The 1,153,433-nt window shown below is 44.8% G+C and overlaps 2 protein-coding genes, 1 long non-coding RNA gene and 1 pseudogene across 3 annotated transcripts; 3 read left to right on the forward strand and 1 right to left on the reverse strand.

Moving 5' to 3' along the window:
• Positions 1 to 81,372: 81,372 nt before the first annotated feature.
• On the reverse strand, positions 81,373 to 535,386 carry AR (androgen receptor). Its single transcript, XM_085608315.1, has 8 exons — positions 532,744 to 535,386; positions 275,053 to 275,204; positions 179,140 to 179,256; positions 121,031 to 121,327; positions 118,206 to 118,350; positions 114,772 to 114,902; positions 92,452 to 92,609; positions 81,373 to 88,420 (listed from the first exon to the last, which is right to left on the reverse strand). Exons 1-8 carry the CDS (start codon positions 533,751 to 533,753, stop codon positions 88,265 to 88,267), a joined length of 2,166 nt encoding a protein of 721 aa, XP_085464441.1. The 5' UTR covers positions 533,754 to 535,386; the 3' UTR covers positions 81,373 to 88,264.
• Positions 164,733 to 168,433, forward strand: LOC146829627 (uncharacterized). The gene is made up of 2 exons (XM_085608316.1): positions 164,733 to 166,712; positions 168,022 to 168,433. The coding sequence occupies exons 1-2, from the start codon at positions 165,065 to 165,067 to the stop codon at positions 168,066 to 168,068; spliced, it is 1,695 nt and encodes a 564-aa protein (XP_085464442.1). The 5' UTR covers positions 164,733 to 165,064; the 3' UTR covers positions 168,069 to 168,433.
• LOC146829628 (uncharacterized) lies at positions 534,270 to 589,472 on the forward strand (annotated as a pseudogene).
• Positions 589,473 to 748,076: 158,604 nt separating this feature from the next.
• On the forward strand, positions 748,077 to 749,450 carry LOC146829629 (uncharacterized). The gene is made up of 2 exons (XR_014962026.1): positions 748,077 to 748,304; positions 749,016 to 749,450. It is a non-coding gene; the product is annotated as an uncharacterized LOC146829629 (long non-coding RNA).
• The last annotated feature ends 403,983 nt before the right edge of the window (positions 749,451 to 1,153,433 follow it).

A 1,153,433-nucleotide genomic window follows, 5' to 3' on the forward strand; every position in this document is an offset into this window, starting at 1 on the left:
TTCTTAAGCAGAAGACCAATACAATGTTATGGTCATAACAAAATGCTTATAGAACTAGTAACCTGGTGTCTTGACAATAATTATTTTTTATTTGGCAAAGACTTGTACCTACAAAAGAGAGGTGTTGCGATGGGGGCCTGCTTTTCTCCCAGCTACGCGTGTCTTCACGTAGGCTGGTGGGAGGAGCAGGTCCTCAAGCACACACACAGTTCTGTTTACCATGATCATGTTCTTACATGGCTGCGTTATATTGATGACGTTTTTATTGTATGGAGAGGGGACCAACAAAGTGCAATTGAATTTGTTAAAAATATAAATATTAATGATCAAAATTTAAAATTTACATCTAATATCAACACACAACAAGTAGATTTTTTGGATGTAAAAATGTACATACACAAAGGGCAAATAGCCACTACTTTGCACAGAAAAAGCACTGCTGGAAACACTACTCTACATGCCAGCAGTGCCCACCCGAGACACGTCATCAATAACATCCCATATGGAGAGCTTCTAAGACTCAAACGTATCTGCAGCACTGAGGAGGATTTGTCACACTGCACCACACAGGCACTTAATAGGTTTAAAGCCAGAGGTTACAAAGATACCATTCTAAAACAGGCTATGACAAAAATAAAAAATAAACCTAGAGAGGTATTACTAGATCCCAATCTCCCATCTACACAAGCAACAGATTCAGAAGCTAACGGTATGGAAGGTACTCCTAGGTTTGTGACTACTTTTAATCGTCAAGAAAGGAAAATCAGATCCATCTTGACACATAGCTGGCCAATACTTTTGACTGATGGGGTTTTGGCCCCCAGATTACCTACAGTTCCCACTATCACCTACAGAAAGGGACCTTCTATGAGGGCTCAAATTACGAAAAGCTTTCCGGAATTGAGCAAAGACTAAGGTGCCGATCACGATCCGGTAAAAACCGGGTACGAACCGTCGGACGGAGCATAATCTCCGTCCGACGCGTACCCGGTCGTCAATTCATACAAACAAGGAATTACGATTCGCACGGGTACACCATCACCGTACGATTCGTAAAAAAGCCCGACCGAACAAAAAAACCCTACCAATGCCATCCGGGAAAGCGCCGACCTGACGTCGGGACGCTCGCAGCCAGCCATTCACGACCCAGGAATTACGATTCGCACCGACGTCATCCCGCACGGTGAATATTTTCCGGCACCCAAAAACTGCCGGGAAATCAGGACGACGCGAACAAGGACCACCAGTACGCGACGGACAGACAGGACGACGCGAACAAGGAGGACCAGTACGCGACGGACACACAGGACGACGCGACCAAGGAGGACCCGTACGCGACAGGACGACGCGATCAAGGAGGACCCGTACGCGACAGGACGACGCGATCAAGGAGTACCAGTACGCGACGGACAGACATGGACCCGAACCTACGAGTCATCCCTGCCCTCATAGCAGTCCACCTCCTCTACAGGTTACGACGCAGACGCCGCAGAAGGTCAGAATAATTAAGGGAGGGGGGAAAGTGGGGTGGGGTGGGGGTGGCAGGACCAGGGCAGGCCACAAAACAACCACATAAGTCACACACCACACATGGCCTGGACATACCTGACTCCCATGCCCTGGTCACCACGAGGGGGTGGGGGCGTGTCCTGATAAGCCAGCGACCGCCACAACGGAAGTCCGTCACCACGCGAACCGGCAACACAACCAGACAGGTACGTCCCGTACCCACGCCTGAAGAGCGTAGGTACGGATCGCACCCACGTGGCAAAGGCCTGGGTACGGGCCGCACAAGCATCACATAGCGTGGGGACATATATGTACGGACCCTACCCCCACCCCGTATGCAAGGAGCGTACCCCCCACCCCAACAGTGAAAGTACGACCCGTACCCCCACCCGCGTATGCATGGAGCGTACCCCCACCCCAACAGTGTAAGTATGACCCGTACCCTCACCCGCGTATGCAAGGAGCGTACCCCCCACCCCAACAGTGTAAGTACGACCCGTACCCCCACCCGCGTATGCATGGAGCGTACCCCCCACCCCAACAGTGTAAGTACGACCCGTACCCCCACCCGCGTATGCATGGAGCGTACCCCCATGCCAACAGTGTAAGTACGACCCGTACCCCCACCCGCGTATGCAGGGAGCGTACCCCCCATGCCAACAGTGTAAGTACGACTCGAACCCTCACCCGCGGATGTACGGACCGTACCCCCACCCCCACCAGTGTAAGTACGACTCCTACCCCCACCCGCGGACTCACGGACCGTACCCCCACCCCAACAGTGTAAGTACGACCCGTACCCTCACCCGCGTATGCAAGGAGCGTACCCCACACCCCAACAGTGTAAGTACGACCCGTACCCTCACCCGCGTATGCAAGGAGCGTACCCCCCACCCCAACAGTGTAAGTATGACCCGTACCCCCACCCGCGTATGCATGGAGCGTACCCCCCACCCCAACAGTGTAAGTACGACCCGTACCCCCACCCGCGTATGCATGGAGCGTACCCCCCATGCCAACAGTGTAAGTACGACCCGTACCCCCACCCACGTATGCATGGAGCGTACCCCCATGCCAACAGTGTAAGTACGACTCGAACCCTCACCCGCGGATGTACGGACCGTACCCCCACCCCCACCAGTGTAAGTACGACTCCTACCCCCACCCGCGGACTCACAGACCGTACCCCCACCCCAACAGTGTAAGTACGACCCGTACCCTCACCCGCGTATGCAAGGAGCGTACCCCCCACCCCAACAGTGTAAGTACGACCCGTACCCTCACCCGCGTATGCAAGGAGCATACCCCACACCCCAACAGTGTAAGTACGACCCGTACCCTCACCCGCGTATGCATGGAGCGTACCCCCACCACACCAGTGTAAGTAGACTCGTACCCTCACCTCGAATGCATTGAGCGTACCCCCACCGTGTATGTTCCAAGCGTACATATCCTGAAATCGGAGGTGTGTGTGCAGAGTCCACCCAGCAGTGCCCTGAGACAGGAGGGGTGGGTGTGGAGTCCTCCCAGCAGTGCCCTGAGACAGGAGGGGTGGGTGCCTATCACTAACAGCAGTGCCCTGAGACAGGAGGGGTGGGTGCCTATCACTCCCAGCAGTGCCCTGAGACAGGAGGGGTGGGTGCCTATCACTCCCAGCAGTGCCCTGAGACAGGAGGGGTGTGTGCAGAGTCCTCCCAGCAGTGCCCAGAGACAGGAGGGGTGGGTGCCTATCACTCCCAGCAGTGCCCTGAGCCAGGAGGGGTGGGTGTGGAGTCCTCCCAGCAGTGCCCTGAGACAGGAGGGGTGGGTGTGGAGTCCTCCCAGCAGTGCCCTGAGCCAGGAGGGGTGTGTGCAGAGTCCACCCAGCAGTGCCCTGAGACAGGAGGGGTGGGTGTGGAGTCCTCCCAGCAGTGCCCAGAGACAGGAGGGGTGGGTGTGGAGCCCTCCCAGCAGTGCCCTGAGACAGGAGGGGTGTGTGCCTATCACTCCCAGCAGTGCCCTGAGACAGGAGGGGTGGGTGCAGAGTCCACCCAGCGGTGCCCTGAGACAGGAGGGGTGGGTGCCTATCACTCCCAGCAGTGCCCTGAGCCAGGAGGGGTGGGTGTAGAGTCCTCCCAGCAGTGCCCTGAGACAGGAGGGTTGGGTGCCTATCACTAACAGCAGTGCCCAGAGACAGGAGGGGTGTGTGCAGAGTCCTCCCAGCAGTGCCCAGAGACAGGAGGGGTGGGTGTGGAGTCCTCCCAGCAGTGCCCTGAGACAGGAGGGGTGGGTGCCTATCACTAACAGCAGTGCCCTGAGACAGGAGGGGTGGGTGCAGAGTCCACCCAGCAGTGCCCTGAGACAGGAGGGGTGGGTGCAGAGTCCACCCAGCGGTGCCCTGAGACAGGAGGGGTGGGTGCCTATCACTCCCAGCAGTGCCCTGAGCCAGGAGGGGTGGGTGTGGAGTCCTCCCAGCAGTGCCCTGAGACAGGAGGGGTGGGTGCCTATCACTAACAGCAGTGCCCTGAGACAGGAGGGGTGGGTGCCTATCACTCCCAGCAGTGCCCTGAGACAGGAGGGGTGGGTGTGGAGTCCTCCCAGCAGTGCCCTGAGACAGGAGGGGTGGGTGTGGAGTCCTCCCAGCAGTGCCCTGAGCCAGGAGGGGTGTGTGCAGAGTCCTCCCAGCAGTGCCCAGAGACAGGAGGGGTGGGTGCCTATCACTCCCAGCAGTGCCCTGAGACAGGAGGGGTGGGTGCCTATCACTCCCAGCAGTGCCCTGAGACAGGAGGGGTGTAACACATGTGTGTGAGGCCAGAATTATCCACATGCATACTGCCTACAAGGGAACATGTCCCCATGAACTCATGTCAACAGACTCCACACACAAGTACAGTGATCACCAAGGATGCCACGATTGTTGCAGGTGGAGACATGGCCCTGCATGCATGGCCAAAGTAGAAGGGCTCCGTCACACACACAGCTCATGTAGACACAGCTCTGCGCTAAACATTGGGAACACCCTGCAGGGAAGAAAGCTGGGTACACAGAGGAAGGAATACACCCTGGGACAAGTGCACCATGCAGTAACTGCTTACATGAACAAAGAAAGTTAGCCAACACCTTGTGATGGCACACAGATCCCAGGGTCCCACCAATGAGCAGCACACTACTACATATCCCACACACCCAAACCCTTAAACACCACCCGAAACCATGTAGCAGCCCCACCAACACCAATACCAGCATAGCAGTAGTGTGATAATGAAAACAAAATTAAGCTTTATTCAGCATGAGCACAATGTCCGCGGATCGCAGGCAGTTCAATATTCACAAAGCCCATAGGGCAGTCAATGATTCTCAGCTGGATGGGGGACACAGTGGGATGCGTGTCCCCTACCTTGCCTGCACAGTCAAATGGCATCGTCTTCCACACTGGTGAGGGCATCAGGGGGGGGGGGAAGCAACAGGCACCGCAGGGACATCAGGGCAAAGGGGCGGCGTTGTGGGTGCAGGGATGGAGGACTCCACCACAGGGGGTGGGTCAGTGCCAAAGGCGGAGGCCAGGATGGCACTACACACCTTTGCAAGGTCCTCCAGGGAGTCCCCTGCACCCGAAGGGACCTCAGGCCCCAAGGAGGGGGGGGGGTCAGAGGGATGGGACGCAGCGCCACCGGGGGAGGGTGGAGACAGGGGGGGAGACTCAACCACCCTGACCGGGGACCTCCTTGACCGCTTGCGTGGTGGTGTAACTGTGGGGCTCAGGGACAGAGCGGCCATGAAGGAGTCCTTGGGGGAGATGTGGCCAGGAGAGCTGAGGGGAGGGGATTTGGAGGGAGTGGACTGGGTGGAATGCGGACTCCCACTATGGCTGCGTGTCACACGTTTGCCCCCCGACCCAGTGGGTGTGCCTACCTCACCCTGTGTGTGCGTGTCAGGAGGAGTGCGGTGGACCTTCCCTGCTGGTGTGGTGCCCGTGTCTGTTGATGTGGGTGCATGCCGACGTCTGGGTGTATGTGGGACAGGCATGGGAGTGGGAAGTGTGGATGGGGCAGGGGTAGGTGGGGGGAGGTCGCGCTGCAGGAGACCCACTGCTGCAGTCAGTGTGGAGTCTATGGACCTCAGCAAGTTGCGTTGGTCAGCCTGCGATGAATGAATGCCCTCCAAGAATGCCTCGATGTTGGTGAGGGTTTTGCCGTGGGCATGGAGGACATTAAGGATCGCAGCCTGACCAACCTGCAGTTGCCGCTGGATGTCCACAGACTCTGCATTGGCAGCAGCAGTGGAGACAGGGGCAGGGGGTGCGGTGCCTGGCAGGAAGGAGACATGCTGTGACCGGGCACGCTGGGAAGGGACACGAGCAAGTGGGAGGCGGCTGATGGGAACTGAGGGGGCGGTGCGAGGTGTTGTTCCGCTGTCAGCTGCTGGTGCAGCCACCGCCCACTCGGAGACATCCTCCTCGGACCGGTCAGCTTCGTATTCTGACGTGCCAGTCGACAGGTCCTCGGCCGCACTATCCTCCACCTCTGTCCCACTCGATGTGCCAGCCCCGATGTCACGGCTGGCACTGGTGCTCGGTCCCTCCGCCTTGCCTGTGTCCATGTCTCCCTCTGTTTCCCCCGACAATGCTGTGGGCAGGGTGGAGAGACAGAAATTAATCAGACAGCTGTACACATCAGTCACATGAGTCCAATCTACATAGGTAACATTGCATAGCCTGAAAAGGAAGATCCCTGACATCTACTAAACAAGGTACCGATGTAGGGCATGAAACACACAGTTGGTTGAGCCACCATGCCACTGCAACACCATGGAGAGCATGAGACAATAGCTCAAGACAGGAAACGTAGTCTGACATAGCACCCAGGCCCTGGGGACAATCCAGCACTGCATCTGCACCACACAGCGTCGGTGAAAATACCGATGACCAGGGACCATATGCACGAACTTGAGACACATGCTGCATAGGTAATGCTGGAAACATGCCCAACATGACTCGGTCACTGCACCTTGCGTGTGTGTCCAGACAAACATCACACACTGCCCAGACCCAGCAAGTAGAAATCAGGATTTTACATATAGGCATTGCCCTCCCCAACCAACCCCTACACGAGGCAAATTGTTGAGACAGAGGTGGCACCAACATCTCATAGTCTGGGTGATAAACACAGGGGCAGGCAAAATGCAAGATTGGACGCCAAACAGCCAAGGTGCACCTGTACAAATAATGAGGTACCAGTGCCCATCCTCAGATGAGTATAACAAGACACACAGGCACTGCCAACTGTGAGTATGAAGAAGGACAATCAGGTCAGGCTGCACAGTGGACACCTGTACAAAATAGCACGTCTATATACATGGTGCCAGGGGACAATGGCACAGAGCACAACCTACGCTGTAGACACTGAGAGTGTCCACGTTTATGATGACACACACCACTGAGGAAAAGGTGCTCCAGGGGACAGTAGTGGCCACGCAACCACATGCTACTGAATGGTAATGACTGCAACACACGCCACCATCCCTGCACTATGCGTATCGCACACTCATGCACATCATGTCACAGGCCACTACATAGGACATGCGCGCTGTAAGGCATGACACATGAGAGACCAACTCCCATGTCTGGAGTCAGCATCAGTGCCAACTGACATGGAACCCACATGCAGTGCACTTGACAGGGAACAGCCAAGGTCCAAAAAGCTGTTACACACCACCCCCACACATGATGCTACAGGCATTGTTCTCGTGGACAAAGCACCAGCCTACATTACCTTGTGAAGGAGTGACCACACACAGACCAGGGAACACATTGCAAGGAGGGGAAGGGTGGCAGGGGCGCAGCGCTATACTGGGGCAAACAGGATCTGCACAGCACCTTTAAACCCTGCCAGTGAATTAATGCTACCGTGCCCTTACAAATGGCGGTGACACACAACAAACGCACATGTACCTACCCCCTTCCGGCTGCTGCATCGCCTGTAAGCACCTCTCCAGGTCTGGAAAGACCACCGGCAGCACACACCTGTGGAGGTGGCTCAGACGGCGGCGGCCGCGGTTCTCGTGGCTCTCAGGTGAGTCCCCCAGCAGGAGCCGTGCAATCCTCCGCGTCCAGCACCGGATATCCTGCCAGCGTTTCCTCACCTGGGGCAGGCTCCGCCTCCGACCATCCACACCCCTCACGGCACTGACGGCGGTCAGCCAGATCTGCTCCTTGGCAGTGGCGCCTACCTGTGAGGAAGAACAAGTGACACCACATCAATACACCAGCCACATGTCACAGAGAGACATATGAGAACAAATTAGCTGTTTACAACAAGGAATGTCATGCAGCCAACGCATTGCACCTTTGTCATAGGGACATCATCCCCTGGTGAGGGAAAAAGCTGTACGTGCCATAGTGGGTACACAGGTGGAATGATGGCAATGTCACAATCAGTGATCAAGGCTCACACTGTGCATCACACCCACCCCTCCTGTCTCAGGGCACTGCTGGGAGACATCAGGCTTCCCCCCCCTGGGACCCCCCCTACAGTACATGGCATGTGTGTCACACCAGGACACAATGCCAGAAGTCACAGTCACAACATAGGGACAGTCTGTGCCAGTGGCCTATGCACTCACCTGATACCCTGGTCGCCCATACAGCATGGAGTACTGTGGGAGGATCACATCCAGCAGAGCCATGTTCTCCTCCAGGGTGAATGGCTGTGTCCTCTCCACAGCCCTTGACATGGTTCCAGGGAATCAGTAGCAGCAGCTGGGTCGACGAATGCAAAGATGTGCAGGCAAGTACTCCCTCATGGGACCTGGCTGCCTTATATCTGCCTTTCTGCCCTGTCTCATGCACAGGAGTACAGAGTGATTGGTCACTCACATTTGCATCCTATGTTTCCACCAATCCCTTCAAACCTAGAAGTCTGTGGGTTCTCTATCGGTTTCATTCTCCTGCATGATGTCAGACCCACAAACACATTGCAACAATGTAGAAGAATTCCAACTGACTTCTGCTGTGCACCTTCCAGAACAATTTCGGATTTTGAACTTGGTCTCCATGACAACCAGCATGCATGTAGGCCTCAATACTTGTCCCCTATGTAATTTGGAGCATCACACACAGGTACGGTGCGTTTCGGGGCCCTAGGGCACCCCAAATGCGTTGCAACGGCCCGTACATGCATGCCTACGTTCACTATCAGTATGGGTGTCCTCGCGTATGCGTATTCGTAGTGGTACGGCCCGTACACACGCATCTACGCTCACTATCACTATGGGTCTGCACGCGTATGCGTACTCGTAGTGGTACGGACCGTACACACGCATCTACGCTCACTATCACTATGGGTCTGCACGCGTATGCGTACTCGTAGTGGTACGGACCGTACACACGCATGTCCGCTCACTATCACTACGAGTACGCATACGCGTGCAGACCCATAGTGATAGTGAGCGTAGATGCGTGTGTACGGTCCGTACCACTACGAGTACGCATACGCGTGCAGACCCATAGTGATAGTGAGCGTAGATGCGTGTGTACGGTCCGTACCACTACGAGTACGCATACGCGTGCAGACCCATAGTGATAGTGAGCGTAGATGCGTGTGTACGGTCCGTACCACTACGAGTACGCATACGCGTGCAGACCCATAGTGATAGTGAACGTAGATGCGTGTGTACGGTCCGTACCACTACGAGTACGCATACGCGTGCAGACCCATAGTGATAGTGAGCGTAGATGCGTGTGTACGGTCCGTACCACTACGAGTACGCATACGCGTGCAGACCCATAGTGATAGTGAGCGTAGATGCGTGTGTACGGTCCGTACCACTACGAGTACGCATACGCGTGCAGACCCATAGTGATAGTGAGCGTAGATGCCTGTGTACGGTCCGTACCACTACGAGTACGCATACGCATGCAGACCCATAGTGATAGTGAGCGTAGATGCGTGTGTATGGTCCGTACCACTACGAGTACGCATACGCGTGCAGACCCATAGTGACAGTGAGCGTAGATGCGTGTGTACGGCCCGTACCACTACGAGTACGCATACGCGAGGACACACATTGTGACAGGGCCGTACACACGCATCTACGCTCACTATCACTATGGGTCTGCACGCGTATGCGTACTCGTAGTGGTACGGACCGTACAAATGCCTGTACGCTCGCCATCACGATGGGTACACATACGGCAGCACTCCCACAGTGATTTGGGAACGTACACAGGCCCTCTTAGCAGCAGTACGGCGGTTTTTACACATCACAGTGGTGATAGGCGACACACAGGTAGGAATAGGGCGGACATACTTGTCCATGGATGGACATACTTGTCCATGGATGGACATACTTGTCCAGGAATGGACATCAAGGCATCGTCTGTGCATTACTACATGTGTGGGGCACAGGTGTGACAGGCTGTGATGTGGAACATGACTCCTGAGTGGAGAAGGCACCAGATGTATGATGAGATGTGTATAGGTGTACTGTGTGACGGTGCAATGTGTGCCAGCCATGCCCTTGACTCCTTTGACATGTGTGCATGTCGGACTGCACACTTGGGGTAAGCGTCACTGGCATGGCACGGACACCAACACACGGAAGTGTCCCATGATGCCCGGTACAGGGGTTATGACACCTGACTTGTCACTACCCACAGTGCACAATGTGACTATGTCATTTATGTGTGGGGGATTTACATCAGGTTGATGTTGTAGCACCCTCATAAGCTGCAGCCGTAGCAGCAACCAACATGTGTCTGTGTGTAGATTGTCATTGCACACTGTTCCGCACACCATGCCACATGTGGTATCGGATGTGAGGTGCACATGTATGCATGGGACACGGAGTAGCGTGACAAGGCCATGTCTGCATCCTCACAAGGAATGTGTGGTGAGTCATGACATGTGCACCTTCATGGCAAGGTGTGTGGGCTGTCCTAGTGTAATGTCATGTGACCTGTGGCTCCAGTGTTCCGCGACCAGTCTCTGCAATCGGCATCCTACTTCTGCTGATGTGTGGGTGTATGTCACTCCTGTCTTGCGTCTGGCTGTTCACTTGCACTGGGACACAGCTATTCCCATGGCGTGGCATGGGGAGGTTCTCAATCTCCGTGTGTAGCTGGGTCTTGGAAGGAGTGCCACCTTGCATCCATACGTGTGCTGGCCATGTAGCACATACCTGACTCCCTATGTAGCATGTGTGTATTGCCAGATTAACATGTGCTCAGTAGACATGAGTTGTTGTCGTGGTGCACTCACTCTTCCTTGTCACTTCCAAATTACTGCAGAGCGCCGCCTCTTGCCCGAATAATTCCAGACTTGGCTGCCATGCAGGAGAATGACAGCATCCGGCTCTACCGCTTCACCCAACCGTTGATTCTGGAGTTGACGGCGAGACTGGCACCACACCTGCAACCGCTGCACAGGTATCCTACGGCACTGACACCCCAGCTGAAGGTAATGGCTGCCCTACATTTTCTTGCCACGGGTACCTTTCAAAATACCATAGCTCATGTTGGTGGCATGTCCCAGAGCATGTTCAGCGGTGTGCTGCATGATTTCTTGGAGGCCATGTTGATTCACCTGGATGACTTCATCAAGTTCCCAACCCCTGAACAGATGACTGAGGTCAAGCGTGGATTCTATGCCCTGGGAGGGATGCCCCATGTCATAGGGTCCATAGATGGGACACATGTAGCTTTGGTACCACCACACGCACGGGAGGTGGCGTACCGCAATCGGAAGCACTACCACTCCATCAATGCCCTTGTGGTGTGTCTCTCCAACATGGTGATTTCACATGTCTGTGCTCGTTTTCCAGGATCAGCACACGATGCCTACATCATGAGGCGTAGCGGGATGCCTGATATGATGATGCAGCTGCGCAACGAACGGGCATGTGTTGTAGGTGGGTACAGTCTGTCTGTCTTCTATTCTGTATCGCCTACCAGCACAACCGCTTCACCACTTCTAACGATGACCATGTGCTTCCCATGTAGGGGACGCTGGCTATCCCAACATGCCATGGCTGATCACACCTCTCCGCAACCCCATCACGCCGGCACAGCTCCGCTACAACACCGCCCATGGCCGGACAAGGCGAGTGATAGAGAGGACGTTTGGCATGCTGAAGAGCCGATTCCGGTGCCTCCACAAGACCGGCGGTGCACTCCCTTATGCCCCGGCAAAGGTCTGCAAGATCTTCATGGTCTGCTGCATGCTGCACAACATGGCAGTTGAAAGAGCTGTGCCACTCATCCTGAATCAACATGACAAGGACCATCCACCCGTGGAGGACGAAGGGCTTGGCAATGGGGCTAGTGATGTGGAGGATGTGGAGCCGCAAGAGGACATCCGGACTCGGCTCATACGCGACTTCTTTGCTTAGTGGTGAGTACCAGTGTCTGAGTGTGCACGCATTGGTCCCCGTGTGGCATGCGTTGTGATGTGTGTCTCCACCTGCATGTATGGCACGTGACTCAGAGGTGTGTGTGGGTGTGTCACTGGAGTGATGGTGCCAGTGATGGTAGTATTTCCCCAGTCATTATAATGACCTAGCATGTTGTCATCCATACATGTGTCGAGTAAATGCACATGCAAGTGGCTGTGCATTTTTGTGGCTGACTTCTTGTGTGTCTCTCTTCCCCAGGTACCTGCACATGCCGTCTGCTGGTTGCATTGTTGTGGCACTGCTATTCATCATGGACATGACATCGTGGGCTGACTCAGCGTTACAGGCACGGACACGTTTGGAAGTCTCCATGGGGTAAGGGATGCATCTGGGGTGTATTGGGTGTGGCAGTTGTTCACGATGTATGCACACTGCCCCTGTCGATGTGTTGTTCCTCTGCAGCCATGTCGCATCCCCATGGGACACGACATGCAACTGTGTACACCTGAATAGATGGTCTGCCTGGTTGACAGGCATCAGTGATGGGATAGGGGATTGTGATGATGGCATCAATGTGTGTGACACTGCCCTTGGCCACATACGGTTAGCATTGGCTGGACATGGTGTGGGACTTCGACATCAGCGGATCTATGGTGTATGGCAGGCTCTCCGTGTGCAGCTGTGGGTATTTAGCTGTTAGCCGACGCTTGTGTGCCACTTCCATGGCAAACACGCATGTGTGCTGCAGAAGGGGGGTGCCAGTGTTGGACCCACATGTTACTCCACATGATGTGTTCATGTGTACTTCGAGTGGCCTCTGCAATCCCGAATACATGTCTAATAAAGGTGTCCCTATGCCTCCAAGGTGCCTCTTCTCAGTCAATGCTGGTGTGTTGCCACGGTGCATCCTGCATGTCTGGCATGGTATTCCCTGATTGTTGCTATGTGTCAATGTGTCGAGTTGCAAGATGCAAGCTGTGTGTGTGGGCTGAGACTGTGTATTGGGCATGATGTCCATGACTGTGTTGGTATTGTGACATGTGCCATCCCCATGCATCCAACGTTGGCCAGGCCCCCATTCTCGGCAACCACCGGACTCCGGCTTGCAGGACATGGTTCTGCCACCTGTGTACACATGCCTGGGTGCCCCCCAGGACACTGGACTGGATCCCTGACCACTGCGCATGACAGTTGCTGTACTCAATGTGTGTGTCAGCACGGTTGTTCGGCAACCCCCTCAGCTGGTTGGGCCCATCACGGGTGTGTATGGTGCTCCATGTCTGTCTTGCCTAATACACTGTGACCCATGTGTCCTGTGCCAGACTCAGGCCCCAGGGTGTGGATGGTTGAAGACAAAAGATGACTCAGGCATGTTTTGACTTTACAAGACACATGTTAGTTAATAATGCTACCAGCAGGCATCTACTCATCATAGTGTGATTTATTAGTGGGGGGGGGGGGGGGCAAAGTAAGGGTCTTCCCGGGATGTTTGAATCCAAAGTTCAGTAGGGGAGTTGGGGTCCTTGCCATTGGAAATCCTCAGAGTCCATGCCACAGTCTTTGTCAACATTGGTCAGCCAGTGACCAGCAGGGCCATGTGGCAGAGAATGTCTCTTGATGCTGTGATGCTGTTGCTCCAGTGGGCCAGGTGCCAGGCCAGGTGTCCTGGGAGATGGTGATGTAGCAGCCACCCTCACGGTCCTTTCCGTGGACGACCCGGCCTCCTGCGGGGAACCTCACCAGCAGGCCGTGACGACGTCTGGGATGCTCCGTCGGATGTTTCCTCCTCCTCCTCCTGATCCCTCCCTGTGGGTGGTGATGTTCTCCGCCTTCTGGCACAGGGAGGGTCGGCCATGGTGTCGGCCATCCGACGGAGTGTAGCGTGAATCCCCTGGAATGCCGTCACTTGCTCAGCCTGTCTGTCCTCCATCCTCCGTTGGTGTACCAGTAGACAGGCAATTAGCTCCGCATGTTGCTGGGCCTGCTGGGCCTTGATCCCCTCGAGGACGGACACAACCTGGGCCATGCCCGTGGTGTCCTGCCGGTATGAGTCCAGGATGTTACGGACATGGGAAAATACCGGATCCCCAGCCAACTGGTCAGGCTCGCGCCTCCGCCGTCCTCCACTCCCACCACCCCTGCCCACTTGCACCTGGCCTGCACTTGTGGGCACATGGGGTCTCCGGGACCCCTGAGGGGTGGCATTGGCGTTGTCGCCTGCCTCCTCCTGGGTGCCCGGGACACCGTGTCTCTCCTGGCGAGCCTGGCTGCATTGTGGTGTTGGGGCAGGGATCCTGGGTGTCTCCTGGGATGTGGCAGGAGTGGGGGTGGTGGTTGGCACAGTTGTACCTGACGCAGGTGCTGCAGGTGGTTGGACACCAGAGGGGCCAGGTTGGTCGGGGTCGTCTGCAGAGTGGTGAGAGTGGTCGCTGCCGGTGGGATCGGGCTCCTGCAGATCCAGGTCCTGTGAGTGTTCCCCCCCAGTGTTGGGGGGTGCACCACGACGTTGACCTGTGTGTGAGAGAGACAATGTTAATTTTTGTCCATGCAACATCCATGTTTCATCATTTTCACAGTTGGCACATTTCCTCTTGGAATTAGGATTTGTCTTGCATTCCACTCACAGTGCACTTGTGCATGGGTGTGTCCCTTGGGCACCACTTTAGGCCCCTTTAACTATGTGTGGCACAGTCTTACTTGCTGCGTCAAGTGTGACTGCAGTCAGCAGTGGAGTGGGCAGGTGTGGCGAGCCATGCACTGTACATGTGCACATGGAGTGGATCCACACACTTATATGATCCAGGTAGCTGTCCTTGTGCTCGTGAACAGGTTGTGACATGGCCATGTGTTTTGCCATGGTGAAGAGGGGGGCTTCTGGCACTGGCCACCCTTGTCTACATGCACGCAGTCTACCTGCTGACGAGCAGACATTCACACACGCAACACGGCTGATTGGCTCTCCCTGTGTCTCGCTCCCTCTGTGTCCCCCTCTCCCTCCCTCTCTGTCCCCCTCTCCCTCCATCTCTGTCCCCCTCTCCCTCCCTCTCTGTCCCCCTCTCCCTCCCTCTCAGTCCCCCTCTCCCTCCCTCCGTGTGTCAGCCTCCTCCCTCTGTCCGTCTCCCTCCCTCTCTGTCCCCCTCTCCCTCCATCTCTGTCCCCCTCTCCCTCCATCTCTGTCCCCCTCTCCCTCCCTCTCTGTCCCCCTCTCCCTCCCTCTCTGTCCCCCTCTCCCTCCATCTCTGTCCCCCTCTCCCTCCATCTCTGTCCCCCTCTCCCTCCATCTCTGTCCCCCTCTCCCTCCCTCTCTGTCCCCCTCTCCCTCCATCTCTGTCCCCCTCTCCCTCCATCTCTGTCCCCCTCTCCCTCCCTCTCTGTCCCCCTCTCCCTCCCTCTCAGTCCCCCTCTCCCTCCCTCCGTGTGTCAGCCTCCTCCCTCTGTCCGTCTCCCTCCCTCTCTGTCCCCCTCTCCCTCCCTCCGTGTGTCACCCTCTGTCACCTCTGCCCAGCTTCCTGGGCACACACTGTTAGCAGATCTTTGAGTGGCCCTTGGATTGTTGATGTGAGTTTGTTTCTGATCTCCAGGCACCCATTGGGTGTAGTGTCTGTGTCTGTGCGCTGCTGCTGTGGTGGTGTGTGCTGCCACTCGTTCACAATGTTGGCTGTTCATTAGCTGCTGTCATGTGCAAAACAGTGCCTTCACCCCCATGTGTTGATGCAAGGCGTCCGCCATTTGCTGGCAAGTCATTCCTGTGTTGGGACACACTGTTTGTCTGGCTGTGACCTAGGCCATATGGGTAGAGTGAATTGTTGTCTGCTTCTGAGTTGCACTATGTGCTTTTTTGGGCCCAGCCTGCCGCCATCCGGGTTACCGTGTCATGTGTTGTTGTCTTCTGTGGCCTGTGACTTGACATTGTCCAGCTGGGTGCATGGGGCATGGTGGCAGCAGTGGCATGTGCGTGCTCATGGAGTGTGGTTGAGTCATGCGATGGCTTGTGGTGGTTGCGTGCCTGTTGGTGATTTTGGTTGTGGATGCCGTTCCCCCCTTGTGAGGTGCGTTGTTTGTGTACTCACCCGGGTCTCGGAGTCCTTCTAATCCTTCGACTGCCTCCACCGGCAGTATGGCCATCACCCTCTCCTCCCAGGGATGGTAGTGTACGGGTCTGCGGGAGGGCCCTCCTCCGGTGGCGTTGGCCTGGTCGTGTTCATCCTGCCTCTTGGCTCGGACCCTCCTCCGCAGATCGTACCACCTGTTCTGGCATTCCTGCTTGGTCCGGCTGGTGCTTCTGACCAATGTTCCAAAGATCTGTGGCTCGACTCTGAGGATTTGATCAACAAGGACCTCCAATTCTCGGTTACTGAACTTTGGATTCTTGGTGGTGGGCATGGTGAGGGGTGTGGGTGGGGATGGTGGCGGGGGGTGTGTGGATGTTGGGGGGTGTGTGGATGGTTGTGTGTGTGTGTGTGTGAATGTGATGAGGGGGTGTTTGTGAGGGTGGTTGTGTGAAGGTGTGCAAGTGTAAGATGTGGTGTAGCTTGTAGTGTGGTTCTGTGGTGTCTGGCAGCAGTGAGTCTGTTGCAAAGGCTCATGGTTTGTGTGTGTGGGCCCTTTTTATTGGTCCATTGGTGGGTGTGGCTGTGTTTGAATCTTGGGTGGGTTGGTTATAAGGAGTGGTGGTGTATTTGGCCTCTGTTTGTTTTTGGCAGTTGCAGGTCAGTGAATGTGTTGTTTTAGTGGTTGTTGGACATGTTTAGTGGCTTTGTGCCATTCGAATGGTGTATTCTTGTGTTGTTTTGTTTTGTCCTGGTTGTGTACGTGCGTTTTTTGAGCGTGTGTACGGTGTGTACATGGGCCATTTGGTTGTACGGTGCTGTCCTTGTGTGTGGGTTGGTACGACTCGTACATGCGGTGGTGATGTTGGGGCCTGGGGTGCGCTCCGTACTTAGGAGGTTGTGTTGGGGGTAGGACCGGAATGTACTGGGGTGGGGGTACGACTGGAACGTACTGGGGTGTACATAGACGGTGGGACAACACGTACTGGGGTGGGGGTAGGACTGGAACGTACTGGGGTGTACATAGACGGTGGGACGACACGTACTGGGGTGGGGGTACGACTGGAACGTACTGGGGTGTACATAGACGGTGGGACGACACGTACTGGGGTGGGGGTAGGACTGGAACGTACTGGGGTGTACATTGACGATGGTACGACACGTACTGGGGTGGGGGTAGGACTGGAACGTACTGGGGTGTCCATAGACAGTAGTACGACACGTACTGGGGTGGGGGTAGGACTGGAACGTACTAGGGTGTACATAGACGGTGGGACGACACGTACTGGGGTGGGGGTAGGACTGGAACATACTGGGGTGTACATAGACGGTGGTACGACACGTACTGGGGTGGGGGTGCGACTGGAACATACTGGGGTGTAGGTACACGGGGGGTATGACACGTACTGGGGTGGGGGTAGGACTGGAACGTACTGGGGTGTACATTGACGATGGTACGACACGTACTGGGGTGGGGGTAGGACTGGAACGTACTGGGGTGTACATAGACGGTGGTACGACACGTACTGGGGTGGGGGTACGACTGGAACGTACTGGGGTGTAGGTACACGGGGGTATGACACGTACTGGGGTGGGGGTACGACTGGAACGTACTGGGGTGTAGGTACACGGGGGGTATGACACGTACTGGGGTGGGGGTGGGGCTCGAACGTACTGGGGTGTACATAGACGGTGGTACGACACGTACTGGGGTGGGGGTACGACTGGAACATACTGGGGTGTAGGTACACGGGGGTATGACACGTACTGGGGTGGGGGTGGGGCTCGAACGTACTGGGGTGTACATAGACGGTGGTACGACACGTACTGGGGTGGGGGTACGACTGGAACGTACTGGGGTGTACATTGATGGTGGTACGACACGTACTGGGGTGGGGGTACACGGGGGTACGACACGTACTGGGGTGGGGGTACGACTGGAACGTACTGGGGTGTACATAGACGGTGGGACGACACGTACTGTGGTGGGGGTAGGACTGGAACGTACTGGGGTGTACATTGACGATGGTACGACACGTACTGGGGTGGGGGTAGGACTGGAACGTACTGGGGTGTACATAGACGGTGGTACGACACGTACTGGGGTGGGGGTAGGACTGGAACATACTGGGGTGTACATTGACGGTGGTACGACACGTACTGGGGTGGGGGTAGGACTGGAACGTACTGGGGTGTACATTGACGATGGTACGACACGTACTGGGGTGGGGGTAGGACTGGAACGTACTGGGGTGTACATAGACGGTGGTACGACACGTACTGGGGTGGGGGTAGGACTGGAACGTACTGGGGTGTACATTGACGGTGGTACGACACGTACTGGGGTGAGGGTACGACTGGAACGTACTGGGGTGTACATAGACGGTGGTACGACACGTACTGGGGTGGGGGTACACGGGGGTACGACACGTACTGGGGTGGGGGTACGACTGGAACGTACTGGGGTGTACATAGACGGTGGGACGACACGTACTGGGGTGTGGGTACACGGGGGTATGACATGTACAGGTGTGGGGGTAGGACTCGGACGTACTGGGGTGTACCTAGACGGGTGGGGGTGTACATACACGGGGGGTACGTGTCGGACGTACGGGGGCTGGGGGGAGTGTTGGGCGCGTATGCGGGCACATGTCTCCATGGTTGCTGTAGGAGTTCGGTGCGGACGGTGTTTTTTCCATACGGTTGTGAGTTCGGACGCACGGGATGGATCGTGATTCCTCGGTCGGACTTGACTTTTCACGTTTGTACGGTAAATCGTCCGAGGACGTATCGGACACATTTTCCGACCCGAGGACGTGTGGGGAAATGTTCCCAATGCGGTTCGTATGGACTTTTTACCATGCGAATCGTGATTGCCAGTTCGTACGGCACTTGTACAATTCGTAGGGTAAAAAGACCGGATACGAGTCGCACGGGGGAATTTTTTACCGGATCGTGATCGGCACCTTAATGTGGTTGCAGCCCCGGCCGGGGTTTGTCAAATGTTCCAGCTGCAGGGCCTGCAAGTTTGGAACAAATACCACGCAATATGCTACCCCTTTCAGCCCAGACATGATTAAAATTAGGGGTACTTACAACTGCAAGACTGAATATGCAGTTTATGTTCTGACATGCACCTGCGGCTTAAAATACGTTGGCAGCACCAAGCTTTAGGTGCATGTCAGAATTCTCCAGCATCTTCGAGCTATCGTTAATAACGACAGTTCATACCCTGTGGCCAGGCATTTTCAAACAGTCCACAATAATAACTTACAATGCCTCAGCTATTACGTGATCGGAGCAATTCCAAATTACAGAGAGGTGGAGACAGGGACAAAATGTTAAGAAAGCTGGAATCAAAATTAATTTTAGAATTGGACTGTAAGTTCCCCAATGGGTTGAACACTACGGAGGATTTGTATAATTTTTTATAAAACGATACTGATCTACAAATTACAGACATGACACCAATAGTAGCATTTTTATATGAAGCTGCTTCCCTGTGACATTGCTAATTTTTGCTAAAAAAGGTTTTATTCTATTCTTAGAATTCGGTATTGATACAATAGATATCAGTGGCACACTTTTTGGGTAAAAAAAAATGTTTTCTTTCGTTTTATTTAGTTTTTCACGTCAAATGTATTTTAAAACGATTCAGACATGGTTAATTAAGACATGGTCCAGTCATTTCAGATTCAATATTTTTTATGTTGGGATCAACATTTACAAATATGATTTCATATTTCGAAGGCATACACAGGATTTATGAGCATTTATGCCATATATTTTATATCAAATGATTGATAAAGGATTGTATTAGATTATGTGACGAATTTTATTCATTGCTTCCGTTATTTGCACATATATTTGACAAATTGATTATATGAAATGTATTTACATTATAATAGCAAAATTTGCACAGCATAATTTGCACACATTGCAATTTGCTCTATTTTGCACATATTTATTAGCATAGCTTGCACATATTCTAGCATCGATTTTTCACATGTGTCTTGTGTTAATGAATGGCCTTTGTTTTTGTCTATTATACCAAGCGAGCATTTCAGAAAAAGTTTTCGCATTCATGCCGTGTATTTTTCTGTTTAACATTTGCTTTGCTGACAGTCATGTGTATTATTAGATCCTCACATTGATATTTTAAAAATAACTCGTTTTTTTAATAGAAGAAAGACTGAACCATGCTGTTATACTTAGGCACTTAGTAGTTTGTCTATGTCTATTACCCCACGTGGTGCACACAAAGCAGATTTTAAAAAATGGCGATTTAGGCACTGACTATCTGTGAGCAAGGGCAACTGCCCGAAACGCGTCAGATTTTGTGCATCTCTGTTAAATAAATAACATCTTGCCTTATTCCTGGGATTCGTGGTGTCTCTGTTCGCCGAGTAGGAGGTACAGCGTCATCGTGGTTGTTGCATATATATATATATATATTACCTACTGGCGGTCGCCAGTAGGTAGTTATAGTTAGGACCACGTTTCCATAGGAAATCCGCAACATTCTATTTTGAATAACTTTGGCGCCGGTCGACGAATCCTCGCGAATTTTTCAAAATAGGTGGGGCGCTACGCTCCGCTCCTTCCCTGAAAGTCTCGGGGGGATTCGTCAAGCGGGGGCTGAGATAAAAGGGGGGTCCCAAAACGCGTTTTTCCCATGCATTTTTCCATAGGACCTTTAGACAGGGCTACAGCCCGAACGGCTGAACAGAATTACTAGAAATTTGGCAGAGAGGTAGTCCTCAGGTCAAGGAAGTGCCTTTTGTAGGTTTGGTGTAAATCTGTTCAGTAGATTCTGAGAAAATAGCCTTTAAATCAATATATATATCTGAGCCAGCTTACGGTGCGCTTACGGTACGCTTACCGTACGCATACGGTGGCGTGCGCGAGCGCGATTCTGATTGGCTCTTAGATCTTAGTAAACATTTGAATCGGTCGAAACCAGGAAGCGGCGGCCGCCATTTCGTGTGTTTCACTCAGAAAAAAAAGAGTGATAACAAGAAAAGGGGGCAAGGAGGAGAGTTACAGACCCCCTAACATTTGTAAGGGGGTCAAAGAAGGACAGAAAAGTACAAAGAAAACATTTATTGATTTTAAAATAAATCGCGGGGTACGCGTACGGTAAGCGTACGGTAAAAAAAAAATAAAAAAAGAAATGAAAATCAGATTTAAGTGTTTAGATATTAGGGGGCTCTAAAAAGAGCCGTTGTGTTTATGAAGTGATTTTTTAGTGGTACCTACAAGTAAGTACCGATGCAGAGTCTAAGGTTCAAGAGGAAGACTCTGTTCCCTTCATCATTGAAGTGCACACCATCTCCTCTATAAATGTCTTGCATGTCATAACGCAAGTTGTTGTGGTAAATGGAACCCATACCATAGTCACGGAGGAAAGCAGAAACAGATTTGTTGACGTGCTTTCTTGCTTTGTCAATCTGCGGACAGAAATGATTGGACCAGTTCCATTTTTGCCTTTGGCATATGTTAGAAAACACAAAGGCAGTTTTAGGGAAAAGTGAAAACAGTTGTGCAAAGGTGTCCTTCATAAGCATTTCCAGAACTACCCCAGTCATAGTGCCTAGGTCATTGCCACCACAGTGCACTATTATGAGGTCAGGGTGTTGGTTTTGCATGAAGGATTTCACCAATGGCATCAATTGGTGCCACTTTAACCCTCTCTGACCAATCCATTTAAAGTCTACATTTGGCAAAGCAAGGTCTCTCACCATACCTGTTTTCTCTGCATACTTTTCACTCCAGAAGACATAGCTGTGCCCTACAATCCACACTGTGAACATCTTCAAAGGAGAACTGGATGCACTCAGGAGGTGTAATTCAGTAGAATGGCAATATGAAAAGAAAGACAGTTTGGAAATGGAGGCATACATATTTTTTTCATAAAAAAAAGAACTGATTGGCTGTTTCATACCATTCTAGAATAAAAACTAGGCTGTATGTGTAAATTAATAGAAGCATGTTTTGTATTGGTACAGAAAAATGTGTTACCAAAGAACAGTACTATGGATTTGCTGTTAGGTTTGAAAAGTCAAGCACTCTTGCTCTGTGGAATTGAAACATTGTTTGGCGAACTTCTGACCTGACTCCACACAGCAGTGTTCCATGAGCTGTTGCTATGGTAGCAGGCAGAAGTCAAGTTGGGGGAAGGGTACTAGGCAGAAGTCAAGTTGGGGGAAGGGTACTTTTGGAAAAGAGTTGGTTTTCAACCAATAGAAATGTGTGATTACATTTGAAAAAAAGGGGCAAGCACTGAGATTTGAAACTAACATGTATATGTGTGGAAAAAGAGAGGGAAAGTTTGCCATTATCTGGTTCTGCTGAGAGGAGAGAGGTGTAAAGAACAGAGATCCTGGCTCTGATAATCTGCTGTTTGAGTGCCACATTTCTTTCACAACTAACTAATTTTAAAGGTGAGTTTAGAGTTTGAGAGGGGATGTATATGGTAAATTAAGAAATGAATAATAGAAATGCAATTCTTTTTGTTGAAGTTGTGTTTATTATTTTCTGTTTTGGGAGAAATTTAAATGTGAGGAACAAGTAAAATAATATGGACTATGTTTTCACAATAAATTAAGGTGTACTGGTATAATAAAAGAATAGTTTAAGGGTTTGAGGTTGGACTCAGTAATGCAAATACATTCAGCATCACTAAGGCTGTTTGCCCTTGCTGGAGTGTAGGCAGTCACCCAGGTTACAAATGGTGCTGGTCTGAAAAAGCAGTTTGGACATGTGCTTTTTAAAAAATCTGAAAAGTGGATTCATAATGTGTCAGTCTGTAAAAGTGTTTATCACTTGCCAAAAAAAAGAGCAGTAAGTGTGCTTTCAAATTGGCAAAGAAATTTCGTTTTGTGACTAATGTGAAAACATGACTCTGTGTGCAAAGAGGAATTATAGGCAGAGATTTATTGCGTATTGCTCTGGTGATTTCACAGTTGCATTAGATGGAAAGGGGGAGCCATTTTTTGGTGCAGAAGCAGACTCTTAGCACACAGCCAGCTACTTACCATGTGGAATCATGCACAGTATTCACAAGCGAGTGGGGTTTGAGGTTTCAGTCAGTAATGCAAACACATTCAGCATCACTAAGGCTGGTTGCCCTTGCTGGAGTGTAGGCAGTCACCCAGGTTACAAATGGTGCTGGTCTGAAAAAGCAGTTTGGACATGTGCTTTTTAAAAAATCTGAAAAGTGGATTCATAATGTGTCAGTCTGTAAAAGTGTTTATCACTTGCCAAAAAAAAGAGCAGTAAGTGTGCTTTCAAATTGGCAAAGAAATTTCGTTTTGTGACTAATGTGAAAACATGACTCTGTGTGCAAATAGGAATTACAGGCAGAGATTTATTGCGTATTGCTCTGGTGATTTCACAGTTGCATTAGATGGAAAGGGGGAGCCATTTTTTGGTGCAGAAGCTGACTCTTAGCACACAGCCAGCTACTTACCATGTGGAATCATGCACAGTATTCACAAGCGAGTGGGGTTTGAGGTTTCTGTCAGTAATGCAAATACATTCAGCATCACTAAGGCTGGTTGCCCTTTGTGGTAAATAATTTAATTACCGGGACTTAATTTGATGCGGAAAATCTATAACAATAGCTCAGTAAAATAAGAGGCAGAATCCGTGGTATTAGAGGTTCGGAACGGGCTTTATTCCAGAATCAATTTAAATCAATGAGCTCCATATTCCATCACCACGAAGGTTCAGGAAGTGAAGACCTTACTTTATTGATAAGTAATCATTTTTATACAATAGGCATTACAGTGAAACAAATGCAGGAGGCGTGACAATTGATAGTAAAGATAAAACATACATGCGTAGCAAAAGTGGGTGTAACAGGGCGTAACTAGAGAACGTCATCAGGTATGATGTCATAATAGGGTGGTTCCATGAAAGAATTTCGCAATGTCAGCAGAAATACTTGGCAGAAATGCGCGCGCAGCAGCATGACGTGTGATTGACGTGCAACTAGGGGGTGAAGGGGACTTGACATTTAGCTCTACATGTGGCGACAGAAGTCTGGAGGGTCAAGTCAACCTAATCCCAAATCATATCTAACATCCTATGTTTAAAGAACTATGTTATCCAAAAGAGAGGTCTCTCAGAGTAGAATCTTATTCTATACTGACTATACTGACTGTGAGTGCGTGTACAAGCGTCTAAGTGTCTACACAATATGCGAGGGCAGGAATCTTCCATAGTAACAGGGCTATGAATTACTTGCATAGAGACAGAGAAGCCGGGCCCTTTGCTCGGTAGCTGGAAGAATGTTTACTTAAGCTACTAGACAGGAATGCATTGGGTAGGGAGCGGAGCAGATAATTTCGAAGGTGAAATACAGTTTTTGGCAGGCAACAGGCTGATGTCAGGCACCGTTAGCTGCGCAGGAAATAGGACAAAGTTCATGGATACAGATGCGAGCTCGGACTGGAGCTTTCAGAGGCAGAAGGCAGGAAAAGCTTGATGGCAGAATCAGGGCCTACTTGCCTGGACTGTAAAATGGCATAAGTGAACCATATAAAGCCGGTGGCCTTTCATACTTAGGAATGGAATATCCGGCCCATTCATGGCGGATCTGAAAGAGGACATGTTGACGGAGGACGCACATGTGTTTGCGTCTTCATAACTGGAACTGGAGGGAACATACATGTACTTGTGATTTATACATGAAACCGTTGGGGTCCAAGATAGGGGACATAACTGACCAGAAAAATCCATATTTCCACATTCCCTCCTTGTCCCCTACTTGCCCGTCAAGAGATATCAATCTTCATCAATCCATCGATCTGTTCATATAGCATCATTTGTTCTTCTTTTTTCTTCCGTGATGAATGAAATCTTGGTGGTGGAATACACGATGTGGCACACAGACCACAAATCGCTGGTCCACATTGTAGGCATAGACAGCAACTGAATAGTATGAGAAAGCCAATACCTAGGAAGGATAGGACCTTCCATCCAAAGGTAGATAATACACTCCAAAACCAACCGGACCAAGTCCAGGTGCCTGGATTCTGGTGTATCTGGCTTACAATCTTATGAAGGCGAGTTATAGCTTTATATACAGATGGCGAATTTTCTGGTATGAAAATGCAACAACTTGATCCGATGACCCTACAAGCTCCGCCCCTATCGGCCAGGATGACGTCAAGGACAAGACGATTTTGAAGCACAACAATCCGCATAGCAGACTGCTCTTCTGTTATATTGCCTAAGGCGGAAATAGTTTCGTTCACTACTGCTTCAAGGGTTCTGGTTAATCTACGTATCAACTTACTATTGGTAACTGTACCTATATAGGGAAAGAGACCTTTATTGAAATCTGTGTATTTTTCCCATGCTGTCTCAGTGTAATCGACTATTGGGAGATCTCTCCTTTCTCTATTGTGTACTAAATGAGTGTTTCTGTGATAATCAGGAGGAGCTAGGAAAACAGGTGGCAAAAGGAATCCGATGTAGCAGGTACCATCCCAATCTAGTGGCAAACGTATGTATGCCGTCTGACCACATATGAAGTAGGAATGGCGGGAAGCTCTAAATGTAGACTTGCCTTGATCACTAAATTCTATTACAGTGGTGCATCTACTATGGCCCATATGTATGGAACCATTCTTTCTTACACATAATTCACCTTTAACTAGAAATACTGACATGGCGGGCAAAATTGGAGTAGCTTCGGATTCGACATTCAGGATCATGAGATTAAGTGTAAAATTACCTAATCCATATACTTCATTTTCTAGATCAGTTCCTGTTCTTTTGGGAAGTCCCTCCTTGTTAGGGTGACAGACTTTGAGTAAAACTAAGTTCAAATTTCCCCATACCCAGTTATTCTGATAAACTGCAGAATTCGAATCTAGGGAATTAATTAAACTAAACCATGCTCCACAGGAGCCATTGTGTGTGAACGGGTATGGAAAGAGAGGTAAAATTCCTTTATAGTTCTGATAGGGAGGGAGTCGACCACATATCCAACAATTTGTAGCATTGCTAACCTGATGGGAATGATGTAACATACTAATAAACGTGTTATTGCGCAGCGCAAATCTATAAGACAATTCATGCGGAGGTAATTCACTAAAAGAATGTTCAGCAGTAACATTATAAACATGTCTAGAAATAGGATAATATGTGTGTAACAATATACTTGCAGTAATTATTAAAAGACTTAAGAAAAACAAAATTAATAACGTCACTGTGCAATGACTACGCAGTGATTTACAGTACGCATGTCGTTTCAGCTTTATCCTTCTGTTTTTTTCTCTATACAGGTCTAAGGGATACATGTCAGAGACAAATTCGACCGATTCACCTTGGAGAGGACTTAAACAATCAAATTGCCTGACTTGTTAGACCTAAGTTTTAGTTTGTATTGTTCATGGCTAGTCAGTTCAACCAAAGGAAGTTTAGAGTCAATCGGTGAAGACACGCAAGGTGTGTCGTTTACGTCTGACGGTAGTCCATGAAATTTCTTGATATGACTTGAATGTATCCAGCCTTTGCGACCTTCGATCTTCACGGCTGTCCTCGTCGTTAACAATACGAGTTGAGGCGACTTCCACCTAGGATCCAGCTGAGACTTCCGATCAAAGTTCCTCACTAAAACTAAATCTCCTGGAATTACGTCATGGGGTTTCACCTCGGTGTTGTCGGGAAAGGCTGCAGCTACCTGTGAACGACAAGATTGTAGTGCAGACATCAAGGAAGCCAAGTAATCTGTCAGCATATTACAGTCAATATCAGTTATTTTGCGTGGTATAGGCGTCCCCCACATATTTGGTGGTCTACCAAAGATCACCTCATAAGGGGATAGCCCTGTTCGAGAGTGTGCTACCATTCTCATGTAAAAGAGTGCAACGGGTAAGGCTACTACCCAGTCGACACCTTTCTCTCTGCATATTTTGGACAATCTAATTTTCAGGGTCTGGTTATGTCGTTCCACGAGACCTGCTGCCTCGGGGTGTCGGACACAGTGAAATTTCCACTGATAGCCTAACAAAAGTGAAACGTGTTTCATTAATTCGGATGAGAACGGCTGGCCGTTATCTGAGTAGACAGCACGTGGTAAACCGTACCGTGGGAAGAATTCTCGAACTAACTGTTTGGCAGTAGTCGGGGCAGTGTAATCTGAAACCGGGTATGCCTCTGTCCAACGGGAAAGAGCACAGACAACTACGAGAACATATTTGAATCCTCGACATCGTTCCATCTGGATATAATCCATCTGGAGGACTTCAAAAGGGTGATCAGGAGGCTGAAATCCACCCTGTTCTACGGGAATGCTTTTACCTGGGTTAAACTGACAACAGATCATACAGGTACGAACTTTTTGTTTAGCTGCTGCTCGTAAATGTTTGTTGAACCAAATGTGTTGGATGCTGTCTAGCATAGCTTTTTCTCCTAGATGCGCTGGACTATGTACAGTGTTAATTATAACTTGGACCATTGAATCAGGAAGGAACCACACAGATTTTTCCTTCGTCATCCATCCTTGATCCGTTTGGATCCCTCCTAATTCAGTCCATTTCTTTATTTCGTCTGGTGTAGCATGCGTCTGTATGTCAATTACGTCAAGAGCGGGATCCTTAACCGTCATGCAATATGTTGGTGTCGGGACTATTGTCTTTGTCATGTCGGATGTTTGAGTTTGAGCAGTCTGTTTAGCTGTTCTGTCAGCTAGATCATTGCCTTGAGAAATGATATCAGTAACTTTCGTATGAGCTTTACATTTCATAATTGATATTGCAGTGGGTAGATGTATTGCATCTAATAAGGCATGAATGAGGGGTCCGTGCTGAATGTGGGCACCGTGAGAAGTTAAATAACCTCTCTCTCGCCACAGCACGCCGAAGTCATGTACAACTCCGAATGCATAACGTGAATCAGTGTATATATTGACTTTTTTTATTTGTGGCTTGAATACAGGCTTGTGTCAGAGCGATGAGCTCTGCGGCTTGAGCTGACAAGGTTTTTATGCAATTTGTTTCAATGATTTCAGTGTCTGTTGTGACTGCGTAAGCGGCCACTAGCTCTCCTGTACCTGTTCTCATACATGAACCATCTACATACAACGTCAGGTCTGGGTCTGACAATGGGACGTCTGTCAAATCTTGTCTGGGTTTCGTCGTGATAGTGATAACTTCAATACAATCATGTGCAAGTGGGTCTGTTCCGTTTATTGGTAACAGTGTGGCAGGATTCAATGTACTACAACGTCTGATTTCTATATGTGGCTGAAACAATGTTAATTCGTAACCAGTAAGTCGTGCTATAGTCAAGTGTTGTGTTTGTGTGCGGTTCAAGAGAACCTCTACTGCATGTGGTACTTGTACTGTCAATGGATGTCCTAATACTATGGCATCGCTTTGTCTGATTGCTAAAGCTGTTGCTGCCACTGATTTCAGGCACGCAGGCAAAGCCTGAGCTACGGGATCTAATGTACTAGAAAAATAAGCACATGGTTTGTGTGATCCTGCTTGTTCCTGTGTGAGTACTGACAAGGCAGTACCTTCGCGTTCTGTAACAAAGAGTGTAAACTGTTTATTGTAACATGGTGTTGCTAAAACAGGTGCTTGGCATAAGGCTTTCTTTAGGCTTTCAAAAGCCTGTGTATGTTCCTGAGTCCAAGGGAGAACAGTCGATGTGGCTGCCTCCTGTGTTGTCAATTGCATGAGTGGTTTTGCTAGAAATGCATACTGAGGGATCCACTGCCTACAATATGAAGTGAGGCCTATGAAAGCCCGCACCTCCTTTTGTGTCTTGGGTACTGGCATATTAGCAATTAGCTGGATGCGATCTGGTGTAAGCTGCCTTCCCTCCTTGGACAGCGAGTGACCAAGGTAAACAACTCGCTGGACACAGAATTGCAGCTTAGAAGGGGACACCTTGTGCCCCTTTTCGGCCAAAAATTGTAAAACCGTCAGTGAGGCTTTTTCACATTCAGGTTCGCTTCTAGCGGTGATCAGCAGATCATCGACATATTGAAGCAGGGCAGTGTTGACTGGCATGTGGATACTGTCGAGTTCTCGTTTCAGTGCTTGGCTATAGATGCTGGGGCTTTCGGTAAATCCTTGAGGTGCGCGTGTGAATTTAAAGCTTCGTCCATTTAAACTAAATCCGAACAAGTACTGGCTCTCCGGATCTATTGGGACGCTGAAGAAGGCATTCTTGAGATCAATTACAGTAAAGAATGTTGCTTCGGAATCGATGGCTGTCAGTAATGAAGAAATGTCTGGGACTACGGGGTATTGTGGTACTATGCATTTATTTAATTCGCGCAGATCAATAACCAATCGATATACTAGCGGGGCAGTTGGATCGGTTCGTTTAAGAATCGGAATTATCGGTGAATTACATATATTGGAGTCAGTTTCCATAACCACTCCTTGGGTAATAAGCTCGTCAATGATTTGTAGTAAAGCCACTACAGCATCTGGGGGTAACTTGTATTGTCGCATTCGTGGAAGTACCACTCCTGCCTTTAGTGTGACTCGATATGGTGTAATGTTCATGCAACCAACATCTGTAGGGCCTTGTGCCCATAAATGTGTCGGTAAAGTCTGCAGTCGGTGATCCATGTCTCGGGACACGTAGTGCCCTTTGAAATCTCGTAAGAACAATCTTACTCCTTCTGGAGAACAACATATAATAGCTCCTAGAGCTTTCAAAGTTTTTATGCCTAACAAGTTTTCTGGACATGATTTAGTAAGTAATAAATCTGTAGTTCGTGTCAAGGGACCGATCGTAAGTGGAAGAGGCTGTGTTACTTCGTTAATGATAGGTTTTCCTGAAAAGCCAAGGGAAATATTCTGTGAGCCTGAGAGGGGTGCCCCTGGAACTTCACTACGTTTTATTGTTGTTCGGCTTGCCCCTGTATCAAGTAAGAATTTTCTATCTTGACCTAACAATTCACTGTGTACATAAGGTCCTTCTTGATCTACAGGGACCTCAATAAGGGGTAAGCCAACTTCCCTCTCTAGGCTGTTTCATGAGTATCGTTGATAATCAGGATAGTCATACTGTGCGGTCTGATACATCTGTCGGGTCGTTGTTTGTGTGGCAGCAATAGGCTGCGGTGGTGGAACTGGCATAGACTGTTGCGGAGCTGGCATGGACTGTGCATGCTGCGGTGTTCCTTGTTGATTCTGATCCTGTCTAAGTGGTCTTGGTCTTTCTTTTGTGTTACCTATGGCAATATTATGTTTTAAAACTTGACAATCGTGTACATAATGACCTGGCTGTTTACAATAGTTACATGTCCCTTTTACAGGACCTGTTGAAACACTAGACTGTGTTATACCCTTCTTATGACTATCAGCTGGAACTGTCTGGGAAACTAGCATTTTCATTTTCGTGTCTTTCATGCGTCTATGTTCATGTTCTTGTTCTTCTCTGATTCTATTGTGATGGTACTGTAGCATTTGTAACATTTGTGACGGAGTGTTACCTTGCCAGGTACTCTCGAACTTCAATACTCTATTCTTAACTTGGGGCAAGGCATTTTCAACTAACTTTGTCACAAACAGGTGTGGATACGACTCGCTACTTGCTTTTATTCCACGATATATACCAAAACATTTCTCAAATCGGCAATAGAAATCACTAGTGTCTTCATCTGATTTTTGTTTACAGGCTGAGATTGTACCCCAGTCTTCCTTTTTCGTAGTTAATAATCGTGGCAGTACCTGTACTAGTAAACCTGGTAGTGCTTTGGTCTTGTCCCCGAGCCCTGAACCTGGACCTCGAGCTTTTTCTTCGTTTTCTAATGCTGTCCAATCTATCTTCTGATCTCCCACCTCCCAATCCTTTTCCTTGAGTTTTTCGTAAATGCCCGCAGGCATTAATACCTTCAATATTGTCATAATGTCGGGGTAGGTATATTCTCCCATGAGTAACATATCTTTAATTTCACGGTGGAAACCCGCTGGGTCTTTGTCATGACTGGGTACCACTTTCTTAATTTCTAATAGTTCTATTTTGGATATGGGTATGTATACAAACACACGTTTAAACTCATTGTCATCACCTTTTATCGGGTGTACTTCGCGTAAGGGATTCTGTCTATCCATGTAATACGTCGTTCTTTCCTTGATGGGCAGTGAGACATGTTCAGGACATACAAAAAGGCTGTACTGCCTTCTAAATTCTAGTATTTCTCTAATTAACTTAGTACCGGAACCTCTCCATTTATTCGTGAGTAATTCAGTCAATATATCAGGTAAGGGGCCAGGATCGGAGTGTTGGCTTTTATATAATATAAGGAGTTGTTGAATCATATAGATACCAGCTAAACGCTGTTCATCTGGGGCGAGGTTCAAAAACGTATGTGCTAGTGTATCATCACCATATTTTCCAGGACTATCAACCCAGTGAACGGCTGACCTGGCTAATTCTTGTTCGTCCATAGAATCGAGTATATGATAACCCCTTCGTTCTCGGAGTAATTTGTCTGCGGCTTGGAATGAATGTTCGGGGGACCTTATATTTATTATAGGAGTTTGGAATTTTCTGTTATTATCTGGACGCATCGGACATATCGGATCAGTAAAGCATCTAGTATTATTGCAAGATCTTCCTCTACCTACATAGGCCATGGTTTCTAACTGTCCTGTGGGCAGTTCTAATTCTTCCTCGTCCTCGGTTTGTTCAGGTTCGTCTACTGCTAATCTTTCCTCGTGTATTCGTTCTATTTCTTTACGGATCTTTCGGCTCATAGCTACTATACATGATCGTTTATCGTGTCTCCCCTCTGATATATTCTTACCCCATGTGGTAAGAATTTGCATTTCTTCCGGACTTACCCCTGGTTGATCTTGATTTCTGATCACACAGTTTATGAGGAAACGTAACAGTTCCCCCTGTATTTCCACCTTTTGGTACTCCATGGCTCTGTTAATACTCTCAGGGTCTCGCCCTGACTGAACAAAATGATATATATTTTCTAAATGTGCAGTCATTCCTGGTAGCTTTCCTAAATATATTGCAGCTCGTCGGATACGTAATGATGCCAGCATCATTTCGTCCCCTTTTCCGGGCACTGGGTCATATCTACAATCTATTAGAAGTTCCTTGAGCGTGTTGGGAGTTACTAGTTTGGGTGTACGTTGGTGGGCTAATTCTTGAAAGGAAAGTTTATTTGTTCTGGGTGGCGTAGAAAAAATGCTTGATGCACCTCCGGTAGCACCACCTGGGGTGCTGGATGTGAAAGGATTCGTTGAACGGGATATAGCAACCATAGGTGTGGATGCGGATGTAGAAACAGATGTGCTTGCCGGAACTTGTGTCGGAGTTTGCTGTTGCAGAGGTACAGACGAAGGGGGGTCTTGGCGTTGAACCCCCTCGGCAGACGGTCTATGTGGCGCAGCATTAGCATACTCGGGAGCTGCGCCGTCTAAATAAGAGGAAAGAAAAACATCTTCTGCGGTTCTGGGATGCCCTTTGAGATGTACTTTTATCGGAAACAATGGGGGTGGCAAGTCTTTTGGTATTTCCGGAGTAGCCTTAGGTAATCCTTCGGCCAGAAGAGGATACATACCATTCACAAGGGCATTTCTTTGTCTGTCTGTTTGTTCTGACTTTACTCGAGCACCTTCTTCAATTAATACACTTTCTCGAACTTTATTTGAATTCTCCTTACTTTTCTCTTCCTGTCTGAGCGCTTTTTCTGTACGTCTATATGATTCTTTACGCCATAATTCAATGGCATCTTTCTGTGACTGTCTAGCTTTCTTCTTCCACAATTCTTCTTCTACTTTCATAATGCAATCTGCATCCCAGGTCCCAGCTGCGGGCCACCTCTGACTTTCTGGTAATTCCTTGGTGTAGTCTACCCATAGATCAAGAAATAATATGGCGTCTAGGCCATGTTTATGATACATGAAGTACCCTGGAGTGTCCCTAGGAGGAATGGGAACAGCTTCTTCGAGTACCCCTTTCCTAGTTTTGATCTGTCTTAATTTAGAAAAGAGCGGCATATTGAGGACTGATCTGATACCTAATTTTGAACACGTTTAATACCATAAAACACAATAATGAACAGTCATTCTCACCACAGTATACAGAACGTATTTAAAACATTTTAACATTTAACATTTAAATGAAATAGACAAATGATGGCCATTTAGGGAAACTCGTCAGTAAGCATAATACTCGATACTATCTAGGTAATTCTGAATTATATACTAGACATACTTGATATACTGCTAAACAGTACAGATACACTGCTGAAACAGTGCAGACCGGATTTGTGTACCCAAACCCGTCTTGACCGGCACAACCTATGTGCACGTCAGAACGCCTCCCCGATAATGGTACTCACCGGGTAGCTCGGAACGGAAGGCCTCGGAACTGAACTGAACTTGAACCGGACTGGACTCGACTCGGAACTTCGGAAACTTCGGAAACTGGTGGGCCTCTGTATACCTCGGATCTTGCTCTCTCAGCTAGGCTCTGGTCGGGATACTTCGCACTTCTCACCGCCTCGTCTGGGTGTTGATCGCAGCCTCAGTTACCCCCGCTCGGCAGGAGGGAGATACAGGAAATCCTGTGGGTACGCGTTGTTGTCCGTCCAGCTGTGACAGGAGACTGGGCCTGCAACGCACCGCCGGCGCGTGAGATGAGAAAGTGTCCCTGTTCGGGCGCCATTTATGTGGTAAATAATTTAATTACCGGGACTTAATTTGATGCGGAAAATCTATAACAATAGCTCAGTAAAATAAGAGGCAGAATCCGTGGTATTAGAGGTTCGGAACGGGCTTTATTCCAGAATCAATTGTTATGTTATGTTATGTTATGTTATTTGTGTTTTTGTATAGCGCAACGGTTACTCAAAAAGAGAATCCCGGCGCTTTTGGTGAGGTGAACAGATTACAGAATAACACAACAAAAGAAACAGTTCCAAAATTCACAAGAAAAACGGGGAAACACGCAAACCTATTGAGAAAACAGCCAGGTTTTAAGGCCTCTCCTAAAATCAAGAAGAGTAGACGCCCCTCGCAGGGCGAGCGGTAAGGAATTCCACATCTGTGGGGCCAACAGGCTGAAGGAGCGGCCCCCAAGGCGAGCCCTCTTGACACGCGGGACAACCGCCAGTAGTAAAGATTCTGACCTCAACGCGCGAGTGGGGTGGTAAAAACAGAGTCTTTTATGGAGGTATTTAGCTCCCACCGCATGGAGAGCCTTATAGGCCAAAGTCAAAGCCTTAAAGGCAATCCGTTTGCGGATGGGTAGCCAATGTAGCATCACCAACAACTCCGAGGCGCTAGCGCGTCTGCTCAGGCCAAAAACGGCCCTGGCCGCCGCGTTCTGTGCCACTTGAAGCCTCTGCAGCAGGTACTCTGGCAGGCCCAGGTACAGGCTGTTGGCATAATCCAACCTAGAACCTATCAGGGCCTGTACCGTCAACCTCCTGTGCTCCTCGGACAAGAGGGGCAGAAACTTCCGCAGCATTTTTAGTAGGCCGAAACACGTGCCCGTTACCCCAAGAATCTGGGCTTTCATCGTCAGCCCCTTGTCCATCTTAACCCCCAGGTTTTTAGCCATGGGAGAAGAACCGGACGGAGGGAACATGCCGATGGGCCACCAGGCCTGCCAGCTAGGCTCCGCGTCGCACCCAAAGAAGAGAACCTCCGATTTATCCGAATTGCACTTGAGGCTGTGCAGTTGGAACCATGAGAATACAGCCCCAAGGCAATTCTGGATGCTCTCTCCGTCAAAGTCAGCGCCCCTCTCACATGAGAAGAGGAGCTGAGTGTCGTCGGCATACGACACGATCCGGGCACCGAAAGACTCCGCCACCGCCGCCAAAGGGGTCATATAGATATTAAAGAGGGTCGGGCTCAATATAGAGCCCTGCGGGACCCCGACTCCCAACGGCGGCATTACAGCGGTGTCAGATGATGTCCAGATCGTTTGCCGGCGGCCGGCCAAGAAGGAAGAAAACCATTTGAGCACCGTCCCCCGCAGGCCGATCTCAAAGAGTCTTGCAAGCAGGCCCTCATGGGGGACGGTGTCAAAGGCCGCCGACAGGTCCAACAACACCAGCATGACTTTGCCCCCGGAATCCAACACCCCTTTGATGGTTTCCGAAACCTCAAGGAGCGCGGTCTCGGTGCTGCGGTTTGAGCGGAAGCCTGACTGAGAATCGTGCAAGATCTCATAAGACTCCAGAAAATTGGAGAGCACCGACTGCACGTGCTTTTCCAAGATTTTTACAAAAGCCGGCAGCAACGAGATAGGCCTGTAATTGGCTGGGGCTTTAGGGTCAAGTCCCGGCTTTTTAAGCAACGGGATAACCATTGCCTGCTTCCATGATGACGGCACCTCTCCCGAACTCAGCGAAAGGTTGAGAAGAGGGTGAGCCAGCGGATTGACCACCTCCGCCAGTTTACCCAACAGCTTAGCTGGACAGGGGTCAAGCGGAGACCCAGATTTTAAATTGCCCATGAGCGCAAGGGAGACGGAGGCTGGCAAAGATGGAAACTCAGCCAATATAGCGCCCTGCGTAGCTGGAGGGGACATACCCACCTCCTGCACCGGCAGCGTGACCGGTCCACTCGAAGGAAAGGAGTCCTGGATAAGTTGGATCTTGCCTGTAAAAAAGCCCGCCAGATCTGCTGCCCAGGATTCTACAGGGCCCTCTTCCGAGGCGGAAGTCCGAGGTGAAATAAATTCTCGGACGATAGTGAAAATCTCCTTACTGGAGTTCGACGCTGCTTCGATTCTCCCTGCAAAATAGGCTTTCTTTTCGAGGCGGATATCGCGGTGGTAAACTTTGACCACAGCCTTATAGGCAGACCTGTCCTTGCTGTCGTAATGTGCCCGCCAGGCCCTTTCGGCTACCTTGCACTGCTGCCGCATAGCCCGCAGAGCCGTGGTAAACCAGGGGGCCGAGACCCGCTTAGATGACGAGCGGGGGGGCAGAACAGGGGCCAGGTCATCCAGCCTCTCCGTTAGCCACTTTTGCAGGGCCTCCAAGTCCCTTTCTAACTCACCAGAGAGAGGGCATGGGTGCGTCGCCGCCGCCTGGGCCAGCAACTCAGGGGTCACCCTGCTGAATGCTCTGCCAGCTCGTCCCCTCTGCTGTGAGACAAAGTTCGACACCCTAGGCTTGCCATTGATTGCAAACTTGGCAAGCCAATGATCCGACCACAGGACCGGGAGAATCTCTTTCACTACCAGCGGGGAAGTCGAGAAAACCTGGTCTAGGGTATGCCCCTTCTCGTGGGTCGGACCCCGTAAATATGGGGTCAGGCCCAACGGCGTCATAGCCTCTAAGAGCTTGATAGCGGCGGGGTCCGATGGATCATCCATCCGGATGTTAAAGTCCCCCGCCACTAAGCAGTGCTCTGCTCTCAGGGCTAGACCCGCCATCGCCACATCAAGGTCAGCAAAGAACGTCCCGAGGGGACCGGGGGGGCGATAGACTAGCAGTCCCTTCACTGATTGGTGTGGCGCTAGCAAGATAGAAAAAGCCAGCGATTCTGAACCGCAAATGTCCTCAATAGGCAAGATGGTGCAAGGTATGCCCTTCTTTACCACCAATGCGACCCCACCACCCCTGCCCTTTGCTCTGTCCTTCCTGAAGATATCAAAGTCCGGCGGGATGGCCATAGCCACATCAGGATTAGACGCTTCACCCCACCAAGTCTCCGTCAACATAAGACAGAGTGGCCTCTCAGTCTCAAGGAGCTCAAAAATATATTGTGCATGGCCGCTAGCCGACCTGGTGTTTAACAGCATACAGGCATACTCAGTGCCAGCGATGTCCGTAGGCGGGGTAGATGACAGCACCCGCGTAGGATGCCAGCTACAACCCGGACATCTCCACTTGCCCCTATGGCGGGCCGGGAAGACAGTGCGGCAACAACTCTCCCTGACATGCATAGAGCGCAGCTCCGTGGAGGAGTACCGCATCAGAAGGGCGCCCAGGGAGCTCAACTCAGTTCCCGAGACCCGAGATCCGGAGTCCCCCCGCCGCCGAAACGCCTCCGGAACGCGGACGGGCGCAGACGGGCAGGACTCTGGCTTGACTCAGGCGCAGAGAAAGGCGCTCCCGCTGCGCGTCACCGCTGCGCGCTTGGCGGTAAGGCTAAAAATAGACTTTTCCGTGCGCGTTCTCGCGAGAATACGCGAGAGTTCCCTGGCCCCAATCCAAGATGGCGCTCCCAAACACCCCAGGTGCCCGTGGTCCCGGACCCGCCAAAGGCGGTGCAAATGGTCCCCAGGGGGGGTATTATGGTGCAAGAGGTAGGCCGGGGGGGGGGCGCTTGCGATTTAAAAACAGTAGTAAAAACAAGGTCAAAACAAATTAAGCGCAACAGAAATACCAAAATAGGAATTTAAAACCTATAGCAGGCTCAGCAGCGCGCGCAGGCGCTCTAAATCCGTAAGGTCACCTTCACCAGGCTGACCACTAGCTCACACTGCCTAAAATAGACTTTTCCGTGCGCGTTCTCGCGAGAATACGCGAGAGTTCCCTGGCCCCAATCCAAGATGGCGCTCCCAAACACCCCAGGTGCCCGTGGTCCCGGACCCGCCAAAGGCGGTGCAAATGGTCCCCAGGGGGGGTATTATGGTGCAAGAGGTAGGCCGGGGGGGGGGCGCTTGCGATTTAAAAACAGTAGTAAAAACAAGGTCAAACAATTTAAATCGATGAGCTCCATATTCCATCACCACGAAGGTTCAGGAAGTGAAGACCTTACTTTATTGATAAGTAATCATTTTTATACAATAGGCATTACAGTGAAACAAATGCAGGAGGCGTGACAATTGATAGTAAAGATAAAACATACATGCGTAGCAAAAGTGGGTGTAACAGGGCGTAACTAGAGAACGTCATCAGGTATGATGTCATAATAGGGTGGTTCCATGAAAGAATTTCGCAATGTCAGCAGAAATACTTGGCAGAAATGCGCGCGCAGCAGCATGACGTGTGATTGACGTGCAACTAGGGGGTGAAGGGGACTTGACATTTAGCTCTACATGTGGCGACAGAAGTCTGGAGGGTCAAGTCAACCTAATCCCAAATCATATCTAACATCCTATGTTTAAAGAACTATGTTATCCAAAAGAGAGGTCTCTCAGAGTAGAATCTTATTCTATACTGACTATACTGACTGTGAGTGCGTGTACAAGCGTCTAAGTGTCTACACAATATGCGAGGGCAGGAATCTTCCATAGTAACAGGGCTATGAATTACTTGCATAGAGACAGAGAAGCCGGGCCCTTTGCTCGGTAGCTGGAAGAATGTTTACTTAAGCTACTAGACAGGAATGCATTGGGTAGGGAGCGGAGCAGATAATTTCGAAGGTGAAATACAGTTTTTGGCAGGCAACAGGCTGATGTCAGGCACCGTTAGCTGCGCAGGAAATAGGACAAAGTTCATGGATACAGATGCGAGCTCGGACTGGAGCTTTCAGAGGCAGAAGGCAGGAAAAGCTTGATGGCAGAATCAGGGCCTACTTGCCTGGACTGTAAAATGGCATAAGTGAACCATATAAAGCCGGTGGCCTTTCATACTTAGGAATGGAATATCCGGCCCATTCATGGCGGATCTGAAAGAGGACATGTTGACGGAGGACGCACATGTGTTTGCGTCTTCATAACTGGAACTGGAGGGAACATACATGTACTTGTGATTTATACATGAAACCGTTGGGGTCCAAGATAGGGGACATAACTGACCAGAAAAATCCATATTTCCACACCTTGCTGGAGTGTAGGCAGTCACCCAGGTTACAAATGGTGCTGGTCTGAAAAAGCAGTTTGGACATGTGCTTTTTAAAAAATCTGAAAAGTGGATTCATAATGTGTCAGTCTGTAAAAGTGTTTATCACTTGCCAAAAAAAAGAGCAGTAAGTGTGCTTTCAAATTGGCAAAGAAATTTCGTTTTGTGAATAATGTGAAAACATGACTCTGTGTGCAAAGAGGAATTACAGGCAGAGATTTATTGCGTATTGCTCTGGTGATTTCACAGTTGCATTAGATGGAAAGGGGGAGCCATTTTTTGGTGCAGAAGCAGACTCTTAGCACACACCCAGCTGCTTACTATGTGGAATCATGCACAGTATTCACAAGCGAGTGGGGTTTGAGGTTTCAGTCAGTAATGCAAATACATTCAGCATCACTAAGGCTGGTTGCCCTTGCTGGAGTGTAGGCAGTCACCCAGGTTACAAATGGTGCTGGTCTGAAAAAGCAGTTTGGACATGTGCTTTTTAAAAAATCTGAAAAGTGGATTCATAATGTGTCAGTCTGTAAAAGTGTTTATCACTTGCCAAAAAAAAGAGCAGTAAGTGTGCTTTCAAATTGGCAAAGAAATTTCGTTTTGTGACTAATGTGAAAACATGACTCTGTGTGCAAATAGGAATTACAGGCAGAGATTTATTGCGTATTGCTCTGGTGATTTCACAGTTGCATTAGATGGAAAGGGGGAGCCATTTTTTGGTGCAGAAGCAGACTCTTAGCACACAGCCAGCTACTTACCATGTGGAATCATGCACAGTATTCACAAGCGAGTGGGGTTTGAGGTTTCAGTCAGTAATGCAAACACATTTAGCCTCACTAAGGCTGGTTGCCCTTGCTGGAGTGTAGGCAGTCACCCAGGTTACAAATGGTGCTGGTCTGAAAAAGCAGTTTGGACATGTGCTTTTTAAAAAATCTGAAAAGTGGATTCATAATGTGTCAGTCTGTAAAAGTGTTTATCACTTGCCAAAAAAAAGAGCAGTAAGTGTGCTTTCAAATTGGCAAAGAAATTTCGTTTAAGGGCCTAATGTGAAAACATGACTCTGTGTGCAAAGAGGAATTATAGGCAGAGATTTATTGCGTATTGCTCTGGTGATTTCACAGTTGCATTAGATGGAAAGGGGGAGCCATTTTTTGGTGCAGAAGCAGACTCTTAGCACACAGCCAGCTGCTTACCATGTGGAATCCTGGACAGTATTCACAAGCGAGTGGGGTTTGAGGTTTCAGTCAGTAATGCAAATACATTCAGCATCACTAAGGCTGTTTGCCCTTGCTGGAGTGTAGGCAGTCACCCAGGTTACAAATGGTGCTGGTCTGAAAAAGCAGTTTGGACATGTGCTTTTTAAAAAATCTGAAAAGTGGATTCATAATGTGTCAGTCTGTAAAAGTGTTTATCACTTGCCAAAAAAACAAGCATTTGCAATGCAAATTGGTCTCGCATTTGTGAGAGTTAGAGGTATTGGCGTTGTAAATGACAATGTCTTTTATCTACCAAAGGAATGAAAGAGGAAAAATATGTAAAGAGAAAGGATGCTAGAGAAAGGAGGAAAATGAAACAGAAATGGAATGAAACTGAGGAAATGGGATAAATTGAGTGAAAAGAAAATAGGGCGGAAAATAGAAGCGGCACAATAAAGATAGAATGATGAAAAAGAGAAATAAAGAAAGCAAAAATGTCCAAAGATTAACAAAGTAAATAAAGGAGGAAATAGAGAAGAATAAATAGAAACAGGAGAAGAAAATAACAAATCAAAGCAGAGCAAAACAGAAAAAAGCAAGGTGGATAAAATGGAGCAGAAAGACATGGATTGGCAATCCAGCTTTCGAATTACCATGAAATGCCCCCTCACAGATTAACGAAAAAAACAGACGGCCTATGCCAGGGTACAAAACAGAGCCAGGCAGTCACATTTCGAGGCCCCCTTTAAAAAACTTCTGACCCACTTCCAAGGGTCCAGGCGGTGACACCAATTGGGCGGGCAGGACTCAGGAATGCCCATTCTCATCCAGAGGCTTTTTGATCAAGAGGCTAGCCAACTAGCCCTTGGAGTCACTCTGTGGTCTTTGGATCAAGATGTATGTTCAGTTCTTCTCACTTAGACACAAGGGCAGCAGGAAAGAAGGGTGGATAGCATGGCAGCAGAGTGCCAGTCTTTTTTGCCGCAAAGCAGCACAATATTCTGTCTTCTGAGTGTTCCACAGGTCCAGATTTGTACTGAAGAGTTGGGGGTCTGAGGTCCAATATTTATACCCAGTGCCCACTTTAGAGTAGGCGAAGTTTCTAGAGGCTTACATCCACTTGAGGTGTCGGTCATCCCATTTCTCTTTGTCTTTGCCCCAGCTTGTCTGGGGAAACAAAAGACTAGTGACAAAACCTTTGTGAGAGTGATCAGGCAGAGCCTTTGTGATGTACAACTGTGGTAGGTGACAGCTTCTCCCCGTTGTTACGCCGGAGAGGCCCATCCTGCCAACCCCTAGCTTCCCTTGGTCTCATTGTCTGGGAGCAATACACAAAGATCAACTGTCAGCTACACCTGTCATGTGACCTAGGAATAGGCTGCAGTCATCAAATGGTTAGGACAAGAAACTTTCTAATTGTGGTCTTTTCACATTTGTGGCTAAAAATCTGACTTTACCATTAAAGAGGGATTTTAATTACAATTCTTTGGACCTCAAAATCAACCTGACTACCTGCTCCGAAATTGAAAGTTATCACTTAATAGATGTAATAAGGTAACCCAATGTTTTCCTATGGGAGAGGTAGTTCTAGCAGGAGTGAAAAAATGAATTTTGGAGTTTTTCACTATTTATTATATTTATAGAGCGCAACACTCATCCCCATGGAGACATCACGGTGCTAGATTAATTGCTACATTGCATTCTGTTTCACAACCTTTTAAAGAGGGAAGAGCCAGGTCTTCAACTTCTCAAGAAACCTGAAAAGATCTGTATTGAGACAGAGATCCAACAGCAGCAAATTCCAATGGGTGGCGGCGAGATGAGAGAATGAACGTCTGCCCATTCTGGCTTTTCTGAAGCGCTTACACAAGCCTACACTAACACTCCTGTAGACTTATAAAAAGCCACTTGGCCACGCGAAGTAGCAGGCCCAGACTTGTATTGTGCCATGTGAGCATGGCACAGCAACTTAAATTTAGCTCCCTTGCATACAGGTAGCCAGGAAAGTGAATTCAGACAGAGAGTGGCTGCCCCTTCCTTCACAAAAACAATCCTGCCTGCAACAGGGGCACCCATGCACCACGGTGCCAGGGTGCCTGCATTGGAGCTAGGAGCCCATTGTGCGCCAGTGCTGGGGAAAGGACAGGAATGCACCACACTATGATAAATATGGCGCATTCCTGCCCTGGCTGTGCTGTGCTGCATCACTTTGCCATAAATATGGCCCCAAGTGTGTTTACAAGGCCTGTTTGATGTTTGATTGATTGATTGAAGGCACCCACAGTACCAGGGTCTGCTACAACGTGTGCCCAGGCCAGGCAGCCTGTCTGCTCAGAGGTCACCTGCTCAGGCTTCTTCATTCCATGAGTCACCCCCTCCCCCACCCCGTATATGACTATACATAAGGTATCAAGTTGCACAAAGTTTTTCGGAAATTCGGTCTGGGCAGAGCGCCATCTGTGCACAAACTGAGAAACCTCGGAAGACCTCAATCAAAATCTCAGGCTGAAGTCCCAAATCGTGACTTCAAGCACTAGAACGAGTGCTAAAAGTAGAGGAACAATCACTGACAGCTCTCCGAGTGGCTCTCTACAGTCTGGACTTGAGTAAAAGGACATTCTGTTGCCCTGACACAATAGCCAGCCTCCTCCCTGCAGGGAGTGGTACCATGGTGTGCGCTCTCAAAGCTTACACCAAAGGAAGCAATGGAGGGCGAGGCGTGGCGTGACACTCTAGTCCTACCCGGCCAAGAGGTGCTGCAAAGGTTCGAGGCCCTCTCACCTCAGAAGTTCTTCCACTGAGCACCCAGGAAGGAAGGGCTGTGATAAAATAGGTTTAATATAATGTGCTTGAAGCGTCTACAGGACTTCAGGGTGCTTCACACAACATAGTTATTCACAGGTAAATTTGTATCATCCTCGGTAGGCTGAGAGGCGTGATCATTACTGTAAATATTAACAATAGGGTGGGCCTAGGGCCATGCCATCATAACCATAAGTCAGAGGGTTAAGCGCTTGCAGCGGACACCAGAGTGGAGCCTGCAGTAGAGTACATCTGACATTACACACATGTGCAGTAAATATAGCAGAGTGTATTTAAAAAAGCTAGACTCCTGTAAACTGGAAAATTATTCTAACAAGAAAACTTACCCAAGTGCCGGCCGGGACATCCTATCCATAAAGTGTGCAGTAAGAACAGCGCTGAAAGAGCTTGGACAGACACTGAGACCAGCTGGAGGTTTGTTATGGGAGGAGTCCAAGAGTGACGGAACCAGTCCAGAGGAGAATCCGCCTCCTCGAGGCATGACCGGTGCGAGCCCATGTGTGCACGATAAACATGTCCCAGAAGAGGACAGCTTAGGGACCCCCCTCTCTCACCCTGACCATGTCTGTGGTGGGGTCAGTGAGTCTCAATGACCCTAGCCCACCTTGTGACATGATGGGAGAGAGTGGGCGGGGCTTACCTGACTGATGTGCAGCCTCATGAGCTGGAAGGCTAAAGCCAGACGCCCTGGCGGGAGGGAGTTCAGCACAGAAGGTCAGGTGTCCGCTGGGCTTATGACCTTAGAGGCTCCAGGGGTGTGAGATGGTCAGTCCAGCAGACTTTGGCTCAGCAGGGTGGCACGAGCAGATACCACATGGAGTTGGACTGCCTGGTTCTTGCTTGTGAGTGCTGCCTGCCCGATGCTCCAAGCCAGAGTTAGCATAACAACCAGGACAGGCAGCCTTTCTGCATCTTTTACTGTTACTAGAGTACCAAACAGCAAAAGAGGCGGAAAAATGGAGAGGGCGGAGCCCGAGTGTCCTTATCAACAGGCGCCACTTCCGCCTCTAGTCTTCAACAGCTCATGAGGTGATGTTTAACCACCTCATTCTAAAGGTGCACAGATGGTGTTTCCTGTTCTCGTGACACAAAATCTTCATAGTACTCCTGCCATTCTATTCTTCACCACATGCGACTGACAGCTGTGACCCTCACATCTGTATGCGGCTCCTGAGCCAGATGCGCCCAAGCTGCGAGTGACAATCACTCGGGTAAACTTACCTTTTTCACATCTTTGTTCCCTCACTGGGACAATGTCGAGAACAGTCAAGACATTCCTTGTCCCCGAGTGGTGTCTGCTGACTCTCTTCATATATCAAGGCCTCAGTCTCCAGACGTCACAGTGCGCGAAGGGAAGCCTTTCACCCTCAACTGTACTCAAAGGACGAACTACCGATACATGCACTGGTATAAACAGAACACCATGGGGAGACTGGAGGAAATAGTGTACTCTCTCGAAGGCGCCACACCCATCATGCAGAAGACGTTTGAAGACCACTTCCAAACAGAAAGGCAAGACACCTACTCCTTTTCGCTGTCAACACAAGCAGCAGATGTCCATGACTCTGCTGTGTATTACTGCGCGAAGCAAGATCACACAGTGTGTGCGTGCGCCGGCAACGGGGGCAAAAACACCAAGAGTTATGAGAAACAACAATATCCAACCCCTCTTCAAACTTTCTCTAAGATGCAAATTGATGGTGAAACACAAAGGACAATTCATGGATAAAATATGTATCGAGAAACATTGGGGAATATCCAGTTATATAATTTATACCAAAACCTAAATAAAGGAATACAAGAATAATTACAAAACTGCTGTGTTAATGAATGAATAACTCATTTACGGTGCCTACAACTTAGCCTTTAAACTAGCTCAGCGGATTAATGCATTCGTGGCAGACTTTGTGCAACGTGAAGTTCGGAGGTTTGAATCCCATTTAAGATCGATGAAATTAGTATCATTGTTTTGGGCAATAATTAACACCTGCTGTTGGAGATGGGGCAAATAGTAAAGTGCGCGATTTAAATTTAACAATTCACATTTTTCTAAACATTTACTGTAACTGGTAGTTTCCAATGGGTGACGCTTAAACTACATTCCTAATTTTTGAGCAGATACTTGCTATTTTTCTACCAAAACACAAACCTCTTATATCCACTTACAGCCTCATACAGATGAGAAAAGAGAAATATTTGTCATTAATATCAGAAGTGACACTCATCCTCACTAGACGGGTCAGAGGTCAGACTATTGTATGAATTCATAACTCCAGCACGATTTCTAATGAGCGATACATAAAGGATGCTGTGGTGAGGTGCAGGACTCGTACACACTACAGAGCAAACGTCTGTGCAATTATATTGTGTTTGGACAGAAATGGGGTCTCGATGCGCCACACATGCCCTCCCAAGCCCAGAAGCACTGGTGCACGTGCCCTGGAATTCACCATATTGGAAGGACCAACGCTCAACATCACACATTAAGTTAATATCAAGGACTTGACTAAATATAGTTTTACTGTGCAAGGCGCCCATAGGCAGCTCAATACTTACTGTCATTGTCCCCAATTGCACTCATTTCACAGTCCTCCACGTTCATCAATGGGACATTACATGGTTTGTGCAATCTTCACAGGTACAGAAGCATAAAGTGCTCCGGCATGAGGCACTTGTCCTCACTGGTGCGGAAGCATGCAGGGCTCTGACCCGCACTTGTCTGCACTGGTGGTAAAGCAGAAAGTGCTTTGACACTGGCCACTTGCCTTCAGGAGTTTGGAAGCATACAGTGCTCTGAGACAAGGCACTTGCTTTCACTGGTGCGGAAGCATACAGTGCTCTTCCACGAGGCATGGCAGGTTACTGAGTGGGACAAGTATTAGATTTGTGTTTTTCGACGTTCTTAATCTGATGTCATGAGCTGCAGCTTCCCACACTAAGCACTTCTCCCGAGAATTAGGGCGCGGCTTGGTGAACTTGTAATATAATACAAACTCTTTTATTCTGCACTCAGTCACAATTTAAACAGGCTTCGACAAAGGCAATCAATTGACTTTTGTACATTAAACCACATGTTCCAAGTTTCAACATCTCACGAAGCGTTCACAATGGATGAGTGACGGTGCAGATCTGAAGCTGCTGCGAGGGCGACAGAATAATGGGATAAATGTAATGCCCTAATGACAGCAGAAAAATTAAAACATCCTGGGTTGCCTGGCGATTGTGAAATTCGCCATCCGTCCACTCCTGCAGCCTCGCCTGCGCACGCACACACACGCATCCACTCATCGCACGCTTGCTTAGGCATGCTGAAGTGGATGCCTGCTTGTGCCCCGGGGGGACCGCAAAGTGTATTCTGATAGAGAAGCACTCTAGTAGGTCCCCTGCTTGTGCCCCAGGGGCACTGTAAAGTTCACGCAATGGAAACAAAGATAAACCCCTTTAAGGGGCTTGTCTTGAAGCGAGGAGCGGTGGCGTAACATGTAAAGCTGCCGACGTTGGAGCTGGAGAGCAGAGTTCGATCCTCGACTTGGGCTGAATTAATTATAAATAATGATTATTAATTATAAATAATTAAAAGAAGGCTGCATTAATCCTTAAATAATAAAATAGAGATCTAAAACAAGCATGCGTTGTGGGGATAGACACTTAAACAAGCATTGGCAGAGACAAATAAAACAAGCATTGGAAATGCAATAGTGTGGGGGTGTGAGAAGGCATTGGAAGAAAGTAGTCCATGCAGTAAAGGGGCCAATAGCCATGGAAGGACACAAATGAAGACATGTCCATCATAAGGAGGGACTAACAAGCCTACAACCAATCACAAGGCACCATTTAGGACACCAGCCAATGAAAATGATGGGTGGAGAGTGGGCGGTGCTTATATACACTATAGTGTATACTGCATGTCTCAACGAGACAGCGCAAGCGCTGCCTAGGCGAGACCTAAAGAGCAGTAAGTGTGCTTTTAAATTGGCAAAGAAATTTCGTTTAAGGGCCTAATGTGAAAACATGACTCTGTGTGCAAAGAGGAATTATAGGCAGAGATTTATTGCGTATTGCTCTGGTGATTTCACAGTTGCATTAGATGGAAAGGGGGAGCCATTTTTTGGTGCAGAAGCAGACTCTTAGCACACAGCCAGCTGCTTACCATGTGGAATCATGCACAATATTCACAAGCGAGTGGGGTTTGAGGTTTCAGTCAGTAATGCAAATACATTCAGCATCACTAAGGCTGGTTGCCCTTGCTGGAGTGTAGGCAGTCACCCAGGTTACAAATGGTGCTGGTCTGAAAAAGCAGTTTGGACATGTGCTTTTTAAAAAATCTGAAAAGTGGATTCATAATGTGTCAGTCTGTAAAAGTGATTATCACTTGCCAAAAAAAAGAGCAGTAAGTGTGCTTTCAAATTGGCAAAGAAATTTCGTTTTGTGACTAATGTGAAAACATGACTCTGTGTGCAAATAGGAATTACAGGCAGAGATTTATTGCGTATTGCTCTGGTGATTTCACAGTTGCATTAGAAGGAAAGGGGGAGCCATTTTTTGGTGCAGAAGCAGACTCTTAGCACACACCCAGCTGCTTACCATGTGGAATCATGCACAGTATTCACAAGCGAGTGGGGTTTGAGGTTTCAGTCATTAATGCAAATACATTCAGCATCACTAAGGCTGGTTGCCCTTGCTGGAGTGTAGGCATCACCCAGGTTACAAATGGTGATGGTCTGAAAAAGCAGTTTGGACATGTGCTTTTTAAAAAATCTGAAAAGTGGATTCATAATGTGTCAGTCTGTAAAAGTGATTATCACTTGCCAAAAAAAAGAGCAGTAAGTGTGCTTTCAAATTGGCAAAGAAATTTCGTTTTGTGACTAATGTGAAAACAAATGTAGTAATATATTTAAATAAAATAAAGGAATTTTTTTTTAGTTTTTTTCAGGTATTGCTGAAGAGCAGTGAACAAAATTTAAGATGCCTACAAAATCCAGAGTAAAAAAAGACCACAAAAAAAACCTATATTTGAAGACAACTGGAGGACCTAAGTTAGTTGAAGATGCTCATGTTGGGAAAAAGAAAAAATCTTCTGGTAAGCAGACAAAAAATTTTCTAAAAAACATATTCAAAAAAAGGAAAAATGTACAAAATGTCTGTACTGGAAAGAATGATTTCAATCGAAAAGTACAGGAAAAAATTGAGAATTTAGTTAATGCAAATATACCTTCTGCAACTAAAAAGATTAACTTAAACAGAAAAACAGCGTTTAAAGAGATACATAGAAAAATGTTTCAGAGAAGAGTTATGTCCAATTTCATAAAGGATGTGAAGAAATATAAGCAAAAGACTAAGTTTTATAAGAGAAAAAAAGAAATTGAAGCCATTGCAGCAAAGGCATTAGAATTAAAAAGGAAACTATTCATTTTAATTTTGAATAGGATGCGTACATTAGACAAAATGGTTAATGTACTGAAATCACATAGCAAAAGGAAAAGAGTAGTGAACAGAACAAACTTTTCTAAAGTGTTTTTAGGAAAATGGATGCATAGTTCAAGTAGTGAACCTTTTTTTAATGAAGAGAGTTATTTTCAAAGTAATAGTTTGCTGCATGCAGTTGACACCAGAGGTCGTGCTTATGAAGTGAAAAATGGTTGCATAATGGAGAAGGAGATAATGGTTCCAAGAGATGAGGTACAAGTGATGGCGGATGAGGCTATGGGGAGACGTCCTAAAGCCCCAGTGTACACTTGGAATTGTAGTAGTATTTGCACTGTGCGTCAGGAATCTATTGATAAATTTCGTGAGTTTCTAAGAGAATATAGCAAAAAAAGTGTAAAACAGAAGATTAAGGTGCTTCAAAGTTTGGATCCATGCAGAGTGAGAGAGAATACTGGTTTGCAGGGTCATTCTCTGGCTTGTCTATCTAGAAAAGTGTGTAATAGTGTTTTCCATCATTTTAGGATGCTGGCTGTTCATCATACTGAAATGAGAAAGTTTGTGAGACGGTTGTATTTTGCTAAAAGTCCAGCAATAAAGTTAGATGAATTGAATAGGGCTCTGTTCCGTGGAACGGTATCAGATGTAGAGAAGGTTGTTGATGAAATTCAGTTTTGTTACTTTGGTCCTGAACAAAACAGTGCAGAGAAGGACACAGTAAATGAGGAAGAAGTGGAAGAGAATGTAGAACCCTTTGTAAGTAAGACATTTAATGATCACATAACAAAATTTGCAATAATCTCTAATGAAAGACCAAATATTACTTGTATTTGTTGCCGCAGAACTCATTATAGAAAACAAACCAGGTATGTTGATCTCTACAGAAAGAGTGAAAATGAAGATAATTATAAGTGGAAGGATTTTGCCACATATATATTTCTTGAAAATTGTTTTGAATTGGGTGAAGTTCAGCGTATTTGTAAATACTGTTACAACAAGTTAGAGGAAAATAGAATGCCGACCAGAGCTGTACATAATAATTTAGAATTGGATGCTATTCCTGCTGAACTTTCTGAATTAAATACATATGAGTCTATACTCATTCAATGTGTTCATCCGTTCCAGACCATAGTACGTATGGAGCCCAAAACTGGTAAATTACCTCCTTCAGATTTACTGAGAGGTTTAAAAGGTAGAGTGGTGTATTTGCCCTTGGATTTGAAAAAAAATATGGAAACTATTGATGCGGATACTTTGGAAACTGAACCATTAATTATTCTGGTTAATGGTGTACCTACAAAGAATAAGAAGATTTGGCAGGAGCTGGTAGATGTACGGAAAGTACAAAGAGCAAATTTGTATTTGAAAAGGAATAACAAATGGTATGAATCAATTTATATAGAAGAAGAAGAAGATTTACAAGAAGACACAGAAACACCAACTGGACAAATTGAAAAAGTGGACAAGTCAAAGGAAGAAGAAATTTATGAACATTTTAGCATACATCCTCTTCATTCAAAAGAAGTTATGGGAGACAATATTGATCTATTTCAGATGAAGAAAGCAAAAGGAACTCCCGTGAGTGTATGGGAGGAGAGCTTGGAAGCTCGATGTTTTCCCCAGCTGTTTCCTAAAGGAAAAGGAGGACGATACGATGAACGTCCGGAACAGATTCCAGCTTCTGAGTATCGGACTACAAGACTATATGCTGAAGATCCCAGATTTCGACAAAGTATTCCTTATTTGTTCCATCTTTTATTTGAAAGCGACTTGTCTGCACTGTCTTATGCAGTAAATCACATTTTAAAAAGTGGAGTACATTTACAAAATGTGTCTGCTAAGGATTTTATGGAGAAAGTGCAGCACCGAGATGATCATTTGGAAACACAACTGATCAATCTGATGGCTTGTCAGCGTGGGACAAATGAATATTGGTACCGACGCCATGGTGAATTAAAATGCATGTTACGGAATTTAGGAACTCCAACATGGTTCCTTACCCTAAGCTGTGCCGAGTACGCTTGGGATGATTTACTGGATTTTCTACGAGAGGCAAATTCAAACATTAAAAACATCGAATACAAGACAGCAGGAGAACTGTGCTCATTGGATCCAGTTAATGTTTGCAGATATTTCAATCATAGATTTGAGGCTATGATGTCCTTCATCTGCAATAAAAAAAATCCACCTCTAGGAGAAGTAGTGGATTTCTTTTGGAGAAAAGAGTACCAGGCAAGAGGTGCTCCTCATATTCATATGCTGTTGTGGATCAAGGATGCCCCAAAGTTTGGAACAGATACTGATGAAGCAGTGTTATCTTACATTGAAGAATATGCAACATGTGCTATACCAAAAAGCACAGAAGAGAAAAAGTTAAAGGAGCAAGTTTTACGTTTCCAAAGTCATCGGTGTGGAAAATACTGTCGACGGAAATACAAGAGCAAAGATAAATACTACACTAAATGTCGATTTGGATTTCCTAGACCTGTTCTTTCAAATGGAAGAGTTAACAGTTTTATGTCATCTGTGAGACATACTATCACAAGAAAATCACCTAAGAATACCTACAACCTTAAAAGAAAAGAAGAATCAAAAAATATAAATGACTACAACCCAGTGATTTTATCCACGTGGAACGCTAACATGGATATACAGTATGTAGCTGACAATTCCATTGCTGTTGCTCGATATGTAACGTCTTACATTACGAAATCAGAAAAAACAGAATTGAAGGAAATGTGGGAAGAGATTTCTCACGAGAAAACTGTCAGTAAGAAGCTGTACAGTTTCAGTTTGAAGATGTTATCGCATCGAGAAATTGGATCCTACGAATGTTCAGATAGGTTATCTTCTGCAAGTCTCTACTCGAAATCAAGAAGAATAATTTGGGCAAGTTTAGGCCTTGCAGCAATGAGAAATCGGGTACTGAAATCTGTTGGAGAAATTGAATATTTGGCCGAGAATGACCCAGAAAGTACAGATATTTTGAAATCAAACATGTTGGACACATATTACCCAAAGAGAAGTCATCATCTGGAGAACATGTGTCTCTATGAAGTGCTGCAGAACTACATTTATTCACGGAAAGCCGCAGAAGACATCAACAATGGAAAATATAAAGTCATTGGTGAGGAAGGATGTTTGGTGAAGCAAACAAAAGGAAGTTTGATAAATCACCGGAAGCTGAGTTGCGACACTACTGACAAAAAGGAATTTTACTACTTGGCTCTTTTACAGCTGTTTAAACCATGGCGTACAGAGGATGAACTACTGGGAGAATTTCAAAGCTATGAAGATTCTTTTAATGCTTGCAAAGACAGCATACAATGCAATACATTCACAACTTATCTGCAAATGTTAAATGAAGAAATTGAACAGGAAACTACAATTGCAGCAGAAATAGCTAGAGACAGTTCTCAGGACAGCCAAAGTTCAGGAACACTCAGTCAAGATCCCCTAGGGCAACCAATCGTTGAAAATGAAGCATCAATAGCCATGAATGAAGTGGAAACGGCTATGAATCAAGCTCAAGGAGAATTTATAGACTTACAAAATTTGGAAAGACAACTGAACGAAGAGCAGCAACAAATTTATGAAGAGATCAGAAAAAAAATTGATCACGGATTTCTACATGAAAAAAAAGAGTGCTCATGCACATCATTTCATCCAATCAGGATGTATGTAAGCGGACAAGCTGGAACTGGAAAAAGTTTCCTAATAAAAGTCATCAGAAGCTACCTACAGCAAAAAACGGATTCTACTTTGTCTTGTGTGGTTACTGCTCCAACTGGGTTAGCAGCATATAACATAAAAGGAATCACTTTACATCATTTGCTAATGTTACCAGTGGAGCATGAGAACAAAATACAATACAACAAGCTAACTGGAGAAGCATGCTTGGAAGTTTCAAGAGTATTGAAGAAGATGCAAGTTCTCATTATTGATGAGGTGAGCATGGTATCGAACTTAATGCTTGCCTTTGTGCATTTAAGAATGCAGCAAATTCTGAAGACAGACTATGACGTGTTATTTGGAGGAAAACACGTCATAGTTTTTGGAGATCTTTTGCAACTTACTCCAGTTAAAGGACAACCAGTGTTTAATACTGTGACACATGAAGACACGAAGAAGTCATTGGGAAGCATCGGTAATACAAATATTTGGTCCTTCTTTGAGTACAAGGAACTTACAACTAATATGAGGCAAGCAAACGATGAAGAATATGGAAGTATTCTGAAAGATATCAGGATTGGACTACTCACAGAAGCTGGCAAAAAAGCATTACAGAGTCGGCTGCTACATAATTTATTTCCAAAGGAAGAAATAGTTGCAGAGAAGATATACAAGAACATTGCAGAAAACAAAAGTGTCATCTGCTTAATGCCAACTCTACGTGAATGCTCAATATTCAATGAGGAGCTTTTGAAATTGGAAAAGGAAGATATCAGGAAATTGGAAGCAGTGGACAAAATTGAGGATGGAAGAATTACTGTCACATTAACAGGCACACTGAAAAATAAATTGGATTCACTAGAGAAGAAGATTTCCAAAACAGCTGGATTAGAAAAAAATCTATATGTTTGCATGAACTGTAGAGTATTTTTAAGGAGAAATTTGGATGTTGAAAAAGGTTTAGTTAATGGAGCTATGGGAAGAGTTGTGGGTTTTATTAATTATCAGAAAAAAGATGGAATTGAATGTTTAAAAATAAAATTTGATCAGATAGAAGAAGTTAAAGACATTTGTCGTTGTTCAGTTCGTTTCATGCTTGTGAAAGACTTATATGTACGTAGGAAGCAGTTTCCGTTTTCGCTAGCATATGCTGTAACTATTCACAAGTCTCAAGGATTGACTGTAGATTGTGCATTTGTGAACATTGGTTCAACTGTGTTCAAAGAAGGTATGGCATATGTTGCTTTGTCACGAGTGAAAACATTATCAGGTTTATTCATGATAGACTTTGATGATTCAAAAGTTAGTGCTGATACAAATTGTGTAAAGGAGTATAATAGATTAAGAAGAAGCTATGCTCCTCATTTAGGTCAGTATCCTGTGTTGGAGAAACGTGTAGTTTCTCGTAAAAGGAGAAATGAGAATATCTGTAATGAAGATGTAGAGAGGAGGAAAAAAAAGAGGAGTGATGTAATTGCAAGCAAAAAGAATAAGGAAAATGAAGAACAGGTTGTAGGATGTTATTTTGAAAATAGCTCTGGTGTCAACTGCTACGCTAATGTAGTGCTGAATGTTGCATTTTATCTGGAAAATTTGCAAGAGCAGATAATAGTAAATCAGGGAAAAAGATTCTGTTCTGTGCTGAGTCTGCTTTTTGAAAAGCTGAGTAATGATAAAACTCAAATAGAAAGTGCTACTGAAATTAGAAAAGTTTTAGATGTATGTTCAGGACGAACACAGTTTTCTCAAAATGTACAGCAAGACGCACAGGAATTCTTGATTTATTTTCTTCAGGTACTGGAAGAAGAAGGGGTTAACATTGAAAATTTATTTGGTCTCTCTTATAAATGGGAACATAGTTGTGAAAACTGTTATAATATATGTGGCTAAATGTTGATTCTGAAAGGTTTATTTATTTAACATTGCCAGAGAGTAAAACAGTCACTTTTGCTAAATTAGTTAAAGATGCTAATCATAGCATGCAATGCGGTGAGTGTAAATCTGACATGTTTTCAACATTAATTTTAAAGGAATACAGACAGTATGTAATTTTAATGATGCAACGATGTAGAGCTGATGGTTCAAAATTGGATACTTTAATAAAGAAGTTTACAGGACAGCAATTATCAATTTCAGGAAAAACTTTTGTAACAGTTGCAATAATTTTCCATGATGGACCTACTGTAACTTCTGGTCATTACACAGTTTATCTTAAATGTGAAAAAGGCTGGACACTGTGTAATGATTCCGAATTGATTTTTAAGCAACGTTTGCCTTTTGATTTAGCAAATTCCTATCTAATCTTCCTGAAACCTAAATTTTAGAGAGATTTGGCAACATCTGGACAAAACAATTTTACCATTTTATTGGATTACCATTTGGAATTTACAAATAAAAAGATTGAACAAATTATCATTTGGCCTAATGGAAAGGTAACCAATTGTAATGTGGAATTTTTCCATTTTTTAAGGAAACTTTGGAAAACCAAAAATTTAGAAAAAATCGGTAACATCTGCACAATTTAAATTTTGGAATGTTATTGGATTGCCATTGGAAATTTTTTCAAAAAAGATTTTTAAAATTACTATTTGGCCATGCGGAAAAGTAAACAATTCTATTGTGGACTTATTTAATTATTAATTAATCTTTCGGAAACCAAAATGTTACAGAGAATCGGTGACATCTGTACAATTTAAACTTTTGTTTTTTATTGGATTACCATTGGAAATTAAACAAAAAAAGAATTTTAAAATTACTATTTGGCCTAAAGGAAATGGAACCAGATGTATTGTGGAGTTATTTGACATATATTATTGTGATTATACTTCTGAAACAAAAATATCAGACGGTATTTTAAAGAAATAAGTATTGATATTAGATGATATTTTTTAAGAATATTATGCATTTCTATAAAGTTATGTTTATGCAAAAAGAGATTGTGGGCTTTTTTAAAAACAATCTTTGAGATTGTTAATTTTTTTTTTGCCTGCTGTTAAATGATGAATGCAATTGCTTTCACAATTTATAGTGAAATGCAATATTTTCTGAAAACAGCAAAAAAAAGGCAAAAATATTTTTTGAAAAATATGTAAATATGTGTACTGTATTATTAAATGTTTTATTAAATATTAATACTTTTTTCTTTTTTTTCAGATTGAGATAGAAAATTTTCGAAAACTAGAACCATTTTTAAAGCAATTAAAAAAAAAATTAAATGAATAAATCTTTTTTTGAGTGGGTATGGTAAGTCAATAATGTCATGGTCCCTTTTTTCCACTTCTCTACAATCACATTTTCAGTTTTTAATTGTAGTCTCTCAAGGACCTTGTAATGTGATAATTGATTTTTAGTGTTTTTAAAAAAAAAAAAAAAAAATTACGCGTAAAAAAAAAAAAAAAAGGTTTTAAAAAAATATATAAAAAATAGATGAAAGGTAAGGTTGGCTCTTAAAAGAGCCGTTGTGTTCATGCAGGGACAGAGGAAAGAAAGATTGGGAATATTAGACGGTACGACAAGTGTGCTGATCTATTTTACTGTTCACTAGGGAAACACTGGTCTCCCTATAAGTAATTAGATCGTGACAAGTGGCGCACCGTACTTCAACCCTCGCAAACCGAGGGTTAATTTCCAGAGGACCAGAAAAAGGAGATGCTCCCCCCACAGATGAAGGGCTCACCTGACCTGCAGAAGGAGGACTCGGCCCTGCAGATGATGGTCCAGGCTGAGCTGCTGTGGATGTGCTTGGTTGATTTACTGAAGGGTTACCTTCAGTAAGTCGAGCATGTGTCCTTCTGTGTACATCCTTAAGGTGTCTCATCATGGTGTGATTCCCAAAGGAATACTTCCTGTCAGGATTACCTCTTGAAAGTACACGCTTACACAGCTTGCAAGTCACTAAGGGTGCATTTACCTTTTGCTGGCCTTCTGGAAAAGTAAAATACTCCCATACGTAAGAGGTCTTTTGTTTCCTCGCTCTCTGCCTCAAGGTAGTGCTGCTAGCCTCACTCTCAGAAGAGCTCTGCTGTTCTGCCATCGTATCACAAAGACAACCCAGCTCCTTCTCCTAAGGGATCACAAGCAGAAATGAGGGGAATGGGTGTGGTGTAGGAGAGTTCTAGAACTGAAAGTAGTTTCAACCAATCAAAAGTTGTGTTTCATGATCACATGACCTACCGTACGCTTACGGTACGCTTACGGCAAAAGTACGCATGCGCGTAAAAAAGACACGCGCTCGCGCGCATGCGCATAACAGTCACTCCCCGACACTTCCGCGTAACGTGCACGTGTAGCGTACACGCGTACGCGCCCCACGCGGAGTACGCGCGGCTACGCAAATTGCCTAACTATACGCAAACAGCGTAGATAAATTACGGACATTGCGTAAACCGTACGCTTACCGTAAGCTTACCGTACGCGTACTAAAAAAAAATTTAAAAAAAAGGAAAAAATGTATTGCTAATAAATTTTACCTGTTTATTTTATAAAAAATGTTAAAAAAAACATATTGTAGAATTTTAAAAATTTAACCATAGTCTTTAAAAAAGGATAGAAAATTAAAATAAAAATATGTAAAAAAAAAAAGAAGAAAAAAAAAAAATTAGCATTTAAAAAACCTTGCAAATTCACAGAAAAAACCATGGGTTTCACACACGTTATAGTTAGGAATTAGCATTTAAAAAACCTTTGAAATTCACTGAAAAAACCATGGGTTTCACACACGTTATAGTTAGGAATTAGCATTTAAAAAACCTTAGAAATTCAATGAAAAAACCAAAGGTTTCACACGTTATTGTTAGCTGGACATTTCACTCGTAAAAAACCAATGAAATTCCCCCGTTAGAGTTAGTTCAGCTAACTATAACTTGCGCGCCCGCAATGCACTACTGATGACGTCACATATTACATCACTCATGACATGGTCAGTGACATCACTCATGACATCACTGATGACATCTCAAATGACATCACTGATGACATTATCCTTGTGACAGAGTGGTAGACCTCCTCTCACCCTAATATAACCTTTGATACAAACATTCAAAAATAGAGACTAAAATTTTCAAAAAAATGGACATACCAATAACAGTTACAACAACCTATTCAGTAATTCTAAGATCCACATACACATCCACTCATCCACCAACAATCCTATACAGTCACTCATACATGTACTCACACATCATATGTACTCATACACCTAAACATCCTGTAACACAATCCCACTCATCCATAGAGTTACTCACACATAGTCACTCATGCTAATAAAGAATCAAACATCCATTTACTTGCATATACAGTTATACACACACCACCACACTTACTTTTACAGAAACTTACACATACTTAGTCTTTTAAACAATCACTTATAGAAACACATACTTATTCATACAGGAACTCTTCCAATCTCTCACTCTCACATATACTCACTTATAAACACCAATAGTCACATATACTAGTTTAAAACATATGTAGTTACTTATGAAGACACTATTGAGACAGTCATTCACTCACTAACACACCCATGCACACACTCATCCACCCATACAGTCCTGCACACATGCTGTCTTCAACACATACAAACAGTGAGTCACTCATTCATGCATCTATGCACTACGTAATACCCCCCACCGCACCATGAAGACACTCAGACACTCATACTGATACTCAAAAAACCAACTATTAACCTATATAGACACTCATGTAGCTACTCACCAACCCATGCAGCCACTTATATACAAAGTGAGAGACTGATACAGGTATTTACACATTTAAACATTACTCACTAAGCCATGTATTCAAAAAGATACACTTAATCAGTCAGTTATACAATCAATTTTTCAGAAACAAATCATCAATTTAGACACTTATATACTCATTTATTCTTCCATCGACCTTGAGATATACATATATAAAACATATTTAATTTTCAGAAAAACACACATTCACTGGATGATGTCATCAGTGATGTCATTTGAGATGTCATCAGTGATGTCATGAGTGATGTCACTGACCATGTCATGAGTGATGTAATATGTGACGTCATCAGTAGTGCATTGCGGGCGCGCGAGTTATAGTTAGCTGAACTAACTATAACGGGGGAATTTCATTGGTTTTTTACGAGTGAAATGTCCAGCTAACTATAACATGTGTGAAACCTTTGGTTTTTTCATTGAATTTCTAAGGTTTTTTAAATGCTAATTCCTAACTATAACGTGTGTGAAACCCATGTTTTTTTCAGTGAATATATATATATATATATATATATATATATTTGTATGTCATTCATGATGGACTAGGACTCTTAAATGAACACAGTTACTGATTCATTATCTGTAGTAATGTTGCACTTCATGCCTTGATGATTATGTAGATTGATCTTGTTATATTAGGCCTCTTATTATTTAAGTCTGTTTGAAATTAATTTTAAACTTTATGGAGTGAACATAGCCAACGGATTTGTAGTTCAATAGAAGTCTTTCGTCCATTTCAATTGCTTTTGTATGCCCTAATGCTCCAATGACTACGTCTGCAATTCAATGCTATTAAAACCAATGTAGACTCTTACACTGTGTCATGTGATCAAGGCCCGTGGGAAGGGCTGAAACGCGTCATGGCGACCTCTTACACCGATTAAATTGTTTTGCACCTATTTTGTGGTCCGTATCCGTTTGTTTGCCAGAAGGAGTATGCAATACAAACAGAGCGTCTGAATATATATATTCATATATATATATATCAAGGTTTCCCACCAACGCCACTGCCGAACTCCAGAACAGGTGTTGCCTTTCGCGAGGGCAGGACACACGTGTTCCACAACAACTCGACCACAGGTAAGGAGCACTGGTGGGTTATCCAAATATTTATTAAAACCGCAAACAGCAAATGCATTTCGGCATTTCCAGCCTTCCTCAGTGCTTTCGTTCAGGTTAGAAAATAAAACACAGTCTCTCATTTGTTTAAGAATAGTCACCTTCCTTGCGATTGGTGAATGGGTGGCCAATGGAGGAGCTGCAGTCCCAATACCTCCTTCTGTAGTGTTGTCGTCGGTAATGGATACCACTTTCCGCATTTTAGCCTGGATGACATGATTGATTGAAAGATTCATTTTGTTGTTACTGTATCCATTCTGGCTCAGTTTGTGCAATGCCAGTCACACTCCATCTTTTCCCAGATGGGCTTCCACCCTCCCGATTCTGTGTTTTAGGATACCCCTCGTTGCAGCCGCAAAATGTTGGCTTTAGATTCTCGCAAGTGCCATTTAAATAAACGGGACCACAAACTTGTATAGTTATATGTAAGAGTCTTATATATATACTCTTACTTAAACATGCTTTATTATACTCTTATTTAAACATGCTTTATTTTAAAAAAATGTATTTCGTTTTTTCATTTTTTTACTTACTTATTAGGCTTTTTTATACTATTTAAATTATTTTGAGATGTATTTATATTATTTTAAATGATAGTTATTACTATTATATAATTTTAATATTTGCTTGCTGAGTGCTCCCTCCCGATAGAGGATCTTGTCCCCCAAAACTTTAAGTTTCTAAATCAGGATAGGCCAGCCAAAAGGAGTGGAGGATTTGGGCTCATCAATCATGTGAGAATGCAACTCATTCAACAGTAATAGAAACAGTATAAGGTGGCCTAACGTCTCGCAAACTGTCTTTATGATCCTGAAAATAGAACAGTTCCTACTTTATGGTCTGTCCAATCTTTCTAAAGATTTTTTTATCTGGTTTGATGAAGTTTTATTTGCATGATGAACTTTTGATTCAGGGTAGACAACTCTCACAATCCAGACCTAAATGTTCTCGTTCATATGAAAGATTTCAACCTACAGCAGGGCATGGTGGGCCGCTCCCGTTGGAACAGCTACACCACTGACCTTATGGTCAGTGATTCAGGCTGAACTGTGATCTTAAACAACATTCAGGTCCTGTGGAGTGACCATTTCTAATTTAATTCCACATATTTGGGTTCAGATCCACCCAAGTAGAACACCTTACAGCTCTGCCAGCACCATGTCCCATCTGTGGAACAGTCTCTCACAATCTACGGTTGAGGGAGCCACCTTCTTCCAGCTCGCAGTTATTTCCTGGTTCTTGCCTTGCCAACCATTGTCGGTATTATCCAACGGCGGCACTGTCTCCCTTCGACCTTGGGGCAGCAGCATTGTTCCATTGATAATTTTTTCCAAATGATGCACTGTTCACTCGGACAAATCCAGCCGTCCTGGCCAATCATTGTCATGTGTCGTATTCCTAGAAGTATTATTAAAGAGTCATCTGGCAACGGAAACCCAAAACACACTTGATGTGACTCAAGATGTGACCAATACATTTTTAGAAGGGGGGATTTCCTCCACACATGTAGCCCGTGCCATTCATTCCACACCGTCTACAGCATTTACCATCTGTTTGAGTGCATTTACATTAGTTTGTCTGGGGTCATATACATAATTTTCTATTGTCTCTGTCCATTTTGAACACTCCTCAGAGTCCTTGGGATGTTCATCTCATTCTTTCACTATACAGGGGTGGCTCCTCCAAATGAACGGAGGAGCGTCACCCCTCTGAAAATGCCCCTATAGAAGAAAAATAAAATGGTAATGAAGTTAATTCATTACCATTTTATTTTTCGCCGATGGGGGCGGGGCTGCTGCTGACTGGCAGCAGCAGAGAGAGCAAGGCACTTTCAGTTTAAAGTGTGCATGTCTTCTTGGCCAGCCATTTTGCGATGGTAGCCACACGTGCGCACTTTAGACCTCTCTGACGCAGCTGGAGTTAGACAAAGCAAAGCCTCCAGTGCTCTTCTGGTTAGAGCAGCGCCAGGATTGGTTTGGGAGTTTAGATTCTGCCTGCCCGCCTGCCTCGAGAAGAGAAGACCATCGAGGAAGACGTCGCACTCGAAGGGTAGCTGATGAACAATTTTTTTTTAATGTCCCACCTGGCCCACCACCCTTGGGACATGCTAGCAGCAACTATGATCACCAGACAACTCAGTCCCAGCTAATATCCTCTGGCACTTTGATAAAGAGCCACCTAGGGAGGTGTCAGAAGAATTGAAAGCCCCCTACAAACCCTGGAAATCACCCCCCTAGAGGATTCATAGGATGGAAGGACCAGCTAGTTTATTCAGAGTGGAGAGCCCACGGCCGAAGCAGTAAAAAGAAGCGTGTCTCCTTCTCATCTATATGAAATTCCTTTTTGCAATCATCAAATGTTTTAATTTTAACATTGTGAAAAATGTCTCTTGACCTCAAGCAGTCCCTCTCTTTCATATTTGCAAATTACTCCCTTTCTAGCTGATGGCTAAAATTTGGCTTATTATTTATTGGGGTGAAAGGTGAAGGAAATGTTGTGGTATTTCCTGCCCTAGAGATTGTGCACGTTCCATGGAAGGGTGCATTCAATGAGAAACATTAACTACACTGCGCCTATGGTGCTTGCTTGGAGCGCTACAGTATGTCTTCTAGGCACCCATCCAGTAAGGTGCATTCTATCCGGGACCTACATGGCCCTCGGACATCATTCATACGCAGTTCTCAACTGGGCTGCCTCAAAATACTTCCTGGTATTCTGTGTCCTGGACCTCTTCTTTCCCTAGGCGGATAAAGTAATTTCTTGGCAATCTAGTTTTTTCCCCTGCCCCACAGATGAGTTGCAGCTGGGAGCAAAATGGCGGATTTAAAATGTAAGAGAAAGCATGCCACAAGGGAGAAAAACACATGCACTCCCATCCATGCTCAAAGAACAACATCGTTGCCAAATTGTAAGAAGTGAAAGGCTACATTTCATCTAATCAGAAACGCTGTAAAATAGATCTCTTATCCAGAGAAGGGACAAACACAAGAAGACAAGGGAAAGGCATCGAATAAGAAGCAAGCAAATTGCATTGACAAGAAAGCCAACCAAATGCGCTGACTTAAATCCCACTGCAAGTGTTGGTATTGGACACTATAGATCTTTAACAAACTAAAAACAGAATACAGAATTGAAAGGTAATAAGGAAAGGCAAAGTAAAGTATAGGCCCGCCAGCCATACCACTGAAGTGTACTCCTTTAGGTGGATTGCATGTAGTAAGGCAAAATGCCATGACTCATACTCCACGAGAGGCAGTCGGTGATTGGCTGACCATTGCCACAGGCTGCATGCTGTGGTGAAGGATGGAAGCAACATCTAAAAGACTACTGAAAGGACCATTGGATAAAAAGATTAACCCAAAGGCCTTTTATGTAGTTATATGTGTAAATATTATATATATATATATATTTTTTTTTGTTTTTCGAAGCAATTGGAAAAGAAACGCAGCACTCGCTCTGGAATAGTCAATTGAAGTTTATTGACTACATTTCTCTCTGGTGGAGAGAAATGTAGTCAATAAACTTCAATTGACTATTCCAGAGCGAGTGCGGCGTTTCTTTTCCAATTGCTTCGAAAAACTTTATGGGGACAAGTCCTTTCCTCGTTGCCGGCACCAGCATAAGCTGTTCCCCCCACAAGGACATTTTTGCTCGGAATATATATATATATCTCGCAAGCACTCCACTTGCCACTGCCACGTCGATCATGAAGAATGGAGCACGGACCACGTATAAGGTGTGAATAGTATTTTACTGTCCCATCAGTATGCCGGCCATTAGGCGTTTCGGCTTCCCAGAGCCTTGATAACATGACGCGCTTTGTAGTCAGCTGATCTTTTTTATACCATTATTTTCATTTTTTTCCTCTGTGTTTAAAGTGACAGTGCATATTTAAATCACAATAAAGTGTTGGTCATATTTATATGTAAACATTGTTTTGGACTTTACAATTTGTAAGACTTTTCATGGACATTTGATTGTTATCGTCCACATACACAGATCAAACCACTGAATTAGGGTATAAATACCAAACGTCAAGTTTTGACAACAAACTCACTGAGTACTCAGTCACCTTTGTCTTATCGCCGACAAAGTGTAATTCATTTCATTAGACTTTCCACGAGTTAAAAGCAATAAAAGTAATACAAATATATCTGTAAAACTTTTAAAGGATTATTATGTGCAAATTGTGTAAGCTGACTGTTCTGTTTGGAAATAGTTCTTCACGTTTGGAAATAGTTTTTTACATAGTAACACAGGAGTCAGCTAATTTCGTTATGCAGGTTTAAAAACCTTTTCCAACAATAATATTTCCTGTCTCCTTAAAGATAAAAACTGAACATTCCATAATGTAATTATACAACTGAACCCTTGATTTAAAAATTGTAAAACTAAAACTTAAACTGCACAAAAATCCCTATTTCATGTGCAAATTACACATGTTATACAATACTAGTCTAACCTGGACACCAAGTAATAACCCACCAGAATGTAAATAATTCAAGCAGTAAGATCTGTGTAAACATATGACTAAAAAAGTGAAATTAATGCAAATATGTTCAAAAGTGCTAGTCCCATTGTATTCCTAAATGTACGCATGTAAAAAAGATGTCACTAATAAACGTTAAAATCATTGCTATTTTGCAGACTTCCGTTGCCGTTTGGCTGTTTAGCAGCATTCATCCTGATGAATTAGGTGACTCTTTCTCAGTATGTGTGTCATCCTGCTTATGGCTTCAAGCTATTTAGAGACACGTATACAGGTCTTCGGTGGTATTTAACCCTCCCGAAAGGTTACAGTCGAATTCTAGAATGTAACTTGTTTCTAGCTTTCGTAATGCTCTCTCCATGTAACCACCCCTTTTGGTAGCTGGTACACTGTCTATAAGGTAGTACTTTAAATCTTTGGGGTCTGACTGATGATGTACTTCAAAGTGACGGGCTACAGGGTACACAGGTTCATGATTTTTTATTGCTCTGATGTGTTGCAATATCCTTTTGTGTCCCTGTAGCTTGGTACTTCCCACGTACCTAAGCCCACAGGGACACTCCAGGACATATACAACACATTCTGTCTTACATGTTAGAGCCTTGGTTATGAACTGCTCTTTATTGCTGAATACCGTCATATAGGATACCTTGTTAATGCCATGTTGACAGGCCTTACATGACTTTCATTTGTAAAACCCTTTCCTCTGACTCAGCCAATTACCCTTCTGTCTGTCAATGGGATTGTTTTGCACCAACTGGTCTTTCATGTTTGGCGCTCTTCTATGGGTGATAGACAGTCTGTTTGGTAGAAGATGGCCAATCACAGGATCATTACACACGATTTGTCAATTTTTTTGGATAATTCGATTGATGGTTTTGTTTTGTTTACTGTACCCTACTATCATTCTGAATGTATCCCCTGAAGTATGTTTACTATCTGTGTCGGCACGTTTTGTATTGTGGTTGCGTTTGGTTGTGGTTCTTCAAGTTTTAGTAGGGTAACCCTGTCTATCTTCTGGCTTTTAAGTATGGCGGCATCTATACATTTTTTGGTGTATCCCTTTCCAAAAAGCGCGTTTGACTGATTTCCTGAGCAGCATGTAATTCTATCTCAGTGCTACAAATTCTTTTTAGTCGAATCATCTCCCCATAGGGAATACTTTGGACGAGATGCTTCGGTTGTGCACTGGCCGCATGTAAGACAGAATTTACCGCTGTCGGTTTCCTGTGTAACTTAGACTCTAGTTTCCCATTACGAGTATAGACTACTGTATCTAGAAACGTAACCATATCTGGGCTGATGTTAGCGGTGAATTGCAGATTGATTTCATTTACATTAAGTTGTTCAATGAAGTTCTTTGCTTCTGACTGACCCATGCCATTTTAAAAACAAGTCATCAATGTATCTCAGCCATGTTTTTACATTCGTATTAAGATTTTTTTCAAATTTCCTGTGTAGGACCAGCTCCTCTCACCAGTCCATGTGGAGACAAGCATAGCTGGTGGAGAAGCTGGCCCCCATGGCTACACCATGTAGCTGCTGATATAAAGTGCTCTGAAATAAAAAAAATTGTTATTTAGACAAAAGTCTATCATGTCCAAGAGCATTTTACTATGTTGTTCTTCTGTCACCGCTCTTCTTCTGCGATAATGTTGTACTGCTCTCAGCCCATCTTTATGATTAATACTTGTATAGAGCGCTGTGATGTCCATGGTAATCAGCAGATAATCAGGTTGCCAGGAAAATTGTGAATTTTGGCCAGGAAATCTCCTGTATCTCTTAAATATGATGGTAATTGTTGAACGAACTCCTGCAGGAAGTGATCAACATATTGGGAGGGTTTTTCCGTTAGTCCATTCATGGCGGATATGATTGGGTGGCCTGGTGGTTTCAACGGATTTTTGTGGAGTTTGGGAATAAAGTAGATTACCGGAGTTGTTGGTGTATCGTTTCTTAGGAATTTGTATTCCTTCTTTGAAATTAAGCCATTAGTTTGCTGTAGTAGGTGTTCTATGTTGCTTTTAAGCATGCTGGATCACTCCTTCGATAGCATTGTCTATCAGTCAGTTGCTCCATGGCTTCTTTAGCCCAAATAAACAAGTTGCCGCCTTTGACCGCATTTCTTATGATAATGTCTTTGTTGTTTTTAAGTTTGGTCATTAATTGATGGTACTCAATTTCTCGTTTATTCTTTTTGACCCTCCTTGTATTTTTAGTTTTATGATTTAGTTGTTTGAGCCCCAACGTGATCTGTCCGTGGAATATATCAATTGCATCCCTAGGCATGACAGGGATGAACGTGGATCTTGCTTTAAACATATTTCCCTGGGCTTTAGATCTGTTTGTTGCCTCTGTAATGGACATTTGGCTACAGGTGCCTTGTATTGTATTCTCCTGAGCCAAGTCCTGAAGATCACTTAGGAATGGCATATCTTCTGCAGTGAGGTTATATGGGGATAAAATCTGTCTGAACTCCATATTCCCCTCTTTTTGTGGTTCGTCGTTGTTTTTTTCTTTTGGGAGATGATATTTTTTGAGTTCAAGTTTTCTGATGCCTTTAAATATATCCATCCTGGTTGCCACGTAATCAAAAGTGCTCTCAGGACAGAATGAGAGTCCAAGGGAGAGTAACTGCAGTTCTGCTCTATTAAGATCTTTATGAGCTAGATTTGTCACAATAATGTTATTGGTCTTTGCCGGCTTTATGTTGGAATTTATCTGCAGTTCCATCGGCGAGTTTGATATCTTTTGTTCTGTTCTCCTTCGTTTGGCAGATCTCCTTTCCCGGCATTTGATTGTGTTGCTTTTCCTTGTGGGTTTTGCTGTCGCCATGGTCGTAGGGCCCGATTCACTGAATTAACTTAAGACAAAATCCTAAACTTACTACTTTTCGTATTCACAGAATGCACTTACTACTTTTGGTATTCACAGAATGGATTTACGACTACTAACTTTACGTCCGCACTCGGGCCGGAAATTCCGGCCCGGAGGCGGAGCTTCCGGCCCGGAGGCGGGGCTTCCGGGCCGGAGGCGGAACTTCTGGGCCGGAGGTGGGGATTCCGGCCAGTGGCGGAGATTTAGCCATGGCCAAAATCTCCATCTCTGGGTCAGAAGCTCCGCCTCCGGCATGGAAGCCCCGCCTCCGGCCTGGAAGCCTCGCCTCCGGGCCGGAAGCTCCGCCTCTGGGCCGGAATTTCCGGCCTGAGTGCGGACGTAAAGTTAGTAGTCGTAAATCCATTCTGTGAATACCAAAAGTAGTAAGTGCATTCTGTGAATACCAAAAGCAGTAAATGCATTCTGTGAATACCAAAATGGTAGTAAGTTTAGGATTTTGTCTTAAGTTAGTTCTGTGAATCGGGCCCGTAGTGTTTGTTTTCTTTCCTCCACTAAAAAATTCAGCTCTTCTTCCAGTGAAATGGTTGCAGGGACTTGTGTACCTCCCCTGTTCCTGGTTTCCGTTTCGGATTCCCTTTCAATTTTTGAACTTAATTCTGAAATAGAGGAGTCTACTTTTTTGCCTCTGTTTTTTCCAGGTTGTGTTTTGGAGAGACCACTATATTTTGATATCTTCATTGAATCATATTTTTTTGTGGATGTGAATATTCTCCAGCATTCGTAGTCTGCTTTATCTCTGTGATATTTGTATGTTTTGCATTCTCTTATTTTTTCCTCTTCCTTTTTGAGGCGTTTAGTCATCTCCTCCTTAAGTTTGGTTTCCTCCTCACTGCGTCCCATCTCACTTATTTCCCCATTGAGGGCTTCTATTTGTGCTTGTAGCTTGAGTCTGTCCGATTCTGCATATTTCACCAGTATAGTTACTAATTTTCTTGGTGATTCTAAATTAGTCTCGGCTGATTCCTTCATCATTCTAGGATCCGGCGTCTCATTGCTCGGGCTATAAGGATTCTTAAACCCCTTGGAATTCTTCCAACATCGAGGTAACGTTGGAGGCACTTCCCCTCCCACCACTTACGTTGTTCATTTTTTATCAGTTATCCAGTGTCTTATATTTGTCCCTAAGACAATATTTTGTGCTCCTACTGGTGCATTCTGGACTGCTGAGTCCATACTGGGTGTATGCATATCATTGAACATTTCTGCTGCGTCGCGGTCTCTCAGCGTGTCGGCCGACATATTTAAGGGATTGTATTACGTAATTAGTGCCCGTTCGGGGTTTGGCGTTTTGAAATCTCTTCATCAAAACCCCACCGAGATCACTTGCACACCTCTCTACAGAGCGTATCGTCTTTCGTAATCCTACCTGGTTCCGACATCAGTTTGCCCAAGTCCTCCGACTCGAGTCCGTCTTGGCGTGGAGCCCGTAGTTGTTTACGTTGGCGCTGCTGGGGGGCTGAACACCGTAAATCCTCCTGGATTGTAAAGTGAAGTCCGTTTCCACACTGTGTTTTCTTTGCGAGCTGCCTGTCCACGTCGAGAAGGGGTCTGCGCTCAACCTGAGAAAGCGAAACCGGTTTTCAATATCGCAAACACTCCACTTGTCACTGCCACTGGCAATTCGATCATGAAGAATGGAGCACGGACCACGTATAAGGTGCTGAATAGTATTTTATTGTACACACACACACATATATATATATATATATATATATACATATATATATATATACACACAAAAAGAAGCAGGGAATTCTGGGTAGTTCACAAGTTAAGGTGGAAGCAGCTCCTGTATAGAGCACTCTCAACACCAGCGAAACTGCAGCACCATGGGAGCTGGTAGAAAAGTAGCAGTATACTGGGCACACGCCAGCAGTAGCCTGCTGGTGTTGGGCCGAGACTGGGTGTGTGTTGCGCGCCGCCCCCATATTTGGTGTGTTGGGCACCAGGAGCAATCTTGTTCGGCTGGGACGGGGTGAGACCTCGACGGAGGCCCCCCCTTAGAGGATGGGCCTGCCGTCCATAGCCTACAGTTTGGAACCACATTACCCACGAGAGGCATGCCGGTGCTGCTGTCTTGGACCCTTGTGGGTATTACCAGATAATGTGCACCAGAACTACAGTAGCACAGCCCCATGTGGTTGCTGCACATTATAGACCCTGACACTGTGATGTATGTCAGTTGGCCTTGGAGATTCCAGATACAGATTATTTGAGGGAGCTGGCTGATGTGATGTTGTGTCATACTGTGCAGTCTTTGCCTGATACTTACCTGTATATGACGTTACATTGCCAAGGATGGCACCCTAGGTGTCGTACGGGAACTCTGCATATGCGTAAGGTAGGCGTGATGTATTTATAGTATGTGCCCTGCTGCAAGTGTCTACTAAGGTGCACTACTGATGTATGCCTAATGCGATGTGCTAAGTACAGTTCCCACCAGTAGTTACTGGTCGCCCTAACTGTAATGTTATGACTGTGGCCTGATTGGCCTAATGATTAATGTAATCCCCGTGAAGTCATGACAAATGCCTGGTGGCACAGTGTAAAATAAGTGATTTTGATCTAATGTGTTTTTACGGATAATTCAAAGGATATTTTTTATATACCTTTGTGTGGAGTTTCTTTTGTGGTTTGCCTAGTGTGTCACTGCTGTGTGAGGGTGTTGCACAAATGCTTTACACATTGCCTCTGGGATAGGCCTGACTGCTCTGCCAAAGCTACCAAGGGGGTGAGCAGGGTTTATCTGCAGCATGTAACTCCCTTGCCCTGACTAGAGGGGTAGGTTCTCCCTGGCTTAGGCGTATGCAGTAGCCAACCAGAAACCCCATTCCTAACAACCTTCGAAGGAGGAGCATGTGACAATAGGAAAAGAGAGCTTAGGGCATGAAGTAGATCATAGATGTGTTGAAAGAGCAATTTTGAGGAGTAGAGGATGTAGAGACATATGTTGAGGGAAAGCATGCTGGGACAGGACCGTCACAGTATATGGCATGCATGATGGAGGAAGCACAAGATAAGAGCATATAAAGGATGAGAATACAGGACAAGCACACAAGATAAAAAAAAGATTGGAATTATAGGGGGCACAAGACAGAAGACATGGAAGTTTTAAGACATGCGTGATAGAGCATGACAAGGGAGACCACAGGTGACATGGCAAAACATTAGAGCACAGGATGGAGAAAGCATAGGATGGAGGAGGGGGCTGCATGAAGCTAGTAAAGTTTGACAGAGTTCATAGGATGAAAGGGTGCAGAATCTGCAAGATCAAAAGAGTACTTGTGAAATGGGAGAGCAAAAGATGGAACATAAGCCAGAAATATGGCTAAGGAATGAAATTAGCAAAACGTGGCAGAGCACAAGAAGTTACTTACCTTCAGTAACGCCTTTTCTGGTACAGACTTTATTAAGCCGCAGATTCCTCGCCTTGTGAATTTCCCCAGGAATCTTATGTAGCAATTCTCATGCTCGTTAACAGGTGGGGTCGTGTGGCCCGCTCGGATCCATCATGCCATCGATGTGAAGTTGGGCCCCTATATATGCACCATCTCCATGGGCTGACATTACTTTCTTTCTGATCTTGGTCTGCACCGTCAGATATGTAGCCATTGAACTCAGAGTATGGCAGTGTTCAGACTTCCAGATTGGGATCCTATTTATGGGCTGTGTGAGTCCATTACACACAAGAGGCAATCTGTAAGGAATCTGCAGTTAGAGTCTATACCAGAAAAGTTACTACCAAAGGTCTTCTGATAGAGACTTCTTGCCGTAGATTCTTGGCCTTGTGAATAGATACCAAAGCAGTACCTCCCTAGGACATGGGTCTGTGAAATGTCTCAGACCAGGAAAATGCCTATCCTGCTGTACCAGGAGATACAGGCAGTAGTGCTTTGTGAACATGTGGAGGGAGGTTCAATTAGTAGCCTGGCAAATGTTCAAAACTGGCACACCGCATGCCAGCGCAGTGGTAGAAGCCTGCACTCTGGTGGAATGAACACACAAACCTTACGGGAACAAATCCTTGGCTATCCCGTAGCAGATTTTGATACATAACACAATCCATCAGGAGAGGTTCTCTTTTGCACTGCTTTACTTTTTTTCGTTTGCAAGAATTTGATGAAAAGTTGGTCATCCTGTCGCCAATCCCTGGTATAATCAACGTAGAAACTGAGCGCCCTCTTATAGTCATTGCAGTGGAACAGTTCTTTTTTCTTGGAGGGAGTCAGGTGGTTCATGGAGTTGAGGGATGGCCCTAGTTGGAAGGGCATGATTACCATGAGCAAGGATGCTGCTTTTGTCAGGACCACTAGTTTGCCCAAGAAAAAGGAAGTGTAGGATGGAACCACTGACAATGCCTGGAGTTCACTCAAGCCTGGCTGATGTTATGGCGATGAGGGATGCAGTCTAGATAATTAGGATGTTAAGGGGACAATTGTGCATCAGATCGAAGGGTGTGTACTTTAGGTAGATAAGAATAAAATTAAGGTTGTACTGCAGCATTACAGAAGGTGTTGATGGGAAAATGTAGTGCAGCCTCTTCAAAAAACGCATCACAATAGCTAACTTGAAGAGGGATGGCTGATTCAGGTAGGAAGGCTGATAGGGCAGAAAGAACAGCTTTATCTGTTGCCACGGCAAGAATTTACTGGGCTAAAGGTAAACACAACAGAAGAACATCCAATAACTGTGCATTTAGGGCTGGAATGTCACGAGAAGAACACCAGGCAGCAAACATCTTCCAGCATCCTGCATGAACCGATTTGGTAGATGGATGCCTGGCTGCCAGGATGATGCTAACCACTTGGAGAGGTAGATCAGATGCCCTTAACTATCGCCATGCAATCTCCATGCATGCTGGTGTAGTTTGTGTGGGCTTGGGTGCAAAACCCGGCCCTACTACTGCTACAGGAGGAGCTCCCGAACAGGTAGCAGATTAAGAGGACATGTGTTCATGGCTAGAAGGTCTAGGTACCACGCTGGCCTCACCCAGTTCGGAACCACTAGAATGACTTAGGCTCAGTCTGCCTTGATCTTTTCAGCAGTCTGGTCAGTAGAGAGAGGGACCTGAAGGTGTGCAAGAGTCCTGTCCCCCAGGCATCTCTGAGCATGGATGGTCTTGGAAATGTCAACGTGCAAATGTTTGGATACTGCACGATGTGGCAAACTTATCAGGCCAGGACATTCCTAATTGACGGAAGATGCCCCGTGTCACCTCCGAGTGAGCCACCACTCATGATCCACTAGGCAACAATGACTTAGTTTGTTTGCCCTGATGTTTAAAGATCCCTGTAGGTGTTGGGTGACCAGGGAGATGCCTTGAGCGTTCAGTCTCTTCCTGAGATGTAGAACCTCCTGACACAGGACCCATGACAAAACAGCACTCTTTGTACCTGTTCCCAACGATGGTCAGAAGCAATGATTTCCAAGTGAGTCACAGTTAATTTTGAGATGAAACAGGTGGAGCTGTTTTTCTGGCACGCTTGTTTTTCCTGCCGTAATTGCTTATCCTTTCTCTCCCACTTCTTGCCTCCCAGCACCCCTCCCTCCTCCCAGGACCTACTTAATTGAGGCCACAGTGCAGCATCGATTGCTAGCGCGCCAAAGGCAAGCTCGTCTGCTCCCATCCATGCCCGGACTGCACCCAGCGCCAGAAACCTTGGTTCTCACATTCCACACAGCTACACCACCGTAGACCTTCGAGCCCTGAATCCAGGATGCATCAACAGCAACAACTGATACCACACATCTCCACGCATCACCAGAGGACTGTTCTCCTGCCAGCACTGCCGCTTCAACTGCAACATCAAAGCAACCAACAACACCGGAGACACCGCAAACATTCCTGCATCTACCACACTAACTGAGACTGCAATGGCACATCTCCAGTGCATTCTTCTCAACGCACGATCGCTCAGCAAAAACGCCATTGAGATCTGGGACATGATCTCAACCCTTACCCCGAATGTCATCTTCCTCACAGAGACCTGGATAAACCCTGCCTGCCTGCCGGATATTGCCATTGCCACCTCGAAGGCTACAAGATAACACCACGGGACCGAACCAAGAGACACGAAGGTGGAATTGCCATAATCTACAAGGACACCATCCGCTGCATGACTTCCTCAGAGGACTCAACCTCAATAATAGAGTATCTTAACTTCCAACTCCACACAGACAGAAAACCACCATCAGAAGCACCCTCGTCTACAGACTACCAGGACCACGCCCCAGATTCTGCAACCCCATCCCTAACTTCATTGCCCCAATCGCTATCGACTACATCCTGCTAGGAGATCTTAACTTCCACCTCGATAACCCCAACAACAAAACCGACCTCTTGGAAAGCATGAGTAACATCGGCCTCAAGCAACCTGTCACCGACCCTACCCACATCGCAGGACAAACGCTCAACCCCATTTTCATGTCCAGCAAGAGTCATGTAAAACCGTGTCTTACAGCTCACCAGGACCAACTACTACAGCGTCCACTTCACCATCTCAGGACCTACCAACACTTGCATCATGCCCCCTGCTCTACTGGAAAAAGATATCAGAAGACCATTGGAACAACCCTCTCAAGTTCCACCTCCCAGACACAACATCCAACCCAGAAAAGGCTGCAATGAACTTCTCCCAGTGGATCACAGAATGTGACGACACAATCGCCCCCGCCAAGCTGCTGAATTCAAAGGACCTGCCAGAAGAGGCAGTTGGTTCACTGTGGTGCTGAAATCTGCCAAATGCACCTGCGGGCAACTAGAAAGTGAGTGGCGCACCAGCAAAAAGACAAGCAACCATACCACCTTAAATGAAGCAGTCAACCAGTACCACTGCCTCCTGAAAAAACACAACGAAGCAGACCACATAGAAGTCAGCACAAATCACAGCATGAAGCTCTTCGCCATCATGAAGGAGTTCTCCAACCCTGCAGCCCCTCAGAACAACATCACCCCCTCCCAAGAACTCTGTGACACCCTGGTGGACTTTTTCCTCTACCTCTATCTCAGTCATCTATGAAAACTTCAAACCCCAACCCCATCACCGACAGCATCAGCCTGCTCACACCCACGAACACCAGCCCTGAACACCTCCTCACCCATTGGGACCCTCTCACACCTCAAGCCACAATCTCCATCATGAACTCTGTGCACTCAGGAGCACCCACAGACCCCCTGTCCCCACCACATCTTCAACCTCTGGAACAGGACAATTGGTGACTAGCTCAAGAAAGTCCTGAAAAACTCAATCACCTCAGCCTACTTTTCAGAAGACTGGAAACCTGCTGAAGTTAGGCCCCTCCTGAAGAAACCATACGTCGACCGAGTAGAACCGAAGAACTACCGGTCCATCTCCCTGCTCCCATTTCTAGCTAATGTTCTCAAGAAGGCAATCAACCAGCAACTTACCCAACACCTACCTGGAACACAACCCCTCTCAATCCAGAGGCCAAGCCAACCACAGCACTGAGACAGCCCTGATCACAGCCACCGTTGACATCAGGGCCCTCCTCTCCTGCACCTGTCAGCCACCTTCGACACGTTTCCCATCACATCTTGATCAACAGACTCAACCACATCAGAATCCAGGGAGACGCCCTCAAATGGATCAGTTCATACCTCGCTGGAAGAACCCAGAGAATCAGTTTCTCACTGTTCACCTCAGAACCCAAGAAGATCACCAGCAGCGTCCCCCACGGATCGTCACTCAGCCCCACTCTCTTCAACACATACATGACCCCCTAGCTAACACCATCAGATTGCACGGACTCAGCATCATCTTTTATGCAGATGATACCCAGCTCATCAACTCTGAACGCCGTCGACTGAATGAAGGACAACTGTCTGAAGCTCAACCTGGACAAGGCAGAAGTCTTTATCTTTGGTAACAACACCTTGCCATGGAACGACTCATGGTGGCCAGCTGAACTCAGCCCATCCCCCACCCAACAGATCACACCTGCAACCTTGGCATCAACTTGGACAGTAAGCTATTGTAGGAGAGTAGGATCTGCTTCTTATGGTTACCCCCACTTTTTGCTGATATATCACTGTTTTTGACTTAGACTGATTGGGATCCTGCTATCCAGGACCCCAATCTAGCTCCTTTTTCTTCCCAATTGATTGCATGTACTTTAGGTACACTCCAGATTGGATTCTGGGGTACCCTAATCAGTCCCTAGTATATGGTATACTATGTACCCAGGGCATAGGTACCCCGGAGGCCTCCCAGGGACTGCAGCATGTTTTATGCCACCCCTGAGAGACCATTCAAACTGACACCACAGGTCTGCAACTGCAGGCTGTGTAAGGTGGTGCATGCACCCCTTACTTAGATATAGGTTTACTATATCTAGTCTAAATCACTACACATATGAACCTATCATTCACCCCTATGGCAGGCCTTATCAATCCTGAAGGCAGGGTGCTGGGTTTTATGTGAAAGGGTGCCCATGCATGAGCAGAGCCCCTCTGCAGCCTTCGGAACCTATGTTCCAGGGTTGTCTGTGATGCAGCCAACCATATATATTTTAGTGCATTATAACCTCGCAGTAAATGCTAACTTTAAAATGGCTGCTTAGAAACATGTCGTGTTTGGTGTCAAACACCTTGGAATCATACCTCCCTGCCAGTAACTGGCAGGGGAGGTATGATTCCACCCTTCTAGAGGGACTTATGTGAAACACCGGTACCAGCTTTCACGACCTGGGCATCACAAAATGGATGCTGCCAGCCACAGACACGAGTCTGCCCTCCTGCTGCTGAGCCAAGCTCGAGCAGGAGAAGGCCTGACAATAGGTTTCCTGTCACAGGGAGGTGTGACCACCTCCCAGACAGGCTTTAGTGTATTGGAGCACCAAAATCTCTACGGGCCTGCAAACAAATACTGTTAAAGAGACTCTCTCTTTGGTAAGGGGACCAGGAGTTAATGGAACTTGGTCTCGAGTAAAGTATACAGACCAAAATCATTTTGGAGGTCCGGATACATTCCAGCATCAGTATAGTAAGAAGGGAGTAAAGTTTCAGCATCGTCATCCTCACTGTGGGACTTATTTGAGTCCTGGGACTTATCAGAGTTGCATCTGAAAAGTGCTTCTACCCTCTCATAATACTGGTATTGAAGCAAGGCTGTTGTTGGGGAACCTTCATAGGTCACAGTATGTATTTAAGTGATCTCGTAGCATGACATAGGCCGACATCCAGCTGAACTCTGCTCCTGATGTAATACAAGACCCTGAGTGGAGTGTGGAACCAAGGCCTTGGGGGCTTAGGATGGCACCAAATTGGTTAGAATTGACGATGTCAGCGGCAGTGTGTGGGCGTAGCCTGGCACAGGCATGGGGCTGGAAAAAGCCTAGCAGGGTCAGTCAGAATCAGGGGAGGAACTGCTGGTGGAAGCCTGCCAGGAGTCCAAGACATAAATGAGGCCCAAAGGCACGCCAGGGGGACTTGGAAACGACAAAGACAGCTGAAGTATAATTTATTTAAAGACCTTGACTTGCTGCCAAGTCGTCAGTGGCCCGTGGTATTAATAAAGGTTGGGCAGAATTGGTTCTTTTGAATCCTGACTGCACAACTTCTCCTGGGAATGGGAGCAAAAGGAATGGAATCCCACTTTGGCTATTTGGGTTTACACTGAAACTTATAAATCAACTTCATCTAGGACTTACCTGAAGACAGTGACCTGAACTGGGATAGTGAGCTAAACGTATTCTTCAATTGGGACCTACCTTCCTGGATCTAGGACAGAACCATGCATGTTAAGTATAAACCGTAACACTATCTATCTAGCTATAATAATAATCCACATTTGTAAAGCGCGAACAATCACCCGTAAGGGTCTCTAGGCGCTGGGGGCCGTCGGGAAGATTAAGCAAGCTACTGCTCAGAGTCACATAGTGCTGGGCTAATCTGCCGCCGGCGCCGGGGATCGAACCCTGATCCCCAGATTCCGGAGTCAGTCGACCTGGCCGCGGCACCACACCTCTTCCACAGCTATCTATATAGTACCTACTGGCATAGCCAGTAGGTAGTTATAGTTAGGACCAAAAGCGTTTATTGTTTTGCCAATATTTTTCGCGTTGCTTGACTAATCACAATTATTATTTTTTTTAAATCCCCTTTTTGCTTCAGCTGTTATGAGTGATGTCACTGATCATGTCATGAGTGATGTAATATGCGATCATAAGCAGTGCATTGCAGAGCGCGAGTTATATTTAGATCAGCTAACTATAACTGCTGAATTTCACTGGCTTAGTACGAGTGAAACCTGAGCCTAACTATAACATCCATGTAACCTTTGGTTTTTTCAGTCAATATCTAAGGTTTTTGTAATTTCATTTCCTAACTATGTCGGCCCTGTAACCTCTGTTTTTTTCAGTAAATATATATATCTATGTGTGTGTATATAGCTATATACATGATCGACTTATTTATATATATATATATATATATATATATATATATATATATATATATATATATCAAAAAGACCCCTTGCTAAAGAGAAACGGGTGCAGGGGGGACAGGGAGCTTGATTAAAAGGCCCAAAAGCCTCTGCTCCTATAATGAATCAAAGAATCAACAATGGGCTAATGTTGCTAAGAACAAAAGGAGAGGAGGGGTGTCTCAAATGGTTGAGAATGCCTGGACCAGAGTTATGGATGGGGACAGTCAGTAGGACTGTTTTATGTTGTCCTCACACATCCCCTGGAGGATGTCATGCTTGCTCATAGGGCAGTGCTCCTCGTCAGGCTGGCACTGCAATGCTCTACGGGTCCCCTAAAGGGTCACTTTGGCGGAGATCTTTTAAGAGGCTGCCGTTTGATGAGTGAAAGTGAGGTGATCCGTGATGTGAATTGGTGGGGTGTGAATAAAGGTTAAAACTGGTAAGGGAGATCCTGCACTATACTTTAATGAGGGGTTTGCAGTTCCAGGGATAAAAAAACCAATGTCAGGTGAGTGCTACCTCAGAGATTTAAAGGAACCCTGGTAATCTGAGTGTCGAGACTTAATAGGGGAAGTATCCTATCATCTCGAGGGAGGGACCTGACTCCTGTCACCATTCACAAGTGTGTCGACATGTGGCACTTCATCAGGACAGAAAAGATATAGTGGACAAACTACCCCACACTGAGTTTGTGCCTCTCGGTGCTACCTACTGTGTGTGTGTGTGTTGTTCCTGGTCTGACCTAAAATAAACAGGAATATTGCAACATCGGGTGGCGCCGAGACGGGTAGGTGCCGACACGCTGTACGCACGCCAGAACTCTGGGCACGCTTTAACGAGGCATCTCCGTGCCACCCGATGTTGCCATATTCCTGTTTATTTTAGGTCGGACCCAATGTTGGAAGTCAGAAAAGCACAGAGAAAAAGTTGGGACGGGACCTTCTAAAGTGCATGAAAGAGCGCAGCAAAGAGGAACTGAAGACCATCCCATCCTGGGTGATGGAAAATCTTCTACAGCTGAAAGCAGGTAAGATGGAGATTATGCTTTTTGGCAGTGCCCAATCAGTCTGGTCTTCAGAGTGGTGGCCTTTAGATTTGGGTACTCCTCCTAAGACTGTGGTTAAAAATGTGGGTGCTAATCTTGATCAGTCTCTATGAAAGATCAGGTATTGGCAACCACTGGCACCTGCTTTCATATGATGAGTCTCTTGCATAGAGTATTTCCTCTCCTCCCATCGTCAGAGCTAAAAACTCTTGTTCAGGCACTGGTTAGTAGTCACCTGGACTATTGTAATGCACTTTTGCCTGCAGCTAATGAATCGTTATTGAATAAACTTTAGGTGGTTCAGAACACAGCTGCTCATCTGGTCCAGAATATGCCAACCCGAATGGCTTCTCTATCCCTTCTGCGTCTACTTCACTGGCTCCCCATACGTCACAGAATCAAGTTTAAGATCCGCAGTATAGTACACAAAGCTTTACATGGCAAAGCACCAAGTTATTTAATGAAAAATGTATCCCTTATCAGCCGAGAAGGTCCCTACGCTCTGGTAAGAAATCTCGTCTTACTACTCCCTGTTTCTTAAAATCTCTTACTAGGGGTAAAGCTGTTTCCTACTTGGCCCTCCGGTTCTGGAACCACCTACTCTTGCACTTTCGTAAGTGTGCGGATCTCTCTTCCTTTTTAGGAAACTTGTTAAAACTGAACTATTCAGCAACCAATTCCGCTGGTCTGCTCTTCTGCCTCCCAGCACAGAGATACCCCACCGGGGGTGATTCTGGCGCTTTACAAACTATAAGACAGTGCACCGGCTGGTGGCTGTATGCAGCTTCAAGGCTCACTTCCAAATACAGACAGAACAGCTGCAGAGTTTAATGTTGTCACATGCATATCCCTTGCCTGAAAAAATTCCAAATCCTGTCTGGTGCCTGTGGGATTCAAAGGTGAAGAATTTGCTGTCTTAAGTATCCATCAGAACGCAATTAACAGTCCTGTGGGGGAACCCAACATCAGTGACACAACAATCACATCTGGTGGCTGAAATGGGGTTCCACCTGAAAGACCAGTCTAGCCCAACTCAAGTGCACTCATTGCCTCATGCTTCCATACCCTGAACATACTGTGGAAGATTTTCAAATGGCTCCCAGTCAGCACCTGGAAAAGCCGTCCCACACGCCCAGGCCACTAGAAAGCTGGACTACCGGAACACTCTCTATGCCAGAATCAACAATAAACACACCAGAAGGCTGCAGCCCATTCAGATATTGATGGCCAGAATCACTCTCAACCTCCCACGTCGCACTCACATCCCACTACACATGAAGGAGCTTCACTGGCTCCCTATTCACAAACGAGAACAATTCAAACACCTCATCCAAACTTTCAAGGCACTACGTAACAGAACACGACAAATGATGGGTAGCGATGCAGCCTGAGCTATTGCCAGTGGCTGTGATTAATTTGAGCATTCCATCCATCACCTTGTTGTTTTTACATCTGCTGTCATAAGTGTGCCGGGTATGACTAGACGTGGGTTCTGGGCTCACTGTGCCACTGGAACCAAGCTACACCAGGCTGAAAGGTCCTTATTAGGGCAAATACGGACCTAGGTTGCTTGTGTTCTGGTTCAGGGAGGACTTGGCCTGGCAGTTCAGGCAGGACTGTAACCCCACGGAGCAGGGTCAACACTGATTTACATATGGATGGGTCCAAACTGAGGTGGCATGGGGGCAAAAACGATGGATTGGGATGTGACCCCCAGTGGCTGAGATTAATTTTAGCATTCCATCCATCATCTTGTTGGTTTTGCAACTACATAACACTGGGCCACCATACCCCGACAATCACATCTGCTTTTACAAACCTCCTTTCAGACACCTCCGCTCGTCTGGACTCCTATTTGCAGAAATCCCACACATACAGAAAACCAGATCTGGCGGTCAAGCCTTCTCTTACATATCTCTTAAAGTGTGGAATGACCTGCCACTACATATAAGAGCCTACTCCTCACTTCTTGAATTCCATAAGCAGCTGAAGACTTGGCTTTTTGAGTGGCCCCACTCCCGGGTGACAGTGCACACTACAAATCTGCATAACATAACCTACTGCCTCTCTAGTAGTGCTGAGGACAGAACCAAAATGAGAACCACTAGTCAAGCAAGCAATAGGTGAAGGGGGGTGGCCCAACGCTCTTTACTATGTATTATTTTCGATGTATTTTTATTTGTTACAAAAGATCTGGTAACAAAAGGCAGCTACATACAGATATAAAATCTCTCTTTCTGAAAGTCAGCAGAAGTGTGGTATCACGCTGAGGTGCAAAATCAATTAGTAATGAGGAAAAATATGGTCGTAATTGGTCCCATTGAGTGTAAAAAGTGTGCGTCAGTATGACCGCATTTGCTTGGAAGCAGACTGTGGTCAAAATCACCATTGTTGCAAAATCACCAAGCATGGAAAGGGAGCCACAGTTAGGAAAAAATACATTTGGAAGCACAACCAAATTAAAGTGCAAAGCCACTTTTGGAATAACATCATCAGATTGTCAAAAAGTGTTTATAAGCTGATATTACATTTAGGAGCAAAAAGACACATGGGTACAAAATCACATTTATATGCAAAATCATTGTTTGTACAACATCAACAGGAGTGTGGAAACACCGTTAGGAGTAAAAGCGTGCCTTCACTGCAGTGCAAGGAACATTAGCTTCACACTAAATGCACTGCAAAGGGAAGCCATCTATTTGTAGAAGGATTGACACCCCTAAGATCTAACAGCTAGCGGAGATGTCAAGCTTGAAATCTAGTACTTCAAATATTCAGTCTTAGAAACCCTTTACTGCAGACTTTGAATCAGAGAGAACAAGGATTTCAATTTTTGACCCTGGGAGATCAAGGACATCAGTCTTTTAAGTTCAGGAGTACCAGGAGCCCATCTTACCATCCCACAGATTTTGTACTTTAAACCTATCATCCATGTAGGACATCAACGTTTAAGTCCAAGAGATCTAGGGCCTAATTTAGATGTTAGCGGAAGGGGTACTCTGTTGCAACACAGTACCCTTTCTGCACACCTGAAGGTCCATCCGCCTCATTTAGAGTCAAGTGGCCCTCCAATATGTAGATAACAGATACTACTCCATCGCTGGTGCCTACATACACCTCCGATGGCTGACGGAGTAAGGTCTGTCAGAGCTTTCACCATGCATCTACCCTCCCTTTTTAGAGTGGGCTAACACATGGACAATTTTCACTATCTGTCACGGCTAGGCAAAACCTGGCGGTAACCGGTAGTGGAAACTGAAAAATAACCCCCATGCCATGAGAGAAATCTCCTATGGCAAGGGGGTAATTTACTTTTTTTCCCCTTCGGGTTTTTCTTTTTTGAAAATGAAAAAAATAAATTACAAGTTTGACATATTGCTTTGTCTTGTTGACGGAGCCATCTGCCATAATTTCAATGTATTTACTGGAACCACCACCACGAGATGTCTGCTAGGCCGTTGGACATCCCTACATTTGGCCTTCGTGGGAGTAAAGTACTCCGCCATAGCCACGGTACTAAAACCATCCATCAAAATTGGCACCTAGTGCTTTAACATTTGGGTACCTAGCTTTGATCAATTAAGGATGTATTCATGGAAAGTGATTTCCTTTTAAGATTTTTCAGAAAGTCTTCTTTGCGTCGAATCTAGGAATTTGCGCTTTAGATACAGATATCCAGGATGGCAGCCTTTATGTCCAAGAGATCAGAACACCACAGCTCAAGGTCGCGGTCAGGTGGACCATACAATGCGTTGTTTGGAATACATCACCCAGTGAGACCTAACCCACAAAACACTCCAAGCAAGGGGAAATAAATGTTCGAGCCATATCATTTTTGTTTCATTTCGTTGTTTTCTTTCAAATCATTAGAAAATACAAGAAAACAAATGAAAGAACAGTGAGATGCAGCGCAACTTAAGCAGTTTAACATTTATATAATCACATACATCGCAGATACTGACCATCCTGTGGTTCTGATTGATAGGCTGACGGCCATCAACATCTCTAGAACAGTGACTGTGCATCAGGTCTCCTCAAGTCCCTGCAGTTACCACAAAGCAAGAATAAGGCAGAATGGCATGCAGGTAGCTCTGCTTTCAAATAGTCTCACCTGCAGTGTGTCCTCCGAGGTTGGGGCACTGTACAAAACTCTCTAACCTCCTGGTACATGCGAGCCCCCTACAGGCCTCTGTGGAAGGAGGGGGATGGCCCAGGCCAGACAGGTTGCAGATTGGGGCGCGTGGATAATAGAACAATTTCATAAACTCTTAGAAACTCGTAAATATTCCAAGAAAAAGGTAGTAGTTTTATTGCTGTTCTAGAGCAGTGATGCCTCAAGGTAGCTAGTTAAAATCTGGGGAAATGTATGTCGTTATCTTGTGTGTGTGTGCTTCATTTTCAGATGCATACTCGTTTTTTAACATTTATTTTAGTCAAACTGCGGTATTTCAACAATGGTTTGTGCACAGAACTATGTAACCCTGCAGCGTTGGTCCACAGGCTCAGAGCTTCCCCCAAACGCGAGTTTCCCTTAGTGGTTTCCTGGTCTGTTTGTCATCTTTCATGCATTGCATTATTTTGGCTGTTTTGCCATTTAATTCTCGCTGTCTGTTTTCTTGTACCACACAAAAATATTTGATATTTTTCTGTATTTTTGTACTGTAAGGAAGCCTGCTTTCTGCAGGCTGGGTTTGCACTTTGAAAACACGTTTAACAGAAGAAATATAATGAACTGAGTTTACAGAAGGGAGGTAAATAAATGCAAAAAGACACTTCTGCACAACGTGGGAGCCTGCTGGGTGAAAAAACAGCCAAATATGGAGAAGACTGTCAGTGGCCTTGGAGAGCAGCAGATGGTAATGTTCACCTCATGAGAGGGCCAGGAGAAGGACCCTGAGCCCCAAGGGGCGCTGGCAGGATCCAACTGCAGGGTGAAGAAAAACAGGCAGAAAACGAAGGACCTTGCGCCAGAAAAAGCAGCATCTCACACTAGATTGGGTGCAAAAGGGATCTGCTGGGGTACAGCATTGGTCATCAGCCAGCTTCTGGGATCTTGCTGGTCCCCAGGATGACTCTCAAATCAGAGCAGCCGCAGGGGGCACTCAGCGCCACCCATAATGCGCCCACCCCACAAGTTTTCACACTTACAGCAAGCCCAATTTATTTTTTATTCAGAATAAGGCGGCACTTCCACCCACAGCACAGCGCTTGGATACACTCTCGGGAGATAAGCTGCGCTTGATTGATTGGCTGAATGTCTGAAGCTCCAATGTTACCTTTCTCTCTTCCTTGAAGGATTGCTGTGGACCTGAGGATGTAAGGTCCCAAGGGGTTTCTCTTATGCTCTACAAGGCCAAAGAATGTGACTAACTCTGATGATTTGCTTAGAGCAGATTACAGAGCCTGTTCTTGCCTTTTGCCTCCATCAGCCTCTAGTCTGGACCCTCGCTCAGGCTCTGTCCGTGCCGCTATCTACTGCCAGAACTGCTTGTGTAAATCAGATTTGCTTTCTCCGCTTTCTTCCACCAATAGCCAGAGTGAGTACGTATCTACTTCCTTATGTGAATTACTGTGCGCCTTTTACGGCTTTTACACATCACTGCACACTTACTTTTGTGCAGCGGTGGCTCTTCTGCTCTGGCGGAGGGGCGTTGCGTCCCCTGCTGAGAGCCAGCTGATGGAGACAGGGAAAAATAAAATAATACTATATTGGTTTTATTATCATTCATTTTTCCCATTTCCCTCAAGAGCCAGTAAAGTCTGGGCAAGACAGGGCCATGACGACAGCAGGGGAGGACTAGTGTGACAGTTTGGACGGACGTCTTAGGTCGGTAAAATCGTCATGCGCACTTAGGTTTCTCCAACCCAGCTGTGTTGCACAGCCAGGTTGTGGGAAACAGCACAGACTCCCGGGCACTGTCTGAGCGGCAAACCAAGCCGCTCAGACCAATCCTGGATCTGCCTTCATGCCATTGAGAGCAGCACCGGGATTAGGTGGGGAGCTTGTGCTGGTGTCCCAAGGACTGCTGGGACACCATCAGAAGAGAGAGAAGCACCAGGATGGCCAGCAGCATCGGAACAGGTACTTTAAAAGACAAGAATTATGATTTTATCCCTAATCCACTGTCATGGGGCCCGCTGCCGCACTTGCGTTTTACAGCAGCCGTCACTGCTTTTGTGAACTACCTTGTAATAGGTAAGATTGCTACAGTGAAAAATGACATACCTTTGTGTGCTCTTGCACAGGCAGCTTGTGTGAACCCGTATTCACTAGCTAGGGCTGCTAGTGTGAATCACTATTAACTTTCACAAGTGGTTTGTGAATCACTTCTACAGATTCCCTGTGTGCTCTTTCTCCACTACTGCATGCCTGTACAGGTTGTGTTTATGAGGCACTGCGCACTTGCTCTGAGCTGCGTATGGTGTTTCTAACAGTCATCCTGTTCTTGAGCACGTTCCTTGTGTAACCCATGTGCACATGCACCAGTGGGTTGCACACTTGTTTTGCGAGCCGCCGTGTACTTGCACTGAATAGTCTGTGTGGTGCTTCTGTGAGTCACTGTGGTTTTGAGCCGGTTGCTTTTGTGACCCATGTGCACATGCTCCAGTGGATTGCACACTTGTTTTGTGAGCCTCTGTGTACTTGCACTGAATAGTCTGTGTGGTGCTTCTGTGAGTCACTGTGTTTTTGAGCCGGTTGCTTTTGTGACCCATGTGCACATGCTCCAGTGGATTGCACACTTGTTTTGTGAGCCTCTGTGTACTTGCACTGAATAATCTGTGTGGTGTTTCTGTGAGTCACTGTGTTTTTGAGCCGGTTGCTTTTGTGACCCATTGTGAACATGCACCAGTGGATTGCACACTTGTTTTGTGAGCCTCTGTGTACTTGCACTGAATAGTCTGTGTGGTGCTTCTGTGAGTCACTGTATTTTTGAGCCGGTTGCTTTTGTGACCCATTGTGAACATGCACCAGTGGATTGCACACTTGTTTTGTGAGCCGTCGTGTACTTGCACTGAATAGTCTGCGTGGTGCTTCTGTGAGTCACTGTGTTTTTGAGCCGGTTGCTTTTTTGACCCATTGTGAACATGCACCAGTGGACTGCAACTGCGAGAGCTGCTTGTGTGAGCCACTGTGCACGTGCACCACGGGACTGATCGCACACTTTCACGAGCTGCTTGTGCGCATCAATGTACTGGCCCAGTTGTCCCATGCCTAGTTTTTAAAGCATTTATAAGAAACATAAGGTGACTTGAGGGAACAGTGATTTCATTCCACGTTATTGTCAAAAAGTCATAGTTGCAACCTGATGTGCTGCAGAAAATATGCACGAAAATAACTCACATTTTCACAAGCCGGATCAGCTACAGCCCGGGACCAAAGCTGCAATGTTTGCTCTTGAGCTTGTTAAAATACCCCAGCTCCTTGAATAGGTTCAGGTTCATATCATTAGTACTTCTTTTTTCAATATACTCAGGTAAAAAGCAACTTTACCCACACAAAACATTGAATTTTTCAAGCATACGGGACATCAACAATGATTTAGCTCCCTTAACTAACAAAATAACACAATAAAAAAACATTCAATTATCAAAACAGATAAGATTTGTTACCCCAAAACAATGAAGAAAAAGGCCTAAAATTGATCAGATGGGGGTATTAAGTGAACAATCGCATCCCAAAAGAGAACCAATAAGGTGCAAAGTGTCAATCAACCACCACATACAAGGAATGCGTATTTATGTATGTGTCATATGTATATATGAATGTATTCATAAATATGTATATACAAATACATGTTCTATATCTGCATGTATATGAATATAAATGCATACATACACATGCATATGAATATACATAGAAGACGTGTATACAGATTTCGCTTGATTATATTCTATATTCGAGTACACAACATAATCTCGTAATTTTGTCCTTCTTTAAATTCTTACCCATGTACATAGACAGATGTACAAATAACTTTGAAGTCGACCAGCCACAATAAAAGAGTTGATTTATTCAGAACTTAACCCCTGTTTTTTCCACACTTTTCCGACTCAACTGAAAAACGTTCTAGAGATGGAAACCAAGAATGTCAAGATTGTGGAGGAGGAGGCTGGAGACGGTGGCAGGGCACATGATTTTACAGTGTGTGATAGAGCAGCAAGCACATTTGATGGGACCTAGACACTGAGTCTGCCTGCAGCTGCTGCGGAAACAACGTTCAAGAAGCACACACAGCAGGCTCTCACGAAGGACTCCATCTTCCCACAGTGACGATGTCTTTCACCCCAAATGGCACTCGAAATGCAAGTGCCGGAGGTTTGACCTCCTCTACAATAAGAGTGATGCCGCCCAACAGAGGTAACAAGGGCCTTGCTATTGCTTGGGCATCCTCATAAATTTTTTTTTACAAAAAACATGGATGATTTGAATGAAAACAGAGCTGCAGCTGTGGGGACAGGTTGATCTTACAGTGGTACCCTGCCTGGTTTTAGAAACGCCAATGTGTACACTGACAAGTCCGCGCAGTGTGCCACAAAAATCCCGCTTACATTCAACTGTGGATGCAGGTTTTTACAAGAAATCCCAGAATTCCTTAACATTTAATGCAAATTCAATACAACTTCAATGGCGTCAAAGGGTTGTGGAGTCTATAGTGTGAGACAATCAGCCTTCTAACACCAATCCCTGAATCCCACCATTGGCATTTGGGTGTCTATCCCAATCTGACAACCCGACTTAGGCTAAAGAAACAACAGAGGACAATGTACTTTGGTACGCTCTTGGTCCGAGGCCGTACCACTCGAATAAGGATCAGGAACCATTGAGTTGGTCAGGGTTCTTCTGCTGATGGACCACCATGCAGGCTGGATTTGTAGACAAGTCTGTACTGGACTAGAGGGCACGCGCCCTTCAGTACATCACAGGAACTCAACCCACACCCCCCCCCACAAACACAAACAATGGACATAATGCTAAACAACAAATGACACATACAAGTTGCAAGCTAGACTGCACTTAGGTCCACTGCGAACCAATCGAGTTTGTGAAAACATTATTGATAGGGTATATATAAACGTAAAAACCTCGCCTAAGGGAGGCAACAAGAGAAGCTCGTCTTTACTAATACGAGTAGCAATTTGTAAATGTGTGACTAACTCTGCTCTTATTAACAGAATCTACTTTGCAAACTGCAGGCCAAAACCTGCCATCTCGCCAATCCAAGCATGGAATCAAAGTTTAGAAATGTTTCAAAGTATCTTACGGTTTACAGAAACGTCCATCTATTGGATAGCTGATCCCACATACATTCGGGCAAAATCCAAAAATGCACATTTCAAGTTTGAGACGAAGTACTAACACGCAATTTCAGAGAGGAATGCTTTTTCACTCCATGGTCAATTTAGTTAGGGAACATCAGTCTACTTTTGAATGTGCTTCTGTGTTTTCTTCTTCATCTGTCTGGGCGATGCTTCTGGTTCTGTCCAGCTGCTGGCATGGTCTCATATCGTCTCAGCAGCGACAGCTCTGCGGCACAGCACACCGCTTTGGCTTAGCTGCTCTTAGCGATGCTCCCAGATGCTGCAAAGCCCCTCCCTACACACAAGGTGGTGCTCAGGCTGACCATGGCCTCAGATGGGCTGTCCAAAGCAGAACATAAGCCTATCTTAATGCTTATGGGCCAGGTCGAAGGACCCTTCGGCGCTCGCCTGCAGACTGAGATCAGCCCATCGTTTGAGTACAACTTGAGTAACTTACTTATCTCAATCCAGTTCCATGCTTAGCAGGGTCCTTGTCGCTGCAGCAACCTTAGTGGGCACTAGAGCAAGAGATGGCGCTCCGGCTGGGATCTGAACTGCGCATTCACCCCGTCAGAGCGCTTCATTCACCTGGATCTAGGCACATTCTGGTCATATTCATATATATGAAGGTTAACACAGGTCCAGGCCTTTTTTCTTGCGTCTGCTCTTGGGGACTGTGGTTAACTTTCATTTAGTGATGACAATGGAGCAACCTTTCAAGGTACAGAAAAGTCACTCACACTATCTGTATAAATCATTTAACAACCTTTATGAAGCAGCGAAAAAGAGCTTCGGGCAAACTGGAAAGGAAACGAGCCACTCACAGCAACCAGATTTAACCGAAAATCACACCTTAGAAAGGACACACACAATATAAAGCACTGTGTGCATTCTGGGCACCTTATTTTTGCAGAGTAATCAATGCCAATAAACCATACATTATGCTAATTCGGACACCAATAATAAAGAAAAAAAATAAAAACACAAAATGTGTAGGTAGTAAGAAATAAACAACCCAAATGCGACGTCCAGTAAACTGCTGCTACTGATGTAAGTGCAGAATATGGGGTGACCATGTTGACACCAGGACGGAACGAGACCCAGCTTATACCAGAGGGACACGGTGTCCAGGAAGTAAACAGCATCTCAGCTCCAGCATCATGTGATCGTCGAGCCACCAGCCTAGAAAGGAGTTTTTACTGTGTAAAGTCTGAAGAAAGCTACTGCAGGTAGTAAGTCTATTGAACCCACTCCACAAATGAATCTTCCTTCAACGCCAACCTGCCCACCCCCAAGTCCGGGTGTCAAGTAGTCCGATACATCTCTTTGCACATCTTCAGAGCAGGCTTCAAGGCACTGCAGCATGGCAGGACAGTTTATGCGTAGAAGGCGGTGGGAGGAAAGGCACTGGTCGGGTACGGGCATCACAGACTGTGGAAAAAGATGGGCTTTACTCTTCCAGACAGGATCTTGGGCACCTGGACAGAGATCATCTCGGCCATCATCTCGGGGAAATCCACGCTGACCATCTGTGCCTTGGCGAAGAGGTCGAATGTAAACTGGTGCAACTCTCTGGCGATCTGCGGAAACAGAGAAATGTAAGCCAATATCTACACCGAGGAGTAAATGAAGGCAGAATTCATACGAGACACAATACCTGATCAAAAGTAAACAACAAAGCTGTGCCTTTTTGGTTTTAGTTCCAAGTCAATGGTCAATTATTATCCAAGGTACACAACCTTCAAGAATTCCACAACTATAGCTCATACACAATAATGCATAAAGAGTTCTCTAGGCAGCTTCAAAGAAGGTAGGTGAGCAGAGGAGGAACGACTAATGAACCCATATATTGTATATTGTTGTATATTTGTGCTTACTTCATTATGGCTACTTGGTGTCAGTAGTCCCTCTTTTGTGTTTCTACCTTCTCAACCTCCCATAGTACCTATGAGTGTCCTAACTGGTGTGTGAAAGTTCCAGTCTTGGCAGTTGAGGGTCTGGTCAGCTGGCGAGGTGTATTGCTCTGCTGTGCTATCTTAATAAATCTATCTTATAACCTGAAGACGTGTCCTGCTGCCTACTTAACCTACTTACAACATATATTCATATTTTGGGGCCACTGGCCTAGTCCCTCCCGGGGGTGATGCTTCCCACAGAGCACACATGTGTGCAGAGACGTACGAGGACAGGTTTTGCAAAAGAGGTGCAGAGACATGCACTGTTACATTATCAGCATTCATTGTATCTGAATAAGGAGACTGGGTACAACATTGGGGTTTGGTCCAGAATGAGGGATGGTTGAAACAGGCCCTATGGATTTTTGGCCTCTGAAAAGAGAGAAAGGGATTTATTTATTCGAGAAGTTTACATTTCAGAAACCTGTAACATAAAATGTAATCGTTACTCATTCTTGATAGAGAAGTGGGGCGCAGTGCACACTGCTGTATTTTAAGATTACTGTTCGCGAGGAATGGGGGATATTGTCATGCCTCAGTGACAGTGAAACAGTTTTTTATTTCAAGATTTCATTTAACAACAAAAAAATCCTCTGGGCATTTACACGAAATTTAACCAAACTTAAGTCACGTAGTTAAAGTAACACGTTTAGCTCTAACTACCTTTTAGGGTTATTTAAAGATACTTGCAAAGTTACAGGATTTCCATTTACCAGGCTGTGAAATAAACAAGCACTGGCAAAGCCCAAATGTCATGGCTTTAAAAGGCCAAACTATTGGCATCTTTGAGAGATCACACTCGGTGGGGGAGGCACAGACACAACATGGGGCAAGAGCAATGGAGCGCGGAATACTAAAAAGAGCCCCTTGAGATATGCAGTGGAAGAGACCACTCATCCAATCAGGGAACTATGACACCAAAATGCCCCTGGGTGGGACAAGCACCAGAATAGAAAGGAAAGTCATCAAACCAAGAGCAGACAACTGAGAAAGCCAACAAAGACGTCCAATCATAATCAAGGGGCTGACCCAAAGCCTACTCTAAGCATTTTTGTATTAAAAACAATAGACGTGCCTACTGGCAGCCAGAGCTGTCTATAGCCAACACCCAAAATACTACAGAATACAGTGTGCAAACAGAAACCTCCAGCAGACGATCATCTCTATCTACCGTTTATATTACATGCTAGCCCACTTAACAGCAAACGTAGTTTGTGTTTTTCCCTGACTCATTTCTATGCTGTATACAAATGTAAACATTTTGCTAGGGAAAATGTTGGACAGTCATTGTAGACCTTTGTGTGTGTTGCCTTCAGCTGCCCTAAAAAGAAAATCCCTTAATGAAGCAACGTCGTGGACTACAACAAAATGAAAGCTAGGAGTAGGGCCCCTTTCCTGAACACACTGCATGAGCGAAGTTAAGATGCACCCTCAAAGAAAAGTGCTATGAAAAGGAACCAGAAGATGAAATGTACATTTGAAGTGGAGAATTTAAAGACATTCACAGCGAAATATTACACAGGAGATACTTTAGACAGATGCTCAATATTCCTGTTGAATTTTTAATTAAGCCTATTTGCACATACATCTTCACTTTGGGATCATAAAAAAAGATTTAAATCCAACAACATGTTATCAAGAAGGCAATATACTAATGCACGAGGTACAGCATTCAGCTTTGCGATTCCTGCACCTGCAGTGACTGCTCATTCATTTGTCTCTGAAACTGTGATTCTTCAGTAGTTTCTCAAACCCAGTGACTGCGCTCTCAGACATGAAGTGCTGCATGGACAGCCCGGTGACAGGCCGCGTTGAAACAGGAACACAAAGATGGAGACAGGAAGCCCTAACATGCATGGTTGATCAGCACTGCTGCTGCTCGGGGTAGGCCACAGAGATGCAGAAGGAGTCGGGCTCCTGAGCACAGCCGAACCCAGGTGGTCACTACCGCAGGGAAGCGTAGCGCCTCTTCCCTTCTGCTGAGCTGGCACTCCGGGGAGAATGTCCTGCAATTACTAGCTCAACCTACCAGCCAGAGGGTGCATTTCTAGGCTATGCCCATATACTGTTGATCGCTCATTCTATAGGTTGAACATAGGTGTCCGGACTCTTTCCGTTTGATGCTTCCCTCAACCAGCAGACATGCCGCCTCCCTTACCTTCTGACTCTCTTATCATCTTTTCTGCTAGGGTTCTCCATCCCGGTCTCTGGTGCCCTCATCCCTTTCAGTGCCAAGTTCCTCTTCCCTACAAATGGTCCACTCAAAGTTCTGCTCTCCTGGTCTATATGTTAACACCACCTGCCTGTCCCTAGCAGCTCCCCAGCTTCACCAAGCTCTAGCTAGTAGCTGGAAACTCTGACTAGATAGCATTAGCTGTCATTGTTTCCTAACTCCTTCCCAAAAGCAGCAGTTTGCTTTTGTTGGTGTTTTCTTAAACCAAGTAGCTCTTTCTGATGACGAGATTCTCATTGGTTCAAGTGCCATAGAAACTGTTGAATCTGTATTTGGATTTGCAAGTCACAGGTGTGTTCTCATGTGCAGAACACTCCAGTGTCTTCATTATGTTACTTGCTTTACGTAGCCCACTCCATCATAATCTCATGTATAGTCTTGTTCTACTTGTGGACACATCCTATCGTGTACATGAACTCTGTTTACTAAGAAATGGGAAAGATCAGAATGTGAACTAAGGATTTAGTGAAGGTGCAAATCTGAGCAGGCATTTAAGATTGCTGACTGAGGGTGAAAAACACACTCTAGGCTGCAGCAGGTGGAGGAAGCACAAGAGCGCTCACTCTTACACCTACACGCGCGAACATACCTATCCCTCCATCCAAACGCTTATCCATTCATGCAATCACTTATTCATCTACCGAATCTCCCATGAATTCGTCCAGTCTCTGTTTACTCATGCATCCATCAATGAGCTCGCACATTCACCCACTGATTCATATGTGACTGGAGATCATTACAGCATTGGTTAACTGAGGCGCTTTCTTGTCAGTGCCACTGATATGTTTACTTATTGGGCCACTGAGGCGCTTTCTTGTCGGTGCCAATTATGTATTTACTTCATGGGGCCACTGAGGCGCTTTCTTGTCGGTGCCACTGATCTATTTACTTCTTGGGCCACTGAGGCGCTTTCTTGTCGGTGCCACTTATGTATTTACTTCATGGGGCCACTGAGGCGCTTTCTTGTCGGTGCCACTGATATATTTACTTCGTGGGCCACTGAGGCGCTTTCTTGTCGGTGCCACTGATATATTTACTTCTTGGGCCACTGAGGCGCTTTCTTGTCGGTGCCACTGATGTATTTACTTCATGGGGCCAGTGGGGTGCATTGCTCCTTGAGGCCACATCCTCTCCCCAGAACCTGCAGCACAGGCTGTCCCCGCCCCTTCCTGCTATTCTGTCTATCCACCTCTCTGCATCTGTTTCTTAGCACTATGTTCACTAGCCACACTGCACACTGAGACCACCAAGTTTTGACAGTGGCTGCTCACTGTCCACATCACAGTTTCCACCCTCTGCACAGACCCCAAATGCCCCTTCCTGCATTTTTGCCCTGGAAACAGGACATCATTCCTTTCCTGGACATTGTGTCAGTGACACCATGTTTTACTTCAATGTATAATGCATGTCAGTCATCACTTACCGGCTGAACGGAGTCCAACAGCTTAGTTAACTGGTAAAAGCGGCGAGAGCTGGAGGCGGGATTGGATCTCTTGCAGGCAATCACTCTGTCAAGCTCCTTGATGTAGTTCAATCGCAACTCATCAAAGCATTTCTGATTCTTCAGGCCTTCCACGGGAACTGGAGACCAAACACAAAGGAAAAAGATGCTGAAGTCTACTTCCCCATAGTACTACGACTCTGAATTCTGCTTATGTGTTTGCAAGGCACAAGTCAAAAACACATAAGTGCCAGGGCCCAAATATTTCTCAGAGGACACTGAAGCTTGCACCACCTATTGCCCCTGCCTACACTGCCTAATGCAAGCACAAATGCCATCTACTAACTATCACACTTCAAAAAACGATAATTTGGACTATTCCAGATCAACAAAAGTAGTAAGAATGGCCTGGAATGCCCTGGTATTGTTGTTTTTTTAAGGTAAATACACATTTTAAGTAATCTTCATATGGTCTCTGCTCAAAAAGAGGCAAACGGCAACACCATATGATAGCAATCACAAATAAGTGCTGATGGTAATTATTAAGTACTGGTTCCGAGCACTGGCAAACATCGGCACAAATTAACCACTGCTGTGTTCCCTTATAAGAGGCCGAAAGGTGTCACCGTGTGCCTCAACACTGCAGCTGCTTGCATTTACAAACAGTGGGCTCGCATAACCTGGCTTAGAGGTGTTTTAGACCGCCCCCCCCTTCCCATTAGTAGCATCCCTTTTATGTGTGAGAGGGTCCCAGCAGAGGGCTTTGTTTGAATCTCTTATCAGATAAGTAACAGGGAACTTCACATCATCAATCCTTCTGTCAACTGAAGAACTGCAAATATGCAGAGCTTTTGTGCTTTGAAGCAAAATCAGGAGAAAACAATCACACATGAACAGCAAGTTTTACTGTTAAAAAACACACCAAGCAAGTTTTGTTTACTCTCTAGACACTGTTTAAAATGTACAACACGTTTGTTAAAATAGTGTCTCTTTCAGCCATTTCTGAGCTCAATTACACACTGGAAGGTAGAAAACATATATTATAGTTATAATAAAAAGTCAAACAAACCAAAACATGTTCTTGTCACGTTTTTGCATGACTACATTAGCTTGTTGTTTTTGTAAAGTATATCTGTTCCACATTATAAGTGATAATATTGTAAAGACGTATATTATAAAGGCGCGACAATACTTACTGTGAGGTCACTTCCTGAAATGCCACTGTGATTTTCATACACTAAGAAGCTCTCCAACCACTATTTTTTGACATTGTGCACTGTGCTGCCATCAACTACAGTTCAGCATTTGCCCTTTTAAAGGATTTTATTGTTGCAGTTACCAAGAAACATTTACAACAGCGGATGACCATGTAATCAAACAGATCAGCTGTCAGTCCATTCAAACCTAAAATCAATGTATTTACGTGCAAGAGGACTGCACCCAACAAACCAGAAATAGGGGCGATTGATTTAGAGTGGGCCCGTGTTTACACCTAGGAGGGGTATGGTGAGAAGAAAGGTGTGGTCTTACAGGACATCTAAAAATGGAAGCTTGCAGCCCAACATGCTCTCTAATGATGGACCCCAGGTCCCCACTGTGGCTCCCATAACTAGGCCCCAAACCATGCCAGCTCTACCTTATGTCTGTGTGCTATGACCAGGAAGCTTTGAAGGTACTTTGATGTGGCTCAATGCTCTATCTTTTGTGCCATGTTCCACCAGCCAGTCAACTACCCAGGTCGAAGTGTGTTTAGAACTTAATCTCTAGCGGTTAACAGTGAATATTTTTCAGTCTAGGTGATCACAAATCAAGTCTGCTCACCACCAAAGCCCTGATTTATCAAGCATTTCGAGATATCAAAAGAATTCTATGCAACACTTTGTCGGATTGTCTAGTCCAGGCTTCCAGTCTTAGCGGGATCCCACGAAAACTCAAAGGTCCTATTTAATACTCAAGTCCGTTGTGTTTTGAGGAAGATCTTGCCAACTTAAGGGCGATAAAATCTGCTGAGCATGTAGCTCGGTAACTTGTAGCGAAGAATTACTGTTGGTTTGTTGATGGTTCATGAAACTTTTTTTCTCTGCAACAGCTGTCCAGGCTACTAGCTGGTGCCATGTCAGACGCAGTTTCATCTTGGCGTCATGGAGATATATTTGTTGCTGACTGGTGTGACAGCTTCAGTTCCGAGAACTTCCTACACTCCCCAGTGAGCTGTGCAGAGAGTAAGCAAGACAGCACTAGTGACAACAATGATTACAGCATTAAATACGTTTGAGCACCTTGGGATCTTATTCACCATGTGCTATGGGGTCCTTATTTCTTTAGAATACTGAAGTCATGAGGTGAATTTAGAATGTTTGTAGGGTGAAGTAGAATCTTGCAGAGAGCGTGAGATGGTTGGCTTGTGGGGACGTTTACCTGTCTTCTCCCTGTTTTCAGTATAGCCATTTAAAATTTAGATAAGCATTTCGCTCCAATGTTTGCATAAGAGTAACACGTTATAAGTAAAATAAAAATTAAAAAACTTAAGCATGAATCCATTGATGATTATGTCATCGAGTTAAGAAAGTTAGCATCCGCTTGTGCATTTGGAGGTTTGCAGGAAGATCTAATACGGAATCAGATGGTTATGCATGCATGTCACCCTGCAATCCAAGAACGTCTGTGGGTGATTTGTGATGCATGTTTAAATGATGTATGGGCAATCGTTCGAAGAGCACAAACCTCTAGAGGGTGTGATACTGCTTTGAAAACCGAAGCAAAAGAATCCAACATTGTGTCAAAGATTAAAGGTGATGCTAAGTTCAAAAAGGAAGGGGGGATTTTAAAGCTTGCAAACCCACTTAAGGAACCTACTAAATGTTACAGGTGGGACAGTGCTGACCATTTGCCACTTCATGTCAAGTCAGAAAGTAAAGTGTAGCAACTATGGAGTTAGGGGTCATTACATTAAGGTTTGCAGACGAAAGTCCAAGAAAGTAAAGAGTGTAAATGGCTGTGAGAATGAGCAGGTAGATTCTGCAGGAAGTGAGGTGGATACTGTTGAGTACATTTTATTATTGAAGAAACTCATTTTAAATATTAAGGATGGATGTTTGCTAGTTGGTAATAAACCTGAGTTTAACATATGGTTAGATTGAACGCGTAGTATTTAGTAGTTAATCAAAATTTGCCTCATGGTCTGCCGGGGTGGAGATGCGGTCCGCCGATGGGATCCAATAGGTCAATTTGACGGAGGCAAGCCGAGTCAAGGTTATTTAGGCTCCTCCACCCCGGCAGACCATGAGGCAAATTTTGATTAACTACTAAATACTATGCGTTTAATCTAACCATATGTAATTGATTTACACTGACACTAATGTGCGCGTTTATTTTTCCTTTTTACTTTATCACCTTATTATAGGTCTTTGCACAGTGTGGTACACATGGGGCTGGTCCCCATGCGGTCCTGAAGAAGAGGTTTAGGGGATAACCTAGAAACATGTTGGCTTTCAATATTAGGGACTATTAGCACATTATTACCTAATTCCTCCCTTTTATTAACCCCCCTTTTTATCCTTTACCAACTAGGAGCACGAATAAACTCATTTACGCTCACTAGCTAGGTAATTTTTAATTTAAACCCACACCACTCCCCTCTCACTGCACTACACATAGTCTTCACTAAATAGTGCTCCTAAGTAACTGTCGCAAGTCGCAGCACGCCCCAAGCAGTAGATGCTTGGGATGGCCCCAATGATGAAGAATGTCACCTAGGGGAAACCTTTGGTGAGTGAGGGGACTCAAGAAAAGTATTTTCTTTTCTCTATTTGAGGTGCGTCTTACTCACTAAGTAGACCCCTCCCTTCCCATCTAGCTAGGTTCTCTGATCCCTGATTTCAGATCTTTTTTTGCGTTATTAGTACCTAGGAGGACGAATCTAGCCATATCCTCCTCTCCCCTCTCCTTATTTCGATTATATTTGCAAGTCATGTTAAGTTTTCTTTTTGTTTAGAAAGTGGGATGTGTTATGGGTCTTTATTTCTTTATAATGTTTGTAGGATGAAGTAGAATCTTGCGGAGACCGTGAGACGGTTGGCTTGTGAGGACGCTTGCCTGTCTGCTCTCTTACTGTTTTGAAATAAACTTATTGATGTAACCTACGTGCTGTGGATCCTAATACATTACATCATGCCACTAACTCACGGAGGAGGGAGGATGGGGAGGAATCAGCTGGCAGATATAGTATGTGTGAAAAATAATGTACCTCAAGGTAAGTGCTGAGACAGGAATGTCCCCTACTTGGTGTACAGATGGGCCCCCTGTCCTGCGTGGCTGACTGCAAGAATCTGTGAATGAAGGCCTACGCATTCCCTCGATGTACGAATGGTCCTAGACATAGTGAGACGCACCAAGCAAATTCTTTGTGGGTACAAGTGGATTACTGTCTATGCACAGGTTCACATGTGTAGCACAGTGGTGGCAGCATATGGTAGGAAAATGCTACTTACCAGTATGCATCTGTTCTTGGCATGTAGAGCTGCAGAGTTGTACACTGTGCATAGATCGCCATCTGGTGTTGGGCTCGGATGCTTGCACCTTCTTGTTGTTTTGGAAGAGTCTTTTGTAGTCACGAGATAGGTGACTCCTCCCTTGGACGATAGTGCGCATGGGCATCGACTCCATCCTCAGATTGTTTTCGCCATGATGGGAAATGATGGAGTTAGTAAGAAATAAAGAGATGTCCATGTGAATGTATCTAATTAAGAAAATACTGGAACAGATACAGGTTCCGGGGCGGCGGGTGGGCATGTACAACTCTGCAGCGCTACATGCCAAGAACAGATGCATACTGGTAAGTAGCATTTTCCGTTCGTGGCATAGGAGCTGCAGATTGTACACTGTGCATAGACTGTACATCAGTGTCTCCCGTAGCGGTGGTCACCTGTATCCGTTGCAGTGGTCTGAAAAAGTGTTTTAAGAACAGCTTGGCCTACAGAAGCCTGTTGCTTAGCCTGCACGTCAACACAGTAGTGTTTGGGGAAGGTGTGTGGTGTAGACCATGTTGCCGCTTTACAGATGTCATCTAAGGGAATGTTCCCTATGAATGCCATGGAAGCCCCTAGTTTGCGTGTTGAGTGCGTCCTAGGGGGAATTGTTAATGTGCGCTTAACCTTTTGGTAGCATATTTGAATGCATTTGACTATCCACCTAGCGATCCCAGCTTTGAAGATGGGGTTACCTTTATGAGGTGGTGAGAAGGCTACAAACAGTTGTTTTGTCTTTCTAAAGGGTTTAGTCCGGTCAATGTAATAAAGTAGGGTTCTTTTGACGTCCAGTGTGTGAAAAGCTCTCTCTGCTACAGAGTCCGGGTTTTGGAAAAACACTGGTAAATCCACTGATTGGTTAAGGTGAAAAGCAGAGATTACTTTGGAAAGGAATTTGGATTTGTTTTAAGAACCACTTTGTTACGATGTATTTGTAAGAAAGGTTCTTGTATGGTTAAAGCCTGGATCTCACTTACCCTCCTAAGAGAGGTAATTGCGACAAGGAAAGCTACTTTCCATATGAGGAACTGCAGTTCACATTTGTGTAGAGGTTCAAATGGGGGACCCATGAGCCTGGTAAGAACAATGTTTAAATTCCACACTAGCGAGGGTGGCAGTCTGGGGGGAATTATCCTTTTAAGGCCCTCCATAAAGGCTTTAATTGGAGGTACTCTAAATAGTGACAAGTGTTGCCTGTTTTGTAAATAAGCGGCAAGTGCTGCTAGATGTAATCTTATGGATGAATATGCTAGATCACACCTTTGTAAGTGTAGCAGATAGCAAATGATATCCTGGATTGAGGCATCCAGTGGATCGATGTTATTGTTATTGCAGTAGATGATGAATCTTTTCCATTTTGCTGCATAGCAAGCTCTAGTAGTAGGGCATCTGGCTTCTTTAATGATGTTCATACAGTCCGGTGGGAGGTTAAGGTAACCGAACTCTAGGACTTCAGGAGCCAAATCTCTAGATTCAGTTGTTCTGGATCAGGGTGCCTTATCTCTCCATGGTTCTGCGTTAGCAACGTTGGGGAGGGACGTAGTTTTTGGTGTGGGACTACCGACAGTTCCAGGAGTGTTGTGAACCACGGTTGCCGTGCCCATGTGGGAGCTACTAGGATCATCTTGAGAGACTGTTGTCTGAGCTTGCGTACTACTAGGGGAATCAGTGGGAGTGGCGGAAAAGCATACGCAAATCTGCCTGACCAATTCATCCATATCGCATTGCCTTTGGACAATGGGTGTGGAAACCTGGTGGCGAAGGTTGGGCATTTTGCATTTGCGTGTGTGGCGAACAGATCTATGTCTGGTTGACCCCACATTTGGAAAAATGGTTGAAGAACTTGGGGATGAAGTTCCCATTCGTGTATCTGCTGTGTCTGCCGACTTAGCAGATCCGCAATCTGATTGTGAACTCCTGGAAGGTGTTCTGCTAGAAGGTATATGTTTTGTGGAATGGCCCATCTCCAAATGCTTTGCGCCAGTTGAGAGAGCTGCAAAGAATGTGTGCCTCCTTGTTTTTGTATGTAATACATAGCTGTCAGATTGTCCGTCCGGACTAGGACAGTCTTGTGGTGTAGATGTACTTGGAATGATTTTAATGCTAGAAATATTGCCAGAAAATTCTAGGTGATTGATGTGGAGCACTTTTTGTTGAGTGGTCCACTTGCCTTGAATTGTGTGGTTTAGGAGATGGGCTCCCCAGCCGGCGAGGGATGTGTCTGCTGATAGCACTATCTGTGGAACTGGCTCTAGGAACTGCCGTCCTTTGGAAAGGTTTTGTGTGTTCCACCACTGCAGAGAGAGATGTGTGCGGCTGTCCACCAACACCAGATCTGTAAGTTGTCCTTGAGCCTGGTTCCACTGACGTGCTAGGCATTCTTGTAAGGGGCGCATCTGAAGTCTTGCGTGAGGTACGATGAAAATGCAAGAGGCCATCATTCCTATGAGTAGCATGAATACCCTTGCTGGGAGGGAATGCTGTGGCTGAAATTTGGTGATTAGGGTTTGTATACTGGCTATCCTGGCTGGATTGGGATATGCCAGAGCTCTGGAGGTGTTTAATGTGGCCCCTACATACTGATGTATGTGGGAGGGCTGAGGATGTGAAATAGTGTAGTTTACTGTGAATCCCAAGTTGTGTAGCAGCTGGATGGTTTGATGAGTGTGATGAACACACTGGTTGAATGACTTGGCTTTTATCAGCCAGTCGTCGAGGTATGGAAATCCATGGATTTATTGTCTTCTTAAGTGTGCTGCTACTACTGCAAGGCACTTTGTGAACACCCTGGGTGCGGTGGTCACTCCGAATGGAAGGATTTTGAACTGATAGTGTTGTCTGTCCAATATGAAACTTGGGTATTTCCTGTGAGCAGGGTGTATGGGAATGTGAAAGTAGGCGTCCTTGAGATCTAGTGTGGCAAGGAAGTCGCCTTGTTGAAGTAGGGGGAGGACCTGTTGAAGAGTGATCATATGAAAATATCTGACTGTATGTAGAGATTGAGAGGTCTGAGGTCGAGTATTGGCCTTAGGGTGCCGTCCTTTTTGGGGATTAGGAAGTACAGTGAGTAAACCTTGATGCTGTAAGGGAACTAGTTCTATTTCTTGCTTTTGAAGCAGTGAGAGAACCTCCTGTTTTAAGAGTGTGAGATGTTCTGTGGACATTGGATGCTGTTTTGGTGGTATGGCGGGTGGGGTTGCTGAAAGTTCCAGGCAGTAACCATATTGGATAATTTGTCTTACCCACTTGTCTGTGGTGATGGAAGTCCAGACAGGTAGGAACCGTGATAGTCTCCCTCCGTCCGGTGTGGAATGGTCTGGAGGGAGTGGAGGGGAGTCACTGCTTATTAGTGGGGGAGGTGCGAATGTTGTTGTTACCTCAGCCTCTCCCTTTGTTGCTATTTCCCCTGTATCCACCTCTAAAATATCCCCTGTTGGGGGATGTTTGTGTGGTGTTCTTGTAGGAAGAAGAGGCAGTGTCTGCTCCGATGTTTTTGGATGCTCCTCTATAGAAGGAGCGAAGAAAGGAACCACGTGTGGATGGAGACTGTAATGCCCCCATAGATTTAGCAGTCTCTGTGTCCTTTTTCATTTTTTCTAGATTGGTGTCTACAGCTGGTCCAAAAAGGTGTTCTTGATTGAACGGCTGATTGAGGTTAGTTGTTTGTACCTCCTGTTTGAAGCGAGAGATGCGTAACCAGGCATGTCGTCTGAGTAACACGCTAGTGTTAATGGACCTAGAGGCGGTGTCAGCTGCGTCAAGGGTACACTTGATTGATGCATTGATAATTAATTTGCCCTCCTGAATTAAATCATTGGCCTTGGTTTTATATTGATCAGTTAAATGTTGCAATAGGGTTTCCAGTTGGTCAGAGTGAGCCCTATCGTACCTAGGAAGTAATGCCTGTGTGTTGGCTATCCACCACTGATTAGCTGCTTGGGCAGCAACTCTCTTGCCGGAAGCATCTAACAACTTAGACTCTTTATCCGGAGGTGGCGCATCACCGGAGGTCTGAGAGTTGGCACATTTTCTAGCATTAGTTACCACTAGTGAATCTAAAGGTAGTTGACCCTTGATGTAGGTGGGTCAACTATATTATAATTCTAGCCCTGACAGGGTTCTTGAATATGTCGGGGGCATGTTTAATGACACCTTTTACCATTGGCAGGGCTTGTACAGTCTTTTGTGACTGTTCAAAGGTGTCTAGTAGAAAGTCCTCGTCTGCGGGGTCAGAATGCATCTGAACGCAATGGTACAGAGCAGCTCTATTTACAAGCTGACCAAAGCCAATATTGTCATCTGGGGTAGATGGCTTTGTTGGATATGCATGGGGATCAGGGAGGTCGGGAGGATCTACTGGGTCATCATAATCGTCCCAATCGTCCTGTGGTACGTCTGTGTCGTCATCAGGGTCAGTGAAAGGGTCATTATTGCCTCGCCCATCCCCTAAATCCTCCTCAACCTGTGGTAGTGGTGAGTTTGGTGGAAGTATAGGAGAATGTGGAGGAGAGACAGTCTTAGGAGGAAGAACAGGAGAAGTGAAGTGGCACAGTCCTTTCTCTTCACAGGCACTACAGGAATGCCTGGTGTGTCCAGTTTCCTCTTTTTGTGTGGAACAGTAGCCACATGTCCTGTTTTGGGGTCTAAGTGGAGAGTTTTTTGTTTGGGATCGATAGCATCCGGTCGAAAAAGTGCTTCCTGTTCTGTAACCGCTTTTGGCGCCGATTTTTTCGGGTCCGAGCGAGGTTAGGATTTCTGCTCCGGGGCCTTGGGAGGTGGTTTGGGGTCCTTCGGCTTGGATGTGGAGGTGGAAATCTTTTTCAGTTCCGAATGTTTTGGTTTCGGATCCGATGCCTTTTCTTTCGGCGTCGAGGTGTTCGGTGCCATATCTTTTTGGGAGTAGGCTGCACGCCCGGCTTCGGTGCCTGTGGAACACTTAGATGCGGTTTGCTCAGTCCCGAGCTACCGGAAGGCTTGTCCCTTATCTTGAGAGCCGGGCCCGGGGGCAGGGCTTCTGAAGCTTGTTTTCGGTGGCGACTGGGGCCAGCAGGCAAAGTCTTGACCAGGACCTTCTTTTTATCGGGTGGGGTTGGGGTAGAGGCAATTATACTCACTCGTTGACCAGGAGTGATTTGGTCGTCTGAGTTGTCCACGATTTCCAGGTCTTCAGAATCCTCCTCCGGAACATCGGGGCCGTCATCGAAGAGGTGCACCGGTACCGGAGCTGCTCGCTGCACTATGATGTGTCGTCGGGCCCGGCGATCACAGATGGTCTTTTTGGATCGAAAAGAGGCAAAGGCCTGGCAATTGTTCTCGTCGTGCTCGAGCGAGAGAGACAGATTACAGACCTTGTGGTGGTCACTGTGTGGGAATTTAGCTCCACACAGGGGCATTTTTTACATGGAGTCCTTTTCATGAGCTGTAGGCCTGAACAGCGTCGGCGACCAGAATCGTGTATTTGAGGTGCACATCGACGATCACGCGATCAAAAACAATACTGTCGAGTTTTTGATAGTTTGCGCGTCGAAAAGGTTTGGAGAATATGGTGCCAAACCGGAGCGCAGACGTAACATCCGAACCCGATGGCGGAAAAAAACAATCTGAGGATGGAGTCAATGCTCATGCGCATAATGGTCCAAGGGAGGAGTCACCTATCTCGTGACTACAAAAGACTCTTCCAAAACAACCACAAGGTGCAAGCATCCGCGCCCAACACCAGATGGCGATCTATGCATAGTGTACAATCTGCAGCTCATATGCCTCGAACATTATAGTATGATAAGACATTTTACATGTGCCATGTGAATGGGAGCCTACTGGCCTATTTACCTAAAGTTAAGCTGCTAACAGTTAAGCCAAAATTCTAGCTCCAGGATCCAGTGCGCCTGGTTGTGTTAATGGTATGAATTGGGAGTGCCTGGTTGAACCAAAGTGACAACAGCATGTGGCTTCTATTTTAAAAGCCGGTGGCCTGTGTACGTACAGAAGATGGAGGGGAGGCTGCTTTCCCAGACAGTGGAAGTGTACTGCTGTCATTCGACAGAGTGAAGAGAGGGAATTCAGACACTGACGTGGGGAAAGAGAAGGCAGGTTTCCGTTTACACATTTGATTCAGTCCTTTTTGCTACATAGGGCAGCTGATTAGATTTCCTGAAATTGCTATTGTGAATGGCATGAGAGAGGGATGGGACTGCATTTTCTGTGTCAGGGTGTGAAGGGCCCTTTAGAAAGGGAGCATCACTTTGTCTTTCTTTCTGATAACTATCAAGCATGGCTGTGGATAGTGGTACAGAATTGGGTTACAGGTTGAGGGGGGGTTAAACATTTATCAAGCAGCAACCACAATTCTTCTCAGGGTGAAGTCACAAACAAACCCTAAAGTAACCTGTGCCCAACCCTCAGGTAGTGTGGCACAGACTGGTTAGGCTTTAGTCAGAGGCAATGTGTAAAGTATCTGTACAACACTTCAAACAGTAACACAGTGAAAACACACCACAAAAGGAGCACGCAACAGGATTAGAACATGAGAGGAACTTTTAATAAATAAGACAAAACAACAAAAATCCAATCAGAAATAATCAAGTTTAAAGATTTTAGTAAAAATAGCACCAAAAGGAGTAAAGCACCAACTGTGAATATCTGGTCATGCTGGACCGGGACAAAGCCACAAATTCAGGCCACCGGGATGGAGAGCGGGCCGGTTACAGGGACCCACTCAGGCTTGCTGAAAGAGTACTTTTACATCCAGGTTTGTGGAGCGTTGTGAAGATGCATTACGTTATGAGGCGAAGGTGTGGTGCAAGGTCCCGCTGCATCTTCGTCGATCCTGTCGATGAGAGCTTGCATTACAAAGTCTATGGTCAAAATGTGTTGTGCAGGCGGGGTGATATGCCTGTCCTGAGAAGCTGCAAGGTTGGGATGACGGGTCCGGCATTGTCGTCCAGGCTATTGCCGATGTGGGGGCCTGCCCCGAGGATGCGTCGTGCCAGTTCTGATGCGTTGACGGGCTGCGATGCAGGTCTTTGCGGTGGTTCCAATCCACGCAGCAGAGGAGATATTTCAGTTCTGCTGGACGCAGAGAGGCTGGCAGACCATTTGAGGCTCAAGGGTCCCGGACTGGGGTGGCATCACTTGGCAGGGTAGACTCGGAGATGGGAGAGTCCAGGGCCAGAATCAAGGTTGTTGGAGCCTTCTGTCTCTGAGGCTAAAGTCAGGAGGCCAACCAACTAGCTCTTAAAGTCACTCTGAGGTTCAGGGTTCAAGAGATGCAGGTCCAGTCCTTCTCACCCAGGCAGAAGGGCAGCAGTCAGCACATCAAGGCAGTAGCGCAGCAAGGCAACAGTCCTTCTTCCTGGGAGATTATCCACCGGTCTAGAGGTGGTGTCTGAGGTCCAATATTTATACCTGGAACCCTTCCTCTGGAAGGTGGAGGAAGCTTCTAGAAATTCCCTTTGAAATCCACAGGCATACTGCCTTCCCTGCCCTGGCTCACAACTAACTACAGGGGAGTTAGCAGCCATTTGAGCAAGGACACAGCCTATTTAATGCAAGTGGGACTGGCCCGGCTCTAGCCTCCCATCCTTAAGCTCTCAATTGTATGTGGCTGTCTAAGAGGAATACACAAAGCCCAACTGTCAGCTACATCCATCAACTTTCTAAGAGTGAAATTTTCAAAACTGTAATTCAAAGTCCAACTTCACCCTACGGGTGACTTATATGTAATAAAAAGGAAGATTGGGTCTTGGCAAAAGGTTTATTTTGCTAGGTCGAAATGGCAGTTTAAACAAAGGGCTACTTAAGTGGGTGGCACAATCAGTGCTGCGGGCCCACTAGATAGTATTTAATTTACGCACCCTGGGCACATGTAGCGTCACTTTACTAGGGACTTACAAGTAAATTAAATATGCCATTTGGGTACAAGCCAATGTTACCATGTTATATGGATGGAGCTCAGCTCATGCACTTTACCACTGGTAAACAGTGATAAAGTGTGCCAAGTATTAAAGCCATCAAAAATGAGATCAGCAAAAATGGAAAAGGAAGGCTAAAGGTTAGGGTAAGACCACTGTAAGGATGACAAGTCTAACAATAGTTAAATGCTCACACCTCTTTAAGCCTCTGATGTGGGTGCTCCAATCTGGAGATCACCATGCTGTGAAGAGCATCACTCAAAACAAAGGCTGAGGCTACAGCACACCTGAGCAGGACACATGAAAAGGGAACTGGCACAAAGGCAGACAGAGAATACAAATCCCCAGTCTGCTAACTCAATATAAAATTGGGAGTTGCTGACCCACATATTGTTCTAGTTTTAAGTTTGTTCTGATCAAGGAGCCCTGTCCGAGCGCAAGGGAAGGAGCAAGCTCACCCTGCAGGAGGAGCGGATTGTTAGAAAGGGTCTTGAAAGCAATGAACCTGGTGCAAGGGTCCGTCCACCAGGTGCTTACTGACTGTGTGACTGATGTGAACTATGTTGCAGACCAATCTCAGAGACCACAGCACTTCTTAATTGTACCCGATTGGCCTCTCGTGTCATCCAAGTTGCTGTTACCTGGTACTTGAAGTGTGCAATACTGTTTGTCCCAACTGAAGCCAGGATCAACATTTTCCCTGTGGCACCCACTGCATGTCTATTGACCCGGACGGCATGATTGCAATACTGCCAGATTGTGGACCAGGCCGCCCCCAATTGTAAAGACTGCCAACTCCTCACCATTTAGTGGCTAGCTTGGCACTGACCCTCAAGGAGGCAAGTAAACTACGCTGTTCTGAAGATCAAGGCAGACACGTCAATGCACAATGTCCTGAACTAGCACATGGAAAGCAAGGTGCTGAAGACTTTATCGCACATATGGGCTGTTGCCATCATGCTGCCAACTCCGCCTAGAAGTACCAGGTTGTAGCCAGACACAGCATCCAGTGAAAAGGAATGCTGAACCTCCTCCATCCAGGAGGCTTACGCTTGACTCAAAGTGTACTCACCACGATTCGGGACTGCAAGGCCTACCAGTGCCCAGAAGAGGGTCAATGCCAGCAGCCACCTTTCATGCCACACTCCTCCTAAGACTCACTGTGTGGTCTACAGCTACCTCACCTGAGCAGAACTGAAACAAGGTGTGCAATTGATCATGCGCACTACCAGTAAACATAAAGGAATGGGTAGAGACTTTGCAGGCTATTTAGCTCCCAGAGGCCAAGACAGAGGAGCTAGAGACCACACCACCAAAATTTCGAGCCCATAGAGGGGAAGGAGAAATGTGTGTAGTGGCTAGCGAAAGCCTTAACTTGAAGCACATGGAGGCACATCAGAGTATAAGGCATCTAAAGAATTACTGTACAATGTAGTATTGTGCCTGTTAGAACTGGAGTTTCTGGTTGGCAGGAACCACCACTCTTGTCAGGGTAAGCTAGATACACACCCTCTGGTAGCTTGGCACAGAGCAGTCAGGCTTATCTAAAGAGGGAATGTGTAAAGTAGTTGTTCAACACACACACACAATGAAAACACTACAAGAATCTCCACACAGGTTTAGAAAAATAGAGAATCTTTATCTGAGTAACGCAAGACCAAAACAACAAAATCTAATACGTGAATTTTTAAAGAATAAACTAAAAATAGTGCTTAGAAGTCAATAGCCCTAAAAGGTTACTTAAGTACGCACTAGACCGGGGTGAATCCAAAGTTCAAGCCGACCACGATGGAGGGCAAGTCAGCTACAGAACAAAAACAGGTCCAGCTTATAAAGTACGTTGGATGGAGCAAAGCGTCATCATCAAGAGTACAATGCATTAGTTCCAATTCACACAGTCTGGTTCGATGCGCTGAAGGCAAGCCTCGCAGCTGGGACCCTGATCTCCTGTGCTCAAGCCGAACCTCGCAGTCGGGACCTCAGATAAGTGCAGCGTTGAACGTCGTGGTAGAGTACTGCACCGTCGCGAGCCATGCAGGGATATCTTCGGATCGGCACTGCATCAAAGTGCACTGCTTCAGTTCCAATTGGCACAGAGGTGACAATGCATAGGTCTCATAGCAAAACAGGTGCAGAACCCACTTTTGAGGCCTGGGGTTGAATGAGGCACCTCAGGCAAGGGTAGGGCTCACAGATGGCAGAGTCTAGCAGCCCCAGCTGAGTTGCAAGAAGTATTTTATGGTCCTGAGACTTCAGAAAATAGGAGGTAAGCCAGCAAGCTCTTGGAGTCACCCTGGGTTTAAATGAGATGAGTCCAGTCCTTGTTCTCGGCAAAGCAGAGATCAGCAGGCAGCAGGGCAGCTCAGCACAGCAGTGAAACAGTTCCTTTGAACAGTCAGTCAAACTGAGTGGCAATCCTTATAGCACAGCAGGCTTTACTCCTGGAAGAGTTCTTCACAGATCCAGTAGTGTACTGTCTTGGTACCTTTGAAGTGCACAAGTCCTCTTTCATCACAGCTTTGTCTGCCAGGCTACCTGTGTGTGTGTGTGGGGGGGGGGGGGGGTGGATGGAGCTAATCTGCCCTTTGTATGAGACACAGGACACTGCCTATTCAGATGTAAATGTTAGCTCCAAATCCCTCTTCCCGCCCAGGAATGCAGATGAGTCACACCCACCCATTCCTGTGTTTGTGGCTGTCTAGAGAGAATGCACAAAGTGTAGCTTCCTAAAATAATAATGTTACATCCAGCGTTACCAATAAAGAGGATTTATCATTACCATTCCAAAGATTTGAAACATGATGCAGCTACTCCTTTCTAATCAGGAATTACAGTTTAAGAGTGTTTTGAGGAATTCCCAACGCTAGCCTATGAGAAGAGTAGGCCTCACAGTAGTAAAAACTAACTTAGCTGTTTGTCACTACCAGGACATGTAAAACCTAAAGGTACATGCCCTACACAGCACACTGCCCATAGGGCTACATAGGGCCGACCTTAGGAGAGACATATGTGTAATCAAAGGGAAATTTAAGAATTGGGAAGTGGTTTTAAAAGGCAAGATGCTCACATACAGGCCATGCAATGGCAGGCCCGAGTCAGGATTAAAAGGCTAATTGTGTGGGTGGCGCACTCAGTGCTGCAGGCCCACTATTAGCATTAGGATTACAGGCCCTAGGTAGATGGTTTACCACTTTGCAAGGGACGTACAGGTAAACTAAATATGCCAATCACGTATACACCAATGTCATCGTGTTTAGGGAAGAAGCACATGCACTTTAGCACTGGTTAGTAATGGTAAAGTGATCGGAGTCCTAAGGCCAAATAAAAAATACAGCAAAAAGTGTAGGTAAGCAGGCAAAAAGTTGCTGGAAGACCACCCAAAGGATGGCAGGTCCAATAGAGCCGTCATGTGAAATTCCTGTAGATTCTTCACCGTATGAGTTGTAAAGTAACACTCCACATGAGATAGGACTAAGGAGTGCAGATTAACCATGGACATTATTCCAGACAGCCCTGTGAAGTATGTGCCTCAAACAACAAGGAGATGGATGTAATGCTTGAATTCATCTCAGCCACTGGTAATCATTGGGGCAGCATTTCAGTTCATCATTTTTCACCCACCAGTCCACTCTAGGGTGAGGCCCGCCTCATGCAATCAGTGTTGGGAACTGTTCATCCCGAACTACTAGGTGAGTGCTCCTCCAGAAGGGAATACGAGCAAAAACAGACCGTTTTGGCTTTTTTAGACCTTTACAGTAGGGTGCAACTTGAATACTATAGTGCATTGAGCATGGAAATCAAATCTTGGCATACCCATCACACTAAGAAAATCAACTGTAACAAACAACGAGGTGATGGATGGAGTGCTTGAATTAATCCCAGGCACTAGCTTTTTAGTCTGTTGTGTCAGGACTTTTCAACTCATGTTCTGGAGGAGTCATAGGAGTCATTTTGGTTTGATTTAGCAGATAATATTTTTACCACATGACTCTCCAGTGACAGGTGGGAGGAAAATAATTTTTAAATAGGCGAGCACAGGTTTATGGCCCAGTGCAATCTGTCTGTGGACTGTTGGACCTGAAAATGGCTACTCCAGGGCAGCAAACACTGGCTCCAAAAGAGCCACTGAAAGGGAAAAGAGAATCTGAAATGTATGAAGACTTCTACTGCTTTTTGTACCACAGAGGTAAAAGAACAGACGTCTTCTGAAGGAAGTCCAGACGTTTACAGGGTGTCACATTCTGGAAAGGTGTTGCGATTACTAGTGATCATCCTCCTCACCCTGCCCAGTGTGTTTGGCTTTCCAAAAAGCCATCAAGGCATCCTGCAGTTTCTCCTTCCAGGCAGAATCCTTCATATTAAGACCAAAATCCTTACATAACTGGTTCAAATCACTTACAGTATAGGAATACAAGTTCTCAAAACTAAACCCAGTTTCTGCTACAACTTCTGGGTCATCCAGGTGAGACATGATTGACTTTCAAGGTGTCACATAAAAAAATTCAAAGAACAAGAAACGGTATGTGGTTGCATACTGGTCTTAGTGCAGAGTTTGTAGTGCAACAATGAGTCACTGCGCAAATACAAGTCTTATTCTCACAGCTGATCACAAATGTTGGAAATGGGCCTTCTGGTTGGCTAGGGTATGCACCTAAGCCAGGCAGAACCCACCACTCTAGTCAGGGTGAGGGAGTTGGACAACCAGATTCCCCATTTTTAACAGTAAGTCAGACATATTCTGTGCATATGTGCTACGGAGTGGAAAGAGGTTATCTGCCTCTGAAACATCTTCCTTGTTGCACCATTAATCCTCAGTGGCTATTTCCAAGGAATCTCAATTCAAACTTGTTCACCATGTAGACAAATCTCTGTGCCCTAGAGAGGGAATGGCAAGAGTTTCAATCAATCAATCAATCAGGGGTTTATAAAGCGCGCTATTCACCCGTGAGGGTCTCTAGGCCGGGGGGGGGGGGGAGGGCTGTGGCTCCGGATCAGTTGAAAATCCAGGTCTTGAGGTCCTTCCTGAAAGTGTGCACGGTAGGGGAGCGTCTGAAGTTCACAGGGAGCTCTTTCCAGGTCTTGGTCGCGATGTAGGAGAAGGCTCTCCCACCTGTTCTGTTTCTGCGGATGCGGGGGACCTCTGCCAGGGTGAGGTCGGAGGAGCGGAGGTTCCTCTTGGGTGCGTGGAAGGATACTCTCTTGTTGAGGTATTTGGTGCCGATGTTGTGGAGGGATTTGTAGGCGTGGGTCAGGAGTTTGAAGGTGACCCTCTTCTCAACGGTGAGCCAGTGGAGATCTCGTAGGTGTTGGGTCATGTGTTCGTGGCACTGTGTCCCAAGGGCGAGTCTGGCTGTGGAGTTCTGGATGGTTTGGAGTTTGTGTAGAAGAGTTCTGTTGATTCCGGCGTATAGGGCGTTGCCGTAGTCCAGTCTGCTGGTTATGAGCGCGTGGGTGACGGTCCTTCTGCAGTCGTGGGGGATCCATTTGAAGGTCTCACGGAGGATGCGCAGGCAGTTGAAGCTAGTGGAAGCGACGGCGTTGATGTGGCAGTCCATGGAGAGGGAGGAGTCGAGGATGATGCTGAGGTTTCGTGCGTGGTCTGTAGGAGTGGGCGGATTCCTGAGGGCGGGGGGCCACCAGATGTTGTCCAGGTGGAGGTGCAGGGTCCGAGGATGAGGACCTCGGTCTTCTCTGAGTTGAGCTTCAAACAGCTGTCCTTCATCCAGGCTGCCATGTTCTTCATTCCTTCCTGGAAGAAGAGTCTGGTGTCTTTGGGTTTGTTCGTGAGTGAGAGGATGAGCTGGGTGTCGTCGGCATAGGATACAATGCTGAGCCCATGTTGTCTGACGATAGCGGCGAGGGGGGCCATGTAGATGTTGAAGAGCGTGGGGCTGAGCGAAGATCCTTGGGGTACTCCGCAGTTGATATCGGTGGGTTCGGAGAGAAAGGGAGGGATTCTAATCCTCTGGGTTCTGCTGGAGAGAAAAGATTGGATCCAATCGAGGGCGGTTCCTTGAATCCCTGCGTCGTGAAGCCTGTCTGCGAGTGTGCGATGTGAAACGGTGACGAAGGCTGCGGAGAGGTCTAGGAGGATGAGGGCCGCAGTGTGTCCCTGGTCTAGTAGCATGCAGATGTCGTCAGTGGCGGCGAGTAAGCGGTCTCGGTGCTGTGGTTGCTGCGGAATCCAGACTGGGAGGCGTCTAGGATGGAGTTCTCTTCGAAGAAGGCAGTCAGCTGGGTGTTCACGTGTCTCTGGGTGACTTTGGCCGCAAAGGGGAGGAGAGAGATGGGCCGGTAGTTTTTCAGGTCCGTAGGGTCGGCCAGTGGTTTCTTGAGGAGGGGTTTAACCTCCGCTCGCTTCCAGTTGTCTGGGAAGATGTCGGATCTGAAGGTGTTGATGGTCCGTCCTAGTTCGGGTGCGATGGCGGTCCTGTGGAAAATGTGGGGTGGGCAGGGATCCGTTGGGGCTCCTGAGTGGGTTCTCTTCATGGTCGCAGTGATATGTTCGATATGTTCGACGGTGGCGGGATGCCAGGTCATGATGTGTGGCTTATCGGCAGCGGTGGGGAGGGGGGTGGTGGGGTTCGGCGTCTGTTTGCTGAAGTTGTCGTAGAGGATCTTGATCTTCAGATGGAAGTAGGAGCTATGCTTGTCGCAGGGTTCCTGGGAAGGTGTGACGTCTGTGGCTTTGCAGGGGAGTTTGACAGTAAAACAGGCCTGAACCTTGTCCTTTCCTATTGAGATGATGTCAGCCGACTTCAAAGGTTTCAAAAGTGGTGCCAAAATCAGCTGTCTGGGATGCGTCAGTAACAATGGATGGGTTAGTGTGGGATCATGTGTCATTGGGCCCAGAGTATTCAAAGCTGGAGAACCTGTGGCATCTTATCCCTTCTTGGGGTATATCCCAGAAGGTTGAGAGGTCACTTCCAAGACCTCCAACATGGTCAGCCGAAGGCCTGTGCCTGTTGTTCAAGGTCCGTAGAGGTAGAATCTCAGCTTGATGGTTTTTAGAATCAGATCAAGTACAAAGATAATGAAGAAATCAGCGTATAGGATTTGCTCTGCCAAGGCTCTGAACTGTCTAGAACGCAGGACCGTTTCATCCAAGAAGAAGGTGAGGTTTGCGCTTTGATCAGAAGACACCTGAATAGACTTGGCATTGCAAGGTAACTCATAGGGAATGCTTTGGGATCTCCTCAAATGACCAGGTCAAAACATTTGCTTCTTACTTCCTGATGGCCTTCAGATGCACTGGGGAGCAACAGTCACAGGAAAAGGAGGTCATGGTTAGATCCAAGACACAACACAGAGATGTCTTGTGGAATTAATAAAGACATTCTTACTGTGACACCATGAAAAGGACTTGAACCCTAGATCCTAGAAGGCACAATTCGACTTAATCAGTGAAGAAATACTGAGGAATTTCATTGGTGAGACAATGAGAGCGCTCTGAACCTGTTTGGATAAGGCACAGAAAAACAAGAACTGACGCCAGTGCTCCAGTCGGTGCCAATATGTTCCATGATAATGTCAGATTCGGGTTGACAAAGCTGTGGCTCAAGCCGCACAGCCTCACCTGGTGCCTCTGGAGAGAGAATAATGATGCGTTTGTTATCCAGTCTGGTGCCTGGGGAATATTAATAAGGTGAGGAATCGAATGAAAGAAATATCCATTAGAAAGACATTTTGAAGACTATGCTTTCTTATGATTTCTATGTCTAAGTGATGAGTATGAAAAGCCTTTCAAGCTCTAAACAACTTTGGAGAGATTCACTGTAATAATGAAGAACTGATAACAGACTACACTTGTTCTGCACTGACAGCACAATGTTTATTTTTGTTGAGACCAAAGCTGTCATTTTCACGCTTCATGACTGATTACTGAAATGTCTATTCTATTTCCTACATTCATGAAGGTTACAGGATGCCTAGAGGGCTCTCAAAGAGAAAAAAGCAAATGCTGATTCGCATACAGAGATTTGTAGCTCAGCAAATTGTATATGATGACAACGGCATGCAAAAAGCAAGAAAGCCTGATGAGAGGGGGAGGGGTTAAGAGTATTATTATATTACGTATGAAAAGGATCTATCTACTAGGCTTTATCAGGTAAACATATTTAACTTATCTGTGAATGTACTCATGATCTTTGATTCTATGCATATTTGGGGAAATTATTTTACTTGGAATCATTTTTATTATTTAAAAATACATTGTTTGATCTTAAGTTGTCCAAGTGCTGCAGTGTGCCCTTGAACTGCTCTGGCAAAGGCCTCACAGCCTTTCTCTGCACTCTGAACAATGTCTAAACAGGCTCCTTCCTGCATGTGTTCATGTCCAGTAGTAACTAACTCTTGTCAAGGTTTAGGTCACTTTAAGAGTCCATTGACACAACATTGGTTATTGGATACAACACAGCTGGAAACAGCACTATGGATAGCTGACTTACAAAGTAAGCAGATGTTGACAATTCTATAAAAGCAGGAAACAAGCTCCTCGTCTTGAACTGCTCTGGCAAAGGCCTCACAGCCTTACTCTGCACTCTGAACAATGTCTAAACAGGCTCCTTCCTGCATGTGTTCATGTCCAGTAGTAACTAACTCTTGTCAAGGTTTAGGTCACTTTAAGAGTCCATTGACACAACATTGGTTATTGGATACAACACAGCTGGAAACAGCACTATGGATAGCTGACTTACAAAGTAAGCAGATGTTGACAATTCTATAATAGCAGGAAACAAGCTGAAGACACTTCCTCTCTGGCAGACAGTCTCGCATCAAGTTTTGTTGCTTTAATCATGTTGAAAACTGAGTCCAGCGCTCTTTGGTACAGCCCTTGTCTTCTGGCATTTATGAGATGGGGTTTTGGCGAGCGAGGGGCATGACAGTGAAATATTAAGAAGACGTTCTCTGTGTCGCTCTTCTAGGGAGGGGCATCTGTTGCTTATGTGCTGGGTGTTTGGCTAGGGCCACCTGGATTTCTTGCTGATCCCTATGTATCTCTGCTCATGACCTAAATGCTACGCAATTATCCAACTTAACTCTGACAGCAGCTCCATCCACCCACAACAAAGCTCCATTTTTCGGCTTCCAACGGTTCTGTATGTCCCTTCCTAACAAACCTACCCACCAAACATTTATCTGCCCTCCACCCCAGCAATACAGTCTACATTCTGCTTCAACAAGGAATGCCCCACCCTCTTCCCCACCCACGAGCCCCCGCCAGAGGAAGTCCCACAGCCTTTCCCAAAGCCGACCTAACACAACTTCATTATCCAATTACCATTGCAATGCAATGCACATCTGCTTCAAAAGACAAAAATAATACTTTTACATTTGTAAAGCGCAAACTTATCACCCTGAAAGGGTATGCAGGCGCTGGGGGGCAGTCGGGGAGATTAAGTGAGCTATTACCCAGAGTCACATGATGTTGAGCTGAGGCGCCGCCGGTGACAAGAATCGAACCGTGGGCCCTACGCTCAAGACAGCCGCTCTGGCCCCTGCGCCACATCTCTCCCCATCCTGGATCCTATTGCCAATCTCCCGCTGCCCAGCCTCACAACCTTCCTCATACTCGTCTTCATCCAACCTGCACCTCTGGAACGCAACGCACGCCACCTCTATTATAAAAAAACACTTTGGAGCTCGGTGGGCACCCTATAAAGTCATATACCCACATATCAACACATCCACAGAGAGCTGCCTTACATGGCTCGTCTCTGTCAGCGGCGGCATTTTATGGGAGATTTTTGAATATTAAATTGTTGTCATTGTGTTCTTAAGTTGCATAAAGATAATATTATATTACTTGGATAAAATGGAAACAGCCATAAATATAAAACAAATGAAATGAAATCCATGCCACTTACTAATACTGAAGAGAAGCAATGCTTTCATGCAAAGAAACTCTTCTGTGGTAATCTGGAGCCACCCAAACTCCTGGGAGAGGTGTCGCAGCCTCACACATTGACTGTACATCCTGGACTTGTGCATCCTGTACCTGGGGAAGACAGATACAGTTTCATATTTCTGTTTAACATTCGTTGTTTGCCTCATCAATAAACCATTTTCCTTTCCATGCAGACTGCAAACAAAAGCCAAGCCGGCGGCGCATCATTGTCACAGACCCTACTGAAGGGTAAGATCTTCTTGCGCAGTTACAATGACACTCGTCATTCATGGACTGCTCCTATAGCCAACCTACAGACTCTGATACCCCCCTGTGGAGGAACTGAAAATGTAATCTGTTTTTGATAAAGCACGTGTACATCCCTCCATAATCTGGGCTTCATCCCCCTACATTGACGGCAGCGAGACAAAGGGATCGAGGAAAGGAAGCTGAGAGCTGGCCCAGGGCACCACATTCAGGCCACGCTCTCTGCTGTCACAGGACAAGAAGGGATGAAGGGACTACATGACTTGATCTCAGCTACTGGTAATTATTCTGTGCTGCATTCCATTCCAATTTTCTTCGGTCCTCTGCGCTGTCTGCTGTTGCCAACTTGCAGAAATGCCAACTATGGAGTCCTCCAGACTAGCCTAAAAAATTGAATATTTCAAGTTTTCTGAAGAGTTGTCAAAATGCCAAATGTGGAAATCCAGTAATGGTATAGACAAGAAGGAGTGATGGGTGTTTAGGAGCACATGATCTCAAAAATCCAAAAACAAAGCATGTGGGTTTCTAGAGCTTATAGGGAATGTAACTCAATAGAATACTCAAGGTGGGAAGTCAGCAGCTCCAAAGAAGTGCCCATCTATTACAGAGGGTAAGCGGCTCCAGCGGATAGAGGTTCAAGCGGGCACCTGACTAAATACAACTAGACCAATCCTGAAACCACAAGTGGGGTGTTCAGAAGTATAACTGTGCAGTGTCTGTCAAAACCGTCAATGCCTGAACAAGTTACAACTGACACAGAAAAATATTAGTAAAAAGCGTAACATGTCCGTTCCTGGTTTGCGCACTTGTGTATATGCTGGTGTTGAGTGGCTTCTTTTAAGGCAGGCTGTATCAGGGCCAGATTTCTTTTCTGAAAGGCCAACACGTGCTGCCCCCTGCCAAGGGGATCAGAGTGTCCATCATTGCGCCAGAGGACTGGCCAAGCTCAGGCCGGCCCGACTTGCGAAAAATCACTTTCACAGCCTTGATGTGGAGAGATCACTAATGGACGGTGCAGAGACCTTCAATCTCCCGCGCTTTCAAGCATTCGCCTTCAGTCTCTATTCTTCTGCGGATGTAGAGAGAGAGAGAGAGAGAGAGAGAGAGTGTGATGGGGCTGCCAGCTAGATGATAAGTACCTCAATAAGCTTTTCTACCCCAGCGTAATACTCGGTGCGTTGTGAAGGGGCGTGAACTGGAGAAGAATAATTGTAAATCCCTAGCGCACTAAGAAAACTGGGATAATGAGAGCAGCGCCCTGAATGGAGGGAGCGACCTCACTCGGCGCGACACAGCGCCCTGGAGGCCTGCACCTGCTCTAACCCAGCTGTCCTACATCTGGGTTAGAGAGAGATGTTTAAACTGCGCATGTGTGGCTGGCCATCGCAAGACAACCAAACAAAAAGACATGCACACTTTAAACAGTGTACAGACAGCCCATCCTCCTCTCTGCTGCTGTCACTCGGCAGCGGTCCCGCCCCAATCCTGAATCCTGGCGGTCTATTTGGGACGGGGGATGAAAAATAAAATAGTAATAATTTACCATTTTATTTTCCATCTCTGGGCTTTTGGGGAGATTTTAAGTGGGGCAACACTGCTCCGCTCCACAGAGGAGTCGCCGCTAGATAATTGTCCACATTTATTTTGGGATGTGAATTACTCATTTTCTCAGTACTCCATCCAATACGTAATCTTTAATCCTGGCTATATGTGGTGCTGATCATCTAGTAGTCGTCACTCGTTCTGACGTCCTGATTTTCAGACTTGTAACTCTGCAAAAGAACACATCATCTCCAACAGTCTTTGTTTCTTTTAGAAGGGTGACATTGCGAATGCTCAAATCCTTTTTTGTCCCTGAGGAATGGTAAGATGGAGGACCTGCTCCAGTGAATCTGGAGCGCTCTAGGGAACAAACGCTTCTGTGTGCAAGATTTCCTGCCCCATCTTATCAGTGAGTCAAGAAGGATCCTGATCCTCTGAGGGCTTTGAGAAGGTTGTACCAAGAATGGGACCTGAATGAGCAGGTGCACAAGAGGCTTCTCCAGGGAAAGTCGCAGCTGAGCCATTTCATTGCTAATATTTTACTTATATTTAACCGCTCCATGGCGTGGTGACTGCTTTCAGGGTAATACCCAATGTTAACATCCAACTCAGATATCATGTAGTCATTGCCATAGTTTAGAACTGGGTTCTCCAATGTCAGTCCTGGAGGGCCGGATCCATGCCAGATTTTAACTACATTTATCTAAATGTGGATATGCTTAAACTCTGGCATGGATCCGGCCCTCCAGGACCGACATTGGAGAACCCTGGAGAAGACAATTTATTGTGCAGCAAGCATCCATCCATAACCCCCCGTGAGATGAGCAATCTGTACAACCAACACAAAGGAGCTGTGAACACCAGTGGGCAGAGAGAAGGCAAGTCTTTACAGATCTGCCCTGGCTTGAACTTTTTGGAGAAGTCAAAATGATTAGCCGCAACTTTGGGCTTCTGTAGGACCCTCTTGTTGCGAACTGCAGCCCAATTCGGAGGGTCTCTCACCGGGTTACTTTACACCCATTAGTTGCACAAGTTATAGTGGTTTAGTTTTCAACACGGAACCTGTGGGACACGTAAGCTAGTCCCCAACCCTCTTATTTCTACCTACTTCACTGTGTGCACTTTAGCTTAGCTGCACTTATTCCTACAAAATATGTTTTTCAAAACACAATGCATTGCACAGTCACAGCAGGAGCAGCTTTAGACTTTTGCCACCAGGAGCCACACAGTTTAAGGGAAGCTTAGAATAATGGTGTGGTACAATCGATGTGATGGCTGCAGAATGTTAGTTTTTCAAATTAATCTTAATTTTTTTTAAACGGTGGTCAGAGAGCAACAGTATCAAAGTTTATCAACTCCTATTGTGAGGACACAATATGTCTCGGGGATGAAACTGAAGAAACGCAGCAGTTCAACAAATCTTAGTAATGTTGTTTTATGAATAATGTTGAAAAGCAACAACTAGATTCGCATCCAACATAGAAGTGCATGATTCACTCACAGCCCACACCATCAGTAACATCACAGGCACAGGGGCAGAGCTGGCGCTCTTGGGCACATGCTTTGCTGTTGTGGTGGCTTATATGTTAAATGAATGAAACCTACTCGTTGAAGACCAGATCGGGCGCAAAGTAGAGCATTCGGGAATTCACAGTTTTAAACGATCTCCACCCCATGGCGAAGATCATCAGCCCCATCCACGAATACTGGATTATTGTCATTTGGTCATTCACATGCAAATTCGGAAAACCTAAAAAAGATCACAAGAAATACAACAGAAAATTAACTTTATTCTCGCCCATGGGAACCAGGTAGCAGAGTCAATAATGCACGAAATCAGATGCCCTGTGTTCATGCAGGTATCCATCGCAATGTGCCCGCTACTACAAGTCATTCACAATCTTCCAAGCAGTGTCTCAACCATCCCATCTCTTTGACTCCATATCATGCACTCCACTGGCCTCCCTGGACTATCCCTGTTCCAGCCCATGCTCTGACGTGCCCTAGGTTCAAAGCGCGCTTGTCCTGTGTTACTAGGGTTATATATTCTTCGAAGGCCCGACTGTGAGGTGGGTGGAATTTACCGCACCCAGTTAAATGTGAAGGAATGTGTCAGGGGAAAAGTGCATGGTACTTACCATCAGGGGCGGCTCCTCCTTTAAGGAGGAGGAGTGTCGCCCCACCGCTGAAAGCCAGCAGAGGCAAACGGGAAAAAGAAAATGATAATAAAACAATTTTATTATCTTTTTATTTTTCACTGAGCCAGAACCAGCCGGGTGAGGGTGGGGCCATCCTCAGCTTTGGGGCGGTGTAATGGGCACTGCTAAGTGCACATGTAGATTTGGTCGGCCGTCTTAGGACGGCCAAAGGGACATGCACACTTAGCCTTTCTCCAACCCAGGCTGTGTTACATAGCAGGGTGGAGAACAGTCCCAAGCACAGTCTGAGCACCAAACCAGGCCACTCAAACCAATCCCAGCGCTTCTCTCATGCTGGGGAATAGTATTCCCAGCATGAGAGAAGCGTCTGGATTGGAATCTGGGAGCCTGCGCAGTGTGCACCAGGCCTAGACTGCCAGAGTCGAGGATCAGGAGAGAAGAGGAAAGCGACGGCCGCCGGAGCAGCAGGTAAGAACAGTTTTCTATTTCCTAATTGTCTTCCATGTGTTTTTTTGTATTCCCCGCTGCCACACCACTTTGCAATGCAAGCAGCCGCCACTGTTTCCATCCCATGTAGATTTTGTCGTGTTAAACTTGCATATCACCCAAATCTCGTTCTAGGTGCTATTTATCGCACATAATAAATAATGTACCCCAAGGTATCGTTATTCATCAGGTATGATATATAAAACCTTCATTCTGACAAACTAGGAATTAGGACCTAAGACTATTGATTATCCAACTACAGGCTGTGTGCTTATGGTGGCTGCTCGAAGAACTTATGGGTAATGATCAGTGTCTCTCTCAAAAACTCCCTTAAATATTATTCAACAAAAAGTAGTGCTCTATTTACCATTAAAAAGAAATACAGAGCTTTATTTAAAAAGCAGAATATTTTAAAGTGCATGCCTTTTAGGTGCCCCAGGTCAACAATGCAGGACCTGGATGTGGAGTTGCCGTGAGTCCGAACCTGGATGTGGAGTTGCTGAACAAGAGACAAGTGAGACATTCTCTATGTCCCTCTTTGACCACACGTCATCTAGGAAGATGTGGTAGAGAACCCTCAGAGCATCCGCAAACCTTGAAGAACACTTTACAACCGGCAGGTTTAAGTGCAAGAACCAATGTACCTTTTATAGATGTGAAAAGTGTATTTGCTCACCTTAATACAAATGGCACCACCTCCACTGTTTTGAGCGATGCTATTTAAACTGAGCTACCGCACTGACGGCAGACCAGCTCTGAATGTTTAACAATCGCATGTGCTTACTGTACTTTACCTAAACTCTAGTATTATCATAAATACATGCTTTGCAAGCCCTGCTGATACCCTCCTGGTGATGGGACGAGCAAGACCGGGGCAGTGAGTATGAGCACCAGAATCCAGTCCACCACTGCCAAATGTAAGCCACCATCTGTGGCAGGAGGCAAAGTGGCTGCAGAGCTCCCAGGGTGTCCCAGGGTGTTCAGTCAATGAACACCCTTTACAAGACCTGTTGCTCCCTGGGAATGGGAAGAACTCATCAAGTGCAGCCACTCTCTGTACATGAAACCCCTTTCCACCTCCTCGACTGGAGGAAAGGAAAGCAGCGTATATGTTTCTGCACCATTGATGCAGAAGGATTAGAGAGGGGGAATCTTCCCTCTCGTATCTTAACCACTTCAGGTAAAAACACTGGTGCTGCTCCCTATTTTCAAAGGGACAAGCAGTGTTATAACCAGTTATCATGCTCCGTTTTTATATGAGCCTTACCTACCACAATTATACCATTACTTTCTGGACTTTCCTCCTCTAAATATGCCCCCAGCAAATCCTTCATCTCTACTTTCTCCCATTCCTCCTCCTCAAGCCATGCTTTCTATGCTCCTTTGCCACCTTTGTTCTGTCATTGGGGACCATTACCCGGGATCTAGCCCCGGCACATAATATCCTCCCTATATCCTGTTTAAACCATCCATACCCTCTTCACAAACACAGCAGCGTTCACGTCAGCACAGCCATCAGTCCCCAAATCCTAAAAGATTCCTAATTCTGAGCAACACTCTTTCTTGTTCATCTCCTTACCTCACTATGAAGTGATCTGCAATCACCTGAGCCCCTTCTCCCCTCCCACCACCCATCCATCAAGCATTTCATTGGCAACTTGTCCTGGGACCTGAACATGCTCACTCTCGAGTCCCATGTATTTAAGGAGCTCTTCACTGCGCTCAACCCCCTTCTGCTCTGGCTCCACGCGTAATGCTTTAGGATAAAGAGTGTACATTTCCAACCTGGTAGAGCTTTGGCCCACTTGACCACGTGCACCAGCTGTCTCTCTCCCAGCTCATTGAGGCTGGTAAGCAGTTGGGCAAAGCTGTCCGGCTGGTTGTTGTCATGGCCAGCGTAAACAACAATTGGCTCGATGGCTTCCAGTACGTTGAGGAAAATAGGCTGGCTGTTAAAATTCTCGAGGTGAGACAGGCCCAGCATTGAGGACTGGTCTTGCATGGAGTCCCCATTGTTTGGGGATTTCCCTGCTTCACCCTCTTCTTGGATCTTTAAATTCCCCAGTTTCTTTAACTTCCGGGCTGCAGAGAAGAAGACAGAAGGTGTTAGCACAGCTACACCAAGCCGCAATATGTCAAACGCCTGATCACTACAGGTCATAAATAACAAAGACTTTACACAGATGCAAGCTGAGACATAATAGCGAAAGGCAATACACTTAATAAAACATTGAACTTTCAGAAGGCTTTTTTCAAAATATGCATAAGACCATTTCAAATGCTTACCTAATAATGGGTGAATGGCAGCTAAACTTTTAGAAGAGAAGGGCGAACATTATGGACGTTTGATTATTGTGCTACAAGTGCTGGAGACTTTCAGAAACAGGAAAATGTTGTTTTGACTCTCAAATACTTGTGGCCAGAAGAAAACAAGAAGTAGGAATACACGTCATAGCTGTTTAAAAGATTAAGACGAGAACTCGAGATCTAAAGTAGTAGGGAGGGGACAGATCTACAACTTGTTCCTCTGAATTCTTCACAGTGCATGCATTTTTAAAATTGTAAGATATTAAAAAGAGGGTGTGAATCTTAGTGCAGAAAACACAGGAAGGGAACAGAATCTCGAGTTCTGCTCTGTCAAACATAGCACTCACCTGGTTGTCAGTTTCACTTTGTTGAAGTGTTTACTGCATTTATTAAAAGCTAAAGAACCTTTTTTTGGATCTTATGCAATGAACTGTGAACCAACAACTGCTAGGAAAAGCCCCATCCTAAAAGCCTTTACCAGCCCTCACTGACATCTGAAGAGGCTCTTGGACTTGTAAAGGTGCCTTTGATATGAAGCATTTGTACACTGCTCCCTGCATTAACAGGGCTCAGTGGTTCCACAGCCAGTGGGGTGCTTTGTAGGGTTCAATAACAATATCTCAAGGTCTCTTGGTAAGCATGTTCAACAGTCTCTCCAGCCTCTTCCAATGAAATGTCTGAAGCCTGTGAAAGAAACTGGAGAGTTTCATCACATGATAAAGCTGGATAGGAGAATTACACTCAGCAATGAGCTCAAGGCTTGTAATCACTCAAAGTAATAAAAGCAGTGATTTGCTGTCTGACACCTTTGAGATACAGTGATGCAGAAGACAAGACTGCCCCTCTTGTGGTTATGGAGCCATTGATAACAGCTGTCAGTCTGCCTGACTGAGGACATTAACGCAGCAGCCGTTCGCGTTAGGAATCATACACTAAGCCTACGATATTCTTCTTCGCCTATGATCTTCGAAGACATCCATTCCATAACTCACGAGTCTTAGAGCACTTTTCTGGATACAAGGTAATCTGGGACATAAGCGGGGTGCTACTGATGATTAACGTTAAAAGAAAGTCGCTGTGGATACCTAAAAACCATAAGTACTTGTGGATTAGAATCAAGTGAGACCTGGGCAATATGGCTGCTGACAATATCACTCCTACCCGATAAGTCTGCTAAAAATACAAAGCACTAGTTGGAGCTACAACTGTCTCTAGGAGGTAGGGAACGAGCAAACAAAATGGTAAGAGAGGCCAGGCTCCACTACAACTTTCAATCTACCACTAACATTCCTATGCCAAACTGATGGAAGACATTGATACACAAAAATATATGTTTCATGTGGCAAACTAAAGGCAAGAAAGTTATACACTGCTGCTTATTAATATCTACCCTGCAGGTGTCCCTACTATTGGACTCTACTTCGGCTGCAACTGATACACTTGTTCCTAAAACTAAAAGCAAGCCAACAGCACTGAATTAAATACCCACCCGCTAGGGGTCAATACGGGCCTACTAGCTCCTATAAGACGCTTGGAAAAGATCATGCTACCAAAAGCCTACCAGGTTCTCCACATGGTACTGAATGTATGTCACATTACAGAAAACATTGGAATCATTTATGAAACTCCACAAGTCTTTAATTTGGTCTGAAACACCACTGAGGACTCTACCACAACACACCAACCACATGCATATTTTGCTTTAGCTTACCATAAGACCATAACTATGGGAGTCAGACCTTCTCGGTCATGAATAGCTCCCGGTATGAAGATGTAATTAATGTGATTATGCTCAAAATGTGGTAAAAAGTAACAGTTTCATTATGTTCTCCTAAATGCAAGGAACAGTTACAAAGACACTTATTTGATGCAATTGATCTCAGAAGAGTGATATCATTGACTCCTTCTAAGAAGACTTCCAATGCAGTCTACCTGCCTCATTTCTACTAATAAACATGACCATTTAACTTCTGTATTCATCAATGGTTGATAGATCTTTCCCCCAAGCAGTGTGTCCTCAGACTACACTCTTTCTTCTTGAGTTTCTGTGCGAAATTTACAAAATGATGACAGAACCAGGGGCAGCACAGGCGGCCCAGGCCATTATTTCCCTGCGGTGCATGAGTGTAGTGACATCAGACCTCGATAAATAGTCGAGGGCTTAGCACTTGAAGGGAAGAGTTAGAAGAGAAATAAACCTGTTTGCATCAAATCTATTTTGAAGCTGAATCTTAAGCCTATGGTTATAATGAACTTATTCAAATAAAAAAAAATCCTTTGTCTGCACCCACCAAGGAATCCAGAAGAGCATATATCACAACTTGGTCGATAGGAAAACAGGTCACAAGGCAAATGTGGTTACTTTTTGTTTTAGTTTCATGGTTCAAAAAACAAACAAAAAAAAACAGATCTAGAATGCACCCCTCCCACAGAAATATGTCACTGTTGCAACTGAACTGAAATGTGTATCTCCGTGGGATTTACTAGAGCACAAACATTTAGTAGGTGTAGGTTTGTGTTGGCCGCGCTGATGGAATGGTTCCCCTGTTAGTGGAGGAGCAAGGAGAAAAACGTGATTCACTCACATTGTTGAAAACAAAAAGGAAAAAAACTATCCAACTACATTGAGTGTTCACAGTAAAATATAAAATGTACCACAGGAATAAAAATATCATGCCTGTTTTGATAGATGTTATGATTTTAGATTCTATGGTGATAGGTTTCGAAGCAGGCCTCTATTCAGAGACCCAGACCTTGCGGGCACAATGAATAATTAAATTGCAAATGTTTCTTAATTCTAGTCTTCTAGCACACTGTGCAGCATTCTTTGACATGGGCCATTATATCCTTCCCATTGAGGAAGCATGTGTGTAAGTGAGCATGAATGTCTTGAAGGTGGAGTGAAGTTTGTCGCAGAATGTCAACGGGTACGCTGGAATGTATAACGGTACAGACACAACAGGTGGTAACTTGTCACACTCCTCTTCCACTGGTATCAAGGATTCTAAGAGACCTTTCTAGATCAAGTCACCTCTAATGTCCAGTATTACCTTGCCTGGAGTGTTTTTCCCTCTAGACTGTGCAGTGGTACATAAGCTGGAGCCCCTGTATAACTGCTTAGCAGACTGTAGAGTCCAGAACGCAGCAGCAAGACAACGTGCAAGTCCACATATCCGCACATGCATCTCACTCACCAAATGATACGTCTAGCCACCGCAAAGGACAACTATTTCTTCAGCATGAACTCTAAACCTACAGCCAAACTAGGTCACCATGCTGGAGGTTGGCACAACTCTTGATCACATCAATAAAACGACCTAGATTACTAGAGGATGGAAAACATACCATCAGAAGAGGGATTCAGCTCTCCAAGTTGAGCGATGAAGAACACCAAGAAATAATGTTAGTTCAGCGCTTCGTATATTTTCATCACATACTCCTTTGTGAAGAGTTTGCACAAAGAGCTCCTGTTTTTTGTGTCACTATTTGTGGATGTCTAGTGCTTCAGTGACCGCTCTACTTTTTCGTGATGTGTTTGAAAGGACGCAAACTTGAAACTCCTACTAAACCGTAATGTAAGGGATATCACAGAAGCTGGTGATGTTGAAGTCAGTTCACCGACATCCCAAAAGCAGCTTAGACAAACGGCTGCTGGGTCCAGGGAGCAAGAACAGACACATCTGCTCAATCAGCCTCAAAATGAATGAGATCCCTACATTTTACAACAAATATAAGAATAACCCCAGTGTGCAGGAGGAGGCAGATAGTACAGTGGCAAAGTCCAGGGTCCAGGTTACCTAGACAGCACCGTCTAGGCCAGTGGTTCCTCACCCTTTGGTTTATTTGCACCCTCACTGAATCACTAGTGGATGGAGGAGACTGCGAACCAAGTAACATATGGGATGTGTACCTTAAAACAATACACTACCATCGAGAAAAGTGCACAACAAACAAATACACAAAATATGAAATATTTTATTTATTCACAAACAAATAGACAGAATCGAAATTGTAATTTTTTCAACTGAAAGGCTGAAAGTTGTCATAAATGCATAATTCAGGTTCTTACATCTGATTATATAGACTACAGAAATGCATGCATATCTCGGATGTCAACAGATCCCCCACTGAGACTCAAACTCATCAAGAACATGACAGCCAGACGTGTCCTTAGCACATCGTGCTCTGAACACATCGCACTCCCCTTGGGGCACGGAACTGACTTCCTTTCAATGCTTGCGCCACAAAGCCCCTCACAAGGGTCCTTCCTTCCTCCGGTCTACTTTCCACCATCATTGTCCCATCCTCGGACGAAGATTGCCCTTCGTTAGTCACTCTGTCTTCAAACAGCGAGTGAGCCTTTTCCTTTCTTACAGCCATGCGATGGAACCCTTAGAGTCCATCCAACCACATGCGCGTGTGTGGAGTGTGAACGACATGGCCATTGCCAAACCTTGTCGCCTGTTCATTCTACTGCTCATCACCATCACTGGGACACTTGGTGAGGGGACTGTTTGTCCTTACACATTCCATCCCTTCATAAGTGCTCTCTCGTGTTACGGTCAGACAGTCCCTGAAGAAGGCTTCGGCTGGAGATACAGCACCATTGGCTTAAGCCATCATAGGAACAACACAGGTTTTTGATTAATTTGTGAAAGCAAAGACATCTTGCAAATGTACAGAATACAACCTGTCACTCAGATGCAGGAACTGGTAAATGTACAATGTATGCGGAGTGCTGCGCTCACGGCATGTGAAAGGGTTTTTTTTAGGGAAAAGGGTCCCTTTTTTAGCATAACAAGTTTCAAAGAGGACGTGAGTGATAAATGACTGAGCTGTTTCTTTCCTGTAGATTAAGGGAGGGAGAGGGTATCACGCAGAAGAATAGAACTAAAGGGCAATGTGTGGGGCTCAGCAGAAGGTCAGTGCCCAAGAGATATGAGAAACAGGCTGAACAACCTTCAGAACTGTAATAATACCTACAGTGTAAGCTGCCGGGGGGAGGATGCCCTCGCCGCTACTAAATACGTTTCAAAGTGCAAGGCTGTGGGATGTAGTGAGATCCCGAGCAACACATGTGTTCTTTTATAGTGTGTGAGATCACCATAGACGGTATGTTTACAATGTAAAGGAAGATGTGATGGACTTGACTCTAGTTACGGTAGTGTTGATTCACACCTATGTTTCCCAAACTCTGGTCGCGAACCCCTAGTGGGGCTTCTGCCGATGCTTGGTGGCTTCGAAGGGACATAAAGATGCCTTTACAGTTTGTATTGTTCTAGTCACATTTGCTGCACTTCAGAGTCAGAGTCCAAATATGAGCCTGCGCCTTCTAACGAATTGCTGCTTGTTCTTTTAACATAGGGACTCGTGTTCACTCTGACTGTAGAGTGAAAACAGTTTTTTAAGTGAATTATGTGACAATCTTGCTATGGTTCAGGGACTGCAAAGAAAAGGCTGTGGGATATCATTTTTTGTAACACAACAGAATGTAAATACCTGTACATTAACTGTATGCACATTTCAGGATACATCAACAGCTAGGAAGGCACTTTTGCTTTGGAAATCTGAGGTGTGATGACAACAAACCCTTGCAAGTATGCCCAGGGAAGACTCGGCTCAACTGGCCAGTATTTTTTGCTGCGGCTGCTTTAGCCACAGCCATTTCAACAGCGAATATGCTTACTATACGTGATCAAACACAATCACCCCATACTCTGTAGCGGAAGGAGTTTTCCAAATTTTCTAAAACTTCTGGTATCTACACCAAGATGTTTCAGAAGCCATGTGATTTTAGTGAACAGTTGCCACAGGCCAGCAGCCCCCTTGGAAAGGCGTTCCAGCCCCAGTGCAGTTCACCACCGGCCACTTCAATGGGCAGAAAAATGTGTGAGCCACAGTCCGATAAAGACATTTAGCCAAGGTTGTGACATTTGCTAACAATTTTTGTTAGAGAGTACACAAAAACTGCCCGCCTCTTGTCTGTTACAGCTAGGTCAGTCACAAAAGTTTGTCGTTGTAAATCTTGGGCTGTGGTTCTAAAAAGTTTGAGAAGCACTGATTGAGGCAAAATAATCAGCACAAGTGTTTTCTGAAAATGCCGGTAACCTTTGAAGTGCTTGGTTTACACTCCCAGAAAGAAGTCAAGCAGCCTTTGAAGAGCTTCTATGTGCGTGCACGGGTCCTTCGGAGATGTGGACAGCTTGAGGGGACATCACCTTTGATGTGATGCGCTTCATGCCAGTTTTGGGAGTCGCTGTCTCTAGTAAGGCAAGGCAATCCTTGTTGAAAGTGCTTTCATGTTTCAGAAGTTGTGGCCATTGGTTCCGAGAGGTGACAATGCATGTTTGGACTCACTAGATTACTAATTACTCTTATTGTAATGTCTTTGTATCCAACATATGCACAACAGCGGCAAACTCTTCGCTCACTGAACGCCCGCCTATTTAAGAGCACGTGACATTTAGGGCAATGCATGCCGCTAAGTGGGACACCGCACAAGGGACCTGCTTTCTTCTAACAAGGGACTCACTTCCTTCCAACAAAGATTTTCTGTTCAAGAAGCAGCACAGATTTTACACTCGGTCTCTCTGTATCAGATTCTGGTCCCTAAGATGAGGACATGATTTGAAAAAAATTAATCTCTGCCATAGAAAATGAGCAGAAAATGTAAGCAATTTATCCCCATAAATCTTTTAAGACAGATCTGTTTCTGGTTTAAGTAATCTTAAATACAATCTTCAACTGTTGTACTGTGCTGTAATCTCATCCTTTCTCTGTGAATTACGTAAATATCTTTGAATGTTTTTTTTCATGTGTCTAGAGACGTGTTCTTCATGTGGTAAGCACCCCTCTCTTCTGTTCCAGGGCCAGCCTACCAGCCACAGAGGCAGCTGAGGGGGCAGCTGTCACTGAGAAATAAATCCACGCCAACTTTCATTTCTGCATATGCGAAGATAGACAAGCTGGTCATGAGTTCTCAGTTTCTAACACTAGGTGGGCTTGCATTGGTGAATGTTGTCCTCAGGAAGTGGCTAAAGCGTCCTATCAGGAGGCTGGTTGGAGTGGACCACCGCTCCCAGATGCATGTGTCCTATAGGTAGACTCCCGAGCTGGCTAAAGCGTCCTATCAGGAGGCTGGTTGGAGTGGACCAACTCTCCCAGATGCATGTGTCCTATAGGTAGACTCCTGAGCTGGCTAAAGCGTCCTATCAGGAGGCTGGTTGGAGTGGACCACCGCTCCCAGATGCATGTGTCCTATAGGTAGACTCCTGAGCTGGCTAAAGCGTCCTATCAGGAGGCTGGTTGGAGTGGACCACCGCTCCTAGATGCATGTGTCCTATAGGCAGACTCCTGAGCTGGCTAAAGCGTACTATCAGGAGGCTGGTTGGAGTGGACCAACTCTCCCAGATGCATGTGTCCTATAGGTAGACTCCTGAGCTGGCTAAAGCGTCCTATCAGGAGGCTGGTTGGAGTGGACCAACTCTCCCAGATGCATGTGTCCTACAGGTAGACTCCTGAGCTGGCTAAAGCGTCCTATCAGGAGGCTGGTTGGAGTGGACCAACTCTCCCAGGTGCATGTGTCCTATAGGCAGATTCCTGAGCTGGGGGAGAGCTCAATGGCTTTGCAGCAGTACTGTTGGGTCAGCGCTGCCTGTGGCAGCTCCTTACAGGCCTTCAGGTGAGCACTGCAGTCTCCACACTCATTGCTGGGCTCTCACAGGTACAGTTAGGATCAAATGCAGTTAAAGGAAAGAGTGAGAAGGCTTTGTGTTCTCTGAGGTTTACACGGCTGCTTGGTAAGGTAGCGGGTTTCTCAGCAGAGTGATCATGTTCGATATAGACAATCACTGAGTGATGGAGGGCGCCTCAGCAGTGTGGGGGAACAGTTTCTTGTTTTGAGGGGGCCCCCTCGCCCTCTAAGGCATGCTGTTGCATGTCTTGCAGAATGTGTGCAAAGACATGAAATAGTGAAATGCTTGGGGAAGCCACTCTGGTTTATCCAGCAGGCCCCTGCAGTGTAGGTGTGGGCCCAACTGTTCAGTGGGCCCTATTGAGCCCAAGACCAATGAATGTCTGTGCGATGTGGGAGACGCCAAGGCCCCTCATCACATTCGGCAGGGGGTCATCATTTTGCGTTACGCCACTGAGTGATGGCACATGTGCACCAAGACTCCTATGTACTTGTGCGTGTCTGTGCGGCACTTATGTTTCTACAGGCAAATCTGAATACTGGGGGATGAAGCAACTTTAAACATGCACTAAGCCCCCCTAACATCTGAGGCATTGTAACCATGACAACTGGGGATTCTCATCACATATCCCTTGGTCACTCCTTTCCATAATTTGACCTAAACCTGATGTGGGTGCAATATTAGTAAAACACAGTGACAGTAAGGGCCCCAGAGGTACTGAATTAATAATAATGCATTATTCTCGCTTGAATCATGATGTCACTACTAAAAAGGGCGGAGGTGAATGCGACTCAAGGACACCACTATGTGCTAATGTAGAGCATTCTTTGAGATCTTCTGAAGACGCTGCCCCACAAATGCATATTTGCTTGTCCGCGCTTGGTTAAATTCATGTTGATGTATTTGGTACTAGGACGGATTCTCCAATAAAAATGTAAGTTTTGCCATCTCTTGCTCCATTATTTTGGAAACTGATATTTCAGTCGGTGCAGAAAGGCAACCATTGGGCAACCAACACACTGACGTTTAGTATCTGAAGCAGTCGCAGCCGGACACAGCCTTCCACTGTGACCTTACATGAAACCTCATCTGGGGAACAGGCAAACAGAGAAACCACAAGGAGGGCCACCACATTTAAAGTTTATTTTCAGTGTCAGAAGGAAAGGTTTTTATGGTGTTTTTATGTGCTTTCATTTCTTGAGTGTGTCTCTAAGTGGTTCTTGAAAATAATCAACAGAAACAACAATCACCCAGAAGTCCGGCATATGTCAACACAAAACTTACCCTAGTAACCTCAAAAAGCCACAAGGGCCAATAAAGGATCTTGGCTCTTGGGCGAGTGGCAAAGGAGAACAGCGAAGGCCTCTTACTGAGAAAGTAACATTTGCAACAGGCGATAGCAATAACTAGGGACGCGCAAAGATTTTATTACCCAAAAATAGTTTCATGTAATGATTTGCCTACAGTAGCTTGTTCCCCACTTTTTCACGTGTGTATTTTTTCCTCTGCGACTGGCAATTTTCACATGAAAACCCACATGCAGAAAACATCACAAACTTATGTAGTAATCATAATACCAGGTAATAATGCAGGACAAAACCTCCTTTCTAGTAATAAAGCAGGACTGTGGTCTCAAGACGAGTGTTTCAAATATGCTGCAAGCCCTCTTATTTGACTGGCAGGGTTTGTCACTATCAGGCAGGTGTACACAGTCCATGGCTAGTTGCCTCTCATTGCTATGGAATGGGGAGGCAGGTCCACTTCAGCCACAGCTGGGAGCTGGCTTCAGCATATCCCAGCCTCCCAGGTACATCACATTAACACAGATGCAAACTGCACATTCTGCTCTCAATCACTACAACAGCAGAAGACGCCCACATCATGGACCGTCCTTGAGCTATGTCCTGCTGCCAGTGCGGCTCAGGTGGACCACTGCTGTGGGTGTCCCTGCCTCAGAGGAGAAGGGTGTGGAGCCAAAACGGTCTCGAACTGGGTGGGCTAGCAGGGCAGTCACACTTTAATAAGGCTCTGTGAGGTGGATGGTATGGTGAAACGCTCCTCCGCCACAGCGATTAATGCAAAGTATCTGTAACCACTTCCTTCAGCAGGAGCTACTAATGGAGCATGGCCCCTGCACAAAAACATCAGAGAAGCGGTTAAGCAGACCGGCTGAGGAGAGAAACATTAAACACCAGCTTATTAGAAGGGGCCAGATCTAGCTGATGAGAGAAACAGTAACCAAAAGCTTCCTACAGGGGGCCAGATCTAGCTGAGGAGGGAAAGAGTATAACCACAAGCTTATCACAGGGGGCCAGATCTAGCTGAGGAGAGAAACAGTAACCATACGCTTACTACATGGGGCCAGATCTAGCTCAGGAGGGAAACAGTAACCAAAAGCTTCTTACAAGGGGCCAGATCTAGCTCAGGAGGGAAACAGTAACCAACAGCTTCTTACAGGGGGCTAGATCTAGCTGAGGAGAGAAACAGTAACCAAAAGCTTATTACAGGGGGCCAGATCTAGCTCAGGAGAGAAACAGTAACCAAAAGCTTCTTACAGGGGGCCAGATCTAGCTGAGGAGGGAAACAGTAACCAAAAGCTTCTTACAGGAGGCCAGATCTAGCTGAGGAGGGAAAGAGTATACCCAAAAGCTTATCACAGGGGGCCAGATCTAGCTGAGGAGAGAAACAGTAACCAAAAGCTTCTTACAGGGGGCCAGATCTAGCTGAGGAGGGAAACAGTAACCAACAGCTTCTTACATGGGGCCAGATCTAGCTGAGGAGGGAAAGAGTATAACCAAAAGCTTATCACTTAGGGCAAGATCTAGCTAAGGAGAGCAATATTAACCAAAAGCTTCTTATAGGGGGCCAGATCTAGCTGAGGAGAGAAACAGTAACCAAAAGCTTATTACAGAGGGCCAGATCTAGCTGAGGAGAGAAACAGTAACTAAAAGCGTATTACAGGACGCCAGATCTAGCTGAGGAGAGAAACAGTAACCAAAAGCTTATTACAGGGGGCCATATCTAGCTGAGTGAGGAGAGAAACAGTAACCAAAAGCTTATTACAGGGGGCCAGATCTAGCTGAGGAGGGAAAGAGTAACCAAAAGCTTAGTACAGGGGTCCAGACTAACCTCAAATGCACCACGCACTTTCAATATTCGGATGGGAGAAGTAGGCAATTCTAGAGAAACCTGCAGTCTTCCTGTATCAGTGGAACCAACTTGAGCGACTTAGGACTGAGCATCAATGGGTCACAGGCCTCTCAACTCAGATTTTCTCCTAGTAACGGCTGATGAGAAGAGTAATTAGTACAGGTACGAGACTTGACACAAGGATATTTAATCATCTATCCGGACCCACAAGCAATCAATATATTAAGAATATTTCATCCGACGTATCCTGTTCATTTGTTTATTATGAAAAGAGATTGCGTATGAAGAAAGCCTATTTCATCGCTCTGACATTCAGTCCATCCAACCATTCCCTTCCGAGAGAGTCAGTATTTGTGAGTAGACCAATGGAGAGAAGACAGCTGGGTTTCAGTGGTTGGTGGACAGCATGTTGGTGTGTTTTGTCCCTCATAGGAGGGGGCGAGTTCCTGGAGGTAAAAGGAAAACACACAAAGGCCGCTAGAAGTTTTATTTCTGCTGAAGGCTATCAATGCAGCTGGTTTTAAATTCTGGGTAGAGCAAAATCCACCTGTGGCCACTGTTCCTCTTTGCACCTTTTAGAAGAACCTTGTCTGTGTGAACAAGTTTGTTCCGACTTAATCTCAGCTTTTAATTACCTTTATCAAGTCTAATCGAAAATATCTTTATTCGGCAATATATTGCAATTAAAGTATAATGCCATTCAATACACATACAAACATGTCAATAAAACATCACAGCTACAGGTTAATGCATAATAAATCAAATGTTTTAAAAACAATGGTATAAAATCCAACACAGGAGACTAATAAAGTGAAGTGAGGGTACCAATTTATCAAGTCTGCATTTCTATTCCCTATTAAGCTGAGATTCTTGTGCGGTTTCAAGGTGGAGCAAAGAAATGTGTACTTTTTCCTTTGTGCAACTGAAAGTCAGTGGAGCCCTTGGATGTGCAGGAGTAATGTGATGTGTTTCCGATCCAGGAGCTGCCTGGCTGCTCGGTTTTGCATTCTTAATTGCTCTGACTATATTACAACACTGAAGCTTGGACAGGAGCACAGGCCCAGAAAGTTCAATACGACGTCCAGACATGTCGAGGCAGAAACTTTCTTAAGAGCATTAGTTGATCATTTGGAACAAAGATCGCATGCAGGTATCAAAAAGTTTGGGAGATGATGGTGATCCCTGTGGGCGCTGCAGGTAATGGCCTTTCTTGCCTGTGCTCCTCACCGGGCGGGGCAGACGGGGCATAGCTTTCATTTTAGTTATTTGTTTTTCATTAATTCAAGAGGTGATGTGGCACTGAGGCTAAGGTGATGAAAGGATTGCTGTCCTAACTACTGTCCACTTTAAGCAAATACAGTTTTAGTTGGGTTGCTGTCATGGCTAACATACACAGATGGATAGGTTTGTGAGAAATATAGCAGATATCTACATTTAAAATTGTGGGCCCATATGCTGCTGGACAGAGTTTTGCCCATATAAAAAGAGTTCAAAGATTAGATACCCGTCGACTGAACTATGGGTTTAAATGTACCAAAATATATGACCTGTGAGACTCTACCCTAGGGATATCATTACTGCCCCACAGATACCGCGAAGGTGCTTGGCTGCGATGAACTCTGTTTCTACAGAGGAGGCTTGGCTTACCAGACAATCAGATCTTCAGCACAAGCGACGGGCCACTGCACCAGCTTTGGTCTGATCTTGCGGACTGCTAAGGTGTGTGATTAATGTTGACCCAGACGTGTTTCCCTCCCAACATGCATTAAAGCAGCTAGGAGAACTCTTGCTAAGAGCATTGCATAAGGAATGTTGTGAGACCTTGCTACCTTCGCTAGTTACTGTGACTGTTTGCACTTTGGTGGGTGAAAGATCTATATCAGAGAGGAGGTGGTCACTGAGGTAATAAGAGTTTGGGGTTTGGTGTTGTGATGGGGTCTCAGCTGGTTTGTGGAGTGACCCGAGCTTCTGTATTTCTACAATGGTGCTCCATCTAGGAATTACAAGATGGCTGGAACTTGAATCCAAGGCAGAATGGAGGGGACAGATAAATGAATGGTCCATCTGAGTTTTACTTATGAATCACAAGAGCTAATGTGTATAAAACGCAACAGAGGGGTTGTGAAAGTGGAACTCCGCGATGGCGGGTTGTACTATCGTTAACCGCAATCTGGACAGCTGGATAACTTGTCCGAGATGGATGTAATAAGCATAATTTCGGAATATGACTCAGACGCGGTCCCTTATGCAATTCCTTTGAGCAAGGGTGTGGGTGCAGCTGAAGTGTCTGGCAATCGCTTCAATGTGGTCATTTACTTCACTGCTGCATGTTCTTCTGTCCGCGAATGAATACAAAGTGGCTCACCAAGGACAAGTCAATCCGCTCTGAACTTCAGAGATGAATTTTTAAAGGTTTTTCACATTGTATCGTTTGATGCTGCCGAATGAGCACTTCATGGAGTCAGAAAGCAGCCTTCATATAAGCATTTACAACAGCTGATGGTTGATTACACGTACACCACATAATAAGAATCTACTAAAGGCAAGATTAGTTGCTGCCAACTTATCTTTCGCCGCTGTGTACAGAAACAATAGTCCATCTACAGGTGAAAGTTAGGGCCCTCCAAAAACGTCACGAAACATATATCGAAGAGGACCTAGCTAGCCTTCCATCAAGGATCCCAATCTGAAGAACTCCACGCAGATTCAGTAGAACCGCTGACCATTGTAGCCCACAGTTCTCCTTTGGCCCGTTAATTGCCAATAGTGGTTTTCTTTTCTTCACAAGCTCCTATTTCTCTAGAAAAAAAAAATTCTACTAAAAACATATGTTTCTGTAAATAATTAACTTAAAGAGATGCACTCATGCAGAGCCTTTGATTGCTCTTTCATAGGGTCTTAGACCCCTGTGGTTCTGAGATATAACTGGATCCAGAGGAAATATCCACCCATTTATGTAAAGGACACAGAACCTTTGATTTACTGACTGAAGTGTTTTACTCACAAATATTAGGTGCTCATCGTAAATGTAGTGATACCCAAATGTCAGCATCCTTTATTGACCATTTAACATTTTTCTGTGTCTAACGTCATGTCTGTGACCGGAGTCTTTCAAATGGATACACACAAAGAAATACTATTAAGGCACACTTAAGTGTTGTGCCCTGTACAATCTACGCACTGCCCACTGAGATGCGCTGTCAAGGCCAGGCTTTCAATGATTGGGTGAAAGAAAGGCATGTGTGGATGCCGGAGGTACTTGTAAAGCCCCAACCTGACCACAGGTCAGTGAGGTGCTCTAAGTATCAAAGGCAAGAACTAAGTAAATGAGTTACTGGAAGAGAAACAGAGTTCTGAGTGAGAAGGTATACTGTGTACTATGTGGCAAAGAAGAACCACAAAAAAGGCAATTCTATTTGAAATATCAACTGGTCCTAAAGTGGTACCAAGACAGGGTTTGATGCACCCGAGTCTAATCTCAAATGCAAATCATTCAATTATGACACTCTTGTCTTAATAAGTGACAACCCAGTACACTATGCATTGGAGCTCAGTCGGACCTCTATTTTCTTAACAACAATGTTGTCTCTTTCTTATATAGTTTATCCGTTTTATGACCCCTGGTTCCCGTGGCTAGCTGAAGCTGTCCCTCCGAACCCTTATGCCATTCTTCTCTAGGGTTTTCAGGGAGTCGCACAAAACACTGCGTTCCGTCTCAGGCGTCTTAATGTAACGCTCCAGAGCTCATTCTCACTTCCTCTGCCCTTCGAGAAATTGTAGGATGATATTCTCCATCTTTGATCAGATGTTGATATCCCACTTCTGACACCACGTGTTGTCGGAGTTCATTGTTTTATGCGTCAACCCACTAAGCCATGCATCAGAGCTCAGTCCGACCTTTATTTTCTTAGCAATAATCTTGTCTCTTTCTTATATGGTTCTTTTGTTTTCACAGATTCTTTTGTGGTCGGCGAGGCTGTAATGGTTTCTCCCTTTGGTGTTGTGTTTTATAGATAGAGTTTCCTGTCCAAAGCCCTCGGAAAGAATACGAGCACAGGTAAGTTCTTTACTCTCAGGATTGTACAATTATTCTTTATTATTTACGGTCTTCACTTATCGTTCTCTCTGATCTTTATTTCAGTTCCTTTTGAACTGTCTTCTACTGGGATTTAGCTAGGACCTGTCACTGCATTGCTCTTCCCTAAGTATAGCTTCCCACAGCTTCAGTGTCTCTGCGGTGGTCCTCCTACAAATTATGAGCTGCTAATGGTCCAAATTTACTTATGACTTGGTTGCACAACTATCTCTTGAAATTTGCTGTACTTTGTGTAGTTATGAAACCTACATGACGTGCGTGTTTGTTCTAAGTTCAAGATATGTAATGTAAAGCGCTCTGATACCCTACTCAGGCTCATGTTCTCGCTATATAAAACACCAAATAAATAAATAAAACAACAAAACAAAATGTCCACTAAACATAGAAAATACTAAGGGGTCGATTATAGTAGCGGGTGGATCGCCACCACCCGCATGGCGGTGGCAATCCGCCTGCCAGAATACACCGCCCGCCTCCCATCCGCCCGCCACATTTCGATGGTGGGGGGGACCCGGGCAGACGGAAAGACCGTCCGCCGGTTTTCCGCCGGTCGACTCGTCGACCGGGAGGAAAAAGCTCATAACATTGAGGCGGTGTCTGCAAGACACCGCCGTCCATATTATGTAGCAGGCGGTGAATCGCCTTTCCATGGCGGCATTGCCGCTATGGAAAGGCGAGCGGCCTTTGCTGTTGGGGGCCCATAGTGGGCCCCCAGGGTGTTGGGAGGTGCACATGGGGGCTACCTATGGTACCCCCAGCATTTGTATGCACAAGGTGGCAAGCACCGCGCGGTGCCTGTCATGTTGTGCATTCAAATGCACAACATGCATTTCTTACTTTGCGGCGGGTGCTGCTTGCAGCACCGCCCACCACAATGTAAAGAATGTGGGATGCACCCGCCAGTGTGGCGGGAGCATCCCAATGCCAACTGCGGGACCGCCGCACCTATGGCGGGCGGTCCCTTTAGCCGTTGCGGTGGCGCATCGCAATCGACCCCTAAATCCAGTACCACACAGTGCATAATTTGTAAAATAATAAGTATTGGCTCAAACTTTTGCTCAGCTGCCGCCAGCACTGCATAAGGCCTTTGTGTCGAATACCAAGGATGTGTAGTCCTGATTCCATCTCATGGTTCACCAGACACTCCCTGCCCCTCTGTTTCATTCCTGAAAGTTCCTTTTTGTCCCTGCTTTCTCCCTTCGTCCGTCTTCTTCCATCCTTCTCTTCCTCCTTCTTTCCCTCTTTTATGTTTTTGCCTCTCTTGTTCTAGGCTGAAGTCTAATGAGGAAAAAGAAATGCTGCTATCCAAATAAGAGTGCTGGTGCTGCGACCACAGGCTCAAATTAAGCTCTGATCATGCACCTGACATCTGATTCCCGACCGCATGTTATTGGCTGCCTTGCTTTCCCTGTCATAGACTATTTGCTCTCCATTCCCTTACGTTATTGCTGTGGGTGCCATCTTGTGTCAGCAGTCGCGGTTTTGAATTTCTCTTGAGTTCACCTGAACACTACCGCTCAGTTCTTGCTGCAAAGATGGTTTGCACTGCACAATGTGGGCACAGAGTTGTGTCAGCTTTTTTCTATCTTCTATGTTCCTGTTCCCCTGCCTCTCCTCAACTGTCCCCTGCCACCAAAGATCACCTCAACCTCTGGATAAGGGTTCCCTGCCCTTTCCTCAACACATAGCCATCATGTTGTAATTGTAGCCTCTTAATGCTTTTTTCTGCCCCTGTTCTCCTGCATCTCTTCATGCCCCTATTCTCTTTGTGAGCTCCAGGCTTGCTCCATATTTTCGGTTCAAGATACAGTAGGTAACATTTATTTTATTTTATTTATTTATAAAGGTTCATATAGAGCGAACTTGACCCTAGAGGGTATCAGAGCGCTTTACAGATTAGTTAAATAAGTAGAAAATATATAACCAAGAAACATAAACGATGACGATGACGATGTCCGTTGCAATCAGGAGTGAGACAGTGAGTTATAAACCAGTACTTAGACGGCGTGCAAGCCCTGGTTGGAGAACAGCTGGTCAGATCAGTATCCAGAGAATAAGTTTTTGGATTCAGGGTAGAGATTTGTTCATTAAAAGCAGTTTGACTTCTTTTTTGAATTAAGTGATTGAAGGGATCAGTCTGATTTCAGGGGGCAGGGAGTTCCAGATTCTAGGGGCCAATCCGGAGAAGGATCGGTTGTAGGTTTTCTTTTTTCGAAATTTTTGAGGTTTCAACAGTAAGGTGCTGGTGCTTCTAGATGATCTGCCACCGCCGGACAGTTCCAGATTGTCAGCTAGGTACTTCGGTGTATTGAAGTGTAGGGCTTTGTGGGTCATGCAAGCAATTTTCATCTGAATCCTTGCCTCATAAGGGAGCCAGTTTAGTGCCTTCAGATCTGGAGTGATGTGGCTGTACCTTTCCGATCCAGTGATAAGCCTTGCAGCAGAGTTAAGGGATGCCCTTAGTGGAGCCAACCTGGATCTTGGCAGACCACATAGGGTAGCACTCCCATATTCTAATCTGGGGATAACTAGCACTTGCACCACTGAATTAAGGTCGTCGCAGGGGAGGAAGGGTTTTATTTTTCTTAGAATACTCATTTGAGAGTTTGCTCCTCTGGTGGCTGAGCTGATGTGCTCTGGCATGTTGAGATTTTTGTCAAGTGTAATTCCTAGTGATCTTGTGGAATCTATAATGTGTGGAATGCAGTTGAAAACTGTTAGGTATATCATCCAATCTTTGATGTTGAGAGATCTTTTTGGTGGGTCAATTAAGAGGAATTCAGTTTTGAGCGAGTTGAGTTTAAGGTGGTTTCTGGTTAGCCAGTTTTAGGTTTTTTGGAGAGTTGTGTTGAGTAGCTGGATATCCTCAGGAGAGGAGATTTTAAGGTATAGTTGGGTGTCGTCTGCATACATGTAGTATTGTACATTGGAACATTTCAGAATTTTGGTTAGAGGCTCCAAGAACAGGTTAAAGAGAGTAGGTGATAAGGTGGACCCCTGGGGGACCCCTAAAGTGACACGAGTGATAGTGGACAAGGATTGGTTAACCGTAATTCTTTGAGTTCTGTTGTGTAGAAATGAGGCAAACCAATTTAGGACAACACCTGATAATCCCATTCTGCGTTTAAGTAATTCAAGGTGGCTGTCATGCTTGACCGTATCGAAGCCTGAGGTTAGGTCTAGGAGGATTAGGAGGCAAGATTTGTTCTGATCTAGCATTTTAAGTGCGTCATCTACTATATGGGTAAGGACTGTTTCCGTGCTGTGACTCGCACGAAAACCAGATTGGAATTGGTCAATAAGGTGGAATTGATCAATGTGATTGCATAGCTGGGAATGTACGCATTTCTCAGGGAGCTTTGCCAGAGAGGGAATGGTGGAGATGGGACGGAAGTTATCGGGGGTCGTATGATCCGCTGTGGGGTTTTTTAGAATGGGGGTTTCCTGCCCTGATTTTAGGCAGTCTGGTATAGCCGCTGGGAGTAGTGAAACATTCACTATCTTAGTCCGGAGAGGGAGTAAAAAGGTTTTAACCTCATTGAAAATGTTAGCTGGTACTGGGTCGCAGAAGTGGTTTGACGGTTTAAGTGTTGTTAAGATATTAAGAATGGCATTTTCATCAAAGGTTTTGAAAGTGTCCCACGACGCGTCGTTTTTGAGGGAGAGTCCATGTAGGTCTGGGTGCTGAACAATCATATGCTGGCCTGGGCTATTCGGGGGTATCATCGGGAGGAGCTCAATTGCTGTCTGAAGATCACTTTCAATCTTTTTAGACTTTTCAAGAAAGAAGTAGGAGAATATATTGCAGTATGGCAGGGGAAGGGATTCCATTGTGCAGGGGTTGGGTTTTGAGTAGATTGACGTTAATTTCGAACAGTTTTCTTGGACGATTTTTGGCTTTGTCTAGTTGAACTCTGAAGAAATTTGCTTTGGAGTTTCTGATGTGAATATTGTAGGTGTTCCTCAGTGATTGCAAGTGCTTGAGGTGTTCTCGGGACGGCGAGGATCTCCACACTCGTGCGGCTAGTCTCAAATTGTGTCTTCCTTCATTTAGGCTCCCATTGTACCCTGGTTTGGAGTCTCTAGTGGACAGTCTCTTTAGCTGTAAGGGCGCAACGGTATCAAGAATGGTCGTCATGGAGTTGTTGTAGTGGTTTGGAAGGTCATTGACATCAGACATGTCTGCTGGAGGAGGCAAAACGTTATTGCTGAGAGATGTCAAGTCATTAAGGTCTATGTTATGATTAGGTTAGATCATGATAATAATGATTCCCACACTTTATGGTGGAATCTGCAAATTAGGGCGCAGATGCAGAAAAATATGTATAATTATGAGGAAAAGGCTGCAGCCACGGAACAGTTTTAGCAACAATTTATGTGTGAGCAGTAAACAGAACCTAAACAATCAAATTCCAATCAGTGTGGTTTGTAAGCTGTATTTAGAGTCAACAGCCTTGTCAAGCCAACTACCCTCAAATAAATATATAAAATGAGAAATACCTAAGAGAAACATGTGATATGGCCCTAATTATAAACACTAAAAGAATCACCTCAAGGAGGCCACTGTAAGTTTGTATGTCCGCTTGTGTTTGATCCACCATTATCAATTGCTGCCACCATGGCAGATGCTCCATGTCCCAAGGAGCTTTCCACCGATGCAGACTGATTTTGCTCTGATCAGTCAGGTGTAGCTTGGTTCCAGTGGCATAGCTAGACCTGGCTGATGAGTCCTAACTAGGGCGAAACCCGTCTTGGTTTGCTCATGTTCTGGTTCAAGGAGAACCTGGCTTGGCAGTTTGGGCTGCACTGTTCCCATTGGAGCAGCGTCAAGGCTGATTAGCATATGGCTGGGTCCAAACTGAGATGGCATGCTGCGCAAAATAACGATGCAATAGGATGTGATCCCTAGTGATTACTAGTACCTGAGATTACTTCGAGCATTCTATTAATCACTTTATGTATACTTTAGTGTGCCTCCCTAAGTTGGACGGGTATGCCCAGACTTGGATCCCATGCACACTGTGTCTCTGGAACAAAGCTACACCTGGCTCATGAGCCCCAGTTAGAGTGAAACCGCTCTGGGTATCTTCTGTCTGGCTCAGGAAGACATGGCATTATGGTTACGGTACGTATTGATGTCCTCTGAAAATTAAGGAACCATCCTCTAAGACTTTAGAGACCCCAGTTCTCTTGATTCAGACTATCAGTTGGGATCAATAGTGGTGGCTACATCCAGATAATTTAAGAAAGGAAATATGCCCTCGGCGAAAATCATTATTACAAACTCCACGGGCACGGTGGAGGGCGACTTTGGAGATTCAGAGGAGAGTGCCTCAGTTAAAGAACTATCACTCTCCAAATTTGAAGGAACTGGAAGGGCTTAGATTAGCTCTTCGGAAATGTTCACCTCTGATTTGGGGTTCCAGGTTAGTGAAATAAACAGACAATCTTACTACCAAGTGTAATGTCAAAAGACAGGGGGGAAACCAGATCTACATTTCTGGCACTGTCAGAAGAGATGATTTTCAGTTGGGCAGAAAGGAATTGCATTCTTTGACAGGAATCTATAACAAAGGGGTAGAGAATGTAGCTGCAGAAAGACTCAGGGGTGTTTCCGACTTCCAAAGAGTTTTGTTTATATACATTTGAAGATTCCATCCAGCTGAGGATTCAGCAGAATTTGTCAGCGGATGCGTTATCCCAAAACTTGCCTTTTCCCAAATCTATATAGCTGGAGCTTGGGACTGGATGAACCGTCTTACCAATGGCCTCAGTTTCTGCTGTACGCTTTTCCTTCTTTTACCTCTTCTTTGTCTGACGGGGAAGGGGCTACAATTGATACTCCCTGTATCACTACCTTGCTTTAGCAGACGCTGTGTTTGAGACTCTGCTTTTCTTTTCTTAATTGTGCACAGCTGCGGGGCTGATTGTGACCCTTTGAGATAGTATTCTTGTGAACTGCGGCGCACACGGGCTGCAATTAACATGAATACTAACTCAAAGGCCAACAATCAGCCCTGTAGCTGTGCACTGTTAAGAAAAGAAAAACAGAGTCTCAAACACGGCCCAGTCCCAAAGGAAGCAGAGTGACAGGACACTCATCCACAGAAAGCACCTAGTGCCCTCCTATGGGGTAGGAAGCACTTTATAAACGCAACTGAGTGGAAAAGTCAAAAGAACAAAGCCCATGAGAAGAGGGCAGGGTTTCCAACATTCATCGCTTAGAACGAAGCGCAGTTACCTGTGCTGCGTGGGCAGGTTAATCAGTAACTGGCCACAGGTGAGGAGAGGTCTGGCGGCATCCTAAGTGGAAACCTTACGTCTATATCATCACTGCTCAAGCCAGAGTTGTAAAAATGAATAGGTAACTGGCCCCTTTGATATCCGTGCCCAGTGTGTGCCAGTGGACGCCCGCGCCTCCAGTACAACAGGGAGTCCATATAATACTTACTATCTGGGCACACATGTCTGGTTTGCCATTTAAACAACAGGTCCTGGTTTATTTTCCTGGGAAGAAAGATCGGTGTTTACAGGTCTGGGTTAGCAGCACGTGACCATCTCTTGGCTCAGAAATCTTACAGAGTGACTCGTTTGTTTGTAATACAGTGTCACGGAAAAAAATAAACTGTGCATGGATTTGAGCATGAGGAGCACCGTTTACAAAATTCTTAATCTGATTAAAGGATCCTGCGTCTTCCATTTTTATATCGTTATATCTGTCATTTTTATAGCTTTAATAAATCGGTGATGAAATCTGAGCCAGTTTTAAACCTGAAATTCGAAACCGATTATTTTGTAAAGGTTATTCCTTTTCCTTCTGTTAAAAATCAGAGCAACTACCACCCGTTCTTTTTCCAAAGTCGAAGTAAGTGTAATTCTTATGGTAATGTTTTTGCAACTCTTTATGATGTGGTTCTGCCATAGGGCACAGTCGCTAAGGCAGCAGATATTGGAATGTGCCATTTTCATGTTTTTGGATTTGCAGGATTAACATTCTTTGCCTTTCCATTATTTATGTTTGCCCTATAATTTCTCTGCGTTTCAGACTTTTAATTATTCAAAAATTCCCTTAATCCAGTTCTCGTCTGATTCATACTTTTTCTCCACCCTACTAAATGTTCTTATTCTTCATTTTCAAGTTTCAATTTTCATGCCTCAATTATCGTGTTCTCATGTATTCTTTCATTATTGGGTCCATTCTATCCACATTATCCTTTATCCCTCTCTATGTTCCCTCCCTCTCTCTCTTCTGTTATTCCTCTCCTTCTCCTTTTCTCGTATTCTCCACTCCCCCCACCCTTCATGAACAGTCCCCATTGTTTGTTATTATTCCTCTAGTACTCTTCCTTCTCTCAATATATCTTCTAGCCCAACGTTCTGACTCATCTCAAACTTCTTTCTGCTACTCTTTCCAATGCACTATCCTATTTCTCACCCTATACATCTATCAATATATCCTCTACAGCCACTCTCTCATTTAGCACAAACCCATGCCACTACTATGACCCCCAAAATAACCGTTTGTAGACTCTCCCCTACTCTACCCCTCCTTGCATCATCTGACACCTCTTATACTATACCGATCCCCCAAAACAAACCTTTCTAAACTCTTCCCTCTGACTCTTCCCCTCCAGAACCCCTTTTAACTCATCCAAAAGCCTGCACCTACTGCTATGACCTCCCCCCAAAAACAAATCTACATCCTTCACTCTTCTATCCCGCCACTATCCTTTTCAATCACAATAACAGACTAACATGTTCACTTCTCAAATTTCATATTCCACTATACTAATTCACCACTAATCCTTTATGGGTTCCAGAGTAGCGTGCTACTCACCAATAAAGCGCTTCAACACCCCATCAGGGTTACAAGCGCTATATAAATGCAAACCTTTTTCCCTTTTCAACCCCTCCCCAACCCTTCTCTATCCAAATAACTGACTAACATAGCCACCACTCAAATTACTTTCATATTTCACTATACTAATTCAACACTAATCCTTATGGGTTCCAGAGTAGCGTGCTACTCACCAAAAAAGCGCTTCAAAATCCCATCAGAAGAAGCAAGCGCTATATAAATAAAGCCTTTTTCCCTCTTCTATCTGACACCTACCCTTCTCTATCCAAATAACTGAATAACATATCCACCACTGGAATTACTTCATATTTCACTATACTAATTTTCAACACTAATCTTTATGGGTTCCGGAGTAGCGTGCTAATCGCCAGAAAAGCGCTTCAACACCCATCAGGGTTAACAGGTGCTATATGAATGCAAACCTTTCTTCCCTTTCTATCCCTACGCTATCATTCTCACTCCAAATAACTGAGTAATATGTGTGGAAATGCACCGTCTTTTCAGTTTTTTAAGCAAAAGTTTGGAGGGATATTTGGTGCTGCACACATGCACGGTCTGGTTCCTGGCAGACATAGCCATGGCTGCAGCGCACAGAGACCCGACACTGCCGCACACAGAGGAAAAAAATAAGAGGGAAAATTGGTGGTAGCAGCCTTAAATCTGGTTGAATGAGCCCTCAAACTCTTCAGGGGCTGCTCACTGGCCAGAGCAAAGCAGATTTTAATTCAGAGGAGAAAGGGTGTTGTAACTTTAATAAAAAATGCTGTACTAAACCACAACACCAGTTGGTACAGGAAAAAGGTGGTGTATGGTGGTTGAACAACCTGAACATGCTGTTCACTCATGCAACGAGCTAAAAGTATTACTATGAGACTGCTTTGAGATTCAGACGCAAAGGATAGCTGTGCATCGGCTCAAACCGGGTACACACACGGAAAGTAAGAACCAAATTAAGGTCCCATCACAAAAGGTTTTGGTGGAAAGATATGAACCATACCTTTGGGAAAACGCATAACAGTTGACTTATGAGGACAGTTGTCCAGTAAAAACAAAAAGGCCAAAAAATCCAACAAATAACCTTTAACTGTGCCCCGGGCAAACCCTTGCTGGGCTGAAGAAAGCGAAAAAGTAACATATAGGACAACTTTGCCTGTACTAGGTCTGTATGTCAAGAATTACACAATGCCACAAACGTATTCCACTGTCCAGCAAATAAATATTCTTCATCGATGGATGCCTGGTCACTAGAATGACAGCCACTACTCAGGGAGGGAGATCAAAGGCAGTTAACTGTTGCTGGTGGGCCTCCACACATGGCAGTATAGTTTGCGCAGGCCCGACCGAAGGACCTGCCCTGCTGCAACAGAAGATTCTACCAAAGCAGCAGCCTGATTGAAGGACAGATGTTCATATCAAGAAGTTCTGGATATTCTCCTGGCCCTTTCTGGAACCTCAAGGATGACTTAGGCCCTGTTATTTTTGATCTTCTTCAGAACTAGGTGCAGGAGAGGTAGCGGCTGCAAGGTATACAAGAGTCCATGTTCCACTCTAGGCGGAATGCTTCTCCGAGAGAGAGCCTTCTTGGGAACTCTAGGGTGCAGAAAAAATCGAGGATGAAGGTCTAAAGTACGACATAGGCCTCCATCCTTCTACAGAATCAGGAAAAAAATGGGACCAACATTGGGTCCTTAATTCAAAAGCTAGGACCCTCTCTATGATCAAAAGAGCCTTGACCCCCTGCTGCACATTGGACAAGTGGCTGTCCAACAGCCCTACAACAAAAACAGCTCAGCACACTTATAAATATCAAATGTAAACAATCCACAGTAAGATAAGTTCATAACACAGTTGTTTTCCCAAGAAGAGTCGATATGGTCTTTCGATTTTTGAAATTCATCCTTTATTCACACATTTTTTTGCAACCGCCAATGCGTATCGCCCACAATCGGACTTCTACAGGGCTCACAATGTAAGCTTTATGTATTTTCATATATCCGTTGCCAATGCGTTTTACCAATTGATTTGGAAATATGTGTATCCAAACACTCTATATGTACTGCTTCGAAAAGGCTCAATTATAAGTGTGTCGGTGAATGCACCCGTCTCTGCGCGATTGTCTGGCTCGAAAGGAAATTCGACAGCTCCTCTGTAGCTCTGAGGCACATCTGAAAGAAATGGTAGGGCATATCCCTGTTGGACTATTTGAAGCACCCATCTGTTAGATATGATGCCCAACCACCCGTGGATATATTACCTTATCCTGTCTCCAACTAAGTTGTTTCTCTATGGACGGGTCACGGGGAGAGTTCAATCCAGTGTCCAGTGTGATGTCTAACACACTGGAATCCTGAAGGTTCATAAAAAGATTGTCCTCATTATAGTAATGGGATTCATCATCCAGTCATCTCCAGTAACACCGGGATGACTGTGTATTAAATCTGAGGCAAAAGGAAAGTGAAGCGTTCTAGGTAGTGGTAGTGTTCTGTGCAGATTAGAATGAGGTTGGTGTGGCTTCATCAAAAGTTGTAGCGCTTGTAACTATTGTCATGGTGTGTTGGGTTCACTTCAGAGTCTAATATGAAAATGGGTTCTTCCTCTGGACTCTGCAGCACCAGTGACAGCATAGACACAGCAGGTGCCGACCCTGAAGTCAGGGCAGATCTTGCAGCAGAATCAAGAGGTGCAGATGGCATCGAGGACCGATCTGCTGATGGTAGCTTTATACCTCCTCCTATCCTTGGAGCCGAAAGGGGAAACAGAAGGAGCTGAAAGTGTGCTGAAGATGTGCAACATGGTTTCCTTAGAATCTTCAACTTGTTGCCGTCGCTGATGAACCTCAGGTTGCAATGTTATGAGCTGTGGAGCTGTGGAGGGCACTCTGGAGCACCTTGACATCCTCTGGACTTCTTTGGATGCGAGTGGCAAGGCGGAGGAGTCTCGATTTGACTTCTCATGTTTCTTTTTTGACTTGGACTTACCTGATGACTTGGAATGTGTAGAGAACCATTCAACGAAACTGCCTAACGAACAGGAACAGGAACGGGTCCTCAAACTCAACCGGGACTGGCTTTTACGCGTCTTTTCAACGGTGTCTGATGATACAGAGGTTCATCCGACGGTCCCACATTACCTTGAGATTCATCCGAGCACAACCATGCAGCATATGCTAAAAGAGGTTTCACTTGACCAGGAAGAATTTAAGGAAAATCAACCAGAATTATGGTGGCTTAATGGATAGAGGTCCAAGGGGCTTCCACTTTGGAAATTTGCAGGGCGGTTACTTGGGCAGTTCCTACAACATTTGTGAAACATTATAGAATTCAATGTGATGGCACACGTTCTCGTGAATTTGGTTTGAACGTACTTTTAGTGCACAGGTACAGTGCTTGTTTAACTACAGTCAGATCTATATGAATACATTTTATAAATTTTGCATGGTGGCATATTTTTTCATGTGTTTTGTGTTTTTTGATCGTCAACACAAAGCTTTGGTATGCCACATAGAGTAATATCTATAGCAAGGTAGTGGACTAGGAGGTAATACTAAAACTACGTATGTGTAATTCCAGTACTCTTAGTCCTTTCTTCCTCGCTCCAGTCTTTAGGACACTCCCTCCCTGGGGTAGAGGAATCTCGAGTGAGTAAGATGCAGTAGCTTTATTATGGCAGGATATCCTTTGGGAAGGAGTAATCTTATATACTAAGGTATGTCTTTCTTTAGGAAGTAAAACAAGAAAGTTGAACGCACACAAGCAGACTGTGAAGTATCAAAAGTTTGTAGCGTGCCACGGAGGTGTCACTCTCTAATCGTAGGGGTGTTGGTAGTAACTACATGTGATGCGTTCTCTACACTTAGGGAACGTCCCTCCTGGTGCATCTGCAGAAGAATCACTTGGGCGATATTCAAAATCTGATTCCAATATAAATCAACAGTTTGAAAGTGGTGATATCAATTGTTTCAAATCTTTATTCATTCCATAAAGATAGGTGAGCTTCTTTTAGCTAGCAAAGTCATCTTTTGCAGTACGCCAACAAAGTTAAAGCATGATCCCAATGCATTTCGGGTTTAACATTAGCCCTTCATCAGGGGAAATCCAAACGCAAAGAACATGAAGGATAATCAATGAGGGGTCACGTGATCTTGAGGTAAGTCTAATTGTGTTTTAATGAGCGTTATCATACGAAAGTGCCAGAGACAACTAATCTACGGGTGTAAAATAAGGTGGGTTAGAAGGTGTGCCGCAAAACAAATCTGTAATCGTGCAATGATTTAAAAGCATTGACACGTCTTTGTCAATCGTGCAATTTTCCACACACGATAACGTGATGATCAGTGATACGAGTGCCGACGCTTACAAACAAAAAAGGTGCCGAAAATAGTGTTCACAAACGGCTTATATGTGGAAGTGCACGCCATTTAGGTGAGAAACGTGTTTTTTAAAAAGAACGTGCCTGGTTAAACATGAATGCGTGCCTTAAATCAAAATATTGTGCGAGTCAAGTCCCGCGATTAGGCGTGAGCTTACCGCTTTCGTTCATTTGTTTGGGATGAAGTAATTATCTTGCCTCCCGTATCACGAAAAGGATGTTGTTGGCGTGAAAGTTAATGTGCGACTGTGAACGTGATCGTTGATAACGGGTGCAAAACATTGTTGAAGGACTAAAGTTGTGGCTAAACACAAACAGAGGACTATTGGTGCATGAATCACTAACAAAAAGCATAAAACATGGCGTCCATGTAAAACTAAAAACTGAAAACAGTGGAAAGTAAAATCAATGGTGAATAAAAACAATTGTAACTCGGCATAGTCATTCAAAATAACGTTCATAAAAGTTCAAAGGTAACAAGCGAATTCCATTCGGTCATTAAGTCCCTTCGGTTTCATCGATTCAAGACGGACAATCCAATAATTTTCTCGTTGTAAAAGGATCTTGTTGTTGTTCATCCCTTCTTTTTTCTCAATGATTTCAAGAACAGTGAACTTCAATTGTGAAATATTATGATGATGATCAATGAAATGCGACGCTATTACCGATTTCAAATGTTTTGTACGAATGCTGCTCTTATGCTCATTGATTCACGTTTTAATTTTCCTTTCAGTTTTGCCCACATAAATCAGGCCACAGGGGCATTTCAACAAATAAATTACATTAATGGTGTCACAGGTTGCATTAACATGCAGCTTGATGGGAGTCCCTCTCATGGGGTGTGTTATTGAACTGGTTTTGATGATGTTATTACAGTTATGGCAGGGTATTGTCCCCTTGTACCTTATGAATTAACAGAGCCATAGTTGTTATGTTTGTTATGGTCCCAACAGATTTGGAGAAGCCAGTTTAATTTAAGGGGATGATCGACTTGTCTTCCGCCCAGAGTTGCAGTTCGTCCAGCAGAATGCCTGCAAAGTATTTTGCCTTGTTGTCCAAGAAGTCAACTAACCGATAGCTCTTAGGCTGAGTCTTGTCACCTGATTTAAAGATTGGCGAAATTATCTAAGTCCGCCAGGATGGAGGTAGTAGGCCTGTCGATCTTATTTCCACAAACAGAGGACTGAGTGCTTTCGGCCAGTATTCTGTATCTGATTTGTAAAGCACAGGTGGAATTCCATTGGGTCCCGGTGCCCATTCTTGCCTTCCCTTCTTGATGTAGCTGTTGATTGATTTCATGTAATCATTTCCTGGTGTGACTCCCGGTGACTCTCCTTCATACCATTCCTCTGATATTACATTTCCCTCATTGGGTTGATGTTTCAAGGTGATGGGCCTCTGTGTTGAATCCATGCTAGTTCCTGTGTGCAATAAAGATTTTTCTTGATGAAAGTGATTTCCAAGGTAAGTGGGCCAATCTTCCTCGGATATATTTGAAGACAGACCCTCATGCATTGGGTGGGTGAATCTTTTTATTGTTTCCCAGAATCTCGCACTGTTTTTCATCTTGGAGTCCGCATGTAGTTTCGCCCATAGAATATCCTCATTGTCATGCCTGGCTTTCCAAGTTGCTTGCTTCAGCTGTATTTTTGGTGTCGCAATATAGCTAGTTTTGCGGTGTTGGTTGGAGACCGGCGCACCTGCCGCAAGGAATAATTAATACTATTTTTGATGGATTTTATCTTGCTTTTTTGCAGCATGGTGAAGTTAGTGTGGCCTCTAAAACCCTGCTGTGATTTAGATTTAATTGGGGCGGAGAAAGATGTTGCCAAGGCGTTTGTGTAATTTATCCATCTCTCTATTTCATTGTCCACTTCCCGTGATTCAAATAGAAGTTTAGTGGCTTGCTGGAAGTTATCTTGAGTCACTTGCATGAATTGTATTTTCCTATAGTAGATTGTGGTAATTATGCCTGGTTGGCCCTTCCATTTCATTAGTTTTGGCATATGTGTACGAAGTATAAGTTCTTGGGGCCGGTGATCACTATCAGCTTTGTCGTCCATACTAAATGAAAAGATTTCATTAAAGAGAGTTATAGACACAAAGGTATAGTCCAGCGTTGAGTTTTTGGTTGGTGATTGATAGGGGAATGCTGGGGGCATATCACCTATGCTTCTGCCATTCACTGCTCTGAACGTGAGATGTTCAAGCTCCTCTATAAGACCCTGGCAGATTTTTGAGGGTGCTGCTGATGAGTTGGTACCCTGTGGCGGGATATTCCATAAATGGTTAAGTATAGAAACTTCCTCTGCTTTCGATGGGCCAAGTAGATGTAAATTAAAGTCCCCTGTCAGTATCATATCTGGTGTGTTAACCTCACTCATGCATGACTCTACGAAGTTGGCCAGTTGTTTTGCACCGTTAGATTTCCTGTTAGGATGTATGTACGTGTTTATTATTACTATATCCTAGAGCCCATTCCCTGATGGCCCCTTTGTGGTGGACATTTTTATAGCGATGGATTCTGGTGTTGTAACGGCAACTGTGTGGACTGAGGTTGCGCAAATGTTATTTACGTAGATCACTAGGCCTCCCTGCAGATGACCAAATCTTGCCCTTTTGAGGGCCAATGCATAGAAACGTAGATATCCTTGTAGATGCGGTGGATCCGTCATCCAAGTCTCCTGAAAAGCAATGATGTGGAAAGACATTTGATAGTTCATGAAGGCGTGGTCTGACAGCTTGCTGTTTAGCCCATTGATGTTCCATGAGCATATCCGTAGTAAGTTTATTTCGCCTTCTGACAAATTGTACCTGCTGTTCTGTCAGTTGTTTCTTACTTGATTGGTGACTACCCTCATGGGCTATCCTGAGCCTTCATGACAGGAGCCTTGATGCAAGTGATTCGGGCAATATCTCCCTGTATTCTGTGGCTGCCTCATGGTAACCGGCGAGGGTCCCCGTTCCCCTCTCAGTATAGTAACTTACAAGTACATCGATTAAGACTTTTTTTGTCATAATTAAACCCAGATTTCTGCCCTCTTTATGAAATGGATGGTTGGCAAGCAATGCAATCTTCAATCTCCCTCCATCAATAACTCTGGGTAAATTCGGCTCCTTTTCTGCCTTCTGCGACAGATAGACGCTGGTATACCAGGAAAAGCTGTTGCGTTTTTGGTTTTATACGAGAACTTCTAGGTCCTTCATCTGGAAAGAACTATAAATCCCCGATAACAACAGGTAGTCATCAGAAATGACCAGTGCAATGGACACCCAGGATATCTGGAAAGTGTGGTATCGTAAAACAACTTTGACTCACTGTAAGGCCAAGCACACTTAAAGGGCCTGATTAATATACTAGTGGATGGCTCGTTGTTCCATCAGCGTGATTAAGTAAATTACATTGTGACCCTGTTGGAGGATTCACCCAGCAGATTTAGAAATGACCGTCTAGCTGGTGGTCTTTTATATACCATTGGCAGGAACTGCTGTCAAAGCAGTTCATGTCGTTACATTTTGCTGTTTGATGCAAGGCTCCGTCAGCAGGATTGAGCCTTGCACAGATTAATTTTTTTATTTTTATAAAGAAAATCCCAAAATGGGATTTTTGTTTTGAAAAAAACAAGAAAAAGAAATGCTCCATCTACCATGGTAGTCATCTCCTATGGCGAGGGGAGCCTTTTGCGTTTCCACTGACCTTCACCACTAGGACTTCCTGATGGAAAGTGAAAACTGACCTCTAATTCCGCCCAACTAAATTAGATTGGTGGACTCCGAACAGATGTTGCTCCACAAGGTTGTCGGAGGGGTATATTCATGGAGGAGACGGAGTAGACTACACTGTGATTAAAGCTTTGGTCGACCTACATATAACGTTTGCGGGCAGACCATTATTTTGGCGGTATGTATACTGCGTCCCCGTTGTGACAGAGTATGCATAGCACCAAGATAAATCAGGCCCGAAGACAGATGAATAGGACTTTTTGGTGCGCAGCAAAATTAAGTTTCTCTCTTTTGTTATGCAATCTTACCTTCAAGGTTACACTCAAACCCCACTACTTTGAATCAATGCCTATAATGCAATGCTCAGAAAGACATGAAAACATATATCTTACTCCTCCAACTACAGGGCCCATTGGAGTGCTCAGGAAGAAACAGTGCATGCTATATGCTGCTGAACAGCCTTACAATCTGAAAGGATCTATCTCCTAACACCTTCATTCAGAAGACTAGATCTTTGACCCAGAAAAGAAGCAATTCTATTCTGTTTTAACTCCTCAGATATGTAACTCATTATTTTATAAAATCTATGAAAGCGGCAACCAAGAAACCTAGGCAGCTCAGTGAGGTGTAAGAAATTGTATTTTTGATTGGGGGAGGGCGGGTGAAGACCCTTCTCACACAACAACCACAATCCTTGTCAGGGTGAACCATAAAAGTCCCTAAAGTAACCTGGGCTTAACCCTCTGGTACTTGTCACAAAAGCAGTCAGGCTTAGCTTAGAGGCACTGTATTAAGTATTTATGCAGCACCCACACAGTAATAACGTGGAACCACCAAACTATATACATCCCATACCAATTTAGAAAAATAAGACCAAAACAAAAAAAATTCAATCAGTAGAACCGGAGATATGTAATTTTAAAGGTTTAAGTAAAAACGACGCCACAAAGTAGAAAGTGCCTGTGGGTACCTGTTCGCGCTTCATTGAGACATAGTCAGAAATTGAGGCTGACCGCAAAGGAGTGCAGGCCGGATACAGGGGCCAGGTTAGTCCTGCTGAGAACATTACCTTCGCAAGTCCAACAGGTTTTACTAACTTTTTTTTAGAAATCACTCTTTCTAGTTTTACAGTTTGTTACAGTCTAGCGCACACAGTGTTCTTGACATTACCTTATTACCTCATTCCCAGTTTCTGATAGCATCAATTCCCAACACTCTTTAGAGTATCTTTTCCATATAAACAAGTATAATGCATTATGCAACTTTTAGTATCTATGGCCAGAGTTCAGAGATACATACTAAGCCATACTCTTTCCTGATTTTCAGTCAAAACACTGTTTTCATTAGAGTGGAGATTAGATGGATGGGTGCAGGGGTTGGTGGGGAACGGTGGAGACCTCCGCTCTGTTCATTGGGTGCCTGATGGGGTTTCTGGGATGCCTGTGTTTAGGATATTTTCTGGGTATAGCAGACAAAAATTAACTTTAGCATGCACATGCCTTCTTGGAACCATTTCTCTCTTGTTTTAGGAAGTTCAATCATGAGAGTCCAACATTCCCACTTCCACTCTTCTTCATCTTTGTGCTTGTATTGCATCCAGCACCTCCAACGCTGCCGCTATCCATCCCTACAAATCCCATACACACATTTTTATTGGTAGCGAGATTTGTGCTTTCCAGCCAATGGCAATTCTTTTAACCCGTATAGAGCCATTTTCTTGGTCACACTACCATACCCAGTAGAAAACCTTCTGGGCAGCACGCTACCTATGCTCTGTTATTTCTGTTGCTGTTGTTACCAGTGTTTTCCAATATTTCTTGATGTGTTCGCAGTCCCACCTCAGGTGGAAGAAATTTGCGCTTTCTGTGAGCTATCTTGAATGCATGGTGTTTCCACCGGTGCATATGTATCCAACATGTTTTGGGGATAAATACGTTTTGTATAGATAATAAAACTGCGGTGTTGTTCACCTACCTTGACTTACCTGTTTTACTTTCTATACCGGAGAGTAAGTAGGCGTCCTACTTTTACCTGACATATAATGTCATGCTGCTTTTTATGGATTTTTAATTGTTTTAAAATTATTTAAAAGATTATTGCTGAACGCTCCTGAAGATCGAATCCCTCCACGCACCAACTTAAACTCCTAAGAGACGCTAGGAGCGTTTACTACAAACAAATCAGGAACGCCAAGTCTAATTATTTCAGACACCAATTAGATCAAGCGGCAAACCGCCCTAAGAAACTTTTCGAATTGGTCAAACAACAATCAATTGTAGGTCCTAACCTATCGGAACCTGGAAGCAGTCCACCCTCATGTGATGATCTCGCCTCTTTCTTCATTGAAAAATCTAAACTCATACCTTGCTGCTAAGAATACTGGTCTCCTTTCCTCCAGGGCAGCCTCTTCACCTGTCCTCTTTGAAAAGCTCAACTCTACCCCCCTGATCCCTAAGAACAATGCGGCCTGGGACACCTTTACCCCGCTCAGTGAACAAGACATCAAAAAGATTCTCCTGAATATCAACCCTTCCAATCACTTCAGTGACCCGTTACCCCCATCCATTTTCAAGGAAATCAAGAACGCACTCATCCCCACCTGGACAAGGATTGTAAACGCGTCTCTGTCACAAGGCACAATCCCTGAGTGCTTAAAAGCCGCCCAAGTATCCCCCATACTAAAAAAACCTAATGCGGATAGGACTGACCTCAACAATTTCCGACCTATCTCCAACATACCCACCCTTGCGAAACTCCTTGAAAAATGAGTTCAATTCCAACTCTGTGCTCACATTGAGAACTACCAGCTCTTGGACCAACATCAATCTGGCTTTCGAAAGGGGCATAGCACTGAATCGGCACTCATTCTTGTGATTGATGACATTCTAAAGATTCTCGATCAAAATGAATCCTGCCTCCTGATCCTTCTTGACCTCTCCTCTGCCTTCGACACGGTCAACCATGACAACCTCTTAACCATCCTGCAATACAGGATGGGTTTTGGCGATCAGGTGTTACAGTGGTTCTCGTCCTTCCTCCATCACAGATCACAAAGAGTCAAGGCAAATCACTCTCTCTCCAAGCACTCGCCTGTTCTCATGGGGGTCCCCCAAGGATCCGCTTTATCCCCTATCCTCTTCAACATTTTCTTGGAACCATTAGCTAATGCACTGAACTCCATGGATATTCATTTCCACATGTATGCCGATGACACACAACTCTACTTGAAAATTTCATCCCCTGAAAACCTAATATCACTCAACTCCATCCTGACGTTTACTCAAAATTGGCTAACTGTGAACCATCTCCTGCTCAACACCTCAAAAACAGAATTCTTGCTCGTCTCCCCTCTGAATTACACCCCCAACCTTGACCTCTGGATGAGTCACCTCACTGCGTTCAACTGCACTCCGCTCATCGTAAACTCTGCCAAATCTCTAGGAGTCACCTTAGACAAGAACCTGAATATGAAAAATCATATCAGCAACACATGTAAAGGAGCAAACCACTTGATAAGGACACTCAGAAATATCAAACCTTTCCTTCCACTTAAGGAGTTCAAGCAGGTGGTTCAAGCGCTTGTCCTACCGAGGCTAGATTACGGCAGTGCTACCCTTTGTGGCCTGCCCAAATACACTCTGGCTCCGCTAAGGGCCTCACTGAATGCTGCTGCGAGATTGGTTACAGGCACCAAACGCAATGAGCGCATTTCGCCAGTCCTAAAATCTCTAAATTGGCTCCCCTATGAAGCACGAATCCAGCTAAAAATTGCCATGATGACACACAAAGCTATCCACTTCAAGACGCCCAGGTATCTGGCGCAAAAACTTGAACTATCTTGTGGTGTAAGAGACTCTAGAAGCGCTACTACCTTACTCTTGAAACCACCTATCCTTAACAAAAAAAGAACCTCTAACAGAGCCTTCTCTGGCGCGGCTCCTAAGATATGGAACTCTCTTCCTCCAGAAATACGCAGAATCACCAGAACAACGGTGTTCAAGCTGGAAGTCAAAAGATTCCTGTTGAATAAACTCCTCCATTAATTGGACTAAACCCTGGGCCCGTTGACATTGTTCTTTCTTCCTTGTCGTTACACTGTACTGTGCTTAACATATCTTCCATGTGAAGTCTCGTGCACTTTATGATTCTTTTGTGTATTTTACTTGTGATTGTTACGTTATTAGCCTTTCTGTTCTAATGTGATTGTTAAGCGCTCTGATATCCCTTGGGATCTTGTTCGCGCTATATAAAACTTTATATAAATAAATGGATTTTTAATTGTTTTAAAATTATTTAAAAGATTATTGCTGTATTTATGTGATGTACTTATAGTGAAATGGTTTTATCAACTCTTCAAAAAACTTGAATTAGCCATGGCCTGTCAATCCAGCCATAAAAAGAGATAAATCAGCTTTCTTGTCATGTCACTGGAACCCTACATGCATCAGAATATCCACAGCAGAAGGAACCAAATCTTCACTGACATCGCACTAGCTCGAGATCCCTTTCTGTTGCTACCATTTGTGCTATCCTTGTTTACAGACACACAGCATAGGAGGATTCGCACAGCTGCACCTGTCCCAAACAGGCGATACTGATTCTGAAATGAGAAGGTCCACTGACACCACCTTACCCAGGTGACTGGTTGTTAGAAATTGGGTTACTGGTTGTCTGGAGTGTGACCACAAACCTGGTCAGGGTAAGGCACAAGCAACCCCAAATGAACCTGTGCTCAACCCCCATGCTAGCTTTGCACAAAGTGGGTAATGTGTAAATTATTTGTGCAACACTTCTAACAGTAAAACAGTAAAAAAAAAAAACGCACAAAAAGATCCTACACCAGATTAGAAAAAATAGAGCAAAAATAAAAAAATAAAACAAGATAAACCCCCACCCCCAAAAAACAATCAGTAGAACTGCAGTTACGAATTTTTAAAGAATAAACTGCAACATAGTGCATAAAAGCATAAAACGCCAAGCATGGATATTTGGTTGCGCTGGACCAGGTCAAAGTCAAATGTTCAGGCCGAATGCAATGGAGTGCAGGTCAGATGCAGCCCCTGAGTTATGTTGCTGAAGTTTTAACTTCTCAAGTTTTTCGCCAAGAGTATCGTTTGCGCTGGAGAGGGTCGCCGGGAGGAAGGAGAGCTTCGAGGGCAACTGTCAGAGCTTAGTGCAGGGCGGGCATCGCAGACGGACAGGCTGGAGCTTTGTTTTGGCAGTCCCTAACGCGCTGATGCTGCTGTGCAAAGAGATGGGCTGGCGGTGTCTCACACAGAAGTTTGGTGCGAGCGGCGCAGTTTCTGTATGATCTTGCCCGCTCGCGGTCATGAAGAGCCCAAGAGCTTGACTTAAGGTCCAATGAGCCACACAAATGGTCCAAAGCTGACGGACAACTCTTGGGCGTCAGGAGCTGTAGGGAAACCTTTTATGTGCCCAAGGCTCAGATCAGGAGTCACCTGAATAGCTCTTTGAATCACTGTGGGGGTCCTGGGTTCCAGATGGGTTGCAGGTACAGTTCTTCCTTCCCAGGCAAGAGGACAGCAGGTCAGTAGCTCCTTCAGAGTAGCAGTCCAACAGAGTGGCAGTCCTTTTAGCAGCACAGCAGTCCTTCTTCCTGGCATAGTATCCACAGGTCCAGAAGTGTACTAAAGAGTAAATACATTCGGTATTTGTAAAGCGCAAACTAATCACCCCTGAGGATCTCAAGGCGCAGGGGGCCGTTGGGAAGATTAAGTGAGCTACTGCCCAGTCACATGATGCTGAGCTGCTGTCAGGGATTGAACAGCGAGCCCCATGCTCCAGAGTCAGCCGCTCTAACCGCTGCACCCACACCCATTCCATGCTGCACCACACCTCTCCCAGTAGGTGTCTGAGGTACCTATTTTACACCCTGGTGCCCTGGTTCTGGAAGATGGGAGAAGCTTCTAGACAGTGACTTTGAAGTGCATGGAATCCCCTACCTTTTCTATCCTGCTATCTAAAGTGACAATGCAGGGTTATTAGGCACGTTGTGTTGTGACAGGACTCATCTTATTCAGATGTAAGTGAGGATGTGCCCAGCTGTTCCCTCCCACCCTGCCAGTGATAGCCCATCTAGTCTCATCTAGGCTACCACTGTGTGTGGCCGTCTAGGAGGAATACGCAAAGCACAACTGCCCTCTACACCCAGTCATGTTACCAGAGACAGGCTGCAGGCACCAAAAGTCTAAAGCAAGAAAAAGCAGTGTATTGGGGCTGGGTGGGTGCACTCTGAGAGTGCTTTGAAGTCTGCACTGGGGGCATATTTGGTGTCCCTGTGCATAGTCCAGCTCAAACCGGTTGCAGGAGCCATTTGCTCCTGCTCTGGCCAAAACTGGACAAAGGACATGGGTGTAGCCACCCATCTGTCCTGACCCTCCATAGGTGGGTCCCTAGAGTTTGTCCCACCCCTTCCTTGGGTATAAAGTAGGAATCCCTGACTACAGGACTTTAGATTTTACCTGGACTAAACTCTGCTACAGAAACCAAGTACTTCAACGATCTGCACAACGCTGGATGACTGAAGAATCTCCCTTGGAGTAAAGGAGTTACTCCCCTGCAAGGCAGGCACCTAAAACGCATCTGACCGGTTTGCATTTCCCGAGCTCCTGAGGACTCCGAAGATTTCTGCAACACAGGAGGTGGGTTCCCGATGTCTCTGAGGTTGATCTGCGCTCTATGCAATTCTGAGACCCGTATGCTTCGTGCACTGTGTACTTTTGCAGCAGCATATGCATGTTGGCGATCGCTGAGGCTGTGCCTTGGGCTACGTGTAGTCCTGACCCCGAACTGTAATCCCACCGAAGAGTTCTGGCCTACACTCCACGAGTGTTCTGTGGGCTGGTATTTCGTGATACAGCTTAAGGTCCCTTCGCGATCCCTGGTCCGTTGGCCTGTGGGTCCCTGTGAAGGTAACTTTGACTTTCCGTGGGCTTTCCTGGTTGCTCCAGACGTGCCCTGACTCTCCATAGCTTGGAGAGTCCCCAGGACCTTGCTGGTCCTCACCGAAGCATATTTCCTATGCCCGCTTGGGTTGCAGTTGCCAAGGCTTGTTGGTGTTCAATCTGGACAATGACCCCCCCAGCACTCGACATCCTTCGTGGGACAGCTCACCTCCAGACTTTGGCCATCGTTGATGTCTCCTGGTCCCCGTGGCTGCAGAGTCAAGCTTCACCTCTTCTCACCTGAAAAACCCAACATCAGTGGGCATTCGTCTATCGTGCCCCTGGTCACTGTGAAGTGACCCAGACTCTGTCACCTCTGCTTTCAGGTCCTTCTCACCTCGGATCCAGGCTTGGATTCCATCGGGCAATTTTCATCTTACCGGCAGCAGCACTTTTCTGCATCACGCCACTGAAAACGACGAAGATTCCCGACATCACTTTTATCCTATGCTCCCGGCTCCCCTGGGATAGGTAACACAGGTATCTCGGTACTCTCAAGGGTGCTGGCCTGACCTTCTATGTTTAACTGGGTTTGCTTAAAGTCGTCTCCGAAGTGTCCTTAATCTTTAAAATTCCAACCGCGACTTTCTCATAGGATTGTACGGAGCTCGTGCCTGTGTTAACACACTGCACCCGTCCTTCGTGGATCCCCTGTGTCACTACTTTGGGTGGTTCCTTGGGGTCCCAGTGATTCTACGTGCTCTCGGCACTGTGTCTAGTCAAGCCGTAGTTTTTATACCACGTTTTTAGTATAGGGTTCGGTCTCCCCCTGGAGCCCGCTGTGTATTGTGCTATTTACTGTCGTTCTAGTGATTTAATATTGTGTGCTTTGTTCTCTAATCTCATAAAGAGGTTAGTAGAGAGTGTTTAGTAATAAATACATATATTTTTATAAATCTCTTGTATGGTTCTCCTTTCATTTGGTCATTCAGGAGGTTCTGATCTGGTAAAACAAGCTGCTTTACATTCCTTCGAGACTTAAAGGCTGCTCTCCATAGCTACCACTAGGATAGCTTTCAATAAAGGTTGTCTTTAACCTAAGCTGCCCACTTTAATTAGTGGTCAGCATATACCAGGCCAACTTCTCACACCATCAAACTTCAGAATTACAAAAAATGTGCTTCATTTTTGCTTTCAGAACTGTTGAATGTGTACAGTTCATTTACAGGTATTTAAATTTTGTTGTGTGTTACAAAAGATTACATCCCCACAGCCTTTCCTTTCACACACCTGTACTCCAGCAAGACTGTCACATAATTCACTTTACTTTTCCTGATTGCGAAGTGAGAGGAGTTTGTAAACACCAATCCACTCGCATTGCCAAACATTTGACCTCTATTATTCAAGTGTCCCAAATGTGACAAGATAAATACAGAATTTAAAGGCATCTTTATGTATTGCTTGGACTTTCACGACCCACCAAAAATCGGCTTGTGGCCGACCAGTGGGTTGCGATTAACAGTTAGGGAAACACTGTCCTTAAGAGATCTAGTAAAAGTTCAGCAAGTTTAGCAACTGTAGACCCAGTGAACACAATGGAGGCAACAGAGTCAGAAGGAAACACTGACACCCCCTACAAGTGACTTTAGAGAACCAGAGGAGTTTGAACAGCCAGGACCTTTTGATTTTACAAAAATATGCATAATATACTTACATATAGAGGCTTTCAGCCACTTCTCTTCCCTCACAAGGAGCAAATCACACATACCAGCTAGTTCCCTTCATGCCTGTGTTTTTGTGTTTAGAACCTGATGTGATAGCAGGACCCTTCTGATGTGAACATACTCACATTCCATCTTCTACAAATCCCATCTCCTGCCAATGCTGTTGCAAATTCTTTTTAAAGGGTTTTGCTTTTGACAGCTGCTATTTTGCAGCATATCAAATTGTGCCCATTGAAACTATTCTGTATTAAGTTATCCTCTTTTAACTACTTTCTTTGGCTCTTTGTTATTTTCTTTCTTGCCTTCTTCATTTCTTTCGCTTTCTTTCCTTCTTCCTTTTGCTTTAGTGCCTTTGTTATTTCTTGACTTTTCTCTTTTTCATTTCCTTTTTTCTTTCTTTCTTGCCCTTTTCTTACCTTCCTTCCTTTTTTCTTTATTCTTTACTTTCTTTTTCAAAGGCAAGAGGCTTGCAGCCAATGCCAGACTGATTGCCTTATTTAGGTCTCAGTTAGCTAATAATTTTTGATTGATTTTACTAAAATGATGTGTCTAATATAGTTAATTATAGGGATTTTTTGCCAGAATTCATTCATTAGTCTGTGGCTAGTGTCATTCCCATTTTTCTTCTACCCACTTCAGCATGCATCAAGGGGCAATGCATTTGCCCACTTCGGCCACTGGCTGACTTCACTACGAGTTATGGCATGCCGGCACTCACACACAAAATAGTTCCCTTCAGTGCCAGGGACTACTATGGCAATGGGTGTGTCCTTTGGAGCCCAAAACAACATTTTTGCTGTGACAAATTACTTTTTTTATAGATTGATGAGGGCCGGGCATATTACCAAATAATTAAGTTTTACAAAAAAAACATGACAACGCAAAACAAGAATTGCCAGAAGGCTGGCAGACAATGCCAGATCTTTTGGTTTTGCCAATGCTTGTTTCTTTAGAAGAAGATGGAGTCACCCATGGCAGTATCTGCGTCCTAAGGTACACGACAAACTAATAATGAGAGCCAGGGTGTTTGTTCTAATACAGACGAATCTGCAGGTATTTCCAAACCCGGTGTTGGTGACTGCTCTGTGTAAGCGGGTCCACAAATAAATACTAGCAAAAAAAACCACATCCTGTTGAAACTGAAATGTATTCACTTTGGATAGTCTTTAGGCATTACCCGTAAATATGATTCTATTCATTTATGGTGTTCCCGGCAAATGCTCATTAACACTAATATTCCACTCCATGAGTTCACTTCATACGTCCATGAACCATCCTCTTGTCCGAGCTTGGAAAAATAAAGATAACATGAAAAGAGCTCTCAAACCAGATAGCTCAATTTAAATGGACAAACAACAGACTACCAGACAAATCACTTTATCTCCTTATACTGCTGGCTAATCCATTCCCAGTACTGTCAAATAAATTTATGTCTACTGAGAAAAGAAAAAAAACATTAGTCAAGTTTAGCTATCCCCGTAAAGCAACTTCGATGTTGTTCATCATCTAGGAAAAAGGAAGTCAACGCACAAATAAGTGATTAAAAGCGCAATGAGGTGAATGAAAATGGTAGAGCGAAGAAGAGAGAGAGAGAGGGAGGGAGATTTCAAGTGTTAGCGCTAGTCTCCACCCTGCAGATGGCAGCGTGTGAGCTTCAGCTCTCAGAAGCCCACCAGCTGCTTACCTTGGGACATTTTCCCAGGAATCAGAATTATACTTTATTATTGAAAAGGGAGCGATTTCTTCCAACCCCTAGTTACAAGCGCTTTTCCACAATCTTTTCCTGCCTGAGTACACAGGAAGATGTGCAGAAACAAACATCTGTCTGAGGTCAGAGAAGACATTGTAAGTTAGGGTATGTATTTCATGACAGGACCGGAGGCTAGCATTATGCATTACTTTTTATTGCCCAGCTCCTTGCAGCACTTCAAAGTAATACATCACAAAAACTTCAAAATTCCAGAACATAGAATGTCCATAACACATATAAACCCTAACACAGCAGCCATCTTCCTCTTTTTATTGCTGCTCCTTGAAAGATAAGTACTAACTTTTGATTCTTCTTTTTTGAAGTTATGGTTAAAAATGTTTAGATATATGATTTATTTATGTAATTTAATGTTTCGGAAGTAAGTGGTTTATTTTGAAGATGTTTTGTTTTAATATGAATTCGTAATTTTTAGGTTGAGATCCAATTTATGAGTCGAAAAGAGAAAGGGTTTTTAGTTTAGGCAGTGTTTAGGTAATGTTACAGATCTCGAAATTTAGTTGTAAGTTTAAATAAAAAAATTTTTGTTGGCTTCACCGTTTTTGAAGTTTCCGTTGCGCCGCGAGCGATTTAAATCTGGAGCTCGCGGTGTAGATTGAAAGAAATCGGCACGCGTGTGAGCGCGAGAATCGGAATGGGAGAGCAAAGGGGATACGAAGCGCAAATGAAATGCGAGGTATTTTGGTTGTTGTGAGGTTCCCTTTTGCGTCATCACATGCGTAACGTGAAGACGCAAGGAAGCCATTTTAGAGAGTATTGCGCATCGTTTATCTCCGTAGCGCTGAGGGAGGAAATCAGCTGTTTTTTGACAGTTAGTTCACGGAGCGTTTGGACGAAAGCGGTACTGCTGGTTTTAGGATCATTTTCATTGATTTAAAGGAGGAATATTAAATAAGGATTATTAATTATAAAGAAGTATTTTTAAGTAAGAAAATTATTTTAATTATAATAAAGAGAAATGGAGAATAATGAGAGCACACAGACCTCTAATGAGGGAGATTTAAGGAAGATTGTGTAGGAAGAATTGAGATCATCTATGAAGGAGGTTTTAGAGAGTGTGCTTAAGAAGAAGAAAAGAGCAGTAGAGTATTCTGAAGATGAATATTGGTCAACAGAGGAAGGAGAGGGAGATGAGTTGAGGAATTATGGAAAAAGGGCGAGAAAAGAATATTGAAATAGGAGTAAGGTTTTTGAGAAAAGGACAAGGTGAGTCAAGCGCCACAAATGTGCAAGGTGTCCGTCGCAGCACAAAAAAGGGTGTCCTATGTGTCACAAAAGATTAGGAAAAACATGAGGAAGAACTCCTAAGTCAGGAGTTTGATGTGGAAGCGGATGAGTTTGTTTTGGATGAATATATGGATGACGATTGGGATTTTGATTTTGAAAAAGAGAAAGAAAGGAGTGATGCAGGGGTTTTAAAGGATCCTCAGGGTGAGGACATGTTTAGCCTGGAAAGGATTCATCATCCTAGGAGCACTGAATGGTGGCCATTACCACACGTGGCAAGGTTTATTAAACATTGGATTAAAAGGCCACTAGAGAGGGAAAAAAGAGCAGTAATGAAGGCAGAATGTTCGCGTCCAGTGGTGGACGGCAAGGCATGCATGACTCCGGATCTCGACCCGGATTTGATTAGTTATCTTTTCTAGATGGGAAGATACCCAAGGAAGGGATTAGAAAGGTCACTTACGCAGTACCAGGAACGTTTGTTAGATGTGTTGGGCCCTTTGGCACGCATTTTAGATATGGCAGAGGAGGCTAAGATGAAGTCTGTCCACATTGACAATAAGCTTTTAAGAGGATGGGCTCAAAGCGCGCTATGTTTTTTAGGCAATGCGAGTTCAGCGTTGTGAGCAGAAAGGAGGAAGGCTATTCTAATGCGAATAAGTCCCAAGTTGGGAGATTTTGCAAAGAAAGAACTGACAGAAGATACTAAAGGTTATCCGTTCGGTGAGGGACTAGTGAAGGGAGTAGGAAAATAAGTAAATACTTTCACTAGTTTGAACAGGGCTCAAACTTCTCTGAAAAGAGTTTTCAGAAAAGGAGTTTTTGAAAGCGCTGGGGCAAGAGCCTGTTTCCCTGGCCGATCCTTCAGCAGGGCTCAGTACCAGTCTCAAGGAAGAGCTGCTTTCAGAGGATTTCAGGCAGCAACCGAATTTTGTCCTCCAATAGGAAGAAGTGGAAGAGCGCGCGGAAGAGGGCGTGCACAGTCAATTCAAGGAGTCCATGGTAGGTACGACAATCTCTATTGGTTCTTTACCCAGCGAGGTAGGGGGAAATGTTAAAATGGTATGTGAGAAATTGGGAACGATAGACAATTTGGTTATTCAGACTGTAAAACGTTATGTAACAGAGTTAGAGAAAGAGCCATTTCAGATGAAGGAACCAAGGGAGCTAATTTTTCAAAAAGATTTGCAAAACATAGTTGCAGAAGAGATAAGAGAGATGTTGCAAAAGGGAGCGATTCAAAAGATTGCAGAAGAAGATCGCTGTTTTGTGAGTACTGTTTTTTTGGTAAGGAAAAAGGAAAAAGGTTGGAGACCAGTGATAAATTTAAGAGATTTAAATCAGTATGTTGTGTACAGACATTTCAAGATGGAAGGGATCCATCTGTTAAGGGACATTCTTCAGGAGAACGACTGGTTAGTGAAGCTGGATCTGAAGGATGCGTATTTCACTATTCAAGTTGCAGAAGAGAGTCAAAGGTATTTGCAATTCAGATGGTTGGGGGACCTTTATCAATTTTGTGCGCTCCCATTTGGACTAGCTTCTGCTCCATGGTGCTTTACAAAAGTGTTGAGACCTGTTGCAAAGTATTTGAGAGAGAGAGGTGTGCATATGGTGATGTATTTGGACGACTTTTTGATTATGTCTCAAAGTCAAGAGGATTTGAGGGAACAGTTGTTCTTTACAATGGATCTTTTGGAGAATTTGGGTTTTATCGTGAACAAGGAGAAGTCTGTTTTGGAGCCGAGTCAGTGTTTGGAGTTCTTGGGTTTTATGGTGGATACAGTAAAAAAGATTTTAAGTCTACCAGAGAAAAAAACTTATGAAGATAAAATCAGAAGTAAAAGGTATGGTAAGAAAAGAGAGAGTGTCTCTAAGGAGTTTTTGGTCATTTGGTCTTTTTTCTTCGTCTATTCAGGCTGTGTTCCCAGGTCCTCTTCATTACAGGGCATTACAGAGGATGAAGCCATTCCATTTAAGGAATGGTTTGTGGTATGGAGATCTGGTAATTTTGACTTCAGAAGCTCGGGAGGAGTTGATTTGGTGGTTAGAGAATTTGGAAGCTTGGAATGGAAGAGCGATTTTTGGAATATGTACAGATTTTGTGTTGGAGACAGACGCAAGTCTGTTTGGATGGGGTGCGTGCTTAAAGGATCAGGAGACAGGAGGAAAGCGGACTATGGAGGAGAAGAAGGATCATATAAATGGGTTAGAGATGAGAGCAGGACTTTATGCTTTGAGGAGTTTCGGAAGAATTTGAGGAATTTCAATGTTTTGTTAAAGATGGACAATGTTTCTGCTGTCCGCTATATAAACAAGTTGGGAGGAAGCACATCGAGGAATCTGACGCAGCTTGCGAAAAAGATTTGGAGTTATTGTTTGGAACAGAAAATAGGTTTGAAGGCGAAGTATTTTCCAGGTTTGGAGAATGTTGTAGCGGACTGGAACTCGAGATATTTAAGAGACTTCAGCGATTGGAAGCTGAAGGTGGACTATTTCCAGAGAATTTTTCAGATATGGGGTCCGTTGGAGGTGGATTTGTTTGGGTCGAGGCTGACGTTTCAATTGGAAAGGTTTTACAGTTGGAGACCGGATCCATTAGCAGAGGACGTGGATGCGTTTCAACAGGATTGGAGCAAGGTGAAGGGTTATGCTTTTCCACCCTTTGCGATGAGACAGAGAGTTTTGTTGGTGGTGAGGAGACAGAAGTGTCAATTAGTTATTGTGACACCTTTTTGGGCAGATCAAGCTTGGATGCCAGGTATGTAAGAAATGGCTGTAGAGGAGCCTTTTCTGATTCCGGAAACGGAGAATGTTCTTTTAGGGGAAGGGGAGGTTTTTCATCCCTTGGTTTTGCAAGGGCCTTTGAGCCTTCTTGTTTGGAAGATTTCAAGGGAGGAATCCAGTTCAGAGGCCTTTCGGAGCAGGCTAAAGAGTTGCTCAATGAGTCATGGGCTGCAGGGACAAGGAAGAGGTATGTTGGAGCACGGAAGAAGTGGGTTTGTTGGTGCATGGAACGGGGTTTGGATCCCGTGGACGCATCTGCCATAGAATTGTCAAATATTTTGTCGATTTTATTTGAAAAGGGTTTAAGTTACAGGACAATAAATTGTTATAGGTCAGCAGTTGCTACAGGACATAGTTTGGTGGACAATTGTTCAATAGGTAGGGACCTTTTAGTATGTAGGGTCATGAAAGGTATTAAATTGAGAAGACCTCCGAAGCCTAAATATAATTGTTTATGGGATGTGAATAAATTGCTTAGTTTGTTTGAAAGTTGGCCTATGAATAGATTTTTAAGTTTAAACAACTGTCCGGTAAGTTGGCAACTTTGTTGTGCCTCGTATCTTTTAGAAGGGTTTCGGATGTTCGAGCTTTGGATGTTAACAATAGATGTTACAATCCAGATGTGGTTTTATTTAGAATTACTAGAAGAACAAAGTGTATGTCTTCTTCTATTTTCTATCCTAGGTTTGAAGACCATCCTAAATTGTGTGTTGTTAAATGTTTAAAAGAATATGAGAGCAGGTTAAGTGAGTTCAGGAGGCATAGTGACGATCAACTTTTGATCTTGTATGTGAGACCTTTTAAACCTGTTACTTTAGCTACAATTGCAAGATGGGTGAGAGGTTGTATGCTTGAAGCAGGTGTGAATATGAGCGATTTCGGGGCGCATTCGGTAAGGGGTGCGATGGGAAGTAAGGTTTTCATGTATGGTGGTCGTTTGGAGGACATTTTACAGGCAGCAGATTGGTCTAATGCGGATGTTTTTGCTAGATTTTATTTGAAACCATTAGGTCATGTTTCGTCTGTGGTTGTTGCACAGCTTTGAACATGCATAATGCTAGCCTCCGGTCCTGTCATGAAATGTAGATTCTCCAAGTTAGGTGAAGAGAGAACCTGGATTTCACTAATGACACAGAGGCTAGCATTATCCCTCCCTCCATCCCTCCCAGGTAAGTTTATGGAGCTGGGGATGGATGGATTAAAAAAAAAAAAATAGGAAAAAAAAAAAATTTGGAAGTTGAAATCTTTTGAGTTTTGGAGTCGGAAAACATGATTGTTTTTTTTTGTTGTTATTTCAGATAACCAGTAGAAGTTGGGGTCTAGACTTGGTTGTTCGGTCAGAGAAGAGAAGAAGTTAACGAGTTTGGAGTCAAGTGCCGCACAAAAGAGGAAGATGGCTGCTGTGTTAGGGTTTATATGTGTTATGGACATTCTATGTTCTGGAATTTTTAAGTTTTTGTGATGTATTACTTTGAAGTGCTGCAAGGAGCTGGGCAATAAAAGTAATGCATAATGCTAGCCTCCGTGTCCTTAATGAAATCCAGATTCTCTCTTCACCCAACTTGGAGAATCTACATTCTCCTCAGTGCAGGAGGTAAGATGAACACCAAAGACACAACCTTTCTGCAGTACTCCTGCATGTAAACACACTTTTATGTTGACTATAAATAGGAAGGATATCAGAAAAACTATACTACTGGCTAGTTCCATTGGTTTCATAGGTCTACAGCCATAGACAGGACAGATTTAATCATTTCTGGCACACTTCCATGAGCTAGAAACAACGCAGATACTATTACATCAAGGTGACTCACAGGACCAAGGACGCCATATTCAAGTCAAGTTGCCTTCTAAAAATCACTGCAATCCAGAGGTTCAAAGATACAGGTTCAATGGAGATGGACCAGGACTACCATGGCCACAATGAGTAAGGATGTGAAGGACCATCCAGAACTGACGACAGAATCCCTTGAACCTATTTATGAGTGACTACTCTGACTACTGTGCCAACCTGCTGAGTCTATTTTTAATACTGACTGCATCACTTCGCTATCACTAAGTATGGAGAGTTGATCCTCTGTAAGTGTCTGGGGGACTTCATTAAGGCCCATTGTGAAATGTGACAACCATCACTCTTATCATATTTTATCTGGTTACATATGTCTCCCACCACAAGTATGATCACCTCTCTTCTGTAATACAAGCCCCCTGGGAACTGTCCTATTTCCTCTGGCATTCCCTATCCTAAATTCTTCATCTTTTGATACATGTCCCAAAATCCTTCCCAGACAAAATGTGGGTTTATGTAAACTCCCTCCCACTCCAAACTTCTGTCACATGTATGATCTAAACACATGTTGCTATGCGTCAGATTTCTACCTATTAACCCATATCTTTCTATTAACCCATCCTTGACCACAATATACTGTTTTCTGCACGTCATTTTCTCTTGCTGTCATTTCAGCGTGGCACTATTTCAAGAGCAACCTTTTAAGTAGATACCCAATAACTGCGGGGAAAAACCAAATGTTCTTGATTTTATTTAACACAACCTTACTGTTTAATTATTTTGAATACAGCTACTCTTGATACTACATCAGTTACCGGAAACAGGAGAAGACAAATAAAGTTACTTAACTGTAAGTAAGGTTCTTCAACATTGTTAGCTTCAGTTCATTCTCGAGCATGATTTAATTATTTTGTGAAACAAACATGTTACAGTTCACTTTTCCTCAGTTTAAGTCAGTAATACTTAAGGAAATTCACATTCTTTGCGGTTTAGCATATGAAGAGCCTAATTTAGAATTTAAAGTTTGGTGGAGGGTTAATCTGTCATAAACGTGATGGATATCCTGTTCCCCGTATTACAAGTGTCCTAGGATATATAGGATATAATGCACTTGTAATAAGGCAGATGGGCTATCCGTCATGTTTGTCACGGAGTAACCCATCGTCTAAAGTTTAACCCAGGCCCTAAGTAATGAAACCGATACATAAAAGCGGCAGACCAGGAAGTGAGGGATCAGCTTAGGAGATTCTCTGGAATTGCTGCTTTGCCTAATTAGGTCTCATATCTACTGTCACTGTCAACCCATTTAAAATTGTGTGAACCTACATTTATGTGATCAGGTTCTCCTAATACAGCATTTCATGATGATGCCTTTAAGATGCTTTGGCTTCTGACCTTCACAAAATGGAATTTAATCATACTACAATAGCAGAATATATCTCTTGTTTAAAGCTAGCCTTCTCTTTGGCAGCAGAATAATAGGTCACATTAAGAGAATATTTTGCTGGATGAGAAGGACTTGGGAAAAAAGTATTCCCGTTTCTTGGTCTACATCCAATCACACTATTTGGGTTGTATGAAAAAAAACATGCTCCTATAACCAGTGTGCCTCTGCACAAAAGTGGTGCACCACTTTATTATTTTGAAACATGTTTGCCATATGGTCACACAAGCACCAAGAACCCTGCTGCAGCCTACCAGCTTCTAAGTCGAAGATCCAAAGAATAGGGGAGCTGGTTGATCACTTAGGGCAATGGGAACAGGAAAATACCTACACAAGCTTGCATAAGAGTAATGCATACATTCTGACATGCCTAATCCCACTTCCATTATACTCGTAGAAGAGACTACCAAGAATTCAAGGAAATAAATGAGTAGCCTTCGAGACAGACCAAAAGACATCACCTCATGATTTTTTTAAATTAAATCTTCAAGAGACAATGGAAGGAAGACCTATGAGCATCTCAGTGAGTCAGAAGGGGACAGAGCTACCTTAACTAGGGTACGGTTAACTTTGTTGTTACAGGGGGCATCGGAGACAACCAACATGGATGGGTATGTCATCATATTCACAAAGCACCAGTGGCTCGCTAAAGTATGGTGAACAGTGGCTGGGAGTATGTGGGGCAGCGACCAAATGGTGAATCCAGCTACTGAGGTGGGGCAGTGATTCTATGTAGGCCAAGATAAATGAAACATCCAAGACCATCAACTACTACACTAGGCTCCCCAGGTGACCGCAGCTATATCCTGTAGAGAACAGGCTAGCGATTTCAAAAGGCTTGATAATGGGAATTCATTATGTCTAAGGTACACAAAAAGGTTTCCTAGGCTTAGGGTACTTCACTGACTAAGAGGGTTAAGGCTACTCGCAAAATGATAAATGAAATCAAACTGTGCTTCTTGCGGTTCCAGTGTCTTCTTGATGATTTCACTGGGCACGGACCTATGACCCAGTTGTGGAACAATTCGGAGCCTGATGGGAATCCTGACACTCCATGGGATCCTGCTTTGTCCTTCTACTCCACAACAATTCAGTTGCTCAAACAATCCCTAACAATGACCTAGATTTCAGAGTAGTTGCAAGCAATAATTTACTTTTGTGCTGGAGAATATTTACAGCCAATGCATGCTCTGCTCTAGCCATCCTGCACCCGAGCCTTCACAAGTCCAATTCCACAGTGATCTGGCATTTAACTAAGAGTCTTACAGGAAATAAGCATAAACCTATCTTACAACATTTTAATTTAACCCAGATCAGGTTTTGGGCAGGAGACATGCCTAAAGACACTAAAAACCTGAAATGCAACTGACACGAAATACTTTCCACATTGCGATAACAAGAATGAGTACATTCCACCCACTGCAGCATTAAGTAGATGAAAGTCAACTCTATCCACTACACTCCCAATAAAGCTTTATTGATAGACCCCAGAACCTAAGCAGAAGTTGAAGTATCAATATTACCCCAAGATGAAACCCCACTGTTCTCAAAACGGCTGAACAAAAACAGACAGGAATCATTAAGTATCAACATGCATTGCAATTCACAATAAAAGCACTGGGAATCATTACAGTACATGAGGCTAAGTGGACACAGTCTACCTCCTTGCCCTCACATAAGAAAATAATGCTTTCGGACCGCTCACATCACGACCACTGTTCTTCTGCTTGCTACCTCCACACAGTAGTTGCTAATCATTTAGACTGAGACGACTATGAGTTGAACATCATATTTGAATGCAGGGATAAGGCTACATCGCAACGAGGGTGTAAATTGGGATGGCTTGAAGCTATTACCTCTCCCTCACTTTTTTTTTCAGACAATTTGCAAACTGGGACAACTGAAATCACAAGTGGGCCTACATATGTTGCATACTTTCAAGAATGATGCAGTGCAAAGTTACCGCCCAGGTGGGGAATAGTCATAGGCCGCCATGCTTTGTTCAGTATTGATGCTTACAAGGCCCATCACTCATCGCTGGGCAAAGAAGCTCAGGTTTTTCTAGTTAAGCCAGTCCAAAAGGTTGCTGGTAAAGAATCCTTAACAGTGAGGTATCTAGGCAAGACTTTTCAAAGTAGTGTACTACAGTTGTTCATGTTCCAATGAGATGAAGTATATTGGAGGGGCCTTTGTAAGTGATTATTTGAAATCTTGAGTAAAGCTGTACATCAACATACAAATCGATGACTAATCCAAAAGAATTGATTGGGCTACTAGGAAAGTGGAGTCTCATCTGGGAAAGTCAGAAATTCAATGGACATTTGGATACTTTGTAAAGGGGAAAAGTATTTATTCCTCGAGCTCTGGATCTCTGGAAAGCGAATGAATTAGACAGTACATGAACACAAAGTGCAATCTGCACGAGTATTCAGGGGTGCGAGGCAATGGACATACAAAGGTACCTGAGGCTAGTTGATAATAGTCAGTACAATGAATCACTTGTAAGTCATGATGATGTAAACAACCCCCTACCGACAGATTCATAGAAGGATCTTAAAACCAGTTGAATTCATAAGAAGGATGACACTGATATCACACTAAGGGAATCCATCACTTTTGAACACGACTAGGAGGACCTGCAGTAAGACAGAAGCCGCTGACGAGTCCAGTTTACACTAAGAAAAACGTAAGGGTTGCGTAACGACCGCATAAACAATGGAAGGAGTGAATAAATAAGGGAATCATTTCACACCACCAACCTATGAATCCTGAAACAAGGTGGTTGTTCTGAATTATGGCACTAATGATTAGTAAAGGTCTTTATATATATTATGTCATTTTCTTGTGTGTTCATCCATTGTGAAAATATACTTTAGAACTCACTAATAGCAATAGTCTTGTAGTCTCACAGGACTGATAGTTACCTTAGACGCACCATCCCACACAAGCTAATTAAAAAAAATTCTCCCCTTGACCCAGTTCACAATGCCTGCTGTGGAAAAATCAGCAACTCATGCTGTTGCAGTTAGCAAACAAGCCCTGGCGGGGTTTTCTTTATTAGTGAACCAGTCTTTGTAGCTGACTGGAGACTTGTTTCTATTCTTGGCATACGTCCATGAACCTGCTATTGAAATCTACCCTACTGGTGTTTTTGTACTGATAGAGGGTCTACTGGAAGTGCAACCTTTTTGTTCCTTACCTACTCCAACAGAATCTGGACTACTTTGGATATAACTAGAGCCCTAATGCCTCCCTACGCCTTGATATCATACACTGATGTTGTGTTGTTGGTCATGACTTGGACTGTGAATTAGCAAATTGATGCATGAATGCTTGGACCAGAACATGAATGGCATTTTGTTGTGCTCTAATGATATGCACCAGGTTTACTTTTACTGACAAAAGGCTCTGGTGGAAAGTTCTGCAGGCATACTCCCTACCCTTCCATGGATGAACTTACAGTAAAGATGTGCTTTGGACCACGTCCTGTGAAAGGCAGTCCCATCATTAGGCTGTAATACCTTCATGATCTCAAGCTTAATCACCATTGTCTTTACATGAACCACTCAACTGCCTCTACTGTTTGTCCAGTTGCTTCTGGCTGAAGTAGCAACAATGGGAAATCAATGTAATGTAATCAGCTCCCTCAGAGACTTTTAAAACGCAAACCTTCTTGCAGAAGACAGGAAATTTCAAGGAACATCTGTGCCACAGATATGAAGGGTTGGGTCAGTTGTGTTTCCATCTATATACCAACAAAAATAATCTTAGTATGAGCTATCAAGGGAAATTAATCTTGATTTAAGTACATGTTCAAGCCCAGAAACAATTTGATGGCTGGTGCTATGGATTTCGGCATTTGCTCTTCAGAAATTCCTTTCAGCTAACAATTGATTAAGTATGGGAACATCTGATGACCCTGACTGTTAAGGAGCACTGTCATGAGGCAAGACATTTTATGTGATAACCTTGAGAGGAGATTTGAGACTAAAAGGAAACCACTGATAGTCCCTGAAAATTGTAGGTATTTATGACATTTTAAATCAACAGGAATGCAGCAATCGCCATCTTGCAGGCCAACCGAGGCCATACCTTTACGTTTTTCTTCATTCTCCTGATGAAGTGAAATTAGGTCTTAAAAACATATTGTGTGGAATAACTCCTTGTGTAGACACTTTTGAGCACCTGCTCTACTGCCACAAGGCTAGAATTTCATGCTGCAGTCCCTTCAAGTGCTCATATCTCTTGGTGGTCTAGGTCAGTGGAGGAACTGATCAATAAACTATAATAAACTACAAGGAAATCAAAGGGGAGAGGAATCGCACCATTCTAGAAACAATCGTCTCTTAGAAAATCATTTTTTGGAGACCCTCATCCACTAGTTTCTATCAGTGGTGTATATAATATCCACTGATGCACTCGTAGCGGATCGCATCATCATCAGGTCTTGTCTCCACCAGGAGGAAGAATGTTCGAGTATAGAAATGAGGTGGGATCTGTAAGGATAGATTAAAATTATCTCTTACCCCATAGTGATACACCAATTGGAGGTACTAGGGACAAATTACTGATCCTTCAACTCTCACAACATGGTCTACATGTGTCAGTACATCTTGCGCCTATGTAAGTAGTTGGGCTTTATTCAGGACCTTTAGTAATCAGATCTCACCATCACAGATTGGACAATGCCTTCTGTAACCTAATATACCTAATGATAAGTACATTTACTTACATACTTTGATCAATTGGTATGACATTCCCTTAATTAGGGTCTGGATCTGCCCAACAGGAAGCAAGGATGAGGCATCGTCATAGGTATGACCCACGCTGTGCTTCTGGCATCCTTCCAATCTTGAATAGATTGTAGGATTTTTGTGAGGAATTTGGGGTCCCCTGAAGCGGGCGGCAGTGACGGGCTATTGCCCCGTTCAAAGGAGCCCTGTGTTGGGCTTGGACCAGATCCCAAGAAGGACATCAGTAAGTACTTCTCTAAAAGGGAGAAGCAGTTCTGAAGGAGACAGTCCCGGTTGAAGCACTTTCATCAAGAAGTTAGTTTTAACTGCCACCTCAGCTGCCCTCCTCACCACCACTGCGCCTGAAGCTTCCATCTCCATAGCCACGTTAGGGGGAGAAGGCATTCCAGTATCTGGAGAAGTACCCAGTCCGCTGGCATCCGCCAAATCCTCACACCAGTCCATGCTGGCATCATACGGCTGGTATTCTTCAGGGTCCTGCGACCACTCCCATTTCTCCCTGAGCCCTAGCCCATAAGAATAGGGCTAAGAATCTGGCCTGGAAGGCATACCTTACGTCGGTGCCGGAGTCGTTATCAGTCGACGCCCCTTCAGCTCCATGTCAGAGTCAGGGATATAAATGAGGAAGGCCTTGCTGATGGGCGCCAGGAGCATGGGCCTCGGCACTGGCGCTGGGAAAGGTCAACATGGCACGACCGGCGCGGATCAAGGTTCATCCCGAGATCTTCCTCTGGACCGGAATCTAGATTGTTGCGGCATCGCACCTCGAGCTGCCATGAGCTTGACGGATAGCTTAAGGCCTTCAAGTGCATGGCATGGCAATCGGAGAAGGACTTCGGGTTGTGGTCGCGCTCAAGGTACCAAAGGCACACAAGGTTCAGGTCCGTCACTGGCATCGAGCTGTCACATGCGCCACAGGACAGGGCTTTAAGCCTAGACTTTTTAGATGAAAAAACGTGAAAACACTTTGACAAAACATCGAAAAATTGACTAAGGGGTAGCTCTTCCCAGATCTGCATTGATGGGCGCCAAAAGAAAAGAACTGACATCAGTGTACTAGGGTGGCGTCTAAATAAGCACAGCACTCATCACTTGCAGGGCAGATGACGCCATGCGGAGCCGAACACTGCCACCCACCGGTGCACAGGGGTACTGCTCAATACAAATTTTGGGATCCAGCCTGATGCCTGGGGATAATTCTAAGGTATGGAATCGTTGGCTAGAAGTCTCCATCAGATTAGCGGCTAGATAAAATATACTACATAAAGCAGTTGTAGCCCATCATGATGACCACTGCATTAGCTTCTGTCACTGTAGAAAGACTCTTTCTATAAAGTTGTTCAAGCATCTACCCTCTGTGCAGTACAGGGGCATAGTGAGCCCCTTTAACATTGTCCAGTTGCGGAAATGATAGAATCTGCCTTAAGATGCCCAATAAGTCATGTAGGGCAGTGTATGGATTGTTAGATCTGCCTGAGGCATGGAATAACTACTAGCATTATAGCAAAGTGTTCATTAAGAGATCAACATACAGTCAAGTACAGGGGTGGGTGGTGATGAATGCTGAAGTTGTTATTTGAGAATGATGCAGATACCAATGTTTCTTTTTCAATATCATGAGCAAATCAAGATGCCTGGACCATGTTTCCGGAACAAAAAGGTAACAGGTGATGTTGTCCAGTAGAGAGTTCCTAATATGAAATTTGTTTCTCAGGTACCACATCACATCGCTCCCTGTGTGCCTCTTCTTCGGGAGTGATAATTTGTTGATCAAATTTATCTGGTTACCTACTACAGGTGTAGACATCACCTGTGAAGGTCTCTGGACCACCTTTATAGGTTTATCAGAAGATCAAGGCATCAGTGTGGGAGAAGGGATAATCAGCTGCGGATGCAGCAGCAGCAGAACTAATATGAGGTGAAAATTGTTCAGTGTCTCCAATATTGATACCTATGGCAAGGACCACAGTGGCATGTGATATGTGTAGTAGTTATCTTGAAAACTAAGTGAGTTATACAACAATCCTATCAAATAATGAACATTGAACTGGCTGCATCAGAAGTTATGTCACTGGGCTATATGATTCAGTCCTCAAAATCATCATCTTGTTTTGTTTCAAGCATGTGAAGAGGTGGTGGTGGAGACACTCTAAAAGATGATTTGTAGGGTGCCGACTGGAAGCGCAGTGGGCTTAACAATAATAACAATTTTTACAAACGCTTACTTGGTGCTGCCTGCTCTTCTCACACTCCTCTCTTCCTAGTCACAGCAGTACCTGGGACAGCAACTGACTCCCCATCCAATCCCCACGCTGCTCTCACGCATGAGAGCAGCGTGGGTATTGGCCTGAGCAGGCTGGATTAACCCTCGCTAAGGCACTGGGAGTCTGTTGTTTCTCCAACCCGGCTGTACGATACAGCCGGGTTGGAGAAACCTAAGTACGCATGTCAGTTTGGCCGGCTTGAAACAGTTGGTCAAACTGACATGCACACTTAAAAGTGTACATTTACCACTCTTCCTCCCCTCTCCCATGGCCCGGCCTGGCCCCTTCCATCGTACGCTGGCTCAGTGCCAGCAGCTGAAAAATAAAACAATAGTAAAAGATTGTTTTATTTTTCAGCTGCTGGCTCTGAGCTACTGAGGCAATGCTAGTCCCCCATTGCGGAGGAGCCGCTGCTGCTCTGAACTGACTAGGGTCAGAGCACCTTTGACTCACTGGATGAGGGTTTGGAGACTTTGACAACAATGTATATCAGTATCTAAATAAACGCTACTGGAATCCAGGAGTACTTAGGCAGTTTGCTTTTAATTACATTATACTGTGAACTGCCAGCCAGATGACAGATATATGGAATATCCAATACTTGAAAATAAATACACATGCATGCACAGATCAAAGCCTATCTACTGTTCACCAAAAAGGGTAGCAAGTGAGGGTTCAGATAAAACGTCAAGTTAATAAGTACAGAAAAGGGGGAAACACGTGCTGGGCAAGGGAGTGCAGGCATTGCTGCACTATGACTAAGAACATGATAGCCCCCCACATTAAAATTCCTTTCAAATGCATATACAGAGCCTGATGAGAGTTCTCATTGCAGAGATTCTGCCCTGAGTGCAGAGACTCCCCCACTGCGGGGTCTTCGCACAAGTGCAGAGACCCTTTGTGAATCAGGCTCACGGAGTCTGGTCCTCTTGTCACAATGGTCAATGCTCCAAAAAGTGAGGTACATGAAGGATCTGGACACCGGAATCAGGACAGGAGTCACTGGAAACTGGTGTGTACTACTAGAAAAGTATTACGTATGCAAAGGCATGAAAACAAAGTATTTTCTGTGTCATGCCTCTTATGTCTACTTCAGTTACCAACCAGACAAAAATATCCTGTTTCCATTTACCAGTACATCTTTTAAAGCCACATCCAGAACCACCATCGAGACTTCTGGGTTGCTGATTTCTTTCAGAAGGTCGACGAAGGGATGCCAGTCATCTCTTTCCAAGTGGTATCACACTCAATCACACATTGTAGATGGCACACAAGATACAAACTTCCTTTAATAAGCTACATCTTCAGCAAGATGGCTAAGAAAAATAACAATGTAAGAAAATTTCTTGCCAATTGGGGAAATATTATGTGGAAGAGGTTTGAGTTTCAAATTTGTCGTGTGCAAATCTCCTGAAGGTTGTCTTGGTGCTATATAACACTTTAAAAAACTATCCACAGTTGGGGATAAAATCAGCTTGCAAATAGACAGATTTTCAGGCGTAACCAGCAAACTACAAAATTAGTCTCCGAATGGATGTCACGTGCCAAAGTATTCCAACTTTTACCTACCAAAAAGGAGTATGTTTTGTGGGTTTTTCGCATTACTGAAACGGCTAAGAGTTTGGCAGAGGATGAGCTAAGTTTTCTAGGCAGGCATCGGGAAAGAGGGTTCACTGGAGAACAAAATTGCCTTTCCCCCACTTATTGTTTGGATACAATCACAAAGACTCTGGAAATGACCACTCATCTCAACTGGACAATTAACCAGATGCTAGAAATGTATGTACGCCACAGGAAGTAAAGTAATAAGAAAGCTGCGGCATATACTCCTTGACCTACCATGGTGTCCACCAACTTCTGGGAACTTTGCTAAGATGGCTGACATTTGCGAACTGTGTTATGTACAAGATTATTTACATATAGGACAATGAATTCCATGTACAGTTAGTTCAACATATTTTATGCTTGCCATTGAGTTCACCCGAATTGCTGTGTAACAAACAAAACACATATAAACATAAATCTAGAAAACTTACCTCCCAATGTCATACCAGCCTCATAACATTTCCTCAGCCGGCAAGAAGGGCAGTTTTTCCTCCGAAATTTGTCAATGGTGCAGTCATTTCTGCTGGCACACAGATATTTCTGCTTCCCTAGTATGGGTAAAAATAAAAATGGGAAGAATTAGTGGTGTTCGAAAAATAAAAAACATATTCAAATGATTTATGCCAACCACAAATTTTAAGCAAAACAAAATGGCATCACTTTGAAGTAGTATGACTACTTTGCTTCCTCAGAGATAAATTCAGCTAAGAGCTGCTGTACCCCCAGAAAACAGGCAACGGTAAGACTGGTGCATATCCACTGGCTTCCAAAAAACAGTTTCACTTAGAATCCATTGCTTTGTTATTACAACAAAACCTTGGTGTTGCCAGTGTACATTACAAAGATGAGTTGGTGACGTACAACCATCGCTGTCCTCTCTGGCAATTACTACTCTTTAAATCTTTATTATCCGTATTATGCTCCATACATTCATTATCCATTAATCTCAACATTCTATACCGCTATGTTGCCCAGAGATGGCCCAAGTAGGATTGGGCCATACCTGGGCAAAGGCTTATTTTTAAATCACAGCAGATTTAGGAGGAATGCACCAGGTATTTCAGGTGGGGAGAGTGGACTAGTCACTTAACATGCCAGCTCATGGGTCCACAGTTAAAGGTAAGCATTGCATCTTCCTCCTAAACCATAGAGAGTATGCTAGAGTCTACTCTTTAAAGGTATTTTTAAACCAGTATCAAAGTATGGGAACTTCGCAGGATAGCTATGTCACACTAGAATCAACTTTATAGGCAACAATATTATTTTGTTTGACTGCAAGACTCAATTCATAGAGAAGAGAACTCTAATTCTGTTTTGACATTAAGTTTAAAGGTTTTTCTCTCTTGAAAGCAGAATTCGGGTCCAACACATGAAGGACGGTCAAGAAAAGCACACTAGGAATGAACCCTGTTCATCCTGTGCAGATTACTGGCAATTCTAATTTAGGAAACATAAATAAGGGCTTTGGTGGCTCAAGCAGATGGTCGAGATGCAGCCAAAATGTGATAACTGCCCACTACAGAACAGAATCCTGCAGATTCTCTTGTCCATACAGACAGCAGTATGTCAACTGCTACGCTCCTTCACTGACCCCGGAGCCCCGTTCTCCTATATAGTATGCTCTGTGGTCTTGTGTTTCCAGAATAACGCTGGGCATGTCAGCTAATCTGATTGCCTGAAGACATGGAGCATTTCAACTAAATCCACTGGTCTTGGTGCATCAATCAGATTGTGCAAAATAATCATTTTAAAACTCCAGGAAATCTCTCTGGTGAGTGAATGATCTGGGCTCTAAAATGTAGCTCGGGAATTAATCCCTAGGACAATTAAAAGTAGAAGGAAACTGGAGGGTGGCACAGGCCCCTAAACTACTCTTCAGTGGCTCATCCTAGTCGATAAAACTCCAACCGAAATCAGGAATTCCTAGAAACTAAACCTCCATCCAAAATCAAGATTCCTCAAGAACCCAAACTCCAGGCAAAATCAGGATTTTTTCAGAAACAAAACCCCCATCAATATCAGGATCCTCAAATGGCAAGTGGAAAAGGTTTTTTTTTTTTTAAATCACCCAGGTAGAATACTTTGGTAGCTCTCTCATTTTAGAACTGATGGTGGCCTCTGATGGTAGTGGTTGAAGATCAGAAAGCTATTAGGCAGTACCACACTATGGTCTTAGAATAAACCAATTACATATTATGATAAACAAAGCAAAACAAATCATGAAACATGATGCAGAAAGTTTAATGAAATGTGGAAATCCCGAGATTTTATCAGGACCCAAATGCAAAGAAAAAAAGCTACACATCTGGGAAATGGAGAAAAAAAAATCCCCGAGGAGCCATTGCAGCTGTGTTTCAAATTATGTCACAAAGGAAAACAGAGGGTGGAATCACATTACAGTAGATTTAAATATCAGTAACAGCTGATCAATTGAGGATGGAGACCAGACCTCTGTGGGCATGGGAATGGTGATGTGGCTGTTAAAAACGATGTGTTCACATACAGTGTCGTCTTAAAGATTGTTGGGGCCAGAGGCAAGGAATATTGGTGGGACCCCTGTTTGGAATAAATTAGAATTGTATTACCTACTTTGTGCTAATTCATACCTACATGAAGTCAAACAATATTGAATTATATTTTAACTTTCACACCAAACAGCTGAAAGTCTTTTCTTGGACTCCAAAGTGCTTAAATGCAAGGCTGGGTAGAGAAAGTTATAGATGGAGATAGGCAGAGAGAGGTTCTGATAGACAGAGTGGAAGAAGATCACTTTATCAGGCAGCCCTGCTCAATTGCCCACTTTGCTCATGCCTTAAAATGTCTCTGTTCACAAAGATTAAGCCACCGTGACCATGAAGAAATTGCATGCGTGGCAATGGGATATTAAGATGAAATTCGGGGAAAAGTTAGCTGACGCATGAAGCATTGGTTGGAAGGCAGACTTTGGGGTAAATATTTCTGTTTTTTGTTTCCTGAGTCATCTGTAATTTGACAGTTATGATGGCCTTATAAGTATCCAAGAAAGGTCCACTTTCCATCACTTCTTATGCTGAGCAATTTATTTGATACATGGGCCTATCAATCGTTGACTTGATGCTTGTCTTCGACTGTGTACGGCGCTCTGCTGTTTTTTCGGCTTAGGTCGCATTACAGACATACAACATGCATCCAAACAAGCAGGATGATTCTTTGTTAGCTTGAGATGTACATAGCACATGCTGGGTTTCTGTATGCCTTTGTTTCCTTGGGGCTTTATTTAAGGTTCAACAAGAGACTGATTTCATAAGATCAATACAACACAAAGCTACTAATAATTCAAAGTCTGGTCATTCATACTTCACAGATGTAGAAATATGTCAACATGTCATGCGCATTTTGGTTTTCATAAAATGTAATAAAGAATATTTATATTACTCTTAAATATTGAAAATCAAGCCTCTATTTATAGAAAAATAATTATGATGAAAAAAAGGATTCTGAAGATTTCAAAACAAGGCTCACAACTCCTAAGGGAAAATTCTTTTTATACCGAAGATGAAAAATCTCTGAAGATCTTCCCAGAACAGCTGTTCGCAGCAACATTAATCCTTGGTTGCCTCGGTTCTGTAACATGATCACTTAAAGCTGGCGCCTTACCTGTGATATTTCACTTAATCCTTCTGCCATGACTAATTCAGAGTTAACCAGCCCTCGGTTTTATCCTTTGCTTGCTTCAAGGGCAGCAGAAGCAGAGGTAATGAAGCAACCCACAGACATCAAAAGAACATTCTGTTTAAAAAAATCTATTGTAGAATTTGTATTGTAAAAAACATTCTAATGCAATATTCAGGATCTTCAAATAAGCCCTGTTATTTCACTCAGGCAGATCAGGGCTGTGTGACAAGGTAATATAGTGAGAGGCCAACCACCTCGCTTGCCTGTAAGAACAGCTAGCTTTCAAAACTGCTTGACATTTTAGGAGATATCAAAAGAGGATAACAACAAAAAAGGTCTATTAATCATTTTCTCTTTGTTGTCAAGTGAGATCTCAGGAATAAAACAGTGGTAAGCCTGTGTCAATAAACTGTACGAGAAAATGTACAAAAACAAGTTTTCATCAAAAACAGCCTTTCAAAAAGTTACATTTTAACCTTAGAGAGTGGACACAACATGAGGTCAAAGGAAGGGTAAACAGCTGCTCCGTGAAAACAACGGGATCGATCTTGACAGAGGTCTGAAAGTGTCTCTCTCACATCCTTTACTGCAGGTTACAAATAACACAGAAGGATTCGTAATGCACATATCCAATCTTCACTTGGGACCTCTCTTCCTCTTCTGGGACAGCTACAGGGTACTGAGGCCTATTTGTTTTACCTGGAATTATGTTGTGCTTGTGTTACTCAGTTAAATAAGTGTGCCTGATACCAGTCTAGCATACTGACCTGTGTGTGTGTGTGGGGAGGGGGGTTATTCATAAAAGTGCTCCTTTTAAAAGGGTTCCCGTACATGTTGGCCCATTAATACCACAATCACTGTCCCACTCTAGACAAACCATGCAGGGCAAATACTATTCTCCCCACCTGCTGCTTCTTTTTTGTTCTGGGGCAAGTAATACTCACCGCATATAGGACCTGTGTCTGATCACACTGGGCTTATATCAGCAACTTTTCAAGATCTCCCTGGTACCAAACAACAACGAAAATTTAAAGGTATGTGTATTTTTACTAAAGCAGTCATTCAGAAAATAGTTAGATGAACTCTTTCATCTAAATAATCTATATACTGGAAGTCATTGATATTCGTTTAATTGAACAACCAAATCCACGGTGTCTGGTCTGAGTTACACTTTAAAAAATTGAAAGGATCCACTCAAAACAGTAACTACAGGTGAGATAGAAGAGGTTTATTCCAAAGTTGCAGTGACACGACTGGCAGAGCCAACGGCGAGGCAGCAACCGCAGAGTACGTGCGTAGTTACCATTCCACCTAGCAGGGTTGCTAACGTGGCTCATGTGCCCACGTTCCAAACAGGACCCAACAAAAGGGTACAAAAGTGGTTAGGATATGCCAGAGAAGAAGGTAGTTGGAATGTAAAAAATAAACAACCCCAAGATAGGGGTTACTCTGCTACTTCACCAAAAGGTAGCAGAGCAGTATTTCGGCCCCACTAGCTGATTAGTGGCCATAGTTTTGAGTAGAAGCAAGAGGAACATGGAGGCGGATCAGTGACATGATTTAGAAGTAGAGAGAAAAGGACAGTAAACATTTTCTGAGACCGCCTGAAGGTTGAGGCAAAGCACCTCCTTCAATGTTAAGAAGTGAGTAATTCAAATCTCTTCACTATGACATCCTGCCAAGCTAGTCAAACCGTGTGGAAGAGTTCCGCATTGTCTGACCCAGTCTCCTTTATTCATTTGTTAGATAAAAGCTCTAGCAACATGGAACAAAACAAGCAAGTGCATCACAAAAAAAAAAGAAAGGGGGGACCAGATAGCTAATTAAGGTCCAGTGTCCATGCTCTCTATAACAATATATAAACCCAAAAAGGACACTGTTGCTGAGGCCAGGCCCAAAAAGTCACCCAGGCCCAAAAAGGTGGAAAAAAAGAAAAAGAAAAGAATGAAGAGAAATCCTAGCTGAAGGACCCACTCAGCTAATGGAAGACCACTCTTTGTCCTCCGATGCCCTCACACACCCCGAAGGATGTCATGCTTCATCATCGGGCAGTGCTCCTTGTAGGGCCGGTGCTGCAATTCCCAACGGGCCCCCCGAAGGGTCACTTTATCGGAGATCTTTTGAGGACTGCCGGGTTTTGCATCCGGGTGTGTGGTGAGTGGGTCCTCTCTGGAGGGTGAAGACGGTGCGTGCAATTGTGTAAAAGGTTAAGAAAGGAGGCATCATGAAGCCAAAGTAAAACAGATGTACCCTTAGCAGAGTCTGACTGCTAAATAAAACATTCACCTGGAGGCACACTATGCCCGGGTGTCATAGGTTGACTTGTTTCGCGCGTCTGTCGCCATAACAGTTGTGTGCGCTTCTTCAGGACCAGAACTAAAATAAAGGTGCACGTGAAACGAAATAGTAAAATACCCTCTATGTAGATCAGGGCAGAAACCTGTATACCATCACTGTCATTACAGCGTAATTGTGAAAGCCGCTCCTTTTTGTTCATCACAACGGAGCACGCATAGCGTGGGCATCTCCACGACGATGCATAAGGTCGGAAGTAAGCGCTTGGCGGTCTCTGTCTGCACGGCAGCCCGACATCTGATGCATGCGCATTCTAGTACGCTTGACAACACACATTGTTCGTTCACCTATGGACGTTGCTGGCAGTGACAGATATATGAGGATATTAAGATTTAGGTGAAGTGGATTAGTTTTCCTTTTACATGCATGCGTACTTCTGCCCTTTAGTTGCAAATGAGCAACTCGTTTTCATCTTCCGGTTTCCCCAGAATGGGTAACCGCCCAGAGGCCTGTCCCCTTTACTATTTTAGCCCTTTAGTTGCACATGCGCAACTCGATTTCATCTTCCGGTTCCCCCGGAAAGGGTAACCGCCCAGAGGCCTGTCCCCTTTACTATTTTAGCCACGTTCGCTGCCATTTCGAAGTTGTTAACCGGCAGTCGTGTGGATGGCGTAAGCCTATAAGGGCCACTACCGGGGAAGAACCGTGAGTTGACTACCAGTTTCAGTCATTTTTAATACGGAGCTTGATTGGTCGGCTACTCACTGTGTAGGTGATATGTAAGCGACAGGTTTAGTATTCATATCATTGTTGTTTCAGCCCGATAGCTCGCAGGCAGCCCATGTCTCTAGCTTGCGCAGCGACCGTCTCAGGGCTGTTTTTGTTTGGGCTCAGGTGATTTTACCCACACCTTACCTGTTATCTCACAGCATCATGCACTGTCATATATATTGTTTATTGTTCTTAGGCAGCATTTCTGTTATCCAGGGTTGTTAATCCACTAAGCACCATCAATGTACCGGTGTAATTCGTGTCCCTATTTCACTTTTTTATGTGGTTGTTGTGCACACAGCTGTGGCACACAAATGATGCATCAAGTTTTACTGATGGACATGCTTGTTGTCTATCCTGTTTTTCTTTTCTTTTCTAGGTATCGATCAGGAGCGGCTTTCATAATTACGCTGTAACCACAGTGAGGGTATACAGGTTTCTGCCCTAATCTACATGTAGGGTATTTTACTTTTTTGTTTCACGTGCACCTTTATTTTAGTTCTGGTCCTGAAGAAGCGCACACGACCGTTATGGCGACAGAGGCGCGAAACATGTCGACCTATGACACCCGGGCATAGTGTGCCTCCAGGTGAATGTTTTATTTAGCAGTCAGACTCTGCTAAGGGTACATCTGTTTTACTTTGGCTGCATAATGCCCCCTTTCTTAACCTTTTACACAATTGCACGCACCGTCTTCACCCTCCAGAGAGGACCCACTCACCACACACCCGCATGCAAAACCCGGCAGTCCTCAAAAGATCTCCGATAAAGTGACCCTTCGGGGGGCCCGTAGGGAATTGCAATGCCGGCCCTACGAGGAGCACTGCCCGATGATGAAGCATGACATCCTTCAGGGTGTGTGAGGGCATCAGAGGACAAAGAGTGGTCTTCCATTAGCTGAGTGGGTCCTTCACCTAGGATTTCTCTTCACTCTTTTCTTTTACTTTTTTTTTCTTCTTTTTGGGACTGGGTGACATTTTACGCCTGGCCTCAGGAACAGTGTCCTTTTTGGGCTTACTAAACAAGCAAAGACACCAATAATATCCAAGAAGCACTTTACAGTTATATTTTTCGTATTACTTATATTTACCAGGTCCACCCAACTGCATTTCCAAATCCATGGACATTTGTCAGATGAGGTGTTGGGACCTACATCTGTGGTGAAGCTTTAGCTCCATACACATCTGACTGCATTCTTTCCTGACACAGCCTCACTTTGACCATGTTAAGTCGTGTTTCCCAATGATTAGAATAAAACTGATGCACTTCTATTTAAATGGTCAAGTCTGTTTCTCTTTTTTCTTAACTTAAATATTCTTTAATCAATAGTGCTTTTCTAGCTGCTGTCTAGTTGCACACACCATTGCTTTAACAACTCATTCTACTCCATTTGTGTGTAACCCAAGATACTCAAGTAAGAGACCAGGACACTTTTAAGACATCTTTGATTTACAATTGTGAGGTTAAACTAGCATCACTGGTTTTGCATTCTTTGTCAAAACATATATAATGGTTTTCAGTCTTTTTCCATTCCGCACACACAGGTGGGTACAGAAAAATACACACACCTAGTGCATGTAAATCTTGGTGGTGGGCCTCCACCACAGGAGTGCAGTCAATAGCCTCTGTTGACCTGCCAGGTCTGTATGTCCATTGTCAGGCTCCAAATGAGACACTTATTGTCTGATTCAGAAAAGACTTTTGAGTAAGTGAACTACTTTTTGCTAATCACAAAATCTGAGTGTACATTTACTTCAAAAGTGTAACTACATGTCTCCACCACATTGAAGGGCCTCGTGGCTATTCACAAAGGTAACTTTCACTTTTGAGTAATGTATACTTTTAATTTATTCTTACGCTTTTCAGTAACGTTAACATTAGCCAAAGTTACAGCAGATACTTCTTGCTAGCGGTGTCCAAATATACACCACATAGTCATATAATTCCTGAACTACACGGAAGTGAACGCACGGACGGTGTTAGTTTTGCTCGCTCTGGCGGGACAGGGAACTGACGTATCAAGGTCTGGCTCCCTCTGTTAATAGTGGTTATTTCCGGTCCATCGCCTGAGTGACAGTGTTCCCAAATACCTCGTGGGACAACACTTTCTTGAGTTGGGGCTGCCATTTGTGTTGATGTTCTTTTTTCATTAACCACCAGGACTAATTTTGAACTCATATTGGATAAAGGTGTGAACTCGCCTATTTCTCCATGAATTATATGACTATGTGGTGTATATTTGGACACCGCTAACAAGAAGTATCTGTTGCATCGTGGAACCCTGACTCATTTGTCTAGTCTGCCTTGAAAAAGTCTGAATACTGATATGGACAGACAAAACACGTGTTGGCATCAAGAACTGCTGGGAATTTGTCGTACATAAATAAAGGAGGTCTTTTTCATTCTAATTTGTGGATGGTCCTTTAAAAACCGACGTGGGATTGGAATAGGATATATTCGCCTTTGGACTTTGAGACTTTTATACATATTACTTGGATATATTATTATATGGAATATATTATTTGATTTAATTCATTGTGACTATTAAGGGTGTGCAACAACTGTACTTTTAGATATGTTTATGTGCATGTTCTTGTAACTTGCCGACAGCACCATGTGGTAGTTGGTGCTCCCAGTTATTTCAGCTCCCCGATATCTTATATTATTGAACAAATATTCACGCTTATATTTAGTTAACAACTATACTGCTGCTATTTCTTCTTGAGGTGCGGTTTATACCTTTTGGGATTGCTACTACCAAGTATTATTTCTTTGTGGAGCTCTGGACTGGCCTGGAGGCGGGTCGCGGTGGCCAGGCTGGCGGTGCCTGTGGCGCGAAGTTAGGCCTGCTGCCCGGAACCCACCCGGATGGCGTGCGAACACCCGAGAGTAGAGACGAACCCTTGTGACCTGACCGGAGGCAACGGGAAAGCTGTGGCTGCCCTTCGAATACAGGGAACCTGCAGGGACTAGCACCCAGGCCACTTAGAGAGGCAGTCTGCCCGAGAGGCCCTGCATCGGCCGAAGTGCAGGTGCGAAAGTGAAACCACAGGCCTAGCGGAGGCCTTCCAGCACATATTGCGAAGGGACCTGGATCACCCCCCCACCCCGAGGCCCATTCTCACAACAGACACACCCGAGGAGAAGACCTCCAGCTGCGATCACTCCCTGAGACGGGCAGAGGCATCTCCAGTGTAAGCCCTTCAGGCCGCACGGCCGGGGGACCATCGATCGTGCATTTGCAGCGGCCGGCGGTCCTCACTATAACCTACAACAAGTAGGAGAGCCTGAGTCAGGGCCCGGCTGCACCACGATCTCACACCAGAGCACCTAAGGCCCTCACCAGGAAACAGAGGCAGCTGCCCTCCTATAAGAGTACCCTCGTAGCCTTACAGAGAGTACAGCCCCCAGCAAACTCAAGAGGGGCTGCATCGATTCTGAGCAGAAGTCCCCATGGACTGTCAGATTATAGCACAGTGCCACCCTGCCTGACCGACACAGAGCACCCAGGAGCATGATCAGGAACAAAAACGAAGATCTGGAAACCAGGTTGCGCCGAAAGAATCTAAGTATAGTAGGGGTGCAGGAGTCCACTGCCATGACACGAGTGGAGGATTATGTTGGGGAAATTCTGTGGGCCCTTTTTGGAGAGTAGCTATCACCCGGGTGCATTGTGGAGCATGCCCACCGTTCCCTGGGCCTTCGTCCTCCCCCGGGCACACCAGCAAGGCTCATAATTGCACACCACTTGAACTATTGGGATAGAGACACTGTGGTACGCCTTGCCAGAGTCAAGCAAAATGTGGTACACCAAGGAAACCCGATCTCCTTCTACCCGGACTTAACCTTGCCTGTACAAGCAGCCAGAAGAGATTTTATACCAATCAAACGCAACCTGCAACCGCTGGAAGTTAAATGTTCTCTACTACACCCAGCAAAACTTCGAGTATTCCACGCGGAAAAGACCACCTACTTTACGGACCCCAAGAATGCGGCATGCTTCGTTTAGGACCTGCATCTTGACAAAAAGAATGACCGGCCCAGGAAAGCCACAGAAGAATAAAATCGCACCAGTGACAATGACTAGACACACATCGCAATGCTGAACCAGTAAGAGACTAATGGTAACGTTCTAGCGGAATGGGTCAGTCCGGCTCCAAGAGACAGTGTCTCTCCTAGCCTGTATCCTTTACCTGTAATAAGTCGTTTCTGCTTGTTTTTTTTTTTATTCACCTGTTACACGACAAGACAGGACACTTAACCTTGTAATTGTGTCCCGCCGCCCGGCCCCTGCAGACGGACACATGGACTCGTAGACTTTCCCCCCTGGGGATGTTTCCCTTGCAATGCGTAAAGTCACACTCATGTTGGGTGTAGGAGAATAGGATCTGCTTCACATGTTTACCCCCACTTTTTGCTGGTGTTTCACTGTTTTTCGACTTTAGTTTGGCTGGGACCCTGCTATTCAGGGCCCCAGCCTAGCTGCTTCCTCTCTAAATTGATAGTATGTACTCTAGGTACACTCCAGATTGGATTCTGGGATACCCTTGTGAGCCCCTAGTATATGGTATACCATGTACCCAGGGCATAGGTACCCCAGAGGCCTACCAGGGGCTTAAGCATGTATTGTGCCACCCCTGGAAAGCCCTCCAAAATGACACCACAGGTCTGCTATTGCAGCCTGGGTAAGGTGGTGCATGCACCCCTTACTGAGGTATAGGTTCACTATACCTCACCTAACACTGCACATAGAAACCTATCAGTCACCCCTATGGCAGGCCTTATCAAACCTGAAGGCAGGGTGCTTGGTTGTATGTGAGAGGATGCCCAGGCATGAGCTGAGCCCCTCTGCAACCTTCGGAATCTCTTCTCCGGGGTTGTCAGTAGTGCAGCCTGACCATATACTCTTAAGTGCATTATGTCTAAAACGGTTAATGCTAACTTTGGACTGGCTGCACGGAAACATGTCGTGTTTGGTGTCAAACACCTTGGAATCATACCCACACATCAGTTCTTGATGTGAGGATATGATCCCACCCTTCTAGAGGGAGAGACATGACACTACTGGTAAACCCGGTAGAAATCTAATACAGCCCTGGCATCATAAAAATGGATGCTGCAGCCATAGACACGGGTCTGGCCTCCTGCTGCTGACCGAAATTCCGGCAGGGGAGGCCTGGACAATAGATTTCCTGTCACAAGGAGGTGTAACCACTTCCCAGACAGGCTTGTGTGTATTGGGGCTGGGTGGGAGCACTCTCTGAGTGCTTTGAAGTCTTGTACTGGGGGCACATTTGGTGTCCCTGTGCATAGTCCAGCTCAAACCGGTTCAGGGGCTTCCAGCCCCTGCTCTGGCACGAAACTGGACAAAGGAAATGGGTGTAGCCACCCCTCTTTCTAAACCCTCCCATAGGTGGGTCCCTAGAGCTAGTCCAACCCCTTCCTTAGGTATAAATAAGGAACCTCTGTAACCAGAACTTTAGATATCCCTGGATGAAACTCGGAAGCTGAATCCTGGAACTTCGACGCTCTACTAAAGACCAGAGGACTGAAGAAATCTCCCTTGGGGTCAAGGAGTGACTCCCCTGCTTTGCAGGCACCAACGAAGCATTTTGCCGGTCTGCATCTCCGAAGCTCCCGCCGGACTCCGAAGTATTTGCAGGCCAGGAAGAGGATTTCCAGACATCTCAGAGGCCGACCCGAGTCCCCAGCAAAGCTGAGACCCGCAGCCCTCGTGAGTAGCGTGGAACCGGAACTCCTGGTCACCGTGCAATTTTGCAAGTGCATTGACTTCTTGACGTCTCTTGAAGTCGTGCTTGGGCTTAGTTGCAGGCCCCACCTCGAGCACAGAATCCACCGAAGATTGTCGGCCTAGTCACCCCGAGTGACCCGTGGGCCACCATTTTGTGTTTCGTCTTGAGGTCCCTTCACGATGTTTGTCGACTGGTGGGTCCCTGAGGGGGTAACTTTGATTTTCCTGGGGCTTCCCTGGTTGCTCCAGACGTGCCCCGACTCCCTACCAAGTGGTGAGTCCCTCAGACCTTGCTGGTCTGCACCGAAGCATCTTTCTCCTTTCTGAGTGGGTTGCTGTTGCCAAGGCTTGTTGTGTCCAATCCGGGCACCGACGCTGCAGCACTCAACATCCTTCGTGGGACAGCTCAAATCCAGCTCCTGGTCGTCCTCAACGCCTCCTGGTCCACGTGGCTGAAGAGTCAATCTTCACCTCCTTCACCTGAAATCACCCGACATCGGTGGGCATCCACCTATCGCCTTCCTCGTCACTGGCTAGTGACCCAGACTCTGTCCCGTCTGCTTTCAGGTTCTTCTCGACTTCGATCCAGGCTTGGATCTCTTCAGAAACTTTGCATCTTCCTGGCAGCAGCACTTCTTTGCCAGCTCCCATTGAAATCGACGACGCGACCCAACACTATTTGACACCTATGCACCCGGCTTCCCTGGGTGAGCTAACTCGAGTACTCCGGTGCTCCTGAAGGTGTTGGCCCTAGAACTTCTTAAGTCCCAAAGGGTTTAGGATAGGATAGGATAGGATATAAGTTTTTAAAGAGCTGGAATGCCGTAAGTGTGGAGATCAATCAGTCTTAAGCGAGAACTACCTTAAAACAACCATGTCTTCAGGACCTTCCTGAAGCATTGATGGTTCGGTACAAATCTTAAGGAAAGAGGGAGCTTCGTTCCAAAGTCTTACGGCGCAGTTTGAGAAGGCTCTTCCACCCCAGCTAACTCTCCTAATCCTGCTCACCTGAAGAAGACTCAAGGTGCTGGATCTTAGGGCATGGCCGGGGATATAGGGAGTCAACATTTTCTGAATATCTTTGGCTCCTCCCCCCAGCTTTATGGACCAGGCATAATGGCTTGAATTCCACACGTTGTTGTACAGGGAGCCAGTGTAAAGTTCTGATTCCCGCCGAGATGGATTGGTCTCTAGGGATGTCCAAAAGCAGTCTCGCGGCGGCCTTCTGCAATGACTGTAACCTGCTCAACTGAGCCTTGTTTATCCCCAACAGTAGGGCATTACAGTAGTCCAGTTTGGACAACAGAAGTGCCACCACCACTGTCTTACGTAGCTCTGATGTAATAAAAGGGAAGATCTTTCTCATGGTCTTTATTAGGAAAAAGCAAGACGAGGCAAGGCGATTCATCTGGGCCGAAAACTTTCGCTGAAAGTCGAACAGCACGCCAAGGTTTCTCATCTTAGACACGGGGCGGGGGCATTCGCCAGCCTTCAGGGGCCACCAGGAGTCATTCCACAGGGGTTGCCCCAGGCCAAACTCAATGATCTCTGTTTTGTCTGTATTAATCTTTAGGAAGCTCTGGTTCATCCAGGTCATGATTTCTAGAAGGCACATGTGAAATCTAGCGGCTGTGTCATCTGACGGATTGCCCGTCGCTATTTTGAGCTGGGAATCATCTGCGTAGGACACTAGGGCAAAACCATGCTTCCTAATGAGTCTGGCCAGAGGAATAACATAGATGTTGAACAGCGTAGGTGATAGCGCTGATCCCTGAGGGACCCCACACGGGAGATGGAAACTGTCGGACTGAAGGCCATCCCAATATAGGCTCTGCTCCCTTCTCTCCAGAAATGATGAGAGAAGGGACAGATCATGGGGGACAGGAGTCTTTAGGTGAGCCTGATTTAGTAGCAGCGATAAGTTTGCAGGTTTCTTCCCTTGTGATTGGTGGAAAATTCGTCAGACTAGGATGTGTTGTACCTTTGTCAGTCAGAGGTTGCGCTCGCTTATCTGGGCTTAGGTGAGTGTTCAGAAGGTCTTTATAGATTAGTTGGACCTTATCCTGGAAGAAGGAGGCTAATTTGTTACACATAGCTTGGTCGGGCTGGAACGTATTAGCCTGTTGCGATTTGGAAAGTAGGGTTACTGTTTTAAAAAGCTCTTTAGTGGAATTTCCTGCTTCCCAATCTTGGTGGCGTAGAATAGTCTTTTAGCAGCAATTATTGCATCTTTATACTGTTGAAGGGCGCAATGTAACTTATTTTCTTCTCAGGACTGTAATCCACCCTCCAAAGGCGCTCAGCCTTTCTACAAACTAGCTTTAGGGCTTTGAACTCTGAACTATACCATTGAGCGGAGGGTTTTAATCTCCTAATCACTAGCACTTTTTCAGGGGCCACCACATCAGCTGCTGTTGCAAGCCATTTGTTAAAAACAAGAGCCGCCTCCGTGTTGTCCTTACTGAGCGGAAGAGGAAATTGGCCAAGGGCGGTAATTAGACTATCGGCTTGGACCTTAGACCATTGTCTGGTCTTTACCTTTACTGGTTTTGGACGGGGTTGGGGTGTTGATAAACCAGTCGTGATGGTGAAGTAAATCGCTTTATGATCTGACCAGGGAAGGGCGATAATTCTGGCCAGATCCATAACTATGCTGTTAGCAAAGATGCCATCTAAAGTATGGCCTGCTTGATGGGTAGGCTCATTTACTAATTGGCTGAAGCCAAAAGCTGCCAGGTTGTCAAGCAGTTTAATGGAATCCGGGTGGTTAGTTAGTTCCAAGTGGTAGTTGAAGTCGCCGAGAATAATAAAAGGATGGGGGTCAACACGAGATTCTAGATGGTTCATTAGTGCTTGTGGAAAGGAGGTCTTAGGCCCAGGTGGGCGATAGATCAAAAGTCCCTGGAACTTGAAAAAATTCCTTAAGTATATAGTAAAGTAGAATGCTTCTGCAGGTAAATCGGAAATAGTTTCTAGTCGCATTTTCAGGTGGTCCCGATGAATGATCGCTATCCCTCCCCCCTCTTTCTCACTCTATCTTGTGCGGTAACGACACAGCCCTTAGGAAGTGCTATGTTCCAGTCAGGGCCGGAAGTGTTGCGGTCCAGGTCTCAGTCAGGAAGACTATATCAGGTAAGGTGTTATCAATCAAGTCCGCGATCTGATATTTATTTTTATTAACAGATCGCACATTAAGCAGAACACAGCGTAGTGTCTGTTCCTGGCCAGACCTACTATCTGCAAAAGGGTCCTGCCTAGGGCTATCGTTCAATAATGTTCCACCCACCCTCCCTTTAAGGGTGTTTGGTCCTGACTCGTTACTAAGTGTCACTAATCTTTAAAAATCTAACCGCGACTTTCCCCATAGAAGCTAACGGGAGCTCGCGGCTGTGTTCTCACACTGCACACGGCCCCCGTGGGTCCCCTGTGTCACTACCTTAGGTGGTTCCTTGGGGTCCCAGTGATTCTACAGGCTCTAGTCCTTGTGTCTAGTTAAGTTGTGGTTCTTATACCACTATTTTAGTATATGGTTTGGCTCGCCCCTAGGGCCTACGTGTATTTGTGCTTATTACAGTGATATTTGAAGTTTAACTTACGTGTTTTGACCTCTAGTCTCATAAAGAGACTAGGAGGGTGTGTTTAGAAATAAATACATATATTTTATTTATATACCTGGTGTGGCTGTCTTTCATTTAGGCACTCAAGAGATTATAGACTGGTAAAACAAGCTGCTTAACATTCCTTCAAGACTTAGCCTGAAGGCTGCTCTCCATAGCTACCACTAGGATAGCTTTCAATAAAGGTTGTCTTTAACCTATAACCAATAAGGGGTTGTTTGGACTGGCACAGGGTGCCCACTAAAACTAGTGGACAGCATATATCAGGCCAACTTCTCACATTGGGGATGGGGGTTAATTGGATTTCATGTTCAACTTGATTTGGAGGCTGGAGTGGGTGGGGCCTTTTGGGAATATTCACAGAGAGTAACTGTTTGAAATGCCATTCCTTCCCTTTTTTACCTAGTGTTTCCCTTGACTGACTCTTCCACAGTGACCTGCAACAACGCGCGCATTTAGGCGAACAGTCAAGTAGGGCAATATGTCCATGGTTAAATGTGTTATTTAGAATGTATGTGGACTAAATGATGCACAAAAGACTAGAATAGTAGTTGCACAACTGGACCATCATAAAGCAGACATCTGCCTACTACAGTAAACTTCACCTTATGGAGACCACACACGGGCAGCTGCGAGCACACTGCATGCTACTCAAATTACGCTCGTGGCGTGGCCATCCTCATCAGAAAACAGCTGCACTGGCGCACGCGTGCAAGAATTAGTGATAAGATGGGCAGATATGTCATGATAGCGGGCTTGCTGGGGGGCTACCTGATTAGACTTATCTCAATATATGGCCCCAACACTGATGAACCTGACTTCTACACAGAGGTTTGCAGGGTGGCCAATTCTCTGGTCGCGTTGCTATAATCTGGGGGGGGGGGGACTACAATATAGTGACTCTTGCCGACCCCATCCCGGAACGGCAACTCAGCTGCAAGCCATAATCTTATAGGGCGACCTGATAGATAGATGGCGTCTTAAACACCCTGAAGAGATGCACAGCACATGTATGACGTCCGCAAGGCCTTCCTGGTCACGGATAGACTATTGGTTAGTCTCCCGTGACTCCCCGACATGGGTCGTGGAGGTGCAGCATCTGTCCCGGACTCTTTCCGCACACTCCTGGTAATGATGACACTGGACCTGCTGGATTACCCTACCAGAGCCTTCGCATGGAGACTCCCGTCGGGAGCACTGAAAGACCAGGCATTTTTAACCGAATACTTTTGCCTCAACAAAGGCACAGTACACTCCCCCGGAACCCTATTGGAAGTCTTCAAAACCGTCATACGGGGCAAATGCATTGCTAAACAGGCAGGATTCCTTTGGTCACTGCGGGGGGACCTGCAAAGATTGGAAGGGGAAATACAGGCCTTAGAGCAGGAGTTCTTTATCAGCAAAAATATCAATCTGCTATGCACAATCTGTGCTAAACTAGATGAATCTCAGGAAACAGCCATCAGGGAGACACATTTCCTTAGCAAGTAAATTAGAGCCCGGTGATACGGAGAGGGAAAGCGGGCCAGCGACTATATACCTGAGTTACGCACTGCTGACGATGAGTTGGGGGTAGGCCAAACAGCTGTACAGGGTGAAATGATCTCCTTCTACGCATCCCTCTACCGTTCCCAAATAGACATGACGCCGCCTGAATTGGTGGACTTTTTTGACACTCCGCAGCTGCTGTGGGTGGAAGCGGGCCATAGGGCTACCTCGATGAACCCTTTACAGAGGAGGAAGTTAGCAGAACTATTCGAGCTCTCCCTGGCGAAAAACCCCTGGCCTAGATGGCTTATCAGCTGCCTTCTATAAAGAATATGGCAGCCTACTCGACCCACATTTAATAAAAATATACAAGGAATCTGTAAAACAGGAAGTGCTCCCTTCATCGCACCGGGAAGCCCTAATCATCACAAATCAAGGACAACAAGGACCCACTCAAATGCGCCTCATACCGTCCAGTCTCCATGATTAATGTGGACAATAAGATCCTCGCTAAGTTAATTATGGCTCGTCTCCTCCCACTGCTGCCTATGGTGCTACACCCGGACCAATGTGGCTTTGTCCCTGGCAGGGCCACGGCTCATAACCTCCGAACGCTCTTCACCACGATGCGAAAGGTGGAGCAACAGCTGCAGGCAGCTGCAATTTGTCTTGACGCCACTAAGGCATTTGATTCACTTGCATGGCCATACATATTTGCCTTACTCATACGCATAGGTCTCAGCCCCAAGTTCATTAGATTAATAGCGTTCCTCTCTTAAATCCCCACAGCGCGCATAAGGGTCAACAGTGTGATAGCGCTCCAGTTACTGGTCTCCCGCAGCACTCGTCAGGGGTGCCCCTTGTCGCCCCTGCTATTCTCAGCGGCAATGGAGCCATTGGCTGCCCGGCTGCAACAGCATCATGCCCACAGAGGACTGGAGTTCACCCCACAGGCAATACTGGTCTCGCTGTATGCGGACAACGGCACGCTTTACCTCAAACTCCCTGCTACCAATCTTGACCACATAATCAGAGAGTTTCTCTGATTTGGCAAACTTTCAGGTATAGCAATCAATTGGGCTTAATCAACGATCTTCCCGCTGATGGAGGTCACTAAACAAGTCCAATCGGTGTTCCCCCTGCAGTGGGCATGTGACCCTGTGAAATACCTGGGCATCTGGATAAGCTGCGACCCCGAGGAGCTGTGGCGCTCCAACTACGGCAGGCTAATGGACTGGTTAGAGGAACGCATAACCAGCTGGATCATATTGCCCCTGTCCCTGACCGGACGGTTAGCCATCACCAAAATGGCTGTCTTACCCAAGCTCCTCTACCTCTTTACGAACATCCCACTCCCACTCACTCATAGTGTCAGGAAGCGGCTACGCGCAAGCATGATCACTCTAGCATGCGCGGGCTAAACAGCCCAGAATAGCATGGGAGATCCTCACCCTTCCATTTGAGCAGGGTGGACTACGTGCACCAGACTTCGATTTGTATTACTGGTGTGCACAAGCACAATTGGCACACCACTGGATATACCCCACACAATTCATGGCTCATACTGCCCCCAAGCACGATTAGGTGGCCCTGCTTCCCCTTCTAGTAACCCTATACCAGACACGACCCCGACCTCGGACCGAGATAGACACGGTGGGATGCACGGTGAGGGCATGGCACGGTATGCGCAGTAGAGCGCGTCAAGAAGCAATGTATGCTCCACTGGTCCCCTGATAAAGCTTCTGGCGTTGCCATTTTTGGCGGATGCCGGCCCCTGTGCTACACTGCGATCCATGAAGCTCACAAAAATGGGAGATGTGTTCCCAGACGCCACCTTCATCGCACCGCATCAACTCAGGGAGGGAGAAGGGCTAACCACGCTAGAAAGATGACATACCACCAGCTGCGTGCTGCATTATGCGCATGCGCCCCACACATTCCAAACTCTGGAGCGTTTTTAAAAAAATCCATCCAAGCGTAAGCATATTATGCGCCTATATACAGTTATGCAACACAGAGCACCTGTGCGAACACCGCCAGCCCAGGAAGAGTGGGAGGCAACTCTGGGCATCTCAATTACACAAGAGCAATGGACATTTTGCTGCACGCAGGCGCGTGCTCTTTCCCCGAGCTACAAACTACGCCTAATAATTTTCAAATGTCTCCATAGCCTTTACAGGATGCCAGGCTGGCTCCTAAAAGTAGGACTAATCACCAAAGCGCGCTGCCGGCGATGCAGCTCGCCTGACGCGACTTTCCTACACTTAGCATGGGGATGCCCCCAGTTCACCACTATCGGGCGATGTCTTTGACGCTATAGAAGAAATGATGGGCGTACCCATGGAAAGGTCTCCACTGACGGTGCTGCTTGGCTAGGTGAAGGACTTCCCGATAGACAGCAGAAAGCTTTCTGCGCTACTCCTGCTACTTGCTTAACAACACATTGCAATGACATGGGGTAGGACACGGGCACCACAAAAAAGTGACATGGCTTAGAGACGTGGCGTTTTGCCAGGAACAGCTGTCCTCATAATGGGACCTAATGCCCACTTAATACCGACCTAAAGACATATGGGGCCTGCTGCAACTCTACGTGAGATCGCACACAGCAGATGAGGAGGGCTCCCACCACCAGATCCCAGACGATTAGGAATAACACCAAACACATCAGCCGCAGGCACCAATGAGACTGACGCCAACCCACCTGACCTGACGGACCCGAACGGTCACCTCCCCCACTTTTCTTCCCCTCTGACCTTCCTCCCTCCCGATTGGCTAGAAAGGCAAGTTCCCTTTTTCTGTTTTCATTTTGTGATAACAAAAGGTACCCTGCGATCGTACATGACTCTCTGCAGCGGAACCTCGGAATGACGGCCTTAGAGTCGACTATAAAATAGAACATATGGGACAAACAAACATTAGATTGTACACAAGGGAAATAAAAAAAGTTAGACCGCTGCCATTATAAACGTCATTAAATGCAGTACTTTGTATGAACAGAAATTTTGAATAAAGAGAATAAAAAATAAAAAACAGCTTTTTGCGGACGGTATGCGAGCTATCTCATAACTGGATGACAAATAATTGTCTCCAGTTGAATGCCGATAAAACGGAAGCTCTTCTGTTCGGCAAAGCACAAATTCTGTGGTTCCCTAATTGGTGGCCGTCAGAATTAGGCCCTGTCTCCACCCCCACAACCAAGGCAAAAAATCTGGGAGTGTAGCTAGACCTCTCTTTATCTATGAAAGAACAAGTGGGTGCCATCTCAGGCACCTGCTTTCACATGCTGAAGCTCCTTCGGAGAGTGTTCCACCTTCTCCCTCTACCTATTCGTAAGACCCTGGTCCAAGCTCTGTTAGTCAGTCAACTTGACTACTGCAATGCACTTTTGGGAGCGTTATTGTAATGCCTTCACTGGCTCCCCATCCATGACAGAATTCTGTTTAAAATCAGATGCTTGGTCCATAAAACAATTAATGATAGGGGCCCAGGTATCTGGCGGAATAACTCGTCCATTACTGTACTAGCACATCTCTGCGCTCTGGAGAGAAGGCACTGCTAGTCGTCCTGCGATTTAATAAATTTCCAACCAGTGGCAAATCTTTTGCCTACCTTGCCCCACGTTTTTGGAACTCACTCCCCATTGCCTTACGCAAGTGCCCTAATCTTCTTATATTCAGGAAACTACTGAAAACTGAATTTTTTAATAACTGAGCATTCCATTATCCTGCCAGCGCGGTGATACCCCTCCAGGGGTAATTCCAGCGCTCTACAAATTCTTAATTAATTAATTAATTAATTAATTCAAAAGCGACTCCTACATACTTCCATTTGAATCCAGCTGTCAATCAAGACAGAGCGGCTAGCCCTGGGTTCGCAGACCATCCATAAACCCAAATGCAAAAAAAACTACTCCACTCAGACTGGATGAAGAACTTTTTTTCTCCCATCATCCATTTTGGGTCCGCGAACCCAATGTCATGTACATGGAGCCAACGCTCTCTGTCTGGCTAGTCACAACTGTAAGAAAAATGTGATGGCCGACATTACAGGACATGGGGACGTGGTCCCCACATTCTCGGTATAACATAAGCTTGGCTCGGTGAGTATTAGGGAATGGAAGAAGACCAAAATGGCCTGCCACTAGCTCTTACATATAGATTTTGATTTGGGGGTTCATGTGATCGCAGGCCCCAGCATGAACAAAAGGTCCATGAACCCAGGTCATTTGTCTGTGAACCCACAAGAAAGGCCCTAAGATCTTTGTTAGAGCCGGGTCCTTAAAACCCACAGGATGCTCCACAAAGATTGCATAGTCAAAGACAATGTGCTGTGGGGGCTGGCATCCCACAGTAGGTTTGGCACGGGGCCTGGCCACAGGTCACTTTTAGTGCGTATTAGCTGCCCATGGTGGGTTGAGCACAGAGAGCTGCAGCAAGAGGTATATGATTAAAAAAAACAAAATTCACTGAAAAAGGTTCAACTGAAACTATGGTTACCTTAGGTTGTTACACCTCAACCTATGTTTAAGGAAAAAATGAAAAAGCCATAGTTAAACTGCAGTTATGGGTATACATTAAAGCAGAAAACCTACTGAAATGTATAAGTTATGGTTAGGATCCCAATCCAAACCTCGCACACATACCATAAATTGCATTCACACACCAACTGGATTGCCTATGACCTTGCAATATATATACAATAAGTAACAACAACTTAAAGTATAAAATAATTAAATAACTATTCACATACAAACCAATAACAATATTGCATTCATAGTTGTCTCTATCACAGTGTTAAGGGTAACCGGATATGTAATTTCACCTGTAACATTATTATAATTTATTTATTTATATAGAGTTTTATAGAGCGCAAACCAGACCCGTGAGGTTATCAGAGCGCTTTACAGGATTGAAAGGTGTAATACAAAAGTCTTATGAGGGAGAATACATTTGGGGGAAAAAAAAGAGATAGGAACATTTACAAGGAACAGGCGGTCTCAAGTCCTGGGTGGGGTGCCCAGAGGAGCCGGGTAGGAATCATTTGGGACAACCATGGAGAGGCCGTAATAAGAGGTAGAAAAAAGTCGCAGAGGTGATTGTAGTGCAAGCGTCTGAAGAGGAATTTGCACATTAGGAAGATTTTGGCCTCCTTTTTAAAGCGTGCCAGAGACGGAAGTCTTCTAATGGCGGGCGGGAGTGAATTCCATATTCTTGGAGTGGCCCCAGAGAAGACCCAATTGTACGTTTTTCCCCCCCGCAAATATGCTGGTTGGAGCACGAGGTCTCTGGCGGACCGAGAGTTTCTGGCTCCTCCGGATACCACGAGTTGCTGGGCGAGAAATGCAGGGGAATTAGAGTAAAAGTCCTTGTGAGTGATGCAGGCCAGCCTCAGTCGGATTCTGGCCTCGAGAGGAAGCCAGTTCGGAGCTTTAAGGTGTGGAGAGATGTGGTCGAATTTCTTTGAACCTGTTAGGAGTCTGGCGGCAGCGTTGAGGGAGGCCCTCAATGGGGCCAAAGAGATCTTGGGTAGACCTCCAAGGGTAGAGCAACCATATTCTAGTCTAGAGATGACTAGTGCCTGTATTGCCATTTTCAGGTCGGGAGTGTCAAGGAAAAGTTTCAGGTTTCTTAGGTAGCTCAGGTGAAATCCAGCTGTTTAGGCCATCGAGTTGTTATGGCCACCCATATTCAAGCTGCAATCTAGGGTTATTCCAAGGGATTTAGCAGAGTCCACTATGGTTGGAGGGCAGTTTAACGCTATGATAGACTTGATCCATTCCTGAATGTCCGGGTTGGTTTTGGGTGGGGAGATTAGAAGAAATTCCGTTTTTTTGCGTTGAGTTTAAGCAGGTTAGAAGTGAGCCAGTGGACAATCAACTTCAAGGCCTCATTCAGGGAGAGAATGTCCTCAGGAGAAGAGATTTTGATGTAGATCTGGGTGTCATCGGCATCCATGTGTTAGGCAATGTTGGCAGTGCGTACTACTTCTGCGAGCAGTTCAAAAGGTAAAGATTGAAGAGGGTAGGGGACATGGATGATCCTTGGGGTCCTCCAAGCGTGATCGGAGTAGGAGCGGATAAGTTGCCGTTAATTAGGAATCTCTGTGAACGATTCTGGAGGAAGGACCTAAACCATTCCAGAGCGGGGCCATCCTCCCAGCTATCGTATTGGTAGGTGGCTGCTACCGAGAGGGAATTATAATAGATCGATCTATTCGAAACCTGACCGGTTTCGTTTGCCGGGACCCACTGGTCACTCAGTGGGTGTATGGCACGCTGCAAACAGATCCCTCAGATGGGAGCGTAGACTGACTTTGGCTACCCCTCTCTGGGACTCTGCTCAACTGGGTAATTTATGGACATCAAAGGGGTTTGATAAATGGGACATGATCGGCAAGGGACTGGGGAGGGGAAGTGATGGGGTGGGGGAGAAGGGGGGAGGAAACTTCAAAGCGGAACGCAGACACCCTACTATGTTCGCGGCAAATGTACAGATTGAAATATGGTTCAGTACAATGATATACTTGCCACCGCTGCCCGGCCTCTGGGATGTGGGCTCACAAGCTGTGTACGACTGCCTAAATGGCCACGTAAGATATGGCACTGGCAATAGCGGTGCAGGAATATTATGAATGTACGCTGCTTATTATATTGTTCTGCAATGAAAACGATTTGACAAAAAAAAAAAAAAATGGGACATGATCGGCATTTCGCAAATTAAGCTTATGTGGGAGGGGGAGGAGTGAAATCATTTGCCACTCTCCAAAGTCAACACGAACTAGCTGACACTGAGCTGTTTCGTTACACATAGGTTAGCCATGCTTTACACTCTCTCCTTCCAAAGTGCACTTCCCTTCCAGAGTCATCCCCACTGGAGGATAGGATACTAGATGGCCACCTCCCGGATAAGACCATCTCATTAATCTATAACAAGTTAATATATAATTTGGAAGATCCTCCGTGTTGCGACAGAAATGGGTAGCAGATGACATAGAAATGGATGATGAGGAATGGCAGGAGGCGATATCCTCCCCTCGAGTGGTGGCTATCCCGGCACGACTAAGATTAGTACAGCTTAAAATCCTGCATAGGATATACATGACTGGCCCCCGACTAGTACAGATGGGAAGAGCGGAAACAGGAGACTGTCGGAGAGGGTGTGGGCAAATAGGCACCTTTATGCACATCATATGGGAATGCACACACATTCAAACATACCGGAGGGAAATACATGAAGTAATGAGGCCAGTGCTCACTATTGCTATTCTCCCTGAAGCACGTAGATGCCTACTGAACATATGGGAACCAACTGACTTGAACACCCATCAAACACAGTGGGCCATTTTGGGGTTCATGCTAGACAAAAGAAACATCGCTCAGGCCCGGGGAGCGGCAACCCCCCCACACTGGGGGCATGGGAGACGAGTATGGACTGGTGTATGTTCAGGGAAAAGACAGTATATGCGGCCCGAGGCTGTCCTGGAAAGTGGTCCCGCATATGGACGCAGTGGAACACATATCATGGAGACATCTGCACCCCCCCACTGAGTATTGAACTAGATGACCTGCTCCCTCCTTGAAATGTTACTGATCGTGTGTAATGTGTAAGATTATTGCCTCAAATTGTCTTGCCTGTATTGAGCGGATTTTATGAATGCTTGTATGTCGATGGTTGTTAATAAAAAGATTTATAAAAAATAAAAAAAAGAACAGGGCCATCCAGTCCCATCCTAGGTTTGAGGCGTTCAAGGAGTTTTTCGTGGTTAACCGTATCGAAAACCGAGGATAGGTCTAGGAGGATCAGGAGTCAGGTTGTGCCTTGGTCAAGGGCTTGGAGGGCATCATCCACGATTTGGAGGAGGGTGGTTTTGGTGCTGTGTCCTAGCCTGAACCCTAATTGGAAGTCATCTAGTAAGTGGAAGTTGGTGATCTGATGGCTCAACTGCTGTTGCACACATTTCTCCAGAACCTTAGCTAGAAGTGGGATATTAGACATAGGTCTATAGTTGTCGGGGGAAGAAGGATCCAGCGTAGGTTTTTTTAAGATAGGGACGACTTGGCCAGCTTTAAGAGAGTCAGGTATCGATCCCTGTAGGAGGGATGCGTTGATTACTGCAATCCAAGTAGGGATGATAGCCTGAGAGGCTGCGGTTAAGCAGTTAGATGGGAGAGGATCTTTAAAGTGATTGTTCGGGTTTACAGAGGATAGAATTTTTGAGACGGAATGTTCGTTGTAAGTCTTGAAGTTGGACCAGTGCGCTTGGTTTTTGGTTGATGTCTGCGAGGGCAGCACGGAGAGAAGAGGCAGAGCCGGAGGGGTTTGGGAGTGAGTGGAGGATCTAAGTTAATTTCCAAGGGCAGAGATTTTGTCGCAGAGGAAAGAGGAAAATTCCTTGCATGATACAAGAGATTTAGGGGTTTCCTTTGAGGTTTTTGCCAGTTTGTTAGATTGGTGTTTGACCAATTCAAATAGCTTGCGAGTTCTGTTCTTGGCGTTCTCCCATTCTGTTCTGAAGAACTCTTTTTTAGAGTTGAGGATCTTCCTATTGTAGGGTTTCTGGATTGGCGGAGAAGTTTTAGATGGGCTGCTGACGGGTGCTGTTTCTAATTTCGTTCTCTCTGCCGGAGGAATCTCCTCTCATTGTTGAGGGATCCGTTAAACCAGGGGTTCCTGTCTTTGATTTGGGTTCTTTTTAGTTTTAGGGGAGCAAGATCATCGAGAATGTTGGATATAGTCGTGGAATAATGCTCATTGAGGTTGTTGACTGTGGTGATATGAGGGGCGAGTGGGGTGGAGGTCAGTCTCACAGCAAGCAGCCAGTTTCCCGAGATCAAGGTTCTTGGTGTCTCTAACCCAGCATCTGGGAAACACGGGTTGTGGTACCCATGTCTTGTGTAAGTGTAGATGTAAATGCATTTGTCACATCACGGATGAGGTCATAGGAATGGTCAGCAAAGATAATTTTTGGGGGATTTCTTGTAAGAAGTGCACCATAGTGGCCATTGTTTTATCCATTATCCAATTAATCTGCCATTTCGTTCCACATAAACACCTACATGTCATTTCAGCACATTCGTCTTATCAATAAATTACTCTCAACTACATTTGTTCATTCCATTAGTAGACTTCTTGCACTAAATTATAAGATAGTGTCCAGCAATATCTTAGAGTTAAATGTACTGGTTTTCAATGTAATAACATGGGGAAAGTGCATATATTTTTCCTGGACACACACCCCAGCTAAAGAACTCTGTTTTGTATATATTGTGGATTTTGGCATTGCATATTATTTTATTTTTATTTAAATTTACTTTGTTTAGTCAATGTCTAGTTTTATCTTATAAAATTATTATATATATTTTTTAAGTTGTTTCTGTACAGTTTCTGATATAGGTTGTGGGTCAAATTAACGTTTTTTCTACAGCACAGCTAAGCATACATAGCTACAATGGTTTGCTACTTTAAATCTAAAGATAATTTATTTACCTAATTTATTCATTTAACCCCGGGTTATCCAGGGAGACAGATGAATTCATCTTTTTCTTATGGTAGTTATAAACATATTTTCTTGCACTCATAGCTTGTATATATTAGGATAACATGCAAAGTACGAAATAAGCTAGGTTAGTATACTAAAAGCCATCCACAAACTAAATCCATTCTGTTTCATATATTACATTTTTTTTTAAAAAAGGCATCTTCCGCAACTGGAACCAACTTTGCTCACAATTTAGGGATTAATGTTTTCTATATTAATATAATTTAGGCATTTAAACTTGCATAAATAGTTCAGCCTAGAACAAAAACAACAAGAGCGCAGGGGATGTTAATTAATGTATAGGACCTCTCTTCATATTTACTGTATCAGGGTTTTAATTCAGAAAAGCCTATCAGTCAGGCATTTACTGCAACCTTACTTCAACGTGTTTCTTGTCTCCATCCATATTGGATTATGTAGAGTCTTTTTTATACTCACCACTTCATCTCACCTGTTTGCTCTTGTTTACAAATGGGCTCACCTGTTCCCTGTTTATTCGGATATTAATGGGGTGTCTACCACATTGCACATGGGCGCATTATTTTTCCCTGCAGTCTAAATTGTGCGTGTGTGTTAGACCCAGCGGCTTCTGGCTGGCTGGGGTGCACCAAAGCCAGACATAATCCACTGCCCATGATAGGAGGAGTATGATACACTTATCTGGTAACTTGTGCTCACCCTTTGGTAGCTTGACACAGAGCAGTCAAAGTGTTAAGTATTGGCACAGCACCGCCCTTACAAAACACTGAGTACACTACAAAAAGACTTTGCACCGTAAATATAAAACACTGGTCTTTATATTCAACACACATTAAAATCTAAACGGAATACACATTGGATATATGCTTTGCAGTTATAAGCAACTGTCGTGCAAAAATTCCAGATGTGGAGAATTGGTAGGAATGAAGTGAAATGACAGAGCTGTGTGTAGACAGCGGTGCTGCAAAATCAATAGAGCTGCAGAGCAGGATTGACGTGGTTGATGTCGTAATAACTTCTCTCTTTACACAGGACTTTCTGCCACCACGTTAGCTGTTGTGGTGTTGCCCAATTCACTCAATCACTCTCATTTTATCAACTACAAATGCCTAACTGGTATTATTCAAACCGGCCTCTTCTAGTCTGAGCATATACCTCAGCAGGTACATTCGAACAGACTGATCTATCTTGCTGACTTAAGAAGTAAACTGCTCCCCCAACAATTATTAGATCTTCTGAAATCAACTATATATTAGATGATATCTGTAGTCTGTAGGAGGAATGTCTCAAACTGCATTCCATACTGCTTGGGGCAGCAAATGAATTGTAGAAAATGCAGTTAATTAAAATCAAATAATGGCGTGTTATATTAGAACTATTGTGATCTTATAATTTAAACTTGCTGAGTGCGATAAATTAGTGGTCTGGTTAGGATTCATGGAAGTCTAGCAAGATGTAATATGGATGCCAATACAGTGAACACCTTGTCGATAGACGACACTAACAGAAGCTAGAGTCCATAATCCGAAATGAAAATTGCTAAATATTTCTGGTGAATTGCTCAGGATGTAAAGCAGTGATAGAAAACTACTTGAAAAGGGGAGAACGCTTTTATAAATACTCTGTGTTACAATTGGCTTCGGCCAATTCAGTACGCCCACATTTTTTGCTTTTTGGATCACCTGTTTTTTGACTTTTTACTGTGGGTGAGTCTCACTACATTTTTCACTCACAGTAATCACATGGCAAACGGACTGCGCGTGTTTACACCAGTGTCTGTCTTTTTAGATAAGGATGCTGCGACACAGCAAGGGTAAGGGGCACTTTGCTGGTTACATGTGAACATGTGTATATACGTGTATGCACATGTGTGCTGGCTGCATGTGGGAGACTACTGTTGTGCGCGACTACTGTTGTGCACAGCCCGGTAACTGTGCACAGGTGGGCTGGTGCAGTGGGGACTCTTCAGGATTAGATATTGATGTTAGTGTACACTAATTGGACAAGTCAGTGTGATTTACTGTTTCATCTGTAGTGACTTTATTATACACATAGGGAGAGAACTGCCCTAGAGTGCAGTTTCGCCTCTGTTTGGCCCACAGAGAACAGTGACGTATCCAATTAGGGTGTAAACTGTGCAAGAAAATCAAATCTGCAAGCTCCACAATGATATCTGTACAACTTATGGGTCATCGAGAATTGTCATATGTATCTGGCTCAGCTCAGGATCAGAGCCCAGGCTTTTTGTCACCCTGCTGTGCCAGGTTAATTACATTCCTCTCTAACATCAGGAACAAAGGCCTCCACACACAAAGGGAGCAATTAACAGTGCTTCACTCAGCTCCTGTGGAGGAAAGGGTTGGGGCGGAATGATCTGCATCAATCAATCAGCTGTCACACTGTACCAAGGATGGGCCTGCCCAACCGACTGAACAAAGGAGGGAGCCCAGACCTCTGGAGCCAACACAGGAGGGGCTCCTCTTTGAAAACCTAGTGAGGAAGATCCTGGCAACGATGTTAGTGAGGGTGAAGCTGAGGCCCTCAGAGGGGAGGTGACTCAAGACTCTATGATGCCGTAATTGCAATAATCCAGCATGCTCTGCATTGGGATTATTTGGAGGTAACATGGCACACCAGAATTGGCCCAGGGTGCCTGGCTTCTGGAACTTACCTCTCCCCTTTATAAAACTCTTGAGCAAGAGGGAGACTTTGTCTTGCCTGGTGATTTTTCTGCTCTTCGCTGCAGGACCTTGGGGCAGTCAAGGACAACTGGAAGAATAAAAACCCTGATGCTGACAAAGGACTAAGGACTCTGCTCAGTTGACCCCTGGACCAGTGAGTCTCCCCAAAGGCCAGTGAGGTTGGCTCCCTAACACCCCTGGAGGCCAGTTGGGGGAGCCCTGTACTTCTGTGCCCAGAGACTGGAGCCAGGCGAACTAGCTCCCTGCACCGCTTTGGAGATGAGGGTGTCTACTGCAACTGCCACTGGTGACTTGAGGGCACAACCACAAGTAAAATTAGCCCAAGGTTTTTAAAATCGGCCCAACAGGGACCGTGTTATGGCATCTTAAGGGTTGACAACCTTTGACCTTGTTATTGACGGAGCATTTGAGGCTCCTAGGGGTTCCTTTATCTACCCCTAGGGTACGCCAAGGCCTCTGGGTGGGATCGGGATTCATTTATTTCATTTTACCAGGGAGGGGGCCCATGGAGCCACATCCCCATCTTCACTTTAGCTCCTGGAGGCCCCTATCTTCCCTGTGGCCGGCACAACAGTGCAGGGGGAGTGCCATTGTGCCAATAGCAGTTGCCCTATTCCTTCTCCCCTTGTGAGGGGGACATGGATGGCTACCACATCACACACTCCCTGCCCCCATGGAGCGGGCAGAGGTGCCCGTGGCAGCAGGAAGATAGGCTGCCACACGGGAGCCGGCGGGGCTGTCAGGATGAGCTACCTGGGCTGCCCTCAACATTGGGAGCATGTGGGGTGCCTGGGTGGGACCTGGCACCCTCAAAACAAAGAAAAAGAGTGCTCGGAGCCAGGCCATGCACCAGCAAAATAGAGCTCTGCGGCTCTCCCGGCACAACAGAAGATCAGCAACTAAAATATTCATGGCTGAATGCTTTCATAGGTGCGCCCCAGAATGCACCTTGGGAATCTTCAAGTTGCCTCATCTGATTCACTTATGGTGGCCCCAGTATGACAGGGTCACCACCAGCAACACAATGGAAGCGTGGGGAGGCTGCAGGACATCCGCAGCTTCCCACCCCAAAGAGTTTTTTCAGTAATGACCCTATGTTTGTGGGTCATAGAATCCATGACCCCACCAGGATGTTGTTTATGTTTTCAAGCACTCCCAAGGCTGAAGCTTTTGCTTTACCGGAGGGAGTCCAGAGCTCTCTAGGGGCTGATTTCATGGTTGCAATTATTGTGGTCTGAAGTTGTACAAGGAGATGTATACATTGAAGCCCCCTCTAGGGGCTAGGCCTATGGTAGCATGTCATGTAATTAAAATGCAATGCTCTCCAGCAGCTGCTTTTATGATTGCAATTCATGGTTAGACAGTTTACAAAAAATACAGACGTTTTGCCCATTTTAAATGCTATATTGATATAATAATGTTAAAAATGATTATTAATTACAGTGTATATGTTTTATTAACTGTAATAAGTGCATTTACACATGATTATGATTACTGATGATTGCATTTTCGTACAAAATGATATATTTAACATGTGGTTTGCTATAGTTGAACCCTTGACCATGCCAATAGACTTGTTTTATATGTTTGAATGACCCCTGTTGGGGTTGGAGGGGGTCAAAGGTGATTATGCTCTGCATATTACCTGGGAACCCACCCATCACAGACGTAGTAATTTGATACGCTGCATTTCCTATGCTCAGTCCTGGATCTTAATGCTTGACCTTTCTGCTAGTTTTCCGCACCCTTCACTATTTTGTACCTAGTAACTATTAATTAGATCTTCAACGACGTTGGCTTTAAAGGACCTGCATTGGCTACCCATTAAGGAGAGAATTCATTTTAAGTCTCTTTGTGCTGTATTCAGAGCAGTACATGGTTTGGGCCCAGTACCTCTGCAGGAGAAACTTACCTGGTATAATCCTGGGAGAAACCTTCGTTCCTCCAGTGCAAATCTGGTAACTGCTACCGGATTCAAGAAAACCAGGATGGGAGGCAGAGTATTTGGAGTAGCAGCTTCATGCCTCTGGAATGATCTGCCCCAGAGTATTAGACAATCGAATTCCCTATTTCTCTTCAGGAAAAGCTTAAAGACCTGGCTCTTCCCTAGGAATGAGTAAAACGAGCTCTTTACTTTGCAAATAGGATTTCTGTTTTGCTGGTGCCACCTGATAAGTCGAAGCGCCAGGATACCCGTAGGGTGACAGTTTGCGCTATACAAATGTATGATACAATACAATTCAACTAGCAGTCTTTTAATTCTTAAAATCTGCTGCATTTAGAACTGGAACGAACTGGATTTTAATCATATTTAAGCTTTTAACTATCTATGATTCATTTTAAAATAATGTCTTTTAATGTGCTTTTATGGCCTTTTGAGCCAAAATAAACCTGACTTGAATCGATTATGAGGTCATCTATGGTACGCTCCATCTGCCAATGTACATAGTTGTGAATTACTGCATAGTACTTAGTAGTGTGTGTAATAAATGTACTTTTCCTTCTTCTAAAGAAAAAGCACTGACTGGACAATCATTTATTGAGTGCTGTTATGGTGTGCGAGTGAATGGCAAATACTAGCCCACACTACCTCCCCTGAGTAGGCCTCTGACTGCTCTGCTTCACTACCCTGAAAGAGTCAAGCAGTATAATTGTGAGCTTGGTTCCCAGTAAGGAAAATTGTGGGCCTATTACTTGTGCGGTTAACACAAATAATAGCCCAAATATCCTACCATTTGCAAATAATTTGGACATATTTTTGCATGACTGTGAGCTCTCAGTACTAGTCAACAAGGCAGTCCACACATGCACTGACCTCGCCTTCCAGTGCATGTCAAAACCTCAGGTAAAATACTTAACCACAGCTGTAGAGGAATATTGAAGTGTGTTTAAAAAGACAATTCTTAAGTCTTTCCCAAATGAACTGAGTATATGAAGATTCCTGATTTTGTGAGGAGACTAGATTCAACGTTTAGGTCTTGACAAAGAACAGTCAAATAGCAGTTGCTATAACCCCAGAATCTGAAGGTGCTGATGGCAGGTAGAAGATGGCTGAGTACGTATGAAATGATTTTGTTTTGATGTATCCAGGGCAGGCCTGAACATGCATAAATATGCTCAGAATCTTTAACCAGAGCACAATAATGATTAGAAGTCAACAGATATTTTGCCTAAAGAAAGCTAAAGGGTAGGAGTCTGCAGGCTAGATTTCTGAGCAGCTGATGCTCATGTCAACTATTTTATAATGAGATGGACCATCACGTTTGGGTTCAGTAGGTTGCCAACTACGAGAACACGAAGGTCAGGAGCATAGCACAAGAGAGTTCCACAGCTTCAACACAGTTAAAAGAAACAGTTACTAACCCATGGGAATGATATTTCTGGGGGAAAATAACCTTTCAGTAGGTTTTTTCACCTTAGGAATACTCATGTTCTGGCTCCTAACTGGTTGGGAAGACCTTTAACAGAAGCGACTTTCCAGCAATGCCATGTAGTGGTGCAATGTGGCACCAGCCATATCTTCACGTCTGAATATGATTTAACATAAGTAAATTAAGTGCCCACCGGCACCTTGGGGTGAGTTCCTAAATCTTTATCCGCACATACTCATGGGTGTGTGGAGAGGAACCAAACCAGCCTTAAAAGCAACAAATGCAATAGGTCATGGGCTTGAATAATTTGGGATCTTTTTCATCATGACACTAACTCAACAGGGAAGAGAGTGAGAAGTATGCAGGAAGATGAGTACCCCAGAAATATCATTACCAAAAAGAAGTTACTTTTTCTTCTGATGGATACATCTTTCTGTAGAGTCTTTATCTCATGAGTCTGAAAGCAGAACCTCCCACGTAGATCAGATTGATTAATGCTGATTAACCAACAATGGCCGTGATGAAATTAGAAGGAATGTACTCCAGAAGATCTTTTTTACTTTCTTGGAGAGGGCATTTGAACTCAAGATGCAGAGAATGATCCAATGCAAAATGGTGCATTTGGTCACCACTGTGCCCATTCTAGCCCCATCGATGCCCACAAAGAGCTAGTCACCAACTCCTCAAATATGGTTGGAGTAGCATGATATCCAAGTCTGGAGACCATCATCTGAACCGTTCCTTCTCCATCGTTGGATATAGATGAAAGAAATATGGAAGTGAATGGCAGGACACATAAATGCAGACAATGATGCCAGGTAGTCTTAAACCATACCTGCCACCAGACTATGCTGTGGTAAGGGCAATGTGAACCTCCAGAAGTCAGGCAGGCGAGATTTAAAAGGATTATTAACTGCTGATTTAGACCACTGCACACACTTATTCCAGCACCCTGCATAGATTGATTTGGAAGTAGGCTTCCCAGCTGCCAAGAAGTTGATTTCAAACTCATTAGGATGACAAAACGATTCAAGCTAGCAAAACTCGATCACCACATATGAAGTTTCAGTGTATGGGTATTAGGGTGGTGGAACTGACTGCTATACTATGGAGGGATCAGAATCAGCTGTGTCCGCATTTTCGGCAGTACGTTGGACAGAAGTGGGATTAGTGAGAAAGCATGCAGCTTACTGTAAGACCAGCTCAACCTGAAGGAACCTGGTAGAGAACTATTTGGAAGGTAGTGTATCACACTAGGCCGCGGGGAAGAGATACACAAATAGAGACCTTAATATGGAAAGGATCACCTCCATCTTTTCGGGATGCAACTTTCATTTGTAGTTCTCCAGAGAGAATTGACTCCGATAATCTGCTCTCACACTGAGGGAACGTGCAAGACAAGCCACAACAAGGAAGAATCCTCATCTCTGCACCCACTTCCAGAGGTGAATCAACTTCCACATGGAGTCCATGACTCCACACAACTGTTGGATATTAATGGGTTCCCAGACAAATATTCGATTTTGCAGGCCGAGATGGAAGTTAGAAAGATTTTCAACCACACATAGCTTGAGGACATTTATGTGCAGCTGTTTCTCTGATGTGGACTAAAGGCTCCTTGCCATCCTGTCACTGAGATGAGCACGCCAGCTTAGCGAGGAGGCATCTGTGACTATCGAAGGTTGCTCCTGTAGGGAGATGAAGAGGCAGGAAGGGTTCACCCTCCTGTTCAGATCCAGATGTACAGACAGGAAGATCTGCATTTAAGATCACAGGCTTTGTCAGTGTTTGAATCCACTCCCTCTTCTGGAACCACTAAAGGTCCAACCTTTGCTGTTTAGTATGAGACACCAACAGGATGTACAAAGCTATAAGGCCTCTCAGGTATAAGACCTGCAGAACTGTGATCTGAGCTGGAGTCTGAAACATCAGCATCATTACCTAAATATCCGTGATTCTTTTTGGGGGAGAGAAAGTGTTGTGCTCTGTACATGAAGACACTGGTAGCCATGTTGTAACTTTCTATGTCTTCTTTATTAGTTCCAAGTCAAGTGGTATCAATCAGGGATCAGCCATGTACCAGCTCCAACACCAGCCCCACCAGGAGCAGCCTGCCTAGCTGCTCAGCCCATCTCCAACTGTCATCCACACATCCACTCGGGCACCCAGGCATTCCGTGCATCACAGTCACACCAACATTCCGACTATACACAAGAGAAGCAGTAATGTTCGTAACTCAAGGATGCAACTAAAAGTAAAACATCACAAAAGAGAGAACAATGCAAATAAAAAAAAGATGGGCAAAATACGACATATAAAAACATGCATCAAAATTCCCCATCCTCTCTCATGAAGATTATTAACTCATATAGTTATTAAATCACAAACCATGTTAAAACCCAGAGAAACAGACTAACACTGCGTACTTTTGGGAAGGAAAAAAAATTGCCAACCAATTTAAATTACAAACTAGCAATAACCCCATCCTTCCCCATGAACATTTGAAAATCAGGACCACATAGAGGGTACACACAGTGAGGCGCAGGGCGACTTACACACATACACACAGACAAGACGTGCAGCGCAAGGCGACTTACCAACACATCAGACCAACGTGCAATGTAAAACGACTTACACACACAACACACAGAAGATGGGAACCAACCACCAAGACCAGAACCACCCTAATATAAGGGATAAACTGTGGTGTCCACCCACCAGGAGACTAGGACGTCCCAACCGTAAACAGCGTAAAACTGTGGCATCACGACATAAAATTGCTGTAAATGTTACATTTCTAACATAAACTTTAAAGAATGCGACCTACATTGCTGAAACAGTGTAAATAGGCTCTGTCGTAGAACATTACAACAATACAAGAAAATAAAACATTGTAGAACACCAAATAACTGTGCCCTACGCCGGTGAGCGACCTCTCACCCGAGTACTAATCAAGACACACATTAATAATCTTTTTATTCCACAGCTATGAGATCTTCACATATGCAAAACAGCTGCAACTTAAACTTTTAAAATAACAAATGAGGCCAAAATATGCTGCTTACAAATAGAGATAGTAACGTTGCTATTTTGACTCTCATAGATACTTAGACTGACCGCACTAATACTAAAGATGTACAAAACATCATTAATCCAATGTCAAACCGGCCAGTGTAATGCAATAGCTGCTGGGCCCCTTATGATGCGCATCATTAAACTAAATATAATCACGTTTCCACTCCGTCAAAGATATATGCCATTGAAATGTCTCTTCTGCTTTGGAAGCTTACCAGCAAAGAAAAAGTTCCGTGACACTGTCAGACCTCCTTGAAAAGTCGACGTGAGTCTGTCAGTCCTCCTTCAAACATTGATGCATTCATAACGTATAAGTCGCGTTGCCCCCAGACTGCATGACGTCATGACGAAACTTTATTGACCAGCGAAAACAGTGTGGTTGGCAGCCACGAAGGAAATGCACTTTCAAGGTGGAGCGCGTCAACCCCAAGATGGCGGCACGCTTTTGCCGTCATGCCGGATGGCTCACGGCACGCTGGAGCTCGATAGCGTCTAACGACAGAGCTCCGCACTGGAATCCAGATCACAGAAGTTCGAAGAAGGAACACGCGCAACTCCAAGAGTAATGTGAGTGGCACGCGCATATTTTAAATTTTAAATTGTAAAAAGCGGTTGTTTTAGGCAAAAGGCTGAGGGTAGATTGTTGATGGTAGAAAGATAGTGTAAAAAAAAACTCACCAAAATTTTCACAGAACGCTTAACAGAAGCCCCCTTCTGCCCCCTTCTTGTGCCTACTGCTATGGCAGTTAAAGCTCACAGACAAAGTGTTACCACAAGTCCACATTACAATCATGACGCGCTTCACAGACGGCTCGAACCACCGGCACCAAAACCATATCGATAGAACAAAGCACTGTGTGTTTCATGAATGCAGAGATACACCAGTAGATAGCATCACAGTCAGACGTCGTGTATCCTTTGTTTCCTTTGGCTTTTTGGGGATTACCCTCAGATACCACACTGACCAAAACAAAATGAGAGAAAAGTCCCACGCTGTTCATTATAAATATGTGCTGCAGCTTCAATCCAGTTTGTGGAAACTTTGAGAATCAAATACATTTCCACTATGATAAATGTAATTAATAGTGCACTCCTTGAGACAAAGCACTAGACTGATCAACACCAGACCGCTCTTGCGTTGAACTTGTGAATTTGCTTCACTGATTTAAACTATAACTCACAACTGGAACAGCCACAATTCCTTTACGCAGTTGATACATCCATACTGCAGATACAAAAGGAAGTGGTAGGGTGAAAGTTACACCATTCATACCCTAACATACAGACCATACCTGTGGTCAAGTCCATGGAGTAAGATCAGGCAGGACACACGCGGTGGTTGGGGCCGTCCGATGACATGGACACTGGTGGGGCTAGCTTGCCTTTTACTCCATTCTGCTTTAGGTATTTTTCTTTCTTTTTTCTTTGTAGTTGCGCTGGTTACAATGTTTTCTTAGTAGTCTCTGGGTTTCTGTACAATCCATAAGTACGCCTGGGCCCAGGTCCGCTCGTCGCCAAAATTATGCTGTGCACTGTACATAAAGACACTGGTAGCCATGTTGTAAGTTTCTATGTCTTCTTTATTAGTTCCAACTCAAGTGGTATCATTCAGGGATCAGCCATGTACCAGCTCCAACACCAGCCCCACCAGGAGCAGCCTGCCTAGCTGCTCAGCCCATCTCCAACTGCCATCCACACATCCACTCAGGCACCCAGGCATTCCACGCATCACAGTCACACCAACATTCCGTCACCATCTGTCACTCTGGCTGAGTAGCTAGGAAGACCTAGGCTGATTACAATTAAATGCAATACTCAGGCTATAACAGAAAGGCTTCATGTAGGTTGTGTTAAACAATGCTCCAATACAGGTAAACCTCTAAGAGAGATGGAACCTCAGAGCCTCAGGGATGAGTTCACAAGAGGGTATATCTTTATAATAAGCCTTGACCTCTTTCGCCATCTTGATAATTTCTTCATTCAATGACTCCATGGCCGGAGTCGCCTTAGCGTGGGATCGGAGCCTGTGGAGGTGTGTCATCAAATGCTGTCAGAGTTGCTCGAGTTGCCAAGACCAAAAGACAGGCTTTAACCTTGGAAAGTAGCCTTTGGTTGGCAGAGCTGTCCTGATGATCTCAAGCATTGCAAACCGAAGGCCTCAACCTACGTTGGGTCGGAAAACTAGGGTCTTGTTTTTTTTTTAAGCTGGGGTTTTACCTAATGGTGAGGAAGAGACCAGCATCAGGGAATAATGTTGAGACTCTGAACATTCCTTGGAGTAGAACAGTTTCCTCGTGAAAGAAGAAGACATCTCCTTCCTATGGAACTGTTTGCGTTTCTTGTGTGAAGATCTGCTAGCAGAATGTGTCCTCAAAAACTACTTATCTTTGGGGGAGAAAAAATTCTCTGAGGGACACAGCCAAAAATGGTTTAGCCTCCCGCTCTCTATTTGCCTTCAGGCATGAAGGCAAAGGAGTTTGTGGCAGTGTATTCCAAACCCCAGGTACCACCTTCAGATATCATTGTTATTTGAGAGAGACATTCGACCTTGTCACTTTTGAAAAGCTGGGAAATTTGTTAGTGACAAAAAGAGAGAGAGAGCTCAGCCGGGCATCAATGAGGTGCAGAAAAACAGGAAATGACCCCAGCGGGCTGACTACTGCGAAATGTACTCGAGTGATGTCCAATCCAGATGTGGTTCTGTGGCTGGAGGTGCATGGCAACACCTACTGGAGAAACATTTTGACGAAGGTGTATTCATAGGGTGAGGAATATATAACAAGAAATAGCCATCAGAATCAATCAATAAATCAGGGTTTTATAAAGTGCACTACTCACCCGTGAGGGTCTCAAGGCGCTGGGGGTGGGTGTGAGCAGCTCTGCTGGGGTCATACGAAGATCCAGGACTTGAGGCCCTTCCTGAATTGGTGCAGTGTCGGGCTCCGTCGGAGGTGAAGGGGGAGTTTGTTCCAGGTCTTGGCTGCGAGTTAGGAAAGGGACCTTCCACCTGCTCTGGTCCTGTAGAAGCGTGGCAAGGTGGCTAGGGAGAGGTCGGCTGGGGGCATGGAAGGAAATTCGGTCATTGAGGTATTGGGGTACGGTGTTGTGGAGGGTGTTGTAGGCGTGTGTGAGCAGCTTGAAAGTTATTCTTCTTTCGATGGGGAGCCAGTGGAGGTTGCAGAGGTGTTGGGTGATGTGGTGGTGCAGTGGGATATCGAGGATTAGTCTGGCTGCGGTGTTCTGGACGGTCTGGAGTTTGCAGAGGAGTTTTTTGTTGATTCCAGCGTAGAGGGCGTAGCGGTAGTCCAGTCTGCCTGTGATGTGTGTGTGAATGACGGTTTTCATGGAGTTGGGGGGGATCCACTTGAACGTCTTGCGTAGTATACTGAGGGTGTTGAAGCATGCGGAGGAGACGGCAGCTCATGGTGAGTGATGAGTTCAATTTGCTGCAGTGGTTGTGTGTATGGCCCACTAGGTGTCGCGGAGGAGGAGGACTTCTGTTTTCTCCGAGTTGAGTTTCAGGCAGCTGTTCCTCATCCAGGTCGCGATGCCTTTCATCCCTTCTTGGAAATTATACCTGGTGATATCGGGTTCCTTGGTGAGGGAGAGGCTATTTTGGCAACTTTGGCATTTTTTAAAGTTATTGCGATAGAATGCCTCGAAGGTTAGTGAATCTAGTGGGAGCCAACATGATATAACCAAGACTAAAAAGTCTATGACCTATGAACACTGATCATATAAAAGAGGGTGATGTGTTTCACTTGTACTTTCCAGTTCCTTCAACTTCATCTTGATTACAATAGACTTTCACACAAGAAAGTATTTCTTGGGCCTCACAGAATTTTCCCAAGCTAGCTCTAATGAGACAATGGTAATCCAACCAACTGGAAAAAATACTACATCATGATTGTAAATGGTCTCCTGGGACCAAAGCTCACAGTATGTCTGGGGCCACCCAGTTATACCAACAAGTAAGCCGGATGGACATATATTTTAGAATGTTCAGATGCACGATTGGTGAAAGATATGTAATCATCCGAAAAAGAAAATCCTAATTTTACTTACAAGAGGCAGAAGCAAAAGATAGCTTGTTTGCCCAAAGAACATCCACTGAATGTTAAGAACTTCTTGGAGATGTTCTCACAACCATTATAAGGTCATACTAACCTCTTAGTAAATCCACGAGGGCATTTACAATATGGGACTGCTTTTCCCTATAAAGCCAGGAACGTGTGTTAACAAACGCAAACGTGACACAGGGAGAATGGAACTAATGCCACGTGTATCTGCCTGGGACTTCAGTTCCGAGCTGCACATGAGGTGGAGCAACGATGCATGCATGCGCGACCCAGAGATGCATGCCTTTGCGCTGGCCATACACAAGGTGGCACGATTTTGTTGATCCACGTGCCACCATGTTCTAACGTTACCGAACAATCAAGAGAGCCCATCAGTATGCAGGGCTCGGAGGACACGTCTAAGTATTCAGATAGGCGAGAAGTCTATGTCTCTGGAACATATCCCCTCAAGAAGCTTTTTCATTATGTTCTATTTGATAGCTCTCTGATCTCGACAAGATTTATTGAAGATAACTAATGAGTGTCTACACTTTTCTCTGTAGTGTTCAACTACAGAGTCTACCTACCCCGAGACCGTATGGAGCCATTAAATAGGCAAGGGCAGTGCAGGTCTAAATACTTATCTTAATTGCACGCCAGTGTGTACCCACAATTTGAACTTATTTGAAAAAACGAGAGTGTTCCCACAAGAGTGTTCCCACTGCTACTTGTGGTAAAATGTAAATCCAGTATTTGTAAAGCGCAAACAGCTACCCGAATGCATCCTGGCGCTGGGGTCCATTGGGAAGATCAAGCGAGCTATTGCACAGAGTCACATGGTGCTGGGCTGACCTGCTGCCGGGGATCGAACCGTGAGCCCCAGAGTTCCAGCGTCAGTCGACCTGGCCGCGGCACCACACTTTCTGATGCAGTGATGGGTGTTCGCCAATGGACATAACAATATGTATGCACACTGTATCTGGTAGATAATGAACATTGTGCAACACTGCACAAGTGTATGCATTAATTATGTAGAAGAGGATGTGGCCTAATGGCTAGAGCAGTCGACCTCAAAGCAGGGGAACTGAGTTCGAGTCTTGGCAGAGACTCTAAACATCCTGTTATTCTGGGCAAATCACCTAATCTTCCCATGCCGAACAAAAATTATTTTGTCGTCTGTAATACAACTGCTGCTCATGTAAAACGCTCTGATACCGTCGGGTCGGGTTCGCGCTATATAAAACAAAAACAAAAAAATGAGAATGATAACTAATCTTTTTTTCTATATTTCATTCCAGATGAAAATAGGATAATTCCAGTTGATAGGTTTGAACTTGCATGCATGCTTTTTAGTGTGTGAGTATGATACAAACTGTGCAGGTTTGTCTGTACCGGTCTTGTTGTTGTTGGTTGCCTCATACTCCCAAAGAGAAGTTGTCTGGTTGCTGCAGAGTGGGGAAGGTGTTTGGGTCACTGTTGCAATAAGGCTTGGCGGTGAAGCCAATGGAGGCCTGGCACGATGTACATGGTATTGTCAGCACCTTTAGCCCTAAAAATAACATAGCCTAAAAATTCTAGGTTCCTACAACATTTCATGGGCTGTCCTTGGTGCTCTTGTGGAGGCAATCAGCCTTGCCAGGCTATGGCAGGAGTAATAAGTGAACCAAAAGATAATACATTGTAGGAAATAAAGAACTTAAATGTCCACACCAAATATGGGTAAAGAGTCAAACAGGGAAAACAGACAAATGCTCTTTAGAGTTATAAATATCCCAATCATTGTTTGCTCACAATGAAGCAAACATGCACAAAAAAAGAAATTCTTCCTTCAGACTCAGATGTCCTTACAAACCGGAAGAAAAAAATGTAAACAGCACCTGTGTATTTGATTGACATAGGCTGCTTTTTAAAAAAACGTTTCCTGCTTTGAAATGCAAATGCAGAGATGGAAGTCTGTTGTCCCTTGTGGGCCTCCATTCCCGCATTTTTAGCCAAATATAGGCCATTGTACCTTGCAACATTCATTTGGCAGTCCATTAAAGGCCCTGTGAATAGATAATTTGTGATGTGACCTTTTAAGGCTTCGTCACATTACAAATTGTTCACACACGTTTCCCATCATCAGAAGAAGTGAAATCACTGGATTCTCATCATACATCTGCACAGAAATTGACATCACTTACTGACTTCAGTCAACTCCTTAGGGAGTGTCATCACCTGGATGTCCCCGGCAAAGCAAATTACTATACCAACACTCTCAATGAAGCCCCCAACAGAAGCAGACCGCCGTTCAAGACCCTGCAACAATCCTCTGCCAGACCCACTTATTCCTCACTCCACAGAAACGCGAAATGCCATCAACTACTCTTCAGTGATAAATACAAAAGACCCTACAGCACATCAATAACACCAGGCCTGCTTCTACTCTTGCACCCACCACGCCCCATACAATCTAGTTAAGGTCAGCCTTCTGAAACCTAGTTCTTAAAGTCTGTGGTTATAAAAAGGTGCATTCAGTCGACCCTCACATTAATTTTTTTTAAACTTTTTATTATATTTGTTGTCAGGGCACAAATAAATCAGGTAGTTTATCCACATATTGAGAGCATTATATCCAAACCTCTATAATTTTACGATAATTGGTGTATGAGTCTTACACATATCACAACAAACGACAACATTCCATGTATTACATTCCCAACTCCCCGCCGTTTTCATTGTCAGAGTCCCCCTTAGTCCTTATTTCTGGTGGTTCACAGATGTATCCACCCTCACATTATTAAAGTAAGTGGTCTGAGCTTACTCTTTTTGCTCAACTGCTTTCAGTCCCACATCTATCGTCTTTTAAGTACTTTTTGGCCCCAACTCTCATTCTACACTGTTTCCAGACACACTCTCTTCAGATTTGCTTGCTCTTCTCCTTCTTTCAACTCAACCCGTTTACATGTTTCTGAACTTTCTACGATTTTATGCACGGTCACATTCTGTACTGTATTGCAACCCACGTAGGTATCTGCCCCAGTGGTTCTTTGTTGTATGTCAACATATTGAACTCTAATGTTATAGGATGCAAGATCTCACCTGTACAATACTCTCGAGGTAAGCACACAAAGGAGAGAACATTTCCCCTTCAAACTCCACATCTACTTATCTTGACAAAATTGAGCAAGTCGATATCTTGCAGTCATGTCCATATTTAAAAGCTGATGTTATGGTACCACACAGCATCCTTTTCGTTTCAATTTGTTTTTAACAATGGAAAGCCACAAGCTTTCTGTTTCTGCCCCTTAAAGTGAACTGTCCATTACCCCTACCCCAATGAGGACATTTGTCTCTATTTCACTTTTTAATTTTCTCCCTAAATTATCTTTTATCCTTCTTCTAATTATTTCTATTTATTTGGCGGCTCACCCTTTACATTTTTATGAAAGTGCTTTGGAAAAGAATGACATTATACAATAATGACAGCTTCAGAGGCAAAAGGGCGCTAGAGTAGGCCTGTAGGAGTGAACCGCCTCATACTAAATCTTAAAATGACCTGGATATGCCCAACAATGAAAAGATTTTACAAGAAGACTGAGGGAACTAGTTGGTTTTATGTTGACTTTTATTAAAAAGATTAGAAATAGGAAGAAAAAAGAAAAGCCCTCAGACATAATTTCAATTTATTAAAAATCTTTTCAGCATCTGAGGAAAGGTGTAAAAAAAAAAAAAGGAGGGAGGGAGGGAGGGAGAAAGGAACAGTTTTCCTAGTTAATATTTTAGTCCAATAGATCTGTTAAGGAGTGTAAAACTTGAAAACTCTCTTTAGACTGAGCAAAAATTACCTGGCCTCACTGGTCTAGACACTAGAGTCATTACCAGTGGGGGTGGGGAGTGGGACGATATTGTCGGGGGGGAGGTGGTTGATTGGCTCAGCACCTACTTGGAAATAAAAATGGTCTGGAAATGCGACTTTGTTTATTTTTTGTGTGTGTAGGCTCTCGTTGTTTACATTCAGCTGTTACATTGCTCAATGGTGTAATGCAAAATAATGGGCCCCCCCTGCAGAGTGTGAAAAGTCTCCCATATCTGACAGATAATCATTGGGCTTAATGGGACTCCCCTGAAGGCTTGGCGTGACTGCCCCCAACCCCCCCGCCGCAGAGGCCTGTGTTGAGCCCATTAAGGTGCAGAATAAAGGATGGCACCTGTGATTCTGAGGGCTGTGGAGGCGGGGTCAAAGACGTGTCTAAAAGAAGAAAAGAGCCTACAAGTATTTTGTTGTTTTTAGACCTTTAGCCAACTGCATATAAAATAATGCATATGCCTTGAATAAAAAATAAATGCAAATTAAACTAAGAGTTGGAAATTCTCTCCTCTATGTCATGAAACCACAATTGGTTATTGAGATTACTGCAGATGCCTGTTTGTGAGACCAGAGTTGCACCTGGTTGGAGCTGTGTGGAATAATGACTTGCATATTTATAGTGCTATGTAGTTCAAGCCTGTAACACGAAGCACTGGAAATATGCAGTTCATTTACACACAGTATAAGATAGGCCCTATTTATTTATTTTTTGACGGACAGCCAGTCCTCCACTAGGGCGACAGAGTAAATTACTCAATCGCCCTGATGGAGGTGCCACCTGCCAAATGATCGGATGAACATTTCAAGCATCGACAGGAACCGCCATCAAGGTGGTTCCGGTCAATCCATTGTAACAACAAACATGGAGCAGTAAGTAAAAGATACCATTTTTTTTGTTTTCAAGAATAAAATCCCAAACCAGAATTTTAATTTTTTAAATAAAGAATACAAAGCCCCGCTCCCATGGCGAGGGGGGCATTGAGCATTTTTCAATGTTCCTTAACGCGAGGTCTTTCCTGGCGGTGACTGGCATTGAAAAACAGCTACTTATCCGCCCATTTTAATTAGGCATGCAAACATATAGTCAAACCTCTGACAGCCCTTACTTTTTAGGGCGGTCGTTGAAATTTGACCATTGTGGAGATGTCAGGTTCACAGATCCTTGGGAGCAATACCCTCCACCAGAAACCCACCTTCCGGCAGCTCTGGCTCTGAAGGTTTGATAACACAGAGGATCAGAGTGGCCAGACAGGGGGAAGGGAAATTAGGAAGGGTACACCTGGGAGGGAGACCTGTAAAAGAAGAACTTAGCATGCAAACTAGCATGCGAGGCAGCAAACGTTTTGTTCACAAACATACATGGTGCAAAAGACAAAACAATGTCATCTTAGAACCTTTCATAAACAGCACACATTCAGTAGGATAAATGCTATTGAATAGTTTGTCACTACGAGCCTAGACCACCACCCTTAAATAACAATCAGAAACCGTGGCCTGTAACGTTGCCTCCTAAAAAGAAATCGCTCCCAAATAGATAACGAAAATATTGGCCAATAAAACCTTACAACATTTTTAGATTGGCGCACCGTGCCTTAGTTCAAAGGTAAAGTGAAATTCAAAGTATGTATTGCCACCCTTTGAGCATACTAGGTAAAGGCAATAATACTGCCTCACACAGCTCTTACATTGGCACCCAAATACAGTCTTAAAGAAACACAAGAAATGACCGAACTGATGAACGTGTAAACGTAAAATCAGGCATCGTGCCGCAACAAACAACTGAATGACAGGACTCTCTCCCCCCCTTGGTAATGTAGATCCCCAAACATTTCACCAAACGTTACCTCCAGATACCAGGTCCCCGTGAAGAGTTCAAATAACCAGTGGCCGCTTGAGCCTACACAGGCGTACTTGGAACTCCTTCACCGCCTCAGCAACCAAATTCGACCAGAGTAAATGTGTTCCCGAGCCTCCTAGCTAAACCACGCTGGCCCGAACTTAGGGGCATATAATCAAGACAGCCGATAAAATGATCTAACATGGGCTTCAATTGGAATTCTATAGAGCATATTATCAAGCCCATTATCGCCGTTGTAGCGGCAGTTTTCTGCCGCTAAAGCAGCGATAATTTTATCGCCTGTCTTAATAATATGCCCCTTAAGTCTTCTGATGCCCACTCATGTCTTAGTCCTTCTTTTATATCTGCGCTCTCATACTCTGCACATTGGATTAGGAGCGTGTGATAGGTAATCACACTTTACCTAGTGCAGACATTTTTATAAGTCCAATAAAGGATGGCTTCCAAAACTCAAAACCATTACAATACCTCTCAAAAAAGATACATCTTTGTCAACATGAAGCATCAAGTGACTCCATGAATTCAAGCCTATACTCACTTCCAATCTAGCCTTTACAATTGGTGATTAACCAAATGCACATATTTACATTTCTTTCAGGTAGCAGCTTAGTGAGAAGGCATGTTTCTTCTTTAGGCCTCTGCCCCTCCATCGGCTTCACTTTAGACCAAAGGAGGCTGTTGCCATATAAAATGGAGGCAGCGAGAGGGAAAAAATTTAATTAAAAAGACTTTCCTGACCCTGCCGGCCTCCCCGGTGCTCCACAGCCGTCCATGGTGCTCCTCTGCCGGCCAATTTAGGTTTCTCTGTGACGCAGCACACAGAATGGGCTCCTGGACTCCCCCACCCAGACTGGGATTGGCTCAGACAGTAAAATAAAAATGGTAATAAAAGTATTTTAGTATCATTTTATTACTGCTGGCTAGCAGTGGGGTGATGCTCTGCCGCCGCTTTAGACCCTCCTCCCTTTCAAATTCACACAGCGGCACCTCGAGCTTCCCAAAAATCATTCACGAATGGCTGGCTTTTTTTTTAGCAACACTTACATGCGAACTGTTTTTGTAAAATTAAAAAAGCATGGGCAAGTCTGTCCCCTTAAACTCCACCCACTTCGACCTATATTTACATGCAGATGTCCTTTCAGGTGAGTCGCGGGAGTAGAAGAGAGAAGTCCAGCAAGGCCATATCAGACGAGCAGCCCTGATCATCAGGACCCCTGGGTCCTCAGAGTAATGGCCCAGGAGAAAGAGGATAGGAGCAAGATCCATTTATAGTGTCTAATAGATGGCCCTGAAGCAGGGGAGCTATGCGTGGGCTAATTTTTTCCTTTACAAAGCTTCCTCAGAGAGATGCACTGAGGAAGGTGGAAAGAGAAGTAGACTTGTTTGGTTAATGGCCATTACTGCCATTAGTGCAGCAGGTGCAGTGGCACTGGGAAAATGGTCTGAGGGGCCACGGCAACCCAAAAATAGCTGTTACTAGCAAAAAGGTTGGTGGGAATCATGATTCACCAAACTCCATCTTACAAAGCCGAAATCCAACTGCAACTTTCTAACAACAATCACTATACCTTGTTGGATTCAATCCCTTACCTGAGATCCAATTCTTTACCTGAGATCCGGTAGGTGATTTCTGATAGTACCTTAAAGGCAAACAATTCTGGCTTCCTAAGAGAACATGAATTTCAATATCTCAATACCAAAGCTTCAAGGACTACTGTCTTTTATACCTTGCCCAAAGTACACAAGAAATTATCATTCCCCCAGTTAGACCCATTGTATCTGGGTGCGGCTCAGTTCTTGAGCCAAACTTGAAATATATTGATGTTTTCATTAAGGATTTGGCTAATATACTCAAAGCTATGTCCAAGACAGTAGGAATATGATTGCGCAGATTGAGGACATTGACTTTGACCCAGCTGGGGAGTTGCTGGTCTGCTTGGGCATTAAGTCCTTGTAAACCAACATTCCCCAACTGGAAGCAATTGAGGTGGTGAGGGAGGCTCTTAACAAGAGACCTGGTCCAGTCATTGTACCAACCAAATGTATTATTGACCTTTTGACAAGTTCTCTGACCCGCAGCAATTTTGAGCTTGACTGGCAATATTTTTTACAAATCAAGGGGACATCTATGGGGGCTTCTTATGCACAAAATTTGGTATATCGTTTGTGGACAATTTCGAAAAGAAAAACATATAACACCGTGAATCCTTGTTTCGACAATGTGCGCCACTGGAGTCGCTACATTGATGACATTTTATTAATTTGGAGAGCAGACAAATCAACCCTGGCCATTTTTCTGGAATGTTTGAACTCTTGCTCACCTGACCTAAACTTTACCTCCGATTATAGTAATGAAATAATTGATTTTTTAGATCTTACAATCATGCCTCATGATGGTAAGTTAGTCACTAAACTTTACACTAAACCTGTGACCCGCAATACTTTACTCCAGTACAAAAGCCATCATCAAAAAGGTCTGAAAGATGGACTTCCTTTCAGACAGTTTCTTTGTATAAGAAATGAAAATTGTGACAATTTTCATGAGGCTACTATTTTAGCAAAAACACTGAAGGACCGAGGACACCCACTATGCCTAATTAAAAGATCTTTAAAAAGGGCTTGGTACAATCATCTCAAATGTCAACTGACTCCCCATCCTAAGAAAACAATGGAGAGGGTAGTATGTGTGACCACTTTTGGTACACAAAGTAATGCTCTGAATTGTAAAGAAACATTGGCACTTGATTCAATCTACTGGCATCTCCGATGACTTGCCTCTGTTCTCATTCAAAACGGGCTGTAATATACAGCCCATGTATATTATGGACCATTTAGTGCAAGCCTTCTTGTCGAAAACCAATTTCCCGGACTTGGCGTCTTCATGGGGCCTTAACCACATTGTTGGCCATTTCAAATGAGGCAACTGTGCCAAGTGTAACTCTACTACTAACACTAAACAGTTCCTATATGTTAACATTGTTTACAGTTTGAGAGACCATACAAATTGTAACTTTCAGAATGTGGTTTATGCACTCTGGTGTCGCTGTAATCTCAGCTATGTGGGAAAGACAATCTAAAAATTGAAGTCTAGTCTATTACAACATAGGAGTCAAATACGTTGCAGAGCTCGTATGCCCCTCTGGAGTGACATTTCCTTGATCATAACCACTCTCTTAGTGAGATTAGATGGCAGGTCATTGAATTCATACGAAAACCCCTTAGGGGCGGGGATATTCAACTGGGGTTCAATAGAGGAGAATATCACTGGATTTTGAATTGTGATATCATTAAAAAAAGTTCTCAACACCGTGGAGAAATACAATTCTGTTGTTCTGCATTAAAATGTTTTTGAGTATACTCTGATTGTATGTATATATTTGCTGCCATGTTTTAGCAGGTTTTTATAGATGTTATGGGCAGATAATGCTTCTAAAGGGCCAGAAAAATGCATTAAACGCCCACTATGTTGTTCGCTATGATGCACTTAGATGGGTCTGCACTTGTGTAATTTCTTCCGACCTTTCATTATTGCCTAGGCGAACATAACACAAAGTTCATGATCAACTAATCTCTACACTGGTTTTGCTCACCCCCTGACCTCTTAGTTCTTGAATGTTTGCCTTTCTTGTATGCAGAGTACCTTGTTAATAACATGCTTCTTACTTTACACTCATGTTCGAATTTGCTCTCCTCCAGTTCCATTAACATCAGGAACAGCATAGTATATTGCGATCCTTTTTATTTTAACAAATGACTTTTTGTATCCCCTGGTTATAGGGGTATCTTCAGGATATAAGAGGCTTGTACTTGTCACGCATTCTCATGTGTTACAGAAGCACTCGTGTTGCTGCGCTTGCTTATCGCTGCAATTCATGAGTTAAAGCCCCTTTTTCCGCTTTTGAGTCCAAACTACTTGTGCCCGTTTGAGACTTTGTCTTGGTGTGTCCCCTTGTACGCATCGGGCTCGAACATCTCTGACATTGACATATGACACTGTTGATGCCTTGTAGACACTTCATGTATACATTCTTTTTCTTAGACGGAATTGTTTTTTTATCCTTAGGATACTCATAAATTAGGATAACTTGCCACGCCATCCTTGGGGTTACAATAGGATTTGTGTTGCCGCGCATGTACGCTGCGCCATGGCACGCTACATATTCCAATTAATTTTTGAAGTGGTTTCTGAAAGTAATTCTCCTTTTTTGGCAATTTTACTTTTTTTAAAAAAATCATGTATGGACGGCTTTTCTTGACTACGGAATACACACTCTTTCTTCATTACTTATGAGGAAGTGCTACTTTTAGACACTGCCTTAAGCACGGCTCTACCAAGTTGGTAGGAGAGTACTGTGAGTGACTGTCAGATTTAATCGACAGGTAAGAGATTCTGATATTGTGACGACTGTATACCTCGTTCGTTAAAGCATCTTTATCCTTAGCTATATTTATTTGTTAATATTATACATTTTTGCATCAAATTTCCTTATTAGCTCAGACACTGTGAAGTAACTCGGTCTTGGAAGAGGTCCATTAGGTTTCAACTAGGACTCTCAGGCACTGTCAATTCTCATGTGGCGATGATATTGTACTTTTTTGGTGAGTTTTAATTTAATCTAATTTACACTGACTGCCCACTGGTCCAGTTGGGCTGTCTTGTAATTATGATAAACTTGCGTTAAAGGGATCTTGGATAGTCATACTTAACCCGTGGTTCTCTTCCCTGACCTACTGTTGATTAAGACTGTACAAGTAGGTTAATCTACAACCAATATATCTTGTGGTATTTGGGGTGCACTACTTAACACCCTGTTCTACTAAATACTTTCTGGGATATAACCTCTTTTCCGCAATATTGGTTGATTTATTTTTGTGAGGGATTTTTCAACTCCATTTTCACAGTCAGCATACCATGCATGAAACTTAGACTTTTTTAAGTGTTATGCTCAAAGTGATTCTGTCCGTTTTGGTTTTGCTTCCCCCTCAATTTCAGTTGTTTTCTAATTACAGATTAATTTTGCTGATTGCTCCCAACAATTGTTCTTTGTCCTGATGAAGACCTAATAGACCAATAAGGTCGAAACGCCCTCAACGCCTTTCTTTGGCAAAATTAAAGAGGAAGCATATACTGCATTTTGTTCCAGTCATTAGATGGATTAACTTTTGTATTATTTTCCTGTTAGCCATTGTTTTAGTTTACACTGTGAACTGTATCTTCAATTGTTTGTTTTGTGTATCTTTGTGGGCACCAACTATATATTGTTTGTTGTAGTTTTGTATTATTTATGCTTTTATTAATATTTTGCAATAACTGTTATGGATACCGTTTCATCGTTATTTTTTCATTCTTAATTAATTTTTTGTCTTATTTGTATGTAGTGACAGTGTCTTTGTTCTTTCTCACAAACTAATTCCCTGAACTGTTTTATAAGTTTTAAAGAAGGCGCAGAGGAGACTGCCCATGTCGCAAGGTAGTCACTCAGTTTACTCTCATTAGTGATGCAGCTGCAGTGAAACTGTGACCCATAAGTGTGAGCAGCAACCTGCATCACAATTAGGACTGCCCTAAATTTCAAAACAGGCATGCTGGCTCATTTTTCATGCTATCATTTAGGGTGGGCGCACCTGTGCTGCAAAGAAGGGGGCAACAAGTGGGGGCTTTTTTTATTCTGAAAGGGACAGACAGCCTGTCAAAGTGAAGGTCTTTCATGCTGGGGAAGGGGTGAAAAAGGCAGATAAAACAGCAAGCTACTCCGAGCCATCGCCGTCATCATTGCAACATGTGTATTAGCAGAGTGTGAGGGTCTCACTACACCCCAATTATGGAGAATAGTGATTTTGACCAATTTAGATTTTGTATGGTTTTTTTTTTTGCAGAGTCTTATATAGCGCGAACTTGACCCGAATCCAATCAGGTATCAGAGCGCTTTACATAGCACCAGTTACGTTACATGAGGACACACATTCATTTTATGTTAGGCACAGGGAGATTAAGTGATTTGCCCAGAATCACAGGATGTCTAGCGTCATTACCGAGACTCAAACCCAGTTCCCCAGGTCCGAGGTCGAGCGCCCTAGGCGTTAGGCCAACTCCTCACCCCCAACATATGTATTAGCTCTTTTATAAATCTCACATTTAGCGGGGAAAATGAGCACCAGAAAATGTACCCCTGGAATAATCTCATTACCGCCCCCACTCTTGCACTCATGCTTGTACATTCCGCTTCCCCAAGGGTTTTGGCAGGGTGCATGACTTCAAAATATTTTGCTTAGGGAGGCTCAGTGCAAAAATGTTTGAAGACCTCTGTTTTAGAGGAAGGATCTCCCCAAATTGTATGCTGCCCAAAGAACTGAATCGACATACCAGAGCCTTAAAATTCCCTGGAAGAAGCCCTAAGGGCACTAAGGGATACGCCCAGTGACGGCTGCCTTGGAACTGGGGTGGAATGGATTTAAAACATTTTAAAAATAAACTTACCTTCCCCTTCGCCACAGCCGCACGCCTCTTCTCAGTCCTCTTCCTCTGAACATTGCACCACCGGAAGCAGACTGGCTGAGCAGCGTCGAGATTGGTCTGAGTGGCCGTTTTGGCAGCTCAGGCAGGGCTTGGGAGCCTGGGCATGTTCGCCATTGGGCTGTGCGACACAGCCAGGTGGAGAACATGCTAAGTGTGCATGAATATTTGGCCAGCCAAACATTCATGCGCCCTTAGGGAGTGCAAACCACTCACTTCGCTCAGCACGAACCCCCCGACCTGTCTCCAGTCCCGCACAGAAAAATAAAAAGATAACATCTTGTTATCATCATTTTCTTTTTGCACTGCTCAAATACCAGTATGCGACGCTCCTCCCCTTAGCGGAATAACCGCCACTAGATACTCTTTCATGTTAGTCTTCAAGAGATTTGAATGTTTTGAAAGGTCGGCACCACAAGATCGCCCATTCTACAGGGATCATATGAGCAGTCAGTCTGTCTACTGCAAAAGTCCAACCTGTGCATGAAAACAGGTCACAGTGAACTGTGGAAAAAAAAAAGGTTTGCTCTTCAGTTTCACAGCAAAAATCCGACAAGGACATCTCCTCAATGGCACACTCAATTCATTAATGGCTCAGATATATTGGTTTGGTTATGCTCCAAACATTATAAGCAGCTTGAGAAGAATTAACTAGAGGCCCCATACTCATGAACCTGGTGACCTGCAGCATAAGTATGAGTCCAGGAATAAGTCTGAAGAACCCAATGGAGAGAAAATGTGTTTCTAAAATTCTCATGTTTTTCAGGTACCCATGAAAAATGGTGACAGCTGGGAACAATGACATCTGTACAAGAATCATACCTTAGCTATTCAATCAGAGAGAAAACAAAGCTAGGAGGAGCTGTAGTGCAAACATATTTTACTTCACACTCCATAAACTTTGGTCTTAACCTGTACTATATGGTGTTCCCACGAAATAAAAATTAAAAGGAGTGGTACACAGGTAAAATGATCAGGAACAGAGACCTCGAATAAATGAACGCATTCTTCAAACTATAGAGGAAGTATTTGCTATACATACAACACATTAACATTTGCTTTCCTATAACAAGTAAACACAAAGTATGAGATCTTGCTAATAGTAAGGTTAAGAAATATGTTTATAGACTTTAATATTAATGAAGGGACAGAACAAAAACATCTACTGCCTTAGACAATGCCTTGTTAAGGACTGAATGTGTATATCCTCAATATGTATAATGTTAGCACAAAGACGAATAAGTATTCTGAGGTACTTGATAAACTTGCTGAGCGGCTAGGTAAGATTCAGTGCTCCAAGAGGTGGTCTCAGCAAGCCGTAGGTACCCCACATCACATGCCTTTTACAAATCTGTAATGACATGTTCCTAGACAGATGGGGAAACCATTGAACGTAAGTCTTTCCCAAAAAAAGCCAGCAGTTTGAGATGAACATGAACCGGGATCAAATTATCAATGGGAGCCAGATGTGCCATGCTTTATTAAATGTACTTCTTCTAGCCACAAGTAATCTGGGGCAAATGGATGCAGTCAGTCTTAGCTCTGAAATCCCTTACCAATGGGGTTCCTTGGATCTGTCTTTAAACATTCCACTGCATCGGGCAGATCATCCTAGTTGCTGGTGTACCCCGAAGAGGCACACACCATCTCTCAAGCTGTGAAACCTTAAAACAAATGCTAAAATACAGTCCCCTATTTACCATGCCATACTAGACAGCTCAGGAGGTGCAGGCACAAACATCTGAGTCCTAATTGAGCCACCAGGTTTAGAATATTCCAATTAAGGTGTTTTGCTTTTTTGTTGCTGGTCATCTGAGGTCTCTAAGGCGGAAGGGATCCTCTTCAGTGAAATACTAAAAGAGTGAATGGCAGCTCAGCCAGCACTTTGTTTCTTCTATTAATGAAGTGTGATGATGTACTGTGAACTTTCTCTCTGTGTGTGGGAACATTTATGCACATTTCCTGTGCCAGACCACCACTGCTACACACAACAAACCCGCAGAGGAGAAATGGAACAAACGTGGCATCAGAAGAACTACTCTAAAGGGGGCGGTTGATTTGGCACCAAGTCAACCGGTGATGACTCTCTCCAGGTGGTTTTCCAGATGGCGAAGCTTGCAGCAGCGTTGCTGTTGTCTAAACTGTCATCACACAACCTCAAAATGAGGCACAGCAAGCAAAACAAGACCAGTATATATGGCACCTACAAAGGAACATACATAACTGCAAGCCAAATAGGACCACGGTTTTATCTGATGTATTCAATATAAACTGCACAGCCACATATGATGATGATGTGCAGATTCTGCCTTGATTTTACTAACAACAGATGACAACAGTGTGCATTGCTTTTTGGGGCTCATACATATAGGGGGCTGGCTCATCGTTTAGGAAAAGGGCAAACCTTTACCCTGGTGTATCAAAATATAACAAGATACCCTATTGACCATACACACACACACACATATATATATACACGTGTGTGCATGTATGGAAAATGCTACTTACCAGTATGCATCTGAACTTGGCATGTAGAGCTGCAGATTCGTACACTGTGCATTAGATCGCCATCTGGTGTTGGGCTCGGATGCTTGCACCTTGTTGTTGTCTTGGAAGAAGTCTATTGTAGTCACGAGATAGGTGACTACTCCCTTGGACGATAGTGCGCATGGGCATTGACTCCATCCTCAGATTGTTTTTCGCCATGATGGGAAATGATGGAGTCAGTAAGAAATAGAAAAGATGTCCATGTGAATGTATCTAATTAAGATAATACTGGAATGGATACAGGTCCCGGGGAGGCGGGTGGGCGTGTACGAATCTGCAGCTCTACATGCCAAGAACAGATGCATACTGGTAAGTAGGATTTTTCGTTCAAGGCATATGAGCTGCAGATCGTACACTGTGCATAGACTGTACAGCAGTGTCTTCCCTAGTGGTGGTCACCTGTATCTGTTGCAGTGGCTTGAAAAAGTGTTTTAAGAACAGCTTGGTCTACGGAAGCTTGTTGTTTAGCCTGCACGTCAACACAGTAGTGTTTGATGAAGGTGTGCGGTGTAGACCATGTTGCTGCTTTACATATGTCCTCTAAGGGGATGTTCCCTAAGAATGACATGGAAGCCTCTAGTTTGCGTGTTGAATGCGCTCTAGGGGGAACTGTTAATGTGCGCTTAGCCTTTTGGTAGCATATTTGAATACATTTTACTATCCACCTGGCGATCCCAGCTTTGGAGATGGGGTTACCCTTATGAGGTGGAGAGAAGGCTACAAACAGTTGTTTTGTTTTTTCGAAAGGGCTGAGTCCTGTCAATGTAATATAGTAGTGCTCTTTTAACGTCTAGCGTGTGAAGGGCTCTCTCTGCTACTGAGGCTGGGTTTTGGAAAATCACCGGTAACTCAACTGATTGGTTTAGATGAAAAGCAGAGATAACTATGGGAAGGAACGTTGGATTTGTTCTGAGAACCACCTTGTTACGATGTATTTGTAAGAATGGTTCTTGTATGGTTAAAGCCTGGATCTCACTTACTCTCCTGAGAGAGGTAATTGCAACAAGGAAAGCTACTTTCCATGCAAGGAATTGAAGTTCACATTTATGTAGAGGTTCAAATGGGGGACCCATGAGCCTGGTAAGAACAATGTTTAAATTCCACACCGGAGAGGGTGGTATTCTGGGAGGAATTATTCTTTTAAGGCCCTCCATAAACGCTTTAATTGCAGGCACTCGAAATAGTGACAAGTGTTGTCTATTTTGTAAATAAGCTGCAAGTGCTGCGAGATGTAACCTTATGGATGAATATGCTGGATTACATCTTTGCAAGTGTAACAAGCAACAAATGATGTCCTGGATGGAAGCATCCAGCGGATGAATATGATTGTTGTTGCAGTAGATGACAAATCTTTTCCATTTTGCTGCATAGCAAGCTCTAGTAGTTGGATGTCTGGCTTGTTTAATAATATTCATACAGTCCGGCGAAGGTTAAGATAACCGAACACTAGGACTTCAGGAGCCAGATTGCTAGATTCAGCTGACCTGGGTCGGGGTGTCTTATCTCTCCATGGTTCTGCGTTGGCAATGTTGGAGAGAGGCGTAGTTTTTGGTGTGGAACTACTGAGAGTACCAACAGGGTCGTGAACCAAGGTTGACGTGCCCATTTGGGAGCCACCAGGATCATTTTGAGAGACTGTTTGAGCTTGTGTACTACTAGGGGAATCAGTGGGAGTGGCGGAAAAGTGTACGCAAATCTGCCTGACCAATTCATCCATATTGCATTGCCTTTGGATAACGGGTGTGGAAACCTGGCGGCGAAGGTTGGGCATTTTGCGTTTGCGTGTGTGACGAACAGATCTATTTCTGGTTGACCCCACAACTGATAAAATGGTTGAAGAACTTGGGGATGAAGTTCCCATTTGTGTATTTGCTGTATCTATCGACTGAGCACATCCGCAATCTGATTGTGAACTCCTGGAAGGTGTTCCGCAAGCAGGTATATGTTTTGTGGAATGGCCCATCTCCAAATGCTTTGTGCGAGCTGGGATAGCTGCAAAGAATGTGTGCCCCGGACTTCCGGCTTGAGGCATCAAGATGGCGGTCGCACTCTAAGAGTGCTCCAGACTCCTCTGTCATCCGCCTTCAATCCGGCAACCCTCGGCACGCATCAGTAACACCTACCTGCACACAGCGGTGTTTCCCTCCGGGGGGGCCCTTTTCCTGGTGTTCCGGTCACAGTCCGCGGCGCCTGTGGCCTCCTAAGTCTTGCGGCCTGTCGTGGCCTGTGCGGCAAGTGGCGTGGCCTGGAGAGGTGGAGCCAGGCCTCGCAGAGCTGTGCAGCTGCTGAGGGTCAGGCGGCGGCCCGCGCAGGGGCGGCTCGGCATCGGTGGCCCTGAGTGGCGGGTCCGCGCACACCAGGACGTTGCCTGCAGTGCTTCGCGACCCCCAACCGGGATCGGCCGGTGCATCAGCCGGCGTGGGGGCAGCAGCGGCAGAGTGGCAGGCTTCCGAGCAGGACGAAGCACTTTTGGCGGGGGAGGCGAGCCGGGCACCGGCTGGCAGCAACGACGGTTGTGGCGGCGGGAGTTGCGGGCCCCTGCCCCCGTGTTATCCTGACTCCTGCATGTTCTGGCTGGACAGGGCCTCGCAGCCCCCGTCTGTGCGACCAGGCGACGGTGACTGGGGCGCTTGGGAGAAGTGACGCTCAATCACTGGCGGCCCGGGGGAGTGGAGGCCTTGTGGCTGGTGGGGCCCCTGGTGGGAACTCGGACAGATTGTCAGCCGGCGCCGCCCCTGAGGCCTATTACGAGCGGCGGTCTGCTGCAAGCTGCGGAGTGTGGCGGAGGAGTAAGCTGGCGGTCTAGTGTGGTGAGTGGGGGGACAGGCTGCCGGTCCAGGCAGCGGCGCGGGTGTTGGTGCGTGCCCCCCCACCCCATAGCTACTCCCTGTGTCTGGCCAGGACGGCCGTCTTCGCGCCTCCCCCACTTGTCTGACGGCAGAGGGGAGAGTTCGGCTGCCTTATCGGGCAGTGCATGGCTGCGGCATAGACCCACTCGGTACTGGCAGTGTGGGTTCTGTGCCGGCAAACGGAGCTGTGGTGGTGGCTGTACCTGTCCGGGACGGGGCGCCATCGGCCATATTACCGGGTGGCGGCGCATACTCCCTAGCGGATGGGCCTTGATGGGGTGGGCCCCCCTACCCACCTGATCGTAGAGCGTCGTTGAGCCCCCATTCGCCGGAGCTCCCAAGTGGTGGTCGATGGACCTTAGCTGTAATGGGGGGGGTCGGTCTGGGCTTGCCTGTCCAGTGGGGGTTCAGGCCCCAGGAGGGGGGATTTCTCGGCCACCATACCGGATGGCATTGGGCGTCTCAACATCTGTTGGCCGTCTGAGGAATGGGTGGCGTCCGGTTCAACTGGCCGCCCGAGGGACCCCGGGGTCGGCTGTGGAGGTACCGGGGTCCGGACGTGGGTCTGGGGTTGCACCTCTGGACTTCGCCACGCCACAGGTCACCTAGGGATCTGGGATCCACATTGTTGTTGCCACGCCCCCACCTTTGGTGGTATCCACGGACTACTCTCCTCTGGCGTGGTTTCCGCGTGGTTTGAGAACAATCCACACGGCTGCAGGTCCCTGGATCCCCTCCTCCTCACTGATCCCTCACCCTATCTGGGTCTCTTGCGGCCGCAGTGACATTGGGTCTGGTCCTCGGCCATGGGAAGGGACAAGGGTCCCAGGCCGGTGCCGGCGGCCACACAGACCAAAATGGATCAGTTTACTACTTCAGAGTCGGATCCTCCTGGGGGGGGGGGGGGGGCGGCAGGGGGATCTACCCCCCCTCCAGACAAGGACCTGGTACGGGTACGACAGAGTGTGGCACTCCGGCTTTTCCAGGGGTTCCCGGGGGGTGGCTATCCTCATGAGACGCAGCTTACCCTTCGTTCTCTCCCAGGTGATCCACGACCCTCACGGCACATATGTGATGGTATGCGGATCTCTGGCCGGCTCCCCGCTCAACCTTATGTCCCTATACTTGCCCCCCTCGTTGCTTACCTCTACACTGACACAGACCTCCACCCTCCTAGCCTCGCTTCCCCTGGGCGTCACGGTTGTGGGGGGAGATTTCAAAGCGGTCTCCAATCTGGCCATAGACTCATCGGGTCCTCCTTCCGCAGTCCGCACTGCACAAGCTAAACAACTGAGGTCTTGGTCAGAGTCCCTGGGCCTCTGTGATGCATGGCGTACGTGGAACCCGCGCGCCGCCCACTTTACTCACACCTCCGCAGCCCACCACACGCAGGCATGCATAGACATGATCTTTCTCCCAGCTACTGACTGCTTGACAGTTGTAGATACTCGTATCATACCCAGGGGAATTTCAGACCACTCGCCGATACTCCTCAATACCGGAACCCCCCCTCCCTCGGCCCGTCAAACGTGGAGGATGAATGCATGGTTCCTCCAAGATAAAGACTTTTGGAAGGCGGTAGGGAAGGAGCTTGAGCATTACTGCCTCACTAATGAGGACTCCGTATCCTCCCCCGGGACCCTATAGGAGGCTGAGAAAGCCACAATTCGGGGGTTCGCAAAAGAGCAACTTAAAAAGCAGAGGCAGGAGCGACACCGGGAAATCACCGCAAAGGAAGCGCAGGCGCCTCGGTTAGAACAGTCCCTTTCCCAGCTTGACGACGCGATTCAAAGTCGACAACTAGCCATTCTTCGGTCCAAGATTAGACAGCTATCTTGGACGAGGCCAAGCTACTCTGGAGGTCCTCAGTGGCATGAGTCTATGGTTGGGGGGGACAAAAACGGCGAGATTTTACATTGGCTGGCTACTTCCGGAAGTGGTCGACGATCAGGGCTCGGTACTCAACGTCCCCTCAGTGATGGCGAGCACGTTTGCCAGCTACTATCAGCGGTTGTATGCCGCACAAACACCCGAATCGTCGCTTCGTGATCTCCTTGGACTGAGCCACATCAGTCTCCCCCAGTTAGAGACGGCAGCTCGGGAGGATCTTGATCGCCCCCTCTCTAATAAAGAAATCGAGGAAGCCATTTTTCTTACGTACCCGGGCAAGACTCCGGGACCAGATGGTCTTCCCCAAGAATACTATGCGGCCTATCGCGACTGGTGCCCCATTTGGCTGGCCTTTTTCAAGAAGCCATGGAGCGAGGTTCCTTCCCGCCAGAGATGGACATAGCCACAATCGTGGTCCTCCCTAAATCCCAGCCTCCCTCCCGTCGTTGTGAGGATTATCGCCCCATATCCCTCCTCAACACCGAAATCAAACTCTATGCCACCATCTTGGCCCAACGGCTAAAGCCATATCTGCCCAAGTTGGTACATCCGGATCAATGTGGCTTCATGCCCGCCCGCGCGACCAGGCACTGCCTTCGGAGGGTGCAGCTGGCTTTGGCTCACCGACACCTCCTTACTCCCTACTTGGCCCTCCTCCTTATTGATTTCGAAAAAGCCTTTAATTCGGTGGATTGGGTGTACCTCCAAGATGTGTTGGCTGAGATGGGATTTGGGCCCCGGGTCCGAGAACTGGACCGCGTGCTGTACGCGCAGCCGCAGGCCCGGGTGCTGGTGAATGGCGTCTTGTCCAAGGCCTTTCCCATAGCGAGGGGTACGCGGCAGGGCCGCCCCCTTTCGCCCCTGTTGTTTGCTCTGGCCATGGAACACTTGGGGGTCCTGGTGCAGGCGGACACCCGTGTCAGGGGTTGGGAGTGGCCCGGCACCAAAACGGACAAGATCGCGCTTTACGCAGACGATGTCCTGCTCTTTCTGGCGGAGCCCGCATCCTCTGGGCTGCGTTGCCTCCAGTTGTTGCGAGCGTTTGGGCAGGCGTCGGGTCTTCGGCTGAACCCTGGGAAATCGGTACTGGTCCCACTTCACCTGTCAAGGGATTGTTAGATTGGCAGTCCAATATCCCGATCTGACACAACTCCTTTAAGTACCTGGGAATATGGGTTACCACGCTCCCGGAGCTGGGCTGGTCCCTTAATGTAACCCCTCTGGTCAAAAAGGCTAGAGCAGACCTCCAGAAATGGAGGACGCTGCCCCTGAACCCTCTGGGCCGGGTGGCCTTGTTTAAAATGTTGATTCTCCCCAGGTTCCTCTATGTCCTCCAGGACACCCCGTTCTGTTTTCCCAGACCCTGGTTTAAGGAGTTGGACGGGCTTGTTACCAAATTTTTATGGGGCAGTGGGAGGTCGCGCCTGGCTCTCTCCACATGTCGGATCTCTTCCTTTGACGGGGGCATGGCCATGACGCATCTGTACCTCTACTTTTTAGCCACGCGTTTGCTGGTGGTCCACGATTGGTTTATTGGGGGATGGTCCGATCCGGCCTACTGGCTGGAGCTGTGCAAACTGGGGCTTTCTAAAGTACAGGCCATGTTGTACGGGGGAACCGTCCCGCTTCGGCTGCCTGAGGTGACACGCTCGGTATTCCTGGCCTGGCGGGCTTTGCTGCGCCACACTGGCTGGACCAGCAAATTGACCCAATGCACCCCCCTCTGGCAAGGGGCTTGGCTACGGGAGGTGAGTGGTCTGCGAGGGTTCAAAGCCTGGGACCTCATAGGCATATTGCAGCTTGGAGATGTATGGGTCAGGGGCCACATGCTTTCCTTCCAAGATATGCGCCATCGTTACTCCCTGCACCCCTCCCAGTTTTATATGTATTTGCAATTAAGACACACCCTTCATGTGCACATCGTAGACAACACTCGGCTCCCCGTATACAGCCCCACGGAGGCCCAGACACTACTGGGGGACTTGGAAAGGGGGGTATCTCCCGGATATACCGTACTTTAATCAACAACACTCCCACCTCGTTGGACAGACTGAAAGAACAATGGGTAGAGTGGGTGGGGCCACTGGATGAGGTGGATTGGTGTGCAGCGCTCATGGCGCCTAAAACCATTACCGCCTCCGCCAAACTTAGACTTATCCAATTATACTACCTGCACACCGCTTACCTCACTCCAGTACGCCTTCATCGAGCGGACCTTCGCTCTGATGCGTCCTGCGCTAGGTGTGGCCGGGCCCCAGCTGATTTTTTTCATGTGGTCTGGACCTGCCCCCAGCTGGCAGCTTTCTGGAGAGCCATTGAGGGGGAACTTACGGAGGTTTTGGGGTGGACAGTGCCTCATGATCCACGACATTCTTTACTGGGGATGACAGACGGGCTGAACGGGTCCCGGAGCGACAAGACCCTTTTTAACACAGCAATGATAGTTGCCAAGCGCGATATAGCGGCAGCATGGATTTGTCCCAATCCACCAGCTCTGGGAAAATGGCGTAAAGGAGTGGACTGGTGAGCGACACAGGAGAGGGCTTTATACATGGCGCGCGGGTGCCCCAAGAAGTACCGAAGGGTGTGGGGCAAATGGCTGGGCGCAGTTGGGGGAAATTAATGAAGCTTCTAGTTTCCTGTGGTAGCATTCCCCGCGGGGGTCCGTACTGGGGCTGCGGGGGGGGGAGGGGGGTTTTCTTTCTCTTGAAGATGTACATGAATACCTGCTATCCGTGATTATGCGGAACTGTTTGTAAGTGTTTAAAAATCAATAAAAGTTTGCTTATCAAAAAGAATGTGTGCCCCCCTGTTTTTGTATGTAATACATGGCGTCCATACGGACTAGGACAGTCTTGTGTTGTAGATGTAGTTGGAATGATTTGAGTGCTAGGAATATTGCTAGTAATTCCAGGTGATTGATATGGAGCACCTTTTGTTGAGTGGTTCATTTGCCTTGAATTGTTTGTTTTAGAAGATGGGCTCCCCAACCGGTGAGTGATGCAGCTGCTGTTTGCACTATCTGTGGAACTGGCTCAAGGAACGGCCGCCCTTTGGACAGGTTTTGTATGTTCCACCACTGCAGAGAGCGATGTGTGCGGCCGTGCAGCAACACCAGATCTGTAAGTTGTCCTTGAGCCTGGTTCCACTGACGTGCTAGGCATTCCTGTAAGGGGCACATTTGAAGTCTTGCATGAGGTACAATAAATATGCAAGAGGCCATCATTCCTATGAGTTGCATGAATACCCTTGCTGGGAGGGAGTGCTGCTGTTGAAATTTGGCAACTAGGGCTTGCATACTGGCTATCCTAGCTGGAGTGGGATATGCCAGAGCTCTGGAGGTGTCTATTGTGGCCCCTAGATACTGATGTATGTGGGAGGGCTGGAGATGTGATTTGCTGTAGTTTATTGTGAAGCCTAAGTTGTGTAGCAGCTGGATGGTTTGGTAAGTGTGATGAACACACTGTTTTGTGACTTGGCTTTTATCAGCCAGTCGTCGAGGTTTGGAAAGACATGGATTTGTTGTCTTCTGAAGTGTGCTGCTACTACCGCCAGACATTTTGTGAACACTCTGGGCGCGGTCATAACCCAGAATGGAAGGACTGTGAATTGGCAGTGTTGTCCGTCCACCATGAATCTTAGATATTTCCTGTGAGCAGCGTGAATGGGAATATGAAAGTAGGCGTCCTTGAGATCTAGTGTGGCAAGGAAATCGCCTCGTTGAAGTAGTGGAAGAACCTGTTGAAGAGTGATCATGTGGAAATGATCTGAGTGTGTGTAAAGATTGAGCGGTCTGAGGTAGAGTATTGGCCTGAGGGTGCTGTCATTTTTGGGGATTAGGAAATACAGCAAGTAAACACCTGTTCCTTGATGCTGTAAAGGAACTGGTTCTATCGCTTGCTTTTGAAGCAGTGAGAGAACCTCCTGTTTTAAGAGCGTGAGATGTTCTGTGGACATTGGACGCTGTTTGGGTGGTATGGTGGGTGGGGTTGCTGTAAGTTCCAGGCAGTAACCATACTGGATAATTTGTCTTACCCACTTGTCTGTTGTAATGGAGTTCCAGACAGGCAGGAACTGTGAACGTCTTCCCCCGACCGGAGTGGAATGGTCTGGGGGGAGTGTAGGGAAGTCACTGTTTAGTAGCGGGGGAGGTCCGGGTGTTATTATTACCTCTGCCTCTTTCTTTGTTGTTATTTCCCCTGTATCCTCCTCTAAAATATTCTCTTTTGGGGGATGTTTGTGTTGTATTTTTGTAAGAAGTGGAGGTAGTGTCTGTTCCCATGTTTTTGGATCCTCCTCTATAAAAGGAGCGACTAAAGGAACCACGTGTGGATGGATACTGTAACGCTCCCATGGACTTAGCAGTCTCTGTGTCCTTTTTCATTTTTTCCAGGGTGGTGTCTACAGCCGGGCCAAAGAGTTGTTCTTGATTGAACGGCTGGTTGAGGATGGTGGTTTGTACCACTTCTTTAAAGCCTGAAATACGTAGCCAGGCATGTCGTCTGAGCAGCACACTAGTGTTAATGGACCTAGAGGCTGTGTCGGCTGCATCAAGGGCACACTTGATTAAGGCATTGGTTATTAATTTGCCTTCCTGAATCAAGTCATTTGCCTGAGTCTTGTGCTGATCAGGCAAGTGTTGTAATAGGGTTTCTAGTCTGTCATAGTGAGCCCTATCATACCTCGCAAGTAAGGCTTGGGTATTAGCTATGCGCCAGAGATTGGCTGCTTGGGCGGCAACTCTTTTGCCAGAGGCATCTAGCAGCTTAGATTCCTTGTCCAGAGGTGGTGCGTCAACGGAGGTTTGTGAGGGGGCGCGTTTTCTAGCGTTAGACACTACTAGTGAGTCTAGGGGTAGCTGCCCTCTGATGTAGGCGGGATCGTTGGTGGAAGGTTTGTATTTTTTATCAATCCTGGGATTGAGAATTCTAGTTCTCACTGGGTCCTTGAATATATCGGGGGCGTGTTTAATGACCCCTTTGAGCATTGGCAGTATTTGCACCGATTTTTGCGACTGTTCAAAAGTGTCTAGGAGGAAATCCTCCTCTGCAGGGTCTGAATACATATGAACGCCATGGTAAATAGCAGCTCTGTTAACAAGATGCCCAAATCCAATATTGTCATCTGGGGGAGATGGTTTTGTTGGATATGGCTGGGGATCTGGGAGGTCTGGGGGATCTATTGGGTCGTCATAATCGTCCCAGTCATCCTGTGGCGTGTCCATGTCCATATCATTGTCAGGGTCAGTGAAAGTGTCATTGTTGCCCCCTCCTCCCCCTACGTCATCATGATCATCATCATCCAGTGGTGGTGGTATATTTGGAAGTGGTGTAGGCTGTGGAGGTGAGAGAGGTATAGGAGGAAGAACAAGAGTAGGAAGAACAGGAGAAGAGGGTCTTATGGGTGAAGTGGCACAGTCTTTTTTCTTCAGAGGCACTGCAGGAGTGTCTGTTGTGTCCAGCTTCCTCTTCCTTTGTGGCACAGCGGCCACATGTCCTGTTTTGGGTCGAAGGGATCCGGTCGAAAAAGTTCTTCTTCCTCGACATCCGCTTTCGGCGCCGACTTTTTCGGATCCGAGAAGGGTTGAGTTTTGTGCTCCAAGGCCTTAGGAGATGTTTTAGAGTCCTTTGGCTTGGCTATGGAGACTGAAATCTTCTTCGGTTTCGAAGGCTTTGGTTTTGGATCCGAAGGTTTTTCTTTCGGCGTCGAGGTGGTCAGAGCCGATTTCTTTTTGGGAGTGGGGTGGTCACTTCGTTTCAGTGCCGAAGGCGCTTTCGGGAAGGGGATATGCGGTTTGCTCGGTCCCGAGCTACTGGAAGGCTTTTCCTTTATCTTCGGAGCCGAGCCCGAAGGCGGGGCTTCTGAAGTCTGTTTTTGGTCGCAACTGGGGCCAGCAGGCGAAGTCTTGACCAGGGCCGCCTTTTTCTGGGGTGGAGTGGGGGTAGGGGCAATTGTACTCACTCGTTGACCAGGAGTGATGTGGTCATCTAAGTCTGAGTTGTGTGCCTCGGACATGATTTCGAGGTCTTTGGAATCTTCTTCTGGGACATCTGGGCCTTCATCGAAGATGTCCGCTGGTGCCGGAGCAGCTTTCTGCGCCATGATGTGTCGTCATTTGATCGAAAAGAGGCGCAGGCCTGGCAATTGTTCTCGTCATGTTCTGGCGAGAGACACAGGTTACAGACCTTGTGATGGTCACTGTGTGGGAATTTCGCTCCACACTGGGGGTATTTTTTAAATGGAGTCCTTTCCATGAGCTGTAGGCCGGACGCTGTGGATGGGCCGAACGGCCCGCATCGATGACTGGAATCGAGTTGTTGAGTTGTGCGTCGAAGATCACGCGATCGATAACAATACCGGAGAGTTTGCGTGTCGAAAAGTTTGAAAAACAAAGTTTCAAACCGGAGCGCAAAAGTTACATCCAAACCCAATGTTGGAAAAAAACAATCTGAGGATGGAGTCGATGCCCATGTGCCCTATCGTCCAAGGGAGGAATCACCTATCTCGTGACTACAAAAGACTTCTTTCAAGACAACAACAAGGTGCAAGCATCCGAGCCCAACACCAGATGGAGATCTAATGCACAGTGTACGATCTACAGCTCATATGCCTCGAACATATATATAGAGCACAGAAAATGCATGTTCTTATGTAAATGTCTCCTTTATTCATTTGTACATATTTTCAATCACATTTGTAAGACATCAAAGGCTTAAAAAATAACTACAAAAATGATGAACTAAAGGATTCAATGAACACTGGATGTAATACAAATGTTTGTGAGATCACACAACTCCATCAAAGAAAAGTGCATTCACTCATGAGGAAAAGATAGAAGAAATATATAAAAGAGTTGTGTGGCAGAAGTATCCCATGCTGTATCATAGTAACAATAGGGACCCAATAAAGATGTACGTAGCAGCTGTGCAAAAGAACTGTACTAAATTGTTTGACCTGGTTAACAATGAGAGACTTTTATGGTTGGGCTGCAAGATGTTTACGTGAGTCTAGTACTACATAAGTCACCCAATGATGGAAAATTCCGGCTGGATACACTCGATTGCGCATTGGTATGGCGGTCCTCCTTTTAAGTGTTGACATGTTTCAATCCATAGGGACTGGGTTTGGTGCCATAATAAGGACAAGTGTCCTACTGACAATGTTTTGCACTGCATAAGGGTGCTGGGAGGGGGTGAAATAGGATCTTGCCTAAGTGTACATATTACTGATATCATTTTAACACGGTTGGGCCTAGTACTGCTAGTGATATTTCCGAATGTGATTTATGCTCAGAAATACATGATGTTCATGCTGTGTTACTTAATGTGTGTGTTGAATGCAAAATGTATTTACATACACCACAGTTGAAGTCTCTTTGTGATGGTCAGTGTATTTATTGTGTGAGAAAGCTATGCAAATGCTTTACACATTGCCTCTGTGATAAGCCTGATTGCTCAGTGTCAAGCTACCTAAGGGTGAGTGCATGTTATACAGTGAGCATAATTACCCCCCTGACAGGAGTGATAGGTTCTGCCTGGCGGGGGCCTCACCTCAGTCAACCAGATCGTGCCAGTTCCAACACATTTGGATGTAAAATCATATTGTATGCAGATGATACCCAGCTGCTCTCTGTCTATGAGGATCCCACTCTCAGCAAAGAAGGCATTGTATGCAGGCGGTTTTTGACTGGCTGTACATGGTCAGTTGGAATGTGATGCAGACAAAGCTGAACTTCTTGGATTTGGATCCCATACAGTCAACTGGTAGGAAGCGGCCTGGTCTCCCCCTTTGCCACCCCTCAACCCCCTCGCATCCAGTTCTAAAAAATCTGGGAGTCAAATTCGACAATCAACTCTCTCTGCTGCCTCAGATTTCAGCTGTGCTGAGATTTCCTCTTAGAACATCATCCACCCCTTTGATAAGGTCTCTTCATAGGCTGTCCATTAATTAGCACGTTCTCTTCAAATACCTGTCTTTGGTCCATCGTGCTCTGCGTCAAGCCAGTCCTGGCTATCTTACAGACAGATTTCTCCCTTACTGCCTTGCTAGAGCTCTGCACTCAGCATCGACTGCCCTGGTGCTGGTGTCCCTATTTAGGTACTTGATGAAGGGAGGTAAGGCACTTTCTTATTTAGCAGCCTAGGCCAGCAATCGGCTTCCTTTCAACCATCAGGTCCATCCTTCTGAGAAATTTTTCCGTGGGACGCTGGAAAGTTGTTTTGTTTCTTCTACCGTTTAGGGAACTCACTGTTTTGGTTCGATTTTAGGGTTTGCCGCTCGACCTGGAGCCAGAACACTCATTGAGTAGCCATGCACGTAATAAGACTCTTCATTCATTCAGTCATAGTCTGAATAAAGCTAAAATTAGGCAACAGCTGATGTAAAAAATGACCAAATTTGCTTCTCTTTCATTCCTTAAAGTCCTTCTTACATGCTCCAGCAGGTGTTAGGCATAACCGTTGGATAGATGGGTGCTTATTCATTGCACATACAACCCAAATAATGCTGCAAACATTGATGCTTTCATTTTTAGGGTTCAGCTTATATAAAATGACTAAGCATTATTTTACATTGTGTCCTTGAGTGGTAGTGATAGCTATAAAGGCATTTGACAAGCCCCTGCATTCACCCTCCACCTGTGTCCAGTCTTTACAGTTCAGGGTCTTTGGATGTGTGTCACAGGGCTTTCACAAAGACTGGTCTTTAGTCAGGCCTGGTGGGTGAACTCCAGCACACACAATTTTGTTGTTGTTGGCCATATATATTGAGCTCTGGCTGCAAGCACTGGGTCAGCCTCTATCATAATTCCACCAAACCCGTACCACACACTGTAGCCATGCCGTTTCAGTGGGTGTCACAGAACCAGGGGCGCAAATGTAATTGAATTTACAAGGCCTTTGGTCTTGCAGACCAGCTTCTGGGCACAGTGGAGCTGATCTCGGGTCTTGGTATGGTTAGCTTTAGCTGTTTAATTTCTAGGTCTAGTATCAAGTTCTCAGCGGTGCACACTCCAGGGCTATCAATTCACTCACACACATCTGGTCCACAGCTGGTGTGACAGACTCCGTGGTGCAATGCCTTGTAGAAAAGTGCAAATTCAAAGGAGAAATGGACGATGGTGGCTATGATGTCCAACTGCATCATTCTGAAGTCTGATCTAAACTATATATCAGAAAGATTAAAGAGGAAAGCAATTTATTTCCCTAAAGGATACATGACTCCTGTGGTGTAAAACTGTAGTTTGCATCTGTGGATTGTGCCTTTAGAACCAGGGTGACGGAGCTGTGCCCTACAGTGCATCAACGGAGGGGAAGACAAGAAGACCTAAAGTCTTACATGGTGGTATGTTCTCTGTTCAAAAGATCTAAAGACTGAGATAGTTTGATACAAAAAAGGGGCATTTTGATTACTTTAACTATTCATATGGTTTGTTTCACTATTTACACCAACCGGAAGGTAATGCTAATCCTTCTCACTTGAGGATAATCCTAATCCCTTTAGGAACAGGTTAATAATTTATGCTAAACCTAATTAGTCAGAGAGAAGGAGGGAGCTCGAGCTGTAGATTTTAAATATTTAATTCTACTCTTTCAGATCTCCCTCCCTGATGCTCCTTCACCCAACAGCCCTTTCACGCACCTAGCCACTCCAATCCTCTGTGCTAAAAAGACAATCAGAACTGTTGATGCATGGAAGTGGATCCCAAAGATCTTCGTGCACGTTCCTAGGAAAGGACTTCACTGAAATCCTCTTAGAGAGAACCTTGGCTGTATATCAGATTTGTGATTTGCAATTGTTTAGCATACGCAAGTAGAGACATTTAGCTCTGCCTCGTGGAGTATTTCTCTCCCATTTTCTGCTATCGACTGTTTTGATGTATACTTCCGTCTTCCTCTACAATAAATGAGGGAACATTATAAATCTGAAATACACTCAAATCTTAGACAGTCAATTCTTTGTCTGGTAAATCTACTGCTTAAAGAAAGCATCTCTTGTTTGAACTTTATTTTACTGCACCAGGCTCTTTTGTTGTTTAGTCAGCTGTCGAGTTTCAGCCGGATCTTAAGGTGGCCATCTCATTTATTTTTGTTTTCACACATTGACCCCAAAATGGCCAACCCGACTTGTGAGATCTTGTCTCCAGCTAAAGCCTTTCTTTATATGTGGCTGTCACTGTTCTGCTGCCGGACCGCTGCATACACTCTCAGCCCACTCAGAAGCTCCCATGTTGCAGCTTCACTGTGCTTCCGCCAGGTGTTTGTGCACTAGTTGCAGCACTTGGCCCAGCGACTCTATCCCCTTTGCAGCTTTCTAGCTGATGGGTCCTTTGGCTCTACTCCCTCGCTCAACTCCCATCACCACCATTAGCACCATCATTACCACCAGCACCATTACTACCACCATTATTACTACCATTGACACGTCTACCAGCACTATTGCATCTCTATTACCAATAACACTACCTCCAGTATTTCAACCACCATTACCAAAACCACTGCTACCACCCCGCATTAGTCATCATTATTGCCATTGCAATATCACTATCACCTTTACCAACACCATGCCCACTACTACCACCCAATGACCAAAATCATCAACCCCACCATAAGCACCATCACTAACATCTCCACCATCACAACCACCACCATTACTATCATACCACCACCATAACAACTACCATTACCACCACCAGCATTGCAGGATTCATACATGTAGGCATTGTAATGCATGCATTCGGTCTGCACTGGTGTCAATTGGATCTATGTTCTAGAAGCATGTGATATGGAGTCAGCTGAATTCAGTGCAGGGCACAGAAGACCTGTGAAGGTCTCCTCTTTGAATGTCTGGGGCTGTTAAATAGAGAACCTGGAACTGGATTGGATATCTCGCCTTTACAGAACTGGTCCGAGAAGAACCTGCATTAAAGAGGGCAACAACACTGGATGTGACTCGGTAGGGATGGTACTTCATTGTTCAGTATTTGAAAAAAGCTGAGACGTTGGTCTCCAAGGAGGTAACAAAGGGAATTGGTCTTCAGCACTTAGGCACGGTGCTTATTAGATTCATTGTGGCACGACTGTGGTATATAGTTGCCAGCGTACAGTAAGCTGCTAATTTGAAAATAAACCAACTAACCACCACTTTCCGGCTCTTCCCTTCGGATTCTCTTCGGGCGCGCTCCTTCGGGTTCTGTGGGAGCGCAGCATCCAACTTGACGCATCTAGTGCGCCTACGCATGTTCAAGCTAGGAAGAGGAGGACGACGGGACGCACATTGCTCCAACACAAGGTCACCGCAAGGTGATAATACGTGGGCACCATCTTTGTTGTTCAGAAAATTGTTGTGAAAACATTGCAAAAAGTACTGCAGTGCGCATGTCTTCAGAACCTTGACTGCACAAATTAATAACATAAACAAAGTGGAACCAAAGCGTTTTGGAGAAGAGAATAGTGAGGTCAACAACAATAAAGAAATATGTATATTCATTATTACAGCATGTGCCATTAGTAAACTCTACTATTGACTTTGGACTCTCAGCAAAACTTCGAATTAATTTCATTATATTTTTCAATATATAAAACAAAGTGTGAAATGCAAACCTTAAACTTGGCACTTCCACAGCCATTTTGGTTCTCAGGATCTGAGCCAACCAGGATGTAAGACGAGTAGAATATTATTATTATTAAACTATATTTCAACGTTCGAGAATGATGTATTAACTCACGAGAGAAGGAAAAAAATATTACTAGTTGTCTAGGCCCAGTAGGATTGAAGGTGTATTATACAATGGACGAAAACCAGGGCAGCAAGGAGCTGGGAATATTTTTGATCACACACTCGAAGATTTGGATGCTTATATTACACCAAGTGTTTGTGAAGCAATATCACGTTTTAAATATTTCCAAAGGACGCAAAGAAAAAAAGAAAATATATATGACTAGGTGCCTTCTTTAAGAAAATTGGTGTTGTCATGCAGATTTGGCAATTCGCAAGATGTGTTTATTAGAGATCAGCTTATTATGTATACGAATGATTCCAGTATTCAAGATCGGTTGTGGGTGAATGGGGAATCACCTTCAAAGGACATCATTTCTAATCAGCAGAAGGCTGAATTGAGAAGGCGATGTGCAAAATCTGTTTTTAATGAGAGTGAGAGGGTTGTGAAAGAGAATGTTAACAACAGGGGGATACCAATAAGTAATGGTAAAGATATGATAAGAAATTCTGAACCAAATAACAAGGTGTGGGGAGTATGAATGAATTAAAGAATAGATATTATGGGTGTGAAAGCTCAGAGCATTTTGCACATAGTAAATCATCCCTGGCATCGAGACACAGGGGTGCGAACTGTGGTAGTGTTGGCCACTTTGCAAGGGTGTGTAGAAGAAAGTATAAAAAATGATAAAACCCGGAAGGTAGAAAAAAAGTGAAATGTGTTTACAGATGATAATTCTTCTACAAATTCTGAAGATAATAAGGAGGATATATATGTAGTATGTGTTAGGAATGAAACCAGTGTAGTAATGGTTGATATGGCTAAGACTACCAAAAACGGTGTGTGAAATGAAGTTTGGTGGGTAACACTGGATTTGTGCAGGCTCAGGGTCTCCACACATGACATTTGAAGGAGAAGCTTCTAAAAGATTTGGGTGAGGACTTGGAGATGCCTGATACATCCTCAGAAAGTTTTACAGGTTACCCTCGTTGAATTGGTGCGGATTAGGAAAGTACTTTTTGAATTTAAGAACAGAATTGTTGAGCGAAAATTGTTTGTAATTGTTTGTGGGAATGTGTGACAGTATATTGCACGCGTTTAAGACGCATGCATTTTGAACACCGTCTTTTGTACGAACGCATCTTTAGGACGCATTTGTTCAGCGTGCAAGTCGTTTTAACGACTTGCCTAAGGGGGGTGCTGGATGATGGAATAGTTTAATTTACTATTCCAACTCCCGTTTGCGCAACAGTAGAAAAGGTGTTGGACTTTAGATCCAAGACCATTCCTCCAATGCACCATCCTAAAAGCAAGTCGTCGTTAAGAACGAATGCGATCTTTTGCCGGCGTTGTGTTGGCACAGCATGAAAGGACGTATCCCTTTTATGGTCCATCTGTGTTAGGATAGATGGATATTGGCATGCTAGGCGTGGTGTAGGGTCCGAATAATCCTGATCCTGTGATTGTGGTGTCCAGTGGAGAAGATGTGGAGACACGAATGTGCAAGGAATTCCCTAAGGTTTTTTTTTTTTTAGAAGATGGGCGAGTTAAAAGGGTTTGCACATCGCATCATTTTAAAAGATGTACGTAAAGTAAGTATCTGTGTACGTAAAGTAAGAAATATAACTTTCTCCATTAAAGAAGATGTGGAAGTTGAGTTAGAAAAATTGAAGGATGCTGAGGTTAAAGAACCAATATAGTCTTTGGATCGGATGTTGCCTATCGTTGTCGCTCATAGGGCAAATATCAAGGCACATTTATGTGTAGACTTGAATAGAAATATTTTTGTAGATGGGTTCCCGTTTCCAGGGAACTGTTCCCTTTAACAAAAGGGTTTAAATGTTATTTTTACTTTAGATCTATCAGCATTATTTCATCAGGTACCCCTTTTGGAGAGATGGTCAGAAATTAGGTTTTGGAGGCCTGTCAAATTTGTAAATGATGGTGTTTTATTAATATGAGTAGTGGGTCCAACAAAATATATATATATATATATATTACCTACTGGCGGTCGCCAGTAGGTAGTTATAGTTAGGACCCTGTTTCCATAGGAAATCCACAACATTCTATTTGGAATAACTTTGGCGCCGGTCGACGAATCCTCGCGAAATTTTCAAAACTAATGGGGCGCTACGCTCCGCTCCAACCCTGAAAGTCTCGGGGGGATTCGTCAAGCGGGGGCTGAGATAAAAGGGGGGTCCCAAAACGCGTTTTTCCCATGCATTTTTCCATAGGACCTTTAGACACAGCTACAGCCCGAACAGCTGAACAGAGTTACTTGAAATTTGGCAGAGAGGTAGTCCTCAGGTCAAGGAAGTGCCTTTTGTAGGTCTGGTGTAAATCTGTTCAGTAGTTCCTGAGAAAATAGCCTTTAAATCAATATATATATCTGAGCCAGCTTACGGTGCGCTTACGGTAAGCTTACCGTACGCGTACGGTGACGTGCGCGAGCGCGAATCTGATTGGCTGTTAGATCTTAGTGAACATTCGAATCGGTCGAAACCAGGAAGTGGCGGCCGCCATTTTCTCTCTCGCACTCTGAGAGGGGGTTAAAAAACAAAGGGCAAAAACATGTAAAGGGGCTGTTTAGACAGCTCCTAAGCTCCTAGCCATGTAGAGGGAGTCCCCAAAGTTCCCCTAAAGCCAAAAACGGAATTTTCATTTTTTCGATAATTTCGGAGATTACGCTTACCGTACGCGTATGGTAAAAATTATTAAAAAAAAAAAAATATCCATACTCTCCCCACCCCATGTGCAAATGGTGCCTGAAGGGCACCATTTGTGCATTGCTTATTAGATAAGTGAAAAATTAAAATATTACCTTTCACAACGAAGCGCATCATATGTCCTCCATGTGCGCACGGTGCGCGAAGCGCATCGTGCGTACATGGCCCATCTAGCGTAACATGGGCACGGCACTAACTGCGTAAAGTGGGCGCGTAAAGTGGGCGCGCGGTGCGCGAAGCGCACCACGTGCTCACTGTGCGCGCACGGAACGAACTGCGTTAAGTGGGCACGCACGCCACGAATGGCGTAAAGTAACTTAGCATTTAAAAAACCGTACAAATTCACTGAAAAAACCATAGGTTTCACACACGTTATAGTTAGGAATTAGCATTTAAAAAACCTTGCAAATTCACTGAAAAAACCATAGGTTTCACACATGTTATAGTTAGCGGAAATTTTACTGATAAAAAACCAATGAAATTCCCCCGTTATAGTTAGTGCAGGCAACTATAACTCACGCGACCGCAATCCTCTGCTGATGACATATGTGTCTTTATGAAAAAAAAATATTTGTAATATATGTATAGCTAAAAATTTATGGAAGAAGACATAGGTAAATAAGTGTCTAAATACAGTATTAGCATCAGCAGAGGATTGCGGTCGCGTGAGTTATAGTTGCCTGCACTAACTATAACGGGGGAATTTCATTGGTTTTTTTATCAGTAAAATTTCCGCTAACTATAACATGTGTGAAACCTATGGTTTTTTCAGTGAATATATATATGTGTACACACACACATATATATACATTTACACACACACATATACACACATTTACAGACACACACATATATATATATATATATATATATATATATATATATATATATATATATATATATATATATATATATATATATATATATATATATATATATATATTCTCCGTCTTTGTCAGCCCTCTTGTTTTCCTTGTCAGGATGTAGATTGTTGTTTGGCTCTTAATGTTTCTTTTTTCTGGAGGGGGCGAAGGAAAAAAGAGAGAGTAAAAATCCCTTGTATGGCTACCCACCAAAGGGATCCAGATATTTTCCCCACTAGTGGGGTCCTCTCAATAATTGTGCTGAGACACCAAATCCTTTTTCCTACTTCTTTTTAAGAGCACCTTCTCGGGCTTAAACTAGCAGCCTGGTGGCCCCACACTAAAACCTCAAACAAAATGTGAAGCGGAGATAACAGCCAAAGGAAAACAAACAAAAAAGAAATCTGCAGAAATACTCTCACCACAACTGTTCAAACCCACTCACCTAAGTAGCCAAAATTCTCCTGAGTTGTGGCAGGCTACTTTATGTTGGGTGGTGGCAACCACCAATCTTCCGTCTAGGTCCCTTCTATGTCTTCGCCCCTCTTGGCGTCTAACGTGCCCTCCTGGCAGCTAACAATCAGCTCCTCTCCAGGATCCAGCTTCCTTTGATTTTTCCACTCATCTCCGTCCCGGAAACTAGCCATGGAGTTTGTTTCGGTACCCTCCTCCTTGTGCTCACCACTGGTACCACTCCACTTCTCCGTTTGGGTTTGCATCCTTTCGTCTCGTTCTTCCTCTGTCTTGGGCCTTCTTCTCCTTGACTCCTCCGACTCGCTTGGGCTTCAGCAACATTTTGATGGAATTACGCCACCCCCATGCGTGAAGGAATAGGATGTTACTCTGTCTCATCCCTGTTCCCCCTCTATCCTCGAGTCCTTCTTTTGCTTTGTCCTTTCTACACAGCTCCTCCTTAATTTCTCCCAGCTTCTAACTTGGTGTATTTGTTCTTTCAGGAAGTTCCTGAGGTCAGGCTTTGTGTGATTGCTATCTGTGTTTTTCTTATTTCCAAACTGTTTTTATTGGGTTGTTCAAAAAACATGGGGATATAGCAGTACAATTCCCCTGAACAGCAAGACACTTTAACACAGCCTTATCCCTTCAAAATACTTTGACAAGTGTACAATGTTACAGCTTCAAGCAGATAGTCACAGTTGGTTTACTTTGGAAGATGATGAGAGAGTCAGTCCTCTGCCGTCACGCATATCTGGAGTTACCCATCTAACTGAGGCGGAGCCCATTGAACTGGGAATAAAAGTTATGGGGGGGAGGGAAGGGGGGAGAATCTCTATCTGTGTTTATAGGGAAGTGACACCTGGTTCTGTCTATCTCCCCACACCCCTTCATCATAAAACTAGAAGAAGTTCTGCATTTATTATGCCATTTGGGTGCTTTCAGTTCCGAAGAGTTCCATTTGGACTAGCCTCTGCAGCTGCTACCTTTCAGCATCTTATGTTTATTTTGCTGAAGGACGTCAAACATAGCATTTTCTTTCAGGATGATTTCTCGTAGATGGGTAAAACGAAAGACAAACATGATTTCTTTCAGGGAGTGTTTTAAATATTTTGCAAGAAAATGGTTTGGCTGCGAAGATAAGGAAATGTAAGTTTGCATAGAAAAATGTAGAATGTCTAGAACACTAAATAGATGGGAATGGGATTAAACCAAAGAAGGAAAGAATTGAAAATGTAGAGAATGTACTCGCACTAAAAAAGAAGAATGATGGTAGAGCTTTCTTGGGTCTGCATGAACTTTAAGTAACATTTATCAGGAATGTTGCTGGAAAAAACATTTGTATTTAGGCAGCTATTTTAAAAAGAAGTCTATATTTGACTGAAATCCTGAATCTCAGCAAGTCTTTGAAGAAGACTAAGGAACATGTCTATAATTCTACCCTCTCATAAGGATTTTACCCAAATGTACACACAAGAGTGACTACGGATGGGAGAAACGAGGGATTGGGAGCAGTAGTTTTATCCCAGAAGGAATCTGATGGTTTTGAAGTGGTAATAGCCTTTGCATCAATGCCAATGGCTCCAGCAGAAGTGAAATACTTAGTTAAGAAGAAGATGCTTGCTTGTGTTTAGGGTCTGGAAAGAATTAAGCAGTGCATTTGTGGGTTATCCATAACCTTAATGTGTGTTCGCAAACCCATTGTCAAAGTACTTACTTTAAAAAGAATGGAATTAGCAACTACGAGAATAGATTGTATGTCTGTAAGTTTGCTGGACTATAATTATAATACGGAATATGTATCTGGAATAGGATTGCTGATTTCCTAAATCGTACGCCTTTACGGATTAATGTTGTGCCACAAAATGCATGGAAAGAATGTAAAGATGCCAGTGCCTTGGACCATTCAGAGTGTAGTATTGATAAAACGTATGGCTTACAAGATGACAGAATTATTTCAACCTAAGGAGTATATTATTGCAGGTTGGCCAGAGAAAAGAGGAATTGATAAAAAATTCTGGAAAGTTTGGGAGTTGAAAGATGAATTGAGTGTTAGTGATGATTGTGTGATGAGCGGTACATGAGTTGGTCCACTAGATACTTTAAGGAAGAGTTTATGAGGTATTTGTCATGAAGACCATTTAGGAATTGTGAAAACCAAAAGAAGGATCAAGGAATACAACTGATGGCCAGGAATCGATATGGATGTTGAAAGATTGGAGAAGAACTGTATTGTGTGTGAAACCTCAGACAAGTCGAAAGTAACATTTAAGCCTCCATTGTGTCCCCTGAAGTGTCCTAACATGCCATGGGGAAAAATGGACATTGACATACCAGGACCAGTATGGCATGAGATGAAGGGCTATGTGTACATGTTAGACCTGGCATCTTTTAGTGAGTGTCCCCTATATATTTTGTTTCTGGTCTCCTGTTTTGATGGTATGATGGACTTCGTTTTTGCTGGTTTAGTTTCTCTGCGCACCTTTTCTCTGTTATTCAGTGCTAAAGTGCAAGTGCTCCTACTGTAAATTGTGCTATGATTAGGTTTTCATGATTGGCATGTTTGATATACTAGTAAGTCCCTAGTACAGTGCACTGTGTGCTCATGGCCTGTTAATCAAATGATACTAGTGGGCCTGCAGCACTAGTTGTTCCACACACAAGTAGCCTTTCAAAGGTGTTTCAGACCTGCCACTACAGTGTCTACGCGCAGTTTTTACTGCCATGTCGACCACACAAGTGCACCCACTTGCCAGGCCCTAATCTTCTCTTGTCCTACAAGTAAGTCACATCTAAGGCAGGCCCAAGGCAGCCCCATGGACATTGTGCAGTACATGTGAAATGTAGGACATTTAGTAGCATGTGTTACATGTCCTGATAGTAAAATACAGGCAATTTTGTTTTTTACTATTGAAAGACTGTCTTTCCCACAGATGATCATTGGAGCTGCCTTGTAACCCTTTTACAAGTGTAATTTTTAATTAGGAAAATATATAGAAATTGAGTTTAGGCTCCCTGAGCTCAGAATTTGATAACACATCTTTTAGTAAAAATGGTTTCTAAATTGTGTGTTTGAAAATGCCGCTTTTAGAAAGAGGGCATTTTCTTGCTTAACCATCCTGTGCGCCTCTGCCTGTTTTTGTATTCTCCTTCTGGTTTTTGAGTGACAGGAGCTGGGGGTGCATTCACACTAGACAGTCACAAGGGGGGTTGAGGTGTGTCCTGCCTTTCGTGGGTGACTCATAGTCAGGCTGAATAGACCTTTCTGCATTTAGAGTGGTGGGAGGAGTTTTCACTAGAAGCTGAATAGGCTGCTCTGCACAATGCTGTCTCCACCTCTTGTAGTGAAGCTGGACTACAGAGGACTGAACTGGTTTGTACTGAGCAAGAGGGACTTGCTGCATAAAAACATCATAGGGAAAAGTAGTATAAATATTGGGGTCCTGACCCCAGAACTTTAGAACTCTTTTGGACTAAGGACCTGCCAAGAAGAAGATCTGGAGAAGCTGCCAGGATGAACTACCACTTTGCTGTGTTGGCCTACAGTGGCTGCTTCTATCGTAATCAGTGAAAGGACTGGACTGGACTTTCTGCAACTTGTATTTCTAAGTTTCTCAAAGGGCTTGATGTAGAGCTTGCCCCCTGTTCAAGAAGTCTCAGTAACAGCTAAGACTTCAAGATCATTTGTTACCAACATTGGGAACTGTGTGTTTTGTGCTGCAACAAAAGAAAAAGCAACTTCACAGAGTTCAATCTGCAACACGTGTGGCCCAATGGCTTCTGCTCCGACTACCGGGACCGACGCCTGCCGACGCTGCCTCTTTGGAGCTCCTCTCAGGGTCCACGACACCCTGCATTTCCAAGGTAATGTTTGCGGGTCTTCCAGACACCATAGCTGGCCTGCGACGCTGTGGCCTGCCTGAACTATTGGATTTGTTTGTTCACGACGCTGTGATAGCCCCATACGGAGCTATTGACTTCAAGGAACTGTATTTTAAGTTAATTCTTGCAATATTCTTATCTTGATGACGTTATGTTGGATTTTTATCGTTTTGCTCTTGTTTTACACAGACAAATATTGGCTACTTTTCTAAAACTGGTGTAGTGTTTTTTCACTATATCACTGTGTGTTATGTGCAAATGCTTTACACATTGCCCCTGAGATACGCCTGACTGTTCGTGCCAAGCTACCGAGGTGGTGAGCAGGGGTTATTTTAGGAGTGCAATCGCCCTTATCCTGACTAGAAGGAAGGATACCTACTTAGACAGGGTACAAACCTGTCAACCAGAGACCCCCATTCCTAACAGTACATCACAGAAAAAATATTCACCAACTCTAAGTGGCTCAAGGTAGAATTTGAACAAACCGTGGATGCAGACCATGGATTCCAAAAAATCTTCAAACCTGAGAGCAAACGATCTACAAGGTTAAAATGATTAGTTACAGGCTGGTCACGTTTCTATTATTACTTGCTGCTGATTTGTGAATAGTGAACAGAGGTCATTCGCCATTCATTGTTTGGCCTACATTTTGGTTTTTACAGCTTTGGAGTCGAATCCCAAATAGTTGATCGGAATGTAAGATGCTGTCTTATGTCATAAGTTCTTCCTGTAACAGAACTTGTTACTGATGATGTTTGTAAAAGATATTCACGTGTGATGCACCTTTTAGAATCACAGCAATGGGGGGCGTGGCCAGGCGCCCAAGGAGTATGGACGCGTTCACGTAGGGCTCCCGGCTCTGGATCGGAGAAGTCCGGTTTTACGGCGTCTCTGGTGAAGCAGCAGGCAGGGTATTGCAGCGGAAGCGCTTCTGTTTCGCGCACGATGACACCCGAGCCCATGTAGGACGAAACGTCTTTTTTTTCAGGTAAATGAGCTTTCGAGCGCTCCAGCAACGTTGCTGCCGCCATTTTGATTTTCGGCAAAATCGTTCTTCTCCTCACAAGTTTCAAGTCAAATGGCATTATCAACGTGCATCCTTCCTTTGGTTAAGCTCCCTATTGCCCACAGTGACTGTGTGACTATGTTTTTACTGGGCTAGCTTTTCCACATTGAGATTTTTACTTTCAGTTTCTGAGGATGTTTGCAGTGGCCGCCATTTTGTACGATGCTTTTCCTCACAACTTTTTCTTGTGACATTTTAAAATAACTGGCTTTTCAAATCCATTCACATGATGGCTGTGACAGTGGTACTCCATGTTGAATTTATGGAGGGTCTTCACAGCTGTTTTAAATGGCACTAATTTAAGTGAATGAGGTCTCTGGTGGCCCCATTGAAATAGTAAATATTGAGTGCACCTCTTAGCCCTTCTTAATATCTTTGCCTGTGAACCCTGTTTTTGAATACTGCGCACCTCAAGTGGAAGTTTCTTCTTTTCTGTACTTCATTACCAATTTTTTCAATTCATGGGCAGGACAAGAGGTTCTCATCATGGTGCGCTCTTACCACAGCGCTCTTTCATCAAAAACTCCACACTTTTTTCACAATTTTCTAAACTGGAAGAGTTACAATCACTCGAGGAGGAGAGCGCGCACTTGACGATGGATCCTGCACCTGTTGTAACCGGCAAGTCAAACGTGAAAAGGTTAAAAAAAGACCCTCCCTCGCCTCCTAAGCCATCTTTAGATGTTTCCATGGAACTGTTGTTGCACGAGATAAGGGCCCTCAGACCTTTTATGGAGGAGACTAATTCCAAATTGGAAACTCTCTCAGAAAATTGGGTGCAACTTGATACAAGACTTACTGCAGTTGAACACAATGTTGCCTCCCTTAGCAATACTACTAAGAGTGTTCCTTTTCTGCATTCACAAATTACAAGCCTTCAGAAGCAGGTCGAGGACCTTGAAAATCGCAACAGGAGAAACAACCTACGCATTTTTGGCTTGGGAGAGGGGATCGAAGGTAACAACCCCATTGCATTCTTCAAATCCTCCCTCCCTAAAATCCTTCGCATGCCAGAAGAAACTTCGTTGAATATACAACGAGCCCACAGATTAGGGCGAGCTCCTTCCGCTGTTTCTTCTTCACAAAGACCGAGAGGTGTCATTATTTACTTCCTAGAGTACATGGATTTGCTAAAGGTGTTGGCAGCAGCCAGAGCTATCCAGCGTGTTACATGGTCAGGTTCCACACTGTTCTTTGCGCAGGACTACTCTAAGGCTACAGCTAACAGGCGCAAAGCTTTTCTAAATTTACGACCAGATCTACGTTCTTTGGGGGCCAGATATGGCTTATTTCACCCATGTCTCTTCAAGGTCACGTACAACAATAGAACTACGACTTACGAAGATCTAGTTCGCCTGCAGAGTTTTATCAACTCCCATAAGATGGATGCCACGAGCTCTTCAGGAAGCTCCTCTTCACATATTACTTGAATTATTCACCAGCGTGTTTTAATTTTTGATATTCTTGTTTTTATGGATTTTATATAGCCAGTTTGAGCAGTTATCAATAATTTACTCTTTATCGTAGTGTAAGTTCTGTGCACTCTTTACCACTGTATTAATGGTTCTGAATTTCTGTTATGCTGCTCCTTTATTGCTTCTTAGTTCGCAATTTCATGATGTATATTTTCATAGTTTCCTATCAAGACTAACTCCCATTTTATGTTCTTGCTTCACAGTTCTGACTTTTCGTCACAAGTCTTCCCCGACCCTTGCTGGGCCCTCCCTGGACGTATGTCTGCTCCATGTGGTTCCACCTACCCTCCCACCCACTCTTTCCTTTTGTAGGTATGTTTTATGTTTTGTTGTACGTTCTTTATGTTGTCTTGTCTTTGGTTTTTCAATTCATTTCACATTTTATGATATATTGCTTATTTGGTGTCATTACTACTCGGATTTTTTCTTATCTATCTAACATTCTTTTTTTTGTGCATATTTGATTTGTTTTTTCACTTTTTCTACGTCTCTAGACAAAATGTTTCTTTTTTGCCATACCTCTTTTCTATTTTATACTGGTCTTGCACTGCACTAGAATTTTGCTTTATGGTTGCATTTTGTGCTATTTTTGACTGCTTATGCCCTTGAAATTGGTTACATGGAACGTTAAGCGTTTAAATTCTCCCATTAAGCGGCAAAGAATCCTGACCCACCTAGCCAAACTAGACGCGGATATTGTTTTTTTGCAGGAGACTAACCTCTCTGATGCTGAATCATTAAAGTTGAAAAGGGGTTGGGTGGGGGAAGTTTTCTCTTCCCCTGGTGATGGTAAACGGAATGGGGTGATGATTCTTTGCCACAAGTCCCTCCCACTTTCGTTACTGGCTCAAGATTCAGATGTTAATGGAAGATGGTTGAATGTTAAACTGTCCTTGAAGGGTGTTCCTGTTTCTCTCTTCAACGTCTACGCCCCCACATGTGGAGAACCTTCTTTTTGGTCCACGTTGGCTAAACAGGTTGCTTTCTGCATGGAGGAGAATTTAATTTTGGCTGGCGACTGTAACCAGGTCTTCGACCCATTTATAGATAGGAAGTCCAGAGTTTCCTATATTCCTAACAAGCCTCGGAAATCATTTGTACGAGTTGTATCTCAGCACAAGCTTTTGGACGCTTGGCGTCTCTGTAATCCGACCACCAGAGAGTATACTTTCTATTCCCCGTCGCATCAAACTCAGTCAAGAATTGATTATGTTTTTGTTTCCCATTCCATCTCACAAACTCACACGCATGCGGAGATTGGACCTATTTTATTGTCAGATCATGCCCCCGTTTCAATTGGTCTAGAGATCCTGCCTAAGGTTAAAGGTCCCAAAAGGTGGCGTTTCAACAATGCCCTTCTCCTGGACCCAAAATTCACTGCCTCTTTTACCACTTTTTTTGATGAGTTTTTTGTGTTGAACCAAACCCACTGTATGCCCCTCTCAACTATATGGGATGGTTTTAAAGCCTCAGCGAGGGATTTTATTATTGGCTTTGTTGCTAAGAGGCGAATAATTTCACGTAAATCCACTAAAGACCTTTTACAGGACATCAAAAAACTGGAGCACTCCTTTTACACCTCACATTCAAAACAGTCTTTCACAGCTCTCATCAATGCTAATTTGAAATTTAACAAGATATCAACGGAGGACGCCTCATTATATTTGTTAAAATCTAGCGCCAAATTTTATGGGGGTAAAAATAAGGCAGGGAAAATACTGGCTAACTATTTAAAAGTCAAACACAATAAACTTAACATTGAATCTATTTATGACGATCGCTCGGATTTAAAATACAAATATGCCGATATTTTGAAAGAATGTTCTCTCTTCTACAAATCCCTCTATGCCTCGGAGTCTCAACCCTCTGATCATTCTTTATCTCAGTTTTTTTCGAATCTCCAAAGGCCCCCTCACCCTTTGCCGGATCTAGCCCCTCTGGAGTTGGACCTAACACAGCAAGAATTATCAAAGGCTCTCCAGCAACTTAAAAAAGACAAGGCGCCTGGGCCTGATGGCTTTACAGTAGAATTTTATCAGCACTTTTCCAAACTCATGCTGCCCAAGCTACATTCTCTTATAACTTTCTTTAATACATTGGGTAGCTCCTCCGGGTCTTTTTCAGAGGCACACATATGTCTCATACCGAAGGAAGGCAAGGATCATAGATATTGGAAAAATTACAGACCCATCTCCTTGGTAAATATTGATTATAAAAATTTTTCCAAAGCCTTAGCTATACGTCTAGATTCTTACCTGCCTGATTTATTAGGTAAGGAAAAATCGGGATTTGTCAAGGGCAGATTTATTACGGACAATACAAGACTCCTTTTTAATGTCCTGTCTAAGTCTTCATCCTTAAAACACTCCCTAGCGGCAATTGCACTTGATGCTGAGAAGGCATTTGACAGGGTTGAATGGACCTATCTGTTTTATACTCTTAGTTGGTTTGGTTTTGGTCCCAAGTTTGTATCCTTGATCTCTCTTCTCTACTCCAATCCACGTGCGGCTATCTGCTCTAATGGCTTGATCTCCTTGTTTTTTGACTTAGGCAGGGGAGTCCGTCAGGGCTGCCCTCTTTCTCCTTTCCTTTTTAATTTAGCCTTTGAGCCTTTTCTTTCTAAGCTATGTCAGAATCCAAATGTATATGGCTTCCAATCAGTAAACACTCACCTTAAATTGGCTGCTTACGCTGATGACATCTTACTTTTTATGTCCAATCCTAGTGCCTCCATTCCTGCCTTTCTGGCGGAGGTACAGGCTTACTCTAATATTTCTGGTTACAAGTTAAATAATGACAAATGTGAGATTTTTCCCCTGACCAAGTACACTTTTAAGGCGGACTTTAGTGCCTCAAATTTCACATGGAGCCCCTCCCATATTAAATATCTAGGCATGTACGTTACCCCTTCAATATCAGACACGGTAGCGTTATGCTTGAACAAATGTATACAGAAAATTGCTGACTTAGCGGCCAAGTGGCATCCCCTTTATCTATTATGGTGGGGTCGCTTGGACACTATGAAGATGATGTTGTCACCCATTGTATTGTACACCATTTCTAACATTCCAGTTCCCATCCCTGCCAAATTCTTTAAAAAGATCAATTCCACCCTTTCCTCATTCTTGTGGAACTCAAAGAGGCCTCGAATGTCTCTAGCTAAATTATTGCGTCCTAAAACAGAGGGGGGAGTTAACTTTCCCGATTTTCAGGTTTATCAAAGAGCTTTCGTTCTGCGACAGGCTTCACTTTGGTTGCTTGACCCCTCGGAGGATTGCCCATTATGGATCACAATAGAACGACTTTTCCTATCTCCTTTTTCCTTCTCTGAATATCTTTCCTTCTCGCGCAAACCGCAGGCGGTGTCCACTCCCATAATTAAACTGACCTCTAAACTTTTGGCTTCTACACCCTCTCCGCCCCCTAACACTATTGACTACTTCTTGAGTTCGACAATATGGCATAATAAAGATTTAGTTATCCGTGATAAACCAATTTACTGAAAGACTTGGCGACGGAGAGGTTTAATATGGATACACCAGTTATTCTCAAATTCAAGTTTTTTACCCTTTCATTTACTCAGACAACTGTTCAACTTACCTGCCTCATTCATACATAAATATAATTTACTCAAGTTGGCTGTGATGGATAGGTTTGACCAATTATCTGTTACGTCCAGTGCCTCCACCTCCCAGACTCCCTCTTCACAGCTTTCTTCCCTACTTAAGACTAAACCCTCGGCCTCTAGTATATACAAGTATCTACAAGGGAAGGACATCATTAGGCAGAAATCTAAAATAGAGGAAGCCTGGGAACGAGATTTTCAACTCTCGTGGCCAGTAGCTCTCTGGAATAATATATGGCTTAAACTGCGTAAATCCTCCAGGGCAGCTAACATAACACAGACGTTGTTCTTTGTGTATAATCGACTTTTATTTACTCCGAGCGCTTTGAGCAGCAGATTTGTGACTACTCCAGATATTTGCTCGTCATGCTCCTCCCCAAAAGCTGATATATTGCATATGTTATTTTTGTGCCCACTTGTAGACAGTTTTTGGAAGCAAGTCTGGTCCCAAATTAATCTAATTTTTGATACTACATTTTCCTTTTCTATCACCCATGTTTTCTTAGGGAGTCTTTCACCGTGCTGGGAGAATGTTACAGTTAATACTAAAATGATTGATTTGCTGTTGGCGGCTGCCTTTCAGCAGATCACTGTTAATTGGAAGGATTTTACAAAAATTTCTTATAAGTATGGTGGTATGTTGTCTGCCATAATCATAGGTTGGACACCTCCTTTGTATATCCTATACAGATGGCAGCGAAGCGTTTGGACTTGTGGTCCCCTGTTACACTTTACCTTGACATGTGCGCCAAAAAATGTTCCCAGCTAAAACCGTCTCAGTAAGAGGTTTTGAAACCCCCTTGAATCCCTTGTGCGTTCCCAGATTTCTTTGTAACTCCAATACTTTTACGACTCAATTTTTATGTATTAATGGCTTAATTTTTTTTTTTATTCATAAGTCTGATTTTATTTGGTGTAGTGCAATCTAATGTATTGTTTTGACATGAATTTATTGCATTGTTTTGACGTTAATTTATTGTAATGTTCTGACATGCATTTATTGTTATGACTCTTGTATGGATACCTTTGCTTCTACTAATAAAATTTTCTTTTAAAATTAAAAAAAAAAGAATCACAGCAATGAATCCCTGCATTTGTTACAGCTTGTTTGAGTTCAGTGCTCACAAAAAGCGCTCGTAAATTTGAAGCTATGCAATAAGCAATGACTGGCGGTTTTCAAAAAACAGATTGTAATTTTTTACAAGTGGATAATAAGGTAAATGTTTTTTTGCATTATGTTTTTATACTTAAAAGCCAATGGATGATAGTTAACCACAAATGGGATTCAGTCACTTTTGTGTCTGCTGTTGGTATTCCAAATAAGTGCTACACTGGGTAACTGCAAAGGCTTGTCAATTTGTTGCTGCATGACGTGAAGATGATATATAGATATATTTTTAGAAGAATGAAAAGGTCTTGGCTAACACCAGATCTATATAAAATAGGGTGGGGTCATACTGATTGGACCATCCATGCGGCATTTGGCACTGTAGTCTGTAACTGTTGCCTACATTTGTAAATAACTACTGCACTTTTAGTTCTTATTGTCGTTTGTCCTTGAAGAGGAGCCATCAAGGCTTTTATGCATTGTTCTGATCATATTTCTTACTTCATTGGCCTTAAGGCAAGTAGCCATTCCAGTCCTTTTCTTTATTTTTTTCCCTTCCTGCCTAACTCTGTGGAGGGTACAACACCATCAATGCCTTTCCTAAATGCAGCCCATGCAATACTTTAGACAGTGTGTATTTAGAGAACAAGGGAGCCCCAGTATTTTGACCCGGGGTGGATTAACGTGGTTAAGGAGAACACAGGTCTGTGTGAGGCCAATATGGTACTCTGGTAGCCTGGGTTACAATTCTTTCGAGAGCAGAGTTATCAGTTGTAGCGGCGCAACAAGTCCAGGTGGGGCTTGTTAAACAGTGTATGAAGGGACACAAAGTTTTTTGAATGACATCGCATTTATTCACAGCATAAATGGAGTATAATTAAAATTAACATTGCATTGAAAACAACAGAAAAACAAAACTCCAAATTAAATTATTAAACATTAAGTAGTTTAGGTTGTAATGGTCGACGGCGTTTCGATCTCAAATAATGGAGATCATCATCAGGACGAACAAGGTGTGAGCATGTAGAATCTATATTGGGAACACGCAGAAAACAAACATTAAACTTAAATCAGCGCTGCTATTCTGAGGACAGAGGGTAGGAGAACCCTGAGAGACTAGAGAAGGAACCTCTGTGAATGGGAAGGCTAGCGTGCATTTAAGGTCAACAAAGGGTCAATGAAGGGTCCCCTGGAGCCAGTTGAGGAAAGCAGCGCGCGGAGGCAAGGAGAGTCGCTACAGTGATAAGACTTACTGGTAGCGCTGCGTTCCTCAACTGGCTCCAGGCGCCCCTTCATTTTTCGGCACCCTCAAATCGGCTTCTCATGACAACTAACATCTCACCAATTTTGAGGCCCACGCCTTTTGGCCGACCATACCTGCTGCTTTTCTCACACCACTCATCTCTTCGGCGTTATATGCATGCTAGCCTTTCATCCTCTGTCCATAAGTAGGCAGCAATTTCCCCCCCGTGGACGCTACCAGTAAATCTAATCACTAAAGCGGCTCTCCTTGCCTCCGCGCACTGCGTTCCTCGATTGGCTCCAGGCGCCTCCTCAATTTTCGGCACCCCTCCCATGACTATTAGCATCACACCAACTTTGAGGCCCGCACCTTTTGGCCGACCATACCTGCTGTCTTTCCCACACCGCTCATCTCTTCGGTGGCAAATACATGCTAGATTTTCTTCCTCTGTCCATAAGTAGCTAGCAATGAAAGAACTACTCCTTAATACCAATGGTTGTTTTTTACCAATACACTTAATTTCCCCGCCTGAACAACTTCAGCATTGGATGCTCCTATCTCCAGTCCCCTTTGTTGACCTTAAATGCACGCTAGCCCTCCCATTCACAGAGGCTCCTTCTCTAGTCTCTCAGGGTTCTCCTGCCCTCTGTCCTCAGAATAGCAGCGCTCTGATTTAAGTTTAATTCAGTCATATTCTTGGGACCAATGTTTGTTTTCTGAGTTTTCCCTATATAGATTCTACATGCTCACACCTTGTTCATCCTGATGATGATCTCTATTATTTAATATCGAAACGCCGTCGACCATTACAACCTAAACTCCTTAATGTTTAATAATTTAATTTGGAGTTTTGTTTTTCTGTTCTTTTCAATGCTATGTTAATTTGAATTGTCACCAGCACCTTTCACTTCACGCACTTTCACATACCTGTCTGAGCACCAGAACTATTATCTTTAAATAACGAATGATACTCCATTTATGATGTGAATAAATGCGATGTGTCCCTTCATACACTGTTTAACAAGCCGCGTCTTGACTTGCTGCGCCGCTACAACCGATTAATTCTGCTCTCGAATGAATTGTAGGCCAGGCAAACAGAGTACCATATTGGCCTCACACAGGCCTGTGTTCTCCTTAACCATACTTTTAGACAGGTCCTCTATGTCCTTCCAGCCCTCCAGCGGCGTCTCACTATCTCTGCCTCCAACCAACCTGGGAAGGCAACTTACAAACACAAGAACCAAGAAGAGCACTTCCCCAGGGTTCAAGTAGTGTCAGCCTATAGGAAAGCTAGTTGAAATATTAGGTATCCCTGTGGTTGCTAGGGGTATTCCCATGACCCAACTTCACGGTAGATGATTTTACTGAGGATGATCCATTTGACTCACCACTGTCACTACTGACAATGATGATGATACTGGGCCCTACATGCTCTGGCCCTTCAATGAATCAATCAATCAGTACTTGCAGAGCGCAGCTGATCCCCCCGGGGGTATCCAGACGCTGAGGTCTCGCAGGTCTTTATTGAAGAACCAGCTCTTGAGTCTCTTTCTGAAGTCTGGGAGCGAGGGTGATGTCTGAAGGTGGAGGGAGAGTTCGCTCTAGGACTTGACGGCGAGGTAAGAGAAGGAAAAACCTTCACTGTGGCTTCGGCAAATGTAGGGCATGTGTGCCAGGGTGAGGGAGGAGGAGCGTAGTTGTCTGGCAGGCTGGTGGAAGTTCAGGTGGTGGTTGAGATATGCTGGTCCCTGTTTGTGGAGGGATTTGTAGGTGTGGGTCAGCATCTTGAACTGGCATCTCTTCTGGACGGGGAACCAGGGGAGGTTTCTGAGGTGGGGGGTGATGCAGGTCTGTTTGGGGAGGTTGAGGATGAGTCTGGCTGCTGCATTCTGTATGGTCTGGAGTCTTTTGAGGGGTTGGGTGGTGATTCCAGAGTAGAGTGTTTCTGTAATCCAGCGGCTGGTGACAAGGTCTTGCGTGACCGTTATCCTGGTGCTGATGGCGATCCATCTGAAGGATCTTTTAGAGCATGCAGAGGGTGTGGAAGAAGGCGGATGAGAATGCACTGATCTGCTATTTCACGGTAGAGTCTGCTGTCCAAGAGAATGCTGAGGTTGCAAGCATGGTCAGTAGGAGCGGGTATGGGCCCGAGTTCGGGGGGCCTGCAGGTGTCATCCCACAGGGAGGAATTTTTCCTGAAAATCAGCGCTTCCGTGTTGTCCATGTTGAGCTTCAGGCAGTTGGTCCTCATTCAGTTAGTGACGCTCGTCATGGTGTTGTGGAAGTTTGTTGTGGCGGCGGGACTTCCTTGAGTGAGAGGATGAATTGGGTGTCGTTTGCATAAGAGATGAAATTGAGTCCATAGGTTCGGACGATGTTGGCCAGTGGTGTCTTATAGGTCTGGAACAGAGTGAGACTGAGAAAGGAGCCTTAGAGGATCACAGATGATGTTCTTGGGCTTCAAGGTGAAAGGAGGAAGGTGGATTCTCTGGGTACGTCCTGAGAGGAAGGATGCGATCCATTTGAAAGCGTCTCCCTGGACGCTGACATTGCGGAGTCTTCTGATGTGGGTGTAGTGAGATATGGTGTTGAATGCTGCTGAGAGGTCGAGAAGGTCCAGGGCTGCGTTTTCACCCCGGTTGAGGAGGGATCTGATGCCGTTGGTTGCGGCAATAATGGTGGTCTCAGTTCTATGTTTGGCATGGAAGCCAGATTAGGAGGCGTCAAGTAGGTTGTTTCTCTCTAGGAGTTTGGTGAGCTGGTGGTGGATGGCTTTCTCAAGGAGCAGTAGCCTTTGATTTCGCTGGGGTCTGCAGAGGGTTTCTTCAGGAAGGGTCTGATGTTTCCATGCGTCGGGGAAGGTGGGAGGGGCTCCTTCAGGGGGTCCCTGCAGAGGTCCTCCTGGATGATGCTCACTCCCGCTCAGCTGAGTAGCACAGAAAAATAATACTCCATGTAGATCCCATGATAGCAGAACTCTCTTTCCACCCACTGGGCAATAATGGCTTATTTTTACAGAAAGATTAATCAAGTCTCTCAGTAAATATGTTGCTACTGTCACAACTGTGGATAAAGCACAAACAAACATCACACCGGTCTCGTAAACCTGGCCTTTCTGGGCAACTGGTGGCCAGCAGGAGTAATCATCTGGTCGTCGAGGTGGTCAATTCATGTGTTATCCCAATAACCAGTTTTCTTCATCCACGGAGTGCACAGGTCCCTCCAGAGACTGTAATTGCAGCGGCTTCTAACAAATGCTCCTCCTCTTTTTCCTCTGAAGGTAGGCGCTCCTCCAGTATTCCCTCCTCCTTTCCATCAAGGGGTTTTCTGACGGATGGTAATCTGTAATGCCATTTTACTGTCCAAGTGGCATTCCGTCACTTCAAAAATGTAGGTCCTGCCGATTGTCACTGGCTAACAAATAGATTTTGTGGTTTTACCTGTCAAAACATCATATTTCATTGCATTTTCCTGGTAGTTTTTGTTGCTCTTTTTGCTGATTCTGCAACAAGGAGACAGCCCTGGCTCTTTTATGGGCTAATAATGATTTCATAATATTTCTGCTGTTCCGCTATTAAGGCTGCTGGGAGTAGTCGCAAAGGTACTTAGTATGTTATACTCTCCTCATTGTGCTAATAAAATCTTACATTTTTAATGCTCTAAAGCTAGGAAAAACCCCATTTCCCATGATCTAAACAAGAAAATATTCTAGCTAAAATAAAACCTTTTCCTCTTTTTGTATGTAGTTTCCTACCTTTCTTGTCTGATAGATTCCTTGCATTTAACAGTGTTGGTTACAAATAGAATTGCACATATCAATTCACTGTTTATAGAATTTGTAATTGGTTAATACGTTCTACAGGTCAATGTAGTCATGCAAGTGTCTGTATTCTTTCTTCGAAGTCCACTGGTGGAACACTAGCCTTCACCTATCATGAGCCTTTGCATCTACTTAAAAGAAGAGCAATTTAAATGTTTCTCAGTTTCTATCATCGGACTGCACGATTGGCTCATATTTGTGTTTCTCAGATCTTCATCTAACCTACTCTCGGACATTACTTACCTCGACACTCTGAGAAAGTGCTCTACACATATTCTGTGTACACATCTAACCGCCAATATAATCCTTTGCGTTTGAGTGTTGGCGAAGTTTGATTCCAGGCCAGCTGCCCCTTCAAGTGGATGCATCTGTGCTGAAGCTTGCGCGAAAGCTCCTTCCACCAGCCACATACTTCTGTCCGCGGAGGATGGACACAATTCAAACAAACACTGCAAGCAAGAACACATTCAAAAACAAAAAATAAATTCTATCTCATCACAAAAAGTAGAAATGGTTCTATGGGAAAGGTTTGTGGGGGTTGATAGGATGAATCATACATACATGCAGTTCCCAACTACCCTTAAATACACAGAGATCATGCAGTGGTGGTGCCCCTTTTCATGCCACACATGGAAGCTTACAACATTATACTCACAGGCTTCCCAGAACCAATCTGGCTTTCTGAAAGCTATTGTGCAAGTCTCATTCTGTATGATCACCAACAAAAAGTAGTTCAACCACATCACATGTGCAATTATTTAGACAATAAAAAAGACAATCCTGCCAAAAAATCCATATCCGTTGCAGCCACAGCAAAATGAGAACTGCATCCCTAACAAAGCTAAGTGTCCAAAAAGCTCAAAAGAACAGACATGAGAGCTAGACTCTACTGCTTACAGCCAAGAAGAAATAAGTTACTTACCTGTAACTCTTGTTCTCCAATGTTGATATCCTTCATAGTTTCACATACTTCAATACTTTCCCCGTGTCAGGCATGGAATCCTGTCACTGTAGGTCTACAGACGAAGAAGATACTCCTCCATGTCTCCACCTTGTGAAGAACTCACTCCCGTATTCCTCCATTTCTTACTCAGGAATGTGAAGGACACCCAGCTGCGTTGCTGTGTCAGAGGCTTAGTGCAGTGGTTCAGCGGCCATTGATACAGTAGGAACAGAACATCCTCCAAACCTATTCATAGGACAGATCTCAAGCATTTCTCTTGGAAGAAGTTATTCCTCTGGCTCAAACATCTACGAGAAGGGTAGAAGAGCTACAATCTTTCACAGTCAGAGAACTTTTCTTGCGCCTCACAAAAGATAAGGTAAACCTGTGCACTAATCCATAGTTCCTGCCCAAGTTCCTTCAGATTTTCACCTGCCATTCTACGTTCGTTTTTTTGCAAACCCGTCAAGATCATGGCCCATCTAAGGTACAGATGACCACGCACTGCATGAGTAGTATGTCAGCCAGTGCTTAATTTGTAAAAAAATAAAATACGAACCAAGGCTCTCGTCAGGAGGCAACTGCAGCCATGCTGCCAATGAGAGCAACAACAGAACTACTGACCACCACACTCCTGCAAGTGTGATAATTAGGATTATTTTAGGACCACAAAGATATAAGAATGGCTTGGTCAGCAGGTAATAGTCATTTTTAATGTATATTGAATTAATAATTAACTGCTGTTGTGGTAATTAGCCACACATCGTCACCTTGCAGCAGACAGTAACAAGCACCAATGTTGACAAATAAGTGCCAGTACCGAGCACCAGAAACTATCCCTCAAATTAAGCACAGATATTGGCAACAGCTGCACTCTACGTCAGAGCACTGCTACCTGTTATGTGGTGGACAGCAACATTGAGAAGCAGGCATATGTTTGCTAAGCACTGCTGCCTGGGTCTACAGCCAGTGGTAGATGTCTCAGTGGGTCAAGCTGTACTGCATAACCTGATCCAATATAGATGAGCATGTTTTCCACTCATTATCTGGTAATAATACTGCTTATTATTTTGGTTCAAGCCTGTGAGTCTATGAAAGATCTCATGCTGGAGAAGAAATTAGTTACCCGTAACTCCAATTCTCAGGCGCAGGTATGTTTCATAGATTCACATGTGACCCTCCCTCCTCCTCAGTCATGTTCCCTATGTACTCTGTCTATCCTCTACACTTGTGCTATAAAATCTGAGTTAAGGTGGCCTCTGGAGCAGTAGAGAGATCAGCACTTTTACTTTTTGTTTCAAATGAAGTGGATGGGCTACTGATCAAACACTGTTGTTAGGCCTGTGGCCATCAAAAACATTGCTTATTGCTACTTTGTAAGTACTACGGAATCCCAGCCTGACGACAGGGATGAAGGATCCAATGATGGAGAATGTGAAATAGTTACCCTAGTACATCTGACTCTATTCCTCCCTGAATAACCAATGCGGGGAGGAATAGCCAATGAAGAACATTTTCTTCATATTCCTGAAGCTAACACATTGACTCAGCAGTGCCTCCACCTGAATTCCCTCTGGCCTCAATAATCTGCAGCCAAATATAATATGCTTGTCTTCAACAATTATGTAACTGCTCCACCATGCATGCTGCCTTTGCTGATCTCTCTTCCCCAAGGTCAGTTCCACATTTTACAAATACCTTATTTAACATTTTTAAAAATTCATGGAGTTACTCATCTGGCTATAGAAAGTTTATAACTTTCCAACTCTTTGAAAGTAGCAATATAGTTAACCAGTAAATATCAGCTTTTTCTACTCTCGTAGGGAAATTATATCAAAGTAGCCTTCTATGGTGTGACAAGATCTGTTAGGAGGCCCTCCATGAACACCTCCGGGCGGCCTGTGTCACTGGATTCCGCCACACCCATAATTATTATGGTGTGTGCGTGCTTCCAGGTCTTCATTCTTCGCTGTGATGATTTTTAGGAGTCGCTCCAGCTTTTCCAGATGTGTCGCAGTCACCACGCTACTATCTTCCAGTTCCAAGATGCGCGCCTCAGCCCCATCCAGTCTGGTGTTATGTCTATCTAGTCTTTCGCCTACATGGTCTAATCTACTGCGAGGGTATCCAAGCGGGATTCAATTGATGGGAATCTTGCGTGTAGTTCGGCCATGATGGCCACAGTGTTGTCCGAGGGGCCAGGTATGGTGTCTCCAGTCGCGCCATCTTCAGTGTTTGAGAGCAAGGTCCGGTATCTCAGAACTTTGGATTGTTCAAAAAGGAGCTTGCATTGTTTGGGGGTCTCCTCTCCCAATAGTGTCCCAAGGGTGCAGGGGGAGGCCGGGAGCCTCATAACCTCCGATCTTCTTCAACCCGTTTCCAGGTATGGGGGATGGGTGGTATGTTCCTTATCCCCAGCTATTGGTGTGTCGCAGAGGTATGGTGGTGCACCAGAGGCAGCAACCAGCACAGATAGTCGTCCAGCAGTGGCAGGTAGGTTTCGAGCCCCTCAGTGCAGAAGCACTCAGGCACTGCGTGTTAAGAAGACATGGGATAATGGTCTCTTAGTATCAGGGTATAGCGAGCCCAAAGTGGTTGACTTTGCTGTGGTCTTCCTTCCTCCTGCCCCATGTAGGCAGAGCGTACACCATTTTAGGCAAAACTGGGGTACTTACAAGCACTCAGGTAGACCTTCCCTGCCCTCTCCGATGTGGCTGCAGCCTCCTCCGTCGCAAGAGTTCAACTATGACCGGTCCCCGGGCTCTTCCGCAGTCATGTGGCATTGCACCTTCCAGGTGGTTGCTGAGCTACAGCGTTACCTCGCCAGAAGCCAGAGCAGTATGTGCGCCTGCAGCTAGCCAGTTAGTTCCTCTCTTGAGCACTCCAGCCGCGCATGTCGGTCATGACGCTGTCCTGTTGGCACACCTCAGGCCTCTATTAGTTAGTTTCTCTCTTGAGCACTCTAGCCGACCATGTCAGTCATGACGCCACCATGTTGGTACACCTCAGGCCTCCATTGATGTCCAGGTCAGAAGTGCGCAAGTCGCATGTCTTGTGAACTCTTCATGCAGTGGGCCATCTCAGCACAGGGGCCCGCCTATAGCTGGATGTTTGAGGAGTCGTCCGGCAGCCCAGCGATGCTCAACAGCCTAACTCAGGCTCACTCACAGCCCGTCGCCGCGGGGCCTTGGCGTCTTTGCTGGGCCATCCTGGTCGGGTGCATAACTGCCGTTGTTGGGGCTGCTGCATCTCATTCAGCCCCCTCGACCGGGGTCGGTGCCGTCAGTAATGGTAGTGCAGCAGAATTGATAGTCTACGATGTCCGCAAATGTACGAAATTCGGCCGATATGAGCTGCCGGAGCTTCACATCCAGGTGGCCATCTTGGTCGCTGGTGTGACTACCCCCCCCCCCCGCTATAGGAAACATCGTAAAAATAGTTCATGCTCTTGTTGCCCTGACCATTCTATCACAATACCAGACCTTTAATGGTTACAAATCATCCGCAATAGATTCTATGTTCCCTATAAAACAGCCATTAATAAACACAAATGTTCCTTCAGTGGCTCTCAAGAACATATAATGACTATAAATAAATAAATATGCTGCTCTTACCTTCAGCTGCTCTCTTGAAAAAGACTTTGCAACTTCCGCAAGTCAGTGCTCCATAATGGCAGCCTGAAGCTTCGTCTCCACAAATGAGGCAAGTCTTCTGTGGCGGGAAGTAATAGTCTATGGGCAAAATGTGTTCCCTGCCAGGCTCCAACCTTCAGGGAGTAAAGAACAGTGAACATAAGCACCACTGGCATGAAAGTAATACAATGGTTTCTGCTGTTGTGCAGTGCATACAATTTCAGAGCAAAATTACGAAATTCGATACTGTGTGTGGCCTTTTATAGAGACCCAGGCTACATATAGGGGTAACACCCAGATGAGGCACACGCTCATCGAGTTTTGTATATTTTTTCACACTTATGCTGTAGAGTTAGCACTAACTTTTGCTGGAATCGCTAGCACTGATTTCCTGTTTGAAACCATTGATACTGTTAAGTAAGGTTTGCCATAGTAGCTTATGTAATTATAAACCAGTAGAAAGGGTTTCTAAACTCCCTCAAATCATTGGGGCCAGTGTGTCAAGATGGAGAGAAGCACCGACATGCTCTCACTATAGTAAGTGATTCTGACAAAAGATGTTCCAATCCAAAATCCATCAGAGACTATTTAAATTCAACTCAAGTACGAAGCGTGAGAGTGACAGAGACCAAGAGGAATACAAAGCATCTCCGAGCACATTAGCAGGGATATACAATTTCATATTCAAAATGAAATATTCAATTTACAGAGGTGCACCTGATTCAATATTAGTTTTTCACTGCTGAAGGGCTTTAAAAGGCACTAGAGGTAGCTTAATTAACTGAAGGCCTGTGATGTGAGAATGCTACTATTAGGAGACACCTGAAGGATGAATTTCTCTCTCTCTCTATATATATATATATATAAACACACACATATACACACACACACACATATATATATATATATATATATATATATATATATATATATATATATATATATATATATATATATATATATATATATATATCTCAACTGGAGAAGGAAGGGTACAAAAGCTCGTGTTTTTCATAAAACATTTGATATATTTCATTCTGATAAGTGTTATCCCTATGTGATTTAGAAGACCGATATTGTGTTATTTTACATGCACATAGCATGTTATGTCCTTGTACAAATAGCGATACTCTTATGTAGTTCTTTACTACAGTGGTCTTGTTACTCTTCTGAACCACAACTGTTGGGTTGATCATGGATGGATGAAATAATGAATGTATCCAGGAGCTATGCCACCCTCCAAGCACAGCCGTGCTCATGTTTTGGGACAGGGAGCTATAAAACCCATGTCCTGAATTTTAGAACTGATTTCGCTGATTTCCTGGAATAAATTACTGCCTTGACACAAATAAAGAAGCTCACTAATTAGAAGAGCAACTAATCCCAAAACTTCCGCCTCATACTTTGAGTTCAGAAAGGAACCCACAGCAGTCAGTGGGACTTGTAGGAGGAAGAGACTAAGCAGAGGGAACAGAAAGATGGTCTCCAAAGCCGTAGTCATAAAAAACAAGAGGTCTGTGAACTCCCTTCATCATGGTTTTGGACAGGTTTTTGCTTCCATTCCAGACAAGTATCCAAAAATGGCTACAGCGAAGCACTGTGTTTCTCGCAGGCTGCACACAGTTTTTCTGTAGCAGGCATATTAATGCCACAAATTTATCTTGCTTTCAACACTGAATTGTCTACAAGCATTTACAGGGAAACGTTTCACCCTGTTATCAACATCCTCTTGAAGTTCAAAAACTGAGTCGCCCACTCAGTGGTAAAAGCCAACCACTGATAACTGCAGCAGATGCGCTGTGCCATCAAGATATCAAGTTGCACTTTCCATGGTTAGGATGAGGGCAGGGATGGTTTGCCTGAGTAAAGGTCAAGGTCTCCCGCTTCTGATTTCCTTCCTTGCTCCACTGGCTTTTGCCTTGATTCTCCTTGTATGTGTCTTAGTTAGCCCTTATTGCATTTGCCTTACTGTATTTACCTAGTGATTTTGATTTGGAAATGTATAAAGCGCGCGATTGCCCGAAGGCGTCTAGGTCTGATGCGCAGAGGATTACTAAAATGGTAGTGTGCTGACTTAGTGTGTGAAAAGCCAAGTTTTTACGGCTTTTCTAAAATGCAGAAGCGAAGGACTGCTTTTTATCGCGATAGGGAGGAGGTTCCAGTTTTTAGCAGTCCGCAACAAAAAGCTTCGCCCTCCCCACCTCACCTGCTTAAACTTAGGAACTTGTAGAAGTTTTGTGTAGGCTGATCTCAAACCTCTGGCCGGCACATACCATTTCAAGGTTGTTTTCAGGTACTGTGGTCCTGAACCATGCAGGGCTTTATAGGCCAGGCACAGTGATATGAACATAATCCTTTTTTCCATGGGTAACCAATGGAGGGCCCTCAATCTGTGTCCAACTGGCTCAGATCTGGGAATCTCAAGCACCAATCTTGCAGCAGGATTCTGCAGACACTGGAGTTTTGATAAATGTTGGACTTGGACCCCTGCATACAAGGCGTTGCTGTAATCCAGTCTGGACAGGGCCAATGCCGTAACCAACGTTTTGCATGAATCGAAGGGAATAAATGGGCATACTCTTCTAATAATTTTTAAAATATACCAGATGGTCAAAGAGAGGTTGTTTATCTGGGCATTAAAAGTCAATTTATTGTCAAATATGACTCCCAGATTTTTAACCTTGCCCACTGGTTTTGGGCAATCGCAGAGACGGGCCAACCACCGTTTAGGAGACCAAAAGTCTGCCTCTGATCCCAACAGCATAACCTCGGTTTTATCACCGTTCAACTTCGAGGAGTTTAGCTGCATCCATTTATCAACCTGCGTCATACAGTCATTAAAACGCTCACATGTTTCCTCCACATTGTTTGCGACTGACACCACTATTTGGGTATCATCAGCATACGATACCGGCAGAAACCCACACTGCCTGATTATCTCTGCCAGGGGAGCAACGTAAACATTAAAGAGCGTGGGGCTCAGGGAAGAGCCCTGAGGCACTCCACAAGGTGATTTAAAGGATTTGGATGTAAATTCTCCCAGTTTGACCGAGAAGGATCTGTCCCTTTAAAAAGATGCCATCAACGTGAGTGCAGAGTCTTGGAGACCCAGTTCTGCTCAACGAGCATAAAGTATCTTGTGATTCACAGTGTCGAAGGCCGCCGAGAGATCCAATAGGATCAGGGCGGCCTTCCCTGCTGCGTCTAATATACTCCTGAGTCCCTCTGCAGCCATAACCAATGCTGTTTCTGTTCCATGCTCCTCCCTGAACCCATATTGTGATTGGTCCAAAAAGTTTTTAGATGCTATAAATTCTGTCAATTGATTAATAAGCAATTTTTCAAAATCTTTGGCTGGGAATGGAATTCTTGATATTGGACGATAGCTGCTGGGTTGTTTTGGATCCAAATGAGCTTTTTTTACAGTGGGAGCACAGATGCTGTTTTCCACATATCTGGAAAGTAGCCCGACTGAATTATCTCTGTCAACATAAGAGTTAGTTGTTCACTTAGTGTGTCTGAAAATATGTGCATCACCTTAGGTGGACAAGGGTCCGTTGGGTCCCTGGACCTAATACTCTTTACCGCCTGGCTGATTTGTTCTACTGAAGGAGGTAAGAAGCAAAACCCAGTTTTGGGAGTTGAGATATCCATGTCTGGCTTGGAGTATTTAGCTAAGTCCTTGATGTTATTATTAATCTTAAGAGAGCCATACACTGATGTACCTCTGTCTACAAAGTACTGTCCAAGTGTATTACAGAGTTCTGTACTACTTTCCATCTTTTTTCCGACGGGAAGGTTCGATAGTTTTTTAACTGTAGCGAAAAGCTCCCTGCAAGAGTTTTTGGCCTCGCGTTTCCCCTATAATAAGTTTTTTGTATTCCATCAGTGTTCGTGCATATTCCCTTTTCATGTCTTGGTCGCAATTAGTTCTCCATTTCCTTTCGGCCCTTCTACATGTTTGTTTTTGTGCCCTAAGTTTTTCCGTGAACCATGGTTCTGACGGACTTTTCCTCCTAGAGATAAAGCTTTTCGTGTAGTTAGTCTTTATTGTATTTGCCTTATTGTACATGCCTTGTTAGACTTTATAGTAGCTTTCTTCTTAGTTTTTATTGTATTTGCCTCATTGTATTTGCTCGTTAGTCATTGTATTTACATTGTTAGTCCTTAATAAATGCAATTTTTCTCTTGTGTCTGTACTTGTTTTCCACTACCAGCTCCGTTACCGTCCGTTTTCGCCGCTTCTCTCTGCTTGTTTCCTACTTACCGCCAGCCCCGCCCACTGCCACCCAGCACCCCTCCCTCCTCCAAGGACCTACTTAATGGATACTGCAGCGCGACCCCATTGAGCAGATCCTTGAGCCAGCTCCCCCCTTGCTGCCTCGAACAGCATATCTCTTGCTTCTGATGTTCCTGCCTTGCTCCGCTGCCTTTTGCCTTGCTTTTCCTTATATTTGCCTTGGTTAGCCCTGTCATTTCTCATACTGTATTTACCATGTTAGTCTTTTTGTATTTGCCTTATTGTAGGGGCCTTGTAAGTCTCTACTCTATCTACCTTACTGTATTGCCTTATTATTTTTACTTGTACTTACCTCATTGTATTTGCCTAGTTAGTCCTTAATAAATGTAATTTTTCTTCTGTATCTGTACTTGTTTTTCACTGGCTGCTACCTTCCCGACCGTCTTCGGCGATACTCCCTGACCGCTTCAGCCAGCCCCGCCCACCACCATCCAGCACCCCTCCCAGCACCTACTTAATGCAGGTCGTAGTACGACCGCGGAACAGGTGCAGATCACCCAGAGCCAGGAATCCTGGTTCTTCAGCATATGCAGATACACCGCCGCCGAACAATGGTACAACTACTGATGCTTCACTTCTCCATAATCTACAGTAGGACAGTTTTCCTGTTGGCACGACCTCTTCTTTAACAAATTCGGAGCACCACCATGCCAACCACGACTGCTTCAGAGGAACTACACTGCCTCTTCCGAGACCCTCAACACCCCATCCAACATGGAACAGGCTGTTAAGAACTTCACCACCTGGATCACTGACTGCGCCAATATCCCCAGAGAGTTCTCCAACCCTTCAGCCACCGAAATCATCATCATCCCTTCCCAGGAACTTTGGAACACCCTGTCGGTCTTCTTCCACAACAAGATCTCCACCATCTACAAGAACTTTAAACCCCAGGCCACCCCCTCCGACCTAGTCGGCCACCTTGCTACCACAAAAGCAATTCCCAACTACCAACTCACAACCTGGGACCAGCTTACAACACAGACCACCACAGCCATCATGAGCTCAGTCCACTCAGGAGCCCACATAGATCCCTGTCTGCACCACTTCCTCAACTTCAGGAGCCAGGCGATCAGCAGCAATCCAACTACCCTGTTCAACCTCTCCATCACAACGCCCACCTTTGCTGAAGAATGGAAACAAGCAGAAGCCAAACCTCTTCTCAAGAAACCGTCCGCCAACCTCAACAAACTCAAAAACCACCACTCCATCCCTCTGCTCCTCTCCCCCTCAACAGCCAACTCCCAGAACACCTAAAGAACAACCATCTTCTGGACTCCTCCCCTCTGGCCAACCTCATCCGAGCCCAGGACTGAACATCATATCCTACGCAGACGACACCCAGCTCATCCTCTCAGAAGACCCCTCCACTATGAGACCCAACTTCCACAGGTGCATGACGAGCATCTCCAACTGGATGAAAAACAACTGCCTGAAACTCAACACAGACACAATGGAAGTGCTGATCTTCGCCAACACCTCCCCATGGAATGACACCTGTTGGCCCCTAAACTAGGACCCTTACCCACACCAACAGACCATTCTCCTAACCTCTGCATTTTCCTGAACAGCAACCTCACCATGAAAACCCAGATCAACGCAGTCTCTTCTGCCTGCTTCCTCACTCTTCGCATGCTCCGGAAAATCTTTAATTGGATCCCCATCAACACCAGACACACCATCACTATAGCACTAGTCACCAGCTGCCTGGACTACGGCAATGCACGCTACACATGATTCACAGCTCACCTTCTGAAGAGACTGCAAACCATACAAAATGCCGCGGCCAGGCTCATCCTTGACCTCCCCAAACGGACCCACAACACCCCTCACCTCAAGAAAACAAATTCAGGTTGCTGAGTCTGGTAGCTTAGTGGACATATGCGTCCACTGTATGGGTCTGTGTCTGACCTCATCGTCACAGGTTCAAATACTGGCAGATCTACGCAGCCTTTCATCCTTGTGAGGATGATAAAATGAGTACTATTGATATGGGTAACAATAAACATCTGTAATTTATCACCAAAATATCTATGGGTGATATGTTAAGTTTCTGATCTACACCTTCAAAGCCCTGCACAAACCAAGGACCAGCCTTCATCAACCACCGCCCGAACTTCCACCAACCCTCCAGGCACCTGCGCTCTGCCTCCTTCGCGCACACTCCCCACATCCGCCGCAGCAACAGTAAAGGATGCTGTTTCTCCTACCCTCCAGCTAAATACTGCAACGAACTCCCACTGCACCTTCGGACCACCACCTCTCTCCTAGAGTTCTGGAAGGCACTCAAGACCTGGCTGTTCAACTAATCCCACTTGAAGCAGCAAGATCCTCAGCGCCTGGATACTCTCACGGGTAATTAGCCGCGCTATATAAATCCTACTTGATTGATTTAATAATGAAAATACTGTAATTGTAATACTTAGCATCTCAATAGAGTGTGTGGGGTCTGTGTGAGAACACTGGAGGAAACTGATCTCTCCCAGTGTCACATCAGGCTAATGATGTGTTTGTCATCACCCTTCCCCACAGCACCACAGAAGTGGCATGTGCTCTCTGAACAGTATGCCCACCAGGACAGGACGCAACCACCTCAGATGCATACTACTGAACACCCTCTCCGCACGCAAACAAGCCGTCGAACTCTGGGACCTGCTCGACACATCCTCCCCGGACGTCGCCTTCCTGACAGAAACCTGGATGAACGACTCTTCGGCACCGGACATCGCCATAGCCATCCCGGACGGCTACAAGATCACCCGCAGAGACTGCACCAACGGAGTAGGAGGTGGAATCGCCATCATCCACCAGTCCATCCTCAAGGTCTCGACCAACTCCGACGACACCCTCAGCACCGCCGAATACCTGCACTTCCAGATCCACACTGATCCCAACTCCACACTCAGAGGAACTCTGATCTACAGACCTCAGGGACTCCATCTCCGACTTCGTCAGCACGCACGCCCTCGCCTCCACGGACTACATCCTCCTCGGAGACCTGAACTTCCACCTCGAGAACAACAACAACACCAACTCCACCACCCTGATAGACAACCTCGCCAGCCTCGAACTCAGACAGCTCATCACAATGCCCACCCACTCCACCGGCCACACGCTTGACCCCATCTTCTCCGCAAACTCCCACGTCTCCTTCAGCCACATCACCGAACTCCACTGGACTGACCATCGCTGCATCCGCTTCACCTTCCGGAAACCCACCACGCACCACCGCACCCAACAGATCCCCCGCCGCTGCTGGAGCAAAATCACCGAAGACCAGCTAAACACCGCCCTCGCCCGAAGCCCACCCACCGGCCCCAACGCCAGCAACCTCAGGGCGTTGGATCGACGACTGCGCCAACACTCTCACCCCGATTAAGAAAACCCCCCAACAGACGCACCAACATGAATGCCAGCTGGTTCTCCGCGGACCTCCAGACCTCCAAACAAACCTGCTGAAAACTAGAGAAGAAATGGCACTGCGAACAGACACCAGAGAACCATGCAGCCCACAAGAATGCCATGCGCCAACACCCTCACCACATCAGATCCGCCAAAAGGACCTCCTTCAAGGACCGCCTCGACAACAACGCACACAACAGCAAAGAGCTCTTCAACATCGTGAAGGAACTCTCCAACCCCAGCTCCAACACCAACGACATCCCACCATCGCAAGACCTGTTCAACTCCCTGGCCACCTTCTTCCATCGCAAGATCGCAGACATCCACGACAGCTTCGACAACCAAACCACCACGACAGCCAAGGACACCTAAGACCCCAAGGCCACCACCCACAGCGACCCCCTGCTCACCTGGTCTAACATCAACGACGACAACACCATCAAAATCATGAACACCATCCACTCTGGCTCCCCGTCAGACCCGTGCCCACACCACATCTTCAACAAAGCCAGCGCCACCATCGCACCACATCTCCGCAAGGCAATCAACATCTCCTTCGAGACCGTAACCTTCCCAGAGAGCTGGAAGCATGCCGACATCAACGCCTTGCTCAAGAAACCCAAGGCAGATCCGAGGGACCTCAAGAACCTCTGGCCCTTCACCCTGCTCCCATACCGGCAAAGGTCATCGATAAAACCGTCAACAAACAGCTGACCCGCTACCTCGAGGAGAACAACATCCTGGACCCGTCCCAGTCCGGGTTCCGCAGCAACCACAGCACCGATGACATCAGGGCCCTGCTGGACAACGGCGAAACCGCAGCCCTCATCCTCCTGGACCTATCAGCCGCCTTCGACACGGTCTGCCACCGCACCCTACGCACACGCCTCCACAACGCAGGGATCCAAGACAAGGCTCTGGAACGGACCACCTCCTTCCTCTCCGCCAGAACCCAGAGCGTCCGCCTCCCCCCTTTCCGTTCAGAAGCCTCCAAGATCATCTGCAGCATACCCCAAGGATCATCCCTCAGCCCAACAATGCTCAACATCTACATGGACCCGCTCGCCCACGTCGCCAGACTGCACGACCTCAACATCATCTCCTACGCCGACGACACACAGCTAATCCTCTCCCTCACCAAGGACCCCCTCACTGCCAAAACCAACCTCCACGAAGGAATGAAAGCCGTCACCGAAAGGATGAAGAATAGTCATTTGAAGCTGAACTCGGGCAAGACAGAGGTCCTCATCCTCGGCTCCACCCCCTCAGCCTGGGACGACTCCTGGTGGCCGACCACCCTGGGAGCAGCACCGACACCCACCGACCACGCACGCAACCTGGGGTTCATCCTTGACTCAACGCTCTCCGTGACCAAGCAAGTCAACGTCGTCTCATCCTCCTGCTTCAACACCCTCCGCATGCTCCGCAAGATCTACAGGTGGATCCCCACCGACACAAGAAGAATGGTCACCCAGGCCCTCGTCAGCAGCAGGCTGGACTACTGAAACGCCCTCTACGTGGGAGCCCCGGCCAAACTGCTGAAACGACTGCAACGCATACAGAACGCCTCTGCCCGCCTGATCCTCGACATCCCTCGACACAACCACAACACACCCCACCTGAGAGACCTGCACTGGCTGCCCGTCAACAAGAGGATCACCTTAAAGCTTCTCACCCACGCACACAAGGCACTCCATGACACTGGACCAGCATACCTCAACAGACGACTTACCTTCTACCCCCCGAACCGACAGCTCCGCTCCGCCGACTGCGCCCTCGCTACCACCCCCCGCATCCGAAGAGCGACCTCCGGCGGCAGATCATTCTCCTACCTTGCCGCCAAGACCTGGAACACCCTCCCCATCCTCCTACGGCAGACCCAAGACCTACTAACCTTCAGGAGGCTACTCAAGACCTAGCTATTTGAGCAGTAGCAGCATCCCCCCCCGAGCGCCTTGAGACCCTCACGAGTGAGTAGCGCGCTCTACAAATTTCCTGATTGATTGATTGAACTAAAGTAACTCTACCTCGAAGTGTAGCAGGAGCGGCCCGTGCAGGTAGGTAAGAGCGGTGGGGGGACTCAACAGACGGCGAGAGAAAATGTATTATTTAATTGTCCCGCGTAGTCATCTGTCGTGCTTTCACTGATGGGACCTGATTGGGATCTCGACATTAGTGGCTTGTGGGACTAGAACCACATATTGTCTTTTGATCATCTTAAGGCTGAATTTGAGCTCCACAACTCTCAGCTCTTTAAGTTCCTGCTGGTATGATAAGTCCAGGAGGCCCATAGGGAAGCTTTAGGGGCAGTGCCAGATTAAAATTCTAAGAAGGCTAAGCTGACAATGAGCCCGCTGGGCCGAAAAGTCATTTCCTGTCTCTCCAGATCCCTGCAGCTCGGCATCCCTGACCCCCTACACACACTATGCAGGAGGTGGGAAAACAATCTTGGGAACAGGATAATGACAACTGAGGAGAAGCTAAATTGGCCTTGCGGCTATTGACTATCCCAGATACCCTTAATTCATACAGTTTAATTATTTACACTGCACATACTACAGCCCGGACCAGTTGTGGAAAATGGGGTAGGTTGAGTCATCGAGCTGCTGGCACTTTTGGGATCTAGACGAGCCTTTCTTCCATGTCATATTGGCCTTCCCAGTCATAACCACTTACTGGAACACAATTCACAATCGACTCGCACAGCTCATACAGTCCATGAAGTAGTTGGCCCTACCAGGGATAATGGAGGGCTGGGCTAGTACTAGATACCAAAGATGGCTAGCCAGAATCAGATATACGGTAGCCAAAAGAGGCATTGCCAGATGCTGGAGATCCCGCACCCTCCCAGGATATCCGCTTGGTCATGAGGAATGGACTACTGCTCTAAGGATTAAAAAGAAATCTCAAATGGAGAGAATGTGCCTCCAAACATCAGCAGACTAGGACCAATTACTTTCAGGTTCTACAATCGATGGATATTGAGACTTTTTCTTTGTAACTTATTACTGTATGTTGCTGATTCGGCACAGATGCAAGCAATAAACAGATGAATTTCAAAAATACAAGATTGCGGTGTTTGGCAATGCTCCTAAGAACAGACATGAAAGGTGTTTGTGGTTCTAGGTCGACGACTGGTGTAATATTGAACATCAATATCATTGCAATGCTGATTTGGCACAGATAACTTACTACAAGAAAACAGAAGGACTTTCGAAATAAAGACAAAGCAATAAATTCACAAAATAAACAAAAACTAAAAGCCGAATCAAGTCATTAATCAACACATGTCTTCAATTAAACACTGTGGTCAACGCATACTCCTCACTGGACGTCGCAACCCTTTATCATCTTCAGTTGTATTCAGGTTTTGCTCTGAAGTTGTTTCAACATTGCAGGAGGTTTCATTAGCTTTGTTTTCTTCATGGCCTATTGTCGCGCTGGGCATCACCTTGATTGATTATCTTCTTAAAATGTCAAACATTTCCAATGACAGGCCTATTTGGAGATGCTGCAGAGATCATAGCTCCTGTGATGATTTGGAGCTACTGGACATGTTGCTTCATCTATGTGTAAAATGATTTGAGTGCCACATCATTTGACAAGACATGTAAATAATTCTGGAAATTCTTTATATGTTAGGTGATCAGTTATTACATTAGATGTCATAGCCACAAGCACCATCCTCCGCGCTTTTACGGTCACACTGCCTAACACAATTGGTGCAAGGACATTTCCTCTTCAGGTATGTCCTCCAGTAGTAAAGTGGGTGCATGTGTGATGGTGCCTTTAAACATCCCTAGGTTTTCTTGCTCCCTATTGACCTATGTTTACAACTGATGATGTGCATGCTGGTCTGTTTATCATTTTGTTCTGCTCGGACACGCATATTGCGTTGCATGTTGCACCACTGTCTAATACAACTGTAACAGCATGCTGACACACTTTCAGTTCCACTCAGACGGTTTTATCACTTTCAATGTAAAAAATTAACTTGCTCATAACAGCTTTTGTTTTGATCAGAATCATATCTATTTTCCATTAGGTTTAATTTTTCGGCTCCATTTTTGATGGGAGATGTGTTAATTTCATCATTTATATTTCGGCTTTCTACTTGTCCTACACGATGAGTAATCCTTTTTCCTAGACTTTACTTCATGAAGTTTTCCATTTTAAGCATTTGATGGTCTGCTTTCCATACACTTGCAGAATGATTGTTCTTACCACACTGTCAATATTTATGTCCCACAGCTGTTCGTACGTGTGGAAATGCCATTCCACATCTGTAGCAAACATTTAGTTTATTTATTTATTCTTTTGTTTGCACTATGTTTTGATCTTCCTTTCGCTTGTCTGACGTGATCTTTCACCTTTCTTCCTACAACCTCCGTATTAAATGTTAGAGCTTCGCCTCTTGCTTCAGGGAGAGCCGTTTGAAATCTCTGTGGCAGATCAAGTGAGTGACAACCTCCGATTACACGTAAACGTATTCCTTCGTGTTACAAGTTTTCTAAGTTGAGTCACAAATTCATCCATAATTGCATCAGCTTCTTGACAATGTTTATTGAGCATGTGTCTTTCAAAGTCAATATTTCTTAAAGGGGGAGGAGGGGGGGAGCTCAAACCGTTCATGTAAAGTATGTGTTATTCCTTCCTATGTTTCCATTGGTTCCGCTGGATAAATGGTCCATAATTCCTCAGCCTCACTCCTACTGAATGCACTAGTATTGCTCTGGCTTGTTCCCGGTGTTCCTTTGTATGCTGCTTTTGAGCAAAGCTCCACTGTCCTGTGTCATTTCTCATGCTGGTCTTTGTTTTAATATCAATTGACAACTTGCCCTTCAGGTGCGGCCAGCGCTTTGTCTTTCAATAGTTACTCGTTCGGTTGGTCAGACAACAACCAGCATAACAAGCTGTATGCTCATGCTGAGGCACGAAGGAGCAGGCCTGCCTGTTGAGAGCAGGAAGAAGGTGGCCTACCCTGCACAAAACAAGGGAGGAGCAAGGTCTCTGATGGCGAGGTGACCCCAAAAGTGCGAACCAGGAGGACCCAGGTGTCAGAGCCACTCCTCTGCCTTCCTCCCCCTGCAAGACTCTCCCATCAGTTTCCTGTGACAACGCGAGTTCCAGTGCCCAGTGGCGGCTTGATTGTGTGTTGCTAGTAGGCCCATGTGTGTGGGTGTGCCCAAGCAGCCTGAAAGCAACCCTGAGAGAACGGATTCCTCCCAAGATGGGATAAGAGACTTGAGACTGAGCTCACATATGCACTGGGGATGACTGTACTGCACTTGTGCTATAACAATGATATTCCTATTTACTGGGGTGGAGGGACCAAGACCCAAGGAAGAGAACCAGGGATAGTAGGTACAGACAGGGAGTTGGGTGGTCACAGCACCTGCAACATGGTACCCAAAGACACATTATTTTGATTATTGCAGTGTTAAGCAGTGAGTTCAACTATGCGATTCTCTTCTTTCTTATAAAGTTAAGTGCTGGACTGGAAAGTTCATTTTATTGGGTATTTTGATAGATTGTTTAGCTCTGAACTCAAGTGACCCAAACTCCCTTTCTAAGAAGTCTGTGAATGCTCACCATCGCTATCATGAGAATAAAGGGCAGCGAGGGTTGTACAAGGCACTGTTTGTCTAGTCAAAGGAGGTCGAGCTCTGGGACATCAGAGGCAAACAACCCCACCACTCCAGTTGAGGCTCAGTAGCCCTTGCTTGGCTCGTGGCTCCCAAACCCTTGCCCCAATTGGACTCTGACTGACATGCAATTGGTTTTCAGGCAAGAATTAGTTACGAAAATGCAGGAGATCACGTTGCAGAGAATGTGGTAGTTTGATCGATTGCCACAAAAATGTTGGCTTAAAAAACACAGCAACAGTTGGTCCACCAAACACAGTGAGACATTCATACTACTAAGGATGGAGTGGACATGCCTGCCAAACCATAAAAAGTAAGGATCAAAGGAAGAATGGCACAAAATTCTCGGGTCACAGGCTTACTAATCCTAATATCAGTTAACTGCGAGACTAGAATAAAGCACAAGTGTGTTGATGCCCTCAGAATGGGGTAAGAATGAAGTGACAAGAAAACAATTCGGGAATACAAACGTTGGCACTATTCGACCTGTTATCCTTAGGGTGGTCTTTCTCCAGGCTTTTTGCCTTTTACCTCCTATTTTGCTGATTCCTTTAGTTGGCCTTAGGGCTCTGAACACTTTACCACTGCTAACAAGTGCTAGCATGAATATGCCTCTCAACTAAACATGGTAACATTGGTTTATACTTGATTGGCATATTTAATTTACTTGTAAGTCCCTTGTAAAGTGGTACACCATATACCCAGGGTCTGTAAGTTAAAAGCTACTAGTGGGCTGCAGCACTGATTGTGTCACCCACAAAAGTAGCCTTTGAAACCTGTCTAAGGCCTGCCACTGCTTGCTAAGCCTTAAACCCCCCTTTTCTAACATATAAGTCACCCCTGAGGTAGACCCTAAGTAACCCTCATGGCAGGGTGCCATGTAAGTATAAGTTAGTACGTGTGGTTTATCTTTACATGTGCTGATAATGACAAACCCGCTAATTTGTTTTTCACTACTGTGGGGCCTGCCCCTCTCATAGGTTAGCATTGGGAATTCCTTAATACGCTTTTAAGCTGTAATTCCTGATCAGAGAGGAATAGCTTTTTAATTCTTCATATCTTTGGAATGGTAATGATCAATCCTCTTCACTGGGTAAGTTGGATTTAACATTACTGTATTAGAAATAACACTTTCAGAAAGTGGACATTTCTCTGCACTTACTGCTCTGTGTGCCTGACAGCCTGTTTCTAATACATGTCTGGGTTGGGCAACAGCTACACTTTGTACATTCCCTCTAGACAGCCACAACAGAGGAAGGATAGGTGTGTCTCAGTACCCATCTACATACATCTGCATTGTGCTGGCCTTGCCTGAGCAGGATGGAAGGGAGGAGCTAACACCTCACTTGAATAGGCAGTGTCATGTCCGTTCACAAAGAACTGATAACACCCCTCAACGATAGCTTGGTAGGCAAGGCTGGGCTGAAATTAATACATGTGCACTTCAGGGACCAGCTTGGAAGTCAACCCTACATCAAAGGTACTTTTGAGTATAAGAAGTGGGTCTCTGACCCCCTAAAATCAGACACAAGGGCGGCTCCTCCATTAGGGCGGAGGAGCGTCAACCCACTGCTTTCTCGCAGTGCAAGAAGCAGAAACATAAAATGGTACAACTATCATTTTATGTTTCTGTATCTCCAAGGGCTTGTGCTTCCTGTTGCTTGAGACTCAGGGATATCAAAGTCTCTACCCTTGGTCCTGTGCCAGGATCACTAGAAGGGGCCCAGATACTTGCAAAATGGATTATGATGTATGTAGTGTCTGCATGTAGCAAAACTAGCCAATAGACCCAGTTGCTGTACAAAAATTGGCGCATCGCCTCAGAACCAGTGCTTTGCCTCCAGGGATTCCACGGTCATGTTTGGGTCGAATAACAAGCCAAGGGTTCGGCCGGAAGATGCATGTCTGGGCGTGTCTTGGGAGACAGTGTTTGGAACAGTGGCCGGACTGGGAACAGCAACCCCTGCTCGACCGGCACTGGGAGCGGCGAGGAGGGGGGAGGGAGTATTAGCAAGGAGCACTGCTCCCGCTTTTATTACAGGAGGCCCATATTGCAACACTGCTGCAAAACCAGCCCCCAGTGACACGAGCGCCCCCCCTGGGGGCACAAAACAGGCCCCACCCCTACGGCTGACCGGTGAAATGCCCGGTGCCCCGTATGGTCATTCCGGCCCTGATTGAAAGATACATAGGTTCTGGCTTGTAAACACAGTAAATCTTTTCTGTCTTAGAGAAGATCACCGTAACAGAATGCATGCCAACCAGAGTCAAAGAGCTGTGAAGCAATCAGAGCGTTCAAATTGGAGAGCGAGGGTAAAAGATAGGAAGGAAGTAGGAAAACATACATAAAACATGTTTTGCTAATTTTAACTTCTGTAACTTTCTTTCTCATTAACATAAGTAGCACTTCCGTTTCCAAAAGAAAAGAAGTCTTGTTTAGAAATAAGCACGTGTAACTAGCTGGATATGTGAATTTGAGATTGGAAGCACTGCTGAATGCAGCATTTTTCCTTTCTAAATATACTACGTGTCGTGCATTTACTGAACACCATATGCCGAAAGAAACTGGCAAATGGTTATGCAGTTTACATCCTAAAGCATTTCGTCTCACTCTGCTGTTAATTAGCAGAATCCTTTAAATTCACTTTAAACTTTATTTGGCTAGCTTAAAAATCAGACACATTTCAATTAAAGTGCCTTTTTCATTACAATGGTTGAATCTCCTGTCTGCCCATGTTAGGGAGAGAGTGGAGAACTATATTTAGCATTTACGCAAAAGAGACGACTCACTAACGCTCATTAACGTATTGTGGTCGGTTTATAGCAAGTTTGCTCTCACTTAGTGTGTGTTCTTAGCCTTTCCTAAACTGCGAGGTACTTACCTATCTTACCATTAGTCCTTCGTTGTATATGCTGACTCTGCATTCCAAGCTCGCTTATGGATTCTTTTTCAGTTGAATCTGGTGGTCCCTGAGTGTGGATGCTAAAATCAACAGGTACCTTATCTGGCAACATTACTTACCACACATATGCTGATCACATGGACCTCCTACCTCCAAACAAGTAAGGAGTAGAAGAAAGACTCCGCACACCAAACAAACTGAAGTCAAATACAATCGAAATCGATTTAAGATAAGCGTGGTGAATATCAAATAAAAGACAAATAAAATTACCAGGAAAGAACATTAATGCCCTCTGCAAAATTCAACCAAGCTATGAAATGCCTCCATGAAAACACCTTTATTTACCAGGCTAGGGCTTTGCAACCCAGACCACCGCGCCAGGGGTTGTATGATTTTACAACGCATTCCGTTGTAACGCATGCCTTTACCACGCATGCATTACAACGCGAATGCCATCACCACGCATATCCTTTACCACAAAAATTCCTTTTACACGCATACTTTTACAACGATTTTCGTTGTTAAAGTCTGCATGTAAATGGCATTTTCATGTTAAAGGATTTTCACCATAAAAATGTACCCCGCCACGACACCACCCTCTCATTCCTCCTTACCTTTCCTCTCCTTGATCTTCCGTGGTGACGCTGTACATCGTTAAGAGGAAGCGGAAGTGTTTTTCCGTTTCCTCTTACGAAGCCGATTGCCTCCACGTCTTTTTGTTTATACTTCAGAAACAGGTGTGTTTTATTTTTGGGGGGGGGGCACCCCCCAAGCCCCCTTTTTTATCCCACGCTTTTTTTTAGGGGGGGGGAGCACCCCCCCACCCAAGATCCTCCTTTTTAGTTTTTTTAACTTTAGCACACATGCCTTTACTACATATTTCGTAGTAAAGGTATGCGTGGTAAAGGCTTTTCGTTGTAACCACGCATGCGTTGTAATGCATGCGTGGTTATGGTAATTCGTGGAAAGAGCCACGTTGTAGAGCCCGTTTCCTGCGCCAGGGGCTGTCAGGAAGCGGCTCCTCCGTACACATCTCATGGGCCCGTCCTGAAATCCAACAATACTTGAGGGCAGTAACACAGATCATGTCTGAGGTGATGGGCCGGACTATACCAATGGAGGCCAGGTGGCATGTGCTGTGTGTGAGGAGGCCTGGCCGAAGTACAAAAAGAACTTGGCTGATGGTGGCGGCCATGGTGGTGAAAAGGAATATTGCCAGGGCCTGGGGAGCAGGTCTCTCTCAGAGGGTTATACACTGGGAATCCGATCTAGATTGGTGCTGTTCAGCTGAAAAGGTAGTCTATGAGAGTCAGGGAAGCCCAGGGAAATGGGAAAAGGTCTGGGGTCTGTGGGTGGCCTACAGGGGTTTCTAATGATTCTGTGGAAGCAGGAATGGAAGGGAGGGTTGTGGGATCCTCCACTGCGTTATCATTATTATTAAATGTGAATAATACCCGCATGTGGGGCATTGCCTACATATTTGTACTAGGCGTACCGGATAAAAGTGATGTAGCGCTTTATAATGTACTCCCTGTCTCTCAGCTAGCTTATTGTGTCATTGCATTTTGCAACCGAGAAAATGGTTATTAAACATAATTTGTTTTATTAAATCTGTCAGATCGTTCCAAGAGAATTAAGTGCAAAATTTCAGGCAATTTCACACATGGTGCCATATCTGGCTACATCTTAACTTAATAGCAGATCCCAGAATTGGAGATTCATCTGAAAACTCTAACGGAGATTTTTAATGTTAGCAGGACTGGGGTAGTGCAGTACATCAGCGTTTTTCCTGCCCGCCACACTTGCTGTTCCCACCTCCTCATTTAGAGGTAGGTAACGGCTGTGTTTTCCATGGCGGAGGTTGTGTCGACTTCACCAGCGGAAATCTTCTGCCAGCAGCCGATCCGGCACAGGGTATCTGGCTTCAGAGGTTCAAAAGGCTGGCTCTATTTAGGGTGGGCCTTCAGAAGCTCTTTTTTGCTTGACACAACCGCCATGGCAGTATGGCCACCGCACACAGGAAACAAACCAATGGCCCACAGGAGCAGAGAGAAAACGTCCAGCGTTTCAGAGTGACTATTTGTTCAGCAGAAAGAAATCACCACTTTGAGCATTTGCTTTTGAAAAACTAAAATAATGCTGACTGGCTGTTACGTTATGGTGACCAGTTGTTTACTTCAGCCCCGCTGCACTACTGCACTGAATTTAAGCCAAAATGATCTCCCCTGACATGGCAGTGATCTTTAAGAGGCAGGCGAAAGGTTCTGGCATGATGAAGGGAAACCAGCCCTCCATAATTTAGAAGAACCTCTATGGAATGTGCACATAATTTCAATGTACTTTGATATAAGTAAATTATTGGCTTATCTGTGGAGACATGTTTTTACCATGAAGGAGCTCTAGAAGCAAAGCAATGGTTTGTAGAAGAGAAGTCTATGATAGGAAACATTGATTCCTGCTGACATGCAAATCTGGCAGCCCTGGGCATGGAGCAAGCACAGTCAGAAAGGTAGCAGAGGTAGTTAGATGGGGCACGAACAGTTCCAGATGTACATCAATAAGGGAACCACATCTCTCCATGTCATTAGGAGCAATCTATTTCAGTTCAACTGGTCATTTTACAACATGTTATAGTTTGGAACTTTGCAATTCCAGAGGGAACGACTAACTCAAGAAATTGCTCTGTTCAAGCACTAGAACAAGCAGTACCTGGTGACATGGAGTCATCTGATAAGTGCACTTATCACTAGTTCTAAAACTGAACACTTGTGGAGTTACTATTCAAGTCTGTGCTTATGCACGACTGCACAGGGACAGAGCTACAACTCAGGAGGCGGTGCCGTGACATGATCAGAAATCTATGACTTGGGAAGATGGATTAGGTAAATTCAGACAAGCCAGATTAAAGCCAAATGTTCACAATATCCAGTATGATAACTTTACATGCAATAATCATCAATAGGAATTGTTTACGTGGTCAGTGGTGACGATGCAAATCTGCGACGGATCCAGCTCTGGTTGATCGTGTCTGGATCCCAATGCACTGGTTGCTTCTCACATGGAATGCTCCTTAGTAGGAACACTGTAAAGTGGATAGTATTGTGCTGAAAATGAACTCTTCCACCTGTTGTACAGCAAAGCTGTTTTAAATCCTAGCTGCACAGCATAATTTGTACCCAAACTTTAGGAAGCTATTTGACCATGGGAAAAGGACGCCTTATGCCCAGTCCCAGGCTTTCATTTACCATATCCATGCATTCTGGTGCTTGCGCTCTTGGTTCTGTTCAACTGAAGCTGCTGAACCAGCAGCACCATTTGTAAACCGAGAGCCCAGGAATGGAAAAGTGTCACTGTGACATGGTCTCCTATAGTAACTGGGCAATCTAACCATACTTAGGATGCTGTAAGATGTAGTATTTAAAGAGTATCTTCCAGCGGAAGGTTCCAGTACAGGTTGGTCTTGAGCAACAGCAGCTAAGGCAACAGAGTGGTTCAAGTGCCTGTGGAAGTGCCTGCCTGATGAAGCTGGACAAAGCAAAAATAGTAGCAGGCAGCTTTCTGCGACTTCAGTTGAGTTTTTCATCAGAAGCATTAAAGCAAGTTGTGATAAAGTGTCTGGTTCTGTGTGTTCACTCCTATTTTCTGCCGACTGGTGTTGCTGGTTTTGAACTCTGGCGCACTCCAGTCCAGGCCCTAGTGTATGTGCTCTGACCCCTAAAACATGGAAAATTGGCTAATCCCAACTGACATATTTAACAATAAGGCCATGGTAGATAACAATAGCATGGAAAGCTAAATGTCACATCTGGACTGCAGCATTTGAGCCATTCACTAGGCTGACAAAAGAAATTTGGCTTTGGGCTCACCACTGTAACTGGACTTCTGGAGCTTTTAAACCAGCAAATAATTCTGAAACAATAACACCCTTTTGACTAGAAAGAACAATACTATCAAATATTAGATTTGGTACTCCTAAGTAGCCTACAGGGTAGGATGACCAGTATCTGAGAGTGGTACATGCAAGAATTTAATGTTGACAAAAACAGTGAATAGCCCCCAAATGCTATTTTCACTGTGATGGGCAGCAGATGTCCTATGAGGTGAACTTCAGAACTGTCCAGAATAAAATCATAGCGCTCCTTACCTTTGGTTTGGGACAGGTGAACAGATTAATTGTAATGCTTATAAAAAATCCAATTCAAGTCGGATTTTTAATAAATATTTAGAAAAGGGGACTTTTAAAAGTTAGAATCTGTCACACTCTGTTCCTGAACCTACAGTAGGGACATTAGCATTAACCTGCAAGAAGGTAGCCGGTCAGTGTTTTCCCTAAATAAGGTGCAAAAACTGGTCCCAGAGCAGAAATAATGGTATAAGTCTTCTAGCAGGAAGACCTGGGTGTGACAATGGGAGTTTGCAGCAACAGTTGCCAATTTCTAAAGGACCTTGTTGAATACAACTCCAGGCCTGACCTGCTGGAGGATTTTATCACCATTAAAAAGACTGAGTTCGAAAGTGGAAGCGTTAACTGGATAGAAATCTTGACCGTGCAAAGGTGCCAAAAGTACTTGTCCAACAGGAGTACTGTGCAGACTGAGAAATTTGAATTTCTCCCTCTGAGTTTTTCCCGCCAAAACCAACAGCTTGGGTCGGACCTTGTCCAATGGCAATCTGGCTTTGAGAGACTTTAGGCAGATGCATCCTGCAACCTTGGCAGGCTAGAGGATGTCAACTTACAAGTCAGAGACTAAGTTAAAATGTAAAACCTTCGACAGGAATGAACCTGCTTGGGGTATCCGGCCCGTACTCCATCGCTGTCAGATTGAGATCGCCTGTAGGCCTCAGTCCCATGCGAAAGGTACTCTATTGGCATTTTTTTTTTTGCCAGTGCATTTTCTCTTAAATCTTATAATTCATATTTCTGGTTCTCCTTATTGATTTTTCATTGTTTTGGCGCCCAAATTATTGAAATTACTTGCCAATTTTGTGGTCTTGTTCCTGGTGGTGGACTTTCTCAAACCCATTTAATAAAGCACTTTCTTACACAAGCCAATTTGATTGTTAGTATTCAGGTGAGACCTTTAAGCATCTGAGCTAAATGTATTTCTCTATGAAACAACTGCTCTAACACATTGGGAAAACCAATAGGTTTGGCAAGTATTTTCAATAATAAGCCCGTTCTTTGTTTCCAGTGCGTAGATGTAAATAATGTATGTGCAGATTTCAGCAGGGAAAGCTACCGTTAAGTCAGTTTGGAGGAAGAGAGAGAGAGAGAGAAGGGTGAGGCCAAGAACAAGCCAGGGAATGTGTGGGCTGGTTGCATGCTGGGAGTGGTGCAAGCAAGGAGAGGTGCATGCTGGGGGAGATAAGACGGGAAGAGATAGAGGCAGAGAGGCAGTGAAAGGCGTGGATACGAGGAGGTACAATCATTCAGAGGAGTAGGCAGCCATAAGAACAGCTGAGAAAGGTAATTTGAGGAGAGGTAACAACACAGAAAGATTATGGCTGGGAGAGGTACGAGCAGGCAAAGGTGTGGTGCAGGTATGGGAAGTTGCAGCTGAGAAATGTATGTGCTTGCAAAAGTTTGGGCAAGGTGCAGGGTGAAGGATAAATAAGAAGAGTAGCAGGCAGGGAGTGTGAAGTGGACAGAGAGAATGGAGGAATGGAGAGATGCAGTCATGGTACAGAGTACTGGAAGAGGTGTGAACAAAGGAGAGGTGCACCTGGTAGGGAGAGTTGAGGACAGGAAGTGGTCAAATCATGTAGGCAGCGAGAATCGCGGTTGAGAAAGGCATCTTGGTGAGAGGAACCAACACGAACGATCATAGCTGTGAAAAGTATGAGCACACCAAAGTGCAGTTGGGAAACCTATGGATGGATAGAGATGAGGGCTGGGTGCAGAATGTGAGAGGTGCAAGATGTGTGAGGTGCAGGCATGGAGAGGTAGGCAGGGAGAGACGGCCACGGAGGAGGATGTGCAAGAGGAGCAGGCACAGAGGGGTGTGGCTAGAGAGAGGTAGGTGCTGGGAGACTGAAGCCTGGATGGAGGTGGCAGAGATCCATCAACTTAGGCAGTTGAATCAGTCTAAGCAGATGGTAGTTTGTTAGGGAAAAAGCTACTATACTGAGTCGAAAATGACAAGGCTTCACTCGCTGAGTGATGGCAATGAGACACAAAGTCTTCACTGTGCTTGATTGGACAGTTAAGAAGAGGCTCGGAAGGAGCACACATCAGGGATGGTAGAACCAAACTGAGGTCCCATTGTAGTCTAATTCGATGGTTGGGGGAAACATATAAAGGCCTTTTCAAAAAACACATCAGAATGGGCAATTTGAACAATGAAGGCTAACACAAGAATTTGAATAATCAGGCAAACAAAGGAAGTCGATAAGGACCAATAGTTGACCACTAACTGTGACCATTGCAAAGCCTTTCCAGGCAAAAGATAAAGCATACAAACGGGTAAGAGGGACAGAGGGAAGGAACCTAACCGTGACAAGATGGACTCAAATGTCAGTCCTGGAGGGCTGGATCCAGGCCAGATTTTTATCATATCCATATTTAGATAAATATAGTTACCTTAAAAATCTGGCATGGATTCAGCTCTCCAGGACGGACAATGGAGAACCCTTTACTAGGGCAATGAAGATTACTAGTAAGCCATAGTTTAATTACCATGTTCTGGGAAGAGCCACCATCTTGGAAGGCACAGGTTCACTGAACTCTAATTCCCAATTCAAATATAGCAGACCTTCTTAGGTCATGGAAAGTCTCCATGCATTCTGTACTGAATACTACATCTGCACTGCACAGTCGCCCCTTCCTGGGTGCAGAAAATGATGCCGGCACGATGTCAGTAAATGGAGCTCGCCGACCACGCTACCATTTCTGCCGGATCAAGTCATACCCCATTTCACCATACCTATTATTGTATTTTTTGTTAAAGAATTGTAGCTATTATAAAGCTAAAGCTGTCTATTACCAGACCTAACAAAATGAAGCAAGCAGTCTGCATGAAATAAACAATTTGAGCTGCAAATGTGGTTTACAGCCATGTAAATCAATGACTATCGCAATTATGGAACCCAGCGGATGATCAGGTCAATGTTTCCAATTGAAATATATATGATTTGTGAAATTGTCCCTACCAGCTGGGAGGCTCCATGCTTCCCATTTGCAGTGCATCTTGGGAATGGCTCGCATGAGGTGCACAGCTTACATACCATCCCCATGCCGTATGTAAGCAGCAATGTAGGCTACGTCAACAAGAATTTACAACCACAGCTTTGTATTTAATCCAGAAGGAATAAACCAGCATGACTCAGAATATATTTTGAGGTAGTGCGGTTTGTTTTCCATCTTTCTACGACTGCACATACAACACAACCACAAAGTCAAGCAGGAAATATTAATAGACATATATGCCGTGTGACTCTTTTTTTTTACATCCAACACATTCAGCAATACTTCCTTCTATACGCTTCACTATCTCCTTCTTTTCAAGTTTAAATAACTCCTTTAGAAAGTATAGTGTTACAGGGTGTGAGAAAACGTCCATCTAGAACTTAACAAATTCACAGTTCTAGACTCTGAATGGTACAATGAAAAGTCCATGATAGGAGCACTGAACAAGCTATATTCCGTAACAATGAAACAAAGATAAAAGTTTCTTCTTTTTCAAACGTCCTTGCACAAGTAGTGACGTTAAGAGAAAGTGTGGGCTACATGAGGTGTAAACACCCTACATCTGTGGGCCATGGTAAATTCCGGGATGGCTTTAGGGAGGTCTTCCTCCAAACCTTTTGCCTTACTGCTCCATTTTTGCTGATTCTGTTTTTGTTGGCCTTGTGACTCTGTGCACGTTACCACTGCTAACCAGGGCTGTGTGTTCTCTCTCCTCTAAATATGGTAAAATTGGCTTACACCCAATTGGCACATTTAATTTACTAAATCCCTAGCAAATTGGTACTACATGCACCCAGGGCCTGTAAATGAAATGCTACCAGTGGGCCTGCAGCACTTATTGAGACACCAACTTAAGTAGCCTTTAAACATGTCTCAGGACATTGTAGCCTGTGTGCGCAGTATTAAACTGCCATTGCAAGCTGGCAAAATAAACCTTTTGCCAGGGTAGACCCCAAACAGCCCATAGGGCAGGGTGCATTGTATGTACAAAAATGGACATCTGCTTTTAAATTTTACATGTCCTGGTAGTGAAAAACTCTTACAATTGTTTTTCACTACTGCAAAGCCTATCTCTTCCATAGGATAACATTGGGTTAACTTATTACATTTAATAAGTGATAACTTTCAATTGTGAGCAGGTAGGAAGGTCGAGTTTGGTGTCTAAAGAATTGCAATTTAAAGCACTCTTTAATGGTAAGGTCAGATTTTAAATCACATTTCTGAAAATGCAACTTTTAGAAATTTGGTAGTTTCTTGTTATAACCATTTGCTGGCTGCAGTCTTGTTCACATGACTAGGTGTAGCTTGCAGTTGGTATTTGTGTATTGCTCCCAAACAGTGTGACAAAGGGAAAGTAGGTGTTGGCAGGATGGGCCATCCCATCTCTGAATTAATGAAGGGGAGGAACTGTCACAGATGACACTTGCACATCACAAAGGCCCTGCCTGAGCACAATCACAAAGGACTTGACACTAATCCTTTGTGACCCCAGACAAGCTGGGATGGGAGGCAAGAAATCCCAAACATCTCTGAAGGTAAAAACCTCTAGAACCTTCTCTTACTGCAAAGCTGGCACCAGGAGTGCCCTCAGACCCAACTCTTGTGTACATCTTTTGACCTGTGGAAGACTTAGGAGGGATGCTGTGCTGCTCACCAAAAGGACTTCTACTATGTTGCCCGGCTGCCCTGCTGCCTCAGTGAAATGACTGGACCTGCCTCTTGATCCCAGGACCACCAAGGACTAGCTAGCTGGCCTCTTGATCAGAACCAACCACTTGAACCTAGCACATGGGCTCTGGCTGCTCTGAGTCCTGCCCCAAGTGGTGCCACGCCAGCCCTGGACGCTTGGAAGTGGGCCAGAAGATGCTCTGTAAGCTCCGATGTGGTCCTGTAAGCAGAACCAATGTAGCATGGTGCATCTCCTCGTACCCGCTTCAGAATATCTGCAGTACTTTGTTCAGCAGCTGTAACTAGCCCCCTATATCTGGCCCACACTCCATTGCATTCCGCCTGAATGTGTGACTTTGTCCCAGTTCTAACGTTATTAGATAATCACTGTTGGCGCGCTGTGCTTCTAGGCATGGTTTGGGATTTTTACTTGTGTTGTTTTTACTTTAATACTGTTTGAACGCTGTATAAATACTTTTCACATTGCCTTTAAGTTGAGCTTGACTGCTTTGTACCAAGCTACTAGAGGGTTAAGCACAGGTTAGTTTGGGGTTTGCTTGTGTTTCACCCTGACAAGAACTGAGTTTGCTGCTTGAGTAGGGTTTCACTGCACCAGTAACCCCAATTTCTATTACCAAACTAATCAGCTTATGAAATGTCCCTTCAAGATAAGTATATTGAAAAAAGTCACCTGTTGTTGCAAGGGCTACCTTTGTTTACCATATGTTTCTATTCACAAAACACTAATAACTAGTGAACAGTAAGTCAAATACTGCCAAAGAGAAACAGTCCCATCATACACCTTGTCTCCCATCCATGAGCTCCTTAACATCTCATGTGTGCTTACGCATCACATGGTGTAGTAGAATGGATGGAAGACGTGTACAGAAGGGAGTAAAAACCTCTACACTTAGTTGCTGACCCCCCTGACCCTATTTCAATATGCAGGAAGATTGCATAGCAGAGGAAACATATTATACAGCCCTGACAGTAGGAATCCAACACTTTGTCAACACAGCAGTGCTCTCAAGAAGCAGCAAGCATCTGTGGTCAAATGCTGCTAGAAAGGACCAGCCTTCCTTCGGATGCAGTATGCCACCGCAATTCCAAGAGGGTGTCTCCACTGATTCAGTAATAGTCAAAGATTTTGGACAATATCCACAGGGCAATGGATGCCACATGGGAAATGTTGCTGGGCTGTAGTCAGACAGAGAAGGATGCTTTATACTTACCTATGGGTCTAATGGCAAGGATAAACATCATAGGAAGTGATCCGGTGGAAAACAAAGCAGAAAATCACTGTTGCTCAGGATATTTACATAAAACAATAATTGAATTACCAATGAAAACGGTCAAACTGCGAAATAAATACAAAAACATGAGAACTGGAAGTCAAAGGGAGCCATTCTGGACCCAGTGGTACTATGCTGTCTTATAGGCTTAGTCTTATGATGGGTTTTCAGTGCCAGCACCTCACGGTTCAGCCCAAGTCGCTGAATTCTTTCTTTGAACAGTTCTTTCAGCACTAGGATCTTACTGCTCGGTCAATGTTGCAAATCTTTGGAAAGTAATAGTTGAGAAACCCAACGCTGACGCAGGGAGTAAACTTTGGCTTTTTTCTGTGTAGTATCATAGGTACCAATATTTTTGGGGGGCGTAAACTCAAGATATAGCAAACATCCCCAGCCATGAAACTAATAACATCCAGAAGATTGCTGACAGGGTCATGGGTGCCTTTAGGTGAGTAAGGACGTTCCATACTAAGGATGGCAGACCCAAAGTGCACTACTCACTCCAGCTGACAGCAAGAGTGGCATGGCTCCCTAAATTAGACAGTCATGCATCAGGGCACAAAGACAAAGTGTCTCAGCAGAGAGTTGTGCAGCCAGCTCTCATAGTAGGACAGTGTTTGGCAGCGATGACTTGCTGGACGCTGGTTAGTCTGACCTCTGGACTCTGCAGGAAGGTTCAAGATGTGCAAGGACAGACGGAAAGCAGGGATCAGTCCAGGATGGATTCCTGAGCAGACCAGTCCTACTGTTCTTTACGGAGGCTGGCTGCAGCATGCTCTAACACAGAAATTGTTGTATGTTGTCTACTGAGCTGTTCACTGAACCTAAATTTCAACTTAACTTCAAAGAACCTGCCCAACCCCAGAGAAATTCCAGGACAGGGCCTTGGGGTATTGTCACAAATGTAGATGCACCAGTCAGAAGGCGTACATCCAGTACCCAAGTTACCACCAGCCATAGATAGAAGCAATGCATGGTGAAAAATAGAGCTTGTTTTACAACCGGCTTAGGAGTAGTTGATTGTTGAGGTTGTGCTAAATGCTACAGGAGAGGTCTGGAAGCACAAACGTATAATGATGGCTAAGTGTTTTTAAAAAAAGAACCCGTACCATTGTTCAGAAAAACCAATATCTCAATTGTGGAATGTCTCTGATCTCCATTTTTGCACATGTTTTACAGTCATTCAAAAACAGTCATTCAGCTCAGAAAGAAATCTACCAGCCCCCAAAGTACACACCAAGTGCGCAGGAAGCCCTGCGCGACAACAGTCAGAAATGTCCACTCAACAATGCAGCCCAAACTGAGAGTCTGGAGTGAACAAGTCTGGCTGCGGCAGTACTCTCGAAGACTCTGTGGGCGAAAACTACCCACTTCTGGAGGTCTGGCTTCACCGTAGGCCTAAATGAAAAAGAGGAGTACCTATGGACAGTGCTGTTTTTTAACCAACACTCTCATCAACTGTTGAGTTAATTCTCAATAAACTACTAAAAGTTAGCTGCAGCCTCTACAGATCTAGAGTAACTTTAAGAGAGGTTTTAGGATGAATGGTCCAGCCATTTACAAGTAACCAGGAGCACATCACCAACCCAAAGCAGAGAAAAAAGACTCTGCGCAGGAGCACTTCCCTTCCATTACAGGTCTCATGAATTCAGTCAATCTTCGAAAATCGACACCTTCAAAAAAGTGAAAAACACTAATGGGCTGCAGTTCTTCAATGCACATTCTCTACTGTATCTGCAAGATCTATTGGTCAAGTTAAGGCTCTGATTTCAGCTAGACCTTGTGTTTATCCAGTCTGAGGTGCAGTAAAGTCACTTGTTTGGTGACAGCATGACAGACTGCCCAAAGCTAGAGGAGCGCATGGCAAAACTAAGGCTTCACATTGGACAGCACTGGTGACGTTCCAATAAACTAAGTAATCCGCAGCTCCCATTGGACAGCACTGGTGACGTTCCAATAAGCTAAGTAATCCGCAGCACAGACCTGAACACCACTTATTCCTTCCATACAAAATGCCTGTTTTTGTCTTTGAAATAAATATCTGTCAAAACATCTCTGCGATGTTTTCTTTGTAGAAAGAAAGGTATCGATGACTTTCTGAAGATTCACCTCGCATTAGCCTGAGTCACATCCATAACAAAACAGGGTCAAGCTTCAGAAAGCTTTCTTCTATGAGTGGGGCCGACTTACTCCTAGAGATGCAAGGGTAAGTCAGGTGCACTCAAATAGTAAGTCACACCATGGCCCTCATTTAGGGCCACATGTAGGTAGCATCACATTTACCGACTCATAAATACCGAATTTTACCAATTCGGTATTTATGAATCGGTAAATGTGATGTAGGTAATAATTCGGTAAAATTTACAGATTCGGAAAAAGTCGGTAATTTTGAATCGGTATTTACCGATTCGGTAATGAGGCATACCTTCCCATTGATTCCTATGGGCCTGGAGGCCCATAGGAATGAATGGGAAGCCAGTTACCATTACCGATTCGGTAAATAACGAATCGGTAATGGGGGAGGCATTATCATGGGTGACAGGGTGTCACATTGACACCCTGTTGCACCCCTGATTCGTCCATGTGTGCACATGTGGCGCACATACATGCCCTAAGGGCATGTATGTCTGCCACATGGCACTTTTACATCTGCAAAATATCACGTTTTGCAAGGTATTCGGTATTTATCACCAACCTATATGTGGTGGTAAATACCGAATTCTAATTCCTACTCATCACTCATTAGAGTGTTTCCTACATATCATTTCAGGATTCGGTATTTACCGAATCGGTAATTTTACCGATTCGGTAAATTACCGAATCCTGAAATATGCCTCCTACATCTCAAATAGCTAAATACCGGTCGGTAATGGGATATTTACCGAATTTCGGCCGTTACCGACCGGTATTTAGCTACCTACATGAGGCCCTTAGAGAGCTTCAGTGCATCTGCGAAAAGACCAGGAAGTGATAAATGCATTACCACCGCTGGAACTTGCAGCATTTCCCGTTCCAAATCAACGGAGCAAATGGTTTTTTATCTCGTTTTTCCACACGTATCGACATGGTGGTGTTAACAGCCTTTTGATGATGCTAACGGGTATGGTATTCCTGTAATGTGGGTTACAGCATATGTAATGCAGGAATGTGGGTTACAGCATTTGTAATGCAGGAATGTGGGTTACAGCATTTGTAATGCAGGGAATGTGGGTTATAGCATTTGGAATGCAGCAAGTACACTGTACCTGTTTAATTCAAACACGTCTTTCATTTCAGCATTCACAGCTCTCTAGCAGAGATCTCTACTGTGATGTAGCGCCTAAAGGTTTTGAAATTTGTAGGGGTGCATCATATTCACCGTTAGTTGGCACCCGCATATAAACAATGTATATTTAGATGTGTCGTGCGAAATGTATTAAGAAATGTATTAGCTATATCGCAACATAGAAGTGTTAGAGATGTGAACATATATTGTGAATGTATTCAGTAAAATGCATAGTGATTAGTTTCCGTTCAATGCAATGTATTAGGTTAAACGTGTAACCTGATTAAAATGACTCATGTATGTCGCTTATTCATGTATATGAAAGTAAAAGTACTAATGCTCAGAATGTGATTTAATAGTGTGTTTAACCGAGTAGAGGCCCGAATGCACATATATCGTTGAGAAGAAAGGCCTGTTATTTCTTATGTTAGCTGAATGCGGTAGGCCGCAATGATTTATTCTGGTAGAGGTTTTGGACTGCAGTAAATTGTAAAGTTTAAAGATGCGAAGTATTTCTCCATCCCATGATCTCACCGCAGGTGCAAGGACAGTTGGTTCGTTAGTAGAAAAGGTCTTTGTCTAAGAATTGAATTATGGGGGAAGCCAGACATGGGAGTACTTTGGAATGTGCCAATCGCAACTCCTAGTGCGGACGGTGTCTGGGACTCAAGGCCAAGCTGATGGACGATGGAGGATGAACAGAGCTGGATGGAAAGTTACTGGAAGAAGACCTGGTCGAGGAGGTGTGCCGGAGGGGGTGTTCTGTGATTTGGGGTTTTGTATTAGGGACAGCGCCCCGAGGGTTGAGAGAGAAGAGGTAGGCGAGGAGCTAGAAGGAGTGTTTTAGATCAAGCTCTCTAAGTGAAGACTTCTTAGGAGGCTTCACTTCTGACACCTTTTCACGATTTCTTGGGTCTTAAGGGAATGGTAAGCAGGGATGTCATCTAGCATAGAGTAGGGACAGAGATGCTTTGGTTTAATGATTCCTAATATCGACATTGGCTTGGTAGTTATCTACCTCATGCTTTTAGAAGTTGTACTTTTGTTTATATTTAGTCGAATGCGGATTCTTCGTAGAGTAGTATTTGTGTTAGTGCCTATTTACCTGTTGTGCCTTGTGTTAAGGTGCCTATATCTGCAGATGTTTTTGTTGATAATAAAATCCCGAGAGCAATAGAAATTGAGTTTGAGTCCTTAATTATGTCAAATTGCGGAAAATACTCTCTGATAATTGTGTTTGCTCCCTCCACGCTATTGGGCAAGTAAAAAGGTTCATTCGACCAGAGTGGGTTCTTGGAGATAAATGGAAAACAAGAAAATTGGGCCCCAGCAGTTGGTAGCAGAGGATGTTTACTTCCGATAGCGAGGGACGATTAGACTAGGATAAGTGATCCTTGAGACCCATAGACGATAAGTGATGGTGAATCGTCAGACGGTGAGCAGCAGACGACGGCGGATGATGAACATTGACGGCGAGTAGCAGCGCGGCTGGAAGCAGCAGTTCGTGGAGTGAGTATGAATAGGATGAGATGTTGTAGATTGCGGTGTTGATTCGTTGTGTGATGTCTTGCGGAGTTGGAGTGAATGTTGAGTGATTGTGAGATCAGGCTGTGAGCGCGCGTAGCCCGGGAATTGTGGTGTGGAAGACACCCGTGGTAGATTTTGTTGACCACCCAAAGGAGATCGTGAGGTACCATCGATCACCTGGACCGAGATAGGGGGAGCGAATGTGTGAGTGCATGACAGCTCGACGCTGGTCGTGGGTTGCTGTGTGTGGATTTGGGTATTTGTAACCTATCAGAGGCGAACTGTCTGGCCGGACAGGGACAGACAATTGCCAACCGAGGTCAACAATTTCGAGAGACTGTGGACGAACAGTCAGAGGCTGTGGACGGACAGCCAGAGAAGTAACTTGTTTGGGACAAACGGTTATTTCAGTGTATGAATGGGACGAGTGCAGGCGTGAGACGTAAAGCGTAAGGAAAGGGAACTGCTGCGAACGAAGGAAGGTGACGTCAGAGAGTGTCGCGCTGTGATAGGCAGGTTGGTGTTAGTCGCGCTGTTATTGAAGGGTTCGACATCAAGAGGTAAACAGTGTGTGAGATCGGATTTTGTCAATCATGAAGTGTTTTAGGGTTTTTCGAGAACTGTGTAGAGGTGACAAACATGTAGTTTCTCGAGGAGGAGAAGAAGCTCCTCCTGAGGATACTCCAGCACATTACATGGCAAAGAATGTGGGATTGCATACGATAATTTGGCTTGAGAATTGGCATAAAATGACTCAAAGTGAAGGAGAATTAGCATTCCCGAGGTATGGCTCATTCAGGTTAGCAGTGTTGTACCAGTTGAAGTCTGTGATTGCAGCTTTACGACCTTTGCCAAGGCCAACATAATTTGAAGCACTACATGCGTGGATTAGAGCAGCGCATGATAGAGAAAGAGGAAGAAATCAGGAAAGGGGGAAAAGGTCGATCAGGGCTTTTCAAGATGCCAGATGGGATGCAACGGAGAAAAGATGGAGGTTACAGGCAATAGAGGGAGATAGACTGTATCCCTTATTGATCACTTTGGAGGGGGTAAAGAAGAGACGTTGGTTCGGATAGAAGAGACTAGAGGAGTAACAATCCAACCAGAGACGAGAGTAGAAGGAAGGATCTCGATAGGAACAGAGAGTACAAGGAGCCCGTCTGTGGCTAGCGTAAAGGTCGAGAGAGATGTGAGATTACCGGATGCTCTAAAGGTACCGGTCACTATTGGACCTATTGTTTCGATTTATCACCCAGATTCAGAGGAAGTTGCGATCCCAGAGCAGACAGCCGAGAGGGTAAGGAGAGAGGTCGCAGGAAGTGGCCTAGTGGGTGGAATGGTTCGGACTCCGGACCCTATAGAATGGAGTACACCATTGCCAGCCATGTCAGACTCATCTAGGGGACAAGGAGAACAGAGACCAGAGAGGCCGAGGTCTCTGATGGAGTCGAGCTCAGATTTACGATCAAGGTTACCACCAGTGAGAAACCAAAGCCCAAGAGTGATGACAGCAGAGAGAGACCCAGAATGAAAAAAGGGGGGTCTGGTGTTCCGCAGGTGCAGGTTCCCCAGCCACCTAGAATACAGAATGTACAGCAGGGAGCTAGAACCTATTTGCAAATGCCAATGTTTGAAGTGAGTGAGGAAAATGATACAAGCCTGTTGGCACGATCATGTTCAAACAGAGATAAGGATTGCAGGCTTAGAGCCATCTTAGAAGTAGATCAGAAAGGACCCTTTGTGGAAGCAGACCTTGACGGTAACCCTACAACCTTTTAGGTTGATACGGGGGCTACCAGATCGACTATAAGATCGGCAGTGGTTCCAGGTTTAGCTCTTTCTGGACAAAGTATCCAGGTTGTTGGTGTGGCAAATAAGAAATTGCTTAGTCCACTGACGGAGCCAATTCCAATCAGGATAGGAAATTTCAGTGATCGACACCAGTTCGTGGTGTGCGATTCTAGCCCGGTTTGCCTGTTAGGGAGAGACCTATTGTGCAAGCTCAACTGCACGATCTACTGTACCCCGAAAGGAGTGGAGGTACAGACGAGAGACGATGACGCGACTTTTAAGGTTGCAAATCAGCGTGTGTGTGTGTGGAAATGTACCCAGCATTGACGGTGGAGGAGCTTCCACTTGATCTGAGGGACTCAGTGTCTATTGACGTATGGGACCTTAGTGGTGAGGAGATTGGTTTAGTCAAGGGAGTAGACCCAGTGAAAATTCAGATTAAACCAAACGTAGAGTTTCCGAGGACACCCCAGTATAAGTTATCTCCTGAAACTATTGCAGGGATTAAACCTGTGACTGAGTCTATGATCAAGCAGAATACTGATGGAGATTATGGGTAGCCCATGTAATTCGCCTATCATGGGACTACAGAAACCAAGTGGGAAATTTAGAATTGTGCAGGATTTGCGAAAAATAAACGAAATAGTTGTTCCATGTTGTCCAGTGGTACCGAATCCATCTGTGATCCTATTTCAGATCCCATGTGAAGCTGAATGGTTCACAGTTATTGACTTGTGTCAAGCTTTTTTCTCGATTCCTCTACATAAGGAAAGACGATTTCTTTTTGCATTTCGGCTGGAAAATCGTGTGTTAACGTGGTGTCGTATCCCACAGGGGTATACAGAGAGCCCATCTATCTTTAATCAGATCTTGAAGAAAAATCTTGAAGGTCTTGTGTTGCCACAGAACTCTGTTTTAGTGCAATACATTGATGATCTGCTTGTTGCGTCGGAGACGGAAGATGCCTGCAGAATTGATACCGTTGCTCTGTTGAATTACCTGGGAGAGAATGGTCACAAGGTGTCTCCAAACAAGCTGCAATACTGTTTGAGCGAGGTGCAGTATTTGGGGCACCGAATTGAGAAAGGCAAGAGAAAGGTGTCTCCAGATCGCATTGATGCGATTCTGAGAATGCCGGTTCCCTCGACTCAGAGGGAAATCAGAATGTTTCTGGGAATGGTGGGCTATTGCCGCCAGTGGATCCCAAACTTTTCCTTTGAAGCGAAGCCTTTACAGCGGCTGACGCGTAAGGATGTGAGTGATCCGGTACCATGGGACGATGACTGCTTAAGGTCATTTCTGAGGCTGAGAGAAGCTTTATGCAGCGCGCCAGCTTTGGGAATGCCAGATTATAACAAGGCATTCGCCTTATTCTGTTGGGAAAAGGAAAGTTGCGCATTAGCAGTGTTGACTCAGAGTCACGGAGGTATCCGTAAACCAGTTGCCTATTTTTCAGCTACTTTAGATCCAGTATCTTCTGCGTTGCCCGGATGTCTCAGATCCGTTGCTGCAACAGGTGTCAGTATCGAAAGATGTGAGAGCATTGTGATGGGTCATCCGCTTACTGTTCATGTGCCACATTCTGTTGAGTTGTTAATGACTAGGACTAAAACACAGCACCTCACAAATAATAGGTTGACTCATTATGAGCAAGTCATCCTTGCTGCAGACAATGTGACGCTGAAGAGGTGTTCTGTTTTAAATCCTGCTACACTGTTGCCTATTCCAAATGTAAATGATGATGAAGATTGTGAGGACCATGATTGTCTCGATGTGACGGAACTATGCACCAAACCGAGACCTGACATTGTCGATAAACCGCTCCTAGTTTCAGACGAGATTTTCTTTGTGGACGGTTCATGTTTAAGAGACAGTGTTGGTCGACTGAGAGCAGCGTTTGCTGTGTGTACCATCACAGGGGTGGTTGAAGCCGCTTGTCTAGAAGGAGTACACTCCGCACAGGTGGCTGAGATTATTGCCTTGACACGTGCCTGTTTGGCCGCTGAGAAGATCCGTGTAACGATTTACACGGATAGTCAATATGGGTTTGGTGTAGTTCATGATTTCGGACAGCTATGGTCCCAGAGAGGGTTTATGACATCTTCTGGTTCGCCCATCAGAAATGGGGATTATGTACGACAATTGTTGGAAGCATTGCAAAGCCCAGATGAAATTGCTGTTGTTAAATGTTCTGCACACACTAAAGGAAACGATTTTGTGTCATTGGGTAATAATTACGCAGATGAAGTTGCTCGATTTTGTGCAGAACAGGGATGTAATTATACTGAGAAACATGTTGTGGAAGGCGAAGAAAAAACAGATTACAATGTGATGTTAGCTATGGCAGACTCATGGGAGGAACTGAAGCAGTTGCAAGATGGAGTCTCTGATCAGGAGCGGGACAGCTGGATACGAGCGGGATGTGAGAAGGGAGATGTGGATATATGGGTTTCGAATGATGGACGAGCTGTGCTGCCGGAATGTTTGCTGAATCCCATGGCGAGGTTGATACATGGTGCTGTACATCTTGGCAGGGATGCAATGATGCGAGTGTTTCGCCAGACGTGGTACAATCCGAAGTTTCGGATGGTAGCTGAAGCTGTGTGCCAGAGGTGTGTCACATGTCAAAAGATGAATGTAGGAAAGAGGACCGCTGTGACGTTGAGTCACATAGGTAGGTCAGGTGGACCTTTTAATAGAATGCAGCTGGATTTTATTGAAATGCCGAAGTATAATGGTTTGCGGTACATATTAGTCATAGTATGTGTCTTTTCCAGGTGGGTGGAGGCTTACCCGACACGTAGGTGTGACACACTCACCGTGGCTAAGTTACTATTGAGAGAACTAATCCCGAGGTACGGTTTCCGACCTCTTTTGAATCAGACAGAGGAACGCATTTCCACAGTGAAATCATGAAGCTGCTTTGTGCTGCCTTGAATGTAGACCAAAGACTGCACTGCAGTTATCGACCAGAGGCTTCTGGGATTGTGGAGCAAGTTAATGGAACTTTGAAAGCCCGAATGGCGAAAGTGTGTTCTTCGACATCTTTGAAGTGGCCAGATGCATTACCTTTAGTTCTCATGAGTCTCCGTAGTGTCCCTGATAGGAGGACTGGATTTTCACCCCATGAAATCCTTATGGGAAGGGCGATGCGCTTGCCAGCAATACCTGCCACTGCTTTGATTAATATCACTGATGATATGATTTTGGACTATTGTAAAGGCCTGGCTGACGTGGTCCGTTCTGTGTCTCAGCAGGTGCAGACAGCAACGGTTCCAGCCGCAAGTGACCTGTGCCACGACTTGTGCCCAGGGGACTGGGTATTGGTGCGCAAACACGTGAGGAAGAGTTGCCTGGATGCTCGGTGGCGTGGGCCATATCAAATCATTCTAGTTACGAACACAGCAGTGAAGTGCGGAGAATTGCCGAACTGGGTACACGCCTCCCATACCCGTAGAGTTCCAGCACCCTTGGAAGAAACAGCCCCTCTCGAGAACGAGAACCCAGCTGAGGTGGCAGAGCCATCTGAGAGGGCAAGTCAAGCTGTAGGGGTTGCTGACGTAGCTGGTTGTGCACTAAACCAAGCCGAAAGGGAACGTGAAAGTAACACTGAAACGGACTCGGAAGAAGAAGAAAGAGCTGCAGTGGGCAGTACCGAGTCGAATTCTGCTGGAGAAGAAAGCAGTGCACAGGGTACCAGTAGGGAGCGTGGAGGTGCCGCAGAAAGGGTTTGACCCGTGAGTCAGAGACGGGTAAACTTGAGATCGGCACCAAGCACAGATCTCGCCCCAGTTTCCGAAGAATCAGAAGCAGAGCAAAATGACGAAGATCGACCCCAAGGTGCTCTGAGAAGATCGAAAAGAACAAGAGTACCGTGCCAAAAGTACGCCTCACCAGAGTGGGCATACACAGTGACTGATGCCAAGTTTACTGAACACGGGAAGGTTGAGATCGATCACACTGGTCAACAGTTTCCCGTTTCCGAGAGTGGAAGTGTTGTTGAAGATTCCAGGATTGGAGATCGAAGGAATACTGACCATCAATATTCCGAATCCGCCATTTTTGAGTATCATCCGTGGTCTGATTCTGGAAACGCTGTACTTCCCAACCTTTGCAGTTATACCAGCTCCCCAAGAACTGACAACCCTTAAACTTGAAATTTTGCAGGGAGTCCTAGAGCTGTTGGGATCGGCAGTTATTCTGGACTGATCGTAAAATTGCTGTATATAAAGTTTGAAAAGAAAATAACCTAGGCCCGAGAGGAAGAAGAATAAATTTAGGGATTTTCCGTTGGAAGGCGAAGAAGAATTAGGGAAGTCTTCCTGATCCAAAGAGATGAGAAATTGAACTCTGTTAGAGGTTTCCCTGGTTGAAGAGAGCAGCTGAACTGAACTTGCTGGATGAGAAAAGACTTGTGTCAGCAGAGACTGTACTGAACATTGAGAACATTTCAGAGATGGCGAAACCTGGAAATACACACCGTAGAGCCAAAATAGTGATAGGCACACTGTTAGGGGTAGTGATAGCTGTTATATTTGCAGTAGTAGTAACTTCATACATGGTGGCCCATTGACAAGAGGGGGAGGTTCAGGGAACACCCACACCTACCACTCTAGTACAGGGAGGGGTCACTATTAGATATCAGAGAGTTCGGACGCTTGAAGAGAGTCGTATGTTTCATATAGATTTGTCTAGAGCTGATTTCAAACTTAATGCTTATGCGATGCTGTTGTATGAGTATGTTGATGCGATGGATGCGAAAGATTGTTATGTCTGCATGCAGTTGCCTGCTTCAGTAGACGAAGGTATTAGATACCATCATCTCCCATTGACATATGGGATTTCTTGTAGTCTATTGCTTAGTTTGTTTTATGAAAGGAAACAGTTTGAGTATTTCTTTACAAATTATGATACGGTACTTCCTGAAGTACCGGCATACAAGCATTTGAATAAGTATGATTATTACAAGTCAGAGGATAGACTTCGGAAGTATTTCATACCGACTGTGAAGCTAGATACAGCTTATGCTCATAGACATAATTTGACATGTTGGTTGTCCGAAACGGAAAAGAAGTTCATAGGTCAGATAGAGGATAGGTATAGAAAACTGACCCAGACACGAGATACAGGAGATAGTCCAGTGGATTGGACTGATGAGGAGAGATTGCACAAGTCTAAGGGAAGTTATGGACCGATTGCATTAGATGAAGTACAGAAGAGGAAATTATGTGTTACCCGTCCTCAAACTCCTAAGGAGAAGGTTTTAGTGGGGCATAGTACGTGTGAACATACCTTTACCATGGAGGACTCTGCTAAGAACTTCATGCTAGGTCCGGTACAGGTGATTCCGACTGTGTATTATGTATGTGGGAGGAATGCATATGTGAAATTGCCTGCGAATTGGTATGGTACGTGTTATTTGGCTATCATTTTCCCAAAGATTTATCATGCTGAAGATTTGAATCTACTAGAGACGGGACGTCACTCTAAAGGGCGTAGAGCTGCAAGTGCAGGAGTGGTGATTGGTGATATATTCGGAGCGACAATACCTAGTTTGGGTGTGGTCCTGAATGATGTGAAAATAAGAAGATTGGCGACTGTGGTGGATGAATTGTCAATGAATTCGGCGAGGTCATTGCTGTTGGTGAATGGAGAAATGTTATCGATACGGAATATGGTTTTGCAGAATCGACTTGCATTAGATGTATTATTGGCAAAAGAGGGCGGAGTCTGTAAATTGCTGAAGGTCCAGGAATGTTGCACGTATATTCCAGACAATAGTAAGGACTTGGAGAAATACATAGACAACATTACCACAATCCATAAGGAGATAGTAGATTTGACAGAAGAGAATGTGTGGGAAAAGATTGGTCAAGGATTTGGTCGAGTGGGGACTTGGTTTGCGAACTTAGGAATGGGATTTCTTGGATCTGTGTTGAAGCCAATAATAATTGCTGTGGTATGTGTGATCTGTCTGTGGGGATTCGTAAGAGCCTGGAAATGGTACAGAGGGAATAGGGTCGAAAGAGCCCTCAGAGCGAATGAGCAGAGAATGGCGAGATTACAGGATCGTCAATATCAGAATCTTAAACGGATGGAAGGGATCCGACAGAATAGAATGGTAACAACTACCGTTTAGATCAGCTTCTTATTCCAGGAGAAATGAGTATATCATGGTGTGATGACAGTTGTCATCAAAGGGGGGAACTGATGTAGCGCCTAAAGGTTTTGAAATTTGTAGGGGTGCATCATATTCACCGTTAGTTGGCACCCGCATATAAACAATGTATATTTAGATGTGTCGTGCGAAATGTATTAAGAAATGTATTAGCTATATCGCATCATAGAAGTGTTAGAGATGTGAACATATATTGTGAATGTATTCAGTAAAATGCATAGTGATTAGTTTCCGTTCAATGCAATGTATTAGGTTAAACGTGTAACCTGATTAAAATTACTCATGTATATCGCTTATTCATGTATATGAAAGTAAAAGTACTAATGCTCAGAATGTGATTTAATAGTGTGTTTAACCGAGTAGAGGCCCGAATGCACATATATCGTTGAGAAGAAAGGCCTGTTATTTCTTATGTTAGCTAAATGCGGTAGGCCGCAATGATTTATTCTGGTAGAGGTTTTGGGCTGCAGAAAATTGTAAAGTTTAAAGATGCGAAGTATTTCTCCATCCCATGATCTCACCGCAGGTGCAAGGACAGTTGGTTCGTTAGTAGAAAAGGTCTTTGTCTAAGAATTGAATTATGGGGGAAACCAGACATGGGAGTACTTTGGACTGTGCCAATCGCAACTCCTAGTGCGGACGGTGTCTGGGACTCAAGGCCAAGCTGATGGACGATGGAGGATGAACAGAGCTGGATGGAAAGTTACTGGAAGAAGACCTGGTCGAGGAGGTGTGCCGGAGGGCGTGTTCTGTGATTTGGGGTTTTGTATTAGGGACAGCGCCCCGAGGGTTGAGAGAGAGGAGGTAGGCGAGGAGCTAGAAGGAGTGTTTTAGATCAAGCTCTCTAAGTGAACACTTCTTAGGAGGCTTCACTTCTGACACCTTTTCACGATTTCTTGGGTCTTAAGGGAATGGTAAGCAGGGATGTCATCTAGCATAGAGTAGGGACAGAGATGCTTTGGTTTAATGATTCCTAATATCGACATTGGCTTGGTAGTTATCTACCTCATGCTTTTAGAAGTTGTACTTTTGTTTATATTTAGTCGAATGCGGATTCTCCGTAGAGTAGCATTTGTGTTAGTGCCTATTTACCTGTTGTGCCTTGTGTTAAGGTGCCTATATCTGCAGATGTTTTTGTTGATAATAAAATCCCGAGAGCAATAGAAATTGAGTTTGAGTCCTTAATTATGTCAAATTGCGGAAAATGCTCTCTGATAATTGTGTTTGCTCCCTCCACGCTATTGGGTAAGTAAAAAGGTTCATTCGACCAGAGTGGGTTCTTGGAGATAAATGGAAAACAAGAAAATTGGGCCCCAGCAACTGTAACTATCTGTTTTCATCGTGTGAGAGTGAATCTTCACCATCAAGCCAAGAAAAGCTGGCATCCCAAAATCTACTATGCTCATTTCAGAATTATTCTTGTGTGAAACCTAGGCACGGTCCCTTCCTTCTTGCAACTTCCCTTGGCTCCGCCCCCTTTCTACACATAAATCCATCCCTGCCCTAGTGATAATAATATTGCAATTTTTCAAGTGCATGGCTACTATAGAACGGAGTGTTCCGGCACTAGGGAGCTGACACAATAAGCACTAGACAACCCAGGTTAAGGGGGAGCTTACTCAAACAGAAGAACCCGGGTTTTAGTTTCCTTTGGAACTGAAGTACGGAAGACATCTGCCAAATGTCCGTAGGTAGGGCATTCCATGCTTTAGGGCCAAGTAGGCAAAGGAACTACCTCCCACTCTTGCCCTTTGGAAATTTGGTGCAGTGGTAAGTTTGATCTCAGGTTTCTGGTGGGCAAACAGAATTGTACCATTGACCATTGAAGGTAGTGAGGGCATTGAGAAGAAAGCCTTGAAGCAATAACAAAGTGCTTTCAAAAGTCTCTATGCTTTATCGGGAGCCAGTGTGGTGTCCACAACGCGGGTCCCATAGAAGCCCGCCTGGAAAGCTTTAACAGTGCCCGAGCAGCCGCGTTCTGGGCCTGCTGTAATCTCCTAAAACGGGTCTGAGTCACACCCAGATAAAGGATCTTGCAATAATTCAGACTGGAGATCACCAATGCTTGGATCAAAGTTTTCTGGGCAAACTTTGGTAGGAAATGAAGGATTTTTCTCAGGGATCTCCATATTCCAAAACATTTCCCAGCAAGGGCAGTGATCTGTGCACCAAAGGATAACGTGCCGCTGTTGGTGCTGCAGCAAGGCACAGGCGTAACCGACTCGACCTCTCAAATAACTAATCTGGTAGATTAACAACGCATACACACGTCGTAGTCCTAGACTAACTTGAGACACTTGGCCAGCGGTCATATGTGACGTGAGCACACACTCACATATGCAATACCGCAGAGGGCCGCACGGCCAGGCAGCAGGCGTAGGTGGAATATGCGAAACCCGAACGGGGAGGTTGGTGAATTACTCCAATTTGCTCTTAATTATTCTGTTTTTTTTGGTTGTAAGCTGTCAGCTGTGTTAATCAATCATTCTCACTTAAGCACTGTTGGATACCACATGTTACTCACCATGTAATAACAGCATACAGTAGTCCAGAGATGCCTCATATACGGTCATGAAGACCTGGTGGTATATATCACATGAAGTTCCGGCATGTTACAATTTGGGGGATCACTTTTGACCAGCTCCATGCGAATTGGAGGAAGAAACTGGATTCCCCAGTGCCCTAATACAGGATATACTAATAGGAATTGCCAAATGATCAGACGAGGGGGATGGGGGCACAATTTTAGCACAGGCCATATAAGTGAACACTGGGTCAAGCATGTGCCCTAGACTATGCGTAGGTGCAAAAACGCAAAAATAGCCTGCTTCCTCCTGTCTCCAACTTTCTGATCCAATTAATGTTGTGTTACAACCGGGACGCAACTCTGCTCCTTCGGCTGAGTTTTGTTTTCTATTGGACTTTGTGGGCTTATGGTTTTGTATCATGTATACACAGTTACTAAAAACCAGCCTGGCAACTGTAGATTCCAGCTTCAGAAGGTCCCTTTTGTATGCAATCCTGCATCACCCCCCAGGAATATTATTCCCTATTCACTCAATGTAATAACCTTCTTAAACATGTGACCTAACCTTCATTCAAGAGCCCATGGATGGACAGGTTTTGGTTTATGCCTGCTTTTTTCCTAGTCTGCACGATAGAGGATGACTCCAGTAGTAGCATTTCCTAAAGTGTCCTGTCTTGTTTGCAGTAGGCAGGACTTTACAGGCCAGAGGGAATCCTGCCCTAGAAACCTCAGTCAGAGCCAGTACTGCCAACCCAGCCTAGTTCCAGTCTTGTTGATGATTTTTGCAAGTAGGCAAGGTTAGCTTTAGGCTGCCAGGGGAGGATATATGTTGGTTTCACATTTCTGTGAGTTTGATGTTCCCCTTGCTGCTAACCCCATTTCTTCGTTGTCTTGCTGAGCTTGGCTGTCAGCTGTTTATGATTTGCATGTATGCTGCCTCTCTAGATGGAGCAATATTTCCATGTCTTATTGATGGAAGGTTATCTTCACTGCCCATTTGTCACTCTTGCTCCTTTCTTGCCCACCTGGGGTCAAGGTTCACACTGTGTCTTCCCCTCAGGTACTTTTGTGGCTGTGGGATAGATTGGTGGGCCGATTTTGATTCAGTTTCTGGTATAGTACAAAAATATCACAGCAGTTTGGCTGTTCTTTTAGTAGGATGGTTCTGATTGGGTTTCAGCTTTTCTTTTTCTATGGATGAGACCCATGTTTTACTCAATGGTTGTGTAGCTATGGATGCTGTAAGCCTTGCCACATATCTTCACAATATTCTTCTCATCCAGTCAGTCTTTCTGCAGTATTGTTTCTATTCTTTTCCTGTCACTTCAAGGAAATCTCTCTGTTATGTCGGCTGGTCTGGGTGGGCAGCCTGTGTCTGCCTTCTTCCATGGGCTTTTGCTGTGAATAAAATGGTGGTCTTGCAAACACCCAGCGAGTGATTCATGTTGCCAGTGACCAAGGGATGAATATCCTGAAACGCGTTTGGCTGTGATTAGGGGTTGTGTGCACTACCATCTATGCTGCTTACCACGCTGTATTTGAGGACTTCAAACCCAGCAGTGAGGCTTTTCCCACAAGGTGAAAACTTTTTTTTGATATATACACACACACACACAAATTCACAAGTATGCGTGTGTAAATATATAAACACACACACATATATATATTAATACCGGCGGTGAGTGCGGGCTCAATTGCAGGGCAAAGTTGGGTTGACACATATATATATATACACATAGTAAGCGTGTGTGAAGTCACATGCCTCCACCGTCAAGGAACACTCAGACGCTCCAGGATGCTTGTAAACTTTTAATGTGGCTGGTGTCACATTAAACTTTACAAGTATCCTGGAGCGTCTGAGTGTTCCATGACAGTGGGGGCATGTGACTTTATCTTGTGGGTTACCGGAACACGACTCATCAGATCGCAGCTACAAGCAGCCCCTGTTCTCTCTGGATTTGTTGTTGTGGATATGTGTAAATAAATATATATATATATATATATATATATATATATATATATATATATATATATATATATATATATATATATATATATATATATATAATTATTTTTTACCTACTGGCTGTTGCCAGCAGGTAGTTATAGTTAGGATGTAGTTTCCATAGGAAGAGCATTTTTTCATTTGGCAATAACCTTGGTCGTAGTTTGACGAATCCTCGCAAAATTTTCAAAACTAGTTCGACTCACTTTAGCTGCTGTCTTGAAGGTTTTGGGGTGATCTGTCAAGTGGGGGTCGAGAAAAAGGGGCGGTCCAAAAACGGATTTTCCCTATATTAATTTCCATAGTAACTTTAGACAGGGCTACAGCCCGAACTGCTGAACGGAATTATTACCAAATTTAGCAGAAAGGTAGCTGTTGGTACAGAAAGCGATCTTTTTGAAAATTGGTGTAAATCCATTCAGTAGTTGCGGACAAATTTAAAGACATCTTCAGTTGTATATATAGGGATGTGGAGGATCCGAGACCCCTTCCGATCTCGTGCTGAGATTTGATTGGCTGTCAACACTTTAAACCAGGAAGTGTTGGCAGCCATCTTGTGACTCGGAAAAGGGATCAGGGAAGAAACACCCGGCACCCTAGGCCTCTTGAGGGGGGGGGGGGTTCTGCAGGGCCAAAAAAGCAATTTTTAAAAAAACAATTCGGTGGGAGTTGTGGTGGATTGGCGAATCCTGACAACAAGAAACGAAGCACGGGTTTCTGTGCTTCGTTTCTAATCTGCCCCCGGGTGGGCCAGGTCCGGGGGTAATTCAAATAATAATGGCTGACCATCCTGGGGTTTACTGATGCTATGGGGACCACCACCGCCGCTGTGCTTCTTTATGGAAAAAGGAGGAGGCCAGTATGGCCTCTCCTGCTGCCCCGGGGACCACCACATCCCGGGGCTTATTTAATTATAATTGGGGGGGTGGGGGTGGGCTCTTGAACCCCCGCAGCCCTGGGGACCACCAGCTCCCCAGTGCTTTCTCTTTATACAATGTGGGGGGGCCACGCTGACCCCTCATCCCCACGACGCCTGGGATCGTCACATCTCCGGAGCTTTAATTTTATATAATGACTGAGCCACTTTCCTGGAGCCATATATGGTACTGGGGACCACCACCCTCCAGGGCCGGCTCCTGCTATGTCCCGGGTGACCACCCCGAGGACATACCTGATTGCTATGGCTTCCTGGGATCTTTAACACTCCCACCAAGCAATAGAAAACTGTGCTCCACTTTCAGAAAGCTTGCTGAAAATGGAGCACAATTGCTTTCACAGAGAAGGAGCAGCATGTTAGCAGTTCCCTCTCTGTAAAAGCAATGCAGGCTATCACAGGAGGCGGGGAGCCGGCAGGGACTACGGGGGCCTTGAGGCTCCCCCTGCAGTCCTCAACAGAGTGGGTGCCCTGGGTGAGACCAGGGCCCCCATAATTGAGGCTGGGCACCCGTGTTTGGGTCCCTAGGGTGGATATTGTCTTGGCTGCTGAGTCTCCTTGGGGGCCAACAAGCCCTCCTGTTACCGCCAGTAAGTCCCACAGAGCGTGATTGCTGAGAGGTCTTCGTAGGCCACTCCTCTTTCTCCACCACTCTGCAAACGCACTGCCTGGCACACTGCTGGTTGGGAGATGAAGTCTCCTTGACTTCAGAGAGTCCATGGGAACCAACAAGCCCTCCTGTTACCTCCAGTATGTCCCACACAGCGGGATTGTGGAGAGGTCTACTAAGGCCACGCCGCCTTTCTCCACCACTCTGCAAATGTGCATCCTGGCGCACTGCTGGTTAGGGGATGAAGTCCTTTTGGATGCTGAGGATTCTTAGGGGTCCAGAAGCCCTCCTGTTACCTCCAGTAAGTCTGACACAGCAGGATTTCTGAGAGCTGGTCGGAGGCCCCAGCCCATTTCTCCACCACTCTGCAAACACTACTACTAGTTAAAAGGTCATAGAAATTTGCTTAAAAAACCAAACATTACAGGGACATTATAGTTAGGAAATAGATTTTGAAAAACCTTAAAAATTTACTTTAAAAACTAAAGGCTACAGGGTCGTTATAGTTAGGACATAGAATTCTAGGTTTAAATCTTTTTATTGATAAATTTGGTTTATGCATCAAACAGTGCCACCAGTAATGAGCCAAATAGATCATACATGTACAACAGGGCACATAGCGAAAAAACCCAATACAACTCCCTCCCCTTCTCCCCTCCCATGAATCTCCCCCCTGGGGCCCACCCCAGCCCAGTCCCAGTCTCAATACCCCACGGGCCAACTTGGCGTGGAGCCAATGGAGCAGAGTCGAGATTCCCAAAATGTTCTGCCTGGTGACGCAGGTTAAGCATTATCCTGTGGGGGCGCTGTGAGACTTAAAAGGTGCAAGTATTTGAGACAGGTGGGTTCCTGCATTGCTGTGTAGGGAGAAGAATGGGTGCCAGAGATCTGCGAAGGAGGCACAGTCTCCCTGAAGTAAAAGGAATATACGCTCCATACCTAATACATGCCACAGTCTGTGTAATCCACCCCTGATAGGTAGAAGTCCGGTCTGTGTCCTAGTGAGATAGTATGTTTTACAAGGCAGCGCCCAAGGCTATACCCATTTGTCTGCCTTTACGCGATTTGAGGGGGAACGTGAGAGCGTTGGGCAGGCCTAGGACGACTTACGCCAGAAAGCGCGGTATCTATGTGTCAAAGTGTTTGTCTATATATTCTAGGATCTGTTCCCAATATGAAGAAAAGGTGGGGCAGTCCCATAGTAAGCGTGTTAGTGTGCCTTCGGACCTGCAGTTTCTCCAGCAGCATGGTTTTCAGGTTGGGTTGCTTCTGTTCAGTCTAGGGGGTGTGAGGTACCAATATGTCACAATAAAGGTTGCTGTTTCCATGCTAGAAACGCTACGAACAGTGTGGCGTACCCGATAGAATATGTCGCCCCATTCCTTCTGAGAGAGAGTACACCTCAGTTCTGTCTCACAGCACCTCTGCCCTGTGGATTTGACCACTGGTTCTGGAGGGCGAAGGAGGTGGTATAGCTCAGTGATGAGGCGTGTGCTGGTTGATTTGGTGTGCAGACATTTTTTGTACAGGGTAAGGAGTCTCTGGGCCCCCGGGCATATCGAGGGGTGCATGACCCAGTGATGCACTTGTTGAAAGTGGTAGTGTTCTGTCTCTGGCAGCACAAGGTCTGAGCGAAGGTCCTCGAAGGTCAGTGGGCCCTCCACGTCAAAGAGATGTCCTATTGATCTGTAGCCCTCTGTATCCCAATGTTTAAAAGCCACCAGGTTGAGGCCTGGTGTGAAATCTGGATTATTAACTATAGGTCTAAGGGGTGATGGGAAGGAGGTGAGACCGCACATTACAGCAGTTGAATCCCAGGTTTTTAATGTTGTGCGGTTGATCGGTGATCTGTATAGCCCTGCGGAACGTAGGGTTCTATTGAGAAAGTGGATCTTCCACAGAGACTGTCCGGCAGGAAATAAAAAAAATGTAAAAACTTAGAAAGTCACATAAAAAAACAACAAGGCTACAGGGACGTTATAGTTAGGCTCTGATTTTACTCAAACCAAATCAGTGAAACTCAGTAGTTATAGTTACCTGAGCTAACTATATCTTACACCCTCGGAATGCACTGCTTAGGACTCACATATTACATCACTCATAACATGGTCAGTCTTTTATCTTTGGTGTACTAGGATTAGGAGTGAAAACCAAGAGAGAGAGAACCTGCCGGCTCTGCTTCAATGGAACATGGGTATAACCAAGAGTGAATGTGAAGACGAACAAAGCATGTGAGAGGGCTTGTAGGTCTAAAGTCACGATCCGACATGCACAGGAAAAACCCAGCATGCCTAGTGCACCATGCAGTATTTTAAACAGGATCCATTTATCCACTGGTAGAATGTGGAGTAAGTCCACCTGCGATTCAACAGAAGCACTTGGAGGTAAATTAAGAACTAGACATGGCAGCTGAATTTTGCGTAATCTGAAGATGACAGATAGGATTTTTAAGTGGGCCAACCAAGACAGCATTCATATAACCCGAACAGGAAGCCAGGATCACCAAACTTCTCCCTTCAACTCAGAGGAAAGGAAAGAATTTACTGAAAAGAGAATAACGTACCAGCAATTGTTGTGACGTGAGCAGAAAGTAGGATCAGCACTGGTAGTAACACCCCCATTTTGGTCATTGTAGCAAAGCTGCATTTTCTGTATGGTTACCCCATATTTTTCACATTATTCTGGACCCTATTTTTGAGTGACTTAAAACGCAGCACTGTAACCCTGCTAAGAAAGAGTAAAGGGAATGTGCTCCCTCTTTATTAATGGTTAAATTTGCTTATTTCTGATTGAAATTTAACTTGCCTAGAAGTTCTTAGTATTTAGTGCAAGACATATATACAGGGCCTGGAACTTAAATGCCACCCGTAGACAGCAGCATCTATTGTGCCATTCACCGAGTTGGACTGGACAACAGCTTCAGGTCTGCCATGTGTACCCTGACAGCAACAGCCTAAAAACCTGCTGTCAAACCTGTCAAATAACCTTTTTTGACAGGCCAGAAATCCTGTTTTTAAATATTTATAATCACCCCTGCGTCTACCTTGCTGCCCATAAGAGAGGGTGCCTGATATTTAAAAGTGGAACATGTGTTAAATTAACGTTGACATTTTTCTCCACTGATTAGCACCCAAAAGATATTTTCACTCGCAGGGTTGTAGCTGTATCTTAGCGAATAACAAAGTACAGATTCTAAACTTTAACCTGTAAGTTTTGACACAAACCATCTAAAATAGTCATTCAAAGACAATTTTTTATATTTATTAAAATGTCAACTCATCGAAATAAGATTGTTAAGAAATAGTTAGAAACAGTAACTTTTAGGAAGTTCCATTTTCCCTTCCTGAAGCTCTTCGGGTCTAATTTCCATGAGCTCTACAGTAGATTCCCAGCAATTGCTTGACCTTAATGAGGTGGGGAAACTTCTCCCACAGCAGAATGGGTTAGGCACTGCGATAGAATGGACTATGTGTGGTACATTTGATCCTTATCAGCCCAGGGAAAAGGTTGAGGGGGACACAGTCACTACATTAACTTGAAAATGGCATGGGTGAGGTCTGCCCATTCATAATTTAGTGTAAGGAGAGACCTGAAGAAGGCAAACCATTTGCCTCCAATGCCCACACTAGCCACGGTAGCCACTGGGAAGAAAGCTACTAACAGAACTGTTTTGGATTAGATACAGGAAACAGAACTGCTCATCTTCCTGGCCATAATTCTAGATGGACACGTGAGCTCTTCACAAAGGAAGAAGGGTTTCTACATCTTCAATTTTTGGTGTAAGGTGTACTGTGGAACTGTTTGGAAAATGAAACAGCTGTAAAAGTGGGTAGGGTTGCCCGTGGGAACTTTTACCCCATCAGTTAAGGAGGAGCCAGGAGCTACTCCACCTACAGCTGGTGCAAAGCAAAAATGTGGCACCCCATGGCACTCTCCTCAGAACACTTAATGGACCTGTGGAAGATCATAAGAGATTGGACCTGCTATCTGTGGCCTGAGAGGAGTCCAGAAGGACTGGACTTGCTCCCTCTTGTAAGCAGGACAAAGAAGTGGACTCCAAGGATCAATTAGATAAGCTTCTTTAAGGCTACAGGGAAGCAGAAAGCTACAAGCAGACTTTTGCCTCAAATGGCCAGTTCACTATTACCAACTGGACCTGGACTGAACCTTGCTGGTGGGCCTCTGCTGGAGCGAGTCTTGGTACATAAGTGTTATACCTGAGGGCCTGGGAGCCTTAGTAGTGGTCCAGAGGAGATGCTTTAGAAACCATGAAAAGTTGGGACCTTGCAGCAAAGGTGTCCGATTTCAATACACTATCGTCAGATACAGCTTCAGGCTTGCCCCACTGGAGGATTTTGAGCTCCATAAAAAAAAAGTCAGATGGTAACATCTTTGACTAGGACTAGCTTGCTTGGTGTATCTGACCCGCGATCCATCGTGTATGGCCTGAAATTGTGCCTAAGTCCCATTTTTCCACTTCCATAGACTATCATTGGTACATAGTGCTTTTCGTGCTATGTTTACTTAAAAGTTTAAAAAGTCTTATCTTGCAGTCCCCTATTTGGATTTTTGTCTTTTTCATGTCATTTTGTTCATTAAAATGTAATCTGTTTTTTTAATTTGCTTTTGGATTTTTATTGTTAGTTGCTTTAACTTTAATACTGTTTGGTACTGAATAAATACTTAACACAGTACACTTCACTTTACACCCTAAGTTAAGTCTGACTGCTCTGTGCCATAGCTACCAAGGGGTTAGCTACAGGTTCATTTAGTGTTTTTTGGTTCACATAGACAAGTTAGTCATCTTATTCCTTGAGATGGACGATGCCCACCCCAAAATAATAATCCACTTTATTACAGTCATATTAGCATGCACTGAAAGCGGGCAAGAAGCCTGTGATTAACCACAGGCACAGGTCTAAGGCTGATTCACTAGAGCCAACGCCTCCGTTTTAGAAACTTTCATTTTCAAAAGGTCATTGGCCATCAAACACATGACTAAAGCAAGACATTCCTGAGGTTTACGTAGAATGTCAGCCTTGCTACTACTTTGTGCATCAGGAATTGAATATCAACAGGTATTTAAAAAACACTAAATCCAAAAGGACAAATAAAGCAACTAATCTAGATAAATAAAAGTTAAAGAATTCCATAAAGTGCTTACAAATTCTTAATTTATCGATGCCCAGTATTTCACTTTTAAAATAAAATACTTTAATTCATACATTTAAGTATTAAGCATAAAATTATAAATGTAAAAATTAAATTGAGACATCTCTACCACTACCTGTGATTTATGTTAGAATTCATCTTAATATAAAACAATGTATAGACCCTCCCGAAAGCGTTCATCAAGGGAAGATCGTATTGTAGTTCACAATGCCAACACCCTTCCTACTGCATTTGTCAAAGAGTTCACAATGTAAAACCTGTGTCCCCGGGTATTGAGGCAAAGAGGTCCAAGACTGACTTTAAATGAATGAATGAATGAAATAAAATGTATAAAGCGCAATGGCTATCCGGAGGCCTCTCAGCGCTGGGAACAGGTACAGGAGACAGAACAGTAAGAGGTGAATACAGGTCTAAAACAGCCACGTTTTTAAGAGTTTTCGGAATGAGAGCAAATTAGGCTCTTTCCGCAATTGAAGTGGAAGGGCATTCCAGCCAATAGCACCATTATATGAGAAGGAGTGCCCACCACATCTGGCTCTACTTATTCTGGCTTGAAGGGCAAGAAAAGCGCAGCTGACCGAAGGTCTCTCCTTGGTTGATACGGAATGATCAGAGATTGGAGAACGGGCGGGCCGTTCTTCCAAAAGGCTTTATGGGCCAAGCACATAGCCTTAAACTGAATCCTTTCCCTGATCGGCAGCCAGTGCAGGCTCCTTAGAGCTTGTTTAACGGGCTGCCCACAAGGAATGTGCAGGAGACTGCGGGCGGCACAGTTCTGAATAATTTAGAGCTTATTGATGGTATACTGCGGGGCTCCCAGGTATAAGGTATTCCCATAATCCAAGCGGGAGAGGATCAGAGCTAGAACCATGATTTTTCTAGCATGGTAAGGGAGAAGGGGGAGGGCCTTTCGAAGCATCCTTAGTAGGCAAAAGCACGTCGCTGAGAGCTTTGCTGCATGTTAATTAAAAGTAAGGGAACAATCAAGCCATACACCAAGGCTCTTAATCTGGTCTTTAGGGGCCGGGCCTAGGCAGTCTGGCCAGAGAGATGCCGGATTGAAGGAAGGGGAGTTGCCCAGGAGCATAATCTCCGTCTTGTCCCCGTTGAGCTTAAGGCATGAGAGTTCCATCCATTTGGCAACCTCCTCTAGGCAGCGGCCTAGGGTGCTAGATGACCCCTCGGGGTGGTTAAGCACCACCACGAGCTGCGTATCATCTGCATAGGTGATGATTTTTATGCCAAATGGATGGACAATCTCTGCCAAGGGTCTCATATAAACATTAAACAGCGTGGGGCTCAGGGCGGAGCCCTGAGGAACCCACAACTGAGAGGCAGCTGGTTGGAAACAACATTTCCCTCAAAAACACTAAAGGAGCGTTCAATAAGAAAAGACTGCAGCCATGCTACTGCCGATCCGGATACTTCTAAATTCCTGAGTCTAAGGATCAGAGTATTATGGTTAACAGTGTCAAAAGCGGCACTGAGATCAAGAAGGATAATAGCCGCAGTGCCCCCTTGATCTAGAATCCTTGTTGCTTCCTCTGTCACTGCAAGAAGGGCAGTCTCAGTACCAAGCTGGGGACGAAACCTAGTCTGGGAGGGGTGAAGTAGATTGTTCGATTCCAGAAAGGCTACAAGTGTAGTATTTATGTGTCTCTCTAGAATCTTACTCACCCAGGGCAGAAGGGAAATGGGACGGTAGTTAGCCAAATTGGCCTGATCAAGATTAGTTTTTTAAGAAGGGCTTTAACCATCGCACATTTCCAGGCCAATAGCACTTCACCTGTAGAGATCGAGGGGTTCACCAGGTCCAGAATCGCAGGACGGATAGTTTCTGCGACCAGCGTGAGGGCCTGGGAGGGGGGTCTATGGGGGACCCCGATTTGATGTTCGTCATAATTAAGTCCAATGAAGCAAGATCCAGGAGGGGAAACTGTGCTAGTAGGATTTGGGTTCCTACAATCGGGTCAGAAGGGGAGGTCGATAGGTTAGTGGACTGAGAAGACGAAAAAGTTAGATATATATTCAGAATTTTCTGTTGAAAAAACTCTGCCAGATTATTAGAGTGTGTAAGAGCATCATCTAGCATAGGAGGTTTCTGAGGCAATTTGATTAGGGTTTTAGCCTGGAAACTAACACCAACACCTCAAAATAACACACAATAAATCAATTTACAACCAATATTTTTTCTTTAGAAGTATAAGTACTTTAGTGCACACACAACTAACTATTATAAGGGCCGCTTGCAACATATAAACCTTTTCACGATCTGCAAGGATATTTGAGAGGCTTCGGCAATTGATTTACAATGTAAAATGAGAGGCCTACTGTCTTTGTCACCGCATTTCAAAATCAATAAATTAAAATGAATACAAACATGACCAAGTGGTAATTGTCAACAAAAAAATATCATATTAGGCAGACCCAAATTGCACACCAACCTGAACATTCGAACCTTGATTACAAATTAGAGGGAATTTCATGGAGAAACTCCAAATACCCAGAATTACTGTTAACGGCAAGTATATCGGCATAGTGTGTGTTTTATGAGTTGCACCGCTCAGAATGAGGAATAACTTTGCAGACATGGAATCAGTGTATTCCCTATATCGAGGGGTATGAGCAGATGGTAAATGGTGGCAGTAGCTTCCCTGTGGGTGGGCTAGAGAGCGGAGGGATGGGATTGTAGGAAAGGGAATAGACTTGTTTCGGCAAGGGGGGGGGCAATTTATGCACCCGTTCTGCCAAAGAAAATCATTGCCGTGGATTGGGGGAAGATGCTTGGCTGCTATTGCAGCCAAAGCCTCGTGTGATTTTACCATCCGGAACTACAGCCTAGTAAAATCAGGCCTGCTGTTCTCACAAAACAGGGTAAGGAAACACTGGTCTGGTAGTAATCAGTTACCGCGGAATTCCGCGCGTTTATTTCTCTCAAGATTCCAAGCATTTACTACCTAAAAAAGTCTTCTGCACTTAACCTCAAACTATTGCTTATGTGAGAGAGGTTACAATATTAAACCCATTCCTATTGTATGTGTTACATTATTGAAAAGGCTGGTCATGGTGTTCACAATGTAAAAGCCCTTCCAACTCTAGCTGCGAGAGGGTTCACACGTTGTTGCATGTGCCAGGGAATTCAAAATGTAAAACCCCTTCCTATTGTATTTGCCAGAGTGTACAACATTCAAAACCCTTTCTAATTGTATTCGCCTGAGAGTTATAATGTAAAACCAATTCTTATTGTATAAAAGACATCTGGTTCAGGACGTCCTTAGGCCCAAACTGTGTCAATGGGAATCTGTTATCTATGGTGTCCTGGGGCATCTGTACCCCAGACTTTCAAAGTGGGGACTAAGTGCCCCTTTTAGCACTTATCCATCAGGGTAAACAGAGCAGTCTAGAGCTGACTGAGGCAGGTGCTGCAGACAACATTAACTCTCAATAAATCATTGTCCTCCAAGTGCATTTTCATGAAGCTATTCACAATCAAAGGCGTCTGCCTTTTTCACTACATCTGATGATGACTACAGGAAGCCTGATGGCGTTACCTTGAACATAAACATGGCCATGTCGTTTATGCCTGCAAAGATACATACAATAATTTAGGTAGACCCAAAGCATACATAGACATGAACATTACCTCTCCTTCGTAAGACACTGAGGTTTTACTAACCAGCGCCAAAGTGCCTGTGCTTTCTCCTTAAAACATGATAGAATTGGCTTACACCCAATTGGCATATTTAATATAAGTAAGTCCCTAGTAAAGGGGCACTACCTGTGCCGAGGGCCTGTAAATTAAATGCTAATACTGGGCCGGCAGCACCGATTGTGCACCCCACTTTAGTAGCACTTTAAATATGTCTCAGGTCTTCCATTCCAACCTGTGTGTGCAGTTTAAACTGCCAGTTTGATCTGGCAAAATAAACCTTTTACCAGGCCCAAACCTTCCTTTTTAATATAAATAAGTCACCCCTAGGATAGGCCTTGTACTTTTTAGTTTTATATGTCCTGGTTGTGAAAAGCTCTTTAATACGTTTTTTCACTGCTGCAAAGCCTACCTTGCTCATAGTCAAACACTGGAGTTACCTTATTTCATTTAATAAGTGATAATTTCCAAATGATACAAGGTAACCAGTTAAAGTTGAAAAAAGCATCTTCCTATGGTTTTTGTCATGGAGTTTACAATGTAAAATTAAATTCTGTTGCATTTATCTTATTGTTAGTTCATAACGCAAAACCCCTACTATTGCGCTTGACAAACTTCACAATGTAAAGCCACTTCAAATTGTTCTCACAAGCAGTTCAGTGTGAACCCCCTTCCTACCATCTTGTCCACTGGGATAACCCAGGGAGAGCCCCTTCATAATGCATTTGACCTAGTAACTGTGAGAGAAAATTCTTTATTACAAGCGTTTGCACAGTAAAATAACAATACACCCATAATCCATAAACCAAAATAACGATCCCCGATTAGTCGGAGAGTGGGGTGGCGGGCAGTAACGCTGACGTCCCCACTGAGAACCGGGGGTCCCGAGAACCACCGCAAGCTTTGGGGGTGAAGGTTTTGCCTCTGAAGTGCGGTAAACATCGCGGGTTACCGGACCCAAGCCGCCTGACTTCATAATGGCGGCTGTCACAGAAAGGCGCGGGGTGCCGGTCCGGGCTGCCTGACCCCTTAATGGAAGCTATCACCGCCTCACCTCTTTATCGCGAGGCAGTACTGAGCAGAGAATCACCACAAATCCAACATCCACTGGTGGCCCAAAACAGCAGGTACTGCTGAGTCCCTGTATCTTCGCCCTCAGGCTTGCACGCACGACTTAGAGTTGGTCCATTGAACACCATAGACCCTCAGCACTAAGGCAGACAGTACCAAGATGGCCGCCGAACTGAAGCTGGACAAGAAGCTCCCGCGGCCGGGACCTTTAGCATTTATATATCCCGCTAATACCCTGCCATCCACCTACCTTTTAACGAACAACGCCTAGTCTCGTCCTCATTTTTTTGCTGAGGTTAACTTATCTTCAAGAGTAGAGCAAGAGGGATGTAGGAGGCGCCCCGCCTGATCCCAAAATGGCGGCCATTTCTCCAGCTTGTTGCTATAATACAGCTATACTCTCCTACTCCTCGGGAGGCGAGCGGTCACTACCTCTGGCCTCTAGCTGCCCCATTGCTCAGCAAACACCCCCCTTTCAGCGAAAGATATCACTGGGACCGGCCGAATGTAACACCAATGTCAGCATTCCCTTGCCTGACCTCAAGATGGCTCCCACTGTAGTCCCTACCACGTTGTGCCACTACTCTGGGACATAAACTGAACTTCGACCTGACCTTAAACCTATCCCCCATCATGATAAACCATCAGGACTTAGACCTTATCGTTCACTCCTCCGACAGTGGAGACCTAGCTTTCTGGCCGATGCCCGGTGGAGCTACTGGATAGCTAAAGAGGAGATGGGTCGTGGTCTTCCCCTCGGCCGTCACCTACCCAGCCTGTCCTTGGACAGACCTTCCTTCGTCTCTTTGTCGTACCTCCCTCCTTCCCTTTCACCCTACCCCTCTACGCTCCATTCATCCTGTCCTCTATGATTTTAAATATTGTTCTGTGGAGACCTAGCTTTCTGGCTGATGCCCGGTGGAGCTACTGGATAGCTAAAGAGGAGATGGGTTGTGGACTTCCCCCTCGGCCGTCACCTACCCAGCCGGTCCTCGGACAGACTTTCCTTCGTCTCTCTGTCGTACCTCCCTCCCTCCCTCCCTCCTTCCCCTTGACCCTACCCCTCTATGCTCCATTCATCCTGTCCTCTATGGCCTCTAAATGTTGTTCTGTGGAGACCTAGCTATTTGGCTGATGCCTGGTGGAGCAACCTGATAGCTACTGAGGTGATGGGCTGTTGACTTCCTCCTTGGCCGTCACCTACCCAGCCGGACCTTGGGAAGATTTTTCCTTTCGTCTCTCCATCGAATCTCCCCCACACCCCGTTACCCTACCCCTTACCCTTCTACGCTCAAAGATCTTGATATGTTTCCTGCAACTGATGTAACCTGTAACTGATGTAATTTTGGAACTCTGTGAAATTCATGTTAAGCGCTCTGATACCTTAGGGTCTAATCTGTATTTATTCCTGAACGCTGAGACCTGAGCAACATGGCTGATGCCCGGTGGAGCTGCTAGACAGCTAAAGAGGAGAGTGGTCCTGGTATCCCCGTCGACCGTCACCTACTCAGCCGGACATTGGACATAGTTCCCCCTTGTCTCACTGCTTTTGGCTCCTTCCTCCTCCCCCTCCCTTCCACGAACTCTCACAACATGATTTTTTTTAATGTCCTTTGCTATGCTCTTGTAACTGATGTAACTTGTAATGCAATAATCCTAAATGTAAAGCGCTCTGATACCCCTTGGGGTCAGGTTCGCGCTATATAAAACATTAAACAAACAAACAATAAAGACCAACTGGCTTTAACATATGCTTTTAACAATAAATAATCTAAGCCTACTGCCTTTGTCATATTTTTTCATAATAAACAGATCAGTCTATGACATCCAACATAACCTTTCCCAATCTATCAATCAGGCCTACAACCTTGATCATTGGAGTTGACATTGGTAGTACTGTACCGAGCCTAATCTGTGAATACATCATCAGCGCAATCCAATACAGCAGAGGGGAGCATCAACATGTGGACGGAGCCAGAGCTCCTCGATCAGTAGTTTTTCTTAAACATTTTTTTCACATTATGTTTAGATGACAGCCTTGCTGCCAAGCCCCACCTATAAAGGCAGCCATTAAAGAACACTGGAGTACTGCTAGATAGTCTTAGACAGCAAATTAGCTGAATGATTTGTGATTAACATAAAATACAAAACAGAAGAAAGATAGGGAAATAAATCCTACATTTGACTGGTCCGGTAATGTACTTTAGAACAGACAAAGACAACAGATCATTATTTTTGAGAGAGACAAAGGGATGATGGAATAGTTTATAGATGTGAACATGGGACGACAGAGTTGTTCGTGGAGGCAGGTGTATGATAAAACTGGAAGCAAAATGATGGTTCATGTGATGGGAAGAGGAAATTGTGAAGGATGTTAACTGCAAGAGAAAACTGTGAAGAAGCCATAACATAAAGTAAGTCACAATCATTTGACTAGTGAAGTGAATAGCATAGAGGTGGAAGTGAGAGACAACCACACACTGGGTATCAAGGAATTTGAAGGAGCAGTCATTCTTGATACAAACAGGTTTGCAGAAATGTATTTGATGACCTTAAAGGTGATACTTCTTGGGGCTGCAATAAATCCATTGTTAAAAAGACAGATTTATTCTAAAGCTGTTTGGTGATTGAGCACATTTTTGAGATATGTATCGATTAAAAAGTAGATTTGTGTAAAATTCCTTTTTTTGATTATCTGTAAATGTGACCTAGACTTTGATGAAATATGTTAAGGATGAAACAAGGAACATAAATATGATCATTAATTGGAATAAATATACGAAAAATAAATAAAAGGTGCAGTAGATTTTATTCACCTACAGTACATGCCCCTTATATGGTGTGAGGGTTGTATCCTATGACTCACATTCACTCCACTACCCACAGTGGTCAGACCTTGTCTTGTCTTAAAGAAGTGAAGCTACCCGCTAAGTTCACATCATGCCTTGCCTTGAAGAAGTAGGACTACCCAAACTTGTCAGACCATGCTTCACCTTGTCGATTTTCGTCCTTATAGGGAGAAAGAGGAACTAGATAATTCATCACTGCTGCCAATCCGATACTGACCCCACTTCTCCTCTATGATTCTCAGCATAGAACTCAGAATCTTGACTCAATCTTCATTAAAAATATTTATCAGCTCCTTAACGTAAGATCTTCAACTCCACACTGTAGCATTAGTTTTAAACTGGGCTTAAGATCACTGTACTCAAGAAGTACATATGTGACTACAATGGTGCACCAGAAGGTAGCTTAAAGAAACTAATGTTATCAGAACGTACCCTCTGTAATTTAAACTATCCAGACTCAATGGGGAGAATGATTGTCTCAATCATCACCAAACATGATTTACTCCCACTTGATTCACTATTCAAACTTAAAGAGTCATAAAGAATTCATTTGCAAGAAAATAAGGGAAATTTCGTACCTCAATTGCTTACTACTATCCTCTTCAAAAAGACAAGTGCACTTGATCAAATATTTCTACAACATAATGAGATCTGAATTCCAATCTTGATGCAAACATAAAGAATTCTTATCTGTGATTTAAGCTGACGGTAGCTGGACAAACTCAGAAGAAGAACAGTCCGTGTGCAGTCTTTGTAACAAGATGAGTGGGACTTTAGAACATATTATCTGTATTTGTCCCAAATGCCTACAAATTCAGAAAAAGTATGTACAACAGTTTTCAAAGGTGCACTTCTAAAAACCATTAGAAACGCTATGTAATCTGTCTTTCAAGGACAGTCCACTGGTCTGATTGTTTGTCTAATTAAATGTGTAAGCATTACATACAATTACTTAGCGAAGTTAAGAGAACAATCATAATAAACACTTTTAACTATCTATTGTTTTACAAACTATTCAATCGAATGCTTTGGTGACATGTACTGCAATTCATTTTGCTGATCACTGTACTGTGATTGATTTTGCTGAGGCATTTACTGTGATTGCTTTTGCTGACATATGTACTGCGAATGATTTTGCTGACACGTACTGCGATTGAATTTGTTGATAAATGTACTGTAATCGATTTTTCTTACACATACTGTGATTGACTTTGCTGACACAAACTGTGATTATTTTGCTGCAAGGGGTACTGTGATGGATTTTGCTGAGACGCACTGTAATAGATTCTGCTGAGATATCTACTGCGATTGATTTTGCTAACACGTACTGTGATTGATTTTGCTGATACATGTATAGTGAGGGATTTTGCTGAGACGTGTACTGTGATTGATTTTGCTGACGTGTACTGTGATTGATTTTGCTGACGTGTACTGTGATTGATTTTGCTGACGTGTACTGTGATTGATTTTGCTGACGTGTACTGTGATTGATTTTGCTGATACATGTATAGTGAGGGATTTTGCTGAGACGTGTACTGTGATTGATTTTGCTGACGTGTACTGTGATTGATTTTGCTGACGTGTACTGTGATTGATTTTGCTGATACATCCTGTGATTCATTTTGCTGACACTTGTACGTGTACTGCGATTGATTTTGCTGATACATGTACTGTGATTGATTTTACTGAGACGAGTACTGTGAATGATTTAGCCAATATGTGAACTGTGATTAATTTTGCTGACACGTGTACTGTTATTAATTTGGCTGGTACATGTACCATGAATGATTTTGACTAAACGTACTGTGAATGATTTGCTAATACATGTACTGTGATCGGTTTTATTTATAAGGAAGATGTTACAAGAAAACCTGAGGACCACTTACAACCGGACATGCTCGTGTGGAACGCCTAGCGTGTGGACAAAGGGTGCAAAAAAACCTGAGGACCACTTACAACCGGACATGCTCGTGTGGAACGCCTAGCGTGTGGACAAAGGGTGCAAAAAAACCTGAGGACCACTTACAACCGGACATGCTCGTGTGGAACGCCTAGCGTGTGGACAAAGGGTGCAAAAAAACCTGAGGACCACTTACAACCGGACATGCTCGTGTGGAACGCCTAGCGTGTGGACAAAGACTGCAGAAACTGTTGCTCCTACAGAGAGCTCTGGATAGTTTGCCATAGATCTGAGATGGAGTTGTGCTAAGCCTTCTGTAAAAGGAAGCCATGGACAACAGTTACAAGAAGAAGACATGAAAATCTGAAGCTCTTTCAAGACCGCAGCACTACAAGAAGCAAGTTGGGGTGGGCTGCTCTAAGTGACCAGAACACGGAGGACTATTTCTTAAAACACATTTTCTTCAGTAATGACATTCTCGGCTGACAAGTTACTAGGGATTACTGTTTCTTTCTAAAGCGTAAAATCTTTGCACTGCTGCCCCTGTGGTCTTTTTAAAAAAGGACCTATTTGGGTGTGCAGCTTACAGATCTCTATGAATAATTAATCCAATTTTCTGGCACTGCTAATTTTCAACTCTGCATTGTGGGTCTAATTACAATGTAAATTAAAAAAAAATCTATATTCGTAAAGCGCAAACCACTCACCCTTACAGGTCTCAAGGCGCTGGGGGCCGTTGTGGAAATTAAGTGAGCTATTGCCCAGAGTCACATGCTGCTGAGCTGAGCTGCCGCTTGAGCCGGGGATCAAACCGTGAGCTCTGTGCTCCGAAGTCAGTTGCCCTGGCCGCTCCACCACACCGACAATGTCGGTCAGAAAGTCTGCCATCACTGGTCAGAGGCTTTCTGACCGGCATTGTAGGTTTAAACGCCGACCGTAGTATTACAATGATGGCGGTTGGAGTTTAAACTGGCCGGGGGTTCCGACGGGCTCAAAGAGCCCATCGGCCAGTCGGAAAGGCCTCATAATCCCTTTAGGACGGCGTTTCCACCGTCTGGATTATGAAGGCATTTTCAAACAGCAATTCCATCTCGGCCTTTCCGACATGAAACTGCAGTAGAAAAGTGCCTTTGGGGAGCCCCTAGCAGGGCTCTTCCCCCCTGTCCCTCCACTTGTGGCCCAGGGGGCAACCACAGGTGCCCCCCTTCACGTCCCTGCACCGTGTAGCAGACACAAGGTACCTGCCAAATGGTGCAGGGATGTTTCAAAACTTCATTTTTTCCAATGGGAGCTTCTGCTGTGGGCACTTTTGAAAAATGGAAGTATGCGACCACATGATGTGTGGTCGTATCCAAATTGCGATGTCGGAACCGCCGACCTGAGCTCGGTCGGTTCCACATCCACGGCGATGTTGGTCGGAAGCAAGTTCGACTGACATCGTAATCAGCCCCTGAGTGTGTCCATTTCTGTGGAAGGTTATGCTTTACACTTTTTATTTCTTTAAATATATTGGGACATGGCAATTCCTTATTTCACAGCTGAATGTCCTGTTGGTTAGCTGTTGCACATATATCGCATGCATTTTCTTGAAGGAAGGACTTGACACTTGCAACAAGTTACCAGGACTGGACAAGATTACTCACAGCAGCTGGACTGCCTTTGTGGCCCCCAGTTTTCCGGCTTTGTGGGGTCTCAGCCACAGCTCGGGCCAAGAATGTGGCCTCTGGAGAGCTTAATGAAGAAAAATGGCTCCCAGCACCTAAGAAGGGAGACTTACATTTTACGCCAGAGGAAGGGTGATCTATAAACTAATTGGGACAGATCCCTTGACTCTTCAGTCTAAACCCTGAACATTTATTATTAATCTTCTGCATTAGTCCTTTGCATTTGGCAGTATTTTCCTTCAGATCTATCGGATTCTGTAACCACTGTTTTCAGTATGACTCACTGTAATAAATACATATTTAGAAAGTAAAAGCGCTTAGGTTTAATTCCGATTAAAGAGTGTGGCCTCCCTCCCACACTCTTTAATCCAATGGCCTAGCGTACAGCACACCTTTAAATAATGGCTGGGATTTTGGAAATGTCGACCTGGGCCTTGCCTGAACAGCCACAGAGAGTCAGGGTAAGTGCTTACTCCATCTCTCTTCGTGACCTTTGACCAAGCGAGTGATTCTCAGGGTGGGAATGAAATCTTGCAAAGCGTCACCAACAATGCTTCCCTACGAAAGCAAGAGATATCAGCAGGCGTGCAGACACAACGTACACGAGGAACAGCAGAGGGTTCAGGGACGGCTCATGGCCAGAGGGGGAGGTCAAGACCAGGCATGGGAGCAGAGCTGTTCCCAGGGAGGAAAGCCCCCTTTTGTGCGCCTTTATCACACGGTGCGGTAGGTGGGGGGTCACAGAGCGGAGCCAAACACAGTATTCCATCTGCAGGGCCTGACCTTCGATCTCCTTTTGTGAAGCAGCAATCGCTCAGCCCGCGTGGACACTGGCTAGAACCAGCTCTGGACCAAGCTTTGCCTGGACTGTCTGTTGCTGAGAGAGACTACATCTCTAGACCTGCCTTAAACCCGCACGTGCAACTCCTGCGAAACAGCAGCCATAGCTCTGCTGGCTGTCCTTGTACCTTACCTAGAACCAGTGTGACCTCTCTTGTCTTTACCCCCTGCCTGCAAGACCACTGGGACCCGAGCGATAGCTCTGCTATCTTTCCCCTCTCCGTGCAACACCTCTGCTTTCTTCACAACATATATGTCGGAGAAGTGTAACCTGAGCGATAGCTCTGCTGTCTTTACTCTAAAACTACAAGACATGTGTGACCTGAGCAATAACCCTGCTGTGTTTACACTCTATCTATAAAACTGATGTGAGCTGAGCAACAGCGGTAGTGTGTCTACATCCTACATAGGATTACAACAATATACAACACCCTCCCCCACGATGTACTGTTGTAGCTGTTTAATAATGGTCTTCGGCGCCCCTCAATGGGATATGAAGCACTATATTAATGCAGCAATGCAATAAGCCACCAACAGGTTTTTCTCAAGGGCGGAGGTGAACATCACTGCCCAGCAGACTCCATCAACCGTTTTTAATGGCTAGAGCCGACAGTGAGAGAGGCTGGATTTGGAATTGTCTAGAACAGGAATAACACCTGTTTGGCTACTACTAACTTGGATCAATGGTCTCTAGGTAGCAGTGACTACAGGGTTAGTAGGGGGGAAGGGAAGACTGGCAAGGAAACAGACAGATCAGGTACAAATGCTAGTTAACCTGTAGAGACATATAAAAGCTGTGTCTCACCAGACTCCCACATCAGAGAGAGCTTGGCTCAGACTGAAAAAGGAAAGCTGCAGAACCTATGCCATACATCCATTGGGGAAAGGAGTTGGCCTTACGGCTAGGGCGGTCAACCTCAAATCTGAGGAACCTGGTTAGAGTCTCGGCAAGGACGCGCAACATCCTGTGATTCTGGGCAAATGACTTAATCTTCCCATGTCTAACAAAAAATGAATGTGTCCTCATGTAACACAACCGGTGCTCTTGTAAACGCGCTCTGATAACAGATACCTTTGGGTCAAGTTTGCGCTATATAAAACCCCGTAAAAATAAAAAAAATAATACATATACTACTAACCAAAAGCATTTGAAGAAGGCAAGTCTTCTATCAGCCCACTGTCGTTTTTATTCCTGAAATGCCCTTCCATACTAATAAGAAAATTAGACGTTTTCTGGGAGGTAATGTTAAAGGGGCTGGTGGATGCATCTATATGTGAGCACGATAAAGAGAGGGTCTTTGCGACCTAAAGAAAAGTAATACGCTTGCCAGGTAGGGTGAGAAGGGTAACGCTGAACGCAATGGATCTCTCTTGCGATGCAGGGCAGTAATCTACCTAGTGCAAGTGCAGGGCGGCAGTACAATAGGTTCTGAACCATAAACCAACTAAGGCTTGGACAACAGGGGGCGCTCCTGGGAGCATGAAAGGGGTTAGGGTGTGAATGCTTGCATAGAAATTTGGTGTCACTAAGCCCAGCAGTGGTGGTGAAACCTGCCCCTTTTAAAGTTTGAGTAGTTTCTGCTCAGGTGGTCATCATTGATTGCTCTTCTAATTCTTTCTTATTTAAGAGGTGTATTTCTACAGCTGTAGCCAGTATGCGTTCTTTAAAAAAGATGCCCGGCTCCTGCCCATGATACCAATCCCATGTGTGCCCATTTCGCATCATTTTAATTATTTGGCAGCATCTCTGCCGTGTGCATGTTGCCATATGGATTAACTGGCCTTCTATGATTACCACCTTTTTCTGATGTACACGTACACAGAAGTCCTCTGCCCCTCCAGCTAGGTTGGCGATGTACCTACCCTCTGTGTTTTTGTCCTAACAATAATTATAATTTGCGGACCTATCTCTAGCACCTCCTCTTCCACCACATTGCTAGTAGCTGAGCCTCATGCACAGATAACACCCATTGGCTACTCATGGACAACATGAAGATGCTTCCGACAACGAACACAACAAATATAGCACACTGCCAACCACTCGCTGCCCCATGCTGTAGAGTGCTACCCATCTGAAAATGCGCTTCAGCACCTCACGCAGGACTAGGAATGCTATCTGAATGCTACAACATACTGGGTCATGCTGAGCAGAAAACAAATGTGCTGATCCTCAGCATGACGCACTAGCATGGTCCTCGTGCCAAGATTCTTATTTTAAATAGCTTCAGACATTGACAGGGAAGGCCTCAAAGCCAACACTTCCATTCCTACCATGTAAAACAAAATGCAATGGCTAATATCTGAAGTATGTAGGGCCTTTCTTATAACATAATGAGTTTTTGCGTTTTTTTGAGTGCGTGCGCCATCTCCTAGCTGACATGAAAAGTAGACAGTATCAAGGACAGCTTGTTCTTTTTAGATATGCATAGTTTTTTCAATTTGTCTAGTACATAACTAGGTCACAGGTTGCATAGCACTTCAGATCCCTTACAGTGTGTCATGCTTTTGTGTAAAAGGTGCAAACAATACATTCTGGTTCAGTTAACCTTGGGAAAAAAATGAGAATTTGAAGTTGTGGGTTTTCAGAGGACTGAAGAAGAGCCATGGCAACTCATCAGCCATATTCTGTCAAATCATTTGTAAAGGAAATGTACACGTGAGGTGGAGTGAAGGAGAGACCCACCACAACGTAGGATCCAATGATCAGATAGGATCATGCAGGAGACAGGGACAAGCGCTGAATGTCTGTCTTTTTTTCTGTTCCAAGTGAGAATTGAGCCTCAAGAATTCCTACAGTCACCAAGCAGATACTGCTTGGCTCAAAAGGAGGCACTGGTTTGTGCCTATTCAAAAAGGGCAAAAGCCATCCACAATCATGTGTCCAGCAATGCTTTGATAAATCAGAACTATGATAGGATGAATGCAATTCACAGATTTTAATTTAGGTGTAGATATGCACTCCATGGCCATGTATATAGGTGTTGGACTTGGCCCTTTTTGCAGGGTCATCCCTAAACTTTTTGCCTTCCTCCTGTATTTTCTCTGACCTGGTGTTGGCTGTTTTATGACTCTGGGCACCTTCCCACTGCTGATCAGTGCTAAGGTGCATATGCTCTCCCTATGGTAAAATGTATTATGTGAATTGACTTCCATGTTTGGCTTATTTGGTTTACTATCAGTCCCTAGTAGAGTGCACCAGGGGTGCCAACGGCTTGTATATCCAAATGCTGCTAGTGGGCTTGCAGCACCGGTTGTGCCACCCACAGAAGCAGCGGGGTAAAATGTGTCTAATGTCTGCCATTGCAGAACCTGCATGCAGTCTGGTACTGTCATGCTGACTGGGCAAGTGTCCCCACTTGCCAGTCCCTAAACTTTCCCTTACCTTCATATTAGTCACCCCTATGGTAGGCCCTAGGGCAGGGTGCATTGTAAGGATAAGGTAGGACATGCCCTGAGGTGTGTGGCATGTCCTAATAGTGAATTACAGCCATTTTCGTTTTTCACTATTGTAAGGCTACCTGCTCTCCATAGGCCAGAATGGGCTGCTAGATTATAACTCTCTATAATCCTAGCAGGCTCAGGAAGCATGGTAGAAATTCATGTTTAGTATGCCTGAACTCAGAATAATAAAATACATCTTTTAGTAAAGGTTATTTTAATATCCTGGGTTTGCAAATGCTACTTTTAGAAAGTTAGCCTTTGCGTGCCTAACCATTTCAGTCCGCCTCTGCTGAGAGGGGCTGTCTTCTTTGTGTGTAGCTTGAGTGACAGGGCTGGGAAGTTCCAGGAGACAGGCTGGGGCAGCCAGATGGTGAATAGAAAGATTACACCAGGATGGGTGGGAGGAGTGCACCTTGACTCTGAATAGGACAGTGCTCTGCCTCAACAATGCTGGCTCCACCCCCTGGGGAGCGTCTGATGTCTCTGCCCTGCCTGCTGAAAGAAGAAGCCAGAGTCTCAACAACAAAGTGCTCCTCACTGAAAAGAACTGGACTGGGATTCCGCAAAGGCCCCCCTGGCCTGTAAAGACAAAAGAAACTGAGTATAAATGTAGGAGCCCTGCTCCTAAGAAATCAGATCCTGATTGAACCATGAAGGAACTCTGCCTGACCAGAAGGACCTGGAAGAAGCTGAAGGAGGAGTAACTTTGCCTGACCTGGGGGATTGGCCTGCAGTTGGTGCCTTGCTGAGAAAGGAGAGGAAAAGACTGAAAGAGACTTTGTACTTTGTTTTTCAACTATCTCCAAGGGCTTCGAAGAAGAGCTTGCCCCCTGAACTGAGTCTCAGGACCGTTGGACTCATCTGCCTTCTAAAATTGAGTTGCCTGGACGATCTGTGCTTGTTTCCCGCTTGGACTTCCGTCTACGAAGCATTCAAAAGCAGTACACCGGTAACAGCGGAAGTTCCGCTGCTTCATTATCTTCTTTTCTCTATTTGTTTGTACATACCTCATTATTGTTTTGAAGACTAACTGTATCTGGCGATACCTAAGTGAACATACATGCCCTATGACAAAGTGGGCCTTCGCCTATATCGCCTGGGTGACCCACCTGAGAGTTCTAGACTTTTCCACCAAGGCAGCGAGTATACAATGTGGTGAGCGAAGGGTATGAAGGGGACACATATATCTATATGAAACATTACTTTGTATGGTGATTCTGTTTCTGTTTCCCTTGTTGATGCAGCCTCGCTATTGCCTTACCTTACCTGAGAGTATTAAGGGATCCCAGATGGGAAGAGGGAGTCATTAAGGTATGAGTTCAAAGGGTTCGAATAGATAACAGAAGAATAAGGGGTGTATTCTGTGTTCTAACTCCTCCTCTTTATTTTAGTTACTTTGAGGAAACACTCTGGAAGCAGTGACGACCTGAGGACTTCCTTCCCCTTTTTTGTCTCTTCCTTTCCTTGTTTTGTTTCCCCTCTTCCCCAGGTTGCCCTTGTTGCATAGGGTCTGATATGCGCAAGTGGTAATCAGGGGACGTGGCTGACCTTGTCTTCAGTTCAGGGGCGTCTCTGCAGAAACACAGGTGAGAAGTTGCTTACCTGATAGAACCTGACAGTTTTAATGAGACTATGTGATTTCTAATATGGAGGGTGGGAATACGCTCATGGGAATTTGAGTGATCCTGATGCTTTGCTCTTTGTGCCACGATATACGGAGTCTGGGAAGCATGAGGGCAGACGGGGTACATTGGAGAGGTGACTGAGAGCAGGAGCACGAAATAAGAGAGCACACATTTTGAGGTTTTTGAAGGAAAAAGGAATAAAGTTAGGAGCAAACAAATGCAATTTTGGTGTATTTGGCACATCATTTATCAGACAATGGACTTGAACCAAAGAGTGTCTGGAGTGTGCTTTAAACACTGCACCATCTTAGTTTGTTTCTGGGATTCTTAGAGTTCTACTCCAGGTTTGTTCCCAATTGTGCTGAAAAACTCGTTCTCTTTGAAATGTGTTAAAACAGCAGGAAATTCATATGGGAAGAAAATGATATTAAGGATTTTCCTCATATCAATGAAGATATTTCTAATTCAATCCCTTTGAAATCATTTAATGTGAAGGATTCCAGCATTGTTGTAACAGATACTAGCAGCCAACACGGTTACAACCTAGGGATGCTAAAAACGAAGTGGTGCTGTTTGCTTCACACCGCCTGAAGGGATCCAAGGCAACATATTCAGTAATAAGAGCGTGAAGCATTAGCATGTTGGTCGCGCATAAATCATTATCGTAGCTACTTATGGTGTACTGAATTTAAGGTACATGTTACCACAAGTTATTAGTTGATTTATTTCATTACAAAAGGTGCTGTTAAGTATAAATTTAGAATAACCAAGTAGCAATACTGTTTACAAGACTTCTGTTATCAGATGGAATATATCCCTGACATTTAGAATATGGCTGCAGACGGTTTATAAAGGCTTCCACTGCAATGTCCTGATGACCATTCTATCGAGATGTCAGAAGATGACGTTGTAGTCAGTGCCATTGTGATATTCAAGGTGTAGTGTCAGAATCAGGGTGGTTGCGAACAATTGAAAATTATGATAAGCTAAAATTAATGCACAAATGAAGGCGCTCCAGCGCATAATGCTAGCACCAATGAAAGTACTCCCTGCCCAGATCCATGCACGCTCACCAGGCGTGTAACAGAGAACATGCAGCAGTGAAGACCACGGCTCACTCGCTGTGCGCGCTGGGATAGTAGTCAGAACAAATTCAAGCAAGGAAACAAATAATGCTGCTTCAACACACTGCAGTTGCCAGAACGGATAATCACAACTCTGGAAACAGAAGCAAAATACAAAGCAGTGTCGGGAAGGAGGATGAGGGTTCACATGTTCAGTAACCCGGAAGTCCAATCATGCACTGCTGACCTCCCAAGGATACCGGAACCAAAAAAAGGCTTCACTGCTAACCCCACACTGAAATAGATCATTTGCATATTATACATACATCTAGGGCAGGGGGTCTTCAAACTGTGGGGCGTGACCCCCAGGGGGAGCGTGGAGCGATGCAAAGGGGGTCACGCATTCCCAAGCACACTTCTGCCGAGGCCCAAGGGATTTAGCCCCCCTTTTCCTCCATCCTGTGTCTCAGCCCAGGCTGCTGCAGTGCAACTCGAGCTGCTGGAGGCTCAGCTGGGCAGTGTCTGGAGTCTTATCTCCAGCACGCCCGTCCGAGTTTTTCACAGGTCTTTAAAGACCATTTGCATATTTGCATGCTTTTGTGAACCGGTTATAAAGGCTTAGTGTCCCCACCCTTCCAGTACCCCCTGGGTCCTCCCTCTGCCTATTCCTTACATTTGTATTTTAGATTTACTGCTGTAGTGTGAGAATGCATTTGATAAAAAGGAATATAAAGTAGGGTTGCTAAAAGAAAAATGTGAGCCATGTGTTATTTAAAGAGCCTACAAAGACCTTCTCTTGACACCAAATAGACTTATAAATAAAAAAGTATGTATTCATTCGTTATGGGACTTTTCTGTCTTTGTTCTCTTTAATTATCAGTCATGGATCATTGTGGCAGCCCGAGAACACAATTAAAAGTGCTTTCTATTTATATTTGCTGTTCAAAGTATGCACGGATACCTGCTTAAAATACTGTTTTAAGTGATTGCTTATTTTTGTACCAACTGGGCCATCAAAATAATCTGATGGCTACCCTAACCATAGGACTGGAAGTTTGTTGCAGGATCAGCACATTATTTATTTCCTCCACCCTTGATCCCAGATTGATGCCATAATAGCAATAGTTTAACTTAGATCTTAAACCCTACACTGCCTCCAATAACATGCTGAGTTACTTCAAGTGCCTGGGAATAAACCCTGCATTCAGACAACTCACTCATCATTCTCGCCCTTCTCTTTCACGCTTACCCTGCACTCACAGCATTCACAATGCACTCACACAGATTACCATGCACTCACACCATTCACCTGCTCACCCTGCACTCACAGTGATCACTTTGCACTCACAATGCAGTTGCGCTGTTCACCCTATACCTCACCCTGCAGTCACACAAGCACACTACTCACCCTGCACTCATGTGACACTTCACTCACCTGTCCCCCTCACTGCTCAATATGCAACTCACTCAAACAAGCCCATCAGTAATCATACATTCATTAGTCCCATTCTGAACTTGCATCCACACTCAAATTCGTACGGCCACCTCACTCACCCTGCAGTCACTCCTCTCACCCTACTCTCACACTGTTGCATCTTGTTTAGTTGTACCATGAGATCACCATTGAAGAAGCACAGACAGAATACTATAACTGTGCGCCTTGCCTTTAAGCACACACTGAGAACCGTTCTCTTCCAGCATCCTAGGGGGTTCTCTGGCTGGCTGAACCTGTGATTTACAGGCTGTTATTTTTTCTTTATTTAATACATCCATTGAGAATTAAATTTAATACATCCATTGAGAATTTCCTTTGACAACAGATACGCGATGAGCACTCAAAGTCTCAGCCTGACTCTAGAATTGGATCTATAGAAGAGACCTTGTTGTTGTAGAAACAAGCATATCTATTAAACCATATATCAGCGGGTCCCAAACATTTGACTCCTGAGGACCCCCATTGAGTCAATTCTGGAAGCCGGGGACCCCAAGCAATTTGTACTATTTAAATTTCAAACATTAATTCACAAAAAATACACAAACAAGTGCACACAAAACAAATCCTCAAATTACTAAATATTGTATGATTTCATTTTGAAAAATTAGCAAAAATCCCAAAAAATTACAGGTAAGGTTGGTGCTGCATCTCAGCGACTAACTTTTCAATGTTTAGTTTTATTTCATGGTACTAGGCTCCTGCTCCTGCCAGGGCTGGACTGGATACCCAAAGCAGCCCTGGATAATGTTGTCAGACCAGTCCCCGTACAGTGCACACCAAGAGCAGCGACTGAGTCTGACCACTACAAAGAGGGCTTTGGGGGACACTCTGCCCAAGAAAATTAGGGAAAACATTGTGTATTTATACATCACATTTGTCATTATATATTGAATTGATTAGCTTTAACAGCATAGTAAACGATGACCTTACTGTGCACCAGGATACGAACAATCTTTGTTAGGGCTCTTTAATAATTCCCAGACTATCACCCTCCAACAGCACCTCTTATCTTTCCAAGGCCCCTCTATCACATGTATTTCATTTGTTTTATAGCGCCTCTCATACCAGTGCAGAGGGTTTATATAGTGCCCATTGATAAATAATGGTTTATTTGGAAGTTTATGAGAAAATTGTGTTGGAAACTGCACAATTTAGCTTAAAGTTCACCAGCTTCTGATGTGAATAAATGCCGGCTTCGTAGCCACTCCTCAGGCCACGCCGTACTCAATTTAGTGAGTACCTTCACTTTTTTCCCCAAATAAACCACTGATTACATCAATACACAATTTAAGTATAAAATGTAATATTTCCTAAATTAACAGTAGTACTCTTTCTCTGACCATCACACTTAGACACCAATTGTAAGTCCAAAAGAAAACAAGCTGTAATACAGCCAACACATTTTCCTTTCTAACAGATGAAAGTGTTTTTTCACTGACTGGCGAGGATGTGGGCGTTTTTGTGTGTGTGTATGTGTGCAGGCGAGACACAGAGTTGGAGAACAGAAAAATTAGCTAATGGTTAGATTAGATGTATCCAACCTTTTCGGTAAGAAGAGCTACTTGTATTCAATGAAAATCATCCTGAGGTACTAATATTATTAATGAATTTATAGTGCCCACTCCAGGCAAGATTGCATAAGTGGCCACCATATTGAAGGTTATGTGAAGTGATCACATCAGATCATCAGGCATGGCTCATAGAAGTAACGTAGAAAAGTCTTTGTCGCTGTGGAATGTCTCTACTTGGATAATACATAACAGCCCTAGGTGGCCCTGGCTGCCAGGTAGTAACAATAGTAATATATATCACCAACGCGTCCTGATTTTTCACTTAAATATCAGCTTTAAATATATTTAGTAACTTCAAACATTTTTCGCCAAACATCAGCTAATGAGTTCTAAAAATACCAACATTTACATCTTCAATACATGCTTTTCAATGTTGGTATATGTATATGTGAGAAATTGGGTTGCTAGTTGATTATGGTTTTAGAGCCCTGATCAAGCAGCAACCACAATCCTTGTTAGGGTGAGGCACAAGCCTACCCTAAATTAACCTGTGCTCAACCCTCTGGTAGCTTGGCACTGAGCAGTCAGACTCAACTTACAGGCAATATGAAAAATATTTGTGAAACACTTCTAATAGTAATAAAGAGAAAACACCACACAAAAATGGTTAGAAAAATAGACCTATCTTGAATAAATAACATAAGACAAAAATGACAAAAATCCAAAGAGTAGAACCAGAGATATTCAATAAAGGATTTTGGTAAAAATAGCGCCAAATATCACAAAGAAGGATGTCTTGTCGCGCCAGATCGGGCGAGTCACAATGCAGACCGACCGTGATGGAGCATGGGCCGGCTAAGGGACCCAATTAGGCCAGCTGAATAAAATACCTTAAATCCTGGTTTGCAGAGTGCTGTGAGATTCTGTGTCAAATGTGTATCACACAGCCGAAGCAATGTGTTGGTTTCAAATGGCTGGGCAAGAAAATGATAACTTTCTAAAAGTGCCATTTTCAAAATTGTAATTTATAATCCAACTTAACTATGAATTAGAATTTTGTATTGCAATTTCAGAGACAACAAACACAAACTGGATACCTGGTCCCATTTGTAAATTACACTTATAAAGTGTATTAAGGTAACTTCAATGTTATTCTATGGGAGAGGTAGGCCTTGAAGTAATGAAAACAAAATTAAGAATTTTTCACTACCAAGACCTGTAAAACTCAAAAGTACATGTCCAACTTTTTAAATACACTGCATCCTGCCCTTTGGGCAGTGCAGGGCCTACCTGATAGGGTGACTTATATGTATTAAAAAGGAAGGTTTGGGACTTGCAAATTGATTACTTTGCCAGTGCCAGGTCGAACTTGCAGTTTAATAACTGCACACACATGCTGCAGTGGGAGGGCTGAGACATGTTTAAAGTGCTACTTAAGTTTGTGGCACAATCGGTGTGGCAGTCCCACCAGTAGCATTTAATTTACTGGCCCTGGGCACATGTAATGGCATTTTAATAGTAAATTAAATATACCAATTGGGCATAAGACAATCTATCTTGTTTTAAGGAGAGAGCACAAGCACATTAGCACTTGTTAGCAGTAGTAAAGTAAGCAGAGTCCTAAGGTCAGCAAAAGCGAAGTCAGCAAAAACCGGAGGTCTGAAGGCAAAAAGTGAGGGATAAAAATGACACAAACGATATCAGGTCTAACAGTACATTACTTCAACCTAGCAAAAGCTTCTTATTTATTATGCTGGGCTGCATAGAGCAGAGCTACTTCTAGGTAGCTGGAGAGCTACCAGTGGCTCACGCGCCACTCAGTGGGGAAGCCTGAGTTAGATAAATGGGTAAGTGACTGCATGTATGGAAGCATGAGTGTGTGCAAGAAGTATGAAAGATTGAGTGTATGAACGTTTGTGTAAATGAAAGCATGACTGTATGAGTGAATGAATGGCTGGATGCATCATGAGTGCAAGTATAGATGAGCAGATAAAGAGCAGCGTTTGGGGCCAGGGAAGAGTCAGAAGGCAAAGGTGGCATGTGAGAGGAAGGCAAGTATATGGGGTAATGGTCTTTACCACAAAACAAGCTTCTAGGATGCACATTAGGCCTGGTGAGGAGGATGAGGCCATATACAGCAATATCACATTTATTCATGCAAACATTGGTTGTTTTTTGTGACAGGCATTTGACCTTGTTTTTATTTCCCAGAATGAGATGAGCCCCAGAGAAGTCTCCACACGACCCACCCTGAGCCCAGTCTTACCCTTGATGCACATTAAAATAAGTATTGACAAAACCAATAGGTCTCGGCTTTATAAAGCCATGCTTTTGGCTTTTTTTAAGGCACACTGCCTGTGAATACATGTGTTACGATGCATGTGCAAGCATTGCTGCTCATTTTGGAATGGGTTTTCTATGAAAGAAACCCCACTGCAAAATTGACTGCTTAAGAATGCACATGGAATGTGAAGCAGAAGCCCGCATGCTCAGTGACACACCTGCTCACATGCCTCTTGGTGCATACAATCAGTATAATGCATGCGTGCAGATGCATAGTGAAGCATGGCAGGCATATTAAATTATATTCTAACATAGCGGCCGGCCATCATGTTAGAACAGTAAATTAAAAAAAGGAAAAGAAAGGAAAGGAAATCAAAGTATGCACCGGTGCAAATAGAAAAAGCAAGCAGCCTAGTAACACATGAAGCAGCCTAGTAAGCCAGCTGCCAGGCCCTCATAAAAAAAATAATTACATTTTTTTTAAAAATGGAAAGCTGGCTGGGGAGTCGGTGTAGAGGAGCACGAGAAGGAAGGGAGTAAAAAGAAAGCACACCACTGGGGTACAGGGTCAAGGAAAGGTGACAAAAACAAACACATGGAATACCCGGGGTGCTAAATACTAAATAAAAGAAGAGAGCCATCAAGTCAACAGTGGAAGAATGCAACTCATCCAATCAGAACACTGCAAGACCATAATGCTCCTGGGCGAGACAAACACATGAATAGGGAAACACGCCATTGAATCAAAAGCAGACAAGTGAGACTAAAATGCCATCAAATAATGAGCAACTCTAAGTATATGTGTATGTACTGGAAGCAAACACAAGGAGATGATGGACGGAGCGCTGAAACTTTTCAGACTCACCCCCAGTCACAGATCTGGGTTGAATCCTTCATCGTTCTTTAGCTCACTTCGCCACCCCTGTTAGGACCCAGCCATATGGAAATCTGCCTTTACCCTGTGCCTCATGGGAGTAGTCCAGTTCCGAACTGCCAGGCCAGGTCCTCCCTGGAACGGAAACAAGAACCCTGGACCAGGTTTCGGGGTAACACCCTCCTCAGCCAGGCTAACTTGAATCCAGTGGCAAAGTGAGCAGGGGACCCACACCTGGGCTTACCCTGCCAACTTAGGGCGAACAAAGCAAACACAAGGAGATGATGGACGGAGTGCTGAACACCCATTGCTCTGTATCTAGACTGCTGAAGCTCTGTGAAACAACCGTACTTGTTTCCAGCCAGGCCTAAAGAGAAGCGCATTTAAAAGTAAAGATGTCCCTAATTTGTGACGGCAACAACATCCTTTTAAACTGCTCACCAAGAAGAGGCTCTTAATATTTAGGCAGTGCATTTCTCTGAAAGACCAGAAGAAATTCCTTAATAGCCGCGAGTCAACACGGAGAGAAGGAATTCTTAAGAGGAGATGTGCCTTTTCCAGGAAGAAAGTCTTAAACTGTTAGTCTCAAGTGAGGAATCCCGTCCTCGATGGCAGCGGAAATGCAAAAACTAGCAAAAAGGGGTCGCCGTCCTCCAAACGAACAGACCACCCAAAACACAGCCAAAACTGCACCATCCAATGAGAGGCCGGGTTCTAGTTTTGTTGATGTTGCACGATCCCAATAATCTCTGCCTTGCTGTGCGGACCCAAGGACTCCCAACAGATGTCTTTTCGCAAAGCACAGCCAGGCAGAGCCGGTCTCCATGGCAACCAGGGGTATTTCACCCAGAATGGCCTGTGCCGCCAAGGCCTGTTTACTTCACGGCGCAGAAATGGCCCGTGTGCGTCCGTGAATGAAATCCTATTACCGCCCCTTTCAGAGACACTAATGCGACTGAGCCGGGCCGCGGACGCGGCGAGTTTCAATACTTCGGGTCCTTTAGCTCTCTTTCTGTACAAACTCAATTTGAAAGCAAGACTTTTCCTCTTTCAATGCATTTTAATCTGTTTTTTACATAAGAAAATAAACAGAGTTTAAACCACGAATCTGCGAACAGTATTTGCTCATTGTTCAGGTAATGGAAGCTTTTGGCATTATGGGGAGAGACGGCGACATGAAAATAAATATTGGCTCCTGAAAACAAGCGTGGTAGCTATACCTGCCGGGAACCGCTACGGTGCAGAGTAAGTCACAGCACAGCAAGCCATGAACATTAGCAATATATTAGTATCAGACAATAAGGGCCATATAAACAACAACCGGCGATAATTATCGCTGAGTGCACTTAGCGCTCGGATAATTATCGCCGATTTTTATCGCTGAGATAGCGTGCTATTAGCAACGCTTATCTCATCAGCGATAAAAATCCTAGCGCAAACTGGCCAGGGCCGGACTGGCCATAGCGGGCACCGGGCAATCCCCCGGGGCACCGCACAGGTGGGGGCCGGTTTTGGGCCCCTGGGGGCCGTTTTTGTTACAGGGCTGTTTTTGCAGCATAGCTGCAAAATCGGCCCTGTAACAAAAACGGCCGAAAACCGGCCCTGGAAAAGAGCTCGGCGGCACCCCTAACCCCCCGGGGGCTGGCCGAGCACTTTGCCAGGGCCGGTTCTGGTTCCCAGTCCGGCTCTGCAACTGGCTAACGTGAGATTATCGCTGGAAACCCAGCGACGTTAGCTAGTTGATAGGGACTCACAAACTTAGCCATGATATCCACCTTCCATAGGATATCATGGCTAAGTCAGTCCTGAAGCAGGCGTAAGGAAAGTAGTGATAACAGGGGTTATCGCTACTTTTCTTGCCGCTATGCTTCAAAGCGTGGGGCTTGATAATAGGAGAAATGTCGCTTAGCGACATTTCTCCTGTCATGCCAGGTCAGGAACGCCCACTTTGCATCTCATTAGAGATGCAAAGCTGGGCGTTAGGAATCCCCATGCTAAAGCAAGGTTTCACGCATTAGCGTGACCTTGCTGATTAGGCGATAAAATTATTGCCGCTTTTCAGCCGAAAACGGCCGCAAAAGCGGCGATAATTTTTTATCACCTGCTTGTTGATATGCCCCTTACAATCTGGCCAGGGAGGTTTGCAGGTGACCAGTGCAGCCTGACAGGAAGGAAAGCTAGCCCGAGAAAGGCCTATCAGAATGGCTGCCCGTGACCAATCAGACTGCTCTGAATAAGATGCCCACTGCTATTGGTTTAGGGCATCTAAATGGATTACCTGAAACTCCAAGACACTTCAGACATTCTCACTGCAGTGCTTGGGCCAATCACTGACTTCCGCATTCAGGTCAATCCTATTGTCCTTGGGTCAGCCTATCATACAGTTTTAAATGCTCAACAGTCTTCCTCGAGCAGTTTGGGGGGTAATCATAAGCTGCATGAAGGTGGGCACCGATGTGTTTACTATTCCAAAAATAATGTGGGTTAAAGATTCCTGCACATCTTTATTATTCATAACAGCCAAATTGTAATTAATTATGAAAATTATTACATATATGTCGCAGTCATCTGATACCGATACCAAACGGTTTAGCTGTAGCATCTACTAGAGGTTTCTGCTACCAAATTAAAATACAATAAGGTATCGGAGCACACAAAATCAACTGCAAAGCGAATAAGAGATCAACAAAGTAAGGCCACAGGGCTGAATATTTCCTTCGTAGTTAGTTACCAGTGGTGGCCGACACAGATAAGAGCGGTAGTCGGGGGTCAGGTAAGTCGACAAACGATGGGATGAGTAAAATAGAATGAAAAAATAAAACCATTTACCTTGCGCTCATCGCATCACTGACTCGGCGATCGCAAGGAAAGTGGTTTTATTTATTTATTTTATGTTACTCATCCCCTCTCGCCTGTCGACTTCTCCGACCCCAACCCCGGTCCACCGCTCTTACCTGTGCAGACCGCCACAGATTATTACAGTTACAGGGTAACAGTCATTAACGGGGTGTGGAATTCCTATTTTCTAACACACAGGGTATATTGTTTGTGGGCAAGGACAAGTTTTCACTTTGTCCTTGGGACAAGTAGGCTCAACCACCTGTAGCACAAACCCTTTGGTTGCCAGATTACAGTTCCTTATTTCTCAGGGAAGGGTACTGTCTGCAGTCAAGGTAATTTCTGTGTCCATAAGTTAGTGATGTTCAAACTTGTATTTATGATTTATTAATATAAAGCCTTTATTATTAGGGTTAGCAATTACAGAAACGTTGTAAGGCCAGACTGCACCACTAACAGAGAGAGGGTCCAGTATAAAAATGTGTACACACAATTGCAAAGTTTAACAATATGAGGCTACGTATAATGCTTCCACAATGGTCTTTGATTGAAGGCAAATATATGCAAAAGCGTGAAAGCAAGATTGATTATTCTTTGCTTTCCAAAATACATTTTCATAAACAAAATTCAACTAAGAAAAAAATAGCTTTGCTAAACTACTTTGAAATTTTAGGTACGATTTCTGTGAGAATGTGTTCAAGCATGCTAGTATTTCCAAAGAATATTCCTAATAGAAAATCAGTGTAACCAGTTACAACAAAATTATAGGAAACATGAACATAAACAAGAATTTGGAAAGCCAATAGGTACGACATTAGTGGTCAGTCTTTTGGTTTTTCAATGCATGTCTTATTTTGACATGGTTTTTGAACAACGTTATTTTTGTGGGAGCTGACAGGCCTTCATCATTATAACAAACATTGGCAAAAGCAAAAGTCATTTTGGTCTCGAAAACCACACATTGGCACAGAAGTTCCTGGCACTGAACAAAATTACTTGGCGTGCCGATATGCTTCTTGTAAAAGAGCAGAATGCTGTCACTAACAGTGAAGCCAGTGGTAGACAGAGAGAGAGAGATAGAATTTTAATAAAAATAAAAGGTCTTGGTTAACGCCAAGTCTTAATAGGGCCATAATTCTTAAAGAAAGTCACAAAAGTGCACCCAATGTATATGTCCTTGCATTACTGTTGATTTACGGCTTTCATGAATTCACAAGAATTTACAGAAGTAGATCAGGAAATCGTACTCCTAGAAAATATCTGTGAACTGCATTTTAGCACAAGCAAACATGCATGCCTAGTTCTGCTCATGCGAAAATGTGTTCATAGGTAACAAGTTCACTTTTCCCACCAACCACTTTTTTCCCCAAGCTGAAAGAAATTTTACTTCTACCCTAGTCAGGACTAAATTGCCAGCCTTTCACTGTATGGGGAAATATTAGAGACAAGCAGATGAAAACCCATAAAACATGCAAGTTAGTAGGTTTGCACAGATTCAAAAGGGTATTTCAACCATGGGGATCTATTGCTTACTGCTACTTCCAGCCCCAGCATGTACATCTGTAGAAAGGTGGCAAAATAAGTGAATTGCTAGTATTCAAACCCAAATATGGCATGAGCCCTGGCATAAGCAGAAAGGCTATTATCAGAGCTCTTATGTAGTGAGATTGCTGCCATAATTTGTCGCCGCACTACAAAGCACCAAACGGACAAGTGAATTTTATTGCAGGACAAGTAGATTTATAATGCAACCTGCCCATGGGGAAGTGGATATTTTATTAAATTCCACAACCCTGCATTACACCAAGATGGTCAACAGTGAAAAACCCATGTGTAGAGAAAAAAGAATTATAGATTTATGCAATCACCTGTAGGTACGTAAAAAGGGACATGGAGACCAACCACCTACATCACCACAGCAGCATACAATTTTGTGTCAAATGTTCTCAATGTCAAAGTAAGGCTCATCGTTCTGGCATCTCCCGGAGCAGTGACGCACTTGCCCACCTACCACCAGCACACAAAGACTGCTTACTCTAAGCAGTTATCTTAACAAATTATCTTTTATATTGAACAGCACAAAGAGCTTTTATAATTCTTTCTGCACTAGCCAGAGATGATAATCCTGCTTTTTGTCTGCAGAAGACCAACAACTGTACTTTTGATGGCTTTCTCTTCTAATGGACATGCTCTGTTGGCTACTGAATAATAATTACAAGGTGCTTGCGTAAATGGTACGTTTCAATGTACATTCAGTACGAAAGCAGGTGCCTTAAGCACCAATAGATGCGGACCAACAAATGGTTAAGAGATATATAGCTGATCACAGTCAGGGAAATTCAGGCCCTATTTTACATTCCTCTGTTGCTATCCCAAAGCTAACCCTTCCGCTGAATCACTATCCGGGCTGTCCCATTTTTAGAAGTTTCAGATTTATAGGTAGGCCATTTGTTTGATCCTATATCTGTTCAAGGCTAAGAGTGTGCATCGCGTGGAACCCTGTATTCCCAGTGCTGAGTGCCATGCTTTTGCCATTTGTTGGATGATTGGGTAAGCGTGGGCCAATCAACAACGTAGGTTAAAGAGGGCCAATCAGAAAATATCTGGGTGGAGAGGTATTGGGATGCCAGATTTTACAAGAGCCCTGGCTTTAATTCCAGTATGTCTTACACATGATGTAGAAGAGTCTTACACTTGATCATGGACTCTACTGGGAGCCAAGAGTGGCGTCATGGAGGGTTATAATAAGGCCTATTTGACATGGTCATATTTTGGCAAGCCTTGTGTTCAAGTCTTGCAGTCTGGCTGAGACCTTTTTATGGACCGATACAGAACGCAGTTCAGTCATGTAGATCATAACCTTGGAGGCGGAGCCGCAAACATTATGGCCACACGGAGCTGATGCTCTGTGATGAACCAGCACACCGGCATCCAGAGCGGTGTTTCGCCACGTCATAATCCCGTCAAAATCGACAATTCTGCAATTGGAGCACTGGCGGAAAATTCAAAATGCAAAACCGCCTCGCTGTGATCCGCCTCGACGAGAAATGACCCATGACAACCCCGCATGGAAATTAACCAAGATGGCGCCCAGGGAATTATGAGTAAACACCCGGAGGCCGAGAAGAGTAAACCGCGATGTCGCCGGCCACCGCTTTAACATCCAATAGCATCCCCCACCCGTCCTCTTCTTGAAGCAGGGTTCTGCCAGCTGACTTCACTGGGGGAGAGAATTCCTTGATGGGAAACCCGCTTGTCGGCACCATCAGCGAGGTACGAATGCGGCTGGAGGGGGAGGAGCCCGCAAATTGAGCCTGCAGCCCTCCCACAACCGGGCCCCCTCTGGAGATCGGAGCCTTGTCCAGAGAATATATTGTTACTCATTAGCCTGATTCACTATATATGTGACTGATTTGGACACAAGCGGGCTGCGGCATCTGTCCGGTGTCAGGCGAGACCGCGTATGTGTCTGGTGCTCTGCAGTACGTTCCCCCCCTGGCAGCCCCGAGCACGAGTAGGACTACCTCGGCCCCGTCTGAACCGTTCTCTTCATGTGTGCCAAGCTCCACTGAGGTATTTGAAGGCCATTGGAGATAAGGTGGGTTGCAAATAGTGCCTGTGGCTCTGGAACAGTTAAGAAAAAAGGTGCATTGGACAGCGAATCTCAGGATTGCATCTCAGGGCGGCGACCCCCCTGTTAAAGCACACGCACTGCTTCCCACGCAGAGGAGACAAACAATGAAGAGGTGAGCCCTCCCTCCGCCCTCCCTATTACTACCTGTTAATTCCTTGCCTGACCCCAAGATGGCTGCCACTGGGTTCCCTTCCATGTCGTGCTACTCCTCTGAAAAAAAAACAGACTTCGTCCAGCCCTCGAACACACTCCCCCATCCGGCCTACCCTTCAGGATACCGAATCTGTGAACCTACCTCTGACCGTGGAGACCGAGTTTTTGGGACGATGTCCGGTGGAGCTACTTGATAGCTATAGAGGAGATGGGCTGTGGACTACCCCTTCGGCTGTCACCTACCCAGCCGGACATTGGGCAGACCTTACTTCGTCTCTCCATCAACTCTCCCTCCTACCCATTTACTCCACCCACTTTCTCCTTTACGCTCAGTTTATCCCTCCTCTTTGCTCTCTGATTGTTTTCTCATTGAGACCTAGCCACTTGACTGATGCCCGGTGGAGCTACCTGATAGCTATAGAGGAGATGGGCTGTGGACTTCTCCCTCGGCCGTCACCTACCGAACCGGACTTTGGGCAGACTCTCCTTCATCTTTCCATCCATCCTATCGCCATCCTTTCTCCCTCCAATACCTTTACCCCACCCCCATACCCTTCTAAGCTTCATTTATTCCGTTTTCTGACGCTCTTGAAATGTTTTCTTCTAACTGATGTATCTAGTCACTGATGTAACTTTTAACTGATGTAATTTTGTGGATCCTTATGTAAAGCGCTCTGATACCTCCGGGTCTAGACAGCACTATATAAAACTCAAATAAATAAATAAATAACAAGGAACCCGTGGTTTGTTAAAGGATGGTCAAGTTAGATGAATAAGATCAGCCAGCTTTTAAAATCTTTACAGAAGGCCTAATGCCAACTGCAACGTGATTTCACAGTTTCAACGACGGTACAGAGACAACTGACCCTCCAAGTCTGGGTCTTATGAAGTTAATCGTTTCAATTCATAGATGGAAGTTTGGAAGTAGACTGCATGTGGGCCCAAGGATTCACAGCTTCTTTTGGAGGAAGGAAGGACCATTCAGGGCGTGGATGATGTTCCACAGACCTTTATGATACACTATTCGGGCTACAGTAAACCAGTTCACAGAGTCCTGAGGTGAGCTAATGGGTCCTGTTGCTGAGGATGCCAAAGAAGCATCCCCACAATGTTCTGGATTCATTGGCAACTGCGAAAAAGATACTACATAACCAAAGGAGTGGGCAATGGTCATATTACAGACCCATAAACACCAAAGCAACAGTGGCTTGAACCAGGTGAACAAAACTGAGGTAAGTGAATATTGGATAAGGAGTCTTTACAAAGCAGAAGGACAGCCTGACAACCAGATTGGCTGTCTCCACTGGCCAGGGACAACGCCACTTCCGAGGCATGTGTGGATCAAGTTAGTCATGTCAGCCGTAAGCGATGGAAGAATTATTTCATGCAGGCGGTATCTGAAAGTACCATTGAAAAGTTAAATATTTTCACATCCACTCCTCTGAAGGCAGTGACGGGTGTTTAGAAAGGGTGAGCTGGAAGGCTGGTGGTAGCATATTGCTATGACTGATAGTTGTTAGAAATTATTCAAAACTCTTTTAAAATTTCTACTTTAGAACAGTAAATCGTAATATTATAGTGAACTTTAATATTATATATGAGTCTTGAACTTATTTTAGCGTTTCTGGGCTAGCTATTTTTCAATAGATATTGTGGGTAGACATGCTATGCAAGGTAGGGTTTTTACTCTTTTCGTATACACATTGGCTATCCTGCATCTTTTGTGCATGGCCTTTTCAGTTTTGGATAGTGATCTGAGCAACAGTAGTCCATGTTTCAAGCACTGATTTCTCAATACTGAAACATTTGTTGATGGATTTAAGACCCTTTTCATGTGTCCTCATATTGTGGGGTGTGGGGTTCTCTTATCCAGTGCGATCCATAGATTTGTGACTGGTTGCTAAGAATGGCTTTACTCCTTTACATTCAATGTTAAATTCAGTCCCACAAATAACTTTAAAGCTTCTGCTTGTGATGGGTTGTTGTTAGGACCTGATGGGAGAGCGTCTGCAGTACAATATGTCAGAGAGCTGGCGAGGATGAATGTGCGACTGACACATAATAACCCAAGTTAAGCTGACAATTATTTCATGAACTCCACAAGGTCAATACATAACTCTGGCTGAAGACTGTATTTCATGCAGAATACAGCATGGTTACACTTTTTTTTTACTGTGGCCTGTTTTCCATTACCAAGTTATAGTGAGTTCAAAATTTGGCAGTCCATCTTGTAAAGGAAATGAGAAATGATGATCATGTATAGATGACTGAGACCAGATTACTATTAGAAATTGGGTTTCTAGTTGGCAGTGATTTTGCACCCTGTCCAAGTAGGGACTCTCACTCGAGTCACAGTAAGAGAGTCACACAGCTAAGATAACCCCTGCTCACCACCTTGGTAGCTTGGCACTATTGATCAGGCTTATCTCAGAGGCAATGTGTAAAGCATTTGTACATACACATACAGTGAAAACAATTCAAAATGAGTCACAACAGTTTAGCAAACTAGCCAATATTTATCGGAATAAAACAAGACCAAAAATAACAAAATTGAACATACACAAGTAAAGAGATCACTTTTCAAAGGTTAAATAAGTTCAATGCATAGAAATCAAAGGATGCATTTCTTTTAGCACAAAGTACCTTGGATGCGAGCCGCAGGGGAGGTGAGGCACTGGCAAAGCAAAGCGATGCGTTGGATCCTTACTCCCAAGGGAGGTGATGTGTCGGTTCCTTACTGGAAGAGAAGGTGAGGCATCGATCTCCGGACACGCATCCTCGGATACTTACTGCTAGGCAACATCGATGAATCGGCACCCAGGGATCCAGATATGCTGCATTGATTCCACTGCAATGAAGCAGGCACTGCATCAGAGTTGAAGCAGTGCATCACAGACTTTGGTGATGAAGTGCATTGAAACTCACGCTGCGGCAGTTCTTCTGACGCGCTGCATCGGAAAGCTGGGCCTGCGGTGAAAGCTGTGATTGATGCCCCGATCGGAAACCACGCTACGGTTTTGTCATCGGCAATGCATTGAAGTTTGTAGTGATATGTCGATAAAAACAGACGCTGAGAGTGGATGCATGGATTTTCTCCTTCACTTCACCAGATTCCACTTCCAAGCGCCAAGGGACTGGATCTGGAACCACTTGGCAAGTCAGGACTCTCAGCAGAAGAGCCCAGGCACTGGAAGGTGAAGTCTTTGATTGCACTCAAATTTGTTTACAGAGGTGAAGCACACACAAGCTCTTGAAGAACCTTGGAAGCATGATACAGATAGCAAAGTCCAGACATTTCACTAACTACTAGGACAGAAGCAGCAAGCAGCAGGCCAGCACAACAAAGCAACAGGCAGGGTGTCAATTCCTCCTACAGCATCCATCCTTTCTTCCTGGCATACAGCTGTGTTCTGATTTGAGAGTTTCAGAGGTCTAAAACTTATTGTCCTTTCTGTCTTTGAAGTAGGCAGACTTCAAAGGAAAGTTTGTTTAGTGCACAAGAATCTCCACTTCCCTGACCTGGCTCCAGACACACTACAGGTAGTGTGGGGGAAGCTTTGTGTGATGACAGGCAGAGCCTTATTCAGGTGTCAGTGATAACTCCACCCACTACTTTAGCTCAGGAAGGCCTTCAGCCTGGTGATCACCCATCAGGATATGCAAGGTACACCTCAGTTCCCTTTGTGTGACTGTCTAGAGTGAACGCACAAGAGTCCGTCATCCTAACCCAGACATGGATTCTACAGACAGGCAGAGAGAGGCACAGAATGGTTAAGCAAGAAAATACCCACTTTGTAAAAGTGGCATTTTCAAGCATGCAATTTAAAAACCAACTTCACCAAAAGATGTACTTTTAAATTGTGAGTTCAGAGACTCGAAACTCCAAATCTCTATCAGCTCCCAATGGGAAATTAAACTTAAAAGATATTTCAAGGCAATCCCCATGTAACCCCATGGGAGAGATAGTCCTTGCAATAGTGAAAAACAAAATTAGCAGTATTTCACTATTAGGACAGGTAAAACACGTCAGTGTATGCCCTATCTTTATAATACACTGCACCCTGCCCATGGGGCTGCCTTGGGCTTACCTTAAGGGTGACTCACATGTAATAAAAGGAAAGGATTGGGCTTGGCAAGTAGTTGCATTCGCCAGGTCGAAGTGGCATTTTAAAACTGCACTTACAGACACTGCAGTGGCAAGTCTGAGACATGTTCGCAGGGTTGTGGGCGGCACAATTAGTGCTGCAGGCCCACTATTAGCATTTTATTTGCAGACCTTGGGCACACCTGGTGCACTTTACTAGGGACTTATTAGTAAATCAAATATGCCAATCATGGATAAACCAATCACCAATACAATTTACACAGAGAGCATATGCACTGTATCACTGGTTGGCAATGGTAAAGTGCCCAGAGTCCTAAAGACAAAACAAACAGGTCAGAAAAAATAGGAGGAAGAAGGCATAATGTTTGGGGACAACCTGCAAAAAGGGCCAGGTACAACAATTAATGTCTCTTAGTCTCTGAACAAGTCCCTTATAAAACTTTGCTTGCAATATCTGCCTTTCTGTAGACTAGGCCTTATCTTTCTCAGATACTATCCATCATATTTCTCCACTTTGAACACCAATTCCTCCTACAAGAACTCTAACTTATGTTTGCTAGATATGCTGGAAATTCTCTCTGTACTTAGTCCCTAGCTGGGGAACAACCTATCGCTTATCCTCGACTAGACAGTCAATCAGCCAGTGTCTGAGTGGAATTAAAATCTACCTTATTTATATAGAATTGTTTCCATATTACTCGGCCTCTTTTCTGTATTACTTTTTTAGCTTGCAGGACACGGTTGCAGGGTCCTAGTACATGATTAAGATCTTCTGACCCAGCACTATAAATGTGTGTTCTATTCTACATAATTTATAGACAGAGCTTTCACCCATAATAGTATCGTGGCACGGATAGAGACTGGTATAATTAGGGACCAAACAGATTCTAATATGTCACAGAAAAGAGGCATGGAGATCAAAAGAGAGTTAGTTGTATTCATCCAGGAGAGAAGAACTATGTATGTCCAGTAAAGAGGAGTAAAAAAGGAGTGATTTTATGAAACAGCCTAAGGTGGAAAAGCTGTCATAAGAGACCTTGTGGATGTGCGTAATGAGCAAGAGAGAATTATCAAAATGAAACCCCAGGATACATTTGGTGGAAAGGGGACGTGGAAGCAGGTACCACGTCAAAATGCCACCAATCTGCAGACCAAATGGAAGGGTCTTTGCTGATGATGAGAACTTGAATTGTACCCAAATTAATTTTAAGTGAGATATTACTTATCTAGTGAACCACAGATGTTAGACAGGAAGTGAAATTAGTACAGGGGTGGGGAGATGAGAAATCTAAGTTTAGTAGAATGTGGGTTTTGTTGATTTAAGAAGAACTTAAATGAACAGATGAGATTGGCCAGAGGGGTGACATACACTCTGAACAATGTAAGGCAAGGACCCCATTAGGGAACAGAGGGACAGAATAAAGAGAGAACACACATATGAAGCAGAACATACATATGCGAGAAATTGGGTTGTTGATGGACTATGTGATCAGAGCCCTGGTTAAGCACCAACCATAATCCTTGTCTGAGTGAGCACAAGCCAACCCTGAATTAACCTGTGCTCAACCCTCTGATAGTCTGGCACAGAGCAGTCGGGCTCAACTTAGAGGCAATTTGTGAAGTATTTGAGTAACACTTTAAATAGTAATAAAGCAAAAACACCACACAAAAAGGTTCCAGCAACAAGTTACTAAAATAGACCTTTCTTTAATAAATAAAACTAGACCAAAATGACAAAAATCCAAATAGTAGAACTGGAGATTTTTAATATTAATGATTTTGGTGGCAATAACACCAAAAAGAATAAAGTGCCAACTCTGGGTGACTGGTTACACCAGACCGGGACAAAGTCACAAGTTCAAACCAACCACCTGTTTTACGGAGCGTAGCGAGAATCCACGTCAAAGAGGCATCATGCAGCCAAAGCATTTTGTCAGTTCCAAATGGTAATGGCAAAAAATGCCACCTTTCTAAAAGTGCCATTTTCGAAACTGTGATTTAAAATTTGACTTTACCATGAGTTAGGAATTTTCATAGCAACTTCAGAGACACCAAACACAAACTGGTTACCTGGCCCTATTTGGAAATTACACTTATAAAGTGTATATTATAATCTGAGGTTGGCGTTGCAGCAGTGAAAAATGAATTTAAGAGTTTTTCACTAGCAGGACATGTAAATCTCAAAAGTACATGTCCAACTTTTTAAATACACTGCACCCAGCCCTATGGGCTGTCTTGGGCCTACCTGAGGGGTGATGTATATGAATTAAAACAGAAGGTTTGTGTCTTGCAAATGGTTTACTATGCCAGGTTAAAATTTCAGTTAAAAACTGCACACACAGGCTGCATTGTGAGAGCTGAGACATGTTTAAAGCACTACTGAAGTTGGTGGCACCAGCAGTGCTGAAGCCCCACCAGTGGCATTTAACCCGTTCGGTGCGCGCGTCGGCCAACGGCCATCGCTAGCACTACCTGGCTAGTGCAGCGCACATCCGTTGGCCGATGCGGCCCCGTACACTCATTAAAACTCCCGCACCACAGCGTAATTTGCACCGCGGTTAACGGGTTATTTTACAGCTCTGGGCACATGTAATGCCACTTTACTAGTGTCTTACAAGTAAATGTAATATACTAATGGGGTATAAGTCAATCTATCATGCTTTAAGGAGAGAGCACAAGCACTTTAGCACTTATAAGCAGTGGTAAAGTGAGCAGAGTCCTAAGGTCGGCAAAAACGAAGTCAGCAAAAACAGGAGGTCTGAAGGCAAAACGTTAGGAGAAATCCACACCAAGGATGCCAGTAAATTATTTCACCCTAGCAAAAGCTTCTTATTTATTAGTTTGGGCTGCACAGAGCAGAGCTACGTCTACGTAGCTGGAGAGCTACCAGTAGCTCACAAAGCCACTTATTGGAGTAACCTGATTTGATGTTATAAATGAGCAGGTTATTGATCATGTTGAGAACTTAATTTCATGAGTAAAATGTCCCTGTTTACTGTATTCAATGAGAGGGAGGAGAAAGAGGAAAAAGAGGGGGGAAGATATGAATGGGCAGACCACTGGAAGGAGGGGATGGATGCCCTGCAGCTGAAAGGGAGCTGCAGATGACAGCTACTTCGTTGTGAAAAAAATGAGAAAGAAAGTCGCAGAGAAACTGCTGTTGTGAAGGCTGAGGGATTCTACAATCCTAAAAAATTATCTGAAAGAGTTACAGGCCAAAGAGATATGCAAGACATAATATAAAGAACAGACAATGTTAATTTGTTTCTGACATACTTTAGGAGAGGATCAATAAGGAGCGTGTTTGCTGGGAAAGTATTCTTTCGTCTAAGTTTTTTCTGTCACTTTACACTGTTGCTAGGAATCTCTGAGCTCCAGAGAGAAGCAGAGGGAGCACAGCAGAATTTGTTTGTAGAATAAAGAGCAATTAGGTTATAATCGGAGAGTTAACTTTATTGATGGTGTACAATATAGTAAGTTAAAAAGTGGGAGTACAGGAATGTGGAGAAGTCTCGGGATAAGAAAAGCCCAATTTATGCAAGTACTGTTTCAACTAAAAATGGAGAAGAAAGAGAGAGATAAGGTTTAGTGGGGCTATGACCTAGGTGAAGTCCACCTCGTGGTGGTCGGTCCACACTATGGGGGAAAGAACTGAGAAAATGGTTATGGTCAGCAAGAGCAAGAATTACATTTGTCATGTGACCAGTGTTGTGACTGAATCCAATAGAATGTTGGAGGAGACCTAATGCAGAACAAGATTTAAGAAATGCATGGTTTACAGGTAGGAGCTCTTGCTCTGTCAAAATGTTGATATCTCCAACAGTGAGGCAACATGAAAAACTAAAAAGAATTGGTGACCTAAAATCAAAGAAGGAAGAAACAAAACTGGAAGCTGTGCCATGTAGCAGCAGACCAGAATGATAAGAAGTGTGCACGAGGGAGAGAGAGAGAATTTGAATCCAAACAGTTCAGCCAAAGGAAAAAGTAAAGATTAACTGGAAGGACCGAGATGAGGTCTTTGTAATGTAATGTAATGAAACATGGATTTGTAAAGCACAAAACTAGCCACCCAGAAGGGTATCCAAGTGCTGAGTAGGTGCAGCTTCTGCAAGAAGGAAAATTTATAAAGCAAGGTTTTCAGTTCCTTTTGGAAATCCATACGTGACGTGGCTTACCTGATGTGTTGGGAGAGGTCGTTCCAGGATTTGGCAGCCAGGTAAAATAAGGCCCCACCTTACTTATATGGATCCAGGGAGTGTCGGCGAGTGATGCAGAGTGGAGGTTCCTGGTTAGTTGGTGGAAGTGCAGACGTGGTTGAGATGGATGGGACCCTGGTTGTGAAGTGCCTTGTAGGCGTTGGTTAGCATCTTAAACTGGCACCGTTTCCGAATGGGAAACCAATTAAGTTTTTGGAGGCGAGGTAGGATGTGCATGCGGCGAGGAAGGTTGAGGATTAGTCTGGCTGCGGCGTTTTGGATGGTGTGTGGCTTGTGTAGCAAGTGTGTGGAGATGCTGGTGTAGAAGGTGTTGACGTAACCCAGTCTGCTTCTGATGATGTGGTGACAGTCTCTCTGCTGTCAGGGGCGAGCCATTTGACAAGGTTTCTGGTGTGGTGAGAGTGTGAGGGGGTTGGCCTAGATGTGTAGGCTACCAAGGAGAGTAGCAGTGGGAGTTATTGTTGCAGAATATCAGTACTTCCCTCTTGTCAGCATTGAGTTTGAGGTAGTTCTCTCATCCAGTTGGCCACATTGGTCATCCACATTTTTAAATTACTTTTGGTGGTGTTGATTTCTTCTAAGAGGGATAGGATGAGTTAGATGTCGTCAGCGTGCGAGATGATGTTGAGTCCGTGGGTCTGAAGAATGCTTGTTAGAGGAGTTAAAGAAAGTGGGCCTCAGTGAAGAGCCTTGCGGGACTGCACAGATGAGGTTATTGGGTTCGGAGGAGAACGGAAGGAGCTTGACCCCTTGTGTTCTTCTGGTCAGGAAGGGGGCCATGTACTTGAAAGCTGGTCATAGGATTCTGGTGTTGTGGAGTCTGGAGATAGTGAGTTTGCCACATGTTTTGCACAGGCAAGGAAGAGAAAATTATTTGTGCTGGGCAGGAGTGGTGAGTGTAAGGTCAGGCGATGAGGCATTATACCTTAAGATTAAGGAATAAGCAAAATGTTAAGTGTATTGTCAAGTACTAAGTTGTAAATCTTGGATTTATGTTTTCCCAGGACGAAAGCATTTATCATCAGGCATTTAAATTGATTAAAGTAAGAAGAGGGGCTGAAGCAGCAAAGCAAGAGTAGGATGTAGTGGAGGAGTGACATTTAGAAGAGAAATTGTAAGAGACACAGTCAAGGCACAGTAAAAGAGGACTGCAGTAGAAGACCAACACAAGGAATGGTTCTGCCACATGAAGAAAATCGCCGGTGAAGGATGCGCTTGGAATAAGGAGGGGAGCAGATGAGCTAGCTTTGGCACACACTGGGTGTGTAACCGGCATGCCGGCTGCACACACCCCGTAGGGAGAGGCGCTACATCATGTTTTATGTAATTTTGAGAGGCAGGACACATTCTACTCTATTCTAGTCTATTCTATTCTTGAATACTAGGTGGCATATACTACCTCCAGGTACGCTGGGCTACTAATGTCCAGAGCATCAATGCATCCTTGGGAAAGCTCACTACGCTAGAACCTGCATTAAAAACTGGAGTAATTGAAGATATTGGCCACAGAAAGACTGTATGCAAATAATCCAACATTCTTGTTGTGTTCACAGTGGTAAGAAAGAGAACCAGAGTGGTGGCAGAGCCCTGTTCCTAAGTGATGTACCTGAAATCTCAAGCTACCACTTTCTTCTGATTTAACGCATGTCCTACGCAGCTGACAAGGGCTGCTCAGCTGACTTCGGGAGCAACATCCAAGACGATCATCTTTTGAGGTCAGGCAATACAGGGGAAAGGTCGGGCAGTGTGGAGCAGGAAGTAAAACCTCATGTTGAGGCTACTCTGTGAGTAGCTGATCATCTGCAAAGGACCAAGGGCTGAGCTCTGAGACTACTACTCTATCTTAGTTACCCTCTGTGCCTGAAGTATGTTGGGAGTGTGATACGAAGCACTACAAACCAACTCATCGGTTGTAAGCGAACATGAAGCACTGTGAACAAGGACTTCAGCCGTAACAGGACAAAAGCAGCGTAAAACACCTTGGATGTAACAGGACATGAAGCACTGTACACCAATACCTCGGATGTAGCAGGACATGAAGCACTGTAAACCAACACCTAGGCTGTAACAAGACAGGAAGCACAGTAAACCAACACCGTGTAACAGTACGTGAAGCACTGTAAACCAACACCTCGGCTCTAACAGGACATGAAGTACTGCAAACCAGCACCTCGGATGAAACAGGACGTGAAGCACTGTAAACTAACACCTTGGCACTAACAGGCCATGAAGCATTGTAAACTAAAACCTAAGCTATAACTGGACATGAAGCACTGTAAGGCAACTCCTTGGTTCTAACAGGACATGAAGCACTGCAAACCAACACCTCAGACGTAACAGGAAGTGAAGCACTGGAAACTAACACATTGGCTCTAAGAGAACAAGAAGCACTGTAAACCAACACCTAGGCTGTAACAGGACGTGAAGCACTGCAAACCAACACCTCTGCTCTAACAGGACATGAAGCACTGCAAACCAACACCTCTGCTCTAACAGGATATGAAGCACTGCAAACCAACACCTCTGCTCTAACAGGACATGAAGCCCTGCAAACCAACACCTCGGATGTGACAGGATGTGAAGCACTGTAAACCAACACCTAGGCTGTAACAGGACGTGAAGCACTGCAAACCAACACCTCTGCTCTAACAGGACATGAAGCACTGCAAACCAACACCTCTGCTCTAACAGGACATGAAGCACTGCAAACCAACACCTCTGCTCTAACAGGACATGAAGCCCTGCAAACCAACACCTCGGATGTGACAGGATGTGAAGCACTGTAAACCAACACCTAGGCTGTATCAGGACAGGAAGCACTGCAAACCAACACCTCTGCTCTAACAGGACATAAAGCACTGCAAACCAACACCTCTGCTCTAACAGGACATGAAGCACTGCAAACCAACACCTCTGCTCTAACAGGACATGAAGCCCTGCAAACCAACACCTCGGATGTGACAGGATGTGAAGCACTGTAAACCAACACCTAGGCTGTATCAGGACAGGAAGCACTGCAAACCAACACCTCTGCTCTAACAGGACATGAAGCACTTCAAACCAACACCTCTGCTCTAACAGGACATGAAGCACTGCAAACCAACACCTTGGATGTAACAGGACGTGAAGCACTGTAAACCAACACCTAGGCTGTATCATGTGACAGGAAGCACTGTAAACCAACACCTAGGCTGTATCATGACATGAAGCACTGTACACCAACACCTCAGCTCTAACATGACATGAAGCACTTCAAACCAACACCTCAGATGTAACAGGGCGTGAAGCACTGTAAACTAACACCTTGGCTCTGACAGGACAAGATGCACTGTAAGCCAACACCTCGATGTAACAGTATATGTTGTTGGCTGTGCCAGAATTTGTTTGCATTAGCCAATGGCAAAAAGCCCCCTAGGGCATCATGGTGCATGTTGGCGCAAAAACAATCATCTTGGAATGTTCAGAAAAGCCATTCCAAGATGCACGCCAATGCCTATGCACATGTGCATATGTACTGTACCATTAAACCAGTGCTTAATTTGATCCGGTGGTTTCCGGTGCTCGGCACCGGCACTAAATTGTCAGCACTGGGGCTTGTAACAGTCTGCCACAAGGTGGCGCTGTCTGGCTAATTTAGAGAGGACCACAACAACAAATTATTATTGACTCAATATACATGTGTACATATGTGATGTACGTTTAGGTCACCCCAACAAATTAAAATTTTTTGGGGGGCTCTGTACAAGTGCTCTTTTCGCACTTTCCTGAGCACCTAAATTCGATATAAATACATTTGGTGTAAGTCGTGCAGAATGCAGTCGTATCGATCAGACAAGCTTTTTTCAGGATATGTATAGGGATATTTCATGTATGTGAACATAGTTTTGTTACAGGAAAAAATAGAAATATTACAAATCCCAAATTCAACAAAGTTTCAGGCCCCACACATGAGAAATGCGTGCAGCTGAATATATACAATCACACAGAGTTAGGAAGAGAACAATACCACTGCACATGCATGATAGTGGAGAAGTGTGGCTCAATAGTTAGAGCGGCAGACCCTGATGCAGAGGTCTGGCCCAGGACCAGGGTTCAATTCCTGCCTCGGTGGGTCTTGGACTCATAATTCCTTGGACCTGATTTCTCGCCTCGGTGCCTATTCTAATCATGGGTCCCATGCTGCAACTCTGGGCAATAGCTTGCTTAATCTCCACAACGGCCCCAACAGCGCTGGGATGCCTGGCTTCACCCTGGGGATGCCCAGGAGTGGATATTTCACAGGGAAAAACCAGGAAGGGTTCCCTAGCGGTATGAGTACAGTGCTGAAAAACCCCGAAATGGGGTAGCTGTGCGCTATACAAGTACAAACACATTCACACACACACACATGATATAAATGCCATTGTTTCTGTAACAGAATGTATGGATTTTGCGTGAATGCTGATGGATTGTACACGATAGACACAAAGCACTAAGCACATGTGTAAGTGTAGCTTACTTGTGTGTACTTAACGTGTACATTTATTTATATCAGCCATCCAAATACAATTTATGAACTACAGGTAGTCGGAATGCTCAAGCAGCTAGCTGAAACCAAACTACATATTGTATTTCTAAACAACATTTCTGGGCCACCATGAGGAGTCGAAGGATTCCAGAAGAAAGAGAAGGGCCGAAGATCAGTCATTTCCACTTGAAAAAGGCTTTTCAGTTTTCTGCCAAACTCACAAAGAGATCAAACATTTGCAGCAGCATGTGATGGTCATAAGAGAGTGAACCATCAGCTTGAATCATGAGAGTTATGCAGATCTCGAAGGAGCGCCTTAAGTAGGGCGATGAATTTAAAATGCTGTGTGTGATACTAGTTAGGTCAGAACAGATGCAAACGCATATTGAATTTGTTTTAGTTTAATCTGCTTTCCAGTCCCTCGAAGAACCGGAGGCTTTAACGGCACAAGATGCCCAATTAAATTCTGGGCCTCTGCCTTTGATTGTGTCAAGCCTGCAATGGTCGAATCATAAGGTAGACACCAGGCTGAGACTGTCGCGTTAGGTCGTTGGCTGTCATGTAGGAAGTTGTTTCTTTTTATTACATGTTCTTTACCTGCATGTTCAATATTCCTGGGCTTGCTCCTCAGTGGGTGCTACATATTAAGAATAAGCATAAATAATCTTCTGCTTCACATTTTTTACTTTTCATAAATTACATCCCACTGACGTTGATAGGATGGGTTGAAGGGGCAAAGGCAAACATGGTCTACGGTGCTTGGGTTCATTTCCAGGTTGCAGGAGGTCAACTTTGACATTAGGTGCATTTACGGTGGAAGGAATCAACATGCGGCTTATCAAGGGTACCTGAGAGAGACAATCAGAAGAGAAATTCATTTTGAAAATGATCACGACGGTAGGTGGCTGCCACTGACACCGCTAGGAGTGTCCTGGTTGTGTTTGGGGTAGTTAATGGTTGCTTGCTTGTAAGAAGTATCTAACCTTGAGGAGGTGAAGAACTACTTGGTTAAGGAATGATGGCCACGAGACAGGAATCAAAACAGAGTCGAGAACTTTCCTTTAAGTTGCATCAGGGTGTGAAATAATATGCTGGTTAGGCAAGGTTAATTTTTCCAGCAGAGAAGTTAAAGAGTAAACGTATTGAAGTTACAGACAGTGGACATCTAGGTATATGAGCTGCATATTATTGATGGCAATCAATGGATGCAAGGGTTGAAGTGTTGGTAAACAACTCTAGTTTGTGAATTATACTATCATTGAATTTGTGATTGGGTTCCTGAAAAATCTGTTTGCGTTGACAATCTGTCTCATGAAGTGAGACACACAGAGGTCGAAGTAGATTGTACTGAGCACTGCTTAATTTGAGCCGGTGTTTTTCGGTACTCGGCACCGACACTTAATTGGCAATTCCAGCACTTATGACAGATTGCAATATGGTGAATAAGTCAATATACATTAGAAATTACTAACACCTGCTGCACAAGACACTCTTACAGCTTTGAGGGCTGGGAATAATTTGGATTGTCACAGGTGTAGGGTGAGATTGCTTGGAATTGGGTTGGTTATGGCATTGGTGGTGCTGGCAGGGGAAATGGGTCATGCAAGCTACGGTGGCCTCCTGACCGGCGCCCTGGCACTTACTTTCTTACAAATTAGGCATTGGTAAAGAGACATTTTTTCATCTTAGAAAGAATTGAGCTGAAGAAGGAGGAGCTGCATTAAACACAGTAGAAGGAGGCTGCACATAAGTCACTGCAGAGTGTCTCTAGGTCCAACTATAACATTATGCTCATGCATTCATGATGCTTGCAACCGAAAACAAGGCACATAGGGCTAGATGCACGAATATTTGCTTGCAAAATACTGGTTACAGCAAGTATTTTTGCAACCAGTAAAGATTTTTAGGAACAAACCTATGTATTAACCTGTCAGTTCTTAAAAATCTGAGTTGTAGTGGATCACAATTTGACCTTCCTCATGAATATTAATGACGTAGGTCGCAAACTGCAAGTTAATACGATTGGAGGTCATCATAGGAATGGTGGCCTGCTGGGTTCTGTAGACCACTATCGCTGGGATTGCATTTAAATAAAGCAAACTTTAAAACATGCTTTAAATGTTTACCGCTTTCCTTAAAGGAAACCAGCCATTGTGTTTGAAAAGTAATGTTTCCTTTTTTCTGCTTAAGAGTTGCCATAAACCTTTGCCTACTCTTGCACGAACATACTTGTTTTACATTCACGAAGGCGTTCCAAGCGGGACCCTCCTCTTTTGCAAATCCATGCCTACTTTCAATATTTTTGATGCATTAACAACTGATTCAGAATTTCTTTTAAAAAATCCTGACATCTAATGAAATAGAAATGAGAGTTAATAAATACCCCTGTGGTGGCCATTCTAGAGTTGATAGTCACGATAAAAATGGATATAAAACGCATCAACAAAAGATGAGCTGCATGTTGAGGTCTCTTGTAGGCGGTTTCTAATAAGTGCAGACCAAGCTACTGTGTTCAATTTATTAAATAGTCCTGCTACATTCCAAAATAAGCAGTCCAAGGTTGATGTATGTACATTTACTCAGGGGCTTGAAGGAACCTCAGGGCCGTGTGGAGCAGATGAGTTAACAGTCAGAACAGTAAAACAGTGTCTCTTTTCCAATCCCTTGTTAAAATCAGTAGAGCCCTCAGGCCAGACTATTTCAAAGGACGTCACGGCCAACGGACTCGCAAAATCTGGGGTGTGGGAGGCTGAGTTAGGCCTATGTTGGCTCAGATGTCCCCCTACATACCGCTTGAGCTCTGACCCAGTGTCTTGGTTGATTTTCGGTTTGAGACCCCTTAGAGGAGACTATTACTGAGTCAGACTATCCCGACCCACACGGGTTGGAAAAACCCCTACGATCTGTAGTCCGGGTGGGTCTATGGGCACAGGGCCGGACTGGCCGTAGCGTGCACCGGGCAATCCACCCCGGTGGGCCGCACGGGTGGGGGCAAGTTTTGGGCCCCTCAGGGCCGCTTTTGTTACAGGGCCATTTTTGCAGCATATCTGCAAAATCGGCCGAAAACCGGCCCTGGCAAAAAGCTCGGCGGCAACCCCAACCCCCGGGGGGCTGGCCGAGCACTGGGGGGCCGGCCGAGCACTTTGCCAGGGCCGGTTTTGGTTCCCAGTCCGGCCCTTTATGGGCACGATATGATGGAGATGATAGAAGTAGCGTAGGGGAACCACTCTGATGTTAGAATGGGAAAAACCAGCGTACATCTTGAAAGGATTTGACCTATCAGGTTTGTGAACCCTGAAGTTAATAACAACACAGTCCCCTGGTTCTCTTTTTGGACTAAAGCCAATCCAACTAACTCATCACATTTATGATGTTGGGGTACACAATGTCTCAATTATAAGGTGTCCCGCTTCGGCCCAACCAGTTTACCACTTTGTTCTCCTCCTCAGGTTGCTTATTATGTAACAAAGGGATGTTCTTAAGCACTATCATATATGGGGTAGCTTCTGAAGGGATCTGCCTTGAGAGTTAGCCCTCCTTGGGGTAGTCGAGTGCCCAGCTTTCCCCTGTCACCTCTTTCCCTGATATAGAAGTGCAAGGATCTGTCCCCAAATGCCTGGAGGGTAGATTAAGGTTTTGCCTAGACTGTAAATCATGGGACGATGGAAGTCTGCCCAACAGGTTAAATTGATGGTTTACCCTGTAGACCATTGTTCCGTATTACAGTCATGCTCATGTTCCGGCTCTGTCCTAATCTAGTATCATCAGTGACACAAGGGGGGCCTTGTGACCCCAAAGCTTCTCTGACCAGCCTTACCAAACCCACCATCAATCAGTAATTCCAGTAATGCACCAATGCTTTTTAGAACTGCTTGAATGGTTTCAAGAGATTTAGCCAGGACTGCCTCTACCTCCCTAATAATAACATAAGAGAGAGTATTTCCAACATGGACCAGATGGAGGGGAGGGTAACAACTCTATTATTGCTGCGAGAAGGTTTTGAGTGGAGAGGTCTCTTTAGAACTGCTCAATGGCTTTCTACTACCAGTATTGATTAGGTGCCCCTTTAACTTTTTTCTTTTTTGGGGGAGGAGAATCAATAGATATAGTGATGTCATTAGGGGGATTACTTGTATTACTGACTAAGTACTTGTTGGAGACACATGGGTTGTGTTAGAAGGTGGTTCTGACACTATGGGCTGCCCGGATTTTTCGCTTTTTGAGCACCTGATTGTTGAGCTTTTACTGTGGGGGAGCCTCATAAGTTGGGACTCACCCACAGTGAACTCAGGATGTAAGAGACTGCATGGGGATTTTACTGGTGTTCCCCTGGCTTGACCAGGCCACTGCTCAGCAGATGGAGTAAGGGACACCGGGCGGGTTACATGCAGACACATGTGTACATGCGTGTGCACACGTGTACGGGCTGCGCAGGGGAGATTCCTAGCGTGCGCAGTCCAGGAGCAGCTACAAAGTGAATGGTGTGGCAGGACTTATGCAGTTTTGGGTGGTGACATGGAATAGGCTTTATACACTGGAATGAAACATGCCAGGGAAAGTCAGTGTGTCTTACTGTTTTTCACTTCATTATTACCCTATGGGAATGTGGAGCCAGGGGCTAGATTAACTTCCATTAGACCTACAGATTACAGACACGCACTTAAGTCCAATGTAGCAAATGTGAAAAGAAGTATTCTGCAGAGTCCAAAGTCATATTTGTACTGCTTTTGGGTCATCCAGAACTGTCATATTTCTCTGAGCCAGACATGACCAGACGCAGGCTGAGGGCTGACCTCAGCTGGATGGATTGATAACCTTTCTTCCACAAGCTAGGACCTCCTATCCACAAAGAGAAGATGGGTGGGGCTACAGGCTCATCCATTAGCAGCTGTCACTGGGTGCCAGGCACCAGGCTGCACCAAGGAGGGAAGGCAGCGTGGGGGATGAGGCTTCAGAGACATGTGGCCAGAGACACTGGACGACGCCATTTTGAACAAACCCAGAGGCTGGACAAGAAGGAGGGAGCAGGGGCAGGGACATGATGTGTCGCTGTTTGATAGGACCAACAGAGACTTCCTGCCAGCCCCCTACTCAACTTTTAAAAAGTGCTTTGACAGGAAGAGAAGCTCTCTCTGGGGTGTGGTCTGCTGAGGCTGAAGGTGCTGGAGCCTGGCGCAATGGGCAGTTGGAAGGAGAGACCCCCTGACTGCCCCTAGGACCTTAACAGCACCATAAGAAGAGCCCAGGACTGGTGCGCAGGAGCAGTGGCCTCTGCGCAGGGAGAAGAGAGGCCACGGAGGAGAGCCAGGCGGAAGGCTGGCGCAGGGAGCCAGTGAAGACAACACCCTGCTGAATCAGAGACCCCGAGGGCGGAGGAGAGTGTTCCCAGTGGCTGGGGCTGGTAAAGAGGAGCATGAAGCGCCCCATAATGCCGCGCCAAGCATTTGGAAATCTGCCGTTTTGGTGCATTGTGGCCCCCAGAGGAGGGGGGTCACCCTCACTTGTGAAAAGGTGCTGGGGGTGCTGCTGGAGCAGCGCAGTCTTCCCGCCCCCAGCACGAAGAAATCTGCCATTTTGGTGCCTGGTGGCCCCCAGAGGAGGGGGTCACCCTCATGTGTGAAAAGGGGTGCAGGGGGGCTGCAGGAGCACCGCAGCCTCCCCCAGCATAAAGAAGAACAGTCCACCCATAAGTTTCACGGGGCATCTGAAAGAATAACCCCTCAAGGGCTCAGCCAGCCTTTAACACCTTCTAGGCTGGAACATATGTTCTACAACTGAGGGTGTACTATGAAGTGCATCATGGAGTGAAGGGCTGAGTTGGGGATGTCTGGAGAAGGGCATCCCCTGGAGGTGAAGTGGTGTAATTGCACCGAAATGCATTTATTATTGGTTATTTCTTTTTAGGTGGACTGAAAGTCACATGTGTAAAGTGAAGTACCTGTGTAAGGTGATGTTAAGCTAAATGGAGTTATGTTGCTGGACCTTCCTGCTAGGGGGTCTGGCTGTATTTACGTAATCCCATGCTTTTACCTGTGATTCCTTTTAACCCCTTCGCTGCGGCGGAAATTCCGCCGCAGCGCTGGGGGGTGCGGGGGGGGCAGCGCGGTGGCGCGGTGCTCATGACGGAGCCACTCCGTCATGAGCCACGGTTGGGCTGTGCTCATGACGGAGTGGTTCCGTCATGACTCCGCCCACGGCGCTAATCGCCCGCACAGGCGGGGAATTAGCGCCGCGTGGGCGGCGCAGCCGCCAACGGCCGCAGCATGACGGAACCACTCCGTCATGAGCACACGGCAACCGTGGCTCATGACGGCGTGGTTCCGTCATGAGCACGGAACGAGTTAAAGTGAAGAGGCGCACTGCAGGAGAAGTGTAGTTGCCAGGAGTACTTCTTTTGAAGGGACTGTAAGTTACATGTGTAAGGAGATGTCATAAGCCAAGTGGGGCTATGTTGCCAGACAGTCCTGCTAAGGTGTCTGGCTGTATATGCGCAATCCTGTGATTTCATCTGTGATGCCTTTAGGGGCTGTAATTGCAATGCATTCAAATGATCAACCAAGGTGATGAGTACTGTCATTCTAAAGTGTGCGTAAACATGGATTCTTGCTGCTGCGATTAGGTGAAGTCCCCAGACTGCTAGCCCTTAAGATATAGAGGTGCATACTTTATGGTCAGTAGGAGATGCTCAGTCAGGGTCATGTGTCACCAAGGCAGGTTTACCCCTTTTTAATGCTTGTTGAGGTAATGGGGTGGGTCGCCACTGGGATGGTGCCAGTGCGCAGGGCCCTCGCTCCAGGTTATGTCCAACTATCTGCATTGGGGGCAAGTTGATGTGCATACATGGGAGTGGTGGTACTAGACCCCACCCCCCCCTTTGCGGGAGGGGTGGAGATGTTATGCAATGTCACAAAGTAATTCCAACAGCTTATGTATATTTGTAAATTGGTGCATAGTATTGAGTAGTGTGCGTGTTTAATAAATGTACTCTTACTTTTATAAAGCAAAGTACAGACAGGACAATCAATTATTGAGTGTTATTTTTGTACACCTGCAAGTGGCGATTACTAGCCCACACCACGTCCCTTGACTAAGCCTCAGACTGCTCTGCAACGCTACCCTCTGAGAGTCAGGCCCTACAATTGGGTGTTTGGTTCCCAGTGAAGGACAAATGTAGTTATGTTATTTGTCCAGCCCTCACAGATGCTGCCTCGTTTTCCAACATTGGTGTCTAGCCGCGGGAAACATAGTATCCCATTCTGGTGTGCATTTATAGCATTTGATAAGTCCAGTTTTGCCACACATTACCTATGCAGCAATGAGCAAATGGAAGAGCGCAAGGCTCTGAGAAGGGTTCAAAGTTTTGGTTATGTGAACTAAAGGTATGGGAAAGGAAAGCCCAGCGCCCATATGTGTCATGTGAAGTTATTATGGTTTAAATGTAAGCTGTATTGATATGACCGCGCTATGTTGATTATAATGTGCTAGCGAGATGGTGCTTTCCAGGAAATTATTGCATACAAATGTTCTAAGCCATATTGTACACCTTTGAACCCTAACACTACATACACTACACCTGCATGAGGAGGGTGTCTCCTCAAGAGATAGGGACAGCAACTGATACCTACATCCCAGGTGGGGATGTAGGGGTGGATCGGCCTTCAAGGGAGACAGGAGAAGTAGGGGTCCTGGGAGGTTCCCACGCTTTTTAAGGGCAGGGAGGGTTTCCACAGGAGGGGCCCCAGATTATCCTTCCGCCACTGGAAGTTTCTTGCTAATGGCGCAGGCCAAAACCATTGGAAGGGTGGGGCAGGAGGTTTTTTTACCCCGGGTATTAGCGCCCCAGGGGTTCCCATGGTGGGGGACCCCAAGAAACTTTTCCCACAGTGGGAGGAGGGTGTGGTAGAGTTGAGTGTCCGGCAGGTCCCCCAGGTTGACTGGTGGGGAGGTGAGCAACCCAGGGGTGGCCCCTGGTAGTGGCTGGCCCCCAAGGAGGGTAGTTCTTGAGTGATGGTGTGTAGTGGTAGCCCCTAGGTACCCTAGGTGGGCTAGGTAACTGACCCAGTGGAGATATGAGTGGGGGCGATGTGCTCCCTAGTTTCCAGGGGAAGGGTTAGTGGTGGACCCTGAGGTGTCGGGATCGGGTGGCCGGTGACCAGTCCGGTAGGTCCGGTGGGACGTGAACCCCAGAACCAGGAGCTGGTGGAGGGAACCTGAAGTGGTGGCTGGGGCGAGGCCTAGCCGGTAACCAGTCAGGTAGGTCCTGTGGGACTTGGACCCAAGGACCAGGAGCATGGAGGTGTTCCCCTAGCTCGAGGTAGGAGGTGGACTTCTGCCAGGTAGTACCACCCTGAACACAGGTGGGGCCTATCTTAAGTGAAGGGACCCTGTGTTTCGCGAAGGGGTGGTGCAGGCCTAGCCGGGATCTTTAGGGTCCCGGGGTGAGAGTGGTAGTACTACCCTGAAGGCAGGTGGGGCCTATCTTAAGTGAAGGGACCCTGCTCTTCAGAAGGGGTGGTGCAGGCCATCCAGGGACCCTGTAGGTCCCTGGGCAGTCTCCCAAGGCGCTGCAGGGAGACCAGGGAGAGCCATGAGAGGTGGGCCTGGGTCTAGCTAACTCGGGACCCACAGGCTCTCTAAGGGTACTCCAGGAGGAGAGCGCACATCTCGGAGGGAAGGGTACATAGGCCCTGTTCTTGCAGCGGAGAACAAGGAAGGGGTCTAGGTTCCTGGGGTAGTTTCCGGGTGGAGCTACTGACGGGGGGAATGAGCTGTAGGATGTCTGATGAGGCACCCTCAGTGTTCCTCCCTGGCACTGCCAGTGTGGTAGTGAGGCCGGTCTGAGGTCCTATCAGGGAGCCAGGCCAGTGGCCAAAGGGTGCTTTTCTGTGTGGGGAAGCACAAGTGGCTGTGCTTTCTTTAGGGAAGACAGTCATCCCGAAAGGGTGGTGGCAGCAGAATGACCTCAGCAGCAGGGTGAGGATCCAGAGAGGTTGCATCTTTGGGGTGCAAGGACCAAACGGAGAGAGGGTACTGGTTGGAACAAACTCTGGAAGGGAGACCAGCTAGTGACCCAGGGGATGGGATTTAGACCTATCCCAGAAGACCGCATCAGTGCTGAGGCACTGGACGCTTGTCCAGAGAAGTGGTAAGCATAGTGTTGCATGCCCAAGGGCAAAGGTGAGCCTAGTTAGGCTGTGTCTATGTCGACCATGAGTGACCTAGAGGTATCTAACCTGGAGCCCGGAGGGTTCTTAAGGTAGTCTGGGATCCCTTTCATGGGTGGAGATTTCATGGATGGGAAGAGTAGGTGGTCTGAGCGGATAACTGCTGAGTCAGGGGGGTCTGGTCAGAACCCCTTATAACTAGTTATCGCTGACTACGGGAAGTGTACCCATGTAGAGTTGCTACTTCTTCCCTGTAGGAATCAGCTGGGCGCGGCGTGTGTTAGACGGTGGTTCTGACACTATGGGACACCTGGATTTTTCGCTTTTTGAGCACCTAATTGTTGAGCTTTTACTGTGGGGGAGCCTCATAAGTTGGGACTCACCCACAGTGAACTCAGGATGTAAGAAACTGCATGGGGATTTTACTGGTGTTCCCCTGGCTTGACCAGGCCACTGTTCAGCAGATGGAGTAAGGGACACCGGGCGGGTTACATGCAGACACATGTGTACATGCGTGTGCACACGTGTACGGTCTGTGCAGGGGAGATTCCTAGCGTGCGCAGTCCAGGAGCAGCTACAAAGTGAATGGTGTGGCAGGACTTATGCAGTATTGGGTGGTGACATGGAATAGGCTTTATACACTGGAATGAAACATGCCAGGGAAAGTCAGTGTGTCTTACTGTTTTTTCACTTCATTATTCCCCTATGGGAATGTGGAGCCAGGGGCTAGATTAACTTCCATTAGGCCTACAGATTCCAGACACGCACTTAAGTCCAATGTAGCAAATGTGAAAAGAAGTATTCTGCAGAGTCCAAAGTCATATTTGTACTGCTTTTGGGTCATCCAGAACTGTCATATTTCTCTGAACCAGCCATGACCAGACCCAGGCTGAGGGCTGACCTCAGCTGGATGGATTGATAACCTTTCCTCCACAAGCTAGGGCCTCCTCTCCACGAAGAGAAGATGGGTGAGGCTACAGGCTCATCCATTAGCAGCTGTCACTGGGTGCCAGGCTGCACCAAGGAGGGAAGGCTGCGTGGGGGATGAGGCTTCAGAGACATGTGGCCAGAGACACTGGACGACGCCATTTTGAACAAACCCAGAGGCTGGACAAGAAGGAGGGAGCAGGGGCAGGTACATGATGTGTCGCTGTTTGATAGGACCAACAGAGACTTCCTGCCAGCCCCCTACTCAACTTTTAAAAAGTGCTCGGACAGGAAGAGAAGCTCTCTCTGGGGTGTGGTCTGCTGAGGCTGAAGGTGCTGGAGCCTGGCGCAATGGGCAGTTGGAAGGAGAGACTCCCTGACTGCCCCCAGGACCCTAACAGCACCAGAAGAAGAGCCCAGGACCGGTGCGCAGGAGCAGTGGCCTCTGCGCAGGGAGAAGAGAGGCCACGGAGGAGAGCAAGGCGAAAGGCTGGCGCAGGGAGCCAGTGAAGACAGCACCCTGCTGAATCAGAGACCCCGAGTGCGGAGGAGAGTGTTCCCAGTGGCTGGGGCTGGTAAAGAGCAGCATGAAGCGCCCCATAATGCCGCGCCAGGCATTTGGAAATCTGCCGTTTTGGTGCTTTGTGGCCCCCAGAGGAGGGGGGTCACCCTCACTTGTGAAAAGGTGCTGGGGGAGCTGCTGGAGCAGCGCAGTCCCTCCCCCCTCGCCCCCCCCACCCCCCAGCACGAAGAAATCTGCCATTTTGGTGCCTGGTGGCCCCCAGAGAAGGGGGTCACCCTCATGTGTGAAAAAGGTGCAGGGGGACTGCAGGAGCACCGCAGCCTCCCCCAACATATAGAGGAACAGTCCACCCATCCATAAGTTTCACGGGGCATCTGAAAGAATAACCCCTCAAGGGCTCAGCCAGCCTTTAACACCTTCTAGGCTGGAACTTATGTTCTACAACTGAGGGTGTACTATGAAGTGCATCATGGAGTGAAGGGATGAGTTGGGGATGTCTGGAGAAGGGCATCCCCTGGAGGTGAAGTGGTGTAATTGCACCGAAATGCATTTACTATTGGTTATTTCTTTTTAGGTGGACTGAAAGTCACATGTGTAAAGTGAAGTACCTGTGTACGGTGATGTTAAGCTAAAGGGAGTTATGTTGCTGGACCTTCCTGCTAGGTGGTCTGGCTGTATTTACGTAATCCCATGCTTTTACCTGTGATTCCTTTTAAAGTGTAGAGGCGCACTGCAGGAGAACTGTAGTTGCCAGGAGTACTTCTTTTGAAGGGACTGTAAGTTACATGTGTAAGGAGATGTCATAAGCCAAGTGGGGCTATGTTGCCAGACAGTCCTGCTAGGGTGTCTGGCTGTATATGCGCAATCCTGTGATTTCATCTGTGATGCCTTTAGGGGCTATAATTGCAATGCATTCAAATGATCAACCAAGGTGATGAGTACCTTCATTCTAAAGTGTGCGTAAACATGGATTCTTGCTGCTGCGCTTAGGTAAAGTCCCCAGACTGCTAGCCCTTAAGATATAGAGGTGCATACTTTATGGTCAGTAGGAGATGCTCAGTCAGGGTCATGTGTCACCAAGGCAGGTTTACTCCTTTTTAATGTTTGTTGAGGTAATGGGGTGGGTCGCCACTGGGATGGTGCCAGTGCGCAGGGCCCTCGCTCCAGGTTATGTCCAACTATCTGCATTGGGGGCAAGTTGATGTGCATACATGGGAGTGGTGGTACTAGACCCCACCCCCCCCTTTGCGGGAGGGGTGGAGATATTATGCAATGTCACAAAGTAATTCCAACAGCTTATGTATATTTGTAAATTGGTGCATAGTATTGAGTAGTGTGTGTGTTTAATAAATGTACTCTTACTTTTATAAAGCAAAGTACAGAGTGGACAATCAATTATAGAGTGTTATTTTTGTGCACCTGCAAGTGGCGATTACTAGCCCACACCACCTCCCTTGAGTAAGCCTCAGACTGCTCTGCAACGCTACCCTCTGAGAGTCAGGCGCTACAATTGGGTGTTTGGTTCCCAGTGAAGGACAAATGTAGTCATGTTATTTGTGCAGGCCTCACAGATGCTGCCTCCTTTTCCAACAGGTTGGCAGACACGTTCCCAGGTTTGTTGATAAGCGGCAATGCAAGGGGTGACCATATTGTTGGCTATGTCTTGGGCAGCATTTTTTAGCTCCTCTCCTGGTCTGGGCATACATGTATTTCTGGTAGGGCCTTTTCGCCATTGCTTGGTAATTGCTTCTTAATCGTTGGATTATGCTTTCCAGCTGGACTTGCATTGCAGGCAGCTCTGTACCCTGGTTTCCTTAAATGCTATTGCGCTTTGCAGTGACGGGAAAGCATAAGCAAAATCAGCACCATGTTTCTTCTCCTTCCAGGGATAGGGGTGGCTGGAAGGGAGGCTATGCACTGGACTCTTCTTTGCATGCCTAGAGGAGGTGCCGGCAGAGAGGTGCAAGGCAAGATGGATGCTGGGTGACAAAGTTCCACCCCTGCACAAGCCCCAAACACAATGTCAAGCTTCCCGTGCTAATTTGTCTGTGCTTTAATAATAGCACTGGCTGGTGTGGCGTGCTGCTGACCCCTCCTTTAGGCAGGCAAAGAAAGGTGGAAAGCTAGATGGGTGCTGGGAGACGAAGTTCCCCCCGGCACAAGCCTCAAACACAATGTCAACCACTGGGTTTCCCACATCATACGCCAAGAACAGAATTCAGTTCTGCAACTACTTTTTGATAAGCATGGTGAAAAAGAGGATGATCCAGGGCAGAGCATCCCTTCCAGCCACCCCCAATCCCTGTAGGGAGAAGAGGCATGGTGCTGCCTTTGTTTATGTTTGCTCGTCACTGCAAAGGGCAATAGCATACAGGGAAACCAGGGTGCAGAGCTGCCTGAAATGCAAGTCCAACTGGCAAGCATAATCCAATGATTAAGAAGCAATTAACAAGCAATGGCCAACAGGCCCTACCAGCAATATTGACAAACGTGCATGCCCGACCAGTAGAGACGCTTAGCCAACACTAAACCAAAATATGAGGGTCAAGGCAGTGACACTAACCATTTGAACCAGAAGAGGAGCTCTATAGGTACATAACCACTAACAGCCCTATGCAGCAAACAAGCCCCATACATGTATAACCTATAGAAGCGTATCTGGCACATCTAACAACTGCCAATTACGTCCCTGCAGCTCAGGAGGGGGCATGATCAAGATCATCAGCCTTCCCGTACCATCAATGGGTCGGAGCTTCCTGTACTCGCCACACTGGCACCATGTGACTAGCTCAACTACAGTACATTTTGTTATTCAAATTACTAGTCCATCAGTCAAAAATCTTTATTCCGGCCACCAGGGCCATAAAAGCACATAATATAAAAACACATTGTATACAAAATATAGCAGCATCGTATGAAATATGTATTTTTGCTGCAGGTAGATTCCTTTATAGTTCCCTTATTATCTATTAGTCAAGACTGCCTTGGGCTACAGGGCAGTTGTGATATACAAGGCAGACGATGGAAAACCTATAGGCAGGGGAACCTTTGGTCTCTGAGCCAATTATATGTTTTCTACATAAAGATCTACTCTGCTCTGGTCTACAGAGCAAATCTGATATCTAAATAGAGGACTGCAGGTGAAATGTATTTCTAGTACAAGAGTGTCTCTGGTGTGCAGGGTAGAATAACTCATACTTCAACGTGCTGGGGGTGAGAGGCAAGACCAGGAAAAAAGACAAACATGCATAATTTGGTGTGGGGAAAAAAAAACAATTCTGCATTCTCTTTTTTCTTTATAAATTCGGAAAAGGGAGGATTTACCACACACACATTCTAAATACCTCACACTGGGGTAACGGTATTTACAACATGTGGGACATACCATACTCTATTCCAACAAAATCGTAATGAGGGACTATGTATGTGTACCTGAAGCTGGCCAGATAACAAAAGCTGTCTCCACACTAGCCCTTAAAATGTCAAAATGTATAAACCTTGTGATATTTATTTCACGGATGTGTGTAATAAGAAACGGTGCCCAGACAAGTACCCTTATGATACTCGGCGAAGGTTCAGGGACCCATATGAATGAAACCTACTGCATGGACCGTAAACTGTAGACTGGCCCATGGCGGCAGAATCAGGCCACGGCAGTGGAGTAAACACTTGTAACAGCTGCTAGATATGCATGCCAAGTGCAATGAACACATACTAACAAGAATAAAACAAAATAACAAAACCTTGCACCATGCCCAGTTTTATCAAATACATGGCACTGAGTACAACAACAAACATCACTCTGCAGAGCTAACAGAAAAAGAAATATCATTTTACAAAAAACCAACAACACAACAGAATCAACTGAAGAGAACCTAGGAATATTTACTCTCTTCAAGTGACCTAAGACCGCCTAACGCCCCTGTGGACATCTAAGGTAGCTGGGATACTACACTGACGTGAGTTGGGAATCTAAAGGGAGATGCAGCACCTGAGACATCACCATTGTCGTTTCACCTGACTTAGCAATGTAAAACATTTGCAAGGCAGCACGCGGGTGGCAAAAAACACGAAAACAACTCAAAAACCGTTCGCTTAATTAAAACTGGCAGAGTGCCAAATACCTGTACCTCTATAGTGGAATACGAAAAACATACCATGGATCAAAAGATGGTCAAACAAAATAAAGATGTACATATTCAGTTCCAAGGCAAGAGTCTTCCCCATCAAATTACAGACCCAAGTCAAAAAAAGACTAACAGAACCATACAACAACAAACCAAAGAGAAACAAGCATTTGCAAAGCCAACAGGTCTGATGTTGACCACCAGCCTTTTAGTTTGTCAATGCTTGTTTTGTTTAGTCATGGATTTTGCACAACTTTATTGCTCAGGACGCTGCTGATCCCTCATCAACCTAAACACAGCATAGACTGTGAGCAATTTGTTTTATTTTTTCCTGAAAGCGCATGCATTACCATAGTAATCTCTGGAACTGAAGAGAACTACTTTGTGTATCAATGTGTTCCTTCTGAAAGAGCTGAATATCATCACTCACAGTCAAGTTAGTCAATGGCTTAAGTGGGCGGACCCACTGCCCCATGCTCTAGTGCATGGAAGAAAAATGTGAATGGCGTAATAACAGGCCACTGGACGAAGAGGGTTGGCTCAAATCCTGTATAAATAAGCATATTATACATATAATTTTTGTAAAATCATAAGGTCTTTGACCATGCCATACCTTAAATATCATTTGTGAGAAATAAATTACACAGGATTATTAGTCAAAAAAGTGAGTAGCTTGTGAGGCCCTATCACATACAAATAATAACAAGTGCAATGCAAAGCTCAAGTCTTCCTGGATCCCAACCGGGACCGACTGACCACTCACTCTTACTAGATACATCTGGTCACTGCAGTTAGATTTAGCTCCCCACAAAAACAGATCTCAATACTCGCACGTCTTCTAGAGGAAGAATCCACCCTGCGCAGCACATCACGTTGTCATAGTAGCAGACTTTCGCCGAATCATGACTCGTCATCATGGCCAACAAACAACACTCACGGGCTTTCCTCGGTGTGCAGAGCACTGATTTAGGAGTAGGGACACGGAAGCCTAGGAAACCCCAGGAAGCAAAGAACAGACTGACACAAGAGTGAAAGCAAACGCACACAGTCACTGCCCGCTTCTGGCCAGTGGTTCTAATTAGAGCAATAGTCACATAAGCACTGCAGAGGACACATCACTGCCACCACAGTGAAGAGGCCAACAAATCACCAGTAATCACTTAAGTTATAAGCATGTCCTTGTCCAAGAGCGGAACAAGTGCAGAGAGCACCTGGGAGCATGGAAATCCTGTGCGTATTTTAGTGGCTTGTTTGTGAAACATGTTCCTTCCTTGAAAATTAAAATATAGCAGGACAGTCTCCAGTTTTAAACACGGCAATACGTATGGCACCCTCAGGTCCCAGGATGTCAACAATGGTCTGCCTTGAGACAGCCTCACACTAAGGGGCACTATTCCCATGACAATAAATACATCTGTATTGGGAAGGCAATGTCTCCTGAATTGCTCTTGGGGAGTATGCACACCTGCCCTTGACAGTCTCAGGATATGTGTGATTCTTGCCCTCAGCACACACGACAATCATACATGTACACTGACAACCCCCCAGTGAAATGGATTGCAATCCTGATCCGGGCCTGAAGTGCACATCAAAAAAGAGTGTACCAGAATAAGTGGTGATTCTGTGAGGATTGGTGATTAGTCCAATATCTGGTTTGGAAATGGGAGAGAAATGAGGTTGGAAACTCGTTATATCTCTTGGTTTCTCCATGATTTATTTCCAAACATGAGTGATCATAATAAAGCAAACTTTTCTAAGGCACAACCAACACATATTTTGCCCCCTGTGACTCGTACGTCAGGGCTTTTTCAAGGCGTATTTTCAGCAAGGTGAGGAAATACCATTTATTTTCGTTTTTCCAAGACTGATCTGTGTAGTTCTATAATCCAGGGCGTTAAAATCGCTTGAGTTGGCGTGATAGTTAATTAGACAATGTGGTTTGATCTTCGTCCATATCAATCGGCAACAGCTATTCTGATCCCTCATCTTTGGAAATAAATCTTGGAGAAACCAAGAGATATAACGAGTTTCCAACCTCATTTCTCAGCCGGTACCAAACCAGATATTGAGCATTGGACTGATAACGAATCCTCACAGAATCAGCACTTGTCCTGGTACACTCTTTTTTTGGTACTGAAATTAATGGGTAAGGGATTTTCCATTTTCATGGACAAGGGGTACCATAATTATTTACACTGTTAAACAGGTTCGGCAAGAAACTGGGTCTATTACCCCTCTGAAGTGCACATCAACTGCACCCTTCCTTTTCTGAGATCACTGAGCAAACACCGGTAGTAGCAACAGATTGTTACAGGACAGAGCTTTATAAGGGTTACCTGCACACAAAGAGGTGATTGCCAAACTTTCTTGTTTTAAATGGTCTACTAGTTCCATACAACCAGGTCCTTCACTCCATCCATTTGTTATATGGATGTTGAATGTATGTTTATGCTAAGTATCTGAAGCAGGGCGAGCATGGAGTGAGTGTGCTATAGCTTACTGTTAGCACACAGGAATCCATATAGTTTCTCTTATGCAGAGGTGAGAAAAACAAGCCAGACAGTCATGTGAATTACAGAGCACCGCCAAAGCATTTATGAGGGGCTTTGAATGAGTTTAGTTTAATGTGGTTGAAGACCTTGGCCATCTTAAAGATGCCAAAAGTGGGTTGGCGCTGGAAACTTTTATCTCATTGGTTAGGGCGTTGCCAGAGGTGTTTCCCACCAACTAGATTGTGACAGGCATAAATGTGGCACCTCCAGACAACCACTTCAGAACACTCTCTGGTTCTGACAAGAACAAATGAGAACTGCCCTGCTGTCTGTGACCTGAGAAGCGCCCTGAAGACTGGACTTGCTCTCCCTCTTGTACCCAGGGCAAAGAAATGGACACCAAGGGCGGACCTCCTCTTAACGCTACTGGGACACAACAAGTTGCAAAAGGACTTTTCCTGCAACTAGCCAGCTGATCAGTGGCAACTGGGCCTGGACTGGACCCTGCTGTGGCCTCTGCCTGTTACTCTGTCAGTCTCTAAGTGCCTCCCCTGAAGTCCACTTGCTTTGCATATATACTCCTTGTGCTGGATTGGAACTCGAAGGGCTAAAGTCAGAAGGTAAAAGCCAGAGACCAGGACAAACCTGGTTAGTGTAACTGACAAGTGATCCTTCACCGTCAGTGTAGTCAAATTGCAGCTACGTCTTGTTCTACCACGATCATTCACTATCATTGGCACATTGTGCTTCTTGGCACTGAAACCTTTAAAAATGTATTACTGGATTTTTAATAATTTTGTTTATTAAATATTTCTCTATTTTTCGTATTCGATTTGGGGATTTTTATTGTTTTGCATGTCAACTTTATTACTGTTAGAGTTCCACATAAATACTTTACACATTGGCTCTAAGTTAAGCCTGACTGCTTTTGTTCCAAGCTACCAGAGAGTTACACACAGGTTTATTTTGAGTCATTTTTTTAGGTCTCGCCTGACCCAGCGCATGCGCTGGACTGGCGAGACTTATTGAGAGGGCTCCAAAAAGTGCTACCAGGCCAGCCTAGAGCTACAGTGCATGTGCGCGATTACTTTCACTTTCACGGCCGCTTGGCATAGCCAATAGGTCTCGCTTTTGGGACCTTATAAGTATTTAGTTATGCAACTGTGGCATGGCTAAACACTTATAAGGTCTTAAAGGCGAGACCTATTGGCTATGCCAATGCTTTTTTGATTTGCGATTTTTTATTATTTGAGGTGGGGGTCTCACAACCTCAACTAATACTTCTATTTCTTCCTTTCACCTTAGTACAACAGATTACGTCCCTTCATTGAGAAGTATTTATTAAAAGTGATGGTTTTTAAACAGAAACATTCCTGACCCTACCGTCATGACAATGCTATTAGTAAACTAAGAGACAAGTCAGATGTTATGTGTACTGTACATGTGGCATAGATACTTAATATACACAGGGCAACTTATTAGTTTATTTAACCAAATATGAGAGGTTTTTGTATAGCGCAAACCCTGAACTCACATATTTGAAGACGCTCTGATATGAGATATTGAACAAAAAGAAGAGTCAGTGACAATATATTTGCCTAGGATCACACAATTTGGTCAAATAGGGAAGCCAGGATTGGGCCCAGATTTTCTAATTTGACTCTGGACAATTCAGCCACTAGTATGGTATCTCTTTCTAACACCAAAGTTTGATACTTTGTCCTTAATTCTTGGAAGAGGGGATTAACGTGTGGATGACAAGCCGCATTTTATTTCTGACAGTTTCACATAGAGTGAACCTTGTGCACATATCTGCATGCGCTTCACAACAGACATAATCTGTGTTACACTTTTTTTTATGACACAGGGATGCGGATCCCAGGCCGGGTTTCCAACCTGGTTTCATGGTAGAAATTTGTAGCTGCTAGTTCATATGGCCTACCATGAAAGCTTGGCACGTTTTAGGCTTAGGGTTACAAGCGGGCCTTGAGCACAGCCATGAATATCTGGCTCGAGCTTTCAGTGGCTCACCCATCTCTATGGTGGATGAATGTGGGTTGATTAAGATGTGAATAACACATATGCACCGGTGCAGACGGGGGAGGGGTGTTTGTGTGCGTGAGAGAGAACGTCTCAAGGAGGCAGCTTAAGTTCTGTAAAGCCATCCATGTACATATACGCTATGGAATATCTTTCTGATGTCGCTAGACCTTTTTCCTCTGTCTGTAGTGTTCCACGGTCACTGCAGTTGCAGGAAAAGGGTGTCTGCAGCCTTTCTCTGACTTCATGACTCATTTCGCACATCGTAGGTGTTATTTTTTGCAACCAAAAGCTGAACGAGTTGAACTTCCTATCAAGTCTGCAGGAAGTGCCACTTAATGCGTTGCCTGTCTACCTTCTAGATTACATCAACGTATCATTTGTTTTCATGGTGCTAAACAAACAGAAACGTGTATGTACATATGCAGCTGAAGGGACCTCAGCTGTAAACAGCCCTGCCTCCTTCCATCTGTTACGCTGTACCTTATGGTCTTGCTGGCGGGAAGGGTGAGCCGGCATATGGGACTAGTGCTCCTCCACCGACTTTTCACATGTTGTGGCTCTTGTCTGAACTATCTGATGATATATCTTATGCACTTTGCAAATTTTACACTTTATTCTTGCTTTCAAGTAAATTCCTTTATAATTCGCTTTTGTGTTATTTTCATATAAGCTAAGCACAGATTTTTAGCTTAGGTCTTTAAATCACGCCGTTAATTATATCGATCACACCCCTTGAGAGACCCCCCCCCCCCAGTTTTGTTCATTCCACTTAAAGCCCTGAGTCTGGACATTGCCCTTTTAATAGAATAATTGTGAAAAATTATAAGGATGGGGCGATTATTTGTTTTCCACTTTGGCAACGTGGTATTAAAAAGTTCAAAGACTCCTGATCTACGCGCATGGGCTTTTGCGCAGAAGCCTGCACTTTTATCAACAGCCCTGCCAAGTACCACCCATCTGGCGTTAGACTAACGCATTTCAGTGTGGTACTCCGCAGTACTGCACTGAAATGCATTGTCATGATTATGCATGGTCATGGTCTCAGCAGCTGTCACTGTGAAGCGCTGCCTAAAAGTGTGGAAGCTGCAGCGCAACGCCTGTTGTATGCGTGCTCATGCGTGGGGCTCGAGGCTGAGCTAAGGCTGCTGGCAGGCAGGCTCACACTCACTGCTACAATTTAGCATAAATCACTTATTATATTGTGTGTCGGCGCCGCAGAGGATGTCACATCCTGGTGCCAATGGGGCTGTGGAGTTCTGTTTGTTGTAAGGGGCTGGCTATGAAGGCAGCGCCAAATTCAATTGTGGCGCTCTCAGCATTGCGCTGCTTGCTTCAGCTCACACCGGCACGGACATGGCCCATGTGCTGTCAGCCCAACCCCCCCCCCCCCCCGCCGAATTCAATTATTCATTGCTCCTTAGCCCTGATACGTGGCACTTCGGCACTGCTCATATCTTCTTTGCAGTACGCCTGAGTTGAAGTCCGAATACTGATTAATGCGAGGGATCACCTAAAGTGCCCTGCTGGCTCAGGTACATCACAAACGTGTCTGATGTAATGTGCATGGCTCACTTACTTGAGGCGCTTGCTAGTCTGTCGGCTTGTATTATGATGCGTGCTGGGCGGGAGGTGTGTATTCAGGCAGCCACTCGTAAGCTAGTGTGCAAAGAAAACAAAACAGTCATGCTGGTACTACAGCATGTCCTGCTAATTGAGTGTGATATGGCTCCTGACTTGGTGATCATGGCATGACACTATGGCTCCCTGTGAGTTGGACATTATTATTTACCCGTGTTTGGGGACTTTCTGTACAGCCTGGACGACACTGGAGGAGGGCTGGGCTGCAAACCTGAATTGCCACACAGCCCACAGTGCCTGCAACCTGGCCAGGCCAGCCTTGGCAGAGTCTTTGTTACTGCTTCCAATGGAGCGCCACTGCCATCACAGTCTGGACTGACTCAACTGTAGTCACCGCCAAAGCAAGTTAAAGTTACCAGCCTGTGTGTGGCAGCACGTGATCAGGCAGCCTGCGGTGTCTGCTGGTGTTAGTTATTCAGAAGGTGAAATAGATGGCTCAACCGGCGCCGAATGAGGTGTGTTAAGTGTTTCATGTTGTTGGGGCCTCTCTGACATTGGTTACGGATCACTCACGTGACGTCAGAGAGAGTCCTGATGTTCTCCTGATTTTGCTGGGAAGGAGGGGGGCTCACCACAAAGGCTGGCAATCTGTTTCGTTTTTCTGCCAGCCCGCCCAATAACAGTAGCCACCCGAGGAGTGTGATGTTGGGGCCTCACATATACTGTTTGGGATGGGTCCCAGGTGGGACAGAGGCCCTGGAGTGATGCTCTAAGTAGCTTCATTAATTACGAGAGAGGAACCAGGGGGCCCAGTCCAAGTCGGCAAAGGATGGAAGCCCAAGCTTCAAAAAACACACAACCGCAATAAACAAGCATTTGCAATGCAATAGGTTTCGCATTTGCGAGACTTTGAGCTACTGGCATTGTAAATGACAAACCTTTTATCTATGTGTTGGTTTTGAAAACAGATAAATAAAAGGCATTGTCATTTACCATGCCAATATCTTAAAATTTCGCAATTGCATTGCAAATGCTTGTTTCCCATCCTGTTTACTTTAAAAATGATGTAGCTGATAGGCAGCGCTTGAAACAGCTCTGGTTTGGACGCTATACCCGCCCAACTCTCTGTAATGAAGACTATGTCTAGATTGTGTGACTCAGCTAACTCCGCAAACTCAAGTTTGTGCTTTATTAATGAGCGTGTGTTAAACAGCGTGCAGCTGACGGAGAGAGGGGGCCATAGCTTTAATATGGCGCACTTGCGCATTTCTGCTGTTGTGTACTCGGCACTCAAACATTGTTTTTAGTATAAATTGACAACAACTGCGCCTGTGTTGTCAATTTCAATTAAAAAAAACACTTTGCGTGACGAGTACACAACAAAAGACATGCACTTCAATTAAAGCACGGCGGGAGGAGGCTGTGGGCGGGGGCCGCCACTGTGTCAATTTCAATTTAAAAAAACACTGTTTGCGTGCCGAGTATACAACAAAAGAAATGCACTTCAATTAAAGCGCAGTGGGAGGAGGCTGTGGGCGGCGGCTGTCAGTGAGTCAATTTCAATTAAACCTAGCCGCTCTGGCAGCAGGACGTGATGTCTCGCCGCGGCGCCATGTCTCACGCTTAAAGTGAAAGCGCGATGTCGAATGAAAATTTATTTGTGTTTACCGACTATTTAAAGGAGACAGTGTAACGCCGCAAGTAAAAGATCCAGTCCGGATGGGCGGAGCCAAAAGGAGACAGGGCGGTACAAGGAGGGACTAAGAAGCCTCATTTACAATCGAAAGCCAGCGTTTAGCATGGACGATGACGCAAGCCAATTAAAACAAGGGGCAGGGCTTCCACTCCACTTGTAAAACTCACTCTACTACAATATGCCTTGCAGAGTGAGTAGCGCAAGCGAGCTACAGCGCTAGGCGAGACCTAAAAAACAACTCCTGACCTAGAGTGCAGAGCCTTGCTTTAATATGTTTCAAAGGAGCTTCTTGATACTTGTAGGATTCTAAGTATATTTACTTATAAATGAGTCAGATAAATGAAAGTTGTTTAAAAATTATTTCTTATGCTTGCAGCAGTTAACTTAGTTTCTCGTTTCTCAGTTAAGTATAATTTCTGTTTTAATAGTTTGATTTTGCTTGCGAGAAAGTTTCACTCATAGTCGTTAAAATGTCACTTATACTTACTATGAAATTATGAAAATGTCACACATAGCAATATGAAACCTTGGCAGCTATATATCAATAATTAACAATTTCATAAAAACCATGTCACCAAAACGTTTCCTCGTGTCTGAAAAACGTCAGTTTCAAAATCGGGATGACTGGGGCAGCACACATCCGGGTTAGCAGTAGACTGGTGGGTAAAGGTCACTTCGCGCTCAGTGCAGTGCTTACACTCGGGGTAAAATGTATTGCTCTGACAGCAGGAGTGCGAATAAAAACTGCTCAGCAGCAGCCGACGGAACAGGAAGTGAGCGAGAGGGCGTTTGCGTCACACGGAATAAAATGATTCGCAGGCGCCACGCGCGAGGCCCGCGTGCATCGGTGAAACGAGCGAGGTTAATGGAAACACATCAGCACTTGGAGGCACAGTGGCGCGGCCGGCCTGGAATGGAGATACACGCTGACGCCGTGCCCCTTTCCAGTGAGGCAATCCCGGCGTCATAAACCCTTTCTTGGAAACTGAGAAGCTGTGAAGAACAAGCGCGTTGCCAAGTTTGTGTGACTGGCCTGCAGCACGGTAGCCATGCCCGAGAGCTGCAGATGAAACGAGTCCAGCGAGGGATCAGGGAAAGCTGATGCCGTTTCAAGCCGTGAGATCAGAGCCCAAGGTCACGGCGTCACTCGCTTTCAGAGGCACAAGGTCTGGTCGCCACTGCTTAATGCAGAATGTGCGCATGGCCCAGAGCTGGGAGGGCTGTCAATACAAAGCAGAAGAGGTTGGGGTTCCAAGAAGACAAGAAATCAGAGGAACTGAGCGCGTTTAATGGTATTATGAATGGGAAGGAAATGTTAAACAATATTTATTCATACCAGTACAGTGCGGAGTGGTCTAAAGTCGCCTCATGGGCGGATTATTAGGGTTTCTTTCTCCTCCCCAGTGACATCCAGCTGTAAATGGGGCCCTGCACATGCCCAAACATATGACTTGACTCAGGAGGGCAGTCAAAGGCCACCCACCTTGTTAGAGACCCCCCGCCCCTCCACTTAGTGCTCTGCTAACTATTTGCGTACCCACTCCTTGCCCTATCGACCAAACAGTAGCAGGAATGCCACTGTGGACCCCTGTTGTTCAGCATCCCCGGCTACCCCTCAATTGTCTAATTGGGGAATGCGCACACTGCTCTGCTGGTTGTTCCTTTCACATCTCTGTCCCCCCGCTGGCCATTCGGGGATGTCCTACAGAGGGTCCAAATCATACGGATAACAACAGCATCCGGCCATCAATGGGGGGGATCTTTAATCTCATCAAGTAGTTGTATTTACTTTTATTTATATCTGTTGATAGAGCACAACTATCACCTTACAGGTTTTTGACAGTCTAAGCTATCGTCTAGACAAACCAGCAATGAAGGTGAGAACAAGACGGCCACAGGTTACTTAGGGAAGAGCCAGGTCTTCAAAGCCTTCCTGAAGTGCAGTACATCAGTGGATGATCGAAGCGTAGTTGTAGGCCAAGGAGTGCCACTGCCTCCTGGCATAGCACGCTATTACTTAACCCGTTCCGTGCTCATGACGGAACCACTCCGTCATGAGCCACGGGTGTGCTGTGCTCATGACGGAGTGGTTCCGTCATGCTGCTGCCGTTGGCGGCCGCTCCGCCCACGCGGCGCTAATTCCCCGCCTGTGCGGGCGATTAGCGCAGTGGGCGGAGACGTGACAGAACCACTCCGTCATGAGCACAGCTCACCCGTGACTCATGACGGAGTGGTTCCGTCACGAGCACGGCGGCACCGCAACTGCCCCCAAACCCCCCCAGCGCCGCGGCGGAATTCCTGCCGTGGCGAAGGGGATAACTAAACAACATCATGGAAACAGTCTCTTGTTATAGACAATGATCCCCTTTATTAAAGTGGTTTGGATTAAACCATAATCATGCCCCAAATTAGTAGAACACACATACAAAACTCTTGTTTGAGATTCTGTGCCTACAACCCTACTTGCACATCAAGAGCAAAAAGAGATAATGTGTGAGGACGGGGAAGGCAAAGTCCATACTGCCTCCCTCTTCTCCATATCTTAAGATTAGTTGTAGAGAATGCTCAGCTAGCCAGTATATCCGTACCAGATCAGTGAACTTTCTGGAGCTTTATCAAACAGTCATCGGGGATCAGGAGAAGAGGACAACTGTCTTTACTACTCCCCTCGTAATGGCAAATGGACAATGGGCTCATCAGGCGCGATAATGGGCTTTATCTACTCTGCCCACCAGTCAAATAAAGCGATCAGCAGGCATAGAGGCAACATGACTTGGTGACTTCTCCATTGTCTACTTCCAGAAGACACTGGTTGGGTAGCACTGTGACGTGGAGTTGGAACAAAGTAGTTCTGATTGCCTGAAGAAATGTGTAATGATGCACTGGAAGCGGATGTAGGAAGAAGATTTATTGAGTAAATCTCTAGAACAGGTGAGCGCCAGGTAACACAGCTTCTTCTCCAGGACGCCAGTGCAACTGACTCCTGAATTAGAATCTAAACAAGAACCTAGCGAGATTCCACGTCTCGCTCACTAGCCATGAATTAAAGGAACGTAACAATGTGTAATAAACAAACATACAACACATCCCCCTTTTTTGACTACCTCATATATTCTTTTAACCACGCAGGTAGGACTCTTCCTCTTGCCAATGTCGTCTATGTCTATATTCTTGTCAGCTCTCTCCTTTACCGATGCAGGGTCATTTGTAAGTCCAGTGTCTGTGTCAGTACACAGAAACCCTCCCCCCCTTTAATAATAGGAGAAGAATCACTATGAATGAGATTTCCATCTCTAAAATCTGTAGTCATTTTTTTCCCTTTTGTAGAATCATCTTTGTCTACGTCTTCCATTGTTACATTCTCCACACATCCCAAATCAGTTTGCATTTTACTTTGATCAAAATAATCGCCCACCCAATCAAAATCAGATGGATTTCCCAAATTAGAACATCCTTCAGTGTGTTGCTGATCCACATCTAAGGCAACACATTTTAAGTTCCAAACCCTTTCATCCATCAGTCTTATAGCATTGCAAAGAACTTCCTTCACTTGTTGCGGTGCTTCAAACTTACTTTCACCTTTAGCAACTTTGAACGGTCTTTTAATTCTGACCCAATCGCCAACCTTTAGAGTAACCTTCTTAGTGCCATGAGACTCATCATAGTATTCTTTACTTTTCATGTGTACCATTTCTAAATGTTTTTTAACTTCTGGTGACCACTGCTCAACTCCTCCTTCCACAAACCAACTGGGGGTAGATTTGCACCTAGGCTTCCTACCTCTCATCATAATAAAAGGGGATAATCCTGTTGCTGCATGCATAGTGGTCCTATAAGCCCACACTGCTTTCTGTATTTCTAACTTCCAATCCAACTGTTTGTTAATTGCAGCCTGGATTACACCTTTTAAAACACGGTTAAAACGTCTACAGTACCATTTCCGCTGGGGTTATATAGTGAAGTGGTCTTTTGCTTGATGCTACATTTCATAAAAATAATCTTTTGCGACTTTTGAGGTAAATTGTACTCCATTATCACTCAAAATACATACAGGTAATCCTTCTAAAATAAAAATCTTGTCTAAGAACTTTAAAACATTATATGTGTCCACTCTTTCCACTATTCTAACAATAGGCCACTTAGTAAACAAATCAATTTCCACAATGCCATATTCTTTCAATTCTCCAACAGGTCCAAAAATATCAATTGCTATTACTTCCCAAGGAAGACGAGGAATCAAACCTTCACTCATTGGAGGTCTCAAAATGTTCAAGGGCTTATCTGCAGAAGAACAAATAGGGCAATCTTTTACACATTTTTCAATTTTCTTGTCAATTCCCAACCACCAAAAGATACCTTTAACTATCAACTTTGTTCTAACTATTCCAAAATGTCCTTCATGGCATAACTGTATCACTTTCCTTTGTAAAACTTTCGGTGGTATTATTCTGTCACCCCTCAACAACAAATCTTTATCCAAGGATAACTCCATGCGTATATCCCAAAAAACTTTAAGATCCTGATTCATATTATGTCTCTTTGGCCACCCTTTACACATACATTTAGAAACAGCTTGTAAAATGTCATCCTTAGATTGCTCTTCTATCCATTCAGTTTTGGTAATTACTGCTGTGCCAGAATCCTGAACAAAAGCAATACTGAAATTGCCCCAAGGATCATCTTCACACTTCTCAGTGATTGCGGGTAGTCTAGATAAACAGTCGGCCACTACAATATCCTTACCTGGCAAATACATTATTTTATAGATGTATTCCTTCATTCTCATGGATATTCTTGCTAACCTTGCAGAAGCTCCAACACTACCTTCACTCGTCAAAATCCTTACCAATGGTCGATGTTCTGTTCTGATGATGACAGGTTTACCCCAGACAAAGGCTCTAAAATGTTCCAAAGCCCATGCACAGGCCAATACCTCTCTTTCAATAATTGGATATTTCACCTCTGTAGGGGATAAGACTCTTGATGCGAACAAAATAATCTTTTCATGGCCATTACTCATTTTCTGTGAAAGAACCGCACCTAGTCCTTTATCACTAGCATCAGTTGTCAAACAACATTCTTGGCTAGGGTCAAAGCAACTTAAAGCATTCACATTATTCAATTCAGCCTTAATCCTCGTAAATTCTTTATCACATTCATCCGTCCATTCAAATTTTGTGCCCTTTTTCAGCAGTGAGCGTATATTGTACACCTTGCTAGCAAAATTGGGTATATACTTTGCACAATATTCTGTCATACCCAAAAAGGATCTAACTTCATCTTTGGTACTCGAAGCAGGCGATCCTACAATGGTATTTACAGGAGAAGGTTTTGATTTAACACCATATTTGCTTATGGCATGTCCTAAGTATGATACCTCTCTCTCCACAAACTTACATTTGCTGAGTTCTACACTTAACCCAGCACTTTGTAATATTTCCAACACTTGATTAAGAAAAACATCATGTTCTTTCCTGCTAGTGCCCGCAACAAGTATATCATCCTGAAAGAAACTCACGCCTTTTACTTCTCCAAAAAGCCTGTGCATCAGTCGCTGAAAAACAGCAGCGGCTGAAGCGAGGCCAAATGGCATACGCCTGAATTGATAACACCCAAAAGGCGTGATGAATGCAGTGAGTTTCCTTGATTCTGGTGACAAGATGACCTGGTGGTAGGCTGCTGATAAGTCTATGGTTGAAAACCAACTAGCCCCTCTGAGTGAAGAAACCATTTAATTAATTTTAGGTAGAGGAAACTTCTCAATGACGATGTTATTATTTAAATGGCGTAAATCAATACATAAATGGATTTTTACATTGCTTTTGCGTGCGACGACAACTGGAGAAATCCATTCAGGGCTTTCCACTTCTTCAATTACACCTTTACTTACCAAATTTTGTAACTCCTTCTTAACTTCATCCCTTATCAGTATAGGAATTGGTCTTACTTTATGTACTTTGGGTTCAGCATGTTCTTTTAGTACTATCTTATGTTCAAATCCTTTAAGTGCTCCTAAACTCTTCCCAAAGACACCAGGAAATTTTATTTTTAATGAATCACCTAATTTGCTAGTTTCATCCATTATGAGTACTTTTTCCTCACTATTTGGATCCAGGATGATGTGCAAGTTCTTTTGGTCTAACCAACCAAGTACGGATGGACCGTCTTCTGCTACATACATTTTACCTCTTGCTGACCTCCTTTTGAACAAAAAGGAGAGCCATCTGAACCAAAGCATATTAATCTTTTCTCCAGTGAAACTTACCGGGTTCACATCAGTAGGACATAAATCTTCTCCGATTTTCTCTACAAACTTCTCCTTCCACACAGCCTTATTAATAATAGTGTATGGTGATCCAGAATCTGAATACACATTTACAGTGACACCACTGACTCATCCGTGACATTAATAACATGGTTTCCTTGTAAATGTTTTACACAACTATTATCATTACTCACACCCTCCTTGGTGTCTTCTTCACCTTCCCATACATATTTTACACTACCCCATTTACGGCACATTTTACTAAAATGGCCCATTAACACACATATGCCACATCTTTTTTTTAATGCAGGACAATATTTGCTAAACGCTAAATGTTCCTTGCTATCGCAGCGATAGCATCTTCTTTCTTCAGGTTTCTTTTCTTTTTCTGTGTTCTTTTGAGATTGGTTCACCCAGCGTCCTATGGTTTGTTGATTTTGACTTCCATTTAAGTTCTGGAACTTGAAAACACCATTTGGATCCTTTTCAGATTATTTCACAACTGTAGCACATCTTCCTGACATTTCTGATTTTCTTATTATGGCCAAAATATCCTCTAAAGGCGCATCTCCATTGACCCATAATCGGTCTTGTATAGAGGAATTTTATGGAAACAAGCTATGGTCAGAGCCTTATTAAAGAAACCCAATCTGGATCCTGAGACACTGTCTAATTATCGTCCTATCTCACTTTTGCCGGGCATTGGCAAACTAGCAGAGAAATATGTCAACACTACGATCTCACCCATCTTGGAAACTAACAACTGCCTCCATCCCACTCAGACGGGCTTTAGAGCCCAACAAAGTACGGAAACAGCTTTGTTAGTTGTGACGGAAAGTTTAAGAAGGATCACGGATAATGGAGGCTGTGCTGCATTGATTCTGCTTGATCTCAGTGCAGCCTTCGATACCGTGAACCATCAACTTTTAATTCAAACACTCAAAGGCCTTGGAATTATTGATATGGCACTAAAGTGGCTACAGTCCTATGGAAATGTTGCTTCGGAACCGCTACCTCTTGGCTGTGGGGTCCCTCAGGGTACGTCCCTGAGCCCCACTCTTTTTAATGTGTACATGAGTCCCCTTGCCGACCTGGTAATCCCTCATGGAATTCAGATTATTACTTACGCAGACGATACCCAGCTAGTGGTATCTCTTAGCCAAGAAAATAAGTCTGCTCCTAGTCTCGTGCTGTATCTGCAAGAAGTGTCAAGATGGATGGATGCTTCTTACCTAAAACTTAACGGTGACAAGACGGAGCTCTTGTTTCTTGGAAACTGTTCCCCATCCACCATAGCTCCCTTCTGGCCTAACTGTCTCGGCCTCCCCCTCCCCCCCCCCCCGATTCCAAAACCAGAAATTAAGAGTTTGGAAGTCTGGATCGACCATGATCTGAACTTCAAGAAGCAAGCGAGTAAGGTAGCCGCGGGCTGCTTTGGATTGCTCAGAATGTTAAGGAAGATTCTTCATCTACTCCCACTCACTGTCAGAAGAACAGTAGTCCAGGCGCTTATTCTGTCGCGCCTGGACTATGCAAACGTTCTGTATCTGGGAGTTTCTCTGGCGGCCATTAACAGACTTCAAGTCATTCAGAACTGTGCAGCACGACTTCTCACCAATTCTGCTAGGTGGATGTCTGCCAAACCCTCTCTTGCATTACTTCACTGGCTGCCGGTCCCCCAAAGGATTCATTTTAAAGCCTTGTGTATTGCTCACAAGGCTCTTTTTAACAAGGGCCCCCCAGTTGTCAGATCTCTTATTCAGTCTTATTGTCCGGCTAGATCCTTGAGATCAGAAAATAAACACCTGGCCCTAGTACCCTTTATAAAACAAATGCGTAGTGGAGGACGATGCTTTGGCTACAATGCTGCGAAGCTTTTCAATAGCCTACCATTGACCATTCGATCTGAATCCAATTATAATCTGTTTCGTAAATGCTTAAAACTTTTCTGTTCCCGTAATTTCTTCTACTTGCTCTGGGAGTTGCTGTAGCGCTGGGATGCTCTAGGGTAGCCATGCGCTTTATAAATGTCCTTTCAATTCAATTATTATTATGCATAACCAGTTGGTCACGTATGAGATCGTCATGCAGATCTCCAAATTTACAATCTAATGCCAATCCTTTTAGATCGTCTAGCCATTCATCCACAAGTTCTTCTTTGGTTTGTTGTCTTTGGAAGAATTTATGGCGAACTACTCCAATACAGACCTTAGGAGCGAAATACTTGTCAAGGTGTCTCAATGCCGCCTCAAATACATTCACATCACCATCATTGATCTTGTTCATACGTGAATATGTTTTTAGTCCAATAGGACCCAAGGAATGAAGCAGTAATCTTTTTTTTTGTTCAGGTTTCATCTTACCTGCTTCATCAACTGCTTCTATATAATTCACGAAATATTCTTTCCATTCAGCCCATTTTATAGTGGGTTGTGATCCTGTTACCCAAAAGGCATGTGGAGGACTTATACTAAAATTTTGTTGAGCCATAACTTCCTCCTCACTATGTACAGTCTGGTCTCCTTGTTCCATATATAACTTGCGACAAACTAATAATATTCCTTCTCACAGTAAAGATATATTCATAATAGATAATGCTTCTGTTTAAAAAAAAAAAAGATTGTTTTCCCGACTTCCTCACCTGTTCTCGACGATCCGCTTCCAATAGTTTACTTTATATGCTTCAGTTACTCTTCCCCTTTTTAAAAAAAAAAAAAATTTGTGGCAGAAGTGCTCTGAGCTCCGATGCACTCCTATCAGCTTCTTACACTCCCGATCCAGCTCTAAGATGGCCGCCACGCAAGGTCACGCTGCGTGACCCCACGCAATGATGTACAGGGAGTATTGCGCATGCCTCAGTCACTGCCGCATTCTACTTCTGCATCTGCGCATACTAGATTGTATTGCGCATGCCCCGCACAATGCAGCATCAAGTTCGAAGTCCGCGCACGACGATCGAATACTGCCGCCACTTAAAAGATGCAGGCTGGGCGGTTTCTCAACGATCGTCTACTCCCAAGTAAGATAACTTTTCCTTACCTAAGGACAGTTTCCTTGATGATCGGGTTACTTGTAATTCCTCCTCTAAAGTACCGTTCCAGACACCATATAAAGTTCTCTTCGTGAATGTTTCCAATGCGTGAAATCCTCAAGTAGTTCCACAAAAATGAAAGAAAAAATAATATTTTTTCCTTGAAATCGAGGTGAAGGTGGCTATTCCTGTAATCGTCGCCAATTGTAATGATGCAATGGAAGCGGATGTAGGAAGAAGATTTATTGAGTAAATCTCTAGAACAGGTGAGCACCAGGTAACACAGCTTCTTCTCCAGGACGCCAGTGCAACTGACTCCTGAATTAGAATCTAAACAAGAACCTAGCAAGATTCCATGTCTCGCTCACTAGCCATGAATTAAAGGAACGTAACAATGTGTAATAAACAAACATACAACAAAATGCTATGTTTGAAATGTCTGTTGTGCCTCTCCTGTCCGCTCCAGACATATATGAGCACACAGTGCATGCTACAGCGCCATCCTAAAAGTTTCTAATGAAAAACACAATTCTTCATTGAGTGGGTCTTGTTTGCAAGAATGATGACTCCGAATCACGCACAAATTTTAAGCTCAGTTAAAATAGTTTTCCTCTACTGAGCGCTGCATTTATTTATACTCTATAAGAATCCGCTAACTTCCAGGTGCTAACGTTCACCATATGGCACTGATTGGATTCTCAGTACCCTGCTAAAAGACGTAGCGGAAACTGAATTGCCTTTGTTTCTATTCTATCAACTTAAGTCTTCTTCGTTATATAAAATTAACACCTCCATTTGGGATTTAAAAGATGTTGGAATATTTTTTATGACATAAGTGGGCCAACAGCTGGTTTCAATAATCCAAAGGAGTGAACGGCGATGGGTGCTCCTACAGAAGCTCCCCCACCTGCCTTCTAGTGGCTCACAGCTATGCAAAGTTCTCTAGCTACAGCCAGCCAGTTAAAACTTGGTACTTATTGTCACCAAGCTGCCTTTTGACTTAAACCAGCTCGAGGAAAACAATATCCATGTTGTCATGGCCACTCACTGCCATGTGGTTTCTTACCATTTGTGGTAGTACTGTAAGGCAGTTGCTTGGCATGGATTTGATGTAGTACAGTGTAGATGTTAAAATGTAGTTTAAAGGCTGTGCTACTGAGTTCCTCACTTTAATAAAGAACCAGCTCTGAAAGGAATTGATTCTCGGAATAAAAGCGAGTTATTCTTCTGTGAGTCTTTTTATATATTTAAGAAGAAACAGTCCCACCGGGCTTTGGCTACTGTACCTGTGAGGTCTTTCAACATCAAACAATTCCGGCTTGTTTTCTCCATCCCAACTCACACATAGTAGTGATTGTGACTTATTCAAGGCTACCGCGGCACTGGCTTGGAGAAGATTCTGATCTTGTAATTACTTTTCAAAAAGTAGCTATCAGACAGGATGAAGAGAGTGAGTAAAATCTTTGACATGTTGTATGGACGAGCTTCGATGAAGGCCTTATGGTAAGTGCCTTACAAGGGAAAACCCTCAGACTCTCACTTGTATGCCTTAGCTTGGACATAAAGATTAATTCCAAGCTATCACTCTACTAGGATCTCTTCTTCAGCATCTACCTATAATTTTGGCGAGGAGCGTGCCTATGCACTATCTGGATTCATCATGTTCTACGAAAGAGTGCAGTCAGTGAGAACACTGCCAGAGGCCAACTTCCCCTTACTTCATGCCGGCATCAACACACGTTTACTCTGGAGCTGCTGAACGATGATCCTGGGCCCTAGCAGCTCGCCATGACTAACAAAACATCAATGTGCAGATAACCTGGATACTTCTTAAAGATGGATCGTGATACCCAATCAACTGAGGATAATGCCTGGATTTACCCAAGGGGCCAAAATGAGAAAGCTGCAAACTTCTGTGGGGGCAAGGGATATTTTCTAATAATTACAACATCGATCCTTCTTTGGTCCAAATGTCTTGATGAAGCCTAACCAATCAATGGCATGAAATAGAACCTAATACTCCCCTCCCAGCTACTTGCCAGCTTCAATCTATGCAACAAGATCGTTTAGAAAAAGATTGACTGAAATGTGATTGTCTAGAAAGGATGTCCCAGAAAAGGAGAAGTGGCCGCAAAATCCAGGTAAGAGTTAACTATCAAATCCTATCTAAGTCACACTCCTATTGTTCGTCCTTTCACATAAGCAAGCTGAAGTGTACAGGCAGCCAGCCACATGGCATAGACACATGTAAGGCCACAGGTAAAGAAGGTAAACATGCAGCAGCTGACTTTCGAAGGGCAATTTATTTCCTAGGAAACCCTGTAAAATAAAAGCCGACAGCTGCAAGCCAGTGACACAAGCAGACCTCACACATCCTTGTAATTTGTATGTATGCATATGATGTTTACAAAGAATGGAGCTAGTTACAAAGCAACAGGAGAAGGCGGTGCAAACAAAGAGATTGTTTAAGACACAAGAAAAAAGGGAAATTACATGCAGGGTGCAGATGAAAAACAACTTTTAAATTGGGGGTCTTCTCAGAAGCAAAGAAATGACATGGAAGCACAGACTTACCCTTTAGGTTGTGGAGAGCCAAAGTAACCAGCTCTATAACTTCTGTTTAAAAGCACAAAGTTTCCTTGTGCTGACAGTTGGCAGATGATTCTTCTTTGACTCACACCCCCTTGAGACTTTCTTTTACATTTAAACCCAAAGTCAAGGCCAGCACGAGAGACTGGTTCCTGCCACGATTTCTCTAACCAGTCTTCAAGTCTAAAGAATCAACGTTTTAGTCTCCTTAAAATGAAAGAAGTGTTGTGAAAAGTTTCCTTTTAGCTAAAGTTCCACCAGCAAATACCTTACCCAGAGTCATTCTTTCCACTACTTATCTCTTCAACAAAATTCTATTTGTATCTGAGTAGGCACCATTTTATCCATGCTGTGGCACAAGCAGGGTATGAAAAATAAAGTGTGCCAAACTTTGAAAAATACTTTAAGGGAAGCAGTGCACCAAACAATTCAATCATACCAAACCATGCAGGAAGGACTGCCTCCAAAGATGTTGTCATCTACTGAGAAAAATGCAGGTTTTCAAAACGGGGTTGCCATTCCCTACAGCAAAGTCACATAATCAAGGAGACTCCTGGTGAAAATAATTATGTTAGGGTCTGATTTAGAGTAGCTTGATAGTGGAAACTCACTTGATTTCTCGTGAAGAATAAAATATGGACCCGAATCAAAGAGTGCACTTTACTCAACCATATCATCCCTATGATAGTGGAAAATCCCACTCATAGTTTCTTATGCAGATTTAGCGTTTTGTTCAGATATCACAGGATTTCCCTAACAACCTAACATTAAATCAGGCCTCAATACCTTTCCAAGCCTACGATGGAGAATATGCCACTACTGGGTTCTTCTGAGATTGCTCACTTCTTCCAGAATTGGGAGATTTTCCATCCCACTCAAAATCACTCCAAATGTAACTCAAAATCATGCCTCCACTGTAGGGTGCAGGAAATTCCAACAGATTATCCTGCTTGATTCAGCATTTCCTCCAGAAATTGGTAGATTTTCCTTTAGCTCTAACTCTACATAAGGCACTTAGGCTCTTGTGTTATTTTCCACGTGAATCTATAGAGCTGAAATAATATAAAGGCACCTTCCGCCTGTACTCCACCTCCCAGGCACACAGTGTTGCCTTCAGTTGACTGCTGATCTGACAGAGCAGATTACGGCAAGATCTAACAAGCTGGCAGTAAGATCAGCGCCTGACCAACCCGGTGTACATTCCTGTGGCATTTGAACACGTCCCTTCTAGAAAGAAGGCTTCCTAGCTTGCAACAAACAAGTGATTAGTATCCAACTACGACATCCTAGGTCACATGTATCCAAAAGATGCTATGCTCACCACGTGTCCCGCTTTTCAAATTTATACAACAGCAACTTATTTTATTTTTCAACACTGGCAATTTGCCTAAAACACACTCAGTTCTCACCAGTTTGGGATTTTATCACTTGAAGCAGACCATTTGTTCCAGACAGCACGTTTATAGGTTGGTCGATGTTAGAAATGGGGGTCTCTAGTTGGCAGAGGTAGGTACCTTTGTCCAAATAGGGACCCTTGCTTCTAGTCAGGGTAAGGGGGATACACACTTTAGAAAACCCCTGCTCACCCCCTGGGTAGCTTGGCACGAGCAGACAGACTTATCCCAAAAGCAATGTGTAAAGTATTTGTACTCAAAACACACAAAAACACAGTGATAACACCACAAATGGACACCACGCCAGTTGAGAAAAATAAAGTATCTTTATCTAAGATTAAACATATAAGTATTTAGAATATGACTATTAAAGGTTTCAAACAACTTAGTCCATAGAAAACTATGGGATTTGTGATTTCTCTCAAAGTACCCTGTAGTTGCGACAAAATTCACAAGGCCAAACAGTCGCAGAGATGGGAAGCGTCGAAAAACAAAGAGATACGTCAGTTCCTATTACCGTGGGGAGGTGAAGCGGCAGTTCTGCTGCATGCAGGAGAAGTGATGCATCGAATCTGGTCTGTAGGGGGAAGTGATGCGTCGATACAGAGACAGTTCTGGTACGCGGGTGATGCGTCAGCAAAACCAACCGCACAGGTACGATGGGTGGAAATCCGGGATGCGGTGGCGAGCGATCCTATAAGAAGCTTCAATGGCGTATTTTTATACCAACTGGCGGTGAACACGTAAGCGTTATTTTCTTGCAGTATGTTGAGTTAGCCAGCGAGTCTTTGCAAAAACAGACAGGAAAAGAACCCGCTTTGTTGTTTTCAAACGTCGCAGACGCTTCCACGTTAGTTGTTCGTGCTTCAAAAGTGACCAATCATTCTTCCCGGTCACCGTGGTGACCGGGAAGGATGAATGATTGTCACTACGCCATTGAAGCTTCTTATAGGATTGACTTATGGAGTTCTTCCCTAAGGAAACAGTCAGAATTTGCTCAAAGATCTTCGAAACCAAACAATCAGAATCCAGTCACAGCCCTGAGGAGAATCTCTTGTAATAAATTGGGATTTGAAACGCGTTGGCATAATTTACCATCAGGGGAAGAGTTTCAATAGAAATATATACAGCGACAGGGGATAGAAAATGTACTAAAAGTGTATATCCTCTCTTGCTTGAAATGTCTACCTCCGTCGGTTGGTAACACGTGGATGTTCCTTTGAAATTGTTGTTGCGGGTTACTTATTGTTGTTTGTTCTTGACTGGAAACATACTTCCAACTGATTGTTATTTGTTGTCCTAACTTTGTCTAGCTGTTCTGTTATTTGTGAAGTGTCTTGATATCTGTCTTTTGAATTTATAGACTGAAGAATAATGAGTGAATATGTATTAATACATGATGTAGACCAACTTATTAGTTAGCTTGCTCTGAGTCTGCTTAAATTAGTGGCAGGCCATCAAATAGCCAGCTAGATTCTTTTCATTTTTTAGTGCTTTCTAAAAGTGGCATTTTCAAACACATAATTTAAAAAACATCTTTACTAAAAGATATGTTATTAAATTCTGAGTTCAGAGAGCCTAAACTTTATTTCTCTAACTTGTCCGAAGGGGAAGTTATATTTATAAGATGTTATAATTAAACGTCCATTCTATCCTATGGAGCAAGATAGCCTTTCAATAGTGATAAACACAATTGGTAGTATTTCACTATCAGGACATGTCACACACACACCAGTACATGTCCTACCTTTCACATACACTGCACACTGCCCAGGGGGGTACCCTGGGCCTACCATAGGGGTGCCTTACATGTAGAAAAAGGGAATGTTAGGGCCTGGCAAGTGGGTGCACTTGCCAAGTCAACATGGCAGTTAACAACTGCGCACAGACACTGCAGTGGCAGGCCTGAGTTATCTTTTCAGAGATACTCATGTGGGTGGCACAATCAGTGCTGCAGGCCCACTAGTGGCATTTGATCTACAGGCCCTGGCACCCTTTAGTGCACTTTACTAGGGACTTACCAGTAATTCAAATATGCCAATCAGAGAGAACCAATTATAACAACAATTTACACAGGGATCACTTGTACTTTGACACTGATCAGCAGCGGCAAAGTGCCCAAAGCATCTAAGCCAGCAAAAACGAATCCAGCACAGCATAAAAAATACAGGAGGTGGAGGTAAAAAGTCAGGGGAAACCACGCCAAAGATGCCAAATTTAACAGTCGGTAAAGGGAATATAAAATCAGGGGCTTTTTGTAAATGAACATGCTTTTCCATTGATTGGTTATTTTGTGAATGCAGTTGTGTGGATTGCTAAGTGGATGAACGTGTGTAAGAACCAAAAGGTGGATGAATGGCTGAAAGTGTGTGTGTATGTGCGTGTGTATGTATATAAACAGGTGAGTGACTAAGCATGCTGAACAGAACATAACATATATTTGTAAAGCACACGCTCATCCCAAAGGGCATCTTGGCGATGAATAACAAGTGTTCATTGTTACACAACTCAATGGTAAGCATTTCATCACCCTGGGATGGTGACCGTGACCAAGCCGAAAGCCAAAACGGGTGGGTGTAGTCATTTCTGTGAATAAGTATTTCAAGCATCCCGGAATGTACTGGTAATCTCTTAAAGTTGGGAGTTTGATGACGTACTATATTGGGCTGCTGGAGCCTGACCAGGACCGCCGTAGCCCCGGGTCTCGTGTATGGTGACAAGATGCACATAAAACCACAAGTTACTGTACAAAAACACTGCTAGCCAGTTATTTGACATTTGAAGATGGCCAAACACCTTGCTCTGAGAGGCCACATTCAAATAAGCCCTTGCTTGTGGAAACTATACACAAAGGCCATTTTCTTCACTACGTGTAATAAGAGATGCATACAAATAGTTACTTTATTACAGAAATAAGTATGTAAGCATACTAATAATAGTAAATTGAAATTTATTAATCAAGTCATGTTTTTTCTGTCATTTGTACATGTAAATTGCTACTGATCCTGCAAGAAATGCACCTTATGCACTACAAGGGAAGTCTAGGAGTCGGAATAATACAAGTAAAGACCAACAACACGAAGCTGATGTAGAAATATTTCAAGATAGTTGACCCAGATCTCCTCTATATTTGTATAAATCTCATGACAATTGGTGTGACAACAGCTAAACTGTCTGTAGCCTGATTTAAAAACCTTGTAAATTATGAACGTCATCTCACAGCTATGCATTTTAATATGGGGCCCAGCCTGCACAATACATTTTTGCTACCGCACCAGCTACATGCTACGACCACACCTTAGTGTATGGCACTAGTGCATCTCTTTAGAGATGTTATCTTGCATTGCTGTATGTTGCTACCAAAACTCCTTATACATTATACATGTTGCTAACACAATTCGTGTTGCTGCCATACCTACGAGTGGCTTCCAGCAGGATTTTGGTCTTCTTGACATTAGGTGCTTACATTTACTCTATGGACTCTGGTAAAAATGTGTTTGACCTGCCTTCAAAACAACAGACAGCAATGGCTAAATACCAATGTAGGGCCTACTACAGTTTAAATGTTCCATGTTGAACCTGTATGAGCTTTTTCCCTCATGGAAGTGCATGGAATTGTATGTTCTCCACTCCCTTGCCTCGTTCTTTGGGATACTGGTCTGGCGCCCAGGCCTTGTTAGCACTCACGGAATAAGGTCTATGGCAGTTTTACCCAGGCAATGCTGATGCAGAGTTTGACTGCTCTTTCTTTCCTTCCAATGTATTGGGACTCTCTCTGCCACAGCAGACTTCCACCACGTCATCTTCTAGTCCTTTCTATTCTGTGGTAGACTTCCACCAGTTATTTTCTAGTGCTTTCTATTTCGCGGCAGACTTCCTCCAGCCATCAACTAGTGCTTTCTATTCCATGTCTGACTTGCATCAGTCATAATCTAGTGCTTTCTAACCTGTGTCAGATTTTCAAGTCATCTTCTAGTGCTTTCTATTCTGAGGATGACGTCCACCAGCCATCTTCTAGTGCTTTCTATTCTGAATCTGACTTGCATCAGTCATATTCTAGTGCTTTCTAACCTGTGTCAGATTTTCAAGTCATCTTCTAGTGCTTTCTATTCTGAGGATGACGTCCACCAGCCATCTTCTAGTGCTTTCTATTCTGAATCTGACTTGCACCAGTCAACTTCTAGTGCTTTCTATTCTGTAGCGGACATTCACCAGCCATCTTCAAGTGCTTTCTATTCTGTAGCTGACTTCCACCAGCCATCTTCTGGTGCTTTATATTCTGTAGCACACTTCGGCCAGTCATATAATGAATGCTTTCTATTCTGTGGCAGAATTCTGCCAGTCATCTTCTAGTGCTTTCTATTCTGTAGCGGACATTCACCAGCCATCTTCAAGTGCTTTCTATTCTGTAGCTGACTTCCACCAGCCATCTTCTGGTGCTTTATATTCTGTAGCACACTTCGGCCAGTCATATAATGAATGCTTTCTATTCTGTGGCAGAATTCTGCCAGTCATCTTCTAGTGCTTTCTATTCTGTGGCAGATTTAAACAAATCATCTTTTAGTGTTCTCTATTAAGTGGCAGCCTTCTGCCAGTCATCTTCTAGTGCTTTCTATTCTGTGACAGACTTTTTTTTTTTTAATTTTATTAAATATTACTGCAACAAGAATACACACAGTACATAGACAAATCCTCAGATACAGGGTGTGCAATCAATGGAAACATAAGCACATAAGCAGGAGGGCAACATAGCTAGCCCGAAGTTATTGCTGAGGTTTCTACGAACAGTTCAATTGCATGGACGGAGGCCCTTCATGGTATACATTCTACAGCATATCAAGTCCTCTGACAAATACAATACATATCGCTGCATAGTTGCTGGTGACACTATTTCTCCAGGTTGATCAATGCAGTGGCCCTAGATATACAGTACCTGGCCTAACCCTGGGGACAGGGCACTCCACAGCCCATCCCTGTCCGCCATTGTCCCTCAAGGAGGTACCATCAAGTTACCCGGATTCCACAGCAGCACTGGGCTACAGGGGAGCGGATCTATCAACGCTGCTATAAGGCCAGTCAGGGGGGGGGGGATTCGCTAGCTCGGGCCTGCAGGTATTGTGTGAGGTGGGCCCATATATCTCTAGGTTTTGAGATGGCGGGTAGTGTTTCCGCATATACGGTAAGGTCAGCCAGCCAGTCCTTAAATTTGGGGGCTCGCCCTCTACCCCATCTACAGGCCACTCTACGTTTCGCCAACAGCAACGAAATCGAGACATAGTGGCGGTGCACCCTTGAAATCTGTCGAGTATAGCCCAATAGCGCAACTAAAGGGTCACATTCTAGCGGGAGGCCCGTCATCTCAGCAAGCGCTTCAAAAACCTGTCCCCAGTATTCCCGCACCCCCGGACACTCCCAGGCAAGATGCATGAACCCTGCCCCCATTCCACCGCATCTAACACAGCTGTCTGTGTCCTGCAGCCCAAAACGGCAGATCTCGGCCGGGGTGCAGTACATACGCTGCAGAAATTTATAATGAATGATACGCAGCCTGGCGCTCGCCGAGACCTCCGCTGTCTGCAAGCAGCAGTATCGCCATTGGTCATACGTAATGTCCTTTTTCAAATCCGTCGTCCAGGGCATCCGTGCTCTGTCAGTAGGGGTCTCACTGTCTGCTCTGATCGTGCGGTATATACTGGACACCAAATGCCCAGGATTGTCACTCTGTAACATCTGATGTAATGGCTTCAGCGTCTCCGGCTCCCGCGGAAAACTCGGGAGTATGGCCCGCATGCCCCGCCGCAGTCTCACATACAGAAACATTTCCAAGGGAGTATGCTGCACGTCACCAAAGAACTGAGCAGACGTGCAGAACACTCCACCCCGAAACAGGTCTCCCCAGGTTCGCCTTCCCACCCGAGTGCAGAGCTTTCTGAAGCCTGTCTCCTGCAGCAATGTCAGCTGAGGATGATATGTCAGAGGCAGGGCTGGGGAGTAAAGAGTCGAGGCCCCCAGAGCTCTCATAATGTAGTGCCACGCGTCGACAGTGCCCGTTATTGTGGTCGACGCATCACTGCGACAGCGGGGGGGCCCATGTATCATTCCATCCAGGGGGATTGGGTCCGCCAACCAGTGTTCCGCCGCCACCTGCGGCATTCATGCCGGTGGATGCACCCAATAATAGGCGTAGTGGGCCTGGGCACATGCGTGATATAGCTCGAGATCCGGGACGTCAAATCCCCCCGCCAGTGCAGGCCTGATAAGTACCCTCCACTGGACCCGCGGCCTTCTACCACCCCAGAATAGTCTTATAAGCTCAGATCGCAGAGTTGTCAAGAAAAAACGCCCCGGATGATAGGGGATATTAAGAAATAGGTATAAAAACTGCGGCAGCACCACCATCTTAATCAGTGAGGCCCGACCTGCCATAGACAGGGGTAGTGCAATCCAGCGGGTGACATTGTCAGTGAGCCGAGTCATGGCAGTGCCGTAGTTGAGTCGGATCATCTCCTCCCTATCTCCCGAAATTTGAATCCCCAGGTATCTCAGGTCTGCGTCACACCACTCCAGCGGATAGTCCAATGGGAATTGGACCGCTGCAGGCGTGAGGGGGAACACATGCGACTTCCCCCAGTTAATATGAATACCAGATAGTTTCCCAAAGACTATGAATTCCCGTAGCAGAGGGTTGAGGTTAATCTGGGGGTCACGGACATAGAGGGTCAGGTCATTTGCGTACATTGATATCAATATTTGACGCAGGGGGCAATGGAGCGCTCTATCGTTATGGTGCTGCCTCAGTCTGCACAGCAAGGGTTCGATCGCAAGAGCAAATAGGAGGGGGGACAGCGGGCACCCTTGTCTAGTCCCTCTTGTAACAGGGAAGGCAGGCGAAACGCAGCCATTAATGAGCACTCTGGCAGTGGGTTGTCTGTATAGCAGCTGGATCCATGACAAATCCCAGTGGAAACCCCATGCGAAGCAGAATGCCAAATAAATAATCCCATTCAACAGAGTCGAACGCTTTGGTAGCGTCCAGGAATACCGCAGCCAGCGGGAGCTCCGGCGATACATTTTGGAGAATCGAGCACAGCGTCCACAGATTATGCGAGGTTGCCCTCCCAGGGATAAAGCCCGCCTGGTCCGGCAGGACCAGTTTGCCTATGAGGAGGAGAACCCGATTCGCTATAAGTTTGGCCAATATTTTGGTATCGCAATTGAGGAGCGACAGCGGTCTATAGGAGGCGCACAGCTGTGGCTCCTTGCCAGGTTTAAATATGGACGTGATCAGGGCTTCCCGCATAGAGGGGGGGAAGCGTGCCACCCTCAAGGGCTACCTCATAAAGTTCTTTCAGTATGGGGGCCATAGTATCCACATATGTTTTATAAAATTCGGCAGGGATGCCATCGAGGCCCGGTGCTCTGCCGGATCTCTGCTGCATGATTGCCTCTCGAATCTCGTCTATTTCAAATGGGGCGCAAAGGAACTCTCTGTGGTGGTCTTCCAGCCATCCAAGCGCTACATCTCCCAGGAACGTTTCGAATTCAAGGGGGTCCCTGCGTTGTGTCGTATATAGTTCGGCATAATGGGCCACAAATATATCTTGCACTGCCCTGGAGTCCCTACACATCCCCCCATCCGCGTCCACAATTTCTAGGATATAATTGGAAAACCTAGGCGCCCGTATAGCGTCAGCTAGCGATTTACCCGGGCGGTCCCCCTTCCCATATCGCCGAGCTCTCCAATATTTCCCCAAGAACTTGGACTCCCTATCAGCCGTATCTACATATTCCGATAGCTTGTCCCTGAACTCTGCATGTGCCGCTCCCTCGGTTTCCTGAGTCATCCGCAGCTCCATTGCCTTCAGCTCTGCTTCTAATCGCTGGAGCCTTCTACGCATATCTCGAAGCACTCCGAAGCTTTTCGACATGCATACACCTCTAATCGTAACTTTGAATGCTTCCCACAGAATCTCCACCGAGTCCACTGAGCCCCTATTTCTCTGAAAGAAAAGCCCAATCTCCTCCTCCAATTCGGCATGAAACACTGCATCCAGCAGCGCTGTAGGCTGCAGTCTCCACGACCTCTGCAGTCCACCTCCTCCCACCAAGTCAAGCTCAAGATGCACCGGCGAGTGATCCGAATATGTGCGCGGCAGATGGCTAACTCTGCAAATGCATGGTCCTAACCCTCTAGATGTTAGACAGTAATCTATCCGAGCCCAGGATGCCACACTTGATACAAAATGCGTGCCCTCCATGGACCGTGGATGCATGTGTCGCCAGGTGTCCAGCAGTCTACCCTCCTCCATGATCTCACTCATCGTGGCCTGTGTGCGATTGTAGTGGTGTGGCAGCGCTGTCGATCTATCCATGGTAGGGACAAAGGCAACATTAAAATCCCCTCCCCAAATGATATGCGTGGTGCCCAATGCCATTATTTTGCCCCAAAGGACAGTGAAGAAGTCTGGTGTATCGGTATTCGTACCATAGCAGCTCACCAACGTGAAGGTATCCAGTCCCAGTCTCCCCCATACTATCGCATATCTGCCCTGCGGGTCTACCAACTCCCCCTGCGGCGCGAAGGGCGTATGGCGTTTAACTAGGATGGCAACCCCTCTAGCATAGGACGAGTAGGAAGAAAAAAGCCTGTAAGTCGCCCATTTCCCAGCAAATGTATTACCATTATGTGGAGCACAATGTGTTTCCTGCAACAGTGCGATACTGATCTTGTGTCGATCCAGATATGAGAGTATCTGCCTCTTTTTTCTAGGATCTCCCATCCCCCTCACATTCCAGGAGAGAATCCCTATGCAATTATCGGGCGTCCTACCGTTCATTCTCTATATTGTCAGTTGCCAATGCCCTCCACAGTTCCCTGAGTGCGTCCCTGTCTATGGTTGTATCAGTGCGCATTCGTCTATCTAGTAGCATCTGAATGAGTGCTAGAACATTCCCACTACCCATCCCCCTACCCCCCTCCCACTGAAGCATCCCAACCATGCCAGTACCTCCGTTCCCACCCCCCCTCCCTTTCCCAAACTGAGACACTCTACAGCCCCTAAGATACGGCAACTAAGTGTCAAACAAATTCTACAGAACCAAAAGTAGCCCTGAGGGGGATCTCCCAACTGGGGTGCGACATTAGGTGGCCCACAAGTTCCCTCTACTTCCAGAGGGACACGCAAAGACGTGCCATATCTCCCCAGAAAGGCAAGGGTTTCCGGCATGTTCGTAGAAGTTTCTCCAGAGTCAGGTCCGCTGCTCTGCGTGGTGTGGGAAAGCGGTTCAACATATAGTACAAGGCTGCCACTAGGGTGGGGTATGACACGCAGATCGACTTTGATTGTTAACCTCCTACGAATACATCGTCAGTCACTCAATCAATGTCCGAAGTGGTGGGCGACCGGGACTCTGTAGTAGGTCGTTCCCCTGCATTGCGGCACCTCAATTGTTTTAAAAAGTCCTCAGCTTGCTGTGGCTTAGTGAAAAAGGATTGCTTGCCCTGGTGAGTAATACGGATTCGAGCCGGGTACAGCAAAGCATAGTCAATTTGTGCCTGTCGGAGCTTTTGTTTCACTGGGAGAAATTTTCTTCTATCTTCCTGTACCGACGCAGTGAAGTCCGGATATATAGTGAAGGTTCCACCTTCATACTGAAGCTGCTTCTTCTCTCGTGCCATCCTGAGAGCTACGTCCTGATCTCTGTGAGCCGTGCGATGACAGGTCGCGGCGGGCCGCCCACCGGTGGTCTGGGGCCCAATGAACGGTGCGCTCGCTCCACTACAAACTGGGATGAAAAGGAGTCCGCCTCGATTGTCGCCAGCAGCAGCCGCTCCACATAGAGTTCCATCCTTCCTGTATTTTTAGTTTCAGGAATACCCAAGAGGCGGAGGTTATTGCGGCGACTTCTCGCTTCCATGTCTTCGCTCTTAGCAGCAATAACTTTCAGGAGTTTGTCCATTTGTGTCATCGTGTGCTGCATGCGCGTCGCTGAGCCCTCTGAGTCCGAGATGCGCGTTTCCGCCTCCTTGAGTCTATCTTCATGTCCATCTATCTTGCGCACAATATTGTCCATGCGTGTGTTCATGTCGTCCATTTTCCCGGCAATTGAGGCTATTCCCTGTCGCACCTCCATGAGAATAGATTTCAGGTCCATGTCCGGTTCCCGCGAGGAGTCGCGGGCGCCCGCTGTCACAGGCTCGGCCCCACCCTCCGGACTCAGCTTAGCATTTTATTTCGACTCAAATTGGAGCCGGGGTAGGCGGGGATCTGTCTTCCCCATCGCGTTGGGCCGCGGAGCAAGCCTCACCAGACTGCAGGAGAATACCAGCAGCTCCCCCACTCAGCAATCAGACGTCCACAGCGGCAGCTGCACTGATTCCCACTGCAAGCAGTGCGTCCTGGGTGCTCTCTCTGCGGCGGACACCCCCCGCAGTCGTCAGGTTCAGTCTCGACCACGCGGCGCGGCGATCTCCACGCTGCTAGCGCTGTTTAGATACCCTGAGCCATGTTCCAGCAGCGTTCCACCGTCGCGTAAGGCCCCCAGCCAGGGATATATCTTGCCAGTCAGTATTTAATTGCCCCTCGCAGCAAGGTGTCGAGCAGGCCGCTCCCACTGTCCACTCCAAGGTCTCCGCAGGCAGTTCACACCTTATAGGTCTCAAGGCCCTCGGGGCTATGTCGCAAAGCCCCCGCCAGCAGCCGCTCCGCAGCCCTCCCGCAACCACCGTATCCACACAAGCAATGTCGCGCAACCAGTTCCCAGGCTCAGTGCAGTCCCGTCCCACCAGGCGTTACTGTCCTTGCATGCGACAGCGTCCAATGTCATGTGGCGCCTCCAGGATAGTAGGCAGATAGTACGCAAAGCACTTATGGCGATTGAGTCAGCGCCTGTACTCACACAGCGGGAGGTAGCGCTCTCAGTTGCCTCGCGTCTTGGCACCCGCGGCGTCACAGGATCTCCGTTATCCCAGCTTCCAGGCACCACCGCAGGGGTCACATGCACCTCAGCGTCCCATGGCGTATAGCGCTCCACCACCTCGCCCCTATGCAGAGTCAGGAGCCTACCGTGTTCCGGGCAGCTCCGCAACGCCAGTGCCAGCGATCCGCCGCCGCCCCCGCTCAGGCAACGCCGCTCCCAGCTCCCCAGCGCTGTCGCGAGGTCGCACACTCCTCTGTGTCTCGCAGCTCCACCTCCGGACGACTTCAGGGGCCCATCGAGTCCCAGGCAGCCTCACGATGTCGGGGCAGTAGATCGACCGTCGCCGATCCTCCGGCGTCACCGCTTGCAGCTCTGGGCAGCTCCGGTGATCACATTGCCCGGCCTATCCAGGCTCTAGCTGCGCTGAAAGCTGTCCGCTCAGGCTCCGCTCAAAGCCCCCAGCCGTATCTCTCTACCTTCCGCTGTTTGAGCCGTCGCTCAGGCTCAGTGCCGGCCAGTCCACTGTGCTTCAGCGCGTCCGTGCCGACTCAGCTGCAGCACTGCACCCTCAGTGGCCTGCACACCTCGTGGGCGCATCGGCCTGTAGTGATTCTGACGTGCCCGGCACAGACCTCCACCAGTCAGGCACCCTGCTCCGGTCGGGGATGTTTCCTCCACCTGTAGCCGCCACGTTGCTCCGTCACCCACAAGACTCGCCAGTATTAGATAGCGGGCAGTTCTTCACCGATGCCAGACGTTTGCAGAGCATACCCGCCCGTGAAGAAGGATTATTAGGCGGATTGTGTTGCCGAACTGCGGGAGCTTCACCCGAAGGCAGCCATTCCGCAAGTGCGCCACCTAGCGCCCCGTTCTGTGACAGACTTGTGCTGGCAAGGCACCCCTGCAAAGTGTAAATTACTACAAAAGTATAAGATACTACAAAAAGTGCAGTTTCTGAAAACCAAAAGCTAGTAAACTTACTCAAAATTGTAAACTTACTCAAAAGTGTAAGTTACCTTTGTGAATCAGGCACTAAACAATGAGTTCCAAGGTACACTAAGTTTTAGAGTGGAAGGAACGCACTTTATTACTATTTAGCAGAGGTAATGTGCAAAGTCCTGGGGCCAGCAAAAATAAAGCCCGGAAAGATGCAAAGAAATATATTGTGACCACGCACCAAAAAGACAAATTTTCTGAAGCTGCAGTGTTACATGGCAGAAGATTCATCTGACAAAATCTCTCTGCAAAACTGGCTTTTATCACTTTGGACTGACATCAGCTCCTGCTATATTATAAAAACGTCTCGCACCCTCTTCTGTAACAAGGAATGTGGTAGCAGACTTCCTCCACTAATGCACTTACCTTCACCGGCAGCTCCTCCACAATGGTGGAAGAGCATCGCCCCACTGGCTCACAGCCAGGAAAAGAAACTAAAACGATGTTCTTACATCGTTTTATTTTTCATTTGCCAGCTCTGAGCCAGCTTGTAGAGTGAGGGGGTGGTGAGGCATGGGAGGGGGGAGGAGGAATGTTATGTGCATTCCCTAACTGTGCATAAGTGTTTGGGAGGCCATCTCAGGCTGGCCAAACACAGATGCGCACTTAGGTTTCTCCAGCCCGGCTGCATTGAACAGCCGGGCCGGAGTAACCCCACAGACTCCCTGAGCCGAGTGTCTTTTCAGCCCGCTGAGGCCAATCCCTCTGCTGCTCTAATAGCATGTAAGCAGCACGGAGACTGGCCCTTAGTCTGTCCCAGGGGCTGCTGGGACCAGGAAGAGGACAGTAGGCGTGAGGCAAAACGGGAGGCAGCCGACGGCTTCAGGTAAGTTCATTTTTATATATATATTAATATTATTATAATATATTTTATTACCCCCACGTGCACTCCTACTCCTGTATTCCCTCCACTTGCCCGAGCACCCTTTGTTTGTGGCAGCTGCCACTGCTTACCCTTATTTGCACATTACCTGCCCTTTACCTCCTGCACCATACCCTAAAGCGTTCATGTTGCTTTGGAGGAGACTTTGCAAAATTCAACTAGACCAAAAAAACATCAGTCCCACAAAAATCTACTCTGATGTTTACCAAAATTCTTTATTGTAAAATTCCATAAGGGTTTCAATGCTTCATGGATACAAAATTCAGCACACAACAGCCAACACGTGTTTATAAGCAAACCATTCTTTCTCAAGGCATACATTTTAAAATGTATGGGATGCAAGTCTCTCTATTCTAAATTAACTCTTTATCTGTTTAAAAGTTCTCTCTTAAAAATCGAAAATATCCAAAATGCACGTTTTTGGTCTCTTTTCTCATTAATTAATTAAAAGTTACTTGTTGGTTCGTAAATTTGAATCTTTGCCCACACAAGAGGTATAAGGAGTACATGATATGTTTTCTTCTACGTCAGTTAGGTTGTTCATAAACGCCTGAACAATAAATAAATTTGAGAGAGGAGACCAAAAACATGCATTTTGGCAGACACCTAGGCAAAATTTACTCCATATATAATAGAGAAGTTGATGGGTCAGAAACCTTTACCCACTGCTTGCTGCAAGGATCAATATGTATGGTGTTTCTCTTGTACGCTGTAGAGATCCACATAATAAAGGAATATGTTGCAAGATCACAGCTGATGGGGTGGATAGGCATGACATTGGTCAAACAAGGCTCTGACAAGGTGGTCATCACATTCTGAATTTTTCAAGTGTGGTGGCGCAGATATCTCAAATTTGTCCAATTATATGATTCTCAGTTCAGCTCATCGTACCTTTTGTATGTCATCAAGATAAGAATGGCTTGATCTGGTTCAAGTGATAGGCCTTGAAAGAGGAGGATCCCAGACATGCTCAAAGAGCCCTGAGCATGCTGCAAACTACCGTTCTCTTTACTAAAAGAAAAAACATTCTTATAAGTGATGGCCTATGGGAAGATTGGTATACATGGGTCACCACCACGTTTATACCTCACTGGACTTTTTTAGGCCTAAGGGAGGTGAAACTGCAGTCTAAGGCAGATTTTTCCCTATGGGTATAATACAGCGACACTACAGATGAACAGTAAACCCTACTGACTTTATCTATGAGTGCCTACTGACATTATAAGGCCTACCCCAGTTCAACATGTAACCTTGCAGAGTGCCCACTGTGCTAGGCTTCATATGCTCAGTTACCGGGCTGCGCAAAACGCTAGTCTCACATGCAGTCCTCACATGTTTGCACACATGTTCACGTGTAACCAGTCAAGTGTTCCTTACCCTTGTTGAATCGCAGAGCCTTATATTAAATGGCTGACACTGGCAGTAATCAATCAATCAATCAAGGAATTTGTATAGTGCACTACATACCCGTGAGGGTCTCAAGGCGCTAATCAAGCACAGTACATTTACCATGCGACTATCATGGGTGGAAACCAGTAGTGAGTCTTACCCAGAGTAAAAAGTCTGTAACAGGGTGATCCATAAAGTTAAAAATCTGGGAGGATTAAATAGGCAGAACCAATTTCGCTAGATGAGCAGGGCATGCATGTGCCAGGGAAAATTGCAAACTGTACAGTAACTACAATTACAGTGTTGGTGGTGTTAGAGCTAATGTTTGATTAAATGTATTCTATACATATTGTAAACAGAGAGGGTCCACGGATGAGACCTGAGTCAAGCTGCTGGCTTTGACATATCTCAGGAGTTATAACACAGGCTCCGACATTTGCCTAAGGCAAGGGCATGACATTGAAGCTGACACTATCAGGGTCACCAGCTTTGCTCATAAAGATGATGTTACAGTTAATTACACCTCATGGCAACACGTAACACCTTTCATAAATTATATGAGCCTCCCTCTACCTTCGAGTATCAATAGTGGCACCAGATGGGGTTCATGGGCCTGGTATTGACTCTTCACAGAGGACATGCTACAGATTCAAACACTTCACAGCTTAGCACATGTGTGCTCTTATGTTAGAGGGGCTAACACCTTCTTTACTCTGGCCACGGAAGAGGACTGAAAACTCGCAGGCCATGGTTCAGGAACTTATGCAACGATTCACAGGATCTATGGAAAATACATTAACACCTCACTAATAGATACAAAAAAACACAGCAATATCAAGTTCTACCCAGCCGCTGATCAGTTCTGGCTCTGCACATCCTAACTCCCTCTCCTGACAGTTGGACTACTACTGTAAATTCCTCACCCTATCTGCTACACAGATGTTTTGGAGAATTATCAGTGTTTTCACTTGCGTTGTTTACATTGATTATTAAATGTAGCCACTTACCAGGTCATGCTGGGACTGGCATAGTTGTGATAAGCATTTCCTGGGCATCCATAACATGATAGTGCCAAACCCTGGCGTTAGGATGATACTGCAAAGTGGTGTTGGTTTGCAGAATGTGGGCATCTAGAACAGTACAGGCTAATGATTGTCCTGGTATGAATGTGGTAATTACTACCATATTTGTGACATCTATGGTATGATGGTGAACACCCATGGCAGAATTATGGTAGCCCTCCCTGGGACACAAAAGAGAGGTGAAGCTAGGGGTGGCAGATCTTCTAGCTCTAGTACTTGTTCACAATAGAAACCTCGAATAGATTTCCTTTAAAAGGATGGAAATCCTCACTCGCATCAGAAGGCATGCTCCAACACCAGATTCCTCCTAACAGTGACCTCACTGGTGCTCTTCAATCAGAGATTATGTGTGCCAGAATTTCTCAGTCATACAGTGCATACTTTTGTAACATTTCCCAAACGTGACGTGGTGCATCACAATACCTTGCCTTCTGTCAGAGGTCAAATTCTAATGGCCTAGTTAGAAATATGTTCAGAGTGATAAATCAGTGCCTCACTTTTAATCCTTACCCTCCTATCACATGATTAAAAATAAGGTGGCTAGATGGGGATGTACTATATGGTGCTGGTAAAGTCAATCTGTTGTCTACATGTTTCTGCCCCTTCTGGGTCATGGGTATTCAGCAGGACATGTCCTTCCTATTAGGTGCTACCTGCACCTCTCTCTGACTAAAACTAGGGGATGTGGTATGGACACAATGAGATAAATACACACTCATGCACATCTGTAGGGTATAAAGAGGGATAGGTAACTGCTCTGGTTCTAGTTACCTATAGAAGTGAAAGGATTGATAAATACAGCAAAACAGGCATTGCACAGTTCATCAAATACCCTTTGTATCATTTCCCCTAGATAATGATAAGAGACTATTTGTCAAATATAACACACTATTTAGTTGCATTACTCATGTAATTATTTGTAATAAAGGAACACATTTCACCAACGCACTCCCCATACCTATGTCACTGCAATCCATGCAGGGGTAAAACTGATAAAACAAGGCCTTTACACTAGGCCTAAGATTTTCAAGGCTAATGAGTGTTAAAACCATTTGTATTCATTTCAATGTTACTGGTAACTGTAAATACAAATTGGGAAATATGGTTATATGGTGTGGGGGCTCGCACATGGGAAAGTGCTTATGACTGATTTCAATTAGTCATGAAACAAGCATTGGCAATGACAATCTGTCTCATCATAATGAGTTTAGTGTTGTAGTTTTTAATAAAGAGCATTATTATAATGCTAATCTATGCCAACCTGCCTATTTGGTCACATTAGACTTACTCCAGCTCTTTCTGCCTAGCTGCTTCCCTAAAAGCATGCAACCTTTGATACAAACACAATAAGTGTAAATGCAGATTAAGAGAAAAGGACCAAACCGGACTTGCCTATTAAAGAGAACAAACAAGCAGCAAGTTCCAAGCTCTAGCACTCTGCAGCCACATAAGTCCTAAATAAATGCCTACACCCACTGCTTAATATGTAAAACAAAGTGCTGGGGCTAAAAGCAAAGCTTCAAAAGTGACCAAAAACATGTAAAAAACATGATGACAAAGTAGACTCTAAATACTTATTCCCTTGAATGGATTGTCTTCAAAGTATTTACAATTAAACACCCAGATTTGCACATTAAAAATCAAACAACCACCAAATGCCATGTTTTACTCTCCAGCACTCTGCAGCCACATAGGTCCCAAATAAAGGCCTACACCTAGTGCTTAATTTGTAAAACATGAAGTGCTGGGGCCAAAAGCAAAACTTTAAAAATGCCCAAAAGTGGGGGCGTGGCTTCGCGCTGAAGCGAGATGGCCGCGTGAGTGAACAGCTCCATCCTTGAAAGCCCTTAACCACCTCATCCGCTACACTTATCCTAGCCCCGATCGCGGGGACGGCCTTCGGAAGTGCTCCGTTCCCAGTCTGGCAGTACCCAGACAGCTGTATACGCCTCGGGCCTCACGGCCTGATCTCTTTGTCGAGGAATTGATACTCAAACATCTATGCCCCAGGGGCTTGTCCAAGTTCTTCATGGTGGAGCACAGGGTACTCGGGGGACGTCCGAAACCTGGGGCTCTCCCCCATCCCCTCCTGGCTAGGCTGCTCAACTTCCGGGACCGGGACATAATTCTTCAGTGCACCAGGGCAGCTCTCCCCCTTAAATATGACAATGCAGTCATTTCCTTCTTTCCGGATTTCACCCAGGCTGTCCAGAAACAATGAAGATCCTTCCTTGCCGTCAAAAAAAAACTTAGAGATAAGGGTCTCAAATACGCCATGCTCTTCCCGGCCAAGCTGCGGGTCGAGGCGGACGGCAAACCATGGTTCTATGAGCGTCCTGAGGATGTTGCAGACTGGCTGGAAGGCTGGAGAGACGCGGCTGAACATAATGCCCTTTGAGCTTGCACTGGTGGACTACAGACTGACTTACCCGTGTTATCTCGCTCCGGTGCTGCGTCCTGTATCTGGAGCGGATTTGGGCCAGCCTCCTGGGGTGGCCCCTATGGACAAATGGTACATTGACTGTTCTTTAACAGTCTGCTGGCCCACCCCTTTTTGTCTATGGAGGGACACTGAAGGCTGTTCTATGCGGGGTTTGTGGCTGATTGACATTGACAATGGTGGTTGGTCGGAGGGATGGAGTGTCTTCCTCTATCCCCACATTTAGACACTTAGGGCCTCATGTAGGAAGCCAAATACCGGTCGGTAACGGCCGATTTTCGGTAATTATACCGTTACCGACCGGTATTTTGGCTTTTGGTATGTAGGGGGACAATTTCTGTATTCGGAATTTACCGAATCGGTAAAATTACCGATTCGGTAATTTTACCGATTCGGTAAATTCCGAATACAGAAATGAGATGTAGGGGGAGTGTGTGGGTGATGTTTGGAGTCGGTATTTACCACCAACTAATAGTTGGTGGTAAATAAAGTATGGATGGTGAAATGCATTTTATAGCGCCTACAAGTGTGCAATGTGGCAGACATACATGCCCTTCGGGCATGTATGTGTGCCACATGTGCACACATGGCCGTTTCAGGGGTGCAACAGGGTGTCAAAGTGACACCCTGCCACCCTTGCATGTGTTCCCCCCATTACCGAATCGGTATTTACCGATTCGGTAATGAGGCATACCTTCCCATCAATGGGAAGGTATGCCTCATTACCGAATCGGTAAATACCGATTCGGTAATTACCGAATTATTCCGAATCGGTAATATTTACCGACCAATTACCTACATATCATTTACCACTTCATAAATACCGAATCGGTAAAATTCGGTATTTATGAAGTGGTAAATGTGTCCCTACCTACATATGGCCCCAAGTTCCTTAGGGTTGGGCGACAGGCACTCTGAAGGTTATTTTATGGGTAGTTTTAGGTCCATGGTGCAGGGGAGCAAGGCGGGAGGTGGTTGGATTTGGGAGTGGGTGGGGGGTTTGTTTCACTAGTCGTGATGACCTTCAATGACAGATCTACACTTTACACTACCTATGAACACGCAGTGGGATAGGAGTTTCACCTTGATGAGTTGGAACGTCAACGGGCTTGGAGACAGGGTTAAGCGCACATTAGTCCTCCGATATCTTAAGCGCCACTCTCCAGATGTTGTTTTTCTTCAGGAGACGCACCTTGTGGGCAATTCCTGAAGAGCACTGAACAGGTGGGGGTACAAGCTGGTAGTTCATTCTGGTTTCACTTCTGGATCCAGGGGGGTGGGAATACTTATCAAAAACACCTTTCCCTTTCAAATGCACACAACACGCAACGACGAGTGGGGTAGATATGCCACAGTGACAGGCCAGTGGGAGGGCAACGCACTCACCTTGATGTCGATATACGTACCGCCAGGCCTGCAGGCGCAGACCTATGCCGACCTGGGAACTCAGTTGCTTTCCCGGCCCAATGGTCTCTTACTGCTAGGAGGAGATTGTAACACTGTTTGCTCTGGATCTCTTGATCGTCACCCCTCCCCCCGGGACATTGGCCCCTCACTGCTGGCTTCCTGACTTTTTGGAATCTTTTGGCCTATCTGACGTTTGGCGTACGCTCCACCCTAGCGACGTCCAATACACATTCTTCTCGGGAGCGCACCACAGCTTCTCTCACATCAACTATCTCTTGACTCCTGCGGATCAGGCCACACATATCCGTAAGATCCGGGGAATCTCCGACCACTCCCCGGTGTGGACTCGATTAGTCCTGGGAAATACACATGTGGGCGTAATTGCGCCCATAAACCCTTGGTTCCTCCGTAACCCCGCGGTTCCCAAGGGTCTACTACTCGCAATTGACCTCTACTTTCGGGAGAATCAGGGTTCCGTTGACTCCCCCCCTTACCTTGTGGGAGGCGTTTAAGACCGTTATCTGGGGCAGGCTCTTTCATTAATTGCTGGAGTTAGAAAAGAAAAGCAAAAAGATCTGGAGGCCCTCGAGAAAGATATTCTTTCCCTTGAGGGTAAACTTAATGGAGACCCAGACCCAGAAATAATCCATCTCCTGCAGCTCAAGAGAGATGAATTCAAGAGTATTGCTACTGATAGGGCTAAGAGTTGGGGAAGCGAGAGAGATGGAAGGATATACGAGTGGGGCGACAAGGCTGGAAAACTCCTGGCCTGGCTGGACAGGAAGGAACAGGCTAACAAGATGGTTCTGGAACTCACAGACACGGTGGGGAGAGTCCACACCAATCCCATTGATATAGCCGGTGAATTTGTGATACTCTATGAAGGGGTCTACCAATCCAGTTCCCCATTCCTTGAGGAGGATTCTATGGGTCTCCTTCGTGATATCCGACTGCCCACTCTCTCTGAGGACGACCCTAAATTCCTTGACAGCGGCATAATTAACGATGAAATAGCCCAGGCAATTAGGGACCTACGCCCGGGAAAGGCACTCGGACATAATGGCCTGCCCATCGAACTTTACAAACTGGATCCCGATGGCCTCGCCCCGTACCTCCGATCCATGTTTGAAGAGAGTAGACGGGTGGGCGTCCTTCCCCCAGATCAGAGGCTTGCTTCTCTAGTTGTCATTCCTAAGGAAGGGAAACCCAGAAACAAGTACACATCTTACAGACCGATCACCCTCTTGAATGCAGAGCCCAAGATTCTTGCCAAACTCCTTGCCACACGGCTGGCTCGGGTTATAACGACCTTGGTTCACCCGGATCAGTCGGGTTTTATGCCCCACCGAAACACGGCCCTCAACTTGCGTAGAGTCCACGGAGTCCTGGGGAGAGTGGACACTTATCGTTGAGCCCGCGGTGGTGGTGTCCCTAGACGCCTCCATGGCCTTTGATACCATAGAGTTGCTGGCTGTCCTTGCCAAACTGGGATTCAGGCCAGTTTTTATATCGTGGATTAGGCTTCTATATTCGGAACCTATGGCTCAGGTAATAGTCAACAAAAGGCGATCAGATCCTTTCCAGCTACATCGTGAGACCAAGCAGGGGTGCCCTCTGTCCCCCCTGCTGTTTGCCCTCGCCCTCGAGCCACTGGCAGCCTGGATCCATTCAGACCGCATGATCCGCGGATTGCGGTGGTCCCCAGACTGGGAGGATGACGTGCTCCTCTACTTAGCCTCCCCCAAACAGTCTTTAATTTGCGTGCTGGACATATTCACCGTATTTGGCAAATTTTCGGGCTACTCGATCAACTGGAGCAAGTCGCTTATATATGTATTAGGAGGCTCAGTTTCCTCATTGCCTAAAAACAGGCTGTTGGGGATGGTTTCCGTTACCTCGGGATCTTTATCACAGCGGACCCTAAACTTAGATATGAACGGAACCTAGTCTCACCCTTGCGGCGCCTTAAGAGGGATGTGTCCAATTGGAAGACATTACCGCTTTCTTTTTTGGGAAGAGCGGCACTATTTAAAATGATGTTGCTGCCCAGGCTGCCATATGCCTTACAAAACTATCCAGATCCGGTTCCGGCGCGGTGTTTTAGAGAAATCGAAGGGCTGCAGAGGGAGCTGCTGTTGGAGGGAAGGCCTCGTATAGCGATCAACAAATTGGTCCTTAACTGGTATGACAGAGGTATTAGCCTCCCGGACATTCGGAGCTATTATTGGGCATCCCACCTCGCGGTTACTAATCAGTGTACATATCGCCAGCCAGACAACCCTGCTTTTACTATGGACAGGTGGCTACTGCCCGGAGGGAATTATAATAAAGCCCTGTATTCCAACCCCCGGACACTCCCCCTCACCAGCCCCACCAAGCACTCAGTGACTATTTGGCACTCCGTGAATAAGAGCCTAAGTTGGGACCGGAAGCTCATGCTGGCTACACCGCTGTGGGACTCTGAATTGTTGGGTAACCTCTGATCTACAAAAGGGTTTGATAAGTGGGACTTGATTGGTATATCCCGCCTAGGTGATCTTTGGGTTAAGGGTGCTATGGTCCCTTTTCCCTTTTGCTACACTTCAGCAGCAGTTCGAACTTTCGGACTCGGAACTATTCCAATACATGCAGATTCGACACGCTATCACCGCGGCCATACAGAGAGGCACAACCTTCCCAGAATCCTCGCCATTAGAAGATCGTTTGCTGGACGGCTACCTTCCCTAAAAAGCGATCTCCCTTATATATAAAAAACTGATCAATCACGCCCGACCCATTAGGGAACCTGCGTGAGAGCTGGGCAAGGGATGGCTTAGAATTTGACGAGGAGGAGTGGCGTGAAGCGGTTGCCTCCTCTAGAGAGGTGGCCATCTCGGCACGACTGCGATTAGTTCAACTAAAGATACTCCACAGGACATATATCACGGGGCCACAGCTAGTCCATATGAGGAGGAGTGAAGAGGGTGACGGCAGGTGGGAACTTTCATCCACATAGTGTGGGAATGTGATCAAATACAAAGGTATTGGCGAGTGATACATAAGTTGATGGAGAAGGTACTACATAAAACCATTCGTCCTGAGGCTAAACAATGTCTTCTTAACATGTGGGGTCCCACTGACTTAACGAATATGGAGAAGCTCTGGGCTACACTGGGGGCTATGGTGGCGAGATATAGCCCAGCATAGGGGAGCAGCTGCTCCACCTACCCTGGCCTCATGGAAGAGGAGTCTCGATTGGTGTATGCTTAGGGAGAGAACTGTGTATGTAACACGAGGATGCCCCAGGAAGTGGTCTGCGGTGTGGGCTGGGTGGAACGACTATAGGGGAGGAATTTGTGTGGCACCTGTGCAGTCTTCGGAGGAGGACTTGCTACCCCCTTGACGCAACTCAAAAGATAATTTATCACTATTTCCACCATGTATATTTCTTTGCTGCTGTCATCATTGTGTTGTCTCCATATGACTGTGTCACCGCCGATTGTTTTGGTTTATTGTCTTATAAAACAATAAAAATATGTTTTTAAAAAAATGCCCAAAAGCACATCTAAAACGCAATGAGAAACTACATTCTAAATAATCTTTCCCTTAAATAAATTGTCTGCAAACTATTTGCTATTAAATAAACAAACTTGGCTATCAAAAATTAAACAAGCAGTAACTACCACGTTTAACTTTCCAGCACTCTGCAGCCACATAAGTCCCAAATAAAGGCCTAACCCAGTGCTTAATTTGTTAAACATGAAGTGCTGGAGCTAAAAGCAAACTTTTTAAAAAGCGCCCAAAAACATGTCAAAAACGTGATATAAAAAACTATTCTCTAAATACTACTTCTCTTTAATGAATTATCTCCTAACTATTTGCAATTAAATAAAAAAATTACTCACCTTTATAGCGACACATAGAAAATAAGTGTAAATTCAGCTGAAGAGAAAACCCCCAAACCAGACCTGCTTATGCTAAATCAAACAAGCTGCAAGTTCCACGCTTCAATACTCTGCAGCTATACAAGTCCCAAATAAAAGCCTACAATGCTTAATTTGTCAAATATAAAGTGCCAGGGCTGAAAACAAAATACGGGTCCGAGACATATATTACTTTGGTTCTATCTAAACTTAATAAGATACTAGTTTCAGCAATTCTCAAGTATCTCACCAAGCTACAACTCAAGTAATTCATAAAAAAAGTGTACAACTTTTGACACAAAAACCTACCACCGCTACATATTAAAAAATACCCGGAACTTAAGCACATTGTTATGTTATGTTATCAAGAATTTGTAAAGCGCTCGTACACCGGTTGGTTTCTTGGTGCTGAGAACTAGGGGGTTGCCGACCCGGAAGCAGTTCATTCGTAAGCTTGGATGAATAGCCAGGTTTTTAGAGACTTTCTGAAATTCAGTAAATTAGCGCTTGACCTCATTTCAAGGGGGATGGAGTTCCATTGACTGGGGGCTAGAGTTGCAAACCTGCAACCCCCTTGGCGCTTCAGCTTGAAGATAGGAACAGACAGAAGTTGGCGCTGGGCCGAGCGGAGGTTTCGTGAGGGAGTGTAGCGAGAAATTAGGTTATTTATGAATTTAGGGCTCCGGCCATTCAGGGATTTGAACACCAGGCAGCCAACTTTGAAAGTGCAGCACTGGGGGATGGGGAGCCGGTGCAGCTTCCATTATATATTATTTTGGAATAGTAGTAATATAAAAGATATATAGTGTTAATATCACAAACTAAACTATGTATTTCATACCACAAAAAGCTAAATTTAACAGAAAAGTATTTCAAATGTACTATGGAGGTTGACTTAATTAAACAGAGATGGATGTAAAATAAACCAGGTATGGGAACACATGGAGAGAAATATTGCCTTTCAGCGGTAAATGGTAAAGTCCAAAGCTCTGTTCTTAGTATAAAATCTGGGCCTTCGGTGGTCATATTACTGAGAATACAAGATTTGAAAAACATATTATTGCCTACGGGTGCTCGTGGAAGACAATTTCTTTGGACTGGAATCTAGAGAATGCTAAAGTGATTCTGGTATTTTACTGACCTCAACTGGTCGTTTTCTATCAAGACAGTTAAATAGAGGCAGTTGAACAGAAAGAAAAGTCCCTAAGCGGAAGCAGGCAAGTCCTAGGGCTGATCTCCAGAGCCCACAAAGTACATACACATATAAGTATTTACTAAAGTATATACAAGAGCTCTCGAATGCTCGAACCTAAAAAGAAGTCCAATCGATAGCAACTCTTTCTCAAAGTGCAGGTAATCAACTACTATTAGGATGTTAGTGAAAGCAAAGGTTCATTGAATGATTTGTGTCAGTACCCCAGAGCTTGTGCCTTCAAGCGGGGGTGATTCGGGGGGTGATTCAAGCGCTATATAAATCCTTAAAAATAAAATAAATAAGCAAATAATCCCCCTCCACAAATACTTCTGTTTCGCACGGGTCTTGAACTGCTGCCTCTGCGGGTCACTTGCTGCCTGGTGAGTTGTACTGTGTGTTACCCTCGGGAAATCAAAATTAATACCCTGAGCCATCTGCCTTAAGTAAAATAAGAGAGAAACAGCACCCTTCAACTTTGCCAGAGATAGTGATTGGAGGTGTCTTTAACGAAGGTAGGAAGTGATTCACCTAAACAAGGTGTTTTTCCCACTTTCTCCCACTAAGCAAGCATAAACAATAACCTGTCGTAGGCCACGGCAATGAACAGAGGCCGTGGCAGCCGGGTCTGTCATGCCCTTCTCCCTCCGGTCGGAGTCTATAGGCTGCAGCATCCCTCTGGATTTCAATCTCTCTCCGTTCAGCGTCCTCCAGCCACACTCTTCCAGCCTACTCGGTTCCCCGGTTTCCAGTCTCACAAGATAGCCCTCCTCCGCTGCCTTGTGTCCCTGGACTTCTCTCGTCCCCTCAGGTCCTTCTCTTGTCGCCCTCCATGTGGTTCTCTGGTGTCCCTCTCATCACGTCTCGCTTTTCACCACCACCACCATCTTTTGAACTCTCCGCCCCCAGCTGCCTCTGGCTTGGGGAGAGAGAGTATCTTGCTAGAACACATTGACTGTGCACAGTCTTGTGTGATAGCCATGTTGGAATCTCGTCCATCTTCACATGACTACTCACTACACACATTTTAGAAGCCAGATAAGAAAAATAATGTAATCCAAATCTGATTCTGCATTCTGGGTACCAAAACGAGGTTGGCATTCTTTATCCTCAAGTAACAGGAGGGGTATGAATTCGGATGGTTTAAAAAGAGTGGTCACTTTTTGGTTAGTGTCTTGTGACAGATACCAAGGCTTGATCAGTTTGCTAACCGGCAACAAGTGAAGCTCTTGGGTGACAGACCAGATAAGGTGTTTCTTGACAGTCTTGGAACCATGCTGGCAGCCAGATTCCGAATTATCTGCATGGAGTGAATCATGTGATTCGGGAGGTCCAAATACCAGGAATGGGCACAGTCCAGTTTGGAGGTTGGAAAACTACATTTTGAAGGAACGTGGGGTATAAGCAGAGACCCCAGGATTTCTGGCCTGATTCACTGGGTTGGATGGTGTGCCTAGTTCCTAGGGGAGCAACATTTGGAGGTCCAAAATAAAGATTGCCTTTTTCTCCTAATTTAATTTCAAGTGGCTAGTGCTATCCAAGAAGAAAGTTCCCCAAGGCAGGTACTGACGAGGTCTTGGTATCTGGTCAGAAACTAGAGCTGATTTATCTAAGAATTATTTGGGCATAGTGAAATAAAACCAAACAACAAACTCCTAATCAGTGTTGCCAAGGGTAAAGTAGGGCTAAGTAAGAACCCTTGCCAAATGGTTAGCCAGGGGGTTTGCCTTCCTATCAACAAAGAGGCAAATGGCTCTCTGTTGACAGCAAGGCAAACCCACTAAGTACGTAAACATGTCTCACACGTCCTATAAATCCAAGCACTCGCTTACTTACCTTAGCATTAATACATCCATGTAATCATTCATCAATCCATGCATTCACTCACGGAGACCTCCACTGCACACTGACTCATCCATCCATGCAGGCAGCCATCATTCTAGTAATCATTCAAAGGCAAACCTACTAGGTACGTAAACATGTCTCACAAATCCTATAAATACAAGCACTCGCTCACTTACCTTATCGTTCATCAATCCATGTAATCATTCATTCATCAACCCATGCATTCACTCACGGAGTCCTCCACTGCACACTTACTCATCCATGCAGGCGGCCATCATTTTAGTAATCATTTAAAGGCAAACTCACTAGGTATGTAAACATGTCTCACAAATCCTATAGATCCAAGCACTCGCTCACTTACCTTACCATTCATTCATCCATGTAATCATTCATTCATCAATCCATGCATTCATACACGGAGTCCTCCACTGCACACTCACTCATCCATGCAGGCCGCCATCATTTTAGCAATCATTCACTGGGTGTCACATTCACCTCTGAATCAGCCATACTATACCACACACTGCACACAGAATGCACTAATTGTTTTCACTTATAAGCCAGGTCTGTTGGATTTGCCAATGCTTGTGCAGAAAGATGCTGGTGTGTTAAGACTCCCCGAGATCAGCAGACAGCTATGGTACTGGTATGTAAACCACAGAAAAACAAATATTTGTTGCAACACGGGACAGCTGCTGAGAAGCCGGGAAGGCAGAGCAAATAGGAACCCTAAATGACCCCATTAACCAACCAAAGCCGCTACTGTCGGCCTAATTTGCTACTCGTTTGGAAACTGTGTGTAAGCGCCCCTCCCCCTTGTACCCAAAATAATGTGCTTCTGGCAAAAGGCTTCCGCCAATCTGAGAGCGAAGCACAATAGTTGTGCTTGTTTTGGGGGGCCCTTTGAGCCAAAGATCCTTTGCCAGACTTGAAGTCGAGGCGCTGTGCCCGATTTCCGGAGCTCTGCTGGGTCGCGACTATGACAACGCATTTCCTCTGGGCCCTGAATATTTTCTAAGAAAAGAGGAGATGCGATGAAATTTGACAGCAAGTCTGTGTTTAATTTGCAGTATTCCCTCCATCCACGGTTCGACTGAGCCCGCTTTATATAAATATTTGGGGAGATTATTAAAACTACGGCTTGCTTGAACATAAACGATCTCGTCTGTTACTTTATTCTTAACGCTGTTAACTTGTGCCACACTTATCTATGAGCGATGCCCTGAAGCAGAGGCTCACAAGAGAGGCTGCTGTTCCTGCTGGGGCAACGCTGCCTCTTTTTGCACCCGATGCTGCTAGCAGTTGTCTATCGGTTATAGTCAGGTACTGGGGAGCTGGATCAGGCCGGGATTTCCAAAAACAGTGTTTAAAGGATGGTGCTGGCTTTTTATGTCATCGGCTTGAAAAGGAGGAGGGCATGTCTAATTCAAAGTATATTTCCTGTTCAAATAAAAGGAATGTTCATTACATAAGACTGAATGTTTGTGGTTTCATAATGTCGCTACTTGTGAACGGGCGGTTGAGGAACCACAAAATTGACACCTCTTCAAGACCACAGCAATGTGGACGCACCTTGCTCCTCACATTGCCCAAGTAGGCCGTGGGGGCTGTCCAGGCCCATCTTGGGGCGCGGCGTAGGAAGCAGCAAAATACAGTGGACCACTCCACGGGCATGGATGCATCTTCCAGAGATTTGTACAAGGATGTAGAATAATTGTCACATTTCCCTCCTTCTGCGGGGTAGATCGCTTTATTCTCCTTCCTTTTATTCGGAGTTGGTGTGGTTGGTCCAGTCCTACATCTCCTTTGACATTCATAATTCCTACACTAGTTATTTGATTGTTTAGTTCTGCGCTTCCCATTGCTGTTTTCAAGGGCTATCTCTGATTCGCACTCCACTTGCTTCATAAGTTGCAGTGACTCCCTCCAAAACACTCTTTTGATTACATGTGGCTTGGGTGTTTCTCAGAGTTGCAGGAGGGCTTGTGCGGTTGAAACTCATCGGGGTAAGCTATGTTTGTTGGGTACATTCGCTGATAGCTGCTTACATGTTGGCATGCTTATTGAACTATACGTAGGTCGACCTTAACCCATGGATATATCCTAAATCCAATGGCAGCTCCTCCGCAATGGCGGTGGAGTGTCACCCCACTGGCTCCAACCCAGCAGCTGAAAAATAAAATGATATTTATTTATAATTTTGTTTTTCAAGCGCTGGCTGAGCCATGTGTATGTAGGGAGGGAGTGTTTTAAAATGTCAACCCTTGTTTGCATTCACAATCTGTGCAGAACATTAACCCCTTCCCCGCTCATGACGGAGCCGCTCCGTCATGAGCCACGGTTGCCGTGTGCTCATGACGGAACGGTTCCGTCATGTCACGGCCGTTGGTGGCCGCTCCGCCTACGCGGCGCTGTTTCCCCGCCTGTGCGGGGGGACAACGCAAATGGGCGGAGTCATGACGGAAGCGTTCCGTCATGAGCACAGCTCAACTGTGGCTCATGACGGAGCGGCTCCGTCATGAGCACAGCGCCACCGCGCTGCCCCCCGCAACCCCCAGCGCCGCGGCGGAATTCCCGCCGCGGCGAAAGGGTTAAAGGTGGGTTGAAGCTTTTTCTAGTACTTTACTGTTTTTTACTCAGATTTACCAGGGACAAGGCCCTGAGATGGTCAGTAAACTCTTAAGCTAGTGCGATGCCCCAATGCTGGCATCCTAACATCACCGGAGCATCCAACTGTCCTCATGAACTCGGAGAGTGTCAACAAATAGATTGCACAACAGGTGAAAATGTAGCTGGACTTGTGGATGCCAGAGCAAGCAGAAAATCGATCGTCATCACCTGGGAACCGTTTGCAAAATCCCATGACATGTTGGGTGCAAAGGACAGAGTAAGCACTTCAACAAACAAGAAGTATTCTACATTAAAGGTTATTGTGGTTAACATGTAGAACGAAGGGAAAATAATTAACGAAGGTGCATGTCATGATCAAACGAGTTCTGACTTTTTAACTTACTGAAACTGCCAAATCAAGGCTTCTAGTAAGAGGAACCACAATACCCAGACAGCTTGTCTGTGACCAAGAGGGTGCTACCCAGGTAAGGACATGGCAGTGATCTCAGTTTCTGAACATCCTCCGACCTGGTTTACAAACCTAGATGCAACAGGAGTGCTTACTATAGGAACGAGAATATGTCACACAAAGGAGAGAAATGGATGTCCTCTTAGACTCCTGTAATCCTCATGGCCAATTTGCAAATACATTTTCGGGATGACACTACTGACTGACCAGAAATAGGGCATATCAGGCTAGCGTGAAGCAAGCCATGTCTCAAAAAATATTTCTACACCATGGAAACCACGCACTACACACTTATTATGAATTTTCAACCACATTATACATTTAATGACAAGTATGGTGGTTAAATAGTAAGGGAACGTCTGCACATACTAAATTCCAATTTCCACCTGAGATGCTGACCAGAATCAACCTTACTCAAAGGTTTCAGCTGACACCCTCAGAGCTATGAGTGCTTGCCTCTTGATACTGCTTTGGCTAATTTCAGTATCCAGTTGCATGACCAATGGTGACAAGAGAGATTCGCTGTCTCCCTGAAGATGCCATATCAGTGCAAGATATTCCCCTGGTGGGGTGAGAAAAGAGTGACAAAAGTTGTTCTAAGTGCTATGTCCGAGCTCTCACAACAACCAGTCAGAACATCTGTCAAAAGGCAAAACAAAAACTCCCTAATAATATTCTTTTCACACACGTTAGTAGAGGGGGCCAAGCACAAGGAACCATCTGCAAAAGTGCTGGAGGGGGGAAAGGAGAACAATGACACAGCTAAAAGCGCATTAATGTGACAAGAATACAGAAGGTAAGGTGCAAACTCAAGGCATCATTTGCAGGTTGTAAGGAACTGAAAATCCTCCGATTTCTGTAGGAAACTCTAAATACGGAGTGGAGTCCACAGCCAAATTTAATCCAAAATACAATCGATATGGTGGCGGAACTCATCCGACTCTACTCAACATTTACAGCTTCTCCAGAAATTGAATGATTTTCAGTTCCCTCCAAACTCTAAATGAGGCGCCAAAGTCTATAAAATAAAAACATATACTAACCACAACATATTTCTTAAAAGATAGGACAAATGGACAAAAAGGAGTTTAAACACTCTACGGAAAGACAAGAGGGGAAACAGTTGATATGGGTTGCTGTGGAACTCAATGCAAGGCTAAAGGAAAACAACTAAGAAGGAAGTGGGGAAATCAGTACACATTTCAGTAGTACCAATAGACAAAGTTAACTTCACCTCTATTGGAAAAAATAAATTCACTAACAAGATGTGTCTTAGGTTCCAGCTGGCAGAGACGTGAATAGTTTGGATAAGCTCAGTGGGTATTTAAAGCAAAGTAGAAAGCCAAGGTAGGAAAACTGAGACTACAAAAAGGGCTTCTCGTGGGCAATGTTCAATGCAAGGACCTTGTTGCATTTGCCAACTTTTCAAGTAGGTTCTCGATTTTAGATTTATCTGGAGTCTCCCTCGTCTTACTAGGAAGGACCAGCATGCTCATGAAGACAGTGTTGCAAAGCTTTCAATACAGCATGGCGGAGCTTATGGAGTAGACATCTGAAGATGCTGAAGCAAACTGTTGTTGTTGAATCTCCAATAATACAACTACTTTACGCAGTCAAGATTTATAACGCAGCAGTACTGGATACCACTCAGTAAAGGCTTACCACTCAGATGTACTGGATACACAATTAGGGTTCTTCAGACAATTGGCACAAAACAAGAAGGAGTCCTTTAGGTACAAGACTAACTTCTCATGTACACAGCCAAAATACTGCGGGAAGGCTGGAACTGGAAAAACGTTTCGGTCATATTTACACCCTTAGAACGCTTGAATGAAGGCCTGTGAATGTTCAAGCAGCTTCCAAGAGCCCCAGTCTCACCGACAAATGCATTGCATACAAAAATTCCCAAACACATCTGAAATGCTATGGTTACGAGTTCCCAACTAAATCTACCAACTAGAATCTACTCTGTTCTAAGAAATTCAGCACCGAACGCACTCTTTGAGAATAGCTGTCACGGCATAATGTAAAATGTCTCTTGTAGCCATCTTACCAGTCTTTTTCACCCAGGACGAATGAATATAATTCAGTTTGTGGTGTTCTGACAGTCTACTCAAACATTTACTTACTCAACCCCCCAAAGATACATGGATACTTAATTTGATCTTCCAGCTTAGACCACAACTGTTCGCAGAATGCCAATGATGTCAGTATTTTCCATTTTTGCCCTTCCACCCAGTCCTATAAAGTTGCAGACCAGATTCCTGACTGCAGTACATTAGGATTAATTCTCAACCACTGATAATAAAATAATAATAATAATCACAACAGTAATAATGGGCAAGCAGTGCACCATAGCTTAACTAAGGCTGCATAACATCAAGCTGTATGGACCATTATTGTATCTGCAGTGTACCATTTTACTTTTAGAATATATGAATCATAAAGTTTTACTTAAAACAATGACAAGCACTCTTTCTCAAACAAGCACCCTTCTTCTTTTCTCAAAGGGGCAGCCGCTGCCTGTCAGCAAGGGGCCCAGGAAATACACAGCAGACCTCAGCGGGGTGGAGCTAGTCCCTTTTTGAGGACCTGCGTAGGCCACTACTTTTTCTTGGCCTTCGTTAGCACTTTTGACGGCCCTTCTTACCACACAAAATTGAAGAGTCGCTCTGAAGCACTGTAGATGGGGCGACTTCTAATACATTGGAGTAGTGCAATACGGTCTATAAGGGAAGGCAAAGGACATCTTTTCCCTGTGGCGATACTAAAGATGGCATCTGTCAAGGAGTCTGCAGCTGCTTCATCATTCCTACCACTGAGATTGGCATGCTGTGATGGCGCATGGACATACCCAGACACAGGCTGGAGACTTTGGTCGCCCAACAAGACGGCATCGGTGCAACCAGAGGAGAGGCGCTCAGTGGCACACCTGACAGCTTGAGGGACAGAGAAGAGGATCATGCTGGGAAGCACCCTCCCTGAGGAGCAACATCAAACACCACGCCTGTCAGGCCATGTCACAGAGCGATGGTTGAGTTCTGGAAGGATAATTTCCCATGTCTGACAAACACAGTAAAAGACAAAGAACTTTTTTTTAACCAACGACAGGGAAGGGGCAGCAAATAGAAACTAACACTGGTGTACCGGCGGATGAAAGATGGGAAGAACGAGATGCTGCTGACCCTGTAGAGGTTTCCGTGTGAGCTTGAGAAGGTTGAGGAAATTGAAGGAGTGATAGAAGCTCGCCGTCAAAGTATTGAGAAGTGGGTCTCATTGTGGGGGTTGGACAAGGAGTCAACAGAACAGATTTCGTATGGCCCAAGAGAAAAGGGGTGGGCAGAAATGGAGATTAAGGAGCAGGAAGACTTTCTAGAAAGGTTTATGGGTGTATTGGTAGCCTTGAGGGAAAGGTGGGCGTACTTGAAAAAGTTTAGCAACTGTAACTGTATACCTCCAGGCATTTTGGTAATGAAGACAATGGAAAATGTCTTTGGTGAACAATTAGCATAAAACTGACGCGACCTAAAAGGCCCATCAGCTGGATCCTCATCAGTTCAAATGCAGGAGACAGCAGTACCAGCCTAGCGACCCTCACCAGTCCAGATTTATGAGAGCTGAGAATCTCAATATCAGCACCTTGAAATGAGAAGTTCAGGTTAAAAGATGACAGATCCTTTTCTCCACTGATTTGCATTTCTGCTTTGTCCCTTGTGTACCCCATTTCTAATTCGTTCTCCTTTCCTTGGTCTTCTTTTTTCCCCTGCCTTTCTTCTCTAGTCCAGCATGGGACTACACTGGACCGGTGGTATTTATGATGAGAAGGTAACTACATGGGGGCAAAGTGTACATACTGATTATATCTAGAAGTTATTCAGAAACAAAAAACGATTTAAAGCAAAAAAACATTGACTCAATGGGCAAATGTGCAGCAAAACACACCCAAACACTACCAATTCAAGCTATAATATCTTTATTCCATTCCTCTCAGTCTCCCGTTGTTGACGAATGGTATGGTATAAGATTATCATCTGACGTAAATATTTTATGTTAAATATGGTTTGTATGTATGGATGTAGTATTTCTATAGTGCAAACGTAGCCAAAAGGCAGCAGAATGCTCTACGTGTTTAATATCCAGCAAAGATTCAACCAGTGATAGGAGAAGTAGCTGATTTGTCGACTGTTAATACCTTGTGACGGAGTGGTCCTAAAAAAGGTGATTCTTCAACTTTTTCCTAAATTGTAGCAGAAATGGGGCAGCCCAAATATATCAACAAATGTTGTTCCAGATCCTGGGTGTATTGATGGAAAGGCCTGCTGCCTTTTTATGTTTTTTCCCCACACTTGTTGGCCTGCAGTCTGTCCAATGGAGGCTGCGGGTGTGTAGAGATGTCCAAGATAAGCAGGGGTACTAGCCATGAGGGATTTGTGAATGATGCAGCTGGTTTTGAAGATGGTGTAGGCAGGCAATAGGAGCCAATGGAGTTCCATCAGGATGGGGGTGATGGGATCATATTTCTTCAGGCCACTGATGTGATCTGCTGCAGCACGCAGGATCCCTTAAGGGATGCCAGTGTGGAGTTTGGGAGTCCTTGGATAAGGGCGTTACCACCAATCAAATGAGAAATTAATAGGGCTTCAACATCAATTCTGAATTCACTTTCTGAAAGAAATAGTTTGACTTTCATTATCAGAGAGATGGTAACAGCCTTTTTTTTTTATTTAGCAATGTGTTTCGTGAATGTGAGCTTTGTGTCTTGGGTGAATCCAAGTGATGTGGCATTTAATTAAAGTAGCGGTTTGAAGGCCTCCAAGGTTCAGGTCATTGATCCAGATTTCTACTGTCTAGATTTGTTTTTCTTGGCAAATAACAGCAATTCTGTCTCGTTTGGCTTATGTTTTATGTAGGTGAAAGCATCCAGGTCTGGTTCATGTTCAGGCGTTGGATGTCCGAAACAGAGGAGACCTTCAAGAAGAGTTGTGTATCATCAGCATATTGGTAAATTTTGATGTTGATATCTGTGAGGAAAGCACCAAGCGGTTCCATGTTGATGTTCTATATGAAGAACGATATGGAACCCTGAGGGATTACACAGGCCATAGTGATTTTATGGGGCATCAATCAATCAATCAGGGGTTTGTAAAGCGCAGTTACTCACCCATGATGGTCTCAAGGTGCTGGGGTGGGAGGGGGGAATCAGCTTCACTGAGTGCTGGGATCATCTGAAGAGCCAGGTCTTGAGGACTTTTCTGAACTGGAGCAGTGTAGGGATTTGCCACAGGTGGAGGTCGTTCCAGGTCTTGGGTGTGAGGCAGGAGAAGGACTTTCCACCCGTTCTGATCTTGTAGATGACTGGGGGATGGTGGCTAGGGAGAGGTCGGCTGATCGAAGCTTTCTCTTGGAGGCGTGGAAGAAGAGGTGGTTGTTTAGGTATGCTGGTCCGATGTTGTGGAGGGTCATGTATGCGTGTGTGAGGAGCTTGAATGTTATTCTTCTTTAGATGTGAAGCCAGTGGAGGTTGCGGAGGTGTTGGGTTGTGATGGGGAATGTCTAGGATCAGTTTGGCTGCGGCATTCTGGACGGTCTGGAGCTTGCGGAGGAGTTTGTTGTTGATTCCGGCGTAGGGGGCATTGTCTTAGTCCACTCTGCTAGTGATGAGGGTGTGCATCATTGATCTGGCGGTTCATAGCGAGGGATGAGGCCAGTATAATGCCGAGGTTTCATGCCTAGTCTGTCGGGGTAGGGTGCCCATGTGAACAAACTGATGTTGGTAGGCAAGGTAGGAGAAACAGGGAAGGACATTGTTGGTGAATCTCATTTGAGACTCCATGGTGGGTATGAGGGTGGAATGGTCGACTGTGTCGAAGGTGGCACCGGTCGCCAACGTCGCCCGACTCCACGACCTCAACATCATCTCCTACGCCGATGACACCCAACTGATCCTCTCACTCACCAAGGAACCCCACACCGCCAAAACCAACCTCCACGAAGGAATGAAGGCAGTCGCCGAATGGATGAGGAACAGCCGACTGAAGCTGAACTCGGACAAGACGGAGGTCCTCATCCTCGGATCAACACATTCGGCCTGGGACGACTCCTGGTGGTCGACCGCACTGGGAACAGCTCCAACACCCACCGACCACGCACGCAACCTAGGGATCATCCTCGACTCCACCCTCTCCATGACTAAACAGGTCAACGCCGTCTCTTCCTCCTGCTTCAAAACCCTCCGCATGCTCCGCAAGATCTACAAGTGGATCCTCACCGAAACGAGAAGAACAGTCACCCAGGCCCTTGTCAGCAGCAGGCTGGACTACGTAAACGCACTCTACGTAGGAGCCTCGGCCAAACTTCTGAAAAGGCTTCAACGCATCCAGAACGCCTCCGCACGCCTGATCCTCGACATCCCTCGCCGCAGCCACATCACACCCTACCTGAGAGACCTGCACTGGCTCCCCATCAGCAAGAGGATAACCTTTAAGCTCCTCACCCACACACACAAGGCACTCCACAACACCGACCAGCGTACCTCAACGAACGACTCAGCTTCTACACCCCCACCCGCCAGCTACGCTCTGCCGACCTTGACCTCGCCACAGTCCCGCGCATCTGAAGAGCAACCTCCGGCGGCAGATCGTTCTCGCACCTCGCGCGAAAGACCTGGAACACCCTCCCCATCCACCTACGACAGATCCAAAACCTGCTGACCTTCAGAAGATTGCTCAAACCTGGCTTTTCGAGCAGTAGCAGCATTCCCCTCTCCCCAGCGCCTTGAGACCCTCACGGGTAAGTAGTGCACTTTACAAATGGAATGATTGATTGATTGATTGGCTGCCTGCAATATCACAAGGCAGGGTCATCTTCATCCCTAGTCAAAAGGGCATAGTCTCAGATGTGTAAAATAGCAGTCTCCATGCTGAGCTGTGATCTGAAGCCAGTCTAATAGTAGAGCAGGAGATAGCACTAATGTGACCTTGCAGTTGAACACAGACTACTTATTCAATCTTCCTGACGATGGATAGTAGTTGAGTGATGGGTGGGTAGTTGGCCAGATCATCAGGGTCTAGTGAGGTTTCTTTTGCTATGGGAGGATCTGCCTGTCTTGAGAGCTTCTGGGAAGATTGCTAGAGTTAGGCTGTTATTAACACTGTTGAGTAGTGGTAAGAGTGTCCTTAGAGAGAGCTCTGATGAAGGACAAGGGTAAGACATTATTGACTTCTAATAGAAAATATATACTCAATATACCATTCTAAGGACACAATACTTATGTCAGACTTCAATACAAATATTTATAATGTGTTCAATACCTCTACACACCTCTGGTACATTAGACGCACATGTGTTGTAAACCCTTAAACCCATTAGCTGGACATCGGCTGTACTAAATTAGGTAGAGAAGTAATATGATAGTTACCTGCCACTATGTTAACAAAACAAAAAAAAAAGCTAACACACTCAATGGATATTGTCTGTCATCAGTGATGTCATTTGAGATGTCAGTCATTTTATAAATTATGTAATACACCATGTCATTAGTGATGTTATATGTGAGGTTATAAGCAGTGCATGGCAGGACACAAGTTATAGTTAGCTATGCTAACTATAGCTGGTGAATGTCTGTGGTTCTTTTTTTAGTTCAAACCATTAATGTTGTCACCCACTAAGATATTCAACTATAACGTAACTTTAACCTTCGTTTTTTTCAGTGAATTTCTAAGATTCTTTTAAAAACAAAAACAGATCTTTTTTATCACACCTAACTATAATGTTATTTTAACCTTTGGTTTTAAAGTAAAAAAATTTACCATATATAAAGCCAACATCCCCCTCCCGTCTCAGGGGATTAAGGGCCAGACCCTGCAGCCAACCCCCGCTGACAGCCAACCCCATGCTGCGCACACCCTGCAAAAGTCCAATGCAGGTGGTTGGCAACATGGCCAGTGTGTAGAGAGGCCCTGTTGCCAACTCACCCGGCAGGCAGCCAACTCTCCCCGCAGGTAGCCAACCCCACGGCTCGTACAGCCTTAGGTCATGCGTGGCGTGAGGTTGACAGCAGGGCCTGTCTTGCAGCCAGGCCCCACAGCCAACTCCCCACAGGCAGCCAATCCCATGTAGCGGAGGTTTGGCCATAGGGCTTGGCCTGCCAGCAGGCCCTGTGGCTAAACCCCAGCAGGCTGCCAACCCCAAGGTGCGTACAGCTTTTGGTGTGTGCAGCGTAGGGTTGGCCATTGGGCCCTAAAGACCCCATCCCCTGGTGCCAAAACATATATATTATGGGGAGTAGTGCATGCAGTACCCCTCCTGAGCCTTCTTGGGCGCTGTGGAACCTATCCCCGGGCTCAAAACCTCAAGGGAGAAGGCAAGCAGCCCTCCCCCCCCCCGTGTGGGCCTATTGTGGTCAGGGGAACCCCATCCCCAGAGGCCTGCTTTACAAATAGGTGGGTGCCCCAGTGCTCACCCAGGACACCTACCAAGCACACGCTGGGTGCCACGGGGGAGCCCCAGGGCTCCGCAGCCCCAGCCGGCTCCCGGGATGGTGCTGCTGCCCAGAGGGAGCAGCTGCTTTTTGCATGCTCCCTCCAGACAGGAACAATATGTGTTCCATTTCCCTGCCCACATCAGTACGGACAGGAAAGCAAAACACAAATCTGCTCCTAGACGGAAGAACCATTTTTAAATCTCCAGCTGGCTGGGAGCAGACTTAGTGTTTGCTCTCATTTGGTGGAAGATTTCAAAATGCTCTTGGTAAAAGGGAGCAAACACATTTCTCTGGCCGCGCCACTGCTGCAACAGAAGCAACTACTATGTACCGGGGGTGGGCTCCCCGGGACACAGTAAGTGAGCTGGCCATGGGGTCCCTGGGGGCCCTTAAAGGCTCAGGGAGAAGGGGCTAGGCGGTTCCCTCCCCTTTCATTTTGATTTTGGCCCCAGATGGGATACCTGGGGCCTCCTTAGGCTTGGAGAGGGGGTTCTACTCACGCCCCCACTCAATACACATATAAAAAAAATGGCGGCTGCTGTGTTATTAATTTTTTTTTTTGCTGCAATTCCGCAGGACTCCTGCGGGGGTTAACGGCAAAAACTACAGAATTGATGTGTATTTTGCCCCAGTGGGGGTCCCTCTGAGTATCCCTATCCTGCCCCTTTATGTTATTTGGTTTTTAACTTCAGGAGAGAAAACTAAGTCCTCGAGTCATGCGATGGCTGCCAGCAACATTCTTCTCATTTTGCTGGCAGCCAATCACAGAGCTCGCTACCGCAGGAACTTGTATCCCAAACGAAGAGAGTCCCTCAAACCCAACCAACCAGATATACAAATATTTGTGACCTATTTCTCAAAAACTTCTGAACTGATTTACACCAGATCACAAAAAGCACTATCTGTGGACCAAGATCTACTAGCTTCATGCCAAATTTGGTGTAATTCTGTTCAGTTGTTTTGCAGTTTTTCTTCTTAAAGAAGTCTATGGAAAATATATGGGGATTTCGCGTTTTGGAAAAACCTTTTTCTAGGCCCCGCAGGACAGCTCACCACAAAACTTTCCAAGCACAAACTAATCAAAAAGTAGCACCTTTTTAGGAAGCTTCATAGTCAAACGGGGCCAAAGTTATTAGCAACATAAAAAATACATTTTACAAATGGAACGGAGTGTCTATGTATCCGCTATGGTATCCAATAAAATACATTCCTATGTAAACGCTGACCCAACTATAGCTACCCTGTGGCGACTTTATATGATATATGCTATATATATATATATACATATATCATTTCTAAAGTGATCTATTACTCCAAGGTGTGTCCTAGTGCTCTGCACCTCTAGTGATATGTAACTGAAAGAAGTAACACTAATCTTGCTTGAAAAACCATGATTTTAGTTTCTTCCGAAACTGGGGGGGGGTAGATGAAATGCACAGTAACTCCAATGAAAGGGACAAGCCCCCCGGTTCTGGACCGTCGAATCCTAGGGATTTTGACCAGAAAGAGGTTGGCTGAATATAAATACCTGGATGGAGCATAAAAACAAATATTTGCTCTGAGGTACCCGGCGCCAGACTGATGAAGAACCCTGTGAACCAATAGCAAGGTCTTGAAAAGGACCCTCTTACTAATGGGAAGCCAGTGCAGATCACTAAGATAGGGGGGTACATGAGTTCTCAATGGCTGGTGAAGAAGTGTGCGGGCGGCTGCATTATGGACCAACTGTAGCTTACTGATCAGGTAATCAGGCAGGCCCAAATACAGTGCACTGCCATAATGAAGCCCAGATGTTATTAAAGCCTGTCCAATCAGTTTCCGAGCATAAAAAGACAGAAAATGGAGGATCATCCCAAGCACATGTAACAAACCAAAACAGGCCCCTTCTACTGCATTCACCTGAGACAAAAGAGAGCTCACAATCAAACTTAATGCCAAGCTTTTTGACAGAGTTAGTGTGGCTTAGTGGAGGAGGAGCACCCTCTGGCCAAAAGAACTGCCAGGGCTCCTCTATTCCTACACTAAAAAAAAGTAGCTCAGCCCCCAAGGACCCTCAGCATCCAAGAGAAGTTCATTCCCCAACCAGTAGTCCACCAGGAGACGCGTTTACAGAGTGGTTGGGAAAGGGGCCATGACCCCTGAAGACCTCTTAGCAACCCCGCTGTGTGTGACTTACTGGAGCACTGCTGGTTGGGGGAAGAAGTCCACTTTAGTCCTGAGGTTCTCAGGAAAAAAGAGGAATTCATTCCCTACCAAGTAGTGCACCGGGAGGTGCATTTGCAGAGTGGTGAAGAAAGGGTGAGTTACCTCCGACCACCTCTCATCAATCAAGCTGTGTGGGACTTACTGGAGGTAACAGAAGGTCTTGTTGCCCTCCAAGGACCCTCAGCAGCCAAAGGGAATTCATCCCCCGACCAGTAGAGCACCAGGAGGCGCGATTGCAGAGTAGTGCAGAAAGGGGATGGACCTTTGGAATCGTGCCGGTAGCATTTGTTTTTTAATTATAAAGGAAGGGGGGGGTGGTCCCCCCTTCCCTCGGATGGTTTTGGCCACAGGAAACCCATCTCCTGGGGCCAGGTATTATTATAATGGGGAGGGGGGCCGATTACGGCCCGGGGACCCCATCCCTCGGGCCCGTTTTTTCTTTTTTTTTTTAAAGAAAGGGGGCCCGCGTGGTCCCCCTTCCCTGGGCCGATTTTGGCCCCAGGGAACCCAGGGCCCAGCATCTGTTGTGGGTGCCTGATGCTTAATTTTTTTTTTCAGCCAGATCCGCTGATCCCACTGAAGTGTTTTAAAAAAAATGATTTTGGACCCTGCAGGATCTCAATGGGACCCACCCAAGAGGCCTAGGGGGATCAGGGTGTCTCTAGTCTTGCCCCCTTTTCTTTTTTCTAAAAGAAAGTGGTGGGACTCTGTTCAACCGAGTCCCAAGAGGGCTGCCAGCATTTCCTGGTTGAAGTGTTACCAGCCAACCAAATATCAGTAGGATATTGGGCTCACAAATATCTATATTCTGTAAACATAAATATGTCTGAAACTACTGAACAGATTTACACCAAATCACAAAAAGCATGCTTTCTGGACCAACAACATCTAGCTTTCTGCCAAATATGGTGTAATTCCACTCAGTGTTTTGAGCGGTAGTTGTGTTAAAAAAATGTAAAGTCCCCATAGACATAACATGGGGAAAATTAGTTTTAGGGCCCCCCTTTTTTTTCAGCCCCTTATTGATCACCCCAAAACCTTCAACACAGCAGCTAAACCAAAAAGAGGAAATTTCATCAAAGATTTGTCAAGCGGCACCAAAGTTATTGGCAAAACAAAAAACACTTTTCCTATGGAAACTTTGGTCCTAACTATAACTACCTACCTGTAGGTAATATGTAGAAAATATATATATATATATATGTGTGTGTGTGTGTGTGTGTGTGTGTGTGTGTGTGTAGATGTCACCAATGATGTCATAGAACTAATATCAATGATGTCATAATACATGGCACCAATAGAACTAATATCAACGATGTCATAAAACATGCGGAGCATGGGGTTGGCTGCCCACAAGGAGATGGTTGCAGGTGCTGGCCCCCGGCCGCCTTGTACGGCGTGGGGTTGGTGGATTGGATGCAGGGCCTGGCCGCAGGCGTGGGGTTGGTTGCCCATGGACAACCCGACCTTTGGCCAGACCCTGCAGCAGAACAAGGACCCCGCATACCCAGTGGCCCGGCATTTCGGGGAAGTACACAATTCGGATCCAAAAGATCTAAAGTAATACCTGATTGACACCATCCCACCCAACAAAAGAGGGGGAGATAGGGAAAAAGCTCTCAGACGTCTGGAAACACGTTGTATTCTAGACCACGATTCTACGTCTCCGGAGGCCTCTCTGTCACGGAGGAACTTTATATATGCCTCTAAAGTTATATGGGGGTCCGGTTCTGTATAGTTAGAAAGGAACTGCAGATCATCTGACACTTATCAGTAAACCACATGGCTTGTCTATAGACGGCCAAAACCATACTTTTTAATTTTTATACACATTTTGTACACGGTTTTAGAGAGGTTTAAGTATATGTACACGTTAGGTAAAATCTGCACACAGCACTTTCCAGTATTTCAGTTTGCACTAGCACGTCTTTTATAGTCGTAAGGTTTACAAGTGTAATGTTTACATCAAACGTACTGTAGTTTGCACCTTGGATCTGCTTTAGTCAGTGGCAATTATCTGATGAAAAATGATGGTATTTAAACCTGTATTACATTGTTGGGCAACATCAAGAATGAAATCCTAAAAACTGTATATAGGGTTTTTAAAGGTTTTAAATTGCTTTTTCAATTTAACAGTACTGATGGTTTTACGGTTATGATGGTTTTAGTTTTTATAGTTTTAATGTGTTAACACTGTATTGTTCTGGTATTTAGACCTGAATGTGTAAATTAACTATGAACCTAGTCTCACATAGACCAGCAATCTGTCTTCTATTTCTATGTGATACCTTATGTAATAATAGGCACATTTCACTTTAATAAAAAAGAAAATAAGTTTTAAAAAAATGGTACATAAACTAACCACTTTCGTGATGCGGGTCTTGTGATCAAGACCCTCCGGGGTCGAAACGCGTCATGGCTGCTGTTGTGTTTGAGCAAAATAAAATCTAAATCTGCACCAAATTGTGGTCCGTGCTTCAGTTCCTGAGTGATCGAGGGAAGGGGGGAGTACCTTTGATATATACATATATATATAGATATATATATATATATGTACATGTAGATGTCATCAATGATTTTATAAAACTAATATCAATGATGTCATAAAACATGGCACCAATAGAACTAATATCAATGATGTCATAAAACATGGCATGAGTGATGTAATATGTGGGGTCACTAGTTTGTGAATGAAGAAGGTGCAATATATAGTTATTTGAGTTAACTGGCGAATTTCAGTGTTTTTTTAAGTTTAAAATGTAACATTTTAACTGAAATGTTCACCTAATTAAGTAAAGCAGCATTCCTATGACCAGGCCCTGTGCACACTCCTCCCCCCTACGGGTGGTCAATACCCCACTGAGCATGTCTTTCAGCAGTGCGCAGGGCTGGCCCTGCGCCCACTCCCTCGTTGAGCGGCCAGCCCCCCACGAGCAGCCAAACCCCTTCCAAGTCTAACAATCACCAACCACCCTTTTGAAAAATATATATATATTCCCAATCCTGCAAGACTCTCACAGTTTATTTTTATTTTTCTCAAAACCTACAGACCAGATTTGCACTGAATCACAAACAGCAGGTTATCAGGGTAGAGATCTAGCTTTCTGCCAAATTTGAAGTAATGCTGTTGCCCGTGCGGAGCATGGGGTTGGCTGCCTACAAGGAGATGGTTGCAGGTTCTGGCCACCGGCCGCCTTGTACGGCGTGGGGTTGGTGGATTGGACGCAGGGCCTGGGGTTGGTAGCCAATGTAGGACCCGACCTTCGGCCAGACCCTGCAGCTGTGCGCAGTGTGGGGTTGCCATTACGTATGGTAATTAAATATTACTTTATCATTTAAAAAAACTCTAGAAATGTACTGAAAAATACAAAAGTTAAAGTGATGTTAAAGTTTGGTATGGTAATAATATCTTACTTTGCATTTTAAAAAATTAAAAATTCACAGAGAAAAACAAAGATTAAAATTATGTCAGAATTAGGTGAAAATGTCAGTTACAACATACTGTTTTCAATGGAAAACCCACTGAAATTCAACAGTTATAGTTATCTCAAGTAACTATAACTTATGTCCTCAAGTAACTATAACTCGCACCCTTGCCATACACTGTTTATTACCTCACATATTACATCGCCCTCAACATATTCTTTGAAATCACTGACTACATCACTGTAACAACTGAAGTGACATCATGTATAACACTGTGCATGGCGGGGGCACCTGGTGGTGGAGGCCTCCCTATGGAAAAGTATAGGAAAAAGTAAGAAATGTTTATTAAACTTGAGGATAACAGTAAACATATTTGTTAAATATGAATGTAAATCATTTTTATGTATTTTATTTAGTATTTATTGTACCCTTGTGCATGTTACCAGCAAGATTTACATACATTTTCTGAACAGATGAGAGGTTTAGTGGTTTCTGCACTTCAACCATCCACAGAGGGTAAAAATTGTTTTGTTCCAGTGATGTCACTCAAAGAAATCTGACCTGGGACTGACAAATCTTCATGTTACATCACTGCTTAAATACGTACCAAGTCAACTGGGGACAACGTGCACCAGGAGCTGGTAAAAAATATCACATTCTTAGAAATCAACAATAGAAACAGATTTGTCATGGGGAATAAACTGAATTTTAAAATACTGAATTACAAAAAGTTCCTCTCTATGATTGTGGTATATAGCTGCTTGGCTGTTCAAGTCTGAAAAAGATTTTTTTTTTTTAATTTACATGAGTCAGGTTAATGTTCAATTAATGTTCTAGGACTGTAGAAAAATTGAGTAATGGGGCAACTGCTATTTGCGGTTATAAAGTTCTCTGGACCACTACCACAAGTCTAGGGGACGACCAATGAGAGGTTTAGCACTAGTGAATATATAAGCAAATGTTATACCAGGAATAGGCAGGAGGGGGTTCCCTATTCGCAAGGAATTTTGTTGGGTGCTTATCTGCTTATGGATGATGGTCATTTCAAGAATGACACTCCAGTAAGCTTAACAGTAATGTGTCGGTAGGAACCAGCCTTCATTAATTATTAATTTGTTATGTATGGCTCTTCATGGCATTTATCAATTTTAAAGCAGCTTTTGATACCATGTGCAATGGTTTGTTAGGGAGGAAATTGAAAAAGAAGTTTTGTGTCCTAGGGCACTATGTTAGTAAGAGTGTTTGGCCATAAACTGCAGGAAATATATTCAATCAAGCAAGTAGTATTTGTATAGCGCAGCTAATCATCCCGGGGGGTATCCCGGCGCTAGGCTGCAGGTATCAGTCGAAAAGCCAGATCTTGAGTCCCTTCCTAAAGTGGTCCAGCGATGGAGAAGTGCAAAGAGAGAGGGTGTTCCAGGCTCTGGCGGCGTGGTGGGAGAAGGAGCGTCCTCCAGTGTAGTGCGGTGGTGTCTAAGCGACGGCGAGGTGTGCGGAGCGGAGGTTTCTGGAGGGTTGGTGGAAGATCAGGCGGTGGTTCATGTAGTCTGGGCCATGGTTGTGAAAGTTTTGTATGCGTGGGTCAGGTGCTTGAACTGGCATCTCTTCTGGAAAGGGAGCCAGTGGAGGATATTTAGGTGCTGGGTGATGTGTGTCCTCTTGGGCAGGTTGAGGATCAGTCTGGCTACTGCGTTCTGGATTGTCGGGAGCCTTTGCAGGATCTCTGAAGAGGTGCCGGAATAGAGTGTGTTTCCGTTGTCCAGCTGGCTGGTGTTGAGGGCCTTGGTCGTCATTTTCCTTGTGCTGATGGGGAGCCATATGAAGATTTTGTGGAGCTTGCAGATCGTATGAAAGCAGCATTGACCTGTTTTTTCATGGAAAGTTTGCTGTCCAGTATGATACAGAGGTTGTGGGCGTGGTCTTTCGGCGTGAGGGTGGTTCCAAGCTCCTCTCGCCTCCAGGAGGCGTTCCAAAGGATGGTGTGTCTGCTGAAGATTAGGACTTTCATTTTGTCCATGTTGAGTTTCAGGCAGTTGTCTTTCATCGATGTTGCGACGTTCTTCAAGCAATTGTGGAAGTTAGTCTTCATCAGGGGGGGTTCATTGAGAGCGAGAGGATGAGCAGAGTATTGTCGGCGTAGGAAATGATTTTGAGGTTGTGCGATTGGATGATGTCTGCGAGAGGGGTCAAGTAGATGTTGAAGAGGGTAGTGATTAGCCTTGGGGTACTGAGCAGATCGTCTGCTTGAATTGCGAGGTGAAGGGAGGGAGGCGGACTCTCTTGGTGCGTCTTGTAACAAAGAAAGTAATCCATCTGGGGTCAAAGTCTGCGATTTCAATCTGATGTAGTCGACTGATGAGTGTGTCGTGGGAGACTGTGTCAAAAATTGCCGAGAGAACAAGGAGGCTGAGGGCGGCTGATTCTCCTCTGTTGAGTAGGTCTTGGATGTCGTCTGTTGCCGCAATCAGAGCTGTCTCGGTGCTGCGGTTGGCTCTGAAACCTGATTGGGATGGGTCCAACAGCTTGTTCCTTTCCAGATGATCAATGAGTTGGAGGTTGATGGCATTCTCAGGACTTTGGCGGGGAACAGGAGTAGAGATGGGCCGGTAGGTCTGGAGCTCTCTGGGGTCCGCTGAAAGATTCTTGAGGAAGGGTCTAACCTCTGCATGCTTCCATGCATCGGGAAAGGTGGCTGTAGTTATGAAGGCATTGAGGATGATGGTAAGATGGTGGCTGATCTCATTGCTTCCGAAGCTGAGGAGTTGGTCGGGGCAGGGGTCGGTGGCTGCTCCTGAGTGGATGATGTTCATCAGGGCAGGAGTTGTTGGTGGACTGAGTTGTTCCCATCCGTTGAGTGGGCGGTTGGTTGTGGCTGATGGGTTTCAGGAGGGGTCAGAGGGTTAGAGATCAAAGTTCCTATAGACGGTTGCTATCTTGCTGTGGAAGTGGACGGCGAGGGAGTTGCAGAGTTCCTGTGGAGGAGAGAGGAGGCTTTGAGCTGGCGGTGGTAGTTGTTGAGGGCTGATTTGTAGGCTGCTCAGTCTGTGTCATTCTTTCTGGTTCACTGTCTTATTTCCAGTTGTTTACATCTGGATTTTGTTGCACTGAGTTCTGGTGTGTACCAGCTGGCTTGTTTGGTGGGTCTGTGCTAATTGCCTGGTTTGGTGAGGGCGACTTAGTCAGCAGCGCTCCAGGTGTTTAAATTCTCTACTGTCTGGTCCAGGTCGGTGGTGATATTGAGCTGAGGGGTGTTGAGGGCATCAGTCCATTGCTGCTGAGTTACCTTTGTCCAGCTGCAGTAGGGGGTGCTGTGTCGGTAGGAGGTGATGTGCGGCGGACTGATGAGGGTGAAGTGTACGATGGAGTGGTCGGTCCAGGTGAGTTCCAAGGTGTGGCTATATCTGATTCTGTTGCTGGATGTAAAGAAGGGATCTAGCGTGTGTCCTGCTATGTGTGTGGGGTTGTTGAATTCTGCTTGAGGCCGATGTTGTCTAGTTTGTCCAGTAGATCGATCGTGTTGGTATTGGTTGGGTAGTCCTGGTGGAAGTTGAGGTCTCTCAGGAACATGTAGAGGTCAGATTCGACAGTGATCGGGATGAAAAATTCAGAGCTGAAGTCACTGAGGCTGGTTCGTGGTCCTGGCGGTATGTATGCAAGGGTGCCTTTGATGGTGGTTTTAGCAATGGAGGGGAGCTGGAAGTTCATGCGTTTCATCGTCAGCGTGGTGTCATCATTGGCGATGGTGCAGGTGATTAATTCCTTGTGTATGGTAGCGATGCCACCCACGTCTGTTGGTGCGTGTTTCATCTTGTAGCCGCTGTGAGTTCCCGTCGCGCTATCCGAGCTGAAAGTGGGGTCAGCCAGGACTCTGTGATGAAGGATACGTCAGGGGCGATGGTGGAGATGGTGTCCCAGATTTTGGTGGCGAGTTTGCAGAGAGATCTGGCGTTGATCAGGAGTAAGTTGAGTTGATCCTGTGGGGACACAGCCTCTGAGGTTGGTGTGGTGTTGTTCGATGCGGTGCTGGCCGGTGAGGGGTGGTGCTGAAACGGCAGTGGATGCAGGTAAAAGGTCCCTCGGTGAAGCGTGAGGATGTGAGGCAACAGTTGTTCTCCAGTATTCAATCTTTCATAGATTCACATGCTTGTATCTTCCCCGTCGTCATGGTGGGAGTCTCACGGTAACAGAATGACCACAGCAGTATAAGAAAAAACTGCATAGCAAAAATCCCATAGGGAATCATCTTATTTGGTAACCAAACCTCATCATTATTTGGTCCAAGACTCAGCCAATCGGCTGCCAGCCCTGACATCACACCCGCCACTTGTTCGAGAAGCAGCAATCATTACCTGTCTTCATTTTATCCAGCTTGGCTGTCGATAACAACAGACAGATGGGTTTTGGATGTGATTCAACATGGCCACACCCTGGAGTTCGTACAAAAGCCTCCAAATCAGCCTCCTCTACAAAGGAGACAAGAACATCTTTCAGCCCTCAAAGGATAAGTTTTAGCTCCACTACAAAAGGAAGCAATAGAAGAAGTTCTGCAACTTCAACGAGGGAAAGGCTTTTATTCACATTTCTTTCTCATAAAGAAAAAAGACACATCAAAATGGAGGCAGGTAATGGACCTGAGAGGTCTCAACAAAATCATCCAAAAGAAATCATTTTGAATGCTATCGCTGCAGGAAATACTCCTTCTGATTGGCAAAGGAGATTATTTGGGATCCCTGGACCTCTTAGATGCTTATTTTCACGTCCCAATCCATATAAATCACAAAACATTTCTGCGCTTCATGGTGGCGGGGCGCCATTATCAATTCAAAGTATTGCCTTTCGGCCTAAAGTCGGCGCCGAGAATCTTTACGAAGTGTATGGCGCCAGTAGCAGCACATCTAAGACTTCAAGCTCACCAAATTTTCCCTTATCTAGACGATTGGCTCATAAAAGGTGGTTCGTTCAGGGAAGCCCGACATTCTCTTCAAGTTTGCATGAACCTTTTCAATCGCCTAGGTCTCAGAGTCAACCTAGAAAAATCACATCTCAGGCCATCGCAGTCCCTTCAATTTCTGGGAGCTCTAATTTGCACGAAGGAGGCGAAGGCTTATACTTCAGAGGAACGTATTCAAAAGATCATAAAGCTGACGACGCATTTGCAAATAAAAAAGTCAGTTTCAGTAAGAACCTACAAATCGTTGTTGGGGATGATGTCCTCTTGTATCCCCCTACTTCCCAATTGCAGACTCCACATGAGACCTATTCAAGAACTGCTAGACAAGCAATGGATTCAGTCGCAGGGATCCTTCGAAGATCGAATAGTTATCACTCCTCAGATCCTAAAGGCCCTGTCATGGTGGAAGATCAGAGATCTTTTAGCGGAAGGACTGACTTTCGAACCACAGAGCTACAGTTTCGTAATGATGACAGATGCTTCACTTCAAGGTTGGGGGGCGCATCTGCAGGAGCTAGAAATTCAGGGTCACTGGTCAAAGTGCGAAACGCAGCTCCACATCAACTTGCTGGAACTAAGGGCTGTTTTCTTGGGCCTAAAAGCATTTCTTCCCAGAATTCGCGGTTCAACAGTACTTGTGAAGACAGACAGCTCAACATCCATGTTTTACCTTCTAAAACAAGGGGGTACAAAATCAAAAATATTGTCGAAGCAAGCACAAGAAATTTGGAAGTGGCTTCTGAATCACAACAGTTCGCTTCAAGTACAACACGTTGCAGGTGTAGACAACACAAGAGCAGATATTCTGAGCAGATCATCCAAGATTTCTCACGAGTGGGAACTGAACCAAAAGCAACTTTTCAAAGTGTTAAAGAGATGGGGCACTCCAAAGTTATACCTGTTCGCAGATCGCCACAATTCAAAATGCAAAAACTTTGCAAGCAGGTTTGCACAGAAAGGGTCGTGGGGCAATGCGCTACAGATGTGCTGGACGGGGATGTTTGCGTATGCATTTCCCCCCTTTCCTCTAATATCGAAGGTCTTGAGAAAGATGAAATCAGAGCTGTGCCATCTGATTCTGATTGCCCCAGCATTGCCGAGGCAAGCGTGGTTCTCGGAACTTCTCAGACTCTCAGTGACACCCAGGATACAGTTTGCGTTAGTGCAGGATCTATTAACTATGAACGGCGGCCAGATACTGCATCCAAATTTGAAATCGCTGAACTTGTCAGCATGGAACCTCACGAACATGAGTTCCAACTGTTAAAGATCCCTCAAGAGTGCAGAGAGATTCTGTCACGATCTCGAGCAATCTCTACAAACAAAACATATTCGGCTAAATGGAAAAGATTTTGTCATTGGTGTGCATCTAAGGATCTACATCCGTTTCAAGTCTCTTCTGATCAAATTCTTCCATATCTGTTAACGTTGGCCAAATCTGGACTCTCTCATATGTCTATAAAAGTACACTTGGCCTCTATTTCAAGGTACACAAGAGTTCCTGACCGACCATCTCTTTGGTCCCAAAGAGTTATTAAAGAATTTCTCAAAGGGCTTTTCAGAATGTTCCCTCCAGTTCAAAGACCAGTGGTTCCTTGGCAGCTTAATACGGTTCTTGCACAGCTAATGAAACCACCATTTGAGCCAATACATAAGGCGGATTTGCAATTTATCTCATGGAAGACAGCGTTGCTATTAGCGCTCACGTCGGCAAGAAGGATCAGCGATATCCAAGCTTTCTCAATTGCAGAACCATTCCTTCAATTCAGGCAGGACAGAGTTATTCTGAAAACGAACCCCAAGTTTATTCCTAAGGCCCCTCCAGCTTTCATCTGAATGAACCGGTGGTTTTGCCTACATTTTTTAAAGACCCGTCAACATCTGCAGAAAGAGCTCTACACTCTTTGGACTTTAAACGATGTCTGAAATTTTACATCGATAAGACGAAACCGTTCAGAAAGACAAATCAACTCTTTTCTGGCCCCAGGAAAGGTTTGGCACTCTCCAGATCTAGTATTTCAAGGTGGATAACATCAGCAATCTCCTTGTGTCATGTTAAAGCTGGAAAACCTTTACAAGGCAAGGTACGTGCGCACTCCACAAGGAAGATGGCAACTTCTACGGCTCTATTCGCAGGGGTGTCATTGCCAGATATTTGTAGAGCTGCGACATGGAAAAATGCGCACACCTTCACTAGACACTATTGTCTGGACACGACATGGAAAAAGGATGCAGCAGTGGAACAGACGATTCTACGGCATCTATTTCATTAAGGTATTTATCATAGAATATTTGGATGTGTATATATAGAAATATATTTATATGTATATTTAGACAAATATTTTGAAAACTGTAATGTATGTTAACATTCTATACAAAGAAGCAGAGCCCACTGTTTATTGGGGGTTCTAGCCTGGAAATGCAGTTTGGGATAAGTACTGCTTGCTATTCTGATACAAGCATGTGAATCTATGAAAGATTGAATACTGGAGAAAAAACTAGTTACTTACCTGTACACTATGGTTCTCCAGTATTATCTTTCATAGATTCACATGCGGCCCGCCCACCTCCCCATTTCTCAGGCAGAACCTCATTGTCTCTAGATGTATTTTAGTCTCGCACTCGGGGCTGGAAATCTGAGGCAGGAAGGCTCTGCTGGGGAGTGTGATGTCAGGGCTGGCAGCCGATTGGCTGAGTCTTGGACCTAATAATGATGAGGTTTGGTTATCAAATAAGATGATTCCCTATGGGATTTTTGCTATGCAGTTTTTTCTTATACTGCTGTGATCATTCTGTTACCGTGAGACTCCCACCATGACGACGGGGAAGATACAAGCATGTGAATCTATGAAAGATAATACTGGAGAACCATAGTGTACAGGTAAGTAATAAGTTTTTTGTTGCCTGCAGGGTCCAGGGTGCAGAGTTCTGCAGCTGAGTACCTGTAGGTGTGCGGTGCCTTTGGCATACCTTTAGTACGCCAGCAGCGCGGCTGCACTACAGCCGCCATTCATTACACCTTGGGGGGTGGGAGGGGCTGTCCGGGAGGGCAGGGGACTTGAGTGGCAGCGAGAAAAGATGGTGCAGAAACCTAAGTGAACTGGATGGAGGGACAAGAGCAAAAACAATTTCAGGCAAAAGTGAGAGTAAACAGTCTCATCAAATCTGGTCACAATGTTTTTTTAAAAAAGTACAATCCAAGCAAAAACACATAATGCACAGTGTTTCAGGACAATATTCTGACGGTAAAACACGCAATGCACAGAACATACACCAGTGGGAACCAAGTCTCGAACTGCAGCATTTGTGGCAGAAGGTCAGGGACGGTGCCTCAGAGACAATGGAGCTGCAAAAGTATGCAAGAGCTGCAAGAACATGACTAAAGTAGTCGAGGGCTGCCAAAAGTTCTCTCATTTGGCAAGAGCAGATCAGTTAAAAAAAGCATCCTCAAGGAAGTCATTTTTTGTGTACGTTAGTGTGTCGCCTTGAATGGGACGAGCATGCCCAAGAAAAGGGTCCCAAGCACACTGTGTCTCTGGAATCAAGATTTGCATATGGCTGGGTCTAAAATGAGAAGTGTAAAATAGCGATGGACTGGAATGCGGCCTGAGTAATCACAAGTGGCTAATATTAATCCAAGCATTCCATCTATCACTTTATTTTAATACTTTACGGTGTCGCACTAAGTGGGACGAGTATGCCTATACATGGGTCCTGTGCACACTATGTCACTAGAACCATGTTATACGTGGCTGATGAGATCTAACTATGGCCAAACCAGTCCTGACTTGCTTGTGTTCAGGTTCAGGGAGGCAGTTCGGACTGGTCTGTTCACATTGGAGCAGGGTAAAGACTGATTTGCATATGGCTGGGTCCAAACTGAGAGGCATGGTGTGCAAAATAACAACAAACTGGGATGTTCCCAGAGTAATTACCACTGGTTGAGATTAATTCAAGTATTCTATGCATCACTTTTTTGTATACTCAAGGAAGTCCAGACATGACTGCTTGGGAATGCCATTACCCAAAGATGGTCCTTGGCCAATTCATCGAACGAAAAATTGACACCAAAAGATTAACTGTAGTAGCTAGGCTTTAAAAAGGTGATACAGCAATCAGTATCGAATCTGTAATGTGTACGAATCCGGTGCAAACGCTATGGGAATAGCTACTAACAGATCCCACAACCTATACAGCCAAACTATTATTGTATAGTGGCTACACAACATAAATCAAGTGTGCAAACAAATAATGGACTCAGAATATCATAAAGTTCTAAAATCCAATAGGTAAATGCATATAAAGTTGTACCTAAGCAGAAACACAATTAGTCTAAATCAATATCTGTCAACCACAGCCATGTTTGACAGTCTAATACTCCTTAAAGTGTAATTTCCCAGATCCGAATTCTTTAGCAAAATGAATCATTCAACATTGGTAACCTTCTTCTGAGGATATGATAGTCCATAACTAGTAGACAGTAAAGTAAATGTATCTATCAAGGAAGAACAAGTTGGAGACATACTTGCACCCAATATCTTGCGCCTATTAAATCAATACACTCCAGAAATCAGTTTACTCTACGGGATATTATTAGGTAAGGTTCTAACGTATGTTGAATTCATTGCAATATGTTGCAAATTGGTAGCCAAGTAATACTCAGATATAATATATGCTAATAATATATACTGCATGGTCTTTGAGATAGACCACATATCATTATGTTCATAATGAATGCTGCGTATTTAGAATGTTTTTATATTTGTTATATAAAAACATTCTAAATACGCAGCATTCATTATGAACAAGTATGAAATGCAGATTACTGTTTAATATAAATTAGTCTGAAAAATTACTAGAATATAAGCATGGCACATAAAATGTGGATCATTACACTGTGTTAGATAGAATGATGTTTGTCTATATAACAAGTTGTATACACTTTAACTCTATGTAACCCTCCAGAATCCAATTAGGAATATGAGTATTTCATGCTCATATTATACTATGCATACTTGTGTTCCTAATGTGTTTTTTATTTTGTCACATTTAAATAAAAGAATTGTTTAAATACCGAAATTTTGTTTTTAAGATTTATAATTTTGTATATGTTGTTCACAGCCCTGAAGAAGTTCCTATGGAACGAAACGCATTGGTTGTTTGAATATTTTTTATTTGTGGATTGATGAATAAAGAATGAACAATGGATCGGAGCCATAGGAACAATCTCTGTGAGTAATTTGGACTGACTTTACTACATTTTGAAATATACATTACAAGCAACACTGGTTTAAGTGCACACTGCTGATGTATGTTGTGTATCTCACAAGAAATTAACTGAAGACAGCAAATGTACTGTGAGGTCCAAAAACTCAGCTGTTTGTGGGTTTAGAACATAGAGTAGTGGTAGCCATATATCATGAAAAAAGTAATTAACAGTGTCCCAAGACCTTTTTTCAGGATCATTCAGATTGATACCTCCTGCCCTACCAGTGTAATGGTCTGCTTCTGTGTGCATTGGCAGACCTTTGTGCTGATGTCTCAAGTGTGTTAAGTGGTTGTGTGCGCAGCTAGTGTAGCACACTTATGGTGTGTGAATGATCCAGAGAATGGAAGCCATCAGGATCCATTTTGGATATCCCTGCCCTAGCTTCGCACAAGATGGCTGCTGAAGACTGTGCTCCAACACAGTTGAAGTGTATTGCTTACATTCCTACAGCTGGAAGGATGAGACCGTGGTACCGAAATGAGAGCACTGAAGACTGGCCTTATTTAGATGTTCGTTGAGGCCTTTCGGTTGACAAGAAGCTGCTGATTTCTCTTCATGAGCACTGCCATTTCTCGGAAAGTCAGGTGAGGGCTGGACTGAAGACTCTTTTACGTAAAATAAGGAAGTCTCTGCGGGAGGCCTGTCCTTTACATTTTCCCTGTTCACATCATCAGTTAGGCTGATAACAGCCAAGAGCAGAAACCCGATACCTTTGTGTGACTGTTGTGGGTGCTCCAGGACGGAGGCGGCCAGTGTTGACTGCTATGCGAAATCTCGCTCTGGCTGTAATTGAAGAATGCCCTAGAATGGAAACCTGAAAACAGAACCATCTTAAACCGGTACTACAGTTTGAGAAAAGTTGATCCAAATTCCATGTCTGGAAGTTGATTATAAATGCAGGACCCAAACTACACTACGGTGCTCCAGTTATAAGCTCTCAATGACTAAGGAAAGGAGTCCTACGTAGAGTGCCCAGCATACTCATGTGCAACCAGGGCTGCTGTCTGAGACAGCCAGTCTCCCAGAGGTGAGGGACATCACTTGAACTCTGGATTTCCTGCAGGAGGACGTGTGTGCCTGCCCTAAGCATCTAGAAGCTTGCCTGCCTGTTGAGAGAGGAAGGAGCTTGCCTTTCAGAAGAATATACTGTCCCCCATGTCTGTGGAATGGCCAGGAGAAGAAGACTGCCTGTGAGCTATCCAGGAGGATGACCCTGGTGACATGATTGCTGGAGGTCCACTCAGGGCTGCGATTATGTACTATTGAAAGCCCAGTTGGGGCTGTAACTGCTGAAGGCCCAAGCGAAGCTGGAACTGCCAAATTACTGAGTGTCCAGTCGTAGCTGCATCTATGTAACAGTTGACCCACACATGGGCAACTGCCAGCAACAGTGCGGTCGAGAACACACTGTTTCAGGACTGCAAAACTCCAACCTATGGACTGAACTTGTTGCGACTGGGACGGCGACCATCCAACCACAGTAAGTCATCTGGGCAGGTCCACTGCAAAATGTATCCCACACCCACTATAACAAACTGCAACAAAGAACTACCAGTTCTCCATGCACTTCCCCAGGCTAGCAGGAGAGTCCTTCAGAGTGCAAAGAGGTAGCTAGAAGGGCCCGATAGGCTTTTAAACCAGTGGAGGGGAAAAACAAACAAACTGAGCACATATTTTGAACTGTGGCTGCATAACACTGCTCCTGAGGCAAATTCGCACTATTCCAGATTACCCTTAGAGCAAGGGGGACCCAGTATCCAGGGTGAACCGTGGGAGGGGGGAGTGAAGGAGTAGGGTGAGAGCAGCGCCCACCGAAGATATCGCCTTGAGGAACTAATCGAGTATATGCATACTGGAGGGTGTAGTATAGCATACAAGTGTGTAATTAAGGTACTTTCTTACAAAGAAAAGTACTGGCTGGGCATTCACTTTGTTGATTCTATTGGTTAAGCTATGAGCTTAATCCCCCCATACTACCTGCTGCAGCCCTGCGCCAAGTACCACGCATCAGGAATTAGACTAACGTATTTCAGTGCAGTGATCCGTATCACCGCACTAAAATGCAACTTCATGCATTTTAGCACCTCCGCAGCTGTGAAGTGGAGCGCTCTAATAAGCACTACTGTGTGACTGACTTGGCAATCTAGTGGCAGTGCGCGATCCGTGCAGGCTTGCAGGGCTGACTCCGCTGAGCTGACTCTGGACATAATGTTACCTTAGCACCATGGCATTCAGCACTGGCATCACGAGTGTCAGTCTGATTTTGCCCAATGGTTACTGCCCAGTCAACGCAAACACAGACACAGGTGTCAGAGACACGCCTAAAGGTGTCACATAACTTGCGGCACGCGAGCAGTGCACAGTTTTTTAAAGTAAAGTTTCAAATGGAACCGCGCGGCCAGCCAGCTCCTGCACCTGCTTGCGCTGCGTTGAACTGCCGTGGCTTCAGACAAGCATTATATTGGTTCCTGTCTCAGTTGGTAGACACCGCAAATAATGTGTGATTACACTAAGAATCACAAAGGAGGGAGTTGCATCCAAGAACTGCCCCAGGTGCAGCTACTCACTGAACCCCATTGCATTGTTATCCTCCTCTTCCTGCCCCGTCAGCCTGAACAGCAGTCTGGTGTGTATCCTATGCCGCTGCCTGGTCCCGCAATCACAACGCCTGGGTTGGAGACCTGCATGTACATCCCGAGGTAGCAGTCAGCTATGGATCATGACAGTCCTCGCTCATGTGTGGGGAACCATAGCCCATTCACTACCAGGAGATAGCTGTGGTCAGTAGTCTGACTTTAGAAACCCAGAGGCAGCAGAGACGCAGTCCCGGGAGGCCCTGGAGGGTGCGGGTGGCAGCACAGTGACACGTAGCACCGACCGGGCCTGCATGGCACAGAGTCAAACCCTGGGCAGAGGTCAAGAAACAGCAGCGGGATTGTAATTTAGGGACTGTCTTGCAGTTACACCTACACTAGCCTTAACCATGTGCAAATGGCGCACTGACAGTGTTATTAGCTGTTTGAACTCTGCTTTCTAGTCAGGTAAGCCAGAAATCTGACTTCTTTAAGATTTACTATTCTCTTAGCAAAGTTTTTGGTTATGTCGCTAGTAAACTATCTTTTTTTGTGACTTGATGTACAATTTACTGGTAACTTCGGGTGAACATTAGCCTAGGGAGTGCTGCATGATGATTCACGTGTTATTGGGCCTGTGCAATCAATAGTCATGCAGCTGGTTTTGGCATGTTGTCACTTTTCACTACCACCAGTGGGTGAATTTACATGAAAACACCTTTCTTTGCATTTTTCCTTTGTCGTCATGCATGGCGCCATGCATGACACTTACGGTGTTGTGCTGTGATGTTGAGTGTGTGTTGGTGGGCTCAACAAAGGATGTTTTACCTAAGTGCAGCCGTCCCCTTTAGCCCATCTGAACGTAATCAGCAGGCCAGACGAATCTGAACTTCACCCTTACAAGTGAAGCCCTCCAGTCATGTGCATTTGTCACAGTCTGGAGAAGAGGCCCTGATCGCATCCCATCCTGACCCATGGGAGACAGACACTACAACAGAAAGGTTGCCTATCACTAGACAGCGCCATCACCATCAAGCAGCCCTGCAAGACCTTCAGAGAGCAGAGAGCTGGCATGAAAGGAGTCGAGAGCTGTAGTGTGAGTCACTGCTCGGCTGCAAGGCCATCCCTGCAGTGTCAGTGTGCAGCGATCCGGAGTCTGTAGCTGTGGTGCAGTTCTTCACTCGCTCTTTTACTTCAGTATTAAACCAGTTAAATCTTACTGCCAATTTTACATTCATTTATCACTACGGGCCCTCCTCCGAAGTTAGTGCCCTTCCATTTTTGGTGCTTTGCAGAAGTTTTAAGATCTTTTTAGAGCTTCGCATTGCTCAAATGGGTGTAATTTCTGATATTTATATGTTTCCCTCGTTTTCAATACTTGATTTTGCTTGCAAGAAAGTGTCACTCATAGTCGTTAAATGTCACTCATAATTACACTGAAATTATGAAAATGTCACACATAAGCAATCTGAAACCATGGCAGCTATGCTGCTGAGAAGCCTGCAACTGCTCGTCCATACCTACCCCTAAGTCAAGAGCAAAAGGGGCTGTTACTGTCCCTGTTTGCAGAGCCAAAGGACAAGCCCCAAGACATATGGGGCAAACAACCTAATCCCCCACAAGTTGATGCCCAGGTGCACCTGCTGTCCCTGTGGCACCCCGGAACTGAGTCCGACAGTGATTCTCTAACCACTTCTAGTGAAAGTGGCTCTAAACAACAGACGTTTGTATGAATATATCCAGGGCTTTAAGTGGGCCGGGTCTTACCGGTGCAGAGCACCAGCAGTTTTTTAAAGGGGGCCTTGAAACGGGTCCCTATCGGGCTCTGGCTTGTGCCCTGGCACAGGCGGTTGGTTTTTTTCCCGGACTGCAGTGACAGGAGGCACATCGATCAGCGTGTGCTCACACTTCTCACTAGTGGAGAAGTTACCGCATGACGTCATGCCAGGTGAGGTTGTAGGGGAAGGGAAATCCTTTAAAGAGAGTCATTTTCTCTCTGGATTTCCCTTTTCTTTTTGAAACTCAGGAGCAGCAACATTGTCCTGGTGCCACCGGGACTTTAAGTGGAAACCTTCTTAATATTATATACAAGCCATAGTTGCTGCTTATTTATCTTATGCAACTAACAACCATTGACAAAGCCAAGAGAAGCGGCTGGCGCTGGAGTCTACTTCTATGGTAACTCCGAGCCCTGGGGGGCTGCCACGGGGACGGATTGAAGGCGGCGATTGATTTCGCGTTCAATAACGCCCTGCACGGAAGCTGGCTTGAGTCACGTCGCAGACAGCAAACCTCGGGCGACAAGCACGCCAAGACAAGCGCATGAAGAAATCAAATAACCTTAATTAAACTGGCCTATTTACACCAAGGCAGGTTCCGCAATTCACCAACTCCAGAAAAGTAAAAAAACAAAAATGTGATATCCGCAGCGTAGAAGGTACAGTGCCACCCGGGGCCGACAGTGTGGCAGGCCCACTGTAGCTTCCTTATTAAAGTCATTCACAGACACGGGGGCATTTCCCCTTGCTTGTGGTGTGACCCGTGCCCCCCCCTTCCACGTCGCCGACTCAACTGATAAACATTTGGTTGGGGGAGACTGGGCCAGGTTTAGGAAACATGTGGCTTAACGGTTAGAGCGGCCGTCTGTGAAGCTGGTGTTGCAGGTCCGAATCTGGCGGGAGGCTCAAGCATCCTGGAGAAAAATCACGTAATATTCTCCCAGTACCTTAAATGAATGTGTCCGTCTGTAAAGCGCTCTCATACCTTCGGGTCGAGTTCGCGCTATATAAAACTGCAACAACAAAATAACAAAGAGGCTGAGCAGTCCTGGTCTCTGCATAGCAGCCTCGGGTCGCGACGAACCCCGCTACACCCAAGGAGGAAAGGGCCCGGTGGGCTGCGAGAGGGGCTCACCTGTGTGTTTGGAATATTACTTTACAGGGCCGGGAGCAGCTGGCCTGTCTGAGGGGAGTTCAATGAATAAATGCCGACATCTCTCGGCGGCAAGGGCGCCTGCGGGGTTTCCCTCTCACTTCAGTCAGGGGGAAGCGCAGGTACCCCGGCGGATGACAACAGCCCTTTGAACGTTGCTGCGGTCCCTGGGAACCTTCATTGGCATGCACGCCGTGTACACTTTGAACAGCTTGCCTTTCATTGCCCCGGAGCTGCGTCTTAACCTTAATTCGATTTTAAACCCGAGATGCTTTGTCGATATCGGCGCCTCATTACCAGCCCTCCACCTTCCCGCCTGCAGCCCGCTCACACGCCCACGTGTTCACACGCCGGAGTAGAACCGGAAGTCAGGTTCGCGGGCCCATTCACAAGAGCACACTAAACGCAATGCCGCATATTCTGATTTAGGTGACACGATTACCTTCCATCTTTTCCGGCTTTAGCTGTGTCAAGATATATTGTTATCGAACAAAAACACAAGGTCACAGAACAGAAAGGATCTTTTACGTAGCCTTCTTCAGCCATTGGCTACTGTGGTTCGGCTAACTTAAGGCTAAGAGGGCCGTCCATCGTCAGCGTCGCTACCCGCCCAGACTGTTTCACACGTGAATATGCAAAAAATTCCTCTCCTTCCTCTCTCCACACACAGTCAGGCTGCCCCCTCCCTCCTTCCAGCACACCCAGCCTGTGCAACACAACAAGCAGGCAAGTGATCAGTGTGGCTGAACGCCCTCTGCTGGCTGCACTGGCGTCAGAACCCGAACCCATGGGGCTTTTTCTGTGGGGCCCCCATCCCTGCCTGCTGTCCTTGCTTTCCTGGCGCTAGTAGGTTTAGAGGTGCCTCCTTGGCACAGGTGAAATGGGTCTAAAAGAAGTAGCAGCATCTCTCTGCATTAACAGGAGAGCGCACACACCTCATCCACCCAGAACGTCTCACCCTCACTGCCAGATCAGGATCAAGCAGACCAAGACCTAACTTTGGCCTTGGCGCAGCTAGAGCTACTGGCTACATGCTCTTTCATGTTTGTTGTTTCGACGCAAGGAATCCGGGGTTCGTGGTCAGGCCGCGGCCTGGATCTAAATTTACGTGTTAGCCAGATCACAAGCGGTCTATTTGTTTTCTTATAAATCAGAAGTTAAAGCTACCTTCAATGGGGTGCCTCAGGGCTATTCCATGAGCCAATGCTTTCTAATTTATATGTGCGTCCTCAGGCCCAGCTCATTTGGGTTTCAATGTTTGAGTTAGGCAGATGATATAAATTTAGATTTTGCATTGAAGATAACACTGGTGACTCATAGTTTGCATAACTCCATGCTTGGAGTGGATGGCTGATAATTCACTCACATTGAATACTGACAAGACAGAAGTTCTTTTGGTACCTTGTCGCAATTCACTTAAGGTGCTACTTGAGTGGTCTTGGCCCACTCAGTAGGGCTCTGCTCTGGTCCTGGTATCCTTGATCCAGAATCATGGTTTCCATTTTGACTCTGATCTTCCCCTCACTGATCAGGTCAATAAATTATATTTCTCCTGTTTTCTTCTGTGCAAGATTTTCCCTCTTCTCCCTGTACATTATAGTTTTCTTCGATTCCACTTAACTACACCTAAAGTCATCTGGACTATTGTATCTCGCAGTTCTTGGGAACTTCCATTTATCTGATGCAAGGATTTCAGCACTTTCAGAACTTTGGTGCTCGACTGGCACCTCTCCAGATCTCGACTTCCTCTGCCTTTAAAAACCTTGCATTGCCTGCGTACTGCCAAGGAGGTCACCTTTCAGACTCTGCATGATTTTCAGAGCTTACGATCGTATTGGCCCTCTACACCTCCAGCAAAAACTTCATCATTATAGTCCTAGTAATAGTTTAAAGTGCTCAGATGCTCGCATGCTTAAGGTTCCTAGAATTCAGCACTCTTGTATGGGTGACCACGCCTTTTTCGGTAATGGCTCCTAAAATCTGGAACTCAATACCTACTAATCTATGTGCCATTAATCAGTTCCTGCTATTTATGAAAGCCTTAAAAACCAGGCTTTACTTCTTCGCACTTTGTCTAACTTTCCCCTTTTGGCAATTTTAGTTGTGGCGCCATGACACTATTATAGGTAACAGAGCGCTTGTTACTGTGGCCTAATGGCTAGGCCAATCGACCTCAAATCTCGGGAACCGGGTTCGAGTCTCGACAAGGACACGCAACATCCTGTGATCCTAGGCAAATCAATTAATCTCCCCATGCCTAACAAAAATTAATGTGTCCTCATGTAACCCAACTGGTGCTCGTGTAAAGCGCTCTGATACCCGATACCTTTCGATCAAGTTTGCGCTATATAAAATTCAGTGAAAAAAAAAATATATATATGTAATTTTTTTTTAAACATTGCACTCTCAAAAGATTCAACCCATTGTATTCTGTCTTCGAAAGAATTCTGCAAACCTTAAACACTAAACTTTCATCTGCTGTTGCTCCATATAGTTCAGATGTTTTCTGCGGGCAAAGCACCGGAGAGGGAGAAGCACATGCAGGCTGAGTCCTGAACAACACTCTACTGGCTATCCAAGTACTCCAATAGCCACAGTCTGGGAGAAAGTTATGCCTCTGAATTGATGCGGAAAGAAAGATTTCAATAGTATGAAGTCTGGGAAGAGTAGCCAGTGAAGTTTCAAGACGGTAGGGGTGATGTAATCCCAATTCTGTTCGCAGGAGACGGAAGATCTTCTTTCTGGAAGACAGCATTTATATAGAGAAGAGAGGTGTAGGGGAGGTATACTACCTTAATATTGAGTTTTAAATACTACACTAGGAAAACATTGTAGTCATAATAGCTACTACAAAAATATTGTGAAATGCATAGGTAAGTACATTAGGATATAGATTTACTATACTTAACACTATATATAAATATATATATATATATATACTTTGACAAATATATATGTACACACACACATATTCACATAAATACCAATGGTTATAGGAACATTATACCTAGAAAATAGAATTTTAAAAACGTTAGAAATTCACATAAAATACAAAGGTTACAGGGACGTTATAGTTAGGCTCACATTAACCCATTGAAATTCAGCAGTTAATTAGTTATCTCAAGTAACTATAACTCGTGTCCCCGCCATGCATAGTTTTTCCATCAATAATTTTCCAGCAAATGTTGCAGAGATATTATCAATGATTTCACAGAAGATATTATGAGTGCTGTAATATGTGGGGTAATTAGCAGTGCATGACGAGGGCGCACATTATTGTTACATTAGGGTGCGAGTTATAGTTACTGGAGATAACTGTTTTTTTGTGTGTAAAATGTGAACCTTACTATAACGTCCCTGTAACCTTTAGTTTTTTAGTGAATTCCTAAGGTTTTTTAAATGTTATTTCCTTATTATAAAGTCCCTGTAACCTTTGTCTACTTCAGTGAATTTCTCCGGTTATTTCTACGTAAAGTGATATTTAATTCACATGCGTTAATCCAACCTCTAACTGTAACGTCCCTGTAACCTTTGATTTTTCTAGTGAATTTCTAAGGTTTTTCAAAATTCTTTTTCCTAACTGTAACCTTTGATAGTAGGTTTGTGAGCACCTGTGTCTGTGAGTGTCTGTATGGGTCTGTGAGAGTAAGTGCCTCAGTGGGTCTCTGAGCGGGTCTAGGAGTGCTTGAGTGGACCTGTGAGTGGTTGTGCGGGTCAGTGAGTGGGTGTGTGACTGTGTTTGTGAGTGGGTCCAAGAGCGTCTGATGGGTCTGTGAAAGAGTGTCTGATTGTCTGAGTGGGTCAGTGAGTGGGTGTGCAGGTCACTGAGTAGATCTGTGAGTGAGTGCAAGAGTCTCTGAGTATCTCTGAAAATGAGTACATGATTCTCTGAGTGGGTCTGTGAGTGAGTGCATGAGTCTCTGAGGGGTCTGTGAGTGCATGAGTCTCAGAGTAGGTCTATGAGTGGCTGCATGAGTGAGTGGGTCTATGAGTGGGTGCATGAGTGACTGGGTCTATGAGTGAGTGTGAGGGTCTGAATGAGTTTGTGAGGGGGTGCATGAGTGTCTGAGTGGGCCTGTGAATGGGTGCATCAGTGTCAGAATCAGTTTTGAATGAGTGTATAATTGTCTGAATGGGTCTGAGTGAGGGTGTGAGTGTCTGACTGAGTTTGTGATTGGGTGCATGAGTATCCGAGTGGGTCTGTTAGTGGGTGCATGAATGTGTGAGTGCATCTGTGAGTGGGTGTACAAGTGTCTGAGTGGGTCTCTGAGTGGGTGTGACAGTGTCAAAATGTGTCTCTAAGTCGGTGCCTGAGTGTGAGTTAGTCTATGAGTGAGTGCGTAAGTGTCTTAGATGGTCTGTGAGTGAGTACACAAGTCTAGGTGGATCTGTGAGCGCAAAAGTTTGAGTGGGTCTGTGTATGAGTCTCTGAGTGGGTCTGGGAATCAGTGTGTGAGGCGCTGAGTAGGTCTGTGAGTAAGTGCAAGAGTCTGAGTGGGTCTATGAGTGTGAGTGTCTGGATGAATTTGTGAGTGGCTATATCAGTGTTTAAGGGGGTCTGTGAGTGGGTGCATGAGTGTCTGAGTGGATCTGTGAGTGGATACGTCAGTGTCTGAGTGTGTCTCTGAGTGCAGTGCTCCTGTGAATGAGTGTCTGAGTGAAACTGGCATTACACGGGGACCATGCACAGCTTCGTGGCGAATTCGCAAATATCACATGTGGCAGACAAAAAACGTATTTTTGACATTTTCTGCACATACTGTGTTCCGCACACAATACTAAATCCCACCCATGGGGTCAAGGTACATACAACTTGACCCCTTATACCAGTTTCTGTCATTTCTGTTCAGCCTCAGGGATTATGCCAATAAACTAAAAGAGCGGGCACAAACTTTCTGCTCAGGTTGCAGCCAGCCAATCACAGCATTCCTGTTGGCGCATGTATTCATGAATCCTCACGAAATAATCACATACTAGTCACAGTCGTAGATATACATATTTGGGTTTCCTTTCATTTCTCATAAACTACTGAACTGATTTATACCAAATAACAAAAAGTGTAATCTGCAAACTAAAACCTACCCTTCTGTCAAATTTCGGGGTAAATATGCCCAGCGGTACGGGCTGCAGGTGTGTCTAAAGAGTCTCTGGGTATTAACATGGGAAACACACTTTTTATTTTACCTCTCCACTTTTTCTTCACCCTTGCTTGACAGATCACCACAAAACTTTCCATTCACAACTAGAATTACTGGTACGCTTCTTTTGGAAAATTTCATGAAGATTCATCAAATTATGCCAAAGTTAGAGTCAAGTAAAAAAAAAAAAAAATCCTATGTGTGTGTACGTGTATGTATATATATATATATATATACATATATATATATATATATACACATATATATATATATATATATATTCACTTAAAAAACCATAGGTTTCACACATGTTATAGTTAGGTGGATATTTCACTCGTAAAAAAACAATGAAATTCCCCCGTTATAGTTAGTTCAGATAACTATAACTCGCGCGCCCGCAATCCTGCTCATGACGTCACATATTACATCACTCATGACATGGTCAGTGGCATCACTCATGACATCACTGATGACATCATCCTTGTGAGAGTGGCGGTCGCGCGAGTTATAGTTATCTGAACTAACTATAACGGGGGAATTTCATTGTTTTTTTACGAGTGAAATATCCACCTAACTATAACATGTGTGAAACCTATGGTTTTTTAAGTGAATTTGCAAGGTTTTTTAAATGCTAATTCCTAACTATAACGTGTGTGAAACCTATGGTTTTTTCAGTGAATTTGTACGGTTTTTTAAATGCTAAGTTATGTATGTATTATTATTTTTTTAATATATTTATTACACTTAAACTTGATTCTTATTTCTATTTTTTTTAATGTTTTTTTTCGGGTGCGCAGAGTGCGCGCACCCCGCGATGTTTTTAAAAAAAATTAAAATCTTTTTTTTGGCCCTTCGTGGTCCTACTGTGACCCCCTGACATTGGCTAGGGGGTCAAGAACTCCCTACTCTGCCCCCTATTCACGTTCTCCACCTTTCCTTTTCAGTGCGACAGACAAAATGGCGGCCGACACTTCCTGATTTCAACCGATTCGAATGTTTACTGACATCTAACAACCAATCAGAATTACGCTCGCGCGCGTTAGGGTGCGCGCACAGGGCTTGCACAGTGCGCGCACGCTGCGCGCGTATAGATATTGATATGCTTTTAAATGCTATTTTCTCAGGAAATACTGAACAGATTTACACCAGACCTGCGAAAGGCACTTCCTTGACCTTATGGCTACCTCTCTGCCAAATTTCAAGTAATTCTGTTCAGCCGTTCGGGCTGTAGCTGCGACTAAATGTCCTATGGAAAAATGCATGGGGAAAACGCGTTTTGGGACCCCCCCTTTTTCTCGGCCCCCGCTTGACAAATCACCCCGAGACTTTCAGGGTAGGAGCTGAGCGGAGCGTCCCATTAGTTTTGAAAATATTGCGAGGATTCGTCAACCGGCGCCAAAGTTATTCAAAATAGAATTTTTAGATTTCCTATGGAAACACGGTCCTAACTATAACTATCTACTGGCGACCGCCAGTAGATTATATATATATATATATATATATATATATATATATATATATATATATATATATATATATATATATATATATATATATATATATATATATATCCTCAGCAAACGTCTTTCAGCAATAACACAAGACGGTCAGGGCTCAATTTCGTTCAACGTGAATATTTTAAATTCAAGGCAACACCAAGAAAACGTCCAGAAGCGTTTCGAAGCAAAGGCATCTTGCTCACTGGTCAGTTTACGTCCACCATTACAAAACATAAATACATGTGATCAACCATCACCATAGAGGTAGGAACATCACAGGGTATTCTATAAGTTTACTTTGGCGTCCATCTTGTCACGTGGGAAGATTGCTTGTATTTACCCATTCCTATTATACATTGGTATTATACCAATAAACAATCATATACATTGTGACTGGGATACAATGTACTTTTGCGACATTTGCATTTCCACTCCTGTGGGTACTTTACAGATTATAATATCAAGAAAGGGGATAAGGGGTATGTTTAAGGAGGTCCAGTGTACAAACCCCAGGAGACTATCTGCGAAGAAGGGTACAAAGTTCCTCATGTACAGTAAAAAAGAGATAAGGAAGGCGGTGGAAGGGAGGTCTCAACCAACCGCTGGTTACCAGAAAGGTATCAAAGGAAACCGGGGGAATTCCCTTGGTGGAACTAGAGCTCTCACACACCCAGCGAGCTAGGTGTCATGCTTCATCATATGAGCACTGCCCCTCGTCAAGTCGGCGCTGCAATCCTTGACGGGCTCCCGAAACCGGGGCTCTTTATCGGGGATCTTTTGTTCCTGCCGATTGGTGCATGGGGGTGAGGGGTCTAGTATGTATGAATGTAGCAGAGAGTGAGGTAAAAAGGGTGACCCCGGTTTCTGGCGGTCTGGGTAGGTCTTCCGGCATAGCGCGAATACACGCTGGACCCAACCGGTGTCCTTTTAATAGCCGCCAGTACTGTTGCTAGCAAATCTAGTAGCACTATTAGGTTACAGACCTAAGGACGTGGTATGTAGATCTCACTCCACCACATAGTCTAGACAGTTTTTTGATCCTGAAGAATTGCCCAGATCCTCCTGACATACACGGCATGAAACATGTTGATCTCCTAGAGTAGAGCTACACGTCTAGACACAATATTTCTAGTACCTAGCCTCTCTACACGACTTTTAATAGGGTAGTTTACCTTGCGAATAAAATAGTGATTAGGAATAACTCACCCTTTTTACCTCACTCTCTGCTACATTCATACATACTAGACCCCTCACCCCCATGCACCAATCGGCAGGAACAAAAGATCCCCGATAAAGAGCCCCGGTTTCGGGAGCCCGTCAAGGATTGCAGCGCCGACTTGACGAGGGGCAGTGCTCATATGATGAAGCATGACACCTAGCTCGCTCGGTGTGTGAGAGCTCTAGTTCCACCAAGGGAATTCCCCCGGTTTCCTTTGATACCTTTCTGGTAACCAGCGGTTGGTTGAGACCTCCCTTCCACCGCCTTCCTTATCTCTTTTTTACTGTACATGAGGAACTTTGTACCCTTCTTCGCAGATACTTTACAGATTAGCCAGTCTTGTACTGGTATCCAAAATTATTCAAACTGAAATAATTTACTTCACAGGGAAAAAACAACAATTCTGTCAAAGTGGACGAATATACATTCTCATTAGTGTCCAATGCATTTGTACTGTTTTTCTCATTTGTGCAAATTGCGCCTTAGAACAAAGTGACTGCGTGCAAGTATTCCAAAGTAGCAGCAATATTTTAAATACCTGGATTTCAAAAACTGTCCAAGAGAGGTGTGTGCCTCTCTTATCTCCCTTTCTCCTCTCATAGCCAGAAATACCAAAGAAGTCCAGAGGTCTGGCATGAGGCAGGCGGGTCATGCCCCCAAAGTGTCGACCACACAAACAGAGAACTCCATAGTGGGGGCCCCCAACCCTGCAGGGCGGCCTCAGCTGACAACGGGAACAGAGAATCACGTCAATTAAACACAAGGAGAAAGTGCAAAAGCCCGGTTTTGAAATGTTTTCCAGTTATTTATTGTCAAGTCTGCATACTCGTGCCCTGATGCGTTTCGGCTGTTAAAATCTTGATCACAGGTGGATAACATTGCGACGTGAAAGCCAGTGCTCAATTTATAGAACTTATGTGACTATTATATATATACTCCTTCACACCGTTTAATTCCAAAAACACCAATGCAGCGGCACAGCATAGAAAATCAGCATATGAAAGATATTAATAGTTTCTCTTTTATTTGTTTTTCTTGTGAGAGTCCCAAGACATTCAAAAAGCACTGAGTAATTAGAAATAAAGTGACGGTCATGTTTCGGCAGATGTCTTCGACTGGGCTGATAGACTTTGCGGTGCGTAACAATTTATTGCCAGTCCTTTCTCCACTTTGATGACCCATTCAACACTAGAGCAGCAATTCTGTTCATTTTACATTGGCAAATCATTTCCACCATGTTTTCCATCAATATAGATTCCAGTTGCTTAATGATCCATTCATCTTACAAGAGTCTCATCTTCATATGACTTTTTTGAGATTTCACTTCAACATAACCATTGTACGATTTCAAATGGCACATTTATTTAGATTTAAATCTCTTCAAATCATTCCTTAATTTAAGCAACAAAAAGGGTACAATTGCAAACAGTAACCGTTTGTCATCGCAAAGCATTCCAATTATAAAAAGGTTGCTTATGTAGATCATAAACAACTGCCCTCAAGGACCATTCAAATGCAATTCCAGTACAAATCCATACTTGGTATTCAAGTGTGCATTATTATTTCCAGCTTGTGCTCTTCTCCACATATAAGCGCAGTCACAGGATACAACACCTTTTACCCTCAAAGGTGCTTCCATATCCAAACCCATAATAGATCCTGTATATAGGTACGACCTTGCTATATTTTTTTAACGGCCCATCACACATTTCTTCAATTTAAAGTGCATAGTGCATCAGATTAGTTCGGTTGTCCAAAAGTTTACCTTAAAAGTACACAATGTTTGTTTCCAAGGGCTTTTATAATCCCAGCACTTCCAAGTGCTAAGGATAACACACTTATCCATGATAAAGTGCAAGGTGCATCTCAATAGTTAACATTTTCAAAAGTGCATCTTATTTATAAGTTGCACAGTGCTATTTTCCAAGAGTTCTTACAGTTCCAATACCTCCCAGATGTGACCTACGTCTAATATACAAGAATCAAAGTTCAATACATTTTTAAAACAAATTACGCAATAAGACAAAACTCAAACATTTAAAATGTACCGTACTCTTAACAAAATGGTGAAATACTCCCTATATCCATATGCCATCTGATGTATGGTATTTGTTACTATAATGTTAAACATGTAAAGTATACGCAGTTCTTAAAGTGCAAGGTGCATACTTCTAATGGATCATACAGTACTTAATCTCCCAGGGTACTATGAGGTATATAGCAACTCCTGATTGTGCAGGGCTCAGAATCTGTGGTTGACCCTCAATAAAGTGCAAAATGTGAAATCATGTATTCTACTGATACATAAAATGCAATATGTCTATAAAATGTTATGTGTATAAAGTGCCCTGTGCCCAACTAGAACATCATTTTTTAAGGTATTTTTAAATAGTTGTTCTTAATCTTTTTACATTTTATCACTTCTTTAAAACCAACAAGCAAATCCTTACGTAAAGGAAAGGAGAAAAAGGAGAGGGAGGAAAAAAGGGAGGGGGGGAGATGGCTATTGGAATAAATTACAAGGTTCATAAAAACAGTTGCCAAGTGATAGTCATTCTCATATATCACAGTCTCTTATTTAAGATTGGAGTGCTATATTTTTAGTCAGTCTCATCTGCATCCGTATTTCTGTTCCTATGGACAATATTAACCATGACTCTTGCTTCCTCAATTCCTTTTCCCGGTCACCTCCCCTTGGGTGAGCCTTGATATGCTTGATGCCACAATAACTGAATGTTGCCAAAGACCGGTTATGTTACTGTTCAAAGTGCCACACCATGGGTAGTTCTTATCACCATTTTGATGGCCCTTATGTGTTGTAAGATTCTTAATTTCAATATGTTGATTGTGCTGCCCACATACAACTGCTCACAGCCACATTTGAGGATATAAATGGAATAGTCTGTATTGCATGTAATTCTGTCCATGGAAAACACCTCATGGCCCTCTAAAGTTCGATAACTTTTACAGTTTGATCCATATTTATATGACTTACAGGAGCTACATCTTACAAAGCCCCTCATATTCATCGTGAGCAAATTCTTCTGACACCTTCTTATGGTCATAATGGCTAGATGGTAAGATGTCTCTCAGAGATTATGCTTTCTTTGAGGTTTTTTGTGGTCCTATCTCCACAATCTCCCCGAGATGTTTATCATTTGTCAGGATATGCCAATTCTTTAATAAAATCCCTTAAATCTTGGTTGCGCCATATTATGTTCCAGAAATAGCCTTTTCACTTCATGGTCTTTTTCATTCAGACTGCTATTCTGTGTATACAATAGTTGCTCCCTTGTTTTGTCCTTTGCTCTGCTCTTTGCATGTTCCAGTACCTTATTCGGATATCTCTGTTCGTGAAAATGTCTAACCATGCCACATACCTCTTTGTCATACAGTTCCTCTGTGGAGCAAATCCACTTGGCTCTTACCATTTGGCTATATGGTATGCTCCATTTCAGGGTATCCGCATGACCGCTATTCTCATTCAATAAGGAGTTAGTGGCTGTAGGTTTTCTATGGATCCTAGTTGTTAACGAATTACCGACAACCACATCCAAAAAATTGTGATGTTGGCGACTCTGCGTATGTGTGAACTGTAAGTTAATATCATTGTGATTAAGGTTCTCCAAAAAGGTCATCTCATTGCCTTCCCACAAGATATCGTCAATGAGCTGGCTCCATAGCACAGTCTTCCTAGTAAACCCCTCTTTCTCCCTGGCCCAGGCTACCTCCTTCTCCCACCACCCCATGAACATGTTCGCATAGGTGGGGGCGAAGTAGGTGCCCATGGCTGTGCCTGATAGTATTTGCCATCAAATATAAAAACATTGTGGGTAAGGCAGAATCTAAGCATATCCAACAACATTTCAGTATGATCAAACTATTCCACTGGTCGTTCCTTCAAAAAGCTTTTACAGGCCTCTATTCCTTTTTATGCTCAAAGGACGGATATAGTGAGACCACATCTAACGTTACCATTATATAATCGTTTTTCCATGGAATACGGTCCAATTTTTAAAAATAATCCATGCAGTCTTTCAATTACAGTGGAATGGCAGTCACATACTCCTGCAGAAATAAATACCTAGAGATATAATTCCAACAGTGATCCGATTCAGCAGTATTTTGAATCCACCGCGTCTCCCCGGTGGATTCAAAATACACGTGGGAATTTTTGGCAAAAGATAAATAGTAGCCATCCTTGCATAATCCACTTTAAGGTATTGATGTTCCTCTCAGTCCAATAGACCTGAGGCATACCATAGTTTCAATTTCAAAGGATACAAATTCTCCATATGACCCATAGGATTGGCCTTGAGGCAGGTATAGTGCATGGTATTACTTAATTGCCTTTTGGCCTCCAATAGGTAGGTCTTCTGATCCGTCAAAACAATATTCCTCCCTTGCCACAGGGTTTTATGATCAATGATGGGTTCTTTTTTAGTTCATTGATATCGTCCCAATCCTTTGGAAGAAATTACACTTGTTGGCGTTGTTTTGCTATTTCTTTTGGAGCTCATTCAAATCCTCGATGACCAACTCCCGAAAGAGATCAATCCGATTCCCAGGGAGGAGCTGGGGACAAAATCAACTTTGTGGTTTCAAACCACCCTCGATCTGATGGTCAGCTGTAAAACCCATATTTCTTAGGATGTTCCCAGATGTTTCATTTTTCAGGTCACATCTTCCCAGCCCATCATCCCTTTTAGTTGATGTAGTCTCCCTGCTATCCGGGACCCCTACTGAACCTTCCAAGGCCCGTTTGTGGATGGTGATTAGCTCTGGTACATCCGAGATTTTGAATGAGGAGGGCATTGAGTGTATTAGTACTTCAATGTTTGATTTCTGAGTTTTCATCTGATGGTATTTATGGAGTTTTAATTTCCTAACATATTTCTACAATTCAATCTTTGAATCAGTGAAGTCAGGGCGTGTTAGCCCCAGGTTAAGTAATCTTTTCTGATTCGCATTTAATGTCATTGAGGCAATATTCACTACCAGGGTTTTTTTCGCCTCACCCAAATCCATTGGGTTAAATTGCGACTCTTGTTCTTTCCTCGCCCCCTTCCTTTTATCCCTTTTTGTTCTACAGTTTGTTTTCCATAGCTTTGTTGTGATCTGCCCCTTCCTACTTGTCGCGTAGTTATCCTCAGTAATCACAGTTGCATGTGAAAATCCAACTTATTTGTCAGTGCATCATCTGCACTAGATCCTGCGTTTGAGCTCAATTTGCTCTCACTTTGTATGTTTCTCACTTGGGGGGCAGTTTTTTCTTTAGCCCTTAAACTGTCAATTTTTTTGGCAAAGGTATAAACACGGCCACACTGGTAATCCAGTCTATCCCTTGTAAATTTCCCAGTTTTGAGTTCCGTGATTTATTCATCACAGACCTGTAATGATTTTTCAATTTTAATTATCAGATCTATCACTGTTGCTTCATCCTTGTGTTTTTCCAACTTTTTATTGGTGATTTTAATGTTTACTGTCTGCAGTCCCATTTTCCTCATATCATGCTCTATTAGAGTCTTCAGTAACCTTGCTGAGCATTCTTCCATATTTCCGCACTATTCATTCATCAGGTCCTCATCGATATCTTCATATGTTGGCAATAACATAATTCTTAGCCTTCTTATGATCCTTTTACAGTCCAGATACTTAGTAAGGGAAGTCATCTTCCACCACTGCTTGGCTTCTGCCCGTCTTGCTTTTTCCAAGTTTCTCACTAATTGAGTCGGTGTTTTGTTGGTCACATTAGACGTTTTGCCAATTCCCATTGCACTAGGGCTCTCCTGGAATGTTCATTCAGCTTTTAGCTTCCATTTTGCTTGTCTTTCCTCCACTATGTTTGTTATGCAAATCATGCTAGATTTTGTGAATCTTCTTTTTAATTCCTTCACAGTACCTTTTGATTCGCTTGTTATTACTGAGGAATTCTTCTAAAATGCACTATGCTCATTATAAAATGATCAAAGTTGTACCCACTCGGCTCGCACCACTTTCATTTCCAGTTTTTTTTAACTATGAACAGTGCATCCTTGGTCGTTCGCATCATGTAAGAAAAATGCTCTCTGGCGTTCTTATTTACTATCATCAGCCGATTGTCCAGCACCCTCCTTTTTTGTTATGACTGGCTAATGCGCATTCTCTTTAATGTCTTTATTCGCCTTCATATGGGTTGGACTACACTTCTTTTATTCTGCTTGAAAGCCCCCATAGAAGCTACGGACTAACAAAGCTGGCAATCGGCAACCCATCCGTGTCCCCACTGGCACACGTATTAGCTACACACTTACCCCAGTGTGATCCGGTTCCTCCTAATGGGTTCGGCAGTTTCAGCATCCATTTAAGCGGAGGGCTGCGGCATTCTCCAAACAGTATATATTAAAATTTACCCCGTTTTGCAGTGCTCCTCACGTCCCAGTGCAACGCTGCTTCGCGCCCGGGAATTGGCATGTTACTAATACTCCTTCATGGTGTTTGATTAAAAAAACACCAATGCAGCGGCACATCATAGAATATCAGATCCGAGAGATATTTATCCAGTTTCTCTTTTATTTGTTTTTCTTGTGCGAGTCCCAAGACATTAAAAAATCACAGGGCTATATATAGGAATATGCTGTTCCGATAGTGGCGTATGGTGAGCGGCCATGCAAAAGATGCCCTTACCCTCAATCAAGATTGGTAATAAATAGCATAATACACTCTGCACATCCGCAAAAATGGTTTAAGCCATGGCATTTTTTCATGTGTATTTGTTTTAATAAACATAGTTAACCAAAATAAGGGTGTAATCAGTGAAAATCATTGTGAGCAACTTGCGCATTGTTACCAGACCGCCTCACGCCTAGCTCCATTGACTTTAAGCCTAATGTCCATAGAACCAGATACTATGGTTTGAACACAATTGTTTTGACTAGGGGCACTATGATAGGACTGCCATGTGTGTCAGTGATAGTGTGGTCTTTGGGTATGTATGAACATGTGTGCGTATGATTGGGATAAATGTGTATGGGTGACTGAGAACCTATGTCATATGTACTTGTGACACAGGAATACCATTCATCATATATGGCACCGTTACATGTATAATACAAGCATATGACCATTTTTTTTACTGGGAGTAATTTAAAGTGCATAATACGTTCTTTAAAAATGTTCATGATATGGAAACTTTTTCTGCACTTTAAATTTCTCCCACCAAAAATAATGGTTGTTTTAATGGCAGCGTGTCTACCAGCCACTGGGAGCGAGATACCTGCTGTATGTAAATGAGGCACTTTGAAATGGGGGAAATTAAAGTTAAGAGTCAACTTAATCATTAAGGTAACTTTTCATTTTAATTTTGTACCATTTGAAAACATTCTGAAACACCATTTTGTCCTCACCCTCCAATATTGAGTTGACAAAGACTTATTTAGGAGTTGAATAGCTCACTGATTCAGTTCTTCACCTCCTTGCCCTGGGTCATAAATCGGACTCCAGCACTGCTCATTATCAGTCCCTGCTATATGCATCCTGAAGATAATAATGTAAAATGAACAAAACCTTCCCTTTAAAAGAAAAATGTGACCCTGTGCTTTTTAAAAAATTGACCTAAGGGTGTGAGCTACTCTGAAGGTGTCAACAAGCTACTGGTAACACTGATCCATCCACTTGTTGGAGACACCTGGTTGAAGAAGTTACATTAATGTAGCAAGTTAATCTCACACTCAAGAGATATGATGAGTATCTTCCATGTGTAAAATAATTGTTTATATGCAATTTGTGAGACAGTAAAAAGTGCTTTTCTCATGTCACTTTTTCAGTACTGTAGAAATAAACTCAAATTTGACCTTTCACACGGTCTTAATTTATGAGTGAATGCGTGTTTATTAGGTCAGCTGCTGTAAAGTAACATGTCACTGGCCAACATTAATTTTCAACAATAGGGTCACCACTGTGTAGTTAGTTCAGAGTTTCCATAGGAAGAGAGTTTTTGTTTTGCTAATAACTTTTTTGCCGTCTGACGAATCTGCATAATACTTTTTTGAGTGAATTTCTATGATTTTGTTAACGTACGGTAAGATATCTTTTGCTGTGTGTGGCATGGGATTGCCCGCAGGGCCTGACCTTTGGCCAGGCCTGAGTCCAACCCCTCGCAGGCGGCCCACCACCCTGCTGCATATGGCTGAAGGCTGTGTGCAGCGTGGAGTTGGAGGCAGAGTGAGATCTGCGCCAAATTCCTTGCTGGCGCCCCACCAGGCCCCTCCCTGTGTACGGTCATACGGGGCATGAGGGTTGGGTGCAGGGCATGGCCTGTGATATATACCAGAGCACGGGTTTGCTGTTTGATCATGTAACCCCACTACACCTGGGCTATAAACATATATAATTAGGATAAATTGTCAAGTGGTGGAAAAAATTAAACATCAAAGGTGTTCTTTTGGGCTAATTCAAACTTAATTAGATTTAATGTTGTGAAAATATCACATTTAGCTATTAAAATACATTTATTAATACTAACCACACCTCTCTCTCTTTAACTATTTGTGTGCATGTTTTAATGATGTTTCATGGCAAACTAAATAAATCAATTACAACCTTATATACTCCACACAACAATAGAACAATTCTGTAAATTTACAATGCAAGAACAGATACAAATACACAGATGCACAAATACATAAATCACTTCAGTTATTCAAAACTTCCGTGTCTCTCCAAAATTTAGGTCTAGGTGGTTCAAAAGAATATTTGAGTCCTTGGTCTACCTAAAGGTAGTGACAGAGATAGGTAGGTAAGAACGATGGAGAAGTCTGTGGGTTGATTCAGATCATACCCAAAATAGTTTACACAATAGTAAATCTCACAGCTCCCCCATTGCAATGGGTTGGTCAAAGCGTTTCGGCATTCTCGATTTGAGGCCTCTTCAGGACCAGAAGACAACAAGAAATCTCACTCTATAAAAAAAAAATATTACACCAAAAATGTTTTATACATCACAATTCTTTATATATACAACCACTCTACCATTTAAATAAGCGATAATAAAGTGCCCGGGCCACCTGAGTGGAAGTTGAATAACACAGATGAATTTCTTGAAAAACTATAAAAAATATAGCGAAAAAGCAATCATGCTATGTAAGAACAGAAATCATTTCAATTCATAAAGATTTATCAAGTCACCAGGCCAAAAGACCACAAGTCATAAATGCACAAAAATGATTCAATAAAGCCATTGCAGATTCACTCATGTATAGGTTTTAAAGGGAATACCAAGAAAACTCTTTGAGATGCCACTGTGCTCGACCGAAGCATGCTTTTTATGTTAAGTCATCAATCAGTTAACCACTGCTTGCAAACGTGAGAATCAGAATATGTTGACCGCAACTGTGCCCTCTTATGACAACAGCAGATTGAGACACTAAGTATCATAAAGAAGGCTCAACCAAATATGTCATGCATGGTGAGGGTTTGAAATACTCTAAACAATGGGCTCTTACCACAATAATTGAACAAGACACTGAACGACGCAGATGAATCAAACAACCAAGCAGAATCAATCATGCAACCTAAAGATATATTCTAATCCCAGGGTTGGTCAGAACATTGTTGCCTAAAACAAGAATAAGAGAAGGATAATTACAAGCAGATCGATCCATATCAAACCAATGTCATCAAAGGTAGACAACCTCGGTCCTCTAACTGGTGGAAGCACAATACAAGGGGTCAAGAAATTACTGTCATACCACCATCTGGTACATCCTATAGGGAGTAATATCCAAATGCCCATTAAGTTGTCAAACTAATATTGGAGCCACAAAGAAAAAAAGAAAAGCACCTCTGCTCACTATGCTGTAGTGTGTAAATCACACCAGCATTATCTGCTCATATCAGAGGACCTGATACCAATCCACAGTGCTTTCTCAAATCAGGTACCCCCGAATATGTGAACAGAGTTGAGCAAACCAGCTTCCAGAAGCCACAGACTGATGAGAAAAAGAGGCTGAAAGACCATGCCATGCAAGCTGGAAGCAAGAGGGCTGCCCTTCTAAAGATGTGGCCAAATCGAAATGGCTTAAAATACAACGTTATAGCTTGAAGGCAGGCGTGAATTAATAATCTCTGCCTAACATCAGGCTATACCTTATATACAGTACAGTGAATCTAATCAATGAGTTTCAGCATATTCATAGCAGCCTTAAAACGACTAGCCAAACAACGCCTAACAAGGATATATTGCTAGCAGTCCATGCAAGCATAAGAGGCACACATATATAAGGCAACATTTACAATATGCGATTAAAAGACACATTTCATCTGCGTCACTGAGTCCTATGATCCTATGCTAGCAGTACATAATTTCTCAATCAACCTTGCCTCCTGAATGTTAGAACATTTCCCACCCTCATGTCTCACTGTGCCACAAAAAACATTGACCAGACTAGATCATTTCCTGTATGATTCATGTTCTTATAGTGTTCAATCATGTGTGCCCCTCAAGTTCGACACCTTATTCTCAACTGGTGTTTGCATATCTAGTACTGTAATTGGAAAATTGTGTTTGTTTATGCAGGTACCGTTCACCATTATACATTTGGAGTCAGTGGTGAACCTTCATGCCATACATTTCTGATATCTGATATGGCCCATAACGGGTGGTAGCCCTAACATTTGTGGAGGATTTCTTATTGTGTGTTCTCATCTGCTAGCTGTAACCAAATGATCCCTCAAATGATTCCCTTTCTTGATAAGGTTCCTGCATGCAACGCCCTGTGAGCACCCAACCTCCCACGTGCACGGCCAATACCCTACAAGCATCAAACAATGCCACCCCACTACTGCCCCACAGCAGGTACTCAACCCCCTTTTCTTTTTGGAGGTGCAGATTTGCAGCAATTCCCACAGGGGACCACTCTGGGGCTCGTGGTGGAACCTCGGATCCACAGGACCCCAAAATATATAAATATGTTTTATTTTGTCATCTGGGAAGCCCCTCCCGCCATCCACATAGAAGCTCTAGGGAGTAGGACACACCTACTCTGCCCCCTTAGATGATATTTTGTTTTGTAGGACTTAGGGACTGAGTCCGCGAGTCCTAGAATGGCGGACGCAGTTTTTACTTCAGGTTTGGTCAGCCAATGACAACGCAGGCTTGAGCTCGTGGTTCCGGAGATCCACTGGGGAACCGTGGCGTGACGTACATATACATTTTGCACCTTTATTTCTCAAAAACGTTTGAACAAATTTACACCAAATCACAAAAAGCACGCTTTCTGGGCAGCAAAGTTATCAGAAAACCCAAAAATGTATTCCCTCTGGAAATGTTGTCCTAACTATAAGTACTCTGTGCCAACCACCAGAAAAGATGGGTAATCTGTTTGTCACAATTAACAGAATCGTATCCATATCAATATCTATCTGTCTATATTACCTACTGGCAGTTGCCATTAGGTAGTTATAGTTAGGACCTAATTCCATAGGAATAGCGGATTTTGTTTTGCTAATAACTTTGGTGCAGTTTGACGAATGTTCATGAAATATTCTAAACTATTTTTCCACTCACTTCAGCTGCTCTCTGGAACGTTTCAGGGTGATTCGACAAGCAGGGTTGAGAAAAGGAGGGGGTGGGGGGTCGCAAAACAGACTGTTACTAAGCTATTTCCCATAGGGATTTTAATTCCAACTACAGCCCGGACCGCTAAACAGAATTACACCAAATTTGGCAGAAAGCTAGATCTTGGTCCAGAAAGATCTCTTTTTGTGAATTGCAGTAAATCTGTGCAGTAGTTTCGGAGTTATTAAAGAAAAGTGATTCATGTATATCTAGAGACAAGGAGGATCCGCGGAAGATTCGCTGATCCAACAGATCTCAACATGAGATCTTATTGGCTGCCACCACTTCAACCAGGAAGTGTTGGCAGCCATCTTGGGACTTAGACGCAGTCAATTTCAAGATTTTTTTTTTAAAGAAACATATGGGGACAGGTTAGGAGTGCCTTGACCCCCTAGGCCTGATAGTGGGGTCCCACAGGGACCACACTTGTGACCAAAAACGTTTTTGTTTCTTCAATTTTGCAGCAAATCTGCAGAGGAGTATAATCAGAAAGAAAAAACAGTTTCCTGTGCTAGTTTATCTTATGCCTCCATTGGGTCTGGCCCTGGGGGAATGGGGTCCTCGGGTCAATATTGGCCCAGGAAGGGGGGTGCATGCCCCCTTCACCATTTAAAAAGGCAGAGGGTTCTGGGGATGGGGTCCCCGGGTCAAATTAGCCCTCGGAGGGGGGCTGCATGCTCCTTTCCCATTATAATATGGACTTGCCCCAAGAGATGGGGTCCCCGGGGCCAGATATTGGCCAGGGGAGGGGGTTGTGTGCCCACCTCCCCATGTACAATATGGCAGGTCCCCGGAGCTGAAATGAGACCTGGGAGGTGGGCTGTGTGCCCCCATCCTAGGGTGGCTGCCTTTGGAGGGTTGGCCACAGGATCTGACCGCAGGCCTGGCACTGTGGCCAACCCCCCCCACTGTGATCAGCCAAAGGCAGTGCCTGGGGTGGGTTGCCTGGATGCAGGCAGTTGGTCACATGCCAAGCCCTGTAGCCAACCCCCCCACTGCGCATCGCCAAAGGCCACGCGTGGCAGCGGTTTGATCAACTTATGGTAAATAAATATTACTTTTCGTTAAGAAAAAAACCCTAAAAATTCACTAAAAAACAAAGGTTAGGGCCACTGGAAATATGTGGCAGTGGAGGACAAAATTATTCGGTGGGTTGAGTAAATAACGAACCAAGTAGAGGCAAGTTATGCAGCATTATTTAGTATATTTTGTGGTAGTATTAATTCATTAGTTTGTCAATCTTAAACTTGTTAACACTGTCTGGGCATTAGTTGCAGCTCTTTAGTACAAGTGTAACAACCAAATTTAGCAATAAGCTACAGAAAGGTGACCATTCAAACTTTGCAAAGGGCCTTCCACTACGTGGCAAGATGTGTTGCTGCATTTTTAGTAACTTTTGAACCATTAGAGCTAGACACAATTTTTTTGGGTGAAAATCTGCAGATTATGCAGCAGATTATGGATTATGTGGCAAATGCAGCGAATCAATTGTCATGCGAAAATCGCCACGCCATCGCATAACTCCAGTGGCCCTGCTTATAGTTAGGAAATACCACAAAAAAAACATGTGAACTATAGCTACCTTAGGGCATGAGTTATAGTGTCTTGAGATAAGTATAGCTAGAACTGCTGAATTTCTATGGTTTTGTGTGGGTAAAATCTGAACCTAACCATCACTTCCCTGTAACCTTTGGTTTTACTATGGAATTTCCAAGATTTTTTTAATTCTACTACCCAACAATAACATCCCTACAACCTTTGTTTTTTGCCTAACGATAACGTCCCTGTAACTTTGGTTGCCTTCTGTGAATTTCTACCTTTATTAATGGTATTTCCTCTTTATAACATCCCTGTAACGTTTGGCTTTTTCAGTCAATATGTATTATTCCTATTTGTCTATCTGTGTATATGTATATATTCACTGAAAAACCATAGGTTTCAGACATGTTATAGTTAGGAATTAGCATTTAAAAAACCTTACAAATTCACTGAAAAAACCATAGGTTTCAGGGCTGTTATAGTTAGCTGGACATTTCACTCGTACAAAACCATTGAAATTCCTCTGTTATAGTTAGTTCTGCGAACTATAACTCGCGCGCCCGCAATCCACTGCTGATTATGTCACATATTACATCATTCATGACATGGTCAGTGACATCACTGATGACATCACTGATGAGCTAGTTGGCCCCCAGGGACCCTCAAGATTGAAGAGGAATTAATTCATCAACTTAAAACGCACCACAGGGCGCGGTTGCACATAGGTGAAGGAAGGGGGCGGGACCTGAGGTGAAATGTCTGCAAACACGCCCAGTGGCGCGTTTTAAGTTGGGGGATTACCCCCCCTTGAATCCTGAGGGTCCCTGGGGTGCAACTAGCCCACCAGCTGCCTCCATTAAGCGCCACAGAGCTGCGTTGCAGAGGTGTAAAAAGGGGCATGGCCTCAGAACACCTCTCTGCAACGCAGCCCCCTGGCGCATACTGAAGGTTCCTGGTGGGCTAGATGGCCCCCAGGGAACCCCAGAATTCAAGGGGAATTCATTCCCCATCTGCAAACGCGCCAGTAGCGCGTTTGCAGAGTGCTGAAAGGAGGGGGTGTGGCCTCCGCCGGGATGCCGGTATTTTTTTTTTAAGAAGGGGGGCTTCGTAGCCCCCCTTCTTTTTCTCAGTTTAGGGCCCTGGGGACCCCATCCCCCAGGGCCTGCCCCCTAATTTATTTTTCAAAAATTAAAAAATTGGGAAGGGGGCCGCGAGGCCCCCCTCCCGAGGCCTTAATCAGCCCCGGGGCATGGCCTTTTTTATTGTTTTTTTTTTTGGAGGGGGGCTGCGTTGCCCCCCTCCACTGGCCACTTAAGGCCCCGGGGACCCCAGTCCCCGGGGCCAGCCTTTCTAATTTATTTATTTATTATTATTTTTTTGTAACTTTTGGGGAGGGGCCACTTGTAGCCCTGGGGACCCCATCCCCCGGGGCTGGCCCTCTCAGTTGGGGACCGTGGGGGGTCCCCAATCCCCCCACGATCCCGCCGGCACCCCACGTCCTTCGGGAGCCGGCATTGCTTTTCCACATGGGGAGCTGCTAACATGCAGCTCCCCGTGTGGAAAAGCAATTTGGTTTGAATTTTGAAACAGAGAGCAGGTTTCCTGCTCTCTCTTTCAAAATTGAAACCAAGTTTGCTATGGCAGGGCGGGAGCCGTGAGGCTCCCGCCCTGCCATAGCGAACTACAGTGTTCCGGGGGTGGGCACCCTGGGACACTGCAGGAGCCGGCCCTGGGGGGTGGCGGTCCCCAGGGCCATCATTGGCTCCAGGGGGGCAGCGCGGCCCCCCCTCCCACCATTTTCCAAAGACCCGGGGGTGGTGGTCCCCGGGGCTGTGGGGTCCATCATGGACCCCCCAATTTAAATATTTAGAGCCCTGGGGAGGTGGCGGTCCGCGGGGCGTGTGGGGGGGCTTGAGCCCCCCCACACAGGGTAGTTTTTTGATTTATAAAAATCCTCGGGGTGGCAGTCCCCGGGGCTGCGGGGGGGTAGTGTGCCCCCCCACAATGTAAATTATGTCAAGCCCCAGGGGATGGCGGTCCCCAGGGTTCGGGGGTACCTTAGAGGCCCCCCAAAATTAAACTATCAAGCTCCGGGGGTGGCGGTCCCCGGGGCTGTGGGTGGGCCGTGGGCCCCCCGCAATTATTCATACTTTGCCCCGGAGGGTGGCGTTCCCCGGGGCAGTGTGGAGGGGGATTGGGCCCCCCCACACTTTATTTTCAACATGCCCCCGGGATTTGCCCCCCCCCCCCGGGCTAATTAGCATCGAAGCGCGGGAGCCCACGCTTCGTTTTTTTTTCTATCGGCAGGATCCGCGCACACAGCGTGAATTTCGCCGATTTTTAAAAAAAATGGGGGCCTTGGGGGTCATTGTGGGACCCCTTGAGTAGGCCTAGGGGGTCAGGGTGTTTCTACCCTGCCCCCTTTTTGCGTTCTGCGCATTTTTCTTCTGTTTTCTTGTGCTACGGTTCTAACGAGGCACAAGAAGGGTGCCAACACTTCTTAGTATCGAGTGTTGACAGCCAATTCGTGCTCGGCAGGGTGCGCGGATTCACCGCGCCCATAGATATATCTATGATTTTACTTTTGATTTTCTCAGGAACTACTGAACAGATTTACACCATTTAACCAAAAGGCACGACTCTGAACCAAGGGCTACCTTTTTGCCAAATTTGGTGTAATTCCGTTCCGCAGTTCGGGCTGTAGCTGCGATTAAAGGTTCCTATGGAAAATTGCATGGGGAAAACACGTTTTGGGACCCCCCTTTTTTCTCGGCCCCCGCTTGACGAATCACCCCGAGACTTTCAGGATAGGAGCAGATCGGAGCGCCCCACCAGTTTTGAAAATTTCGCGAAGATTCGTCAACCGGCGCCAAAGTTATTCCACATAGAATGTTGCGGATTTCCTCTGGATAATAGGTCCTAACTATAACTACCTACTGGCGACCGCCAGTAGGATATATATATATATATATATATACACACACACGCACACTCACACATATACACACATACATATGTTTATTACCTAATGGCGGTCGCCAGCAGATAGTTATAATAGGACCTAGTTTCCATAGGAAAAGCGTTTTGACTTACCTATATCTTTGGTGTCGTTTGATGAACTTTCACAAAATTTTCAGTGCTTAATAGTCAGAGCCATTGCTAGGAGTTAATTGCAGCTTTCACTACCCATTGCCCCTGCCAACGCTACCAATGACAGTACCAAAACAGCTACTAACCATCAGATTCCTAAATGTTTGACACTTCAGACTATTTCAGCCTCTAAAGCTATAGGAATGGCTTTGGTGGCAGGTATTAGTCATTTTAAATATACATAGAATTAATAAACATACAAAGAGATAAACAGCACCAACTAAGTGCCGGTGCCAAGCACCGGAAACTACCAACTCAAATTACCCACTAGAAATTTTCCCCCAAAAGTGTGCCAGTGATTCTTGCTGCACATGGAAAGTTTTGAGGTGAACCGTTATGCGGGGGCCGAGAAAAACGAGGGGGGGGTGGGTTCAAACAATGTGCGTTTCTCATGTTGATTCCTATAGGAATTTTAGACACAACTGCAGCCCAAACCACTGAACGGAATTACACCAAATTTGGCAGATTGGTAGCTGCTGGTCCAGAAAGCAACCTTTTTGTAAATTGGTGTAAAACCGTTCAGCAGTTTGAGATATTAAAGGAAATCCATATATAGATATGCAGAGGCGCAGACCCTTTGCGACACCTACGCGGAGTTTTGAAACCCCTTGCGCCAGGAGAAGTTCTGTGATTGACTGGCCGCAACCTGTAAAGAAGGTTGCTGTCTCCATTTTCTAAACCAGAATTGTGTCCAGGAGGATGCGTTTTGATGCTAAATAGTATAGAAGGGTCAGGGTAGAGGTACCTTGACCCTGTCAGTGCATTATGGGAGTGTCTGAGGGACACCTTATCAGTTTTTAAATGTGACAAACTGTATTGTTTTTAGTTCAAGGCTGGCGTCGCTGATCAATCGCGACGCTCAGCGGGACACAACATAAATATGTTTCTGTCATCACCAACAGCCCTCTGCGACATACACTTTATATATATAATGGTCAGACGTATGGTCTTATCTGGTGCAATATACTTTTATAACCTGATACCAAAATGTAAGTATAAGTCCCATAAAGAACAGATCAAGTGTTGTAGCCTTAAAGCCTTCTGGGTCTCCGAGTGACACATCAGTACTAGCAAAAATGAAAACTATTTATTAGATCCTGAGTTTGAGTAAAAAGAACAAATGGTGTCAGATATTAGAACATTAGGAAAGAATGTTATACTATGAAGGCACACAGAAAGCAAGTGGATGAGATGCTACTGATGGCTGGCAGCGCTGCGGAGTTTATACTGAATAAATTCTACTTTCATAATTTCAAAGCGGGATCTCATCATTCTAAAAGGAGATTACAAGACTACTCAACTCAAAAATCACAGTCCTGTTCACGAAGCACACAAATGGATTAAAAACAAATGACTGCTGGCATCAGGGAATACACTAAACATCAGTATGTTTTACTTGGAAATGCGCAGATGTTGAGGAAGAACACACGTTCTTGGGGAATGATGGACGGACAGCAGCATGCTGGTAGCCGGTGGCTGTAAAATAGTAGGAAGACCCAGACCGCACAAGTCCTACATGGCACAATAATCACTCTTGAGCTCTTCAGCACCTCCAGCAGATTCCTAGGTAGGTTATGAAGGTGTGGGTAAAGTGTCTTAAAAGGGCCTGGTTGTGACAGCCAGTCATGGGGTTATAGAGTCATCATAAAAACAATGGAGCGCAGGGGTACAGGGTGCACAAGGCAGATGCAGACCACACCTACAAGAATGGCAGGGGCTTGGACACAAACACTGGTGGACTAGCAAAGGAGAATAATCCCTCGAACGATGAGACCTTGAATAACGACAGTCAGTTAGAGTAAAATTACTCTTAGAGACTAGGAAATCACAATGGCCCAATATACAGAATCACAGGAGAAAAGGGATAGTGGACAGTCTATATGATAGAAAGTTAAGATATGTGTTGCAGAATCTGGAGGACCCTGTGTACAAAAACAGGGAGCAGTCTGAGCGCAGAAAATTGATAATATACTGTGCACCAAGCACCGTTCCGACAACCACACCTCACAAGACACTAACATGGACAACGCACATCCCACCTTGACCTCCATGCTCCTAAACACCTGCCAGGTAGCCAAACACACCATAGAATTTGGGGAACTCTTGCAGGACCTCATACAACCAGCCCTTGCAGGACCGCTCTCTGGACCTACTGCCCCTCACCGAGACCTGGCTAAACCCAGCATCCACTTCAGACATCCCTGTGGCCTACTTCCCGGGTTACAACACTACCAGTTAGGCCAGAACCAACAAGCCGCAAGAGGACTCGCCATCATCTAGAAAGAAAACAATCAACTGCTCTATTACTTCAGCAAACTACAGCGACCGCCTAGAACACATGGCCTTCAAACTCAGCACCTCGAGCAGCACCACACTTGAGGGGGTCATACACTACTGCCCCCATGCCCCCCATGATGAATATCCAACTTCAGCACCTCTTTCGCAGACCGCATTACCCTGCTGGTGCTCGGATCCAACTCTTTTATTCTACTGGGCAAGCCCAACGTTTACCTAGGAGACCACACCGACCGCAACACCACCAACCTCCTGGAAGACCTGAGCATACTATAAATCACAAAGTGAACAAATCCACCCATGTTTCCAGACACTTCCTCATCATCCCGGTGGACAAGCCCACCCCACTCACTTGGACCAACCACTTCCTCATCTGTTTTGGCCTGCATCTGCCCAATCAGAACGTAACCAAACATACTAAGACCTCAAGCTGCGACTAAAACAAGATCCTGAAAGAAAACTAGACCACTGTAGTTCAGTTACAAAGCCCGCCTCACCACGATGACCTTACAAACTAATGAACAGCAACACTTGGATCACTTTCTGCATTGATTCCATCTTTTCTCTCAAAAATACCTCCAATCTCATTCCAAGCCACAAGCAAGCTGGCAAACAGAAAACCTTCAACTCGACAAACACCACTGTAAACAGTCAGAACACAGTTGGTGCCACACTTATGACAACAGCAGTAAAGACAGCTACAGATCAATCCTCCTGATTTACCACTAGTGACTCAGAACCATCAAGTGTGCCGCACTCACTGAACAGATCCAAAACAGCTCCAACATTTCGAAATAAATGTTCACCAAAGGGAAGGAATTTACATCCCCTAGCTCCAGGACCATCACCCCCTCACAGGAGGTCTGCACACAGCGTTCCCACTTCTTCATCAACAAAATCAGCACCGTCATCAGCAACTTCGCCCCCCACAACTGGACCTCTCCATCCTCACCATCTTCCACCCCCATGACAAGAATTCCCAAGAACCCAATCTGACCTTCTGGCCAATCATCACCCCATGGGAAACTGCTAACACCATGCTCTCCATCCACTCATAAGCCCCTGCGAATCGCTGTCCTCAGTTCATATTCACCAAAGGACTCAGCCCCATCTGCACAGTCCTCACACCAGTTCTCAAAGACAATCATCACAGCCACCTTCTCGGACTCCTGAAAACATATCCCCATCTTTCCCCTCATGAAGACACCCTTGGCAGACCTAAAGACACTGGCAAACTACAGGCTCGTGTCCCTCATTTTTTACATGGCCAAATCACTAGAAAAGCTCATAAACACCAGACTGGCAGTTCGCAGACCAGTACACAGATGGGTCAGCTTCTTCCTACCAAAATACACCGAAACAATCAGCTTAGCCCCGTATTCGTCTACTGCCTCCAACTTGTTCTGCGGTGTCCCTCAAGGCTCGTTGTTTATGTCTACGTTTTTCAACATATTCCTGTCCCCTCTCTGCAACATCTGCGCTCATCGGATCAGCATCGTCTCTTACGCCACCAACACCAAGCTCATCCTCTTGCTCTCAAAAGACACCTTGAACACCAAAGCAAACCTCATCAGCTGCATGTCCAAGGTTGCAAACTGGATGAACTACATAGGATGTGAATTGGATGAAAACCAACTGCTTAAAACTCAACACTAAAAAAACAGAAGTACTCCGATTCAGAAAAGACACCTCTCACTGGTCTTGACCTGGTGGCCCTCAGTGCTAGGGCCGACAGACACCAAGCCCATTTACCTCGGCTAGGAATATAGGAGCCCTGATCGACAATCAAATCTCAATGTCCAACCAAGTCAGCACAGTCACATCCATCTGCTTCCATATCTTCAAGCTCCTCAAGAAAATCTTGAGATGGCTTCTGCTGGACACCCGAAGATCCGTCACCTAAGCTCTGCCAGCAGACTGGTCTATGGTAAAGCCCTCTATGTCGGAATCACCTCTTAACTCTCAACACACCAAGAAACTCTAAGTCATACAAAATGCAGCAGCTAGACTCAAACTACTTCTCAGAACTCATATTTTCAAAAACCTCAAGGTTATCTACTGGCTCCCTATCCACAAATGTTCACGCCACAAGTTCCTCACATACAACTACAAAGCACTATACCAACAAGGCCCAGCATACCTCAACAGCAGCATAGAGTTCCACACATCGACCTCGGCTCTGTCAGTCATCTCCTTCCTATGGCTCACTGTATTCGCCGAGCCAGGGCCGGGTCCATGCTTTTTCCTACCTGACTCCCAAAGCCTGGAACCACCTCCCTTTCCACATAACATTGAGTGGTAGGGGTACAAAAAGGAGGGGAGGGGGGTTGCTGGTCCCCCCAATTAATAAAATATTTAAGTATATAAAAAAATTCAAATGGGCGTGTTTGGGGATCTCCCCCAATTAAAAAAATATGTATATATTTATATACACACACAAACACGTATATATATGCATGACATATATATCTATATATATCTATATATACACAGAAATATGTGACCGCTGTGACGGTCGAAACGCGTCAGAACCTAATGGAGTTTGAGAGTAAATAAACCGAGCAATTTGGATGTACCAGCATACTGCCTGTGGAACACAGAGTTAAATTTAAAGCTCTCATCACGACCTTTAAAATTGTCAAACAGGGAAATCCCCCTCTGCTGCGAAACCTGGCCCGACCCTATGTTCCTGGCCGTGAACTACGCTCCTCTAACCAACTTCTTCTAGAATTACACAGAACTAAGCTCTGTCGCACTGGAGGTCGCTCCTTTAGCGTTCTCGGTCCCAAACTATGGAACGATCTCCCGCTCAGCATACGTTCCATAGACTGTCTCCCAGTCTTTCGCAAAGCTATCAAGACCCTCCTCTTTCCTGCTCTCTAGGGCCCTTATCTACTCCCCCGTCTAGTAGGTGTGAGCATGTCTCTCAGCGCCGGGACGCCCCATTGCTGGGGTAGCTGTTGCGCTTCACCAAACCTAGAAATTAGAAATTACTTGTGTCCGTGTCTTGCAGTAGCACCGGCTGGTGTTACGAAAGGAGGAATAGATATATATATGTATATGTAAAATAAAGATGGGGGTTTCAATTACCTTGTATAATTTTACCTTGCATTGTAAAGGCTTGCGTGGTAGAAGTATATGCATGGTAAAGGCACTGCGTGGTAAAGGCATTGTGCGGTAAAGGCATGTGGTGTAAATGTATGCATTGTTATGTCATACAACCATCCCTGTTGTTCTTACTCTCTAACAACGATATCCAGCCCTTGATCACTCTTTCTAAAGCATATTGCTTATCTGGTCTTTCTTGTACAGGCGACACCCAAATCATCCTTCGACTAGAACAAAATTAATCGAGGTAAACCATGCACTTACCCAATTGCCTTATAGATGTCCAGCATCGGCTGTAATTGAATTTTTTGCATCTAATTACCAGCAAGACGGACCTGTTAGAGCTGGTAAGAACCCAGATAGATGGGATAGTGTTCTACTGCCAACTGTGCACCACGGCCGTCCACCTCAGTGAAATAGTTTGCTGGCCATCATGATCCTCAGTTGTGATGCCTCGCATCAAAGATGGTGGCAGTCTTTTTTTTCAACTTAAACTCTTGAAAACAGCCCTTAGGTTTTGCTCCAAAACCTGAATGGCCTCCTGTATACTTTTAAGTTTGGGCTATTGCAACCTCTTATACCTGGGACTCCACAATGTGGCCTTGTCTCAATTACAAGCTTGGAATTGTGCTGTGCGAGTGGTCTATGATTTGAGACAAGGTGACCACGTTACCTGAGCTCATGTTCACCTGCACTGACTTCCTGTGAAGCAGACGATTACGTTATGGTCCTGTGTCAAACAAAGGTACATAGATTTTCCGGCCTGGAAAGATCCCCCCCATGCATCTGGCTTTACTCTGTATAATCCTCCCAAAGGTTCACCTTGTTGCAGATCCTTGCTCCTGGTTTTAAAAGAGCTAGGACAGGGGTAGATCACTCTGTCTGTGGCGCAATGTCTGGAATGCATTGCCTTTGGGCATGACATCCATTTTTATCACACCCAGATTTTTGATAGCCTTTGAAAACATTCATTTTCTGTTTGCTGTTTGGTCTCAAGCCTCCTATTTTTCAGTTTCCTGTTTGTTGATTGTAGAGTTAATTTGCCCTAAAGATGAATGTTTGCACTCTACAAGATCCTTTCCATTCCGTCTTGTCTTAAAGAGGTAAAATACTCTGGAGATTATGCACTGGTGAAACCATGCACAAAAGTACGATTTTGTACCATTCTGTGCTCCAAAGCTCTTGTGCTAAAGTACAAGATATCTAATCCTAACATCATACTGTCAGGAAATCATGGACTGAGAGAACAATCAAGCGCATCATGTGCTCAAATCTTGGTTGTGTATTCCCGACTTGATTAAATTGTGAGATAATGAGCCAAAGGAGAGACGACTATAGATCATGTGCTGAAATGGAGGCCATGTACTCCTGTTATCATGCAGTCATAGGCCCCTGGCATCATGTGCCAAAACGATGACCATGACATCATGGGCCAACAGAGACTACTATAGATCATGTGCTGAACGGGAGGTCATGTACACCTGAGATCATGCAGTCATACGCCCATGACGTCAAGTGCCAAAAAGATGACCATGACATGTGCTGAAATAGAGGTCATGTACTCCTGAGATCATGCAGTCATACACTCATGACATCATGTGCTGAAAAATGGCCACAACATTATGTGCCAACTGAGAGACTACTATAGATCATGTGCTGAAATTAGATCATGCAGTCATACGCCCACGGCATTATGTGCCAAAAAGATGACCATGACATCATGGCCAACAGAGAGATTACTATAGATTATATGCTGAACAGGAGATCATGTACACCTGAGATCATGCAGTCATACGCCCATGACGTGCCAAAAAGATGACCATCACATCATGGGCCAACAAAGAGACTACTATAGATCCTGTGCTGAAATGAGATCATGCAGTCATACGCCCACAACATTGTGTGCCAGAAAGATGATCATGACATCATGTGCTGAAATGGAGCTCATCTACTCCTGAGATCATGCAGTCATACACCCAGGACATCATGTGCTGAAAAGATGGCCACGACATCATGTGCCAACTGAAAGACTACGGTAGGACATGTGCTGGAATTGAGGTCATATACTCCTGAGATCATGCAGTCATATGCCAACAACGTCATATGCCAACAGCCATACTACTGTAGATCATGTACTTCTGTGATCATGCAGTGATATGCCCACTACATCATGTGCCTCAAAGATGACAATGAAATCATGTGCCAACAGAGATACTACTGTAGTTCATGTGCTCTTGAGATCATGCAGTCACACGCCTCTGACATCATGTGCCAAAAAGATGACCATGACATCATGTGCTGGGAGACTACCATAGGACATAAGCTGAAATAAACGTCATGTACTCCTGAGATCATGCAGTCACACTCCCATGACATCATGTGCCAAAAAGATGACCATGACATTATGTGCTGTGGTACTACCTTAGCAAAAACAACAGTTGATGGACAGAATGCAGAACAATGTCATACATTCACCCCAGTACAGAGATCTGGGCCTAAATTGATCGTTTTTTTGCTCACCATGCCATTCCAGTTTGAACCCAGCCATATGCAAATCAGTCTTGACCCTGTGCCACATGGGAACAGTCCAGCCCGAACTGCCAAGCCAGGTCCTCCCTGGACTGGAAACAAGCATCCTAGGATCGGTTTCGGGGTTTCACCCCTTTTCAGCCAGGATAGCTTGATCCCAGTGGCATGGAGAGCATGGGACCCACGTCGGGGCATACCCGTCCCACTCGGGGTGAAAAACAAAAATTGATGGACTGAATGCAGAACAATGTCATACATTCACCCCAGTACAGAGATCTGGGCCTAAATCCATCGTTGTTTTGCTCTCCATGCCATTCCAGTTTGAACACAGCCATATGCAAATCAGTCTTGACCATGTGCCTCATGGGAACAATCCAGCCCGAACTGCCAAGCCAGGTCCTCCCTGGACTGGAAACAAGAATTCTAGGACCGGTTTCGGGGTTTCACTCCTCTTCAGCCAGGATAGCTTAATTCCAGTAGCATGGAGAGCACGGGACCCACATCTGGGCATACCCGTCCCACTTGGGGTGACAAATGCAAAAATAAAAACAACCGTCCATCAATTGTGTGTCTTTTGCTTTCTCGCCCTAAGTGCGCCAGGTATGCCCAGACGTGGGTCCTGGGCTCACTGTGCCACTGGAATCAAGCTATCCTGGCTGAAGATGGGTGAAACCCTGAAACCGGTCCTAGGATGCTTGTTTCCGGTCCAGGGTAGACCTGGCTTGGCAGTTCGGGCTGGACTGTTCCCATGAGGCACAGGGTCAAGACTGATTTGCATATGGCCAGGTCTAAACTGGGGTGGCATGGTGAGCAAACGAATGATGGATTTAACCCAGATCTCTTGACTGTGGGTGAATGTTTTGATTTGTTCTGCATTCCGTCCATCAATTGTGTGTCTTTCGTGATACTACCTTAGGACATAAGCTGAAATAAACGTCATGCACTCCTCAGATCATGCAGTCATATGCCAACAGCCATACTACTGTAGATCATGTACTCCGGAGATCATGCAGTCATACGCCCATGACATCATGTACCAAACAAATGACCATGACATCATGTGCTGGGAGACTACCGTAGGACATAAGCTGAATTGAACGTCATGTACTCCTGAGATCATGCAGTCATACGCCAATGACGTCATGTGCCAAAAAGATGACCATGGGAGGCGGGGAGGGTATCATTCACTCCAAAGCTTGTTGCTAAAAAGACATCCACGACTCCTGGATGTATGCAGTCATGAGATGATTTTAGTATTCCCTTATTATTTAGAATATTTGTTAAGCACAAAACTAGCCTCGGGAAAGTTACAAAGATTAGTGTTTAGCTGACAATAAAAAAAAGGTGTAATGATGTTGTATCCACGCACGTCACAAAGGGCCTCATGTAGGTAGCCAAATACCGGTCGGTAACGGCCGATTTTCGGTAAATATGCCGTTACCGACCGGTATTCAGACAAGTGAGATGTAGGAGTCCAAAAACCACTTTTCGGTAAATATGAGGCGGTAAATACCGATTCATATTTACCGAATTCCAAAATACCGAATCAGATTTACCGAATACACAATTAACGAATCGGTAAATATGAAGTGGTAAATATGAAGTGGTAAAAATTAAAATGACATGTAGGAGCACTCGGTAATTAAGAAATCCAAGAAAATCGGTAAATAAGAGTCGGTAATTAACACGGATTGAAAGCAGGTGGTAACCATCAACAGTGCAGATAAGCAATCCCAAAATGCAACAGCGTGGACAACATGGCCGCTATGTACGTCATTGCAAGGCGCCTACGTCTACAGGCAGCAGGACTGAGGGTTTGGCGACGGGAGGAACGCATCTACAGACAGCGCATCACACTATTCCAGCTGACTGATGCAGAGATACATGAGAGGTACAGGCTACACCCCGAAACCATCATGGACTTAATCAGGGACCTTCACCCACTCCTGGACCAGCCAATAAGAAGGGCGCACGCCATACCCCCACATGTGCAGGTGCTCTGCAGCCTACATCTGCTGGCATCCGGCAGTTATCAGGTGGTGACAGCTGCGGTGGGTGGGGTATCCCAGAGTTGCCTGTCACGTTTCTTCATGAAGTTCCTGGATGCCATGATGCAGAGAATGCACCACTACATAAGCTTCCCAAACACACAGGCTGCACTGCAGAAAACAAAGACAGACTTTTATCACATGGCACAGTTCCCCCATGTCATCGGCTGTATTGATGGTACACACATCCCAATCTGTCCACCAGCTGACACAGAGCACATCTACAGGAACAGGAAGTCCACCCACTCCATCAATGTGCAGGTGATCTGTGATGCAGGGAACATCATCACAGATATTGTTGCAAAGTTTCCTGGGAGCACCCACGACTCTTACATCTTCCAGAATAGTGGGATCTACACACGACTGAGTGCCGGAGAATTCGGAGAGGGATACCTGCTAGGTAAGTAACAGTGACGCCCCTTGAAACCTGCAAATCATAGTGTATAGAGGCATGTTACTGATGGTTCCCTTTTACTCATCTAGGCGACAGTGCATATGCATGCCGGTCATTCATCCTCACTCCCTACCTACACCCAGCAACCCAGAGTGAGAGACGATACAACGTGGCACACAAAACAACACGCAATGTGGTGGAGCGCACGTTTGGACTACTGAAGAGCAGGTTCCGCTGCCTGCACAAGAGCGGAGGCGCACGCCAGTACAAACCCATCACCTGCTGCAAGATTATTGCCACTTGTGCAATGCTGCACAACCTTGCCACGAAAAAAGGTACAGATGTGGAACTAACATATTTTGAGGACAACGAGGATGAGTCAGGCCAGCCAGAGGGCAACGCAGCTAGAGTGCCAACTGCAATCGATGGGAGAGAGAGACGGGCAGCGATCACATGCAACTATTTCTGAGTAAGTGAGGGGACACAGCGAGTTGTGAGAAGTCATGACGTAGTTTTAATGTGGCACCACGCCATGAACACATGAACAAGCCAATCTGGCAATATCCCATCTATACAAGGAGTAAGTCCAGGGTTACGTCACCCAATGGGAAGTGGCTAAGCAGGGCTACATCAATGTTTGCGCATACGCGCTGCAGTGGTGGATTGCACGGCCTGTGCATCCTCACTAGAGCCAACCCCAAGCCGCCTGCTGCTCCTGCGTGCTTCTGGGACGGGGGGTGTGATGCTGCTCCTGCTGCTGGTGTCGATGCTCTCCGCAGCATCCCCTGCAGCAGTTGTCGACGCCTGACTGGTCAATAGCACCCCTAGTGCACTTGTCACCTGCACCATCCCCCGAGACAGGTCGCTGCAGCACTGTGTTAGGCCCTCCTGCATCGTCACAGAGCGCCGGCACAGTAGAGAAGTCGCAGTTGCCAGACGGTTGAGTGCCCTGCTGGTAGTGTCCCTTCTCTGGCGTTCCCGGCGCCGTGCTTCGATGTCAGCATCTAATTTGCTGCACAACTGCTGGATTGACTGGGACATGTCCCGAATGCCCGCAGCCATGCCGCTAATGTTATTGTCCATGTTGACTAATGTTGTCTTCATCACCCGCATGTGCCTCTGGACTGACATGACTGCCTTTGATTGCAGGCGCTGTTGCTTCAACATTTGGCCCTCGAGACCCAAGAAGACACCATGGCCGTCAATGGGTGCTGGTGGACTCTGGACACGCGACCTGCGGCGCCCTCTTGCTCCCGTCTGTGCTGCCTGTGAGGTGTGGGGCACAGTGGCATGGCTCCCTTCCTGGGGCCTGGTGCGGTCTTCTGGGCCCATGCTGTCGTCTGACGAGGTGTCTAAGGCTCGTAGCCTGGCTGCTGGACGCCTCCTCATTCTCACACCTGCAAGCGGAGATGTGGCCGGTGAATCGAACATGAGTGGCGATGCTGGCTCTGGTTGAGGTGATGCTGGCTCTCGGTGAGGTGATGCTGGCTCTGGGTGCGGCGAGGCTGGCTGTGTTGGTGGTGCGGCTGCCAGTGGGCCTGCTCCCTGGTCTGAACTTGTGCTGGCTAGAGGTGATATTTGTGGCCGGTGTGCCGTCTCTCCTGCAGCATGCCCTGTCCTGCATGATGTCACATCTGTGGACAGAAATACAACATTGGCTCAGTGTCCCCGAAGGGCTGCATTGCAAGCGTCACAATAAATCATTTCACATTCCAAAATGTCCTCTGTCTCCTTGTGCCTCGAGTGCGTGACATGCCTTGTTGCCCTGTAACATTTACGTCATGGTTAGTGTTACCCTGACTACATCTCCCGGAATGCATTGCCTGTCTGCACTGACACGTGTGGACTGCAGTGTGATTCTCGTTTCACAATGGGGGATGTGGGATAGGGGTGGGGGGGCTACATTGCTGTGCTTTCGTCTTACCTTGGTGTGTTGCGGCTCTGGCAGAGCTGTCGGCGTCCCCGAGGCCCACGACGCTCTCTTGCTCGATTGTGGCCGCCACCAGCTCCTCCAGTTCGGTGAGGGCAGGTGCCCTGTTGGTTCCACCTCCGGTCTGGCTGGCCTCCTTCTGGATGTCGCCCATCTTCCTCTTGGTCACAATCCTCAGGTCATACCAGCGCTTTTTGAGGACCTCAATGTCCCTGTGGGTCACTCCCACAGCATTGACCTGCGCCTGGATGGCCAGCCATATGTTGCGCTTTTCAGCCTCAGGCACTTGCAGGGACTGCCTTCCAAACAGCTTCTGGTGCTGCTTCACCACCTCCTCCACCAGCACCTGGAGTTCCTTGGGGCTAAATTTCAGCTTCCTCCTCCTTTCCCCTCCGTCTCTCTGTGTTCTCTGGCTGGACATGCTGTTCGTTTTCCCGCTCGCACAGGCAACGGCTCCCTGCCTCTCCTCTGCACTCAAAGCCTCTCCAGGGTCGGCTAATTATGTACACCTGCCTGGGTGTGGCCACCTCCTGGTTGGGTGGGCTGTCGTTGCACAGGATTAGCTGTTTCGTCAAGTCATGTGATTTTATTTACCGAATCCGTACATACCGATTCGGTATTTTCCGATTCGGTAAATACCACCTCGGTATTTTCCGAATCGGTAAATACCACCTCGGTATTTTCCGAATCGGTAAATACCACCTCGGTATTTACCGATTCGGTGAATTCCGATTCGTGATTACCGAATGTTACCGAATCGGTAACTGTTACCGAATTTTTACCTACATATAACTTACCGATTCTAATTTACCGATTCGGTACGGCTCGGTTTTTAAGAACCGGTAAAATTTATTTACCTACATGAGGCCCAAAAGGTTTACAAAAACTACCAGCGATTTCAGTTTTGGCAATTTAGTTGAATAGAGAAAGCATTTTAATGATTTGCCAAAAGATCTTGTGCCGGTTGATGTTCCATCGTAAACATCAGCCGCCATTTTGCAAGTGAAGTTACAATGACAAAATAACGTGGACAGTTTGTGAAACGAGACGATCGCGTGCCCTGATGTGACAGAGCATAGTAGGCATGTACTCCTACAACGATGTAGTCACGTGACTGTAGCAAAGTGACTTTCGCCTGGGACTGGAGAGGGCGGTGATGACAGCCTGCAGCAATGTGGAGAGAAGAAACGGAATGGGGGGCGGGAAGGGGGGGGGGGCGGGGGTTATTCGAGTTGTCTATCAAGCAGAGTATCAGTTACAGGAAGTGACCTGTAAAGCCATTACTAATCAGCCAGTCTCAAAAACTGCAATGAACGCATTTTACGTTTGGTTTATTTTGCCAAGGTCACAAGCGCATATGATGACAGCCGGGCATGCCTTCGCAGCACCTTATCAACTTCTCAGCCTGCATCCCCGCCTCTGTTAGAAATGCTCTTGTCCATGCCGAGAGCACACGTTTTTGATGAGTAGGTCTAAATTAAATATACCATTCTGAGTTACTCGACACAATTACTTCGGACTCAGCACTGAGCTACAAATAAATCAACTAGTCTCGCGGAAGAGTAGACACATTAAGACTCAGGGCTGTCAGTCATCTGCCGAGGGTATTTCGATGAGTTCCTGTCAATCATCGGAGGAGGGGCGGGCCTTGAGCTCTTCAAAGGGCACAAGTTCCCTCGTGCAGGTTAAGGCTGTGCCAAGTCTGGCTCCAGAAAGGGAAATGAAACTCTGGTACTGAAGCCATCTGAAACAGGTGCTAAACTGATGGCCCACCGCCCGATGAGGGAATGTCGGACCATTAACCACAGTACTGAAGCCATCTGAAATAAGTGCCGAACTGATGGCCAATCGCCCGATGAGGGAATGTCGGACCTCGTACAGCAGTACTAAAGCCATCTGAAACAGGCGGCCATAGTACTGAAGCCATCTGAAACATGCAACCTTGTACCGCAGAACTGAAGCCATCTTAAACATGCGACCATGTACCGCAGTACTTACTGAACGGATCTTAAACGTGCAACCATGTTCCACATTACTTAATGAAGCCATCTGAAAAATGCCACCATGTACCGCAGTACTGAAGCCATCTGAAACAGGTGCCGAACTGATGGTCCACCGCCCAATGAGGGAATGTTGGACCATGTATCGCAGTACTAAAGCCATCCGAAACAGGTGACCACGTCCAGCAGTATTGAAGCCATCTGAAACATTTGACCATGTACCGCAGTACTTAAGCCATCGTAAACATGCAACCATGTACCGCAGTACTTACTGAAGCCATCTTAAACATGCGACCACGTACCGCAGTACTTACTGAAGCCATCTGAAACAGGCAACTATATACCACAGTACTGAAGCCATCTGAAACATCCGACCAACTACAGCAGTACTGAAGTCATCCTAAACAGGCAACAATGTACAGCAGTAGTGAAGCCATCTGAAACAGGCGACCATGTACCGCAGTGCTGAAGCCATCTGAAACAGGCGTCCATGTACCGCAGTACTTACTTAACTGATCTTAAACATGCGACCATGTAACACAGAACTTACTGAAGCCATCGTAAACATGCAACCATGTACCGCAGTACTTACTGAAGCCATCTGAAACAGACGACCATGTACTGCAGTACTGAAGCATCTGAAACAGGCGACCATGTACTGCAGTACTGAAGCATCTGAAACAGGCGACCATGTACTGCAGTACTGAAGCATCTGAAACAGGCGACCATGTACCGCAGTACTTACTGAAGCCATCTGAAACATGCACCTATGTACCGCAGTACTGAAGCCATTTTAAACATGCGGCCATGTACCGCAGTACTTACTGAAGCGATCTTAAACATGCGACCATGTACCGCAGAACTTACTGAAGCCATCTGAAACATGCGACCATGTACCGCAGTACTGAAGCCATCTGAAACAGGCGATCATGTACCGCAGAACTGAAGCCATCTGAAACAGTCGACCATGTACCGCAGTACTGAAGCCATCTTAAACAGGCGACCATGTACCGCAGTACTTACTTAACTGATCTTAAACATGCGACCATGTACCACAGAACTTACTGAAGCCATCTGAAACATGCGACCATGTACCGCAGTACTGAAGCCATCTGAAACAGGCGATCATGTACCGCAGAACTGAAGCCATCTGAAACAGTCAACCATGTACCGCAGTACTGAAGCCATCTTAAACAGGCGACCATGTACCGCAGTACTTACTTAACTGATCTTAAACATGCGACCATGTACCACAGAACTTACTGAAGCCATCTGAAATAGGCGACCATGTACCGCAGTACTGAATCATCTGAAACAAGCGACCATGTACCGCAGTACTGAAGCATCTGAAACAGGCAACCATGTACTACAGTACTTACTGAACCGATCTTAAACATGCAACCATGTACCACAGAACTTACTGAAGCCATCGGAAACATGCAACCATGTACGGTAGTACTGAAGCCACCTGAAACAGGCGACCATGTACTGCAGTACTGAAGCCATCCGAAACAGGCGACCATGTACCGCAGTACTAATGCATCTGAAACAGGCGACCATGTTCCACAATACTGAAGCATCTGAAACAGACGACCATGTACTGTAGTACTAAAGCATCCGAAACAGACGTCCATGTACCGCAGTACTGAAGCCATCTTAAACAGGCGACCATGTACCGCAGTACCTACTTAACTGATCTTAAACATGCGACCATGTACCACAGAACTTACTGAAGCCATCTGAAACAGGCGACCATGTACCGCAGTACTGAAGCATCTGAAACAAGCGACCATGTACCGCAGAACTGAAGCCATCTGAAACAGGCGACCATGTACTGCAGTACTGAAGCCATCTGAAACAGGCGACCATGTACCGCAGTACTTACTGAACTGATCTTAAACATGCGACCATGTACCACAGAACTTAATGAAGCCATCTGAAACATGCGACCATGTACCGCAGTACTGAAGCATCTGAAACAGGCAACCATGTATCGCAGTACTTACTGAACTGATCTTAAACATGCAACCATGTACCATAGAACTTACTGAAGCCATCGGAAACATGCAACCATGTACGGTAGTACTGAAGCCATCTGAAACAGGCGACCATGTACTGCAGTACTGAAGCCATCCGAAACAGGCGACCATGTACCGCAGTACTAATGCATCTGAAACAGGCGACCATGTTCCGCAGTACTGAAGCATCTGAAACAGACGACCATGTACTGCAGTACTAAAGCATCCGAAACAGACGTCCATGTACCGCAGTACTGAAGCATCTGAAACAGACGACCATGTACTGCAGTACTAATACATCTGAAACAGACGTACATGTACCACAGTGCTGAATCATCTGAAACACACGTCCATGTACCGCAGTACTGAAGCATCTGAAACAGACGACCATGTACCGCAATACTAAAGCATCTGAAACAGACGTCCATGTACCGTAGTACTAAAGCATCTGAAACAGACGACCATGTACCGCAGTACTGAAGCATCTGAAACAGACGACCGTGTACTGTAGTACTGAAGCATCTGAAACAGACGACCATGTACCACAGTACTTACTGAACTGATCTTAAACATGCGACCATGTACCACAGAACTTACTGAGGCCATCTGAAACATGCAACCATGTACCACAGTACTGAAGCCATCTTAAACATGTGACCATGTACCGTAGTACTTACTGAACTGATCTTAAACATGCAACCATGTACCACAGAACTTACTGACGCCATCGTAAACATGCAACCATGTACAGCAGTACTAAAGCCATCTGAAACAGGCGACCATGTTCTGCAGTACTGAAGCCATCTGAAACAGGCGACCATCTACCGCAGTACTAAAGCATCTGAAACAGACGTCCATGTGCCGCAATACTGAAGCATCTGAAACAGACCATGTACCGCAGTACTGAAGCCATCTGAAACAGGTGACCATGTACCACAGTACCAAAGCATCTGAAACAGGTGACCATGTACAGCAGTACTCAAGCCATCTGAAACAGGTGGCGAACTGATGGTATCAGGGACCTAGATTGGTCAGTAAGATTGGGAGGAGGGAGGGGGCGTGAGCTTCAAATTTCTCGGCAATGAAGCTGGCATATAATGTTTAAATACATTATACGACAAGCAGGGCTCATTATAAGGGCTTAAGAGGAAGTGAAAAGGGAGAAGTATGCTGATTGGAATGAGTACTAAGTGAGAGAAACACAATATTTTGTCAAATAAACAACATTTAAGTCCTAAAGTCACCTTTAGAACTCATCATGGTCTACCGCCAAATGAGGGAATTTCTGATCCCGTCCCCTAGAACTGCAGTGCGTTAAATGGGAGGTACTGTCCGGCACTGAGTACCCCGCAGCTCCAGATTTAAGTTTGAAGCACTGAGTGCTGGAGAAGCACGTGCGCCTGCCAGGGCTTCGAGGCTCCTCCAGGAACAGGCTGAAGGGCAAGCAACTCCTGCTTCGGCTCCTGATCGTGTTAAATGATGTAACAGAGAGCAGCAAACTATCTACAACTAATAAGTAACTGATTAACAAATGTACTGAAACTAATTTGAATACTCTTGAGTTTACGAATATAGATCTATGTAGTATCAGGTTTGTTTGGTGATTACATGTTCGGAGGCGAACAAACACGAGTGTCTGAAGAGCAGAGCCCATGTGCAGGGCCTTAAGTGGGATGAAAAAACGGTGTGTGGGAGAGGGGCTCTCAAAGGGGCGTGGTTAAGGTAATTAAGGGCGTGGCTTACAAACACATAAGCTGAAAATCTGTGCCCAGCATAGTGTGCCGCCCGACTGGTATTTTGCAGCTTCTGTCATTGCATCCAGATATATAATACAAGTAACATTACACTTACAACAAGCCAAGAGTATTGTCTTTGTCAATGGTTGTTAGTTACATGCCATAAAAAAGCACCAACTACGGCTTTGTGGTATATAACATTGAAAATGCTTCAGCTGTGACATGAGACTATGAAAGACCTACAACCAGTTTCTGAAGTTACAGCAAAGATAGTGAAAGTTAGTATTATAGAGCCCGATAAGGACTCGTCTCAGCACCTGCTTTTTAGAACTGCCGGTGCTCAGCACCGGAAGGACCCGTCCCATTTAAAGCCCTGCCCACGTGGATGTGCCTATCAGAACAAACGTAGATGTCTGGCGAACAGAGCCTTTCTGGATCTCTGATCCTCTTCGGAGACCAGCAGAGCACAAGTGGATGTCCGATTCTCTTTGGGAGACGAGCAAAACACACATATCTCTGCTCCTTCAGGAGGCGAGCAGATCACACATGACTGTCTGACAAACAGAGCCCTTCTAGATCTCTGATCCTCTTCGGAGATGAGCGCAGCACACGTGGACGTCTGATAAGCAGAACATACATGGATGTTTGAATCTCTTTATGAGGCGCAGAGCGCACAGGATGTCTGCAGGGTTGGATTGGTAAGACGGGCACTCGAGCATTGGCCGAGGGGCCGGTATCCGAGTCCCAGCTGTGGACTGCTTTTTTGGGCAGCCTGGGGTCGATTTGAGCCGTGCCTGTGCTGTTACAGATGCCGCCAGCCCAGTGTGGGCCTGAGCTGCCTTTCTGGAGGCAGATGGGCCTCTATTACCAACGGGCGGAGGTGTCACCCATTCTTTCGCTGAGCCGGACCATTCATATAAGCAGATTGAACAGGGGCAGGGGGCCTGAACAGAAGAGTCTCACTTGCATTTATGTGTGGCTTACCGGTGTGAACTAATCCATGTATTCTTTTAAAACCTAAGTGAAGTTACGAAAGCCTTCCTCTGCCAGAGACCCCTGCACCCCTTCTTTTCATAAAACTTCGCTGAAGTAGTGTTTTGCGGAAAGGCAATCCGCAAATGTGGGCCACTTTTTTTTTGCGTGCCCGGGCCTATTTTTGTTCCCAATCCCACCCTGAAAGTCTGATTCTCTTTGGGAGGAGAGCAGAGCACATGTGAATGCCTGACTTTTTTGGGAGCCTAGCTGAGCACACATGGATGTCCGATTCTCAGGGAGGTGAGCAGAGCACACGTCAATGTCTGGTTCTCCTGGGCAAGTGAGCAGAGGACACTTGATGCCTGATGAGCAGTGCACAGAGCAGGTCTTTTTCACTTGCACACATGGATGTCTGATTCTGTTGGGCATGTGAACAGAGCACACATGGATGTCTGATTCTGTTGGGCATGTGAACAGAGCACACGTGGATGTTGGATTCTGTTGGGCATGTGAGCAGAGCACACATGGATGGATGTCTGATGAGCAGAGCACACATGGATGTCGAATTCTGGTGGGCATGTGAGCAGAACACATGTGGATGTCTGATTCTTTTGGGCATTTGAGCAGAACACACGTGGGCAGAACACACATGGATGGATGCCTTATGAGCAGAGCACACAGGGATGTCTGATCCTCTTTAGATGTGAGCAGAGCACACAGGGATGTCTGATCCTCTTCGGAAGTGAGCAGAGCACACAGTGATGTCTGATCCTCTTCGGAAGTGAGCAGAGCACACAGGGATGTCTGACCCTCTTCAAATGTGAGCAGAGCGCACGAGGATGTCTAATCCTCTTCAGATGTGAGCAGAGCACACACGGATGTCCGATTCTGATAGGCATGTGGGCAGAGCACACATGGATGGATGCCTTATGAGCAGAGCACACAGAGATGTCTGATCCTCTTCGGAAGTGAGCAGAGCACACAGGGATGTCTGATCCTCTTCAAATCTGAGCAGAGCGCACGAGGATGTCTAATCCTCTTCAGATGTGAGCAGAGCACACACGGATGTCCGATTCTGATAGGCATGTGGGCAGAACACACATGGATGGATGCCTTATGAGCAGAGCACACAGGGATGTCTGATCCTCTTCAGATGTGAGCAGAGCACACAGGGATGTCTGATCCTCTTCGGAAGTGAGCAGAGCACACAGGGCTGTCTGACCCTCTTCAGATGTGAGCAGAGCGCACGAGGATGTCTAATCCTCTTCAGATGTGAGCAGAGCACACATGGATGTCCGATTCTGATTGGCATGTGGGCAGAGCACACATGGATGGATGCCTTATTAGCAGAGCACACAGGGATGTCTGATCCTCTTCAGGTGTGAGCAGAGCGCACAGGGATGTCTGATCCTCTTCAGATGTGAGCAGAGCATACATGGATGTCTGATTCTGATGGGCATGTGAGCAGAGTACACATGGATGGATGCCTTATGAGCAGAGCACACGTGGATGTCTGTCTCTGATGGGCATGTGCGTAGTGCACACAGGGATGTCTGATACTGTTCGGAAGTGAGCAGAGCACACAGGAATGACTTATTCCCGCTTTTTCCTAGTTCTTTGCTGTGAAACAGTCAGTTCCACGCCTTAGCCATGACTTCCAGGAGTCTCACGTTGTAGAAAGAGAACAAAGGCTCAACTCTCTCAAGCATGCAAGCACAAGGGAACCGCCCAAAAAGGAGAACTTCAAGGTGAAAGGCGTTGATTCCAAGGAGACTCTGAGAACAGGACAAGGCCGGCCCACCGTGGCGGCCACCGCAGACAAAACACTGTCGGAGCGGCACGTCCAGGGTCCTGGTGACAACGCATCTACTAGGCACATATTTCGCCTGCAGTGAGCGAAGGCCTGATATACCCCCTAAACATGTTATTCTGTAGTAAATACTTGTGTGCAAGTGCTTTCTGTCGGGTATGGGGCAGTATCTTTTGGATGACACTTACATAAACACAGACAAAAACATGCATACACTCTCGTCTCTGTTTTTAAAGCCTTACAAACTGTTGGTTAGTTTGTTTCCACTGCCCCCTAGGCCCCCTCATGTCGTGCTTTGTTTTAACAAGATATTCCAGTGTGGTTGTTGGGAAATCTGATGCCCCCCCCAATCTTATTGGCCAAGCTACGCCCCAAGAGTGAGGCTGCAGTGTGAAGGGACCTGTCGCTCCTTTTAAGGCCTAGCAAACCCACAGTGTCTGTCCCAGCGTTTGGACGATGTGCAGAAAGCAGATTCGAAGCTCACTCCTTCCGGTAAAAGGACAGGAACTTCCACTGATCATGACAGATGCTACTGCCAAGCGGTGGCGGCTCCTCTGCTAAGGCGGAGGAGCGTCGCCCCACTGAAAAGGTCAAAAAGGCAAAAATAAAATGATAACCAATTGTCATTTTATTTTTACATCCTTGCTCAGCAGAGGCAGGACCCCGGGCGTGACTGCTCTGCTCACAGAGCAGGGCAGGGGCAGAATGGGTTGCCCACTCCTAGTGCGCATGACGATTTGGCCGGCCCTCTGGGACCGGTCAAACAGACATGCGCACTTTGTACGTCCTCCATGCAGGCTGCTTGCTGCATGGAGAATATGCCCAGCCTCCCATTCTCTGGCTGAACACCGATCCACGGTGCTCAGACCAATCACAACACTGCATTGCAGCATGTTGATTGGCTATCGGGAGGCTGGGATCCTGGTGCTTCCTGCCCTGCGGGCGAAGAGTATTGAGAGAAGGAGGCGGCGGCAGCTGCTGACAGGTAAGTGTATTTTATTTAATGTCCATCGCTTCTTTCCCCCGTCTCCTGCGCGACTCGCCCCTTCCCCCACTGCCGGTAAATACCAGCCACCACTGGATGCCCTGCCTCCCAGAGTGCCCCAGGAACCACACGCATTCCTGGCAGAGTGGACCTCCAGCACCACAAACCACCTTCCAACAGCCTCCATGAGGCCTGCGCCCACTGTGTAGAGAGCTGTAGTACTCGACTGTATGATCTATGGTTAAACAGGTGTGTGGTGCAGTCACTTCAACAGGAGCCCGTTTAGCCACCACTCTGTCTCCCACCACCTACAAAGTGATACCCCCATGCCCACCTGCTACTGGATTTACACTCTATCTACCTCTCACCACCTCCGTAAAGATGCTCCCATGCTCGCCTGCTGCTGGCTCTACACTCTCCCCCTCTCACCACCTCCGTAAAGATGCTCCCATGCTTGCCTGCTGCTGGCTCTACACTCTCCCCCTCTCACCACCTCCGTAAAGATGCTCCCATGCTCGCCTGTTGCTGGCTCCGCACTCTCTCTACCTGTCACCATCTCCGCAAAGATGCTCCCATGCTCGCCTGCTGCTGGCTCTACACTCTCCCCCTCTCACCACCTCCGTAAAGATGCTCCCATGCTCGCCTGCTGCTGGCTCTACACTCTCCCCCTCTCACCACCTCCGTAAAGATGCTCCCATGCTTGCCTGCTGCTGGCTCTACACTCTCCCCCTCTCACCACCTCCGTAAAGATGCTCCCATGCTCGCCTGTTGCTGGCTCCGCACTCTCTCTACCTGTCACCATCTCCGCAAAGATGCTCCCATGCTCGCCTGCTGCTGGCTCTACACTCTCCCCCTCTCACCACCTCCGTAAAGATGCTCCCATGCTCGCCTGCTGCTGGCTCTACACTCTCCCCCTCTCACCACCTCCGTAAAGATGCTCCCATGCTTGCCTGCTGCCGGCTCTACACACTCTTTACCTACAGCCACCTCTGTAAGATGCCCCCATGCACACATGATGTTGTTCATCCCCTCTCTCTACCTCACACCACCTTCATAAACAGACTCCCATGCCCGTCTGCTGTTGACTCTGCACTCTTCACCTCTCACCAGCTCTGTAAAGAGTCTCCGATGCCCACCTGCTGTTGGTTCTATACAATCTCTACCTCCAGCCACCTCCGTAAAGATGCTCCCATGCTCGTCTGTAGTTGGTTCTACACTCTCTCTACTTCTCCCCACCTCGGTAAAGATGCTCCCATGCTCGCCTGCTGTTGGTTCTACACTCCTTCTAGCTCTCACCTTCTAGGTAAAGACGCTCCGTTGCTTGCCTGCTGTTGGTTCCAAACACTCTACCTCAAGCCACCACCGTAAAGATGCTCCCATGCTAGCCTGCTGTTGGCTCTGCACTCTCCACCTCTCACCACCTCTGTAAAGAGTCTCCGATGCCCGCCTGCTGTTGGTTCTATACTCTCTCTACTTCTCACCACCTCGTTAAAGATGCTCCCATGCTCGGCTGCTGTTGGTTCTACACTCCCTCTACGACGTCATCAGCAGTGGATTGCGGTCGCGCGAGTTATAGTTAGCTGAACTAACTATACAGGGGGAATTTCAATGGTTTTTTACGAGTGAAATGTCCAGCTAACTATAACATGTGTGAAACCTATGGTTTTTTCAGTGCATTTGCAAGGTTTTTTAAATGCTAATTCCTAACTATAACGTGTGTGAAACCTATGGTTTTTTAAGTGAATATATATATATATCCTCGTTTTTTGGTTCAATAACTTCCGTACTAGAGAAACCAAGAGTTCAAAACAGTTTTGTGATTCTGAATATTCTGATTTGATAATTATCCCTAATCAGTGTACTTTGTACGGGACTAAATCTTGCAACTGCTAACGTAAGTTTTTGTTACATCACACTGTACTATCAAGGAGACTTTAGGGCACCAGGATACAGCAGGAGTGGAGCACAGTGGTATACAGTAGGCAGGAGCTACCTGCAGCGTCCTCTACACCAGTGATGATATTCAGTTTGGTGGTGTGAGGAAGTTACTACTCAATAACCCGGATGAGAAACCCATAGTAAAGTTCTCAACCGGGTAAATACGCAAAGGTATGCCGTTTTTGCAGCTTTGCCCTCACGACGCCTGTGCCTGATTCACAAACACATTTTATTTGCCCAAGCAAGTTAAACTTACATGCCAGAAAGGCCATAATAGAAACCAACATTACTAAGTAATCAAATAACTGATTATCCACTTAGCGGAAATCAACGTACTAAAAAATACAGGTTTATTGAAAAGAAAAGAACCCGTATTGCAGTTAAAAAAAAGTTATTTACAAAAATTAAAATTCTAAAAGACCTGAATATGTAGTCTCTGCAGCAAATTCCATTTAGGGAACATAGCTTTAATATTAATTTGTGATTTGTAATTTAGATTTATAAGAGTGAATTAAACCAAGAGGCATCAAAGCTCTAACACCGAATAAGGCACCATGGGGAAGGGGGGTGGGAGGACCCAAACAGAGTAAAGCAAGAAAGTTCGGGCAACTCTCAAAGCAACATAGTTGAGAAAATAACCACGTTTTCACCTGCCTACGGAAAATCAAGTACACATTCAGGTTCCTAATATTTTCCAGGCGGGATAATGAAGACAAATAAAGAGATAGAAGACAAAGGTAAAGGGAGGCAGGGTAAGGAAATGGTCTATATTGGAGACACGAGTACAGAGGAGCACAAAAAACGAGGGGGATGAGGGAAGAAATAAGACAACTAACTTAAATAATAGGTGAAGGAGATGGTGCCATAGAGTCCGTCACAAAAAAGGGGAGGATGGACAGAGGAGGACAAGGGAGGAAGGGAGAAAGACTGTAAAAGGACACTAAAAGAATATAACAAGGGGAGGGATATTTGGGATATTGCCTTCAACACCATTTCTATATTTTTTTATTTTTAAGTGACACTTCACCAACTGAAAGGACGTGAGAAAGGTAGTGGAATAAAGGAATAAAAACATACAGCCCATACTTTAAAAGATTAATGGCATTTACACAATAGAAAGCATGTAATAGGCAGTTAAAAAAAAGAAAACTATGAATTGCTTTGTCTCACATAACAAACATTATATATCTTGAGAACATAAACAGGTTAGGTGGAATGGTTTCTCAGAATTGGTATTCTATGAAAGCGTTTTTCTATTAAATCACGTACAACCCTTTTCTGTGAGTCACGTTTGTGATTCACAAAATATGGTTTTAGAGTCGTAAAAGATTTCTTCCCATACCTACTGCTTTCAGTTAGTAGACTGCTTGGGCGGGGCATAGGCATTCCAGGTCGAGTATGTACACGAAAATTTGGCAACATTCACAAACATATTTACAACTTCTGAATTTACAATCACGTCCACCATGGGAAACATTGGAGATGTGCTTCTATCGGGAAAGCAATGAACCTATTTCCTGAGTGAAAATAGGAAGCACAACCCCAAAAATCTGAGAGGGCGTACGTAGTGAAAAGGATTTCTGCCTCAGCAAAGATAATTCCCCAAAACGAAAGGGAAAAAAAAGTTGTAAAGTGTCACTGTACTTATGCAAGATATGTTCTAAGCATAAACGTACACTATATACAATGAGGCACGTTGAATATCCTTTACGTTGACGTAAATTAAATTTCATAAGGAGCTTTCCAGTATTTCTCTTGGGAATCTGCAATTTGCAGCTTCCCATATGTACTCCGGGAAACCTTTGTGAATTAAACGAAAAATCTGAAATTTACTCCTGGTGTAATCAGAAACATACAGGAATCTATTTCCATTTCTGAACCGGCCCATATAGTTTAGAAGCTTGATAATAGATCATGTTTACATTCAGAATTACCTTACTGTTCTCTAACAACTCAATCAAATTTAGTACTGCCTCAAATAAATACCATCACACCGGTGAACACAGAACATACCACATCACCTTTCGAACAACACTTAATGCAACAGGGAAGCATGCTAACTCTAGAAATTGATGTATATTCAAAGAATAAAAATAAAAAAAGTAAAATATCACAAACTCCAATTCTCATAAAGACATTCCAAGAGTACAGCGTTGGTTCATCATTTTACGATAGTGAAAACCTTAACTAGCCATAACGGAGAAAGGGCGCAGTCCTACATAACTAAACAGGCCCTCAAGTGGATCAGCCAATGATTTCTAAATAGAGATATATAGAGGCTCTTTAAAGGTTTGACACGGGGACCTCAAAAGATTTTGTGGATCAGTCCATTATGACTTGCACAAAGAGCATTAAAGAAGACTGGGTTTGAGGTTTCATTGTTGAAACAGTAAGTTCTCCAAGACGTATTTGTTGAATCTCAAAAAATATATATATTTTGTAGTTTAACCCCTTCGACGCGCATGACGGAACGGTTCCGTCATGCACGTCGGTTGCGCTGTGCGCATGACGGAACCGTTCCGTCATGGCCCCGCCCGCGCACGGAACCTTCAGCGTGGCGCGGAAATCCGCGCCGCGCTGAAGGGGTTAAATACAAAGAACAACACGGGCCAACACGTGTTTCACAACACATGTCGCTTCATCAGGGCCAATTTTAAAAACAACACCGGCTCAATGAAGTTCACAAAAGTAAAACGATATCCGCAAATACAAAAAATAATATTATATCTGAAAGAATCGGATGGATAAGGAACAGCAAAAATGTACACTCCTCACACAATGAAGAGGTTATCATGCCGCAGTGAATGGACCTCTATCCTTTACTTCACCTACATCTTCCTATTCATTTTATGATTATAAGAGTGATAACTTTAATACAATGTATTTTGATATTCCTTATCTATCTCATTTATTGAGACATCTTTCCTATTTGTGGATATCGTTTTACTTTACTTTGTGATTGTTAAAATTAGCCCTCATGAAGCTACGTGTGTAGTCAAACATGTGTTGGCCCGTGTTGTTCTATGTCTGCAAACTACATTAAAAAATATATCTTTTTTGCAATTCAACAAATACGCCTTGGAGAACTTATTGTTTCACCACCGAGGCCTCAAATCCAGTCCTCTTTTAATGATTTCTAAATGGCACATTCGAATGTATGGTGCATGGAAAGGTCTAGAAGGTTATTGTCTCAACCATACAGGGACACACAGGACTATCCTGGACTCACCCGTACTCTGTCAGGGATCCACTAAATACATTTTTGAATAACTGTGCTCAACAGTCCACATATAAAATCTGTTTGCTCGATTAAAAAAGAAATACAGAATTTAAACTGAAACATTTCGAAAAAATGCATTGGGCACCTGGAAATGTACTCATACGAGATGGGCTATCTAATAAATATTTATTTAAAATTCGGTAACATTTTTTCTCCATGAGGAAGGTTTGTCTCCATAACAACTTGATAGAGAACATACACTATATGGGCCCAGAGAAAGACCTGTTTAGCTCATATGCTTATTTGTTTTTTTGTCGTTCTTACCCGGCAGCCTTTCATTCATTCTTAATCACATCTCAACGTTAAAAGCTTCTTGTCGTGCGAGAGCCACAATCTGCCACAGGCAAGTACATCACAAAATGTCCAAAAATATGTCGCTGAGAGAATAAATCGGAAGATGGAATCGCGCTTTTTTATAACGAGTCGACTTCTAAGAGCATATATGCAGAAAAATGAACATTTTCTACTTACTAATACGCACCATATCTTAGTTAGAAGAAAGGTACGGTTGTTAAGACATTTAGTGACGATACTGGATAGTGAAGTGAGGGCAGCATTCTTACAAAATATGAATATTTCACACACATTCCAGCGTGAACTCATTTTTAGGTCTGGTCTTTGAGATACTTTTAGTTGTCTCGCCAGAATATTGTGTTTTCAAAAACATTCAGATGTAATATACATACATAGAGGGGCTTTCAGTCAGAAGGTTTCATCACATTTTGCGTCCGATCACCACAGCATACTGCAGGAGGCAGTGGGTGAACTCCCAACACTTTGAGTGACTGCAAAAGACTGTGCACATTGTTCACATCCACTTAAAAATAGTTCCTTTCTTGTCACTGACAAAACGTGTTTCAAAGGTAGAGGATATGGCGCAACGACCAGAGATGTCGACTTCTGGAGCTGGGGAACCAGGTTCCAGTCTTGCTCAACATCCTGTGATTTTAGAAAAATCACATAATATACCTCTTGCCTACAAAAAATGAATGTGTCTTTGTGTAATGTAACTGGTGCTCATGTAGAGCGCTCAAATACTCCGGGACGAGGTTACACTACATAAAACTGAAAAAACAAATGTGTTTTATTTTATTTTTATATTAACTTTAAATACCAGCTATTTATTCCATATGCAATTTGGGTGCCTTGTTAGATGGCGATTTATTTTTGAAAGCTTACAAAGTGACACTGTAAAACTGTAGCTTGGTATTTATAAACCCAACTAGTAAAATAGTTACAAAAGTACTTTTTTCCATTTTTACAATTTTATTGCAAGTATATGGCAGCCACATTTAGGTGCTGGCGTATTTCATTTTTCTTCATATTTCATGTGGCACATGCTGTCAAAAAATAAATATGAACCACTGTGCGAGCTTGCCAAGGCCAGCCCTCTTTGATCTGCCAATGGGTAGGTTTTTTAATGAAACCAAGGGTTCTTGTGAAATTCAGGGCCGGCTTTAGTACTGATGGCGCCCTGTGCGACAATGTTTGTTGGCGCCCCCCATTACCACCTCACCACGGATTCCTTCACTACCATCATATGGCAATGCCCCCCAAGTCACCATAACCACTGTCTCTTAGATTAATTTAGTTTTCTACCACCCCTCATACCAGTTTAGGGTCTCAGAACACTTTACATCACACATACGTTGCACGGAGACAATCATGCGTGTGTAAATCAGTGTATAGGAAATGTTACCTAAGACAGAGGACTGCAATGTGTAGGAGTCACATGTCTTTCATACTGGTAGGCAGGATCATATAAATGTCCTTGGTCTGGAAAAGCGCGAATTAAGAATTTTAAATGTAACATCATTGTTTGGGTTTTTTATTAATAATAAGAGTTGATTTCTACCCAAATGAAACATTTTTGCAAAACTGGGATAGGGAAAGACTAGGCAAAAAACATGTAGCTGTAATATATTTCTTGCGGTTTGCATGAGCTCTTTCATGGCAGTTAATAGCTCACTGCTCTATATTAGGATTTTACCTTTTAAACTGCAAGCATCAAAAGGATCTTGCTGACCATAAGCGATAACCCCTTACCCTATTTATAGTGTATAAGTTCTTTGCAGCAGGCATATTAACCTTCTTGGCTGTGATGAGTTAAAACTTTCCCCAGACAAAGCTCAGGTCTCTCACCAGGAACAACATTAATCACTGGAGTTATCTATCGTGACGTTTTTAATGATGCTTGAAAATTGCTCGGACAAGGAACGTGGCATCTGGAGCTTTTAAAACAATAAACATGGCACCACCTCCCCAAGTCAGCGCCCGGTGCGGTGGCACCGTTCGCACCGCCCTAGAGCCGGCCCTGTGTGAAAAGCGGGCTTGAGTACAATGTGACAAGCATACAAAAGCACCCGTGGCGCTGTATGAACGGGTTATTTACGTGAGTAAAACTGCGCCCCTGGCGTGTGTTGGAACGGACACATCTTTCTTTCCGGCCAGATAATGTATGTATTATCTATGATAACATTAGTAAAGCAAATATGTCACCGAGAAAGTGCAATTGTGAATCCTCGATAGAAGTAGTTGCTCGAAACACAAAAAGCCTCCATTTCACACAATTGTAAAACGCTCCTCACTTCTGCCTGTGGGTAAATGCGTTGGCACTGCCCTCACAAGAGCAGTAGGGCAAGGTTTCCTTGTCAGTGACGTCACATACTTCAGTCTCACAGCGCACACCACGTTTGCGAACTGACTTCAGAGTACATTATGAATAGAAAACTTTCTTTAGAACAGCCTTGAAATGATCCAGGTGTGCTACAGGCCAGAACTGGAAATAATTCATATTCGGAAAAGTTTTCTTCAACATCTTGGCTTCAATGGCATCAGCTGGAAAATATTTAAGTGAGATGTTGTAAAATAGCTTGGACCCCCGCGTGCAAACAACACACCGCTGAACAGATACACGCACTAAAGCGTACAACAAGCACAAGAAAGCACTTGTCTAAAAAAAAAACATACTGCCACCTGCGTGCAACAAACACAGCTGAACAAAAAACACGCACCAATGCATTCAACAAGTTGGCTTCAATAGGATCAGCTGGTCGTGCTTACCATTAAGCTGGAAAATTATTAACTGAGATGTTGTAAAATAGTATGGACCCCTGCGTGCAACAAACATGGCTGAACAGAATATACGCACCAATGTATACACCAGGCATAAGAAAACACTTGAATCACATATCAGCATATGGCCGGCATACAACAAACACAGAGGAACAGAATACACCACCACAACAAACACAAGAAAGCACTTGTATCGCAGATCAACATATGGCCAGGTGTGCAAAGAAGACCACTGGAGAAAATACCCCACCACAGCATACAACAAGCACAAGAAAGCACTTGTATCAAATATCAACATATGGCGAGGCGTACAACAAACGCAGCTGAACAGAATACCCCACCACAGCATACAACAAGCACAAGAAAGCACTTGTATCACATATATCAACATATGGCCAGGCGTACAACAAACGCAGCTGAACAGAATACACCACCACAGCATACAACAAGCACAAGAAAGCACTTGTATCACATATATCAACATATGGCCAGGCGTACAACAAACGCAGCTGAACAGAATACACCACCACAGCATACAACAAGCACAAGAAAGCACTTGTATCACATATATCAACATATGGCCATGTTTGAAATGAACACAGCTGAACAGAATACACTCGCTAATGCATACAACAAGCACTTGTATCAAATATCAACATATGGCCAGGCGTGCAACAAACACCACTGGAGAGAATGCACCACCAGAGCCTACTAGCACAAGAAAGCACTTGTATCACATATATCAACATATGGCTCAGCTTGAAACGAACACAGCTGAACAGCATACACCACCAAGGCATACAACAAATACAAGAAAGCACGTGTATCAAATATCAACATATGGCCCTGAGTGCAACAAACACCACTGGAGAGAATACACCACTAAGGCGTATAACAAGCACAAAAAGGACTTGTTTCAAATATCAACATATGGCCTGGCGTGCAACAAACACCACTGGAGAGAATACACCACTAAGGCGTATAACAAGCACAAGAAAGCACTTGTATCAAATATCAGCATATGGCCAGTCGTGCAGCGAACACCACTGGAGAATACACCACACCACTAAGGCATATAACAAGCACAAGAAAGCACTTGTATCAAATATCAACATAGGCCTGGCGTGCAACGAACACCACTGGAGAGAATACACCACTAAGGCGTATAACAAGCACAAGAAAGCACTTGTATCAAATATCAGCATATGGTCAGTCGTGCAGCGAACACCACTGGAGAATACACCACACCACTAAAGCATATAACAAGCACAAGAAAGCACTTGTATCAAATATCAACATATGGCCTGGCGTGCAACGAACACCACTGGAGAGAATACACCACTAAGGCGTATAACAAGCACAAGAAAGCACTTGTATCAAATATCAGCATATGGTCAGTCGTGCAGCGAACACCACTGGAGAATACACCACACAAATAAGGCATATAACAAGCACAAGAAAGCACTTGTATCAAATATCAACATATGGCCTGGCGTGCAACGAACACCACTGGAGAGAATACACCACTAAGGCGTATAACAAGCACAAGAAAGCACTTGTATCAAATATCAGCATATGGTCAGTCGTGCAGCGAACACCACTGGAGAATACACCACACAAATAAGGCATATAACAAGCACAAGAAAGCTCTTGTATCAAATATCAACATATGGCCAGGCGTGCAACGAATACCACTGGAGAGAATACACCCCTAAGGCATATAACAAGCACAAGAAAGCACTTGTATCAAATATCAGCATATGGCCAGGCGTGCAACGAACACCACTGGAGAGAATACACCACTAAGGCATATAACAAGCACAAGAAAGCACTTGTTTCAAATATCAACATATGGCCCGGCGTGCAACGAATACCACTGGAGACAATACACCGCTAAGGCATATAACAAGCACAAGAAAGCACTTGTTTCAAATATCAACATATGGCCAGGCGTGCAACGAATACCACTGGAGAGAATACACCGGTAACGCATATAACAAGCACAAGAAAGCACTTGTATCAAATATCAGCATATGGCCAGTCGTGCAGCGAATACCACTGGAGAATACACCACTTAGGCATATGGCCAGGCATGCAACAAACAGAGCATAAGAGAATGCACGCACCAATGCAATCAAAAAGTTCGCTTTAATAAGATCAGCTGATCGTGGTTACCACTAAGCTGGAAAATATTTAACTGAGATGCTGTAGAATAGCATGGACCCCTGATTGCAACAAACACACTGCTGAAGAGAATACACGCACCAATCCAAACAAGCACAAGAAAGCACTTGTATCAAATATCAATATGGGGGCCAGCGTGCAACAAACACAGCAGAAGAGAATACATCCCCACTGCATACAACTAGCACAAGAAAGCACTTGTGTCAGATATCAATATATGGCCCAGGTTGTAACAAACAGCGCTCAAGAGAATACACCCTAAAGCATACAAGAAGCACAAGAAAGCCCTTGTATCAAATATCAACATATGGCCCAGAGTGCAACAAACACAGCTGTACACAATACACACACCAATGCAATCAAGCACAACAACGGCAGACTTTCAAAGCCACACTTCACTGTTCTGTTTCCTTTTATCCGATAAATGTGCACAACAATTCCTGCACCTGCCGTCGTTCGGTGCGACTGCAAACGCAGAACAGAAATTTGGAATATTTGGAATGGTGCACCATAGAACTTCATATCCAGAGTCAATAAGGATATGTGTACGGACAGATATTCTTTTTAATCATCTCTTTTATTAAATCAATTCAAGTTATTTGCATCAACGCATAACATCCAGCCAACGCATTTCGTTCAGTTTGCACTTGAATTTCGTCAGGGCTCTAGCAGAGTAGATTGAATTGAGTATTCAATTAGATCCCAGGACTCTTCAAGTGAGGAGTATAACAAGTGTATCGTCGCGGTATGTTTTTCGTAATTGTCAAATATGGCGGGTATTAAAATAACATTGCCTCATATTAAGGCCACGGGTTTGACAGCTTGTAAATTACGCCGGAAATCAGCTGCAAGCGGTCACAACACCAACTGGGTCTGACCCGGTTGGTGTTGTGATGTGTTGCTGGATGTTGTGCGTTGATGCAAAGAACTCGAATTGATTTAATAAAAGAGATGATTAACAGGAATATCCGCCCATAAGCATTTCCTTATTGACTCTGGATAAGAATGTCTATGGTGCACCATTCCAAATATTCAAAAAAACACACACCAATGCATTCAACAAGCACAAGAAAGCACTGGTATCAAATATCAACTTATGGCCTGGCGTGTAACAAACAGCTGAAGAGAATACACGCACCAATGCATTCAACAAGTTGTCTTCAACAAGCACAAGAAAGCATCTGCATCAACTATCACCATGAGGCCCAGTGTGCAGCAAACATCACTGAAGAGAATACACCCTAAACCATACAACAAGCACAAGAAGGCATTTGTATCAAATATCAACATATGGCCAATCATGCAACAAATACTGCTGAAGGGAAGGCGCCACCAATGCATACGACAAACACAATAATGTACTTACATCAAATATCAGCGTGGGGCCCAGGAAGAAACAAGAAAAGTATGCACATAAATCAGAAATTCACAAGGACTCAGAGTGCAACAAGCACTGGTTACTAAAAAAACACACACCAAATTTCACGATTCATGGGACATCAGAATGTGTATCTTGATATGCTAATGTTCATTTGCTCTTTGTGGAAAATGTAATAAAGAAATTCTAAACCTAAAAAACACACCAAAGCAAACAACAAACACAAGAATGGACCTGTATGAAATGTCAACTTGAGGCCTAGCGTGCAACACTAACCGCAGAGAATACTTGTACCAATTGTAGCAACCAAATGTGTTTATATCAGATATCAACTTGGGATCCAGACTGCAACCAATTCTGTTGAAGAGAATTCAAACACCAATGCAAGTAACAAGCAAAATGCACTGCTAAAGAGAATAGAAGCACCAAGGCAAACAATAAGCAAAATAATATGTTTGTATGAAATAACAACACAGGCCCAGCAACCGCTGCAGAAGAGAATACACACTCAAACTATAAGGAAACACAGGAATTCACTCATATCGAATATCAACAAGGGCCCAGCGTGCTACAAACCCTGATGAATCCCTGCACTGGCTCCCAATTTAGAAGAGATGCCAGTTCAAGATGTTGTCTCACGCATACAAAGCCCTGCACAACGAAGGACCAGTTTACACCAACAAACATCTGATCATCCACCGACCAACCAGACACCTACAATCCGCCTCCTGCTTCCTCGCAGACACCCCCTGGGATCCGCAGAAGCAACAGCAGAGGATGATCCTTCTCACACCTGGCGGCCACAGCGTGCAACGACATTTTCCTGCACCTCCGGACCACTGCTTCGCACCAACAATTCAGGAAAAGACTCAAGACGTGACAGTGGCGGCTGTTCGAACAGATCACCACAAAACATGCAGCAACTCCAGCACATTGACAGGTGTTATGCTGAGCTTTACAAATTCTTGATTGATTGATTGATTGATTGATTGATTGATTGATTGAAGAGAGTACAGGCCCAAATGCAAGTAGATACTCACAGTACTGCAAGACCTGCTAGTTCCCTAACATTTACAAATATACGACTTTGAGGCCACCTGTGGCAATAATCTGAATGCACAAGTTAAGAGGGTCTAAAGCTTGGAAAAGTAAGCCTGAGGCTTATAAAATAAGCCCAAGGGGCTATCTTGTGAATAACGTCAAGAAAGATCTCAAAATCCAATCAGATCTTAACAAATAAAGAGATATTCTGGACTTCCTATCGGTGATACGGACATCTAGAATGCATCTTTTTCACATACTGTCCCTTATAAAACTTGGTATCATGTTAGATCAATTTAATGTTACTGAAACTCCTTGTTCTAGTAGTTTTGATTGAATTATCTGAAAACACTTTGATATTGTCAAACGGATACAACGCATTGGAACTCGGGTCTCACGGATGTCTGCAACCGTTGCGGGTGGGACTTCAGAACTATATGCATGGTATATTCACTAAAATATTTAAGTTCAGCCAATGAAAAGCAGCAAGCCACGGATTCTTCGAACTGAAAGACCATCAAAACCCAAATCTCAGTGTTTGCAATACCGAACAAAAGCAGGCGATAATACATTTTTTAACCTTCAGCGAGTGTAAGATAGAATATGTACACATCGAGGACGTCCAATGTTGTGGACTAAAGTGTTCTTTTGGTCGCATTCTTTAGCTCTTCGTAAAGGCAGAATACGTTTAAAGTTGAGTGAATTATAAAGAGAGACAGGTAATCTTTACATTTAGATATCAATAAAGAGAATCCCAACCAGAATATGGTCAATGGTGTCATTAGCGGAGCCCAGATTTCAGTCGAAATTTATGCTTTTGCCTCATTTCCCAAAATTAGATAACAGTGTTTATGCACAATCTAATAAAGTAAAAACAGACGAAATTATGCTAACTGTATATATCTTCTGCTGCTAGGGGGTTATGGAATACAAATAAGGAAAAGAATTACTAAGTACACTGCAAATAAGAAACACCCATTGTTTTTCTAGGTCAGAATTTATACAGTGAAGCTTACTTTGGTTTTTATTTCTCAATTTATTTATCAAACTATTTGAGAGTATTATACAACACTACTGCTCTCAAAAGGGTTGGAAATCTCAAACATTTAGAGACTTTAGAGTCTGACTGGTTAGGTACAACTTCATACCATGTTCTTCAGTCGCGACCACTATGCAGCGCGAATGACTCAGCTGGAGTGTGAAAAGTCTACCCTCAAACGTTCTCTGAAATGCCCCGAATTTGATTGCTAATGTTATATGAATCTAATATGATAATATTATCCCCAAACATTTTACGCTACCCTTGCTTAGAAAAATACCTAAAATCTACTCTGACAATTAAAAAAAAATATTACATTCGATGTATTTATGCCCATACGTGCAGTGTTTCCCCACTGGTACTTTTACCCTTTGACACCGATCTGCTCAGTGAAACCCCATCTTTATAGCTTAACACCATGTCGCCTCCCTTAGGATGTATCCTAACAAGACCCTTCCTTCCACATATCTTTAGAGGAATTAATCTGAACACGCCTTGCCAGTCTACACTTCCTTTACGCTCTACCCGAAATTACGGTGTTACCTTACTCCCTATACGCAACATTGAACTAAACTCCTTCTATGACCAGCTGTTTATGTTTTAATGCGGCTGTTGTTCTTTTTCTACTATTTTTATTCCCTTATTACAGCATTAAATGATGGGGCTAACTATGATGAGCGAATCTTTTTACCGAGCACTGTAGCAATCGATTGTTGACCTTACTCGCTATGTAATCGTGGCAACTATGTTTGCGTGTTTGCAAGGCCATGTACTGCAACTCACCTACAATGTTGTAACACTGACATCCATCTATCAAAACACAAAAAATATATGTTTTTTAAAAAGTGATGACTATTAAAAAATGTACATTGTTGACGATAACACAGAGAGCACCCACCTTTTTAGAAGTTGAGTAATTTTAAGCATAAGTAAAAGCGTTGCAACGGCTAAACCACAATTTGCATTGTAAACACACTTTTGTCTTTAGTAGAGCTAATATTTATCAAGGCTACCTGTTGCAAAGAAATGCTCAAAAATCTGATCACAGTCAAAAGACAAGAACATAGACGAGAGGAGGAAACAAATGAATGCAAGTAAAAATGAAGCAAGAGAGGGAGTAAAGCCGTGTAAGAATGGCAGTCTACCGTACTACGTTGGTGTAGGTTTAGCAGATACGAGGGGCTTCTAGAAATATATTCGAACCATTTTCAATCTACTCTTGAGGTATGTAGGCACAATACGTATAGTAGCGCTGGACACCGGTAAGGAAAGAAAGAGAAAATGAGCAGTAGAGAACCGCTGTTATACCCGGCGGCGAGTGCCAGAAACTGGTCTGTGGTAGAACCCGGGTGTGAGGAAGCCGACAGACTGGGAGCAGGGTAGCTGGCTGAGAACCTACGGCTGACCGCCTCTAATAAAAATACTTCATGTTATACAGGCCATGTAATTTACTACATTTACATTAGTAAAAAAATGACAAGTATATTATTTTGGCAATATTAAGTCACGGCCTGCATTGGGTTCAAATCTTGTACACCACCAGAATTATGACATAACTATATTACTTCCCTCAACTTACCTCACTCACAAAAATGTTTTAAAAGATATCAATGAACTGGAAGTCTAAAGCCAACCCCATGTAATATAAAAGAAAAAATAATAACTAAGGGATATAAAGGGTCAAATACTAATATCTTGGGGCCCTAGTGGCATTTTCAAAACCACTTTACTCGGGCCTTATGGTTCAATATCAGGAAGCCGCAGCGATTTTATAGCATGGATTGTGGTATCCTATGCAACGTCTCTTTCTGTGTGTGTGCATGTATACACATGCATACACACACATACACACAAAGAGAGGTTGCATAGGGCCTCCTTATGGTTTTGCTGACTGCAATGTTGTGAGATTGTGCCTACCTGTATTGGAGATATATATATATGTGTGTGTGTTTATATATATATGTGTATATATATATATGTGTGTATATATATATATATATATATATATATACATACACACACACACACACCCTATGCAACCTCTTTGTGTGTATGTGTGTGTGTGTGTATATATATATATATATATGCATATATATATAAATATATATATATATATATACACACACACAAAGAGAGGTTGCATATGATAGATATATCAAATACAGGATGCATAGGGTATATATATGTATATTAAATACAGGTAGGCACAAAATCGCAGTCATCAAAACCATAAGGAGGGCCTTTATATTATTGCACAAATTGTCCCTGCCACTGATCATAAGCAAAGCAAAGACTATTTGCCAGTCTGCAATACTGTGTTGACGCACATGCGTTTGTGAAGGCAAGTTCTGAGTAAAATACTGTGCGCTTTCCAATATAAGAATGTGTAAGCAGACACATCCACAAATATGTACACATAAAAATAATGTAGAAAAATATCGAAGTGGCATATACATACATGTGTACGCAGTTATCTGGGCTAACTGCTTTGGCGCATACTACCGCTGGTTTTGCATTCATAAGATGTATAATATTTTATGAAACTTGGAAGGGGGAGGCAGAATCCGGCCCAAGGGAGCGTTGATCCACAGCTTTGCAGATTGACGGGCAGACGGCCACATGCATTTCAACAATGTCAAGATCTCCAAATTGTTCCACTAATAGACATTTTTGGGTTCAGTACCCTCTTATTAGGATTCATTTTGTGGTGTCTTACCCTGGAAATGCTTTTCATAGCATTTATTTGCCAATACAAATAGAGCTCACTACTAAAAAAAAAATGACTCGTATTCTAGATGTTAAAAAAGTTAAAAACGTAACCACGGTGAATTTACAAAACTGACTTGAAGAAACCAGTGTGCGTACTTTCACATCCTGTTGCATCCTGAGCACTTTCACTCTGGGAGCGCAGTATCTTAGTTTTGCCTATGCCTAGTATTCGAAATTCGATGGAAATCTTTTGACCTGTCAGAAGTCAGTCTAATTTTAGTTAACAGGTAAAAGGCCGGGTATTTGTTTAAATACCTGGTGGAGTCCAGCAGACCTTCAGTATGATGCACTCGAAACGAAATGTAAAGTCTTTTTTTCAAAGCAGTAATTGCATCGGAGTTATATTTCACCTACATATAACCCATTTACAAAGTGCCAGCAGCACGGTACATGACGCAAAACGAGTCAATAGTTATGGAAAATTGATCAAAAACGATTCTCCACCCACAATGTTGGTGACGTGTTGGGGTGGAGTGTCGGCGGGTTTCGCCCGGTGACTGAAACTGACTGGTCGCAAGCCAGGATAACTGCCTGGCTACGTGTACTCACTCAAGCAGGCCTTATGAAAGGTCAGGCCAAACCCAGGCGATAGACATAAAAAACACACTGCGGCATTGGCTGTCAGGAGGCCCATGCGCCGCATGTCCCCGCTCCATCCAGCCAATGGCCGTGAAGTTGTGCTCGTTTTGTGGCGTGGCGGGGCCCACCGATGCATTTCTAACACGTAGGCCACCGTACTCTTTTTCCTTTCCCAGCGTGACAAAGGGCGGCTTCAAATAACGCGTCTGTAGTGTCCATTCAGTGTGCGCTGCTCGACTTGTTTTCGCTTCCAAGACTCCCGCCATTTTGTGCTCTGCGCATGGACTTAAGGCGGAAGTTGTCCAACACGAGGCAAAATGTCTGCATTCTGGAGGACTCTACCTAGCCAGCTGTGACGAACCTAAACGCGTGCGTGGAGTGAGGGAGGGACTATTTTTAGTACTAGGCCCTATACTACCAGGCCCGTCCAGAACCACTGTTTATTCGAAAAATACCCCCCCCACCCCTCACGGCTCTTCCCCATTCGATTAACAGAAAAAAATGTGTTGGGATGAACTGTACACTTAAATCACTTTTCGTGGATACAGGTCTACACTTGAAATGTGCTCGGGTTTTGCTTAAAGGGCACTTAGTGGCAGCGGCTCCGATCAATGGTACACCCACGTGAAGGGGAAGGCGCGCGCTCCTGCCATGAGAAAGTAAAGAGATCCCTAGAGGGCCAGTCTAGAAACCAAGCTGCTGGTGGGGGCACAGGGGCCCATCCCGTCGCATACCTCGGTATTCTAAATGGGAAACGGCCACTACAACGCGGCCGTTTCCACGCCTAACAATAACCACGCATGCATTACACGTTTGCCCCAGTTCCGCCCTTCTCTGCCCACCACGGAGGTAATTTGGGGTTTAACAGGTAGGTAGGAGGCTGCAGAGCATCGCCTTCTGATGTCAGTCTCAGATAACAGGAAATAAACCCAGTCACTACGTCTGCTCCCAAATGTCTGGTATCAAAACCGAACTTTGTTAAAAACGCATTCACTATATCTTCTGCGCGCTCTCTTTTTAGGCAGAGATACCTAAGATGTAAAGTGTATCCGTGCCAAGGACTAAGGTACTTTACGCTGATCCGTTCTGGTTTTTTTTAACGTTCGAGATGCGCGCTAAGGGTTTTAATACAGGGATAATCTTCCGTTACCATGCCTGCACAAAACAAAAGATGTCCACCGCATGAAAAAGTGCAAAATGTGTACAGCAGTCATATGCATAAACAGGCAGGGCGAGAAAAGGCAATGTATTATTCAAATTTAAAGAGCAGAGGACATGTTATGCAAACTAAAAGAACAGGGAACATATTCTTAAAACAAAATAATCACAAGTGCTGATTTTATACCGTGTTGTTGTATCTCTTTTACATGGGGGCGTGAGGGGCATAAACACCTGGGTACACCGGGAAGTCTCCGCACGCTATAATTATGGCTTCCCTGTGTGTCATTTGAGTATACATTCAATTCAATCCATCAACGGTATCTGCTGTAAACCGAATAACTGTTTAATAAAAAGTTTTTTTAAAGGGTATTTTTATAAATGGAAACTGATAACAAAATATAAGCAAACGCATAAGCTATAGAAACTCGAAACGTTAATAATAATGCACACATGTATTTCTTCAAACATGTAATCATTCATTTCAGCCATACTGTTGCAATCTCGTCAAGTTACACCCGCCATTAGAGTGCATCAGCAACCAAAAGTTCACAATGGAATGAGAACTGTCCAGTTGTTAAAGGGCCATTCCTACTCTATGGCAAAGAAATAAAAAATTGTGAAAAATGTTGGAAACAAACTCAAATATGACGGAGTGCATCTCGCTGCAAGGTGTTCAGTACTATGTGTTACATGCTGGGAGTGCGCGTGCTAAAAGCACGGAGGCCGTGCAAGGGCCACGGTCATACTGGTTCAAATAAAATCTAGAAAGTAAAAATAATATTTATATTCAGTACCAGGAACGCACACCATACCTCCCTTTAGCGTGTATAAAAATAATGCTGTGTCACAGTCTGCTGCTTTCTAAGAACAGTTGCTGAGATGTTTCTCCGAGCCGAGGCTCAGTTTCGGACTGCGGTGTCTGCGCCCTCGTGAAAGGATCTGACAGGGGCCATGGTGAGCGGCCCATTCCCCGCTTCGACGACCCTGGGGACCCGCGTATGGATATTCATCGGAAAGGACTCGAGTAAAGCTGCTGGCAAATTCGCCAAAATACATTAAAACCCAATATTTGGATGCACAATTATCCAACTCCCAAATAGTGTTTAAGTGTTAACTGCCAAACGAGGGAGCGCATAGAAGCAGGGTCAACGCCAGGTTTGAATGTTATATAAAACCTGAACGTGTGCTTCTTTAATGGTACACCATAGGGCTCCTGTAATTCGGTTACGCCTGAGGCGCTATAATAAACCGCCCGTTTGGCGGACGTCTAGGCCATCACATAAGCTCGACACAGCAGTTGTGCAGAGCTCTATATCACAAATGGCAAACGCCTCGCAGTTATATGGGCACAGAATGGCCCCTTCCCTCGCTGGGCAAGACAGATACATGGGCCAGGTAACTTCTGCCACCGAATATGTCCGGGCCGGCCACTGACTCCTTCTACGCAGTCACAAAGCTTCCTGCTAGCATTTCATGTAAGCATGTACATACATGTAAGCACACTCGCAGCTCACACCACGGCCTGTGTCTGGACTCACAACTCCTCGCTTCAACTGTTTCAGCGAGTAAACCGCGTGCTCTATTACAATAATCGAATGCAATGGGTGAGACGGGGTTCAAGCAAAGACTCGAGCTGCGCCGAATCCGCCATGGCACGACTCAGTACCACTCTGTAATACTTGCATCGGTGATCGATGTGTGTGATCTGAGGCATCTTCTGATCTATGCATGTACTGGTCAAACATTAATGTGCCCCCCCTTCGTTCCCCCGGCCAGCACTTCAAGAGCCCGCCTTTAACATCACGCGGACGGTACCGACTCAGGCCACTTGACACAACTTCGGTGAAAGTTATCAAGACCCCAAGGGTCGCACCCATACTCACGCAATAGGTTCGACATCACGGGGGCCCAGGGAAAACCCCACTCTGTGGAAGTGAACATAAAGGCAGTAAACACGCAAGTGAACCTTCCAATGTACAAAGACACATTCTTCCAACAATACCATAGACATATTCATATGCAAAAACAAAAGATATAATTTCTTATTAAAAGCGCAACTACAACCAATATTACCAACATATATAAAATCAAACACATAGAAAAGTATGAATAGACAAATTATTTTGCATGAATCCGATGTATGTTTTAAATTATAAACCATAATAAACACACCCATACATACAAAATACACAAACGTATAGAGATTCACATGCAAAAATATAAGTATATGTCTACTAACAAAAATGTTCACACAAAGTAAACGCATACAGTCGGCGTTTTCCACTATGTGACATTTCAGGGCTCCAATGACTCGTGTAATGATGAGACATCTATGTGCAATGCCCCGTTGTGCGCAGTACTCAGGTGCTAAAAGTGTGCACAGTGCCCCCCCCCCTCACCCCCCACCCCGATTGTGTGTGCAGCGCCGTGCTGCGAAGTGCACCTTGGGAAGTATAACGATGTTCAATGAGCCGGACTCTCCTGCCGAGCACATCCCATGTGAAACAGAGTCTGGAAATAACACAAAATAAAAATATAAAAACATCTAATATACATATCTCATACATTGTTTACGTATTTTAAAATCCTACAGCCAGCTAAGCTCACTTTCGATAAGGGCTGATTACTTCCCTTGGTCTATTTGAGGGCACGTGCTTCATAACTGGACAGTGAAAATCAAAGTGTTTAGACAAAGGTATTTGTACACAATAGATAATTCAGCAGTCAGTATTTGTGGAGCCTCTATTTCACACTGTAGCGCTCTACTTCTTCCCACGTGTACACGTACCGAGAGCGCGCTATAAGTGGTTCACGTGCAGGCGCTCCACATGCACGTTAGTGAGCGTCCCACTTGCGCTTGGGACTTGTGCTGTGTCCCTATTGTAGTAATTCAGGCGTAGCCTACTGCTGGGCACTCTAAAATCCTGATGCCACTACATACCTATGTGTGGTCTTCTAGCGCTAAAATGTTAAGTGCGCTGTGGTAACAACGCAGGGTAAACTGCAGGTCAGCACCTGACAGGCAGAAAACATCCAGAGAGACAACACCTAAGGGAAACAGCTCGGCAGACTGGCCAGCCGTTAGTTGGGGTGCAAGGCGGGAAAGGTGTTTTTGGTAGGTTCGGTTCTCCTTTGGTGCACACAGCGGATTACACCTAAAACGTGTTGCCAAATAGGGCACTTACTTGCTGCGCTTGTACATTTGTCTACCCATGTTCACTATTGAGCACTTTGTGCCCTCTGCCTGCAAAGGGACGATGGGTAAAACCTGGCGATTATCTTAATGGAATATGGAATACATTCGAGCGTGAGAACGCATTACAGCGTATGCATATCAGAAATCCATATTATTTCTCATTAAAAATGAGTCTCCAGACATTTCCTGCCAAAAAAACACGTGAGAAAATAGCGTAGGGTACGTAATTTGTACGTGGGCAAATATCCCATGTGCATCTGATTAATACCTGGGCAAATATTACTTGGATTCCTGCTTCAGGTGCAAACATCAGTCTGGGCCGGAAATGAAATAAACAATGCCCCTGTAATCAGGGTCTAAGTTTGGTGACCACAATTTGTAGTATTACCCTATGTCCATACCATCCACCTGCGCAGGGTACAGAGAGATGTGATCCCGGTGCAGTGTCTCCAGTGTGCCATAAAGTGACCCTGGTGCAATGCTCGCGTAGTCCATGTGCAACGTGCTCCAAGTGCGGAGCCCTTTGAATGAATGTACTCTAGGTTCAAAGCCCACCGCACAATGCAGTGGCCCGAGGACAATGACCATGGTGTGCACAATCGATATGGCGGGTCCTTTCATCAAAAGCTGCGTCTAGGCGCAAGGTCCTCACCGTGCTATGTAGTGAGTGACCCTAAAGAAATGTCCATGGCGCTTGTGCCCAACCCATATATAATGCATTTTCCTTTCCCAAGCTCCTAGTGCAGTGCCTCCCCGCGCCATGTAGTGACCCCCAGGGCAATGCCACTGGTGTCCACAATCAACACGCAGCGTCCCTTCATTTCGTGTGCTCCTGATACTGTGTCCCTAGAGCAAAGGCCATGGTGTGCACAATCAATGTGAATTACACTTTCATGTAATGTGCTCCAGGTGCAGTGTCCCAAACGTGCCATGTAGTGAGCCCGGCCCAATGCCCATGGTGCACAATCCATGCGCACTTTGCTGTCATGTCCTCTATGCAATCCATGCACACGTTGCTGTCATGTTCTCTATGTGCATTGCTTTTCTTCGTGTGCACTGTACTCATTCCAACCCATGTGATAGTGCAGACAGTACCCCAACACCCACCCCGTCCCCGAAGGCCCCACCCGATACTCACCGCAGGTCGCCGTACATCCCGGGGTAGCCCTCCATCCAGGGGTTGTGCTCGGGCTTGACGCACGGGTACTGCATCCGCCCCATCATGACCCCGGCGGGGGCTGGGTACCATCCGTCTGCGGGCAGCCCGTCCCCACCGGCGGCGGCGGGGCCCTCGGCCTGCGGGGCGCGGCTGTAGGTGTAGGGCCCCAACTCGGCGGCCAGCAGCGGCTCCTCGGGGTAGTGCTGCCAGGCGGCTGCGGGCCCGGGGCCGCAGTACTCGCTGTAGCGGCACGTGGGCCCGGCCCAGCCCGCGCCGCCGCTGAACTCCAGCGGGCTCTCCAGCTTGATGCGGCCGTGCGGGGCCAGCGTGAACTGCAGGTTGTAGGTCTGGTAGCCGGGGCCCTGCTCCGGGGCGTAGGCCTGGGACGGCTTGTAGAGCGCCAGGCTGCCGCTGCTGGGGGCGCTCGAGGCCGCGTAGGCCTTGTCCGGCTCCTCAGGGGCCCCGCGGCCTACCTCCGCAGGTGGCGGCGCCGCGTACATGCAGTCCCCGCGGGCCTGCGGGCCCGGATCCGTGGCGCCCAGCTGCTCCAGGGCCTCTTCCATGCTCAAGCCCAGGGAGACGGAGACAGCCTTGCACAGCTCCTGCGCGCTCTCCGAGATGCTGACGCCCTCCTTGGGACCCTCCTCTGCCGGCCCCTCGGGGGTGGTGGCGGCTGCGGCCCCGTCCCCGAGGATCTCCTTCAGCGCCGGATAGCCGGCGGGGCCCAGCGGCGGTGACTGCGCGTCTCCGGACTCCTCGGGGGCCGGGCTGGACGCGGCCTCCGGGCTCTGCGCGGGGTCTCGGGCCTCCTCCGGGTACCGCCAGGTGGCGGGGGCCTGTGCCTCGGGACCTCCTCCTCCTCCGGCCTCCCGGGAGTTCTGCAGGGCCTCCCGCACGCTCTGGAAGAGGTTCTCAAAGGCCCCGCGGATGAACTTGGACGGCGGCTGCTGGTTCCCGAAGTGACCGCCCAGCCCGATCTGTACCTCCATGCTCCGCGGGCGGGGACCGCCGCTGCCCGGCCCCGAGACCGCCGACGGGGCTGTCTCTGCTATGGCCGCCTGGAGGTGGTGAAGGGGCACGAGAGGCTGGCCACCGGCAGCGCTGGAGAAAGTGCTAAAAAGAAGATGACAGCGGTGCCGGAGAAAGTGCTAAGAAACTGCAGCAAACTAGTGCCCAATGTGTCCAGAAGGGATCTGTGCACGGTGTGAAGAAACTGCAGCAAACTGCAAAAGTGCTGAGGAACTGCAGCAGACGATGCAAACGTGTTCAGAGACTGTACCAAACGTCGCAGAAGTGTTGAAATACTCCAGCAAACTGAGCAAAGTTCAAAAGCTGCAGCAAACCGTACCCAAGAAGTACATAAAACTACCGCAAGCGGTGAGCATTGTTTCCAGAAAGAACCGCAAATGATACACCAAGGCTTCACAAACTGCAATAACTGATGCACAAAGTTTCTAGGCACTGTAGAAAATGATGCCCAGTCTGACCACGAAGTTAAGGATACGATGCCCAAACTGTCCAGTAACTTCAAAAAGCCGCCCAAGTCCGGAACTCAATGCGCAAGTATGTACCGTGGCCAGAAACTGCACAGGGCGATGCAAAGTCCAGAATTCGCAGAGACGATGCCAAGTAATCCAGCAAGTGCCCGCGTGGTAGTCTTCAGATGAGAGCGCACAATTGTACGGGAACTGCAGGCAGCTGGGCGTGTTGTGGCCTGTTCAAGCGGTGCACACAGAGTGTTCACTAGCGTTGCTTGGGGTCCACACAGTGCAATCTCCTAGATGTGTTCAGTGTCTATGTGGAATGGAAAGTTTACAGAAACTGCCCAGAAAGTCAATAGGCACAGCAGCGTCCACTGCCTTCGAAAGTGGGCACAGGATGAGGTGTCCAAGATCCCCTGCCCACCGGAGGGTACAGAGCCGACAGAGGTGGAAAGAGCGCAGTAACCAGCGGAGAGAAGGGCACGGTATCCCGGCTAGGCAGAGAGCAGGGCACTGTAGCGGGACTCGTGCACGGGTCCCTGGTGCAGGAGAGAGTGCAGGGCGTTGTAGCAGGGCTGTTGTAAGGCGTGCCCTGGTGCAAGAGAGAGTGCGGGGCACTGTGGCGGGACTCGTGCACTGCGTGCCCAGGTGGAGTTGCAGAAAGTGCAGAAGATGTCCGTCCAGGAGCTAACGGTACCAGGTCCCGGGGAGGTGCCAGCTGTCGCCTGTAAATGATGGGCTCCGACGGGCGCTCTTGGGGTGACCCTCTTGGGCACTCCCGGAGCCCGCTCTGCTGCTGGGAGGAGGCTTGGCACCTGCCGAGGCCCGGGGCGCTCTTCCTTGGCCCGATGCGATGCCCCTCTCCGCGGCTAGGCTCCGCCTGCTGCTTCGTGCCCCGAATCCGGGCTCCTGGCAGCAACAAGTGGCGGATTTTCAGGGGAGCCTTCCCGAGCAGCGACCTGTCGGGAGCTTGGGGTTCGGGGTGCTGGGCAGGGGTAGATGCGGGGAGAGGGCCGGGGCTGGCTTGGTCCGAGCCTCTGTCACGCGTACTGCTCGCCCTGGCCGCTGATCGCTCTTCCTGCCTCCGTGGGCCGGGAGCTGTGCGAGGCGCTGGCACGGAGCCCGGCCAGCAGCGCGCTGTGGGCGTCAGTCAGCCTGAGTCGAGGACGGGGAGGGGGAGAGGCTGAGAGGCCCGGGGAGAGAAGGGGCAGAAGAGGCGCAGGGAGAGGTTGAGGGGCCCGGAGAGATAAGGGGTAAGGAGGCAGAGTGAGGGCCCGGGGAGAGAAGAAGAAAGGCGTGAAGAGAAAAGGGCCAAAGGAGGCGCAGGGAGAGACTGAGGGACCCGGACAGAGAAGGGGGAACAGGAGAGGCAGACAGCGGGCGAGGGGCCCGGAGAGAGAATGGGAAAGGAGGCGCAGTGAGGGTATGAGCTGCTCGGAGAAAAGATGTAAAGGAGGCGCGGGGACAAGCTTCGGGGCCCTGGGAGATACGGAGAAAGGAGTTGTAGGAAGAGGAGGGGCCCGGGGAGAGAGGGCGCAAAGTGGTAGAGGGAAGGTAAAGGAGGCACAGAGAGAGGGCGAGGGGCCCGGGGAGAGAAATGGCATAGGGGTACAGGGCGGTTGCATTTTATATTGCGCTTACCAGCGCTGGGATGCGTGGATTGGGCAAAGGACGCACAGAGAGAGAGACAAGAGACTAAGGCAGAGAACAGAGGGGACAAAGAGAGAGGACACTGGTGAAGGGGTAATAAGGGTCATGGAGAGGAGACGGGGCAAAGGTGGCACAAGGAGAAGACAAAAGGCATAGGGAAGGGGCATTGAAAGAGGGAAAAGTGGGCGCAGGGAGAGGGCGTGGATGCTAAGGGAGCGAGAGAGGGTAAAATAAGCGCACACGGCAACTGAGCATTGAGAAGAGAGCAAGGGGGCATAGAAAAAGGTCAGAGGGGCATATGAGCGACGGGGGGGGGGGGGGGAGGGGCGTCTGGGGAAGCAAGGTACAGATAGGCCAGAGGAGGCACAGGGAGGGAACATAGAGATCAAGAGTGAGACAGGGTAAAGAAGGCGCAGCCAGCATCAGGAGCATAGAAAAGAACAAAGAGGCAGAAAGAAAGGGTGGGGCCTAAGAGAGATTGGGGGTGTGGGGGTGAAGGGCAAAGGGAGATACAGGACAACTGGGCCCATGAAACAAAGGTAACACAAGGAGATGGTAGGGAGCCTAAGGGAACAAGATAGTAAGGAAACACAGCCAGCCAAGGGGGCACAGCGAGAGTGCATGGGCTATGGGCAAAGGTGTTCACACTAAAGGAGCAATGGAAGAGCCCAGGCTAGGGGCTATCTGGAGAAGGGGCCCAGATAGACGGCAGATGGTCACAGGGATATTGAAAGAGAGGGCAAAGGACCAGAGAGATGGTAAGGATGGAGAGGGAGACAGGGCAAAGATGGCACAGGTTAGGCAGGCAAAGGGGCAGACTGAAAGACTGGGGACAGAAAGAGAGTCGGCTAAGTGGGCATGGGGCAAAGGGAGCTGAAAGGCGCAGGGCGCTAAGGGGGACACATGGTGAGGATGAAGAGACTTAAGGATACAGGGCAAATGGGGCACTGGGAACAATGTAATAGGGCATGGGGAGAGGGCAAAGGGGCACAGGAAGAGAGTTAGGGAACATTGGACAGAGAGATTAAAGAGGACCAAAGGGAGAAGGACAGGAGATACAGTCCAACGGGGGCACAGTGAGAGGGGTACATCGGGGAATATGGGGCACAGAGAATGACAGGGTAAAGGTGACATAGCCTGCAAAGGAGGCACAGACAGGGTAAGAAGAGAGGGTGGTATGGCACTGAGAGAGCTGGCAGATGGGGGGACAAGTAGAGGACACATCGCACAGGGTGAAGCAAGGTAACGGGGCAGAGAGATTAAGACCCTTGCCCCACACTGATTACAGAATGCATGCAAGCGCATTCACTGAAGGCCTTCCTCAACATATCCCTCCAAATAGGTGCCGTATAAGCAGCCATGATGCATCACTGATCACCCTTCTCATAAAAAAAGACTCAACCAAACCGTGCCACATATAACAACTGTACGATGTTACCATGCATGTCTTTACCACACATAGTAAGTATAATAAGGTAAGTAAAATTCCACTTTCTCGCACGCACTCTCTCTCTCTCTTTATATATATATATAGATATATCTCAGCGCATTGCGGATCCAAGAGGCACAATAGGGTTGCACTCAGCGCGCAACTGTCACAAAGATTTATTTCACGCAACTCGTTTCAACCTAACCAGGTCTTCGTCACGGCCACAACAAAGACCTGGTTAGGTTAATATGCATTGCCTGAAATAAATCTTTGTGAAAGTCGTATGGTGAATGCAACCCTTTTGTGCCTCCTGGATCCGCGAGGAGCTGCTTTTTGTATCCTCCACGGGACCCTTAACCGTTGGTTTGCACCAGCCCCAATAGGTGGGTGTGGCTGCGCTGCTATGGGACACACGCATCCGATATATATATCTATATCCCAGTGCAGGTCACCACTTGGTAGTTATATTTAGGATTACTTTTCCATAAACATGGTGTTTTTTGGTTTGCTAATACCTTTAGGGCAGTTTGACAAATCTTCACAAAACTTTTGAAAAAAGAAGCAAAATCACTTCAGCTCCTTCTTGGAGATTTTCGGGGTGATCCCTCAAGCGGGGGCCAAGAAATTAAGGGCGTTAAAAAAGAATATTTCCTTATGCATTTTCCATAGACGACTTTAGGCAGGACTACAGCAAAAACTGCGCAACAGAATTACACCAAATTTGGCAGGAAGCTAGATCTTTGCTCATAGATAGTGCTTTATGCCATTTAGAGTAAATGCGCAGAGTAGTTTTTGAGATAAGCTCCAAAAATATTTGTATATCTGGACAGTTGGGTTGGAGGGACTCTCGAAGGACGTGAGCGGCAGTGGTTGGCTTTATGTATGGTAATAAAATATCAATTTACATAAAAAAAAACCTAGAAATTCACAGAAAAACCCAAATGTTAAAGTAACGTTATGCTTGGATGTGCTAAGATGTTTTTGTCAAAAGAACCCTTAGTAATTCACCCAAAAAAAACAGAGGTTAAAGTGAAATTATAGTTAGGTGAATATGTCAGTGACAACATTAATGTTTTGAACTAAAAAAAACCACATACATTTACCAATTATATAACTATAACTTGGGCCCCCGTCATGCACTGCTTATGACCTCATATATAACATCACTCATGATATTTTCTGTTACATCATTTTTGACATCACTGATGACATCTCAGATGAGCTCATTATCATTCAGACGTCTTTTGTACAAATTACTCTATAAACTAGTATAGGATAACATTTGTAAAGTGCAAACGTTTGCCCAGAAAGGCATCTTGGCACTGGCGGCAAGAACTGCAGCGGTCAAAAAGAAAGAACAGAGGAAAGAGTAAGAAACCACATCTAGTAAGGATGAGAAGAAAGCCAGCTTTTTAGCTGTTTCCTAAAAGGGGGAAAGTGATGTGGCATGCACAAAGCTTCTGCAAACACTTGGACCTCGTCAGGCACCAAACCCAGGATGCACGGCATGTATACATCAATCATCCAATAAAGTTCAGACACTCTTCATTCACATTTTATTCAATTTTATTACAGAGTAATCACAAGGTCATCCTTCTGGTCGGGATACTGCTCTCCCAGCGCACAGCTCCACTGTGAGTGCCTCTTCCCTGCATCCTGGCTGACTGCGGTTCGAGGCCGGTGCCTCACCCCGCTCCTGTCTTTTGCCGTCTGCTTCGTTTTCTTAGTTCTATTTTTAGCCCCGTGCCCTGTTGCCTATTAATTCTTAATTTTAATTTGCGCCTCCCTTTATTTCCTTCTTTTTTTCTTAATTGTATTTGCGCCTTTTTCCATTCATTTCCTTTTTCTGCCTCCGTTTCTCCCGCCGCTGCTGCCCCAGCAGCCCCTCCCGCGTGTTCCTGCTGCCACTTCCCAGCTGTCCCACCCTCCCCTGACCCCTACTTAATGGCGGCAGCTGCACGGCCACGCTGCTGGCACACCGAAGGCGTGCCAAAGGCAAGACTGTCTGCGCCCGTCCGCAACCAGCGGCGGGAGCCATGGTCCTCTGACCCGTCAGCGCTACAGATCCTCGGCTCTCTACACACTCAATTTCAGCAAGAACAACAACTGCAAGCTCTCTTCACCACTCGACACCCACGGACCTTTCACCTGCTGACACTACCGCCACTCCACCTTCGCCATGACCCCGGACCCACCTCCAGCAACAACTCCATCACACCCCAAACCCTGCAATGCATCCTACTCACTGTCCATTCCCTCCACAGACATGCCGCTTAAATCTGGGTCCTCCTCGACAGCACCACCCCTGACGTCGCTTCCCTACCGAAATCTGGACGAATGCTGCCGCGGGCCCCGATTTCGCGATCACCATCCCTGAAGGCCCCAAGATCACCCAGAAGGACTGCCCTAATCGGCCTGGAGGAGACATCGCCATCGCTCACAAGTCCAACCTCCACCTGAGCACCTACACCGACGGGCCCATAGAGCTGATGGACCACCTCCACTTCAAGATACAGACAAACCTGTTTACCACCCTCTGAGGCGCCCTCATCTACAGACCCTGGGACCCTGCACACCGCTCTCTGACTCCATCACCGACATCATCATCCCGCAAGCCATCACTTCCACTGACTACATCTTGCTGGGAGACCTTAACTTCCACCGCGACAACCTCCAAGACCCCAACTCCACCTCCCTCCTGGACAACCTCCACAACATCGGACTCAAACAGATTTTACCAGCACCCACGCACGCAGTAGAACGCATCCTCGACCCCATCTTCACAGCAGGAAGCTCCATCACCTTCAGCCACACCTCCGAACTCCCATGGAAGGACCATCACTGTGTCCACGTCACCTTTAAAATAAACATCACCCGCAAACATCCTCACCAGCTCCAGCGCAGGAATTGGAACAAGTCCTCCGACGACCAGCTCACCACCTCCCTCAACAGCTCCACTCCCACCGCTACAGACAACGACCCAACGACTGGCGCCCGTACCCTACACAACAGGATCACCGACTGTGTCAACACCATCGCCCCCTCAAGAAGTACAGAAAGGAGCAAGAAAATTGCAGAAAAAAAACAAGAGAGGTGCAGAAAGAGTAAGAAATATGCAGAAAGAGGCAAGATAAGTGCAGAAAGAGGCAAGATAAGTGTAGTGAGAGGCAAGAGAGGAGCAGAAAGAGGCAAGAGAGGAGCAGAAAGAGGCAAGAGAGGAGCAGAAAAAGGGAAGAGAAGTGCAGAAAGAGGCAAGAGAGGTACAGAAAGAAGCAACAGAGGTGCAAAAGGAGATGAGAACTGCAGAAAAAGGCAAGTGAGTTAAATATATAGGCAAGAGAGGTGCAGAAAAAGGGAACAGGTGCAGAAAGAGGCATTAGAGGTGCAGAAATAGGCAAGAGAGGTGCAGAAAAAGGGAAGAAGGGTGCAGAAAGAGGCAAGAGGGGTGCAGAAAGAAGCAAGAAAGGTGCAGAAAGAAACAAAAGAAGTGCAGAAAGAAGCAACAGAGGTGCAGAAAGACGAGGGGAGCAGGAAGGGGAAGAGGGGTGCAGAAAGAGGCACAAGGGTTGCAGAAAGAAGGGACAGGTGCAGAAATTAGCAAGAGAAGTGCAGAAAGAAGCAACAGATGCAGAAAGGGGGAATAGAGGTGGAGAAAGGAAAGAGGGGTGCAGAAAGTAACAAAAGAAGAGCAGAAAGAAGGAACAGGTGCAGAAAGAGGCAAGAGGGGAGCAGAAAGAGGGAAGAGCGGTGCAGAAAGAGGCAAGAGCGGTGCAGAAAGAGGCACAAGGGATGCAGAAAGAAGCAAGAGCCGTACAAAAAGACAAAAGAGAAGTGCAGAACGAAGCAACAGATGCCGAAAGAGGGAAGAGGGGTGTGAAAGAAGCACGAGGGGTGCAGAAAGGAGCAAGAGGGGTGTAGAAATGAGCAAGAGAGGGCTAGAAAAACAAAAGAAGTGCAGGAAGAAGGAACAGAGGGGCAGAAAGAGGCAAGAGGAGTGCAAAAAGAGGGAATAGGGGCGCAGAAAGAGGTATGAGGGGTTCAGAAAGAAGCAAGAGAGGTGCAGAAAAACAAAAGTGCAGAAAAAAGCAACTGAGTTGCAGAAAGAGGCACACAGGTTGCAGAAAGAAGGGACAGAGGTACAGAAATAAGCAAAAGAAGTGCGGATAGAAGCAACAGAGGTGCAGAAAGAGGGATGAGGGGTGGAGAAAGAGGCAAGATAAGTGAAACAGCTGCAAAAGGGGGTAACAGGTAGAGAAATTGGCAATAGGGGTGCAGAATGAAGTAAGAGAGGTGCTGAAAGAAACAAAAGAAGTTCAGAAAGAAGGAACAGAGGAGTAGATAAGTGCAGAAAGAGGCAAGATAAGTGTAGTGAGAGGCAAGAGAGGAGCAGAAAGAGGCAAGAGAGGAGCAGAAAGAGGCAAGAGAGGAGCAGAAAAAGGGAAGAGAAGTGCAGAAAGAGGCAAGAGAGGTACAGAAAGAAGCAACAGAGGTGCAAAAGGAGATGAGAACTGCAGAAAAAGGCAAGTGAGTTAAATATATAGGCAAGGGAGGTGCAGAAAAAGGGAACAGGTGCAGAAAGAGGCATTAGAGGTGCAGAAATAGGCAAGAGAGGTGCAGAAAAAGGGAAGAAGGGTGCAGAAAGAGGCAAGAGGGGTGCAGAAAGAAGCAAGAAAGGTGCAGAAAGAAACAAAAGAAGTGCAGAAAGAAGCAACAGAGGTGCAGAAAGACGAGGGGAGCAGGAAGGGGGAAGAGGGGTGCAGAAAGAGGCACAAGGGTTGCAGAAAGAAGGGACAGGTGCAGAAATTAGCAAGAGAAGTGCAGAAAGAAGCAACAGATGCAGAAAGGGGGAATAGAGGTGGAGAAAGGAAAGAGGGGTGCAGAAAGTAACAAAAGAAGAGCAGAAAGAAGGAACAGGTGCAGAAAGAGGCAAGAGGGGAGCAGAAAGAGGGAAGAGCGGTGCAGAAAGAGGCAAGAGCGGTGCAGAAAGAGGCACAAGGGATGCAGAAAGAAGCAAGAGCCGTACAAAAAGACAAAAGAGAAGTGCAGAACGAAGCAACAGATGCCGAAAGAGGGAAGAGGGGTGTGAAAGAAGCACGAGGGGTGCAGAAAGGAGCAAGAGGGGTGTAGAAATGAGCAAGAGAGGGCTAGAAAAACAAAAGAAGTGCAGGAAGAAGGAACAGAGGGGCAGAAAGAGGCAAGAGGAGTGCAAAAAGAGGGAATAGGGGCGCAGAAAGAGGTATGAGGGTTTCAGAAAGAAGCAAGAGAGGTGCAGAAAAACAAAAGTGCAGAAAAAAGCAACTGAGTTGCAGAAAGAGGCACACAGGTTGCAGAAAGAAGGGACAGAGGTACAGAAAGAAGCAAAAGAAGTGCGGATAGAAGCAACAGAGGTGCAGAAAGAGGGATGAGGGGTGGAGAAAGAGGCAAGATAAGTGAAACAGCTGCAAAAGGGGGTAACAGGTAGAGAAATTGGCAATAGGGGTGCAGAATGAAGTAAGAGAGGTGCTGAAAGAAACAAAAGAAGTTCAGAAAGAAGGAACAGAGGAGTAGATAAGTGCAGAAAGAGGCAAGATAAGTGTAGTGAGAGGCAAGAGAGGAGCAGAAAGAGGCAAGAGAGGAGCAGAAAGAGGCAAGAGAGGAGCAGAAAAAGGGAAGAGAAGTGCAGAAAGAGGCAAGAGAGGTACAGAAAGAAGCAACAGAGGTGCAAAAGGAGATGAGAACTGCAGAAAAAGGCAAGTGAGTTAAATATATAGGCAAGGGAGGTGCAGAAAAAGGGAACAGGTGCAGAAAGAGGCATTAGAGGTGCAGAAATAGGCAAGAGAGGTGCAGAAAAAGGGAAGAAGGGTGCAGAAAGAGGCCAGAGGGGTGCAGAAAGAAGCAAGAAAGGTGCAGAAAGAAACAAAAGAAGTGCAGAAAGAAGCAACAGAGGTGCAGAAAGACGAGGGGAGCAGGAAGGGGGAAGTGACTCCGTGCTCAATTAAAACCAGGCTGTCACATGGCCTCCAAAATATCAGATCATACATATACCAGAATGCACTTTGATTGTTATATGTCCATCAGTAACTGCAGTTCGTTTTCTAAATAAAACATAATTGTGTCTCAAAACCTGCAGCTACATAATTCACAGTTCTTAACTTAAGTGCACAAATACTGAAATGTTGAGGAAGTCCTGTGCAATATTTCAGCCTAGTACGGCGAGCCGTGATCTCTCAAGCACACCTCTGAGAATGCTTTTAAATATATATATATATATGAGTGCGCCCTCATTTGCTGAGCAAATTGTTTCCTGATGTATGCACGCCGGCTTCGGGCGTGGAGGGCGCACCACCCTTGGATCTGCATAGGGGCCACGACGCGCTATTTTAGCGACGTCAGCAGTGGGGAGACTGTTCCATGGATTGCGGACATATGCGGCGCTTCACAGCTTATTCAAAGCTGAAGGAAACTTACCAGATCCCACGGGGGCAAGAGGCAGACTGTTGGACACTACAACTCCCAGCAATCAGTGGGTTTTTGTCATCATGAAGCCCATTGGAGGGCAGATGTTTTAAATAAATGTTCAGCAGTGGCGCAAATCATCGTGAGTCCTGCCTATGATTAAGGGAACAACCCGAAACGCGTCAGGCATGGCTCGTTTGGTTGAACTGCTACATATTGCCTGCTGGTGAATTACGGTCTCATGAGTGCGCCCTCATTTGCTGAGCAAATTGTTTCCTGATGTATGCACGCCGGCTTCGGGCGTGGAGGGCGCACCACCCTTGGATCTGCATAGGGGCCACGACGCGCTATTTTAGCGATGTCAGCAGTGGGGAGACTGTTCCATGGATTGCGGACATATGCGGCGCTTCACAGCTTATTCAAAGCTGAAGGAAACTTACCAGATCCCACGGGGGCAAGAGGCAGACTGTTGGACACTACAACTCCCAGCAATCAGTGGGTTTTTGTCATCATGAAGCCCATTGGAGGGCAGATGTTTTAAATAAATGTTCAGCAGTGGCGCAAATCATCGTGAGTCCTGCCTATGATTAAGGGAACTACCCGAAACGCGTCAGGCATGGCTCGTTTGGTTGAACTGCTACATATTGCCTGCTGGTGAATTACGGTCTCATGAGTGCGCCCTCATTTGCTGAGCAAATTGTTTCCTGATGTATGCACGCCGGCTTCGGACGTGGAGGGCGCACCACCCTTGGATCTGCATAGGGGCCACGACGCGCTATTTTAGCGACGTCAGCAGTGGGGAGACTGTTCCATGGATTGCGGACATATGCGGCGCTTCACAGCTTATTCAAAGCTGAAGGAAACTTACCAGATCCCACGGGGGCAAGAGGCAGACTGTTGGACACTACAACTCCCAGCAATCAGTGGGTTTTTGTCATCATGAAGCCCATTGGAGGGCAGATGTTTTAAATAAATGTTCAGCAGTGGCGCAAATCATCGTGAGTCCTGCCTATGATTAAGGGAACAACCCGAAACGCTTCTGGCATGGCTCGTTTGGTTGAACTGCTACATATTGCCTGCTGGTGAATTACGGTCTCATGAGTGCGCCCTCATTTGCTGAGCAAATTGTTTCCTGATGTATGCACGCCGGCTTCGGGCGTGGAGGGCGCACCACCCTTGGATCTGCATAGGGGCCACGACGCGCTATTTTAGCGACGTCAGCAGTGGGGAGACTGTTCCATGGATTGCGGACATATGCGGCGCTTCACAGCTTATTCAAAGCTGAAGGAAACTTACCAGATCCCACGGGGGCAAGAGGCAGACTGTTGGACACTACAACTCCCAGCAATCAGTGGGTTTTTGTCATCATGAAGCCCATTGGAGGGCAGATGTTTTAAATAAATGTTCAGCAGTGGCGCAAATCATCGTGAGTCCTGCCTATGATTAAGGGAACTACCCGAAACGCGTCAGGCATGGCTCGTTTGGTTGAACTGCTACATATTGCCTGCTGGTGAATTACGGTCTCATGAGTGCGCCCTCATTTGCTGAGCAAATTGTTTCCTGATATATATATATATATATATATATATATATATATATCCAAATAAAAAAACGCCCCTTCCGGAATCCAAGGTGCTTGTATATAAAATGCTGCTGCTGGGCCTGCAGTATTGATTGTGCCACCCACACAGGCAGCCTTTCAAAGGGTTCTCAGACCTGCCACTGCAGTGTCTGCACGCAGTTTTTACTGCCATGTCGACTTGACATGTGCACCCACTGGATCTTCAGCAACCTCAGTGACTGGCAAAGTCGATGAAAGTGGGGTTGATTCTTTACCACGAGGACATTCAGGATTACAAAGGTAGATCAAGGTCATGCAGCAGCCACCTGGATCCAGGTAGTAAGCAAGTAATGCCCAATTACTCACCAGTAATCTTCATTACTCCGAGTCCTGCTCTTCCCGTTCCGTTCCTGGGCCAGTTCCTCCCCCCCTCTTTTCTGGTTCTGGTGATTGTTTTGTTTCCCTTTCTTTTGAGTTTCTTTGGTATTCTCAGGCTGTCATGGTGCCTTTATCCATGCTGGTTAGGCAGCGCCATATTGGGGAAACTATTTTGTCCGTAGCTAGGTAATGCATTTCTGTGGAGCAGGCGAGCTGCTCATGAGTTAGGAATGGGCGAGATGACGGACATGGAGGTAATCAAGTCTTGCAGTTCTAGCACCCTGGCACAAAGAGAGTGGTCTCTCACATGTTTAAATTTAGTAGTGAGGCTTCACCTCCATGACAACAAATAAGTCATACCAACAGATAGCAATTTTGTGACAAAATGTAGTTTACACTTAAAGGAATATACAAATGTCTTCTTTTTTGCAGCGTCTGCACCCAAAAACAGGTTCCTAATTTAGTGTTTGTGATATTTTCCAAAAACCAAGTGCCATAATACACAAGAAAGGGAGAAAGTGCGCTTTACAAAAAACATAAACAAATAGAAGTATTGTTGAAAGAGTTCTTTTAAGACATTCACCCCACGATATTTAGCAAAGCAAATACGAGCTGTCATTGAAATATTCTGATGCGATGCACTCATTTTTCTCAGAAAAGTTAGAGTGCAGGATTACATATCAGCAAAAAAGCTGCGATTCCTGAAGCAAACGCGGAAATCACCCCGCCAAGTACTGCACCGTGGCAAGGCCAATTTCCATAAAAGCAGGAGAGAGTCCCCTTCAGTTAGAAAGCTCATAATATTGAAAGCAAATTGGCAAAACGAGCTGGGTAAAGCCGTCCAAGATTTTCCAAGCTGTTTCAGAACACCTTTGTGATTAAAACTGACCTGTGGGTGTACGATTCATTGACCCATTCCTTAATAGGAGAACTCTATGGGACACTGAGAGACAGCTCGCCATACATAGTTTATTAATTTATTTATTTATGCTTTGCAGATTTATATAGCGCAAGCTCGACCCGAAGGTATTGAAACGCTTTAAATGAGCAACAGTTACGTTACACAAGGACACATTCATTTTTTGGTAGGCACGGGGAGATTGAGTGATTTGCCCAGAATCACAGGATGTGAAGACGACCCCGACGCTCGAACTTTTGTTTTCCAGCTCCAAAGTCATCAGTCTAGCCGTGAGACCACATCCTCTCCCCGTGGCTCCTAAGTCTTTCAAAGGCCCAATCGAATGAAGGGTCACGTGATCTCAGTTTAGGCCTGTTTTCTAATTAGCAATAGCATTAGTAGGGTAAATTCCAATAATGCTCAATATGTGACATCTGGTATACCTACAGCTGAAGAAATGAGAAGAAATAAATCCCTCCTCCGGCCATAAAGGTCGAGGTCCTTCATCCACAGTGTGAATATGAACTTCCACTCTTAACACAGCATAGGACAAGTCTTGATGCACCATTGCAAGTTGATTCACCTCATCTCAAACCTCTTTTACTATTCAGATGTCCCAAACCAGCGTTTCTAAACCCTTCCCTCATGTATCCCTCCTAGACTCATCCGATACCTCGTCTTTCTCTCTGATCCACTTCTAAAGACTCTTCCCCACTCCACTTCCCCTTTACTCATGACAAACCTCCTCCTACTGCTAAGATTTCCAAATAAACACTTTCTAGACTCTACCCTCTTCTATCCCTCCACTATCCTTTCAATCCAACTAACAGACTCACACGTCCACCGCTCAAATTAATTTCATATTCCCCGATACTAATTCACAACTAATCCTTTTTGGGTTCCGTAGTAGCGTGCTACTCGTCGAAAAGCGCTTCGACACCTCGTCAGGGGTAGTAAGTGCTATATAAATGCAATTACAATTTAGAATATGCAATATGCAGGAAGTGTGTACCAAATTCCACGGTTTTCTTTACGCCACATTAGATTGCAGGGTCCATCTCAGTTCAGTTATAGTCCAGGTTTCTACCGCTGTTCGTTCTGCTCTATTCTATCCGGCACAAAGGACACCCCTTTGAGACAGTGTACACTTTGTGTTTGAGAACTCCTGTTGTTATCGGAGGGGAGAGCAGACTTCACAAATGAGATCGCTTTCTTGGATATATTCTTAGGCTGGCAGTGAACAGTCTCAGAAACCCACCAGTAAGCCGCTCACATTAGTATTTCTGTGCGGAAGTAGGTCACAGAGTAAACCTAACGTCCCCAAAGCATTTGTTTCACTAAGCTGCTGCATGTGACTCCTAATGGCCGCAATAAGTGCTTTCCCGTCCTCAGGTGACAGATTGTCCCTGCATAATTTGTAGTGACAGACACTGGAGTGTATCTATGGCCTGCTCAGTCTGCTGTGGAGCCAGGAATCTACCTCCAAGAACGTTCATCGCTGCATTAGTTTAAATCGACCAATGAGCTGTCTCTTTTGAAACTGTTTCCTGGTGGAAAGGTCCCATTATTCAGTTAATTCTTGGAGAGATCAGTTCCTCTGGACTAGTTAGGGATGTGTGAACCACTCCTCCCAGGCACTGGGTGTTTTCATATCTACTAACACCTTTGTGAAAAGACATCACGCAGACCTGAGTCCGCTGTGTGCCCAGTGTGTGTCTTTAGATAAGAAGTCCCCTTCACACCAGCGAATCCAAATCTAAGCATGCAGTTTGCTGACCATTGGTATTGAGAAATATGAATGATTACATCTATTTATAGGTAGACAAAAGAGTGTCAGAACACAACAGCAGCCACAATTCTTTACTCAATGGGTACGTACAAAAGGCAAACTATCCCGAAGTATAAAAGGACTCTCTTTTTACTTAGCATAACGTGTATTTATAAGACGCACGTTCACCCAAGGGTATCTTGGCGCAGACAAGAAGATTTTTATTGCTACCCAACTCAATGGTACTCATTTTGTAACCAGAACTTTTGGCAACAATTCTTATTACTTGAAGTAGTAAAAGGTGTTAGCTTCATGTCAAGAACACTTTTTTCTGAATGTCGATGTGCAATGGATTAATGGTGGCGGCAGTGGTGTAACGAAACTTGAGGGCCCCCTCTAAACGGTACATGGAGGCCCCTCCTCCAGACTCAACCAGGAGCTCTCATGCCAGGGTACTGGAGCTTGGGGTCCCATCACACCACAGGGGCTGCAGGGGCCTATGCTACCCCACTGGGTGGCGTGCAATATGATCAGTTGCTGAAGTTGTGAATCTGTAGATTTTATCGGTAACATTTACAAAATAAAGGTATCTGTGTCAGTAGTGGTGGAAGCAAAATACATTTTATATCATTATCCCTGGCCAAGTACAACTCAGTGGACCTGGTTACGAGTTTAGAGGTTATTTAACGGGGTGCATTATTTCTCGGATGTGATAAATAACACCTATTAGGAGTTTGTGGGGAATAACCTGCAGATTTTAGTGTTTAGCGCACCAAAATCTGCACGATAGGGTAAATACAGTAAACATTTTCCCTGTTAAATTCCGGCAGGTTTGACCTGCACAAATTTGACAAAGGTTGCCGTTAAATAATACTCAACTCTTTATTATGATGCATGCACAAACAAGGGTTTGCACAGTGTTAAAAAAATAACAAACCTCTCGTAATCAGACCCAATGTCTTCTAAAGGCGCTTAAAAGTCCTAGTCAGTTGTGACTTGTACCACAGCACAGGGCCCTGGAGAGCCACGATCATCTACATTAATACTAGCTGCTGATTGATCCTTCTGCTGTAGATTCCATCCTTTAGAGAAATTGCAGCGATGATAGCGGACTGCACTTTGCTGTAGACTTGCTGACGTACATGACATGGGCGGAGTTCCATGTCTGAACCAGAAGTCGGATGCTTCAGTAGGTTACTTAGCAAACACAAGGAGATGATGGAAGGAGCATTGAAACTTTTCAGATACTCACCCCCCAGTCACAGATCTGCGTTCGATCCATCATCGTTCTTTAGCTCACTTCGCCATCTCTGTTCAGACCCAGCTATATGCAAATCAGTCTTGCCCTGTGCATCATGGGAACAGTCCAGCCCGAACTGCCAAGCCAGGTCTTCCCTGAACCAGAAAACAGCATTCTGGGACTGGTTTCTGGGTAACACCCCCCAACAGCCAGGCTAACTTGAATCCAGTGGCAAAGTGAGCAAGGGACCTATGTCTGGGCATACCCTGCCAACTTAGGGCAAACAAAGCAAACACAAGGAGATGATGGACGGAGCACTGAAACTTTTAAGACTCTCACCCCCAGTCAGAGATCTGGGTTGAATCCATGATTGTTCTTTAGCTCACTTCACCACCCCAGTTCAGACACCGCTAAAAGCAAATCACTCTTGACCCTTCGCCTCATGGAACAGTCCAGCCCGAACTGCCAAGCCATGTCTTACCTAGACCGGAAACAAGCATCCTGGGACTGGTTTTGGGCTAACAGCCTTCATCAGCCAGGCTAGCTTGAATCCAGTGGCAAAGTGAGCCCTGATGAGGGCTGTTAACCCGAAACCGGTCCCAGGATGCTTGTTTCCGGTCCCATTGTGATGTAACCGTTCTGCATCCATTAGCACCCTCACCCATTCATGCAGACAATCGTACATGTGCTTGCTTATTTAACCATTCGTGCACTAACCCAGTTAGCTATCCCTGCTTACACTTATTCATTAATTTTCAATATATTTAACCACTCATTCACCCATCCATACACTCATCTACTCATTCAGGTATGTATACATTCTTAGATTCACCCATTCATCTAAACATGCACACATTTGCCAGTCAACAAATATGACATTTCATTTAGCTAATACTCAGACCTGTTGAATATTGACGATAGCTTTTGGTAGTAAATCTCTGTCAATAGCTTTAGTAACTCTCAGTTGGTCCCTGGCTTGAGCAGATACACTCTTGGCCCAGTGGTTCATCTCTTAAGGGAAATGGGGCATTGGTACACTCTTACCCTGTGGTTCATCTCTTAAGGGATAGAATGTAGATATACTCTTGGCCCTGCGGTCCATCTCTTAAGGGATAGGATGGGGGTTACTCCTAGCCCTGTGGTTAATTTCTTAAGCGATCAGAAGTTGGTGCACTCATGCCCTGCAGTTCACCTCTTAAGGGATAAGATGAGGGTACACTGTTGGCCCTGTAGTTTATCACTTAACAGATAGGACATGGATACAGTCTTGGCCCTGTGGTTTATCTATTAAAAGATAAGATGTGGGTACACTCTTAGCTCTGCACTTCATCTCTTAAAGAATAGGGTGTCGGTACACTCTTTGGGCCTAGATTAATCTCTTAACAGATTGGATGCATGTACACTCTTGGCCCTGTGTTTCATCTCTTAAGAGATAGGATGTGTGTACACTCTTGTGCCTGGGGTTCATCTCTTAACAGATAGGATGTGGTTACACACTTAGCCATGCAGTTCATCTCTTATAAGATAAGACTTGGGCATACTCTTGGCCCTGTGGTCCATCTCTTACGAAATAGGACTGTGGTACACACAGCCCTGCGGTTCATCTCTTAACAGACAGGATGTAGGTACACTCTTTGCCCTGCGGTCCATCTCTTAACAGATAGGATGTAGGTACACTCTTGGCCCTGCGGTCCATCTCTTAACAGATAGGATGTAGGTACACTCTTTGCCCTGCGGTCCATTTCTTAACAGATAGGATGTAGGTACACTCTTGGCCCTGCGGTCCATCTCTTAACAGATAGGATGTAGGTACACTGTTTGCCCTGCGGTTCATCTGTTAACAGATAGGAAGTGGGTACACTCTTGGCCCTGCGGTCCATCTCTTAACAGATAGGATGTAGGTACACTCTTGGCCCTGCGGTCCATCTCTTAACAGATAGGATGTAGGTACACTGTTTGCCCTGCAGTTCATCTGTTAACAGATAGGAAGTGGGTACACTCTTGGCCTCCTGCTTCATCTCCTAAGGGATAAGATGTGGCTACACTATTGGTCCTGCAGGTCATCTCTTAAGGCTAACAGGGGGCTGGTATATGATTCACACTTCGGAAACCCATTATGTCCCCTCAGCGTTAGTACCAACACCGCTCAGCCAGGCTGTCATGTATTTAAGAGGGCAGGCAAGGCTATGTACAGGGCTGCTATACTTTCCATGGACCAAAACTTCTTATTAGAGCCGTGGTACATTCATTGCTATTAACAGAACTATTCAGCATGCCTAGTCTACCTTACATTGGATGGTGTCAATTATTCTTTGCAAGGCCATAGGACTGATGTTCACAGCGCCAGTAGTTTTCAGCACACATGCCCTACAGTTCCCATACTTCACCGCAGTAGCAAGGCCTTCCAGCATTCTTACTACACAGGTGATAGAAGTGTAATAGTACTTCTCAGGAGGGCTTCGTGCTTTACATGGATGATGCACGCGCTTCTCACTTCACTATTTGTACTGGAAAGGTTGTGTATCTCCAGCCATGAGTGGCTGTTTCTCCTTCTCATTAAAACATTGTTGGCTAAAAATATCTGTCAGGGCATCATTGACATGGGCCAGGTGATAGCTCCTGGTGGGATGAGGCTGAATGCCAGAACCTCTGTGCATACTGGCGTGTGCCGCATACGCACTGTGTGATCTGAGCACACCACATTTTAAAAGTCAAGCTGCTTTTCCACAGAGCGGATAGATCTGAAACACGTTCAATTCTGAATTGCAGTGAAATGCAGATTTAAGGAAGAAGTCTGTGAAGAGAAGAGAACCTGCAGCCGGGACCGAGGAACACCACATTGGCTTATCAGTCTACAGCCCTTGTCGCTATCAGCCACAAGAGTGCAACATAGGTGGTGTTTTGAAGTGCAGCATTGGCCCGGGGTGTATCCCTTTGTATTCTAGGAAGGTGTGAACAGCTTCTGATCGTTTCTTGTGCTCCTGTCCACCGTCTCTCGGTGTGATTTCCCGGACTCTTTGGCCCAGTCTCAGTGTGCTCACCTCTCTGTCCTTGTGTCAGTAACCCTGTGTGTGACCGCTAGAGTTCACTCTGTCACGTGCTCTTTTGTCCCATGACCCAGTGTCCCATTACCAAAGTAAGTGCCCTACGATCAGTGTCTCAATGTCGGTGTCTCCATTTACCTGTATCCCAAGGTCACTGCATCATTACCCCTCTGTCCTACTTTCAGTGACCTCATGCACATGTCTCGTGTTATTTTCGTCATCTATTCATCAGTGTTCCTGTGAGCATGTAGTGATGCTCATGTCCCATGTCAGGTGGGTGTCGCCCCCTGCCAGTGTGCCAGTATTCTACTTTCAGTGTCCCAGTGCTCATGTACCCTTGTTAATCTCTCAGTCAGTTTCCAAGTATCAGTATCTTGTGTCAGTGTTCTACTGACACTGTCCCACTGTCAGCATCCCGCTGCTATTGTTTTAGGGGCCCAGTGTCAGTGTTGGTGCATCAGAGTCTCAATGCCATTGACAGCCGCTCATTATACGTGTCCCAGTATAGTAATCTCCGAATACTACTAGATTCCGCCACAAGTGCAGCTATCCCACCATGAGTTCATAGATTACGCCACGAGTGCCAAGATTCCGCCCTGAGTGCAGAGATTCCACCACGAGTGCAGAGATTCCACCATGAGTGCATAGATTCCGCCATGAGTGCAGAGATTCCACCACAAGTGCGTAGATTCCGCCATGAGTGCAGAGATTCCGCCATGAGTGCGGACATTCCACCACAAGTGCGTAGATTCCGCCATGAGTGCAGGGATTCGCCATGAGTGCAGAGATTCCGCCATGAGTGCAGAGATTCCACCACGAGTGCAGAGATTCCGCCACAAGTGCAAAGATTCCACCATGAGTGTGGAGATTCTGACAGGAGTGCAGAGATTCCACCACAAGTGCAGAGATTCTGCCATGAGTGCGGACATTCCGCCAAAAGTGCAGAGATTGCGCCTTGAGTGCAGAGATTCTGCCACTAGTGCAGAGATTCCACCATGAGTGCGGAAATTCTGCATGAGTGCAGAGATTCCACCACGAGTGCGGACATTCCGCCACAAGTGCAGTGGTTCCGCTATGAGTGCTGACATGTCACCACGAGTGCCGACATTCCGCCACAATTGTGGAGATTCCACCACGCATGCAGAGATTCTGCCACAAGTGCACAGATTCCACCATGAGTGCAGAGACTCCGCACTGGTAAGTTTACCAGTAACAAGTTCTTTTGTAAATCGGGCCCTCTCTGTCAGTGCCTGTGTCCCACTGATTCAGTGACTGGGATCATTTTGGAAGTTTCAGTGATGCAGACCAAGTAAGTGTCCCAGTGTCAGTATTTGTTCACCTGTGCCAGCGTCTCCATGTCAGCACTGATGCTCATGTGTCAATCCAATTATTCTAGGGTCAGTTTTACTGCCCCTGTCTGAGTTGTCCAGAGCTGGTGCCCTGGGTCCAGTGTCATAAAGTCAATGTTACTGTGACAAGGTCCCAGTACAAGTGTCCCTGTGACTGTGTTCTTACCCCTATACAGGAGCGACTGGTGTTCATGGGCACAAGGGGCATTGCCTTGCCACGCTCCAGGGCGAGGCAAGAACAGGGAAAAAAACACAGAGCAGCTGAAATGAAATTACTGCTCCAGGCAGTGTGCTGACTCTTCCAGATGAACTCAAGTGAACTTTGCATATGTTCTACCGCGCAAGTGCCAGCCGGGGAAGGTTTTCTTCGACCCTGAATGCACAGGCTATCGCAGTGGCATCATATAATAGGGAATGCTGAATTGAAATGCAATTGATCATGGTTTTTTTGGGGTGCATCAACAGTGGCCCATGGAGGAGTTAGCAAAGCTCCATTCACTTCAATGACTGGAGGTGGGACTGGCCAATGAGGAGGAGGAGCGTGTGGATGGCAACAATTTGCATATCATCACAGAGGGGCAGGTTGTAGGAGGCTTGCAGGGCGCTGCTCTCCTTGCAGTAACACGTTTAATACTGCATTTGCTTTCACTTTGAAAAGAACATGGTAGAGCTGAGCATGACAGAGTGTTTCCTTATCTCGACTCCTTGGCTGCATAAAGGCTCAAGAGAAGGAAGGAACCAGCTTCAGACCACAAGTACACTAGAGGACTAAAAGATAAGTATGCTGTTAAGCTTCTGCCTGTATCAGGGGCATCTTTACCCTCTCATACAAAAAATGCAGACCCGCTTTGGGTCCAGCAACAAACTGAGGCAGCTAGTGACATTGTTTGATTGCTGACAAAGGTGCGTGAAGGTGCCTGCGCAGTACTTAATTTGTGAAAAACATAAGTGCTGGGGCTCTCGTCAGAAGGCCACTGCAGCTTGCACCAGCCATTGCCACTGCCAGTGCTGCAATGATAGTAACAACACAACTACTAACCATCACATACCCACAAGTGTGAAAATTCAAACTATTCCAGGCCCCCAAAGCTATAAGAATGGCTTGGGCGGCAGGCAATAGTCATTTTTAATGTATATTGAATTAATTATTGACTGTTGTTGCGGTCATCTCTAAATTAGTTTGACAGAGCCACCATCTGGAGGACTGTCACAAGTGCGGGTGTTGACAATTAAGTGCCGGTGCAGAGCACCGGAAACCACTGGCTCAAATTAAGCACTGTGCCTGCGCCATTCCAGCACTGTGAGCATGTTTGTGTGACTATGCGTGTGAGTTAAAGTGAGTGACAGTCAGCGAAGGAGTGAGTCAGAGTGAGTGAGAATGAATGACAGTAAAGACCAGTATGTATGAGAATGAATGTGCGTGAGCGAGGGAGAATGACAGCTAGTGTAACCGAGTGTTACTGTGTGTGAGACACAGTAAGACTGAGTAATTCAGAATGAGTGAGACTGAGTGAGGCAGAGTGGGTCAGAGTAGAATGAGTGAGACTGCATGAATTAGTGAGTGCAGGCCTCTCTCAATCATATGTATGCTCAAATTTGTTTTTATTGTCGCATGAAAACAGGCAATGTCACTCAGAGGAGCTGTGACAGCTCAATGGTTCAGCTTTATAATAACAAGTTGCAACTTTTTAATGGCCTCCCCAAGGTCCCCCACCCAACTCACCTCTCCACCACCACTCCCAGGGTGCTCATCGAATATCAAACCACGAGAATGTCCTCATGCCAGCAAGAGATCATGTAGGCAGGTTACCAGAGTTAATCATTCTGAGGGTCTGGTCAATTGGAGCAACCTCAGATATCTGGGGCAGGTCAGTTCTATAAACTCCTGAGAAAGGAGCGTGAGAAATGGCTGCTGAATATGGCAATAAGAGTCCCCTTGCTGTATAAGTGTCAAGGAGAGCCTCTCCATCCCCAGCACATACCAAATATGATGTGGCTAATTCTGCTGGGTTGGCACCTTATCCATTCCCCAGAAAGCTAGTATAGACTGAGGTGTGCCCTCAGTGCGAGGGCTATATGTCGACCCCTTCAAGATTAAAGTGGGTACGTCAGTGGGTTGGTGAGTCCCAGTATAGTATATGTGGGAAATATGGGTAACAGTATTTCGAAATAAGTATCTATATAGGTCAAAATATCGTTCCAGAACGATAGGGCACTCCCACAGGACGTGTAACAAAGTTCCAGGAGAGTTGAAACGCCTCCACCACCTAGCACTGCGCACTGGATTTCCTCTATGCAATCAGAAAGGGATCGGATACCAGTAGGGGGCAATTTTCATTGCAGATTCTATGTTTGAGATGTTGGTGGCTCCGTGAATGGCTCAATAACAAATATCCTGAAACTCCTTGGGGGACAACTGTCTGCCAAGCTCAGATTCCCACCAGCCCAGCGCTGGGGATTTTGATCTGGTCTCGTCATGTAGCAATATCTCATGTAATTCAGTAATGTGGCGTGTGGCGGAATTTTTGCTAAGAAGCCATCGTTCAAATTTCGTCAGATGCTGCTGCCAGCTTCCCTGATTGCAGGCTGCATTAGCCAATGTCTTATCTGTGTGTCATGAAATGGTTCCTTTTCAGCTATAGCAAAATCAGCTCGCAGTGAATCAAAAGGAATGGGGCCTTCCACATCAAAGAAGTGGCCTTAGGACCAACATCCCGCCTGCTGCCAGGTTCAGAACAGAGCACCATCCAGACCTGACGAGAATTCCCTGTTTGCCATTACTGGAGTCAAGTGGGAAGGAAACAATGTGAGTCCTTTTTGGGTCACCTGACAATCCCGGACCCTCATGGTGGGCGCAGCGTCACTCATGTCCATGAGGTGACACAAAACCACCCTTCGTGGCTTTGCATGGCCTCATAGATATGGAGTAAGGAAAGGTACCACAAAGCGCTGCCTTGCCTTACTCTGCATCAAGGAGGTGTTCCATGGGCGTTGCTGTGGGTGTTTTCACGCAACAGACATGGACTAGGACACTGCCCCAGAATTACAAAGTCTCATAAACCTGGGACAGCGCCAAAACCTTTCACCTTCCCAGAGTAGGCATAACAAGGATAAATGTTTTCATTTCTCCTTGTTTTGACCTCTTTCCATGTGTGCTGCACGAGGAAAATGCCTCAATTTATTGTTTTTGTACAAGAAGGTGTCCCTTCCTGCCAACAATGCAAAAACCCTTTCACCATGTTGCAAGGGTGCCTGCGTTGGCACTAGGCACCAATTTGTGTGCCGGCTGAAAGGACAGTAAAGCACTGTATCTTGTAGATACAGTGCATTCTTGACCTTTCAATTTGGCATAGGGCACCGCAGAGAAAAGACTTGTGGTGCACCCCTACACCAAATCTTTGTGAATGAGGCCCACAGTGCAAGAAAGTGTGAGAGAACCTTTCAAGAAGAAGCTTATTGGAATTCGAAGCAAGGAATACGCCCACCACCTTAAAAGGTCACCAGCTGCCTCTGCCTCTATCCCAATATCACTAAGCCATTGAGATGACATATTGTTTGAATGTATAGCTTTAACACTGCCTAAAGTCGGCTTCAAAGCACTAAGAGCTGAAGGGTGAGATGAGGACATCAGACTTGGAAGCTCTAGGCGAGGATGCTTGAGATATCTTGTGCTGTCAGAGAGGAATTGATCAGAGGTGTTGAGGTATGAAGTGAAATAAAATGTATATTGTAAAAGAAGGAGAGGATAGAGACTTGACAAGCCACCTTCACACATCTCACTGAATAATGCTGGTCGTTAACACATCATTTTTGATGACAGGCAGATTTAGGGGGACCAAAAAATACGGACGACCGGTTCATGCCAGGCACCACCGTAGCCCTCAACATGGACATTGATTCAATCAAATGAAGCACACGTCTGCTCCAGCTCCTGCTCTCATGAGTCCAGAAACCGCTGTTAGAAAGGGTATGTCAGGGCCATATGCTGGCTTGATGATCCCAGAGACCAGTGTTTGTAAGGGTGTTGCCAGGAAAAACAAAGCACACGTCTGCTCCAGCTCCTGCACTCATGAGTCCAGAAACCGCTGTTAGACTGAAACACGACAGGAGGAACAAAGGGTAAGTCAGGGCCATCTGCTGGCTTGATGAACCCAGAGACCAGTGTTTGTAAGGGTGGTGCCAGGAGTAACAAAGCACACGTCTGCTCCAGCTCCTGCTCTCATGAGTCCAGAAACCGGTGTTAGAATGGGACGCGACAGGAATAACAATGGGTAAGTCAGGGCCATCTGCTGACTTGATGAACCCACATACTAGTGTTTGTAAGGGTGGTGCCAGGAGTAACAAAGCACACGTCTACTCCAGCTCCTCCTCTCATGAGTCCAGAAACCGCTGTTAGATTGGGACGCGACAGGAGTAACAAAGGGTAAGTCGGGGCCATCTGCTGGCTTGATGATCCCAGAGACCAGTGTTTGTAAGGGTGTTGCAAGGAAAAACAAAGCACACGTCTGCTCCAGCTCCTGCACTCATGAGTCCAGAAACCGCTGTTAGACTGAAACACGACAGGAGGAACAAAGGGTAAGTCAGGGCCATCTGCTGGCTTGATAAACCCAGAGACCAGTGTTTGTAAGGGTGGTGCCAGGAGTAACAAAGCACACGTCTGCTCCAGCTCCTGCTCTCATGAGTCCAGAAACCGGTGTTAGAATGGGACGCGACAGGAATAACAATGGGTAAGTCAGGGCCATCTGCTGACTTGATGAACCCACATACTAGTGTTTGTAAGGGTGGTGCCAGGAGTAACAAAGCACACGTCTACTCCAGCTCCTCCTCTCATGAGTCCAGAAACCGCTGTTAGATTGGGACGCGACAGGAGTAACAAAGGGTAAGTCGGGGCCATCTGCTGACTTGATGAACCCAGAAACCAGCGTTTGTAAGGGTGGTGCCAGGAGTAACAAAGCACACGTCTGCTCCAGCTCCTGCTCTCATGAGTCCAGAAACCGCTGTTAGACTGCAACACGACAGGAGTAACAAAGGGTAAGTCAGGGCCATCTGCTGACTTGATGAACCCAGAGACCAGTGTTTGTAAGGGTGGTACCAGGAGTAACAAAGCACTCGTCTGCTCCAGCTCCTGCTCCCATGAGTCCAGAAACCTCTGTTAGAAAGGGAGGCGACAGGCGTAACAAAGGGTAAGTCAGGGCCATCTGCTGACTTGATGAACCCAGATCCCAGAGACCAGTGTTTGTAAGGGTGGTGCCAGGAGTAACAAAGCACACGTCTGCTCCAGCTCCTGCACTCATGAGTCCAGAAACTGCTGTTAGACTGAAACACGACAGGAAGAACAAAGGGTAAGTCAGGGCCATCTGCTGACTTGATAAACCCAGATCCCAGAGACCAGTGTTTGTAAGGGTGGTGCCAGGAGTAACAAAGCACACGTCTGCTCCAGCTCCTGCACTCATGAGTCCAGAAACTACTGTTAGACTGAAACACGACAGGAGGAACAAAGGGTAAGTCAGGGCCATCTGCTGACTTTATGAACCCAGAGGCCAGTGTTTGTAAGGGTGGTGCCAGGAGTAACAAAGCACACGTCTGCTCCAGCTCCTGCTCTCATGACTCTGGAATCCGGTGTTAGAATGGAACGCAACAGGAATAACAAAGGGTAAGTCAGGGCCATCTGCTGACTTGTTGAACCCAGAGACCAGTGTTTGTAAGGGTGGTGCCAGGAGTAACAAAGCACACGTCTACTCCAGTTCCTGCTCTCATGATTCCAGAAACCGCTGTTAGACTGCAACACGACAGGAGTAGCAAAGGGTATGTCAGGGCCATATGCTGACTTGATGAACCCAGAGACCAGTGTTTGTAAGGGTGGTGCCAGGAATAACAACGCACACGTCTGCTCCAGCTCCAGCTCTCATGAGTCCAGAAACTGCTGTTAGAATGGAACGTGACAGGAGTAACAAAGGGTAAGTCAGGGCCATCTGCTGACTTGATGAACCCAGAGACCAGTGTTTGTAAGGGTGGTGCCAGGAGTAACAAAGCACACGTCTGCTCCAGCTCCTGCTCTCATGAGTCCACAAACCGGTGTTAGAATGGGACGCGACAGGAATAACAATGGGTAAGTCAGGGCCATCTGCTGACTTGATGAACCCAGAGACCAGTGTTTTTTAAAGGTGGTGCCAGGTGTAACAAAGCACACGTCTGCTCCAGCTCCTGCACTCATGAGTCCAGAAACTACTGTTAGACTAAAACACGACAGGAGGAACAAAGGGTAAGTCAGGGCCATCTGCTGACTTTATGAACCCAGAGGCCAGTGTTTGTAAGGGTGGTGCCAAGAGTAATAAAGCACACGTCTGCTCCAGCTCCTGCTCTCATGACTCTGGAAACCGGTGTTAGAATGGAATGCGACAGGAATAACAAATGGTAGGTCAGGGCCATCTGCTGACTTGTTGAACCCAGAGACCAGTGTTTGTAAGGGTGGTGCCAGGAGTAACAAAGCACACGTCTACTCCAGCTCCTGCTCTCATGAGTCCAGAAACCGCTGTTAGAATGGGATGCAACAGGAGTAACAAAGGGTATGTCAGGGCCATATGCTGACTTGATGAACCCAGAGACCAGTGTTTGTAAGGGTGTTGCCAGGAAAAACAAAGCACACGTCTGCTCCAGCTCCTGCACTCATGAGTCCAGAAACCGCTGTTAGACTGAAACACGACAGGAGGAACAAACGGTAAGTCAGGGCCATCTGCTGACTTTATAAACCCAGAGACCAGTGTTTGTAAGGGTGGTGCCAGGAGTAACAAAGCACACGTCTGCTCCAGCTCCTGCTCTCATGAGTCCAGAAACCGGTGTTAGAATGGGACGCGACAGGAATAACAATGGGTAAGTCAGGGCCATCTGCTGACTTGATGAACCCACATACTAGTGTTTGTAAGGGTGGTGCCAGGAGTAACAAAGCACACGTCTACTCCAGCTCCTCCTCTCATGAGTCCAGAAACCGCTGTTAGATTGGGACGCGACAGGAGTAACAAAGGGTAAGTCGGGCCATCTGCTGACTTGATGAACCCAGAAACCAGCGTTTGTAAGGGTGGTGCCAGGAGTAACAAAGCACACGTCTGCTCCAGCTCCTGCTCTCATGAGTCAAGAAACCGCTGTTAGACTGCAACACGACAGGAGTAACAAAGGGTAAGTCAGGGCCATCTGCTGACTTGATGAACCCAGAGACCAGTGTTTGTAAGGGTGGTACCAGGAGTAACAAAGCACTCATCTGCTCCAGCTCCTGCTCCCATGAGTCCAGAAACCTCTGTTAGAAAGGGAGGCGACAGGAGTAACAAAGGGTAAGTCAGGGCCATCTGCTGACTTGATGAACCCAGATCCCAGAGACCAGTGTTTGTAAGGGTGGTGCCAGGAGTAACAAAGCACACGTCTGCTCCAGCTCCTGCACTCATGAGTCCAGAAACTGCTGTTAGACTGAAACACGACAGGAAGAACAAAGGGTAAGTCAGGGCCATCTGCTGACTTGATGAACCCAGATCCCAGAGACCAGTGTTTGTAAGGGTGGTGCCAGGAGTAACAAAGCACACGTCTGCTCCAGCTCCTGCACTCATGAGTCCAGAAACTACTGTTAGACTGAAACACGACAGGAGGAACAAAGGGTAAGTCAGGGCCATCTGCTGACTTTATGAACCCAGAGGCCAGTGTTTGTAAGGGTGGTGCCAGGAGTAACAAAGCACACGTCTGCTCCAGCTCCTGCTCTCATGACTCTGGAAACCGGTGTTAGAATGGAACGCAACAGGAATAACAAAGGGTAAGTCAGGGCCATCTGCTGACTTGTTGAACCCAGAGACCAGTGTTTGTAAGGGTGGTGCCAGGAGTAACAAAGCACACGTCTACTCCAGCTCCTGCTCTCATGAGTCCAGAAACCGCTGTTAGAATGGGATGCAACAGGAGTAACAAAGGGTAAGTCAGGGCCATCTGCTGACTTGATGAACCCAGAAACCAGTGTTTGTAAGGGTGGTGCCAGGAGTAACAAAGCACACGTCTGCTCCAGCTCCTGCTCTCATGAGTCCAGAAACCGCTGTTAGACTGGAACACGACAGGAGTAGCAAAGGGTATGTCAGGGCCATATGCTGACTTGATGAACCCAGAGACCAGTGTTTGTAAGGGTGGTGCCAGGAATAACAAAGCACCCGTCTGCTCCAGCTCCAGCTCTCATGAGTCCAGAAACTGCTGTTAGAATGGAACGTGACAGGAGTAACAAACGGTAAGTCAGGGCCATCTGCTGACTTGATGAACCCAGAGACCAGTGTTTGTAAGGGTGGTGCCAGGAGTAACAAAGCACACATCTACTCCAGCTCCTGCTCTCATGAGTCCAGAAACCACTGTTAGAATGGGATGCAACAGGAGTAACAAAGGGTAAGTCAGGGCCATCTGCTGACTTGATGAACCCAGATCCCAGAGACCAGTGTTTGTAAGGGTGGTGCCAGGAGTAACAAAGCACACGTCTGCTCCAGCTCCTGCACTCATGAGTCCAGAAACTGCTGTTAGACCGAAACACGACAGGAAGAACAAAGGGTAAGTCAGGGCCATCTGCTGACTTGAGGAACCCAGATCCCAGAGACCAGTGTTTGTAAGGGTGGTGCCAGGAGTAACAAAGCACACGTCTGCTCCAGCTCCTGCACTCATGAGTCCAGAAACTACTGTTAGACTGAAACACGACAGGAGGAACAAAGGGTAAGTCAGGGCCATCTGCTGACTTCATGAACCCAGAGGCCAGTGTTTTTAAGGGTGGTGCCAGGAGTAACAAAGCACACGTCTGCTCCAGCTCCTGCTCTCATGACTCTGGAAACCGGTGTTAGAATGGAACGCGACAGGAATAACAAAGGGTAAGTCAGGGCCATCTGCTGACTTGTTGAACCCAGAGACCAGTGTTTGTAAGGGTGGTGCCAGGAGTAACAAAGCACACATCAGCTCCTGCTCTCATGAGTCCAGAAACCACTGTTAGAATGGGATGCAACAGGAGTAACAAAGGGTAAGGCAGGGCCATCTGCTGACTTGATGAACCCAGAAACCAGTGTTTGTAAGGGTGGTGCCAGGAGTATCAAAGCACACGTCTGCTCCAGCTCCTGCTCTCATGAGTCCAGAAACCGCTGTTAGACTGGAACACGACAGGAGTAGCAAAGGGTATGTCAGGGCCATATGCTGACTTGATGAACCCAGAGACCAGTGTTTGTAAGGGTGGTGCCAGGAATAACAAAGCACACGTCTGCACCAGCTCCTGCTCTCATGAGTCCAGAAACTGCTGTTAGAATGGAACGTGACAGGAGTAACAAAGGGTAAGTCAGGGCCATCTACTGACTTGATGAACCCAGAGACCAGTGTTTGTAAGGGTGGTGCCAGGAGTAACAAAGCACATGTCTGCTCCAGCTCCTGCTCTCAAGAGTCCAGAAACCGCTGTTAGAATGGGACGCGACAGGAGTAACAAAGGGTGAGTCATGGGCATCTGCTGACTTGATGAACGCAGAGACCAGTGTTTGTAAGGGTGGTGCCAGGAGTAACAAAGCACACGTCTTCTGCAGCTCCTGCTCTCATGAGTCTAGAAACCGCTGTTAGAATAGGACGCAACAGGAGTAACAAAGGGGAAGTCAGGGCCATCTGCTAACTTTTTGATCCCAGAGAACAGTTTTAGCAAAGGGCTGCGCCAGGGGCAACATGTGGGCCAACTGCTGACTTCATGAACCCAGGCACCCGTGTTTGCAAGGGATGTGCCAGGTGTAACAGAGGGTCATGTGCTGCTTTACTGACCCCAGAGGCCAGTGTTAGCTAGGGGTGCACGAGGGGCAAAAAAGGGCAAGTCAGGACCATCTGCTGACTTTATAAGCCCAGAAGCCAGTGTTTGCAATGTCTGTGCAAGAAAGGACACACCTGGTCCAGCTGCTGCTTTCATGAGTCCAGAGACCAGTGTTTGCATGGAAAGTGCCAGAGGAAACAAAGGGCAAATCTGGGCATTGCGCTGATTTCCTGAGACCACAGAACAGTATTGGCAAGGGCCATGCCAGGGGTAACAAAGTCTGGGCCATCTGCTGCCACTTTGAGACCATTGTTAGCGAGGGGTGTGCTAGTGGTAACAACGGACACTTTTTGGCCATCTACTGATTTAATGAACCCAGACACCAGTGTTAACAAGGTGCGTGCCAGGTTGGTAACAAAGAGCAAGTCAGGGCCATTTGCTGACTTCAGGAGCCCAGAGACCAGCAGCATACCAGATGTACCAAAGGGAAGCCAGGGACAGTAGCAGCTGAGAGGCTCGCCTGTCATTTTCAAATACTGAAATGCTTGTTTGGTAGCACAACCTACCTGTTCTCTACATAGACCTTGATTATGATGGGGTGGGTGTTTTCTGACCCCTGTGAAAACCCTGTTAGTGAGGGTGTTGAAATTCCGCTCAGTTGGGTGGTATTTACCACATCCAGCAATTATAGGGTGCATAAAATACCTCACCATTCATTAAATTTCAGCAGGTCAAACCTGCCAGAATTTAACAGTAGAAAACTATCGTATGTACCGTAACATCCAGATTGCGCTGTGTTAATCTACATATTTGGTCAGATGTACATGGGGAATGGTTTATGATTACTAAATAACGAATATTTGCTATTTGGTAATCGCAAACACTAATGTACAACTGTGTCTTTCACACATTTTGTGATTCTCAGTGGGTCGCAAATGACTTACCTCATTAATATTCACGAGGTAGGTCTCGGTTTGCGACCCATTGGGAATCGCAGAAATCACAGGAATGGTGGCCTGATGGGGTCAGCAGACCACCTTGTCTGTGATTGCTTTCAGTTACGCAATCTTCTTTTTTTGAAACAGGATGCATATCAAAAAGAAAAATGAAAAGGTTTCTTTTAGTTTTTTAACAGTAGGCGTTGAAGTAGGTGCTAAAATGCAAATGTTTTGCGACTGCATTTCGGTATTCACACATAGCACCGCAATTCGATATTAGGAAGGGACGCCCTAAACACACCCCTTTCTAATACCGAATCACAAACCCAATTTGTGATTCAGAAATAGATTACTGAATCGCAAATAGGGTTTTGTACATTAAAAAATGCATTTTTGTGGTCGCAAACGGCCTAATTGAGCTTTGTACATCTAGCCCACTATTTCTTAAAAACTCGTAATATGTGTGTTAGAAATGGGGGTCTCTAGTTGGCAATGGCTGGCCACTGTCCAAGTAGGGACCCTTCTTCCTAAGTCAGAGTAAGCAGCCTACACCCTTTGACAACCCCTGCTCAACCCTGTGGTAACGTAGCACGAGTAGCTAGGCTTATCTCAGAGGCAGTGTGTGAAGCATTTATGACTATATACAGTAATATAATGAGGAACACTACAAATGGACACCACTCAAGTAGTTATGAAAAATAGGTATTTTTATATAGACTTAATCACAAGACCAATAACAGTAAAAATCCACAATACTATAAAAATATAATTACTTTAGAAATGCTGCAAGGAAAAATAGTTCAGGATGCGCAAAATGATGTTTAGTTCAAGGCAGGGGTCTCTGCGACCCTTTTACTCACAAAGTATCTGGTTCCTGGAGCAAAGCAACAAAAATGTCGCTAAGGAGTTGTAGCGAGAAATTTCCTCACGCTAACCAGCGATGCGTTGAATCCTTACTGCGAGGGAGGATGATGCGCTGGGTTGCGGGCAGGACAAAGCGACAAACTTCCTCACGCTAAGCCGGTGATGTGATGAAATCCTTGCCGCAAAGGGAGGATGATGCACCGAGCCTGTTGCGTGTGCGATCTTGCTGCGTGGACAAAGATGGCGCTCCGCGAGGAAGCGACGATCCGGATTCGATGCGGGGAAAATGGCGAACGCTCAGCGTCCGCGCTGCGATGATCCTGTTGCGATGATTTCAGATAGCGGGCGTTTTCAGGCCCGCAGACAGGTGCTGCGACGATCTTCGGGGTTAGCGAGCGCTCGGCGACAGAGGAACGGCGATTTTTCTCACGCTCACCAGCTGCAGCGGCTCGCTAACGGAGGTTAGCGACGATTTTCAGCGCTCTCTTCTCAGCAGTAGAAACAGAGGTCCTGGAACACACAGGAGCCTCACCTGCAGATAGTAATCCTCGCTGGGAGGAAACAGGAGGCTGATGGTGGAGTCTGATGTGCCTGAGACTCCAGCAGGAGGCTAGCTCTCTCCTAGCCCTTGGGTAGTTGCTGTAGCAAAAGAAATAAAAGTCCAATCAAAGTTCTTTTCCTCTTCTTGAAGTCCAGTAGTAACAGCTGCAGGCCAGTCCCAGAAACAGCACACAAGCACAAGGACAGTCCTTCTCCTGCAGATTCTTGTAGCCACACGGACAGAGGTTCTTCTTGTTATCCAGGAGCAATACAAATTGTAGGGGTTTGTGCACAAATATTTATACCCCCAAAGTCTTTGTTCTTAGGGGTCCCAAGTCTCTGAACCCAGCCAGAACCAGTTCGGCCCAGCCCTGGAACACTTTGTTGATCAGGCTGCATCCTTCCTTTCAGAAAGAGGGAGTCTGCCTCAGACGCACAGTGGGAGGTGGAGCCAGCATTCACCTTGCCAGGTACAGTCCTATTCAAGTGCAGGAGCTACCCCTCCCCTCACACCAAGGTAGGTCGCTCCATTCAACCCAGGTCTGACTCAGCCTGCCCTGTCCCTCCAAAACCAGACAGCCAATACACATCATAGCAGAGCAAACTGGAAGGCTTAGGCAAGAAAGTACCTATACTCTAAAAGTGGTAGTTTCAAGCACAGAATATAAAAATAACCTTCACTAAAAGATGTATTTTAATATTCTGAGCTCAGGCATACTAGATTCGTTTTCCTACCATGTTCTGTGGGTCAGTTAGGACTATAGAATGTAATAGCCCAGACCTCCCATTCTGGCCTATGGAGAACAGGTAGCCTTACAGTAGTGAAAAACGAAATGGGGTGTAATTCACTACTAGGACATGCTACATACATCAGGGCATGTCCTTCCTTACACATACAATGCGCCCTATCGTAAGGGGGGCTTACAGGATGCCAAGGGAAGGTTCAGGGGCTGGGAAGTGGGTGCACTTCACAGCCAAGATGGCAGTTCTGGACTGCACGCAGACACTGCAGTGGCAGGTCTGAGACACACTTTACAAGCTGCTTCTGTGGGTGGCACAAACCAGTGCTGCAGGCCCACCAGCAGCATTCGGTTTACCAGCCCTGGGCACACACAGGCCACGCTACTAGGGACTAACAGGTAAACCAAATAAGCCAATCATGGATGTACCAATTCATATGTCATCTTTACAAAGGGAGCATTCGCGCTGTGGCACTGAATGGCAGTGGCACAGCGCCCAGAGCATCTATAACCAGCAAAAACAGAGGAGATACAGCAAAAAAATGGAAAGGAGACTCACACCAATGGTGCCAGGTCTAACACACGTCCCCTCCAGCTGAAATGTGGGGAGAACTACCCATCCCCTGGGAGGTTCTCATCACTAAGGCGGAAAAATCTGGACAGACCATCAGCATTGGCGTGTTCTGTACCAGGGCGGTGTTCCACCGTAAAGTCCATACCCTGTAGGGAAATGGACCACCTTAACAACTTGGGATTCTCACCCCTCATCTGCATTAACCACCTGAGGGGCCTGTGGTCGGTCTGAACCCGGAAGTGAGTCCCAAACAGGTATGGTCTCAGCTTCTTCAGCGCCCAGACCACAGCAAATGCCTCCCGCTCGATCGCACTCCACCTCTGTTCCCGTGGAAGTAACCTCCTACTGATGAAGGCTACAGGTTGGTCTAGTCCCTCCTCATTCATCTGTGACAGAACAGCCCCCACCCCATGCTCTGAAGCGTCTGTCTGGACAATAAATTCCTTAGCAAAGTTGGGCGCCTGGAGTACGGGTGCTGTACACATGGCAGTCTTGAGAGCATCAAAAGCTTTCTGACAGGTGTCAGTCTAGTTCACAATCTTGGGCTGCTTCTTGGAAGTCAGCTCAGTCAAGGGGGCAACAATGCTGCCATACCCCTTGACAAACCTCCTGTAATAGCCGGGAGTCCTAAGAAGGCCCTCACCTGGGTCTGGGTCCTGGGGGGCTCCCAAGCCAGGATGGTCTCAATCTTGGGCTGTAGAGGGGCCACCTGGCCACTCCCTACCTGGTGTCCTAAGTACACCACCGAACCCTGCCCAATCTGGCACTTACTGGCCTTGATTGTGAGGCCTGCTCTGCGCAGCGCCATCAACACTTCCCAGAGGTGGCGTAAGTGGTCCTCCCATGAGGAACTAAATAAGGCAACGTCGTCCAGGTAGGCGGCACTGAAATCCTCCAGCCCAGCCAACACCTGGTTGACCACCCTCTGAAAGGTGGCAGGGGCATTCTTCATCCCAAAGGGCATCACACGGAACTGGTAGTGCCCATCTGGGGTGGAGAATGCGGAGCTCTCCTTTGCCCCATCAGTTAAGGCGATCTGCCAGTACCCAGACGTTAGATCAAACGTGCTGAGGTACCGGGCAGCCCCCAACCGATCTATGAGCTCATCAGCTCTGGGGATGGGGTGTGCGTCGGTCCTCGTGACCGAATTGAGACCTCGGTAGTCCACACAGAACCTAAGTTCTGGCGTGTCACCAGGCTCTGCAGCCTTTGGCACCAAGACCACGGGGATGGACCAAGGGCTGCTAGAGGACTCAATCACCCCCAGGGCAAACATTTTGGAGACCTCCTCCTTAATGCAGGCCCTTACCCTGTCGGTCACCCTGTAAGCCTTGTGCTTGACAGGAGGACTGTCCCCGGTGTCTACCTCATGGACGCACCAGTCAGTGACACCAGGTACCAGGGAAAATAAATCTGGGAATTGCCCCAACAGCTGGTGGCAATCTCTCTGCTGTTCTGGGGTCAGTGTGGTGGAGAGGACCACACCCTCCACTGACCCATCCTTCTCTCCCGCACACAGGAGGTCAGGAAGAGGCTCACTCTCCTCCTCCATCCCTGCATCTGTGGCAAGAAGCATGCCCACTTCAGACCTCGCAAAGTGGGGCTTTAGGCGATTCACATGCAGGACCCGCAAGGGGTTCCTGGGAGATTTAAAGTCCACCAAATAGGTAACTTGACTTGTTCGCTCCACCACCTCGACTGGACCGGTCCACTTATCTTGGAGCGCACAGGGCTCCACTGGGGCCAGTACCCAAACCTTTTGACCAGGTTGAAACTCGACCAGAGTGGCATTCTGGTCGTGCCAACGTTTCATCTCCTCCTGGCTGGCTTCCAGATTTGCCTCAGCAATGTTTCTGAAACGCCGAGTTTGGTTCCTGAAGGCCAGGATGTAGCTAAACACATCCTGGGGAGGTTTCCTGGGAGATTGCTCCCAGCCTTCCTTGACCAAACTCAGAGGCCCTCTTACCGGATGGCCATAGAGCAGTTCAAAGGGGCTGAACCCTAAGGACTTCTGTGGCACTTCACGGTATGCAAACAACAGGCATGGCAAGAGGACGTCCCACTTACGCCTCAGGGGCTCCTCTAGGCCCATGATCATGCCCTTCAAGGTCCAGTTGAATCTCTCAACCAGACCGTTACCCTGGGGGTGGTAAGGAGTGGTGAACTTGTAAGTCACCCCACACTCCTTCCACAGAGACTTCATATACTGGGAGATTAAGTTGGTCCCCCTGTCGCTCACCACCTCTCTGGGGAACCCCACACGGGAGAAGATCCCCATCAGTGCACGTCCCACCACGGGGGCCGTCACTGTCCTGAGCGGGATGGCTTCAGGGTACCGGGTGGCATGGTCCACCAAGACCAGGATGTACCTGTTGCCCATGGCTGTCTTGGGGTCCAGAGGCCCCACAATGTCAATGCCCACTCGCTCGAATGGGGTGCTAACAACTGGGAAGGGTTGGAGTGGGGCTTTGATCTTCCCCCCACTCTTCCCACTTGCCTGGCAAGTCTCACAGGTCCTACAATACGTATCTGAACTCTTGCGCATCTGGGGCCAATAAAAGTGGGTGACCAGCCTTTCAAAGGTCTTGGTCTGCCCCAGATGTCCTGCCAATGGAATGTCATGAGCCAACCCCAGTAGGAAGGTTCTGAAGCACTCGGGTACCACCAGCACACGGGCTGACCCCGGCTCAGCAACCTTAGGCTCGCTATACAGAAGACTGTTCTCCCAATAAATCAGATGTGAACCGGACATATCACCTGCTGCCTGGGCTGCAGCCTGTTGCCGCATACCCTCAAGAGAGGGGCAAGTTCTCTGCTGTTCACAAAACTCCTCCCTGGTGGGCCCCCCTTCCTGCTGCCACTGGGTCAGCTCAGGCAGGTCCCCCAGGTCGGTACTCTGCTCCCCGGTAGGCTCCAGGGCATCCCCCTCAGGGTCTGCTCCCTCCTGGGCCGTGGGAACCAAGGGGGCCGGTTTCTCGCGCCCCCTGCCCTCTCCCTCTAAGGCAGGGACCTGGACCATATTCTCAGGCTCCAGGTCTTTCTCAACACTCTCTTTGGCTGCCATGGACGGAGTGGTAGCACATGCCCACTCAGGCAGTCCCAACATTTGCAAGTGAGCTCTCCTCTCCACTGTAGCCCACGGTGAGTTCTCTAAATCATTGCCCAACAGACAGTCCACAGGCATGGCGGGCCTCACAGCCACCTGAAGAGTTCCTGAGACCCCCCCCACTCAAAGGAAACCTGAGCCACCTCACATTGGCTCTCTGTGTTGTCTGCAGACACTACTGGGTAGAATGCGTGGGGCACAACCTGCTCTTTGGACACCAACCGGGAGCTGACAGCAGTTACACTGGCTCCTGTGTCCCTCAGAGCCTCCACTCTATGGCCATTGATGGTTACCCACTGCCTGTATTTTTTAGTGTTATCAGGCAGTGCAGGCTTAGGAACCATTTCAAAGTCTCCTAGTGAGACAAGGGTCAACTCTACGGGGTCCCACCCACCTGGGGCACCCATCTCCTCCTCCCCTAGGGCTACACTAGCAAGCTGGCGGGGCGGTGCACGGGGTAGTGCAGGAGTATACTTTTGGGGACACTGGGGGTCAAAGTATCTGTGGCCCACCTGGCCACACTTTAAACAAGTAGGGGGCCTCCTTGGAACAGGATTACCTGTTGGAGGCACTGGATTCTTATCTGGGGGAGGCTGGGATACCACTGCCTGGTTCCCTTGGGAATTATCTTGGGGCCCTCGGTGGAACTCCCTTGGTTTACCCCTGTCCCCCCCACCTCTCTGCTGGGGACCCTGCCCACCTTTGGCGAAGTCTCCCACTGGACCCTTGCGAACCCGGGTGCTCACCCAGCGGTCCGCCTCCTCAGCAAGCTTCCTAGGGTTAGTCAGCTTGCAATCTATCAGATGCTGGCGTAGCTCAGGAAAACAGTTACTAGAAAAATGCTCCCATGCAATCAAGTCATACAGTTGCTCAAAAGTTTCTACTTTGCTGCCTTTTACCCAGCGCTCCATTGCTCTGCCAAAAAAAGACACATATTCTACCCACGTGGTACCCTCTATCTTCTTGCAGGTTCGAAATCTCTGCCTGTACATTTCAGGGGTCAAACCATAGCGGGTAATCAAAGCTTCCTTCATGTGGGCATAAATCATCCTACTTTCTGGGGGTAGGTCCAACAAGGTATCCCTCCCCTCACTCACAAAGCGTCCCCACAACCCCGCTCCCCAATCCTTCTCAGGGACCCGGTGGGACACCATAGCTAATTCATAAGCGGCAAACCATTGCCCAATATCCTCACTTTTATGAAAATCCTTAATAACATCTTTAGGGATATATACTCTACTCTCAGTATGCACTACTGGTATGCTGCCACCAGAGGGGGAGATCTCAATACTCTTGGCCTTAATCTCCAATTCCCTCAAAATTCTCTCATGTTCAAATTTCATCTTCATTATCTCAACTTCCAACTTCTTATTCTCTAGGTCCTTCTGAGCATCCAATTTAAGTTTGGCCATCTCCATATTATGCCGCCTATCTCTCTCCCTGTCCTCCATCTCTTCTGGAGTCAGGCCTCTTGAGGACACACTAGTGCCCGGGCTGGAAACTGCTTTATCCCCTACCAAATCTACAATTTCGTCCTGCTGCTCTCCTGCATTCTCTCCCCCCTCCACAGGCTCTTCCACATTCCTAGGGGCATCCCTGGCTTCTAACCAGGCCTTCAGCGCCTTGTAATACTCTTCCCTTCTAGTGAGACCTGTGATAGGGACTGTGAAGCGTTTGCAAAAATATTTGAGCTGCTTGGCATTGTAGGTGTCTAATTTCTCTTCTTCCCAGGAGAGATCCTCAGAGGCATTGGATCTGGGCTTGCCCATTGTGGCAATAACTGGCAATAACGATCAAAAATAGAATCAAAAAATCTCAACAACGTACGTGGTTATGTTATGGTCTGCACTCACTAGTAGTGTACACTATAATTACTGTATGCAATCATAAATGCAAGTCCAGATCCTCACCGCTGACCACCAATGTTAGAAATGGGGGTCTCTAGTTGGCAATGGCTGGCCACTGTCCAAGTAGGGACCCTTCTTCCTAAGTCAGAGTAAGCAGCCTACACCCTTTGATAACCCCTGCTCAACCCTGTGGTAACGTAGCACGAGCAGCTAGGCTTATCTCAGAGGCAGTGTGTGAAGCATTTATGACCATACACAGTAATATAATGAGGAACACTACAAATGGACACCACTCAAGTAGTTATGAAAAATAGGTATTTTTATATAGACTTAATCACAAGACCAATAACAGTAAAAATCCACAATACTATAAAAATATAATTACTTTAGAAATGCTGCAAGGAAAAATAGTTCAGGATGCGCAAAATGATGTTTAGTTCAAGGCAGGGGTCTCTGCGACCCTTTTACTCACAAAGTATCTGGTTCCTGGAGCAAAGCAACAAAAATGTCGCTAAGGAGTTGTAGCGAGAAATTTCCTCACGCTAACCAGCGATGCGTTGAATCCTTACCGCGAGGGAGGATGATGCGCTGGGTTGCGGGCAGGACAAAGAGACAAACTTCCTCATGCTAAGCCGGTGATGCGATGAAATCCTTGCCGCGAAGGGAGGATGATGCACCGAGCCTGTTGCGTGTGCGATCTTGCTGCGTGGACAAAGATGGCGCTCCGCGAGGAAGCGACGATCCGGATTCGATGCGGGGAAAATGGTGAACGCTCGGCGTCCGCGCTGCGATGATCCTGTTGCGAAGATTTCAGATAGCGGGCGTTTTCAGGCCCGCAGACAGGTGCTGCGACGATCTTCGGGGTTAGCGAGCGCTCGGCGACAGCGGAGCGGCGATTTTTCTCACGCTCACCAGCTGCAGCGGCTCGCTAACGGAGGTTAGCGATGATTTTCAGCGCTCTCTTCTCAGCAGTAGAAACAGAGGTCCTGGAACACACAGGAGCCTCACCTGCAGATAGTAATCCTCGCTGGGAGGAAACAGGAGGCTGATGGTGGAGTCTGATGTGCCTGAGACTCCAGCAGGAGGCTAGCTCTCTCCTAGCCCTTGGGTAGTTGCTGTAGAAAAAGAAATAAAAGTCCAATCAAAGTTCTTTTCCTCTTCTTGAAGTCCAGTAGTAACAGCTGCAGGCCAGTCCCAGAAACAGCACACAAGCACAAGGACAGTCCTTCTCCTGCAGATTCTTGTAGCCACACGGACAGAGGCTCTTCTTGTTATCCAGGAGCAATACAAATTGTAGGGGTTTGTGCACAAATATTTATACCCCCAAAGTCTTTGTTCTTAGGGGTCCCAAGTCTCTGAACCCAGCCAGAACCAGTTCGGCCCAGCCCTGGAGCACTTTGTTGATCAGGCTGCATCCTTCCTTTCAGAAAGAGGGGGTCTGCCTCAGACGCACAGTGGGAGGTGGAGCCAGCATTCACCTTGCCAGGCACAGTCCTATTCAAGTGCAGGAGCTACCCCTCCCCTCACACCAAGGCAGGTCGCTCTATTCAACCCAGGTCTGACTCAGCCTGCCCTGTCCCTCCAAAACCAGACAGCCAATACACATCATAGCAGAGCAAACTGGAAGGCTTAGGCAAGAAAGTACCTATACTCTAAAAGTGGTAGTTTCAAACACAGAATATAAAAATAACCTTCACTAAAAGGTGTATTTTAATATTCTGAGCTCAGGCATACTAGATTCGTTTTTCTACCATGTTCTGTGGGTCAGTTAGGACTATAGAATGTAATAGCCCAGACCTCCCATTCTGGCCTATGGAGAACAGGTAGCCTTACAGTAGTGAAAAACGAAATGGGGTGTAATTCACTACTAGGACATGCTACATACATCAGGGCATGTCCTTCCTTACACATACAATGCGCCCTATCGTAAGGGGGGCTTACAGGATGCCAAGGGAAGGTTCAGGGGCTGGGAAGTGGGTGCACTTCACAGCCAAGATGGCAGTTCTGGACTGCACGCAGACACTGCAGTGGCAGGTCTGAGACACACTTTACAAGCTGCTTCTGTGGGTGGCACAAACCAGTGCTGCAGGCCCACCAGCAGCATTCGGTTTACCAGCCCTGGGCACACACAGGCCACGCTACTAGGGACTAACAGGTAAACCAAATAAGCCAATCATGGATGTACCAATTCATATGTCATCTTTACAAAGGGAGCATTCGCGCTGTGGCACTGAATGGCAGTGGCACAGCGCCCAGAGCATCTATAACCAGCAAAAACAGAGGAGATACAGCGAAAAAATGGAAAGGAGACTCACGCCAATGGTGCCAGGTCTAACACAGTGCTATATAACTTCTGAACTCGATGGTGCTGGATTTTATCGGGTGAGATAAATAGCACCTTCCCAGCGCTGTCTCACGCCCTGAGTCGTCACCAGGAGCGTTGGAATACATCCCCGACTAGATGCGGGGGTTTTCTGCGTATCCCTACAGTATTGCTCACTCTGTAAACAGCAGGTTGTATCGTTCAATTTGACTCTTTTGCACTTTGTTTATAATTTTGATGCAGTAGTACTTGTTTGTTCCTGAAGAAAGCCGTGATCACAATGTTAGATCATTATCGGCTGAAAACATGTTGACCATGTCCGTCATTAATGTGCTTATAGATTTCCTATGCACATGTACTCTGGTTTTATTTTTTGACACCTATAGATACTGAATAAACATATTTGTCTCTAGGTAGTCAATTTTATTACACTGTTTATACACACTGCACATTTTTTACACTTAGTCATACCACACCTTAGGTAGCTTCTTCAAGTGTTAGGAGACCTTAATCTCTGTAGATCTATTTTAAAACATCCGCGAGCTCCTCTTTCTTTTGATACTAGTAAAAGAGTTGTAGCTCCTTAACTGCACTAGGTGCGGTTAAGAGGAGGTCCCACATGATGAAGCATGCCACTTCGGTGGGTGATGGGACTTAATCCTCTTTATGAGGACTGTTTCTTCGTACTTGTTGGGTTGTTTTCATTGGCTCTCGACTGTGTTTTATAGACCCACGGATTCTATTGTTGATATAATTATAGTGATTAGGGGATTGTTTTCGTGCAGGTCTTTACATTTCCCTTAGACCCCTTTATTGAAAAGTGTTTTTTGCCACTTCAACTTAGGTCATGGGGGTCAGGTGCAGAGTGGTGTAGAACTGTTGAGCTGGTTGGATCCGGGGTCTGTGTTGGAGGTTTTGGCTGAGCAAATCCGGTGGTCACAGGGGACAGAGTCTTTTTGGTGAAAGCAGGGCAGATACTCTGGTTTCTGGATGGCTGCTGGTTTCTGGACACGCAGGGGTTTCACTGGTTGCAGGTCAAAGTCGGGACAAGCCGGGAGGACTGGGTCCAAAGCAGTTGTTGTCCTCTTCTTTTTTGTTCAGCACTGCTTTTCGGTCCTTCTTCTTTCTTCTTCTCGAATCTGAGGAGGCAAAGTTTAGGGTCATCCCTAAATACTAAATTTTGAAGCATGAAAGGGGTGTGCAGGTTGGGACCAAAGGGTCCCGTCCTTGGGGTGAGTACACCCCTTATTATGCCACCCTCCAGTGGGAGGGGGCATGAGCCTCTCTCTGATTGGCTAGGTCCCCTCATCTTCAAGATGGAGGGGACTGAGATGTGTGTTTCCCCTTGCCTCCCTCACCTGAGGGTTGGGGTTGGCAAAGGTGGACCCACTTCTCTTCCTAACTTGTTTTTCCTGCCAATTCTCCTACCCAAAGTGGGGTTCACAACCGTCGGGCAATAGTTGCTGGGGGCAGCAAAAGGTAGGTTCAGCTAACAAAGGCGGCAGGCCTGTTAAGCTTCCCCTTCATGGACGTAACCCATCCTGGGGGAGGGGGCATGACTCCAGGATGGGCTTTATTTCTGGAACCAGACACCTGTCTGGAGGTGGCAAATGGCGGGTAGCTATTCAGGAACCACACCAGGGCTGGTCACTTTTCGGGGGGCATCCTAAGGTGCACTCTGAGTGCATTTTACATCGAAACCCACACTGGCATCAGGGTGGGTTGAATGTGCTGAGAAGCTTGCTACCAAACGTCCCAGGTTCAGTAAAGCCATTTTGGAGCTGTGGAATTCGTAATGACCAACTCCCAGACCATATACTCTTTATGCCTTTAATTCACTTGCAGTGTCTAAGAATGGACTTAGACACTGTAGATTCACAGTTCTCATGCAACTGTACCCTCAGCTGTGGTCTAGTGCACCCTGATAGAGGGGTGACTTACCCAAGCCACAGGCAGTGGGTTGCAGGCATTGCATGCAGGGATGTGTTCCATGTCATCTCTTCACTTTTCTCTGCACCAAAACACACAGCCTGCAATAGCAGTGTGTGGGTGTTAAGGTGCAGGGTCTTTATGGGTGGCACAATAGGTGCTGCAGCCCTTAGAGGCCTTCCCTGGTCACAGTGCCCATCGTAATCATGGTACCTTTTACAAGGAGCTTACCTTTGGCCACAGATGTGCCAATTATGGGTACTATAGGTACAGTTTTGGGAAAGGACAGGCCCTGGGAACCTGATTGGCAGGGACCCACGGCACATCAAGTCAAAGTTCACCAAGTGTCAGGCAAAAAGTGGGGGGTAACCATGCAAAAAGGGGCACTTTCCAAAATCCCTCTGAAGAATTGTTCAAAAAGATGCTAAAATGCCTTCTATTTCAATGACATTGCCAACTTTTATCTCCTAAATTGCTGTGATGTTATGTCCTGAACCCTACCCCTAATCTGACGGTTATGTCTGTCGACCCTTCTCGGTACCTATTACTACCACTTTACATACGTGTAATATCTTGTTTCCATTACTGTCTTCAGAGTAAACTTATTCCCCATGCAATGTTGCTGTGTCCTACTTGTATCTTTTTATGCTTTATATCACTGTTTGCCTACGTACCAGTGCAACATGCTCTGCTGTCCATCCCAGGTCAGGCACACACTTTATAAAGCTGCTAGCAGTGAATACAGTGAACGGAGTGTAGCTCCCTCAAGTGTGCATAGCTAGATGGACGTCCTTTGCATCCACGCAGCTGTTGTGTCAGCTGTGAGAAGTGGGGGCAGCGAGCAGTCTAAGAAAGGATACTGCATTACATGCTGTGTCACCTCAGATGGAGTGGGTTTGCAAGCAGCTCGTGTGAATATGATCAGAGCTGCCAAGCCTTTGCAGCTTGTGCTGAGAAAGATGTTTAGCACCTTTAACATAAGAGTGTCAAATGCTAATGTCAAAAGGGATGAAAAGGGTGTGCTGACGGATAGCTTACAAGTGGAAAAGATGCTCTCTGTCATCAGCCTGGCCAGTGCAGTCGGTTGTTGTTACAGCCTTTTGGCAACATTTATTTGAAAGACGAGCAGTGCATGTGCAGAAAATTGAGCTGTCCTGAGACAAGGTGGGTATGACATTAGTGGGTGATTCAAAGCCTCTTGATTTTGAGCCTCAACCAGTCATTCAATCAGAATTTTGTACAGTGTGGCTACTCACCCTTGAGGGTCTCAAGGCACTGAGGGGTGAAGTTGGGGTGTGGGGGTGCTGCTGATCCGTCCGGGCACTGGGGTTCAGTCGAAGAGCCAGGTCTTGAGATCCTTCCTGAATTTGGTCAGCGAAGGAGATTGCCTGAGGTGGAGAGGCAGGGTGTTCCAGGTCCTGGGAACAAGGAAGGAGAAGGATCTTCTTCCGGTTCTGGTCTTGTGGATCGGAGGGATGGTGGCCAGGGCCAGTTGGGCAGATATGCTTGTCCTGCATTGTGGAGGGCTTTGTAGGCGTGTGTGAAGAGCTTAAAAGTGGTTCTTTTGTTGACTGGGAGCCAGTGTTCTCGAAGGTGTTCAGTTATGTGACTGCGGTGGGGGATGTTTAGGACCAGCCTAGCTGTGGCATTTTGAACGTTCTGTACTTTCTTGAGGAGTTTCATCGTGATGCCGGCGTAGAGTGCGTTGGCACAGTTGAGTATTCTGCTGATGAGTGCGTGGGTGTCCGTCTTTCTGGATTCAGTGGTGATCCCTCTGAATGTCTTTTGAAGCAAGCAAAGCATGTGGAAGCATGATGGGATACGGCGTTGATCTGGTGGTTTATTGTGAGCGAGGTGTCCAGTATGATGCTGAGGTGTCGTGCATGGTCTGTGGGGGTGGGGGGGTTCCCAATGCTGCGGGCCACCGTGGTCGTCCCAAACTGAGGGAGTGAGTCACAGGATGAGGACTTCGGTCTTGGCGACTTGAGTTTGAGGCAACTGTCTTTCATCCAGGTGGCAACGGCCTTAATCTCGTTGTGGAAGTTGTTTCTTGCAGATGTGGGTTCGTTGGTGAGGGAGAGGATCAGCTGGGTATCATAAGGCGTTGGAGACGATGTTGAGTCTGTGGCTCCTGATGATGGTCGGAAGTGGGGCCATGTAGACATTAAAGAGGGTGGGGATCAGGGAGGATCCCTGGAGACCTCTGCAGCTGATCTCAATGAGTTCTGAGAGGTATGGAGGTAGTCTGACTCACTGTGTTTGACCGGTTAGGAAGTGGTGGATCCAGTCCAGGGCCTTGTTGCAGATTTCAGCTTCTTGGAGTCTCGCGTTTAAGCTGCGGTGGGATACATTGTTGAAGGCGACCCAGAGGTCCAGAAGGATGAGGGCTGCGGTTTCGTCCCGGTCCAGAAGGGAGCAGATGTCATCTGTGGCGGCCTCGGTACTGTGGTTGCTTTGGAAGCCAGGTTTGGAGGTGTCCAGGGCGTAGTTTGCTTCGATGAAATCGGAGATGACCTTGGCTGAGAAGGGAAGTTCTTGAAGTCTGTCAGGTCGGCGCATGGCTTCTTCAGCAGGGGGCTGATCTCATTGTGTTTCCAGTCATAAGGGAAGGTGGCAGTCTCGATGGAGCAGTTGATGGTGCTGCGAAGCTTGGGGTGATGGAGGTGGCTAGTCTATGGAAGATATGATGCGAGCATTGGCCCACGGGGGCGTGAGAGTGGATGCTTTTCATGGTCTTGAGTATGCCCTCTGTGGTGAACGTGACTCCACTGTAGGCACATAAACCTCTCATTCTAGATCAAATCCTAGGATTTTAAACCAAACTGAAGCTAATGCTTGGACTTTGATGGCAGGACATCAGAAACTTCTCTCGAAGCACAGTGTGAATAATGTAACCAACAAGACAAACAATTCATACTTTGCTGTTCGCACACCAGTAGAACATGTAATAGTAAGCAGCTTCAGATATCCACCAAATCAAATAACATTGACGTAGCAGAAGTTAGTGTGCTGCTAGCACAGGACAGTGAGTCAATGGGGTATCAATTCTTGATCAGCTGAGAAGAGCAGCCGATGGCACGCCTCCCCATTGCAGTGTGAGGCAACGCAGCGGCTTGCGCAGCATTGCTTCACACCATATCGACGAGGCCATGAAAAGCCATGCATGGTGGCTTTACATGACCTCTTAGATATGGGTAAGCCCAGTGTGCTCCTGGACCATAAAAAACATTGACGTTCTGGCGGTGCAAGGGGCTTATAAACAAGCACCCATGTTCCCAACTGTATTCACATATTTTTTGTGGGCTGGTTGCAGACTGTAGCCTTACCTCCATTTCATCGAGAAGCCCAATGTGCCGGGTACTGCAGGGCGCTGACCGGCCACCACTTATTAGTAATGAAGACATATGCCTGTGACTAAACAGGTTTGTAGTTATGTCTTTCATGTCCATGATGGCGATGTATCTTTATTGCAGAGGCTCATGCGACACTCCTGTCTCTCAAGCTAAAATGTCTAGAACACCTGTTTAGTTTGAGAGGTTTATGTGCCTACAATGGAATCCTCAAAATCGAGATTCTGACTTGTGAACTGCCCCTGTGAGCTGTGCTTTGGGCCTATAGTCATAAGGCCTGGTCAAGTTTGCATTGCCAGCTCAATGGGTAAACATTTAGGAGTTTTTTTCCACTCAGATCTTTAGGTGAAATGTACATGTAGCAGTGGAAAAGATCTTACCAGGCAAAGCCCTCAAAATGAGATTTTCAAAATCAGCCATTTCTCTGTCGACAGTGACCTGCATCCGATCACAAATTGGATGCGAGTCAAGGAGCTTGCTTTCCCCCAGGTAGATTTCTCTGGACCGCCGGGATTGAGCAAGTATCTATGACTCTGCAGAGCGGGGAAAACAGACAGGGTCTCAGTGACTTACCATTGGACCATTCGTACAGGAATGGTCAGTCTAAAGACTCTGTAAAGATGCCAGGGGCCCTAGCAGAATTACGGTTTCCATGTGATTCCCCCAGCTGTGTGTAAGAAGTTAAAAACACAACAATGGTGCATCTGCAAATCTTTATTATCTGCTATTGTAAGAAGTAAAAATGGCAAGAAATGTTTTGAGTGATTATGAGAGCACAACCACAGGCAGGTAAAAACTGAAGAAAAAGCTAGCATTCTAACAATACAAAAAGAACAGTTGATGGACAGAATGTTGAACAATATCAAAACTTCACCCCAGTACAGAGATCTGGCCGTAAATCTATCGTGTTTTTGCCTCCCATGCATTCCAGTTGCAACCCAGCCATATGCAAATCAGTCCTGACCCTGCTCCTCATGGGAACATTCCAGCCTGAACTTCGAGGCCAGGTCCTCCCTGGACTGGAAACAAACATCCTGGGAACAGTTTCGGGGTAACACACCTCATCAGCCAGGCTAGCTTGAGCCCAGTACCACGTCGAGCACAGGACCCACGTCTGGGCGTACCCATCCCACTTAGGGCGACAAAAGCAAAAACAACAGATGATGAAGGGAATGCTTAAGGCAGAATCCAAATTACTGCCCACCACAAATGTAGTCAGGCCCACATGCCTTTCCCTAGCTTCTGCTTTGTAAGTAATCCATGGGCACAGAAATCATGTCTTGTGCTTGGTCTTTTTGTACTGTGTTACACTGAAGAGAACAATCTGTGAACAGATACTACATGTGAAGAGAAAATGTTCATGAGAATATGGCATGGGAGGACTCTGTAGTCTCAGATTACCTACACTGGCTATTTGTAAACAAAGCATGAATACTGATACAATGCATAGATCTACAAATACCTTTCAAGAAAATCTAGAAGACTGGTACTGGGAGCACTGGGGCTTCCCGGTAGGAGCTAAACAGTGCATGGAATCATACCTCCAACACTGTTTAGGGTGTTGGAGTATGATTCCAACATGTTTGATACCAAACACAGCAGGGTTTGTTACAGCCAGTTTAGAGTTAGCCATGATGTAATGACGCAGGGCCACTCTATGTATTGTATTGGCTGATGCACTTACAACCCGGGAGAATGGACTCCGTGGATTGTAGGGGTGTCCTGCTCGTGCAGGGGCACCTTCACACCTATAACTGAGTAGCCTGCTTTCAGGATTGAAAGGCCTGCCTTAGAAGTGACTGATAGATTTTGAGTGCAGTGACGTAAGATATAAGGAAACTTATATCTGTCGTAAGTGGTGCTAGCACCAGCTTACACAGTCTGCAATGGCAGGCCTGTAGTCACAATTTGAATGGTCTCCCATGGGTGACATAATACATGCTGCAGCCCATGGGAGACCCCTGGTGTACCCATGCCTTGGGTACCTTAGTACCATATTCTAGGGACTCACATCAGTACATCAGTAGCCAATAGGGGATGTACCTAAGTACTCACCATGTCCAATTTAGGGAAGAAGCACAGAGACTGGGGTCCTGTTTAGCAGGATCCCAGTCAGATTAGTCAGAAAAACATAGCTACACCAGGCAAAAAGTGCTGGTAACCATTAAGAAGCATCCTACTTTCCTACACCAGTGTAATTGACACTCCACCCGATATGCTTAACATGGCAATATACTCCTCGGAGAGCTCCAATGTCACATCCGCATTGTCATTTTCAGCGATAGTGCTCAGTGACATCTTTAGATTTTTAGGGGCCCCAGGCAAAACATATTTTTGGGGTCCCCATACGAACAAATTTGTTTTTTCTGCTAATTCAAGTCCACATGCCAAACAATACTAAATTATATGTTAGTTTTTAACAAAGTTCAGTTTCTTAGGGGGCCTCTTGGAAGGTGGGGCCCAGGCAATTGCCCACTTCGCCCATGCCTTAAAACGTCTCTGATAGTGCTTCCACAGTGTAGGTAGGATGACTTTTGGCTACAGTTTTCCCCCAAGAGCGACAGCCTACATTTGGTGGGATGTCGACCCACTGTGTTGCTGGTGAGGCAAAGCTATAGAGTTTTGATGGCCCATCGGCTAAACTCTAAATACCTCCATGTGCGTCCCTGGTACCACTACATGTGGATGTGGAGGCTTTAAAAAAAGTAGAGATTGATGTTATTGACCCCCTAAACCCTTCTAAACCTTAAGGTAACAAATATATACGTTTTGTGGACCATGTCATGAGGTGTCAAAAATCTGTGTTTTTGAGGACAACGACTGCTTCAGTCTCTCATGTTGAATTGCCCAAGAAGATCTCTGGCACAAGTCTTCTATCCATGTCCATGAATGCTGTACTGGATGATAAGGTGTAAAAAATAAGTCCTCCACCACATAATGGTTAAAAAAACAGTCACACGACATCATGGCGCCTTGCCTAATCTTCTCTAATGGGGAAATACAAAAGAAATGGGCCCTATTTTAGCCTATCAACTTATTTCAGCCGTCCCATCTGCTCCCTCAACACTTTTCCACAACTAATGTGGAAGGCTGTGTGCTAGGCCTCAGCAGGAAGATGACCCATTTAATGCACAAGGTGACAGATAAGATCAGACAAGTTCAGAACTACTGATCTACTTCTATGGCCAGAAGGCAGTTTTTAGTGGTTACCAGAATGGCAGGAGGTTCCTGGTAATTAAACTAGTTAGGCCTTTGTTTTTTCAGAACACAAGGCACAGCCTTTACACTGTTATTAAAAAGATCCATAACGTTAATAGGGTGGTCAATGAGAAGCCGCTGAAGTTGTACCATAGGAGGAAATCATTATTGTGTTAAATGGGAACTGATTGAAGCTCTACCACAGGAGTATACACGTGACAGATATCCTTATGGCCTCCGACCAAGCTGAGAAGAGTGGCCTTTAAATTTGGAGGTGCCACCAATGCTACTCACGTTCTTCTCAAGTTTCGGTACCACTCCAAGCGATCAGGTGCATCCCAAAGGGCTCATCAGCCCATTAGCTCAAAGGAGCCGATCACAAAAAGGGTGAAGGAGCGCACTGCCAGACTCCCCTCTACTACTATCAGAATGCAGCTTCATCCAGGGGCGGTTCCTCCATTGGAGCGGAAGAGCGTTGCCCCACTTAAAATCCCCCCCCAAACCCCTGAAAAGTAAAATGGTAATTTATTACCATTTTATTTATCTTCCCCGTCCCGAACAGAGCATTAGGACGAGGGCGGGGCTGCTGTCACTCGGCAGGATGGAGGGTGAGCTTGTATGGCACTGTTTAAAGTGCGCGTGTCTTTTTAGCTAGCCGTCTTGAGATGGCTAGCCACACATGCATACTTTAAGCATCTCTAACCCAGCGGTCTTAAAACAGCTGGGTTAGAGCAAGCCATAGCCTCAACAGCGTTGTGGTGCGCCGAGTAAGGCTGCTCCCTCGCAGCAGGGCGCTGCACTCATGCCGCATGAGAGCAGCTCCCTTATTGGTCAAGGGAGTTGCTGCTGCCAGTTGCGGGGAGAGAAGAGAACCGTAGAAGGATATTGCGCTGCGTTCAGGTAAATTACCTTTTAATTATTTTATTTTATTTTGCTCGTGTGCACGCATAACCCCTCTCCCCAGGGATGTCATGCGCCACTGGGTTCATCCCAATGAGCTCGTCAGCACAGTACCTCAAAGGAGGAATCACAAAAGGGGGAAGGAAGCACTTCTTTTGTGATTGGCTCCTTGTTGAGTTTTTGGGCTGAGGAGCTCTGATATGCACCTGCGCTGTGAGAGTGATACAGAATCATGAGAAGACTGACGAAGGGCAAATATCCAGAAACACATCTCTAGAGATACACAGCACTGGCTATATCAACAATGGTGAAAACAAAAGACTTTCAAGTAAAGTGACTGTTATATGCACTACCACAATGCATCTGGAGGAATTGTGTGCTGGCCTGCTAGTGGTGTGCACCCTCTCTCTTTAGTACTGGGTAGTCTCAGGTTGGTATGTGTCTCTTCATCCATGACACTAACATTGGAGGCAGTCTTCATGTCACAATCAGTACACAATCAGTGGATTTCAGATTAGGTCCAGGAATGCATATAGGTGGAAATAAAAAATATGCTGTGTCTAAAAATCAAGGGATTCTTGTCGAATCCATGGAGGAACCCGCCAGTACTCGTTTCAAGTTAAAGAATGGCATACCTGCCTCGGTGTGTAGGGCTGAATGCTGTAACCGAGAAAAAAAGACCATCATATTCATTAAGCTGACATTCTTGTGGATATCATAGACGCTACAAAGTTCCTGCATATTATTGACTTGCCAGTGAATATTGTCAGCGACTTCCTTTATAAAAGGTGCATGGGGTTAATGCCATTTGTCTCCTAACACAGCCACTATCAATTCAGGGCAATCAACTTTGGACTAACGGGTGCCAAGACTACCTTCCGAAGGATGGTGACCAGGATCTTCATGAACTGGGCAGCATATGGGTTACTTATCACGGTCTTTAGTTTTAGATGGTAGGAACACCTTGTCCTTCTCAGGAATGTGTTGCAGTCCTTGCAGAGAGTCAACCTGGCTGTAAAAGCATCCAAGTGCCCGGTGTACTAAGTATAACAACTGTGTGGTGGTAGTGAGTGGCAATGCCTAGCACTTCAAAAAGGAAGTTCAAGATATGATGGACTAGGGATTGTAAACAACCCAGATCTAGGTGAACGCCTTCCTTTGTCTTGCTGGAAACTTTTGGACCTTTTGGAACAAAATGGCTCCCTACCTGAGTCCTTTGTTGAGAGAGATGTCTCAGATAAAGAGTTGCTGCCACCCTGGCAGAACTCAGTGAGAAAGGAAGATAACATCCAGTGGCTTACATCAGTTGCCCTCATCTGTCCAGAGAACAGAACCGTGCAGCGATTGCGAAAGAGCATTTTGCTGATATCTGGGATTTAAACACTTTCGTCCTATTTATTTAGGACTGCCTTCAAAGTCTAGAGCGACTAAAAACCTTCCAAAGGACTGATAATAATTGTGCATAACAATTGGCTATAACAGAGGGATGCCGATGGACTATCCAGGCATTTCACATATTTTGATGACATAGAATTTCCTGGTATGGAATAAACACTGGTCGGTCTGATCTGTGAGGTGTGTACCGGTGGGAGGAAAGTACGTAAGAGATGTCCACTGTATTACCTTGCGTCATTTTTATACAATTCTGAATTCTCATGTGTTGTGAATCCTGTAAACTCACATTCTTAAGACCATGGCTTGACCGATTTCATGATTTTAGTTGCTCCACAACAGAGTAACCTACTGTGCAAAGAATAGCTAATTTGCTGTTCATACTGCTACCCAGAAGATTGAAAACTAGAGGTCCAAGGACCAGCTATGACTGACCTTTGTGGCAAGCTACCTAGAGGAAAAGCTTAATCAAGACTGAACTAGAATAAGTACCTATAACACCGGAGGTCTTAGGGCATACAGGTAAGACCAAGAACATTCCTTGTGCCTGGTGAGCCTCCTTCCCTGCATGACCCATTAGAGTAACCTCCTGATGCTGCTTTGCTTGAGCTAAATATTGATTGCTGGGTCCATGACCAGATTATGTCTGCACAGCGGCCTTGAACCTCTTCAAGACGCCAGCAAGTCCCCAGGCACGGAGTCTATTCATGGTTATATCCTGGGACCATGTATGCTCTTTGTGTTGGCAATAAAGGAATTCTAGGTCTTCTGCCTTCCTACCATGATATTTATTGAACCCTGTGCAAAAAAATCCCCAAAGTATGTTAACCATTCAGCTATGATAGGCCTGTAGTATGCTATTCGTTATTGATCGCTGCTCAAGTGTTTGCCCCACACTTACCTAAACTCCGATCCCTGGTGTCCAACAAGCAGTAAACAGTTGTGACTGCCAATCACATGGAAATGTGTGTCCTTGAAGTTGCCCACAGCCATAGCAGCTGACCTCGACGTGTCCACTGCATCTCATCACCCCCCCTGACACCCTGAATTGTATTCGGTAAGTCTGATTCCTAATTGGACTCGTATACCTTTGGTTCTTTTGTGGTGCCATACCCTTTGCAGGAACCTGAAGGCCATTGGCTCTAGACAGATCTTGAATGCACGTTATACGGGATGCTGCCTTTGCATTCCAGATACCAGTATTTGGACAGTTGGCACATGCTTTAGTGATCTCCTTGGACCAGGCAGATCTTGAGTTTACTTTGTATCAGACCAGCCTTTTGGTTTCATAATTACCCAGTCTTTAATATCTACCTCACCATTGGTGTTGAGTTGATCGCATGAAAGTGGGTGAACTCTCCGAATTTTCAGAACCATCCTTCTAGATATCAGGCATAGATGGCCAAACAACAGAGATATATTTTAATATTTCATGACTGAAGAGTGGCAAATTAACTGCTTCATGTTCCTCACAGCCCCAGCATGGCCATCAATGAATCATGATCACTTTCCATAGACCTATACTGAACTCTTTGGATGAATAACTAGCTTGGTGTTTATTTATCTATAAGCACTACATTCACAATTGAGTCATGTATGAGGTTTCAAAAGCAGTAGGAATTGTGGGTTTCCTTTGTTGATCTTCATTTTCTAAGTGTAAATAGTTTTGAAGTAATTAACATTGAAGAAAGGAGAAATACTTCAAGAAGCCTTTCAGTGAATGATGCCAGAATATGCCTTAAAACCCAAGCAGACATCCTCAAACAAAGGAACATTCTGGGACGACCACTGTTGGTGATTGTTACTGATGGAGGCCTGGGTGGAGGAACCTGCAGTATCTCTTCACTGCAGGGCCCAGAATTGATCAAAGAAGCCCACACCCCACACCACATCACACAAATGGTATTGGCTATCGGTCATCCTCGAGCTCAGAACATCAAGCCATGGTAACACAACTTGAAGACACAAACACATTAGTCACAAGACAGGACAATGATCGTAATATGTTCATGCAGAATCAAGAGTGTCGGTTATGATGCAGGCCCAGAATGGTGAAATAGTTACACTGATTAAACATCTTTCCCATAAGAACAAAACAAAAATTAAGAAAAGCCAAGACAGACCCACAAATAACATGAGAGTCTGCAATCGCTGTATAAAAGCTTGTCTCTAGTCAAGACACAGTTGAGTTGGTAACGTCTCTTGAGACCTGTAATAATAAAAGGAGGTAGCTGCTAAACTGTTATAACTCATTACAGTTGAGTTGTGACGGCATGATGCCTTCTGCCAGAGCCAGCAACTAGGGCGAAAGACAGGTCACAGTATGTAGTTACAGCTTTAAACGACTAACCCTAGAACTGGCTTTTTTATTCTTCCGATCTGTTTTTCTAAAATTAACAGTTATCAGCCGAAAGAACAAATTTATGGGAACATGTTATTATTATTTTCATGCTATAGGTCATTACAGGAAAGAGAGAATCTTGCGGCATGTTTTTACACATACTGCACTGCATTTTGTTTCATCTGAATCCCATTAAGCTGGTTGTATTATCTTTTCACAACTAATTCTAAAATGCTTTTCGGTGTGTTTAATTTCACACTACAAATTCTGATTTTATTCTTCATGTCTGTAACTATTCTGTCTCCTTCAGAGGAAGCAGCAAGACACTAAGAATGTAAGAGTTTTGTGGGGAAGAGAGACAGTGTGACCATGTATTATAAGGAATAAAGTACCCTTTTCCACATGTTAAAAGGATATTACAAGTCACCTTGGAGTTCCATACCCTTATAAGGGAACTAAGCCTTTGCCCTTGTGCCTCTCTATGGCCGAAGAACTCCTCTCTGATGTGCAGTGTCCTTATACTGTATATCAAGGAGTAACTTATTCAATATATATGGACCATATCAAAAATATGACACAATCCTCGAGGTATTTAGGAGGGTGAGTATTACTTTTCTCATTAACAGCCAAACATTCTTTTGTGGAAGATGCATATTTTCCATTGATACAGTTGAATTCAAATACAAATTAAAATCCATGTAGAATTGTTTTTCGCCTCTGTCAGCATCTGTGTTTTTACTCACCACCACCACCACCACACTCTCTCTGGAATAAATCAGCTCTAGATGCACTAGGCTACCCAGTTCTGGTGCCTTTTTGCTGCCATCGCTGTAGTGATGCTTCCCATTTTATTTGAGTTAATTTGCATCTCCTCCCTCACTAAATGTAGACTGTCACACTTTGAACTAGTACCTTCACCGCTAGCTGCATCCTGCAGCAATCACTAGATCATTTGACAGTTCTTATTTTGGCACAGACACGTTTCACCACCTGAATAACTCGAAAAGGTTTGGAAATGTTTGTTAGGCCTGTTTTGATCCAAGCTGGCTTCCTTACTTCAACCTTTTCTTTATCTCTTCGGGGATATCTCTGGCAAATCATGATAGCATGTATTTAATCAGCTTTTCTTTAACTGCTTCTTTCGCAGAGGAAAAGATCAACGAAATGTTCTTGGGCACTATTTTTTGTGATTACAATGAAGTTAACTATGAAGCAAGATATTTTCTTCCAAGTAATGTAAACGGGGACATATCTGTATTTTAGCGTGGCGCCACATGGTAACTCCAAATCTTTTCTCGTAAAGCACATTCATGATCTAATCCAAGAACAACAGCAGTTTAAAATATTTTAATCAGCCTATTTGCACTTTGATTGGGGGCTACAGAGTGTGGTAGGTTTGTGTTGCAAGAACATAACAAGCATTGGCAAAACCAATAGGTCTTGCCTATGTGAGATCTATTGGCTTTGCCAATGTTTCTTAGCCATGGTGCAACATGGCTGAAAGTAAAGAAAAAATGCTGTATGACGCGGCCAACATTGACTGTGTCATAATGATTTTTTTTTTTTACTTTCAGCCATGCCGCACTGAAGTCAGACATCAGACCTGCCCTGAAAGAACTAAAATGGCTACATATTGTAGCTGGCTGCAGCTTTAGAACTGCCGGTCTCACACACAAAGCCCTTTACACAGGGAAACCAGCTTACCTGGCCTCAAAACTAGAAAAGGCAGGCCAGTCAAGAAACCTAAGAAGCTCCAATACCTTACTCCTTATCCCACCTAAAGCCCCCAACCAGAAAAACCCTGGCTCGCTCCTTCTCGAGCAATGCCCCTAAAATCTGTAACTCCATTCCAGTACATATCAGAACGAACCCCTCCTTCTTAAGCTTCAAGAGACAGCTAAAAGATCTCCTCCCCAACCGACACCTGAACTAGCAGGATGTTAATTGCCCGCCAAGACATGAATTCAACCCTTACACTTCACATCTACAAGAGAATGGCAGAACTTTTTGGTATTGGCTACTCTGACGAGGAGGCATCAGCCATACTAGCAGGTCCATCTCTCTTGTCTGACACAAATATCAACCAAACACTTACCCAAGCTCAAAACTGGGATGAACTTAAAGAACTGAAACGATGCCAAATGAAAATACTACTACACGGGGCGATCATGACGGAATATCTCCGTGGCAATGTAGCACCCACAGGATTATTAGTGACAAATGCACCAAGGATCTTTCTTGACGACCCACAATTCAAAAAAGAATGGTCTCTAATTGCCTGGAGATGCTCGCGCGATAGGCTCATTTTGATTATTAACACAGCCAAACGTCTGTCAGAGGCATTATTCGTGAAAATCAAAATTAGCGAGGACTCATTACTGACAGAGATCAAGTTAACCCTATACAAGAAGAAACTTGAAGAAGTTAACAAAGAAGTCAACGAGCACAAAGAATATCTGATGCAAAATAAAATCAATAAATTACAGAAGGATCTGAAGAAATTCAGCCACGAGAAGGTGTACCCTTATATCAGAGATTATTACAAAAGCCAGGTACCCTCTGACTCAGGATCAACACGCAGTGAACAGACAGCATCTTCTGACTCCGAATACGAAGATTGGTCAAGTGACGGATTGAACAAAAGTTGGAGAGGGAGGGCCAGAAGACCACGAAGGGGCAATTATAACCAAAGATACGGACACCAACAGATGTATCCTTGGCCAGGCCCTTTCGGCCCAGTACAGTACCAGGGCCCCCCTCAATTTCCAACAGGTCCATACTACCAGCCTGACTTTAATCAGCATTTTTTAGGTCAGGGTAGGAGAAGAGGCAGACGAGGAAGTAGATGAAACAAAAGAATCCAGTGGGAAGAAGACAGGAGCTCAATGAACACGAGGAGCAATACAAGGGACCAACAGCCGAGCACGAGCAACATGAGGGATTAGTGGTGAATCTTACAGACATCATCCTCACCACAGATGTATTATCAGTTTTGTAAAAAGGTTTTCGTTTTGTCCCAACTACCTACTTGGACAAATTTCATCTCCGGTGTGAATTGGGTAATTTTTTCAAAAAAATCCGATTAAAGACTTTCTTTTTGGATAGAGAAAGTCCTATAGAAGATGGTACCCACACTGATCTTAGATTAAGATCAACCTTTTTTCCTCCCAACAACATGATGCCCCCTGAGGTACTTTCTTTTGAAGAGGCAGTGTCTAAAGAAGTTGAATCACTCCAACCTAAAAGGAATGTGTTTAACAATTTGAGTAAGAGAGAACGCACAGCGATGGCAGCCCTCCAATCAAGAACGGATATAGTCATAAAACCAGCGGATAAGGGTGGAGCTACGGTCATTCAAAGCACCAATGCATACAGAACAGCTTGTTTGAATCTCCTGGCAGATACAAGATACTATAAGAAGATCAACAGAGATCCAACACAACGGATAAAGACCACCATTACGGCACTCACAACAGATGCCCTTACCAATGAGTGTATCACTAAAAAAGAGTATGCCTTTTTGAATCAGGAAAATCCCAGGACACCACTATTCTATACGATCCCAAAGATACATAAAGGAAAGACTCCCCCGCCGGGCAGACCAATTGTTTCAGGCATCAGGTCAGTCTTGGAACCACTATCTAAATATACAGACTGGTTCCTACGCCCTTTGGTGAAGAACATCAGATCATATGTCCAGGACACGAAACATCTCTTCAACCTTCTAACACAAGTGGAATACAATCCTGAAGATAATCTCTTGGTATGTTTGGACGTGGAAGCACTATATACAAACATACCGCAGACAGAAAGCATTAGAGTGGTTGAAGAAATATTGAAAGATCAAGAATGGTTGTGGGCACCACCAATCGGGTGGGTGATTACACTTATACATATGGCCCTCACGGAGAACTTCTTCATCTTTGAAGACCAGCTATATTTACAAATGCACGGAACTTCAATGGGCAGCACATTCGCCCCTAGTCTAGCATGTCTGTATGTTGGTTTCTTTGAAGACCAACATATATGGACACAGAACCCCTTTAGTGACAATATCTGCAAATGGTACAGATACATCGACGATGTTCTGATGATTTGGAAGGGAGATATGACGAGTCTTTACATATTCAGGGTTTGGATTAACTCTCTGAACCCACACCTTCATTTCACTATGAATGCACATAAAGACACTATATCCTTTCTAGATGTCACACTTACAGCGAAAGAAGGTACACTTGAGAGTTCACTGTATACGAAACCTACTGATAAGAACAGCCTATTAAGATTTGACAGCGCCCACCCACGGTCTCTAAGGGAGAATCTCCCAGTGGGTCAGTTCCTGAGGATTCGCAGAAACTGTTCAAGTCTTCAGACGTATAAAAACGAGGCAGCTGTACTTACAAATAAACTCAAACAGAAAATGTACCCTACAAAGATCATAGAACGAGCAAATAAAAGAGCACGCAATACTCCACATGAGGCTCTTTTAGAGGCACATAGGAAAGAGCAAAAGGACCAACTAATATGTGTTACTACATATAACTCGTCATCTAATGACTTCAAAAAGATAATAAATAAAAAATGGCCCATATTAACATCCAACAGATTATCTTTTGAGAAACCAATGTTTTCTTTTAAGAAAAATTCGAGTCTGAGAGACGCCCTGGTCCACACCAACACTTTCACACCGAGACCCAATAATAAGATCACACTTTGGGGTGCGCCGTCAGTCACAGGACATTATCCTTGTGGATCATGCGTGGCATGTCCTTTTACAGAACATACAAAAACACTGGAACTAGGCTTGCAATCTCCGTGGGAACAAAGATCACACACGAATTGCAACTCTGAGTCAGTGATTTATATGATTAAATGCCCATGCGACATGATATACATCGGGATGACCAGACATAAAGTGAAAGTTCGCATCAGTGAACATAGAAGTACCATACGTAGAGCAGTAACAGCCACTAGACTCACAGCACATTACCACGAGAAGAACCACAAAGATACAGAGATCAGATGGACCGTATTAGAAAAGATTAAGAATACGGGCGATCAGCAGAAAAAACTGCTAGAGCGAGAGCAACGATGGGTGTATCGTCTAAAGACCCATGAAAAGGGCCTGAATGATGGCATTCCGTGGAACCAACTAAATAGGTGATATGGTCTGCCATGAGTCAGGTTTTGATTTCAAATATCTGCAAAGTGTCTATTCACCATTTGGACACTTTTAGAAAAATTAAGTCTGGGCACGACCGTCTCCACCATAGAGTATATACTAATACCAGTGATTGGGGCACGTTCATACTAAAACTATTAAAAATCCTTTCTAGAGAATTACACATGACATGCAGCTCACAGGCCTAAATTGTTATTGCGGTTCTTTTTAATAACTACACACCGTAGACAGCTCAGGGTTTCTAACGGGCTAGCTAACAACGCGCGCCACCTATACTGCGATGTCAATGTGTTTTGCATTTTGATATATGACAAGTTCCAACTGTATTTCGTTAACCCGTCCAAGTCGGGACCACGCAAATTTAAAAATATCACCCACCTTTAAAAACATCACCTACATTAGGGCTCTCCTTAACATGTACTTTATGTAATCTTTTGTGGTGTTCAATACAGTTTTTTCGTTTACCGCGGATCACTGGTATTGAAAACTACATTTCCCAGGGATCCCTAACCATTGGGCTCACGTGCTACCGGCATTTCTGGTCAAACACAACCATCCCGCAATAACATCACCGATAAGGAACTCCACAGCACAAGTTATTTTTGTTCCCCAGTATTTCGCCCGAGTTGGGACTAATGACATTTGAGCCAGCATCAGCACTGAAGCTGTTTTTCTATTCTGTCTGGTGTATAAAAACATCTCTTCCTGATCGCGGCATATTGAATGTTAAAACCACAATTCCCATGGATCCTTGAACCATCGGGATCACGTGGTCTCGTCACCCCTGACGGGGAAGTTAGAACCAATCCCGTGTCAGCCTTACGAACAAGGAAGTACAACTTACCGGACCCACGATACAACGGCGCAAAACGCCGGAGATCGGGACCAAGTAGGTTGAGTGGCGGGGCAGGACTCTTGACGAAGTAAGTGGGGAGATTTCCTGTTTCCTACCCATGTTGTAGGCATATTGCATCTCCATTGAGTTGACAACCAGCATATCCATGATCACTTTGGTCTCATACAGCTACTTCCAACATTCCTCCTCTTTTCCATTTTTGTTCGGAGGACCCCGCTGATAGGGTTTGACTATAGAGCTACCTCCAATAGCCCCACGATCTCCTGAGATACGGAACTCGTCCGAAGTGCGGGTAAGAACGTATGCATGTTTGTGCTTTTGAAAACAACGATGCACGAGTACAACATTGATTTTAACAGTCACGCATAGTTCACATTACTATGTTGATACATAGATGCGTTTTGAGTGTTGTGTGAGAGTGGGATTGTGTAGAGTGTGGTACATTGATAGTATTCACTAACTGGCATGCAAAAACAGTTAGGATGCGAGCAAAATCGCCACCGCACGATATATCTGTCACGTTGATGAATTGCGTACAGATACAGCTATGAGTGGCACATGTTTGGACACACCACTATGTCATAGAATCACACGGCAATTGTTGGTGTCGTTCTTTGTCCTTAGCACGTTTATGGGACACATCACTTTGAAAAACCGTGAGAAAAGTCTACAAATACATGTTGTTTGTTTTGTTGTCCATGTTTTTTCTTTCAGATGGAATATCACACATGACGGATTAATCAATCAGTCGGTCCAACAAGGAGCAGCTACTCTGCCCTTGCATCAAAAAATAGAATAGGGAATTTCCTTTCTATTACCCAGGGAGGCCACGTTTGCCCTGAAGAAAGTCCTGGATCTTTATGGCCGCACTTGGACTGAAACATGTTGGCACTAGGGTCCTAGGACCATAATACTCCTATTAAGACCCCATTTTTTAGTTATTTTATTAACCCAGACAGACCCAATAATAAAGGGAAACTGGGGATCTGCCTGAGGTTTTTTAATTTCTAGCCCCCCCTGGTCTATAAATATCTTCAAAGAGCTCCCAACATTGTGGTTGAGCCCACCCCGACTTTTAGGCGTCGGGGTGACCCGATGATGAAGCATGACACCACTAGGGTGTGTGAGGGTACCTAAATCAAAAGGAATTGCTTCCTTGCTCACCTTTTGGTGAAGTTATATTTTCCCTCACTAGACATTGCACATCATCACACTAACGTGCTTTGATATCGACCACTGGATGGCCAGTTAGAGTAAAACGTTTGTGCAACTGATTATGACAAAGGACGCTAAACTCTTTTGGGAGCTAGTGAATTCTTCTGTAGGAGGCAGTGGGGAATCCTTTCTGCCAAATATTGCTCCCTCAGTATGGGAAACGCACTTTGCCACATTGTATTCTTCCCCCTCGGTTACCTTGGAGCCACTGAATAGGGCTCTGATAATGCAATCAAATGACCAACTCTGTGTGCCATCGGATTTAGATCCTACACACGAGCATTGTCTACAGGAGCTGTCAGATCGTGGAAACCACTCTGGCCACCTAAGAAATAGGAAGCAGATGACTTCTGAAAGTATTGAGGATATCTCAATCAAAGAAGTAGAATCCGCTATCGCCAGGCAGCCCTCTAATAAAGCCCCAGGGCTTGACAAAGTGCCAGGCAATCTCTTTTGTTCACAACCTAAAATCTGGGGACCTTATCTAGTTGTTTTATTCAATGCAGTTTTGGCAGGAGCTAATTTACCAGATACCTGGGCAGGGGCTGAAATTGTTCCTATTTATAAAAAAGGTTGCCCTTTAGTTCCCTCGAATTACAGGCCTATAAGTCTCTTGGATACTACACAGAAACTTATGGGCCGGATCATACTAGATAGAATACTTGGGTGGACAGAGGAGAACAAGATATTAAGTACCTACCAGGCAGGGTTTAGAGCAGGGATCTCGACCTTGAACCAGCTCTTTAGATTACAGGTCTTGTTTTGGAAGACCGTAATTCTGGGAGGGGGTAGCCTCTACCTGGTCTTCGTAGACTTACGGGCTGCTTTTGACCTCGTGCCTAGAGAAAGTCTATGGAAGGTCCTGAAAGATCTAAACCTCCCGCCTTACCTATTAGAAGTTTTGAAGCATTTCCACAAAGAGAACTATGCCCAGGTACGCTGTGGGAAAAATGGAGAGCTTTCAGAACGTTTTCCAGTTACCAGAGGAGTACGCCAGGGCTGTGCCCTGGCCCCCACTCTCTTTAGCCTCTACATTAATGGCCTGGTGGGTGAGTTAGATAAGGTTAAGAATAGCGATGTTCCTCGGTTGGCATCTGGACGGGTGCCTGCATTGATGTTCGCAGACGACACTCTACTGTTGTCTCGAACCTCTACAGGCATCCAGAGGGTATTGGATGGCTTTGTAATATTCTGCGCTTCGCGGGGGCTTGAGATCAATCTAGAAAAGACAAAGTTCATGATCTTTGGCCCCCCGAAGCGCACTCGCCCCTGCCCAGTCCTAAATGGCATCCCATTAGAAAGGGTTGGTACCTTTGTCTACCTGGGTGTTACCCTGACTGAAGATTTTGGCTGGGGCCCACAGGTGGTTAAATCTGCCCTGAGGCTCACACAGATAGCGGGGGGTATAAATAAATTTCAAAGGAAAACGCTATTTAAACCAGTCTCCCCTGGTCTTGAAATATATAAAACCCAAGCTAGACCTGCTGCAATGTACGGTGCAGAACTCTGGGGCTATACTCGTGTACTGGCCCTTTCCAAGGTCGAACATACATTTATTAGAAATTTGATAGGGCTCCCCCAGAGTACCCCGCTGATACCCCTGAGACTAGATTTAGATCTAGAGCCTATTTCTGAACTCCTGGCGAGCAGACCCCTCCTGTACTGGAGAAGGTTGTGGACAGCACCAGAGCTCGGCGATTACCGAGCTGAGTTTCTAGCAATTTGGGATCAGCTGAAGAGTAGAAACATACCTTGGCTATCCCATATAAAGGCCACATTATACCAGATTGGTCTCCCTCAATTATGGGAGACTCCAGAGGAAGGTTGTATGGCGGTAAAAAGAACGGCGTTGTTAGCTCTAGTTAGACAGCACAATCTGGACCAACTATACCGCCTGTCATCCATGGGTAGGCTGACTACGGAATTCCTGCAAGTAAAATTGACCCCTAGCAGGGAGGAGTTCCTAGACTTGATCCAGCCGCCAAGAGCAAAGAAATTATATATCCAATTAAGGTATGGTTGTCTCCCGATTGGGGAACTGACTTGCAAGTGGACGGGAAGAGGTGCGGGGGTTTGCCCCGTCTGTAATAAAACCAAAGAAGACCTTGCTCATGTTTTATTTTTCTGCACCGCTTATAATGAAATACGCAGAGCCTGGCTTGTGCCATTGTGCAGAAATTTGGGATTAAAGCATTGTGCACAAGCCTGCAGGATTTTACGCTATGACACTTCCCCCCCAATTGTGTTCTCTGTTTCCCGATTTTTATATGGTATGTGGAGAAGAAGGTCTGCCTTGATAAACTAACCAACTACTTACTTTTAATACAAATGGAATCTAATTGTTCATTGCTGCTACTTTGATAACTGTTGTTTAATAACTTTTTATCTAAAATACTGAATTATTTATGTATTTTAAGTATATGTATATATTTTATCTGTGCTTTTATGGTCACCGACCGAAATAAAGCTATCAAAGTGAAGTGAAGTGATTATATAGGGAGGTGTTACTCTAACCCAGAATCCTCTCCACCCTTCAGGCAATGACAAATTTTCAATAAGCCTATTGTATACATATGAATTCAACCCTTCTGTTCTCCCTGTCCTCTTCCCATGCTACCTGTCTCGCTCTTGCTCATCCACTGTTTCATCTTGATTTGCAATGGACGTGCACTGATGTAAAGTGCTCTGATGCCCTTGGGTCTTCTTGCCAGAGCTATATATAAACTCCCTAAATAAATAAAATAATAAACAATATGGCTAAAAGAAACATTGACAAAGCCAATAGGCCCTGCATAGGCAAGACCTATTGGTTTTTCCAATGCTTGTTTGTCGCTGCAGCCAGGCACTGAAACTCTTTACCATTCTCCTTGCAATTAACAATTAGTGTGAACTGTTTAAACCTGGGTTAGCTGTATGGCAGATCTTTATTCTATTTTGAATATTTAATCCGGTTAGGTTTCGCAGCAACAAAATACACCTTGGGTGTGTATGAGTACTTTGCAAATATGAAAAAAAGGAGTAGGGCGACACACAGGGAAAAGAGCCGAGGGAATACCCGCAGATGACCTGGAGTTCTTCACCCGAGGAGCACTGGATGAGGCTCGATGTCTCCTTGGAACCTGTCAGAGTTTCTACCATCTACTCTACCTTTGCTCAGGCACCGCCTGGTTATGTTGCCCAGATGGACCACATGGCCCCCAGGCCGACACGCTGCATCCATCACCATCAAGGTGCAACTGAGCCTCATTTCGATTTCTTCACAGTCAAGGTTTGAGAAGACAAAAATGCACCAGAGATATAGCAGAGCGGTAGAGGTGGGAAGGCCGCAGAGGCACCGCACACGCGACTGATAGGACAGGCATGGGTGCATCTCCTTTGTAAGGCACATGGCAGCTGGGTTCTTGTACACCACAGCACAACGCCACGCGTGCACAAGGGCACACTGCACCACGAAAGCACAGCAGCCGTCACGCTTTGTGGGACCATAAGGCCATGCACAATCCCTAATAGATTGTTACCGCATGGCCTTCGCTATGTATTAATTAAAGTACAGATTATGAGACACTTTTACTGTATTAAAAATATGTCATTATGATTAAACATGATCTTCATCCATCTCCCCGAGCACTCATTAACCGGGCAGCACAGCCTCGCTTGCTGCCGTCCTCGTAAAACGGATACTGCCCCGGTGCACCCTCGGCCCTGCTGTTTCAGCGCAGCGTCGACTTGTTCTGTGTAAACCCTGGAATCTGCCGCCGTGCTGGTAGGTTTGCTCGCTTTATCTGTAAAATATATATGACAAAGTATATATCTTTTCAACATGGTACTTAAACTGGTCCAATAAACTCAGAAAAAAACATACATCTGAAGGCGGACTGTCAGACATTACTGCAATGTGTATATAAAAACACAAAGCTTCAAAGAGTGCAGCAGGGCAAAAATGGCGTTAACCCTCCTGGCCAATCGATGAAAAGCTACAAAGATGACATTAAATGAAAAGAGCTGGCCTCCCAGCATGCTATTAAGCACGCATAAACGACTAGAAGGGTGGGCGACAGCCAGATGACACATACAAGTGATTTGCATAGGACCACCAGTTCTTATCTATTGGGAAAGCCAGTAAAAGCACAGTGACACCCCTACTCCATGGGGAGAGCAGTCTGCGTTCCTCTTTCCTCTAAATGCTCTTACTTTGAAGTCAGCCAAAAGCAAAGTAAACACCATGCTCCCTCGGGAGATGCAGCTTGACGTTTGACCTCTGACCTGCAAACATGGCAAAATAAGAACACGATTTAAGGGCCTGTTTAATGAAAACAAGTTTGTGGAAGAATACAGTAAATACAGTTTTGGCAACGGGAGGGACGAACTGAACCTGGACAGCCTAAAGCAAATAAAGCCAGCAAATGGAAAGTAAGAAAACGTGCGTTACAAACCACAAAGCCAATAGCAGGCAACAGGCGCAATGCATTCCTAGGTCAACTTTCTGAAAGTCCCCAAAATGTCTTTAGCAACCTCAGACAGCTTTGCTGTCTGGTAGGCTGTGATTTAAAAACGATTCAATAGTAGGTGAGGCAAAATGAAAGTCATTGTCAGGCACCATGATACGAGGCAAGACTTTTTTGGAGAGCACACTTTGCATACATTCAATCACTTGGCAAGTAGACTGTGCACTGTGATAAACACATGTGTTATCCAATTAGAGAAATAGTCAATAAGTATCATGTAGTTTCCTCCTCAAATAAAAAAATTAATGGGTTCCACAAAGTCTATTGTAACTTTCTCATATCCATTTTCAGTAATTCAACGGTAAAAGGTGTTTATGGTGCTATTGCCAACGCTTGCAAACTATAAACACACATCGCCTGATCCAGTATGTACCTTTACAAGACAATCGCTGTCTGGTCACCAGATATCTGGACTCTTGGTGGGGGTGGAATGTCTGATTTCTACACACTTGTGTTGAATACAGAGTAGCACAACATTTTCTGACTTTAGCACACTTTTTTCTTCTCCAAATAAATCGATGCGAACTTTAATTTTGAGATCTCCTTCCAGCTTTCTTTAATAGGGTCGACCTCATTAATCGCTTGACTTGTAACGCCCAAGTCCTCCTTTCACCTTCTTTCCATTCCTCCAAAGTGATATCTTTCTGAGTGTATCCTTTGTAACCACAGAACTCATCACACATTCAACAGCTTTCCTATTGTTTGTCATTATTATTGCAAGATAGAGATAAGAGATACAACCACGTGTCAGCACACCTGCTTACAGCTGTTCCTGGAGAGTCACAGCGCCAGAAGGTGAGTCACCCCGGTGCAGCAGCAAGAAGCACTAATGCCTGGCCTGACCACGCGCTTCGGCTCCAAGGGGTCAAAGGGCAGAGGAGAGTTCCTGGACCCTGTGGATGCATTTAGGATGCAGTTAAAGTGCTTGACAAGCAAGCAGGGTGCCAGGAGAGGCACCATCTTCACCAGAGGATGACTCCTGCGTGTACAGCAGGACTAGGGGAAATGTGTCATTGAACATTGAACTATGCTTCCTATTATAAGCAGATATATTTATACATGAGAAAAAATGTATATTACACCACAAGATACATGGGTAAGTCACCATTGCTGCTTTTATGTACACCTAGATGCACTCATGGAGGGGTTTATGCCAGCCATAAAAACCATCAGTGTTTATATAGAGCGGTTTTCTCCAATATAACCTTACCAAGTGCTATGTGCATATATGTATGTATACGTTAATTTCATTTTCTGTAATAAAAAACCCTCCTTTCAACCTCCCTCTCTCTGACTCATCTCAAACCTTTCAGACTACTCTGAACTCCAAACATGCTCCTCAAGCTGCCCCCTTCTTTGTTACGCATCTCACGCTCCACCACTTTATCACTAAAACACTTTCTAATTCCACCTTTCAAATTCCCATAAGTCTATCCCTACTCCAAACTCTACTAAACACACAAGAACTTGAGAGCATGAACCTAGCACAACTAATGCACAAGGAAAAAAGAAACCACCGACTTGTAATCTACTATTAGTCTTTAATTATGGAGTCCAGAGTAGTGCTTCAACGCCTCATCAAGGGTAGTAAGCGCTATATAAATACAATTTACAGTTATATGGTGAATGCTAAGCTCACGCTCTTGTAGGGTTGGAAGAAGACGTATAGTGCAAAAACGCACCTTTCTCATTCATTTTACAAGAAACTATCAAAAATTGTTTACAGTCAGAGGACTGAATTAACACAGTTCCCCAAACAAATGTCCTGTAGTTTGAACAACCCAAACTCCAGCAGGGCCTCTGGTCTGTGCTTTAATGAATGTCCGAATACATCAATGTAACAAGAACCAAACGCTACAATATTTGCACATCCATTTGTGAATGGGTTAAATAAGGTACCAATAACTATTAAATTGACACTAAGAACGATGATGCATTGAACACCTGCAACAAATGGTTTAAGCAGGGGTCATTCACAATTCTTTGTTAACCTAAAGCTTTCTGTAATTTTATATTTTACCATAATGCGTTTTGAAGATCCAATTAACGCTGCATATCATTTATCAATCTTGAGTAATGTCCACAAATTCCTACAAATTAACTCAACTGGTCCTTGCAGTCTGGCTGAGGGACACGAGCAACAGCCATTACTAAGTTTAGTTTTGGTCTGGTTTCCTGAGCTGTCAATAAGTGATTACATTCTCTGCACTGATAGTGATCAATTTACATTTGTCTTGACTGACTGCCATGTCATGGTTTTCTAAGACATACGATCCAGTGTCCAGAACAGCATTATCCTTCCATTCTGCCAGAATGAGTCAGAATGCCTCCTTGAAAGGTTGAAATACCCTTAGCCCCATGGAAAGGTCGTAAATGAACTTGTGAAAAACGGACATGGCTGGCAGAAGGCCATACCCCATGCATGAATACTGGAAGCCCCAGGCAGAGTCACACACAGAGTTGGAGGATTAGGCCAGGGCGATAGTTCGATCTGATGTTGTGCTGCTTTGAGATACATCGATTTAAAATAATTACCTACACCCATTTCAGCCAAAATCTCCTGAATCTTGGCTAAGGCATGTCCCGAATTAAAACTTTTACTTAGAGACATTAAATCTGCACATAAATGAAGTTCACCAGAATATGTTTTGCCAAACGCAATTGGATTAACTGCTGAGTCAACTTTCTGAAACCATTCCTTACATAATGAGCTTCGAGGCCGCATCTAGCATGGAGTGGGTCATGGCAGAAATGGTGGCAAACTTGGAATTATGTACATCCATTAACTCTTCAGACTTGTTACTGAAAATAGCTTCACATATGAATTAGTCATGTCTTCCAAGGATGTTCCTTCAGTATTTACAAGTAGCACGGGCATGTTAGTTTCCAGGCATAGACCAATGCCTCATTAATATATTTTGCTCATAGTCTGTAGTAAATATTATCCTGTATTTGAAAGTAATGTAATCCTTTCATCCCCACATGTCAATAGGGTTCACTCCGAATGCTTTAGCATTGATGTGGGATGCTAATGATTCTCTTGAAGTCCATAACTACTTGTGTTTTATCTGGAGAATTGTAAATGCTGATCCTGAATCCGTCATGACCTCTAAAGCAGGACTAAGGTGCTGGCCATGCCGGACCACCTTACCTGTTTCTTCCGTCTTTTTGGACCTCGCTTCCGATCCATTACGTCGGGTTGAGGCCCTCCAGCCTCTTTCTCCTCTATTTCCACTCTATTTTGTTCTTTTCCCCTTGCTTTGTTGCCTCTTTGCTCTTTTTTTTGACCATTTGCACATTTTTCCCTTTATGCTTCTGATTTCCTTCCTTTGCACCTTTTGCCTCTGTGTGCACCTTTTTCTCTCGCTTGCCCGTTTTCACTCTCACCCGCTCCACTCTGCACTCACTTTTCCTTGCCCTTTGCAAACTGCTTTCTCTATGCTCACTCACACTTTTTGCACTCTACCTCTTTTTGCCATTTTTTCCTCCTTTTTCACTACTGCGGCCTCTCTTTTCTGCTTTTGACCCTTTACCTTTCTCCTGCTTTTTGGTTCTGCCTGCCTCTTTTTGCCCTTTTACCTTGCTACCTTAGCTAAATTTTTCTTCTCAGTACGGCACACTCATCTGCTCCTTCCCGCCTGCTATTTTCCGCCTCCCGCGTTCTCTTGTCACTCGCTCTTGCCCTGCTCACCGACTCCAAAATCTCCTCATCCCCAGGACATTATTGACGGTGGCTAAACGACAAATCCGCTGCTTATGGACCTAAGTTACACCAAAGGCAAACCTGTCAGTGTTCCTCAATGCACCACTCACACCGTGCAGCAGGACCACTGGTCTAACACCTACCCAGAGCAGCCCAAGATGCTACTCTGCCCCTAGCCCTCAAATCCATGAACCCCAGACACCCATCCCTGAGCTGCAATCTAGCCTCCCATGCCAGGGCTGAAGGTGCATTCTCTTCTGCCTCATGCCGCTACTTCTGCATGACAACCAGCTTACCTACCTCACCACACACACAACACTTCCTCCCAAAACATCACCAAACAGTGACTTAAATTCTCCTCACCAACTGCTCTCATTTAACACACCATAGAAGCATGGTACCTCCTGCATAACCTCTCTCCGCATATACTCTTCCTCACCAAGACCTGACTTAATCTGTCTTACGCTTTGATCATCTTGGTAGCCATTCCTACCAGCTACAAGATTTCAAGACAGGACAGAACTTTCAAGCCCGGAAGAGGTATCGCCATATTATACAAAGAAAACATCACCTGGGCCACCTCTTCAGTCAACTCCAGCAACCACTCAACCATATGGCCTTCAAGATCAGCACTTTTAGCAACAACACCTTAGGAAGATCCCCACTTTACCACCTCCCGGACTCATACCTAAATTTGGACTCCCCCTTGATGACCTCTTTGTCCCTCTGGTGCTCTAGTTCCTTCATCCTTCTCAGCGATCTCAACTTTCACCTCAAGGACATCACCGACCCCAACACCATAAACCTCCTGGAAGATAAAGGGGCTCACCCAACGAGTAAGGAAACCCTCACACACGGCCGGACACCTACTTGACCCTGTCTTGACCAACTTCACAGACAGCAGAGTTGGCAAACCAACCACTCTCACCTGGATTGACCACACCCTGATCTGTTTCAGTTTACATCTACCCAATCAGCACTATACACGCTCTATGAAACCTTCTGAAAACCTGGAACAAGGTCCCTGAGGAATTCTGGTCCTCAGAACACTTATCTTGACACCATAATACCATAGCAGACTTACCCACTCTGTCTCAAGCTTTGACACCTGGATCACCTTCTGCGAAGATCCACCACCAACAGCACGGAACAAGTCACAGTCAAAATGGCACATGGAAGCCTCTGTCACTGTAAATGCCACGACTTGGGACCACCAAGCATGCCATGGTCACCAAACAAATTGAAAACAGCTTTAACAATGCAAAAGAAATCTTTGCCATTGTGAAAGAATTCATGCCCACCACTGCCAGCTCTAAGATCATCACTCCATCACAGGAACTCTGTAACCAGCTCTTCCACTATTTCAGCACCAAAATCACAACCAAATATAACAACTCTTCATGCCAACCGGACCTCTTTGCACTTTCTGTCCTTTATTCTGTTGAAAACGACACTCAAGAATCCACCCTGACATGTTTGCCAACCATCACCTCTCAGGAAACTGCCACCATGATGTGCTCAGGCTCTCTGGAGCTCCTTAGGATCCATGCCCGGACTTCATCTTTAACAAAGACTCAACCCCATCTACAGGACCCTCACAACTATCTTCAATGACTCTCACCACAGCCACTTTCATGGACTCATGAAAACACACCAGTATCCTACCCCTCCTGAAAAAGACCTCAGCGAACTCAAACTCACCTGTGAACTACCGACCCATCTTCCTCCTCCTATACCTGGCCAAAGTGATGGAAAAAATCATCAACCAGCGACTGAAGGACCATCTTGATACCAACCACCTCCTGGACCCCTCTCAATCAGGATTCAGACCAAACCGCAGCACAAGGCCACCATCATTGCCACCACTGCTGACATTTGCCTAATCATGGACATATCAGACACAGCAGTACTCATCATACTTGAACTTCCGGCCACATTCAACACTATCTCCCACCTCATCCTCTTCATCTAGCAACTCCACAAGACCGGAATCCATAGACCTGCCTTCCACTGGAAGAAAGTTTTTCAATAGCTCCCACTAAACACCTGCAGATTCATCACTCAAGCACTGATCACCAGTAGATTGGACTATGGAAACGCCTTCTACTTCAGAATTAATTCACAGCTCACCAAAATACTTCAAGTCATTCAGAACACAGCTTCGAGACTCACTCACAACCTTCTTCTCAGCATCTCAGATGTGGAAAACGTGTAATATTTTACTTAGCATAAGCTACTGCCATTTTGGCTGTGGTGTCCATTTAGTTTCCTTCGTAATCCTCCCATCCTCTGCTGCTCGTATTTTCACCCTGCTTGTGTTATCTATTTTAGCTGACTTCCTGACTCAGCTAAAGCAATGTACGTGCTGAGGGTTTGTAGCTGCCAGTGCAACTGGTCATAGATGTTAACTGTCAACCATTTATTGCTGCCATAAGCATTCCTGCCCCCCTCCCACTTTGCTGACCACATAGTTATTCATCTGCCCTTGTTTGCTGATAACTATTTATAAAACTTGTTCTTCCTATTTCTGTTCACATGTTTACATTGCAGAAAACCGGTATAAAAGGGACACAGTTTGTGAATTCAGTGGACTACGTCAAGCAGCACTTGAGAGTGTTGTGTGGATGTGGTCCCATTCATGAGTGATTAATAAACTTGTCATTTATTCCAACTCCAGTGCTGATCTCTATTTTGTTGGTCTCTGGACCCGTGGACAAGAGGGTGACCCTGCACCAGTGTGCCCACTTTTAGGCACATTTCCACCCAGAGACGTCAAATAGCTCCCCATATGCAAACACACCTTCTTCAAACTCGTCACCCTCACCTACAGAGCACTACACAATCAAGGTCACGCATCCCTGAACACCCATATCAACTTTCCCACATCGTAAGATGCCTCCACTCTGCTAATCTCCTGCTCATCCACATTCTACTCATCGAAGAGCCAGAACCTAAGGTCGTGCCTTTTCTTACCGGGATCCTAAAGCCAGGGACGACCACCTGATACACATTAGTTCTTCCACCTACCTCCTAGAATTTTTCAAGAAACTGCAAACCTGACTCTTCTGTTAGGCCCCAGTCAAGGTATCTCCCCCTCTTCTTTTCTAATGATGATGTAGCCTACTCACCACAAACATAACCATTGCATCCCACTCCAGCCTACGCCCCCATCTTTCCTACAGCAGCTAATCCTCTTGGTAAACAACATGTGAAGATAAAGTACTCTATGTGGAATACAATCCATAGTATTCCTACTATTTGCCCCACATTTTGATGAATTCCGAGGGCAGCCCTGTGCAGTATATGATGGCTCCTCTTGTGTGGCGCGCCAGTCCATACCAGAGTGGCACAGCTTCACACTGGGCTGTCTGGGTAATTTCCAAGAGCATGTGATGCCTCTTTTGGCTATCAGGGTCACCAATCCCACCAACATTCTGTCTCCCCTCACCCCTCAAACTCATCAATGAGACCAAGCAGAGACATCTTTGGATTCAGCTCTACCGATCTATTTAGAATCGAAGAGAGGGCTTTGCATATACATGGCCCATACTGCGAGATCTCAGGACATTGTCAGACCATGTGGAAAAAGTATGCTGCAGTTGATTGCCAACAAGCACAGCTGGGGTCAGAGATAATACCAGCATGGCCTAGCCTTTGGGGTGTTATTTTTGTGGTGTGCAGGTACTGCAGTTGTATCAATCTGAGCCTGGAGGCTATCTCTAGTTCCCTAGGGGACATGCAATCCTCACACCATTCAACCTCTTCTAATTCGCTCACCCATCCCTCACATCTCTGTTTAAGAGAGTCAAATGTCTCTGCGGCATTATACACAAGGGTCCAGAATATCTGGGACATACCTCCTTGACCCAGTCCCCCCCAACAGCAGTTGCAGCTCTAAGGGGATGAATTCCAGCACCTTCTGCAGGCAGGAACTGTACTGACCCAGGGCATGGTGCAGCTGGAGGTACAAGTGGAATTGGGTGCTGGAGAGGGTAAACTAAGTTTTGTAGGTCAGTGAATGAATACATAGTAGATCCCTGCCATAGGTCACCCAGTAGTATAATTCCGATTGAGTTCCAGCGTCGGAAACCTTCCAAACATGCCACTTCTTCCAACCAACGTGCTCGCCAAAGGGGAGTTTGATGAGTCAGACCACTGCCCAGACGGTATACCACGTTGCTGCCCTCCACACCAGAAAGATCACTCTAGTGACCTCTGGAAGGGTAAGGGGGAGTGGTAAGCCATATAAGGAATGCTTAACCTCAGCAAGGCTAAGGGCGGACAGTTCAAGCTGGAATGCTGGGTCATCCCACCCACCAGTCAGTCAGTCACTTATGACCAATAGTTGAGATGTCCAGTAGTACAAATGGATGTCTGCTGTTGCAAGGTCTCCATCGTACACTGCGCTGTGTCACTCGGCTTGAGCAATGCAGGGGGATGTCCCGTCCACAGGAAGGATCACAGCAGCGCCGCCACCTCATTGAACTATGTATTCGGAATTTGGAGTGGGAATTTCTTCAAGATATAGAGGAAGTGGGTGAGGATCATCCCCCAGAGGAGATGTGGTGGATAATGTTGCTGAGCTTAGAGTAGTACTCAAGACGGAAGCCACATGGGCCCAGGTCTTATCGTTTTTCAAATTTCAGATAGCTGTATGGATTTAAACTGCGGAGATGGGTTAGTCAATTGTCTTTTGCTGGGGTTGTATCAAACAGGAGAGGGGTATATCTGTAAGCATCAGTTGAGCGTGCTCAGGGGCCAACCACAGTTGGTGGGTATTAAGGTGCTCGTAGTAGTCTGTAATCACCATCACAATATGGCTGGAGCAAAACCTATACTGTTTTAAGGTAGCTTTTAAACCCTGATTTTTATGTCACATTTTAAGCGCTTTTGCTGCTTTTAAAGAATTATTCTTTTAAAAAAACATTGTCACTGGCATTGTATCCGGTACCCACCTCTTGTGGCATCTTAGTTCCTCGCTTCCCAGGCACATTTACTTCTATCACATGCCCGGCCGCCATCTTGAAGGTAGTGCAGGGAGTAGTCTAGCGTCTGCTCCCTTCACACTACAAAGAGGAGCATGGTGCGAGCGCGCAGCGGCGTAAACTCCTGAGGCTTGAGCCGGGAGACAGTCGCTTTAGCGTTCTGAGTGTCTAAGTGTTGCGTGAGGGGCTGGAGCGAAACCTATACTGTTTTAAGGTAGCTTTTAAACCCTGATTGTTATGTCACGTTTTAAGCGCTTTTGCTGCTTTTAAAGAATTATTCTTTTAAAAAACATTGTCACTGGCATTGTATCCGGTACCCACCTCTTGTGGCATCTTAGTTCCTCGCTCCCCAGGCACATTTACTTCTATCACACGCCCGGCCGCCATCTTGAAGGTAGTGCAGGGAGCAGTCTAGCGTCTGCTCCCTTCACACTACAAAGAGGGGCATGGTGCGAGCACGCAGCGGGCGCGCCAAAGGCAAGCCCGTCTGCGCCCGTCCGCGGCCGACCGGGGCACGGGGCCAGGTACCCTGCTCCTTCATCCCCAACTATACGGAGGTACAGTTCCCAGACCCTCTTCTCACTCAGAGGGAAGGTCTCTCCTTTGTGCGTTCCCTCTTGCAATCCTATTGATCAGGGAACAACTTGTACATACTGCGGCTTTCAATTCCTTAGTGCTCCCACTGACACAACCACTTTGGTCCGCATGTACCTACTGAACTAAAGATCTCTCTCTAAACACTGCACTGAGATTTCAATATTCCTAGAGGCAAGTAAACCTGATGTTTCATTTTTGACGGAAACTTGGCTCCACTCTGAGTCCGACCCTGATGTTATTAATGCCCTTCCCGAGGGCTATTTGATCTTGCGGGTCGATCGTCCCACCAGGAGAGGAGGCGGACTGGCTATTATCTTCAAGGATTGCTATAACTGTCGGAGTCTGCCCAACTCTCTACCTAATTGTGAAAGCTTAACCTTCGCTCTAGATCTTTCTGCCACTAACACCTTCTCAGGGACACTCATTTACCGCCCACCGGGACCCATAGGACAATTTCTCCACGCCCTCCCCCCCCTTGTTAGCCGACTCAGTATGTAATTCGGCAAACTATACTCTTCTAGGAGATTTCAACATTCATTTTGATAATCCTAATGACCATAATGCCCTAGATCTGTCCGAGAACCTTGCTGCATTACAACTTCTACAGTTAGTAACAAAACCTACTCACTGTAAGGGTCATTTGTTGGATCCTATTTTCAGTAATTGCTCTGATCTTCTGGTGGAAAACCCCGTACCACTACCCTGGACAGATCACCTCCTGGTTCCTTTTAAGCTATCTATCGTACACAGTCCCCCTCCCCCACCTACCGCTATTCGGATAGAACGGAATTGGTCTAAACTATCCCGAGCAGACTGGGCCCTGGCCCTTGAGTCATCTAGGCCCCCCTTTACCTCTAACCCCACCCTGGCCAATCTTGATTTTAACAACTGGATTCAGAACTCCCTAGATGCTATACTTCCTCTAGAAAGCAGCAAGCCTAAACGTGACACACAAACTGCCCCTTGGTATTCCCAAGACTTGCGAGAAAATAAGCGCTACTGCAAAAAACTGGAGAGGAAATGGCGTCTAGATTTCTCACCCTCTAGGAAAAAGGCTTATAGAGCTGCCATAAAATCCTATAAGGAAACAATTATAGCAGCGCAAGCTGCCTTCTATGAAACTAAAATTAACGCAGCTGCCTCCAAGCCCAAAGAAATTTATAACATTGCAAAATCTCTCCTTAAACTACCAGAAAAAACTCCCAACCCTGCCAACGCACAACTTCGTTGCAACGATCTGGCGGAGTTTTTCCATGAAAAAATCCAAGCGATTTATACCACTTTCTCTACCACCCAGATTGTTTCAACACTTATTGAAGATACTCGGCCAGAGGTGCCGCCTTGTGCTACTCTGGAAAAGCTCCCCCCTTTAAATCTGTTCATCCTACAATCTCTGATGCTCCAGATCAAGTCGGGCTCGCCCAATGACCCCGCACCCCCGCGATCTCTGATCTCGGTTAGCCCTGTCATTCTGCCGACTATCATGGATCTGCTTAATGCCTCCTTAACCACTGGTATAGTTCCACTTCCTTGGAAACAGACCATGGTAAAAGCCCTGCTAAAAAAAAACAACTTAGATAGTAACAATCCAGCTAACTATTGCCCTATTTCTCTTCTGCCTTGGATCAGTAAGATTTTGGAGAAACATGTCAATAAGTCTTTGACAGAGTTTCTCGAAACCCATCATCTGCTAGATCCTTCCCAGACTGGGTTTCGGCCCCTGCATGGGACTGAGACTGCTCTGGTCGCAGTGACGGAAGAGGCTAGGAGGATTATTGATCAAGGAGGTACTGTTGCCATCTTCCTCCTTGATCTTAGCGCTGTCATTGACACTGTGAACCACGGCATCCTTCTCCAGAGACTCTCCAATCTGGGAGTCTCCACCCATGTTCTCAACTGGTTTAAATCTTTCCTGTCCAGTCGCTCCTTCCAGGTTTTCGAGAATCATGCCATCTCCTCTCGTAAACCTTTAGGATGCGGAGTACCACAGGGCTCTTCATTGAGTCCGACGCTTTTCAATATTTACATGACCCCGCTGGCTGCGATCGTCCGCCCCTTCGGGATCAAAATTGTAACCTATGCAGACGATACGCAGTTAGTAGTCGCGCTAAAACAAAATCAAACCCAGACACAGACTAACAACAATCTGAGGGACTGCTTAGAAGCAGTCGCTTCTTGGATGACCTCCTCCTGTCTTAAATTAAATGGAGATAAGACAGAGACGATGCTCTTGGGCAATGCATCATACACCATTAATAACTCCCTCTGGCCATCCTGCCTTGTCCCTACTCCTACTCCCAAGGACTCTATTAAGAGTCTGGGAATCTGGCTGGATAAGTCCCTTAACTTCTCATACCAGGTGGCGAAGTTATCAGCCACCTGTGTAGGCATGCTTAGGCTTATCAAAAAAATCCTTTCTAGACTTCCCTTTAAAGCCAGACAGATTATGACACAAGGCTTGGTTCTCTCTCGCCTGGACTATGGAAACGCCCTCTATCTGGGGGCCCCTCAGTCTACCACCAATAAACTTCAGGTCATCCAGGTCCTTCACCTTAGGTTACCCCATTTTTGTAATGGCTACCTTTGTGCAGGCAAGTCCTGCGAGGGTTTAATTGTTCCATGTTTGTTGTTAAAATTGTTTTGTTTACATTGTTTAACGATCCAACTAGGCTCATTGTTAGGCCATTATCTAAGTTCCAACACGAGTATTTATACTATGTTGGATAGGGAGACACTATCATACAGTGAAGACTATATTGATAAACTATTACAACAACAAGGAGGCAACACCTTTTTGGGTGTCGCCACTACCAGTATAGATTTAACACTTAATGAAAAGGTGTCTAAATTGGAACGTCTAGAGAAGAAACTTATCAGGACAAGGTTACATGGGCATACTTTGGCGAAATATCTCCAATCTAATGTAATCCCTGTGGGACTAAAAGTAAGAAATGAACCAGCAATTTTTCTTGACAATCCCAAATTTAAAGAGAATTTCAGCTTTGTGTCAAATAACTGCTCCAGGCACTGGATGGTGCTTGGTATTGAAACAGCAGTAGAAGAGGTACAACGTCTAACCAAAGAAATCACTGACCTGAAAAAAGAAATCATTGAGGATAGGGCATTAGTTAATGCCAAAGAAGCATTAGAGAGATTAGAGCGAACTATTCAGGAATTTGATACCTACACACAGGCAACTAAGTTGGATAAAGTGGCCAGGGATATCAAATTCTTCGACAAAAAGATCACTTACCCATACCTACAGGAAGGCTATTATATAAGGGAACAACAGGGTACTTTCTCAAGCAGAGGTAGGAGTGGCTTTAGGAGGTACACTACTTTTTCTGGCTCCTATTTGGGCAGTAGCTCAGGGAGCGACACTGAACGCCCAGGACCTAGTGGAGGGACTCCCACGACAGCACCAAACCATCTAGCCCAACAGCCCCCTTTTTTATTAGAGGAACCATGGTGGGGTCAACGAGGCCGAGGACGCCCCAGGGGGAGACCCAGGGGGAACAGAGCACAGACGTGGAATCAAGGCAGAGGTCAAGCAAGGAGACAGGCACTTTTTCAACAGGAAACACATGGCGAGATTCAAACACGACGACAGCATTACAGATGGTAGTCCATAAACTGGAAAACCCTGTAGTCAACCTGTCGGATTACACATTGACTCCTAATCAGCAGGGAATCCTTGAAAAGGGTTTGTCCTTTGTCCCGACCAGTATGCCTAATAACTTCAATTTGAAAGTTGAATTGCATCAATTCTTTCGTAAACTCCGTCTAAAATATCATTTTCAAAAAACACCTAATAACCCTATTTTCTCGGCCAGTGGACTCCGACCACCGTCCAAGTTCAACCCTCCGGTATACCTCATGCCACATAAACTCCTGGCGTATGAACAAGTTGTAATGAAAGATGTTGAGAGCATATTATCTAATCGACAGTACGTGCAATACAATATAAGTAAACAAGAGCGCGCAGCCTTAGATTCACTAAAAAGCAATCTCAATATTGTGATTAAACCCGCAGATAAGGGTGGCGCCATTGTTATACAAAATACTGAGGACTACAAGAGAGAGATTGTCTCACAGTTGACTGTGGAAGGGAATTATGCTAAATTACGTAAAAATCCCACGCAAGATATAAGTAAGACCGTAAGTACCCTCACTAGAAGTGCTCTAGAAAATGTATATCTAAGTAAGTTGGAACATGATTATTTGAATAGTAAACACCCCAGACTACCTACAATCTATACCCTCCCTAAAATACATAAACGGATGCAAAATCCTCCAGGGAGGCCGATTGTGTCTGGATGTGGTTCAATTTTAGAACCATTATGTAAATACATCGATGTGTTTTTAAAACCTATTGCTGAGCATACCTCCACTTACCTAAGGGACACTATGCAAACCATACAACTGATGGATGAATATCCTTATGACCCAAATACTCACCTACTAGTGACTATGGACATAACTGCCCTTTATACAAACATTCCACAACTAGCAGCACTTCATTGTATTGAATCAGTACTCAACACTAGACCTGCACCACATCTAGTTCCCACGGAATTTATTGTTGCTTTACTTAAAATTGCAATGACTCAAAATTATTTCACCTTTTTGGGTCAATTTTTTGTACAAACGAAAGGCGTGGCGATGGGGGCTAGCTTTGCCCCAAACCTGGCCATTATCTATATGAGTGAATTTGAACATCAATGTGTCCTCAGCCAATTGAATCCCTATAGTGAGTGTATAGAATTGTGGCGTCGATATATCGATGATGTTGTGATGGTCTGGCGAGGCGGAGAAGAGGATCTCAAAAAATTCCATCTATGGTTGAACACATGCTCAACAGACATACAATTTACTATGAATTATAGTAGAGAAAGCATCGATTTTCTTGACATCACAATAAAATCAGACTCTGAATCTGGTAAATTATACACTACTCTATTTAGGAAGAGTAGCGAACGGAACACACTATTACTTTACTCAAGCCACCACCCCCATAACCTCAGGGACAACTTACCCTTTGGACAGTTTCTGCGGGTTCGCAGGAACTGTTCGAAAAAGGAAGATTTTTTGATGAATCAGCAGGTTTATTGGCTAGACTAATAGATCGCGGCTACCCGATCAGACTTCTGAAAAAAGCACGTAAACGTGCTTGGCACAATCATAGGGAATTCCTGTTAACTCCTAAATTATGGGAAAAGAACAACGAGGAATGGTTGGTATGTGTGACCACGTTCAACACTAAGAGTAACAGCATCAAGAAGGCCATTAACCAACATTGGCACCTAGTGGCTGACGAACTGGGTAATATACCAACTCCACTACACGCTTTTAGAAAAGGTAAAACCATTAGGGACCATTTGATCAAATCCTTATTATCTACCCCTCAGACTTCTGGCCAGACCACCTTATGGGGTACCCCTGTCATGGGACACCACCAATGTGGTTCGTGTAAAGCGTGTCCTCTGACTAAAACCATCAAGGAATTCACACACAATAATCAGACTTACACACTTAAGGAACACAGCAACTGCAATACATCTGGGGTTATATATGTGATTGCCTGTCCATGCGATTTTTTGTATGTGGGCCAGACCATTCAGAAAGTGAAGTGCTGGATCCTGCAACACTGCAGCCGCATTCGTTGCAGGACGCCGGGGGCCCCTTTGGTAGAACATTTTACCAGTTTCGAACATAAAGCAGACAGCCTGAGGTGGTGGGTTCTTGAAAAGGTAAAGCCTAACCCTAGAGGAGGTGATTTTACTGACATACTAAACTAGCGAGAGTGCAGATGGATTCATTCTTTAGACACTGTCACAAAAGGTCTGAACGAACTTGAGGAAATTAGCAAAAAAGTTTCCATTATGAGTTGTAGATAAAGCTAATTATACATACTTGATGTTCCTTTTCCCTTGTAGCCTCCACTTTCATCGGAGCAGATCTTAGTAAGATTATCTAGGCAAGGGCTGGTATTTTATACCATCAGTTTAGTCTCACTCTAATAGGTTCTCCTGCACGATATGTGTATTCTACATAGATAAATGGTATCAATACTGCATTAGTATCTTAGATGAATAAAAGGTGACCCACCCTAGGATGTGTCATTTTACACTTGGTTGAGTATCATTTAATAGATGTATTCATTGTCCTTTAATTGTTTTATGGACCCCCGTGTGTTCCTGTCAAGCGTGGCATGTAGAAGAACTGTCCATCGATGTATGTTAATTTTACGTTTGTGAATTGTGTCATTTTACACGTGGTTGAGTATTGTTTATCAAATTTGTCATTTAATAGATGTATTCGTTTTCCTTTAATTGTGTTATGTACCCCCGTGTGCTTTTGTCAAGTATGTTATGTAATAAGAACTGTCCAGCTATGTATGTTAATTTTGCTATTGAATTCAATATTTCCCTTTGATAATGACCTCGAATAATTGAAATTATGGCTAAATCCGGTAATGCATATATTGCTTTTAATTAACGGGACCACCGGAGCCTTGAATTCACTGTAGTCTTTCAACTCTGTCAATTCTTCGTGAACCGTCATTAACACGCAGACGGTTGCCCCGGTAATCGCACGTACACGCGGTTGAGCGCATACTGAGCTGGTGACTCAATGGAGACGGATTGCCATGACTAAGTGCATACATTGCGGCTGACTCGGTAAGATATTCTGTCCACAATGACAATCTCCACTAACCGCAAAAACCGCATGACTCGATCCGTTTTCGAGCTTCGTTCGATTTCCCTAATTTTAATTTCCTTTTACAGCCCTGATTGAATTATACGTCACGACCCAAGTTAAACTCCTTCGCGACGGTGTGTGTTCATTGCTGTGAACTCGGCGACACGCACACTGAGTGGGTGATCCAACGGAGACGGATTACCGTTGGCCAAGCGCATATATTGCGGCTGACTCGGTAAGATGTTCTGCTCAAATGATATTCTCCACTAACCGCATAACTCAAACCCAATTCGAGCTTCGTTTGACTTCCCTAATTGTAATCTATTTTTCGTTTGAACTCACAGCCCTGATTGAATTATACGTCACGACCCAAGTTTCATTTGCTGAGGTAAAGAAACTCCCTCGCGGCTGTTTGCATTCCTTACTGTGAACTCGGCGACACGACTCTTCCAAGGTGATCCCCTGAGTTTAACCGATATTCGTAGGTTGTACTCCGCCAATTTTGAATCAATTCTAGTTTTATTATCATTTCCCTTGAAAGCTCAAATTGATTTTCTTAACATCATGACGTCCGTGACCCTTGATGTTTAGTCTTCCATCGGTTTCCAACTGTATTGGACCCTGAATCTGATCAGGTAAATGATCCATGAGGCTGTCTTTCGTTTTTAAAATTTGTTTAATTTAGGACAACGTGCTCATTATCCTTCCTTGTTTTTAATGTTCTAGGTGCATGATTAAAACCATCATCCAGTCAGGTTGCCCCCTTTGGTCCTGATGAAGACCCGCACGGCCAAGGTTTAAATTTCCTTAAGGCCATCACGACGGGTCGAAACGTCGACGCCCTCCCCTTAACGCCTGGGACACATAACATTTTTCTGTGCTAGACCATTCATTGGGTCTCCTATTTGAATTATAATAATGTGTTTTGGTAATTTATGAATGTGACTAGGTTTTGGATTTTGGACGGTGAATTATAACCGATCCCTACTGTCAACTCAATAAACGTCTTTATTACTATGTCCTTTTACTTTCTGTCTCACTCACTCACCCTTTAATCACTTTCTTTTGATGCACGTTCCCTCTGGAGCAACCCCGTACTGGTTTATTAAAAAACGAAATATTTCAAATTGTCTTTAAAATAATAACAAATGTATGGTGATTTACAACTTCTGGATGTTGCCCTCCTTTTGATTGAATTGGTATATTGAATATTGTGAGCCACTTTAAAAAGATTTCTGTTTCTGAGCTCATGATTAGGGAAATTATTTAACTAAGTGAGAACTAAGTTGCTCTGATGTATTAATAATTGGTCCAGGACCACTGTTTTTGATATCAAGATGATACCCAGGTCCTTCACCTTGGGTTACCCCATTTTTGTAATGGCCATCCAAAATTGTGCAGCACGAATGCTCCTGCAAGCCCTCGCTTCGTCTCAATAAAATCTGGTTTAAAGAAACTGCACTGGCTCCCAATTAGAGAAAGAATCATCTTTAAGAGCCTATGCATTGCCCATCGCGCTTTCTGGAAGACTGGAGCCACCACAAACCACTCACTAATTTCCCCCTACATTCCTACCAGACATCTCAGGTCAGCATCCTTGTTCTTGACCACAGTCCCTAAAATTAAGAAAACCAGAGCGGGCGGACGATTGTTCTCCTATAACTCCTCAAAACTCTGGAACTCTCTCCCCTTTCATTTACGCTCTGAACCCAATCATCTTTCTTTCCGAAAGGGGCTAAAAACGTTGCTATTTACCACCACAGAATAGGCCCCCTTATACACTCATGCATACTTAGGCCTCTAGCGCTGGGACGCCTCAGGGTAGCCATCGCGCTCTATAAAAAGTCTTTTCTTTCATTTCTTTCAATTTATTTTATTTGTGTATTTTATAAAGCGCACAGCTGCCCCAACGGGGCGTCCCGGCGCTGAGAACTTCTGGAAAAAGAAGAGAGGGCAGGGGACCTATCTAGGAAGAGAAAAGGAAGGTCTTCAGAAATTTACGAAAAACTAATTCTGATTGGCAGGTGCGTAAAGCTAGCGGGAGCTTGTTCCAACGCTGAGAGGCGCAAACCTCAAAGGTTTTTCCACCTGCACGAACTCGTTTGAATCGCGGAGTGTCGAGAAAAAATAGAGAGTTGGAGCGCAATGTCCTAGAGTGGGCATATGGTCGCAGGATGTTTTTCAGATGAGCCGATCCGGTGCCTTTTGAGGCTCGAAAAGCGAGCGTCATGGCTTTAAAGATACTTCTTTTAGCAATGGGTAACCAGTGCAGTTTGCGCAGAAGTGGAGAGATTGGTTGGACTGCATCGCTTAAACAACTTGAATGTAATACCTATGCTAATTCACCATGGACTAATATCGCAAACAATTGTTTTAGGGATTACGCTTAATTTAATTATTTTCTCATGTTTACCGTTCGTTTCATTTTGTTTGCAACATGTATTCACAGTTTGTCTGATTTGGTGGGCATCAGGTTCTGTTTATGGGTTATTATTGACACGGGCAATGCATTATGGGACAATGAGGCATCAATCTCTTTGATGAACGCACAGAGGGTATGGGAGGTCACGTGGTCATTTGCAATTAGGGAGAACATTAGGAAAATGTGTGTGATAGACGGCTTTAAAATAAGTGCAGTGTAGACGGGAAGTCGATGACTCCCTGAATGCGGAGAACTACGGGCGCACCCGAAACCGTGGGTTACGGATCACGAGGTAAACGCACTAAGTGGGCTTTCTTGGGAAGTTCGTTAAAGAGATGGGTGATTATGTTTGGTCGCTTTCTAGGTTACATCGTTATGTTACTTTAGTCACAATCACTAGGGGAGAACGGGGGCATGATAAATGTGGGGATCTGTTTTTTAGTTAAGTCCTGAATTATTTGTAGATTTTGTTAATGCAGTATGGTTGCTCATGCAGTTTTTTTCGATTTATTGCAGTACCCCTGACGAAGAACGTTTAAGGTTCGAAATGCATTGGGTTTTTATAAGGGCCAGCTCGAAGGAATGTTTGAAGCACATGTTCATGTTTAAGCATTCGCAGCATGAGTCATTTGAAAATGCTAAATAAAACATTCTAAACCTGTCATCAATGTCTCTGGAGTGACTACAAACGATCGAACAATTTGGGACTTTCATGTAACGTTGTATTGAGTACCATTGAGTAAATTGGAGCACTTGGATTAAAAAAGAAGCGCAGTATTGAGAGGAAGGTTCCTCAGTCTAGCAGTGCAGCAGCCGGGGGCGCAACAGTCGCCTCCCTTGGTAGAGATATGGTGTCTAGCAGGAATTCTCTCCACAAGTCGAGCGGCGGCGTTTTGGACTGTCTGAAGTTTATGACATAAGCCTGCTGTGATGCCAAGATAGAGGGCATTGGCATAATCAAGATGGGAGATTATCAATGCCTGGATCACAGTCTTACAGCAGTCCGCGGGTAAGTAGTTGATAAGGCGTTTAATGGTCCTGATTTTGGCAAAACAGGAAGCTGCAACTGTTTGTACCTGGTTGCTAAAGCTAAGATGGTTATCCCACCGTACCCCTAGATTTTTCACCGAGTCTTTTGGGATGGGTGCTTGGCTCAGGTCATCTGGTCACCACAGGCTGGAATCCAAAGGGGATGGTGAATTGAAAAACAAGACCTCCGTTTTTCCTGCATTAAGTCGGAGGGAGTTGGCGTCCATCCAGCTAGAGATGTCCCTAAGGCATGATTTCAGCGGATCAAAGGCAGAAACAGAGGGGGTATCAAAAGTAAAAAGAAGCTGGATATCGTCAGCATAGGAGGTGGATGTAATCCCGGTCTGGGCGATTAGCTTGGCCAAAGGGGTGAAATAAACATTAAAAAGGAGCGGACTCAGGGAAGAGCCCTGTGGGACTCCCCATTTAAGTGGTCTGGCAAGGGAGGTGTAGGGAGGTGTAAAAACCTGCTGTGTGCGGCCCGAAAGAAAAGATGAGAGCCATCTCAACACAGTACCTCCCACACCCAGATCCTCAAGCCTTCTCAGCAAGATCTCGTGAGAGACGGTGTCCAATGCTGCTGATAAGTCCAACAGCACTAACACCGCCCTCGACCCCTGGTCAAGCGTCCACCTCACCGAGTCCGCCATTTCAATAAGGGCCGACTCCGTGCTGTGGCCCGACCTGAAGCCGTGCTGGGAGTCGTGGAGAAGTCCATTGGATTCAATGTAGTTCGCCAACTGAGAGTGCACCAGCTTTTCCAGAATCTTCGCTGGTGCAGGCAGGAGAGAAATGGGTCGGTAGTTGCTAGATTGGTCTGGATCCAAGTTGGACTTCTTGAGAATAGGGACCAGAGAGGCATGTTTCCATTTAGCAGGAAAACAACCCAGTCTGAGGGAGCTGTTCCAGATGTGGTTCAAGTAAGGGTTAAGTAGAGGTGCGAGTTTTTTGTATTGCTTGGCTGGCCAGGGGTCATTAGGCGAGCCTGATTTACATTTAAGTAGCTCTGCCATAGATTCGGCTTCCGAGATGGCTGCAAATTCGGTTAGAGTGGACAATAGAGGCGTGAGAGTAGTGGGTTTTTCTTCCCGTCCTGCTGTATTGAGGGTAGGGAAGGAGGAATAGATGATTTCTATTTTATCCTCAAAAAATTGGGAAAGTTTATCGCATACGGACTGTGAGGCAGGCTGGGTGCGGGTCAGCGCGTTGGGGTCTGTGAAGGATCTATGTTAAAAATCTCCCTTGCACCATTACTGGCGAGCATAATTTTGGAGGCCAGAAAGTGTCGTTTGTGCTCTACAATCAATCTCCGGTATTCTTTAAGGGCTAATTTATACGAGATTTTACTATCCATGGTATAGTTCTGTCTCCAGAGGCGTTCAAGAAATTTGCAGGAGGCCTTTTTCTGCCTGAGCTCGTCAGAGTACCAGGGTGCGGAAGGTGCAGCCCTGTAAGTTTTAATGGGTTTAAGGGGGGCCAGAGCATCTAAGGCCTGCCTGACCCATGTGTCCAGGTGGTCGATTTGTAGGTCCGGATCAAGTGACGAGCAGGGTTGAGTATTTTTTAAATATTCCAGGAGCGTTTCCGGGGTAATGCGACTCCAGTTTCGACCAGATGATTTAGGAGTGATAACGGGTCTGATGTGACAAAAGATGTCGATCTCAAAAGGGATAAGGAAGTGGTCCGACCAGATGACCGGGATAGGGGGGGTCACCCGGATAGATGGTAGGTTGGAGCAGATCAGGTCCAGAGTATGACCCGCTTTATGTGTGGGTAGGGATATTAATTGAACTAGGTTGCATACTGCAAGCGTAGAAATGAAGAGATTACTGTGCGGGCATGAGTCGTTATCAACATGGAGATTGAAGTCTCCTAAAGCAGTAAAATTAGCATATCGTGTGCTAAGCTGAATAACATAGTCAGCTAAGGCCAGTAGGTGAGAGGAATTGGAATGTGGGGGGCGGTAGATGAGAATTCCAGAGCAAGAGGAGGAAGGGGAAATTTGAACAATGAAAGGCATGCCTTCTATACAATCGATTTGATTGAATGGAGGGAGGGTAACCGCCCATTTGGAGTTATGAATTAAAGCAATACCACCTCCCGGTGTGCCATTAGGTCTATTGGCACAGATAATGTTGTAACCCTCAGGTAAGGCTAGAGTGATTGCAGGATTTGTCATTCAGCCATGTTTCGGTTAAAAAGAGCCTCACTGGTAGTTGTCAGGGAACCCCATGGAATCTTCAAGGGCTGAGACAAGTCTAGTGCTGATGTTTCTGTTTGCTAGCCGATACAGGAGCATGCTGCTCTTGTCCTCATATCCGTGTATGCATTGGGTGGTGGCACACCAGCACTGGTGGGCATCCTGGAAGGCCAGGTGACGCAGGGATAGTCTATCCACCTTCAGTTGTCGAGTCAGTGATTCAGTTGAGCTAAGTGGAGCCGCAGTCTCAGTTTGAAGGATACGGGACCCAAGCTCTGTGACAGTTTCACATATGTCTCTGTCTATGCATTTGAGGTAGGCTTAAGCTATACCACATATTGTGAGGTTAATCATTGCCCAGAGCATACCAGCTGTCCGAACCATCCCCTCATAAATTTCATAGTAGGAGCATAGTTCCTCAGATAGGTGATCCACAAGCTTTTGGTCTACAAGGAACCATGCGTTCAGTCACCACATAGGTCTCTTATGTCGTGCCGGGGTCCCAAGCCTGAGAAGCACAGCGGACTGGTCTGAGATGCTATGGGGGAGCATAATAGCTCCCAATGTAGCAGAGACATCTACGGCAGGGAGGAATATGTAGTCAATGTGGGACATGGTTGTTGCAGACGCCACAGTGTGGGAGTACGTCAGGTCTCGTGGGTTCCACACCCTACAAATGTCGCAGAGTCCCAAGGAACCTGGACAGGAGTTAGGAGATTTGGAGAGGGCCCGCCTGTTCCGTCCGACTGGCCTGAGATATCTAAATCTGGATCAGAAATAGCATTAAAAGTAGCATTAAGGTCCCATCCATGAGCAGCACCCCTTATGGCAAGGTGGTAATCATGGCAGTAAGATCTCGAAGGGTCTGTCCCTGCAGATGGAGAGGGACTCAACAGGTGGTACGGCTTCCTGTTCATGTTCCCAGTCACTCCCACATACCAAAATACTTCAAGTCATTCACAGCATCGAGACTCACTCACAACCTTCTTCTCAGCACCTCCATGTCCAAACACCTCCGAGACCTCCAATGGCTCTCGATATGCAAACACACCTTCTTCTAACTCCTCACCCTCACCTACAGACCACTACACAATCAAGGTCACTCATCCCTGAACACCCATATCAAATTTCCCACCTTGTAAGATGCCTCCACTCTGCCAATCTCCTGCTCACCCACATTCCACTCATCAAAGAGCCAGAGCCTAAGGTTGTGCCTTTTCTTACCGGCATCCTAAAGCCAGGGACGACCACCTGATACACATTAGTTCTTCCACCCACCTCCGAGAATTTTGCAAGAAACTACAAACCTGGCTCTTCTGTTAGGCCCCAGTCAAGGCAGCTCCCCCTCTTCTTTTTTAATGATGATGTAGTCTACCCACCACAAACATAACCATTGCATTCCGCTCCAGCCCTCGCCCCCATCTTTCCCACAGCAGTTAATCCTCTTAGTAAACAACATTTATCCAGGGGATCATGGAAGACTTGGTTAACCACCAGTGGGAGACTTTTGTGGAAAAGAATTGCTGCCTCTCTGGACCACCTAGCAAAGGTGGAATGGTAGACACAGTCATAGCCGAATCGATACAAAAATCAGCAGAGTGTACCTAGTAGAAGAGTCTCCTGTAGGAGGGCTATGCCTGGTGGATGGACTCAGAGGCATCTAAGGACTACAGTACGCTTAATACGGTTTAGGGTGCCACTTACATTTCACAAGATCAGATTAAATTCCATGACAGGTACACCCCGGAGGAACGGGGTCAGTGGCAGAGTCCACCATAGAGGAAGTCATGAAAACATAACCCATTTCAACAATCCCCAACAACCCCCAACACACACTTCCATCTGTGAAGCATCCGTTGCCCAACATTTTCCAACTGTGAAAACAAAGAACATGTCAGAGTATTTGAGATGAACCTCCTCCTATTTTAGGATCACTTCACACAAATCAAGTTGCAAGTAAAGTTCCCTGGAGCCAGCATCCGCCATTGACTAAAGTATCAAAGGCTCATAGTGGACCCGCAGAGGCCATAGCATCAGCAACCCCCTGCACCCTCGAGGTCGGCAGTGAAGTACAGGAGTTTTTCATCGTTGACTGGGATCCACAAAGGTCTGCCTTTGAGGAGACGGGGGAATGGCAGCTGTGCCCCCGCCGACCCCAGACCAAAGGGTCTGGGAGAGAGTGATGGCTGGGCATGAGGGACCCATGTATGCTCGGGTGGTATCGCCAGACAGGTCATATCTCTGGAGAGCATTCTGTTCAGTTGTCCACTCCCAAGCCGCTTCTGGACTGTCAAAGAAATAGGAGTAGGAATCATGAACAACTCGTGGCCATGCCGGGAAGAGAAGCATGTATTGTAAGGACATGGCCCTGAGTTTGTGTTTTACGGCATCAAAAGTTTTCTACTGCAATTGTGTCGATTTTGTATAGTTCAGGAAGATTATAATGTGGGATGACTGGAAAGAGAGCTTGCCTTCAGCATGTGCTTCTCGGAGGATGGCATTCAGGTCGTAGGGATTTTGCATTTTGGCAATGATCGGCCAGGGAGGGGCTTCCGAAGGGGGACAGTGCACCAGGGGCTGGTATGCCTGCTACACCACAAAACATGGCTATAGAGAACCCTCAGGTATCCAAGCTTTATGCCAGTTTTCTACAAAGGTGTCTTGGTGAGGGGCCTCGACCCCTTTAGGGAAGCCCTCTAAGCATAAGTTGCTCTAATGGGATAGATTTTCAGCATCTTCAGCTCTGGCTTTGAGGGTGCTGATGATGGAACGTAGTGTAGTTATTTTGTTTTCAAGTGTGATGAGTCATCCTCCATAGTGGACACTTGGGTCTCCAACTCTGTCACCCATCCCGCCATGTTAAGAAGATCCTGACGCAGCAGGGCAATGTCAACACTGACTTCCTCAATTCAAGATTTGAGGGCTTCCCTTGATGTTTGGATAGCTTGCATTATCTGGTGTGTATTTGGTGAGGCGGAAGGAATTGGCAATGGGTCTCCAGCTATAAGTCTTCTACCAGCATCTGCAGAGCAGGTAGTGAATTTGTCCATTCTAGATCGGGATCCTGGCACATGGAGCTTGTCCTTTCCCATTTGGCCAGTGAAGAGGGGTGTCCTACCCAGACAATGCCCCACCGCAATGGGCAGGCACAGCACAGCAAGGCCCAGAGGTAGTGAGAAGTAAAGAAGGGTCTTTGCAGCCTCAGGATCACAATGTGGTGTTTTTCTGATGAAACACACTCCCCGCCCGATTACACAGACAGATGATAGGGCAGGATGTTCAGCCTGAGCAGGGCATGCGGGTAGGTAGAGAAGAACCAAGGGTCGAGGAGCACAGGTCACAAGAGGAGGGTGGTCTATGGCCAGCCCAATCTTCCATGCATTCTGTGGACCTTCCTGGGCAGCAGCATCAGACTGTTCAGCATTTCAAGTGAAAAGGTTGCCCTGCAGCAATCAGACAGTCTGTGCACTCACTAAGAAACTCCCTGGCAGCATGGACACCCACGGAGGACAGACGCCTGCTAGTCCTTAACTTCACTCCAGGTGGGAAGGAAAAATGGGGGAGGGCCCCATCCTCGTGATCTTCAGTGGCCCGATCAACCTCCGTGTGGAGGGGAACCCCCTAGCTGAAACCAGTCAGAGGCGGTAAAGGAGGGCACGGCCACATGCCGATAGTGCGCACCAAACCTAAAAGTCCCCTGTGTCAGGTCAGGTTCAGCAGAATTATTTTACACGTATTGCATTGTTTTGTGGAAGCAGGACACCTTTGGGAGCGGACAGTGTGCATTTGGATCCACATCTGTAGCAATATCTATTTGTTTTAATATTGTTTCTATCAAATTTCGTGTCATCCTGTTTACACCAAATGACGCTGACTAACATTTGATGAGAATGTAATATTTCTCAATAAACCTAGGTAAAAAAAATTCCCCGTACGACTCGTATCCGGTCTTTTTACCGTACGAATCGTACAAGTGCCATACAAACTGCCAATCACGATTCGCATTGTAAAAAGTCCATACGAATCGCATTGGGAATTATTCCCCACACGTCCCCGGGTCGGAAATTGTGTCCGACACGTCCTCGGACGATTTACCGTACAAATGTGAAAAGTGAAGTCCGACCGCGGAATTACGATCCATCCCGTGCGTCCGATGTTACAACTGTATGGAAAAAACACCGTCCGCACCGAACTCCCATAGCAACCATGGAGACATGTGCCCGCATACGCGCCGACCCCCCCAGCCCCCGTACGTACGCGCTGACCCCCCCAGCCTCCGTACGTATGCGCCGACCCCCCCAGCCCCCGTATGTACGCGCCGACCCCCCGTGTATGTACACCCGTGTACGTGTTGTACCCCCCGTGTATGTACACCCGTGTACGTGTCGTACCGCCTGTGTATGTACACCCGTGTACGTTCGAGTCGTACCCCCCGTGTATGTACACCCGTGTACATGTCGTACCCCCCGTGTATGTACACCCGTGTACGTTTGAGTCGTACCCCCACCCGTGTATGTACGGTGCGTACCCCCAGCGCATAGCATGGCTTTTTCGACCCAGCAACATAGAAAACGGGAAACTGTGCAGACTTTGAGAGTGTACCTTGGAACTTAACACGTCTCTCCACCTATTCAAAATAAAAAGACAGACATTCAGCGCACCCTTTCGAGGACACACGTATTTACATTACCTGGATGGACCTGATGAAAAATATTGTAAATTGTGTGAACACACGTTCTCGCTTTGTCTTTGGAGTAAACAGAACGTATGAATTACCAATGGAATAAAATATCGAGGCATATAACTCTTTATGCCTACTCACTTTTCTGAAGAGCTACATCTTTGGAAAATCGCCGTGCTAACTGCACTAGCTGAAACATAGATCAGAGGTCGAGAAACGAGAGGCCACGCAAATAACACATAGAGAACCCTTATTCTTTTGCCGTTCAGAAGACTAAGATACCTCTATAAATACACTGGTCCTGAAGAAGGAGACATCAAACTTATATACAGTCTCCGAAACGTACGTAGACCGGGAGTACCAACTACACACCTGGAAGATCCTTACAGGAATTCAATTCCAACTGTCCTGATTCCAGTATCTTAGGACCTAGCAAGAACTATCCAAAACTTAAATGTATATATATTTTTGAACCAAAACTTAAGTTGGATCTCACACCAGAGTTGTTTGTGGTTGGGTTTTTATGAATAATTTGCTTTTCCCCACTCCATGTGGTATGTCTGAAGGTATGAAAGAGTGAATGCTTGGTGAGAATGTTGATATGACGGCTTTTTCTTTCTCTCCTGGGGGTTCATTTCCACAAGGTTTTTTCCAAATTGTGTCGTTTTCTACAATTATGAGTACCTATGAAATTTAATTAATGTGGAAATATTGTTTGTAAGAATGCATTATGTATATATTAAGTATATGTCAATAGAATTCACATGCATGTTTTGCTATTTATAAATTTGCTATAAATAAAAACAACAAAATAACAAAAAGAAATTTTGAATGTATCTTGAATAATCTTGTATTCTGGGGTTTGTGCTAAAAATAAGTGATTAAGACTGTACAAATAATATAGGTCAGTTAAGAGGTTCTTCATTCCCAATTGTTTCTCTCCCCTCCTCTTGGACCTAAAAATATTTAGGGGAAACCTTCCACACACACATACACGGGGGTACGACTCGAATGTACACTGGTGTACATACACGGGGGGTACGACACGTACACGGGTGTACATACACGGGGGTACGACTCGAACGTACACGGGTGTACACACACGGGGGGTACGACACGTACACGGGTGTACATACACGGGGGGTACGACTCGTACACGGGTGTACATACACGGGGGTACGACTCGAACGTACACGGGTGTACATACACGGGGGGGTACGACACGTACACGGGTGTACATACACGGGGGGTACGACACGTACACGGGTGTACATACACGGGGGGTACGACTTGAACGTACACGGGTGTACATACACGGGGGGGTACGACACGTACACGGGTGTACATACACGGGGGTACGACACGTACACGGGTGTACATACACGGGGGGGTACGACACGTACACGGGTGTACATACACGGGGGTACGACACGTACACGGGTGTACATACACGGGGGTACGAAACGTACATACGGGGGCTGGGGGGGGGTAGGCGCGTATGTACGGGGGCTGGGGGGGTACGGCGCGAACCGGACCACCTACTCTGGTCGTTTCGCGCCGTACTTCGCTTTTCCGGCACTTTTTGGGTGCCGTGAAAATATCGCCGTCCGGACTGCTGTCGGTTCGAATCGTACTTCCTGGGTCGTGAAACGCTGCCTGAAAGCGCCCCGACGTCACGTCGCAGCATTCCCGGATCACATTCGTACGTATATTTTCGTCGGTGGGTTTTTTTTTTACGATTCGTACGGAAATGGTGTTTCCGTGCGAATCGTAATTCCATGTTTGTAAAGTTTTCCGACCGGGTACGAGTCGGACGGAGAAAACTCTCCGACCGACGGTTCGTACCCGGTTTTTACCGGATCGTAATCGGCACCTTAATGTCCAAATCTGTATCCTTGAAAAATAATATGTTATTATTTACGTCTGAGAAATGTAGGAGAGACAAAATAAAGGTAATTAGAAAAAAAGCAGAAGGCTCTTGTAACATTTGCAGCTAAGGTACAACCCGAAACACAAGCATGCTACTTACTATTTAAGCATCATACACCACTTGCAAACCCAGGAAGGGCGTCATTGACAGATGTCATGAACTCTCAGGTTTACTATTGTTTGGTGTGTTTCTCCAGTCTTTTTGCTGTCTGACCCCCTGGTTTTGGTGATATGCTAGACTTTGTTTGGCTGGTTTAGTATTTCTGTGCACTTTCTTACTGCTGTTCAGTGTGAAGGTGCAAGTTCTCCTACTGTAAATTGTGTCATGATTGGTGTTTCACTGATTGACTATTTTGATTTACTACTAAGTCCCTAGTACAGTGCACCGTGGGTACCCAGGACCTGTAAATCAAATGCTGCTAGTGGGCCTGCAGCACTGATTATGCCACCCACACAAGCAGCCCCTCAAAGAGTTCTCAGACCTGCAGTGTCTGTGTACAGTGTTTACTGCCATGTCGACCTGGCAAGTGCACTCACCTGGCAGGCCCTAACCTTCCCTTTTCTTACATGTAAAACATCCCTCAGGTAGGCCCAAAGTACCCCTGTGGGCAAGGTGGAGTGTATGTGAAAGGTAGGACATGTACTGGTGTGTTGTACTTGTCCTGATAGTGAAATGCTGTGCATTTCATTTTCACTGTTGAAAGGCTATCTCTCCCATAGGTTAACATAGGGGCTGCTTTGTAGACTCTTACAAATGTAGCTGGCCAAGGGGAGCTGATAGAAACATGGAGTTTAGTATGCCTGTGCTCATGATTTAAAAATACATCTTTTAGTAAAGATGATTTTTATATTGTGTGCTTGGAAATACACTTTTAGAAAGTGGGTATTTTTTCTTCAAACCATCCATGTTCCTCTGCCTGTTGTGTGTATTATCTGTCTGGGCTTTAGACTAACAGGGGCTGGTTTGTGCATTTACACTAGACAGACCCAAGGGGGGTTGAGGCGTGTCCTGCTTTTCCTGGGTGACTCATAGCCAGGTTGAATAGACCTGCCTGCATTTAGAGTAGTATGAGGGGTTGTTTGCACTGGAATGGAATGTAGCTGCCTCTTACAAAGCTGTCTCCACCTCCTGGAGTGAACCTGGCCTGGGCCAGGTGAAACTGGTTTTGGTATGCCAGTGGAACTTTATTGGTACCAACTTTAAAGGGAAATGTGGTATAAATATTGGGGCCTGACCCCAGAACTTTAGAACTCTTTTGGATCAAGGAACCTGCCAAGAAGAAGATCTGGAGAAGCTGTGAGGAAAGGCTACCACTTTGCTACGTGCTTTGCTGTGTTGGCCTGCAGTAGCTGCTTCTGTCTTGAGTAGACAAAGGACTGGACTGAACTTTCTGCAATCTTCTTTCTGAGTGTCTCCAAGGGCTTGAAGTAGAGCTTACCCCCTGTTAATGTAGACTTCGCCTTCCTCTGGGTACCGCCTCAGTTGCTACAGAGGGAAACCGCAATCCGATGCCATCACCAAGACCGCCGGTGGTTCTGTGACCTAGGCACCACAGAGGGCACCGTCACTCTTCGCACCAGATCACTGACTAAATATCGAAGGTCAAAATATCGACCTACAAAAATATCGGAACAAAAATATCGATGTCAAGAATATCGATATCCTATCTACACCATGGTAAGTACAAAAATATCGTTAGTAAAAAATATCGTTGTTTTTGAGTTTAAAAATATATGTAAAATAAACTAAATAATACTTATAAATAAAATAAACATAATTAAATATATTTTATAATATTTAAAATTAATAATTAATATATATATATATATAATTTAATAAAACATTAATTAAGCATATACATATAATATATAATATATATACTTACTTAAAAATTAGTTTTAATTATTATTTTAGTGATGTATAAATTATTAATTTTTTTTTAAAATTACCAATACATCTATACACATAAAACAATAACATTAATAAATATTAAATAATTACATATAGCAAATAAAAAAAAATATTTTTAATTTGAATATTTTTTTATTAATAATGATATATCACATTAGCTAAAATAATATAAAACATATTAAATATCAGAGAAAATAAAACTACTACTCCAACAAAAAAAACAGTAAGGAAAATGTTGGATAGCATAGGGCTAAAAATTTCTATTTCCACTACAGGGAGTGTAACAGTAGGGAAAGTGTTGGATAGCGTAGGGATAAAAATAACTATTCCAACTCCAGAGAGTGCAACAGTAGGGAAAGCGTTGGATAGCGTAGGGGTAAAAATTACTATTCCAACTCCAAAGAGTGCAACAGTAGGGAAAGCGTTGGATAGCGTAGGGGTAAAAATTACTATTCCAACTCCAGAGAGTGCAACAGTAGGGAAAGCGTTGGATAGCGTAGGGGTAAAAATTACTATTCCCACTCCAGTGACTGCAACAGTAGGGAAAACGCTGGATAGCGTAGGAGTAAAAATTGCTATTCCCACTCCAGTGAGTGCAACAGTAGGGAAAGCATTGCATAGCGTAGGGGTAAAATTACTATTCCCACTCCAGAGAGTGCAACAGTAGGGAAAGCGCTGGATAGTGTAGGGGTACAAATTACTATTCCCACTCCAGTAAGTGAAACAGTAGGGAAAGCGCTGGATAGCGTGGGGGTAAAAATTACTATTCCCACTCCAGAGAATGCAACAGTAGGGAAAGCGCTGGATAGCATAGGGGTAAAAATTGCTATTCCAACTCCAGAGAGTGCAACAGTAGGGAAAGCGCTGGATAGCGCAGGGGTAACAATTACTATTCCCACTCCAGAGAGTGCAACAGTAGGGAAAGCGCTGGATAGCCTAGGGGTAAAAATTACTATTCCCCCTCCAGATAGTGAAACAGTTGGGAAAGCACTGGATAGCGTAGGGGTTCAATGAACATAATAACCAATTAAATATTTTGTAATTGAAAAATTGCATATTAATAATTAATTTACAAAATAATTATTAATAAATACTAATTATTTCAACTAAATATTTTAATAAATATCATTAAATTACATCCCACACAATTCCCCCTTTAACACACAACACACTACACATAGAAAAAACACAATAAATTTAACTATCAATTTATCTATTATTTACAATTAATAATACATTCTTTATAATGAATATAGTTATTAATTTACTAGTTAATACATATTAACTACCAAATTACAATTAATCACAAATTAATTATTAATTAACAATACATTCATTAGCAATAACAACAAATAAAATGAAATAATATATTATTTATATTTACTATATTTAACTAACTAATAACAATTAATTACCAATTAATAATTAATTAACAATTAATTAATAATAAATACAAATAAAAAAACAATATCATTAATTATTTTAATTTAATTACATCCCATCCTATTCCCCTATAAACCCACAACCCACTACACATATAAATTCACATAATTAATGTAATTATCAATTAATCACTTAATAAAAATAAATCACCAATTAATTATTAATTAGCAATAAATAAATGAACAATGACAATAAATAAATATTAATAATAAACTAATTATAACTAATATAATTAACCAATTAATAAAATTAATTTACAAGTAATAATTAATTAACAATTAATTAATCATAAATACCAATTAAACAAAACATATTAATTCATTAATTATAATTAAATTACTTCCCACCCTATTCCCCTATAAACCCACAACCCGCTCTGATACTAAAACGCTAAATTTACTTTAAAATAATTATTAATCTCTAAACATTTATTTTTAAATGTATTAAAATACATTACAATAATCTTTAACATACAAATAAAATACATATAAATATCGATATTATTAACATCGATATTTTTGCTTACGATATTACTTACATCGATATTAAGTACTTCGATATTATTTACATCGCTATTACATACCTTGGGGTCGATATTCTGTCCATCAATATTCTTGACTTCGATATTCTGTCCCTACGATATTAAAAACTCGATATTATTGTAGGTCGATATTAAAAACTCAATATTTTGTCTGACCACCCTTCGCACCGCAACCCTGGTCTCACCGACTACTACATCCGCAGCTGTCACCGAACCGTTGTTTGCACTGCGACCTGTGGGCACCGTACACTGCACCGCCCTGCTTCACTCCGCTGCCCTGGTCTCACCGACGGCGACGTTACCAGCTGACATCGCCACCGCAGTCTGCACTATAGTCTGGTGGCACCGTAGCAACACGAAGCACCGCCCTGTCCCAGACCGCAGCCATCGACCGCTGATCTTCGAAGGACACCATTGCTTGCACCATGACTGTCAGCACCGTGACAAGCACCTCCCCACTTTGCACCGCAGCCCTGGTCTCACCGACTCCGCTGGATGAATGCCACTGGGTCGCTGCCTGCACCACGGCCTGAGGGCATGGCACGCCGCACTGCTCCACTTTACTCCCCAGCCTCGATGTCCGCCATAGCCGACCCACACTGCTGTGATCAGCGGGAACAAAAGATACTGTTTAAAGGGTCTTCCGATACTGCAGCCAGGCAGCACCGCCGCAGTCGGCCGGAAGCGTGGGATTTGTGGATCCACACCACCGTGGTAGCTCTGAATAGAGCTATTCACTTCAAGGAACTGTTTTTAAAGTCTAGTTTTGCTTTATGAGTATTTTTGAATAACTTTATGTTGGATTTTTATTGTTCTGGTCTTGTTTTACACAGATAAATACTGGATATTTTTCTAATACTGGCGTGGTGTCCTTTTGTAATGATTTCACTGTATTATGTGCAAATGCTTTACACACTGCTTCTGAGATAAACTTGTCTGTTCGTGTCAAGCTACCAAGGGGGTGAGCAGGAGTTATTTCGAAAGTGTAACTCCCTTATCATGACTCGGAAGAAGGGTCCCTACTTGGACGGGGTAACAACCTGCCAACTAGAGGCTCCCATTTCTAACACATTGAGAATATTAGTATTTACTATCTATCTAGTTGGCAATGACATGTGTGTCCTAGTTTCTCTGTGTCCCTAGGTGCAAGGTTGGACAATTCACACAAGTGGCAGGATGACCTGGCTAGGGCTGAATTGAGTGAGTGCTGCACGGGTGCCTGCACACAAGCTAAGGTAGGTAGGGACTTACATGAGATGTAGTTGTACCCAAATGATCAGAACCTGCCTCTCCACGTACAGAGGACTTGTGCGTGGGCCCATGGAAAGCAAGACTCCCCCTACCAGATGTTGAGTTCTAGGTGAGTGCATCAGTTGATTTGATGACATCACAGAAGGGTTTTCAGGAAGCCTGAAAGAAAATCCGAAATTGCAGAAACAGGTTTGACACACTGCTGAGAGAACAGCAAAAGAGAACTTCCCGCTGGGTGATTCTGAATAGGGCTATGTTGGGAAGAAATGCTGTTGATTGGTCTTTCTCCTCTGTTCCTAAATAGTGAATTGTAGGGAGTGTGGGGGAGGCACATGAGCTGACTTTCTTGAACTGCATTACATGTCTTTCAACTCTGTACTTGGTGGTGTATTTCAGAATATCGTATACAGAAATATTATCTGACATTGATAACATGTCCTAATGATCGATTACCAAATTATTGTTCCATTGTGTGTAGATATTCTATGATTAACACCAATAGGGTCCATGTTTAGGACATGCTATTATGTCAGATGATAACATTCTAGTACCACTGCCTTATTTCATCTGGAACCACTTGAAGCCTGTTTCCATAACTAACCTAGTCAGAGGGTTCTGGTCCAAGTAACATTCAACCAAAGATTTTAATGCTTATTCTACCCTGTCAGATACCTTTGAGCCAATTTGAGGTCAGTTTTGTTATGGGGATAGTCCCTCAATCTTGAAGGAAGAGGCAGAATAATTCAGTAAACAGAACAGGTGGTACAATTAAAATAAATAATTTGAGCTGGTTTCTCTTGGAAAGGAGCCCAGGTTTAAAAGTTGTTTTCGTGAAGCTCCTTTAGAGCCAGCTGCATTTGTTTTAAGCAAAACATAGAGTTGTTTTCAGTTGGCCTCTGGCAGGACAGCCAGAGAATTGTCAAAACAGAAATAACATCTAAGCACTCTTGTCGTACTAGACAATGAAAATTTGGAGTCTCTGTAGAGAGCACTATGTTTGTAGCAATATGCCCTCTTCAGGGGACAGTTATGAGCCTTCTTAGCTTGCCAGAAACATCCACTCTGGCCCAATACGTTTAACCTATTCCTCTATGTTCTCACTCTCAAGATCTGGCATGTTTCGTCCTTGGCTGGTAGAGTGTCATAGTTCTGCTCGTCCACTTCATTGCAACAAATGTACTACTGAATAGTGACCTCCAGAGTATTGTGCTACAACAACATCTAGGACAGAAAATTGAGGGACAATATATCAGTATAGATGTACTATTCCTAACTCCACATTTATGTACATTGAAGATACATGTACTATTCAGGTACACATATGTTAAGTTAGGTATAGAAAATCTAGACATACCTACCTGTTGATATTTCAATAATTTGCCCTCGGTTTTGTGACCCATCGATATTCTGAGGTCAGAGTTCAAGGTGCACACCCATCATACAATCCCATCTTCCAGCCTAGTTACAGTGTTCAACCCTGGCTATCCCCTGCACCCCATTGTGAGAAAGTGGCTCTGTATATACTGTTCCCTAATAGGTACAGGGTGTACAGAGTCCACAGTCCCCCAGGGTTTGACAGAGGTTAACGTTAGATATAACCTTACTCTCTAAAGTGGTAGTTTGGTCGAGCAGTAAGGCAGTACCAGAGGACAGTGTAAAGCATTTGTTGTACCCACTCAGTCAGCAAATGGTCTCACACACTCAATAACTGAACTCTAGGCCAATGATTTATATATAAAAAATTATATGTTTGTTTTATTTTAGAACCAACGCTTGGATTTAAAATATACTTTCTCAGCAGGAGATGTTTCATATAAATACTTTTGCAATATGCAATTGGCTGTTGTAAACAGTTACAAGTGGTTGCAATGGCAACTCTATTTTAAACACAACAATGCATTGAGCTCAATGATAAATTCAAGTTATTTGTGACAGATTACTTTTTAGATTACTTTTGGAATTCCAGGACTGGATCCTAGATTCAGTCCTGGGTCAGTATTCAGAATCAAGTGATGAAAGTCGACTTAAGTACTGTAATGATTTTTAAACAATATTTAGCTATTTTAAAAGTTGACAGAAAATATTTCAGAGAAAACAGTCAATGATTCCCTATGGAAGAAAATGCTGGTTACAGGTACAGTATGTTCTCGTTACTTTTGTAATCCAGTACTGGGTGCCTAGACTCAGTACTGGGACCTTTATCCAAAACAGGTAAGCAATTACGTTTTCAGATATCATACGATTTTTGAAGAATATTTAAAGATTGCAGAAATCGACACTTGTAAGAAATTTCACAGAAAAACAGTCAATGGTTTCCTATGGAAGAAAATTGAGTTAAGGGTAAGTACAGTTGTAGAGATTTTTCAGAGTCAGTACTGGGCATCAAGATCCAGCACTGGGAGTTCACCTAGGAACAGGTGAGTAAATTCGTTTTTGCCACTCGGCTGATTTTTGGTGAATATTTGAAAATTTGAAAAGTCCACACTTAGAAGAAATTTCAGGAAAAAGCCAGTCAATGTTACCCTATGAGGAAAATATAGTTTGCGGTTTAAGGGTAAGTACTCGACTGGCAGAGTTGAGGTTCTGGGCACAGACTCAGGGGTCTCCCAGGGTCAGTCAGGTACAGTTGGTTCACCCTCAGCGGCTCTAGGGCGGCCGGGTGCAGAGAGAGTTAGGCCCAATGTTATCCTATGAGGGATAGGGGGGCCTTGTTTGGTGGCTGCTGTCTGGCAAGCCACGCGGCTTTGGGAGCTGGGCTCCTGGTCACTTACTCAGGGAAAGTGGGGAAGTAGGTAGGTGTAGAGTTTTCACTGCCAGGGCCACTCGGGCGGCTGGGTGCAGAGTGCTTTTGAGCCTTCGGGCGCTCAATGGATTTCAATGGGAAAGCTCCGGTTTGGAAAGAGACTGTAAGCTCGGGGACGAGGACTCTTCAGGTGCCACCACCACTTCGAGAGGTAAGTTGGGTAGTTGGAGGATAGGTAGGTACCCCGGGATTGGACACGGAGGGCCGTGGGGCGCCGGGTGCAGGGGTGCCTTTTGGTGTTGGAAAATCTTACCCTCTGTTGATCGCAGTTGGGGTGGCACACTGTTCTGAGGCTGCAGGCTTCTTCAGGATTGTCGAGGGGGGTCCTTGGGTGCCGGACTCGGGGTCACAGTCGCCGTGGGGTCGTCCTCGTGGGTTTAGTTCACTCTGACACCGGCCAGGCTTGGCTGGTGCAGAGTGGGCTGGGATCGCGGTTCCGGGCTGCTGCCAGGGGTGAAAGGTAGGTTCTGAGTAGATCCTCTACTCATGGGAGTCCCAGGGGATCAGAGTTCAAAGGTAGCCAGGTCCTCCGGGGTTTCTGAGGTTGCTGGCCACAAGAGATGCTGCGCTGGAGCAGGAGCAGGTTCGAGGGTCGACAGGCCGGTAGGGCTGGGGCCAAAGCAGTTGGTGTCTTCCTCTTTTTAGCAGCTGCAGGGCAGGTCTTTGTTCTTCTTGCTCTTCTTGTAGTTTCGAATCTGGGATCTGGGGAAGGAAGGTTCAGGGTGCCCCTAAATACTAGATTTAGGGGCATTACAGGTAGGTGAAGGGCAGGGGCCAATGGGTCCCTGTCCTGGGGTGGGTACACCCCCTATCCTGCCTCTCTCCTGTGGAAGGGGGGCAGGAGCCTAGTCCTGATTGGGCAGGGCTTCCCATCTTCAAGATGGCGAGAGCCCGGAGATGTGCTTCACCTCGCCTCCCCCACCTGAGGGGTGGGGTTGGCAGGCTGGCACATCCCCTGTCCTTATTTGGGGTTTCCGGCCAAGCTTCCCGCCAGAGTGGGGGGTTGCAGTGGCCTGGGGAAGCTCACAGAGGCGGAATGCCTTTGAAGCTTCCCCCTGCCCATCCTGGGGGAGGAGATTTAGCACCTCGCCCAGGATGTGCATTGTTGCAGGCCCAGGAGAGCAGGGGCTCTCCTACCCAGGGGTCCAGCAACATGTCTGCTGTGTGGCAGCCTAGGCAGCTTCAGAACAGACGTGGATTGTAGGTTTAGTATTCAGGGGGCCTCTCTAAGATGCCCTCTGTGGTGCTTTGTACATTAAATCACACACTGGCATCAGTGTGGATTTAATGTGCTGAGCAGTTTGATACCAAACTTCTCAGTCTTCAGTGCTGCCATTATGGTGCTGTGGAGTTCGTGTTTGACAAGCTCCCAGCCCCGTATTCTCTTAGCTGGCAGCACTGCACTTACAGGACCCAGGAATAGACCTGGGTACTGTAGGGGCACAGGGCTCCTGCCTCTGTGTCCACACCACTGGCATAGGGCACCCAGCTAGAGGGGTGGCTGATGTATGCCAGGGCAGTGTAGGTTGTGGGCATGGCACACAGGGATGTGTGCCATGTCGACTCTCTGTTTTGTCTTGTATCCAGACACTCAGCCTGCAAGAGCAGTGTGTGTGTGTTAGGGTACAGGGCCTCTAAGGGTGGCACAATGAGTGCTGCAGCCCTTAGAGGCCTTCCCTGGTCACAAGGCCCTGGGTACCTAGGGTACCATTTACCAGGGGCTGACATGTGGCCAGGGTTTGCCAATTTGGGTTTTGGCTGTTAGGCAGTTTTTAGGGAAGGAACACAGGCCCTGGGCACCTGATTGGCAGGAGCCCAGGGCACAACAAGGAAAAGTGCATCAGCTATTAGGCAAAAAAGGGGGGGGGGGGTTACTGCAACAGAAACCCACTTCTTACACCCATCATTTGAGAGTAACAACAGAACCTAAAATGCTGGAGGGCAGTGTGCTCTTGTAAGGGTGATTGCCATAGCAATGATGCTCAAGGCGGTCCCTCTTATCTGCTGCTGTATTCAATATTCTTGAATGAATGCTGATCAAGCTATTTGATCTTAGGTTCTTTTTATAAAATATTCACCTGGCATTACTGTGCTCTGATCACATTTTACTGTTCATGGACCCTCAGGTGGACAGTAGGAGTGCTAGGTGGGTCTGCAGAACTTCCTTTGCATGTACCCCACGCAAACCTCCATCTCCTCTCTGAGGAGCATCATGCTGGTTACACATTAGGGTAAGAGTGACTTACCAAACTCTCCCCTGAAAGCATAGGTTTGTTGGACCCTGTTTGTGATGCCAACTCAGAGAGTTTGACAAAGGAGGGCTTTGATGCTAGGAGACATCATAATACTGAAACCAGACGCTAACCAACACAAAAAGATTTGCGCTATCCAGCTGTGTAGATATCTATAAAGAAAATGTGTAAATCCTTGGCAGCAAAAATACGTTTTGCACTATGCATTCTGTCTTGGATATGACTGATTGAATAGGAACAGTGTCACATTGTCACATTATAATTCTACAAGTGTTTGAATCATGAAAACTGATATTATTGTTCTACAATAAAATGTTTGAAGTACTGAAAAGCATCAATTCGATTTCAAATAAGTGTTTAGTCCTTGTCAAGAATCAGGTTTGAATACTGTTTCCATTGGAAGCCCAAGGGTAGTAAATTTGTGCGCTTTCGGCCTGGTCCACTGTCGAGGACTTGCTATTCATCAAAAAGTAAACCTCTTTGCAGGCCCAAGCCTTGCTTTTTAATACATAAGTCACCCCTAGGATAGGCCCTGGACAGCCAAGAGGCAGGGGTGTGGAATTTAATAAAATATCTACCTGTTCATGGGGCTGGCTTCTTCATAAATCTGCTTGTCCTGTAACAAAATCCAATTGCCCCTTTTGTGCAATGTAATGCGGCGACAAATTTTGACAGCAATCTCATTATATAAGAGCTCTGAAATAGCCTCTCTGTTTATGCCAGGGCTCCTTCATAATAGGGTTTGAATACCAGCAATTCCCTTATGTTGCCACGTTTCCGCAGATCTACATACTTGGGCTGAAGGTAATGGTAAGCAGTAGTTCCAGGGTTGGAAGGCCCTTCTGAGTCTGTGCAAATCTACTAACTTGCATGTTTTAAGAGTTTTCACCAACTCTTCTCTAATCTTTTCCCATACTGAGAAAGGTTGGATATTTACTCCTGACAATGGCAGACCTAAAACTTCTTCAAGGATTGGGAAATAAATGGTTAGAGGTAAAGTGAACTTGCAAACACTCAGATTTTTACATGAGCAAATCTACACCTGCATTTTTGATCATGCTAAAATGCAGTTCACAAATATTTTCTAGGAGTACTATTTCTTGGCCTACTTCTGTAAAGTCTTGTGAATTCACGAAAGTTGTACATCTGCACTTAATCCAAGGGCATGGGTGCACTTTATTTAGTAATTGGGACCCTAATTATGTCTGGCGTTAACCATGAACTTTTGTGTGTATTAAAATGTTGTCTCTCTCTTTCGGTCTATTGGCTAGCTTCACTGGGAGTGACAGCCTTCTGTTCTTTCACAAGGAGAATATCGATACAGTCGTTTTGTTCAGTGCCAGGAACTACTATGCAATGTGTAAATCCAAATGGTTGCACACTGCTGACCTACCTGCGTGTTACCCCAAAGAACTGTGGTCCCTGTAGTCAGCGTCGGCGGATACACCTATGCTCGTGTCGTGAGTGCAAGTGTGAATAGCGTTAGCCATCCCTGGACACGTGTTTCGAGGTTGTTGCCTCTCGTCAGCAGGGAGTAGGAAAGAGTGCAGGGTTGCTGTGTAGGCTGCTAAAATCATTATCAGGTATGTACCTCTCGTAGCAACGCAGGTGCGTAACCTAGAGCCCGTCGGCTCTCCCGGCTCAAGGAGCCACTAAATTAATAAATCCAAATGGTCGCACACTGCACGTGTCCAGGGATGGCTAACGCTATTCACACTTGCACTCACGACACGAGCATAGGTGTATCCGTCGACGCTAACTACAGGGACCACAGTTCTTTGGGGTAACACGCAGGTAGGTCAGCAGTGTGCGACCATTTGGATTTAGTTATTTAGTGGCTCTTTGAGCCGGGGAGTCGACGGGCTCAGGTTACGCACCTGCGTTGCTACGAGAGGTACTTTACCTGATAATGATTTTAGCAGCCTACACAGCAACCCTGCACTCTTTCCTACTCCCTGCTGACGAGAGGCAACTACCTCGAAACACGTGTCCAGGGATGGCTAACGCTATTCACACTTGCACTCATGACACAAGCATAGGTGTATCCGCCGACGCTAACTACAGGGACCACAGTTCTTTGGGGTAACACGCAGGTAGGTCAGCAGTGTGCGACCATTTGGATTTACTATGCAATGTGTGATTTTTGAGACCAAAACAATTTTTGCTTTTGCCAATGTTTGTTATAATGGCAAGGGCCCAGCAGCTCCCACACTAATAATATTTTACAAAAACCATGCCAAAACAAATTACGCATTGACAAAACCAAAACGCTGATCAACAATTTCAGATTGCTGGCTTTACCAATGCTTGTTTATTTTTCTTTCCCATAATCTTATTAAAACTAGTTACACTTATTTTCCATTATTAATATTTCGGGGAAAATACTAGCATGAATCAACACATTTTACTAACTGATGCTGCAAAGAAATGGTACCTACATTTTTTCAGTAGTTTAGCAAAATGTTTTTGTATTTTTTTTGTGAACATTTTATTTTGAAAGCAAAGAATCATCAAACTTGCTTTCACGCTTCTGCAAATATTTGCATGTAATCAGAGAGCATTCTGGGAGCAGTATACATATCCTCATATTGTTAAACTTTGCAAATGTGTTGCACATTTTTATACTCTAACCACTGTCAGTAGTGCAGTCTGAGCTTAAAACATTTACTTAGAGAGCTCACCCTAATAATAAAGGCTTTGCATTAATGAACCATAAATATAGGTTTGAACAGCGTTAACACATGGACACATGTTTTACTTTAACTGCAGGCAATACCTTTCCCTGATCCATAATGTTGTACTGTAAACTGGCAGCCAAAGGGTTTGTGCTGTAGGGGGTTGGGCCTACGTGTCCCAAGGACAAAATACACATGAAAGCTTGTTGCACTTGACCTCAAACAGTATGTCCCAGGTGTCGGGCTATAGGAATTCCACATTCTTGCAAGAGGGTAGGGTGCAATGCATTTAAAAAGTAGGACATGTGCTGTTAAGGTTTACATGTCCTTGTAGTAAAAAACACTCTTACATTTGTTTATCACTATTGCAAAGCCTACCTTTCCCATAGGATAGCAATAGAGTTACCTTATTACATTTAATAAGTGTAATTTCCAAATGGGAACATGTAACCAGTTCACGTTTGGCACCTTCGGAACTGTATTTAGAAATCCTAACTTATAGTGAAGTCGTATTTTAAATTACAATTTTGAAAATGCCTCTTTTAGAAAGTTGGCATTTTCTTGACTTAGCCCTTTATTGCTTTCAGTCTGTCTCTGGGGCACATTTTGGGTCTAGTTAATAGTTGGTCTTTTTGTATTTCTCCTAGACAGCCACACACATTGGGGACCTTAGATGTGACTGGATGGACCACCGCTGACTGGACCGGAGGGAGGAACTGGGCCCAGCCCCACATACATTTGAATAGGCTGTGTCCTGTCTCCACACAAAGTGCTGCAAACCCCCTATACTTAGTATGGATCCAGGGCCCTGAGGCAGGGCACCTGTGTATTTCAAAGGCATGCATATAGAAGCTTCTCTCCACTCCAGAGGCACAAATGGGTAAATACTGAACCACAGACACCAACTCTTTAGTACACTTTTAAACCTGTGGATTCTCTGTCAGGAAGAAGGACTGCTGTACTGCTGAAAGGACATCCTCTCTGATTGACTGCTGCTCTGAAAGACTACTGCCCTGCTGTGCTGACCTGCCACCTACTGCCCTCTTGCCTGAGTGAGAAGAACTAGACCTGCATCTCTTGAACCCAGAACCCAGAGTGATTCCACGGGATAGTTTTCTGGCCTCCTGATCTGAAGCCTCAGGGACACAACAGGCTTCCAACATCCTTGCACCTGCACTGTTCCATACAGGAGTATACCTTGCCAAGTGCGGCCATCTCAGTACTGAACCCTTGGAAGTGGGATTCAGGTGCTCTGCCAGACTCTGTGGATCATGCGGAACTGAAGCATCTCCTCTGCTATGCGGTGCAAACCAGAGCAGGACTGATGCATCATAGCTGCTAAGTGAATTGGACCTGTCACAAAGACCCGCATTGCGTTTGCAGCGCCAACGTAACTTCCGCTGTGCGATGCATCCTCAGCGCAGGCCCTTGAATCACTCATTGACGGCAGCCTTGACAACGATGACGGACTCCGCATTGGAGCCTCGCAGTTCCTTGAAACCAATGCGTTGCCCAGACTGAGCAAAGCATCCTCAACTATGGATTTCAGATTTCAGGCCTTGTCGGAGGGATCCTCGACAATGATGCAGGGCGTCGCACCGCATTTTGGAAATGACGCATCACTTTGGCTGTGGGACGCATCTTTGACGCGAATCCCCGCAACGCTCCGCAAACCAGGATTTAAGGTACACTGTCCAGCAGGATTAACTGGGTCCCTATAGCAGGCCTGCACCCATCGTGATTGGCCTGAAATTGTAACTTTGTCCAGATCCGGTGCAACCAGGTAACCACAGTTGTCACTTTGTGCTTTTTGGCGCTATTTTCTTTAAAATCATTACAATTGTACATTTCCGGTTCTACTGACTTTTATTGTTTTGGTCTTGTTTTATTTATAAAAAAGTACTCAATTTTCTAACTTGGCATGGGATCCTTTTGTGTGATGTCCTCACTTTATTACTGTTTGAAGTGTTGCACAAATACTTTACACATTGCCTCTATGTTACGCCTGATTGCTGTGTGCTAGGGTATCAAAGAGTTGAGAACAGGTTAATTTAGGGTTGGCTTGTGCCTCACGGTGACAAAGATTGTGGTTACTGGTTGACCAGGGCTCACACCCCAGTCAACCAATAATCCAATTTCTTACAGAAATACATTTATTTTACCAGTTTCTGACAACAGACAAGTTTGATATAGAATACAAGGGCCACCATGATGTCAGGTTGGGTCCTGTCCTACCAGATAGGCCCATTTGTATTTGTGATTTAAGGGTGCCACCCAATCAGTTGCGTCCAGCATTACTCGGGGGGTGGCGGGTTGTGTGGGGGTTCGTGCGGGGGGCTAATTTATTAATAAAATAAACGTACCTTCCCAGGTCCCGCGTCGTCTTCTCCTGACCTGCTCTCCTGCTGTCCGGCCTCTGGCAGGAACAGGAAGCAGGCAGTCTCCCTCCCCTCCCCTAAGTCAATCACAACGCTACAATGTCAGCGCTGTGATTTGTCGGGACGCCGACTAGCCAGGCGCCCATGGGAAGGCCATTTTCTCCATGTAGGCTGCATTGCAGCCTGCATGGAGAAAGGGCAGAGTGTGCAGAGGGCCGACCAAACAGTCAGCACCCTCAGCAGTGGGCAAGCCAATCCTCCCCTGCCCTAGAGCAGACCGGAAACGAAACCCGCCCCCAACCAAACACTTCTGCTTTCTCGCAGTGCGAGAAGCAGAAACATAAAATGGTAGTTTGACCATTTTATGTTTCGGCTTCTGGCACTGCAAGAAAGCAGTGGGGTGACGCTCCTCCTCCCTAGTGGAGGAGCCACCCCTGCACCAAATGCCATGGGTCCAGTAGTTGGTCACTGATGGGGTCAGCAGATATTAGGGATCAGGTAATAGCCACAACGGATACTCACGGTCAACTACAAACAGGCACAAATCCACACATACTAACATGTACAGATAAACACAGATTCGCACAAACACACATACACTTACCAGCTTGCAGTACATCATTTACATGCTGCTGTACTGTCATTTCCCTTGCACTACAGCTGTGCATCTCAGCGTCTCACATGTGCTGTTGTGCAAGACTGTGTTGCTACACTCTTCAAGCATCATGCTGACCTCTGTGCATTTCAGTGATAGGCCTGTCACTAATTTGCACAGAGGACAGCAGGATACAGGCAGAGAAATGCAAACTCAATGCCTTAGCTAGTGATGGGCTCTGGCTGCATGGGGTTTAGAGACAAGGGCAAAGGTCAAAGCTGCAGTTTGAGGAAGAAAGACACAGGGAGCCAGAGGACATAATGTGGGTGGACCTGGACAAGGTGAATAGTTAATCTAGGACCCAGTAAATGGGCTGGGCATGAGCATCAGAATACCATAGCCAATTAATCTACCAATGAAAAGCATTTATGTCTGTGAAGAGGAAATACGTCATGTATCATGAGTGATCTCATGAGCGACAGCAATAGGTGTTAAAGGGCCGGTCAGCATGTGAATCCCATTTACAATAACCGTAGGAGGGTTTGATCGGTTTTCCACTCTGAGTATTTTATATTCAAGGTAAAAGGTCCTCTAAACAGCAAAAACTGTCTCTAGATAGACCCCAAAACTCCAGTAAAAGTGTATTTATTGTTTATTTTTTTACAAATTCTAATGCTAATTATTTAAATAAAAGATCTACATTTCTCCTTAAAAGCCAAATGTAAATGCCTAAAGACAGACAATGGTTATTAACTCTTTCCTGCTCTTAGTAATTAGAAGATTAAAGTTGAAAAGGTGAACATGAGAAAAGTTTCCATGTTCTGAGCAGTCATTATGGAGAGCTGAGAAATGGTTTGCTTCTAAGAACTCAGGAGAAGGTTAACCAGCAGACAACTGCTCAGCAGTTCAAAGGTTATTACCAGTAGCACGTGCATGAGTAAATTCATGGATGAGAGCATAAGGCACAGGATGAGGTCCGAACAAAATAACTTCCAAGAAAAGTTATGAGGCAGCTATCATCATAGGGTTGAGAAGGATGGAAGTCCATCAAGAGCCCTTTGTCCCCTCTGTTTCTTGGCAGTAAGAGATCCCATGTGTAGGTACAAAGGTGTGATAGGGCTCCTGCAAGACATCAGACCTGGTAAATGATTTGTAGGTGCCAGTTCTGAGAGGCAATGGCCACCTGGGCTCAGCCCTAGCAAATAGAAACCTTTCAGGCAACAACAGAATGTCTAGCAATGACATGCAGTATAACGCAGTGGTTTGTCTTGAGAAACTGGGGGAATGGCCACGAGACAGTTAGTAAACAAGGCAGAGAACCTTTAAACTCAGTGCAAAAATGTCAGAAGAGGGAGTCAGCAGATCAGACTTTTGCTCCCACATACAGGGTGGATGCAGAGGTCTTTGTGGGTTGGAGCTGGCCCAACGGAACCTCTGTAGCCCCTGGTAGAAGGAATTCTCATTGTGAAACTGGCATCTGATAAAAGCCAAAGTGCACAATCCTGAAAGAGGTTAGAAATAATCTTATTTGGCCCTTTCTGGTAAAAAAGACACCAACTGGAAACTGGCTTCTCTTTTGTTTTTTTATAGAGCCAAAAAAGCATATTTTATTCAGTATATTTTCATAGTCACACAATTCTTGAAAAGATGGGCATTTCGTTTCGTTTCAGACCTTTTTCAGGGCTGATTAGAACAAAATATCTTTTGGCTTGTCTTTTGCAGTGAACATTTATTTAATGACAGTCTTGAGAAGGAGGGTTTGCCTTGTTGACCAGAGGAGAATGAATGACATAATTCTAAGTCAAGAACAGAGAGATCAAAGCATATTATAGAATGCATGTATTACTAACCTTGTTAAAAGGACAGAGGAAGACTGATGTTGTGCAAACTGTTCCCTCCGGAGCAATCCCAAGGCTGATTTGCATATGGCTGGTTCATGCCTGAAGTGGTATTGTGAGCAAAAAAACGATGGAGTGGAATGCAGCGCTAGTAATTGCCGGTGGCTGAGATTAATTTAAATATTTAACCCATCACTTTTTTGCTGTCCTTGGTACAGGAGGAGGCAGTCAGAAACAAAGGCCATAGGGAAACCTAGGCCCTGATTTAGTGTTTGGGGGACAGGGATACTCTGTCACAAACATGACGGAAATACCGTCCACTGTATCACCGTTATATTCTGTGGCACTTGTAAATCGTTGAACGGGGTGTCCGTCTCGTTTGTGACGAATTATCCCATCCGCCAAACTCTAAATCAGACCCTTAGTCAAGACTATAGAAAAGTGAGCACACCTATCATTAAATGACAGAGGAAAACCTGCTTCATGCATAACAGTGCTTTGATCTCAATAGCTCTTCTGGTAGAGGGAGATGTGGTGAGGGCGCAGATGAACCGCAAAATCAACCTCTACTCGATCAAGGCTTCCTAAAAAACAAAAAAAGTGCCATGACTTCCTGAGATCTCCTTGGCCTGTGTTTTTGATAGCTTTGTGGAACTGCGTGCATTGCCGCAAAAGATGAGTGGGTGTGAGAGTTATTTCTTTGAACATTAAACAACAGTATATACACTGATGTCAAGAAAAGTACATTTTAAAAATACATGCCAGATGTATCCTTGCATTTTTGAGACCAGTGTGAAATTTTGCAAACGACCAATGTTTTAATAGATTGTTGATACAAATACAAATGGGTCTGTAGTTGGCAGTGGTTTGCACCCTTTTCAAGTAGGAACCCTCATTCTAGTGAGGGTAAGTAAGTTACACCCTCAGAATAACTCGTGCTTACATCCTTGGTAGCTTGGCAACAGCCGTCAGGCGTATCCCCAGAGGTAATGTATAAAGTAGTTGTACACACCCGCAAACAGTAATACAGTGAAAACACCACAAAAGGACTCCACAGCAGTTTAGAAGTAATAGCCAATATTTATCTGAATAAAACAAGACCAAAACGACAAAAATCCAACATAAACAACTCAAGATGTACATCTTCAAAGTAAAGTTCTAGTTATTTGAAATTAATGGTTGCGCCTGACCAGGACAAAGTATCTTTAATGCGTTAAAAAATCAAAGATGATGCGTGATGCAGGGAAAGTGAGGCCTCGGAAAAGCTAATTATGTGTTGATTCCTTACTGTTATGCAGGTCGTTGGTACGGTGACGCTCAGGGACAGTGTGTGGCAAAGAGGAGGGGATGCGTCCCTGTAGACAGGGATGCGTTGGTTTCTCAAGGAGGTGCAGAGTCATTGACCCGTCCACGTCCAGAGACAATGTATGGCACAGGAGTGGTGATGCCTAGTTGGTGGGCACGATCTGTTTCTTTCTGCGGTGTTGATGATGCAATCGGTGCCCAAAGACGATGTGTTGATGGTGCGTCGAAAGTCAAGTTGCACTGCGTCAATTCCACAGCGTTGCAGCAGGCTCTGCATTGGAGTCGAAGCAGTGCATTCATGGACTTCAGTGAAGCGGTGCTCGAGACTCACACAGTGGTGGTTCTACAGAGGCGCTGCTTCAAAAGGCTGGGGCTTTCTTCTTGTTGCACCAGAACTCCCTTCCAAGGGCCCAGAACTGAAATTGGCACCACTTGGCAGAGCAGGGCTCCCAGCAGAGGAGCCCGAGTGCTGCCAAATAAAGTCTTTGATGGCACTGAGACTTCCAACAGGGGGCAAGCTCAACTCAAGCCTTTGGAGAAACTTGGAAAGCAGGATGTAAAAAGCAAAGTCCAGTCCTTTCACTCCCAGGACATAAGCAACAAGCAGCAGGCCAGCACAGCAAAGCAAACAGCAGCAAAGTAGCAGCCCCACCTGGCAGCAACACAGCACTTCTTCCTGGCAGAATGCCCTCAAGCCAGAAGTGTTCTGAGTATATGGTGTCAGAGATACAGTATTTATACCCAATTCAGCCTTTGAAGGAAGGAAAACTTCAAAGAAAGGTCTTTGCAGTGCACAAGACCCTTCCTTCCTTTCCTTGGCTCCAGAAACACTTCAGGGGGGGAAGCACCAATTCCTCCCACCACTCTAGCTCAGGAAGGCCATTCAGCCAGTTGATAAGCTATCACCGGCAGGGCACAACCCAGCTACCTTTGTGTGACTGTGTAGAGTGAATGCACAAGAGCCCAACTGTCACCCTGACCCAGACGTGTATTCAGAGGCCGGCAGAGGCACAGAATGGTTAATGTAAAAAAAATGCCAACTTTCTAAAAATTGCATTTTCAGACCTGAAATTTTAAAAACATCTTCACTAAAAGATGTATTTTTAAATTGAGATCCCAGAGACAGCAAACTCCACTTTTCTATCAGCTCCCAATTGGAAGATACACTTGTAAGATGTTACAAGGCAGCCCCAATGCTAACATATAGGAGAGCTAGGCCTTGCTGTACTGAAAAACGAAATTAGCAGTATTTCACTATCAATACATGTAAAACATAACAGTACATGTCCTACCTTTTCAATAGACTGCAACCTGCCCAAGGGACTATCTTGTGCCTACCTTAGGGGTACCTTACATGTAATAAAAGGGAAGGTTTGGGCATTGCAAGTGGGTGCACTGGCCAGGTCGACATGGCAGTTTCAACTATGCACATAAACAATGCAGCAAAAGATCTGAGACATGTTTGCAGGGCTACTCGTGGGGGAGGCAAAATCAGTGCTGCAGGTCCGGTACTCATATTTGACTTACAGGCCCTGGGCACACCTGTTGCACTATACTAGGGACTGAAATAGGCCAATCATGAAGAAACCAAATGCCATTACAGTTTAGACAGGTGGCACTTGCACTTTAACACTAGTCAGCAGTGGTCAATTATCCAGAGTCCTAAACCCAGCAAAAACAAAGTCCGGCACTCAGTCAAAAATAGGAGGTCAGAACCAAAAAGTCAGGGGAAACCCCAGCAAAAGATGCCAGGTCTAACAGTTGTGCACAAAATTCCGATACAAAGTGAGTTGCAATCTGACCTACCTCATTAATATTCATAAGGTAGCTCACAAATTGCGACCTACAAGGGTTAGCAGACCACCATGTCTGTGATTGTGTTTAAATAAAAAAAATCTTTCATTTTATAATCACCCCATTTTTCCTAAATGCAATGGGATCCCTTTCAACAAAGAAAGTTTTCTTTTATTTGAAGTTTTACTGAGAGTTGAGAATGGTCCCTGGACAGCTGCCTAATTCCCCTGAAAAAGAATATCACAAATTCACAAAGGCAAAGGGGTCCCTAGAGGACCCCATTTCCCTTTGTAAATCTGATAACATCTCTGTTGTGGCTTACATCACTGTGGAATAATTTAATTCTATTTTGCCTTCTTATGTTATATAGATTGTTTAGATTGCCATAAAAGCAGGTTTTTTTTTAAATCTGAATGAGGGAGATGTGTTGTGGTTTACATCACTGTGAAATGTAATCCTGTCACAGGGATGCAATTCAACATATATGCTGTTGGATTTTGTAGTGGTGGGCGGTTTTGAGTTTTACTCCTCAGTTTAATAAATATGCTTCCACTAAACCTTACATGAAGGAGTCCTCACAAAAAAATTACAGAAATTCACAAAGGAAAAAAGGGTACCCTACAGGACCCCCCTCCTCTCCCTCTGGGAATCCATTAACACCTCCTTTTAGGAGTCTGTAACTTTTCAGTGGTTTGCAAGTGAAATTACAGTTGCAAAACATTTATACATCTGATACTAAATTGTAATTTTAACTGGGTGCCAACAACACGTTCTGTGATTCGGTATCCAGGCGCAGACCCAGTCCTACTGCTAAATCCTTGGTGCTTTGGGGAATAACTGTTTAGCAGTCACCAACTCACAAATGTAGTGGATGGTAGGGTTTGCAACTGCCAAGAGGTTTCGGACATGTGGCCTTTTTCAACTAAATCCTACTGATACAGGACAGAAATACTTAAAAACTATCACAGCTGCCCAAACAATCAAACAATTGGTGAGCTGAATTCATATTAGAATAAAGCGTGGTTACATTGAGATGCAGATCGTTTCACAAATAGTTTTAAAAGTTATGTTTGAGGTTATGCAGTCTATTTTCCAGATACTAGGGAGGAGTACTCCTAGGTAAGCCAGTTTATAGTTCCATCTTTGAGAGGTTAGGAATGTCTTCTGGTTACTTTCTAAGTGTTGCAACATGACGCAAGGATGTCTGCATTGGCGCACGGCTGCGGTTTGTCCGCCGGTGCAGGGAAGAAGGACAGGACTGCACCTTATCTTGTAGATACAGTTCATTCCAGACCTTTTATTTGAAGCATGGAGGCGTGGCAGGAAGGTTTGCTGTGCTATTGTGCGTCAAAATATAGTAAATGAGGCCCTTAGTTGGTACTGATAAGCTGGCACCTGGAACAAATCCTTAGCAGGCACTATGGCTGCGGCCTGGAGTATCCTTGGCAGATGAGAACGCTGCTGAGGGCTGCAGGAAGATTCAGCATAAGATCCCCTTGCGGACCCATAACTAAGACTAGCTCAGTCTTCTCATTACTAAACACTTAGTAAGTCTGCTCACCCCAGTGGCTCATAGTACACGCTATGGCGGAGTGCTGTGGGATGGCTACATAAACAACAAGCATTGGCAAAGCCCACAAATGTAGATTGCAATTTATACCCTGAATAAAACATTTAAAAAATTGGCTTGGAGTGAAAAAAATGCGTTACTCTATAAAATGCAGTGACTTTACCTAAAGGTCAGAGTAGCCAGACAATTGAGAATAGACATAAGCAGCCTGCCTTTTGTTGTATCATTTTCTGCAGGTCATTGATGTAAAGTGTTATTCGCGTATGATGATAGTTATAATGCACCTGTGCCCCTAAATCAACCCAAAGTGACTATTGACTTCTTGGTATTTCATCATTTTAAATGTTGAGTCCATTTGCAATGTTTACTTTCCTTAAAGAATATTTGCACATCATCACGCAAGCACAGTGAAAATCTTGGAAATGTTTTATTATTATTGTGTGTTTACATTTAGCTTTATGGATTTTGATGGTTCTGAGTATGTTAAATGTTTTATGCCTGCTTTGATACACCTGCTCTTTCTGCTATATCCCCCACTTTTCGTACATACCAGACCAAAGAACCTGAGGGACCTCCTCAAAAGTCACATTCACCCCATAACACTGAAAAATCCGGGCATGAAAAAATGTTACAACTGTGGGCAATGCAGTAATGTAATTCCAGGGAACGTGTTCACACACCCTCACACAGGCAAAAAAATAAAATTGCAACACACCTCAGACTGCAACACAGAGTGGGTAATCTATGCCATCAAGTGCCCATGTGGCCTTGTATATGTAGGGAAGACAAGTCGCAAGATTAAAACCAGGATTATTGAACACAAGAGCAGAATCCGCAATAGTAACATGAACTCTTCCTTAGTTACACATTGGATAAACACATCTCACACTATTCCCCAGTTACGTTTCACAATTCTAGAACGCCTTCACATACAGGCAGACACTGACATGAACAATGTCCTTTCATGCAGAGAGACACACTGGATTAAATTCCTGGGAACGGTGATTCCGGGTGGTCTAAATGACCATTATGAATTATTATGCTTCATTTGAGATTTTATGTCAGTGTTCTGTTATGACGTTCCTCTGTAAAGGATTTGCACTCGCATTCAATTTCACTTGTTATGCACCTATCGCATCTATGCTTTTTATCCGCTTTCACTAGTAATCTCTCTCCTCTTATATCGTATACTAACACAGATTTTAGCCCTACCCCTCGCGAGTTCAGGAGGCTGTGTCATTCACACCCAAATCGCGTTAGTCCCTTCTCTATCTTTACTATTTGAGAACCACTTTTTTTCTTTTTAAAGCATTACATTTTCATCTCCCACGCATGCGCTATCTTGAGCTTGGCAACGTCGGAAGCACTTTGGTGACATACGGATTCCCTTGGAAGGTGAGATGCGGTAACGCTTCGTGTTATACAGCTCACGGAACCCTTTTTTTAAAAAAAAAACCACTAGCGAATCGTAATAGTGAGTAGTTACTTTGGGTGCTTTTATTACAGGCACTGCATTTTCTTCTATCGGTGAAGTCCCGAACAGCTCTCGGCACCATCCAGTAGAGGAGGGTGAGTTAACATGGCGTCACAATGCATCTAGTTTACTCGTGCTAAACAGGCATGACTTTAGTGAAGCTAGCAGCTCACTGATAATGTTTTTTCCAGACGTTTCCCCATTTATCGGCCAGAGAACCTTTTGTAACACAAGTCTCGTCACCGATGTGGTAAGCGCACAAAACATTGATGCAAATTTTATGGTACTTTTTTCACTAAAGTATCCTTCTTACACACTCTTTGGTGATATTCAATCTGCCCTCACATTGACTATCAGACGAGGAATCCCTTTCAAGGGTCTTTTTCTTCCTATTTTCTTTTTCAAGTGCAAATTCTATAATCTTTATATGTATTTTGTCTTCGCTAATAGCATACATGTGGCTTTTGTTGTAGCTTCGCTTGGAGGTCGACAAGACTGGACCGCAAGAATCTTTGATTACTGACCATTGTTTATTGCGATTTCATTTATCCCCTGATGAAGGGTTAGGTATTAACCCGAAATGCATTGGGACTTTTTATGTAACACCTGATGTTTATTTGAATTCGTAGTTTTGAAACTCATTTGATGTATCAGATGAATTGTGATGTTAACAGTACATCTATACTGTATTGCTTCAAATACAAAGTGAACAGCAATTAACCTTTGAACTTTCTTTTCATTTTGATAAAGAACTTTACTGAGCAATTTTCTCTTTCAATATAAGTTCAAAATATTTTATGTACTTTTGTTTACACGTATTGAGACCTCCGGGTCCTAGCTGTGATTCACGCATGTTCTGGTTTGTCCAGAACCTCTCTCCTTTCTGCTATATCCGCATGTGCTTATTTTCCGATGACTACCAGATGCATTAGATTACTTTAAGAGTAACTGCTCTTGTGCACAATCTTCTGATTTTCTTCTGACAATTATCAACTTGTTGTGGTTGTGTCTGTTCTAAAATGGTACCCCTCTATAATTCTCCTATTTTATCTTGTGAACAGTGGATGGGAAAACATTTTGGTCAACTTCAAATAAACTTTACTTCGGTCACAGCTTTCCGACTATGGGAAAGCGGAACAAGGTTTGAGTTACTCCATCGGCTCCACATCCTGTAATTTTCGGCAAATCACTTAATCGCCCTATGCCTTGAAAAATGAAGGCCGAGTTCTCGATATAGAAAACTACAACAAAAAAAAAATCAATGTGTGCTTGTTGACTGTACTTATCAAGTTTAGGATAGTCCCTCATGCACTCATGCATTACTCTGCAAGCACTTTAAAAATGGTGGAATGATATGCCTCACAGCCAATAGCATGAGGACAGAATGTCAACATCATATTAAACCAGCTAGGGGCCTGATTATAAGTTTGGCGGTCCAACCACAGTATTATGACTTTGGCGGTCGGACCGCCATAGGACCACTGCTACCGCCAGGGAACTGTGATCCCTGGTGGCCTTGCAGCAGTCAGCGTCCACAATATGCTGGCGGTGCTGCTGCTGCACGCCACGCATATTTTGAGTTTTCTCACTGCCCTTCTATTCAGGCCAGTAAGCCCGCCATAAAAAGGTTGGTGTTGAGGAAACTAAGGGGGCCCTTCAGGGTCCCCTGGTGCCTTGGTGCATGGGGTGCATGCAGGGGTGCGCACATGGTGTGCCCCCTGCCATTCTGCACCCCCAGTTACTGCATAGCATGGACTCTACAGTCTGCTGTGCTGGAACGCGCTGTGGCGGTCCCACAGCGCTGCCTTTCTAAGGCTCTCCTATAAGCCTTTGAAAGCCAGCGCCATGGGCCAGCCGCCGCAGGACCCTTCACCGGGATTAAAATTTATAATCTGATGGGCAGCGTTGGGGTTAGGTGGTGTGAAAGCAGGGCGCTGGTGTGCCGCCTTGCTCCAACACCGCCAAACTCATAATCATTCTTGGATTTCAAACTGTATAACCAGCTGTGGTACCTTCACCCAAATAGTTTGCCTTGCACATGCACATTTGTAGTCACTATCATTGCTTTTTTCACTGTGGACACTATTTTGATTTGTTTTTTAGGAACTATATTAAAGTTTTAGGTTAGTATCCATTTTTCTGAGTTACATTATTTCTGTCCAGCAATTGAAATGCTTGATGGCTGGTACTTTGAAAAGATGTATTAAGTGAGTGTTTAGCAAACCACTGTTCCTTTTACAAGTACTTACCCAGGTTTCAATTAGGCGGTTTTGATTGTCCTTGTCATTATAACTGTTCTACTTCTTTACTATTTACAATTTCCAAATGGAGATTTACACCTAGGTGTAGACTTACTCGTCTCAAATGAGGGTGGGGGGGCTTCTATCAAGTACTTATCCACCTGTTTGTTCAGATCGCCCTCATAGGGGCGGAGATCTCTCTATAGGAAAGTCTAAGGACATTTAACAAAATGTATTTATTTAAACAAAATATATCTTTTTAATGAAAAACCTCAATGTAAAATTAGTTAAAATAATGAATAGTAACCTGAACCTCATAGAAAGTTACAGCACAATAACTCCTCAAATTAAACATAAAGCATTTGTGTTAAATATTAACATAATTTAAATATATTAATTGAATGAATAACTCTTAATACAAAATAGTTCAATATGACCAAACTGATGAACCAAAATTACACCAAATTTGGCAGGAAGCTACATTTTGGTCCAGAAAACATTGTTTTGTGATTTGGTGTAAATCTGTTCAGTAGTTTTAAGAAATTAAGGGACAGAAATATTTGTATATCTGGGAGGTTGGATTTGAGAGACTCTCGCAAGAGTCCTGTGAGCTCAACTTAAAAAAAATAGAGCCTTCTGACTGCCCAAGAGGATTTCTTTTCCTTGGATCATCTCACTTCTGTGGGAATTAGGCTCTTGCGGAGTGAGCTCTCTGCTTAGCTGGCCACAACAATGAACGAAAATGTTGCAGAAGCCATTAGAGTACACCGGGGTTTCTAATCCCCTGTCCTGAAAATAATGGAAAAAGACATAAGGGACAGGGTGGTGAAACTAGGCCCTTCTAACTCTTGTGTGATGGTCCCAGAAAGACTCTTATTGGGCCCCAATTTAAAAAATTTCTGTGATCATGTGGGATTCCAATTTTTTAAAATTAATATGATCCCCTGGGTTGGCCAGGTCTCTGGAGGTCAATGTGTATAAATATTTGGGGAAGAGGACGTGCATTGGGCCCCTCTCCCTGAACTGATTACAGCCCCGTGGCCCAATCCCCGGGGTACATGTTATAATGAAAGATTTGGTGTGTGGACCCCTCCCAGTGCCACTATACTTCACAGTGTAGATGTTGAAGAGGGTAGCACTTAGGGCTGAGCCTTGGGAAATGCTGCAGATGGTGTTCTTGGCTTGCAATGTGAATGGAGGGAGGCAGACTTTCTAGATGCGACCCGTGGAAAAGTATGCCATCCATCTGAGCATTTCGTCCGTGATTCCAATATGGTGTAGTCGTTTGATGAGTTTGTGGTGGGAGATGGGGTCGAAGGCTGCGGAGAGGTCAAACAGTATCAAGGAAGCTGATTCGCCTCTCTTAAGTAAGGTGCAGATGTCATCTGTTGCGGCGATCAGAACTGTCTCGGTCCTGTGGTTAGCTCTGAAGGCTGATTGGGAAGGGCTCAGTAGGTTGTTGCTCTCTAGGTGTGTGGTGAGTTGGAGGTTGATGGCCTTCTCAAGGACTTTGGCTGGGAACGGGAGAAGAGAGAAGGGGGCATATTAACAAGCCAGGCGATAAAATTATCGCCGCTTTAGCGGCAGAAAACCGCCGCTAAAACGGCGATAATGGGCTTGATAATATGCTCTATGGAATTCCATTTGAAGCCCATGTTAGATGTGAAGGACATCTAACCTGCGCTTCAATTGGAATTCCATAGAGCATATTATCAAGCCCATTATCGCCGCTTTAGCGGCAGTTTTCTGCCGCTAAAGCGGCGATAATTTTATCGCCTGGCTTGTTAATATGCCCCATAGTTCTGAAGATCACTGGGATCTGCAGAGGGTTTCTTGAGGAGGGGTCTGACCGCCGCGTGCTTTCAGTAGTTGCAGATGATGCAGGGCCTTTATGCATCTTCGGTGCCCTAATGATGTTAACAGGGGTTTAAGGAAAAGTCTTTGTGGATAACTAAAGTAATTACAAAAAACACACAGAGCAAAAGCAATTGCAAACAGACCCCGTTACAGGAAAAGACCCAAGTGATACCTCCCCAGGCATCAATGGATATTCCAATACTCATAAACCGTCAAACTGAACCAGACTTAAAATGGAAAGGGAGAGACCTTTCCAATTGCGTTATATCTAGTGCGAGGTAAAAAACAGGCCCAGACTGGCGAAAATCCGATAATAAGTCATCCCAGTGTTTTTCCCCAGCACTACTTGCAACCTGTTTTGTACACATTTTCCCCAAAAAGGTTCTTTACCCGTACATTGGGGACAAAACCAAAGGAGCCAGCCCCAACACCTAAAAAGATATAGAAATATATTTCAGTCAAGTGTTGGGACATTAATTGTCCAAACTAATACAGTCTAGAACAGAGGTCTTCAAACTTTTTGATAACGAAACCACTTGTTGAATTCTTTTAGGCGTAAGGACCCCCTTCTGATAAAACTTTCTAGAACCTGGTACTCTCCATCATCGACAACTATCAACAATCATAAATGCCCTAAATTCCCACAGCAAATACTTTTTACGGTGGGGAAAATAATATTAAACAGTGTTTAGCAAACCAAAGGTCGGTGAACATGGGGGTGTAGTCAAAGATGTAGCTAAATACAAAGGGTCTAATTTATGAGAAATTGGCGAACGGCAGAGCAGTAAGTCTTCTTGCTGTGCTGCCCCATGCCAATGTGCAAGGGCTGCAAATCACTGTATTTATGAATTACGGTGCATTCCTGTCCTTTTCCCTTGCGCTGGCACACAAATTGCTGCGTAGCACCAACATAGGCCGGATTACGTTTGTACAGGAATGGGCATCGTCCTTCAGAAAAACAATCACAAGAGGTGTTTTCCTCTTTCTAATTGAGCTGCAGAATGCTGCACACATGGAAAGAGGAAAGAATGAGGAGAAATGAAAGAATTTCTCTCCGTTATGCCTCCGCTTGGGAGGCATCAGTTTTTAGAGCAGCTCCAGGTTTACTTGATTTTGTAAGTATGGGGCAGTATCAAAATCCATAGGTGTTGCCTGGGAACCCCACACACAGCCCATGGAACACCTCCTTGATGCAGAGTAAGGCAACTCATGACTATGAGGTCATGCAAAGCTATGCAGGGTGACTTTGCACCGTCTCATGTTTATGGTTGAGATGCTTCCTCTGGCAATGCAAGCCTCTCATAAATAAGCCCCAAAATATTCTGTAAGTTTTTTAGGTCTTTCACCATCAATAATGGGCAGAGTAATGAAAAATAAATTTAAAAAGTTGGTAATTAGTGGGAAATGCACTGTAGGACATTATGAAACCTCTATTAGTTAATGCGCTGCAGAGGTCTATGTGTAACCAGAGAGCCACAGAATTAAATCTTGATTAGTGCAGTGGAGAATAGTCGTGTATTTTTACTGCTACAAGGTCACAGCCTATGACAGAAAGCACTGTGAAAATGTAAGTCATTATTTTATACTTGCTTTACACACAGTGTAAGAGAGTGCTGCAAAACGTCCAAATAGTTTTACGATAAAATAGTGCTTCCAAAATGTAGATTTTTGTAATACCAAAGCATAAGTAATGCAATTGTTTTTACATAACTGTCGCTTCAACACCTCTTCAGGAGTACTAAGGGCTATGTGAATGCAGCTAAAATTAAAAGCAAGCACTTCACAGCCCACTTGTTAACTCTTTGCACTACCACTCAAAAAAATAAATCTTTGGCATCACAAAGCTTGGAGTGATTTGAACAATTAAAGCCAGAACCGGCTCCCAACCACCCTTTAAACTTGCAGATTAACTGATAGGCACATTTGCATTTCATTCAGGCATAATGTACTCTGGCATGCAGGCTTTTCCAGCACTAGAGACTCAGGCCAGATGTACGACCATTGTGATTTGCGACTCGCAAATTGCGACAAATTGCGAGTCGCAAATCACAATGTACAACAGTGTCTGAGACACGGTTAGCAATTCCTAATGGGGTCACAAATTGCATGCTTTGTGCATATTAATGAGGCACACGCAATTTGCGACCCCTTTAGAAATGGCTGGCCCTCCCAGGTATGGTGGCCTGCTGGGCTCAGCAGACCTCCAGGTCTGGGCTGCTTTTAAATAAAGCTGTTCTGTTTTTTTTTATTTAAAAAAAGAAAAATGAAACGTTTTCGTTTCTTTTTTTAAGGGCAGGCTGCTGTTTGCCCCTAAAAAATATTTTCTACTGCATTTGCAAAGGGGAAGGGGTTTCCTGGGGATCCCTTCTCATTTGCGAGTGCTTTACCACCCTCTCGAAGAGGGTGGTAAACCTCAAGTGTTTTGCAACCACAATTGCAGTCGCAAAACATTCTTACATGGCTTGTGGGGTCGCAATTAGGAAGGGAACGCCCCTTCCGAATAGCGAGTCACAAAACACTATTTTGCCAGTCGCAAATTTTTGCGACTCACAAAATGGGGTTTGTACTTGGCCCACATGATTTTTGCATGTGCAAACTGGTCTAAATCCTATTTGCGCATGCAAAAATCGGTCGGACATCTGGCCCTCAGTTGATAAAACTTCAGCTGATAACGATCTAAATTAGCCGTCCCAGGACAGCTGCCTTTTTCCAAATTGAAAGCAAATGTTTTTGATTGCAATCACAAGTGAAGCTGGGGAATGTGCGACCCCCTTCTCAAGACTCCTGGGCCCCCCTGGGGGTTGCGCCCCACAGATTGAAGACCTCTGGTCTAGAATAACATCTCTACAGAACTTTGCTAGGAGGTTCATCCATACACTCACCCAAGGAAGCAAAAGGGCTAGTTGGACAGTGTCCTCAATGTAACACTGGTTTAACACTGCATGAAGAATAAATCTAGAGGTACCCAGGGGAAGTTGTAACTCTATGGATGGATAATCATGTCTGTTTTATCTTGATGATGACATTACTTTTATAACTGTATTATACTCTTTTAGACACCCATTGTAGCTGATACTGTTGTATTTTTACACTTTTCACATCATATTTGTTCTGCTAATCTGTTGTACCTACAAGCTGCTCCTAACATTTGCTTGTATGACTGGGTTAATGTGTTACATTTCTCTGTGCAGTCTATTAAGCAGTTTTAGTTCTTGTTTTAATGTTTTTCTTGATTGTACTCTATTGGTATATTACTTTTATGGCCTGAATTGGCCGAATATAATCTTCTTGATTGATTGATGAATGTTTCTGAGTCTTTCCTTTAACATTTTTCAACCAACAATATCCAATCATAAAAACTTTGTTAAAAGAAAGACTCACAGACATTATTTAAAAGAAAAAATTAAAACATTATTAACTATTGTTATAAGAATCACTTTTATTAAGCAATGTATTGTGTGAATTACTAAACTATACATTTGATTAAAAATATTGGTGATTTTTGGACAAGGATGCTCGATTTTCTTTATATCGATTGATATGCCCACCCCTTGATGAAGGTTATAGGCCCACTTTTTCTAGATTTTGGTGTTGACAAAGTCAGAAAGTCTGCTTCAGTGCCGCCAGTACCTGCAAGACCAACCATACACTACGTATGACATAAGGCTGCATGCTGTGGGAGGTAGGGTGCTTGTGTGGGGATGGGTCCAAGGTCTGGATGCAACCCAGACTTTACACCCAACTCCACACCGCACACAGCCAAAGGGTGCATGCATGGGGGGGGGGCTAGCTTTACGTATGGTAATAAAATATTAATTTAAGTTAAAAAAACACTAGAAATGTATTTAAAACAACCAAAGGTTAAAGTGACGATATAGCTAGGAATTGTTATTATATCTTACTTTAAATTAAAAAAATCTTTGAAATTCACGAAAAAAGTAATGTTAATAGTAAATTTTAGTGACAATGTAACGTTTAACCTAAAAAAAACACTAAAATTCACACGTTATTGTAATCTCTAGTAACTATGACTCATACCCTAAAGTAACTTCAATTTGTGCCCTCGCCATGCACTGCTAGTAATTACCTCACATATTACATTACTCATGACATGATCTATGATATCATTGATAAAATGATTGCAGCATCTGAAATGACATAATTGATGACAAGACTGTGCATGAGAGGGGCGTGAGTTATAGTTACTTTGGGGCACAAGTTATAGTTAATTTAATAGAGATAACAAGAAATTGTAAATTTCAGTGTGATTTTTTAGTTTGAAACGTAACGTTGTCACTGACATTTTTACCTAACTATAACATTACTTTACCCTCTGTTTTTTTCAGTGAATATATGTGTGTTATATATATCACAGCACAAGAAGAGATTGCAGAAGCCAAACTCTATGAAAAACTGATGTTTATTCAATAATTCAGTTGCAGCATATCTTTTTAGAATATACTGCCACTGAATTATTGAATAAACATCAGTGTTTCCTAACGTTGGGTTTCGATATTTTCTTCTTGTGCTGTGCTGGATTTCGGGATGCTCCATGCCCTTAACCAAAGCCAGCCCCTGTGCGGAGATTGTTTTTGTGATATATATATATATATATATACATATATATATATATATATATATTTTTTTTTTAAATATTTATTTCTACCAAAACTCCTTCGTCCTCACAAAGGTACACTCACAAGTCGTTTTCAAAGATTTATTGTTGCCAAACCACCATAGCTGACACATGTCAGCTGTGGTGGTTTGGCAACAATAAATCTTTGAAAATGACTCGTGAGTGCACCGCGTACCTTTATGAGGACGAAGGAGTTTTGGTAGAAATATTAGCGGTTCGTTACCGTCTTTCTGGACATTCCAGCTCACATGCTAGCCAATATGAAAGGCCCTATTTAACTTCACTTAACACTACATATCTCCCCCCTTATAAAACATGAGAACAAATTGTACAATGAAATAAGATAAACATGAAAAAGATTTGAAGAATATAAAGTAGGAAATCTCCTGGTAATACATGACATAAAATGAAGAATATAACATAGGAAATCTCCTGGTAATACATGACATAAAATGATGATTATTTCATCATATTAGGTACTTTGCAAACATTTCCAACACTCCATACAGTCCCATTTTCTAGTACTATCACATTGCGTCTTACTTCAACTACTCTTAAGGGAACAGAGAATGTACTATCCCCTTTAACAACCACGCCACCTTTCTTAGTTACAACCCAATCTCCAACCACAATACTTGGCATTTTCACCCCTTTTCTCATATTGTAGTATTCTTCAGCAAGCCTTTGTCTGTGTGTGACATTAGCTTTGACAGCATGGTGGTCTATCCATAAACGATCCTTGACAACCAACCAAGAGGGATTATCTTAACTACCTGGTTCTCTCCCTTTAAGAGATACAAAGGGAGAAATACCCGTAACAGCATGAGGAGTAGTCCTATGTGCCCAGACTAGTTTCTTTAACTCTTCCTTCCAAGATAAATTATTTGCTAATGATAATTGGATATTGTCCATTATTAGACGATTAATCCTCTCTACCATTCCATTGGCTTGAGGTCTATATAAAGCTACTCTCTCATGAGTAACTCCCCATTTTACCATAAACTCCTACCTTTCACTTGATATAAATTGAACACCATTATCAGATACAATGGTTTTTGGTACACCTTCTTCCATGAAAACCTCCTCTAAAAATCCCATCACAGTTTTAGTGCTGATGACATTCGTTGTTTTGTACACAAACCATTTTGTTTGATAATCAGCGAGTACAAAAATAAACCTGTTTGCACTACCCAATTTGTTTATAGGACCCAAGAAATCCATAGCTAATTTTTCCCATGGCCTAGCAGGTAACTCAACACACTTAAGTGGCGGTTCTCTCAATGTCTTTACTTTGTCGCTGTTAGCACATGCATAGCAATGCTTAATCACTTCCTCAACCATGCTATCTAACTTTGGCCACCAATACGTTTGTCTAATTCTTCTCTTCGTCATGCTCCTTCTAGGGTGTCCTTCATGAGCTAGTTCAATAATTTGACTCCAAAGACTTATAGGAGGTACAATACGATTCCTTCTCATTATCTTTTCATCAATTATACTCAACTCATCCTTAATATTCCAATATTCTCTTATGTGTTCATCACGACTTACACTAGTTTCCCAACCATTCCTGATGTACTCTTTTATTCTTACTAACACTGGATTATTGTCCATAGCAACATCCTGCACTTCTTTTCTCAATGCCACACATTCATGAATCTTACTTTCCTCATTTACTTCAGTTCCAAGATCATTAACTTCTGTAACCTCATCCTTCGTACGTAGTCGTGATAAGCAATCTGCTACTACATTCTTAGACCTTTCAAATATTCCATTTCAAAATTATACTCCAAAATAGACAGCATCCATCTAGAAATCCTAGGAGTAACTCCACCTTCTAAACCTCTTCCCCCTTTAAATAAATGTATCAGTGGTTTGTGGTCTGTCCTAACCTTAAATGGTAAACCCCAAAGAAAGTATTTAAAATGCTTGATACCCCAACAGCATGCGAGGGCTTCTCTTTCTATTGTAGAATAACTTTTTCAGCACCTTGCAGCCTCCTTGAAGCAAATCCAATAATTCTTTCATTACCTTCAACAATTTGGGTTAGCACTGCTCCTAATCCAACACCACTGGCATCTGTAGTCAAGTACGTTTTCCCATCTATTTCAAAATGTCCTAACAAAGGAGCTTTCATGATACAATCCTTGATCTTTTCAAATGCTTTTCCACACATATTATTCCATTCGAATATCACATCTTTCTTCATTTGTAACCTTAGAGGTTCCACAATCTCAGTAAAATTCCTTACATATTTTGAGCAATATTCAGCTAACCCAAGAAAGGACTTCAACTGATCTTTGCTTTCCGGGCGTGGTGCTTCCTTTATCCCTTGAACAATACTTTGTTTGGGTTGTATGCCATCACTTGATATAGTGTGCCCTAAATATGTAACAGATCTCTTCCTAAATTGACATTTTTCACGCTTAACAGTCAGACCATAATCTTCCAAACGCTTCATCACCTTGTCTAACAACTCATCATGCTGTATCTCATTCTTTCCTGCTATCATAATATCATCTTGAAAGTACCAGACATTTTCTAGACCTGCAAATACCTTCTTCATTACCCTCTCAAACACTGCAGCTGCAGATGCTAGCCCGAAAGGCATTCTTATATAAAGAAACGCCCCCAAGGGGGTGACGAAGGAAGTCAAATGCCTAGAGTCTGTGTGAATATTGATTTGATGATATGCTGATGTCATATCGACAACTGAAAAAACCTTTCCTCCTGACATAGCCGACAACATTTCAGAAATATTGGGGAGTGGTTGTCTGTCAACCCAAATGTTCCAATTTAAATCTCTCAAGTCAATGCATAGCCTAATTTTTCCACCTTCCTTAGGAGCTACAACGATTGGAGCCAACCATTCGGATGATTCTATCGGCTCAATTATACCTTGACTCAACAGCTTGTCCAATTCCTTCTGCAAGGATTCTCTCATCATAAGGGGCACACTGCGCACCTTGTGCACAACCGGGACAGCACTTTTGCTGTTCCGGTTGTGCTTTGCGGCTGCACCCGCCTAAGAAGCGAGCGGCGGTTGGCTGACGAGACTTTGGTTGGAATATATATATATATATATATATATATTAACGCTCCAGGTACACCAGCTTGGTGCACTCGCGGACGGGTGCTTACAAAATGCAGAGGTGCATCCGCATGTCCATTAACACTCCAACTCTCCTCCAAACCATAGGAAAATTCCCAAAAGGAGGAAAGCACTCACAGGGCAGGTTCCGTTATTTATTCACACGGACCACAGGCACTCACAACAGATGCGTTTCGGCAACGGCCTTCTTGTATGTTTACCGAAAGCGCCGGGTCAACCTGCTTATAAATGTCATCACTTGCATGTATCCGTTAGCAACATAAACAACAGACAATCATGTGCAATCACAGAAATGTCGAAAAGGCCGCCATCTTAGAGTGTCCCACACCCGTAGCTACGTGCATCACATAAACAAAATAATATCTACACAAACATCTAATCCTAATGGACATACTGTTTGGTTAATCTTATGTCCCTCCTAATAGGTAGACAACGCCAGCACGCAATTAATTAATCAAAAATTCAAATTTAAAATGTAGCGTTACAAGGAGGCAGCAAATGAATTACATCAATAAAGCCCTGGATGGGCAAAGTCAATGCTTTCTCCTCCCTTTCTCAATTACGCCCTGTATGGGCCTGTATCATAGGGACACTCTCCCTCAATTCAATTGTAGAGTTGACAATCACGGAAACTTAGGTTGCATAACTACAAGCAGTAAAAAACAACAGGAATGAACATTGGGAAGGTATATATGATCTAAACTGGATATACTCACCTGTGGACTTAAGACCTCTAGTATAATTTATTATGACATATACATACTGGTGATATGTTGATTTTTGGAATGTTTTGTGACCAATAAGGGAGTGCGTAAACTGTGCTTATATTCATATTCAGAGAGTATGTTCATGCATATATTTTATTGTTTTTGCCTGTTATATGTCCCACCCTCCATCTAGCGGACATTTTCTGTGTCTCAGAGGTCTCCATGCATGAGCGCAGCTATGGCACTTAGGGCTAGTCGTGAGGTCTGTCTTGCTCAGGGGAGTAACAAATGTAACTCAGGAATTTAAAGTGAATCAATAGACAACAATTGACTATTGGATTTACATACAGTATTTTTAAGAGGTTAATGATAAAGCCATCAAGGCCCATTCTCTCCAGAACCCCCATTGAGTATGGCCATTCCAAAGAATCAAAGGCTTTCTCGGCATCAAGGAACACTGAGGCTGCATTGAATGTGACGTGGCATTCACTGTTAAAAACTGTAGTGGCTAAGTCTGATGGATAATATTTTTGTTAAAAGTTTATTATCTTAATTTTGCAGTGAGAGAAGGTGATAGGATTGACACTTTGTTTTGTCTTTCCCTTCTTTAATAGAATTAATACCACCTCTTTCCTTATCCTGCCTCCTTTGCTTCACTGTACATAGGTATTAGATTTGGACCTGCAAAGCTAAGTATGACCAGTTTAATCTCATCTATGCTAACTGGCTTTAATAAAAGCTCTCTCTAGTCATTCCCCATGCATGCCAGGGTAAAATAATGCATGCAGTCATTAATACAATGTTCGACTTCGCTTAGGATGTGCATAGTGTTGTACAGGAGACAATTTCATGTAATGCTGCCTCTCTACTAAACTCTCTCCTCGCCTGATTGTAGAGCTGTTATATTGGACATAACTCCACAAGACAACCTCAACAACCAATTAAGTGTTCTGCCTGACCCTCCTTTTCGCTCTATCTGTGCGCGAATGCAAATTTGTTTCACCCTTTCTCTATGCTCTAATGGTGCCTTATTCAGCTCTGCTGGTGTAATGGTCTGTATATTTTCAGCATGTGTCCATCCTAGGGCTTTGAGGCTGTCTTCTTGTTTGTGTAGTTGAGTTCTGATGTTCCATAGATCCCCAGAATGTTTGGAGATAGCAATGTCTGTGATATAGACTTCAAAGGCTTTCCAAACTGGGAGCGTGAAGTTATCGAGCCCACACTAACATCAAAGAATTCTGTTAGTCTCGATCTCATCTCGTGTTTAAAACTGTGTCTAGTAATGCCATGGAGGAAAAACTTAAACTTCTGAAATGTGGGATACCCAATCCCAGCATTATGATCAGATAATGTAACCAGATCATATGAAGGATTAATGACCCAGTGTGTTATGTTTTGGACATCAACCAGTATTATATGCAGGAATGTTATGTTATATTACTCTCCATTTCTAAAACGCACATTCACCAGACGGTCTCTTGGTGCTAGGTAACTGATCGACCTTCATCCCCACTTATTGGTAAGCTTGTCTGAAAAGCCATGTTTTCAGGAGTTTCCTAAACCTAACAAGATCAGAAATAGACCTGAGGTCCAGGGGCAGACTATTCCATACTCGAGGGGGGATAACGGCGAACCTATGCCCTTTGATCCTTTGTTTTTAACAAAACGGAATCACCAGAAAGTGAAGGTGGTTAGATCTGAATATATGTCGTTACTACGCATTCCGTTGCAACGCATGCCTTTACCACGCATGCGTTACGACGGAATGTGTTTTCCACGCTTTGCCGTTACCTCGATTTTACCTTTACTCCGCTTTTTCTTTTTTTGGGGGGGGACCCCCCCAAGCCCCCTTTCTTCTTTTTTTTTCCTTTTTCCGCAGCTCTGCGCCGACACTGAAAACGGACTAATGCTTTTTTCGGTTTAGGATGACGTTGTTCCGTGATGACGTTGCTTGCGTGGTGAAGATGGTCGTTGAAGCATTACGCGTTGTGAAGACGTTTACGAGGTAAGTGTATCGTTGTAAACGTAATGCGTAGAAAATGCTTCGTGGTAAAGGCTGTTTCCCGTTAGATCTTAGTGCTCTAGTAGGGCATTATTTTATGATCCGAGATTTCACAAATGCAGGGTAATTCAAGTAAAGGGCCTTAAAGACCATACAACAAGCTTTAAACATAGTTCTCTCTGCGACTGGCAACCAATGAAGGTCCATGGAAACCTGTGAGATGTGGCAATGTTTGGGCAGATTGTACATCAGTTGGGCAGCCTGATTTTGGATTAGCTGGAGCCTGCGCAAGAGGACTTTGGGAAGACCCAGGTAGAGCGACTTGGAGTAGTCAATTCTGGAGATGACTAAAGCTATAATTGCTTGGGTCAGAGCCTCCCTAGTAAGAATGTTTTTAATCTTTTTTATGCGTCGGAGCTGGCAGAAGCAAGCTGAGGTCACTGCTCCTACCTGCTGCTTGAAGGATAGTTCCTCATCGTTAATAACGCCCAAGCTTTTTACTGGGATAAGTATCGTGCACTATGAGGTGTCCATGTGTCTCCTAAGTTGGATGTTTGCATTATATGTCACAGTGTTTGGGCCGCCCTGGGAGTGGAGCCAGGTGGTGCTCTTATTCTATCTAGGATACTGTTTAGTGTCAAATTGAAGTCACCTACCCAAATTATAATGGAATAATAAGAATTATAACAATAATTAGAGTGTCCTTTAAAGCTCTGTGCTTTTGTCACTAACTTTTGAATGGACAAGGTCCTCGGTATCTGTACCCTCTTGTTAACCCCTTCCCACCTGGTAGAAGGCTTAGGTCCACAGGGGCCTTTCTAGCCACCATTCCCCCTGTGAAAAGAGCTCCTATGGGAGGCTGCTCCTTCAGCTGGCTGCCTTCCAAACAGCAGAACGCCTTGCTCCTGGTACTCAGAGAAGAAAGCTCTGAATTGATCTTTCGAAAGAAACTTAAAACCAGATTATTTGGACTAGTTAATGACATTTTGGAACTTGCCTCATAGGTGTTGTCTGAGCATGAAGTTTTAGCCCGAGGACCCTTCAGCTGAAGGAACCAGGTGCCCTATAAAATATCTTTATTACTATTATTAATAATCATAGTTTCTAGCTGTCTGCATAGGGCTCAAAACACCGGGACTGTCGGTATTGGTGACATAGATTTTAAGAAGAGAAACTTGTTAGTCCTACAGACAGCCTACCACCATCTGGGGTCTGCACCTGGCTCTGCGTGTATTGTATTTTCTGCAGTGAAAAACTCACTACTTCCCTGGCATATGTACTGCAAAAGGCCAGATATTGGCATGGGCCCCATTTAGCAGAAAAGGATGGAGCCGCTTTGGACATATTTATGTCTCCAGCAAAAAAGGCAACGCTCATATTGTATCTATCTAAACATGCATGTAATAATCGTTATATGTTAGTGTTATTGAACCCCTTTATGTTTCTGTAGTGGGCTGGGCCCACATGCCACACACTGCTGCACGCCACACACTGCTGCACGCCGCACACTGCTGCACGCAGCACACTGCTGCACTGCTGCACGCCGCACACTGCTGCATGCCGCACACTACCGCACGCCACACACTGCTGCGCACACTGCTGTATTACACACTGCTGCATTAGACACTGCTGCACGCTGCACACTGCTGCATGCCGCACACTGCTGCACGCCTCACACCTCTACACGAAACACTGCTGCACGCCTCACACTGCTGCACGCCGCACACTACCGCACGCCACACACTGCTGCGCACACTGCTGCATTACACACTGCTGCATTACACACTGCTGCACGCCGCACACTGCTGCACGCCGCAGACTGCTGCACGCCTCACACTGCTAAACGAAACACTGCTGCATGCCTCACACTGCTGCACGCCTCATACTGCTGCACGCCACACACTGCTGCACGCCACACACTGCTGCACGCCACACACTACTGCACGCCTCACACTGCTGCATGCCTCACACTGCTGCATGTCTCACACTGCTGCATGCCGCACACTGCTGCACGCCTCATACTGCTGCACGCCGCACACTGCTGCACGCCGCACACTGCTGCATGCCGCACACTGATGCACGCCGCACACTGCTGCACACCGCACACTGCTACACGCCACACACTGCTGCACGCCACACACTGCTGCATGCCACACACTGCTGCATGCCGCTGCATGCCACACACTGCTGCACGCCACACACTGCTGCACGCCACACACTGCTGCACGCAGCACACTGCTGCACGCCACACACTGCTGCATGCCGCACACTGCTGCACACCGCACACTTCTACATGAAATACTGCTGCACGCCACACACTGCTGCACACCACACACTGCTGCATGCCACACACTGCTGCACGCTGCACAATGCTACACGAAACACTGCTGCACGCCACACACTGCTGCATGGCACACACTGCTGCACGCCACACACTGCTGCACGCCACACACTGCTGCACACTGCTGCATTACTCACTGCTGCATGCTGTACGACACTGCTGCACGCAACACACTGCTGCACGCAGCACACTGCTGCATGCCGCACACTGCTGCACGCCGCACACTGCTGCACACCGCACTCTGCTGCACGCCACTGCACGCCACACAGTGCTGCATGCCTCACACTGCTACACGAAACACTGCTGCACGCCACACACTGCTGCATGCCACACACTGCTGCACGCCACACACTGCTGCATGCCGCACACTGCTGCACGCCTCACACTGCTACATGAAACACTGCTGCACGCCTCACACTGCTGCACGCCTCACACTGCTGCACGCCTCACACTGCTGCACGTCGCACACTGCTGCATGCTGCACACTGCTGCATGCCACACACTGCTGCACACCGCACACTGCTGCACGCCACACACTGCTACACGCCACACACTGCTGCATGCCACTGCACGCCACACACTGCTGCATGCCACACACTGCTGCACGCCACACACTGCTGCACGCAGCACACTGCTGCACGCCGCACACTGCTGCACGCCTCACACTGCTGCACGCCGCTGTCAGGGTTCACGGGAGGTTTCCTCCGCGTAATTCGGAACCCACCACTGTTAATACCATCTTCTCGGTTAAACCGAGTGATGGAATTCATGGGGCTCTCAGTTGGCGTATTTGTTGGCGCCGCTGGATTTCCAATATGGCCGCTGACGCATTCATGGGTCAGCGTTCTAGTCTTTATTGAATTCTAACGCAGCAGGTGAGGCGCGCCTGTCAACGTTCTCGAGCGCACTTCACCAGAGAAATTATCGAGGCAACACTTACCTCACCGTCGTGGAAGTTAGGGTAGGTCGCGTCGAGGATTTTCGTCGTGTTAATCTTCGACGGTCACCATACATACTCAGGTTAGTGTATCTTGATTGGTAACTAGAAAAGTATGAAGAATTGTGTCTTAAAAATCTCTTCCTGACGGAAAATAGGGAAGTCCGAATTCTAGTTTAAGAAGGACAATGAGTAGTTCGGTGTCCGCTGACAATTCTGAGTTTATTCCGCAGGAGGAATAAGACTCTCTCAGAGAATTCTTAGATTAAACCAGAACAACGCGAACCCAACCTCGCACTGTCCTTGTTTAATTCCATTTGGGTCAAAAGACAGATAGTGCATTCTAGACTTGGAGCTTCCGAGTAATCTACCATAGTATCTAAGTAGCGAACAGTACCTTAGACATTACAGAGAATTAGGTTACTAAACTAGGAAGTCTATTTACGTCTCGCTTATAGTTATCTGCTCCTGAATGCTGAAGTTCAACGATAAAAGTACAATATGCTCACGGCTACAAAATGAAGTAAGTTAACAGTTACATAGCAACAGTGTAGTTATACATGACAGATAAGATTCACGATACTCACCTTTTATTTCTATTTCCAAGACCCGACACCACCTTCACTCCTGTAAGAAAAGAAGAAGAAGAAAGGGTTAGCAAGAGCCAGAGCAAGTCAGTTGTTACACACTCAAGCAACTGAGAAATAGAAGAGAGGTTTGGCCCTGAATGCCTCCTGGTAAGACAAGCTAATTTATTACCTTATATACAGTAAGTTAAAGCTTAAAGAATTGAGTAGTGAACAAATGTTAATTGTTGCAGAATCGTTTCTCTACAACGACGAAGATATCCAGGGCTGTCTCTTCTCTGTCCAATTCCCCTTTCCCCCGTTGACACTTACCCGTTGAGAGTTATACATATTCTCGCGGGAACGTTCCGATGGGGGCATTGGGAAATTAGCATCATTCTGCTCCCGTGTTAGTTGAAGTCTGTAAACGCACCTGACAGACGCACACTGCTACACGAAACACTGCTGCACGCCACACACTGCTGCAGTGCCACACACTGCTGCACACCGCACAATGCTACACGAAACACTGCTGCACGCCACACACTGCTGCACGGCACACACTGCTGCACGCCGCACACTGCTGCACGCCACACACTGCTGCACACTGCTGCATTACTCAATGCTGCATGCTGCACAACACTGCTGCACGCCGCACACTGCTGCACATCACACACTGCTGCACGCCGCACACTGCTGCACGCCGCTGCACGCCACACAGTGCTGCATAACTCACACTGCTACACGAAACACTGCTGCACGCCACCCACTGCTGCATGCCGCACACTGCTGCATGCCACACACTGCTGCATGCCACACACTGCTGCACGCCGCACACTGCTGCACGCCTCACACTGCTGCACGCCTCACACTGCTGCACGCCACACACTGCTGCACGCCGCACACTGCTGCACGCCGCACACAGCTGCACGCCGCACACTGCTGCACTCCACACACTGCTTTTATGCGAGTTTATGCTACTGACATTGTAAATGACAATGCCTTTTATTTGTTTTAAAACCAAAACATAAATAAAAGGCATTGTAATTTTACAATGCCAATAGCTCAAACTCTTATAAATGCGAGACCTATTGCATTGCAAATGCTTGTTTTTATTACAGTGGCCATTTTCCAGTGTTTTCCCAACTTAAATTTTTGCACCAAAAAATGTGCCTGAGATGGTGTTTTGCTAGTGTTTTCAGGAAAACATTTGTATTGTAGCAGGGACATCTCTGGCAAGAAGTGGCGTGCATCGGAGTTTACACTTATTCGCTTCTTCACAGAGTGCGTGGAGGTTCACAGAAAGTGACAACATATCTTTGCTTTTGTTGGCCTGTCTCTTGCAGAGCATTACATGTGATGTGTAGGTTACAGATCTGTATTTTAAATGATAGTTCAGTTCAGTGCGTTTGTTGGAGACTCTGCTCTCTTTAAAGACATAAGACCCTTAAGCAGGACTAGTATGTCCCTAATGGTCGAGTGGTCCTCAGCAGGACTGAACCACCTCTAATGGGGCAATATTGTATTCTTAAGGTAGGCCTGCAACAGCTTGAAATGTACGTGGATGATGGAAACTCATTTGGATCTAGCCAGAGTGGATAATGTGGTTTTGGGGTACATGGCCAACTTTCTTTGTTAGGCTTCTCAAGTGCCATTTCACCTACAGAGTGGTACCCAGATAGAAGATGATGAGGCGAGTGCCAGGACCCTAACTGCCTACTCCGCGCTCCTCCTGGCTCCCTCATTGCGCTCATACTCGCCATCACACTCACCCTCACGGAAGTCGCTCAACCTCCATGGAATCTTTTTCTATTGCTTGACAGCTTTTTCCCCAGTGAGATCTTTCCCTCTTTTGGATCCTTGGAGGCCAAGCCATACCATTCACCTCACTTCCTTGTCCAGATGCCTCTAGCCCTGCCACTCTATTACAAACCTGACAGCCTATCACAATTTAGCCTCACAGCTCCTACTGTAACAGGGCTCACCCTCCATCAGGGCCTTTCCTGCTCCCAACTCTTGTAGCTTCCATAACCCTGCTAAGTTTCCATTTTTCTCCATAAACCCTCGCGGCTCCTGCCTCCTTTGAATTCTTCATCCCTGACCCTATAGCGTCACCTTCATCGCCCCCATGAAATGCCCACTCTCCATCAGGATTCCTAATTTCCGTGCCACCACCTACCATCCCACACACCAAACAATAGACAGCTAAGGGATGCCTTTAAAGTTTGTCTGGGCTTGTGAACCCGCCATAAAGGCACTGGAATATCTGCATACTTCAGTGGTGTAACACAAAATGATTGGGCCCCCCCTGCAGAATGTGTTGAGAGGCTCCTGAGACTCCCATATCCAGGGCCACTAGAATTATGCGGCAGGAGAAGGACAAATAATGTGGCAGAGTTTACTAAATTATGCGTCAAGAAAAGACAAATTATGCGGCATAATGTGGCACATTTTCTGATGGTTTTACTCCACGTATTAACACTGTCTGGGCAGAAGTTGCACCTTATTAGTACCAGTTTAACCTGCCAACCTAGCAATAATCAACAGAAATGTGACCAGTCAAACTTTGCAAGTGGCCTTCTACTGCGCAGGAACACATGTTGCTGCGCTCTAAGTAACTTGCAGGTTATGCATTGTGGGACAAATGTGGCAGATCCATAACTATACAAAAAACACGGCGGCCGCACAATCGCATCATTTCAGTGGCCCTGCTCATATCTCACAGTGCGGTAGTTCCTGCGTTTTGAGCTCGATAAAGAGGCTCCTTGAGTAGGGAGCAGACCAGGGCTGTAAGGCAGGCCCTGCGGCCCCTGCGGTGGGTTGGGGGGTCCCACCCATTTAGGTGGCCCGCCAACCCTTTACCGGACCCCTAACCCGCCAAGGGCCAATGAATATTGACCGCACGAGAGAAAGAAGATCAAACATGGCAGACTGTTGCGCCTGATAGAGAGTGGGGGCGGGGGTAAGACTCATGCAGCGCCCCCCCCGCGCCTCCACACACGAGCATGTCGCATACACACGTCCCGCCTCAATAGCCCCGTTTTTATTATGCAATTCACTTAGAATGCGTGATTATTTCTAAAGGCGTTCTTTTCCCCTCCCAGGTTCAGGGAGAGGTAAATTTGAGAGGATTTTGGGGGGCACTTCAAGAGTAGAACAAAAAATGTAATCCTTATGTTCTGCTGCCCACCTGGGTGAAACTCGTCATTAGTCTCTGGCGTTGAAAGCAGCTTATAGTTAGAAGTTATTCAAGAATCAAACTGCAACAGCCCACGTGAGATCAATTACAGCTGTCATCTTATCTTTATTGCAGAGGTCTGTTTGCGGCTGGGGAGACTGCACACTTGGACGTTTCTGAGTGCTCCTGGTGGAAGGAAAGACAAGCACAGCAGGAGAGCAGAGTGGTTGGGAAACAGGACGCGGAGAGCTGCGGCTTGCCATTGTTTTTCTGGGATTGGCCGCGGTGTTAAAAATAACACACGCTGAGTTCCACCAAAATGTGAGCAAGAAAAAGAAAAAAACCCAAGACAAAGTACAGGACCAGCGAGATCGGGAACAACCGGGAAAATGTCTAACACAGAATGTCAGGAGTGCTCCAGAACTCACAGCCACCGTCCCAGGTGGAGCACACAACTAGATGGGAAGTATACAAGCTGGAGAGCTCCTGACACAAAGGATACATGGCACAGACACCCCCCTCCTATACCAAAAATAACACAAATGTGTGACGTTAATAAAATGACAATCAGCAAATTTTACATGTAATTTGAGCCAATGATGGCAAGGAGATCTAACTTCATGTGGGCTGTTCTTATCATTAAAATGTATGGAATCAACCTGTTCATTTAGTAGAGGCGTGGTCATGGATGTACCTGAAGTTCCTGACCATGCTGTCGAATAAGGCAATCAGTGGATTTTCGTGGAGACAGAGAACCATTACTAAATGTATTCTAAGAACAATCATTTTGTACTGATTGGGTTCCATCATTGGAGATCACACCCATGGCCAACATTGACTCATTCAAGTCAAGTCCGAAGTCACTCAAGGCCCTATTTGAATGATTGATATATCTGCTAGTTTGCAGGTGGTAGGCTCAACACTGCTCTTAATCCACCACCCTTTGCCTTGCAATAAAACAGACGCCTTTGTTATCCTTACTACATATACTGGCAAAGTAATGTTTGACCCACCTTTACCCACTGTAAAAGGTATTTTAATGAGTACCCAATCATCTACAATGAGTTCAAGATCCGTTGCTCTCTTGTTGGTATCAAAATATATTTTCTTCTTCTTGCGATTTTGCGGTGCACTGTTACGCCATTCATCTTTATCAACTTTAGAAGTTAAACCTGATGCCCGCTGCATGACACCTATTACAGAGTGTGGAGAAGTAACATAAGATTAATTTTTTTTGTTTGCGATAGTTGTTAACATCAAGGCCAGCAGGCAGGACAGTCTGAATGTCTTTGTTTAGTAAACGATTATGGTTTTTCGTAAATTACTCAGTGTTAATCTGAAACGAAACCCTCAGGACATTGATCAGCTATGTTACACACTTGAGTATCCATAGATAGCCACCGTTAAAATTGTCATACTTTGCTCCATGTTGCTGTGATACCCAAATGCTCTTCATGTGCAAATTTTACCAAGACAGCATTTCATTCTTTTGGCGCTATGGACAACTTATGTCTTAATCAAATACCATTTTAGCAAGTAAGTTGTGATGCAACTTGTGCAAACATTTTAAGGTCACCTGATACATTTGTATTTCTTAGCCACCATTCCTCAATGTATGTAATCACTTGTTGTATGAGTAAATCTTCTTTAAGTGAATTGATCCAGTCACATTCTGGAGAACACCTTTACATTCTTGAATGGCGTCAATTGGTGCTACTACACACTCTAGGTCTTCATTGCAATCTGATTCTGACACTGTTTACACTTAAGGAATTGTAGACAGACAATCTGCCGTAATATTTTTCCCACCTTGTACATACAGTCATCCCATATTCCTGTAATTTAGAAAAGCATCTCACCAGTGAGACGAAGTTCTACCCTAGCCATTATCACAAAGAAGATAGACTCAAGGCTTGTGGTCGTGTATACTTCCAAATTGGATCCCCAAATGTAAGTGTTAGATGTTTGTACTGCTGACGCAGAGGCCAAAGTGTCTCTACCTATGGTACCATAACTCTTTTCTGGGTCTTTAAATGTTCTAGATGCAAAAGCAACTGTGTGTTCTCTCCCATCAAACCATTGGCTTAAAACTGCACCCAACCCACTAAACTAGCATCCACGCTTATACCAAACTTACTTTCAGAGGTAAAAGGACATAAAGCAGGAGCCTCAACTGACAATGTTATAACTTCTTCAAAGACTTAATGAATTTGAGAGGACCAATCAAACTTTGTTCCGTTCTAGACCAATATCCTCAACGGTTGCACTACCAAAGCGTACCCTGGGAAATAAGGCATAACATTAAAAGAAAATTCAAGAAAGGGCCAAAGAGCATCTTTGTCTGGTGTTCGTGGAGCTTTCTGAGTAGCATCAAGGTTGCAAAATGTTGCTGTAATGTATTCTAAAAACATCATGTGACCCAAATAATCCACTTCCTGAACAAACAATATACACGTGTCTGGCCAGACTGTTATTTCTATGCCTTGAAGAATGGGCAACACCTGTTCATGCACTAATAGATGTTCATCAGGATCTTAAATGATACCTAATCTGTCATACTGAAATGTTTGTATATTTTCTAAATTATTAAACAAATGGTCCATCATCTATTTGAAGCACATTGGCTGCTGATGCAACACAAAACAGCTTGTAAACTCAAACTGGAGTGACAAAGATGATGAGTTCCTGGAAATTGCTAGTCAGGGGAATTTGACTGTAGGCTAAATGCAGGTCTATGATGAAAAATACTTTCTCTCTGACAAATTTGCAAGCATTTTTTGGAACTATGGAAAAGGATGCCAGATCCACATATATACCACTCATTACAGATTTTCTGTTAGTACTTTCATAGTATCTAGATTTCACAGTGCAAATTGATGTTTTGACAAGAACACTTTCAGGCAACGTCCACTTCTTCACTATCTTCGTCCCTTAGGAAGAACTGTCCCTGAAGGCCTCCCACCTTTAGTAAATTGTGCATAAATAGGTTTTTTTTTAAAAATGGTGTAAATGTCAATACCATTATTCTACTATCAATATGGGTGTCAATAGGTCGTGTGTGGAGTCGCGCACATGTATGTTAATCTCAAGGCGGGTCAGTAGGAAAATGATTTATGTGTCTAGGTCCGTTTCATGTGTATTGTTCAGCAGGTATGTGTGTAAAGGCTTCCAAATGGCTATAGGTATGACCTGTGGGGTAATCAGTCAGCATAAAGTTCCATCGTCTCATTATAGTATGTTAAGTCGGCCAACCATTTCTTACATTTGGGAGCTCTCCCCTTGCTGTATCTGCTGGCCACCCACCCGTCTCTTTGCCAGGAGGAGCGTCAAGGCCACAAATCTTTTGTAAGGTGTGGTTAACTCTTTTACATGTCCCAAAGTGTGACTACCAGGTCAGGTTGTATTGGTTAGTCTACAACAGCAAAGAGGGCTGATGTAGCCTCCAACCAGTATGCATGTCTGATAGTGCAGGGCCATGGTAGGTGGAGCAATTCCACCCCAGGTGACCTGTATCTTAGACAGGAGTCAGTCTCTTGCGGCCAAATTTGTGAAAATCTTTCATTAATTCTTTGGCTATCATGACCCAAATGATTGAAGAGTAATTCTGTTTTCCTTTGGAAATGGAAATGTGTATGTACTTATATAGCGCGGAATCACCCCTCGGGGTATCTCAGCGCTGTACTCATACCGCTGAAGGAACCCTTCCTGGCTTTCCGTGTGAAGTGTCCACTCCTGGGCACCCCCCATGGTGAAGCCAGGCATCCCAGCGCTGTTGGGGCCGTTGTGGAGAGGCGAGAATATCCAGTCCGAGGAATTTATAGCCCGAGACCCTGCCGCGGCGGGAATCGAACCCTGGTCCCGGACCAGTGCTCTGCATCGAGATCTGCCGCTCTAACCATTGAGCCACACTTCTCCACTCATATTTTATAGCATTAATAACAAATAGTTTTCAAATATACGCAAACGCTGTCTCTATTTAATCGCTGGTTTGCCTGGGTGCTTCCAGAAATGGAGGAGGTTGCATGACTTGTCCTTCTGACACCATTAACATAATCCTAGGTTTTCAGACACCATTAACATAATCTGCGTAACTAGACAGCCACTCAACGTGAGACAGCCTTTATAAAATGTATATGTAAGAAAATAAATGTGCTAGCAATGTACTATTTTTGAATGGCCAACATGTGTATGTTGATAAAATTGGTCAAACAAATGCTCCTAGTGTGGTAACGGTTCCTAATTCCTGGTAGTTTGCATCTGTGGCAATGTTCCTTGTATTTCCTGTTACTTTGCCCAATTTAAGATTACCGCTGTACAAAATCTGCCTTTTATGCGTGGTTACCCTGGAATTTTCCCCTTTGCTGAACCCTATATTTTTGCTGGCTTTAGAACTCTAAGTAATTTACCCCTGCTAACCAGCAATAAAGTGTCTGTGTTTCTTTTATAAACATAGTTCAACTGGCATACTTATAATTGGTATATTTAACTTGCCTATAAGTCCCAATCATATGGAAGAAACTGTACCCAGGAACTAGAAGTTTTAAATGCTAATCGTGAACCTCAGCACCTATTGTGATTTCTACTACAGTGGCAGTGTAAACATGCCTACAGGCTTTGCACCATAGTTTGACTCTAGCTTTGTAAATACCTGCAATTCGACTTGTCAAAATAAACCCTTTTGACAGGTCAGAACCTCAATTTTTAAATATTGATAAGTTAGTGTGGGCCTTGTAGGCCACAAAGCAGAATGCATGGTACTTAAAAGTTGGGCATGTAGAAATGTAATGTTAACATGCTCTTACAGTGCATACCTCCCAAAAGCTATTTTTACTGTAGGAAGGCTGGCTGGGCAATAGAGAAACACTGCAAAGTGATATTAAATATTAACACAACATCTTGGGAATGGGACCAGCCAGAAAAATAATTAAAAAACTATTATTAATAGTTATTAAAAATCCAATTCAATTGTGAAGGTGGATTTTTAATAAATATTAGGGAAAAGTAAATTTTAGACAGTTACCTTTTCCCTGCCTGAAGTTTCTAGACTTTAATTTTTTTATGGGTGCTCTAGCTTCTCCCAGCTAGTGAATGAATATGAGTTTGAGTCTTATTAGCAATAAACAAAGGTTTCAGATACTTTTTCCACAACTCAAGGAGTGCAGGGCAAATACATATTATATGCTTGATAGTTTCATTCTTGTAATTACAAAGTGGGCAAGCTTTTGTGGCCAGACAGTTTAAGTTCTGTGTGCCTTAGAAACTGGGCTAATGAAATGTAAAAGAAGCAATATTGAAGTAATTTTAGTTTACAAGATGGTGACAAGGTTGATAATAGGAGTTGCGTGAGAAATAAGAATTCATGGTATATTCAGAAGACCTATATGATTTTAATATGTCCTGATCCGCTATTGATGTTTAGATTGTTACATATTAAGCCTTTTTGATGTAGCCTTGATTTTGCAGCCAAACCTGTAGGGGCGGTAGATTATTTCTTGTAACGATATCATTGACTGAGGTTAAACTCATCGTAGAACTTATAGTCTTGGTACTTCTCAGTTCGTAAGCGAATAGTCACTTTGGGGACTCCTCTGTCTACGCTAGACAATCACAGATGTAGTTTAGCTTAGTCAAGTGATGCCGGCTTATCAGAGACGGCAGGGAGAGTTCCAGTCTAAGTCTTGTCTCAGATGTTGCGTGGATAACAGCGATTTTATCACATTTTTATAGATTTTATTCGAGGTAATAACTGTTGAGTCATTGAAGACCATGAAACTATACAATAACATTGAAATTAATTTCAAATAAATATATTTAGTGCCTGCGTAACTGCTCTACTGACATAATTGCTAGCAAATCATTTTGCTGATTTAGTGATAATGGATGCTTTCTTCGGTGTATTTTCAACATGTGCAGACCATATTTATTTTATTTTATTTGAATAGTTTTGTAAACTGTGATCAAGACCCTTACGGGTATCAGAGCGCTGTACATAATTGGTGCAAGCAAGGAAACAAAGACAGTGTGAAAGTAGGTGAAGTTACAACATAGGGGAAATCGATCAGGTTAAGAGTTGGGGGTATCAGCGGTGCCCTAGAACATGAAGAGCAAAACATCATAAAATAAAACGCACCAGAGAAGTGCAATACGAATTAGGGAATTTAACAAAAACAAGAGAGAGATCACCAGTTAATGCAGTTAAGGAGCCATAGAGGACTAGATCAAAATAACGTAAACGCATACAATAAAACACATCAGTGTAGTACAACAAAGAATTAGGGTATTAATAAAAACAAGAGCATGATCACAGGATGATGTTGTTAACATTCATTCTGGAGTAGTCGTTTGACCAGTTTTTCAAAGGATGTAGTGGAAGGATTGGATCTGATCTCGGAGGCCAGGGAGTTCCAGATTCTCGGAGCAAGACCAGTGAAATAATAATGTGTTCATAATGGTGACCCCCGGATAGATAGTCATATGATGTTACTTCTTCAAAGCTAATCCCATTTATGTCCCACCTTCCACCTTTCCTGAGCTTCCCACAGATCATTATTTTAGTCTTATTAATATTTATTCTTGGATCATCGGTATGATTAAATTCTTCAAATTTCTTTAGATGGTTTTGGGGACCACTAGGATTAAGTGATAGGAGTATAGTATCATCAGCACAGGCTGACATGTATAATGAAAAAAGAAGCGGTACAAGAATACAGCATTGTTTAGGGATGTTATTGGTGGACATCTTAAGGGAAAGTGCATTGCTGGTCAGTTTAATTTGAAACCAGCTGTTTTCATGCAGTGAAGGCAAAAGGTGTAATAATGTTTGATTAGTGCCCCAGTAAAATACTTTTCCCCATAACTTTGATCTGTTAACCTGATCAATATTTGATGAGTAATCAATGAAGCATGTGGATAAGTTGAGGCCCCTTTGCAAAGTTTTATCAATAATAAGTTTTAAGCTTTTAAGTCTGTGTTTGATTGGATTTGCATGAATCTGCATTGGTGTAATGACAAAAGATCGTATTCAATCGTCCATGCATATAATGCATAAAATAGATATTTGCCAAAAAGCTTTCCTACGGAGTCATGCAGAGTTAGGAGTCGGTAATTGTTTGGGGCCACCTTATCCACTTTTTTGTGAAGCAGTTGCACAATGATTCCTTGTCAAGATGCAGGAATTTTGCTGGATCGAAGAATGTCTGCAAAATGTGTATACAAAAGAGATGCCCATAGGTCTGGGTCAGATTTGATCACATCAATTGGAATTCTGTTTGGGCCGGTTGCTCTTGATGGGTGAGATTTTCTAGTGAGTAATTTAATTTCTTTTCTAGATATCTGTAAAGTGTTGTTTAGATATACCAGTAAACTAACAGTAATACAGCTTTTTTGTCCATAAAGGCCCAGAACGTGATTCAGTCATGCCTCAAATTAAGCGCACGTTAATGTGGGGACTTTGAGGGTCCACCTTTACAAGTACTGAGGTGGGTATGACCACCCCAAATAATAATCCAATTTCTTACAGCCACCAATGTGTGACATCACACGTAAGCACAAAGGCTGGTAGGAGAAATCGAGACCTCTGGGAATGCCTCTGTCATTGACGATGCGATGTGATTATGCGTGTCTGTCTTAGAACAATGACAGTCCACTAACAATAAATGATGGTGCACGCATGCGCTGACTTCCACAAGTACCCATAGCGCCCACTCAAGCCACACAAGCAAGGACAAAGGTTACTGAGGAGTGATCTCTCCTGTTTCTATCAGCGATGTTTGAATAAGAAGTTGGCTGATGCCTTGGTCTTTGGCTCTACTGTTTCAAATGAATGTCAGCTGTTTCTTCCTCACAGTTAAATCTGCTGCTTCCAGCAAACCCTGTCGGTCAATGTGGGTGGGCTTACAGTCTCAGCAAAGTGCAGTTCGCCATCAGAATATAGTGTTAGAAATAACACACTGCTGAGCTCTTTGAAGAGTTGAAGGTTTAATGAGGACAAGAGGAAGAAAAAGCCCATTACAAGAAAATAGAACCTATGTGATCAGGAGCAACAAGGCAGCTGTCAAAGATAGAAGGGCAGATTTACAAGTCCCTTGCGCCTCATTTATGCCGCCGTTGCGTCACTTTTGTGACGCAACTGCCGCGGAAATCCTGCGTCATGGTGCGGGGTACTTACAACGTGACGCATCTGGATGATGCGTCACGTTGTAAAGCCCAGCGCCACATGTAGGTGTTCCTGCGCAGGGGGGTGGCGTTCCGGCGCAGGAACGCCTCCTAAAAGTGGCTGAGTGAAATCTACAAGATTTCACTCAGTGACTTTTAGGCCCATGCTGAGTCAAAACCCTGCGCCTGCCTGAAGCAGGCGTGAGGATTGACGCAGCATTAACAAGATAGGGCCCCCAGAGAATTGCTGGAGCTGCGTCGTGCTTGCGACGCAACTCCAGCAATTCGCCACTTTTCCGGCACAGATGCGTCACGCATCTGTGCCGTTTTTGCCCCATGGTGCGCCGCATTGTAAATGCGGCGCATCCATGGTGGCGGAGCTGTGGCGCACAATAACTGGTGCATCCCTGCTGATATGCAGGGATGCACCAATTATTGTAAATATGCCCCAGAATGTCCGGAGTGCTCCCAAACTCACAGCCACATTCCAAGGTGGAATACAGAACTTAATGGTAAGTAGACAAGAATACAAAGTGAAAAGATCCTAACATAAAGCATACATACCACATTCTCTAATGCTGAAAGGAGGGGCGCAACCAGCGTGAGTGCTAAGTGATGAGGAACCTGAACATTCAAAGACTGTCCGGCACAGCGATTCTCCTACACTAAGAGGAGAGCACACACAGCAGGAGCATGACAATGTTGGGAATCTGGACTTTGAAAGGCCAGCCTGCACTGTGGCATGCCTTTGTTCTTTACTAGTAATGACACCAAGTAATTTATTACTGATCCACTCTTCAGAGGCAGCATGCCTATTGACCCCAGCGTATGATCCACCGCTCTCTTGAAAGCAGTCTGGCTTGTCAAAAGAAATCCACAAGTGATGGAGGCATCGTCAAGTCTTCACTGGCGTCTACGCTCACTTCAGGCTCCAGCCTTTTAATTCTTTTGGGGCTATGAATAAGGTGGTTTCCAGTTAAAACCGGTTCTGAACATTTATCAAACCACTCAATTCACCAGTTATAGTTAACTGAAGAAATGATAACTCATGCCCTCCCAATGCACTGCTAATTGCCTCATATATTACATCACTCATAACATTTTCTGTGATAACATCATTGATGATATCTATGGTACTGAAGGTGTTAACAAGGAAAAAAATGCTTCTCAACCAATCAGATAGTTATAATTTTTTAATATGCAGTTCTGCAGGAGTACCGTGAGACCAGCCTTCCAGATATCACTATATTTTGAAGTTTAATTTCTTTAAAATGGCTGCACAGATTTACAACAAATCACAAAAAGCACGCTTACTTGGTAAAAATCTAGCTTTCTGCCAAATTTGGTGTAATTCTCTCCAACCATTTTTTTCTGTATCGCTTTCCAAAATCCTATGGTAAATTGCATGGGAAAAATTAATTTTGCCACATCCCCTTTTTCTTGTCCGCCGCTTGATGGATTGCTCTTATGTTGGAGTAACTTTTTTTGGAAGGTTTTGTGAAGGTTTGTCAAATGGCGACGTTATTAGCAAAACAAAAAACGCTCATCCTATGAAAACTATTACCTGGCTATAACTACCCAGTGGCAGTCTAACAGTTATATTTAGGATCATGTTTCCACAGGAAAGCATTTTTTGTTTTCCTAAAACCTTTGGCGCTGTTTCACAAATTGTCATGAAACTTACCACAAAAATGTTCTTCAAACTCAGATCCTTCCTGGAAAGATTCAGGGTGATTTGTAAAGTGGGGGCAGATAAAAAGACAGGGCCCTAAAACACATTTTCCTCATTCATTTTTCTCTAGGAAATGAGACACAGCTACAGCCCAAACGGCCTAACGGATTTACACCAAATTTGACGGATAGCTACTTCTTGTTCCAGGGCTGACATCTCAAGATGAGACCTGTTTGGCTGTCATGTCCAAAAAAGGATTTGCTGTTCCTCAACACGGTGATGCCTAGAAAATAAACAGACGGTAGACCCACCACTACCATGGAGTATGATATGGCAGTATGGTACTGTTATGGGTAGAAGGATCAGGAGGGATCCCGCTATGTCAGAACTAGGGTCCTCACACACCCAGCAAGCTAGGTGTAATGCTTCATCATTTGGACCTGCTCCTCGTTGGGTCAGCGCTGCAATACCCAACGGGCTCCCATAAAGGGGCTCTTTGTCGGAGATCTTCTGTTCCTTGCCGTATGATGAAGTGGGGGTGTGTGGCCCGTGAAGTGTAGATATAGTGAAGTGTGTGATTTAAAACAAGTAGGATGATCCAAATAATATTTTTATTCAGGCTGGTTATCCCCATGACTAAAAACGTGTGGAGTGGCAGTTTTCCTGGCTACTAGGCTCAGTACAAGCTATGCTCATCTCCTAAGGTCGACATGTTTTTTGCCTCATGGTTCTAATAATCCGTTGCAATTCTTACTCTATGTGAAGTGAATCTATTTATTTATTTATTTATTTATTTATTTTATTTATTTTTGAGATTTTTATTGCGCAAACAATTACCCGGAGGTGTCTCGGCGCATGTGTGAGCTAGCAGGATCATAATAGTAGAGTTCACTGATCAAACAGCCATGTCTTTACGAGCCTCCGAAAGCTCATCAGGTTGGGGGCGTTTTTGATATTTAGTGGGAGAAGGTTCCAGAGTCTTGGTGCAGCCACTAAAAAGCGACGATCTCCCCAGGTTGCCGTTCTGGTGCGAGGTACGGGCAGAAGGCAAGTGTTAGCCGATCTCAGCAATCTTTTGGGGGTATACAGCTGGAGTGCCTCAGTCAAGAATTTAGGTCCTGTGCCATGCATGGCCTTGTAGGCAATGCAAAGGGCCTTAAACTTAATACGGCTCTCTACTCTGAGCCAGTGAAGCTGGCGGATGGCTAGGGTGGTAGGCTGGCGGTGAGGGATGTTTAGAAGAGTTCTGGCAGCCGCATTCTGTACAGACTGTAGTTTTGACAGCACTGATTTCTGGGTGTTGAGGAAGAGGGCATTTCCATAGTCCATTTTGGAAAATACCAGAGTGGTAACTAAAGTCTTCCCAGCAGAGGAGGGAAGATAAGGCAGCAATTTCTTTATTTTCTTTAGCATGAAGAGAGCAGAGGAGACAACCTTGTTGACATGAAGGTTGAAGGTTAGTTTGCTGTCGAAGATGACTCCCAAGTTCCTCGCTTTTATCACTGGGACAGGAGGAGAGCCCAGTTGTTTGGGCCACCAGGTGGAGGACCATTCTGGGGCGAGGTTGCCGAAGGTCATAACCTCGGTTTTATCCGAGTTAAGCCTTAGGCAGTTGGAGGACATCCACGTACTGACAGCAAGCATTGCTTCCTGAAAATTAGCTGCCACTGCTGTGCCATTCTTATGGATCGCCAGCACCAGTTGGGTATCGTCTGCGTAGGAAGTTAATCGCACCCCGTAGGCCTTTATTACCCTCGCTAAGTCCGCTACGTAGATGTTAAATAACGTGGGACTTAGCGAGGAACCCTGTGGTACTCCGCATGGTAGTGCAGAGACGGGAGAGTAGAAATTACCCAACTTGACTGTCTGGGTGCGGTCGGCCAGAAAAGATGAAATGAGATTTCTAGCCAGGCCGTCAATCCCCAGAGCTGTGACACGGTCGACCAAAATGGCATGGTCGACCGTGTCAAATGCTGCGGATAGGTCCAGAAGAATTAAGATGGCCATTCCTCCCTGATCCATGATGGTTCTGATTTCATCAGAGGCTTTTATTAGAGCGGTCTCCGTCCCGTGTCCCTTCCTGAAGCCAAACTGCGTTTCGTCTAATAGTTGGTGCGTATCGACGAACTCTGAGAGCTGTGTATTCATCAGAGCTTCGCAGATTTTGGCCGGGAAGGGAAGACAGGCAATAGGTCTATAGCTGACCGGGGCGGAGGGGTCCAGGGAGGGCTTCTTCAGAAGAGGCTTGATCACAGCCTTCTTCCACGGGGCTGGATAACATCCGGATTGAAAGGCATTGTTGCAGATTTCCATAAGTGGGTGAGAAATCACCTCACTTAGATTAGCCATCACAGAGGGAGGGCATGGATCCAGAGGGGATCCAGACTTGGTGATGGAGATGAGTCTGCTGATTTGGTCTTCTGAGGTGTTAGCAAATAAAGAAAGACGGTCATGATTGATGAGGGGGGGTTCCTTATTGCTGGCAATGGGTCTGGCCCCTGTATCTCCACCAAAGGATGCATAGATATCTGCCACTTTAGTAGTAAAAAAGGTGGACAATGCGTTACAGAACAGTTGGGAGGGTTCTACTCCGAGACCCGATGGAGGTGTAGATAGGGAGTTGACTACTGAAAACAATTCTCTGGCCGAATTCCTAGCATTGTTTATTTGGGTCGAGAAAAAAGTCATCTTCCGAGTAGTGATAGCCTTTTTATATATGGTTAAGGCATCTTTGTAAGATTGCTTGGCAATGGGGCAGTAGGATTTCCTCCAGCGTCTTTCTAAATTCCGACAATGTTGTCGGTGAAGTCTAAGTTCTTCGGTGTACCATGCCGCCGAAGGCGACTTTCTATTAGGTTGGATAGATTTTTCTGGAGCGACCTGGTCAGCAGCATTCCTAATCCAGTCTTGGAAATCAGAGGCTGAGGGGACAGGATTGGATTCTATAGTAGGGGAGGATGATATCAGAATATTTGCCATCTGGGGGATGTCAGCATTCTTCCAGGCACGAATTGCTGCCCTGCTAGGTGGTCTGGAAGCGGGAAGGTTGACTGGGCGTGTGTCAATACCAAATATAATAGCTCTATGGTCAGTCCAGGTAAGGGGTAGAGTGTCTAGTATCGTAATAAGAGGGTTGCTAGTGAACACACCGTCTAGTGTGTGTCCCGCCTGGTGGGTGGGTCCCTTGACCAATTGTTGAAGTCCTAAAGTAAGGAGATCAGCAGTGAGTTGGAAGGTGTCGTGATTTCCCTGCTCTTCCAGAGGGAAATTGAAATCTCCCAATACTGTGTAATCAGCGGAGCCTATAGTGTAGTTATTTAGCTCAAAGAGGGACCCAAGAAAAGAATTCCGAGGTCCAGGAGATCGGTAGAGCAGAGTACCTTTAAAAGTTTGTTTGCAGTTAATGTTGATTGCAAAAGTTGCAGCTTCACAATTAGTGGATAAAATGGGGTCAAGCGTGGTACGATACTGATTCTTATAAATTATAGCAAGACCTCCACCTCTTCCTATTTGTCTGTCATGTCTCACAACGCTATAACCATCCGGGGTGGCCTGACAGAAGTCAGGTCCTGAGCCCGCATCTCCCCAAGTTTCGGTGGCAAAAAGAAAGTCGAGATCGTGAGTAGTTATGAACTCACTGATATCTAGACTATGACAGGGGAGAGAGCGTGTGTTAATTAACGCTGCTCGACATCCCTGGAGAGGGGTGATGGGCAGACTAGAGGGGGCGTCGGCACCTAGCAAAATGGATAAAAAAGGAGTTGGTAATTGATAATTACACCCAGGACAAGGGGCGGGAATAATACCCACGGTGGTAGGAGGAGGCAAGGGAGTACAGTTATGGCTAGGAAGGGCCGGATTGAGCAATCTAAGTAGCAATCTATCTACACTCAGTGGTGGGGGCTAGTAGCTACCTACCACATGTAGTCACTATGATAGAGGTATTCAATAGTGCGGTTCAAAGATCTCCCATAGTAGGGGATATCGCCTCAATCGGTGTGCGGCGATTCTATAGGACACCTGGTGGTGTGGTGTCCATTCCATCGTTTGGGGATCAGCTTGCTCACCTACCCTCCACGCCGGCACCGGATCGGTACAGTACGGATAGTACAGGGCATCTTTGCTGGACCTCGGTAAAAAGCCCCTCAGTCCCACCTCTTTGCTGAACATTACCTGTTTGGCTGTTACCACATCAACAACAAGGTGGCGGTAGCCATTTTAGGACTCGGGACAAAGTCCTGAGAAAAAGGTAAAATATAGATATAAGGGACCAGAGTAGGGATACCCAGCCCTCTGGGCCTGGTGGGGAGCTCTCAGAAGGACAACCCCCAGGGCACAAAAAAGTTTTAAATGTTTTTTACAGCAAATTCACATTGGATCTGTGCAACTGCAGTAAGGTAAAATAAAAAATAAGCTCTTTGAAATAATTAACCACCTTGCGGTTGCCCTCCTCTCCAAGCTTCTTTGAGGCCCTGGGTATTCCACCACCCTGGGCCAATATTTTCAAAAAAGGGAAGGAGGTGCATGCCCTGCCCTGAGCCTCAAGGTTTCATCCACGTGGCTAATATTTTTTAAGAAGGGAATCACCCTCTGGAGCCTCTTAGAGCTCCTCGAACCCATATGGGGGGCAATATTTTTGAAATAGGAGAGAGAGGGGATGCAGAGTCATGTTATGGCCCTTGGGACTCCATACCCTGGGACTGGCCCCATGATGGTGTCGTGTGAACCCCAATTTTACCAGCAATACCGGCAGGGCAAGGCTGCGGGTGGCTTAGTGCACCCCCCCATAACCCACAACATAAAATATGCTGTAGGGTGCCCCGGGTGGGCACCAGAGACCCCAGAATAAAATGTAAAAAGTGCACAATATGTGAAATTGGGCTGCTTGCAAGGAGCTGGCGGGCTCTGGGGCTGCCTCCCGCAGCTGTGTGACACACTCCTAACGCAGGACCACGCTTTTCATCCCCACAGCTGTTTAGAACTGCTGCTGCATGACCCACCCTTGACACAAAACCTTGCATTGCAGCCCAGCAGCTCCTCGAACTGCCACTGTGCGATGTATCCTTGATGAGTGACCTTGCAATTCTCCGCAACTAGGATTCATGGTACTTTGTTCAGCAGGCCTAACTTTGTCGCTGAATCCAGCCTGCACTCCATCACGGTCAGCCTGAATATGTGACTTTGTCCCAGTCCATCGCGACTAGATAAACACAGTTGACCATTTGTGTTTTTAGTCACTATTTCTACCTGAATCTTTAAAATTGCTTATCTCGGGTTCACCTATTTGGATTTTTGTCATTTTGCTATGAAATGTTTTATTAAAATTGACTCTATTTTTCAAAATTGGTGTGGGATTTTTCTTGTGTTGTGTTTTCACTTTATTACTGTTTGTGTGTTGCATAAATATTTGCACATGCTTTAAGTTAAGCCTGACTGCTTTTGTGCCAATCTACGAGAAGGTTAAGTACTATAGTTAGTAATATAGTTAAGGCTATACAGGCCTCCCTTGCACTAACTTCACAAATAGCTCCGGGGAGGTGGTGGTCCCCAGGGCTGCGGGGGGCATGCAGGCCCCCCACCTCATTTTATTATTTGCCCCGGGGAGGTGGCGGCCCCCAGTCGTGGGGATACCGACATGCCCATTTTTCTTTGTTTTTCACTTTTTTGCGGTATTCAGCTTCAAGCTGATACTCAAGATGGCTGCCAACACCTCCTGGTTGAAGTGGTTGCTGCCAATAAAATTTCAGTAGGACCCACGAGTCCACTGTAAGGACTCGCATACCCAGATATCTATATTTTTAAACCTAAATATCTCTAAAACTACTGAATAGATTTACACCAAATAAGAAAAAAGCACGCTTTCTGGACCAACATGTAGCTTTCAGCCAAATTTAGTGTCATTACGTTCTGCGCTTCGGGCTATAGTCGTGTTTAAAAATTAAAAATCCCCATAGACATAACATAACATTGGTGCTGCAATTCCTGCAAGCACATAGGTACTCTCCATAAGGAATGCTGTCAAGGAGGGCCTTCGAGTATCTGCTAGTTACATGTAGCAACGTGTTACCTGCAGTCTCCTTCCTGTGGATCCGTGTGGTAAGTTTATATTCCACAACTTCAATGGTGATGTCAAGAAAGTGCTGTTCATCTGAGTCGTAAGATTTATGCTGAGGTGGTTCTTATTGAGTTTACAGATGAAACTGGAAGCCTCTGTAGGAGTGCTTTCCAGATGACAAATAAGTTGTCTATGTATTGCACCCACAGCATAACATCGGTAGTGAATTATGCAAGGGACTCGGATACCTGCTGCTCCCACCATCCCATAAAGAGACAGGCAAAACTGAGAGCAAAGCAGGTACCAATCTCAGTCCATTGTTCCTGCCTAAAAAGAGTGTAATCAAACATGAAATAATTATGTTCAAGGCAAATACGTATCATTTGGAGCAACATCTCCGTGTGAAAGAACAGAGAGAGGGATCTAGCTGTAAAGAAGTGCTGGTAAGCAGCTATCCCATCTTCCTGTCTGATGCTAGTGTAAAGGCTGGTGACGTCTGGAGTCAATAGCAAGTCATCCTGTTTCCAGAGGATGCACTCAATGCTTTTCAGAAAACCCCCTAATTGTCTTGTATATATGGTGGTAAATCAGTGAAATAAGGGAGCAAATAATAATCAATGTAACAGAAAGTATTCTTCAGCCTGGGGGCTTTAGGGTATCCTTGTGAAGCTTGAGGAGTAGGTACAGGATTGTTAATCTGGGATGCCCACAATATAAGTAATTGTATTCTTCCCATACAATGTAGCCCTTCTCAAACTATTCTACGAGAGATTCATGGTACATGGTGTAAGAATTCCTAATACCTTGCATATTAGTGATTTCATAACAGTTCACATCATTAAGTTGCCTGTCCCGCTCTGCCAGATACATTTCTCTGCACTGAACCACGGAGATGCTACCTCCTTTGTCCGATTATCTTATTTCTATTGTATTGTCATTTTGGAGGGCTCTGAGAGCTTCTCGTTCAATCTTACTCAAATTATCTGATTTTCAGAAGCTCCTACTGGCCAACTACTTCAGATCCTTCATGACCAATGCTTCAAAAGTATCAACAGCGTTGTGGCTCATTTTGGGACTCAAAGTGGATTTTACTCTGCAATCGTTGGGGAAGTTCATTTCCAGATCTAAACCCATATCATGCAGGTTTAAATAACAATTGCCTGTGTAAATCTGTTAATTATCTAATTTAACCAATGTGAATAGAGTGTCCACATCACTTATGGCTAAATTACTTGTTCTTTCTGTGTAAGTCGTAGGTTTTGGAACCGGTGTGTTCTTGGTGGCAAAACATTTGTGAAGTTTTCATTTTCGGGTGAAGTGGAAGAGGTCAATACAACATTGTGCATAGTTGAAGGGGTTAGTTGGACAATAAGAGAGACCCAGTTTTAGAAGACTTACCTCAGTTTCAGTCAAGCTGCAGGATCACAAATTAACAACATTAATATTCATGTCCTTCATTTTCGTCTCTTTTGTCCCCTTCTCACTCTTCAATCAATCAATCAATCATTTGCAAAGCGCACTAGTCACCCATGAGGGTCTCAAGGCGCTGGCCGGGGGGGGGGGGGGGGGGTTGCTGCTGCTGCTTGAACAGCCAGGTCTTGAGGAGTCTCCTGAAGGTCAGTAGATCCTGTGCCTGCTGCAGGTGGATTGGGAGGTTGTTCCAGGTCTTGGGGGCGAGGTGGGAGAATGATATGCCGCCGGCGGTCGTTCTGCGGATGCATGGAACGGTGGCAAGGGCGAGGTCGGCAGAGCGGAGCTGGCGGTTCAGGTTGTAGAAGGTGAGTCGGTTGTTGAGGTATGCTGGTCCGGTGTTGTGGAGTGCCTTATGAGCGTGGGTGAGGAGCTTGAAGGTGATTCTCTTGTTGACGGGGAGCCAGTGCAGGTCTCTCAGGTGGGCTGTGATGTGGCTGTGGCGGGGGATGTTGAGGATGAGGCATGCAGAGGTGTTCTGTATAAGTTGGAGTCGTTTCTGGAGTTTGGCCGTGGTTCCCATGTTAAGGGCGTTGCCGTAGTCCAGTCTGCTGCTGACGAGGGCCTGGGTGAGTTTTTCTAGTTTCGATGGGGATCCATCTGTAGATCTTGTGGAGCATGCGGAGGGTGTTAAAGCAGGAGGATGAGATGGCGTTGACTTGTTGGGTCATTGATAGCAATGAGTCTAGGATGAACCTCAGGTTGCGTGCGTGGTCAGTGGGTGTCGCTGCGACTCCCAGGGTCCGCCACCAGGAGTCATCCCAGGCAGAGGGGATGAAGCCGAGGATGAGGACCTCTGTCTTGTCCGAGTTCAGTTTCAGGAGGCTGTTCTTCATCCATTGGGCGACAGCCTTCATTCCTTCGTGGAGGTTGGTTTTGGCGGTGGTGGGGGCCTTGCTGAGAGAGAGGATCAGCTGGGTGTCATCGGCGCATTAGATAATGTTGAGGTCATGCGATCGGACTATGTCGGCGAGCAGTGCCATGTAGATGCTGAAGAGTGTCGGGCTGGGCTGAGGGATGATCCTTGGGGAACGCCGCAGATGATCTTGGTGGCTTTCGATCGGAACGGGGGAGGCGGACCCTCTGGGTTCTGTCGGTGAGGAAGTAGGTGGTCCAGTACAGGGTTTTGTCATGGATCCCTGCGTTGTGGAGGCGTGTGCGTAGGGTGTGGTGGCAGATGGTGTCAAAGGCGGGCGAAAGGTTGGTGGCGGCGATGAGGGCAGTTTCGGTGCTGTGGTTGCTGCGGAATCCAGATTGGGACGAGTCCAGAGCGTTTTTCTCTTCGAGGGAGCTTGTTAAGTTGCCTGTTGACAATCTTCTCGATGACTTTCGCCGATAACAGGAGCAGCGAGATGGGACGGAAGTTCTTGAGGTCCTTAGCGTCCGCCTTGAGTTTCTTGAATAAGGCGTTGATCTAGGCATGTTTCCAGCTCTCCGGGAAGGTGACGGCCTCGAAGGAGTTGTTGACAATCTTCCGGAGGTGGGGTGCGATGATGGAGCTTTCTTTGTTGAAGATGTGGTGCGGGCAGCGGTCCGATAGTGAGCCGGAGTGGATGGTGTTCATGATTTTGGTGGTGTCGTCGTCACTGATTTGGGTCCAGGAGAGCACGAGGCCGGTGTGGCTGGGGGGCGGTGATTCTGAGGTGTCAGTGGCTGTCGGGGGGGTCTGGTTGTTGACGCTGTCGTGGATGTCTGCAATCTTGCGGTGGAAGAAGGTGGCTAGGGAGTAGCCATGAGTTACCATGAGGTTCAAATTTGTTGTTTTGTTTACTTCTTGTTCTTCTTCGTTTTTTCCTTTGCCTCTTCCACTGACCTTCTAACAGTTTTGCTGATTCTGTTCTTTTCTAATCCTTCTTAGTTCTTCCCATAAATTTCTCATCTTGCTGGTTTCCGTACCAGAGGGACCGCTGGTATCATCTGCCGATATATCGCTTTCACTATATTCACTATTTCTGCTTTCCGTTGGTACCTTTGTACTGTTCAGCGACTGTAAATTCTGTGTCAGTTTCTCACTTCTCCTTACTTCATCATATTTCTTGCTGAATGTTAAAACCCTTCCTTGTTCATAATCGTTCACATCCCTGAGAACTTTTCGTTTTTTTTATTTGTATTTAATTTTGCTGTTTTGCAATTTTATTACTGATCTCTAGTAGATGTTTTTCAAAATTATCGTTTGAATCCAATGTTTGTATTTCTTGATTCAGTTCCTCCTGTTCCTTCAGAATACTATCTCTCTCCTTCCTTTGATTTAATGACTTGCGTAGTAATGGCTTTGCGTGTTAACAACGCGGTCGTTGTAACAACTGCGTTGTAATGGCACATGTTGTGATGACTCGCGTTGTAACGAGTCATATTCATTTTTGTTGGACCTATCTCCTGTTTTAGAGAACTGTTCCTAGTGTGGGTGCCCTGGTCCCACCCAGGGCACCCACTTTTAAGTATTGGGGACTACAGTGGGAGCCTTAAGACCACTCTGGTGCCTGCCGGATCTCCACCTCCTACGCGAGTTGGCATTGCTTTGATAGAGAGGGAACTGCCAACATGCAGCTCCTTTCTGTCAAAGCAATTGTGCTCCGCTTTGAGCAAGCAAGACCATTTTTTGTGCTCTCACTTGTTCAAAGAGGAGCACCGTTTGCTATGGCTTTACGGGAGAGGTAAAGTTCCCGTTAAGCCATAGCAAACAGCTATGTCCCGAAGGTGGGCTCCGGTGCCAGAGCAGGAGCTTGCTCTGGGGGATGGTAGTCCCCAGGACAATCTATGGCTCCTTCAGGTGAGGCCCCCCACTTTCATTGTTTAGGTTTGCAGGGGTGCCCCTAGGGCCGACCGCATTTTTTTCACTTTAGCCCTGGGGAGGTGGCTATCTCTGTGGCTGCAGTTAGGGCGTGTGCCCCTATGCTTCCCCACAAAAATTGTAAATAATGCCCCAGGGTGGTGATGTCCCCGGGGCTGCTGGGGAGGCCTCCCCCGCACTCATTTAGAAAATAGCCTGTGGAGGTGGCAGCCCTCAGGGCTGCAGCAGGGTCATGTGGGCCAACCACATTACTTTATTGTTTTCCCCGGGGAGGTGGCAGTCCACAGGGCACAGGGGTGCCACATGGGCACCCCCGCATAATTAATAAACTCTGCCCCCGGGATTAGGCCCACCCGGGGCTTCGTAAAAAAAAGCAAGGGAGCATACACGTCTTTCTTTTTACTAATTTACCATGGGTATTCCTGCGAACTTGCTGCAAAATTAAATTAAAAAAATACTTTTACCACCGGCAGGATCTCTGTGGTAACCCCCCACCGTATCTGTGGATTCAGGGAATTCCTATCCTACCCACTTTTTTTAAATTTGTACTTTTTTTGTGGGACTCTGCTCCAAGCCGAGTCTCAAGAATGCTACCAACACTTCTTCATTGGAGTGTTGGCAGTCAATCGAATTTCAGTAGGATCCACAAGTCCCCTGTAAGGACTTGCGTCCCTGGATATCTATATTTTTTTAACTCAAATATCTCTGAAACTACTTAACGGATTTACACCACATCACAACAAGCACACTTTCTCGACTAACATTTAGCTTTCTGCAAAATTTGGTGTTATTCCGTTCAGCGGCTCAGGCTGTAGTCCTGTTCAAAAGAGGAAAACTCCCCATGGACATAACATGGGAAAAACTAGTTTGGGGCCCCCCTTTTTTTCGGCCCGGCTTTATAAATCACCATGAAACTTTCAATACAGCAGCTGCACCAAAAAGGGGATGTTTTTGGGAAATTTCGCGATGATTCATCAAGCGGTGCCAAAGTTATTGGCAAAATAAAAAACGCATTTTCTTTGGAAACTTTGATGCAAACTATAACTACTTATTGGCTATATATAACATCATATCAACACTTCTCAACTGAATATTGAAATATTGGGAGGTGATTAAATTTAAGGCTAGTCCCGATAATATGAACTGTTACATGTTGGAGATCCACTTTGCTCGCACACAAGGATTCATGTTGTAATTTAACCTGACTCACCTTTACGTTCAGCATAAAGGCAGTGTTAAATGCTGAAAACCATTTTTAGATAGAGTAACTTCAGAATTTTTACCAACGATATGATAGTTTGTAAAATAATGTAATAGCCATTGCGTATGTTGTGCCTTACAAATATGTAAATTAACTTTTTAATTACCTCTTTTTTTGTACAATATTTGTGTAAAATACGTCGTTTTTGTGAAAGTTTTATTTTATAAACTGAGTAAGAAACTTAAACATTTTTTTTTTAAACAATCAAAATGTGCAGGGGTGTCAAACGGCCTTGGCCAGGGGACCCTGTAGACTAGGTGCTAGGTGCAGTTTTGGAGGCAACAGTTGACACTTGTCCTTTGGGTAAAACTATTCCCTGTGACAACGAAATGACAGTGGTTGCACCCAAACAGGACAGGAAGTAGCCTGGCACTAATTGATTGAAGTTGCAAAAACATCAGTGGATTTATTTAAAGGTAGGGGGACTAGATTTTGAGAAGCAAAACCCGGGACAGGCCAGACATAAAAGTAGGACTAAATACTTTAGTCTTACTTCTCTGTAGGAAGGTGGAATCTGACTACATGGTTGCCCCCACTTTTTTTCCTGGTTTTTGACTTAGTTTGGCTGGGAATCTGCTATTCAGGTCCCCCAGCCTATCTGCTTTCTCTTATAAATCGATTCCCTGTACTTTAGGTACACCACAGATTGGATCCTGAGGTACCCTTGTGAGTCCCTAGTATATGGTATACTATATACCCAATGCGTAGGTACCCTACTCATCTAGAGGAGAGGTCCCAAGAGACCCAGCACCATCAGAAAAGAACTGTGCCAATTGTTGTCTCTTTCCCTTCATTATTTTTGGGGGACTGTGCCAAACCTCTAAATGTTTACTGCTATAACCACCTCCCAGACAGGCTGATGTGTATTGGGGCTGGGTGGGAGCACTCTCAGAGTGCTTTGAAGTCCTGCAATGGGGGCAGGGCCCCTGCTCTGGTGCGAAACTGGACAAAGGAAATGGGTGTAGCCACCCCTCTTTCCAAACCCTCCCATAGGTGGGAACCCAGAGTTAGTCCAACCCCTTCCTTAGGTATAAGTAAGGAACCTCTGTAACCAGAACATTAGATATCCCTGGACGAAACTCTGAAGCTGAATCCTGGAACTTCGACGCTCTTCTAAAGACTGAGGACTGAAGAAATCTCCCTTGGGGTCAAGGGGTGACTCCCCTGCTTGGCAGGCACCATCAAAGCATTTTGCCAGTCTACATTTCTGAAGCTCCTGCCGGACTCCGAAGTATTTGCAGCCCAGGAAGAGGATTTCCAGACATCTCAGAGGTTGACCCGAGTCCCCAGCAAAGCTGAGACCCGCAGCCCTCGTGAGTAGTGTGGAACCGGAACTCCTGGTCATCGTGCACTTTTGCAAGTGCTTTAACTTCTCAACGTCTCTTGAAGTCATGCTTAGGGTTACTTGTAGCCCCTACCTCGAGCAGAGAATCCACCAAAAATTGTAAGCCTAGTCACCCCGAGTGACCCGTGGGCCACCATTTTGTGTTTCGTCTCGAGGTCCCTTCGCGATCCCTGGTCCGTCGACAGATGGGTCCCTGTGAAGGTAACTTTCATTTTCCTTGGGATTCTCTGGTGGTTCCAGATGTGCCCTGACTCCCTACTAAGTGGTGAGACCCTCAGACCTTGCTGGTCTGCACCGAAGCATCTTTCTCCTTTCTGCATGGGTTGCTGTTGCCAAGGCTTGTTGTGTCCAATCCGGTCACCAATGCTGCAGCACTTGACAGCCTTTGTGGGTCAGCTTGAATCCAGCTCCTGGTTGTCCTTGACGCCCCCTGGGCCTCGTGTTTGAAGAGTCAAGCTTCACCTTCTTCACCTGAAACACCCGACATCGGTGGACATTCGTTTATCGTGCCCCTGGTCACTGGCAAGTGACCCAGACTCTGTCCCCTCTGCTTTCAGGTTCTTCACATCTTCGATCGAGGCTTGGATCTCTTCAGACTCTTCGCATCATCCCGGCAGCAGCACTTCTTTGCCAGCTCCCATTGAAATCGACGACGCGACCCGACACCATTTGACACCTATGCACCTGGCTTCCCTGGGTGAGGTAACACGAGTACTCCGGTGCTCCAGTGGGTGTTGACCCTAGAACTTCCTAAGTCCCAAAGGGTTTGGTCCTGACTGATTTCTAAGTGTCCCTTATCTTTAAAAATCTAACCGCGACTTTCCCCATGGAAGCTAACGGAAGCTCGCGGCTGTGTTTCACACTGCACACGACCCCCGTGGGCCCCCTGTGTCACTACCTTGGGTGGTTCCTTGGGGTTCCAGCGATCCTACAGGCTCCAGGCCTTGTGTCTAGTTAAGTTGTGGTTCTTATACCACTATTTTAGTATATGGTTTGGCTCGCCCCTAGGGCCTGACGTGTAGTTGTGCTATTTTACTGTACTATTTGAAGTGTAACTTATGTGTTTTGACCTCTAGTCTCATAAAGAGACTAGGAGGGTGTGTTTAGAAATAAATACATGTATTTTATATATATACCTGGAGTGGTTGTCTTTCATTTAGCCATTCAAGAGATTATAGACTGGTAAAACAAGCTGCTTTACATTCCTTTCAGACTTAGTGTGAAGGCTGCTCTCCATAGCTACCACTAGGATAGCTTTCAATAAAGGTTGTCTTTAACCTATCATCAATAAGAGGTTGATTGGACTGGTACTGGTACAAGGTGCCCACTATAACTAGTGGAAGCATATACCAGGCCAACTTCTCACATTCTCTATCTGGCCTGTCTTGTTTTTTTGCAGAGCCTTGTAAAAATGTGCACATATATACATACACACACACACAGACACAATAAGCTTATTAAAATATGTGTATATATACACACACACATGCTAGGCTTGTAACTGTGTGTATATATGTGTGTGTGTATAAATATATGCATAACAAAACATAGCTTTCAGGGATGCTATAGTTAGAAATTAGCATTTAAAAAACCTTAGAAATTCACTGAAAAAACCATAGGTTTCAGGGAGGTTATACTTAGAAATTAGCATTTAAAAACCTTAGAAATTCACTGAAAAAACCACAGGTGTCAGGGAAAATTGAACGTTATAATTAGTAGAGCTAACTATAACTTGCGCCCCCGCAATGCACTTGTGATGAAGTCACATATTACATCACTCATGACATGGTCGGTGACATCACTGATGACATCTCAAATGACATCACTGATGACATTGAGGTAATTCAGTTTTCGTATTTAGCCACCATTTTGTGTCTTTCCGCCATTTTGTTTTGCCCTCACTCAGGCAGCACGGTGAACGAGGTGTTGTTTTCCCTCATCCTACTGGAACGTGTCAAATAACCTCCTGCCTCTGTTTATAGCTGGTGTCAGGGTCTGGCCGACTCCACTAATCCTCGTCTGGTTTGACTGATCCCTGTCTCGACTATCTGTTGGTTCGCACCATTCTTTCCTGACCTTATCTTATCCTCTGGCCTTCGCTGTTCTTTACTCGTATTCTCTCATTTCACAACTGTCCTGTGGGGCATTCAAATGTGTCCTGTCACCTGCAAATCGACTTATAAACACTACCACTGATTAACTTGTGGGGAAGGGTGACAAACACAGTTGGAAGGGATGCTTATTTGAGTTACTTAATATCTTGTTTTCACATTCTTCTCATTGGTTAACCCTGTATGCATTGGGAGTGTTCTTTGTGAATATGTGTGTTATAAAAGATTGTGCGCCACAAAGTAAAGTGGCAGTCTCCTAAGAACATACCGAGTGTACTTCTGGGACAACTGTACTTAGCTGCAGCTAATAAACCAAACCTTCTACGCCTAACGGAGTGTCCCGTGTCTCTGTTCAACAAAGCAGGTGAACTCAGGAGATTAAGGCGTACCCTGCGCCGCCAGGCCCATAAGGTCTTGGTTCTTCAATTTGGCGCCCGAACGTGGGCCGGCTTCAGAGGTAGCAGGATCGTGAGGAGCCCCGCAAGAAAATTCTGGAGGAATCGCGAACCACGTCAAGCGACCCCTGTATGTCGAAGTGGTCCTAAGGTCTTTTGCAGCGCGGTTTCTCCTTTCTGACGGCTGCTGACGACTGCTGCCCTGACTGCCGCCCTGCTTTGGTCCCTTTGATGATGTTTGGTAGCGCGAGACATTAGACGGGCCTCTGTTGGCGTAAGAAGACACTTAGTTAAGTATTGGTGGGTAGCTCCCACTATTTTGTTTTGTTTTTATTTGGGTCTTTGATTCGACCATTGCAAAAGCCGAAGCCGAGGGGTGAGTACGTTTGTGCTGTATTATTTGATTTAACCCCTTGATGTTTGTGAACAGTCCAGTGAAATAACGATGCCTGGTCTGAGTAAGTTTAGGAAGTTCTGTTGCCTTGGTTGTAATAGGGATTCCCGGCTGGAGGACTCTTGTCCGATTCCTCCTGTTGGAACTCCCACCTATGAGCTTTATTCAAAACATGGTGTCAGCCCCATTGCCTTAATAAGGCATGGATCCGATACACGAAGAACGATGGCGTTCTACGGTGGCCACAAAATGGTAGTTTTGAGCCTGACATATGAGACAATTTGGAAGCGATATTGTTCAAAAGACAAGCCCGGCCGGCAATGTTTGACTCTTTCCGCCTCTGGCGTAAGGAAGCCAAACAGAAAGAAATTCAGCAGGCAAAACGAGATAAGAAAGCACAAAATATGACGATTATACAGGCTGCACAGCAGTTTAAAGATAATGAGATTGATAATGCAATGGGAATTTCAGAGAGACAGCATCGTATGGCAATAGATAGATGCTATCCGGTGTTGCCTAATTCCCCTTCTGATAAAAGTAAGGATCTGGAGGAAGACCCTTTGATGTCTCACCTATTGAGATTGCCTCCACCCTATGTACAAGGTGCCAATGCACCCCCGTTGTTACAACCTGTTCAGTTGCCTGTTGTCCCCCCACCTGTTCCGGTTCTTCCACATTTGCCCCTTCCGGTATTGCCACTCCCACCTCTCGTGCCACCGATTCCTTTGTCTCCATCTCCTGAAAATCAATCTTCTTTGCCTTCGGCTCCCCTTATAACTGCCAGTTCCTCTCCTGTATCGCCTAATACCTTGTCCCCTGTCCTTATGTCTAATTCTCCTACTGTGCGCAAACGAATAACAGATACTGTCTCTGGCTTTTTGTCCCCTGTCTTTGGGACTCTGAACATGTCTCCGGCTTTCTCTTGAAGACAGTCTCGTAGTCAACTTCCAGGTTCCGACGAATGGGTGGTATTGGACTCTCTCGCTCGCAAATGGATCGAGAAGGGTCCCCAGTATAGTGTGAACGATATCATGATCACCTTTCATCAGTGGGATGCGCCCACACAGAGATATGTATTTAATGTTATGTGTGACACTCTTGCTAAAGGATGGGAGGATATGGATTTGGGTTTACTTTCCCAGGGTCTGTTGGATGTTCAGGCTAATTTCGATAAAGGACTCATTGTGGGTTCTAAGGACACTTGTTACTTTTAGGTCGGTATTTTCTTCCCAAACTTTTCTTGATTCTGATCCTGCTGTTCGGCAGACATTGAAACATTACCCAATGAGAGAGGTTCCTCCGATATGGATGGAAGAGGTTGCGCAAGCAGGTAATAATCCAGCTATTCCCGCTCACTTCCAGCGTATATGGGTACATGTCCCCTGGAAGAGATCTGATGTTTTGGCCCTCAAACAATCTTTACCGGATCCCCGTAAAAACCCTGCTGGTTACTATAAAGAATTGTCCCAGACTGTTGATGCCTGTATTATGAATTTAGCCGATATTGACATGTTGATGGGAAATGTAGTCCCACAAGCGTTATGGGCTCGGATTCGTAAAGAGGATCACGTTCAAGAATTGGGTGGTACATGGAATGCTATAACTGCCTCGGATAGAGCACAAGTGGGTGGTGCTAAGCCTGATGTTGTGATCACAGAACTCCCGGGTAGGATTATTACTTTAATGAAAACAATGATGCCCGCTTTACGAGTTAATTGGGATAAATTAGCTGCGTATAGACAGAAGAAACATGAGAGTGTCTCCGATTTCTTCACTCGTTTTGAGGAGACGTTTATTGATCACAGTGGTCAGGATAAGGCTACGGAGGGTGGACAGCGATTATTTGTAGATACATTCGTATTTATTTTGCTCCCCGAGTTGTCACATAAATTAAAAGACTCTGAAAGTTCATGGGCTGTTTCTTCTTCTGCTCAGATATTGGCTACTGCTCAATATTACGAAAACAGGGACAAAGAGGAAAAAGACAAGCAAGAGAAAAAGACTAAAGAATTCAAAACGAAGGTTCTTCTGCAACAAGCTTATCCTCCTCGCTCTGCTCAGCGCCAGTTTCAACAGCCTTCCCAGTTTCAAAGGGTGTTTCAAAAGCCTGAGCCCTATATTTCGCGGCCTTTGTTAGGTCCTAACCAATGCGCCTATTTTAGGGAGGAAGGTCATTTTAAGAATGGCTGCCCGGTTTTATTACAGCGTAATGGAGGACTATCTACTCCACGAGGTCGTGGTGGTTCCCAGTTAGCGCCCAGGGGTAGAGGTCGAGGTATGTCGCCCCAGACACAGCACTCCCCTCCACCTCCACATTCTACGAACTACTTTGATCAGCAAAATACTCAGTCTACACAGTATTACAATGATGATTACTATGTTGAAGGTGAGAATGACGGTCTTCATGCTAACTAGGACAGCCATAGACAAAGTGGGGGAGTTGTATTGATTCCAGTAGATCAGAATGGGCCTTATGTTAATGTCACTACAATGGGTGTTTCAGAGCCATTTCTTTTAGATACTGGTGCGATGAAAAGTTCTATTATTCACTCCAAACTCCCTGGGGCACCTTTGTCTGGCTTAACAAACGTATCCGTAGGATTTTCTGGCGCCCCAGTTCATAGCCCGGTCTCTTGTCCTCTGCCTATTTCAATTGGTTCTTATGATTTTAACGACTGGTTGCGGCGAAAATCTGTTGGGTTTGGATTTATTGAAAAGACTGTATGCAACGATATATTGTTCTCCTTCTGGTGTACATCTCGGGGGGGCGAACACTGACTTCTCCAATGTATTTGTCTAAAGATCAATTTCCACCTGAATTGCTCTCTCTCCCTGCGACACTTTGGGCTACGGGTCCAAATGATGTTGGTTGTCTTGAGATCCCACCCTATGTCGTTACCCTCAAGCCCAATGCTAAATTACCACGCATCCCTCTATACAAAATTCCCAATGATGGTGAAAGAGCACTTTTTGCTATTATTTATGATTTGGTTCAGAAGGGTGTGGTTGAGGAGACGAGGGGAAATGTATGCAATAGTCCTGTTCTCCCAGTTCTTAAACGCACTGATCCTTCTCAGCCTCCTGTTTATCGTTTTGTTATTGATCTCCGGGAGGTTAATAAAATTGTTGTACGGCAGTTTCCTGTTGTTCCAGATATCACTGCCCTGTTAACTATGATACCTGCCTAGGCAGCTTGGTTTTCTGTTATTTATCTGAAAAATGCTTTCTTCAGCATCCCCATTGCTGAAGAGAGTAGGGATATTTTTGGCTTCACTTTAGGAGGCCGAAGTTTCCGGTTTAAGCGCGCACCCCAAGGCTATTGTGAAAGTCCCTCCATCTATAGCCAAGCTCCTTTGCCGCCAGGTGCTACCCTTATTCGGTATGTGGCTGATTTATTGATTGTTGCTGATTCAGAGGATATTTGCAAGAACGTGACTATTGCACTATTGCGTCACTTGTATGACCTTCACCATAAGGTTTCGCCTTCTAAATTACAATATGCCCGCCAAGAGGTTACCTATCTAGGTCATCTCTTGTCGAAGGAGGGAAGGCGACTGACCCCAGAACGTATTCAAGCAATTGCACAAATGTCTGTGCCATCCACACAAAGAGAAGTGCGTTCCTTTCTGGGCATTACCTCTTACTGTAGACAGTGGATTCCAAATTTTTGTTTGTTGTCTAAACCTTTGTTGGCACTCACTTTGAAAGACACACCCCAACCCCTTCCTTGGACTGACAAATGTCGGAAGAGTTTTTCTGATTTACTCTGTGCTCTGCTTCTGTGTTGGGTACTCCGGATTACAGTAAGCCCTTCACGCTCTATGTCCATGAAAGAGAGGGTTGTGCGTTGTGAGTCTTAACACAACGATTTGGAGACAAGCAGCGGCCATGTGCCTATTTTTCGGCTACATTAGATCCAGTAGCCAAGGCATTGCCTAGTTGTCTTAAAGCTACAGCAGCAGCAGCAATTTCTATTCGTCAATCTACTGGAGTGGTGCTAGATAACACTCTTATTGTTATGGTACCACATGCAGTGGATACCTTGCTAAATAGGACGAAAACGCAGCATCTTACAAGTGCTCGCTTGTCTGGGTATGAGCTGACGCTCTTGGCTAGTCATGTGCACATCAAACGATGTAACACTTTAAATCCAGCCACATTGTTACCTCTTCCAGAAGAGAAAGGTATTCAGGAACAACATGATTGTTTTCTCCGTACTGAGGAGGAGACAAAAGGTAGGATTGATTTGAAAGATACACCACTAATGGACCCGGATGGGATCCTATGGGTGGATGGTTCTTGTTTTAAACTCCCTAATGGTGAAACAACTTCAGCTTATGCTGTTACCACCTTACATACAATCGTGGAGACAGCATGCATCAGACATAATTCAGCTCAGGCGGCTGAACTGATAGCTTTGACCAGAGCGTGTGTGTTATCTAAGGGGAAGAGAGTGAATGTATATACCGACAGCCAGTATGCGTTGGGTGTGGCACATAGTTTTGGTCGTTTGTGGAAGGAAAGAGGATTCTTTACCTCCCACGGTACTAAAATACAGCATGGTCAGTTGGTAACTGATCTTCTTGAGTCACTTGCTTTGCCTACCCAGATAGCAATCATAAAGTGTAGTGCGCATAAGAGGATTACTGATGATGTTGGTCACGGGAATGCTTTTGCGGATGAGGTAGCGAAAGAAACAGCCAGAGATGCTATGAGTCGCATGTATGTTGCGGGCTCTGCAAATTGGGTCAAGGAAACAGGAATGTGTGAGAATACAATAGAAAGTGTGAGATCGATTCAAGGAGAGGCTACAGAGAAAGAGTTGAGTAAGTGGAAAGAGAGTACAGGAATGTTAGATGCGATGGGATGTTGGATAGAATTGTCAGAACATCAGCGTTGGCTGTTACCAGATGCCTATGTACTGCCTGTAGTTGCTATGGCACATGGTCCAGTCCACATCAGTGCGAAAGGAATATGTAAGCTTCTGGCTCCAGTGTGGCTGAACAAAGGGATTCCAAAATGTGCAGATAATTTAGTGAAGCATTGTATCGTTTGCTTGATGCATAATCCAGGAAAGGGAACCCCAACTCCAGCAGGTCATTTCGCTCCCCCAAAATATCCTTTTGAGGTGTTGCAAATTGATTATATTCACATGGAACGATGCAACAATCTCAAATATGTTTAGGTGGTGGTGTGTGCCTTCTCCAGATGGATAGAGGCCTACCCCCTGAAAGACAACACTGCTTTGTCCACTGCCAAAGTTCTTCTAAAAGAGTTCTTCCCTAGGTTTGGTTTGCCACGCATTGTCTGGAGAGACAATGGAAGTGAATTTGTGGGCCAAATTATGAAAAAGGTGTGTGCCGGTCTTGGTATCGGGCAGAAATTCCATGCGGCGAACCATCCCCAATCAGCGGGTTTGGTAGAGTGCTATAACGGCACTCTCAAACTTAAGCTTGCAAAGGTACAGGCCAGCACGGGACTTGCCTGGCCCAATGCTTTACCTTTGGCTCTCCGATCCACTAGAACAGCTGTACATTCTCGTTTGGGACTCAGCCCATACGAGGTTGTTTTTGAGCACCCGGCTAATGTTTGGGGAATCCCTCGCCCTAAAAAGTATTCTGACATACAGTATCCAATGCTGATTGACTACTTACATGACCTCACCACTAAATTACGTGTTCTCCACCAACAGGTTCGAAACGCTTTACCAGAGGCCTCCACAGAACCAGGTCATTCTATCCAACCGGGAGACTGGGTCTGTGTGAAAAAGTTTCAGAGGACAAGGAATTTGGAACCTCGTTGGAAGGCGCCTCAACAGGTTCTTCTGGTGACACGTACAGCAGTGAAAGTCGAAGGGAAAAAGAACTGGATCCATGGCGTGCACTGCAAAAAGGTGCCCTTGCCCTTGCCTTTTGACCAGTGGGTCCGTAAGGGTGTAGGTGATTTTGAAGGCGAAAGGGTCCCCCTATTTGTACCTTTCAGTAGTGCACACCTAGATGGAACTCGGTCAGAGAAAGAAGATGACGACGTTTTACAAGAAGCCGTACCGCCACATCTCCGATTGAACACTACAGATCCACAGACACTATTTCAGGACCACACTGTACTGAACAGAACTCAATATAATTTAAGGCCTAGACTGGTCAAGGACAACTGAGATTCTCATCTCTTTCGTGACATGTATCATCTGTCCTGGTTGCAGGGTCACGGTAGGAGTCTTGGTTCGTGACCTGTACAGTGGCTAGGCCCCCAGGACTTGCAGTGTCATAGGACGGCTAATAATCACAGCCAAGTGAGTAAGGAAGATTGCCGTGAGCAACAATTTTAGAGGATGGATGTCAAATTGGGAAAGAATAATAAGAAGGAAGAGATGAGAAAGAAATATTATAAATTAGTGTACAGTCAATGTGGCATAACATTGTGTGTTCTTCTGTTTTCTAGTATCTTATTGGCTTGTATAGGTTGGATTGTTCATGCTATGCAGCACAAATCTGTCCCTACTTCTATTTCCATGCCTTTTCATTCTACTATCTCCCCACATCAATTAATACGCTTCCCCAACATGAACTAATCAGGAGAACAGAATATTTTAACAATTCATTTGTCCAGTTGTTGCATCAACACCAATTGGTAGTCAACACAACCGACTGTTGGGTGTGTGGACTTATGCCTCATACCACAGACAAAGGGATGCCATATTTAGCCCTTCCATTTTCTTATGAAGGTTCCGCTTGCGCCTATTTTGTGATGTTTTCAAATGCATATCAGAACCGATTTAGACGTCCAGTTGGTTCATATGGTAGTGGGCAAGATTTTAGTCATAGTTCTCTGATAAAAGGAATAGTGGCTATGGCTAGAATTGTGGAGAATGGTAGGGTTCCTGTTGATGAGAAACGGGCATACGATGGTTGGAACGTGACTTGTTACGCTACTAGCCTTACAGATAGAGTTAAACAGGGAAAATCTCCACCAATTTGGACTGTGCCTCATTGAGGTAACTTTTGTTTACAAATGAGTGGCCAGACTACTGACACTGGACAAGGAAAGAGTGTTTGTTCCCATACATACATTCACACATCTCAGAATTCACCACCGTTAATGCCATCCCAGGGCACGTATTTTGTCTGCCACGATAGAGCGTACACGTGGCTACCGACTGATTTTTCAGGAACATGCTATATAGCCTTTCTTCTCCCTCCTACCTACACTGCTCCTTCGGGACATCACAGAAACAGATATGGCAGAGGGATTATTGATTCTAAAGACACGGCAGGACAAGAGGGAGGTGATTTCCTTAAAGGATTTCTTCCTTTTTGGGGCCTAATGGCCAACATTAGAAACATGAGACAATTGGTTTGTATTGTTGAGACTACCATAGATGTCACTGTGGGAGCCTTGAGTAATCTCACAGCTGAACTTCAAGCGGATCGTCTCATGACATTGCAGAACCGGGTTGCTCTGGATGTTATTCTTGTGGATCGTGGTGGAGTTTGTAAATTGATCAGATCTAGCTGTTGCATTTATATACCTGACGGCGCCCCTACAGTATACCAAGCCATCTCCGAGTCGATTCATCAGGACGAAGGAGATTGGTCTTTATTGGAATGGTTTTGGGGATTACTGTCCAAATGGGGATGGAAGGTATTAACATTCCTTGGAGTGGTTTTGGCCATCATTTTTTCCTGTTGTCTCCGTATGCAGAGTGGCTCCGCCATCTGTGGTCTTTGTGCCACTATGTGTGTCCCAAGGCCTGTGCCACGGAAGACGGAGAGCATTAAAATGATGTTGCAGCAACAGCTTGATGACCTCATGGCCATTGATGTCGACTCAGATTAAAATGAGTCTGTGTGTCTTGCCTGAGTAATAGCAAAAGGAGGGTCTGAGGTAAAGACACACCCCAACCCCTTCCTTGGACTGACAAATGTCGGAAGAGTTTTTCTGATTTACTCTGTGCTCTGCTTCTGTGTTGGGTACTCCGGATTACAGTAAGCCCTTCACGCTCTATGTCCATGAAAGAGAGGGTTGTGCGTTGTGAGTCTTAACACAACGATTTGGAGACAAGCAGCGGCCATGTGCCTATTTTTCGGCTACATTAGATCCAGTAGCCAAGGCATTGCCTAGTTGTCTTAAAGCTACAGCAGCAGCAGCAATTTCTATTCGTCAATCTACTGGAGTGGTGCTAGATAACACTCTTATTGTTATGGTACCACATGCAGTGGATACCTTGCTAAATAGGACGAAAACGCAGCATCTTACAAGTGCTCGCTTGTCTGGGTATGAGCTGACGCTCTTGGCTAGTCATGTGCACATCAAACGATGTAACACTTTAAATCCAGCCACATTGTTACCTCTTCCAGAAGAGAAAGGTATTCAGGAACAACATGATTGTTTTCTCCGTACTGAGGAGGAGACAAAAGGTAGGATTGATTTGAAAGATACACCACTAATGGACCCGGATGGGATCCTATGGGTGGATGGTTCTTGTTTTAAACTCCCTAATGGTGAAACAACTTCAGCTTATGCTGTTACCACCTTACATACAATCGTGGAGACAGCATGCATCAGACATAATTCAGCTCAGGCGGCTGAACTGATAGCTTTGACCAGAGCGTGTGTGTTATCTAAGGGGAAGAGAGTGAATGTATATACCGACAGCCAGTATGCGTTGGGTGTGGCACATAGTTTTGGTCGTTTGTGGAAGGAAAGAGGATTCTTTACCTCCCACGGTACTAAAATACAGCATGGTCAGTTGGTAACTGATCTTCTTGAGTCACTTGCTTTGCCTACCCAGATAGCAATCATAAAGTGTAGTGCGCATAAGAGGATTACTGATGATGTTGGTCACGGGAATGCTTTTGCGGATGAGGTAGCGAAAGAAACAGCCAGAGATGCTATGAGTCGCATGTATGTTGCGGGCTCTGCAAATTGGGTCAAGGAAACAGGAATGTGTGAGAATACAATAGAAAGTGTGAGATCGATTCAAGGAGAGGCTACAGAGAAAGAGTTGAGTAAGTGGAAAGAGAGTACAGGAATGTTAGATGCGATGGGATGTTGGATAGAATTGTCAGAACATCAGCGTTGGCTGTTACCAGATGCCTATGTACTGCCTGTAGTTGCTATGGCACATGGTCCAGTCCACATCAGTGCGAAAGGAATATGTAAGCTTCTGGCTCCAGTGTGGCTGAACAAAGGGATTCCAAAATGTGCAGATAATTTAGTGAAGCATTGTATCGTTTGCTTGATGCATAATCCAGGAAAGGGAACCCCAACTCCAGCAGGTCATTTCGCTCCCCCAAAATATCCTTTTGAGGTGTTGCAAATTGATTATATTCACATGGAACGATGCAACAATCTCAAATATGTTTAGGTGGTGGTGTGTGCCTTCTCCAGATGGATAGAGGCCTACCCCCTGAAAGACAACACTGCTTTGTCCACTGCCAAAGTTCTTCTAAAAGAGTTCTTCCCTAGGTTTGGTTTGCCACGCATTGTCTGGAGAGACAATGGAAGTGAATTTGTGGGCCAAATTATGAAAAAGGTGTGTGCCGGTCTTGGTATCGGGCAGAAATTCCATGCGGCGAACCATCCCCAATCAGCGGGTTTGGTAGAGTGCTATAACGGCACTCTCAAACTTAAGCTTGCAAAGGTACAGGCCAGCACGGGACTTGCCTGGCCCAATGCTTTACCTTTGGCTCTCCGATCCACTAGAACAGCTGTACATTCTCGTTTGGGACTCAGCCCATACGAGGTTGTTTTTGAGCACCCGGCTAATGTTTGGGGAATCCCTCGCCCTAAAAAGTATTCTGACATACAGTATCCAATGCTGATTGACTACTTACATGACCTCACCACTAAATTACGTGTTCTCCACCAACAGGTTCGAAACGCTTTACCAGAGGCCTCCACAGAACCAGGTCATTCTATCCAACCGGGAGACTGGGTCTGTGTGAAAAAGTTTCAGAGGACAAGGAATTTGGAACCTCGTTGGAAGGCGCCTCAACAGGTTCTTCTGGTGACACGTACAGCAGTAAAAGTCGAAGGGAAAAAGAACTGGATCCATGGCGTGCACTGCAAAAAGGTGCCCTTGCCCTTGCCTTTTGACCAGTGGGTCCGTAAGGGTGTAGGTGATTTTGAAGGCGAAAGGGTCCCCCTATTTGTACCTTTCAGTAGTGCACACCTAGATGGAACTCGGTCAGAGAAAGAAGATGACGACGTTTTACAAGAAGCCGTACCGCCACATCTCCGATTGAACACTACAGATCCACAGACACTATTTCAGGACCACACTGTACTGAACAGAACTCAATATAATTTAAGGCCTAGACTGGTCAAGGACAACTGAGATTCTCATCTCTTTCGTGACATGTATCATCTGTCCTGGTTGCAGGGTCACGGTAGGAGTCTTGGTTCGTGACCTGTACAGTGGCTAGGCCCCCAGGACTTGCAGTGTCATAGGACGGCTAATAATCACAGCCAAGTGAGTAAGGAAGATTGCCGTGAGCAACAATTTTAGAGGATGGATGTCAAATTGGGAAAGAATAATAAGAAGGAAGAGAAGAGAAAGAAATATTATAAATTAGTGTACAGTCAATGTGGCATAACATTGTGTGTTCTTCTGTTTTCTAGTATCTTATTGGCTTGTATAGGTTGGATTGTTCATGCTATGCAGCACAAATCTGTCCCTACTTCTATTTCCATGCCTTTTCATTCTACTATCTCCCCACATCAATTAATACGCTTCCCCAACATGAACTAATCAGGAGAACAGAATATTTTAACAATTCATTTGTCCAGTTGTTGCATCAACACCAATTGGTAGTCAACACAACCGACTGTTGGGTGTGTGGACTTATGCCTCATACCACAGACAAAGGGATGCCATATTTAGCCCTTCCATTTTCTTATGAAGGTTCCGCTTGCGCCTATTTTGTGATGTTTTCAAATGCATATCAGAACCGATTTAGACGTCCAGTTGGTTCATATGGTAGTGGGCAAGATTTTAGTCATAGTTCTCTGATAAAAGGAATAGTGGCTATGGCTAGAATTGTGGAGAATGGTAGGGTTCCTGTTGATGAGAAACGGGCATACGATGGTTGGAACGTGACTTGTTACGCTACTAGCCTTACAGATAGAGTTAAACAGGGAAAATCTCCACCAATTTGGACTGTGCCTCATTGAGGTAACTTTTGTTTACAAATGAGTGGCCAGACTACTGACACTGGACAAGGAAAGAGTGTTTGTTCCCATACATACATTCACACATCTCAGAATTCACCACCGTTAATGCCATCCCAGGGCACGTATTTTGTCTGCCACGATAGAGCGTACACGTGGCTACCGACTGATTTTTCAGGAACATGCTATATAGCCTTTCTTCTCCCTCCTACCTACACTGCTCCTTCGGGACATCACAGAAACAGATATGGCAGAGGGATTATTGATTCTAAAGACACGGCAGGACAAGAGGGAGGTGATTTCCTTAAAGGATTTCTTCCTTTTTGGGGCCTAATGGCCAACATTAGAAACATGAGACAATTGGTTTGTATTGTTGAGACTACCATAGATGTCACTGTGGGAGCCTTGAGTAATCTCACAGCTGAACTTCAAGCGGATCGTCTCATGACATTGCAGAACCGGGTTGCTCTGGATGTTATTCTTGTGGATCGTGGTGGAGTTTGTAAATTGATCAGATCTAGCTGTTGCATTTATATACCTGACGGCGCCCCTACAGTATACCAAGCCATCTCCGAGTCGATTCATCAGGACGAAGGAGATTGGTCTTTATTGGAATGGTTTTGGGGATTACTGTCCAAATGGGGATGGAAGGTATTAACATTCCTTGGAGTGGTTTTGGCCATCATTTTTTCCTGTTGTCTCCGTATGCAGAGTGGCTCCGCCATCTGTGGTCTTTGTGCCACTATGTGTGTCCCAAGGCCTGTGCCACGGAAGACGGAGAGCATTAAAATGATGTTGCAGCAACAGCTTGATGACCTCATGGCCATTGATGTCGACTCAGATTAAAATGAGTCTGTGTGTCTTGCCTGAGTAATAGCAAAAGGAGGGTCTGAGGTAAATCAGTTTTCGTATTTAGCTACCATTTTGTGTCTTTCTGCCATTTTGTGTTGCCCTCACTCAGGCAGCACGGTGAACGAGGTGTTGTTTTCCCTCATCCTACTGCAACGTGTCAAATAACCTCCTGCCTCTGTTTATAGCTGGTGTCAGGGTCTGGCCGACTCCACTAATCCTCGTCTGGTTTGACTGATCCCTGTCTCGACTATCTGTTGGTTCGCACCATTCTTTCCTGACCTTATCTTATCCTCTGGCATTCGCTATTCTTTACTCGTATTCTCTCATTTCACAACTGTCCTGCGGGGCATACAAATGTGTCCTGTCACCTGCAAGTCAACTTATAAACACTACCACTGATTAACTTGTGGGGAAGGGTGACAAACACAGTTGGAAGGGAGGCTTATTTGAGTTACTTAATATCTTGTTTTCACATTCTTCTCATTGGTTAACCCTGTATGCATTGGGAGTGTTCTTTGTGAATATGTGTGTTATAAAAGATTGTGCGCCACGAAGTAAAGTGGCAGTCTCCTAAGAACATACTGAGTGTACTGAGTGTACTTCTGGGACAACTGCAGCTAATAAACCAAACCTTTTACGCCCAATGGAGTGTCCCGTGTCTCTGTTCAACAAAGCAGGTGAACTCAGGAGATTAAGGCGTACCCTGCGCCGCCAGGCCCATAAGGTCTTGGTTCTTCAAAATCATCCAGTAAATACGTGTTTCTGTAAACAATTTTCAAATATAAATATCTGTAAATGTTTAAATTTCTCAAAAACTACTGTATGGATTTACACCATTTAAAGAAAAGAGTGCTTTCTGGACCAAAAGCTACCTTTTTGCCAAACTTGGTGTAATTCCGTTCGGCAGTTTGGGCTAAAGTTTCCTATGGAAATTAATATGTAGAAAACGCGTTTTGTGACCCTCCTTTTTTCTCGGACCCCGCTTAACGAATCACCCCAAAACTTTCAACACAGCAGCTGACCAGAGCACCCTATTAGTTTTTAAAATTTCGCGAAGATTCCTCAAATGTCGCCAAACATATTGGCAAAAGAAAAAAACGCATTCTGACTAGAAACAAGGTCCTAACTATAACTACCTACTGGCGGCCGCAGTAGGTGATATATATATATATATATATATATATTACCTACTGGCGGTCGCCAGTAGGTAGTTATAGTTAGGACCCTGTTTCCATAGGAAATCCGCAACATTCTATTTTGAATAACTTTGGCGCCGGTCGACGAATCCTCGCGAATTTCTCAAAATAGGTGGGGCGCTACGCTCCGCTCCTACCCTGAAAGTCTCGGGGGGATTCGTCAAGCGGGGGCTGAGATAAAAGGGGGTCCCAAAACGCGTTTTTCCCATGCATTTTTCCATAGGACCTTTAGACAGGGCTACAGCCCGAACGGCTGAACAGAATTACTAGAAATTTGGCAGAGAGGTAGTCCTCAGGTCAAGGAAGTGCCTTTTGTAGGTTTGGTGTAAATCTGTTCAGTAGATTCTGAGAAAATAGCCTTTAAATCAATATATATATCTGAGCCAGCTTACGGTACGCTTACCGTAAGCTTACCGTACGCGTACGGTGGCGTGCGCGAGCGCGATTCTGATTGGCTGTTACATCTAAGTAAACATTCGAATCGGTCGAAACCAGGAAGCGGCGGCCGTCATTTTCTCTCTCGCACTCTGAGGGGGGGGCTGTAAACAAAGGCAAAAAACATATAAAGGGGCTGTTTAGACAGCGCCCATGCACATAGCCATGTTAGTTGAGTCCTCAAAGATCCCCCAAGGCCAAAAACGGTAATTTTTTATTTTTTGAAAATTTCGCCGATTACGCTTACCGTACGCGTACGGTGCGCTTACGCAAAAAATTTTAATAAAAAAAAAAAAACACTCTCTGTGCATGGCATATTATTGTCATCACTTACAAATTAAATTTAACAGATTACCTATCACAAGGAAGCGCATAATATGTCCTCCATGTGCGCACGGTGCGTAACGTGGGCACGCGGTGCGCGTAGCGCACTGCGTGCCCACCTTGCGTGTACGGCAAGGAACGAACTGCGTTAAGTGGGCGTGCACGCCACGAATGGCGTAAAGTAACTTAGCATTTAAAAAACCGTACAAATTCACTGAAAAAACCATAGGTTTCACACACGTTATAGTTAGGAATAAGCATTTAAAAAACCTTGCAAATTCACTGAAAAAACCATAGGTTTCAGACATGTTATAGTTAGCGGAAATTTTACTGATAAAAAACCAATGAAATTCCCCCGTTATAGTTAGTGCAGGCAACTATAACTCACGCGACCGCAATCTTCTGCTGATGACATATGTGTCTTTATGAAAAAAAAATATTTGTAATATATGTATAGCTAAAAATTTATGGAAGAAGACATGGGCAAATAAGTGTCTAAATACAGTATTAGCATCAGCAGAGGATTGCGGTCGCGTGAGTTATAGTTGCCTGCACTAACTATAACGGGGGAATTTCATTGGTTTTTTATCAGTAAAATTTCCGCTAACTATAACATGTCTGAAACCTATGGTTTTTTCAGTGAATATATATATATATATATATATATATATATATATATATATATAATCTACTGGCAGTCGCCAGTAGATAGTTATAGTTAGGACCGTGTTTCCATAGGAAATATGAAAATTCGATTTTGAATAACTTTGGCGCCGGTTGACGGATCCTCGTGAAAGTTTCAAAACTAATGGGGCACTCTGCTCAGCCCCTACCCTGGAAGTCTCGGGGTGATTCGTCAAGCGGGGGCTGAGAAAATAGGGGGGTCCCAAAACGCGTTTTCCCCAGGCATTTTCCCATAGGACCTTTAGTCGAAGGTACAGCCCGAACGGCTGAACAGAATTACTTGAAATTTGGCTTATCGAATTAACCCGGAAGGAGTAGACGATTAGCCAGCCCCCCGCATCCCGGATAGCAAAGCACGTTTGTCGGCGGACTCGGAGTATTTTTGGTGAACCTAGCGGGTGTCGGAGGACGCTTACAGGATAACCGAGGATCTCTGGGGTAAGCGGACATTGCTTGGTGAGCTTTCTGTATTAGCGGGTGTGAGGATTGTGCCTTAATTTCTTACGCGTTACACGCTTAACAATTTAGCGGATACGTGAGTGCTTCAGTGATTTATTCTCCATTCAATATGTCAACGTCAGCGGAGACGCTCCGGAGCCGTGAGGCAATAGCGGATGCTTTGTTCCTCGATTTACCAAATATAACTGACATTACTCAAGCCACCATTGCAGAAACTAGCTCCCATAATGATTTGAAATCATCGCTAAAGAAATTGGAAAAACTACTGCGCACTGAAATTACCAAGTGGTGGGAAAAACGCTCATTGTAACAATATAAGGAAGTGGGACGTGTGCCACGGGGGTTAAGGGTTCTCATAGCACCATCATTTGAGAACCCCAACCCCCTAATGTTGAAAGAATGGGCTACAAACAATTTAGAAGCATCTATGAATATGGTTTGCATCTTGATTAAATATGCAGAAATAGACCGTAAGGAAATAGTAAAAGAAATTGAGCAACTTAATCAGAAACTTGACCAACATGATAACAAGGAGTTTATAAAAAAGACCAGAGATTAAATTGCTGTTCGATTGGCTAAACATGAGGAAACAATAAGAACACGCAAACAATTCTAATTTGCGCGCGACAAGCGTGACTATGAAACAGGTAGAATCTTCACGTTTGCCTGCAAATATGACACAGCAAAAAGACAAGCTCTAGTTACAAAAACCCCTGCACTGCCTGTACAAAATACCCCTAATGATAAGGTGTCAGATGTTGATTCTAGCCCAGCAACCTGTAGTATTGACTCGGAGGATGGGGAATCCATTAACTTGGCACAAACCCAGTTACTAACAAAATATTCACCTTCAGAAGAGTTGGGTTTTTTAATAGAGGACAGGCGCCAAACCCTTCGGCCACGAACGCAGCAACAACAACAGAAAAAAGATGCAGCAGAAACAATGAACGCCGCAAACAGAGGCGGAAATGCAGGAGGGCGAGGCTTTGCCAAGAGAGGCAGGGGAAAGAGATGGTAATCAAAAATTCAATGACCACATCTCCTGACAACACTGGTTAACCTATCTGATATAGTGCTCCCCAAAGCAGAATCTCAACTTTTATCTCTGGGTTTGTCGTTCTGCCCACGCAACAGTTTCAACTATGTTCAAACCCGAATAGATGTCTTCAAATTTATACGGAAGCTCAAACTGAAAAAATATTTCAAATTAAATAAAGTACAAGATCAGGCATCAACTATATCTATGATGGAATGCCCCGCAAGTAAATTTCAAGTAGCAGACACCAGCATTCTCAAAACTGTACACGCCTTATCCACAATCGGAGAAAGTGTTACTGGGTCAACACAGGATGATTTGGCGTCAATGGGTATAATCAACAACCTTCCTTGCTACAGTCACTTTAAACCACCCTCCACGTTCATACCTCTTATGCCAAAAGATGCTATTGACACCTTTAATGATATAGTAATTGAAGAATTGAAAACACTGCAGACTGTATCATCTCGAAAACAAAAAAGATACAAATACATGGAAAATCAATATGCTAAGTTGATGAAAAAATTAAGGAGTAACTCTAACCTTATCATTAATAAAGCTGATAAAGGAGGTACCATAGTTATTTGGCCTCGTACACTATATATGGAAGAGGCGAATCGACATTTGGAGGACATTTTGTGCTATAGAAAAGGATCATTCAATGACATTAAATGCCTTAAAGAGACTGTTTTTAAAGAATTAAATCAATGGAACAGGAAAGGTTTACGGAGCATGCAAGAATTCAGCTTTCTTAAAAATGACTTTCCTGTTAAACCTACCCTGTATTTCATTCCGAAAATACACAAACAGACTATACCAGTACCAGGACGGCCTATCATCTCAGCCCAAAAAAGTCTCCTGGAACCAATGTCCAAATATGTGGACCATTTTCTACATGAATCGGTAGAAAACCTTCCTTCCTTCATCAAGGACACTGGACACTTTCTATCCAAATTGAAAGAAGTACAGTGGGAAGAAGACTATGTACTAGTGGTTATGGATATATGTACCTTATATACAAGTATTCATCATGCTAACGGATTGACAGCTGTAAAATATTTTTTAGACAAGCGTAATATGAATTTTAGTCAACATAATGGTATGATATTACGAATGATACAAATCTGCCTAGAGAATAATTACTTTCTTTTCAACAAAGAGATTTATCAGCAGCAGAGAGGAGTTGCGATGGGGGTATGCTTTTCCCCAACCTATGCCTGTTTGCATGTTGGGTGGTGGGAGGAGCATGTCCTCAGGGGCACCCACAAACTGATCTTTGACTCCAATATAGTCAGATTTTGGAGGTTCATAGATGACATATGCTTGATTTTGAAAGGTACCCCAGAATCTGCTAAGGTTTTTCTCAACACTATTAACAACAACAGTCTAAATTTACAATTTACTGCCGACATTAGCAAATCTTCTGTCCAATTTTTGGACGTTGAAATTTATATTGACAACAATGTAATTCAAACTAGATTGCATAGAAAGAAAACAGCTGGTAATGCTATCTTACACGCGCGTAGTGCCCACCCTGGTCATCTCATCAAAAGCATACCATATGGAGAATTCTTACGTATGCGCAGAATTTGTAGTTCTGATTCTGATTTTGAAAAGTGTCAAGAAGAGTCCCTAAAAAGATTTCTTGCTCGTGGATATTGTTTGAAAGAGTTGGAACAGGCCAGAATTAAGGCTAACAGTCATACGAGAGAGGAGTGCTTAAATACCACTGCTCAATCTAGAAGTAAAAACTCAGGTGATGATCTTAAAGATAATCAAGGTGGAACCAGGCTTATAACTACGTTTAGTGTAGAAGAAAAGAAAATTAGGGGGATTATAGTCAAACATTGGCCTTTATTAAAAACCGATATTACTTTAGCCCCTCTTCTGCCTGAAAGACCACTTATTACTTTTAGAAGAGCTCCCTCAATGAGAGATGCTCTGGTTAAATCTAACCCTGAGGTAATCCATTCTAGCAACTGGCTATCCACGAAAACAGGTTTCCACAAATGCATTTCGTGCAGGGCCTGCAAATTTGGCATAAATACTACAGAATATTGCAGTGTATTTGAGAATAACCCTATAAAAATTCAAAAGCTTTTTACATGCCGCACAGACTATGCAGTATACGTATTGGAATGCACCTGCAAATTGAAGTATGTGGGAAGTACTAAATTACAGGTTTTCAATCGCATCCTACAACACCTTAGAGCAATAGTCAATGCAGACGATAGCTACCCAGTAGCACGGCATTTTAAATTGGTTCACAACAAAAACCTAAATGACTTGTGCTACTTTGTCATTGACTCTGTAAAAAAGAACATAAGAGGCGGCAACAGAGAAAAACAGTTAAGACAATTGGAGTCTAAATACATTTTTTTATTAGATACCAGAATTCCGAAGGAACTCAATACAGGAGAGGACCTCCATAACTTCCTATAAAGTTATAATTCTTCGCTGTTTTAATTATGTGTTATGATCGTTATTCTTAATGTGCATTTAGGCATCTCTACACTGCAATTCAAATCCATCAGAGTATTATGAATTTATGGGGACTGGTTTTTGCAATTTTTGATGAATTATTATGTGATTGTTATTTCTGTTAAAAGTATTATGTTTATACATCTGGATCTTAATAGTTACAACACATATTTTAATCTAGGAACTGACAATCTGAAGCATCGATCATTATATTGTTTACATTTATTTAATCTGTAATGTTTTTACTTGCCATTATCTCTCTCTTTCTTTTTTTATGATAATTGGCATATTGGATGTGATATGAATTTAATATCATTTTGAAGTATGAAATCTATTATTCACAATAATTCTGCAACACCATATGATTTTAGCACTAGCACTTTATTAGGTTTTAAGTTACAAACGTGAATGGGAATGTGCACTTGGACAAATTCATAAAAAGGAGCTATTATTTTAGTCACTTGGCTATAATGAGACTCAGGATTTAGGCTTTTTAAGAACTGCTTATATTTTTTTAAATGCTAAATTTGTTTTATACATTACGTATTTCTACATTTTATATATTTAACTGTGAGAATAATTTATTTATTAAGTTATTTATATATTTATGAATTTAACATATACTTGTATGCATGTAAGTATTTTGTTTAGCTCCTTGCCTCAACCGTCACGTAACGTAATTTGAACATCCAATCTGTCACCTTATATAAATCATGTGTTTCACCGGAGGGTCATGTGATCAAGGCTGTGTGTTCACAGCCGAAACGCGTCATGCTGACTATGGAAGAATAAACAAGCACGAAATTCTCTACGGCGCACTTTGTGGTCTGTACCTGTTAAATTTGTGAAGCTGTGCAAAGTGATACAGGACTATTGAACTTTTATATATCTATATAGATATATATGTATATATATATATATATATATATATATATATATATATATATATATATATATATATATATATATATATATATTACCTACTGGCGGTCGCCAGTAGGTAGTTATAGTTAGGACCACGTTTCCATAGGAAAACCTCAACATTCTATTTTGAATAACTTTGGCGCCGGTCGACGAATCCTCGCGAATTTCTCAAAATAGGTGGGGCGCTACGCTCCGCTCCTACCCTGAAAGTCTCGGGGGGATCCGTCAAGCGGGGGCTGAGATAAAAGGGGGGTCCCAAAACGCGTTTTTCCCATGCATTTTTCCATAGGACCTTTAGAACGACCTAACCCCCGAACGGCTGAACAGAATTACTAGAAATTTGGCAGAGAGGTAGTCCCTAGGTCAAGGAAGTGCCTTTTGTAGGTTTGGTGTAAATCTGTTCAGTAGATTCTGAGAAAATAGCCTTTAAATCAATATATATATCTGAGCCAGCTTACGGTACGCTTACCGTACGCTTACGGTAAGCGTACGGTGGCGTGCGCGAGCGCGATTCTGATTGGCTCTTAGATCTTAGTAAACATTCGAATCGGCCGAAACCAGGAAGCGGCGGCCGCCATTTTGTGTATTTCACTCTGAAAAAAAAGAGTGAAAACAAAGAAAGGGGGCAATGAGGAGAGTTACAGACCCCCTAACAATTGTAAGGGGGTCAAAGAAGGACAGAAAAGTACAAAAAAAACATTTATTGATTTTAAAAAAAATCACGGGGTACGCGTACGGTAAGCTCACGGTAAGCGTACGGTAAAAAAAATAAAAATAAATAAATGAAAATCAGATTTAAGAGTTTAGAAATTAGGGAGCTCTAAAAAGAGCTGTTGTGTTTATGGAGTCATTTTTTTAGTGGTACTTACAAGTAAGTACCGATGCAGAGTCTAAGGTTCAAGAGGAAGACTCTGTTCCCTTCATCATTGAAGTGCACACCATCTCCTCTATAAATGTCTTGCATGTCGTAACGCAAGTTGTTGTGGTAAATGGCACCCATACCATAGTCACGGAGGAAAGCAGAAACAGATTTGTTGACGTGCTTTCTTGCTTTGTCAATCTGTGGACAGAAATGATTGGACCAGTTCCATTTTTGCCTTTGGCATATGTTGGAAAACACAAAGGCAGTTTTAGGGAAAAGTGTAAACAGTTGTGCAAAGGTGTCCTTCATAAGCATTTCCAGACCTACCCCAGTCAAAGTGCCTAGGTCATTGCCACCACAGTGCACTATTATGAGGTCAGGGTGTTGGATTTGCATGAAGGATTTCACCAATGGCATCAATTGATGCCACTTTAACCCTCTCTGACCAATCCATTTAATGTCTACATTTGGCAAAGCAAGGTCTCTCACCATATCTGTTTTCTCTGCAAACTTTTCACTCCAGAAGACATAGCTGTGCCCTACAATCCACACTGTGAACATCTTCAAAGGAGAACTGGATGCACTCAGGAGGTGTCTTTCAGTAGAATGGCAATATGAAAAGAAAGACAGTTTGGAAATGGAGGCATACATATTTTTTACAAAACAAAAAGAACTGATTGGCTGTTTCATACCATTCTAGAAAAAAAACTAGGCTGTATGTGAAAATTAATAGAAGCATGTTTTGTATTGGTACAAAAAAATGTGTAACCAAAGAACAGTACTATGGATTTGCAGTTAGGATTGAAAAGTCAAGCACTCTTGCTCTGTGGAATTGAAACATTGTGTGTCGAACTTCTGACCTAACTGCACACAGCAGTGTTCCATGAGCTGTTGCTATGGTAGCAGGCAGAAGTCAAGTTGGGGGAAGGGTACTAGGCAGAAGTCAAGTTGGGGGCAGGGTACTTTTGGAAAAGGGTTGGTTTTCAACCAATAGAAATGTGTCATTACATTTGAAAAAAAGGGGGAAGCACTGAGATTTGAAACTTACATGTATATGTGTGGAAAAATAGAGGGAAAGTTTGCCATTATCTGGTTCTGCTGAGAGGAGAGAGGTGTACAGAACAGAGATCCTGGCTCTGATAATCTGCTGTTTGAGTGACACATTTCTTTCACAACTAACTAAATTTAAAGGTGAGTTTACAGTTTGAGAGGGGATGTATGTGGTAACTTAAGAAATGAATAATAGAAATGGGAATTGTTTTTGTTGTAGTTACACATGGTGGATTCATAATGTGTCAGTCTGTAAAAGAGATTTTCACTTGGCCCGAAAAAAAAAGAGCAGTAAGTGTGCTTTCAAATTGGCAAAGAAATTTCGTTTTGGGACTAATGTGAAAACATGACTCTGTGTCCATAGAAGAATTATAGGCAGAAATTTATTGCGTCTTGCTCTGGTGATTTCACAGTTGCAGTAGATGGAAAAGAGGAGCGAATTTTTGGGGGAAGAAGCAGAGGGTTAGCACACACCCATGTGCTTGCCATGTATAGTCATGCACAGTAATTAGAAGCGAGTGGGGTTTTCAGGTTTAAGTCTGTAATGCAAATACATTCAGCATCACTAAGGCTGGTTGCCCCTGCTGGAGTGTAGGCAGTCACAGAGAATACACACGGTGGTGGTCTGAAAAAAAAACAGCTTGGACATGTGCATTTAAATAAATTTAAAAAAAAGGTTTCAGAATGTGTCAGTCTGTAAAAGTGATTTCAAAGTGTAAAAAGAGATTTTTACTTGGCCCAAAAAAAAAAGAGCAGTAAGTGTGCTTTCAAATTGGCAAAGAAATTTCGTTTTGGCACTAATGTGAAAACATGACTCTGTGTCCATAGAAGAATTATAGGCAGAAATTTATTGCGTCTTGCTCTGGTGATTTCACAGTTGCAGTAGATGGAAAAGAGGAGCGAATTTTTGGGGGAAGAAGCAGAGGCTTAGCACACACCCATGTGCTTGCCATGTATAGTCATGCACAGTAATTAGAAGCGAGTGGGGTTTTCAGGTTTAAGTCTGTAATGCAAATACATTCAGCATCACTAAGGCTGGTTGCTCCTGCTGGAGTGTAGGCAGTCACAGAGAATACACACGGTGGTGGTCTGAAAAAAAAACAGCTTGGACATGTGCATTTAAATAAATTTAAAAAAAAGGTTTCAGAATGTGTCAGTCTGTAAAAGTGATTTCAAAGTGTAAAAAGAGATTTTCACTTGGCCCAAAAAAAAAAGAGCAGTAAGTGTGCTTTCAAATTGGCAAAGAAATTTCGTTTTGGCACTTATGTGAAAACATGACTCTGTGTGCATAGAAGAATTATAGGCAGAAATTTATTGCGTCTTGCTCTGGTGATTTCACAGTTGCAGTAGATGGAAAAGAGGAGCGAATTTTTGGGGGAAGAAGCAGAGGCTTAGCACACACCCATGTGCTTGCCATGTATAGTCATGCACAGTAATTAGAAGCGAGTGGGGTTTTCAGGTTTAAGTCTGTAATGCAAATACATTCAGCATCACTAAGGCTGGTTGCCCCTGCTGGAGTGTAGGCAGTCACAGAGAATACACACGGTGGTGGTCTGAAAAAAAAACAGCTTGGACATGTGCATTTAAATAAATTTAAAAAAAAGGTTTCAGAATGTGTCAGTCTGTAAAAGTGATTTCAAAGTGTAAAAAGAGATTTTCACTTGGCCCAAAAAAAAAGAGCAGTAAGTGTGCTTTCAAATTGGCAAATAAATTTCGTTTTGGCACTTATGTGAAAACATGACTCTGTGTGCATAGAAGAATTATAGGCAGAAATTTATTGCGTCTTGCTCTGGTGATTTCACAGTTGCAGTAGATGGAAAAGAGGAGCGAATTTTTGGGGGAAGAAGCAGAGGCTTAGCACACACCCATGTGCTTGCCATGTATAGTCATGCACAGTAATTAGAAGCGAGTGGGGTTTTCAGGTTTAAGTCTGTAATGCAAATACATTCAGCATCACTAAGGCTGGTTGCCCCTGCTGGAGTGTAGGCAGTCACAGAGAATACACACGGTGGTGGTCTGAAAAAAAAACAGCTTGGACATGTGCATTTAAATAAATTTAAAAAAAAGGTTTCAGAATGTGTCAGTCTGTAAAAGTGATTTCAAAGTGTAAAAAGAGATTTTCACTTGGCCCAAAAAAAAAAGAGCAGTAAGTGTGCTTTCAAATTGGCAAAGAAATTTCGTTTTGGCACTAATGTGAAAACATGACTCTGTGTGCATAGAAGAATTATAGGCAGAAATTTATTGCGTCTTGCTCTGGTGATTTCACAGTTGCAGTAGATGGAAAAGAGGAGCGAATTTTTGGGGGAAGAAGCAGAGGCTTAGCACACACCCATGTGCTTGCCATGTATAGTCATGCACAGTAATTAGAAGCGAGTGGGGTTTTCAGGTTTAAGTCTGTAATGCAAATACATTCAGCATCACTAAGGCTGGTTGCCCCTGCTGGAGTGTAGGCAGTCACAGAGAATACACACGGTGGTGGTCTGAAAAAAAAACAGCTTGGACATGTGCATTTAAATAAATTTAAAAAAAAGGTTTCAGAATGGGTCAGTCTGTAAAAGTGATTTCAAAGTGTAAAAAGAGATTTTCACTTGGCCCAAAAAAAAAAGAGCAGTAAGTGTGCTTTCAAATTGGCAAAGAAATTTCGTTTTGGCAATAAAGTGAAAACATGACTCTGTGTGCATAGAAGAATTATAGGCAGAAATTTATTGCGTCTTGCTCTGGTGATTTCACAGTTGCAGTAGATGGAAAAGAGGAGCGAATTTTTGGGGGAAGAAGCAGAGGCTTAGCACACACCCATGTGCTTGCCATGTATAGTCATGCACAGTAATTAGAAGCGAGTGGGGTTTTCAGGTTTAAGTCTGTAATGCAAATACATTCAGCATCACTAAGGCTGGTTGCCCCTGCTGGAGTGTAGGCAGTCACAGAGAATACACACGGTGGTGGTCTGAAAAAAAAACAGCTTGGACATGTGCATTTAAATAAATTTAAAAAAAAGGTTTCAGAATGTGTCAGTCTGTAAAAGTGATTTCAAAGTGTAAAAAGAGATTTTCACTTGGCCCAAAAAAAAAAGAGCAGTAAGTGTGCTTTCAAATTGGCAAAGAAATTTCGTTTTGGGACTAATGTGAAAACATGACTCTGTGTGCATAGAGGAATTATAGGCAGAGATTTATTGCGTTTTTTTCTGGTGATTTCACAGTTGCATTAGTAGGAAAAAGGGGGAGCGATTTTTTGGGGGAAGAAGCAGACTCTTAGCACACACCCATCTGCTTGCCATGTATAATCATGCACAGTATTAGAATTTTAATGGTTTTCCCTTGGAAATTTATTCCAGGGAAAAAAAAAAATACAATTTGGCCTAAAGGAAATAAAATCAGATGTATTTTGGAGTTATTTGAGATATAATATTGTGATTATACTCCTGAAAGAAAAATATCAGACGGTATTTTAAAGAAAAAAGTATTGTTTTTAGATGATATTTTTTTAGAATAATATGCATTTCTGTAATGATAAGTTTAAGTGAGAAGAGATCAATCTTTGAGATTGTTATTTTTTTTTGCCCGCTGTAAAATGATGAATGCAATTGCTTTCACAATTTATAGTGAAATGCAATATATTCTGAAAACAGCAAAAATAAGGCAAAAATATTTTTTGGTAAAAAATGTAAATATGTGTACTGTATTATAAAATGGTTTAAAAATATTAATACTTTTTTCTTTTTTTTCAGATCGATATAGAAAATTTTCGTAAACTACAACCATTTTAAAAACTATTTTTTAAAAACCAAATGAATAAATATTTTTTTCAGTGAGTATGGTAAGTCAATAGTAATAATTGTAGTCTCTCAAGGACCTTGTAATGTGAAAAATGATTTTTAGTGTTTTTTTTCAAAAATAAAAAAAAAGGTACGCTTACCGTACGCGTACGGTAAAAAAAAAAAAAAAAGTTTTTTAAAAAAAATGTAAAAAAAAGATGAAAGATAAAGTTGGCTCTTAAAAGAACCGTTGTGTTCATGCAGGGACAGAGGAAAGGAACCATGGGAAAATCATTCAAAGCTACAAATGTGCTGATCTATTTTGTTATTCACTAGGGAAACACTGGTCTCCCTATAACAAATTAGAGCTTTACAAAATGTGCAATGAATATCAACCTTCCGAAATCGAGGGTTCATTTCCAGAGGGCCAGCAAAAGGAGATTCTCCCCCCACAGATGAAGGGCTCACCTGAGCTGCAGAAGAAGGAGTAAGCTCTGCAGGTGATGGTCCAGGCTGAGCTGCTGTGGATGTACTGGCTCGTCTTTCTGAAGAGTTACCTCCAAAAAGTTGAGCATGTGTCCTTTTGTGTACATCCTTGAGGTGCCTCATCATGGTGTGATTCCCAAAGGAATACTTCCTGTCAGGATTACCTCTAGAAAGTACACGCTGACACAGCTTGCAAGTAACTAAGGGTGCATTCACCTTTTGCTGGCCTTCTGGAAAAGTAAAATAATCCCAAACATAAGAAGGTTTTACTTTCCTCGCTCTCTGCCTCAAGACAGTGCTGCTGGTGCTAGCCTCACTCTCAGAAGAGCTCTGCTGTTCTGCCATCGTATCCCAAAGACAAACCAGCTCCTTCTCCCAAGGGATCACAAGCAGAAATGAGGGGAATGGGTGTGGTGTAGGAGAGTTCTAGAACTGAAAGTAGTTTCAACCAATCAAAAGTTGTGTTTCAAGATCACATGACCTACCGTACGCTTACGGTACGCTTACGGTACGCTTACGGCAAAAAGTACGCGTGCGCGTAAAAAAGACACGCGCTTGCGCGCATGCGCATAACAGTCATTTCCCGGCACTTCCGCGTAACGTGCGCGTGTTGCGTAAGCGCGCACGCGTCCCACGCGCAGTACGCGCGCTACGCAAAGTACGTAACTATACGCAAGCAGCGTAGATAGATTACGGACGTTGCGTAAACCGTACGCTTACCGTGAGCTTACGGTACGCGTACTATAAAAAAAAAAAAAAAAAAAAAAAAATCTGGAAATAAATTTTACTTGTTTATTTTAAAAAATTTATATAAAATAAATATTTAATGATTTTAAAAAATTAAGCATAGTCTTTATAAAAGGTAAAAAATTAAATTAAAAATATGTTTGAAAAAAATGAAGAAAAAAAAAAAAAAATAGCATTTAAAAAACCTTGCAAATTCACTGAAAAAAACATGGGTTTCACACACGTTATAGTTAGGAATTAGCATTTAAAAAACCTTAGAAATTCACTGAAAAAACCATAGGTTTCACACACGTTATAGTTAGGAATTAGCATTTAAAAAACCTTAGAAATTCAGTGAAAAAACCATAGGTTTCACACATGTTATAGTTAGCTGGACATTTTACTCGTAAAAAACCAATGAAATTGCCCCGTTATAGTTAGTTCAGCTAACTATAACTCGCGCGCCCGCAATGCACTGCTGATGACGTCACATATTACATCACTCATGACATGGTCAGTGACATCACTCATGACATCACTGATGACATCTCAAATGACATCACTGATGACATCACTGATGACATCATCCTTGTGATAGAGTGGCAGACCTCCTCTCACCTTAATATAAGCTTTGATACACACATTCAAAAATAGAGACTAAAAATTTCAAAACAATGGACATACCAATACCAGTTACAACAACCTCTTCAGTAATTCTAAGATCCACATACACATCCACTCATTCACCAACAGTCCTATACAGTCACTCATACATGTACTCACTCATCATATGTACTCATACATCTATACATCCTGTTACACAATGCCACTCATCCATAGAGTTACTCACACACATAGTCACTCATGCTAATAAAGAATAAAACATACATTTACTTGCATATACAGTAATACACACACCACCATACTTACTTCTACGGAAACTTACACATACTTAGTCTTTTAAACAATCACTTATAGAAACACATACTTATTCATACAGGAACTCTTTCAATCTCTCCCTCTCATATATACTCACATATATACACCAATACTCACATATACTAGTTTAAAACATATGTAGTTACTCCTGAAGACACTATTGAGACAGTCATTCACTCACTAACACACCCATACACACACTCATCCACCCATACAGTCCTGCACACATGCTGTCTTCAACACATACAAACAGTGAGTCACTCATTCATGCATCTATGCACTACGTAATACCCCCCACCGTACCATACAGACACTCAGACTGATACTCAAAAAAACAACTAATAACCTATATAGACACCCATGTAGCTACTCACCAACCCATGCAGCCACTTATACACAAAGTGAGAGATACACTTAATCAGTCAGTTACACAATCAATTTTTCAAAAACAAATCATCCATTTAGACACTTATATACCCATTTATTCTTCCATCGACCTTGAGATATACATATATAAAACATATTTAATTTTCAGAATAACACACATTCACTGGATGATGTCATCAGTGATGTCATCAGTGATGTCATTTGAGATGTCATCAGTGATGTCATGAGTGATGTCACTGACCATGTCATGAGTGATGTAATATGTGACGTCATCAGCAGTGCATTGCGGGCGCGCGAGTTATAGTTAGCTGAACTAACTATAACGGGGCAATTTCATTGGTTTTTTACGAGTAAAATGTCCAGCTAACTATAACATGTGTGAAACCTATGGTTTTTTCACTGAATTTCTAAGGTTTTTTAAATGCTAATTCCTAACTATAACGTGTGTGAAACCTATGGTTTTTTCACTGAATATATATATATATATAATCTACTGGCAGTCGCCAGTAGATAGTTATAGTTAGGATCGCGTTTCCATAGGAAATCTGAAAATTCGATTTTAAATAACTTTGGCGCCAATTGACGGATCCTCGTGAAATTTTCAAAACTAATGGGGCACTCCGCTCAGCTCCTACCCTGGAAGTCTTGGGGTGATTCGTCAAGCGGGGGCTGAGAAAAAAGGGGGGTCCCAAAACACATTTTCCCCAGGCATTTTCCCATAGGACCTTTAGTCGAAGGTACAGCCCGAACGGCTGAACAGAATTACTTGAAATTTGGCAAAGAGGTAGTCCTCAGGTCAGGGATGTGCCTTTTGCATATATGGTGTCAATCTGTTCAGTAGTTCCTGAGAAAATTGCAGTTAAAAGTACATAAATATCTATAGCCGCGCACCGTGCGCGCACGGTGCCGTGCGCGAGCGTAATTGTGATTGGTGGTTACATGTCAGTCAACATTCGAATCGGCCATTTTGTGTGTGACAGTGAAAAAGAAAGGTGGAGAACGTGAAAAGGGGGCAGGGTACAGAGTTCCTGACCCCCTAGCTTTTGTCAGGGGGTCCCTGAAGGACCATGAAGGGTGGAAAAAACATTTTTTTTTTTTAAATCGCAGGGTGCGCGCACGGTGCGCGCACGGCGGAAAAAAAATCATTAAAAAATAGAATTAAAAATCAAATTCAAGTGTTTAGATGTTAGGTGGATCTAAAAAGAGCCGTGTTAATAGAGGGACAGAGGAACAGAAAAATGGCAAAAATTATAGGGTGCCGCATGTGTGCTGCTGTATCTTGCTCTCTATTAGGGGAATGCTGGTGTCCCCATAAGAGAGAAGAGCATTGCATGCATTGCACCGTATATGCACCCTCTTAAACAGAGGGTGTACATCCAGAGGAACAGAAGCAGGTGAAGCTGCCGCCGCAGATGAAGTGCTCGGCTGAGCTGCCGATGATGTGCTCGGCTGAGCTGCTGCGGATGTGCTCGGCTGAGCTGCTGGAGGGTTTTCTCTAGCAGCTCGAGCATAAGCCACAGGATGTACATTTCTAACGTGCCTGATCATAGTGAAGATACTAAAAGAGTATTTCTTTTTCGGATCTCCTCTTGATAAGACACGATCACAAAGAGTGCAGGTGACTTTTGGAGCATTCACCTTCTTCTGCCCCACTGGAAATGTTAAAAATTGCCAAATAAAAGAGTCTTTCTGTTTCCTCTGTCTCTGTCTCACAAGGGTCTCCTGCTCACTCCCAGAAGATGACTGCTGCTCTGCCATTCTCAAGTACTGGAGTACTGGAAAAGCTGCTCAGCTCCTTCTCCCAGGGAATCAGAAGGAATAATGAGGGGAGTGGGTGTGGTGTTGGAAGTTTCTGGAACTGAAACTACTATAAACCAATGAAAAGTGTTGTTTCTAAATCACATGACTTGCCGTGCGTGCACCGTGCGCGCACGGAGCACGCACGCATGCGCGTACGGAGCACGCGTGTACAGAGCACGCACGACGTACGCATGCGCACATGGAGCACGTACGCATGCGCACACGGAGCACGTACGCATGCTTGCACCGTGCGCGCACCGTGTGCGCACGGAGAAAAACCCTTAAAAAAAAATGTTTATAAGTTTATAGAAGATATTAACTATGCTGTTCAACTCTATCCAAATTTAAAAAAAGAAAATGAGCCATTCCATATTGCAGGATAAAGTTAATCTATAAATATATATATAGGTAGCTTATTGTAAAATAAATATTTAAAAAATATAATAATACATTCATAAATTAGCATTTAAAAAACCTTGCAAATTCACTTAAAAAACCATAGGTTTCACATACGTTATAGTTAGGAATTAGCATTTAAAAAATATTTGAAATTCACTAAAAAAAATATAGGTTTCACACACGTTATAGTTAGGAATTAGCATTTAAAAAACCTTGCAAATTCACTGAAAAAACCATAGGTTTCACACACGTTATAGTTAGGAATTAGCATTTAAAAAACCTTGCAAATAAACTGAAAAAACCATAGGTTTCACACATGTTATAGTTAGCTGGACATTTCACTCGTAAAAAACCAATGAAATTTCCCCGTTATAGTTAGTTCAGCTAACTATAACTCGTGCGCCCGCAATCCACTGCTGATGACATCACATATTACATCACTCATGACATGGTCAGTGACATCACTCATGACATCACTGATGACATCTTATCATATATATATTTTCATTGCAAAAACCATAGGTTTCAGGCACGTTATAGCTAGAAATTAGCATTTAAAAAACCTTAGAAATTCACTGAAAAACGTCCCTGAAACCTGTGTTTTTTTCTGTGAATTTCTAAGGTTTTTTAAATGCTAATTTCTAACTATAACTTGCCTGAAACCTATGGTTTTTTCAGTGAATTTCAAAGGTTTTTTAAATGCTAATTTCGAATTATAATGTTCATTAAAGCTATGGTTTTTTTCAGTAATTGTGATTTTTTTTTAGTGATATTTTGTAACTTTAACCCCTTCGCTGCTGTGGACATTCCGCCGCAGCGCTGGGGGGGGCAGGGGGGCAGCGCGGTGGGCCTGTGCTCATGACGGAGCCGCTCTGTCATGAGCCACGGTTGAGCTGTACTCATGACGGAACGGTTCCGTCATGACTCCGCCCATTTGCGTTGTCCCCCCGCACAGGCGGGGAAACAGCGCCGCGTAGGCGGAGCGGCCGCCAACGGTCGTGTCATGACGGAACCGTTCCGTCATGAGCACACGGCAACCGTGGCTCATGACGGAACGGTTCCGTCATGAGCGGGGAAGGGGTTAATATCCTAAAAATATTTTTTACATTTTTTTGTTTGTTTGTTATTAAAATAATATAATGTATTTTGTTTTCTGAAATATTAATAGATATATCATTTTTTCGCGCACCCAACGTTTACCTATCTCGCTGGTTGTGCGGCTTCAAATCGCCATATTGGTAAAGTCGTGAAGGATGCGCGTTTCAGCCAGCCCACTCTGCTTACGCTTACAGGGAGGGAACTACAACGCTACATGTCCTAGGTCTTCCCTGTAGTGATCTGCTGATCACTTGTCTAGTTGTCAGCATGCCACAGCCACTCCCTCACGGCTGCTTTACACCCACACCACACCCATGCAGCACAGGCATCACAGGACATGTGACCCTGCCAATAAAAAAAGGCTGGGCGCATGTGCTCGACGCCATTTCCACTCTCTATCTGGGTGTATCCGTGTGCTTATTATGTTGGAGTTGAGGTGCACAGAGATGGTGGCACCCAAAGCACTTTGCCGGACACTGGCCTCCTGCCACGTGACGATGACTTGAGGTGCACAGAGTTGGTGGCAGCCGAGGCATTTTGCCCGACATGGGCCTCCCGCCACGTGGCGATGATTTGAGCTGCACTGAGTTAGTGCCACCAGAGCAGAGCGGGTGTGCAGCCTGCGATGATGCGTGGCCTCGATACGCTATCCTGGCAATCAAGAACCGATTTGAATTGTGAGCTCGGCTTGACCGCGTGTACGCCAAAGGCAGCTGGCTGTACAGACATGACTCCTCGGCGTGGTGCAGCAGGATGCGCTGGGGGCCTGTGCTGCGGAATCCAGCGACGGCTGAGGAGGTTACTCCAGCACGTGGTGGGCCCTCTTGGAGACACGTCAGTGGCGGCAGGTGAGCATTGATGTCTGGGTGCATAGGGTTGGACAGTCATCGCAGGGCGGCGGACTGGTCTGGGGACAAGGGCTGGGATGTTCGCGAAAGATGTAAGAATCATGCACACTGCCTGAGAAGTTTGTGACGATATTAGTGTACAGGCCCCCGTGGTCCAGTTTTGCCTGCACATTGTTGGAATGCATGTGGTTTCTGCTGTGGTGATTGGGTGCAGTGTCGGCAGGGGGCGCAAATAGTACATGTGTGCAGTCAGTTGCCCCCAACACGTGCAGGAAGGCTGCTATGGCAGTGTTCCCTTGCTTGGTCTCCAGTTGTTTCTGCTCAGTTTAGGAGAAGTGAATATGCATGTGTATCAAGCTGAAACGAACCCTGATGCTAACAGGTGTGATAAATCCTGCATAATGAGACCGTAATAGAAGTTTGTGTGGTTGTAAGATTCCTTTTCTTTCCTACGAAGGTTACGACCACACAAACTTCAGTTACAGTCTTTTTGTGCAGGATTGATCATACCTGTTAGCATTCCAGTTTGTCCAAGTGCCATACTTTGTACCATATTACGTTTGTGACCATACTAACGCTTGGCTAAAAATTTATCCAAAGGATTTCTGACCACGGACTCTTGGGATTTCCAAAACGATCTACAGTTATTTCAAATCACAAGTTGATGTTCCCCGTTGGCAATGTCACTCGTTGTTTGATGTTTTTGTGTTGTTAATTTAGGTTTTTCTAATAAAGTACTGTTTTTTCACTACTGTTGACTACTAGACTTCATGACCTGGCGCACCCCCATTTCAGTGACTACAATCTTGGATCTAGAGCACAGAGGCGTCAAGCAGTGGCTGGGGTTGGAGTTGGTTGTGCTGGAAAGCTACGAATTGGGACGAGCGGGCGGTGTGGATGCAGGGGCCCTAAGTTACTTTTGTAGACATGCTGTGAGACTCCTCCGACTCTCGCAGTTGTTGGTTGGAAGATATCAGAGGCCAACAGGTGCAGCACAGACAGCAGCTTTGTCTGCGTAACGATGTTGATTGTCCGCTGTGTTGGTACCGTCAGCCTGTGGGCAATGTGGCAGTGTACACCAACTTGAGAATGGGGCGATAATTCTTTTGCCACTTTTGCTGCGCTAAACTGCTGATAACCCGGCGATAAGTCCCAACTGTTGGGTTATAGGGTGACTCTAAAATAAGCCCTGGTGTTTATTAGGACTTTGTTGTAGCTACATGCGAATCACAAGAAAAATATAAAAAAATATGAAAAAACAAGAAAAGTAGGTAGGGTACAAACACCCTGACCCCCTAGGCCTGCTCAGGGGACCCCAGAAAAAGCCCCAAGGCCAAAAAATTATTACAACAATTTTCTTTTAAAAAGCGGCTGGGTGCACGAAACCGGACGAAAAAAATAAAAATAAAACGATGGGGTGTATTCTCAAGAACTTATCGCTGAGTTATCAGCACTTTACCATAGCAAAAGAATTATCATCCCATTCTCAACCTGGTGAAAACTGCCGATATCGCCAGTTTTCCAGCGATAGCTTGCTCAAAAAAACATCGCCACCAATGAGAGCGACTAGTAACGCTAATGATATGCAGAATAGGTGTTCCTGTGCAAAAAAAAACCCATGAAAATACCACTTCCCGATATTTTCAACAACCAGCGAAATCTGCGATGCGATCCAAAAACAAGCGATAAGCCGTGTTAGCAGTAGGAATTTAACATCTGCTTTTTACTGGTGTAAAGCAGAACGACTACCTACAGTATGAAAGGGAGCAAAGCCCAGAACCACAGCTGAAGACCAACACATGTCATAGAGCTACTGACCATGCAGCTCCGACACCCAAGAAGGCCACAACACCCACTGCCACCACCCCCAGCTCCTCCCCGTCGGACCCCCCCCCCCCTTCTACCACCAAGGCAGTGCAGAACAGAACAGTGGACCTTCCCAGAACGGCATGGCCCCTCAGCCCCACAATAGCTGAATGTTGGGAGACGTGGGAACCAAGTATGTGTGAAGGAGGCAAGTCACCCATCAATAACAATGCACACAATGCCAAGTGTAGCGTTAATGTGCTGGACAAACCTCACTATGCAGATCACAGACCTCTCCATGTGTATGTATACTGCTGGTGCTTGTACTGTTGTGGAGACTGGACGCAACCATGTTACCTCAGGCAGTGGGGAAGATCTCGGTCATGTAGCTGTTTTGTCCCCCCAGTAAGCGGAACCGGAACCGCAGTGGGCTGGTCCAACGTACGCCACTCCAGCATAGGAGTGTGAATTAATAGGCCGGTGCTCTGGGCATGGTTCACTTCTGGGAAGGCCAACGCATCTACCAGAGCGGCGGCCCTCACCCTGCCATGAGGCCGCCTCCGTAACTGTCGGCCTCCTCGACACAGGCCACCTGCGAACAAGTTATGTCTGTACAGACTACTGCCTTCGATGGACACTGCGGACAGCAGGGCTAACAATTCAGATTGAGTCGCGAATGCAGATGACACGGTCCAGCGGGTAAGAGACACTGCTCCCAGTGCTGCCCGCCCGGACCACGCATCATCGCAGGCTGCGCACACGCTGAGTGCTTCAGGTGCCACTAACTCAGTGCACCACAAGTCATCGCCACGTAGCCTTGTTAAGGCAGAATTCATTAGGCAAAAGATAATGCTACCAGTGCGGCCCGCCCGGACCACGCATCATCGCAGGCTTGGCACACGATGAATGCTTCATATGCCACTAACTCAGTGCACCATAAGTCATCACCACATAGCCTTATTAAAGCATAATTAATTAGGCAAAAGACATTGTTACTAGTGCAGCCCGCCCGGACCACGCATCATCGCTGGCTACGCACACGCTCAGTGCTTCAGGTGCCACTAACTCTGTCAGCTCAAGTGAACGTCACCTGGCTGTTGGCCCTTCCTGTCCACTGCCTCTGGCCTACACTGCGGTTAGCAGGGCTGACAATTCGGATATAGTCACGATTGCAGATGACGCAGTTCAGTGGCCAACAGACATTGCATCCAGTGTGGCCCGCCCGGACCACGCATCATCTCTGGCAGTGCACACGCTGAGTGCTTCAGGTACCACTAACTCTGTGCAGTTCAATTCAACGCCACATGGCTGTGGGCCCTTGCTGACCGCTGCCTCCAGCCTATACTGCGGTCATCGGGGCTCACAATTAAAATTGAGTCTTTATTCATTAATTTCAGAGTCCAGTGAACAACTAACTATAATGTTCCTGAAACCTACATATTTCGACAATATATTCCATACATATTTCATCTTTTGTTCCATACGACTACACTGTGGTCAGCATGGCCCACAATTTGAATTAAGTCTTGATTTATTAATTGCAGAGAGAATTGTACTTTATGTCCTCGGATTTTGTCAAGAAGAAGTGACAAAAAGCATTCCTCGATGTCTGTGCTGACTACTGCCTTCCATCTACACTGTGGACAGCAGGACTTACAATTCAGATCGAGTTGCGATTGCAGATGACGCAGTCCAGTAGGCAACAGGTATTGCTCCCAGTGCGGCCCATCCGCACCACGCATCATCGCTGGCTGCGCACACGCTAAGTGCTTCAGGTACCACTAACTTTGTGCAGCTCAAGTAAACGCCACGTGGCTGTTGGCCCTTCCTGTCCGCTGCCTCCGGCCTACACTGCGGTTAGCAGGGCGGACAATTCAGATAGAGTCGCAATTGCATATGATGCAGTCCAGTAGGCAACAGACAATGCATCTAGTGCAGCCCGACCGGACCACACATCATCGCTGGCTGCGCACACGCTGAGTGCTTCAGGTACCACTAACTCTTTGTTGGTGCTAGATGGGTGGTTAGAAGAGAGCACAGGTACTAAAAGGCGGATTGCTGAACTGCATGCGTACTACCTGAGTAATTGAAGCTGTGAATAAGTAGTGAGTACATGGGTAGTGTCTGGATGATTACAGTACTGCAAAGAGAGTGCATGGAGAATTTAGAATTTCTTTGGTTTTGGCATGGGAAGTAACAGGGAATTTTTTACTACAATGATAGTACTTGGGTAATTGGAGGAGTGAATAATTAGTGTATAGGTGGTTAGACATCTGCATGGGTAGTACACAGTTTATTGTAACAGTTCATGTGTTAGTGCCTGGGTCATTGCATTAGTACATTTGGCAATGTAGAGTGTCCAACGAAATTCGTTTTATGGATTTGTTTGTGTACTTACCTCTGTGCGGCCGTATTCCGCAATTTACTACACCCCACCCTGCTCCTCCCCTGCCCCATGTGTGCGCCCGGCAGCACTTCCACCATGGGCGGCTACTGATGAGTAGTGCACAGGTGATTGTAGCAGTGCATGGGTAGTGCTTTGGTGATTTAATCTTACCTGTTTTGAAGTAGATATAAAACTGATTGAAATATTTTTTCACTTTTTTTTTGTAATGCAAATTAAAAATATTTTAAGCTTTAGTTGTAGAACCTGTAAAAGAGAAGAAAAAAGTCCTGTTATTACATTTAATTTGATAGTTTTAAGAAAACAACATTATTTTACAATTACATAACATATTCAGTTTGCCTTTTTTGCTGTCTTCAGATTCTATTGAATTTCACCATACGCAGTGATTTCAATTTTGATCATGAGTTAACCGCGGGCAAAGAAATACAATCAATAAGATTGTTAAAAAAAACAAATCTGTGTTCAAAATATCTACATGAAAATCAACTATCTATTTACATTTTCACAAATGAACATCCTCATTAACATTATTTATAATACAAAATTCAAATATATCAGAACCTTCTTTTGAACACAATTTTCCACATGCAATATCAAAGAACAGAATCCATAATTCAAACCGTAATTCTCGACGTCTTCCCAATAGGCCGAATTATGTTTCTAAAAACATTTCCATTAAGGATATCCAAGATAAACTTCTGAATTCATATTGACATCTTCCCAATAGGCCGAATGATGTGTCTGAAATTATTTGTAGTGAAAATATCCAAAATATACTCAGTAATTTATATTGACATCTTCTCAGAATTTTGGCATAAAACATATTAGATATGAATTTGGTAGTTCATTAGGCAACCGACATTTGAACTCTAAATGTGTATCATTGTTATGTTATGTTATGTTATTTTTAATTGTACCGCGCACAGCTGCCCCAGCAAAGGGGCGTCCTGGCGCTTTGAGAAGGTGAACACAACACAGCACTAAAAGCGGACAAAAGGAGACGAGACACAACAGATAAGCTAAACAAATAAAAAGGCCTTGATAGCCCGTCTAAACTGAAGGAGCTCATCAATGGCCCGGATTTGTGGAGGAAGAGAATTCCACCAACTCGCTGCCAGGACTCGAAAGGAGCGGCCACCAATTCTGCTCAACTTAAAATGCGGGACCACTGCTAAGTTCTGGCCTAGCGATCTAAGAGTGCGAGAGGGGACATAGGGGATCAGCAATTTCTCCAAAATTTGTGGGGGAGTACCCTTTAGGATTTTAAATGCAAAGCAGAGAACCTTAAATCTAATCCTCTGCTGCACAGGGAGCCAGTGGAGAGAGCGCAGAGTATTGGACACCGAGCATCGCCTAGGCAGACCTGTCACCAGTCGGGCCGCAGCGTTTTGAACCCGCTGGAGCCGCAGAAATTCTGACTGGTTTATCCCCGCCAGTAGGGAGCTGACATAGTCCAGCCTGGACAGCACTGATGCTTGGACCACCAGCTGTCTTGTGGGTGCATCAAAGAATTTGAGGATGGGTCGAAGTCCTCTGATGATGCCATAGCAAGAAGCCGCCACCTTCTTGGTATGACAGATGAAACTCAGAGAAGGATCAAGCCACACCCCCAAGTTTTTTATCTCTGCCGCTGGGAGGGGAGTCACACCCAACTCCGAAGGCCACCATTTGTCTTCCCACAAAGCCACCTGTTTACCAACCACCATAATCTCCGTCTTCTTGGTGTCTAACTGGAGACAGTTGGAATTCATCCAGTCAGCCACTTCCCGCAGACCATCACAGAACCTGGGAGCCTCCAGGTCTGAGTCCTCACTCAGTGTGACCTCCAGCTGCGTGTCATCTGCGTAAGAGACCATGGTCAGGCCCCACCACTTGACGACCGCAGCCAGCGGTCTCACATACAGATTGAAAAGGGTGGGACTCAGTGAAGACCCCTGTGGGACTCCCTGGTCTAGCGGGTAGGATGAAGACTTACCGGGCGGGATCGCCACCTGGAATGACCTATCCGTAAGGAAGGAACGAAACCAGTGCAAGGCGGAGCCAGAAACGCCCACCTCCTCAAGACACCGAATCAGAATCCCGTGCGAGACCGTGTCGAAGGCGGCACTAAGATCTAATAACAGTAGTGCCGCCGTCCGACCGGAATCCAGCACGGAACGCAGATGCTTGACCATCGAGAGAAGGGCCGTCTCCGTGCTATGACCCGCACGGAACCCGTTCTGGGTAGGGTCGAGAATGTTAAGCCTACCAAGATGGTCTGTAAGAGTGGCATTCACATGGGCCTCTGCTCTTTTCGTGGCCCAAGGGAGAAGGGAGATAGGGCGGTAGCTTTCAGGTTTAAGGGGGTTAAGGGTCGCCTTCTTCAGAATTGGCGTGACTACTGCCTGCTTCCATCTTACGGGAACCACTCCAGAAGAGAGAGACAGGTTGATCAAGGACAGCACCGGGGTACGGCAAACCGGTGCCAGGGTCTTGAGTTGGGCCGGTTTCAGCGGGTCTGCCGGAGATCCAGACTTGATTTTGGCGCTGAGAAAGTCAAACACCTCCAGAGATAAGGGGGGTAAGATGGAAAGGCATTCCCCCTCACCTAAGGTGCGACCAACCTGCTCTAGCATCAGGGAACCCGTTGGGAAAGTGCGATAGATGGCTTGCACTTTTTCATGGAAGAAAGAGGCCAAACCCTCACAATGTGAGTCCGAGCATATTTCCACTGCAGTTGCTCTCTTCGCCATCAAGTCCTTTAATACTTTAAAAATAAGTTTCGATGGATTGGCAGAGTTCTGAAACTGTTGAGCATAAAAGGAAGCGCGAGTTTGACACACTGCCCTGTGTTAAATCTTGACCTTGGCCAGATAACATATTTTCAGATCTGGGTCGTACGACTTCCTCCATAATCTTTCGGCCTGTCTACAGGCCCTCTTAAGAGATGCCAAGGAAGTGTCATACCAAGGGCTCGGCTCCCTCCGGTGACACTTGGACCAACACATAGGAATCAGAGAATCGAGGGCACCAGATATCCACTCACAGAAGGAGTCGTATCCACAATCGACCTCGGTGAGCGGACCTAAAGGAATCTTCTCGAGCTGATGGTAAAAATCCTCCAGTCTTAATTTGTTCCAGTGTCGTTGAAGAACAAGTCTATCCTGAGATAGAAAAGGAGAGTCAGACAAAGAGCATGCCGTTTTCACCAGCATGTGGTCTGTCCAGACCAACTGGGAGGAACCAAGAACTCTGAGTCCTTCTAGATTTGTGAAGAACGGGTCAAGAATATGCCCACCTTTATGTGTGGGGAAAGTAATCATCTGCGAGAGCTGTAAGGCCTCAAGATCCGCCAGAAAGCTCCTAATAGAGGGTAAAGAAGGGCAGTCCAAATGGAGATTAAGATCTCCCACAACATTAAAATTTGCGCATCCTAGTGCCTCTACGCTAATATACTCAGGAAGAGCAGCCCTAAAAACAGAGTCACAGCCTGGAGGCCGGTAAATTAATAACCCAGAGAAGGTAAACTGGTGACTAAACGCTATTTTAAATAGGGCACCCTCACACCCCAAAAGTTCAGCGGCTTTCCACTCGCAGGGATAACACCGTTTGGTGGCCATCGCAATACCTCCACCTCTAGTCGTCCGATTTAAAGTGAAAATAGCATACTCTGGGGGAAAGGCTAGGTTAATTATCGAGGAGTCAGAGTCCTGGAGCCACGTTTCCGTCAGAAAAAGCACATCCGGCGAACCATCAATAAGAAGGTCGTAAACCTCCTGATGGTGCTTTACCACAGATCTGACGTTTAAGCTCCAGATACTCAGGTCCCGTTGTCCTATCCTCTTTATAACAGGCCCCAGGGAGCGTATAAGAGAGGGGGGTTCCAATGACCAAGAACCACACCTACAATGATATGGGCCATACAGCGGGACTACAGGCGAAAACTCGCAGCGTGTACATCGGTCCCGAAGGGACAGTAGATCGGCCCTACTATAAGTTCTCAAAGGTATAGTCATGATGGCCAGGTCCAGAGTTCTGCCGCGAGCCGCTATTCCTTAGCGCGGACGGGCGCAGACGGGCGCAGACGGGCAGGACTCTGGCACGACTCAGGCACAGCGAAGGCACGCCCACTGCGCGTAACCGCTGCGCGTTGGAGGGAGCTTTAAATAGGCGTCCCTCCACTCAGCTGGAGCGCTAGACCGCTCGTCAGCAACACCCACCCAGAGTGACCACCACTCCAAGATGGCACCCAAAGTGACCACCACTCCAAGATGGCGCCCAAAGTGACCACCACTCCAAGATGGCGCCCAAAGCCAATCCCACCCCAGAGACCGGACCCGCCAAAACAGCGGTGAAGGAACCGATTAGAGTGCAGGTGAGGGGGTTACAATAAATCCTATTAAAATCAGGGCAAAATACAACTAAGAAAAACACAAATAGTTATAAGGGTAGCTTTAAAAATGATAGCGCGGTATTGAGGCGCATAGCGCGATGCAAAGCGCGAGTACCTTCTCAGGGCAGTCCACAGGGCAGGTCACCTTAAATAGGCATCCCTCCACTCAGCCGGAGCGCTAGACCGCTCGTCAGCAACACCCACCCAGAGTGACCACCACTCCAAAGTGTCCATCCTTTATTGCATTTTTTTTTTTTAAAGAATTTGTATTATTTTCCGTTGAACAGTACATTGTATTATTATTCGAGTCCACAATTGTCCCACATCATATAGCAGTATATCACGACCCTACATCCAACCCTCCAAAAGCACTTCTGCACAGTTTTACAATTCTGATATCCACGCCCCACACGTCTGCCTCAAAATCCCTCTCATCAGTCTGTGTCAGAGGTTTCATCTTCCTGCATTGGTGGTGGGTCGCATATGTCTCCTCTAAATTTGTTCCATGCCCCCCACACTTTATCCCATTTATGGGGGCATCCCCGCCTGATGAACACTGATCTTTCAGCTAGCATGGCCACATCCATGTCCCTTCCCCATGCGGACAGCGATGGCGCCTCCCCCATCCCCCATTTTTGGGCTATGTTCCGTTTAGCTATCACAATCCCCAACGTAGCCCAGCTTTGAGCCTGGTGGTTAAGGTCATTAGGTTCCCACACATTTAACAGGCAGCGCCTGGGTTCCGGCACCAGTGACACTCCCCCCGACTGGGACAGCGTCCGCATCACCCGCCTCCAGTATTCTTGGATTATGGGGCACTCTCATATGGTGTGAAAAAAGGTACCCTCCTCCCCGCAACCACGTAAGCAGAATGGATGCGGTGCTCTACCTATTCTGTGTAGAGTATGCCTGGTGTAGTATCAGCAGTGCAGAATCCGGAGCTGTACCAACCTAAGCCTCGAGGGTATACCCGCCTCTCGCGGCGATGCTAGTGCCTCCTGCCATTCCGGGTCATCAAACTCTCCTACATCGCAGGACCATTTCTCTCGCAGGGGTCCCATTGGGTCCGGCAGGTTGTTTACTAGTTTACGATACGTGAGTGATGTGGCCTTTTTTGGCACATAATCTGTCAGCAACCTGTCCTCCATTGGCGATGCCTCTGGAACCTCAGTGCCGGGCGCTAGTTTTGATAGTAATGCGTGTTTAATTTGCGTATATCTGAACCATTCCGAGGGCGCCAGTTCGTATTGTTGTTGCAGGCGTGCGAATGGAACTACTGCACCCCCATGCCACATGTCCCCCACCGTGGTAATTCCGATGTTGTCCCAATTATCGAAGCCCTTGCTGTTCCTGAGCCTCCCAAACCACTTCGTATCCAATAGAGGCGTGAGCTGGGTCAAAACTCCTCTCCATCCCAGTCTAGCCTGGGCCGTGTGCCATATGGCCACGGTCTGTCTCAGAGGGCCAATTAGCTCTGGGTCTAGCCTTCCGTCGTACAAGGGCGATAGTGTACCCCTCGTGCCCAGTATTTCTCTGTCTGCCTTAAATGCTGGGTCGGACTGTGAGACATGGAGTCATTGGTTGACTACCTTCAGCTGTGCCGCCCAGTAATAAAGCTGGATATTGGGGAGCGCTATCCCTCTGTCATACGAGCCGCGGGTCAGTTTGGACTGCGCAATACGCGCCGGCCCTTTACTCCACAGGAGGCCAGTCACCTGCGCCGCAATTGTGCGAAAGTACTCGGGCGGTATTAGGTACGGCGTGTTTTCCAGCACGTAGACAAATCGGGGCAAGGCCATCATCTTAAAGAGCGCCGCTTTCCCCAACAGGGTCAGCGGTAGCGCTCCCCAATGACGCACATCTCGTTCTAGACGATCCAATGGGGGCCGAAGATTTCTTTGGAAGAAGTCCGCCTGATCCACAGTAATGTATATACCCAAATATTTAAATGACCCCTCTGCTATCCTGAGTGGGCAGTCAGCCGGTAGTTGTGGTGGAGGGCCGTGCAACACATACACAACAGATTTGGACCAGTTTATTGTGTACCCTGACGCTCTGCCAAAGACCTCGCAGATGTTGAGCAGCGTCAGTATGGAGTGCCGCGGGGAGGTCAGGTACAGCAATACATCATCTGCATATAAGGAAACTCGGTCTTCCCAGTCGTCCGACCATTTAAGTCCCCGTATCATGGGTTCCCAGCGTATCCACGCCGCCAGGGGCTCATGCGCCAGGGCAAATAACAGCAGCGATAGGGGACAACCCTGACGTGTGCCACGCGTCCAGGGGAAATCTTCGGACATATGCCCATTGGCAGTAACATGAGCCATTGGTTTGGTATAGAGAAGCCGGATCCAGGCGCAGAATTTTGGCCCAAAGCCCAGGTGTAGTAGCACTGCAAATAGAAAGGGCCATTCGACCATGTCGAACGCCATTTGTGCATCCAGTGATAGAAGCACCGCTGGTTCCCCCAAGCGATCTGCCCGAGCCAGCGCGCTGTGTAACCGCCTCAGGTTGTGGGACGTGCTTCTGCCGGGCATAAAACCAGACTGATCTGGGTGTACGATTTCCGACAGGTGCGGCGTTAGCCTAGCCGCCAGCAGTTTTGCGAGGATCTTTGCCTCCGCATTGAGTAACGATATGGGGCAATAGGAAGTACATTTATCTGCTGGCTTGCCCGGCTTCGGTATCACCACTATGGTGGCTGTGCGTTGATCAGGTGGGAGTTCGCCCCTCTGCAGACTGTCCGAAAACATGTTGAGAAAGTGAGGGGCAAGTGTCCCTACCGCCCTCTTATATAGTTCGACCGGTATGCCATTTGGACCTGACGCTTTACCCGACTGCAGCGCTCCCACTGCCACCTGTATTTCTTCCACCGTGAGATCAGCTTCCACGGCCGTCATTGCTTCAGGGGCAAGTCTGGACATATGTCAGTGCCTCCTCCACTGTCATGGAGGAGGCGGAGGAGTAGACCGCTTGAAAGTGTCTTGCGAGGATTTGCATTATTTCGGGGCGGATCAGTTGTTACCTGCCCTCCCTCAGAGCTAATCTGCACTATCCACCTAGTGCCTCTTTCCCTTCTATCTAGCCATGCCAACAGCTTCCCAGTTTTATCCCTGACATCATACATTGTGTGCCTTGTGGCTTCCAACTGCTGTCTGGTACGCTCCGCGAGGTGCTCCCTATACCTTGCCTGCACCGCTTGCAAGCTGCGAGAAGCCTCAGGGGTTGGGTCTTGGGCCTGTTGTGTCTCTGCCGCATGTAACTCAATTTCTAACGACTGCAGTTTGAGGTGCTTTTTGCGCTTGTGCACCGCAACAGAAGCTATAGCCTGCCCTCTCAGGACTGTTTTATATGCCTCCCAGAGGGTAGTTGGGGAGTCAACAGAGGAGGCATTTTCCTGAAGGTAAAGGCTCGTCGCCTTCACGATTGTTTTATGGATTGCGGGGACCTGGAGATAGCCTGGGTGTATTGGATAAATACGGCGTCGTGTTAGGTGGTAGTGCGTGTATTGTAGGAGTATCGGGGAATGATCAGATATGCCCCTGGGCCTGATTTCCACGCTATCTATATTCTTGAGACTGCCAGCAGAACCCAGAAAGTAATCTATCCTTGTTAAACTATTATGCACCCCAGAGTGGTATGTGTACTGATGCAGTGTTGGATGATGTAGCCTCCATATATCTGTTAGCCCGAGTGCTTCGAGAAAGCTCCCGAGGCGGGATGTCCCCGTGCCACCCACCCTTGCCGGGTATCCATCAATAAGGTCGTCTATAACCGTGTTAAAGTCTCCGCTCAGTACGAGCTCCCCCTCCGGCAGATCAAGCAGGAATCCGCTAGCGCCGGGAGCACCGTGGCATGTAATGCGGGGGGAATGTAAACCGAAACTATATTTAGGGGTCGCCCTTCCCATTGGGTGATGATCGCTGCAAATCTCCCGGATCCATCAGTTTTAACTTTGTGTATGATTAATGGGGACTGTTTTTTCACCATTATGCCCACCCCTCGGGACCCGGAGGAAAATTCAGAGTGTGCTACCATCTTGTATCCCCACCTATCCATTGCTTTACTAGTAGTGCCGGTAAGGTGGGTCTCTTGCAACAAGACCACCGCTGGGGAGCACCTCTTGAGACCCTGCAGGACCAGACCCCTTTTAATTTTGTCTCCCAAACCGTGCACGTTCCACGTGAGCAGGGAGAGAGGCTGTGTTGGAGTTAGAGGGTTCTTACCGGACAGCCCTTGCGCTATATCAGCCATTACAATGGCTGGGGTAGTGGAGAACTGGCATTGTGGATGTATCGGTGCAGATCGTACGTGCTATACTTGGTGCTTGTACTACTTGTTGAGATACCACTTTCATCATTAACGTGAACTTTTGAAAGAAACCCTGAAACAACTCCATACCCCCAACCCCCTCCCTGCCTCCCTGCCATACGGACTCCGAACTGCCCGCCACCCCAACTCAGCAGAGTGCTCAAAACCCAAACCCCAGAACATTACTTGCGTGTAAAGGAGCGGGAGGTCCGAGGAAGACCAAGTACATCCCCTGTCCCAAAGTCCAATTGTCTATATGTTAGAGCATAACTGAATAGGCACCGCCTGTCCCGGTAGGCCTCCAAGTCCTCTGCACATCTATAGTTCAAAAGAGGCACCTATCGTCGTATTATCCTGCTTCACCCTGCAACCGGTCCGCTTCCTCCTCTCCTTGACCATGGTCGACGAGGTCCTCCGTCCCCCCCGGGCGCCACCTCCGCCTGTCCGAGCGTCCAGAGCTTCCCACCTGCTGCCATCTCTCGAGCCAGTCATGAGCTTCCTCCGGCGTCTCGAAGAACCACGTTTTCCCATCCGCTACCACTCGCACTCGCGCCGGAAAAAGCATGGAGTAGGGTAGTTCCCGGGCTCTCAGATTTTTCTTGATCTCCAAGAAGCTCCTCCGCCGCGCTGACACCACCGCCGTAAAGTCCGGGAAGAGGACACCGCCGAGTTCTGTATGCGCAGAGGCGGCACCACCCGGGCCGTTTGGAGAATGGCATCCCTGTCGCGGAAATTAAATATACGAGCCAGGACCGGCCGGGGGGGGCCCCAACTTTGGGCCTACCTCCAGGCACCCTGTGAGCGCGCTCTACCGAGAAGAAGGCCGAGAGAACCCTAGGTTGCAATTTGGTTTTTATCAGCTCTTCCACGTATAGGTCCATGGCGGGGTTCCCTTCTCTTTCGGGAATTCCCGTAATTCGCACGTTATTGCGCCGGGAGCGCCCCTCCTGATAGTCCAGCTTCGTCGCCATGCGCTTGTTCTCTGCCTCAAGGTGTGACACTTTTTGGAGCAGGAAATTAGTGTCTTTCGTCAGGGTGGCTGTCGCTTGCTCCACTTCTGTGACCCTGGTCGCCATTTTCTGGAGATCCGCTCTGAGGAGGGACACATCCGTAGAGATAGACCCCACTGTGGTTTGCACTTTAGTAAGAGCTGTCATAATGTCCTCCAGCGTCACTTTAGGCGCCCCGGCCCCCCCACGACCTTTTCTGCTCGCCCATTTCGCTCCGGCATTGTGGAAGAGTCTTTACTGTACGCGTATTAATCCAGTTTACCCTGCTGGTGCATACGATTCCCTTTCCCACTCATTTCTGGGCAGGTGGATGTAGTTCCGCGTTTCCTCTGCGCCTTACTGGTCGGTTGGGGGATCGGGGAGCTCTGGATAGACACCCTCGCTCGCCACGCAGTTCAAAGCGCAGCGACGTCGCAGTCCTCGACAGGTAGCACCCCTCCCTTGCCAGAAGTACGTCTGCAGGCACACCTTCAGGTCATCTGGGGCCTCAAACTCCCGCTCGCTGCTGTTCGTGTCCACTCAAACCCTCTGGTCATGCAGCGCGGTTCACGTGGCATACCTATGGGTGCCGGCGCCGGAGGCGAAGGACATCCTCAGCTGGCGATGCCACGGATTGTGTCTCGCCCACTCTCTCCGTCTACCGTGACCCAGAGGTAATGTGGGTAAGTAGTTCTCCCCCAGAGTATGTCAGCACCAGCCCCCTGCCAGGGCCGCCTCCTGAAGCTTGTGGTGCAGTCCTACAAGGGGTCCACCGTCGGACCCGTGTTGCTGTCACGGGGTGGTCCCCCGTTGTATCACCGCAGCGCTGTGCTTGTCCCGCCTCAGCACCGTGCCTGTCCCGTCGTAGGTGCACGGCGCCAGTGCAGTGGCCGGATCAGTCGTGCCTCATGCGCCCGCCAGGCCACCTCGCTGAGTTGCCAGGCCTGGCACCCCCCGCGGGCGGGTTTTAAGCCTTCCGCACCGCGCCGGTCTCAGCCGGTGGCCCAGGCCGCAAATGCCGGGTCGGCACTGACCGTGTTCCGGAGCACGGAGAGACCTCCAGGTCGGCTCAGGCGGCGTCGCTTCGTTCAGGCTCGCAGCCTATGGTACTTGGGCACAGTTTATGCCACGGATTAGTGTACGGATGAAAGGGGAGTCGGCCTCACCCTCGGAGCTCCTTCAGGCTGCGGCCATCTTGCCTGCCAGCTAGCCATGCCCCCTTTATTGCATTTTAAATACACAGTATAGTGTCCAAATGTTGAAGTAGGTCCATCGTGGAAAACAATAGCCACTGTTTTAAAAGTTCTTCCTGAAGTTGACACTTGACCTGCCACAAAATGTTTAATTTTGGTTTCCAATTTTGCTCCATTTGCTCTACAACGTTGTAGCATTAAAATTATATATTGTCCAAATTTTTCTATAAATAATGTTGACAACATTTCCGATTTGCACTGAGTGCATTCTATATCTTGATTAGCTGATTTCACTAATTCATTGAAAGACACTGTTTTGCAATCTGGTATTGTCATATATATAAATTGTTCAGTGTCTATACTAGTGGTAGATTAAAATGAACAGCTGTCACATGTCTGATCCCATCTGTAACGTAGTCCAAACATATTTTCAATTTGTATTCCTTCATCTTCTAATACTGCAAGCACAAACATAAGAAATTCCTGAGCGTCTTGCTGAACATTCTGTGTTAATTGTGAAGAACCAGAACATATATCCAGAAGACTACGCACGCCAGAAGCAGTATGAATTTTTGTTTTATCAGTTTTCAACTTTTCAAAAACATAATGTAACAAGGAACAGAATCTTTCTCCTCGATTTTCCATAATTCCATGTTGTAGATTTTCTAAAAAACCACAACGTTCACAATTACATTAGCATAGCAGTTAATACCTGAACTATTTTCTAACTGATATCCTACAATATTAGCCACCATGTCCACTTCCATTATCTTTCCAGCCTCATCATTCTTTTCAGTTATGTTCTTCTTTGTAACCTCATTAGAATATTTTTCATATTTTTGTTTTGGACGTATGAAATGTTTTTCATAAATAGGATATTCACCGAAATTAGGAGCATATAGGCACATGCATCAAACCTTTTTGCGATCGCAAACGGTGCGAATCGCAAAAATAGGCCGTTTGCGATCGCAAAAGTCAGTGTTGAAATGCATCAACTGTATATTTGCGAAAATCCATTTTTTCGCAAATATAAGGAATCGCAAAACATTCTGCGAATCAAATAGCGAATCGGTATTAGCGTGTCCCAATTAGCGAATCGCAAACAACGATTCGCTAAATGTATGCATGACAAATCGCAAATAGCGATTTCCGTGAAAATCGCAAATTAGCGATCGCTAAATAAGAAGGATCACAACCAGGTGGTAATCATGAGTGCAAATCACAGACAGGTGAAAACCAACTGAAACCCATTTAAACACACCCAGAATGAGCCAGCACTGTTCACAATGGCAGGGATTTACCTGATGGCGAGGAGGATGAGGCTGCAGGCTGCCGCACAGAGACGGAGGCGAATGAATGAGCGCATCTTCAGAGTCCGCATAACTTTGCTAGGCCAGCAAGAGGATGAGATATACGACAAGTATAGGCTCAATGCAGCAATGATCCATGATCTAATCAATGAATTGGACCCCATAATGCAACGACAGACACGTAGGACCAATGCCATCCCAACGCATGTGCAGGTCCTATGTTGCCTACACCTTCTGGCGTCAGGCAGTTTTCAGGGGGTCATTGCTGTTGCGGGAGGTGTGTCACAAAGCGCACTTTCAAGAATATTGAAAGCATTCCTTGATGCCATGATGGCCGTGATCGGGTCTCATATCAAGTTCCCTACCACCGCGCTTGACCTTGCAAAAACCAAACAGGAGTTCTACCAGATAGCTCGTTTCCCACATGTTTTGGGTTGTATTGATTGCACCCACGTTGCAATATGTCCCCCTGCAACACAGGAATATATATATAGAAATAGGAAATGTTACCATTCCCTCAATATTCAGGTCGTTTGCAATGCCAAAAACATTATCACTGACATTGTTGCGCAATTTCCAGGGAGTGCACATGACTCTTATATCTTCAGGCAAAGTGGCATACACACCCGTCTTGTCAGGGGAGAATTTGGAGAGGGACATCTGCTTGGTAAATATGTGTTATAGTTTATCACTGTCATTGTACGTATGTCAATGTGAAGCTGCCACTGACTCTTTGCTCCATTACATGTAGGTGACAGCGCATACGCCTTGCGTAATTACCTAATGACGCCTTACCTCAATCCCACAACTGCCAATCAACAGAGGTACAATGCAGCACATATTTCGACAAGGAACATCATAGAGCGCACATTTGGGCTGTTGAAGAGCCGATTCAGATGTCTACATAAGACCGGTGGAGCACTGAAGTACAACCCTGAACAATGCTGCAAGATAGTAGCGGCATGTGCCATGCTGCACAACATAGCGACAAGGGGAGGAATGGACATCGAGGTGTCTGACAGCGATTCGGAGGATGGGAACCAGCAAGTGCCACAACACCATGCAGCACAAGGGGCAGGCGCAGCAGAAGGGCGTAGGAGAAGATTTGACATCACACAAAATTATTTCTGAGGTGAGTAATGATGACACAGAAACTGACTATTGCTATCAAAGTATTCTTTAATTAAATAAAATTGCCATGAGTGTTCAAGCACACTTGTAATCTGACCAGTGCAATGGACATAAGTGGTTTGCAAATGTCAATTCACTTGTCAGTCTGTGAAAAGTCAAATCCAAATAAATGGTTACGTCACCATAGTGGAATGCACTTGTACATGCCAGTCTAGCGCTTTTTCCCACGAACACCCAGACGCCTGTCAGACCCAGCATTGTCATCCGTTATGTTGGAAGCGGCGGGGGTACTGCTGCGTGTGTTGCGTCTTCCTGCAGTGCGGACTGGAACTGCCACACTACTTAGGCTTGAGCCACCCTCACTACCCTCTTCGGGCGTCGAATTGTTGGCCGCAATTGTGGAAGCATTTAGCAAATCAACTGCATTGGTGACCTGGTCCAGTGCTTTAGCCACATCGCCGCTCCAATGGCACATTTCAGTTTGCATGGTCACAGACCTACGCGCCAGCAGTGCAGTTGTCGTGGCCAATCTATTGTTTGATTTAGCAAACATTTTCAATTGCAGCATTAGTTGACGATGCTGTCTCTTCTGGGATACATTTCCCTCATGCATCACCTTGCTCAGTTGCTGCACACTTTCTGACAGTACTGCTATGTTGCTAGCCATCTTGCCAACTTGCAATTGTACTAATCGTGTGTTTTTTGTCTGCAGGCGCTGCATACGGAGCATCTGTCCCTCAAGACCACCCCAGACATCACTTGGTTGCTCCTCCTGCTGTGTCCTGAGTGCTCTTCCTCTCCTACGCCGGGCTCTGTGATTAGTTCTGGGGACCTGTGGTTGTGTTTTTGTGATGGAAGTTGTCTGGCCATGGCTGCCACCTGGTGTTGCATCAGCCTCATCATCTTCACACTCCATGGTGACTAGGGATGGAACAGTAGCCCTGCGTGACTTTGTTGGACGTGAGGGATTTATTTGCACCACAGGTGTGTCCATCTGTTCACCTGCGCTGGTGTCCTGCATGTCTGGGGAATCGCTATCCACATCTTCTACACGTTGCGCATCTGTGAGGTGAAACAGTGCAACACTGTATTATTTCATGTCTGTGATATTAATTGCACAGTAATAAATATCTGCCTTTGTAAATGATTTTATACTCTATTAAGCTTTTTTGGGTTGTTACTCTGAGATTTGACATTTTAACTGCTTGACCTGACTACATCTCCCATAATGCCCCTCACCTACTGAACGCATTGTGTACTGGATGTTCAGGGTCTGCACTTGGGCTGTACTGTGGTCGAGTTCTACCTTTACATTTTGTAACACTAAGAAAACATACATTCATCTTACCTTCAGATGTGTTTGCTGCTCCGGACGTGTCCAGCTGGGTCACACCAACAACAGCTTCTGGCTGGATGGTGGATTCAATCAAGTCCTCCATGGGAGTGTTCCCAGTGTCTGTTGGTGTTCCCCCTCCTGTCTTCTTTGCCTCCTTCAGGCGGTCAGCTATGCGCACCTTAGCCCGACTGCGCAAGTCGTACCATCGTTTTTTGAGTTCTTCAATGGTGCGGTGTGTCACCCCAATGGCATTGACCCTGTTTTGGATCCGGAGCCAGATTTTCCTTTTCTCCTGCTCTGCCACTTTCAATGATGCCTTTCCAAACAGCTTGTCATGGCTGTGAACTACTCCCTCAATGAGGGTGTCAATTTCTTTTTCTGCAAATTTAATTTTGCGTTTCCTGCCTGTTTGGCTCTCCTCTGCTGTTTGTGAGGCTTCCATTTGATATCACAAGTTTCTCTTCTGTCTCTGTCACACTCCTGTTCTGCTCCCAGAGCCAGCTCCCTCCTCTCCCTGACACTGTGCACTGGAAATGAGGCTGGTGCTGCTCACTTCCTGGTTGTGATGTCATCAGGATGCATCAAAAAGCGACTTCGGTATTAGCGATTTCGCTAATTGCGAAATCGCTAATAGCGAGTTCGCAAATGCCGAAATCGCAATTTATTTAGCGATTTTTAGCGATTCGCAATATTCTCGCAATGTTTTTGTTGCATCGTGTTTTGCGAGTCTTTATTTGCGAATCCTTAAAATTCGCAAATAAGGACTCGCAAACTCTCTTTTTGATGCATGTGCCTGATAGAGTCTTCTTAACCTATTGTATTCTTTTACACAATTTACATCTGCACTAACTTTTTCCTCATCAAAATCAGTCAAATGTAATCCAGATAATGTTCTTACTCGAGACAATGCAACATATGTCATACCCTCTTTAAACACAGAAGCTCAAATGCTTACCAAAGCACTGTCAACACTTAAACCTTGAGATTTATGAATGGTCACTGGATATGCTAAACAAACAGGAAACTGATTTCTACGAACATATAAATCTTTTACAAGCAAGAAACAAACACAACAACGTCCAATCTGTTTCACCTCTTCAATCTGATCAAATTTAATTTTCAAAAATTCAATTCCATCTTTATTTGGATAACTAACAAAGTCAACAACTTCCCCCATTGCTCCATTTACTAAACCTTTCTCAACATATAAATTACGCCATAATATTACCCGACAGTTTACAGATACATACAAGGTCTTTACCAAACCAGCAGTCTTAGATATTGATTTTTACAAATAGTCTAATTTTAACTGTAATTTATCTGACAGAACAATAGTTACTCCTTCATGTTCTATTTTATCAGTAGCTACCATTTTCATTATCGGTTGTTTCTCCAGTTTCAACAGTTCTTCATTGAATGTAGAGCATTCTTTCAGTGTTGGCATTGAAGTACTGGGTATTTTAGACCCAGCGGTGCAGGGGCACACACCCTATGACTTCTGGGTTCACCCTGTTCCAGACCTACAGAAACACAGAGTCTTCTGGGTGAAGTCAAAGATTCATTTATTGGCTGCAGACCAATTACAGGTATCCTAGAAGTACAACAGCGTGTATGTTCTCAGGAGACTGCTGAAAATCATAGGAATGGACTTCACCTTAAATACCCTTTTTCTTGCCTCAAGCATACATTCCTAGGTTTATGATATGGCCATTACAAGTATACATTACAAACGAAAAAGCAGAGTCATGATGACCATCCCACATTCCAGTTCGGCCAGCCCACAATGATTTACACAGTAAGGTTCAGATCCCACATCGGATGTCAATAGACCCCCCAATAAACATGAGCATCTCCTGTTTTGGGAAACAAGTCATAAAGCAGGAACAAGCAGGTGTGAAAGAGATTAGCCGGAGGATTGTGTAGAATGAAAGGGTTTTATGATGGGTCAAGCCCTGATGCTAATCACAGGTGGACGGAGGAAGGGGAGCTCGTGAGACCAGTTTGACCTGGGGCAGCAGAGCCAGCTGCCCAGGTCACAGAGAAGTCAGAGGAGAAGCCCATGTACTGTGAGGCCCGTATTTACTCCATTATAGCCTATGTGAGGGCAATGACAAGATGGCCACTGCTTCCAAAATGGAACCCGCGTAGTGAAGCAGAATAACGTGTACACAGTGCATTCATAGCTAGAACGGTATATAAAGCACTCGTACATGCCGCATTTACCATTTGCGGTTTGCTAATACCAAGATAGACAGGGGTAGGGCCCTGTTCCCTACGCGGTAACAAAGATTAAAGTACGACAGACCCTCCTTTTGCCCTTACATAGGCAATCACTATACTCATCTTAATCCGAGTCTAGGTCAATGTTCACGAAGTCATGGAGATGTTGCTGTAGCATCATCCTATTACTTAGCTCGTCCCTCGATACAGGTTTCCTTATACATAAGGTAGCACAGAGACCACATATCGCAGGAGCACACTGTATGCACAGACAGAACAGGAAAAGAATGGCTAAGATCATTCCAATGACCATCAGAACTTTCCAACCCCAGGCGGATATCAATTCCCAGAACCACCCCACCAGTGACCAGTCTCCCTTATCCACGTGTATGGATTCAGATATTTTATGGAGTTTGGAGATGGCTTGATACACTGTTGGAGCATTATCTGGTATGAAAATGCAGCAACTGGATTGGATGACCTTGCATACCCCACCGCGGTCTGCAAGAATAACGTCTAGAACCATGCGGTTCTGCAAAGTCATAAGGCGATCCGCTTGGAGCTCAGCTGTCAGATTACCAAGGGCACCAGCCGTTACATTGACAGTGGATTCAACCACACGAGTCAGCTGTCTCAGGTTCCTACTATTGACCATAGGTCCCCAAAACGGCAGGAAACCCAAGAAGAAGTCTCCCGCTTCCTGACCCGCAGTGTCCTCCTTACTAATCACGCCTCTCACAACTCTGGTCTTGTGATAGTCGGAGGCGGCAGTAAATGTTGGCGGTAGCAAGTTCGCAATATAACATGTGCCCGAGAAATCAGGGGGCAACCATGTATATGCTCGATCATTACAGATGAAATATGTGCCCTTGGCAGCCAAAAACGCAGGGGAAAACTGTGACGGGAAAGTGTACGTTTCAGTACAGTCACTTCTTCCCAGTTGAGCTCTAGGATTCTGACCATTACCTTGTAAGCAGAACCGACCTATGTGGGGTACGACCCAGATTGGAGATGAGATTTTTCGCTGTCTTTCACCCAGACTAATACTATACCCCGTCGCGTTCCATCCTACATAAGGTCTCAACTCTTCTTTGGGAATTGATTGAGTATGCATCAATATCCCTACTCATATCGGCAACTCCTTTCATCAAAGCCTTATTATTGGTGATAGGTCTGATGGAACGCGGTTGGCGAGGGGAGTACGTATCTAGAGCATAGAGAAACATGGTCTGGAATGCCCATGACGATCCATTGTAACTGTACGGCAGCACCAGGTAGGGAATACCCTTGTTAATGGTATGTGGCATTAACCCACACACCCAGCAATTGGTCGTGTTCATTACCAGTTGGTGCTGGTGCAAGAGCTGGATAAACGAGTTATTTACAAACTCTGATCGTCTGGTCTGTTCGTGCTCAGGCAAAGGGTGAAAGGAGTGAGAGGAGGCGGTAGAAAGAGGTATAGGCTGTTCAGTGGGTGTAATGGGCTTTTGAGCGGAGAAAAACACAAATCCTACGATGAACATCATTATGCTACACAGTGTAAAAAGGCACAAAAATACAAAACATTTACTTTTTACAATTCTACACATCCTTGCGTTAAAGTTCATTTCCTCAATCGGTCTCTCCATCTTAAAAAACTCCATCCTCTACTCGGGCCGCTCGCGGCGGATGAGTGTCTTCTGCTAAGGGGCACGCCTGTCAGTCCAGAGAAACGCCCTAGACCAACCAGAACCGTTGACCTAGCGTCTTCGGCCTGTACCCCAAAGTCTTAGCACCGCGACCCTGCGGCAGAACCCGGATGGTGGTTCGAAAAACAAAAATCAAGAAAGTCCTTCAGATGGGAGAGCAAAAATGTCAAAAAGGAAATAGTAAGGAAATCTTTATTTGTCCATGGGCCTTGGTCTCAAATTATAGCGGAGACGGCTAGGTGCTGTTTGGTCTTGAAATAAAAGTTCAGGCTCAGTGGTGTCCAGTCGATTTGATGGTGGCACAGCTTCCTGCAGAATATTGTCACTCTCTTGGTTTGAAACTGTGTCTCTTATGCGTGCGTCACTGAATGGTACAAAACGAGGTACAGTGTCTGTCTCAGAGTCGGCGATACCCTCCTTGACCCACTGGTCATATGGCAGAGGCAAGGGGACTACTTTGCAGTGGGTACCATGGATCCAGTGTTTCTTCCCTTTTACTCGTACCGCTGATCTTGTCGACAAGAGCACAAGGTGAGGGCCGATCCAGCGAGGCTCGTCGTTGCTCTTACGCTGGAAATTTCGGACCAGGACCCACGAGCCAGGGCTGATAGGGTGTCCAGGAGGTTCAGAAGCTTGGGGAAGTGTATCATGTACCTGTTGGTGCAAAACACGCAGTTTAACAGTCAAATCATACAGGTAATCGAGTAGTACTGGATGCTCAATCTCACTAAACTTCGTAGGCCTCGGTACACCCCATACGTTGGCTGGGCGGCCAAAAACGACCTCGTAAGGGCTAAGTCCCACTCGTGAGTGTATGGTCATTCTGGTGGACAGGAGTGCTAAAGGCAGAGCGTCAGGCCATTTAAGACCGGTGCTCGCCTGAATTTTGGCCAGCTTGAGCTTTAAGGCTCCATTTTAGCGTTCTACTAATCCAGCTGATTGGGGGTGATTTGCAGCATGGAACTTCTGCTTTATCCCTAGCCCTTCACATACATTCTTCATCACTTTACCCACAAACTCACTTCCATTATCACACCACACCATTCTTGGCATCCCAAACCTAGGGAAAAATTCCTTTACAAGGGCTTTGGCTGTGGATAGGGCAGTGTTATCTTTCAGAGGATAAGCCTCTATCCATTTTGAGAAAGCACAAACAACCACCAGTACATATTTCAGGTTGTTGCATCTTTCCATGTGAATAAAGTCCAGCTGCAAAACTTCGAATGGACATGATGGGGGTGCAAAGTGACCAGCTGGAGTTGGGGTTCCCCTACCAGGGTTGTACTTCAAGCATACCATGCAATTCTTGACCAAATTCTCTGCACACTTGGGAATCCCAGCATTCTGCCATACTGGAGCCAACAACTTGCATATACCTTTCGTACTGATATGTGCCATTCCATGTGCCATAGTAACCACTGGAAGCACATATGCATCAGGCAACAACCATCGCTTATGTTCTGTCAGATCAATCCAACAACCATTCTCATCCAACTTACCCATACTTTCTCTCCACTTGCTTAACTCTTTCTCTGTGGCTTCAGCCTGAAGCGACTTCACACTCTCTATTGTGTTCTCACACATTCCCACATCATTAACCCATCTTGCGGGGCCTGCAACATACATTCTAGTCTTCACATTCTGTGCTGTTTCTTTCGCGGTCTCATCAGCAAACGCATTCCCACGTCCAACATCATCTGTGACTTTCCTGTGCGCACTGCATTTCATGATCGCAACTTGCAACGGTAGGGTCAGTGACTCAAGGAGATCATTCACCAACTTGCCATTCTGAATTTTAGCTCCATGCGACGTCAGGAACCCACGCTCCTTCCACAAACGCCCAAAATTATGAGCCACGCCAAAGGCGTACTGGCTGTCTGTGTATATATTTACTCTCATTCCTTCAGATAACACACACGCTCTCGTGAGGGCGATTAATTCTGCTGCTTGGGCCGAATTATGTGGCACTCGTGCAGTTTCCACGACCGTGTGTAAAGTCGTGATAGCATATGCAGCAGTCGTGTCACCATTAGGGAGTTTGAAACATGAACCATCCACCCATAAAGTGCCATCACACTCAGTCAGGGGAGTATCTTTTAGATCTACTCTCCCTTTCGTCTCTTCTTCTGTTCTGAACAGACAGTCATGTTGCTCAATCTCATCTGAGTCTGCTGGAATTGGCAACAATGTAGCTGGATTCAGCGTGTTGCATCTCTTTATGTGTATGTGATTTGCTAACAGTGTAAGCTCATAGCCTGATAATCGCGCACTAGTCAAGTGTTGTGTCTTGGTCCTATTTAATAATGTGTCTACAGCATGTGGAACCATAACGATCAATGTGTTGTCCATTACCAAACCAGCAGATTGTCGGATAGACATTGCTGCAGCAGCTGTCGCTCTCAGACAGCTTGGCAATGCCCTCGCTACAGGGTCCAAGGTTGATGAAAAATATGCGCATGGGCGCGGTCTGTCGCCAAAAGGCTGTGTTAACACTGACAACGCACATCCATCTTTCTCGTGAACATACAATGTAAAAGGTTTGCTGTAGTCAGGAGTGCCCAACACAGGTGCTGAACATAATGCATTACGCAATTCCACAAAACTTTTCTGGCACTCTTCAGACCATGGGATAGGATTCGGTGTGTCTTTGCATGTTAAGGCTACTAAAGGTTTTGCCAACAAAGAAAAACTAGGGATCCAATGCCTACAGTATGAAGTGATGCCCAAGAAAGCACGCACTTCTCTCTGTGTTTTTGGCACACTCAACTGTGCAATGGCTTGAATTCTTTCTGGGGTCAGTTTCCTTCCCTCCTTCGATAAGAGATGACCTAAGTAGGTCACTTCTTGTCGACAATATTGCAGCTTAGAGAGAGACACCTTGTGATGGAAAGCGGATAAATGGCGCAACAGTGACAATGTGGCTTCTTTACAGATCTTCTCAGTATCCGCGGCAATTAGTAAATCGTCCACGTACTGAATCAGGATAGCGCCACTAGGTAAAACAAGTGCATCAAGCTGCGCTTTCAAAGCTTGACTGTATATTGATGGACTTTCACAGTAGCCCTGGGGAGCGCGTTTGAAGCGGAAGCTTCGGCCTCCCAGACTAAAACCAAAAATGTCTCTGCTCTCTTCTGCAATTGGGATGCTAAAGAAAGCATTCTTTAAATCAATCACTGAAAACCATGCAGCAGAGGCTGGAATCATCGTTAACAAGGCAGTTATATCAGGGACAACCGGAAACTGTGGCACAACAATCTTATTAACCTCTCTAAGATCAATCACAAATCTGTAAACAGGTGGCTGTGAAGGGTCCGTTCGTTTTAAGACAGGTAAAATCGGACTATTGCAAACGTTGCCTCTTGTCTCTTCAATCACACCCTTATTAATCAAGTCGCTGACAATGTCTAACAATGCTTTCTGCCCTTCATTAGAGATCTTGTACTGGGGAATACGTGGCAGTCTGACATTAGCCTTTAAAGTCACCACATATGGTGGTATCTCCAAGAGGCCCACATCAGTGGGACCAGTAGCCCAAAGGGCATCCGGAAGGGATGATAATTCAGGTGGCATTGTGTTTTTAGACAAGTACATTGGGGAAATCACTTTCTTGCCTAATGTAAGTTGTACTCCTGAAGGAGAACAATACAGTGTAGCATGCAATCTTTTCAACAAATCTAATCCCAGTAAATTCTCACCACAACCTGTTGTTAGGATCAGGGGTGCTTTCAGCTCGCAAGGTCCAACAGAAAGTGACATGGGACTAGAAATCGGGTTCCTAACCGGGGCGCCAGAAAAACCTACTGAAACATTTATATCGCCAGACAAAGGTGCGCCAGGGAGTTTTGAATGCATGATTGAACTCTTTGCAGCACCAGTGTCTAGCAGAAAAGGCTCTGTTACATTTGCTGTAGTTACCTCAACATACGGTCCACTCTGATCCACTGGCACTGAAACAACTCCCTCTCTCTGTCTATGGCTGTCCAAGTAATCATTACTTTCTGCATCACCGTCCTCTGCATAATAATCATTATTATAATACTGGGCCGTATTACTAGTCGCATTAGCTTGCTGATCAAAGCTATTGATGGTACTTTGAGGCGGCAGAGGACGCGCGTTCTGGGGAGCATTTCCACGCCCTCTGCCTCTAGGAGCTTGCTGACCACCCCTACCTCTTGCGCCATACGCATTACCGTTCCGCTGCATTAATTTAGGGCAACTATATTTATAATGACCTTCCTCTTTGCAGTATGAACATTGGTTGGGACCTACAGGGACACGTGGTTGATAATACCCGTTCATTTGCTGATTGTTCTGAAACTGTTGGGGTTGGTGATAGACACCTTGGGGTTGTCTATAATTATTCTGACCTCCACGTGGCGGATAGGCCTGCTGTAAAAGGACCTTCGTCTTTAATTCCTTCGTTTTCTTTTCTGTTCTATCTTTCTCGTCTTTATCTCTATTTTCATAATACTGTGCAGTAGCCAGTATTTGCGCTGAAGAAGAAACAGCCCAAGAACTTTCTGAATCTTTTAACTTTTTACACAGGTCAGGAAGTAGATTCTGCACAAACTTATCCACAAATAACCGTTGGCCACCCTCAGTACTCATATCCTGCCCACTGTGGTCAATAAATGTTTCTTCAAACCTAGTAAAGAAGTCTGACACTGTCTCATCTTTCTTCTGCTTGCATGCAGATAACTTGTCCCAATTTACGCGCATCGCAGGCATTATTGTCTTCATATACGTGATGATTCTACCAGGCAGTTCAGCTACTAAAGGTTCTGGTTTCGCGCCACCAGTTTGTCTAGCATCAGCAGCAATAATGTTAGCCCATGTATCCCCTAGCTCTGCATCGTGATCTACATTACGAATTGACCCCCATAGAGGCTGTGGAACAACATTACCAAACAACATGTCTATGTCGGCCAGATTCATAACGCATGACCCTGCCGTCTGTGACAACTCTTTATAATAACCTGCTGGGTTTTTACGGGGATCAGGTAATGACTGCTTAAGTGCTAACACCTCAGATCTTTTCCATGGAACATGCACCCAAACACGCTGGAAATGCGCTGGCACAGCGGCGATACCGGCGTTAGCATCAGCTGCAACTGCTTCCTTCCATACCGGGGGAACTTCTCTCATGGGGTATTGTCGCGCTTTTACCTTTTTCCCCACAAGGACATCTTGTTCAAACAATGACTGTTGACAATCATCATTCCTGAAGGACAATACAACCGCAACTGCTTTATCTACTTCGCGGTCCACAATTATACCAGTTCCAAAATCAAACCTCACTCTACACAATTCCTGCGGGCTCGGATTTTTACCACTATCCTCCAATTCTTCACAGAGAATTTTGCACATTTTCTCAAACACATATCTCTGTTTTGGGGCATCCCATTGATGGAAAACGTTGACAACTGATTCCACATCATACAGTGAAGGGAAAACAATCCATCTACGCGCCATGCTATCTATTACCTTTTTCTCATCGGGGTTAGGCAATTGACTGCGCAGTTGCTTACGCTGTAAACCAGGAGTCGCACCAGATGACTCAAAGAGAGGAGACATTAATGTAGTAACCACATTAGCTAAGCGCTGTCGCGCTGAAGGAGAAGCTGAGGCGAAAACAGGGGGATAAACAGAGGGGAGAAAAGAGGATGTAGAAACAGGTACTGGAGTGGTGCAAGGAAGAGTGTCAGAAGAGGCAGCTGCTGTATTAGGCAAAGTCGCAGGAAGTGCGGGGGCAGTTGGAAGCACAACTGGCGGCCCTTGAGAGGGCTGCGCTACATGGATAAGAGCCGGCTGCAAAGCAGCTGGCGGTTGGGGCAAGGCTTGCAGTATATTCACTGGAGGTGGCATATTCACAAGCTGGGGAGGTGCCGTGGCATTTTGAGCATACGGGGGTGGCGAACTCAACAAATGTGACATCATGGGATCTTTCTCCTTTTCTTCTAACTCATTCTGCTTAGAATGTGGTAAAGCTGGGTAACATTTGTCAATCCCTAACTTGCGCTGCCTGTGCAATTGCTCACTCATCTGCACCTCCTCATTGTCTTTAAATTGTACAGCTGCTTGCATTACTGTCATACCTTTCTCTCTCTTATTCTTTTTCGCTAGCTTAATTTCCTTCTGTTTGGCTTCCTTTCGCCATAAGCGGAAAGAGTCAAACATCGCCGGCCGGGCTTTCTTTTTGAACAATTTAATTTCCAAATTATCTAAAATATCGGTATCGAAACTACCATTTTGGGGCCATTTTAAAACACCGTCTTTCCTGGTGTAGTGGATCCATACTTCGTTATATGCAATGGGGCCTACGCCATGTTTTACATAGAGCTCATAAGTTGGAGTTCCAACCGGAGGAACCGGACATGATTCCTCCAGCTGGAAATCTTTTCCACAACCCAAACAGAATAATCTACCAAATAGTCCAGAACCAGGCATCTTCGCTCACTAGTCTAGATCCAAACGTCAAAGGATTATCGATTACGATATTCTCGTGAATACACGAGTCCTCTGGCTTTGGCGTTTGCAAACTCCAAATTACCAAATTACCAAATCAAACGATCCCGAAGGATACCAAAAACAGATGGGAGACGCTCCACTTATACTTAACTGAATATTGCTGATCGATGGCGTCACCAGAAGACTCTCTCGATTGTTTCGCTCTCTCAAAAATCGTCAAGGGTCCTAAACAGGTCGATTAATCAGGGCAGCAGTACTTCGTAGCCGTCGGGACACGGAGAACCTCGCAGAAAAGACTTTCGGACCACGTTGACATGCAGGGGTCGATGAAGTGGCGGCCTTCCTCCAGAATTTCCACACGAAGCTCCTCACGAACCTCTGGCTTGGACCGGTACCGCTGAAATCGTCCCGAGTTGGGCGCCAAACTGAAGTACTGGGTATTTTAGACCCAGCGGTGCAGGGGCACACACCCTATGACTTCTGGGTTCACCCTGTTCCCGACCTACAGAAACACAGAGTCTTCTGGGTGAAGTCAAAGATTCATTTATTGGCTGCAGACCAATTACAGGTATCCTAGAAGTACAACAGCGTGTATGTTCTCAGGAGACTGCTGAAAATCATAGGAATGGACTTCACCTTAAATACCCTTTTTCTTGCCTCAAGCATACATTCCTAGGTTTATGATATGGCCATTACAAGTATACATTACAAACGAAAAAGCAGAGTCATGATGACCATCCCACATTCCAGTTCGGCCAGCCCACAATGATTTACACAGTAAGGTTCAGATCCCACATCGGATGTCAATAGACCCCCCAATAAACATGAGCATCTCCTGTTTTGGGAAACAAGTCATAAAGCAGGAACAAGCAGGTGTGAAAGAGATTAGCCGGAGGATTGTGTAGAATGAAAGGGTTTTATGATGGGTCAAGCCCTGATGCTAATCACAGGTGGACGGAGGAAGGGGAGCTCGTGAGACCAGTTTGACCTGGGGCAGCAGAGCCAGCTGCCCAGGTCACAGAGAAGTCAGAGGAGAAGCCCATGTACTGTGAGGCCCGTATTTACTCCATTATAGCCTATGTGAGGGCAATGACAAGATGGCCACTGCTTCCAAAATGGAACCCGCGTAGTGAAGCAGAATAACGTGTACACAGTGCATTCATAGCTAGAACGGTATATAAAGCACTCGTACATGCCGCATTTACCATTTGCGGTTTGCTAATACCAAGATAGACAGGGGTAGGGCCCTGTTCCCTACGCGGTAACAAAGATTAAAGTACGACAGCATAAGGCAAATTATAGGGTTCTTTTCGGCAATTTATTGATAGATAGTTTCAGGTGCAATATTTTCTTTTGGAAGCAAGTTTGTTAGTAGCCGACTTTCTACAGCTTCTATGCCATCCTTTGTTAAGACACCAATTCTAATATTTTGAAGAATGTTTCCATAATCTTCATGATTTGCTTGTCGCATGTTCTTAATAAGTTCTTTATATTCAAAATAAGTCCAAATGTTCACATTTCCAATACTTCCCAATTATTTTTTCGTGTCTTCATGAAGAAGTGTGTTAAAAACTGGATGGCCTTTCACAGGTGTGAATTGTAGCAGATCACCGAATACAATTACATGTTTTCCTCCAAATAAAACATCGTAATTTGTTTGTAAAATCTGCTGGATTCTCAAATGTACAAACGCAAGCATTAAGTTTGAAACCATGCTTACCTCATCAATTATCAGAAGTTTCATTTTCTTTAGTACTCTTGAAACTTCGAAACAAGCTTCTCCAGATAGCTTGTGATATTTCATCTTATTTTTATGTTCTACTGGTAACATAAGTAAATGATGTAATGTAATACCTTTGATATTGTGTGCTGCTAATCCAGTTGGAGCAGTTACAACACACGATAAATGTGAATCCGTTGTTTTCTGTAGATAATTTGACAAACATTTAATCAAGAAACTTTTTCCTGTTCCAGCTTGCCCACTGATGTACATGAGAATAGGTTTAAATGATGTACATTGGCAAACACTCTTTTCATGCAGTAGTCCGTGTTCTATTTGTTGTGTAACTTGGTGATATATTTCTTTCTGTTTAGTATTCAGTTGTTCTAAGTTTTTCAAATCAATATTGTCCTGTTGTGCTTGTTGCATGACCATTTCCACTTCACTTATTGGTATTGCCGCTTCATTTTCAAGTATGGCGTCTCCTTGTGGATCTTGACTTAGTGCAGCAGAACTCTGACTATCTTGAGAACTATCTCCAGCTATTTCAGCTGCAATAGTACTTTGTAATTAATCTCTTCCTTCAACATTTGGAGATAATTTGGAAAAATGGTACTTTCAATGCTATGTTTACATGCATCGGAAGAATCTTCATAGCAGTCAAAATCTCCAAGTAATTCTATTTCACTCCGCCAAGGTTTGAAGAGCTAAATAGAAAAACTCCCTTTTATCTGGGGTATTGCAACTTAGTTTCCTGTGATTAATCAGATTTGCTTTGGCATGCTTTACCAAACATCCTTTAGATCCAATTACAGATCCAATTGCAGCGAGCGCAACGAAATTCGTTTTATTTATTTGTTTGTGTACTTACCTCAGTGCAGCTGTATTCCGCAGTTTTCTCCCCCCCACCCTGCCCCTCCCCTGCCCCACGTCAGCGCCCGGCATTACTCCCACCACGGGCCGGTACTGCATACAAGGTGCCTGAGTGATAATATCTCTACAAACATATCTCACACCTCGGTTTTGTGCTGCTGCTTTACCATTTTACAACTACTTATAATGTTACACCTAGCCAAATATAAAGCAGGAACCGTTCACATGTCCGAAAACATGCATGGATATATCTATACCGTAACACTATGTACACCTCATAAATTCACAGAAAAAACTTCAAATTTAAATCAAACACTAAAAATTATGTGGAATATTTCAACTATACATCTCTAAACTCTTATAAAAACTAGTCTAGTTACTAATACTTTAACTGAACATATACACTACCAACTTGAAAGCAACACCTAAAATTATGCGGTATAATGCAAATATACATATCCACACACTGAAACAAACTACCATAATGAGCAATCCATATTCCAAAATACACATAATACTATACAGAATCTATATCAAACAACATTTAAATACATAACAACATGTCAAAGTTCTTGATTTATATTTTACCTTTAAAAACAAAGCCAACACATACTACACTTCACAAATTTATAACTCACCTTTCAAATTGATTTGTAGATTGTGAAATATCAGAAACTCAGAAAAGATTTTCTTATGCACACAATCAATATACATAGCACTTCTCTCACCAAAGCAAAACTAAAAATTGCAAAGTTTCCCTCTCTATCTCCACACATATACATGTAAATAACAAATCACATTGCTTCCCAGATTATTTCAAATTCTAAAACACATTTCTATTGGTTGCACATATCAACCCTTGCCAAATGACTTCTAACTGAACCCAAACTGCGGCTGGAATTTTACGAAGTCGCGACTCCTCCGTGCTCCGAATGCGATGGCACCGTAAAACCACACGGGAGTTCCAAAATAAATTACAAATAATGTTACCACTTTTTTAAACAACACACCACTTCTAAACATACAACTGAATTGGAAAAGCTCACTGCAATAACATATTACTTTAATATTTATAACAAATTCACATGTTAATGCCACAGTTAACTTTCAACTCTACCCCATTCGGCTTAATACCTGTTTCCATAGTAACAGTTCATGGAACACTCAACTGAACTCACAGGTCACAAGTTCAGCACATTTCTAAGCTCACCACACAATGTTGCAAATACAAACTGCATGTGTGGTTGACTTTACAAAATATGAGCTTATTCTAGCTACTGTACCTTTCAAACATTTTTACTAACCAATAAGAAACATGCTATTTAAAGACAGAAACATGCACACTATTTTTCACTGTACAATGTTCTTACACAACCAATCATTCCTCTTCTTTTTCAAAAACTGCATCTTATCCACCATTTTAGATACCCTCTCATTCTAGCAACTGCCTACTTCAGCTACAGACATCTTTTCAGTGCATCCAGACTTCCCTTCAAGATGTTTAGAGTGTGGATTGTAGGACACAGCTATGTTTTTGGGTGCAAAAGGTATACTGAACACAGAGGTATTGACAAAGATCTAGCTTTACCAAATGTGAACATTAAATGGATTATTATTATTATTTATTATTATTATTATTATTTGGAGTTTTATATCGCGCACGGTTACCCTTGAGCATCCCAGCGCTATCCATAGATCACCACCGCCAACACATGACACACTAAACTGGGAAAAGATGAGTTTTTAATAGTTTGTGAAAGCGCAGAGTACTGATCTCTGCCCGCAACACGAGTGGAAGCGAGTTCCAAGCGGAGGCCGTATTCACTGAAAACCTTCTCCCTCCAGTACGGGCTCGCCTTACTCTAGGAGACTGGAGGAGGAATTTATGATCCGAACGGAGAGCCCTTACTGCTTTATAGGGTTGGATCATATTCCTTAGAATCGCTGGACCCTTCCCCTGCAGACTCTTCTGTGCCATGCAGAATGCTTTAAAGGTTACTCTTTCCCGCACCGGAAGCCAGTGAAGCGCCTTCAGTGCCGGTTTGGCGGACTGCCTTCTGGGGGCATTGGTCAGCAGTCTAGCCGCTGCGTTTTGCACCTGCTGCAGCTTCTTGAATGTAGATTCCGGCGAGCCCAAAAAGAGTGCATTGCTGTAATCCAGCCTCGAAATAATGAGCCCTTGAATAAGCAGCTTACGGGAGGTTTCAGGGAGGAGTGACAGAATCCTGCGGGCTGACCGGAGCATACCAAAACATACACCTGCGATCTTTTTGGCGTGTGTTCTAAACGTCAAGTCCTGCTCCAGCCACACCCCTAGGCTCTTAATCTCCTTCTTCGGGCTGGGAGTAGCTCCAATGCAGTCAGGCCAGCTACTGGGGGACAGGGAGAAGGAGGATTGACCTAAGATCATAAACTCGGTCTTTGAGCCATTCAGTTTAAGGGATGTATTAGACATCCACCTAAACACTTCCTCCAGACAGGAATGAAGCACCCCTGGTTGCTTCTCTAACTGAGAGAGCTCCACTACCATCTGCGTATCATCCGCGTAGCTAATGATGTTAAAGCCGAACGGAGACACCACATTCTCCAGGGGGGCCATATATACATTAAATAAGGTCGGGCTCAACGACGAGCCCTGAGGGACCCCACACTGGAGGGCAAAGGGGCAGGGGAACTTCTCGTTTCCTTCCCACACTTCAAATGACCGTCCTCCTAGGAAGGAGGCAAGCCATCTCAAAGCCATCCCAGTGACACCCAGCCTTTCCAGCCGCTGGAGTAGTACCTGGTGATTTACGGTGTCAAAAGCCGCACTCAGGTCCAGGAGGATCACTGCCACTGACCCCCCTGAATCCAGAATGCACCTGGCTTCCTCCACCACGGCCAGGAGGGCGGTGTCTGTGCCCTGTCCAGGACGGAATCCCGTCTGGGAATCCCGTAACCGGCCATTGGCCTCCAAGAAATTCGATAATCGATAGTTGACCAGTCTTTCAGCTATCTTGCTCACGCCCGGGAGCAGCGAAATCGGCCTAAAATTCGCCAGGTCAGAGGGGTCAAGGCTCGGCTTCTTCAGGAGGGCCTTAACGACCGCTCCTTTCCATCCAGGTGGCACCACTCCCTGCGATAAAGACAGGTTGATCAGCTCGGTTACTGGGGCCACAATGGTCGGCGCTACCTGGACAAAGAGGATTAAAGTGGCACCAATTAATGCCTTTGGTTAAAACCTTTTTACATCTTCAAGCCCCTGACCTCATGATTGTGCACTGTGGTGGCAATGACCTAGGCACATTGACTGGGGTAGGTCTGGAAATGCTAATGAAGGACACCTTTGCAGAATTGATGTTGCTTTTCCCCAAAACTGTCTTTGTATACTCTAACATATGCCAAAGACAGAAATGGAAGTGGTCCAATCAACTTTGTCCTCAGATTGTGAAAGGTTGAAAAAATGTCAATAAAGCTGTTTCTGCTTGTCTCAGAGACCATAGGATGGGCTCTATATACAACAACAATCTGTGTTTCGATATGGATGACATCTACAGGAGTGATGGTGTACCCTTCACAGATAAGGGAAACAGAGTCCTTCTCGATAACCTAAGGCTCTGCATCGGCACTTACATGTAGCTACACAAATCTCCCAATAAAAACAAGGGCTCTTTTTAGAGCCACCCAATAACCCAACATATAACCTAGCTATTTTTTTTTACATTATTTATACTTGGAGTCGCGCACTCATCGCGTTCACACTAAGGAGCCGCGCACCCATCGCGTTAACACTAGTGGGCCACGCTGAGAGCTAACATACAGCTCCCCTTGTCCAAAAGCAATCCTGCTTTGCTTCATTGAAGCGAGAGCAGGTTTTCCTCCTCTCGCTTCAACGAAGCAACCAGGGTTTACTATGACAGTGTTCGAGACATGCTTCCATCCTCTCATAACAAACAACAATGTCCCGGGGGTGAGCTCCTCAGGACATTTCAGGACCCCCAAAAAGTATAAAACAAGCCCCAGCGAGGTGACGGTCCCCAGGGCTACGGGAGGGCTGCGTGCCCTCCCACACCTAATTTACATAGCCCCGGGGAGGTGGTGGTCCCCGGAGCTGCGGAGGCCCCGCAGGCACCCGCAATATAATTACAGCATTCCCCCGGAACCTGGCCCACCAGGGGGCTCATTTAAATTAATTGAGAAAGCCCCCGCTTCATTTTTTTTTGTCCAGATTCGCGCACCCAGCGCGCATTCTGACTTTTTTTTTTAAATAAAAAATAATTTGTGGGCCTGGAGGTCCTTTTGGGACCCCCATGAGCAGCACTAGAGGGTCAGGGGGTTTCTATCCTGCCCCCTTATGTTCTCTTTTAATCCTTTTTTCGACTGTTTTCTTGGGACTCGCTTCTACAAGATGACTGCCAACACTTCCTGGTTTGGAGTGTTGGCAGCCAATCACAGTGAAGCTCGTGGTTGTGGCACCCAATCACAGGGAAGCGCGCGGTCTTGAGGGTGCGCGAACCCACCGCTGCCCCAGATATCAAAACTTTTTATTTTTTTTATTTTTCTTCAACTACTGAACGGATTTACACCATTTTAAAATAAAGACGCTTTCTGAATCAAGCACTACCTTTTTGCCAAATTTGGTGTAATTCCGTTCAGCAGTTCGGGCTGTAGCCTTGCCTAAAGTTTCCCATGGGAAAATGATTTTTTGACTTTTATTTTTTGAATTTCTGAGCAACTACTGAACGGATTTACACCATTTCAAAAAAAGCTATACCTGTTTGCTAAATTTGGTGTAATTCCGTTCAGCAGTTCGGGCTGTAGCCTGTAATACAATTTCCTAAGGAAATTAACATGGAGAAAACACTTTTTGGAACCCCCCTTTTTGTCAGCCCCTGCTTGACGAATCATCCCCAAACTTTCAGGATAGGAGCTGACCTGGATAGACCTTCTTTTTGGAGAATTTCGTGAACATTCGTCAAACGACGCCAAAGGTATTAGCAAATCATAAAATGCTTTTCCTATGGAAACTAGGTACTAACTATAACTACCTACTGGCGACCGCCAGTAGGTAATATATATATATATATTGATGTGATCAAGGCCTGTGGAAACGCGATCGAAATGCGTCATGCTGAAACTGCAATAAAGCATTAACCTTTGATTTACACGTTGTGGTCTGTACCTGTCTTTGTTACCAGAAGCGGTAATTCAGGACTCTGTTCCTATATATATATATATATATATATATATATATATATATATATATATATATATATATATATATATATATATATATGTATATATATATATCCAAAACACAGTATTCCACCTGGGGCCAGCCGAACACGCGGTATATATATGTATATATATATATATATATAGACCTCCTCCACCCTGAGCTTCCCCTCTCCCCCTGTCCTCCTACCCACTCTGTCTCCCCTCTGCTGAGAGTCTGCTGCACTCCCCATCCTGTACTGCCTGACAGGAACAGATAAATTACTTTCAGTCTTCAGAGGCGCCTGTAAATAGAGTGCACAACTTTCAGTTCTGCTTTGCAGAATGACCTGACCTTTGTCCCACAAACCTGAACATGTACTTAAAATTAAGAAAAGTGTCAGAACAGTCTTCTGAAAACCGGGACTGTCCGAGGAAATCCGGGACCTCTGGTCACCCAAGTTAGTTCATCCAGTGTAGAGAAAACCAGTTCTCTCCCCCAGTCCTGTTTCTCTAACAATCAGCAACAATAGACATTCTAGGAAGTCTTTGATGTTTGATGATGTCAGCTGGGGTTTTTAGATCTATTGTGGTGTCATTCACCAGCTAGCCCCTTTGAGTAGGCTATTTAGAGCACAAGTGAGCTGACGTATTTGCAAAAACCGCCTCAGTGACTACAGACAATAAACAAGCATTGGCAAGACCAATAGGTCTCACCTATGGCGTGCTATTGGTTTTGGCAATCGGGTGGGGTGGTGAACAGGGGATAGTGGCGTCGTAGCTCTATGAAGTGGCCAGCGAGGGCCGCTTCACAGCACTTTTTTCCTTCTGTCAGAAGGGTGGAAACAAACAGAGAGGGGGAGAAGAAACAGGATGGGGCTTGGAGGAGAAACAGGAGGGGGAGATTACAAATTAAAAGTGCAGCGTTTTGTGCAGTCTTTCAGACATCCAAAACACTCACATGGGAGCCTCAAAATGCAGTAAAATAAATAATTCACAATGCAGGGAGACAGCTAGAAAACTAACGGGTTAGAACTTCACAACAACCATAACATCAAACATAAAACAGACGCATGTTTTTCATATTTGTAGATTATGTGCGCGGCTCCATTAACTGTCCAACAGCAAAATAAAAATCTTTTAATTTAGCTCATAGGCAGAGGAAAAGTAAATATGAACTAACTGAAGGTTGATGTTTTTTTGAAACCGTGACGTCAGATCATAGTAATCATTTTAGACTCCAAACGAGGTACATGTGTGTGTGGGTAGTCAAATTCTGGTTTATTTTCCAGTTTCATGTAGTGCTAACTGAAACAGAAAACACTGGAGTTATTCCAGGCACTGGACATTTAGTGATATGCCTAAAATCACAGGGTGTGTGAGGGACGCCGCGATTCAAACCCGATTCCGCAGGTCCAACAAGGTAACACCTATGTCGTTATGCCATATTCTCTCCATCAGTCCCGCCTAAAAATCTACAGATTGAAAAAAACCCATCTCACACAGTGGATCTGTTAACGCGTTCACTTAGAATTTGTACGTACAAAACAGCCATGTTCAGAGTATCTGCACTGGCCGTGCGTGGTGCTTTTGATGTCTAATGTCACATGCCAATGTCATATTTGTGTTGAGGCATTGACAATTTAACCAATCAGCAAATTATTTTCAGTCACCAATTCCGTGCTTTGCAGGATATGCAAACATGAATACTTAAGATTTAAACGAAAAATAAACAAAGAATAAAGAAGGGGCATGTGGTGACGGAGCCACCCGGCCCGTTCAGCCACGCTATGCACGCACCCACGCACCCGGAGGGCGGGCACGCCCGAAGGGATAAATAAACGGGCAGAAGACCGCTCGTGGTCTTCGGCCCACACCAGTAATCCCGACTGCTGTGTCCTCTGTTATTTCCCCCGTAGTTACGCCCTGTCTGTAGGCCTGCCTTAGACCCCCACCCCACGATATCACATTGGCGACGAGAGCGGAGCCTACCCGCGCCTCGCCCCCCCCGCGCACCTGCTGATCCGGCTGCTGATCCGCGGAGGCGGAACACGGAGGACTTCCTTGGGCGCGCCTTCGCGTTGGCTGGCTGAGGCCGCGCGCGCGTGGTCCTGGTGCCTGTGGAGGATCCAGCGTCCTGTCAAGTGCCGGTAAGCTCTGTCAGAGGGGGGAGTCGGCCCTCGTGAGCCCGGCCCGCGTCTGGGTTGAGAGAAGTGTGGAGATTGCAGCTCTGGTGTGCAAGGCCCCGAGAGTGAGCCGAGGGGCAGGGGCGTCCACGCGAGTGCCTGCAGGGAGGAATCGGATGGCTACAGCTTGGTGAAAGTGAAGAAGGACTCGGTTGGTCTCGCCCTCGCGCAGCACCAGCCAGGCAGCCTACCTGCGTCACGGTGCACGGCCGTTGGTCTCGCCTGCGCGCTGCGACATCCAGCCAGCCTGCGTCATCCCTAAGCGGGGAGGAGAGCGTCAAGGGTCTCGCCTGGAGACCAGACCGGCAGCCACGGCCTGTGTGGGGAAGAGGTGACGGAGAAGGGCGGCGACCATGACTACCCCTGTCACCAGCGGAGGTAGCACCGCGCAGCCACCACAGCAGCGGGCCGCGCAGCCAGCGGCCGCCGCACCTGGACACAGTGCGGTAGCCCCGCTGCCGCCATTCAGCGAGCTGTCGGACCCCTCTACAGCGGCGGTGCGATGGCGATCATGGATCGGACGGCTGGAGCACTACTTTGTCGGGGTGCGGGAGACGGACAATACAGTCAAGCGGTCTCTCCTCATGTGCTACGGTGGCGAGGAGCTGTATGATCTTTTCGAGACCCTACCAGACAGAGGGAACGACAACGACTATGCGGGCGCCATAAGGGCCCTAAATCGCCATTTTGACCCCCAAACCAACCCCGACTTCGAGTGGTTCAAGCTCCGCCAGGCACGACAAGAGGAGACAGAGAGCGTCGACGTCTTCTACGCCCGCCTTCGAAAACTCTCGCTGTCATGCGAACTACCGGACCAGAGAGCAGAGATTCGGGCACAGCTCATCCAGGGATGCAGGTCGGTCCCGTTGCGGCGCCTAATCCTACGGCAGCCCGGCATCTCGCTGGAGGACATCTTAATCCTGGGCCGGTCTCACGAGCTATCCAACGCTCGGGCGGAAGTGATGGAAGCAGCCCTCAACCGGCCGGCTGTGGCCACGAAACCGCCGGCAGTCAAGGAGGAGAGGGTGGATGTGCTGCAGAGACGGCCGAACCAGCAGCGCGGAGTCGCGAGGGCTCCACAGAGAGACACCTGCGGCAACTGCGGCCTAGGTCACCCGCCTGGCGGGCGGTGCGTCGCAAGAGGACAAACGTGTCTGAAGTGCGGACGAGCAAACCACTTCGCGAAGGTCTGCCGAGGCGGACGGATGCGCGGCGGTGCTGGGGGCCCGCGAGGTGCAGCGGCGCGCGTGCACCAACTGACGGAGGAAGAATCCGCTGCCCTGAGAGACAACACCAAGGCGGAATTCGTGGAAGAGGTAGAGGATGATGAAGTGTTCTTCGTCTCGTTCGTCGGCCGGGAAGGCACGAGGCGAAGGCCGCCGCCCATGTGTGACATCATGGTGGCAGGATCCCCAGTAAGCGCTCTCATCGACACGGGGGCGTCGGTGAACGTAATGGACAGCTGCCAGTATGAGAGGCTATCGCCACGACCGCCCCTGAGGCCCTCCAAAGCCCAAATCTTCACATATGACAGTGACAAGCCGCTGTCCCTGCGAGGGGTGATCGACGTTGAAGTCGTCAGCGACGGGAGGAAGCTGGCCACGACGTTCCACGTGGCGGAAGGCAAGAGGGGCACCTTACTGAGCTGTCACACCGCTGAAGATCTGGCGCTGGTGTTTTTCGCGAATCAAGTGCATGATCTGCATGCCAGGGAGATGTTGAAGGACTTCCCCATGCTGTTCCGAGGTCTAGGGTGCCTACGCGGGAAACAGTTCAAACTACACGTGGACCCGACGGTCCGGCCCATGGCGCTGCGCCACAGGAGAATACCATTCCTCCTGAGACCACGAGTGGAGGAGGAGTTGAAGAAGTTGGAGGACCTGGGGGTGATCGAAAAGGTATCCGGCCCCACCCCATGGGTGTCCCCCCTAGTCGTGGCGCCCAAACCCAAGCAGCCAGGCGCCATCCGTTTGTGCGTAGATATGCGCCTCCCGAACAAGGCAGTCAAGCGCGAAAGACACCTCACGCCCACCATGGACGATATTGTGGCTGACCTCAACGGCGCCCAGTGGTTCACAAAACTGGACCTCAACGCGGGATACCATCAGCTAGAGCTCCACCCGGACAGCCGCAACATCACCACTTTCTCCACACACGTTGGCTTGCGGAGATACAAGCGGCTGAGTTTCGGGATTTCGTCAGCAGCTGAAGTGTTCCAGAATGCCATACGGGAGACTCTCTCGGGGCTCCAGGGAGTCATCAACCTGAGTGACGATATCTTGGTGTTCTCGAAGACTCTGGAAGAACACCATCGGCATCTTCGGGACACGCTGCAGCGGCTGGCGGACAGTGGCCTTACCTTGCACGAGGCCAAGTGCTCCTTCTACCAGGAGTCGGTCGAGTTCTTCGGCTATGTCTTCTCGAGGGAAGGCCTGAGAGTGGATCCGAAGAAGGCGGAAGCAATCCGAGCAGCCCCGAGGCCCACCTCCGCCACCGAAGTCAGGAGTTTTCTAGGGATGGCAACTTACTGTGGACGTTTCATTCCCAACCTGGCGTCCCTGTCGGAGCCGCTCCGGCTTCTCACGAAGAGTGGCCAACCCTGGACCTGGGCAGCGAAAGAAGATCTCGCGTTCCAGGCGGTCAAGGACGCGCTAATCGACGACAAGGTCATGGCGTACTTTCGGCCTCAAAGGCGGACGGAGGTGGTGGTGGACGCGAGCCCTGTTGGGCTGGGCGCAGTCCTGATGCAGGAAATGGAGGCGAAGGAATGGGTCCCGACCGCATACGCCAGCAGAGCTCTAACGGCCACCGAGATGCGGTATGCGCAGATTGAGCGGGAGGCGCTGGCCATCAAGTGGGCCTGTCAGCACTTTCATCTCTACTTGTACGGTCACGACTTCCGGGTGGTCACCGACCACAAACCCCTGGTCCCGCTCTTCGCTGGCACGGCACGCCTGGGCCCCCCGCGGATCGAGAGATGGGCAGTCCAATTGCAAGCCTACCGGTTTGAGGTCGTCTTCCGACCTGGGGCCAACAACCCGGCGGATTTCCTGTCCCGGCACCCGGGGCCGGCCCCACCACACCCTGATCAGTTGGATGAGAGCGGCACGGAAGAGTTCGTCAGGATGGTGTCGCAGGCCGCGTGCCCGGTGGCACTCACACTGGAGGACATCGGCAGGGCCACGGAGCTGGATGAGTGCCTCGTGAAGGTGAAGCGCACGCTGGCGAACCGCAATTGGCGGAACTTCCTGGACGGGGTGCAAGCCCTCACCGAAGACGAGAGAGTCTTTCGACAGCAAGTGTGGAACGCGCAGAGTGAGCTCAGCGAAGGGCCGCACGGAGTGATCATGAGAGGCGCAACCTTAGTCATTCCGAGGAGTCTCCAAGGGGAGGTAGTTCGGCTGGCGCACCAAGGGCATCAAGGCGTCTCCAAGACCAAGGCCAGGTTGCGGAGCAAGGTGTGGTTCCCCCGGATGGATGCCATGGTGGAGGAAGTCGTCCGTAACTGTCATTCGTGTAACATCACCGGGGGCGAGCCGGCACCTCATCCGGTAATCACGGAAGAACCATGCCTGGAACCCTGGTCCAAGCTGTGTGTGGATTTTGGATCCTTCCCGGACGGGCGACACACCTTGGTGGTGGTGGACTCGCACTCCAAGTTCCCGGTGGTGGAAGTGGTCTCCTCCACAGCGTTCAGCCAGGTGAGAGCGGCGTTGGACCGCATATTTGCCATGATGGGACTACCTGAGGAAGTCCGGTCGGACAATGGGCCACCTTTTCAAGGAAGAGAGTTCCACAACTACCTAGCAGCTCGAGGGGTCAGGCATAGGAAGATCACCCCGCAATGGCCCCAGGCGAATGGAGAGGTAGAGCGGTTTATGCGCACGATGAACCGGGCGCTGAGGATCGGAGTCGAACAAGGGGAAGACGCGGATCTATGCCTCTCGCAGTTCCTCAGCGCGTACCGCAGGACACCTCACTGCACCACTCATTGTGCGCCAGCACATCTGCTGTTCAAGAAGGCCCCGAGGGACAACATCCCGGCGAGCCACGTGTGGCAGCCTCGGCCGCTGGATCAAGGGGCGGCCCAAGAGAGAAGGCGGACATCCAACGAGAAGGCCAGTAGGGCGAGGAGAGCCCAAGCGAGGAGTCTCCAGGTGGGGGACGTGGTCATCATGAGAGACCGGTACCCAAATTGGAAGTATCGCACCCCGTTTGAACCGGAAGTGTGGGAGGTGACCAGAGTGCAGGGCACCATGGTGTCAGTCAGGAGAGGAACACGGACAGTGACTCGAAACGCGTCCTGGTTCAAACAGGTCACCTCAGCTCCCCCCGAGACCGACTCGCAGGAAGAGGAGTTCGAAGCCGGAGAAGGGGGCAGCTCACCAGAAGGGCAGGCGAGCACTTCGCGAAGCGCGCCCCCACTGTCCGGCGCAGGGGAACGAGAGAACGGGTCCTCCGAAGATATGGGGGTACCCAGTGAGAAGGGAGCCTGTGGGACTGGACGAGGAGACGTTCCCCGGAGCAGGCCGTACGGCCTTCGGCCAAACCCGGCCCCCAATCAGAGACTGAGAGACTTTGCGTGGTGTGCGCAAGAGCCGAACTGTTCTGTGAGAAATGATCTCTGTATCTGAAAGATTGGAGGGATGTGGTGATGGAGCCACCCGGCCCGTTCAGCCACGCTATGCACGCACCCACGCACCCGGAGGGCGGGCACGCCCGAAGGGATAAATAAACGGGCAGAAGACCGCTCGTGGTCTTCGGCCCACACCAGTAATCCCGACTGCTGTGTCCTCTGTTATTTCCCCCGTAGTTACGCCCTGTCTGTAGGCCTGCCTTAGACCCCCACCCCACGATATCACAGGGCATTTGATCGAAAACAAACTAAAGTAACGTTTGAACACCCCTGACACTGAAAAAGTGAACATGACATGGGTGTTAACATGGTTGAAGCCGCGTCCGATATATTTTCGAACGTTTAACAAACAATATGGCAAAGCAGAGGTGAGTGCGGGGAGGAAAAGGTGAAGTTTAAGAGGAGGAAATAGAAACTGAATGGTGACGAGTGGTGCTTAGTTAGTATCAACATGAGAACAGAACTCGTAGCTGAATCCCAGCGCGAGCAGGAGACGTCAGCCGAGGAGCCCAAATCGAAACTAATGAATCTGTACTTGGTCCGTGGGCTGCTGCAAAAAAAGGAAGTGACCCATGGCAAGTGCTGCCCAAGGAGAAAGCAGCAAAGATGAGCGACAATGACGCCAACCAATGGTAAGCTGCGGGCGGATTCCACGCCCATTTTTAGATACAAGAGTCTTGCAAGCTAGAGCCAGTAGTTCAAGTGGAGAAAAAAAGTAGGGAACTGTGGGTGGAGAATCAGAGGGTGAGACTAACCTGAGGCCTTGGTCAGTGGGCGGAGTCAGATGCGTGACCAGAAAGATCAAAACATCCCAATTTTTTGTATTTATTTGGCATTTCACTGACCAGTTACAGCTTATTACACTATTTAATTCAGCCAATGGATACACCTGTTCATTTAAGGTTTAATATAGCCTTATAGCCCGCCGTAGCGGGCTATACCGGCTATTAAAGGCCCGCTGCAGCATTAAAGGCCCGAGCCGAAGGCGAGGGACTTTAACAAAGCAGCTGGACTTTAAAAGCCGGTATAGTCCTGCTAGGAAGGGCTATAAGGCTATTAGAACATTCTGCCACTAGAGGGCAGAATGTTCTAACAAATAATACAAAGCCTTCAGGGAGCGCAAGGGGATTGATTTCCTCTCAGGCTCCCTGAAGCCTTTGTTCACAGCCAGAGCTGTGAACAAAGACACATTGGAATGTTGGAGCTCCGGGCCTATACCGGTCATTATAAGCCCGGAGCACTCCATTGTTTTCAATGGAGCTACCAACATTCCAATGTTCTAATATGAGTTATTGACATTAAAATTTATTCACAAAGTGGGACATGTTTCCAATCACAGATTGTCCCAAGTACGGTTAAAAGTGGAATCACAAGCTCTTTATCTCCGAGTCATGCAGTATCTGTAATCAGCACTTCTCCTCCCTTTTTCCACAAGAGCAGTTCAAACATGAATGGAAAAATATTCTAGTTTGCAAATATTTTCAACATAATTATGATTCTGCCATATTTGCCACATAATACATCACCTGTTGCATTTTCTGAAGATTTTAACTAAAGATTTGTTTGTAACTCAAACAGTTACAAAAAATGCTACTTGTGTCCTGCGAAGTGGAAGGCCATTTGCAAAGGTTGGCTGGTCACCTTTCTCACTGCTGCATTTGTATGTTACACTGGTACTAAGGAGGGAAAATCTTTACAGAGACTGTTAGCATCTGTAAAAATTTCAAAATAATAAAGTATCAGAAAATGTAACGCATTACACTGCAGCCTTTTTTTGCCTCATAATTTAGTCAACACTGCAACATAATTTTGTCCTCCACTACTGCATAATGAAAAATTTCCTAGCTAATGTAAAGGGAAGTTTCAATTCTATTAAGGACACGGAGGTGAGGATTAGGCTTGTCTCTCTTCACTTTTAATAACATAAAATGACTCCATTTTCTGATGCGAAAATCTGCTGTCACTTATGGTCTTGTTAACATAATTTTGAATGGTATTTTTTTTATGATATCTGGGAATTCTTTACCGTAGCAAGTACTGGGTATCCCTTTGTTGCAGGGGCAGATACTAACAAACAGGAGCAGTAAAAGTGACAATTTGACAGCCGTCGCAGGAAGAAAGAGGAATCTAGAAGTATGACAGGGGATATTATATAAAGGACTGTTGTGCCATTGGTTGTGTTATGATGATGTCACTCCCTAATGTTCATGGAAGTTGTTATTTTTTTTATGATTCTTTACACTATTTACTGTCCTTAATAGAATTTAAACTATCCTTTACGTTAGCTAGGAAGTTCTTCATTCTATGTCAGGACTCGGAGGCGAGGATTAGGCTTGTTCAAAGCTTATCCACTACCACGCTTGCCAGAGAGGGTACTGGTCTAAAATAAAAGGTCTTTAAGATGGAATCATTTGACCAGTCTGCCGCATTAAGTATATCTTCAAGGCGAGCTCCCAGGCAGAATGCCTTTGAGGCCATGGCCCCTCTGACTGAGTGGGCTCCAAAACGGGAAATAACAATCCCTGCCTCTTGCATGACCCACTTGTCCCATCTGGCAATCGTAAGAGACAAAACCGCTTTGCGAGGTTTGGTGAGTGCAATTAGCAATTGTTTCTCCCCATGAGGGCAAAGTTCTTCAGTCACAATTTCATAAGACTTAATGGTGCAAACTACACATAATTTAGGATTTTCTCGTAAAGCTGGATAGGAAACAGTTCTAGAATAACATTTCGTTCTGCGAGAAATATGAAACAAACCCCTTCCGGGGTAAACACTCTACCTGTTATATCTGGGTCTCGGACATCCGACACTCTGCAACAAGAGAGCAGGCAGAGAAGCATAGCCAATTTTGCAATAACTGTTTTCTGGACAGGTATTTATTATGAGGCCAAGACTGAAATAAGGACAGGACTTTGTTAACATCCCATAATGATGTGTACTTGCGTTCAGGAGGAACCAAAAGTCTAATTCCTCTTAAAAGTTTCCTGACCAAAAGATGTTCCCCAGCTAGGTGACCATCCACAAGTAAATGACCTGCTGAAATCGCTGACCAGTGGGTGAGGATTGTCTTGGGAATCCCAGAGGAGATTCGGAAACTGGAGTAGAGGGATTGGAAAATCCCAAGAGAGCTCCATCATCACTGGAAACCAGACTTGAGATCTCCAAATTGGGGTTATCACCACTACCTCCTCCTTCTGCCTACGTCCCTGCACCGTCAATCTTGTCATCAAGGCAAAGGGGGGAAAGGCATAAGGTCGCTCCTTGCTCCAGTCTTGTAGGAAGGCGTCCAAGGCCTGTGGGTCTGGCCTCCTGCTGCAATATCTGTCGATTTGGGAGTCCAGACGGGACACAGATAGGTCTATCGAGGAAGGACCCCACCTGCTGTGGATTTGCCCAAAAATGTGTGGGTTCAATTTCCACAGGCTGACATCTCTCCAATGGTGAGAGTGCCAGTCGGCTACCTTATTGGAGCTCCCAGGAAGATGCTCCGCTGATAAGGAGATTTGATTGGCTAGGCAATACTCCCAAATGGTCCGAGCTAGGTCCGACAGTGTCTTTGACCTCGTCCCTCCCAGTTAATTGACGTAGCGTACCGCTGCTACATTGTCCATCTTGAGGAGATCAGAGCAGTTCACCTTTTGTTTGGTCCAACAGGGGATCGCGAAAGATCCCGCCATCAACTCCAAGCAGTTGATATGCAGAGAACGCTTGGCGGAGGACCATTTTCCGCCTGTGGAGAAATCCCCACACCGCATGCCCCATCCGGAACCGCTGGCATCTGATTCGATTGTGAGATCGGGTTGAGAACCGAAAATCGCTCTGCCATTCCAGGCTTCCATGTGGCTTAACCACCAACCCATATCTTCTTTCGCCTTAGGTGAAAGAGGAATCATTTGTGAGTAAGACAGGCCCTTTTGAAGGTGCTCGATTTTCAGACGTTGCAGGGTACTGTAATGGAGAGGACCAGGAAAAATCGCTTGAATGGAAGACGAAAGAAGTCCTACTATCTGTGCCAAATGCTGAAGTGACAAGTGGGACTTGGACATTGTCATACGCAATTTATGGCGAATTTTGGAAAGCTTCCTCGTTGGTAGACTGAGAGGTGCTTCGGTTCCGTTCACCATGAAGCCCAGAAACTCCATCGATTGGGAAGGAACCAGTGCTGACTTGCTTTCGTTTATTACGAAACCTAGAGATTCCAGCAAATCTATTGCCGTCTGCAAGTGTTTGGAGAGCCGGTTCGCATATTGTTCCATAAGAAGGATATCGTCAAAGTAGATAATAAGTCTCATCCCCTGAGCCCGAAGATGTTCGACAACTGGCCTCATCAGCTTGGTGAAGCACCAAGGAGCTGAGGAGAGGCAGAACAGCTTGAAAACCTAGCCTTCCCAACAAAATTGTCGGAATCGTCTGTGTGGGGGGAAAATGGGTACCGCCAAATAGGCGTCTTCAGATCGAGGAGGACCATCCATTCGGAGATTCGGAGTAGGTCTCGCATGAGATGTATAACCTCCATTTTAAAATGGCGATAGAGTAGCCAAGAGTTGAATTCTTTGAGGTTGATAACTGTACACTGCCCGCCGTCTCTTTTTTCCACAAGGAAAATGTTGCTGACAAACCCATGAGGGTGAAGTACCGAAGGAGCAATTGGGTAGTAAACTCAGACATACGACATAACGGAGGAAAGTAAATATTACTTTCCTCCATTCCATCATATGTCCGAGTTTACTACCCCCCACCCTGCCCCTCCCCCACCCACCACCCCACAGCACGCCCTATGTGAGCTGCCACTGCTGGAATCGCCACCCTTGGAGGCTGCCTGAACTGGACAGACAGACGAGCTCCCCCTACCTTGTCCGGCTGAGACAAAAACACGGGGTGTGAATATTTTCTTAATTGCGGATTGTGCCTTGTCTATGGAGTTGAAAGTATTCACAAATTTGCCCAGTTCCTTTATAAATGGCTCCCCGAACAAGTTCCCATCGGCTACCGTCCCTGCCTCCGAAGTGGAGAGCAGTTTGGGGTCAATCTTCATAAAGAGTGACTTGCGCCTCTCTGTGGATATCGCGCAGTTTACATTTCCCAGAAATAATATTGCCTGTTGGGCCCAGTTGGACAGAACATCTGGGATATGAGGGAGCTGGAGGCCTTGGCCTTGGTGTCCTCCGCCATATCCATTATTTTTGCCAGGGGACCAGCGACATCCAGGAGTATATCCTGACATGAACGCCAGGAGAGGTCAATCCCTTTTTTGGGATAGAGCACAAATTCTGTGAGAAAGGTGACCATTTTGGGGGCTACCTTCCCTTCCATGGCAGGCAGGGACATTCTGCCTTGAGTCAGCCCCTTGCTTCTTATCCAAAGGCTTCCTTAGCCAACAGGCCATGTAGGCCGCCATCTTAGGAGCCGGACAACATTCTGCTGACCTAGGATGCAGGAGGTCATCAGGATTTAATAAATCTTCGTGGGTGGTCAAATCAGTGTCTGCAGGAAGTCTGAGCCTCCTAGGGAACTAGGAGTCGGGCGCCATGGTCTATAGCCATCCCCCACCCCGTCGGAATTGTTGGGTGAATCATTTCCGTCCCTTACGTCCGTCTGTAGAGGTGAAAGCGGGGTCACCCCGAGGGCCCTGGTGTCTAAGATGGGTCGGGCATCTAGAAAGGCCCTTTTAAGGCGTGCAAAAGCGTCCAAATCAACTCCAGGGTCGTCTGCACGTTTGCACTTTTCCACATTCTGGGGAGGGACACAAGGTGGATTAGCCGCCTGTCCCGTCCATGATCTCACAAAACTGGTCATCAATAGGAAGGTAAGTAACCTCTTCCTCTTCTACATAATCCCCAACCTCCTCGTATTCCATGAGGGTATTATTTATTAAGGGAAATTAATTCCCACTTAAATGAGGGATATAGCGGCTTTGAGACAATTTGTATTAGCTTTACTAATTATTGTAGGGACTACCCCTTTTATAACTCTGTGGGGTAAAGTGCCTTGGGTGTCCCTTCTAGTACTGGGAAGTATGTCTTACCGTGCGGAGTGTTAATCCCTTCAGGCACCGGCTTGTAATTTGACCAGAAAGAAAAACCACTATGTGAGTGCAACTGACTAAACAGCCTTTTTCTGTAGTTGCAGCTCGTGTGTGTCAATTTCAACTCCAGACGCGCGCGCTCTCCTCACAGCCCTCCCGCGATGCCAATTACCGCCGGAACAATGCGTCAGCTTCAAAGGCAGAAGCTGACGTGTTCTGGTCGTCAGGAATGGAGGAGAGAAGGACGCACTGCGCGAGACAAAAACACGGGCCCCTTGCCAGTCGGAAGACCGCACCGTGTACGAGCCTCACAAGATCAGCCGCGTAGGAGCGAGGGCTCCCGCAGCAAAAGTAATTGTAACAATAAACAGCAATTATCACCGTTAGGCAATTATCACAGTTAGGAGTGGCCGCGGAGCATGGAGCTGTGCATCGCTCACATTAACCCTTAAGCCAACAAAAGGGAGAGTAAGCACTTATCTTATTGCTGCTGGAGCAGCGAAAAAAGAGGAATCCAGAAGGAAGACACAGGATATTATATAATGGACTGTTGTGCCATTGGTTGTGTAATGATGATGTCACTCCCTAATGTTCATGGGAGTTGTCGTTTTTTGATGATTTTTACAATATATACAATCTGAAAATGGCTGCTGGAGTAATTTTATGTTATTACAAGTGAAGAGAGACAAGCCTAAATATCACCACCAGGTCCTGACATAGAGTTCCAGTTTCCCCAAAGCAGGCAGCACATATTAATAGTGCTTGTGCATGAAGCAGAGAGATTGTGAAGTTTTCAAACTTAGTTTGGTGTGCGTGCAAATCCTTCATTGCGATTCCTGGTGAGTTGCACTACTACTGCTGATCCAATCCAATGGAGGTACCAATGGGTGAGGCGTACTTGCCTCAAGTGTCCTGTGCCCTCAGTGACAGAGTCACTGTTGCTCTAGGGTTTGCTGCTTCGTAGGCTTGCCAGCAAGACTGGGGTGAACTTAAGAATGGCATGTGGTGGACAGGCCTGCAAGGTTAACCCACACTTGCCACCTCTAGAGTCCACCTCCTGGTGCAAAGACACCAGGGCTTCTAGGTCTAGTGGGGCCTTCTAAGGTCCAGCATTGGAATGTGCTCCCTCAAGAGAGTAGTCTGGTAGACTGATCATTAAGGCTTAACCTGGTTCCCCAGTCCAAATTTGGTAACCCTGGCCATAGTGTCACATCCTCTTCCCCACTGAACACCATACTGCCCCACTGAGAGAAACGCACACTGCCTTCAGCTACAACCCAATTGTGCCCCACTATAAACACCTGGATGTGACTCAATGCAGATTATGCACTAGACAAGAGTAATTTGCTGCCTGAAAAAAAAAGTAATAACATCCTGGAAAAAGCAAAAACTTGTAGGTAATGCAAAATTCAATAAAACATGTGAAATGTAAGCAGGAACACCATGGTTACCCTAACGCTTTTACACTCATTATTCAGAAATCAATTAGTGTTTTTGCCTGAAAAATTAAGGACATGACTACAGGGCCCAGAGGGGACCTATTTAAATGTTAATGGCTTATTTCCTAACAAAGCACAAGCAGTATGGTTTAGAAAGACCACATCCCAGCTGATAAGGATCACATTAAACGTTTTCCACTCCATGCATCAACCAGGTATTGCAGTACCTCCAGGAATGGTGCACCACCCTACCGGGGGAAACAATGTTGTTCAAATAAAGACGAGAAAACAAAAGTAGTGCTTCACTGGCAAACTCTGTAAAGTGGCGCTAATGTCTTTGGATGTGCATAGAACCAATCTGGCCACTTTGCGGCCACCCTGTCTTGCTTTAATTCGTTATTTTTCATATTTTGAACCTTTTTTTCCCTCTGTCCCGAGGCTGCACTTTAGAAAAGAAAAAGGTCACAAAAAGACGACATTTCCAGCAAAAGGGCTTCTTTCTTTTTTGGATCCATCCCACAGAGGAACGAATGAAGGAAAGAAGAGTAAAGAGAGGGCAAGAGCTGGTTCTTGGAGTCATGGTTTTCAGCAAGTGAGGAGAAGCGAGACAAAGACAGAAAGAGAGGGAATAAGAGGAAGAGGAGGAAAGAGAGGACGTGCAGCTGACGGTGGCGGAGGAGCGTCGCCCCACTGCCGAAAGGCAGAAGATTTAAAATAAAATGATAATAAAACTATTTTTTTTCATTTGATTTTTGACTTTCTCCCCAGCCTGCTGAGTTGAGTGCGGGGTGGGGCCATCCTCTCTATCCATGTGTAGTCAGCTAGGGGGGGAGGAGTGGTAGGTACACTTTAAGTGTGCATGTCTGTTAGGCTGGCCGTCTTAGGCCTGCCAAACAGACTTGCAGACTTAGCATTTCTCCACCTGGCTGTGTTACACAGCCAGGTGGAAAACCAGCACAGGCTCCCAGACCCTAACTAAGCAGCATTTCAGCCTGCTCAGGCAAATCATGAAACTGCTCTCATTGTAGAGGGGGCAGGAGCAGAGAAGCATTGAGGCGGGGGGAGCAGCGGAGCACCGCGGTGGCATTCAGCAGCCGCAGCAGCGGTAGGTGAGTTCTTTTATGTGTTTTTTATTATCACCCGCCACCCCACCAAGTGTTATTGGCCGTAGCGACTATTGAGAAATGGACACTGTCCTTATCTTCTCTGGGCAAGAAGGAAGAGACAGAGTCCTATTCCATCTCTGCCCACCCCAGCTGTTCCCCAACAGCTACAAACGGTCAATCCTTATCCATAGGCCTTTGCTATTTCTGCCGTCCTGGGATGCATTTTTAAAATAAAAAAGTAGGGGAACAGATTCTATTAAATCGAAAAGTAGGGGCACGCCATGCCCTGCCGATCCTGCCCACTTACAGGCTTGACCTAAAGGCTTGACCTAAAAAGGACACTGAGGCAGACACTTCCACTGCTTCTAAGATAAAGATAGTGGTGTTTGTGGCCAGTTCTCACAGGAGGCAGCACTAACACATCCCTGGGGCCTAAAAGAGACACAAAGAGAGATGCAAGCCCGAAGAGACAGTTGCCTCAGCTCACATAATATTTCTTGCACTGCATGGGGCTATGGACAAGCACCTCAAGGGGCCATATGTGTGATCATCATGTGGAATTTATGCACTTGTTATGTTATATTGATTTGTATAGCACACTAATCACCTAAGAGGGTTCTGTTCTTCCTTCTTGAGAATGGATCTGTTCTTTCTTCTCAAAGGGGAATAATGGGAGAAACTTTATTGTGGTTCCACTGCACAAGTACTCCTACTACATGACAGAAATTCTGGCACTACCACAGCATTGGACCCTGCTCAGGGAACTCCTACTGGACATGTGTAGTGGACAGGGGCGTAGCTTAGTCTGTGAGATTCTGGGGGTTGTGAATCTCTAATTTCCCAAATAAAAAATCATTTGGTTGAAGGGGAGAAAGGTGAGATGAGCAAGGTTTTTGAGGGACTGTTTTAGTGGCATCACTGATGTAATTTGAGATGTCATCAGTGATGTCACTGACCATGTCATGAGTTATGTAATATGTGAGGTCATACACAGTGGTGGCTGGTGACATTTGAAAGTGGTAGGGCGTAAAAGTCGTGGATGAATGTTATGTCATGGCTATCATAAGGGAGTTTTTTTTTTTAAATGGGGTGGGCAAATCATTGCAATATAATATTATGCGTAGAACTGCATGATTGTGAAAATGTAATGCCCATTTCAGTGGAAATGTGCTACCTGAAAATGAGAGATCTATACTGCACCATCCTTTAGTGACATATTTTCAACAGTGTGCCCCAAATTGCATGACCACCTGTTACATACCACAGCCTTACCACGTTCCCGATAAACAAATGTAGCTCATTTGTGACACTTGTGCTACACTTGGATTTTTCACAATCCTCATGATTTCAGTTATTCAACATTGATGGCAGCACCACACTATTGCACTTGTTCCAACACCATTGCAGTGTTTAATTATGGCACACTAGATCCATTGACCTTGACCCAATGCACTTGACTTGTGAGTCTGGGGATGCTGATAGTAAGTGTTCCACTTTGAAACATCATCCTCGGGCCTGGGGTGGGTGTTGGTAATGATGACATATAGGCTCATCCTTTGGGAAGAATGCTGCAAATGCAGTAAACCATCAGACCCGAATAAAAGGTGGATAGCCTTTTTTTTCGAAATAACCTTATAAAAAACTAAGAAAAGTGCCAAAATAACTAAGAGCAGACAGTTGTAATGAGCAGAAAATGGGGCTTTTATAATGTGGTGGTTTTATTGCACAGGTGGGCAGTGCTGTGTGTGTACTGTGAATGATGTGCATGCACCCCGAGTAATGTGGGTACTTTGAGCAGGTGATATGCATGTACTATGTGTGAAGTGAAGCGTAGCTGGTGAAGTGCCTGCACTGCATGTCTCACATGGAGCTATGAGAGAACAGGAAGCAAAGCCGAGTTACCCCAGAAGGGTTGCAATGAAATGCCCACAGGCAGACACCCAACTCAAATTTTAGTGCAGAGAGCTGGAAAAGGTTTAACTATTTGAATCATCTCTAGAAGCAAGATTCACATAAACTGGAAGGAGTTATGTTTTTGTAAATTAGTGATGCTCTCTGCAATCCTGCTATTTCTTACCTGTAACAACAAATCAGATAGTGTGATTCATTGTATTACTTTAATTAGTGTGTGCTCTTAATGACTGGCTCAGATGTTTGCCCCATATATCAAGCTTTACTATAAACTGATTCCTGCCATGAGGCCTAAAAGCACATTTCCTCCAGTTGCTCGGCACAAATTCCGGCCTTTCTTTGTTGCTGGAGCAATTCATTGCCCATCCATGTAATGGAAGGGGTGGGTTGCAGTGGTATCAGTGGACGAGGCCTTGCAAGCCCACCGGTTATCTTCTTAGTCAGAGCCCAGGGGCCATGTAAATCTCAGAATACCAGGAGCCACCGGTTTGAGAGGTCAGGAATGCAAGCAGCCAGTAAGGGCTTTGTACCACCTCTTGCTCTGCGCAGAGTGAATGAACTTATTTGCAGCTACATGCCTTTGAGGTTAGTTGTCATAGAAGCCTAAAGCTTTTGGAATATCTCAATTTGGTACAAGAATTAGCATTTCCCCCATTTTTATGCAGATCTACTTTATTTTTTTCAGATTTATATACGGCAAGCATGACCTGAAGGAACTGGAGCACTGTACATGAGCACCCGTAGTCATCACATGATAGTATCAGCCGACTGAACAACCATGCCTGTGACTCTGGGAGTTAAACATTGGCTGCAAAATTCATAGATGAGATCCAGGCTGGGCCAGTTCTGCCCTTCATGCTTCAGAGGTCAGCTAAGACGGTATCATTAGGTTAGTCTTTTTACAATATTACGATTACGGACCTGCTGTGTTAGAAACAGCACTGGTTCTCAGTGCCTCCATTGGGGTGAAAACACTTCCAAGCAGAGCACACACCCAGAGTCTGCCAGCAGATAAGTGCTGTCAAGGGGCTCAGTATGCAGAGGTGCACACATTACAGTGCCACCTTCACAGCACCAGCCTGGTGGAAATGCAGCAGATTAAAATGCCTCTGCCTCGAGTACTGCGAGGTTGGCCCGGAGGGTCTAGAGAATGGTTGCCAGTGTAAGCCACAGGGTTTGAGTCAAGGCACAGACTGTGGAACTAGAGGCGGTTGTGCCTCTATATACAAAATAAACAGCTCGATGCTGTTGGAGCACACGCTCTGATGCTTACTGTAGAACTTGGCCCTTTTTGGCTAAAGTCCCTAAACTTTTTGCTTTCCCTATAGACCTTTTTTCTGACATGATGTTGCCAACTTAGATGCTTTGGACAATTTGTCACTGCTAAACAGTGTCAAAGTGCAAGTGCTCCCTGTATAAAGTATAATGGTAATTGGTTGTCCATGATTGGTATGTTTGCCTTACTAGTAAAGTCTCTAGTAAAGGGCACTATGTGTGCCAGGGCTGGTAATGCAAATGCAACTAGTGAGCCTGCAGCACTATTTGTGCCACCCACACAAGTAGCCTTAAAAAGGGAACTCAAGCCTGCCATTGCAGGGCCTTCGCGCAGTTTGTTAAACTGTCATGTTGTTCTGACAAGTGCACTCACTTGCCAGACCTTACCCTTCCCTTTCTATGCACCTCAGATACCCCTATGGTAGGTCTAGGGTACCCCCTGGACAGGAGGGTGCAGTACATGTGAAAGGTAGGACATGTACTAAGGTATGTACCATGTCCTGACAGTGAAATAATCTCCATTTCGTTTTTCACTGTTGAAAGACCATCTTGCCCATAGGATAGAATGGGAAGGCTGTCAAATAAGTTTTCCAGCCTATCTTCCTAAAAACTTAAGATGGAAAGGTGAAGTTTAGTATGCCTGAACTCACAATGTAATAACACATCATTTTATGAAGGTGGTTTTTGCATTGTGTGTTTAGAAGCCACTCTTTTAGAAGTGGCTGAGTTTTTGTGCTCTAACATTTCTGTGTGTCTCTGCCTGGTTGTGGATGTACAGTCTGGATTTTAAAGCAATTGGATCTGGGGAAAGTCTTGACCAAGAGAAGGAGGTGAGACAGCAACAGACTGACCTGCATCTGGAGTGTAGGGGGAGGAGAAGTCCCTAGAGGTGAAGAGGCCTGAGTTGCTGCTATAAAACAATTGTCCCATCTCCTGATGAGTGATTGAGAATCTAGAGCCCCACTAATCAAAGGAAGAAAGGTGTCACTGGCAGGGAGGCACCCAGAACTGGTTTGAACAGGGGTCAGTGCCCCCTGAAGACAAAGACTTCAAAGCCATTGAGGGGTATAACTATGAGCGCTGAAGCCCCTGAACTTGGGAGAATGGCTTAATCAAGTGTGAACAAGACTGGAGCTACTTCGTGGTCAAGAGGACCTTTGCCAAGGAAGAAACAACTGAAGAGACTGAAGGATAGGACTGACCCTTGCTGTGTGTTCTGGGGCTGGCCTGCAGTTTGCTATTTTCACCAAGGAAAGGCTAAAGGGACTTTGCTGTGTGCTGTTGCTAGAAAGGACTTTGCTGTGTGCTGAAGTAACTTATCCCCAATGGCCCGAGGTGAGCTGGCTCCCTGTTTCGGAAACACAGGAACACAAAAGTTTTCATGAGAGTCTCAGCGGTGCTGTGTGTGTGTGCTTGTTGCAGCCTGAGACCCTCGTAAGGTGTGCCCTGTGATCGTGGGCACCTGGAGTCCAAGCAAGGATCAGCGACGTGGTGTGCATGTGCTTTGCGCAGCCTGAACCCCTTTGTGAGGATTGTCCAGTGATTGTGTGCACTGGAATCCAAGTGAGTCTCATCGACGCTGTGTGCGTTGTGCACCGTGAGACCTTCGTGAGGATTTGCCTTGTTATCGTGTGCACCGGAATCCAAGTGAGTCTCATTGACGCTGTGTGCATGTGCGTTGTGCACCGTGAGACCTTCGTGAGGATTATTCTTGTTATCGTGTGCACCGGAATCCAAGTGAGTCTCATTGACGCTGTGTGCGGGTGCGTTGTGCACCGTGCGACCTTCGTGAGGATTTGCCTTGTTATCGTGTGCACCGGAGTTTTAGTGAGTCTCAGCGACGATGTGCGCGTGATCTTCATGAAATGAAATGAAAAAGGCATTTATAAAGTGCGTGGCTACCCGGGAGCGTCCCCGCGCTAGAGACCAAACACGGTGGAAGCAGAAAAACTAAGGAAACAGGAAAGTCTTCAATTGTTTACGGAAAACAAGGTGGTTGAAAATAGTGCGCAGATAAAGTGGCAGGGTATTCCAGAGCTTAGAGGCGTTATAGGAGAAGAGCCGTCCACCGCTTCTGGCCTTCTTGATCCTGGGGATCTCGGCCAGATGAAGTTAATCTGACCGCAGTTGTTTCTTAGCTTTGTAAGGACGGATCATAGCTGAATTGATAGGGGGCCCAGTCCCTTGTATGGATTTATGTGCTATGCACAGGGCCTTGAATCTGATGCGTTCCTGCATTGGGAGGCAGTGAAGAAAGCGAATTAAAGGTCTTGCCGATTATCTGTTGGCCGCTCAGGTCAGAAGTCTGGTGGCGCTGTTTTGAGCAGACTGTAATTTAGAGACTGCTGAGATGGGAGCGCCCAGATATAGTACATTCCCATAGTCCAGTCTGGAAAGTATTAGGGATTGGGCCAGTACCTTTTTTGCTTGAGGAGGAAGGAAAAGAAGGACTTTGCGAGCCATTCTGAGCAAAACATAACAGATTACTGCCGTGTTTCTCGCCTGTGTCCTAAAGTTCAGGTCCTGGTCCAGCCAGATGCCCAGGCTCTTGATTTCTGTCTTAGGGCCTGGGGATGCGCCCATGTCAGCTGGCTACCTGGAACTAGATTTAAAACTAAGGGGGTTGCCCAGTATCATGATCTCAGTTTTTCCGCTGTTGAGCTTGAGCTGCAACGCGCCCATCCAGTTCGAGATGTCCTCCAGGCAAGTATAGAGGCTATTGATTTTTTAGGACTCCTTGGTTAAGTGCTACTGCCAATTGCATATCAACGGCGTAAGTAATCATGCGGATTCTGGAAGGAGCTACAATGGCTGCCAGTGGGGCCATGTATACATTAAAAAGGGTCGGGCTAAGCGACGAGCCCTGAGTGACTCCGCTCATCAGGGCGGTGGGTTCGGATGAGATGTGATCCTCGAATACCTGAAAGGTTCTACCCTCCAGAAATGAGCAAAGCCATTGGAGGACTGTGCCTGTTCTTCCTATACTCTGTACACGGTGAGCCAGAATCTTATGGTTCACCGTATCAAATGCTGCGCTTAGGTCAAGGAGTATAATGGCCGAGGAACCTCTGGCGTCTAAAATTTTCCTGCTTTCCTCCACAACTGCTAACAGGGCCGTTTCCGTATTCTGACGCAGTCGGAACCCTGTTTAAGAGGAGTGAAGCAAGTTGTGGGTTTCGAGGTATCCTGAGAGGGCATGGTTAACGTATTTCTCTGCAATTTTACCTATACCTGGTGAAGAACCAGGCTGAATTAGGCCTGGCAGCGCAGGGTACGCCTGAAATCTTCTGAGTTCGCCTGCTTAATTGTACAGAGACACGGAACACTCTGTTGGCATAGGAACTTCAATTTATTAGCTGCAGCTAGGTACAGTTGTCCTAGAAGTACATCAGTGGTAGGTTCTCAGGAGACTGCCACTTCAATCCGTGGCTCACAGTCTTTTATAGCGCTTAAATCCCCTAAAGCAACAACGCCCTCAATGTGCAAAAACATGTCATCCACTAGCAAACATTCCTTTTACAAGATACAGGATAACAGGTAATAGAAATTCCTTCCCTAGGGTCGTGTTTTCTACCTGACCCTATAGGCCAGGTGGCATGAGCATTCCTAAGTTTAATTAATTTACAACAGGATGTGTTTGCGTGATGCAGGTGGTGATTCGTAAAACAAAGGAGAGGCAGAGAAGGATCACTAAGGGTCAATAGAAGGTTATCACGGAAATTAGTTGCTTCGAGCCGGGTCCCAGAATGTACTTTGCTCAGAGAGACAGGAAAAAGGTCATTTAACATGTTACAGTTCAGAGTACGAAGAAACCCTACGAAGGTCGTCGGCGCCTGAGTGAGGGCAAAATTACCTCAGACCCTCCTTTTGCCATTACTCAGGCAAAAACACACGGGCTGTTGTTAATCAGAATCGACTTCAATAGTCATGAAATCTACAAGCTGTTGTTGCAGCATCATTTTCGTGCTTTCTGGGATATAGGATTTGGAACACACAGGGTGGCGCAGAGCCCGCATATAGCGGGACCACATTGTAGGCAAAGGCAACATGAGAAGAGAATAGCCAAAGTCGATCCGACAAAGGTAAGAATCTTCCATCCCCATGTAGACAGTAGTCCCCAAAACCATCCCATCAGAGACCAATTCCCTTCATCCTGGTGAACGGACTCAGCGATCTTATGTAGTTTAGAGATGGCTTGGTATACTGTAGGGGCGTTGTCTGGAATATAAATGCAACAGCTAGATCCGATCAATTTGCATACGCCCCCACGGTCAGCAAGAATAATATCTAATACCATCCTGTTCTGAAGCGTGACAAGGCGGTCAGCAACGAGTTCTGCAGTGAGATTACTCAAAGCTCCAGCTGTTTCATTGACAGTGGCTTCTACAACTCAAATTAGTTGTCTTATGTCTCTACTGTTGGCTATTTCAAGACATCCCCGACTTCTTGTCCTGACGTATCCTGGTCAGACACCACCCTTCTTTTCTGTAAATGATGCTTGGCATCCGCTATATATGTAGGGGGCAACAACCAAGCGATATAACAAGTGCCTCTCCAGTTACCAGGTAGAGAAGTGTAAGCCTTAATTCCACACACGAAGTATGTATTACGTGAGCGAACCATGCGAGGCTAATCTGTCCCATTCAAGGTCACAATATGCTGGCATTTGCTTGTACCTTTATATTCTAACCCTCCTTTCCTAATACAGAATGGTGCTTGTCCAGGTACCACTAGAAAAGTTTGTCCTTTTCGAGAGGTTTTATTAGGGGGCAGGAAATACAAATCCGTAGATCTGGTTTGGCGATCAGCATATTCTGACTTCTCACTATTCGTCCCATATATCCTTTTTCTGTCCCGCCAACATAAATGGTATAGATGTAATCCCAAGCTCCTTACGTCTCGGGTATCACCATCTCCAGAAAATACCCAACTGGCACTCAATTCCCACCATGCACTACAAGAACCATTAAATGAAAAAGGAAGGGTAATGTATGGTATTCCAGTGTTCAACGAACTTGGCAGAAGACCACAAACCCAACAGTTCGTCGCATTAGTAGCCAATTGATGTTGGTGTAGCATAGAAACGAATGTGTTGTTACAGAATTCACTCCTTCTCGACTCAACATGAGGGGGTAGAGTGACATGTGTATGCATTTCAACGGTAACTTTGGGAATAGGCTGCGTAAAAATTACATGTAGTCCCCATCCTACGCAAGACAATATAATACACATTAAAATCAATATTATTAAAGCCACCACAAAATGATTATGCAATAATTTACAATGCTTCGTGCTTATTGTTTGTATTTTGTCCATTCCCTTTCGACCAGTCAGTTCCATCTCTAAATGTTGCCCGTGACGGGAGGCTGCTTCACTCAGCTGTGATTGTCTGTAGTTCTTTTTATTTTCCTACAAGTCCCACAGGCCTAGAGCTACACCTTGGGTCACAATTCTGAGACTACGATCACGGCCCTGCAACGTGTGGAAATCGGTATAAAGACAAAGTCAATGAGGTACTATTGAGGTATTCTTGTTCAGTCTGGGCCTCAAATCGTACCTCCGGGAACCAGGTACAGTTTGTTCTGGGAAAAGGAGATGTGGTTCAGTAGGGTCCAACTCCAATGCCGGTGGTATTGCTGCTTGGGCGACCTCGTCGTCTTTTCCCTCTGATCTGGCAAAGTCTAGGTGTGAATCGCTAAACGGTCCATATCTTGGTATCCTTTCGCTTTCAGAATCGCCAATTCGTTTACGAACCCACTGATCATAAGGCAATGGTAGGGGCACTTTCTTGCAATGTACCCCATGCACCCAGTTCTTTTTTCCGACCACCTTCACTGCAGTACGCGTCGTTAACAGTACTTGACGAGGTTCTCTCTAGCGAGGTTCCAAGTTCTTCGACCTCTGGAAGTTTTTAATGCAGACCCAATCTCCGGGTCGTATGGTATGACCAGGATCAGTTGAAGCCTGAGGCAAAGTATCTTGTACCTGTTGGTGAAGGACAAGTAATTTAGTGGTGAGATCATGCAAATAGTCAATTAACAATGGATGCTCTATCTCAGAGTATTTCTTCGGCCTTGGGACTCCCCAAACATTTGCAGGGCGTCCAAATACAACCTCATGAGGACTAAGCCCCATACGGGAATGGGTGGCTGTTCTAGTGGATAAAAGAGCCAAGGGCAGAGCATCAGGCCAAGCAAGACCCGTGCTGGCTTGTATCTTCGCGAGTTTAAGCTTAAGAGTGCCATCATAGCATTCTACCAAACCCGCTGACTGAGGATGGTTTGCTGCGTGGAACTTTTGTCTGATGCCAAGGCCTGCACATACTTTCTGCATGACCTGGCCCACAAATTCACTACCGTTGTCACTCCAAATAATTCTGGGTAACCCAAATCTCGGCAGAAACTCCTTCAAAAGGACTTTTGCCCTGGATAGAGCAGTATTATCTTTCAGGGGATAGGCCTCTATCCATCGGAAGAAGGCACATACCACAACAAGAACATACTTCAGATTGTTACATCGTTCCATGTGAATGTAATCTATTTGCAACACCTCAAAAGGGTACATTGGGGGAGCAAAGTGGCCTGCCGGTGTTGGTGTTCCCTTCCCCGGGTTATGCATCAAGCATATAATACAATGCTTAACCAGATTGTCTGCACATTTAGAGATCCCCACATTCTGCCATACCGGAGCCAGAAGTTTGCATATACTTTTAGCGCTAATGTGGGCTGGACCATGCGCCATGGTAACTACTGGGAGTACATAAGCATCTGGTAACAACCAGCGTTGATGTTCTGACAAGTCTGTCCAGCACCCTGTCACATCCAACCTTCCTATACTCTCTTTCCACTTACTTAATTCTTTCTCTGTGGCTTCTGCCTGGATCGTTTTCACACTGTCCACAGTATTCTCACACATCCCTCCTTGTGTAACCCATCTAGCAGAGCCCGCAACATACATGCGGCTTGTAGTGTCTCTAGCCGTCTCTTTCGCTATCCGGTCTGCGAAAGCATTTCCTTGACCTACATCATCAGTGATCTTCTTATGTGCACTACACTTCACAATCGCTATCTGAGTGGGCAAGGTGAGTGATTCAAGAAGGTCATTTACCAATTGGCCATGCTGTATCTTAGTGCCATGGGATGTGAGAAACCCTCTTTCCTTCCACAGGTGGCCAAAACTATGGGCCACTCCAAACGCATACTGACTATTAGTGTACACATTCACCCTTTTCCTTTCAGCCAACACACAAGCTCTAGTCAGTGCTATCAATTCAGCTGCCTGAGCTGAATTATGCATAATACGCGCTGTTTCCACAACGGTGTACAAGGTAGTGACTGCATAGGCTGAGGTCGTTTCACCATTGGGAAGCTTAAAACAAGAACCGTCCACCCATAGGATCCCATCCGGGTCCGGGAGTGGAGTATCCTTTAAATCAACTCTGCCTCTTGTCTCTTCCTCTGTGCGGAGGAAACAATCATGCTGCACCTGAGTACCGTTTTCTACTGGAATTGGCAGCAATGTCGCCGGGTTCAAGGTATTACATCGCTTAATATGGCTAGCCAAGACCGTCAATTCGTACCCCGAAAGGCGGGCACTCGTGAGGTGTTGAGTCTTCGTTCTATTTAGGAGGGTGTCTACTGCATGCGGCACCATGACAATGAGGGTATTATCTAATACCAATCCAGCAGACTGGCGAATGGAAACGGCTGCGGAGGCTGTATCCCTCAAACAGCTAGGTAACGCCTTGGCCACTGGATCTAACGTGGCCGAAAAATAGGCACAGGGACGTTGCTTGTCCCCAAATCGTTGCGTTAAAGCTGATAATGCGCAACCTTCTTCGTAAAACAAAGGGAAGGCAGAGAAGGATCACCAAGGGTCAATAGATGGTTATCACGGAAATTAGTTGCTTTGAGCCGGGTCCCAGAATGTACTTTGCTCAGAGAGACAGGAAAAAGGTCATTTAACATGTTACAGTTCAGAGTACGAAGAAACGCTACGAAGGTCGTCGGCGCCTGAGTGAGGGCAACATCACAATGGTGTCAATACGCAAGATGGAGCCGTAATCAAATTTCCTCACTGGCAAGAGGGAGATAGGGGGATTATTGCCCAAATCTGCTGGGTCCAAGTTAAGCTTTTTGTAGTGATGAAGGTCCACACAAGAAGGTGGTATTTCAGGATGCTTTATTCCATGAAGATAGCATGTAGTAAGGTACAGGACATCATGTAGTTATGAAGTAGACCAGAGCCCCACCAGGAGCTGCCTGTCAGCTGCTCAGCCCATGACCAACTGTCGCTCAGTCTCTCTCAGTCCCAACATTCCGAGGCATCATCAGACCCCAACATTCTAATGAGTCAGAGCACAGGCACTGGCAGAGCAGGGCTGGTAAAACACCTTACATTATAACATGCAGGATACTACATATCCCCTTTCGTTCTAACAGAAGCATTAAACCAATAAGTGAATACAAATAGCGAGAGAGAACTAAAGAAGAGATAATAAGGAAGAACAGCAGAGGAACAGAAACAACATCAAGGAAAGTAGTAAGCAAGGCAGCGCGAAGAGACAGGTGGAAGAAAACGAGGAGGAAGAAGAAGAAGAGGAAGGGAAGAGTTAAGCGAAGCCCGACAGAGATAACCCAGACTCATAGACATAGAAAAGGTGAGAGGAAAAAACAATTAACCAGAAGATGGAAACAACCAGGGGGAGAAGGACACAGACGCACCAAAGGCTAACCCCCGAACGCACCCACTGGCCAGGCAGGCAAGAAGGGAAGAAAGAACAAGGCACGACAGAAAACGGACACCAGCCTCCACACAGACACAGGAACGAGGGAGTTACAGATTTCCTCCTAAACAGGGAAGGAAAAGAATGAAAGTGCGAACAAGGGAAGACTGGAGACAAAAGACGACAACAATGAGTATAGATCCAGAAACCAAGGATGGCAAATAAGAATGACACCACGAGGAAAACTGGACGAATATGAAAGCGGAGAGGAGGCAAAGTAGATACATACAGTATAACTATAGCTTACCCCCATTTTCAATATACAATAACAATACTATGTGAGAGTAACATTGCTTTCTTCAAAACAGCAAAATTACATAATGTAAAAAGACAATTTCAGTCACTGGGACTAAAACCCATGACCGCCCTCTACTCCTGTGCAGGAGTGTGAGGAGCTATGTAAATGGGACTGAACCCATATGACGCCCTTTGGAGGGAGACTGTGTAAATGTAAATGGGTAAAAGACCCATAAAATGTTGCCCTGTGTAAGGGTACTACGTAAATGTAAGATGGGAATGTGACCCATAAGACGCCCTATGTAGGGAGACTAAGTAAATGTAAATGGGTAAAAGACCCATAAAATTGTGCCCTGTGTAAGGGTACTATGTAAATGTAAGATGGGACTGTAACCCATAACACGTGCCCTGTGTAAGGGTGAAAACCGTAATTTACCTATGTAGGCAAAATTATGTAGGGAAATGGGGCTAGTACCCATTCCCAGGTAAGAGTATATGGGCAAATGGGGCTGGTACCCATTCCCATCCCTATGTAGGGTAAAATTAATGTGAACATGCAACTAGAACCATCCCAAATGTATGTGGGCAAATGAGGCGAAACCCATTCCCACCCCTATGTAGGGAAATATCTATTGACTCACGTAAAACATGTAGCTGGGACCACGAATGCCATAAGTCATGTACGTACCCACAGTACCTGAATGCAAACTGAAGCAATGAGGTACAGAGAGCAAAAGTCGCAAATTGTAGGAAGAACATATGTGAAAAAAACATTCAATAACTTTTTCAAAATGTCCCAAATAAATGTGCAAAGGTCTTCATTGACCTGTGACAGAATTAAAGTTCAAGGTGTGCGTGTCACCGTAGTACTGTGACACCCACAATAGTTTGATACATGTAGAAAAAATATGCCAATGGCATTTCGCCTACCACTTAGGTCGGTAGCGTCATTGGATATGTTCCTTTGTAGCTGTTGACACCTCTACAGAGATGGCGCCACGCATCCAGACACTGAGCTGGGTGAATCCCGGCGCTTGAGCGCCAAACAGTGTCACAGAGGAAACGAAGATGTGTAGCACAGGAGCTAGCGTGCAGTTTACCACCGCAACATTGCAAAATGGAGGCACGTAAAGGGCGTGCTGCCGGGTGGCTCTTGTCAAGGTAGGGCGTTAAGTGATGTCTCTAGGCCAGACCTTTCACGACGTTACAGAGGGCACTAGTGCGCGATGAAAATCCGCGCGCTCCGCTGGATGAGGAGAGCAGCAGGCGCAGGAGACCAACGGTCAAAACGGTGAGGTAACAGGCTTCTGAGGAGAAAGAGTTATTTGCAACACTCACCACTGTCAATGTAAAAGAAACATCAAGTTGTCCTCAAAGTACATCGCCACCTTAGTCCTCGCGATGCAAGTGTAGTAGGAGTAAACATGCCGTTCAGTGAAGATTTGCATCAAAGCAGTTTAAGCACACTGCTGAAGGCAAAGCATAAAGGGAATAATCCCCACCTCAGAACACGAAATGGCCACAAAAAAAAACATAGCAGCCTCTTGAACCATTTCTCAGGAGTTAAGGCATAATGTGCTCAGGATCACAAAGTGACAGCCGCAAAGTTCCCAGTCAGTCACAGAAAACTCTATAGATGAGCTTAGTGTAAAATGCAGGCAGTCTTTTCACAACAAAATATTCTTTCCACCGTTTTGAAGTAAAGGTGCGTTACACAGCTGTCTGAAATTCTTTCAAAGCGTAATACAGAGAGCATTGGTAAATCTAAAGATCTTAAAAAAATGACAATGAGCACGGCACACTTATTTTGGTGCTGTCTGATGGAAAGACACACTTTGAGAAATACAGCGTCAATAGGTGGTAATTCATTGGAGCACAAAACGCTAGGGCTGTCCGGTGGTGAGGACACTGGTGGGGCTAAAAGGCGTAGTGCTTCATGCTTACTTGTTTCTTGTTGTCTTCTTTTCTTTTCTTTTTGATGGTAGTTTCTAACTTGTACTGGTTCTTCATGTTGATTGTAGAACATGCTTGTTTCTTGTTGGAAATGTTCCTTTCCTATAGATACCTCCGATTTTGTACATTGTGGTAGTAGCCACCATAGTTTCTTTAAGGCTGTGCCATCTCCAGGTTAACTTGTAAGTCAGGTACCTGTGGTTTGCTTGAAGCTGTAGGTTCTTCGTCACCTCGTCGCCACAAAATGTAGTGATGAAGGTCCACACAAGAAGGTGGTATTTCAGGATGCTTTATTCCATGAAGATAGCATGTAGTAAGGTACAGGACATCATGTAGTTATGAAGTAGACCAGAGCCCCACCAGGAGCTGCCTGTCAGCTGCTCAGCCATGACCAACTGTCGCTCAGTCTCTCTCAGTCCCAACATTCCGAGGCATCATCAGACCCCAACATTCTAATGAGTCAGAGCACAGGCACTGGCAGAGCAGGGCTGGTAAAACACCTTACATTATAACATGCAGGATACTACACTTTTTAAGTAGGGCTTTCACCATGGCCCCTTTCCACTTGGTGGGGACCCTTCCTGTGGACAGAGAGGCGTTAATCAGGTCTGTCATGTTGGGGACTATTGTCGAGGCTGCTTGTTTTAAGATGTTAAGCGGTGCAGGGTCCTTAGGTGATCCGTTCTTTACTGAGGCCAACAAGGTAAGAAGAGTTTTCTGGGACACAGGAGGGAAGTACTCAAATGTGTGATCAAGGGGACGTGGGTGGGGATCCGTCTGGTAGTCCGGATTCTCGCTCTCATCCACCTTCTGTGGCAGGGATTTCAGAATATGCTGAACCTTGGTGGTGAAAACACCTGCCAGTTTGTTGCAACGTGAGCCTGAGATATCCGGAGCTATTCGTGGGTCGGGTGCTTTAAGAAGTTTTTAATAATGGTAAAAGTTTCTCTAGGAGAATTGGCAGCTAATAAAATCTTGCTCTCATAATAGGAGGCCTGAGCTTTTTTTATTTCTGCTTTATAAGCATTGCCAAGGGAGTGGCAGTACAGGGGCCGGGGTGCGGAGCTGCACTTTTTGATTAGATCGTACCCGTGTTGGGGGCAACTATTGGGAGGCTGACTGCACAGTAATCGGTGCCTGAGTGTATTACGCATTATTCAATTTCTGCATAATGGAGTACCTGACTGTCGTATTACACATTGTATCCTTTCTGCATAATGGGGTACCTGATTAGAGTATTACACATTGCATTATTCCTGCATAACGAACTGCCTGATTGGTGTATGACGCATGGCATTTTATCTGCATAACGAACTACCTGATTGTCGTATGACGCATTGCATTGTTTCTGCATAACAAACTACCTGATTAGCGTACTGCGCATTGCATTCTTCCTGCATAACGAATTACCTGATTAGCGTATTACGCATTGCCTTATTTCTGCATAATGACATACCTGACGGTTGTATTACGCATTGCATTATTTTACCTTGCAAAGTGCCTGATTGATGCATTACGCATTGCATTCTTTTTACATTGCAGAGTGTCTGATTGCTGCGTTGCGCCTTACAGTATTTTTACATTGCAAAAGTGCCTGATTCTAGCATTATGAACTGTATAACATGATATTAGGATTACAGGAGAATGTTTAGAAGTGCTCATTAATACCGCCAGAACTTACAAGGGCTGGCTGGCCTAACAACCGGCCAGGAGAAATAGTACACAACCTCATATGTTGGATTTATATTGTGTGGTCTTATCGTATATCTTTTTTATATAAAGTTTATACTCGTTTTTATAAAACTCGTGTGGAGTCTATTTGTGGTGTCATCAATGGGTTATTGTGAGCTTGGTTGCAAACACTTTACACATTTGCCTTGAAGATAAGCCTGGCTGCTCGTTCCAAGCTACTGAGGGGGTGAGCGGGGCTATCTAAGAAGGTGACCTTCCTTTCCCTGACGTTGGAACACGGGTCCCTACTTGGCCTAAGGTACCTACCTCAGCCGACCAGGAATCCCCGGTCTAACACTTACGTTTCAAACACCACAGTTAAGAGTCCATGCAGCTCCAAATGTACACATAATGTGGCCCTCTGCAAAGTACTACATTACACAAGATCAAGTTCATTTAACTTTTTCTGTTTTTAGTCACAGGATGATTAAGTAATTTGCCGGGAATCACAGAATGTTGAGGTGGTAGAAAGCCTGTGCTGGCTGTATGCATTTCTGAAGCCACTTCAGCTCTGCTCTTTCTTTAAAGTAAACATGTAAGCCTGCTTTTCAATGTGCTAATTATAACACATACCTTTTTAATATACCAGACTCCTCTTTGCGTTTTTGACACAGTGGCTGATGGCTCAGTTTGGGTCCCATTTTGGTTGTTGCTCAGTCTCTGAGTCTTGAAAGAAAACTGCGGGCTCTACTAAACTCAAACATGGCCAGTTTATTTTCAAAGCCAATTCTCCCATCGCGCCTGCGTTGCCTGAGCCAATCCAGACACTGCTTCCTTGCTTTTCATGTACCAATTGGCATTGAAGCAGTGCCAGGATTGGCTGGAGCAGGCAAACCAAACGCTTGTCAGGTGACCAAGACGTTGCGGCTGCAACCTCCCCAGCTCACTACCGATGTACAAAGGAGGACGCATGTTGGGTTGGACGGAGCAAGGCACCCTTCCAACGTTACACACGCATTTTACTTCAAACCAAGCCCCTTGTAAAGCCCCACCCACGTCTACCCGCCCGGCTTCTGACTCATGCTGATTGACAGTGACACCTGCCCTCAAGTGAAAAGAATTGTGGTTCCCGGTCGGGAGAGAAGAACGTAAACTAACTACTGGAGCCGAGGCGACAACAAATTAAGGGGGGGTGATGCTCCAGCGTCCTCAAAGGGCAGCCGGCCCTGGTCATAAGCAGTGCATTGCGGGGGTGCGAGTCATAATTAAGCTAACTATAACATCTCTCGGGGGCCCGGCCAGCAGCATGGCCGAGTAAGACATGCTTTCGCCGAGCTCCGGCCGAAAGCTTCATCCGCCATTGATTCCGGTGACCTGCAGACCCGGAGCCCACTGCTTTCACCCGAAGATATTTCCAGCAGCTGCCCGAAGTTGAAATCGCGGGGCGTAATCCTTTAGATGAGCCCTGAGGACTGAAAACTCCTGGTTCGCTCGAGCGCACTGGGAGACCCCAAGATGGCGCCGCAGAGAAGCTGAGGGAAGGAGGTACTTACTCGGATGCCGAGACCCGGGACTGCGAGGCCGCCGGGCCCCATCTGAGCACCGGCCAGAGCGGATTGATACCCCTGGGGATGCGGCGGAGGCTGTCGGGATGCAACAGACCCAAATATGGTGCCCCTCCCCCATCAGGATTGAAGGCCGTGGCAGTGACCGGGAGCGGCGATGCGGAGACGGGCCTGCATGCGGTGATGCGCTAGAAGCCCTTGATCAGCAGGAGGGCCTCCATATGGTGCGGGTAGGTCCGCTCTCCAGCAGAACTGCAGGAAGCGGCTCGGAGCCACTGTCGGGAGAACGGGTGCGAGTGGAGAGACACCCGGGGGTGCAGGATTGCGCTGAGGAGGATCAGACCTGAGGCGACGGGAGGCAGCGCCTTTACACTGAGCCACCGGTCTACTGAGGTGCAGCCTGGCGGTGGGATGCCACACTGGATGGGCCCTCCCCATCCTCCTGCGTCCATGAATTTTCCCCGGGCCCGGTGAAGAAGCTTCAAGATAGTGCCGCGAAGGAGCCGAGGTGCGGAGAGGAGGACGCGGGTGCCTGGATTGGACTGGAGGCGGAGGAGTCATGGGGAAAGAACGCTGACAAGGTGAGCTGCCCCCCCCGAGCATAATACGGCGTGGCCGGTATGTGCAGTTGTCACTGAGGGGGCGGCTGAAACGGATAGGAAGTCGGGGGCTTGGGACCGTACTCCCTGTGTCTCCCTCCCCATTTCGGAGACATCACCGCTACTACAACGGCGAGGACACTGGGACAGGTCTGGTGGTGGAGGCAGAAGCAGAGCAAGACGCAACAATCTCCGCTTTGTGGGTTTTAGAGAGGGAATTGAAGGGACAAACATGCCGGAATTTCTACACACTAGGCTACAGAGCACCTTCCCAACAGACAAGTTCTCCTCTTGTTTTGTCATAGGAAGAGCTCACCGGGCGTTGATGGCCCGACCGCCTGTGGGGGCACAGCCTAGGCCCGTGATAGCGCGCTTTCTGAACTTCCTGGATAGGGACATGATACTTAGGGAGGCCCGGAAGCTAGGGGAAATACGACATGAAAACACCCGCATACTGATCTTCCCAGACTACAGTAGGGAAGTACAAAAACAAAGATGCACTTTTGACTCCGTAAAAGCCAAATTGAGAGAACGCAAGATACAATATATGTTGCTTTTCCCCACAAAACTGAAGGTTCTGTTTTTGGGCAGATCCCACTTCTTCCAGATGCCGGAGGAGGCCTGTCAGTGGCTGGAGGAGCACCCCCCGGGGTGCCCGGAAACACAGGTGCGCGGCGTGGCCCCTTCGGGTGGAGCTGGCACCAGGCCCTTGGACTCGCAACGCCCGCTTAGACCCCGGCAGCTGTGAGGGGGTCGTGCCATTGAGACCACCCCGTATGCCCTGAGGGGCACAGGCAGACGTAGACAACGCACCTGCAGATCACTTGACTCCCGGCTCCCGGCGGGCACCCACGCGCTCCGTCCCCTTGGACGGGCTCAGATGGATAACGACATTGGAAATGAAGCTGGAACTGAAAGCAAACACTCTTCCTCCGGGGAAGAGGAGGTAGTGGGCCCCTCAATGCACCCCTTGGCAGCTGAAATACTGGCGATGGAACAAACAACATTGACAGAGGACGGGGCAACCCAGAATGAACCCCCGGATTCTAACTCCTGAACAGGGGTCTGCAGGATTGGCCGTGGTTTGGACTACTGTGCTGGAGCAGGCAAGCTGGACACGCACTCCCACTTCTTTTCGTCCTTTCCTGCTTATCTTGACTCTTACCCTAATCTTTTCTCTTTTTCTTCTTTTTACATTGACATTGGCGGAGGACCGGAGATAACTTGGTGGCTGTGTTCCCTGTGGTCCCTCTGGTTTCCGATCTACGTCTTTAATTTCATATTTTCTTTACTTTGTCTCGATGGTTTTGGGACAGCCGCAGGAGTTTGAACTTGTGGCATAAGTTGGATAAGGGAGGGCGACAGGCCTCCGCCTGCCCTAAAGTCCACTCCCCGGCATATTGCTGGGGATGAGTCATGAGGGAGGGGGAGGCGGGTGGGAGGGGAGGAGGAGGGGGTTGCACTTGTTTTATGGATGGGAAGGTTTTGTTTCATGTTTTCTTTCACGTTTGATTGGCACAATGTTCGCGGGACCGCACTGGCAGGCGCGCATACTGTCAGCCCCCACTAGGGATAAACTCGACATACACCACTCCATGGCCTCCCTGATTGATCATGGAACCCCCGAGGGTGGACTGGTGACTGGCCCCTACAAGGTTCTCGCGTGGAACGTGATTGGCCTAGGGGAGAAAATTAAAAGAGGGCTGGTGACGGCATATATTAAAAGGTTACACCTTGATATAGGCCTCCTCCAGGAGACCCACCTTAAAGGAACGAAATGTGGGTTTCTTGCAAGAGGAGCCTATAAAGTATTGGCGCATGCGGGGTACACGGCGGGCTCCCGGGGGATAGCTATTTTGGTAAAAAAGTCACCTCCCTTTACGGTGACTCGGACATGGACGGACCCCCAGGGGACTTATGTAGGGGTATCAGGAACATGGGGGCGACAGAGGGTTACATTAGCCTCGATCTACGCTCCCCCGAAACTCCAGGCTAGGACCCTCTCCGGATTGGCCGAAATCCTATTCGACACACCAGACACGTTACATATCATAGGTGGAGACTTCAATGACGCTATGTCCATCCCCATGGACCGATCAGGCACCTGCGCCGACAGCTCCCCGAATACGCCCTTGGCTAGGGTTATGACTACACTGGGCTTGACAGACGTGTGGCGGCGGCTGCACCCGGATACCAGAAGCTGTTCATATTACTCAGGGGCCCATAAGGTACAATCAAGACTGGACTATGTCTTCCTCTCCCGACATGCACTAGGGGCTGACGACGAAGCCGAGTATTTAGCAAGGGGAATTTCGGACCACTCCCCCCTTTTGGTCCGGTTGGGTGGGAAGCTTTGAGCCAGTAGTGGAGGTTGGAGACTGACGGCATGGGATTTGCAGAATAGTGAGATAATGCAGGGCCTTAGGGCTGACACGAAAGTGTACTTTGCAGACAATGTAGGCTCAGTGCAGTCGGGTGTTATCGTGTGGGAGGCATACAAAACAGTGCTGCGTGACTGGGCCCAAAACCGGATATCCTGGGGGAAGTGGAAAACGCAAGAGGAACTTCATACCCTGGAAATCCAAATACTAGACTTAGAACGGCGGTATCTGACAGGAAGGGACCCACAGGTGCTTCGGCGCCTGACTGATATCCAACAGCAATATAAAGCCTTAGCAACGGATGAAGCCAAAGCACAGGCACTAGCAACCCTACACAGACTATATAACGTTGGGGACAAGTCCGGAAAGCTATTGGTATGGCTAAGCCATAAGGAAAGGGACGCCAGGTGGATAGAAGGTGTGGTTGATGGACAGGGACAGCTACGGAAGGGGGATGCCCAGATCGTTCAGACGTTCGCTTCCTACTTTCGGGAATTCTATAAAGCCAGGGAATTAGGTGAGTCAGAAGAGATAATGGATTACTTATTTACTATTCAAACCTCGATCTTAACGGACGAGGACAAGGATACCCTCGAAACCGACATATCGGCCACTGAAATTAGAAAGGCAGTAACCAGACTCCTACCAGGGAAATCCCCAGGTCCAAATGGACTCCCAGCTGAATTCTTTAAAAAAGGTGTTGATTTGTTGACGCCCCACCTCTTAGCGCTCTTTAGAGACGCAGCCCAGGAGGGTACCCTCCCCCTTGACCTGCGACTGGCCACGATCGTACCTATATATAAACAAGGCAGGCCCCCTGAGGACTGCATGTCTTATAGACCAATCTCCCTCCTAAATGTGGAGGCTAAGCTATTGGCAACGATCTTGGCCCTCCGCCTGCGCCAGGTGATTTCCAGCCTGGTACACCGGGACCAGACGGGATTCCTGCCAGACAGGGCGACTAGGCAAAATTTACGACGGACCCATAATTAGCTTATGGAGGTGAAGGGGCTGGAGGATCCACATATGTTCCTCTCTCTTGACGCTGAAAAAGCGTTCGATGCTGTGCACTGGCCCTTTCTGGAGGCGGCTCTGATCAAGTTCGGCGTTGGCCCTAACTTTAGGAAATGGGTGGGACTTCTATATGACGACCCCAGAGCCCGGGTTAAGGTGAACGGGATCCTATCTGAAGACTTTCCTATTAGGAGGGGGACCCGGTAGGGATGCCCCCTGTCTCCACTGCTATTTGCCTTCACTATTGAAATAGTGGCCTGTGAGGTCCGGCAGACTGAGGAGATACGGGGATTTCAGATATCGCAGACCGACACGCAGGAAGAAAAAATCTCACTATACGCAGATGATATTCTGTTATATGTAGCTCAACCGGCCACCACAGTCCCTGCACTGTTCAGGCTCCTGGGTAGGTATGGATCCTTTTCGGGGTACACGATAAACTGGCATAAATCGATCCTATATAGCCGACGACAGGAGGAGGAGTGGTCCCCTCTGCCTGGCGCCCTCCAGGTCACCCAGACGGTTCACGTACCTGGGGATCTACCTGACTACAGACAGACACCTGTCCTATCAAAAAACATCCAACAAGTGATTGTGAATTTTGCGGACGATGCCCTTAGATGGAAGACCCTTCCCCTCACGATATTAGGCCGAGCCGCAATGTTTAAGATGATTACGTTGCCTCGTTTTCTATATGCCCTACAGAATGAATACTTCTCCCTCCCCAGACAGACATTTAAGGTGATAAATGCGGAAATGCGCTCTCTGCTGTGGTTGGGGAAACAACCGAGAATAGCCCTGGACACGCTCCAGAGAAATCAGTATAATGGAGGGATCTCCTTGCCAGATGTAGAGGCATATTATTGAGCTGAACACCTGGCGCCAATAAATGATTGGCTCCACGCGTCAGCGGATCACCCGACATATAGGCTGGAAAGGGACACCATGGCACACTGCACCAGTTTACACTATTTGAATGGGGGTGCCGGAAAGAGGCGGTTACTCCCGGCCACGCAGCTAACCATAGAGGTCTGGGAAAGGGCAACAAAGATGATGGGGTGGACATATACACCAACAAAACAGACACCGATATGGAATTGCCCATGGCTGAAGGAGCTCCACAAACTCAGGGGTTTTAGAGGATGGGATAATATCAGGATCTCCACGTTGGGGGACCTGGTGGCAAAAGGGGAGCTTAAACCCTATGGGACCCTGGCGGCAGAGTATGGACTACGTCCCACTCAGTTCTTCAAATATGCGCAACTGCGCCATGCCTGGAGGGCTGAGGCGGCGCTCTCATCTCCCTTGCCAGAATATGCCCCACTGGAGGGTCGCCTGTTGCAAGAACGGGTACCCAATAAGCTAATATCCCTGACATAAAAGACCCTGAATAATAACACACCGGATAGATTGGGGAAACTGAGAGCAACCTGGGAGCAGGACTTGGGCGAGATGGACACAATAGACTGGGAAGCAGCCCTGATGCATCACAGAGAAGTCGTGATTAAATCCAGACTACGACTCATTCAATAAAAGGTTCTACACAGGGTATACTATGATAGGGTTAGGCTACACCGCATGGGTTGAGCTAGTGACTCCTGTTGTCTTCGATGTGGACACCCACAGGGGGCCTTCTATCATATTATCTGGGACTGCCCCATTATCCATACCTACTGGACACAAATACTGGGAGAGTTGAGTAAGGTGTTAGAGGCAAAGCTTTCTGTAGAACCAAAATTTGTCCTACTAGGGATAACTACTGATGTAGGTCTGAGCCGCCCGCACCTGACCTTTGCGATGCTAGCCCTGGTGGTGGCGAAAAGAGACGTGGCGCGTGCGTGGGGAGCTCCATCACCTCCCCAAATGGGGGAATGGAGGAGGGGGATGGATATGTATATGGCGGCGGAGAGGGTCACCTACAAAGCAAGAGGCTGTCCCCGAAAATTCCGCAGAGTATGGGGAAAGTGGAGAAGGTATCATGGTCTTGATGGGGGTCTGGGACCAGATTGACACACTGAGAGTCCTTCCGCCTAAAACTTTGTTCCAAGTTGCCGGAAGGCGGACCATGGGCCCTAGACCTGTGGGGAGTCGTTTGGGGATACAAGAGCATAGCAGACTCATGCATTGTGGGAGGAGGCTGGATTTCGTTGAGCAGAGGTTCACAGTGCTGTCATTGTGGATGGTGGGTGGGGGATGGGGGCGCCTGGGCGTGTGGATAATCACCTGTGACTTATTAGTTGTGTCAATGTTGGTTAAAATGCAAATAAAAAGATTTATACAAAAAAACGATAACATCTGAATTCCTCTGGTTTTGTATGAGTAAAATCGGACCCTAACTATAATGTCCCTGTAACCGATGTTTTTTTTAAATTAATTTCTAAGGCGTTTTAAATGCTAATTCCCAACTATAACGTCCCTATAACCTTTGACTTTTTTTGTGAATTTCTAAGGTTTTTTAAATAGCAGTCACATTTGCAGAGTGGTGGAGAAAAGGGGCTGGGCCTCCAACCAGCTCTCAGGAATTCGGCTGCCTAGGACTTACAGGAGGTACCAGTAGGGCTTCTTGGCCCCAAAGGTCCCTCTGGAGCCAAGGGGACTTTATCCCCCAACAAGTAGTGCACCAGGAGTCACATTTGCAGAGGGGTGGAGAAAGGAGGCATGGCCTCTGACAACTCTTCAGCAATCCTGTTGTGTTGAACTTAGTGGAGGTACCAGGAGAGGTAGTTGGCCCCCAAGATCTCTGAGTTGGGGGATGAGGTCCCCTTCACTGCTAAGGGTCCTTAGGGGCCAACTAGCCCACCTGGTACCTCCAGTAAGCCCCACACAGTGGGATTGCTGAGAGGTGGTTGCAGGCCACGCCCCTTTCTCGACTACTCTGCAAACATGCCTCCTGGCGCACTACTATTGGGAGGATGAAGTCCCCTTGGCTCTTGACGGTCCCTGGGGGGCCAACTAGCCCTCCTGTTACCTCCAGTAAGCCTCACACAGCTGGTTTGCTGACAGGTGGTCAGAAGCCAAGCTCCCTTTTCCCCCCACTCTGCAAACGCATTTCCTTGTGCACTGCTGCTTGGGGGATTAAGTCCACTTTAGTCCTGAGGACCTCATCGCTCCACCAGCAGTGCCCTGAGAGGCCCTAAGTGGCGTGGCCCGCATCTTTATTTTTAATTCCCCTCTGGACCTGGCCCACCCAGGGGCCTAAAGTAAACGAAGCACGGGATCTTGCACTTTATTTTTTTTAAAAAACCATTTCAGCTGGATTTGCGGATCACCATAAATTCCACCCAAATTAAAAAAATATATATAATTTTGGGGCCCTCGGGGTTGGACCCCCTGAACAGGCCTAGAGGATCAGGATGTTTCTACCCTGCCCCCTTTTCTTATTTTTTTACTTTTTTCTCTTGTGACTCGGTTCAAACGATTCACAAGATGGCTGTCAACACTTCCCTGTTTGAAGTGTTGACAAGTCAATCAGATCTCAGGCACGAGATCGGGAGGTTTCATGGATCCACTGCGGCCACAGTTGTATATCTGAGAAATCTTTACATTTTTCAGGAACTACTGAACGGATTTACACCATTTAACAAAAAGGGTGCTTTCTGAACCAAGAGCTACCTTTATGCCAAATTTGGTGTAATTTCGTTTAGCAGTTCGGGCTGCAACAGTGTCTAAAGTTTCCTATGGAAATTAACATGGAGAAAAAGCGTTGGACCCCCCTTTTTCTTGACCCCGCTAGACGAATCACCCCGAAACTTTCAACACTGCAGCTTAAGTGAGTGGCATATTAGTTTTGAAAATTTCATGATTCGTCAAACGAGGCCAAAGATATTGGCAAATGAAAAAAAGCTTTTCCTTTTGAAACTAGGTCCTAACTATAACTACCTACTGGCGACCGCCAGTAGATAATGTGTGTGTGTTTATATTTATATATATATATACATATATATAACGTGGAGTTAATGATGCAATACATCCCTTCTGCCCAAGATCAACGTGTCATTGCCTGAGAGCTTGCTGTTACCTTGTTTGTGGGCATATTGGTACAGTAACGGCTGGCTCCGCTGGTCAGCACCACCATTCATGGGTCTGTAGTTCCCCGAAGGAACGCTCTTTGTAAGGAGATAGATTTATATTTATATATATATATATATATATATATATATATATATATATATATATATATATATATATATATATATATATATCTATAATAGTGACTGGTGAACCAGTTACTATATAGGTGAGTTTCTGCACCAAAAGTTAAAAGCTCTTATTGAAATGAGAAGGACGAAAAAACTGACACAGACATAGCCAACCCTAGTCAGGGCCTTCAGGCCCCTCGGAGCTTCCCCCTTGCCCATCCCACCTGGGCCTGGTAGTTCTCTCTGGCTCATGACTACGGTTACGTACAACACAGGTGCCTGGAGCTTTCACCGTCCGCACTCTTCATCTGTGATGGTAGACTTGTCACATCAGTGCACGCACGCTGGGCTCCATGTTTCCAGTACTTGCCTTCTGCAAATCATTTTATCAAGTGACTTATGGCCCCATGTTCTAAGCATAAGTGACAAATAGATGTTGGTGTGCCAGTAAATTAGTAGGGCAACTGGAACCAAAGCCGAGCCAAGGTCATGGCTTGTCACTATGAGTCCATGCTCGAGCCAAGCCACGAAAACCTTAAGCATGTATATCGTGCAACAAACATAATGTAAAATATAATAAGTCTCTTCAAATTTCAAAGTATATTTCTTTAATACGTGGAAGCGTTTCCCATTAGCACATAAGAATATATCAATGCATAGACAGACATTTATTAAAAATAATAATATTTAAACATGAGCTTAGAAACATTAATGGTTCACGCACCAATAAAAATGTCATTAGTGGAAGGAGAATCAAGTCAGCATTCATATAAACCCTGAAGATGGCCTAGATTCCTATTATTGATGGAGCACCATTATAGTCTATAAAATGGAACATCAGAGGTGCTCGTAGAGTGCACATCCTGAAATTAAGTATTTAAAAGCGCTCTCATGTTTGATAATAGAGAAAAAGAGGCTGTGTGAAATAAAATTATTACCTAGGGTCACACAATTTGGACAAGCAGGAAAGACGGTATTAATTGCAGGTTATCTGGTTCCACATTTTGAAATTCAGCCATCAGATGTAAATCTCTATGTCTCTCTTCTGCTTTACATCGAAGGTCACTGTTATGTCTTTTATTCTTGGTGCATGAGAAGAAAAACCGATGCACAGATAACAGACTCGACTCAGGGCCCAGACCCAACTATCAAGACACAAGCATATATTTGGGTGGTGTCACACCCCAAACATCCCCCCCCTCCAGAAGCCACGCCCCTTACAGTGGACTATTCAATGGTCAGATTCACTGACAAGCTTGAAAGAGCAAAATGTAGAGATCTTCAGGACACAATGATGCACTTTTCTGTGCCAAAGCAGAACTTCACTCTCAGACATCTAGAAGCATATTTAAAAAAAGTTGCATAGCCCTTGCACCACGCAATGGGGCACAAGGGTGACTCGAGTCTTAAGTTAAATTTAGCAAGCCACACACGGCCACCTTGCATGGCCCTGCGTGGCTTGATATATCTAGAGTAACGCAGGCAGCGCAAAACGCTGCGTAGCATTACTCTGCCCCAGGGAGGCGTTCCGTGGGTGGAGCGTGAGTGTTCCCACACATCCACCCATGGATTTTGCCGCACTCCCAGATTTACCATTATTGATAGACCTGGGAATGCGTCAAGATGCAACGCCTCTCCAGGGGAGGCGTAACAAGGAGAAATATCTTTATTTCTCCTCACTTCTTCTACTTTCTATGTGTGCTGCATTCTGCCTCACAGGATTATTTATGTGCAGGAAGGTGTCCCTTACTGCACCAACAAAATCCTGTTTACAGCAGCACATTTTGTACCAGTGAAGAGAATAGACAGGAATGCGCCAGATAATGTTAGATACAGCGCATGCCTTCCCTTTCCCTATCACACAGCGCAGCAAGGTGACTTGCTGCGCTGAATGAACTTTTAATAAATATGCTATCTGGTTTGAATCAAACAGTTGCACTGCCTCCCCCGGTGTAAAATGAAGACCAGGCATTGGAGCATGACAACAACACGAGGCCTGTGCCGTGACCAAAAAAGCTAAAATTGAATAATGGTGCTGGCAACACAACGCATCGTCACATGCTGCCAATATAGCACTCATGCAATAATTGCTACATTTCACAAGCCATTGGAAGCCATTTTGTACTCATAAATGTATAAGCCACACCCATACCACGAGCGTCTGCTTTACAACAGAAATTTGTGCTGAAGGATAAGTTGCGCTTGACTGCTGCCTTTCGCCTGAGAGGCCACAAATCAGCTTCAAGCATAGCATTACTGAATGCTCCTAACTCATCAAAAGTTAATAAGCGTCTGCTTTAAGCAACTATCCTGTTCACTGAATCTAAGTATGGTGTGCCAATTCTGCAGGCAAATCAGACACAGTGATCACTGAAATTAGAGCATCTTGACATAGAACCCGGTACTATCAAGGTACCCTTTCAAGAAAAAATCAGATTACAGAGCACTATAAAAAAGAAATATTCTGGACTCACTTCTGAAAACAAAACAGGAGTCAATTACTTCTCGTGGGGCAAGTCTCCCATTGCATGGGAAGTATGGTGGAATATCTGTTTATATTCTATAATTTAAAAGTAAATGACAAGAACATCACCACAAAAATAACATCCGTAAAAATAGGTTCATTTTAAAAATATCAAATACAATAGTATTGACTGCACAAAATGTAGTCTCTTTTAATCATATTGCTTTTCAGTATATGGTATAAAAAAAGCTCAAACTCAAATAAAATATAAATTTCACAATATGATATTTAGATTTTTTTCATTAAAACATATTTCCTAAATAGAGAAATAATTTATGTAAAATAAAAAAATAGGCATATTTTACTTTAATTTCAAATTGAAAGAGTATTAGAAGTATAATATCTATCTATTTTTTGTAAAGTATTATATACTTTTAATTACAATATACTTTCCATGTATTGTTTCAGTAAACGAACAGATTAAACAACTTTACCAAACATAACTAACATTTACAGAATAATGAAAAAATGGAAATGAAAAAAAACTATTTTGGATTTCATATATATATATATATATATATATATATATATTCCATTTGAAAGAGAGAATAAATATTCAAATGCACATAATTAATTCGACTAAAATAATAATTAAATTGAAAACAAATAAAGTCTTATTTAGCATACTAATGCCACTCCTAGAAATAATGAGTCACACATGGGGTGAAGTGCATGTATACAGGAGCTACAATGTGCTACTCCAACTCCAATTCCACAATGCTTAAGGAGAATTTATATACTGTGGAAGAGGGGAAGGGCAGGATTTATTACTCTGACTTTAATACTGACTGTAATAAAGTAATCCTGCAAACATTGGGGAAAGTCTATATATTGGTGTGGGTTCAGATTTACTATTCAAACTCCAATAGGACATACATTGGGGACAGCTTAAACATTAGGGGAGAGTTTGATTTACTTTTCTAATGCCTATCCCACACATAGAGGAAAGTTTCAATATTGGGCAGGTGGTCGGGCGGGGGGTAAATCTTTTTATTCTAACTCAAATCTCGCAAATAGTGGGGCAGTCACGGTTGGTGACTTAAAAAGAACTGTGGGGCACAAAAAGCATTAAAAGATACATAAATACATTATAACATCACATGATGTCAAAAATGACAAGAAAAAAAATAAACATTTCACTTACCTTCTCCTGCAGCACGCCCTTGATGCTCTCCAGTCCCTGGCTCCAATCTTCGCCGAGCGGAAGGTGACGTCAGACAGCCCACTTCTTTATCCAGTCCAGAAGCTGCTCTCATGTTGCATGAGTTGAGTCTGAATTGGCTGGAGCAGGCTGCCTCAGCACTCCGAAGAGCCCTGGAGGCATGCGCTTGCTCTCTAACCCAGCTTGGTTGAAGAGTCTGAATTGCACATGTTGGTTTGGCTGTAGCAAGGTAGCTGGCCAAACCTACATGCGCAATTCACAATTCACTCCTCATTGCTGCCTATCACTTAGCAGCAGTGACGCACTGTCCACGCCCCCACACTCTGCTGGGCAGAGAGTTAAAAATAAAATGTTAATAAAATTATTTAATACCATGTTATTTTCCACTCATTCTGCAGGAATGTCGAGGGTGGGAAGGGCGACGCTTCTCCACTCCTATGGAGGAACCGCCCCTACAGTGTGAATAGTTCATATAGAGGATGGGGGTCAGACTTAACATATTATCTACCATCTCATAAAAAATGTACGATGTACATTTAAAATTTAAGATGAACATTTATTAGGAAATTAACATAAACTAGTACCCAATCAACAATCCAAAAATCACGTTTTTCAGTTTTATATATTAAAACTAATATATATATTTTAAATAACAGAATCCCTTTATTTATATTTTGTTATCTACAAATATTTGTATTATTCAAATTTTAATGTGTAGTCTGGAGTTCATATATCAGTTAAAATGAAATGCAATATTAACCAGATATGAGAAACATAAACGTAAATACTACCAAAAGAATCTGAACTGCAATCATTTTTTATTTAAATATTATCAGTAATTCATTTATAAATTCAAATTAATACTGAACCTAAATTTCACAAACAATATGGAAAATAACTCATTAATTTTTATTTAATCCTGAAAATATGTGTAAATTATTCATTCAATATATATAATTTTCCTTACCCAATCCCCTAACAGAATCCATAACTTCTTAAAATATAAGGAATTATTAAATAAATTGCTAATCTCGAGATTTTTTAAGTAATGTAATTTAATGTGAGTAACTGTGATATCTGTTAAAAATCACCATACATTTAATATTTTTCAATTCATGAAAATAACTTTCAAATAAAACACTACCCACCATTCGCCCAAGGAACTCAATAACCCATCACACAAAAGAAAATAGAACATTTAAGAATATCAAAATAAATCAAAGTATAATTAACAAATCTAACATATAAAATATTTCAATAAAAACAAATGATTAAAAAATATATACCAACATGTTTATAAATGGTGTGAATATTTCTTTGTAAAAAATTACCCAACCAATACCCCAAAACCAACAGCCCCCAAAACGAGCTTCATTTAAAAAAGAAATAGGATAAATAACAAAATTAAAATATATTTACATATATTATATGAAAAATACACACAAATATCTGTAGAAGCCGTATTATATAACACAATACTTAAAAATACACTATATTTTTAACATCGCTATTATTGTCAGCAATAAAAAGGATTTACTGTGTGGTACGTGCCACGATATTTTCGGAGTCGTAATATTTTGACCTATGTATAATGGTAAAACAATATTTTGGAGTGGATGTTCAGGTGCCATGCCATTCCAAGATCAAGAGCACTGTTGTGCATAGGTCAGCAAACACAAGACTATCTCTGGTTAAAATTGAGCACATAAACCTCAGGATCAGACATAGGTTTCTGCATGGCCAAGTATTGTATTAAAAATTATTGGTAGCTAAACGGCCTGTAGTCAAATATATTATTTCCACCACAGATGTACCTTAATACAGCTATTACACTGTCCACAAATGAAACGTCTCGAATGAAGTAGTTATATTTTGTGTATTGCAGAAAGACAATCTGGTAAGACCGCGGCTTTGCAACTCTACTGAAGACCCATCTTCATGCGGACGCACCGCTGACAAATTTTACAATGTGGTACATATATCCAATTTGATTAGGACATTAATGGCCACCAGTATCGTTCTTGCAATATACACAGAGTAGTGGAGACTCCTGTGTGTGCTAACCTGATCTATTTGTGTGCCACTCTAATTAGATTTTTAGCTAGCCAATTTCTTTATCATCCACTTCTCATATTGTAGCTTTAGGGAGCCCATCTTGTCCTTAGAAGAAGTTGTATTTCGCTGAGAAGCCTGGAGGCAGAGTTATCTCCTGTACTGCACATTTCACAGCTTGATCAGCAAATTGAATGCCTTTCGATGGGATTACCTCATTTTGGTGGGCCAGCGTCTGCTAAACATCTCCAACAGAAGCTACCTACTGAGTTCAGCTATTCATTTATTTATTTTATATAGAGCACCTGGCTACCCAACAACGGGCTTCCCAGCGCTATCTGTACCCGGAACGACTTTCGTCATATCTTCCTCCCTTATGAGTCTTTGTATCAAATGGAGACCCAGTGTTTCAAAATCTGCACATTGCTCCTGTAGACAAAACGACAAGTCAGAAACATTCAATGTTGGGACAGAAGCATTCGCTTTTTGTAGAGCTAAGAGGAGTGCATTTAATTTGGCTGTGTGTGCTGTTGAACAACCGAAGGGCTTCACATGTATATGCTTTCTTTTAAATTCAGAATCCTTGAACATTCCCACTACTCATGAGTAGGCATAAGAGTACTGCTGTTTTGTGTCGATCCGTCCGTACAAAAATAGTGTGATAATCACTCTGTACTTTTATTGATGGGGGGATGCTATTGCTTGCAAATATTAAACACATTTATATGTTTTCAGCGACACCCTGTATTCAAAGTGAATATCTGAACTGGCTTGGCACATGGCACCTAGCCCACATATAAGACTAAAGAATTTGGCATGCTTGCTTCAGTATCCTTCTCCAATGATGGTATAGACATAACTGTATTCAATTTAGTTTCTCGCGCCCTGGGCTGTAAAGTGGGTCTTTCTTTAATGATGGCCATCAAGAAAGCCTTGGGAATTTTTTTCTATTAAAATCAAACACTATTCTGCTGCTGAAAACTAATATGATTTGTATGCAATTGGTGTTGCCTGGCTTTCATAGTATATTAAGTCGGTGTGCCCTGCCGGACTACGGAATATTCTTACTGCTAAATTGTATGGAGAGCCCCATGTTTGTAACTGTACTGTTGGGATCATCTCTTTCTGTAAGTCCCTGAGCATTTGAGAGCGTTCTTCCTTATCCTTCCCTGTAACTCGTGGAACAATTTCAATCTTTCCATATAATGTGGGGAATATGTCCAATCAAAGTTCAGAAATGCCACCAATGCTTGCAGCTTTTTGAGCGTGAAGAACTCTACTAGTCCTTTTTATAGGATGGATAACATACCATATTTTGAATTCGCTGGAATTCACCTTGGAGCTCGCTTCTGCAAGTTCTCTAAAATGTAATTGAGATATTGTCCACGTAAGACATCACACTCAAGTCTTCCTGTAACAATTCCATGATGCAGGCAGAAAAGAAACTCAGGATGTTCTTATACGCTTAAGGTAATCTTATAAAAGTCAAATATTATTATTCAGGTGCTATGCTTTGATGAGAAAACCTATTCCCTGCGTCAATTGCAATTTTGTATTGTTTGCATACGGGGTTAGTCGTTTTTTTAGTATTAAGTGCATTTTGTACAGTATATGTCTTTCAGTGTTGGCTTTAGTTTCTTCACTCCAGTAGTAGTTTCCAAGACCCGCCTGGTTTCAAAACAGGAAGAGTAGGGGCGTTCATAGCAGATGGGCATGGCTATTCCCTGTTATTACAATTCATCGAGGATGCGTATTAAACCCCACTTTGATTCTGATTTCGAGGGATATTGCTTTTAAACCCGTGCTCTGTCATGCAGGGGGGTGACATGTGCAGTTGCTTCTTTATCCCAAGCCGCTTGATTCTTGTATACGCTGGACCCATTTGCAATGCCCATTTCATGGCACAACAGTCCTTCAATGGCTAGGCAACTAGTGAAGAGAAGCCTCCCATTATAACTTCTTCCCCATTGAGAAAATGCATTATATGGGGGACAACCATCAAGTATGATATCATATGAGTCTATCTATTGAGTCCAGAAAACCAGAAAGATTGTCTGATCAATGCCCCCTTCAATTTGGAACCAAGTTTTGTAAGCTGGTTTATTTAAGTGCCTGTATTACAGAAGTGCCCTGGGGGTGCAACAGGCATTTGTGCCTGCTTTGCATGCCCGAGCCACTTTGGTATTACAGAAGGGGCCGCAGACGCTTGTGCCGCCCCTTCTGTAATACTCATAGCGCCTGCGCACATAAAGCACCAGCGCTATCATCAGAGGACTTTCCCTTATTTGCATGGGGGTGTGGCCCAATGCAAATAAGGACATCCCTTTGCCTCTGCACCCGTGCATTATTACAGATGCAGGCGCAGAGGCAAAGAAGCTGTCAAGAGGTGCACTGATAGTGTGCCACCTAAAAAAGGTGCACTGTCAGTGCACCACCTGATGCCAGCCCTCGAAGGGAAAACGAAGTCCCATGGACCAGGCAGGGATCACTGACATAATATCGACTACCAAAATATAGACCTACAAAAATATCGATGCCAAAATATCGAATGCAAAAATATCGAATTCCTATCTACAAACAGGTAAGTACAAAAATATCGAGTCAAAAATATCGTTGTAAAAAATATAGTCAGTCAAAATATCGATTTTTTTTAAATGTATTGTAACTTCAAAAAAATAAACTTACATTTTTATTTTTTAATAGATATATATAAACGTAATATTAATACAAAATAATCAATATTTTTACTGTAGGATAGCGGCTGGGTAAAATGTACCATTACCACTCCAGTGAGTGCAACAGCAGGGAAAGCGTCAGATAGCGTAGGGGTAAAAATAACTATTCCCACTCCAAAGAGTGCCACAGTAGGGAAAGCGTTGGATAGCAGGAGGGGAAAATTTACTATTCCCACTCCAGTGAGTACATCAATAGGGAAAACGTTGGATAGCGTATGGGTAAAAATTACTATTCCCATTCCAAAGAGTGCAACAGTCGGGAAAGCGTTGGATAGCGGGAGGGTAAAATTTACTATTCCTACTCCAGTGAGTGCAACAATAGGGAAAGCGTCAGATAGCGTAGGGGTAAAAATTACTATACCCACTCCAAAGAGTGCAACAGTAGGAAAAACGTTGGATAGCGTAGGGGTAAAAATTACTATTCCCACTCCAAAGAGTGCAACAGTAGGGAAAGCGTTGGATAGCGGGAGGGTAAAATTTACTATTCCCACTCGAGTGAGTGCAACAATAGGGAAAGCGTTGGATAGCGTATGGGTAAAAATTACTATACCCACTCCAAAGAGTGCAACAGTAGGGAAAGCGTTGGATAGGGTAGGGGTAAAATGTATTATTCCCACTCCAAAGAGTGCAACAGCAGGGAAAACATTGGATAGCGGCAGGGTAAAATTTACTATTCCCACTCCAGTGAGTGCAACAATAGGGAAAGCGTTGGATAGCGTATGGGTAAAAATTACTATTCCCACTCCAAAGAGTGCAACAGTAGGGAAAGCGTTGGATAGCAGGAGGGTAAAATTCACTATTCCCACTCCAGTGAGTGCAACAATAGGGAAAACATTGGATAGCGTACGGGTAAAAATTACTATTACCATTCCAAAGAGTGCAACAGTAGGGAAAGCGTTGGATAGCAGGAGGGTTAAATTTACTATTCCCACTCCAGTGAGTGCAACAATAGGGAAAACGTTGGCTAGCGTACGGGTAAAAATTACTATTCCCACTCCAAAGAGTGCAACAGTAGGGAAAGCGTCCGATAGTGGGAGGGTTACATCTACTATTCCCACTCCAGTGAGTGCAACAATAGGGAAAACGTTGGATAGCGTATGGGTAAAAATTACTATTCCCACTCCAAAGAATGCAACAGTAAGGATAGCGTTGGATAGCTTAGGGGTAAAAATTACTATTCCCACTCCAGTGAGCGCAACAATAGGGAAAGCGTCGGATAGCATATGTGTAAAAATTACTATTCCCACCCCAAAGAGTGCAACAGTAGGGAAAGCGTTGGATAGCGGGAGGGTAAAATGTACTATTCCCACTCCAGTGAGAGCAACAATAGGGAAAGCGTTGGATAGCGTAGGGGTAAAAATTACTATTCCCACTCCAAAGAGTGCAACAGTAGGGAAAACGTTGGATAGCGGGAGGGTAAAATTTACTATTCCCACTCCAGTGAGTGCAACAATAGGGAATGCGTTGGATAGCGTATGGGTAAAAATTACTATTCCCACTCCAAAGAGTGCAACAGTAGGGAAAGCGTTGGATAGCGGGAGGGTAAAATTTACTATTCCCACTCCAGTGAGTGCAACAATAGGAAAGCGTTGGATAGCGTAGGGGTAAAAATTACTATTCCCACTCCAAAGAGTGCAACAGTAGGGAAAGCGTTGGATAGAGTAGGGGTAAAAATTACTATTCCCACTCCTATGAGTGCAGTAGTAGGGAAAATAATAATTTAATATTTTTATTAAAATAATTTAATTATTAATACCAATACAAAACTTATTAAAATTAATTACCAATCTAATAATCAAATAATAACCTATTAATAATTAATTAACAAACAATTAATTTTCAATACCAAAAATGATTAAATACAAATAATACTAATTAATAATTAATTAATAGTAAATTAATTATCAATATACAAAATTAATTTCAATAATTAATTCTTTAAAATTAAATCACTTCTCACCATATTCCCCTATAAACCCACAACCCACTACAAATAATAAATTAAAACAATTAACATAATTATCAATTAAACAATTAATATAAATTAACTACCAATTAATACAAATTAATTACCAATTAATAATTAATCAACAACCAATTAATTTTCAATACCAAAAATTGATAAGTAATCAAAAATACCAATTAATAATGAATTAACAGTAAATTAATTATCAATACACAAAAATATTTTTAGCAATTCATTCATTACAATTAAATTAGTACCCACCATATTCCCCTATAAACCCACAACCCACTACAAATTATAAATTAATACAATTAGCATAATTATTAATTAAACAATTAATACAAATTATTTTCCAATTAATAATTAATCAACAACCAAATAATTTTCAATACCACAAATTAATAAATAATTAAAAATGCAAATTAATTAACAGTAAATTAATTATCTATACCAATAAATAAAAATAAATATTTACTTAATTATTATTAAATTACTTCCCACCCTATTCCCCTATAAACCCACAACCCGCTACGGAATTAAATTACGCATAAATTCAATAACATAAAATTCATTACTTTAAAAAAATTTAACATACATTACAAAAAATAATATACACTTTTAACACATATACTAACATGCAAAACACTTGAAAAAATCGATATTAATAAATATTCGATATTTTTTATGCCTATATTATGACATTTGATATTACTTACCTGCAATTCGATATTTTTAACGACTATATTATGTCCATTCGATATTGTGTCCATTCTATATTTTAGACTCGATATTATGTCCATTCGATATTTTTTTTTCGATATTATGTCTAGTTACCACCAGCCAGACATCCCCTTGCAGGTGGGTGAAGTCACTCACTGCATCCACCTTCAAGATCTCTAATCCCCCTTAATAAGTGCACATGGGTTGCTGCATGCACTGTGAAACACGGAGCAACTTCAAAGCAGCCGCTCCGCGTTTCACGTGAATGCGCTGCCCCCAGGTCAGTGTAAGTTCGTGGCTGCCCTGGGGCAGCGCATTCATCCTAATACGGTGCATTTTCCTTGCTTGCAACAGCTCAAACAAGGAAAATGCGACGTATGTATGATACAGCCCCTGGTATTTCTACCTGAAGAGTACCTTTATTTCGTCCGTGATCAGGGGAGGTTTGAGCTGCAAGTGGCCTATAGTCAGGGCCACAAGAATTATGGAATTCTGCTCCTGCTTTTGTTTAGCTCAAATATATACATAGCTAAATTCATTGTGATGTGTGTTCCTGCGCAATGGAAGGCTCCATACCAAGGGTACCTGGCCATCCTTCAGTTGCTTATTGCTGCACTTCCACTGGGTGTTAAATCGGGACTAATAAGGTGAAACCTTTTCCCAGAGCTGCCATGCGTATAAATGACAAAATAATGTAGTCATACTATCATAAAATGTGTCGCATTGTGCATAATAATTGGCAATTTTCTTACTGCATAATTTAGTCAACTCTCCAACATAGGGGCCGATTCCGATCCTGGAAAAATTTTCTCCGTCCGAATCGTATCCGGATTTTTTTCTGTCCGAATCGTACAAGTACCGTACAAACTGGCAAGTACGATTCGCATGGGAAAAAATACATACGAATCGCATTGGGAAAATTCCCCCACACGTCCTCGGGTCGGAAAAAGTGTCCGACACGTCCCCGGTCGATTTTACGTACGAATCGGAAAAATGAAGTCCGAGCGCGCAAGTACGATCCATCCCGTCCATCCGATTGTACAACCGTATGGAAAAAACACCGCACGGAGCGAACCTCAATAGCAACCATGGAGACATGTGCCCGCATACGTGCCGTCCCCCCCAGCCCCCCGTATGTACGCGCCGACCCCCCCCAGCCCCCCCCGCGGATGGACGCGCTGTACCCCCAGGCCCCCTCCGTGTATGTACGGTGCGGACCCCCACCCCACCCCCGAATGTACGGAGTGTACCCCCACCCCCGAATGTACATTCGGGGGCTGGGGGTCCGCACCGTACATTCGGGGGTGGGGGTACGCTCCGTACATTCGGGGGGTGGGGTGGGGGTCCGCACCGTACATACGGGGGTGGGGGTACGCTCCGTACATTCGGGGGTGGGGGTACGCTCCATACATTCGGGGGGTGGGGTGGGGGTCTGCACCGTACATTCGGGGGTGGGGGTACGCTCCGTACATTTGGGGGGTCTTGTGGGGGTCCACACCATACATTCGGGGGTGGGGGTACGCTCCGTACATTCGGGGGTGGGGGTACGCTCCGTACATTCAGGGGGTGGGGTGGGGGTACGCACCGTACATTCGGGGGTGGGGGTATGCTCCGTACATTTGGGGGGTGGGGGTCCGCACCGTACAGTCGGGGGTGGGGGTACGCTCCGTACATACGGTGGTGGGGGTACGCTCCGTACATTCGGGGGGTGGGGCGTGGGTCCGCACCGTACATTCGGGGGTGGGGGTCCGCACCGGACATACACGGAGGGGGGCTGGGGGTACAGCACGCCCATCCGCGGGGAGCTGGGGGGACGGCGCGTACATACGGGGGGCTGGGGGGGATGGCGCATACATACGGAGGGCTACCGGGCCCCCAATTCCGCTCGCATCGCGGCGTACTTCGCTTTTCCGGCACTTTTTGGGTGCCGTAAAAATATTGCCGTCCGGACTGCTGTCGGTTCGAATCGTACTTCCTGGTTCGTGGAACGCAGCCTGAATGCGTCCCGACGTCACGTCGGCGCTTTCCCAGATCACATTTGTATGCATATTTTCGTCGGTCGGTGTTTTTTACGATTCGTACGGAAATGGTGTTTCCGTGCGAATCGTACTTGCATGTTTGTAATGTTTTTTTCCCGGGTACGAGTCGGACGGAGAAAACGCTCCGACCGACGGTTCGTACCCGGTTTTTCCAGGATCGGAATCGGCACCATATTTGGGTCTTCACTGCTGCATAATTCCGGTGGCTCTGGCTATAGTGATTTCTGCTGAACTTTCTGGAACTCCAACATTCAGTCCCAGCTCTTGAGTAGGACCCTGCATTCTGTTCGCATCTCCTTTTTTCTTATGGAAGTGCTGTTTTTGTCCTAATCCCTCTTCCCTGCTGATAGGTCTGTCCCTTGTTAGGTCCTTGGGAAGAGTGGGGACCTATAGCATCTGGTATCTCTGCAATCCTGTAAAGAATGACAATAATACTCATCAGAGGATTTATATCTTTCTTGAGTTTTTAATTCTTGCCTGTCTCTCAAGCTAAACGCTCCTTGTTCTTTATCTCTACGATAATAGGTGAATTTCTTTTTGCTCAATCCATTGCGAGTTTTTATACTCTTCCCCACGGATTACAGCAGAGCCGCCTTCTTTTCTTTCAGTCGCAATTTATTCTAGACTTAGGTTTTGATTCAGATTTTTGTCGTTTTTTTACCCAGCATTTGGCTTCCCATGGAGTCATTAACTTAAGACATAATTTTTGTTAACTCCACTCTTTCTGACCATGTTGAGTTGTAGCTTATCTTTGGCAAAGAGAGCGAAAAACCCAAATTGCTTTTAATGTTACTTAGAACTGTCTTGGCTAAGGGTCTGATTACGAATTTGGCGGGCCTCCTGTCGGCCTGCCACCACCGTGCCAACAGGAGGACCGCCAAGCCCACAGTGCACCCGCCCCGGATATAATCCTTGGCAGGCGGGCAGGCAGGCGGGCGGTGCTGCGGCAGTCTCACGGCGGTGGTCTGTTAGGGTCATAGGGGCGCCTTTAACAGCAGACCACCGCTGTAAGAGTGCCTGCTGCAATTTCCTGCACGGTGTTGCATGCATCATGGCGTGCATGCTACACCATGCAGGAACGAGGGTGCATTTCCAGGGGGGCACAACATGCACCCCCAGGCCCACAATCACCTGGGGGCCCTGTTAGGGCTCCCTTTCCTGTTTGTCTGCTTGACTTTTCCCACCTTGAAAAGGGTGGTGGATTTCCAGGTTGCATCAGCACTGCTAGCATATTGAGGGCGGATGTAGACAGCTGGTGTAGCAGGATCCTTGATCCTGACAGCGCCGGCGGTCTCGTGGCAGCCCGACCACCACACTCTAAATACTGCAAGCGGACCCGCAATGGTGGCGGTGGTTGGAACGCCGCCACGAGTACGGAGGTCCTGAGGACCATCATACTAGTAACAGGGCCCTAGGTAACTACATTGATATGAGCTCCATAACTAGGTCCACTGCAGTTGAAGCACCATGATCCTACTATGGGGCATGGCGTTAAGATTATCGCCGCTTTAGCAGCAGTTTTCTGCCGCTAATGCGGCGATAATGGGTTTGATAATATGCCCTTGAGAATTCACATAGAAGCCTTCAATTGGAATTCTCTGCGGCATATTATCAAGCCCATCATCGCCGCTTTAGCTGCAGTTTTCTGCCGCTAAAGCAGTGATAATTTTAACGCCGTGCTTGATAATATGCCCCTATATTTGTTAAAGAACCTCAAGTCCCACAGCTGTTGTGCGTATGCCATGAGCTGTAGTATATTTAGGTGCTAATATGCTTCCCATGATTAACATTGTGGATTCAGCACCAACTTTATTGAAAGGCACATATTCATTATCCAGTGTTTATCCTGCAGGGTCAAGTGACAGTAAATTGCCTCCAACTGGTTTTTCTAGGTACCCAATATAGAATTTAATTTTGTTGAGCTGGGAATAGCTGCATTTTTGCATTTATAGTCTGTGACGTAATGGCCTTGGCCGGCTCATGCGTAGGTGTTTGAGTACTCCCTGTGACCTCAGTGTTAACTGTCTGTACATCAATATTACTCCAGCAACTCTCCCAGGTTTCTCCTATGGGTAGTCAATCTCTTTCTGGATGAGGTCTGTATTTAACTAATGTGTGCCATGGAAGAAAATGAGTTATTAGTTATGCAGGAAAAAAATTCTTCCCAAGAAATAGGTCCAAAATCATATCAGGTCAAATGCACAAATTCCAAAATGACCTGGACTCAACCAGGGGCGCTACTAGACCCGGCCTTTGAGAGGGGTGGGGGTGGGCAACACTTCCAGCAAGTGGTGTGAGACACACATTTCAAGCAATATGGGCAGAGCTATCTTTATGGCCAATATGAAGGAAAGAAGTGCCAAACTGATTTGGATTGAAAGATTGGAGCCCATGGATACCCCTGGATTCCTCACTTGACTGAGTTGGTTGTTGGCACGCCTGGTTGCTGAGGCTGTATTGTGCATTGGTGGTGCTTGATCCATGTGCTGGACATGAATATTTTAGCAAATGGATGGCATGGTCCATTTAAGTATGAGTCAGAGTCAGGTGGGTTTTCATACTTAAATACAATTTGTGCATTTTGTGTGTATTTTCTGCTTAACAGTTATAGTTGAGATTGAAGAAGGAGATTAGGTCCATTGGAAAGCGAAAGCAACTGTTATGGAGCAAGTCGAACTATTAATTGTGAATTGAATAGAGATTACCTGAAGGGATAAAGTGACATGGTGATCTGTCTAATAGAAAAGATGCAATCTGCTTCTATCACTCCATGTTTGTTTACAAGTCTCTGCAGAAGATTAGGGTGATGAATAGTCTCAGTTCATCAGCTTATTTTGGATATAAAATCCATAAAACCACAATAAAACAATCCATGCATTAGCCAAAATTCAATAAATAAAGCATATTTGCACTAAAGTGCCATCAATCACATTGAAAAGTGGAATTGCAAATGCTCAGTGAAAAAAAGAGGTCAAAATTGCACAAGTCTTTAAGGTGCATTTTTATATGGAATCGGAACCCCGCTGGGACTCTGGTCGCCTACCTCATTTCTGTATGTTAAATTATTTAAAAGGATATTTACATTGTGATGCCATCAATCAAATATCTAAAGTGCGTGTGCTCAATAGGAAGGGAAGACTGAACAGTCTTTTCTACAGATAGCAATCCCATGGCAATGTGGTTGTTCTCGAAAAGTATTCAAAGCAGTAGAAAGCTTCTAGGAGGTGGCTAGACCCCGCTAAACCTCCAGAGACCTGCCCCAAGTCTATTAGGATAGGACCCTTTCAGGGTACATGGTTACAATGTATGAAAAGGTCGTAACATAATCATGGGGTGCTTGCGGGATCCATACGCTCATTCAGTAGACGAACGGCGCAATTCTGAATGAACCTGGCTGTATGGACAGTAAATCCTGCAAAATTATCCCCTTGGCATGGGAAAATCTTCCATGGCGAGGGGATCTTTGTTTTTATTATTAAAAGAACATCCCGCTCCATGATGCCGTCTGTCAAACTTTCAAAGCATTTACAGGAACTTCGTCCACAGGTCCAGATGTGTTCTGTGGAGCAGAGGGTGAGGGTGAGTGTTGGACAGAGCACTACCCAGTGGGTACGGACGACAGCTGGACACTTCCCAACCAATAGGAAACCATTCTAAGGGGCAGACCCTTTCCCTTTTTCAGAACATCATGTTTGACTGACTGCAAATTATCCTATAATGAACAATTCTCATTAAAAATCAATTTGGAAGTACCTTTCTAACCCAGCTTGTGACTCACCTAGGGGTGTGTCTAGGGTAATGAGCAGCCCCCTTCTACATATTTAGATAATATTGATTCTGCAAACAGCTTCCCTTCCACTGTGTGTAGAGTCAGGACGTCTTGAAAGCCTCCTGGGATCAAAAGGTCGCACTTCTCAGGTTTCACTTTATACTGTAAACTATGAATTGGCAGACCTTGCCCTGGTCCCTTTCAAGTTAATGAACTTCCTGGACCCACCCAAATGACATGCCTGAAAAAAGCTGAACAGCATCCCACCCTCACACCCAGACCACCCTGTCAAAAGGACCAAGCTGTGGCATCCTCCCCAGCCCAGTAGCATGCAAATAACCATACCATACACAGAGCTCTATACTGCATGTCTTTATTCTTCAGAGTGCCACGTTAACGGCACGCACTAGTCATAATCTTTATTAACCACATCCAGACACACAACTGATTGTGTCATTCTCCATCAGGGACAAGAAGGGTCCTGCTGTTCACATTCACAAAGCGATACCAAAGGGGATGATGGATGGAACGTTTGAGCAAATCAAACACTCACCCCAGTCAACTGATCTGGGTTTAATCCATCATCATTCTTTAGCTCACTCCGCCACCCCAGTTCAGACATGGCCATATGCAAATCAGTCTGACCCTGTGCCTCATGGGAACAGTCCAGCTCGAACTGCCAAGCCATGTCTTCCCTGGACCGGAAACAAGCATCCTGGGACCGGTTTCGGGTTCCTATCCCTCATCAGCCAGGCTACCTTGAATCCAGTGGCAAAGTGAGCAAGGGGCACACGTCTGGGCATACCCTGCCAACTTAGGGCAAACAAAGCGATACCAAAGGGGATGATGGACGGAGCTTTTGAGCAAATCAAACACTCACCCCCAGTCAACTGATCTGGGTTTAATCCATCATCATTCTTTAGCTCACTCCACCACCCCAGTTCAGACATGGCCATATGCAAATCAGTCTGACCCTGTGCCTCATGGGAACAGTCCAGCCCGAACTGCCAAGCCATGTCTTCCCTGGACCAGAAACAAGCATCCTGGGACCGGTTTCGGGTTCATAACCCTCATCAGCCAGGCTACCTTGAATCCAGTGGGGATATCAGTCACCCAGGATTCCTTTTAAAAAAGCGCTACGCCATGTCAGTTAACAAATGATAAACGATTTGAGCAAATCGTCATCTTTATAAGTGCAATTTCTGCGTAAACGCAGAAATTGCCCGAATGGCAGACCATCTTTGAGTGCTTGAGGGTGATGGCTTTGATAGTTTAGAAGAGTATTTCTAGAGGTGGGTTTGGTATAGAGAGTAGTATATAGATGATTGGATGTATCGTTTTTGATCAATTGCATATATCTGGGGCAATTTATGCCCCAGATATTGCCAATATCTATGTATCTACATTTGAGAGTGAACATATCTCACATCCATCTAATCCTTTTCGAGCAAACATCAGAAAATGGCTTAGATACATAGATGACGTTTTTTTAGTTTGGCATGGCACACAAAAAGAACTCCAAACATTTCATGAGTGGATAAACTCAAGAAGTCCACATTTACAATTCTCCATTGAATCTGATAGATCAGAAATAAATTTCTTGACATCACGATCAAAAACGATACATCCAATCATCTATATACTACTCTCTATACCAAACCCACCTCTAGAAATACTCTTCTAAACTATCAAAGCCATCACCCTCAAGCACTCAAAGGTGGTCTGCCATTCGGGCAATTTCTGCGTTTACGCAGAAATTGCACTTATAAAGATGACTATTTCTTAGAGGCAAAGAAATTAAAAGAGAAACTTAAGGCTCGTGGATATCCTTCTAAACTTCTTAAAAGATCCATGAAACGTGCATGGTATAATGACAGAGACGCACTGCTTCTTGTTAAAGATCGCCCAACCAATTCACAATTGGTATGTGTGTCTACATTTGGAACCCACACAAATGCAATTAAGAAAATTGTAAATAGACACTGGAACCTTTTGAAAAACATACCTGAATTTTCTGAAAAACCAATGTTTGCGTTTAAAAGGGGAACCAATCTACAGGATAGATTAGTTAGAGCGTATGATGACAATCATAAAGATCTTATAGACAACATGAGACAACTCTCCCCGATTATTGGTCATTATAAATGCAACATGTGTTTGGCGTGTAATACCACACAAACTATCAAAACATGTAAGATCAATAACATTACTATCAACCTTAAAACTTTCTCGAATTGTAATACACCCAATGTGGTATACTGTATACAATGTCCCTGCAATTTGCATTACATTGGTAAAACAATTCAACCAGTTAAAAAAAGAATTTTGCAACATCAGTCACGCATTAGATGTTGTACAGATAATGCTCCTCTGGTAGAACATTACCACAGACAGGGCCACTCTGATAAAGAAATGCGTTGGTGGGTACTTGAAGTAGTTAAACCAACAAAGAGACAGCCTAATGTTGACCATCTATTGACCATTAAAGAGGGTAAATTAATCTGCCTAACTGATGTAGTAAATCGGGGTTTGAACTCCGCAACTGAATGGCACACTCTAGCCTGTCTCGCCTAATTTCCCTCAATGATCTGTAACTGTATCATTCATTATCTGCAAAGATGTTATATTGATTGCTAAAAATTGATTTCATCAATCAAAGAAATGTATAGTAGCATAAACATTGTTATACAATCTAGATCTGTATAGGCAGGCTCCTACATTTTAAGATAGACTGTGATCATAAAGCTATTGTAACAAGAAATGCTTTCAAAACTATCTTAAGTGTTTATACACTCTGTTATATTTTAACATGTGCTACATGAGACTAGTCAGCATGGCTGGCTTATATCACCGATATGCATCTTGTTTATTACCATACTGCGATAATGATTCTAGCATCCTGATGGTCTTCTGTTAAAAAATTTCCTGCTATCATTAATAGACATGATACTACATGAGTAAATAACGATCTCACAATGATTATATATTTTTCTCAACGGTTGCTCAGCACCTTTAATCAGTTGTATGCTTTATTTAGATCTGTTGAACCCGATGCAACGTCTACCAACATCAATTCCTCTCATAGTTATTGAAATTGATGAATCCGGTACACCTTGGTCGTTAATACAGCCCTTTATTCTGGGCTTCGCCGAGCTAGTTATTGACTCATCAATCAGTTAAAATCTAAAAACAGGCCAAATGACTGCCCTTTTACAAGATGTTATTAAAGAAGGTGTCCAGTGACATAAATATCATCAATAAATATGCTCACACCGAATTATCAATTTAAATAGACATAACTACCCCTTTCAAAGATGGCTGCCCTTTAACAGCTTTGGGGCTGACATACACTTCCTAGGTCGTTATCGTTTTTGACTGAACGAATATAACAACTACTCCATTCAAAGATGGCTGCCATTCAACAATTCTCGGGCTGACATACACTCCCTAGTCCGTTGTCTCTTTTGAATTAGTTTAAGAGCCACGAGCATACAAACGCGTGGCTTCGTTCGTTGCACATACGATTTGACGTGCTTCATATATCCGCATTAGACCTCAGGTATGTTTAAAGCGCTCCTTGACTGTTTCCAAGCGTTATGCCACTATGGACAACAAACTTACACCGGCTTGTTAAATCTTTACTCTTTAGATTAAATTAAGAGCGTCTACAACGTTACCTAACCGAGAAACGATTGATTCTATCAGATCTCAGGTATGTTTAAAGCGCTTTGTGAATTTTCCAAGCGGTATACCAGCATTTGATAGTAAACTCATACCGGCTTGTTAAATGTTTACTCCTTAGATTAAATCGAGAGCGTCCACAACGTTACTTAACCGAGAAACGAGTGATTCTATCTCTGGAAATTAATGAAAGACTTGCCCATACGTCCTTTGACATTTTCCACTGGCTAAAGAAATTATTAAGCCACTTAAGGTATGTCCTGACTAAATATCTATTCCTTTAAGGACACCTCTTTGTGACAATGATTCACTAAATACACTTGAGAGCAAGCATTTTTTAATATTAATGCTGTAGCACTAGCCGATTTTTTGGACAATGTTCTAATATTATTTCTCACTATGATACTTAGTTGAGTCCGTGATATTTTCTTTTTCTTAGACTAATATCATGAAGATATTTGTCATAGGCGAAGATTAATTACTATCAAGATACCAAGGTACATTTCATATGAAAACTATAGATCTTGCAAGCAAATATGACGTTATCTTCGCCAAATTCTTTAGAGAAAATACACTCGCCATTTAAAAGGAGATCAGCAGAGATAAAAGAGAAATACAAAGAACACATTAGAATATACAAATATGAATGATGATATACACTATATGTTATGTCTATCACCAATTATTGTGAGATTGAATTGAGGATTTCAATAACATTATCCATGGCCACCCACTTGTTTTTCAAGAAATTTGAAAAGCAATATGATTAAACAGTTGCCTTTAACTATAAGTAAATGGTTAACTTATGTACAATTGGTTTGAAATGATTTATCCAGAAAAACATTTACTGTTCATTTATAGAGTTTGACCAGGAAATCTCTGATTTACCTGTTACATGTGCTGATATGCATCATAAATGAGTAATTATATATACACACTTCTTGGAGGAAGAGTATCACTGATATAGGTGTTGATTTTTTCATTGATTTTTCATTGTTTATGATTTTGTCTCATATTGTTTTTTACCAGGGGTCAACATTTTAAATTATATAGTCCTGAGGATGGTCTTATCAAAGAAACTTTAAAGACCGAAACGTCGACTCTCACACTGTTTTCCAATGAACTGATTGTCTATTTTTTGTGAAAAAGTGTTTGACCAACTACCAAGTGAAGGCTTGAATCATTCAACTATCTTCTTTCACTTTATAAATAATTGCTGCTATGTAAAGTACCCTTTTGAATTATGATTATAAAATTGAATTTTTATATACACACCTGATTTTCTGATATTTTTTTGTTCTTGCTTTTTCTCTCCTCCATATGCCAGTCAAGATTAATCTGATGTGATATGCTCTCATTTATTTGATGAACAATCTGAGAAATTAAGTTGATTGTAAGTCACAAAAAATAACAGTGATTAAGATTGTAGGTATACAATTAACCTACCTTTGTGTTATACTATGGCACCGCAGAGGCGACTCACACAGTCCAGTCTGGACCTCCACCCTACTGCAAGTGTTGTTCCATGAAGGGTGAAGTGAGTTCAGAAAGGTTTCCCAAACACCCCCAATGTGTCAGTGAGTAGAGGGAAAGGGGTTTCATCATGTTTGTCTCCCTCTCGTTCGCCCACCCACCTTCGCCCGTCTTATTTAGAGAGTGGGCAGCGATGGTTTTCATAACGGTGGCAAATTTGCCATCTTCATTGTTAGAAAATGTGCTCATTGGTCCCGTTGCTAGCATGGGATGACAGTCTTGCCTTCTTTGTTTATTTTCCACTTAAGTGGTCTAATTTCTGGGAAAAATAAACTCCCAGAAGCCCGCAATCTTTACATTTTTCCAGGTGAAGCCAGATTCTGTCCCTCATGTGCAATGCCCCAGGTTAGGCCTGCGGATTGTCCAGGCTGTTAACAATCAATAGGCGTTTGGTTAAATCTGGAAGGGATTCAATTCGTCAGGGAAAACTGAAACGCTGTAGTGTTCACTGATAAATCACCCATGCTTTATGAATTACAAAAAAGTGAGAAACTGCATTGGTGTCAATCAGTGGCGGCCTGCACAGGTAAGAGCAGTAGGGCAGGACGGGGCAGGATGGGGTGGGGGTCAAGGAAGTCAACCGATGATGGGATAAGTAACAGTAAATAAAAAAATTAAAAAACACTTATCTTGCGCTCGCAGCATTGCCGAGTGAGCGCAAGATAAGTGGTTTTATTTATTTTTTACGGGTGTCAATTTAAATTGAGCATATGTTAAGAGATCTAGGTGCCAGATTTCTGTAGGTAAGCGTTTGCGAATGCCAAATAGCAAATTTCTGCGATTCGCTATTTGGTAATCGCAAACACCATGTACAAATGTGTGTTGTACACATTTTGCGATTTCCAGTGGATCGCAAATTGGGCTACCTCATGAATTTTAATGGGGTAGGTGTCGGTTTGCGACCCATTGCGAATCCAAAAAATCACAGAGATGGTGGCCTTCAGGGGTCAGCAGAACCCTCAATTAAGCAATTTCATTTTGGTAACGCACCCGGTTTTCCTCAAAGGAAAACAGGGTGTGTTTCGAAAAGAAAAACGGAAAAAAAAGTTTTTGATTTTTTAATAGTAGTCAGTGGTCTGCGGGACCACTGCCTGCTCTTGAAGGGGAAGGGGTAGCTGGGGGCCTTGTCCGATTTGCGAATAGGTTACCACCGTCTTGAAGTTGATGGTAAATTGCAAGTGTTTGTGACCGCATTTTGGCCGCAGAATATTTGTACATGCTACTGCGATCCATTATTAGGAATGGACTCCCTAAACGCGTCCCTTCCTAATTCTGAATTGTAAACCCAAAGTGCGATTCGGTAACAGGTTACCGAATCGCAATTGGGCCTTTGTACATTTAAAAATGTCTTTTTGTATTCGCAAACGACCCGACTCTGCAAATCAGGCGTTTGCAAACATGGCTAAGCTTTGTACATCTGGCCCCAGATGCTCTTAGAATTAGACTGAGCTCACTTCTTCCTAATGGTTTTATCAGCGTAGGAAGAGGCTAACAGGAAACAGATGACTGGTGTTAGGTCCAGACTAGGAATACCGCGTCCTTTTCGTTTTTATTACGTTCTATGGTTGTGTCTACTTCAAAAAGAAATGATGAGTGATATCAACAGTTAATTAGTGCCTTGAAGGGCCAAGCCTTCATGTGCTTGCTTCACTGTAGCTTATAAAAGGCCCATTAGCGTGAAAAGCCAGTTCCCGAGACCAGCATGCGAGTCTCTGCTCCAAAAATCAAACAAAAGCAGATTGTTTCTTTCCAGGGATTTCCCACGCAATTGACACATGCTGGCATACTGGCACCGGAAGTGAAGAGATCACTGATGACATCTCTGGCGGGATTACATAAGGCTGTGCAGCTGGGTCCTGGCTTGTGCCGGTGTGAAAACGCGGTGGAGCCCAGACCCTGTAGAGGAGAGAACGCAGCGGTGGCGTAACGAAACTTGAGGGGGGGGGGGGCCTGCGTAGTACATGGAGCCCCCCCAAGCTCTGGACCCTGTCACTAGCTCTCAGGCCAGTAACCTTCCGCCCTTGCACAGTGCCGGAGGGGACCCCCGGGAGCTCGGAGCCTGCAGGGACTGCAGGGGCTATTGTTACGTCACAGGAGTGCAGCGTGTGGGGCACTAGAGTAAACCTTTGATGGTGCTTTACTGAAGTGGGACACTGGGCTAGCTCGAGAGAGGAGCCAGGGATTTTCCACACATGGTGGTGCAGTTTACAAGGACCTCTGTGCCCCCAATGGCACCATCAGAGGGCACCATCCCCTAAGTAGGCGCACAGTATCCCCTACTGTCTCTTTACCCTTGTGCCTGCATCTATAAGATGGTGTGGCAGCATTGATAATTTGTTCCATCATTGGCAAGGCGCCTCCTACATCATTACCAGGCAGGTGTGAAATGTGCACTGCACAAAATGTTTACTGAAGATACCGCACACGCATTTACGGTCCCTTCTGTAATCTAAAAAGGCCTATGGGGCTTCAAAAGTTAGTGCGAGTGGATGCTGGCATTTCCCCTACTCTGATTCCTGGTGTGATCTGTTGTTAATTTAAATCCTGGCAGGGTCATGTCTGCCTATCATCCTTCACATGTTAATAAACATGAACCTGTGTAATAGTCATATTCCCTCTTTTCAGGTTTAGAAACAACAAAAGTGCATCATTTAGTGTTATGTAAAAACTAATTTATTACAAGACCGGAGGGTCATGTTATGTTTCCTTAAGTTGCTACTTTTATTATCAGTCACGGATTGCAAAAAACTACACTTCCCTGCAAACTCTGGGTCACAAACTACCACCAATCATATGCCTCTTTTTTTGCTGCTCAGCCATGAGTTAAATGCTCCACAACATTCCTTTCTGTATTCTATTGTTGGAAATTTGGTTGACATTATTTTGCTATTGCATTTCTGATAGTGTGTTGGACTTAATTGGGCTGTGTTTCACAGTTGTTATTCTAATTTTTAGGTCTCGCCTTGCTATCGCGTAAGCGATTGCAAAGCGAGACTAGTGTAAGGGGCTCCCAAAAGAGCTCAGAAAAGCGGATTGCATGGCGAGCACGCGCACAATCACGCGCATCGTGCCGCCATGCAATCCGTTTGGCATCGCACTTCAGAGGGTCTGCTCCCCCGCCTGGAATGCGCTCCCCCGCCCCCGCCAAGCGCGCGCGGCACGCTCCGCCGGGCTTGTCTTGTTGTTTTTGTTTGTATTCTTCCACAGGGAAAGGTAACATTTGCATCTCTCATGCCTCCCACTTTCCTTTCCTTTAATTCCTCTTGTTTCTTGGGTGTCTGTGCAGAGCTTGCAAAAGGCGGAAGGCTTTCGGTCTGCATATCAGAGACGACATACGTAAAGTGCTCCACTTGCATCTCTCATGCTGATGGTATGCAGTGAACGCTTCAGAAAGAATAAACCTAAAGTAAGCACGTTTCGTGCACCTAACCTGAAGTGCCACTGCCCCCGACCCCCTCACAACCGTGACAGTATTATTTTAGGTATATACAGAGTGTTTGGCTTGTAAACAGTATACTTGTACGTTTATTTCGTTTTTGCGTGAAGGCATACATTTTCTTGGGACTACGGCCATTTTTAACACAAATACGGGTTAACATCCTTTTTTTTCTTCAGTTTTTTAAGATAATGGTGCGTCTTCTGGTTAACGGGTGGTTCCCTGCCAGATGCAGCATTTCTCTGTGCGAACCTTCTTTCTCCAGTCACTTTTTGACAACCATCAGCATAGATTGTCCCTTAAGCAGTTCCCCAAACTTGATCAACCGTCATACAGCTTGCTGTTTTTGTGTTTTTCTCCCTCGGCAGTCACCTGGTGCGTTGTCTTGCACAGGACAGCACATTAATCCCTTAAGTAGGCTCGAGAAAAGCAGCACTTCGGAGTCAGGCTTCGTTACATGCGACTCTCCTTTCCATCGAGCAATGAACAACAAAAATCTTTCAGTGAGTTGATAAATACCACGAAACGTGGTATGTTTTGATAGGCTTGGATTATGGAGGTTTAGACGTTTTTTGATCCACTAGTCCTAATTAATTATCGACATTTTGACCCCTCCATCAATTAATGCGGTACTAAGATAGCAAGAGCACACTTTAAGCCGAATTCAAATGAAAACAAGCATTGGCCTTTGGGACTTTATAAGTGTTTAACCATGCAACAGCTCATGTTGTTGCACCAAGGATATTGTGCTGCATAACTAAATACTTATAAGTTCCTAAAAGCGAGACCTATTGGCTATGCCAATGCTTGTTTTGTTTCTGTTCATCTAGGTAGATTTGGGGGCGTTGTTTCCTCTTCCTGCTGCTTGGGCTCCCATTACAACAACGCTATCTTTCATACACAGGCATTTTCCCCCCAGAGTTTTATAGAGCGCAAACTTGGCCTAGAGGTATCGGGTATCAGAGCGCTTTACATGAGCACCAGTTGCTTACACAAGGACACATCCATTTTTGTTAGAGTCGGGGTGGTTAAGTGATTTGCCCAGAATCACGGGATGTTGAGCGTCATTGCCGAAACCGAACCCGGTTCCTCAGATTAGAGATTGACCACCCTAGCCCTTAGGCTGCATCCTCTCCCAGGCAATTTGTTTAAATGCACTACAATGACCAGCATGCATTGCCATTGTAGAATTGATTCAGCACTGGAGCTGTTTACTAATAATAGGTAGGTCCTATGAGATTCTATGTATCAAACCCTTTTCCCGTTTGCAAATGGGCCGATTCTCAGAATCGGCCTGTTTGCGAACGGGAAAAGGCCTTTTGGGATGTATCATCCCAAAAGGGCATCGCAAATTAGAGAATCGCATAATTTGCGATTCTCTATTTTGTGATTGCATTTAAGGAATCGCAAATTGCGATTCCTTAAATGCAATGTATGAAGCCTAGAAAAATTGCAATTTGGCCGTAAGAAATCGCAAATTACCACCAACTTCAAATTGGTGTTAATTTGCGATTTCATTGAAAAATTCCCTTTTTGGCATTTTTCAAAGTGCCATGTGACGCACAGACATGCCCTTAGGGCATGTATATGCGCCACATGTGCATACATACATATTTCAGGGGTGCAACAGGGTGTCCTTTTGACACCCTAGCGCCCTTGGAATTGCATTCTCATTTTGCGATTCTCAAATTGTGAATCGCAAAATGAGAATGTCTTCCCATTCATTCCTATGGGCCTCCTAGCCCATAGGAATGAATGGGAAGGTTTTCCTTAATTGCGATTTGCAATTTGCTAATCGCAATTAAGGAATGCCAAGGAATCGCAAAACATTTGCGAATTTTTTATTACATCCCGTTTTGCAATTCTCAAATAGCGATTCTCTAAAAATCAGTATTTGAGAATTGCAAAATCGGAACTTGATACATATGCCCCCTAATGATTAAGGTTTAACACTGTCAGTCTGAAGACCGGCAGTTCAAGTTCCTCTCTCCCACGCGCATTTATGACTTGCACCTGGGACGCCTGCTCATGCCTTTCTGAGGAAGCATCAGCGCAAACATTTGGAGGGGGAATGGTTGGTGGTATTGTGCATGTAGAAGTCAGATTGTCTGGTCCATGTCTTTAACGCTAAAAATGATGATTACAGCTTAGTTGATTGCGGCCCTTCTGATTTGTAATCCTTCGATTTCAATATATATTTGAGTGAATTCTATTGTAGTTGACTCGCATGTAAATTTGAGATTATGATAATAATTATGAAAGGCTTGGTATATGATATTTGCTTCTGAGTTAGGAAAGCAGGAAATGACAAAACATAACCTATATTCTTCCCTCGCTATTTCTGTAAAGTCCATGGCGCGAGATATTGGCTCATGGGTATGTGCATTTACTGAAAACCTGACCGCCAGATGCTGGTAATAGCAGGCTCTGTATATGTTATGTTATGTTATGTTAAAATAATTTCTAAAGCGCGCGGTCACCAACGGTTTCTTGGCGCTGAGCGGAGACAAATGCTTAGACAGACACAGTGAGAGCTAATTAATTTAGGCCAGGGCAAAGAGCCATGTTTTAAGAGATTTCCTGAACTTAGAATAGGAGGGGGCTAGACGCAATTCAGGAGTAAGAGTGTTCCAGAATTGTGGTGCTAGAGTCGAGAATCTTAGACTGCTGTGTTTTTTCCGTTTGACTGGTCAGGGGGTCAATAGGTTCATGTTAGAGGAGCGTAGCTCTCGAGAGGGGACATATCGCTGTATTTTGGTGGCGATGAAAACTGGTAACTGGAAAGAAAGGGATTTGGGTGCACATGCTTTTGGTGAGTCTGGCTCTGTAGCCAGAGATTTTCTGGCTTCAACCAAAATTGTAGATGTTCTTTTAATCTAAACATGTACAATCTGATGAGGTCCAGAAAACCTCTATGCAATGGTTTTCTGACTGTCAGTATTGTGAATAGAGGCGTTCAGCCACTCAAGTGTATTGACCCAGACAACCCTTGGACCCACAGTTCTTGAAGAATCTACTTGAAGAAATAACCTAATATTGTTTTGGAAAACGCACAAAAGAATGCTAATGATTATTATTATCCCACTAATTCAGACAATGATAATTAGGATGATTTCAGTTGTTTTATTTGTGTCATTAGTGATTCTTTCCTGCCCAAAGATAATGACACTTGGCCAATCCTTGGACCTTGAGAGGATTGAGAATGCAAGAGAAAGACATTATCCCGTATTATTCTGTAAGAACACACAACACTAGGATTCTGATCACTGTAATGCCGCTATATCGACAATGATAATGGAAGGTTCCAATATGTACTGTTTGGTCCGGGCCAGTCAAAAAAGACAAGTTGTCTACTGACCCTGTTCCTAAATACAGGTGCATCCTAGAGCGGTTCCATGATGGAATATGGTTAACATAAATATCGTCAGAAATAAATATCGTCACTAAAATATCGCTTACATTAATATCGTCATCCTATACTTAAACAAGAATTCACACAAATATCGATTTTTTTTATCGACAACCCTAATATCGTTCACACTAATATCTACAACATAAATATCGACTACTACATTATCGACTTTATTTTAAATATCATTACCTTAGACATTTATATCGACTACACTAACATCGACGACCTATCTGCTTATAGAAATATACAAAAAATATCGTCTTTTTATTACCAACTCGATATGCACGATTCTTTTATTTTACTCACTTGTTTTTACTATTTTACTTTACAAAACTATTCACACATATAATTATTTACTTTTCCTAATCCTTATTGATATAAAAATATATAATATATGTTAAAAAAAATTACATTTACTGATACTATCATACACTCCGATGGCCTAAATGTGAAACACATTTCATTATTTTCTACATATACACTATTTACATATAAAACAAAAAAGCACATATAAAACTTTTTACAATGTACTTTAACAAACAAATAGTGATGCAACAAACTCTTACGAAAATAACGGTTTTCTAATTCGAAATTACGTTCTCGACCAATGATTTTGAAATTTCACTAATTGAACCAATCAAAAGCTACCATTAATTAACTCACTAATATAAAAACAATTATACACTTAACGTAATTTACCATTTTTGGCACAAACTTGGAGAAAAACGGTTACCTTGCTGAGAGAAGAGAATACAAACCTACGACTACAACTACAAAACGTCATACTACACTTCAAGTAAGTAAAATCCCATTGCTTTTTTCATTCGAACTTAGCAAAAAGTAGATAAACTCCCTAATTTAAAAACTGTTCTTCTTTAGAGTGAAAACAAAACATGTTGAACTTATCAACAACGACCAAAAAATTAGATGTAAAAACATTTATAAACTACCTTATCCATGTCTACTTAGATAGCTGATAAAAATTATTTAAACTTGCTAAGTAAATGTACTATTTACTTCATATGTTAACAACTACTATCATCCAAATACTATAAGTAACACAATGATTATTTTTTCCACAGACTCTACAAAATTATTTACCTATCTACAACTACACTACCAACATCTTCTACTACATCAAGTAAGTATAGTCACTGTATATATAACAATTCTGAAAGTAAAATCAAACACCTATAACACTAAATCATGTCTTTCAATTATTCTTTAACACTACTACAGAACTTAAAAATAAGAAAATTCAGAAAGAGAAATAAGAATAAAAGAATTACCAGTGAAGCCACATAGTAAGTATATGTTCACGCTTTTTCCTGCTCTTATACACATCTCTGTAAATCGTCTTCAATGTTCTTAAAAATACATATATATATTTTCCACAGATCTACCTTAGACATGGCAACTGGAGCTACTTTCATTACTTCGCAAAAAGGGAAACTAATGCTGAACTACATGGGTTACACCTACACCCAAGAAAGAGTAAAAGCGAATAAGACCCATTGGAAATGTAGCAAATATTACTCAAGTGCATGCTATGGTAGAGCAACAACTGTTGATAACAATGTGGTAAATGTACGTGAGCATAACCACCCACCAAATGTAACAGAAGTGGAAGTTAGAGAAGCACTGGAAACATTGAAAGATGCTAGTAAAGGATCACAAGAAACAAGCACTAGTATTTTGAAAAATGTTTTAAGCAAAGTGCCAGAACATGTGACAGGACAGCTACCTTCTATTCCCAACTTAAAAAGATTAATTTCAAAAACTAAACGTGCTTCAGATCCAACTCCACCAACGCCAGAAAGTTTTAAGGATATAAAAATATATCCTGAATATACCATTACACATAATGAGGATAAATTCCTAATGTATGACAACCAGAGTCATGACAAACGAGTTTTACTTTTTGCTACTAATAGTAATTTGCAAAAACTTAAATCATGTGAAACATGGATGATGGACGGGACTTTTAAAGTTTGTCCCAAACCTTTCTATCAACTTTACACCATCCATGGGGAATACCAAGATACAAATATCCCTCTAATTTATACTCTGCTGCCAAACAAAACAAATACTACCTACGTTGAACTTTTAACAAAGATCAAAGAATTAACAGATAATTACTATCCTCAAAGAATTATAATTGACTTTGAAATAGCCATGATTCAAGCTATCCTTAAGATATATCCCCATACCTCAATACAAGGTTGTTATTATCACTACAACCAAAGTATATGGAGGCACTTACAAAAATCTACCTTAAGCATTGAATATTGTACAAACAGTCACTTTGCTTATCAAATAAAAAAGTTGATTGCATTGGCATATGTACCAACAACAGAAGTAGCTAACTACTACAATTTATTAATTGACAGCCCTTTCTACCGCACCAATGAGAAAATACTAACTCCCTTCTTGGACTATTTTGAAGATACCTGGGTTGGAAGATTACATCGTTCAGGCCACCGTAGACAACCTAAATTTCAAATTCCATGGTGGAATGTGTATGCTAGTACAATAGCACAGAAAGCTAAAACTAACAACGCAGTTGAAGGATGGCATAATGCCTTCCAAGCCACTTTAGGAAGAAGTCAACCAACACTTCACAAACTAATCCAAAGCATTAAAAAAGAACAAAGCTACCAAGAACTCAGAATAGAGCAATCCCTTTCTAAAATTGGCCCTAAACTAAGTAAACAAACATTAAATATGTACGAATATCTCCAGCAAAAAACTAGACTGTACCCAAGTATAGAAGGTCTAGCATACTTAGACCTAAGAGCTAAATCCATCCTTTAAATATAAATTTACCATGTTTAGTAATAATTTACTTTTTATTCTTAAAAAACAAATGAATATTGTAAAATATACATTAATATGTTCAATAGATTTATATATTAATTGTTTATTGTATATTAAAAAATGTTTTTCATTGTTAAATATTTTTCTCAGATGTTAAAAAATGTAAATTTATGTTATGTACATATCGTGATAAAATCAATGTCATAAAAAATATGTAATATATTAAATTTTTATAAAAAATATAAAAATGTAATATACTAATGTATGCATAATTGAAACTGTATTTATGTACAAAACTGCAATATAATTTGTTAACAAAAATTATGTTAAATGTTTTATAAAATGTTCAAAATCTTTGCAGTAACAAATTAAACTATGAATAAAAAAAAAGATCTAAAAATTGTTATTTCTTAATTTAGAAACTTGTCATATGTATGTAAAAATGTTATAAAAATGTTTTTAATTTATATTGTTGAAATGAATATTACAACATGACATATATTATTCTTATTAAAAATAGTAAATAGATAATGCTGGATAATAAACCATAATAATTAACTATTCTAACTCCAATCCTACGTAAGTCAGGGTAAATGGTGGATAGTAAACCATTATAATTAACTATTCTAACTCCAAACAAAACATAAGTCAAGGAAAGTGCTGGATTGTAAACCATAATAATTTACTAATCTAACTCCAATCCAACATAAGTCAGGGAAAGTGCTGGATTGTAAACCATAATAATTTACTATTCTAACTCCAATCCAACATCAGTCAGGGAAAATGCTGGATAGTAAACCATAATAAATTACTATTCTAACTCCAAACATAACATAACTCAGGGAAAGCGCTGGATAGTAAACCATAATAAATTACTATTCTAACTCCAATCCAACATAAGTCAGGGAAAGTGCTGGATAGTAAACCATAATAAATTACTATTCTAACTCCAAACATAACAGAACTCAGGGAAAGTGCTGGATAGTAAACCATAATAAATTACTATTCTAACTCCAATCCAACATAAGTCAGGGAAAGTGCAGGATAGTAAACCATAATAAATTACTATTCTAACTCCAAACATAACATAAGTCAGGGAGAGTGCTGGATAGTAAACCATAATAAATTACTATTCTAACTCCAATCCAACATAAGTCAGAGAAAGTGCTGGATTGTAAACCATAATAATTTACTATTCTAACTCCAATCCAACATAAATCAGGGAAAGTGCTGGATTGTAAACCATAATAATTTACTATTCAAAGTCCAATCCAACATAAGTCAGGGAAAGTGCTGGATAGTAAACCATAATAAATTACTATTCTAACTCCAAACATAACATAAGTCAGGGAAAGTGCTGGATAGTAAACCATAATAAATTACTATTCTAACTCCAAACATAACATAACTCAGGGAAAGTGCTGGATAGTAAACCATAATAAATTACTATTCAAACTCCAATCCAACATAAGTCAGAGAGAGTGCTGGATAGTAAACCATAATAAATTACTATTCAAACTCCAATCCAACATAAGTCAGGGAAACTGCTGGATAGTAAACCATAATAAATTACTATTCTAACTCCAAACATAACATAAGTCAGAGAGAGTGCTGGATAGTAAACCATAATAAATTACTATTCAAACTCCAATCCAACATAAGTCAGAGAAAGTGCTGGATAGTAAACCATAATAAATTACTATTCTAACTCCAAACATAACATAAGTCAGGGAGAGTGCTGGATAGTAAACCATAGTAAATTACTATTCTAACTCCAATCCAACATAAGTCAGGGAAAGTGCTGGATAGTAAACCATAAAAAATTACTATTCTAACTCCAAACATAACATAAGTCAGGGAGAGTGCTGGATAGTAAACCATAATAAATTACTATTCTAACTCCAAACATAACATAAGTCAGGGAGAGTGCTGGATAGTAAACCATAATAAATTACTATTCTAATTCCAATCCAACATAAGTCAGGGAAAGTGCTGGATAGTAAACCATAGCAAATTACTATTCTAACTCCAATCCAACATAAGTCAGGAAATGTGCAGGTTAGTAAACAATATAAATTTTTCTATCTAAATTATTTTTTATACCCTATTACCCTATAATAACAAAATAACGCTTCTTCAATATTAATTTAATATTTTTTTATTAATATTAAAAAATAAATTTCATGTAAAATTTAAAATTTCGAAGTTAAATTTTGATTTCATGATAAATTTCTAATTTATTAATATTTTCTACACTTTTAAAACACGACATTTTTAAATTACTACCCACCCTAATCCCCTATAATACCAAAAACCCGCTCCTAAAATTTTTTTTGGGAAGTTTAAAATTTAATTACAAATTTAATTTGGTGAACAATTCGAAATTTCTAATTAAAATTTCGATGTCTTAATTATTTTCTAATATTTTTATATTTTAGAAATTTTGTAAAAACCAAATTTTAAATTACTACCCACCCTTATCCCCTATAATACCAATAACCCGCTCCTAAAATTTTTTGGGGGAATTTTAAAATTTAATTACAAATTTAATTTCGTGAACAAATCGAAATTTCTAATTAAAATTTCGATTTCTTAATTATTTTCTAATATTTTTATATTTTAGAAATTTTGTAAAAACCAAATTTTAAATTACTACCCACCCTTATCCCCTATAACACCAATAACCCGCTACTAAAATTTTAACAATTCTTTTGTAGAAAATATTTTTTAACACATATTATTACTAGTAGGAGTTTTGTAAGTTTTTTAAAAACATAATACATATTTTTTTATAAATTTTATAACAACTTATATTTTTCTGTCGATATTATATGAAACGACATTTTGATCAACGATATTCTGTTCATCGATATTTTTTCTTGACGATATTTTTGTCATTCTCAAGAAACGATATTTTTTACAAAGATATTTTCTATTACGATATTTTTCACAGTCGATATTCTTACCACGATATTAATGCTAGTCGATATTTTCCCGTCGATATTCTATCTTTATACCCCTAGAGCTACCTTCAGTCATTCTTGATTCCAATGGTGACTCTATGTATGATGTATCTCTTGTTCAGCACCACATATCTACAGCTGCCTCATCACCAGAATTGGGAGGTCATTTGTGGCCTAAATGGTAAGCTGTAAAACTCTCATCAGTCTGAAGGTTAATGGTGAGAGTCCTGGCATCTCCATGGCTGTGATTCTTTCGTAGGGTTTCAAGGTTCAATTAAACAAGTACAAGGTGATTTGTTTCTTATATCCAAAGACTGTCACTAAGGGAGCCTGGGTCTCCTTTTAGGACAAGGTTTTAGATCTGGTGAATGCATTTTATGTGATTTTAGAACTTGTAGAAGAAGCCAAGGAGTCTAGGGATTCAGTTGGTTGTCCTGTCTAACTGGGCTCAACAAGCTTTGTGTTTTGCTGATAACGCTGATACGTCTATTTCACTGAAAAGACACGGTCTGGTTGCTTAAGACTGAATATATATTGTGTAACCTTGCAAGCTCAGAGACTGGTCTAGAGCATAGGAAAGCTTCTGCCCAAGGAAGCGATAGAAAAGTGTTCATAGCATTCTTAGGGTTTTTGTGACTAATAAAATGGAACAAAAAGGAAGAAAAGAGCAGTGTCACTACAAAATGGAGACCATTTCCCAGCTCATTGATGTTTTTTTCTCACAGGGATGGATAATGAAGTTAGACTGTAAGGATTTGTATCTCTCTATTCCAATTTGTCTGGAACACTGGAAGTTCCTTTAATTTCATTGGCACACCAGGGTTTAACAATGTATGTCTCACCCACTTGATTTTGACTTCTGCTCCATTGTACACCAAGTTTCTCTGAAGAATACAAATGGGACGTTTTACGATTTCCAGAGTCCAAGATAATTCTTATAAAAAATGTATAAACATTATGTCACACACACACATCTCTAAGACAATTGGCCAGAATGGCAGGCTTTTGGCATCGTCTAATCTGTATTTTAGTGACCTTTAACCATGCATGCTAATCACTCAAGATCAGAAATTTAAGGAACGGTTTCTTTATAGAGACAAAGCTCCTTGAGTCACCAATACTTGAGAAGAGATGACATGGTGGCAAGACGATTTAGGTCCTTGCACTGTTCGTATCATCTTTGCTGAATCCCCAGGCCCATACATGTCAACCTGAGCAAATGAGGTTCTTGAAGTGTTCAGTACTCAAATAGAGGTACATGATCTGTAAAGGAATTGTCAATGAATATCCATTGTTCAGATCATTTGCATACACCTTTGCCATTCAATTTCACAAAGGACAAAGCTCATTTCACTGTACTTTTGCAGATCGACAACATTTCTGGAGTCAAATGCATAAAGTAACTGGTGGATGCCAAGACTAACTCCTTTATTGGTTTGGCAAAGGCATTTGGGAGGCCTATCCCTATGAAAAAAATACAGCTTGGGCAAAATATTCTCCTGCGATTCATGACAGGGGATTTAACCCAGTAGTTTTCCAAGCTCTAAACCATCAAAGGGGGATGTTGCCCATTGATCTTTGTCTCATGTTCAAACTCACAATTGCCCCACTCTTATATAGACATGTTCTTGCTGGATTGATCACATTTAACTTTTTCCTCCTTTGTCATGATTTCCAAGTCCCTGTCCCAGATTCTTAGACAGAAGGCCTCGGTGGTTCTAATTTCCTCACTCTGGATGCCTTATGCCTGGTTCTGATCTCTCTCACAAATTGCCATAGTTATTACTGTAGTGCTTCATTTCACCCTCAGCTCTTTTAAGATTCACATGGCAAGAGTCATAATCTGACTTTATCTGCTAACCTACAGATAATGGATTTGAACATTTTCTTGGTCACTGATGGGCCTTTCACCTTCACCTGCTACCCTCATAAAATCTTCCTGGGCCCCATGTCACAAAAAGACTTACAAGAAAGTTTAGCACGCTTCAAGTTGGTTGATGTGTGGGAAGGATCATATCTCATTTTAGCAAATCTCCTTTCGGTTCCGAAAACCCTTACCTTATTGGCATATGGAGGTAATCTTTCAGGACTAATAATGATACAGATCAGCTATTTTTCTGGCCTGAAGTTTATGTTAGAACACAACTCATAGTGGAACATCCTTCAGTCTGTAAATTGCTGATGGATATCAGATGTTCCACCCTCTAAACTCCATTATTCTTCACCATGCAATACTAAACTCCAATCTTGACCTGACAAAGACTCCTTATCATTGCAAAACTAACCTCACTAATTTGTTTGATTTTCCTTTTGAAAGCATCTCAAGTTGTAGCGCTCCTAGGGGCATATTCTCAAGGACTTATCACCGAGTTATCAGCACTTTATCGCAGCCAAAGTGGCGATAAAGTTGTCGCCCCATTCACAAACCGGCATTCCCGTGCAAAAAGCAGTGACAACACCACTTCCCAACATTCTCAAAAACCAGCCAGATTGGCAATAAGATCACAAAACAGACGATAAGGCACGTTGGCAGCAGGGATTTAACACCTGCTCTGACCTGGTGCAAAGTCAGAAGGCAACCTGCACCATGAAAGGGAGCCCAGCCCAGAGCCACACCTGAAGAACAACAGATGCCATGGAGCTATTAATCATGCAGCTTGGAGCCCCAAGACGGCCACAACACCCACCGCCATCACACCCATGCCCGCCACCCCCACTGACCGCCCCACCGGATTACCACAGAGGCAGCGCATACAAAGACAGCGGACATTCAGAAAACGCACCAGCCTCACAGACTGAACACCAGAGGATGTCATTGCCCACTACAGGCTCAGAAGGACAACCATCCTACGCATCCTGACCATCATTGCCCACATGCTGACGGTACCAACACAGCGGAAAACCAACATCCCTCCGCAGACAAAGCTGCTGGCTGTGCTGCACCTGTTGGCCTCTGGGACATTCCAACCAACAACTGCCAGAGTCGGAGGAGTCCCACAGCCAGCCCCATCCAAGTTCCTCACACCTGTCTTGGATGCCATCATCAGCCTGGTACCCCAGCACCTTCACATCCCACACACTGCGCAGGAACAGCTGGAGACAAACAAAGCTTCCACGCCATAGCTGGATTCCCGCACATGTTGAGGGCAATCAACTGCACACATGTACTCCTCGTGCCGGCACCGCACACAATTACCGCAACAGAAAGCACACGCATACCATCAATGTGCAGGCAATAGTAGACAGAGTCACTCCTGAGGCGGAAGCCGGGAGCTCCAGACAGAAACCTTCGTATTTTAAAAATTGTATGTTGTGATTTTAAAACTGCCTGACTTATTTAGCAAACCCTGACACCCACCTCAGCTACGCCGATCAGCTGATTTACTTGCTGGAATCGGATAAAACGCTCGTTTCTCTGCCGCCATTTCCACGAGCGAGGAGCCTAGAGACACGCCCATCTCTGTTGGCCACGCCCCCTTCACAATATAAACAGAGCGCGCTGACTACTAGCGCTGCCCTGTAGACAGAGTCACTCCTGAGGCGGAAGCCGGGAGCTCCAGACAGAAACCTTTGTATTTTAAAAATTGTATGTTGTGATTTTAAAACTGCCTGACTTAATTAGCAAACCCTGACACCCACCTCAGCTACGCCGATCAGCTGATTTACTTGCTGGAATCGGATAAAACGCTCGTTTCTCTGCCGCCATTTCCACGAGCGAGGAGCCTAGAGACACGCCCATCTCTGTTGGCCACACCCCCGACACCCAAGCTCCTACTATAAAACCATGAATCCATGCCGGAGGCGCAGCGGACGGGCGCAGCGGACGCGACGATGGCGCGCCAAAGCCGCGCCAAAGGGGTGCCAGTCTGCGCCGGACCCGCGCCTAGGGCCCAAACTCCTAGCCAGCCACCACACCATCCTAGTAAGTCAATTAAATACTCTTCCTCCGATCTGTTAGAGATTAAAAACACCATGCTTCGGCAGGACTGCCCACATCTTAACCTAGACAAGTATTCCAACGTGATTCATATAGCCTGCCCTAAATGCAATTTTAAACTCAATCATTCCCTTACTCAGATACCTCTAACTCCAGGGGCACCATGTAATGAGATCACACGCATTAAGTGCGCACTAGTGAACGCTAGATCTATGTGTAAACATAGAGAAGAGGTGGCCGAATTAATATCAGCACACAAATTGGATATCCTGTTTATAACAGAAACATGGGCCGATTTGGCTTCCGACCCCGATCTGGTGACAGCCGTCCCTGAGGGCTATTATATTGTCAGACAAGATAGACCGGCTGGAAAAAAAGGGGGCGGCCTTGCCATAATTCTACGGCTAAACCTAGCAGTAAAAACCGGAACCTCAGATAACATCACTGCTGAAACATTATCCTTTTCTATCACGCTTTCCCCCACCCAAATGTTCAATGGGGTTCTGCTCTATCGTCCCCCAGCGTCCCGAACACCTTTTCTCCAATCCATTAGCACTTTATTAGAAACAGTGCCAGAAGTCTCTGACTTCACAATACTGGGAGATTTTAACTTTCATTTAGAAAATACATTAGACAAAGATACTCTGAGCCTGATTGAGGATTTCAAGGCCGTTGGCCTAAACCAGTTGGTTACTTCACCCACGCACAAAGCAGGTCACGTCCTGACGGATTATTCACGAATAACCCGGCCATTACCCCCCCTACTGTTATTCCCATTGTATGGTTAGATCATGCAGTGGTGGTTTTCCACGGCCGTGTCAAGAAACATAAAAATCAACCCTCGGCAAAAAAGCAACAGAGGCCCAGTAGGGATTGGAAAAACATAGATATGAATATACTAGCCGAGAATCTTGAAAATACTAAACCATCCAAAGTGTCAGACTCGCAACTAGCAGCAAATAACTACAACCAATGGCTTACAGACACCTTTAATCAAGTAGCGCCTCTAAAGAGAGTGCGGTTAAATCGTCCAACACCATCAGCCCCTTGGTTCTCTGAACTGCTAAGAATAGAAAGACAGAAATGCCGCAATCTAGAAAGGCGCTGGCGAGTTAAATATGACAACAACGACAAAGAAAGATACAAACAGGCGCTATCAGGCTACAGGAAGATGCTAAGACTGGAAAAAAGCAAATATTTCTGTGAACAGATAGAAAAAGCACAGAACTCCAGTAAGCAACTATACCAGGTAGTGGCTACACTAACAACTATACCAACAGCCAATACTACTGAGACTACCCAAGACTTCTGTAATCAAATGGCTGACTTTTTCAGAACCAAGGTCACAGAAATCTTTGATAAATTTAATAACATCAAGACTGGGGAACTTTCAGATAGCACCAAGAACGTACAACTCACATCCTCCTCTCTGAATGAATTTCTCCCTCCATCTCTATCAGAAATAAAAGATCTCATTAAAACAACTATGTCAGGTTCCCCTCTGGATCCTTGCCCACCAACCATCATCAAATTAACATCTGATGTGGTAGCACCAATCCTGGAGAACATCTGCAGTACCGTCTGTGAATCAGGAAACTATCCTCAAAGTTGGAAAACTGCGATAATAAAGCCACTTCTAAAGAAACCTACCCTTAACACCTTGGAATTAAAAAGTTATCGCCCTATAGCAGCCCTTCCTTATCCATCAAAAATACTTGAAAAAGTTATAAACAAACAGTTGGCTAGCTATATTGATCATAACAACCTGTTAGATAACACCCAGTTTGGGTTCAGGAAAGGACATGGAACGGAGACGGCGCTCATTAAGGCTTCGGAAGAGATCAGACAGATCATGGACCAGGGTGGCTCGGCTGTTCTGATCTTGCTTGATCTCTCGGCAGCCTTTGACACGGTCGATCACAACATCTTGATCGACCGTGTCACAGCCATGGGCATAAAGGGCAAGGCTGCGGAGCTTCTGGCTTCTTTCCTGGCTAACAGAGAACAGTCAGTAAAGATGGGGAATTTCTATTCACCAACGTTTGTGCTGCCTTGCGGAGTCCCCCAGGGATCCTCGCTGAGTCCGACACTTTTTAACATCTATGTGTCGGACTTGGCGAGGGTCATTAAAACCCACGGAATGGGAGTGACTTCGTACGCCGACGATACCCAGTTGGTGTTGGCAGTGCATAAAAACGGGACCGAAGTGGCAGCCAACTTTCTGACGGGCATGAGAGCCATCAGTCATTGGATGGACAGTAATTGTCTAAAGCTGAACACCGATAAGACCGAGGTAATGGTGTTTGGAGACCTAAAACTATCTTGGTCTCCGATCTGGTGGCCACCGGAAATGGGCAACCCACCCATCACAGTCTCAAAGGTCAGAAACCTAGGAGTGTTGTTTGACAACAAACTAAGTTTCACTAATCATGCCAATGCAGTAGTCTCCTCTTCCTTTTTTACGCTACGGAAAGTGAAAAAGTTACTACCTTACCTTCCCCTGTCTGCAGGGAAAACCCTGATGTCCTCCTTGGTGCTATCCAAGGTGGACTACTGTAATGGGCTTCTGCTGAATGCTCAGGAGCAGGTCTTCAAAAAGTTACAAATGGTGAAGAACGCCGCTGCACGAATCTTGACCAAAACTCCCAAGTTCGCGCCTATTTGATCCGTCGTCTACCAACTGCACTGGCTCCCAGTAAAAAAAAGAACAAAATTCAACGCTTTGTGTATTATATACAAGGCACTGAATAGCCAAGGACCCGACTTTTTTATGGAATCACTGCAGCTGTATGTTCCCAAGAGAGCGTTAAGATCTGCCTCATCCGCATCCCTATGCATTCAACGAGTGAGAACAGTCACTTGGGGAGACAGACGTTTCTTGGTAGCTGCCTCGAGGCTCTGGAACTCCTTGCCCCATCACATAAAAAACAGCTCTTCACTGCTGCTCTTCAGAAAGCAAGTGAAGACTTGGTTATTCACTCAATAATGCACAGGAAGTGCCTCTCTGTCTGCCCAGCGCCGAGACACCATTCGTGGTATTTGTTCGCGCTCTAAAAGTTTAGAAAATAAATAAAATAAATAAATAGTGGACCACCTGGGACTCTTCACCAATGTCGTCGCCAACTACCCAGGCAGTGTGCGTGATTCCTTCATCTTTCGACAGTCCATCATCAACCAGCGCTTTGAGGCTGCCACCTATGGGACAACATTGCTCGTTGGTAAGTACCAAATGAACACACCACACACCTCAACTCCACAATCATGCAATTCACAACTCTGGGAATGCACACGTTACAAACTCACATACAACACCCAGCACTCCTTTCTCGTTGACGTACTCCACCGGCCTACATTGCGGCCAAGTAGGTCACACATTTGGAACTGAGTCTTGATTATGCAATGGCAGAGTACACACTTTATGGCTGAGTTTATATCACTGTACTCCCTACGATGTGGTGCCACCAACTCTGTGCATAGCATTCGAAAGACACCTGTCTGTGGTCCCTTGATGACTACTGCCTTCGGCCTACACTGCTATCCAGCAGGCCTAACACTAATCCAATCCAGTCCAGAGCAGGCAGGACATGGCATCGTCGCAGGCTGCACACACGCTTAGCTCTGGTGCTTCTACCTCCGTCAATCACAAATCATCGCCACATGCCATTCCAACGTCATGTGTGAGAGTTCCAGGAGGAGCTGGCTGAACAGCGGTTGGCCCTTGCTGACCGCTGCCTCCGGCCTACACTGCGGTCGAGTGGGTCACACATTCGGAACTGAGTATTGATTTCTTCATGGCAGAGTTCATATCATTGTACGCAAGTAAGAGGAAGATGTGGTTCAGTTAGGAGAAAAAAGGATCCTCGTTACGGAGGGAATCAAACACTACCAACAACTGCTCTGGTGCCACTAACTCTGTGCATCCCAAGCCAACGACACATGGCTGTGGGCCCCTGCTAACCGCTGCCTCCGGCCTACACTGTGGTCGAGTAGGCCACAGATTTGGGACTGACCCGTGATTTATTTATGGCATAGTTTATATCATTGCAAAAACAACAGTTGACGGACAGAATGCAGAACAATGTCATACATTCACCCCAGTACAGAGATCTGGGCCTAAATCCATCGTTTTTTTGCTCACCATGCCATTCCAGTTTGAACCCAGCCATATGCAAATCAGTCTTAACCCTGTGCCTCATAGGAACAGCCCATCCCAAACTGCCAAGCCAGGTCCTCCCTGGACTGGAACCAAGCATCCTAGGACCGGTTTTGGGGTTTCACCCCTCTTCATAGCGTTTCATAGGGTTAAAAACCTTCATTGTCGCCACTGGAAAATTTGTACGTACCAAATCAGTATCTTCTGCCAGGGCTGCCTTATTTTGATCAGCAAGGTCAGAAAAAATATTTGTGACCTTTGTTTGAAAGAAAGTGACGATCTCTTCACAGAGCTCGGGGCTAGACTGGATCGTGGGAGATTTCAGAGTAGCCAACTTGGAGATCGTATAAAAGAGCTCTCTGGGTGAGTTCTTTGCCGATTCTATTTGAGATGTGTAGTATCCCTGTAATAAGTATGTATATTTGGGAGAGCAATCCATCCATCGTACCATCCCCTAACGAGTTTGGTCATGGCGATGCAAGCTGTTCCGCCATCCCAGAGGAGTTTGGTTACTTCGGCGTTTATCAAAGTGAAAAAGGAAGGGGAGACGTGGAAGGGGGTATTTTGTAGGACGTTCAGGAATCTGGGCAATGTCATACTTTTGAAAAGCACAGCTCTGCCCAGCAATTTAAGTGGGAGAGAGCGCCAGTGCTTCACATCACGGCGGAGGCGTGTCAGCGGTTTCATGAGATTTTCTTCAATGAAGTGTGACTCCTGGGGGGGTATATATATGTCGAGGTACTTAAAACCTTTTTCCGCTATCTGAATGTCACAATTCCGCTGCAGTTTAGGAGGGGGGCCATGGAGGAGAAAAAGCAATGATTTCGACCAGTTAATGGTGTAGCCCGAGGCTCTGCGATAGGCCGCACAGATGTCAAGGAGACAGTTCAGTGATCTGGTGGGAGACGCCATATAGAGTAAGATGTCATGCGCATATAGTGATATGTGATCCTCCCATCCCATTGCCCACTTGAGTCCCCTGATGACAGGGTCTTGGCGGATCCACATCCCCAGCGGTTCAAGTACTGTAGCAAACAGGAGAGGGGAGAGCGGGCATCCCTGTCTTATTCCTTTGCCCAGAGGTAAGTTCTCTGAAGTGCGACCATTGGCCACGACATGTGCCATGGATTTGGTGTAGAGAAGATGTATTCAGGCGCAGAACTTGGGGCCAAATCCCATGTGTCGGAGCACTGCAAAAAGGAAGGGCCATTCCACCATGTCGAATGCCATGCGGGCGTCCAATGAGAGGATGATCGCATCCTCCGCAGTTGTGGGACTGCGAGCTATGACTCCCTGAAGTCTACGAAGATTCAGGGCCGTGTTATGGTGGGGCATGAAACCCGACTGATCAGGATGGATCAAGGTAGTGAGGTATGGCTGGAGGCGCAGCGCCACTGCCTTGGCCAGAATTTTTGCCTCAGCATTAATAAGGGAGATTGGCCTGTAGGAGGCACATTCGTGCATTGGTTTCTCAGTCTTGTGAATTGCGACTATTGTCGCTGTGCGCTGGTGCGCTGGAAGGTCGCCCTTTTCTAGACTGGCTTGGTACATATTGAGGAGATGGGGCGTAAGGTGTGTTGCCATTTTTTTATAGAGTTCGACCAGCATGCCATTCGGGCCCAATGCCTTCCCAGGTTGGAGCGTCGCAATGGCAGATGCTAGTTCGTCCTCGGTTAGTGCCGAAACCGCATAGTCTGGTAAAGAGGGCATGCGAATATCTTTTAGGAACGCGAGGTTATCTTCTAATGTGCTAGTGGCTGTCGGTGTGTATACCTCCCTATAATAAGAGGCGAGTGAGTCCACTATTTGCTGCGGATCCCTAGTTATCTCTCCGTTCTCCCTACGGAGCTGAGCTATCCACCTACTGGCTTGATCCTTTTTGGCTAGCCAGGCCAGTAGCTTACCTGCCTTGTGCCCTGCTTCATATATAGTATGTCTTATGCCCGTGAGTTTTGCCTTCGCCACCTCCCATGCAAATGTTTTAAATTCCTGTTGTGCGAGATTCAGAGCATTTAGGGAGTCAGTTGTCAAGTCTAGTGCATGATTTGCCTCTGCGTCTGCCACCTCCCTCTCAAGATCTTCCATTTTCTGTCTCTGTGTTTTCTTGTGCCCGGCTATCAATGAAATCACCTGTCCACGCAGTACTGTTTTATAGGCTTCCCAGAGTGTTACTGGGGAGGACACGGATTGCGCATTTTCGGTAAAATAGTGTTTTGTGGTTGCACAGAGTCCCTTGCTTATCAGGGTGTTTGGGGAACACTCTCCATCGCAGAATATGAGGAGAGGAGAGCGCCATGTATAGTGGTGAGTGGTCCGATCCGGGGTAGGAGTTGGATCTCCGCTACGTGGTCCAGCCCCGCCGCGAGAATGAATATGTAATCAATCCTGGAGAGGCTATTGTGTACGCCTGAGTGAAATGTGTATTCCTTATTATCTGGGTGGGTAGTTCTCCACACGTCTATTAAACCAATGGCCTCTGTAAATTCCGTCAACTTGACATGAGCGTAACGGGAGTCTCTAGGGGGATGCCTATCAAGGGAGACATCCATCACTGCATTGAAATCTCCCCCTATAATAGTGTCGCCCGCCGGTAAGGATAATAGAAATGTACCGAGGGCAGGGAGGGCTGTTTGGTGTAACGCTGGTGGTGAATACACCGAGACTAGGTTATATGGCCTCCCTTCCCATTGGCATGTTAGTCCCGCAAAGCGTCTTGGAGTCAGTGAGAATAAGCGGAAAGCGTTTATTAAGTAGAATCCCCACCCCTCGGGAGCCTGAGGTGAATTCCGAGTGGACTGCAATGGTGTATCCCCATCTATCAAGGGCCTTAGTGGCAGAGCCTGTTAGGTGCGTCTCTTGCATCAGGACTATTGCTGGACCTTTGCACTTAATATATTGAAGGACTAATCCTCTTTTGATCTTATCTCCCAGGCCATTCATGATCCATGAGAGCACCGTTAGGGGGAAGGGGGGCAGGGCTGGTTGGGCTGTGGGGCTGGCTATCCGAGGCGACCGTCCGCAGGTTAGTGTGTGCCATTTATGTTATAGCGGTACTGGGGATGGGAATTGCATGAGATGTCTGCCATAGTCTGTCAATGTGTGTAGAAATCAATTAAGAATAATAAACCAGAAACCAAGAAGTGTCCCTTTCTTCCCCCCTCCCTGCCTCCCTGCCCGGCGGATCCAATCTACCCGCCTCCCCAACTCAGCAGAGTGCTTTGATCCCATAACAAGTACTTGCGTGGGGGTGAGAGATTGTCCATGAGCAGCTACGTCTTCCCCTGAGTCTCAATTCTTTCCCACAGATTCATGGTGTTGTCCATAGGTGCACTGCGTGCGCGAGTTACATACTGGCGAAAAGGTCAGTGCGGCCCCGCTGGGGGGGACCATATACTCCGCGAGTCAACAAAGAGTCTTGACCCACCATTTCGTGATTGTTTAGTCACCTTGTCTGCGAGTCCTGGCGTTGGTGTTGTTGCTGGGTTCTGATCTTTGCAGGTTTCACCGCTGGGCGCCATCCGTCCAGCCGGTCTCGGGCCTCCCCCGGCATTAGGAAAAACCAAGCCTTCCCCTCCGCTTCCAATCTTAGTTTTGCAGGAAAGAGCATGGAATATTTGAGGTCTCTGGCTCTTAGTTCCTTTTTAACATCCATAAACCCTCAACGTTGCTTGGATACTGCCGCTGTGTAATCCGGGTACATAGTGATCACTTGGTTGTCCAAACGAATCGGCGAGACGATTCTGGCCGCCTGCAGGATCACGTCTCGGTCGCGGAAATTAAAGATGCGTGCGAGGATAGGTCTGGGGGAGGGGGCCCCAGGCCTGGGCCTCCCACCAGGTACTCGGTGTGCCCTCTCAACCGAGAAGAAGCTCGATAGACCTCGCGGTTGCAGTTGATTTTTGACCAGGTCTTCGACGAAAACGTCTAGGGCTGGACCACCTGCAGTTTCTGGCTCTCCAATAATTCGTACATTGTTACGCCTTGAACGGCCTTCCTGATCGTTCAGCTTAGCAAGGATATGTTTGTTGTCTATTTCCAGCTGGCGTGCCTGGCGCTGGAGTTGTGCTGTGTCAGTAGTCAGCACCTTCGCCGTGGACTCCACTTCTGTCAGTCTCCCTGAAAGCTTGGAGAAGTCAGCGCGGATCCGAGAGATATCAGTGGAGATCGTGCCTATAGAAGACTGGACTAGCTGTAGGGCGACCATGATGTCCGTGAGTGTGACCGAGTCTACGGCTTGCTGTGGTAGGGTCTCTGTCTGGGCGGGAGTTGCCTGCTGCCTTTCGCCCTGGTCTTTAGTGTAGGCAAATTTGTCCAGCTTTCCAGCCGGTGCCACTAATGGGTTTCGTCCCGCCATCTTACTCGCTGTTCGGTTGATCCTCCAGGTTTTGTGGGAGAGGGGGGAGGGGCGGTAGTCACCGCTGCCTGCCGTGCTGTCGTGCGCAACGCGCTGCCTTTCGGGTTTCTCGCCCCTCAACCCCCTGCAGCGTCTGGCAATAAGGAAGAGGTACGTTAAGTCTTCACACTACTGGATGTCCTTGCGCCCGCAGTTTGCCAGCGGATTGTGCTGGTCGGTGCGTAGCGCCAACCCAGTGGAGCAGGCTGAGAGCGACAGGCGTCTTGGAACTCCTGTTGCACAGCTATGGAATTATGGAGCCCCAGCCACTTGCCTCAAATCGCCATCGCCGGTGCCACCTGCACCTTGCAACCGTCTGCTCGCGGTCTGCCTGGGGCAACCAGGGCCTGTGGATATGGCCTCTAAGGATGGTGAGGATCCTGGCGTCACGGGGTCTTGCTGCTGGTCCGCCGCGTCTTGTTCGAGTCTTTGCGCCGACACAGTGGCGCTGTCTTTCCCTTTAGTGGGCCTTGGCCCTGGTCGGAGCGATCCCCCAAGCACCACGGGTCACTACGCGACCCCCAGCGCTCCGATCCGTTTGCGGTCGCGGCCGCCAATGAAGCGTCTGTGGCGCGGGCGCCGTCACCCACATCAGCTACGTGGGAGGGCCGACACACTCGAGGTCCCGGCGCCGATGCGGTTCCGGCGCCGATGCGGTTGCTAGGCCACCAGGTCTCCCATGCCAATTCCTCCGGGGCTGCACATCGCAGAAGACCGCGGGACGCTGCAATCGGTGCCGCTAGAGTTCCGATTGCTGTGCTCTGCGGGTACGCCGTTCTAGGGCAGGATAAATGTGCTTATTAGTAACGGGGGCCTTCTCGCCCTGGAGCTTCTTTAGGTTGCAGCCATCTTGCCGGCTGCTAGCCACGCCCCCGGGTATCTCACCCTGTTGATGTTGTGTCAGGTCATGTTGGGCAGTGTCTGGATCCGCAAATCCTGGCACCGTATCCCGACTGATGACTGTGGGCACCATTTTCTCAATGTCATCCAGCACCTGGTGTACCGCTGAACCCCCACCTCCAATGAGCGTTACTGCTTTCCCCGACCCCAAGTATCCTTGCTGGTCGTCTGTGGGGCTTGTGGGGTTCACGTTGTCGTCTGCACTCGGTCCTGGTGCATCAATGGTGCTTTGCAGTTTATTTTGTTTGGATTATTTTTTTGTTCTGCTTTTATAGTGTATTTTACCGCATGACGCGTGGGATTTGCAGGCCTGTCATTGGTTCTTGCTGATTTTTGTAGCGCGGTTGGCCACAGCGCAGTTTTTTTCATGTTTTGTGTTTTTTTCAGGCTCACATTGGTTTTAACGCCGTCATTTGTGTCATCGTGGGACTATCGCATGGTGCCCCGGGTTGAGGATACAACGTTAACACGGCGTTATTTTCCCGCAATAGATTGCGATGTGCAAAGTTGCGTTAAGCTAATTTGGCATTAATTATCACACGTTCTTGAGAATATCCCCCCTAATATTTCTACAACACATTCTCCTTCGGGGGTGATCTTTTCTGTTACTAGACGGATGAACAATGCCTCCGATAATATTAAGCATACTTATTTTCCTTCTCATCCTAAATTGTGTGATGTGTGGTCTTAAATAATATGAATAAAGAATTCTACTGATTTAAGAATATCCTCTGATTTGTTAATCTTTCCAAAAACCCATCCTCCTGTGTATATTTCTACTTTAGAAAGATGGGCTACTTCTATATCTTTGGCTGAAAAAGATAGAGAAGGTTTAGGGACTCATTGCACTCAGAAAAACCTGGCCTCCAGAGCATTTTCAACTAAAACTAGGTTAGAGGAAATTCTTCGAAGTGTTGATTGGTATAGGGTCTCAACATTTAGCATGTTAGATTGCAAACCAGTTGCTCATGCCAATTTAGTAGCAGTGAATGAGCTTTAAACAAGCCTTACACAAGCCACTAGGTTTGTCATAAAATGCAAAACAATAGTGAAGGAACGTCTTTTTATTTTATGAAAGATATTGAAGCGAATATTATCTTTCCACTGTCTATATCTTTCCAGATGCTTTGTTTTCCTCCCAATGATTTTTCCCAGATTTTTTTTCAGATTCAATTGCTACAACTCCTGCTTCCTCTTACTGCTTCTTCTCAACAGGACTTGAAGCTCAAGCGTCTATGCTTCTGGATAGAAAGAAGTTGTTCTGTTGTTTCTCTTGGAGTTTTATTTTTTTTTATGTCAAGAAAAGAGGATTTCACTTCCTGCTGTCTGCTACATACAGACTAAGCTCATGACTGATTGTTTTATATTTTTTGCAGAGTTTTATATAACGCGAACTTGACCTGAATCCAATCAGGTATCAGAGCGCTTTACATAGTACCAGTTCCAGTTACGTTACACGAGGACACACATTCATTAGGTTTCGCCTGACCCAGCGCATGCGCTGGTCTGGCGAGACTTATTGAGAGGGCTCCAAAAAGTGCTACCAGGCCAGCCTAGAGCTACAGTGCGTGTGCACGGACGCGCGCGCCGCGCTTTACCGCAATTACTTTCACTTTCGCGGCCGCATGGCCGCTGTGGTGTTTGATCGTGATCACGATCACTTTCGCGGCTGCTTGGCATAGCCAACAGGTCTCGCTTTTTTTAGGACCTAATAAGTATTTAGTTATGCAACTGTTGCATGGCTAAACACTTATAAGGTCCCAAAGGCGAGACCTATTGGCTATGCCAATGCTTGTTTTTTGTTAGGCACGGGGAGATTAAGTGATTTGCCCAGAATCACAGGATGTTCAGCGTCGTTACCGAGACTTAAACCCAGTTCCTCAGGTCCCAGGTCGAGCGCCCTAGCCGTTAGGCCAACTCCTCTCCCCAATTGTTTCACTTTCTCAAAATCTGTAGTTGTGACCCCATGTTTGCTGAGAAGTTTAGTGTATTTGTGATTTGCGGCTGGTATAATGCAAGAGGCAAGTTCAGAAAGCATGATTTTCGCCTCCGTGTCTTTAATAAAATCAGAACTTTCCTTCACTGTTCTAGCTAGGAAACCCACATTAATCATTTAAATGATATGCTCCTCTTGATGTACATCTAACCACATCTATGAATATGAAATTATGCATGAATTAAAACAGATCTTGTTATTGCAACATTATCTAAGACTCTGTGTATTGTGCATGTTATCTCCAGTCAGACTTTAATTGAAAACAAGTATCAATGTTGACACGATTTAGACAATCATTTCTTACAATTAGGCTCTAATTGGATGTAATATTCACTGTAGGATCTGATTGGATATAATATGCAATTAACACTGTCAGTGTCTTAGATAACATTCTAATAACATGATCCTTTTGTAATTTGTGTATGATGTTTGGTTTGTGTTTTCATAACAGAGAATAGAGATTAATGTGTAGTTCAATATTTTCAATAAATGTGTACTACTCTGATCTATGCAACGTGTTTATTTGCAACATTGTTGAAGTACAACATTGTGATTTGACTGAAGGTGTAGGGAAATTACCTTCAAGCCACAATGGGGTTATTAGTTACACAAGTTGGTACCCGTGGGAGCATGTCAATTTAGTGACGGTTCTTTTGATCCTGATCCTTAAATTGGAAGGTTGCTCTGTCAGTAGTGGTAGTTGGTACTAAAAAAATGTATTCCTTCATACTGTAGGATTAGAATAGTGCTCTCAGTTTCTTTAGCTGAGACTCAATATATGCATTTTTGTTAAAAATTTTCAGCCTTAGTATGCTGCTTTGAACAGCGTTGTATGAGACAGACATATACAGTAAATTCTGTGACAAAATATATGGCAAACAAAGCATTCATAATACTTGTGGCATTTTTATTCTTGTTATTGTCCGTTTGTGTAGTTTTAAACAAACTGGACAACTGTTAAATTGTAAGGAAATGTCACAGCAGGCAGAATGACTTTGCAGGAAAATAATAGACTCTCCCTTACTCTACCCCCTTGCATCATCTGACACCTCTTTTACTATACCGATCCCCAAAACAAACCTTTCTAAACTCTTCCCTCTGACTCTTCCCCTCCACAACCCCTTTTTACTCACCCAAAGGTCTCCTCCTACTGCTATGACCTCCCAAGGAAATTAAAAAAATAAAATATATCAAATCAAAATCCTTCACTCTCCTATCCCTCCACTATCTTTTTCAATCAAAATAACAGACTAACATGTTCACTTCTCAAATTTCATATTCCACTATACTAATTCATCACTAATCCTGTATGGGCCCCAGAGTAGCCTGCTACTTGCCAAAAAAGCGCTTCAAGACCTCATCAGAGGTAAGCAAGCATTATATAAATGCAAACCTTTTTCCCTCTTCTATCCCTCCGCTATCTTTCTCTATCCAACTGAATCACACATCCACCACTCAAACTACTTTCATATCTCACTGTACAAATTTTCAACACTAATCCTTTATGGGTTTATGGGCTAATGAAGTCTGCGATGGCTTCGCTGAATTGAGTGCGTGGTCCCGGGGGTCTGTAGATTAGGGTGCCTCTCAGGGTGGTTCTGGGGTCGGTGTGTATCTGGAAGTGCAGGTGTTTGGCAGCTGTGATGGTGTCTTCCAAGTTGGTCGTGATGCGGATTGTGTTTCTGTGGACGATGGCGATGCCTCCTCCGGTTTTGTTGGTGCGGTCCCTCCGGGTGATCTTGTAACCGTCCGGGATGGTTATGGCGATGTCAGGGGCTGAGGAGGCGTTCATCCTGGTCTCTGTGAGGAAGGCGACGTCAGGTGCTGTAGTGTCTAGGAGGTTCCAGAGTTCGACTGCGTGTCGGTGGACGGAGCGGGTGTTGAGCAGGATGCACTTGAGGTGATTCTTGCTGGTGGTAGGCTTGGTGGGTGCCGGCCCGGGATGGATGCAGGTGAATTTGCACTCTTGGCAGGTGAAGGGTCCATGGGTGCGTTTCGGGGTGGCCAGGTGGCAGGCGGAGTTCCGGCCGGTGTTGAGTGCGCGGAGGGTGGCGGCGTCGTAGGTTCGTCGGGTGCATTGGCTTCGTCGAGGTCCAGGGTTCCTGGCGCTGGGCGTGGTCCAGGCGCAGACGGGCGTAGACGGGCTTGCCTTTGGCTAGCCTTCGGCGCGCCAGCGGCCGCCATAAGGGGGGAGGAGGGGAGGAGGGGTCAGCTGGGAGGCGGGAGGGTATGAGCCAATGGTAGCAGGGGGGTGGGGCCGCACGGGAGGCAGCGGCGGGAAAGACGGGAGCGAGAAAAAAAGCAGTCACTCAGTCAAACACCAAAAGTCACTCGTTCATACAGGGTACAAAATGAAAGGGGGCGGGCAGGCATACTCACGCACTCAAAATGGGGTTACAGAATGAGAAGGGGGGGCGGGCAGGCACCCACGGGGCACAGAGCATGGTCGGCGAGCGTGCAATCGGGAGACGCGCTGAACTGGCGGGACACAGCAATCAGGCAGGCGGAGCTGCAGCGGTGGAGAAGTGACCTACCCGAGGGTCAAGGGTCACCCTCTATATGGTGAAGAACTTGTTTTAAAATATCATCTTGAAAGACTGATTTGTGCCATTCTATCTCTGAAGCATCAGAGACGTACTTAATACCAATAGCAGTAACAATTCAGCCTTCTATAAATCTACAGCACTAATCATGGATAGAAAAATGCAACACGTAGTAATTGAATTGCAAAAGCTTAGTGGACAATCTGGCAATTCTGCATGTACACTAGTTTACATTTCTACTGCCAAGAATGTAAATCATAGGCTCACAGTCCATTTGACCAGCAAGTTTTCTTCCCCACATATACTTCTTAAACTTTGACCACCAACAAGTCAGTAACTCCTTTTCTACCAAACAAAGACGTACAGGATCTGAGAGGCATAGTAGGTTCTGTACATGCATGGGTGTGGAATTAGGTGGCTTGAAGGACAGCTAGTCGCCGAACACTTCATAATTGCATTGCAATGAAGACTAGCAGGAAGCATAAAGGTGCAGGTTAAAAAAGTAATTGTCCCCGGAGGATGGGATATCTAGGGCCTTTAGAATGATCAGGAAGGTGGCCACACACCCCCTCCCCAGTAAAAAAAAACAAGTAATCGACCTGGGTGCACCGGGAACTGGGTATATTTGTTTGGTCCTGCCTGGCCAGAGCAGCTTTACTCTGCTCCCGCCTGGTGCCAAAGGGAATCTGTGTTCCCTGCACCCAAGAGTATGGGCAGGGAATTGCATTTCTCCCTGTCTGTGCTCTTGCAGTGTACTAGAGAATGGGGACTCCGGTACACTGCTACCCCCGGTCCCTGGGGCCACTGGATTGCTCAGGGAAGAGGGGCTCCTTACTCACAAAAACTATCCAGCCCCATAGTATGGCTCAGGGAGGAGGGCCCCACACCATCTCCTCTTTAAAAAAGTACTTGGCCCTGGGAATGTTTTTAGAGTGCACCCGACCCGTTAAAAAAAGTATCCAGCGCCCCGTGATAGGGTCATCTGGACATGAGAGGGCTCAGAGAGGGGGTTGCGCACTCTCTTCCCAGAAAAAAAACATTGCCCGAGGGGATAGTGTCCCCGGGTCCATAAAATGGCATGGGTAGATACGCCACATGCCCCCTCGCCAAATTAAATTTTTGGAAAAAGGGGTGAATGTCAAATGAGTGGAGTAGGCACTTTGCATCGTTCATAAAACCCTGTACAATGCGGGCCCCTATGAAATCAAAACCATGTTTCAATTATATACTCCAACGAGAACTCTACACTCAGCAGATCATAATTGGATTGTTGTCCCCAGATTTTGAATAAAAAGTTGGGGAGGCACAGCTTTCTCAGTTGTGGCAGCTAGGATCTGGAACTCCCTACCACATCATCTTACTTGTTTGAAGATGCTTGTTAATGTATCAGAACGAGTAAAGCAAATCGCTTTTTGCAGAAATCAATTCCAATTTATTTTGTGGTGCTTCTTAACCAAAGGAGAACATTTATAGCCAACACGTGTTTCACCCCCTTACATCAGCCATCTGGCCTGGGGCTTCCTCAGGGTGTTCGGTATAGATAGCTGGGTTAGGAAAAGTAAATTGGTTCTATCATAGTAAGCCGTGTACAGCAGTATTCTCGTGCGGCGTAACAAGCTTCTGAAGACTGTTGTGATCCGTCTGCATTAATAAATCAAAGAAAAATCACTTTTTACAGAAAACAATTGTTAGAAACGAACCCAAAGATTGCATACATGTGTTAAATGAAATATAAATATATTACTTCACCAAAATATTTACCATTCACCCCAAACAAATATACAGCTAAATTAATTACAATACATCCAAAAAGTATTAAAAATAACTACAAACACTACTTAGACAACAACCTAAATAATAACGAATATATATATGAATATATATATATATATTCACACAAAAAATGGTTGCAAGGACGTTATAGTTAGCGAATTTAAAAACCTTTAGAAATTCACAAAAAAACACAAAGTTTACAGGGGCATTATAGTTAGAGTCAGATTTTACTCATACCAAACCAGAGAAATTCAGCCGTTCTAGTTAGCTGAGTTAACTATCACCCGCGCCCCCGCAATGCACTGCTTATGACCTCACATATTACATCACTCATGACATGGTAATTGACATCACTTATGACATCTCAAATTACATCACTGATTACATCAATGAGGACATCATCAAGTAACAGTGAGGGTTTTGAAAAAGTTTATGAGTGTTAATGTTAGACCTGGCATCCTTGGCTTGCATTCCCCTGACGTTTTGCCTCTAACCTAGTGTATTTTTTAACATGTGTTGGATTTCGTTTTTACTGGTTTAGATGCTTTGGGCACTTTGCCACTGCTGATCAGTGCCAAAGTGCAAGTGCTCCCTGTGTAAATTGTTATTGTGATTGGTTATCCATGATTGCCATATTTGTCTTACCAGTAGGTCCCTAGTAAAGTGCACTGAGTGTGCCAGGGCTGGTAATTCAAATGCTACTAGTGGGCTTGCAGCACTGATTGTGCCACCCACAGAAGTAGCCCTGAAAAGAGGACTCAGGCCTGCCACCACGGTGCCTGTGAGCAGTTTGTTAACTGCCATGTTGACCTGGCCAGTGTACCCACTTGCCAGGCATTAGCCTTCCCTTCTCTTACACATAGGATACCCCTATGGTAGGCCCAAGGTACCCCCCTGGGCAGGGTGCAGTGTATGTGAAAGGTAGGACATGTACTAGTGTGTGTAACATGTCCTGATAGTGAAATACTGGCAATTTAATTTTTCACTATTGAAAGGCTATCTTGCCCATAGGACAGAATGAGGAATGCTGTGTGACATGTTTACCTGCTTATCTTCCCATGGGAGTGAGATAGAAACTTGGGGCCCGATTCACAGAACTAACTTAAGACAAAATCCTAAACTTACTACTTTTGGTATTCACAGAAGTTAGGATTTTGTCTTAAGTTTGTCTTAAGACAAACTTAAGACAAACTTAAGACAGACTTAAGACACACTTAAGACTGATTTAAGACTGACTTAAGACAAACTTAAGACAGACTTAAGACAGACTTAAGACAGACTTAAGTTAGGATTTTGTCTTAAGTTTGTCTTAAGTCTGTCTTAAGTCTGTCTTAAGTTTGTCTTAAGTTTGTCTTAAGTTTGTCTTAAGTCTGTCTTAAGTCTGTCTTAAGTCTGTCTTAAGTTTGTCTTAAGTCAAACTTAAGACAAAATCCTAACTTCTGTGAATACCAAAAGTAGTAAGTTTAGGATTTTGTCTTAAGTTAGTTCTGTGAATCGGCCCCTTGGAGTCTGGTATCCCTGAACTCAGAATTTAATTACACATCTTTTAGGAGGGATTGTTTTTAAATTCTGTGTTTGAAAATAGCACTTTTAGAAAGTGGCTATTTTCTTGTTCAACCTTTCTGTGTGCCTCTGCCTGTTTGTGGATTGACTGTCTGGTTTGAGAGTGACAGGGACTGGGGTGGCTCCAGGAGTCTGGGTGAGGCAGCACTAGGCTGAATGGGCCGATCTGCATTTGGAGTGGTGGGAGGAGTAGTACCTGGGCCTGAATAGGGCTGTGTCTGTCTTCCACAATGCTGGCTCCACCTCCTGCGGTGTGTCTGAAGACCCTGGCCCACACTGACAAAGGAAGAAGTTGTGCACTGGCATAGTGCACCCAGAACTGGTATGGACTGGGTCCAGGACCCTTCACACATAGAGAACAAAGACTTTTGGGGTATTCATGTGAGGTTGAAACCCCTATAAGTCAGACTACTTCATGATCAAGAGGAACCTGTTGCCAAAGAGGACAGCTGAAGAGACTGAGGAGAAGTACTGCCCTTGCTGTGTATCTGGTGCTGGCCTGCAGTTTGCTGTTTCTACTGAGGAGAGGACAAAGGGACTTTGCTGTGTGCTGTGTCCCCTGCTTGAAGAAGGACTTTGCTGTGTGCTGTGTCCATCTGAAGAAAAGTCTCCAAGGGCCTGAGAAGAGCTGGCCTTCTGAACAAAAAGACTTCACCCCCAGCTTCCCTGAACTTCCTTGCTGGGAGTTGTGACCTGCCAGGAGGTGCCTGTCACTGTGTGTGAGGCCCTTGCGGTTGGGAGCTGGAAGCGCAACGCAATGAGGGAGAAGCGTGTCGCCACCACAACAGCTGCCGTCACATTGCCGAGGAAACATGCCGCCACTGCTGTTCACCGCCGAATCACCGGAGAAGCGTGTCGCAGGGCCTGTTGCATCGCGGAGGAAGCGTGCTGCTGCTGATCACCGCCGCATCACCGGTGAAGCATATCGCAGGGACTGTGCAACTCAGGAAACCACCGATTTCGCTGCACGGCTATCGGGCATGCACGCATCGCCTCCACGTTGTCGCATCGCATCGCATCAAAGACGCCATTTTGTCGCATCGCACCGGATCGTCGCAACACATCGAGGCGCCATCTTGTTGCATCGTAACCAGAGCGCAGGAGGAATCGAAGCATCGCCTTCTGTGCAACCCTTTTGTTGGTTCTGCATTACGCATCCAAGGTACTTTGAGAGTAAAGTGTCGCATTTACCATCTAAAAGCTTATTTTTGCAATAACCCTTTTAAAGACATTCTACTGAGTATCTGTATGTTGAATTTTTGTCGTTTTGGTCCTGTTTAGTTTGGGTAAAGATATTTTATTTTTCTAAACTTGTGTGGTGTCCATTTGTTGTGTTTTCACTGTGTTACTGTGAGTGTTGGTACACATACTTTACGCATTGCCTTTGGGATAAGCCTGTCTGCTCATGCCAAGCCACCAAGGGGGTGAGCAGGGTTTATCTAAAGTGTGTATCTCCCTTACCCTGACTAGAAGCAAGGGTCCCTATTTGGTCAAAGGTACCTACCTCTGCCAACTAGGGACCCCAATTTCTAACAGTTAAAGATATATACCAAGGTGTATTGGTGAATCAGTGGATGTATGAGTGACTGTATGGATGACTCAGTGGGTGCATCACTGACTATATAAGTGAGTGATTAGGTGTCTCAGTGAATGTATGGGTGAGTGACTGGTTGTGTGAATGTGTGTATCTCTCTGTCAGTTGATGTCTAAGTGGATGAATGAGTGTGTTACTGGGTACGTGAATGGCAATATGGGTGATTGATTGGTTGTCTGACTACCTCTTTAATTGTCTGGGTATCTGTGTGTGTGGGGGAGGAGGCGTGTGATTGCCTGTATGGATGAGTGAGTGGGTGAGTGAGTGGCAGTTTGGGGTACTAAGTGAGTGCGTTAGAAGTTGGATGGGTGAGTGAGTGTCTGTGTGGCTGTGTCAGTGATTGAGTGCATGTGTCAGTATGGGTGAGTAACTGGGTATGTGAAAGGCAGTATAGGTGAGTGTGGTGTATATGAATGACTGTATGTGTGACTTGGTGAATATGGGAGTGGCTATATGGATGAGTGCATTCTTCTGTAAGTGACTGTATAGGTGAGTGAGTATATGTTACTATTATATGAGTAAATAAGTGGGTGTGTATGTAACCATGTGGGGGAGTAAACCTGTGTGATTGACTGTATGGGTGAGTGTGCAGGTGTGTGAGTAGTTTTATGGGTGGCTCACTCAGTGTGTGAGGCCCTGTATGGCTGTATGAGTAGATACGTCAATGGCTGTATTAGTGAGTGAGGGGGTGTATGAGTGGCAGTATGGGTGAGCAAGTGGATGTAGGTATAGGTCTATGAGTCTGACAGTGGGTGTGTAAGTACTGGTATGGGTCTGTGAATAGATTTGTAAATGGATGTGTGGGAGTGGCAGTGGGTGTATAATAGATTCTACAGTGGTGTGAATGGGTGTATCACAGATGCTGTGGCTTATGTCATCCCTGATGTCATCAGTGATGTCATTTGAGATGTTATCAGTGATATCACTGACCTTGAGCAGTGCATTGCGGTGGCACAAGTTATAGTTAACTCAGCTAACTATGACTGCTGAATTTCTCTGGTTCAGTATGAGTAAAATCTATCCCTAACTATAACGTCCCTGTAACCTGCTCTCAGCTTTCAGGAATCCTGCTGCATAGGACTTAAAGGAGGTGCCAGGAGGGCTTCTTGGCCCCCAAATTCCCTCAGGAGTAAAGTGGAATTCATCCCCAACCAGTAGTGCGCCAGGAGTTGCATTTGTAGAGTGGTAAAAAAGGGAGCTTGGCCTCCGAAGACCTCTTAGCAATCCCACTATGTGGGACTTACTAGAGGTACATTGCTGGAGCCTGCCCTGGGAGCTGGCAGTCCCCAAAGGCCTTTTACGGTTCCAGGAGGGGGCCCCATCCCATCTTTAACATAGCCCTGGGGAGGTGGCAGTCCCCAAGGCTGCGTGGGGGCAGGAGCCCCCCACACCCTTATTGGAAAACTAGCCCAGGAGAGGTGGCAGCCAACAGGGCTGCGCAGGAGCACACAACGCATTATTTTCAACATAGCCCCGGGGAGGTGGTGGTCCCTGGGGCTGAGGGTAGGCCGTGTGCCCCCCCAAGTTTCACATACTTAGCCTCAGCGAGGTGGCAGTCCCCAGGGCTGCAGGGGCCCATGCAGGCCCTCGCATCTCTTTTTGTTATTGCCCCCGGGACCTGGCCCACCCAAGAGCCTAACAGAAACAAAGCACGGGAGATCGCGCTTTGTTTTCTTTTTAATTTTCTGCTGGATTCGCAGATCCACTGTGAATCCTCCTGAAATTTAAAACACATTTTTTTTGTAGGACCTCGGGGTCACTGTAGGATCTCCTGAATAGGCCTAGGGGTTCAGAGTGTTTATACCCAGCCCCCTTTTCTTGTTTTTTCACCTTTTTTCTTGTGACTCAGTTCAACCGAGTCACAAGATGGCTTCCAACACTTCCTGGTTTGAAGTGTTGGCAGCCAATCAGATCTCAGGCACAAGATCGGGAGGGTTCTCGGATCCACTGTGGCCACAGTTGTATATCTGAGAAATCTTTAAATTTCGCAGGGACTACAGAACGGATTTACATCAATTAACAGAAAAGTGCTTTCTGAACCAAGAGCTACCTTTTTGCCAAATTTGATGTAATTCCGTTCAGCAGTTCGGGCTGAAGCGTGACTAAAATTTCCTCTGGAAATTAGCATGGAGAAAACACGTAATGGGACCCCCCCTTTTACCTGGCCCGTTCTTGACGAATCACCCCAAAACTTTTAACACAGCAACTGATCACCCCATCAGTATTGAACATTTCGCGAAGATTCGTCAAACGACACCAAAGATATTGGCAAAAGAAAAATCGCTTTTCTTAAAGAAACAAGATCCTAACTACAACTGGCGACCGCCAGTAGGTAAGATATATATCTAAAACAACTGCAATACAAGATCAAGCACAAGAAGCGTTACAAAAGTCAACAAGAGGAACAATATCTATCCTTGGTCTCGAAACTGAGTAAAGACTACAAAAATATTGTTACCACTGCTGACAAGGGAGGCAATGTGGTTATTTGGCCTCAAGATGCCTACATCGAGGAGGCCATGAAACAACTAAATGACTCCTCATGTTATGTTAAATCTTCAGGCAAGGACTACAATCTGGCCAAAGAATCACTTTTGAAATTGCTCCACAAATGGAAGAGGGAAAATATGATCTCAAAGCAAGAATTTGATTTCCTATATGTGGAATTTCCTATAATACCAAGACTTTATCTCCTCCCAAAAGTACACAAACTAGTCACACCAGTACCTGGCCGACCGATTATCTCGGCCATCGGGGGAATGGTAGAACATGTTACCGAATATATAGATTACTTCCTACAGGACTTAGTGAAGGAATTACCAACTTATGTAAGGGACACGGGAGACTTCATTGCCAAGATTAAGGATATTCCGTGGAGCGACGATCTTTTATTGATCACCCTTGACATTGAGTCGCTCTACACCAGTATTGCACATACAACTGGTTTGAATGCGTTAGAACATTTTCTTGGTAAGAGACCTGTTAAATGCTATATGCACAACAAGATGATTTTAGAACTTACTGGTTGGTGTCTAAACAACAATTTCTTTTTATTTGGTGACAATATCTACATACAAAAGCGAGGTGTGGCGATGGGGGCCTGTTTTTCCCCCAGCTATGCATGCTTGCACGTAGGCTGGTGGGAGGAACAGGTCCTCATGCACACCCATGGTGTAATGTACAGAGAACATGTCATACAGTGGATACGCTTTATAGACGATGTTTTTATTCTGTGGAGAGGCAATTTGGAAAGTGTCAATAATTTCCTGGCTTGTATCAATAACAACCAAGAAAATTTAAGATTCACTTCTAACGTAAGCGCAAATGAAGCTGAATTCTTGGATGTCAAATTATATGTTAAAGATGGCCGTCTTGTCACTAAACTACATAGAAAGAAAACTGCTGGCAATAACATCTTGCATGCCAGTAGTTCACATCCTCGACACACGATTGACAACATTCCATTTGGGGAGTTGCTCAGGTTGAAACGAATTTGCAGCACTGATCTAGATTTACAGGCCTGCACAAATGAAGCCCTAGACAGATTCAGATGTAGGGGATATAAAGAATCAGTCTTAAAAACTGCCATCCAGAAAACCAATGCTAGAACCCGTGAGTCTCTGTTTACCAACAGTGAATCAATTGCATCAACTGATTCAATGGAGGAACAAACTCCCAGACTTATCACCGGGTACAGCAAACAGGCCAGACAAATTAAATCCATCATAAAACAGCGCTGGCCTGTTTTAAAAACAGATTTGGTTCTGGCCCCCAGGCTTCCAGACAATCCTGTGGTTACTTATCGGAGGGGACCCTCCTTTAAAACCCAGATCAGTCACGAATTCCCTGAGCTAGCAAAACAAGAGGTTTGGTTAAAGTCCCGGCCGGGTTTCAAGCGTTGCTCAACTTGCAGAGCTTGTAAATTTGGAAGAAATACTTCCCAATATTTGACACCGTTCAGTCCTATTGCCAAAAACATCAAGGGCACATTCAATTGCAAAACTGATTTTGCTGTCTACATTCTGACATGCACCTGTGGCCTCAGATATGTGGGCAGCACTAAGCTACAGGTGCATGCCAGAATACTCCAGCATTTACGTGCCATCGTTAATAACGATGGCACCTATCCTGTTGCCAGACATTTCAAGGCAAGACACAATAACAACCTACAATGCTTGGAATATTATGTCATTGCCTCAGTCCCTAAATCTAGACGTGGTGGTGATAGAGAAAAAATGCTCAGAAGACTTGAGTCACAATTCATTATTGAGTTAGACAGCAGATTCCCCAATGGATTGAACACAACGGAAGACTTACATGTTTTTTTATAACCAATCCTTGTTTAATGATTTGTTTTGGGCCATTATTTGCTTTCTCTGCCTTTTCTGCCTTTACCCTATTAATTTCATTATGAATTTTATTACACACACTGTATATCATTCCTTTTTTTATTATCACATGCACATTTGATTTTTTTCACTGGTTCAATGGATTTACATTACTTATCCCATTTAAGTTTTTGGGACACAGACATCAAGATAGATTTTCTAGTTTGTTTCCTCCTTTGGAATCACGTATAGAGTAAAATCTTTTTTGGGAGGTGGTCGATATTTGCTGCTTCATTTGAATATATACAAAGAAATTGTGTGTACATCATTACGATCCATATTGTTGTTACATGTCTATTGCATTCATGCAGTTAATTGAGAGATTGCAAAAGAATAAAACGTAGATGATATTTTTATATGGTCATATGCCTAGCATCAGGTTTCATGAATTGAGAAGCTTAGATGATTTTAAAATGAAATTATTTATAAATATTTATATTTATTTATATGCTATGCTTGCACAGAATATTTTGCATTATTTGCACAATTGCATCTGCACTTTATCTACGCACATTGCACTTTTTCATGACAAATGACCACCAGTAATACTGTGTTTTTCTTTGCAATCTACTATATAAGCGCATTTATGCGGATATCATGTGCCATTTTCAATGCACACTGACAATAATTGTTTGATTTAAAATTAACAAAATATATAGCATGGCAACTTACAATGGAATGTTAACACAAATTTGGGCAACAAAATGTAAATACTGTAATTATACCTCCCGTTATTCGATTTATATATATCAAATTGTGATTTAGAAAACAGACTATCTATGTTAGCTATATGTAGTGTGTCCTCAGTCTTTAGTTTTTAATCACATGGTGCTGCAAAAAGAAAAAAATCACCAATTAAATTCGTGCAATGTACCCTTTAAAAGGGATGCTCTTTCATTTGCCTGACGATCTGTGACCAAGGGCGGACGCCCGAAACGCGTCAGATTTGGTGAACTTGCCTTTTTAATAAACTTGCCGAAAGAAGACTGGGACTTGCGTGGTTTTTCCTCGTTGCTGCCTGCCTGGCGGTTCTATGGTGAAAGACTTCTGTTTGTGCATATATATATATATATATATATATATATATATATATATACACATTCACTGAAAAAATCAAAGGTTTTAGGGACGTTAAAGTGAGGAATTAGCATTTAAAAAACCTTCAAAATTCACTGAAAAAAACAAAGGTTGTCAAACGTTAATAGTTAGGCAGACATTTCACACATACAAAACCATAGAAGTTCAGCGGTTATAGCTGGGCTAACTATAACTTGCGCCCCCATAATGCATTGCTGATGACGTCACATATTACATCACTCATGACATGGTCATAATGTTGAAGGTTTTTTAAATGGAAATTACTAACTATAACGTTGCTGAAACCTGTGTTTTTTTTACTAAATATCTAAGTTTTTTAATGCTAAGTTCTAACTATAACGTCCCTGAAACCTGTGTTTTTTTCAGTGAATTTCTAAGGTTTTTTAACTAGCAGAGTGATGAAGAAAGGGGTCTGGGCCTTCGACCAGCTCTCAGTAATTTCGATGTGTAGGACTTACAGGAGGTACCAGGAGGGCTTCTTCGCCCCCAATGTCCCTCTGGAGTAAAGTGGACTTTATCCGCCAACCAATAGTGCTCTAGGAGGTGCATTTTCATAGTGATGGAGAAAGGGTCGTGGCCTCTGGCCACCTCTCAGCAATCTAGCTTTGTGGGGCTTACTGGAGGTAACAGGAGGGCTAGTTGGCCCCCAGGGAGCCTCAAGAGGCAAGGGGACTTCATTCCCCAACCAAGAGCACACCAAGAGGTGCGTTTGCAGAGCGGTGGAGAAAGTGGGCATGACCTGCAACCACAGCTGCGTGAAGGACCCGAAGAAATGTCTTCAGTGACCTTGTGTGTCTGTCGCTTTGCCACTGAGCGGGAAACGAGCTAGGGTGCTTTCAGGAAGCTGTCCATCATTCTGGGAAAAGAAAGGGCAGACGTTGCATCCCGCTAATGTATATAGGGCAGGGCCAAATGGGTGGGGCTTCTCTGCAAGTTTATATTCCTGTTATAAAATGTCACACAAGGAGATGATGGACGGAGTGCTCAAACTTTTCAGACACTCACCCCAGTAACAGATCTGTGTGGAATCCATCATTGTTCTTTAGCTCACTTCGTTATCCCAGTTCAGAAAACTTGGTTGGTAGGGTATGCCCAGATGTGGGTCCCTTGTTCACTTTGCCACTGGAATCAAGCTAGCCTGGCTGATGAAGGGTGTTACCCCGAAACCGAACCCAGGATGCTTGCATCTGGTCCAGGGAAGACCTGGCTTGGCAGTTTGGGCTGGACTGTTCCCATGAGGCACAAATTCAAGACTGATTTGCATATAGCTGGGTCTGAAATGGGGTGGCAAAGTGAGCTAACGAATGATGATGCATACAACCCAGATCTGTGAATGGGGGTGAGTGTCTGAAAAGTTTCAGCGCTCCGTCTATTATCTCTTTGTGTTTGCTCTATTTGCCCTAAGTTGGCAGGGCATGCCCAGTCATGGGTCCCATGCTCACTTTGCCACAGGAATCAAGCTAGTTTGGCTGATGATGGGTGTTATCCCAAAACCGGTCCCAGGATACTTGTTTTCAGTTCAGGGAAGTGCTTACTTGACAGTTCGGGCTGGACTGTTCCAATGAGGCACAGGGTCAAGACTGAGTTGCATGTAGGTAGGTCTGAACTGGAGTGGCGGAGTGAGCTATAGAACGATGTTGGATTCAACTCAGATCTGTGAATGGGGGTGAGTGTCTGAAAAGTTTCAGCGCTCCGTCCATCATCTCTTTGTGTTTGCTTTGCTTGTCCTAAGTTGGCAGGGTATACCCAGACATGGGTTCCTTGCTCACTTTGCCACTGGATTCAAGCTAGCCTGGCTGATGAAGGGTGTTACCCCGAAACCGAACCCAGGATGCTTGTATCTGGTCCAGGGAAGACCTGGCTTGGCAATTTGGGCTGGACTGTTCTCATGAGGCACAAAGTCAAGACTGATTTGCATATAGCTGGGTCTGAAATGGGGTGGCAAAGTGAGCTAACGAATGATGATGCATACAACCCAGATCTGTGAATGGGGGTGAGTGTCTGAAAAGTTTCAGCGCTCCGTCTATCATCTCTTTGTGTTTGCTCTATTTGCCCTAAGTTGGCAGGGCATGCCCAGTCGTGGGTCCCATGCTCACTTTGCCACGGGAATCAAGCTAGTTTGGCTGATGATGGGTGTTATCCCAAAACCGGTCCCAGGATGCTTGTTTTCAGTTCAGGGAAGAGCTTACTTGACAGTTCGGGCTGGACTGTTCCAATGAGGCACAGGGTCAAGACTGAGTTGCATGTAGCTAGGTCTGAACTGGAGTGGCAGAGTGAGCTATAGAACGATGTTGGATTCAACTCAGATCTGTGAATGGGGGTGAGTGTCTGAAAAGTTTCAGCGCTCCGTCCATCATCTCTTTGTGTTTGCTTTGTTTGTCCTAAGTTGGCAGGGTATACCTAGACATGAGTTCCTTGCTCACTTTGCCACTGGATTCAAGCTAGCCTGGCTGGTGAGGGGTGTTACCCGGAAACCGGTCCTAGGATGCTTGTTTACAGTTCAGGTAAGACCTGGCTTGGCAGTTCAGGCAGGACTGTTCCCATGAGGCGCAGGCAGTGCTTAATTTGTAAAATATTAAGTGCCAGGGCTCTGACCAGGAGGCCATTGCAGCTTGCACCACCCATCGCCCATGTCATTGCTGCTAAAACAACTAGTAACCATCTCTCTTGCATGTTAATGTGACAGTTCAGATTATTCCAGGTCCCCAAAGCTAAAGGAATGGCTAGGGAGGCAGGTATGAGCAGTTTTAATGTGTATTGTATTTCTAAAAAACTGTTTTCGGCTCATCTCTCAATTAGATGAGCAGCGCCACCTTGTGGTAGACTGTTCTAAATATGGTGTTGACAATTAGGTGCCGGTGCCGAGCACCAGAAACCAATTAAGTGCCGGTGCTGAGCACCAGAGAGCACCGGCTCAAATTAAGCACTGGGCGCAGGGTCAAGACTGATATGCATATAGCTGGGTCTGAACATGGGTGGCGAAGTGACATAAAGAACGATGACGGATTCAACCCAGATCTATGAATGGGGGTGAGTGTCTGAAAAGTTTCAGAGCTCCGTTCATCATCTCTTTGTGTTTGCTTTGTTATAAAAAAGGTCAGCACACTATCTCTTGTCTCAGCAGCAGATGACGTGAAAGACCCTCCTGGTCACAGGAAATGCATGAGGTTTTGCACTCGAGAAAAGCAAAGTTGCAGCCACCTCCATCAAGGATTACAGCAATCTTTCTGCAGTGGTAATGAGGAGAAAGCACACCTTCTTAGCCATGACCATGCCCACGAAGTTAGGCTGATAGAATGCGTTACAGAAGTGGAGCTTCAACTCGAGCACCTGCTTTCCTTGTATTTGTAAGTGCTTCCTGTTGATGATAATTTTTGTGACACGAACATCATGCCAGAAGGAATCCTGCCCTGCATATTTAGCCAAGAAGAGTCCACCGTGTTGTGCAATACCTGTACTTGACTGGCGTACTTTATGATGGCTAATTAGTAAGTGCCCTTTCAACGGGTATATTTATAGTGCATCTCCTACATTACAGCTGCATGAAGGACCCGAAGAAATAGCCCTGGTGAGGTGGCGGTCCCCGGGGCTGCATGGTGGGGGCAGGAGCCTCCCCATACATTTTTATTTTTTTTAAAGCCCCGGGAATTATTAAAAAAAGAGCAGACCTGCAAACAAGTACGAATGGAGCAATCCGTCAGCCAAATGGACCCTAAACTTAGCAAACAAACCCAAATAACATACGAGTTGCTTCAAACTAAAGTCAAAATATTCATAAATAACAAAGGAGTATGTTACTTAGAAATAATAGCCAAAAGCATACTATAACAATTTTTTAAACCTTCCCAATTTAAAAAAAACTATCACAAAATCTAAGCCAATATGACAAATAATCCTGATCTGTGTGCACCACTACCGTTAAAATGAAGGCATAATGCAAGCAAGGCAGGGTAAGTGATCGATCATGTTCAAAGGGACAAAGGTGTGGCTATATCAGAATCACCATCATGCTGCAATGTTATCGAAAACTTAAGTCGGCCAATACGTTTTTGTGAAAGGAAAGGCTGAGATACTAATGGGGGATACCCTTTAGACTAATCTTCACCTGGAACAACGAGACACATATGATCCGCACCATGAAAGAGACTCGGCTGATCTTGGGCCTGGAGTTTCAAAGATGTCAGTTCAAGATGTTGACACCTGTCTACAAAGCCCTGCACGATCAAGGACCTGCTTACATCAACCGCTGCCTGAACTTTCACCAACCCTCCAGACACCTGTGCTCCTCCACCCTTACACACTCTCCTCACATCCATCGAAGCCACAGCGGAGGACATTCCTTCTCCTACCTCGCCACCAAGTCTTGGAATGACCTCACCTTCCCCCTCTGAAACAGCATCCTCGCTCACAGAATTTAGCTTGGGGCTCAAGACATCGCTCTTTGACTAACAGCTGCAGGACCTCAGTGCCTGGATATCCTTCTGGGTGATTAGCCAAGATCTATGAGTCCTAACTGATTGATTGATTGGTTGATTGATTGATTGATAGGAAGGAGGCTGCTTGCTCCCTGATGCCACGGAGCTCGGCGACCTTACCAGGTACAAGTAGGCACACTCGTCACCCATCACAGAAGAAAACGGGCCAACTCACTATGGCTGAGATTTGCAGAGAACGATTAGCCTTGCTTCAACAACTCCAACATCAGAGACCTTCTTCAGACCAGGACTCCGTCTCTTGTACTGGAACAAAGATTGTGAGCATATCAGTGAAAGAGTGGTTCCGGTACCCACACTGTTAGCACCATCCCCTATATAGGCAACCAAGGGCTTAGCCACATCCACCCTTCAACTCAATGATCTACCAGTACAGGGGTGGCGGGACTCTGCCACTCCACTCCATGTCACGTTGCATTTGCTCGCGTGTGGCATGAGCCCCATCTCATCTTTCTAGCTCTTCGGATGGGAGTGATTGAGGTTCTCATTTTTGTTTACTGCCACCCCAACCCTTACTCGAGGACCAAGCTGCTCGACCACCTACCTTATACTGCAATAGGCTGTCTCGATTGTCAAGGGGGAATCAACTCCTGCTCTACTCCACTAGCAATACCTCCCCAAAGGAGTATATGGTTAAAATACTAAGCCTGAACGTTTGCAGGCTCAATGCCCCAGCCAAACGATTTTGCACTCCTCTCTATGCTCAGAGACTCCAGTTGCGACATCTGCTTTCTACAGGAGACTCACCTCCTTTAGGGAGACTGGAAGCGTATGAGATCCTGCTGGTTTGATCTACAATACTTCTCCTCAGGATCGGGGAAAAAGGCAAGAGTGGCAATCCTTCTCGTGGCCCACATCCAGGGTCTGGTCCTACAGACAAAGGCAGAACTGCTGCACTCTCATTGAGACTTACGATGCACACACACACTTTTACAGTTGCCAATGTTTAAGCCTCAAGAGGGATTCATCCTGGATGCAATAGGACATGTACTAACCACCCAATAGGCAGGCATACTCATATTGGGTGACTTCAATCTGGTCCCAGACACACTTTTGGACATATCAGCACACAAGACGGACTAACGAGCTTACACAGCTGCAGGTCTCCGCTGACTAAGGGAAATGGGATTGGTAGATGTATGACAAGACCCTACCACGAAAGACTTTACTTGCTTCTTGGCAACCCACCAAAATTATTCTAGGGTTGTCTACTTCCTGACATCTCCCCACTTTGTGACTGCCAGCACCCATACAGATATAGGTGCAGCAGCACTATCTGACCACTCTCCTATCTCAATTACCTTGAATATCCCAGGCCCGTGCTCATCTCACCACACTTGGCACCTTAATCCTAAACTACTGACACACGATTCTACCCTAAAAGATGTTAAGGAAGCCCTTCACATTTTTCTCTGAACAAACTGCACACTAGACATCTCCATATCTTTACTTTGGGACACTCTAAGTCTGTTGCACCTTCACAGCCATTTCTCCAAACTTACTAAAGACAGAAAGGATAAGTTTATCAGCCTGGAAAAACAGGTGAAGGTGCTAGAAGATGCCTACAAGTAATCGACCTGTCATATAGTGAGGAGACAGCTAAAGCTGGCCAGAAAGCAAATCAAAGCACGAGACATGGCCAGAACAGAGCACACTCTCCGCTGTACTAAACAGAAATATTACACAGGGAGTAATAAGGCAGGGCAACTCCTCGTTCACCGGTTGAGGGCCCAAAAACACAAGAAGAGATTAGCAGAGTTCCGGGGACCACAAGGCTAACACCCGCATCATGACTTAACCATTCTGTAGGAATTTGAATGGGTCTGAGTCAATTTATATTTGGTAGAAGTGCTTAATCACAAGGACACCGCAGACTATGAAGCGCAAGTATCTGCTAAGTGCCTACCATCTGAAGAGGCGCTCCTGTTGGAAAAAGACATATGAAAGGACAAAATCCTTGCAGCTATAATAAGGCACCTAGTGGGGGAGATGGATTCACTTCCAACTTCTACAAAACATGTGCTGCGCAACTGCCACCTATCCATTGCCGCCTCTATAACTCTTTTAGTGTCAAGGGCACACTCACTAACATGTTGAGGCATGCTACCATCACTGTGATTCCAAATCCAGAGAAAGATTCCACTCTCTGTTCATCATACAGGCCCATCTCACTACTTAATGTAGATGCCAAGAGCTTTACAAAAATACTCCTAGTCTGACTAGACCGCTACAATCAGGGCTTGGTTGATCTGGACCAGCCTGGATTCATACCCGAAAAAGGCTGTAGTGATAATAAAAAATGATTCCTGCATCTTATTGATAAAACGAACCGCTACCGGATCCCTGCCCTTCTTCTATTGTTTAATGCGGAGAAGGGATTTAATCGAGTGCACTAGCTCTTTCTCCATCTTGCGCTGGTTAAGATGGGCGTGGTTACCTGTTTTCGGAAATGGATATGGTGCGGCTGCACAAAGCCTCCAGCCATAGTGAGGGTTAATGGGCTGACATTGCGATCCTATAATATCGCAAGTGGAACAAAACAGGGATGCCCCTTATTACCACTCTTATTAGCTCTCCATATTGAACTCCTAGCTGAACTGATCCACATAAACCTCCTGTCCACAGGTATCTCAAGGCCCACCAGGAACATAAAATTGCATTATTTGCGGATGATATCACAATTGCAGTCTTGCAGCCCCGGGCCTCCCTGCCGCCACTCCTGCAGTAGCTTGAAGCTTTTGTCAAGGTCTCTGGCTTCAAAGTTAACATACAGAAATTCCAGGCTCTCAACTTTGCTATCCCCTAGATCGATAGCCTTCAGCTGGAGTGCCTCTTCCTTTTTCCCATGGATGACTCAAGGGTTACTGTACTTGGGCCTCCAAATACATTCCACGATAGAGAAGACAGCAGATCTCAACTATGCTGCCTTGCTGGCATCACCAGTTCCAACTTACAGTCCAGGAGGGGTGGTTCCATTTCTTGGCGAGTAGGATAGTGGCGATCAAGATGATCTCCCTTCCAAAGTTTCTCTACATAATGCAAACCTTTCCTCTACAGCCCCCCCACACATACTTGGGAAACCGCAGCATCTGCTTGTAAATTGTATACGGAACAGCAATAAGGGACGAAGGGCCAAGAAACAAGCCTTACTTGTCCTTGGTGGGGGAAGTCCTAGGCATTCCCCACCTAACTCGTTACTACCAGGCAGCCTAATTGAGATATATAGTGGAATGGAACAAAACACATGGAAAAACACAGGTGCTTCATTGATCAAGCGATCCCTGGATCCATATATGGAAGACCCCTTGGCTGCCAAAATAACATTGCCCATCAGGGGTATATATCTCACCAATCGTGAGAGCAACAATAGGTACATGGGATAGAGTTAAGTTGGCTAAGAAGCTCCCGACCCACTCTAATTCCCCTCTGCTATGAAGGGTAGGGAGTTCCTCCCATGGCAAGATGTCAGTTGCAAAAGAATAGACAATTTCTTTGATCACCACGGCCTTAAGGACTTTCCATGAATCAGGTCCAGCTACGGAGTGCTGGACAGTGAGTACTTGCATTACTTTGCTATCAGACATTGGGTGATACACGCCCAAGTGCACCCAAATGCTAGCAGACCTCTCACACTCTTTGAAAAGTGGCTCCTGACCCGCCACAAAGATAAGGCCCTCCTCTCTGATGATTATGCCTTTCTGAAAACCCCCATAGCTTCTAATAAATCTCAGGCCCAGAGGAGATGAGAATTAGAGTGCAGGCGCTCCTTCACTCTCAAAGAGTGGTCAGACATCTTACACAAATCTCGCACCTTTTCATATAGTGCCTCTAGAAAGGCATGTATAAAAATGTTTTTGATTTTTTTAAAAAAATGTGTGAAGTACAAATTAAATCAAAATAATAATGGGTAATAAGACTTAATAAAAGCTTACAAATGAAATGAAATGAAAATGAAATGAAATGAAATAAATGAAATTATATACAATCATTTAGGTGCCGATTCCGATCGGGTAAAATAATTTCCCGTACGACTCGTATCCGTATATTTTTACGTACGAATCGTACAAGTCCCGTCCCACCGGTGAAGTACGATTTGTACGTGAATAATACATATGAATCGCTTCGGGAAAAGGTCTACGAGACGTACCCGGACAGTTTTACATACAAATCGTAAAACTGAAGTCCGAGCGCACAAGTACGATCCGTACCGCCCTTCCGCATATACAAGCGTATGTAAAACATCCCGTATGGAGCGAACTCTGTACCCCTCATATCCCGGGTAAACTTGTGCCCGGGATACGAGTCGTACAGCCTCCCCCTCACCCCCACGTAGGTCTGCACATCCCCCCCGTATGTCAGCACCGTACCCCCCATATGTCAGCACCATACCCCAGCCCCGTACTTGTACGCACCGTACTCCAGCACCGTACCCCAGCCCCGTACTTGTACGCACCGTACCCCAGCCCCGTACCTGGACGCACCGTACCCCAGCACCCTACCCCAGCCCCGTACTTGGACGCACCTTACCCCAGCACCGCACTTGTACGCACCGTACCCCAGCACCATACCCCAGCCCCGTACTTGGACGCACCGTACCCCAGCACCGTACCCCAGCCCTGTACTTGGACGAACCGCACCCAAGCCCCGTACTTGTACGCACCGTACCCCAGCCCCGTACTTGGACGCACCGTACCCAAGTCCCGTACTTTTACGCACCATACCCCAGCACCGTACCCCAGCCCCGTTCTTGGACGCACCGTACCCCAGCACCGTACCCCAGCCCCGTACTTGGACACACAGTACCCCAGCACCATACCCCAGCCCCGTACTTGGACGCACCGTACCCCAGCACCGTACCCCAGCCCCGTACTTGGACGCACCATACCCCAGCATCGTACCCCAGCCCTGTACTTGGAAGCACCGTACCCCAGCACCGTACCCCAGCCCCGTACTTGGACGCACCGTACCCCAGCACCGTACTTGTACGCACCATACGCCAGCACCGTCCCCCAGCCCCGTACTTGGATGCACCGTACCCCAGCACCGTACTTGTACGCACCAAACCCCAGCACCGTCTCCCAGCATCGCGTGTGTACGGACCTTACAACAACATTGCGTATGCGAGCACGGTACAACAACATCACGTATGGAAGCACCTTACATACGCGAAAACGACTCGTACTGAACCAGGACACTGTAAACCAGCACAAGGAGGGTCAATTCGACTCGCACAACACCACAAAACACGTCTACAGTACAAAAAACATCAAAATGACTGACCTGGCACATCCAAACAGGTAAACAGAGGCCCAAACTCACATCCACCTCTTATAACTCACCCACCAAAAATTCAAACTCAGGCCCACCCACAAATGGACCAATAAAAAGGGCCCACACACATAAACCATGAGCCTTTGCAACAGACTCACTGCAGCTACAGAGCACACCCCAACAACTGCACCCATACACCTTAACATATACACCTTCACACACACTCCTTCACACAAACCCCCTCTCCACATTCCCACACACACCTTCACATTCACACCCACACACCCACAACCATCCACACCCTCACCCCACACCATGCCCACAGACAAGAATCCAAAGTTTACAAGGGAGGAGCTGGACATCCTTGTCAACAAAGTAATCAGAGTCGAGCCACAGCTCTTTGGAACATTGGTCAGACAGACCAGCATAGCCGAAAAATCACGCCTGTGGCAGAGGATCGTCGATAGGGTGAATGCTGTTGCGCCCATCAGAAGGACCAGGAATGAATGCCAAGCCAGGTGGTACGATCTGCGGCGGGCAGTCAAGCGCAAAATGAACAAGGACTACGCCCAGAGCAACATCACTGGAGGTGGGCTGCCCCGCAGACCGGTACATTACCATCCCTGGGAGGAGAAGATGATGGCCCTGCTTCCGCCGGTGGGAGTACACGGAGTCGAAGGAGTTGCAGAGCCTGGTGAGTACACAAACAACTTACGTAACATGGGGGTAATGGCATCCACACCCCAACTACACCAAATGCACGCAACTAGCCCCAAGCCCTCACCGGACACCACCACACTCAAAAACAATGCTCATACCACTAACATGTGTATGCCCCATCCACAAAGCACGGCCATGCCATGTCCCAGGCTACACGAAGCACAAACCTAAGACTGGATGTCCGGGATGCTGGGAGGGTGGGGCTCACAAAACACATTGTTCAACTCTGAATCAGACACCATTGCCCTCAGCCCATATGGCCCAGGTACATACACATGCACCATGCTCAATGCACAGGGACTGGCAAAGTACTGACAAGGTAACTGACACTTGGCCCTGCTGTAGCCAGCACAAGGCCCTCCTGTGACCACTGTAAACTCAAACACCAACACCACAATCTCAGATATCTAGGACAGGAACTCACACTCACTGTCATGCCAGCATGCACCATGAGGGGACAGATACATCACCTGGGAGTCCCACAGCCAAATCACAGTACACCCACCAGCAGGCCCTGTCACACACACCCCTTACACAAGCACACACCCCCGGGGCAGGCAATGGATTTACCCACTCTCACAATGGACATGTGACACAACAAGATCAATCCATAGCCAAAGAAGCATCCAAGCCAAAAATCTACATGTCAAACACTCAGGAGCACATATCAATCTGTCCCCCGCAACATACCCATCCACAAGTGAGCAGTGAGGGGAATTCTAGGCACATACAACTACCTGGAGGAACTGTGCCAACTTGAATATGTATGAAACATGGATGTCGCATGAAACAGCATTAACGTTGTCCCTCTCTCACACACAGGGCAACGTCATGGATCTCCCCCCAACAATGGGGGAAGAATCACAGTCCCATGCTCGGGAGGAACCTGATCCCACCGGCAGCGACGCCTCTCAACACTCCGCGGATGACCCCAACCCACCTGGACCCTCTGGTGTCCAAGCCCTTGCAGCACCTGCCTCAGGTACATCTGTGCCAACCACCACCCCCATTCCTGCCACAACCCAGGAGACACCCAGGAGCCCTGCCCGCACTGAACAACTGAGCCAGTCTGACCTGGAGAGACAAGTTTCGCCGGGCACCCAGGAGGAGGCAGACAATCCCGCAACTGCCATCCCTCAGGGGTCCCGTAGACCCGATGTGCCCACAACGGCAGGCCAGGCTCATGTGGGCAGGGGTGGTGGGAGTGGAGGCAGGCAGAGGCGAGAACCTGACCAGCCAGCTGAAGGGACCGGTATGTCACACATACGCAACATCATGGACGCATACCGGTGTGACACCAGGGCCATCAGCCAGGTAGTGGAGACCCTCACACAGATTAAGAACCAGCAGGCCGAGCAACACGCCAGTCAACAACAACACCAAGGACGGATGGAGGCAAGACTGGCTGAGCTCCTGGCGGTGCAAACGGACATAAGCCGTTCACTCCGTCAGATCGCCGACAACATGGGCACCCCTCCCTGTGCCACCAGGCGAAGACCAACACCAGCCACAGGGAGGGAGGAGGAGGAGGATTCGTCTGACGGAGCGTCCCAAACATCGTCAAGGCCTGCATCTGAGGGTCCCGCGAGGAAGGCCTGGCACCTGGCCTTCATGCGCAACAGCAGCACCTCATCCACTGACATTCTCTGCCACATGGACTTGCTGGTCACAGTCTGACCAATGGTGACAAACACTGTGTTCTGGACTCTGATGACTTCAAATGCAAAGGATCCCATCTCTCCCTGTGAACTTTGGATTCTAGGCACACTGTATAGCACCTATTTTCACCCACAATAGACGCCCCCCACCGAGAATAAAACTACATTTCTTTAATTAGATGTTGTAGTCAATTTGCATGAGTCCACAACATATGTGTGGGGAAATGTCAAACTATGCCTGAGTGTTGAACTAACTCCAGCCATCCATACCCTGGGATCTGAGTCCGGTACAGGACACACATGGGTCACAATGTATCATCCAATACAGACATGGAGCACAATACTCACTCATGATGGCCTCAAGCTGCTGAGGGGGCTTGCAATACTGTGCGGATAGACCAATTTGGAAGAGCATCATTAAGGTGTAGAGGTCATGAATCATGTGGAGGTGCCCGGGGAGGGAGTCCCAGGTATGTGTAGCCAGATGGGAGAACTATGTCCTGCATGCTGGAGTTCGGTGGATGTGAAGAATGTTGGCCAGGGCAAGGTTGGATGCACGGAGTTGGCCCAACGGGGTCTTGGATGACAGACGTCCAAGGTTGGTTTGGGGTCTGGGGTTGCGGACTGCTTCCTGAGTGTGGGTGAGGAGTGTGAAGGTCATCCTACAGCAGACAGTGATCCATTGCAGCTATTTCAGGTGGACGGTGATGTGGCTGGGGCGCGGGATGTTGAAGCTGAGGTGTGCAGATGCACCCTGGATGTGGACAAGTTTTCCGGGAGTTTGGCTGTACTTGCTCTGTAGAGGGCGGGGCTGTAGTTGACACGGCTGGTGTCGTGGACCTGGGGGACGGTCTGTCTTGCCTTGGAATGGATCTATCTGTGGGTCATGTGCATCATGCGGAGGGTGTTGCAGCATGAGGTACAGATGCTGGTGAGTTGCATGGCAATTGTGATCGACGAGTCCATGATGCACACCATCTTGTGTGCGTGGACACTGGGTGCTGGTGCAGTGCCCTGGCGGGTGGGACCGAAAGAGTTGACCCAGCTGTAGGGGGACAATCCTCAGATGATTACCTCAGTCCTGTACAAGTCCAGCAACAGGTGGCTGACGTTCAGCCATTCATCAACAGACCTCATGCCTTCTTGAAGGTTGGAACTGGCAATGGCTGTGTCTTTGGTGAGGGTGAGGGTGAGGAGCAGCTGGCTGTCAATGGCACACAAGATGATGATGAGGTTGTGTGCGCATGTGATGGTGGAGAGGGGGGTCATGGACACATTGAAGATTGACACGCTGAGAGATGAGCCCTGGGCCATGTGCCAGATGACGCCACTGTACTACATGTTGAAGGCTTGAGTCCCACTCCCATGGCCTTGCTGGTGACCCACTTGGTGATTTCATCCTGGTCCATCCCCTGGATACCAGTGTTGGAGATGTGTGAGCTGACAGTGTGTGAGCACATCGTGCATAATGCTGTGGAGAGGTCAAGGGGGGTGGCTTCACCATTGTTGAGCAGGGCAAAGTTGTCGGTGTTGGTGGCAATGATGACGGTTGCAGTGGGGTGATTACTGTGGAAGACGGTCTTGTGCAGGTTGCCTGGAGCTCTTTGCGTGGAGGAAGTTTGTCAGTTGCTCGTTGACTGTCTTCCTGATGACATTTGCTGGCTAGGGAAGCACGTTGAGGTTCCTTGAGAGCCAGCGTTCCTGCCGTCCATTGTCTAAGAAGGGCCTGGGTCACTGCATGCCTCTATGTACCATGGAATGTGTCTAACTCCAAAGATACATACATGACGTGCTGGACCGGGCTACACGGATGGGGAATGATGTGGTTGAGATGTTGTGTGTGAAGGGTCCTGATGGAGATCCCCAGGGGATGTGGCACATGAGCCGGGTGTTGTATCTGCTGATGATGGAAGTCCAAAACCTGAGGGTGGTTGGTCACGCGTATAATAGTGCGGTCTGCCTCTGTGTGCCAAGGCTTGCGTGTATATCCATGAGCTTGCAGTGGGTGAAAGTTGCAAGGGATTGGCTCAGCCTTGCAAGGGTGGGGTGTCTTTTGGATGGAGAGCTGATGTCAGTGCACTCACGATGCTGATGAGCTCCTTGATGTCGTGCTGTTTTTTGTCCTCGTCCCCATCTGAAGGATCTCCAATTGTCCTTGCTGATGATATGGTGATGGCTGTGTGTGCCGTTTTCCAGGGTTGTAAGGCCACTGATGGTTATTTGTGTTGCAAGCTGTGCACAAGAGTCCTGCGAGACGTGTATGAGTCCAGTAGGTCTGCCTTGTCCCAGGTGGCTTAATTGTTGATGTGCGTCATAGGAAAGTCCGTCAATGTGGCTAGATTGTTGGATCAGTTGCTGATCCAGTGTGTGAGGTTGCAGGGTGTGGCGGCGGTGTTGGTTACAGTGTCCCACACAGCATGTCTGTGTTGACTTACATCAAGCATCTTTGGGGGATTGGTACCGGGGTGTGTGGCAGTGTGTTGCCCATCGGAGACGTGGATGCTAATGTGGATGGACCAATGATGGATGCTGGTGTTGTTCTCATCCAGCCAGAAGTTCCTGGCCCACAGCCACATGTACCCTGTGGATGTGAGGGCGTGCGTGACGATGGACGTGTTGATGGCTTTGCAGAATTGTGGATGTAGGCCTGGAGATCTGTAGATGAGTGTTACTCTGATGGTTTGCAGGGAGTTTGTGCCAAACCGGATTTGTGACCCTGAGTGCGTACTTGGGAATAGATATCAATTCATTCTCCGGGATTGTTAGTGCCGTCCCGGCGGGTGCTCTTGTATCCGTCTGAGATGGCAATGAAGACGTTGTGTGCTGAGGATGCTTTCATCCAGGTCACTGTCATGATGGTAATGTGTGGGCCTGTTGTGTTGAGGAGGTAACAGAGTCCAATGGCGTGCTGTTGGACGGAGCCGGTGTGGAGTAGGAGGGACATGACCTGGTTGGTGTGACAGGGCCTGGAAGGCTGGGCAGCGCTGTGTAGGCAGTTGGAGTTGCACACTCAGCATGCGAAGGTGTGGTGTGTGCGCTTAGGGTATGCCTGAGAGCAGGCGGTTGATTTTTGCTTGGACATTGCTTGGAGGGTGACTACAACATGAGACTGTTGTGTGATGTGGGTCATGCAAGGACATGAGGGTCGTGCAATGTGCACGTTGCATGCGCTGACGGTCCTGCCTTTGGCACCGCCGGGCCGCAACAGTGACACAGACAAGCTGATGACAGCCTAATGAATGTTTGGAGGGAGGAAGGGAGGAGCATCTTGGAGGCGTGTGGGTTGCAGAATCGGGGAACTTGGTGGGCCCTTGCCGCAGGGCCCACAGCAGCAGGTGGCATGTACTGGAAACTAGGCCAAAAGTAGCACACAAAGACAAGGATGACAGAAAGGAGAACTGCAACAGGTGCATGTAAAGGAAGGAGTGTCAGGTTACTCATGGCTCACCCAGAGAAAATGGATGAACAATCACCAAAGATGACTGACACAGGATCAGGAAACAGAAGGCCGAGCTTCACACAGGAGACACACCCTCAGCAGGCGACGATGGCCCGTTGGTGGGAGCAACCTCACCAAATACATACACAACCATGGACTTCATGCACAATAGAGATCATTATCCATGAAGAACTGCATGCATGTTGCCGAACTACACATTCACTCATATGCACAATCTTTGACAACTATGCCAGAGATGACGCATGCAAAGTGGCAAGGGTCTTGCATTGTGATTAAACAAAGAGGACTAGCTTAAGTTGACCAAAGTGTTACAGTACTCAAATTAGTTCTGTCACGGGCACCTTGTTGGTGTATTCATGAAGCCCTCACCCACCAACCTAGTTGGTGGCATGCTTCATCATCGGGCCCACCCAGTGACACCTAGCATGTCCCGGGTGTGCTACGACGCCTGATTACAGCGGAGCTGGTATATTGCTGAGAGTGCAGTGAGGTTGGGTGAGTTGTGATTTAAAACGGCTTGGTGGTGGTCCCAGTACCCGAGGGTAAATTACATTTTAATAACTGGGCCGTCACCAGCGGTTAAAAGTCTTGCATTGACAGAGATGAGGCACTTCGAAGGGTGAGGAACACCTTTATTACTCAAGCTCACACTGAGGGAAATGCATCAATATGAACAGACTCACAGGTCATTTTACTGAACATGTGGGACCTACGCTGGACACCCCCTTCACAACACGGATGTTGTAAATCCAAATGAACTGGCACACAAGTTAAGGGGATGAGCCAAACACCTCCTGCTGCACACGGAGAGGCTGCAATTCCCCATTGAGACCGTCATGGGGATGTCCCACACTATGTCCACCCATAGCATCCTGTATGTTTCGGAGGGAATTTTTACACACATTGACGCCTTCATCAGAATCCAAAAACCATTACAGATGACTGTCACGAAGGGTGACTGTCAATTCTTGGGAGTCATGCTACATGTTATGTGCCCCATGGTGAGTCAACATGTATGCATGGTAACACAACATGCACAGCAGCAGTCCCCACACATTCCAAACACGTACCACCCCCAAAATGCCTTGCTGCAATCCTTACCCAAAATGAAATTTCCCCATGTCCGTGCATGGAACGCTGATTCAGCACACGATGCAATACTCATGACGAATAGCAGGAGGACAACGATGGCACGAGCAGACAACATGCGCAAGAACCTGGGAATGACAGACACACAAGAAGTCAGCTAAAAGATTCCATGATGTCCCCATGCAAATTTAAAAGAAAGTGTCCCTGCTAAAATGTGCGGAATTACATCATCACTCGAGTGACACATCAGAACACACATCTAAGTCACTTAGCATACAATCAGCTGGACCCACACATTGCAACACATGCCACCCAAGGCTACAAGCGTGCACACTCAGACCCAGTGACTCACCATTATGAGAAGAAGTTGCGTATCAGCTGACTCCGGATATCCTCCTCCTCCTCCTCACTTGCCTCGTGACCAAGCCCTTCATCCTCCACGGGTGGATGTTCCTGCTCATCCTGATCCAGGATGAGTGGCACTGCCTTCTCCACTGCCATGTTGTGCAGCATGCAGCACACGAGGAAGATTTTGCAGACCTTCGCCGGTGCATATGGGAGGGACCCGTCTGTCTTGTGAAGGCACCGGAATCGGCTCTTCAGGAGGCCAAACATCCTCTCAATCACTCGCCTGGTCTGCCCGTGTGCATTGTTGTACCGGTGATCTGCAACTGATCTTGGGTTGCGGAGAGGCGTCATCAGCCATGGCATGTTGGGATAGCCAGAGTCCCCTACATGGAAACATCATGTAAATAAGTGGGTCAGGAGATGCCGTAAGAGCCAGAGATACCGCAACACACAGGACAAACAGATTATACCCACCAACAAGACATGCTTGTTCGTTGTGCAGCCGCAGCATCATTTGTGGCACCCTGCTATGCCTCATGATGTAGGCATCGTGTGCTGACCCTGGAAAACGTGCACAGACATGGGAAATCAGCATGTTAGCAAGACACACCACAAGGGCATTTATAGAGTGGTAATGTTTACGGTTGCGATAGGCTACCTCCTGTGCCTGTGGTGGTACCAAAGCCACATGTGTCCCATCAATGGACCCAATGACATGGGGCATCCCTCCTAGGGCATAGAAATCACCCTTGACACCTGTCAACTCCTCAGGAGTGGGAACATGGATGAATTCATCAAGGTGTTCCAAAATGGCTGCCAAAACATCACGCAGGACACGGCTGAACATTGTCTGTGACATGCCACCAACATCAGCTATGGTGAATTGAAACTTACCTGTGGCAAAAAAATGTAGGACTGCCATCACCTTCATCTTGAGGGTCAGCACAGTGGGATACCTGTGTCGCGGTAGGAGGTGTGGTGCCACCTTGGCGGTCAAGTCCTCAATCAACTGTTGAGTGAATCTGTAATGTCGGATGCAGGCACGTTCCCTCATGGCACCCAAGTCTGGCATTGGTCGGGGGATTGGCGGTGCCCTGCAGAAAATTGTGAGCATAACAACATCAATGTCAATGAACAGAGCACATGCTCAACTGCTACTACACATCTGCTAAATACAGAGTCTGGTGTGTGCAATACATCCAGGACACGTATGCTGGCTTGGTGATACTCCTACGAAAAGCCAGATACACCCGTTGATTGGCAAGTCTACATGACATGCCCTGAAAACGAGCTGGGGGCCAGTCTGAGTGAACAGCCAGAGACATCACAGGAGTGACACACATCCACATAGCTGCATTTAAAGGATGTCATCTCATACAGACAGCTGACGGCAAGCTAGACGCACAGGTCACATGGAATGTCAAATGTACAGATCACACACATTGCGATGAAGGGGTACACGTGAAAACAGAAAACACAGACATTGAGACGACGCAGATATGTCCTGATGTGAAAATATCATGTCCGATGCATACAGACCCTGCTTACATGGGAATCCACATGTGGTATGGTGTGCGTAGATGTGTGCCATGCCCATCTCCACACAGCCACATGTTGGATGCAGCAACATCAGATGTAGTTGACGGAACAGTAACAGCAAGCTCATGGGAACACATGACACACACATGACATAGTCACATCGGGGCATGCTGATTGTGAAATGTCAGTTGTAAGTGTCCCTGTCCCTGGCATCAGGGGACAGTTGCGGGTGGTGGTGACTGTGCCATACCAGTGATGCTGTGCTTGACACGTTTGTACTACAGGCACACATGTGCAAAGTGTGAAGGGGAAGTGTGCCACATAGTGCCCCATCACACATGACATGTGTACACAGGTCATCACGCGTCAATTGTGCAACTACATGAGGAGACATGTGCAATATCACTGCCTGACACACCTAGGCCCTGCACATGAAAGTCTGCAATGACAATGACTTGATGTACAGCCTTGTGCGAGTCAGAGACCTCCATTCCTTTCATGTGCGCCTTCTATCACCAGTGTAAGCGTGTGAAACGCACCATACACACGCTCTGAGAGCGTGTGTACGGTCCGTATCACTATTGTAGTCTTGCCGTAGGAGTACGCTTGTTACGGATCATACACACGTCGTGTGTACGGTCCGTATCACTATAGTAGTGGTGCCGTGAGAGTACGCGTGGTACGGACCGTACACACGCTCTCAGAGGGTATGTACGGTCCGTATCACTATAGTAGTGGTGCCGTAGGAGTACGCGTGTTACAGACCGTACACACACGCGTACTCCTACGGCACCACTACTATAGTGATACGAACCGTACGCACGCTCTCAGAGCGTATGTATGGTCCGTATCACTATAGTAGTGGTGCCGTAGGAGTACGTGTGTTACGGACCGTACACACACGTGTACTCCTACGGCACCACTACTATAGTGATACGGACCGTACACACGCTCTCAGAGCGTATGGACAGTCCGTATCACTATAGTAGTGGTGCTGTAGGAGTATGCATGTAACAGACCGTACACACACGCGTACTCCTACGGCACCACTACCATAGTGATACGGACCAAACACAGGCTCTCAGAGCGTGTGTACGGTCCGTATCACTATTGTAGTGGTGCCGTACGTGTACGGGTACTTGTGAAACACACTGTACATGTTTTTTTGAATAAAAAATTACATAGGGGACAAGTATTAGGCCCAAAATGCATGCTGGTTGTCATGGATACAGAGATTTCAGTTGCAATGTGGCCATCATGTGGGCTTGAAAAGTCAGTTGGCCCAAAAATTACAATGTTGCAAAGTGGTGTTTGCCTTGCTATGATGCTCAAAATTTGAACCATACAAATTTGTGTCATTGGTGTATGTTTAAAGGGATTGGAGGAAACGTAGGATGCAAATGAGTCTGACCAATCACTCTGTACTCCTGTAAATGAAAGCCCCCAGCAAGACAGATATGAGTCAGCCAGAACCCATGAGAGGGCACTTGCCTGCACAACTTTCCTGTCGACCATACTGCCGCTGTCTGTGCTTCCTCTGGCACCATGTCGCGGACTGTGGAGAGGGCCCAGCCATTCACACTTGAGGAGAATGAGGCCTTGCACAGTACCCCAGCCTGTATGGGAGACCAGGGGAGCAGGTGAGCGCTGACCCCACTACCTTTGACTGCGCACCTGTTTCGTGGCTGTCACTTCTGGCATTGTGTCCAGGTGTGACAGACATGCAATGAGGATTAGAGTGTGTCCCAGGGGGGGAAAGGCTTATGTCTGTCATGCAGAGCATGAAGTAATTCCTGTGTGCACTCCTCAACTGCATTGTGCTTACTGTGACATTCACTGCATAGTGCATGACACATTCAGTCTGGCAAATCCTTGGTGGCATTTTTTGGCTATTCTCCTGAGGTGATTCAGTGGTCCCCCCGGTGTGACAGGTGACTGTACACACAGATGTGTATGAGTTGAGGGGAGCTGTGGTGAGAGTGTCCAAGTGATGTGTACGCCCTCCTGGACATTGATGTGTGTGAAGGTTCCTTGTCATGTGGGTGAGTGTCTATGTGAAGTGTTGCACCACAGCTGCATGGAGGAGGCAACAGCTCTACCCATCTGATGTGAGGAGTAAGCCGTGCTGTGTGTCTGACTTGCTGAGCTAGCCCAACACCTGTGACACCCCACAGGCAAGTGTTACAACAAACAAATGATGGACGGAATGCTGACAATGCATACATTCTCCCCCAGTCAAGAGATCTGGGTTAAATCCATCGTTCTTTTGCCCACTACGCCACCCCAGTTTAGACATGGCCATATGCAAATCAGTCTTGACCCTGTGCCTCATGGGAACAGTCCAGCCCGAACTGCCAAGCCATGTCTTCCCTGGACCGGAATCAAGCATCCTAGGACCGGTTTCTGGCTATCAGCCGTCATCAGCCAGGATAGCATAACTCCAGTGGCGTAGTGAGCACGGGTCCCACGTCTGGGAATACCCATCCCACTTAGGGCGAAAAGCGTTACAACAAACAAATGATGGACGGAATGCTGACAATGCATACATTCTCCCCCAGTCAAGAGATCTGGGTTAAATCCATCGTTCTTTTGCCCACTACGCCACCCCAGTTTAGACATGGCCATATGCAAATCAGTCTTGACCCTGTGCCTCATGGGAACAGTCCAGCCCGAACTGCCAAGCCATGTCTTCCCTGGACCGGAATCAAGCATCCTAGGACCGGTTTCTGGCTATCAGCCGTCATCAGCCAGGATAGCATAACTCCAGTGGCGTAGTGAGCACGGGTCCCACGTCTGGGAATACCCATCCCACTTAGGGCGAAAAGCGTTACAACAAACAAATGATGGACGGAATGCTGACAATGCATACATTCTCCCCCAGTCAAGAGATCTGGGTTAAATCCATCGTTCTTTTGCCCACTACGCCACCCCAGTTTAGACATGGCCATATGCAAATCAGTCTTGACCCTGTGCCTCATGGGAACAGTCCAGCCCGAACTGCCAAGCCATGTCTTCCCTGGACCGGAATCAAGCATCCTAGGACCGGTTTCTGGCTATCAGCCGTCATCAGCCAGGATAGCATAACTCCAGTGGCGTAGTGAGCACGGGTCCCACGTCTGGGAATACCCATCCCACTTAGGGCGAAAAGCGTTACAACAAACAAATGATGGACGGAATGCTGACAATGCATACATTCTCCCCCAGTCAAGAGATCTGGGTTAAATCCATCGTTCTTTTGCCCACTACGCCACCCCAGTTTAGACATGGCCATATGCAAATCAGTCTTGACCCTGTGCCTCATGGGAACAGTCCAGCCCGAACTGCCAAGCCATGTCTTCCCTGGACCGGAATCAAGCATCCTAGGACCGGTTTCTGGCTATCAGCCGTCATCAGCCAGGATAGCATAACTCCAGTGGCGTAGTGAGCACGGGTCCCACGTCTGGGAATACCCATCCCACTTAGGGCGAAAAGCGTTACAACAAACAAATGATGGACGGAATGCTGACAATGCATACATTCTCCCCCAGTCAAGAGATCTGGGTTAAATCCATCGTTCTTTTGCCCACTACGCCACCCCAGTTTAGACATGGCCATATGCAAATCAGTCTTGACCCTGTGCCTCATGGGAACAGTCCAGCCCGAACTGCCAAGCCATGTCTTCCCTGGACCGGAATCAAGCATCCTAGGACCGGTTTCTGGCTATCAGCCGTCATCAGCCAGGATAGCATAACTCCAGTGGCGTAGTGAGCACGGGTCCCACGTCTGGGAATACCCATCCCACTTAGGGCGAAAAGCGTTACAACAAACAAATGATGGACGGAATGCTGACAATGCATACATTCTCCCCCAGTCAAGAGATCTGGGTTAAATCCATCGTTCTTTTGCCCACTACGCCACCCCAGTTTAGACATGGCCATATGCAAATCAGTCTTGACCCTGTGCCTCATGGGAACAGTCCAGCCCGAACTGCCAAGCCATGTCTTCCCTGGACCGGAATCAAGCATCCTAGGACCGGTTTCTGGCTATCAGCCGTCATCAGCCAGGATAGCATAACTCCAGTGGCGTAGTGAGCACGGGTCCCACGTCTGGGAATACCCATCCCACTTAGGGCGAAAAGCGTTACAACAAACAAATGATGGACGGAATGCTGACAATGCATACATTCTCCCCCAGTCAAGAGATCTGGGTTAAATCCATCGTTCTTTTGCCCACTACGCCACCCCAGTTTAGACATGGCCATATGCAAATCAGTCTTGACCCTGTGCCTCATGGGAACAGTCCAGCCCGAACTGCCAAGCCATGTCTTCCCTGGACCGGAATCAAGCATCCTAGGACCGGTTTCTGGCTATCAGCCGTCATCAGCCAGGATAGCATAACTCCAGTGGCGTAGTGAGCACGGGTCCCACGTCTGGGAATACCCATCCCACTTAGGGCGAAAAGCGTTACAACAAACAAATGATGGACGGAATGCTGACAATGCATACATTCTCCCCCAGTCAAGAGATCTGGGTTAAATCCATCGTTCTTTTGCCCACTACGCCACCCCAGTTTAGACATGGCCATATGCAAATCAGTCTTGACCCTGTGCCTCATGGGAACAGTCCAGCCCGAACTGCCAAGCCATGTCTTCCCTGGACCGGAATCAAGCATCCTAGGACCGGTTTCTGGCTATCAGCCGTCATCAGCCAGGATAGCATAACTCCAGTGGCGTAGTGAGCACGGGTCCCACGTCTGGGAATACCCATCCCACTTAGGGCGAAAAGCGTTACAACAAACAAATGATGGACGGAATGCTGACAATGCATACATTCTCCCCCAGTCAAGAGATCTGGGTTAAATCCATCGTTCTTTTGCCCACTACGCCACCCCAGTTTAGACATGGCCATATGCAAATCAGTCTTGACCCTGTGCCTCATGGGAACAGTCCAGCCCGAACTGCCAAGCCATGTCTTCCCTGGACCGGAATCAAGCATCCTAGGACCGGTTTCTGGCTATCAGCCGTCATCAGCCAGGATAGCATAACTCCAGTGGCGTAGTGAGCACGGGTCCCACGTCTGGGAATACCCATCCCACTTAGGGCGAAAAGCGTTACAACAAACAAATGATGGACGGAATGCTGACAATGCATACATTCTCCCCCAGTCAAGAGATCTGGGTTAAATCCATCGTTCTTTTGCCCACTACGCCACCCCAGTTTAGACATGGCCATATGCAAATCAGTCTTGACCCTGTGCCTCATGGGAACAGTCCAGCCCGAACTGCCAAGCCATGTCTTCCCTGGACCGGAATCAAGCATCCTAGGACCGGTTTCTGGCTATCAGCCGTCATCAGCCAGGATAGCATAACTCCAGTGGCGTAGTGAGCACGGGTCCCACGTCTGGGAATACCCATCCCACTTAGGGCGAAAAGCGTTACAACAAACAAATGATGGACGGAATGCTGACAATGCATACATTCTCCCCCAGTCAAGAGATCTGGGTTAAATCCATCGTTCTTTTGCCCACTACGCCACCCCAGTTTAGACATGGCCATATGCAAATCAGTCTTGACCCTGTGCCTCATGGGAACAGTCCAGCCCGAACTGCCAAGCCATGTCTTCCCTGGACCGGAATCAAGCATCCTAGGACCGGTTTCTGGCTATCAGCCGTCATCAGCCAGGATAGCATAACTCCAGTGGCGTAGTGAGCACGGGTCCCACGTCTGGGAATACCCATCCCACTTAGGGCGAAAAGCGTTACAACAAACAAATGATGGACGGAATGCTGACAATGCATACATTCTCCCCCAGTCAAGAGATCTGGGTTAAATCCATCGTTCTTTTGCCCACTACGCCACCCCAGTTTAGACATGGCCATATGCAAATCAGTCTTGACCCTGTGCCTCATGGGAACAGTCCAGCCCGAACTGCCAAGCCATGTCTTCCCTGGACCGGAATCAAGCATCCTAGGACCGGTTTCTGGCTATCAGCCGTCATCAGCCAGGATAGCATAACTCCAGTGGCGTAGTGAGCACGGGTCCCACGTCTGGGAATACCCATCCCACTTAGGGCGAAAAGCGTTACAACAAACAAATGTGGCACATGTGCAGAGTGAGGTATATATCCGCTGTTGCCAATGGCAGGTGATTGATCTGTGCCTGTGTGTGTCTGTGTACTCTGCTGAGGTTGCGTCAGTGGGCTGGGGCATGTAACTGCTTTGAGGTGCTGTCCATCAGCCTGGTGTTACATGTGATGCACAGTGTGTGCCATGATCAGGGAGTGTGTCGCACCACTCCTGCCACCTGTGTAGTTTCAATGCCATGTAGTGCATTGGGGCTTCCACAGAGGCCAATGTCGATATGAGTAAGATGGGATACCTTGGCAGCATCCTATGTTCAACATATCATCGATGTTCAAATGTGTGTCTCTGTGACATGGAGCAGGTGTAGTGATGTTGTCTCACTTTGTCATCCTCACAGGTAACTGCCTACGAGAAGGGGGGGATCTGGAAGCGGATCGTCAGGGCTGTGAGAATAGCAGGGGTCGCAGTCGGCACCTAGCCCAAGTCAGAAAATGGTGGCAGGACATCCGGTGCTGGACCCAGCGGATCGCCCGGATCCAGCTGGGGCTCTCACCTCCACGCCCCCACGGCGGGCGCCGATGCCTGACCACCCATATGATGCGTGTCCTGGCAGTGGTGTTCCCTGACCAGGATAGGCAGTTACAGGAGGGACAGCAGCAAGGTGGGGGTAGGTACCTGTCTGTTTGTTGTGTTGTGTGTCCCCAGCTTTTGGAAATGCTCTCTAGCCTGGATACACTGCCAGGGTTTATATGTGCAGTGCATATTCTGTTCCCCAAAGTCAACCGGTGCTCTTATTCGTCCCTTCCCCTGCTTGACATGTGTCCCCTGGTCTGTGTGTAATCACAATTGCACATGGTCATCTAGCCTGCCAGTTGATCCAAGTGCACATTGCTTTCAGCATCATGTGGGAGGGTGGTCTGTGACATGTGTTGTTACCTTGCCTGTGTCCTGTCCTGTTCACTCTGTTGGGGGTCCAAATTTGCTGGCAATGATGATGAGTCTCAACATGGGAGTCTGAGGTTTCAAATGAACACCCTTGCAGCATGCATGACCAATGTTGTGGCCTCAGACATGATGTGCATGAGTGGGAGATATGCATAGTGGCAGGACGGTTGCTCATGTTACAGTCAGATCATTCCAGGAACAAGGAGCAGTGTGCCCACTACAGTCCCCTGAGACACCCTTGCCTCGCAATCATGTGTGTCATCCAACACTGTGTCCATTCTCAGTGTGTTCAGCATATGTTTGCCTCTGTGGCATTGTTCCCTGGCCTCAATTGTATTTATCCAAAGTCTGCTACATGTGTCCACTGGACAGGGAGACCCCATTTGGCTTGTGCATACTCACACTGGGCAGTGCCTGTGTGTCTATTCACAACTATCTGTCGATGGTTGTTAGTCACAAATATGTGTTGGCATCCTCACGAGGTGATGTGGAGTACATTTGGGAAGTCTTGCTGCACATTTTAGTAAAGCCTGATTAAGAGGTGTCACTTCTTGATCTGTCTCAATCACATTGTCTCAGGTATGGGGGATTTGTGCGGGTGAGGCCTACATGGCCAGACCTTATGTCTCTTTGCCAGGTCTGACCTGTGTGTGATAATTGGCTGGACAGAGACTCAACGTGCAGTGTCCCAGTTTTGTTGTGCAGGGTTTAATGTTTGTGCTTTGCAGCATGTGTCAATTGTTTAGATACATGATTCCTGCTCATTCATTTTTTGCACCAGTGTGTGGTCAAGATGCTACGTAGTTTGGTCTTTGTGTGCTGACATCTGTGTGGACATTCTGGCTTGCCATTGGGGGTGTTTCCTCAGTGCAGGTATGCCTTTTTACAACACAATAGCAGGCCCATTAGCTCATGCATTGTCCTGGGTTTGGACATGTGTGCCACTCCACATGACAGGCAGTGGGTCAGATGTGTTGGCAACTGTGTCATCAGGTAACGGATGGCCATGTGACAACTGACATAATTCAAGTTGTTAGTCACAAGGTATTGTACCTTGCCACTCACAACACTTGTCAACAGGTCTTCATGTTTTCTATGCTTTAGTTTGATGTTTTGTTGTTAAGAACAATAATGTGCCTGCATGACAGATGTCTCCCAAGGAAGTGCACACCAAACCACCTTTACACTTTCAGGGAACACACTGGCACAATTTTAAAGAAGGCACTGTTCTAATGAGACTGTTTTTCAGATTATACATATACATGTTCCCCCAGTGTTGTGGAAATTGGGTAGGTCCTTGGTTGTTGGTGATACCAACTTACGAGTGTCAAGTCATCAAGCCCTCCGTGGGCCCATGTATATGTACTTTCTGCAACAACATTTCTTTCTAACAGTGGCTTCTTTAAAGAAGGCTGCCAGCTTCTTCAATGACTGGGTAAATGTAGTTTTGTGTGTACCTCCTTGGGAGCAATCTGTTATGAAGGCACGTGTGTGTTCTGTTCACAAAATGGCACATTCCCACATTCTGACCATGTCGATTGTGTCAAGTATTGTGATTCCCAAGGGACCAACTTTTTTTTGTTTTGTGTTCCAAAGTACTTACATGTCTCTGAGTGTGGGGACACCTTTGGTATTGAGCTGTGTAAGTTTACGTTGGGTGCACCACTACTGTTTCTTTCAGGGTAAACAAGAGGTGGCATGACTTCATTGTATTGCTGTGCTCACCCAGACACTAGCTCCTCAGTGTTTTCTCATTCAAGTTTTGGGCTGGTTTGTCCTATTGTTCCTTGTGTAATTTCATACAAACATAGCAATCACTAATCTCCATTGTATCTACATATTGAAATAGTAATTTTATGAATGCATTTAAAGACGTATCGTTATCTAATACTGTGTGATGAAAATCTACCTCATCTGATGCTTCTAGTTCTACTCTGTCTAGTTTTACTGTATCTGCTTTTCCATTAGTAATTGTCTCATTCTTTTTGCTTGTTATCATAAAATAAGGCACCGCTACAGTTAGTAATAGCCATATTGATATCACTAATAGTATACTACATATGCAAGCTCTACATCATCTTTGCTTTATACTTTGTTTCGGTCGCTCAGTGACTTCATTTCTTGCCATTTTTACTTAAGAAGATTTCTCTTCTTTTCTTTCTTTGTTTGGGATCACAGTCTCTATTTTCAAGGAGGCCTCACTATTCTTTCATCAATCTGTGCAGTATTTTCTTCCTCCGATTCTTCTCCCAATTCCAAATTTTCTAAGTCTTCCAAAATCACTTATCTCCACTCAGGACCCTTGTATTTATTGTTCAAATTTCTCAGTCTTGGACTTTTACGTGTGTTTCTCATGAGTGCCAACATTTTAGACCGTGTTTGACTCGTAACTTCATTCACTTGCTCTGGTCTTTCTCTTGTTTTCCTCAGATAGTATTTCAATCTTTTTACTCCACCTGGCCAGTTGTCACCTTTCCTGACCCTCTTAATTTGAACTGCACTTTCACCCTCTTCGTCCTTTTCTAGGGTTTGTTTATTTTCAGTATGTTTAGACACAATCCTTTTTTGTTCAGAATCCCTTTCTGACTGTTCCTGTTCAGGTCTTGTTGCTGTTATTTTATCCACCTGAACCTGTTCTTCTTTCTCTATCTGGTCCTTTCCAGGTCTTAGTATAATTTGTTCTTCTTCTTCCTGAACGTGTTCTTCTTCACCTGTCTGTCCCTCCTCAGGTCTGTGAATGTTTCTGTTCACCGCTGCCTGAGTATGTTCTTCTCTCCTTATCTGGTCCTGCTCAATGTTTACAGTATTTACCTTCTCTTCTTCTTGAGCGTGTTCTTCTACACTTATCTGGTCCTCACTACTTTTCTGTCTCTCTAGTCTTGTTGTTCTTCCTGTTTGAATAACAACTTCTGGTGTGCCAATCACTGGTATCCAATCCCCCTGACTTGTGCTTGGTTGTTCTTTGTCTATCACTACAGAATCTATCACTCTAGATTCTCTGACTTCACAACCTTTAGCATTTACAACTGGTTCAATCAGTTGTTGTCCTTTTTCCTTGGAGTCTGAAACTGTTTTGGTTTGGCTCGCATGGATCCAATTGGGTAAACCTGCACACTTCACTGCTGTATGACTTGACGTGGTTCATCACATCTGGGTGCTAAGCACGACTTTCTGGCGTGTTTCTTCACGAACACCCAGTCCCCAGGATTCAAATCATGCACCTGTGTTGACTGCCTGGCAACTGCGTCTTCTCCAACCTGGTGAGAGACAAAACGCACTAGGTCGGCCAATCCTTTGCAATAGGCCAATACCTAATCATCAGTTATATTTATCAACTTGTGTCCAGGTAAAAATGCTTGTCTCATTGCCCTTCCCATGAGGATTTCATCGGGACTCAATCTTTTTTTTTTTTTTTAAAAAACCTTTATTTGTGCATAGTAAAAGAACAAATACGGGCCTACAACCATCCGGCCGGCCACAATACGGTGAAGCACGGAGTCAAACATTACATCCCTTGTGTATCAATGGTCAAGCGTGCAACGATTCAAGAGGTATACACTGGAGAAATCCTTGACACCAGGGGAAGGAGAAGTGAAGGTTAATTTTAAGGTTTTTAAAATAATTTTTGCGAGAAAAATCAGTAGAGGATAGAACAAAGGAGATTCGAGTCCGCAAGATGGCTTCACCACACGGGGAAACAGCAGCATCATTAAAACGACCATAGAAAATCTCAGACAGTGAGGCGGTGCAGTTAGACAGCAGGATAGTCACATGAGTAAATACGCACCCCTCCAAAGCCGCCCCCACTCAATTCACCCCACCCCCGGACCCCGAATCGAAACAAGTATAGCACAGAGACATAGAAGAAAAAGGCCCATAGAACTAAAAAGAAACAGTGAGTTACCCCCCCACCCTACACCAATGCGGAGGCTACGGCCTGCCCCCCCCCCAGCATAGTGCCTGTCGCCCAATGAACCCGAAATATAGACAAGAGAGAAAGTAGGAAAAGAATAAAGAAAATAAGAAAACAAAGAAGAAAGGAAAGCGGGGAGGAGCCCACGTAACCTCAGAGCGCCCGGAACCACCGGCCGGCCACGCCTCCACACACTGAAAACCCACTACACCCAAAAGCGGTCGTGTGTAGATAGCATGTCACAGCAATTTAAATGAAGGCAAACAATTCGCGACGAGTGCGCACAACATATGCAAACAGTTCCAGTCCGAGTCCAGTCCATCCGTGAAACCCTGATGACAGAACTCAACCTAGCCCTGGCCCGATCGCGGGCTTAAGATTAAATCAGCCCCCACATGAAGGCCCCGCATCCCGTGCAAACAAAGACAATATGGCCGCTGGGGAAAAGATGGGGAAGTAGAGTCACAAAATGGCCGCCGATCATTCATTGAGGTCCCCTTTTGCACCACATAACATCCAGACCTGGCCTGTAAAGTACAGGAGTTCCACATAAAAGAAGTCGTGGCCCACCGTGAACGGTTCCTCGAGGACGTCAGGGGTCGCTCAGCTGGATACTCTTGCGGGCGCGGTGAGGCAGGCAACAACAAAGCAGGCAGTGATGAACAGGGAAGCAAAGTGTCCGCAGTTGAACAGGAGAGCGAGTGATCCTGGGTGCCGGGGAAGCCAGTTGCAGACACCAGTGTAGCACGGTTATACACAGTCATTGCGTCCCCGCAAGAGGACAAAAGCACCGGCTGACCCATGTCTTGTTGATACCAAACGGGGCGCTCGCGACCCGCATCCGACAGTATGGAGTCGAACCGCTCACTCAGCGTTTGCAAGCCAGCACACAATTGCAGACGAAAGTCCCGCAGGGCAGCCAGAACGGAGCCGCATGTCAGCGGAGGCTGCGCCCCCACATCGGCAGCACTCCGGGACGGCACCGTGGAGCTAGAGTCCGGCAGAGGGAGGGCGATGCGGGCAGCGGGCGAGACCAAAGCACCACCCCCGGACAGCGAGCAGGCAATCAACGCCATGTTTTACCGCTGAACGGTGCAGTGGCCGGGGGGGGTCGGTACAAGGAGGCAATTCCCATCAGGTCTACGCCGCAACAGGTGAAAGCCAACAGTCGCTTCCCCTCCCTCGGGCTCTCGTTGCCGCCGACTAGGCGATAGAGGAGGGGGGTCTGCAGCCCTCCGCAGCGCGGCTCACGAAGCGGGCCAGGAGACCCGCCACTTCGGGGCTTACCCTATAGCTCCAGCCCGTCAGGTGCAGGGTGCAGGAGGTGTCCGGGCGTCTCTCCCCCGGCTCATCAGGCGACAGTCCGTGGTGTGAGGCGGGATCGGGGCCGCGGGGCTCAGGTTTGCGACAGCGGGTCCGGTGACTGCGGAGCTCCCAGGGGGCCGGCCAAGGCCACAATAGAGCAGGGGTCCAGTGCGGAGGACAAAGGCACCAAAAACTCTGGCATCCGGGCGGGCTGAGACTCCGGGAAAGCGGCGGCGCGGTCAGCGCGTCGTCGCACACGGTGCACCTCGAAAATCGGCGAGGATAGGAATCAGGATGATAGTCCGAGGCCAAGGGCCGACGGAGCCGGGCGCTCAAGCGTCTGCTCCGGTCGCCATCTTGGCTCCTCCCCCCATCGGGACTCAATCTTGTTTTCCTATCAGGAATACTTTGGCGTCTCATCAGCACAAGAGGCAATACATCTGGCCATTTCAGTGATGTGGATGCACACACTTTTGCTGATCTTGATTTGATTGTGCCATTTAATTGCTGAACCACTCCAGAAGCCTGGGCGGTATGAACAGTGCAGTTTGTGTTCGATTTTGAATGCTTCACAGATTAATCAGATTATTTCATTATTGAAATGAGGTCCTCTATCTGATTCCAAAGTCACTGGGAAACCAAAGTGTGGTATCAGTTCCCTCAACAGTAATTTAGCAACTGTGAGACTGTCGTTTCTTCTAGTGTGATATGCCTCTACCCATCTCGAGAATGGGCACACTAGGACAAGGACATACCTAATTCCGTTGCTCGGAGGCAACTCAATAAAGTCCAATTCCAACCTTGTGAATGGTCCTTCAGCCATTCCAATTTTTCCCCAACTGACCACTGTTTATCTGCCTGGGTTTAGCTGCTGACAAACTAAGCTTCTCTGGCATAAGCTCTCTGCGACTACCCTAAAATGTGGTTTATACCAATTTTGTCTGAATAGTCTAATCATGGCATCCCTACCAATATGAGTGTCGCCATGATACATTCTTGCCATTTGAGAGAGTAAGCAATCTGGCATGACTGTTCGGCCATCAATGTACAGACATACATCATCTTCTGTCCTTCTTTCACAACCTGACTTTATCCAGATTTCCCATTCCTTTGCCTCAACTTTATCTTGCAACTGTCTTACCTCATCCCATATCCCTATAGGTGAGAAAAGCATGAGTTGGCAGTGATTTCACTTGTTTCAGTCTTTCGGTTAAGTGTCAATTTGTTCTTTGCACAATACTGAGCAATTTAGTCAACATATCTGTTACCTGCCGCCACATAGTCATTTCCTGACTGGTGAGCAGCGCACTTAACCCACTGCAATTTCTTTTGGCAATTTATCGCTTCCAATAATTCTTTTAAATTTTTGCCATTACGTATGGTAGAGCCTGAAGAAGTCAGAAATCCCCTCTGCATCCAAAGCTGGCCAAAGTCGTGCACAACACCGAAACCATATTGAATATCCGCAAATATGGTTATTCTCCAATTTTTCCCAATTTTGCATGCCGTTGTTAAGGCCACCAATTCGGTTACTCGTGCAGACTTGACTCCCAGTAAACAGGATGCTTCAATGACTCCTGCAACTTTGCATACAGCATAGATGCAAGAACCATCTACAAATAGTTCATGATCTTACTCTTTCAGAGGCTCTTACTTTATATCAGGTCGGGGCTTGGTACACATTTCAGTCACATCCAAACAATCATGATCCACCTTATTTTTCACTTCTTCACAACATGGATCTGGTAATAGGGTAGCGGGGTTCATTATGGTACATCTGATTACTGTCACATTTTCTGCTCCTGAATCACTCTTTCCTACTTAGTCATCCGACTAGGGGTAAGGTGCTGTGTTCGAGGCCTTTTAAAAAGAATCTCAACTGAATGTGGAACATAGACTTTAACTGAATGTCCCATCACAATCGATTCACTTTGCTCCAGACTCATACAAGTAGCAGCAACTGATTTTAAGCAGCCAGGTAAAGCTGAATCTACAGGATCCAAAGTAGCAGAAAAATATGCTACTGGACGTCTGCTTAGTCCATGTCTTTGAGTCAAAACTGAAAGTGCACAACTCTCTCTCTCACAGCTGAACAGCGCAAATTATTTCGTATAGTCAGGCATGCCTAAAGCAGGGGCCTCACACAGACTATTTTGCAACTTCACAAATGCTTCCACGCACTCATCATTCCAAACAATTGGATCTTTTGCCTTTTTCAAAGTCAGCTGAATTAATGGTTTTGCCAGCAGGGAAAATCCTAAAATCCACTGCCTACAGTACCCAACTACTCCACGGAACATTCTCATCTCTCTTTGTGTTTTTGGTATCTGCATTTGCTTTATTATTTTTATTCTTTCTGGGGTGACTTTTCTTACTCCTCTTTCTATTTTGTGGCCCAAATATTTTACTTCTCGCTGACAAAATTTTAATTTTTCTGGAGACACCTTGTGTCCTCCTTCAGTGAAATGGTTCAGTAATGCAATTGTGTCAGTGACACAATCTTCTTGTGATCTTGATGCCACTAGTTGGTCAACAATGTACTGAACCAGAACCGAATTCTTGGACATGACCAATGTTTCTAGGCACTTTTTCAAGATTTGATTAAAGATTGAGGGACTTTTTGTATACCCTTGAGGAACTTGGCACCATGCCAAGACACGGTCTTCGAACTTAAACGCAAACAAATACTGACTGTCTGGGTGCAACGGGATAGAAAAGAAGGCTTGGCATAAGTCAATTACAGTAAACCAGCCTGCATTCCAGGGTATTTGATAAAGGATCACTGCTGGATTTGGCACTACAATTTTATTGATCTTTCTGAAATCCTGCACTATCCTGTATTTTCCGCTAGGCTTTTTAAGTCCCATTATAGGCGAATTACAAGGAGTACTCATCATTTCTTTCAAAATGCCTTGTTTCGATCAATTTCTAGAGCAACTCCTGCTTTCACTTCTGGACTCAATTTGGATGGTCGTGTGTTTAGGTAAAAGGCTCCTTTTTTTACTGTTACCTTCGCTGGGTCTATATTGGCCATAAACCCAATATCTTTTCCTGTAAAATCCCACACACCTGGGTTCACTGTGTCTCTCAGTTCTTCTGGTAATTCACTTTCAGTCATTAAGGAAAACATTCCATCTACTTCTGTACCTTGTTTAGCTAGTAGCATTTTATATACAATATCCTCATCAGGGGTTTGGAAAGCGACACCATTCGGCGTACAATAGATTGTGCAGTTCATCTTGCACAGCAGGTCTCGTCCTAACAAATTTACTGGACTAGAATCACACACCACAAATTTATGCATGTCTTTAAAATTCCCAATATGTACCCCCAGTGAATGAATGAATGAATGAATATTTTATTGCTGGTTACTTAAAACCATAACATAAAACCTTAGCATATAACAAAGTTGTAAAAAAGATAGCAGCATTTAAAAGAAGGCAATAATTAAAATCCGTGGACGTCAAGCAGACTTGCAATTGACTGGGTCTCTAAGTGGTGGAGCCGTCAGCAATAATCGAGTCTGTTTGATGAATTTGCCAAACAAAGCCATGTGTTTTACTGTGTTCAATGTGTACAATTGAGAGATCGCCTCCTTGGCTGTACGGGTGCCCAGTTGTAATAGAATTGGCCGTAGATAGAGACTGCGGGCTGTGCGCAAGGCCGGGCAACAAAATAAAAGATGGGCCAAAGACTCGTGTTTGTAATTGCAGAGCCGGCAGCCCTTGATCGCCATTGTTCTCCGTTTGGTATTGTATATTTCTTGAAGTGGCAGAGGATGTAATCTGGATGCCAAGATCCTAAGTAAGGCTGCTCTGCCCACGGCCTGCGTGAGATGGTGTTTGGAGTTGAACCCTTTTTGTGGCAGGGTTTGACTTTCATGGAGGCCTTTTTTGTCCAACAGTTCCAGGTCTAGAGCGCGAGAGAGGATGCAAACTTGTTTTTTAAGTGTGCATTTGATGGCGGAGTACATAATGATCTTAGGGTTCCAATTCTCCAAGGCTAATTTGAGCTGGACTGCTCCGGCTGCAAGGGCAGTTGACCATGGGTTCCCAGGTTCGCAGAAGATATCTTTTAAAACTGCCTTCATAGATTTCTCTTGGGCCGCAATAGTAAGAAAGTTGTATTTACACTGAGAGGCCGTCTCTTCCAGCATTTGATGGTTCAAAGAGAATTCTAGGCGCACCAATGTGTTTCGGGTGCACGCAGGTAGGTGAAACAACCTTTTGTGGGCACTGCAATGAATTTTTTCTAGTTCTTTTGTTAGTTTTCCAGGGAATGCTAGTTGAGCCTAAGTGAGAGCGGGCATTCATTTTGCACGTAGGACTCTTCGGATGGCCGTCGTGGTTGGGCTGTGCAAAGTAGCTTGTAATTTGCAGAGAGCGTAAGTAATGCATTTCCCTTTCATTTGAATTTTGTGCAGTTGAGCACACGGACGCCCGGATTCGGTGAGCCAAACGCCCAGGTAGTTGTATTTTTGTGCGCTTTCCAGAGTCAGCTGGCCAAGGCTCCATCTTGCTAATTTCTTTTTCGGGTGATGGCCGAAGATGACAGATTGGTTGGCCACCAGTTTGTGGGCCGCGTTGTAGATTGCCAAGGCCGACAGAGCTTTTTGTAGACCAATTTTGGTGTGGTCTAAAAGTACCAGGTCGTCTGCATATTGGATGAGCTGTATCTTGGTGTCCCCGATCCTCGGCGTGGCCAGTGCTGCTCCTGTCAAGGCTTGGCCCATGTCGGCGGTATACAAATTAAACAAGAGCGGAGCTAAGACGCACCCTTGCTTTAAACCCCGGTCTGTTTTTATTTTCTCTGTTGCTGAGGTATTGGAGAGTTTAATTCTGACCCACGTTTTATGGTATAATGATTGTATAGCTTTCAACAGCGCAGGGTTAATGTTCCAAAGTGCCAGCTTCTTCCAAAGGATTGTTCGGTCTACACCATCGAACGCTGCTGAGTAATCAATAAAGCATGCAAAAAGAGAGAGGCCTTTGGGAATAACTGCTTGATGGGCCAGGTAAGAAAGGGCTATTATGTTATCAATCGTCGATGCCCCAGATCTAAACCCTGTTTGAAAGAATGGTAAAAGACCTTCGGAACTTGCCCAGTGGGTTAACTCTACCAAGATGGAACTGGCGTAGGCCTTGCCCTCGATGTCCAGAAGAGCGATCATGCGATAATTGTTCGGGTTGGATTTTGGGCCTTTCTTATGGATTTGGTGAAGGAGCGACCCTCTCCAGGAGTCTGGCACATCCCCTAGAAGCCGGCATTCTGCATAGAGAAGCGTCAAAGTCGCGGACCAGAATTCTATGTGTGCCCTAAACAGAGAGCCGGGCAAGCCGTTGGGACCCGGGGCTCCGTTGTGTCTGATTTTTTTTAAAATTCTGGTGACTGAAGCTGTCTCAAGGTCAACTTTAAATTTGGCAGAAGAGTCTGGTTCGCCAGTCCCAGCATGGTCATTATTTGAGTGGAGACTATGTTGGTCGTTTTGATATAATGTCTGTACGTGACTGATCCAAGAACGTGCATCAAGAGAGTTTTCTCTGTGATTATGACCTTGAGCAAGGGAGTTTAAATAGCTCCAGAACTCTTGGGTTTTACAAGGACTTAACAGATCAAAAATCCGCAGCCATTGAGCATCTAAGTGGTCGCGCTTAGCAGCCCACACCGTTTTTGAGTGATTTTTTGCGGCTGTTTTTAATCGCCTTTTGTCTTGGTCAGAGCCGGTTTTTCTTTGTGTTCTACGTAAGGCGTTTAGTTTTCGGGCGCTTTCTTTAATTGCCGTGTTGGTTCCTGGTTTGTGGGGTACATACATTCGGGCACAACCTGCTGAGTTGTCACGGAGCACAAGGGCTAGATCCGGAGCTAATCTGTCCCATTCTTTTATAACACCCCCCGGGTTGGGACTTATTGGCCAGCCTTCCCATGCTTGTTTCCAGACCTCGAACTTGGTGGCCGGCACAGGCCCCCATTTAATTCGTCTAGGAAGGTTGTACAGTTCTTCGCCAGTGGAAGTCCCGAGGCAGATCATCTTAGGGCAGGTTTCCATTGTGAGGTTCAAGGTAATTGTTAGGGCAGCGTGGTCGCTTTCATTGCGTGGGTGAACTATGTAGTTTGACAGTAGAGGTTGTAAATTTTCGCTTAAAATGATATAGTCAATCGTTGTTTGATTGTTGAAATTGGGGGCTATGACGGTCATTGGATGGGTTTTTAAATAGACCACATGAGCAGTGGCCAAGTTATATGATTTAATTAAAGCATTGAAGACGTTTGTTGCCCCAGAGGAATGGCTTTGGAAGGCCCCTATGTTGTGAGTGTTAAAGTCCCCAAGGATGATGGAGTCCACTAGGGGGTATTGCAGAAGTAAGGCTTCTAGCTGGCTTGTCAGCTGTGACCTGGAGTCCGTGGCCCCCTGCCCATGGGGGTTATAATATACGCTGATTAAGAGTATGGGAAGTGGGCCATTGGACGAGTGAAGCCCTTTCAGGATGCCCGCCAGGAACAAATGTGAGGTAAAAGGTGTTTCAGTGAATTCGATTCGCAACGAGTGCTTGATATAAATCGTTATCCCTCCTGAGGGTCTTCCGAATATGTTGGCTTTTATAGCTGGTTTGCAAAATTCGGCGTACCCCCTTAAGGATATGGGTTTGACTGCCCAGGTTTCTTGGGTACAGATTATGTCGGCGCCTTCTAGAAAGTCCACTGCCGCTTGATTTTGAGTAAATTTGCTTATCCCTGCAACGTTCCAGGACATGATGTTTAAACTGCTAATGGTCGGTGGTCGTGAAGAGTGTTTTTTGGGGGGGCGACTATTAGGTGCTGGGGTTTAAAACGTGCGGCAACCAAGACCAGTCTTTGTTGATATTTCCCGTTACGCAGCAGAGACGTTTGCCCTGACCCAAGTTAGTTGTTATTTTAATTGGGGTTTCGTTGGCTGGGCTGGAGGTCGTCTCCCCTTTGGATCCAAGTAGGACAGAGACTACATGCGGTGTTGGTTCCCGCGCAGCACTCGTGCCCTCCTGCTGCCCTGTGTTCCCCTCTGAAGAAGCCAGACGGGTCTCCAAACCACAGGTTTTCAGTATCAGTGGATATTTTTCTAAGGGTTGAATCTTTATTTTTATGCCCCAGCTGTCCAGTAGCGTATGGTGATTTTTCATAATCTCTGCCGGAATTGGACTTATAAAGGTTAGCTCAGTGGTTTCGTTGGTCTCATAAGGGCCTCGGGGTAGAAAAGAGACGCTCTCAATGTCTGTTGTTTTTATCATTTCCAGGCCGGGGATATTTGCACAGAGTTTCAGAAGGTTGCTGCGATTGAGGGTGTCCCATTTACCTTGAGAAACATACTCTGGATATAGCAACATTTTCCGTTCCTGTTGTTTTGTGTGGGACTGGGTCTGAGTCCCAGTTACCGGGATTGTGACAGTGGCCAGTGTAGAAGGGATAGTTAGGCTGGCTGCCGTGCCCTCAGTGGCTCGTCTCCGGGGGGGCGTGACTGTTGTTTTCCCCACGGCGAGCCCTGGCGTTGACCTAGGTGGCACTGAGCTTGTATCCGAGAAAGTGTCCAGGTCGGTTTTGATTAGCGACTCTTGTGATTGTCTGTTCTTACTTTTGATTAAATAATTTCTGAGCGAAGGATTTTTCAGCTCTGCTAAACGATCTCTAGAGGAGCCCTGTGTTGCTTCATTCACCTGGGTAATATGTAACACAGTCGAAGTCTGTTGGGCACCGGGACCCGAAGGGGCTGCCCAGCGGGGGGCAGAAGAGGCAGCTGGGCCCAGAATGGGGTTGAAAGTAGTCGTGCCAGGAGCATCGTGACATGCTGAGTTTGTTGTTATTATATTGATTGAGGATTGCGACGTGGCCCCCTGGGACTCGTTGGAATGTTCGAGCGGCTCTGAGCAGACGGGCAGTAGCCATTGTCGAATTGAACCATTCGAGACAGACTTGTGTTTGCAATGCTTGTTGAGTTTTTTTAATCTTTTTTAATTTTTTCGGGAGAGATGTCGAGTAACTGAGCTTGCTGGTTTTTCAATATTGTATTCATCGTTGTTTTTCTCTCGGGGGAGATTTGGAAGGCAGGTGATCTCGTCAGATTTGGCGCTGGGCTCCAAGCCGAGTCTGTTGTCTGCTTCAGCTGGATTAGCTGGATCTAGTTTGCCAGAGTAAGCGTCTGTGATGTTAAATGGCCCGTCTGTTTTTTGGTGGGCGGGTTCATTGTTCCGTATTCTTCGGGCTTTGTCTTTGAGATCGACGATTAGCGTGCTCATTATGTCTGGGAGTTTTTCTAGCTTGAGCAGTATGGGGCTGCAGCCACAGCTCACTGGTTTGATCGAGTAGGAGGTGTTTGTCTGTGCTCTGTGTATTAAGGAGTTCAAATTGTCCAGTTTAGTGTCTATCCCAGAGATCAGGCCAGCCACTGCCTGTAGTATGGTTATTTGAATGGCGAGTTTGTCGGCGTGCATTATGGCTGCATTTGCCATGGAAAGTAGCGCCTCATTAATTAATGTTAGGTGATTAGCAATTATAGGTGACTGCTCCTCCTTGCATGTATCTCTGCTCCCTAGACAAGGGTACTTAGAATCGTTAGCTTGGACCGGGCTGCCAGACGCTGAAAAGGTGGTAGCCTGGAGATGTGTAAAATCAGAAGTTGAACTGGTTGTGGCTCTCATGGCAGCGTTGATCTCGTTGCCCCCGTCTGTAGACTGGCTCGGCGTTAAGTCAGCCAGCTGGTGTGTGAGAGCAGCTTGGGCTGATATCGTTGCCTATTTGGAAACTCATTTTGGTGGGCTCCGTTAAGGTTGGCCCTTGTAGAATGGTTATTTTGGGGGACAGTGGGGTGTTCGGCCGACTGGATGGGGCTGAGCACAGAGATGTTTCTAAAACTGAGGCTTTGACAGTGTTGCTAGGTGCTTCCATCAGAGTCGTGTCCGCTCTGGAGTAGTTGGCTGAGTGCGCTGCTGGGGCCGTGAGGTAAAATAAGTCTCTTATGTCTCTGTATCCTGTGGACTCAAAAGTGGTCTTTTGGGGCTCGGGACTAAGCCCACTGACCAAGTGGTTGTCTGGGGTGAGGGCCTTTTGTTGGCATGGTTTTGTCGGTGTCCCCAAACCAAATGTGAAGGCACCGTCTTGAAAAGCTTCCCCATGGCCTGAACCTCGGTCAGAGTTCGTTCTGCTGGATGGGTAAAGTAACTTTCTTTTTTGCCTCCTTGCTGATTTATGAGGGCGAGAGTTCTCAGTGCGCTGGGCCAGGGTCGAATTTCTAGTCCTCATGTTAAATATTGTATGTTAGATGTTCAATGGCCGGGGGGAGTGTGGTGAAGTCTATAGCTCACAAAGCTTCCTATTCACTTCCTTCCAGTGCAGGGCGGAAATATGCAGGGCGCAAGAGAGCCTGTGTTTTTAAACGCTATGGGTGAGCTGGATATATTTTGCCAGCGGGGCCTCCCTGACACCGGCCCCTCCCTCCCCCGCTTCTTGCTATGCTGTTGCTGCCACGGGGGGGAGGGGGGCTGGGCTGAGGAGCCCAGTAATTCGCCTATACAATCTCTCTGCTACCACTTGCCTGTTTGCTTGCTCTTTCTCTGCCGTTTTCTGCTCTTATTGGTCTTCTTGCTTCTCTTGCGCCTCTTGCATCTGCACTGAGCTGGTGGTTCTTGAGGCCCCTTCTCCTCTTGTTCCTGGGGCTGGCAAGGGAGACCAAGCAATAAGTTATGCAGTGAGTGATACAGCGAGCCTGCAAGCTGCCTCCTTAGTCCTTCGAGACTCCTTGGGCTGGCCGTCCGTTGATGCTTTCCTTCTCGCCGCCTTTCAGCTGATTTACCTTGCACTCGCACTCCGGGGCCCCACAAAACCTGCTAGGTTCAGGATGCAGAATAGGTGCAGGCAGGTGGGCGGATAGGTGCGGGTAGGCTGGCTTGTAAGCTGTGCCCGCTTAGGCCTCCCGGTGATAGCTTCCTGGAGCTGCGGCAAACCAAAGCGGCAAGACAAAACCAGGACTGGAACCGGCACCCTTGTGGTATCTCCACTGTCTCCTCTATCCCCTCTGTCTCATTCACGTTGCCGCAGCGTGGGCTCCGAGGCTTAAACTGGACATGGGGCTTGCGGTGTCCAGAAGGTCCGGGGGGGGAGCCGGGGGTCCGGCGGTGTCTAAAAGCACGGAACACACTGCTGCTGCTACTGCTGTTCGGGGCTCACTGCTGCTCACTCTCGTGCTTCTGCGGCTCTCTGCTGCTCTCTGCTGGTACCTCCAGTGGCTTTGTAATTGGAGTTCTAATCTGTTGATTTGACACTCTGACTACTTGGATGCTTTCTCCTGAGAGGGGTACGTTTGGGATGTCTAGTGGTCTCACAGTAGACCGAGTAGCACCAGTATCCAATAGAAAAGTGATATCATTACCTTCCACTTTCCCGTCAATAAATGGACCTGACTGATCTACCGACAAGGATGCGCCAAGCACGCACTCCTCTTTCTCCCCCCTCAGGCACCGTCATTGCTCGTTTTCTGATTCTTTGTTATTATTCTGTAAAAGATACTGTGAAACCACAGAATTTTTCTTACCACTTCCTCCGTGAAATATGGCGTCCGTATTGTACCTTTGAGGGTTCACAAAATTTGGCATAGGAGCCGGTGGCACCTGATACTGTGGAGTAACTACCTGCTGCGGCTGATTCAAAGGCACCTCATTCTGCGTGTGCTGAACTTAAATTTTGATTTGGCCCATTATTACTCTGAATACTCTTACACTTGTTCTTCCAATGTCCAAGCTTTCCGCACGCATGACAACGAAACTTCTCTTTTGCATCCTCCCTGTTCATTCGTCCTCTTAATTTACCACCATTCGCCACTTGATAATTCGGATTCTGTTCTTTTACCTGACTATCAGTGTGGGTATTCAATTTATTTTCCTGTTGTTCTGCCAATTTTACTTGTGCCCACATCATTTTCTCTTTTAACTTTCTACGCCTTGCCTCAATATCATCCCCACAATACTTGGCGTACTTCAAAATGTCATCAATGGACTTGCTCTGCCAGCACAACATGTTATTGAATCATCTGACTAATCTCTGGGTTCAAACCATACACAAACCGATACACAAAATGTCCCATATCCTTATCACCAATATTCTAAAAACCACTATCCTGCTAAACACCTGTAACAGCCGCTCATAATATGCATGCACAGACTCATTTAGCTCTTGAGTTGCTCGATCTATTTTCACCCAATCTGTTTCTTTAGGAGGAATTGTCCCTTTCAGGAAAGTAATCTCTTGATGATATATCTTCATCTCATCATCTGAAGGTGCCCCTGTTTTGGAATCTCTGGGGTACTCCTCACTTGGCCAATCAATGGTAATCTTACATTCTGTCCATAAATCAGCTGGTACCACAATATCAAACAGACCATCCAGATCCTTCAACAGAACCTTTGAAACTTTCACAAATCTCTCAACCTGTTTATACCATTCAACTGGTTTCTCTCTTAACCTAGGGAAATCATTCGTAAATGACAATATATCCTGTCTGCTCCACGGTACATGAACATATCCACCTCCTGGAACTGCTCTCATTGGACACAATCTCTCTGCCTTTTCTGATTCTTTTAATAAAAACACAGATGAGATTTCCTTTGCTTGTGCTTCCTCCTTTTTCCTTATCCACCTAGTTTTCCAACTGTCGATGTCTCCCCATTTTTGCAAAATGGTCATTAACTCTGTTATCTGTAGTTTTCTACCAGACACATTCATATTCTCCAAATCATTATCAGTAAATTCTACGTTTTCTGCAACAATTTTGATCTCCCTATTTCCACTCCAATCTCTGAAGCTATCTCTGTCAATGTCTCATGATACAATTTTGCATTTCTAGTTATACTCCTACATATGAACAACAATTCTTCCTCACTGTAGTGGTTCAACCTGTCTTTTCCCACATTTCCAGCTATCATCTCTTCCAACTCTACTTTCAATTTGTAAATGTCTATAATCTTTGGTACTGAACTTCGTCTTTCTATTCCCTGTGCCCACCTTTCCAGATCTTCCGTTGTGACCGCAGTCGAGCTTCTAGTCCTCATAGCTACCATTGACTCCTCTTCTCCCAAAATTTCAGGTGTGGTTCTTTTTGGGGTTCCAATTACAGGCTCCCTTATAGGAAGGTCCATTAATGAAATGACTGAATCACACTCACTAGCTTGATCTTCAGATATTACTATTTCCTTTCTTGGATTACTTAAAGGATTATTTACAGTTTGTGGTTTTGGGCAACTCATTTTATCTCCATATAATGGAATGACCGGGCCTATTGTCACTGGGACTGTCAAGGCTTCGGCACCTAAATTCAGTGGATTTATTTTCTGTATTAATTCATCTCTATTTTTAGGTCTCACCTGACCCAGCGCATGCGCTGGTCTGGCGAGACTTTTTGTGAGGGCTCAAAAAAATGCTACCATGGCCAGCCTAGAGCTACAGTGCATGTGCACGGGCGCGCGCTTAGGAGCAGAGGCTGGCAAACCTCATTATGCTCATTAGGCACCCGCGATCACTTTCACTTTCGCCTGCGATCACTTTCGTGGCGCCCCTTTGATGTTCTCGTTCAAAGAACATCAAACATCAAAGAACATGTTGTGTTAATGCTTTGCTGCACCCGTTTGACTTACAATGTGCTTTCTCTTTCCACAAACTCGATGTTTGTGTTCCTTTATTTTGAGATGATTTTAGTATGACTGTTTTGTGACTTAAAGAACATTAAGGAAATGTTACTGTGAAACTGGACAACGTTCACAGTGTTTATTTCTGATCGCAGCGGCTACTTCATGTCCGTTGCACCATTCAGGTAGTCCTTTCGTTGGTGCTTTCATGAGGACATGATGAGGAGGCTGGAAACTTATGGCACATTCTCTTTAGAAACACAGCATGTTGGCGACTGGTTAATCGATTAGACCTGTGTAGCGCTTTAGATCTCAAAGCGCTATGGTAGGTGCAGCAGTTACAACTCATGAAATATGGGGTGCAACTCACAAGGAGGGGGCAGGTTTGAGTGCACATTGGCTGCAATCGAACTCTTAAGATGATGGGCTGTGTGTATCCATTATTAGCACTCAGTATTTGCTAAGTGATCTTGTTTGTTTTGTTGTTGTGTTAATGCTTAGCTGCGCCCGTTTGACTTACAACGTGCTTTCTCTTTCCACAAACTCGATGTTTGTGTTCCTTTATTTTGAGATGCTTTTAGTATTACTGTCACACACACAACCACACACACAACCAAAACCACATGCACAACCACACACTCACACACACAACCACAACCACACACACATAACCACAACCACACACACAACCACACCCATACACACAAACACACACACTCACTCAACCACACCCACACACACACACAACCACACCCACAACCACACACACACAACTACCACACAACAACCACACAACCACACACAAAACCACACACACACAACCACACACAACCACACACAACCACATACAACCACATACAACCACACAACCACACCCACAACCACACACACACAACCCCAACCACACACACAACCACACACAACCACACACACAAACACACAACCACACACACACAACCACACACACAACCACACAAACAACCACCCACACCCAACCACACCCACAACCACACACACACACACACAACCACACACACACAACCACAACCACACCCACAACCACACACACAACCACACACACAACACACACAACCACACACACACAACCACGCACATGCACAACCACACACACACACAACCACACACACACAGAACCACACACACAACCGCACAACAACCACACAACCACACACACAACCACACACTCACAACCACACACAACCACACACAACCACACACACACATGTACAACCACACAACCACACCCACAACCACACACACAAACACACACACACAACCCCAACCACACACACAACCACACACACAACCACAACCACACACACAACCACACACACAACCACACACAACCACACACAACCACACCCACCCACACACAACCACACACACAACCACACACAACCATACACACACACACAAACACACACAACCACACACACACAACCACACAAATAACCACACACACAACCACACCCACAACCACACATACACAACCACACACAACCACACCCACAACCACACACACACACAACCACAACCACACACACACCACACACACAACCACACACACAACCACACACACACACAACCACACACACACACACAAAACCACACACAACCACACACAACCACACACACAACCACACACACACAACCACACACAACCACACACACACACACAACCACACACACAACCACACACACAACCACACATACAACCACCCACCCACACCCACAACCACACCCACACCCACAACCACACCCACAACCACATACACCCCCCACACACAACCACACACACAACCACACACACACAACCACACACACACAACCACACACACAACAACACACACGCAACCACACACACAACCACCCACACAACCAACCACCCACACCCACAACCACACTCACAACCACACCTACAACCACACCCACACCCGCAACCACACCCACACACACACAACCACACACACAACCACACACACAACCACACACATAACCACACACACAACCACACACACACACAACCACACACACAACCACACACACAACCACAAACACAACCACACACACGACCACATACACACACACAACCCCAAACACACAACCTCACACACACAACCACACCAAGCATTGGCATAGCCAATAGGTCTTGCCTCTGAGACCTTATAAGTGTTTAGCCATGCAACAGTTGATGTGGTTGCCCCAAGGATATTGTGCTGCATAACTAAATACTTAGAAGGTCCCAAAAGCGAGACCTATTGGCTATGCCAATGCTTGTTATTTAATGCCTCTCTTTCTTTCTCATAAAGTAGCCTATTGACTGAGGTATCGTGTAAAATTTGAGGAACTAAGGGTGTTCCTAATACAGGCACACTTGGGGTGACTCTACTGGGTCCGTCTTGGTACGGGGAATGATTTTTAGTTAACATTACCTCTATTAATTCATCTTCTGACTCACCATATCCTGTCACATCCAGGTGTTTTGTTTTCTCCTTTCATTTACTTCCAGATGACTCCTCAACCGTTAACACTGGATACAACCCTTCTGATACCATAGCTCTTCTCCATTGTTTCATCTGACCTTCACCGGACTCATGCAAATATCTTGGGAAAAATCCTTTATATCTTCCACCTCTGCATTTCTCTCGTTCATGTGACTCAGTCTCTCATTCTTCTAAAGCCTCATACTGAGTTAATCTAGGTCTTGATTCCAAATCATTCATTTTCATCCTCAAATTCTGAAGAATTCTCCCATCAAGCGTACCATGTTCAGGAAAAACTAGCACTCCATCATCCTTTGTATACTCTAGCCAATTCTCCAACAGACACAAGTAAGATATCCTCTTTTCATCATCAGAAAGAAAGCAGGTGTAAATTCCTAATTCTCTTTATCAACGACATTTATCTCTTTTCTCCATACATTCTGGATGAACGATATATAAAGTTGTAGTCCGCAAACCCTGAAAATCTTCTATCTGTGTGTCTTACACCAGCAGTCCAATCAGAATCCAGTATACAATTTCCTTTTCAACCAATCCTAGCGCGACTTCTAACTACTCATCCAATCAAACTTATGCTCACGCTTGTGATCTAACCAATGCCAGCGTGGCCTTTTGTGACATCAGTATTACTCCTCGCTACTGACTCCTCCTTTACAAAGCTGCTTCTGTCCTACACCTACTGTTTCAACCAATCCCAGGGCAGCTCTCTGTGATGTCACTATTATTCCTTACTACGGACCCCTCCTTTTACAAGGCTGCTTCTGTCATACACCCGCTGTTTCAACCAATACCAGGGCGGCTCTCTGTGACGTCTGTTCAACTCCAGCGACAGACCCTCCCTTCACAAGGTAATGCAAAAACTTATTTCTTAATACTTTTTCATTAAATTCTCCGTTAATAACAACATAAAAACATTTGCTACTCTGCCTGTTCACTAAACAAAAGGATAGATTTGAACTTATTCTGGAGTTTCAGAATTACTCCTCTTTTACTGCAAGTAAAAACCTCTGTTTACCCTTCATCCAAGCTCGGAAGAACCTGTTACTCCTTCAGTGTTACCCGTACTAGGAGATATAAGACCAAAGTTTCACCAGCGAACTCTCTGCTATCAATCGCACTCTATTTTTACACGATATAGTCCCTAGTTTAACACTGCCAACCTTACCTAGCTTCTCAGTGTTATTCCAACAGATGAGTAACCTCACTGCAGTGCGGTTTCTGTCGCCACCCGCTATTCAATTTCCCAGGAATTCAGGACAACATAAAACAAGATGCTAACTCTTTTGTTAAACATAAACCATTAATCAATAATCAATATCACCAAACTAGTCAAAAATAACCATAGCTCTGCTGCCAGAAAACTGATCCAGCGGTTTACCAATAACACATATACTCACCTTGGCCCATCAAACACACAATTGAGTAAAACCGCTGGGGTGTTGAGTTTATATGTTTTACGAATATTCTGGATTAGTCTAGATTACCTCCACTAATCCTTCACAGATCAAAAAGTTCTTTCCTCTGGTAGATGGACCATTAGTTGAACTAATTGATGGTGATAATGACATAAGGCTAACTTACTTATACTTTAAATTGAAATAACCACAGACTCTTTTAACGTTCTAAAGTTTTATCTAAATTTTGACCATGTAAACCACTTCAAGAATACAATACAATATCTCATTCGTTAGGAGAGGAAATTCAATTAATCATCAACACATAATTCGAACACTTGCAATGACTTGTGCTCAGAAAGGGAGAGGACAGAGAGAAAAGATCATCTGCAAATATCATGAAAATTAAATTTACCAAGAATGGTGTGAAGACCAACCCCCTGGTCAAAGGGCTGGTAAGGGTCCCCCGGGATAGTTCAGGCAACAAAGACTTCAGGACAGGTTTCAGGACAGGATGATTGCGCCGCACCCCTCTCTGACACTCTCTTCCTCCTCGAGATTCTTGCGCAAATCTTCTACTAACCCAATTCAATTAGGAAAATAGGTTCTGCTTCAGTTTCTGCATTCGATTCTTCAGCAGCATCTCACAGCATCCCTCCCAGCATCAGCATCACCCACTACACTGACAGTGTCTCCCCTCTGCAGCATTCAACAATTCGAGCTAACTGACTGACTAAAGTTACCTCAATTATACCTTTCGTTCAGGATTGTTACACCCATTAATGTTTCAATATCGTAAAAATTTGAAATCTAATTGGTCAGGCAAGAGGAGGATGATCATCACACCATGCTTACATGACATCAATTTCAGTTAGCCGATTGTTAACAAACCCATCCCCTTAATTCTTTATTCAAACGTTATTTTCCCACCCGCACCCACATTTCATCTGCTACAAATGTTTTAATTTGGACATGTAGACTTGTTTCTTTAGATTCTTCCCTACCAGTTCTCAGGCTCAAGCACACTGCGACCTTGTCCTTTTCTTGACTCGCCTGTCATTCTTCTTGGTTGAATTTCAGTTGTCATGAGCAAAACCCACGTGTCTTAGCTCACGTCAGACATACCCGAGAGGCCCAAATGCGCACTAATGAAAAGTCAAAAGACAAATATTAGTTTCAAGAATTAAGTGGTCACACTGTATACCACCCACCTCTACTCTATTCCCCTTTACTTATTAATCCTTTCCCCGCATTAGCATTAGTAAAATAGCTCGATTTCGGTTCAGCTAAGCAGGTGCCATGCACGCGAGGCTTCAAGCCGCTATATTAGTGACTTCTGCTCATGCACAAGATTTTTCTTCCAAGCATTAAAACGTCATACTACGTAGATGCAATTGATGCATGCGCAGTTACGATTCCCCGTTTAGAGCATTTAGTCCATTGTTCATTCTGTAAACTTTAGTAAACACATAGGCTAGCTTCGCTAACCCTCGGATTTATGTGGTGCGCATTAGTTTTACACAAAAACAAACTTAATAACTGATTAGTAAGTTAAAGGAGCAGATTGCACACAAGCAAGTCTCTTTTCTACGAGTCCTTGCTCCATCACGATTACTACTCCAACCTATAACAATTTGGGGAAAGTGTCGGACACCAAAAGGGTAACATTTAGTATTTCCACTCCAATAGACTTTAATTGTAAGAAAGTGTTGGATACTGATAGGGTGAAAAATATTATTCCCACTCAAATATACACCAATTTGTAGACAGTGTTGGACACTAAAGGTGTGACATTTACTAGTCCCACTCTGACCTAAACTAGTTTAAAGAAGGGGTTGGATACTAAAAGGGTGAAAAAATACTATTTCCAACAGTCCAAACTAAACCAATTTGCGGACATAGTTGGACATTAAAGGGCTGACATTTACTATTCCGTCTCCAATCTTGACCAATTTGTAGAAAGTGTTAGACACTAAAAGGGTATTTCAAAAAACAAGAGCAACCCATATGTCCTTGTGAACTGGGTATTTGCAAGAAGCAGGAAAACGTGTTCCCAAGGAACTCATTTTGTATACCTTTATCAATAGATCAAGCAAAAATTACTCGCAGTTGGTTAAGTCAAAACAAAATTCAACGATTCTTTCAAAACTGCAAAAATAAATTACAATATCAAATAGCTGTAATTCAATACACAGTTGAGGCCCAAAAGAAATTAATATTTACTTCAGCCGAAGAAAATATAATTTATTTCTTATTCATCAGATGCATAGTTTACAATGTATTATTACACTACAGGCACAATATAGTGAGGAAGTGAAAAGGTGAGTCCCAGTGAGGTGATTTTAGCCTAACATGTGAATAGCAGTGAATTGAGGAAAGGTCATTAAAAACAACAAGCAAGGACGTCCAATGATATGATGGATCTTTCTCGCCCTCTCTTTGTAATGTCGATGGCGTTTCGACCCACTCTGGTAATGGGGTCTCTTCAGGACAGCTTATCTAGGGACTAATATGAAAGGGAAATCAGTGCGAGTAGTGATTGTATAATATTATTAGTGGGCTCGAGGCGCTAAATAGCTTGCCTATAACTTGGTATATATGGCTGAGGACGGGAACCTTGGAACGATGCAGGGCTTCTACCGTATTGTAACTGATTTAATCCAGGGCCTCTACATAGGAGACAAGGTAAGTGTGTATTTGTACACAGAATAATTCATACACCCCCAATTCAATTAAGGAACTAACGCTACCTGAGTGATTGCTATAACCAATCTCTATTTTAGAACAGGTACTGGGTTTCTAATGAAAGGCCATTAGTATATAAGAGTATCTAATGAAAGGCGATTGGTATATAGGACTAGTGTAGCACGTACTGGAAACAGTTAAGTGCATCACAGAAGTATGGATTCCTTGGTTATATCAATACTGGCACATTCATTGATATATGTTGAAACCTATTATCTCACATTACGACATATCCCTGGTAAGGTCACATGTATATAACTACTACTGCGCATAGTGGAACTCTATTTATAAATAAACGATCAATGATCAGGCTGCGTGACGCCTCATTCTTAATCAATAGTAGCGCATCTCAAATGGTGTGACAGCAGACTATCTTGGGCATTATCGAATTGTAGCCTCAGGAGAAATATAAAGGACAGCTTCCCACGGATACATGCTCGTATATTAATCAATTCAAATTGGAATAGGGAATGCGCAATATCAATTCTCTTATCATCCTGGCGCACAAATTTTCAAGGAGATGAAATAACCGCCACTTACACAATCAGAGTTGGTGTAACTTCAGACCCCAGTATGAATAGTGTAATTAGTGTACGGTGATTCATACACTGAAAGACACAAACACACAAAACCGATAATCAATGAACAGTCGGAAGGTCACTACATGCTAGTCATTGAATGGTGTCACCGTGTTAGTTTCCAAATAGGGGATTAATTTTAAACACCACTTACGCAATAAGGTTAGCGCTTCTTCTCAATAATTCGAATTAATCATGGGTGACAGGATACAAAAGATGACGAACTGCAAAGACAAGTAAATTAATTACTTCAAGTTCCAGACCGGAGAAGGAAAGGACATGATCCAATGGGGTGTGCGGGTACTTACTTAAGCATCGGCCGAATCGGATACTTTAGTGGAGGGTCCCTGATAGACTTAGCGATTACTGAAACCCAGAAGTCTATATCTAAAATATCCGTGTTGTCACACATGCGCAAAGAAGGCCAACATGGGGGATCATCAAGCGGCCATCTTAAAATGGTTCAAGTACAATTTTCATATAAAACCATTACTGTAGTCACTTGAAGGAAAGTGAATAGTTATTGCACAACAACGCATTAAAATTAGCATTTATCCATAGAGTACTGAAGTAATCAGTGAAACAAAATCGGGAGGATGACGGACTAAGTCAACACATAAGATAATCGTTTCGATGTCCCAGCAGAGAAAAGAAAAAAACATGCTGTGGATAGGGGACTAATTTAAGCATTTTAGATGTCTCAGAGGGTAGTCCCTGGTTAACTTGGAGACTACTCGCTAACTGAAAGTGAGTATCTCAAATTCAGTGTTGTCACACATATACAAAGGGAACCAGCGAGGAAGATCATCTAGCGGCCATCTTGGAATGGCCAAGGTACCGTTCCTCATATATAACAATTCTCGTGCTCACAATTATTTTTCGCAGAGATTCATTAACTTTGTTTAGATCAAAGATCACAAGAGTATATACAGATAATCCAAGGTAGATAAGTACATGTCAACATTAAATACCCATTATATACATATGTTTGTGAATGTTATTAATTTTTGACACATGTCATACATGTATATAGATGTTATACATGAGCCTATTTGGCAATTCATCAATTTAAGAACAAAGGGATTACTCGTGTATAATAAACAACACGAGCATTTAAAATATACAATTTTTTCTCATCAAATGTGCCAATATATACAGTGGTTAACTCTAGGGAGAGGAAGAAATAGAATGCCGATCTACTATTTGAATGCATTCTGAGATCTTCTAATAGAGCCTGTTCAATACATATTCAATAAAGTCAGTTATCTACTACTACTAGTCAGGGCCCTGGCTAATAGACGTTATACAATGTACATCAGTGAAGGCTACTAAACCTACGCCATTCTTCTAGGCTGTTCATACACATTTATCAATCCATTTACATTCTAAGGTTTGCAAAATTAAATAAATGTCACCACCTCTAGGCAGTAGTCTGGCTTTTTCTATCACTTGCCATTTTATATCATCTGCTGAATGTGCTTTCTCTCTGTAGTGGTCTACCAGAGGGGCATTATCTACCAAACAGCGAATTCTACTTCGGTGTTGGCAGATGCGTGCTTTCACTCGTTGAGTGGTCTGACCTATGTAGATCAGGTCACAAGGGCACCAAATACAATAGATGACATTGGATGTCAGACAGTTGGAAAAATCGCGTAGGGTAAATTTATTTTGCCATGTGAAAAATATGTAGTTTTTATGGTAAACCCCCATGCGACACAACTACCACATTTGTAGTGACCTGTTATTGGGGGAAGAGACCAAAGATCATGGATAGTAGTTTTTGATCTAGTAATGCTGGTATCTGAATGAACCAGATGATCTCTTATGTTTTGACCTTTTCTAAAGGAAAACAGTGGTAGATTTTGACAGACATCAAGGGTTTTTAAAGTTGGCCAGTGTCTTTTGATGGTCTTTTGGACTTGCGTACTCATTGGGCAAAAGGTGGTTACACAAACTGTCTGAGAAGTTGAAGCTTTTGTTGTTTTTTGGAGAAGGATTTCACGCGGGATAAACCATGCCCTTTTCATAGAGGTTTTGACCAATCTTTTGGGATATCCTCTTTCACGCAGTCTGGTACTCAATATGTTTGCTTCTCGAAAGAAATCAACTTTCACCGTACAGTTTCGTCGAAGTCTTAAAAATTGTCCATAGGGTAACCCGTCCTTCAGGGCTCTAGGATGGAAGCTGTTATATTGAAAGAGAGTGTTTCTATCTGTAGGTTTACGATAGAGGGTCACATTGAGTTGGTTGTTATAGTGTCTGATTTTCAGATCCAAGAATGGAATCATCTCTCTGTCCTTACTATAAGTAAATGTCAGTGCATTTTGACTCTCATGTAGATAGGTGATGAATAATACCAAATCTTCTTCCAGGCCTGTCCATATAAAGAAAATATCATCAATATAGCGCTTCCAGCATCTTATGTTGTTGATAAATGGATTGGTACTATTATTGATGTGTTTTTCTTCAAGGGCACCAACATAAAGATTGGCCAAATTTGGTGCAAAAATCGCGCCTATAGATGTTCCTGGGCATTGCTGGTAATAAGTGGTATTAAATTTGAAATAGTTCATAGTTAATGCGATCTCAAGAAGGTCGATGATGAATTTGGTGGGAACCATCACAGGGGCTGGACCTTAACTGTGTATTGAGACACTAAAAGGGTGTCATTTACTATTCCCACTCCAACTTATACCAATTTGGGGTAGGTGTTGGACACTAAAAGAGTAACATTAACTATTCCCACTCTAATCTATACCAATTTGAAGAAGGTGTTTGACTCTAAAGGGATGACAATTACTATTCCCACTCCAATGTAAACCAATTTGTGGATAATGTTTGACACTAAAGGGGTGACATTTACTATTCCTACTCCAATTTAAACTAATTTGGGGAACGTGTTAGGCACTTAAAGGGCATCATTTTCTATTCCCACTCCAACCTACACCAATTTGGGAAAGGTGTTGGACACTAAAAGGGTAACAAGTGAGGTCTGATTATGAGTTTGGTGGTCTGACCACACGAGAACCATGTCCTCGCCTGCCAGTAGCCCACAGCGCTAATGATCTATAGACCGCCGTATTACGAGTTGGAAATAGTGACGGCAGTGTGGATGCACACGTATGCATGATAAAAGGTGAAATACACAATCTACCATTCTTGGAGTCCAGCCCATGTGAGGCTAGTCCTAGCAATGGGTATATGGTACGAAAAGGACTCACCGGCAGACCGTCACAAACAGGGTCATAATCCTCAGGGTGAAGATCCTGCTCTGAATGGGGTTCCTTAAGAAAGGGATCCAAGTCGGACTCTGCCTGGAAGAACAAGAAAGGGGTGAGTACCTACCCCAAATTCTTCGCTTCCGCCACCTTGAAGCAGGCGGTCGGACTGCCATGGTCAGCTAGTGGAAAAGGCAACTTGTAATACGGACTGTGTTGCAGCTCACCTGTGCTGCCCTATTGCAGCTGCCTTTCCTCGAATATGAACCTGGCAGTTAGCGGTCTGCTGGTGGTCTCGGCGGTTCAGCCGCAGTCTTCGCAAAGGCAATCTGCCCAACTCGTAATACAGCAGTTGGACCGTCAAGCTCTCCAAGGTCAGACTACCACCGCCGGTACTGTGGTCCATGGTCTGCCAAACTCGTAATAAGGCCCTTAGTGTTACCACTCCAATAGAACCATATTGGGGGAAGGTGTTGGACACTAAAGGCGTGACATTTACTATTCCCCCTCCAATCTAAGCCTATTTGAAGAGGTTGTTGGATGCTAAAGAGGTGAAATTTACCTTTTCCAATGCAATCTAAACCATTTTATAGAAGGTAATACAAATTCAACATTTTATATACACAATAAATACTCCATAATTACACACAATTTTTTAATGATAAAATAAACTAAAATGTAATCTAAGAACACACTAACAAAAACCTCAAACCTGTATATTCATATTTAAACATTAACACATTCAAAAATATTTTTGGAACTATAAAAAATAATTATATTTGTTAAATATTTACTACTATTCCTAAACTTTCATCAACAAAATTAATAAGAAAATATGACTCTAAAATGTACAATCATAAATTGAAAAATTAAACAAATGTTTATATTAACAACATTTTAAAGTATATCATTTTAAATCTTTTATTAAAAAAATCTATGTTTTACCTTACAAAATTAACTTTTATGTATTTCAAAATTTCTATATACTTTAATATATACATAATTATTTTCGGTAAGGTCAGTTGGTACTGATTTCGATTGTGCTCTTCAATACGCCTTTGTAGATTTATGTTTGCTTTTTTCTTATATACCTCTACTATTACTATTCCAATTATATTACAGATAACTCCAGCAAGGATTTCTTAAAACAGGAAGTTCTCATTGATTACTACTGTAACTTTCGTATATAGATGACACGCTAGCTTTTAACAAGGTCAGTGACTGTGGACTGACCAGAGATCAGTACCTTTTAACTGAATCTTTGCATATCTACCAAACTTGGGCTTTACTTATGTTTCCCCTTACTATTTTTAGACCCTATCCGTCATGAACATTCTGCGTTGTTGTGACCCATGTTTTATGCACCATTCAGTCTGATATCTTGGTAAGCGACATTTCTAAACCCATATATGTTTGTTTCTCAGTCTCATTTCTAGTACTTTTCTTACACTGGTTTATTCCTTTTTCTAATCAACACTGTTTCTGGTGACAAGATACTCTGGGCTTCAGTGCTAGGAAACTTTGAATTCATCTCTATTTCTTTCTCACGTTTATTTTTGATCTTAGGTCCTTGGCTTGACAGACATCTAGGTTATGGTGTGTTGTTCACTTCTCTACTTCTCTTTGTATTATGATTAGTTTGTTTGTGAAATAAAACTGTTTCATTATATAAAGTTCTGATATGACTCTTTGTATGATCTCCAACAGCCTTAAAGAAGCCCATGTTTGGGCGAAACGCGTTGGCTGTGAATGTGACAGCATCAAACTATGGAATAAAAAAATTTGAAACCTTACAAGTCCTGTGTGGATTACACAATCTGTTCAGTACTACATTGTATTAGTTAATTCGCTCTTGTGTTGCCTCTCATACCTTTGTGTTTAACATAATTATTTTTCTATATTTCCATTTTTTTAATTTAATATGATTAATATGTATTTTTATCAATTAGAAAATTAAAATGTATTAAAAACATTAATGTTTCAATAATTTCCTAACTAATTAGTATGATAACTAGATTATCCTACTAAAAACGCAAATAAAAAAGAAATTAGCATATAGACTCAAACACACTGCAATGAACTACATACTAATTAACAGTTACAAATGATATTACATACAATATTTTCTAAATCAATACATTTTTACGACAATATAAAAACACCACTTAGAACAATATTTTTACCATTGATGTTCACATCAACAATATTTTTGACATCCCGATATTCTCAACACCATATTTGTGTATCACAACATTTTTTTTCCAGTATTTTTATCCAAATACCCACAGTATATTACAAAAGATCACCCACAGGAGACCCATGAGGAGGCCGCATTGTTCTTTGAGAAGTGGGTCTGTGGTTAATCCAGAGGGTCCAATTGTTCCAGTGGAGTGTGTTTTGCACCCTCAAACAGTCCAGCACCAGAAACTGGAACTAAGTAAATTCAGAAACCGTTACTTGGCTTTGAAGTGTAGCAGCAGGAACTTCTGTCTATGAAATGTATCTTTGTTGGACTGTGATTTAGCTACTGTGTTTCTGTTTAAAATGTGCCCTTTCTGCAGGTTCACCCCGATTTCCTTTCCTTTTTTTGCTGAACCTGGTGTTTTGTTGGCTATGGAACTCTATGCACTTTACGCCTGGTAACAAGGGATAAAGTGCTTGTGGTCCGCCTTTCAACATGTTGAAATTAGTATACCTCTGATTTGCATTTTTAACTAACTTTTAAGTCCCTAGTATATGGTGTTCAGAGGGTATTGAGGGCCTGTAATTAAACGTCACTAGTGGGCTGCAGCACTCATTGTGCCATGCACTGCAGTGACAATGCCTACATCACTGCAGGATTGCCACCAGTAACCTGCAGATTTAAACTGCAAATTAGAGCTGTTAAAATAACCCATTTTGACAATTCTAAACCCTCCCTTAAAATAATAATAATAAGTCACCCTTAAGTAGTCCTTATCACCCATTAAGGCAGGGTGCATAGTATTTATGAGTAGGACAAGTAAAGGTTTAATGTTAAACATCTCCTTACAGTGAAAAGGCCCAAACTCCTGTTTTCACTGTAGCAGAATTATCTGATCCATAGTCAAGCAGTTTAATACAATATTAGGTTTAATAAATGTTATCTCTGCCTAGGAAACAGCTAGACAAATATTTCAAGGACTCTATTTAATAATTAAACAAAATCCAATGTAAGGCTAAAGTCAAATTTTGTCTTAATATTACAGAAAAGGTACTTTGGAAAAGTTTAATTTTGCCTGTGTAAAGTTTCAGGAGGCCTTTCAATGCCTTTCAACTGTCACCAGGCAGCTGATGACTCTCCTGTGGTGACATATGAACATCTCCCATGAGCAAACAACAGGATGATCTGAATGGGCAGAGATGACCCATCTGAAACTGATAAAATAAGCAGGGGAGGCTGGAGGATCCTTCAAAGGAAGGAAACATAATGGCAAAATACTTTGGGACCCATTACAATGCCGCCCGACACTGTCTCGGAAATGGGACCGACCAACATTCGGTAGGTGGTCCCGTCTGCCTCATTATGAAGTGTCCGCACATGGTGTGGCCGCATCCTGACATTTCCCTATTGGAGCATGTGTTACGGCCATAAACTGTCCGCAGTACATGCTCCCATAGGGAAATGCAAGGTGGTGTTAATCCCTGCACCCAGTGGCATGCACCTCAAAGCGCCTGCCAAGGGGTCAATCAATCAATCAATCAATCAATCAATCAATCAATCAATCAATCAATCACAACACTTGTATAGCGCGCTACTCACCCGGAAGGGTCTCAAGGCGCTTGGGGGAAGGGGGCCGCTACTGCTCGAACAGCCAGGTCTTGAGTTGTCTCCTGAAGGCGAGGTGGTCCTGGGTCCGCCGAAGGTGGATGGGGAGGGAGTTCCATGTCTTGGCCGCCAGGTAGGAGAAGGATCTGCCTCTGGCGGTGGCTCTGTGGATACGTGGTACAGCGGCGAGGGCGAGGCTGGCGGACCATAGCTGGCGGGTGGGCGTGTGGAAGGTCAGGCAGTCGTTGAGGTGCTTGGGGCCCAAGTTGTGGAGAGATTTGTGTGCGTGGGTTAGGAGCCTGAACGTGATTCTCTTGTTGACGGGGAGCCAGTGCAGGTTCCTCAGGTGGCCGGAGATGTGGCTGCGTCGAGGGATGTCCAGGATGAGTCGGGCGGAGGCGTTCTGGATGCGCTGTAGTCTTTTCTGTAGCTTGGCTGTGGTTCCGGCGTAGAGGGTGTTTCCGTAGTCCAGCCGGCTGGTGACGAGGGCCTGGGTGACCGTCTTCCTGGTTTCGATCGGGATCCATCGGAAGATCTTGCGGAGCATGCGGAGGGTGTGAAAGCATGAAGAGGAGACGGCGTTGACCTGTCTGGTCATCGAGAGGGAGGAGTCCAGGATGAAGCCCAGGTTGCGTGCGTGGTCTGTCGGCTTGGGGGCGGTGCCCAGGGCTGGGGGCCACCAGGAGTCGTCCCAGGCGGAGGGTGATGGTCCAAGGATAAGGACTTCCGTTTTGTCTGAGTTCAGTTTCAAGCGGCTGTTCTTCATCCACTCGGCGACGTCTTTCATCCCTTCGTGGAGGCTGGTTCTGGCGGTGTCGGGGTCTCTGGTGAGGGAGAGGATCAGCTGGGTGTCGTCGGCGTAAGAGATGATGTTGAGGTTGTGTTGGCGTGCGATGGCTGCGAGAGGTCTCATGTAGACGTTGAAGATGGTGGAGCTGAGTGATGATCCTTGCGGGACGCCGCAGATGACTTCGGTGGCCTCGGAGCGAAACGAGGGAGGCGGACTCTCTGTGTTCTTTCCGCGAGGAACGAGATGATCCACTTCAATGCCTTCTCTTGGATGCCGGTGTTGCTGAGGCGTTGGATTAGGGTGCGGTGGCAGACAGTGTCGAACGCTGCGGAGAGGTCCAGGAGGATGAGGGCTGCTGTTTCCCCGTTGTCGAGAAGGGCTCGGATGTCGTCGGTGGCTGCGATCAGGGCGGTCTCGGTGCTGTGGTTGGCTCTGAAACCGGACTGCGAGGGGTCGAGGGATCCATTAGTCTCGCGGAAGCTGTCTGTTGGCGATCTTCTCGATGACTTTGGCAGGAAACGGGAGGAGAGAGATGGGGCGGAAGTTTTTGAGGTCGGTGGGGTCCGCTGTTGGTTTTTTCAGTAGGGCGCTGAGCTCGGCATGCTTCCAACTCTCTGGGAAGGTGGCGGTGTCGAAGGATGTGTTGTTGATGTCTCGGAGCTGGGGTGCGATGGTAGTGTCGGCCTTGTTGAAGACGTGGTGGGGGCAGGGGTCAGTCGGAGATCCGGAGTGGATGGTGTTCATCGTGCGGGCTGTGTCTTCGGTGGTCACTGCGGTCCAGGTGCGGAGGGTCGTGGTGGGGTGCGCTGGTTCGGCGGTTGGGTGCGGGGATGGTGTGCCGAAGCTGTTGTGGATGTCGGCGATCTTGCGGTGGAAGAACGAGGCGAGGGAGTCGCAGAGATCTTGCGAAGGGGTGATGTCGTTGTTGCCGGTGCTGGGGTTGGAGAACTCCTTGACGATGCAGAAGAATTCCTTGCTGTTGTGGGCGTTGTTGTCCAGATGATCCTTCAGTGACTTCTTCTTGGTGGTGCGGATGAGCTGGTGGTGCTTGCGGGTCGCGTGTTTGAGGGGGGCCATGTTGTCAGTGGTCCGGTCGAGGAGCCAGGCTTTCTCGAGGGTGCGGTAGGTCTTTTTGGAGTCCTTGAGTTCGTCGGTGAACCAGGGGGCTTTCTTGCTTCTGGGTTTGCTAGGAGGGTTCTTCAGTGGTGCGAGGTCATCGGCGCAGGCTGTCAGCCACTGCGTGAAGTTCCGGGCTGCTTCGTTGAGGTACGGTGTGCTGGCGGGTGGGTTCTGGCTGAGGGAGGTGGTGAGCTGGTCGGCGGTGATCTTGCTCCAGCTTCTATGAGGAACCTGTTGCGGGTGGTGGTGGGTAGTGGTTTTTCTGAAGCTGAAGTGGACGCAGCTGTGGTCGGTCCAGTGAAGTCCGGTGGAGTGGCTGAAGGCGATGTGCTTGCTGGATGAGAAGACGGGGTCAAGCGTGTGGCCAGCGTAGTGGGTGGGCGTGTTGACCAGTTGCTTGAGTCCGAGGTTGGCGAGGTTGTCCAGCAGGTCGGCGGTGTTGCGGTCTTTGTTGTTCTCCAGGTGGAAGTTGAGGTCCCCTAGGAGGATGTAGTCGGCGGAGGGGAGGGCGTGTGGGCTGATGAAGTCCGTGATGTCTTCGCTGAATTGTGTGCGTGGCCCCGGGGGTCTGTAGATGAGGGTGCCTCTGAGGGTCGTCTTTGGGTCGGTGTGGATCTGGAAGTGGAGGTGCTCGGCAGCGTTGAAGGTGTCGTTGGAGTCGGTCGTGATGTGGATTGTGTTCTTGTGGACGATGGCGATGCCTCCTCCGGTCTGGTTGACGCGGTCCCTCCTGATGATCTTGTATCCATCCGGGATGGCGATGGCGATATCGGGGGCTGAGGAGGCGTTCATCCATGTTTCAGTGAGGAAGGCGACGTCTGGTGATGTTGTGTCGAGCAGGTTCCAGAGTTCGACGGCGTGTCTGTGGACGGAGCGGGTGTTGAGCAGGATGCATTTGAGGTTGCTGCTGGGGTTAGGTTTGGCGTGCGTGGTGCATGTTCGGAGGCAGGTGAACTTACAGGTAGTGCAGGTGAAGGGTCCATGGAAGCGTTTCGGTGCGGCCCGGCAGCAGGTGGGGTTCTGGCCGGTATTGAGTGCGTTGAGGGCGGCGGCGTCGTAGGTCTGTCGGGTCGTCTTGCGTCGGTGGGGGCCAGGGGTCCTGGCGCTGGGCGCGGTCCAGGCGCAGACGGGCTTGCCTTTGGTGCGCCTTCGGCGCACAATCGGCGCGCCCGCTGCGCGTACGCGCGGTCGCCATTTATGGCGAAGTGTGAGTGAGGGAGGAGCAGCTGGGAGGCGGGAGCGGGGAGGGCACAGAAGAACAAGCATTTGCAATGCATCGGTCTCGCCTTTGGGGACTTATATGCATTTAGCTATGTAGCACATTAGCCTGGGTGCTGAAACATCTATTGTTTAATATGGAGGGAAAGAAAGCACCAAACTGCGTGACACGCTCGAACTGAAGCAATTAGAGCACTTTACATGTGCACCAGTTACATTACACAAGGATACACTCGTTTTTGGTAGGTACGGGAGCTTAAGGAATTTGCCCAGAATCACAGCATGCTAAGCGCTAACCTAGTCCCCCAGGTCCAATCACGCAGCTCGCCTCTTAAGCCACATCCACTCTCAAGTGGCCGTATTCCCTGCTTCTTCTTTTAAAGGAGCCTACGGGCGCTGGCAGAAATAAAAAATAAAAAAATTTAATAAAAACCACCTCTGCTGTTCCAGCACCGGACCATAACATTTCCCCACCAAGCCTCGCTCTGAGTTGCATTTGTAGCATTGTCAATATCTCGAATGCTTACAAATGCGAGACAGGTTGGGTGGAGGAGCGAGTGAAGAGAGAGACACGAGAAAGAAAGCAAAACCAGCGCGGTGCTCGTGAAAGGGCACCGTGCTGAAACTAGATCGTGATCCTGTTATATTTATTTGCAGACAGTACATGAAACATGTATTGTTTAATGTGGAGGGAACGAAAGCACCAAACTGCGTGACACGCTCGAACTCGAACTGAAGCAATTAGAGCACTTTACATGTGCACCAGTTACATTACACAAGGATACACTCGTTTTTGGTAGGTACGGGAGCTTAAGGAAATTGCCCAGAATCACAGCATGCTAAGCTCTAACCTAGTCCCCCAGGTCCAATCACGCAGCTCGCCTCTTAAGCCACATCCACTCTCAACTGGCCGTATTCCCTGCTTCTTCTTTTAAAGGAGCCTACGGGCGCTGGCAGAAATAAAAAATAAAAAAATTTAATAAAAACCACCTCTGCTGTTCCAGCACCGGACCATAACATTTCCCCACCAAGCCTCGCTCTGAGTTGCATTTGTAGCATTGTCAATATCTCGAATGCTTACAAATGCGAGACCGGTTGGGTGGAGGAGCGAGTGAAGAGAGAGACACGAGAAAGAAAGCAAAACCAGCGCGGTGCTCGTGAAAGGGCACCGTGCTGAAACAAGATCGTGATCCTGCTATATTTATTTGCAGACAGTACATGAAACATGTATTGTTTAATATGGAGGGAACGAAAGCACCAAACTGCGTGACACGCTCGAACTCGAACTGAAGCAATTAGAGCACTTTACATGTGCACCAGTTACATTACACAAGGATACACTCGTTTTTGGTAGGTACGGGAGCTTAAGGAATTTGCCCAGAATCACAGCATGCTAAGCTCGAACCTAGTCCCCCAGGTCCAATCACGCAGCTCGCCTCTTAAGCCACATCCACTCTCAACTGGCCGTATTCCCTGCTTCTTCTTTTAAAGGAGCCTACGGGCGCTGGCAGAAATAAAAAATAATTTTTTTTTAAAAAAAACACCTCTGCTGTTCCAGCACCGGACCATAACATTTCCCCACCAAGCCTCGCTCTGAGTTGCATTTGTAGCATTGTCAGTATCTCGAATGCTTACAAATGCGAGACCTGTTGGGTGGAGGAGCGAGCGAAGAGAGAGACACGATAAAGAAAGCCCAATCCCCTTTAAAACAAAGCCCCAAACTAACTACCATCCTACCAAAAAGAAGCCCAAACAAGGGGAGCTGCAAACCGGGAGGTGATTTGGAGGCAGCAAAGCTCACGGCCATGTTTGAATGTAATGTGAGTTGATACCAGAATGCCTCGGATGCTTTAACAATTTAAAAGTGAAGCAGTGCGTCGCGCTTAATAATTAAAAGTGAAGGCAGCTGTGACACTTAGAAATAAAAGTGATGGTGGGATAAGTGAAGGCGGCCGTCGCGTTTAGATGTAGAAATGAAGGCGGGCTCAGACTAAGTATTTTAAACTGAAGGCTGCCCTCACACTCAATATTTAAAAGTGAAAGCGGGCGCCGTGAGGAATATTTTAAATTTACAAATCACCAGGTGCCCAGTGCCTTTTAACCATGCTGCCTGTACACAGAGCGCACTGTAGCAGCAGCAGCTTTCACAAGAGGAACAAGCCCAATCCCCTTTAAAACAAAGCCCAAAACTAACTACCATCCTACCAAAAAGAAGCCCAAATGACGATCGACTGCGAAGTAGTACTCAGGAAACATGCAGTAAAGGGGCCAATAGCCGTGGAAGGAGACATGGCCATCATAAGGCGGGACTAGCAGCCTGCAAACTAATCAGAAGTCATCAGCTTGGCCACAAGCCAATGAAAAAGTGGTCTGGGGAGTGGGCGGTGCTACCCTCACCTATAGTGTATACTGCATGCCTCGCAAAGCGATGGCAGCACATTCGTGCTGCATCGCTAGGCGAGACCTAAAAAGGGGGCGTGGCCGCGAGCACGGCGGCGGGAAGTGGGCGGGCAGAGAAATACTAAACAACACTGGGGATACAAAAAAGCAGCGTCAAACACAGGATTAGATAACAAAGATTAAGGCAGCACAGATGGTAGAAAAACTGGTGTTAGAGGCACAGATGGGGAGAAGTACAGACAAACAGAGTAAATCGGCAAAAAACAGAGATAGCACACGCAGATACGGCGAGGGCCGGTATCAGCGAGGCAGGCTCTGCGAGCAGCAGTGGGGCGAGGAGCACACGCAGCAGCTGGTGGCCGTGCGGCGCGGGGGTGCCTGCTAGGGGCCCCCAAACACGCTTTTGGACATGGTTTCCATGTCAGAAAGGCCGATATTAAAACCCTGTTGGAAACCGTGCATCGTAAACCAGATGGCATAAACTACCGTTCATTTGGATGACGGGCCTGTTCCGACGGGCTCCTTGAGCCAAGATCAGCCGGTCGGAACTGAAACTGATGATGAGGTTGGAGGCATTACGAAAGACATCGTGATAGGCCCCTTTGTGTGTATCAACTGTCTGATCCCTGAAAGCTCAGCTTTGATTTAACATGCTCCTGGGTTTGTTGGGGGTACAGGGACTGCCTAAAAATGCATTTTAGTGTTAGATGTGGGTGGGGACCAGAATGACCATAGTACACACCCCACAAACACACACCCAGCCCTCAGAGCCTAAGTTTAGAGTGGCTGAAGTCTTTAGCCAGCGTGCAAATGCTCAAAGTGGGTAGGATTAGCCCTGAAAACATTTACCCCATAGGTTAGAACTTTCCAAGGAGTTATTTCCATCCACTAGGTCATGCAAGGCGTAAATATGGCACCCACTTAGAGCACTCCTAGGCCTGAGCCTGCTATCTGCAACATGTGACGAGCTCTGATGGTCTGTACCTGCTCTCTGTCTTGTACGCAGGACAAAGAAGTGGAGTTCAAGGGTCATAGAGCTGACGTCCTGTTAAAGCTACAAGAGGCCTTCTCCTGCAACTGCCCAGCTGACCAGTTCCTTTCTTTTGCTGGTTTGGGGCAGTGGGGCGATGCTCCTTCACCTTAGCGGATGAGCTTCTTATATTAAGAATCGTTGATACAATAGACTTTATTTACATACTGTTGAAGGTAGTCACCTATATACACATTCGAATTACAGTTCAGGTTATTTTATAAAGCTGTTGTAAAAATTGTCGCAGAGGCTTAACTTATCACAGGAAGTTGATAATTGAAGGAAGTGACCCAAATTGGGCCAACCGGGTCGCTCGCGACCACCTCTCAGCCTTCCGCAAGAGTTGGTGAAACATTAGAGAATACAAACAAAGTTATTTATTAGTAATTGCGTTCGAGCTGAGTCTAGTCAGACTAGCCTTCTTTGATGCTACCGAGGGAACTGACTTCAGACCACTTGGTAAAAATTAATATGCATTTCCAACACCCCTAAAGACCCGCCCAGACTGGAATTTTCCAGCTCGGGCACTGGTGAACAAAGGAGGTACAGAAGGATGAGCTACCACCTGCAGGACGTGTACATGTTATCACATTTTTAAGGTTGTCTTATTCAGACTCAACGCTCCCTAGTGTAGGAGCAAGGCATGCAAAGACAGTATAAGCCATTCATTAGTGCATTAGGATTCAACTTTTTTTTTTTGCAGAGTTTTATATCGAGCGAACTTGACCCGAATCCAATCAGGTATCAGAGCGCTTCACATAGCACCAGTTACGTTACATTCATTTTTTTGTTAGGCACAGGGAGATTAAGTGATTTGCCCAGAATCACAGGATGTTCAGCGTCGTTACCGAGACACGAACCCAGTTCCTCAGGACCGAGGTCGAGCGCCCTAGCCTTTAGGCCAACTCCTCTCCCCACTTTGAATACGATAAGAAGAAGTGACTCGAAGCAGCTTTTCGCTGAGGCAGAAACTTACTTTTCATCACAGTACAAAATGGCAGCCAAAGACAAAATGGCACCGCAAATGCTAACTTAACTCGCACAATGCTAGAACGAGTCGGCTAGACACATTTGCAGTCCAACAGACCCTCCTTTGAGCATTTTTAACCATTTTGTCTATTCTAGCATAATAAGAAAATAATTAATGCAGGGCAATAAACATACTGCTAACATTAAAAAATACCCTCATCTATATTCATTAGATCATGGACAGCTTGCATCATCATAGCTGAGGGCTTATTATCATGCCCTGGGGCCTTGGGTGCAGGTGTTAACTTGCAAACACAATATGTACAGCAGGCAGGAAGACAATTAATACACAGGCAACAAGTGAAACTAACACCCGCTATGGCTACTAGGAAAAGGAGTATTTTCCAACCCCAGGATGCCATCAAACCCCAGAACCAACCAGAAAGGGACCAGGTGCCATTCTCTTGGTGAATATCAGATGCAAGTCGGTGCAACTTATGTATTGTTGCATAGACATTCGGAGCATGGTCTGGTATGTACACACAGCAGCTACTACCGATGGCGCGACAGGCCCTACCCCGATCAGCAAGGATGACGTCTAACACCATCCAATTTTGAAGAGCAACAAGTCTCGTGGCCTGAAGCTCAGCTGTAATGCTGGTCAGTATTCCTGCCGTGGTTTTAATAACTCCCTCCACAACCCTTGTGAGTCTGCGAATGTTAAGGCTATTGGACATAGAACCCCAGAAGGGCAGGATACCCTTAATAGCATCAGTAAACTCCTGCAGAGTAGTGTCTGTCTGATCTATGTCTTCTGTGTTGAGAACCCTTCTAACTCTGGACAAGTATATGCTTCCACACTGCAATCGATGATCTCTGTGATAACTGGACAGTGCTATGTATACTGGGGGTAGGAGGAAAGAGATATAACATATACCAGACCACCCCCTGGGAAGCCATGCATAAGCCTTGGACCCACAAACAAAATCTACATTATGAGGTGGTAGTAAAAGTGGAATATTGGACATGCTCAAGTCATAAGTATAATTGCAAATACTCCTTCCCACTTTAACACTCCCGAAACCTTGGACACAGAAACGAGCTGTCGTGTTAACTATTGCCACTGGTATTGCTTTGTCCTGAGTAATATTACGCATCTGAAAAGATCTGAAGTATTCAGTGACATTAAAATCTTGAAAATCCATCATTTCATTTTAGAGCCACGTAACATTCTTTTTGACTTCGTAAACATTCATAGAGGCATTTGGATGCAAAGTATCAGGGGCCCTTGTTTTCCTGGAGTAAACCCCTGGTGTACACTGATATATTCCAACACAGTCTCATAATTGGCATAATTCATATTCATTGCATCAGTATGAAAATGGATATACACCATGGTAAACAGTTGAAACCATGCCTCACAGCTCCCTAAATAAGAGAAGGGTATGGACATCAATAAAACATTTTTATACATCACAGAAGGGAGCAAGCAGCAAACCCAGCAATGAGTAACATTAGAGGTAAGGTGCGCCTGATGGAGCATCTCTAAGAAAACATTGTTAACATACGTTTGTCTGTGTCTCTCCTTATGAGAGGCCAAAGTGATAAATACATGCTCAGGGGGAACAGGAGTAGTGCCAATCAAAGAATACACAGGATAGATCTCTTCAGGAAACCACAGAATTTCGAATGAAGTTATTAAGAGGATTAGAAAAATTACTACGAAGACTATATTACTTTTAGTAGACCAGCTAGACCAACCAGTACCACTTTGCTCAAAACATGGGGCTGCTAAGGGCTGTTCTCCTTCCATAATTAGGCTGCCAAATGGATACTTTTTTTTTTTTATCGGACTACCAGAGGAAAGGTCAGGCACAAACACCAGCGTCCTTCAGAGCCTCTCTGGCAGACTCCTATTGTTCATCTACGGTGGTGCTATTGAGCACTTCTCGGTGGAGCTGCGCGATCGCAGCCTTTTCTGAAGAAATCCACATTGCTCAGGATAGGGCACCCTCCCTCCTGGGAAGACACCCTCAACTTATCCTGTCCAGTGTCTCGTACAATGAACCAATCTCTTTTTCCCTGATCTATCGTGGGTACTGCAGACAGGGTACATGCACCCTATTTATCATCCATGCAGTTCATCCCTACTAATCTGACTTTTCCTTTGGTGCACTGTCCCTCCTTCGGGGGCGTAAATTGTACCTAGCCACTCTGGGCACTGTCTCGTCACAGAAAAGGATCTTAAATTTAGAGGGGCCAAGGGACTGAGACTCAAGCTCCAGTGGGCCAGATGGAGGAGGAACCTGGGCAGCCCTTACTTCTGGGGGGCTGCCTCATTCAAAACAGCATTGTTCTCATCCGTTTGCCCCGATGTCAGGTGAGTGTCAGACAAAGGGACGTACCATGGTACCTTCTCTGTCTCGTGGTCCCCCACACTCTCCAGGACCCACTGGTCGTAGGGGAGAGGTAACGGGACTCTCCGGCAGTGTGACGAATGTATCCAATGCTTCTGCCCGTCCACCTTCACTGCCATCCGCGTAGCGAGGAGGACCTGCAGAGGTCCTTTCCACCGCGGCTCCAAGCTTCCCTTCTGCTGGTAGTTCTTCACCAGGACATAATCACTGGGTCGGATGTCGTGACCTAGCCCCTCAGGTATAGGCGATAGAGCCTCATGAATCTGCTTGTGAATAGAACGCACATTTTTAGTCAACTCGCACAAGTAGTCCACAAGCAAAGGGTACTCTATCTCAGAAAAACAACGGGGTTGTGGGACGCCCCAGACATTTGCCGGCGGCCGAAAACGGCCTTGTATGGTGACAATCCAGTTCTAGTGTGGGTTGTTGCCCTTGCGGACAACAGGGCTAGGGGTAACGCATATGGTCATTGCAATCCTGTGCTTTCTTTGATCTTTGCCAACTTTAGTTTGAGAGCAATATTGTACTTCTCACCAAACCTGCCGATTGGGGATGGTTTGCTGCATGGAATTTCTGCTTGATGTGCAAACCATCGCACACTAACTGAATAACCTTTGGGTTGAAGTGACTTCCTTTGTCACTCCAAATCAAATGGGGCAAGCCAAAGCGCAGGAAGAACTATTTTAAGAGTGCCTTTGCCGTTGCCATGGCTGTGTTCTCTTTAGTGGGGTAAGCTTCAATCCATTTACTGAACGCAGAAACAACCACTAACACATATTTCAAATTGTTGACTCGTTACATTTTTATGAAATCCATCTGGAGAGCCTCGAAAAGGAAGGAAGGTGGTGCAAAGTTACCAGAGGGTGTAGGGGTGCCTCTTCCAGGATTATGTATCATGCAGACCATGCAGTACTTTACCAGGTGAACAGCTACCTTAGTGATGTTATCATTCTGCCATACAGGATCCAACAATTTACATATTCCCTTTGCACTAATGTGAGCTGGCCCATGTACCATTGTGACTTCAGGGAGTACATTTTGTTCAAAAGTGTGTCCACAGCATGAGGTACCATAACTGTGAGATCAGTATCAAGGACGAGCCCCGCTGATTGTCGGATAGAGACGGCCACAGCCGCGACCGTTTAATACTGCGTGCCAAGCACAGACACAGAGCAAAGCACAACCTTTAATTGCTCAAAAGCTTGTTGATATTCAGGCGTCCAGGGCAAGGGTTCATGCACACATGGCAAAATTACTAAAAAGGTCATTAGGAGCCATGTTGGCAGCATACACACAGTCCCGGATGTCATAAATTATCTGAGGTGCGACACTATTGAAGCACTGTTCTCACAACCCTATTAGCGTGTCCGACATATGCTTGTGGGCATGCTGCTGCACAAACGGCTCATAATCTTTCCCCACACTCCACACATCCTCCAGGCTGTAAATCGGATTCGAAGCCCACTGTGCAGCCTGATCAGCTACCATCTTTTTCTCCTCATTCCCCACATCAGATCGAATCAGCACCCGCCCCATTCTTTCCCTAGCTGCTGCCCAAATACCTTCATCCGGTCCATGCACTGGCATCCCAATACTCAGCAAGGTCGGGGAAGAGACAGTTGAGGGGGACACAATAGACGAAGGGGCAGGCACTAACGTTATTAATGGCTGTGTTGAGGGTGTGAGGCATGGAGAAAGAGCATAAGCGGAAACAATAGGAGTAGCAGGGAGACTTGCAGTCATTGCATCTGTGACATGTGAAGCTAGAGAAAGAGCAGGAGGTGCCGAAGCAGGCAGGTCAAAAGTAGTAGAACCAGAGGTGGAAGCAGGAGGGGCGGATAACTGAGGCCTTGGGACAACAGGGTATATTCTCTGCGGGGCATAGGGAGGTGGAGGTCGAACATCCAACAGCTCCTCCACTAATGTATTGCCTTCCTCTCGGGTGACATAGGATTTGTCACATTGTAATCGAAATTTTCTATCAGCACACTCTATACCTTTTTCTATTTTCTCTCTATCATACGTTCCTGCTTTCTGAGTCACTGTCTGCATCTTCCCTCTCCGGGCCTCTTTTTCTGCTCTCATGCACCTTTGCCTAGCTTCCTTTTACCATACCTGAAGAGAATTAAACATTGACTGTCTACTTCGTTTTGCAAACAATTTATCCTGCAGGAAATTCAGTTTTTGTTCATCAAAGGTACCTGTTAGTGGGCACTGCAGCTCGACATTGTCCCTCGTATATTTGTGTCATAGTGAACTAAACCTAATAGGTCCAATGCCGTGCTTGGTATACATATCAAAGTTTGGGGTGCCTTCCGGAGGTGCAGGTTGTCTTTCCTCCAATCGAGCCTTAGCAGAACAACAACGGCACTCCACACCACAATTTGCTCAAACAAGGCATCTTAATAGAAGACACGTTCACTATTCGTACCAGACGAATAGATCGCAAATACCCCCCCTTTTTAAAAAAAAGGAGTTGGCCCTCAGACCACGTCAAACAAAGGAAACCAAGAGTCAGTCCTCAGATTGCACCAAAGAGACAGGCTCAAGCCCCAGGCATTTTCAAGAATAAGCCAAATCCATTATGTTGCCTGTCAGAGTGTCCACAGACACTCCGTATCTGAACGGTCCGCAGACCTACCAAGTTCAAGCAAGCCAAGAAATGGTCTTCAGACCTTACCCAAGATTATTCAAAATGGCACCATATTCACCAAGAATCAAGTCAACCTCACCTGGTGTACACAAGTCGAACAAAGTTATTCTCCACTGCCGACTCTTCGGACCAAACGGTCAGATCCAAGGGTTTCGCTTTTCAGGACCCCAGCCGGGATGTCCGCTGGGCGAGGCACCACCCGATCAGACAGGCTGGGCAGCTGCAAGTACCAGGCTCTATCATGCAGGGATCCCAGATCCGCCCATCTGACCCGATGTGGCCCCGTCCTCTCCACCGTTTCGTGGGCAAAGATGGGTCCGCCCGATGGAGTCCCTGTTCGGGTGCCAACTGAAGGAAGTGGCCCAAATTGGGCCACCCGGGTCACTCGCGACCACCTCTCAGCCTTCCACAAGAAATGAAGAGTCAGTGAAAGAGTAAAGAATACAAACCAAGGGGTCTATTACGATCCGCCTGCCACCGTAACGGTACACGTGACCGGCCACCAGAGGTGTGGTGGTCCTGCTAGGCCCATTAGGATACGACCACCACCCTGGCGGTCGCATCCCACATATTTTACATTGCGGTGGGCGGTGCTGTAAGCAGCACCCGCCGCAATGCAAAATATGCATGATATGCATTGGCATGCACAACGTGACAGGCACTGCGCGGTGTCTGCCACCTTGTGTATGCTAATGAAGCCCAAGTGCAGCACCCCACCCCTCTGGGGGCCCGTAATGGGCCCCAAAAACAATTTCTGCCAGCCTTTCAAAGGCCTTTATCCTAATATGGATAGCGGTGCCTGCAAGGCACCGCCGCCATATTGAGGGCCTTTTCTGCCTGGCCGGGAATCCGACCGGCGGAAAAGCGGCAGATGGTCTTTCCCTCCGCCACGGTGCCCCTCGCCATACTAATATGGCGGGGTGAAACAGGAGCATCTGGCGGGCATATCGGGTGATCCGCCCGATATGCTAATGGGCCCCCAAGTTATTTATTACTAATTGCGCTTCAGCGAAGTCCAGTCAGACTAGCTTCCTTAGATGCTACCGAGGGGACTAACTTCAGAACACTTGGTAAAACATAATATGCATTTCCAACACCCCTAAAGACCCCCCCAGACTGGAATTTTCCAGCTTGGGCACAGATGAACAAAGGAGGCACAGAAGAATGAGCTACCATCTGCAGGACGGGTACATGTTATCACATTTTCAAGGTTGTCTCATTCAGACTCAACGCTCTCTAGTGTGGGAGCAGGGCTACGGTAGAGGAAAGGCATGCAAAGACAGTATAAGCTATTCATTAGTGCATTAGGATTCAACGTTGAATACAGTAGGAAAAAGTAACTTGAGGCAGCTTTTCGCTGAGGCAGACAGTTAATGAAACAGAAGGTTAATTTCGATCACAGGACAAAATGGCGGCTAAAGACAAAATGGCGCCGCAAATGCTAACTTAACTCGCACGATGCTAGAAGGAGTCAGCTAGACGCATTTGCAGCCCAACAAGATTGCAATAAAGTATATCATATGTCATATTAAGAATAATGAATTGGAATGTAAATAATACAATACTAAAAGAGTTATTTCTCTTTGTAGATATTAACACTTCTGCAGTGCAGGTTGGGCCAGCTGTAAGAACAAGCAGAGTGAACCTACTGTTGGTCAGCATAAAATATCTTTGTCTGTGTGGATATTAACATTCTCCTGTTTGATCTGGTTTATCAAATTAGCCCAAATCTGAGGCTCCAAGAGTGAGCCTTGGACTTATTGACCTTGATGCCTGAAGAGTCAAGTTCTAAAGAGCAGTGTGTGACCAATTAATTGGAGAGAAACAGTTCTGTGGCCCCTTAACGCCAGAGGCATATGACCTCAATTGTTGCATTTGCTGCCAGTGAGTGCCCCAGGATCCAGAAAATGAGTCACAGTCAGCCTTAGGGGTACCTTTAGGGTCACAGTTAGATTTAGGTTAGGGTTTAGGTAAGACTCTAGTTTAAAGTATGTGTAATAGTTAGGGTTAGTTTCTTGGTTAGCATTAGGTTTAAGGTAAGGTACTGAGCAAGTTTTGGTGGCCAGGGTATCCGTTTGCCGCACCACCAGGTGCGTTGTAATTATTAGGTACATAGTTAGTTGTTGCCCACCTCAAATGTCTAGTCACTAATTTGAGCCATTAAATAATTACAAAAACCAAGGAAAGGACCTCTCGATTCATCTATTCTTGTCGATCATTTATCACGTTGCTTTTACTTATGTTTTCTTTCAAAGTTGCCTCTCTACTATTTATAAAAAAAGTTTAAGGTAAGGTGTAGGCTGGATGTGACAGTTATAGACAGAGACAGGACTAAGATGAAGATAAGGTTCAGTTTCGTGTTAGGTATTCTGTAAGAGTTAGTATTAAGATAAACGTATGGGTGGGGTTATGGTTATGAATTGGATTAGCATTAGACTCAAGGTAAGTCTTGGGGTTACAGTAAAGGTTAGGGTTAAGATATGGTTCTGGATCATTGTTAGGGTTAAGTTACAGCATAGGGTTGAGGTAGGTACATTTGATGCAATCTTGTGTCATCATTTTTCTGATAGTTCAGACTAGACTGTTCCTTAACTAGCAGGATCACATTAAATTCACATATGGTTCCTCACTCTCTAGAAAGGTACAGTGGGCAAAAATTGATGAAATGGAATGTGTCAATAACATGTAACGACACACCTGGGCACGGTGAATTGCAATTAAAGTAGGCACATCAATTCTAGAAATCCAACATTATAACATTGATTTATCAAAAACAAATCATAAACCAGTATATGTTTACTTCATTTATTTGTTCATTTTTTATTATAAAAATATATCAAAATTCTTCCGTGATGCTTTTTTATATCACAATAAATGTACATATTTGTTACGGATTGGTCAAGATTCATTTGCAGTTGTCAAAATGGAATGTATCTCAGCGTAATTACCTATCACTGAGATGAATTCAGGCATTCCATCCATTAGTTATGTGCCCAGATGTGAGTACAACAGCTCAGTGGGCAACAGGATTCGGTCCCCATCTCCCTGATGAGACTCAACAAGGATGAAGCCGACCTGATGATGCTTCTGTTTCTATTCTGAAATTTGGCCTGCAGCGGCAGCTGGTGCACATCGGGGTAGGGGAGGGGAAGGAAGGAGATTAGGTGGGTAGTGAAAAAATATAAATAAACTTATCTCCTTGCCACTTCTTCTCTTCTCGTCGTCCAGCCTCCCTCATCCGGCTGGAAGCAGGAAGCACCCAGGCTCCCCTGAGCCAATCACAACGCTGCAGTGATTGATCTGAGCGCCGTAGTTCGGTGCTTATATGGGGACTGGGGGCCTGGGCATGTTTTCTACTCAGGTTGTAATGCAGCCTGCATGGAGAACATGCAAAGTGAGCAAGACGGTTTGGCCGGCCTAAGACGAGCAGCCAAACTGTCATGGGCCGTTATAACAGTGCATACCACTTCCCATGGTTGCCTGTTGACCCCCTGGCCCCACCCTCAAGGCACCAGGACACAAAATAAAACAATAATAAACCACCGTATATTATTAATTTTTTTTCTTTTCTTTACACTACTGGAAGGGGGGCGACGCTCCTTCACCATAGCGGACGAGCTGCCGCTGTTGGCCTGCCAGTTCCAGCTGGGCTGTTCCTTTTTGATCCGGACTCAGCCTGCTTTGCTCATATTACCTGTCTGGAGTGTCACGTTGACCAAAGAAATGATGAACTAGAATTTCACCCAGAGTAATTAACATTGACTGCAATTTAGCGAAGAACGCCACACATCATTTTTTTTCTTTACTCAAGGTGGTGCTTTAAATGTAATGGCTGGATCCGGACGTGGGTCCCGCAGCGCACTGTGCCCTACCATGAGACTCAAACCATACCTGGCTGATGCTCCTGACAGAGGGCACTGGCCTGGGGTTGCTTGTGCTCCCAGTGAGAGGGGACATGGTGTGTCATTTCGGGCTGGGCAGTGCCTATTGCAGCAGGAGTAAGTCTGATCTGCATATGGCTGCTCCCTGCCTGGGGTAGCACAGTGGGCAAAAAAGCGATGCTCTGAAATACAGGTCAGAGTTAGTACCAGTGGTTGAGTTTTCTTCAAACATTTCCCCACTTACAGATTTATTTCTCACAGTGTGTCCTCTGAAGTGTGACAACTATACCAGCCAGGCCAGGGGTCTTTTTAGCTCACGGTGCCCTTGGGTTTAAGCACTGATGAAGCCCAACACATCCAAACCCAGCCTGGGGGCGTAACACAGGCCCCCGCAGCCCCCGCGGTGCGGGGGGCCCAGGCTCCAGGGGGGCCCCTCGGCGCTGCACTCTGGCCAGAGAGCTCCTGATTGAGCCTGGAGGGGGCCCCTCTCAGTGGCGTAGCTAGGGGGGGGGCGTGGGGGCATTCCGCCCCAGGCGGCACTATTTTGGGGGTGGACAAAGGCATTCAGATAAGGCTCGGCTTGCTTTCGTGGACGTTCGGGGATGGGCAGAGAAGGAATAGGACTCGGGCAATGTCCTCTTCTTTTTTGTGCTGGCAGCTGTCCCCCCCTCTCTTCCTATTATTCCCTCTCATTCTGTCTTGCTCCTCACTGAAAACCGTAACTTGAAGAAACGGTTCACAACCTCTCTTTCCTTCTTTCATTTAGTTGCTTCCCTGTGAAATGGATCCAAAAAAGAAAAACACTCTTGCGGGAAATGCCCGTTTTCTGACATTTTTCTATTCCAAAGTGCAGCGGGATGGAGAGAAATAGAAGGTTTTAAATTTGAAAAATAAATACATAACTAAATAAAGCAAGACAGAGTGGTTGCAAAGTGGCCAGATTGGTTTTATTCACATCCAAACACATCAGCATCACTTTACAGCGTTTGCCAGTGAAGCGCTACTTTTGTTTTCTCGTCTTTCTTTGAACAGCATTGTTGTCCACAGGTGGGGAAGTGCACCATTCCTGGAGGTACTGCAATACCTGGTTGATGGGTGGATTGGAAAATCAAAATGCGTACCATGGCTCTGTTTATGGATGTGGTCTTTTTAAACCATACTACTTATGTTTATAAAGGATATAAGCAATGGACATTGAAACGGTTCCCTTCAGGGCCCTGTAGTCATGTCCTTAACTTTTCAGGTAAAACCACTCGCTGATTTCTGAATAGTGAGTGAGAGATCGTTAAGGTAACAATGTTGTTTCTGCTTACATTTCACATGCTTTACTTAATCTTGCATTCCCTATGAGTGTTTGCTTTTACTTTTTTTTTTTAGGCAGCATATTACTCTTATCAAGTTTGCATAATTTGAATTGAGCCACATCCAAGTGTTTATAACGGGTACAGTTAGGTTGTAGCTAAAGGCAGTGAGAGTTTCTCTCAGTGGGGCAGTATGGTGTTCAGTGGGGGAGAGGATGTGGCACTATGCCCAGAGCTGTCGAATTTGGAACTGGGGAATTGGGTTCAGCCTTCATGACCAGTCCACCAGACCACTCTTCTGAGGGAGAATATTCCCATGCTAGACCTTACAAGGCCCCACTAGACCTTAGAAGGCTTGATGTCTTAGCACAAGCAGGTGTACCCTAGTGGTGTCAATTGTGAGTCAACCTTGAAGGCCTGTCCACCACAATCCATACTGAAGTTCATCTCCAGTCTTGCGGGCAGGCCTACGAAGCAGCACACCCTAGAGCAACAGTGATCCAGTCACTGTGACTCTGTCACTGAGGTCACATGAACCTTGAGCAGGTTAGGGCGGTGCGAACGGTGTGACCGCACTGGGTACCTAATTCGGGTGGGTGCGTAGTGTTTGCAAGTATATTATGGTTTAAAAAAAACTTGCTGCCTCTCTCCTGGCCTCCAGCAATTTTCAGAAACAATAAAAATGTCATGATACCTTCGGTGATTAATGTTCTTCCTAGAGAGAGATCCGAGTTTTGTCTAGTGGAAGGGTTGACTCCTGGAAAGGTAGCACAGAGGGTTAATGTGCCTGCTGCAAAGAACATGTACCATGCAGATCACAAAGTGCACTGCTTTAATGGGGGGCCCATGATGAATGGTCATTTAATGTCAGCTGTAGATGATGGATCCCTGAACAGTGTCATGTATGTGCATGTTTGCATTGTGCTGAGGGGATTACCAGGTAATTGTTCACACAGCTCTCTGATGGATGTCACATGCGGTTTTTCAGAGTCCCCAGATAGATCATGCAGTCTGTGTGTTCTCTTTTGTGCTGCCAGTCACCGGTGTATTCAACTGTGTAGCCTTGGACCGTGTCATGTATGTGCATGTAACTTGCATGATCGAGGTAACTATTAGCGGCGATACTACGTGTCTCTCGGTCCTCTTTCAAGTGCTCGCCGTCCTTTTCCCCCAGCAGCCCCCCCCCCACCTCCCCCCAGGGGCTGCAATCTGAGGTATAGCCCCGGGCGCCACAAGCTCTAGCTACGCCTCTGGCCCCTCTTCGTATCGTGCAGGGAGGCCCCCTCAATTTTCGTTATGCCAGTGGGGGCTCTCTAGTTCGTTCATAGGGGATGTCACCTGGCACAGTAGCCCAAAAAATTATGGATTAGAATGTGGCCCTGATTACTTTTGAAAGACTGTGGTTACATCCCACCCATCACTTTTATTTGTTCTCCACATTGTTTTATTTTAAATATATTTTCATCATCGAGTCATTAGTTATTGTTGGCCTGTTGTCACGAATTCTTCGGGGGTTTTTCGTCACTGTTTTACTTGCTCATCACCGCATTCTTAATTGTTCATAGAACCCATTTCCGTGCGCGTAAGTGAGCTCTCCTCCCAGAGCCGGGGGAGGAGGGGTGAACGGGCGGCCGAGCCTGGGCTGCAGGGCGTGGAAGTAAGGTGAGCGTTTGCAGCTCCTGGCGAGAGTGGGAGGCCGGGGCTCCCTGTCAATGCTTTCATATTTGACCTTCGCCGGGCCCTGGAATGTCCTGCTGGCCTTCGGGGGACAGTAAACAAGAAGGAATAATGTTACAAGAGGCAAAACAGGAGAACATATCTTATCCGAAGATGGGTCTTGGAATTTCAAAAACATAGCTGGGGGCGCAAGAATTACACAGTTTGATGCACACAACTATCTGGGCAGAGTGGCATTGGACACAGGTGCCTGGCTCTTTCCTCGAAGCAACCATGCGCAAGAACAAATGGTTCACAGCAAAAAATATTTAATAAAAAGCAGGATAAGTGTGCGAGAAATGGACACTACAACCTGGGCACAGTTCTCCCCCCTTCCTTAGAGTTTATTTTTCAAGATATCGCTCTGGATCTGAAATGACAGCGTGTCTTTATGAAAACAACGTCAGCGTGTTGTCGGGGCGCTGCAAGGGCAGGGCGAGGGAGAGCAGCCCGCATGGCCCGGCGTTGGCACGCTGCTGCCCCGCGCACATGACCGGCGGGGCCTTTTACTGTTTCAAGGAAATGCGCTCCAGTCGCTTGTTTTCAAGAGTCTGTGCTCCCTTCGCAGAGAAATATCTTCATGCAGAATCGCAATAAGAGAGGCCCTGAAAAGCATTCTGGGAAAAACACTGCAGACAGGAGATGCGAGTGCTAAGAATAGGGTACAATTTTCTTCTGGGCCCTGGCAGAGACGTGCCTTAAACGCTCACAGGAATGACGCTTGGCGCTAGAGGGGCATATTTTTGATTAATTGCCAAGGGCTAGGGTGGGACGCTGGGATCAACAGGATCAAAGGCCGGCTCGATGTATGACGCAACGCGTCAATGTGGCCAAAACTCGTTTTCTTTCACAAATCATTTCTTTCACTATTTTACGACCATTTGACCTCGCGAGGGTTGCAGGAGCGCCAAAGAAGTGAGGGTCAGACCCGCCCAGGACTGGAACAAAAACGCCCTCAAAAACGGTCCTCCCGAGCTCAGCACAGCTATACTCTGCGTCACTAGTTCTAAGGCCCTCGTTATTGGGATTTGGCATAGAGCAGCGCAGTAGTTCACCTTGCCGCGCTGTCCTGGCCAAAGCGAAAGGGCAGGAGTGAACCATATGTATGCAAAGCTGTGCATTCCTGTCCGCTCCCCCTGTCGAGCGCCAATGCAGGCAGTAGCGGCGGGCACAGCTAAGAGAGGTGGGTGGTGCGGCAGGGCGCGGGCCAGGGAAGTCGACATACTACTGGATAGGTTCAATTAAAAAACAAAAAAAAACTGACCTTGCGCTTTCCGCATTTTAATTTTTTTTGATTTAACGTATCCTGGTATATGTCGGCTTCCCCAACCACCACCCTGCCCCGCCCCATCCCATAGCCCCACCGCTCTTACCTATGCCGGCTGCGACTGAACGCAGGCACCCTTCATAGTGCAAAGGTGCCTGTGTTGTCAGCAGCATTGTTTTGGTGCAGGAAGGGACACCTTTCTGCACACAAAACAATCTATAGAGGCGTTTTCCTCTTTCTGTGCCTAGAAAGAGGAAAAAACGAGGAGAAGTAAAGTTATTTCTCCTCATTGCGCCTCACCTTGGGAAGCGTAAAGTTTTGGAACTTCCTCGGCTTTACATGCTCTCATAAATCTGAGGAAGTGTAAAAATTCATGAGTGTTGCGTGGGAAAACCCACTGCAATGCCCAAGAAACGCCTTCTGAGCGCAGGGTAAGGCAAAAAACAGATGTACGCTGCCTTGCCTTACTCCATATCTATGAGGCCATCCAAAGCCACGCGAAGTGTCTTTGCTTGGCCTCAAAGACATACTTTGTGATTAGCGCTGCTGGAGCATCTCAAAAAGTGACGGTCCGGCGGTGCAGGGGGCTCATAAATATGCTCCTAAATGTCCACGCACAACTACTCATTACTCCTGCCACATAGGCTAGTTTACGAACCCACACGCTCCAACCAAGCATGTTCGGCTGAGTGGCGTGTTAATGCTGGAGCAAGCACGTAGCAGGATATTTATGAGCCCCCTGCGCCTCTGGAGCTTCACTTTTTGAGATGCTCTGGCAGTGCAAACTACGTCATATTTTGCGTGGCTTTGAGTGGCCTCATAGATGTGGAGTAAGGCACAGCAGTGCGAATTACTGCGTTAGCTTACCCTGCACTCGGGTGGCGTTCCAAGGGCATTGAGGTGGGAGTTCCAAAGCAACACCCAAGGATTTTGACGCGTCCCCATATTTAAAAAAACGTGTAAACATGGGGATGTACCAAAACCTTACACCTCCCAAGGTGAGGCGTAATGAGGAGAAAAAACTTTATTTCTCTTTCCATGTGGGCGGAAGCACACATGGAAAGAGGAAAACGCCACCCAGGATTGTTTTTGTGCAGGAAGGTGTCACTTTCTGCATACAAACAATCCTACTGACAACACAGGCCCCCCTTGCACCGTGGTGCAAGGCTGCCTTCATATAGGAGCGAGGCTGCCGAATCGGCGCCAGCACAGGGGTAAAGGACAGGAACGCCATATCAGATACATACAGTGCATTCCTGCCCTTTCACTTTGCATAGGAATGCGCAGCAAGGTGACTCGCTGCGCTGCCCTATGTCAAATCCCCATAAATGAGAGCTTTAGGTGCCTCTTCTGGGGTGGGAAGCACTATGCAGCTACAAGTCATAACAAACAAACCAATCAATCATTGCCTTCAATCATTGCAGCTGCTTGACTAAAATAATGAATAAATATAGTTGTGTGTCTCTCCATCCAGTAAACGAAACTCCTGGCTTCATGCGCCTCCCTTCTTTCAAAGGAACAATACCTGACTACTGTAGATGCAATTATCTCTGAACTTGGCAACTACACCTTTTCTAAAACCTTAAAAGCTTTTACTGAGCTAGTAATAACAGGAATACCTTAGCCAGGGCCATGTTTATTCTTCTCTTAAACCACAGAGCAGGGCTGGGGCAGACTTCCTTAGCAATGATTTATGTGCAGAACGTCAGGTCATGGGTGTTTTTCGATCATGTGATGCTTTTTATGGATCTAATAAAATACCCTCTCTGTAGTTTACTAGCTGCATTCATAGAATGTGTGTAATGTGAATTTTTTTTCTGAGCTGCACAAACACAGAGTAGACTGTTTTCTTGTGGAAGGTAAAGGGAAGGTACAGTGCTCAAGAACTCGTCTGGGAGCCGCCCACCTATTTCATAGTTCCTGTAGACCGGTTGTAATTGGCTTTGTGCTAATTATTAAAGGCTGTGACGTCATAGCCTCCATTGTGAGCTCCCTGGGATTCAGCGGTCTTGCGTTCTCTGGGGAGGCTCGGAATTGACATGTTGTTGCTGATATTGTGTGTAGCTTGCTACTCGATGCGTGCGCTACACTTCTACAGGCCATAGGGTGGAATGTGTCTGTACATGAAAATGCAATAAAGTTTGTGTTAAAAAAATAAGATGGAAAGCAATCTAATATTAAGAGGATCATTTATCTTGTAAGTGCTACAGTAAGAGACCACATCACCCCATACCACACTACCACCATCAGCAGAATCTACCAATTCAACTTCTACCAATAGAACAACAAACGCCACTTCCACCATCAATAAACCCGCCAGTGCCATCAATAGCCTCACGATTATCAAAACTGTCTCTACCAATACGACCTCTATCAATACCACAGCTACCAATGCCATTAATACCGCCTTCATGATCAAAACCATCAACAATATCACAACCAGGTACACACTACCACCAACACCACCAAAACACTTGAAAGCTTCATTTCTGCATGTCTCTGTTTGCATGTGTTGTGACATTAAACCCAGCCAGCTACCACCTGTCTGTGGGTTGTGTTTCCTGCCAATTCAAACAGTGTGCAAAGAGGAATGACACAGACAAAATGTACACGAACACAGGGTGAGACAATATGTTGGCCAGCTGCCGCCCTGCCTGCTCCACACTGCTCAGGCCTCACTCCTACTGCCTACCATCTCCCATTGTCGTGTAGTTCTTATAAAAAGTATACAGGATCTGCACGTTTAGACAGCATACACTGTAAGATTGGTGTCAGAGGAACTCTGATCACCCCACCGGGTATGTTGGCTTTTTGTACCACCTAGCTCACAGTGCCACTAGAATCTCCTCTTATCAAGGAGAGAATATTTCCTCATCGAACATGGACCGTAGAAACAATATACTACTTTTTGCTTAGTCACTCATGCTTACTTAGTCTGTCTCAGAGAGATACACATAATAAACGGGCTGGGCATTTTCAATAAGAATTTATTGAACAGTTGTTATTCTGGTGTAGAATAGATAAGCTGCAATAACTGTTAGACAGTATAAGATATAAATGATTAGCAGTGCTATAAAGGTAAATGGATGGAACAGCTCTACCATCTTACAATAATCATGAATACATTCGAGTATATAAAATACATGATAAAAAGATGCGTACTCCTACGATGCCTCCCTAACTAGATCTACCTAAGTGTACCTAGCCTGTGTGTAGGTGTTAAGCCAAGAAGCCCTCTAGGATTTAGTCAACCCCATTAACTGAAGTGAGAGACTGTAGGACCATGTCCTGGTCTCGAGTTAGACACCCCGCAAGGGATGTTTTAGACCACTGCGAGCTAGAGTGTCTGTATGCAGGAACCTCAACATCTCTGGTCAGTGTGTCGGCCGGGAAGTCTCGGTCTCCTCTGTCTTTCTTAGCAAGATGTGATGTATATATACCCATAGGTCTCCCCAGGGGTCCTACCTCGCTGTATTACTGTGTCGGCCTAAAGATGACATCAGGCATGAACTTTATACATAGATTTTACACAGGAGATGGACGTTCTGCTGTGCTTCCAAGAATCCTCATGCATAATGTATGAGATTTCGAACTAGGGAAAGACTGCGTTCTGAATGCAGTGTCATATCTAGGTAAAAGGTCAGTCCCTGTAAACCGTGACAAGTGTAATGTAGGGCAGAATATAGGTGAAGGGTAATGAAGTTACCAGAGCCTATATTATGGTACCTATATGGAATATAACATCATGCCATCCAAACTTTAGTGCTAGATTTTAGAGACTCATACAGTGTTGAGTAAAATGAGGTAGAGTTGTCTATCCATCCTAAGTGTTCCTCCAACAAATTTTCTCTTTTATTTTTAATAGCAAATGGCATTTCAGGGTGACAGAACACAAGACCCTTAGCAAAAAACAAGCAATATTGTGGTGAAGGACACTAACCCCGCCTCCATTTGTTTGTCAGGGCATCAACATGATACACACTTGGAATGCTTGTTTGTAAAGTCCTATGTCTGTTAACTGTAGGATTTCACATTTGAGCTATACACACATAGCATGGCAAGTCTGGCAGCCACCCCACCTCCATAACACCCCCACCTCCATAACACCCATTGAAAACCACACCCCACTTCCCCTGGTCTTCTTACAACTTCTCCCTTCTCCTCACACCCCTCAGAAAAGTCCTTTCACCCAGACAATAGTAGTTGAATACCTTTGCCAAAAGGTGCAATTTCCTGGCCCACCCAGCTCCTGTATCTTAGGGTGATCAGATTTTGAGAAGCAAAAACTAGGACAGGCCAGACATAAAAGTAGAATAAAGCCTTTAGTCTTACTTCTATAACTGGCCTTTCCCATTTTTTGCACATCCTTGAAAATGTGTACATGCACACACACACACACACTCGCACGCACGCACGCACGCATGCACGCATGCACGCATGCACACACACACACACACAAAATAGGCTTGTAAATATATGTGTGTTTGTATATGTGTATATATACACACACACAGGCTAGGATTGTAACTGTGAGTGTGTGTGTGTGTGTGTATATATATATATATATATATATATATATCTCACAGTTTGCTTCCGTAGGTTGCAGAATGCCTCCAGTAACGGACATGGACCCAGGAATGGTGAAAAAACAGTTTTTTATTCCTCACCAGTCGTCATTACGCGTTTCGGCTCGCCCGAGCCTTGATCACATGACAGTGGCAAGTAAGGGAAGTGCAATATTTAAAGTGACAGTGCCACATACAACCTGTATCACATGTCGTTGGTTGTAATGAACATAAAAGAAAGATTCAATTATCTTAGTTCATATCTATGCCATTGTTACAAATCTTTAACCATATATTTTTTGCATGGTAGAATTCATATTGATAAATGTTTTAATAATAGCGAAAAAGGTTTGTGTTGATTAAAACCTTCTAAAATTGTCGGTAACATTCCTACTATAGTCAAGCATCAAAAACATTTGTGAGTAGAATGGCATTTAATATATGTATATATACACACACACACACACACACATATTTATATATCGCAGGACCTCCTCCACTCTGAGATCCATCTGTCCTCCTACCCACGCTGTCTCCCCCCTGCTGGGAGTCTGCTGCCCTCCCCATCCTGTGCTGCCTGGCAGGAACAGATACATTACATTCAGTCTTCAGAGGCGCCTGTAAATGGAGTGTACAACTTTCAATTCTGCTTTGTAGAATGGCCTGACCTCTGTCACAAAAGTAAGAGAAGTGTCGGCATACCGGGACAGTCCCCTGAACACCGGGAAATCTAGTAGGTCTGGTCAATCTACTGGTTCGGTTTCTTTAAAGCAGGCTCCAGCCAGCAAAATGAGTTATTGAGACCCATTTGGTACAGAAGCTTACATTTTATTACCATAGTTATATATTTCTTGTTGTGGCATCTAATGTAAATCTATATGCTCTATGCTGTGAAACACCCAGAAGCCAGGATTAAATGTAGAACTAACTATATGCTTTTCAGGAAATGCCTGATCACAGTACTGTTCCCGTTCAGTGGGCCTCTGTGCAAGGCAAGGATCTCAAATGAAGGAGCATTGGCTGGAGCTCTTACCTCCATCCGGTTGAGCTCTAGCATCCTTCATTCAAGCGGCGTGTTGGAAATTGGCCCTTTATGCATGGTCACCCCAGATTTTTAAGGTCTCAGCTAGACAGCTCATGCGCCGTCTCTTTAGGTCTTGGCTAGACAGAGGCCATTGTCCTCTTACGGTGAGCTTAGAGCCTTGTAAGAAACTGGCTCTATATATACTGGACCAAAGTGGGGTACAGGGTGTATAGAGTCCAAGAGTCCCCAAAGGTAGGCAGAGGTTAAAGTTAGATAGACCCTTACTCTCTTATAGTGGTAGCTTGGTCGAGCAGTAAGGCAGTATCAGAGGACAGTGTTAAGCATTTGATGTACCCACTCAGTCAGTAAATGAATTCACACACTCAAGAACTGAACTCTAGGCCAATTGTGTTTGTATAAAAATATACTGTTTATTTTTAGAACCAAGCAAGCCTGGTACAGGTAAGCATTAAATACCTTTCAGTGATAAGTTACTGGATATAGAACAGTTTGAAAATGCAATAGAAATTGTACTTTGTTTGATTTACAGGTTAGCAGTAGTATGCAACACTTAGCAAATACAGTACATTGAAATGAATAGGCTTTTTCCGTAAATTGCTGGTAAGTTACTTTTAACGTTACTTTTCTAACTCAGTGCTGGATACCTAGATTCAGCACTGGGACCTTTCCTGGGAACAGGTAAGAAATTACATTTTGGTTGTTCGCATGATTTTTAAAGAATATTTTCAGATTTCAAAACTCCACACTTCAATGTCAATGTTATCCTATGGAGGGAAAACAGGTTAACAGTTCTCAGGTAAGTAATTGGCTGTGGGTGTTAAGGTTCTGGGGTTAGACTCAGGGGTCTCCCAGGGTCAGTGATGCACTGTTGTTGCACCCTCAGCGACACTAGGGTGGCCAGGTGCAGAGTGGTGAGGCCCAATGTTAGCCAATGGGGGTAGGGGGCCTCCGGTTGGTGGCTGCTGGCAAGCAGGCCACTGGGTTGTGGGAGCAAAGCTCCTAGAGTTAACCTCAGGGCAAGTTGGGGACCAAAGTAGCACCAAAGGTGCACCCTCAGCGGCACTAGGGCGGCCGGGTGCAGGGTGCTGTTTTGAGGTCGGGTGCCCTGTTGTTTTCAATGGAGAACCTCCGGGACATAGAAACACTGCAGGATTGGGGACGAGGATCTTCTGGGTGCGACCACCACTTCGAGGGGTAAGTTGGGATGTCGTGGGTTGGTTAGGCACCTTTGGTTTGGGCACACAAGGCCGTGGGGCGTCGGGTGCAGGGGTGCCTTTTGACTGCGGATTTTCTTACCGCTCTAGTCGCGGTAGGGGGAGCCCTCTGGATTGAGGCTGCAGGCGTCATCTGGTGCCCTGTTGTTTTCAATGGAGAACCTCCGGGACAAAGAAACATTGCAGGCTCGGGGACGAGCATCTTCTGGGTGCGACCACCACTTCGAGGGGTAAGTTGGGATGTCGCGGGTTGGTTAGGCACTTTTGGTTTGGGCACACAAGGCCATGGGGCGTCGGGTGCAGGGGTGCCTTTTGGCATCGGATTTTCTTACCGCTCTGGTCGTGGTAGGGGGGGTCCTCTGGATTGAGGCTGCAGGCGTCGTCTGGAGGCTTGAGGCAGGTCAGAGGTCGGTGGATCTCGGGTCAGGATCGCCAGGGGAACCTCCTCGTGGTGTTTCTCCACTCGAGCTGGGTCCGGGTTCGGCGGGTGCAGAGTGGGCTTGATTCGCGGTCTCTGGCTGGCACCAGAAGCTGCAGTTTAAACACGTCCGGTGTTCAGAGGAGAAACAGTCTTGGAAGTGAAAGCAGGCAGGTCCTCTGGGGTTTGTGAGGTTGCTGGCTGCTGGACATGCCGGGATTTCGCAGGAGTAGGTTTGAGGGGAGACAGGCCTGTAGGGCTGGGGCCAGGTCAGTGGGTGTCATCCTCTTGTAAGCTCTGCATGGCTCTTCGGTCCTTCTTCCTATCTGCTTTTCTTGTTGTTGCTGGATCTGACTTCTTGGTTCAGGGCTGCCCCTAAATACTGTATTTAGGGGGAGTTTTAGGGGTCTTGAGGTCAGTAGCCAATGGGCTATTGACCTTTGGGTGACTACACCCTTGGTGTGCTCACCCCACAAGGGGGAGTGAGCACAATCCCTAGACCTGATTGGGGAGTGCCCTCCATCTGCAAGATGGCGAGCACTGGAGAGTGGGCATCACCTCGCCTCCCCCACCTGAGGGGTGGAGTTAGCAGTGGTGGGCACACCTCCTGGGCTGGCTAATTTTTCCCGCCCGTCTTCCTGCCGAAAGGGAGGGGAGACAGGAAGGGGGCCTGCTCCTGATAGCAGGAGAGGCTGGGGGTCGCATTGCAAAGGATGCCAGGCCTTTGAAGCTCCCCTGCCACAGATGGCTCTTCCTGGCCTGGGAAGGTGTGAACACCTCCGCCCAGGAAAGGCCTTGTTTCTGGGCTCAGGAAGCATAGGTTCCCACCCTAGGGGTCCAGAAGCATGTCTCGTTGTGGCAGGCTGGTGTGTACCAGTCATGGAACCCACCAGAGGCTGGTTGTTTTTCAGGGGGCATCTCTGAGATGCCCTCTGTGTGCATATTTCATTCAATCCCACACTGGCATCAGTGTGGGTTTAATGGGCTGACAAGTTTGATACCAAACTTCTCAGTTTTCAGTGTAGCCATTATGGTGCTGTGGAGTTCGTAATGACAAGCCCCCAGCACCAAATACTCTTAATGGCAGCACTGCACTTACAATACCTAAGTATGGACTTAGACACTGTAGGGGTACAGGGCTTATGCACCTGCACCCTCACCACTGGCATAGGGCACCCAGCTAGAGGGGTGACTGATCTATGCCAGGGCAGTGGGTTGTAGGCATGGCACACAGGGATGTGTGCCATGTCGACTCTTTACTTTGTTCTGCACCAAAAGACTCAGTCTGTAAAGGCAGTGTGTGTGTGGTTGTGTAAAGGTACAGGGCGTCTAAGGGTGGCACAATAAGTGCTGCAGCCCTTAGAGGTCTTCCCTGTTCACAGTGCCCTGGGTACCTGTGGTACTATTTACCAGGGGCTGACCTGTTGCCAGAGATGCCAATTATGTTAGTTTTGGGGAAAGAACACAGGCCCTGGGAACCTGATTGTCAGGTACCCAGGGCACACCAAGAAAAAATGCATCAGTAGTCTGGCAAAAAGTGTGGGGGGGTGGGTTACTGCAACAGAAACCCACTTCCCTACAAGTCTGCCTGTTACTTACCCATTGGTTGATTCCTTCTCACTCTCATTTCTTCACTATTTATTGGTTGGATGCTGTAGGCGTCCTTCCTCTTACAGTGTTTATCTCTCCCTTTTCATGTGCTTCTTCCTCCCCAGTAGCATGGATGCATTACTTGTGTCCCTCCACTGCTCATTAGGTGCTTCCTGTGTAAGCACTCAACCAGAGTGCATCTTTGTCAGCAGACTCATGTACTTCCCTACCTCCCTGTTCCTCCCACCACCTGCCAATACGCTACTGAAGTGTACGATGAAAGGTGACAGTGAGGATGACCTGAGGCACCCGTTACCACCTTTAGGAGAGCCAGGAGGTATTCAGGGATGCAGAATGCCCATGGTGCCTCCTAAACCCACGATTATGTTTGCTGGAAAAGGGTTAGCCAGGCGAAAGCAAGGTACTTTAATTAAAACAATGATCTTGCTTGTGGTGAGCCAGCAGTTTGCTTGGTGTGTTGAAGGGTCATTGTTGGCACTATATAGCACTGTGTGCAGTGCATTAAAGCGCTATGGCTTGTCAGTATTGTTTTGGACAGAGGTGACTGTCTGCGGATTGCGTTGAAGATGTGCTTCAGTCAGTAGTGGCCCACACAATCAATAAAAACGTGGTGAGGCGGGTGGAGTGGTCTCGGGGGGCAAGAGGGTTAATAATTTTTAAAAAAACGTACCTGAAACTGCCGTCCACATTGCCCCTCGGTGTTTTGCTGCTTCCTGGTCCCAGCAGACACTGGGACAGCAGGCGGCTACTCCCTGTGAAATCCCCGCCCTGCTCTCATGCTATGAGAGCAGCGCGGGGGTTGGCCTGAGGAGGTTGGTTTGCTCAGGACAGGGAGTCTCTGCTCTTTCTCCAACCCGACTGTTCAAAAGGGTGCATGTGTGTTTGTTCAGCTTGAGGCGGCTGGCCAAACAGACATGGGGGCATATCATCAAGGCCCGAGATAAAATTATCGCCGCTTTAGCGTCAGTTTTCGGGCTAAAAGCGGCGATAATTTTATCGCACTATCAGCAAGGTCATGCTATCGCGTGAATCCTTGCCTCAGCACCCTTTCCCTTAACGCCCACCTTTGCATCTCTAATGAGATGCAAAGTGGGCGTTCCTCCCCAAAACAACGTGAGAAATGTCACTAACCGACTTTTCCCCAGTTAAAAAGGTAATCACTCACTTGCGTAGCGATCATAAAAGTAGCGCTAACCGCGCTTAACGCAGGTTTCTTTACGCCTGCTTGTAGTCTGACTTAGCCATTATATCCAATGGAAGGTGGATATAATGGCTAAGTCTTCCCTGCCCTATCATCAAGCTATCGCCAAACGTTGTGCGATTATCGCTGGATTTCCAGCGATAATCGCACATTTGGCTGCTTGCGCGTGAAATTGTTTCGCTTTGGAGATAAGCGTTGCTGATAGCACGCTATCTCTGCGATAAAATCTGGCGATAGCTGGTGATAATTATCCTCGTGCTAAGCACGCTTAGCCATAATTATCGTCGGCCCTTGATGATATGCCCCATGGGCACTTATAAGTGCACAAACCAGTCCTCCTCCCCCCCTCACATGGCCAAGGCCCCTCCTTGCACACGCTGGCTCAGAACCAGCAAATGAAAAATAAAACGATAATAGTATGTCGTTTTATTTTTCACCTGCTAGTTCTGAGTCAGCGGGTCGACGCTCCTCCGCCATTGCAGAGGAGTTGCCCCTGGTTTCAGTGCTGAGCAGAGAGGAACGCCCAGGACATCTTGACACATGATGGATATTTTCTTGTGCTGGCAGACAGCCTTCAAATGGACCGTGATCAGCAGTGTCAGGAGTAGCTTAAAACCAAACTGCCTGCACAGTGTTTTGACGGAGGGCACATCTGTGGGGTACGACCGAGGAATGTGACCAGGCCTCGGCCGGGTGCGACAACATTTGAACTGCCCTCCATTTTCACGAGGTGCAACTGAGCAACAGTGCCATTGAGCGAGGTTCTTTTAATACCCAGATCAATTAGTAACCATGTATTCAATGAAATTACAGATCTGAACAATTCTACCTTTTGTCTGCTTCTTTTTAAGATCGTTGCAGTCGGATGTCAAATCTACAGTGTGTTATATACAGTGCCCATTGGAAGCATACTGGTAGCGAGGTGGGCTCAGCGTAGTAAAAGAAGTGGCATTGATGTTAACAAAAAGGGCTTGGAGTTTGCCTGTCGCTTGCCATTTGTTTCTGTGGAGCAATGACCAAGCACTGATTGATTCAACTTAATTGAGGTACTATTTTGTTCTTTTTAAATTATAGTGCCCTGTAAATAGAAGGCGTGTGACTGACAAAAACGTGCCCAGCAGGACAAACACAATTGCTAAGTTTTATTTTCTATAGTAAACTCTTTTCTTTTATTCTGCCAAGTGTTTTTTTTCTTACTTTGCTCTCACGTTTTGTTTTGTTTTTGCTTGTGGGTGCTGTTTTCACAAGATGATGCTAAGCAACATTGTTTGTTATGTGTAATTTTCAAAATGATGTTTTAACACATAATGTATCCCACTCCACTACAATCCGCCCACACCAATCCACCCCACCCCACCTCACCCCACCTCACCTCACACCAATTCACCCCACCCAGTCCAATCCTCCCCACTCAAGTCAATCCACTCTACTCAATCCAATCCACCACACTCCAATCCAAACCACCCTCCCAATCCAGCCCACTGAAATCCACCACATCCCAACCCACCCCACTCCAATCTGCCCTAACTGCTCCACTCCATTCTGCCCCAAACCAATCTCCCCTACTCCAATCCAAAACAATCTGCTCCATTTCAATCTGCCCCACTCCAATCCAGAACAGTGTGCCCCACTCCAGTCAAAATAAATCTGCCTCACTCCAATCTGCCACACTCCAATCTGCACCTCTCCAATCTGCCCCTCTATCATCCTCCCCACTACAATCCACCCACTCCAATCCAATCCACCTCATCCCAATCCACCCCACTCCATCCTAATTTACCTCACTCTAATCAACCACAATCCACTAACTCAAATCCAATGCACCCAATCCGATCCAATCCTTCCCAAACCAATCAAATCCACCCCACACCAATCCAAAACAATTTGTCCATTCCAATCTGCCTCACTCCAATCTGCCACACTCTAATCCAAGACAATCCCTCCCACTCCAATCCAAAATAATCTGCCACACTCCAAGCTGCCCCATATCATTTTGTCCCGTTCCAATTTATAACAACCTGCCCCACTCCAATCCAAAACAATCAGCCCCACTCCAATCCACAACAATCGCCCCAATCCAATCCACAACAATTGACCTCACTCCAATCAAAAATAATTTGCACCACTCCAATCTGCCCCATTTGAAAGCAGTCTTCCCCCCTATAATCTGCCCAAGTCCAATCCAAAACAACATGCCCCACTCCAATTCAAAACAATCTGCCTCACTCCACTCCAATCATAAACAATCTGCCCCACTCTATTTCAAAACAATTTGCCACACTCAAATTCGAAATAATCTGCTACAACAATCAAAAACTACCTGCTCCACTCCAATCCAAAACAATCTGCCACACTCCAATCCAAAATAATCTGCACCATTCCATTCTGCCACACTCTTATCTGCCCCAGTTCAGTCTGCCCCACTCCAATTTAAAACAATCTGCGTCACTCCAATCCAAAATAATCTTCCCCACTTCAATCTCCCCCACTCCAATCCACAATAATGTTCCCACTTCAATCCACAACAATCCACCCCACTCAAATCCAAAACAATTTGTACAACTCCAATATGCCCTACTCCAATCCAATCCAATCCACTCCAATCCCTTCCTCACTTCAACCTGCTACACTCCAAACTTCCCCATTCCAAAGCAGTCTTCCCCACTCTAATCTGTCCCACTCCAATCCAAAACAATCTTCCCCACTCCAATCCAAAACAATCTGCTCCAATCCAATCCAAACTAATCCGCTCACTCCAATCTGTCCCACTCCAATCCAAAACAATCTGCCAAATGCCAAACTACCTCACTCCAATCCAAAAGAATCTGCCCACATCCAATCCAAAAAATACTGCCCCACTCCCATCTAAAACAATCTGTCCCACCCCAATCCAAAATAATCTGTCCACTCCATATTGGCTGACTTCAATCCAAAAGAATCTACCCACTCAAATCCAAAACCATGAGCTCCACTCCAATCTACCCCACTCAAATCTGCTTCACTCCAATGGAAAACAATCTGCCGTACTCACATCCACCCCATCCCAATCTACCCCACTCCAATCCAAAACAATATGCCCCACTCCAATCTGCCCCACTCCAATCTGTCCCTCTCCAATATGCCCCACTCAAATCTGCCCCACTCCTTATGCTTCACTCGATTCTGCCTCACCCAATCAAAAAACCTAATGCAAAAAACTCTGCCACTCTTTAATCTGCCCTATTCTAATCCAAAACAATCTGCTCCACTCTAATCAACCCCACTTCAATGCGCCCTGCTTCAATCCACCCCACTCCAATTCACCCCACTCCAATCCATCCCATTTTACTGCACTCCAATCCACCACACTCCACCACACTCCAATACTTCCACACCAATTCAATCTACCCCACCCCACACCAGTCCAACCCACACCAGTCCAATCCACCCCACCCACACCAATCCAACCCATTTCAATCCAATCCAACCCCCTCCAGTCCAATCCACACCACCCCAATCCAACCCACTCCAATCCAATCCAACTCATTCCAGTACTACCACGCTAACTCCAATCCAGTCAAACCCAATTTACCCACTTAAATCCATTCCAGCCTATTCCAATCCAATCCACTGCAACACAATCCGCCACAATCTTACCTACTCCAATCCAATCCAACCCATTCCAATCCTACTCAGCCCACTCTAATCCAAACCAGCCCAATCGACCCACTAAAATCCAATCCATCCCACCCCACTCCAATCCACCACAAGACAATCCACCCCACTCCAATCCAGTGCACCCACCAGACTTCATTCCATCCCATCCATCTCCAAACCAATCCACCTTAATTTACCCCTCTCCAGTCCAATCCACCACATTCAGATACACTTTAGTCCCCCACTACAATTTACTCCACTCTAATCCAGTCCAATCCACTACATTCCACTCCATCAAATCCAGCCCACTTCAATCCAATCCACCCCACTCCAATCCATCCCACTCCACCCCACTCCAGAAAATTCACCCAATCCCCCCCAAAAAACACTTCAATCCAGTACATCTCAATCCAATCTACCCCACTTCAGTCTACCCCACCCACCCACTCCAATCCACCGCCCCCAATCCAGTCCACCCCAATCCAGTTGACAATCCTCCAGCCCACTCCACTAAAGTCCAACCCACTCAATCCACCACCCCACTCAATCCAATTCACCCCACTCCAATCCATTGCACCCCACCTCAATGCAATCCACCCCACTCATATCCAATACACCCCACTCTAATCTACCCACTTCAATTCACCGCACTCCTATCCACCTCACCCCAATCTAACCCACCCTAATCCAGTCCAACCCACTTAAATTCAATCCAATCAACTCCAGTCCACCCACCCCACCCCGATCCAGTCCACCCCACCCCACTACAATTCAATCCCCCATCAAGTCTAACCCACTCAAGCCCACTATGCTCTAATCCAATCTACTCCAATCTACCCCACTGTACCCCAATCCAATCCACCCCACCCCAGTTCAGTCCACTCCACTCCAATCCACCCCACTCCAATCTAATCTGTCCACTACAATCCAACTCAATATATGCCACTCCAGTCCAATCCGCAACACTCTCGTCCAATCCACCCCACTCCAGTCCATTCCACCCCACTACAATCCAGTGCATCCAATTCATCCCACGCCAATACAACCCAATCCAATCCAATCCAATCCATTCCTCTCCAATAAAATCCACCTCACCCCATTCCTATCACTCCAATTTAATCAACACACCCCACTCCTATATAATCCACCCCTCTCCACCCTACTCTAATTCACCCCACTCCAATCCAATCCATCCCACCCCAATACAATCCATTCCACCCCAGTCCTATCACTCCAATTCAATCCACCCACCCCAATCTAATTTAATCAAGCCACTTCAAACCACCCCACTCCAACCCACCATAGTCCAATCCATCTCACTCCATTTTAATCCATCCCACTCAATGCAATCCACCCCATCCAGTCCAGCCATTTCAATCCACCCCACTCCACTCGATCCACCCCCTTCTAACCATATCAAATCCATCCGGCTTTACTCCAATCCAATCCACCCACTACCTCAATCCACTCCAACCCACTCTACCCTATTCACCACACCACACTCCACTCCATGACACTGCCCTCTATGACACTCTCTGCCACTGAACTCTACTCAACTCTATGACTCTGTGCTCCCCAATCCCCCCTCTATGACACTCTACTGTCCCACTCCACTCTACGACACTCGCCACCACTAACTTTTAGCTATACTGAACAGCAATCACAGTGGTGTACAACATGGAAAAAACACATTGCCAAGGTCAATAGCTCTTGTATAGGTGAGACCTATCGGTTTTGCCAATGCTTGTTGCCTGCTGTTACTGAACCCGTTTTTTGTTGGCCACAGGACTGTGCACTTTACCCCTGCTAAATAGGGGTAAAAATGCATGTGATGTTCCCTTTAAACATGATAACATTGGCATATACCTGATTGCCACATTTCCTTTAATTATAGCTCCTTAGTATATGGAACAATCTATACCAAGTGCCTGTAAATTAAATGCTACTAGTGGGTTGCAGCACTTATTGAGCCACCAACTAAAGTAGCCCTCTAAAACATGTCTCTAGCCTGCTATTGCAGCTTGTAGGGCAGTTTTAAATTGTCATTTCGATCTGGCAAAAAAACTTGTGTGCCAGGCCTAAACCTTCATTTGTAATACTAATAAGTCACTCCTCAGGTAGGCAGGGCCCATGGTAGTTTAAAAAACAGGATATGTATATTTAATGTTTTGCATGCCCCGGCAGTGAAAAAACTCCAAACTCGTTTTTCACTGGCAAATCTGTCCTCCCATAGGCTAATACTGTTTTAACTTGTTACATTTCATAAGTGCTGAATTCAGTTTGGGAGCAGCTAGAGAAATACTTCTTCCAACTCATTTTAATTGTAATTTACTATTCTCTTTAATGGCAAAGCAGATTTTAAATTATTCTTTTTGAAATTCCAGATTTGTAAAGTTGGTATTTCCATGTTTAAAATTTCTAGGGCTTTCTGAAAGTGGCTAGCGGCTCTCGGGTTAGTGATTGCTACTGCACTGGGAACTGTGTATTGGGGCCAGACAGTGGACAAAGGTGCCTCGGTGTGAAGAGAGTGGGTTTTCCTGGGGAGGAGCTGTGCCCTTTCCGTGAAAGGGTAGCCCTGCCTGACTTCAGAAGAAGCCTACACTGTAACTGGCAGGTGCACCTCATACTGGGCCTGTCTGCCCTTTATTTCATTAGACAGACTGGAGCCACAACCAGGGGAAAGAGAAGCACTTACTAGAACAGGCTTTCAGGTGAGATGAAGGGGTGACTCCCAACCGCAGAATGGCACTGGGTACAAAAGTAGCATCCTTAGTACATTAAATCAGACGACGCCTGAGAAGTTGCAGAAGAAGGACTGCCCTGCTGCCTGAAGAAGGAAGATTCAAACTGTTTACCTTTAACCCAGGACTGCAGAAGTGACTCTTAGGATGAGTTGGCTGACCTGTTTGAGATACAATGATGCATCAAGCTTCCAGAGGCCATTCATGCTTTCCATCTGACCAGACCCAATTGGACCTGACCTTGTCCACTCTTATGGCCTCTATGGGAATAAGTCTTGACCCTCCCAAGGGCTGTCCTCAAGGTCGTAGACCCTTGATTGGAGTCAGGTTATAATTCTCCCTGCTGCAATTAATGCTTTACCAGATCTGATGCACAGCCTTGTGGAGCCATGCAGCTTGTAATTGAAGGCCTCACTGGATCAGGAGTCAAGTGATCCACAGTTCTACTGAGCCACACCGCGCAGATCCCAAAGGTTTCATCGGATGTGACGCCTAGCACTGCAGAGTTCAGCAATGCTGCACAGACTACTCACCGAAGTCAGAAGGTACAACCCCCAGCAGAATGACATTTATGCCCGTACTCCATCGCGACCAGCCTGAACTTGTGACTGTGCCCCAGTCCAGCGAGGTCACCTCAAATAATAATCACATTCTGTGTACAATAGCCACTAAATAAGCCTGTGCTTAACCCTCCGGTAGTGACTTATCCTACATGCAGTGTGTTAAGTATTTATGCAGTACTCAAACAGTAATAAAGTGCGAACAACAACAAAGAAAAATCCCAAACCAATTTGGAAAAATAGAGTAAATGTTAACATAAAAATGACACCAAAATGTCAAAAATCCAATGAGAAGAACTAGAGATACGAATTTTTGGAAGTTTGAATTAAAAATAGCCCTAAAAAAGCAAAATGTGTAAATCGTGGGTATCTGGTCACACTATACCAGGTCAAAGTCTAAAATTAAGGCTGATTGTGATGAATCACTGGTTAGATACAAGGGGCTGTTTTGTCCAGTTTACCTTCAGACAAACACTTTTATGGAGAAAATGTGTTCGTCCATGAGCCATTAATAGAGCGAGCTGCAAGCAGGATCTGAAGTGGGGCTTGATAAGGCAGATTGCGCAAGAGTAGTGTCTCAGTGCGATCATGGACGAAGATGGGAAGGTATAAGTGGGCGAAGTCCTAAGTCTGTGCCCAGAAAGACTATGGCATCAACAGACTGCTGGTCAGCCGTGGTCCCAATGAAACCCTGTATGTTCGGACTTTGAAATTTTTCGGAAAGTAAAATGTCCTTCAGCCGGGCAAACTACAAGCAGAAGCTGACTGATGGGTTAACGTCAATGGCTGCGGCTTATATGGTGATCCTGATCTCCCTCTGTTCCCCAGGCAGAAACCTGGCAAATAAAATGTTTGCAGCTTGGACAGGAAAAGTAGACTCTAACACCATTCAGGGGTACAGAGCCTGGGGGGCACCACTTAGGGGTTAGGATTCACTCCAACAGGGGAGGTCCCTGGAAGCTGCTTGTGTCCCTGTAGCTGAAACAGGAGGTCAGCCAAATGACCCTAGGATTCACTTTGTGGTCCTGGGATCCAGACAAGCGGATGCAATCTTCCTTCAAGTTCTTCAGGCAGCAGGGCAGTCCTTCTTCTGATTCTCCACAGGTCCAGGAATGTTCTGAGGAGAGGGCTGTGGGTTCCACTTTTATGCTCAGTGGGGGCCCTTGGGAGGAAGGCAGCCTTTTTCCATCCCCTAAACAAGTTGAATTTGGTCATTTACTCCACTCTCACGGGGTGTGGTGCCAACCTGAGTAGAGAGAAAGGGGGGCACGCTTGTACACTTCTCCACCCAACTCTGTGTTACTGTCCTTCATGTGCTGCTTTTACCCTCCTCCACCCCTTATTGCAATTTATTTTGAGGGAAACTAGGCAGTACATTGCGCCAGCCCATCCATTAAAAATAAAAAAAAACAGTTTTGTGCTATTTTTCTTTTAATTTTCCGAAAAATGCATTGACAAAGCCAATAGCTTCCAAAGGCAAGACCCATGGGTTCTGCCAATGCTTGTATTGAATATTCGGATGTTGACTGTAGACAGTCATGGTAAGGTCATGAAGCTGTGCAAGATCCTGTGCTTCAGAAGATTAAACCGCTCATATGTAACATTAGTTCATGGGTTTTGTATATTGTTCAAAGTAAATAATTGTGGGCCGGAGTCACAGAACTAACTTAAGACAAAATCCTAAACTTACTACTCATGGTATTCACAGAATGCACTTACGACTGTCCTACGTTTACGTCCGCACTCGGGCCGGAATTTCCGCACCCAGAGTGTAAGCTCCGCTCCCGGAGTGGAAGCTCCACACCCGGAGCGGAATTTCCACCATCAGGCCGGAATCTCCACTTGCGGGCCGGAATACCCACAATCTGGTGTTAATTGACTATATCTGATGCATTGTGGGTATTCTGGCCTGGAAGCGGAGATTCCGGCCCGGTGGTGGAAATTCCGCTCCGGGCGTGGAGCTCCCACTCTGGGTGTGGAGCTTACACTCGGGGTGCAGAGCTTACACTCCGGGTGCGGAAATTCTGGCCCGAGTGCGGACGTAAACTTAGGACAGTCGTAAGTGCATTCTGTGAATACCATGAGTAGTAAGTTTAGGATTTTGTCTTAAGTTCGGTCTGTGAATCGGGCCCTAGGAGTCTCCCTTCACCAAACCGGCCAGGAAAGCAAAGGTAGCATAGGTAAAGGAACCATGTTAGCCTCACATTGCCTTACGTAACCCACTTGGATTTATTGGTGATTTGAGATAGGGAAGTAATGGGGGTTTTCCCCAAATAAATGTTAAAAACGTCATCAAATCTTGCATTTTACCCTACAATTTTTCAAAGATATTTCCTAAAAAGCCATAGGTTTTACTTAAAGTTATGGACGGAAACGATGAAATATTCAGAAAGAATATCTGCAGCAGCAAATCATGTATGTGCCTAAAAGTAAGTGTTCAATTTATGCAACTGGATACATAAGCTAATCTTTATGGGCAACAGCGTTTACATCACATGAGCTACATTGCAAGTGATTACAATGTGGTCGTTACAACGACCGTGTTGTTACAACGCAAACCATTACATCGCAAGACGTTTCTACGACTTGCTGTAGGGGGCGCGATAAATGGAGGAATAGTATAATCTACTATTCCAACACCTTCTCTACTGTTGCACACGCTGGAGTTGGAATAGTAAATGATAATATTCCTAAATCCAGCGCGCTCTCTACAGCAAGTCATTGAAACGACTTGCGATGTAATGGTTTTTGTTGTAACAATGCGGTCGTTGTAACACCCATGTTGTAATCCCATGCGATGTAGCGCATGCGACGTAACATCGCATATTCATATTTATACCACAGGAGAAGCAGAGCCAACCTGATACAGTGTATCCCCCTGTGAAAATGCAAATCACAAGTCACAGGCCAGGAGCAGGACAATCATTGTCTGACAGAAACACCATAGAAAAAACTAGAGGACCAATCACAAAAATATAGCATTATGTCTACAATGTCACATGCCTGACCTGCTACAGGCAGTGCTCCACCAGTGGGAAATCGGTTGTGATGCAAGCAGGGATAAAGAGCACATGCTCTCGAACTACTGTTTCCTTTTTCCAACAACGGATTTATTTATTTATCATTTTAATAAATTGCAGTACAACATAAGAAGTATCGGCGTACTGTGCACCAGGGCAGCACAGGGAATGAACTGAACCTCTTACTTAGAACCATCAAGTGATCATGGATGGCAATAGGATAAAATTCAACTTTCAGAACTCAACAACAGTCTCAACAAATGGCATAAAGGGTGAAACATCTTCTCTTACATCTTCAGAATCAAGAGAGCTTGTCAGGCATCTACCCGTAGCTGTGCAGTTGTAGGCACAAATAAGCACTTGCCAAAGCAGGAGCGCTGGTGTTTCCTACTAAAAAGCCCCCATGGCTCTCTGGATGGAAATGCACGATCAGTTATGGCCTACCTCATTGGAGGAGAGGTAGGGTAATTTAAGTTATAGGTCAACACAACTAATAGAGCTCCAGTAAGGGCTTTAATGCTCTGCCAAAGTTGTGAGTACACAACATTTGAAACAATTGGAAAATATATAACACGTATGGGTGTGTAATAGTACAAAGTACAGAAAACCGAATACACTATAAAAAATTGGATGCAACACGGTAGAGTGGTAAAGCAAAGGTCCCTGACTGTGTACACCATCTACTGCTCACAATGACTAAATGAGCACCAGAACCGACACAATCCTGACTGCAAAGACAACACAATAGCAGTGGAGTTCGAAAACGTTGGAATTGTTCAATAATATTCGCCGAGATATACGGATGGCGATTGCTAACGGATAGCAATCACCGAAATGTAAGATGGAGGATCTCAATCCTCCGAGCAAATCTCACATACTCTGTAACAACTTTGCAAATGTACAATTCAACACCCTAATGTTGCTATCTGACGTGCTAGCTGAAGGAAGGCTCAGAGTCTCAGCGATGACGAACCTATTGACGGGTGTGATCCCTGGGAATGAGGCGCGCAGAGGCTGCCTAGAGCAAGTTCTAGAAAATAATCTGGAGGAAAGTAAGTGGGGCGTCTAGGGAAAGCCTGCACTTTGGACTCTCAGAGCCTACATACAAAAGGGGGATATTATAGTAGATGGCTGTTCTTGGGTCCTCCGACAGCCTGTATACAAAGCATGTCCTCTGAGGTGTCTCCTGTGCTTTCTCCGGAGTTTCCTACAACCCCTTTCTTTACTGTAAGGGTCTGTTTCTTTCAGTGAATCATCACCCAAACAGATCTCATTCACCTCATCTAGGGACATGTATTTTGGGCCTACGTCTTCCTATTTGCCCACCTGTCATTGTGATGTGCAGAATGTGTGCATAAAACCTGGACATTTTAACTGCCATTAGCATTCACAGGAAATGGAATCTAGTGATGCGTCAATGCTCCCTGCTAATCCTGGAAATGTTTCCAGCAGTCTCAGGGCAAACAGAGGCTACTGGGCCAAGTTTGCAACAATGTGAGACTTTTAGCATAGATGTCCGGGAGCTTTACCTTACTAATGAGCAGTGATGGAGCTAGGAGTTCGGGAGGGGGGGGACGGGAATCCGACCCGGGCGGCATGGATTTTGGGGACGGTGTCCACCCCCTGCTCTTACCTGCGGCTGTCGCAGGAATCGCCAGCACCCCCTGCTCTTACGTGGGCCCGCCACGGTTGGCAAATGCAGGGACCAGCACTGGTGGCACAAGGCCTACCTACACCACTGCTAATTTGCCAAAAACTGAGCACTAAGTTCAAAGTGCATTCTTTTGATCCAGCGCAAGATTGGGAAAATGAGGAACAACATATACCGATATCCTCCTTGCGAAACAGACCTGTCGTCATACACACTCATTCATACACACATTCATTGGTGGGGCCCATAACACCAACTTTACACACGTCACCATTCACGAGTCTACACACACACAGGAGGGATGAGTAATTCAAGCGCTGGACATGTGGGGGAAACACCTTATAACCTATAGGGAGAGAAAAGTTATTTCTACAAAATATACATAAACATCCGTCGCCTATAGATCCTTAATCTCAAACATCAAGGCACTGAGAGAATGACAAGGAGCCAACGATGAATGATCCTGATAATCTCGTCATTAATATTTCATCAACACCTCTGGATAAATTTCAGATGAAACTGCTTCAAAAAGGATCTTCCTTTGTTCCGACGTATTCTTCAAATCTTTTGGAAGCAGAAGTAAGCTTCTACAAATTAATGCGCAAGTTAAGACTCAGACACTTCTTTGATAACGTGCTCACAGAACCGTCCACACAATCATCGAATACTTTGCGAGGTCTGAAGCCTAAAAGTACTTTTATGGCCCCTGTGAGCCACAAAGTCCTTGACACTTTTGAAACTCTGGTAAAACATGACTTGCAAATTATTTTCAGACACAACAAGATCAAACAATTCAACTTAACATCTAAAGACAAATCTTTACTAAAACACTTAGCCAATGACCCCAATATCATTTTTCTCAACGCTGACAAAGGGGGTGCACTTGTTGTAATGGATACAGGTCATTATAACCGTAAATTGGAAGAACACGTATCTGACATTGTGACTTATTCGATTCTTGATCACAATCCCACACCTGACATTCAACTAGTCTTGCAGAATATTATCGACAAAGCAGTCCTACATGGTACCATTGGAGAAACGGAGCGCAAATTCCTCATTCTAAAATTTCCCAAGAACCCTACACTACGTATGCTACCTAAAATTCATAAAAACTTAACTGATCCACCAATGAGACCGATCGTTTCTACCCGGGGTTCACTTCATCAACCAGTTGGGAAGTACCTCGACAAACACTTTCAACCATTGGTTCAAGCCATGTCCACGTATGTAAGAGACACAACTGATTTTTGAACATCTTATTAAATTTCACCACCCCATGGGAGCATGATATGTTTTTTTGTACCATAGACGTCACGTCCCTTAACACGTCTATTCCACCCAACCTTGGCATGGAGGCCACGGAATTCTTTTTACTACAGTCACAGATACCACAGGATCTACAAGTTCTTTTATTAGAACTTTTACATTTCACGTTATACCACAGCTATTTTTGTCACAATAATCGTTTCTTTTTGCAGCTCAACGACACTTCTATGGGTAATTGTGCAGCTCCCAGCTATGCCAATTTGTTTATGCAAAAATTTGAATTGGACCATATCATTAACAATGATCCATGGAAATCTCATTTACTCCTTTTCTTACGGTACATTGATGACATTTTTTTAATTTGGCGTGGTCCCAAACTCACATTAACTCAAGCCATTGATCAACTCAACCAGGTCAACGAAAGATTGAAATTTACGTTCAACATCATTGAATCTCACATTAACTTTTTGGATGTTCTGATCTATATCAAAGATAATCATATTGAAACTGACCTGTATAGAAAGGACACCGACAGAAACAATCTTTTACACTTTTCCAGTTTTCATCAGCCTTCACTCAAGAGTCATTTACCATTCTCCCAAATTCTCAGGATCAAACGCATTATTTCAGAACCCAAACAACTAGAACAACACGTTTCAAATTTTGAACGCCGTTTTCTTGATAGAGGTTATCCACCTGAAACTCTTGCCAGAGCCATAGACAAAACTTCAATGAAACAGAGGGCGCAGCTATTGGATCAACAACAGATATATACCAAATCAACTTCCAGAGCTGTTATCGTCTCTAAATATTCTACAGAAAGTTTTAGTCTCAAGAAAGCTATTCTTAAACATTGGCCCATGTTACAAGTTGAATCTGACTTCAACCAAATCTTCTCTGAAAGACCTTTGTTTGCCTATGAAAGGAGTAAAAATCTTATGGAATTACTGAAATCATCCAATCCAGCCCAGCCAACTTTGCTATACAGGGGCACGATGCCCTGCCATAATTGCGGAAATTGCAACAGCATCATCGAAGGGAATATTGTTCAGCATCCCACACGTGGTCACAACATCAAATTATTTGTTTCAGCAACGTGTGACTCCAAAAATGTGGTATACATGTTGAAATGCCCTTGTGGCCTAGCATATATTGGCAAAACAGAAAGAAAGATTAAAACACGTCTGAATGAACATAAGAGTAATATCCGGAATAAGAGTTTGAAATCAGCAGTCGCCATACATTTCAATGAACATAAACATAACATCAGTCAACTACGTTTCCTAGTATGTGAAATTGTTCCTTTCAAAGAAGGCAGGGATAACTGTACATTTCTGATTCAACGCGAAACATCCTGGATATACAGAATGAACTCCCTGGTACCCAATGGACTCAATGATCGAATTGAACTCTGTTGCTTCACGTAAACACGCATTGTGCTATGTACTATGTTGCGGGTTCCATGAATTATGTTATGATTATTGCTTATCATCGCTTGATTACTGTTTTCCAATCTATCATTATTTATATCTCTTTCGTTGTCACAATCCTGTTTATCCATTTTCCTTTTCTTTCAAGTACTTTTATATTTGCACACAATCATTGTCTTTTATCCTTATCATGTTTATTATTTTTTCATCACATTTCATTAGTGTTTCAACTTGTTTTGATATCTGTTTTCTATTTTCTTAACAATTCCTTCTTCCCATTATGAAAGTCATGTAAACTCTTTCACTGTCCGTTTCCCGTTTGGTTTTATTTTTGCACAAATCTTCACACTTTCGTTCTTGTTTGAAACTTTATTGGTAATTGTATGCGCACACGTCGATACATCTTTTTTTCTGCAAATATCACTCTTAATTGTCTTCACTTCATTTTATTTTCCTATCGGAAATTTGTTTTACTGTCAACATTTTCTTAGTCTGCTCTTCATCTTGTTTATACCTTTATTTAATGTGATTACCCACTCTTAGAAGGCCACTGTTTGGCGTTATTAGTACGGTTCTACATTCTGTCGTATTTACCTGCTTTAAGATGGCCACCATTTGGCGTCACATCAACTGCCCGTTTTCACTGTTTATAATGAGCATGAACAACAGTTGACACTTGTAACTGGTCAATGCGAGCACCGCATACGTTCGCTCCTGATTAACTAAAGGTAAAATCCATGTGTAACGGAGTGTTTTTCGGTTATCTTTGGGCTACTATGGATGTTATTTTCTTCGTTGCTCTTTTCATTGCTTCGTAATCACGGTGGTTTGTTTGTCTTAAACTTTGCCAACAAGCTTTTCCCACTTATCCAGGCACGTTAATTTCTTTCGTTGCACTTTTCTCATCGTTTCGTAATCACGGTGATTTCCTTTGTTTCTTAAACTTTATTAACGGATTTCTCTCACTCAGTCAGTCATGTTAATTCCTTTTTGGATCAGGTTCATATTTAAGGACATTTTTCACCATCCATGGTCTATCTTTCACCATTTCATCCGTGTGGCATTTTAACTTCACCATTATTTCCGTTTTTTCCTTTCACGATAACGACAAGATTTAACACACGCATTTTTACATGTAGCCATAAACTTGATTGCAGATTGTTAGGGGGTCGTGACACTCACTCCTACCTTTACATTTTTTAGGATTCCTCCTGACAAAGGGTTACCTACCCGAAATGCATTGGGGATTTTCCTTTTGTTTCCTCTAAAAGCTATTTGGAATTGCCTAAGCAGCTTTATCATCAAAATATTCATGCTGTTAATGGATATTATTCTTAAATAAAAACTCAAGATTTACCTTGTTGAACTCTACTTGGATCAATTGCGACTTCGTCGCACCATCACCGCTGTGCTATAAGAGGGACACCACTCATTGCTGAGTGGTGCAACTATTGCTTATATTTGCATTTGTCTCGTTAAAGTTTAGAATTTCTAGATCAATTCAAGTAAATCGCAGAACACCATATTTACCTAATCTGGCTATTTGAAGTCCTCTAATTCATTGGCTCTGCATAACCGGATTTGTCGTGAATTGTCCGAATAAAGCAGACCAAAGCTCAAAGTTCAAAGCCCTCTGCTCGGCACGGTACAGTCCCCCATTTCATCAAAGGACCAGAAGTTGCGCAAGCATCTATCATAGCCCGTGGATTTGGATAAAGTTTGCAGTCATCAAACGGTCGGGCAGCATCTGGACCATCTGGAAAAGTGTCACAAATTCCCAAGAATGAACGAACGAGCGACGACAACTCTCTATTCTACCACCCTTTTTAGGTCTCGCTGAGCCCAGCGCATGCGCTGGCTCGAAGAGACATCTTGTATGTGGGCTCCAAAAAGTGCTACCAGGCCAGCCTAGAGCTACAGTGCATGTGCGCGGACGCGCGCGCCGCGCTTACTTTCACTTTCGCGGCCGCTTTGATTGCGATCGCGATCACTTTCACTTTCGCGGCCGCTTTGATCGCGATCGCGATCACTTTCAATTCCGCGGCCGCACGGCAACAAAACAAATTCACACACATATATGCATAAAAAAATAACATATTCCGATTGATCTACTTCTTACAGTCGGCAGATTACAACTATCAAATAAGATCCATTTTTTTTAAAGCACCATAGCTCTGCAGCAGTATGTGGTAATGAATGACTCGTCATCTCTGCGATTACAATAAAAAGCTCCCCTTCCAGTTACTACTTCAGTAGCCGATGGCTATCACCAACGACTCCTCCGTGCAGTACACTTCATGATTAAGATTCGCACATTTCTATAGAAACCCTGTGAGACGGGGGTTCGTGTTCTACCTCCTTTACACTGCAATTTTGTTCCAGAGTCAGAGAGGACCACCTCGTTCCAGGGGGGAGGGTTCCCCTGTATCCACTCAGCACCTCTTCTAGCAGCCCAACTTTCAAACCAGGCACAGCTGTTCATTTTTGGGGCTCAGTCCTGTGCTTACATCAGTACCTCATTCTTTTTGTCCAACTGAGGCTCAGTGTAGCTCTTTGTTGTTGGCTACATCCATACACCACCTAGGGCAAGAGCGGAGGTCTGCACTAATCATCCTGAATCTTATTACCATCTGCTGGAATAGAGCTCTTATATAGTCTCCTACCTTCATATAACCTATTGCTCGTCCTAGCGGTGATCCATTGTGCCCTGGCACGTGCTCCAGCCACTATATTTTCACATCTGTTATTGCATGTGCTTAGACCTAACCTCAACTGCTGTATCGTTAGCTCTTTCTTTGGCTCATACCTGCCCTCAACCTCTGTACCATTACACTGTTTTAGGTACAGGTCTGCTCTCTCACCCTTTGTATAGTGCTCTCGAATCCAGAACGCTCATGATCTTTCAGATATCAGCTGTCGTTTTCTCTATCTGGAAACAACCTGCTTGTGGCTCCTATTTTCTCACCCATGTACCTTTGCCACAAGTTGGAGAGAGTGGCTTACATATGCTGTATTATCCCGTTCTGCCACACCAACCTGTGGGGGTTTAATCCTTGTCCCCCGTACCTTAAGATTTACTGTTGGGTTCAGACTGGGGTCTGTGTACACACCTCGTGATCAAGATATGCTCTAACCCTCTGTACCTTTGCAGGTACTCTGGGGCTTTTATCCGTTTTCAGCCAGTTTCTTTGAACTCCCTGGCTGGCGTAGCCTATGGTGCCTCTTTGTACATCTAATACATACAAATCTTTAGTTACAGCCACCTGGTTGCAGCGCCCAATGGGGTTCAGATGCACCTGCACCCTCTCGTTTGCTAGGGTTGGAGCTGAGCCTAACTTTCACCCCTCTATGTGAACATCTCTCTCCTCCCCAATTACCTTTCTGGGTTAACGCTCATCCCTTCTGATCTTTTCCTTGTACCCAGTGCTACTGGAATTATGCAGTTATAAGGCCACTGCATTTTTCAAGTAGTTATGGATTTCCCCTACTTGTCACACATTCCACCATCTGTTGTATAAAGTGCAGATTTTTAACATATGTTTCTAGCTCAAATTGATGTGAGGTTCCTAAAAGAAACAACGCACTACTGGTGAATTGTAGATGCAGTCACTTCCTAAAAGTGACCTTGCCACCTTTCTGTTGATTTGCTCTGTTGTGGTAAACTGGTACTAATGAGGCGGATTTGTTTAATGGACCGTATCTATGTCCCCACTCGATGAACTGCCAAAAAGCTTTTGTCTGCATCATTGCAGACAGCCTTACATATTTAAATGGAATTGCAAGGGGATGGAAGTTATGATTGTCTGTGTCCTGAAAATGGTTTTCTCCCCCGATTATTTGTTTAAAATCCCATTTAGTGAGAGGTGCTGTTTTCAGAGCAGTAAGGCACAATTGGGGCACTTGTTAACATTGTGCTTGTTTATAGTGTTTTTAGGTTAAGAAGATACAATTTTAGGCCAAGAACAGTGGTGATTGGCTGTTTGGGATCGTCCGATTCTTAGTCCTAGGTTCTCAGTACAGTTCGAGGGGTGAGGTCACTTGTTAGCTAAAGTGTCGGCTTGTTCCGGTTTACTGTAAGGTTGATTGTTCCCTTATCTTGGCTGACCACCAAATTCATATCCTTGAATGGGAACATGATGAGCAAAGGTCGCCAAGAGGTTCACGATACTGTTCGCACTTGCGCAGTTCAGTTCGCGCTTCATGAGACTGTGGCCACTTCTGCGTGCGATGTCAGCGGCCATAATGGATTAGGGCTGTTATCCCCTTACTAATCCCTCTATGTGCGTGTATTTATCTAGCATATAGCGACATTTAAAGCCATTATATTCATCTTTCTGATCCTCCAGGACGATGCAACGTCACAAAGCAACATATATCATGCGATATTCTATTACCACATATACTATTCATTAATATGCGTACAGATTTTAGTTATAAGAGTTATTAAGCCATGCAGATAGCAAATCCCATGTATAGTTTAAATTTTAAGAAGGTTGATTAGTATGCATGCAACACTCGTTTAATAATATTATAGTTAATAGATTACATAATTAGTATTTTCATGCAAGAATAGAGGAGGTATACAAAATGTTGCACTGCTTGCTCCATCAATCCCCCCTTTGGTGATTATATCACCACAATACCTAACATTTTGTCAAATTTATTATAAAAGAAATGAATTCACATTTTATTAGTTCACATTTCTGTTTCCCCAATTTCTTCTCCTCTTGCTTTTCTATACATACTATCTTTCATTTCTTCGAATTCTACTTCTTCAAATTCTCTTTCTCGTCTTTTATTCTCTCTCTCGTTCAAAATTTCTCTTTTTAAATTTTTCTGTGTTTTCTTTCTTTTGCAATAAAAACATCCTAGTCTTAAAATTAATACTAAAAAAACCACACAGGTTGATGGAAATAGGATCTTACCTATAAATGTACTACCTAATTTTAATCGGAAATCTTTAATAGAAGATAATTTCTTTCCAATCTTTTCCCAAACACCTTCAACCTCCAGTGGTGCAATTTCCTCATGCAAATCAGTTATATTTTTAATGTATGTCTTTAGATCTTGACTTTTGTCCGGAATATAAGTACAACAATGTTGAACTTTCAGCATTCCACAGAATCCACCCTCCTTTGCCAAAATTATATCAAGGGCAAGTAGATTTTGCATTACCATGGCACGCATGACAACCATTTCTGTATTTACCAATAAAAATCCTCCAGCGGTGCTTGTTGACAAGCGATCCACAACTGTTGATCATTTTCTAATTTTGTGTGCATTCAGAGATATTCCCACTGCTGGTATCAATGCTCCAAAAATGTCTCCCACAATTTCTGACCAAGACTCTCTTTTTCTACGTGTAAGTTGACTACCTAACTCATGTACACCATCTCTTCCCCTTCCCACATGGAATATCTTTGGGAAAACCAGGCCTACATAACATGTGCCGTACCAATGGTCTGGCAAACAATAATATGCTTTGTTTCCGCAGATAAAATATAATCCAGGAAAAACTGGATCATTTCCTCCTTTAAATCCCCATCCACCCATGATTCAATATGTATCATGGCAATCACTTGTGCCTACAAAGTAATTATCATATACAGTTTGATTTCTTCTAATGCACAACTTTCCTTTCTGGGGCCAATCTAATGCCAGTGTTGGACTAGCTTCTCCTTTCAAATGTTTTTCTCTTTCAACATCCCAAACTGTCTTTTCTTCTTTTCATTCAAGTATTTTATTTTGCATCTTTAATCTCCTTTCTTCAACCATATCTAAAAAAATCCTTTCTTCCTTCTTTAAGCTGCAAGTTAGATTATTTCTAAACATGGACTCTAATGTTAGTTCTTTAGTTTCTAAGTAAAATTCACCTAACACCTTTGCAGGCTTCACTTTATTCAATTTGTTAACTACAGGTACTTGTGAATATATGTTATCTACATCTGAAATAATATTCTAATTTCCCTATTTTGTAAAACAAACTTGCTATTACACTACATGTTATTCCATATGTTACTGGGAGATGATGATATGTCACACCCTCAGACACGGATGCAGGTAACTGCATGAAGACATAGCAGTCTCTCACGTCCATCGTCTTTACATATTCATATAGTAATTTTGAAAATACGTTGTTAGAAAAATCATTTATAGACTTATCTTTATGTAAATAATTTCTATCTATTTTAGTCAGATATATTTTTTGAATCTTTTCTACATTAGTTTTATTTTCACTATGTCCTTCTATTGTTTCTAGTGTAACCTTAAACGAAATCATTAAAGCCAACACGCTCCATAGAAGTATTAGTAATCCTGTACAACAACAACACATTTTAAACCATCTTCTAAGAAATACACATTTAGTTTTTCTACTTTCTGTGTTTGCCATTTCGAAAAATAATCAGTGTCTTTTGACTTAGCCTCCTCTACTTCACAACTAGTTTTTGTCTAACCCAAGGCTCTAAGCACCTACTTGGTTCTATTAGTTATGTCTTTTCCAGCAAATTCTTGGAATCACCTTTGGTCTTTTCAGTTTGGCATTTGATCGTCTTTCACTTTTCTTTCATAATCTTGATACAGAACTTCCTGAACATCCGTTTCTTCTCCAATGTCGGACAAGATAACTCTCAGGATTTCCGATTCTTCGTCTTCCTCAACCACTTCTGGTACAGTCACCTCTGGATTCTCTTGGCTGTCCGCCTCTTCTCTTATTTCAGGCAGTGCCACATATGACCATTCCGGTGACCTATACTTCTGGTTAGGTTTTCTCGTTCTCTTATTTTCCTCTGCTGTCGTTTTTTCTCCGTCTTCTAATTTTTCTTGACTCGATACTTCGTTTACTTGTTCAGCTCTAGATTAATTCACTGGTGTCAATCTGTATCGTAATCTCTTTATTTTGTTTGGCCAAATTTCATCTCTTGCCGATCTTTTCAATTTATTTCCCTTATCATTTTTCTCAGCTCTCCAGGCTCTCTTTCTCAGGACTCGACCTTCTGGTTTTTCTTCATCACTGTCTACTGATTCTGTTTCAACTTGACTTTTACTTTCAACTGTTTTTCTTTCCAACACTTCTTTTATTTTCCCTATTTCTGTCCCTCCTCGTGGTTCTTCCACACAATCTTCCTGCTGACTAACCGTCCTCTCCTCTAACTAGATGTTTGAATTCCCTACAACTCCTCGGGGGTCTTCCGCAAAAATCTCTCCCTTACTTTCTGTATCTGGCGCCTGGCTATCTGCTTTTGTCACTTCAGGTGGAATTTCTCTCGACTTTACATCAGAAACTTCTTTATCGAAAATTTCTTTAATTGTCTCTTCGCTGTTTTTCTCTTTTCCCGTATGTACCTGTGCTTCTTCAGTCTCTGAGTCTGAGCTAGTGTCAGAAATCTGCAACTTTCTTCTCAAGGGAATGTTCTCTGGGGCAAAGGTCAAATTTGGTTCTGATTCCCCCCTTTCAGGATTTTGTCTTGTTCTAGTGTCTGCAGTGTCAGATTCAGAACTAGTTTCTGATTCTTCAAAGTACTCTCCTTCCTTGTTATCCACTGGGTTTGGAATTCGTAAAGTATGACTAGCATGGATCCAGTTCTTCACTCCTGCACCCTTCACAGCTGTTGTCGTAGTTAAAATCACTTGTCCTGGTTTTCCCCAACGTGGGACCAAACAGTTCCTTCTTCTGTGCACTTTAATTCTCACCCAGTCACCTGGGCTTAGATCATGAGCTGGCTTCCTTTCAAGGGTGGTGGCATCCGATCCAACCTGATGAAACACAGAATGAACTGAGTCAGCCAGCCCCTTACAGTAATCCAACACCAAGTCATCAGATATAGGCAACAGCTTGTTGACTGGTATGAATACATGCCTCATTGCTCTCCCCATCACAATCTCGTGGGGACTCAAACCTGTGTTGCCAGAGGCAAGACATCAGGCCATTTCAAACCTGTGGCTAAACACATTATTCCCAATCTGTTTTTAATAGTTCCATTTACTTGTTCCACCACACCAGAAGCCTCTGGGCGATAGGCACAATGTAGTTTTTGTTGTACATTCAATGCCTCACAAATTAGCTTCATGATTTCATTATGGAAATGTTTTCCTCTATCTGACTCAATTGTGACTGGAAACCCGAATCTAGGGATGAACTCTCTCAATAGTAGTTTGGCTACTGTAATTCCATCACTTCTTCTTGTGGGATATGCTTCTACCCATCTAGAAAACAGGCAGACCATCACCAAAACATACCTCAACCTATTACAGGGGGGCATGAAGTCAATCTGCATTCTGGTGAAAGGCCCTAATTCTCGACCTATCGTTCCTAGACTTACAACTGTTTTTCTTCCAGGATTGAACTGTTGACATATAAGGCATCTTTAACAAAGGCTCTCAGCTACAAGTCTGAACTTTGCATTATACCATATTTGTTTAAACAATCTGATCATTGCGTCTCTCCCTACATGTGCTTGCCTATGATACATCCGTGCCATGGTAGATATCATGCTATCAGGCATGACTGGTCTTCCATCTCCATAAACCCACACATGATCTGTTTCCCTTGGTGCACATCCTGCTTTTACCCACTGTCTCATTTCCTGATCTCCTGCTTCTTCCTGCAACTGTCTCACTTCTTCCCATGTATTCACAATGTTAGTAAACAACAAGGGACATTAATTTATTTCTTTTTCTCTTGCCTGATTTACAGAATTCTGGTTGCATGCACAATATTGAGCCATATCGTTCGCATACTGGTTTCCAGCTGAAATATAATCTCCAGTCCTTGTATGTGCAGCACACTTCACAACAGCCAATTGCTTAGACAGCTGTATCGCCTCAAGCAATTTCCCAACCACTTCAGCATTTCTTATAGGGGTTCCACTTGAAATCAGAAACCCTCTTTGGGACCATATTTGGCCAAAATCATGCACCACACCGAAGCCATATTGACTATCAGTTGTCACAGTCACTCTTACATTCTTTCCCAACTTGCATGCTCTGGTCAATGCAAACATTTCAGCAACCTGGTCTGATTTTACTCCCTTTAGATAAGACGCTTCCATTACCGCTGCTACTGTGCATACTGCATATGCTGCACTCAGAATTCCTTCGTCTGTTCTCAAGCATGACCCGTCCACAAACATTACATAGTCACTTTCTGACAAAGGTACATCTTTTATATCAGGACGTGGTTTGGTACAGTAATCAAGCACATCCAAACAGTCATGATCCACATAGTCTCTGACTTCCACATTCTCAGCATCAGGCAATAATGTTGAAGGATTCACATTCAGATATCTTAGAAGGCTCACATTTGTTGCACCTAATATGACACTCTCATATTTAGTCAGCCGACTATGCATCATGAACTGAGTGCGGCTCCTTGTTAAAATGATTGCCACATCATGAGGTACAAACACTCGCACAGGATATCCCTTCACAATTCCTTCACTCTGTTCCAGACTTTTACAGGTGGCTGCTACAGTTTTCAAACAACCAGGCAATGCTACAGCTACAGGGTCTAGTATAGCTGAAAAATATGCAATTGGTCTCCTCAGTTTTCCATGTTTCTGTATTAATACAGAAAGTGCACATCCATTCCTTTCGCTGCAATAGAGTTCAAACTCCTTCTCATAGTCAGGCATACCAAGTGCTGGTGCCTCACACAAACTGTCTCTCAATCGTTTAAAGGCTGTTAACTCTTCCTTACTTAATTCAATGGGGTCTTTTACATCACTTCTCGTCAGACGTACCAAAGGTTTGGCAATCAGGGAAAAGTTACTTATCCACTGACGACAATATCCAACCATTCCAAGAAACATTCTCACTTCTCTTTGCGTCATTGGGGCTCTCATTCCTTTTATTATCTTGATTCTTTCTGCAGTTACTTTTCTTAATCCTTTTTCAATTTGGTGGCCTAAATATTGTAATTCTTTCTGACAGAATTGCAAATTTGATGGGGATACTTTAAGTCCTCCATCTGCTAGATGATTTAGCAATGCTATGGTATCCACTACACAAGCTTCTCGTGTTTTTGACACCACCAGTAGGTCGTCAATATATTGCACCAGTACTGAGTTCTCGGGCATCTCTAGATCTTCTAAGGACTTTTTCAATATCTGGTTAAATATTGAGGGGCTCTCTGTATACCCCTGTGGGATTCGGCACCATTCCAAAATACGCTCGCCAAACCGAAACGCAAAAATCTGCTGACTGTCATGATGCAATGGAATGGAAAAAAAAGCATGACACAGGTCAATTACTGTGTACCATTCCGCATCATGAGGAATCTGATACGAAATCACAGATGAATTTGGCACAATAGGACAACATGACACAAAATTTTTTTGTTTTTCTTAAGTCTTGTACTATTCTAAATGTTCCATTAGGCATTTTCAGGCCCATAATTAGTGAATTACATGGACTACTCATTATTTCTCTAAATACCTTGTTTAATCATCTTCTCTGTTATGGGAGTAACTCCTTCAATTATTTCGGGTGTCAATTTATACTGAGGAATATTTGGGTAACCTATTCCTTCCTTTACAGTTACTTTTACAGGATCTACATTTTTCATTAATCCCACATCTTCTCCTGTGAAATCCCAGACTTCCGCCTTTACTGTCTTTTTCAGTTCTTTTGGTAGTTCTTCAGGATTAAATACAGCAAATGACTCAGTAATCTCGGGTTCCATATTAGCCATAGTCATTTTATACAGTACATCTTCATCGGGGGTTTCAAATGCTATACCATCAGGAGTGCAAAATATGGTGCAATTCATTTTGCACAACAAATCTCTCCCTAACAAATTTACAGGGCTTGAATCGCACACGACAAAACGGTGCATTTCCGAAAATCTCCCTATGTTAACTTTTACTGGTTCAGTGAGATACGTTTTAATCTGTCTGTTGGATACTCCAACTACTTGGATTGTTTCGTCTGACAGAGGAAGGTTTTTAACATCAGCTGACCTAACAGTTGAACGAGTAGCACGAGTATCTACTAGGAAAGTAATGTTTTCGTCATTTACCTTTCCATCCACAAAAGGACCTGTCTGGTCTACTTCTATAGTTGCGCCAAGTACGCACTCTTCTTCCTCCCCTCGGCACCGTCAATAGCTTTTTTCTGACTCACTCTCATCGCGTTATAGCCAATACTGCGAAACAGCACTAGCGCGCGGCAGCTTAGTTACCTGTTCTTCGTTGTAGAATCCTGTCTCATTACTGTATTTCTGAGGATTTACGTTCTGTGGAAAAGGCGGTTTTGGCGCCTGATTCTGTTGGGCAACAACCTGCTGCTGTCGCTGTGGTTGACAACTCACCTCTTTCTGCACCTGCAAATTCAATGATGCATTATCACCGTTAGCACTCAGGGGAAATTTACACTTGGTTTTCCAATGCCCTATTCTTCCGCAATTATGACATGGCCATTTCTTTTTGGATTTCTTCTCTATAAAATTGTCCGTTTCCTTTTGCAACATTAAATTTTGGTTTCATACCTGTACCATTGGCCTGTTCAATCAATTGAGCTTCCTGTCTTTCTGCCACTGTTACCTGAGCCCACATAGCCTTTTCTTTTAACTTACGCTGTTTGGCTTCAATTTCATCACTGAAATATTTTGCTTGTCTCAATACTTCATCTATTTTCTTATTTTGCCAGTCCACTGTATGCTGTTTAATCATTTCACTTAATTCTGGACGCAACCCATATACAAATCGGTATACAAAGTGACTTAAATATTTTTCACTCAAGTTTTCATCACCTCTAAACTGCTTAAAGGCGAGAATTAACCTCTCATAATAAGCATGTACTTATTCTTTAGCTTCTTGATGAGTTCGGTCAATTTTTACCCAATCAGTCTCTTTTGGAGGTACTTTTTTTCAGAAAAGCGATTACATGTTCATATTTTTCCATCACTTCAGGATCAGGGGTGCCAGTTTTTGGATCTCTAGGGTACTCTTGTGTAGGCCAACTGATCACTATTTTGTACTCTGTCCATAAATCTGCTGGTACTATTATGTCAAAAAGACTATTTAAATCAATCCATAAAACTTTTGATAACTTTACAAACCTATCTACCTGCCTATACCACTCAACTGGTTTTTCGCGCAATCGAGGAAAGCCATTGGTAAATGACAAAATATCTTGTCTAGTCCAAGGTACATGTACATATCCTACAACTGGAATTTCCCTCATGGGACATTCTGTCACTACCTTTTCCTTTTCTCTCACAGGGAAGGCTGCAAATGTTTTGTCTGAAGCATCATCTCGTTTTCGAAACCACCTACTTTTCCATTTATCTATATGTCCCCATTTTCTTAACAAAATGATTATATCCTTAATCTGAGTTGTTCTTCCTGCGGTGTTCAGATTTTCAATATCTTTTTCAGAAAAATCTACCTGGTATGGTTTTTGTAAAGCCTTTACCCTTTCAAAGTCTATACCCATTTCACTTGCCACTTCTTCCAGTCTTTCGTGTAGATTCCTTGCTCTCCAGGTTATACTTTTACATAAAAATAATAATTCTTCATCCTGCTAGGCTTTTAACTTCTCTGTGGGGATAGTCCCTACTATTAATTCTTCCAAAACAATCTTCAGCTTGGCCACATCTATAGATTGGGATTCTGTATCTTTACGCTGTAAATCGTCAACCATTCACTTAACTCTTCTGAAGTAGGTCCTACGTGTTTTTTCTCACTACTTGGTTGTTCTGAACCCTTTGGTGATCTTGGGACTGATTCTGTCGTCATTATTATTCTATCCAATAAACTTTGATTTATTGTCAAGTTTTTAGGCGTAATTTGTTGTGAAAAACCTGCTGTTTGTCTCCATGGGTTCTCATCTGAATTTTTTCTGGACTTTCGTTCTGTTTATTACTGTTATAAGGAATCGTCAGACAATGCTCACTATCCTTCTGTTTATCAAAAATAGGCATTACAGGTCCTATAGTTACAGGAACTGTTACGGCTTCCAAATTTTTGGTCAATTCCCTAATCTTTTTAGTTAACTCTAAAGTGGTTTTCGCTAGTTCAGCTGAATTTTCATTACCCGTTTTACCATGTTGTGTTTTCTCTATTTCTTTAAAAGGATTGTTTCTTCCTACGTCTTGTGGTACTGATTCAAATGTTATATTTCGTGGAGTCTCTCTCCCTGGGGCACTTGGTGTCAATAAAGTGGAATCTGATTGATATGGGGTGGATTTTTATAAAACATGTCATCAAGAACATCATCCTCTGATTCATGCACACCATACCCTCCTGTATTATTTCTCCTTTCCATACATTTTCTGTTGCTAATTTCTTCAGCATTTCTCACAGGAAACAACCCATTTGTCATATTTGCACTTCGCCATCTCCTCATTCTCTCATCATGATTCTCCTGTCCATATGATCTACCAAACATATATTGGTACTTTCCGCCACTCCTCTGCCGTTCTCTGTCATGCATCTCATCTTCCCATTCTGTCAGTGCTTCAAACTGAGTTGGTCTAGGTCTCAGTTCTAGATTCATCATTCTTTCTCTCAAATTTCTCAAAACCGCTAAATTAAATGAACCATGTTCTGGAAATGCTAAGACTCCATCATCTTTTGTTTACTTTTCCCAATTATCCAACCAAATACATGTATGATACCCGTATTTCAGAACCATGAAGGATGCGGGCGATTTTGGTGGAGGAAGCAACTGTCCCCCTCTAGTCACAATCGGTTTGTCCTTTTTAAATAAACTCTTGATCTTTCCAAACCAGGACTTTTTCTCTTTTTCTGGTGGATCATAATACATCATTTTGTCTTTTCAGTATCGCTAGATTTCCCTACGACTATTCTGTTGTTTTAACCAATCGTAGCGCGACTCACACTAACGCACCAATCAGGAGCGTCTATGTCACTTCAGTAATTCTCCAATCCCAGCGCGACTCACACTAACGCACCAATCCGGAGCGTCTATGTCACCCTGTATTTCTCCACTCCTAGCGCGGCGCACACCCACACACCAATCAGAAGCGTCTACGTTTCTTAAAAGCTGGCCAATCCCTTGCGCGGTCTTTCTGCGTCAGCTTTTTCTCGCTACTCCTGCTTCTGCTGACCTCTCCTTTACAAAATTTATTGGCAAACTTTTTACGCTCTTTCTGACTCACAAATCTGTTAGTAACGACATAAAAACGCCACCATTATCTGTTTTGCTAACAAAAGAATAGTTAATGAACTTTCTTACAAGAATTCCGTCTTTCCCGAGAGCAGCGAACAATCTGCCCTACTACGGAGTCGTTACTTCCGTTAATAAAGTAGCACTTCCCTCTACCTTACCCTTCTAACAAGCATTAGCTAACTGTTTCTCTAGAATTAAGACACCTGTTGGAGACCCACCGCTCCTGAGAAATAAAACCAGAGTTTCACAATTAACCTGAATGCTATATCATTCACGCACATTCGCACGGAAAATGTAGTTCATTTACACAGAATTCTGTCTTTCCCGAGAACAGCGAACTGTCCTACTACAGAATTATGTCACTTGTTAATAAAGTAGCACTTCCCTCTACTTTATCCTTCTAGCAAGCTTAGGGAACACCTATTACCTTTCCAGTGATAAGCGTTATCAGAGTGCCTTTTGGACTCCCGGTACCTAAGACCAAAATTTCACAGATGACCTTCACTACCATACATTTCTCTCATACAGAAAATATCCCTAATGGCAACACACAATGATGTTCCCAAATCGAACCCAGACAATGCGTCGTGCAACTACAATCGTTACACGTTTTTCCCCGTGTACCTACAGGGCAACAACAATTCCGTCTTTCCCGAGAGCAGTGAACAGTCTGCCCTACTACGGAACCATTCCAAACTTCCGACTTCCTACATCCCAGAAGCCGTCAAACAACATAGAACTCAACGCGACTCAACATGGAGTGTTCATACATAAACCAATACTTATCCCCAATCAATAATCAATAAGCAATTTATAAGCAATAATCACCAAACCAATACAATAATAACCATCATACTGCTACCAGAAAAACTGATCCAGCGCAAGACTGGAAAATGAGGAACAACATATACCGATATCCTCCCTGCGAAGCAGACTCATCGTCACACACACTCATTCATACACACATTCATTGGTGGGGCCCATAACACCCTCCTTACACACGTCATCATTCACGGGTCTACACACACACAGGAGGGATGAGTAATTCAAGCGCTGGACATGTGGGGGAAACACCTTATAACTAGGGCTCCCGGTTTTATGGTATTTAATTTTTTTGCCATTTCCGTCTTTATTTATCCATATTTATTTTTTGGGCATTTTATCTGTATTTATCCACATTTATTTTTCCCACAAGTAAAAGACGACGCTGCAGCTAGTATTTTCCACATTTATTTAAATTGACAATGCACACATGCACTTGTTTGTTATTAGTCAACACTATATATTCATCTGAAAACTTTGCCATTTGCAGAATGTCCCAAATATGCCTAAATGTGCTATCAAAAGCCGTTTCTCAGAGCCTTGCAGTTTCTGTCATCTGCACAGAGTGCCACATTCTCTCCCACACTGAACACCATACTGTCCCACTGAGAGAAACTCACACTGCCTTCAGCTACAACCCAATTGTGCCCCACTATAAGCACCTGGAAGCAACTCAATTCAGATTATGCACTAGACAAGAGTAATATGCTGCATTTCTGTCTGTGTCCAGCACTGCTTTTGTAAACTGCATGTTATCGTTTTTGAATTGGGAAAAATATCGGAATTTTCCATGCCCTGACTAGCACAGATTGCACAGAGAGGGTGGCTTGCACTTTACTGTTTCCTTATAATTCCATGGTTAGTAATGATTTAGTTTTTGCCACTGTCAGCTTGAGATCCTGACAGCAATTCTGGCCAGACACACAGGGGCAAGGGATTCACTAAGAGAATAAAGAAACACCATTTTAACAGTACAGGTTTGACTGAACCCTGTTCACAGTAGAGTATAAAAAAAACAATATTCCAAAAAAAGGAACAGGGAGAAACACATTAGGTAATTTTCGTTTGTTTACTTGACGTAAAAATGCACCTAGTTAGACTGGTATCTCAGAGATTGAGAGGTTCTTTCAGGACCCAAGCAAGCCTCCACATTAACAGCAATTCAAAGTATTAGGTACATATGGACTAGGGTCTCTAATCAAATTTAGCAGTAAGTCTGATCTCAGCATAAGGACTCTTGCTGTTTGGCTGTATTGACACCCTCTGAGGTGATTTAGATTTACTAGTGAAATCACTGCTGTTTCCATCTAATTATTTAAGGCGAATAACGTTTTAGCATTTAGAATTAAATTAAGTGTAATAAACTATACTATACTAGAGGTCTCTTGCCTAAAATATGAATGTTTTGTTTTAAGTGCAAAGCACTTGAAGCCTTTATTGTAAGGCCATCTACCAGGTTGAGATTCCACAGTCTTTGAGGAGAAGCTGGGATGTAGAAGGCAGGGTCGAAAAACAATCCAAAGATGCTGAATATTTAATCATCATAATTTACCAGGGACAAAAAAAGCAGGTGTGAAAGAGAAGGTTAAATATCAAGGGTGCATGTCGTGAGCAGTGTTTGCTTTTATAGGCATAATGATCAGTTTGTGCACCCAAAATATCAACATTGCATTCGCTCAGCTGTGCTTACTATATTTTCTTATCAGTTCGCTACCTCTGAGCCCAGAAGATCAGGAAACCGCCCATCAAAATTGGAAATGTGCAGAATTAAGGCCGTTTTCTGTCTATTTGTTGAGAGAACATCCATCAGGCATGCAACGCCCATAGGTCTCAACAGGCTTCAGCACCGCTGCACCCCCCCCCCACACCCCCAGTCGTGTGTGTCAGCCCGGGCTGAGACAGCTTCCCGGGCACAGACACAGACAGTTTTTGAACTGCCAGCCGCACCTGAGTAATTCACAAGACCATTCTCTTGCTAACGAGGCTCTGTTGTTTTTTCACCCCTTCTTAGAGCCCCTGACTCTCCACCCTGCCTATTGCTGGAAGAATTAGCCCCCACCCCGAAATTTGTATCAGCCCCCCCCAACCTCTCCCCGAATTTTGGCTCTGGTTGCGCCTCTGTAATCAAGTAATGTTGATCTGCTCACTAACAACAACCGGCATGAAGAGAAACATACTTAGTACAACAAGCTATACAGTCGTTCCTGCACTCACAGAAATATTGCACTGTGATATGTGCTTTCACAACGCTTTCCATTTTTGAGCTCTAAACTTCTTATTCCAATGTCCTCATTGATTGGTTGCCATAGTGTGTTCCACCCCCCCCCCACTCACAGGAATATAGCGCTGTGATACATGTATTGACCATGCGTTTCCATTTCTCAGCTCTAAACCCTTATTGGAACTTTGCCACTGTGTGTTTCATCCACCATTCATTTGATTATCACGCTGTGAATAAGTGATAAATGCATTCACCTTGCCTTCCATTTCTGAGCTCTAAATAAATTCTCTAACTTGCCACAGTGTCTTTCATCCCCCATTCACTGTTATATAGCGCTTTCATACGTGCATTTGAAATGCTTTCCATTTCTGAGCTCTAAGAAAATACGGTAACATGCCACAGTGCGTTCCATCCCCCGTGCACTGGATACTGTGATACTTGCATTCACCGTGCTCTTCATTTTTGAGCTTTAAGAAGTTTTATGCAAATACTGTAACTTTCCACAATGCGTTTCATACATGCTGGTTAGTGACTCTGGTATACACAGAGATTGTATTACACATGTATATTTTCAGTCCGTCAGACCCTGTTTTATTTGACACGCAAGGAGTATGTTGAATTCATAGAAGAATTAGCCCCCCGAAATTTTTATCAGCTCCCCCCAACCTGAAATTTGTCTCTAGTTGCGCCTCTGACATCAACTAGAAGCTGCACTTGACTATACTAAATGACTCATTATTTTGAATGTCTTTTTCTCACCCCATAAATACCGAGAACACTTACTCTGTGAAACAATTACCATACCATCCTGTTTTGCAACTCTGTGCTGGAGCACAGCACCGCAGCAAAATGTGGTAGTATTTTCCAGTTTTTAAATATAAATTCAGACAAAGGAAAACTTGTTTTCCGTCTGTATTTATATGTAAAAATCCGTTTAAACGGAAAACCGGGAGCCCTACTTATAACCTATAGGGAGAGAAAAGTTATTTCTACAAAATATACATTAACATCCGTCGCCTATAGATCCTTAATCTCAAACATCAAGGCACTCCACCCACTTGGTCGGCGGACCAATTAGTTGGATTGGTTGATGGTGATTTAGAACCAGCTAAACACATTTTAAGACTCAGAATCCTTATTTCCCTTAATGAAAAACCACAAACTCATGTTTCTTGTTAATCAATTTTTGTTTATCTAAATCTTCATAAGGTTTTATATTTGCATTTGTCTCGTCAAAGTTTAGAATTTCTAGATCAATTCAAGTAAATCGCAGAACACCATATTAACCTAATCTGGCTATTTGAAGTCCTCTAATTCATTTCTTCTGCATAACCAAATTTGTCGTGAATTGTCCGAATAAAGCAAGCCAAAGCTCAAAGTTCAAAGTCCTCTGCTCGGCACGGTACAGTCCCCCATTTCATCAAAGGACCAGAAATTGTGCAAGCATCTATCATAGCCTGTGGATTTGGATAAAGTTTGCAGTCATCAAACGGTCGGGCAGCATCTGGAGCATCTGGAAAAGGGTCAAAATTCCCAAGAATTAATGAACGAGCGACGACAACTCTCTATTCTACCACCCTTTTTTATAGTGTTTTTAGGTTAAGAAGATACAATTGTAGGCCAAGAACAGTGGTGATTGGCTGATTGGGATCGTCCGATTCTTATTCCCAGGTTCTCAGTACAGTTCGAGGGGTGAGGTCACTTGTTAGCTAAAGTGTCGGCTTGTTCCGGTGTACTGTAAGGTTGATTGTTCCCTTATCTTGGCTGACCACCAAATTCATATCCTTGAATGGGAACAGGATGAGCAAAGGTCGCCAAGAGGTTCCCGATACTGTTCGCACTTGCGCAGTTCACTTCGCACTTCATGAGACTGTGGCCACTTCTGCGTGCGATGTCAGCGGCCATATTGGATTAGGCCCAAATGTCAACTTAAGCGAAACAAACACAAAAGAATAATTAATACACAGAAATGGTGATTCTAATGTTATCCCCTTACTAATCCCTCTATGTGCGTGTATTTATCTAGCATATAGCGACATTTAAAGCCATTATATTCACCTCTCTGATCCTCCAGGACGATGCAACGTCACAAAGCAACATATATCATGCGATATTCTATTACCACATATACTATTCATTAATATGCGTACAGATTTTAGTTATAAGAGTTATTAAGCCATGCAGATAGCAAATCCCATGTATAGTTTAAGTTTTAAGAAGGTTGATTAGTATGCATGCAACACTCGTTTAATAATATTATAGTTAATAGATTACATAATTAGTATTTTCATGCAAGAATAGAGGAGGTATACAAAATGTTGCACTACTTGCTCCATCAATCCCCCCTTTGGTGATTATATCACCACAATACCTAAAATGTTGTCAAATTTATTATAAAAGAAATGAATTCACATTTTATTAGTTCACATTTCTGTTTCCCCAATTTCTTCTCCTCTTGCTTTTCTATACATACTATCTTTCATTTCTTCGAATTCTACTTCTTCAAATTCTCTTTCTCGACTTTTATTCTCTCTCTCGTTCAAAATTTCTCTTTTTAAATTTTTCTGTGTTTTCTTTCTTTTGCAACAAAAACATCCTAGTCTTAAAATTAATACTAAAAAAACCACACAGGTGGATGGAAATAGGATCTTACCTATAAATATACTACCTAATTTTAATAGGAAATCTTTAATAGAAGATAATTTCTTTCCAATCTTTTCCCAAACACCTTCAACCTCCAGTGGTGCAATTTCCTCATGCAAATCAGTTATATTATTAATGTATGTCTTTCGATCTTGACTTTTGTCCAGAATATAAGTACAACAATGTTGAACTTTCAGCATTCCACAGACTCCACCCTCCTTTGCCAAAATTATATCAAGGGCAAGTAGATTTTGCATTACCATGGCACGCATGACAACCATTTCTAAATTTACCAATAAAAATCCTCCAGCGGTGCTTGTTGACAAGCGATCCACAACTGTTGATAATTTTCTAATTTTGTGTGCATTCAGAGATATTCCCACTGCTGGTATCAATGCTCCAAAAATGTTTCCCACAATTTCTGACCAAGACTCTCTTTTTCTACGTGTTAGTTGACTACCTAACTCATGTACACCATCTCTTCCCCTTCCCACATGGAATATCTTTGGGAAAACCAGGCCTCCATAACATGTGCCGTACCAATGGTCTGGCAAACAATAATATGCTTTGTTTCCGCAGATAAAATATAATCCAGGAAAAACCGGATCATTTCCTCCTTTAAATCCCCATCCACCCATGATTCAATATGTATCATGGCAATCACTTGTGCCTACAAAGTAATTATCATATACAGTTTGATTTCTTCTAATGCACAACTTTCCTTTCTGGGGCCAATCTAATGCCATTGTTGGACTAGCTTCTCCTTTCAAATGTTTTTCTCTTTCAACATCCCAAACTGTCTTTTCTTCTTTTCATTCAAGTATTTTCTTTTTCATCTTTAATCTCCTTTCTTCAACCATATCTAAAAAAATCCTTTCCTCCTTCTTTAAGCTGCAAGTTAGATTATTTCTAAACATGGACTCTAATGTTAGTTCTTTAGTTTCTAAGTAAAATTCACCTAACACCTTTGCAAGCTTCACTTTATTCAATTTGTTAACTACAGGTACTTGTGAAAATATGTTATCTACATCTGAAATAATATTCTAATTTCCCTATTTTGTAAAAAAAACTTGCTATTACACTACATGTTATTCCATATGTTACTGGGAGATTATGATATGTCACACCCTCAGACACGGATGCAGGTAACTGCATGAAGACATAGCAGTCTCTCACGTCCATTGTCTTTACATATTCATATAGTAATTTTGAAAATACGTTGTTAGAAAAATCATTTATAGACTTATCTTTATGTAAATAATTTCTATCTATTTTAGTCAGATATATTTTTTGAATCTTTTCTACATTATTTTTATTTTCACTATGTCCTTCTATTGTTTCTAGTGTAACCTTAAACGAAATCATTAAAACCAACACGCTCCATAGAAGTATTAGTAATCCTGTACAACAACAACACATTTTAAACCATCTTCTAAGAAATACACATTTAGTTTTTCTACTTTCTGTGTTTGCCATTTCGAAAAATGATCAGTGTCTTTTGACTTAGCCTCCTCTACTTCACAACTAGTTTTTGTCTAACCCAAGGCTCTAAGCACCTACTTGGTTCTATTAGTTATGTCTTTTCCAGCAAATTCTTGTCTTTCCATTGGAATCACCTTTGGTCTTTTCAGTTTGGCATTTGATCGTCTTTCACTTTTCTTTCATAATCTTGATACAGAACTTCCTGAACATCCGTTTCTTCTCCAATGTCGGACAAGATAACTCTCAGGACTTCCAATTCTTTGTCTTCCTCAACCACTTCTGGTACAGTCACCTCTGGATTCTCTAGGCTGTCCGCCTCTTCTCTTATTTCAGGCAGTGCCACATATGACCGTTCCGGTGACTTATACTTCTGGTTAGGTTTTCTCATTCTCTTATTTTCCTCTGCTGTCGTTTTTTCTCCGTCTTCTAAATTTTCTTGACTCGATACTTTGTTTACTTGTTCAGCTCTAGATTAATTCACTCGTGTCAATCTGTATCGTAATCTCTTTATTTTGTTTGGCCAAATTTCATCTCTTGCCAATCTTTTCAATTTATTTCCCTTATCATTTTTCTCAGCTCTCCAGGCTCTCTTTCTCAGGACTCGACCTTCTGGTATTTCTTCATCACTGTCTACTGATTCTGTTTCAACTTGACTTTTACTTTCAACTGTTTTTCTTTCCAACACTTCTTTTATTTTCCCTATTTCTGTCCCTCCTCGTGGTTCTTCCACACAATCTTCCTGCTGACTAACCGTCCCCTCCTCTAACTAGATGTTTGAATTCCCTACAACTCCTCGGGGGTCTTCCGCAAAAATCTCTCCCTCACTTTCTGTATCTGGCGCCTGACTATCTGCTTTTGTCACTTCAGGTGGAATTTCTCTCGACTTTACATCAGAAACTTCTTTATCGAAAATGTATTTAATTGTCTCTTCGCTGTTTTTCTCTTTTCCCGTATGTACCTGTGCTTGTTCAGTCTATGAGTCTGAGCTAGTGTCAGAAATCTGCAACTTTCTTCTCAAGGGAATGTTCTCTGGGGCAAAGGTCAAATTTGGTTCTGATTCCCCCCTTTCAGGATTTTGTCTTGTTCTAGTGTCCTCAGTGTCAGATTCAGAACTAGTTTCTGATTCTTCAAAGTACTCTCCTTCCTTGTTATCCACTGGGTTTGGAATTCGTAAAGTATGACTAGCATGGATCCAGTTCTTCACTCCTGCACCCTTCACAGCTGTTGTCGTAGTTAAAATCACTTGTCGTGGTTTTCCCCAACGTGGGACCAAACAGTTCCTTCTTCTGTGCACTTTAATTCTCACCCAGTCACCTGGGCTTAGATCATGAGCTGGCTTCCTTTCAAGGGTGGTGGCATCCGATCCAACCTGATGAAACACAGAATGAACGGAGTCAGCCAACCCCTTACAGTAATCCAACACCAAGTCATCAGATATAGGCAACAGCTTGTTGACTGGTATGAATACATGCCTCATTGCTCTCCCCATCACAATCTCGTGGGGACTCAAACCTGTGTTGCCTGAGGCAAGACATCAGGACATTTCAAACCTGTGGCTAAACACATTTTTCCCAATCTGTTTTTAATAGTTCCATTTACTTGTTCCACCACACCAGAGGCCTCTGGGCAATAGGCAAAATGTAGTTTTTGTTGTACATTCAATGCCTCACAAATTAGCTTCATGATTTCATTATAGAAATGTTTTCCTCTATCTGACTCAATTGTGACTGGAAACCCGAATCTAGGGATGAACTCTCTCAATAGTAGTTTGGCTACTGTAATTCCATCACTTCTTCTTGTGGGATATGCTTCTACCCATCTAGAAAACAGGCAGACCATCACCAAAACATACCTCAACCTATTACAGGGGGGCATGAAGTCAATCTGCATTCTGGTGAAAGGCCCTCCTTCTCGACCTATCGTTCCTAGACTTACAACTGTTTTTCTTCCAGGATTGAACTGTTGACATATAAGGCATCTTTGACAAAGGCTCTCAGCTACAAGTCTGAACTTTGCATTATACCATATTTGTTTAAACAATCTGATCATTGTGTCTCTCCCTACATGTGCTTTCCTATGATACATCCGTGCCATGGTAGATATCATGCTATCAGGCATGACTGGTCTTCCATCTCCATAAACCCACACATGATCTGTTTCCCTTGGTGCACATCCTGCTTTTACCCACTGTCTCATTTCCTGATCTCCTGCTTCTTCCTGCAACTGTCTCACTTCTTCCCATGTATTCACAATGTTAGTAAACAACAAGGGACATTAATTTATTTCTTTTTCTCTTGCCTGATTTACAGAATTCTGGTTGCATGCACAATATTGAGCCATATCGTTCGCATACTGGTTTCCAGCTGAAATATAATCTCCAGTCCTTGTATGTGCAGCACACTTCACTACAGCCAATTGCTTAGGCAGCTGTATCGCCTCAAGCAATTTCCCAACCACTTCAGCATTTCTTATAGGGGTTCCACTTGAAATCAGAAACCCTCTTTGGGACCATATTTGGCCAAAATCATGCACCACACCGAAGCCATATTGACTATCAGTTGTCACAGTCACTCTTACATTCTTTCCCAACTTGCATGCTCTGGTCAATGCAAACATTTCAGCAACCTGGTCTGATTTTACTCCCTTTAGATAAGACGCTTCCATTACCGCTGCTACTGTGCATACTGCATATGCTGCACTCAGAATTCCTTCGTCTGTTCTCAAGCATGACCCGTCCACAAACATTACATAGTCACTTTCTGACAAAGGCACATCTTTTATATCAGGACGTGGTTTGGTACAGTAATCAAGCACATCCAAACAGTCATGATCCACATAGTCTCTGACTTCCACATTCTCAGCATCAGGCAATAATGTTGAAGGATTCACATTCAGATATCTTACAAGGCTCACATTTGTTGCATCTAATATGACACTCTCATATTTAGTCAGCCGACTATGCATCATGAACTGAGTGCGGCTCCTTGTTAAAATGATTGCCACATCATGAGGTACAAACACTCGCACAGGATATCCCTTCACAATTCCTTCACTCTGTTCCAGACTTTTACAGGTGGCTGCTACAGTTTTCAAACAACCAGGCAATGCTACAGCTACAGGGTCTAGTATAGCTGAAAAATATGCAATTGGTCTCCTCAGTTTTCCATGTTTCTGTATTAATACAGAAAGTGCACATCCATTCCTTTCGCTGCAATAGAGTTCAAACTCCTTCTCATAGTCAGGCATACCAAGTGCTGGTGCCTCACACAAACTGTCTCTCAATCGTTTAAAGGCTGTTAACTCTTCCTTACTTAATTCAATGGGGTCTTTTACATCACTTCTCGTCAGACGTACCAAAGGTTTGGCAATCAGGGAAAAGTTACTTATCCACTGACGACAATATCCAACCATTCCAAGAAACATTCTCACTTCTCTTTGCGTCATTGGGGCTCTCATTCCTTTTATTATCTTGATTCTTTCTGCAGTTACTTTTCTTAATCCTTTTTCAATTTGGTGGCCTAAATATTGTAATTCTTTCTGACAGAATTGCGATTTTGATGGGGATACTTTAAGTCCTCCATCTGCTAGATGATTTAGCAATGCTATGGTATCCACTACACAAGCTTCTCGTGTTTTTGACACCACCAGTAGGTCGTCAATATATTGCACCAGTACTGAGTTCTCGGGCATCTCTAGATCTTCTAAGGACTTTTTCAATATCTGGTTAAATATTGAGGGGCTCTCTGTATACCCCTGTGGGATTCGGCACCATTCCAAAATACGCTCGCCAAACCGAAACGCAAAAATCTGCTGACTGTCATGATGCAATGGAATGGAAAAGAAAGCACGACACAGGTCAATTACTGTGTACCATTCCGCATCATGAGGAATCTGATACGAAATCACAGATGATTTGGCACAATAGGACAACATGACACAACAATCTTGTTTGTTTTTCTCAAGTCTTGTACTATTCTAAATGTTCCATTAGGCTTTTTCAGGCCCATAATTAGTGAATTACATGGACTACTCATCATTTCTCTAAATACCTTGTTTAATCATCTTCTCTATTATGGCAGTAACTCCTTCAATTATTTCGGGTGTCAATTTATACTGAGGAATATTTGGGTAACGTATTCCTTCCTTTACAGTTACTTTTACAGGATCTACATTTTTCATTAATCTCACATCTTCTCCTGTGAAATCCCAGACTTCCGCCTTTACTGTCTTTTTCAGTTCTTTTGGTAGTTCTTCAGGATTAAATACAGCAAATGACTCAGTAATCTCGGGTTCCATATTAGCCATAGTCATTTTATACAGTACATCTTCATCGGGGGTTTCAAATGCTATACCATCAGGAGTGCAAAATATGGTGCAATTCATTTTGCACAACAAATCTCTCCCTAACAAATTTACAGGGCTTTAATCGCACACGACAAAACGGTGCATTTCAGAAAATCTCCCTATGTTAACTTTTACTGGGTCAGTGAGATACGTTTTAATCTGTCTGTTGGATACTCCAACTACTTGGATTGTTTCGTCCGACAGAGGAAGGTTTTTAACATCAGCTGACCTAACAGTTGAACGAGTAGCACCAGTATCTACTAGGAAAGTAATGTTTTCGTCATTTACCTTTCCATCCACAAAAGGACCTGTCTGGTCTACTTCTATAGTTGCGCCAAGTACGCACTCTTCTTCCTCCCCTCGGCACCGTCAATAGCTTTTTTCTGACTCACTCTCATTGCGTTATAGCCAATACTGCGAAATAGCACTAGCGCGCGGCAGCTTAGTTACCTGTTCTTCGTTGTAGAATCCTGTCTCATTACTGTATTTCTGAGGATTTACGTTCTGTGGAAAAGGCGGTTTTGGCGCCTGATTCTGTTGGGTAACAACCTGCTGCTGTCGCTGTGGTTGACAACTCACCTCTTTCTGCATCTGCAAATTCAATGATGCATTATCACCGTTAGCACTCAGGGGAAATTTACACTTGGTTTTCCAATGCCCTATTCTTCCGCAATTATGACATGGCCATTTCTTTTTGGATTTCTTCTCTATAAAATTGTCCCTTTCCTTTTCCAACATTAAATTTTGCTTTCATACCTGTACCATTGGCCTGTTCAATCAATTGAGCTTCCTGTCTTTCTGCCACTGTTACCTGAGCTCACATAGCCTTTTCTTTTAACTTACGCTGTTTGGCTTCAATTTCATCACTGAAATATTTTGCTTGTATCAATACTTCATCTATTTTCTTATTTTGCCAGTCCCCTGTATGCTGTTTAATCATTTCACTTAATTCTGGACGCAACCCATATACAAATTGGTATACAAAGTGACTTAAATCTTTTTCACTCAAGTTTTAATCACCTCTAAACTGCTTAAAGATGAGAATTAACCTCTCATAATAAGCATGTACTGATTCTTTAGCTTCTTGATGAGTTCGGTCAATTTTTACCCAATCAGTCTCTTTTGGAGGTACTTTTTTTCAGAAAAGCGATTACCTGTTCATATTTTTCCATCACTTCAGGATCAGGGGCGCCAGTTTTTGGATCTCTAGGGTACTCTTGTGTAGGCCAACTGATCACTATTTTGTACTCTGTCCATAAATCTGCTGGTACTATTATGTCAAAAAGACTATTTAAATTAATCCATAAAACTTTTGATAACTTTACAAACCTATCTACCTGCCTATACCACTCAACTGGTTTTTCGCGCAATCGAGGAAAGTCATTGGTAAATGACAATATATCTTGTCTAGTACAAGGTACATTTACATATCCTACAACTGGAATTTCCCTCATGGGACATTCTGTCACTACCTTTTCCTTTTCTCTCACAGGGAAGGCTGCAAATGTTTTGTCTGAAGCATCATCTCGTTTTCGAAACCACCTACTTTTCCATTTATCTACATGTCCCCATTTTGTTAACACAATGATTATATCCTTAATCTGAGTTGTTCTTCCTGCGGTGTTCAGATTTTCAATATCTTTTTCAGAAAAATCTACTTGGTATGGTTTTTGTAAAGTTCAACAAAAGGAAGGAGAGTGAAAGGTGGGCAATTTTTAACGAGGTCCTACACATAGGCCCTAAGCAACTGTGTCAACAAGAGATGTGTAGTTCCTACAGGACAGGAAGTTGACAGGGAATAAAATATTCCAATTCAGACTTCAACCTAGTGAAAATAAGTGCACAAGGGAAGGGAATCCCTTCAGGGTGGAACTAAAACCCTCACACACCCAGCAAGCTAGGTGTCATGCTTCATCATCTGGGTTCTGCTCCTCGTCGGGTCGGCGGTGCAATACCCGACGGGCACCCATACAGGGGCTCTTTGTCGGAGATCTTTTGTTCCCTGCCGTATGGTGCATGCGTGTGAGGGCCCGGGAGTGTAGATGTAAGTGATTAAAAAGGTTGGTTAATCTGAATTTAAAGTTTATTGGCTCAGTCAACCACCTATTAAAAAGGGAAGTGAGTGGCGTAAAAGCTATATATGCTCACAACGGATGAGTGGCTAGCTACGCTCGACTCTTATGGTCAACATGTTTCGCGCGCATTGAGTCAGGAGGATCTCGTGGCGCTTCGTCAGGACCTATAATGAAGTGAAGTGTGCTCGAAAAAACTATCTACAGTGTGGTGAAAAAAACACAAGGGTGAGAACAAATATGTTGGTCAACCCTTAATAGGCACCCCTACCTTATGTATTGATTTAAGAGGGGGTCACCTAGGAAAAAGAAACATTTAAAAAAAATATATGTATGAGAACACAAAGCCACCCTTGGATTTGTAGGCATTATAACACAAAAGATTGGTTGAACACCACTCGTGTAGTAAAGTGGTGATCAAATTCATATAAACCAGTTAATCAATTATACTGGATTCCTACCAGTTATCTGATCAGTTAATCATTACATGACATGAGACAAGGTAGGGCAAGGTAAAAATGGTTAGAACAAGTAGCACAGTCAGGTTCTGTTTGAAAGCACCGCCCTTATTGACAGGAAGGAAATCATGGTTACGTAAGGACTCACCATTTTATGTTAAAATGAGCTCCTCATCAGGTGCATGGCGCGTCCACAGGGGGAGAAACACATTCGTTCCCTAAAGTATAATGGTGTTATGGGAAAAGGTAGAGGCATAGAAAGATATCATACACATGAAGTCATAGGAGAGAGATCTCCATCCTAAGTATCACGAGAACATATTGATATGAGCGTGTGACACCTCTCGTGTGCACTGGTACTCTGATATTAAATGTGGTTGCCCAAGTGCAGTTCACCGGGGGTGGGATGGAGATGTGCAGGTCCCGGATGGTTTAAAAAGTCTATGTTCAAAAATAATGAATCGCAGTGAACGTAACTAATTTAGTGTGAGCTTAAATTAGGAATTAGCATTTCTTCGTTGCTGAGCCCAGTGTAATTGGGAGTGTCGAAGTGCTCACATGCAAGTTCTACAAACGTGTACCGGTTGTTGGCAGTGATCAAAAAAGCTGCGTATGTATTACAAGTGTCTAGAGGGACCAAGGTCAACTCAGGTATAAGGATCCACCCTCCAAATCACACGCCGGTATGTACTTACTACACAGATATCCCCTGGAGGTTATTCAACCTGCCCGCGTCGCCGAACCCGGAAGCTGGATAGTGGGTCGGTTACGCATTCATTTATTCAGGTCAGGATTGGATAAGGGCCTGACACGTGATTGCAAGCGGACCAATCACGGTCTTGGTGACAGATCTTAGTGGCCAATAGTTTAGGTTGGTATGACGTTGATGCGTCTTAAGCAATCAATGGGAGATGAAGGTATGTGCATAATGACGGGTTTAGGGAGGTCTTATCTGGTGGGCGCCATGTTGTCACGAGCAAAATGTGGAGCGTACCATGTGTCGAAAACTTTATGTTTACCCGTGTAATGGATACGTCTATAACAAAAACCAGTAAAGTCGAAATACATAACACTGGGATCAAGACGTCGCTCTTCATGGTCGCCACATTGTGACCGACAAATAATGGTCCATAATACTTTATGGAATTGAAATAAGTGTCCCTCTTGTAAAAGACGATAGTCATATGTGTTTGCTGTGACTGACTAACGTATCTCACATCCCACAGTAATTGATATTAGTAAGTGGCTCATACCCCACATGATAAGTCGGGGTAGCAAACTCGGGGGCCATGATGTAATGGTGTTGGTCAACAAAACCAAGGTGGTTAATAATTTTAATGAAACCATGGACAGAAATGACAAAGTATACAAAGAACATATACAGTAAAAGGGTCACTGAAAATTATAACCCTGGTATGTCGTCCAGAAGTGGGTCAAAGTCAAGGACCAAGTAACAGTAGGTACCTAGGGTAGTGTGAGTATTATCCTGCCCCCTCAGCTAAATCGGAAGACCCGTATGCTATCGGTTAGATATCATTGACCAGGGTATATCATCGTTGAGGCCCAGTCTATCCAACGAAAGGCGATGTACCCAGCGTTGTTCGAGCCTGAGTAGGGCATGTTGAGACATAACAGGTTTGCTCTCAAGGACAATCCAACGTAGATCAGTCGGGCTGTGTTTGCATGCAAGATAATGACTGTAGAGTTTTGTGGTGGTTTTGCCACATCTAATGTTGCTCTTATGTTCAGTGATGCGTGTTTTCACAGCTCGTGTCGTCATCCCTATATAGTGGAGGCCACAAGGGCAAGTTAGTAAATAGACACAGTTTGTGGAATTACAATTAGTGTGTCTCTTGAGGGTCCATTCGAAAGAATCAGTAAGGCGAATAGATTTGGCCACAATTGTTTGCCCACAGCAGGAGCACCCTCCACAAGTGTAATGCCCCTGTACAGGGGGAAGGTTCCAGAGGGTGTTGTGTGTTGGATTAGTTTGTTTTTTCCTTCTCGTGTGTATCAGGGTGTCCTTCAAATTGTTAGTCCTTTTGAAAGCGAAACGTGGAGGGGGAATCATGAGTGTGCCTGCGGATAGTATTCCCCAGTGTTTCTTTATCACTTTCTTAAGGTTGTTGGACTCTGGTGTGAAGGATGTGACACATGTGATGATCTCTCTGGTGTCTTTTGGTCTTACTTCCAGAAGTGCCTCACGATTGTTATTTCTTGCTCGTTTCATTGAGTTGTGAACCACTCGGGGAGGATAGCCCCTTTGAGTCAAGTTCCCTGACAAGATGTTGGCCTCAATTTTGTAGTCTTTGATAGAACTACAATTTCTCCTAAGTCGAAGGAATTGGCCGAACGGCAAATTGTCGCGCAGGGCCTTGGGGTGATGGCTGTTATAGAGAAGTAAACTGTTCTTATCAGTGGGTTTTCTGTAGAGAGTGGTGCTTAACCCTGTGGGTGTCAATCTGATGTTTAAATCCAGGAAAGGGATATCTGAGTCAGAGATAAGACTAGTGAATTTTAAAAACTGATTTTTGGTGTTGATCCATTCACAGAATTCGTGACAGGTTGTTAAATCACCTTTCCATAGAATCATGACATCATCGATGTATCTTTTCCACAGGGTTAGGTTATGTCCAAAGGGGTTGTCCTCGTTCATTATTACTGTCTCTTCAAATGCTGCCATATACAGGCAGGCCACACTGGGGGCAAAGGTACTACCCATCGATGTACCTTGGGACTGATGGTAGAGGTTGTCTTTAAATGCAAAATAGTTCTCGGTGAGAGCTAATGTTGCCAGATCCATGATGAATGTTATGGGAGTGGGAGAAGTCCATTCCTTTTTCCGTAGGGCCGCCTCTATCACCGTCAGAGTAGCTTGTTGCGGGATGTTGGTGTAGAGGGCCTCTACATCAAGGGTCACTAGGAAGTCAACATTCTCGGTGTTCTGTATTCCCTCAATAATATTCAAAATGTCAGTAGTGTCCCTGACATAAGAAGGTGTCTCTTTTACCAAGGGTTGTAGGAAGCAATCACAGAACTTAGAAAGAGGTTCCAAGAGGGAACCTATTCCGGAGACAATTGGTCTGCCGGGAACAGGGGTAACGCCTTTATGTACCTTAGGTAATGTATAGAAATATGGTACAACAGGTTTGGTGGTGCTAAGGAAGTCTGCTTCTTTTCTCGTGATCCAGCCATTGGCTTCGGCCTCCAAGATCTTACTGGTTATTGTTGAACTTAATCTTGGCGTGGGATCGGTGTCAATAGGTGTATAATATTTCCTATCGCCAAGTTGGCGAAGACATTCTGTTTCGTAATCGCTAGTGGACTGGATAACTGTCGCACCTCCCTTATCTGCCTGTTTGATGGTGATAGACGTATCAGTTGCTAGCATTCTGGCCGCATCTCTTTCTTTGGCAGTGAAGTTGTTGTACACAGTGGTACTACTCTGTATTTTGTCCAGATCTTTCAGTACAGCCTTCTCGAAGGTAAGGACCTCCGAGGGAATCATGCTGTTTGTCGGGGTAAAGGTGGAAGGTTTATGCAGGCCAGTGTCACTAGGTTCAGAAGCTAATTCGTCCTGAAAAAATGCTTTTAGGCGTATTTTCCGAAAGAAATTCTGGACCTCGCAGATCAATTCGAATTTATCTACTCTAGGAGTAGGTACGAAGCCCAGACCTTTCTTTAATACATCCTCCTCTGTGTTACTGAGGGGTCTATGGGAAAGGTTGATAACTAATCCCTCTGGCCCCTCCTTCTGCTCCGAGTTTCCATTTGTGGTTGCGGTTGCGGTTGGTCTTGCCACTGGACATGGGTGGTCGTTTGTTGTTGTCCTCGCCTTCGCCCTCTTCCTCTGCCCCAGCCTCTGCCTAAAAAAGGTTTCGGGTTGTTACCAGGATAGAATTGTGGCGGGTACTGAGGAAACATAGGATATTGCCAAAACGGAGGTTGGGGGGGGACAGGAAACATAGGACCACCTTGGTTCTGGTATGACCGTGTGTTGGTCTTTCTCTGATTTTTATTGTTCCAACTCCCTGTACTGGATCCACTAGACGAACCTCTTCTGCTGTGATTAGATTCTTCATCACTTGAATAGTCTGTCTTGTTGGACGTGTAGTCTGCTTTTAGGTAAGGAAATACTCTCTCTTTGTCAAATCTGGTGATGTCTTTCTGTAGTTTCGTTATCTTTTGTTTTAGCAAAAACTCCCTACTTTCAGCAATCTCCTGATTAATCTCTGCTAGTTTAGTTTTAAAAATAGCAGATTGAGTGACAGGTTTCATCGTGCTTTCAAGATCTTGAATGCGTGTAAGGATGCAATCAGCCAACCTCTTGGCTGTCCCTATGATAAGTACTAGTAAGTCCCTGGTGCATTTCCACGACACCAGGGACCACTCTTTCTTGAATAGTGGGTCATCCAGGAATAGACGGGGTACTAAATTGACGATGAGACCATTAGGGGCGATGTTAGCCCTAAGGTACTCAGTCATCATAGCCCCATGTATGGTTATTTTTAACCATTCTTTTTTCAAAGCTGTTAAATTCGTCCAGTCGTCCGACTGGGAACCTGAAGCTATGCTGTTGTCGGTAACCAAAAGTGATGGTGTTCTTAAAATGTCAGATACGGCATCTTCACCATAGCTGATGCCTAGTTCCCCTTCCATAATTACTTGGAGGGGCAGATGGTCCTCTTAGAGCCAAATGGCACTATAGGTAACCTTGAGAACAAACTCCTGCGGGGGACTCCCGCGCTAGATACGTTCAACAAAAGGAAGGAGAGTGAAAGGTGGGCAATTTTTAACGAGGTCCTACACATAGGCCCTAAGCAACTGTGTCAACAAGAGATGTGTAGTTCCTACAGGACAGGAAGTTGACAGGGAATAAAATATTCCAATTCAGACTTCAACCTAGTGAAAATAAGTGCACAAGGGAAGGGAATCCCTTCAGGGTGGAACTAAAACCCTCACACACCCAGCAAGCTAGGTGTCATGCTTCATCATCTGGGTTCTGCTCCTCGTCGGGTCGGCGGTGCAATACCCGACGGGCACCCATACAGGGGCTCTTTGTCGGAGATCTTTTGTTCCCTGCCGTATGGTGCATGCGTGTGAGGGCCCGGGAGTGTAGATGTAAGTGATTAAAAAGGTTGGTTAATCTGAATTTAAAGTTTATTGGCTCAGTCAACCACCTATTAAAAAGGGAAGTGAGTGGCGTAAAAGCTATATATGCTCACAACGGATGAGTGGCTAGCTACGCTCGACTCTTATGGTCAACATGTTTCGCGCGCATTGAGTCAGGAGGATCTCGTGGCGCTTCGTCAGGACCTATAATGAAGTGAAGTGTGCTCGAAAAAACTATCTACAGTGTGGTGAAAAAAACACAAGGGTGAGAACAAATATGTTGGTCAACCCTTAATAGGCACCCCTACCTTATGTATTGATTTAAGAGGGGGTCACCTAGGAAAAAGAAACATTTTAAAAAAATATATGTATGAGAACACAAAGCCACCCTTGGATTTGTAGGCATTATAACACAAAAGATTGGTTGAACACCACTCGTGTAGTAAAGTGGTGATCAAATTCATATAAACCAGTTAATCAATTATACTGGATTCCTACCAGTTATCTGATCAGTTAATCATTACATGACATGAGACAAGGTAGGGCAAGGTAAAAACGGTTAGAACAAGTAGCACAGTCAGGTTCTGTTTGAAAGCACCGCCCTTATTGACAGGAAGGAAATCATGGTTACGTAAGGACTCACCATTTTATGTTAAAATGAGCTCCTCATCAGGTGCATGGCGCGTCCACAGGGGGAGAAACACATTCGTTCCCTAAAGTATAATGGTGTTATGGGAAAAGGTAGAGGCATAGAAAGATATCATACACATGAAGTCATAGGAGAGAGATCTCCATCCTAAGTATCACGAGAACATATTGATATGAGCGTGTGACACCTCTCGTGTGCACTGGTACTCTGATATTAAATGTGGTTGCCCAAGTGCAGTTCACCGGGGGTGGGATGGAGATGTGCAGGTCCCGGATGGTTTAAAAAGTCTATGTTCAAAAATAATGAATCGCAGTGAACGTAACTAATTTAGTGTGAGCTTAAATTAGGAATTAGCATTTCTTCGTTGCTGAGCCCAGTGTAATTGGGCGTGTCGAAGTGCTCACATGCAAGTTCTACAAACGTGTACCGGTGGTTGGCAGTGATCAAAAAAGCTGCGTATGTATTACAAGTGTCTAGAGGGACCAAGGTCAACTCAGGTATAAGGATCCACCCTCCAAATCACACGCCGGTATGTACTTACTACACAGATATCCCCTGGAGGTTATTCAACCTGCCCGCGTCGCCGAACCCGGAAGCTGGATAGTGGGTCGGTTACGCATTCATTTATTCAGGTCAGGATTGGATAAGGGCCTGACACGTGATTGCAAGCGGACCAATCACGGTCTTGGTGACAGATCTTAGTGGCCAATAGTTTAGGTTGGTATGACGTTGATGCGTCTTAAGCAATCAATGGGAGATGAAGGTATGTGCATAATGACGGGTTTAGGGAGGTCTTATCTGGTGGGCGCCATGTTGTCACGAGCAAAATGTGGAGCGTACCATGTGTCGAAAACTTTATGTTTACCCGTGTAATGGATACGTCTATAACAAAAACCAGTGAAGTCGAAATACATAACACTGGGATCAAGACGTCGCTCTTCATGGTCGCCACATTGTGACCGACAAATAATGGTCCATAATACTTTATGGAATTGAAATAAGTGTCCCTCTTGTAAAAGACGATAGTCATATGTGTTTGCTGTGACTGACTAACGAATCTCACATCCCACAGTAATTGATATTAGTAAGTGGCTCATACCCCACATGATAAGTCGGGGTAGCAAACTCGGGGGCCATGATGTAATGGTGTTGGTCAACAAAACCAAGGTGGTTAATAATTTTAATGAAACCATGGACAGAAATGACAAAGTATACAAAGAACATATACAGTAAAAGGGTCACTGAAAATTATAACCCTGGTATGTCGTCCAGAAGTGGGTCAAAGTCAAGGACCAAGTAACAGTAGGTACCTAGGGTAGTGTGAGTATTATCCTGCCCCCTCAGCTAAATCGGAAGACCCGTATGCTATCGGTTAGATATCATTGACCAGGGTATATCATCGTTGAGGCCCAGTCTATCCAACGAAAGGCGATGTACCCAGCGTTGTTCGAGCCTGAGTAGGGCATGTTGAGACATAACAGGTTTGCTCTCAAGGACAATCCAACGTAGATCAGTCGGGCTGTGTTTGCATGCAAGATAATGACTGTAGAGTTTTGTGGTGGTTTTGCCACATCTAATGTTGCTCTTATGTTCAGTGATGCGTGTTTTCACAGCTCGTGTCGTCATCCCTATATAGTGGAGGCCACAAGGGCAAGTTAGTAAATAGACACAGTTTGTGGAATTACAATTAGTGTGTCTCTTGAGGGTCCATTCGAAAGAATCAGTAAGGCGAATAGATTTGGCCACAATTGTTTGCCCACAGCAGGAGCACCCTCCACAAGTGTAATGCCCCTGTACAGGGGGAAGGTTCCAGAGGGTGTTGTGTGTTGGATTAGTTTGTTTTTTCGGTCTCGTGTGTATCAGGGTGTCCTTCAAATTGTTAGTCCTTTTGAAAGCGAAACGTGGAGGGGGAATCATGAGTGTGCCTGCGGATAGTATTCCCCAGTGTTTCTTTATCACTTTCTTAAGGTTGTTGGACTCTGGTGTGAAGGATGTGACACATGTGATGATCTCTCTGGTGTCTTTTGGTCTTACTTCCAGAAGTGCCTCACGATTGTTATTTCTTGCTCGTTTCATTGAGTTGTGAACCACTCGGGGAGGATAGCCCCTTTGAGTCAAGTTCCCTGACAAGATGTTGGCCTCAATTTTGTAGTCTTTGATAGAACTACAATTTCTCCTAAGTCGAAGGAATTGGCCGAACGGCAAATTGTCGCGCAGGGCCTTGGGGTGATGGCTGTTATAGAGAAGTAAACTGTTCTTATCAGTGGGTTTTCTGTAGAGAGTGGTGCTTAACCCTGTGGGTGTCAATCTGATGTTTAAATCCAGGAAAGGGATATCTGAGTCAGAGATATGACTAGTGAATTTTAAAAACTGATTTTTGGTGTTGATCCATTCACAGAATTCGTGACAGGTTGTTAAATCACCTTTCCATAGAATCATGACATCATCGATGTATCTTTTCCACAGGGTTAGGTTATGTCCAAAGGGGTTGTCCTCGTTCATTATTACTGTCTCTTCAAATGCTGCCATATACAGGCAGGCCACACTGGGGGCAAAGGTACTACCCATCGATGTACCTTGGGACTGATGGTAGAGGTTGTCTTTAAATGCAAAATAGTTCTCGGTGAGAGCTAATGTTGCCAGATCCATGATGAATGTTATGGGAGTGGGAGAAGTCCATTCCTTTTTCCGTAGGGCCGCCTCTATCACCGTCAGAGTAGCTTGTTGCGGGATGTTGGTGTAGAGGGCCTCTACATCAAGGGTCACTAGGAAGTCAACATTTTCGGTGTTCTGTATTCCCTCAATAATATTCAAAATGTCAGTAGTGTCCCTGACATAAGAAGGTGTCTCTTTTACCAAGGGTTGTAGGAAGCAATCACAGAACTTAGAAAGAGGTTCCAAGAGGGAACCTATTCCGGAGACAATTGGTCTGCCGGGAACAGGGGTAACGCCTTTATGTACCTTAGGTAATGTATAGAAATATGGTACAACAGGTTTGGTGGTGCTAAGGAAGTCTGCTTCTTTTCTCGTGATCCAGCCATTGGCTTCGGCCTCCAAGATCTTACTGGTTATTGTTGAACTTAATCTTGGCGTGGGATCGGTGTCAATAGGTGTATAATATTTCCTATCGCCAAGTTGGCGAAGACATTCTGTTTCGTAATCGCTAGTGGACTGGATAACTGTCGCACCTCCCTTATCTGCCTGTTTGATGGTGATAGACGTATCAGTTGCTAGCATTCTGGCCGCATCTCTTTCTTTGGCAGTGAAGTTGTTGTACACAGTGGTACTACTCTGTATTTTGTCCAGATCTTTCAGTACAGCCTTCTCGAAGGTAAGGACCTCCGAGGGAATCATGCTGTTTGTCGGGGTAAAGGTGGAAGGTTTATGCAGGCCAGTGTCACTAGGTTCAGAAGCTAATTCGTCCTGAAAAAATGCTTTTAGGCGTATTTTCCGAAAGAAATTCTGGACCTCGCAGATCAATTCGAATTTATCTACTCTAGGAGTAGGTACGAAGCCCAGACCTTTCTTTAATACATCCTCCTCTGTGTTACTGAGGGGTCTATGGGAAAGGTTGATAACTAATCCCTCTGGCCCCTCCTTCTGCTCCGAGTTTCCATTTGTGGTTGCGGTTGCGGTTGGTCTTGCCACTGGACATGGGTGGTCGTTTGTTGTTGTCCTCGCCTTCGCCCTCTTCCTCTGCCCCAGCCTCTGCCTAAAAAAGGTTTCGGGTTGTTACCAGGATAGAATTGTGGCGGGTACTGAGGAAACATAGGATATTGCCAAAACGGAGGTTGGGGGGGGACAGGAAACATAGGACCACCTTGGTTCTGGTATGACCGTGTGTTGGTCTTTCTCTGATTTTTATTGTTCCAACTCCCTGTACTGGATCCACTAGACGAACCTCTTCTGCTGTGATTAGATTCTTCATCACTTGAATAGTCTGTCTTGTTGGACGTGTAGTCTGCTTTTAGGTAAGGAAATACTCTCTCTTTGTCAAATCTGGTGATGTCTTTCTGTAGTTTCGTTATCTTTTGTTTTAGCAAAAACTCCCTACTTTCAGCAATCTCCTGATTAATCTCTGCTAGTTTAGTTTTAAAAATAGCAGATTGAGTGACAGGTTTCATCGTGCTTTCAAGATCTTGAATGCGTGTAAGGATGCAATCAGCCAACCTCTTGGCTGTCCCTATGATAAGTACTAGTAAGTCCCTGGTGCATTTCCACGACACCAGGGACCACTCTTTCTTGAATAGTGGGTCATCCAGGAATAGACGGGGTACTAAATTGACGATGAGACCATTAGGGGCGATGTTAGCCCTAAGGTACTCAGTCATCATAGCCCCATGTATGGTTATTTTTAACCATTCTTTTTTCAAAGCTGTTAAATTCGTCCAGTCGTCCGACTGGGAACCTGAAGCTATGCTGTTGTCGGTAACCAAAAGTGATGGTGTTCTTAAAATGTCAGATACGGCATCTTCACCATAGCGGATTCCCTTCCCTTGTGCACTTATTTTCACTAGGTTGAAGTCTGAATTGGAATATTTTATTCCCTGTCAACTTCCTGTCCTGTAGGAACTACACATCTCTTGTTGACACAATGGTTTTTGTAAAGCCTTTACCCTTTCAAAGTCTATACCCATTTCACTTGCCACTTCTTCCAGTCTTTCGTGTAGATTCCTTGCTCTCCAGGTTATACTTTTACATAAAAATTATAATTCTTCATCCTGCTAGGCTTTTAACTTCTCTGTGGGGATAGTCCCTACTATTAATTCTTCCAAAACAATCTTCAGCTTGGCCACATCTATAGATTGGGATTCTGTATCTTTACGCTGTAAATCCTCAACCATTCACTTAACTCTTCTGAAGTAGGTCCTACGTGTTTTTCTCACTACTTGGTTGTTCTGAACCCTTTGGTGATCCTGGGACTGATTCTGTCGTCATTATTATTCTATCCAATAAACTTTGATTTATTGTCAAGTTTTTAGGCGTAATTTGTTCTGAAAAACCTGCTGTTTGTCTCCATGGGTTCTCATCTGAATTTTTTCTGGCCTTTCGGTCTGTTTATTACTGTTATAAGGAATCGTCAGACAATGCTCACTATCCTTCTGTTTATCAAAAATAGGCATTACAGGTCCTATAGTTACAGGAACTGTTACGGCTTCCAAATTTTTGGTCAATTCCCTAATCTTTTTAGTTAACTCTAAAGTGGTTTTCGCTAGTTCAGCTGAATTTTCATTACCCGTTTTACCATGTTGTGTTTTCTCTATTTCTTTAAAAGGATTGTTTCTTCCTACGTCTTGTGGTACTGATTCAAATGTTATATTTCGTGGAGTCTCTCTCCCTGGGGCACTTGGTGTCAATAAAGTGGAATCTGATTGATATGGGGTGGATTTTTATAAAACATGTCATCAAGAACATCATCCTCCGATTCATGCACACCATACCCTCCTGTATTATTTCTCTTTTCCATACATTTTCTGTTGCTAATTTCTTCAGCATTTCTCACAGGAAACAACCCATCTGTCATATTTGCACTTCGCCATCTCCTCATTCTCTCATCATGATTCTCCTGTCCATATGATCTACCAAACATATATCGGTACTTTCCGCCACTCCTCTGCCGTTCTCTGTCATGCATCTCATCTTCCCATTCTGTCAGTGCTTCAAACTGAGTTGGTCTAGGTCTCGGTTCTAGATTCATCATTCTTTCTCTCAAATTTCTCAAAACCGCTAAATTAAATGAACCATGTTCTGGAAATGCTAAGACTCCATCATCTTTTGAATACTTTTCCCAATTATCCAACCAAATACATGTATGATACCCGTATTTCGGAACCATGAAGGATGCGGGCGATTTTGGTGGAGGAAGCAACTGTCCCTCTCTAGTCACAATCGGTTTGTCCTTTTTAAATAAACTCTTGATCTTTCCAAACCAGGACTTTTTCTCTTTTTCTGGTGGATCGTAATACATCATTTTGTCTTTTCAGTATCGCTAGATTTCCCTACGACTATTCTGTTGTTTTAACCAATCGTAGCGCGACTCACACTAACGCACCAATCAGGAGCGTCTATGTCACTTCAGTAATTCTCCAATCCCAGCGCGACTCACACTAACGCACCAATCCGGAGCGTCTATGTCACCCTGTATTTCTCCACTCCTAGCGCGGCGCACACCCACGCACCAATCAGAAGCGTTTACGTTTCTTAACAGCTGGCCAATCCCAGCGCGGTCTTTCTGCGTCAGCTTTTTCTCGCTACTCCTGCTTCTGCTGACCTCTCCTTTACAAAATTTATCGGCAAACTTTTTACGCTCTTTCTGACTCACAAATCTGTTAGTAACGACATAAAAACGCCACCATTATCTGTTTTGCTAACAAAAGAATAGTTAATGACCTTTCTTACAAGAATTCCGTCTTTCCCGAGAGCAGCGAACAATCTGCCCTACTACGGAGTCGTTACTTCCGTTAATAAAGTAGCACTTCCCTCTACCTTACCCTTCTAAGAAGCATTAGCTAACTGTTTCTCTAGAATTAAGACACCTGTTGGAGACCCACCGGTCCTGAGAAATAAAACCAGAGTTTCACAATTAACCTGAATGCTATATCATTCACGCACATTCGCACGGAAAATGTAGTTCATTTACACAGAATTCTGTCTTATCCGAGAACAGCAAACTGTCCTACTACAGAATTATGTCACTTGTTAATAAAGTAGCACTTCCCTCTACTTTATCCTTCTAGCAAGCTTAGGGAACACCTATTACCTTTCCAGTGATAAGCATTATCAGAGTGCCTTTTGGACTCCCTGTACCTAAGACCAAAATTTCACAGATGACCTTCACTACCATACATTTCTCTCATACAGAAAATATCCCTAATGGCAACACACAATGATGTTCCCAAATCGAACCCAGACAATGCGTCGTGCAACTACAATCGTTACACGTTTTTCCCCGTGTACCTACAGGGCAACAACAATTCCGTCTTTCCCGAGAGCAGCGAACAGTCTGCCCTACTACGGAACCATTCCAAACTTCCGACTTCCTACATCCCAGAAGCCGTCAAACAACATAGAACTCGACGCGACTCAACATGGAGTGTTAATACATAAACCAATACTTATCCCCAATCAATAATCAATAAGCAATTTACAAGCAATAATCACCAAACCAATACAATAATAACCATCATACTGCTACCAGAAAAACTGATCCAGCGCAAGACTGGAAAATGAGGAACAACATATACCGCTATCCTCCCTGCGAAGCAGACTCATCGTCACACACACTCATTCATACACACATTCATTGGTGGGGCCCATAACACCCTCCTTACACACGTCATCATTCACGGGTCTACACACACACAGGAGGGATGAGTAATTCAAGCGCTGGACATGTGGGGGAAACACCTTATAACTAGGGCTCCCGGTTTTATGGTATTTATTTTTTTGCCATTTCCGTCTGTATTTATCCATATTTATTTTTTGGGCATTTTATCTGTTTTTATCCACATTTATTTTTCCCACAAGTAACAGACGACGCTGCAGCTAGTATTTTCCACATTTATTTAAATTGACAATGCGCACATGCACTTGTTTGTTATTGGTCAACACTATATATTCATCTGAAAACTTTGCCATTTGCAGAATGTCCCAAATATGCCTAAATGTGCTATCAAAAGCCGTTTCTCAGAGCCTTGCAGTTTCTGTCATCTGCACAGAGTGCCACATTCTCTCCCACACTGAACACCATACTGTCCCACTGAGAGAAACTCACACTGCCTTCAGCTACAACCCAATTGTGCCCCACTATAAGCACCTGGAAGCAACTCAATTCAGATTATGCACTAGACAAGAGTAATATGCTGCCTGAAAAAGCATTTCTGTCTGTGCCCAGCACTGATTTTGTAAACTGCATGTTATCGTTTTTGAATTGGGAAAAATATCGGAATTTTCCATGCCCTGACTAGCACAGATTGCACAGAGAGGGTGGCTTGCACTTTACTGTTTCCTTATAATTCCATGGTTAATAATGATTTAGTTTTTGCCACTGTCAGCTTGAGATCCTGACAGCAATTCTGGCCAGACACACAGGGGCAAGGGATGCACTAAGAGAATAAAGAAACACCATTTTAACAGTACAGGTTTGACTTAACCCTGTTCACAGTAGAGTATAAAAAAAACAACATTCCAAAAAAAGGAACAGGGAGAAACACATTAGGTAATTTTCGTTTGTTTACTTGACATAAAAATGCACCTAGTTAGACTGGTATCTCAGAGATTGAGAGGTTCTTTCAGGACCCAAGCAAGCCTCCACATTAACAGCAATTCAAAGTATTAGGTACATATGGACTAGGGGCTCTAATCAAATTTAGCAGTAAGTCTGATCTCAGCACAAGCATAAGGACTCTTGCTGTTTGGCTGTATTGACACCCTCTGAGGTGATTTAGATTTACTAGTGAAATCACTGCTCTTTCCATCTAATTATTTAAGGCGAATAACGTTTTAGCATTTAGAATTAAATTAAGTGTAATAAACTATACTATACTAGAGGTCTCTTGCCTAAAATATGAATGTTTTGTTTTAAGTGCAAAGCACTTGAAGCCTTTATTGTAATGCCATCTACCAGGTTGAGATTCCACAGTCTTTGAGGAGAAGCTGGGATGTAGAAGGCAGGGTCGAAAAACAATCCAAAGATGCTTAATATTTAATCATCATAATTTACCAGTGACAAAAAAAGCAGGTGTGAAAGAGAAGGTTAAATATCAAGGGTGCATGTCGTGAGCAGTGTTTGCTTTTATAGGCATAATGATCAGTTTGTGCACCCAAAATATCAACATTGCATTCGCTCAGCTGTGCTTAGTATATTTTCTTATCAGTTCCCTACCTCTGAGTCCAGAAGATCAGGAAACCGCCTATCAAAATTGGAAATGTGCAGAATTAAGGCCGTTTTCTGTCTATTTGTTGAGAGAACATCCATCAGGCATGCAACGCCCATAGGGCTCAACAGGCGTCAGCACCGCTGCACCCCCCCCCCCCCACGCCCCCAGTCGTGTGTGTCAGCCCGGGCTGAGACAGCTTCCCGGGCACAGACACAGACAGTTTTTGAACTGCCAGCCGCACCTGAGTACTTCACAAGACCATTCTCTTGCTAACGAGGCTCTGTTGTTTTTTCACCTCTTCTTAGAGCCCCTGCCTCTCCACCCTGCCTATTGCTGGACGAATTAGCCCCCACCCCGAAATTTGTATCAGCCCCCCCCCCAACCTCTCCCCGAATTTTGGCTCTGGTTGCGCCTCTGTAATCAAGTAATGTGGATCTGCTCACTAACAACAACTGGCATGAAGAGAAACATACTTAGTACAACAAGCTATACAGTCGTTCCTGCACTCACAGAAATATTGCGCTGTGATATGTGCTTTCACAACGCTTTCCATTTTTGAGCTCTAAACTTCTTATTCCAATGTCCTCATTGATTGGTTGCCATAGTGTGTTCCACCCCCCCCCCACTCACAGGAATATAGCGCTGTGATACATGTATTGACCATGCGTTTCCATTTCTCAGCTCTAAACCCTTATTGGAACTTTGCCACTGTGTGTTTCATCCACCATTCATTTGATTATCACGCTGTGAATAAGTGATACATGCATTCACCTTGCCTTCCATTTCTGAGCTCTAAATAAATTCTCTAACTTGCCACAGTGTCTTTCATCCCCCATTCACTGTTATATAGCGCTTTCATACGTGCATTGGAAATGCTTTCCATTTCTGAGCTCTAAGAAAATACGGTAACATGCCACAGTGCGCTCTATCCCCCGTGCACTGGATACTGTGATACTTGCAATTACCGTGCTCTTCATTTTTTAGCTTTAAGAAGTTTTATGCAAATACTGTAACTTTCCACAATGCGTTTCATACATGCTGGTTAGTGACTCTGGTATACACAGAGATTGTATTACACATGTATATTTTCAGTCCGTCAGACCCTGTTTTATTTGACACGCAAGGAGTATGTTGAATTTATAGAAGAATTTACCCCCCCCGAAATTTTTATCAGCTCCTCCAACCTGAAATTTGTCTCTAGTTGCGCCTCTGACATCAACTAGAAGCTGTACTTGACTATACTAAATGACTCATTATTTTGAATGTCTTTTTCTCACCCCATAAATACCGAGAACACTTACTCTGTGAAACAATTACCATACATCCTGTTTTGCAACTCTGTGCTGGAGCACAGCACCGCAGCAAAATGTGGTAGTATTTTCCAGTTTTTAAATATAAATACAGACAAAGGAAAACTTGTTTTCCGTCTGTATTTATATGTAAAAATCCGTTTAAACGGAAAACCGGGAGCCCTACTTATAACCTATAGGGAGAGAAAAGTTATTTCTACAAAATATACATTAACATCCGTCGCCTATAGATCCTTAATCTCAAACATCCAGGCACTCCACCCACTTGGTCGGCGGACCAATTAGTTGGATTGGTTGATGGTGATTTAGAACCAGCTAAACACATTTTAAGACTCAGAATCCTTATTTCCCTTAATGAAAAACCACAAACTCATGTTTCTTGTTAATCAATTTTTGTTTATCTAAATCTTCATAAGGTTTTATATTTGCATTTGTCTCGTCAAAGTTTAGAATTTCTAGATCAATTCAAGTAAATCGCAGAACACCATATTAACCTAATCTGGCTATTTGAAGTCCTCTAATTCATTGGTTCTGCATAACCAAATTTGTCGTGAATTGTCCGAATAAAGCAAGCCAAAGCTCAAAGTTCAAAGTCCTCTGCTCGGCACGGTACAGTCCCCCATTTCATCAAAGGACCAGAAATTGTGCAAGCATCTATCATAGCCTGTGGATTTGGATAAAGTTTGCAGTCATCAAACGGTCGGGCAGCATCTGGAGCATCTGGAAAAGCGTCAAAATTCCCAAGAATTAATGAATGAGCGACAACTCTCTATTCTACCACCCTTTTTTATAGTGTTTTTAGGTTAAGAAGATACAATTTTAGGCCAAGAACAGTGGTGATTGGCTGATTGGGATCGTCCGATTCTTATTCCCAGGTTCTCAGTACAGTCCGAGGGGTGAGGTCACTTGTTAGCTAAAGTGTCGGCTTGTTCCGGTTTACTGTAAGGTTGATTGTTCCCTTATCTTGGCTGACCACCAAATTCATATCCTAGAATGGGAACATGATGAGCAAAGGTCGCCAAGAGGTTCACGATACTGTTCGCACTTGCGCAGTTCACTTCGCACTTCATGAGACAGAGGCCACTTCTGCGTGCGATGTCAGCGGCCATATTGGATTATGCCCAGCTGTCAACTTAAGCGAAACAAACACAAAAGAATAATTAATACATAGAAATGGTGATTCTAATGTTATCCCCTTACTAATCCCTCTATGTGCTTGCATTTATCTAGCATATAGCGACATTTAAAGCCATTATGCTCACCTTTCTGATCCTCCAGGAATATGCAACGTCACAAAGCAACATATATCATGCGATATTCTATTACCACATATACTATTCATTAATATGCGTACAGATTTTAGATATAAGAGTTATTAAGCCATGCAGATAGCAAATCCCATGTATAGTTTAAGTTTTAATAAGGTTGATTAGTATACATGCAACACTTGTTTAATAATATCATAGTTAATAGATTATATAATTAATATTTTCATGCAAGAATAGAGGGGGTATACAACATTTTGCACTACCTGCTCCATTAGTTTCATCACTCAACACTCGGGTAGTGCAGTTGAGCAGCCCAAGTATTACCCAGGAAATGGTGTGGCTTGATTGTCAGAACTCAATGAGGTACATAATTACAGCCAATAAATGATTGTCCAGCCACATACATCTATTTAAAGGAATGGTACTTTACTTTGAACACACAATGCAATACTGTACATAAATGTCAGAGAGCTACATTATCAAGTAGATGACTACTGCATGTGGGGATCAGCCAGTATTAGCTAAGGCTAGCCGCATTGGTAAAGGATCCTGTATCCACAGCCATTGTAAGTAAAGGTCTTTTGACATCTATCTGGTTTCCCCATTTACCATTAATGTAATTGTGTTTAGGTTTCTAGAAGAAAAGGACGTGTCCCCAAGACAAATTTGTCTCTGCATTGCCTCACCCTTGCATTGCATTTTGGTTTTAGTCCTCTGCTGGCAGGGCCTGCTTCTCTATGCTGTGTGGCGGGAATGTATCTGTTAGAAATGGGGGTCTCTAGTTGGCAGATGTAGGTACCTTTGTCCAAATAGGGACCTTTGGTTCTGGTCAGGGTAAGGGTGATAGAAACTTGGATAACCCCTGCTCACCCCCTGGGTAGCTTGGCACGATCAGATATGCTTACCTCAAAGGCAATGTGTAAAGTATTTGTACTCAAAACACACAGTAATACAGTGATAACACCACAAATGGACACCACACCAGTTTAGGAAAAATAAAGTATCTTTATCTAAACTCAACAAGACCAAAACGACAAAAATCCAACATACATGTACTAAGAATATGACTTTTAAAACGTTTCAAGCAACTAGATCCATAGAAATCTATGGATGCGTGTTTCTATGCAAAGTGCCTATAGATGCGTCAAAATTCACAAGGTCAAACAGCTGCAGAGAAAGTAAGCGTCGAGAAACGAAAAGATGCGTCAGTTCCATTGTCCTCGGGTAGGCGATGCCACAGTTCTGCTGCATGCAGGCGAAGTGATGTGTTGAATCCGGACTGTAGGGGGAAGTGATGCATCGATTCTAAGCTGGTTCTGGTCTGTGGGTGATGCATCAGGAAAACTTACCGCATAGGTGGGATGCGTGGAAATCTGGGATGCGCTGGTGATTGACATGGCAAGCGGCGCTGCAACGGTTTTTTTCAGCCACGATCCCACCATGCATTGGTTCTTGCAGTCCGACAGGCACTGTGTTGTCTCTTCAGCGGCGCAGCGGTGCATGGAGATTCTTCTTGCAAGGCGGTGCTGCATCGGGAAAAACAGCTGCAAGACTGGTGATGCGTGGAGTTTCTCAGTTTTTCATGTTTCTTCCAACTCCCAAAAGCAGGAACAACCTCCAGAGGCCCCAAACTAGAATAGGCACCTCTTTGCAGGTCAGAACTCTCAGCAGCAGACTTCAGGAGAGCTGGGGGTGAAGTTTTTGTGTCCCTGAGACTTCAGAACAGGAGGCCAGCCCACACAGGCCCTTGGAGATTCTTCTTCAAGCAGGTTCACAGCAAACATCCAGTCTTCCTACTTTCCTTGGCAGAAACACAACTACATGCCAACCCCATACATTGCACAGAAAAGGGGCAGTACTCTCTAGCTCTTCTCCTTGGCAAAGGTTCCTCTTGAACCTTTGCCAAGGAGAATTTATTGGATTTTCAGAAATTTCAATGCATTTAGCAGTTGCAAAAGTTTGGATAATTTTTGTCCACTGGAGATTGCTTATAGGTTACAATGACTCCTGTTTCAAGGGGATAATCTCTCACTGGAGACTGTTTGACCCAGTTTACTCATGGTATCTCCTGTGACTTTTGATCTCAAGAAATACTCTGATTGCAGGTATGTGGATATTTGAAACAACCTTTACCAGGCATATGCCTTTACCACACATGCAAGGTAAGAATAGCTAAGGTAAGTGTATGTATATGTACATAGGTTTCAGGGATGTTATAGTTAGGAATAAGCATTTAACCACTTCAGGGCGGGGACGTGACGGAGCGGTTCCATCATCCGCACAGCGCGACCGATGCGCATGACGGAACCGCTCCGTCATGCGCATCGAAAGGGTTAAAAAACCTTGAAAACTGCTGATGACGTCACATATTACATCACTCATGACATGGTCAGTGGCATCACTAGTGTCATCACTGATGACTTCACTGATGACATTTCAAATTACATCACTGATGACATCTCAAATGACATCACTGATGACATCAATGATGACATCATCCAGTGAGTATGTGTTTCTCAAAAGTTTAAGAATGTTATATATATATGTACGTCAATGTATATTGAAGAATTAGTGGGTGTATGAGTGTCTGTATGGATGATGTAGTTCATACGTGACTGATTGTATAAGTGAGTGATTAAATGTGTCTTACTGAATGTAAGGTTGGGTGACTAATCTGTGTGAATGTATGTATCAGTCTGTCAGTTGTTATTTAAGTGGCTGCAAGGGTTGGTGAGTAGGTACATGAGAGTCTATATGGGTTATTGATTAGTTGTCTGAGTACCTGTATGGGTGCCTGAGTGTCTGTGTGGGTGTGTGAGAGGCTGTTTGACTCCCTGCATGGTTGTATGAGTGGGTGAATCCCTGGGAGTATGGGTTCATGAGTGCATATGTGAGGGACGGTATGGTTGAGTGAGTGTGTGTATGGCTGTGTTGGTGAGTGTATGGATGTCTCAGTTATATATGGGTGAGTAACTGCATATGTGAAATGGAGTATATGAGAGTGTTGGAATATATAAGTGACTGTATGTGTGAGTGAGTGAGTGAGTGTGAGGGTGGCTATATGGGTGAGTGTCTGCTTGTGTCAGCAACTGCAGAGGAGAGTACGTATTTGTTAGTATTTGTATGAGTAGTGAGTGTGTGTGTTTCTGTATGGTTGAGTAACTGGTTGTGTGATTGAATGTTTGGGTGAGTGAGAAGGTGTGTGAGTAGCTTCATGGGTGACTGACAGGGCAGGGGTGACTGTATGGGTGTATGAGTGGATATATCAGCATCTGTATTGGTGAGTGACTGGCCGTATGAGTACCTGTATGGGTGAGTGACTGGATGTGTATATAGACCTATGAATCAGTAAGTGGGTATGTATGTACTGGTATTAGTGTGTCAATAGTATCAAGAATGGTAGTCTGATATTTGGAGTGGGTGTATGAAAGGTTATAGTGGGGTATGAGTAGGGGCATCAGAGATTAAGTAGATGATGTAATCACTGATATAATCAGTGATGTCATTTGAGATGTCATCACTGATGTCATCAGTGGTGTCACTGACCATGTCATGAGTGATGTAATATGTGATGTCATCAGCAGTGCATTGCAGGGGCGCAAGTATAACGGCTGAATTTCTCTGGTTTTGTGCAAGTGAAATGTCACACTAACCATGATTAAAGAGACAAGTGTGGTGCATAAAGAAACAAAAGAGGTGCAGAAGAAAGCATGAGAAGTGCAGAAAGAGGCAAGTGAGGTACGAAAAGAGGCAAGAGAGGTGCAGAAAGAGGAAGCAAGGCACTGAAAGAAGCATGAGAGGTGCAGAAAGAAGCACGAGAGGTACAAAAAGAAGCAAGATATGTGAGGAAAAAGCAACAGGGGTGCAGAAAGAGGCAAGAGGGGCACAGAAAGAGGCAAGAGAAGTACAGAAAGAGGCAAGAGAGTTGTAGAAACAGGCAAGAGAGGTGTAGAAAGAGGGAACAGGGGTGCAGACAGAGGCAAGAGAGGTTTCAGAAAGAGGGAAGAGGGGTGCCTTAAGAGGGAAAAGGTGTGTAGGAAGAATCAAGAGAGGTGCAGAAGGAGGCAAGAGAAGTGCAGAAAGAACCAACAGAGGTGTAGAAAGAGGCAAGAGGGGTGCAGGAAGAGGCAAGAGAAGTGCAGATAGAAGCAACAGAAGTGCAGAAAGAGGCAAGAGAACTCCAGAAAGAGGCAGAAGAGGTGCAGAAAGATGCAAGAGAGTTGCAAAAAGAGGGAAGAGGGGTACACAAAGACGCAAGAGGGGTGCAGAAAGATACAGGAGAGATGCAAAAAGCAAGAGAAGTGCAGAAAGAGGCAAGTGAGGTAAAGAAAGAGGCAAGAGAAGTGCAGAAAGAAGCAACAGAGGTACAGAAAGAGGCAGGAGAACTGTAGAACGAGGCAAGAGAGGTGTAGAAAGAGGCAAGAGAGGTGCAGAAAGAGAGAAAATGTATACAGAAATAGACAAGAGGACTACAGAAAGAAGCAAGAGAGGTGTAGAAAGAAGCAATAGAGGAGCAGAAAAAAGCCACCGTGGTGCTGAAAGAGGCAAGAGGTGTCCTGGAATAGACAAGAGAAATGCAGAAAGAAGCAACAGGAATTCAAAAAATGGCAAGATAGGTGCAGAAACAGGCAACAGAGGTGCAGAAAGAGGGAAGAGGGGTGCAGAAAGAGGGAAGAGGGTTGCACAAGGGTGCAAGAGAGTTGAAGAAAGATGCAGGAGAAGTGCAGAAAGAGGCAAGTGAGGTGCAGAAAGAGGCAACAGACATGCAGAAAGAGGCAAGTGAGGTGCAGAAACAGGCAAGAGGGGTGCAGAAAGAGGCAAGAGAAGTGCAAAAAGAAACAAGAGAGGTGCAGAAAGATTCAAGTGAACTGCAGAAAGAGGCAAGAGAGGTACAGAAGAGGGAAGAAGGGTATAGAAAGAGGCAAGAAGGGTGCAGAAAGAGGCAAGAGAATTGCAGAAAGAACCAACAGAAATGCAGAAAGAGGCTAGAAAAGTGCAGAAAGAAGCAAGAGAAGTGTAGAAAGAGGCAAGAGAGGTACAGAAAGAAGGAAAAGGGGTACAGAAATAGGCAAGAGGGGTACAAAAAGAGGCAAGAGAGGTGTATAAAGAAGCAATAGAGGAGCACAAAGAAGCAATAGAAGTGCAGAAAGAAGCCACAGTGGTGCTGAAAGAGATAAGAGGTGTGCTGGAATAGACAAGCAAAATGCAGAAAGAAGCAACAGAAATTCAGAAAATGGCAAGAGAGTTGCAGAAACAGGCAACAGAGGTGCAGAAAGAGGGAAGCGGGATGCAGAAAGAGGGAAGAAGGGTGCAGAAGGGTGCAAGAGCGGGAAAGAAAGACGCAAGTGAAGTGCTGAAAGAAGCAAGGGGGTCCAGAAAGAAGCAACAGACATGCAGAAAGTGGCAAGAGAAGTGCAGAAAGAGGCAAGTGAGGTGCAGAAAGAGGCAAGAGCGATGCAAAAAGAGGCAATAGATGTGCAGAAAGAGGCAAGTGAGGTGCAGAAACAGGCAAGAGGGTTGCAGAAAGAGGCAAGAGAAGTGCAAAAAGAAACAAGAGAGGTGCAGAAAGAGGTCAGTGAACTGCAGAGAGAGGCAAGAGAGGTGCATAAGAGGGAAGAAGGGTGTAGAAAGAGGCAAGAGAATTCCAGAAAGAACCAACAGAAATGCAGAAAGAGTCAAGAGAAGTGCAGAGAGGCAAGAAAAGTACAGAAAGAGGCAAGAGAGGTGCAGAAACAGGCAACAGATGTACAGAAAGAGGATAAGGGATGCCGAAAGAAGCAAGAGAGGTGAAGAAAGAAGCAATAGAAGTGCAGAAAGAACCAAAAGAGGTGCAGAAAGAGGCAAGAGAGGTGCAGGAAGAGGCAAGAGTTGTACAGAGAGAAGCAACACAAGTGCAGAAAGAGGCAAGAGAACTACAGAAAGAGGCAGAAGAGGTGCAGAAAGATGCAAGAGAGTTGCAGAAAGAAGGAAGAGGGGTACACAAAGACGCAAGAGGGGTGCAGAAAGAAACAAGAGAGGTGCAAAAAAGCAAGAGAAGTGCAACAGAGGTGTAGAAAGAGGCAAGAGGGGTGCAGGAAGAGGCAAGAGAAGTGCAGATAGAAGCAACAGAAGTGCAGAAAGAGGCAAGAGAACTCCAGAAAGAGGCAGAAGAGGTGCAGAAAGATGCAAGAGAGTTGCAAAAAGAGGGAAGAGGGGTACACAAAGACGCAAGAGGGGTGCAGAAAGATACAGGAGAGATGCAAAAAGCAAGAGAAGTGCAGAAAGAGGCAAGTGAGGTAAAGAAAGAGGCAAGAGAAGTGCAGAAAGAAGCAACAGAGGTACAGAAAGAGGCAGGAGAACTGTAGAACGAGGCAAGAGAGGTGTAGAAAGAGGCAAGAGAGGTGCAGAAAGAGAGAAAATGTATACAGAAATAGACAAGAGGACTACAGAAAGAAGCAAGAGAGGTGTAGAAAGAAGCAATAGAGGAGCAGAAAAAAGCCACCGTGGTGCTGAAAGAGGCAAGAGGTGTCCTGGAATAGACAAGAGAAATGCAGAAAGAAGCAACAGGAATTCAAAAAATGGCAAGATAGGTGCAGAAACAGGCAACAGAGGTGCAGAAAGAGGGAAGAGGGGTGCAGAAAGAGGGAAGAGGGTTGCACAAGGGTGCAAGAGAGTTGAAGAAAGATGCAGGAGAAGTGCAGAAAGAGGCAAGTGAGGTGCAGAAAGAGGCAACAGACATGCAGAAAGAGGCAAGTGAGGTGCAGAAACAGGCAAGAGGGGTGCAGAAAGAGGCAAGAGAAGTGCAAAAAGAAACAAGAGAGGTGCAGAAAGATTCAAGTGAACTGCAGAAAGAGGCAAGAGAGGTACAGAAGAGGGAAGAAGGGTATAGAAAGAGGCAAGAAGGGTGCAGAAAGAGGCAAGAGAATTGCAGAAAGAACCAACAGAAATGCAGAAAGAGGCTAGAAAAGTGCAGAAAGAAGCAAGAGAAGTGTAGAAAGAGGCAAGAGAGGTACAGAAAGAAGGAAAAGGGGTACAGAAATAGGCAAGAGGGGTACAAAAAGAGGCAAGAGAGGTGTATAAAGAAGCAATAGAGGAGCACAAAGAAGCAATAGAAGTGCAGAAAGAAGCCACAGTGGTGCTGAAAGAGATAAGAGGTGTGCTGGAATAGACAAGCAAAATGCAGAAAGAAGCAACAGAAATTCAGAAAATGGCAAGAGAGTTGCAGAAACAGGCAACAGAGGTGCAGAAAGAGGGAAGCGGGATGCAGAAAGAGGGAAGAAGGGTGCAGAAGGGTGCAAGAGCGGGAAAGAAAGACGCAAGTGAAGTGCTGAAAGAAGCAAGGGGGTCCAGAAAGAAGCAACAGACATGCAGAAAGTGGCAAGAGAAGTGCAGAAAGAGGCAAGTGAGGTGCAGAAAGAGGCAAGAGCGATGCAAAAAGAGGCAATAGATGTGCAGAAAGAGGCAAGTGAGGTGCAGAAACAGGCAAGAGGGTTGCAGAAAGAGGCAAGAGAAGTGCAAAAAGAAACAAGAGAGGTGCAGAAAGAGGTCAGTGAACTGCAGAGAGAGGCAAGAGAGGTGCATAAGAGGGAAGAAGGGTGTAGAAAGAGGCAAGAGAATTCCAGAAAGAACCAACAGAAATGCAGAAAGAGTCAAGAGAAGTGCAGAGAGGCAAGAAAAGTACAGAAAGAGGCAAGAGAGGTGCAGAAACAGGCAACAGATGTACAGAAAGAGGATAAGGGATGCCGAAAGAAGCAAGAGAGGTGAAGAAAGAAGCAAGAGAGGTGCAGAAAGAGGGAAAATGAGTTCAGAAACAAGCAAGAGAGGTGCAGAAAGAAGCAATAGAAGTGCAGAAAGAACCAAAAGAGGTGCAGAAAGAGGCAAGAGAGGTGCAGGAAGAGGCAAGAGTTGTACAGAGAGAAGCAACACAAGTGCAGAAAGAGGCAAGAGAACTACAGAAAGAGGCAGAAGAGGTGCAGAAAGATGCAAGAGAGTTGCAGAAAGAAGGAAGAGGGGTACACAAAGACGCAAGAGGGGTGCAGAAAGAAACAAGAGAGGTGCAAAAAAGCAAGAGAAGTGCAGAAAGAGGCAAGTGAGGTGCAGAAAGAGGCAAGAAGTGCAGAAAGAAGCAACAGAGGTACAGAAAGAGGCAGGAGAACTGTAGAACGAGGCAAGAGAGGTGTAGAAAGAGGCAAGAGAGATGCAGAAAGAGGGAAAATGTATACAGAAATAGGCACGGGGTACAGAAAGAGGCATTAGAGGTGTAGAAAGAAGCAATAGAGGAGCAGAAAGAAGCCACGGTGGGGCTGAAAGAGGCAAGAGATGTGCTGGATTAGACAAGAGAAATGCAGAAAGAAGCAACAGAAATTCAGAAAATGGCAAGATAGGTGCAGAAACAGGCCACAGAGGTGCATAAAGAGGGAAGAGGGGTGCAGAAAGAGGGAAGAGGGTTGCAGAAGGGTGCAAGAGAGATAAAGAAAGAAGCAACAGAGGTGCAGAAAGAGGCAAGAGAAGTGCAGAAAGAGGCAAGTGAGGTACAGAAACAGGCAAAAGAGATGCAGAAAGAGGCAACAGACATGCAGAAAGAGGCAAGTGAGGTGCAGAAACAGGCAAGAGGGGTGCAGAAAGAGGCAAGAGAAGTGCAAAAAGAAACAAGAGAGGTGCAGAAAGAGGCAAGTGAACTGCAGAAAGAGGCAAGGGAGGTGCAGAAGAGGGAAGAAGGGTATAGAAAGAGGCAAGAAGGGTGCAGAAAGAGGCAAGAGAATTGCAGAAAGAACCAACAGAAATGCAGAAAGAGGCAAGAGAAGTGCAGAGAGGTAAGAAAAGTGCAGAAAGAAGCAAGAGAGGTATAGAAAAAGGCAAGAGAAATACAGAAAGAGGGAAAAGGGGTATAGAAATAGGCAAGAGGGGTACAAAAAGAGGCAAGAGAGGTGTATAAAAAGCAATAGAGGAGCAGAAAGAAGCAATAGAAGTGCAGAAAGAAGCCACAGTGGTGCTGGAAGAGACAAGAGGTGTGCTGGAATAGAGAAGCGAAATGCAGAAAGACGCAACAGAAATTCAGAAAATGGCAAGAGAGTTGCAGAAAGAGGGAAGCGGGATGCAGAAAGAGGGAAGAAGGGTGCAGAAGGGTGCAAGAGAGGTAAAGATAGACGCAAGAGAAGTGCTGAAAGAAGCAAGAGGGGTCCAGAAAGAAGCAACAGACGTGCAGAAAGAGGCAAGAGAAGTGCAGAAGAGGCAAGTGAGGTGCAGAAAGAGGCAAGAGAGATGCAGGAAGAGGCAATAGATGTGCAGAAAGAAGCAAGTGAGGTGCAGAAAAGGGCAAGAGGGTTGCAGAAAGAGGCAAGAGAAGTACAAAAAGAAACAAGAGAGGTGCAGAAAGAGGCCAGTGAACTGCAGAAAGAGGCAAGAGAGGTGCAGAAGAGGGAAGAGGCGTGTAGAAAGAGGCAAGAGAATTACAGAAAGAACCAACAGAAATGCAGAAAGAGTCAAGAGAAGTGCAGAGAGGCAAGAAAAGTACAGAAAGAGGCAAGAGAAGTGCAGAAACAGGCAACAGATGTACAGAAAGAGGATAAGGGATGCCGAAAGAAGCAAGAGAGGTGAAGAAAGAAGCAAGAGAGGTGCAGAAAGAGGCAAAATGAGTTCAGAAACAAGCAAGAGAGGTGCAGAAATAAGCAATAGTAGTGCAGAAAGAACCAAAAGAGGTGCAGAAAGAGGCAAGAGGGGTGCAGGAAGAGGCAAGAGAAGTACAGATAGAAGCAACACAAGTGCAGAAAGAGGCAAGAGAACTACAGAAAGAGGCAGAAGAGGTGCAGAAAGATGCAAGAGAGTTGCAGAAAGAAGGAAGAGGGGTACACAAAGACGCAAGAGGGGTGCAGAAAGAAACAAGAGAGGTGCAAAAAAGCAAGAGAAGTGCAGAAAGAGGCAAGTGAGGTGCAGAAAGAGGCAAGAGAAGTGCAGAAAGAAGCAACAGAGGTACAGAAAGAGGCAGGAGAACTGTAGAACGAGGCAAGAGAGGTGTAGAAAGAGGCAAGAGAGATGCAGAAAGAGGGAAAATGTATACAGAAATAGGCACGGGGGTACAGAAAGAGGCATTAGAGGTGTAGAAAGAAGCAATAGAGGAGCAGAAAGAAGCCACGGTGGTGCGGATAGAGGCAAGAGATGTGCTGGAATAGACAAGAGAAATGCAGAAAGAAGCAACAGAAATTCAGAAAATGGCAAGATAGGTGCAGAAACAGGCAACAGAGGTGCATAAAGAGGGAAGAGGGGTGCAGAAAGAGGGAAGAGGGTTGCAGAAGGGTGCAAGAGAGATGAAGAAAGAAGCAACAGAGGTGCAGAAAGAGGCAAGAGAAGTGCAGAAAGAGGCAAGTGATGTACAGAAACAGGCAAGAGAGATGCAGAAAGAGGCAACAGACATGCAGAAAGAGGCAAGTGAGGTGCAGAAACAGGCAAGAGGGGTGCAGAAAGAGGCAAGAGAAGTGCAAAAAGAAACAAGAGAGATGCAGAAAGAGGCAAGTGAACTGCAGAACGAGGCAAGGGAGGTGCAGAAGAGGGAAGAAGGGTATAGAAAGAGGCAAGAAGGGTGCAGAAAGAGGCAAGAAAATTGCAGAAAGAACCAACAGAAATGCAGAAAGAGGCAAGAGAAGTGCAGAGAGGCAAGAAAAGTGCAGAAAGAAGCAAGAGAGGTATAGAAAGAGGCAAGAGAAATACAGAAAGAGGGAAAAGGGTTATAGAAATAGGCAAGATGGGTACAAAAAGAGGCAAGAGAGGTGTATAAAAAGCAATAGAGGAGCAGAAAAAAGCAATAGAAGTACAGAAAGAAGCCACAGTGGTGCTGGAAGAGACAAGAGGTGTGCTGGAATAGACAAGCGAAATGCAGAAAGAAGCAACAGAAATTCAAAAAATGGCAAGAGAGTTGCAGAAAGAGGGACGCGGGATGCAGAAAGAGGGAAGAAGGGTGCAGAAGGGTGCAAGAGAGGTAAAGAAAGACGCAAGAGAAGTGCTGAAAGAAGCAAGAGGGGTCCAGAAAGAAGCAACAGACGTGCAGAAAGAGGCAAGAGAAGTGCAGAAGAGGCAAGTGAGGTGCAGAAAGAGGCAAGAGAGATGCAGAAAGAGGCAATAGATGTGCAGAAAGAAGCAAGTGAGGTGCAGAAAAGGGCAAGAGGGTTGCAGAAAGAGGCAAGAGAAGTACAAAAAGAAACAAGAGAGGTGCAGAAAGAGGCCAGTGAACTGCAGAAAGAGGCAAGAGAGGTGCAGAAGAGGGAAGAGGCGTGTAGAAAGAGGCAAGAGAATTGCAGAAAGAATCAACAGAAATGCAGAAAGAGTCAAGAGAAGTGCAGAGAGGCAAGAAAAGTACAGAAAGAGGCAAGAGAGGTGCAGAAACAGGCAACAGATGTGCAGAAAGAGGCAAGAGGGGTGCAGAAAGAGGATTAGGGATGCAGAAAGAAGCAATGGAGGAGAAGAAAGAAGCAAAAGAGGTGCAGAAAGAGGCAAAATTAGTGCAGAAAGAAGAAAGAGAGGTGCAGAAAGAAGCAATGGAAGTACAGAAAGAAGCAAGCGAGGTGCAGAAAAGGCAAGAGAAGAGCAGATAGAGGCAAGAGAGGTATAGAAAGAGGCAAGAGAGGTGAAGAAAGAGGGAAGAGGGTACAGAAAGAGGCAAGAGAAGTGCAGAAAAAAGTAAGAGGGTGCACAAAGAGGCAAGAGAGGTGCAGAAGAAATAAGTAAGAGAGGTACAAAAAGAAGCGAGAGGTGCAGAAAGAAGGGTGGTGCAGAAAGTGGAAGAGATGTGCAGAAAGAAGCAAGAGAAGTGCAGAAAAAAGAAGAAAGGTGCAGAAAGAAGCAAGAGAAATAAAGAAAGAGACAAGGGAGGTGCAGAATGAAGCAAGTGCGGGTGCACCATTAGTACCAATTTAACACCCACATTTAGCAATAATTAACAGGGGACAATTCCAGCTATGCACACTGTAACACTTGTCACTGCATTTTTGGTAACGTTTGAGCTAGAAACAAGGTTTTTTTGTTCAAATCTGCAGATTCTGCAGCAGATGATGGATTATGTGGCAAATGCGGAAAATTTATAGTTATGCGAAAATCGGGACAGCCAAACAGTAGCATAATTCCAGTGGCCCTGCTCATACCTCTGACTAGGTCCAGAAGTTCTCCTCAGTGGTTCCTTATTTTTTTGTCTAATTGAGTTTATAGTTTAGCTTCTTTGGAAATTAGTAAGACTAAACCTGCGGTTACCACTCCACAGCACAGACTACCATACCACATATTTACGCTCCATAACACATAATCCCATTCTACACAATTCCTATACACTAAATAGCACATACTTTTTATTCACATAATTTCACTGCACAATATACCACATGATTCCACTACACACAACATATATCCACTCCAATCCTAAAAACTTTAGTAATAAACATTTACAATTGCAACGTCAATAGCTCTAACTCATTGCAAATGCTTCTTTAACTAGTAGTCGCATTTTCAGAGTGCTGGAGAAAGGGGGCAAGGCCTCTGACCAGCGCTTAGGAATTCTGCTGCGTAGGACTTACAGGAGGTACCAAGAGGGCTTCTTGGCCCCCAAAGCCTCTCAGGAGAGAAGAGGAGGTGCAGAGTGGTGGAGAAAGGGGGCATGACCTCCAAAGACTTCTTAGAATCCTACTGGAGGCAAATGGAGGGGTAGCAGCCCCTGCCTACTTTAATTAGTATGCCCCTGGTAAGTGGCGGCCTCCGGGGCTTTAAGGATTCTAGGAGGGGAGCCCCGTATGCCCCCTCCTACATAATATAGACCTGCCCCTGGGATCTAGTTCATCCGGGGGGCAATTCAAAATGAAGCACGGAGCCCGCACTTTATTTTCCAATAAAACTTTCAGCGGGATTCACCGATCTAGCGTGTCTACCTCCAAAAATATTTAAAGAAATGTTTTTTGCCCCTGCTGGGTCCCTATGGAACCCAATCAAGAGGCCTAGGGTTCAGGGTGTTTTTCCCCCGCTCCCCTTTTTTATTTAAATTTTTTTTTCCTGTGACTTGGTTCACGATATAGCTGCCAACACTTCCTGGTTGAAAGTGTTGGCAGCCAATCAGATCTCAGCACAAGATTTGGAGGAGTTGCGGATCCACCTTGTCTCTATACATACTACTAGAAATTTCTTTAATTAACTCCAAAACTACTGAACAGATTTACACCCTTTAACAAAAAAGGGCACTTTCTGGACCAACAGCGACCTTTCTACCAAATTTGGTGTAATTCTGTTCAGCAGTTCGGGCTTTTGCTGTGTCTAAAATTTCCTATGGAAAGGAACATGGGGAAAATGTGTTTTGGGACCTACCCTTTTTCTCGGCCCCACTTAATAGATTACCTCAAAATTTAAACACAGCAGCTGAAGTGGGTGGCAAATTAGTTTGGAAAATTTCATAAGTATCCTTCAAACACTGCCAAAGTTATTGGCAAATGAAGAAAAGCTGTTTCCCATGGAAACTGCATCCTAAATATACCTTCCTACTGGTGACGGCCAGTAGGTAATATATAGAAATACAATCAAGAAGCTATAAGGCAATTGCAGGATGTTTGTTGTTATCAGGTCATTAAACTTGATGAATTTCATGCTTGTGTTAGTAGATTTCAAATACAACTCAAGTCCTGGTATGATGCATGTATTCTAGATCAGGATGAATTTAATTTCTTGAGATCGGAGCATCCCAAGATTCCTTTGTTCTATTTTTTTGCCGAAAGTCCATAAAAGATTACACAACCCTCCTGGGAGACCGATTGTCTTCTCTAATGAGAGTTTCTTGGAGAATACAGCCATATACATCAATTTGTTTCTTTTCCCCTTTGTCAAAACACTACTATCTTACTGTAAAGACAGTGGAGATGGAGATTTCCTCACTAAAATCAACAATCTCACGTCTAGTGAATCTTATATCATCATTACTCTTGATGTCACTACCCTCTATACCTTGATTGGCCATGATTTTGGGGTATGAGCATGTGAGCACTACTTGGAAAAAAGACCAGCTTGTTTTATGAAAAACATGCAAATGCTTCTGGAGATGATCCATGTCTGCCTGAAGGATAACATCTTCATACATGATGGAATTCTGTATAGGCAGACTATGGGGACTGCTATGGGCATCTGCTTCGCCCCTAACTTTGCTAATTTGGTTATTGGCTGGTGGGAGCAGCAGGTGGCTTGGGCAGATGAGAATGCCAAATATGTATAATATACCTTGGTCTGGACCCACTATATCGACAATCTATTTTTGCTGTGGAGCGGATCCAGACAGGAGGCTGAAGAATATGTTAAAATCCTCCATGAGAATCCCTATATTTTGTATTTTACAGCACACATGCGTGTAAGTGAGATATCCTTATTAGATATCTTGCTACGAGTAAAAGAGGGCAAAATTAACACCATAGTATACCGCAAGACAACAGCTGAAAATAGTACTCTACATTTCAAAAGCCAACATCTGACCGACCTGAAAGCGAGTATCCCTTATGAGGAAACATTAAGGCTTGAAAGAATTTGTAGCCAGGAACAGGAATTCCAAGGGCAGGTACGAAAGATGATTGAGAGGTTTAGCAAACGGGGATATTACCCAAAGACGGTGGTCGAGGCTAAACGTAAGTCGGAGAATGTTACCAGAATTTAGCTGCTTTATCCTAATGATAGAGTTCAAAAGGAAGGGACATCGACCAGATTCATCACCTGCTTTATTCAAACGTCTCCCAAAGTATATCAGATCCTGAAAAGACACTGGCAGGTAGTCAAGAGTGATAATGTGATTGGCAAAGATTTACTGATCACACCTCCAACGACTTACAGGAAAGAGAGGACATTGGGTGATAATCTGACACACAGCTATTTCAATGGAAGCCGTAAAAAAGAGGTTTGGCTATCTACCATGAAGTGGTTTTATAAGTGTAATCAGTGCAAAGCTTGCAGAATGGTGAAAACTGTCCTCACATTTAAATCTATCTAGTGGTGGACATACGAAGACGATAAATGGGTTTTATAGTTACAATACTGACCATTGTATTTATGTACTTAGCTGCCCTTGTCCCCTGATGTTTGTGGGGAGAACTAACTTATCACTCCAAAAACGTATGTTGGAACATCAGAGGGCGATTAGGAACCAGGAATTCACATGCTCTGTGGCAAAACACTTTTATGACAAACATTAACCCCTTCAGCGCGGCGGGAATTCCCCCGCGGTGCTGAAGGGTTCGAGCGCGGGCGGGGCCATGACGGAACGGTTCCGTCATGAGCACAGCGCAACCGATGCTCATGACGGAACCGTTCCGTCATGGGCATGGAAGGGGTTAAAGTAACCCTGGATTACTGACAGCAGTAACTGAAAGCAGCCCAGGCAAATTATGCCATGCCAGCCCCCATCTGATGCGTAGCGAGCGAGCCCGACCACTACTAGGGGTTTTTTTTGGGGGGGGGTTCTTCCCCCCAGAAAAGTTTGGAAAAAGACAGACAAAAATGGTGAATTTTACAGTACATTTTTCAATACATTGGGGCTCGCGCAATAAAAAGCGTGCGTGACTGCATGATCACTAGACACCAGCCCCAGGGTGAACTGCGTAAACACGGCGGTGGAGTTGCGGCGACATCTGCGCGCTGTGCCACACCTCTGATTATTAAAGGATTAAATCCACCTGCACGGACACGGACGGTGCAGCATTATTTATGCAGATAGTTGTGCTTTTTTTTCCCGCACGGAGCGGAGCGAGGAGACGCGGAGTAGTACAGTAGTCTGTCTTATGACCTCCGCTGCTCAGCGGAGGTCAGACAGTCAGACTACTGAACTGACTCACCGAAAGTCTGCCCCAGCAACAAAACCGGAACCCTGTCAAAAAACCGGCACCCACCGCATCCAGCCTACTGGGGGATTGCCCGGTGCCCAGAATTACCAGTCCGGCCCTGTTTACTGATGTTCTTTGCTGAAGACAGGATTCCCCCGAACCTAAAAGGAGGCAATAGAACCATGAATTTGAGATGTTTGGAATCCGCGTATATCCTTGGATTTAAACACAAAATTTCCTAATGGGTTGAAAAGAGATGAGGAGTTAGAAGTACATTTGGGGTGATGGGTCCTTCATCCGTCTCCCTGTTCCCCTTATGGTGTCCAATATTGTGTCTCTTCTTTGTAAATGGATGGATCGCAACAGGCTGTTAATTGGAGGGCTGTGCAACATGAGGCTATTTTATCTTTGCACTAGAACACTTTACATATTGATGATCCATTGGCGGTGATATCCTGCACTCAGACACTTTATGCACTACAAACGTTCTGTATATTCATGGCTATTTTTCTTTTTTTAATCAATTGTGCTTATATAGAATTTCATGATATATTGTAATACAATGAGATTGGACACCTGTATATATTAGTTTACTATATTGTGGATCTCAGATGAGGTCCATATCTTTCAATTAATTTCATTTTTCATTTCATTTATCCATATTCTTGGCTATTTATTAGATTTACAAAGATATATTTAATTTGTATCTTTATTGAGTATTTTGATAGGAATATATTGATATATGACTTTTACAATTACATATTTATGGTAGTTGATTTATTGGACATTATGTCATATTTGCAATTTTATCCTCTCATATATAGCTTGTATAATGAATTATGTGTGTATTGTATTAAGGATGATCAGAATGACTTGGGCTGGCCATGTGCATTATATAGAAACCATTGGTATGACTCCGGGTAAGCCACATTGTGCTTTTTATTCTGTTTGGGCACTGGCCAAAGAGCTTGCTTCTAAATTGTTCCCTAGGTCTAAGCATGGAATATAGGAAATGATTATGTTAAGTTGACTTGGTTTTATATAACATATTTTTATAAAATCAAAAAAAGAGTATAAACATAAAAATATAAAAAGGATTTTGACATGGCCATGTACTTAGCCAGTTTAAAAGATAGTTTGCATAATGATGGGGTCATGCTAAGCAACGGATCTTTATTCCACTATGTCTATATCCGCTGTGTCTTTCAATTTGAATGAACCTAATGAGAATATGACTTTGAGAAAGACTGGGACCACCCGAAACGCGTCAGGACGGACATCACACTGTGAATAATAAACAATTTACTTGACTTGCCTGGAGTGCCCAACTCTGCTCTTATCATAGGAGTTTTTGAAGGATATATATATATATATATTATCTACTGGCGGTTGGTTGACGATTCCTTGCAAAATTTTCCAAACTTTTGGCCAGCTCCGCTCCGCTCCTACCCTGAAAGTTTTGCGGTGATCCGTCAAGCGGGGGCCGAGAAAAAAGGGGGGTCCCAAAATGCGTTTTCCCCATGCAATTTCCCATAGGATCTGTTGTCGCAGCTACAGCCCGAACCGCTGAACGGAATGACACCAAATTTGGCAACGAGGTAGTCCTCAGTTCGGACTCATGCCTTTTGCATATATGGTGTGAATCTGCTCAGTGAGAAAATTAGGGTAAAAAAGTTAGTGCTATCTATGGCCGCGGAGGATCCGCGGACCGTACCAGCACCGTAAGCGCACCCTCCCCGAACCGAGCACGCTGAATGCTAATTGGCTGTCGAGTGTCTCTCTACATTCGAAACCAGGAACTGTCGGCGGCCATTTTCTGCCTCGGTAGAAGCGAGGCTGAAGATGCAAGGGGAATAAGTGTGTAAAACATATAAAGGGGGCAGAGTGGAAATACACTGACCCTCTAGAGGTGCTTAGGGGGTTCCATAAGGACCCCCTGGGGCCCCTTTGTTTTTTTTTTAAACGGGGAAATGCGCGCACGGTGCGTGCATCTTATCGCGTTGGATGCACGGATTCTCTTGCGGTAGGTGCGCGGATCCACGGCAACGTTTTTTGAAAAACGACAAGAAATCATTGGTTATATGACAACTTACTACACTGAAAGGTAGGGTGTATATTTCTGTTTTTTAAAGGTATCATTGTTATTGGTTAACAAAAACAGATTGTAAGGAACATTATATCTGATAAGCTGATATGTTGAAAAGTCAAGCACACTTCCTGTCTTGTGTAGGAACATTGTGTGCTGAACTTGTGACCTGTGAGCTCAGTGCAGTGTTCCATGACCTGTTTCTATGGTAACAGGCAGAAGGCAGATTGGGGGAAGTGTTGAAATGTATTTCAGTTGGAAAGGGTTGAAATGTTTAACCAATAGAAATGTGTGTTTGCTTTTGAGTTTATGTGCGAAGGATTGTGATTTGATGTTTACATGTATATGTGTGGAAAATGAAAGGGAAACTTTTCCATTCTTTGCTTTTGCTGAGAGGTGCACTGTGCAGAGATCTGTAAAAGAAAATATGGTGAGTGATTGATATACTTCTTAATCTACAAAAGAACTTGAAAGATGAGTTATTTAATTGTGAGGGGATGTATGTAGACTAATCAGACTAATGTATTTTTCCTGCTAAAGTGTACGGAGTCCTTTTTTTCTCTACAATGTGTGTGCATGTAGAAACCTTTCTGTGATAAGCATTTGTGTTTTTCATGTGTTTGTAGACATATAACTGTGCTGTTTTTATATTTTGGAAGAATTAGAAACCAGTCATTGTTTATGAATTTGTGAAATGAGTTATGTTATGTTTCTATACTAAAATGTAGTACTACTTCTAGATGAAGAAATGTGTTTTGGTATAGTGCCAGGGATAGTGTTGTTTGTCTAGAATCACACAGTGAGTCTGTGTGCATTTGGGAACCACTGTGAGAGAAGCATTTGGTAACATTGTGTATTTGCTGACAGATAACTGTTTTAACTTGTCATGTTGTGAAGTTTTAGTAGCATTAGAAGACAGTTATGGCTTATGATTTGATTAAATGAGTCAGGCTTTGACAGAAAAGTGCAGTCCTGAAATATGTAGATTGTGTGCAGTTCCCTTACCAGTTGCACTGTAGTGAATGAGTTTTGGTAAACTCCTAGGGATAGTGGTGCATGTCTAGAATCACAGTGTGAGTTAGAGTGTATTTGGGATCCCTGCGAGAGAAGCATTTGGTGATATCATGTATTTGCTGACAGATAACTGTTTTAAAACCTGTCATGTTGTGAAGTTTTAGTAGGATTAGAATCCAGTCTTTGCGTATGCGTTTATTAAATGAGTCATGCTTTGACACTGATGTGCTACACTTAAATATGTAGATTGTGTGCAGTACCATTAACTCTTCCAGACTAGTGAATGAGTTTTGGTAAACTCCTAGGATAGTGTTGCCTGTTTAAAATCACACTGTGAGTCTGTGTGCATTTGGGTAAGGATTGTGAGAGAAGCATTTGGTAACATCGTGTATTTGCTGACAGATACCTGTTTTAAAACCGGTCATGTTGTGAAGTTTTAGTAGCATTAGAAGCCAGTCTTTGCTTATGCTTTGATTATATGAGTCAGGCTTTGACATAAAAGTGCAGTCCTGAAATATGAAGATTGTGTGCAGTTCCCTTACCACTTCCACAGTAGTGAATGATTTTTGGTAAACTCCTAGGTATAGTGGTTGTTGTCTAGAATCACACTGTGAGTCTGTGTGCATTTGAGAACCACTGTGAGAGAAGCCTTTGGTAACATCGTGTATTTGCTGACAGATAACTAATTTAAAACCTCTCATGTTGTCAAGTTTTAGTAGCATTAGAAGCTAGTCTTTGCTTACGCATTGATAAAATGAGTCAGGGGCGAGTTTTCTGTCAGAAGGTCAACACAGCTTAGAGGCCAACTCTTACCTGCGCTATCTCTCTCTTGGGCACAGCTCCACAGTCGCAGCTCGTCTGCCTCCTGCCACCGCTACCCAAACGCGGCTGCTGTGTGGAGGCGGACTACGCTGCCCAGCACCCTCAGCGGCGGAACCGGAAGCAGCCTCACGCAATCTCGCACCTGGAGGCGCTCAAATTGAAGCGGAGCAGCTGGCAGAGCGGGCGAGTTTTCTGTCAGAAGGTCAACACAGCTTAGAGGCCAACTCTTACCTGCGCTATCTTTCTCTTGGGCACAGCTTCACAGTCGCAGCTCGTCTCCTTCCCGCCGCCGCTACCCAAACGCGCCCGCTGTGTGGAGGCAGACTACGCTGCCCAGCACCCTCAGCGGCGGAACCGGAAGCCGCCTCTCGCAATCTCGCGCCTGGAGGTGCTCAAATTGAAGCGGAGCCGCTGGCAGAGCGGGCGAGTTTTCTGTCAGAAGGTCAACACAGCTTAGAGACCAACTCTTACCTGCGCTATCTTTCTCTTGGGCACAGTCGCAGCTCGTCTCCCTCCCGCCGCCGCTACCCAAACGCGGCCGCTGTGTGGAGGCGGACTACGCTGCCCTGCACCCTCAGCGGCGGAACCGGAAGCCGCCTCACGCAATCTCGCGCCTGGAGGCGCTCAAATTGAAGCGGGGCCGCTGGCAGAGCGGGCGAGTTTTCTGTCAGAAGGTCAACACAGCTTAGAGGCCAACTCTTACCTGCGCTATCTTTCTCTTGGGCACAGCTCCACAGTCGCAGCTCGTCTCCCTCCCGCCGCCGCTACCCAAACGCGGCCGCTGTGTGGAGGCAGACTACGCTGCCCAGCACCCTCAGCGGCGGAACCGGAAGCCGCCTCACGCAGTCTCGCGCCTGGAGGCGCTCAAATTGAAGCGGAGCCACTGCCTCACGGGTCCGCGCGCGGGACTGCACCGGGCTAAGTCCGGGCAAAGGGCGGGCCGTCTGTGGCCGTCCGGGGCAGGACGTGGCTGGGCTGGGCCATTTCCCTTGGATTTTTCTACAGGTAATTTGATCTATGTTAATGCTATTGTAACGCTTGACTGCCAGTAAAGCGGTGCTTTATATAGCTCGATTTCACGTGCAATAGTAAGGATGGGAAAAACTACTCCAATGTCTACTCGTTCCACTGCAAGAACTAAAGTTCAACCAAAAACCCCTTTACCAAGCCTGACAGCAATAGACAGGATGTTACAAAAAACTATAGGGGTAGTTGTCAATGCTATTGAGAGCACAGAGAGGCGGCTGTCATTACCCCCTAGTTTGTGTTTGCCAACTCAACCTACCCAAGATAATATTACACACGTGAACACTACTTTGAATACGGCGTACTCACAGGAATCAATTCTTATGGATTCATATGCGGATTTTCCTGCCAAAGACTCTAACTGTGTTATTATGTCGCAAGTTACATCTCCCGCCGAGTTTATGAGTCGGGAAAATAGGTTGTCTCTTACTCCCAACTTACGGTTAAATGAGGAATCTCCCATTTTAATCAATGTGTCAGATAATCTGGAGGAGCCAACTGATTGTATAAATAATGATATTAACACAGTAGGATCGACACACAATGTGACTTCCCCACAAGGACTACAAGGGAAAGGCTTAAAAACTAAAGCTGTACCAAATAGGAATTTGCGTAATGTAACTAAAAATATAGGGAAATCAAAAGGTAAGCAGAAGAAATCTGTACCAATTTCTCTAAAAGAAAAAGGGGAGAAAAGCAAGCCACAACGTAGTATAGAAACGTTCAGTAATGATCATAGGCACACTGTGCAAGAAGGAATTACGCTGACAGATTTGGTAGACTTTATGATAAAAATCGAGCAGTTAATGAAATCACTTGTTTTGCCAGTAGTAGGAAGACTAAAAGTACTTGTTGAAAAAGTAGAGGGTTTAGAAAAGCAGGGAGTAGTTAATTCTGATACACTGGAGCACTTGAGTTTATTAATTAGGCCTATAGCTGCCACTAATTCTAGAAAATCAGATAATGTTGTTATTGGTGTTTCAAAGCCAGTCGAAACCACAATACCAGCGGTAAGTTGTGATAAGGGTCATGTACTTCACACCACACCCATAGGGACAAACTTGTCAATCCATAGGGATTCTGGATATAAAGGAGCTGAGAGGGATACAGGTAAGGGACCCATAGGGAAGGAGAGTACGACAGACTTGATTGCGACTAAACGAGATAAGGTTGTAAATACCTATGATAAGGCTAAACACATACACATTGATCTCCCCCCCAGTCAATTCCTTACACAGTGGTGTTGGCAGGGGTGCCAGAGCTGAGTAATGGAAAGAGAGAAAATTATCAAGAACTTAATAACAAGGTAATGCATTGGCTGAATTATAATAGACCTTTACCTGGACAAACACGCATGGAGATTTTAAATGTTAGGAGAGTACATTGGTCATAGGAAAAAAGACTTACCTGGAGATTTTATAATTGTAAATCTCAGAGATAGAGGAGCGGTAAGTTTTATATGTCACTGGGAATCTAATTACGATATAGGCAGAATTCAAACTGTAGATTTGACCTATTTTTACCCACTAATGAACTTAAGGGGAGCTAACACGTGGTATCAAGGGGAGTATAGGTCTAGATATAGAGACAATGTTATCCCCAATTTTGATATCCCACTAGCAAACAGATTTCATATCTTGCAAGGGCTAGAAGATATTGACTGACTTAAAAAAGATAACAGGTCCACTGATTTAAATTCCAGTGGACGGCCGGAGTTTGAGGACCGAGGGATGGAAAGTACCACCATAGATACTGAGACAGCAAGGGTGGTTGATATTAGAAAGAGGCAAGGTCCTGTGTGTCAATATAGCCCGCAAATTGAGGCACCTCATGGAGAAATAACATATTCAATTAGCAATACTGACTTAGCGGTCGGCCAGACAAGCGGGGTGGCATGGTCATTTCTGAGTCTGAATATTGCAGGGTTGAGATCTAAATTGGGTAACGAAAATTGGGAAAAATTGTTAAGTAACTATGATGTCATAAGCCTCCAGGAAACCTGGACAACTGAACCAGTACACATTAATGGATTTAAAACCTATTCTCCCCAGCAGTTAGCTCACCTTATGGTAGGGCCAAAGGAGGTTTGTGTACTTACGTTTCAAATCTGTTAGTAAGTACCAAAATTGAGTTAGTTTTTAATAACACATATTATCACATCATTAGGGTCACAATTTATAAAGGGATGTTCTTAGTTTTGGTTAATTTTTATAATAATATTCAAGGAGAAGACATAGATGATGTCTTTAGATCATTAGGAAGTAACAATATATCCGCTATAGGGAGGAGGTCCAAGGAGACTTGTATCATATGGGTCGGAGATTTTAACTGCCCAATATGCAGGAATGTAGAGAGTGGGACATGTTGGGTAAATTTAGATAAAGATTGTTATTGTTATTGTTATAGTGGGTTTGTATAGCGCCTGGGTCACCTGCAGGTCTCAGGGCGCTTTGACCACAGAACATAACATCCGGGATATCGAAAAGGGGGAGTACTTAGGCTGAGCTGAGTGCTGTTCTGAACAAATTTGTCTTCAAGGCTTTCCTGAAACGGAGTAGATTTCCCTCCTTTCGGAGTGTCTCAGGCAGGGCGTTCCAGAGGTTCGGTAGTAAAACCGAAAAGGATCTCCCTCCCATTGTGGACAGTTTAAAACGAGGACATACAAGGAGATTGGCATCAGCGGACCTGAGATTTCTTTCCGGCCTATATATCTCGATCCGCTCCTTGATATAGGTCGGGGCCTTCCCATAGATGGCTTTGTGGGCTATACAAAGGCTTTTAAAAACGGACCTCTGTCCAATTGGCAGCCAATGTAGACTTTTTAGTAGTGGAGAGGCGTGCGTTCTCCGCGGAAGGTTAAAGATAAGTCTTGCGGCGTCATTTAGGACTACCTGAAGTCTGTTTGTCAGCATTTTTGGCAGGCCCAAGTAGAGCGCATTGCCATAGTCAAGTCTAGATACTATGGTGGCTGAGACCACAGTGCGTAGCATCGATTGGGAGAGGAGAGGGACTAATTTGCGCAACTGTCTTAGAAGACCTGTACAGGTGCCAACCACGGTAGAAACCTGGTTGGTCATTGAGAGGGCACTGTCCAATTTAATACCCAGACTTTTTACCGTGGCTGCTGGCTGTGGAGTTGGGCCCAGCTCCTGGGGCCAGTACACATCACTCCAGGAGGAGCACTTGGATGGTACTACCAGCACCTCTGTCTTTTCGGGGTTAATTTTAAGCTGGTTGGTGGACATCCAGTTGACCGTGTATCTAAGAATGTCCTGAGCGTGGGACTGGGCTTGTGCTGTGTCACCTATGCCCAGCAGCAACTGTGTGTCGTCGGCATAGTTGAACACCCGGCAGCCCATCCCCGCTAGTGTATGAATCAGGGGCTGTAGATATATGTTGAACAGGAGTGGGGATAGAGCTGAACCCTGGGGGACGCCGCAAGTCAGACTTCCCACTCCTGATACATTATCTCCCATCTGGATTCTCTGGGTTCTCCCAGATAGAAATGATTCCAGCCACCGAAGGGCTAAGTCCTGAATTCCAAACCCAGCTAGCCTATTCAACAGAATGGAATGGCTGACAGTATCGAACGCCGCTGATAGGTCTAACAAAATCAGGGCGCTCGGTCTTTTACTGTCAGCCATCCTTCTGAGATCGTCCAGCACCGAGAGCATGACCAACTCGGTGCTGTGATGTGCACGGAAGCCTGCCTGCCTCTCATGGAGTAGATGGTTAGACTCCAGATAGCTTGACATATATTTTAGTACATGTTGCTCAAGTACTTTAGACAGGAAGGGCAGCTGGGATATGGGTCGATAGTTTTTTAAGACATTGGGGTCTGCCCCCACCTTTTTCAGCAACGGTCTTACACGAGCTTCCTTGAAGCTAGTGGGGAGCCTGCCAGTGCTCAGCGATTTATTCAATGTAGTTAGGATATGGTCCTCTAGGATTGGACCTGCCAGGCAGAAAATACTTGGAGGGCATGGATCTGCTGGGGAGCCGGATTTTGTCTTTCTCATCAATGATTCGAGGGTTAGTGAATCTATGGGGGGAAATGATGATAGGCAGCTGGCAGTTGGATTTAGAGCGATATGCTGCTCAATTGGGCTGCACCCCATGCTTTTTATTTCGCACATGATAGTATCGACCTTATCCAGAAAATATTTCTGGAAAGTATCGCAGTCTATGCTACTTTCTGCATCCTGGGCTCTTTTTGTTAGTTCCTTCAGGATTTTAAATGTTTCCTTTTGAACATTGTTCGCCCTATTTATACGGACCTCATAGAATGCAGCTTTAGTTGTCCGAATAGATTTTTTGTAGCTACGAAACGCCGTCTTGTATTGTTCACAAGTAACTGTATCCTTATTTCTCCTCCAGTTTCTCTCTATATTACGCAGGGCCTTCCTTTGGTCCCTCAAGGCAGATGTGAACCAAGGGGCTCCCTTTTTCCCACTATTTTTTGTTTGAAGTTTCTCAGGGGCTATCTGATCAATGGCCTTTACCAGATAGTCCATCATGTTTTTACAATCCTGATCTACATCTTTATTAAGTATTATTGGCTGGACAGTACCTCTAAGTGATGTAGTCAGTGTATGTTGGTCTACATTTTTCCACTGCCGGGTCAGTCTGGTTTTCGGTTCTGGGCGTGGGAGTATGGTACCTAGAGGGATATCACAGTAGATCAGGTGGTGATCTGACCACATACACGGGAGGATTCCAGCAAGTACCACCCTAGGATCTGTTGTCCATATTAGATCTAGGGTGTGGCCTTTTATATGGGTGGGAGCGTTTACAAGCTGCTTGAAACCTAGAGAGGACATGGTTGTCTCTAGGGTACTGGCCGCTGGCTGTTTCCTATCTTTGTCCCAGTGAAAGTTGAAATCTCCTGTAGCTATGACGTTTCTATATCTGGAACACATGTCAGAGACATAGGTCATTAAGGAGTCTCAGTCATTTTGAACATTCTAAATGGGGGGATCATTTAAATGAACTTATATTTGAGAATGACATGGACTTTGTTAACAGATTGTTTAGTCCAGAAGTCCCCTTTTTCCCAACGTTTAATGGCAGAGGGACAAACACAACTATTGATTATGTCATAATGACTACTAGTCATGGGGATATGATACAGGATTATAGTATTCTTGATTGCCCGCTTAGCAACCACTTTCCTCTCACTTTTAAAGGGAGACTGAGACATAAAGAATTTTGTGGTAGGGCCAAATCTAAAGTGTTACTAGATAATATTACTATGGCCCGAAAAAATGGATACGCTCTAAAGTGGACAAAAATTTCCCCAGTTGACTTTCAGGAGAAATTAATAAAAATTATGTTGCCCCAATTCTATGCATGTACAGATGAGAATGTTGATGACTTTGATATGATTAACAACTTTCTGATGATTGTTGCCCAAACTAGAAAGTTACTATGGGTTGGTATTAGAGGTGGAAATAAGAGGCAGAAGGGGTGGTTTGACTCTGAGTGTACAAAGGCATACTCAAGTCTAAAGCAAGCCCTACATGCCCCGGAGAAAGATATTGGCCTAATTAGAAATTGCAGGAATGTCTATAAGCAAACCCTCAAAACTAGAAAAAATGCTCTAAAGAAAGAAGCATGGGATGCTTTATGTGATGCTTCATTAAGCAAAGACTCTGCTCTATTTTGGAAAGTTGTCAATGCCCCTTTTTTAAATCATAGTAATATAGACCCACTAGATGTGGCAATTACAGAGAGTGAGTGGGTTGAACACTTTGCAAAGTTGTATTCCAATGTACAAGATAAGAGGGAATGTGCTAATGAGAATATTCAAATGGGAGCATGCACTTACTCTAGTAGCTCCTTTGTTCCTGAAATTACAGTAACAGAAGTGCACAAATGTATTGATGCATATCTGGGGGGGAAAGCACCCGGCCCTGATGGGGTCCCGGTTGATTTATTTAAAAATAATAGGGAACTGTGGGCCCCTATTCTCACACGCCTTTTTAATGCCACTTTAGACAAAGGTCTTCTCCCTTCATGGTGTGAATACCTGATAGTCCCTATTTTTAAAAAGGGCGACCGAGAAAACTGTCAGTGTTACCGCCCAATATCACTCCTGGATTCCACTGTTAAAATCCTAGGAAGAGTAATTTTAAATAGACTTCATGTATGGGCAGAAAAAGCCAACATTCTAAGTGACCTGCAGTATGGTTTTAGGAAAGGGCTTGGAACAATTGAACAGTGTTTGAATCTGCATATTTTAATTGAAAAATATACTAAAGCCAAAGAAGGGCGAATGTTTTTAACCTTTGTTGATCTTACTTCTGCATTCGACTCTGTAGTACATAGCAAACTTTGGCTAGTTATGAGAAACATGGGAGTAGATCAACCAGTTATTAGTTTTCTCAGAGATCTCTATGCAGGAGCTTCGGCCAGAGTCAGATATGGAAAAAATGGTGAATGTACTAAACCTTTTGCAATTAAAAGTGGTGTGCGCCAGGGCTGTGTCCTGGCACCATTCCTTTTTACACTCTATATTAATAATGTGGAAAAAACTTTGATAGCTGAGTGTAGGGACGTGCCGATGGTGGGAGAAAGACCAATCCCAACTCTGCTATACGCAGACGACGCGGTCCTGATGGCTAGAACACCGCAGGCCATGCAGAGACTAGCTACCTCCTTTTCTGACTTTATGAAACAGCTTGATTTGAGTATAAATTGCTCTAAGACATTTACCATGCATTGTGGGTCGGGTGCACAGAGAAAGAAAAAAGTAAATTATATTGGTTCTACCCCAGTAGAGGCTACCTTAACATTTCCCTATTTAGGGGTTTTAATTGATAGTATAGGCCTATGGAACACTACAATCAAGACTAGGAAACTGTTGTACTGTAAATCCATTATGGCATTGAAAAACTTTAGCCGTAAAATAGGGAGGAAACCAATTAAAGATATGTTGACTGTATATAAAGCGACTTGCGTAGCTATTGTTACATATGGGGCAGGCCTGTGGGGTTACGCGAATGTAAGTGCTCTGCAAGTGGTTGAAAATAATTTTATGAAATATCTCCTAGCTGTTCCACAAAGTGTCTCGACATATGTCTGCCATGTGGAGCTTGGGGTGCCATATTTGGAAGACACAATAAAAACAGCCCCAGTTCTACTTTGGCATAGAATATGGACTGTAGATGAGTCTGGATTAAATCGACTGATTATGGAAAATTCGATGGGATTAGAGAAGTGTGGAAACATTAGATGGTTGAATTATATTAAGAATTTTTTCACGCTATTAGGCATGGGGAATTATTATCTAGAACCATCCTCCCTATGCAATATCTCTAGAAAATGTTTAAAAGAAAAATGTATGACCTACTTGCATGAGACTAGAACTAGAAATGAGATTAAGAAAGCCACGGTGGCAGCTCATGAGCAAATCGTTTTTTGCAAGAATATACAGCCGTATCTTAAGTTATTGATGAGTGATCATGAAAGGTTTTTGTTAACACGTTTCAGATTTAATTTATTATTTAGATCACTCAGCTTTCCAGCCATGAATGACTGGTCAAAAACTTTGATCAAATGCCCCTGTGATGATTTATCAGTTCAAAATGATATGCATATACTTTTTTTTTGTACGTTTTATACTAGACCCAGACGAATATATGTTGTTCCTTTGCTAAAGATCATGGAAATCAATCGTTGTCGCCCTGCCTTTTTAGCTGTACAGAAACTGAATAGTATTTTAACTGTTGTATTTATTTCCTCATTTCTTAAAAATGTTTTTAAATTACGAAAATCAATTGTGATCTGAATTTATGTGGAAATTTATTTACGTGGCCTTAATGATAAAAATCCTCTTTTTGTGATTTTTTACTGTACTTTCTTGTACTTTTATGGTTATCTTGATATAATAACCGAATAAAGTTATGTGACTTGACTTGAGTCAGGGTTTGACACTAAGGTGCAGTACCATGTACTATTCTGTTCACTGTGGCAGAACTGAAAATGTAAAAGTTTTACCTAAGCACTGTCCTAGAAGTAGTCTGATTATTTAGTCAGTTTCTAAGTACCAAATAGATTGCTTCAAATGTCTGTGCAGTATGCATGTAGTGTTCTAACATACTATACACTTGTCTTTTACACCTTCAATTCCCTAGTCAGTATCCATACACTTCCAGGAAATATCTTGTCACTTCCTTTGCAGTTCTCTAGAGACCCATTCAACAGCATGTACTAATCCAGTCACTGTGCTAAAAGCCAAACACTTATAAATTCACCAAGACACTCTCTTTTCAGTACTCTAATGATTCAGTCACTGCCTAAGTATTCATGCACTGAGCCAGGTCTTAGCACATGGACTTCTTCAAACCCCTATCCACTATGCATGCAGTCCTCTAACCATCTACGCACTTGTCTTTCACACCTTCAATTCCCCAGTCAGTATCCGTTCACTTCCAACAAACACCCTGTCACTCCCCTTGCACTCCTCTAGTGACCCATTCAGCATCATGTACTAATCCATTCACTGCGCCAAACCCTAATAAATTCACCCAGGCACTCTCCTTGCAGTACTCTAATCATTCAGTCAGTACCCAAGTACTCATCCAGTGACACAGGCCTTAGTATATGGACTGCTTCAAACCCTTATCCACTATGCATGCAGTTCTCTAACCACCTACACAATTGTCTTTCTCACCTTCAATTCCCTAGTCAGTCAAATCAGTCAAATTACTTTATTCGATATAAAATATCATTAAAGTACACCAAGTATGGTGAGTATAAAATTGACATATTATATATCATGTAACAATAAAAAGTATATTAAAAGCAAAATATATACATATAAAACCAAAAGCATAGTGGCCTGTATGCATGCACAAAATACCTAGGCTTCAAGAAACCTAGCTCAAGGGGGCGTTAACATTTTAGTGCGTATCAACCAGGCACACCCCAAGTATTTGGCTACCCCACAAACTGTAGCGAGTAAAGACGTGTCAGTTAAAATAAATCGAAGCGCCACCCTATAATCCATGAATCCCAAGTTCCTACAGATTGGTCTAAGCCATTTTCTTCTCGCCGTCTTGTAAGCCGGGCACGCGAAGAGAAAATGGAGAATGGATTCAAGGGGAGCAGGGCAGCCAGGGCAGTTGGTAGATGTCACTCTCGAACGTTTCCAATTTGCTACAAAAGAGTTGAGCGGTAGTGTACCAAACCTGAGCCTTATATGGAGCATTCTGTCTTGTGGTGATTGTATGAAGTCGAGATATAGCTCAATTTTGGCCACGAGCTTATGCTCTAGGAAATGATCAGTGAGCGACCCATGGTTAGTTTTTCGAGCTTCCACACCCCAAACCCAATCCCAGTATGCTTTTCTTATGCTTTGCTTAGTAGGTGGAATCTGACTAGACCATGCCTCCCGGAATCCAATTTCTATAACCAGCTGTTTTAATTTGTTAATCCATTTGATCTTATTGCCTGTGTTTAGAAGAATGATCTCATTCAGGGCTTTGGCATATCTTGCTAGATCGGGAGTTTGTCTCAGACGAACCCAGAAAAGCAGCGGGCACAGTCTAGCTAGATCCTTGATGGATCGTTTACCCATATCTTTCCGAAGTGGTGTCAAAGGGGTAGAGGGAGGGAGAGAAACAAGATTTCTTAAAAAATTATTCTCGGATTTCTCCAGATCGCAGGTGTTCTCGAACCCCCATAACTCTGCTCCGTATAAAGCTGAGGGTAAAGCTTTCCCATCGTAGACTGTAAGGGCCGGAGAGACTAATCTGCTGAGGGAAAGACATTGTTCACGTAAGATGGCCCCCGCCACCCTCTTATGGTTTAGAAGCATTTTGTCTAGATGACTGTTCCATTTCATTTTATTGTTGAGCCTAATACCCAAATAATCAAAGGAATCAAATATATCCAATAAAATGCCATTCAATGTAATGTCATTCTTGAAGCGTTTCGAGGGGGATAGTGCCATGAGTTTAGTTTTAGATGTGTTTATCACTAACCCCGTAGTTCACAAAATTGGCTAAATCTGTCTAGTAACTTTTGCAGGCCGCTTGGGGACTTGGACATCAAGAGGGTGTCGTCAGCAAAGAGGAGGGTAGGAGATTTTTCACCGGTCAGAGAAGGGGCATCAGATGGAACCTCTTTAAGATGTTCCACTACCCCATTTATGAAAAGAGAAAACAGTGTAGGAGCCTTCACACATCCCTGGCGTACGCCCCTGTTCGGTGCGATCCTTTGTGTCAACTGGCCCTGGTTTCCCCACCTGATTCTTGCATAGTTCCCCTCGTGGAGGCGCTTGATGATGTCAAGTAACATAGGGGGAAAACCCATATCGAAGAGTGTTTGCCATAATTTGGCACGAGGGACCAGGTCAAACGCGGTCATAAGGTCAATGAAGGCCAGATAGAGACTGCCTTTCCCAATGACCACTGTTTTCCAGTAGGTCATATAAAACCGGAAGACCTGGTCCATCGTGCCCACCCCCTGTCTAAAGCCAGCCTGAAAATGCGAAAGCACATTGTCCTCATCCATCCATGACCTCACCCTCATAAGGAGGACCCTGCCAACCACCTTCTGGATTACGTCGATTAAACTAATCGGCCTGTAGTTGGCAGGATCCTCCCTATTCCCCTTTTTATATATGGTAACCACCTCAGCGCCCTTCCAGGAGTCCGGAATAGGGTGGCCTCTAGCAACAAGATTTATTATAGATAAAATAAAATTGCCCCATATTTTGGGTTCGTGACGGAGGAGATCACCGGGAATAGCATCCGGGCCCGCAGCCTTTCCCGGGGCTAACCCTCCAATGGCAAGAAGAACTTCATTAATTTTAAAGCGGGCAGCTGGATAGTCCACCTCATGGGTCACGACTAATGGTGGATCCAACGGAGGTGGCGGCGCATTTTCAGCATTTAAAGGCAAGAGGACATCACCCTCACTGTATAAATCAGAGAAATGTGAATGCCACTGTTGTTCCGTTATGTGGTTAGGTATCGCCTCACCCTTTTGACTACCTTTGTGGATAAGACTCCAGAACAATGTAGCGTCCTTCAAAGAGGAAGCAGATTTAAGATCCTGTCAACGCGCTTCTTCCCAGATTCGCTTGGCTTGATCAATAGCCCCGGAATACTCTTTTCTGGCCTGTCTAACCTGAGGGATATCATTACTTTGGAGGGCTACGGTCAGCATGCGTCTCTTTACTTTACATGTCTTCGAGTACCATGGATTGGAGGGCCTGGGGTCTTTTTAGGAGCGGAGTGATCCAGTATAGTAAAATATATTCCCAACTTTTCGATAGTTTCATGATAGAAATATGGAAGTGGGGAGCTTCAAGCTCCCTCAAAAGTTGGGCCAATCAAGTCGACCTCCAGAGCTTTCAACTCTATAAGGTCTCTTATTTTACAGTTTGTCTTCCTCCAAAGAGACCCCATGCCATTTAAGGCGTCGCTTGCAGTTAGAGGGCACTACTTCTTTTGTTACTACTTTCGCTTCAGTGTGAGGTCTAAAGGTTGTCCAATTATTTTTTAAAAGCATGCACAGCGAATTATGGTCACTATCTTGTGAAGGTAAAATTTCCATATTGGCCAGGTCCTGCCAAAGCCGTAAGTCCAATAGGATATAATCAATCCTTGATTGGGAATTAGTCCTATTATATGTGTTGGCCCCAGACTTATCCGAGCGCGTCCTGCCATTAACAGCTCTTAGGTTATGCGCCACGGTTAGGGCATTCAATTGTATGGCCCTTTGTGTCCACTTCTTTATTGGGGCTAGGCTGAGAGGGGGTATTGAGAATATGCTGTCCTGTTCACCCAAACCCAGAACGTCCTCAGAACAGAGGGGTTCGTAGGTACAGTTAAGATCTCCTGCCACAATAACAACTGCTTTGGGATTAATACTGGACAGCTCGTTCTCTAGGACTGCTATAGTGGAGGAAAATTGTGCCCCGGGAGACCCTCTGGCATATACATTAAATATTTCCAGGTTTCGCCCAGTTTTGGGACCTGTCACTGATAAATGTAGAATGTCATTTGAGGGAGTTGTTTGCATGCAAGCTGTCCAATTCAAAGCAATGTTTAGCCAGATGTGGAGCCCCCCCGCTGGTCGACCTTTCCCTGAATGTAAAGCTGGGAGGAAGTAGGTGGTAAATCCAGACTTATAGAGGGGGACAGTGCTCCAGGTTTCCTGAAAAAGACAGATATCTTGCTTGTCTATAAGATTGTTCCACTCTGGTAAGAGAAGTTTTTTCTGTAACCCAGCAATATTCCGAGAAAGAAAGCGAATAAAGACTGGAGTACTCCCCTTAATATTAGGACTACTAGCGCAAGTTTGACTACTATAGTTAACCAATGGCCTCCCCCGCACCCCTGGCTCAGCCCCCCCTAATATTAGGATATTAGGACAAGAGACTGGATCATCTCTTTTCCCATCCTTTGATCTGGTGTCCAATACTTACGGGAGTGGTATGTCCAGTCAATCGACTGAACTCAACCCACTCTCAGTCCCTTCGCCCTCAGGGGACCACAGTGGAGAAAAACGGAACTGAATTTTCGAAGGTTCAGGGGGGGGGTAGTACGGTGCTCAAGTGCCACCAGATTGTCTGCTAGTTTGTCATTGGGTAGTTGTAACTCAATACAGTCAGTCAACGATCCCTCTTTTGTAATCCTCTTAACTTTGACCAGGTCCTCCCGTATTACCGACCTACAACCTCTCACATGTCTTATCCAGTGGATTACCTTGTTGTGGAGAGATTCTTGGGTTTCAAATCTGGGGTAGCTCGGGAGTTTGGGGACCTTGGTCATATAGATTTTAGGGGTAGAGTTCCTCTCATGTAAATTACACCTATTAGGTCCTGAACATGGTTGGTCTAACGACCCTTCTCTGATCAGCACAGTTCTATCATATTTCGATCTTGGGTAGGACTATTCTAAAGTCTTACCTCTAAGAACCTTACCCAAAGCAGGCTCAAAAGAAGGAGTGGAATTACTCAGGGGAAAAGAGCCAAGAATAGAGGATTGGGCCTGCGTCACCTGGCCTGACACTAGGCTGCACCCATTTTCCCCAGAACGCGTCTCCTCCCCACCCCTGCCTATGCTCTTCTTTAAAAATGGGGGGGTTGGGGTTGGGTGACTGGGCCTAGGGGCCTGGCTTCCAGCTCATCCACTTTTTGCCTCAGCATGGCTAGTTCCCTTTCAAGTAGTTCCACTCTCTGATAGAGAGCAGCATTGTGGGGGCCACAAGAATTACAATGACTTGGGTTAGCAGAGGGTTCGGCCGCTCCTTCTCGGCTAAGGGTATCGATTGGGCTACACACGGGGCTGGGATCTAAGGCAGCAAATCTATTTAAGCAGGGTATTTCATCCAACAAGCCTTCACAGGCTTTGCCATTGTTAGTGGCTCTCGAGTAAGCACCTAGACCTGGATTAACTTTAGAGTTAGGAGGCCCCGGGATATCCACATTTGATTTATGTGATAGCACAGTTGGTAATTTTAGTGATGTTTTCCTAGAGAACATAGCAGGCACAACTCTTTCATGTGGGTATGTCAGTGCTAGTGCTTCCTCAGAGTCAGTTGGGCTCAAGACAGCAGTAGAGATATTGCTATCTCCCAAGATGTTTTCACATTCATTTACAATACCCTCAATCCTCGTAAGGACGCAATTATTAACCACATGGGGGGGCTTTCTTGACCTTTTTCCCTTTTTTAGATAACAAGTAGCCCCCTCCCTCCATTGACTTCCTCTTCCCCATTGAAATAACTAATCTCGACAAACAGGAGAAGAAATGCAAACACTAATGGCAATAATCCAGCGTCAGGGGCTGACAGTCTCGAAGCAACCAACAGTACCTTGGATCAGCAACATAAGAGTCACATGTCAGGATTGAAGAGGGGGGGCCCAGCCCGGCCTCCTCCCGGCGATGACGGGCAAGGACGGGCTCGCCCTTGGCCCGGGCTATGCCCGGGCGCTGCCCGCGCGCGTCTGGTAAATGTAGTTTATGCACCAGCCGTTTCCCTCACGGCCTGGCCCGTTGGCCTGGACTCTCATTGGCCGTTCCCCTCACGGCGTGGGCTTGGGTAGCTGGAGGAGAGGACCTCGCTGTTCCCCTCACGGCTCACAGGTAAGACTGGTGCACATCCCGCGCTGCGGGAGGAATGGGCGCTCTATATGCCCCCTGGCGCTGGGCTGACGTGATCTTCTGGCGCCTCCCAGAGCCTCCTGGGAAATGTAGTTTATGCAACAGCCGTTTCCCTCACGGCGTGGCCCGTTGGCCTGGACTCGCGTTGGCCGTTCCCCTCATGGTGTGGGCTTGGGTAGCTGGAGGAGAGGACCTCGCCATTCCCCTCACGGCTCACAGGTAAGACTGGTGCACGTCCCGCGCTGCGGGAGGAAATGGGCGCTCTATATGCCCCCTGGCGCTGGGCTGACGCGATCTTCTGGCGCCTCCCAGAGCCTCCTGGGAAATGTAGTTTATGCAACAGCCGTTTCCCTCACGGCGTGGCCCGTTGGCCTGGACTCGCGTTGGCCATACCCCTCACGGCGTGGGCTTGCGTAGCTGGAGGAGAGGACCTCGCCGTTCCCCTCACGGCTCACAGGTAAGACTGGCACGCGTCCCCTAGTCAGTATCCATACACTTCCACGAAATACCCTGTCACTCCCTTTGCAGTCCTCTAGTGACCCATTCAGCACCATGTACTAATCCAGTCACTGTGCTAAAACCCAAACACTTATAAATTCACCAAGATACTATCTTTGCAGTACTCTAATCATTCAGTCAGTGTCTAAGTATTCATACACTGAGCTAGGCCTCAGCACATGGACTGCTTGAAACCCCTATGCACTATGCATGCAGTCTTCTAACCACCTAGACACTTGTCTTTCACACTTTCAATTTCCTAGTCAGTATCCATACAGTCCAGCACTTGTCACTGCCTTTGCACTCCTCTAGTGACCCATTCAGTACCAAGTACTAATCCATTCCCTGTGCGAAAAGCCTAGCACTTATAAATTCACCTAGGCACTCTCCTTGCTGTACTCTAATCATTCAGTCAGTACCCAAGTAGTCATGCAGTGAGCCAGGCCTTAGCACATGGACTGCTTTAAATGCCTATGCAGTATGGATGCAGTCCTCTAATCACCTACACAGTTGTGTTTCACACCTTCAATTCCCTAGTTAGTATTCATACTCTTCTAGCAAACACCCTGTCACTCACCCAGTGTGTCTCCTTCTAGTACTGTAATCATTTAGTCAGTTAGCATGTAGTCTTTTAGTGAGATAGGCTTTAGGGCATGAACTGCTTCAAAGTAGTATGCACTATGCATGTAGTGTTTTAACGATCGTCACACTTGTGGTTTCTTAGTCAGTTTTTATATAAAATGTGTTTGTACAGTAATGGAATAGTATAAATTTGAAAGTTATTAATATACATTTATTTGTGATTCATTTTTACAGATACAGAACGGGAGTGTTTCTCATCTGTTTGCACTCTTCTCGTGCAAGATTGTTTGGATGAAGGGTCCTTAGGTGTTTCATCATACTTGCTGTGCCGCACGAGTATTTTTTGTTAGGATCCCCTCGTAACAGAACTCTTTGGCAAATCTTGCGAGTGACGAAGGTGGCATTGGTCTTTGTTTGCCCCTTGGAAAAAGTAAAAAATTTCCTCACCACTGAAGAAAAACGTTGTGGGCGTGGTGCCTTCTACAAAAAATTTTCCTCAGATTCGGTAAATATTTTAAAGCGGCAACATTTACAGTTTTTGTAAGTTAAACTTATAAAATTGTGTTATTTTATATATCTGTGATTTGTTTCTTGTGGTATTTTGTTGAGAATACCATGTTGTTTTTTTTCTAACAATCTTTCTGATTTTCCAGGTCTGTCGTCGACATCCGTGGTTCCCACAGGAGTGTTCCGCCTTGTTGTTTTGTATTATTGTTGTTACATTTTGTTTATTAGTTTATTGCTTATATTTATGTTAATAAAAAAATAAAGTTTGAAAATAGTTTATCGTTTATATATTTATTATTATAAAAAATAAAGTTTGAAAAAAAAATTAATAATGTTTTTGGTTGTTCTCTTAACTGCTGTGTGACTCTTTCATGTTCTTATTACTGTTATTTGATGGAGTCCACCATGGTGTTAAATTTTGGGGCACTTATTGCTGGAATACTGGTGATATCTGCAGTTTGCACCAACTTCTGACTAGTGTGTTAGATTTATCTCAACTTTACTTCCGTTAAAGTACTGATAATGAAATGGAGAGTAGCCGTTCCCGTGCAAAAAGACACAAGGTGCACCTTTCCGATTTATTCTAAATACTAAAATCCTGTATTGTATTGCACTGAGGTATTTGCTGCACTTACAGTGTACACACAAAATCTATTAAGAAATCTCATTATATTTATATTGATTGGGAATAGTGCGTCAGGTGCTGGATCTTGACGAGATACACTGCTCAGTTCGTATATTGTTCTGCACACGAAAAAAATCACATCACAACTTTCACACCAATTGCAATGCGAAACAAATTCCGGCGATAAGACACGTTAGCACCAGGGATTTTACACCTGCTTTCTGCTGGTGTTAAGCAGGACAACTACCTGCACCATGAAAGGGAACACAGCCAAGAGCCACACCAGAACACCCACAGGTGCCATAGAGTCAATGAGCATGATACAGGGATACCCATGAGGGCCAGAAGACTTATCTCAACAACTCCAGGACTGCCAATGCCCCCCAAACCCATATCTTAGTAAGTGTGTCCCTGTGGTCATTGTCTTAGCATGATAGGCATGAGCCCTGCAACATCACAGTGTGCTGTCACCTCAGCGTTGGCAGTGAGCCTGGATGTGTAGTACGCATGCATCCTCCTGCATGCACAACTGGCGTGTGCTGGTCTGGGGTTCACAGGTCAGTGGAGGGGTGTGCCTATCCGGCAAGGGGAACGGGGTGTCTCGGACATGTCCGTGTACAGGAAGTGCGGTAAGTGTGTCTCTGTGTTCTGGTGTGGCCTGTTTCAAGAGCCGCAGCAGTCGATGTTGTAAAGTGGCATGCACCACCTCCAAACAGCACTGTGATGTTGTAGTTGGAATGTAGCAGGACATGCGCAAATAGGCATTACAATGGTGTGCCGTACGAGTGCACGAGATACAACAGCTCACTGTACAAAAGTGTGGGGGCTCGTGGGAGGGAGGAGCAGCCGTTTGGCAGAAAAACACAGAGTGAACTCGACCATGTGCCACATGCTGGGCATCTCATCCATGATGACCACGGTCACAGACATCCCACAACACCAACGACTGGCCTTTGCACACATCCTGTATGAATACAGCGTGGTTTTCACTTCTATGCTCGTTCAGTGGTGTGATGTTGGCAGGTTGTGTGACTTTTGCTCCTTGTTAGTGTGTTTCATTTTGGCCATTGTTTGTCTATACTTGTGCTGTACTTAATTTTGCATGTGTGCCATTCTGCCCATCTCCCCCCGTCCCCCCACTCCCTGCTTCTTCCTCTTCCTAGTGCTGTTGTGTCTATAATTTTGTTGCTGCACACATAAATACATGTAAAGAATAAATTAGAATAGTTCCTTGATTCTTTTAGGTTCCAAAACTTCTCTATTGGTTTCTTTTTAATTTTCCATATGAACCGTTTTTTTTAATATTCAACAACATATAGAAGTCAGAAGTGCAACGTATTCTATCAACACACTTTCTAGAACATTTTACAATACGTGCAGGTTAAAAGTTGACGATTGTTTTAAGTTCGAACATTGCCTTCCAAATGCAAGTAGCAGGTGTGGTTGAGCTGAGCAAATTTTATCCTATGATATGTACTCCACGTTGAAACTGCTTTTTCTTAACCAATCACAAAATGGCTTTTCCACAAAACTAATGTGCACCCTACTTTTAAAAAAGAATGCTTTTCATGATATCTTTAGAGATAAGTTATAGATAGGAATTAGCATTTAAAAATCCTTTGAAATTCACTGAAAAAACCATAGGTTTCATGCACGTTATAGTTAGGAATTGGCATTTAAAAAGCCTTAGAAATTCACTGAAAAAACCATAGGTTTCAGAGGTGTTATAGTTAGCTGGACATTTACCTCATACAAAACCCTAGAAATTCCCCTGTTATAGTTAGTTCAGCTAACTATAACTCGCGCCCCCGCAATGCACTGCTGATGACGTCACATATTACATCACTCATGACATGGTCAGTGACATCACTGATGACATCACTGATGGCATCTCAAATGACATCACTGATGACATCATCCATTGAGTATGTGTTTCTGAACAGTTTTAATATGTTTAATATATATAGGGAAAGGCCTGTTGAAAAATAAGTGGGTGTACAAGTGTGTGAATGGATGATTTTCTAGGTGCGTAACTGACTCTATAAGTGAATCATTAAATGTATCTTACTGCAGACTAGTGACTAAACTGTGTGAATGTCTATTTGTGTCTGTGTGTTGGTGTATAAGTGGCTGCATGGTTTTGTGAATAGCTATATGAGTGTCTATATGGGTTATTGATTGGTTGTCTGAGTATCTGTATGGGTGCCTGAGTGTTTGTGTGGGTAGGGCGTATGTGACTCTGTGTGTGCATGGTTTTAAGAGTGCATCTGTGATGGACTGTATGGTTCGGTGAGTGTATGTATGGGTGTGTTAGTGATTGAATGTATATCTCAGTTGTACATGTGTCAGTAACTACATATGTGAAACGCAGTGTATATGTGTGTAAGAGTATATAACTATCTATATGTGAGAGTGTGTGATTTTGGGAGTGGCTGTATGCCCCATAGTGCAAGGATATCTGTGTCATGTGCTGTTTGTTTTTCTGCAGGAAGACACAGAATTTGTTAGTATTTTTATGAGTAAGTGAACTTGAGTGTGTTTAACTGTATAGGTGAGTAAATTGGACTGTGATTAATTATTTGCATGACTGACTAGATGTGTCAGTACCTCAATGGATGGCGGTGTGTGAGTGTCTATATAGGTGTATAAATGCACAGAGTGACTGGAAGTATGAATGACTGTACAGGTGAGTGAGTGGACATGTATGTAGACCTAAAAGTCAATGAGTTGGTGTGTAGTTATTGGTATTGGAGTATCTATGGTTGTCAAAATGGTCCGAATAACACTGGAAAATTCCGCGACCACCCCGGTTTCTGTTCATTGTCACTTGCCTTCAAACAAAAACAGTTCACCAGCACGGCGTGCCCTGGGACCAGGATTGAATGGCAGGGCCACACTGGTTCCCACAGGAGTGTTCCGCCTTGTTGTTTTGTATTATTGTTGTTACATTTTGTTTATTAGTTTATTGCTTATATTTATGTTAATAAAAAAATAAAGTTTGAAAATAGTTTATCGTTTATATATTTATTATTATAAAAAATAAAGTTTGAAAAAAAAATTAATAATGTTTTTGGTTGTTCTCTTAACTGCTGTGTGACTCTTTCTTGTTCTTATTACTGTTATTTGATGGAGTCCACCATGGTGTTAAATTTTGGGGCACTTATTGCTGGAATACTGGTGATATCTGCAGTTTGCACCAACTTCTGACTAGTGTGTTAGATTTATCTCAACTTTACTTCCGTTAAAGTACTGATAATGAAATGGAGAGTAGCCGTTCCCGTGCAAAAAGACACAAGGTGCACCTTTCCGATTTATTCTAAATACTAAAATCCTGTATTGTATTGCACTGAGGTATTTGCTGCACTTACAGTGTACACACAAAATCTATTAAGAAATCTCATTGTATTTATATTGATTGGGAATAGTGCGTCAGGTGCTGGATCTTGACGAGATACACTGCTCAGTTCGTATATTGTTCTGCACACGAAAAAAATCACATCACAACTTTCACACCAATTGCAATGCGAAACAAATTCCGGCGATAAGACACGTTAGCACCAGGGATTTTACACCTGCTTTCTGCTGGTGTTAAGCAGGACAACTACCTGCACCATGAAAGGGAACACAGCCAAGAGCCACACCAGAACACCCACAGGTGCCATAGAGTCAATGAGCATGATACAGGGATACCCATGAGGGCCAGAAGACTTATCTCAACAACTCCAGGACCGCCAATGCCCCCCAAACCCACATCTTAGTAAGTGTGTCCCTGTGGTCATTGTCTTAGCATGATAGGCATGAGCCCTGCAACATCACAGTGTGCTGTCACCTCAGCGTTGGCAGTGAGCCTGGATGTGTAGTACGCATGCATCCTCCTGCATGCACAACTGGCGTGTGCTGGTCTGGGGTTCACAGGTCAGTGGAGGGGTGTGCCTATCCGGCAAGGGGAACGGGGTGTCTCGGACATGTCCGTGTACAGGAAGTGCGGTAAGTGTGTCTCTGTGTTCTGGTGTGGCCTGTTTCAAGAGCCGCAGCAGTCGATGTTGTAAAGTGGCATGCACCACCTCCAAACAGCACTGTGATGTTGTAGTTGGAATGTAGCAGGACATGCGCAAATAGGCATTACAATGGTGTGCCGTACGAGTGCACGAGATACAACAGCTCACTGTACAAAAGTGTGGGGGCTCGTGGGAGGGAGGAGCAGCCGTTTGGCAGAAAAACACACAGTGAACTCGACCATGTGCCACATGCTGGGCATCTCATCCATGATAACCACGGTCACAGACATCCCACAACACCAACGACTGGCCTTTGCACACATCCTGTATGAATACAGCGTGGTTTTCACTTCTATGCTCGTTCAGTGGTGTGATGTTGGCAGGTTGTGTGACTTTTGCTCCTTGTTAGTGTGTTTCATTTTGGCCATTGTTTGTCTATACTTGTGCTGTACTTAATTTTGCATGTGTGCCATTCTGCCCATCTCCCCCCGTCCCCCCACTCCCTGCTTCTTCCTCTTCCTAGTGCTGTTGTGTCTATAATTTTGTTGCTGCACACATAAATACATGTAAAGAATAAATTAGAATAGTTCCTTGATTCTTTTAGGTTCCAAAACTTCTCTATTGGTTTCTTTTTAATTTTCCATATGAACCGTTTTTTTTAATATTCAACAACACATAGAAGTCAGAAGTGCAACGTATTCTATCAACACACTTTCTAGAACATTTTACAATACGTGCAGGTTAAAAGTTGACGATTGTTTTAAGTTCGAACATTGCCTTCCAAATGCAAGTAGCAGGTGTGGTTGAGCTGAGCAAATTTTATCCTATGATATGTACTCCACGTTGAAACTGCTTTTTCTTAACCAATCACAAAATGGCTTTTCCACAAAACTAATGTGCACCCTACTTTTAAAAAAGAATGCTTTTCATGATATCTTTAGAGATAAGTTATAGATAGGAATTAGCATTTAAAAATCCTTTGAAATTCACTGAAAAAACCATAGGTTTCATGCACGTTATAGTTAGGAATTGGCATTTAAAAAGCCTTAGAAATTCACTGAAAAAACCATAGGTTTCAGAGGTGTTATAGTTAGCTGGACATTTACCTCATACAAAACCCTAGAAATTCCCCTGTTATAGTTAGTTCAGCTAACTATAACTCGCGCCCCCGCAATGCACTGCTGATGACGTCACATATTACATCACTCATGACATGGTCAGTGACATCACTGATGACATCACTGATGGCATCTCAAATGACATCACTGATGACATCATCCATTGAGTATGTGTTTCTGAACAGTTTTAATATGTTTAATATATATAGGGAAAGGCCTGTTGAAAAATAAGTGGGTGTACAAGTGTGTGAATGGATGATTTTCTAGGTGCGTAACTGACTCTATAAGTGAATCATTAAATGTATCTTACTGCAGACTAGTGACTAAACTGTGTGAATGTCTATTTGTGTCTGTGTGTTGGTGTATAAGTGGCTGCATGGTTTTGTGAATAGCTATATGAGTGTCTATATGGGTTATTGATTGGTTGTCTGAGTATCTGTATGGGTGCCTGAGTGTTTGTGTGGGTAGGGCGTATGTGACTCTGTGTGTGCATGGTTTTAAGAGTGCATCTGTGATGGACTGTATGGTTCGGTGAGTGTATGTATGGGTGTGTTAGTGATTGAATGTATATCTCAGTTGTACATGTGTCAGTAACTACATATGTGAAACGCAGTGTATATGTGTGTAAGAGTATATAACTATCTATATGTGAGAGTGTGTGATTTTGGGAGTGGCTGTATGCCCCATAGTGCAAGGATATCTGTGTCATGTGCTGTTTGTTTTTCTGCAGGAAGACACAGAATTTGTTAGTATTTTTATGAGTAAGTGAACTTGAGTGTGTTTAACTGTATAGGTGAGTAAATTGGACTGTGATTAATTATTTGCATGACTGACTAGATGTGTCAGTACCTCAATGGATGGCGGTGTGTGAGTGTCTATATAGGTGTATAAATGCACAGAGTGACTGGAAGTATGAATGACTGTACAGGTGAGTGAGTGGACATGTATGTAGACCTAAAAGTCAATGAGTTGGTGTGTAGTTATTGGTATTGGAGTATCTATGGTTGTCAAAATGGTCCGAATAACACTGGAAAATTCCGCGACCACCCCGGTTTCTGTTCATTGTCACTTGCCTTCAAACAAAAACAGTTCACCAGCACGGCGTGCCCTGGGACCAGGATTGAATGGCAGGGCCACACTGGTTCCCACAGGAGTGTTCCGCCTTGTTGTTTTGTATTATTGTTGTTACATTTTGTTTATTAGTTTATTGCTTATATTTATGTTAATAAAAAAATAAAGTTTGAAAATAGTTTATCGTTTATATATTTATTATTATAAAAAATAAAGTTTGAAAAAAAAATTAATAATGTTTTTGGTTGTTCTCTTAACTGCTGTGTGACTCTTTCTTGTTCTTATTACTGTTATTTGATGGAGTCCACCATGGTGTTAAATTTTGGGGCACTTATTGCTGGAATACTGGTGATATCTGCAGTTTGCACCAACTTCTGACTAGTGTGTTAGATTTATCTCAACTTTACTTCCGTTAAAGTACTGATAATGAAATGGAGAGTAGCCGTTCCCGTGCAAAAAGACACAAGGTGCACCTTTCCGATTTATTCTAAATACTAAAATCCTGTATTGTATTGCACTGAGGTATTTGCTGCACTTACAGTGTACACACAAAATCTATTAAGAAATCTCATTGTATTTATATTGATTGGGAATAGTGCGTCAGGTGCTGGATCTTGACGAGATACACTGCTCAGTTCGTATATTGTTCTGCACACGAAAAAAATCACATCACAACTTTCACACCAATTGCAATGCGAAACAAATTCCGGCGATAAGACACGTTAGCACCAGGGATTTTACACCTGCTTTCTGCTGGTGTTAAGCAGGACAACTACCTGCACCATGAAAGGGAACACAGCCAAGAGCCACACCAGAACACCCACAGGTGCCATAGAGTCAATGAGCATGATACAGGGATACCCATGAGGGCCAGAAGACTTATCTCAACAACTCCAGGACCGCCAATGCCCCCCAAACCCACATCTTAGTAAGTGTGTCCCTGTGGTCATTGTCTTAGCATGATAGGCATGAGCCCCGCAACATCACAGTGTGCTGTCACCTCAGCGTTGGCAGTGAGCCTGGATGTGTAGTACGCATGCATCCTCCTGCATGCACAACTGGCGTGTGCTGGTCTGGGGTTCACAGGTCAGTGGAGGGGTGTGCCTATCCGGCAAGGGGAACGGGGTGTCTCGGACATGTCCGTGTACAGGAAGTGCGGTAAGTGTGTCTCTGTGTTCTGGTGTGGCCTGTTTCAAGAGCCGCAGCAGTCGATGTTGTAAAGTGGCATGCACCACCTCCAAACAGCACTGTGATGTTGTAGTTGGAATGTAGCAGGACATGCGCAAATAGGCATTACAATGGTGTGCCGTACGAGTGCACGAGATACAACAGCTCACTGTACAAAAGTGTGGGGGCTCGTGGGAGGGAGGAGCAGCCGTTTGGCAGAAAAACACACAGTGAACTCGACCATGTGCCACATGCTGGGCATCTCATCCATGATGACCACGGTCACAGACATCCCACAACACCAACGACTGGCCTTTGCACACATCCTGTATGAATACAGCGTGGTTTTCACTTCTATGCTTGTTCAGTGGTGTGATGTTGGCAGGTTGTGTGACTTTTGCTCCTTGTTAGTGTGTTTCATTTTGGCCATTGTTTGTCTATACTTGTGCTGTACTTAATTTTGCATGTGTGCCATTCTGCCCATCTCCCCCAGTCCCCCCACTCCCTGCTTCTTCCTCTTCCTAGTGCTGTTGTGTCTATAATTTTGTTGCTGCACACATAAATACATGTAAAGAATAAATTAGAATAGTTCCTTGATTCTTTTAGGTTCCAAAACTTCTCTATTGGTTTCTTTTTAATTTTCCATATGAACCGTTTTTTTTAATATTCAACAACACATAGAAGTCAGAAGTGCAACGTATTCTATCAACACACTTTCTAGAACATTTTACAATACGTGCAGGTTAAAAGTTGACGATTGTTTTAAGTTCGAACATTGCCTTCCAAATGCAAGTAGCAGGTGTGGTTGAGCTGAGCAAATTTTATCCTATGATATGTACTCCACGTTGAAACTGCTTTTTCTTAACCAATCACAAAATGGCTTTTCCACAAAACTAATGTGCACCCTACTTTTAAAAAAGAATGCTTTTCATGATATCTTTAGAGATAAGTTATAGATAGGAATTAGCATTTAAAAATCCTTTGAAATTCACTGAAAAAACCATAGGTTTCATGCACGTTATAGTTAGGAATTGGCATTTAAAAAGCCTTAGAAATTCACTGAAAAAACCATAGGTTTCAGAGGTGTTATAGTTAGCTGGACATTTACCTCATACAAAACCCTAGAAATTCCCCTGTTATAGTTAGTTCAGCTAACTATAACTCGCGCCCCCGCAATGCACTGCTGATGACGTCACATATTACATCACTCATGACATGGTCAGTGACATCACTGATGACATCACTGATGGCATCTCAAATGACATCACTGATGACATCATCCATTGAGTATGTGTTTCTGAACAGTTTTAATATGTTTAATATATATAGGGAAAGGCCTGTTGAAAAATAAGTGGGTGTACAAGTGTGTGAATGGATGATTTTCTAGGTGCGTAACTGACTCTATAAGTGAATCATTAAATGTATCTTACTGCAGACTAGTGACTAAACTGTGTGAATGTCTATTTGTGTCTGTGTGTTGGTGTATAAGTGGCTGCATGGTTTTGTGAATAGCTATATGAGTGTCTATATGGGTTATTGATTGGTTGTCTGAGTATCTGTATGGGTGCCTGAGTGTTTGTGTGGGTAGGGCGTGTGTGACTCTGTGTGTGCATGGTTTTAAGAGTGCATCTGTGATGGACTGTATGGTTCGGTGAGTGTATGTATGGGTGTGTTAGTGATTGAATGTATATCTCAGTTGTACATGTGTCAGTAACTACATATGTGAAACGCAGTGTATATGTGTGTAAGAGTATATAACTATCTATATGTGAGAGTGTGTGATTTTGGGAGTGGCTGTATGCCCCATAGTGCAAGGATATCTGTGTCATGTGCTGTTTGTTTTTCGGCAGGAAGACACAGAATTTGTTAGTATTTTTATGAGTAAGTGAACTTGAGTGTGTTTAACTGTATAGGTGAGTAAATTGGACTGTGATTAATTATTTGCATGACTGACTAGATGTGTCAGTACCTCAATGGATGATTGGCGGTGTGTGAGTGTCTATATAGGTGTATAAATGCACAGAGTGACTGGAAGTATGAATGACTGTACAGGTGAGTGAGTGGACATGTATGTAGACCTAAAAGTCAATGAGTTGGTGTGTAGTTATTGGTATTGGAGTATCTATGGTTGTCAAAATGGTCCGAATAACATTGGAAAATTCCGCGACCACCCCGGTTTCTGTTCATTGTCACTTGCCTTCAAACAAAAACAGTTCACCAGCACGGCGTGCCCTGGGACCAGGATTGAATGGCAGGGCCACACTGAGAGGCCCGCCTCATCTAGGAAATGAACTTTTGAAATGGCCAGAGTCTGCTGAGGGAATCTGTCCCAGGGCACGCCGTGCTGGTGAACTGTTTTTGTTTGAAGGCAAATGACAATGAACAGAAACCGGGGTGGTCGCGGAATTTTCCTGTGTTATTCGGACCATCGGATGCAGCCACAGTATGGTACTATACCCAGTGAAAGGCTTTGTTAGCATTTGGTACCGAGTAAATACAAGGTAAAGTTTTGCCAAGATCCACATTGAAGAAACTAAGAACTATGTACATGTAAGAGGCATTCTGGGAATTGCAGTCCTAACTTGTAGGGGCACGAGAATGAAAACTTTGCAATTACACATATGGAACTTTTAATTGCAATTTCCTTAGAGACTGTTCATGAATTAAAAACAAGGAAAGTATTTTCCATGCATTGAAAAATCGTAAAATGTAAAAATGAACTGCCTCTTTAACAATTAAGTGGACACTGGTCCTTCTTCAATGTTGCAGTCACGTTTCAAATAAGCCAACGAACCCTCCCCTGCAATGTTGCATATGATTAAGAGGTTGCTTACCTCGAAACGCGTTATGCTTTGTCTGCCGAAAATAAAGGAATTTAAACAGCGCGATGGAGTGGCCTGTTTCACGCAGCTGAAGGGTGCGTGTGTTCTTTGGGATTTACAGGGTGTCTGACACACCTAGACGGGCCCCGACTCGAGAGGCTGTGGCGCTTTTTTCTGTCAGAAAATTTCGTTTGGATTTATATGTATGAGCGGCTGAATCAATTTACATGGACCAGGATTGAATGGCAGGGCCACACTGAGAGGCCCGCCTCATCCAGGAAATGAACTTTTGAAATGGCCAGAGTCTGCTGAGGGAATCTGTCCCAGGGCACGCCGTGCTGGTGAACTGTTTTTGTTTGAAGGCAAGTGACAATGAACAGAAACCGGGGTGGTCGCGGAATTTTCCTGTGTTATTCAGATCATCGGATGCAGTCACAGTATGGTACTATACCCAGTGAAAGGCTTTGTTAGCATTTGGTACCGAGTAAATACAAGGTAAAGTTTTGCCAAGATCCACATTGAAGAAACTAAGAACTATGTACATGTAAGAGGCATTCTGGGAATTGCAGTCCTAACTTGTAGGGGCACGAGAATGAAAACTTTGCAATTACACATATGGAACTTTTAATTGCAATTTCCTTAGAGACTGTTCATGAATTAAAAACAAGGAAAGTATTTTCCATGCATTGAAAAATCGTAAAATGTAAAAATGAACTGCCTCTTTAACAATTAAGTGGACACTGGTCCTTCTTCAATGTTGCAGTCACGTTTCAAATAAGCCAACGAACCCTCCCCTGCAATGTTGCATATGATTAAGAGGTTGCTTACCTCAAAACGCGTTATGCTTTGTCTGCCGAAAATAAAGGAATTTAAACAGCGCTATGGAGTGGCCTGTTTCATGCAGCTGAAGGGTGCGTGTGTTCTTTGGGATATATATATATATATATATACATATATATATATATATACAACGCTACATCAAATAAATACCAGCACTCATAGGGGGTTAATCCTGATCCGGATTCAATGGCACAAAAAATAGAAAATCAAACGCGTTTCAGCGGTACGCCTTTGTCAGTGTCAGGCAGCCGCCGCACACGAGCCTCGTAATTTATAACTCATTACTGGGCAACAGGTCAGGTTCATGGGTGCCATTTTTTCTTCAGGCAGCATGGCATAATTCAAAAGTTTATATACAATTCAAATTCATCTGGCAAAATGAACTCATGATTTAAATAAAACTCATTCTAAGCAGTGTCAAAATTAATTCATAGCAGTTATAACGATTTCACCGCTAGTGTCCACATCGAGCATATTGAAAGTCACGTGATTGGACATATTTACATATGTACACACTGGCTCATCATTACCAGTGCCCCAAATATAATAAGGCACTATTCTATTTCATGTTAAAGCCCTGGATGGGCATATACAGTGGCCCTGCATTGTTCCATTGTATATTGTCATACAGCACATGATAGCTGGAACATACACTAATCCATAAGCCCAGGCGCATAATCGCTCTGCTCGCTAGATTAAGCCCTGGATGGGCAATCAGATCAAAATCAATATGACACGGTCACAATCCATTTACAATCCAAATTCATAGTGCCCCTAACCCTTCCTGTACTTCCCTATTTATTACACAACCATATATTTACATATTTACAAGTGTACCCCCAGTTCCTCCCCCATGTTCAATCCTGTTGGAACCTTTGTGGCCATATCAATGATGTAATGGGACTCTAGTCTTCTAAGGCGCTTCTCTCTCTCCCCTCCTCTAGAGTCACGAACCACATGGTCCAGACAAAAATATTTCACTAACTTCCAGTTGCTATTATGATGTAAATGGAAATGTCTGGCAACCGGATAGTTGTTGTCATTGTTCTGAATTGCTCTCTGGTGTTCTAGTATTCGAATCTTAGCTGCATAACCAGACAATACACTACAAAATCTGTGTTACAATTCATGAATTTTGAGATTCGTACAGGATCGTTGCGTCCTGGAATCATATAAGATGTCACTTTACTACTGTTTGCACAAGCCTGGCATTTTCCGCAGGGGTAAAAACCTGCTATACCTAGAATACCTCTTTGAATTGGTGGTAGATTACTTTTAACCAAATGGTCTTTTAGAGATCGTGTTTTTCTGAATTTAAGAGATGGGTGTGATGGAATGTCACGACCAATGAGTATACTCCAGTTAGACTGTATGATTTTTCAAACATTATTCGCTGCACTGGAGTAATTAGTAATCAGCCTGAAATTCTGTGTGCTCTCTACTTCCTTCTTTTTGGGAACATCCTTCAATATATCTGTTCTGTTTTTCATCTCTGTTTTATTCCACGCCTCCTTGAGGATTTTCTTTTGATAGCCTCTCGCTTGGAACCATTCTATACTCTTTACAGCCGCTTGTTGGTAATCCTCAGATCTAGTACTATTGCATTTTATGCGCAATAGTTCCCCATAGGGGATACTGTTTTTCAAATTTACTGGATGGCTCCTCCTTGCATGTAGCACTGAGTTACCCGCTGTGGATTTTCTAAACAATGTTGTTTCAATCTTCTCATCTGCCACAAAGTCCCTCACATCCAAGTATGTGACCTCTCTAGAGCTGATATTGCTAGTAAACCGTAAATTTAGGTTATTTGTATTCAAATTATGAATATATTCCATTGCTGAGACCCTGCTGCCTCGCCAGATTAGAAAAAGATCACAATGTATCGCCTCCAACTAATAGTTCTCTCGACCCAGTAATCACATGAGTCAGCCCATGTGGCCTGCTTCTCCCACAAGCCTACGAAAAGATTTGCATAGCTGGGGGCGAAGCAAGCCCCCATTGCAGTCCCATGTTTCTGTCTATATATTTGGTCCTGCAAAATAAAGATATTGTTATATAAACAAAACTTCAAAAATTCGTCCAATATCTCACTGTGCTCAGAAAAGTTCTGAGGGCGATTTCTCAAAAAATATTTGATAGCAGCAATCCCATCCTCATGAGCAATGCTAGTATATAGACTAGCTATGTCAAGGGTTTCATCAAAAAGTCAGGTTCCCACAGTGTCCCTTCAATGTACCTCAAAAAGTCCTTTGTGTCCCTCGTAAATGAGGGTAATTCAAGTACGAAGGGGAAAAAATAGTGATCAATGAATTTAGACATATTCTCTAGAAGGCCACCAATTGAAGAAATGATCGGTCGTCCCGGCGGATTCTCTACATCCTTGTGAACCTTCGGCAGATGATAGAAGGTAGGTAATCTAGGATGGGGTATCTGTAGAAAATTATATTCTTCGGTTGAAAGCATGCCTTTGGTCCGCCATTTCAGAGTCAATTGTTCGTACTGTACAATGCTTTCCGTATATTCACTGGCAGTTATAGGTGAATAATTCTCATGATTACTTAACTGGGAAAGGGCCTCATTACAATAGTTAGTACGTATTTGCAACACCACATTCCCACCCTTATCCGAAGGTTTGATTACAATGGTGGCATACATTGCTAGGTCCTTTACTGCCTGTCTTTGTGCCTGGGTTAGGTTCCATGGTAACACTCCTTGTCCAATCTTCTGCTCTCTCAATTTTTGGAGATCGTGATTCACTTCTTCATGGAAGATGTCTATAGTGTCGGTGGTATCACGTAGGTCTAAGAACCAGGCAGTGGACTTGGAAGATTTGTTCTGTAGTCCCGCCACCCACCTTCTTGCCTAAGGAGCACAGCACATTTATAAATATACATATCCTTTCGAAGTTGTGGAAGGCATATAGCGAAACCGTGAGTGTATCGGTTAACTACACCTGAGGTCAGGATAAGCTTTAGTAAGCTTATACCGCCAAGGTTGATTTTTTGGTTAGGTCCTGAAGAAAGCTTTGTGAGTTACACATAATAAGCTGAAACATGTCGACCAAGATGATCTTAACAGGATGTATCTGACCCACTTATAGTCAGTATTACACATCCTTCACTGTTTTTAAACGTCTAAGCTTCATCACAATTAAATATATCGGTGGATGAATCTTGACATTTTAACTTTCTCATTTTTTCACTAATAATCACTATTCCTTTAGTCTGACTTTGTTGCTCCGCCTTAACATAGCGTTGAAGCACACTGGAGGTACACAAGGTACCCCCAGGAGAACCCCATGATGAAGCATGTCACCAACTATGTTGGTGAGTGAGGGTTCCATAGGAACATCAGATTGATTTGCAGTTTCATAACTCTCCTGTTTTATGAACCACTAGTCCTGTTCACATTATTTTCACACTCTTTTGTTGTTGTTCTTGACAATTCAGGGGGACTAAGAGTGTGGCTTAACCCTCTCTCTCTTGTTGTTCGAATTAACTTTTGGAGAATATGTCTAAATTCATTGATCACTATTTGTTCCCCTTCGTACTCGAATTACCCTCATTTACGAGGGACACAAAGGACATTTTGAGGTACGTTGAAGGGACACTATGGGAACCTGACTTTTTGATGATTACCCTTGATATAGCTAGTCTATATACTAGCATTGCTCATGAGGATGGGATTGCTGCTATCAAACATTTTTTGAGAAATCGCCCTCAGATCTTTTCTGAGCACAGTGAGATGGTGGTCTAATTTTTGAAGTTTTGTTTATATAACAATATCTTTATTCTTCAGGACCAAATATATAGACAGAAACGTGGGACTGCCATGGGGGCCTGCTTCACCCCCAGCTATGCGAATCTTTTCGTAGGCTGGTGGGAGAAGCAGGCCGCATGGGCTGACTCATGTGATCACTGGGTCGAGAGAACTATTAGTTGGAGGCGATAGATAGATGATATTTTTCTAATCTGGCGAGTCAGCAATGGAATATATTGATCATTTGAATACAAACAACCTAAATTTACGGTTTACTAGCAATATCAGCTCTAGAGAGGTCACATACTTGGATGTGAGGGTCTTTGTGGCAGATGAGAAGATTGAAACAGCATTGTTTAGAAAATCCACAGTAGGTAACTCAGTGCTACACACAAGGAGTAGCCATCCAGTAAATTTGAAAAACAGTATCCCATATGGGGAACTATTGCACATAAAACGCAATAGTACTAGATTGGAGGATTACCAACAAGCGGCTGTAGAGAGTATTGAAACGTTCCAAGCGAGAGGCTATCAAAAGAAAATCCTCAAGGAGGCGTGGAATAAAACAGAGATGAAAAACAGAACAGATATATTGATGGATGTTCCCAAAGAGAAGGAAGTAGGGAGCACACAGAATTTCAGGCTGATTACTAATTACTCCAGTGCAGCGAATAATGTCAGAAAAATCATACAGTCTAACTGGAGTATACTTAAATCAGATGTAATCATTGGTCGTGACATTCCATCACACCCATCTCTTACATTCAGAAAAACACGATCTCTAAAAGACCATTTGGTTAAAAGTCATCTGCCACCAATTCAAAGAGGTATTCTAAGTATAGCAGGTTTTTACCCCTGCGGAAAATGCAAGGCTTGTGCAAACAGTAGTAAAGTGACATCTTATATGATTCCAGGACGCAGAGATCCTGTACGTATCTCAAAATTCATGAATTGTAATACAGCCTTTGTAGTGTATTGTTTGGTCTGCCCATGTGGCCTTAGGTACGTGGGCAGTAGCATACATGCAGCTAAGATTCGAATACTAGAACACCAGAGACCAATTCAGAACGACGACAACAACTATCCGGTTGCCAGACATTTCCAGTTACATCATAATAGCAACCGGAAGTTAGTGAAATATTTTTGTCTGGACCATGTGGTTCGTGACTCTAGAGGAGGGGACAGAGAGAAGAGCCTTAGAAGACTAGAGTCCCGTTACATCATTGATATGACCACAAAGGTTCCAACAGGATTGAACATGGGGAGGAACTGGGGGTACACTTGTAAATATGTAAATATATATGGTTGTGTAATAAATAGGGAAGTACAGGAAGGGTTAGGGGCACTATGAATTTGGATTGTAAATGGATTGTGACAGTGTTATATTGATTTTGATCTGATTGCCCATCCAGGGCCAAATCTAGCGGGAAGAGCGATTATGCGCTTGGGCTTATGGATTAGCGTATGTTCCAGCTATCATATGCTCTGTGACAATATACAATTGACGATGTAGGGCCACTGTATATGCCAATCCAGGGCTTTATAATGAATTAGAATAGTGCCTTATTATATTTGGGGCACTCGTAATGATGAGCCAGTGTGTAAATATGTAAATATGTCGATTCACGTGACTTTCAATACGCTCGATGTGGACACTTGCGGTGAAATCATTATAACTGCTATGAATTAATTTTGACACTGTTTAGAATGAGTTTTATTTGCATCATGAGTTCGTTTTGGCAGATGAATTTGAATTGTATATAAACTTTTGAATTATGCCAAGCTGCCTGAAGTAAAAATGGCGCCCATGAACCTGACCTGCTGCCCAGTTATGACGTATAAATTACGAGGCTCGTGTGCGGCGGCCGCCTAACACTGACGAAGGCGTACCGCTGAAACGCGTTTATTTTTCTATTTTTTGTGCCATTAAATCCGGATCAGGATTAACCCCCCGTGAGTGCTGGTATTTATTTGACGTAGCGTTGTTATCATACGCGATCTTGCCGTCGCGTTTCCAGCACCTTCTACAGAGTGCGCGAGCGAGAGGCAGGAACCTGGAGCGTCGATATATATATCTATATATATAGATATATACATCTATATTCACTTAAAAAACCATAGGTTTCACACACGTTATAGTTAGGAATTAGCATTTAAAAAACCTTGCAAATTCACTTAAAAAACCATAGGTTTCACACAGGTTATAGTTAGGTGGATATTTCACTCGTAAAAAACCAATGAAATTCCCCCGTTATAGTTAGTTCAGATAACTATAACTCGCGCGCCCGCAATCCACTGCTCATGACGTCACATATTACATCACTCATGACATGGTCAGTGGCATCACTCATGACATCACTGATGACATCATCATTGGGATAGAGTGGCGGTCGCGCGAGTTATAGTTATCTGAACTAACTATAACGGGGGAATTTCATTGGTTTGTTAAGTTATGTATTTATTAATTTATTTATTTTTTTCAAGGTCTTTCACCGTGCGCGCTCCGTGCGCACGCTTTGGGCGCACGGTGCACTGCGCGCACAGTGCGCGCACCCCGCGATTTAAAAAAAAAAAAATGTTTTTTTCCCCTTGGGGATCCTTCTGTGACCCCCTGACAAAGGCTAGGGGGTCAGGAACTCTCTTCCCTGCCTCCTTTTCACGTTTTCCACAATTTTTCCCCCTTTCCTTTTCAGTGCGAGAGACAAAATGGCGGCCGACAGTTCCTGATTTCGACCGATTCTAATGTTTACCGACATCTAACAACCAATCAGAATTTCGCTCGCGCACGGCACCGTGCGCGCACAGTGCACGCACGGTGCGCGCGTATAGATATTTATATGCTTTAAAATGCTATTTTCTCTGGAAATACTGAACAGATTGACACCAGACCTGCAACAGGCACTTCCCTGACCTGAGGACTACCTCTCTGCCAAATTTCAAGTAATTCTGTTCAGCCGTTCGGGCTGTACCTTCGACTAAAGGTCCTATGCGCAATCTCGAGTGAGTTTACTTTGCAGCTGCCCGTGAACAAGGAAACAAGCTTTCTGAAACGCGTTGGGCCAAAAGGAATATTAAAGGGAATATTATGCTGACCTTTGACATGCTGTGCAGTATTTTTGTCCCGGTGAGGAGTGTGCTTTGTGTTTTGGACACTTTGTGGAACTGTATATATCGCGGCAGTCCAAGCCGTGTTGAAGCGCACCACCGCAGGTTATTAAGGGCGGGTCTGCGACTCTGTGAATGGAGACTGCGGAACGCTGGGAGCACTTATTGGCATGTCAAGGCGCATTCTATCTTCCACCTTATCAAGGGAAAAACTTTATTGCATGATATTTGAGCAGCTCAGTTCGAGTGAATTTTTGTTACTAAACTATGATTACCAGCATGCACTGCCAGAAGGAATGACGCTCACCTGGGCATGATTGAAAGGATAAGGAACAGTGCGCAATCTCGAGTGAGTTTACTTTGCTGCTGGCCGTGAACAAGGAAACAAGCTTTCTGAAACGCGTTGGGCCAAAAGGAATATTAAAGGGAATATTATGCTGACCTTTGACATGCTGTGCAGTATTTTTGTCCCGGTGAGAAGTGTGCTTTGTGTTTTGGACACTTTGTGGAACTGTATATATCGCGGCAGTCCAAGCCGTGTTGAAGCGCACCACCGCAGGTTATTAAGGGTGGGTCTGCGACTCTGTGAATGGAGTCTGCGGAACGCTGGGAGCACTTATTGGCATGTGAAGGCGCATTCTATCTTCCACCTTATCAAGGGAAAAACTTTATTGCATGATATTTGAGCAGCTCAGTTCGAGTGAATTATTGTTACTAAACTATGATTACCAGCATGCACTGCCAGAAGGAATGACGCTCACCTGGGCATGATTGAAAGGATAAGGAACAGTGCGCAATCTCGAGTGAGTTTACTTTGCTGCTGCCCGTGAACAAGAAAACAAGCTTTCTGAAACGCGTTGGGCCAAAAGGAATATTAAAGGGAATATTATGCTGACCTTTGACATGCTGTGCAGTATTTTTGTCCCGGTGAGGAGTGTGCTTTGTGTTTTGGACACTTTGTGGAACTGTATATATCGCGGCAGTCCAAGCAGTGTTGAAGCGCACCACCGCAGGTTATTAAGGGCGGGTCTGCGACTCTGTGAATGGAGTCTGCGGAACGCTGGGAGCACTTATTGGCATGTCAAGGCGCATTCTATCTTCCACCTTATCAAGGGAAAAACTTTATTGCATGATATTAGAGCAGCTCAGTTCGAGTGAATTTTTGTTACTAAACTATGATTACCAGCATGCACTGCCAGAAGGAATGACGCTCACCTGGGCATGATTGAAAGGATAAGGAACAGTGCGCAATCTCCAGTGAGTTTACTTTGCTGCTGCCCGTGAACAAGGAAACAAGCTTTCTGAAACTCGTTGGGCCAAAAGGAATATTAAAGGGAATATTATGCTGACCTTTGACATGCTGTGCAGTATTTTTGTCCCGGTGAGGAGTGTGCTTTGTGTTTTGGACACTTTGTGGAACTGTATATATCGCGGCAGTCCAATCCGTGTTGAAGCGCACCACCGCAGGTTATTAAGGGCGGGTCTGCGACTCTGTGAATGGAGTCTGCGGAACGCTGGGAGCACTTATTGGCATGTCAAGGCGCATTCTATCTTCCACCTTATCAAGGGAAAAACTTTATTGCATGATATTTGAGCAGCTCAGTTCGAGTGAATTTTTGTTACTAAACTATGATTACCAGCATGCACTGCCAGAAGGAATGACGCTCACCTGGGCATGATTGAAAGGATAAGGAACAGTGCGCAATCTCGAGTGAGTTTACTTTGCTGCTGCCCGTGAACAAGGAAACAAGCTTTCTGAAACGCGTTGGACCAAAAGGAATATTAAAGGGAATATTATGCTGACCTTTGACATGCTGTGCAGTATTTTTGTCCCGGTGAGGAGTGTGCTTTGTGTTTTGGACACTTTGTGGAACTGTATATATCGCGGCAGTCCAAGCCGTGTTGAAGCGCACCACCGCAGGTTATTAAGGGCGGGTCTGCGACTCTGTGAATGGAGTCTGCGGAACGCTGGGAGCACTTATTGGCATGTCAAGGCGCATTCTATCTTCCACCTTATCAAGGGAAAAACTTTATTGCATGATATTTGAGCAGCTCAGTTCGAGTGAATTTTTGTTACTAAACTATGATTACCAGCATGCACTGCCAGAAGGAATGACGCTCACCTGGGCATGATTGAAAGGATAAGGAACAGTGCGCAATCTCGAGTGAGTTTACTTTGCTGCTGCCCGTGAACAAGAAAACAAGCTTTCTGAAACGCGTTGGGCCAAAAGGAATATTAAAGGGAATATTATGCTGACCTTTGACATGCTGTGCAGTATTTTTGTCCCGGTGAGGAGTGTGCTTTGTGTTTTGGACACTTTGTGGAACTGTATATATCGCGGCAGTCCAAGCAGTGTTGAAGCGCACCACCGCAGGTTATTAAGGGCGGGTCTGCGACTCTGTGAATGGAGTCTGCGGAACGCTGGGAGCACTTATTGGCATGTCAAGGCGCATTCTATCTTCCACCTTATCAAGGGAAAAACTTTATTGCATGATATTAGAGCAGCTCAGTTCGAGTGAATTTTTGTTACTAAACTATGATTACCAGCATGCACTGCCAGAAGGAATGACGCTCACCTGGGCATGATTGAAAGGATAAGGAACAGTGCGCAATCTCCAGTGAGTTTACTTTGCTGCTGCCCGTGAACAAGGAAACAAGCTTTCTGAAACGCGTTGGGCCAAAAGGAATATTAAAGGGAATATTATGCTGACCTTTGACATGCTGTGCAGTATTTTTGTCCCGGTGAGGAGTGTGCTTTGTGTTTTGGACACTTTGTGGAACTGTATATATCGCGGCAGTCCAAGCCGTGTTGAAGCGCACCACCGCAGGTTATTAAGGGCGGGTCTGCGACTCTGTGAATGGAGTCTGCGGAACGCTGGGAGCACTTATTGGCATGTCAAGGCGCATTCTATCTTCCACCTTATCAAGGGAAAAACTTTATTGCATGATATTTGAGCAGCTCAGTTCGAGTGAATTTTTGTTACTAAACTATGATTACCAGCATGCACTGCCAGAAGGAATGACGCTCACCTGGGCATGATTGAAAGGATAAGGAACAGTGCGCAATCTCGAGTGAGTTTACTTTGCTGCTGCCCGTGAACAAGGAAACAAGCTTTCTGAAACGCGTTGGACCAAAAGGAATATTAAAGGGAATATTATGCTGACCTTTGACATGCTGTGCAGTATTTTTGTCCCGGTGAGGAGTGTGCTTTGTGTTTTGGACACTTTGTGGAACTGTATATATCGCGGCAGTCCAAGCCGTGTTGAAGCGCACCACCGCAGGTTATTAAGGGCGGGTCTGCGACTCTGTGAATGGAGTCTGCGGAACGCTGGGAGCACTTATTGGCATGTCAAGGCGCATTCTATCTTCCACCTTATCAAGGGAAAAACTTTATTGCATGATATTTGAGCAGCTCAGTTCGAGTGAATTTTTGTTACTAAACTATGATTACCAGCATGCACTGCCAGAAGGAATGACGCTCACCTGGGCATGATTGAAAGGATAAGGAACAGTGCGCAATCTCCAGTGAGTTTACTTTGCTGCTGCCCGTGAACAAGGAAACAAGCCTTCTGAAACGCGTTGGGCCAAAAGGAATATTAAAGGGAATATTATGCTGACCTTTGACATGCTGTGCAGTATTTTTGTCCCGGTGAGGAGTGTGCTTTGTGTTTTGGACACTTTGTGGAACTGTATATATCGCGGCAGTTCAAGCCGTGTTGAAGCGCACCACCGCAGGTTATTAAGGGCGGGTCTGCGACTCTGTGAATTGAGTCTGCGGAACGCTGGGAGCACTTATTGGCATGTGAAGGCGCATTCTATCTTCCACCTTATCAAGGGAAAAACTTTATTGCATGATATTTGAGCAGCTCAGTTCAAGTGAATTTTTGTTACTAAACTATGATTACCAGCATGCACTGCCAGAAGGAATGACGCTCACCTGGGCATGATTGAAAGGATAAGGAACAGTGCGCAATCTCGAGTGAGTTTACTTTGCTGCTGCCCGTGAACAAGTAAACAAGCTTTCTGAAACGCGTTGGGCCAAAAGGAATATTAAAGGGAATATAATGCTGACCTATGACATGCTGTGCAGTATTTTTGTCCCGGTGAGGAGTGTGCTTTGTGTTTTGGACACTTTGTGGAACTGTATATATCGCGGCAGTCCAAGCCGTGTTGAAGCGCACCACCGCAGGTTATTGAGGGCGGGTCTGCGACTCTGTGAATGGAGTCTGCGGAACACTGGGAGCACTTATTGGCATGTCAAGGCGCATTCTATCTTCCACCTTATCAAGGGAAAAACTTTATTGCATGATATTTGAGCAGCTCAGTTCGAGTGAATTTTTGTTACTAAACTATGATTACCAGCATGCACTGCCAGAAGGAATGACGCTCACCTGGGCATGATTGAAAGGATAAGGAACAGTGCGCAATCTCGAGTGAGTTTACTTTGCTGCTGCCCGTGAACAAGGAAACAAGCTTTCTGAAACGCGTTGGGCCAAAAGGAATATTAAAGGGAATATTATGCTGACCTTTGACATGCTGTGCAGTATTTTTGTCCCGGTGAGGAGTGTGCTTTGTGTTTTGGACACTTTGTGGAACTGTATATATCGCGGCAGTCCAAGCCGTGTTGAAGCGCACCACCGCAGGTTATTAAGGGCGGGTCTGCGACTCTGTGAATGGAGTCTGCGGAACGCTGGGAGCACTTATTGGCATGTCAAGGCGCATTCTATCTTCCACCTTATCAAGGGAAAAACTTTATTGCATGATATTTGAGCAGCTCAGTTCGAGTGAATTATTGTTACTAAACTATGATTACCAGCATGCACTGCCAGAAGGAATGACGCTCACCTGGGCATGATTGAAAGGATAAGGAACAGTGCGCAATCTCGAGTGAGTTTACTTTGCTGCTGCCCGTGAACAAGGAAACAAGCCTTCTGAAACGCGTTGGGCCAAAAGGAATATTAAAGGGAATATTATGCTGACCTTTGACATGCTGTGCAGTATTTTTGTCCCGGTGAGGAGTGTGCTTTGTGTTTTGGACACTTTGTGGAACTGTATATATCGCGGCAGTTCAAGCCGTGTTGAAGCGCACCACCGCAGGTTATTAAGGGCGGGTCTGCGACTCTGTGAATGGAGTCTGCGGAACGCTGGGAGCACTTATTGGCATGTCAAGGCGCATTCTATCTTCCACCTTATCAAGGGAAAAACTTTATTGCATGATATTTGAGCAGCTCAGTTCGAGTGAATTTTTGTTACTAAACTATGATTACCAGCATGCACTGCCAGAAGGAATGACGCTCACCTGGGCATGATTGAAAGGATAAGGAACAGTGCGCAATCTCGAGTGAGTTTACTTTGCTGCTGCCCGTGAACAAGGAAACAAGCTTTCTGAAACGCGTTGGGCCAAAAGGAATATTAAAGGGAATATTATGCTGACCTTTGACATGCTGTGCAGTATTTTTGTCCCGGTGAGGAGTGTGCTTTGTGTTTTGGACACTTTGTGGAACTGTATATATCGCGGCAGTCCAAGCCTTGTTGAAGCGCAACACCGCAGGTTATTAAGGGCGGGTCTGCGACTCTGTGAATGCAGTCTGCGGAACGCTGGGAGCACTTATTGGCATGTGAAGGCGCATTCTATCTTCCACCTTATCAAGGGAAAAACTTTATTGCATGATATTTGAGCAGCTCAGTTCGAGTGAATTTTTGTTACTAAACTATGATTACCAGCATGCACTGCCAGAAGGAATGACGCTCACCTGGGCATGATTGAAAGGATAAGGAACAGTGTGCAATCTCGAGTGAGTTTACTTTGCTGCTGCCCGTGAACAAGGAAACAAGCTTTCTGAAACGCGTTGGGCCAAAAGGAATATTAAAGGGAATATTATGCTGACCTTTGACATGCTGTGCAGTATTTTTGTCCCGGTGAGGAGTGTGCTTTGTGTTTTGGACACTTTGTGGAACTGTATATATCGCGGCAGTCCAAGCCGTGTTGAAGCGCACCACCGCAGGTTATTAAGGGCGGGTCTGCGACTCTGTGAATGGAGTCTGCGGAACGCTGGGAGCACTTATTGGCATGTCAAGGCGCATTCTATCTTCCACCTTATCAAGGGAAAAACTTTATTGCATGATATTTGAGCAGCTCAGTTCGAGTTAATTTTTGTTACTAAACTATGAAAACCAGCATGCACTGCCAGAAGGAATGACGCTTACCTGGGAATGATTGAAAGGATAAGGAACAGTGCGCAATCTCGAGTGAGTTTACTTTGCTGCTGCCCGTGAACAAGGAAACAAGCTTTCTGAAACGCGTTGGGCCAAAAGGAATATTAAAGGGAATATTATGCTGACCTTTGACATGCTGTGCAGTATTTTTGTCCCGGTGAGGAGTGTGCTTTGTGTTTTGGACACTTTGTGGAACTGTATATATATAGATATATATATATATTTTTTTTCAACAAATATTTCATTGCCCGTGTAAAGGAGTCAATTTCTGAATATCAACATGTAATCGTGCCTCCTAAATGTTTAAAGTGTACTACACCAGTCACAAAACACTGACTCACATAAGCATCCTCCATCTTGGTGGCGTTCCTTTACACCTGTGTTCTTCCTCTCATCACTATTTTAAAAACACCAATGTCAAAAAACAATATAAAACAATGCTTCACTATGTCATCACTCTAACTCAATCACAGGAATATCCGTTGCAAGTTCATGTCAATATCTGATCATCAGATGCATCAGCATTCAATTTGCTCTATAACCTCATTATCCTAGTTGGGAGCAGCAGTTATTGATTAATTAAAAACTTCCTCTTTGCATGTAAAGCATACACCCAACCTTGGAGCAGTTGGCTTTCTCCTGTCTGCAGAGAGCTTGGCACTCGAGACTTTAGAGTGGCTCTGCGCATACTGAAATTGGATGCAAGACCGCTATTTGTGTGCGCAACCGCAAAATATTTGGGAAATGCATGGGCAATCAGAAGGAGGGAGTTGATTCCCTCCCGGCTCAACCATGTGAGCAGCGTAGATGTCTATTTCCCCATTGAACACATTTGCCACATAGGACAGCAAACTTAAAAATGCAAGTAATACTTTTTAGTCTTGTTATATGTTAGTATAAAATATTTGTAATGCTTTTATCACATTGATAGGTGACTGAATGTTTTAATATTTTCTTTTTTAATAACGGTTCTTTGCCAGATTTTGCACATTTACGTTCCACGGGGATATGAACCCGTGATGGAAATAATGATTTGCCTAATTGAAGAACTTAATCAACAGCATTCAAGGCATCTGCATAAGAATCTGGTTCATGCCAAATATATACTTTTAAAGTTTGCCTGCACCTTAGTAACGGGACGTTTCCAAATCAGCACTTTCACACTTTTTGCGGGATGGTATTCTCGATGACCATTACGGGCCGTTCCCCGGGCGAATGTAATTGATGTGATCAAACATGTCTCTACTCTTGAAATGGGTTACAGCTATCACTACTCTATCCTACAAGGACCCACAGTGTCTCTTAACTCTTTCATCCTAAAAGGGTGAGGGTTCTTAATTCTACTATATATCTGGATTCAAGTTGTCGTAGAGCCCACACACGATCACCACCTCTCTCAAAAATGGGTACCTGATCTACACAAAAGAAGCTTGACATTTTACTATAGCAATGATGATGCCTGGCAACATCTTGTCTACCGGATAGCTTGTGTCCAGATTAGTTTTGGCCCTCATGTTCTCAAGCACCCTTTTCTTTGCTTGATGCACAGTGCTCCTCACATACTTGAGGTTACAGGGGCACTGTAGGCAGTAGATACAAAATCAGTGTTGCAATTCAGCAACTTTTTGATGAGCTTTCTATCGTTGTTTCCTGGATCCGCATAATACTTGACTTTCACACTTTTCCTACATGCCTTGCATTTCATACAAGAAACAAATCCTTTCACCTGGTGTTTCGGTCTCCCCTTCATTGTGAAATGGCTGTGCACTTGGAGATCTTTTAGTGAGGTGTTTTTCTGTATATTATACTTGGAAAAGGTGGGACTATTGAACCAATTACACCATCTACCTTTATAATATTCCAATGTTTTAACACAATTTTATGTATCTCAAAAGAATCTTTGGAAAAAGTAAGGATTAACCTGGTAATTGTATCCCCTTCCTTTCTGCACTTTTGAATTGACAGGTCTTTTCTTTCTTGCTGTTCCCCTTGTCTGTCGCTGTTGTTAGAACCTTATTAGGATATTCCCTTCTCTGGAATCCATGTGTTGCCTCATTTCTAGCTTTCTCATAGTTGGCCTGGGTGGTGCTATTACGTTTAATTCGTAGCAATTCCCCATACGGAATGCTGTTCACCAGACATATATGTATATATTTGTGTGTCTCACTATCCCACCAAAGCCACCGCTCGCCTCGTAGTGGGTGCTGAGACTCACGAGGACGGTCTTGTGTAAATATACATTTTCCAAAGGAACGTCGGGCACTCATAAGCTGTTTATCAATGTATTCTTCGCTTGCTACAAAACTGACAAAGCCGTTTCAGCTCTTGACCTTCCTCAATGTCAGTAAACACTTTTACATTCCACATTTTATTACATGCAGATTTCATCGGGCAGCTGCCTAACCATAAACATAAATAATGGACTGCTGATACAGCCTCACACCAAACCATGATTGACATTGCGGCCATTTTGTAGTGTCTCTGTTTCCTTTTCATCTTGACAGTATATAGACTTTAAGATCAATGTTATGTTATGATGTTTTATAGAGCGCACAGCTGCCCTAGCAAAGGGGCATCCCAGTGATAATAGCAAACGGAAAGAGAGGCTGCAGACAAAAATAGGGCATATAGTGGAGGGAATAGGTAGGTCTTAATAGCCTTACAAAAAAACAGGTAACTATCAATGTTGCGAATGTGTATAGGGAGTGAGTTCCAGAGTTTAGCAGCCAGTGTGCGGAAGGAGCGCCCACCAGCATGCACCCTCCTTACCCGGGTAACAACTGCCAAATGATGACCTATCGAGCGGAGTTGGCGACTGGGAATGTATGATGAAAGCAGGTTGGCCAAGATGCCAGTAGAGGAACAATTGAAGATTTTAAAAGCAATGCAGAGGGACTCCATTCGTCTGGCCACAGGCAACCAGTGTAGCCGATGTATAGCACTGGTGGTGGAGCAGGTTCTAGGAAGACCAAGCAGAGTTCTGGCAGCTGCGTTTTGGACCCTCTGCAGTCTCAAAATCTCACATTTGTTGGCCCCCAGGTAGAGCGAGCTAGTGTAGTCCAGTCTAGACAGGACAGAGGCCTGAACAATAACCTGCCTGATGGGTGGATGGAAAAATCCCAACAACAGTTTGAGCCCCCGTAGTATACCAAAACACGTCCCTGCCACTTTATTAGTTTGAACCTGGAAGCTGAGAGCTGAATCCACCCAGACATCAAGATTTTCACCTCCTGTGGGGGCGGGAGCACTTCCCAGGGTAGCAGGCCACCAGCGTTCACTCCGCAGCTCAGGATCTTTACCTACCAGCAAAACCTCAGATTTCCTGGCATTGAGCTGGAAGCAGTTAGCAGTCATCCACTCTGCAACAGCAGCGAGAGCACTCCGAAACTTGTGCACGTCCCGCACGCAGTTCTCTGAGAGTGCAACCACCAACTGCGTATCATCTGCATATGATACTACTGTAAACCCTCTACTCCTGGCCACTGTTTCTAATGGTTGGACGTACAAGTTGAAAAGCATTGGCGTCAAAGCAGAGCCCTGTGGCACACCCTGTTTAATAGGATGAACCAAGGAGGCAAAAGGGGGGGGGCGTTACCTGGAAGGTCCTCTTAGAAAAAAAGGAGGTGAACCAGTCCAGAGCAAGGCCCCCGATGCCTGCCTCTTCCAACCTTTGCAGAAGGATCTGGTGAGAGACCGTGTTAAACGCGGCACTGACATCCAATAAGATCAGTGTCGAAGTACGTCCCGCATCCAGTGCTACCCTCAGGTGTTCGGTCACAGCTAGGAGAGCAGACTCCGTGCTGTGCCCCGGACGAAAACCATTTTGAGTGGGGACAAATAAGTTATTCTCTTCCAAAAAACCTGCCAGGATGGAATTTATGTAGGCCTCAGAGATCTTGGATGCCCATGGCAGGAGAGAAATAGGACGAAAATTCTCAGGTTTAGATGTACCGAGGGTAGGTGTTTTTAACGAGGGAACAACCCTGGCCTGCTTCCAAGTCCTAGGAACAACTGCCTTGGACAGGGACATGTTAATCACCTGACCCAGAGGTGTAGGAAGCACAGGTAGCAGTTTCCTAAATTGATCAGGCTTCATGGGATCAGCTGGAGAGCCGGATTTAACCTTGCTGCACAATGTGCTCAGCTCTTCCTAGGAGATCGGCGGGAAGGTGGCAAGCGTGTGACTGGGAAGGGGTCTACACACAGGGTCAGAGCACGTATCGGCTTGAGGAAAGGTCTTGTAGATACTTTTCCACCTGACAAAAAAGGTGACAAGGGCCTCACAATGCTCATCCGACATGATAGAGGGCGCTGCAGATACCCCCGCAGATTTAAGAACTATAGGTATGGAGAAAATGCTCTTGGTGGGGCCACGATGGTTTGGTGTGAGGCTGTATCGGCAGTCCATTGTTTATGTTTATGCTTAGGCAGTTGCCCAATGAAATCTGCATGTAATAAAGTGTGGAATGGAAAAGTGTAAACTGACATTGAGGAAGGCCAAGAGGCGGAAACTCATTTGTCAGTTTTGTTGCAAGCGAAAAATATATTGATAAACAACTTATGAGTGTGCGAAGTTCCTTTGGAAAATTTATGAAATATATATATACATTACTTTCATTCTCCTTGTCATCCCTACACAAAGAAACAATGCTTCTTTAAAAAGCTATACAGCATTTATTCCATAAAGTGCTCGTGCTACCCTGACACGTTCAATATATTACACACACACACACACACACACATACATACATACACATATATATATATGTCCAGAGGAGAATTGTTCCTGCAAAAACAAGGGACTGCGATGGGGACCTCCTTTGCCCCGACCTATGCCAATCTCCTCATGGCCATATGGGAAACTGAAGTTTTAAAGGATGAACGAGCGAAGAACATAAAATTCTGGTCCAGATATATTGATGACCTCTTCATCATTTGGGAAGGCGAAATGGTCAACTTTATAAACTTTCTTGATTCTCTGAACATCAATAGATTTCAACTGACTTTCACCTACACTACCAGTGTGACAAATATCATATTCCTGGATGTCGAGGTTTATATACTGAACGGTAAATTTAGCACTAAAATGCATAGAAAACCAACCGCTAGCAACAGCATCCTCCATGCAAACAGTGGACATCCCATAAAACTTAAATGGAGTATCCCCTACGGGGAAATGTTAAGAGCCAGAAGGAATCGCTCAGAACTCTCAGACTTTAATCAACAAATAGAAGAAATGAGTAAAAGACAGAAACAGACATGAATTACTCCAAACCAACTTGGCAAGTCACAGATCTAATGAAGATGATACCGCCACAACATCGAGACTCATAGTTGATTTTAACAATCAAAGCCATGAATTCAAAAAAATGGTAACAAAACACTGGGAAATACTGCTGCTAGACGAGACTGTCAAGACAATTCTGTCACCGAGACCGAGAATCACCTATAGAAAAACTGCTTCTCTGGGAGATATTCTAACACACAGCCATTTTGAAACTAAACTGTTAACCACCACATCCTGGTTAAACACACCGGGATTCTGGAAGTGTTCAAAATGTAAGGCGTGTGAACATGGTAAAAACATCACCTCATACCAATTACAAAATGGCCATAAAGAAAAAATCAAAGACCACATCACATGTGAATCTAAATTCGTAATTTACATATTGGAATGTCCATGTCCAAAACTATACATAGGAAGCACAATTAACAAACTCAAACTCCGCATTCTGCAACATCTTCGCGCCATCAAAAATAAAGACTTTACATATTCCATGGCCAAACATTTTTTTGAATCCCACTCCAGTGATTGCAACCAACTAAAACACTCTGGGATTAAAATCATTAAACAGAAAGAGCGGGGCGGAAACAGAACTCTTGAGTTGAGAAGAGCGGAGTCAAGAATGATCCTACTAATGGGCACTGAAAACCCATTAGGACATAATTTGGATGCTGAACTGCATGTGCACCTATGAAGTATCAGAATTCATTATTCACCAATGGTACCTGAACAAAGTTCGTAACACATTCAATGTTGATCTCTTCTGTAAATCGAGGTATCCACTGTACTTCTTGCCCTATTTGTCTCTTTTTATTTTTGGTGACATTAATTCACATGAATCTTTTTGTATCAAATGGAACAGGTTTTAGGATAGCACTGAGCCGAATCTATTATAACCCCCTGATAATCAATTGGTATCACCATAAGAACACTACCTCATACTATATGAGAAAGTAAGTTGATGAATATAGAAACACTTGTTTGAAAATTACTAAAAAACCATCAATCTTATATGCATTCATCACATAGAAGGGTTTAACTATCAATAACTGATGGCTCATATTCAATGAAGGTACTTTACCGTGATTCTGATTTATCCTATATCCTAATTACCAAACTTTGAATTAAATAACTGTTTGATTTTTAGAAAATGTCATCACTACTAATAGTGGATAATCCGTCGTAGTCATTTGACTCAAATTATGTTTTACTTTAAAAAAACATATCTCAAACTTACGATGCAATTTTGTCCAGTATGTTTTCACTTTCCATTATTGTAATGTTTCTTTAAATGTACACTCTGGACACTGAGACTCGATGGTCCAGTTGAAGGCCGAGTGCCGAAACGCGTCGACCGTCTCCTGTGCGTGTCATTTCATATTTATTTGAAAATAAACACTAATCGAGTGTCTCCTGTGGTGCTGTGTTTCATGATGCGACGAACCTCCGGATTCGAGGGAGAAGCAAGAGGGACTTTTGTTATATATATATATATATATATATATATATATATATATATATATATATATATTATATATATATAGCAAAAGAGATTTCTTCGTTAAAAGGAACCGGAGGGACACAGCGGGGGTTCACAGGCGAATTTCTTTATTTAAGTAGTTGGCATGACGCGTTTCGGCGAGTGTGCCTTTATCAAATGCCGTTTAACAACAGAGGAGCCATTTCCAAAGTCTTTTATACTGTTCATTCTCTCCCGCGTTAATCGCTGTTGTCCAGCTGAGCCGAGTTTGTTTGGGAGAGACTGACTGTTGCCCGCATCGGCAGACCACAGTTCCCAGGAAGCCCCATTCTTGCTCACCGGGTAAGTATCTCCCCTCGGTATTTCTTCTCATAGTGAGGGCTGGAAGATAAAAAAGGATGGAGCATTTTTAAAAGTTCATTTGGTTTTGACCACAATGCTGCGGCTAAAACTTCCAAGTCCTTCTTTGTCCCCAACGTCCAAGCCGCATATCCCTAATATTCGAGGACACTGAAGCTACGATACAGTGATCAAGCCTCCCCGTGAATCACGGGCTGCGCCTGCAGCGTTGCCTCACAGTCCTTGGTTGCGGTGGTCTGGAAACTATCCAATCCCTTGGAGTTATGAACACGAATTGCCCATGTTGTTTCCGACTCTTTGATGGACGGGTCCCCCAAGCATGACACGGGCCAGCATGCAAAATATAGCAAAAGAGATTTCTTCGTTAAAAGGAACCGGAGGGACACAGCGGGGGTTCACAGGCGAATTTCTTTATTTAAGTAGTTGGCCTGACGCGTTTCGGCGAGTGTGCCTTTATCAAATGCCGTTTAACAACAGAGGAGCCATTTCCAAAGTCTTTTATACTGTTCATTCGCTCCCGCGTTAATCGCCGTTGTCCAGCTGAGCCGAGTTATATATATATATATATATATATGAAGTCCAACAACCTTTTCCTTCGTGAAAAGATCAAAGCCCACACAGATCTCCAAAAAGCCTTTCTTTTTTCCAACATGAGCAGTGTGGCATGACGCGTTTCGGAATATTTTCTTTTTCAAATGCCGCTGCCGTCTTTATTCACTCAAGTCCACATTTCAAATGCGAGCACCTATTTTCGCATTGACTTAAGACGCTCTTTGAAGGCAGGGGAGGAGACGACGTTCACAAACTCGGTGATCCGAGTCCAATCCTCTGCAGGCATTAACGTAAGTACTGCCCCAGTGGGCGGTGCCTGCAGCTTTGCCTTCCTTGCCGCGATATTTTCTATGGAGGGAATTCAGGCTTTCCGGATCGTCACCCCACCATCATTTCCCAAACGGAGGCAGAACAAGCAATACTACAGTGAGTTTTGCATGTAAACTGTGAAGTCACAGTCCTGTACACCAGCATGAAACCGTGAAGGAATATGGCGGTCCAGCGGTTCCCACAGCCATGAGAGTCTCAAAATTTGCCACTGATATCTGCCGAACTAGTTAGGTGTGGGGGCTTTATAGTGCTCGTGGCTGCACTAAACATGAAGTCCAACAAACTTTTCCTTCGTGAAAAGATCAAAGCCCACACAGATCTCCAAAAAGCCTTTCTTTATTCCAGCATGAGCAGTGTGGCATGACGCGTTTCGGAATATTTCCTTTTTCAAATGCCACTGCCGTCTTTATTCACTCGAGTCCACATTTCAAATGCGAGCACCTATTTTCGCATTGACTTAAGACGCTCTTTGAAGGCAGGGGAGGAGACGATGTTCACGAACTCGGTGATCCGAGTCCAATCCGCTGCAGTCATTAACGCAAGTACTGCCCCAGTGGGCGGTGCCTGCAACTTTGCCTTCCTTGCCACGATATTTTCTATGGAGGGAATTCAGGCTTTCCGGATCGTCACCCCACCATCATTTCCCAAACGGAGGCAGAACAAGCAATACTACAGTGAGTTTTGCATGTAAACTGTGAAGTCACAGTCCTGTACACCAGCATGAAACCGTGTAGGAATATGGCGGTCCAGCGGTTCCCACAGCCATGAGAGTCCCAAGGTTTGCCACTGATATCCGCCAAACTACTTAAGGGTGGGGGCTTTATAGTGCTCGTGGCTGCACTAAACATGAAGTCCAATAACCTTTTCCTTCGTGAAAAGATCAAAGCCCACACAGATCTCCAAAAAGCCTTTCTTTATTCCAGCATGAGCAGTGTGGCATGACGCGTTTCGGAATATTTCACATATATATAGGAACGCTCCAGGTTTACCCTCCGGTTGAAAACGCACTCCGACAACCATCATTTTCCCGGGTAAAAGCAGGGTCAGCATGCTGAACGTAATTCTTGTCAGCTAATCTTCTTAACGCCTGACGCGTTTCAGTGCTTCCACACTTCTTCAGAGGCGTGGCAAATGCAGTCCACATGTCCATCCATTTCAATTAATCACCCTCCAATGGGCAGCTCAAATGAGCCCACATGGAATTGTGGGACATGTAGTTTGTTGTTGCGACATTTCAAGCCCTCCGATGGGCCTCGGCATGCGGGTCCCACTTATTAATACATGTCCCACAATTCCATGTGGGCTCATTTGAGCTGCCCATTGGAGGGTGATTAATTGAAATGGACGGACATGTGAACTGCATTTGCCACGCCTCTGAAGAAGTACTGAAGCAGTGAAACGAGTCAGGAGTTAAGAAGATCCCTGCTTTTTCCCGGGAAAATTATGGTTGTCGGAGTGCGTTTTCAACCGGAGGGTAAACCTGGAGCGTATATATATATATATATATATATATATATATATATATATATTCAATGAAAAAACCATAGGTTTCACATACGTTATAGTTAGCTGGACATTTCACTCGAAAAAACCATTGAAATTCCCCCGTTATAGTTAGTTCAGCTAACTATAACTCGCGCGCCCGCAATCCACTGCTGATGACGTCACATATTACATCACTCATGACATGGTCAGTGACATCACTCATGACATCACTGATGACATCTCAAATGACATCACTGATGACATCACTGATGACGTCATCCATTGAGTGTGTGTTTCTGAACAATTTTAATATGTTCAATATATATAGGGAAAGGCCTGTTGAAGAATGAGTGGGTGTACAAGTGTGTAAATGGATTATTTTCTGTGGTGCGTAACATGATTCTATAAGTGAGTCATTAAATGTATCTTACTGCAGACTAGTGACTAAACTGTGTAAATGTTTGTATGTGTCTGTATGTTGGTGTATAAGTGGAGGCATGGTTTTGTGAATACCTATATAAGTGTCTATATGAGTTATTGATTGCTTGTCTCAGTATCTGTATGGGTTCCTGAGTGTTTGTGTGGGTAGGGTGTGTGTGACTCTATGCATAGATGTGTGAGTGGGTGATTCTATGGGTGCATGGTTTTAAGAGTGCATCTGTGATGGACTGTATGGTTGAGTGAGTGTATGTATGGGTGTGTTAGGAATTGAAAGTATATCTCAGTGGTACATTTGTGACTAACTACATATGTGAAAGGCAGCATATATGCGTGTAAGAGTATATAAGTGGGTAGATGTGAGAGTTTGTGATTGTGAGAGTGACTGTATGGATGAGTGTGTGCTTGTATCAATGATTCTATAAGAGCGTAAGAATGTGATACTATTTTTATGAGTAAGTGAACTTGAGTGTGTATAACCGCATAGGTGAGTAAATGGGAGTGTGATTATTTGCATGACTGAGTAGGTGTGAGAGTACCTCTATGGATGATTGGTAGTGTGTGAGTGTCTATATAGGTGTATAAATGCATATGATAGTTTTGTATGGAGTGACTGTAATTTTGAGTGACTGTACACGGTGAATGAGTGGAGGTGTATGTAGACCTAAGAGTTAATAAGTGGGTATGTAGTTATTGGTATTGCAGTATGTATGGTTTTGAGAATGGAACTCTTAAATTTTGAGTCAGTGTATTAAAGGGTATATTAGGGTGTGAGAAGATGTAGTAATTTATTACATGGATGACGTCATCAGTGATGTCATCAGTGATGTCATTTGAGATGTCATCAGTGATGTCATGAGTGATGTAATATGTGACGTCATCAGCAGTGGATTGCGGGCGCGCGAGTTATAGTTAGCTGAACTAACTATAACGGGGGAATTTCAATGGTTTTTTACGAGTGAAATGTCCAGCTAACTATAACGTATGTGAAACCTATGGTTTTTTCATTGAATTTGCAAGGTTTTTTAAATGCTAATTCCTAACTATAACGTGTGTGAAACCCATGGTTTTTTCAGTGAATTTGTATGGTTTTTTAAATGCTAATTCTTAAATTTAACGTGGGTGAAACATTTCGTTTTTTTTTTTTACTTTGCAAGGTTTTTTACATCTTTTTTTTTTTTACTTTTTTTTCCCTTTAAACACTATGCTAAAATTTAATGCATTCTGCAATATATAAAGTTTCACCTTTTTTAAAAAAAAAGGTAAGATATTGTTGTATAACATAGTGAAACTCTTTAACAAACTTTAAAAAAAAAAAAATAATAATTTCCGTGCGCGTACGGTAAGCTTACCGTAAGCGCACGTTTCGCTTTATGTACGTAATATTTCTACTCTGTTTGCGTATGGTTACGCAATTTGCGTAGGCGTCCGTACTTCCTACGCGACGCGTAAGCGCATGCTTTACATGCGCACGCACGCGCGCGCACGTTACGTGGAAGTGTACGAGCGTGCCTGTAATGTGCATGCGCGCGTGCGCGTGTCTTTCGTACGCGCATGCGTACTTTTACCGTAAGCGCTCCGTAAGCGCTCCGTAAGCGTAACGTACGCGTACGGTTGGTCATGTGATCAAGAAACAACACTTTTGATTGGTTTAAACTACTTTCAGTTCTAGAACCTTCCTACACCACACCCATTCCCCTCATTACTGCTTGTGACCCCTTAGGAGAAGGAGCTGAGTTGTCTTTGAGATACGATGGCAGAACAGCAGTCCTCTTCTGAGAGTGAGCCTGGTAGCAGCATCATCAGAGAGAGAAGGAGGAAACAAAAGACTTCTTTTGTATGGGAATATTTTACCTATCCAGAGGGGCAGAAAAAGGTAAATGCTCCTTTAGTCACCTGCTCACTTTGTGAGCGTGTCTTATCTAGAGGGAATCCAAGGAAGAAGTATTCCTTTGGCAATCACTCTATGGTTAGACATATTAAGGATAAACATCCCAGGACTTATGCTCGACATACTGGAGAAACATCTCCAGTAAGTCACCCGAGCACACCTGCAGAAGCTCAGCCGAGTACATCTTCGGCAGCTCAGCTGAGCCCTTTCTCTGCGGTGGGAGCATCACCCTTTTCTGCTCCTCTGGATATAAACCCTCGTTTTGGGAGGGTTGCAGTGAGGTGCACAAGATGTCATGGCCTAATTGTTCATGCGGAGACCAGTGTTTCCCTAATAAACAATAGGATAGACCAGCACATCTGTGGTCCTTGTTAACCCCTTCGGTGCTCATGACGGAACGGTTCCGTCATGAGCGTCGGTTGAGCTGTGCTCATGACGGAACCGTTCCGTCATGACCACGCCCGCGCAAGCAGCGCTCAGCACAGCGGGGGAATCCGCCCCGCATGGAAGCGGTTAATATTCCCATTCTTTCTTTCCTCTTTCCCTTTATGAACACAACGGTTCTTTTAAGAGCCAACCTTACCTCTTAACTTTTTTAAAATTTTTGTAATCCCTTTTTTTTAATTTTTATTTTTTTTACCGTACGCGTACATTTCTGTAGTAGTCCTTGAGGGACTACTACAGAAATGAGAAAAACATAGAGAAGAGTAGTGAAAAAAAGTGAGCATTAAAGTAAATGTGTGATAATTCCAGAAATTTCATACTTACCTGCCAATCAAAATAACTGAATTAAAAAAAAGTGATTTATTTAACTTTCTATAAAGAAGTTTATTTTTCATATTTTTCCTTTCTCAATCTGTAAAAAAAGAAAAAAGTATTAATATTTAACAATACATTTTAGAATACAGTGCACATATTTTCATATTTCAACAAAAAAATTTTTGCCCTTTTTTTGCTGTTTTCAGAATATATTGCATTTCACTGTAAATCGTAAAAGCAATTGCATTCATCACTTAACAGCGGGCAAAAAAAAAAACCAATCTGAAAGATTGTTTAAAAAAAGCCCAGAATCTCTTCTCACTAAAACATACCGTAATAGAAATGTAACACTTGCAATAAAAATCTCACCTAAGAACAATAACTAATTCCAATAAATATCGTCTGAAAATTCTGTTGCATAAGCATAATCACCAAAATAATTTGTGTCAAAGAAGTCCACAATGCAAATTATTACCTTTCCTTTAGGCCAAATGGTAATTTTTAAAATATTTTTTGATGACATTTCCAATGGTAATCCAATTAAATTGCAATAATGTTTTGTACAGATGTTGCAATTTCTGTCTAAAATTTTGGTTTCAGAAAAATCAAGTAGGAATTTGCTAAATCAAAAGGCAAACGTTGCTTGAAAACCAATTGAGAATCATTACACAGTGTCCAGCCTTTTTCACATTTAAGAAAAACGGCGAATGACCAGAAGTTACAATAGGCCCATCATGGAAAATTATTGCAACTGTGACAAAAGTTTTTCCAGAAATTGATAATTGCTGTCCTGTAAATTTCTTTATTAAAGTGTCCAATTTTGTTCCATCAGCTCTACAACGTTACATCATTAAAATTACATACTGTCCATATTTCTTTAAAAGTAAGGTTGAAAACATGTCAGATTTACATTCACAACATTCCATGCTATGATTGGCATCTTTAACTAATTTACTAAAAGTCACTGATTTAGTCTCTGGCAATGTTAAATAGATAAACCTTTCTGAATCAACATTAGAGCTGCATGTGTAGAAACAGTTTTCACAACTATGTTCCCATTTATAACAGAGACCAAACAAATTTTCAATTTCTATCCCTTCATCTTCAAGTACCAAAAGGATGTACATCAAGAATTCCTGTGCATCTTGCTGGACATTTTGAGAAAACTGTGTTCGCCCTGAACATACATCTAATAGATTTCTAATTTCAGTCGCACTTTCTATTTTAGCTTTATCAACACTCAGCTTCTCATAAAGAAGACTTAGCACAGAACAGAATCTTTTTTCATGATTTTCTATTATCTGCTCTTGCAAACTTTCAAGATAAAATACAACATTCAGCACTACATTTGCGTAGCAGTTGACACCAGAGCTATTTTGAAAATGGCAACCAACAACCTCTTCAACATTGTCCTTTTTCTTTTTGCTTGCAATCACATGACTCTCTTTTTGTTTCCTCTTCTCTACATCCTCATTACAGATATTCTCAAATCTCCTTTTCCGAGAAACAACACGGTTCTCCAACACAGGATACTGACCTAAATGAGGAGCATAGCTTCTTCTTAATCTATTATACTCCTTTACACAATTTGCATCAGCACTAACTTTTGAGTCATCAAAGTCTATCATGAATAAACCAGATAATGTTTTCACTCGTGACAAAGCAACATATGCCATACCTTCTTTGAACACAGTAGATCCAATGTTTACAAATGCACTATCAACAGTTAATCCTTGACACTTGTGAATAGTTACAGCATATGCTCGAGAAAATGGAAACCGCTTCCTACGTACATATAAGTCTTTCACAAGCAAAAAACGAACTGAACAATGACTAATGTCTTTTACCTCTTCAATCTGATCAAATTTTATTTTTAAAAACTCAATTCCTTCTTTTTTCTGGTAGTTAACAAAACCCACAACTTTACCCATAGCTCCATTTACTAAACCTTTTTCAACATCCAAATTTCTCCTTAAAAATACTCGACAGTTCATGCATAGATATAGATTTTTTTCTAATCCAGCTGTTTTCGAAATGTTCTTCTCTAGAGAATCCAATTTATTTTTCAGTTCGCCTGTTAATGTAATAGTAATTCTTTCATGTTGGATTTTGTCCACTGCTTCCATTTTCTTAATCTGTTCCTTTTCCAATTTCAAAAGTTCCTCATTGAATATTGAGCATTCACGTAGTGTTGGCATTAAGCAGATTACAGTATTTTTTTCTGCAATGTTCTTGTATATTTTCTCTGCAACTATTTCTTCACTTGGAAATAAATTATGTAGCAACCGACTCTGTAATGCTTTTCTGCCAACTTCTGTGAGTAGTCCAATTCTGATATCTTTCAGAATACTTCCATATTCTTCATCGTTTGCTTGCCTCATATTGGTAGTGAGTTCTTTGTACTCAAAGAATGACCAAATATTCGCATTACCAATGCTTCCTAATGACTTCTTCGTGTCCTCATGTGTCACAGTATTAAACACTGGTTGTCCTTTAACTGGAGTAAGCTGTAGAAGATCCCCAAAAACTATAACATGTTTTCCACCAAATAACACGTCATAGTCTCTCTTTAGAATTTGCTGCATTCTTAAATGCACAAAGGCAAGCATTAAGTTTGATACCATGCTTACCTCATCAATAATGAGAACTTGCATCTTCTTCAACACTCTTGAAACTTCGAAACATGCTTCGCCAGTTAGCTTGTGATATTCTATTTTGTTCTCATGCTCCACTGGTAACATTAGCAAGCGATGAAGAGTAATTCCTTTAATATTATATGCTGCTAACCCAGTTGGAGCAGTAACAACACAAGATAAAGTTGAATCAGTTTTTTTGCTGTAGGTAGCTTCTGATGACTTTAATTAAGAAACTTTTACCAGTTCCAGCTTGTCCACTCACATACAACCTAATTGGTTCAAATGATGTGCATGTGCACTCTTTATTTTCATGTAGTAATCCGTGATCAATTTTTTTTCTTACTTCTTCATAAATTTGTTGTTGTTCTTCATTCAGTTGTTGTTCCAAATTTAGTAAGTCTATTAAATCTTCCTGAGCTTGATTCATAGCCGTTTCCACTTCAGTCATGGCTATTGCAGCTTCATTTTCTAAGATTGGCTGTCCTAGTGGATCTTGACTGAGCGTTCCAGAACTTTGGCTGTCTTGAGAACTGTCTCTAGCTACTTCAGCTGCAATTGTAGCTTCCTGTTCAATTTCTTTGTTTAACATTTGGACATAATTCCTGAAAGTACTGCATTCAATGGTATCTTTACATGCATTAAATGAATCCTCATAGCTTTGAAATTCTCCAAGTAGTTCGTCCTCTGAACGCCATGGTTTAAACAGCTGTAAAAGTGCCAAGTAGTAAAATTCCTTTTTGTCAGTAGTGTCACAACTCAGCTTCCTGTGATTAATCAAACTTCCTTTTGTTTGCTTCACCAAACATCCTTCCTCACCAATGACTTTATATTTTCCATTGTTGATGTCTTCTGTGGCTTTCCGTGAAAAAATGTAGTTCTGCAGCACTTCATAGAGACACATGTTCTCAAGATGATGACTTCTTTTTGGGTAATATGTGTCCAACATGTTTGTTTTCAAAATATCTGTACTTTCTGGGTCGTTCTCAGCCAAATATTCAATTTCTCCAACAGATTTCAGTACCCGATTTCGCATTCCTGCAAGGCCTAAACTGACCCAAATTATTCTTCTTGATTTCGAGTACAGACTTGCAGATGATAACCTATCTGAACATTCGTAGGATCCAATTTCTCGATGTGATAACATCTTTAAACTGAAACTGTACAGCTTCTTACTGACAGTCTTCTCGTGAGAAATCTCTTCCCACATTTCCTTCAATTCCGTTTTCTCAGATTTAGTGATGTAAGATGTGACATACCGAGCAACAGCAATAGAATTGTCTGCCACATACTGAATATCCATGTTAGCATTCCACATGGATAAAATGACTGGGTTGTAGTCATTTATATATTTTGACTCTTCTTTTCTTCTTAGGTTGTACGTATTTTTGAGAGATTTTCTTGTAATAGTATGTCGCACAGCTGACATAAAACTGTTGACTCTTCCTTTTGAAAGAACAGGTCTAGGAAATCCAAATCGACATTTTGTGTAGAATTTATCTTTGGTCTTGTACTTCCGTCGACAGTATTTTCCACACCGATGACTTTGGAAACGTAAAACTTGCTCTTTTAACTTTTTCTCTTCTGTGCTTTTAGGTATAGCACATGTTGCATATTCTTCAATGAAAGATAACACTGCTTCATCAGCATCTGTTCCAAATTTTGGAGCATCCTTGATCCACAACAGCATATGAATCTGAGGAGCACCTCTTGCTTGGTACTCTTTTCTCCAAAAGAAATCCACAACTTCTCCAAGAGGTGGATTTTTTTTATTGCAGATGAAGGACATCATAGCCTCAAATCTATGATTGAAATATCTGCAAACATTAACCGGATCCAATGAGCACAGTTCTCTTGCTGTCTTGTATTCGATGTTTTTAAGGTTTGAATTTGCCTCTCGTAGAAAATCCAGTAAATCATCCCAAGCGTACTCGGCACAGTTTAGGGTTAGGAACCATGTAGGAGTTCCTAAATTCCGTAACATACATTTCAATTCTCCATGGCGTCGGTACCAATATTCATTCGTCCCACGCTGACAAGCCATCAGATTGATCAATTGTGATTCCAAATGATCATCTCGCTGCTGCACTTTGTTCATAAAATCCTCAGCAGACACATTATGTAGATGTGTTCCACTTTTTAAAATGTGGTTTACTGCATAAGATAGTGCAGACAAGTCACTTTCAAATAACAGATGGAACAAATAAGGAATACTTTGACGAAATCTGGGATCTTCTGCATATAATCTTGTAGTCCGATACTCAGAAGCAGGAATCTGGACTGGACGTTCATCGTATCGTCCACCTTCTCCTGTAGGAAACAGCTGGGGAAAACAACGAGCTTCCAAGCTCTCCTCCCATACACTCACGGGAGTTCCTTGTGCTTTTTTCATTTGAAACAGATCAATGGTGTTTGCCATTACTTCTTTTGAATGAAGAGGATGTATGCTGAAATGTTCATAAATTTCTTCTTCTTTTGACTTGTCAACTTTTTCAATTTGCCCAGTTGGTGTTTCTGTGTCTCCTAGTACATCTTCTTCATCTTCATCTATATAAATTGATTCATACCATTTATTATTCCTTTTCAAATATAAATTTGCTCTTTGTACTTTCCGTACATCTACCAGCTCCTGCCAAATTTTCTTACTCTTTGTAGGTACACCATTAACCAGAATAACTAATGGTTCAGTTTCCAAAGTATCTGTATCAATAGTTTCCATATTTTTTTTCAAATCCAACGGCAAATAGACAACTCTTCCTTTTAAACCTCTCTGTAAATCTGAAGGAGGTAATTTGCCTGTTTTTGGCTCCATACTTACTATGGTCTGGAACGGATGCACACATTGAATGAGTATAGACTCATACGTATTTAAATCAGAAAGTTCTGCAGGAACTTCAACCAATTCTAAATTATTATGTACAGCTCTAGCTGGCATTTTATTTTCTTCTAACTTGTTGTAACAGTATTTACAAATACGATGATCTTCACCCAAATCAAAACAATTTTCAAGAAATATATATGTTGCAAAATCCTTCCACTTATAATTATCTTCTTCTTCACTTTTTTTGTAGAGATCAACATTCCTTGTTTGGATTTTATAATGGCTTCTCCGGCAACAAATACAAGTAATATTTGGTCTTTCATTAGAGATGATAGCACATTTTGTTATTTGATCTTCAAATTTCTTATTTACGGAGGGTTCTACATTCTCTTCCACATTTTCCTCAATAACTGTGTCATTCCCTGCACTTTCTTGTTCCGGACCAAAGTAACTTAACTGAATTTCATCAGTAACCTTCTCAACATCTGATACAGATCCACGGAACAGAGCCTTATTCAACTCATTTAACTTTAGTGCTGGACTTTTAGCAAAATACAATCTTCTCACAAATTTTCTAATTTCAGTATGATGAACTGCCAGCATCCTAAAATGGTGAAAAACACTTTGACAAACTTTCCTAGATAGACAAGCCAGAGAGTGTCCTTGCAAACCAGTATTCTCTCTCACTCTGCATGGATCTAGTCCTTGAAGCACCTTAATCTTCTGTTTAACACTCTTTTTACTATATTCTCTTAAAAACTCATGTAATTTATCAATAGATTCCTGTCGCAAAGTACAAATACTACTACAATTCCAAGTATACACTGGGGCTTTAGGACGTCTCCCCATAACCTCATCCGCAATCACTTCTTCCTCATTTCTTGGAACCATTTTCTCCTTTTCCATTATACAACCATCTTTTACTTCATATGCTCGTCCAGTGGTGTCAACTGCATGCAGCAAACTATTACTTTGAAGATAACTCTCTTCATTAAAAAATGGTTCAGTACTTGAACTATGCATCCATTCTCCTAAAAACACTTTAAAAAAGTTATTTCTTTTCACTACTCTTTTCGTTTTGCTTTGTGACTTCATTACATTGACTATTTTTTCTAATGTACGCATCCTGTTCAACATTAAAATGAATAGTTTTCTTTTTAATTCTAAAGCCTTAGCTACAATGGCTTCAATATCTTTTTTTCTCTGGTAAAATTTAGCTCTTTTCTTATATTTTTTCACATCCTTTAGCAAATTGGACATCACTCTTCTCTGAAACATTTTCCTACGGATCTCTTTAAATGCTGATTTTCTTTTCAAGTCAATTTTTATAGCTTCTGCTTGTACATTAGCATTTAGTAAATTCTCACTATTCTCCTGTTGTTTTCTACTTGAAACAGTTTTTCCAATGGGGACATTTTTTAAATTTTTCCTTTTTTTGAATATATTTTTAAAGAATTCCTTTGTCTGCTTACCAGAAGACTTTTTCTTTTTCCCAACATGAGCATCTTCAACTAACTTGGGTCCTCCAGTTGTCTTCAAATATACATGTTTTTTCTGTTGTTTTCGCTGTCTTGATTTTATAGGCATCTTATATTTCCTTCACTGCTCTGCAGCAATACCTGAAAGAAACTAAAAAAAAATACCTTTTTGTAATTTAAATATATTACTATATTTGTTATGATCTTTTCTAATCTTATAACACTATCTACCCCTTTCCTACAAGTGAAAAACACAACAAAACCAACACGAATTTAATCTCTAAGAACAATTCCTGTGTGCACACAGACTCTTGGTGTGATTCTAGGCAGAACACGATATTTCATTTGCAATTCAAAAGCGCACTTACTTTTTTTTTTTGCAACTGTTAATTACTCTAACAGTCTGACACATTTTCTTTATTGTTTAGAGAGGCAGAAAAGAGCACATGTCCAATCAGCTTTTTCAGAGCATGTACATGTGTAACCTGGCTGACTGACTACACTCCAGCAAAGATAATGAGCCTTGGTGATGTTCAATGCATTAGCGTTCCTCACTCCTACCTAAAACACCACACAGTGCTGATTAGTAAGCATGAGTGTACAGGAAAAACAGCTAGCTCTCTGCTAAGAGTGTGGTTCTGGAGACTGTCTACTGTCAGGTGCAAGAGAGACTTGAATGGACCCTTACATAACTGCTTAAACACTGTAAACATGTATGTAAGACTACATGTCTGGTAGGGGTTAATATGAGTTTTTAGCATGTAGCAACTACCTGACCCATTGCAAGAGTGGAAGAAAAATCTACCATGTTGATTTCAAATATGTTAGCATTTGCCTCTTATTTGAGAAACTGTTTTGGGCTGAATGCTAACCACCACATTTCCAGAAAACAAGCTTCCCCTTTCATACGAATGCAATTCTAAATGAAGCAGAGTATCACGAAATAGATCTCTGACAACAATTCCTCTGTGCTCACAGACTCATGCTGTGATTTTACGCAGAAAATGAAATTTGCTTGCCAATTTCAAAGCACACTTACTACTGTTTTTTTCTGCAAGTGTTAAGTATTCTAACAGTCTGATACATTTTCATTACAGTTTTCTGAAACAGAAAAGAGCACATGTGCAAACAGCTTTTTGAGACCATGAACATGTGTGACCTTGGTGACTAACTACACTCCAGCAAAACAAATCATCCTTAGTGATGTTAAATGTATTAGCGTTACTCACTGCTACCTGAAACACCACTCACTTGTGAATACTAAGCATGAGTCTATAGGATAAACTGCTGGGTGTGTGCTAAGAGTCTGCTTATGCAGACTGTGTATTTTCAGTTACAAGAGACATATGCATGGATACATCCAAAAAGAGCCAGAGTGACACGAAATACATCTCTGACAACAATTCCTGTGTGCTCACAGACTCATGCTGTGATTCTAGGCAGAAAAAGAAATTTGCTTGCCAATTTCAAAGCACACTTACTACTGTTTTCTATGATTTTAGGCAGAAAATGAAATTTGCTTGCCAATTTCAAAGCACACTTACTACTGTTTTTTCCTGCAAGTGTTAAGTACTCTAACAGTCGCATACATTTTCATTACAGTTTTCAGATACAGAAAACAGCACATGTGCAAACAGCTTTTTGAGACCATGAACATGTGTGACCTTGGTGACTGACTACACTCCAGCAAAAGAAATCAGCCTCAGTAATGTATAATGTATTAGTGTTACTCACTGCTACCTGAAACACCACTCACTTGTGAATACTAAGCATGATTCTACAGGATAAACTGCTGGGTGTGTGCTAAGAGTCTGCTTATGCAGACTGTGTATTTTCAGTTACAAGAGACATATGCATGGATACATCCAAAAAAACCCAGAGTGACACGAAATACATCTCTGACAACAATTCCTGTGTGCTCACAGACTCATGCTGTGATTCTACACAGAAAATGAAATTTGCTTGCCAATTTCAAAGCACACTTACTACTGTCTTTTTCTGCAAGTGTTAAGTACTCTAACAGTCTGATACATTTTCATTACAGTTTTCAGAAACAGAAAAGAGCACATGTGCAAACAGATTTTTGAGACCATGAACATGTGTGACCTTGGTGACTGGCTACACTCCAGCAAAAGAAATCAGCCTTAGTAATGTTGAATGTATTAGCGTTACTCACTGCTACCTGAAACACCACTCACTTGTGAATACTAAGCATGATTCTACAGGATAAACTACTGGGTGTGTGCTAAGAGTCTGCTTGTGCAGACTGTGTATTTTCAGTTACAAGAGACATATGCATGGATACTTCCAAAAAGAACCAGAGGGACACGAAATACATCTCTGACAACAATTCCTCTGTGCTCACAGACTCATGCTGTGATTTTAGGCAGAAAATGAAATTTGCTTGCCAATTTCAAAGCACACTTACTACTGTTTTTTCCTGCAAGTGTTAAGTACTCTAACAGTCGCATACATTTTCATTACAGTTTTCAGATACAGAAAACAGCACATGTGCAAACAGCTTTTTGAGACCATGAACATGTGTGACCTTGGTGACTGACTACACTCCAGCAAAAGAAATCAGCCTTAGTGATGTTGAATGTATTAGCATTACTCACTGCTACTTGAAACACCACTCACTTGTGAATACTAAGCATGATTCTACAGGATAAACTGCTGGGTGTGTGCTAAGAGTCTGCTTATGCAGACTGTGTATTTTCAGTTACAAGAGACATATGCATGGATACATCCAAAAAGAGCCAGAGTGACACGAAATACATCTCTGACAACAATTCCAGTGTGCTCACAGACTCATGCTGTGATTCTAGGCAGAAAATGAAATTTGCTTTCCAATTTCAAAGCACACTTACTACTGTTTTCTGTGATTTTAGGCAGAAAATGAAATTTGCTTGCCAATTTCAAAGCACACTTACTACTGTTTTTTCCTGCAAGTGTTAAGTACTCTAACAGTCGCATACATTTTCATTACAGTTTTCAGATACAGAAAACAGCACATGTGCAAACAGCTTTTTGAGACCATGAACATGTGTGACCTCGGTGACTGACTACACTCCAGCAAAATAAATCAGCCTTAGTGATGTTGAATGTATTAGCATTACTCACTGCTACCTGAAACACCACTCACTTGTGAATACTAAGCATGATTCTACAGGATAAACTGCTGGGTGTGTGCTAAGAGTCTGCTTATGCAGACTGTGTATTTTCAGTTACAAGCGACATATGCATGGATACTTCCAAAAAGAACCAGAGTGACACGAATTACATCTCTCACAACAATTCCTGTGTGCTCACAGACTCATGCTGTGATTCTACACAGAAAATGAAATTTGCTTGCCAATTTCAAAGCACACTTACTACTGTCTTTTTCTGCAAGTGTTAAGTACTCTAACAGTCTGATACATTTTCATTACAGTTTTCAGAAACAGAAAAGAGCACATGTGCAAACAGCTTTTTGAGACCATGAACATGTGTGACCTTGGTGACTGGCTACACTCCAGCAAAAGAAATCAGCCTTAGTAATGTTGAATGTATTAGCGTTACTCACTGCTACCTGAAACACCACTCACTTGTGAATACTTAGCATGATTCTACAGGATAAACTACTGGGTGTGTGCTAAGAGTCTGCTTGTGCAGACTGTGTATTTTCAGTTACAAGAGACATATGCATGGATACTTCCAAAAAGAACCAGAGGGACACAAAATACATCTCTGACAACAATTCCTCTGTGCTCACAGACTCATGCTGTGATTTTAGGCAGAAAATGAAATTTGCTTGCCAATTTCAAAGCACACTTACTACTGTTTTTTCCTGCAAGTGTTAAGTACTCTAACAGTCGCATACATTTTCATTACAGTTTTCAGATACAGAAAACCGCACATGTGCAAACAGCTTTTTGAGACCATGAACATGTGTGACCTTGGTGACTGACTACACTCCAGCAAAAGAAATCAGCCTTAGTGATGTTGAATGTATTAGCATTACTCACTGCTACCTGAAACACCACTCACTTGTGAATACTAAGCATGATTCTACAGGATAAACTGCTGGGTGTGTGCTAAGAGTCTGCTTATGCAGACTGTGTATTTTCAGTTACAAGAGACATATGCATGGATACATCCAAAAAGAGCCAGAGTGACACAAAATACATCTCTGACAACAATTCCTGTGTGCTCACAGACTCATGCTGTGATTCTAGGCAGAAAATGAAATTTGCTTTCCAATTTCAAAGCACACTTACTACTGTTTTCTGTGATTTTAGGCAGAAAATGAAATTTGCTTGCCAATTTCAAAGCACACTTACTACTGTTTTTTCCTGCAAGTGTTAAGTACTCTAACAGTCGCATACATTTTCATTACAGTTTTCAGATACAGAAAACAGCACATGTGCAAACAGCTTTTTGAGACCATGAACATGTGTGACCTTGGTGACTGACTACACTCCAGCAAAAGAAATGAGCCTTAGTGATGTTGAATGTATTAGCATTACTCACTGCTACCTGAAACACCACTCACTTGTGAATACTAAGCATGATTCTACAGGATAAACTGCTGGGTGTGTGCTAAGAGTCTGCTTATGCAGACTGTGTATTTTCAGTTACAATGGACATATGCATGGATACTTCCAAAAAGAACCAGAGTGACACGAATTACATCTCTCACAACAATTCCTCTGTGCTCACAGACTCATGCTGTGATTTTAGGCAGAAAATGAAATTTGCTTGCCAATTTCAAAGCACACTTACTACTGTCTTTTTCTGCAAGTGTTAAGTACTCTAACAGTCTGATACATTTTCATTACAGTTTTCAGAAACAGAAAAGAGCACATGTGCAAACAGCTTTTTGAGACCATGAACATGTGTGACCTTGGTGACTGACTACACTCCAGCAAAAGAAATCAGCCTTAGTAATGTTGAATGTATTAGCGTTACTCACTGCTACCTGAAACACCACTCACTAGTGAATACTAAGCATGATTCTACAGGATAAACTACTGGGTGTGTGCTAAGAGTCTGCTTGTGCAGACTGTGTATTTTCAGTTACAAGAGACATATGCATGGATACTTCCAAAAAGAACCAGAGTGACACGAAATACATCTCTGACAACAATTCCTCTGTGCTCACAGACTCATGCTGTGATTTTAGGCAGAAAATGAAATTTGCTTGCCAATTTCAAAGCACACTTACTACTGTTTTTTCCTGCAAGTGTTAAGTACTCTAACAGTCGCATACATTTTCATTACAGTTTTCAGATACAGAAAACAGCACATGTGCAAACAGCTTTTTGAGACCATGAACATGTGTGACCTTGGTGACTGACTACACTCCAGCAAAAGAAATCAGCCTTACTGATGTTGAATGTATTAGCGTTACTCACTGCTACCTGAAACACCACTCACTTGTGAATACTAAGCATGATTCTACATGATAAACTGCTGGGTGTGTGCTAAGAGTCTGCTTATGCAGACTGTGTATTTTCAGTTACAAGAGACATATGCATGGATACATCCAAAAAGAGCCAGAGTGACACGAAATACATCTCTGACAACAAATACTGTGTGCTCACAGACTCATGCTGTGATTCTAGGCAGAAAATGAAATTTGCTTTCCAATTTCAAAGCACGCTTACTACTGTTTTCTGTGATTTTAGGCAGAAAATGAAATTTGCTTGCCAATTTCAAAGCACACTTACTACTGTTTTTTCCTGCAAGTGTTAAGTACTCTAACAGTCGCATACATTTTCATTACAGTTTTCAGATACAGAAAACAGCACATGTGCAAACAGCTTTTTGAGACCATGAACATGTGTGACCTTGGTGACTGACTACACTCCAGCAAAAGAAATCAGCCTTAGTGATGTTGAATGTATTCGCATTACTCACTGCTACCTGAAACACCACTCACTTGTGAATACTAAGCATGATTCTACAGGATAAACTGCTGGGTGTGTGCTAAGAGTCTGCTTATGCAGACTGTGTATTTTCAGTTACAAGCGACATATGCATGGATACTTCCAAAAAGAGCCAGAGTGACACAAAATACATCTCTGACAACAATTCCTGTGTGCTCACAGACTCATGCTGTGATTCTAGGCAGAAAATGAAATTTGCTTTCCAATTTCAAAGCACACTTACTACTGTTTTCTGTGATTTTAGGCAGAAAATGAAATTTGCTTGCCAATTTCAAAGCACACTTACTACTGTTTTTTCCTGCAAGTGTTAAGTACTCTAACAGTCGCATACATTTTCATTACAGTTTTCAGATACAGAAAACAGCACATGTGCAAACAGCTTTTTGAGACCATGAACATGTGTGACCTTGGTGACTGACTACACTCCAGCAAAAGAAATGAGCCTTAGTGATGTTGAATGTATTAGCATTACTCACTGCTACCTGAAACACCACTCACTTGTGAATACTAAGCATGATTCTACAGGATAAACTGCTGGGTGTGTGCTAAGAGTCTGCTTATGCAGACTGTGTATTTTCAGTTACAAGGGACATATGCATGGATACTTCCAAAAAGAACCAGAGTGACACGAATTACATCTCTCACAACAATTCCTCTGTGCTCACAGACTCATGCTGTGATTTTAGGCAGAAAATGAAATTTGCTTGCCAATTTCAAAGCACACTTACTACTGTCTTTTTCTGCAAGTGTTAAGTACTCTAACAGTCTGATACATTTTCATTACAGTTTTCAGAAACAGAAAAGAGCACATGTGCAAACAGCTTTTTGAGACCATGAACATGTGTGACCTTGGTGACTGACTACACTCCAGCAAAAGAAATCAGCCTTAGTAATGTTGAATGTATTAGCGTTACTCACTGCTACCTGAAACACCACTCACTAGTGAATACTAAGCATGATTCTACAGGATAAACTACTGGGTGTGTGCTAAGAGTCTGCTTGTGCAGACTGTGTATTTTCAGTTACAAGAGACATATGCATGGATACTTCCAAAAAGAACCAGAGTGACACGAAATACATCTCTGACAACAATTCCTCTGTGCTCACAGACTCATGCTGTGATTTTAGGCAGATAATGAAATTTGCTTGCCAATTTCAAAGCACACTTACTACTGTTTTTTCCAGCAAGTGTTAAGTACTCTAACAGTCGCATACATTTTCATTACAGTTTTCAGATACAGAAAACAGCACATGTGCAAACAGCTTTTTGAGACCATGAACATGTGTGACCTTGGTGACTGACTACACTCCAGCAAAAGAAATCAGCCTTAGTGATGTTGAATGTATTAGCGTTACTCACTGCTACCTGAAACACCACTCACTTGTGAATACTAAGCATGATTCTACATGATAAACTGCTGGGTGTGTGCTAAGAGTCTGCTTATGCAGACTGTGTATTTTCAGTTACAAGAGACATATGCATGGATACATCCAAAAAGAGCCAGAGTGACACGAAATACATCTCTGACAACAAATACTGTGTGCTCACAGACTCATGCTGTGATTCTAGGCAGAAAATGAAATTTGCTTTCCAATTTCAAAGCACGCTTACTACTGTTTTCTGTGATTTTAGGCAGAAAAGGAAATTTGCTTGCCAATTTCAAAGCACACTTACTACTGTTTTTTCCTGCAAGTGTTAAGTACTCTAACAGTCGCATACATTTTCATTACAGTTTTCAGATACAGAAAACAGCACATGTGCAAACAGCTTTTTGAGACCATGAACATGTGTGACCTTGGTGACTGACTACACTCCAGCAAAAGAAATCAGCCTTAGTGATGTTGAATGTATTCGCATTACTCACTGCTACCTGAAACACCACTCACTTGTGAATACTAAGCATGATTCTACAGGATAAACTGCTGGGTGTGTGCTAAGAGTCTGCTTATGCAGACTGTGTATTTTCAGTTACAAGCGACATATGCATGGATACTTCCAAAAAGAACCAGAGTGACACAAATTACATCTCTCACAACAATTCCTCTGTGCTCACAGACTCATGCTGTGATTTTAGGCAGAAAATGAAATTTGCTTGCCAATTTCAAAGCACACTTACTACTGTTTTTTTCTGCAAGTGTTAAGTACTCTAACAGTCTGATACATTTTCATTACAGTTTTCAGAAACAGAAAAGAGCACATGTGCAAACAGCTTTTTGAGACCATGAACATGTGTGACCTTGGTGACTAACTACACTCCAGCAAAAGAAATCAGCCTTAGTGATGTTGAATGTATTAGCGTTACTCACTGCTACCTGAAACACCACTCACTTGTGAATACTCAGCATGATTCTACAGGATCAACTGCTGGGTGTGTGCTAAGAGTCTGCTTATGCAGACTGTGTATTTTCAGTTACAAGAGACATATGCATGGATACATCCAAAAAGAGCCAGAGTGACACGAAATACATTTCTGACTACAATTCCTGTGTGCTCACAGACTCATGCTGTGATTTTAGGCAGAAAATGAAATTTGCTTGCCAATTTCAAAGCACACTTACTACTGGTTTCTGTGATTTTAGGCAGAAAATGAAATTTGCTTGCCAATTTCAAAGCACACTTACTACTGTTTTTTTCTGCAAGTGTTAAGTACTCTAACAGTCGCATACATTTTCATTACAGTTTTCAGATACAGAAAACAGCACATGTGCAAACAGCTTTTTGAGACCATGAACATGTGTGACCTTGGTGACTAACTACACTCCAGCAAAAGAAATCAGCCTTAGTGATGTTGAATGTATTAGCATTACTCACTGCTACCTGAAACACCACTCACTTGTGAATACTAAGCATGATCCTACAGGATAAACTGTTGGGTGTGTGCTAAGAGTCTGCTTATGCAGACTGTGTATTTTCAGTTACAAGAGACATATGCATGGATACATCCAAAAAGACCCAGAGTGACACGAAATACATCTCTGACAACAATTCCTGTGTGCTCACAGACTCATGCTGTGATTCTAGGCAGAAAATGAAATTTGCTTGCCAATTTCAAAGCACACTTACTACTGTTTTTTTCTGCAAGTGTTAAGTACTCTAACAGTCTGGTACATTTTCATTACAGTTTTCAGAAACAGAAAAGAGCACACGTGCAAACAGCTTTTTGAGACCATGAACATGTGTGACCTTGGTGACTGACTACACTCCAGCAAAAGAAATCAGCCTTAGTGATGTTGAATGTATTAGCGTTACTCACTGCTACCTGAAACACCACTCACTAGTGAATACTAAGCATGATTCTACAGGATAAACTGCTGGGTGTGTGCTAACAGTCTGCTTATGCAGACTGTGTATTTTCAGTTGCAAGAGACTTATTCATGCATGCATCCATAACAGCTTAAACATTGTAGTAATGTATGTAAAAGTACATGTGTGGCAAGGTTTAATTACAGTTTTGTATATGTATGACCAAGCTCAGCAATTGCATGATTAGAAGCAAAATCTGCGATATCAATTTCAAATGTGTTAGCATTTGCCTCCCATTTGTGTCTTACTGATTTATGCTGAATGGAAACCATCATATTTACAAAAAGAAAGCTGCCCCTTTCCTACAAATGCCATTCTTAGAGAACCGGACCATCACTATTAAAATCTCTAACAACAATTCCTGTGTGCACACAGACTCATGGGTTGATTCTAGGCACAAAACAGTATTCCTCAGTGATACCAGTACACCTTAACTTATGGTAAAAACACACTCCATAATATTTAACTAGTTAAAGACAGTTAAATATCTCCCAAACCACAAAATGTAAAACATAACTTTTAAAGAAGAATCACAATTCTAATATTTATATCAAAAATCACCACATACATCCCCTCTCAAACTCATAACTCACCTTTAAAATTAGTTACTTGAGAAAGAAATGTGGCACTCAAACAACAGACTATCAGAGTCAGAATATCAGAGCTCTATACCTCTCTCCTCTCTCCACAACCAGTAAATGGCAATGTTTCCCTCTCTTTTTTCACACATATACATGTTAATTACAAATCTCAGTGCTTCCCACTTTTTTTCAAATGAAATCACACATTTCTATTGGTTGAAAACTTCAACCCTTTTCCAAATGTACCCTTCCCCCAACTTGACTTCTGCCTGCTACCATAGCAACAGCTCATGGAACACTGCTGTGAGGAGAGAGGTCAGAAGTTCAGCACACAATGTTTCAAATCCAAAGAGCAAGAGTCCTTCACCTGTCCAACCTAACAGCAAATCCAAACTAATCTTCTGTGGGAACACAATTTTCTGAACCAATACAAAACATGCTTCTAAAAATGTACACATACAGCCTACTTTTTACTGTAAAAAGATTTGAATCAGCCAATGAGTTCTTTTTATTTAAAAAAAATATGTATGCCTCCATTTTCCAACTGTCTTTCATTTCATATTGCCATTCTACTGAAAGACACCTTCTGAGTGCATCCAGATCTCCTTGAAAGATGTTCACAGTGTGGATTGTATGGTGAGAGACCTTGCTTTGCCAAATGTAGACATTAAATGGATTGGTCAGAGAGGGTTAAAGTGGCACCAATTATTGCCTTTGGTGAAAACCTTTCAACGTCTCCCACAGCCTAACCTTATTATTGTGCACTGTGGTGGAAATGACCTAGGCACTTTAACTGGTGTAGGTCTGGAAATGCTTATTAAGGACACCTTTGTGCAATTGATGTCGCTTTTTCCTCAATCTGCCTTTGTATATTCTAACATATGCCAAAGGCAAAAGTGGAACTGGTCCAACCAAATTTGTCCGCAGATTGACAAAGCAAGAAAGCACGTCAATAAGTCTGTTTCTGCTTTCCTCAGAGACTATGGTATGGGTTCTATATACCACAACAACTTGCGTTACAACATGCAAGGCATTTATAGAAGAGACGGTGTACATTTCACTGATGAAGGCAACAGAGTCTTCCTCTTGAACTTTAGACTCTGCATCGGTACTTACTTATAGGTACCAAAAAACACTTCATAAACACAACGGCTCTTTTTAGAGCCCCCTAATATCTTAACACTTAAATTTGTTTTTTACTTCTATTTTTTTATTGTTTTTTTTTCTACCGTACGCGTACGGTAAGCTTACCATACGCGCACCCCGCGATTTTGAAAAAAAAAATTTTAATGTATTTTTCATACTTTTATGACCTTCTTGGACACCCTGACAAACGCTATATATATTGATTTAAATGCTATTTTCTCAGCAAATACTGAACACATTTACACCTACAAAAGGCACATCCCTGAACTAAGGACTACCTCTCTGCCAAATTTCAAGTAATTCTGTTCAGCCGTTCGGGCTGTAGCTTGGACTAAAGATCCTATGGAAAAATGCATGGGGAAAACACGTTTTAGGACCCCCCATTTTTCTCAGCCCCTGCTTGACGAATCCCCCCGAGACTTTCAGGGTAGGAGCGGAGCGGAGCGCCCCACCTATTTTGACAATTTCGCCAGGATTCGTCAATCGGCGCCAAAGTTATTCAAAATAGAATGTTGCGGATTTCCTATGGAAACACGGTCCTAACTATAACTACCTACTAGCGACCGCCAGTAGGTAATATATATATATAATGTACATATAATGTACCTAATCTGTCTTCTGTGCACGTCTTTTTCTTGTGTCTATGATCACCTGACACAGGAAGTGAACTCACCCTGCATGTTTAAATGGCTTTGGCAAACTGTTACCTGTGTGTGATCAAGGGCACGGCTGTGCTCGAAACGCGTCACTGAGCAGAGGAGCAGAAATAAAATCTTCCTGCCAGCAATTGGGGTCCGTTTACTCTGTTCGCCGCTGCTGCTGTGTGTTTGTAGCGGAGGTTCGAGGAGTTCAAGGAGTTGCATATATATATATATATATATATATATATATACATATATATATATATATATATATATATGTATATATATATATATATATATATATATATATATATACACACACATATACACACACACACACAATACTGGAGGAAAAGAAACAAAACATAGTGTCAGAATAAAGAACATAACATCAACCCACTTTGATGCTAACAACCCGTAATATAAAAATCTAAAGCAATCCTATGGCACACCTCCCTTGTAGAGAACAACTTTATTGAGGTTCCATATTTTATCATCTTCTACTCAAATGGCATTGCGAAATAACCACCTCTTTATGGAGACCTAAAAACTTTGAAATCCATCCAAATCTTGTGGGACTTTTTATTTGCCACAACAACCCCAATCCCAAACACATGTTTTGTGACAGCCTTGCATGATCATAGTTCAATTTTGTTTTTGCCAGGCAATTCATTTTTCCGGTTATGCCATTTTCAGATTCCCAGTGAACACTGCATTCTTTTCCCCAACACATTCAACCCATAGACATTTCTGTGGTCTCCTGCCTGCCCCTGAGCAATTCAAAAGGCACTTTTCTTTTTGTACGCATGTAAAATGTTTTTCAACCGTTCGTTCCAATATCTTCCAGAACTCCTCTCCAATTGTATGCATTCTTTTATTGCTCTATTAAATATTATCTCAGTACTGTTTCCTCTGATACAATGAACATGTCCTATGTTTTGATATGTTTCTAATAAGGAAATTATTTCATCTCTGTTGAAACAAATTGTGGAGCATTGTCCATAAGAATTCTATTAGGTTAACCCTTTCTGCCAAAAATCCTTTTTCACACGGGCTGTAATTCTCCTTGTTTCCACACCACTAACAATTCTAATTTCAGCCCCTGTGAAAACTGATCAATAGGGGCCACAAGATAATTACAAGATCTGCCGCAATGCAAAGGTCCCACGATGTCTAAGGTAACAACTTACAATGGTTTACTAGGGATATGCTCGCACTCCATTGGAGGATTTCTCACGACAAGTATTAAGTATTTTTATCTCTTAGCACACAATCCTGACATTCACTGACCAATCTTTCAATTTGGACATCCATCCTACACCACCAGTAGTTCAACCAAATCCTTGAATAGTATTACTCATACCTCAATAGCCTACACGCCCCACATCATGATCTTTTGTCTGAGTAAACAAGGCACAACCAACCTGGTGCTTCATACAACAACAACACCATAGCAAGACAGCACATCCCTTATATTCCAGAACACACCCAATTCATGGTTTTTCTCCATTAAACCCCACCTGTTTTTGCTACACCTCACACAATTTCCGTAAAGTAGAATCTTTGTTAACACTCAGAACCCATTTCTCATACAGAATGGCTCCTTCAGTTATCATACATATTTTGATTTCTTCCTCATAATCATTCACATCTTCCTCAACAACCAAACTCAGTCTTGCAATACAATCAGCAACCCTGTTGTTGGGACCCAAGACATACCAAACCTCAAAGCAATACTTTTGCAGACATAATATTCATCTACTGATATGCATTGACATCATGTCCAACACTTTCTTACTTAAAACTTCCACTAACGGTTTATGATCACTCAGCAAGAAAACTCCTTCCCCACACACAATTCCTCAACTTTCTAATAGCCCAAAACACACTCAAAACGTCTCTCTCTATGGTAGAATACTTAAATTCACCACCATGTAAAGCCCTCAAAATGTGTGTTAATCTTTATTCTTCTTCTTTCTCCTTCTCCTTCTGCAGCAGTACAGCCCCTAGACCCACAGCACTTACATCAGTCTTTATAAAAATAATATTTTGTAGGATTATACCACTGTAAATGACTCATGCAATCAAAGTCTTTCTTCACTCCATTAAACTCCCTTTCACACTCCTCATTCACAAGAATGTATTTTTCTTTTAAAGTAGTTCACACATATTGAAAATTTTGGGAACTAGATTTGGAATAACTTTTGCATGAAATTCAAACATTCCAAGAAACAACATACATTTCTGTTTTTTTCGAGGGATGTTTCAGACATACAGTGTTTGAAACCAATTCTTTCTTGGGACAAATGCCATTATGGTTGATGCAGTGTGCCAAATGCTCAATTTCGTTACTTGAAAATGTAACCTTATTAAACTTGAGAGTTAGCCCATTTTCCTGCAGTATACTCAAAAAGTATCTAACTCTCACATCATGTATCTCATGCGTTTCTTCAAAAATCACAATCTCACCCTGTAAACATTTGAGTTTATCCATTCCCTCAAACAATTGAAGTATCATTCTTTGAAATCCAGCCGCTGCTGAGACTAACCCAAAATGCATGCGCACAAACTGATCAGTACCAAATAAAGTAATAAATGTAGTGAGATCCATTGAATCTGGATGCAGCCTTTTTTGATGATATGCTGCTGTGACCTCAAGTGTGGGGAATAGTTTTGTTCCATGCAGCAAAGCAATTTTTGTAATATTTAACGGGAAACTGATTAAGGATCACACACATTTATTCAGAGCCCCTAAGTCATCACACATCCTTATATTGCCTGATTGTTTTCATGCTACCACAGTGAGTGCAACCTATTCAGAGCACTTAACCCCTTTGCCACGGGGGTAATTCCCCCACGGCGCGGGGGTGGGGGCACGAGCGGCGCCGCGGTGCTCGTGACGAGCCCAGCTCGTCATGAGGCACAGTGGAGCTGTGCTCATGACGAGCTGAGCTCGTCACGACACCGCCCACTGATTGATTCTCCCGCACAGGCGGGGAATCAATCGCTCGTGGGCGGGCCGCGACCGTTATGACGAGCCCAGCTCGTCATGAGCACAGCTCCACTGTGCCTTATGATGAGCTGGGCTCGTCATGAGCATGCAAGCAGTTAATGATCTCAAGCATGCCTTCCGCACACAATCATATTCATTCTTTTTCTACTGATGCACTTACTAATATGGGAATCGATCTTACTTGCCAAGCCACCTGCACATTATTCTCTTTTAGTTTTATCTGATTAATATAACCCTTCAGACAACACATTTATTCTCAGCAAAGATGTCAGGAAATTCTTCTATAAACTTGACTCTGGAATTGCTTTCCTTTACATCCAAACTATCACTAAGTCTGACAGGGGGTGATGCATTGGGGTCTAAAAGAATACCTAGATCTCTTTGATAAGGCCAACTTAATATGCTATCAAGCTTTACCAGAACATGTACTTTACCACAAATTTTGTTGCATCGGAACCCAATTTTAGCTTTAAACAACCTCTCAGTTCTATTAACTATCCACTATAACTACTTTAAATAACATCTTTTTTAAACTCTATTATGTAAACATATTCTTTATTAAAGTAATCATTGGAAATCAAAGTCAACCAAGCACTGGAATCTATAAAGGCTATAAACCATTAATGACAATAAAATCTTTAGGATCTTGTTTTTCCCCATCTCTGTGGAAACAGACAAAATACAATCATCTACCACCTAGCCAGATTCAAACAGTTGTTTGACCTTTGTATTGTTCTTGCCTGACCAACAGCATCTAGCAAACTTCCCCTTCTTGTTGCACACTTTGCATATTATATTCAAAACAGAAGACTTCTTGAAAGAAGCAACATGTTCTACTACCCCACATTGATAGCACACTCCTTTAAACTTTCCAATTTAATTTTGAGAAGCTTTACTTTTGTTGTCATCCTCCTCCAAGGTTATCTTACTTAATGTGGGTTTACTGTTCCTATCCAATTCTTCCATACATGTTAAGGAATGTTAAGCTTGCTTTCCAATACCTATAACTTCATTCAATGTGGGATCATTTTACAATCAGAGTTCCTGACTTAATCTAATTGACACATTAGCATAAACTGATCCCCAATATGCTCTTCTGTTGCATATCCAAACTTACAGAGGAAGCTAACTTTCTTAGAGAGTAGTCTCCACACTCACTCCAGATCTTTATTTTCTCATTCCAAAATCACACAATCAATTAGAAAAAGGAAGATAAAACAAAATAAGAAGAAATCAGCTCCCTGTTAGAGCATTTCTCTACACACAAGACTAACTCACACCCCAACAAATTAATCTAGTGTGGCATATTAGTGACACTTCTGAATAAACATAAGTGTAAGTTTACAGAACAATATGCCTTCAGATAATCCCAATATCACAGAGACATCGCAGCATCTATCTCAAAGAATTGGGGTTAGCACTCTAGTTTTTCTTTCCTCTTTCCCTCTGTGTCATGTGAGGTATGGCTTAGCAGGAATGGAGACTGGATAAGGCATGGTCAACAGTCGCAGCCTTCCAAAACACAAAGGCCTCAACAAGACAGATTATCTTCACTCTGGTCCACGGTTGGTAGAAGGACAGCACAAAGCTGAATTGCTGAAGAGCGGGGATGCACAGCACGGGTCTACCCAGCGTGAGCATGGCCCAGGTGATACAATGAAGACACTTGGGGAACGTGTAGCTTGTCACAGCTTTTCCATGAAATGCTCGTGCTACAACTCTCACTTGTCCCCTTTAGTATGCGGCACCCGAAATTGACAGAAAAAGTTATTGAGGGTAACAGTTAAGGCAAATCACCGGGAAAGGCAGGACAGGCCAATGCCAGCAGAAAAGTCTAACGTGGAAAAGCCACAATATAGCAGTGTTCCAGCACCACTGACTGCAAACTTGAACTAATGTTGAAAATCCCTTCACTGTTGTGTTGAGGTGCTCTTTCGCCTGCTTGTTGCCACTGTGAAGACTCTGGACCGAAAAGGTTAGAGGAAAGGTCCTTTATTTAGGAGCACCTCAGCCACAGATCCTGAAAACACCAGACCAGGCTCAACTGACTGAGAATCGAATTTCCAGTTAGATCATCACCAGTCTGGAATGTCAGGAGACAACATTCCAGATAACAGCCCAGTTACCGTTGTAAGGGTATAGTGTGCTAATTGTGATTTTAGGGTTTAAATGAAGAAAATATTATGTAATTAATTAAAACAATGTAGGTGGGGTGTGTTGGGCTCTTCTCCCCTATCAAATTAAGACTAATAAAAAAAAGAATTATATGCACACACACACACGCACATGCATATGTATAGTAACAACGCTACCCGTCTGCGCCTACGCCCTTCTCACACAGCATCTGCTGACTTCTCAGAACACAGCTCAAACAAAAATTCACACCTTTTAGCTCTGATTGTTATTCATGTAATCCACGTAGCGTTAAACACAGGTGACTTGTTTTGGTCTAAACACGACCTTCCTCGAACAACCGTTTTGCTTATTTCCCCAAACTTTAACTTGTTTAACTATATTACATCATTGTATTAAACAGAAAGAAAGGACTCTAGACATTGTTTAAACTATTATGTTCAAACAGCCGCCATTTTCGAGTGGGGTTCTCTGCTGCAGCTGATATATTACTGAGAGTTAAAAAAAAACACAATAATATTGCACATTAAACATTGAAAGGAATTCCTTTTGGCGGTGAGTCAAAGGATAATAAATTTCCAAAATCCCCCTTTGAAAATTAAAGATTTGTCTAATTTGGATATTATACCACACTAGTCTAAGTTGACATCCTATCATTGTGATTGGCTACATTCTACAAATTTTAACAATATTTGTGTACAACTATGTTATCCACATATCTCCCTCATGACTTATATTGATTTGGTTAGTTCATTCAAAAGATACCAAAAGGAAAACTATGATGTTATGCATATATAAATAACATAAAGTAAGAAAAAGAAAGGAAAAACTGTTCTGGTAACAGACAGCTTTTCAATCTATTATTCATTGCCATAATGTCGCTGCTTCAATTTTCTAATGTAGTCTTATTATTCTAAATGAACCCGCAGTTCTTCATCCTGAATAAGACCTACTGGACTGGATGTTTAATTTCCAGTGAGATAATGTACTCCTATTTAAACCTGTTTAAGATTTTTTATCCGTCTCCTTCTCTCTGTTTCCTTATAACGCAATCAATGCCCACAAATATAAGTTTACTTGCATCACTGCCATGTTTATTTGCTAAATGTTTCACTACTGGGTATGTGAAATCACAAGAGGTTATTGCCTTTTTGTATTGTAGAATAGGTTCTTTCACTTTTAGTTTTGCAGTTACAACATATCTTTTTTGCAAGGGCACTCCAGTAAGTACACCACATAGTTTGTTTGATAGGTGATACATTTTAGTATGTGAAAATTCCTTCTGCTGTAGGGTACCAATATTTCTTTGCAGCTATTTTAATTATTGCATGCTTTGCAATAAAATAAACTGTTAGAATAAACTACTGACACTGGATGTATGACGTAACAACACGAGTCAGTACAACGCGTGCTGTTACATCGGGGTCGTTACAACGACTGCGATGTTACCACGCTATGCCATTACAACGCAAGTCTTTACATCGACTTGCGCTAGATGGCGTGCTAACATTAGAAAAGTGTAATTTACTATTCCAACTCCAGTCCACTTAACAGTAGGGAAGGTGTTGGAATAGTAAACTACACTGTTTGTAATGTTAGCACGCCATCTAGCGCAAGTCGATGTAAAGACTTGCGTTGTAATGGCATAGCGTTGTAAATCCACTTGCGTTGTAAAAGTTTCATTGTAATGGTAGTGTGTTGTAAAAGTTGCGTTGTAAAGGTTGTTTACCACTGACACTGAATGATGATGAGAAGTCGTTTATTCAAACCAGATCCTCAGGCACCAGCTGGTAACTAAGGCAAACCAACATTCTAAGGTGAGCTCCTCTCCAAAATTCTAAGGTAGGGACGTACCAAGGGTGAGAGGAAGGAGGGGTGGGAAGGCAGGGAAGATACCAAGTATATAAAAATAGTACACATGTAGAATACCAGGGATAAATTACAAAACACCTCCCTTTGAATAGGGGGAAACAGGTACGATATTTGGAACGTACTAAGAAACAATACAAAAACTGTAAAGCAGCAACCATATTACATTTCATAGTCCTCTTGCCATCGTGGAGGATGATGTGTTCTGACATCCCTGGGCAGTTGCCTGTTGGTGGACATGTCCTCCTGGCTCTCTTTCATAGTAGACATTGGAGTAGACACCTTGGGTCAGCAAACTATATTGTCCATGTTCCAAACGCTACCATCTTCCAATACTACTGAATTATTATTAACACGTTGGATTCTTTGAGGCTTGGAGAATGAAGATACTTTGACACAACCTACATGGGGTCTTTTGATAACTACCCATTGGCCTAAAAACCATTCCTTGCTGGTGGTTCCCCACTTCTGTTCATATTTCTCTTTGTAAATACTTTGATGCTGACCAACTTACTCCATGACTGATTCTCTATCTACCCAGACAGGACTTCTACCATTTAGCCAATTGGGAGTGAGTTTAGAACCCGGATTCCTCCCTTTCAGGGACACAAATGGGGAAACCCCTGTAATAGCATTGGGAGAGGAGTGATATGACCATATCATCCTTCTCATGGCATCTTCTATGGGTTTGTGCAATGTAAGGGCCATTTGAATGGTGTTCTTTAACATTCTATTAGCCATTTCCACCAGACCATTGGCCTTTGGACAATAAAGAGTAGTTTTTACATGTGAGATAGCTAATTTGGCTAAGAACTGCGTCATCAGGCGTAAATTGAACGCCGTTGTCTGTGACAAGGGTACTGAGTATCCCTTTTTTCGAGAATACATCTTTCAGAAATTCAATCAGAGATGATGTGGTGATGGAGGAAACCATTTTAGTTGAGATCCAATGTGAATGATAGTCAATGAGCACGAACATGAATCTTTGAGAGACATTTAGTAGGTTTGAAGGACCTATGATGTCCAGGCCCAGTTTGTCCCAAGGTTTGAAAGGAACAGACACAGGAATGAGGGGCGCTTTACGAGTGACTTTGGATTTGACACTAGAACCACAGGTTATACAATCTTTCACTATTCTTTCCACCATATAGTCCATATTGGGGAACCAATAGTTTTGTCAATTTTACTTTTGGTCATACTTCTTCCTGGATGTCCTTCGTGTGCCACCTCCATGATGTGTTCCAGCATGTTAGTAGGTGGAACAATTCTGTTGCCTCTGTATACTTGATCCCCTATTATGGATAATTCGTATCTCACCACCCAGAAAGACTTGCAAATCATATTTTTTGTATCCCTTAGAACGGTGTCTTCTTGTAATCCTTTCTCCCATTCTTCCTTGTTAATGGCTGGAATATCAATTGCCAGGATGGTTTCATCTGGAGGGTTAAATTGTGAATCCTCATTGGAAATGGGAAGTCTCGACAAGCAATCAGCTATTATGTTTTTGTCACCTGAAACATAACACATGGAATAATTGAAACCTTGTAAGCCTAACTTAATGCTGACTTGTCGGCAGCATTCGACAACGTCTCCCACCCCGTCCTCCTTGACCGACTGCAGGCAAAAGGCCTACAAGGCAAGGCCTTGGAATGGTTTGCCTCCTTTCTGTCCAATTGGACACAGGCAGTATTCACTCCCCCTTTTACCTCAGACTGTCGCCCCCTCAGGTGGGGTGTCCCCCAGGGCTCCTCACTGAGCCCCCTCTTGTTCAATGTTTACTTTTCCCCTTTGGCCGAGATCATCGCTCAATCCGGAATCCAGGCCACTTCCTATGCTGACGATATACAGCTTCTGTTTTCATTTAACTCCCCCTCCCAATCTACCTTTGACCCTTTGAAAAACTGCCTCCGTAACATCGCTAGCTGGATGGATAACAATTCCCTCCGGCTTCACGCCGGCAAAACCGAGGTTATATTTTTCCATCAGCCCTCGCCTCTGGACCCTAACCTGTGGTGGCCTCTTGAACTGAGTTCTCCCCCTTCACCTAAAGACTCTGTCAAAAATCTCGGGGTTAACTGGGATACCAATCTCTCTTTTCAAAAACAAATCCAGTCGGTATCCGCGGCCTGTTTTTCTAAAATGAGGATGATGAAAAAATTCATCAATTTCCTCCCTAGCCACACTAGGAAAACTATTGTGCAGGCCTTAATCACTTCCCATCTAGATTACGCCAACGGTCTGTACCTTGGTCTCTCCCTGGGACTCCAGCGTCGCCTCCAGACAGTCCAGAATGCTGCTGTCCGTCTGGTTTGTGGGCTCCCCCTTCGTGAACGTATCACTCCCCACCGACATAGGCTGCACTGGCTCCCGGTTCACAAAAGGGCGGAATTTAAGGCTCTTACCCTTGCTCATCGCACGATCAAGGGTAAGGGCTCCGCATACTTATCCTCCTGCCTCCGTCCATATAGCAATACCAGACTTCTCCGCTCGAGTTCCAAACATCTCCTTTCTGCCCCCAGAGTGAAAAAAGCTCGTTCTGGGGGAAAAACATTCCAAGTCTGTGCTTCCTCCCACTGGAACAAGCTACCCTTGTACATTCGGACCATCCAGGAGGAACTTCCCTTCCGGAGAGCTCTGAAAACCTTTCTCTTCTGCTGATTCCAACTGATTTCAGACACAGCTTCAGCTCGCACATAAGCGCCGGGACACCCCGTTGGGGTAGCTGTGCGCTATACAAGATTCCCCAAATAAATAAATAAATAAATAAATAACACCCATTTGGAGATGCGAGGAGTAGCCCTTTCCATGCTTTTTGTGGAGAACATGGGAAGTAGAGGTTTGTGGTCAGTACGCAGGGTAAAGGGAATTCCCCACAAGAAAAATTTGAAATGGTTTATCGCCCAATAGCAAGCAAGAGCCTCTTTCTCATTTGTGGAATAGTTACATTCAGGCTCTTTCAATGACCTGGATGCAAACGCTATCACTCTTTCTTTACCATTTACTGTCTGAGTGAGTGAAGCTCCTAGATCTTTCATACTTGCATCTGTAGTCAAGGTTGTCCTGGCATTAGAAGCAAACTTTCCTAAGGTGGGGGCTGTTACTATGGCTTGTTTGATGGAAGTGAAATCACTTTGGCATTGGGAAGTCCAGTTAAAAGGGGACCCCTTTTTCAGCAGATCACTTAGAGAGTGCACATGTCCCGCAAACTTTTCCACAAACTTAGACATGTACTCTACCAGACCCAAAAAGGATTTTTAGCTCTTCCTTGTTAGTTGGAGCTGGGGCCAGCTTGACCGAATCCACTAAAATGTTGTTTGGCTTAATTCCTTCCCCAGAGATGGTGTGGCCCAGATATACTACCGACTTCACACCAATTTTACATTTATCTCTGTGAGTGGTGAATCCTGCCTTGCTTAGTTTAAAAAGAACCTCTCTTAGGATCTTGTTGTGCTCCATTTCTGACTCCCCATATATCAGGATGTTGTCCTTGAAACACAGCACTTTGTCCAAACCCTTCAAAATATGTTGCATTATACGTTGGAACACTGCCGCGGCTGATGCCAAGCCAAACGTCATTCTGTTAAGTTGGTAGGCTCCAAAAGGCATTATGAAGGCTATGAGGGCTTTGGAATCAGGGTGGAGGGTTACTTGATGGCACGCTGTGGAAAGATCAAGGATGCTGAAGTATTTGGCACCTTATATTACACTGAGCATCTCGTTGATGTTAGGAAGAGGGTGTCTATTCACCCAAATGTTGGAGTTAAGATCCCTAAGATCCACACATAAGCGGATGCCTTTCCCCTCTTCCTTAGATGCAACCACTATGGGAGCTAACCACTCCGAGCTTTCAATTCTTTCAATCAACCCACTAGATTCTAATCTCTCTAATTCTTTTCTGAGAGGGTCTCTTATAAGTAATGGAGCAGATCTAGATTTGTGGACAGCTGGTTTATGTTGTTTCTTCAATTTAATGTTATGTAGGAAACCCTTCAGCAACCCCAACTTGTCTGAAAATACCTCTGGAAATTCTTCACAAATTTATTTTCCTATGCCAGTTCTCTCAACTAAATACACTGGTTCTGAAGCATTGGGATCCAATTTTATCCCAAGATCTTTTTGGTGTTTCCATCCTAATAAATTCAACCCATTTCTTGTAATGTAAACTTTCCCCACACTTACTCTGTCTTTGAAGTTGATCTGCATAACAAGCATGCCTACCAGGGGTATGGGATCATGGTTGTAACCACCTGGATTGACATCAGGGGGCAAAATTACATACTCCTTGCTTCCTGAGTTGGCCTAAATGTAGCTTCATTGATAAGGGCATAGGGGGAACATGAGTCTGCAAATACCATGTATGGTACATCATCAAGGAGAATTTTACATTTGGGGTAACTACTGCTAGATATTTCCTTGGGGTCTGCTACCTGGAATACAATGTCTTCATTAGACACCTCCTCGTTGTGAACCATGTGAGTGACATTTCTTTTCATATCATTACAAACTTTAGAAAAATGGCCACGTTTGTTGCATTTCCTGCACATAACAATTCTAGCTGGACATCTTACGTTGTTTGCTAAATGATTAGGATTACCACAACGAAAGCATTTAAATTTTGAAACATCAGCCCTTTGTTTTACATTTTCAGTGGAGGATACTTTGGTTTTATCCTCCTTTGTAGACACCTTAAGTACACTATTATCATTGAATTGTTTTACCTCAACAGCATCTTTCATTTCATTCATACAAAATGCGATATGCTCTGTGCTCTTAGCAACATCACCTGCTTGTTTTAAATCAGGAGCATTTGCTAACAATTTCTCTTGGATGTGTTTGCCAGAAGTACACCTCTCTAATAAGAGATTCTATTAACGTACAAAAATCGCGAGTAGAAGCCAATCCTCTTAGCACTGCTATGTAATTTGCTACCTTCTCATTCTTCCCTTGTGACCTAGAGAAGAATTTATGACGTTCAAGTACCACATTGATTTTCTTTCCAAATTGGGCTTCTAATCTTTTAAGGGTAATTTGATAAACATCATGTTGCGGATCTCCATGAGCATCCTCACTTGCACTCTCACCCTCAATTACAGTGTCAGGGAGATTATCAAAGATTTCTCTCGCATGTTTACCCAAATTGTGTAACACAATATGCTGTTTGCGTACAGAAGAAAATCTGTCCCCCCATTGCAATTAGATAAGATTCAAAAAGATTTACCCATCTTTTCCAAGGAATGAACGGATCACCCACTTCACTCAAGAAAGGGGGTGGTTGAAACATTGCAAATTTTGCCATAATAGGAGAGAGAAAAAAGAGAGAAAATTAGAAAAACAGAATGAAGGAAGAGAAGAATAAAAGAGAAAAGAAGAATACGAGTGAAGAAAAACACAAGGAAAAAAAAACAATTGTCAAACAATTCAGAAGAGAATTCAAAATAATAATTCAAGGAGTATATCACAAAATTTCTACCATTATCAAAGTGGTATTCAAACTATGTAAAACTGTAAGTAATGTTCATCTCAAGTAACAAAGAGATACAAAGCTGTGCCTGTCAGCAATAAAATAGACAGGCTCTAAGAATGAAAAACAAGTGTCTGTAAAACACAGCCAAGTAGGAACTATCCTCCCTAAAATCAGCTGTGCCTGTCAGCGGTGTAGAACTGGCAGGCAAATACATACGTAAGGTAACTTGAAGGTGCTGCAGGCCGAAGATATAGATAGTGAGTTTGTGGCTGAGGAACTGAGCTCGTGACTGCCACTTGAAGAAATCTGAAGAACACGCTCCAGCTGCGAGCAGAAATCGTTACTGATTCTGTGGCTGAGGACCTCGTGACTGCCACTTGAAGCACTATGAATAACAACGCTCTGTGCGGTTAAAAAACTTGATCCCAGAAGGAAGACAGCTGGTAGAACGTTCGGTGAGCGCTCGCAAGGCGGCAAGCCACCGAACACTCTGGCAAGTGAAATCCCACTGAGAGGAATCACCGTGTGGAGATCTGCGCCTTTGAACGTTCGTTGAGAGAAACCAGCTGACGGGAGGCCACCCTCGCTCAGGGAATTAGGTTCGTTGAGTGAAATCCAGCCGGCGGGAGGCCACTCTCGCTCAGGCAATAGGCTCCCACTGAGAGGCTGAGCGCTGCCGGTGAAATGGTAACTGCAATTGATTAGCTCCTAACGAGGAGTTGAAAGAATACCTCCTTTAGCTGAGGAAGTTTCTATATAGCGCTAGACAAAAACAATTGGGCAGCAATCTTTTCGAAATCGCAGGCTACAGCTGACGGAAACAGCACCAGGCAAAAAGAGTTCAGATAACACCACAACTCCAGGATGAGAGCGTCACTTCAAATTGTAATCACTGGGCACAGGAGGCAAAATCAATACCAGGTCTCTCACGAAACTCTCCAACAAAACAGCTGAGGGAAATGCGCTGCAGTAACAGCACTGCATGAAAAGTAGCGATAAAACAACGCCTTGAACATGCGCAGATTCACTTCCCAACAGGAATACAGTCACTCCAGGCACACCAGGTGAAATTGTCACACTTTTCCACTCGCCAGAATGAAACAGAAAGGCAGTCCCATGAAGTACATGAATATAGTGGACTCCCAGCTTGTGATGTCACACTTTTCCACTCACCAGTATGAAAAAAGGAGTAAATAAGGCAGTCCCACGAAATACAGCAATAGAGTGGACTTCCAGCTGGTGTAGAAGAAGCAGGGGGAGAATCTGGAGCTGCCCCCAGCTGGACTGTTCCCATGAGGCACAGGGTCAGAATGATTTGCATATGGCCATGTCTGAACTGGGATGGCGGAGTGAGCCAAAGAATGATGATGGATTAAACCCAGATCAGTTGACTGGGGGTGAGTGCTTGCAATGTTCAACACTCCGTCCATCATCCCCTTTGGTTTTGCTTTGTTCGCCCTAAGTTGGCAGGGTATGCCCCGACGTGGGTTCCTTGCTCACTTTGCCACTGGATTCAAGCTAGCCGGGCTGGACTGTTCCCATGAGACACAGGGTCAGATTGATTTGCATATGGCCATGTCTGAACTGGGGTGGCAGAGTGAGCTAAAGAATGATGATGGATTAAATCCAGATCCCAGACCCACATTGCAGTTTGCTGTGGATTGGTGGGAGATTACTGCCAAGCCACAGCAAACACTCTGCTTTCAGCAAGCGAGAGCTCACAAATGCTCTCCCTTACTGAAAGCAGAGCATTTGCCAGTTTCCTGTCCACTGTCAAGCGAGCAGGTAAACAGACAAATTACTTGGGGAGCCGACAGGGACCACGGGGGCCTGGCCCTGGGGAATGGGGCCTGTCGGGCCAAAATCGGCTCGGGAGGGGGGCCACGATGCCCCCTCCCTGAATAAATGAAAATAAATAAGAAAAGAAGGCAAGTCGCTGTGGGCCCTGCCTTCTTTTACCATCACCCTGCCAATGCGCCTCCTGGCACACTACTAGTTGGGGGACGAATTCACCTTGATTCCAGAGGGTCCTTGGGGGCCAACTACCCTTGCTGTTACTCCAGTAAGTCCCACACAGTGGAAGTTGGAAGCCACGCCCACTTTCTCCATGACTCTGCAAATACGCCTCCTGGCGCACTATTGGTTGGGTGATGAAGTACCCTGATCCCTTAAGGGTCTTTGGGGGTCAACTACCCATCCTGTTACCTCCAGTAAGTCCCACACAACAGGATTGCTGAAAGGTTGTCAGAGGACATGCCCCTTTCTCCACCACTTTACAAATGCGCCTCCTACCGCACTGGTGGTTGGGGGATGAAGTGCCCTTTACTCAGAGGGTCGTTGGGGGCCAGCAAGAGTACCTGTTACCTGCAATAAGTTCCATAAGGTGGAATTGCTGAGAGGTGTTCGGAGGCCCTACCCCCTTTCTCCATCACTCTGCAATCGCACCTCCTGGCGCACTGCTGGTTGGGTGATAAAATCTTCTTGGATGCTGAGGGTTCGTGGGGCACAGAAGCACTCCTGTTACCTCCAGTAAGTCCGACATAGCAGGAGTCCTTAGAGCTAGTTGGAAGCCGTGCCCCATTTGCCCCCTTTCTCCACCACTCTGCAAACACGACACTAGTTAAAAAAAAACATAGTAATTCATTTGAAAAAGCCACATGCCGTTTTTGCACCACTGTGCAAATGCGCCTCTTGGCACACTGCTGGTTGGGGGATGATGTCCCTCTGGCTCTAGAGTGTCCTTGGGGAGCCAACAAGCTCTCCTGTTACCTGCAATAACACAAGGTGGAATTGCTGGGAGGTGTTCGGAGGCCATGATGGCACTGGATGCCACAATGGTGTTTGATAGCATAGAATGGCTGTAACTTTTTTCCACAATGACAAGACTGGGTTGCGGTCCATAGATTTGTGAATGGACCAGGTTGCCCTAACAGGCCCCTCTGGCTAGAGTGAGAGTGAATGGAGTGTCATCTAGAATCTTACCATTGCAAAGGGCCACCCAGCAGGAATGCCCACTCTCATCCCTAATATTCACCCTGGCGCTGGAGCCATTGTCGTCCACTGATATTGAGCATTCCGTCGCTAAGCAGTTGGAAAGAACATGTCTCCCTATACGCTGACAATATCCTACTGTACATCTCCAGTCCATACTTCTCTGTAGCAAGGATACTCCACATTTCTTAACTCTTTGGTAGCTACTCGGGCTATAGAATAAACTAGGCCAAATCAGTGGTGTTTCCTCTGTTGGGGCCTCCCCTGAGACACCCGACAAGATGTGCAGCCCCAGTCGAACCTCAGGATTTTTGTGACTAGGGATTAGCAGCTGTTCATACAGCATACCTCACCCCCCAATTAGACAGACTCCACATTGATGCTGCAAACTGGTGCACCCTTCCACTGTCTCTGATGGGCATAGCAGCATCGTACAAAATGATGACCTTACCACGTCTTTAGGCAGATCGATCATGAGCTTCGGACGTTACTATGGAATGGGGGCACCGCATATTTCACTGGGTAAACTACAGAGGGGAGTCTATGGCGGAGGTTTGACAATCTAAGACATAAAAAAATATTACTGAGCCTCGCAGCTCCTGGTGATTAACGATTTTGTACTTTTGAACTGGGGGAGCCGGCCTACAAGGTCAAAAGAGAAATTATACCTAATAGTAATTATGAAACTATCCTCTATAACCATCACACACATCAGCGGTTGTTAAATGTTGGAACAAGGCAGACTGCTGCCTGGGAATGGTGGGCAAGGTTAAAGGCCATGACCCCCCTGTGGCTCAGTGACTGACTGAGATTTCCAACCTGATGGGCTTTTCGAGATGGGAAATGATAGGGATCGAGCACCTGGGTAATGTATCAGTTAGGAGTAGGAGTTGTTAGATGCAAGATACCTCCAACTTGTACATGCCCTCCAAGTCCATATTCGGGACGCACCCACCACCCCGGCTGGCTCCCAGCAGCGCACGGAAGCACACATCACATTCCAAGGCCAGGTGTCAGACTGCCAGAAGGGGGTGGTCGAACATGTGCGGGTAGGGTACTACCTCATGGAATCTGAACTAGATCACTTATATGGGTGTCTAAGTCCCATCCGGGACCACCTGCAATCCCCAACGGAGACCCACACTGCTACAGAGACACATGCCTTTCCACTTGTCCAGTATTGAACCACACCCAGAGCCACGGGATAATCATCCACACCCCCACGCTGGACAGGCGTACGCCGGCAGAGTTCACTCCTCTTACGAATTGAGTGGGGCACAACAAAGCAGCATGTGCAAGGTCTCACACGCTCCTGCAGTGACATTGCTGCACCAACTGTACACGGCACAATGTTATGTTGTAGGGCCCGGGCCCCTAATGCATACATCATGAGCACACGGACACACTCAGATAGTTCGTTGAACTGGCTACGGGCATGTGCGCTCGACCCTTTTATTGGGATGGTCACATGTACAGTGACACATGTGCTGGATGTGTGTGGGGTGAGTGTAAGCCAGCCCACATGTAGTCGTTGGTGCTTGCAATAACTTGAACAGTGATCACAAGCGGAAACAGAAAACACCAGCATAACAGAAACAACTGTGAAGCATCATGGTGGTAGCCGGAGAAAGTACAGTGTTCACCCAACATGCAAGCAGAATGGTCAATGATTTGTGGTTCACTGAGTTAGTGGCACCTGAAAAGCTGAGTAGGGTATCAAACTGATGATCGCACCCACGACAGGTGTGAGCAAGTCTGATAGTCTGGCAGTAAGACACTTCCGACTCTGGCACCTGTTGTTTGGAGTTGGTCCTGGCGGTGGTGGCGTGTGCATCCTACGGTGATGCGACATCCGGGCAGGTAAGGACTCGATTTGATGTGTGACGCCAGGTGGACCGCAGTTGAGGCCGGAGGCAGCGGACAGCGCAGGGCCACAGACACATGGCCTTGATGACCCCCAGTTCATCGACCCAGAGGCCATCCAATATGCTATCAGGCAGGCCCATGACTTGAGCTGCACAGAGTTAGTGGCCCCGGATGCACTGCGGCCAGCACAGGCACACCGCCACGGGACGGTGACTTGCGGTGCAGTGAGATAGGGCCACATGAGCTGAGCGGGTCCTCGTCGATGTCGAAGGTGAATGTAGCAGAGGGTTGCGGGGGACAGTGGAATGTGTCCTCCAGGGCATGATGCAGAGGGCAGAAGCCGGCTGGAAGTGGCAAATGGAGGAGTGGAATGCTACAGCCTCGTTTTTGCCACAAAGTCAGTATAACCGACATGATGATGAAGACAACCCCCAGTCCATAGACTCAGTCGCAACCAAAGTTCAACCATAAAGTGTCTATGGATGTCGGGGAACAGACTTAGTGGCTCCGGTGGCAAGGGTATGCAGTCTCCGATTATGCCAGTACAATGATATCAAAGCTGCCATAAATAAATCATGACTGAGTTCCCAATGTGTGACCTACTCGACCGCAGTGTAGGCCCGAGGCAGCGGTCAGAAGGGGCCCACAGCCACGTGTCGTAGGCCTGCGATGCACAGAGTTAGTGACACCAGACCAGTTGTCGGCAGTGTTCGATCACCTCCGTAACGAGGATCCTTTTTTCCTCCGGAACCACGTCTTCCTCTTACTCCTCTCCTTTGCGTACCATGATATGAACTCTGGCATACAGATATAAAGATTCAGTTCATGGTACTCAGTGTAGGCCGAAGGCAGTAGTCAGCAAGGGCCCACAAACAGGTGTCGTTCGGATGCTTTGCACAGACTTGGTGGCACCACATCGAAGGGAGTATAGTGACATAAAATCAGCCATAAAGTGTGTACTCTGCCATTGTATAATCAAGACTCAGTTCCACATGTGTGACCTACTTGACCTCTGCTTAGTCCGGAGGCAGTGGTCAGCGCGGGCTAACCGCTGTTCAGCAAGCTCCTCCTGGAACTCAAACTTATGACGTTAAAAGGGCATGTGGGGATGACTTGTGGCTGACGGAGGTAATAGCACCAGAGCTGAGCGGGTGTTTAGCCAGCGACGATGCTGTGTCCTGCCTGGTACGGACTGGATTGGATTGGAGTGAAGCCTGCTGCACCACAGTGTAGGCGCAAGGCGTAGTCATCAAGGGCCCACCGACATGTGTGGTTGGGATGCCATGCACAGACTTGGTGTCACCACATCGAAGAGAGTATAGTGTAGTGTAGTTCCCATTTCCCTAATAGGCTCTGCGCATTGGAATAATATACAATATAGATTTGGCATAGGACTGAGGTCAGTATGCCCCTATTTAGTACATTAAACTTAATTACTTTGTGCCAGCTAACTCAGAGGCCACTAGAGACTCCTTGTAAACAAGAAGGGAGTAGTTTCTGGCAACCGCATAAACATGACAACTTTGTTTCCCTTTAGAATCGGAACACTCTCAGAATCGTGGAAACAACATATAACAGTTTCACTCAGCTAATCGTGCATGCTTAGTTTCTTCACAGTTACACAGAAAGAATAGACGGGCGTTTCAATAAAAGGATTTATTGAACAGTCTTGTTTCTTGTGAAAGAGATATGAGCTGTTACAATCGTAAGACAGTATGCGAGATATATTATGTACAGCGTAAGCAGTAGAAAGAAATATTACTGCGCTAGTATTATCTTTTAGCTGTGACACATATATTCATATACATAAATGACATAAGCTAAAAATGCGAGTACTCATAAGATGCTTCTCAAACTAGTTCTACCCCAGTGTACCTAACCTAAGTGTAGTACATGGTAAGAAGTAGGTAATGTATTCTATAGTATGGTATTCTATAGTATTGTATGCCAAGTCTAGTATGTCAAGAGTCCCTCTAGGTTCTAGTCAACTCCATACCTTGAGAATGAGAGAAGTGGGAATCTCCTTCTGGGTCTCGAACTAACACCCCGCAAAGGGAGTCAGAACACTGGAAGCTGGATTCTCTGCGAGCAGGGATGACAGTGTCTCTTGTCAGTGCGTCAGTCTGGGACACGGGCTCCTCCAAAGTCGAGGTCTCCTCCTACTTGCTTGGGCAAGGGAAGGTACATTTATACCTGGTAGGTGACTTGGATTGTTAGTATTGACATATAATCGGGCAGAGGAAGACGTCAGGAATGAACCCTTAAGGAATAGCGGTTCATGCATAATAAATGAGTTCTTGGAGAAATCAATAATCCTGTGCTAGGGGAACTCCCAAGAGCTTAAGGGTCTGGTTTATAAGAACTCGTTGTGACGTTGGGGTGGTCAGATGTAGGTGACCATGCCTGTATTTGGATAGCATGGCTAATGCCTAAATAAGGACTGGGATCTTATGCCTATATAAGGGCAATGCGAATTGTGCCTATATAAGGACATGTTTCAGGAAAACCTATTTATGGGCACCCACTCCACTTTCAAATGAACGATAATACCAAATGCTAAACATTAAATGCTATACATCAAACTGAGTATCTCATGTTGCTAAAAAAACTTTTTTAAAAGCATACTAAAAGAAGTTAAAAAAACTTTTGCTAAAACATGCAATGCAAAGGTACTGTACATTTCAAAGCAGTTTTTCATTCTAAGCATATACCGGAAATTAAATGCAATATGAATGAATAGAAATATATACATATGACAGTTAATCAAAAATCAAAGCCATTTCATAACATGGTACTAAATTACATTGTGTTAAATAAGGTGACAATGTGTCCCTGGAAGTATTCAAAGAAGTCTGTTCTATATTAATAGTTCTACTGTAAGCAGATTGAATTGCCATGTATTTTCAAATTTAGCAAAAAATGCAATTTTATGAAGAGTTCCAAGTTTTGTTCTGTTTTGAAAATATGGAGGACAAATTCATAGTTTCCCCGGTACACTGTGAGCCGAATCAAAGTCAGTATATGGGTCTGGAGTATACATGAAATCATCTACTCCTGTAGACAAAAGATCGTCTACCGATGTCGGTGACAGTTGGAACACCTTGTTTAGAAGGTCAACTGCACAGAGATGTGAAACATCTCCTTCAGCATGGGATGCCGCAGCAATGTTTGCGTCCATTGTTACCTGTGTGCCTGTTGATCCATCTCGTACCTCAGCAGCAGCAGCAGGAAGCGTCTGTGAGATCTCAACGAATGCCGTTATCAGGATCGATAGCCTCTGGGGACAACACAGCGCATGGGCCATAATCGGGTCCAGCAGAGTATCGATATACGTTGGCATGACTGATGGGAGTGTTAGACAGATGTCTAGCACGCATTCTTCACCGCAAAGCAGGCAGCGTAGAACAGGTAAGATGCATTCTTGCCAGATTGGTCTAAATGACAGAAATCATATTGTATTAAGTTCCCGTAGGAAAGGTATGTCCAAAAGTTGCACTATGTGCTCACTGCACTTCTGTTCTAGGAGAGCTTTCTCCAAGTTGCTGGGAGTGATGCCGGTGGATAGGCTTGCCATAGCGTAGTAATAGGAATAGAAACAGGATTCCTGCAACGAGTGCTAGAATTAATGACCACCAAATCCTGAATGCACGAAGTTTGGAATGATTCCGAGGACTGCCAGCAAAGGTGTTAACAGTCCTGAACATATGGTCTTAAATACATGTACAATCCTGCTCGTATCAGACATGTTTAAGATACGTCCCATAATTTCTATGAAATGTATATGGCAGTTTGTACTTATTAGAGCCTGTATCTCAGCCGAAGTCCTTGCAATTTGTAGATCATAGGTTTCTTTGGCCGAGGTCAAAGGCACAGTTTTTTGTAAAAGCATGGCTTTCATTCTGCTTAAAGTATCAAAACATATAAAAGAAACATTCAATGAAGGCCATAGAGGTGACTCCCTGACTCTGTCTATTTGGGGGACACAATACTTGCATACAACAAGTAACCCTGGAGCTAACCGTTACCAGATATGGGATTTCTGGCAACATGCCACATCAACTTTGATCATTCAACATGAGGTAACTCCCGTGAGAAAGTTGGCCAAATGTTGGAAAAATCACAGCAGCTGGTGTACCCTGCAGGTAGCAGGACAAGTTTGCCACAGAGCCATTACAAGCCCCGTGTAAAGAAATGTCCTGACATATGAGTGAACTGCTCAGCGCATTTTCAGTGTGTACCACTTAGAAACACTTCACGACCCCCACTCCAACATTTGTATTCGTAATGTAAATCCCAGGATGTCTTAATGTATTCTTTACCCAACCTTTCCTTTTTACCTGCTTGCATTTGTTTGAGGCAATACTGAAAATGAAAAGTAGTGACAGGCAGAGTTATTTTGCCATGGATAAGCCATTCTGTAGCTGGTTTTTCTGCTACCGTAAATGCTAATTTTTCCAGTTTTTCAATGCTCAGCACTGTATACTTTGCTCCCCTTTGTGCCAGTTCGATCTGTTTATCCGTGAGATTGTATTCTGAAAACAGAGACGACGTGTTGATAAAACGCCAAGGCACATAGCCTGCACGCAAGGATTGCAGCATCCAGCCTAATAACATAATAGAACTGAACTGAGATTGGCCTTGTTGTAACAAGGCTAAATCTTGTTCCAGTATGTCAACAGCAGAGGATACAATGTTGTCCAGTGAATATATTCTGGATGACAAAGTTGTTAACCCATTGTCAACCACAGTGAGAGATTTCTCTAAGTTAATACGATCAAGCTCACGTATTCTTTCTGCAGCCTCTGCCTGTGAAACCTTCCATATTTAATTAAAGCAGAATAAATGCCAGCATATATGAAATGTTTTTGACGTGGTTTTCTTGGTCCTAGCAAGAAATCCTTAAGGTCTGCGTCTTCTTTAAGTAAAGATAAGTGTTGTTTTACTTCCTCAAGTGTAGATCTTTGTAGCCAGTCGAGGCACAATTTTCCTACACCGCATGTTGTTACTATCCTCGGGTTCTGTCGTCGAACATAACGTGGGTCTGGACTATGGATAGTGAAGCCCTGGAATCTGTTCTGGAATCTTTCTTGACAGATGTTTGTGTATGTTGGCCAGAGCAACCATTTTTTCCAATCAGGATCTGATCTGTTGTTTCGTAGTATTGTGTCTATTGTGACCGCTCCCTGTGTAGTGTTATTACTAGCAGGTGTTGGTACAGAAGGTGTGTTCATGTCTTTGATCTTGGCTAATCCAAGGCAAGACGTTTGTTGCACAGTGTCATTTAAAAACATTATTTGCTGAGGGATGATACAGTCTCTAAATAAAGCTTCTATCCCTTGCACTTGCCAATCTTTAGATCCCCAGACAGATTTTGTGTTGATTGTGTCTTTCCAAAAGTCAAACCCTTGTCTAGACAGTTGGGCAATAAAGGCTGCAAAATAAATCTGTTTTGTATTAGTTAACCTATTTTTCTGTCCTGTTTCGTTTACATTTCTATAGAAAAATGTTTCTGGATCAGATGTATTGTACCCTGAAAAATATGGAAACTTATTTGCAAACGTTCTTGAACTACCCTTTGTGGTGTAGGACAATGTTCCCATTGGGTAAAATAAATGTGGAATCTTCAAAAGTTCTGTCGGGCCGAATATGTTGAAATCGGTTTTGTCCCAAACTATACCACCCAGTATAGGAACGGCTGTGATGTTCAATGCTGACAAGTCTTTTGCTTCACGATGGGAAGATTTGTGTGGCTTTAACAGTAAGTTCACATTTTTACTTTCAGTGTCCAAACAAATGTATCTGGCATTCATAAACACGCTAAGAGTCATTATCAAAGCTAACCAAAGGAGAAAGAAAAATATTCCAGAAATAATTCTCCTGAGGCGGAAGCCGGGAGATCTACGATCCTGTTTTTAAAATTGAATTGTCACAAATAATCTTTGTATTTTAACATTGCACTGTCTCCTGGCACAATTTGGACTTCAGTGTTTAAACCCCTCACTCACCTCACAGCGGATCTAACGCTGTTTGTAGGATCGAACGAGGACACAAACAAGATCGCCATTGCTGGCGAGGCGCGAGGCCACGCCCACTCCGAGGCCACGCCCCCCGCCCTCACAGCGTATATAAACACTGACTGAGAGTGTTTTTACCTGGGACCTAGCACACTCCTGAGGCGGAAGCCGGGATATCTACGATCCTGTTTTTAAAATTGAATTGTCACAAATAATCTTTGTATTTTAACATTGCACTGTCTCCTGGCACAATTTGAACTTCAGTGTTTAAACCCCTCACTCACCTCACAGCGGATCTAACGCTGTTTGTAGGATCGAACGAGGACACAAACAAGATCGCCATTGCCGGCGAGGTGCGAGGCCACGCCCACTCCGAGGCCACGCCCCCCGTCCTCTTTCTCCCCCTCAAATAATGTGCAACCACCGTACGCGCAGCGGGCGGGCGCGCCGTTTGCGCGCTGAAGGCGCGTCTAAGGCAAGCCCGTCTTCGCCCGTCCTCGCCAAGTCATCGCCTCTCGCCAGTCACCCTGCCCAACAAATACGGACGGCTCATCACTATGACAAAGATCATCTCCTTTCACTCAACCCAGGCCAACGCTGTTACAAGCTAGAGAGCTGCATTGGTCAGACTGCTCTTCAGTGCAACTCCTGTAACTTATACATCCCTGAGCCACAACTTACCCGACACAAAGCCATTAGAAGGAACCAGACCTCGCTCATTATTTCCCAGCTAAATGTCCGGTCCCTGGTCAAACACCATGCGGAGGTAAAAACTCTACTGGTAGACGAAAACCCAGACATCATGTTCTTAAGTGAAACCTGGCTCAAGGACGAACTGACTAGCATTCCTAACCTAACGTTACCGGAGGGGTTCTCTATGACCTCCATTAACAGAGACTCTAGAGGAGGCGGCATTGCCGCCATTTATAGAACAGCTTACTCTTGCTCTTTCTTAAAGGAAAACATTACGGGATGTGAATGTGCCCGTTTTAAAATCACCATTAGCCCTCACTTTTCCCTATCTGGCCTTTTTATCTATAGACCCCCTGGACCTTCCTCCAAATTCATTGAGGAGCTCCTAGAGTCAGCTCATGCGTTGGTCGCTAGCTCCGCCAATTTTACGATCTTAGGGGATTTAAACCTTCATTTTGATACCATTTCGGATCCAATCATCAGCAACCTCCTGGCTGACCTAACAGCCTTGCAACTCACCCCCCTTATACAATCTTCTACCCACTCTGCCGGGCACCTACTTGACCCGGTCTAAACCAATATCCCGGGAGCTAATGCGGATCCACCTAAACCCATGGGTTGGACGGACCACTTCCTCGTCACAGTCGCGACCTCGGTCGCCACCCAACCCAACAGGGCGACGCCTACTTCTTGCCTCAAACGACCCTGGCACAAACTCCAGAATTTGGACCTTCCGGCCAGATTAGGAGAACTTAACTTTGAAATCACAAACGACGTTAATGCGTCATATGCCGCTTTCCAAGCATGGATTACCAAAGTACTTGATACTCTCATACCGGCCAAATGGACTAGAGGACGTACTACCCCATCTAATCCATGGTATGACGAGAACTTAAAAACATTGAGAAAAAAATGCAAAAGAGCGGAACGCCAATGGAGGAAAGAATACAAGGACGAGGACAAAAACTCTTATCTGACCTCACTCAAAATATATCACAAAGCTATACGCACTGCCCGCGCTTCCTTCTATGCCAAGGAAATTGACTCCAGTTCCAACCCCACTAAAACAATCTTTAAATTAGTTCAAAAGCTACAAACCGGGGGCAACCCTGCCTCGATTATTTCCTCCACCCAACAGTGCGAAGACCTCGCCACGTTCTTTACTGGTAAGGTGAGGAAAACTTACAATTCCTTCTCACCAAACCCCTCCATCTACACCAGCCCTCCTAACTGCCCCTTCAAGGGACACAGGCTCACCCATCTGCCAGCTATCTCTCACGAGGACCTAGCTAAATTTTGCAGAAGGGTGAAATCTGGCGCCCCCTCAGATCCCATGAGACCAGCTTATTTTTTAGGAGCCCTAGACTTTTTTTTCCCCTCGCTGGCCACACTTCTCAATCTTTCCTTTTCATCGGCTACAGTACCCACCTGTTGGAAACAAGCATGGGTAAATCCTATTATCAAGAAACCCACCCTAGACCCCACTAAACCGGAGAACTATAGGCCCGTATCACTGCTCCCCTGGGTATCCAAAGTGGCAGAGACCCACGCTAATACAGTACTCATGAACCACCTAGCAGAAAATAACATCTTAGACCCCTCCCAACACGGGTTTAGGCCTGGGCACAGTACGGAGTCTGCCCTTCTTTCCACCACCGAACACCTCCGGAAGATTATGGACTCCGGTCAGAGTGCTGCGCTGATACTACTTGATCTCAGCGCAGCCTTTGACACGGTTTCCCATAATATCCTTCTAAGCCGTTTGGAAAGTATTGGAATCCAGGAACTGGCACTTGAGTGGTTCCGATCGTTCCTTACGGGCAGGTCCTTCCATGTGTCAGCCCCCCCATTTATTTCCCAACCTCAGACTATAGGCCAGGGAGTCCCGCAGGGCTCTTCCCTCAGTCCATCCCTTTTTAATCTGTACATGCAGCCCCTTGCGGCAGTGGCCAGGGAATGGGGTCTCACGCTGGTGTCGTATGCCGACGACACACAGCTGGTAATCACCCTGACGGAGGTGCCCTCCACTTCCGCCACAAGATTTAGGGATGGACTGGCCGCAGTCGCCAACTGGATGACTGCAAACTGTTTACAACTGAATGCAGGGAAAACCGAGGTGCTACTCCTAGGCAAGAACCCCAGCTGCTGGAACGACTACTGGTGGCCCCCCCTGTTGGGCCCTACCCCCCCTCCCAAATCTTTGGTCAAAAACTTGGGTGTATGGCTCGACTCCGCACTGAACTATCAGACTCATACAAAAAAAGTAGCGGCTTCTTGCATCGGGTTGCTGAGAAGCCTCAATCCTATTCTAGGCTTCTTTGACCACAAAACACGGCAGCTCATTGTCCAATCCACCATCCTGGAAGATTAGACTACGCAAGCGTCCTACTCCTGGGCGCCAATAAAGCCGAGACAATCAGGTTCCAGCGAATACAGAACGCTGCGGCCAGAGCAATAGTAGGCCTCCCTAGAAGGTGTTCTGCTAGAGCCACCATACACAGACTCCACTGGCTTCCTGTGGAAGCCCGCATCCAATTTAAAGCCCTGACCACGGCTTTTAAAATCCTGAAAATGGATGGCCCCGAACTCCTCCGCCCGCTTTTAACACCATACACCCCCCAACGCCATTTGCGTTCTACAGGGCAGCACTTAGTAGTGGTTCCCCGCACGAAATTCTGCCGCATAGGGGGCCGCTCCTTCAGACTGCTGGGAGCAAAACTTTGGAACTCCCTTCCCCTCCACATCCGTTGCCTCGACAACCTGTTCGCTTTTCGCAAAGCAATCAAAACCCACATCTTCCCACCCCTATAAACCTGTCTCCCTCCCCCACAGGTTATGCTATGGTTCCTAGCGCCGGGACGCCCCGTTGCTGGGGCAGCTGTCGTGCTCAACAAACCTATAACATAACATAACATAACATAGTTCAATCCATGGTGAAAACAGATAAGTCTCTTTCAGAAATTGAAAAAAGTCTTGTACTTGTTGTTTGAAAGTTTTTAGGGCTGGCGTCGTTTCAGGCTCACTTGGATCCTCAGAAAACATATCAAAGTTAATGAAGTAGTCAGAAGCAGTTCGGTCAATTGTTGTAATTGCATCAGGATTCGTCAAAATCGCTTAGTCCTTCATCTCTTACTGCTGAATTCTCGATGGTTATGAGTCTTTCTGTCTGAACCTCTTGGATAGTAGCGATAGGAGGGCGTCTGCTACTAGGTCGGAGTCTCCTTATTTCCAGCAAGGGGCGGCATAAGTACTGTTCTTGTTCCGTGGACGGCTAGGACAGGTACTCAGGTACTGGTTTTCTGTAAGAAGGTCCAAATTCCTTCTTGTCAGCAATCTTCTCTCTGACTATCTCCCCAACTTTTGGGATCCAGACAGGCCTTGCTGGGACTGCCGGTTTTTCCCCAGTGGTGGTTGGCTTCAGGAACACGTTGCTTTGTTTCGATCTTAGTTCATTTAGATCCTGTAAAACAACCAAACGATCTTTGATATCAAAGGGCTTATTTTCCACCACTGTTCCTTTACATTCGAGATCAGGAACCCACATTCTTGTCCCAAATAGGACATCATATGAAGTGACTTCCCCTAGAGAACTTCTTGGCAAATTATTTAATGAGCGTTGGACCCCATAAAGATGTTTGACCCACCCATCACCCGAACCTAATACTCTAGCTGTTATAGACTGCTTTATGTCCCGGTTTTGCCTTTCAACAACAGAGTTTCCCTCGGGATGAAACGGAGAGGAGAACTGCAATGTTACGCCCAAACTGGCCATGGCTTCTTTGTAAGCCCGAGAGCTAAACGCAGGGCCCTGGTCAGAATGTAGTGTGTCAATTGCATATGTGCCGATAAAGACTCGCAAATCTTTTATAACAGTTCGAGCGTCAGCCGAGCGTCAGCCGAGCGCTGAGGCCACATCCATAGGAACCTTGAGCACGAAAATACTGCAACCATTGTGTATTTTTAATGGCCGTCCTTTTGCAAGGGACCGCAGTGGTCCAAGTAAACACAAGCTAATGGTTTGTCTGAAGTCAACAGGGGTGTCTGCACAGGACGTTTCACTGTGAAGACTTTCATCTGTTGACATATTTTACATTCCAAAACATCGTTTTTGGTCTGTTTCCTAATGCCAGGCCACCAATATCTTTGCTTTAAAAAAAGACACTGTTGCAGAAACACCTTCATGGGCAGAGGCTATCCCTTCATGGGCTGCTAGGATCAGTCCTAATCTACGTTCCATGTTTTGAATTACCCTATCCCCCACTCCAGGGATTTGAGCAAAAGGAACCTTTTTTTATTTATTTTTTATTGAAGTCAAGAAACAGATTACATTTACACATCTGATACATGAAAGACAAAAAAAGGATATCAACCCGAAATTCAAAACACATTGCATATACAAGAAGTAAAATACATCCAGACTTAGAAAAGGATTGCTAAAACCAGGACTCAACTGCTGATAAAATCCCCCAAGAATATGTGTCAATGTACATAAAATTAGACCCAATCCTGCCTCCAAACTCACTGGTTTTTGCTACACCAATTTATATCAGGATGATAATAATGATAATAGATCCCAGGACTTTTTAATCAAAATAAGAAGACCATATTTTCGTGAATTTTTTGAGACCCCCTAGTCTCATAGCGTATATGCGTTTGCTTCGCTTAACCGCCCGCATCTTATTGACCCATTCCATTAGTAAGGGGACTAAATCTGTTCACCATTTCTGTAATAAAAGAGATCTAGCTACTGCCATTGCGATGTATACAAGTTTGACCATCTGGTCTGGGAGTAGAAGATCTGGGTCATAACCAATGAGGATCAGTTTATCATATCTCAAACATTGTAAATCACATTCAATTGCAAGAAAACCAAAAACATCTTCCAAAATGTTTGAATTTTTGAGCACTGTAACATAGTATGAGTCCAATTAGCTGCTGGGTGACTGATACATCTAAAACAATGAGCTGAAGAATTAGGGTACATTTTCTGCAAAACAGAAGGTGTGCGATATACTAGCCATTTACTGAAAAAAAGCATCCTATGCCAATTTGCACCTCTAAGTGTGGTAAAATGTAATCTATTAATCGTCATCCAAACATTCATAGAAATTTCAACATCCTCCTGGTCAGACCATTTTTTAATAGCTTTCTGTGCAAGGTCCAAACTCTTAACCGAGGTTAAGCATTGTTTCCACTGACCCGGTTTCCTGTCAGATGCTACTAATAGTAGATCATTGATTAACTGGCTTGACCCATTCAATTGGGAAATATCTAAGTCTGAGAAAAATTTGTATAACATATTATAAGATCCCAATAGAATAAAATAATTCGGAGCTCGCTGTAAAATTTCATGCTTAGATAGCCATTGACCATTTTGCAGAAAATCACCTACTTGGCGGAATCCTATCATAGCCCATTTTAACATAAGTTCGATAGAAGATACGATCCCGGCTAAGGGGAGTATCCCTGCCAAAAGAGTACCTGAGTTAATGGCCAGGATAGAATATCTCTTAAACAGTGCTTGTCATTTTTTTGAATACCCAATGGAGGCACTTATACCTAACCAGTTTAGGGGATTTAAAAATTGCAAGCGGTGATTGAATCTGATTTTCTTTAAGCATAAGATCCCTAAAACTATTAATGAAAAAATGTACTTGAAGGGGAGGCTTGAATCTCGATAAATATTGTGTAAAATATGCATAATAGTAATTCTTAAGATTTGGAAGCGCTAGCCCTCCTTGTTCCTTCTTCTCATATAAGGTGCTTAGTGCAATGCATGAAGATTTCTTTGCCCATAGAGAAGTGGTAAACATTGACTCTATTTTAGTAAAAAACAAACTTGATAAGGTGCATGGAATAGTTGAAAATAAGAAATTAAAAAGAGGTAAGACTAACATTTTAATAAGTGCAACTCTCCCTAAAATCAAAATGGGAAGAGAGCTCCAGCGAAACAGCAAAGCTTGAGTTTTCCGAATTAGTGGCACATAATTCAAATGGTACAGATCAGAGACTAAATTCGAAAAATACACCTGAGATATCTTTTCGGGTTAGAAATAATACAAAATCGAATATCTATATGGAAATCGCTGGTCACCCCGCCACATTGAATAATTTCAGTTTTATTTTTGTTAATACGATATCCCCCTAATGTCTCAAAAGCCTCAAACAATTGAAAAACTCTAGTTTGAATTTCCATCTCTGGCTTAATCAGGAGCATTATGTCGTCAGCATAAAGCTTCAGTTTTGACATTGATGGAATTGGGGGAGAAATTACTGGACAGTTCCTTAATGCGGCCGCCAATGGCTCAATAAAGAACGCAAAAAGAACTGGCGACAAGGGGCACCCCTGTCGCGTACCACATTTCACTTTAACCTGACCCGCTATTGAGGTGTTAATAATTATATTGGCTTCCGCATTGCCATATAGTCACTGGATCAAGGACAAGATTTTGCTGGGGATGCCGAAATGGTCTAAGATCATAAATAGGGTATCCCATACCACTAAATCAAAAGCCTTTTCGGCGTCAAATAACATCACCAAGGCAGGTGTTTAATGCATCTCAAAATAGTCAAGTGCTTCCACCAGATAATGCGTATTGGTGGCTAATTGTCTCACTGCGATGAAACCATTTTGGTCACTATGTATCAGGTTCGCAGCGTGTTTATTAAATCGAAGGGACAGAAGCTTGGTCAAAATCTTGTAGTCCGAATTAAGTAATGTTATTGGTCTATAGGAATTTGGATCTTCAATAGTTTTCCCTTTCTTTGGAAAACTCACTATATTCCCTTGACGGAAAGATTCTGGCACCTCGCCACCTTCTAACATAAAGTTAAATAATTGAAGAAAACTTTCTGCAAATGAGCTTAAAAAAACCTTATAAAATTCGGGTGGAAGTCCATCCGGGCCACAGGCCTTTCCATTTGGCAGATTTTGAATTACGCCTTCTAGCTCTTCCATCGTAAAAGATCATTTCATACCGATATATTCAGTCTCAGAAAGTTTTGGTAGATCATTCTCAATTAGATGTTTTTTTAGAGAGCTCATATCTACATTTTGCTCGAAGCTATAAATAGAGCCATAATGTTGGACCATTATTTCATCTTTTTTAGCTGGATCTTCAAAACATGAGCCTTATAAGGGGCATTTTATTCTTTTAATCAGATTGGAAGCGGCTTGTTCCTTAGCCTGCCACGCTAGGAACCTGCCAGTGAAATTACTCTGCTCATAGATTTTTTGATTAGATTTCTGGAACAACACCTCACTTTGAGCATAGTAGTTGGAGCTAAGTTCATGTTTCGCCTGGACCAAGAGATCTTGATTAATCGGAGAAGGATTATTCATAACAGAAGCATATAGGGTTTGAACTTTATTTTCCAGATCTTTTTTCCACTTTTTAGCTTTTTTAATGTGATCGGCATCTTTCCCGATAGCTAAGCCCCGAAAAAAGGCCTTAAGTGTGTCCCATATTAAAGCTAATGATGCCGTCTCAACATTTCGTGTCAGAAAGCATTTAATTTCCAGTGCCACGGAACCTATCCAGTCTTCTTCCAGCAAATATTGCCGGTTCAGGGAGCACCTTTTAGGACATTTAACATCTTCAGTTACCCCCATCTGTAAAGTCAGCATTGCATGATCGGAAAAGCCATTGGGTAGGAATGCCTGACGGTTAAAACAAAGCCTACTAGAGACCAAAAAAAAATCAATTCGAGATGAGGAATGAAATCTGCCCGACCAGCACGAATAAGATTTCTTAGAAGGGAAAGCCACCCGCCAAGGATCCTGTAAGTTTAATGTTGCGCTGTATTGCTGTATTATTTTAAAAGATCGAGGTTTCATCTGCCTTTTCCTTGACCCTGAAGAATCAATCAGGGGGTTCATAAGAATATTAAAATCACCCCCATTATGATGTTGCCTGAGACTAGGATCAAGGACTGGAACAATTCTTCATAGACTTGTGACTGATCTTCAATAGGTGCATAAAAATTCACAAATGTGATTGGTGTGGAAATTTGTTTGAGGGTGCATGTTATCCAACACCAACGACCATCTCGATCTGTTTCAAATTTCACTACCTCGGCCTGTAGTTTCTTATTCAAGAATATAGCTGTCCCTCTATGTGAAGCAGTGGATGAGGAAAAACCCCGATAGGAGGCCCATGACCTAAACATAGAGAAATCAGACCGTCGAGTAGTAGAGATATGTGTCTCTTGCAATAATATAACAGACGGATTTTCAGTTTTGATCCACATTTCGATTGCCCTCATCTTTTTCCCATTATTAAGACCATTTACATTAAATGAAACGACCTTAAATACATCTTTACTTGCCATAATATTCATCCCACCAGGGCATTTGCCGACTACTATAGCACCTCTTCCCACTCAAGTACCACGTCTCAAATGACATATTAAATTGCAAATGATAAACAACAAAAAAGGTCAAATACCACATCTCAAGTATCAGATCTGATTGACTTTGATAAACAAAGGAATTTAACCAAGACTTCATTTTTCCCGTCGCATTCCCTACCCCACTACCCCTTAACCCTCCCAAAATGTGGACCCCTAACTCAGCACCACACCATCCACATTGCCCCCTCCCTTCTAAGTTGGGTGTCATGGAATTACACCCTGGTGACCTAACCTATGACCTCTCCCCCCCGTCCTCTGCTAACAGATATATATTAAAAGAAAAAAAAACAATTTTTTCCCTTTTTTAAAAAAAATTCTTGGGGACCCACCAGGGTTTTATCTCTTTTTTTTTCTTTCTTCTTTTCTCTCTCTCCCTTCCCTTCTTTTTTTGTTTAACCCCCTTTCCCCTTCCCCATTACCTCCCTCTCTTTTTATTCTCCCTTTTCTAAAAAAAAAAAATAATAAGAGGGCGGAGGGATAACAGCGAATCCCCTCAAGGTTTCAATTGAACATGCTTTTAAAGTCCTAAGGCCCAATAATATATATATATATTTTTTCTTTTTCCTTTATTCTTTATTTACTGCCCCCCCTCCCTTCTACTTCCCCTTCCTCCTTTATAAACGTTCGTTTATATTTTTATATTTTAGAACCTTTTCAAGGCTAACCCAAAGGACCCCAACTATAATAATAAAATAGTTGAGAGGCCGACAGCCTTTAAACTGTGGAGGGACCCTAGGAGATTTCTTTAAGAAGGTTCTGTGCTTCTTCTAAGCTAGAGAACATGAAAGATTTGCCCCTAACCAGAACCTTAAGCTTGGATTACTGAGCAATCGATGCTTGTGCCCTGTTCGCCTTAAAAAGATGAAGAACTCCTTTTTGCGGCAACAGCCATCATATCTGAAAAGATTCGACATTTCGCAGTGTCATTAACATCAAACTGTCTTTGCTGAATTGCTTTGGTCAAGATCATCTCCTTGACCCGAAAGTCTGCGAAGTTCAGGAGAAATGTCAGTGGATTAGAGGGGTTGGGGAACGGGCGGGCAGAGACCCGATGGGCTCTGGTAATTGTTAAATCACCAGCAAATTCAGGGACAATTTTTTGCTTCATGAAGGAGTTCATCCACTGGAGGGGCTGGAGGGGCTGTGAGCCTTCCAATCCTTTGGGAATGCCCACAATGCGGAGGTTTGATCTCCTAGAATGATTCTCCAATTCTTCTAACTTATTTTCGAGGTTTTGTTTATTTTTGACCGCTAGCTTTGCCTCTTCAGATACCATAACCATTTGGTCCTCAAGAGTTGAAATTCTAACTTCTGCTTCATTTAACCTTACTGGGAAATTCAGCATTACCTCCTCCATTTTATCTAGCCTTTGATGAAGGGAGGTCAATTCCGCTTTTTGATATTGTTTAAGATCCCGGATTTCTTGTAGGATTAGGTTTAACATATCCTTTATATTCAATTGCAGTTCTCTTGTTGGTTCCGTGATGGAGATAAGATCAGGCAGAAAGTTTGAGGTATCTAGTATGGCTACCGGCTGAGTTCCCATCGCCCCCGTGCTTGAAATTGATCCCACCTCTGATAAAGACTCTTGAGTGCGATTTCCAGGGTGTGAAGGAGGTGGGGGAGTTGGCAGCTTATCTGTAGTGGTGACGCCAAGCTAGACGCATTATTATTAATTCCACCCTGCTGCTGCGATAATCCTTTTTGTTTTTCTAAGGTCAATTCCTGTTCAAAGAAGGCATTTAGATTATCTTGTGGCCCCTTTTGACTCATGAAATTCGCAGCTTCCACTACGTTGGATGGTAGCCCTGAATTGGCAACATGCACTCCAAATAAATCCTTAGTGGAGGTTAATACCGGGGTCAAAGCTACAGCCGAAGCCGGGGGAGGGGGAGATTGACATATTGGTGCCTTCTTCAAAAATACCGGGAATTGTTTTGCTTCTCTAGTTTCTTTGGTTGCTTTCTTTTTTTCTCCCCATTATCTGCATCACATTTCTGCTGCAGGGACAGTACAATTTGAGCGATATTTATTTTCTCATGTTTGCCATCTTTATCTGAACTGTCAACCTGGCCCGAGCACGCCTCAATCTCATCATCCGAGCTCTCAAAAGTTGAGTCCTTGTCCGTTAGCTTAGACAAATTTTGCTTATTCGCCAGGCGCGCTAGCTCTCTTGTTTCTTTGGCAAGTAGCATGCGGTTTTTTACTTTGGGGCGTGTTTGCAGATTTTTCCCCATATCTACGCAGTGTAACCCGCAAAACACCCTCCCGCAGGTATCTTATCCCACACAGAAAGGAGCAGTCCAAGGGATAACTAGGAGCTCAGTGTCAAAAAAATACTTGGTTCCAAGTCTTTTTCACCAACTTCCTCCTTATAGTCTTCCAAAAAAGGGGTTAAAGCCTTATCATTCCTTATTACCCCTTAAGACAGCTTATTTTTCTTCATGCAGAAATAGCCTGCCCCCGGTCTACCTCAAAAATACAGTCAGAAATTACCTGCAAGCTATCCAGGACTCCAGCTCCCAGAAGGCACCACTGTGCAAAAAAAATGTTTTCCTTTTTTTTCCTTTACTTTACTTTATAGAATACTCCTGCCAGTGGGCTTCGTACAAGTATAATTCAAGTATAATTCTTACTGTAGCCCTCCAAGGTATAACCGATTGGCCAGCAGCAGGCTGAAGTCCTTCTCCTCCGTTTTACAGGAGCTGTTGGAGCAACCTCCTCATCTCAGCACTCCAATCCAGCACTCCACGCGCTCCTCTCAAAGAGCCTGCACGAGAAAAAATCTCCCCGGCTCCTCTGCTCACCCGTAGTCACCGCTATTGGCAAGAGAATTCCTCAAGGTGAGAGGAACCAAACGAAACCGGGCGCGAAGGTGAGCGTGAAATCGCCAGATAGCAGCTTCCCTCTACTCCATTCCCGTGTGTGCCTCCATTGACGGGGGCGTGGCCTAGGCGAGGTCAGGTCAGCTGTGGTTACGCGGCATGGTTACCGCGGCTATCCGAGCAAAAGGAACGTTGTTCGCATTAATTACATAAGAGTACTTGAGTGGAAATTTCTTTGGTAACGCTGCACCACTGCCTTTGCTTGAAACATTGACAGCCAACAATATCTCACTGTCTATTCTCGTTTTTGAACGAGTGATCGCAGCTGCGGAAGCCTACTGAACAGCCCCCTTTGCGGCTTCATCAGCCAATGAATTCCCTGCAACGTGAACGCCATTACTTTGATGACTCAGCGTGTGTATCATGTGAGCTTTTGGTAGTTCGTTTCTCAACTGAACCACTTGTTCCCAAAGCGTTTCATGCTTTATTGTGCCACCTTTTGCATCTTTGAATCCGTTTTGAAGCCAATTCTGTAAATATTCATTATATGACTGGACACAGTAAAAGGAATTGCACACTATAAGTGTGGGGAATTCACGATCTGTATTCTCAATTGCCAATTTGAATGCTTGTAGTTCAGCTCGCTGAGCTGTACAATCTCCTAGAGACTGAGTTTTAGTGACCATTGGTCGGAAGTTACCATTGCGCATGCGACCTTTAACGATTGTGCACGCTGCACTGTAAGCTTGCTTACTCTCTGTAGCGGGTTGTGCTGATCCGTCAGTATAAATTATAAATTCGTACTGATCAAGAGGCAGAATTTCAGTGGGCAGAGGACATTCATGTTCATATTGCAGGAACGCTTGTGTTTTTAAATCAGGATCAAAAACATATTCAACATCTGTTGCAGCAAGAGAATTAACCCATTGTATCCATCTAGGAAGGAAAGCTTTTGCATTCGGAATGCTCGCTTTTGGAACCGCCTCTAAGGCTGGTACTGGAGTCACGACAATAATGCGTTTTCCCTGAGGTAGTGCTCTTTCTATTGCTACTGCGGTTTGAACTGCTGTCAGTATTTTTTCTGTTGAAGTGAAGCACATTTCTTCTTGTGTATACAAATGTGATTTGTATGCTACTGGTACTTTTTCACCCTCATTAAATGTTAAATAGGTGAATCCGCATTCACCCGAAATTATTCGGATCACTAAATCGCGTTTATTTACGAGTGTTTGTAAGTGATTTGTTGCTAACATGTTAACTTGGAGTGAAGGCAGGATGTCTGTGTGTTCCTGTGTCCAATGTTTTGTTGAAAGATCAGGTTTGATTAATTCGTAGAGAGGTTCAACCTTTTCTGCGTAATTTAAAATGTAAGCTCTTCCACAATTAAGGAAACCCAAGATGGATTGTAAATGTTTCTGCATTTTTGGAGGTTGGAGCAGCGCACACTTTTCTAAAAAGTTAGCTGCCAGGCTTTTTCCTTCACTTGAAAGCTCATATCCTAGGAAAAGGACATTGAGATGGGCAATTCTGGATTTTTTAAAGTTGAATTTATAGCCATCAGAGGCGAAGCCCAGTATAATGATATTCACCCTGTTCAAGTGCCTATCTAGGTCATCGGCTGTCAGATGTCATCCACATATGACAATGCCTCGTCATCATAAATTTGTAGTAACTCTGTTACCCTTGCTGAGAATAACCCCGGGCTATTTTTAAACCCTTGTGGGAGTTGACAAAATTTACACTGGGTCCCCATTATTGAGAAAGCTGTTAAGTACCTGCTTTCAGGTGCTATGTGTTGTCAAAAGAAACCATTTGAAATGTCCAATGTGGATTTATATTTGTTATGCGCAATGTTATTCATTAATGCTGTACTATGTGCATTTTGCACTGCAAATGTTTTGGAACAATTGTTCGGGTGTCTGTAGTCCAAAACTAGACGATATGTATTGTCTGGTTTGGATACTGGAAACAAAGGATTGTTCATTGAGGAGATGCATGTTTTAATCACCCCTTGGTATTCAAGTTGATCTAAAAACTCCCTGACCTGTTTTTTAGCTTCTTTTTTATTTGGGTACTGCCTTTGTGCAGTAGGTTGATTTTTTAGCTGTATTTTGTGGTGAGGTGAGTCCTCATCGCATCCTACATGATTTTTGTATAATGCAGGGGCCTGGGCAACTGCCCATTTCCTGGCATAAGTATATTTTAGGTGAATTGGAATATGGTTGGAGAAGGCTGGCATAATGATGTCCTCGCCATGTGGGCACGCCCTGACACATTTTGGTGGCCAGTCTTGTTCTGCTAGAAGTATATCATAACCCCTTGAAAGTTTCTCCCAAAATAGTGCTTTCACTTTTCTTGGTTTGTCTCCCTCCATCTGGAGTGTTATTTCATATAACTTTTGTGGAGTACTAACCCTGGTGTCTACAGTCTCTACTGTGATGTACTCATTCAAGTCCACTATCTCCAGAAGTTCCTTCAGGTTCTTGCGAGCTATTGTTACTTCTGCTGCACTGTCCAGCATTGTCTGAGCCTATTGTCCGTTCTTGAGCTGTGTTCTCAGTATTTTCGGCATGTCTGATCTTCAGACCTGCTACCTTCTTTTTGGTGAATTAAGGTTTTGATTTATTTTTCTGAACGTGTTGATCTTCTTTGGATTTCACGCGTTCTTCTTTGTGATCTGCGACACTCTTCTTTCGGATGTCTGTGATGATATCTGAAAGGTATGAGAGGAACGTGAATCAGTATCCTGATACCTGTCAGGTTTTCATAAATTATCCCTATTCCTGAGGTCATACCTCCTTTCCGAGGGCTCCTTTTGAGGAGACCTACCTCAGGATTGCGAACGTTTCTCTTTTGAATTTTGTTTATTAATTTCCCACTTCTTTTTAGAAGATGTAGGATTTTGTTTAATTGAGCCCTTCTCAGGATCTTCAGATAGTTTTGGCTTCAAAGGTTTTCCACCCAAACTGTCTCTGCCTAATTCTGCAGAAGAATGTTCTATTATTCTGGGTAGTTCATGTTGATGTTCTGTTACATCAAATTCACTTAAGTGTTGGCGGATTGCCACTGATGCTGCCTCCCCTTTAATATTAGATAATGTTATTGTTGAGACCTGGTCGAAGTTTTTCAGTAATTTCATACCTAAATTCAGAGCAGGCTCTGCCCCGTATTCGTTTTGAATTTATTTCAGGACATCTGGTATTACTGCAATTGACGGAACACCATGTGTTTTAGTATAGATGGCTGCAAAGACTGTGCCCCAAGTGGTGCAGTCTTCCAGTTGTGGTGTGATCCTTATTGGTAAACAGATTGTTAGGATTCTGTGTTTCTCATAAGGGCTAGCATTTGGAAATACTGCTTCGATTAGAGTAATTTTTTGTGCTATCCAGAATGGAATTTGTTCATGTTTTGTGGGCATTTTACCCGTGACTGCGTGTAAAGTCTGTGGAGTAATTTTTAGTGTGTACCCTTGTTGAGGGGTTTGATTTGGAATGGTTATTGGTAGTTGGACTGTGAAAGTCCGCATGACATATTGGATTAATTGTCTGTACATTTTTATTAACTCTTGTAGCTGAGTAAGTAATTCCTCATCTGACATCTCTTCGATGTCAGGATGAGGTGTGTAGCTGGCTGAAATCGGCAATGTTGCTCCTGGTCTACCTAGTGAACTGAGCCTGGTAATGTTTTTGTGATGTTTTAGGGCGCCTTTAAACCAGAGATTATGCCCCTGGTATGTGAGTGGAATTTCAATATCCTCGAAAGTAATAAATTCCTCAGGTGGTTCATCTTCTTTAAAGAAGTGAAATACTTTTGTTACCGGATTTGATTCTGGGAATGCAATCCATGAATAGAATACCTCTGTCTGAAAGGATTTGTATGCCTCTATCACTAAAACTGCTCTAGCACCTCTTGGTGTTAGGACGTGTTTTATAAGTTTTAGAGTGATGGCTCCTTTAAGTTTGGAGGGATGTTTATAGCACCCTCATCGGTTTAATTTAAACCTGTAATATTGAAAGCTGTTATGACTGGGTCAGCCGCAGCTACACCGTTCTCGGTGTTAGTATCCCTGTTCAGGGACATTGTTTTTGAAAGAATGTAGAACAAGTTTGAAGGAAACAATGATAAGGTGCACAATATTTTGGAACACTGTATCCTTCAACGTTGAACAAACTAAACAATATAGGATTTTTGTACTATTCAGCTTTGGCGGATACTTAACCCTACCCACTCCAGACGTCTTATGGAGTATGTGAGTAGGGCTCTCTGAGAAAAGCCCGACTGAGTTACTCAGTATCTAGCGTTAAATTAGTGCCTTACCAAACGTTGGGTGCCATGTAGTGTAGTTCCTATTTCCCTAATAGGCTCTGCACATTGGAATAATATACCCTATAGATTTGGCATAGGATTGAGGTCAATATGCCCCTATCGAGTACATTAAACTTAATTACTTTGTGCCAGCTAACTCAGAGGTCACTAGAAACTCCTTGTAAACAAGAAGGGAGTAGTTTCTGGTAACCACATAAACATGAAAACTTTGTTTCCCTTTAGAATCGGAACACTCTCAGAATCGTGGAAACAACAGATAACAGTTTCACTCAGCTAATCGTGCATGCTTAGTTTCTTCAGAGTTACACAGAAATAATGGACGGGCGTTTCAATAAAAGGATTTATTAAAAAGTCTTGTTTCTCGTGTAAGAGATATGAGCTCTTTCAATCGTAAGACGGTATGCAAGATATATTATGTACAGCGTAAGCAGTAGAAAGAAATAATACTGCAATAGCATTATCTTTTAGCTATGACACATATATTCATATACATAAATAACATAAGCTAAAAATGCGAGTACTCATAAGATGCTTCTCTAACTAGTTCTACTCCAGTGTACCTAACCTAAGTGTAGGACAAGGTATGAAGTAAGTGATGTATTCTATAGTATGGTATTCTATAGTATGGTATTCCAAGTCTGGTATGCTAAAAGTCCCTCTAGGTTCTAGTCAACTCCATACCTTGAGAATGAGAGAGGTAGGAATCTCTTTCCGGGTATCGAACGCTAACACCCCCACGAAGGGAGTCAGAACACTGGAAGCTGGATTCTCTCCGAGCAGGGATGACAGTGTCTCTTGTCAGTGCATCAGGATGGGACACTGGCTCCTCTAAAGTCGAGGTCTCCTCCTACTTACTTGGGAAAGGAAGGAATATTTATACCTGGTAGGTGCCTTGGAATGTTAGCATTAACGTAAAGTAGGGCAGAGGAAGACGTATGGGAACTCCCAAGAGCTTAAGGGTCTGGTTTCTAAGAACTCGTTGTGACGTTGGGTTGGACGGATGTAGGTGACCATGCCTGTATTTGGATAGCGTGGCTAATGCCTAAATAAGGACTGGGATCTTATGCCTATATAAGGGCAATGCGAACTGTGCCTATATAAGGACGTTTCAGGAAAACCTATATACGGACACCTAAAGCGGAATACAACAATAGTGATTTAAATTCTGCATCGATATGTGTACTTGGCCATTGTATAATCAAGACTCAGTTCCAAATGTGTGACCTACTTGACTGTAGTGTAGGCCGGAGGCAGCAGTAGAGTACGTCAACGAGAAAGGAGTAAAGCGGGCCTGTGTCGCGGAGGCGGTGATGGTCTAAGGAGGCTGCCAAGGTCACGGGCCTCGGGCTTGGAGCTTGCGCTGGCACATGGTGGGCCTTCTTTGACACATGCAGGTGTCGGCAGGTGAGCAGTGAGGCATGGCTGCGCAGGGTTAGGGAACCAGTGACCCGGGGTGCAGCAGCCGC

This window comes from Triturus cristatus, chromosome 5_2 (assembly GCF_964204655.1).
Source record: "Triturus cristatus chromosome 5_2, aTriCri1.1, whole genome shotgun sequence".
In the NCBI taxonomy this organism is placed as follows: Eukaryota; Metazoa; Chordata; class Amphibia; order Caudata; family Salamandridae; genus Triturus; species Triturus cristatus.

Bases quoted from the DNA above. Each gene is read 5' to 3' on its own strand.
- LOC146829627 (XM_085608316.1), top strand. From the start codon at position 165,065: ATGGTAGGTACGACAATCTCTATTGGTTCTTTACCCAGCGAGGTAGGG. The intron at 166,713-168,021 runs GTTATGCTTTTC...CATCCCTCCCAG, and splicing joins GGATTGGAGCAAGGTGAAGG to GTAAGTTTATGGAGCTGGGG.
- AR (XM_085608315.1), bottom strand. From the start codon at position 533,753: ATGGAGGTACAGATCGGGCTGGGCGGTCACTTCGGGAACCAGCAGCCG. The intron at 121,328-179,139 runs GTAAGTTTTCTA...TCTTCTCTGCAG, and splicing joins GGCTGGTATGACATTGGGAG to CCCGGAAGTTAAAGAAACTG. The intron at 92,610-114,771 runs GTAAGTGGCATG...TTTGGTCTCCAG, and splicing joins ATTGCTTCTCTTCAGTATTA to TTCCCGTGGAAGGCCTGAAG.